Genomic DNA, 941,148 nt, shown 5'->3' with positions numbered 1-941,148 from the left:
TTGGAAAATTTCAGTGAATTTCCAAATGGGAACGTACACAGTGCAGAAGACAGCGAGTGAGCCATCATTGGTTAACATAAAATCTTTAATGTTGTGTTTGGAAGAATCATCTTGACAGCTGCAGGGGGCGAGAGTTTATGGTTCAAAAACATTGAACAGCTGTATCTAATTACTTTGTGTTAATATGGCCCATTGGTGTGGAAAATTGAAGAGAATTTTCCATCCCCGCCTTTCTCCATCCCATCACCAACAGCATCACCAAATGTCCTACTGCTGACTCAACCAATATTATTTGCCTTGGGAGTTTTTCCAAGCATTCATTTTTAACCCAATGATAAAATAATTGGTGTTTGTTTCCAGATCGTACTGAGTGGTTCACAGGTTGGGGAACATGTAGCACATCAGGGTTGTTCTGGTGACAGGTCAAAGCAAACTAACATCCCTCTTCCCATAGATTTGCAGCTTTTATTTTCATATGTGTGCTAAATACACTCCTGAATCTCTATTCTTGTACTCAGTTTAGAATTGCCACATGGAACATACAATAATACAGCACAAGAACAAACCCTTTGGCCCTTGATATTGTACTGACATAATCAAGCCAATGATACCTAATTACTTATACCTGCAAATGGCCAGTAAATCCTCAATCTCTACGTATTCACATGCCTATTTAAGAGCTTCCCTCGGTTCTGCCTCTACCACCACCCCTGGCAGTGCATTCTGGGCACCCACCATTCTCTTTGTATATATTTTTTAAAATGTGCTCTGTGCATTTCTTTTGAATTTCACCCCTCTGTCATTAATGTGTGCCTTCCAGTATCAGACATTTCAGTCCTGGGAAAAAGTTACCAGCTATTAAAACTTTGTCTATCATAATCTTATAAACTTCTCTCTTCAAATTGTCCAGAATATAAAATTAGAGCATTTATCCTGTCTCAGCATTAGTTTTTATCTGCTAAGTACCCACCATTCTGCCCAGATCTGGTTTAAATCTGGTGCAATTCTCCACACCATTTGCTCACCTTCAACTTTGTATCAGCTATATAGTTGGAAATTATGTTCCCTTCACTGAAGTTCAGCTCGCTATATTTTTTAAATAAAAAGCAGTCATACAGTATTGACCACTGTACACACAATCCAAGAAATAATCTTTTATGACAGTTATGTGTCCTATTAGGTAGTGAGCTTTCTATCCACGCTGCTTTCATGAGCATCAGTCTTGTGATGAGCCTATTATGGCAATGGCAGAGTTGTACTGCAGGTAGTGCAGCTGCTTCATGCCTCCCATGACCCATGTTCAATCCTGACCTCTGGTGCCATCAGAAAGAGCCTGCACATTTTTGAGTGGTTTTCCTCCCACATTTCCAATGATGTGCAGTTATTGAGTTTATTGGACACTAAATTACCCCTAATCTAGAGTGTTGGCAGGAGAATTTGAGGATGGAAGAAGTAGTGTCAGACAGGGAAATAAATGGGTGGAGGGGGCCATAGGGAATGGCATTGCTCTGACACCCAGTGTAGTTTAAAGGGTTGAATGGCCTTCGGTCATTAGAATTTTATTTATTTTTAAAAAATTTTTAATTAGTTTTTCAAAACATTTTACAAATTAAAAACCCCAAATCCCAATGAGGAGCATTAATACAGTGCAAAATTAAGCATACAATAACAATATGTTACAAAGGATTTAACAAAAAAGCACCTAAATTAAAGACAAGTAAGCTTAGTATCCTCCCCAAGCCCCACAACACAAGAAAAAAAACAACTCCAGACCGACCACAACACAATATAAAGAGTATAAGTCAAACTCCCAGACTGTGAATACACTTAGCAACAGAGGATAATAATGCCTACTACCAGAAAAAAAAAGGGAGCTGAAAGCAAGGGACCGAAAAGAAGAAAAAAAAAGAAAAACCCCTAGTCAAGAGGAAGGTTATGAAAGTACTCGATAAAAGGTCCCCAGACCTTATGGAACTTTAGATCCGAATTAAGAACTGAATAATGAATTTTTTTGAGGTCCAAGCAGGCCATAATGTCGTTAAGCCATTGCGCATGAGTGGGCGGGGCAACATCTCTCCATCTAAGGAGGATCAAGCATCTAGCCAGGAGAGAGGCAAAGGATAGTATTCGGCATTTGGTCGGACCCAGACATAAATCTGTCTCGCCCCAAAAACCGAACAGAGCAATTAAGGGGTTTGGTTCTAGGTGCTGATTCAGAATACACGATAACGTAGTGAAGACATCTTTCCAGAATTTCTCCAAGCTAGGACAGAACCAGTACATATGAATGAGAGAGGCCATGCCCCTCTTGCATTTATCACAGAGCGGACTAATGCCAGGGTAGAATCGAGATAGTTTAGATTTAGACATATGGGCTCTATGAACGATCTTAAACTGTAAAAGGCAATGGCGAGCACAAAGAGAGGTTGAGTTAACCGATTTGAGAACTGAGTCCCAGCTCTCCTCGGATAAGGAGATATTTAAATCCTGCTCCCAGGCCATTTTAATTTTATCCACAGGGGCCCGTTGTAAGGCTGCTAGTTTATCTCGGATAATTGATATTAAACCTTTACCTAGTGGATTGATGGAAAGAAATAGGTCCATAGCATTTTTCGCAGTCATTTCAGGAAAGTTAGGAATTAAAGGAGCAATAAAGTGTCGGATTTGGAGATATCTGAAAAAATGAGTGTTAGGCAGGTTGAACTTAACAGAGAGCTGCTGAAAAGAGGCAAAGCAATTATCAATGAAAAGATCTTCAAAATGTCTAATGCCCTTCCTATACCAAACATGGAATACTGAATCGTACGTAGTAGGTAAAAAAAAAGTGATTATGTGCAACAGGGCTAGAAAAGGAAAACCCCTGGAAACCATAGCATTTCCTGAACTGAGCCCATATACGCAAAGTGTGTCTAACAAGAGGATTAGCTATTGATCTGGGCAGACTACTAGGGAGTGCAGAGCCAAGAAGTGCAGAGATAGATAATTCTTTAGTGGAGCTCAACTCCATTGCCACCCAGTTAGGGCACTCGGGTTGGCCGTGGAAGAAAGACCAGAAGGTAGCACAACGTATATTAGCTGCCCAATAATATAAGCGAAAGTTAGGTAAAGCCATGCCACCCTCTTTTTTTAGATTTTTGGAGGTGGATTTTATTAATTCTAGAGCGCTTATTCTGCCACAGATATGACAAAATAATAGAGTCTAAGGAATCAAAAAAAGATTTAGGAATAAAAATTGGGATAGATTGAAATAAGTATAAAAATTTGGGGAGAACATACATTTTAACAACATTAATACGACCTACCAAAGACATAGATAGAGGTGACCATTGTACCAGACTCTGTTTTATAGCATATGGAAGATTGACAAAGTTTTTACGAAAGAGATCTTTAAACTTCCTTGTGACTGTAATTCCAAGATAAGTAAATTGATTATGGACTACTTTAAAAGGGAGATCAAGAAATATTTTTTAAAAGTTGTAGCAGTTTATCAGATACTTTTTGGAAGTCCTAGTGTACTTCATCAACTACAATTCCCTCATTAATACTCTTTATTTGACATTGTTAGGCTAGATATGTGTGGATATCTGGCTCGGATCAGGTCTTATAGTTGCTTTAATAATGTGATATTTAGGACTCTAGAATAGTGGCCCGAACTTATTGTGCCTGGTAAGGTCATTGATTATCAAGGTACGGTGGTTAGAAATGTCCTCCACAGAAATAGTTTTTGCCTGATTCTTGAGTTACAGAAATATTATTGATATTGTAACTGAAGCCTGAGCTGAATGTTTTCCTTATCTTACGGATGCAGGCATAGGCTACTTCACCTGGTATTTTGCAAATCGGATCGAACTCTGCAACAATCAGCAAACATTTTCAGTTCAGACATTTGGGAACAAAATGTCACAGTTGAAAATGAGCCCATGGTACTACCTAGAATTGCTTTGAATTTTGATATTTAAAATAACCTTTCTGTGCTTGATAAAATGCAGATGTTACAACAGGTTTTTCACATCCCCATTCCAGGAGACTCCTGTTGGATATAGGAATGGAGAACTCATCCACTTAATTATTGGTGGCACGAAACGTGACAAGGAAATTGCAGGAAGTGCTCAGAAAGTCAGACAGAGAAACAGTTAAGAGATAGAGACCTTTCTACCACAATTTGGAAAGAGGAAACAAGTTAATTCAGGCTGTAGAGAAAGTAGAGGTAGGGAATAGGTGGAACAAAGGAGATCTATCTGGTAGAAGGAGATTGCATACTCTAATGTGGCAGTTAAGATCAGATTAAATGTTTATGTAACATGTTGCTAATGGTAAGGCCATGGGAAATACCCAACAGATGGTATTGATTTATTATCAGAAACACCCCCACACCTCCCCAGCATTCAGTAACTTTCTCCCAGGCACATTTCAGCCACTGGGGAAACACTCTAGCATAAAGATATTCTCCCAGATATATGTGGATAATGCACAGAGCTGGTAAGTGTATTTAGGGAGTAATCAATTGTGGTGAGATAATCAACAAAGATAATAGGAATTGTGATATCATGGGATATTTTTCATTTCCCGGTGGAATTTAATGCTCATCATCCTTCAGCAATTCTTCTAGTGACAGTACTCCTACATCAATGATGATGAAATGTTAATATAGTCAAGCTGGTGTGTGTCTTGGAGGGAAACTGGAACTGTTGTCATTATCTTACTAGATGGAGGTGCAGCTATGTGTTAGCAGATGCTGTCAAAGCTGGCTAAATTGTGGCAGTGATAGTACAGATTACACTGATTAATGTGAACACTTTCAAAAAGTGCCAGTAATCATCAGGTTTTGGACAATGCAGGAGATAGAATGAATTCCAGCTTACAGATGATGGACAGAATCTGGAGTGTCAGGAGGTGGGCCAAAGGATACCCATTTTCTACCAAACTGTTGGGTAATAACTACCCAACTAAGTGCATCCAGCTGCAGCTTCTAAAACTCCACGTTGAGGAGTTGGAGCTGGAACTGGAACTGGATGAACTCTGGATCATTCAGGAGGCTGAGGATGTGATAGATAGGACATATAGAGAGGTAGTTATTCCTAAGGTGTAAGACATAGGAGACTGGGTGACAGGAAAGGGAAATGGATTGTACCCTTGTGGCCATCCTCCTCAACAACAGGTATATCACTTTAAATACTGTTGGGGGATGGCCTAGCGGAGGAAAGTCACAGCAGTCAAGTCTCTGGCACTGTGCTGTGTCTGGTTCAGTGACTCAGAAGGAAAGTGGTGAGGGGAGAGAGAAGAGGCAAGCTGTGGCAATAGGGGAACAGAAAGGAGGTTCTGTGGATGACAACGGGGTCTGAGATATCTCAAATTAAGTCCTCAGCATTCTTAAGTGGGAGAGTGAACAGCCAGAGGATGTGGTCCATGTAGGTACCAATGACATAGGGAGAATAAGTAACAAAGTTCTGCAAAGTGAGTTTGGGAACTTAGGTGCCCAAAAAGTTAAAGGACAGGGCCTCCAGGGTTATGATCTTAGAATTGCTAGCAGTGCCATTTGCTATTGAGGCTAGAAATAGGAAGATCGTACACTTTAAACACTTGGCTTAGGAGGGAGGGCATCACACTTTTGGATCTCTGGGCTCTCTTCCAGGGAAGGTGGGACATGTACAAAAGAGACAGTTTGCACCTGAACTAGAGGAAGACGAATATGCTAGCGGGATGATTTGCTAGTACTGCATGTGGGGAGGAGGGGTTAAACTAGAGTTGCGGGGGGATGAGAACCAGAGTGCCAGAAGAGATAGTGGAGAAGTTGTGGAGACATGTTGTTGTGAACTCAAGACAATGTCAGGAATCAAAGGTTAAGCATGATGCGACTAATTTCCTGAGCTGCGTATATTGCACTTTATTGTAGGAAAAGCAGATAAGCTCAGGGCATGGATCAACACATGGAATTATGATATTGTAGCCATTTGTGAGACTTGGTTGTAGGGGCCAGGATTGGCAGCTCAGTATTCCGAGGTTCTGTTGTTTTAGACGTGACGGAGGGGTGGCATTACTAGTCAGGGAAAATGTCGCGGTAATGCTCAGCCAGGGCAGACCGGAAAGCAGTTCTAGTGAGGCATTATGGGTGCAACTGAGGAATCAGAAAGGTGTGGCCACATTAATGGGGCTATATTACAGACTACCCAACAGTTCACAGGATTTAGAGGAACAAAAATGTGGCGAGATCGCAGACTGCAGCAAGAAACATAAGGTTGCTATAGTAGGTGATTTTAACTTTTAACATTATTGACTGGGATACCCATACTGTAAAAGAACTAGATAGGATAGAGTTGATTGAATGTTTCTTGTCGAGGCAAATTAGGGTGGATAAATGCCCGGGGCATGACAAGGTGTTCCCTTGGACCCTGTGTGAGGCAAGTGCAGAAATTTCAGGGCCCCGAGCAGAGATATTTAAATTAGATGATAGCTAATGTTGTTCCGCTGTTTAAGAAAGGCTCTAAAAATAAGCAGGAAATTATAGGCCAGTGAGTTCAACAATCAATAGTGGGAAAGTTATTGTAAGGTATTCTAAAGGACTGGATATATGTGTATTTGGATAAATGTGTTCTGATTCAGGATGGTCTGCATGGCTTCATGTATGGTAGGCCATATCTAACCAATAGAGTATTTTGAGGAAGTTACCAGAAAAGTTGATGAAGGCAAGACAGTGGATGTTTTCTACATGGACTTTAGCAAGGAATTTAATAAGGTCCCGCAGGGGAGGTTGGTCAAGAAGTTTCAGTAGCTCATCATTCAGGATGAGGTAGTAAATTGGATTAGACATTAGCTTTGTGTGAAAAGCCAGTGGTAATAGATGGTTGTCTCTCTGACTGGAGGCAGCGACTGGTAGGCTGCTGCAGGGATCAGTACTGGGTCTGTTGTTGTTTGGCATCTATATCAATGAGCTGGATAATAATATAGTTAACTAGATCAGCAAATTTGTGGATGACATCAAAACTGGGGTTATAGTGGACAGCGAGAAAGAGCTTGCAGTAGGACCTGGTCCAGCTGGAAAAATGGCAAATGGAATTTGGTGCACAGAAGTGTGAGATGTTGCACTTTGACAGGACCATCCAGGCTAGGTCTTACACAGTGAACAGAAGGGCACTGAGGAGTGTTGTAGAACAAAGGGATCTGGGAATACAGGTCTGTAATTCATTGAAAGTGGCATTACAGGTAGACAGGTTTGTAAAGAAAGCTTTCAGCACATTGGCTTTCATAAATCAAAGTACTGAGAACAGGAGATGGGATATTATGTTGAAGTTGTACAAGACATTGGTGAGGCTTAATTTGGTATATTGTGTGCAGCTCTGATCACCTACCTACAAGAAAGATGTAAGTAAGGTTGAAAGAGTAGAGGAAATTTACGAGGATGTTGCTGGGACTGAAGCACTTGATTTATAAGGAAAGATCGAATAGGCTAAGATTTTATTCCTTGGAACGTAGAAGATTAAGGGAAGGTTTGGTAGAGGTATACAAAATTATGAGTTGCATTGAGAGGGTAAATGAAAACAGGCTTTTTCCACTGAGGTTGGGTGGAATTACAACTTGAGCTCATGGATTAAGAGCGAAAGGTGAAAAGTTTAAGGGGAACATGAAGGGAAACTTCTTCACTCAGAGGGTTGTGAGAGTGTGGAACGAGCTGCCAATGCAATATTTAAAGAGAAGTTTGGATAGGTGCATGGATGGTAACAGCATATGGACTTAGAAACATAGAAAACCTACAGCAAAATACAGGTCCTCTGGCCAACAATGCTGTGCCAAACATGTACATACTTTAGAAATTAGCTAGGGTTACCCATACCCTCTATTTTTCTAAGCTCCATGCACCTATCCAAGAGTCTCTTAAAAGACCCTATCATACCCGCTTCCACCACTTTCGCCGGCAGCCCATTCCACACCCTCACCACTCTTTGTGTAAAAAAAAACTTAACCTTACATTGTCTCTACCTACTTCCAAGCACCTTAAACCTGTGCCCTCTTGTATTTGCCATTTCAGCTCTGGGGGGAAAAGACTCTGATAACCACATGATCAATGCCTCTCATCATTTTATACACCTCTATCAGGTCATCTCTCATCCTCCGTTGCTCCAAGGAGAAAAGGCCAAGTTCACTCAACCTATTCTCATGAGGCATGCTCCCCAATCCAGGCAACATCCTTGTAAATCTCCTCTGCACCCTTTCTGTAGTTTCCATGTCCTTCCTGTAGTGAGGTGACCAGAATTGAGCACAGTACTCCAAGTGGGGTCTGACCAGGGTCCTATATAGCTGTAACATTAACTCTCGGCTTTTGAACTCAATTCCACAGTTGATGAAGCCCAATACACCGTACACATTCTTAACTACACAGTCAACCTGCGCAGCAGCTTCGAGTGTCCTTCGGACTCGGACCCCAACATCCCTCTGATCCTCTAGACTGCCAGGTCTTGCCATTAATACTATAGTCTGCCATCATATTTGAGCTACCAGAATGAACCACCTCACATCTAGGTTGAACTCCATCTGCCACTTCTCAGCCCAGTTTTGCATCCTATCAATGTCCCACTGTAACCTCTGACAGCCCTCCACACAATCCACAACACCCCCAACCTTTGTGTCATCAGCAAATTTACTAACCCATCCCTCCACTTCCTCATCCAGGTCATTTATAAAAATCACAAAATGAAGGGGTCCCAGAACAGATCCCTGAGGCACACCACTGGTCACTGACCTCCATGCAGAATATGACCCATCTAAAACCACACTTTGCCTTCTGTGGGCAAGCCAATTCTGGAACCACAAAGCGAGGTCCCCTTGGATCCCATGCCTCCTTACTTTCTCAGTAAGTCTTGCATGGGGTATCTTATTAAATACCTTGCTGAAATCCATATACACTACATCTACTGTTCTACCTTCATCAATATGTTTAGTCACATCCTCAAAAAATTCAGTCAGGCTCCTAAGACACAACCTGCCTTTGACAAAGCTATGCTGACTATTCCTAATCATATTATGCCTCTCCAAATATTCATAAATCCTGCCTCTCAGGATCTTTTCCATCAACTTAGCAACCACTGAGGTAAGACTCACTGGTCTATAATTCCCTGGGCTATCTCTACTCCCTTTCTTGAATAAGAAAAACAACACCTGCAACCCTCCAAAACCTCTCCTGTTCCCATTTTTGATACAAAGATCATTGCCAGAGGCTCAGCAATCTCCTCCCTCGCCTCCCACAGTGGCCTGGGGTGTATCTCGTCCAGTCCCAGTGACTTGTCCAAACTGATGCTTTCCAAAAGCTCCAGCACATCCTCTTTCTTAATGTCTACCTGCTCGAGCTTCTCAGTATTCTGTAACTGAATACTGAAGCAAAGTATTCATTAAGTACCTCCGCTATCTCCTCCGGTTCTTTACACTTTTCCACTGCCACACTTGATTGGTCCTATTCTTATAGGCTTATCGACGCAGTGCCACACCACCACCTCTTTTGCCCCTCTCGATCCTTTCTGAAACATCTAAAGCCTGGCACTCTAAGTAGCCATTCCTACCCAAATCATCCAAGTGTCTGTAATGACCACAGCATAATAGCTCCAAGTACTGATCAACACTCTTAAGCTCATCAGCTTTGTTCATGATACTTCATGCATGAAAAGATAACATCTCAAACCATCAGTCTGAGCCCATCTCTTCTCTATCACCTGCCTATCCACCCTGTCACACTGCCTACAAGCTTTGTTTGTGAGCCAACCGCCTCTACCTCCATTTCTTCAGTTCGGTTCCTCCCACCCCCCAGCAATTCTAGTTAAATCTCTTCCCTAATAGCCTTAGCAAAGCTCCCTGCCAGGATATTAGACTTATTGAAGTGGCTGACATTCCTGAAGCATGTACTTCACATGTTTATCAACTGATGATTGATTGCAACCAGATCATAATGTATGCAGACTTGTACTACTTCACTCTCTAATGGGTGGTAGGTGGAGTTAGAATGTGGGTCCTGCCACTTCCTGCTCCATTCCAGGTGGGTAGTGAGGGGAAGTTAACAGTATTTTTAAGTTTTCTTTGCTTTAAGACAACTCTTGTGATCCAGACTACAATCAAATTGCATTGCTGTGATGGCCTGTCAGTATACCACAATACAAGCGGACAGTTCTGTCTGACGTCATGACTTTTGAGTTTTCTGTTGGTGAGTTTGAGTTTTGGTTTCCAACTTCTGTGAATTGTAACACCACAAACCTTACTGCAAGTAAACAGATATTTAGCAGACATTAGTCCATAGCTGGATATTCTTGGGTCTTGATGTTGGCTCCAAAGGAAGGACGAGAATGGAATGCAGCAAAGTTTATCTTGGCAGCTCTGTGTTTACATTTGCCATGGTAATTCAGTAATGATCATTGATCAGCTGATTGATCAAAACATTCTTGAATTTTCAGCATTATTATAGTGCCTTCAAAGTGCAATGGCCACAGTGAATGGTTCCTTAGGGCATTTTAAGTTTTTTGGAGGCAGTTGCATATAAACCCCACTCAACAACTTTCTATCCATGGTTCTCATCTTTCAAATACAGAAATGTCACTGGAGTTTCCAGCACATTTTAACTGGTGTAAAGGAAGATTGACACTTTCAGGTCAACCAACAATGTCTCTCAGCATCATATTCAGTATGCTTTATATTCAGAATGCCAAACCCTTTGTACTTGGTTGATTCCACTTTTCCAACACCCCCCTCCCAACCCCAATACAATTAGGCAGTTCTGTGTCTTGACAGCATGTCTTTTGAGCTGATGTTGAAATGAGGCCACCAGTTTTGGTTACTATTTTTTGTGAATCATAACACCACAAACCTTACTCCTTTATGACAGCAGTCCCCAGCTGGAAGACAACTTTACATTCGCTTTCCAACTTTAACAAAGCCTGAGTCAGGTTTGGCACATTTACACTATCTCTGAAGGCAAACATTGATGGAATTTGACACACATCTTGTAGTATCAGTTGTAAATAATGTCTCTTGTGTTTTACTGACTATATGCTAGTAAACATAGGCATTTTCATTAGAATTAAAACAAAACTACCAAGAGTAAACTGTGATATTAGCTTTGTTAGTAGATGAGGCTCCCTACTATAAACTAATGCTCAAAGTTCTGATCAATTTTTCCAAATTTAGAAGTGTTGTATTTTACCACAAGGTGGTTCTTGTGTACTGTTTCTGAACAGCTTCTGGCTTATTTGCTTTCAAACCATGTTGGATCTGTAGAACTTGATTCAGCTAACCATAACCTTTTAGATTGCTAAGGATATCCTTTGGCATAGTGTTTTTAAACAGGAGCGCAAATGCAAAACAGAACATAAAAACAACTAAGGGTTACAAATTTTACAATTAGTGCCTTTGGTTAATTAAGTAGGTCAATTTTTACTGTCATGTTAAGCCATATTGTTGCCAGAGGTGTTTGTAGGACTTGTACACGGAGCAAAAATCATTACTATAAAACTATCAATGCACCATATGTATACATTGTCTATGTTTAACATTCCATTGGTTCAAATTTCCCACTATCTCTGGGGAAATCAGTTAAAAACATTTTCCCATTGTCATTTCAGTGCTTTTTGCACAACTCACTTTCCAGTCTGCTTAAGCAGGAGATAAATGCAGAGATTTTCCAGATTTCAGAAATAAAATGGATTCAAAGAGCAATGTTTGTGTGAGCCTGTGTTATCAGACCAACATTCCTCCCACTCTGGTGCTCTGGCTTTTGCAGCATTCTTCCATTGCATCAAAACTGTTAATATAATAGTTCATTTTATAACACCAAGAACTATTTAAGAAATATGCTTTTGGGAGGATAGAGGGATTTGAATGGCAGAATTTTGCATAATTTTCATCTTCAATACAGCATCATGGCTGGCTAGCAAGTTGATTTTCCTAAAATGTTGATTCATTTGGAGCTGTAGAAGTAATCACAACATTTGTATTCAATACCTGCCAGCTTTCAGCATTATAACTCTACTGGTTTCAAGGAGCTGAATATGTTCTTGTTGGGAGCTACAGTGAAAAAATGAATACAAACATACTCAAAAGGTATAGCTGGCTTCTTGCAAAGAATTCAATATTCTCTTCCTAAAACAATTATGTCATTAACCAATTTTAAAACAATTGCAAGTATTGTGGAAAAGTCATCTTATGGTAGTTTCCAAGTGGATCAAATTCCAGATCTTGTAATTGTTGGGTACTGGCTCTTGCCAATCAGATTTTAAAACTGACCAGGTGAAAGATAAACCTGCAAGGCTATCGGTTATACTAGAGTGGATCCATTCTCACCATTCTTTCTATGGCAGAAATTCAAACTCTTGTGTCTTAGGTAATTACAGTTCACTTTTACACTGCTGATTAGAGTGCTGGAAAACTTTGCACAAGGCTCAATTTATATACCAGTTTATTGAGAAAAAGTAATGGAATTAAAAATAGAACAAGTTAACTGTCCAGCCCAAGAAAATTACATTTCATTGTGAGCTTGTTAAGTATTGTAACCCATCCTTGCTTCTCAACTGCTGAGGATAAAAAATGCACATTTTTTTGTTTAGCTATGCTACCATTAACTGAACAGCAAAATAATGGTGATTTGTGCTACTACTTTTGCAATGTATTATTTGGATCTTTCTAAAATGGTTAAAATTCACTAAATTGTTGAATCCTAGCTTAAAGTTTGATAGTAAACACTGAATGAACTAAAAGTTTCAAAATACACTTCAAAATAACTACAGGGGTGTTTACTTGTCTTAAAACTGATTTAACTTAATGGCTTGGATTTTTATTTAAAAAACTTTTCCTCTAGTATGGTTTCTGCCAAATATACTTTGATAAAATATTGTACTACTAGTATAAACTGAATAAATGCCGTATTTCCAAGCTAAATAAAAAGGTTATACTAAGAACTGTGGAATGAAATGACACTATATTTGTCATACTAAATGCTTCATATTATTTAAGAGCAAAACTTATTCCAATATAAACTAATGGTAAGTTTATAATTGTTTGAATAAACCAAACTCTTGCCATCTCCTTTCTCATCCCCTGCTGCTTCAGGGGATTGCTCACATTTTTGAACGCAAAGTTTTTAATTTTTCTTTGGCAATTGCATTCAGATGTTAATGATTAAAAGCATTTGGCCACTTGGGTTTTAACAAGACAATGCCAAGTAGTCACAATCGGTTTCACTTAATCAAGTGAGATTAAATACCAAATTTATGCTCACAGATCATTCACTTAATCAAAATAGATTTAACAAGGATTTCCACCCTAACCCTTTCTTCACCTCTTTATACATTTGTAAGCCTCCGCATGTTTTTGGTGCAATATAGAGTCAATCAACTATTCACTCCCTAATGAAATTTGAGAATCAGTCTCTCCCTCCCCCATGCAACACTAACAAACCTTCCTGCTAAGTGATTATTAGTCCCCCTCCAGTTCAGATGCAAACGATCCCTTCTTCAGAAGTTCCACCTTTGCCGGAAGGGAGCCCAATGATCCAGAAATCTGAAGCCCTCCTTCTTGCACCAGCTGATTTACCATTATGTTAAAATTGTATGATCTTCCTATTTCTAGCCTTACTAGCACGTGGCATGCATAGCAATCCTGAGATCACGACTCTGGAAATCTTGTCCTTTAACTTAGCCCTAGCTCCCTTAACTCACTTTGCTGGACCACTTCCTCTGGCTGCTCACTGTTCCACTTAATGTTGTGGATGTGATCCGAGATATCATTGACACTGGCACCTGGGAGGCAACATCCCATCCGGGAATCTTGTTTTTGTCCACTGAACTTTGTTCCTCTAACCAATGAATCCCCGATCACTACAGCTCACCTCTTCTCCCCTCTTCCCTTCTGAGGCACAGAGGGGGACTGTGCTAGAGCCCTGACTGCAGTGGTTTTCCTCTGCTAGATCATTTCCCTCCCACCTTCCCAAAAGCAGGATGCAGTTTTTGCAGTTATTGTTATCAGGACACCATGATTTGTTCAAGTCATTCATGTTCAAAATCCAGAAGAGACCCCATGAACTGTGGGGAGGGGGAGAGAGCGCGAGAAACTGCTCGAAAGAATGTTATGGTTCCTCTGCTGATTGTTTACCTTTCTCCGAGGTCACTTGCCTGCTTGTAGAGTCTGCAGAAAGTGGAGGGCGGAGCAGGTTGATGGGACAGCTGGTGTTAACATGTGGAGATAAAAACCAGGTCCGCTGTTACACAGACACACCACAAGACACACAGAGTGTTGGACACTGAACGAGCTTTGTGCACCTACATTAAGGTGGGGGTTTGGAGGATCAATTCAGGGAAATCGATCAGTGGCTCACAGTGTGAAAAGGTGCGACCTGTGGGAATTATTTGTGTGTCCACCCTTGCCTGCGTGATAATTCCACCACTGAAGAACAGTCGTACGTGCTATGGTCATAGTCGGTGACAACAACATGATTTCAGAACACAACGGGAAGATTGACGGCAACAGCTCACCTCTCATCTCTCTCTCTCTCTCCCCCCAACGTTACTCAACTCAATACCACGAACTGAACTTTCTCCATCGCATCGTAAGACTGTATTCATTTACCCCTAGGTTTGAAAGAGCCTAGTTTCATTCCTATTTCCACACACATATGTATCTATATCATTGCTAACCTGTTCAATATATTTGCATTTATATTACTGTATTGCATAGTTTACTAATAAACACTATTAGTTTATAGTAATACCAGACTCCAAAGTGTTTTCCATTTTTGCTGGTTCTTTAACCCGGCCACAGGGTACGTGACAAACTTGATCAGCTCATTTACCTGCAGATTCTTTGCACCAAAGAATCCAAACATAGTAAAAAAACAAATCAGAAAATATGTTTACAATTTTACTTATATTTTCCTTTATCATATGCTCAATTTGTTGTCTTTTGCACATTGGTTGTTTAACTATGTTGCCTGCAGTTTTTTTTTAACTGATTCTATTATGTTCCCTCATGTATTTATTATGAATGCTCACAAGAAAATTAATCTCATGGTAGTAAATGGTGATGTATGTGCACTGATAATAAATTTACTTTTAACGTTTATATTGGGAAATCCTGTAGAGCCAGTGGATTATGGCTTCTGTGCCACAGAAAATACTGCAGGATTAATGAACCAAGGATTTCAAACTAAATGTTCTTATAATTTGACTAAGGAACTTAAAAAGAAACACAAATTCCACAAAGTTAAGAGTTCAAATATTTAATTGCCTATGTCATCTATTGTTTTAGGATTGTTAGCTACATAGTTTGTAACATTTGATTCTCACAAAGGTGCTCCTTAATCCTTCACTAATCCATCCTAATACAAGTACACATCTGAAATCCCTTGTCAAGATCGAGCATTTAAGAGTAGTACAATAAGTTATAGCAGAGGCAAACATTGAAAGCTCTTTCTAGAATTGTGTATGTCCCACTCTGGCACTTCAAATTCTAATTGTAAGCTTTTAGTTTAATGCTTCCAAACAATCTTGTTCTACTGTATATTCATCCAAGTATAAAAATTGTTTATAAAAGATGATAAAACATTGACCCCAAAAAAAATGCTCTAACTGCAGGCTGGTCAGCTTATCCACGACTTGTTTAAACCCCAAGGAAGGATTTAAAAACAAACTGGAAGATAGGAAATATGATCCTGCTTGCCATTCTTGTCACACCCCTTCCCCTACAAACCCCAAGATTACCATTGTATTTCTTTAAAACCAGAACTTCATGATGAGATCGTGTGCAAACAATGCAAAACAAAATTTTGGGGAAGCTCCATTGAATAAACACTTTTCCTATTTTCCAAATTTTGAAACAAAAACCTCCTGCACATCAGGTTTGCAGTTAACCAAAATAACCCACTAGGAATACACAAACATACCTACATCTTGGGATAATAGTATATACAGCTCAAATTAATTATAAGCAAACCCAAAAAGGTTTTATGTTACCATAAAAATCCAGACTTCATGCTTCAAGTTTTTCTAGAAACCTATATCCAACCATAAACAGCCTCCTCCCATTATAATCCCTGCAAAAAAAAGTGTAACACAAATCACTAAACTCAAGCTGCTGAGAAAATGCAAAATTTTATAAACTGGGCATATTTGTTTTGGTGCATGGGCTCCATTCATTGGTTTCTGGATCATATACTTCCAGGTTGTTCAGAAACTCATTGCCATCGAAGCCTCCCACAGCATAAAGAAGTCCATTTACTACAGCAACTCCAGCATTACTCCTTGCTGATGTCATACTTCCCATCATCTTCCACTCATTTTTGGTAGGATCATACATCTCAACACAACAGAGTGCATGGGTTCCATCGAAACCCCCAACAGCAAATACTTTTCCTGCAAAAATAAGGGTTACATTATAAATGAAGTTGGAGGGGGGGTGGGGACAGAGAACCCTGGCAAAGCTAGTGAAACAAATACAAAGTACATTCAGCCCCAAGCTCAAGCAATTTGTATTTCTACTTTGAGTGCAATAATACAAGGTCAAAATTCTGACGTCTAGCTTGTTCATGACTTGCATGTACAAATGTTCAGATGTGGAAGTTAAGAAAAGGCTGAACCACATATAGCACCGTCAACATTTCCTGATGAAAACAGAAGAGATGACCAGGATCCAGCCCATGAAATAAAAGTTGAGGCTGGAATGAAGCCAAAGGAAAACTGACAGAAAGGGCAGCTTCAATTATCTTGTATTCATGCATGCATTCTGGGTCCAAACAACAGCCTCCTGTTAGGTGTTGTTCTATTACTATTTCATTACTTTAGTTCAAGCTCAGTTTTGATGGTGCACAGAAGCCGAATTGTTAGAAGCAACAGCAATCAGGTCTTACATACTCTACTGCAAATGGTAATGGTTGATTTTCTATGCTAATGCCACTCTATTAACCCCACCATCCCTCTTTCGAGGGAAACAGAGTGCAAGAGACACACAATTCAATCAAGATCCATAAGCATTTTCTGATTCAGTAAGATTTTAACTATGTACAAGCCCAATTGGCTCAAATCCCTCCTCAAAAACAAACTTAAGTAATAGAGCACATAACTAAATGAATCAATTCAGCATTTGTTCCTCAACTTTAGCCCAAGTCAATAAATTGATAAAAATCCAGACACAAGAATACATTTATTCTCACCATCGTGAACAGCTACTCCTGCTCCACGGCGAGCCATATTCATGGGTGAAACCATTGTCCAAGTGTTGTTCTCAGGGTTGTAACGTTCCACAGTATTCAGGCAATTCCAAGATTCTGCACCTCCAACCACATATAGGTAACCATCCAGTTCACATACAGCAGCCTGATGTCTACCTAATATTTCAATGATGTTTGGGAATACATGTTATAAAATGGTGCTAGAAAGTGAAAGTAGCTATTTAGCACTAGAAGATTTTAAAATTATTAATATTCTGATTAAGTCCCTACATACTTAAAATTATGTGAAAGCACTACAAGTCTGTTAAGCTCAATTTACAATCATACATACGTGTATTCAGAGGAGCACAATTTGTCCAAATTTTTGAGACTGGATCAAAAGCATCGCAATTCTTTAATCCTTTCTGTCCATATGGATCTGAACCACCAACAATATACAGTTTTCCATTCAGTGAACATACACCTGTCAAACAACCAAAAAAATCAGTTACTGAACAAATCAGGAAATCAATTATTTTATCGACTATGCTTAGGATGATTAATGGCACCTAACAGCAACTCCTTTGCTTGCATCTTCGGAAACAGCTCTACTTCCATTTTTAATCTCTTTTTTCCCTTTCAGGGTTCTTTTGTAGACCCTGACCTGGGGTTACATTCTGACTACACGATTCTTTGGGGTGAAATGGGACCCACTCTCAGAGATCCATTAACTGGCTGTTGTTCTGCACACTAAAGGCTCGGTCTAAGAGTCTGGGTTGAATTTGGAAGCCTAGGATCTTGGAGCTCTGGAGATGGGTGGATCGAGGGATGGTGTCACGCCAGGAGACCCGGGATCTTTGCAATCTTCAGGCACAGAGCTAAAAAAAAAAAAGCAATTTAACAGACTTTTATCATCGTAAACCAGTGAGTTGTTTGTTATGTCTCCACACATTTGCCAGGAAATAGAGACACTTCTTTCTCCCTTATTGGCCGGGGTGGGGGGGGAGGAGAGGAGAAGAACCTGTGGTATGTCAAATACCGGGTGAAATGCAAAGTCCTTGGGGGTAACTGCAAGAGTGTCTTTGCTATTGCTTTGCTCACGCTCAAGTACTTGGTGGTGGTGCTGATGCTTTTTTGTTTGCTGGTGGGGGGTAGGAGAGGAAGGGGCGATTGTTGCTTGCTTACTGCCACTTACGGAAGAAGAGGAAGGGGGAAGCTGGGGGAGGGGACTTTGAGGTTCTAACATTTAACTGCCTTTCATTCTTCGGGGCACTCCCTGTTTTTGTGGATGGTTGTGAAGAGAAAGCACTTCAGGATGTATTATTGTATACATTGACATTAAATTGTATCTTTGAACCTTTGACTATGTCATGAATATTTACCTGAATTACAACGATTAGTACGAAGCTCAGGCACCGGAGTCCAATCACAAGTACTCGGATTATAAGTTTCACCACAGCAAAGTTCATCTGAGTGGCCATTAGATCCTCCGGCTACATACAGTTGACCCTACAACAAAAGAATGTATTGTAGATTTTAAGCCTTTTTACAGATGAATTAATTATATAAAGTTTATTTATATTCATAGCTGAAATATTGTCATGGGAACAGTGTGTAATGGTGAAAGGGTGGAAAGAAGAATTGGGGAATTCATTCAGCTAGTCTTAAAGGCAACTCCTTTAGCTTGACCAACTCCTGCTCCTACTTCCTACTGTCTTGGAAAAATTTCTAATCACTTACCATTAGCACTGCCATCTGAAACCGTGCCCGTGGTGTCCTCATTGGAGCAATAAAAGTCCATCCATCTGTTGCGGGATCATAACACTCAACTGTTCGCAAGCATTCCTCACGGTTATAGCCACCTAATAATCAGTCAAAATGTAACAACTTATATCTTTAGCCTGAAAGTACCAATGGAAATAAGATTCTACACCAAAGAACAGCTTCAAAGTACAATTTTCAAACTGAAGATAGGGCAAGTTCTCTGCATGTCTAAAAAATAGACAAATACTGGTTAAAAGTATTATGTTAAAACCACAAGTTAGAAATATCTGTATTAAGATAGCTCAGCAATGAAACCATTGGCTCTTTAGCTCTCTCTCCAGCACAAATTGTAGTAGGTAGTTATCACTGTTGATACAGGGAGCAATTTGAATTTACAGAAACATTTCATAGAAACATAGTATGTGCAACTATTTCAAGGGAATAAGCTGCTGATAAGCAGAATATTATCATATGGGTTTTCATATGGAGTTGCTGAATGCATTCATAATAGGATTACTGCAAAGGAAAGATGTGAAATCCAGTGGAATATTGGCTTCTCAAATTCAATCAGTCCAAGGTAATGATCTTTCTAAAGAAAATTAGGGAAAGGACATACACAGAAAATGGTTTAATATTAAGGAATGTTGAGGAACAGAGTATGGTTTCTTTTTAAGTTAAACCAGAGCAGGGCTAACATAGCACATGGCAGGTGCCTGAAGAGTGTTGTAGGAGTACAAACACAGTTCTCCAAGTGGCAACACAGATGAGATGGTGAAGCAGCAAGGGGCACATTTGCCTTCATATCAGAGAATAGAGCAAAGTTGGGATATTATGTTGCAACTTCGAAAAACACTAGTTAATCCACATGCAGGAGTGGCGAGTGCTGTCTGCCCACCACACTATAGGAAGGATAATTAGGTTGGAAAGTGTCGACATTCACCAGGATGTTGTCCCCAACCCTCCAATGATAGGGGTATATTAAAAAGGCATATGTTTAAAGTGAGAGGAAGGAGTTTAAAGGGGGACAAGGAAAAAGTTTTATTTTTCATTCCTGACACAGCAATTGGTACCTACACAACCCTAATCACTGCCTCAGTAACAACATTCATTTAATCATTTTGCTCCATAGCAGTTATTTTAATTAGGTTCTTTTCTATAGTTCCGCACAATTTTTCTTGTGAGTGTTATGTTTCTATCTAATGCATGTGCTTGACACTGCTTTTCATTGCACCTGTGAACATGACAAACTTGACTGTGTTGGAACTTGCTGCCAGAGGTGGGAGTCAGATATAATCACTGCATTTTAAAGCCTTTAAGACGGGCAACTGGATTGGAAAGGCTGTACAGCACAGAAATAAGCACTTGGCTACCATATCTGTGCTGATTTTTGTGCCCATCTGTACTTGCTGTTTGATGGTGGAGCTATATTTCCATATTCAAGACTCCTTTATTACACAACACCAAAAAAAAATTCTGGGTAAAGACCAAGCAATTAACAACCCAATTATATAAAGCTAGTAGGAGATACTGTACTAGATTTCCATTGTCTTCTGAGAAACCACCTAAAAATAGAAATAGTTTCTACCATCCCCATATCACCCTTCCTTTAAAAAACAGCAATTCCTTTCTGGAATGTTCACACTCACCAGCAACAATTAGCTTGCCATTCAGCTCTGCTGTTCCTAGACCAGAGCGAGCGTACTGCATGGGAGACAGGAGTTTATCATCTTCAGCCTGAATCTCTAAACTTATACTCTTTATTAGACATGGAGTGGTGGCAGGTGAACTGTGGGGACTGTTGCGGCCATGAAGAAAGATGACACACAGTACACCATTTAGAACAGCCAAGCATAGATAAGTAGTGCCTATAAAGCAAAATAATTGTCAATGAGCACGTGGCAATACTTGTATTAAAACACAACTACTTTATTGTAATAAAACAAGTTACAAAAGGGTGGGCAGGCAGGAGGCCTAATTTGCCTTTCTCCCAGTTTAAACTATAGCCCCTCTGTTGGCAACATTAGGCAGAACAGCATGCTCTGTTCACTAGTTGTTTAAACATTTCATTCCAAATCAGAATCACTGGAATTATAAACTTACTTGACGTTTTCTCTGAGGCAATGATTTTCCACTCATGTTTGTTTGTTTGCACTTGAGTAGACAGATTTCCAGAAGTGCTGCTGTATATGTGCCGGTGATTGCTCTCCCGCGGAGATTTCTTCTGCAAAATCAAATGAGTAGCTAGAAAACCTAGCTAGGCTGCACTTGTACTCAGCTACTATCTTCACCATACTCTTACTGATGCACCAGTTACTGCATCACAGACAAGATATTTGTCTAATAAATTCTAATTCACCTCCTCAAACCCATCTTTTGTAAACAAGTTGCAAACTCTGCAAAACACCTTTTTGTTAAACAGATGTGTTCTGTGCTAAAATGTCAGATAAGAATTAAACACCCCTGGTCTCAGAGAATGAGAGAAAGTTATGGACAAACACAGGCCAGAAAATGCCAGCGAATAGGTAACTAACATAATGCATAGTTTGTGCATTTTCAATTTGCACTAGACCTCAATAGTTCTATCTAACATCAGAGAACTGCCAACACAAGGTCTGATATTTCTAAGGGTTATGAAATTATCCCATAATCTTTTCTTAAAATTCCATAAACAACATCAAGACTGCCAACACCAGTCAACATTCCACAGGTTACTGGCTGTCCCATTTTCACAATCACAAAAGGATCCATGGCCTGGTTGAGCAAACACCACTACTTGGACATCTGATTACATTCAGCTTTGTAGCATCTCAGGTGAACCACCAAATCCTATGTTTTATTCCTTAATGTATACTCAGGTTATTCTACTAAAGTTCTGTGCTAGACCAATTTGATAACTGAATGTACCATCCTGACATTTAGTGTCTATGTACACCCATTAATATTCAGTACCTGTACAAACTGAATGTGGTCATCATCAATGCCAAACACTTCAGCCTGTCCATCTAGTACGCTCCCATCAAGCAGTTTGTGATCAGCAGAGTAGTACAAGGTTTGAACCTGCAAAACAGCAATAAAAACCCATGTGGCTACTGTTTCCATAGCAACAAGTTACGTTATGCAAGCTCCTGTTTATATTTAGCTTCTCAGCGCTGGAAGCTTTCTCCTTTCCTGAAGAGGATTGCCGTTGTCTGATAGAAAATTAAGAGACATTTGCACAGTGGTGGCCATCCACTCTAAATAATGGGATGACTGGTCCATTGTCCACTTGATTGCTTTGGAAACCTGAGGCACAAGAAATTCACTCCAACAAATGAAGCAAGGCGTTTTCTTTTACGTTGTAGAGCTCGCACTTGATGTTGCTAGGAAGAAATTTTGCAAGAAACAGGAAATGCAAGAAATGCAGAAAAACTAATGATATTAAGATCTCTTCCTTGTGCACACAGAATTGGTTAGGGGAGGATGTTTGTGAGGGTGGTGAATGAACAAAGTATTCTTTGGAAAATAATTCTTCAACACGGCCACCTTCTAGTGTCCAAATTTATGGCCTATGAATACATGCTGATGATATGCAAAGCACAAATTAAAGGCATTTTCAAGCCTTCTAAGGCATCCTTTGCTACCACTCCAATATACACAAAGCCAAACATGAGGAACAAAATTCATTGTATCACAGATCTATGTAGTCATGAGCCATGTAATGCTGTAAAGCAAAAAGAGCCTACATTTTGTCATTAACTAGAAATGCTTTTGGAAATGTTAGTCAACCGAAAAGTTTACAAGGAACAGGGTCTTGATTGTAACTAGGACGTTGAGAATGTTCACCCATGGTTAGACCTTGCAAGCAGCTAGAACTACAGCAACCTAACTGGTTCAGGTCCAATACATTTCCACACTAAATTATTCTGATGGATTGTCAGTTTTATCTGGCTTGGGGAGCTTGGAGCAAACTTTTGTCTTTCCCTTTGCCATGTACTGCAGTATCTGAAGACATCAATGAACTTGCCCAGGGCTTAGTATAGTGAGGCTGCCTGCAAATAGCAAGTACTGCTGCAGCTCAGTATCAGGACTGGGGATTTGGGATTCAGAGAGTCTGAGCTATTGCTGGCAACTGGTGTGGGATGTGTTGCTGGACTACTTGAATGCTACAGTTTTCCCTCGCACTTTGTGTGGTACATGCATGCTGCTATTTTCCTTTTCCTTAATTTCCTGGAGATTTCTCAAATGGTAAATGCTCAATTCCAGCAAATCGAATCTAATGATCCACCTAGTAGGTTAACACAAGCAGTGTAGTCAATCGTAAGCAATGGACCCCACCTGCTATTCTGACCACGGTGTTGATCTGTATGTCAGTGCTGAGCAGTCACTCTAGTTCCATCAACACACTCAACACCAGCAGCAAAAGCTGCCTTTACACAGTGGAATGTGGGAGATTCACTGCTGGGAGTCCTCCCCTGGATGGCAGGGGTTTGCACATGGTTCCTAGCAGTTATTTTTAAAAGACAGGATGGGAATAGTACTTACATGAGGAAAGTGTAAATGGAGAAGGAGTGCTATAATAAACCAGCATGATGTGCAGGTAAATTGTATGTACAGTTCTCTTCAACTAGTACATTGCACACTGCATCTTACACATTAAACATGGTTATATAATCAGAAAACAACTTTTTGTATGTGTTCTCATTTTAGGCTATGTTAGTGCCAAAAATTCCAAAGTCTGAAGTTAAAACGTTTTCAGAATCAAGTATATCATTAAGCAGATTTCCTACCCACTTTCCTTGCACCCAAAAAGAAGTTCCCATACCCAAGAACAAAAGTTTCTATACCAAATTAGGTTAGAGATTAGCATCAACTGGAACTAATCATCTTCCTGTTGAAAACAAATATATCAAAGACAGATTATGGCTTTAATCTCCAAAAGAACCTTTGGAAGCACATGTGCTGCAAATAGCTCAAATCTGAACTGAGTTGAGAACTAGATTTGAAGGGTAGAGCAGTGAAGTACCCTGTAAGAGGCAGCCAAACTAGTACAAAGATGAAATTTATCTGACAGTATCAAATAAGATTTCAGGAAGCCCATGAAGCATAGATACAATTGACTAAATATCCATTTCTGTGTTGTAAAATTCTACTGATCTGACAACAGATGTTCATATTACTAATACAAAAAAACCCATGGAATTGTACATTCAGTTGTTTGAAAGTCCACAGCTTTTGCAGATAGAGTATAATTCAGTCTTGCAAAAGTCAAAAGTTCTCTGCTTAATCTGTCCTTCTTCCACCCCCTCCAAGCATCTATTTAACATTACCAAAAAAAAAATTACCAATATATTAAGCAATTTTAGTCAGATTGTCATAACATTAATTTAAGTAACCTTATTAATCCTGCAAAGGAGCAAACACAATTAAATCAACTCTTGCCCAAAGCAAAATTCTGCAGACTTTAGGAAAGGTCGCTGCTTCTTTATGAGCCACTACCCTCGCAGTATCTTCCATTTTCTTCAGGCTTGTAGTATCCTAGTTTTGTTAGATTAAACCTAAGGAAATAAAAATCAATTGGGAAGGAGAGAAATTAGAATATTGTACTTACTCATATGGATTAGCTGTGGAAGAAAGCAATTAAAACATAGAAAAAAGTACCTTTTCTCCCTTTCTCTAAAGCTTTTCCTACACTGTAAAACAAAGTGCTTTATAAAAAAAATCGTAAGGTAGCAGAGAGCAGAAAAAAAGACTAAATTATACTGCTCACCTTCACACCCCCACTTTCTCAGCTTAGGGGCACCTACAGCAAAATTTAAATTCTTTAGGATCAGTTCTTTTATATAAATAAAATCACACTGTCATAGGTATAAGCCTCCATATAAACATAAATAACTGTTGTGCTACTAACCTCTTCCATCAGATCTTCCAGATTCTTTCCATTCTCCCAGACACTACGCTGCACCCAGTTGATTACCTTTGTGTAAACTTTACCATTACTTGGCAAGCATACATTTTCTTCTAATATCACCTCCAACTGAGAAAAGATACATTCAATTAAACTGGTTTGTCAAGTTTTAAAGAAATGACATGAATACTGAATGCAGTTAACAAGGTTTAAAAAAAAAGACAATGAAGGAAAGAAGATTGTTTCATATAAAAACCAAGAAGCAACTTGAACTATAAATCAAAATTGTGCCGTAGCATGAAAAACAAAGAAATCAGACAAAATTAACACATTTCAAACTTCACCTTTAATCGTGGAAGTTTTAAAAATTCTTCCTGTTCAGAAATCTCCAACAAGTTCTCTTGAATGCAACTGTCAATTTGACTCAACAACCGGGAATCTCCCATCTGACTGGCAAAATTTCGATAAGAAATACAGTTCTGGACATCCATCCTGGATAGTATATAATCACCACAGACCTAAAAAGCAGGGGAAGATGATACTTATTGCAACAAGCCCGTGAGAGCGCAAGAGAGAAAGAGAAAGTGTGAGTGTACATACACACTCGGACTCATACTGTGATCTGAAATTCTACATCAAATTACTTGAACATTTCTGGAGTATTTCTTGAGTTTATCCACAACTTTGCAGACATAGGAATTTAGAAGGAATGGGCATTACGTGTTTGCACACGTGCATAGGGGGGTAAGTAAATTGGCTGGGAATGGATAGCACAGGACAGGAAAAGGGCAATGCTCTAGTATAATCTAATGCGCATACAGGTAATCCTCAACTTATGGATTCAGCTTTGTATCAATGACTCAATTTTCCCATGTCCTTAAGAATCTATTCTTCATTTAGCAATTAGCACACCCACTATCCATCCACTCAGATAACAGAACTACCCACCATACATTTCACCAACCCTGCGATCAAACACCTTCCGGGAACAGATTCTCTTCACTCAAGGAGATAAAGATCAACTGCACTGAAGTTACACTACTACATGCACAATGTAATACATCCAAAGTATTAATTTCTAAGTTGTACTTAAGTTTTGTTACTCTGTTCCATAACAAATGTTGGGAATGGAAACATTGGAACATGGCTAGCATTGTCTTGGAACCAACTCAAACATTACACACGATTATCATTACCTTCAAATTCTTCATAGCTCCCAACTTGAAGTAGTGAAATTGTTTCACTACTCCTGGCCATTTCTGGCATCTCCAAGACTGAATGCTTGAAACCATGGTGAGCACAACAGTTCTGGATTGTCTTACTAATTTTTTCGCTCGCCAACCATCAGTGAAAAAAAAATCACTGCTTTTTGAAAACAAATACATGTAATTGACGCTCCTTAGAAACTTCGCCAAGTCTCCTGATCCTATTAAGCAGCATATTGTTCCAAATAATGAAGGGAATCCTGGCTATTTTCCCTTGATTAGTCTTTGTTCTTTAAGAGCCGTCCCAAATAAGTGAATGCCTCTACTAACCAATGTGCCAATTAATCAGAATCCACTGTATATGCAAAGTTATAGTAGAATGCTCAAACTTTACTGTATGTTTGAGGGTGACTTGCAGAACTTACTTACTCAAACTGATGGTTAATGCTGACCCTAGTCCAACTACCAATATGAAGTGATTACTTTTTAAAACTGAAATAAAATGATTTTATTCAAAAAAAAGTGTGAGCTAGATAATCTCACTGCCAAAAGGTGAAGCATTTTGCCCAAAACCTGAGATCAGCTATACAAACACAAACGTACCTGTCTCACCCGGTCCATCTTCAATTTTTTGGCAGCCGAATATACATCTTTTACAAGTTCTTTGTCTGCTTTTAGTCTGCAAAGTAAAAATACATCTTCCCATTTCAGAATTTAAACCCAGTCTGGTGAAGTCCCTGAATACCAGTTCAATCTACATGCAGATTAAACAGTGTAACTAGTCAGTAGTAGAAAATCAAAAAAATGTCAATACATTACTGCAGCAAGTACATTCACAAGATTGCCTCAATTTTCTTGTCATGTCAAATTGCTTATTTTTGTATTAAAAAGCCAATTTTTCACTGCTCTGATCAGCCTAGACATGGGTTCTGCGCAACTCATTCCTGAAGTTTAAAAACCAAAACCAAACAGCAATGAAGTTAAGCACCAGAGTCTCAAGCTGTCCAAATGCAATCTCAGGAGTCTACCATTGAAATATTAGGGATCTGCAAACCCCGAACAGGAAAATGAGGCAGAATATTGCCAAAAAATTAAGGTGTAAATAAATGTTAGAATTGATGGCTTCCAAATGTTATTGTTTTAATCATTCTCAGTTTGCAATTATAGCTACTTTGAAATACAATTTAAGAACTTTACATAGACATACTTACTGTGCAGTGTAGGCATAATTCATTAACACCTCAACTGCAGCTGGATTGAGGTCATCAAATTTCACATGAGAAAATCCATGGGGATCACTATCATTGTTGAAAATTTCAAACAAATAAGGGCTGCAGCAAGCAAGGACAGCTCTATGAGCCAGCATCTCATGTCCACAGACCTAAAAATAAGAAACATCTGCATTAACAACTTCTGCACTAAGTTTAAGATGAGAATTTATATTGAGGAATTTGTAATCTTTTGCCACAGCTACATGTTTCATTTTACCTTTCTGTGCATTTAATTTACTAATTCATAATAAATAAGCAAATTGCAGTTAGGGCAAATTCAATGTAACCACTGACAAGACAGAAACTAGCCACTCTTGAATAAAGCGGTTTGAATTCAAACATACTCACTTAATACCAAAGACCATCAAGTGCTGCTATTATGACTTGGACAATAGGAACATTTTCTTTAACCTGTGGAGTTTTAAACTGTCCCTTAAATTTAGAAAAGCAATTCGGCACATCAGAACAGTGCATTTTCAGACAGGAATCAGTTATTCCACAACTTTCTCCACACCCCCCTCCAAACTTAAAAAAGGGTGCTAGGGAATAATGTCAACATCCACAAAGCCAAGAACTTGAGATAGTGTGCTAGACAACAAGCATGCAAAGTTAGTCATGTGTGACTTGGCTTTTTTTTAAAAAAAAAAACATGTACATTGGTTTGCAGACTCTAAACAATTCACCAATCCTCTCTGGAGTAATGGGGAAAAAAACTTGAAACTGAAGAATGTGGGTGCACTGGGGAGAGTGTGAAGGACTCGTCCCACAGTGTTGTCTACACTCTTGTTTCTCCTTAGCTTGTTAAGGGGGGTGACATGAAAATAGTACTTGGATGAGTGTCAAAAGGTTGGCATGATAGATGAGGCAGCCTCTTATGCCACAGGGGCATAATTTGTAGACATCCAGCTTAAAAACAAGTTATCTTTACTGACTTCAAAAGTTATGTCATTCAATATACCTACAAAGATCACATGCGAATGGCTAAAAACACTCAGCCTTGCACTTGATTCCATCATCTTCAGATTTACCCCTTGTATCTACAGGGAATTCCAATTGTAGCTTTCCAGCTATAGACATATTCAAAGGTTGCTAGAACTGTTAATTTTGCAAGTGTTGTCCTTGCCATTTGACTAAGATTTGCATTTCTGATTTGGCCTGGAATATAAAGTTAAGACATTTTCCAACAATTGTATTATTGGAAAGTGTGACCTTGCCCCCTCCTACACTGAGTAGTGTATGCCCATGCTCCCATTGAGTCCCAGGCCCACGGAGACATGCTAAGTAATGCAGAGATCAACAATACAGACCAATGTTTATTTATAACCAGAGAAGCAAAAAGGTCTTGATGTAGGAAGAGCACTATAAATGGTCACTATAGTATGGGTCAAATTAAGGCAATAGTGGATGCTGACACACAGATCCCATGCCCTACAGCAGAATATTGAAGTAAAAGATCAGAAGAAGCAAGATGGAAAAAAAAACTTGCATGCAAACTGCCTAAAGAAACCATTTTTTTTAAAAAAAAACAAAAAGTTATGCTGCTATAAATTATTAGGAGCCCCTGAAGAATCATTGGGAATGATTCTAAAACTGAAAATACCACTCAATTCCTGCTTTAAAGGAAGACTAAATGGAAGTTAAAGTTAGACCAGTCAGTCTGGTATCCATTTTCAGCTTTAAGGGGTTACTAATGACATGCAAATGGAGCAGACCAAGTCATCACATAGGATGAAGGCACTTGAGAAAGTTACTCAAGAGAACTGGTCAGCCAATTAATGTCAGCCATTTGATTAAGAGCATAGACCAATAAAATGAGTACAAGTCTGCAATGATCTGTGCTTTATTTGGAAATAAATGAGTGGAATTTTATCTGGATTAAAGTGGTGGGAAGCAAATTACTAGGCTTCCAGCCCAAAACTTAATTTCCCTCATCTTCCTCCCCCACCCCCCCAAAAAAAAATCAGTAACTTGAAAACTTGTACAAATTCTACTTTCAGTAGAACTCAACCAGCAAAACCAATCTACCCACATTCTGAAACAGGTCTTGTACAGCCATTTACCAGCTACAAGAATGAGATGTCAGCAAACTGAACTATCACAGGGTTGGATATGGTGCAAAAGCAAGCCCATTCTTTGTGAGAAGGACGTAACTGTGTTGAAGGACCATGAAAAGCCTTTTATGGTCACCTTTAAATTTCAAATTTTGAACACATTAAGGGCATAGCCCTAAATACAAACTTGATTAAACCAGCTGCATAATATCAACTAATAAACACTCAAATTATTCAGTCATTCACTCAATATTATGAATACCTGCAGTCTCACATCACAGAACTGTCCACTTTTTCTTAGAGCATTGAGTTTGGCCACAGATGATTCAATGAAATTCTCATCTTCAAAAACTAAATACCCATTAGGGATCATTTTCTTTTCTTTGTGGGCAGGGAAACCTGTTAAAACAAGACATTTAGCTGAATTTCTATCCCTCCAAGTTTATGGAACTTTCCATGCAAATCAGTTTGACTACTGCAAATGTGGCAAGTCGATGTCTAAATATTCATAATTTCAGCTTCAGTACAGGTGATGTAAAGAAATCAGACACACTGACAACAACATGTAGGATATTTCTAACACAGAACAATGTTTATTTCAAGATGACTAAATTTTTATTATACACACAAACCAGGGTGTGGGGGTGGGGTGAACAAGCTGTACAGAGAAAAAATTCTTTATTTCAAACCTTTTTTTTTGTATTTTTTTTATTGAAGTTCATCATCAAACAAACATAAAATCATAGGTATCACAAATCTCCACAAAGTATTTATCTGAGGTATACACTTATAGAAAAGAGTGGAGAGAAAAAACAAGCAAAAGGGAACAACTATGTACAAGTAGGGAGTGATCTTTTGTTTTTACAACAGATTCATTGATTTGTGAGAATAAAGTCAGGCCTATGAGGCATTATTTAGTTAAACCATTTTTCCCCAGTATGAATCAAATTGTTCCAAATTGGATAAAATTCTCTTACGTTTGATTGGATTTAATAGCCCATTGACATTAAAAGAAATGAATTTTACCTTGTCCTTAGCCATCTGCATTTATCTGTCAATGTATCATTGAAATTAGAATAAAACTTAATCGATCTACTCCCTGAACAAATAAGAACCAAGAAACGCAAATAATAACAAAAATGGCAATGAACATGTGATTCCAAGGCTGAGGTCACTAGTAGATGACCCTGCATTGAGCAAGAGGAAATGTCTAGCTGTGGGGGATAACCCCTTCCTACTTGTGAGTTGAGGCCTCCAATGCAGTATTCATAAACGTCAGTGAACAAATCAATTACATAGAAAAGATGGATGTGTGTGTGTGTGTGTGTGTGTGTGTGTGTGTGTGTGTGTGTGTGTGTGTGTGTGTGTGTGTGTGTGTGTGTGTGTGTGTGTGTGTGTGTGTGTGTGTGTGTGTGTGTGTGTGTAGACACACACATATATACATATACACATATATACAATTCTCATTTTGGTGGGGAAAAAGGAGTAAGTGAGCGAATAAAGAGTAACAACTAAGTAATATAAAATCCACATTATAATAAGTATTTCTCGAGATAGGTATATCACCATGTACTTTTGCTTTCATTTAGCTTCTCAAGATTTTTAAATTTAGCTAAACCTTATGGCTCTTCTGAAGGGGGTGAGGATTGTCTTTGGGAAACTCCTGGTCTCTTCCTGATATATTTCTCTCGGCCTCCTCCCATCTCCTGCCTTCTCGATTCTCGCACTATTTCCCAAGCAGAGCGGGACAGCTCCTCAGTCAGGCTTTCCCTCATTTTGGTGACACTGACAGGCAAACCTCTGGCCTTCATGTCTGTAGTCACCTCTTCCACCGTCTGGTACAACCACGTCCCATTGTCATAAAACACTTGAAGTTTAGCAGGGTACGGAGTTTGAAATCTAATCTTATTTTGCTTTAGTACTTCGCTTTACTTCAGAGTATTCTTTGCGTTTCTGCAGGACCGCCGGGGGGGGGGGGGGGGGGGGGGGAAGAGAGATCATGGTCGAAATATATTAATTTATCGTCAAAAAACACTCTTCTTACTCCAAGCCCTTTGTAGAATCTGCGTCTTGGTGCTGTACCGAAGGAATTTAATTATTATAGTGTGGCTTTCTGTCCTGGGTAGGTTTCGGAACCAGCACGCTCTCGATTTCCAGCTCCATAACCGAGGGAAGATCCAGCACGTCCCGCAGTAGCTTTTCGACAAACTCCGTCATAGACGAGCCCTCCGCTCCTTCAGGAACGTTGTAGATTCTGATATTTTTTCGCCGTGATCGTCCCTCCAGGTCAAGCAGTTTATCTTCTTGGTGATGTAATATTTTTATTGTCTTACTCAGTATCCGTTCCATGTTTTGAACGCGATCTTCCACCTTCTCAATTCGAGTCTCTGCCACCGCTATTTTTTGATTAACGCTGGCGAGCTCTGCCTTAATATCCCGGAGCTGCTGCTTTATTTCTTTCTGGACCTCCATTATTTCTTTCAGGATTTCGAAAATATTCGCCACTTCGCCTGAATGAGGCCCAGTAGCCGCCTCGCTCGCATGTGGTCGGGTCGGAGAGCCACTCGCTGCACTCCTCTCGGACGCAGGCTCCGCAGTGTCGCTTTTTTTATTTCCGTTCCTTTTTCCCCATTCTTGCCCCCTTTTCAGTTGAAATATTTTTCGAAAAATATTATATTTGATGGAATAATGGGGCTTAATACGCGTTTTTCCGGAGGAGCTAGTGACTTAAGCTACCATTCTTGACGATGACGTCACTGGAACCCCTATTTCAAACTTTTAAGGTGCACAGTAGGAAAGAGTTAGTTCCCCCCCCCCCCAGTGGAAATGTTATTCCGATGCTCAAAATTCTTGCATTTTTAAAGCACAAACCATTAAACACAACTATTTTACATGGTGTTCTAAAACCTGCAAGCAAAATTTGAACATTCCTAAATTTCAGCTAGCATTTTCATTAGTAACCTATTACCAGTGCTAATGACATGCAATTTATTGAACCACAATTATACATCTCACGTTAGCATTGTTAATTCTTTAAGACCATGCAGGAAAAGCAATTGCTGGTCCACCCATAGTTACAATTCTGGAAGATGCCATCTACAAAGTGGAAAAATGAACTTTAATTTTGCACCAGTTTGTGTACTATTGCTGTGTTTCCTAAAACACATTAGAAGTAGTACCTCTAAACATCAAAGATCAAACCAATACAATTTTCTAAACAAGGATAAAGTTACTTTGCACTATTTTAAAATTATTTCCACCATCTCTCTAGGGAGAACATTTATAAACATCAGGACTTACTTAATACTGCTGTTTCTGAAATTAAGGGATAGATTTCAAAAAGCGAAGGCACTTTTATTTTTCAGGAACTCTGGATCCAGCTTTAAGAAAATTCTGCAAAGTAACTTATGTAACAATGTAGGCAGATAATGACGAATCCAGCAAGGGCAAGTCTTGAATGGTGTTGACTAAAATTAGGCCTGCAGCTGGTGAAAGGAGGAGTCCCAAAAGTACACCAAGGCTATAGACACATGCTTCTATTGTCTTGGTCTTGCATATTATCCTAAATAGAACAAAAAGAAAAAAACATTAATGGATTATTTATGTGCTAGGTTTCATCTATTATTTCATACCTCTAATTCTTTTAAAACTCTTGTGTACCATCCAATCGAGCCTTTATTTTCAATAAACATGTAGTAAAACATTTAACTATTTGAGCACATTTTAATCTCATGTAGACATTCTTGTGATGTTACTAAGGTAGTACAGCTACACAGATTACAGATATTGAAACCCAGTGCAACACAGAAGGTACTGTAGGAACTCATGGCAAGCAGTATTTACAGAGGAAAATGCTGACTGCCCAGTTTCATCCACAGATGCTGCTTGGCCTGCTAAATTCTTCCAGCATTTTGTCTTGCTCCATCTGTAGATCTGGGTGGCTCAGGTGGTGATATGGGGAACAAGCAGCATCACTTGACACCAAGAACCCTAGATTACTACCAGCAAGCAATCCATTCAGTCTTTCTCCATAATGTACCCATCTAGGGAAGGAACACTAATGCTTAGCAATTAATTAAGGTCACTGCACAAGATAAGTTTTCATAATGTATTCTCTTTGCAGTTAAGTGTTTGAGTGTTATTTTAATCTGGAACATAAAACTGGCAAGTAATGTTGAAATATTGCAATAGTCAAGTTCGGAGAATATGGAACTAAATTAGGCACTACAACCCTCCAAAAACAAAATTCTATATGTTTAACAAATCAGATACCAACAGTGGAAGCTATCACACATGTCCAGATCAGCTATACAAGTGACCAGAAGTCTTATAATTGGATCTGCATAGCTCCATTAGTTCAGCAAAAGATTCTGATAAATTACATGTTACTTCTTTCCAATGCTGTCTTTCAGGTAGTGAAACTGGTTAATATCACACCAATTTAAAGTTTGTTGTACTCAATGAGCCACCACCTTTTCAAAACATTAATATTCTTAGAGGCATGAATTGCAAACCAGTGTTATACATGAATCAGCCTTGGCAAGTACTGTTTGCACAATAATTTTTTTATTTTCCTTGTGAATCCTCAAACCAGGTTGTGTCATCCTTTTCTTTCAAATATGAAGCACTAGCTTAACTGAGCATAAACAATTCAGCTCACAAAACTGAATCAAGTCTCAAGTTTGGTAGAAGCCCACCTTGTTTATGCTGATCATCAAATACATCTATACAAACCCCATAGATTATTGTACTTAAATAAGCAAAGTATTATGATATGAAAACCAAGTACCTATCTAGATGCTGCAGCTGTTATGGCAGTGGGAACAGTAACCTCTACTGGCAGCATTCCAGATACACAACTGCCCCACAGTCTCCTTTAAACCTCCACCATCTCACCTTAAACCTACACCTAGTATTGGACACCACCATGGGAAACTGTTAATCTATGCTTCAAATGTTAGCTCTATCATGATACATGTTAGGTTCTGCTCCAGGAAAAAAACAGACCCAGTTAATTAATCTATTCTTCCAATTCAAGCCCACCAATCCAGGGAGGATTCTGAACACCTATAGCTCAACTGCATCTTTCCTGCAGTTGGACAACTGTAACAGCACAATACTGTTGTATAAACCAACCACACAACTAAAATGTTCAACCGACCATTGAAGATGATATGTAGCATATTGGAATCAGTATCAGGTTTAACATTACTGGCATGTCAGAACACAAGATATAGGAGCAGCAGGCCATCTGGCCCGCTGAGCCTGCTCCACCATTCATCACTGCTCCATCATCACTGATCTGGCCATGGACTCATCTCCACCTACCTGCGCCCCCCACCCCCCAATAACTTAACTCTCCTATTCTGCAAAAATATATCCTTGTCTTAAATATATTTACTGAGATAGCCTCCACTTCTCCATTGGGCAGAGAATTCCAGATTTACCACTCTGGGAAAAGCAGTTCCTCCTCACTTCCACCCCAAATCTACTCCCCTGAATCTTGAGACTATGCCCCCTAACGCAGGTCTCACCTACCGGTGGAAACAGCTTTCCTGCATCAACCTGGTGAACCTCCTGTGCACCACCTCCAAAGTTAGTATATCCTTCAAGGAGACCAGAACTGCACGCAGTACTCTAGGTGCAGCCTCACAAGTATCCTGAACAGTTGCAGAATAACCTCCCTGCTCTTAAATGTAATCCCTTTAGCAATGAAGGCCAACATTCCATTTGACTTCCTGATAGCCTGCTGCACCTGCAAACCAACCTTGGGAGTGCCTGTGCATAAATCAAGTCCCTCTGCACAGCAGCATGCTATTTTAAAAAAAAAAAAACCATTTAAATAATCTGCTCTTTCATTTTTCCTCTTCCAAAGTGGACGACCTTGCATTTACCAACATTGTACCCTATCTGCCAGACCCTTGCCCACTCACCTAACTTATCCGTATCTCTGCAGACTACCTTCTGCAGTTTGCTTTTCCACTCAATTTAGTATCAGCAAACTTAAATATACTACTCAGTCCCCTCTTCCAGATCGTTAAATTTATATCACAAAATAGATGTGTGCCAACCCGTGGCACACTGCTCACCACTGATCGCCAACCCGAGTAACACTCATATCCAACTCAGCATTCCATTAGCTAACCAATCCCCTATCTATGCAAATAGATCACCCCTAGCTCTATGCATCCTATTTTATGGATGTCTTTTATGTGGCATCTTATTAAACACCTCTGGAAATCCAAGTAAGTAGCAGCCATCTGTTGACCTCTACCCACTGCACTCATTACATCCTCAAAGAACTCCAGTAAGTTTGTCAAACAGAACATGCCTTTGCCAAAATCCTCCTACGTATGCCTGGTGGATCCATTCCCCCCACGCCCCCAAGATGCCTTGCTATTTCTCAATTACAGCTTCAAGCATTTTCCCAACTGCAGGTGTTTAACTGACCTACTGTTACTTGCCTTTTGCCTACATCCTTTTCTGAACAGTGGCTTGACATTCACCATCTTCCAACTTGCTGGGACCTGCCCAGAGTAAATCAAAGTCTCTACAGTAACTTCTGCCATTTCTTGGGATGCATTCCATCAGAACCAGGAGATTTATTTTCAGGCCCACAAGTTGGCTCAGCACTACCTCTGAAGTGATAACTACACCCTATCCTCATTATATGAGTCTTCAGATAATGCGGATTCAGTTATGTGAGGAAACCATTTCTACCAACTTCTCCTTATATGCGCCCAAAATTCAGTTATGCAAGGAGCACTGCTTTCCCGCCATACAAGTCATGTGCACACACCTCGGTCTCACTCCCGCCAGTCTCGCATTGGTTTTCGCAATGTGTGGATGTGTGATCTTGCATTCTTAAACTTTTGTTGTTTTTAACCTACCATCGATGCAGTGATTTTGCGCTTGAAATATTAACTATGCCTCCTGAGCGTCCAATGTGATGTCCTGGGCCATCAGCCAAGTGGCAGAGAACCGCTTTAACACTTCAAGTTGGAAATTATAAACAGGGCGGCGTCAGGTGAAGGTATCCACATTCAAGATGTGTTTTTTTTTTAAAACCGGCAAACTATTTCTCAGATGCTGCAAGCAACAGACGATTTAGAAAATCCCAGGAGTTTACCAACAGTGAGGGAATGGTGGAAGTCCTTCAACATCAGACATGCCATCAACATTGATGAATCCCAGCAAGAGGCCAAGTCTTCCACTCTCAATGGAGCATGGAAATCAATTTGGGCGGAGTGTGTGCACACCCTCAAGGGGCTTCCTGCCTTCACTGAAGCTGTCCAGGATTGTGTGGCCCTGAGCCGTAAAATTGGTGGGGAAGGATTCTCACACCAAGACTGCTGACGTGGTAGAACTCCTGGATTCTCACCACAAATTAAGTGTGGATGACCTTCTGCGTCGAGTTGCAGGAGAAGGATTTTACGGTGAAGCAACTGGCAGCATTTTTTTTTTAATTTTTTTATTTTTTTTAAGGCTGCAGAACACTTGGCACAAATGGCGATGGACACGGACCCAAGTTTAGAATGGAGTCAGCATTTCAGTCGTTCCCTGCAGTTAAGTCTTCTTCCTTCCCTACAAGCAAATATATGCTGAAAAAACAAAATGCTGCCAAGCAAACAACCCTCACCACTTTCTTCAAACCAGTGTCATCTGCTGTCAGCAGTACTGAGAGTCTTCCTTCACCCCTTGCTGTCCTTGAAAATACTGGCAACACACAACCATCCACCTTATCCATGTACAGCTGCCTGACACCACAACAACGACTCATCTCCTGGAGCAAACACACCTGCCACTGTTGGTGAGTACACCCTAGTATGTTAACTTTCTATGATTACATTGAATATAATACATTAAATTGATGAAATATAATACGAATGTTGCCTTGTGGTACAACTTTTGTCATATTGGTATGAAAATGTGAATAAATTACACGTTTTATCCAGAACGCATCCCTATTAAATAATTATTCACATTATGCATCAACTATGAGGAACATATCCCCCCACATATAACAAGGATAGGGTGTATTGTATCGAGGTCCTCACCTCCCATTGCATCCATAACATCTCTTTAGCATGTTAAGACATTTCCTCCACCATGAAGACATACAAAATAGTCATTCAAAGCCCCAGCCATTTCCTCATAACCCAGTATCAATTCCCCCTTTATCCTCCAAGGGACCTACATTCACTTTAGCCACCCTTTTCCACTGAATACAAAAACATCTATCCATTTTTATATTTTGTGCTAGTTTATTTTCATAATCTAGCTTCCCTTTCTTCATTGCTCAATTAGTGGTTGGTACTTAGTTGCTTTTCAAAGTTTCCCACTCTTCTTAGCAACTTTGTATACACAAGTGTTTAGTTTGATGCCTTCTTTTATTTCCTTAGTTATCCAAGTCTCCCCACCCTTACTGTCTTTGCTTTTAACTAGAATATACTTTTCTTGAGCAGTAAAAAAGCTCTGAAAGTCTTCCACTGTTCTGCCATATAGCCTGTGTTCTCAGTCTACACTAGCCAAATGCTCCATCATCTCATTATGGTCTCCATTATCAGGCATAATACACCGGTTTTAGAGTGAACTATTACACCCTCCATTTGTATCAGAAATTCAATCATATTGTAATTACTCTTCCCAACTACAAAATCATTAGTTTTACTTGTCTCATTGCGCAGGACCAGATCCAAGATAGCATGCTCCCTTGTAGGTTCAGTAACATGCTGTTCCAAGAAAGCCATCACAGATGCAGTCCTCCTCACGACTACCTTGACCAACTTGATTCACCCAATCTTTCAGCAAGTTAATGCCCCCTATGATAACTGCTGTTCCATTCTTACACTTCCAATATTTATCTGTGCCACTAATGTTATTTGGTGGCCAAGAGACAACTCCGTGATTTCTCCCCCCCCCCAACCCAGATGTATTCAGCATTCTGTGCCTTAGATCTTTTGTCCCTCACTATCACCCTGATCTCATCTTTAATTGAGCACTACTCCACCTTCTTTATCTTCCTTTCTATCCTTCCATACTACCTGATATCTTTGGATATTTAATTCCCAATCCTCTCCATCCTGCAACCATGTCTCTGCAGTGGCCACTAAAGCATACCCCTGTACTGATTTGAGCCCAAGTTCACTGATCTCATTTCTAGTGCTACAGGCATTCAAATAAAGTGCCCTTACATTATTTTAAAAGCACAATGAGTGTAATCTTTTATTCTGCACTTGACTTTTCTTCACTCCTCTTCCACTGCTTTCTTGTCTTGTTTTTCTTCATCCACACTTCTCCAACCTGTTAAACTCACCCCTCTTTAAAGCCTTACTTATGCAATTCACTAGGATCCAGGTCCCATTGCTGTCAATTTCTCACAAATCCAAACCCAATTCTCCCACACCTATCCTTGAGCTATACATTTAACTTTAATCTTCTTGACCGTATGCCAATTTGCACATGGCTCAGGTAGTAATCCAGAGATTACCAACTTTTTGGTTCTGCTTTTTAAATTTAAACACTAACTGCTCAAATCCCCTCAGCAGAACCTCTTTCCTCATTCTACCTATGCTGCTGGTACCCACGTGGACCACATCATCTGGATCTTTCCCCTCCCACTGCAGGTCAGATAAAATATGTTCTGAATAAAGGCATCAGGCAAGCAACACAGCCTTCAGGATGCTCTATCTTTGTGACAAGAACTATATATACTACCCTAATTAAAGATATAAATATATAGAAGTATAGTAGTTGTGCTGTCAAGTCATTGTCAACTCATGGCAACCCTATGAATAGTGTAGTTGTCCATAGCGTTTTCATGGAAAGATACAGAAGTAGATTGCCAGACCTTTCTTCTGTGCAGATACTGCTGCTGCCCAGGTTGGGACCCAGCCGGATTCAAACTCAGAACCACCCACCTCAAAGTCCCGTGCAGATGTTAATGTTAAATAAAGTAACACAAAAACAGCAAACATATCAGGAGCTAGTGTTCTTGGGTTTATTGCTCATACAGAAATCAGATGGCAGAAGGGAAGAAACTGCTCCTAAAAAAATGTTGAGTGCATCTTCAGGCTCCTGAACCTGCTTCTTGACGGTCAAAGTGAGAGAAGGCATGACCTGGGTAATAGAGCTCCTGAATGATTGCATGCTATCTTTTTTGAGGCATCACCTTTTGAAGATGTCCTCTGTGCTGGAGGGACTAGTGACCATCATGGAGCTATCCGAGTTCACAACTTTCTGCAGCCTTTACTATCTTATGCAGTAGCTCCTCCATACCAGTCAATGATGCAACCAGCTAGAATGCTCCCCACAAAACACATGTAGAAACTTGCAACAGTTTTTGGTGACAGGGCACATCTTCTCAATTCTCAAACTCTAATGAAATACAACTGCTGACATGCCTTCTTTGCATTTGGAACAATACATTGCACCCAGGATAGATATTCAGATGTTGACACACAGGAACTTGAAACTGCACACCATTCTTCACTTTGATTCCTTAGAGAACTGATGTGCAGTCAATTTACCCTTCAAATCCACAATCAATTCCTCAGTCTCACTGATGTTAAGTGAAACACTGTCATTGCAACACCACTCAACAGCTGATCCCTGAAATTTATGAAATGGAGCATCACTGCAAAACTTGTGAATATTGTATATTAGAAAATGAAGTGGCTTCTCCAAATCATACCCTCACCGCAAAGTCTGAGCCCTAATACTATGCAAAATAAAAAGAGAAACTAACCACAGCAAGTATATATAGTTGCAAGTTTGCAAACATTTTGCAATTAGTTGGTTTCTGTATTAATTTATTCAAAATGTGGTGTAATCATCATCCAAGTCACAATAATAGACAATCTGCCTAAACTAATAACACAAACAATCGTACTTCTCATGTCTTTACTGAATTTGTTTAATTATTCACAGACCAGGCTAGAAAAAGTATGCAAAAGCTTTAAGTTAATAACCAGTAGGATCTCCTTTAGCAGCAATAACCTCCGCCAAATGTTTCCTGTAGCTGACTGGATCAGACTTGCATAATGGCAAGGACAAATTTAGACCATTCCTCAATACAAAACTGTTCCAGTTCATCATTTCTGGGATACCTTGCTCTCTTCAGGTCATGCTACAGCATCTCAATTTGGTTAAGGTCTGGACTCTGATGTGGCTGTTTCAAAAAAAAATTATTTTTATACCATTCTGTTGATTTACTCTTGGTTTGGAACTTGTCTTGTTGCACCATCTAGCTTCAGGTGACTGGCAACTAACCTGACATACTCCTGCAAAATGTCTTAATACAATTTTGAATTCATCATCCCCTTAACAATTGCAAGCTGTCCAGGTTCTGAGGCAGCAAAGCAGCCCCAAACCTGATGCTCTGCCACTGCATGTGGCATCTTCAATGTTCTCTCCTGGTCCACACAGGTTTCTGCCAAGCTCTAGTATTCTAGGTGGGACTTGTTAGCCATGGTTGACAGCTCATCCAGAAGGAAAACTCTGATCTGAAACCTCCACTGCCTTGCAACTATACCCACTCAGGGGAAGACTGCAGGAGTAAGCCCAGAGGGGGGAAAAAATACAGAGCTGGATTCCACGGCAATCCTACATTGAGTTCATGTTGACTGCCAACTCCTGCGGTGCCACTGGTCCCAAAAATGTATCGGTTGCTGCTATTCCTTTGGGTTCATCAGATGTGTGGAGAGGGGGAGCTTGCAACATGGGCACCAGCTTACTCTCCATTTTGTACTGCCCAGGCTTGCACATCTAGACAGCTAGGAGACAATATCCATGGTCAACTGACCAACAGAGGCCCTCATTAGTAGGGCAATGACATCACCCCTTTCAGCTTTTAAAAAAGATCCAATTACATATATTAAAGCTACCATAATTTCCAGATCCTAATTTGTAGTAAGTAATTCAAAGGGCATGTTTAAAAACACCCAGGTCAATGCCTGACATGTCAGGCCAAGACCCTTTGCCCAAAACGTTAACTGTACTCACATTACCCCTCCCTCCCCATAGATGCTACTAGCCTGATGAGTTCCTCCAGCATCCACAGATTTTCTGTTTGTGATTAGCTTACACAAGTTTGATTAGTGATTCCCAATTGCCATTTCCTGTCAAATGCAATTTAAAGGCAACAAGTACATTTAGTTCTTTTCCTCTTCTGGGGTTTAAACATGCACATTACATGAGCTTGAACAGAATGAAGAAACAGTCGCTGCTGAGTGCAACTGTGGTGGCAGGGTTGATGGAAATACAAGCACCTATTTACTTATTACTCCAGCAATGTCTTGTTTTACAAAAAAAAAGGAGTTATTTTAATATGAATGGGATAGTGACATTCAGAAAATGTTTGCTATTCTGTAAAAGGCAAACAGTACTCTGATGGTTTAAAAATGAACCTTCGGGGAGAACAAGTAAAAAAGGAAATTAATGGAAATGTATAAATTATACAACAGTAAATGCTGGGTTTTCAAATATCAACATAATGGGCACAACTTTGGATCCAATTTGAATCACCATCTGCATGCACAATGCCACCTTGCCTTCAAGGGTGCAATTCACAATTTTAACAAGAAACTGCAGCAAATTTATGCAAGGGATAGAAGACAAAAACTTATTTGACAGGGTCATGCTGTATTAAAGTTAGCATTACACTTTAACACATGGTAAATTCATGTTTGGAACAAGTTATAATAAAGAAACCAAATAGAATGGGCCATCACTTATCCACTCTCCCCCACCCGTTTAAAGTGTCCCGTCACTAGCTCTCCAATCTCTTGACTAATATATGGCTTCCTGAACATAAACACTAATGCAAATTTGAGGAACAGCACATCTTCCACCTGGACATATTGCATCCTTCTAGACTCAACGCTGCATTTCAAGTAATTCACTGTATGAGAACTGGCCACTCTTGCCTTTATTTTGAGTTGAATAGTATACTTTGACTACTATAGCTTGCTGTCCATATCCTAGACTCCTTAAGAAATATGAACTTATTTTGTATGAAAACTGGCATTTAAAAAAGTTGTGCATGTTCTTATAGTACAATTTAACGTGCAAGTTGCAATACTAAACGCTTGTCTCCAACATAATCAAGTTACATGCATAAGGAGTTAAATTATTATACCCTTATTTTCAAAGTACGCAACAGCGTGAACAGAAACTTTGGAAATCATTACTGGCTTGTGATAATACACCTAGCAGGCACTAGGTGACGCTCTCTACCCGAAACTGATTTGGTCTAGCGTAGCTTCTAGAAAGCGCAATTGACGCCATGTGAATTTACTTCTCAATCCTTAGTCCAGAATTCAGCAAAATGTTGCAAGGATTCGGTATTACCTGTTCTAATACATATCCTACGTTGGCGACAACTTGTGGACCTGTGATTCATAGATTGTTCGACTGCAAGATCACGCATTTCCACATGGAAGTACCATATGGGACAAAGCACCGTATTATAGAGAAGTCTCTTTTTCTGTTTGACGCATTTCCCACATGTTCCTCGCAGGTACTTAGCCACGTTCCCCCTCGCAATACCAAAGGTCCGCAGATGCACAACTGGAATCCAAAAATTTTGCTTTGTTCTTCGTACACCCCGAACTCAACTGTGGCCGCAGATCTTACGTTCGTTTATTCGATCAATTCTGCCTATTCTCTAGAGGCATCTATACTAACCCACCCATTAAAAATGAGAAAATAAACCCCCGCACTACAGTTCCTCCAATCTTGATTGGCAGCCGTTTCCCTCCACGCACATGCCACCGGCTCGGTCTCAACCTGCCCCAGCGCCACCTCACGCAAACATTAACCGTATCTTCGGCCTTCCATCTAACAATAGAAGCCCTGTTTGATTTCTTTTGTCACTCCCTGGCCCTTAAACATTAAGTTTCGTAGGGTCTGTGATCCTCCCCTACGATGCGGAGAATGACAGAACCAAACACTGCCATGTGCCCTGCCATCGCCCAACCTGAAACCACACCGAGACAGGTAGGAGAGAACGAGCGAGGCGGCGGATGGAAGACGCCCGCTCCTAAATACGATCCGGGGGCAAGACGGGTCTGCACAGCGAGCGGACATGAGATACAAAACGCGTTACGTGGCTGTACCGCAGGCTGGGTCGGCCTACGGCCTCTGATACCCCCACCGCCCGCGATCTGCTCACCGTCTCCGGCCACCCTTCCGTGGCCCGGGACCGTTGGCGTTTAGGACAGTTGATCCGTTGCGTTCTTCGACCAAACTCGACCGCTTGCAACACGAGACCACTCACCCCACCCACAACACCCCCTCCCCTCCCAAATCTGGCCAACGGCTTGTCTCGATGACCACCCGGACGGTCGATCAAGGCGCCATGCAGCAGCGCAACCGCAAAGTTAGCTTGTCATTGGACATGAGGGGGGGGGGGGTGAATTCCTCACGCCTCAACAAAGAAAAGCAGAAGTAATAAAAGACCTTCGACACCAGCCGCATACGTCAACTCGGAAGCATCTGAATAAAACATACCTTTCTGGGGATAAAACGGAGGATACAAATCATATTTGATGAAGTAAACGTTCTATCCTCTACTGCGCACCCTGACCACAGCGAATTACCGAGAGGCTCCGACGGACCGCTCGCTGCCACCGTGCCGACTCCCCGCGCCCAGATAAATAGTGACGTGTAATGAGTTGTTGCGTGCGCAGTGCGCCTGCGCCGGGGTGAGCCCGCTCCCCATCCCCCGGACTGTGTTAGCGCGCGGACCGCGGCTCGCGGCTCGCGGGCTTGGCGGGGTGGCGGTGGCGGCACAGCAGCCGACAGACCGATTACTGGGGCACCGTTCACCGCATCTCCTCTCGCCTCCGCCCCCTCCCCTGCTAGCTTATGCTTATTAAAGACGAGGTTTATCCTCGCTCGCGTTTCTTCACCGACACCGACACGGCTACGGTTTTTGGCGAAGCCCAGTGATGGCCGGAAGACTGTTTTCACTTGAATGCTTTATTTACTCGCCAGTGTGCAGGTGAAAGCAGCAAACAATTTGTCGATTACAATTTGGAGGTCATGCAGCATCTATAGTGAGAAAACAGATTTAAACTTATCAGGGTAATGATATCGGAGGAATGGGATCCATTCCGTTTTTGTCAATAGTGTTCATCTATAAGCGATAGTGCTTTGCTGCAAACCACTTCAAAAAATCCCCAGAATGGAACTGATAGTGGCGAGGCAGGGAATTGTTTTGTCTTACGTCTTATTCTCCGTCAAAACCAATTTTGTTTCTCTATAGAACTGGCACACATTGTTCTTCATGATCTTACATGCCGTACCCGGCAGACATGGAATTGTAGCCAAACAATTAAACCGTACATATGCTGCAGCGACACAGCCTCAGGCAAAGGATCTAACTATACTTCCGCCCAAGTACAGTATACTTCTTCCACATTTACTCATCAGATAACGGCATCAGCATAACTTTAGCAACGCATAAATGAACTGGAGAAACTCGGCAAGTCGGACAGCATCTATGAAAAGAAATGGACAGAAGACGTTTCAGGTCCCGATTCGAAATGTCGACTGTCCATTTCTCCCCTTTGATGACAGTTGACTCGCTGACTTCCTCCTTTGCGTATTGCTCCAGATATTCAGCAGCTGTAATCTGTTGCGTCAGCATAATATATATGCACTTATCCTTTAAATTCATATAATTTTATAAAGTAGCAGTTCCCCTATTATACTCAATCTTTGTAATAGAAGTATCTCCTTAATTCACAGATTACTATATAAGTGATTTTCTTTAGTTTTTTTTTAATCACCTGGAAATATTTTCTCTTAAGTTGAACCTATGAACCCCTATCAATACATTAAGGAATTCTGTCAGTATTTTCTACGTCGTCGAGTACCTCTAAATAATACGGAGACCATAAATGTCCGCTGTACTGGTTTTCTTTCATTCTCTCACAGGTCACTATCAAAGTGAGTTTTTAATGCCACATCTCACTGCTCCTGAAAAAGTGATAAAAGTCAGCATTTGGAATTCTTGAAGTACTTGTAGGAAAGTACACCAGGAGCTCTTTTAGAGGAAAGGGTACCAGAGTTTTGATTTGAAATCAATGGGGAAATGGAATGCATTTTCACATTAACATGATGTCTGATTTTAAAGTGGAGGTGTTCCCATAGAGGATGCTGGCTGTTTCCTTTTAGTGAGCAGAGGTCATAGATTGGGAGATGCTTTCAAAAAATTCTTGGCCAAGTGCAAGAGTGTATTTTGTTTTTGGTACACACTGCAACCTTGGTGTGCTAATTGGAAGTTCAGGGAGATGGATAGGATGACAGGAAGATAGCTCAGGCCCAATGTGTTAAGATTTCTTGAATTGTTACAGGTCTATTAATCTACGAACATGTTATTGATTACATTACTGTCCTCAACATGGTGAAAAAGTCGTGGGAATTTATGAGGGGGGGGGGGAAATTGCATGGCTGGTCCAGTTAAGATCTAGCCAGGATATTGATGGGGAAGGTCTGGGTGATGATTCTGAATGTCTGAATTTCTGGGTGCGGAGATGGGAAATGGGAGGAAGTTGTTTATTAAACTCTTGAAGGACATGGCCATTACCTATCATTTGCATGACATGAAGTTACAAGCCATAGTGGAAAGTTATCAAGATTTTGCTGCCTATGGGCATGAACAATTTCATTGCTTGAGGATATGTGAAAGGAACTATGCATTGTAAAATCATTGACAAATATCTTGCTTTATGGAACATGGAGGGTCGTTGATGAAGGTGAATGGGCCTAGATACTGATTTCTTGGTACAGATTCATTCCCAGCAACCACATCCATCTTCATTACTTGCTGAAAGGACTCTAACTTTTTGAAAATTCTACTTTATTTCCCAGTTGACCTCAGTGTACCAAGCATGTTTAATGCCAAAGTTCTTGATATCAACCTGGCTAAAGACTAATTTCTGTGATTGTGAGGAACTCTAGAGGAGTTGGAATTCATCTTCTGCCTTGTTTTTTCCAGTCATGTGCTGGGTTGCACTATCTTGAAGATGGAGATGTTCATGGATCCTCCTATATTACCTGCCAAATGTATGACTATGTGTGAAACAATTATAGTTCTTAGCTGAGGCCTATCAATTATTAAGTTGCTTTGATTTCCCAATATGTGGCCCTGTATTATGTTTTTACCAGGCTGACATTTCATTTCTGGATGAATCTTTTGCTGCCTTGATTTTCTCTTACTTATTTCCCATTGATTAAGGTTGTTCTGGTTTATTGGTAATGATAAACTGAGGAGTATGCTACACTTGAGATAGTAATATTAGTGAAATACAATTTGCCACTGCAGAAGTTCACTGGACTTGTAACTGGATATTTTCTGAATATATCCTGATTAGAAAGCTAATCATGACACACAAGTGGAAGAAGGAGGTCCTTATTGTGAAGAAGGGAATTCATGTTCACAGAATTCTTACCAATCACAGACTCACCAGGCAATAGTTAAGTTAGTGAGGACAAGATGAGATTGGTTACGACCTGTTCAGTTGACTCATTTTCCTTTGTTATCTATGGGAGAGGTGAAGCAAGTGCTAACTTTCCCAGCATTTCCCAAGTTAATGATCAGTTGTAAACACAAAGTACACTGCAGATGCTGTGGTCAAATCAAGACGTACAAAAAAACTGGATGAACTCAGCAGGTCAGGCAGCATCCGTTGAAAGCATCCTAACTCTGAGTTCATCCAGCTTTTTTGTACGTAATGATCAGTTGGTTAGTTTTTTAAAAAATGCTTCATATAATTCCTTCTGTTATATTTTTTCACTTTCATGACTGTACTTGACACCGTAAATAGAACTTGACATAAAATTTCAAAGATGAGCAGATGACAGCTGGCAGATCAACAAGAAAGATATAAAGGTTGTGAACAAGCAAACCCAGAAAGTATGTAGAGGTCATTGAAAATCAAAGGCAGCGAGTCAAAATTACTCAATCTGAGATGAGTCACTGGATGAAACACTGTCAGTATACAAAATATTTATATTACTTAGAGACCAAGCAAAAGGATTTGATCATGGCGCAGGATACCACCCAATATGAAAAGTGTATTTGGGGGCAGTGGTAGAAAGTTATGTGGAAGATAGACAAGTAAATGTAGTAAAGATGATTAGAGCACATTATTTATGCTTTAAAAACTTGAAGATTGTATGAGAAAGCCTTAACAAATCTCACAGATCTTAAATCCAAAGGAAAAGTATTCTAAAGCACGAAAGAGTTGAATTTTAATTTTAACATTGTGAGTTCATGATGGTAGGTGCAGTATGTGGGATGGTACTTTTCATATTAATTGAAGTTAGATAAGTTAATGTTGAAGTTGTATAAAACTTTAGCAAGGCTGAATTTTGTGTATTGTGTGAAGTTCAGGTCACCTACCTGCAGGAGATACCTACCTACCTACCTATACCTTCAATCAATAAGATTGAAAGAATACAGAGGAAATTTACAAGGTTGTTGCCAGGTCCTGAGGACCTGAGTTGTAGGGAAAGGGTGAATAGGTCGGGACATTATTCCCTTGAGTGTAGGAGAATGAGGGAAGATTTGGTAGAGATATATACAATTATAATGAAAGGATAAATGAAAGCAGATTTCTTCCATTGAGGTTAGGTGAGACCTAGAGATGATGGGTTAAGAATGAAAGGTGAAATATTTAAGGGGAACATGAGGAGGAACATCTTCACTCAGAGGGTAGTGAGATTGTGGAATGAGCTGCTAACAGAAGTGGTGGATGCAGATTTAATTTCAACATTTAAGAGAAGTTTAGATAAGTAGAGTACATGGACATGAGTGGTATGTAAGGCCAGGTACAGGTGGGTGCTAATAGGCAGAATAACAGTTCTGCATAGAATAGATGGACTGAAGGGCCTGTTTCTGTGCTGTAGTAGTCTTTGACTCTATTTATGAGTTTTGGTTATTACTGGAAAATCAAGCAGTTATTATGCATCACAACTAGCCCTTGGGAAGGTTTGGTGAACTCGTTGCTTGAACTCGTCTCCTGGTGAAGTGTTGTTGGGCAGTGACTTCTTGGGTTTAGACTTAACAGTAGTAAAGGAAAATATATTTCAAGTAAGGTAGTGACATTTGCACAAGTCCTTGCCCTTGTTGGTTACAGTGATAATCGTCTCTGCAGACAATGTCAGTAGTTTTGGTGGTATGTATTTGTAGATGGCCCATACTGCAGCAAAAGGGTAGAAATACTGGAGGTTATGAATGTTTAGAATTCTGATGGTGTTCAGGATTCAGCATTTCTGAATTATATGAATATTCCAGACACTAATTCAAACAAGAACAGTCCTGAGTTCTTAATATAAGTTGCAAGTAGTTTGAAAATAAGAGCAAACACGAGGAAATCTGCAGATGTTGGAAATTCAAGCAACACACAAAATGCTGGTGGAACACAGCAGGCCAGGCAGCATCTATAAGGAGAAGCACTGTCAACGTTTCGGGCCGAGGCCCTTCGTCCTGAAGAAGCAAAACGTCGGCCTGATACGTCGACTGTGCTTCTCCTTATAGAAGCATTTTGTTCCACTGTGCTGTGTTCCACCAGCATTTTGAAAATAAGAGGGCAGCTTTGTTAACAAACAGTACTATCTACAGAGTGCAGCACATTGCAAGAGATAGGGTTTGTGAAGTGAACTGATCATGAGATGTTCTTGTATGCATCATCTAAATGTTAGACAATGGAGGAATGTTAGTTGGTCTATATCAAACTAGGCAGCTATGGCTAAGTTATTTTGCACCATTGGGACTGAGTTCATAGAAGCTTCCAGACCACACTGATACTTTTTTCGCTCAGCACATCAAATATTGTTAAATGCATACTTAATCAATAATTGGCATATTTTGTATTCACCAAGTCAACTCTCAACATTAATTTTGGCTGTCTGGGTTCTTAGTCCTCAAGCTTTGACACCATCCTTGTGAATTATGTCGTTCTAGCAAAGGTGTTTAAACATTGAGGTGTGTCCATTGTAGATAGGTAACTCAATAGAAAAACTACCAAGCTCCAAATATTGAAGTAAACAATGCCACTGTAGCTACTGAAATTGTATTGAATGGTCTCTGTTACCTTTGTCCTTAAGAGTATAAAAGGGCACCACAGTAGCGTAGCAGTTGGCACGACACTATTACAGCTCAGGGTGTTAGAGTTTGGAGTTCAACTCTGACATTATCTGTAAGGAAACACAAAGTATACCGCAGATGCTTTGGTCAAGTTAAGACGTACAAACAATCTGGATGAACTCAGCAGGTCGGGCAGCATTTGTTGACTGCTCATTTCAACGGATGCTGCCGGACCTGCTGAGTTCATCCAGCTTGTTTGTATGTCTTGATTATCTGTAAGGAGTTTGTTCATTCTCTCCATGACCATGTGGGTTTCCTCAGCATAGTGCAGTTTCCTCCCACATTACAAAGATGTACCAGTTAATTGGTCATTGTAAATTATCCTGTGATTCAGATAATGTTGCTGGACAACACAGTTTGGAGGGCCAGAAGAGCCTGTTCCATGCTGTATCTCTAAGTGAAAATAAAATAAAGAAACTTGATGTACTTTCAGTCTGGGAGACTCCTTTATGAAGGTCTCCAGGAGAATGCCTACTTGTCATGATGAATAAAGACTTCAATTAACTTTTGTGTCTCTCTGGTGACTCAATTCACTGCCACAATAGATGGTGTGCCATTCAACTGAGTGCTCATATGTTGGATGGTTTTTAGAGTTGTACATCCAGGTAGATAGAGCAAACATCCAACACACTTCTGACTTTTAAACAGTGGAAAGATTGGAGGGGGGAGGAAATCAATAGGTCAACTATTCACAGAATATTTTTGTGAATAATGTTTCTGTAGTATTTTTATGTGGCTGGTTAATGATGACCTACCTGGTTATCAGAGGTTGAAGATTCAACAATGGTAAGGCATTGTAATTGTCATAGAATTCTACTGCACAGAACTTTCCCTTTCGGCCTAGCTTCCACAATGCTCCAAGGTGGCGCCGAGCTGTGACCTTCGTTGAGTCGCAGCTCAGAATTAATTGTTTTAAAAATGTTATTTGGGTTCATGAGCATGATTTAGGGGACACAGGGGAGTTAAGGGTCATATTACAGTTTAAGGACAGGGATGTAGGGGAATTAGAGACAAGGCTACAGTCCGTCTCCACTTTGTATTCAAAGACCAGCAAGGTGGACATGGGACATCCGTGGTAGGATGTCGGATATCAGAATGGCAGAGAGTGAACGATGGTCTTCCCTGGTCAGCAAAGTTCCAGAGTTGGTGCTTAGCAGGAGAAATGAGTCCCAATGACCCCCCCACTAAGTCCGGAGTTTGAAGTCTAGTGTTGGGGTACCATCATCGGCAAGTCTGAAGTTTGAGGCCTAGTGCTTGATGAATGGCATGTGCTGAAATTGATGCTGAGGATCAAGGCCTGAGGGTTGATTGGGAAGTACAGGATTGGAGGCCTGTTAGCTGGAGTCAAGTCTATGAATCTCTGCGAGTCCACTGGGGAGTTCTAAGCCCGATGTCTGCAGGCCCAAGCCCGTGTCTGTCAGAGTCTGGAAGCCTATCCCAGGGTTAAAGGACTGTGTATGTTCATGGGTGGGAGGGAGGAAAAGACTTGTTTTGCTGTTGTTGTTCTGTTGTTTGTTGTGTTCTGTGTTCTGCTGAGCATTGTGGGCATGCTATGTTGGAGCCAGAATGTGGGCTCCTGCCAGCACACCCTTAGATGTGTTTGTTGTTCATGCAAATGACACAGTTTGTTTCGATGTACACATGACAAATAAATTTGAATCTTCAAAGTTCCAAAAAAGTTTATTATCAAAATACATATATGTCACCATATACTACCCTGATATTCATTTTCTTACGGGTGTTTGTGATAAGTAGAAAGAAACACAATAGAATCAATGAGAAAACGCCAAACTACAGAGACGGACAAACAACAAATGTGCAAAAAACAACAAACTGTGCAAATACAAAAACAAAAGAAAGAAAAAACTCCTGAACTTTGACCATGATGCCTAAACACATTTGCCTGCTTTAGGCTTGTATCCCTTTAAGCCCTTCCTATCCATGTACCTATCTAAATGCCTCTTAAATGTTGAATTGTATTTGCAGAAAAATGGGGTTGAGGGATAATAAATCAGCCATGATCAAATGTAGTAGACTTTATGGACCAATTGCCTCCATCATCTCCTCTGCCAACTTCTTCCAGATATTCACCCCCTCTGTGTGATAAACCCCTCAGATCCCCTTTAAATTCCTCCACTTTCATATTAAACCTGTCCTCTCTAGTTCTAGACTCCCCTGCTCTAGGGAAAAAATATTCTTTCTATCCTATCAATGAACCATGATGATTTAATAAACATTTCTAAGGGTGAAGGCTAGTCTCTCTCATTGGAAATTTTCATTATATCTTATCAGCCCATGCCGGAACATTGTCTAGTTGTATTTAGGCATGTACTGCTTCATTTTTTGAGAAGATGCAAAAAATTCAATATTGTACAAATGCTTTGACTTCTGACATTTTCTGGAAGGAAGGTTATTGATGAAGATAGCACAGGTGCCCTTGAGCGATGGCCTTGAGGAATTTCTGCAACAATACCCTGAAGATAAGGTTAATGACCTGAAGCAATTATATTAATCCTCCTTTCTAAATGCAGGATTGCAGCAAGGGAAGAGATTTCCTCTTGATTTCCTTCTGACTGTAAATTCACCAGGTCTCCAGGACTGTAATTTGACCTACGTTTATGTCAAGATGTCAGTCACTATCACCTTGTTTGTTTCTTCATGCTTGGACCAAGACTTTAGTGAGGTTTGGAGCCATTGATACTGACAAAACCAAAATTAACCTTTGTGATTAGGTTATTAGTGCACATAGCTGCTTGGTAGTAATGTTGGCAGTAGCTTATTTCACTTTGCCAATGATCAGAATCAGGTTTATTATCACCAGCATGTGGCGTGAAATTTGTTAACTTAGCAGCAGCAGTTCAATGCAATACATAATCTAGCAGAGAGAGGAAAAAAAGTAATGAATAAACTAAAACATAATAATAAACACGTAAATCAATTACATATATTGAATAGATTATAAAAAATGTGCAAAAACAGAAATACTGGATATTTTAAAAAGTGAGGTAGTGTCCAAAGCTTCAAAGTCCATTTAGGAATCAGATGGCAGAGGGGAAGAAGCTGTTCCTGAATCGTTGAGTGTGTTCCTTCAGGCTTCTGTATCTCCTGCCTGATGGTAACAGTGAGAAAAGGGCATGCCCTGGGTGCTGGAGGTCCTTAATAATGGACTCTGCCTTTCTGAGACACCGCTCCCTAAAGATGTCCTGGGTACTTTGTAGGCTAATACCCAAGATGGAACTGACTAGATTTACAACCCTCTGCAGCTTCTTTTGGTCCTGTGCAGTAGCCCCTCCATACCAGACAGTGATGCAGCCTGTCAGAATGCTCTCCACAGTACAACTATAGAAGTTTTTGAGTGTAAACCAGTTGGGTAAAAAAAAAAGGCTGATTAGATTTCTTTTGGATTTTTGTTTATGTGGGCAAACATATCTGGTAAATGTTTTACATTGTTGGAAAGATGCCATTGTTGTAACTTGTCTGGAACAGCTTGGCCAGAAGTGAGATTAGTTGTGAAAACCACATTTTCAATTCTGCAATCTGGGTGTAATTTGGTCCCTGAGATTGCTAAATGACACTGGCAGGTGAACAGACAGATGAGCTGCAGAGAGTCCATTTTGAGGGTAACACATTCTTTTCTGATAGATTAATTGCCACTTCTCTGTGAATGGACACTTCAGCATCAGAATACACAGGTACCATGACGCCCAAGAGTGCGTTGTCATAACAAATAGCAGGGAGTTGGGCTGTTACCAGGGAACAATCCAAGTTGTCAATAGAAACTTTTTCATGGGGAGTGTCACTGTTTCAATATAGAGCTGACCTCCTGGTCCTGAGCGAAGCCATAACATATTTAAGCTTTATTTTGGAGAAACATTCCATCTAAGCTGCTGCCAGTCCATTCAGTGAACCTGGCATGAACTGGTCTACATCCATTAATCTGTTTGGGCACTTTGTAGACTCCCTCTGTGCCCTTTGCAGCAGACCTCACCCTCCAGTAAACCAGCCCTTCTGATATCATAACGCAGTGCTCTGGCATCTCTGTACATGACCCTAGTAATATATCATTGTAAGTCTTTTTGCACATGGTCTATGAAGAGTGCAAGTGATGAGATCTGAGCTGGTATATGCAAGAGTGTGATCAGGAAATGTTTCATCTTGAGGAAGGTTGTCGTCATCTCCAAATTTCCACCACAGAAATTAAAGAGATAAATTTGGATTAGGTTGGTGTAAAGGAAAAGCACTAAGAGAAATGTTTGTTGAAAGCATCTGTGAATAGTTATGTAGATCATTGAGGGTGAAATAACAAGCAATAAAAACGGGTATTATATTCTCCAGGTTTATTGTTTATATTAGATGATAAACTGCTCCTGGCTATTTTAGCCCTCCAGAGTGGAGGGAGTGTGCTTCCTTCAATCCAGTCTCCACTCTCACAAACCCATGATGCTGAAGTACATTACTGTAGATGTTTTGAGAATCTGTCAATATGAACGGAATATGGGGTATTGAAAGGAAAATTATAAATAGTAATGCGTGTAAAGGTGGAAGGAGAAGGAAGAGTACTGTGGTGCAGTATTGCAGGGTGGGCAGTATAATCTGTGAATATAGATGGAGGCATAAACAAAATCAAAAAGTTGTTTCTATATTCTCATTCCTGTGGGGCTTAATGACCTCTTGGGCCATTGCTGCCATGTTCTTTGAACATTGCCATCATGGTTTTATACTATTCTCAATAGCTAGAGGCTTTCCTGCTATTTGAAAAAAAGGAGCATGATTCCTACACCCTGAAATCACGGTGTCCTTGTTGTATTGGAAATGTAGATGCTAGAAACTTTATATCAAGGAGCTACCGTACTTTTCTCTCTAAAATGACTTGCAGATCTCATTCTCTTCTTTTGTTCTCTTCCCAGTCTCTTACCTCGCACCCTCCTTTACAGGAGGAAGATGGTGAATAATGCTTGGTTATAGAGTCATAGAGCACAGAAATGTACCTTTCGGGCCAAATGGTCCACGTTGGCCCGGATTCCCATCTGTACTAATATCCCTCTAACTCCTTGGTTAATGGTATGGGTCCATTGCATTAAAAAAATTGGGAACCCCTGCTCTAAACTTGTCCTGTCTATGCACCAGTTCAACTAGCTTTAAAATGTTGTTAATGTACCTGGCTCAACCACTTGCTCTGGTCAAAGGGAGAAAATATGTTTCAAGCTGCTGGCTATAGCTTGGTAGTTTTATGGATGCCATATTTAGTTACACATGTATAGCTCTGAAGGGATGCAGGATGAAGCTTAAGGTACCATGCTCAGAAGGGCTCATGTTTTTCATGCCAGGAGTCACTCTAGATATCAGCAACTTGCCAGTACATCTGCAGAACTGATGGGAATGTATCTTGTTAATCCAGAATGCTATAAGAGGAACAATTTGCCCAGGACGTTCTGGCTCATCTGAAAGTCTGTCCTGGAAATAAAAATGGTGTCTTCCTTTAAGAGTTGCTAATAGTTTTGAAGTGTGGTCACAGAGGTCTGATATTTGATCAGATGATTCTCATTCAGGCCTGTACCCAATGGTTAGTGGTACAGAAGTGCTGACTACACTCCTAGTTCATGATAATTATCAGATGGTATAAATATTAGTTGTTGCCTGAATCAACGCTAATAGGAGTGTACAGTTTCTGAACATGATCAGGTTTCTGGCTCTAAATGTCACCAGGCAATGTAATCATGGAGAACATTAGATTCCTATGTATTGGTTTACAGTTGGCATGAGTTGTCTCTAACTGGCACTTCCTCTGTTTACAATTATTTGATCCCATTTCCACTTTTAGACTATTGAAAGTAGTGGGTCTAGTTTTGTACACAAGCAAGGTATTTGAACATAGCACTTTCTCAATGCACCAATATTTTAAAGTATTGCTGTAGTGGTGCTACATTTTATATTTCTGGCTGATTTCCATGCAATTTTTAAAGATCCAAGTGAGCAATTATTATCATTTAATTTTATGCCTGATAATCCTTATGTTACTTAAAACTTCTGTGGTAAATTGCCAAAAATCCTCAGCAAGTGAAGAAGATTTCATAAGAAGAATTACATATCTCAATGACTTCCAGAATGCTTAGTTGAAATAATTCGCTAAAGATCAATTCGAATGGTAACTTAAAAATGGGTGTTTTTCTCATCAAAATTTGTTTGTTAATATGTTAGTTTATTATCCATGCAAGGGGAATTTCTTTGTGAATTGTCTTCAATAATATACAACATCAAAAATAACCTAAAAAGGAGATTGTGTAGTGTTTTGTTTTTGTCTCTTCCATATTTCATCCTCCCCTCTGAAGATGCTGGGGATAAGTTTGAATCAGTGTTATACTGAATAGAGAATTGGCAACCTGATGAACATTCCTTTAAAACTGATCCCTGAGTCACTGACACTGACTATTGCTGTTTATCTCCCATTTTGAGAAGCTAAAATATTCCAAGTAAAAGGGGTAAAAAAAACACATAATGTCCATATAACAGGATGTATGCATGTATTGCTCTGAAAATGCCATATCTTAAGTACTGACTACAAAAACTAATTTCCCTGTAGTTCCTTTGAAATAATGAAGAGTGCCCACTTTTCCATCAGTTGAGAGGAAATATGGAGAATCCTTCTCACATTTAGATAGTTCTGAGAAATTTATAAACTCCCTGCATTTGTTTCATGGCACACACGAGCAATGATCCTAACAAATGAGTCCACCAAGAACCTTTGCCAATATAGACCAGGTTCTAGCAGGCCTATATTATAATTTCAACCTTCTTCTCCATCTTCCTTCAGAAACACATTCAGTGCCAGACATGGAGTGGTATTGATCAATAGGACAAGTGACAAACTGTTCATTCTTTTTGGTTTTCACTCCAGAACCATGATCACCTCAATATTAGTCATCAAGTTACAATATGACGAATCTTGTATTCAAGCACAACTGAGCTCAGGCTCCAATTCATCATTGACTCATTCACTGAAGTGTTTAAACAATAGATTTGGTAATAAACATACAGAAGACAATTATACCTTTCCCAGCCTTAGCTGTAACATAAACCAGGTGAGATACTCATTCAGTTTCTAAGTTTCAGGATCCACCTCTCACAGGGGAAGACATTGATGACAAATTTCATCAATGATCTCAAACTGAAGAAAATGATGTTTGAAGGCAAGAACTTCGTACAAGTCACCAAGTTCATTGTTTGTTGAGCAACAAGGATCCCGCTTTCTTGTCAGGAAAACCTATAGTAGTCATGTGAAAACACTGGAAAAATATGAACAATATTGTCTCTCAAAGATCCCTCTAAATTGTATGGTCAACAGCCAAACCAATGCCGTTATCTTCTCAGAGGTCATCATCCTCAGTGTCCTACAGCCTGATCACTAGCAGTCAGTTCTGGTACATTTTCTGTATGTCTGACAGTGAAATGTGCCATCTAATCCCAGCTCTGTCACAGGTAGATAAAGGGCTTGACACACAGGCCTTTATCAGTCAGGGCACTGAATATAGGAGCTAGGAAGTTATGTTACAGGTAAGATAAAATGTCAGTGAGGCTACACTTGCTATTACATACAGTTTGTTGACCCTCTTACAGGAAAGAATTTATTAAACTAGAAAGAGTCAGAGGTGAGAGATTTGAAAAAGACATGAAGAGCAGCTTCTTCACACAAAGGGTGGTGTTGCCAGAAATGGTGGTTGAGACAAGCACTTCAGCAACATTTAAAAGCTTTCTAGATAAGTACATGAATAGAAGAGGTTTAGAGGGCTTTGGATGAAACGCAGTCAGATGGGACTCGCACGCTGTACAACACAGTCAGCATAGACAAATTGGGCCTAAGGGCCTGTTTCCATGCTATATGAATCTATGAAAATGCTTCCAGGAGGACATTGAGGATGATTCCAGGAACATTCTTAAATCTTAAAAGTTGCAACATCCGCTCTGAATCCCAAGCCTGTGGTAGTTGGTAGTTCAGAATGGAAGAAAAGCTTCTGGAAGGCACAAAGAAAACAGCCATTCACAAACAGAAGATTGAGTACATAAGAAGATCCCATTCTACCTAGCTGTTCAGTCCTCTAAATAGCCAGTGGTCTGTTTCTATCAGAGTTTGTGAACCTGACTTGGGCTTTTCAGTCACCCTAATAGTTCTTCTTCATCACCAGTTATTCACAATCGTGATGAGGAAGAAATATTAAAATGCAGGATATCTCTGGGTTTATTGGGATGCACAAGGTAGAGTTACTTATATGGAAAAGTGACATAATGATTTGGCTTCATGCCTCCTTTTTACAGAGGGCAAAACTGCTAGTAAATCGTCATTGATTTTAGGCCTTGCATGAGTTAAGATGGTAACGGGGTTTGAGTTTGGACTGAGTGACATTGCTGGTAATGGTGGAAAGATGATGTCAGCCAGTCAGGGCAAACTAACACCGATTTCCCCCCCCCCCCCCCCCCACACCAATCCATTTCCCGCTGCCCTGGGAAAACAGCCAACATAATTAAAGACCCCTCCCATCCTGGTCATCCTCCCTTTCATTGAACAGAAGATAACAACATCTTGAAATTGCGTACCACCAGGTTCAAGGACAGCTTCTATCCTGCTGTTACAAGAGTCTTGAATAAATTTCTAACATAATAAAGATGAACTTTTGATCATTCAGTCTATGTTATCATGGCCCTTGCACCATATTGGTAGTGTAGCAGTTAGCACAATGCTGTTTGAGCTTGGGGTTTCAGAGTTCGGAGTTCAATTCCGGTGTTCTCTGTAAGAAAGTTTGTATAATCTTCCCAAGTGCGTGAGGGTTTCCTCCAGGTGCTCTGGTTTCTTCCCATAGTCCAAAGATGTATTGGAAAGTAGGTTAATTGGTTGTTGTAAATTGTCCCGTGATTAGGCTAGGGGATTGCTGGTGATGTGGTTTGGTGAGTTCCATGTTGTATCTCTAAATAAATAAATAACTGGATATTTGCTTACCTGCACTATGCTTTCTCTGGAGCTGTCACTATAACAGTATATTCTACCTTCTGGTATTGCTTTTCCCTTTGTACTAAAGAGGTAAGTTGGTTTATTATCGTTATATATATTGAACACAGTGAAATTTTGCCTTGCATACCTTTCATACCAATTGTTTCATTACAACAGTGCATTGAGGTAGGTCAAGGGGAAACAATAACAAAATACAATTAAAGTGATACAGAGAAAGAGCAGTGGAGGTGGGCAATAAGGTGCAAGGCCAAAATGAGTAGATTGTGATGTCAAGAGTCCATCTTATCATACTGGGGAACCTCTCAGTAATCTTACAACAGCAAGTTAAAAGATGTCCTTAACCTTGCTAGTATGTGTATTCAGGCTTTTGTATCTTCTATGTGGTGAGTGATGGGAGAAGACAGAATGTCTGCGGTTGGTGGGGTCTTTGATTATGGTGGCTACTTTACTGAGGTGGCGAGATATGAATGCAGGGTCTATGTAGGGGAGGCTGGTTTTGTGATGTGTTGAGCTGTGTTCACCACTCTCTGCAGCGTCATGGGCACAGCAGTTGCCATACCAAACTGTGATGCATCTGAATAAGATGCCATCAAGGGTGCATCAGTAAAAATTGGGAGGGGCAAAGGGGATGTGCAAAATTTCTCTAGTTTCCTGAGAAAGTATCAGCGCTAATGAGCTTTCTTGGCTGTGGCGATAATGTGGTTGGACTAGGACGGGCTATTAGTAATGTTAACTCATAGGAACTTGAAGCTCTCAACCCTCTCGATCTCAACACCTTTGATGTAAACAAGAGCATGTGCATCATCCCCCTTCCTGAAGTCAATGACCAAGTCCTTTGTTTTACTGACACTGAGGGGAGAGAGAGATTGTTGCTATGATACCATGTCACTAAACTCACTTTTTTCTTTCTGTACTCTGACACATTATTATTTGAAATGTGGCCCATTGCACTTGTATCATCTGTACATTTGTAGATGGAGTTAGAGAAGAATCTGGCCACACAGTTATTAGTGTACAGGAAGTAGAGTAGGGCTGAGGATGCAGCCTTGTGGAACACCAGTGTTGAAGATAATTTGGCAGAGGTATTAAAAAACACAAAATGCTGGCAGAACTCAGCAGGCCAGACAGCATCTATGGGAGGAGGTAATAACGACGTTTCAGGCCAAAACCCTTCATCAGGAGTGAAGTAACATGGGATGGTCGAGATATGGCAGAGGTATTGCTGCTTATCAGTTGGTCAGGAAGTCAAGGATCCAGTTTAGAATGATTGGTATTTCGGTATGCAAAACAGTTTTTCACCATATCTTGTTACATGTGACAATAATAATTACCAGTTTCGGTGAATGGTCTGAGTTTCCTTTTAATTGTAGAATCAGAAGAAGATGGCTCACTGATTTCAGATTCAGAAAAAATATTTTCCTTAGCAAACTAAATAGCTTAATATTGTTCCATGTTTGCAGTAAGATATGCTGGTACACCAGGCAATCTTGGTGTGTTAATTAATGAGATATGGCAAGCTAGCATGCATGAACAGCAAGCAATTTGGAAGGAAGTATCTTTGGAGCTGTACAGGGCTTTGGTGAGAACACTTTTTGGCCTCCATACCAAAAAAAGGATGGCATGTCAAGGAAGATCACAAATTTGGTCTGGAAGGTTGGGATGATCATGTGAATGTTCAGCGAAATTGGCCACTATTCACTGGAGTCTAATGAGTTGCGAAACACATAAAAATCCAAAAGGGAGTAATGTAACACCTAGACAGACACCTCAGGCAGTGGAACTAAAGGGCAAAGTATTAAAATAAACTGGAAATTTAGGACAGAGGTGAGGAGTGGCTTTCTTTCTCAGAGAGTTATATTATGCAAGATTGAGATCGATAGACTTTTGGACATTAATGATATTAGGAGACAAAGGGATTGGTCAGGAAAGGTGAAGGAGGTACATAATCAACTGATAGTTATATTAAACTGCAGAGCAAACTCCAATGGGTGAATGGTCTACTCCTTTTATTTGTTATGTTTATAAGTTCTAGTACTTAGCGAATGAATATAAAATCCCAAATATTTAATATTTAATTTGTCATTTTGTAAATGCTATCACTTTCAGACTTGGCATCAGTAGTAGAACAGCTTTTTCACACATAAACAGTATTCTAGTGAACCCAATGCCTGTGCAATAGAAGATTTCTAACCTGCATATATAATAGATGCTACCCCGGCAATAAAAGTGAGTGCTTGTAGCAAGCTGAAGTAACTGATAATGCCTGTCTTTCAAAACACTTTAAATCCCTATCACAAGCAAATTTATTTTCCCTTTATTACCACATGCCCCCTGAGATAACAAATGATATAAATCTGAAAGACAATATAAACAGAATTTTATATTTGGTGTGTTTAGCAACATCAATAGGGAAAATACAGGCACTGTGCAGAGTGACCCTCTGCAAATAATATTTAGAGAGTGCAGTGAAATTAATATGCTAACATTTATTTGGAATAATAGCTGAAAATATGTTATTCATCTATTGGTATGTTAACTTATTTTCCATTAATGGGGAACATGTTTCTCTATGGCCTTCAATTATATTGGCTCCAGGGGCATCTAAAATACAATTTTGACTGTCAAATTGCAAAGTGGATAATAGAGATTTGGCAACTGGATTTATATTCCTTATCTAAATCTGACCCTGTACCCTTTGATACTGGACACAGATGATCTCCTCAATTATCAAGGAGCTACAAACATTTACATGAAAAACTAAAAGCACAACAGTTCAATGCATTTATAATAGCACCTGAAACAAACCATACTGATTCATTAAACAGTTAGAGATTAAACAAAATGGATATCGGTTGTACATGTTCCATCACATATTGGTGGGATTTACTGTACCATCAAATGAATAAAGAGATCTGCAAAGGAAGTAGAGGGGGAAGGGAACAGGAGAACAACAGAAGCAATAATAACAATTACCTTATTTTTACTTATTTGTGATAATATGTAGGTTTAATTAATAGAACATAGGATAGTACAGCACATTACAGGCCCTTCGGCAATGTTGTACAGACCCTCAAACCCTGCCTCCCATATAACCCCCACCTTAAATTCCTCTATATACCTGTCTAGTAGTCTCTTAAATTTTACTAGTGTATCTGCCTCCACCACTAACTTAGGCAGTGCACCAACCACTCTCTGAGTAAAAAACCTTCCTCTAATATCCCTCTTGAACTTCCCTCCCCCTACCTTAAAGCCATGGCCTTTTGTACTGAGCAGTGGTGCCCTGGGGAAGAGGTGCTGGCTATCCACTCTATCTATTCCTCTTAATATCTTGTACACCTAATGTTAGTGTTAATACAATTTTGAAAAATCAATGAATAATGCGTAAAGTTTACAATATAATTGGTGTCAGAGAATCTAGAAGTGGAAGTAAAAGGTTTAGAAGAATTTATTTTGACTTATTTCTTTGTTGTTAATCTTCAGTATTCTCTCACCATTTATACATTTCCTTGTCGCAAGGTCTAGATCTGAGAAGCTTTGATGTTATGATTTCTTTGTCTGAAGCTGTTGTGCTGATTTCAGTGCTTTCACAACCACCGTAGCTACTGTAATCCTCACCTCTATGAAGACTCGATGCATTCATTATATGTATTTAAAGTCTTGACAGTGGTTTTAAATTCATTTAATCAACCTTATGCAACCTGTATTGTAACTATGCATACAAATTATATATGTATTAAAGCAGTTTTTTCCATAACACCTGCTTATGCTGCAACTGATGATTCAGTGCATTGATTTTAGAAGAGACTGACCTTACTTCAGAGGGCAAAGCAAAACTCTGCAATGTCAGTCTCATAATTATTTTCCCTATTAACTCATCATACTTGATTCAACCAATCTTACATAATAAACAAAACATTTGGTTTTAATGGGAAAATTTAATGCACAATTCAATAATAAATCTTGGAAAATAAATTGTAATGTGCCATCTCACACACACGCACACTGGATAACCAGAGCATCCCTTAGGGCATCACTGCAGCAGAAGCTCCAAATAGTATTCTTGGTTCAGCCTTCTTTGGTTAATTCATCAATCACCTTCCCTGCAACATTAACCTCCAGCTGACTAGATACAGCATTCTCACCCTCGGTCAGTGTTTGCAGGAGGAACTATTTTACAGGGTCCTCTGCATCAGCTCAACAATACTGCTTCCATGTGATTCTGCCATCCCCATGACCTTATCCCTGGGAAAGCTAAGAACAGTGAAATCCTGAAAAAAAAAGATCAATGCAGATTGGCACTTCCATTGTATTCCCGATAATGGACAACCTAACTGGCAGACTATAGTTTGTGCAGCTTCAGAGCTGTGTGTCAGACATGTCTATAAGCCGCACTGGGACCCCACAGGGGACTGTATTGGTCCCCTTCCTGTTTACCCTGTATGCCTTGGACTTTAGATGCAACACTGAGTCATGTCATCTGCAGAAATTCTCTGATGACTAGGCAATAGTTGGGTGTATAATAGAAGGACAGGAGGATGAATACAGGGTTCTGGTGGAGGACTTTGTCAAATGTTCCAAGCTGAATCATCTGCAGCTCACCATCAGTAAGACAAAGGAGATGGTGATGGACTTTAACAAGACTAAACCTGCACTGCTTCTCGTTACTATTGATGGTGAGGATGTGGATGTGGTGAGGACTTACAAGTAGTTGGAGGTGCACCTGGTTGACAGACTTGAGTGGAGCACCAACACAGAGGCTGCATATAAGAAGGGCCTGGGCCACCTCTACTTCCTGCGGAGACTTGGGGTACTTTGGAGTTGCAAGCATTTCCTTCACATATCCTACCAGTCTGTTGTTGCCAGTACAATCTTCTAAGCGGTGGTGTGCTGGGGTAATGGCATCAACACGGGTGATGCCAACAGGCTCAATAAACTGATTAGAAAGGCTGGCTCTGCCTAGGAGTCAAACTGAACACGCTGGAGACTGTGGTAGAGCAAAGGACCCAATGGAAAATCCCAGCAATTCTGGACAATGTTTCTCACCCTCTGCATGCCACCTTGGCTGAACAGAGGAGCACTTTTAGTATTAGACTAAGACAACTGCACTGCTCCAAACAGCGCTATACGAGGTCATTCTTAACCTTGGCCATTCAATTCTGTAATGACACAAAATGCTGGTGGAACGCAGCAGGCCAGGCAGCATCTATAGGAAGAAGCACTGTCGATGTTTCGGGCCGAGACCCTTTGTCAGATCTGAAACTTCAACAGTGCTTCTTCCTATAGATGCTGCCTGGCCTGCTGCGTTCCACCAGCATTTTTTGTGTTTTGCTTGAATTTCCAGCATCTGCAGATTTCCTCGTCTTTGCTTTTCAATTCTGTAATGAGTCAACTATAGCCAGGGAAGTGATGACCCCCCTCCTGTTAGTCTATATGAAGTAACTTATTTTTTATTCTTTCTTACTTCTCTTATAATATTTGTGTATCTGTGCACTTGTAACATTACTGTGACACTGTTATTTCCTTTGAGATCAATAAAGTATCTTCACACTCTAGCCTGAATCAAATATCTATACCCATTTCTTCTTTACCTCTCATGTGGAATTAAGTAACTCCTGTCTGGTAGTTAGATCACAAAAAGATACTTTGTTCCAGAAGTACTAGCTGAACATTGATTCAACTCAGATTTTGCAACCGTTTTCAGACTGATAGAATGCCAATCAAGAGTTTTGATCAGGTCCTTCCTATCATGAGTTGCTTTTGATACAGAACCAGAATCAGGTCCATTATCACTGTCTTATATGATATGAAATTTGTTATTTTGTGGCTGTGTTACTGCTAAAAAGTTAAAGTCTGTCCCGAGCCTTATAGGCTCATCAAGCCAGTGCTTATGCCGGTTTCCGTGATGTGAAGTGACTGAGAGTACGAGACTTTTCCCCGGATAGGACGCCAGTCGATCACAAGGTTAACCTCCAGCATTTTGCCGGTACCCATTTTCAGCTGGATGGACTGGAGCAATGTGTGGAAAAGTGCCTTGCTCAAGGACACAACACGCTGCCTCGGCTGGGGCTCAAACTCACGACCTTCAGATCACTAGTCCAACGCCTTAACCACTTGGCCACGCACCACACTGTGTTACTGTGCAAAGACATAAAATTATGACACATTACAAAAAGAGGGAATAATGAGGTAGTGTTGATGGGTTCATGGATTGTGCAGAAATTTGATGGTGGAAGAGAAGAAGCTGTCTCTAAATCATTGAGTGTGAGTCTTCAAGCTCCTGAACCTCCTCCCTGATGGGTAGTAATGAGAAAAGAGCATGTCCTGGATGGTGAGGATTCTTAATGATGGATGTTGTCTTCTTGAGACGCTGCCTCCTGAAGATATCCTTGATAATGGCAAGGGTTGTGCCCATGATAGACTGGTTGAGTCTGTATTCCTTTGCAACCTCTTGCGATCCTGTGGAAGAGAGCTTCTATTCCAGGCTGTGATGTAGCCAATGAAAATGCTCTCCACCATACATCTATAGACTTTGCAAAGGTCTTTGAGAACATACCAAATCTCCTCTAAATCCAATGATGTAAAGATGCTGGCACGTCTCCTTTTTGATCGTATCAATGTGTTGGGCCCAGGGCAGATTCTCTGAGATAATGATACCCAGGACATTAAGCCATTCAGGTTTTCTACTGCTGATCCCTCATTGAGGATTGGTGCATGTTTTTCTGACTTTGCCTTCCTGAAGTCCACCATCAGTTATTTGGTTTTGTTGACATCGAATGCATGGCTGTTGTTGCAACACCACACAACCAACTGACCTATCAGACACCTGCAGGCCTCCACACTGCCATTTCTTTCCTGTTTTAAGGAAAGCTCTGTACAATCACTGTAACATGCAAGTCGAGTTTGAACATTTACAGCCATCACTTAGTAAACAAGTGGGGAAAAAGGCAAAGCATTTTTTCATGGGGATAATGAAAGGTTATTGGAAAGCACGGCCCTCTCGCTAGGGAGGATGTTGAGCTAACGGCGAATGATTCTCATGTAACACAACTGCTGGTTGTAAGCCCATTAATATATAGAGTTCGAAACTCTGACTGACACAAGCTTTTCACAGTCTATTTGAAACTGAGAATCTCACAAAGTGCCATGCCTCATAGAAATAATGATAGTGATTATTTTTTGTTCTGAGCTTACATTTGAGTTATAATTATGGAAAATGTAGATCTACTAATAAAGTGCTTTTTCACCCTTCTACTCCTCCTATGTATAATGAAGATGAAAACAGGGGGGAAAACCAGTAAACTTTGGTTAATACGAAGCGTGACTTTCGACTCTGCTATTTCAATATGAAGCTGTTTATTATAAATCTGATGTAGCTATCATTGCTGAGTTAAATTACCTGTTAATTTCAAAAATTACCAAAATGTCTTTTGAAATAAAATCTGTATTATTGCTGTCCATCAGGAGAGGAAATCTAACACCCATATCTAGTCACTGCCTTCCTAGGGGCAGCCTGGGAGAGTAATAAATGTTGACCTGCCAGCAATGTCCAAATGGAAATTGGTTAAATTAGCTTCCTTATTGCAAAGATACTCTCATGGAGTAGGTATATAATATATAAAAGGAAGGGTCTCATTCACATGTTAAAGTTCAAATAAATAAATGCACTTTGTGCCACCGAGATACAGAGATCAGAAAGCTTTCAGCTTTTATGTGTCGGTGATCTAATCTCTGCTGGTGTACTGACGGAAGCCTTTAGATTGAGCATGTGTACGTGCTGCAGAAATGGTGAGTGTTGCAGTGGTGATATTATCACATGGTAGCTAAAGCACCTTAGTTACATATTACTGCTTATTGATTGCTATTCCTCTCTGCGCCTTGTGGTGCATCGGAAGGCAACTTTGCTCTTTCTTTAGCATTTTGTCTGTTTTTACTTATGAGGCCACTTTGCTAGCTCGAATCTCAGCCCAGCACGGATGGAAAGCATGTAAGGAGGCAGCTGGATCTGAATCCCAGACCACTCACGTCAAAGTCTAGTGCTGATAGCACCAAACTACAGCCCAGCACTACATTGTGATACTACTGTATATGTTATACTTTCTTGTTAAAAATGAGGATGACATTGAATGCCTGTAAAATTATACCCATGAGTGAGACTTCCTTCAGGCTGGAAAAAAATGCAAATGATTAACTTTTAATGTAAATTAAATTGATGAGAAGCCATTCTGACTGAGGATTCATACAAACCAACCTGCCAGCAGGCCTATGCCAGCATTTCTACATAGGCTATGCAGAATAGTAGATGAGTCACCATTCTATTTGACTCTCGCTTCCTATTATTAAGCTCCTGGGTTCTGCTTTGCTGACCCTATTGTCTGAGGGCGTATGATTCATCTGCTTTAATATTCATGTTCAAATATTCATGACGAGAATATCTGCAAAAGTCTGCGAGAAAGTATTGTACAAATGCTGTGTTGTTATCCGTTTGCCTTCTCAGATAGTCAGTAATGATCTGACAACTCTTTGTGAAAAATGACAGGGAACTTTTTCCAAGATCCTATAGTAATTTATCATTTAACCAATTTCTGAAATGATGATTGTTTATAACTTGTAGTTTGTGTGAGGTTGCTGGAATCAGCAACTGCATTTCCCACAGTCATTCCAAATGAAACTATATTGTTGCTAATAAAGAGCTTCAGAATGTGTATTTATTTCTATAAAATTATAATATATTCAGATTACCAACTGAAATGATTCAAATTCGTACTTATTTTCCTCAGTCTGAAAACCAAGAAGAATTTAGATTAATTTTGTCGTTCAACAGAAAGTAACTTCCACAAAGACTAATAAACTACCAAGAAACCCTCGAAAATAACTTGTGAAAGGAGGACAGATGATCACATGAAATGTTAATAAAGTGAAATTTGATTTAGGGAAACCTGGATTCTCTATGGAATTTAAGATGCACCAAAATATTTTCATAATCATTACATCATGATCTGTTTTGATATCCACTGTTATGGACGAACATGTGATCATAAACAAGTTTCACCTAATGCTTTTCTATAGGGAGGGTGTGATTTAATAGGAAATCAGTGTTCATGTGAACTATAATAAGCCTTGTTTTGTGGTTCTAGAATTAGACCATTCAAAGGCAGTCTCCTGATACTGCCAGTAAATTCATTTAATCAGATGAAAGATAAATAGAATACTAGTCAGAACCAGAATACTGGAACAAAATTGATGGAGCACCCAATTGCTAACTGAAATCCTGCAGATAAATTGAGAAAAAATGCGGAGATGGAAAGAATTTCAAAAGCCAGTGATTAATTTTTTTCCCACTGAAACTGGTGTTAGGTGTCAAGCTTTGGACATCCAGAAATTCCACGCAAAATGTTTTAAATATCCAAAATAGCACCAGCACACTGTTTTTTGGATGTTGGTTACAATTCCCTTGGAAAGGTGGGTGGACCTATTTCATATACATATTCCAGCTCACTTTTCATTAATAGTGGCTTCTCTAAACAGTTCAGAAAAGTCAATATTTAAGCATATTTAAGAACTTTGTGGTACCATGAAGTCCCTTTATAATTTGGCCAGCTTCGCTGAACTCTTTCAGTCTGATGCAGGCTAATACTGATGTGATGAAATGGTCTGTATGGATGGCGAGCAAACTGAAGTTTTTCACTGCCCTTGGTAAATGTGACAACAATAAAACAATTTATGATGTACTCATTTAGGTGTACAAAAATAGTCTGGTCTTATATGGTCCTTTCCTAGCAGCAGTGACAAGCATATCCAGTCATAACACCATCATTATACAAGCATTCAATGTGTGAACCTCACAATCGTTCTTTTATGATTCACAGCACCTATACTTGTACTCAGTTCCACAATTTGCATAAAGATATGAATATCCGATGAACATTCTATTTTAAAGTATAAATTAAATTAATTATTATTATAACAGTGTACAAAATTTCAGTCATTTAAAGCTATTACATGAAGGGCCATTGTTATTAAAAATAAAACAAAAAAATTAACTTCCTCTAAGCCTGCTTAAAATTTAAGGCTAATTACCTCGCTCATTTTCCTTATTAAAAGCAACCCAAAGTTCAAAGTATTATCAGAGTACATACATGTCACCACATACAACCCTGAGGTTCTTTTTCTGCGGGCATACTTAGCAAATCTATAAAACAGTAACTGTAAACAGAATCTGTAAACTGTAAACCAACTGTGCAAATGCAGATAATAAATAAACATCAATAAATAATGAGCATGAAATAACAAGATAAAAGAGTCCTTCAGTGAGGACTTTTGTTCAAGATCCTGATTGTTGAGGGGTAGTAACTGTTCTTAACCCTGGTGGTGCGAGTCCTGGGGCACCTGTACCTTCAGCAGCTCTTTCAACACGTGCTGTTTTTCAGGACATCAGCTTGCTTTTTCTCAACCTTATAATGATACTGCTCAGGAATCAGGATGAAAATGAACATCACAACATGAACAGTGTGTACTGAGTAAAAGAGGTACATCAGAGGCACTGGAGCACCACCTGTCTGGTGGATATTGGCATCAAAGGAGGCAGGCATTAGGCACTTTGCCTGCTCAGCAGAGTGTCCAATGCTTGGCATAACATTATTTTATCCTGAATAGTACAGATGTTACAATAGCAGTGCTCAGGAAAATCAGAGCTATATGTTGTCCAATCTGCAGGCTGCCACCACAAAAGTAACCTTTTAATATTTACACAGATAACATCATTTTTCTTCCATTTGTACTTTTCACTGGATGTATGTTTCTCCGCAAAAGGCTGCTTGTTTATTGATTACTCAGGAAGGTGGCGCTGAGCTACATTTTGGAGCTGCTGTAGTGTGCGTATTAAAGGAATTCAAATATTTTGATCCAATAATGATGTGGCCACTTGGAGATATATTTCAAAATCATGATAATATGAGGCCAGGAAGAGGACTTTGCAGGGGATGAATATCCCCAAGGGATGCTGCCTTTGATACATAAAGTTGCAGGTTTAGTAGATCTGTTGAAGATGTCTTGCTGGGCATTTCATACCCACTGTTGTGATGGACTGAACTGAGCCAGACAGATGTCCTAGTTGGGAGAAACAGATTTTTTTCTATTTCAAGAATAAACTTTATTCATAATAAAAACATATACAGCAAAACGTTTTACATTCATGGTCAATGGTCAATACATAGAGTAGGGTTAACTTATTTTGTTGAAAATCATAGCACCATTTCCACTCATGCTTCCCCTGGGGTGAATAAGAATTTCAGTGTCTGAGGGGCTTCTCCACTCAATCAACTCCTCCATGTGTGGTAATTGAAGGAGCCTAGATACTAGTCCTTCCCCACTGAACCTTTGCATTGTTTACACTAAGCCTCAGTGCGTCCCTCAACACGTACTGTGCCAGTCAACAGTATTCCCTTACAGACATCTCACTGTGCTGGATGACCAAGGTTCAGGCACACCTAAAGGCACCTTTTGCCAATTCGATGATCTTCCGGCAGAACGTGATGTCCATTGTTATGTGTTCCTAGGAATAACCCATAGATCAGAGACTTCTGTTACACAGCTATTTGGGATGAACGAGAAAGGACTCTCGCATTCTTTTCCACATCGTCTTAGCAAATCCACAGTCTGCAAAGAGGTGAGCGACCATGTCGTCCCCTCTGCAGCCAGCCCGAGGGCAGTGTGCGCTGGTGATGGTACTTTATCTGTACAGGAAGGATCTGACAGTGAGGTCTCCTCTCACCACCAGCCAAGTGAGATCTTGGTGCTTATGGTGAGTTCTGGCAATGAAGCTTTCAACTAGATGGTTTAGACAGTCTGCTCAGGGAAACACCCCAGTGTATCAATAGAGTTCTTGCTCCACAGTGTCTGCAGGACATTCAACAGAACAGATCTTCTGGAAATAATTTAATTCTTCTCTGCCAACACAATGTTTTATACTTTTTGAGCACAATGACAACAATAAATAATTAACTGCAGTTTCAGTGGCTATAATTTATTCATTAACTTTAACAGTTTGAACGTAGACAGGTAACTTTTCAGTATTTACAATAGGAGCTCATCCTAACTACAGAAGCCCTTTTTTTCTGGTAGCTGGTCCAAGGGCTTGTAAGCTCAAACTCCAATCACAAACAAGAGAAACTCTGCAGATGCTGGAAATCCAAGCAACACACAAAATGCTGGAGGAACTCAGCAGGCCAGACAGCAACTACGGAAAAGAATACAGTTGATGTTTCAGCCTGAAAGAGGCTGGTGGGGTGGTAGGCAAAGACAAGAGGAACCCTATCTCTGGTGGGGTGGTGGGAGTAAGGGATGAGGGCAGATGTGCGCGAAATGGAAGAGATGTGGTTGAGGACAGTGTTGATGTTGGAGGAAGGGAAGTCCTTTTCTTTGAAACAGGTGGACATCTCCTTCGTTCTGGAATGAAAAGCCTCTACCTGAGTGCAGATGCACTGGAGACGGAGGAATTGAGAGAAGGGGATGGCATTTTTACAAGTAACAGGGTGGGAAGCAGTATAGTCTCGGTAGGTATGAGAGTTAGTTGTGTCTCACAGCTACTTTTTGTGTTTTGTGTGTGTTGCCTGGATTTCCAGCATCTGCAGATATTCTCTTGTTTGTGACTGGACTTAATGCCTTCGCTGATCTCATCCGGAAGATTTTAATAACCACCAGTTAACATGGACATTCATCAATTGTTTTGCCCCGCATGGTACAGAATTTGAATGTTCCACACCCAATGATTGGATTCGGTGACTTTAAAGTAAATTGTGGGCAGGTTTGATTTCTGAAGGCTGATTCTCATTTTAATTAATACTTGCTGTTCATAACTTTATAACTACAGAATAATCCCAACACATGGTTGGGGTAGAAGGAATGAATATTTAATGTACCAAAAGTGTGGCCATAAAGTAGGCTGATTAGTCCTCGATGGCATTGTTGGAACTCAGTTCAACTGGGCAAGCAGCAAGTAGGTATTTTCCATGTGTTGATCTTCTCCCCACTCTGCCTCAAACCACTCTGCATTGTATTCCATCACACACTTGATTTCAGCATTACACGGCAACTTAGCTTAATTCTGTATGCAGCCTGCTTCTTCTGCTGTTTGGTAAATATTTGGTTCCATGTTTTAAATTTACCAGATTGGCTGTTTATTTTCAAGTTCAGATAGTGCCTTGATAGTTTTGTACATTGCTCACTGAATTATGGATGCTTTGTTTTAGTTCAGTTTGTTTGTATGTAGCCCTGTTAACACAGCAGTATTGCTTCACAGCACGATAGGGGGTGAAGTTTGATTCATGGCAGAATCATGCACTTGCCCAGTCTCTCACTGAAACTGTCATGGATAGATGCCGCAGTGACAGATAAGTTGGTTAAGATGGAGGGAAAGAGAGGGTTAACAACTTTAAATTCTTTGGTGCTATCATTTCAGGGTCCTGCACGTAAGTGCCTTTACAAAGAAAGCATGGCAGTGCCTCTACATTCTTAGAAGTCTGCACAAATTCGGGATGTCCTCTAAAACGTTGACAACCTTCTTTGAGTGTGCAGTGGAGAGTATATTGACTGGTTGCACCGTGGCCTTGTATGGAAACACAAATGCCCTTGAACAGAAAAGCCTACAAAAAGTACTGGGCACAGCCCACTCATGGGTAAAACCCTCTCCACACTGAGCACATCTATTTGGAAAGTAGCATCCATCCTCAAGGACCCCCATTGTCCAAGGCTACCCTCTTCTTGCTGCTGCCATCAAACGAAGCGGTATAGGCGTGTCAGGACCAGAATACGAGGTTGAAGAATAGTTATTAACCTTCAGTCATCAGGCTCTTGATCAAAAGTTGAATAACCTTTATTATTATTATTATTATTATTATTATTATTACTTTTTTATTTGTATTTACTTTGAATATGGTGACATGTACATACTTTGATAATAAACTTATTTTGCACTACAAAGTACATGCATAGATGAAAGATGGCCATATACTAAATTGAGTGGTAGCCTAAACTAAGGGAACAGTTGGATTGCCAAAGTTGTTTTAAGGATTTAATAAAATGCACAAGAAACTTTCAATAGTTTGCATCACAGGCAAGAGAATGTAAGTTAAGATGACGATGGCTATGTGCAGGAATGAGTCCCTGTGTTAATCAATGGTTTCCACAGCTCCATTGCAGGTGCCAACATCATAAGGTATCAGAACTACATATCATTCTGTTAGTATTTTTCCATGTGTTGGTCCTCTCCTTACCTGCCTCAAACTAGTCTGGAACTGTATCTTTATGAATACATCTCAGTCACTTATGATGGTTTTATGCCTCATATCTTAGAGGGAACATTAGAGGGTGGAACCACACCCCATCCCCACCCAGTGCTGCTTCCCAGCATTGCTCAACTTGGAGGAGATCTGATTCATGATTCATGGGCTAAGGGAAAACAGTAAGTGATAATCTGCAGGAAGCATCCTTGGCCATATCTGGATATTTGTTTATGAACCTGAATTCTCATGTCATCACCCCCTCCGCTCTCACACCAGAAGCAATTTTCTCCAACCCCATATTCTCATCTCACACTGGCCGTATGCAGATATAGCCAGCTTCTGTAAGGCATGCACATGCAGGCTCCTCGCAATATCCACACAGCTAACAGCAGTTACCTGCCATTCATTTCCAACTCATCATCTGCAACCTACTTTAACCCAGCTCTCATCTACTACCCTGATAAACCAGCCAACCTCAACCAATTGCTCCTAGCCTTCAGTTGCCTTGTTGCCTTTTACTATTAAGTAACTGCTTTCTTTCTTGTTTTGTGGCCTGTTGTGGCATGTTATTTGGCTGTTTATTATTGAAGTTATCACTCACCACAGAATCATTTCCTCCGCTTGTATTTGGGTCAAGTCTCCTCTATATTACTCAACTTCACTCACTCCATCACTGAACTGTTCCCACAGCCTGTGGATTCTCTTTCAAGGTCTCTTCATCTCATTTTCTCGGTATTTATTGCTTATTTTTTCTTTTGTATTTTCTTTTGTCTTCCACATTTGTTGTTTGCCTGTCCTGTTGGGTACCGTCTTTAATTGTTTCCATTATGTCTCTTGGATTTATTGTATATGCCAGCAAGAAAATGAATCTCAGGGTTGTATATGTTGGTATATGCGTACGTTGATAATAAATTTAATTTGAACTTGAACTTTGAACATTTCCTGACAGGATGAGTGAACCAATAGAGACTGCTCACCTAAAGGAAGTCACCTGTTGATGTGAGCACACAATCCCGAAGCAGCAGGAAACCATCTGCTCGGCCCTCTCTTCCAACTCTCCAACCATGTGACAGTCAACTTCCTCCCCTGAGACCCAGATTCTGGTGCCCAAACACTTCAACAGATCCTCAACCTGATGCTACAACTTCCTGTCCCAGAGTGTTTTACACTTTAAGCTCCAGCCATCTCTGTATGTTACAGACTGAGCCAAGTTTGCCCACATCGTCTCATCCTTGACAGGGAGAGCTCCGACCTGGGTCACCACTAAATGGGACGATAAAATCACCATTTGCAATAAATATGAAAAATTCACCGTGTTTTCGACCATCCATGAAGTGGAAGGTAACAGAGGCTCAGATGCCTCTCCTGTGTCATGGCTCACGCTCGGTGCTGGATTACGCCATGGAATTCAGGACTCTCGCGATGGAGTGCAACTGAAATGTGGAAGCACTACTGGTCCATTACCATAATGGCATCTTGGAGTGCTTGAACGATGAACTATCTACCTGGGAGATGCACACTGACCTCGAAAGCCTTATCACTCTGGTCCTCTGATTTTAATGATCATTAGACAGAACCCCCGTGGATGCGTCTGCCATGAGCACTGAGGCCATACTTTCCCAGTGAGGATCAGATGGAAAGACTCACCCCTGAGCCTTCTTCTCGTGCATTCAACTCTACACAGTGCCATTACGGAGAAGGAGATGGGGAGCTACTCATCGTCAAAAGGGACTTGGAGGAATGGAGAAATTGGCTGATCTGGACTGACCACCAGTACCTCATATCTATTCAACAGGCCCGACAACTCAGACAGATCAGGCTTGTCGGCCCTCTTCTTTGAGCAGTTCAACTTCACCATCTCCTACTGACCTGGTTCCAAGAACACTAAGGCATGCACCCTGTCATGACAGTTCGACCCTCATTCCATCTTCCCAGACTGTCTAGGACCTTAAGTACGAGATCCGTCAGGCCCTACAGCAGAAGCCTGCTCTGGGTGACACACCTGACAATTACATGTATGCACTCTGTGGCATTCCCTAGGCCCAGTCCTCACCCCCTTCCAGTCATCCAGGTACAAGACAGACCCTGCATCTTCCATGACATTGGTTCTGGTGGCCCTCTATGATCACAGATGTATGTCAGTTTGATGCTGCCTGCTGATGCTGCCTGCCCCCCACTCCAATTCCTCCAACCAACGGCCCTCAGGATCCTGCGGCCCCTGCCGGTCCCTTAGCACTCGTGGCCCCACATCGACATGGATTATGTCATGGGTTTGCTACTGCCCCTCAGGATCACACCTATCTTCCACATGTCCTGCCTCAGGCCCGTTGTCCACGGACCACTCAACCCACTGAGCCTGCAGCTCTGACTCCAAGGATGGTGGAAGGTGGTCCAGTGTACACGGTCTGCCGGTTGATGGATTCATGTCTCTGTGGATGGGGTGTGCAGTATCTGGTCAACTGGGAAAGGTACGGCTCGGTGGAGGGATCTCGGTTGCTGTCCATTTACGTCTTAGATCCTTTGCTCATCGAGTAATTACACCAGAGCCATCGGATTGTCCTGTGCTCACGTATATGTTTTGATTTTACGAATCTATGTTTACATCTCTGCTCCCAGACTGCTATTGTACTGCTTGACTTTTTATATGCCTGCTGCCTTTTATGCATTAGTAATTGATAATGGCTGGTGCACTTAAATTCGTGAGCTGGAATGTAAAGGGATTGAATCACCCTGTTAAAAGAAGGAAGGTATTCTCACATATCAAACAACTCAAAGCTGACATTGCTTTCCTTCAAGAAACTCATATTCGTTGTGTTGATAACTCCCGGCTTCTGTCAAAGTGGGCGGGTCAGCATTTTCATTCATCCTTTGCTGCTAAAGCTAGGGGAGTCTCCATTCTTATTAACTCAAATATTCCTTTTGAACTCCATAATAAAACTTCTGATACAAATGGCCATTTTATTATTGTTTCTGGTAAACTATATAACACTAAAATTGCACTAGCAAACCTGTATGCCCCCAACTTTGATGATGTTAACTTTTTTGAACGGTTTTTTTCCTCACTACCAGACTTAAACTCATACTCTCTTATACTGGGTGGTGACTTCAACTGTTGGTTGGATCCTAATCTGGATCGATTGTCCTCTGTTACCAGATCACCTACTAAATCTGCCTTAGCTATCCAATCGTTTCTCTCTAATTTTGGTATCTCTGATATATGGCGTTTCCTTCATCCTACGGAGAGAGATTATTCTTTTTTCTCACATGTTCACCATACCTTCACTAGAATTGACTATTTCTTACTCGATAACCAACTTATTCCATTTGCCCACTCTTGTGACTATCAGAGTATACTGATTTCTGACCATGCCCCAATTACTCTCTCTCTGAACTTTCCTGGTCTCCCTCAGAGGAATAAACACTGGCAGTTTGATTCAACTTTATTATCGGATGATGATTTTTAAAAATTCATTAAGGATCAGATAACCTTTTATTTTAACACTAATACATCACCTGAAGAGCCATCCCAGATTGTCTGGGATGCCATGAAAGCATATCTGAGGGGTCAAATAATCTCTTACACAGCAAATCTCAACAGAAGATCCCGTGCAGATCGACTAGACCTCATTAACCAGATTAAAGAATTGGATCAAATATATGCCCAAACTAAGAACCCTGAATTATACAAGAAGCGCATTGAACTCCAAACTAAATTTAACCTTCTGTCCACTCAACCTATCGAACGCCAACTTCTCGAAAGCAAGAGTCGCTTTTACATTCATGGGGATAAGTCTGGTAAACTCCTAGCCAATCAGCTGAGGTGTTCCAAAGCCAAACAACATATTACAAAGATCCGGAAGGAGAACAGAGACTTTACATCGGATCATTTAGAAATTAATGACGCATTTAAAATTTTCTATTCTCGGCTTTATTCCTCTGAATCTCTGAATGACAATATCTCTGTTGATCAATTTTTACAGAATCTGAATATCCCCTCACTTTCATCTGATTTCAAAGCCAAACTCAATGCACCTATATCATCAGAAGAAATATCTTTTGCAATTTCTGCACTGTCCTCAGGGAAATCTCCTGGACCTGATGGGTTCCCTGTAGAATTTTATAAATCATTCTCTTCACTTCTTTCTCCTCAGTTACTTTCAGTATTATCTGACTCGTTTAATTATGGCAAATTGCCACCCTCTTTCAATGAGGCATCCATTATTCTTCTTTTAAAAAAGGGCAAAGACCCAACAGAGTGTTCCTTGTATAGGCCGATCTCTCTGCTCAATGTTGATGTAAAGATCTTAGCTAAAGTTTTGGCTCATAGACTAGAAACCGTTATTCCCTCCATTATCTCTGATGACCAAACAGGCTTTATTAAAAACCGTCTCCCTTTTTTTAACATCCGGCGTTTATTCAATATCTTATACTCACCTCCAGCTGGGATTCCTGAATGTGTTATTTCCCTCGATGCGGAGAAAGCATTTGACCGTATAGAGTGGAACTACCTTTTTGCAGTTTTAGAAAAATTTGACCTCGGCCAAAGTTTCATCTCCTGGATCCAATTGCTGTACCTGTGTCCTACTGCTTCTGTTTTAACTAATTTTCAGAAATCCCAAGTATTTAATCTCAAACGTGGCACCTGTCAGGGATGCCCCTTAAGTCCCTTTCTCTTTGATTTGGCTATAGAACCTCTGGCAATAGCATTTCGAAATTGTCCTGAATTGACCGGGATCTGGAGAGGGGGTGTTGAGCATAAAGTTTCTCTCTATGCTGATGACTTATTACTCTTTCTCTCAAATCCGTCTACGTCCTTACCTCTAATGTTTTCACTTCTTGACCAGTTTAGCCAGATCTCTGGCTATAAACTTAATTTACATAAGAGTGAACTTTTCCCAATTAATAAAGAAGCACAAGAACTAACATTTCGTGATCTCCCTTTTAAAGTAGTCCATAATCAATTTACTTATCTTGGAATTACAGTCACAAGGAAGTTTAAAGATCTCTTTTGTGAAAACTTTGCCAATCTTTCATATGCTTTAAAACAGAATCTGGTACAATGGTCACCTCTATCTATGTCTTTGGTAGGTCGTATTAATGTTGTTAAAATGTATGTTCTCCCCAAATTTTTATACTTATTTCAATCTATCCCAATTTTTATTCCTAAATCTTTTTTTGATTCCTTAGACTCTATTATTTTGTCATATTTGTGGCAGAATAAGCGTTCTAGAATTAATAAAATACATCTCCAAAAATCTAAAAAAGAGGGTGGCATGGCTTTACCTAACTTTCGCTTATATTATTGGGCAGCTAATATACGTTGTGCTACCTTTTGGTCTTTCTTCCACGGCCAACCCGAGTGCCCTAACTGGGTGGCAATGGAGTTGAGCTCCACTAAAGAATTATCTATCTCTGCACTTCTTGGCTCTGCACTCCCTAGTAGTCTGCCCAGATCAATAGCTAATCCTCTCGTTAGACACACCTTGCGTATATGGGCTCAGTTCAGGAAATGCTATGGCTTCCAGGGGTTTTCCGTTTCCAGCCCTGTCGCACATAATCACCTTTTTTTACCTACTACGTACGATTCAGCATTCCATTTTTGGTATAGGAACGGCATTAGACATTTTGAAGATCTTTTCATTGATAATCGCTTCGCCTCTTTTCAGCAGCTCTCTGTTAAGTTCAATCTGCCTAACGCTCATTTTTTCAGATATCTCCAAATCCGACACTTTATTGCTCCTTTAATTCCTAACTTTCCTGAAATGCCTGCGAAAAATGCTATGGACCTATTTCTTTCCATTAATCCACTAGGTAAAGGTTTAATATCAATTATCCGAGATAAACTAGCAGCCTTACGATGGGCCCCTGTGGATAAAATTAAAATGGCCTGGGAGCAGGATTTAAATATCTCCTTATCCGAGGAAAGCTGGGACTCAGTTCTCAAATTGGTTAACTCAACCTCTCTTTGTGCTTGCCATTGCCTTTTAGAGTTTAAGATTGTTCATAGAGCCCATATGTCTAAATCTAAACTATCTCGATTCTACCCTGGCATTAGTCCGCTCTGTGATAAATGCAAGAGGTTCGTGGCCTCTCTCATCCATATGTACTGGTTCTGTCCTAGCTTGGAGAAATTCTGGAAAGATGTCTTCACTACGTTATCGTGTATTCTGAATCAGCACCTAGAACCAAGCCCCTTAATTGCTCTGTTCGGTTTTTGGGGTGAGACAGATTTATGCCTGGGTCTGACCAAATGCTGAATATTATCCTTTGCCTCTCTCCTGGCTAGACGCTTGATCCTCCTTAGATGGAGAGATGTTGCCCCGCCCACTCATGCGCAATGGCTTAACGACATTATGGCCTGCTTGGCCCTCGAAAAAATTCATTATTCAGTTCTGAATTCGGATCTAAAGTTCCATAAGGTCTGGGGACCTTTTATCCAGTACTTTCATAACCTTCCTCTTGACTAGGGGTTTTGTTTTTTTTTCTTCTTCTTTTCGGTCCCTTGCTTTTAGCTCCCTTTTTTTTCTGGTAGTAGGCATTATTATCCTCTGGTGCTAAGTGTATTCACAGTCTGGGAGTTTGACTGTTCTGACTTATACTCTCTATATTGTGTTGTGGTTGGTCTGGAGTTGTTGTTGTTTTTTCTTGTGTTGTGGGGCTTGGGGAGGATACTAAGCTTAATTGTCTTTAATTTAGGTGCTTTTTTGTTAATTCTCTTCCTTTGTAGCATATTGTTATCGTATGCTTAATTTTGCACTGTATTAATGTTCCTCATTGGGATTTGGGGTTTTTAATTTGTAAAATGTTTTGAAGAACTAATAAAAAAACTAATAAAAAAAAAGATTGTCCTGTGCTGTCGAGAGCCAGCCATGGGGTGGGGGTGATATCCTGTCAGGCTTGCATATGCAGGCTCCTTCCAGCTAACAGGAGTCACCTGCCACTAGTTTCCAACTCATCACCAGCCTATTTAAACCCAGCTGTCCTCCACGAATCTCGTTCACTCAACCAAACCAGCCAGCCTCAACCAGTTACTCCTAGCTTTTAGTTAGCTTGTTGCCTTGTTGTGTTAAGTATCTGTTCTCTTTGTTTCGTGGCCTCTTGTGGTTTGTTGTTTTGCAGTTTATTATCAAAGTCGTAACTCAACGCTGAAATGCCTCTGCTGCTCTGCCTGTGCTACATTTCCTGACAGCTTCCAGAGCTGAGGAATGATTTACTTTCTCTCTCAACCCCGTTTTCCTGCTTTCTCCCCATAACCTTTGACACTCTGACTAATCTAGAACCTATCAACCTCCACCTTAAATATACCCAATGACTAGGCCTCCACAGCCCTCTGCAGCAGTACTCATACATCACCCTCTAACAGAAGAAATTCCTACTCATCTGTGGGGTATGCCCTTCTATTCCGAGGCTGTGCCCTCAAGCCCTAAGCTCTCTCACTATAGGAAACGTCTGCTCAACGTTCACCTTATTTAGGCCTTTCAATATAATATAGGTTTCAATGAGATCCCCCTCATTCTTCTAAACACCAGAGGGTACAGGTCCTGAGTCATCAAGTACTTCTAATACATCAACATTTCACAAAGCCATTAATTCCATCATCAGGTCATTAAATATGATGTGAAAGGTTGCAGATCCAACACTGACCCCTCTGAAACTGCTTGTTATCAACTTCTCATCCAGTATTTGATATTTCTTAGGCACAGATGAGCTGCCGAAGGATTGGAGGATAGCTAATGTTGTTCCATTGTTCAAGAGAGGCCCTAGGATTAAGCCGGGAAATTATAGGCCAATGAGCCTGATGTCAGTCTTGGATATTCTAGAGAGGGAGGTATTAAAGGGGAGGGATGACATTAACCATTGGGGAGATCACCATGGCAGGGCTCAGAGATGACATACTGGAGGGCTCATTTACTGAGGCTATATGGGTGGAATTGAGGAACAAAAAGGGAGACCAGGTTAATGGGATTATATTATCGATCTCCTAGTTGTCAGTGAGATTTAGAGGAACAAATTTGTTGAGAAAGAGTAAGCAGTTGCAAGAAATATCGTGATTGTTGGTGATTTTAAACTTCCAGATATTGACTGGAAATCCCATTTGTAAAAGGATTGAATGGGATAGAGTCTGTCAAATGATTTCAGCAAAGTTTCCTCAGTCAATATGTAAAGATCCCAAATCTTCCTTGAGGGACCAAAATAGTGAAGTTGATGGAAGAGTTTGTTGGGGAACACTTTGGATCCAGTGATCATAATGCCATTAGTTTAAAGATAATTAAGGAGAAGGATAGGGTGATATGCACCAGTGCTGCTCATATGACCATCCACCACCTGCTCCAGTGGCTTCATGTGACCCTGATCGGGGGGCTATGCAGGTGCTACACCTTGCCCAAAGGTGACTTGCAGGTTAGCAGAGAGAAGGAGTGACTCACACCTCCTTTTTAGAGGCATATCTCCACACTGCCATCCCGTATACATATATATATATAATAAAATCACAATACAGATGCATGCATGGCTTCCAAGTTTGAAGTATGTTCTACATTTAAAGATACATTGCAGTGCTAAATATCTTTAAAGCAGCTTCATTGGCAAATCTGTTCAGGAATTGCTGATTTTGAGAAGAATTGCTGACCAGACATGAGGTGGAATGCTATTTTGGAACACTGTAGTGTGGTTGGGTTTCCACATCCACCCACCCACAATATTCCTTTCTAGAAGACAGCTCCTAGACAACAATACTCTCCCCCAGTTTGAAAAATATTATATGAGGAAAAATTAAAGTGAAGCTGGAGATTGCAACATCAAAATCAAAGTTGAGTTTATTGACATATGTGCAAGCATGCAAATGCACAGGAACAATGAAAATCTTACTTACAGCAGCATCACAGGTACACAGCATTCCAATCCACTGCCACGGGTCAAACTGAGAAACCAGCAAATCAGATCATAATTTGGATCAAAAAGGAAAGGATAAAAAACAGGAGACTATTTAGATTTAATTGGAGCAGAGGTCAAACAGTGTTCACTTTCAAACACAAGGGTGGTAAAAGTTCGGCAACTTGGAGAAAGATGTATTGCCAAGAGGTCAGTGCGAAACTGGAGTCCAAGATTAACTGGAAAACCAGATGGTGCTGCTGATGCTATTTGTGTGATTGGGTGCAGCTCACCAATCAGGTTCTGGGGAAATTCCGTCACATTACGTGCATGTATCCTTCAGTAATCCTGGGAATGAGGAGTAGGCAAAGTAGATTGAAGGGGAGCATGTCCAAGATGGCAGTGTTTTTTGCTAAGGAAGGATTTTTGCTCAGCCAGCTGATAAAAAAAATATATTGGGTCTTCAACACTGTTAAGTATATAATTTCAGGCCTTTGATTTAAAAATAATGAAGGAACGGTCAGATACTTATCCAATTGCGGGAAATGTGTGAGTTACAGTGGAAACATAGAAAACCTACAGCACAATACAGGCCCTTCGGCCCACAAAGCTGTGCCGAACATGTCCTTACCTTAGAAATTACCTAGGGTTGCCCATAGCACTTTATTTTTCTGAGCTCCATATACCTTAAGAGACCCGATGGTATCCACCTCTACCACCGTTGCTGGCAGCCCTTTCCACACACTCACCACTCTCTGCGTAAAAAACTTAGCCCTGACATCTCCTCTGTACCTACTTCCAAGCACCTTAAAACTGCATCTTCACACATTAGCCATTTCAGCTCTGGGAAAAAGCCTCTGACTATCCACATGATCAATGCCTCTCCTAATCTTATACACTTCTATCAGGTCACCTCTCATCCTCCGTCACTCCAAGGAAAAATGGCCGAGTTCATTCAACTGATTCTCATAAGGCATGCTCCCTAATCAGGCAACATCCTTGTAAATCTCCTCTGCACCCTTTCTATACTTTCCACATCCTTCCTGTAGTGAGGTGACCAGGACTGAGCACAGTACTTCAAGTGGGGTCTGACCAGGGTCCTATATAGCTGCAACATTACCTCTTGGCTCCTAAAGTCAATCCCACGATTGATGAAGGCCAATGCACCGTATGCTTTCTTAACCATAGGCTCAACCTGTGCAGCAGCTTTGAGAGTCCTATGGACTTGGACCCTAAAATCCCTCTGATCCTCCACACTGCCAAGAGTCTTACCATTAATACTATATTCTGCCATCATATTTGACCTACCAAAATGAACTACCTCACACTTATCTGGGTTGAACTCCATCTGCCTCTTCTCAGCCCAGTTTTGCATCCTATCAATGTCCCGTTGTAACCTCTGACAGCCCTCCACACTATCCACAACACCTCCAACCTTTGTGTCATCAGCAAATTTACTAACCCATCCCTTCACTTCCTCATCCAGGTCATTTATAAAAATCACGAAGAGTGGGGGTCACAGAACAGATCCCTGAGGCACACCACTGTTCACCAACCTCCATGCAGAGTATGACCTGTCTACAACCACTCTTTCCTTCTGTGGGCAAGCCAATTCTGGATCCACAAAGCAATGTCCCCTTGGATCCCATGCCTCCTTACTTTCTCAATAAGCCTTGCGTGGGGTACCTTGTCAAATGCCTTTCTGAAATCCATATACACTACATCTACTGCTCTACCTTCATCAATGTGTTTAGTCACATCCTGAAAAAATTCAATCAGGCTTGTAAGGCACGACCTGCCTTTGACAAAGCCATGCTGACTATTCCTAATCATTTTACGCCTCTCCAAATGTTCATAAATCCTGCCTCTCAGGATCTTCTCCATCAACTTACCAACCACTGGAATAAGACTCACTGGTCTATAAATTCCTGAGCTTGCTCTACTCCCTTTCTCGAACAATGGAACAACATCTGCAACCCTCCAATCCTCTAGAACTTCTCCCGTCCGCATTGATGATGCCAGAGGCTCAGCAATCTCCTCTCTCACCTCCCACAGTTGCCTGGGGTACATCTCATCCGGTCCCGATGACTTATCCAACTTGATGCTTTCCAAAAGCCTCACCACATCCTTTCTTAATATCTACATGCTCAAGCTTTTCAGTCCACTGAAAGTCATCACTACAATCGCCAAGATCCTTTTCCGTAGTGAATACTGAAGCCAAGTATTCATTAGGTACCACAAGTGAATCTGCAGATGCTGGAAATAAATAAAAAACACAAAATGTTGGCAGAACTCAGCAGGCCAGACAGCATCTATGGGAGGAGGTAGTGACGATGTTTCGGGCCGAAACCCTTCATCAGGAGTGAAGTAACATGGGATGGTCGAGGGGGGATAAGGAGTGGGGGGAGGGATAAAGTAGAGAGCTGGGCAGTGATAGGCTGAAGGGAAATGAGCTAGGGAGAAGGTGGAGAATTATGGGAAATTAAAGAGAAAAAAAGGTAGGGATGGGGGGGAGATTGCAGTGAGGGGGGAAAAGAGAGAGAAAAAGAACCAGACTAAAATTATAGATAGAGATGGGGTAAGGGGGGGCAGGGGTATCAACGGAGGTCTGTGAGTTGGATATTCATGCCGGCAGGTAGGAGGCTACCTAGGCGGGAGATAAGGTATTGCTCCATCGACCTGCGTGTGGGCTCATCTTGACGGTAGAGGAGGCCATGGACAGACATGTTGGAGTGGGAGTGGTCTGTGGAATTGAAGTGTGTGGCCACAGGGAGATCCCGCCACTGCTGGAGGACTGAGCGCAGGTGTTCGGTGAAATGGTCTCTCAGTCTGCGGCGGGTCTCCCCAATGTATAAATGGCCACATACGGAGAACCGGATACAGTATATCACCCCAGCTGACTCGCAGGTGAAGTGGTGCCTCACCTGAAAGGACTGTCTGGGGCCTGGGATGGTGGTGAGGGAAGAAGTATGGGGGCAGGTGTAGCACTTCTTCCGTTTGCAGGGATAAGTGCCTGGAGGGAGGTCGGTGGGGAGGGATGGGGGGTATGAGTGGACAAGGGAGTCGCGTAGGGAGCGATCCCTGTGGAAAGCCAAGAATGGGGGGGAGGGGAAGATGTGGCTGGTGGTGGGATCCCTTAGGAGGTGGCAGAAGTTGCGGAGGATTATGCGTTGGATCTGTAGGCTGGTAGGGTGATAGGTGAGGACCAGGGGTCTCTATCCCTGGTGGGCTGGCGGGGGGGATGGGGTGAGGGCAGAGGTGCGTGAAATACGGGAGACGCGATGGTAGCCTCCTACTTGCCGGCATGAACATTCAACTCACAGACCTCTGTTGATACCCCTGCCCCCCCTTACCCCATCCCTATCTATAATTTTAGTCTGGTTCTCTTTCACTCTCTTTTGCCCCCCTCACTACAATCTCCCCCCTAGCCCTACCTTTCTTTCTCTTTTATTTCCCATAATTCTCCATCTTCCCCAGCCCATTTCCCTCCAGCCTATCACTTCCCAGCTCTCTACTTCATCCCTCCCTCCACTTCTTATCCCCCCTCGACCATCCCATGTTACTTCACTCCTGATGAAGGGTTTCGGCCCGAAACATCGTTACTACCTCCTCCCATAGATGCTGTCTGGCCTGCTGAGTTCTGCCAGCATTTCGTGTTTTTTATTCATTAGGTACGTCTGTTATCTCCTCTGGTTCCATACACACTTTTCCACTGTCACACTTGATTGGTCCTATTCTCATGTCATATCCTCTTGCTCTTCAGATATTTGTAGAATGCCCTGGGGTTTTCCTTAATCCTGTCCGGCAAGGCCTTTTCATGGCCCCTTCTGCCTCTCCTTAAGCTCCTTCCTCTTAGCCTTATAATTTTCTAGATCTCTATCATTACTTAGTTTTTTGAATCTTTTATAAGCTCTTCTTTTCTTCTTGACTAGATTTACAACAGACTTTGTACACCACTGTTCCTGTACCCTACCATCCTTTCCCTGTCTCATTGAAATGTACCTATGCCGAACTCCATGCAAATATTTCCTGAACTTTTGACACATTTTTTCCGTACATTTCCCTGAGAACATCTGTTCCCAATTTATGCTTCCAAGATCCTGCCTGATAGCCTCATATTTCCCTTTACTCCAATTAAACGCTTTCCTAACTTATCTGTTCCTATCTCTCTCCAATGCTATGGTAAAGGAGATAGAACTATGATCACTATCTCCAAAATGCTCTCCCTCTGACAGATATGACACCTGACCAGGTTTGTTTCCCAATTTGACCAAAATCTATTCTAAAACAGATCACACAGGATATTTAAAAGAATATCCTGCTGAATATTTTGTCTCATTGACCCTTTCTGGTGCATTTTCATTGTAAGCCATGAAGCAGCAAAATTCTGATTGTCCCAGATTGACCTGTCCACAATTTAGGGTTTCTAATTCGTTGTGTTATGACCATTTTTATGAAACTCTTTGAAAAGAAAATTACTTACCAGTGGATGGCAATGGTCAAAAGCAAAATTTGATTTTGGTGTAATTTGTACATTTATTTTTCACTACATACATTTGATTTACAAACAATAATTCCCTTCACACCCCATTTCAATTTTGTCTTGGAACCAAACTCCTAACTTTCACATTCCTTAGCCAATGAGGACATTTTATTTGTCAATTGTAATCATTATACAAATGCTGAATGAATGGGACATACACACAGTTTGGAATAATTATCAGTATTTTTGAAGAAATTGTGGTAAAATATCACTGCCAACAATGAAGAGGCGAGCGAAGGCCAAGGAAATTTGAGAGATGTGCTGTGCTGGAGCACTGCAAAATCCGTGCACTTGGAGTTGGAGTGGATGATTGGGAGAGGAAGCTGAGGCAATGGAGTTCTGATGCCCATCAAACTAACCCAGCTGAGAGGGTGGATCACTCTGAGCACTAAGCCGATTTGGAGAGGTCAAGAACGGCTCCTTCAGCAGCAAAATTTAGGCCGAAAGAGTATCGCTGGGCAGCATTTTCTAGACCCGGAGTATGATTTGTGTTTTTCTTCTCTTTCTCTGCACATTAGGGGTTAGTCTTTATTTTCTTTAATTCGGTTCTTTTGGGCTTCATGCTTTGCGGCTGCCTGTAAACAAACAAATCTCAAGATTGTATAATTTATGCACTCCTTGATAATAAATATACTTTCAATCTGGAATCTTGAATCTTGAATTGATGTGTTCTTGTTTGTAAAGTCCAAGCAGATTGTGTAGTAACTGGAAAGAAATCACAATTTTCCTCTTTTGTCATAGTGGTATTTTGGTCACTATATTACTTTTCTGGGCTTCAATTGCAGTTTAGCTTTGTGGCAGAAGGATGAAGTAAGCTATTAAACTCTGCAATAATACGATGAAGAGAAGCCAAGGGAGACTGTCTCTTGAGTAAACTTCAATGTAATTAAAATATTTATAACATGTCCAAACAGCTTGTTTAGAAGATTTAGAACTCAGTAGTCAGCATTATATATAAATTATACACTACTCATTTCCACAGATGTAAAAGTAAAAAACAAATGTACAAAATACATCAAAATTATATTTCATTTTTACCACAGTCACCCACTGGTGAGTAATTTTCTTTTCAATGAGTTTCATAAAAATGATTGCAATGTTATAAATAGGAAATCTCAAAATGTGCACAAAAGCCAAATGTATCCTAAACAATTAAAAACAAAATTAATTTTGCCATACATATGAATTTTGCTGTGTGCAATGAGAATGCATCAGTCAGAATAACAGAGACAAAATGTACCTGTGTTAGCATTTGGACTGCCTTTGTTGATGATGTGTCCTTGAGCTCTTTTACACTCACCTGTGTGTGGGATAGTCAATACCACAGCCAGTTCCATGAGTCACCTTCTAATTAATAGCCAGGCATTATGCAATTATACAGTTACACAATAAACAATATTTCTGCTTGGTAACAGGATTTAACAGGAACTAACAAGAAAGGATTGAACAAAAGTACAAGTTATATCGTTCCCCAAATGATTTTGTTGTTTTTAAGGCTGGGTGCTCAGTTCAAATCGGATTTATATTTTTCCCTGCTATTTAGACATTAGTAAAAGTAGTTTGGTCATATTTTTAACTATATTTATTGTCATTTGAAGAAATTGTAATCATGTAGTTTATTTGTGACTCTTTTCAAAGCAAGCACTATAGAACACAGTAAAGTTTTTTTTGGCAGTCCCATTAACAAAACTAGACTTCTTAATAATCTTTATGAATAAATGAAATGGAATCAAAAGAAGATTCCCTGTGTTAATTTAGTTGATCTGCAATGAAACATTTGCGGTGCAGAAATAGGCAGTTCAACTGGGAAATCTCTGTGTTTATTCTAAAGTTCTTTCTGGCCTTCTTCATATTCATATTCTTCATATTCCCCTCCATTCTTTCCCCACTTTTGCGCAAAGCTGACTTCCTCCTAAATGCATCTATACCACTCACATGTGCTTCCTACCGTGGTTAGTTATATCATCTGTTTCCCATGTTTCCTTTGACTTCTTTATTAGATTTAATAGTTTATCTTATAATTATGACTCTTTGTATTTCACTACGTGTCTACCTTATGATAATTATTTTAAATCTTTAAGGGAGAAGAGAAGCAGTTGCCTGTGCTTGATGTTAAAACTCACACCTTCAACACCCCCTACCCACTTTGCACTGGATCACAATCTCACTCTGTGAAGTCCATTTATCACTGGTATGCAGTGGCTCTCCCACTTGAAAGAAATCACCCGCAAACAACATCCACTCCACTACATGACAAATCTTAACATCACAGCTAGGAAACTCAGATGATTTGACATTGCCATTACTGAACCGAATGCCACATGGTGGCAGGAGGTGGTCAACTCAAAGATTAAAATGGTGGATAGGCCTTCTGGAGGGGCAAACCATAAGAACAAAGCTGTCTTCATGGTGTGAGTGTTACTATCACAGACTACCGTCAGGGAGGCTCTCTCAGCAGATGATACTTTTGCTCACTCTATCATGGAACAAATATGCAATGGTCTTTGGTGCACACTCCAACCCTGGTCGCTATGGGTGAGGCTAGGAAGACTCTGATTCTGACCTTGAACAAACCCTGATCCCCTGGATCACTTTAATACCAGGGTGGGGAAATGGGCCATCCTCTGGCAAAACAAGGTTAAAGTAGGGAAAACTAACCCCAACAAGTCCTCTTCCTGATAATGCACTCAGAGCACAACCTTACCATTACCAACACCCAGTTTCATATCAGAAACAAGCCTTTTAGATTACGTCGGTGCCAGAGTGAAGGGCTGTAAGGGTGCCAGCACTGCTTGCACATGACAGGCACAGAACTGTCATCACCTAATCGAGTTATCTCTATCAATGTTGCCACAAAGCATTATTATCAACAGAAATGCTGCTGCAAGAAAGAAAAACAAAACAAAAAATTCTCAAGGACCTTGCAAAGGCAGCTTTTCTTAAACAGCACTTCAGAGATAAACTGACGGCCCTTAGTCAACAGGAGTCGTGGACGCATTGGTGATCATTTTCCAATGTTCTATAGATTCAGGAACAGTTCCTGCTGACTGGAGGGTGGCTAATGTTGTCCCACTTTTCAAGAAAGGAGGGAGAGAGAAAACAGGGAATTATAGACCGGTTAGCCTGACGTCAGTGGTGGGAAAGATGCTGGAGTCAATTATAAAAGATGAAATTATGACACATTTGGATAGCAGTAGAAGGATCAGTCTGAGTCAGCATGGATTTATGAAGGGAAAATCATGCTTGACTAATCTTCTGGAGTTTTTTGAGGATGTAACTATGAAAATGGACAAGGGAGAGCCAGTGGATGTAGTGTACCTGGACTTCCAGAAAGCTTTTGATAAAGTCCCACATAGGAGATTAGTGGGCAAAATTAGGGCACATGGTATTGGGGGCAGAGTACTGACATGGATTGAAAATTGGCTGGCTGACAGGAAACAAAGAGTAGCGATTAACGGGTCCCTTTCGGAATGGCAGGCTGTGACCAGTGGGGTACCGCAAGGTTCGGTGCTGGGACCGCAGCTGTTTACAATATACATTAATGATTTAGATGAAGGGATTAAAAGTAACATGAGCAAATTTGCTGATGACACAAAGCTGGGTGGCAGTGTGAAATGTCAGGAGGATGTTATGAGAATGCAGGGTGACTTGGACAGGTTGGGTGAGTGAGCAAATGTATGGCAGATGCAGTTTAATGTAGATAAATGTGAGGTTATCCACTTTGGTGGCAAGAACAGGAAGGCAGATTACTATCTAAATGGAGTCAAGTTAGGAAAAGGGGAAGTACAACAAGATCTAGGTGTTCTTGTACATCAGTCAATGAAAGCAAGCATGTAGTTACAGCAGGCAGTGAAGAAAGCTAATGGCATGCTGGCTTTTATAACAAGAGGAATTGAGTATAGGAGTAAAGAGGTCCTTCTGCAGCTGTACAGGGCCCTGGTGAGACCCCACCTGGAGTACTGTGTGCAGTTTTGGTCTCCAAATTTGAGGAAGGACATTCTTGCTATTGAGGGAGTGCAGCATAGGTTCACAAGGTTAATTCCTGGTATGGCGGGACTGTCATATGTTGAAAGATTGGAGCGACTGGGCTTGTATACACTGGAATTTAGAAGGATGAGAGGGGATCTGATTGAAACATATAAGATTATTAAGGGATTGGACACGCTGGAGGCAGGAAGCATGTTCCCGCTGATGGGTGAGTCTAGAACTAGAGGCCACAGTTTAAGAATAAGGGGTAGGCCATTTAGAACAGAGATGCGGAAAAACTTTTTCACCCAGAGAGTGGTGGATATGTGGAATGCTCTGCCCCAGAAGGCAGTGGAGGCCAAGTCTCTGGATGCGTACAAGAGAGAGTTAGATAGAGCTCTTATAGATAGCGGGGTCAAGGGATACAGGGAGAGGGCAGGAACGGGGTACTGATTGTGTATGATCAGTCATGATCACAGCGAATGGTGGTGCTGGCTAGAAGGGCCGAATGGCCTACTCCTGCACCTACTGTCTATTGTCTATTGTCTATTGAGTTACGGAGGGTAGAGTGTCCTGAAGTATAGAGTATAACTTCAGCAGTGACAAGGCTCTCAACTTCTCCACCAAGAAGAAGCAGAACTGGTTTGATGACAGCGATTGGGAGAATGACCAAATAATTAATCACAAAAACAAGGTGCTTCTGGACTAGAAATCCTTTGTGTCACAGTGGGAAAGAAACAGCTCGGAAACAACCTGAAAGCAGAGTTACAGCAGAAAACCTGCAATCTAGTAACTTGCCGACATGGTCATGCCACATGAGTCCTACCCACATTGTCAAGACCATTTGTGGCCAAGGACTCACCCCACTCAGAGCCAAAATGGAAATGAACATATCAGACTCAATCACTGTTTGAGCACTAACTTCAAACACTTTGATGACCTCCTCAGCTACAATTCTGCTTTGGTCTGAACACCCTGCATGGTCCAATCACACACCATCACTCCTGATGAACAAGACATTAAAAGAAAACACTATCAATTGAAAAGATCAAGACATCAGGAGAAGATATTACTCCTGCTAAGGTTTTAAAACTCGTTTGTCCACATACTCATTTGGGAATTTGTCCATCTTGATGCATATGAACTTGATTTTTATCACATGACAACTGGAGGGGAAATGCAGGGAAAGGGCCATCCATTATGTAGAGCCTTTCTAGATCTTATTGATGTCTTTGATTAATTCCACTTGAGATGCTGTGGATGAATATCCTCTGATTCAGCTGCCTGAAGATTTTAACCTCCATTGGATGTTTGGTTTATGAGGACGGGCAAGCCATGATCTATCCTAAGCAGTAGACCCGTAACAGAGCTAAGTGTAGACCGATGTCAAACAGTTCAGTGCAATGCTGTATCATCAGCTCCAACAAACAATCAATGGGAGTGGAGCTACTCTAAAGCGCAAATGAAAATTTTTTCAATCTCTGGCACCTGCACTCCAGACCAAGATCACCACAACCTCAATGGTTGAGCTGCAGTAGGTGCTGTCTGAGCTCCGTGCCATCTTCAACTCATTCACAGAAGCATACAATAGAATGGCCCAAAAGTTAATGTATGCACGTCCTCCGACAATATTCAGAACTCGACCCTGGCACATATGGGCCGCCACTCAGATCCTGGCAATCACCTCTTAGCATCAGTGATTAAATTCACCATTGCTTTTAGTGCATCACCCTAAACATTTCACCAAATGAAGGGAAGGGAATTTGGAAATCAAACCTCATCTACTGAGTAGCAACATGCTTTGTGATCTGAACTACCTCGAATAGACATTTCAATATATTGGAAAAATACCATCGTTGCTGTCTCTGCCAATCCTCCAAATCTGCTGGAAGGAATAGCAAATGTTCTCTGCACACCAAAATCCCCAGCTTTGAGGCTAGAATTTACGATCAGCCAGCTCCATTGTGCAGGCCACATGCCTGAAACCAGACTCTCAACGCAAAGACTCTGTTCCAGGGTTTGTCATGGGAAGAGATTATCATGCAGACAGGCAAAGATATTGGGATGTGATCAAAAACTTCAGAAAAAGAATGCAACATCCCCTCTGATCCTTGGGAATCCTTGATCTATGACTGCTCAAACTGGATTTGTATTCAGGATTGAATTGAAAGTTTACAGTCTGTGCATTGGGAGCTCACAGAAGTCCAGCAGAAATGGCAGCAGGAGCTTACTACTTAAGCAAGTACTTGCCTCATCAGGCACCCTCCAGCCTGTCAGTGGATTCCCATAATAGCTTGAACAGTCACTTCAAAACCCATAGATGGAAGTGGAAGCAAATTATCCTTTATTTTGAGTGAAGGAAAAGAGCTTCAATTCTCAAACTAGGTTCTATTTCCCCCCAGTTAAGGCTATGAAGTGATAATCCGATCTCATTTAATAATTTCAAATGCCACTGTTGAACAATCAAGGGACTAAGTTTAATTTTTTTAAAAATCAGCTTCAGTGGGTGGAGCTATGATAGCGACGGAGGGCAGCTTCTTTGAGCTCATCAGTTTAATTTCTTCCTTTAATGTCTCTTTTCCTCCCTTTCAAGGTGGATGTGGGTCCTGTCAGAGTCTTGATCTACAGCTGCACTCTTAGGTGATAGTCCCTGCTCCCAGGGCTCACTGATCAGCTGTTTTTTGATATCCCAAAGACACAGTCTGGAAGACATGCGTGCCTTTGGGATTTGGAGGCTCTGTGTCCCTTCGGATGAGCCAATTCCATTCTGGTGTCACCGTATGAAGTGTTGTGTGAGGAAACAGAACATTGCAGACAGCGGGCCAGCTGTTGGAGGCCTCTGTACTCGGTTTGCTCTCTCTCTCTCTCTCTCTCTCTCTCTGTCTTTATCTCAATGGTGGGGGAGAGTTTGCTGCCAATTCTCAAGCCATTCTCTCTCGCTGTGACACCTCTCTGCCCCTTTATTAGGCAGAGAGAGCCTGTGACATGTCGAATTTGTCAGGGTGAATGATTAGGATTTGTTGTTCTGCAGATCATGGTCTCTATTTGAGGGCTTTGCTATTGCTTGCTCGATGGGTGGTGGGTGCTGATGCTTTTTGTGGGAGAGGGTTGATGCTTTGCTTGTGCATGGGAAGGGGAGAGAGGGACTGGGTTTCTAACATTTTTACTGTTACTCAGTTTTTGGGGTACACTTCTGGTTTTCATGGATGTCTATGAAGTGCAGGAATTTCAGGTTGCATAATATATAGCTTCTCTGATTTTAAATGGAACCACTTGAACCATCTGAAATGGGCTGCACATTTGAATGTCCCACTCCTGTATCTGCAATCTCTCAAGCCTCCAATTCTGAAAGCTAGCTGTCTTTGTAGATAGGGAAAGAAGGATTAGAGAGGGCTGGAAGGACAACAAAAAGATATATCTGTAGACACTAAATTGTTAACTCTATGTCCTCACACGAGTGTTGGCCTCCTCTAACACATGGCTGGCATCACGCAACTCATTTGGTAGTTGTAATAATGAACACACTGCATGTACTCAGAGTGCTCAAAAAGGTAATAATAATTAGATTTATTCAGGTCTTTCCTTCCACAATTTTAATTCTGGGCTCCTCTTGTTAATACATTGTCCTGTCAATCATCCCGCCAGATCATGCTGTACATAATTATTCTTCTGGAAAGAATGTGGTGTGGGACTTGCCTTCCATGGAACAAGAACTCGTTACTCTGCCTCGGGCTATGTAATGACGAAGGCCGATGTCAAGAATAATTGCAACACAGCAAAAAGAGCTGCAGCTTCCATCCATTACTGGGCTTTCAGTCTCAATCAGTGTTCATCCCAGAATGGCCATAAGCATGTCCATGGAATTGACCGCACATTGCAAATTATTATTTCCAACCACTGTAAAATAATTGCTATCAGTAAAATTTCTTGCTGTGCCTCGTAAAAAAAAAGAGTCACTGCGAGAGTTCCCCAGAGTTGTGGAGCTGTCTGCTTTAACAAAGCATTGGTTTCTTTCTGGACACAAATAAAAACTGTTAGACATTTTCAAGGATGGGTAGACTGCTAAAACTGATATTTTATAGCTTGTGCTGAATTGTCACAATAGATGTATTTGGACAAGTGGATCATGTGAAAGCTCTGAAAGAAAGGAATGATTCTGGTGAATATTATGGGCATGTTATGCTGGCGTTGGAATGTGTGATGATTCCTGCAAGCCGCTGCCAGCACATCCTTGGTTATACTAGTTGACAACGTTTCACTGGTAGTTTCGATGTTCTGGTGGCACGGTGCCATAGTAACTGGCATAATGGTATCACATTGCACTCTGTAAGATCAGTGTCTGGAATCCTTCCACGTTCCAAAGATGTACGCTTAGGTTTATTTAGTTGTGGACATGCTACGTTAGCGCCCTAAACACTTGCAGAATCCTCGCTGATTTGATTTGATGCAAATAATGCACTGTGCTGTATGTTTTGATTAAATGTGACAAATCTTTTTAAAGATGTATATGTGATAAATAGATCTGATTCTGAATCTGTTCATGGATGGTCGAACCGACAGGAGAAGCAATCTCCAAAGACTTACCAATTCTCAGTAATAGCAAAGCACAGCACATGTGATGAGCTTAATGCCCTTTATGTAGGCTTTATGAGGGAGAAAAACAGCACACCTGCACAAAAGTTCCCACAGTACCCAGTGACCCTGTGATCTCAGTCTTGAACATCAGTCAGGAGGGTGAATGGTTGTGAGGGTGAAAGGTCCTGATAGTGCACTTTGTGAGGCATCAGTCCCTGATGACACTAAAACTGGCTGGAGTGTTTAAGGACATCTTCAAACTTGTTTCAATTAAAACTGTGAGCAAGATTAAAATTATCAAGGATGAGAGTGGGAAACGGACAGGTGTTCAATGCCAGCTACCTGTGTTTGACCGATCTCTCTCTCTCCCCCCCTCCCTCCTCGCTACTGTCGACATTTGGGAGGTGCAGGAGTCTTGGGTTTATGCCACTGGGTTCAGGAGCAGTTGTCACCCTGCCCAATCAGGCTCCTGGACGGGCTTCACTCGCTTCAGCATTGAATGGGCTCTGCAGCTGTGGAACCACTTTCGGGGACACTGCAGTTCATGTTCTGTGTGTTTTTGTTTACTTTTTTTTCCTACTTGTGCCATTTGAACTACACCATGAGGTTTACTCATTTCAGCACTAGACTGGCTCTGTAGCTATGGCCTGCAACCATCGTCACTCGTTCTGAGGCTCCGGCCTGCAGCCATCGGCACTCGTTCTGAGGCTCCGGCCTGCAGCCATCGACGCTCGTTCTGAGGCTCCGGCCTGCAGCCATCGTCGCTCGTTGATGCACCATCAATAACTCACGCCGAGACTTAGGAAGTGAGATATCGGCTTTTATTGACTGAAGAACAACTACATCCTGGGAAAATGAGGGAGAGCAGCAGGCCACAGTCGCCTTTATACAGGGGTCTGTGGGAGGAGCCACAGGGGCAGTCAGCAGGGTCTTGGGAGGAGCCACAGGAGCAGTCAGACAGGTATATCTAGTTCACCACATTCACCCCCCCTTTGTTTAAAAAAAATTCCCAAGCATATTTACAGGTTAAGTCGATCAGGTGGTCGAATCGTTCGCTGCGATCTACGTAGCTCCGGCTGCAATTGCACAGGAGCCGGAGGTGATGACGGCACAGGTGCCGGAGGTGGTGTTTGCTCCGGAGGCGGAGAGTGGGTTAATTCTGTCCCAACAGGAGGTGTCAGGGATCCCTCGCGTGTGAGCGAGGTCCCTGGAACAGACGCATACGGAGTCTGTGTGGGGCACGGTGCGTGCGGAGTCACCTCGGGTACAGGGTGCATAGTTACCGTGGAGTGCTCGGGGTAGTGGTCTGCTGCTCCGGCGGGTGCCAGGTTGCGGACAGAGACCGTGTCCTCCCGCCCATCAGGCAAGACCACGTAGGCATACTGGGGATTAGCATGCAGGAGGTGAACCTTCTCGACCAGTGGTGAGTACTTATTACTCCTCGCATGTTTACGTAGCAGCACTGGCCCCGGGGACGTCAGCCAAACTGGCAGGGTGGTCCCAGTGACAGACTTCCTGGGAAAAGAGAATAAGCGTTCGTGAGGGGTGGCATTAGTGGACGTACACAACAGGGAGCGGATAGAGTGGAGTGCCTCAGGGAGGACCTCCTGCCATCGGGAGACCGGCAACCCTTGTGACTTAAGGGCTAAAAGTATGTCCTTCCACACTGTGGCATTCTCCCTCTCCACCTGGCCATTCCCCCGGGGATTATAACTCGTGGTGCGACTAGTAGCTATGCCCCTAGCAAGCAGGAACCGGCGCAACTCGTCACTCATAAAGGAGGACCCTCTATCACTGTGGACATAGCAGGGATATCCGAACAGAGTGAAGAGCTGGCGCAGGACTTTTATGACCGACGTGGTTGTAGTGTCGGGGCAGGGAACGGCAAAGGGGAATCGCGAGTACTCGTCAATAATACTGAGAAAGTAGACATTGCGGTCGGTGGAGGGAAGGGGGCCCTTAAAGTCAATACTCAGTCGCTCAAAAGGACGGGTGGCCTTGACAAGCTGCGCAGTGTCAGGACGGTAGAAGTGCGGTTTGCACTCAGCGCAGATCTGGCAGTCCCTGGTCATCGTCCTGATGTCCTCCAGGGAGTATGGCAGGTTCCGGGCTTTAATGAAATGATAAAACCGGGTGACCCCCGGGTGGCAAAGTTGGGCATGAAGGGCATACAGCTGGTCGAGCTGGGCACTAGCACACGGTCCCCGGGATAGGGCATCAGAGGGTTCATTGAGCCTGCCAGGCCGGTACAGGATATCGTAAGTATAGGTGGAGAGTTCTATTCTCCATCGCAAAATTTTATCATTTTTGATTTTGCCCCGCTGTTGGTTGCTGAACATGAACGCAACCGAGCGCTGGTCGGTCAGCAAGGTGAACCTTCTGCTGGCGAGATAGTGCCTCCAGTGCCGAAAAGCTTCCACTATGGCTTGGGCTTCTTTCTCCACCGTGGAGTGCCGAAGTTCAGAGCCTTGAAGGGTACGAGAAAAAAACGCCACTGGCCTGCTTTCCTGATTGAGGGTAGCAGCCAGTCAGAGGCGTCACTCTCTACTTGGAAGGGAATGGTCTCGTCCACCGCATGCATCGTTGCTTTGGCAATGTCCCCTTTAATGCAGCTGAAGGCCGCGCGGGCCTCGGCAGAGAGGGGAAAGGTGGTAGACTTGACCAGGGGGCGGGCCTTGTCTGCGTAATGGGGAACCCATTGGGCGTAATAGGAAAAAAAACCCAGGCACCGCCGGAGGGCCTTGAGAGTAGTGGGAAGAGGGAGTTCTAACAGGGGGCGCATACGGTCGGGGTCAGGGCCAATGACCCCGTTCTCCACGACATACCCAAGGATAGCGAGTCGTGTGGTTCTGAAAACACACTTGTCCTTGTTATAAGTGAGGTTCAAAGCATCGGCCACTTGGAAAAATCGTTGGAGGTTGGCGTCATGATCCGACCAGTCGCGACCACAGATGGTGATGTTATCTAGATAGGGAAATGTGGCCGTCAGTTTGTACTGGTCCACCATCCGGTCCATCTCCCTCTGGAAGACTGAGACCCCATTTGTGACACCAAATGGGATGCGCAGAAAGTGATAGAGCCTGCCACCCGCCTCGAAGGCGGTGTAGGGGCGGTCCTCTGGGCGGATGGGGAGCTGGTGATAAGCGGATTTCAGATCAATTGTCGAGTACACCTTGTACTGAGCTATCTGGTTGACCATATCCGCGATGCGGGGTAGGGGGTACGCGTCAAGCTGCATGAATCTATTGATGGTCTGGCTGTAGTCCACAACCATCCTATTTTTCTGCCCAGTCCGAACAACGACCACCTGGGACCGCCATAGGCTTGTGCTTGGCTCAATGATCCCCTCCCGGAGCAGCCGCTGCACCTCTGAATGAATAAAGGCCCTGTCCCCCGCACTGTACCTCCTACTTTTAGTCGCCACCGGTTTACAGTCGGGGGTCAGGTTGGTGAACAGCGATGGGGGAGGGATCTTGAGGGTGGAGAGGCTGCAAGTAGTGTCAGTAGCACAGCTATCGGCATGGTGCTGGGCGGGATGTGTGGTTCGGTGTGTATGTGCGTGTGGTAACGGAGTATATGGCAAAGCCCCACCAAACTGAGGATTCCTGACAGTGAGTGGTGGGTGGGGCCCGTCATATGCCATAGTCACACTTTCGAGGTGGCTCTGGAAGTCCAGCCCCAATAGCACAGGTGCGCACAGCCGAGGCATGACCAGGAACGCAAAGTTCCGATATTCTGTGCCCTGCACCACCAATGTCGCTACACAACCCACCCGGATGTCTGTGGAATGCGACCCTGAAGCCAAGGTGATCTTCTGACGTACCGGCCGTGTCACGAGTCCACAGCGTTTCACTGTGGCCGGGTCAATAAAACTCTCAGTGCTGCCCGTGTCAAACAGGCAGCTAGTCCTGTGCCCCTCCACCAGGATGTCCATCATCGACCTTGCGAGCTGGTGTGGGGCGCTTTGGTCGAGGGTCACGGAAGCCAGCGTTGAACGGGGCGTGTCGGGGGCGGGGCCTGGTGACGCCGGCAAAGATGGTTGTCCACATCCGGTCATGCAAAATGGCGGCCCCCAGGTCTCAGACGCAGCGCTGCTCGACCCCGGGCGCGGTTTAGACTTACATACTTTGGCGAAATGGCCCTTCTTCCCACAGCTGGAACAAGTCACTTCGCGTGCCGGGCAGCTGTTTCTGGAATGTTTCTGAAGCCCACAAAAGTAACAGAGTTTCATACCTGGCGAATTCGTGGGGTTTGAGATACCGCGACTGGCAGCGGCGTTGGCGAATTCGATCGGAACCGAGGAATCGCGCGGCTGGACCTCTTCGGCGTACAGCTGCGCAGCCTCTATCGTATCGGCCGTCTCTATCGCGGAGCGTAAGGTAAGATCAGCTTTTTCCAGCAGCCGCTGGCGTATACACACTGACCGGACCCCAGTCACAAAAGCGTCTCGGACCAAGAGTTCCTTATGCTGTTCCGCTGTGAGCGCTTGGCAGTCACAAGTCCGCGCGAGTGCCTGTAGTTCGCGGAGAAATTCAGCAGTCGACTCCGTAGGTCGCTGTTTTTGTGTTGCCAAGCGGTGCCGTGCATAAACTGGATTTACTGGCCGCAGGTACTGTCTTTTGAGGGCGGCAAGCGCCTCCTCGTAGGTGGATATGTCCCTGATGAACAAATAAACTTTTGGGGCGACCCTCGAGAGGAGAAGTTTGTGCCGAACAGCCGAGTCGGTGGCACGAACCTCCTCTAAGTACGATTGGAAGCACACCAGCCAGTGTTCAAAGGCAAGAGCTGCTCCAGGGTCTTGGGGGTCCAAGTCTAGGCGTTCTGGGCGTAAAGCGGTTTCCATGTTGTAACTTTCAGTCAATAAAATTGATGCACCATCAATAACTCACGCTGAGACTTAGGAAGTGAGATATCGGCTTTTATTGACTGAAGAACAACTACATCCTGGGAAAATGAGGGAGAGCAGCAGGCCACAGTCGCCTTTATACAGGGGTCTGTGGGCGGAGCCACAGGAGCAGTCAGCAGGGGTCTGTGGGAGGAGCCACAGGAGCAGTCAGCAGGGGTCAGTGGGAGGGGCCACAGGAGCAGTCAGCGGGGGGGGGTCTGTGGGAGGAGCCACAGGAGCAGTCAGACAGGTATATCTAGTTCACCACACTCGTTCTGAGGCTCCAGCCTGCAGCCATCGGCACTCGTTCTGAGGCTCTGGCCTGCAGCCATCGGCACTCGTTCTGAGGCTCTGGCCTGCAGCCATCGGCACTTGTTCTGAGGCTCCGGCCTGAAGCCGTTGTCACTCGTTCTGAGGCTCTGGCCTGCAGCCATCGGCACTTGTTCTGAGGCTCCAGCCTGAAGCCGTTGTCACTCGTTCTGAGGCTCTGGCCTGCAGCCTGATGCACCATCAATAACTCTGAGACGTGGGTTAAGGTAGGCTTTTATTGGCTGGAAGAAAGCACAAGCAGCAAGTGACCATCACAACATCCTGGAGACTGAGGAAGGATCTGTGTCTCCAATCGCCTTTATACCGGGGTCTGTGGGAGGAGCCACGGTCAGTGGGAGGAGCCACAGGAGCAATCAGCAGGGGGAGCGTGTCCAGACAGGTATATGTAGTTCACCACACAGCCATCGTCACTCATTCTGAGGCTCCGGCCTGCAGTCACTGGGCTTCTGGACCAGCTTCACTCATCTCAGTGCTGAATTGGCTCTGTGTCTGTGGACTGACTTTCGGGGACTCTGCGTTCATGATCTCTGTGTTATTTGTTTACTTTTTTATTGTTTGTTCAATTTGTTCTTTTTTTGTCGCACATTGGGTTTTTGACAGATTTTGTTGTGTGGGGTTTGTTTTGCAGCTCCCTGCAAGAAGATAAATCTCAAAGTTGTACAGAATGCATGCAGTACTTCGATAATAAATGTACTTTGAACTTAGAATTTTGAATGACCTGCCTCAACAAATACTGCCAAATACCAGTTATGCACATCACAATGCCCTTATTTGATTGGTTGTTGCTTGAATCAATTCCTGCCTCAGTATGGATTTGGACCAGCTTCAATTCACCTATCACTGCAATAGGTCTATGGCAAACAGTATCTCACTGGCTCTCCACTCTGCTCTAGGTTACATCAGGCTGTTGTTCATTGGTTACAGGTCAGTGTTTAACACCATCATCCCATTAGATAGATAGATAGATAGATAGATAGATAGATAGATAGATAGATAGATAGATAGATAGATAGATAGATAGATAGATACTTTATTCATCCCCATGGGGAAATTCAACATTTTTTCCAATGTCCCATACACTTGTTGTAGCAAAACTAATTACATACAATACTTAACTCAGTAAAAAAATATGATATGCATCTAAATCACTATCTCAAAAAGCATTAATAATAGCTTTTAAAAAGTTCTTAAGTCCTGGCGGTAGAATTGTAAAGCCTAATGGCATTGGGGAGTATTGACCTCTTCATCCTGTCTGAGGAGCATTGCATCGATAGTAACCTGTCGCTGAAACTGCTTCTCTGTCTCTGGATGGTGCTATGTAGAGGATGTTCAGAGTTATCCATAATTGACCGTAGCCTACTCAGCGCCCTTCGCTCAGCTACCGATGTTAAACTCTCCAGTACTTTGCCCACGACAGAGCCCGCCTTCCTTACCAGCTTATTAAGATGTGAGGCGTCCCTCTTCTTAATGCTTCCTCCCCAACACGCCACCACAAAGAAGAGGGCGCTCTCCACAACTGACCTATAGAACATCTTCAGCATCTCACTACAGACATTGAATGACGCCAACCTTCTTAGGAAGTACAGTCGACTCTGTGCCTTCCTGCACAAGGCATCTGTGTTGGCAGTCCAGTCTAGCTCCTCGTCTAACTGTACTAACTATCATCTACATCCAACACGAGGAAATCTGCAGATGCTGGAAATTCAAGCAACGCACACAAAATGCTGGTGGAACGCAGCAGGTCAGGCAGCATCTATAGGGAGAAGACCTGTATAGGATCCTTGACTGGGAGATCTCAATCAGTGCACACCAAAAACATCACATCCTCCTCACTGACAGTCAGTATAGATGCGCTTCAGGGCTGCATGCTCAGCACCCTGCTCTGCTCTCTCGATAACTATGACTTCATTGATCAGCATCACCCCAACGCCATCTACAAGGTCACTAACGATACTACTGTTGTCAGCAGAAACATGAATGGGGACAAGGCAGCAAGATAAGTCAGCTGGTTGAATGGTGTTGTTAAAACAACTTTGCATTCAATGTCAAGAAAACTAAGTATATGATAATAGATTTTAAGAAGGGAAATATAAAGGAACATGCATCAGTCCTCATTGAAAGGTCTGTGGTAGAAAAGATGAACAGCTTCAAGTTCCTGGGTGCCAATGGCTTGGAAAACCTAACCAGTGTCCCTATTTTCATAGGAGATTTAAGGAAATTGACATGTCATCAAAGACTCTGACAATCTCCTACAGTCGATTGCATCCTGATTGGCTGGCATGGAAATGCTGATGCATAGGAATATAAGAAGCAACAGAGAGTAGTGGACACAGCCAGTTCCATCAACAGTACAGCCCCCTTAATCATCGAAGACATCAATTAGAGGCATTAGGCATTCTCATCATCTGGATCTTCCCTTCTTCTTGATGTTGCTGTTAGGCAGGAGGTCTAGGAGCTGAAGAACCATATTTCAAGGTTCAACCAAACTTGAAATCTTCCCCACTGACACCATGTGCGTGAATCAACCTGAAAAACCCTCACCCCACCCTAGAGTGCATCTCTTCCCCCCCCGCCTCTCAACTTGCATCAGTATCATTATGCTATCATTAAAGAAGAAATAGCAAGACATCTAGATAGAAGAGGTTCCACCAGATAGACACAACACAGATTGATGAAGGATATACTCTGTTTGACAAGCTTAATGGAGTTCTTTGAGGATATAATCAGTGTAGTGGATAGGAGGAAACAGGTAGATGTTACAAACGTGGATTTCCAGATGGCGTTTGATAAGGTGCCACATAAAAGACACCCTTAAGATAAGGATGCATAAAGTTGACTTTTGTCTTGAATTGAATTGACTTGACTTTATTACTTACATCCTTCAATACGTGAGTAAAAATCTTCATGTTACGTCACCATTCAAATGTGCAATGTACCATTATAGTAATTTATAATAAATATTCTCTACAACAGGTAGTCAATGTAACATAGAAATACAGTTGCATCAGCATGAATTAATGAGTCTGATGGCCTGGTGGAAGAAGCTGTCCCGGAGCCTGTTGGTCCTGGCTTTCATGCTGCGGTACAGCTTCTCGGATGGTAGCAGACAGAACAGTTTGTGGTTGGGGTGACTCGAGTCCCCAATGACCCTTCAGGGCCTTTACACACCCCTGTCTTTGTAAGTGTGCTGAATTGTGGGGAGTTCACATCTACAGATGCGCTGGGCTGTCCGCACCACTCTCTGCAGAGTCCTGCGATTGAGGGAAGTACAGTTCCCATACCAGGCAGTGATACAGCCAGTCAGGATGCTCTCAATTGTGCCTCTATAGAAAGTCCTTAGGATTTGGAGACTCATGTCAAACCTCTTCATCCATCTGAGGTGAAAGAGGCGCTGTTGTGCCTTTCTCACCACACAGCCAGAATGTACAGACCACGTGAGATCCTCGGTGATGTGTATGCCAAAGAACATAAAGCTCTCAATCCCAGATCCATTTATGTCTTTAGGGGTTAGGGATTAATGTAGTAACTAGATAGAGGATTGGTGGATTGGTTAACTAATAGGAAGCAGAGAGTTGGGATAAATGAGTTTGGGTCTTGTTGGTGGTCAGTGGTGAGCGGAGTGCAGCAGGGGCTGATGTTGGTTCAGCAACCATTTGTGATGTACAGTACATTAACGATTTGGATGAAGGGACTGAATGTAGTGCAATGTTGGTAAACGTAAGGTTGTCCACTTTGCACAGAGGAATGGAAGATCAGATTATTATTTAACATGCTATTGTGCAGAGGGACTTGGGAATGCTTGTGTACGAATTGCAAAAGATTAGTTTGCAAGTGCAAAAGGTTATCAAGGATGCAAACAGAATGTTGGCCTTCATTGTTAGAGGGATTGAATTTAAGAGCAGGAAGGCCATGCTGCAACTGTACAGGAAACTGGTGAGGCCACTCCTGGAGTACTGTGTGCAGTTCTGGTCTCTTTATTCACTGGCTTCAGAGGCAGTGCAGAGGAGGTTCACCAGCTTGTGAAATTTATTAACTTAGCAGCAGCAGTTCAATGCAATACATGATCATGTAGAAAGGAAAAAAAATCAGTTACAGAAAGTATATATATATATGTATACTGAATAGATTAAAAACAGAGAAAATACATTAAAAATGTGAGGTATTGTTCCAGAGTTCAATGTCAATTTAGGAATAGTAACTATTACAGGATCAATGAAAGATCAACTAGAGTGCAGAAGACAACAAACTCTGCAACTGCAAATATAAATAAATAGCAATGAATAACGAGAACATGAGATAACAATATCAAGAGTCCTTAAAGTGAGATCGTCGGTTGTGGGAACATCTCAATGGATGGGCAAGTGAGTATAGTGATCTCCTTTTGTTCAAGAGCCTGATGGTTGTGGTGCAGTAACTGTTCTTGAACTTGGTGATGTGGGTCCTGTGAATCTTGTACCTGATGGAAGCAGGGTTATAGGGAAAAGGCAGGAAGGTGGAACCGAGTCTACTGGCAGATCTTATTGAACGGCGGAGCAGGCTCGACAGGCAAGATGGCTTACTCCTGCTATTTCTTATGTTCTTATTTTTGTCATCTATGTTTTATATAATTTATATTAATTCAAGTGTATGTTAATTTATGTTTGTCATCTGTGTAATGTACTGGAATGTAGCTAAAGAAGAGGGTGATTTTCATGGCATTTATGCTTTGCATATGTACTGTAAGTTTATGACAATAAACTTGAATTTAAAACTTGGTTGAACTTGAACCTTGAGTGTAAAAGACAAAGCTGAAATATTTGAGATAAACTGCTGGCAGAACTGCCAAGTAGATGGCTGATTTTGGCTTCTTCCTGAAGTCCTAACTTCAGTTGCAGACACTAGTGTTCAGCCATTTCAATTCAACGAATAGGTGAATGCACTTGATACAGCAAAGGCTTTGTACCCCAGTGACATCCTATTTGTGTTGTTAAAGATCTGCTCCAGAGAGATTGTTCTAGTCTGGTTGCAACTCTTTGTACTTGCAAATGAAAAGCTGCTTAGGAATGTTCTGAGAACCCTGGTAAGATCAGATCAAGGTGGCTAAAGAGGAATACAGGAGAGAGCTGGAGAGCAAGCCTGGGTAGAGTAGCACATGAGCAGTGTGGAGAGGCATGAAGGATGTCACTGGCTTCAATCAGTATAGGTATAGAGCCTTGGAATGCAGCCAAGAATGGGTGAATGACTTAAACCAATTCATCAATAGGTTTGACAATTGCCCTCCTGTCCACACCCCCATCAGCACACCAATCCAGGTGCCAAGACCCCCAATGCTCCCTCAGCACTAACGTCTCCCCTCCTTCTTCCTCTCCCCTGCCAATTCAACACATTGATGAACAACATAGGCTACCACTGTCTACATCCCTTCCTCACCTCCGCATACCATCCGCTATCGTCCCAATCTTCAACTCCCGCAGTTCCCACCTCCCACCAACTCCCCAGTCACCATGGACTCACCGTCACTACAGAGTAGGTGAGAAGGGCTCTGGGGAAACTCTGACATGGCAAAGCATTGGGAGGGAAGGTGTGAACCCCAGGATCCTGAAGGAGTGTGCTGAGCAGCTGTGTGGAGATCTCCAGTGCATTTTCAATCTGTCTCAGCCTGGAAGGGGTCTAAACTGTGTGGAAAACATCAAGTCAGGTCCCAGAACCCAAGAGAGCTAATTGAAAGTCTTGAATAACTACTGACCTGTGGCTCTGACCTCACACATCATGAAGACCCTAGAGAGGCTAGTCCTGGCTCACCTTTGACCCCTGGTCAGATCAAACCTCGATTCCCTGCAGTTTGCCTACCAGGAACATATTGGAGTCAACGATGTTGTCACCTACCTGTTGAACAGAGCCTACTCCCATTTGGATAAGCAGGCAGCACTGTGAGGACCATGTTTTTTGATTTCTCATGTGCCTTCAATACCATACAGCCCTCATTGCTGGGGAAAAGCTTCAATCAATGCAGGTAGGCACTTCCATTGTATCCTGAATAATGGACACCCTGACTGGCAGACCACAGTTTGTGTGGTTTCAGAACTGTGTGTCAGACATGGCTATAAGTAGCACTGGGGCCCCACAGGGGACGTTCCTGGCTCCCTTCTTGTTTACCCTGTATACCTCAAACTTTAGATACAACACTGAGTCATGTCATCTGCAGAAATCCTCTGATGACTCAGCAATAGTTGGCTGTATAAAGGAAGGACGGGAGAATGCATACAGGGCCCTGGTGGAGGACTTTTTCAAATGATGTAAGCTGAATAACCTGCAGCACAGCATCAGAAAGACTAAGTTAATGGTGATGGACTTCAGGAAGACTAAGCCTGCTTTGATCCCTGTTACTATTGATGGTGAGGACGTGGATATGGTGAGGTCCTATAAGTACCTGGGGGTGCACCTGGATGACAGACTTGAGTAGAGCACCAACACAGAGGCTGAGTACAAGAAGGGCCAGAGTTGCCTCTATTTCCTGAGGAGACTGAGGTCCTTTGGAGTGTGCAGGCCTCTCCTTCACATGTCCTGCCATCCTGCTGTTGCCAGTACACTCTTCTATGTGGTGGGGTGCTGGGGCAATGGCATCAACATGGGTGATGCCAACAGGCTCAATAAACTGATTAGAATGCTGGCTCTGTTTTCGGAGTCAAATTGGACACACTGGAGGCTGTGGTAGAACAAAGGACCCTACGGAAAATCCTGGCAATATTTCCCATCCTCTGCGTGCCACCTTGACTGAACAGGGGTACATTTTTAGTAATAGACTACAGTGCTGCTCCAAAAAGCGCAGTATGAGGTTATTCATGCCCTTGGTCATTAGGCACTAAAATGAGTCAACCTGTAGCTGGGGAAGTGATGATCCCCTCTTGTTAGGCTGTTTCAGGTGACTTACTTTTTGTTCATCTTACTGCTCTTCTAATATTCATATATTTGTGTATCTGTGCACTTGTATTGCTACTGTGACACTGTCATTTCCTTTGGGATCATAAAGTATCTATCTTCCTCTCTAGAGTGCAACTTTAACAACACTTTGCCATCAGGCAGGAAAAGGAAGCAGACTTGATTGGCCCTCATGCCACCAATCTTCATGTTTGTTTCCTCCAACACTGGTGCACCATGGCTGCAGTGTAATCCACTGACTTTCTACAAGATGTACGACTGCAACTTGCCAATGCAACACAAACAAAATGCTGTGGGTACTCAGGTCAGGCAGCATACGGTATATCAGAATCAGGTTTATTATCACTGCCATGTGTCGAGAAATTTGTTAACTTACCAGCAGCAGTTCAAAGCAATTCATAATCTGGCAGAGAGGAAAAATAAATAAATAAACAAACCAGTTACAGTATATGTATATCGAATAGATTAAAAATCATGCAAAAAACTGAAATAATATATATTTAAAAAGTGAGGTAGTGTTCAATGCCCAGTTAGGAATCAGATGGCAGAGGGGAAGAAGCTGTTCCTGAATCGCTGAGTGTGTGCCTTCAGGCTTCTGTATCTCCTACCTGATGGTAACAGTGAGAAAAGGGCATGCCCTGGGTGCTGGAGGTCCTTAATAATGGACGCTGCCTTTCTGAAACACTGCTTCTTGAAGATATCCTGGATACTTTGTAGGTTAGTACCCAAGATGGAGCCAACTAAATTTACAACCCTCTGCAGCTTCTTTCAGTCCTGTGCAGTAGCCTCTCCATGCCAGACAGTGATGTCAGAATGATCTCCACGTACATCCTCTGTAGAAGTTTTTGAGTGCCTTTGTTGACAGACCAAATGTCTTCAAATTCCTAATGAAATACTGTTGCTGTCTTGCCTTCTTTATAACTGCATCAATATGTTGGGATCAGGTTAGATCCTCAGAGATCTTAACACCCAGGAACTTGAAACTGCTCACTCTCTCCACTGCTGATCTTTCTATGAGGAATGGTATGTGTTCCTTTGTCTTACCCTTCCTGAAGTCCACCATCAGCTCTTTTGTCTTATAGAGAAGTGAGCAGTTGACATTTTCGGATGAAATCCTTCGCTTAGGGCCCCTTTCATCAGGAAGCATCTTGACCCAAAATGTCAACTTGTTCATCTACCTCCATAGATGCTGCAAGACCTGCCAAGTTCCTTCAGCATTCTGTGTGTGTTGCTCATGATTTCCAGCATCCGCCATCTCTTTTGTGTCTCAGCAACTTGCCAATGTTTCCTAGACAATGTTATTAACGTGTTACCTTTACTATCTCACAGGACATGAACTTTTGTGCTTGGGAGTGCATTGCCTTCAAGCTTCTTTGATTGGTCATAATCTGGCAAATCATTTGCTGATAACAGTGTGGCAGTGTCATGAACTGTGGTAGTTCAAAGGCATCTTACCTTTATCTTCTTATGGTAAATAAGGATGATAAATATGATAAATAATTGCCGATCTCCCATCTAGGCTTTCATGCTGCAAATGAATAGAATAAAGATGGAAGTCCTTTGCGTGTGGTAAAGTGATCTCAAGTAGATGGGGACAATCTCGTGAACACAAGACATACTTCAGATGTTGTAAATGCAGAGCAACACACTCAAAATTCAGGAGGAACTCAGCAGGTCAGGCAGAATCAAAGGATAAGAATAAATACTCAATGTTTTGGGCCAAGGCTCTTCATCGGGGCTGGGAAGCAACGAGGAAGAAGTCAGAATAGGAAGGTGTTGGGGGGGGGGGAAGGGAAGAAGAAAAGCTGGCAGGTGATAGGTGAGGGAGAAGGTGGGTGGGACTGAAAGGGAATGATTATCTCATCTGCTCTTGGTCAATGTTTTGTGGGTGTTTTGACCTGCTTTGAGCAGTTACTTGTGTTACGTAACCCCGTAACCAGGTAACTTACCAGCAAAGACAGATGGACCAGCTGAGTCGGATGCTACTATTTTCAAACGTTTTATTCAAAAAGGGCATAAACGTATGGTTAATACAAAACATTCGGATCATATACATCGTCAAAACGCAATCTAAAACACCGGTGTAATAATAATCAATCAGAAATAAGCTCTATAGTTGTCTAGGGGATAATACTGAGTCCAATTGAAATATAAAGAGTCACTCAGAAGTTTGCAGGCTTTTCCCTTTTGGGAACCGCTGGGGTTTTCACGTTGTAGAGAGAAAGAGATGAATTAGAAAAGATGAACACTTGCCCGTTGTCTTTGCAGAGCAAATCCTTGGAATCAGGGGAGCAGACTTCCCCGTTGTTAGTTAAAAGCAGTCTTTCGTTGGTTCTAGCCACAGATTCAAAAATTCGGAATCTAACGCACGTGGCTTCCTTCAAAATGGCTTTCCGCTCCCACGGGAATCGGTATCGTGCTTCCTTGGTGTCTCCTGGGTGCGTCTGAGGGTTCCCCCCCCCCCTCAGACCCTCCTTTATACTTCTTCACGAGATCGCAGGTGTCAATCAGGCTGCAGGTAATGTGATCTCTCTCTCAACCAGCCCACTTTGCCCGAGGGCTTTTCACCTGGTCTCCATGAGACAATAGTCAATGTCACCTTTATTCTGCTTCTTGGGAGAACGTGGTCTCTCTCTCTCTCCCATTTTCCTGTGTCTATTCAGCACGTCTCTTCCTCTTTAGGGTCAGCTGACTAGGGTTCTTGAGATTCTCACAAAGGAGGGGGCCGACGGCATAACACTTGGGATTTAAAATTCCAGATAAAATGAGGAAAAGAGTATGATGGAGCCTCAGTTTATTGTCATATGATGAAACCTTCAATTTTCAGTCCTTGAGACTAGCAGAAAGTTTGCTGAAATTTTGATAAGAAAAATGATATTGAGTTCATAATGACAAATATTTGGCTGCAGCTATGTTTAGTTTGTTATAGTGCATTGTTTAAATAAGAAGAAAAGTCTAAAAGTTAAAGAACGAGCTTTGTACTATTCCATGTCCAAAAGGTGAGGTTTTGTGCCGACAGTCAAAAGTCAAAAATAACTGAAAAGGACAAGTCTAAAAAGAGAGAAGCAGCTTACCTTCCTGTTCCACACTTCATGACCTCAAGATTGTTAGGGAGTATTCTGGAGTTATGTGAATATAGCAGATATTAATTCAAACAAGAACCAGTCTTCAGCTCCTAATGTGGATTGTAAATTGCATGCAGTAAATTGAAGTTAAAAACACACTCTTGAACTGTCTGTGGAGCACAGGCTGACCCACAAACTAAGAGACATGGTTTACAAAATGGTGGCCATGAAATACTTGCATATGCATCTGCCAAATGTTATGACAATGAGGTTGTGATGATTGGCCTACATCAAACCAAGCAATAATAGACTTAAGTAATTTGCATCATTGTGACTTGAGTTCAAGCTGGCAAACTGGACTAACATTGTCACTTCGCATTTCAAACATGTTCGGCACTCAAGATATATAATTGTCAACCCAAAATACTGAAGTAAATTACATCATTGCAACTATTGAAATTGTATTGAATCACTGCTGTTACCTTCGATCTTAAGGGTATAAAAATGTTATGTACTTTTGTGTTAGTGCGACTCTACCGTGAGAGTCTCCACAAGAATGGCTGCTTGTTGTGATGAATAAAGACTTCTATATCACCAGCTTTACCGTGTCTCCAGTGACTTTGTTCAGAGTCACACCAAATATGTCTTACAGCATTGTGCAGCCATTGACGACTTAATGTCTTCAATAATGATGGAAATCACTCAGCTAATTTATGTACAGCAAGAGCTAAGATCGTAGCAATGCATTAATAATCAGATAATCAATTAAGAGATGAATGCTGTCTGGGAGCAGGGAGAACACCCCTTCACTCTTTGTAAAAAATGTTGGATTCATTTTATTTATTGATACAATGCAGAATGAGCCCCTCTGGCCCTTCAAGCTGCACTGTCCAGCAACACCCGACAACCCCTATTTAACCCTAACCTAACCACGGGACAATTCACAATGACCAACTAACCTACCCAGTATGTCTTTGGACTGTGGGAGAAAACCTGCACATTCCACGGGGAAGACAGACATCTACTCCTTACCAAGGATGCTGGGATTAAACTCTGATGCTCCAGCAGTAATAGTGGCAAGCTAACTGCTTGGTGCGCATTTTCAGCATTTTCTGAATGGACTGAAATGGAACAAAGATGTAATTTTAATCTGCTGAAACTGGTGTCATTGGTTATGAACAATTTCAAATTGTGCTTCTCACGGCCTATTTAATTGGTGCTTATGCTGTTACCCATATTACTTTTACTAGAGTCTTCTCAATGAGGTGTTGGAAGGGCAGGTAGTGAAAGGTATTACCTTGCAGAATTTTAGGAAGAATCTTTGCATCTGCACTCAGGGACCAATGTTCAGTCAAAGACAAGATGGTAATGCCATTGTACAAGAAAGGGTCATGACAATATTCTGGGAGGAAAGGAAAGAGGCAGGGAGAAAATCCAAAGAGTGACAGGGAGAAGGTTTGTCGACACAGTTACAGCTAAGCAAACATAGGGAATTTACACTTTGCAGGAACTTATCATAGTCATAAGCAGAGGACCGCACACCAGATGCTTTGTATGGATCAGAAATTTTAGAATGTATCCGATGTAACAAATTCTGAGCAATTTCGTTCCAAAGTTGTAAATAACTAATGTGTCAGGAAATGCAAGGAGGACTTCGTTAATGAAGGCTTGGGAAGTCGCTAGACTTTTGGAAAGTCCAAATGTGCATAACCAGGTATTCGTATTGGTCAGGGTGTTATAAACCCTGTCTTCCACTCACCCCCCCTGACTGATGCAGATGAGGAGCCATGGGATAAAACAGGGATGCATTCTTGCTCCAACTTTGTTCACACTATATCTTGCTGCAGTTTTGAAAATAATGGACCATAATTTGGACAAAGGTGTGTATATCAGGACTCGCTCAGATGGGAAATTGTTCAACCTGTCAAGACTCAAAGCCTCAACCAAATCAAGAGAGATATGTGTCAGAGAGCTTCTGTATGCAGATGACTCAGCTCTGGTTGCTACTGATGTTAACGTGATTCAAGAAATTGTAGGCCGCTTCTCGTTTGCTGCCACTCTTTTTGGCCTAAGAATCAATGTCTCCAAAAACGAACTTCTGTACCAGCTTCCTCCTCTGTGTAGTCCCAGTGAGACCCAACCACCAGTCATATCGCTCAATGGGGTAGTGCTGAAATGCTCTGACTCTTTCACATACTTAGAGAGCGCTGTGATCAACACCAAGTCATCAGATCTGGAAGTTGAGAGGAGAATTCAATCGGCAACAAAAGTCTTTGGTGCTTTGCACAAGTGACTTTGGTCTCACCACGACATTAAAATGGCAACCAAGGTCAAAGTGTATAACACAGCTGTTTTACCAACTCTGCTTTATTCAATTGAAACGATGACATTGTATCAGAAGCACATCAAGAAATTGTTCAAGACTCAACTTGGGCATTTACGCCAAATATTACACAAGTGGCAAGAGAGGGTACCAGATGTGGAGGTGCTCAAACGTGCTGGGACAGTCAGTGCAGAATCGCTCATCACAGCTTCTCAGCTGCGTTGAACTGGTCATGTCACAGGAATGAGCGATGATCGTTTACCCAAAGCTGTTTTCTACGGTGAGCTACATGAAGGAAAGAGGAAGCACAGTGGTCAGAAGCTGCGCTACAAAGATGTGCTCAAGTGCCATATGAGGAACACTGACATGAAGGTCAACACCTGGGGGAAAGATGCTTTGGACAGAAGAAGCTGACGCTGCATTGTCAAGAAGTCAATCCCAGCTATCGAGGAGAAAAGGCAGAAGAAATATGAAGCAGGTCACGAACACAGACATTCGGTGCTCGACCAGTCAAATCACAAATGCGACCGATGTGGGAGACAGTGTCGATCCATTGCTGGCCTTGTGGCCCATAAACGTGCCTGCAGAGACTAAACTGCCAGCACAGTCAACATCGAGATCGATGGACAGCCGAAGAAGAAGGAGGTGATGAGTTGGAAATGAATGGCAGGTGGTTTCTGTTTGCTGGGTGGAAACTGGGAGGTGTTGCCTTTGCAGGCCTGACAGGAATCCCCCACCCCCCATGGCTGGCTCCTGATGGCCCAGGATGATCCAGAGGGGTCCAGTGGAAATCCTCGAAGAGTGATGGATCCAGTTTTCAGTCTGTATTAAATTTATGTGCGCTATTTTAAATAGACTTTTCCATGTCACATACATGTGTGAACTCTTTTAACTAAGTAATTAATCCATAGATAAAGTAATTACCAAAAATTCCCAAATTTTACTTAATGATTAATAAAACAATGCACATGGACAGTGTATTTCATCAATGGCATATTCAGGATTTCAGCTGCATAGACGCCCTAGACGCTTTGGATGTTATCTGTAAATGGAATCATTCATCACAAGCATAAACATAATGTTAGAAAAATGCTGCCTTACTCCTTTTAGAACACGTATCCTTTAGTATTATAACAACCCAATTTCCCATAGTGGATAACTGAACAATGACTTAAAACTAATAAACACAACAGATTCTGCAGATGCTGGAAATCTTGAGCAACACAAACAAAATTCTGAAGAAATTCAGCCAGTTAAGCAGCATCTATGGAAGGAATAAGAAGTCAACTTTTCCGGCCTGATACCCTTCCTTCTCCATTACGTTGGGAATTATCCCCAGTAACAGAGGAGGTGCTAGGTTTCTGTATTTTAAATATGGAATACAGAATTCCCAGATGGCCTATAACATTTAACAGCTCAGAGCTTCCTACATCCTTTCAGAATATTTCCTACCCAGTTCAGGCCAGAAAAACATCCAAGGAACTAATGGTAGTTTATTTGAGGGATCACTCAACCCTGGAATAACTGTGTACATCAGGATGTTCTTCATTGACTACAAATTGCCATTCAATATTATCATCCCCTCAAAACTAATCAATAAGCTTCAAGACCTAGGTCTCAATACCTCCTTATGCAACTGGATCCTTGATTTTCTCACTGGCAGACCTCAAACAGTTGGGATTGGCAACAACACCTCCTCTGCAATCTCCATCAGCATAGCACACCACAAGGATGTCTGCATAGCCCATTGCTCTACTTGCTTTATAATTATGTCTGTGAGGCTAAGCACAGCTCCAATCGCCTCTTTAAGTTTGCTGATGACACCGCTGTCATTGGCCAAATCAAAGGTAGTGATGAATCAGCATTTTGGAGGGAAGTTAAAAGTATGGCTGAGTGGTGCCACAATAACAACTCTTACTTACTGTTAGCAAGATCAAGGAGATGATTATTGACTATAGGAGGAGGCAACTAGAGGTCCATGAGCCAGTCCTCATTAGGGAATTAAAGCTGTATCTGGTCAGCAAATTTAAGTTCCTCGGTGTTATTATTTCAGTGTACCTGTCCTGGGCTCAGCACTCAAGTGCAATTAAGAAGAAAGCCTGGCAGCATCTTGACTTCCTTAGGAGTTTGTGAATATTCGTCATGATACCCAAAACTTTGACAAACTTCTATAGATGTGTGGTGGAGAGTAGATTGACTAGGTGCATCACAGCCTGGTATGGAAGCATCAATGCCCTTGAATGGAAACTCTTACCAAAAGCAGTGGATATGGGCCAGTCCATCATGGGAAGAGCCTGTCCACCATTGAGCACATCTACAAAGAGCATTGTTGCAGGAAAGCAGAATCCATCGTCATGGACCCCCACCTCCCAGGACATGCTCTCTTCTCATTGCTGCCATCAGGAAGATGCTACTGAAGCCTTAGGACTCACACCACTAAGTTTACGAACAGCTATCACCTCTCAACTATCAGGCTCCTGAACCAGAGGGGATAACTTCACTCACCCTATGTTCCCACAACCTATGAACTCACTTTCAAGGACTCTTCATCTCATGTTCTCAATATTTATTGTTCATTATTATTATTATTTCTGTTTCTTTTTGTATTTGCAGTTTATTGTTTTTTGTGTATTGGCTGTTTGTCTCTCATTGACTCTATACTGTTTCTTGTATTTAGTGTGATGAATCTGAAAAAAATTAATCTCAGAGTTGAATATGGTGACATATATACTTTGATAATAAATTTACTTTGAACTTTGGATACTGGTAATATCAGTCAAGGTAATGAGGATTGGAAGCACCTAACGGTATCCCATACCAAACCCTGGATGCTACCTGAATTATTCCTTTAGCTTTGCTGAGCTCACTTCTATTAAACTATTCAGCCACAATTCAATGAGAAATAGTACAATATAACGGCAATTAAAACATAGAAACATAGAAAACCTACAGGACAATACAGGCCCTTTGGCCCACAAAGTTGTGCCGAACATGTCCCTACCTTAGAAATTACTAGGCTTACCCATAGCCCTCTAGTTTTCTAAGCTCCATGTACCTATCCAAAAGTCTCTTAAGAGACCCTATCGTATCCACCTCTACCACCGTTGCCGGCAGCCCATTCCACGCACTTACCACTCTGAGTAAAAAACCTACCCCTGACATCTCCTCTGTACCTACTCCCCAGCACCTTAAACCTGTGTCCTCTTGTGGCAACCATTTCAGCCCTGGGAAAAAGCCTCTGATTATCCACAATATTAATGCCTCTCATCACCTCTGTCCTCACCTGACCTCTGTCAGGTCACCTCTCATCTTCTGTTGCTCCAAGGAGAAAAGGCTGAGTTCACTCAACCTATTCTCATAAAGCATGTTCCCCAAGCCAGGCAACATTCTTGCAAATCCTCTCTGCACCCTTTCTATGGCTTCCACATCCTTTCTGTAGTGAGGCAACCAGAACTGAGCACAGTAGTCCAAGTGGGGTCTGACAAGGGTCCTATATAGCTGCAACATTACCTCTCGGCTCCTAAGTTCAATTCCACGATTGATGAAGGCCAATACACCGTATGCCTTCTTAACCACAGAGTCAACCTGCACAGCTGCTTTGAGCATCCTATGGACTCAGACCCAAGATCCCTCTGATCCTCCACACTGCCTAGAGTCTTACCATTAATTTTTAATATTTTTAGTCTTTCTACTTCTTTTCTAGTATTTATATCTGTACACTGTAATTTCCTTTGGGATCAATAAAGTATCTATCTGTCTATCTAAATTACTCATTGTTGTTAATCTGGTGAAATTACCTTGAAACTCATAAAGACAGCTGGATAATTTAAATTAAAGTAACTAAGTAAATAAGGAATAATGTTAAAAATTATGATGAGACCCAGAAAACTATTTGATTGTTATTAATACTCCACCTGGTTTGCTATTATCCTTGAGGGAAGGAAATCTGCCACTCATAACCAGCCTATCTTATGTCTGACTCCAGACCTATGGCATGGTTATTTCTTACCTGCTCTCTGAAATGGCACAGCAAGCCTCTATTCATAGGGTAGTAAGTGATTCCTTGATTGAACTAAAGAAAAGATCATGAATGATAGAACATAACTTTTAGCATAAGGTGGAATCTCTGAAGTGAGATCTTGCCATAGTGCTTTATTGTACACTGGCAAGCAGTGGAGATATTTGGTGAGTTTATATATATTTTACATTTAAAAAACATACATCATTTCATCAAATCAGTATGAAATGCTGTAGGAACTATTCATTTACATTCTACTCTGTGGCCATATAGTTCTCTGCCCTCTGACTTTTCCAGATTCTCATTATGTATTAACTTCCAAAGTGGAACCTTAAGTCTTTATTTACAAGCTGACATGAACATTCACTTCCTATAAGCAAAATAATGAACTAAACATTCACTCCTATTTAATGTAATAGCAAGCATCATTAAACATAAAAGCATAGAAATTCCTTCATCTGCTTCTGCTTACTTCAGTGAGCAGAATAAGAATGCATTGTGGACAAAGTGAATGTGATCATGACCTTTCCCAAGTGGCTCTACAGAGATTTGCTGCAGAGATTTGACCAGGCAATTACCGCTGTGAGTTGTGTGTAAGTAATTTCACCATCAGATATGTACTATTATTTTTCAGTATTTGAACATAGCCAGAGGATTTAGCTAGATCTTCTCAGATCAATCCCCCTATCCCATTCCCTTACCTTCCCCTCTCCTGGTCTCACCTGTCACCCACCAGCCTGTAATCCTCCCCTCGTCCACCTTCTTCCCCTTCCCTTCTAGTCCTGATGCAGGGTCTCAGCCTGAAACATCAACTGTTTATTTTCCTCATAGATGTTGTCTAGTCTGCTGAGTTCATTCAACATTTTCTGTGTGTTGCTCAAGATTTTCAGCATCTGCAGAATCTCTTGTGTGTAGGATTTAGGGCTTAAGAGTGGCTGTTGTTGGTAGCCTCAGCAACAAAGCACTTTTTTCACAGTCTACATAAGGATAAACGAAACATGCTGTATATTCCATCCTTTGGACCTTTTCCCCAGTAACAGCACCATCGCACGTTAGCACAATGCTTTACAGTGCCAGTGCTCAGTGATTAGGGTTCATTTCTCACCGGGGTCTCTAAGGAGGTTTGTGTGTTCTCCCTGTGATCAGGTGTGCTTCCTCCGAGTGCTCTGGTTTCCTCCCTCATTCCAAAAGACGCATGGATTTGGGTCACTAAGTTTTGGGCATGCTACTTTGGCACCAGAATCATGTCAACACTTGCGGTGTGCCCAAAGTATATTGATGTAAATGCCGAATTTCACTGTATGATTCGACATACATTTGATAAATAAAGCTAATCTTTATTTTTAATCCCCTTCCCAATCAACAACTGAATCAAGTCATCTCTTTGATTGACTAAGATCTCAATCCTGAAACTCAAGAAGGCCAGCTCTTTGTTGCCCTGATAACTTTGATTCCTTCACTCTCTAATTGCCCAACACTTCAGCTTTCTGATTGTTCCAATGACTCCAATTTATCTAGTCCTATACCCTTGGAAGTCCCCTATGATGTCCTAATCCTCTGATCATCAGAATAATCATGAAATGTCAGTAGACGCACTGACTTCTGAAAGTCTCCCACTTCCCTAATCCTCCATAACTGGCCTGGGTCCAGGGTGACATATTTTCACTTTTGCACTCTGCAGTACAAATGGAAAAGATACAACAATGATTTATCAATGCCCGAAGTATTAGCTTTTACCAGGGTTTGCAGTGGTCAGCTCAAAGGGAACGGTCTAGATCTTTGTTCTCATCTTTCTCTTGCTATTAGGGGTTTACAGTACATTCCCACAATGTGGTGACGCAGGAGATTCTGCAGATGCTGGAAATCTTAAGCAACACACACAAAATGCACACACATGACTGATGAAGGTCTCGGCCTGAAACACCGACTGTTCATTTCCCTTCATAGATCCTGTTTGATCAGCTGAGTTCCTCCAGCATTTTGCGTATTGTTCCAACAATGTGATTTACTTTTTGTTTGTTCCTCAATTTAACTCCTAGAATGACACTTGTTTTTCATTTTCAAAAACATTCCTTCTCATAGCAGTAATTGTCTCCTTTACCAATGTTGCTATCTCTCCTGTTTTTGAATAGGCTCTGTTAATCATCTGAAACCTCCACAAACAGCATTTTTTAGCCACCATCCAAACCACCTTTAACCCATGATTCTTTAATATTCACATGTCTAACTCAGCTTTCAGATCAGAATCAGAATCAGGTTTATTATCACTGGCATGTGTGGTGAAATTTGTTAACCTAGCAACACCAGTTCAATGCAATACATAATCTAGCAGAGAGAAAAAAATAATAAATAAAATTAAACATAATAATAAATAAACAAGTAAATCAATTACATATAGTGAATTGATTAAAAACATGCAAAAACAGAAATACTGTATATTTTTTAGAAAGTGAGGTAGTGTCCAAGGCTTCAATGTCGATTTAGGAGTCGGATGGCAGAGGGGAAGAAGCTGTTCCTGAATCGCTGAGTGTGTGCCTTCAGGCTTCTGTACCTCCTACCTGACGGTTGTGTTGTTGTTGTTTGTCCTTCGGAGTCAAAGACGACCACGACTTCTGTCAGGTGGAGGGTTTGTGACTGTGGGTCCGGAGGTGACTGGTGAGGCCAATCCGGGCCCTGAAAGCTCACCCACATGTGGAATACATGAGGATAGGTGCTGCAGTGTAAGTGAAGGTAGTTCAAGCCTTGTGCGCGGCGCGTATCTGCTGAGCCAATGCGGTGCGTCTGATTTCTGCTGCATACGGTCCTTTAGTGGTCCTGCTCCACCAGGTTGGGCAGTCCAGAGCAAGCGATTCCCAGCTACTGGGACTGATGTTGAGGTCTTTGAGGGACACTTTGAGGCAGTCTTTGAAACGTTTCTTCTGCTCTCCAACTGAGCGCTTGCCCTGGCTCAGCTCTCCATACAGCAGCTGTTTTGGTAGTCGACTGTCAGACATCCTGACAACATGGCCAGCCCATCTGGCTTGGGCTTTCTGTAGGAGGGTGTAGACGCTGTGGGTGCTAGACCGCTCCAGGACCTTCGTGTCTGGGACTTTGTCCTGCCATCGTACGTGGAGAAGTCTGCGGAGGCAGCTCAAATGGAAGTGGTTGAGCTGTTTAGCGTGTCTGCTGTAGACAGTCCAGGTCTCGCTGGCATAGAGGAGGGTGGTGAGAACCACTGCTCGGTAGACCTTCAGCTTGGTGGTAAGGCTGAGTCCTCTCTGCTCCCATACATTCTCACGGAGTCTCCCAAAGGTGGCACTGGCTTTGGCAATTCTGTTGCTGATCTCTGCATCTATGTTCACCGCTCGTGATAGAGTACTGCCCAGATAAGTAAAGCTGTTGACTGCCAGTAGCTTCTGCCCCTTTACTGTGATGTGTGGTTCCTAGTAGGGCTTTCCGGGTGCAGGCTGGTACATAACTTTGGTCTTTTTGGTGCTGATTGTAAGTCCAAAGTCGTCACAGGCTCGTGAGAGGCAGTCCATTTCTCGCTGCATCTTCTGCTCTGTGCTGGCGTTGAGGGCGCAATCATCAGTGAATAAGAGGTCTCTGATGATGGTCTCCTTTACCTTTGTAACAGCCTGTAGACACCGGAGGTTGAATAGCCCGCCGTCAGTCCTGTATCTGACGTGTATACCATCCTGACAATCACGGAAGGCATCAGTCAGCATAGCAGAGAAGACCATGCTAAAGAGTGTAGGGGCGAGAACGCATCCTTGGTTCACACCGTTCGTCACTGGGAAGGCTTCTGACTCGTCACCATCATCCAAAACTTTCACCATCATGCCATTGTGGAACTGCCGAACAATCGTGATAAACCTGCTAGGGCAGCCAAACTTCTCCACTATCTTCCATAAGCCATCTCTGCTGACCGTATCAAATGCCTTGATCAGATCAACGAAGGTCATAAAGAGGTCATTGTGCTGCTCTTGACATTTTTCCTGGAGTTGTCGTGCAGCAAGTATCACGTCGACAGTTCCACGCTCTGCACGGAAGCCACACTGGCTTTTTGGGAGGAGACCTTGCTCAAGGTGTTGGAGAAGGCGATTAAGCAGGACACGAGCCAAGATCTTCCCAGCTATGGACAGGAGGGAGATGCCTCGGTGATTGTCACAAGACTGGCGGTTGCCTTTCCTCTTGTAGATGTGGACTATTCTCACTGATGGTAACAGTGAGGAAAGGGCATACTCTTGGTGCTGGAGGTCCTTTAGAATGGACGCTGCCTTTCTGAGACACCGCTCCCTAAAGATGTTCTGGGTACTTTGAAGGCTAGTGCCCAAGATGGAGCTGACTGGATTTACCCCCTTCTGCAGTTTCTTTCGGTCCTGTGCAGTAGCCCCTCCATACCGGACAGTGATGCAGATCCTTGTAGCCTTTATAGCCAGATCCCGTGTATTAAATATAAACAATATTGCCTTGCCTAAAAAACTTTTTCCTCCTCCCATTCCTTCCTTCCTCTATGTCCTAAACTCATCCATCAAGCCTCCTAGGTTTGCTTATTAAATCTCTACCTACCACATCCAATATTCTCTCTCTCTCTCTCCTGAAACTGCAGTAGGGTTTCCTTCCCTAAATGTAAGTCTTGCCATATAGAGAATGATACATGCTCTGACTAAATTCCAATAGCCATAAACATTAACTTTGTGCAAGACATTACTCAAGCCATTGGAGTCTTTTCTCCGGATTCCCATATGCTTCAGTTTTACCTGGGTTCTTTAAAGCCAAAGCCAGTCTAATCCTCTTTTGATGTTCAGGGCAGTCACTCTCACCTCTATAATTCAGCTTTTCTTTTTCCACCATTTTGTCTCAAGTTGCCATTGAGGTCCAAAGCCAATGAGTTGGCATGACAAACCCAAACTGCATTAATGAATAGATTTTTGGTATGAAATAACACTTAACATCATTACTGATGACATCTTCGAACATCTTGCTAATGATTGATGGCAGAGTGGTGGAATGATAATTAGACAGATCCTCCTCCTCCTCTCATTCACCATACTTTACAACTTAGGCAGCCAGACTGCTTGATTGATTGTTGGACTGATAAGGTTAATCTATTATATGTTTATTCCAGAATTACACTCTGTGCCAATGCATTTGCCTGCAGTGAAACAGCTACTGTTCTAATGGTTTCCATGGGAAGTTTATAAGCAACAAGTACAGTATATATGTGAAGATGTAACCAAATATACATATAGGTAATTTTAACCTCACCACCTTGCCCAAAACTGAAGTGAATTGTTCAGCCTTCAATGAAAAGTAAAACTTAGCTGGAGTGTAAGATAGATGGACAATGTGATCAGGTCACTGCTGAAGGTTTAAATTACCCCCAAAGACCATATAATCAACATTAATAAATGCCTAGTGACGTACAGTATTGTGACCCTTACAAAGCAGAAATACAAAGGTAGTAATCTCTGGATTATTGCATGCTATATTGATCACGAGCAAACAAGATTAGAGCAATAAATGTTAAACACACAGATTGCTGGAGGAACTCAGGTCAGGCAGCATCCATGGAAATGAACAGTCGACCTTTCCGGCTGAGACCTGGATGCGTAATGGATGCTGCCTGACCTGCTGAGTTCTTCCACCATTTTGTGTGTGTTGCTTTGGATTTCCAACATCTGCAGAATTTCTTGTGTTTAGGGAAATAAATACTTTGTTTAAAGACTGTAGGGGAGAAAAGCGTTCCCATTCATCGGCCACTGGCAGCAGTGTCAAGGGAGGGGAGAGCTGTTCCTTTGGGACAGGGCTCATTCAAACATTGCTATGATTAGTTCCCTGCCGAACTGCATATCCAAGGTTATAGATCGGGAGTTAAACTCATTAGTTGCTGGGGGTTGGGAGAGGAGAAATGGGAAGTTTAATAAGTCAAAAAGTAATGAGAGATCTGTGGTTCAGGGTAGCAAAGAGAAGAATGAAAATAAAAGCATGAGAGGAAAGGGCGGAAATAGGGATGAGAATAAGTAACAATTATAAAGTCTGAGCTTAAGGCTCTATATCTGAATGCACACAGTACTTGTAACAAGATAAATAAGCTGACAGCTCAAATCAAAATGAATGAGTTTCACTCATTAGCTATTACAGAGCCACAGTTGCAGGGTAGCCAGGACTGCAAACTTGATTCTCCAGGTTATTTGATGTTCCAAGAGAATCAGTAAAAAGGTAGGGATTAATCAGGAAGGTCAGTGTAGAAACAAGGAGTAGAGGAAAGAAGACATGGTATTGCCACATGGTAAGAGGAGTTGCCACACAATAAAATACAGCTTAAATGAGAAAATACTGAAGGTGTGTAAAATGGGAACTGCAATTATCAAAGGTGTTTTATTCAATTATTATTTAGACAATCAAACTAGCAAGGGTATTGTGGGATAGGGACAGAAAGAGTGCATTGTAGATTGTAACTTCAAGCAATTCATATAGATCATATATGTCAAACTCAAGGCCCGCGGGCCAAATCCGGCCCACGGTGGAGTTATCTTTGGCCCGCGAGATAATATCTAATTACTATTAAAGCTGGCCCCAGTAATTGAAGCGCCTATGGCGTATGATATGGCTAATGCTGAGTTTATTCAGGTACCAGGTTTTCAGGGTTTTTAGTGTTTATTCAGCAGTCTTCTTCATAAGAAACAGAATTTGTAAAGTGAAACACTTTGTAGTTATAGCAGAGACTGAGACACATGAGAGCAGGCTGAAAAAACGGAGGCAACGAAAGCTGCGTTCGCACGCGTCCGACTGATCCGGCCCGCATGAAGCTGCATTTTGCTCAATCTGGCCCGTGACCTAAAATGAGTTTGACACCCCTGAATTATAGATAATTTATCTAGGAACAGGCTGTTTTAGATTTGGTGATGTGTAATGAGGTAAGATTACTGAGAGATATTGTTGTTAAGATTCTGTAGGGATTAGAGATCAACAAAACTTTGAGAAATGGAGTTTAATATGAATGTCTTAAATGAAGGGACATGGCGACAAGATAAGGGCTAGTCATTTAAAACTCTAATACATAATAATTTCTTCATGTAGAGGCAGTGACTGGAATTCCTCATTCCAGAGGATTGTGGAGAGTAGATACTGGAAGTATTTGAAGAGAGAAAAGAAAATTCTTTGAAAGATCAGGGAATTGAGAGTTGTCTGCAACTGACTCGAGAGGAATTAAGGCCTGAACCAGATCAGCCACGATGATTTAGAATGCTGAGGCTGGCTTGAGGAGATGAATGCATAGTCTTGCTTCTAGTTTCCTGTAAAATTGGCTCAGAAAGCTTCCTTAATGCAGCTCAACTTTCACTGTTCCTTTTTTTTCTCTTTAAAGTCAATTATATAATTTAGTTTATCAGCTTATCTCAATGTTTTTCATGTTATTATAATATGCTTTACTCGTGTGTATCCTTTTTTGATTTGTAAGCAGATGATTTTTGTATCCACTTGGATAAATCCTTTTCCAACACATCTTTCCTCCAATGTTCTTCATCTCCTGATGCTTTGGGGAAATAATTAGCCCATAATTCCAGTAGATTGGATGTGGTATTAGTTTTATATATGTTGTATATTGAACTGATGTAAAGATAATATCTCATTTATCCATTGACTTGAAAATTGTATTTCTGAATTATAAAGTCTGTTCTCTGACTTTCAAGTGGGGTGTATTCAGAAACTGAAGAATTGAAGTTTTGTTTTGAAAAATCATGATACATGGGTGTCATGTATAGTGCGGGATAACATTGAAATTGAAAAGATTAAATTAGAAAATAGGATAAAGAGATAAAGAGCACATTTAGAGATAGCGAAATTGATAAAAATTAAAAGGAAGAGTGAAAATATTGGAGAGAATAAAGGGACAAAGCTTATTTTAACATTATTTGTAATTTTATTAATGCATTAATACTTGTAATTGTGTAAAATTAAATGATTCATTTTGCTCACCATTAGTAACGAGTGTTGTTTGGCCACCCTAAAGTAATGCTGATACCAAAAGGCCAATAAGCTGCTATTGCGTATTTATTAACTCTAGTCAAAAGTGCTGAACTATTGGTCCTTGTATGTCAGTGTAACAGGATCTAAAAACAAGCTGACAGTGAGGGAAGATTTGTTCATGTTGGTTGAAATATCAGTTTGTCAGTTATGTCCATAGGAGTCTAGGCTATACAGTATAAAGGAAGCAAGGATTTTTTTCTTTGCTGTCAATGGGCATTTTGCAAACTCTGATATCCATGTATTACTTGGTAAGCCTTTCACTGCGAAGGTTCATATCGGTAGAATTTGAGAGAAGCAGTGTAGGTGTGGGGAGGGTGTTTGTGGCTGGTGAAGGCATGAGGAAACTGGGTGTTTCTTGTCTGAGTTCTGCAGATAAATAATGGCAAAAATCTAGAGCCTGGAAACCTGGCAGAATCTTTTGCCTCCTCGTAGCTACCTCTCACTAAACCTTCAGGGAGTGGTGACAGCAGATATAGTGACAGAAGTGACCATCCAACTCAGAGACATTGCAGCGAGCAAACCTGTCACTCCAACACATAGTGGCCATTTTTTACATGCAACGTGCCATCCTTTATTAGCCCCCCATTCTTGGTTCTAAACAGCATGACCAAGATCCAGAGTAATAATTCAGAGTCACAATGGTGTTAGACTGACAGAGAAATGTTGGTGGGGGTGGAGTTGGGGGGGGGGGGGTGGTGGTACTGGTACGGATCCTGGCACAAAAAGAATGGAATGATGGGGTTTAGCAAGTGATGGTCGGTGGTCTGTATTGGGCATTGGCAGTGTGGGAAGGAAGAACCCAGGGACAGGGAAGTTGTAATGTCTATGTTACATTCAGGTTCCTATAGGTTTACAGTACAATGAACTATATTACATTGACAAAAGAGTTTTGAATTTAGCTACAGATGCTGGAATCTGGAGCAAAAGTAACACAATGATGGAAGAACTCAACAGGTCAGGCTTCATCTGTGGAAGGAAATGGACAGTTGACATTTCAAATTGAGACTCTGCAGCTGTTGTCTGACCCCAGTGAGTTGCTCCAGCATTTCGGTTTTTTTGCTTGATATTTACCTTGTTGATCTTTTCTTGGTGCTGGCAAGTTTGAGAAGGGAAGAAATTTTTCTATCCTGGTCTTAGATTCAGATAATCACAGAGAACTCTGCTGTTGTGCTAGGGTAAATCCGGATGGAAAGAGAGCTGGGAAGTCTCCTCTCCCACATCAGATCAGTAGGGGGTATTAAAATTGAGGTCACTTATCTGCAATTATGACCAGTTACTTAACATGTACAAAGATTTATATTATTATTTAAATTAACTGAATTGTTTGTTTCTCAGAAATACTTAATTGATGGAGAAATTGTTGGGTTTCCATAGCAGGTTTAGTAAATGTTATAGCTCTTTCTCAACGTCCACAAAATGCTGGAGGAACTCAACAAGTCAAACAGCATCTATGGAGGGAAATAAAACAGTCAATGCTTTGGGCTGAGACCCTTATTCAGGACTGGAAAGAAGGGGTGGAAGGCAGGATAAGAACTATACCCTCACCTATTCCTACCTCCCACCCTCTAAATGTCTCCCTTGCCCCCATCCACCTGGTCTCACCTATCATCTCCCAACTCGTAGTCCTCTTACTCGCCCCCAATTCTTAGTCTGCCCCTTCCTTTCCCTTCTTGATGAATCTTCTTGGTATAAAACACCAACAGTTTATACCCCTCCATGGATGATTCCTAGCATCTACAGAGTTTCGTGCCCAATTCTTTCTCTGTGCTTTAGAAGAATAATGTACCACATGATAGCAACTTGCAACATGGGCCTCAGCCAAGGCTTGGCCCACTGTAAGTTGTTCCTTCCCTGTGATTGGCTGCCACAATGTGTGGTTTCAGTAAAGTAAACTGCCTGTTGGAATATTCAGGAATCCATGATAACGATGTGCCCGCAAGGAAATTTCCAGGCTTGTTCTTTGCTAAAGCCATTCATACAGAACAGAAAGGCATTCGGAGTAATTCTGCAGTCGTGCAGTTTACATCATGCTAAAAGAATATTGCCAATGTTCCAGAAAAAATCTCTAAATCCATTGTGTCCTGTATCAGCCAGCACAGAATTTTATTTGTTCTTGCTTCATTCTGCCAAAACTAATTAAAATAAGAGGAATGCCCAGCACTGAATAATATGAATGATTCTTGGCATCACCCAAGCCCAGGCTTGGCCATGCACGTTAGTTTCTACACTCTGGCCGATATGAAGCTGTTCTACTGACTTTATCTGTAGCTATTTGAAAAGTATTCACTGCTGCTTCATACCAGAATGAGTGGGGTGGTTCATGAAGTGGGCCTTATGGCCAATAAAATGGAAATGGACCAAACACATATACTGTGGCGACCCACTTCCTAGTGCACTCGAACCGGCTCACAAATAGCCAGCGCGCCGGCATAAAGGCCAGTCCCAAAAGGGCGCCAAGTCTGCTTCACCAGCAAAGGGAAAAGCCCACGCGGGACTGTGAATACATGCCCCCTACAGCATCCGCGCAGGACTGTGAATACGTGCCCCCTACAGCATCCGCGCGCGGGACAGGACTGTGAATACGTGCCCCCTACAGCATCCGCGCGCGGGACAGGACTGTGAATACGTGCCCCCTACAGCATGCGCACCCGGGGAGGGCGGGATCAGGGAGGTTTTAAAGCGAGGCCGCGAAGTTCGAATAAAATCTTTTTTAACTGCAGTTTACTGACTCCGTGTCATTATTTCAGCGCTGCGTGTAGCACACCGCTACAATTGGTGACCCCCGACGGCCCGAACGATATTTGGGCTGAAGATGACCGACGGCGCATCTGTTCATGCAGTTTCGTTAAAACTGCCAAGCTTCTGGACGCTGCAAACTCACCTATGGTTCCAGCAAACAGAAGCCCAATTCCACGTTTGGCAGATAACCTCGGAGGACACACGTTACTACTACGCGGTGAGCTCCCTCGACCAGGACACAGCGGCCTAGGTTGAGGAGTTCGTACAGTCTCCCCCAGCGGACGGCAAGTACATGGAATTCAAAGCCCTGCTCATAAGGACTTTCGGACTCTCAAGGCGCGAGCGAGCTGCCCGCTTACTGCACCTGGATGGTTTGGGAGACAGGCCACCGTCGGCTTTGATGAACGAGATGCTGTCCCTGGCCGGAGATCACAAACCCTGCCTCATGTTTGAGCAGGCATTCCTGGAGCGGCTGCCCGAGGACATACGCCTGCTGCTGTCCAACGCGGATTTCAGCGACCCCCGGAAGGTGGCAGCCCGGGCAGACTTGCTGTGGAAAGCCAAGAAGGAGAGTGGGCCGTCCATCGCACAGATCACCAGGCCACACTCCTGGCAGCAGACCAGACCAGACCCGGCAGCAGAGCCCGCTAATCCCAGAGGGAGGGGTGAGGAGACCAACGAGCAATGGTGCTTCTACCACCAGCGGTGGGGCACAGAAGCCCGCCGCTGTCGCCAGCCGCCGCTGATGGCTACGGCGGCTGGCCATCGGAATAGCCTCCTGTATGTCTGGGACAAGAGGTCGGGACGCCGTTTCTTGGTCAACACCGATGCCGAGATCAGCGTCTTACCTCCAATGAGTTATGACACCCGCAACAGGGCACCGGGTCCCCCCCTGAGGGCCGTGAACGGCAGCACAGTAAGGACCTACGGCACCCGTACGGTGCAGCTACAGTTCGGCTCCAGCCAGTTCACGTGGGACTTCACTCTGGCCGCCATAGCCCAACCGCTTCTGGGTGCGGATTTTTTGCGGGCTCACAGCCTGCTGGTCGACCTGCTGAGGCAGAGACTGGTCCACGCCAAGACCTTTCAGACGTTCTCCCTGGGAGAAGCCCAGTTGCCAGCCCCACACCTCGACTCCATCACGCTGTCCGACAACGACTTCACCAGAGTCCTGGCGGATTTCCCATCGGTTCTGGCACCGCAGTTCATGGCAGCCATGCCCCGACACGGCGTACAGCAACACAACCCGGCCCAGGGACCACCCCTCCACGCCCGTGCTCGAAGGCTTCCCCCGGACAAGCTCCGACTGGCGAAGGAGGAGTTCAAGAGGATGGAGGAATTGGGGATCATTCGGCGGTCCGACAGCCCATGGGCCTTCTCCCTGCACATGGTGCCCAAAGCGACAGGGGGCTGGAGACCATGCGGTGACTCCGCAGGCTGAACGAGGCTACAACACCGGACCGCTACCCTGTACCGCACATTCAGGACTTTGCAGCAAACCTGCACGGCGCACGGTTCTTCTCCAATGTAGACCTAGTCCGAGGATACCATCAAATCCCGATGCATCCAGACGACGTCCCCAAAACGGCACTCATCACCCCTTTCGGCCTTTTTGAGTTCCTCCGCATGCCGTTCGGCCTGAAGAATGCCGCACAGACATTTCAGCGGTTAATGGACGCGATGGGACGCAACCTGGACTTCGCTTTCATCTATTTGGACGACATCCTCATAGCCAGCAGCAGTCGTCATGACCATCTGTCCCACCTCCGTCAACTCTACGCCCGACTGAGTGAATACGGCCTGACAATCAACCCAGTCAAATGCCAGTTCGGGCTCGACACCATCGACTTCCTGGGCCACAGGATCACTACAGACGGGGCAACCCCTCTGCCCGCTAAGGTAGACGCAGCCCGCCATTTCCCCCGACCCACCACAATCAAAGGCCTTCAGGAATTCATAGGTATGGTCAATTTCTACCACCGCTTCCTCCCTTCAGCTGCCCGAATCATGCGCCCCCTGTTCGCCCTGATGTCGGGTAAGGTCAAGGACATTACCTGGGATGAGGAGTCCGCCGCCGCTTTCATCAAAACGAAAGAAGCCTTGGCAAACGCCGCGATGCTAGTGCACCCCAGAACAGACGTCCCTACCGCCCTCACGGTGGATACATCTAACACGGCAGTCGGTGGGGTACTGGAGCAACTCATCGAGGGTCGCTGGCAACCCCTGGCGTTTTTCAGCAAACACCTGCGACCACCCGAGCTCAGATACAGTGCTTTCGACCGGGAATTGTTGGCGCTATACCTGGCAATTCGGCATTTCAGGTACTTCTTAGAAGGTAGGCCCTTCACCGCGTTCACGGACCACAGGCCGCTTACCTTTACGTTCACAAAGGTGTCCGATTCCTGGTCGTCCCGCCAGCAGCGACATCTGTCCTACATCTCTGAATACAGGACGGATGTCCGGCACGTCTCGGGAAAGGACAATGTCGTGGTGGATGCACTCTCTCGCCCTAACATTCATGCCCTTTCCCAGGGGGTAGACTATGAAGCGCTGGCAGAGGCGCAGCAGGCAGACGAGGAGATCCCTAGTTACAGGACTGCAGTCTTCGGTTTGCACCTCCAGGACCTCCCCGTAGGCCCAGGTGAGAGGACCCTACTCTGTGACGTCACCACCGGCCAACCCCGTCCCATCGTCCCGGCAGCCTGGTGGCAACGCGTTTTCAAATCCAATCACAACTTAGCGCACCCCTCCATCAGGACAACTGTCCGGATGGTCTCCAGCAGGTTCGTTTGGCACGGACTCCGCAAGCAGGTCAGTGAATGGGCCAGAACATGCATGCACTGCCAAACAGCCAAGGTGCAGCGGCACACCAAAGCTCTGCCGCAGCAGTTCCACCCCACCCACTGGCGTTTCGACCACATTCATGTGGATATCGTGGGCCCCCTGCCATTGTCGCGAGGAGAGCGGCACCTCCTGACTATCGTGGACCGGTTCACAAGATGGCCAGAGGCAATCCCGCTCACCGACACCACCTCCGAATCTTGCGCCCGAGCACTGATTGCAACCTGGGTGTCTCACTTTGGTGTACCGGCCCACATTACCTCCGACAGAGGCGCCCAGTTCACCTCCAGCCTGTGGTCAGCTATGGCCAGCCTTTTGGGGACACAGCTGCACCACACAACTGCCTACCACCCACAGTCGAACGGCTTGGTGGAGCGTTTCCACCGTCACCTAAAGTCGGCTCTCATGGCCCGCCTGAGAGGAGCTAACTGGGCGGACGAGCTTCCCTGGGTCCTACTCAGCATCCGCACGGCACCCAAAGACGATCTGCATGCCTCGTCGGCCGAGTTGGTGTACGGCGCACCCCTGGTCGTCCCAGGGGAGTTCATACCAGCCCCAAGGGAGCAAGAGGAAGAACCCGCAGCAGTCCTGGGCAGACTACGCGAGAGGCTCGGTGACCTGGCCCCCATACCAACTTCGCAGCATGGGCAGAACCCAACCTGCGTACCCAAGGACCTGCAGAACTGTAAGTTTGTGTTTGTACGAAGGGGCGGGCATTGGCCACCGCTACAGCGGCCCTACGAGGGGCCGTTCACGGTGATCAGAAACAACGGGTCCACGTTCGTGCTGGACGTTGGGGGGAGAGAGGAGGTTTTCACGGTGGACCGACTCAAACCGGCCCATGTGGACGTGGCGCAACCAGTCGAGTTTCCGGCACCGCGGCGCAGAGGCCGACCTCCCAAACAGGGTCCGGCCCAGACTGTGAACATTGGGGGGTGTATCGCCGGTTCTGGGAGGGGGGTTATGTGGCGACCCACTTCCTAGCGCACTCGAACCAGCTCACAAATAGCCAGCGCACCGGCACAAAGGCCAGTCCCAAAAGGGCGCCAGGTCTGCCTCACTAACAAAGGGAAACGCTCACGCGGGACTGTGAATACGTGCCCCCTACAGCATCCGCGCGCGGGACAGGACTGTGAATACGTGCCCCCTACAGCATCCGTGCGCGGGACAGGACTGTGAATACGTGCCCCCTACAGCATTCACGCCCGGGGAGGGCGGGATCAGGGAGGTTTTAAAGCGAGGCCGCGAAGTTCGAATAAAATCTTTTTTAACTGCAGTTTACCGACTCCATGTCGTTATTTCAGCACTGCGCGTAGCACACCGCTACAATACTATATATATCAATCTCATTGTTCAATATATGTCACATATGCATTCAAGAACACCTCCTTCCTCAAGAAGTATTTTTGGTGCATTGTTAAACATATTTTATGCATCAAGAGCATCTTTTGTTACTCGGTCAAGAGGTGATTTGTTTGTTTCATGGTTTGCAGAGGAATTGTACGTGCTTAAGAACTAAAGTGTAGATTCTAGAATTTTGGGAATAAAGGAATTCCATCCGCTTGCCCTCTGCTCAGTGATATCCCTGGGAGTCTCTTGGTGTTTAGTCAGATTGTTCCTTTCAGGTTGTGTGTTTTGAGCAGGGAACATACGAGGTGGGAAATCCAGGACCAAGGATCAAGATTCAAATTTTATTTACCTGTATTAGGAATTTGCTGTGGTGTGTTGGCACATGTACCAAAAATACAACAACATTTAACAATTATAAAGAATGAAGAATTACTTAAAAATAAGTTGGTTTAAGTACGGCTATGGAATAAATGTGCATGAATACACCAATACCAGTGCATATACACAATGTAAACAGCGTTATAAAAAGTGGGTTAAAATATTAACGGTGCATTGAAGTGACTGAGGTAATAGATGGGGGGGGGGGGGATTAATCAGATTAACTGCCTGGGGGAAGAAGCTTTTACAAAAGTGTGAAGTTTGTGTTTTAGTAGCCTTATAGTGCTTTCCAGAAGGGAGCTTTTGGAAAAGGTAGCTTGGAGGGTGGGTAGTATCAGCAATGATTTTTCCTGCTGTGTCTTTGTCCTGGTCTTTGTCCTGCCAACACAGATGCCTTGTGCAGGAAGGCACAGAGTCGACTGTACTTCCTTAGAAGGTTGGCGTCATTCAATGTCTGTAGTGAGATGCTGAAGATGTTCTATAGGTCAGTTGTGGAGAGCGCCCTCTTCTTTGTGGTGGCATGTTGGGGAGGAAGCATTAAGAAGAGGGACGCCTCACGTCTTAATAAGCTGGTAAGGAAGGCGGGCTCTGTCGTGGGCAAAGTACTGGAGAGTTTAACATCGGTAGCTGAGCGAAGGGCGCTGAGTAGGCTACGGTCAATTATGGATAACTCTGAACATCCTCTACATAGCACCATCCAGAGACAGAGAAGCAGTTTCAGCGACAGATTACTATCGATGCAATGCTCCTCAGACAGGATGAAGAGGTCAATACTCCCCAATGCCATTAGGCTTTACAATTCTACCGCCAGGACTTAAGAACTTTTTAAAAGCTATTATTAATGCTTTTTGAGATAGTGATTTAGATGCATATCATATTTTTTTCTGAGTTAAGTATTGTATGTAATTAGTTTTGCTACAACAAGTGTATGGGACATTGGAAAAAAGTTGAATTTCCCCATGGGGATGAATAAAGTATCTATCTATCTATCTATCTATCTATCTGGTGACATACAAGTCCTGCAGTTGTTACTCAGCAAAAGAAATCTGGTGAATTAATCCTGCTTCAGCAATACTGAAACACAGAATATCATTTGGATTGTGTAATCTCTAATATCTGCTGCAGCAAAGATTGTGCCTTGTCACCATTGGGAGAGAAAGGGATGAATTGTTGTGTAGTCTTTGTATTGCAGACTTTGAATTTCAGCATGGAACCCAGCTGAGCTGTTTTCTCCAGAAGTGATGAACCTGTGAGTCACTGGGATCACCGTTTCAGCTGAGGCTGAGGGGAGGTCTGATGGATGTTTATATGGTAATGAGAGACACAGATAGAGTAGACAGCCTGTATCTTCCTTCCAGGCTCAAGATGTCTGATACCAGAAGGCATGCACTTAAGTTAAGAGGAGTCAAAGGAAATGTACAGGACAATTTTTTTTACACAGAGAGAGTGTTGGAAATGCACTGTCTGAGGTAGTGTGGAGCAAATACGTCAGGCTCTGAGGTAAACACATGGATGTGCAGAAAATAGAGGGAAATAGTTTAGTTAGGAATTTAATTACTAGGTTAATTAGTTCAACACATCATGGGCCAAAGGGGTCTGTTCCTGGGCGGTACTTTTCTGTATTCTAAGTTCATTTAGAGTGGATGGATCTGGAGGTGTGGTTGTAGTGAACTATGTATACCTGTCTGGACACACCCCCTGCTGACTGCTCCTGCGGCCTCTCCCACTGACCATGGTTCCTCCCACAGACGATTGAAGCCTGAGCCCGTCCCTCAGTCTCCAGGATGTAGTATGGTGGTCAACTACTGCTTGTTCTTTCTTCCAGTCAATAAAAGCCGATATCTCGCCTTCACGTCTCAGAGAGTTATTGATGGTGCATCAGTGGTTATACAGGGTGCAGAAGAGAGTGTAGATGCTAGAACCTGGAGCAAAAAAATACACAGCTGACATAATCTCACTGGTTCTCCACTCTGCAAAACATACACCAGGCTGCTAGTTATTGATTACAGCTCGGTGCTCAACTCTATCATCCCCTCCCTACTAATCAACAAGTTTCATAACCTGCACCTCTGTACTCCCCTCTGCAACTAGATCCTCGGCTGCCTTATCAGGAGACCACAGTCAGTGCAAATCAGTAATAACATCTGCTCCTCACCGACGATCAACACAGAAAACATGCTTTGCTCCTCTACACTCAGGACCGTGTGGATAAACACCGCACAAATACCATTTATAAACCTGCTGATGTCAAAACTGTTGTTGGTAATGTCTCAGATGACAATGAGGAACTGTACAGGCGAGAGATAGATCTGTTGGTTGAGTGGTGTCACAACAACAACTTCACACTCAATGTCAGCAAGACCAAGCAATTGATTATGGCACTTCAGAGAGTCGGGAGAACGTGCATTAGTCCTCACTGAGGGGACAGCAGTGGAAAGGGCAATCAGATTTAAGTTCCTGGTTGTCAGCGACTCTGAGGAACTATCCTAGGCCCAACATGAAGAAGGACACCAGCAGCTCTACTTCGTTAAGTGTTTGAGGAGATTTGGTATATCCTTAACAATTCTTACAAATGTCTACAGATGTACTATGGAGAGCTTGTTATGGAGGCTCTAATGCCCAAGATGGCAAGATGCTGCAGGGATTTATAGACTCACCTAGTTCAATGATAGGCAAAACTCTACTCACCAAGAGGCCGGCATCCATCATTGAGGACCTTCACCAACTAGGACATGCCCTCTTCTCATTATTGCCATCGGGGAGGAGGAGGTACAGGAACCCAATGACCCACATTCCACACTTCAGGAACAGTCTTCCCCTCCATCATCAGATTTCCGTGGTTCAGGAACCCATTACTACCCCATTATTCCTTTTTTTTGCACAATTTATTTATTCTGTAATTTTTTAGTAATTTTATGTATTTGCACTGTACTGCAGCTGCAAAGCAAACATTTCACATCATATGTATAATACTTGGTTCTGATTCTGAAAATCAATTAGATCTTTTGTTTGCGGACAGCTGCAAAGATTTTCTATCAAAATCTAGTTTCAGTCTGTTCACCACTCCTTGATTAATGGACCAGCTAAACTTGGACAATATCTGCATTTCTGAGCTTCCAGTATGTTTTAATAAATGCTGTTCTTTAATCAGAGCATTCTAGATTAGCAAGAATGATGTGTCCCAGAACATCTTTGTTGCTTGTTGATGTGATCTTTGTCTAAATATAGTATGTATGCATGACTGAGCTATGAATGGAGGTGACCAGCCTATGTAGTATTCAATGCTTGAAGCAGGGAACAGCTCAGATGCTACCGGGAACCAATGGTTTTTAAATTGCTCTTGCTACATAGCACATGAAGCTCTGAAAGATAAATAAGTGCAAAGTCATATTGGCACAAAATATTATTTTAAAGGTGAAGTTCTGTTTTGAAGAATGTACTATTAGCAATTTCATGAACAATTTACATTGGCTCACATGCAATAAAGCTTCTTTAAACTTTGAAAATTCTTTTTGAGTTGATACATTGGAGCAAATGTATGGATTTTCAGTGTGTTCATGTACAAGCTTCATCGTGGCATTTTAAAAGTAATCATGCGGATAATCATAAGAACAAGCGCATTGCTTCCCTGAATACTTTGGATACAGTCTGGATATTTCCCTTGTGGAGTCACAGAATGTGGATGCAACTCACATATTTTAGTTGTACATCTGCTTTCTGGGAAAAATAGAGTAAGAGTAAAATAGTTATAATTACAGAAAGCAAAATTAGATAAATGGGGCAAAATCTGACTGGCAACTGCTTTATAGGGCTGATTAGTCTCAGATCTGTTTGGATCTTCTAGAAGTCCAATTCATGATGAGTGACAGATGCCGACACATCTGTCAGTCTGCTCTGTCGCTAGTGTCCATAAGGAGCCCAGCACTGGAGCTGGACTTTGCTGGGATGCTGCTTCTGTAATGTTGCTCCAATTGAACCTGCAGTGGGATTGAACTCCCATTCATTTGAAGAGCAATTCACAGCCTGGAAATTAGAAGGTAAAACTTAAGTTATATATTTTATTACTTGTTTTATTTTAGTTATGTCACAGTGGTTTAATCCTTTAAAATACAAACAGTTCTAAAAATATTTATGTACCTCAGAGACAGTTAAATCCTATATATTTAATAAGCCTCATGTCTTCCTATCTATGACTGATGCGGTGGCTGCTCTCTGAGGCTCACTGCTGTTGGATCACTCCACGTTCCCATATGTCTACTCATTATGGAGGGTCAGTCATGTAGCCCTTAGCATTTGGTCCAGATAAGACCAGGTAGGGGATTTATTGCGAGTCAGGGTGGTAGGACAAATCACGTCCTGTTTTAAGATTTACTAGGCCAATTCCAAGCATTAAGACTCTAGTTACCTGGATGGATCAAAGAGATTGAGCTGTGCTTTTTAGAGTAGAGGAGATTTGATAGAGTTGTCCAAAGTTACAGTGGGTTTAGGGAGAATGAATGGTGAGAAATTGTTTCCAGTAGTTAATGGACTGACTACAGTAGGGGTACTTTCAGTGATGAGGAAAAAATAAACAGGCAAAATGAGAAGAAACCTTCTTATCCAACAAATGGTTAGGATTCAGAATGGACTGCCTAAAAAAGGCAGTGGACATAGATTCAATAACTTTCAAAACCAAATTAATTAAGTACTTGAAGGGGCAAAGATTAACAAAGTTACAGGGTAGGGGAGCGGGACCTAATAGAAACCTCTTCAAGAGTGCTAGTACAATAACAGCAACAGCCTACAACACAAAATCCTCCCTCTGCCCTGTACAAATTTTCACATTAACACACTTATCAGTCAGCATTTCCTGGTTTGTGAAGGAAGCCTTCAAGCCAGCAGAAGGTTATTCTGTCTCTAGTTTTCTATGTAAGTTAAGTTTTAACTGAAGATACTAGAAGTCCTACTAGGCTATGCTGTTATTCAATCCAGCCTTTCAGCTGGTTCAGGCAAGAAAATTATCCTCTGTCATTGAGCCCTCAGTGTAGAGTTTGCTGCATAAATCATCATCATGGAAGTGGAATAGAATTGGGAGGAAAAGGAAATGAGAACGAAAATTATGCATTACACTACATAAAAGGAACCCAATGCAGATGCATCTTTCCACTTGTGGTGAACTACATATACCTGTCTGGACTGCTCCTGTGGCCCCTCCCACAGACCCCTGCTGACTGCTCCTGTGGCTCCTCCCACAGACCCCTGCTGACTGCTCCTGTGGCTCCTCCCACAGACCCCTGCTGACTGCTCCTGTGGCTCCTCCCACTGACCCCGGTTGACTGCTCCTGTGGCTCCTCCCACAGACCCCTGCTGTCTGCTCCTGTGGCTCCTCCCACAGACCCCCTTCTGACTGCTCCTGTGGCTCCTCCCACAGACCCCCGCTGACTGCTCCTGTGGCTCCTCCCACAGACCCCTGCTGACTGCTCCTGTGGCTCCTCCCACAGACCCCCGCTGACTGCTCCTGTGGCTCCTCCCACAGACCCCTGCTGACTGCTCCTGTGGCTCCTCCCACAGACCCCCGCTGACTGCTCCTGTGGCTCCTCCCACAGACCCCTGCTGACTGCTCCTGTGGCTCCTCCCATAGACCCCTGCTGACTGCTCCTGTGGCTCCTCCCACAGACCCCCGCTGACTGCTCCTGTGACTCCTCCCACAGACCCCCCCCGCTGACTGCTCCTGTGGCTCCTCCCGCAGACCCCCCCCGCTGACTGCTCCTGTGGCTCCTCCCACAGACCCCCGCTGACTGCTCCTGTGGCTCCTCCCACTGACCCCCTGCTGACTGCTCCTGTGGCTCCTCCCACTGACCCCCTGCTGACTGCTCCTGTGGCTCCTCCCACAGACCCCTGCTGACTGCTCCTGTGGCTCCTCCCACTGACCCCCGCTGACTGCTCCTGTGACTCCTCCCACAGACCCCCCCCCCGCTGACTGCTCCTGTGGCTCCTCCCACAGACCCCCCCCCGCTGACTGCTCCTGTGGCTCCTCCCACAGACCCCCGCTGACTGCTCCTGTGGCTCCTCCCACAGACCCCCTGCTGACTGCTCCTGTGGCTCCTCCCACAGACCCCCGCTGACTGCTCCTGTGGCTCCTCCCACTGACCCCCTGCTGACTGCTCCTGTGGCTCCTCCCCCGCTGACTGCTCCTGTGGCTCCTCCCACTGACCCCCTGCTGACTGCTCCTGTGGCTCCTCCCACAGACCCCCGCTGACTGCTCCTGTGGCTCCTCCCACAGACCCCCTGCTGACTGCTCCTGTGGCTCCTCCCACAGACCCCTGCTGACTGCTCCTGTGGCTCCTCCCACTGACCCCCTGCTGACTGCTCCTGTGGCTCCTCCCACAGACCCCCGCTGACTGCTCCTGTGGCTCCTCCCACAGACCTCCCCCCCGCTGACTGCTCCTGTGGCTCCTCCCACAGACCCCTGCTGACTGCTCCTGTGGCTCCTCCCACAGACCCCTGCTGACTGCTCCTGTGGCTCCTCCCACAGACCCCTGCTGACTGCTCCTGTGGCTCCTCCCACTGACCCCCTGCTGACTGCTCCTGTGGCTCCTCCCACAGACCCCGTGCTGACTGCTCCTGTGGCTCCTCCCACAGACCCCTGCTGACTGCTCCTGTGGCTCCTCCCACTGACCCCTGCTGACTGCTCCTGTGGCTCCTCCCACTGACCCCCTGCTGACTGCTCCTGTGGCTCCTCCCACAGACCCCCGCTGACTGCTCCTGTGGCTCCTCCCACAGACCCCTGCTGACTGCTCCTGTGGCTCCTCCCACAGACCCCCGCTGACTGCTCCTGTGGCTCCTCCCACAGACCCCCGCTGACTGATCCTGTGGCTCCTCCCACAGACCCCCGCTGACTGCTCCTGTGGCTCCTCCCACAGACCCCTGCTGACTGCTCCTGTGGCTCCTCCCACAGACCCCCGCTGACTGCTCCTGTGGCTCCTCCCACAGACCCCCCGCTGACTGCTCCTGTGGCTCCTCCCACAGACCCTGCTGACTGCTCCTGTGGCTCCTCCCACAGACCCCCGCTGACTGCTCCTGTGGCTCCTCCCACTGACCCCCTGCTGACTGCTCCTGTGGCTCCTCCCACAGACCCCCGCTGACTGCTCCTGTGGCTCCTCCCACAGACCCCTGCTGACTGCTCCTGTGGCTCCTCCCACAGACCCCCGCTGACTGCTCCTGTGGCTCCTCCCACAGACCCCCGCTGACTGATCCTGTGGCTCCTCCCACAGACCCCCGCTGACTGCTCCTGTGACTCCTCCCACTGACCCCCGCTGACTGATCCTGTGGCTCCTCCCACAGACCCCTGCTGACTGCTCCTGTGGCTCCTCCCACAGACCCCTGCTGACTGCTCCTGTGGCTCCTCCCACAGACCCCCGCTGACTGTTCCTGTGGCTCCTCCCACAGACCCCTGCTCCTGTGGCTCCTCCCACAGACCCCTGCTGACTGCTCCTGTGGCTCCTCCCACAGACCCCCGCTGACTGCTCCTGTGACTCCTCCCACAGACCCCCGCTGACTGCTCCTGTGGCTCCTCCCACAGACCCCTGCTGACTGCTCCTGTGGCTCCTCCCACAGACCCCCTGCTGACTGCTCCTGTGGCTCCTCCCACAGACCCCTGCTGACTGCTCCTGTGGCTCCTCCCACAGACCCCCGCTGACTGCTCCTGTGGCTCCTCCCACAGACCCTGCTGACTGCTTCTGTGGCTCCTCCCACAGACCCCCTGCTGACTGCTTCTGTGGCTCCTCCCACAGACCCCCTGCTGACTGCTCCTGTGGCTCCTCCCACAGACCCCCTGCTGACTGCTCCTGTGGCTCCTCCCACAGACCCCTGTATAAAGGCGATTGAGGCCTGAGTGAGTTATTGATGGTGCATCTTTCCACTACTAGGTACTAGTCATGCCATTCCATTCATGAGTGACTGATTAACATAAATCCTTACAGAAGCAATGAGATTTAAATGCTGACCTACAGCTTTGATATGATTCGCTCTGCTCCCACTCCATTCTCTGCTCCAATTATTCACAGGTGCTTGATGGTGGAAGTAGTCATTTGATCCCTCACCTCAGCATAAATGAGGCATTGCAACAAGATTTGATGGACCTTATTTAAATTGTGTGGTCCCATGTTTTGTGACAGGGTAGGTTACATTACACTACCTGATGGCCATTGGATGGCTGCTTCTAGTTGTACCGACTCAATATGCAGGCTTTTGTAAACAGTGTACTCCACCAGGAAATGTAGGGAAGCTGCATGTGCTGCTTGTTGTGTAATATTTGAGTAATATTGTAAACACCGTATATTGTTTCATTAAGCATTCTTTGCCGTTTACATAATTCATTATGGGTTATATGTAAAAGTATGTAAATGGCATATGTCATTATGCCACCAAGTCATATGTGAATGCCTCACAAAAGTAAAATAAGTGGACAAGTTTTCCCGGGCTCCAGTGTTTTTCTTTTGATTAATTTCTGGATTTTCAAAACATAACTTTTCTCTTTTGTGACAACAGGCCTGCAGAATCTGTGATAGTTGGCTCTCTTGTTGGAGTATTTTCTGCTAAGGGAAAGTGAAGCCCTGGGCTGCTGGAATTACTCTGAGTGTACAAACATTATTCCGTTCTTCCAAATGCTGGTTAAACATTTGAATAGATAAGGAAACTCACCCTCAGCATTTTAGGAACAACTCCTTCCTCTCTGCTATCAGATATCTGAATGATCCTTGAACCCATCCACTTCAGCATCTCACTATTCTTCTTCTGGACTATTTATGCATTTTAGTTTTAGTTATAACACAGTAACTTTTTATGGCTTGCAGTGTACTTCTGCCACAAAATAACACATTTCAAGATAAAGTGAAAATAAAGCTGATTCTGATTCTTATTAAAGACGTTTCATTACAAAAGGAGGCTATTCTAGCCACGTTGGAATAAAATCAGAAAAAGCTGGAAAACTTAGTGGTCAGATAGCATCTATGGAAAGAGAAATAGTCAAGCTCTCAGGTTGAAGACATTTTTTGGAACCTTTCCCTTTCTGTCTGATGGCTGGTTAATTTTTATGTGTCCTTATCAGGTGTAGTTCAGAATAATGACAAGGTTTATTATCACTGACTAACTGTACATGACATAGAATTTGGTGTTTCGGTTTTTATTTGATTTGTTCCTTTGAGGATTGTCTTGTCTGGACATATCTTTCACTAGGAAGCTCTCAGTTCTTTCTTGTCCTTTGGTATAATAATACCTGGGCGCCACAGTAGTGCAGCAGTTGGTCGACTCTACTACAGCTTGGGCCGTCGGAGTTCTGAGCTCAATCCTGGCGTCCTCAGTAAGGAGTTTGTCTGCCTTCCCCGTGCAGTGCGTGGGTTTTCTCTGGAAGCTGTGGTCTCCTCCCACTGTCCAAATGCCATACTGGTTAGTAGGTTAACTTGGCCATTGTAAATTGTCCTGTGATTAGGCCAGAGTTAAATTGGGGCCACAGGGTGGTGTGGCTTAAAGACCCAGAAGGGTCTATTCTGCGCTGTATCTCTAAATAAATAAATAAAATAAAATTTCCTGCGCTTGGTTTAATTCTAAATGTTGTGCATAACATTCTGGGAAAAAACTGGCCTTCGTTTTCTCTTAAGATGTATTAGCCAGAACTTCGTTTCATTTCAGCCTCTGATTCTTCTCATCTTCTAGTGGAGAAGACATCTCTCTCTCCAGTGTATTTCACCCCCTGATGACACATTCCCTCAGTCTCTTTAGCAGAGGAAATAGCTTGCACCTTCAAAACCTGTTATAATTTTAAACAACCTTTATTTAATCACTTCATTGTCTTCTCTGCTCTGATGGATAAACAATAATACCAAGATCTTAAATCTCTTTTTAACAGCCATTCTGGTGAATAGATAGCAGCTGTATCTATGGCTATTACCATGGCTTAATTATCATAATGTGTAGACTTAATATTGTGGCTGAAGCTAATGAGCTATGAACTTAATCTTTTTTATGAACTTATTTTACAAAAGAAAGCACATTAGAGAAATGATTTTATCTTTCTTATGATCTGACACAATCAGCCTTGACAATGGTCCAGCTGTATTCTCAAGTTTCTCAGCATCTCAATCCGTTTGAGTTGAGGGGAGGATTGGCAATAGTATGTAGAAGAGGGGCGAGGTGTAATGGTCATGGAAGCAGATGGTTACAAAATACAAACAGAGAATTTAGCAAATTTTGATAGAAAGGATTTTTCAGCATTAACTTCAAAATGCAGTAAAACTACAGAATTAGTATTTAAGAAGGTTGAACTCACCTCAATAATAAGCAAATGCTTAAAGAGGCTGGTCAAGGGCTACATCTGCAGCTTGCTACCACCCACACTGGACCCCTGCAATTCACCTACCGACACAACCGATTGACAGATGACGCAATAGCCACAGCTCTACACACCTGGAGAAGGGGAATGCTTATGTGAGAATGCTGTTCTTGGACTATAGTTCAGCATTCAACACCATAATTCCTCCAGGCTCGACAAGAAGCACAGAGACCTCGGCCTTCACCCTGCCTTATGCAACTGGATCCTGGACTTTCCTGTCAGATCACTGGCAGATGGTAAGTGTGAGCTCCCTCACCTCTATCCCTCTGACCCTCAACACAGGTGCCCCTCAAGGCTGTGTCCTAAGCCCCCTCCTTTACTCTCTGTATAACCATGACTGTGTCACCACCCACAGCTCCAATCTGCTGATTAAATTTGCTGATGATATTACTCTTATTACCCTAATCTCAAATAATAATGAGGCAGCCTACTGAGAAGAAGTCATCACCCTGACACAGTGGTGTCAAGAAAACAACCTCTCCCTCAATGTTGCAAAAACAAAGGAGCTGGTTGTGGACTACAGGAGGAATGGAGACTGGCTATCCCCTATTGACATCAGTAGATCTGGGGTTGAGAGGGTGAACAGCTTTAAGTTCCTCGGCATCCACATCACTGAGGATCTCACGTGGTCTGTACATACCGGCTGTGTGGTGAGAAAGGCACAACAGCACCTCTTTCACCTCAGAAAGTTGAAGAAGTTTGGTACAGGCACCCAAATCCTAAGGACTTTCTATAGGAGCACAGTTGAGAGCATCCTGACTGGCTGCATCACTGCCTGGTATGGGAACTCTACTTCCCTCAATCGCAGGACTTTGCAGAGAGTGGTGTGGACAGCCCAGCGCATCTGTAGATGTGAACTTCCCACTAATCAGGGCATTTACAAAGACAGGTATGTAAAAAAGGCTTGAAGGCTCATTGGGGACCCGAGTTACCCCAACCGCAAACTGTTTCAGCTGCTACCATCCGGGGAACGGTACCACAGCATGAAAGCCAGGACCAACAGGCTCTGGGACAGCATCTTCCACCAGGCCATCAGACTAATTAATTCCTGCTGATACAATTGTATTTCTATGTTATATTGACTGCCCTGTTGTACATACTATTTATTATAAATTATTATAAATTGCATATTTAGACAGAGACGTAACATAAAGGTTTTTACTCCTCATGTATATGAATGATGTAAGTAATAAAGTCAATTCAATATGAAGTTGCTATGTTAGCTTTAGTGATGAACGTGAATAGGACATTGTCCACTCTACACTTTAGATTCATGGCGTGGACTCGGGGCATAACCGAATTCACCTTTTGATAAGGTTTTCCAATGTTCTGATGCTACTTGCTCTCCCTAATGAACCGCTGGTAGCAAAATCACTTCTGTTTTGTAATCAAGGTGCCTCCAAACCTTACATATTGCATGATTTTAAGGTTTATGAGGCTTGCTGTTTTACACACCCCCTTTAAATCTTTTTTATTCAAAATGATTTGCTAAAGATAACGAGACATGAAGGGACTATAAAACACAGGATGTCAGTATATACGTATTAATTAGAACCTAAAGGTGTATTTGTTCTCATGAATGACATTTGCTGGGCTATTAATTTTAAAAAGACAATCTTTCTCTAGAATTGCCACAAGGACTAAAGCATTGTATACAAGTGTTAGTGATATTTCAAAATCATTGTAAATATGAAATATCATAGCAACAGAAAAACTGATTATGTTAAGGGTGAGTCAGTTGTTACTGTGAAAGAGATGGATTTTAAAAGGAGTCACAATATTTTCGTGTGGCAATTAATCTCTCTTGATCTGATATGCAAACTGCCAGAGAGCTTTTCAAGGACTACTTACCACATCATGTATAGTGACCTTCGTGCTTTCCAGTAATTCAGTACAAGTGGGTGTGGGAATTTCACACATAATCTGTTTTCCAGATATTGCTAAAGAGGTCAGCTTGGAAGCAGAGCCACCTTGAAACTGGAAACTATCCAATAAAGGTGAAGCCTCTGGTTCAATCCAGCTAGACAGTTTCAAGCTCGTAATCAGGAATTAAGTTATAACAAATCCCTCTTCACATCGTCAATTAGACAAGCTGCCTCTTGTCATCAACATAAATGCAGGAATTCAGGTATTTAATTTACACTGCAGTCTCATTTTTCCCCAGAATTTTTGGGGTTTTACCTGCTATCAAGTCCAAGATCCAGTTCCTAATGTCGCTGTTTATTAATCCTTGTGAAATGTTCTGCTCACTAACAATTTCAGAACCTACCATCTTCTCAGGACATTAACAACTGAAATAACCCTTGACAATCATTTTCTCTGATGACTCCATAGAAAGACACTTATTTAAATCAAATCTCCATCTCTTAACAATGATGTATTTAATTCATAAGTATGGCATCTCCAAAGCTTGATGCATATATTTGAAAAAATTGCAAGGTTAATTAAGTAGAACAATATAAGATTATATGTGTAGTTTGTTTTATAAGCATTCGGAGACAACATTTCTGTATTTAATCACTGATTAAGAAAAGAGATCTACTAAATTATATCAACTGGCTCAGAGTGAACAGTATAAACAAGGCTAACAGTTCAGCTCAGAGGAACCAAGTCACCTGATCAAATATTCAATTTTATTATTTTTCTTACTGCTAAATTAGATGAGGAAATTTTACTAATTAAACTAATGGTGAAATTCCCTCTCATTTATTCTGTCCTATATTTTCAAAAATGCTGCCTTTATAAACTTATCTGAGGTTTTATGATATTTTTATGTGGCAGCTTTTGAATTGTTTTCCTAAATTATTTAATTTTATAATTAAAATCAAATTCTTACTTTTTTATGTTTTTGAAGGTTCTGACCCTTTTGCATGATTCTCTGCTCTTGAAGCCCCTCTCATGTTACTTTGATCTCTATCTAAGTAAGATTTCATAAATACACCTGATATTTTGGTGACTTATGTGCATTTAACTAATTACTATGGGCGAGCTGTTGACCGTATAATTGAACCAGGAACATAATTGGCCTGCTTGTACTGTTGCTACACAGCAGCTATGACCTGGGTTCACTCCTAACCTCAGATGCTGCCTGTCTAGAGTTTGCAACCCAAAGATGTTCTGATTGATTGCTTAACTTGTGGTTTAAAATTGTACCTTGTGTGGATGGATGGAAAAAGAAGCTGATGGGAGGTGACCGGCATGTGAGGAGGAATCTCTTACAAGGAAATGGGGGAATGGGACTGATGGGAATACTCTGAGAGCCAGCATTGGCTCAATGTGTTGAGGGGCTTCCTTCTTCGTCAGTATGTAATAAAACCTAGACCCAGATTAACCCAGTGAATGATGTCTAGATCTGATAGGAGAGGTATTTCTGGCTCTTTTATCACCCAGATCAGACTGAACAAAATCTTGTGAAAATCTATTGAAGGACAATTTTTAGTTTTTATTAACAAATCCCCTTCTCCTGGTCAATTTTCCAATGGATTTCCCCAGGCAACGCAAACAAAATGGTGGAGGATCCAAGTGTGTTGCTCGGATTTCCGGCAGCTGCAGATTCTCTCTTGTTTGGGATTTCCCCAGGGCTCAGTAACAGGATCATGTCTTTTCTCATGATACCTCATATAGATGTACCAGCAGTTTTGGGTTCTTGGAGCATAATTTCCAGATTTGTGGATGACACAAAACTTGGGGTCATGGTGAACCATGAGGAGAATAGTGATAGACTTCTAGGAGACGTAGACAGGTGGGTGAAATGGGCAGTCATTTGGCATTGTAACTTAACATTGAAAATGTGAAATATTACATAGTGATATGAAAAAAAGGAGAAAAGGCATTATAAATTGGAGGATACAAGAACCCCCAGGATCTGAAGGTTATATGTATCTTGTTTATTGAAAGTGCTTAATTAAAAGTAGAACAGGGAACTGTTCACACTGGTGCAGCAGCTGGGAACTAGGAGATGTGTTTTTATTTATTCATTTACGGGATGTTGGCATCTCCAGCTAAGCCAGCATTTATTGCCCATCCCTAGATGTCCTTGAGAAGGTGGTGATGAGCTGCCTTCTTGAACCGCTGCTGTCCCTGAGGTGTAGGTACACCCACAGTGCTGTTCGGGAGGGAATTCCATGATTTTGAAAGTGATCACTTTCCATGAAAGTGACTTGAAAAAGACTAAAAGGGACATTATGAATTTACATAGGAAGTGGTTGGTATCTGAAATTCAGTGACTGGGGTAATTGCAGGGACAACGTTGACCATTACATTACAAAGGGAACAGATAAGTATTTGAAAAGAAAGAATGGGGATTGGATGGGAGAGAGTTGTATTACTCTCTTATAGAGGCTGTACAGATTATACAGATCAGTTGGCCTCCTTCTGTGCTGTAACTATTCTGGGATTCTAAAAGGCTGCATATACCAACAAATTTATATTCAATTAGAGAAGAAATAAATGGTAACCCTGTCAATCAAACAGTGACTGCATAGATAAAGACGACTGAATTTCATCTTATTGTTAAGTTCGCTGTTATCTTCCCAACACTTGCTGCCTAATTAATAATAAGGTACCTAAGCATACCTCCCTCGTTTTATTTAATCCACAGTACATGATGGTCAGTGGAGGAATGCACAGACTATGGAATCATTATAAAGTAATTTTCTTAAATTTAATCCATCATTTGCAGCATAACACAATGAGGTGGCAATTGTTAGTATTATTTTTAAACTTCTTCAGATCAGAATAGATCCTTCTTCAACAAAGTCACTATGAATGAAAAGTATGCATGATAATCTAGTTGAAAGCAGAAAAGCAATCTCTTATACATAATCCAAAATACCTGAGTGCAAAATCTACACTGTTGCTTCAGGACTCAGTGAGTGTTTTATTGTCAAAAGTACAATTTTTTTGGACAAGGTTTCAAAATAAAGACCTTGTCTGTTTAACTTGGCTACAAAGTTATTTAAAGAAAAACAGTAGACCTCTCTGAGTAAACTGCCCAATTTAATTCTTAGACATTTTAGTTAAATATACAAATGCACTGGTCATTTATCTACTGTTTGTGAACCTTCCTCTGTGTAACTTGTCTTTATTATCCACCAGTTAAAAAAACTCTGGGCTTGAAAAAAGGTTCTATATATTTGCAAGTCTTTCATTCTTGTGGTTTATCATAATCTATTTGAATGGGAAAAATGTTGAAACTGAAATAGCTTTCATTCAAATTCTACATAAAGCAATTTATTTGAAAATTAATCAGGAAATGGAACTTGGAGTTAATTGCCCTAAGGTTGGACTTAATTACACCGCCTCTGGTGTATGACTGCTGGCTTAACAGAGGCCAGCTATCTAAATACAGACTTGAACTGTAAAGCCTTCATGGCTCAATGTTGATTGCAAAACTCCTTTGCTCTTTGGAAGTTCTTTCATATGATTGACCGCTAATAGGTTCCCTTTCCAATAGCAATTTGTACCACATGCTCAAACTGTGTTATTTGACTATTGCTCTAAATATAGACTGTACGTACTTTATGTTCCAGTTAATTGGTACCGCAAATTTAGGCTGGGTTTTTGAGTTGTTTAAATTCTGAATCTGGAACGATCTGATCTGTTTGTTGAGATTGATTTGTGTTTTGCAATGAATAGACACACTCATTGAGAGGTTATAGAGATACAATACACAAGTTACAGTTTACATTGTTTTGGTATGAGTGCTTATTTGAGACTGAATTTTAAACTTACTTTGCAAATCACCTTTCATGATGTCGGTGAAGAATTTGAAGTACTGCATTTGCTTAAAATGGATGCATAAATATTTATTAATTCTTTCATTATCAATTCATTTAGCCCTTAAAACTGATTAAGGATGCCGTGTATCCGGCTAGCGTGGCAGTGAATGATCATTCCCAAAGACAGCCAGTTGAACAAGAATAAGAATGGGTGACACACAGAAAATGCAGGAACTCAACAAGTCAGGCAGCATCTAGGGAGGGAAATAAACCTCAATGTTTTGGGCAAAGACCCTTTATCAGGACTGGAAAAGAAGGGGGCAGCAGCCCAAATAAGGTGGTGGAGGGAGGGCAACGTTTGCAGGCTGATAAGTGACAGGTGAGACCAGATGAGGGGGGAAGGTGAGTGGGTGGCGGGGGGATATGTGGGAGAGATAAAAGGCTGAAGAAGAAGGAATCTAACAGGAGAGTGGACCATGGGAGAAAGAGTTGAAGGAGGGGAGGAGAGGAAGGTGATGAGAAGGCAGACAGAATGAGGATTGGCAAAAGAGAGGGAGGGAGGAGAACTTACCAAGTTAGAATAAAGACTGGGTGGTCAGGATTGAGAGTGCTGCTTACAGCCATACTCAGCTTTACTATTCTCTTGCTGCAGGAGGTTGCCCAAGTGATCAAATACGTTTGTGCACTCATTAGAAAGCTTTCTGAGGCACCCAACGTCTATTAAAAAGTTATTCTGAAAATTACCTGATTTAAAGCAAAGCAGTATTATATTATTGTACCTCGTGGACATTCCCAGAGAAGTATGTCGTTTGGATATTGTTGGGCTCTGATTTGGAGAGTGAGGGACGTTTAAGGCTGGGAAGAGCAGCAACACCGTCAGGGCACAGAATGGAAGCTAAGGTGGGTTGGGGGGGGGGGGGGGTGGAAGAGAAGGCAAAGTGGAGGTCAAGAAAGGTTCAGGACTTGCTGCGTGCTTCAAAATCTGGTCATCATGAGAGACCACCAATGATTTTGCCGAAAGGTTAAGTTCAGAAGCCACAAGAAGCTTGTGGAATAGGGAGGAGGTTGAGCTTGAAGCGGAGGATTGAAAAATAAATGAACTGGAGCTTCCAAGTATACAGCTTTTCCTTCAAGGAACACAGGCTGCCATCCATTTGTGAAATGCTTTTGATTAATATCTCCATCATCAGGTTTTGAAGCAACTCTGTCATATATCTCACCTTCCTTGACTAAGAAAATGTCAAAATGCATTAGTTATGTTCAGCCCTATCCCAATAGAATCAACAACTTCATCATAATTACACAATTATCGTGGCCTTGATGGAGCAAGAACAGTAAAACCAGTAGCTGTATTGTAGTGAACAACCTCAGTCATCAAGACATGTTCCATTGCTTGTCAGCACCGTACTCCACAGATTTGCCTGAGGTATGGTTTTCTGCAATCAGAATCAGATTTATTATCACTGACATATGACAAGAAATTTATTGTTCTGTGGCAGCAGTACAGCTCAAAGCCATAAAAATCTATAAATTACAAAACTAAATACATAATAGAAAAAAGGGAACAATAAGATAGTGTTCACAGACCATTCATAAATCCAGTGATAGAGGGGAAGAAACTGCTCATAACTGATTGAGTGTGGGTCTCTGGTCTCCTGTATCTCCTCACTGATGGTAGTAATGAGACGAGGGCATATCCTGGATGGTGAGGATTTGCACTGATGGATGCTGCGCCATCTCTTGAAAGTATCCTCGATGGCTGGAAGGGTGATGTAGCTGGCTAATCATTTATTCCTGCTCTTGCACTATAAAGAAGACAGGCAGTGAGTGAATGAGGAAGGAGAAAATGGTACCAGACTCATAGACTGCAGTGTAGACAAGAGGACAAAAATTGTATGGCTAGGAGCGGTGACTTTGATTTGTTAAAGTAATTACTAATATCACATGACTGCAATAGAACCAAAATCAGGGAAATTAATCAGGAAATCAATTACTGATTGCCAGTATGTGTCATACCAAGTTTATGTTCTTGTTCAAGGTGAAAGTGACTGCTGTACAGGTATTCATAAACACAAGAGATTCTGCAGGTGTTGGAGATCCAAAGCAACACATACAAAATGGTGGAGGAACTCAGCGGGTCAGGCAGCAGCTATGGAAATGAATAAACAGTTGACCTTTTGGGCCCAGACCCTTCCCCAGGACTGGAAAGGAAGGAGGAAGATGCCAGAATAAAAAGCTGGGGGGGAGGGTGAGGAGAACAGCCAGACAGGAGACTATGTGGCCTGCTGCTGTGCCCAGAGAATGTTACTGAGGTTTTCTGTGTTTTGGATTGGGATATTGACATGGATTTTGGACTATGGACGTTTTTAAGTTTTATAGATATTTTATATTCTGTGTTTTCCACCCACTTTTTCTAATTTTTATGGTGCAGGAAGAGGGAATTGGGGGGGGATTGGTGTTCCCATTCTGTTTTTGTTCATTTCTTGTGTGGGGGTGGGGGAATTGGGGGGGGGTTGATTATCGTGTTACCATTTTTTTTCTTGGTTTCTTTGCAATTGGGAGACGAAGAATCTCAGAGTTGTACACTTTGATAATAAGTGAACCTTTGAATCCTTTGAGGTAATTGGTGAGGGAAAGGAAAAGCAAGGGGGGAGGTGATAGTCAGGTGAGTATTTGATTAAAAAGGGAGATAAAAATGTAAGCAGAATATTCAAGTTTATATTCTAGAACTACTTAGAAGCTCAGTGGTTTGAGATGAAATTAAATGTCAAATAGGCTTATCTAAATCATGTGTGAAACAAACATGAACACACTGTAAACCTTCGACAGATCAAAATCTTTTGCTGCAAACTATGGCTCACCTTATAAAATTAACAAAAGTTCCATTGATGTTAAAATGATTGTCAAGAAAAATCATTATAAGCTTTGTAAATTAACCTCTATTAAGTTTCAAAACATTGACTATTACTCTTGCGCAAGGGTGAGATATGGTCCTTCTAACACACAGAGAAGATGTTCTTAAAGACCCTTAAGAACAAGTAGTTTTCCCACCAACTCATGAGAGGCCCTGGCCCATGACCACTCGGAATGGAGAAGAAACATTTATATCCATGTAACACCCTGGGTAAGGTTTCACTGCTAATGTAATGGTTTTTCTGTAGCAGCAGTGTTTGGGTTAAGAATAGAGATAACGGGGACTTTGGAATGTGCGCTGTCCAATGGAGGGAGTGTTTTTTTCTTGTTGTAAGTCTGAGACCGAGGTGATTGGGGTCTTTTGCTTGGTGAGAGATGAAGAGAGAAGATGCCTAAAAGGAGAGGTTGTAGACACCAGAAAGGAGTGGACTTGGAGTGGGGCCAGGAGTTAACGAAGCCCAGGGAAATTGATGGAGGACCAGCGGAAGGGAAACCGTGAGCTCTAACTTGTGCACGTTAGATGGTTTCATTAAAACAGGCCCTTTTCTTTTTGTTTAACTTTACTGACCCTTTAGTCAAATGAAGAATTATAAAGCTAAATCGTTTAATTGAATATGGTGTACTGTTTGTTATTTCGTGGTACTGATTTGTAACAGGGTAACACGTCACGCAGCATCCACACAACCAGATTTTTGCACCTCAATCTCATACGCTTAGTGGGGCCAGAGATCGTCTTCAGCAGCCTTGCTTCATGTTCCTCCAAGGTGGACCCAAACACTATGAGGTCATCCAGATACACCAATACCTCAAGCAAGTTCATATCCCCCATTATTTTCTCTATGACCCGCTGGAAGGTTGCAGGGGCTCCTGATATGCTCTGGAGCATCCTTTTGAACTGGAAGAATCCCAGTGGATATATAAATGCCATCTTCTCTTTGACAGCCTCACTCATGGCGATCTGGTAATATGTACTCCTCAAGTCCAGCTCACTGAACCACTTCTCACCACTCAGACAGGCCAGCGCATATTCGATCCGTGGGACTGTTTACTGGTCAGGGTCGGTACACCTGTTCGGAGTCCTGAAGTCCACACACATCCATACCTTCCCATTCTTCTTCCTGGCCACTACTATTGGGGAATGCATAGTGGCTTCTAGACTCGGTGATGATCCCAGCTTCCTTCAACTTACACAAATGCTGCTGAACGTCTTCTACCTCTGAAAGGGCCAGTTGCCGTGACCTGTCTCGGAACGGGGTGTCCTCGGTCACCCAGATAGTGTGACGAGTGCTGTTGGAACAATGCATATCAAACTTGTCAGTGGAAAAGACACCTTCCGGTTTCAACATCTTCTCCACCAACCTTCTCTTCCAACCCAAAGGTACTGGGGAGTCCCCAGAATTGAATGACTCAGTGGTCAACTTTCCCCCTTTGTGTGTATGGATTTCTTGTCAATAGAGCCAGATGCCAGCAACGTGACGAATGTCTTAGTCATCACGGATCACTACACCAGATATGTGCGAGCTTTCCCTACCAAGGATCAGAGGGCATCTGTGGTGGCAGAAGTATTTCATTTATTACACCTCCCCAGGTGGATACATAGTGACCAGGGATGGGATTTCGAGAGTAGGCTCATCCATGAGTTACTGAGCATGCTCAGAGTCGAGAGGTTGAGGACTACTCCTTATCACCCATGGGGTGATCCCTATCCCGAGAGGTTTAAATGGAACTTGCTGCACACGCTCAGAACCTTGGACATCAGCAAGAGGAACAAGTAAAGGCAACAGGTTGGACATCTTATCCACTGCTACAGCTGTACATGAAATGAAGCTACCAGGTACTCGCCATATTATCTGATGTCTGGGCGTGAGGTGAAGTTGCCCATCAACCTTTGTTTTGGGACTGGCGAGGAAGACCTACCACCGAAGATTTATCTGAAGTATGTGTCTGATATGAGAAGGGAGCTGAAGAAGGCTGATGAATCAGCTGAAATTGCAGCTGCCCAGCAGAATGAAGGAAGTAAGAGGTACGATGGAGAGCTTAGGTTCTCCCGGGAGACCGAGTCCACATAAAAATTTGGGACTACATGGGAAGCAGAAGTTGGCTGACCGCTGGGCGGCTACGCCCTATGTAGTGGAGAGTCAGATGCCAAACGTACCACTTTTCTAGGTAAAACCATAGGATGGGAATGGGCCTGCCAAGATTTTCCATTGGAACCACCTTCTGCCTCAGGGACAAGTGGTGCGGGTTGACCCAGAGACTGACCTGGAGGACTCTGCAGCGACACAGGGCAACTGAAGGACCAACAGCAGGAGAGAGTAAACCGGCCCCTGCCTGTGAATGGGATACTGATTCAGAGGATGAGGAAATGGGGGTGTGGCATATGCTGCCTTTTGCTAACTCCCTACTGATTGAAGAAGAGATTCCTAACCCTCCTCATGCTGAGTCAGGTGAAATCGGGGGTGTCTATTTGTGGACAGCCTGGGTTTCAGTGGGACCCTGCAAGGGATGAAGTGGGGTTCAGCCAAGGGACAGAGGGGTCCGAGTTGCAGGAGGGCATGAGTAATAGTCCGGTCGGAACATGAAGAAGTAGATGAGGGGTATGGAGGCCTCACAGAATCAGGAAACCACCAGATAGGCTGGCCTATATAGCACCTGGGGAACAGAATGTGGCCCCTACCGCTTTGGGGAGCTATGTCACTGCCTTTTACACCTGGGTTGGACTTAGTTCTTTGCATGAACGGTTGGCAAATTATCTCAATGTCATGAGGACATGACTAATTTTGGTGGGGGGAGAGTGTAACACCCTGGGTAAGGTTTCACTGCTAATGTGATGGTTTTTCTGTAGCAGCAGTGTTTGGGTTATGGCTAGAGATAACGGGGGCTTTGGAATGTGGCCGTACAATGGAGGGAGTGTATTATCTTGTTGTGTGCCTGAGACCAAGGTGATCGGTGTCTTTTGTTCGGTGGAAGATGGGGAGAGAAGATGCCAGAAAGGAGTGGACTTGGAGTGGGGCTGGAAGTCGACAAAGCCCGGGGAAATCGATGGAGGACCAGCAGAAGGGAAACCGTGAGCTCCAATGTGTACATCAGACTGTTTCATTAAAATGGGCCCTTTTCTTTCTGTTGTACTTTACCGACCCTTTAGTCAAATGAAGAATGATAAAGCTAATTCATTTAATTGCATATGGTGTACTGTCTGTTACTTTGAGGTACTGATTTGTAATCACGCAGCATCCACACAAACAGGAGGTTTTGCTCCTCAATCTCATAAGTTTGGTGGGGCCAGAGATCATCTTCCCTAGACTTACGCAGCCGACAGAACCCCAGGGTTACATCCATATACAACGAATCTCAATGAAAGGAGCACATCATATTCTTCACTCATCTACCCTTTTAAGCAACTGTTGCCTTGCCCATGGCACTGTCTGCACTTTCCACTTGGACTATCATCAGAATTTTAGTGGGAGAAAATCTTCCATGATCCTTTATCTTTGCACCTTACTACTGCCAGAAAACAACATATTTCATGTTATACTCGTATGTCAGTGATAATAAATGTGATTCCCAAAGGGCTGGCAAAGGGTAAAATGGATATAGTAATTGTATGAAATACAATAGAGGATAGGGAAGTGTTAAATATTGCTCCACTCTTTCATTTTAAATTCCTACAATAAAAATGTTTTTATAGGTTCTGAAATGTAAGAAAATATTTTACAGCTTATTGAGGTGATTGAGTTCAAGCTTGTTATCTATTGTTTTTTTTACTGTGCAAATCATTTGTAGGCAATGAGTGCTTTTCAGCTTGGGTCTTGTGCTTGTCCTTGGAGTTAATAAGTAAATGGATAAATGGTTATTGCTCAATCCTGATCATGCCGGTCTGGAGCTGTGTGATAAACTGGTTCTGGCTGTGACAGTTGGCACGTTTTCCACATTGGTTCTGGAGTAGAGTTCCAACCTTCAGCATTTTGTCATGGAATGTTGAAATTTTATTTTTTAACCAACACAAGAAAATCTGCAGATGTTGGAAATCCAAAGTAACACACACACAATGTTGAAGGAACTCAGCAGGCCGGGTGGTATCTATGGAAAACAGTAAAAAATCAACATTACGGGCTGAGACCCTTCATCGACACTGGAAAGGAAGGGGAGCAGTCAGAGTAAGAAGATGGGGCGGGGTGGGAGGGGAGGAAGAAGTAGAAGGTGGCAGTTGATAGTTGAAACTGGGTGAGTGAGTGAGAGAGGGGTGAAGTAAAGAGCTGGGAATTCGATTGGTGAAAGAGATAAAGGGCTGGCGAAAGGGGATTCTGATAGGAGTGGAAGAAAGGGAAGGGGAAGATGCATCAGAGGGAGCTGATGGACAGGTAAGAAGATGCCTGGATTGGGGAGCATGCCTTATGAGAATAGATTGAGTGAACTCGGACTTTTTTCCTTGGAGCAACGGAGGATGAGAGGTGACCTGATAGAGGTGTATAAGATGATGAGAAGCATTGATTGTGTAGGTACTGAGGAGATATCAGGGGTAAGTTTTTTTATGCAGAGAGTGGTGAGTACGTGGAATGGGCTGCTGGCGACGGTGGTGAAGGCAGATATGATAGGATCTTTTAAGAAACTCCTGGACAGGTATATGGAGCTCAGAAAAATAGAGGGCTATGGGTAACCGTAGGTAATTTCTCAGGTAAGGACATGTTCGGCAGAGTTTTGTGGGCTGAAGGGCCTATATTGTGCTGTAGGTTTTCTATGTTTCTGTAAGGTGAGAGAGGGAGACAGGAATGGGAAAGAGTGAAAGTTGGGTGGACAGTCACTGGAAGTTTGAGAAATCAATGTTCATGCCATCAGGTTGGAGGCTACTCAGACAGAATATAAGGTGTTGATCCTTCAACCTGAGTGCTGTCTCATCGTGGCAGTAGAGGAGGCCATGGACTGAGGTGCTAGAATAGGAGTGGGAAGTAGAACTGAAATGGGTGGCTATCAAGAGATCTTGCTTTTTTCTGGTGGATGGAGAAAAGGCAGCTTAATTTTTTTTTAATAAATTTTTTTAATTGAATTTTCAAATGGTTACAGAAGGAAAAAAAATTATCAACCCTTCCCCCTCCCCAAAGAAAAATAGATTATAAAGAAAAAAAAACAAAATACCCCCTACTAATGTTGTGAATAAAAAAAACACAACATTACCCCCCTCTGTTGTACGGGTCATGGCAATCGCCATGATTACACACTTGAATCCCGTAGCAATCGATCCAAAGTTCCCCCAGCTCCCCCGTAACATAAAAAAGCATTTATAAGAGAAGAAAAAATAATATCACTACTCTTGATTAATATTTCTCAAATTTTTACCTTTCTCCCCCATATCATATAATTAAGAATATATTTAAATATTCTTCTGTCCTTAAATATCCATCAACTCCATTCACTGTCCCTGTCTTCATCTTTAATCCGTTTCTCTTTTAAATCTTTGGCTGTGGTTAGCGAATATTTGGGAGTTCTTGTGCAAATTCTTCCGCACCCCAATAATCAGTAAAAGATTTTCTTTTTCTGTCATCCAAAAAAATTATCAGGGTTGCCAGGTGGTGCAATATAAATTTATAACCCTTTTCTCATAAAACTTTTTTCGCTGGGTTAAATTCCTTCTTTCTCTTCAAAAGGTCATAACTTATATCAGGATAGAAAAGACTGTTTTCCCTTCTATCATCAATGGCCTGTTTCTCTTTCTGGCACGTTGGGCAGTTGCCTTCAAGATCTTTTCTTTATCTTGATATCTTAAGCATTTTATCAAGATTGATCGTGGGTTTTGATCAACTTGAGGTCTTGATCTTAAGGCTCTGTGAGCCCTTTCAATTTCAATTAACTGGGTTCCTTCTTCCATTTCCAAAATTTCCAGAATCCATTTTTGAAAAAAATTTATTGGATCCTCTCCCTCTATACTTTATTTAAGTTCAACAATCTTAATATTATTTCGTCTGCTAAAATTTTCAAGTACATCCACTTTTTCCAACAACCATTTTCTTTCTGATGTCCAGGCAGAAATATTATCTTCCATTTTATTCACTCTATCAATGGTGTCTCCCGTTGTTTCTTCCAAGTTTTTAATTTTCTTGTCCATTTTATCCTGTCTTTTCATCACTTTATCAAACATAATCTTCATATTTTTAATATCTTTTTAATTACTTTTAATGCTTTTAATTCATGCATTTTTGCACCAAAGATTTTTTTATGTCTCCAATATCACCTCCAACCTCTTCCTGTTGCTCTTCTTTGTTTGTCTCTTCATCTTCGTCTGATTTATCCAGAGAATCTGATTCCACCTCATATTCACTTTCACTTTCTGTTCCGATCATAGCTGGGATTTGTAGTTTGGGTTGCTCGTGTTTGCGCATGCCCCTTGTTTCACGCATGCGCAATTCCTGTTGCTCTTTTTTTTTGGAAATGGTTGATGTTGCCACAGTTTCCTGTTCTGTATCGCTGGAGGTAAATTGCACTTGAGCCCGAGGCTCTTTCATGGCGGCCGGCCTTGATTCTTTTCCAACTTGTGTTGTCTTCAAAGTAGTAGTTTTCTTCTGCTTCTGTTTAGGAGACATATCTTAAGACAATCCTGAGTAGTTTATAAGTAATTTTTAAAAAGTATTTACTAACTTTTCTTCACTTAAACATTATCTTACTGGTTTTTTACGGGAGAGCTGGATTTCCACGTCTCGATCCTACGTCATCACACGATGTCCCCCCAATTTTTTAAAGTTACTTTTTAAATGACCATACCAGTGTTTACTGTGATGTAACAATACAGGGTTGTTGTGAATAGGATTGATGAATAAAAAGGGTTTAGCAAATGATTGTTGGTCCAAATTACTTCACAAAACAGTAACTTCACAGAATAGTAACTTTGAAATTTTTATCCTTTAAATATAATGTGGCTTTTAAATAGAAACATACAGATAACAGAGAAGAATAGACTGCTTGGCCCCCTCGAGCCTGCTCTGCCATTTCACAAGAACATGGCTAATCTGATTGTAACCTTGACCCTAAATCCCCATCTATCCCCTTGCTTACCATGTGTCTATCTGCTTCTGCCTTAAGAGCATTCTATGATTCCATTTCTCATGCTCCTCGAGAACAAGGGATCCTCCAAAAGAAAATTGAATTTTTCCACCTTAAATAGGCAACCCTGTATTTTTAAACAGTGACCTCTTGTTTTATGTTCTCCCGCAAGAGGAAACATCCTCTCTACATCTGTCTTGTGGAGAACCTTCAGGATTGTTTATATTTTCATCAAATCTCCCTTACATTTCCAAACTCCAATAGATAAAAGCTTATTTTGCAAAATACTTTTTCATAAGATAACCTGCACTTTCTTGGTGTGAGTCTAATAATTCTTGCCTGACATGCTTCCAACACATTGATGCCTTTCATTGCATGATGGGACTATGTTGTACAACGTACCTAAGATGCAGTCTCACCAAGCCCCTACAATACAGATGTACACTCAGTGGCCACTTTATTAGGTACATCTGTACGCTTGCTCATTAAGGGAAATGTCTAATCAGCCAGTCATGTGGCAGCAACTCAATGCATAAAAGCATGCAGACATGATCAAGAGAGCCTGTTGTTGTTCAAATCAGAATGGGGAGGAAATGTGATCTAAGTGACTTTGACCATGGAATGGGGATTGACAGCATGGGTTGAGTGTCTTAGAAACTGCTGATCTCCTAAAAAATCCAGTGAATGGCAGTTCTGTTGGCAAAAATGCCTTGTTAATGAGAGAGGTCAGAGGAGAATGGCCAGACTGGTTCAAGGTGACAGGAAAGCAACAGTATCTCCAATAACCACATGTTATAAAGTGGTGTGCAGAAGAGCATCTATGAAATCACAACACATCGAACCTTGAAGTGGGTGAGCTACAGCAGCAAAAAAACACACTGGATTCCACTCAGTAAGTTGGCCACTGAGTGTATTAGCTCCCATCTTTTGTATTCAACACACAGAGTATTGAGTTAATGTATTCATTTACCTGTAGCAGCCGCATACAAGCCTTTTGCAAACCATGGATGAGGGCACCCAGATCTATCAGTGATGCAGAGCTCTTCACCCTTTATCTAGAGAATATGCTTTTCATATTTTTCTTTCTCGCCTTAGTCCACATTCTGGGAAAGAAAATTAGTGATTTAGATGGATGCTGTTAAAGGAATGGTATTAATTTAGCACTGGGTTACTGCTTTTGAGCCAGACTGATGACGTTAGTTTTGAGTTAGTTTGGGAGTTTAGTTAGTGGCCATGTTGACCTAGTGTTTATTTTTTCCCTTTTGCTCTGTACAGTTCTTATTAAAACTCAGTGAATTCTTCATTCCAGGCCTGTGTCTCTCCCTCTGCACCTGGGCCATCACTGAACTCCTGTCAATCTTTACTACTTACCTTTCATATCCGTATTTATGGCATTAGCAATTGTAGCAATCTTAGCTTTGTTGCCTTTGTCGAATCATTTAATTAGAATGTAAGAAGTTGATGCCAAATGCCATCTGGAAATCTTGGTAGAGTACATCTACCAGTTCCACTTTATCCATACCAATAATAGTACTAATATAATTGTTAGAACACAGCCATATCCCTTCTTGTCTTTTATCATTCTCCCGTTCTAAATAAAGTTACATTTACTATTTTCCAATCTAATGGGACCTTCTCTGAAACTAAGAAACAAAAGAAAATTAAGCCAAGGTATCAACGATCTCACAAGCCGCTCCTTTTAAGACACGCAGATGAAATTCATTAGAGTGCGAGTCTATTTCAATCCACGGCTCCAACAATTTTCTCCTTATCACTTTCTTTGTGCTTGGTATTTAGTAATTGTTTTATTGTTGTTGTATCTTCCCTGAATCTTGACCACAGTTTACATACTGCCAAAAGCTGCCAATATTCAAGCACTCAAGATTTTGAATACTGCTATCAGCAAACTAGAAACAGCCCACATCATTTCATTTCAAATCATAGTCGATGTCTTCAGTCAGCTTTGTCTGAGGAAATCTCTGCCCAATGACCATTAGCATATAACCTGTAGCACCAGCCATCCCAACACACTCGACCACTGTTATACTACGATAAGGAATGCCTACTGTTCCATGCCTAGATCACATTTCAGGAGATCTGATCACGTGGCAGTCCTCCTCCTACTTTCATACATGCTGAGGCTAGAGTAAGGCTCCAGAAGGAAGGGCACTGAAGAGGTGGCCATGGGAGGCAGAAGAATGGCTATGGGATTTCTTTGAGTCAATGGACAGGGCCATGTTCAAGGATCTGAATGAATGCACCTCAGTTGTCACAGACTTTATTAAAAAGGTCATAGATGAGTATGTCCCCACAAAATCAACCAGTGTCTTCCTCAACTAGAAGCCCTGGATGAACCATGGATCCAGAATGTGCTGAGGACCAGATCAGAGGCATTCAGGTCTGGCAACCAAGTACGACACAAAAGGTCCAAGTACAATCTCCAGAAAGCCACCTCACAGGTGAAGTGGCAATTCCAGTCCAAACTTGAATCACTGAAGGATGCTAAACAGCTGTGGCAGGGATTGAATACTATTACCTCTTACAAAGTGTAATCAAGCAACATAGGTAATGACATAGCATCACTCCAAAATGAACTCAATGTCTTTTATGCTTGCTTTGACCATCAGAACATGCAGGAAACTTCAGAAACACCCATGGCCCCTGATGACCTTGTGATTTCCATGTCTGAGAGCAGAGGTGACAACAGGACACTACTTCCAGATGAGCTCAATGCCTTTCATCAAAACACGGAGGAGGCTTCATGAACTCCCACAATCCTTGACCCTGTGATTTTAGTCTCTGAGTCTGATGTAAGGACATCCTTCAGGAGGGTGAACCCAGAGAAAGCATCTGGCCCAGATGGTGCACCCGTCCCCGTCCGAGTACTAAAGACCTGTGCTGATCAACTGACTGGAGGGTTCGCCAATACATTTAACCTCTTGCTTCAGCAGTCTGAAGCACCCAACTGCTTCAAGCAGCCTTCAGTTATACCAGTGTCAAAGAAGAACATGGCAACCTGCCTCAATGACGATCATCCAGTAGCACTTACACCCTCTGTGATGTAGTGCTTTGAGAGGCTAGTGATAACCTATATCAACTCCTGCCTGAGAAGTGATTTGAATCCATTCCATTTTGCATTCTGGACCAACGGGTCCATAGCAGATGCCATCTCCTTGGCTTTTCACTCAATCCTGGAACATCTAGACAGTAAAGATGCTTACATCAGGATGCTCTTTACCAACTACAGTTCGGATTCAATACTATCTTCCCTTCAAAACTAATCAATAAATTTCAAGATCTTGGCCTTTAATACCTCCTTGTACAATTGGATCCACTGTTTCCTCACTTGCAGACACCAGTCAGTTCAGATGGGCAACAACATCTCCTCCACAGTCACCATCAGCACCGTTGCATTACAGGGTCATGTGCTTAGCCCCCTGCTCTACTCACTTTACACTTATGACTGCTAAGCTAAGCACAGTTGCATTGCCATATTTAAATTTGCTGACAGTAACACGGTTGTTGGCTGAATCAGCATATAGGAGGGAGATTGAAAATCTGGCTGAGTGGTGCCACAACAACAACCTCACACTCACTCATCAAGCCCTTGCAGCTGGTTATTGACTTCAGGAGGAGGATTCTGGGAGTCCATGAGCCAGTCCTCATCGGGGGCTCAGAGGTGGAGAGGGTCAGCAACTTTAAATTCCTCAGTTTTATCACTGCAGAGTGCCTGTCCCAGGCCCAGCATGTTTTATGATTTTATATTCTGTGTTTTTGCACATTCTTTCTTATAGCCATTTGTGCAATTTGTTCTTTTTGCATGAGGTGTGGTTTGATGCTTTTGTTGCCATTTGCATGAATTTTTTTGTGCATGGGTGGGGGTAGTTGATACTTCTCTTTGAACGGCTCCTTGGTTTACTTTGTTACATGGCTGTCTGGTGAAGCCGGATCTCGGAGTTGTATACGCAGTGCATACTTTGCTTATAAATGTACTTTGATCCTTAAGTGCAAATAAGCACAGCAACACCTCAGCTTCTTGAAGCTTGCGAACATTCAACATCACATCCAAACTTTATCAGACTTGTATAGATGGTGGAGAGTATGTCAACTGTTTGCATCACGGCCTGGCATTGAAACACCAAAGCACTTGAATGTAAAAATCCTACAAAAGGAATCATTATGCCCTAGTGCATCATGGGTATAGCCCTTCCCACTATTGAGCATACCTACATGGAGCGCTGTCGCAAGAAATCGGCATCCATTATCAAGGCTCTCTTTGAAGGACTCTTCATCTTATGCTCTTGATAGTTATTGCTTATTTATTTAATATTTTTTCTTTTGTATTTGCACAGTTTATTGTCTTTTGCACATTGGTTGTCTGTCATTGGGTGTTGACTTTGATAATAAATTTACTTTAAACTTTATTGTTGGCACAAGTACAAAAGCGTAGTGAAAGTGTCCCTATTTCTGAGGAAGTGGGGATGCTGTTTTTCTTTAATTTTGCCAAGAAATCTACATGGTGGGACCAGCCCAAGCCATTCCTGATGTTTACACAAAGGAACTTGAAGCTCACGTTCATCTCCACCTCAGCACAATTAATACATATATGCTCTTGGCCCGCTTCTTGCTAACACTTGGGGAAAGTTTGTTGATTTGACACAATGCCATTAGATTTATTTATTAATCACATTTACATCAAAACATTAGTGGAATGTGTAATTTGCATTAACAACAACATTATCAGAAGTTAGTGCTAGGGGTTGCCCTCAAGGCTTGTCACTTTATCTTCTTCCTGTACTCCATCCTCTTGTTGTTTAAGCTTTGGTGTATTAAGGTGGTGTCATCTGCCAGTTTTGAGGATAATTGTGGAGGAGGTGTTGCTGGCTATCCTTACTGATTGGGGCATGTTGGTCAGGAACTCAAGGCTTCAGTTGCAGAGGAGTTTGCTGGGTCCTGGCTTTAGGAGCTTGAAGATGAATTTTTTTGGAATTATGGTATTGAATGCAGAGCTATAGTCAATAAATAGAAGTCTGATGTTATCCGGGTGTCTTTGTTATCCGGATGTCCCAGAGACGAGTGTAGGGTTAAGGAGATGGTGTCCCCTTCGGATCTATCTTGGCGGTAGGTGCATTGCAATGGGACAAGTTTGTCTGGGAGGTCAGAGTAAATACGTGCCATAACCAGCCTCTCAGCAAGTTACCTTACTTTTTTTTGACACCAGGATGATAGTGGTCTTCTTAAAGTAGGTGAGAACTTCATATTGAGGTCAGGAGAGGTTGAAGATGCCTGTGAGTACCTCCACCAACTGCACTGCACAGGACCCAAGGACACACTGGGGTCACCATCGGGGTCAGTTGCTATCCATGGGATTATTCTCAAGACAGCTAATCTGACGTCTATGGCAGTGACTATGGGTACAGGTGCTTCAGAAGCTCTGGGGCAGTTGGTGTCATTTCATTGACATTCTGTTTGAAACATGCATCAAATTCGTTGAGCTCATCAGGGAGGGATGAGTCATTGCTATCAATGCTGCTTGACGTAGTTTCATTTTGATGTAATTTTCTTGAGTTCCTCTCCCACTTCCAGTTTCCTTTTTGAGTTTGTAGTTTAAAATCAATTCTGGTGCAGTTTCCTTAATTCTGCTTCATGTTTTGCCTTAATTAATTGACTGAATTTTTCACTCTGCTGTTCATTCTTACTCTCCATTGTGAGTATTCATTACCCAATATTTTTCTGGTCTGATTCTTTGGAGCACTACTTGTGATCAAGAGTAGAGCCAGCTCTAAATGATGCGGATCATAATGTTGGGCTTATATCTTAAGTACCTATGAATCTTTCAGATAAAATACATATTCATTGAAGAGAGTAATCTCAGGCCTGATGAATGGAATCCTGTCCATTTTGGGGAAATATTGTCAGTAGCATCCCTTGCAGACAAGCAAGAAAAGGTCCATGTACTCCTTGGAAGAGCATGTCCTGCATCACCAAACCTGACAAATACTTCACTTCCCACAGCCTAGTTCTTTGAATGTCTTTTGGTAGCCTGAGGAAAAAAGTGCTTGATGATCAAGGTTCAGACCTGGCACAAAGCCCATGTTCGACCAGGCAGCAGAGATCCATGTCCTTTTAAAAGGCATGGAAGCACAGTGGTTAGTGTAACATTTTATAGAGCTAGCGATCAGGGTTCAATTCCTGACTTTAACTGCAAGGAGTTTTGTACCATCTCCTCGTGGCTGCATGAGTTTCCTCTGGCTGTTCCAGTTTCCTCCCATGCTCCAAAGATGTATAGGTTAGGGTCAGCAAGTTTTGGACATGAAGCATAGCAACACTTGCAGATTGCCCAAAGCACATCCTCTGCCTATGTTGGCCATTGATACAAACGATGCATTTTACAGTAGTTTGAAGTACATGTGACAAAAACAGCTAATCTTGAAACTTTACATCTGAAATCTGGCCTGCTTCCAAGACACTGAAAAGGCATCACTAATGCCGTTCTGTAATATTCTCCAAATTCATAGGAGGATAAGTGAACCAATATTTATATCCTCCCTGAGACCAACATCCTCAGTCATGTCACAAAGGCATCTGACCAACTGAGGTTCTGGTAGCACTCAGCTGGCTATGCTGGGCAGGCTCTGACATTTACATACCTGACACCAGCCATCCAAAACCAATGCTGTGAAATGGGAAGAGATAATGGGGCAGACAGAGGAACAGAAGCAAGGGTGTACTCAGTGTCTCATTCAAAGAATACATCCCTACTGACTCTTGGGAAGTCCGAAAGTGGAAAGGGGTGGTAGGCAAAGGCCCTGTCTATATGGTGAAAGGAATGTTACATCTCTCATACCATTCTCCTGCCCCATCTGTGGAAACTCACCCGCATTAGCCGACTGGTCACCTGAGAACATTCAAACTGAAGTAACCACAATCCCAAGAAACTTCTAAAGAAGAAAGAAGGGGCACGTCCCATCGCAGGACCTTCTCACTTCACACTAGGCTGTTCCATAATCAGTCTAACCAACTGAAAAATGTGTTTTCCTTGTTTTTTGTTTGTATGAAACTTTATGCCTAATCTCCAATATTATTATGACACATAAAACCTTAGAAGTAAATTTAGGGATACATAGGGATAGTGTTGGTGGATTGGTGGGAATGAGAGTTAGAGGTGAGTTACAATGACAAAGACATCTGTTTGATACTGCAACAAAATTATGGTTAGATTGCAAACCTGCATCAATTTCCCCTAAGTGTCATTTAGATAGGTAGATAGATAGATAGATAGATAGATACTTTATTCATCCCCATGGGGAAATTCAACTTTTTTCCAATGTCCCATACACTTGTTGTAGCAAAACTAATTACATACAATACTTAACTCAGTAAAAAAAATATGATATGCATCTAAATCACCATCTCAAAAAGCATTAATAATAGCTTTAAAAAGTTCTTAAGTCCTGGCGGTAGAATTGTAAAGCCTAATGGCATTGGGGAGTATTGACCTCTTCATCCTGTCTGAGGAGCATTGCATCGATAGTAACCTGTCGCTGAAACTGCTTCTCTGTCTCTGGATGGTGCTATGTAGAGGATGTTCAGAGTTATCCATAATTGACCGTAGCCTACTCAGCGCCCTTCGCTCAGCTACCGATGTTAAACTCTCCAGTACTTTGCCCACGACAGAGCCCGCCTTCCTTACCAGCTTATTAAGACGTGAGGCGTCCCTCTTCTTAATTTGCACTACTGCTCCCTGGCTAGTTCCAGACTGAAGGCTGTATCAGGGTAAATGAAGTACCCTTCCCTTTGTGCAAGGGAAGACATTCCATGCTCACAGTCAATGCGCCACCTAGAGGCTCGGCAAAAAATGGACAAAATAAATCAAGGCAAGCAACCACAAACACCCAAGGAGGAATTGTGTTTCCCCCTCAAAATATAGAGAAAGTCTGTTGCTTATGAGATTGTGGTGAACTACATATACCTGTCTGGACTGCTCCTGTGGCTCCTCCCACAGACCCCCTGCTGACTGCTCTTGTAGCTCCTCCCACAGACCCCTTTATAAAGGCGATTGAGGCCTGAGCCTGGCCTCATTCTCCAGGATGTAGTGTTGTTCATTCTTCCAGTCAATAAAAGCCGATATCTCGCTCCTTACATCTCAGAGTGAGTTATTGATGGTGCATCAGAGATTGACATTAAAAATGCAGGAAATGAGTAGTGCCCACTTCATTTGACTGCACTGTTATCACTTGGTTAGGAGATGCTAATCCAAACCGAGGAACAGAAGAAATTAGTTTTGCCTGACTTTCGTATAGTCTTGTGTCTACAACTACCACAGTCTATAGTTTATTTTGTTATCTACCCAATGCACCACCTCACGTCACCTTTGGAATTTCTGTTGCGCAACTTGAAATGCCACTGTCAGAAGCAAGCAATCAGTATCAGCTGCAATTACTTTCACCATTAGTTTAATATTACTTCTTGTTAGGAGAGATGGCTAGATATTTGTTCTGATCCTGGGCTTTGGCCACACTGCTCTGATTCACCTTTCATAAATCCAATCACAGTGGTCTGCACTGATTCCAGAACTGACACCCACACTAGACTTCTTGTTTTTTTGTGTGTGTGGGTTGACCCACAGAATTTAAAATGTAAGCAATGCAGCTTACATCTGGATTGAAAAATAAAATCCATTTTATTTTGTTTCTGTTTATACATTTTATGATATCAAAAGAAACACCTTTGGTAAAGTCAATTCAGTAGCATCTAACTTTTGTGCACTTCACAACTTAGTTTTGATGAAAATTTTAAAACACTAGAAAATCCAGACAGTTGGAAATCCAGAATAGCACACACCAAATGCTGGAGGAACTCAGCAGGTCAGGCAGCATCTATGGAAAGGAATAAAAAGCTGATGTTTTGACCCGAGGCCCTTCATTGTCTTGAGTTCCTCCAGCATTTTGTGTACGTTGCTTTGATGAAAAGCAACCTTGATGATCCTTACAACTTCCTTCACCTTCAGTGTGGTACCAACACTGGACACATTTCCTCCCCCCTCATGTTCTAGCATACCAAAGTGACCATTTGCTTCTTCATGCTTTACTTTATTTTTTCCCACTTCCACCAACACTTACTTCCCTCTCATTATGTTTTCCCACCCAAACACAGGAGTTGCAATATCCTTCTCACAGAATAAAGGAAAATAAATTCGTAAACTGGTTCTATTGTCACATTGCTGAGGTAGAGTGGAAAACTGCTCTGCATGCCATCCATACAGATCACTTCATTACAACAGTGTACTGAGGTAGCACAAGGGCAAACAATAACTGAATGCAGAATAACGTGCGACAGAGTTACAGGGTGCGGTGCAGGCAGATACGAAGGTGCAAGGCCAAAACAAAGAAGGTTGTAAGGTCAAGCATCCATCTTTCTGTACTAGGCAACCATTAAAAGTCTTAAAAAAAGCAGTCCTTGCTGGAGAACTCTGTCCATCAGGCGATCCCTATGGAGGGAAGTGGATAGTCGATGTTTCCATTTGAGACCCTTCATCTTGCCTGTCTTAAGCCGAAATGTCACTGTGCACTTCCCTCCATAACTGCTCTGTGACCTGCTGATTTCCTTCAGCACTTTGTGCCTTATCAAATAGTGGAGCAGACTTGAGGTCCAAGTGACCTCCTTCCACTTCTAATTTGCCTCATTGTATGGAACGCAATAAGGTACCCTGGATGGAGAATCTGCTTGTGTTGTATTTGAAGTATTGCCTTTCAAAGAAATAAACAGTTTCTTGCCTCATCATAAGTTCTTTCCTGTACTTCAGACAAAACTGGCTCTGTGAAAATACTTTGTCCTGATTTCAAACCCTCGATTCTGACAAACTTTTCTGAATTATTCACAGCCTTTTATCAGTGAAATGGAAAACAAAGAAGCATGCAGATAACTGCTTAACCAAATTCAAAGCTTAGTATAACTTTTAGACTTACTTCTTAATAAGCTGATTTAAGTGTGAACACAGCATGAAACATTATTTCCAGTATATTGAAACCAGTTGAATTCATTTTCAAAAAAAGTTATTCATTTGAAAAATTTAGTTTACCAGACACACCACACAAGTGTGTCAATAACAAGTTAGCATTCATATTATTTTGGTTAAAGTTTTATTTTTGGAACTCTGTGTCTTGTGGGTTGAGAACGTTCCCATAGTAAAACAATTTCCTGTTTAAATTAACCCAGGCTTAAGACATACTATTTTATGCAGGATACAAGCATTAATCATTGCCAAGGGCTACATAAGGACACTTCCATTAACCAATAAGGTTTGGACTAGAATCATTTAGGAATTTGAAGGCAGAATATTTTCATCATGTTTTCCTTCCTTTCAACCCTTAATTATTTGATAAACACATACCTAAAGTGTAGAAATGACAAAATGACAAGTATTTAAAAAAAAAGCCAGATATACTTGTTGAACAAGTAAACAGACTTCAACCATAGGATTAGTTTGTCAACACACCACCCAGGGGTAAACCTGGCATTCTGGTTTGGCCAGCTCTGATGGGAATCAACCGACTTTCATTTACTGTTCATTGTTTTAATAGATGGTCAGTCCCCAACAAGGCAAATTAAAAATGTACCCCTGATTTCCACCTGTTGCCTAAGCCCTCAAGACTGAACAATACAGGCAAGAAATCCAATTCCAGCATTGAGCTCGAAACATAGATTCGTGGAATAGTTAGGGGACAGATAGAAGCCTCTCAGCCCGGCAAGTTTATGCAGGTTCCTAGCCAAGCAGTCTTTTTAGTCCCATTCATCTTCTCCTTTTTTTGATAGTCAGCAAAAGCGTACAGAAAGTGGTAAGCTTTCTCCTTCTATAATGATGCTTGCCACTTCCAATAACAAATCATTTTTTTAAAAAGCAGGTGGGAGATGGCAAAAAAATGTACTGAAGAGCTGGAAAGGGAGTAACGTTTGCACCTCCAGATACAAGATGGAATTGGACCCCTCAAGCCCTGGTGGATTCTGTTTCCTCGACTCAAGAGCACAAGGTCATAATACCATTCCGACCATCCTGTTCTCATATTTAACATTGTTCCAGTGCGCAGTGTAAAGTGGTGCTGCTTTCATAGGCAAATAACAACAAATCATCCCTTGTTGGTGGCAGTAACTTTCATTTAATAGCAGTGTCAACAAGTAAACACGCATCAAACCGGCAACTGCACTCAGTTCTTGTCTTTTTCAATGCCAAGATATCTATTCATGGTGATTTTATTCACGGAGATTGGCAGCGCGGTGGCGCAGCGGGTTATTAGAGTGGCAGCGTTAACTGATTGGGGTTCAATTTATGCCAGCGCCTGTAAGGAGTTTGTACGTTCTCTCCATGACTGCATGGGCTCGTTCTGGGTGCTCCACTTTCCAAAGATGTACAGATTAGGGTTACCAAGTTCTGGGCAAGTTATGTCGGTGCCGGAAGCATTGCAACATCTAGGGGCTGCCTCCAGCATAATCCTCAGACTATGTTTGTCCTTGACACAAGATGAGTATGGTAGCATATTGGTTAGCACAATGCTTTCAGTACCAGTTACCTGGGTTCAATTCCCACTGCAATGTGTACGTTCTCCCGGTGACTGCGTAGGTTCCCACCGGGTGCTCTGGTTTCCTCCCACAGTCCAAAGATGTATTAACTAGTAGGTTAATTGGTCATTGTAAATTGTCCCGCGATTAGGATAGGGTTAAATCGGGGGATTGTTGGATGGCACAACTTGGAGGGCCGGAAGGACCTACTCTATGTTGTATGTCAATAAGTAGAGTAAAAAAGGATGTTTCAACATGCATGTGACAAATAAAGCTGTTTTTCTCTCTTTCTTTCAAATAATGTAGACTTCTTGATTTCTATAGGGCAAATGATTTGTTTTAGGAAGTAGTAAGCACCAACATGAAAGAAGAATAATCAGCTAATATATCCATTTCTGATGACTAACCAGGTGAGTGTGTGGTTTGGTTTGCATGGGGCTACAGTGTGTCTATCCTTGCATAGAAGACTGGATACAGTGCCTATAAGATGTACTCATCTCCCTTGGAAGACTTCATGTTTTATTGTTTTGCAACCTTGAGTCATTGTGGATTTAATTTGGCTTTTTTGACACAGATGATCCGAAAAAGACTCATGTCAAACAGATCTCTACAAGGTGATGTAAAATAAGTACAAATATGAAGCACAAAATAATTGATTGCATAGGTATTCACCTCCTTTAAGATGACACATTAAATCATCACCGGTACAGCCACTTAGTTTCGGAAGTCTGTAAGACCACAAGACGTAGGAGTAGAATTAGGCCATTCAGCCCATCAAATCAGCTCTGCCATTCCATCATGGCTGATCCCAGATCCCATTCAACCGCACACACCTGTCTTCTCGCCATATCCTTTGATGCCCTGACTGATCAGGAGACGATCAATTTATGCCTTAAATATATGCACTGACTTGAACCCACCACAGTCTGTCGCAGACCATTCCACAGATTTACTACTCTCGGGCTAAAAAAAAATTCCTCCTTACCTCTGTTCTAAAGGGCTGTGCATCAACTTTGAGGTCCTCTAGTTCTGGATACCCCCACCATAGGAAACATCCCCTCTACATCCACCCTATTTAGTCCTTTCAACAGTCGGCATGTTTCAATGAGATCACTCCACATTCTTCTAAATTCCAGTGGGTACAGGCCCAAAGCTGCCAAATGCACCTCATATGTTAACCCCTTCATTCCCGGAATCATCTTCGTGATCCTCCTCTGCTTTCTCTCCAATGACAACACATCCTTTCTGAGATATGGGGCCCAAAACTGTTGACGATACTCTTAGTGTGGCCTGGCTAGGGTTTTATAAAGGTTCAGCATTATCTTCTTGCTTTTATATTCTATTCCCCTTGAAATAAGTGCCAACATTGCTTTTGCCTTCTTTACCACAGACTCAACCTGTAAATTAACCTTCTGGGAATCTTGCATGAGGACTCCCAAGTCCTTCTTCATCTCTGATGTTTGAATCTTCTCCCCATTTAGATAATAGTCCACACTATTGTTCCTTTTACCAAAATGCATTATCATACATTTCCCACTGTATTCCATCTGCCACTTCTTTGCCCATTCTTCCAATTCGTCTAAGGCCTTCTACAATTGCATTGCTTCCTCAGCACTGCCTACCCCTCCACCTTTCTTCATATCATTCACAAACTTTGCCACAAACCATCAATTCCATTATCTAAATCATTGACAAACAATGTGAAAAGCAGTGGTCCCAATACTGACCTCTGACAAACACCACTACCAACCGGAAAAGGCCCCATTTACTCCCAATCGCTGCCTCCTGCCTGTCAGCCAATCCACTGTCTATGCCAGTATCTTTCCTGTAATATCATAGGATTTTATCTTGTTAAGCAGCCTCATGTGTGGCACCTTATCAAACACCTTCTGAAAATCCAAGTAAATTACATCCACTACCTCTCCTTTGTCCACCCTGCTTGTTACTTCCTCGAAGCATGCCAGCAGATTTGTCAGGAAAGATTTCCCTTTACAGAAACCATGGTGACTTTGACTTATTTTATCATTAGTCTCCAAGTACCATGAAACCTCAACCGTAATAATAGACTCCAACATAGTTAAATGGAGATCTGTTTTTGAAGGCCTGTGAGCAGTCAAGGTGTTTCAACTGATTGTAGTATAATTACACCTGTATGGAAATCCCAGCTTTCACCTCAACTAGAATCTCCTGGCAGCTTTTTCCTTAATAATAAAATTACTGTGAAAAGATATTTTAGTGATGATAAACTATGCATTTAATAAATAATATTGACTAATAATAGTATTGTAATTTAACAAAATAATACTATGGCTGATGAAGAACTCATCAGCTCTCTCTGTCGCTCCAGTTTTATATCCTTTTTCGACATTACCGTGTTGTTCTAGTCATTTCTGTGCAACCAAGAAATGGCACCATGCAGAAAATCTTTGCATTCCAGTGATAACACTCCTGTCTCTGAGCCAGATAGTTGTGAGTTCATTGTCAGTCTGGAGATTTGAACGCATAAACCAAGCTGATCCTTCAGTGCAGAACTAAAGATATCGCAGCCTGTCGGAGGTGTTGTTTTACAGATAAGGACCTAGAAACCCTTCAGTGTATTTGTTTTTGCCATTTCCCACCTGTTGTTTAAGAATGATTTGTTATAAGAAGTGGTAAGCATCTATAATTATGGAAGGATGATGCTTACTGCTTCCTATATTTTTGACAGCAAAAATGCCATGACATTGTAACATCACACTGAATCATCCAAACTTTAGTCTTTGTTACATCTACATCTCATTCCTTGACTATAACTTACACTCTGCTAACATTGTTCCTGATGCCACATTTATTTGCCCACTTACATTCAGAGACTGCTTTTACCTTCACTGTATGGTTTATCGTTCTCTACGTGTTTGATGCTGCTGCACATTCCCCTTGTGCCTCTCTTGGTACATTTAATGTCAGAGAAATGTAGACACTATACATCCTGAAATGCCTTTTCTTCACAACCATCCACGAAAATATAGTGCCCCAAAGAATAAACGGCAGTTAAATGTTAGAACCCCGAAGTACCACCCAGCTCCCCTCACTCCCGCAAGTAAGCGGCAGCAAGCACCAATTTCCCTCTCCCCCCACCGGCGAAACAAAAGCATCGGTACCTGCCACTGAGCACTCAAACATGAGCAAAGCAACAGTAAAGACACAGACTTGCAGTACTCCAAAGACTACATTGCTCACCCAGCATTTGACATACCACAGGCTCTCTCTCTTCCAAGGATATACGGTACATCGGAAAGATAGGTTAATAGGCAGAGGGGGTGGTGTGGCTCTGTGTATAAGAAATAATATTAAATCATTAGAAAGAGATGACATAGAATTGGAAGGTGTAGAGTCTCTAAGGGTTGAGTTTAGAAATGGCAAGGGTAAAAGGACCCTAATGGCAGTTGTATGCAGGTCTCCAAACAGCAGCCGGGATATGGATTACAAATTCCAGTAGGAGATAGAAAAGGCGTGTCAGAAAGGCAATGTCACGATGATCGTTGGGGATTTTAACATGAAAGTGGATAGGGAAAACCAGGCCAGTACCTGACCTCAAGTAAAGGAATTTGTAGAATGTCTAAGGGATGGCTTTTTAGAACAGCTTCTTGAGCCCACCAGGGGATCGGCTGTGCAGGATTGGGTGTTGTGCAATGATCCGGAGGTGATAAGAGAGCTTAAGGTTAAGAAACCCTTAGGGAACAGTGATCACAATGTGATCAAGTTCACTCTGAAACTTGAGAGGGAAAAAGTAAAATCTAATGTGTCAGTATTTCAGTGGAATAAAGGAAATTACAATGGCATGAGAGGGAAACTGGCCGAAGTTGACTGGAAAGGGACATTTGCAGGAAGGACAGCAGAGCAGCAAAGACTGGAGTTTCTGTGAAAAATGAGGGAAGTGAAAGACGGATATATTCCAAATCAGAAGAAATTTTCAAAGGGAAGAAGGACATTACCGTGGCTGACAAGTGAAGTCAGAGCCAAAGTAAAAGCAAAAGAGAGGGCATAGAAGGAAGCCAAAGCTAGTGGGAAGATAGAGGATTGGGAAGCTTTTAAAAACTTGCAGAAAGAAACTAAGAAGGTCATTTGGAAGGAAAAGATGAATTATGAGAAGAAGCTGGCAACTAATATAAAAGAAGATACTAAAAGCTTTTTTAAGTATATAAAGGGTAAAAGAGTCGAGGATAGATATAGGACCAATACAAAATGACGCTAGAGATATTGTAATGAGAGATGCAGAGATGGCAGAGGAACAGAATGCATATTTTGCATCAGTCTTCACAGTGGAAGATGTCTGCAGTATACCGGACATTCAAGAGTGTCAGGGAAGTGAGGTTTGTTCTGTGAAAATTACGACTGAGAAGGTGCTCAGGAAGATTAATGGGCTGAGGGCGGATAAATCTCCTGGACCTGATGGAATGCACCGTTGGGTTCTGTGGGAAGTAACTTGAGAGATTGCGGAGGCATTAATGATGATCTTTCAAGAATCGATAGATTCTGGCGTTGTACCGGATGACTAGAAAATTGCAAATGTTACTCTGCTATTTAAGAAGGGTGGGAGGCAGAAGAAAGGAAACTATAGACCAGTCAGCCTGACATCAGTGGCTGGGAGTTGTTGGAATCCATTGTTAGGGATGAGATGGAGTACCTGGAGGCACATGACAAGATAGCCCAAAGCCAGTATGGTTTCCTGAAAGGAAAATCCTGCCTGACAAACCTACTGCAATTCTTTGAGGAAATTACAAGCAGGGTAGACAAAGGAGATGCAGTAGATATGGTGTACTTGGATTTTCAGAAGGCCTTTGACAAGGTGCTGCACATGAGGCTGCTTAACAAGATAAGAGCTCATGGAATTACAGGGAAGATACTAGCATGGGTGGAGCATTGGCTGGTCGGCAGAAAACAGAGAGTGGGAATAAAGGGATCCTATTCTGGCTGGCACACAGCTGTAGATCTTCTGACTCCCCAGATGACACACGGATCTCCTGCTGTGACACTGACATTTGATCCGCCCGTCTCCAGAGCGCTGAGATCCTAGGCCTCCAAAGGCAAGCTGAACGCTTAGGCTGAGCCCTTGGTGTGCCAAACAACGGCCAATTGTGACACCCCGAGAACGGGTCCCATTCCCGCAAAGAACCGTAGTTAGCAATGACTCAATCTCATTTTCACAACTGCGTCAGCTAGAACCAGACCTGTTGGAGGAACTCGAAGGGTAGAGTGGCATCTGTGAGACAAAGGGGTAATCACTATGTTTTGCTTTGTGCAGTGCCGAGCCTACTGTTCTGCATTCATAACTGTGTGGCTAAGCACAGCTCAAGTACCATTTACAAATCCGTCAATGATATCACTTCATTTGGAGTTGGAGGAAATTCAGCAAAGACTCTGACAAATTTCTTTCTTTCTTTCTTCAATTTTTTTATTGATTAAAAAATGTATACAAGAGAAGAATACCTCTGGTATATATGTCAATAGCAGTACATACAGAGGGTAAAATAAACAATATCAGAATCACACAGTATTAATCTACAAAGTATAAATTTGATATAGAATGTATAATTCTCTTCTTATCAATTTATGAAGAAAAGAAGGACTATTAGAAATTTTTACAAAGAAGAAAAGAGAAAAAACCCCACTATTCTAAACAGAAAAAAAACTAACAAATTTCTATAGAGGGCTCTGACTGGTTGCATCACAGCCTAGTGTGGAGGCTCCAGTGCCCTGGATCTCAAGAAGTTGCACACCATGATAGACTCTGCCAGCTCCATCACAAGCACAAACTTCCCCTCCATCAAGGACATCCTCAAGAAAACAGATCACTAAGGTCCCTTGCCATCAGGGACATGTGCTCCTTTCATTCGCAACACACACAAAATGCTGGAGGAACTCAGCAGGTCAAGCAGCGTCTGTGGAAATGAATAAACGGTCAACATTTTGGACAGAGGCCCTTCATCAGGACTGGAAAGGAAGGGACAGGAGTCAGAATTGAAAGGTTGGAGAGGGAGAAGTGCAAGTTAGAAGGTTATTGGTGGTCTGGTGGATGGGGATGGGGGTGAAATAAGAAGCTGGGAGATGATAGGTGGAAAAGGTAAAGGGCAGGAGAAGTGGGAATCTGATTGGAGAGGAAAGAGCACCATGGGAGAAAGGGAAGGAGAAGGTGATAGGCAGGTGAGTTGAAAGCAAGATGTAAGAGGGGAGCCAGAGTGGGGAATTGAAGAAGAGGGAAGGGAGAAGAGGGAAAATCACCAGAAGCTGGAGAAATCAATGTTCATGCCATCAAGTTGGAGGCTACCCAGGTGGAATATGAGAACACTGATTGTGGCAGTAGAGGAGACCATAGACCCACATGTTGGAGTGGGAATAGGGATTGCAATTAAAATTGTTGGCGCCCAGGAAATCCTGCTGTTTGCAGACGGAGTGAAGGTGCTCAACGAAACAGTCCGCCCATCAAAGTCTGGGCTCACCAATGTAGAGGAAGCTGCATCAGGAGCACTGGATACAGTAGAAACCCCAACAGATTTGCAGGTGAAGTTTACCTCACCGGGAAGGACTGTTTGTGGCCCTGAATGGAGGTGAGGGAGGAGGTGAATGGGCAGGTGTAGCACCTCTTCCAATTGCAAAGATAAGTGCCAGGTGGGAAATTAGTGGGGAAGGATGAATGGAGAAGAGAGTCATGAGGGAGTGATCCCTATGGAAAGCGGGTGAAAGTGGGGAGGGGGAACGGTGGTAAAGATTTTTTTTAACGGTAGGGTCCCATTGAAGATGATGGAAGATGCGGAGAATGACATACTGGATGTTGAAGCTCATGGGGTGGTAGGTGAGGACAAGAAGAACTCTATCCTTGCTAAAGTGGTGGGAAGATAGGGTGAGGGTGTATGTCTGGGAAATGGGGATGAAGGTGAGGGCAACGTCAATAGAGGAGAAAGGGAAACTCCTTTCTTCAAAAATGGAGGACATCTCTAATTTTCTGGAAAGGAAAGCCTCATCCTGGGAACAGATACAGCCTAGACAAAGGAACTGAGAAAAAGGAAAGGCATTTTTACAGGAGACAGTGTGGGAAGAGGTATAGTCAAGATAGCCATGGAAGTCAGTAGATGGTTATAAAAGACTACAGAAGACAGTTTGCCTCCAGAGACAGTGGAGATGATTGCCTCAGGAAACGGGAGAGAGGTGACAGAAAATGGACCAAAGTGAATTTAAGGCCAGGGTGGAAGTTGGAGGCAAAACTGATGACATTAACGAGCTTAGTTTGGGTGCATGAAGCAACATTAATGCAGTTGTCAATGTAGTGCAGGAAGAGTTGTAGAGCATTTCCAGGGAAGCTTGGAACTTGGATTGTTCCACATAGCTAATGAAAAGGCAGGAAAAGATGGGGCTCATCTGGGCGCCTATGACTACACCTAGAGTTTAGAGAAAGTGGGACAAATCAAAAGAGCCTCTTCTCACTATTTCTATTGGGGAGGAGGTACAGAAGCCTGAAGACCCACACTCGGTGAACAGCTTCTTCACCTTGTCATCAGGTTTCTGAACAGTCCATGAACTTATGACCACTGCCTTGTTATCCCCTCTATTTGCAATACTTAGTTATTTTTGTAATTTATTTTAATTTTGTGTCTTACTGTAACACCACCATAAAACTACAGAGTTCACATTTAAGTCAATGCATCAGGACCAAGACCGGAGAGGTGAAATCACAAGTTTAACAATGCGAGGGAGAGGGACAAGGCAAGAACAGGCAGGTGAAGTAGAACTAGATGGGGAGGAGGTGATTGATAGGTGCGGAGGAAGGAAGAGGCAAGGAAGTGGAAATAGAGACAGATTCTAGAATACCATAAGTAAAAAAGATAACCAGAAAAGGGAAATTTAATCAGCAGATGGAACCACTAGGGGAGGAGAGAGGATAATCAGCAATCTATCTATCCATTTATTTATTTGTTATTGAGTTACTTTGCTGAATAGTCCCTTCCAGCCGTGCCGCCCTGCAATCTCCCAACTTAATCATAGCCTAATCATGGGACAATTTAGAATGATCAATTAACCTACCAACTGGTACGTCGTTAGACTGTGGGAGAAAACTGAAGCACCCGGATGAGACCCACACAGTCACAGGGAGAACGTCCAAACTCCTTACAGGCCGTGATGGGTTAATGAAATCAGGTGGAAGAGAGGAAAGAAACTGGGTAAGTGGGGGCTAGAAGGGTCAGAAAGAAGGGTAGTGGGGGAAGAGAACCTGGGAGGATCAGACACAGAGAGAAAGGAAAACAGGTGTTGCAGGTTACCTGGAATTGGAAAATTCATTGTTTATGCCATTGGATTGAAGACCACCCAGGCAGAACATATGGAACCATTCTTCTAGTTGGTCTCAACGTGGCAGTGAAGGATGCTGAGATTGGGAAGGCCAGTGTGAAAATGAGGAGAGAATTGAAATGACACGCAGCCAGAAGATCAAGGTGGCCACTGGGAGTCCAAATGCAGCGCTTGGCAAAGCTATGCTTCGTCAGGCCCATGTAGAGGAGACCATGTTTTCATTTATTCAGGGATACAGCGTGGAGCAGCTCTTCCAGCCCAATGAACGACACCACCCAGCTACCCACTTATTTAACACTAGTCTAATTAGAGAATAACTTACAATGATTAATTAACCTCCTTATCCAGTATGTCTTTTGGACTGTGGGAGGAAACCGGAGGATCTGAAGAAAAACTGCATGCTCCCGGGGTGAATGTGCAAACTCCTTACGTACATTGCCAGAATTGGACTCCAGGCTCCATAATGCCCTGAGCTATAATAACGTTCTGCTAACTGCTACGCTACCATGAACACCAAATACAAAAGACAAGACTGGAACTGGTTATGGTGAACCTCTGCTTCACCTGGTAGGGTTGTTTAGATCTGTGGGTGGTATTGAGGGAGATAGCTTCGAAGCAAATGTTGCATCTGCTATGGTTGCAGGGGAAGTGCCAGGATAGGGACAGGGGGGTGGGGAGTGTATTGATATATTATTATCACACGCACTAAGAAACAGTGAAAAGCTTGTCTTGCACACTAATTTTTTTCCTGATCAAGTCATTGCACAGTACATTGAGCTAGAATAAGGCAGAACAATGGCAAAGTAAAATAAACTGTAAAAGCTATCGAAAGGGTACAGTTGAAGAGTCCAGCAGCTATCGTCTCTGAGGTCTCCAGTCAATGAAGGAAGTTCTCTCATCCTACAAAAGACTGTGAATGGTTTGCTTCCACTGAATTAAATGAAAACCTACCACTTGCAAATATGACAAATTACAGCTGGCAGAATGATAATAGAGAACCAGCAACACATACTGAAGGAAATTACTTCTCACTGCACTGGAATTACAACACAAAAGACGTATTGAATTGGACCAGGGTGTGGTTGAAATTTGGTAGCTCTTTTGAACAGGGATTGTGAAATATGATGTAACCGTGCCAGTTGCTTCTGATGCAGGCATCATGCCAACTTTTTGCTCCCTGTTCTGCACTTTGCTGCCTGCACTAAGTGTTCAACAAACACACAATACTGGGGGAACACAGCAGGTCAGGCAGCATCTATGGAGAGAAATAAGCAATTGATATTTTGGGCCAAGACCCTTCATTGGGACTTGAAAGGAAGGGGACAGAGGCTGGAATAAGAAGGTAGAGGGAGTTGGGGGGAGCACAAGCTGGCTGATCAACTCATGACAACAGTATATCGAGGCACTGCAAGGTAAAACAACAAAATGCAGACTAAAGTGATACAGTTACAGAGAAAGTGCAGTGCAGGTGGACATTTGGGTGGCATTGTCATAATGATGTAGATTATGAGGTCAAGAGTCCATCTTATCATACTAAAAATCCAGTTTGATAGAGGCTGTCCTTGAGCCTTGTGGTATGGGCTTCAGGCTTTTGTATCCTCTGGGGAGAGAACAGAGAATATCTGGGATGGATGGAAACATCTGAACAAATATTATGGCACTCTGGAGTTTTAACAAATGTATTTTGGCAATGGTTAGCATTTAGGGAAATAATATAGTTTGGAAAACTGAATGATATGGCACAAACCCCCCCAGGAAATGTAATTCATTGGTAGCTGACAAGAGAGATTGAAAATATTAACATCAGATCCAAGAAAGAGGCTGATACACTCAGCAGAAACAGCAATTGGCATGAGCACAGGGAGCACTTAGAATTCAGTGAGGGAGAACAAAGAGCAGAAAAAAGGCAAACTAGAAAGACAAGAGTAGACCAGCAAGGAGCACAAGAACTGACTAATATAGCCCTAGAGATATGTAGGGTGGAGAAAAGTTACTGAGGCAAGATGTAGGCTCTATACAGAATGAAATAGAAGTTATAGTGGGTAAGAAAGTAACAGAAGATTTTAACAATTATTTTACACCTGTTGTGGCATAGAAAGACACACGAAACCTGCCATATACGTTAAAGAATCAAGTATTCTAGTGAGAGCGAAAATCCTCAGGAACTAAGCATTTGTCAAAAAGTAGTGGGAGAGAAACAGATGAGCTTAAAAACTGGTTGTTGGTAAATTTGGACTTCTTTCTTAAAGGATGAATTTGCCTCAGGAGGGAGTACAACAAAGATTTACTCAACTGCTTCCAGAGCTGGTGGATTTGCTTTATGAGAAGGGATTGTGTTGGTTAGAACTGTATTCTCTAGAGTTTAATAAAAGGAAAAATACATATTTCTTAAATTACTTGATAAGCTAGGTTCAGAGAAGATGCTTTCCTTGACAGAAGATTCTACGACCAATGAGTCCAGGACCCTGCCCAGCTCAAACATATAGATACAACCATGAAGAGGCACTCCAGTATCTATGCTTTCCTAGATGATTAAGGAGATGTGGCATCTTATCAGAGACTCTCAGTAATTTCTATAGATGTGCTATGGGAAACATCACGACCTGGTACAGTTGCTGCAATGCACAGGAATGCAAGAGGCTACGGAGAGTAGAGTGGACACAGCCAGTTCCATCATGGCACATCTCTCCCTACCATCAAGAATGTCTACAAGGGGCGACGTCTCTTGAAGGAGACATCCATCTTCAGTGGCCCCGCCCTCTGCACCATTCCCTCCTGTCAGGCTGGAGGTACAGGATCCTGAAGATCCACATCTTAAGATTCAGCAACAGCTTCTTTCTCACTGCAATTGTGTTGTTGAACTGACCTGAAAAGCCTCAACTACACCCTCTCTCTCCCTGAACTCGCACTAATGGTGCTATGTTCATTTTGTTGATTTTATTGCACACATGCAAGTTACGTATAATTTCTGTCAATCTAAGTTATGTCAACAAGCGAGAGGAAGAATAAAGAACAGGTGGGGACTACACGGTTCCGGAATATTAAGTGTGTAGTAGAGGAAGGTGGGGCGGAACAAGTGATAAGGAGGACTCGTGTACAGAGGGATGGTCTGACGGAACATGGAGTTAAATGTGTTGAAAGAATAAGTAAATGTAGGAAGGACAACAAAATTCTAGGGGCGTATAGCCCGATGGAAGTTCGGGGAGCTGGGTTAAGCACAACAGGCAGCGATTCAAACAGAGAGAGGAGAAATGGGTTAAAAATTCTATATCTGAATGCACGAAGTGTCAGGAATAAGGCAGATGAGCTTGAAGCCCAGGTGCAAATGGGTAACTATGATGTTGTTGGGATAATGGAGACATGGCTGCAGGGAGATCAGACCTGGGAAATGAATGTACAAGGGTATACGTGCTATCGTAAGGACAGAAATGTGGGCAGAGGGGGTGGGGTGGGGTGGCCCTGTTGGTGAGGAATGAGATTCAGTCCTTTGCAAGGGGGGACATAGGGTCAGGAGAAGTAGAGTCTGTGTGGATAGAACTGAGGAACAGTAAGGGCAAAAGGACCCAAATGGGTGTTGTCTACAGGCCACCAAACAGTAGCATGGATATTGTGAGCAAGTTGAATAGGGAGTTAACATTGGCATGTGGCAAAGGTAATGTCGCAGTAGTTATGGGGGATTTCAACATGCAGGTGAACTGGGAGAATCAGGTTGGTGCTGGACCACAGGATAGGGAGTTTGTAGAGTGCCTACGGGATGCATTCTTGGAACAACTTGTACGAGAGCCGACCAGGGACAAGACTATTCTGGATTTAGTGTTATGTAATGAACAGGATTTAATAAGCGATCTCGCAGTAAAGGAGCCATTAGGAGGTAGTGATCACAATATGATAAGCTTTTATCTGCATTTGGAGAAGGATAAGGGCAGCTCGGAGGTGTCAGTGTTGCAGATGAACAGGGGAAACTATGGAGCCATGAGGGAGGAGCTGGCCAAAGTTGACTGGACGGATAGCCTAGCAGAAAAGACAGTGGAACAGCAATGGCAGGTATTCTTGGGAATAATGCACAAGGTGCAAAATCAGTTCATCCCCCAGAGAAGGAAGGATTCAAAGGGGGGAAAGGGGCCTCAGTGGTTGACAAAGGAAGTCAGAGACTGCATAGCATTAAAAAAAAGGAAATATGACAGAGCTAAGGAGAGTGGGAGGACAGATGATTGGGAAGTTTTTAAGGAACAACAGAACTTAACTAAAAAGACAATACAGGGAGAAAAAATGAGGTACGAATGCAAGCTAGCCAGGAATATAAAGGAAGATAGCAAAAGCTTTTTTAGGTATGTGAAGAGAAAGAAGATAGTTAAGAACAATGTTAGGCTCTTGAAGAATGAGTTGGGTGAAATTGTTATGGGAAACAGAGAAATGGCAGAAGAATTTAATGAGTACTTTAGATCTATTTTCACTAAGGAAGACACAAGCAATCTCCCAGATGTATGGATGGGCCAAGGACATAGGGTAACAGAGGAAATGAAACAGATTGACATTCGGAAGGAAACGGTGATGAGAAGACTGATGGGACTGAAGGCTGACAAATCCCCAGGTCCAGATGGTCTGCACCCTAGGGTACTAAAGGAGGTGGCCCTGGAAATTGCGGATGCATTGGTAATCACTTTCCAATGTTCCTTAGATTCAGGATCAGTTCCTGAGGATTGGAGAATGGCTAATGTTATCCCACTTTTTAAGAAAGGAGAGAGGGAGAAAACAGAATTATCGACCTGTCAGCTTGACATCGGTGGTGGGAAAGATGCTAGAGTCCATTATTAAGGATGAAATAGTGGCATATCTAGATAGCAGTGATAGGATTGGGCCGAGCCAGCATGGATTTACCAAGGGTAAATCATGCTTGACTAATCTGTTGGAGTTTTTCGAAGATGTAACCAGGAAGTTAGACGGGGGAGATCCAGTGGATGTAGTGTACCTCGATTTTCAGAAGGCATTTGATAAGGTCCCACATAGAAGATTGGTGGGTAAAATCAAAGCTCAGGGCATCGGGGGGAAGGCATTGACATGGATAGAAAACTGGTTGGCAGATAGAAAGCAAAGGGTAGCGGTGAATGGGTGTTTCTCGGAATGGCAGGTGGTGACTAGTGGGGTGCCACAGGGCTCGGTATTGGGACCACAGCTGTTTACCATTTACGTTAACGATTTGGATGAAGGCATAGAAAATAACATCAGCAAATTTGCTGATGATACTAAGCTGGATGGCAGTGTGACATGTGATGAGGATGTTAGGAGAATTCAGGGTGACTTGGATAGGCTGGGTGAGTGGGCAGATACTTGGCAGATGGCGTTTAATGTGAATAAGTGTGAGGTTATCCACTTTGGGAGTAAGAACAGGAAGGCAGATTATTATCTGAACGGTATAGAGTTGGGTAAGGGAGTATTACAAAGAGATCTCGGAGTCCTTGTTCATCAGTCACTGAAGGTGAATGAGCAAGTGCAGCAAGCAGTGAAGAAGGCTAATGGAATGTTGGCCTTTATTACAAAGGGAATTGAGTACAAGAGCAAGGAAATCCTCTTGCATTTGTACAGAGCCCTGGTGAGACCACACCTGGAGTATTGTGTACAGTTTTAGTCTCCAGGGTTAAGGAAGGACACCCTGGCTGTAGAGGAAGTGCAGCGCAGATTCACGAGGTTAATCCTGGGATGTCTGGACTGTCTTACGCAGAGAGGTTAGAGAGACTGGGCTTGTACACGTTGGAATTAAGGAGATTGAGAGGGGATCTGATTGAAACATATAAGATTATTAAGGGATTGGACAAGATAGAGGCAAGAAATATGTTCCAGATGCTGGGAGAGTCCAGTACCAGAGGGCATGGTTTGAGAATAAGGGGTAGGTCATTTAGGACAGAGTTAAGGAAAAACTTCTTCTCCCAGAGAGTTGTGGGGGTCTGGAATGCACTGCCTCGGAAGGTAGTGGAGGCCAATTCTCTGGATGCTTTCAAGAAGGAGCTAGATAGGTATCTTATGGATAGGGGAATCAAGCGATATGGGGACAAGGCAGGAACCGGGTATTGATAGGAATTGATCAGCCATGATCTCAAAATGGCGGTGCAGGCTTGAAGGGCCGAATGGTCTACTTCTGCACCTATTGTCTATTGTCTATAACTCATGTTTATCCTTGTTTTGTAATTTTTACCATACTTAATTCCTGTGTCCATATTTATATGCTGTGTATATATTCTTAAGATGAAAAAGAAATTTTAACTGGAATAAAAGATGGTGTTTGGGATGATGTTTCTTCACTCCGAGAACAGTGAGTCTTCAGTACTCTCTTCTCCAGGCATTGTGGAGGTTCATTCATATGTGCAGTAAATACATTCAAAGCAATTATCACTATTTTCTGGAGAATTTGGAGTATGTAGATACTGCTGGAAAATGACACCGAGGTAAATAATCTATGCTTTTGATCTTCATTATTCATTAACTGGTATTAGCGTCGTTCATCAGGAGGCAACTCCAAAGTTGTGATATCCCTTTGCACTTCCAAAAAAAAATTTATATCAACATGAAAATGGCAGTGTGCTTTATAATGTTACGTACCCCGTAACTGGGTCACTTACCAGCAAAGATAGAGAGGTCCGTTGAAGTCTGATGGTACTATTTTTAAAAGTCTTTATTTATAAAAGGGCACAAAAATAAGATTAATACAAACATTTAGATAATATACGTCGTCAATACTCAATCTAAAAGCGTGGGTATAGTAATAATCATCAATAAGAAATAGCTCTATCGTTTGTCTAGGGCAGGGGTGTCAAACTCATTTTAGGTCATGGGCTGGATTGAGCAAAATGCAGCTTCATGCGGGCCGGATCAGTCGGACGCGTGTGAACGCAGCTTTCGTTGCCTCCGTTTTTTCAGCCTGCTCTCATGTGTCTCAGTCTCTGCTACAACTACAAAGTGTTTCACTTTACAAATTCCGTTTCTTATGAAGAAGACTGCCGAGCAAGACTGCCGAATAAACACTAAAAACCCTGAAAACCTGGTACCTGAATAAACTCAGCATTAGCCATATCATACGCCATAGGCGCTTCGATTACTGGGGCCAGCTTTAATAGTAATTAGATATTATCTCGCAGGCCAAAGATAATTCCACTGCGGGCCAGATTTGGCCCGCGGGCCTTGAGTTTGACATATATGGTCTAGGGGTTTCTGTAGTGTCCGATGAAAATATAAAAGTCACTCAGTTCCTGCAGGCTTCAGCCTTTGGGGACCGCTGGGTTTTCACTTGTTGGAGAGAGAGAGATTTTTGAGAAAAGGAACTTGCCCGGGTCTTTTGATGAGGCCAATCCGTTGAGTCGGGGGAGTTGGTTCCCCGTTGTTAGTTCAAGAAAATTGTTTCTGTGGTAACAGCCACCGGCTCCCAGGCAAGGGAACCGAATGCACGTGGCTTCCTTCAAATGGCTTCCCGCTATTACGGGATCGCTAGCGTTTCTTCTGGTGCGTCTGAGGGGCCGTCTCTACAGCCCCTCTTTTATCTTGACTCGCAGGGTAGTAGATGTCAATCAGGTTGAGGGTGATGCAATCTCTCTCTCAACCAGCCCACTTTGCCCGAGGGCTTGCACGTAGCCTAGTCCCCAATCCACAAATGTGTCTCCAAGAGACAATGGCCAATGTCGCGTTATTTTGCATCGCCGGGGAACAAGGCATCCGGCACATCTCTCTCCCATTTCCTGGGTCCACTGACCCACCCCACTAGTGCTCTTGCGATTCTCACAAAGGAGGGGGCTGCAGGCATAACAATAAGGATATCCTTGTTTAACCTGACTAACATTCTCTGGAAATCCTATCTGAGATAAAAGAGCTACAACTCATTTAAACTTTGTTGTTATCAGTCATACTTAGTAACCCTCATCACCACAATACCTTACTACTGGACCATTTGTAAAGTGTTCCTTTATTCTGCACTATATATAATATCACCTTTCAGTTTATAATTGATAGTTATGCTTAAAGAAAAACATTAGATGGATTTTGTTCAAATACCACCTCAGCAACTATGAAAGCATGGTATAACTTACTCAGCATGTTCTGATCTCCTGACTAAATGTTGCAGTAATTTCCACATAACTCAAACCCTGCACGGCACACTAATCTGGAGACAAAAGAGCTCAGAATGGTACATTCCTCTCTTGCCACACTCTAAATGCACCTCCATGGTCTAGTGCAAAATGTATTCTGCTATTTTAATGAAGCAGATTACCCATTAGACTTAGCTATTTCAAGTTTACATAGTGAACAAAGCTATGCAGAGTGGAAAAATACTGGAGAGAAACGTATGTAAATAAAGGTAATGTCGGGCCTGCACATGCAGGCTCCTCTCAGTCTCTATCCAGGAGTCACCTGCAGCTCATTTCCAACTATCACCTGTAGCCATATTATACTCAGCTCTCATCCATAGTCCTGTTTCACTCATGAACCAGCCATTCTCAACCAGTTACTCTGAGCATTCAGTTACCTTTTGTGTCAGTTATCTGTCCTAGTCAGCAAGTGGGGAAGTTTCTGTGATGCTTCGCCGCCTCTAACACCTCACTGTGGAAGAAGTATTTGCTCTGGGCCAAGCTGTCTCACAATCTACAGACCTCCTTTCCATAGGTGTGTCACATTTTGAGGTGCTTCATGGTTACCAGTCTCTGTTGTTCCCTGTGCAAGAGTGAACAGTGGAGGTCATTTCTGCCAGGGTGCTGGTTCATCACTGTTGAAGTGCATGGAAGATGGCCCTGGGTGCTGGTTCGTCACTGTTGAAGTGCTTGGAAGATGGCCCTGGGTGCTGACAGCAGTTGGCCTGGAAGCAGCAAGGTAGCAGCCCTGCCTGCTGCTATCAGACCAACTGATGTCACCCAGTCAGACTATTCCGACCTCCACCTCTGGAACCTAGGATGGGAAGGTGATCCAGCATACATGGCTCACTGGTTGATAGATACACATCATTCAGGGATGGGATGTGCAGTACCTGCTTGACTGGGAAGGGTACAGCCCAGAGGAGAGGTCTTGGGTGCCGCACAGTTACATCTTGAATCCATTGCTTATTGAGGAGTTCCACTGGACTCATCTGGATCATCTTGGGCTGTTGGGGGCCAGCCGTCGAGGCGGCAGGGAGGTGGCCCTGTCAGGTTTGCACATGCACACTTCATCCAGTTAATCGGAGTCACCTGCCACTCATTTCTAACTCAACACCTGCCGCCTCGTTAACCTCACCTCCCATCCACAGTCCTGTTTCACTCCGGCCTCAACCAGTTGCTCCTAGCCTTCAGTGATCTTGTTACCCGTGGTGGTTGGTGTCTGTTCTCTGTTGTTTTGTGGCCCCTTGTGGCTTGTTATTTTGCAGTTCATTAGTAAAGTATCATTCACTGCTAAATCGCCTCTGTTGCTCTGATTCGGGGTCAAGCATCTACATTTCCTGACAGGTAAACTGGCAATTAAAATAGCAGATGTCAAAAAATAATATGCAAATAAAATTAGACTGGTAATTCAAAACAATACACTTTTAACAGGCAGCATCTTTTCAAAATATACTGTATGCATAATTTTTCCAAGCTTTGTGAGAAGTGTGCATTCAACCACAAATAGCTACTAATAATAATTGCAAAACACTTTCCCTTAGGAATAACATTGCACCAATCCTGCCTCAGTGGTGTGGAGTATGGTGCTGGAATCTGCTTAATGGTGTAATTTAACCTAGTTTAGTTTAGCCCACCCCCAATTTAAACAACTGTACATTTCTCAGAAACATTTCCATAGCTTTCTGCCAACTGCATTTCCAATGCTGCCCGACAGATAAACAAACCCCTTCGTTTGAAATCCTGACAAGCCGCAAGAACCAAAAAGCTTCTGTGGCCAAGCTCTGGGATATTATTGACTCCTCAGCCTGATTTCCATTTGAATTCTCACCGCCCAATATGATTCACAATGAAGACTGCAGAAGCTGGTGAAACACACACACACACACAAATGCTGGAGGAGGAACTCAATAGGTCAGGCAGCAGTCATGGAGGGAAATGAACATTTGATTCTTTGAGCTAAGGTCCTTCATGATGACTGGAAAGAAAGAGGGCAGAAGCCAGAATAAAAGGGTGAGGATAAAGAGAGGAACGCAGACTGGTTGATGATAGGTGAATGCAGGTGGGAGGGGGAAGGTAGGTAGGTGGAGGGCAGGAAGTGGGAATAATGTGAGAAGCTGAGAGGTGATTGGTGGAAGAGGCAAAGGGCTGAACAAGATGGAACCTGACAGGAGAGTACAATTGACAATGGAATAATGGGAAGGAAGCAGGGAACCAGAGGGAGGAAGGTATGAGTGATGGGCAAGTCTTGAGGGAACGGGAAAGAGAAGGGATAAACAGACCAGAGGGATAAGGGAAAACAAAAGGGAGAAGACACAGGTGAGTTTTCAGTGGAAGAGAGGCCACCATCCTGCCACCTCACAGATGACACAACTGCGTGATCGACCTCCTCCTGGGCACCACCCCTCCTCGAGGACATCTGTTCTCCCTCTCCCTTCCTGAGGCCCAAGCAGTTAATGACTACATCACTGAAGCACTACTGCACAGCTTCATTCAGCCAGTCCCTAGCCAGTGCAGAATTCTTCTTTGTCAAGAAGAAAGATGTCCTTACATTGATGACCAGGCATGCAACAAAATTACCATTAGGAACTGCTACCCTCTCCTCTTGATGGATAGTACATTCAAAACACCCGGCGGGACCCAAATATAAACAGAAATTTCTTTTGCTTCCTGATAAAGAGTTCAGCCCAAAATTTTTGTATGCTCCACCCAAAGGATAGATCCCCACCTATATAAGAAAGGATAAAGCTTCTGGTAAGATAGTGTTGATCTGTAGTCTCCATCAATGCTGTCGCTCAGATTTATTTGTTTTTAAAGTTTGGATGGGTAGTTTTAGAGCCAGAGATAGTTACAGGTTTAGATTAGGGTTTAGTGACAGAAATGTGGAGGAGGTAGGAGGCTGGAGTCTACCCCTCTACTCCACAGCCCTCTCTTGAAGGCCAGTGATGTGGAAGGTTGATAAAGGACAACTGCTGTCCAATCCTTTTGTTGACAAGCGATGTGGACATGAGATGAAGGACCTCTGTGGATGTTGTGCTGACAGGCACTGTGGACAAGGACCAGCAAGGATGCAGATCAGTGGGTCCTAGGATCAGATGTTTGTGCACGAACATAACACCAGAGACAATGCCCCCTAAGTATGCATGTCGGTGATTTTGGAGTTCATGGCTTGAGTTTGGGGTCCCATCATTGGCGGGTCTGGAGGTTGACTTGGCCCTTGGCTAATCTTGGAGTTGATACCAAAGAGCATAGCCTAAAGGTCGATCAGAAGTCAAAGTCTGAGGGCCAAAACCCTGGATCTTTGAGAATTTCAGGAGATCATAAAATCACTAGTTCTTTCAGATTCCAGCCAGTTGATTAGCACAGGTCTTCAGTACTTGGCCAGGAATACTGTCCAGGTCAAATGCTTTCCATGGGTTCATCCCCCTGAAGGATGCTCTCACGTCAGTCTCAGAGACTGAAATCACAGGGTTGCTGGGGCTTGTGGGAGCTTGTGAAGGTGCCTCCATGTTTTGATGGTCAAGTGAGCATAAAAGACATTGAGCTCATCTTGGAGTGAAATCTTGTTTTACATGTCACTTGATTTTATTTTGCAGGAGGTGATAGCATTCAAGTCCTGCCACAGCTGTTAAATATCCTTCTGGGAATCTAGTTTGGTCCAGAATTGCCACTTCCCGTGAGATGGCTTTCTGGAAGTTATACCTGGACCTCTTGAAATTTACTTGGTCGCAAGACCTGAACACCACTGATAAGACCCTCAACAGATGGTTCATCCAGGGTTTCTGGTGATTGAAGACTCTGAAAGATTTTGTGGGCCCACACACATGTTGCAGCTATATAGGACCCTGGTCAGACCCCACTTGGAGCACTGTGCTCAATTCTGGTCGCCTCACTACAGGAAGGACGTGGAAACCATAGAAAGGGTGCAGAGAAGATTTACAAGGATGTTGCTTGGATTGGGGAGCGTGCCTTATGAGAATAGGTTGCGTGAACTCGACCTTTTCTCCTTGGAGCGATGGAGGATGAGAGGTGACCTGATAGAGGTGTAAAAGATAATGAGAGGTATTGATAGTGTGGATAGTCAGAGGCTTTTTCCCAGGGCTGAAATAGTTAACACAAGACGGCACAATTTTAAGGTGCTTGGAAGTAGGTACAGAGGAGATGTCAGGGGTAAGCTTTTTACGCAAAGAGTGGTGAGTGCGTGGAATCGGCCAATACAATAGGGTCTTTTAAGAGACTCCTGGATGGCTACCTGGAGCTTAGAAAAATAGAGGGCTACTGGTAAAGCCTAGGTAGTTCTAAGGTAGGGACATGTTTGGCACAGCTTTGTGGGCCGAAGGGGCTGTATTGTATTGTAGTTTTTTTATGTTTCTATGTTTCTAAATTATTTTAAAGTGCACAAGTATTATACATGAGAGTTCTTCAGCTTTAATGCTCTCACAAGCAGTGTTTGATGACCCCAGTGCTGCCTTCCAGTTACTGGCTATCTTCAGTTCTCATCAATCGGAACCAAACCCCAGCTCTGGGCCTAGGCCAAGGCTTCATCCTGTAGCCTCTTCAAAACAAACCACCCTTGCCCAGGTCATGTTTATCCATACAATCTTCAGTTATCTCTAACTTGCTGCAGACGTCGCCCACTAACTGTGGGTTAATGGTACATGAAGCATATACACAAAGACCGAATTCTCATCAGAAGGGTCTTGTAAGGGTGTGGTTGCATTCATTGGTCCTGCAAGCCTGGGAGAATTCTGAAATGTGTTTACAGTTACCATTCTATAGATCTGTTAAGTATGCCAGCAGCAAAAGGCAACAAACCGTGCAAGTACAAAAGAAAAAAAAAGATAATAATAAGTAAATAAGTAATAAATATCGAGACCATGAGGTGAAGAGTCCTTGAAAGTGAGTCCATAGGCTGCAATGGAATGGAATGCAATTGAAGTGTTTACTTCTCTGTCAGTCGAGCGTGAAGTGCAGACTGGTGTTCCCTTGTCACAGGTGGGAATTTACTGGAGGCAAAGTTGTTTGGGATAGCAGTAACCTTGACAATTTCCCTTGAGAGTGCAACTTGTGCAAATGTAGGAGGAAGGGTGGAGCATAGGAGCACAGTAACCCTTCACTCTGAATTAGCACATTCCAGGCCAGTTAATTAATATAACAGAAAGAGTTTGCACATGGATAGTGTGAATGTTTCCATAAAATCTAGAGTCATTTCCTCAAGAGCCTCCAACTGAAAACATTATTTTAGTTGCCAGTTAGATCCAGCATGGACAGGCAGACTACAAGAGCAAAAACCGCTGAATACTACCATATGTTATTATTTTAAACATTGGAAAACTAATGTGATTTGCTTATCTTTCAAGATTCATCCTTTGAATGAGAAAGCCGTGGATTACAGTCACATTTGAGAAATGTGCTGCCTTTTCATGATGGTTCATGATGTGAAACCGAGACATTGACTGCCCTCTCAAGTAGACCTGGGTAATTGCATTGCACTGTTTAAAAAAGAGCTGCAGAATTCTCCCAGGTTCACTTATTTGTCCAATTATTTATTGAGCTATCTCCTTATTGAGGTTTATTTGTCTTTGCCTACATGCAAATGGTTAAATTTGAAAAGAATAATGCAAATACACAATATTGAAATATATACATTTCTGAGGGTTCCCAGCATCTCAGTGGATAACTTTGCTGAATAAATTGACAATAAAGAGAGAGCTCATCACCCAAATTGTACCAGTATCCATGGCAAGGGATGGGAAGGATAATGAAGCAAGGTTCCTGGCCTGGTTGGAAAATGCGCGTAGAATAATTTAGCAGTGGTGCGTTCAGAACATTTGCATTGTTTGATTGAATACTCTTACTTAAGAAATACAGCCCGAGGTATTGACAGGTCCTTATAAACTTCTGAATGATTATATTATGCAGTGCCTGAAATGTTAACAGTAGTAAATTAAGTCATCACGTACTTACACATCTGTGCCTCAAGGAGAAATCCAGCATGCATTTACTTACAGACTGTATTTTCCTTTTCTGAGATATTTTAGTCAGATCTTACTCCATATCAATTTATAATGTTGGCTGGTCACCAAATTTTCCTCTAAATTGAACACTGAAGAATGGTCTAATATTGATAGATTATTCGATTCACTGGTATTCATTGGATGGAGCTCGTCTCTAGGGCCATCCCAACTAGGAATCTTCACTAACTGTAGAATACAAATAACCCATTAAATTTTAAAGCCATATACCTTGAAAATTATCTCCATCACAGCTGCTTGTATTTCTGCCCCCTAGGTCCTCCTAGAATGGCTGGAGGATGGACATACTAGCAGCTATAACACAGATAATGTTCAACAAATATGGCTTTTAAATTTATTGGATCATCTGTGATAGATACCCATGCTTAATATGCAAACAGAAATTGTAGATACAATTAATTTATGGGAGAACTAGAAGTAGCAAAGGAGATTTTCAGATAGTTAAGCTAAGATGTGCAGAATTAGTTCCTAACTACCTTCCTACCTCAGGAATAAGAGCTCTTTTGAATGAAGTCATCTCCTATCACTTCACATGTCTGTTCTACAGCAAATATCCACACTCACTCTGCATTGACACTATGGTACACTTGAAACAGAACTGTCAGCTTTAATACAAAGCATCCAACTCAACTTCTGCAATTTGACCTTTGCAGTTTAAACCATATTTCTAGTCACTAAAGTGAGTTGAATTTCTGTTTGCAATCACTCAGGTAGACACATCAAATGAAGGAGCTGTTGAACCCTGGATTCTAAGGTGGTCCATCAAAGTTTAAAAGTTAACCCTTTAAAAGATGAAGTAAATGCATCATCTGTCAGGGTACTGATCTGTGTGGTTAGATGCAACTTGAAATATTTAGTGAGGTAGTTGATCGTACTCTAGGACTACGGACATATAGGATTGAGTGGAAGAGGAGCATGGGAGGCAGAGACCTCTGAGGTGAAGAGGATGCAAGAGGCAGACTTCTGAGTTCAGGGTCATTGTATATGCCGACCGATGGTAGTGCCCAAGTGAGCTGTTCACACCTGTGTACTGTGACACTATTCCCCGGGCCAGGAAGTCACTCAATGAGGCTCAAGAACCCGTCTGTGGAAGATCAGGAGACAGCGCTCTGCTGATACTGGGCAGCAGGAGATCAGTGGCAGAAGGTTTCTGAGGTTATCAGGAAAAGGCCACAGGCTTCTTGGGTGGGGGTAGGAGCTGACTGGCAGGAGGGTGATGGGGACCCGCAGTAGCCAGTGGATGGTCTCACTGCCCAAGAGAGTGAGCAGCATGGGGACATCTGAGTGAAGCAGGGGATTCAATAGCAACTGATGGGGCTACTGAAAAGAAGATTACTGGAGCGGGAGGGAATTGAGAGGATGAGACAAAGTAAGGGAAAGGAGGCAGATGGGGAAAGAAAGAAAAGGTAGAGAAGCTGAGAGGGAAAAGTGAAGGAAGGAGAGGATCAGGGTATGGGCGGTAAATGAGGGGCAGAATAAAAGGACTATATTGCGGCTTTATGTGCATATGGGTGTGACTGTGGTAAATAGATGGTACAGAGTCAGGTCTCCAATCATCTTGGACCTCCCCGTCAGCAGGCCAAGACCTCCATCTGTCAAATACACATGGTAGATGATGTGAAATGGTCCCTTCACATTATCAGAGCCATGTAAACGTCCTCCATATTTATTCCTATGACATAGAAGGAGGCCATCTTAGCTCACTGAATCTACACCTGCGCAGGGAACTATCCCATTCCTCCAGTAATTCTTCCTACTCCTCGGCCCCAGAGTGGAGGCAAGTCATCCTCGTCTTCAAGAGACTCCCCAGGAAGAAGGTTGCATTCACAGCAAATAGCGGGATATGGCTTTTGATGTACAATGCCTTTAGGTTTCGGCGGTAATAGAACAATATGCGGGCAGCATGGTAGTGTAGTGGTTAGCACCGCGCTTTACGACGCTAGCGATTGGGGTTCAATTCCCACTGCTGCCTGTAAGGAGTTTGAAAGTTCTCCCCGTGACTGCGTGTGTTTCCTCCAGCTGCTCCAGTTTCCTCCCACGTTTCAAAGATGTACAGGTTAGTAGGTTAATTGGTCAAATATGCAGGCTAATTGGGTTTGAAGGGCCTGTTACCATACTGTTATCTCTAAATTAAACTAAAATTAAAATAATTTTGTCTCATAAAATCCAAACGGGAATATTAACTGAATCATAGCAATGTTCTATATTTTGTTCTTGATGCTGTTAACTTCTGTTTTGCTGTCCTCTGCTGGAAATGATTTGTAATTCATCAGCGCTCTGAGACATCACATTGATTGCATGTACTGCTGAGCGAAATGACTTCCGGGTGTAGTATTTCTGTGAATCTATACAACATCAAGCTAGATATGTTAGAATAAGCAGAGTTAGCATTTTTATATGAGATATAGTATTGACATCACTAAAACACAGCACAAAAATTCTAGGCCTTACCAGAAGCATTCAGCTGCAAAAAATGTCATTGTTCCCACAATTCAGAGTCCAGGTGTTTTACAGTGAATGACTCATCTCCTGACACACCAAAGCCTTACCATCATCATCTACCTGCCTGCAAAAGCACAGCACCATGCAGGACAAGCAGTGCCCTTCACTGGCTTCCCATTCACTTTGAGCTCCGTGGCTGCTTTGTAAAGAACACTGCGGCAAATCGCCATGGTTCCTCTGCAGCGCCTCTCATACTGCATGCTCTACCGTCCAGTAAGACAAGGCCAACAGGCAAGAGAACGTTGGAGATACAGGAGGTTGCCACAGATCCCACAGTCCTTCTAGCAGATCGTTTGATGCTGCAGGCATTGAACATCGTCACCTGCAAGTGCCCGCCAATTCACTGACCACGCTCACTGAACATGTATAGCTGCTTCATTATTATTACAAGGGCTAAATCATGGAACTGCAGACCCGTCATCACAGTGTGAGTATCTACACTGCACTGTGGATCATGAAGGTGCTCACCACCTTCTTCAAGGTATTCAGTGGTGAGCTGAAGAGGCTGGCCCTGTTCATATAAAGGAAAGAAGAATACTTTGTATAAAGATAGTCAATAAAACTTCATATTCTTTTTCCTTCCTAATTAAATATATTATATGCCTTTATTAGCATCATTATTAGGTCTTGCCTATAATTATGCATGTTTGACTTGTTCATAGAAACATCGAAAACCTACAGCACAATACAGGCCCTTCGGCCCACATGTCCTTACCTAGGCTTACCATAGCCCTCTATTTTTCTAAGCTCCATGTATTCATGTATCCATGCAAGAGTCTCATGACGAAATTCAATACACACCTCACATTACAAATGCTTAGAAACTGGATTTCATCTTTACTTGGTGTGATAAATGATGGCTGTGTGTAGTTCTAATGCCCAATCAGGGAACCCCTTGCCTCAACACTGGGAAAGTTTATTTCTTAAAATTCACCAGGGCGATTTTCATCCCGACTGATGTGTTCAGGTTTGGACTCCAAGGTTTCCAGGCAGTCAGATCTGGGGTATCTTTGCTGCTAGGAATCATGGGGAGTGGGTGTCACCTTTAAAGGACTCTCTCCAGCAACAGGAAAACTGCCATGGAGGTGAGGGAAAACATAGAGGGGTAGAGGAACACATGTGACCACTTTGATGTATGGCTCCTCCCAAATGATTATCCTCACTGAATGAGTTCCACACTGTAAAAGATCATCCTACCTCTGCTGTGCATGATTTAAGAAGTCTGAAACAATTGCTGTTAAATCCATCAGAGATGGTACAAATACGCACACAGTATTTAACAGCCAGCTGATCATGTGAAGACAGCAACGATTGATGTCCCAGTCAGTAGCACTTAATTCACCTCTGTAGCGTCTATGCATTAAATGTACTGTGATGAGCTGAGTGTACCCTGTGGTAAGACTTCAGATACATGGTCACCGTCTTTAGTCCTGCTTTAATAAAGGATATCCCGTCAATGGCTCTACCATTGAAACTACAGAATTTCCTTTCATAGTGATATTGTTATTTTATTAACAGCCAGTGATCTCCACCAGTTGAATTCACACCCCGGCAGGATCTTTGATGTAATTTTGAGATAATTAAGGTGATTGGATGAACCTAAAAATATCATTGTCAGTAACAATAATCATGAAACCAAAAGGATTTTCATAAACCATTTTCATTCACCAATAGTGCTTCAGCGAAGGCAATCTATAATCCTACATGTGACTCCAGACCAGTTAATGCCTCTTAGCTACCGTACTTTCTCACTTCAGGGAAATTAGAAATGGCGAATGCACAAAATGCTGGAAGGATTTAGTAGGTCAGGCAGCATCAGTGGAGGGAAATGGACAGTTGACATTTTGGGTCAAGGTCTTTCATCAGCACTGGAAAGAAAGAGTGAAAGTAGCCAGTATAAAAAACCGGGAGAAGGGGTGGAGATGGTAGGTGCTACCAAGGCAGAATGTTAGGTGCTGTTCCTCTAATCTAAGTCTAGCCTCAGGAGTCATGGAAAGACCTGTCAGTGTGGGAATGGGAAGTGGAATTAACATGGTTGCTCACTGAGAATTGTTGTTACTAGATTTGTGTTAAGTTTTAGGTGAACAGTATGGCATACATAAGTGACACCAGGAAGATGGCAGCCAAAAGCATACAATACAATACACACAAGACAATTATGTTGAAGCAACAACTGCAAATCAAGATGTGAGAACAGATATTTGTAAAACCTATCTGGAGAAGCGACCTAATGGAATTTTTGTTACCTGTAATGGATATATCGGAAATATCCAGCGCAATCTTAGAGAAGAATTCACTGAACAAAGGGACCAAGTATAGGTGGTGGAATTAACAAATGTAAATGTTTAGCTCCAGATTTGATTATGCGTATTGCTTTTTACTCTATAATTATACGTGTACCAGGTGGTATGACCTTTGATACATTTTGTACCAGATGCAGTCTTCATCTGAGAACTTGTGGCCTTCAATAAGGAAGTTTCAGTTGATAGCTTTATCGCTGTTATGTGCCTTTCCAAGTAGAAAAGAATGCAGTGATACTCACCTTCTATCTAGTTTGTAGAGCTTGCTCCTTGCTCTACTAGGAGTCATAACCAAAGACCTTGGTAAGGCGGAGTCATGCTGCTGACAGCATTCCAGGCATAAATGAATGTGGAGAATCGACAGCCACACTGAGGAAGGACAGCACCCTGAAGTGTCCAATTCAATTTGATAGGAGGAAAAACCACGGGAATTTATGCTATTGTTTCAAAACATGCCAATTTCTCTGTGGTATAATAACTGTGCAATATGTGGACGTATGATTAGTTGTGAGGTTAACGGGAAGGGTTTGGTGTTGGTGATGGAAGCAGTCTGGATAGCTTCATATTCAATGTTTTTATTCATTAGTCACGGGAACTCTGACCCTTTCTGATGTTTGTCATATTTGTTGACAACGTTTATAACTGATCGGGTGATATTGCCAGGACTAGAATATTTTAACAATGTGGAAAGGTTGGATAGACCAGGGAGACTGGAACAAATGAAGTGAGTTTTCAATTGTGTGGCCTACAAAAAAGGATGTATTTCACTTGCAAAAGAGGGCAAAAAACAGGGGGCATATAACTTGGTAGAAGACAGAGGGGAGATGAGGACATATTTTCACTTTGTGGGTAACTGGGATCGGGAAATCTCTCTGAATGGATGGGGGAGGCAGAAATCCTCAATATACTTAAGGAGTACTTAGATGTGTACTACACAAGAATGACCTTCAGGACTACCTTCAGCTGACGAATAGGGTTAGGCTGACTAATTCTTTTTTAACTGTCACATACAAATGGCCTCCTAATGTGTTGTTATTTTCCTAATTCCCTGATCTTGTCCTGTTCGAAGTTTTCCTCAGCAGAAGAAGAATGATAATGTTTTTGTCATTCTCCGCATGCTATTGAGTCTGCTCCAGGACGTTGTGTAAGTGCAGCCCACACGAGATTCCTTGCTGGCAAGAATAGAAAGAAACCTCAGACAACTAGGCACATGAAATATGGCTTCAGCACTCTAGTTAAAGAGCCCAGATGCTTGATCTGTGGCTCTTCTTTTCTTCTATGTTGTTGACAAGTTGGCAAGATGTCAGCTACAGAAAACTGCGCATCCAGAATGGATCGATTTCCAAGTAGTGCACTTACAATGTGCCCTTTTTAACTAGCCATCTTCACAACTTCTGGAAACCCGTTCAAAGGCGTTAAACACTGATTCAGCTATAATTTAGAAAAGGAATTCAATTACATCCAGTTATCATGGTTAATGATATCTCTCTGCACTAATCAGTATACAGTTTTCTAATAAACTGGCTATTCACATGCAGCCAAGAAATGCCTCAGTCAAATTGGGTTAGAGTTGCTGTTGTGAAGTTTCTGCTGCTCTGATTAATTAATCATCTGCTTCCAATCCATCCATTGTTATTCAATCTTCTCCTTTTTGAATCCTAACATATAAAAAGGTGTAGACTGAATTTTATCCTTTAGATTGCAGATATCTGCAAATATAACCACCTACAGTGATCGAGCGTAACAGTGTCTGCCTAAGACACAAGCCCTATGACCCCTGCTGGCTTAGAGGAGAATAGCTATCAACTAAACATAAAAGACAAATTACATGCAACATCTTTTTGTCTTAGGTGGTGGGTTACCCCAGTCTTTAGTGCTTTTAGGCCAAGTCGTTCCTTGAAGGGTGACTTGACATATGAAGGGTATTTGATGGCTCAGGGCCTGTACTCACTGGAGTTTAGAAGAACTAGGGATGCTACCAAATATTGAAAGGCCTAGATGGTGGACATGGAGAGGATTTTTCAATAATGGGGGAGTCTATGGCCACAGAGCACCGCCTCAGAATCAAAGGATGTTCTTTAGAATTGAGATGATGAGGAATTTCTTCAGGCAAAGGGTGGTGTATCTACAGAATTCATCGCCACAGATGGCTGTGGAGGCCAAGTCATTGGGCATATTTAAAGCAGAGGTTGATAGGTCCTTGATTAGTAAGGATTTCATTGGTTATGGGGAAAAGGCAGGAGAATGGGTTTGAGAGGGATAGTAAATCAGCCGTGATGGAATGGCGGAGCAGATTTGAAGGGCCGAATGGTCTACTTCTGCCCCTATTGTCTATTGTCTATGCCTTGTAGTCATATGGTCTTCCTACCCTTCGGACTTCATTGATAATTTAATTATTATAGGAAATTCATCTCCAGGGCTATGTGAAGGACATAAATGAAACGACTCAAATGCCACCACAGTATTTCCGCTTGAGTTAAATTGATGGGCATAAAAGCGACAAAGAATGAAGTCTGGATTTATAAACATGGAATGTCAGAATTGATAACATTTGATTCGAGTATAGTCAGGTTTGTGCAGATCCTTTGTCCGAATGAGGCCAGCTGAGAGACATCAGCATATCACTTTTACAGTTGCTGAGACAGTGTTGTGTTTTCCAGATTTTGTTTTTGTATCTATTTCCATGTACTTAACCTTACATTAAAAGTCAATGCATTTTTCTTATTTTAATGCTCAGCCAATTCCTCGTGACAGAAAAGTTATTTCAGCAAGAAAACTATTTTTTTCTCTTGGAATTAAAATTGGTTGAAGTTGGATTTATCCCAAATCTTGTGTTTTTTTCCCTTAAAAGCAGGAATGCAATATAATTCATTTTAAAATCTTAAACTAAACAACATTCAAGTAGATTTGAGATTCTTCACTGAAAGCTCACATCTACCGTAAACATATATAATTTTTAACTGGAAACATATCTTTCATTTCAAGAGTAAGTTAAATACCCAACTGTACAAACTGTAAGTATAGCAGGATAAAGCTATTTCTTCTTCAAGTATGCTGATCTCAGTAATAGCATCATAGATAACCATGGGCAGATAAAGCACAGAATTCCATCTGTCTGCATCTATACACTGCCTGTTCATGCGCCTGACTAAGTATCTGTTAAAAGTTGCCATTGTATCTCCTTCCATCACTTCCCCTGGCTGTGTGTTTCTGAAGCACCTTCCACTCTCTTAGCAAAAAAAAAAAAATGCCTTGTAAATCTCCTTTAAACTTTTCCCATTTCACCTTAAAGCTATGTCCTTTGGTACTTTAAATTTCCACCTTAGAAAAAATATTTTGTTTATCTGCCCTATCTATGCCTTTTATAATATTATAAACTTCAATCGGGTTGCCCCTCACCCTCTAGCATCCAGAAAAAGAAACAAATCAAGTTTAACCAATCTTTCTTTACAGTTAATATTCTCTAATTCAGGCAACATTCTGGTGAATCTCTTCTGCACTCTCTCCAAAGCCTCCAAATACTCCCTATCATGCTGCAACTAGAACAGTGCACAGTACTCCAACCAAAGTCTTAAGCAACTACAACATGCCTTTCTGACATTTATAATCTATGTCCAATCAATGAAAGCAAACATGCTACATGCCTCCTTTATCACCTTATCCATTTCTGTTGCCACTTTCTGGAGGCTTTAATGCTACCCCAAGATCCCTCCATACATCAATGCTTTGAAGGTCCTGCCGTTCACTATATGCTTTCTTAGATTTTATGTCCTGAAGAGCAATACATCATTCTCATCCAGATAAAACTTCATCTGTCATTTTACTAACCACTTTTCCAAAATATCCTGGTAGATAGTTGCCCTTGCAACTGTCTTCACTATTGAAAACTTAGCCAATTTTTGTATCATCTGCAAACTTACTGACCAGCCCTCCTACACTGTGTCTAAACTCTTTGTATATAATCATGCACATCAGAGGTCCTAGAACTGGTTCTGTGGAATGCCAATGGTATCCAGACAGAATAACACCCTTCCACTACTACCTTCTGTCTTCTATGGACAAACAAATTGTTAGTCTAAATGACCAAGTCACTGTGGATTTCATGCATCTCAATCTTCTGGATCAACTTAGCATGAGAGATGTTGAATGTTTTACTGAAGTCCATGTAGACAACATCCTCTGCCCTACCCTTATTAATCATTTCACCACCTCCTTAAAGGTTTATAAGGCATGGTCTCCCCCGCGTGGTGCATTGTTGACTATTCTTGATAAATTTATGCTTTTCGAGAGTGAGTAAAACCTAGCAATTTCCCTACCACTGTTGGAAGGCTCACTGATCTATTTTCTAGATGATCCCTATTATCCTCCTCAAACAATAAAAAAACACGAAAGCAGTCCAAGAGTACAACTATCTATAGTGATCCTAATTTCCAGCACTTAGTTCATAACCTCCTTAAGTGCTCCTTGGAATGATTTGTAAATAGGGAGAATGCAGCTGCTGTTTTTGACATGCTCTGACTTTACTGTTTTCCCTGTGGCAGTGTGAGGGATATCCTGGGCCAGCGGACCTTTCTTTTTTTCCCACGCTCAACTTTCTAAACACAGCAACTGACACTTCTAAAGATCAAGGCATTGTTTTTGAGTAGGTTAAACATCCAGCCAATTTTATTTTATTTAGCTCTTCTCGTAAATGGGAGCCAGTCTTCAGCTCTTAATGTAAATTTCAAGCAATTACCTGTTTGAAGTTAAAATGAGAGCTTTGCAAACAAGTACAGTCTAAAGAACAGACATGCAGGCCCACAGCACTGGTGCTTATTGCTTAGGAGATGCATTATAAGATTATTATAAGTTATAAGGCATTACTGTATAAGGTTATTGTGGTAAACTATGTGTATACCCGTCTGGACACGTCCCTCTGCTGACTGCTCCTGTGGCTCCTCTCACAGACCTCTGTATAAAGGCGATTGGAGGCACTGCTCTCCCCTCAGTCTCTGAGATGCTGTGCTCCATTTTGCTGCTAATAAAAGCCTATCGTTCGTCTCCCGTCTCCCAGAGTTATTGATGGTGCATCAGTTATTTAATTTGGCTTGTTTCAAAGTAGACAATGCTAAGTTATTTAGTTCAGGGAGAGTTGCAAGCAGATTGATATTATCACTTAACATATTTAATAGCTATTCTATTAATAGTTGGAAGATTTGTGTACTAATAGAGTCAGCTAAACAGCATTAACTGTGGGTACCTGGGATTCCTGTCTCCAGGAGCTTTCAGACCACTTGTGTTAAAAGGTACCTGCAAAAATATCACATGCATGTGAAGTCACCCAGGTTCAGGGAAACAGTATAAATGTAGAGAACAGGTCAAGTTTTTTAGGAATGTTCTAAAAACATCAAGAAAATGATAGAAACATGTGGTGAACTAGAATCCTCTACCTTGCTTTCGACTTCCACAAAGGATGGTGGGTTCATCTGCAAACTGTGGTATTTCTTTCTGGTTTGTAGGAATTGTACCCGTGTTTTGGAAGTCCTTTGTGTTTTAGAAATGGTTTGTAATTTGGAAATCTTTTATACGATAGAAATCCTCTGTGAATTTTAAACACAAAAACTCTTTAAGTACAAAAGATGTCTGTGAGCATTAAATTGTGTTTTGTTTAAATTTAAATCTGTATCACTAAAAATAAATGAATTGAGTTTAAGCTACTTTGTTAGCTGGAAGTATCTCCTCCTTGGTAGGGATGGGGGACCCACTGTTGTAAGAGTGGGTATTGGCAGCTAAACTCACTGTGGAGAATGAACGGGGAAGTGATCTAGCTTTTGAAGAGTAGGTGGCTAAGGTATAACCTCCCTTTAGTGAATGACTAGCTATATGGGATAGGACTTAAGATCTTTATTTGTGTTTAGAACTTCACAGTTTGCAGACCCAATACCATTGCAGTTGGTGCCTGGTATGGTCACATTGTACCAAAAGTATTATTCTAAAATAATAATTATTTAACAGGAGTCCAACCTAGAGCATGCTTGATACCTGCTGTTGCACTCCATCTAGTACTATAAAATGGTCGACATCCTGCTTGCAATAATTGTGCATGCAAATGCTGGTCAATATTGAATGTGTTAATAGTGCAGCAGAAATATGATACAATAGCCCAACTGCTTCTCAAATTGAACATGGTGAATATTTTATCCTTTAAGCCAGAGATTTAAATGTTAAAGAGATAGGATGGAGATCGGACAGACCAAACCCCACCATACAATCCTTTTGACACAGGTGAAGGTATTTCAATGCTAAATTCAGATATTATTCAAGGCAATAAACTATGGGCACCGACAAGGAAAAGTAAAAGTGTAGGTACACACGCAAACAAGGCTGAGCACCCAATTTATAAAGTTCCCAGACAGATTAAACAAACAATAGAAGCAGCTGTAAAGTCTTTACACCAGTTTACCCCAAATTGTATTAACTAGTGCCTCTGATAGGAACACTGGATGCTTCCTATTGGATTTATACAACAATTAAACCAACAGCTGACGCAACTACACAGGAGGAGTGAGACATACATACTCAGAAATAGCTGGACTGTCATCAGGAGAGAACAGCCAGAGTGCAATTGAAACATATTTTGCACAAATATCATGAACACCTACAGCAACATCCTAAGTACTGTGGGATGGTTGATATTGAACTGACAAAATTAGGATGCCATCCTTTCCCATGCCAAAAAAGACAGTGACATTTTCTTGAATCTAGAGGAAAGCAATTATTACATTAAACTGTGGTCTCTCTCTATAAACGAGGTGGTTTGATAAAAGAACCTTCTGGATTTAACTCACCCATGTTTGGTGTAGCAAAGCCTGGCAGGCAATGGCGATTGCTCATCGACTACATCGTCCTGAATAACCACACAGATCCTAATTTGGCCCAGCAACAGTCATTACAACAGATACTGGAAGGGTTGACTCATAAGAAGTATAAATCTTGAAGGTTTTGAAGATATTATTATATTGTGAAATCACATAATTGATGAATATAATTTTCTATAACTAAAAGGTGAGATTACTAATCCTTAAGCAAAAGAAGACAGCAAAACACAATCAGTAACTTGTTTACAAGATTCGTTTTCAGAAAACCTGAATAAAATGGTGCATGCCATTGAAAGCAATGGGCGCACCCTTGTGAAAGAAATGAATTGTTTTCAGCTCAATTAAAGACATTACAAGCCAACTTGATGAACTAATGGCTACAAAATCAGTGATCCAAGCATGCATCAAGGAAACAGCAAGAACTGTTTGAGAGGAAAAAAACCTTAAAGATGGACTAATAGGACTTATAATATGGATATTGATGCACCGTTCTCATGCGTTTATGGAAAATTATAATGGCAACAATCCTTCGAGGTTTCAGGAATGTGTGCAGCTGAGATAAAGGAAGTGAATATTCTGAAGAGAAAGTCACACAGGAACCTTTACTTTGGGAAGTATTCGATGAGTTATTTGAGCATCGGACCACAAAGAGCTCTTCTAGCACTGGTAACCTACTGGAATGGTGGGTTGAATGATAGTCTGTTTCCAAGATGAGTCTTGGCAGGTGTCTGATCTCAAAACTAATATCTGTAGGGAGAAAATGAGTTAGAAATCTTTGACTAGTAAGATGGAGGTGTGATGGATATTCAGTGTCCTGAATCAGGGAACTTTCTTTTGGCTAAGTTCAGCTTTTAAACACAGCAGCTGAAACTTCCAAAGATCAAATCTGTCACAAAGACATCAAATTTCACACCATATATGCCGGTGATACTAAACCTGTTTCTAAATTCTGAAGAATGGTAGCAGCTTGAGTCTCTGCATTTGTGTAGCAGCTCAAGTGACCATGTCTCCCCCATCAGCCTATCTCTGTCAGTGTAGTTAGGTATATAATGTATGGAGTTGTAGGTGTATAGAGCTGGTGCGCTGAACTGATTACCAAAAAATACAGCAATCTTAGAAGGCACAATGGAAAAATTCAACTTCACTTTGAGCTTTTCAAAAGAAACAAGAATATAATCAGCTCTATCCCCAAATCTGATGGACCTTGTTGGTGTATATCCTGCCGTACTTTAAGATGATAGCTGGCATTTATTAACGTTTTCTACTTATGTGAGAGAGACTTCTGTTTAATAGCTAACGTAACATTTGTTACATCATTGTCAGCTTTTCCTTATTTTAATGCTTATTGCTATAGCACGATTTTTAATCTGTTCAATATACGTACACTGTACAAAGTATACTGAATAAGATTTACTTATTTATTCATTGTTATTATTATTTTACTTTTTTTCTCCCAGATTATGTGTTGTGTTGAACTGCTGCTGCTAAGTTAACAAATTTCACGACACATGCCGGTGATAATAAACCTGATTCTCATTCTATAGCATGGCAGTGAAAGCATATTAGGGGTGGGACTGTTGATGAACAGAGAAACACAAAGGCAAAGTTTTGGTGCCTCTCAAATCCAGTGACCTGAACTCAACCTTGGTGTCCACGTAGAGTTTATACATTCTTTCCTGCTGAAGATATGCTCTTTGGGTTACCATGCATTACCTGTAATGTGGTTGGACGGTACAAGAGTCATTTGATGGGGGTGTAAGAGAATGGAATGCAGGAAAAATATCAGAGGAATGGGATTGATATGATTTATCTCAGAGCTGGCATGGAATCAATGGGTTGAATGGCTTCCTTCTATGTTGTGAGGAGAAAGCATTCTTCACCAATGGGAAAGACTCATCCAGGTTACAGCCTTCTTTGTTTTTCCTTATTTTCCTGATCTGCAGCTGTTAAACAAGGGATATTCCATTCCGACATTATGGTTGTACAGACTACTGGAATCTGACACCTGCTCCACTATAGCCAAGGCAGCAGAAGCATTGTTTCAGCACACCAGTGACCTGCTCCATCAGATATCATGTGGCAGGGTGACGTTCACTGTACACAAACAGTGCAATGCACCGGGCCTGTGCACTTGTGTTATCAGTGCATGCCATTAGCAGCGATCGCTTTGTGCACAAAGGCCACCCTTCGGTCTAGCATGGTGCAAATACAACAGGGGGCTCCAGTGGAGCCAGCAGGGTTGCACTGGGGTACTATTGCCTAAACTGCATGATCCTTCGCCTGTGGTCACATATCAGCTGGAGTGGAATTCCTGTTGGCGAGTGCTATCAAAATGACATGCATGTAGTTAATGGTGCCGACCCCATACAGAATCCCCATGAGGCATATGAATGCACAGCTCTGGGATTGCTCTGGTGGTTGGACCAAATGTCAGTAAACATATTGTTATGAAAGCACCAACATCTCACACTTTCTTGTGCTGATATCTGAGAAGGGTGGATTATCGTGAGCATCTGATCTGCTTGTGGCCTCCTGCCAAGAGTCTTCTCCAGAAAGCTGTCCCCCTTCAACACCCCTCACTCTCCTTCTGCCAGCTTGTCTTTCTCACTATGCTTTTTGCTCATGACCACACCGCTCCCTTGTTAAACAACAACACTTGTTGAATTATGGCATCATTTAGATATTGTTAATTGTCTCAGAAAGACAGCGTCCATTATTAAGGACCTCCAGCACCCGGGGGATGTCCTTTTCTCAGTGTTACCATCAGGAAGGAGGTACAGAAGCCTGAAGGTACATACTCAGTGATTCAGGAACAGCTTCTTCCCCTCTGCCATCCAATTCCTAAATGGACATTGAACCCTTGGACACTACCTCACTTTTTTAATATATATTATTTCTGATTTTGCAGAGTTTTTAATCTATTCAACATATGTATACTGTAATTGATTTACTTGTTTATTTATTATTGTTATTATTTTTCTTCTATATTATTATTTCATAGAACTGCTGCTGCGAAGTTCACACATTTCGTGACACATACTGGTGATAAGAAACCTGATTCTGATTCTGGTAACACATGTTGCTGAATGTTCCATTATAATAAGTGCTGGCAGGGAGAAGTTGGCTGTCTCTGACTGGGCATTCCACTGGGGTTAAATACGGTTATAGTATTGCCGTAGGATGTGGGACCAAAACGTCGACTGTACTTTTTTCACAGATGCTGCCTGGTTTGCTGAGTTCCTCCGGCATTTTGTGTGTGTTGCTTGGATTTCCAGCAGCTGTAAATCTTCTCTTGTCTGTGATTATAGTACATCACTCTGGTGATCCTTTGTACATATGCAGACCTCACTTGTGGAGTTTTAACGCATGTACTTCAGACCCCATTTTGAAGCTCTAAGGGCCTTCACAACCACAGACAGACATACATCTTGCCGCTGGCCTCAGTGAACTATCAGGATGAGAGACACAAACTCATGCAGGTCCCTTCATTTTGTGTAGGATTATGGGCAAATTGATTTTAAATAGAGTAATCTGTTTTGATTCTGACTAACTCTAAATTACTAGGATTGTGGTTGATTATCGAATAACTTGGTTGCTGGATGGTCCTGGGAAATACATTGCACATAGACACAAGCATGCCTCAACTGTGCGATTGAGTTAAATTTTCTAGTAAACAGAGAATGAAAAGAGGCTCTGTTTAGGTTAGATTCCAAAAACCAGGTGCTTCCACTCCTTGCTTGAATTTGTTCTTTGTACAGCTTTGTGGTCTGGACTCAACCACAAATTCCCATTGTTTTAATGGCTATAAACTTCAAAGGCCTTTGATTTATTCTAATTAAGACTGCAACATGCAGGCCTTGCAAAATCTGCTGAGTTTGCTTTCACTGCCCTCTTTTATTCTTATTTGAGAACCAGAAATTGGAAGTTATGCTGTAGTATGTTTACATCAAAGCACAAGTTGAAAGCTCATTCGGGGAAACAAAGCTCAATCGTCTCTTTTTCTTGCTTACAAATTTGTTCTGTTCAAGGGATTTTTCCAATGAGCATTTTAGCAGATGTTCAATGCCCCCTGGAGCAGGACATTGATCCTATTGTGGAGCATCTTCAGAGAAAAAAAATGTAAGATTTTCCAAATAACTTAAACAGAATTTTCCATATTATCCATCCAGTCCTCACTCCCCACTGGAATATTTTAAGTCATTTACAGAGCTAACTCTAATACTAAATTAAATGATTCATTAAAGATGTTAAAAGTAATTAGAAAACCAATAAGGGTTCTCAATTTTAATGTTTTTAATTTTTGATTCAGTTCTACAGCTTCAAATTCAAATTGGAAGTAGACCCAGGTTTTTGTAGGTGGTGAGATGTTTTGAATCCTTTAGGTCTATTTAATGTATAACTTTTGGGAACTTTTTCTACTCAGTTTATCTGAAGCCAGTGCAATAATACAGTTGATCATGCTGTTCCCTCTCATCCATTATACACTGATGTGAACTAAACTCATCTTGTTTCACTCTTGCCCCTGTAATTAGCAGCATAGGTAAAAACAGGCACTTTTATTATTCCCACTCCATTCCTCAAGCATTTATCTTTGGCATTATTTTTTCCACAATTATCTTTTCTATCTCTTACAGAAGTTGATACCAGGATCGACAGGCACAGAGCATGGAGATCATGTTAAACAATTGTAAAACACTAATTGGGCTATAACTAAAATATTCTCCAATTTTGGTCATCACAATTCAAGAAGGTTATTTGGATCTGTAAGAAGGTATGGAACAGCTCAAGAAATGAGGGTTTTCAGTTACCCAGATAGACTAGAGACGTTGGTTGTACTATTTAAAACAGAAAAATTGTGGGTCCAAAAACACAACATGTTTGGAAAGCCTAACTTCGGTAATAATCCACTATCCCAGTATTTGGACATTCCAATCGTTCAGCATCTGATTTACTAGGTAATGTTTGCCACTCTCCCCTTCAGTTCATAAGGTCCCAGTTCCCACACTCCCTTCAGCTCATTAATTTCCCAATATCTGCGATCTTCTTCATCCCATTTCATATACTTTCTTTCAACTCATTCAATACCTATTCTCTCTTTAATCTTATCAGGTTCACTGGAAATTTTATTATAATACTGTGAAACACAATCTAATTCAAAGTATGTTGGAATATTGTTAGAATAATGTTGAATAGTCCAGAAAATCTGTTGGTCTCGCACCACCAAGGTGTTTAAAAGTGAGAGGGATTGATATTCAGTTACAGATTTACAAAGGAATTTGATAACTATTCAAAGGTAAAAATGTGTACCTCCATGGGGAAAGTGCTGGAGTTGGCACAAATTGGACTGCTCTCCAAAAACTTGGCTTGGAATTGATGAGCTGATTAGCTCCACCACATACAGCCATTCTGGCACCAGATAATTATTTGTTCAAATTTTTACTTGTTCAATTTGAATTCCGTTCATGCCTTCCTCTAACTATCATTCCAATGGGTTGCACAAGCTTTGTTATTCCTTCATTTTCCCACTCAGAATACAGATTCATAATTACAAAAAGCCACTCATGACCTAAGAATGTCCCAAGTGATTTCTAGATAATTAAGTGTTTTTAGTGTAAACTTATTGAAGGAATGTAGGAACAATTCTCCCGGAAAACAGTGAAAATCTGCATTAATTTATTCGTTGCGGGATAACAGATGGCCACGATACCAGGAATCCCATGCTCCTTGAATGGTGCCATGAACTTTTTGATAACAACCTGAGAGGGCAGACTATACATTGTTTAATGACTTTTTATGAATTGCAGTAGATATATTGTATTTCACGAGAGCGGTAGCTTCATTTTTATTCTTTTGATTAAGGGGCTAGAATACTACCATTGGTATAAGTAAAACAGGCAATTTTGAAAAGAAAGCTATTTTATCTAAAAATAGCTAAAATATGAGATTCGTGTTTTTATTCTATTTCACTGCCCTTTTGGAAGTTGTAAGATGAGACTTTAAATTTATATAGGGTTGCAGTATGACAACAATGCAATGAGTGAAGTTTTTTCCACCTTGAGTCTTGAGCTGGGGTGAGTGGGCAATGGCTTTGCAACTTCTCTTGAGAAATGCAACATGGAGTATATACCATTTATATCTTACCTTCTGGAGAATATACCAATGGGAATGTGATATTCAGATTATGGGGAATAAATTAGTGCTCATTTGGCAGTGTGCTTACAAGAGAGGAATTTCTATGTTAATTACGCATAACAAGCTGAATGATATGATCATCTTAATTGAAAACCAAGTCATTTTGCCAAGAAGAGGCATGTTATCCACTTTTACGGCTAATTGTTCCCACAGAAATAATTCAAACTTGAAGATGCTATACAAACGCAAGTTGTTATAATTGTCTTACAGCATCTCAAGTGAACATCAGCTGCAATCCTTTGATGGTTTCTAAAGACTGCCAAAGTCTTTGCTTAATGTTGTAGCAGTTTTCATTCCTCAGCTGAAGTAGATTTTGGAAGGGAAATTAACGTAGATAGATGAGGAACTTTTGTTGCTTTATTGACATTATAGCCTTGTATCTCCCTTGTCTTTTGGACATCAAGGATTCTATGATTATTTTTCTTCAAATCTTCCTGTAATTTTAGAAAGTCACTTAAGTAAAATAGTACTTTTTATTGTCACTTAGCCACATATAAATATAAACAAATCATAAAGACAGAAAATTTCCCTTCAAACAAAATGCTTACAATTTAAGCACATCAGTAATATTTAAATTTTCAGCAGGAGGTCACAATCAGTTCATTGAATGATCTGAATTAATGAATCATGTTAACTTAATTCCATGACAAAATGGAGCTTCAATGTTCTTCCCAGCAAAGTCTCTTGATAATAGTATCATTACTCAACCACCAAACAAACAAAATCTCCACCATCAATTGTAGTTATACTGTGGGGAAAATAATTCTGGAAGCTTTTAAAGCACAGGGAAGTCTATAGGGATGAGCAACTATTATCGTGATAAGGCCACACTCAGGTTGGAAGAACAACTGCTTATATTCAATTTGGGTAGCCTCCAACCTGATGGCATGAAAATCGATTTCCCAAACTTCCAGTAATGTTTCCCCCCATCACCATTTTCCTTCCCCCTTTCCTCCTCTCATGTTATCTTCTTGCGCGCCCATCACCACCCTCTGGTGCTCCTCCCCCACCTTTTTTCTTCCTTCCATGGCCTTCTATCTCTTTTACCAATCAACTTCATCCCTCCTGCTCCAAATTTCACCTATCACCATGTATTTCCCTCCCCCCCTCCCCCCCAACATCTTTCAAATCTACTCCTCAGCTTTTTTTCTCTCTAGTCCTGCCGAAGGGTTTCGGCCCAAAACGTTGACTGTGCGTTTTTCCGTAGATGCTGCCTGGCCTGTTGAGTTCCTTCAGCATTTTGTGTGTGTTGCTTAAGATTAATAATTGCTGCTGACTTCCAATAGATTATTGTTTTGAAAATTCCTTCTAACAATGAAGTAATTGGGCATATTTATTTAAATAATTGTAAACAAGAGCTGTAAGATCAATGAGACCTCATGAAAATAGATACCAAGCATAGTTATTTACTATTTATAGGAGTTACAGGAATCTTTTAGGAGAGCTCTTGATTGTATTAAAATTTTGTATAGGCTTTGGGTTCTGTCTTGTATAATTATATTACAATATTTTTTTAAAATTCAAAAGCAATTACTTAAATTATATTATTGGTTAACTGACATACTAACACCTTTACAGCCAGTGAAGTACTTTTATAGTATGGTTGCTGTAATGAAGTAGGAGGTGCAGCAAGCCGACTTGCACACTGCAAGATATTGCTGTATCATAGACTAATGGCCAGATGATCTGTTAGTCATATTGACTGAGGGATAAATATTGACCTGAACTTCTTTGTTATTCATCAAATGTTGCCACAGAGTATTTAACATAGAGAGAAAAGCCATGGCCATTGGTTTATAAGTTCATCTCAGAATACAAGTGTATAGTTAAAAACCCATGTATTGTCTACTTGGCAGTTGGTTCATTTTTCTTAAAAGGTTTGACTCTGAAGTTGTGCTAACAAATGTCTCTCACCAAGAAAAAACATCACTTTATAGCAGATCTTCTAGGACAAATTTTCTTGAAAATAGTTTGTGCCGTTGTTTCAAAGCAAAGATATACTAACATATGGTGAGGAAAGCCCATGAGTTGTGGATCAACATAAGCTGCTGACTGATGGTGTCACATCCTTGTTAACTCCATGAAAGTGGTATCCTGTGCGTAATTTTACTGCGATTTTTATGAAATTCCTGCTCTTGTGCATGTATTATCATTTAAAGTGTAGGCTCAGCTCAAACGCCGTCTATGAATTCACAAATGACACAACAGTTGCTAGTAGAATCTTAGATGGCAACAAGGAGTGTGGTAGTCTGGCTGTTTGGGCAGCAGCAACAGCTTTGCACCCAATACCAGTAAGACCACGGGATTGATCATGAACTTCAGGAAGGAAAATCAGAAGAACACACAACAGTTCTCATTGAGGGGTCAGCGGTGGAAAAGGTGAGCAGCTTCAAGTTCCTGTGGATCTAAATATCTGAAGATCTATCACATATTGATACAATTATGAAGAAGCCATGGTAATGTTTTATTTCATTAGGGGTTTGTGGAAATTTGGTATGTCAGAAAAGACTCTTAGTAAATTTTTACAGTTCAAAGTTCAAAGTAAAATTTATTATCAGAGTACACATATGTTACCACATACAACCCTGAGATTCTTTTTCTGTGGGCATACTTAGTAAATCTATAGAACAATAACTGTAGACAGGATCAATAGACAACAAACTCTGCAAATACTGATATAAATAAATAGCAATAAATAATGAGCATGAAATAACAAGATAGAAGAGTCCTTAAATGAGTGTAGTTAACACAAAGTATACTGCAGATGCTGTGGTCAAATTAAGATGTACAAACAAGCTGGATGAACTCAGCAGGTGGGGCAGCATCCATTGAAATGAACAGTCAATGTTTTGGGCCGAGACCCTTCGAAGGGTCCTGACCTGACGTAGGGTCTCGGCCCGAAACGTTGACTGCTCATTTCAATGAGTGTGGTTATCTTCTTTTGTTCAAGAATCTGATGCTTGAGGAGTAGTAACTGTTCTTGTTGTGAGTCCTGAGGCACCAGTACCTTTTACTTGATGGCAGCAGTGAGAAAAGAGCTTGGCCTGGGTGGTGAGGATCTTAGTTGATGGATGCTGCTTTTCTGTGACAATGTTCATGTCGATGGACTCAATGGTTGAGAGGTTTTACTCCTGATATACTGGGCTGAATCCATTACCTTTTGTAGGATTTTCCGCTCAAAGGCATTGGTGTTCCCATACCAGGCCATAATGCAACCAGTCAGCACACTTTCCACCGCACATCTATAAAAGTTTTCCAATATTTTTGATGACGTGCCAAATTTCCGCAGACTCCCGAGGAAGTAGAGGCGCTGTTGCACTTTCTTTGCAACTATATTTATATGATGGGTCCAGGACAGGTCCTCTGAGATAGTGATGTACCACGAAGAGCATTCTAACTGGTTGCATCACATCTGGTATGGAATCACCAATGCACAGGGTCAGAAAAACTGCAGAGTGATGTAAACCCAACTAGCTCATTCATGGGTGCTGGTTTCCCCACCATCACGCACACCTTGAGAAGTCCATCCGCAAGAAGGTGAGCACCCTTACCATCCTCTTCTCATTACTACTTTTACTGAGGAGGTACAGGAGCCAGAAGATGATCACTCAACATTTTAGGAACAGTTTTTTTCCCTCCACCTTCAGGTTTCTGAATTGTCCATGAACCAATGAACACCACTTCACTATTTTTCTCCCTTTTTGCACTTTTTAAATATATTCTTATTGTAATTTATATTATTTTTTATGTATTGCACTGTACTGCTGCAAAATAGTCAATTTATTACCCCTTCTCTTCCCCTCCCTTGCCCTCATGACCTGCCCATCAACTTTCTTTAGCTCTCCATCTCCTCCCCTCTAATCCTTGGTCCACTGTCCTCTCCTATTAGATTCCTTTACCCCTCCCACCTTCTCACTTCATCCCCCCCCACCCACCTTGCCCCTCACCTGGTCTCACCTATCACTTGCCAGCTTGTACTCTTTCCCTTTGCCCAACACATCTTATTCTGCCTTCTTTTCTAGTCCTGACGATGGGTCTCAGCCCAAAATGCCAACTGTTTCCCCTCTTAGATGCTGCCTGACCTGCCGAGTTCCTCCAGCATTTTGTGTATGTTGCTGAAAACCTGTAGAATCCCACATGTGTCTGTGAAATTATATGGTGAGGTGCTTCTTGATACACCTCAGGCTTATTTGCGTTCTTGTGTCCCTCACGAACTACTCCTTCGGATGGAAAGGCTCACTTGGTGAAAAGGGATTGCAGGATCTGCAGTGAGTAAACTACAACATGGGCACTCTTGCTTTGGTGTCTGTGATAAACTAAAACAGCAAGATTTGGGCTCCCATCTGGTTTAACCAGTGTTCCCGTGGATTTTTCCCCACCCTGAATGCATTTACACCTTCCTTCAAATTTCTTTTGAAATGGAAATAGTAAAAAGCCAATTGCTGTTTGCAAGACCTTGTGGCTTTGAGATTTGCCTACAGTTTAGCTGTTCAAACTAATTCCCTAGCTGGGATAGGAAAGGTGCTTTGTTTTTGAAAGTTGTCACTGTCCCTACTGTTCTTTTTCTCACCAGAACAGTTTAACATCCTGATCAGAGGAGCGGAGGCCAGCTGAGAGGAATCGTTAACAGTGATGTGTTACTGTAAAGAAACTTGTTGTGTTACTGTAAAGAAACTAGATGTTTGTACTGAACTATAAAGGAACTCTATTTCATAATACCTTACAAAAAGCAGATTATTACTCAGCTTATTTCTGATGCATTATTCATCTAATTGTTTATCGACATTCCAGATGTTCCACTGTGCCCAGCCTCCATATGCACTAAAAGCACAGTTGGAGTCATCTAAATCTCTTCTATCTACTAAATATTATTTAATTGCAGCCCATCTACCAGTAGGGGGAGACACAGCTCAAGTAATGGTCACGGCATAGGTTGGCCACAGAAGCCCCTATGTTCTATAACTTGCAATGTGCCATTTGGTATTCTATAACTTGCAATGTGCCATTTGGTATTCATGGAGAGGACTAATCCAAGGGAAAAGCCTTTGACAGAGAAACCAACAGTTGTTTTCTGAATGGTATCTGCATGTGTGATTAATCAAAACTGGTTGACATATTTTGAAGATATATTTTGAAATCCTCACAGACCTGGTGTATGCATCAGGAATTGGATAGTAAACTTCTGGGCCAATTGGCATTGGCGTCACTCTGATTATATATTTTCTTCTGTCATTTGTAATTCAACACTGGAAATTCAGTGAAACTAATGTTAAATGCTTTATGTAGTTTAGTACTTACATGAAGGTTTTTCAATTATCTATTTAAAAGATTACTATTAATAATTTTGATCAGATTTTCTAAAATGCTTCATTTATTTCAATGTCTTTTATTAATGTCTTTTACAATGTCAATGTCTTTTACAATACTCATCTTTTTTAAAAAGTTTCATAAGTATCCTAAATTAATCAAAATTACCATGGCATGTGAGAGAATTTTTTAGATTTTTTTGGACTCACACTCTCAAAAAAGGTTCGCCAGCCCTGTGTTTGTATACCCAGCATCAGTGGAATCCCTTGTGTCTGTGCATAAGTGGTTTACTGTACATTTCAATCAGGTTTTTTTTATTAAACAAAATATACCTTATTCAAAAATAAAATTATGTGCTGTACAATAAACCACTCAATGTCTCTCAATCCTTTACAAATCTTTCCATTATGGTCTTTACATTTCCACACTTTTAGCCACCCAGGTGGCACTCTATGGTTTCATATTTACATGCCCTTGTTGAGGGGTAAACTCCCCACCACCCTATCCCTCAACTCCCGCAGGAGAAGAACCCTAGACTGTGGTCCTTCCCCACCGGGCCCTTGCGGTGGCTGCACCGAGTCTGAGTGCGTCCCTCAGCACGTACTCCTGCAGCTGAGAATGTGCCTGTCGGCAGCATTCCCTCACGGACATCTCCGTGTGCTGGTAGACCATCAAGTTTCGGGCCGACCAAAGAGCGTCTTTCACCGATTTGATGATCTGCCAGCAGCACCGGATGTTGGTCTCGGTGTGCGTCCCCGGGAACAGCCCGTAGATCAGAGAATCCTCTGTTATGCAGCTGCTGGGGATGAACCTCGACACCACCCCTTCTATCCTCCTCCACACCTTCTCTGCGAACCCACAGTGTGCAAAGAGGTGGGTCACCGACTCCTCCTCACTGCAGTCCTCCCGTGGGCAGAGGGGTGCGGAGACAACTTTCCGGGCGTACAGGTGGGATCTGACTCTCACCGCCAGCCAGGTGAGGTTTTGGTGCCTGTTGGTGAGGTCTGGCGATGAGGCATTTTGCCAGATGAACTGGACGGTCTGCACAGGTACTTCATTGAGAGCACTTGAGTGGGTGAATTCCAGAAACAACCATCTCAACACTACACACCTTTATAGCACTCGAGCCTATAACTCACTGCTCTTCTTTGTTACAGCTTTAAAGAAATGGCATTATGGAATAGTTGCAGGGAATATTTCAACAACCAATATATAACATTCAGTAGTTTATGTAATGTAACATACTTTATTATTTCACACACTACCAGTGACCAAAGAGAAACTAATGCTAATAAGAAAATGATTTCACTTGGAAGAGAAACCGTCTTGGGAAGACGAGGAGCGTCACGCTGCGACTCAAATTCGGAATCTGACTTTCCCGCTTGTCTCTGTGTTTAATAACAATCATCTTGTAAAACGTTTTCTCCCTTTTTGAGAAGAGCCGTTCCTCTAAGGAAAATGCCTATTCTGTAAAAAAAAAGCAACCGATCTTAACGGGCAACACAAATGACACAGTTCACCAAGTCCAGAAGCAGGCTGTCACCAGGTACTTCGGCGCCGATCTGGTGTGCAGTTCAGAGATAACTCCGTCTCTTCTATTTTCTCCAGTATTTCTGCTAAGTAGAAGCTTCATGTCAGCGCCTTCATTCATGTCCCAGAGCTAATCTGTTTTCTTGTAATTACGTTGGATCTGCAACTAGTGATGTAGTTAAGTGCCGTCCCCCAGCCCAACTCCATCAGTTTTAATTACAAACATACTTATAATTATCGAACTCGCTTTGAAAAAAATACTTTAAAAACGTGCTGAACGCGCGGTGCATTTTTCCATTGATCCCTGGAGTCAACAGTACTGAGGGCTGACCTTTAAACTTAGCACTCGCCCCGAAGCGGGCCCCTAAAATCCGAATGACTCCTGTGTAATGTGCTCCAATCGGCACACAGCGCTCACCAGGGTATCATCTTGCCTTGTTGCGGAGAGGGAAGAGGCTGACCCGAGCAGTGGAGTTTAGTCTGAACCAATTCCTCTAACAGTCCGGCCACTTCACTCCAGTCTAACTGGACCGGCGGAGCATCAGCACCTTTGAACAACCTCTGGAGATCGAAACCAGAAGTGAGAAAAGTTCATTGCTGTTGCCTCGCAGATCAAATCTTTGCTTTTTAAATGCATCGCCTAGATTTACACGTCGTTTGACTTTTGGAGGACGGTGTTTAAAATGATTGTACCAATGAACCTGAGATGGCAAATTAAAACCTTCATCGTGTACCTTGCCCTGTTTTTCTGTCCGACCGTTCAAGATGAGCAGGAGGCGCAGGATGTCCCGGAGGGAGCTTCCACCCTGGCCTTTGTCTTTGATGTGACCGGGTCCATGTATGATGACTTAGTCCAAGTTATTGAAGGAGCTTCAAAGATTTTGGAGACGTCCTTAAGCCGACCCAAGAAGCCTCTGTATAACTTTGCTCTTATACCCTTTCACGACCCAGGTAAGGTTGATGTTGATTTCTGACACGGGCCGATTTTATCGTACTGACGTTTTGGGCGCATTTCTTCGGCTGTTCGAAACACACCCACGTTATTATTTTTCATGAAACACATTGCTGTTCTTACTGTTGAATGAACCGAGAATAGTTTTCTCCAGTGTTTCAAAACATTTGCAATTTCTTTGGCAAAATGTAAGTTAGCAAGGACACTTCCTTCACCCCCAGCACCTCTTTGTCCCGTTGGGTAGACTTGGGGCCCTATTTAACACACCGCTCTCCTCGGAACGAACCCCTGCGGCTATGAGAATGTTACAGGCAGAGCGGCGAGCTGTCTGAAACACGCTCAGCTCCTCGGGGGCTGTAGCCTGACTGAGGACTTGTGTCAGACTGTGAAAGGGCAGGGAAACAGAATCTGGGACAAATTAAATGCTATTTTCTCAGCAGGATGAAATGAGCAGTTTGTAGTGGGGACCAACGGCAGGAGAGCTGGAATCCATGCCGTTCCCCGGATAACGGGAAATATCGAGTGTATTGTACTTGGCAGGCAATTTGTCATTGAGGTGGGTTGAATAAAAGTCAGTTTCATTGATGCTATAATTCCGTTTTGAACAAGACCCGGGATTTATTTCCCCCCAGCGTGAACGGGAGGTCAACTGCGGAAGCCGCATTCTCAGAATCTCACATTTCCAAACCACAGGGGTCCATAGCAATGTCGAATAGATCTCATTTTTTGCGGGGACAAATTCGCATTCCCCGCCGAATTTGGGGGGGGGGGCTGTGGTAGGGGCAGGAATTTATCTCATTTGGTGAAAGAATGCGGTTGCGCAGCAATGCACATCGGTAGAGGGTGGAACGGGAGGAAGTTGTTTACCGCTGGGGAAGGGAGTGCATTGCATTTCGCCAAGACAATAGAAGTCACAGGCAGAAATACTTCAGCGACAATAACTTGCTCGTCACCCACGGGTTATTCCTGGTGGCCTGGCCGTTAATTATCCCTTAATCAGCGTAACTGAAAACAATTAGCTCGGCATTATCAACGTTGCTGATTCTGTGACCTTGTTGCGCGCTTCTGACTGCAAGTTTTGAATGTGGGAAAGTTAACTGCACTGCAAAACTGTTCAATTGTTAATGTTTCATTGCTTCAGTGTGAAAATTGCTTACATAAATACATAGTAATCGTAACTTTTAAATAGGGCAGTACAGTAATTCCTCAGTTCAAAGCTCAAAATGAGTTTATCATCAAAGTATGTTTCTGTCATCCCATACTACCTTGAGATTCGTTTTCTTGACGGCATTTACAGGAAAATAAAGAAACACAATAGAATTTACGGAGAACTATACATGACAAAGACTAACAAACAACCAGTGTGCAAAAAAAAAAGACAAATCGTGCAAGTAATAGAAAAATAACCAACTAATACTGAGAACATGAGTTGTGGAGCCCTTGGAGTTCAGTCTGCAGGTTGTGGAGTCAGTGTTGAGGTGAGTGAACTGACTGGGTCAGGAGCCTGGTGCTTGAAGGGTAATAACCGTTTCTAAACCTGAGGCTCCTGTACCTCCTGCCCATTGGGATCAGCAAGAAGAGAGCATGGCCTGGATGATGAAGGTCTTTGATGGATCCAACAGACTCTTAAAAAAAATTGGAATCTTCTAATGTCCTAATCCAATAGGATTTGCTTTATCACATTGAACCATTTATGCAGAGTATTCACACAAACTCCAGATTGCATCCCTACAGTTACACTGTGGCTGTGGAGGTCAATTGGGCTATCATGTACAATACCTGCTGAACAACTAGTGCAGACCACAAGCACTGCAACTGTACTGGAGATGGTGTACCATTGATTTGGTTATCACAGTAACATCAAGTTAATCTGAGAAATTTCCATAGTGCTCACTTGTACAAAGTTACCTTATTTTTCTGGTCCTTGCATGTGAGAATCAGTATTGAGAGGCATGTATATATTGGGGCAGCATGGTAGCACAGCGCTTTACAGTACCAGCGACCTGGGTTCAATTCCCTGGTGCTTGGAAGGAGTTTGTACATTCTCTCCGTAATTGTATGGGTTTCCTCCGGGTGTTCTGGTTTCCTCCCACAGTCCAAAGTTGGTAGGTTAATTTGTCATTGTAAATTGTCCTGTGATTAGGCTCGGATTAAGTTGGGGCATTGCTGGGCGACGTGGCTCGAAGGGCCAGATGAACCTACTCCATGTTGAATCTTGATAAATAAAATAACAATGTAACTCGAGACTGTAACAATAATTCAGAAACTGAATTAGAACCAAAATCACACCAACTTTTGCTAGCAAATAAACTATCAGAATGAGGCCATCTTGGAACTGTTAAAGGAATATGTTTAGTGGTAGTCCATTTTAGTTTGATGGATATAAAATGGATGGAAGATTGGTATAGTTGGACCAATTTTATATTTGTAGTGTTGTTTAGGCTATATTAATTCATAGACCAGTTTATTGACTGCTGTTTTCATGAGAAGTTCACTGGTAGAATGTGCAGACTGCATACTGTCCTAGGCTAATATCCCCAGAAGTGAGGTCCAAATTTTACTCAGTCAACCCCACTGTTTGCATGTCTAACATTAAATGTCTGAAATACTCTGCTCTGAGCTGTGAGACATGAAGAGATTTCTAGGTGGACCGAGGAAAAGGTTGAAAGATGTTCTCAAATCCTCTTCAGAAAAAAAATGACATGCCCAGTGATTCCTGGGAATGCGTGGCCCAATCCAAATGGGAAAGGACTGCACATTGAGAATCTGAAGTCCATTAAGGATACGGGGATGCCCAGCGTTAACAGTGCAAATAACACACCACTTGCCAAGGTCCCCATCCACCTCGCTCAGCACAGCCTGTGACCAACTGGGGCACAATCTGTGGGTCCCAAATTGATCTTTTCAGTCACCTTGGAACCCACAGCTGGAGAGGGGCAATAAGTTTGCAACACTGATTGCTTGAGGAGAGAAGAAATGGGTTTAGAGACATAATGTATATCTTGAATTTTAAAAGAAGGCAAAGATGATTAAAAAGTACACAAGGCAGAGGCAGCAGTCTCTTAAATTTCACATGAATTAGGATGTTTAAAGGTTCGTTTTATTAGCAAAACAAACTAGACTGGATTTTTAAAGAAAATTCCTGAAATGTTGTAGTTTGGATTCGAGAGGCTGGAATTCCACAATTTGAAGGTTAACAAGAAAGAAACACAGTTAAGGTTCAAAACTAAAACTAGAAGTGCTGGAAGTATCCAGCAGGTAATGCAACAACTGTGTAAAGATTAATAGATTTAATGTTTCAGGTGAAAGACATTTAAACAGAATCAGGAAAGAGGGAAAACAAATTAGATGCAATTCAAGTTATTTGGCTTTCATGCTGACTTGGACAGAAAACCCTATATATTAACATCTATATATAAATCCTATAAAACCCTTAAATATTGTTTGAATAAGGATTCTATGCTCCAACATTTTAATAATAAGCTACTTGTCTAGGCTCTGAATAATCAGCTGGGCAGGATGTTACAATGGACAGAAATATTCAGAGAGGTAGTATTTCTATGACCTGTTTTACATTAACACTGAAAATACATTACAGAACTTTGTTAAAATAAACCTTGGTGCCTCATTCCTTAAATTCTTTCTATTTCAATGACTGTAAATGTTGTATGTGATCCTGGTGGCTACTTACGGACGGTACTCAGTGCTGTGCCTGCACCTTCAGTATAGCACAGCTCTATTCAATGTGCATTTAAGGATTACTGCCATTTTGCTAGTCAGTCAATGAATGGGGTTTCCTTTCCAGTTCAACTAAAGTTTTCCCAATTAGAATATCACAGGACATCATGATGGCGCTGTTTTACATGAACATATACATTGCGAATTCTGAAACCTTGTAAGTTTTGTAATTTTGGTAAGACTGCTGTAATTTCATGACTTGATTTTATGATGACTTAAGGGGAACTTCTTCACTGAGTATTTAACACAATCCAAATAGTGATCATTGTAGCAGCATCAGGACTGGTCAGAATGATATTTTGGGCTTTCAGTGACATGGGTAACTTAATTTCACTCTCTTAACAAAAACCAACAATGTTGTTTTCCACTCAATTTCTCAACTGCATTATCAATACACCCTTAAATAGAGTAGGCAATGATAGGAGGAAAGGTTTAAAGAATTGTCCAAAATATACCTCCAAAATCGAATCAATTATCAGACTAAATCTGAGGAAGTGATGGAACTGCTTGAACAATCTAGGCTAAAAGAATATTTCTACAGGATAGTGTTAGAAAACAAGTCTCAAGATCACAGAAAAAGAGATGATCTTAAGAGAAAACAAATATGCCCTACTTTATCCTAGTTATGTGTGATTATCGCCGGAGAAGAAAACAGAGTGAGCAACAGACAATGGTTAATCATGCAATGGTCAGGAGGGAATGTTCTCAAAGCCCTCTAGGAAGAAGAGATGGAAAATATCAGAATAACTGTCCAAATTACTTGGCTGGATTTTTCCTAACCAGAAATCTCAAAGAAGCATCAAGACTTAGCTTGGTTGGTGGTGAAGTGGACACTCCTTTACAGAACCTTCATGTACAACAGGAGTCTGACTGTAGCTACAGTGAGAATAAGACCATTGCCCATCTTCTTCTGAATATATTTAACAACCGGTCTGGAAAGTGATGCAGTGCCCTTTACTGAAAATTCATTCTATGCAGCTGTGAAACATGGGACACACGGCCCTATTTCCAGGGACACACTCTGAGGAAAACGTCAGATGCTGCTGGAAAATTACCAACTTGGTGAATGGTATTCTTTGGTCTGCTCAAAATTTGCAGGTCTTCCAGTGCAAAGAGATGTTCACATCTTAATGTAGTATCTGGCACATTCCAAGGTACAGTACTATGCATTGCAGCTTCCCACAGGCAATATGATGAAGGCCACATGAGCGAGTCCTCCTGCCATTACACTGAGTGTCTGGAATATATGCAGCAAAAAAAACCCTTTTGCAATTATTATTACTCATGGAGTGTCAGTGGAAGGGTAGAAATTTATGCTATGCTAGTATCATTCCATTTTTTTTGCAAGACAATTACATTGTATGTTTTATTGTGAATTGTGGCCGATGTACAGTGGTGTGCTAAGACAAATGTTATGAATAATATATATTTTTGAAAATAAAATTTCTTAGCATTGATGGGCACTTAAGTGGGAGCTATTCCTTTTGCCAGTCCTGGTTTGATTCTGTTTATGATATGAATGCACCCAAATGTGCATCAATGTATATTCAGTCGTACAGTTCCATTAATTTTAGCATTCCTGGACTTTACACGAATGAAAATGTTCTAGGTGTAAATAAAAAGGGAAATGTGGTAGGGGGAAGGGTGAAACGAGGAGTCCAGTCCAGCTGATTTGCTACCGAATCATTCTGCTCTTAGTTTGCAGGATATTGATGGAAGGGTCGCAGAACTATCAAGCCTACTCTAATCACCTGCTTCCTGATGCGTTCTATCAGAGTCACTCAGCTTATTCTTGCTCTAAATGTGGTCCCAAAGAGTGCAAATGTAAAGCTAGGACAGACTGTCCTTGAAATCAAAGCAGTGTTTGACCAACTGTGGTATCATCGGTCAGAGTAAAACTGAAGCCAGCTGGCCTCCAAGGGAAACTGCTTTGCTGTTTGGAGTCACATAGAGGAGGGTGTTTGCAGTTGTTGGAAGTCGATAAAGTCAGTCTGAGATCTCTGTCCTGAGGAACTCCTGACATGATGCCCAAGATCCAACTATCTTTAGATACTTCATTTTTTACAGTCAGATGTAGGATAGTTGCATAATGTCTGGATCCATTCACAGCTTCCACCTGCATTCCTGCATCTGAACTGCATTCTAGTAGGTGATGATAGGTGGCCAGTAACAGTAGTACCACAGAAGTGCCAGGCAACTCCCATCTGCAACAGCAGGGTTTAATAACTAGCCTTAAAGGCATTATTGTCAACAAAACCCCTACCATCAACACCTTGATTGATACCATTGACCATAAAATCAATTGGAACTATGCAAGAATACTGTGGCTTCCAAGAGCCGGTCAGCAGTTAGATATCCTGTACAAAGTAGCCTAATTTCTAAATCCCCAATGCCTTTCCATCAGCCATAGGGATATTACACAAGCAATACACACAAATGCTGGAGGAACTCAGCAGGTCAGGCAACATCTATGGAAATGTAGAGCAGGTTGCATTGGGAGCACCAGATCCAGCAGACCCCAACTGTTTCCCAGGTGAAGTGTTGTCTCCCCTGGAGGGACTGTTTGGTACACTGAATGGGCATGAAGAAGGAGGTGAATGGGCAGGTGTAGCCTTTCTGTTGCCTGCAGGCGTATGTGCTAGGAGGAAGATTAGTGAGAGTGATGAATGGACAAGGGAATGATGGAGAGAATGCTTCTAGCAGAAAGCGGAGAGTAGGGGAGAGGTAAAAATGTGTGTGCTGGATGTGGAGGTTCATGGAGTAGGTGGGTGATGGCAAGAGGAACTCCATCCGTGTTAGGATGGCGGGAAGATGCGGTGAGGGCAAATGTCTGCGATTGGGTGAGGGTAGCATCAATGGTGGAGGAAGGGAAACCCTGTTCTCACATTCAGCGGCCAAAACAATAAGAACTGAAATTCTCCTCAAAATATGTCCACCTCTCAAATTTCTTCACAATCTATCTGCACGTCCCAAGTCTTTGGCCTAGTTTAAATTGTTATTTGTTAATGCTTCTGTGAAGACCATAAGATAACAAGACTCAGGAGCAGTATTGAGCCGTTCAGCCTACCAAGTCTACCCCATCATTTAAACATGATTTACTTTCCTCTCTCAACTTTATTCTCCTGCCTTCTCCTCATAACCTTTAATATACTTACCAATAAAGAACCTATCAACCTTTGCATTAAATGTACCCAATGATTTGGCTCCACAGATTTCACCATCCTCTTACTAAAGGAATTCCTGCTTATCTTTGTTCTAAAGGGCAGTCCTTCTATTCTGAAGACATGCCCAACAGTTCCTAAACTGCCTCACTTTCCATGTCCAGTCAATCCAGGCTTTTCAGTAGGATTCAGTGAGATTTCAGCCTCCCCTGCCCCCTTATAGATTAATCCTGGGATCATTCTGGTAAACCTCTTCTGGATACCCTCCAATGCCAGCATATCTTTTCATAGTTAAGGACTGAAAACTGCTCATAATACTCCTAATATGGCCTGCCCAATACCTTATGAAGTCTTAGTATTATACACTTGTTTTTATATTCTAGTCCTCTCAAAATGAATGCTAACATCGCATTTGCCTTCTTTACCACTGACTTAACTTGTTGGTTAACTTTTAGGGAATCTTGCATCAGATTCCCAAGTAATTTTGTTTCTCTGATTTTTAAATTCACTACCCATTTAGAAAATAGTCAAAGCATTTACTTCTACCGGAGTACATGACCAGATACTTCCCTGTGCTGTATTCCTCCTGCCATTTCTTTACCCATTCTCCCGACTTGTCTAATTCCTCCTGCAGGCTTTCTGCTTACTCAGTGCTACCTGCCCCTCCACTTATCCTTGTAACAGCTACAAACTTGGCCAGAAAACCATCAATTCCATCATCCAGACCATTAAGTTGTAGCATGAGAAGTAGCCAACACAACATGTCACCAACAGCCAACTGGAGAAAGCCCCCTGTATTCCCACTTTGTCTTCTGCCAGTCAGCCAATTTTCATTCCATGCTAGTACTTTTTCTATAATACCGTGAACTCTTAATCTTGTTAAGCAGCCTCATGTGCAGCACCTTGTTGAAGGTCTTTTGAAAATCCAAGTAAAGAGTAACCTCCGATTCTCCTTTGTCTATCCTGCTTGTTATTTCTTCAAAGAATTCCTAAAGATTTGTCATCTAAATGGTCCTAAGTCTTACCAGCCACTGAAGTCAGACTAACCAGCTTAAAATTTTCTGTTTTTTTTCTCCCCGCCCCACCCCCCCCCATCATAGAGTGACATTTGTGATTTTCCAGTCCTTTGGAACCATTCCTGACACTAGTAGTTCCTGAAAGATCACTGCTCATGCCTTCTCATCTCTTCAAAAGTTCACTTGTCAAAATATGCATGTCAAATACAACTCTGATATTGATCTTCCCCAGATAGCCATGAAATACAAAAAAAACATGGGAATCATTGAAAGAAAAGATATCAACCTCCTTCCTGCATGAATTGGAAAAATAAACAGAACTCACAAATCTCAAACCCCAACCCCATCCTGACAGGTAAAAAATCACGTGGAAAACGGCAGCTGGAACATCAAACGCAAAAGCCCCAACCCCCTCCCTCGCAAAATAAACAACGGCAATAACATCCAACCTCCAAACCCCTCCCTCGCAGATCGTCCACACGGAAAATGGCAGCTGGAATCTCAAACCCCAAACACGTAACCCCCTCCCTCGCAAAAACAGCAACAAGAGCATCAAACCCCTACCCCCTTCCTCACAGAAAAGTACAGGGGCAATAGAATCAAACCCCAACTCCTCCCTCGCAGAAAAGAACAATGACAATAACATCAAAGCCCAACTCCGTCTCTCACACACAGACACCAGATCCTCTCTCTCACAAAAACACCTAGCACCTCGACCCACCAATCGGCAACAAGAAAGAAAACACAGAACATTGAAGGAGAGCAGTATAAACTACAGCCCAATAATCACATAAATCTTAGAATTTCGAAAACATCCTCCAGTCAGAGTCAAATTCTGTCCTTCCATGAAGAGTGACTGCCACACCCCTGACTTATAGCCTTCCAAGCGCCACCAACCCAATGACCTGCGGCCTTTGTGGAGAGCAACTGCTGGCCTCCTCCATATTTGCTCGATGCTTCAATCTTCTTCAACGCTTTGAAATGGAGTCGACCATGGCCCTGTGCCCCATCTCTCGTCTTCTCCACGAGGCAGCTCTCGGTCATCTCTGGAGACAGCAGAGTGCAAGATCTTTTGTTCAAACTCCAAACTGCACGTCAAAGGCTCCAACAGTTTCCGAAACACAATCAAGACAAGAAGGACAAGCAGAAGGCATAGAAAAAGTGAAATAATGGAAGAGATTACTATCTGGAAGATGTCGCCCAAGAAATCGTAGTTCGCTACTGCTATCTTGACTGGATGTCTCTGCTATCTCTCTCAGAACCCTTGGGTGTAGTCCTTCCAGTCCAGTTGACTTACCCATCGTCAGATCTTTCAGCTTCCCAAACATCATCTTCTTAGTAAAAGTGACTATATTTACTTCTGCCCCCTGACTTGTCTCGAATTTTGCTGCATGTTGCTGGTGTCTTCCACAATAAAGACTGATGCAAAATATTTATTCCTTTTGTCTGCCATTTCTTTCTTCCCCATTACTACTTTTCCAGCATCATTTTCCAGTGATCCGATGTCCACTCTTGACTGGTGTTTACTCTTTACATACCTGGAAAAAAAATCAGTATCCTCTTTTGTTATTGCTGAGTTTGCCTTTTTTCTCAACTTACTGTTTTCTTCGTTGTTTTCTGTTGGCTTTTAAAAGCTTCCCGGTACCCTAGTTTCCTGCTTATTTTTTGCAATATTGTATTGGGACGCTGTGACAGCAAAGAGGTTAGCACGACATTATTACAGCTTGGGATGTTGGAGTTCAGAGTTGAATTGTAATGTCATCTGTAAGAGTCTGTCCATCCTCCCCATTTTCTCCAGGTCCTCCGCTTTCCTCCCACAGCCCAAAGACTTACCAGTTGGTATGTTAATTGGTTATTGTAATAGGAGGTACATTCTTACATGTTTAGAATCCAGCTGTTATCATCTTTTAGCCATGACTCTGTAATGCCCACAACATCATACCTGCCAATTTCTAACTGCACTATATACTCGTTTTGTATACTGTGTTCATTCCACCCTTCATCAGGACTCACTTTAACCCGAGGCATCAATTCCTCCTCTTAGGTGTTACCTGACCTATGGAGTTCCTCCAGCATTTTTTCCATTGCTCCAAGTTTCCAACATCTGCCGTTTCTTCTGTCTTTAGTGTTTCTTCTCATTGACCCTAACATTTAAAGATCATACTGGCCGCTGAACTGAAAAGGCTATATTTTATGTGACTGGGAGTGCTTAGCAAATGATGAGAAGTAGTCTCTTGAAAACTGAAATGAAATACAATCTAGAGTGTAGTTATAATAACTTAATTTCTCCAGAACTAGACAGATACCTGTCAGTGACATTAGGAGACGTAGCATTTGTTTGGCCCGGATTCTTGCAATCCTATGTATGCATGCATAGGCATTTTTATCACATTGGCAACGTGACCCTGTGTGATGAATTTAACTGTGAATATCTTTACTTCTGCATACCTGAATGCTTTAGCTGAGCTGAGCTTTCACACATGCAAAGCCCAAGAGACAAATAAATCATTTATTTCCTGAACATTTTGATTTGGAGAACTGCTATAATCACTTTATTTATGATAATGGAAGACAAATATAAAACCTCAATACTATTTCCTATTCTGGATATGAATGAAATATTGAGTAATTGAAGAGGTGTAATCATAAAATTGTGAGAATTTTTTAACGCAACGGAAGGGTGATAACCATTCTAAGTCAGTAAGACAAATTAAGTGTTCAATAATATTTTATTTTTAACAACTGGCATTAAATTAGGTGTAAAATCTGATTGTGTTAATGAGATATATAGGTCATTGTGATTTGATTTCTAGCCAGATGTGACATCATAACCAGCCCCTTCTATCCATTCACCTGTTTAAAAAATGATTTTGTCATTTGCAAGCATTGTTTAATTAGGTGATCACAATTCAAAAGATGGTAATGGTACAATAGTTGCTTTGGATTTCTGTCATGATAAACACTCTGAGAAACAGGCTAGACCATGCAGAGACTGTTTCAGGATTTTGAACTTAGACTTGAAATCAAATGGCATGCAATACAATATTACATGAGTTAAGAGAGATTGTAATGTATTAGAAGGAAACTTTGCATTCATACCTCACAACTCATTCTCAGAAATCCTAAATTCGACATCACCCTCATCTTTTCTAACACCTATTCACAAGATTGGTCATTACTTGCTTCTGTATGCCCTATCATCACAGCTTTGGACAAACTTGACCTCCATTCCCCTCCGTTCCCATTTAAGAAAGAGAACTGTTTTTCACAGGGACAGGAAAGCCGGTTCAGCTCCAGTATACCACTTGCCTTCTATCCACACTCATTCCAACTAAAATTAGTTCCTGCTGGATGAGAAATGAGTGGACCATACCAGTTTGGTCCCAGAAGAGGAGAAATTGCCTTGTGTTGTGAGCTCTGTCATTTTGGAATTTGTTATCCTAAAGAGATGTGGAAGCTCAGTTGTTGGTATACAAAGGTGACTTTTTGATGTAGAGGAAGGGAAGGAAAATAGTTTTAAGGCATACAATCTTCTGTGATCATATGCTCAGTGAAAAATACTCCTGCTTAATTTCTTGGTCTTAAACTAGACCTGCTGTCAACTACTGAACAAAAATCAATGCATTTCCTGATAACCATCAGAGATGTGCTGATATTTGCCCGGAATAACTCCATACAATACAAATCAAAATCTATTCCTCTGGGGGCCACATATGAAACAAACAGCCTGCTACTAACTTTGAGATACAATTGCATTCTAATCCTGTACAACTTCCCTCCTTACGGAAAAGAAAATTATCCCAGTGTAACCCAACCTTTTCCATTCACTCCATCTCCTGTCTCTTTGTTCTCCTTCCCAGCCTCTTTGATTATTCTCTCTTCTTTCCACAGAAAGTGGACAGGCATTAAGAGCATTTACAGTTCTTGCTGATAGTACTGTGATAAGTACTTTCAATGGCAAAGATTTATCCATTGTATATTCTCAGAGGTATATTCTTACTATTAGGATCACTTGAGTGCTTAAAGTACATACATGTTCATTGTAATAGCCTAATCAAACTTGCATATGAAACTTCTTTCAATAATCCGAGGCTTTCCTTCCTGCTTTAGTTTGAACATCACTGTCTAACACTATGTCCTGAAGAAGGGCTTAAGGCTGAAATGTCAACTATCTATTTGTTTCCATAGATGCTGCCTGACCTGCTGAGTTTCTCCAGCATTTTGTGAGTGTTACTACCTCCAGCCTCCTCCAAAAGCCTGGCCTTTTGGTTTGAGGCATTGAGTGTGCAGCTGACTGCTCAGGATTTGCCATGTACGCTCAGTAATATTTATTTTTCTCATCTCACAATTTGCTCAATCTCTTCAAAATTATTTGAAGAAAAGTCATGGAACAAAGTTTCCAAAGCTTCACCGAAGTGAATTATATTAAGGCAGGTTCTTTGTGGGTGAGTGACAGAGAGGAGAACATTGATAATGTGTAAATTACACACCCAGACTATCCTTTGGATTTGCATTGTGCAGTGCTCGAGAAACAGAAAGAGAATTGAAGGGCGCTGGAGATGCCAGTGGTGTGGGGGGAGGGGGGAGAGACCAGTCACTTCTACTCCAGGCTCAGAGAACACCTGTTGAATTTTGAAGCCTGCTAATTACTTCAGTGCTTTTCTGGCAATTAGTAAAGGTCAATGATAACATCTTTCACCTGTGAGACAGGATCTCATTGTGAGCCACAGTGGGTGGAAATAGGAGAGGGAGACAGAAAAGGGGAAAGTTGGATTTTGAAAACAAATGAAACCTTTTTTTGAGAGGGGGGAAAAGCTCAAAGGGGCTGAGGAAAATTGGTGTGGTGGGGGATGGGTCCAGTGGCTTCCTGCCACCTGTCCTTTTGTGAATGAATAAATTCAGGGTAAATTGAGTGCTGTGGCTTGGAAGACAGAGGGTGGGGTGAGTTGGGCCAGGCCATTTTGCAACTAAGGAGTTGTCCATTTGTGATGGAAATAGGGTAAACTATTTTTAGAAGTATTAGAATTGGATTTGTTGTTACTGACATGATATGAAATTAGTTGTTTTACAGATGTAAATAATTTACATAAATAAATGGTCTGTGAATCTTTGGATGTTTCTTCAATTGGCAGTAACAGCAAAGTCTCTGAGAATATATGCTTAACAAGCAATGGAGTGAAAAGTTTACTGTGGTGGATGGGGATGTGGAGCTAATATTATTGAATCAGCTATGTTCTTAAAAAACTTATGGAGTAGTTTTGAGGGCTGGATGGCTGATAAGTTTTAGAAGTTGAATGTTTGATGGACCTGATAATGGGTAGTGACTTCCATGGACAGAAGTGCCAATCAGAGTGAGGGAATGGAATGAAGAAAAATGATTGGTTAGGGAGATGTAGGTGAGGTACTTGTCCAAATTAATTATGTCCTTACTCAACTAGAAAGATCTGGTTAATGCCTTCCCTCCAGACACTGCATAGCTCATTTGTAAAGAAAGCAGTAAATAATTAATAAGGACAAGACAAGGGAATGTAGGGAAGGAACTGGAGCAGGATGAATGAAGAAGAGAAGTGTGCAAGCAGGTGTGAAACCATATTCAATGACTTTATATGTGATAGCACACAAAAATGTTGGAAAAACTCAGGTCAGATAGTATCTAGGGAGAGGAATGAACAGTCAATATTTCAGGCTGAGGCCCTTCATGAGAACTGGAATGAAAGAGGGAAGAAGCCAGAATGGAAGGGAAGGAGTAGGTAGGTGGGGAGGTAAGATTGATGTGAGAGGCTTGGAAGTGATAACTGGAAGAGACAAAAGGCTTAAAATGATGAATCTGATAGAGGACAGTGGACCATGGAGATGGGGAGCCAAAGAGAAAGATGTGGGTGATGGGCAGGTCATGAAGCAGAAGAGTGGAAAGAAGGGGTAAAGGGGCCAGGTAGATAAAGAAATCAAAGGGAGTGAGAGATGGGGTTAGTTAGAGAAATTGATGCTGATATCATCAGATTGGAGACTACCAAGACAGAGCATAATATGTAATTTTGATGAATAGCATTTGTTAAAGAGTAAACTAAAATTCTAAGGAATAAAGAAAAGGTGTGAAAGTCATCATTTGCTGTTTCCAGACCTCTGAGAAAATCCTGTGCTGAGCTTGTTAAACCTTTTGGGGCAGCCCTGGAATCTGCACTGTATACCATATTTATAGCATCCTGTAGCAGAACTACAGGAATGTATTTAGCCTCAAATCAGTAACAGTCAGCAAACCTGGTACTTTCATGTGAATTGCTGGATGTAAATTTTCTTCAGAGGTTTTTACACGAGTGTAGCCTGTTACCGGTTTGGGTTCATTACAAGGGACCCAGGGGATGGGGAGTGTGTTGTTTTCTGGCAAACGGTCTGCATCGTAACTGCAAAGCTGGAAAAAAAATGTTCTTGCACTAATTTTTTTTGGAATCAGAATTACTTTTAATATTGCTGATATGTTGTGAGATTTGTTTTGTGGTAGCGGTACAGTGCAAGACAAATTATCATTTACAACAAGGAAATAAATAGTGCAAAAGAGGAACACCAAGCTTGTATTCACGGGCAGAAGCTGTTTCTAAAACATGGAGTATGTGTCCTCCGGCTCCTGTACCTTCGACCTGGTGGTAGTTAGAGAAGAGATGGTCCCAGATGGTGAAGGTCTTTAATTATGGATGTGGTCTTCTCAGTGCACAGCCTTTTCAAGTTGCCCACGATGGTGGGGAGGGTCATGCTGGAACTGGATGAGGCTACAACCCTCTGCAGCCTCTTTCAGTCCTGTGCCTTGGACCTTCCATACCAGACGGTGATGTAACCAGTCAGAATGCTCTCCATGGTACATCTGCAAAGTTTTGTAAGAGTCATTGGTGACTATTGAGGATGTGGACCAGCTGGAAAAATGGGCTGAAAAGTGGCAGATGGAATTTAATGCAGGCAAGTGTGAGGTGTTGCATTTTGGGAGGACAAACAGGATAGGACTTGCGCAGTGAGCTATACGGTGCTGATGAGTGTGGTGGGACAGAGGATTCATAATTCCTTGAAAGTGGTGTCACAGTCGCTAAGAGGGCTTTTGGCCTTCATATTGAGAACATGAGTGGGGATGTTGTACTGAAGTTGTATGAGATGTTGATGAGGCCTAATTTGGAGTATTATGTGCAGTTTTGGTCACCTACGTAGAGGAAAGATATCAATAAGATTAAAAGAGAGCAGAGAAAATTTACAAGGACATTGCCAAGACTTGAGGATCTGAGTTATAAGGGAAGGTTTAATAGGTTAGGAGTTTATTCTCAAGAGGGTATGAGAATGAGGAGCGATTTGGTAGATGTACACAAAATTGTGAGATATAGGGTAAATGCAAGCAGGCTTTTTCTGTTGTGGTTGGGTGAGACTAGGTCATGGGTTAAGGGTGAATAAGAAAATTTTTAAAGGGAACATGAGGGGGAACTTCTTCACTCTGAAGGAGGTGAGTGTGTGGGATGTGGTTCAATCTCAATTTTTAAGAGAAATTTGGATAGGTACCTGGATGGGAGGGGTATGGAAAGCTATGGTTGATAGGACTAGATAGATTAATAGTTTGGCACAGACTAGATGGGCCAAAGGGTTTGTTTCTGTGCTGTTGTGTTCTATGACTCCATACTAAATCTGCCCAAATTCCTAATGAGGTATAGCCACTGGTGTGCCTTCATCATGAATATGTTGATCCAGGATAGATCCTCTGAGATGTTAACACCCATGAACTTCAAGCTGTTTAGTCAAGTCAAGTCACTTTTATTGTCATTTCGACCATAACTGCTGGTACAGTACACAGTAAAAATGAGATAATGTTTTTTCAGGACCATGGGGTTACATGACACAGTACAAAAACAACACAGAACTACGTAAAAAAACAACACAGAGAAAAGAACTACACTAGACTACAGACCTACCCAGGACTGCATAAAGTGCACAAAACAGTGCAGGCATTACAGTGAATAATAAACAGGACAATAGGGCAAGGTGTCAGTCCAGGCTCTGGGTATTGAGGAGTCTGACAGCTTGGGGGAAGAAACTGTTACATAGTCTGGTCGTGAGAGCCCGACGGTGCCTGTTCCCAGACGGCAGGAGGGAGAAGAGTTTGTACGAGGGGTGCATGGGGTCCTTCATAATGCTGTTTGCTTTGCAGATGTAGTGTAAATGTCTGTAATGGCGGGAAGAGAGACCCCAATGATCTTCTCAGCTGACCTCACTATCTGCTGCAGGGTCTTGCGACCCAAGATGGTGCAATTTCTGAACCAGGCAGTGATGCAGCTGCTCAGGATGCTCTCAATACAACCCCGTAGAATGTGATGAGGATGGGGGGAGGGAGATGAACTTTCCTCAGCCATCGCAGAAAGTAGAGATGCTGCTGGGCTTTCTTTGCTATGGAGCTGGTGTTGAGGGACCAGGTGAGATTCCCCGCCAGATGAACACCAAGAAATTTGGCGCTCTTAACGATCTCTACCGAGGAGCCCTTTCCACCACTGATCACATTCCACAAAAGTGACTTTGATTCCATGTATTTCAGATTTTTAGTAGTGACTTGTATAATCTGTAAGGGCACCTTTCTGTTACCTGAATGGCCATAATGCAGGGGTTGTCTGTAGTTGGTCAGCTGACCTCCATGGTGTAATGCAAGTTTGGCTCAATGAAATGCCAACCTCACTATTGGAATAAATTGGTGTCCCTTTGGAGTCAAATTAGGGTGCAGCTGCTGCTTTTATTTAAGTAAATGTAGACAACTTGTATGTCATCTTGTGGCCTGACAGTAGAATCCAGAAATGTAATGGGAGCTGAGGTCCGAAAGAGAGTATCACCTACAGTTTGCTTTTTCAGACTGAGTTCTAAACTTGAGACGCAGTTTGAGTTGAGTTGCTGAGCAGCATTGTTTCCTCCTGTGTGGATGTCCATTTATTGGAGCAAGAATGAATATGTTGAAAGAAATCATTTTATTTTTGCTCCCCCCCCCCCCTTTCCACTACCACCAGCACATGTTCATTGCTCGCAGGAGGAGCAAAAACTGCAAAAGATAATTTTCTGCTACCTCTCTGCCAGTAGGTGGCGTGCACACAAGGCAAGTTTTGATGCTTCAGGCACATTCAATACCTGTTATTTTTACCCATGTGAAAAACACTTAACACATGGTTGTGAAGGATGATATTTTAATTTGGATATAATTTGTTTTCCCTCTGAATTACTTGATAAAGGGAAGATTTTGAGGTGCTCTCAATTTAGCTAGGCTGGCCTTGTGTTTCGAAATGGACTTTAGTAGCTCAGTTAGAACAGCATTCTAATTGTCCTTTGGTTGTATGTTCAGAATCCAAATTTGTTGGCCTTGCCTTCAGGAAACAGTTGAGTGGATGTACTTAATGGATTTGGAATCTGTTGATGCTCTTTTCTTCCCATCTTCAGAAATTAGTTGTTTATCCTGTAATCAAAACTGCGTCCCAGCAGCGTTACTTAGAATGTTTTGCTGGTGCTGCTCTTCAATCAATGTAACAATCCCATGTTCTGAGTAGACACAACATTTTCCTTTCTAATATTTTCCCTTGGTGCTTTTGAATTGTTGGCTGTATTTAGGATTCTAATGGTTGAAGATGACTTGCCTTTACTGCAGATTTGAGGGCCAATGTGCAACTTACGGCCTTTGTCAAAGTTGGACTGGATTGGGAATTAATGTAAATATTGATTGGCTTATCCTGCTAGTGGGTTTTGTGGAGATGTTGATGCTTCTCAAGTGTGTTGAGATGTATTGTGGGTGTCCCAAGCAAATGAAGGTGGAGATTGTGCTGCCTGGTACACCATGACCTTTCTTTTTATCAGGTCTATGCCTGTGATCTTCAAACATTAACTTTGTCCAATGGCTGAAGGCTGTGCTGCCACCTTGCCTCCTTTGGATGTTAAAACCTTGGAACTTCCTACCCAATAACATTATGAGATGACCTTTACAAACTCTGCACTGGTTCATGATGCTGTCACACAAAGCCAGCTTGAAGATAGTTACCAACTGCCAGAATTGCCAGTGATATTAATAAACGGATTAAAAAGAATCAGTTTGCTTAGGTGAATAGGAAGGAGTCTTCTGAGTTGGGTGATGAGTGAGCAGCTTTCTTTCTGAAAGGCTAACTATCTTTTCTGAATGTGCTGAAGCGTTGCCTTAGAATTCAGTGGCCAGCTTTCTGGAACCAGACAGGGGCTACGTAACATTTTACTACTTTCACTTATTTGTAATTTCATACAAAGTCCACAGTTAGTAGGTTACTTCGAGCTTGTGCTATGGAAGCAGTAGGAATAGCCTTGAAGTCCTACAAGAGCTCCAAATGTCTGTGATTGACATTTTGATGGTGTGTTTTTGAGCTGATTAAGCGATCTGGTGCTTTGCTGTCTCTGAGGGAGTTTAGTGAGGTTGGGAGTGGAGTGTGCAGGGACCAGCATTGCGCTGAACTCGGCAGCCAAATACACCTCCTACGGGGCAGCTGCACTTTATGCCAGTCCACTGAATGGGGTCATAACTAAGTTAAGTGAATGTTGCATACTTGCCTTTTTTTCGGTCTTTATTTCACGATCGCAAATAACGAGTGCTCAATATATTTAACTAATTTATTTTGTAAGCAGATAAGCAACTTTTAATTTTAATGAATGATCCCTGACCATCAAGAACTCTCTTGCTTCTCTCCATTTAAGATGTTGAGAAGGGTTGGAGTCGATGAAGACTGTAGCAGAGGACGGCTTGGCCAGTCTTCCTCTCACTAGCTGCTGTCAGAGGAAAGAGCAGGAGACTCAGACTCACTTTGCAAAGATGGATCAGTGAGGCTGTGGACTCATTTTGAGGCCTTTTGAGGTTCGTGTTGCAAGTGCTTCTGGACTTGGGTTACTTTTATTTTGTTGTTTTTTGATTGGCGATCAATGGGGCACTTTGCCGAAGTCACAGGCTCTGAGGCCTGCAGTTGGCTAGTGGTGCTGAATTACACCGAGTACTCCTTGGCTCCTGGCTTGATGTTGATATTTTGTTGTTTGCTCACTTTTTGCCCTTTGAGCAGTTTGTTTTTTTATTGAGCATTGAGTGCTTGATGTTTTCTTCGAACGGGTTCCATGGTGTTTCTTTGTTTTGTGGTTAACTGCGGGAGGAAAACTCTCAGTTGTACTTTGAATCTTTGAAATGCACTCTTGTCTCTGCACATCACTTGTGTCATTCACCACTCAAGTCTGCTCTTTCAGCAACTGTGCAGAGCCCTCTGAATCTCTTTTCCATACGCCCTCTTTATTAAAAAATCTTTCTAAAATTACTTAAACCTGGCTTGTTTTTTTATTCCTTATTCACCACTTAAGTTCCATTTCCTATTTGGTGCCCACTGTTTCATGGCACTCCAGAAAACAGATGTTTTAGGAAATAAAAACACATGCTGTGGAAAGATCTTCAAACTTAAACATTAATTTTCTTTCCGCTCAGATGTCCCCTAACCAGTATAATTTCAAAAGTTTACTAGGTTTCCTCCATATGCAGCTTTTTTTTCTGGTTTTGACGTAATTTCTATATGAGCGAGTACATGACATCAACAGCAAATTATGTGTACTGAGGGCATTTTACCATATTTAAACATGTACAGGGATTGAACTCTGTTTTTGATTAATTTCTTTTCATGTTTACAACTTCCAGAATGAGCCAATGGTTTGCACTTTGACCCCTCAAAATGTATTATTTCCTGCAGTTTAATGTGTGTGACCTTTTTTTTAAAAAAAACTGGAGGTTATATGCTGGTGAAATTTGCTCTAGTCATGTCCAGTCATCATTCTGAGATCCACCCTTCTAGATATTTACTAAAAGCACCTGAGGAAAAATACTGAAGTTCCCTTTTGGCAAGCAACTATTATTTCCATCAATCTCGTCCCAACATTTATATGATCATGGCTGATCTGTGTTGTCCTCGACTCCTCTGCAATTTCTCCTTAACCCTCCATTCCACAACCTTCAGCTATTTATCCATCTCCACCTGAAACCTCTAATGATCCAGGTTCCACCACTTGCCAGGGCATTAAACTCCTGAGGTTCACCACTCGCTGCAAGAAAGATTTCTTTTTCAATGATGGCCCACTTGAAATCATGTCCCCTTGTTTGTGACTTTCCCATTAGAGGAATCATTCCAGCATCTGCCTTGTCAAGCTTGCTAAAGTTCTTGGATCTTATTCTTTTAAATGAAGGAATTTAAAATGGGAATGGGAGGGGGATGGTCTGGGTGTGCAGGTCAATGGGACTGGTCAGAATAATAGTCTAGCACAGACTGGTTGTACTGAAGGGCCTGTTTCTGTACTGTAGTGTTTTATAACTCTAACATATTGAGCAATACATTCAGTGTGCTGGAGGAGCTCAGCAGGTCGGAATCTGAGCTGGAACCGTTGACTGTTTATTCCCATCCATAGATGCTGCCTGACTGCTGAGCTCCTGCAGCACATTGTCTGTATTGATCTAGATTTCCAGCATCTGCAATATCTCTTGTGTCTATGAGAAACTGTTGAGTCTCTCTTGATAGAACGATCATTTCACTACAGGAATTAGGTGAATGTATTATCAATAATTTTAGTGTAATTTTTTTCAGTTCAGGGGACCAAACAGCACAGTTTTCCCACGTGAAGCCTCTCCAGCACCCTAAGCAATTACAACAAAGCTCTCTACTGCAACAGAACTCCAGCCTTTTGCAATAAAGGCCAAAATGTTGTTTCCCCCCATTACCATTTATTAACCTTTTCATGATAACTTCACCAGAACACTTGGATCCTTATGCACATCACTCACTCACCTGTAGTGTCTCTCATTTGGGTAATCTGCCTTTTTGATTTCCATTACCAATGTTCATGACCTTGTACTTCCCCATATTAAACTCCACTTGTCAGTCTTTTGTCCACTCATTCCATTTACCTATCATTGCAGGATCTCAGCATCCTTATGACAACATGCCTTCCATCTATTTTTGTATCATAAACAAATTTGGAAATGGTGCATTCTTTTCATTTCTCCAAGTCACAAATGCAAACAGTGAACAACTGTGGGGGGGGGGGGGGGGAATTGATCCCTACAGTACTGCACCAGTTGTCTTCTTGCAGTCTGTAAAGGACCTATTCCAGCTGTTTCCTGAGATGGCTGATTTTCAATCCATTCTAAAATCCTTCATCCAATACCATACTTTTAATTTATGTGCCAGCCTCTTGTGTGACACTTTTGTATGGCCTTTTGTAAATCTAATGATAATGTCAGGTTTCCCTCAAACAAATCTCCCTGTTCTACAAAGAACAGAGGCGTACAGCAGTGAGGTGGATCGACTGGTTGAGTGGTGACACCCATATCAACCTTTCACTGAACATCAGCAAGATCACAAAAGTAATTGTTGACCGCAAGATGGGGAAGTCAGGAGAACACACACCATTCCTCATTTTTTGGGGTGGGTGGGGGTTAAGTCAGTTGGGGAAAGGGTGAGCAGCTTCAAGTTCCTTGGTGTCAATATTTCTAAGAATCTATCTTGGCCCGAAGACTGCAATCAAGAAGCAGGCATGCCAGCAGCTCTATCTTTTAAGAGTTTGAGGAGATGCTTGCAAAATTTTACAACTGTACTGTGTGGAGCATTTTGACTGTATCATTACCTGGTATGGAGGTCCAATGTGCAGGATCAGAAAAGGCTGCAGATTGTTGTATACTGGGCAAGCTTCATTATAGGTATAACCTTCCCTACCATTGAGGACATCTTCGAAAGGCGGAGCCTCAAGAAGGCAGTATCCATCAATAAGGACCCACACCATCCAGGATGTCTCCTTATTAATGGGCCCACACTCAACAATTTAGGAACCTCCGCCATCAGGTTTGTAAACACTCTATGAACATGATATTGTTATTTGTTTTGCACTGTTTTTCTAACAGTGCAAAGACATTAAAAATTACTGTACTGCTGTAAACAAACTTTGCAACATACACTCAGTAGCTACTATCAGATACCTCCTGTACCTAACAAAGTGAGCAATGAGTGTATGTTCATGGTCTTGTGCTGCTGTAACCCATCCATTTCAAGGTTTGACATATTGTGCATTCAGAGATGCTCTCCCGCACTCCACTGTAACAGAAGATTATCTGAGTACTGTCATCTTCCTGCCAGCTTGATCCAGTCCAGTCATTTTCCTCTGACCTCTTTCATTATCAAAATGTTTCACCCACGGAACTGCTGCTGAAAGGATGCTTTTTGCTCTCTGTGAACTCTTGAGATTTGTGTGGAAAATCCAGGAGATCAGCAGTTTCTGAGATACTCAAACCACCTCATCTGGCTCCAACAATCATTCCACAGTTAAAGTCGCTTGGATCATGTTTCTTTAGATATTCACTCTGAACAGCTACTTAACCTCTTGACCATGTCTGCATGTTTTTAAGCATGAAGTTGCTGCCACGTGATTGGCGATTAGATATTTGCATTAACAAGCAGGAGTATAAGTGGCCACTGAGTGTATGTCCAGTGATATTAAAGCTGATACTGACAACTTGCCTTTCATAAAGTCATATTGACTCTGAGGTTGGGAAGTTGTGAAAGATTTCAACCTATGGGTCCGCTATTTTTGTAAACACTTCCTTTAAAAACTCAAGTATGCAGATCTTGGCATTTCTCTGTCTTCAGTCGTATGATTTTTTTTCTCAGACTTTATCCATTGTGAATGAGATTTCTGTAAGTTCTAGGATATTTGAAATTAGCCTGTCCGAAAACTTGGAGATATTAACAATATCTTCTACAATGAAGACTCCTGCATAAAATTTATGCAACATGTTTACCATTTCTTCTTGTTAGTTCACCAGCTTCTTACTCTAGAGGCCCCACATTTACCATAAGACATGGGAGCAGAATTAGGCCATTTGGCCCATCGAATCCGATCCACCATTCAATCATGGCTGATCTTTTTTTTTTCTCCTCAGCCCTACTCCCTGGCCTTCTCCCTGTAATCTATGATGCCATGGCCAATCAGAACCTATCAATCTCTGCCTTGAATACACCCAATGACCTGTGCTCCACAGCTGCTTGTGGTAACAAATTCCGTAAGTTCACCACCATCTGGCTAAAGAAAGTTCTCTGCATCTGTTTTAAAAGGATCCCCCTCTATCCTGAGGCTGTGCCCTCTTGTTCTGGATTCCCACACCATGGGAAACATCCTTTCCACATCTACTCTGTCTAGCCTTTCAACATATGAAAGGTTTCAATGAGGTTCCCCCTTCATCCTTATAAATTCCAACAAGTGCACACCCGAAGCCAGCAAATGTTCCTCATATGTTATCCCTTTCATTGCCCTTTTGACACACCTTCTCTATTTCCTGTTGTATTTTGTAGTCCACATCCCAGCTTCTGTTTGGAGGCCTGTATATAATTACCATCAGGGTCCTTTCACTCTTACCCACAAGAATTCAACATCTTCTGATCGTATGTCACATATTGCTAATGATTTGATGCCATTCTTTGACGGTAAAGACATGCTAACCCCTCTGCCTACCTTCTGATCCCTCTGATACAATGTGTAACCTTGGATATTCAGCTCCCAACTACAGTCATCCTTCAGCCACGATTCCGTGATGGCTGCAACATCATACCCATCAATCTGTAAAAGTGCAACAAGATTTCTGAAACTCTGTGCATTGAGATATAACACTTTGAGTACTGTATTTGCTACCCTTTTTGAATTGCAGATACTCACCCTGCTGGCTGCAATTTTGTCTTATAATCTGCCTGCCCTTCCTGATAGTCTGACTGCACATAGATTTTTTTTTTAAACCATCTATACCATCCCCCTGCCAAATTAGTTTAAATCCTCCAACAAACCTGCTCCCAAGAACTTTGGTCCCCCTCTGGTTCAAGTGCAACCTGTCCCTTTTGTACAGGTCATACCTATCCCAGATCTCTGTCTCCTGTACCAGCTTCTTAGCCACATATTTATCTGACAAATCATCCTGGTTCTACCCTCACTGGTGAGTGGCACAGTTAGCAATCTGGAAATAACTATCCTGGAGGTCCTGCTTCTCAGCTTTTTGCCGAGCTCTCTAAATTCTCTATTCAGGACCTCATTGCTTTTCCTTTTTGTGTCATAGGTACCAATATGTACCAAGACATCTGGCTGCTCTCCCTCCCTCTCCAAACTGCTGCAAATGCGAATCAAATGTCCCTGACCCTGGCACCTGGGAGGCAATATACCATCCAGGTGTTCTGTTCACATCCACAGAACCTCCTGTCTGTTCTTCTGACTATTGAGTCCCCTATCACTACCTTTCTCCTCTTCTTCCTCTTTCCCTTCTGCACCATGGACCATGCTCAGTGCCTGTAACCTGGTATTTGCCTGGGAGGTTATGCCCCACAACAGTATCCAAAACAGTATACTCATTATTGAGGGGAATGGCCACAGGGGTGCTCTGCACTAACTGCCTACTTGTCTTCCCATATCTTCTCCTGACAGTCACCTTGCTACCTCCTCATGCAACTTGGGTGACAACTTCCCTGTAACTCCGATAGATGATCTCATCACTCTCCCGTACAAGCTGAAGGTCATCCAGCTGCTGCTCCAGATCCCTAACACTGTCTTCAAAGAGCTGCAGCTGGATGCACTTCATGGGAGACTCCAACATCTGTGTGTGTGTGTGTGTGTGTGTGTGTATATTTTGGTACTACGTTTTTGCTCAAAAACTATTTTGACTACTTTGTAAATCAAGGATTTCTTATGAAGTCTCTCTTTCTGATTGTGCTTAAACTCTTGCTGAGTATTGTAGACTAGCTGTGTGAGTGTGCCACTGTCCATCCGCTGACGTGTCCCAGTACACTTTAGTAATATACTGGTCTCAAAATTTTGATGCACTGCACAGGGAAGGAAAGTAAAATAAAAGGAACATTCAGGTCACTTTGTGTATAGGGCCTTGGTTGTCTAGGTAGTGAATCACTGGTTGCTCCTTGTAAAGTTGTTGTCATCTTTGAGCTTCTTGATCCAACCCCCAGAGCTTCTGTTGCTTTTACTGGTATTCTTTATGAATTTCACCATCACTTTCTGATATTGGATATTTTTACATTGGGACAGATGTAACCTTCAGTGGATATTTTATCCCTTTTTGCTTTATAAAATCTGTCATCTTTTTGAAGTGTAGTTATTTGTAATGTGAAGTTGAACGACTGTGTACATTTGGACTGCGTTGTCCTATGTCAGTGGGTTTGCCATGCGCTGGTCTTCACCTCTGACCCTGTGAAACCACTGTTAATCATTATTTGACGGCCAGCAAACTGTCCACTATAGGATTTTGCTGCTCAGCGAAAGGAGGAGAGTAAAGGTAATGTTCCTTCTCAGCAAACTGCACAAGGTGCTGAAATCTTGAGTGGAAAGGGGCAAGGACCATGCGTGGCCTTTCAGAAGTAATGCTGCTGTCTGAATGGAGGTGGCAAGGTGAATCAATGCACTCCAGTGCAGCAAGAACAGTCCTACTGAGGTTCAGTTGCATCTCGGGTGTGATCGATCTGTGTAATCAAGTCAGCTTCTGTCAGTGGGCTCTCGAAGTAATAGCAGATGTCACTGGTTAATGCTGTTAGGGTCACTTCCCCAAGACCTTCCCAAGTACGTTGGCATGACAGAACTACTTTGTCAAGCTTTGCTCAATAGTAGTAAATGTGCCTAAAGTATTAGAAGATTAAATGTGTAAGTCTCATTCTAGTAGCTTCAAAGAATTTGGGAATGAAAACAGCACACCAAGTGAAATACTGAAAAAGCTATCATACACTGCACTGCACTTCATTCAGGCCCAACACCTTGGGCTACTACTGGTTCCAGCGCATCCACAGCAGGGAGCCAACTGAGCATTCATCAGATGTAGCTGTTTCTTCATGCCCAGAGGTATGTGGGAAAGATTTCCAAGGCAAATCCTGCTGTAAAATGTGTCTGGGCAACATCTACCTGAAAGAGCACCCTGAGCCAAAAGAATAAAAGCATATGCAATGTTGGATGATCTGAGCAATGTGTAATTGGCAGAACAAGCATCCTTTGACACATTCAGTATTTAAAGTTTTGTTTCCCATACACCCTAAAGGCTACTCTGGACCATCAGAAGTTCCAGAAGAAAAGCCAGTGGATTTATTGTGGAGTCAATAGGAAGAGAGGTCTGCTTGCTCTCGCTAACCCTCATTGAGTGCAGCCTTATTCCTAACAACAGGGATGAAATCACATCAGCTGAAGCTGCACACGGTCAATCGCATCTCGAGGCCATCACTGACGAGATTCCCCCAGTTGACTCTTCTACTGAGATTCTCCATTTGCTTGTCAGCAACACCATCTGTGCACACAAGGCATGTGATCAGTGCAATGGTTGGCACAATAGACCTTGTGCCCACAACTGGACCTGGCTTGAGTCACAGTGGGTGAAGTCTGCCTCAGTGGTGCTCAACTGTCCACTCAGTATATTTCAGACTAAATGTCCTGGAGAGCGGGCGCCCAAGTCTGTTCTGACCCTGTGAGTAGACTCTGTCTGAAAGAGGAGATGCCCTGACATACTTCCCTCTGCTCAACCAGATTTAGGCAAGCTGGTCTCCTGTCACTCAGATGATTTTAAGTTGGCTCCTTCCATCAAAGATGAGGTCTTCCTTTGAATCATAACCAAGTTCAACAAAGATAAGCCAAACAGTTGGATAGCTCCCCTTCCTTTCTGCTCCCCACAGCAACAGAAGTAGGCCCTTGGTCAGCTCATGTCACTCAGTCATATTGAGAAGGAAACCAGAAATGAAAGATCATTACATAAAGTTCATAGAGAGAGGCTTCAGAAACTATCATGTTGAATCAGTGCCTCCACCAGACCCCAACAATAATAAAACCTGGTATTTTCCCTACATCAGTGTTTACCACCCCATGAAAGCCGCACAAGTACAAATTCAAGTGCACACCTAAAAGTTGAATTACTAAATGATATGCTTTTGTGGGGCCCAGACCTCGATAACCATCTGCTCTGGATCCTTGTATCAGTTGCATTGATGGCAGACATCGAACAAATGTTCCACAGCTTTCTCGTGAGATGATCATCGACACTACCTTGTGGTTTCAGGACCACCAACTGGACAATGAGATTCTGGAGTACCGCAGGAGAATTCATGTATTTGATAACTGTCTCTTACCAGCTGTGGCAATCTATGGGCTTGAGAGACAGCTATCGAGGGAGAGGAGGGATTTGGGACTGAAGATTAGGGGTATATAGAAATGCATATCTATGTGGGTGATGGTCTTCAACCGTTTTCTGAAGCAGAGGAAGCAGTCAGTGTGCTGCTTTCAACACAAGACTTGATGGCTGAGTCTAATCTCAGACTGCATTAGACCACATCCAACACTGCCGTAGTCATGCAACATTTCCCTTCTGAACATGCCTCTTCTGCAGCACATTCTGGCCTTGGATGGGACCTCATTTCTGACACCTTTACTTTCTATGTTGCTGATACTGAAAGTCCCTTTACACATCTTGGCATGCTCGTGAATATCAACAGCCTATCTGACCCTCTTGGATTTGCCGCTCCAATCTGTATCCAGGCATGCTTCAAGTTAAGACAGTTGACACTGGACACCTTTGTCTGGGATGTCCCACTCTAAAGAGATGCAGCCTTGAAGATTTCAAGAACCTACACAACAACTTTGCTATCTACAGCTCGAGAGAGAGGTCTGCTCCTTCTGTGACCCATCAACTAAAGCTATTGCTGTTGCATTCCTGAAGGTAACAGATGCTGCTGGATATAGTGAAGTTGGATTCGTCCTGGGCAATGCAAAGCTTGCTCCCGAATCAGATCTTGCCATACGGAAGCATGAACTCAGTGCTGCTGCTCTTGCGCAGTTGAGATGCCAGTGATGATAACTGAAGAAATGGACACAACTAGATGATATGAAGTTCTTTACCAACAGCAAGGTGCTCAGTTACATATTTAATGAAGCAAGGAGATTCTATGCTGCTGTACATAATAGGCTCCAACGCATCAAGTGATCAACTCAGAAGAGTCAATGGAAGTATGTCCCTACTGATGCCTCATGAGGGCTCCAAGCTAATCAGCTTATTCTCTCCCCATGGTTACCTGGCCCAACATTTTTAGCTGATCCCCATCAGGAACATTATCAAGTCAAACACCAGCATCTTGTGTGTGTTGTTTGAATTTCCAGCATCTGCAGATTTCCTCATGTTTGCACATTATCAAGTCTGTTATTTTTGACATGAGAACAGTTACAGATTATGTAATAAGACTGCTTTTAAGAACTGTCTCTGATAATTTACCAAATACTTAATGAAATGATTATTTGACTTTTAGTTTCAATAGTTGGTATACAACTAGATGTGGTGAGACTGTGAGGAAGGACAGACAGATGATGAGGCAAAATTGCAGTCAGTGGGATGTTGAAGTGTAACAGGGGGCCAAAATTAAAATGGGTGATGAATACAGGACCGAAGGTGTTGTATTTAAATGCATGTAGTTTATGGAGTAAGGCAAATTATCTTGTAGTACATTTAGAAATTGGCAGGTATGACTTTTGTGGGCATCTGAGTTGTGGTTGAAAGAAGTTCATTGTTGGGAGCTTTAATCCAGGGAAAGGCAACAAGGCAGAGGATTGTTGGTTTAAAAAAAATGAAATCAAATCCTTAGAAAGAGATGACATAGGATCAGAAGAATCCTCGTGGGTAGAGTTAGGAAATTACAAGGGTAAAAAAGACCCTGATGGGAGTTACATACAGGACTCTGTACAGTAGTCACATTGTGGGTGACAAATTACTATGGGACATAGAAAAGGCATTTAAGACATTCATAGGGTCATAGGGGATGTCAGAATGTAGGTAGATTGGGGGAAAATCAGGTTGGTGTTGGATCCCATGAGAGGGAATTTGCAGAATGTTTATGAGGTGGCTTTTTTTAGAGCAGATTTTTATTGAGCCCATTAGGGGAATGGCAATTCTGGATTGGCTATTATGTAATGACCCAAATTTGATTAGCGAGCTTAAGGTAAAGGAATCCTTGGAGACAGCGATCATAATATTAAGAATTCACCCTGCAGTTTGAGGAGGAGAAACTAAATTGGATGTATGAGTAAAGAGAGTTATGGAGGCATGAGAGAGGAGCTGGCCAAACTTGATTGGAAGGGGACACTAACAGGGATAATGTCAGAACAGATTTTCTGGTGTTCTGGGGGAAATTTGAAAGGCACAGAAAAGATGTATCCCCAAGATGAGTTATTCTAAAGGGATGATGATGCAGCCGAGGCTGATCAGGGAAGCCAAAGACAGTGTAAAAGCTAAAGCAAGGTCATATAATACAGCAGAAGTTAGTGGAAAAGTAGGGGATTGGGAAGTTTTCTTTTTTTTTTAAAAAAAGCAACAGAAGGCAGCTTAAAATACAAAGAGAAAAGATGAAATGTGAAGAGAAGCCAGCCAATAATATGAAAGAGGATAAAAAAAGTATTTTCAGATACATAGAGTAAGATAGAGATGAGAGTGAATATCAGACCACTGGTAAATGACACTAGAGAGGTAGTAATGGGGGCAAAGAAATGGCAAAACAACTGAATTCTGCATCAGTCTTCACTGAAGAAGACAGTAGCAGAATGCCAAAAGTGAGAGAATGTCAGGGGGCAGAAGTGAATATCATTGCTGTTACTAAGGAGAAGGTGCTTGGGAAACTGATAACTTGTCTGGACTAGATGGACTATACACCAGTGTTTGGAAAGAGGCAGCTGAAGAGATTGTGGAGTAATGATCTTTTAAGAATCACTAGATTCTGGAATAGTTTCAGAGGGCTGGAGAATTACAAATGTCACTCCACTCTTTAAGGAGGGAGGGAGGCAGAAGAAAGGAAATTAGAGGTCAGTTAGCCTGACTTCAAAGGGTGGAAAGCTGTTAGAATCCATTGTTAAGGATGAGGTTTCAGGGTACTTGGAGGCACATGATAAAATAGGTTGAAGTCAACATGATCTCCTCAAGGATAAATCTTGCCTGACAAATCAGTTGGAATTCTTTAAGAAAATAACAGGCAGGATAGACAAAGGATTGGCTAACAGTGAGGAGGCAAAGTGGGAATAAAGGGGGGCTTTTCTGGTTGGTGGTGTACAGTGGGGGTCGGTGTTGGGGACTGCTTTTTAATAAATCCTTTGTGGATTAATTTTGAAGCTCATGGTGGAAAGACATCTACCTCCATCCTCTGTTTGCCTTTGAAATGTAATTATCTGTGAGTCTTATGTTTTGTTAATATTGGTAAGCATTTAGTGGATACATTTTGAAGGAAATATTATGCTTATTGTTTATTGCTATTAAGATACTATTGTGCCACAGGTTTGCTCTTGTTTACATGGCATAGTTAGGGACTGTTATGTACGTGTATTATTTTGGTTAACACTCATCATAAGAATAATTGACAGTACAGGTTGACTACCCCTTAGCTGAAATGCTTGTGACCAGAAGTGTTTTGGATTTTAGATTTTTTTAGATTTTGGAATTCATAATGAGATAGCTGGGATTGTTATCATTTCTGACTCTGAATTTATGTGCAATTGATAAGCAGCCTTTGTATTATATTTGTAAATCTCACATACAGTGATGCTAGAAAGTTTGCAAACCCTGTAGAGTTTCCTCTATTTCTATATAAATATGATCTAAAATGTGATCAGATTTTCATGTAAGTCCTAAAACTAGATAAAGGAACACAATTAAATAAATAACACAAAAACATTATACTCATTCATTTATTAATTGATGGGAAAAATGATTCAATATTACATGTATTTGCAGGAAGCATCCTAGTAGATCTCTTCTGATCCCTCTCTAAAGCTTCCAAATCCTTCCTAAAATGAGTCAACTGGAATTGAATACAATAGTCCAAGTGTGGTCTAAAAAGAGTTTTGTAGAGCTGCAACATCATCTCATGGCTCTCAAGCTTAATCCCCCGAATAATAAGACCATAAGACCATAAGATATAGAAGCATAATTAAGTCATTGGGACAATCAAGTTTGCTCTGCCACTTCACCATGGCTGACATATTTCCCTCTCGGCCCCAATCTCCAGTCTTCTCCCCATAACCTTTCATGCCCTGACTAATCAGGAATCTGACTCTGCCTTAAATATACCCAATGACTTGTCGTCCACAGCCGCTGGTGACAACGAATTCCACAGACTCATCACTCACTGACTAAAGAAATTCCTCCTCATCTCTGTTCTCAAAGGATGCCCCTTTATTCTGAAGTTGTGTCCTCTGGTCTGAAACTCCCCCGCAAGAGGAAACACCCCCTTCACATCCACACTTCTGAGGCTTTTCAAGGTTTGACAGGTTTCAATGAGATCCTCCACTCATTCTTCTGAATTCCAGTGAGCACAGGCCCAGAGCCATCAAACGCTCCTCGTCCAATAAGCCTTTCTATCCAGGAATCATTTTTGTGAACCTCCTTTAAACCCTCTCCAATGACAGCACAGATGAAGACCAACATCTGTGGGAGGGGAAGTAAGGAGCTGGGAAATTGATTGGTGAAAGAGATACAGGGCTGAAGAAGGGAGAGTCTGATAGGAGAGGACAGAAGACCAGAGAAGAAAGAAAAGGGGGAGGAGCACCAGAGGGAGGTGACAGGCAGGCAGAGAGATAATGTGAGAGAGGGAAAAGGGGATAGGGGAGTGGTGAAGGAGAGGGGGGAGGGGGCATTACTGGAAGTTCAAGAAATCATTGTTCATGCTGTCAGGTTGGAGGCTAAACAGACAGAATGTAAGGTGTTGTTCTTTCAACCTGAGTGTGACCTTGTCATGACAGTGGAGGAGGCCATGGATAGACATATCGGAATGGGAAGTGGAATTAAAGTGAGTGGCCATTGGGAGATCCTGCTTCTTCTGGTGGATGGAGCGTAGGTACTTGGCAAAGTGGTCTCCCAATCTACATTGGGGGTGACCGATACACAGGGGGGCCACACTGGGAACACTGGACATGGTATATGACCCCAACAGGCTCACAGGTGAAGTATCGCCTCACCTGGAAGGACTGTTTGGGGCCCTGAATGGTAGTGAGGGAGGAGGTGTAGGGGCAGGTGTAGCACTTGTTCCACTTGCAAGGATAAGTGCCAGGAGGGAGATCAATGGGGAGGGACGAATGGACAAGGGAGTTGCATATGGAGAGATCCCTGTGGAAAGCAGAAAGTGGAGGAGGAGGAAAGATGTGCTTTGTGGTGGGATCCTGTTGGAGATGGTGGAAGTTGTGGACAATTATGTGCTGGACATGGAGATTGGTGGGGTGGTCGGTGAGGACAAGAGGAAAACCATCCCTGGTAGGATGGTGGGAGGATGGGGTGCGAGCATTTGTATGTGAAATGGAAGAGGGTAGCGTTGATAGTGAAGGAAGGAAAGCTCCTTTCTTTGAAGAAGGAGGACATCTCCTTCGTTCTGGAATGAAGAGCCTCAAGAGACATCAAGAAAGGGGAGGGAGATGTCAGAAATGGACCAGGTAAGTTTGAGGGCAGGGTAGAAGTTGGAGGCAAAGTGGATGAAGTCGACGAGTTCCGCATGGGTGCAGGAAGCAGCACCAATGCAGTCGTTGATGGATTGTAGGAAAAGTAGGGGATGGATACCAGTGTAGACTTGTTCCACGTAGCTGACAAACAGGCAAGCATAGCTGGGATCTGTGTGAGTGGCCATGGCCACACCATTTGTTTGAAGCAAGTGGGCAGAGCCAAGGGAGAAATTATTGAGATGGAGGACAGGTAGTGGTGGAGGGGTACTAGTTGGGTCTGGTGTCCAGAAAGAAATGGAGAACTTTGAGGCCTTCCTTGTGGGGGATGGAGGTATATAGGGACTGGGCATCCATAGTAAAAATAACATGATATGGGCCAGGAAACCTGACAGCATTGTAAATGTCCAGAGGGTGTGAAGTGTCACGGATGTAGGTAGGAAGGGACTGAACCAAGGGAATAAAACAGAGTTGAGGTATGCAGATATGAGTTTAGTGGGGCAGGAACAAGCAGAAACAATGGGTCTACCTGGACAAGCGGGTTTGTGGATCTTGGGTAGCAGGTAGAAACAGGAGGTGTGCGAACTATGAGATTGGTTGGGCAATTCCCAGAGTTAATAATGTTGGTGATGGTGTGGCAGACAATGGCCTGGTGCTCCTTATTGGGTCCTGTTCGAAGGGGAAGTAAGAGGAGCTGTTGCTGGGTCTCAGCAAGCTGGAGGTCAGTACACCAGATGGCTACAGCATCTCCCTTATCTGCGGGGTTGATGGTGAGGTTAGGATTGGTGTGGAGGGAGTGGAGAGCAGTGTGTTCAGAAGGAGTGAGGTTGGAATTGGAGAGAGGAGTGTTAAAGTCCAAATGGTTAATGCCCTGTCAGCAGTTGGCAATGAAAAGCTCCAGAGCAGGCAGAAGACCAGGGTGGGGTGTCCAAGAAGAGGTGAAGAGTTGAAGATGTGAGAAGGAAGTCATCAGTGCGGGGTGGAGAGTCCTTGCCAAAGAAATAGGCTGTGAGATGGAGGCAGCGGAAGAAAATCCGTCGGAGATGTGTTTCCCCAGATGATAGATAGCCTGAGGTCTTCTCTCCACTGCTATTTGTTCAACTAATTTTCAAGTATTTAGCTAGTCAGTTGGAGTGAGGTTATCATAACGGATCTGGGTCCTGCCACATGTGCAGGCTTCCCACATGGTATGTTGGATTGAGCTTGAAAGCAAAAATCCTTGTTTGGCAATTCATACAAACTACAGTGTCAATAACCACAAGTATGCAGATGACATGCAGCTTTACCTCAACAATGTTTCTCTTGACTGCTCCACTGATTTGTTCAATATCCTTTTATAACAACCTCTTCTTTTCTCCAGTGAAATAACTGGAGTTTTGAATCTATCTCTTTAACTCCATCTGAAAATTCTCTGCAAATGATCAAATGACTTGCAGTCTTGGCACACATTTACTGTGTCAAGCTACAGTTCAAACCTTCTGCACAAATGCTAAGACCATCAATTGTAGAAATCGGTTCTCAGGATTTAAGTTGTGCTCGTAAACAACTAGAATCTCATTCTTGTGGTTCATTATATCATTGAAAAGTTATGGGTTCAACACAGATTTAATTTACCAGATGCATTCTTGAGTGTCTCCCTGTCTATTATTTATACTTAACCATTATTTTTAATCCTCTTAAAATTTTCCAAGGCATTTTACATGGAATTTTGCTTGCTGATAGAAATGGACAGAAGCAATTAAATGGTTCCTGAGATAAAACTTAATAGCACAAAAGGAGGGTAGATGGTGCCAAGATCAATTTGAGGAAGTAAGCCTGAGTTGGTTCAAAGTTCTAGCATTATTAATAAAAAGGGTAATGTCAAGGAGTTGTATCTCAAGTTGTCATTTTTTTGGGGAGCAGGAGATGCAGTTGGGACTGGGGGAGTTCTGTGTGTATGTGGGAATAGGTAATTATACTAAAGCTATCATATTGTAATATCTTGGTTCTTTAAGTACAAAAACTTTTATGGAAATTTCTGTAATAGAACTGATGCAATGGTTAGTTAACACTTGAAAGTTATTATGGCATAATTTAAAATGATGTAGGAAGATTTTTTTTTCTCAATCCCTCTGTCATTCTGAGTTTGATTTGCAGTGAAGCATCTGATATGGTATTTAATACTTCCTGACAGTTTCTTTTGGGTGAAGGTACTTCGCTCCACAATTTGGTGACTCCTATTCATGTCAGGGTAAATATGTTCAAAGGTTGATTTGTGAAGTGAAGCCTCACTGGATAGGGCTGCAAATTGGAAGCACACTTGTGTTTAGCAAAGTTTCCATAAAATGAGGCCTCATTTAATTTGCAGGTGACCTAAATGGGGACTGTTTTGCTGCCTGGTAGTAATAGCCTCCTTTTCAACAGCACAATTGCCCAAGAAGGAAGAAAATAATAATAACTAATGCATGCTGACATTTTTTCATTTATCTTCAGAATGTAATTTGCTGTCAAAATCAGTATTTGTTTCACATCCTGTGTTGCAGCATCTGAGAAGGTGGTGTTGAGCTGCCACCTTGAACTTCTATAGTCCTTCTGGTAAAGGTACTGCCATGTAGCTGCTGAATAGAGTTCCAATATCTATGCATGGTGATGATGAAAGCACAGTGATGTAGTTTCTTATCATGATGATATTCATTTTTGGAGGGGAATCTTCAGGTAGTGTTCTTGTGTGTTCAGTATCCTTCATAATGGAAGACATGGCACTTGGTGTCAGACAAGTTTACCGGAATAATTGAATTTCATTTTTGCAGATGAAACACACTGTAACTTGTGCTTTGTACCTCAAAAACATAAAACTAGTTGAAAGAAAAAGATGGGAGCCCAGGAGAACATGTCTTTTGTTTGTTTTTACTTTAAGTGAGGCGCACAGGTATATGACCGGGTGGCGTGATGATGTATGCCATTCACGTGCTTTTACATATAATTCATAATGACATATGTAAATGAATGTTCAACCAAGCAATATTTACAATATTACTGAAATATTAAATACACAACATTCCTCCCTGCTTGGCTATAAACTTCCACTCAATAATACAACTAATATATAGACACCCATAGCATAGTAAATTTTAAATTGTCCCATTCAGGCCTCAGTGGTGGTTGTTGGAATTGACTCTGGGACTGCAGGAAGTAGTTTTGACAGCTCAGGCCACCTTTCTACTCTAGCTATTGATTCTGCTCTCCTCAACTTAATTTTTTTTCTCTCTGCTGCACCTTTACAGCCATTTTGGGTTGCCATGACTGCATGAAGTCTTTTCTGTTTTTCCTTTGGATCATCTCTGTCATAATATGGATACTTTCAATTTGCATTAGGGGAAAGTACGGCAAGAGGATTGTCCTCTTTTGGGGGGGAAAAATTCAGGTATTTCCATTTCCAAGGGAAAACAAGACAGTCTAGCATTTCCCATTATTAGAGATCATCTTGAATTTGATCTTGTAATTGTGTCCTCCAAGAAACAGAGCCCATCTCTGATTCGTGCTTCTGCTGTTAGTGGAACACCCTTCTGTGCATTGAAGATGGGCACTAGTGTATACAATTCTCCTTTCAACTTCACTCTTGCACCTTAAATGTATACTCTAGTTTTGACTCTTGCTCGGGGGTGTGGGCAGATGGTTGGGGAGTGAAAATATCAACTCTCTACCTATGCCTCTGATTTTGTAAGCTTCCATCAGATCTCTCCTCAGTCTCCACCATTCCAAAGAAAGCATCCTATTTTGTCCAACCTAGTTTGTCTTGTATAGCACACTTACCTAATTCAGGTTCTATGTCTTGTGGTCTTCTGGCTCAACATTCTTTCTGTAATGGGGCAACCAGAAATGAATGCACTGCCCCTCATGTGGCCTTTATGAAGCTGCAAAATAATTTCCTGACTCTTGAACTCATTGCCTTGTCTCATAAAGACAATTAGGCAATACCTTTTTTTCCCCGCCATTGGCCACTTTCAGGGAGTTTTGGACTTGGACCCCAAGATCTGTCTATATATCAACACTGTTAATGGCTCTGCTATTAATTGTGTACAATCGCCGTACATTTGATCTCCCAAATAGTGTAACTGCTTTATAAAGCTATTAATGCATGCGCTTGAGACTCGGTACACTGGTAATTCCTCATGATGTTACATGCGGAGAACTGATTCACTGTAATGTATTTGATTCTCCAGTCAGTGTTCATAGATCCACTTGGCTGTATACTTCTGAAGTCCCAGGCCAAACTAATCTTGTCCCAGTATAGCCCCAGGATGCCTACACTTTGTGCATTTTCCCTTTCCCTTGTATTCTGCACTTTGTAAAGCATATACAGTCGGCCCTCCTTATCCGCGAGTTCTGCATGCACAAATTCAGCAAACTGCGAATCGCGAAAACCCGGAAGTGCTCTTCCAGCACTTGTTGTTCGAGCACGTACAGACTTTGTTCTTGTCATTACTCCCTAAACAATGCAATATACTATTTTACATAGCATTTACATTGTATTAGGTATTATAAGTAATCTAGAGATGATTTAAAGTATACAGGAGGATGTGTGTAGGTTATCGGGATTGAAAAAAAATCGGAAGTTCTCTTACTAAGTAAGTCGGAACAGGTACACCCGGTATTATTTAGCGTCAGTTAGTCAAACGTTTGTCTTAGTATATAGTATAAATTTTACCTTTCTATGCATATAAAACACTTAAGAACATATGTTTCAGCGCCAGGCTCGGGAAAGGAAGTTCCCGAGGTTGATCCAGTGACAGATCACTACCTAGCGCGCTCTTCATCCTTGCCGGGTTGATGTGGAGGATCAAAAACTCAAAAACCCGAAACCCAATAATTAAACCACTGCGTTGCGTAGTAATAATTGTAGCTTTCATCGGGGCAGAGCCTTTCTCACTTTATCCTTTAAAATTGTTTGGATCGTTGACCGACTGTAGCCTGATGCTTTTCCAATGACTGAAGGCCTTTCACCTCTTTGCGATCGCTTTATTATTTCCACCTTATTTTCAATCGTGATCGTGATTATTTTCGTGAACAGAAACACTGCAGCTCCAGAGCTCTGCCACCGGGTCCTAATGTCCACCGCATTGAGACAGGTTGAATAAGGGACTTGAGCATCCGCGTTTTTTGGTATCCACGAGGGGTCCCGGAACCAGTCCCTCGCAGATAAGGAGACTGTATGGACTTTTCAATGGTACCCAAAGCCTTGGGTGGTGATGAATTCACCACACTCTGCCTACTGCTGAAGTTGTCGTGGTGGTATGCCTTGACCCTTCAGCCAGCTCCCAATTGCCAATGAACTTTTAGATCATGGATTGTACGTCTACAGATCTGATTTGTTTTTTTTCTGTTGTAACCTGTGACATTTGCATTAGATGTTTTTGGATTTTTTTAAATCTTGAAGATGAATTAAATTCAGCTTTTTTTCTTAACTGTTTTACATCTGTGGGAAATCTTGTATGGCTTTTTAAAGTAACTTCCAGCTGGATGTTGAGAATTCCCATTGCGCCGACTGTTGACCATAACAAGCCGGTAGAAAGAAATATTTTGTTCCTGGAGATTGCGCCATACCAGTGTCTCTCAGTAACTGATGTGACGCATCCCTATGAAGAAAGTTTTCTTACTTCATGTAACTGAAATGTGTTTTGAAGAAACCCACTGCTGTAGAGCCTTTTTCCCTCATGAGGGGAAAAATACCCAGCTGCCCACCTTACCCACTACTCTCATCTGATAGAGGATGCAAATTTGTCAACAAATCTCCAAGCATATTTATTTGTTTGATTTATGAATATCTGCAATATTTTGCTATAATACTTGAGGGCTATATCTCTGATTTAGAAAGTTTATACTTCTAATATGAATATTACAAAATTCTCAACAAATGAAAACACCATGCCAAATTCACTTTTATGCATTTCAGCCAGTCTTTTCTCCACTAAGTTTTCCAGGACTAGATTGATTCTTCATAAATTAAGTTACTGTCGTAATGAATTTCAAAAACTAGATATTGTTCTGAATAGTTTCTTCAATAGAACTAGTGCTCCTTCTCTTGCATAAAAGGCAGATGATACAGAGTGCTGGAGTTGATTTGCCTCTGATGCTGTGTCTAATTGAATTACCTGTTTGCTCACGTGGTCAACTGGGGAATATTCATGAGAGCATCTATTATTGGATAACTGTAGCTGAGTGCGCAGTCTTTTAACATGACTGAAAGAGGAAATGAGAGCTAAATTGTAGTTGTGCATGACTTCCTAAATGATATTGGTTCAGAAACCTTGGAAGAAAACCTTCTGGATGACGTTAGTGATGAATTAAAAGTGGACCATTTCATATAAGTGCTACTTGCCATAATTAAAATGAGGCAGAATACCTTCATGTATTCTTTGAGAGGAAGGTTGAAGTTTAAAGAGATGATTGAGGCAAGTTTTATTTTATAGTGTGGTAGGTACCTGCAATATTCTGCTGGGGAGGTGTTGGAAGTGGACACAACAATAACGTACAAGATGCAATTTTTCATATGTGAACACTCTGGGCATAGAGGGGTATGGGTCATGTACAGTACAAGCAAATAAGATTTGTTAGATAGGCATTATGATTGTTAGAGACATGGTGTTTATGACTACTGTTCTATTTTTGAGTACACATTTTGGCTTACTACTGTATACATTGTCCCTCCTAGGAAGATGATGGGCACACTAGAATTTGGTTAACAGTTTTTACCTCTTGGGATAGGTGACTAGTCTTGTATATTATTGGTGTTGTGGATATGAGGATACACAAGGCAGAAGCGGAGTCAGCCGTGATGTCTTTCAAAGTTAAATCTACTTTGATGTCTAAAGGGTTGTAAAGGGGTTCAATAAAGAGATGGTTATGCTGAATGGACAGGGATAAACATTGGATAATATAATAAAATGTATTGCTTTTTTAAGCTAAAGCCCATTGGATTGATTTCTAAATGCCAAGTTACAAATGGGTTTTCAAAGTTACCACTCTGTGATAACTTTATTCTGCCGAACAGCTGCTTTTGTACAAATTCCTGAAAGCATGATGTGTACTTAGAAATGCAGCAATTTCCTCTATTTTGTGTAAACATATTAGTAATGTCTGTTTTTTTTTCAGTAAATGATAAATGTTTGCTGACAAACTCAATAAGACTTTGCAAGACATGTTGTTGTAACAGTGGTGCAGACGGTCTCTTTTGCAAGTTGGATCTTTTGCCATGAATATTTGTCAATGAGCGTTTTCTTCTGTGTGAGCCAGACTATCCAGCTCGTATGCTGATCTGTGAATGAAAAAACCCATTTCAAAGGGGCAATTTTCACAAATAGGAGTTTGCAACTAATTTGCTAAAAATAAACTAATTGAATGATTATTCACTGCTGTTTCAATGCTGTGATGCTGAGATGTTATTTAAAAAAGAGCACCGTTATCCCTAACTCTGCCAAAAGGGCTGCCTATTGGGGTAGAGTTCCATGGATATAGTCTTGTAGAATTTCCAAATGGCTAGTTGTTGCTGTTCTGTCGAAGAAGGGATTTCCTAGTGTGATCTGCACAGTCCTGCCACAGTAACAAGCAGGAACTATTTGCCCTGATATATTTTTTTTCTCTCTGCTCTTTATGCTCTGGTCATGGCTGCTGGAAATTCTTGGTGGCAGCTTCTCTTGCAAGTGGACAGGAAGTTACCCAGTAGTGGCCCTCATTTTAAATTGGATTCCACAAGATGCCTTGGTGGTTCAAACACAGCTTCACAATTTCTTTTGCAGATTTTCAGAGGAGTTAGATTCTGCTGATTGTTCAGGGTCAGAGTTTAACCATCCTCGTGGATAGAAGCAAGTATTTAATTAAAAAGTAAGTTCCATTTCTGCAGCCCAGTGCCTTCGGTACTTGGTCTGTATATGGATGTAGGCCTCCGTTAGTCTCGGCAGACCCATGGATTTGCACCTTGGAAAGTTTCCAGGGCGCAAGCCTGGGCAAGGATTTTTATGGAAGACCAGCAGTTGCCCATGCTGCAAGTCTCCCCTCTCCACACCACCGATGTTGTCCAAGGGAAGGGCATTAGGACCCATACAGCTTGGCACCGGTGTCGTCGCAGAGCATTGTGTGGTTAAGTGCCTTGCTCAAGGACACACACACGCAGCCTCAGCCAAGGCTCAAACTAGCGACCTTCAGATAACTAGACGAACGCCTTAACCACTTGGCCACGTGCCAGCACCTGGTTGTACTCGGTCTATATGTTAACAGTGTGGTACTAAAGCATTGCCAAGATAGGGAGAGGTGGGGGAAGGGAAGAGGATAGGTCTCAATTCAGGGACTAAGTCACTTCTGAAGCCAAATAGTCTGCCAAACCTGACTGCTGATGCTCTCTGGCTTAGTTTGTGGTGAAATCCCACTCCAAACAGTAGTGGCAGATTGTTCGAGATCCAATATGGCACTCATAGAGTATGTGTGCTTGCCTATCTATCCACATTAATCTGACATGGAACTCACTGCTCTCAAAGACCTTGAATATTCTTAAATGTTTCTTGTTAAAACACTTTAATAGTTTAAGCTAAAAATAAGAACACCTTTTGTGAAAGTATTCAAAATTATTTAATAGCATTGCAATAAAGAGAAATAAATTGCCAGCCTTTCTCTCTGAAGGACACACAATAAAGAATGGGGTCATACTACTTAAGCCAGACACAGCTGGTTAAAACAGGGGAGAGCTGCCCATCCATCTGGCTCAAGTTGTTGCTACTCAGCCGGTGATGGACTCACCAAATCCAATGTGGCAAGCACCTGCTTCCCATTCCATCTGTGAGCTCTACATTTAGGTATGCAAATGCAGAAGCAGTCAAAATGGGAAATATTGGGAGGGTGATGATTGGGATTATTTTCCTGGAGGAGTCCGTACCACCACCATCACCACTTGTCATTTGGTGTCTGTCCGATCATAGATTTCATTTGGTCTGTCTGTCAAATTTAATGACAGATCACTGACTTCAAACGTGCGCTGGGCAGGTTGTTGAGAGATCTCAGCACTGGGCAGGTTGTTGAGAGATCTCAGCACTGGGCAGGTTGTTGAGAGATCTCAGCACTGGGCTCCAGTGTTTGTTTTAGTCCTTTGCTTTTTGGTGTAGGTTAAACTGCACCATCTTGATTGAAGTTATCAGTGATATTCAGGGTATGAGGAAGTCTTCTTAACTAATTTAGAACTGTAAGGTAGTTTGTAGTGAATGACCAGATGGAAGTGGTTATTACCCATTTTAAAGTATCTCACGCAGTTGAGAAATGAGCCACAGTGTTTGACTTGTATTTGGGTCACAATCATGCCAGGCTCTGGCAATACAATTGCTAATTGCACTTGATTTCCTGATTATTCCTTATTTTGCAATTTGGGACCAGAACATTTTGTTTTTAAAAAAAAATCTGTTCTTAGAGCTGTTGCCACCAACCAATTCACAAGAGCAGCAACCAAATTGTTTCTGTACTTTCCAATATTTGTAATGTGGAACTGAAATGGTTCTTTGTGATGCTTCTGTAGGCCTAGATGTGCTTTTTTTAAAAAGGCAACTAACAGTCAAAATTCTGTGCACCATTTTTGCACAATCTATTTATATCTGAGATGAGTAAAATATGAATTGGTTCATAACCTGCAGTGCAAAAATAAAGCAGTGTCTGATGAAATGTTAGTCAGTGACACTTCTATACTTGTAGTCTGCTGTGATGTATCATTTTAACCGTCTACGATATTTTTGCAAACTACTGAAAATACGGACCTTTGAGTGTGATAAAATTAAGAAACATAACAATATAGCATTATATCTATTATTAACGAAACAAACATGTTTTACTGTCAAGTGATTAAAATACCATGTACTTTATTTACAATAGGTTTCATAAAAATTTGTATTTTTTTTACTGAGAATAGCAGAACCATGTTTTAAAAGCCTTAAGTTTGGGAAAAAGTCTGCAATCACTTTTTTCCCTGCTTATAAGCTACCGGTACTTTTGAAAGAGTTACTGAGATACTGGCTTTGGAAGTGAAATGCAAATGTGAGTTATTGATCTTGCCCTCAACTATCTTCATTTTTCTTTTGCATTAAGCAGCTGGATGAAACATTTTGGAGAATGCTGCGGAAGGTTAGTGGGATCTATTAAAGACGCCTCCAATAGTATCTTAGCTCCTTTAGTGGCTAGACATAATATTTTATTGGTGCTTTCCTTGAGTCCTTGTAGCAAATGCTGTCACACATTCCTTGCCAAATACTCTTAAAATGCAGTAGAAGCAGCATGATTTATGATCCCACACACTTTGATGCCGCAACCTGTTTCTCATTAAAGAAGTGAGAGTATTGAAGATAAACTGTCCTAATCTAATCCTGTCCTGAGAAAACAACTAAGCATCCTATTCAGCTGCTGCTCATTAGGAATATGAACAAAGAGTAATTGTGCTACAGTAGATAAACAAGCTGATCACCTCAAAGCTGTCTGAAAAATTTATTCTTCAGCACATGCTATTTACTACACCATTAATGCAAATACCATTATTTGCAGAACAAGGAATATCAAGGCCAATTATCTGAAAGATTTTGTACATTAAGATTGTTGTTTAACAGAAACATTTGTGGAATTTCTATTATTTTCAATGGAATGTAGACATTTTTAGCAATGGAGTTACTGGCCAAACAAAAAATCTTTGACTGAATGGAAAATTCTGTCCCCAGGCTTGTTTACTGTCAAGTGCTGTCAGGGTGTCCTGTACTGGAGCATTGGCGCCTTGTCTTCGAAAACTTAGCTAGTGCTTAGATCTGGGTATCCAACTAAAGGGTGTGCAGAGGTTTCTGAAAATGGCTCTCTGTGTCTGGACCAAGTGAGCACGGGTCTCCAGGGTTTCTTGGGCACCAAGGGGTATTAATCAGATTCTGCCCTTATGTTTCATGCTGATGACTTCACTGATGAAAGTAAATCTCCATTATCAGGCAGCATCTCTGGAGGGCCAGACCAAAACAGTTGATATTTTGGACCTAGACCCTTCAGGGCAGGAAAGGGGGGGAGGGGAAGAAGCCAGAAGGAGACAGATAGGAGTGCAAGCTGGCAGGGGATAGGTGAATCCAGGTGAGGGGGAGGTGGGGAGGGTAGATAAAGTAAGAAGCTGAGAGGTGATAGATGGAGGAGGTGAAGGGCTGAAGAAATCTGTGGCATTCTGGCAGACTGATCTCTACCTTGCTGAGACCAGGCAGCAACTCTGTTACTTACCCCTTGAACAGGACTCGCACTAAGGAGCATCAAGCCATTGTCTCTCACACCATTACCAAACTCGTTGCCTCTGGAGATCCCCCATCAGTTGTAACCAACTTCGTAGTTCCTGTACCCCCAATGCTCATTTCTACCTCCTACGCAAGATCCACAGTCTGACTAACCAGGAAGGCTCATAGTTTCTGCTTGCTCCTGCCCCATGGAACGTGTCCACATGTATCAACTCCTTTTGCCCTCTTGTTCAGTCCCTTCCTCCTGCATCCATGACACTTCACACGCTCTTGATCACTTCAATCACTTTAAGTTCCCTGGCCCTGACTGACTCTTTCACTGTGGAGGTCAAGTCCCTATACTCTTCTGTCCCCCATCAGGAATGCCCTAAAGCATCTTGCTTCTTTCAGTACAATAGACTAACCTCTTCCCCTGCACCTCCATCTTCCTCTGTCTGTCAGAACTGTTTCTCTCCCTCAACAATTTCACTTTTTGGCTCTTCCCACTCTCTCCAAATCCAGTGTGTAGCCATGGGCACCCACATGGGTCGCAACTATTCGTTTTTTTCCTTTGGCTGTGTGGAATCATCCATGTTTCAAGCCTGCACTGGTAACACTCCTCAACTCCTTCTACACTACATTGATGCTGCTTCCCGTGCTGCGTTCGTCAACCTCATCAACTCTGCCTCCAACATCCACCCTGTCCTCAAAGTTCCCTGGTCCATCACTGACACCCCTCTACCCTTTCTCAATATCTCTCCACCTCTGATGACAGACTGTCTACTGATAACTGGGAGTACCAGTAGATTTCTAAAGGTTATCTTTGCTATACAGATTCCCCCCGCTGTCTGAAGGTAGAGCGTTCCTATGAAACCGTGTGTAAGCCAAAATGGCGTAAAGCGAAGAAGCAATTACCATTAATTTATATGGGAAAAATTTTTCAGTGTTCTCAGACCCAAAAAATAACCTACCAAATCAAACCAAATAGCGCACAAAACCTAAAATAACACTAACAGATAGTAAAAGCAGGAATAATATGATAAAGACACAGCTATATAAAGCAGAAATATTGTATGTATAGTGTAGTTTCATTTATCAAAATCGGGAAGACAGTGAGCCAAAATCAATTTGGAGAAAAAAATCGGCACATACACGCCTATGCACATACACACATGTGCACACAACTGCCTGCACAAGGCTCCACGGTCATGGTAGTCTTTCTTGGGGTAAACACACGTATAAAGCGGGTGTCTTTTTTTCATAAAAGTGAAAATCTTTGGTTGGTGAAAACAGGTACTAATGTAGGTCTTCTGTAACAGCGAGCTGTCGTAAAGCGAATGTTCGAAAAACGGGGGCCACCTGTACCTTTAGCCACCCTGTCAGTTGTACAATTGCTTTTTCCCTTCTCTCAGTTCCTTGGTCTGTCACATTGGTTCTCAGGATGAGGCTTTCCATTTTAGAACATCTGGCATGTCCCCCTTTCGAGGGTCAAAAACTGCTCTCCTTGGTGAGGCGATACTTCACCAGCAAGTCTGACAGGGTCATCTGTTATAAATCTGCTGCTCCCGGTGCAACCTCCTTTGCGTTGGTGAAACCCGATGTAGATTACTTTTTGTGGGGGGGGGGGAACAACTTTGAGTATCATCATTCCACCTGCCACCAAGGGCAAGATTTCCTGGTGGTCGCCCATTTCAATTTGACTTGCCATTCTGATGTGTTGGTCCATGGGTGCCTGTTTTGCCACGATGAGACCACATTCAGGTTGGAGGAGTGACTCCTCATTCCATCTGGGTAGCCTTCTACCTGATGGCATGAGCATTGTTTTCTCTAACTTTTTATCTCCCTTTTCTCTTTTTCCATTCTCCATTCTGGCTCCCCTTCTCCCCTTCTCTTCTCACCTGCCCCTTATCTCCCTCTGGTTCACCTCCTCCTTCCCCTTCTTCTTGGTCCACTGTCCTTTCCTATTAGGTTTCTTCTTTAGGGCTTTTATCTCTTGCACCTATTACCTCACAGCTTCACTCATTTACAACCCCCCACTTCCCCTACCCATCTACCTTCCCCCTTCATCTGGCTCCACCTGTCACCTTTTGAGCTTGTACCACTGCCCCTCCCCTCACCTTGTCAGACATCCCACCTCTCCCGGAAGTTCCGGGAGTCTCCCACATATTAATAGCGGCTCCCTGATGCCCGCAAATTATATACAATATCCCGGAAATCGTTTTTTTTTTTAGAGGGAGGGAGGGGGGTGGAGGGAGAGGAGGGGGGGAGGGAGCGCGCGCGATGGCAGAGTATTACAAAAAAAGAAAGTACAAAACATACTTCACCCCAGACTACACTAAAGTGTACCCCTGCCTAACGGGTCAGAAATAATGACAGTGTTGCTCGCTGCATTGTTTGCAACAGTGACTTTTCTATTGCCCCGTGGTGGGTTAAATCACTGTTGAGGTGAGTTTAACAGGTGTCATTCATTCATTAGCATAGCTAACATTATTTAAACTAGCTGGCTAGCTGCTAAGGAGCTTCTCTATTGCAGACATCCCACCTCTCCCGGAAGTTCAGGGAGTCTCCCGCAAATTGATGGCACTACCTCCCTGAAATGAGTTTTTGCAGGATGGGATGCCTGCCTTGTTCTGGCTTCTCCCCACTTCCTTTCAAGTCCTAATGAAGTGTCCCAGCAGGAAATGTTAACTGTTAATTCCCCTCCATTGATGCTGCATGACTTGTTGAGTTCCCCAGCATGTTGTGTGCGTTCCTCAAGATTTCCAGCAACTGCAGAATGTCTTGTGTTTAAATATTAATATGTTTATCTCTGACCTGCGTATTTTAACATTGTTTTCATTTTCAGATCTATACCATTTGTTATTTTGCTTTTGTAAATGGCTGTTAAATCATTACATTAAATCCTTAAGCTAAATACAATTCATGCTGTAAACTTTATCTTCACTTCAAAGTAAGAAGTTCATTGCACATGCAGGCCTGGATGATTTTCTTTGTTACAGATTTTGTTTTTCATTAAATTGTATTCAATTTTCTTTAACACAATAATGAGCCTTGTATCAGAACTTGAAGTTTATATTTTTCCATATGCTATCACAGTTTCCACAATTGAGTTTTAATTTTATTAAAATATAATTGCTGCCAATGTATGAAGAGAGGGAAAAAAACTGAAACACGAGGAAATCACAGCGACAACTCACTGATACCTCCTCTTATTTATCCCTCGATCATGACCCCACTAAGGAGCACCAGGCCACTGTCTCCTATACCATCACCAACCTTATCAGCTCTGGGGATCTCCCATCCACTACCACCAACCTCATAGTTCCCACACCCCGCACTTCCCGTTTCTACCTCCTACCCAAGATCCACAAACCTGTCTGTCCAGGTAGACCCATTGTCTCAGCTTGCTCCTGCCCCACCAAACTAATTTCTGCATACCTTGACACTGTTTTATCCCCCCCCCCATTCAATCTCTTCCCACCTATGTTCGTGACACTTCTCATGCTTTGAATTTTTTCAATGATTTTAAGTTCCATGACCCCCACTGCCTTATTTTCACCATGGATGTCCAGTCCCTATATACCTCCATCCCCCACCTGGACAGTCTCAAAGCTCTCCGCTTCTTGTTGAATTCTAGATCTAACCAACTCCTCTCTACCACCACTCTCCTCCATCTAGCAGAATTAGCCCTTACTCTCAATAATTTCTCCTTTTGCTCCTCCCACTTCCTCCAAACCAAGGGTGTAGCCATGGGCACCCGTATGGGTCCCAGCTATGCCTGCCTTTTTGTTGGCTTTGTGGAACAGTCCATGTTCCAAGTCTACACGGGTATCTGTCCCCCTCTTTTCCTTCGCTACATCGACGACTGCATTGGCACTGCCTCCTGCACGCATGCTGAGCTTGTTGACTTCATTAACTTTGCCTCCAATTTTCACCCTGCCCTCAAATTTACCTGGTCCATTTCTGACACCTCCCTTCCCTTTCTTGATCTTTCTGTCTCCATCTCTGGACATGGCTTATCTACTGATATCTACTATAAGCCTACGGACTCTCACAGCTACCTGGACTGTTCCTCTTCCCACCCTGTTGCTTGCAAAAATGCCATCCCCTTCTCACAATTCCTCCGTCTCCGCCGCATCTGCTCTCAGCATGAGGCTTTTCATTCTGGGACAAAGAAGAAGCTAGCAGTGGTCCATATACTACTGAATTGCTCTTGCAGTTTCAGGGGGAGAGGAGTTGGGTACAGGATTAATATTTTAAACTTGAGGATATTGCATAGAAACACAAAGGTACAGTGTGTAGACAGGCTATTTCAGGCCAGAGTTCCATGCTGACTACATTTTTTTACATTAATCACACCCTACTCGATGTTGCCCTCCCCATATTCCCAATGACTACCATGCCACCCTAAACCTTACTGTGCGGCGCGTGGCTAAGTGGTTAAGGTGTCAGACTAGTGATCTGAGAATTGTGAGTTTGAGCCCCAGCCGAGGCAGCGTATTGTGTCCTTGAGCAAAGCACTTTTCCACACATTGCTCCAGTCCGCCCAGCTGAAAATGGGTACCAGCAAAATGCTGAGGGTTAACCTTGCGATTGACTGGCGTCCTATTCAGGGGTGAGTCTCGTACTCTCAGTTGCTTCACGCCACAGAAACTGGCATAAGCACCAGCCTGATGAGCCTAAAGGGCTTGAGACAGACTTTAACTAAATCTTACTAGTCACCTGCACAATAGGAACACTTTAGAGTTGCCAATTAATCTACTAATTTGGCTGTGAGGGGAAAATTCCACACAGCAACAGAGATTCGGATTGAGCATAAAACATAGAGCAAAATTATGCTATTCAGTCCATGGAGTCCACTCTGCCATTCCATCATGGCTGATTATTATCCCTCTCAACCCCTTCTCCCTGTAACCTTTGATACCCAGACTAATGAAGAGCCTCTGCTTCAAACATGCCCATTGACTTGGCCTCCACAGCCATCTGTGTCAATGAATTCCTTAGATTCACTACCCTCTGGCTAAAGAAATTCCTTTTCATCTCTTTTCTAAAGAGACATACTTCTATTTTGAGGCTGTGTCCTATGCTCATAGACTGTCCCATTATCTGAAATATCCGCTCAATGTCCATTTTATCTAGCCTTTCAATATTTGGTAGGTTTCAATGAGATTGAATCCTGGTAACTGGAAATTTGAAGCAACAGTGTTATACAAATCCTATTTGTAAACATCCTATTTGTATTATTTGCAAATTGGGATGGAGAAACTCCAGGGTGGATGGAGGGAGGAAGAAAGGAATGACAATAACCTAGGTACCTGCCTCCTGCAACTTCCCTTTAGCTTCTGCCTATCACCTCCTCATTTCCCCGGGTGAGTCAAAGGTCATCCAGCTGCAGCTTTAATTCCTTAGTATGGTCTCTAAGGAGCTGCAACTTGATGCACTTTGTGCAGGTGTAGTTATCGGGGACTGGAGGTCTCCCAGAGTTCCCACATCTCACACAAGGAACTTACCACTCACTGTGGACCCATTCTCAGCGCACTAGTTAAGTACTAACAGGATTTAATTTTTTTTAAACTTACTAGAATCTTGCTTAGAGCCTCCAATCATTGCTTGCTCAAACTTAAGTCAAAGCTTGACCACTCTAACAGTGCCCACTCACACAATAGCTGCTCCCACAATGCCTCAATGCATTTACTCAAGGTTAATACACTTAATCATGGTATTAATATACTTTCTTTAGGGAACTCTGCATTTTCTTAATTTTCTTTTGACTTTATTGCTGTAGCAAAAATACAGTGGGCTAGGCCATTTGGCCCATCAAGATTTGTCCAATATCAATAAAATTGCAACTGATTTTGTGCTTAATGACTCCTGATAAAAAAAAATATATATGCCATTTATAATATACTGTAATCCCCCTCGTTGTTGGACAACATTTTTTGGGCCTTAATTATGAAACTTATATTCTTTGAATGCTATAAACTTTCATGTAATTGTTCCTTTTGCTCTTGCTGTGCATTGATCTCTGGTTTGAAGGCCTATCATGTATCCTCACTGTCCAGTGTGGAAAGAACCTATTACCTACTTTATGCATGGACTTTACCCATCAATAAGAATTTAGTTTGTTGATAACCAAGCTGTCAACTTTATGTTGACAGGAGGTTATAGGGAAGGTATGGTATGTTCATGTTATTTTTCAGAATGTTGTGGTGCTGTTGTACTTAGCAACAACTTCTGTTCCAAACAAAACCACTGTCTCCGATGACCAAAACAAACCAGGGGAATTCCAGGATCTGTTTACACAAATCTGCTAATACCCACAGAGATCAGCACAACTCTGAGTTAAATGAATTGCAAACACTCAAAGGTTCGTCTCCTGAACCTTCAGCAATTTCAAAACAAATTGTTTGGATATCTCTGCAAGAAACTTTGGAGAAAATTTAAAAAAGTACTACAAAGTGGAAAAATCTCTGGCCAGATCTCTGGAGACAAGATGTCATAATACATTCCTAAAAGTTTCGACTGAACTGTTAGTGGTGAATTTGTTGGTCTTTTCACCATCCTATATTATGTACCGTCGATCACTTGCAGCAATGTTTCCAATACTAACAATAATATACAACAGAAATAGACCACCCATCTCCAAAATATCAGCATTGCCTTTCAGTAAGATCACCTCTTTCAGAACTCTTGTCTGTAGTCCATCTGGTCCAAATGACTATCTACATTTTAATCCTCCTAAGTGCCTTATCCTTAGTAATAGTGACTACACTCACTTCTGCCCCTAACATGGTTGAACTGCTTGTGTCTTCCTCTGTGCTGACTGATGCAAAGTACTCGTTGAGTTCATCTGCCATTTCTTTATCCCCCATTACTACCTCTCCTGCATCATTTTCTTGCAGTCTGATACCCACTCTTGCCTCTCTTTTACTCTTTATATACGTTTATTTTTAAAAAATCTTGTGTAGCCTCTTATATTGTTAGCTATCTTGCCTTAATATTTCATCTTTTCTCTGGTTGTTGCTTTCTTTTTTGATGCATTCTGTTGGTTTTTAAAAGCTTCCCAGTCCTCTGGCTTCCCACTTATTTTTGCTATATTGTGTACCCTTTTATGCTGTCTTTGCCTTGCCTGTCAGCCACAGTTGCTTCATTTTTCATTTAGAATATAACTTGGGGATGAACCAATCCTATATCTTCTGAACTACTCCCAGAAACTCCAGCCATTGCTGCTCTGATGTTATTCCTGCTAGTGTTTCCATCCAATCAACTTTAGCCGGCTCCTCTCGTGCTTCTGTAGTTCCCTGTACTTCACTATATTACTGATACATTCCCATTCACCTGCAGCAACAATCACCTACATGCTTATCAATAAAATGTCTCCTTCCTTTAAGACTATTCAAAGATTTTGCTTCCACTGCTCTTAAAGAACAAAGACACACTCCAACCTCTGACAATTTTTATCTTCTAGGCAATGATCTGTGTTGGGGGTGGTGGGGTGGGGGGGGGGGTGGTGGAAGGAACATTCTCACTATGTCTACCTTGTAAAGACAGTTTTATGTTTCAGTCAAGTCTCCTCACTCCTGAATGTCAGTCAATAGCTTTGAAAAGGGCTCCTCGGCTGATTTTAATGTTGAGTCTGGGTCTCAGTTTGGGATGAGCTTGCTTGAAGTTATAGTATTGAAGGCAGGTGTGTAGTCAATATAAAGTAGTCTGACATAGGTTTCTTTTATTATCCAGATGCTCCAGAGTCGGGCCAAGGAGATAACATCTGCTGTAGACCACTTTTGGCAATGGGAAAACTGCAATGGGTGGAAGTTTGCCTGGGAGGTTAGAGTTGATCTGTGCTATGACCAACTGTCAAAGCATTTCATGATGGTAGATATCTGAGCCACTGGGTAGTAGTCATTAAGGCATGTTGACTACTATCTTTAGTTCTAGGATGTTTATGGTCTTAAAGCAGGTGGAAACCTCAGAATGAAACAAGGAGACATTAACAGAATCTGCAAATACCCCTACCAGATGATCAGCACAGAATATAAGGACACGGTTGGAAAGCCCATTTGAGAAAGATGCTTTCCAAAGTTCACTCTCCTTTACACTAATCTGACATTGTTAATAGCGATTAGGTACAGGTCTGTTGGAGGATGTCAGACCCTTGTTGACATTCCAATCCTGTTCAGTTTGGAACGTGTAGAATGGATTACTCTCATTGGGAAAGGATGTGCTGTTCTAGCGGGCTACAAACCTGACTACAGCTTGGCATTCAATGGCATCACCCCCTCAAAACTAATCAACAAGCTTCAAAACCTTGGCCTCAGTACCTCCTTGTGCAAATGGATCCTTGATTGCTGCTCGCGTGCAAACCCCAGTCATTTGAGATTGGCAACACCATCTCCTTCACCACAGGTGCACCATAAGGCTGGGTGCTTAACGCCCTGCTCTACGAACTGTGTGACTAAACAGAGCACCAATGCCATATTCAAGTTTGCTGATGACACCACTGCTGCAGGCTAAATCAAAGGTGGTGATGAGTCAGCATATTGAAGGGTGACTGAAATCTGTCTGAGTGTGAGGAAAACCAAGGAGGTGAGCATTGGCTTCAGGAGAAGGAAACTAGAGGTTCACGAGTCAGTCCTCATTGGAGGATCAGAGATGGAGGGGGTCAGCAACTTTATATTCCTCAGTGTTATCGTTTCGGGACTTGCCCTGGGGCCAGCACATAAGTGCAATTGCGAAGAAATCATGGCAACACCTCTGCTTCCTTTAGAAGCTCGCGAAGATTCGGCATGACATCTAAAACCGACAAAATTCTATAGATGTGTGGCGGAGAGTATATTGACTGGCTGCATCACATGAAAACACCGATGCCTTTGAATGGAAAGTCCTACAAAAAGTAATAGGTGTAGCCCAGTTCATCATGGGTAAAGCACTCCCCACCACTGAGCTCATCTACATTGAGTGACTCTTCTCAAACAAGAGAAAATCTGCAGATGCTGGAAATCCAAGCAACACACACAAAATGCTGGAGGAACTCAGCAGGCCAGGCAGCATCCATGGAAAAGATACAGTTGATGTTTCGGCCCAAAACATCGACTGTGCCTTTTTCCTTAGAAGCTGCCTGGCCTGCTGAGCTCCTCCAGCATTTTGCGTATACTCTATTCTCGCTGTAGTCATCAGAAAGAAAGTACAGCTGAAGCTTCAGCACTCTCACCACCAGGTTCAGGAATAGTTTTTACTCCTGAACTATCCAGTTCTTGAATCAAAGAGGATAAGTTCACTTGCCCCCTTATTGAAATGCTCCCACAACCTGTGGAGTTACTTGCAAGTAGTCTTCATCTCATGTTTTAGAAATTTATTATTATTGTTTCTTTCTTTTTGTATTTGCAGAATCTGTTGTCTTTTACACACTGAGTGAAAGCTCAGGTTGCTGCAGTCCTTCAGTGATTCTATCATGATTATTATTCTGTTATGGATTTATTGAGTATGCCTGCAAGAAAATGAATCCCAGGATCGTATATGGTGACATATATACTTTGATAAAAAATATACTTTGAACTTTTTGAATTTTTGTTTACACATGTAAGTTTTGCCACAATGGTAGGCTGGTCTTAGACTCTAGACAGAGGATGCTGGGGAGCTATTTTGCTAGAGCAAACCATTTATAGTTTCAAATTTCAAAGTAAAATTTTATTATTTAAGTATGTGTACCATATGCAACCTTGAGATTCATCTTCTTGCAGGCACTGCCGAAACAAAAAAAAACACAGCAGAATTCATTAAAAAAAAACACACACAAGACTGTCACATATCTAATTTTCAAAAGATGCCAAATTGCACAAATAGTAAAAAAAAATTAACAAAAATGCGTGAAACGTGAACTGCAGAGTCATCCTGAAAGTGAGTCCACATCCATGAAGCCTGTCCAGGAGTTTGAACTGCTCCTGACCTGGCGAGGTGGAATCCAAGACTGGTAGTGGCGTGAGGAAAGGGAAACTGGTGAAACACAGGCAGACAATGCAAAACATCTGTTCGTTTTCTGCTCATCCTCAATATTTTTAATCTTGCGGCATAATGAAGCCAGGCACACGTTAGTCTTCGGGCCTGGATGCAGCATCCACTTCCAGCAATGGCTGCCATAGCATTACCTGCACTTTTGAGAGTCTAGTTCATCGAATCCGCTGGAGATGAATGGGTCCTTCACTGAAATAATTAATGGATTATGTGTAATATGAAGTGATAAAACGTTAACATATCTGAGATTTGTTTTTCTTTCTAGCTGCAAGTCATTTTTTAGTTTGCTCCAGTTTTTTGACTGCAGTGGTTGTTTGACCTCATGCAAAAGTGAACTGAATTTATCACCTAAATTAATGTGGCAACTTCTTGTGAAATAACTAATAACCCACTGGAGATATTATTAAGAAGTTAAAATCTTTAATTGGAAGTTTGCTATAGTGCCTTTGACTAAATCCTTGAAAATGTTCAATGCTGACTGAGTCCATTAGTGATGATATTTAGAATTTACTGGCTTATATTTAAGTGTTCATTCTTGAATCCCATCTTGGAAATAAATTATTTTCACCATGAGGTATTTGAGTTTCTGATCCTCTCCATCCAGTTATTTCTGTAACTTTCCTTGTCAGGTTTTCTTGACTTTTTCCATTTTTCAGCATGTTTCTCTTAACTGTTCCTTGTGACAAAGTCTACAGTAAGAGGTTCTCCAGAATTGCCATTTCATTTGTCAGTAACTTTAGTGTAGGTTTGCTTCAATGATGTACACATTTTATGTCATGGATCATTTTCTGACCATCTTAAATAGCTGGAAGTATATGAGCCCCGAGGTAGTGCTAGCCCCATTCTGAAGAGTTGGAACTTGAACACTATCTGTTATTTAGATTTAGTAATTCTTACATCATTGAAACTGAACTCGTAGTCACTTGCATTTGATTTGACATTTCTTTTACATTGCAGTTATGCTTATTGTCGAGGGGTGGGATTTGAAGCAGAGTTTACTGCACATCAGGGCAAGGAAAAGTGATCATTACCCATGTCTGATCCCTCCAAAACGCACACATTATACAGGCATCATGAGAACATTGCTCAGACATTGTATGTATGGAGGGTGGGGCAGGGAGGGGATGAAAAATTCTTGGAGATAATCAGAATACAGAAAATACTCAGCCATCAGGACCACTTCAGATGTCATCATAGCTTGGATGAAAATAACTTTCTTCTAATTCTTGTTTTCTTTTGAAGTTACTGACTTCTGATGAGAGAAATGGGTCCTTCTTAACTGCTCCAGGTTTTCTGGAATGATGCATGATCCAATGTAAGAGTCTTTCCGGACAATAGCTGAGAGTTGAGGCCTTTGCTAACCTTATCCTAATGAAGTATTTGTCAATTCATCACTCCCAAAACACTCTTCTGAGCTCAATGAGAGGAAATCACAAGCCAGACAGAAAATAGATTATGGATATGCTCAAATTCTGAAAGAAATGCAGTGACTCCTTACGGCCTCTGGCTCAAAAAGGAGCAGGAGCACTCTAGTGGTGAGGATCTCCGGGCCTTACGTTGGGAGCACATAGAAACTCTGGGTAAGGAGTGCACTTGGACAAACCCCCTGTCCACCTACTCCATCAGCTATGAAAGAGTCTGCATTCCCCACAATGGTGTCATCTGCAGAATGGAAGTAAGTCATCTTTGAGCCCAAGGGAATGCTAAAAAGAAAAGATGTTATTCTTCTGTGAATGTATACATGCCAAATAAATTCATCATCCTCTGTCAAGATCCAGTGTGCCAAACCATTTATCATAACTAAATCAGTTCTGACAGCATCTTTCTTTAATTAAGTGCACAGAATTATACTTGTTATTCTTTAACTCCTGTGTTGTGCGGTTCTTGCAGATGCCCGTCTTGGCCAAATAGAACTTGTCTCCTGTATGTCTTTTTAGTAACCTCATCTGCCCTACTACATACAGATGACCAACCCAATAAATTCTTGGGTTCGAGTTAAATTGACCTTGAGGCCAGTCCCTGTGAGAAGCCCAGAAGCTGTCTAGGTTAGATCACCTTTATCTGGGAACTGGTCTAATGCTCACTTGTCATCCTTGTATAATGGAACCCCAATATCTAGCAGGCAGCAAACATTTTTAATGATTTTTTTTCACTGTCTGAGCAGATATGGACTATAATTTATTACACAAGTTTTCAGAAAACTTTAGCCTTCTGGTGATTTTAGGGACGGAGCCTATTTTAATATAGAATTAGGAACATATGCTGCACATTACATGCTTGATGAAAATTTTTGTATTTTCAATGTAGTTAAAGTGTGAATTCTTGTTATCAGATAACATATTTTAATCTAGTGCAGTTGTCATCATTAGAGCAAACGAAATTGGCCACAACTAATTGTTCATAACAGTGACCTCAGAGAAGTCAAATGGGAAAGGGACAGCATATTGCATCCAAACAAATTCTGTTTCCATCAAATGTGACTAAGTGCAGCTGAATAATGTTGGGCTAAAATTTCATTGATATCTTCACTCCAACCAGGAAGCTCAGCTCTTTTTCTTGAGTGTCTGTATGCTTCATTAATTTAGACAAGCTGCTGCCACTTGCTTGGATTCTTAATGGCAATTCACCTAAATGAAGAAATTACCCTTGTGCTAAAAGTGGCCTGTTGGTAACTCCATTTCCAGGAAATGAAAGGAGAATGAGTTGGGAGACTGCTTGTGAAAATTAATTTGTGGGAGCATCTCTGAACTCCTGGCTTGTTAAGTAGCACAACTGTCTCTAAGTTCGAAACCTGATGAAAATATCACCTTTTTTTTTGGTTTGAAATATATTTTTTCCTTTAGTTTTACAGATTTCAAGATTTCAGGATAGTCGGTGGCTAAAGAATGCCACATTACATCTTCGGTGTTCATTCATTCAGGATTCTTGTCATCCTTCCACTTTAACATCTTAAGAAACGCTGGAATTTTCACTTCCATTGCTTTATCTAGAAGTTCATAGGTACCAAGGTGGCTAAGAAAATTAGAATTAGATGCAAGATTCAGCATTTGGTGGAGGCACACATTCTCTCATCCTTCAATATGAAACTGCAAACAGACATGATGGACTCAGTGATATTATTTCAGCAGCATCAAGTGTAAGAATTTTAAAAAATGAGCTATAATGACTTGCACCCATTTCACAAAGTATCTTTTGTGACTGTGAAGTGGCTTGAACTTGTCTGTAATAAATCTCCTTTTGTTCTTATATAATCTAATTTGAGTAGTTTCCTGCTGATATGATCATCTTGCTTTTGGAGTTTTGTAGTCCATGTTATTTGTGCCAAATGGAAATTAAAACTGTAACACTACCAAGTACATCCTCAATTCTCTTTTCTGATTTCACATCTTTTCATCTGTATTTACTTGATATCCTTCAGTCAGTTCTTTACCTGTTCTGAGATTATCTGGCATATAACTTGGAACATACACTTGTGGTATTAAAATGTCTCCTGAAGTCGAAACACATGCCATGTCAGAAATTGCTCAGTTACTTTTGGATTGCCACTTTGGAAGTTGAGAATCTTATTTGGGAATAATTTTGAAATCCAAGTTGATTACTTTTTATTAGGTTAATGTACAGGTAATTCTCAAGTTTACTCCTGAAGAGCAGTTCCCACTTCTCACAGAATGGAAGATAAATGAATTGAGAATTCCTGTGTACATTTTCTTGTCCCTCTTGGAATGTGACATGAATTGACTTGTTTTCAGTTTACTTGTTCTACAAATCTATCTTCTGCCATCATAACAATATGGGATTAATTGGAATTTCATGGCCCAGGCTCCCGACATTAACTCCTTCCTGCCATGCTTGTAATACAGAAGTTGATTGCCGATATCTCCAAACGTCAACTTCCTATGTCAGGAATTTGTGGTATTATCAACTATTTCATCTCGTTTGTTCTAAGATCTTGTCTGCTTAAGATTATTTCAGTCATTAACTTTAAGGAGTACATAGGAAATATTAATTACACTTGATTGTTGAAACCTGACTTGGCTCTATTTAAGACCTAAAGTCAGTAATACAGCACAGATGGCTAATTGAGTTATTATTGTCACATACTGAGGTACGCTGGAAAAACATGTCTAGCATTCTGTCCATTCTAAGGTAGTACAAGGTAAAAATAACAAAATCCAGAATAAGTGTTACAGTTGCAGAAATGCCATACAGGCAAACAATAATGTGCAAAGCCACAATGAGGTAGATTATGAGGTCACGAGTCCATCTTATCGTACTAGGGGAAGCTTTAGCATTTTTATTTTAAAGATGGTTGGAAACTGTCCTTGAGCCTGGTGGTAGGTACTTTTTGGTTTTGTGTCTTTTGCAGCGTTCTCAGGCTTTTGAGTCAGTGAAGGTGAGACTGGTGACTATGATGTGCTTCCACAATTTTCTACAGTTTCTTGTAGTCATGGGCAAAGTAGTTACCATAATGAGCTTGTGCTGCAACTCAATAGGATCAGTTTAAAAATTGCTGGGGTCAAAGGGGGCATGGCTGATTCTTTAGCCTAATGAGGATGTAGAGACCTTGATCAACTTCAGTGGCCGTAGCATCAATGAGGATGGTCCAGGACAAGCTACTGGTGATGCTCACTCCTAGGAACTTGAAGCTCTTGACATTATCAACTTCAGTGCCATTGATGTAAACAGGATGAAATGCAGTGCCCTCCTCCCCTTTTGATAGGGCAAAACTGCAGTCAGTGGGAGTTGCAGTGTATCATAGGGAAAAAATCTAAAAGGGTGATGAATGCAGGACTGAAGGAGTTATAATTAAATTCACATGGCGTATGGAATCAAGTAGAAGATCTTCTAGTGTAGATAGAGATTGGTAGATGTGAGAGCATCACTGAGTCATGGCTGAAAGCAGATCATAGTTGGGAGCTTAACATCCAAGGAGACACATTGTATCAGAAGGACAGGCGGGAGCTGGGGTGGCTGTAGTCAAAAAATGAAATCAAATCCTTATAAAGAGGTGATAGAGGATCGTAAGATGTAGAATCCTTGTGGGTAGAGTTATGAAACTGCAAGGGTAAAAAGACCCTGATGGGAGTTATATACAGGGCTCAGAAAAGTAGCCAGGATGTGGGCTACAAATTACAACAGGTGATAGAAAACGACTGTCAAAAGTGCAATGCTATGACATTCATGGGGGATTACAATAAGCAGGCAGACTGAGAATATCAGCATTATGAGAGAGAATTTGTAAAGTGCCTATGGTGGCTTTTTAGATCTGCTTATGGTGGAGCTCACTAGAGGAAAGGCAATTCTGGATTGGGCGTTGCATAATGAACCAGATATGATTAGGGAGTTTAAGGTAAAGGAACCCTTAGGAAACAGTGATCATAATATGATATACTTCATCCTGCAACTTGAGAGGGAAAAGCTAAAGTCAGATGTATCACAATTATAGTAGAATAAAGGGAATATTGAGGCATGAGAGAGGAACTGGCCAAAGTTGATTGAAGGGGACAGTCGCAGGGATGATGGCAGAACAGCAATGGCTGGAGTGTTTGGGAGCAATTCGGAAGGCACAGGATGGATGCATCCCAAAGAAGAAGTAATATTCTAAAGGCAGGATGACGTAACTCTGGCTGCCAAGGGTAGTCAAAACAACATAAAAGCAAAAAAGGGGGCACATAATAGATAAAAAAATTAATGGGAAGTTAGATAGCTTTTGAAAAACCGCCAGAAGGCAACTAAAAAAGCTGTAATGATGGAAAAGATGAAATACAAGAGTAAACTAGCCATTCATCTCAAAGAGAATACAAGAAGTGTTTTTTTCAGATATATAAAGAGTAAAAAAGAGGCAAGAGTAGATATTGCTGAAAAATTACACTGGAGGGGTAGTAATCTGGGTCATGAAAACGCTGAATGAAATAAGTATGTATACTGTATCTGTCTTCACCGTGGAAGACACTAGCAGTATGCTGGAAGTTCAAGAGAATCGGGGGCAGAAGTGAATGCAATTGCTAATACTAGGGAGAAGGTGCCCAGGAAGCTGAAAGATCTAAAGGTGGATAACTCAGATGGACCACACCCCAGGGTTCTGAAAGATGTGGCATGGAGATTATGGAGGCATTGGTAATGATATTTCAAGAATCACTCGATTCTGGTGTGGTTCTGGTGGACAGGAAAATGGCAGATGCCATTCCACAGGGAGGCAGAAGAAAGGAAATTATGGGCTAGTTAGCCTGACCTCTGGTTGGGAGGACATCCAACGATTGGTAAAGTGAGTTTTCAGGGTACCATAGAACCATAGAACACTACAGCACAGTACAGGCCCTTCAGTCCTCCATGTTGTGCCGACCCATATAATCCTTAAAAAAAGTACTAAACCCACACTACCCCATAACCCTCTATTTTTCTTTCATCCATGTGCCTGTTATGTACCCCGTAACTGGGTCACTTACCAGCAAAGATAGAGAGGTCCGTTGAAGTCTGATGGTACTATTTTTAACAGTATTTATTGATAAAAATACACAAAAATAATATCAATGCAATCATACAGATAATATACGTCGTCAATACTAAATCTAAAAGCGTGGGTATAATAATAATCAATAAGAAATAGCTCTATCGTTGTCTAGGGGATAATGTATTGTCCGATGGAAATATAAAAGTCACTTTAGTTCATTCCAGCTGCAGCTCTTTGGTTGGAGAGAAAGACGGGTTAAAACTTGCCCATTCCTTTTATGATGTCAATCCTTCGAGAGTCGTTGGGAGTTGATTTCCCCGTTGTTAGCTAAAAACCGTTCTTCCGTGGTAAAGACCACCGATTCTGGGGCAAATGGAAACGGACGCACGTGGTCTTCCACTGGTTTTTGCTATTACGGGATCGCTAGCGTTTCTTCTGGTGCGTCTGAGGGGCTGTTCCCACAGACTCTCTTTTTATCCTGACTCACAGGGTCTCAGGTGTCAATCAGGTTGGGATGAAGCAATCCCTCCACCAACCTCCCCCTCGGTTCATTGCCTGGGGCTTCGATGCATAGTACAGGATGCAATACACAAGTCCGTCTCCAAGAGACAATAGCCGGTATCAATGGGTCCGCCTTTCGGAGGCCAAGACACATTCCAATTCTTTGTGGATTCTGCATGTCTTTCTCTAATTTCCTGGGTCTCCTGAACTGACTTAATAGTGATCTTGCAATTCTCACAAAGGAGGGGGCTACCCCGCACCCTTCGGCCCCTCAGAGCTGTGGCACATTCGTAACACTGTCCAAGAGGCTCTTAAATACCCCTAATGTTTTAGCCTCCACCACCATCCCTGGCAAGTCATTCCAGGCACTCACAACCCTCTGTGTGTAAAAAAAAAACTTACCCCTGTTGTCTCCCCTAAACTTCCCTCCCTTAATTTTGTACATATGCCCTCTGGTGTTTGCTATTGGTGCCCTGGGATACAGGTACTGACTATCCACCCTGTCTATGCCTCTCATAATCTTGTAGGCCTCTATCAAGTCCCCTCTCATTCTTCTACTTTCCTAAGAGAAAAGTCCTAGCTCTGCTAACCTTGCTTCATATGACTTGTTCTCCAAACCAGGCAACATCCTGGTAAATCTCCTCTGCACCCTCTCCATAGCTTCCACATCCTTCCTATAATGAGGTGACCAGAATTGAACACAATACCCTAAGTGCGGTCTCACCAGAGATTTGTAGAGCATGTTTTTTGGGTATTTGGAGGCCTGACAAGTCTGTTAGAATTCTTTGAGGAAATAACAAGCAGGGTAGATGTTGTGTACTTGGATTTTCAGAAGGCCTTTGACAAGGCGCTGCATATGAGGCTGCTTAACAAGGTAAGAGCCTGTGATGTTACAGGAAAGATGCCAGCATGGATAAAGGATTGACTGATTAGCAGGAGGCAAAGAGTGGGAATAAAGGGAACATTGTCTGGTTGGGTACTGGTGACTAGTAATATTATGCAAGGGTCTGTGTTGGAACCGATTTTTTTTCATTGTATGCCTATGATTTGGATGGCTTTGTGACCAATGATATGAAGATGGGTAAAGGAGCTTGTAGTGTTGAAGAAGCAGGGAATCAACAGAAGGACTTGGGCAGATTGTGGAAGTATTGTGAGCAGTTTTGGGCCCCTTATCTAAGAAAGGATGTGCTGACACTGGAGGGGGTCCAGAGGAGGTCCATGAGAATGATTCCAGGAATGAAAGGATTATCGTGTGAGGAGTGTTTGATGGCTCTGGGCCTGTACTTGCTGGAATTTAGAAGAATGAAGGGGATCTCATTGAAACATCAAATGCTGAAAGGACTGGATAGAGTGGATGTGGGCAGCATGTTTCCTATAGTGGGAGGAAATCTAGAACCAAAGAGCAGAGCCTCAGAATAGAGGGACATCCATTTAGACTGGAGATGAGGGTGAATTCCTTGTGCCAGAGGGTGATGAAGCTGCCACCAGGCAGCTGTGGAGACCAAGTTCATTGGCTCTTGATCATTCAGGGTGTGAAAGCTTACAGGAAGAAGGCAGAAGAGTGGGTTGAGAGGGAAAGTGCATCAGCCACGACTGAATGGCAGAGGTGTTACTCCTCCAACCTGAGAGTGGCCTCTTTGTGGTAGTAGAAGAGACCATACATTGACATGTGGGAATGAGGAGTGGAATTGAAATAGTTGGCCACTGGGAAATCACCCCCCCCTCCTCCCGTCCCCCATCCCTCCAGTTGCATACGGAGTGATGGTGCTCAACAAAGAGGGTCCCCAGTCTATGTTGGTTTTACTGGTGTAGAGAGGCCACACCAGGACACTGGATGCAGTAATCACCCCAACAGACTTGCAGATAAAGTGTTGCCTCACCTGGAAGGATTGTCTGGGGCCCTGAGTGGTGGTGAGAGAGGAGGTGAATGGGCAGGTTTAGAACTTGTGACACTGGCAGGAATAAGTGCCACGAGGAAGATCAGTGGTGAGTGACAAGTGGATAAAAGGAATCACGGAGAGAGTGGGTGATCCCTGGGGAAAGCTGAGCTGGGGGAGTTGAAGATGTCTTTGATGACAGGATCCTGTTGAAGGTGGTGGATGTCGCGGAGAATGATGTGCTGGATGCAAAGGCTCGTGGGGTAATGGATAAGGACAAGAGGAACAGCTTCTTCCCCCAGGCTGTGAGTCTAATGAATACCCTGCCACACTGAACTCTCGTATTTAGGACAGCAAGCTGCTGACTGTGCTGTTTATTGTTTACCTATGTTGTGCATTTCACATACATTTTGAATTATATTTTATGAGCCTATTTGTGGTGCATTGTGCTCTGTGCACAGGAATGTTGTTTCATTTTGTTGAATATATGTACAGGCAGTTGACAATAAACTTGGAATTTATCCCTGTTAAGCCGATAGGAAGATCGTGTGAGGGCAGATGTCTGAGATATTGAGGAGACACTGGTGAAGGCAGCATCAGTGGTAAAGAAAGGAAACCGCATTCTTTGAAGACCTGCCCATTCACCTCTTTCCTCACCACAATTCAAGGTCCCAAACAATTATTCCAGGTGAGATGTTCTGGAAAGGAATGCCTCATCCTGAGAAAAGTTGCGGTGGAGACAGAGGAACTGAGAAAAAGGAATGGCATTGTTTTACAAGTGACAGGGCGGGAATAGGTATATTCAAGATATCTGTGAGAGTCAGTAGGTTTATAAATGATAGCAGTAGAGTCGGTCTCCAGAGATAGTGACGGAGAGATGAAGAAAGAGGAGAGAGGTATTAGAAATACAGAAACTAAAATACATTATTTTCTTGTTACTACCTTGATGTAATTCTGTATGCAGTGATCTGTCTGGATGGCACATGAAACAAAAGCTGTTCATTATCTCAGTACATTTGATTCAAAGCTATTCAATCCAAATACTCATCACAAATATATACTTTCTCTTCCCACTCTTGGAGATTAGTGGTGAGGCTATAAGGAACAGCACTGTGCTCACAATTTGTAGAAATGATTGGGATGAGAATGTGCAAGACATGGCTAGTAAGCTTGTAGATGACATTAAGATAAATGGTATGCTAGACTGTGAATGAGGATATCAAAAATTACAAGCAGATCGTGTCTAGCTGAGCAAGTAGGTCAAGGAATGGCACATGGTGTTCAGTTTAGCCAAGTGGAAGCATTGAATTTTATGAAGTCAAACCCCAGGGTAAGACTTACACAGTCAGTGGTATAACAATGGTGAGTTTCCTCCCACATCCCAAAGATATGCTAGTTGGCGAGTTATTTGGCTACTGTGAGCAGTCCTAAGTGTCAGAGGGTGACAAAAGATGTGTATGTGTTGAAAGGGGTGGGGAATTGTGCCATGTGCAGCCTGGGGTGGGGGGGGGATGGTTTAATGGGGATGTGAGATAGAAAGATGGATGATTGATGGCTGATATGGACACTGAATTGGAGCCTTTTTACCAAGCTCTAATATAACTCCATATAACTAATATTACTCCATATAACTACATAAATGAATAAAATGGAATGTTTTCCGTTCATAGCTTAGTAATTGAAATGTGATTTTTAAAATGAAATGGTCATTGGGACAATTTGGTAACTGGAGGGATTCAATAGGAACTTCATGAAAGGAACATAAAAAGAAAATAAGAGAGCAAATAGTATGAAACTGCTCCTTGGTTACCCTTTAGCTTGCAAAGCACATGGAAGATGAACCATCATTTGCTGCAGTGTTTCCAAAATTATGTCATTGTTTCAAAAATATTAACAGAATATAATTTATTTTTTGTAAGCATGCATAAAAAGCTGGATTAAAATCCAAATAGGCATTTGACAAGGACCCCCCATGGTTGACCCAGGAGATTAAGATGCAATAGACCTACAATGACTTGGTCATTTAGATTTGGAATCGGCTTGCTCATCATTGACAAGGTGATGGTGGAAGTGTAGTGTGTTATTGTGGCTGGAGATCAGTGACCAGTTGTGTTCTGCTAGGTTCAGTACTGGCACCCTTTGTTGCTTGTGATAGATATGAATGATCTTGAAGAAAATGTTGCTGGAATGATTAATGTTTGCAGATGACTCAAAGATTGGTGGAGATGTGGGCAGTGAAGAAGGTTTCAAAGGTTACCACATGATTATAGATCATAGAGAAATAGAAAACCCACAGCACAATACAGGCCCTCCGGCCCACAAAGTTGTGCCGAACACGTCCGGTTCGTGTTTAGTTTGGATCAGTTACGGACATGTGCTGAGAAAGAGCAGATGGAATTTAATCTGAGCAAATGGGAGGTGTTGCACTCAGGTCAGGTACAAGGGGAAAATATACAGTTAATGTTAGGATTCCGGACAGCATTGATATTCAGAGGAATCGAAGTCCAACACTGTGACTGACATGAATACTAACACAACAAGATGGGACACCATGGTAGCGTAGCGGTTAGCGCAACACTATTACAGCTCAGGGTGTTTCGGAGTTCAATTCCGTTGCCACCTGTAAGGAGTCTGTACATTCTCCCTGAGAAATGTGTGAGTCTTCCCCAAGTGCGCCAGTTTCCTCCCACAGCCCAAAAACCTATTGGGTAGGTTAATTATTCGTTGTAAATTGTCTCGTGATTAGGCTAGGGTTAATCAGGTTAGTCAGGGGTGGCATGGCTCAAAGGGCCAAAAGAACCTACAGTGTGGTATTGCTAAATAAAATAAAACACAAGGAGATGGGGTGGTAAAGAAGGCATAGCCATGCTAGACAGAGTAGATGTGGAAATGATGGGGGAGTCCAGGACAAGTGGGCACAGCTTTGGGATAGAGGGGCATCCATTTTAAAAAGGGATGCAGAGAAATTTCTTTAGCAAGAGGGTGGTTCATTTGTGGAATTGTGGAAGCCAGGTTGTTAAGTGTATTTAAGGCAGAGCTTGATACGTTCTTGATTGGACATGGCATCAAAGGTTATGGGGAGAAGGCAGGAGAGTGGGGCTGAGGAGGATGGGGGGAGATAAAAGGATCAGCCATGATTGAATGGCAGAGCAGACTCTATGGGCCAAAAGGCCTAATTCTGCTTCTATGACATGGTCTTACCTTAATGGTCGGGGTACTGAGTGTAAGAATCAGCAAGTCCATTAAAATTTAGTTCAGCCACACTTGGAGTATTGTGTGCATTTCTGGTTGTCCTATTACAGGAGTGATCTGGAAGCTTTGTATGTGGTACAAGAGAGGTTTACCAGGATGCTGCCTCAGTTAGAGGGGATGAGCTTGTTACGAAGGATGAACAACTCTGATGGGCAGAAGGATGCAGAGTCGCCCATGCCGCCGCCCCCCCCCCCCCTTTGGAGAATCGCAAATCGCTACTGTTTTGAAACTGCTACCAAGGAAGTAAGAGAGACAAAGGAAATCTGCCAGGGCAGTTGTTATTGATAACAGCTCATGAAAGTTAGTGAGAGAGAGACACAGCTAAAAGGTACCCCATGGTGGAATGGCTCCTACTAACAAAAGAGGAGCGGGAACATTGTTTACTGCTATTGTCTTTTGGAGAAGGATTGTTTACTTGGTACTGTTCTATTCATTGAAACCCCTCAGGGGGCAACCAGAGTGGGCTGGTTTGATGGGTTACATCATCCCAACCTGATTGACACCTGAGACCCCGTGAGTGGGGATAAAAGTAAGGTCTGGGGTAACACCCCTCAGACGTACCAGGAGAAACGCTAGTGAGCAGCAGAAACCCCGAGACAGTGTGGGACATCGGAGACCGAACGAAGGGTCGGTAAATTTTAATTCACAGTGTTTATAGCGAGACCAGTGGGGGCTTGTATTTGTGTCCACCCTTGCCTGGGTGACGAGTCCACCACGGAAGAACGGTCTAGCTAAAGGACGGAGGGGTCACACTTGAATGGCCGCAACAACGACACATCGACGGATCGAAATCATAAAGGAAGGTTGGCAAAGACCATAGCTGTTACTGTTTGCGCGCTCTCTTTCTCTAGTCTCTCTCTCTCTCTCCAACAATTGCAACACATTGACCGACAACTACCGCAGCCTGCATGAACTGAACTGAACTTTATATTTCCATCTGACAATTCATTATCCCCTAGACGACGATAGAGCTTGTTTTATTATTGATTATTATTATACCCGCATTTTTAGGTTTAGTATTGCTAACGTGTATTATCTGTATATTCGCATTGATATTGATTTGTATATTTTTACTAATAAACACTGTTGAAAATAGTACCACCAGACTCCAACGGACACTTCTATCTTTGCTGGTAAGACACCCAGTTACGGGGTTCGTAACAAGCTATAAAGTGAAATTGGATAAACTTGTTTTCTCTTGAGTGTCAAAGAAAACGAGGAATCGGTACATCCTCCTTGTTTTAAATTAAATGATAAGAGGTATAGATAGGATAGAGCCAGAATCTTATTCCTGGGTAGAAATGTCAAATGTGGAGGATGTGCATTTAAGGTGAGAGTTGGAAAATTTAAGGGAGATGTGTGGAGTAAGTTTTCAGAGAGTGGTAAGGGGCTGCCAAGCCTAGTGGTGGAAGCAGATGCAATAGTGACATTTTAACAGGTTTTAAGGTAAACAGACAAATACACAGGGAATGGGGGGGATATGGATCATCTGCAGGCAGAAGAGATTTAGTTTAATTTGGCATCATGCTTGTCACAGATGTCTTGTGTTGAAGGACTTGTTCCTGTACTGTTCTATATTCTCCTGGTTTGGTTTAATTCTGTTTATTTAGCTGTTCTGCTTTGTATTTGGCATGTTGAAGACAGTCATAATTGTTCAAATCATGAATGAAATCCCTATTCTACTGATTATTGGTTTGAAGTTGTATTTTGCCATCCATATAAAGTCTGATATGTGAAGGAGCATTTATGAAGATCGTGAATCATTTTAACTGGGTGTGGAAGGAGAGGGAACAATGTAGGACCTTCCTGATGCAATCCCTCCTGAGGTACTTTGTTTCCCTTTTTGTATCACATTGGCTGCCTTCCAAAATGTTAGGTAGAAGCATCTTGTCAGAAACATGTTAATGTTTTTACCAAGACGAGGTTTGGGATTGGCAGGGGAGATTTGGGATATCATTAGGTGCAACTGTGACCACTTACTAAAGGAGAAACAGGGGTAGTGGCATTCCCTGGAGGAACTCATAACACATTTCTTGCACTGTTAAAGAATTTTTTCTGCTTTCTTGCCTGAGGGTTTCCTTCACACCAGATTTTTATGTGCATGTCACTTTTAGGTGCAATTGCTTGTCTTAGTCAATGTTTAAACACTTTCTAGATCCTCATGACACTCATGGTATTTAAACTTACTTGATTTCCACTAGGAAGACAGGATTTAAAATCCCACAGCTAGGTAGTGAAGGCTTGTGAACCATTCAGTCATTTAAAAATGAAGTTTTAGGGCAGGGGTTCCCAATTTGGTTTTTAATGCCATGGACCAATATTGGGAACCCCTGTTTTAGGATATGAGGTGGGAAAAGAACTCTCCAATGAATGGTAGAGAGAATAAAAGTGATTCCCACCTTTTATTTTTTCCTGAAATCTGACCATGTAGAGATCAAATTGGATATGGAAGGTATAAAGCTGTTTTCTTTCCCCCTTCATACTGACCCACACATGAGGTGTTGTACACACCAGGCTGTGCTTTCTCTGCATGAGACTAATTCAATCATTCTACTGACAAATTTCTCTCAGGTCTCAGAAAACCTTTATTCAGTAAAAGTACCTAATAAAATTGCAAACATGAGCACTTCAATTTCCTGATTAGTGTGAAACATGATGTAGTGAGTCTCTCCATTCAGGAGAAAGTTAAAAGGTCAGATGGCTAGTTGATAATGATAAATGTGCTTGTGGAAAAGTCTGTAGAAAATTAAAAATGTTTTCACCTCAGCTGACCCCTGTAATCAGTGCTGCAAAACATCAATTAGACAGTTTCAATAAGAAAGGCCGAAGATTGGGAGAATCTGAAAAATATTTTCGTGGCTGTTGAAAATTTCATACTCCAAAGAAAATAACTGTAAAACAAATGTCTTGCAGCATTGTGAAGATTATTTTTTTAATGTCTGGAGTTGTCTAATATTTATCATTTGGAATGGTTTCCAAATTTCTGAACATGTGGCTGCTGTCTTAATTATTTTCCCTTTCATGAATCAATATACAAGTGAAATAGATGAATTCTGTTGTTTTGTGAGAGCAGCGTGTATTTTCTGTAATTACTGTCAGTCAGTGCAGCTGTATTCTTTTAGGTGGGCAAGCAACAATTAGTTACAATCTACTATGTGAAATACTGTTGAGAAGTAGATGCGCCAGGCCAGAGGCTCATGAGTTAACCCTCATTAGGGGGTCGGAGGTGGAGAGCATCAGTAACTTGAAATCCCTATCATATCAGAAGATTTGGGACCAGCACCTAAGTGTCTTCACAAAGAAGGCATGACAGCACTTCTCTTTTCTTAGAGGTTTGTGTGGATTCAGCATGTTGAAGGGGAGACACAGTGGCATAGTGTCTAGTGCAATGCTATTGTAATGCCAGTGACCTGGGTTCAATTTCCTCTGCTGCCTGCAAGGAGTTTGTACATTCTCGCTGTGACGGTGTGGATTTCCTCTGGGCAATTGCGGTTTCTTCCCACAATCCAGAAATGTACGGTTAGTAGGATAATTGGCCAGATGGATGTAATTGGGTGGCGTGAGTTTGTTAGGCCAGAAAGGCCTGCTACTGTGTCGTATCCCTAAAATAAAATAAGATCAACAAAATCTTTTCAAACTTTGACTAACTTCTGCAGTTGCACAGTGGAGAGTGTTCCGACTGGGTGCAATACAGCCTGGTGTGGAAACACAAATGCCCAAGAACAGAACAGTCCACAGAATGTGGTGGATGCAGCCCAGATATCACAGGAAAATCCCTCCCCGCTATTGGGCCATCGAGGAGGGTGTGCCATAAGAAAGCAGCGTCCATCATCAAGGACCCCCACCGTCCAAGCCATGCTTTCTTCCTGCTGCTCCCCTCTGTCACGAGGTACAGGAGCCGTCGGGCTCCGTAATGTGGTACCCATCTCAAATCTGAACTGATACCACAACCTGTGGACTTGCTTTCAAGGACTCCACAACTTGTGTTCTCAGCTTTAATTATTTACTTATTCATTTATTTTTATTTGCATGAGTTGTCTTTTCAACATGGATTGCTTGTCAGTCTTTGTATGAAGTTTCTTCATTAATATTTTTTCCTGTGAATGTCTGAAAGAAAATGAATCTCTAGGAAGTATATGGTGATACAAGACACCGGAGTGAAATTGAACCCTCTCCAATGTCAACACATCTTTTCTTAGATAAGGGGCCCAAAACTACTCTCAATACTCCAAGTGAGGCCTCACCAGTGCTTTATAAAGCCTCAACATTACAGACTTGCTTTTATATTCTAGTCCTCTTCAAATGAATGCTAAAATTACATATACCTTCCTTACCACTGACTCAACATGTAAATTAACCTTGGGGGAATCCTGCCCAAGTACTCCCAAGACCTTTGCACCTCCAAGTTTTGAATTTTCTTGTTGTTTAGAAAGTAGTCTATGCTTTTATTCCCTCTACCAAAGTGCATGACCACGCTCTTGCCAGCACTGTATTCCATCTGCCATTTCTTGCCCATTCTCCTAATGTCTGAGCCCTTCTGCAGACTCCCTGCTTCCTTAACACTACTGCCCCTCCACCCATCTTCTTAGCATCTGCAAACTTGTCCACAAAGCTGTCAGTTGTGTCATCCAGATCATTGATATATAACATAACACCGATCCCTATGGAACACCATTAGTCACCAACAGCCAATCAGAAAAGGCTCAATTTATTCCCATTGTTTGCCTCCTGCCAATCAGTCAAAGCTCTATCCGTGCTAGTATCTTTCCTGTAATACTGTGGGCTCTTATCTTGCTAAGCAGGCAAATGTGTGACACCTCGTTGAAGGCCTTTTGAAAATCCAAATACACAACATCTTCTGATTCTCATTTGTCTATCCTGCTTGTCATTTCTCAAAGAATTCCAACAGATTTCTGGCAAAGTTTTCTCTTAAGTAAACAATGTGGACTTTACCCTATTTTGTCATGTGCCTCTGAGTTCCCTGAAACCTCATCTTTAACAGTTGTTTCCAACATCTTCCCAACGGCTGAAGTCAGACCAACTGGCTTATAATTCCCTTTCTTCTGCCTCCTTCCCTCCCTTGAGAGTGGAGTGACATTTATAATTTTCTAGTCCTCTGGAGCAATGCCAGAATCTAGTGATTCTTGGAAAAATCATTACTAATGCCTGCACAATCTCTTGAGCTACCTCTTTAATAGCCCCTGTGTATAGTCCATCAGGTCCAGGTGACTTATCTACCTGCAGACCTTTTGGGTTTCCAAGTACCTTCTCCCTGACACTCTCGAACTTCCGTCATGCTGCTAGTGTTTTCTACAGTGAAGGCAGATGCAAATTATTTACTTAGTTCATCTGCCATTTCCTTGTCCCCCGTTACTACCTTTCCAGCATAATTTTTCAGTGGTCCAATATCTACTCCCGCATCTCTTTTACTCTTCATGTATCTGAAAAAACTTTTGGTATTCTTTGGTATATTGGCTAGCTTACCTTCATATTTCATGTTTTTGCTCATTATGGCTTTTATCTTTAATTATCTTCTGTTGGTTTTTAAAAGCTCCCAATCCTCTAACTTCCTACTAATTTTTGCTCTATTACATACCCTCTCTTTGGCTTTTATGTTGGCTTTGACTTCCCTTGCCAGCATGGTTGTGCCATCTTGCCTTTAGAATACTACTACTTCTTTGGGATATATCTATTCTGCGCGTTTCAAATTGCTCCCAGAAATTCCAGCCACTGCTGCTCTGCCATCATCCCTGCAAGTCTCCCCTTCCAATCAGTTTTGTTCAGCTCCTCTCTCATGCCTCTGTAATTCTCTTTATTTCACTGTAATACTGATACATTTGACTCAAACTTCTCCTTCTTAAATTTCAGGGTGAATTCTATCATATTATGATCACTGTCTCCTAAGGGTTCATTTACCTTAAGCTCCCTAATCATATCCAGTTCACAACACAACACTTAACCCAGAATAACTAATCCTCAATTGAACTCAACCACAAGCTGGTCTTAAAAGCTATTTGATATGCGTTCTACAAATTCTCTCTTTTGGGATCAAAAATTAGCACAAACCTGATTTTTCCCAATCTACCTTTATATTGAAATCTTCCATGACCATCCTCCATTGCCCTCTTGATGTATTTTGTATCTCATTTTGTAATTTGGAGCCCACACCCTGTATGTAACTCCCATCAGTGTTATTTTACCCTTGCAGGTCCTTAACTCTGCCCTCAATAATTGTACATCTCCGATCCTATGTCAGCTCTTTCTGAGGATTTGATTTAATTTTTTTTACCAACAGGTCCACCTGCCTGCTGTTCTTTCAATACAATGTGTATTCTTGGATGTTAAGCTCCCAATTATAATCTTTTCAGCCACAACTCTGATGCCCACAACGTGTAACTGTGTGACAAGAATATCTACCTTATTTTGTGTGCTGCATACATTCAAATACAACACCTTATTCCTGTTTTCATCACCCATTGATTTTGTTCCCTACTCCATCCTCAGCCCTATCACGCGGTTTCTCACTCCCACCCGCACCAAATTAGTTTAAAACCTCTCCAACAGTTCTATCAAACTTTTCCACAAGGATACTGATATCGTTCAAGTCAGACATAACCCACACCTTTTTGTACAGGTCACGGCTTTCCCAGAAGAGATCCCAGTGATCCAGAAATCTGAAACCCTCCCCCGCACCAGTTCCTTAGCTATGCATTTATCTGCCAAATCATCCTGTTCTTGCTCTCACTGGCGCATGGCACAGGCAGTAATTCAGAGATTACTACCCTGGAGGTTCTGCTTTTCACTTTCTATCCAGCTCCCAAAATTCTTTCTTCAGGACCTTCTCCCTTTTCCTACCTATGTCATTGGTGCCAATATGTAACAAGACGTCTGTCAGTGCACCTTCCCCCTTTAGAATGCTGTGGAGCTGATTTCAGACGTCCCTGACCCTGGCACCTAGGAGGCAACATACCATCCGGGTGTCTCTATCGTGTCCACAGAATCTTGTGTCTGCTCCTCCAACTAAGGAATCCCCTGTCACTATTGCATTTCTCTTCTCCGCCCTTCCCATTTGAGTCATGATGCCGGAGCTATTGCCAGAGACCCCTGCTCAGTTGACCACCTCCAACCATATCCAAAGTGGTATACTGATTTTTGAGGGGAATGGTCACAGGGGTACTCTGCACTGGCTGTCCATTTCCTTTCTCTCTCCTGAAAGTCACCCAGGTACCTCCCTTCTGCATCTTGGGGATGATTACCTCCCTGTAGCTTCTAACTGCCTCCTCCTCAGCTGCTTATAGAAGCTATGGGTCATCGAGCTACAGCTACAGTTTTTTTTAAACACCCTTTCTAAGGAGTTGCCGCTCGGTGCTCCTGGTGCAGATGTGGGCGGCTGGAGGTCTGCGGTCACTCTCATTGCACTAACTATGTACTAACAGGAAGAATGACGAAGAAGAAACTTTCCAGATACTTGCCTCACCCAAGCCTATTTTTCCCGAAGCCTGATGAACCAACACTGGTCAACTCACTGAATGATCTCTCCAACAATAGCTGCTTCACTAGTCCCTGCCTTTTATTTGCTCTTGCTAATGAATCGTGATTTGATTGGGCTGCCGGAAAATGCCACAAGCCTGTGAATGTTCTGTGTTAAATCTCACTCATGGACCTGTGAGTTGCTTCCCTTCCCACTCCTGGTTCGATTGGACCTCCACAAACTCTGATAATAAATTTATTTTGAACTTTTGAACAGCGGTATCATTCAATTTAGTGAATGAAAAATCTTGTTTATGTGATGTGGGTCTGAAGTTACCTGCCATTTTGTTTAAATTTTAATCTCTTTTCTTGCAGAGGTTGGACCAGTCACCATCACTACAGATCCAAAGAAGTTTCAGTATGAACTCCGGGAACTATACGTACAGGTAAGATAAAATTACTATAACTTGGCCGTGACTGGTGATCTCTAAAGTATTCCTTTGAGCTCTGAGTGAATGTTCCTCCACCAATGCCCCCAATCACAAATAGCATGAGCTTTAAGTTTTAGGTTACCTTTTATTTAAAAAAAAGGATCAAAATGGGGGGAAAAATTATCATTTTGGAGATGCGTGATTTGTTTGGTACCTGGCTGAATTCCAGGAATATTCAGTGTTTATTCACAGTTGGCATTCAATTTGGTCATTTCCTCCTTGTGCATGTTGGCAAGATTAGAATTGATATCCATTTTAAATCAAACAATATGCTGACTATGTCTTTCCTACAAATGTATAATTCAGAAAATCATTGTGGGGAGAGTTGACATTACATATACCGGGTACTTTTAACATTAAAAATAAGATCATTAAAAATAAGTAAAAGTTGTTTGCTCTCCTTCCACTTTATAGGTAAATTCCCTCAAGTACTATGTTTATATGGAAGGCTGCAGATAAAGTCTGTGGTCACTGTTTAGTTATTTGATGGAGTATCCTGTAACTGGGCCAGTTTGAAGCAAACAGGGCATAAGAATAATCCAGGCTTTTGTGCAGTGAACTTGTACACATCGGGGGCAGGGTCAGACCCAATGTGTTAGCAACACTGACCCAGTTAACAGATGGAAGATGTTACCCCCGAGCAATGTGTTCAAGCAGGTTTTTCCTGAAGTCTGGAAATGCCAGTGAAGAGAGGAGAAGAGCCGACCTTTCCAGTTGGTGACCTTCCACCAGAGCTGGGAAAAGTTCTGGAGCATGTTTTAAGCAAGTGCAAATGTGGTCACGTGGGAGGGAAGTAATTGGTGTATTATTGTCGCATGTACCAAGATACAGTGAAAAGCTTTTGCTTGCTTGTCTTCTAACCAGATTATTCAGAACACAACTACATCAAGGTGAGATGAAACATGCTGAGCTTGTCCACAACTCTCTGCAATTTGCAATCCTTTTTCCTTTGATCTAATATTTTATTTAACTTGTTATCGACAGCTGAATGATTTTAAATATGCACCTTTGTGCCTTAGTTATTATAGTTTGCAACAAAGGTATTATTTTTCTTCTCTCATTGCTTGTTTGCTTTGAAGCTATCTGAATCAGCATCTGCCATTGAAAATGAGAGATAGAAATCAACTTGGACACTAGGGAGAGTCTTTCAGCTCTTCCTCACCATAATGATTACACTTCAGAGCTGGTTAATTGGCTGTAAATGTATTTGTTATATAAATGGTGTTTCTGCCTTCTGTTACAACAATCCTGGCAGCTTTCTCGCCAGCACCAAAAAGTTAGCTTTGGTAGACTTGTATATGTCCATCTCAGAGAATAAACAAAGGTCTCTGTTTAGTTCCCATATGAAATTTCATACAGCAGTACTTCAGAATGTCAGCTTAAACTTTGTGCACAAGTTCCTGGACTAGGGTTAAACCTAGAATACTCCCCATTCAGCAGTGAAGCACAGCTGACATGTAAACAAGACCAGACTATGGGCACAAATCTTCCTTGTTGTCCCCAGAACATTGGTTGCTTGCTGTTATACTAGTTAACATAGTTTCTCAATCCAACAGAGCCTCCTTGTATTTCAGACCCTTGTAAGCTGTAAATAACAAGGATGTGACATCATCCTTGCCGGTGGAACTCAAGTCACTTTGTGTCGACTTCTCTCATACTCTGGTCACTATTCTCTAAATTATTGAGTGGTACATTGTTAGTTTCAAATAATCTGTCCATCATTGCATCCTCAACTTACTGATCTAGAAAGCCACCTCTTCTATCCTCTGCGAATCAATCAGCCATACTTCTAACAAATTTAGAACACTGAGTTGATAAAGATTGTGCTTCTATAATTGTTGTACTTCCCTTATTAGATGTTTCTCCATTTTCCTAACTTGCCCCTTGATTTTTACAGGCTTATAAATTTAACTGATGTCAGAACTCCCCATGCCCTTGGAGCCAGGTGGAGATTCACATTCAATGTAAAAAGCAGAAATATGAGCACAGTCATTGGTTCCTTCAGTAAGAAGCAAGGAGAATATTTGAATAGGAGTGGACAATTCCATTGCACAATGCACATCCGTGATATCAACTCTATTTACTGCTTTTAATTGCATTCCTTGATAATTAAGAATAGCCTTGGTCTTCAAAATTTTCTTTGATCCAGTATCTCTGGTGTGTGGGTAGAAAACCATCCTTCCTAATCCACTCCTAAATAGCTATATTCTAATTCTGAGACCCTGATCTAAGTTTCCTCTAAAGGAGAGAGTGGCTTTTCTTTACAATAGACAGTAGGTGCAGGAGTAGGCCATTCGGCCCTTCTAGCCAGCACCGCCATTCACTGTGATCATGGCTGATCATACACAATCAGTACCCCGTTCCTGCCCTCTCCCCATATCCCTTGACCCCGCTATCTATAAGAGCTCTATCTAACTTTATTGAATAGCTTTATTCATTTATAAGCACCTCAATTAGATCATCAATCCTGCCCCACCTCCAAACATCTAAACTGGAGGGATTGCTGTTCATGCAGTATTTTCTCATAAGATTAGCTTTTAAGCAGCATCAGTTTAATTATTCTAGTTTGGTATTTCCTTCTGAAGTGATACGTCTGTCCGAATGAGCAGCACACAATGCTGAACACAGCGTTCTTCATGCGGGCTGACCCTCCTGAGTGGAAGATGTTTTAAACATAATTAGCGGGAATAGTTAATTATCACAAGGGGAATGTAAAGACTAATAAGGTAAATGTGTGTGCAGGGAACTAGAGATGAAGCAGACTTGACCGCATTGGTGTTTTCTTAGGAAAAATGACAACACGTTTCCTTCTAAAAGAAGCCTTGTTGCAAATAGTTTAAGTTACAAATCCTTTGTACTCTTACTTCTACAATCTGGGTTATTTGCAAAACGAGAGCAGCACTCTGGGGGAACTCAGCAAGCTAGGCAGCATTTATGGGAAGGAATAAAGGATCAATGATTTGTGCCGAGACCCTTCATCAGGATTAAAGCATTTAAAAAAAATTAAAGCCATTGATCTGGATTTTGCCAGCTTTTCACGTTAGTATAAGTGGGTGATTCTGGCAGGCTATCTTAGTTAAGAATTGGTGGGTACCTCTCAGTCCGTAAGTGTGAATTTGATGTCTTGTGAAGATGAACATTCGAGCTTTCGAATACTCCGTTTGATGTGCTACCTAGTCCGTCCCCTAGGCAACACAAGTTAGGAATTAATGGCTTCCCCTGATGATCAAATTGGTCCTTCATTGTATTGCAGTAACAAAACCGATCTCAGCCTGTTAGTCAAGAGACAACAATTGCTAGCATCATGCAGCTCAAAATAGTGAAAAAAAATTTGTTTCATTAAGAAGCTTTCATTATTTTTATAACTTAAGGTATTAAACTTTGTATGTTGGAGCAGCAGGGAAAATGGAGCTAATTATCGTAGGGCTGATGTGCAGATCACAAATGCAAGCTAGCTGTCCATAACATGGGCTTCTCTTTCAATCCAGGATATAAGTCAGGGGTTCCCAACCTTTTTTATGCCATGGACCAATACTGTTAAACAAGGGGTCCGTGGACCCCAGGTTGGGAACCCCTGAATTATAAGTGAACACTTTTTATCCATGTAATTTAAGAACTTTGATTTTACGTCTGCCTCCAGTCTTCTGAGCTTTTCCTGTGAAAGTCGAGGCTACATTTTTGTGTAGGTCCTTGTGATTAAGGAGGACAATCTTTCTAACTGTCACATTCCTCATGATTTCGGAACAGCAGGAAACATTACTTCTTTTTAAAGGGAGATACTGGAATGATTTTCAGTTGGTGCTTGAGGGCTTGTTTCTTATTTAGCTCTTGCCAAATGCTTGCTAATGGGGAAAAGAACAATTTTCAGCCAGCATTCCATTCATTTTGATGCACATGTCTTAATTCCAGATGTGCCCTTTTGTTGAGCCCAAAAGTCAAATTGTACGTTAATTTATAGATTGATGCTGGCCCTAAAGCAATGCATGTCACAGAAAAAAATGACCATTATAGCCCAACTAGTTACACTTTTATAAATATCTGATATCCTTTAAAATAAATCAAAAGAAGATAGCAAAATTAATGTTCGTTCCAAATTGCAAAAGCACTTGATCTGGATGGATGCTGGAAGCAGCCTCAAGAATAATTTTGGAGTCAGTTAATTGTTGAAAGGCAAGGAAAGAGAAAGGTAGATCTCCATCAAGAGATGACCTGTTGGGGCAAAATAGATGTTTGTTTTTCCTTTGGACCATTATCAGTATTAAGTTCATTTGTGATGAAGTTTGCCGAAAACCTTTCTCTTTTGCCTTTTAAAGTTGTGACAATTAGCTCTAAGTGGGATCCACTGATCCTTGTTGAAAGATGAAGTTGAATTCTGTTGACAAAGTTTTTGTTCATCATTCAAAAACAGGGCGGTGGTGACTGTCCAGAAATGAGCATCAGTGCAATCAAAATCGCTTTGGAAATTTCTCTTCCTGGGTCTTTCATCTACGTCTTCACGGATGCGCGGTCAAAGGACTACAGGCTTGCTCACGATGTTTTACAGCTTATCCAGCAGAAGCAATCTCAGGTGAGCCATGCCTAAATGCACTCACTTTCACAGGATGTTACTGTAACCTCAGACGAAAACTGGCAATGTTGAAAATTTCAGTGATTCACATAATGTTTTGTATTATTTCCCCTATTTCACGCTAAACTTAGTATATGATATTCAGAGTAAAATAAATTTACTACTAAATTTTCAAGATAATGTTAATCATTTGCTAAGTATGTTTTACTTGTCCATTGTTCGGGCAATGTAATCCTATTTGTCAACTATATTCATCTAAAAGTTTGGTCACATTTTGCTTCCCCCATGACAATGTACATTGTTAAATGCTTTAGCTTTTTTCTCAAAGCATCGGTAATTTGACATGTAAAAATAATATATCCCAGGACCTTGTCTCCTGGAATGACAATTAGCCAGCCAAGTCTCCTTCCAGTCCCCGCTTAACTAATGTGTCTATATTCACTTTACTACATGTCACATCCCTTGGGGAGTTAATTTGTGAAGCTTTGAATCATGTCCTACACTTCTACTTTTGTAACATTGCCTCGCGTAACCCTTCCCTCAGCTTATTTATGGATACCTAAGTTATTTGTGCATTTTAGCCCCTAATTAAGCAGTGCCATGAATTTAAAAATCTTGTCCTTGCTTTCAAATACATCTGTGATTGTTCCCTTCTGTTAGTTTTTAATTTCTCTGGTTATTTGTGCTGCTGCAAAATCTGAGCATCTCCAACATTGATTGCTAATCCAATGTGGGCTGTTCGTTCAGCTATTGCAACCTTTTGAATTCCCTCCAGAATTTGTCTGCCCCTCTCAAAATCTTGCCTGTTAGACTTGGCTGATAGTAATCTGTCTTGATGTTGCCTTGTATGCTTTGGAATCATTTATTTTATCAGTGTTCTGGTGAAGAGACTTGGATTTTGCTAGTGCATTATATGTAGCTTATAAAAGGAAGCTATTATAATACACAAGATGTGCTATTAAGTGACAAATTGAAATGATTTTATGCCTTTAAGAAGACAAAAGATAGTATATTGCAGGTTTTTCTTGGCAGTCATCTGGTTCAGAAACTACTTTATTGCTCTTCTCTGAATTTTCTTCAATTCTGCATCTGGCCTGGAGCATTGAAATCAAAATTGCACACAGCACCCCATGTACTGCCCCAATAAAGTTAGATTTGATTTCAGCATTACTTAGACATGTCCCTCTTTAGCCAGACATTCCTAATCTTAATTTTGTTTTCATTGCCTGCAAGCACTGATTGGATGATATAATCATTTTAACTGCAACATTGAAAATCTGTCCTGTTCCTTAAACTTTTGCATATTCCTACCAATGGATTCAATATTCACCGCTTTCACAACTAATATTTGTAGCTGCAGAATGTTTGGTAGGATATGCCATTGCACCCCTTACTAAATTCAACAGTTCTTTTTATCCCTGCAACTTTTACCAAGGAGAAGAAAATGATGATACCATTTTCTCTCACAGTAGGCTTCTGACTTGGACTCACTGTTTGGGATTCTCTGCTTACTGTAACTGTTGGGGCATTGTCACCACAAGCAATTCAAATCCAAGATTCACCATTACCACTGAATAGTGAGGGCTGTGCAGTAAAGAATGACACCTGTTCTGGCAGCACAAGAACAGAAAATTAAAAGAAAAAATATTTAGGTCTCCTACTAATGCTTTTGTGTCCTAGCTTTGCGTCTGCTACCTTACTTTCATTGTGTGAACATGCAGAGTAAATGTACAAGGATGTTGCTGGGACTTGAGGACATGAGTTACAGGGAAAGTTTAAATAGGTTAGGACTTCCTTCCCTGAAAGATAGAAGATTGAGGGGGGGGATTTGATGGACATGCACAAAATTATGAGGGGTATAGCTGCAAGAAGGCTTTTTCCACTGAGATTGAGTGAGACTAGAAGTAGAAGTCATGGGTTAAGGGTGAAAGGAGAATTGTTTAAGGGGAACAGAGGGGAACTACTTCACTCAGAGGGAGGTGAGAGTGTGGAACGAACTGCCAGCGCAAGAGGTGCATGTGCATTTGAGTTCAATGATTTATAGAAACTTAGATAGGAGCATGGATGGGAGGGGTATGGTGGGCTATGGTCTGAGTGCAGGTTGATGAGAGTAGACAGATTGGCATGGACTAGATGGGCCAAATGGCCTGGCTCACTGCTGTAGTGTTCTATGATTCCATGTACGGACTTCATGCTATTATATTGCATACCATTGGCCACACACCTGATTTAGCATGTAGTGGAAATAAAAACAAGATTGCATTGGATCTACAAACTACTAAAACTCTCATGCTCTGTCTGTCTGTTTGTGACTTCCAATTAGTGCAAGCAGTGCATTACAGCGGCACTATTTTTGGCTAAATCGACTTAAAATGTGCTAACTTACAGAATGCAGGCAAATTCAGGGTTATATATTCGTATAAAATTGCTCACTTGCCAAAATCAACAGCCCCGCTTTCACCCGAGAGCCGATGTCAGCCATGATGGAAACCATGATGCGTGTGCATGGCCAGCCTCAGAAGTGACTCACGATGCTCACAGAGCCGATCCCACCTTCCATGGAAACCACGATACGTGCACACGGCCAGCCTCAGCAGCGACTCACGATGCTCACAGAGCCGATCCCACCTTCCATGGAAACCACGACACGTGCACACGGCCAGCCTCGGCAGCGACTCACGATGCTCACAGAGCCGATCCCACCTTCCATGGAAACCACGACACGTGCACACGGCCAGCCTCGGCAGCGACTCACGATGCTCACAGAGCCGATCCCACCTTCCATGGAAACCACGATACGTGCACACGGCCAGCCTCAGCAGCGACTCACGATGCTCACAGAGCCGATCCCACCTTCCATGGAAACCACGACACGTGCACACGGCCAGCCTCGGCAGCGACTCACGATGCTCACAGAGCCGATCCCACCTTCCATGGAAACCACGATACGTGCACACGGCCAGCCTCAGCAGCGACTCACGATGCTCACAGCAGCGACACCAACCTGAGCATGAGGGCAGGGCAGCTCTATTTCGAGCAGTCACATTCTGCTAATCACCATCAACATGTGCAGGATGGGGACAGATCTAACTGCCACCCATCAATAAGAGATAATTAAATCTAATTGTAATGACGTACTTTGAAACACCCATCAAACCCTTTGCTGCAGTCAAAGGACAGTGGTGACTATATCACGTCCATTTAGGGGAGCGCAAACCACATCATCAAGAATCATCAGCATCCTGTAAGCTTTGGTGTTACTGCTTCGTATCTTCTATCCAGCATTAGGGTAAAAAAGATATAGTCAGCCTAATTATGACCTGTGGAAAGAAATGGGGGACATTATGGTCAAAGAGATGACACCAAACATCATCAGGAAGCAGCAAGGAGAGAGAGAGAACAAGAATTGGATGAGGCCAGGGCCGCACGACTCCAGGATCAAAGAGTCAGGACAAAAAAGATGAGAGAAGTAGAGACAGAGGAGGAGAGGCATGCACGTCTCCAGAATGACAAAAACAGGCACAGAAGGAGAAGAGAGGAAGAGACAAAGGAGCTGAGAAATGCACGTCTCCAGGATCAGAGACAAACAAACTGCAGAAGAGATGAAGAGACGGGGGATGAAAGGGCTGCACTTCTCCAGAATGACAATGTGAGGCGTAAGGGTGGCAGATCAACCAGAAATGTTACCATCAGAAGTATCCTTCGTTAAACGAGGAGGAGCTATATTTGCCTTGCAACGCGTCCTTCTTCTTTAATAAACTCAGGTTTTCTTCTTCAATTTCCAAAGCAAAGTGATACCAATAGCATTCAGAAAAATTTAATGTTCATTCTGGTCACATCAGACTGCACTACCCTTCTCTCAAAGGGTGCCCCAATGGGTTACCCCATTGTCTAGTAAGTTATAAAAATCTTAATCCACATTTCCAGGTATGCCTTTTTCATTGATAATTGATTTTCATTCTCACATGTACCAATTTTACTATCAGCTTTACAACCATACATCAGTTTGGCCCATCAATTTAAAATGTGTAGAGGTAATGAGTCATTGTAATTTAACTTGGGTAATGCTTCTCAGAAATCCATTCTTTTTGAAATGGGAAGAGTTTGTTATACTTAAAGTGAAGCAAGCATGGTTGAAGGGATTGGTGAATTGCTGTGCTTAAGTGTTAGAAGTTAAATACTCCTCTACCCAATTTTAGCTTTTAATGTATTAGCACAAGTCAGATGTACAACAAAGCTCCCTCAACACGGTGAAACACAGAGAAATTCCACTTTTGATCAAAATAAATTTCTTGTTTCTCAAACTGACTCAAACAGAACCAGAGTTAATCTGTCTTGTTCCCATACAAAGCATTATTATAACCTTGGGATGGAGATTGTGAGCAGCAGTTATTTTGGTGCTACTCAAAGGTGGTTTATTGAAATGAAATCTTCCAATCTGAAAGCTAATTTGAGTTGCTAAAATTCATTTAATTTATTGTTGATGTGGCTAGCAGGGCAGAATTTTTTTTTAATATAACAAACATCTTCGTCTGTGTTTAATCCTCTATTGCTCCAATTTGAGGTTTATCTATGGTTGGACTGCCTTCTATCTAAGAAACGTAATAACTTCATCCTGGATGGCATCCATTAAATTGAGTGAGCAGTGCAGAGCTGAGCTGGCCTTATTCACTTTGTGCTTTCACTGCTTCTGAGGAAGCAGAAATGGTGAATGGACTATCCAGACTCTATATCACTGAGTTATATCAGTCACAGCATTCACCATTGAAATTCAGAATTGTTTTCAGATTCCAAATCTGTCTGTCAAGAAATCTTTTACTGTGTTCCACAGTCAAGACTGCTGTAGATTAAAGTAATTGAGCTGTATCTTCTGTTTCATTGAATAAACTTTGTGGGAAGGGTATTGCCAGAGATCAGGGAATTATATTTTTTTGCCACTCTTGGTGATTCTCAGATTAGAAGAAATAGAAACTATATTGAATCTAAGGTTCGAACCAAATAAATTGCAAGCCTAATTTGGGACTAATTTGAAAATGGTCTGCACAAGTGTTATGCCCTGATCTATAGAATTATCTGAAACTCCTTGAACAAATCAAGTTCCAGTGCTAACTTAAACAAAAATTCTATATTGTCAAGTAGGTAATTTGGTTGGCTAACCGACTGCATCTAATCGCAGTGTCTGACTGCAAGCACAGTGGTCAAAAGCTAAAGGATTGCTGACATTGTAACATCACCTTGAGAGGTTTATGACTTAATGGGTTGCTCAAGGATAAAGTAAATGTTTGAAAGAAAATTCTTTCAAGGATTTTGCTAAACCACCACAAGGCAGGTGGATATAAAACTGATTTGGCGACAGCAAGACACCATCTACCTGGTGAGCAGTCTGTGTGCCTTCTGCAGGACTTAGTATGAGGTCCCTTTGCAATCTGTGGTAGCTAAAGGACTTTGGCTTAACTGTAGGAAAGTGATTGAGAAGAAAGCAATAAGCTGGTCTGGTGGTGTCTAATGAGATACAGTTAACAGAAATGCAGGATTATATGTTTGGGACTAGGAGCAGGGGAAGGGATGCCACAAAGATTGGAAGGAGAACAAGAGATCTGGAGGGTCTGAGGGACTTGGATTATATGCCTACATCTTCTGGAAGCAAATAGGAAAGCAGAGGCATTGAACACAAGCAGGATGGTTATGCTATAGCAGTAAGAGACATTGATTAGACAATGCACAGGTATGGTCTATAGGTTTTGATCAACACAGAATTTGAAAGGTAATGTGCAAGAGATGAAGAAATATTGCCAGTGAAGAGTTGGGCTGGTTGGGAAACTTGGCTTGAGCACACTTGGAAAAGATGATGAGACGGAGGGGAGATTTAGTGAAAAGTGTATAAAATCTGGGGTTTAGATTGGATAAGCAGGATCTTGGCTTTTATGAATTTTATGGGTTTAATATAAGGGATAGATGGTCAAGGTATGAATGAGAGTTTCTGTGACCAGAGAGAAAAGTGTGAAACTCACTGCCTGAAAGAAAGTAAAAGATAGGTGCTTTATAATAATAAATGTATATTTGAAGTGTGGTAATTTTCAATGCCAGAAACCTAGAGATGGGAAATAAAATGTACCAGAATAACTCTTCTGTGGAGCTGTGCATATGATGTGTGAATATTTTCCTTCCATGTAATAAATTTCAGTTACCCTCTTGGTTGGAAATCTAAACATAGAAACCACAAAGCTATCCATTTGTGGGTGAGCAAACCTCTCAACAATTTTGCAGAATAGAGATACTGTTCCTGGAATCATTTGAGGCAATGATAAATGCCTGCTACATTGGTGCTCAGTTTTAACCCATGTTAAGTGAATGATCATGTACTTTTTGAGGAAGTAATATTGCAGTTCAAATGCAATATAAGCAATTTCATATGAAAACATAATTAAAGTAAGTGTACAAGTGCAAGATAGAGTTGACGCTGTAAATGAGTAATGAAATCTGAGTGTTGGAAATACTCAGCAGGTCACTAAGTATTTAACTTCTCAGACTGATTGTTTTTGAATTAGAAAATATCATTTAAAGTTACTGTGTTGTCCTCCAAATTGCCATACTTTGCAATACTTTGTGTAATATCAGTAAGGACAAGTGATGTATCTTTGTCGCGGTAAGCTCATGGATAATGTAGAGAAAGGCAAATGCTTCATTTTCAATTTGCTATCTGAGAACTTTCAACTACCAATGTCCAAATGCCCTGCTGAATAACTGAAGGCTACACCATTAAAATGTGTATGTAGGCACTCATTGTCTGAGCTCACATACCAATGCAACGACCTGGAGTTTACCGAGATCTAGATTTTTCAAATCATACACTCAGGGTTGAGTCACTACTTTCTAGAATGGGTACTAAAGGAAGAATATTGTGAGTTGAAATTTTCTTTTGTCTGAGATTTTGTGACATTGTAATTGTGGCAAATTTTCAGGCGTTGAAAGTATTTTGAAAATTACTGTCTCATTTCATTTTAATATCCTGTTCTAAAATAGGACACTGAAGGATGTTAAATATAAAGAATCATAACACTGACCTATTCAATTAACTCTTTCAGTTGTCATACTAAATTGCCTGGAAGAAATTTGGAATTAATGCAAAACAAGTCATGATTTAAATTAAGTTCACTGTTCTCTGTTTTAGGTTGTATTTGTGCTCACTGGGGACTGTGATGATCGAAGCCATGTTGGCTATAAGGTCTATGAAGAGATTGCCTCCACAAGTTCTGGCCAGGTCTTCCATCTTGACAAGAAACAAGTGAACGAGGTAAAGTTAGAAATAAGCTGGCAAGTTCACTTTGGTCAATAAAGGACCTTTTCTGAAATGATATTTTCTCAGAATCAATTCATTAAGTGCAGTCAACTTGTGTCTATTTTAAGTTCATGATGCGTTCTCAGGGGTAATTAGTAATGTGCAATTAATACTGGGCTTGTGAGTGGTGCCCATTTTTCAGAAAATGAAAGATTAGAAGTCCTGTTTTCACTCACTGCACTGTTTAAAATTGAGGTTAATTGGAACATCAATGACAACATTTTCCTGATATCCCAAATCTTTCTTCACTTGTTTGGAACAATTTGGAAAGCACAGAAAACGTACATTCCGACAAAGAGGAAGTATTCTGAAGGCAGGATGATGCAACTGTAGCTGGCAAGAGAAGTCAAAGCCAACATAAAAGCAAAAGAGAGGGCATATAATAGAGCAAAAATTGGTGGGAAGTTAGAGGATTGGGAAATTTTTTAAAACCAACAGAAGGCAACTAATAAAACCATAAGGGAGGACATTGTATCTGTGTTCACTGTGGGGGCCACTAGCAGTATGCCAGAAGTTACTGGGGAGAAGGTGCTAGGAAGACTAAAAGATCTGAAGATAAGGTCATCTGGACTTGATGTACTATATCCCAAGGTTCTAAAAGAGACAGTGAAGAGATTGTGAAGGCATTAGTAATGATCTTTTAAGAATCACTAGACCCTGCAGTAGTTCTGGAGGATTGTAAAATTGCAAATGTTGCTCTACTTTTCAGGGGAGGGAGGCAAAAGAAAGGACACCATAAGCCATTTAGCCTGATCTCTGTGGTTGGGAAGATGTTGGAGTCAATTGTTAAAGATGTTGTTTCAGGGTACTTGGAGGCACGTGACAAAATAGGACAAAGTCAGCATGGTTTCCTTAAGAGAAAATCTTGCCTGACAAATCTTTTAGAGTTCTTTGAAGAAAGAGCAAGCATGATAGACAAAGGAGAATCGATCAGTGGATGTGGTGTACTTTGATTTTCAGAAGACCTTTGGCAAGGTGCCACACAGGAGGCTGCTAAACATGATAAGAACCCAGGGTATTACAGGAAAGATACTAGCATGAATAAAGCATTGGCAGATTGGTAGGAGGCAAAGAGTGGGAATATAGGAATCCTTTTTGGATTGGCTGCTGGTAACTACTGGTGTTCAGCAGGGGTCTGTGTTGGGACTGTTGCTTTTTGTGTTGTATGTCAATGATTGGGTGGTGGAATTGAGCCAGGTTTGCCGACATAGATGAGTGGAGGGGCTGGTAGGTTTGAGAAAGCAGAGAGGCTGCAGAAGGACTTGAACAGATTGGGTGAATGAGCAAAGAGAAAGCAGATGGAACACAGTACCGGGAAGTGTATGGTCGTGCACTCTGGTAGAAGGAATATAAGCATGAGACTATTTTCTAAATGGGGAGGAAATTCAAAAAATCTGAGGTGCAAATGGATTTGGGATTCCTTGTGCTGGATTCCCTAAAGGTTAATTTGTAGATTGAATTGGTGGTGAAAAAGGCAACTGCAACGTTAGCATTAATTTCAAGAGGACCAGAATATAAAAGCAAGGACGTAATGCTGAGGCTTTATAAAGCACTGGTGAGGCCTCACTTGGAGCATTATGAACAGTTTTGGGCCCCTTACCCAGGAAAGGATGTGCTGGCATTGGAGAGGGCTCAGAGGAGGTTTGCGAGAATGATTCTGGGAATGAAATGGTTATCATGAGAGCAGCGATTGAAGGCATTGGGCCTGTACTTGCTGGCATTTAGAAGAACGAAGGGATATCTCATTCAAACCTACCGGATGTTGAAAGGCCTAGATCAGGGATTCTCAACCTTTTTTTATGCCATGGACCAATACCATAATGTAAGGGGTCTATGGACCCCAGGTTGGGAACCCATGTCTTTGATAGGGTGGATATGAAGAATATATTTCCTTTTGGGGGAGTCTAGGACCAGAGGGCACAGCCTCCAAATTGAGGGATGTTTAAGAACAAAGATGAGGAGGAATTTCTTTAGCCAGATGGTGGTCAACCTGTGGAATTCATTGCCTGGTCTGTGGAGACCAGGTCACTGGGCGCATTTAAGGGAGTTGATAGGTTCTTGACTAGTCAGGGAGTGAAAGGTTATGGGGAGAAAGCAGGAGAATGGGGTTGATTGGGAAATGGGTTAGCTATAATGAAATAGTGGAGTAGATTCGATGGGCTGAATGGCCTAGTTCTGCTGTGTCTTATTGTCTTGGTTTTTCTTCTACAGCAAGCAGATTTGGATTCTTTTGTAATTTGCTTTGCCTTTGCTTTGGATCTTATCAGAACAGGTAGCTTTTGGAGCCAGTCATCATTATAAAGTCAGCTTGACAGCAGTGGAATCTTTACGTTACACAGTGTTAGTTATAGGTATCCAGCCCAAATTTTGTTCTGCTCAATGTGATAGTTACTGAGGATAAACCCATTATTCTCCAGATCTACCCATGTGCAGTATGTAGTATTGGATTAGGATGTAGAGTTGTTATTTTTCTCATATTTTTCTTATTTAACATTCCTATGCTTGTGTTTTTATATAATAACCTATATACATAATCGTTCATTATATTTTCCAGTAATCAATCCAGTTATACCTACATTTTTCTAGAAGCTTCTTCATTTCTCTGTGTCACATCACTTGAATCTGGTTATTTTATAGGTTAATTGTTATCACTGGAATTTTTTGTTTATCTCCAGTCTGAGTATGAGTCGACCATGACTTATTTTTTTGTTTTTGTTTGTTTATTCTTCATTCTTGTAACACTTGATAAAATGGCCGTAAGCTACAAGTTTTATGGCCATTCTTGACTTCCGAAGAACCCTGGATTGCAAAAGCCCTAGAAACCAGCAGTAGGGAACCAAGATTGTAAACAAATTTTCTTGAGTCAGCCATTTCACGTCCTTGTATCACTGTTTATTCTTGAACCTCTGATAGTTGTCTCCCTTCACTGCCACCTAGCTAAATGACAATGATCTGATATGTGATACAATGAGCAATTCCATGTGGTATTATTCTAAAGTGAACTATCATTAGTTTCCAAAGCTTCGAGCATACAAGTGTGTTTTGTATCTTTAGATAAATGTGAATTAATTTGTTTATTAGTGTATGTGTAAACGAAGCCGTGTCTCCACCAATCTGAAAAAATGATTTTTTACCATAAATTTGTCATTTTATATTCAAGCTGCTAGTGATGGTATTATTCCATGACTAAACTGCCTGTCATGGCACTTGATGAAATGCTTTCTGAAAATCCATAAAAGCAATGTCTATTGCAATTCCTTTATCTTCATTACTAAAAGGAAAATCAATCAGGGTGGTTAAACATGAAATACCCTTAACAAATCATCCCTGGCTCTCTTTAGTAATTTGAACTTTTCCATTTTCCTTTTAATTTTTGTCTAATTTTTTCCCCTCTTTCTAACAGCTTCTGCACTGCCAAGGTTAAATCTACCAATCTATAGGTGTTGTAAATGAAGATATTATTTTGGCTACTTTCCAGTTCTCTTCCAGCACTTCCCAAATATCTTGACGATAATGGCAATCCATTCTGCAATCTCTTCCACCTCTCTCAGCCACCATGGACATGTATTTTCTGAATGAGATGACTTGTTTACTTTAAACACAGTTGACCTTTCCAGTGCCACCTGCCTCACTATTTTCTCCCATCCATTATCTATATTATGCCTATACTTGATTTTTAGCAGTGTCCTCCCCATTCTGAAAATCTGTGGGTTAAAGGGGCAAAGTTGGCCCATCCTGTTCATACAGGTTCTTGGTGCTGGGCAGCAGATGCTATTTGCCTGCTAACTGCCTAGTGTCAGAAGTTAAATATGGGAGGTGCAGTTTGTATGTTGGTTAATGCAGATTGCAGAGCTTTCCCCTTTCTCCATTCAAAGAACTTTGCTATATGTTGGACTCGTGGTACCTATGATCCATGATTCTCTTTGTATATACAAAGGAATCTTGTTCTTGCATTTTCTTTTCCCTTTCACTTATTGCATTTCATCGTCAGTACACATTAACTATCCTTCACCCTGGGGAATGCTTTGAATTATTGTCCAGATGTTTCTAATAAGCTCCATTGCATGTACATTGAGTACTTATTGACACACGAAGACTCCTTCATAAAACCTGAAACGGTAATGGAAAAATTGCAAGAATCTTCAGGAACAGATGTTGATAAAATCTTTAATCGAAGAAAGTCTTGAACAAATCCAAAGAAAGCATTGCTCTCAATATTTGTGGTTTACTTTTAGGGACAAAGAATGTCATTCTGGTTAATGTGGTAAAAATGTTAATCTGAGGTACAGAACATACTTTAGCAAAATGCCCTGTAATGCAAGCATACTGTTTATCATGTTAAAAAGCTTAATACTCTGTTGATTAACACCATATTTTTTTCTGGCAAAATAAATGCAGATAGAAAAATAAATACAATCATAACAGGGAATTAATTAATATTTGATAATGAGCAAATGTTCAGATATTTAATTGGCAACAGTGAGAAACAAACCTGTGTTGTTTTAACAGTTAAGCAGCTCATAAACCAAGACAACAAATACTGAATGTTTTAAGAATGTTGTATCTACCTTGAGATTGAACTGAAATTAGTTGCATTCTTGTTCAAAATTCACCCCCTTGCCTGAATGATTTTTGTGGGGAGGGGAGTGCTAAAAGGAATATTAAGTCTGCTGTGAGAGATGGTGTGTTTTAAAAATCCAACACTAACCCACTAAACTCCACATTTATCTTGAGAGAAACAAGTTCATCTACTTAACTTACGCAAGAGGCGTGTTGGCAAATTCAACATGTCACTGAGTTTAATGTGAAGTGCACAGGTTTTCTGAGTTCATGAAAATTCTGCATTAAGTTGGCCTAACTCAGCAAGAAATCAAGACGTACAAACAAGCTGGATGAACTCAGCAGGTCGGGCAGCATCCATTGAAATGAGCTCATTTCATTGAAATCAGCAATGGATGCTGTCTGACCTGCTGAGTTCATCCAGCTTGTTTGTACGTCTTGATTTGACCACAGCACCTGCAGTGTACTTTGTGTTTACCAGCAAGAAATGCTGCAGGCTCTCATCTGCATTCTTAAATAACTTCTGAAAGGCTTTTTATCTGCAGAAGCTCAACTTTGAATACTGGAAGCACTGGAGAGTGTTTGATTGTAATTTGGGTTAACGTTGTGGATGCTGACATTCATTTCTGAACATCAGAACTATCCATTTTCTAGCTGGGCTCTCCAGCTCCCAATGGCACTGAGGTGATGTTCATGCTGCCAGATTGTGGTGTACAGCTGTAAGAGGTTCATGCTCTTTATAACCCGCGTGCATTGGTTCTGTGAAAAAGTCCAGCTTCTAAACAGCTGCATCGTTGTTTTGGCTGTATAGGTGGAGTGTGGGTTCCCTCCCTTGAACAATGCTATCCAAGGAGGCTCACCATTTCCTGTTAGTGCTTGATATTTTACACAGATTTCTCTGCACCCTGTGAGCATGCTCCACTTGTGTCTCCCGCTGACCTCCACTTCATTGCCAAGTAATCCTTCCAGGGGTTTCAGGTTTCCCAGTAGTCACAGCAAGCCATCAGACAGGTGAATGATGCTTAGTTTACCTGAGAGAAGGGGTCTAATTTGCCACCAATGAGGCCTTTTGGAATAAGCAAGATAATGACCAGGTAGGTTGTTAAGTGGGCATTTACACCACAGAATTGCTTCCATAGTTAGCTCAAAGAACTCTCAATGACGTGCAGCATATTCTTCAGCAAATGGGGGCCTGTTTCAGGTTGGCAGCCTATAAGCAGTGGGCTACCACAGAGATTATTGGTGGAGTCATAGGTTTTTTTTTAATAGATTACAGGAATGACTTGAGCAGGGAAACAGAAGTTTTGTAACCACATTTGCAAATGTTGCTAAAGTAGTGTGGAAAGCACATTGTGAAGAGTGCATAAAGACTTTACAGAAATTGATATATTAAACATAGGGCAAAAAATCGCAGATGTAATATAAAATAGGAAAAATAAAGACCATTTTGAATGGAAGAGTAATAAAATAGTTTATTTAAAATGAAACCTATTTCTTGTGAAGTTAATGTCTGCCACAGTCTGTATAAATCACCTTTGTCAAGCCAAGTCACTTTTATTGTCATTTCGACCATAACTGCTGGTACAGTACACAGTAAAAAATGAGACAACGTTTTTTCAGGATCATGGTGTTACAGGACACAGTACAAAAACTAGACTGAACTATGTAAAAAAAAACAACACAGAAAAAAACTACACTATACTACAGACCTACCCAGGACTGCATAAAGTGCACAAAAACAGTGCAGGCATTACAATAAATAATAAACAAGACAATAGGGCAGTAAGGTGTCAGTCCAGGCTCTGGGTATTGAGGAGTCTGATAGCTTGGGGGAAGAAGCTGTTACATAGTCTTGTCGTGAGAGCCCAAATGCTTCGGAGCCTTTTCCCAGGTGGCAGGAGGGAGAAGAGATTGTATGAGGGGTGCGTGGGGTCCTTCATAATGCTGTTTGCTTTGCGGATGCAGTGTGTAGTGTAAATGTCCATAATGGCGGGAAGAGAGACCCTGATGATCTTCTCAGCTGGCCTCACTATTCGCTGCAGGGTCTTGCAATCCGAGATGGTGCAATTTCCGAACCAGGCAGTGATGCAACTGCTCAGGATGCTCTCAATACAACCCCTGTAGAATGTGATGAGGATGGGGGGTGGAAGATGGACTTTCCTCAGCCTTCGTAGAAAGTAGAGATGCTACTGGGCTTTCTTTGCTATGAAGCTGGTGTTGCGGGACCAGGTGAGATTCCCCGCCAGATGAACACCAAGAAATTTGGCGCTCTTAATGATCTCTACTGAGGAGCCGTCGATGTTCAGCGGGGAGTGGTCGCTCTGTACCCTCCTGAAGTCAACAACCATCTCTTTTGTTCACATTCAGAGACAGATTGTTGGCTCTGCACCAGTCTGTTAGCCACTGCACCTCCTCTCTGTAAGCTGACTCATCGTTCTTGCTGATGAGACCCACCACGGTCTTGCTATCGGCGAACTTGATGATATGGTTCGAGCTGTGTGTTGCAGCACAGTCGTGGGTCAGCAGAGTGAACAGCAGTGGACTGAGCACGCAACCCTGGAGAGCCCCTGTGCTCAGTGTGATGGTGTTGGAGATGCTGCTCCCGATCCGGACTGACTGAGGTCTCCCAGTCAGGAAGTCTAGGATCCAGTTGCAGAGGGAGGTGTTCAGGCCCAGTAGGGTCAGCTTTCCAATCAGTTTCTGAGGGATGATTGCGTTGAATGCTGAGCTGAAGTCTATGAAGAGCATTCTAACGTACGTGCCTTTTTTGTCCAGGTGGGTTAGGGCCAGGTGGATGGTGATGACAATGGCGTCATCTGTTGAGCGGTTGGGATGGTACACAGACTGCAGGGGGTCCAGTGAGGAGGGTGCAGGGTCTTGATATGCCTCATGACAAGCCACTTCATGATGATGGATGTGAGTACAGCAGGACTGTAGTCATTTAGGCAGGACACTGAAGACTTCTTCGGCACAGGGACGATGGTGGCAGCCTTGAAGCACGTTGGAATGGTGGTGCTGCTCAGGGAGATGTTGAAGATGTCAGTGAGAACATCTGCTAGCTGGTCTGCACATCCTCTGAGCGCTCTACCAGGGATGTTGTCTGGTCCAGCAGCCTTCCGTGGGTTGACCCTGCACAGGGTTCTTCTCGCGTCGGCCACGGAGAGACACAGCACCTGGTCATTTGTAGGAGGGGTGGACTTTCTTGCCGCCACGTTATTTTCTGCCTCAAAACGGTCGTAAAATTTATTCAGCGCATCTGGGAGGGAGGCATCACCCGCACAGTCAAGTGATGTTGTCCTGTAATTGGTGATGTCCTGGATGCCCTTCCACATGCGCCGTGTGTCACCGCTGTCCTGGAAGTGACTGTGGATTAGCTGGGCATGTGCACGCTTTGCCCCTCTGATGGCTCGGGACAGTTTGGCCCTCGCTGTTGTTAGAGCTGCCTTGTCGCCTGCTCTGAAGGCGGAGTCACGGGACCTCAGCAGCGCACGCACCTCTGCGGTCATCCATGGCTTCTGGTTGGCACGTATACTGATGGTCTTGGATACAGTGACCTTGCCGATGCACTTGCTGATGTAGCTGGTCACTGATTCTGTGTACTCCTCTAAGCTGGTAGAGTTGCCATCGGTTGCAGCCTCCCTGAACATGTGCCAGTCAGTGTTCTCAAAGCAGTCTTGAAGAGCAGAGATGGCTCCTGCTGGCCAGGTTTTCACCTGCTTCTGAACTGGTCTGAAGCGCCTGCCGAGCGGTCTGTATGCTGGGATTAGCATAACAGAGATGTGGTCTGAGTAACCAAGGTGGGGGTGGGGCTCTGCCCGGTACGCGTCGGGGATGTTTGTGTAAACCAGGTCCAACGTGTTCTCCCCCCTCGTTGCAAAGTCCACATACTGATGGAATTTGGGGAGCACTGACTTAAGGTCCGCGTGGTTAAAATCATCGGCAACAATCAACAGTCCATCAGGGTGTGCATTCTGCAGTTCACTAATAGCCCCGTGCAGTTCATTAATAGCCCCGTACAGTTCACAGAGCGCCTCTTTAGCATTAGCGCTGGGGGGAATGTACACACCGACTACAAGGACAGTGGTGAATTCCCGTGGTAAATAAAATGGTCTGCATCTAACAGCCACAAACTCCACTTGCAATGAGCAGTGTCTGGAAACCAGCACAGAGTTCTTACACCATTCCATGTTGATGTAAACACACAAACCACCACCGCGGGTCTTACCGGAGAGAACTGTGGCCCTGTCCGCATGAAACAAGGTGAGCCTGTCCAGCTGAACAGCGGCGTCAGAAATTCCATCGGTGAGCCATGTCTCTGTGAAAACATACGCACAGCAGACTCTGTACTCCCTCCGAGTATTTCGTTGGAGTCGGATGTAGTCCAATTTATTGTCCAGGGAGCAGACATTGGAGAGTAGAATGGACGGGAGGGCCGGCTGGCTAGGGTTTGCTTTTTGCCTGGCATGGACCCCTGCTCGTTTGGCTCACTTCCACTTCCTCGCACATCGCTTACGACGTCTCCATCTCCGGCTACCAGCATCAGGCGAGTCCAAGGATTGTAGGCCCATTCCCCTCAGCAAGCCGAGGTCACGTAATTTAACCAGCAGATCTTTGTGAAGGTTTGTTTTTGGGCGATCTCCGTATTGTAGTAGTACCTGGCGATGGTAGATAGTCGCTCTGTTATCCATGTGCCCTAATCAAAATTTTTTTTATTGATTTTTTTAATGCATTTTCTACAACACTATAAATAAAAAAAACCCAAACCAAAATAGAAAATTAATACAGTGCAAAATAAACATACAATAATAATATAATACAAAAAGTATAATTGAGAAAGCACCCAAATTGAAGTCATGTAAAGTTAGTATCCTCCCCAAGCCCCACAACAAAAAAAAAACTCCAGACCAACCACGACAAAATGTAGAGAATATAAATCAGGACATTCAAACCCCCAAAACTGTAAATACACTTGAAAACAGAAGATAATAATGCCTACTACCAAAAAGAAGAAGAGCTGAAAGTAAGGGACTGAAAAAAAAACTTAATTAAGAGGAAAGTTATGAAAGTACTCAATAAAAGGTCCCCAGACCTTATGAAACTTTATATCCGAATTAAGAATTGAATAATGGATTTTTTCAAGGTCTAAACAGGACATAATATCATTAAGCCATTGAGCATGCGTGGGCGGGGCAACATCTCTCCATCTAAGGAGGATTAGACGTCTAGCCAGGAGAGAAGCAAAAGATAATATTCGACACTTAGTCGAACTCAAACGTATATCTGTCTCACCCAAAAAAACCAAACAGAGCAATTAAAGGGTTAGGTTCTAAGTGGTGATTCAGAATACAGGATAAAGTTATAAAAACATCTTTCCAAAATTTCTCTAAGCTAGGACAGGACCAATACATGTGAATAAGAGAAGCCTCGCCCCTTTTGCATTTATCACAAAGAGGACTAATATTAGGGTAAAATCGAGATAATTTAGATTTGGACATATGGGATCTATGAACAATCTTAAACTGTAAAAGGCAATGGCGAGCACAAAGAGAGGTTGAATTAACCGATTTGAGAATCGAGTCCCAAATCTCATCAGGTAAAGAGATATTTAAATCATGGTCCCAAGCCATTCTAATTTTATCCACAGGGGCACGCCATAAGGATGCTAATTTATCACGAATAAATGATATTAAACCTTTACCCAGTGGATTAATAGAAAGAAAGAAATCCATAACATTTTTCTCAGGCATTTCAGGGAAGTTAGGAATTAAAGAATTGATAAAGTGTCTAATTTGGCGATATCTAAAAAAATGGGCATTAGGCAGATTGAACTTAGCAGAGAGCTGTTGAAAGGATGCGAAGCGATTATCGATAAAAAGATCTTCAAAATGTCTAATGCCCTTCCTATACCAATCATAGAATGTTGAGTCATACATAGTAGGTAAAAAAAGATGATTATGTAAGATAGGACTAGAAAGGGAAAAACCATAAAAACCATAACATTTCCTAAACTGGGCCCATATTCGCAAAGTGTGTCTGACAAGAGGATTAACAATTAGTCTAGAAAAACTACTAGGGAGTGCAGAGCCAAGAAGTGCAGAAATAGATAAATCTTCAGTGGAATTCAACTCCATTGCCACCCAATTAGGACACTCGGATTGGCTATGAAAAAAAGACCAAAAGGTAGTGCAACGTATGTTAGCTGCCCAGTAGTATAAATGAAAGTTAGGTAAGGCCATGCCACCCTCTTTTTTAGATTTTTGAAGATAAACTTTATTAATTCTAGAACACTTATTCTTCCACAGATATGACAAAATAATAGAGTCTAAGGAATCAAAAAAGGTTTTAGGAATAAAAATTGGGATAGATTGAAATAAATATAAAAATTTAGGGAGAACATACATTTTAACAACATTAATACGACCTACCAAGGACATAGATAGAGGTGACCATTGTGACAGACTCTGTTTTGTAGTATATAAAAGATTGGCAAAATTTTCACGAAAAAGATCTTTAAACTTCCTTGTAACTGTAATCCCAAGGTAAGTAAATTGATTATGAACTACTTTAAAGGGGAGGTCACGAAATGCTAATACTTGTGCTAATTTATTAATTGGGAAAAGTTCACTCTTATGTAAATTAAGTTTATAGCCAGAAAACTGGCTAAATTGATCAAGAAGTGAAAACATTGGAGGTAAGGATGTGGACGGATTTGAAAGAAAAAGTAATAGATCATCAGCATAAAGAGAAACTTTATGCTCAACACCCCCCCTCCAAATCCCGGTCAGTTCAGGACAGCTTCGGAATGCTATCGCCAGAGGTTCTATAGCCAAATCAAAGAGAAAGGGACTTAAAGGGCATCCTTGACGGGTGCCACGTTTGAGGTTAAATAGCTGGGATTGCTGAGAATTAGTCAAAACAGAGGCGGTAGGACATAGATACAACAATTTCATCCAAGAGATAAAACTTTGACCAAAGTCAAATTTTTCTAAAACTGCAAAGAGGTAGTTCCACTCTATATGATCAAATGCTTTCTCCGCATCGAGAGAAATAACGCATTCAGGAATCCCAGTTGAAGGTGAATATAAAATGTTAAATAAATGCCGAATGTTTAAAAAAAGGAAGACGGTTTTTAATAAAACCAGTTTGATCATCAGAAATAATAGAGGGAATAACAGTTTCTAATCTATGAGCCAAAACTTTGGCCAAGATTTTAACATCAACATTAAGCAAAGAAATCGGCCTGTATGAGGAGCACTCTGTTGGGTCTTTACCCTTTTTTAATAAAAGAATAATACATGCCTCATTAAAAGAGGGTGGCAATTTACCATAATTAAATGAGTCAGATAGTACTGAGAGTAACTGAGGAGAAAGGAGTGAAGAGAATGATTTATAAAATTCTACGGGGAACCCATCAGGTCCAGGAGATTTTCCTGAAGACAATGCAGAAATTGCAAAGGATATTTCTTCTGATGATATAGGCTCATTAAGTTTTGCTTTAAAATCAGATGAAAGCAAAGGAATATTCAGATTATTTAAGAAAAGATCAACAGAAATATTCTCATTCAGAGATTCAGAGGAATAAAGCCGAGAGTAAAAATTTTTAAATACGTCATTGATTTCTAAGTGATCCGATGTAAAATCCTCATTCTCCTTCCGGATCTTTGTAATATGTTGTTTAGCTTTAGAACGCCTCAGCTGATTAACTAGAAATTTACCAGATTTGTCACCATGAATATAAAAGTGACTCTTACTTTCAAGAAGTTAATCAAAAATTGTGTATCAAACTTAAATTAGAAAATTAAATGAAAGTAACTCCAGGTCTGAAAGGCCACTGCTGCCGTGCCACGCCTCCTCAGATATATTGACACTCAGAGTTAAACACCAGGCTTGGAGTTGGAGTAACATAGGAAAACATACTGGTCCTGAGATAGCCTTGGGTACTGAAGGATTGTCTCTTGAGCAAAGTCTGAACAGAGGTGATGTATGATTCCCAGCTGATGAGATAAATGCTAGGAAGATGTTTTCCCCATGAGGTGGTTTTGGACCAGAAGGCATAACCTCAATAAGAAGTGACCATTCGGGAGTGCAGTAAGGAAGAAATTCAGTTCTTAAGGGGTTAGGAGCATATGGAGTTGTTGGCATTCAAGTAGATGTGCAGCATGATATTACAAGACAAAGTATTGTTTTGCATCAAATGTATTCTGGTACCATTTAACAATTTTATGCTAACAAAAGATTTAATTGTAGTAGCATGTTATAACCAATAAATATTTAGATATTTTGAGCAAACCTTGTGAGACCAACCACCATCCTCCTGGGATTTCCACACCAGTCACCAACCTCTCCTTCTAAGATGCACTATGCAATGTGACTCAATGCCACGTGAAAAATGGTGCTGATCTGAGTGCATTAAATAAGTTTGTAGTTATCACACTAGGATGAGGACAGAAATGGTTTTTGCACAGGCCGATACATTCTTCTGCACCAGATTCCCCAAATTATGCAAATTAATTTAATTATTGAGACTGTTTAAATACAAGATCCTATAAATAATTCACTGATATACTCTAAGTGATGGTGAGGTAACTGGTTTAGCTTCAAAATAAGTATTCCCACTTTGGATAAGCTGTAATCTGCTTCAGGAATGTGTAATGTAATGCAATGTTCTAGACCAATAATAAAGGTCAGCTGCTTGGTCCTTTTGCCAAATGTAATGTGCGTGATTGTCAGTATAATAATATTGTATTAGCTCCATTTCAGGAATGTTCCATTTACAAATACTTGTGGTTGTATTCTGGAACATTATGTTATTATTATGAATAATTGTGAGTTTAAAATTTCATTCATTACCTCCAATTTGGATGAGGTACTTAATACTTATAAACAAAATGCAAATATAACCTCATGGTGAGATTTTTAGGAGCAGACATTTCAACGGTGAAGCAATTGTGGTGATCATGCAAAAATAACTAGACCTGAAGGAGATGAGAACCAGGTTTTTTGCCGCGAGGATCTCATTTTGGCTCATGGTTGGTGTCTTTGTTTTAATTTGCCTTTGGCCAAATTAATTTGCCTTTGCCAACTTCAAGAGTATGTTGCCAAAATACTACTAGCACATTGCCTGTCCCACCAGGACTATTGACCATTGCCACACACCCATTAAAGATGCCTGCTGATTCATTCCCCTGTACATATTTTTTGCAAATCAATCAACCGGGCTGTGTATTTCTCCTTGTAAACAGAAACTGAGACAAGAGGATCCAGTGCAGAAGGTGTGCAGTGCTGGTCTGAAGAAGTAGCTTCTATGTGACTGTAGTGGCGCTGTAGACTGTTCCATTTTCAAAAAGACTCAGCAGCCAATCTCAATAAGTATGTCAGCTGTTATGTTTTGTTCTCCAAAACATTAAAAACTAATTGCAATAGAAAACTAACTTTGTGTTTGTTTACTTTAAGCGAGGTGCACACATATCACATGGCTGTGTCGTGATGAATGTAATTCACTTATTTTTCGATGTAATTTAAAATGAATTATTTAACCAAACAATGCTTAATAAACAACACATTTACAAGATTACTCAAATATTACTGAAATATTAAATACACAACATTCCTTCCTGCTTAGCTATAAACTCCAACTCAATATAGAAAACATCTCAACTATATACACAGTATACAATATAATACAGCTTCTGTACTGACATCCACGGCACAGCAGATTTTAAACCAGGGGTGGGCAAACTTTTTGACTTGTGGGCCACAAAGGGTTCTAAAATTTGACAGGGGGGCCGGACCAGGAGCAGATGGACGGAGTGTTTTGGTAATACACCTCATAAGAGAAAATAAAATATCATGGGATATGTAGAACACATGTGCTTTAATTTCAATTGAAAATGAACAAATGCATTACAACAAAATATCTGTCTTTGAAGTCCCATGGTATTTAGCTATTTATTGAAATGACTTTTAGAACACTGAAAATTAAATTAATAAAATTCAGCTTTTTTAAATAGTAGCAGTTATTATTTTAAAGCACTGAAAATTCTGTTATCCTTCAAGATATTATCATCATCACTCTCCTCCTGACTGTCTTTATTTCAAAAACGGTAGGAGATGCAGGTCTACTTGTCCTGCTCCTTCTTATTCAATTGTCCCCTGTGCCAAAACTCAACAACGACAGCACAAGGACAGAACAGTGACAGCGTGCCAGTATGCGGAGCGCGTTATTTGATCTGGAGCGCATTTTTTATTTTGAGAACGTACGTGCACCTGCGCACTACTCATGTCCATCACTTAACAGAAATGACATGTAACATGTAAGGCTTATTGAAAAAAATATTTTCAAATGCATTTTTTACATAACACAACGAAGAAACTTATTTTTAATTTCAGTGGGAACAGTGTTGTTGGTCTCCCTTTTTAGCCAGCGCATCAAAGTCTGGATTTAGTTTTGTTGTGGCGATTCTCAGGATGGATCTGAGGTGTTGGTCAGTTAACTTGGATCTGTGGCTGGCTTTGTTGATGTTCATGACGCTGAACGCCTGTTCACACAAATAGGTCGAGCCGAACAACGCCAGCATCTTCTGTGCTGTCCTCCGGAGGTTTGGAAACACCTTTTTACCAAGTGAAGCATAAAAGTCATTCAGTTTAAGAGAGTTGAACTTCTCTTTTAAGACGGGGTCAGACTGAAGGTCGATCAGTTCCAGCTGTAGCTCCTCTGGTGCTGTTTCAGGATCTTGTGACAGGGGACAGGCCACCAACTGAAGTGACTTGTCAATTTTTTCAAAATCAGAAAAGCGACGGCAGAATTCTCTGTGCAGCGCATCCAGTGACTCGCTGTATTTTTTCACATTTGCGCTGGCCTCTTCCAGCGTTGCTAGTGTGGGAAAATGAGTGAATAACTTATTCAAAATTTGCCTGGAGAAAAAAGCCAGCTTGGATTTAAAGGCTTTCACGTTTGTGTACATGTCATGCACAAACTGATCCTTCCCCTGTAGCTTCACGTTCAGTTCATTCATGTGTGAAAATATATCCACAGCAAACGCAAAGTCACAAAGCCAGCTCTTGTTGCTCAGCTCAGGAAATTCGCCGGCCTTCCTCAGTAACTCCAAAAATGCACCAATCTCCTCTTTGAGCTCCCATACTCGTTGAAACACTTTGCCCAAACTTAACCAGCGGACACGGGAGTGATAAAGTAGGTCCTGGTGATCCGCATCAGTTTCCTCCAGGAACGTGATGAACTGACGGTGCTGAAGTCCCCTTGTACGTATAAAGTTGACAAGTTTTACAACAGGATTCACAACATGATTCAGCTGTAATACCGATTTACATAGAGATTCCTGGTGGATGATGCAGTGAAGGAAAATAACATCCTGGTCAGGATTTTCATCTTTTACTTTATTCTGTATTCTCCTCAGCAGGCCGACATTTTTCCCTGTCAAATTAGGAGATCCATCTGTGGTGACGTTGATAAGTTTACTCCAAGGGAGCTTCATATTTTCGATGACAGCAGACACCCGGTCATACAAGTCCTCTCCCCGTGTTTTTCCTTTCAGAGACTCCATTGTCAAAAACTCCTCCGTTATTTCAAAAGTATTGTTAATTCCTCGGATAAAAATGAGGAGCTGAGCAGTGTCTTTTACATCGTTGCTTTCATCCAGTGCTAATGAATATAACGTGAACGACTCTGCCTTTTTATTTAAGTCGCTGGTTATATCTTCATCTATCAGTTCCACACGGCGAGTCACTGTCCTGCGTGATAAACTGATTTTTTCAAATTTGTCTTTGCTCTCCGGACACAATATACCTGCTGTCTCCACCATACATTCTTTTAAAAACTCGCCTTCAGACAGAGGCTTGCTGGCCTTTGCTAATTTGAATGACAGCATAAAACTGGCCTTGGTACTTGACTCATGAATGGCAGTTTGACGGTGAAAAAAATTTTGTTGAGCCTGTAAATTAGCTGGCAACCTCTGAGCATTAGCTTCCCGTTCTTTCGTTGACTGGTTGCTAGCATAGTTGGCGTGTTTTGTGGCAAAGTGACGGCTGATATTATATTCTTTAAAAACCGCCACAGTCTCTTGGCATATCAGGCATACAGCAGTTGATCGGTGTTCGGTAAAAAGATATTTAGTTGTCCACTCCTTATTAAACACCCGACATTCTCTATCCACTTTTCTTTTCTTAGCTCCACTCATCTTTACAGAAGGGGTGAGAGGTCAAAGAGTAAAGCGCAAATGTGGAATAATACGCTGCACCTCAACAAACGTCAATGTATATAGAGTGCGTCATCTATTGGGAAAACACCAGAATTGCGGGGAAAAAACGTTAACAAGGTTTATTAATATAATTTCATCAAGTTCTGCGGGCCGAATTAAAAAGCTTAACGGGCCGCATATGGCCCCCGGGCCGTAGTTTGCCCATGCCTGTTTTAAACTGTTCCACTCAGGCCTAAAGATTTAATTGCTGTGGAGGATTTCTTACTCTTGTGGGATAATGTCTTTCTTAACAAGGGAGGTCACCCTGCTTTGTAGGTGAGGCTTGAGGCTATGAAAGCAGTGTTGGGTTCTGGAGTCTTCCCCCATGGTGGTTTTGCGAGTTGACTCTGAAACTGCAGGAAGTGGTTCTGACAGCTCTGAACACCTTTCTTCTTCTTCTAGTTTGTGCATCTTGATCTTGGGAAGGTTTGTTAGTTCACTGGAGTATTATCTTATTAAACCTTCTATTGATTCCTTTATGACCTGATCTCTCCTCTTAGTTTCCACAACATCATCCTCTGTTTTCGTATCTCCATTGACCCTTTACTTTTTGGCTTTCTGTTCATCCAGCTGGGCTTTGATTTTTTGCATTGACCTTTAACAAGCAGCTTTTTGTCTCCCACCTGAAGTTCGTGCAATGACCTGAATGTATTGCAGAGTAGATTCTGGTTCTTTATACTTTTTTTAAAAAGCCAAATACTTGCGACTTTCCTAAAGCTCATTGATTTCTCTTCCAACTTAAAACCAAGCCTCATTTCACAGGTAACTGCCTGATTAACAGATCTGAAGCTTTCTCAGATAAGTTGCCTACAAAAATTGTGGTAGTCAGACCACTGCTTTTGTCACTTACCGTATATTCCCGAGTATAAGCCGACCTGGAGTGTAAGTCGACCCCCTATTTTCAAGGTTAAAAAAGTGACTTTTTCATGTTACCTTTGTAGCCAGTGCCTTTTGTAGAGGTTTTTGATTTAACCAGAAAAGATCACAAGATCTCACATGCCGGTACTCAGCTTTGTTGGATCCGGAACCTGGAAATTTTGTGAACCAGTACCTGCTAAGAAAACAGGACTACACATTGTAGAGCGTTATAGGTGAATTCTTAATAAATAAATCAGGGAGGGAAACTTTGGATTAGGTCTCCAATGGTAAAGAATCCTCTGATATGTAACCCCCTTGAAACCATTTAACGAGATTACGATGGGCGCTAAAACATAACATGGGGTGGCGGGATCAGTATGTGTACTCAGTATTGAGTTTGCGACCACCACGTACAAAAGATTAAAACGAATGCGGTGATGCTGGCTTCAAGCTGAAGGTTGTTGGTTTTGCTAAAGGAACAAATAATTCGGCAGCTGCTAAGAAGTTTAGTGTAAACGAGAAACAAGTGAGAGAGTGGAGGAAGGCAGAGGACACGCTGAGGGAAATGCCAAAGGTGAAATGTGCAAACTGCGGGAAAGCATGCCCTTGGCTAGAACTGGAAGAAGAAGTTTTAGAGTGGGTGAATCACCAGCGATCGTCTGCATGCATCATTACCAGAGAAATGATTTGAATTCAAGCGTTGAAATGGGCCGAAATACACCGTGAGGTCAGCGAAAGTTTCAAAGCTATGCGAAGTTGGTGCACCCGATTTATGAATAGACATGATCTTGTGTTGAGACAAAAAACAAAGATTACTTAGAAAATTCCCGTGGGGTGTTTTCGTTCAAGAACGCTGCTGGATGGACGAAGCGGGTTGCTTGAAGTGAGTTAAAGATGTGTGGAGTCGACGTCCCGAAGGTTTTGGGAAGGCAAAGTCGCTACTTGTCTGGGACATGTTCAAAGGGCACTTGTCAGGTGAGAAAAAAGCAGCAGTGAAATCTGAAAATATGGACATTGCAGTCATCCCCGGTGGTTTGATGTCCGTGCTCCAACCACGAGAAGTGAGTTTAAACAAACCATTCAAATAATTCATGCGTCGACAGTGGTACAAATTTGACTCAAAAACAGCCAATAAATAAGACCTGTCTTCCGTGTATTCGTTTTTCCAAAGTTGGCACCCTCTGTATAAGTTGACCCCCTAATTTTAGGACCAAAATTTAGGGCCAAATTCTTGGCTTATACAGCGGAATTTATGGTACATGCTTCCTTTAAATAACATGTTCCTTCCTTGGTCCAACCACATGCAAAGAGGTTGGCACCAACAACTGTTTACCCTCTTGGCAACGGTCATAGAGACAGTTGTGGCATCATCCAGTACCCTGCTTAATTTTCTTCCAGTTGACTTTATTGCCAGCGATGTAGTATGCAAATAGTGGATGAATCTCTAATCATGTTGTGGTAGTCTCAGCCAATCAGACCCCTGCAATGCTGACTCTCCTGTTTTTATCACATACAAGCCCAATGTGGCTTGTTGGTTGCTGTTTTACACAGTTACGAAAATCATTCCTACAGGAATTGTATTTTCTCCAGTGTAAGTTCTCAGTTAGATACAGTATCAGCAGGCTTCAGTTTAGTATCTTTGAAATGCCAATCAAATTCATTTTGTGGAATAACTGAAACAGCTGTACCCGAGTCCAATTCTGTTCTGATTAATTTGCAGTTCACTTCTGGTGTAAGCCATATTACTTGTCTATTGTTAATTTTCACACTGTAAATCTTGTGGCTACACAATCCTGTGTCCCTCTCATCGTTGTCAGATTTTTCATCAACAGCATGCAGATTAGTGCTCTTTTTTGAAATTGTAACTTAAAAAAAATACTTTTTCCCTACGTAGTCCATTTATTTTTGTCTGCCTGACATGCTCTTTGTATGTGTTCTACTTTGTTTTTGAATTTTCTGCAAGTTTTACCTTTTAATCTGGATTAATCTGGTGTGTGTTGTCATCTGCCACAACGGTAAAACAATTTGTTCAGCCAGGCCGGTTTCCTGTTTAGATGTTGCAATTTTGTTCGTGCTCATATAATGCATTATATGCACAATTCCTGACTGCAACTCAATTGCGTCTCTGTCTGCAGTTTCCATTGATAGTTATTTCAACTGCTCTTTTAAGTGTAAATCGTGCTATAGTTTGGAGAATGTTTTCTTGTAAAATTCCACTACAAACTAAGTGACCTTTCAGTGCACCATTAAGTTCATCATTGAACTGACAATACTCAGGCACTCTCTTCAATTCAGGCACGTATGCTGGAGTGGACCTCCCCACCTTTTGATTCCACTTATGAAATCTAAGTGTTCTGCAATCAACAATGGCTTTGGTTTTAATTGCTCCTGCATTACCTTCAAGATATCATTTCAGCTGGTTTCGTTGGAACAGTTAAATTTCGAAGCAAAGTGTATGCCTTTAATTCCAATGAACTCAGCAAAATTTGCATATGTTTCTCATCAGTGATTTCAAATGCTTCCAAATACTGCTCAATTTGCTCAGTATACAAAATCTAGCTGTGTTGTAGAATCAAATGTGTCAATCTTTTCAATAAAGCCAGCCCTTTCTGCTCTTTTATTTATTTATGATTATTATCACCCAGTGCTCACTGTTAATGAACCTGGGAATTCTTCCATTTTCTGCTGTTCCTTAACTCAACTGTCTGCATGTACTGCACTGTTTTTCTTTTACTTTGCTTTTTCTTTCACTGCACTTTTTTAAAAAACACTCAAATGTTTTGCTGTGCATCAGCTAGGGTTCATTTTAAAATCGACATCGTCGCCACTATTATGATTTTTCACTCCAAAACTCTGAACTAATTAACAGAAAGACGGGGACCAGGGATGCAGGTCAAACTTTGCGTGTTTTTATTTTAAGCGAGGTGCATGCATCACATAGTAGAGTCATGACGTATGCAGTTCATTTAGTTTTACAGATAACATGTAATGAATTAGTGGAACTAAGATGCTTAATCAACAGCATATTTACAAGATTACTCAAATATTATTGAAATATTAAATACACTACATCATCAGCAAATATGTAGAGGACTGTGTACCAAAGAGGGCAATTCGGATTCCAGATTACCAGATAGCATGGATCAGCCAAGAGATCTAATCCTTACTGCAGTCCATGTCTGCAGCGTTCATATTCAGTGATGTTGACCTATGCAAAACTGTCAGGGATGCCGAGTGACAATGTACATCCGAAGTGGAGTTCAGATCAGTCATCAGTTGTGCTGGGGCTTGCATGTTACAGTGAGCTACTAAATGAAGTTGGGCAGCAACACCAACAACAGCGCATCCCTCCCTGATGAGCTTAATGCATTATATGCACATTTTGAAGAGAAGGGCAGTGGAATGTCATCATCCACCCCTATATCCTCTAAAGCACCCACACCTATAGTAACCATTGTCAACAACAAAGCGGTCTTCTGGAGAGTGAACTGACCAAACCTTGCCCTTTAGATCCTGCACAGATTAGCTTGTGGAGGCACTTGCAAACATTTTAAACCTATTCCTACTTCAGTCTGAGGTTCCCACCTTTAAGAAGACAACTATCATATTGGTGTCAAAGAAAAATGTAACATGCTTTGATGGCTACAGTCCAGTAGCTCTGCTGTCTGCCATCGTAAAGTGCTTTACAAGCTAGTCATGATGCACATCAACTTCAACCTCCCAGGCAGTCTCAAACTACTGCTGAATTAGGTGTATGGTCAACATCATCTGCCTGGGTTTACACTCATCTCTGGAGCATCTGGATAATAAAGGTATCCATGTCAACTGTTATTTATCGATTGCAGCTCTGCCCTCAATGCTATACAAGATATAGATTGCTACAACACAGAAGCAGACCCTTTGGCCCATTTACTGTATGCTGAATTCCAAGTAAACTCGTCTCCAAACTCCTAGACCCGGGACTCAATTCTTCCCTGTGCAACTGGGTTCCCGACTTCCTGACCAACAGACCGATATCAGTAAGGGTAGGCAGTAACACCTCCCATCACAATTATACTGGGTCTGATGCCCCTGGAGGATGTGTCCTCAGCCCCCTATATACACGCCACAGCATGGCCAGGTTCTGCTCCAGCTCCATCTGCGGGTTTGCGAATGACACCACTGTAGTGGGATGAAACTCAATGATGAGACAGAGTACAGGAAGGACAAAGAGAGCCCAGTAACATGGTGTCATAACAATAGCCTTTCCTTCAGTAGCAGTAAAAAAAAAACAAGAGCTGGTCATTGATTCAGTAAGTGAGATGAAGCATAAGCCCCTGTTTGATTGATGGTTCCAATTTAGAAACCTTAGCTCGTCCTGGTCCAACCACGTAGATGCTGTGGTCAAGAAAGTTCTCCAGTGCCTGTACTTCAGAAGGCTAGGGAAATTCAGCATGTCCCCAGGGACCCTTCTTTATCAAAGTACCACAGAAAGCATCCTATCTGGATGCTTCATGGCTTGCTGTAGCAACTGCACTACCCAAGACCATGGGAATCTGCAGAGAGTTGTGCACCACAGAATCCAGCCCCCCTTCCATGGGCTCTGCCGACACTTGTTGCTGTCTTAGAAGAGCAGCCAACATAATCAACGATCCCTTCCACCCTGGAAATTCTCTCCTTTCCACCTTCCATCACAAACAAAATTCACAAACCTGGAAGTACATGCAACGAGGATGAAGGATAGCTTCCCTTCCCACTGTTGTAAGAATTTTGAATGGATCTCTTATACAGCATCATGTACTCTTGACCTCACAATCTACGTTGGCGTGGCTCTGCATCTTTACAGTCTATTTGCACAGCACTTTCTGTAATTGGAGCATGATATTCTGCATTCTGTTAATTGCTTTTCCCTTGTCCTTCAAGGCACTGTTGTAATAAATCAATCTGTATGAACAGTCTGCAAGGCAAGTTTTTAACTGTACTTCAATACATGAGACAATGTGACGACTAATGTTCAACTTATCACTTCAGTTGCAAGGTTAGACTTCATTGTACTGACATTATGAAATGCTCGGTATAATGGCAGGCAAAACAGATTTCACTGTACTTTTGTATGGATGACAATAATAAACTAATAGTTATTTTTTAATGTCTGATAGGATGGTGGCATGCTCAGATGTACTGACTACTTGAGATTCAATTAAAGGTGCATTTATTTGTCTTGTAAGTCTATTTTACAATTGCAATTCACTGCTGGATTCAAAGAAAATCAAGTACTGCATGACCATCCCATCAGCAAGTTGCAAGATAGTAATTGAGCTGGACTTATTGCATATTATTTTCATGTCGTTGCCTAGACATTTTGCATACAATCGTGCCAAGATGGAGCATGATCCAACAAATAGAGTGATTGAATATTTTGGACGTTCTTGTTGGGATTGCAAGATCCTGTTGGACATTCTTGTTGGGATTGCAAGATCCTGTTGGACATTGGTAATGTAGACTACTGCAAGTCTGTTCATTGGTGAAACCAAGTGGGGGAGCTGCGTTGCCTCAGTTCTGGCGAAGACTAGGCCTTGGCCATGGAGTCGCTTTGGACAAAGCAACCTGTTGCAGCTGCCCAGGGGAGAGAGCAGGAGCTTCTGCTGAGTGCACTGGAATTGTGCTGAGTTGGGAACTGGCCTCTCTTGCTAGTGCAAAACACACAACATGCTGGAGGAATTCAGCAGGTCGGGCAGCATCTGTGGAAACGAGCAGTCAACGTTTTACGCCGAGACCCTTCGTCAGGACTAAGTGCTGCCCTCCAGTGTTTGCTTAGTGGAAGAACAAGCTGGACCAGGACAATCTGCAGTCATGCCGCTCAGGGACTTGGGCAATATTATTATTTTTTCTTTGTGACTTGTTTTGAAATCATAACCATATGTGTAATTTGCTGTGTGCTGGTGGTGATGTGTTTTGCACTTGGCCCCAGAGGAATGTAGGTTCATTTGGCTATATTTATGTATGGTTGAATGATAATTGAACTTGAACTTGCATTTTAAGATCACATTCAATAGACACAGATCACATTTCAAAGTTGGTCCTTGACTTCCTGAACAACAGATCGCAATTAGAAAGGATAGGCAACAACACGTCTGCCACGATTATCCTCAACACTGATGCCTCCTCAAAAATGAGGCTGCGTTTTCAGACTCTTACTTTATTCCATATACACTGACGATTATGTGGCCCCATTCTGCTCTAAATCTAGCTTAAGATGATATTGCTGAGGGCAAGCGACGACTTACTGGTGGTTTCCAAGACAAGGAATGCAACTAAATACTTTATTAATAACACTGTAAAAAAAAATTATGGTAAATGATCATCGCAAACAATGAAGAGGCAAGTGAAGATGAGGCTGAGTCAGAGGTCAACGCCTGCAGGTGCAAGGCAAAGTCGGAGTAAGGTTGAGGTATGTTCGAAATGAAGTTGGGGTGGACAATGCAGAGAAAAGTCGGAGTGAAGGATTGCCAGATTCGGGGCCTGTCTACCTAGACTGAGAGTGAAGTTTGATCGATCTAAGCACTGGACCAATTTGGAAAGGTCAGGTATGGCTGAAACATGGTGGCAGGGTCCAGGCCCAGAGCGTATCGATGTGACAGGGCCTGGGTCTTAGAGTGAGAAATTACTTGATGTTTGGCTGATTTAAACGCCAGGCCAGCAGGATTGAAAAGGTAGAGTGTCAGGACCAGAGGCGAGGGTTGGGCCTGTTCTGCTCATTGCTCTGTGACCCTTGCTCTGCTATGTACTGAACTGAATCTGGAAGCTATAGGCCTGCTCCAGGCTTCATATCTGAGGACTCACTTTGCTTACTTTTATTGTTTGCACAATTTGTTTTTTCATTTCTCTCTGCACATTGGGTGTTTGTCAGTCTTTTTTTTAAATGGGTTCTTTTGGGTTTCTTGTTTTGTGGCTACCTGTAAGACAATGAATCTCAAGGATGTATATTGTATACGTACTTTGATAATAAATGTACTTTGAACTTTGAACTCCATCTACACCATTGTTGTGGGTTTCAAATAATGAGGTGTAATGAAGGAAGGAAATAGAGAGCTTAGTGATATGGTGTCATGATAACAACCTTTTCCTCAATGTCAGTAAAACAAAAAATCTGTTCATTAACTTGAGGAAGCAGGACAGAGCATTTGCTCCCATATACAGCTGTGGTGTTGCCTCTCTTCTGCTTTCTCGTCCTCCTTCTCCTCTCTCTGCTCCGTTGTCCTTTGTGCTCACTCTCTGCCTTTATGTTACAGATTATTGTTACAGATTTATGTTATAAGAGTATCTCCAATATTCTTGATTCATCTCTTTTCATCACTTTGCCCATATTTTTCTCCATGCTTGCATCTTGGAGTTTCTTCCCTCTCTCCTCTGCTCTATGATTTCCTTGTGCTATCACACGGTCTCCTTCCCTTCCATGCTCTGGAGACGCCAGACTACATTCTCTCCCATGCTCCCATCTTTATCTCCTGATCCTGGCTGTATGCCTTGCTCCGCTGCTAGCCATGGAACAGCCAAGTACCAGCGTTGAGTGTAGATAGGAGTTGCCATTGGGCTGTGACCTTGCAAGGAAGTTGTAGAGAAGTGAGGCAATGGTAGTATTATTAGAGATTCCGGCTTTTGGGTAAGATGTTAAACCAGTGATATATCAGCATAGCATGATGTTGTAGAGAGAATGAAGCTTTTGATCAGTAGTTCTCTCTTGCTTATTACATCATTTAATATTAATAGAGTGCCTGTTGATTCATTTGCTAACTGTGACCTTGCTTTTCAAAATGTGGCCACTGTCTTTGGTTTCATAAAAACAATTTGCACAGGATCTTAAAGTATTGTGTGACAGTTAGGCATTAAATAAGTGTATGTTCATTTTTAAAAGAATATGAAAACTTCAGAGCTGGTAGTAGAAATATTTGCTGAATGCAGTATTTATAATGTCTAAGGAAGATATTTTTTAAGGTGGATTGCTTCAGAATCACATTTTGCTCCAGAATTAGGTCCACACATTTTGAATTTTATGATTCAATGCAAGTCTAATATCTATGACTTTCGAACCTTAAATCCTGCACTTTAGGATGAAACATGTGTGCTGTGCTTCACTGCCAGTGGGTCAACATGGTCTGTACATATAGCCTGTTATTTGTTCTAGCCCACACTTTACTCAAAACGAAATTCATTTATATATGACAAGTGATTTAGTTTGCTGAAAATTATGGCCTATTTGAATGTCTTATAAGGTTACTTAAGGCAATTTTCTAAAGGCTACAGGCATTTCATTGACACATTAGATGAACGATTTCGCAGTTGTGGCAATTCATCACTCTGAGCACTTCATTATAAATCCTCTTCTGACTACAGCAAGACTGAAAGAACAGAGATTTATCAGCAAACTGGGAATGGACAAATTTAAGAGAATAATCAAAACTCAGCCAATAATCATAAGATGAGAAATTTTTGGCTTAATTGCATTATTTTAATAATCTGTACATGCCTCATCGGTACTCCCTCAGAAGGAAAATGTGTCATCCAAATTGCTTGAAATAAAATATACATAAAATCAATGTAAATGATGAGTCCATTGAAGCCTATTTCCCAAAATCTGGTAAACTTGCATTTAAAGGAAGCTCTTTTTTTGCAGTGAAAAAGCCCTGATATAGTTGAAAATGGAAATGGAAATGTTCCTAAATCATCCTTTAAAGCGGGAGGTCCCGACAACATCCCTGGACGTATGCTCAAGGAATGTGCTGATGTATTAGCAGATGTCCTGACAGACATTTTCAACATCTCCCTTAGTCAAGCCATTGTCCCCAGATGCTTCAAAACCTCCACAATCATCCCTGTAGCAAAGAATTCAGTTGTAGCCTGTCTGAATGATTACCATCCCATTGCCCTGACCCCCATAGTGATGAAATGTTTTGAATGGCTTGTCAAGCCTCATATCACTGCCGGCCTCCCCTCATCGCTGGATCCTCTACAGTTTGCTTATCGTCCCAACTGCTCTACGGAGGACGCAATATCCACCACAATGCACACAGTTCTCTCTCACTTCGACAACAAAGATACTTATGCCAGAGTCCTGTACATTGATTTCAGTTCAGCATTCAATACCATCATCCCGCAGAGACTAGTGGAGAAACTGTCACTGTTTGGCCTTAACACTGCCATGTGTCACTGGATTCTGGATTTCTTGACAGAGAGACCACAGTCAGTCCGTGTTGGCAGGAACATCTCTGACTCCATCACACTGAGCACTGGATCTCCACAAGGCTGTGTGCTCAGCCCATTGCTGTTTACACTGCTAACACATGACTGTGCAGCCAGATTCAAGCAGAACCTGATCATTAAATTTGCTGATGATACCACAGTGGTGGGGCTCATCAGCAAAAATGATGAAACAATGTACAGGGAGGAGGTTAAACACCTAGAGAGCTGGTGCAGTGACAACAACCTGATGCTTAATGTCACCAAAACCAAGGAGATGATCGTCGATTTCAGACGGTCTCAGCCTGAGCACAGACCCCTCTGCATCAATGGCTCCACAGTGGAGAGAGTAGAAAACATCAAGTTCCTTGGGGTGCAGATCTTGGACAATCTCACCTGGTCCAGGAACACCACTGTGAAACGATTGTGAAACGGGCCCAACAGAGATTGCACTTTCTGAGGAAGCTTAAACAAGCATCACTCCCCACTAATATCTTAACTACATTCTACAGAGGCGTGGTTGAGAGTGTGCTGACCTTTTGCATCACAACCTGGTACTCCAGCTGCAGTGCTGCCGACAAAAAAGCCTTGCAGAGGGTGGTTAGGGGAGCAGAGAAGGTTATTGGGGCCTCCCTACCTTCTGTCCAAGACCTCTTTCAGAGTTGATGCCTCCAGAACACACGGTACATCATTAAAGACCCCTCACACCCTTTCCATGAACTGTTTGTTCTTCTGCCATCAGGTAAACATTACAGGAGCATCAAAACAAAAACCACAAGGCTACTAAACAGCTTCCTCCCACAGGCAGTCAGACTGCTAAATAGCTGCTCTACCTGACTCTGCTTTGGACACTTTTAACTTGCACTGGACACTTATAACTTGTTTTTAGCTGACATGTGGCTGTTGTGTTTTACTATTTATTTTTATGTTTATTATTTAGTGTTGCATTTGTTATATTATGATTGCACTGCTCCTGGGAAAGGCTGTCTCATTCTGCCCTGCAGAGCTGATGTACAATGAAGTTTTTGAATCTTGAAATCTTGAATCTTTACCGTTACCTGTTTCATTGATTGCTAATTCTGCTGATTGGCAGTACTGCAGAGCTCCATCTGATCCATTGGTGGTGGCATTGCAAATGGTCTCAGCCCTAAACATTGACTATCAATTACTTACCAGAGATGCTGCCTAACCTACTGAGTTCCTCCAGCATTTTATGTGTTACTCAAGATTTTCACAATCTGCAAAATCTGTGGTGTCCCTGCTACTTTTAATGCTTAGCAAATGTAATCTTGTAGCAGTTGAATTCTAGCAGGGGTAGGCTATTCATTGCCTCAAGCTCATTACTGAAGACATTAGTAGCAGAATAGTTGGGGTACAAAGACGATAAAAAGGAAAATGCTGTTAATTTTCAGCCGGTGAAGAAGCTATGTCTGTGGGAAGAGTGAGGACTCTTTGCCAGAGCCGGTTCATTCTTTGTGAATGGAGAGCTTAAAACTCAGAATTAGGTAGGTTTGAGTGAGAAGAGAGAATGGAAAAGTCAAAATAGTTAATGTCATGCCGGCAGTTGGACCTTGAGTAGGTAAATGGGCAGAGTGTGTACAGGTGGATCAGGATTATGGAAAATGATTGAAAGAGTCCACAGATGGGTTGAAAGATCCTGGCTAAAACAAATGGCTGTAGAGGTGGCATAAGAAGCATTTATTGTTTTGGGCTCTAAATGGATTGAGATATGCATTTGGGGGGGGGGGGGGGGCGCAGAGCTGAGGCTCTGCTGAGAACTGATCATTCAGGATCAGAGAGGAGAAGGTGTAAACATGTAAAATGCATTGGGTATGTGAGAAAGGGAAAGTGATGGAGGTGGACTGTGAAAAAGATCCAGAAGATATTGGTGTGCATGATCTTTGATGTCTGATCAAAGGGAGTAGAATCTTCTATTGCAGCACTGAATGCAGCAAAAAAAAGTTTGTGGACCACAACAGCCTTGAGACAGAGTAAGTCAGCATTGTTGCAGAGAGAGGTCAAGAGTATTGATGAGATGAGACATAGTGTTGAGTGTGGATCTGAGGTTGTGAAAAGAGCAGTGCCTCAATACCTTGGATAGCATCCATTCAGACCTTACCCATGACCTTGGGAGAGTCTGAATGGTGAAGGCCATCATTACAGTTGGAATCCACTTGCAACAAGTTACAGATGGAGGTTTTTGCTAAGGAAAGTGATGCATCTGTGGAAGCAGGTTTTGATAAATACTATATCAATGATAAGGAAGATGAATGAGGCTGAAGGTGAATAAGGAAAGAAAGACAGAAATTTTATCAGACAACAGAGAAGGACTACCTCAGGTTAGGCATTCCTGGAAGAGAAGACACAGTGGATTCAACAGATAAAAATATTTTTTAAAAACAGTAGATGCTAAATTAAAACAAAATGCTGGAAATACTCAGCAGGTCAGGCTATATGTGTGAGGAGAGAAATGTTTTAGGTCAAAGACCTTCTTCAGAACAGGGAAGGAGTCAAAGAAGGATTGTAAAGCTGCACAGGCCAGCGGATTGGGGAACGTATGTGAGAGCAAACTTGAATGATCTATAACACAAGATTAGAGTCATACGGCACAGAGACATTACATATTTCTGTACGGGGATGTCCAGGGAGGGTAGCACCTTTGCTGAAGGGGCATATTGTGTCCACTTCAGGCAGCTCACTCATCTTTGGTCCCCACCGGACACTCAACTCTCACCTGAGGCTCCAAGTAGCTGCTTGCATGTGACACCGGTCGCACCCCAATACACCCCCTTCGATAGGTAAGGGTAGCCAGCAGGCCTTGTACCCCCATTGAGATAGGGACTTACCTGTGCTAGCTCTGGCAGACTGGGCAGATGAGATGTACAGTGAGATCCAGTGGCCAGGAAGGCGGTACTGCAGTGCCCCATGGAGAGCGCAACGGTATGGCGAGGCACAGACGACATCATGGTCATCCACTACAACCAAGGAAAACCCCAGTCTGTGATGAGTGTTTGCACCATTGGACCTGGTAATCTGAATTTGAGAGAGTGGAACTTCCCCAGTGCAATGGCTTTTCCACTTCAAAAATTCTCCTGCACAGGTTTCCTATCATTGTCGGACATGACAGACAACCACCATCTATTCCAACAAATAATCTGCTGGAAAATCTGAGTCAAGCAACATCTGTGGGAGGGAAGGAACTGTTGATATTTTGGGTTAAGGCCCTGCAAGGTGGGAAGATCCATCAGTAAGCACACTATGAAGAGTGGAGCAGTGTCACATTTTGCTAATTGGATGGAAGTGAAGTGGCCCCAAGGGCAGTAAGTGTACATAATGAATGCGCTTTCACCATCCAGTGATAATAGTTGCTCCTAGTATTTTTTAAATGAACTCCTGCATAAGAATGAAAATAAGTTTGTAAAATAGTTAATCTGAAATTTGGAGAGAAAGTAATTTTTACCATTGCTCCTACATTCAGAGATCATCAGATGCCAATGTCCATCATCATTCTCATTAAGTTCAATCCTGTTCTCACCCCTAGAATATATAAGATGTGAATAAAGAAACATAAATATTTATTTCTTCAAAGCCTGCTCCTGTCACTTACTAAATACCCAATTATAGCAACCAGTTGTATCCACAACTATTTTGTATGGTGCACGGTTATAGAATTACTGAGTTTCTACCACCTTCAGCTGAGTAAAGTCCTGCTAAATAGCTCAGTTAGAGAGTTAGCAGCTGCTGAGCCCATGCACTTCATTGAAAATGTTACAAAAGTCCCATCAGACATTGTGTAATTGTTTGTGTGGCTGAGTGTCATTTGCAGTATGATTTCCTCACTTTTCCTGAAGTAAATCAACTCTTGACACCTGGTGAAGTGGGAATAAAGTAGCAGATGATGATGATGGAGTGGCCATTTACATCAATTTAAGTTGCCCTGGCTCACTTGAATAAATTAAATTAATAGTCCCACTGGATAATGCATGTTTTAGTAAGAAAGGGAGCCTTGCACTTCGATGCTGGTTCTGGTTACTGCTACATTTACTAGCGCAGTTAACTCTGCTTAATTATTGAGAGAGAGATGTTGGAAGATCTGTGAACAATTTCTCGAGAAAGGAAAACAAAATCAAATGAAATCAAGTTCACGTTTAATTATCATGCAACCATATATGATACAGCTGAACGAAACAGTGTTCCTCTGGGGGCAGGTACAAAACATGCACAGCACATTCAAAATAGCAATCACTCACGCAGTCATGCAAAAAAAAAATATACAGCCCAAGTCCTTGAGCAACATGTCCCACAAACTGCTGGTGTAGTTCTCGGCAGTGGGCAAACGTACGCATGCAATCCAACCACCGATCGAACACTGAAGGCCAACACTGATGGGAGAGGTCAGTTCGCAAGCGAGCACAGATGCCAAGCTACAACACCTATGGCCTCTCCTCTGCTGGTCTGCAGCTGCAGACAAGCCCACGACTTGAAGTCTAGTCCTCGCTATGAGTGAGACCATGCAGCTCCCTTGCCATCTGTCACACCACTAAACAAGGGAGACCATGGTATCTTATATTATCGATGTCCAACAGGGTCTTGCGATAGCAAGAGAAATGTCCAGGACAATCACCCATGGTTACACTGCATGCCACCTTCGTGCACCAACTCTGATGCCTTTCCTGTAGCGGGCAGCAACATGATCTGAACCCAGTCCAGCACCTCTGCTAACGGGCAGCTCACTGATGGGGTAGACCTGTGGTCTCCAAACTCCTTGGAGTCCAGCATTGTCTTGCTATTGTAAAAAAGACATTTAACAAAGGAAAAAACACGTTTGGTTGGCCCTTAAAAGGTTGCTGCGTCCAAGCATGCCTCTGTTTTACTGGAAGAATGGGGCTTGATGTTTCTGAGATGCTAAAGTACTGTGATATTTGTTGAGTTATTTAAGAATCTAAGTAAATGTGATGTTTTGGTGTTGAAGAAGATTCTATGATGATGGTCAATTGTGGCAGTGACATGGGTTATTGATGTGGATTTTCAGTTATTAATACTTGTGTAATATCTGCATTGAGTTGAAATGTCTCTCAGCAACGATTAATGGGCGCTTCAGAGTGCTCAACAGGAGCTGGCATACAGCCTGTATCAAATCATCCTCACGGGAGGAAGCTGCTTTTCAAATGTTGACCAGATTGAGGTGTGTTCATAGATTTTAGCAGGTATAGGGTAGGCTGGTGTTGGAAGTCTTTGTCAAGCTCTCTTTGAGATTTAGAAACAAATGATTCTGATTAATGCAGAAGGTGACATTCCTTGGATCAGGATCAGGTGAGGCATTTTGCTGTTGACCAAGTTGGTGTAAGTGGAGTTGGAGGGCAAGCAGGCAGTTGTTGTGTAACAGGCTGACTGAAGTCGCATCTCTAGATTCCACTGCGATCTCTTTGGGGAGGCTGACTCCATGACAAGTTGAATTGCTGTGTCTGCTCTATGTTCCACTGATCTCTTTGTGATCACACCTCAGTTTGGTTGAATGGAGTTTGTTAATAGGATGGGCTCCAGTGATATCTGCCAGCATGGTTAACATAGCAATTCAGGGTAAAGTCAGCCTAGTATCTGAAGGAATAGGAATAACTTTAAGAGGCAGAATTGCTTCCACATGATGTTTTGTGTTGGATTGAACAAAGGTAAGATTTTATGATTTAAAGAAAATTAGGGCTACCCAATTCTATGCTCTTGCTGACCAAAAGCAGGACTTTGATCAATTGCCCCAAAGAAAGTCTCTGTCAGTCTGAAGTTACGAACATTTCCTGGATTAATTGGAGTAATGAAGGGTCGGTTATCCAAAATTGTTAAATTTAATATTAAATTCCTAAAGTTGTGAAGTTGCTAGGTCAGAAGAAGTGATGTTATTTCTTAAACTTGTGTTTAGATCAGGAAAAGGAAAAAAAATGTGTCTCCTGAGTTGCCTTAGACAGGTATGAGAAGATATGGAAGAATGAACTAAAGTATTACAGAGGGAGTAGTCCCTTTGGTATGCAGAAAGCGGAGGAGGACTGTGTATCTGATGATGTTATTATGTTGAATCCATTGAATGACTATGAAGAGAAATCCTGATTCTGTAGATACTGGGAATCTTGAGCAACACACACACACACACACACACACACACACACACACACACACACACACACACACACACACACACACACACACACTCTCTCTCTCTCTCTCTCTCTTCCTCCCTCCCCTCCCTCTCCCTCTCCCTCTCACTCTCCCTCTCACTCTCTCTCTCTCTCTCTCTCTCTCTCTCTCTCTCTCTCTCTCTCTCTCTCCCTCTCTCTCCCTCTCTCTCCCTCTCTCTCCCTCTCTCTCCCTCTCTCTCCCTCTCTCTCTCTCTCTCCCTCTCTCTCTCTCTCTCTCCCTCTCTCTCCCTCTCTCTCCCTCTCTCTCCCTCTCCCTCTCTCTCCCTCTCCCTCTCCCTCTCTCTCCCTCTCCCTCTCCCTCTCCTCTCTCTCTCCCTCTCTCTCTCCCTCTCTCTCCCCTCTCTCTCCCTCTCTCTCCTGGAGGTACTTAGCAGGCCAGGCAGCATCTTTGGAAGGAAATGAATAGTCAATGTTTCAGAGACCCTCAGTTAATTGTGACTATTCATGTCCCTTCATATATCCTGTTTGATCCACTGGGTGCCTCTGATATTTTGAGTCTGTTGTCCTTGTTGTGGATGGGAGATGCCTGGAGATAAAGCTAAAGTGTAAGGAATGTTTGCGAGCTCTGTCAATTCCACTGGGGGGAGGAAAGCACTGTGGAAGAAGCAACATCACAAAAGAAGGCAATATATGGAATTTGTTACCGTTTTTCCTTCTCCTTAAATCATGCATTCCGCTGTCTGTAGGATTTTGCTTACATACCTCTTTTTTTGTTGCAGGTTCTAAAATGGGTAAAAGAAGCAGTTCAAGCATCCAAAGTTCATCTGCTATCCACAGACCATGCCACCCAAGCTGTAAACATCTGGCAAATCCCCTTTGATCCCAGTCTGAAACAGGTGACCGTGTCTCTCAGTGGTCCTGCTCCTTTTATTGAGATCAGAGATCCTTCAGGTATGGTTCTTGAGTATTTAAAGAGATCATTGACACAATGAGTGTCTGTGAGTAAATTTGGGCAATTATCAGAATAATTCATTTTGTCAATGTTACGATGCCTTTATGAGCATTATTCTCAAAGAAGCATACCATGGTGGATACACAGTGAAGTTTGGTATTGATTTGGCATTTTATTTCTCTTTTTGTTCTTCTGTTTTTTTCTTAAAGTGACCACAATCCACATGGGTGTTTTAAAAAAAAATAGTTAACTACGCCCTCAAGGGTTGTGCTGTTTTCAGGCCAGAATCTGACAGGCAATAACAGGCATTTCCTATATAGTGCACAATGCAGCAACTGATTAAGGACAGCTGGAATGCCATGTTGTGACATATACAGTATTTCAATTTCATGAAAGCAAATCAAAAATGTATTTATTCAACAACAGTTAATAATTAGGAATGCACAAAGGGATCAGTTTTGACAAGCTGCCTGTATTCAGTAGAATACAGAAGAATGAGGAATGACCTCATTGAAACCTATCACATGGTGAAAGACATTGATAGAGTGGATGTAGAGAGGATGTTTCCTATGGTGGGGGAGTCTAAGACCAGAGGGGGTAAGTATCAGAATAAACGGGTATCCTTTTAGAATGGAGATGAGGAGGAATTTCTTTAGCCAGAGAGTGGTGAATCTGTGGAATTCTTTGACACAGCAGTTGTGAAGGCCAAGTCTTCATATATATTTAAGGCACAGGTTGATTGAAATTTCTGAGGATGTGACTAAACACATTGATGAGGGTAGAGCTGTAGATGTAGTGTATATGGATTTCAGCAAGGCATTTGACAAGGTACCCCATGCAAGGCTTATTGAGAAAATAAGGAGGCATGGGATCCAAGGAGACATTGCTTTGTGGATCCAGAACTGCCTTGCCCACAGAAGGCAAAGAGTGGTTGTAGATGGGTCATATTCTGCATGGAGATCAGTAACCAGTGGTGTGCCTCAGGGATGTGTTCTGGGGCCCCTACTCTTGGTGATTTTTATAAATGACCTGGATGAAGAAGTGGAGGGATGGGTTAGTAAATTTGCTGATGACACTAAGGTTGGGGGTGTTGTGGATTGTGTGGAGGGCTGTCAGAGATTACAGCGGTACCTTGATAGGATGCAAAACTGGGCTGAGAAGTGGCAGATGGAGTTCAATCCAAATAAATGTGAGGTGGTTCATTTTGGTAAGTCAAATATGCTGGCAGAATATAGTATTAATGGTAAGACTCTTGGCAGTGTGGAGGATCAGAGGGATCTTGGGGTCTGAGTCCATAGGACTCTCAAAGCTGCTGCGCAGGTTGACTCTGTAGTTAAGAAGGCATATGGTGCATTGGCCTTCATCAATCGTGAGATTGAGTTTAAGAGCCGAGAGGTATTGTTGCAGCTATATAGGACCCTGGTCAGACCCACTTGGAGTACTGTGCTCAATTCTGGTCGCTTTACTACAGGAAGGACGTGAAAACCATAGAAAGAGTGCAGAGGAGATTTACAAGGATGTTGCCTGGACTGGGGAATATGCCTTAAGAGAATAGGATGAGTGGACTTGGCCTTTTCTCCTTGGAGCGACAGAGAGTAGAGGGGACCTGATAGAGTTGTACAAGATAATGAGAGGCATTGATCATGTGTATAGTCAGAGGCTTTTTCCCAGGGCTGAAATAGCTAGCATGAGAGGGCATAGTTTTAAGGTGCTTGGAAGTAGGTACAGAGGAGATGTCAGGGGTATGATTTTTACGCAGAGAATGGTGAGTGTGTGGAATAGGTGGTGGAGCTGGAAACGATACGGTCTTTAAGAGATTCCTGAATGAATACATGGAGCTTAAAGAAATTGAGGGCTATGTGTAAGCCTAAGTAGTTCTAAGGTAAGGACAGATTTGGTACATCTTTGTCGGCCAAAGGGCCTGTATTGTGCTGTAGTTTTTCTATGTTTCTCGATTCTTGATTGGTCAGGGCACGAAGGGTTACAGGGAGAAGGTGGGAGATTAGGGCTGTGTGGTGAACTAGATATACCTGTCTGGACTGCTCCTGTGACTCCTCCCACAGACCCCTGCTGACTGCTCCTGTGGCTCCTCCCACAGACCCCCCGCTGACTGCTCCTGTGGCTCCTCCCACAGACCCCTGCTGACTGCTCCTGTGGCTCCTCCCACAGACCCCTGCTGACTGCTCCTGTGGCTCCTCCCACAGACCCCTGCTGACTGCTCCTGTGGCACCTCCCACAGACCCCTGCTGACTGCTTCTGTGGCTCCTCCCACAGACCCCTGCTGACTGCTCCTGTGGCTCCTCCCACAGACCCCTGCTGACTGCTCCTGTGGCTCCTCCCACAGACCCCCGCTGACTGCTCCTGTGGCTCCTCCCACAGACCCCTGCTGACTGCTCCTGTGGCTCCTCCCACAGACCCCTGCTGACTGCTCTTGTGGCTCCTCCCACAGACCCCCTGCTGACTGCTCCTGTGGCTCCTCCCACAGACCCCCCCGCTGACTGTTCCTGTGGCTCCTCCCACAGACCCCCTGCTGACTGTTCCTGTGGCTCCTCCCACAGACCCCTGCTGACTGCTCCTGTGGCTCCTCCCACAGACCCCCGCTGACTGCTCCTGTGGCTCCTCCCACAGACCCCCCGCTGACTGCTCCTGTGGCTCCTCCCACAGACCCCTGCTGACTGCTCCTGTGGCTCCTCCCACAGACCCCTGCTGACTGCTCCTGTGGCTCCTCCCACAGACCCCCCGCTGACTGCTCCTGTGGCTCCTCCCACAGACCCCCGCTGACTGCTCCTGTGGCTCCTCCCACAGACCCCTGCTGACTGCTCCTGTGGCTCCTCCCACAGACCACCGCTGACTGCTCCTGTGGCTCCTCCCACAGACCCCCTGCTGACTGCTCCTGTGGCTCCTCCCACAGACCCCCCGCTGACTGCTCCTGTGGCTCCTCCCACAGACCCCCTGCTGACTGCTCCTGTGGCTCCTCCCACAGACCCCTGCTGACTGCTCCTGTGGCTCCTCCCACAGACCCCTGCTGACTGCTCCTGTGGCTCCTCCCACAGACCCCTGCTGACTGCTCCTGTGGCTCCTCCCACAGACCCCTGCTGACTGCTCCTGTGGCTCCTCCCACAGACCCCGGTATAAAGGCGACTGAGGCCTGATGCCCGGCCTCATTCTCCAGGATGTAGTGTTGTTCATTCTTCCAGTCAATAAAAGCCAATACCTTGCTTCCTACGTCTCAGAGTGAGTTATTGATGGTGCATCAGGCTGAGAGGAAAATTGGATCAGCCATGATGAAATGGCAGAGCAAACTTAATGGTTGAAATGGTCTAATTCTGCTCCTATATCTTGTGGTCTTCATTAATGGGGAAATCAATGACTAAACTCTCAGTAATTTGCTATCCACCTTTTTTGTTGTCCTTTTTAATATGTCATTTAATGATTTTAATGTAATGTTGGTCTCTTATGTGGGAAGATTTCTGTGTTAATGATAATCCCATTTCTCTTGAATGTGTCACACAACCGTGTCTTCGTTTACAGATCTTAGCTATGTCTTCAGCTAGTTTCAGGTTCCTGGAACTAGCTAATGAACCATGTGCTGTTTTAGGATAAAATCCAGATGCAATTTATTTTAAAATAACAGTCTTGCATTGTGAGAAAATATGTGTCTCATATTTCTGACTTAAAATGATAGATCTCCAAGCTATAACCATGGAAACCGTTTGGTGGTTTTAAACCTCACTGATGCTTCTCTGCACTTGGCATGTAATAAGGATGCTTATCCCAAAGGAAATTCTCTTCTAATGTTATCTACAAGTGTAGTTTAACAGTTCTATGAAGGACAGGAAAGCAAACACCAGATCTGTGCGTTAGTTAACAATCAATTTCTTAACCTCTTGGTGACCTAAAGAGTCTTCAATTTTGACGTGCTGAGTAATGTGGTCTAGCTTAAATCAGTGGCCCTTGTTCAGGCATATATATGTACCAATCATTCCAGCTTTCCTCAGACAGTGAGCTGACCTGCTGAACATTAAAAATTGTTTAAAAATTCAATTAACATTTCAACTGAAAACTCATCTTTAGCTTTGGGAGAATGTTATTCTCAGTTTTAGTACAGTTATTAACAGGAATGCAAAATTTATATTGATTAAGTTTCTCTTTTGGCCTGCAGGAAAAATTATCAGAAAAGGATCTGGTCTTAATGAGCTTTTACATATTGCAAACTCTGCTAGGGTGGTAAACATCAAGAATCCACAACCAGGACTCTGGGCCATTAAGGTTAGTCTTTATGGTAATGGTGTGTGTAAAATCCTTTGATATCTTCCTCAGGACCTCAGTCCTAATTTATAATGAACTCCATCACTTTCAGACCATAATTTCAGCAGGAAGTCAGTGGAACCTTGAGGGAAGTTTGGGAAATACAAAGCAATCTTCTGTTACTCATGGTGCTGCATGAATCAATGCATTCCCACATCATGAAATTATGATCCCTGACCCATAGTGTATTAGTAATGTTCAATCCACCTCCTCATAGCTTGGAATCCAAGTTATTCATTTCTCTGATTTGTGCCACACACAAATTGATTTGATAAGTGTCATTAGAGAGCATTGGAAGGGATGTTTCTATCGTGTTATTTGTTATTATGGGAGAATGTGAAAATTCCATTTAAACATACATTCAGTGGCCGCTTTGAGGTACAGGAGTGAAACCCATTGTAGTCTTCATCTGCTGTAGCCTATCCACTTCAAGGTTGGATGTGTTGTTGATTCAGAGTTGCTCTTACGCACGTGCATAGATTTGAGTTACTGTCATTTTCCATCGGTTCGAACAGAACTGCCATTCTATGTTTTTTTGTTGTTGTTTTGCTCTCTTCACTGTAAACTCTAGAGACTGTACTTGAAAACCCAAGGAGTTCAGCAGTTTCTGAGATGCTTAAACCGCACCAACAATCATTCCACCGTCAACGTCACTTAGATCACATTTCTTCCCCATTGTGGTGTTTGGCGTGAACAACAGCTGAACATCTTGACCATGTCAGCACACTTTTATGCATTGAGTTGCTGCCATATGATTAGCTGACTAGGTATTTGCATTAACAAGTAAATGTACGGGTATACCTCATAAAGTGACCATTGCGTGTACAGCATCATCATAGCTTAATTTTTGCAGATGTCATTGTTAATTGCTGGAGACTCAGTCATCAAACAATGTGGACCAAACCAAGCTAGTTTGTATTTGAAAACATCATCTTCTATATGTACAGGCAAAGTCATGAGGATTTTCCTGTATGCCCTTCCTTCTCTGTCATCAGGCATTGCTTGTTCTTGATGGTACGCTCCGGACAATTTTTTTGAGTTGAGTGAAAAGTTGCATGGAGATTACAGGGTTTGGTTTCCTCATTAGCTGTGCTCAAAAATCGGGCTTCCATTGAGAGTGGCATTGTGTGCTAGGATTGGCCAGAAAATTGGCCAAAAAATCCTGGGTCCCTTGGAATCCTATGTGATGCTAGATCCAGAAATTTACTAGGAGTAGTGCTTGATTTTGGAAATGCTGTGCAGGAAGCTGGAGAATGGAGGATTGTTGGATTTTGGAATGCTGTGATTCAGATTCAGATCTGAATTAGATTTAGATTCATTTATTCATCATACAAACATTGAAATATACAGTGAAATGTTGTTTACATTAATGAAAACACAACCTAAGGATGTGGTGGGCCACATAAAACTGGTGGGCATAAAACTGGATGCAGCCACTTAGCAGTCCGATGGGGGTGGTGAGTAGGGGAGATTATGGTTAATTTCTACCTCATAAAATCACACCTGCCCTAATCTGTGAAAAATTCTATGTGAGCAAAGTGATTTCATGTAAAAGTTGTGTTTGTGGGTAGTTTAGGCCTGTAATTTTACTTCTGACACCAACATGGCATGCCCACAAGCAACAGCAACAACAGCAACAGAACAAATCCCTTTCCTCCCTCCTACCTATGCATTCACTCACGCATGCAGAGAGGCCTCCAACCCCCAGGACAGGCTGCTATCGGGCCTTGGCTACTGGACTCGCCAGCTTGTGTTTTTGACCTTAAGGCTTTGACTTTCAGTATTGACTCCAGGACTCACTAATCATAGACTTTGAACTCCAGGTCTCTCTCAGACTCCGGACTCACATGGACCTCAGGTCTAACTGACCTGGTGGGGGGGGTGAGGGGTTGTCTCCAGCCCTTATGCCTCCTGTCCACAAGGGGTGAGATCCCTGGACCTGCTGACATGAGGGCAGGGCTGGGATCACTATTCCATGTCCAAGAGGCCTGCTGACCTTGGTCATTGACCATGGGGATCGTGGCTTTTTATCTTCAGCACCTGCTGACGATGTCTTTCCATGGGGATCCATGGGCCTTCTTCCACGGAACACTCTGACTTGGTCTCTAGCTTCTGCCCCAGCTTTTCATTTACTGCTTCTGACCTCTGACCCTAAACCCAAATCTGTCCCCTAAATTCCCACACTGCCCCAAAACCATCCCTACGAGTGTAAAAACAACTACATCTGAGCCACTGCCTCGACAGATATCACAGCCTGCTGTCACCTTGACCTGGTAAATGTGCCTGAGCATATTGTCACTCCAGGATGGTTGCAAGTTCAAGGCATAAAACTGGATGCAGCCACTTAGCAGTCCGATGGGGGTGGTGAGTAGGGGAGATTATGGTTAATTTCTACCTCATAAAATCACACCTGCCCTAATCTGTGAAAAATTCTATGTGAGCAAAGTGATTTCATGTAAAAGTTGTGTTTGTGGGTAGTTTAGGCCTGTAATTTTACTGCTGGTCATCTTACTGCTACAACAGGGATGCAGATGATCAAAATACTCCAGTGTCTGGCAAAGGTACCATGTTATAAATCAATTATCATGTTTTGAAAATTATTTCTTATGTCAGAATTTATACATTTATTTTTCATATGATTTGTTGGTGAGCAGATCATTCCAATTACAATAAAATTTACTCAACAGAGAGTATTGTTACTTGCATTCCGGTCTTTGTGAAAAATAGAACACATCATTTCCTGAAATAAAGTCACTCTCAGTGTGGTGCTAATTCACTATTGAAAACAGAGCCTGGAGCTCTTTTTGTATTACTCTAGTGCTTTTGGTTTCCAACTCAAATGTCAGGCAGACATTTAGAAAAATCTACATAAAACTTAGCAGATATATGAAAGAAGATTACAATCAATAGCTCTTTTTGACTTGGTTACCGCAGTTGACAGCCTTTGCAAAATGGGCCTTAGTTGGTGAGCAAGAAGTGCATTCTGGGAAATAAAGCTCCAACTTTGAACAGGTATGGGTTTCATTTGTCAAGGCCTATAGCTGGTATTGTTCTTACTGCAGTGTTTTTCCACTCTGGGTCATGAAGGGTAACAATGGCTACCTGCCATTTTATATCAATGGCACATTAAAAGTTACTGTTAATTTTTGAGATCCCTGGTTGAAAATGTTGACCTCAGTAATGCATTAGGGATCATTAGACAAACTGTATAATTTTGGTTTGTATTCACCAGACTGCTGAAAACCTTCAGCTTTTGAAATTTCCTTCTAGTTTAATTGGGATGACAAAAATCAGATGAAATTTGTTAAATTTAAGTTTCAATGTAGTTGTAAATGAGATAATTCAGCTTCATCTAAATCACATTCTTTTACATGGAAACTATGCTCTGTTCTTCCTGTGTGGGTTTAAAAGATCCTTTCACCAAGGGAAATGAACTAATGTTGCCTAATACAATTTTCAAAAGATCTTTTTACAGCAGTACAGAAGGGTAGGTGGTTTTGTTATCAAAGGTTATATACCTTTGTTGCCTTCCCCTATAACCTCCTTGAAGTTTGAAAGTAATTGCTCTTTGAGGTTGGTCAAAAAACATGACACAAGTAATTAGGTACATTATGAATGTGGGGAGATAAAAAGGATCTCTGGTAAGGGCAGAGGAAGCTGACCTTATTGGTAAGACATGCTGGAATATTTATGCTGCGAACCAAGTGCTTCTCACACCTCTGCTCCACTTGCCAGGCTGGTGATAATGAAAAGGTTGGGACTGCATGTTTTCTGGAGCTGATTTCGTTGTTGCGTTTCTGCCAGGAAAGGTTAAGTGTTGGTATCTTGTAGTAATTTTGGATCAAACTCACTGGACTCTAAATGTTCTTTTAAAAATGATTCTAAGCTTTCAGTTCAAAATAGTGACACTAGAATGGCGAAGACTACTAAATGTTTAAGTAGATTAATGAGAAGAAATTGATAAAAGATTACCAAAATGAAGAAAAAGCCTGCTTAGAGAAAAGGGCATTAAAAAGCATGACACTTCCATCAAAAAAAAGCAATGGTCCAGGAGTTTAATCATGTATTTCATTTGATGGAACAGAACCCTATTCAATTGCAAACCTTGACTGTGGCAGTACCATGTACTATTAACAGATTTGAATTTTGTGGCTGTTGTGTAGAAATGCTTGAAATATTTAGAGTTTGTAGCAATGATGTTAATTCTTGTATGAAAATTTATTTTAAGCCATCCTTCTCCCATTGGTCCAGTCAATCTAGAAAACTGGATCATCATCTTGTCACCGGTGCCTGATTTATTGCTTTTAGTAGGTAATCTGTAGTGGCTCTTTGGTGAAGACTGTCCAGTGTCATTTCAGCACAAGGTATTGGTAGAATTCGTATGTAGATTCATACAACACTACAGCACCAAAACAAGCCCTTCAGCCCATCTAGTCTGTGCCAAACCACTAATCTGCCTAGTTCCATCAGCTTTCACCCAGACCATAGCCATCCGCATCCCTCCCATTCATGTACAGATGCAAGTTTCTCTTAAGTGGTGAAATTGATCCCACATTTACCACTTGCGCTGGCAGCTCGTTCCACACTCTCACCATGCTCTGAGTTAACAAGTTGCCCCCCATGTTCCCCTTAAACATTTCACCTTTCACCCTTAACCCTTGACCTCTATTTTTAGTGTCACACAACCTCAGTGGGGATAAAAAATCCTGCTTGCATTTACCTTATCTATATCCCTCATAATTTTGTATACCTTTTTCAAATCTTCCCTCAATCTTCTATGTTCTAGGGAATAAAGTCTTAACCTATTCAACCTTTCCCTATAACTCAGGTCCTCAAGTCCCGGGAATATCCTTGTAAATTTTTTCTGTATTCTTTACATCTTTCCTGTAGGTAGGTGACCAAAACTGCACGCAATACTCCAAATTAGGCCTCACCAACGTCTTATACAACTTCAACATACCATCCCACCTCCTGTACTCAGTACATTGATTTACGAAGACCGAAGTGCCAAAAGCTTTCTTTATGACCCTATCAAAAAGTGATGCCACTTTCAAGGAATTATGGATCTGTATTCCCAGATCCCTCTGTTCTACCGCACTCCTACCGCCACACACTGTTTAAGAACTACCCTGGTTGGTCCTCCCAAAGTGGACTATCTCACACTTGTCTACGTTAAATTTCATCTGTCATTTTTCAGCTTATTTTTCCAGCTGATCCAAATCCTGCTGCAAGCTTTGATACTATTCCTTCCTATTCACTACACCCTCAATCTTGCTGTCATTTGCTAATTTGCTGATGTAGTTTATAAATTATCTTCCAGATCATTGATACTGATGAAAAACAACAGCAGACCCAGCACTGATGTCTGTGGCACACTAGTCATAGGCCTCCAGTTAGAGAAGCAACCATCTACAAACACACTCTGGCTCCTTCCACAAAGTCATAAACTAATCCAATTTCCAACCTCAACTTGAATAAACAGCTGAATCTTCTTGACTAACCCTCCCATGTGGGACTTTGTCAAAGGCCTTGCTGAAGTCCATGTAGCCAACATCCACTGCATTGCCTTCACCAGCTTTCCTGGTAACTTCCTCAAAAAACTCTCTTAAGATTGGTTAGACATGACTTACTACACACAAGGCCATGTTGACTATTTCTAATCAGTCCAGGTTTAACCAAATATTTGTATATCCAGTCCCTTAGTTTACCTTCCAATAACTTTCCCATTGCTGTTGTCATGCTCAGCAGCCTAAAATTTCTTAGAACCTTTATCAGAAACGCTTATTCTTAGAGCCTTTCTTAAACCATGGAACAACTTTACCTATCCTCCAATCCTCTGGCTCCTTACCCATGGCTAAGGACGTTTTAAATATCTCTGCTTGGCCCCTACGATTTCTGCGCTAGCCTTGAAGAGAGTCTGAGAAAACACATTGTCAGGCCCTGGGAATTTATGATCTTGATTTCTTATTTTAAAAATCAGTAAAATAAAATTTAAAGAATAGTCTATGTTGCTTCTTATGTAGTCCTGAAGAAGGACCTCAACCCGAAACATCAACTGCTTATTCATTTCCACAGATGCTGTCTGACCTGCTGAGTTTCTCCAGCATTTTGTATGAGTTGGTTTGGATTTCTAGCATCTGCAGACTTCCTCATGTTCACATTGTCCTTCATTGGTTAATTCATATTTGCAACACAGCATTGCAATACTTCTTTCGGTATTATCTGAGAATCAAGACTCAACAATATACAGAAAACATACATCCTGACGTACCACTTATTTCCATTTATTCCCTCACAAAACCTTGAAAGTTCTTGGAGCTAAGAGTCATAGCCATTTTAGACATCAGCAACAATGATGCCAAATGGTCATTTGTCAAGAACAAGGATTACAGTGGAAAGGAAATTGGGTGAAACTACAAATAAAAATCAAATGAGTTCAAATGTAAGCTTAAAAACAAAGGTGAATGACATCCTACTTTATCTCTTGTTAATGCTAAACACAACACAGTGAACACAGATTAGGAAAATGATGAAATGTTATAAACCTGCAGATCAGTCACTGTAATGTGTACAGTATGGATCAGCCCACACCAAAGAACAAGCCAACATGGTTTGCTTCTCCTTGGCTGCACTGAAAAGCTTGTTACTGTGGAACATTTTCAGCTTCAAGCAGTGCTGTGTGTGATTACCTCCTTGTAATAACCGTTAACAGTCTGGACAATTAGATACAGTAAGAGCTAACATTACTGCCAACTGTCCATTACAACATCAAGGAAATATTAAATATGGTTCACAGATGTATATCAGCTTGTAAATCTACTGTGAGCCATGGATTGCCACAAAGGTAAATCTGCATTCATTGAAAATCAGTCCAATTATTGCTAAAATAAAGTCAGAGGATTCCATGTAACTTTAACATGGTTTGAAAGTACCGATTTGATTAACTTTTAGCAGATATATAGTTGCAACAAGTTGGTTTCTATTAATCAGCTGCGTAATTTGCCCCAAGTCATATCAAGAAGATTGTTTTGGATGTCACAGATTACAGTATAGGTTGTACTTTGAAAGGACTTGCCTTGAACATGTTTTATGGCATAACCACACATGAAATGGCAGCTTTTGTAATAATTTTACCCTTCTCTCTGTATATAGAAACTGGGTCAATACTAAGTAGTGTAGATTTTTAAGGAACAATTTGCTTGATTTGTTTTCAAAAGAATAGTAGAACAAGTAATGATAAAATAGTCAAGTTTTTCAGAAGGCTTTGTGAGGTACCCTACAATAGACTAACACATCATGTCAGACACATGGAGTCAGGAGACACAGTGGTGAAATGTATTGCAAGCTAGCTTCAGAACAGAAAGCAGAATAGAATAAGGGCCAGATTTTCACAGTGAAGCAAAGTGAGTGGGGATGTGTGCAAGAATTATTGTCATTCATTATTTACATTAATGATTTAGGATTTGAGCTGCAGAGTCAGTGGTGCAACTTGAGATGAAGTTCATTGTTCCACAATCTCTAAGACCTTGCACAAAAGTAGGATTTATGGAAGAGTGGCAAGGAAGAAGCCCTGGCTAAAATAAAAAAAACAATCCTTGCTTGTAAAGACTTTGTAAAGAGTCACTTGGAAGATACTGTAAAGATGTGGAAAAATGTCTTGGGGTCGGACACAACTAAAGTAGAACTTTTTGGCTTCAACACTAAGATGTGCCACTATATGACAATCCTACTGCTAGGATTAAAATCAATGGATATTTATCAAATAGTCTTACCCTAGAAAGGGGCACGAAACAGGGTTGTGCATGATCACTGCTTCTCTTCGCATTATATCTGGAACCATTAGCTCAATACATCAGACAAAATGAAGATATCAGTGGAATTACTATTAAAGGGACAGAGCATAAATTGGCTTGTTATGCGGATGACATTTTGATCTATCTAGGGCAACCAACATACTCTTTACCTAAATTGATGCATTCCTTTGAACAATATGGTCAATTATCAGGGTACAAGATCAACATAGATAAAACCCAATTACTTCCATAATACTATAGCCCACCAAGAGAAATTGAAAGTAGATATCCCTGGGCATGGCACACAGAGTCTTTCAAATATTTGGGTATCATTATGCCAAAAGATTTGGCAAAATTATCAGAATGTAATTATCAGCCTTTATATAAAAAATTTAAGGAAGATATGGCAAGATGGAACCTGATTCCTTTTTTCAGTCTCAGTTCAAGGATTGAGTCTATTAAAATGAATATACTGCCCAGACTGTTATATCTCTTTCAGACCCTACCAATAGAGATTAATCAAAATCAATTCAATGAATGGAACAAGATGTTATCAAGGTATATTTGGCAGGGTAAGAGGCCTAGAGTTCGTCTCAAAACTTTGCAGTTAGCAAAGGAAAAGGGGGATGGGGCCTACCTTCTCTTAGAGATTATTATTTTGCAGCACAGTTGAGAGCTGTGATATGTTGGTGCAACCCATTATATGACGCTCAATGGAAAAACATTGAGGAGCAGGTACTTCCCATCCCCATACAAGCAATTTTGGCTGATAACAACCTGCAAAGGTACATAAATACTATTGATAACCCATGGGTGAAATTGACTCTTAAAATATGGAAAACTACTATAAAAGAATATAATCTAGAGGGAGATATTGCAATTCTTAAATGGTGTGCATATGACTCAGATTTTACACCAAATAAATTGGATGCTGGATTTAAGGACTGGGCAGCTAAAGGAATAACAGTTCTTTGCAACATAATGAAAGAAGGAACACTGTTCGGTTTTGAAATGCTTAAAGGGAAACACTTATTAGAAAAACAAGATTTTTATCGATATTTACAGATGCAACAATATGTTAATAAGACGCTTAAAAATGTAACCAAGGCAAGTACATGCTTGATAGAGCTATTTAGAAAAGCATATAGTTCAGATAATGGTAGTAGAATCATTTCAAGCATGTATCAGGGGTTGTCAAATCTTAAAACACATTTCACTTCATACATTAAAACAAAATGGGAGAAAGAAGGAGGGATAATTATATTTGAGGAAGAATGGACAATAATATGGAGGTATCAATGGAAGTGTACCAGTTCACAAAAATGGAGGGAGCTTGGATGGAAAAACTTGATAAGACACTTTATTACACCCTCTCAGAAATCCCATTATGATAGTAACCTCCCTGTTTGCTGGAGAAATTGTGGAAATCAAAATGCAAATCATTATCATAATTTTTGGGACTGTCCTGTTATCAGAAACTATTGGAGGGGGATACACAATGCCCTACAAGACATCTTTAAATGTGAAATGCCCTTAGAGAGTAAGACCATATATTTTGGATATATACCTCAAGAATGGTTGAAAAGAGATAAATATTTAATGAATATACTGTTGGTGTCTGGTAAAAAGACTCTTATTAGGAAATGGCTGACACAGGAGAGCCCAACTTTAAATACATGGTTGGAAATTACAATGGACATTTACAAAATGGAGAAGATAACAGCATCTGGTCATCATAAGCTGGAACAATTTGATTCATACTGGGAAAAATGGTTTAACTACAAATGTTTGTACATAATGCCTCATAGGCCTGATTTTATTCTCACAAATCAATGAAAATGTTGTAAAAAAAGATCACTCCCTACTTGTACATAGTTTTTTCCTTTTGCTTGTTTTTTCTTTCCACTCTTTTCTATAAGTGCATACCTCAGATAAATACTTTGTGGAGATTTGTGATATATATGATTATATGATATATATGTACAATGTCTGAAATACATCTTATGGAAATGCTTGTTTGATGATGAACTTCAATAAAAAATAAATTACAAAAAAAAAACTCTAAGATGTGCGTGAGGTATACAGTGGCATGCAAAAGTTTGGGCACCCCTGGTCAAAATTTCTGTTACTGTGAATAGCTAAGTGAGTAAAAGATGACCTGATTTCCAAAAGGCATAGAGTTAAAGATGACATATTACTTTAATATCTTAAGTGAGATTACTCTTTATTTCCATCTTTTACAATTTCAAAATAACAAAAAAGGAAAAGGGCCTGAAGCAAAAGTTTGGGCACCCTGCATGGTCAGTAGTTAGTAACACCCCCTTTGGCAAGTATCACAGCTTGTAAACGCTTTCTGTAGCCAGCTAAGAGTCTTTCAATTCCTGTTTGGGGAATTTTCGCTCATTCTTTCTTGCAAAAGGCTTCTAGTTCTGTGAGATTCTTGGGCTGTCTTGCATGCACTGCTCTTTTGAGGTCTATCCACAGATTTTCAATGATGTTTAGGTCGGGGGATGGTGAGGGCCAAGGCAAAACCTTCAGCTTTCGCCTCTTGAGGTAGTCCATTGTGGATTTTGAGGTGTGTTTAGGATCATTATCCTGTTGTGGAAGTCATCCTCTTTTCATCTTCAGCTTTTTTACAGACAGTGTGATGTTTGCTTCCAGAATTTGCTGGTATTTAATTAATGGGCTTAGAGGAGCCCATGGCTGCTGATTGTTGGGACAAGGCTTGCGGAGTCAGGGTATTCATAAAGCCTTGAAATTTGCATCACCTGGCCTTTCCTAACAATGACTGTGAACAAGCCATAGCCCTAACAAGCTAATTAAGGTCTGAGACCTTGGTAGAAGTTATCTTGGAGCTCAAATCTCTTGGGGTGCCCAAGCTTTTGTATGGTGCTCCTTTCCTTTTTTTCACTCTAAAATTCAAAACAAAAACAATTTGTTCAAAACAAAAATAATACACTAATCTTGCTTAAAATGTTGAAAAGAATGTTTCATCTTTAACTTTATGACTCTTCGAGATCAGTTCATCTTCTACTCACTTAACTATTAACAATAACGGAAATTTTGACCAGGGGTGCCAAAACTTTTGCATGCCAGTGTAAATCTAATACTGCACATCAGCCTGATAACACCATCCCTACTGTAAAGCAGTGTGGAGGCAGCATCATGGCATGGAGATGCTTTTCAGCAGCAGGGACTGGAAAGTTGGTCTGGATTGATGGGAAAATTAATGCTGCTAAATACAGAGATCCTGAATAAAATCCTGCTAACCCCTGCCAGAAAGTTTAAACTGAGGGGGAAGTTTATCTTTCAGCAGGACAATGACCCAAAGCACACTGCCAGAGCAACCATGGAGTGGCTGAAGAAAATTGATGTCCTTGAGAGACCCAGTCAGTGTCCTGACAACCAATCAAACATCTTTATGTATATTTAAGGCAGATTATTGATTGGTCAGGGCGTGAAGGGATACTGGGAGAAGGCAGGACATTGAGGCTGAGAGGAACCTTGATGAAGTGGTGAAGCAGATGCATTGTGCCAAATGGCCTAATTCTGCACCATATCTTATTATCTTACCTCTGGCAAGACCTCAAGATTGCTGTCCATCGCTGCTCCTCAACTAACCTGGTACAGCTTGTGCAATTTTTCAAAGATGAATAGGCAAATCCTGTTGCATCACATTGTGTAAAGCTAATAGACACTTATCCGAAAATTCTACAGGCTGTAAAAGCTGCAAGAGCTGGTTCAACTAAGTACTGAGCAAAGGGGGATGAATACTTTTGACATTTCAATTTTGTATTTTTTAGTTGTTCATGCTTTACGATTTTCCCTTTTTTTGGGCGTGTGTGTCAAGAAGCCATTGGGTCTTATCCAGCGTGTCTGGAATGAGCCATGTTTCCATGGAACACAGAATGCAGCAATTCCTCATCTCCCTCCAATACAGCAATCTTCCCATTAAGTCTACAGTCTTGTTCTCCAGTGACTGTACATTTGCTAACAAACTGCTGGATAGAGAAAGTTTCGTTCCTCAGCGATCCTGTCTGGCTTGAAGTCCTGCCCTCCTCCCTCTCTCACAGCCATGGTGATGTACCTTCATCCACTTAAAGGTGCTGTACCTGCAGGCTTGAGAGTTCAGTCTGCTGAGTCCTTCAGAAGATTGTGAAATTGCTAGGTCATTAAGATGGTTCAAAAATACATTGTGTAAAGGGTAATTACAGGCTGCAGATTGGAGTAAGAGTAATTCAAAAATATATTTAGCGGTGTTGTCAACAGCCCACAACATACTGCTGTGGTTCACCAGCGACACATTGATTTCCTTTGAGTTGAAACAGACCTTCCATATCTGTGCTCTCTGAAACCAACTTGGCAAATCGTTTGGCAGGATCTTGGATCTTTTTGCCTTTTTTATCCTTTTTTAAATCTGTAAGCTCCTTTAAATCATACTTTGCTTCACTCCAGGCCCCATTATAAATATCCCCAAGCTCAGCGTTACTTTTGGATGACTAGATATTAATCTCTAGAATTCTATCTTTATATCGCTCACCCTGACTACTTCATTGATATTGAAGTTTGGTTCCATCAAGAACTTTGGGTAGTTCTTAAGTATTGCCAATTCATTAAGTCCTTAATATTGTCATAGCTGGGGTGGGGGGGGGGGGGAGTACTAGCATGGATAAACTCTCACTGCTTATTAAATGCTCCCAAAGGCATGTGTCTCAAATCGCCTCTGACAACCAAGTCCAGATCCTGGCCTTCATGTGTGGTTTAGCTACTGAACCTGGCGGAGCCGTATACTGACAGGAGAAGGGGCAAAGGTGGGTCACTGGCACCTTAAAAACCAGCTGCTTTAGGCAGATGAGGCTCGTCAGCCATGGTTGGTAGCTCATACAGGAAAAGGAAAGTTCTGATCTCAGACTTCCACTGCCTTGTGCTATGCCCACTCATGGGGGTGGCTTTGGGAAAAAGCTCTGAGGAACAATCCAGGGCTGTAGTAACTAAGGCAGTCCTACATTGAGTTCAGTGCTGACTGCAATGCCACTGGTGGTAAATGGTATCGGTCTGCCATTCCTTTGCATTTTTCAGCTGTGTGGAGAATAGGAACCTGCTGAACGGGCAACAGCTTGTTCTCTTATCGTACAACCCTGGCTGGCATATCAAATGTAGACAGCTAGGAACACCCCTGACCAATGGAGGGCCTAATTCATTAACACAAGAGATTCTGCAGATGCTGGAAATTTACAGCAACACAGAAAATGCTGGAGGAACTCAACAAATCAGGCAGCATTTAAGGAACTGAATAAACAATCAATGTTTTGGACTGAGATGCTTTTTCAGGACTGGAAAGGAATGAAAAGGTGGTGGGAAGGAAGAGGAACTAACTAAAAGTGATAGGTGAAGGCAGAAGGTGGGAAAGGTAAAGGGCTGTAGAAGAAGTCCTAATTCATTATTTCAGACATAGTGATATTTTCAAGATCACATCAAAAATTAAGGCAGGGAAACCTTAAAGCAAAATAATGTGTATGTTTTTTTTCTCTCTTGGTGACTGGTCCATCCCACCATTGGTAATTTTGAAATGTGCTTTAACTTGTGTGTTGTGTGATATATCAACTTACCAATTATGTAGCATTCTCTGGGATGACACATTTCAAAGTGTTCTTTTTTGTAATGCTGACAATGGCTCATTAATTATGAAGAGGGTTTGGTATTCTCATATTTTCTGCTTGGTGGGATTTTATTTATTTAGTTATTAAGATACAGAGTGGAACAGACCCTTCCAGCCCTTGATCTCTATCTTCTTAATTTATGTCTTCAAGCTGTAACCTAAGACTATTTAAAGTGTAATGTGAAATTTATTTCCTTACTTGGAACCATTCCAATTCTAAGCTCTTTCTGTGGAAAAAGATCTACCTGTGTTGCCCCCCCCCCACCCCCAACTCCTTGATGTGCATGTTGATGTTGAGTCTCTATGGATAGAGGGATTTTGACTGGTTTGGTAGGTACAGCATTGGGATATTAGTTTCTCATTGCTGACATTCCCATGCAAATACAGTCTGTGGCTTTAATAAGCTTGCTATAATTGGGTGCTATAAATCTGCACAGATTAATGTAACTGTGTTCCACCTTTGATCTGCACTAATTTAATATAACCTCTTAGCTCCTTCCTCTTTGCTTGTATTTGTGAAATCAGGCAAAAAAATGACACTTCTGCCAATGTGGCGGAAATATTTTGACCTAGAGGGTTAGCCTAGTGATCTGAAGCCAATGACGTATTTCCACAGCAACAGCACTTAAACTAATTTAATAAAATAAATCTGGAACTAGAAGGTCATTATGGTAGCAGTGAAAATACTAAATTTAGATTTTTTTAATAAAACACTATTTAGACAGGCAATCTGTCATTTTTATCCAGTCTGCCCTCCATATGATTTCATAATCACCCTCTCAAATAGCCCGTAAGGCATTCCATTTTATCAAACAGTTAAAAGTAAGATCATTGCAGACTGGGCGAAGCATTAACCCAGGCACTAGAAGTCTAATAGCTTCCAGTTGTCCAGTTGACCTCCAAAATGACCTCACACTGTTTGGCATCTGTGAGATGCCAACTATTGCAGGCACCTTGCATACCAGTGAATGAACAGCTGACTCCCAGAAAGATTTCAACTAAGTATATTCACTGTATTTTCTATTGACAATGTAAGCCCATCAGGACTGCATAGCTCAAACCCAGTCCTACTCCCACAGTAATTTTCCCATCTCCTGCCAGATACCACCATCACCTATACATGTGGAATGCAGTTAAGCTACCAACCAGCAATTTGGGAGGAAACAGATACCAAAAGGAAATCCATATATTTGCAGGGAGATTTTTGTTACAGGAAGGATACTGGCGTGGATAAAGGAATGGCTGACAGGTAGGAGGCAGTGAGTGGGAATAAAGGAGACCTTTTCTGGTTGGCTGCTGGTTACTAGTGGTGTTCCTCAGAGGTTAGTATTGGGACCACTACTTTTTACATTGTTTGTCAATGATTTGGATAATGGAATTGATGGCTTTATGACAAAGTTTGCGGGTGATACAAAGATAGGTGTGGAGGGGTAGGTAGTGCTGAGGAAACAATGTGACTGCAACAGCACTTAGGCCAATTGTAAGAATGAGCAAAAAACTGGCAGATGGAGTACAGGGTTGGGAAATGTATGATAATGCACTTTAGTAAAAGGAACAATAGTGCAGACTATTATCTAAATGGAGAGAACGTTCAAACATCATTGGTCCAGGGGTCTTAAGAGTCTTTTTGCAAGACTCCCAGAAGGTTAATTCACAGGTTGAGTCTGTGGTAAAGAAGGCAAATGCATTGTTGGCATTTATTTCAAGGGGAATAGAATATAAAAGCAAGGAGATAATGCTGAGCCTTTTAAAGACACTAGTCAGGCTGCACTTTGAGTATTGTCAACAATTTTGGGCCGCATTTCTCAGAAAGGATGTGTTGTCATTGGAGAGAGTCCAGAGGAGGTTCACGAGGATGATTCTGAGAACGAAGGGTTAACACATGAGGAACATTTGGCAGCTTTGGGCCTGTACTCTCTGAAATTTAGAAGAATGTGGGGTGGGGGATCTCATTGAAACCTACTGACTGTTGAAAGGACTAGATAGAGTAGATATGGAGAGGACGTTTCCTCTGGTGGGGGTATCCAGAACTAAAGGCCACAGCCTCAAAATTGAGGGGTGACCTTTCAGAGCAGAGGGAGAGAGGAATTTTTTTTTAAGCCAGGAAGTAGTAAATCTGTGGAATGCTCTGCCACAGACTGCGGTGGAGGCCAAGTCCGTCCGTATATTTAAGGTGGAAGTTGATTATTTCTTAATTAGTCAGGGCATCAAAGGATATGATGAGAAGGCAGGTGTATGGGGTTGAGTGGGATCCGTGATCAGCCATGACTGAATGGTGGAGCAGACCTGATGGGCTGAATGGCCTAATTCTGTTGCTATGTCTTTTGGTCTTATGGACACCAAACTTTGCAGACAGTGCTAGAGTTCACTTTTGAACGCAGGGCACTGCAGTTGTAGTAGTTATGCAGCTGTGAATTCTCATGATATTTACTTCCGAAAATGCTGGTAGAGATGGAGGACGTCTAGAATCCTTGACATTGAATAAAAGATGAAATTTTATTTACCACATCTGACCTGATACCACGGCTAATTATAATCTTCCCTGCCTTTGGTGATGAATTGATAAGTGCAACCAGCTGTAGGTCCTCACAGACTATGTTGGGGAACTGGAGATGTTATTGAATGACCTTTGCATTATTTAGGAGAGTGAGGAGTTGATAGACAGGAGTCGCATGGAGCCAGTAACATCCAAGTTACAGGAGACAAGTAGCTGGGTGACTGTTAGGAGAGGGAAGGAGAATAAGCAGTTAGTGTAGACCACTTCTTTGGCCATTTCCTTCAATAACAGGTACATTATTTTAGATAGTGTAGTGGGGGGAGGGAGGTTGATGACATACCAGTGAAAAGCCAGAGTGGTCAGATCCTGGGTATTGAGTCTGACTCCTTGGCACAAAAGGAAAGGAGTGAGAAAGGTGAGCAATAATGATAGGGGATTCATTGGCTAAGGGAGCAGACAGGAGGTTCTGTGGATGAGAATGAGACTCCTGGATAGTATGTGCCAGGGTCAGAGACGTCTTGGATCGAGTCTGTAGCATTCTTAAGGGGGAGGGTAAGCAGCAAGAGGTTACGGTACACATTGGCACCAGAGACATCGGCAGGAAAAGTAATGAGAAGTTAAAAGACAGGGCCTCCAGGGAGGTGATCTCAGCATTACTACTTGTGCCACATGCTAATAAGACAAGAAATAGGGAGATAATGCAATTTAACATGCGGCTAAGCATATGGTGTAGGGGGGAGGGCTTCATGTTTTTGGACCATTGGGCTCTCTTCCAGGATAGGTGGGATCTGTACAAATGGGATGGTTTGCACCTGAATTGGAAGGGACCAATATCCTTGCAGACAGGTTTGCTATTGCTCCTCGGGGTGGGGGTGGGGGGGTGGGGGGAGAGGTTTAAGCTTACGTTGCAGTGAGTGGGAACCAGAGTGGCAGGACAATAAGTGGAGTAGCTGTGGTGAAAATAGATGTTAGGATAACAAGCAAAAATAGAAACAAAAGATTGAGCATGGTGGGATTAATACTTTGAGTTGCATCTACTTCAGTGTGAGGAGTACTGTAGGTTAGACAGATGAACTTAGAACATGGATCCGTACACAGAATGACGATATTGTAGTTATTACTGTGATTTGGTTCAGGAATGAGCAGGGCTGGCACTCAATGTTCTGGCATCCTGCTATTTCAGACATGATAGAGGTGGAGATATTAAAGGGAAATTGTCACAGCAACACTCAGAGAGGATATACTGATGGTCTTATCCACTGAGGTAATTTGGGTGGAACTGAGGAATGAAAAAGGAATGGCAATATTGTCGTTATACCTTTCCATGCCCTGTTGTGCACCAGGCAGCCGTTTCTTTAGCATTTGTCTGCTTTTATGAGGCCGAGTTGCAAGCTCGATGCTCAGCCCAGCACAGATGGAAAATGTGCAAGGAACCATCCGGATCTGAGCCTGGGACCATTTGCCCCCAAGTCCGGTGCAGATGCCATTTCGCCACCTGCCAGCTTGGTGACAGTGTTAATGGGACTATATTTTAGGCTCCCAATGGTATGTGAGATTTAGAGGAGCAAGTTTGTAGAGAGATAACAGACAGTTGCAGGAAGTATAAAGCTGTGGTCGTAGGTGATTTTAACTTCCCCTTATTAATTGGGACACCCATACTGTAAAAGGACTGGATGGGATAAAGTTTGTCAAATGTGTTCAGGAAAGTTTCCTTAATCAATATATAGCTGGCCCAGCAAGAGAGAATGCAATATTAGATCTACTCTTCAAGATCTTTTTTCAAGATTCAAAAACTTTATTGTCATTCCAACCATACATCAGCTCTGCAGGGCAGAATGAGACAGCATTTCCCAGGGGCAAGTGCAATCATAACATAACAAACACAACAATAAATAGTAAAACACAACAGCTACATGTCGGTTAAAATCAAGTTATAAGTGTCCAGTGCAAGTTAAAAGTGTCCAAAGCAGAGTCAGGTAGAGCAGCTATTTAGCAGTCTGACTGCCTGTGGGAGGAAGCTGTTTAGTAGTCTTGTGGTTTTAGTTTTGATGCTCCTGTAACGTTTTCCTGATGGCAGAAGAACAAACAGTTTATGGAGAGGGTGTGAGGGGTCTTTAATGATGTACCGTGTCTTCTGGAGGCATCGACTCTGAAAGAGGTCTTGGACAGAAGGTAGGGAGACCCCAATAACCTTCTCTGCTCCCCTAACCACCCTCTGCAAGGCTTTTTTGTCGGCAGCACTGCAGCTGGAGTACCAGGTTGTGATGCAAAAGGTCAGCACACTCTCAACCACGCCTCTGTAGAATGTAGTTAAGATGTTAGTGGGGAGTGATGCTTGTTTAAGCTTCCTCAAAAAGTGCAATCTCTGCTGGGCTCGTTTCACAAGCCCAGTAGTGTTCCTGGACCAGGTGAGATTGTCCGAGATCTGCACCCCAAGGAACTTGATGTTTTCTACTGTCTCCCCTGTGGAGCCGCTGATGCTGAGGGGGGTGTGCTCAGGCTGAGACTGTCTGAAATCGACGATCATTTCCTTGGTTTTGGTGACATTAAGCATCAAGTTGTTGTCACTGCACCAGCTCTCTAGGTGTTTGACCTCCTCCCTGTACATTGTTTCATCATTTTTGCTGATGAGCCCCACCACTGTGGTATCATCAGCAAATTTAATGATCAGGTTCTCCTTGAATCTGGCTGCACAGTCATGTGTTAGCAGTGTAAACAGCAATGGGCTAAGCACACAGCCTTGTGGGGATCCAGTGCTCAGTGTGATGGAGTCAGAGATGTTCCTGCCAACACGGACTGACTGTGGTCTCTCTGTCAAGAAATCCAGAATCCAGCGACACATGGCAGTGTTAAGGCCAAGCAGCGACAGTTTCTCCACTAGTCTCTGCGGGATGATGGTATTGAATGCTGAACTGAAATCAATGTACAGGATTCTCTTACAGAATGATACAGGATAGGTGACAGAAATTAGTGTATGGGAACATTTTGGATCCATTGATTACAATTCCATTTCTTTCAAGATGATTATGGAGAAAAATAGGAATAATCCTCAGGTTAAGATTCTAAATTGGAGAAAGGCCATTTTTGATAGCATCAGACATGATCTGGCAGGCATGAATTAGGATAAGTTGTTTTCCAGCAAATGGATCCTTGGAAAGTGGATGGTGGGCCTTCAAAAGTGAATATTGAGAGTACAGAATTGGTATGTTTCTGTTAGAACAAAAGGCAAGGGCAACAGGTTTTTGGAACTTTGTTTGTCAAGGGATATTGAGGTCCTATTTTTTTAAAAAAAGGAAGTGCATATGAGCAGTAAGCAGTTAGGATAAAATGAGACATTTGAGGAGTATAAGAAATACCGGGGAACACTGAAGAGAGAAATCAGGAGGGCATGAGGACATGAGGTTGTCCTAATAGACAAGGTGATAGAATCCCAAAAGCTTCTATGGATATATTAAAGAGCAAAGGATAGCTAGGGACAAAATTGGTCCTTTTTAAGATCAGCGTGGTCATGTATGAAGGAGCTGAAAGAGGTAGAGAGATGTTAAATGATATTTTTTACTTGGAAGACAGACCCAGTCTCCATAGAATTGAGAAAAATGGAGTGGTGTGATCCTGGGCCATATCCAGATTACAGAAGAAGATGTACTCACTGTCCTGAGGCTAATTAGGGTGGATAAATCCCCAAGACCAACAAACTGTACCTTTGGACCTTGTGGGAGGCGAATGCAGGAATTGTAGGAGTCCTGGCAGAGGTATTTAAAGTGTGGTTAGCCATGGATGAGGTGCTGGAGAACTGGAGTTGAGCAAGTAACCTTGTTCAAGAAAGTTCGTAAGAACAGGCCAGAAAATTATAAGCTGATGTCAAGAGGGCCTGATTATCAATAGTCACCATGGTCTTGTGCTTGGCAGGTCATGCCTAAACAAACTTTTTGAGAAAGTTACCAGGAACGTTGATGAAGGCAAGGCAGGGACATTGTCTACGTGGACTTCACCAAGTCCTTTCACAAGGACCTGCTTGGAAGGCTTCTTCAGAAGGCTAAGTTGTTTGGCATTTATGATGAAGTAGTAAATTGGATTTAACACTGGCCGAGCAGGAGAAGCAAGAGAGTGGCAGTAGGTGGTTGTCTTTCTGATTGGAGACCAATGGCCAGTGGTGTGCCACTGGGATCGGTGCTGGGTCCATTATTGTTTATCATCTATATTAATGATTTGGATAATAATGTGGTAAACTATATCAGCAAATATGTGGATGACTCCAAGATGGGGGGACATAGTGGACAGTGAAGAAGGCTATCTAAGCTTACTGTAGGATGTGGACCAGCTGGAAATGGACTGAAAAATGGTAGATGGAACGTAATGCTGACAACAATGAGGTGTGGCAGTTTGAGAGGACACACCAGGGTAAAGCCTACACAGTGAATGGCAGGGCATGTAAGTTTGTGGTAGAACAAAGGGTCTTCAGAATATAGATGCATGAGTGGCATCACACGTAGATAGGTTTGTAAAGAAAGTTTTTGGCACATTGGCCTTCTTAATTCAGGGCATTGAGTTTAATACGTTTTGTTGAAGTTGTGTAAGATGTTGGTGAGGCAAAATGAAGAGAATTGTGTATAGCTCTGGTTATCTACCCACAGGAAAGATATCAATAAACTTGAAAGAGTACAGAGAAAATCTACATGGATGTTGCTGTGACCTGAGGACTTGATTTGTAGGGATAGGTTGAATAGGTTGAATATTTCCTGGAACACCGGAGAATGAGGGGGGATCTTGTCAAAGTATCCAAAATTATGGGGGATATAGATAAAAACATGAGAAAATCTACAGATGCTGGAAATCCAAGCAACACACACAAAATGCTAGAGGAACTCAGCAGGCCAGGCATCAGCTATGGAAAAGAGTAAACAGTCGATGTTTCAGGCTGAGACCCTTCATCAGGACTAGAAATAAAAGATGAAGTCAGAGCAAGAAGGTAGAAGGAGGGAGGAAGAAATGCAAGGTGGTAAGTGATGGGTGAAACCAGGAGGGAGGGGTGAAGCAAAGAGCTGGGAAGTTGATTGCTGAAAGAGAAAAAGAGTTGGAGGAGGGGAAATCTGATAGGAGACGTTAGAAGACCATGGAAGAAGGGAAAGAGCACCAGAAGTAGGCGATGGGCAGGAAAGAAGATGAGGTGAAAGAGGAAAACAGGAATGGGGAAATGGTGAAGGGAGGAGGGCATAATTGCCAGAAGTTCGAGAATCGATATTCATACCATCAGGTTGGAGAGGACATCTCATTAGCTCTGGACTGAAAAGCCTCATCCTGAGAGCAGATCCACTGCATTGAGGCTGGCTAAAATTATTTAAAGTGGAAGTAGGTTAACCTTTGGAAGATGGGTGATAAAAAGTTCATGGGGATCCAGTACAGAGAATGGTTTGAGTCCTGTGGTAAAATAGTTGTAGTCATATTGAAAAGTGGGGTGGCTTGAAAATACGAATGCTGTTTTCTTGTGTTTGGCGGATAGCAAGCTGGGATGATGATGAATAAGGATTTTGTGATAGGGATGCTCTTGAATGCCAAGGGCAGTCTTTTATCAGAGATGGTCTTTGCCATTACTTGAAGGTAGTGTTACTTGCCAGTTAGAACTCACCGAGCTACTGTCTAAGTCTTGTGGTATATTGGGATGAAACATTAGATTTTCTGAGGAATTGCAGTGGAATTGAGCATTGTTCAAATACAGCATCAGTGATCTATTATGATGGAAATAAAGTTGCTGATGAAGCAGCTGAATTTGTTTACACCAAGATACCACCTGAGGAGTGCTCCAATGATGTCTGAGAGCTGATCACAGTTATTTTCATTTGGAAAAATATCATCCAGGCCTGTGCTGTGTGATGGAGTTGAGCATTGTCAATATAACATTTTTTTTCCATATGATTAGCGGCCAATCTAGACTGCTCAAGGGTAATCAGTGTTTGAGATTGATTAGTAAGAGCAAATTTAAGGAAGGCAGGGGCAAGTGCAGCGGCCATCGTCTGAGTGGTGATCTCGAGGCTTTGGAACTTCGAACCTTCAGCGAAGAGAGGCTTCACTCAGAGAAAGCAAAGGAAAGAAAAGCTCAAGCTTTTTTCTTTCTCTTTATATCTGCTCAGCTAGGACAGTAGCGATGCTAGGCAGGATAATTGGATGCTCCTCTTAAAGGATGTGGGAAGGCAGGAAACCTCCAGTGCCCATGACCACTAGAGCTGCAATAAGTGCATCCAGCTGCAGCTTCTAACAAACCGCATTAATGAGCTGGAGCTGGAAATGGATGAAATCAAGATCATTTGGGAGGCTGAAGGGTGATAGATAGGACATATAGAGAGGTAGTTACACCCAAGGTGCAAGGCAGAGGGAACTGGGTGATAGTCAGGAAGGGGAAAGCGGTTAGGGAGCCAGTGCATGGTACCCCTGTAGCCGTCCCCTCAACAACAGGTATATCACTGTGGATACTATTGGAGACGATGACATATAGAGGTCACAGTGGTCGGGTCTCTAGCAATGATTTTGCCTCTGTGACTCAGGAGGAGGGGGGAAAAGGTACACAGCGGTGACAGGGGTTATGTTAGTTACGGGAATAGACAGGAAGTTCTGTTGGCGAGAACAAGATTCCCAGATGGGATGTTGCCTCCCGGGTGCCAGGATCCAGGATATCTCAGATCAAGTCCACAGCTTTCTCAAGTAGGAAGGTTAACGGCCAGAAGTCATGGTCCATGTAGATACCAAGAACATTGGTTGGACGAGTGACGAGGTTCTGCATAGGGAGTTCAGAGAGTTAAGTGTTAAGTTAAAAGGCAGGACCTCCAGGGTTGTGATCTCAGGATTGCTAGCTGTGCCACATGCCAGTGAGGCTGGAAATATGAAGATTCTACAGTTTAATATGTGGCCAAGGAGTTGGTGTAGGAGGGAGGGCATAAGAGTTTTGGATCATTGGGCTCTATTCCAGTGGAAGGTGGGACCTGGACAGAAGGGACAGTGTGCACCTGAACTGGAAGGAGACTAATATCCCAGCAGGAAGATTTGTTCATGCTGCACAGTGGGGTTTAAACTAGAGTTGCGGGATGGGGGGGGCGGGTAGCGGTGGGAACCAGAGTGGCAGAACAGTTAGTGAAGAGGTTGTGAAGGCAGATGTTGGTAAGACCTCAGGCAAAGTTAGGAATCAGAAGGTTGAGAATGGTGTGACTGGTGTCCTGGGCTGCCTTTATTTCAGTATAAGAGTATCATAGGAAAGGTAGGTAATAGCTGAAGATGAGGCAGCTCATTTACAAATAGAGGCAATGTGTAGTGAGGAGAGGCCATTGATAGGGAAAAATTGCAACCAACAGGATGATTTACAATATAAGAGGCAAACAAAATCAAAAAGGGTGAATACAGGACTGAAGGTGTTGTATCTGAATGTACTCAGTTTACGGAATAAGGCAGATGAGCATGCAGCACAGTTGCAGATTGGCAGGTGTGATGTTGTAGGCATCACTGAATCATGGCTAAAAGATTATAGCTGAGAGCTTAATGTCCAAGGATACACATTGTATTGAAAGGACAGGCAGGAAGGCAGACGGGTGGCATAGCTCTGTTGGTTAAAAATGAAATCAAATCATGAGAAAGTGATGACATAGAGTTGGACGATGTTGAATCATTGTGGATAGAGCTAAGGAACTGCAAAGGTAAAAAGTCCCTGATGGGAGTTTTATACAGACCCCCAAACAGTAGTGAGGATGTGGCCTACAAATTACAGCGGGAGATAGAAAATGCATGCCAAAAGGGCAATGTTACAATAGTCATGGGAAACTTCAATATGCAAGTAGATTGGGAAAATCAGGTTGGTGCTGGATTCCAGGAGGGGGAATTTCTAGATTGCCTATGAGATGGCTTTTTAGAGCAGCTCATGGTTGAGCCCACTAGAGGATCAGCTGTTCTGCATTGGGTGTTGTGCAGTGAACCAGAATTGTTTAGAAAGCTTAAAGTAAAAGAACCCTTAGGGGCAAGTGATCAAATTCATCCAGAAATTTGAGAAGTTTAAGTCAGATTTATCAGTATTACAGTGGAGTAAAGGGAATAACAGAGCCGTGAACGAGGAGTTGGCCAGAACTGATTAGAAAAATTCATGGCAGGGATGATGGCAGAGCAGCAGTGGCTAGAATTTCTGGGAGCAATTCGGAAGGCACAGGATATAGTACGTTCCAAAGAGGAAGAAGTATTCTAAAGGAAAGATGACACAACCGTGGCTAACAAGAGAAGTCAAAACCAATGATCTTTCAAGAATCACTAGGTTCTGGAATGGTTCCAGAAAACTGGATAATTGCCAATACAACTCCACTCTTCAAGAAGCGAGAGAATCAGAAGAAAGGAAACTACAGGCCAGTTAGTCTGACCTCAGTGGTTGGGAAGCTGTTGGAGTCGATTATTAAGGATGATGTCTCAGGGTACTTGAAAGCACATGATAAAATAGACTGCAGTCAGCGTGGTTTCCTCAAGGGAAAATCTTGCCTGACAAATCCGTTGGAATTCTTTGAGGAAATAACAAGCAGGATAGACAAAGGAGAATTCGTTGATGTTGTGTACTTGGATTTTCAGAAGGTCTTTGACAAGGAGCGACACTTGAGGCTGCTTAACAAGCTATGAGCCCATGGTATCATAGGAAAGAACCTTGCACAAATAAAGCAGTGGTTGATCAGCAGGAAGCAGGGTGGGAATAAAGGGAGCCTTTTCTGACTGGCTGCCAGTGACTAATGGTGTTCCACAGATCTGTGTTGGGACTGCTTTTTATGTTATATGTCAATGATTGGGATGATGGAATTGATGGCTTTGTTTCAACGTTTGCAGACGATATGAAGATAGGTGGAGAGACAGGTAGTTCTGAGGAAGTAGAGAGGCAACAGAGGGACTAAGACAGATTAGGAGAATGGGCAAAGGAATGAAGGATGGAATACAGTGTAAGGAAGGGTATAGTCATAGACTAATAGAAGAAATTAAAGGGTTGACTATTTTCTAAATGGAGAGAAAACACAAAAAACCGAGGAACAAAAGGAATTTAGAGTCCTTGTGCAGAATTCCCTAAAGTTTAATTTGAAGGTTGAGTCTGTGGTGAGAAAGGCAAATGCAATATTTGCATTCATTTCAAGAGGTCTAGAATATAAAAGCAAGGACATAATGTTGATACTTTATAAAACACTTGTGAAGCCTTACATTGAGTATTGTGAGCAGGTTTAAGTGCCTTATCTTAGAAAAGATGTGCTGAAACTGAAGAGGATTCAAAGAAGGTTCATAAAAATATTTCCACAATTGAATAGATTGTCATATAAAGAGCATTTGATGGCTCTGGGCCTGTATTCACTGGAATTCAGAAGAATGAGAGGTGATCTCATTGAAACCCATTGAATGGTGAAAGGCCTTGATAGAGTGGATGTGGAGAATGTTTCCTTTGATGGGAGAGTCTAAGACCAGAGGACACAGCCTCAGAATGGAGAAGTGTCCTTTTAGAACGGAGATGAGGAGGAATTTCTTCAGTCAGAGAGTGGTGAATCTGTGGAATCCTTTGCCACAGACAGGTGTGGAGGCCAAGTCTTTATGTATATTTAAGGCAGGGGTTGATAGATTCTTGACTGGCCAGGGCATGAAAGGATACATGAAGAAAGCAGGAGATTGAATCAGTATAATGGAATGCGAATCTGATAAAGGAATGATAAAATAGCTAAATTAGTTTGGTTAGATAATAGAATGGGGCATGGACGTAAGATTGGAGATGGGGAATGTCTGACAAGCACAACTCAAGTCTTGTAGCCTTGCATTTGTGGCTCAGGTGTCACGTCCACAGAGGTGGGTGGTGAAGTGCTCAAATAACGCAATTTCTACCATGAGGAAACAGTGATTTATCCTCCTGGCTGGTGATGCTGACATCCATTCAATGCCTTGTCTTTCTCCTGTGGTTCGCTAACTTAGAACATAGTAAGAGATGAAACCAGGATTTTACTGGTCTCTCAGGTGCTAAGATTCCATAAGAGCATAAGACAATAAGAGATAGGATCAGAATTAAGCCATTCAGCCCATCGAGTCTGCTCTGCCATTTCATCGTGGCTGATCTATTTCCAACTCCAACCCCTTTTCCTGCCTTGTCCTTGTAAAGCTTCACACTCTGACGAATCAATAACCAATCAACCTCCACCTGAAAAACACCCAATGACCTGCCTACCATAACTGGCTGTGGCAACAAATTCCACAGTTTAACTACCATCCCATTAAAGAAATCCCTTCTCATCAACGTTCTAAATGGATGTCCCTCTATTCTGAGGCTGTGCAAAGACCGACCCACTATAGAAAACAGCCTCTCCACATCCACTCTATCTAGGCCTTTCAACATCCAGTAGGTTTCAATGACATGCCCACACATTCAGCAAAATTCCAGTGAGTACAGTCCTAGAACCAGCAAACACTCCTCATATGATAATCCTTTCATTCCTGGAATCATTCTTGTGAACCTCCTCTGAACCTTCTCCAATGTCAGCACATACTTTCTTAGATAAGGGGCACGAAACTGCTCACAAAGGCCTCACCAGTACTTTATAAATACTCAGCATTGTATCCTTGCTTTTATGTTCTAGTCCTCTTGAAATGAATACTAACATTGCATTTGCCTTCCTCACTACTGACTCAACCTGCAAGTTAACCTTTAGGGGATCCTGCACAAGGACTCCCAAGTCCTTTTGCACCCCAGACTTTTGAATTTTCTCCCTCATTTAGAAATTAGTCTGCGCTTTCATTTCTTCTACCAAAGTGCATGACCATGTATTTTCCAACATTATATTTCATTTGCCACTTTCTTGCCCATTCTCCTAATCTGTATGTCCTTCAGCAGCCTCCTTGTTTTCTCAAAACTACCTGCCCCTCCACCTATATTTGTATCGTCTGCAAACTTTGCAACAAAGCCATCAATTCCATCATCCAAATCGGTGACATACAATGTGAAAAGAAACAGTCCCACCACCAATCCCTGGAGAACAGTCCAGTCACCCACAGCCTATCAGAAAATGCTCCCTTTATTCCCACTTTTTGCCTCCTGCTAATTAGTCAATGTTGTATCTATGCTAGTATTTATTCTGTGTTACGGATTCAGCAACAATAAATATATGAGTGAGGCAGGGGTTTTTATAACAAATAAAACATTTATTAAACACTGAAAAACAAACCCCCCCAAAAGTAAACAAATCACTAACGTAACCGGAAATCAGCTGCTGTGCGGCAGCTTAAACAGTTCTTAAAGCAATGAGGCTTAAACAGTTTTTAAAATGATGTTGCAAAAACAGTTCTTCAAAGTAGTATTGCAAAAGTTCAAAATGCTTACAGTCCATTTAAGGGAGAGACTTTTTAAGACGATTTAAATTCTCTTTCACGTCGTGTTGTTGCGGTTCCCAGTCGAACTACTTTTCCCACGAAGAATTTACGAAGATGGAAAATGAAACGGCTTAAAGGCACTGACCTTTCCTTTACAAAACTGTTCCCAATCCTTCCTGCTATTCACAGGGATTAACACAGGGACAGTCAACAAATTCCTTCCGAATGAGGATCAAACAAGGTCGAACCTGTTTCACCGTCGAAATCGATTTTCCTCGATCTTTTAACTCCCGAACTCCGATTTTCACTCTCCACTGATTTTTAACTAGCAGTGTTATAAAGAAACTGCTGGCAATGACCTTTTAAACTTTAGGCATTAAATAAAACTCCATCTTTCAACTAAACTGTGTCATAACATTAAATCACGCAGTGGCATGAAGCCAACATGGCAAATCCAGCCACGAACTGCCCCTCCTCACAGGGAGGGGTCCTCCTTTTATACCCTGTAAAAAAAAACCTGTCACATGACCTCTACTGGTGGGAAAATGACATCACTCCACCATCACAAGACCACTACCGTAAATCCAGTATAGCTTCAACACCAGTCACGTGACAAGGGTACGTAACATCTGTAATACCATGGGCTGTTATCTTGCTGGGCAGCTTCATGTGCAGCCCCTTATCAAAGACCTGAAAATCCAAGTAATCAACATCCACAAATTCTCCTTTGTCTGTCCTCAAAGAATTCCAACAGATTTGTCAGCCAAGATTTTCCATTAAGGAAACCATGCTGACTTTGGCCTATTTTATTATGTACCTCCAAGTACCCTGAGACCTCATCCTTACAATTGACTCCAGCATCTTCTCAATCATGGAGGTCAGGCTAACTGGCCTACAATTTCCTTTCTTTTGCCTCCCTCCCTTGAAGGGAGGATTGACATTTCAAATTTTCCAATTCTCTGGAACCATGCCAGAATCTATTGATCCTGAAAGATCATTACTAATGGCTCCACAGTCTCTTTAGATAGCCTGGAATGCAATCCATCTGGTCCAGGTGACTTATCTACCTTCTGACCTTTCAGCTTCCCAAACACCTTCTCCCTAGTAAAGGCGGCTGCACTTACTTCTGCCCCCGACACTTCCGAATTTCCAGCATATTGCTAGTGTCTTCTTCAGCAAAGACTGATGCAAAATACTTACTCACTTCCATTGCCATTTCCTAGTCCTCTAGCGCTGCCTCTCCAGTGTCATTTTCCAGTGTTCTGACATCTACTCTCACCTCTCTTGTACTTTTTATATATCTGAAAAAACTTCTGGTATCCTCTGTGATATTACTGGCTAGCTTACCTTCATTTTTAATTTTTTTTCTGCCTATGGACTTCATAGTTGCCTTCTGTTGGTTTTTACAAGCTTGCCAATCCTCTAACTTCCCACTAATTTTTGCTGTATTATATGCCCTCTCATTTGCTTTTATGTTGTTTTGACTTCCCTTGTCAGCTATGGTTGCCTCTTCTTAGGGATGTATCTATCTTTCGCCTTCCAAATTACTCCTGGAAACCCCAGCCACTGCTGCTCTGCTGGCATTCCTGCTAGCGTCTCCTTCCAATCAATGTTGACCAGCTCCTCTCTCATGCCTCCGTAATTCCCTTTACTCCACTGTACTATCGATACATTTAACTAACTTTCCCCCTCTCAAATTATAGGGTCCATTGTATCATGTTAGGATAACTGCTCCCTAATCAAATCCAGTTCATTAAGCAGCACCCAATCCAGAATAGCTGATCCTCTAGTGGGCTCTAAAAAGTCATCTCATGGCCATTGTACAAATTCTCTCTATCAGGATCCAACTCCAACCTGATTTTGCCAATCTACCTGCAAAGTGAAATCCCCCATGATCATCGTAACGTTGTCCTTTTGACATGTCTTTTCTGTCTCCCATTATAATTTGTAAACCACGTACTGGCTACTATTTGGAGGCCTTTATATAACTCCCATCGAGGTCTCTTTATACCCTTGCAGTTTCTTAACTCTACTCACAAAGATTCTATACTTTCCGATCCTATGTCACCTCTTTTTGATTTCACTTTTTACCAACAGAGCCTCGCCATCTCCTCTGCCTACCTGCCTGTGCTTGAAATGCATGTGCATCCTTGGATGTTAAGCTTCCAACTATAATCTTCTTTGAGCAATAACGTCATATATGCTAATCTCAAACTGCACTGCAAGATCTTATTCCGTATTGTGTCTGCATTCAATATAAGACCCTCAGTCCTGTATTCATCATCCTTTTTGATTTTGCTCTCATGTTACACTGCAACTTATCCCACTGACTGGAATTTTGCCTGTCCTTCCTAACAGTCTCACTAGACACTGCCTCTGCTGAGGCACTGAGAATGGACAACTGGCCCATTCTCAGCCCTATTACTCAGTTTCTCATCTCCATGCCAAATCAGTTTAAAATCTCTCCAACAGTTCTAGCAAATCTGCCTGAAAGGATTTGGAGCCCTCCCTCGAGTTCAGATGTAACCCATCCCTTTTGTACAGGTCATAATTTCCCAGAAGAGATCCCAATGGTGCAGAAATCTGAAATCTGAAACCCTGTCCCCAGCACCAGTTCCTCAGCCACACATTCATCTGCCACATCATCCTATTCTTACCCTTGCTGGCACATGGCCCAGGCAGCAATCCAAAGGTTGCTACCCTGGAGGTTATACTTTCCAGCTCTCTACCTGACTCCTTACGTTCTCTCTTCAGGACCTCCTCAATGTCATTTCTGACTGCCCGCCCGCCCTTCCCCTTTAGGCGTGGACCTGAGCTGAGGTGTTCCTAACTCCGGCACCTGGAAGGAAACATACCAGCCAGGTGTCTCTATTGTGTCCACAGAATCTCACGTCAGCTGTGGAATCCCCCATCACTACTGCAGTTCTCTCCTCTCCCCTGTCCTCCTGAGGCACGGTGCCAGATGCCTCAATAGGTTCAATCGGTCTAGAACACAAGAGCAGGGATGTGATGCTGAGGCTTTATAAAGCACTGGTGAGGCTGCTCCTTGAGTATTGTGAACAATTTTGGGCTCCTCATCTTAGAAAAGATGTGCTGGCATTGGAAATGGTCCAGAGGAGGTTCACAAGGACAATTCCAGGAATGAAAGGGTTATCATATGTGGAATGTTTGATGGCTCTGGGTCTGTACTCGCTGGAATTTAGGAGGATGACGGGGGATCTCATGGAAACCTTTCGAATGTTTAAAGGCCTAGACAGAGTTGATGTGGAAAGGATATTTCTCATGGTGGGAGAGTCTAGGACAAGAGGGCACAGCTTCAGGATAGAGGGGCGTCCATTCAAAACAGAAATGCAGAGAAATTTCTTTAGCCAGAGGGTGGTGAATTTGTGGAATTTGTTGCCCCATGCAGCTGTGGAGGCCAGGTCACTGGGCGTATTTAAGGCAGAGATTGATGGGTACTTGATTGGACATGGCATCAAAGGTTATGGGGAGAAGGCTGGGAAATGGGGCAGAGGGGGAAAGAAAAAGGATCAGCCGTGATTGAATGGTGGAGCAGACTCGATGGGCCAAATGACCGAATTCTGCTCCTATGTCTTACAGTCTTATGGATAGATTATTGAATAAAAGATATATGAATTTAAAAATTAGTACATTGGTAACAAAGGTCTAAAATGCCTGGTCCAATTTAGATGTTGACAGTAGTAATGATTTAATTAACCGTGTAAGATAATTTAATATAACACCATGTTGAATCAATTTCTCAATAACATTGGCAAGTTTTGTGCAAATTTGTGAAAATGCTTATTTGTCCTGTCTTTTGTTTTCATAAGAGTTAAGTGGTCTGAATTAAGTTTGACATAGTTTCACACCATTCCCTTCACCAACAGTGAATTTTAATAGTAATGTACTCAGAATGAACTTTTTAGCTGTCAGTATTTATAATGATGAAGATACATATCAACTACTGGGGCACTGCAGCATAGGCAAACATTACTTGTTATACTTTACACAAATCTTATGCCAGATGCAACCAGATGTAATGAACAGATAGCTATTAGGGCAAATGGCATTCAAAAATAGCCTTGAAAATGTCAATTACTGAAAAGTTAACAGCAAATGATTTTCTAAACAGTGCAGATGCAGAGAGAAAGCTGTGTGTGGCATGTTACTGCTGTTATATCACTTTATAAAATAAAATATAGAATAATGTTCCATTATTCAAGAAGTGATACAGAGATAATCCTGGAATCAATAGACCAGTGAGTCTCACATCCATAGAAGTGAAGTTACTGGAGAGAATTCTTAGGGATGGGATTTATTAGCATTTGGGAAAACATTGCCTCATTAGGGAGAGCCAGCATGGCTTTGGAGGAGGAAGGAGTGACTTACTAACTTGATAGAGTTTTTTTGATGAGTTGACAAGGGTGATTGATGAAGATAGAGTTTGTGGATGTTATGAAGATTGGTGGTGTTGTGGATAGAATAGAAGACAGGCAAAGAATGCAATCAGATATAGATCAGTTACAGAGAATCAAGCTCCTATGGGCGAAGAATGAAGTCGCCACAGGCAAAGAAATAGAAGAAGGTGTTTGACCGGCCAAATGAGAAGTGGCTTCATAGGTTCATAGGATTGTTAAGAAGGCATATGGCATACTTGGCTTTAATAGTTGAGGCAATGAGTTCAAAAGTCAGGAAGTTATGTTGCAGCTTTTTAAAACTCTAGTTAGGCGCCATCCAGAGTATTGTATACAGTTCTGATCACCCCACTAGAGGAAGGATGTGGATGGTTAGGAGAGGATGTAGAAGGGATTTACCAGGATGCTGCCTGGATCAGAGGGCATGAGCTACAACAAGAGGTTGGGATGAATTTGGGTTGTTTCTCTGGAGCAGCAGAGACTGAAGGGAGGTCTGAAAGAGGTTTACAATATTATGAGGGGCACAGAGAGAGTGGACAGTGTCCTTTTCCAAGGGTTGAAATGTCTAATATCAGAGGGCATACATTTATGATGAAAGGGGTTAATCTCAAATGAGATGTGAGGGGCAAGTTTTTTACACAAAGGGTGATGGGGTGCCTGGAATGCACTGCCTGGGGAATCTGCTGCCTGGGCTGATGGTAAGAACAGAAACATTAAACACTTCTAAGAAGCATTTAGATAGTAGGCTTATGAATGTGAGGAAAATGGAAGGATATGGACATCGTGTAAGCAGAAGAGATTAGTTTAGTTGGCCATTTGATTACTAATTTAATTAGTTCAGCACAACATTGTGGGCTGAAGGGCCTGTACCTGTGCTGTCCTGTTCTATGTTCTAGAAAACCCCCGAGTTTAAGGCTCTTTCAGTTGAATCCAGCTGTCACTTTCAAAGATGTCCTGATTTGGCAATGGTGTCGAATGAAACATGAAATTAATTTGTGTAGTGATTTAATTCTTCTGCAAGTTCTGTTCATTAGATGAACGATTGTAATCTGCAATTATGCCTGTTGTAGATTCGCATGCAAGTATTGAGTCAGGCTAAAGGAAGATGTGCAAGCAGCAACAGCAAAGCAGATTTTCCTGCCCCTCTTTTCGATATCTTGATACCTGTGCAGTGTTAATGGAAATAAATTCACACCAACTATCTCTCCTTTCATTGGTAGTCGGCCTTTTGGGGTAATAACCCAACCCAACCAGTGGGATGCTGTTAGAATCGAATTGACTAATTATTTATGAAGACTAAAGAAACTGCAGCGTGCTGCTAACTTCGTGCTTCATAGAGAGTTCAATATGGCTGCTTGCGTTTTGCAACTACTGGTAACCAAAACTGGTGGGGGCAGTGACAGTAACACAACCTTAAACAAATCCAAACACCGTAACTCTGCAAAAACAAGGGCTTTGGTTTAGGGTACAATTCTTCGTCTTATCAAACATGCAATATCGTTGGTATTTGGTCTTGTTTATTGCAAGATGTAGATATCCTGTGCTTTCTTTTCTCTGCAGACTGCAAGTGCTGGGAGACATTCAGTTCGAATCACAGGTCTCAGTACCATTGACTTTCGAGCTGGATTTTCACAAAAACGAACAATGAACTTTAAGAAAATTGGCAACAGACCCGTGCAAGGTCAGTCCTTACTGAATTTGTTTTTAACCACTGAGGGCGCTTTCATGACCAGACTTAATAATGGCATAGGCAATGCAAATAATTGGAAGCCAGAGCATGAAGTGATGATTTACAACTTCACGTGTTCTGACCCATGACGTTTGACAGTGTTTTATCCAAGTCCGATTCGGTATGTAGTATGTATCCCACCTTTGAAGCAGATGAAGAGAGAACACTTTTTCATTTACTGCTATATTATACCCCTGAACTATTTTATCTTGATTATGCATCTCATACTTTTTATACTTACAGGTATCCCAACGTACTTACTACTGAATACAACAGGACTCGCCCCTCCTGCTAGAGTAGATCGTGTGGAGCTCCTCAGCACCTCGGGTGTTTCATTGAAGACTCTTCCGATCAGATATTACCCTGACCGAAAGCCTTACAGCATCCTGAACGTCACCGAATTTATTCCACCCGACGAAGCCTTTTTCCTGAAAATTACTGGATACGACAGCAAAGAGTACCTCTTCCAGCGAGTATCCAGTGTGTCATATTCCAACATTGTTCCAGGTGAGACCTAAAGTCCTGCATCATCAGGTTGTTTTTACAATAATCCTGCTACCGTATTAGCAATGAACATAGTACCATTTCCATGTAAAATTATTTTTTGTGCTTAACATGGATTGCTTAATAGTAGAAAAATGGTTTAATTAACATAAGTATCTTAATGTCACAGGCGCCATAGCAACAGACACTGTTGATGTAATATTTCTTATAAAAACATCAGTAGTATATTTGTGCACGGTCCTATTCAGAAGAGAAGGGCTGTTGGATGCTAAACAGGATTTGCAATGTAACCTTGCCATCTTCCTCCCTCAGTTTATTCATTCCTCTCTATTGATGATGAAAGCTCTCTATGCAAAGCGGGATTTGGCTGAAATCACCAATGATCTTATCAACTGAGCCGTTAGAGGACCTGCATTTCATATTCCTCCTTAAAATAGGTTTCTGCGTCAGTTAAATCAATGCTAAACTCCGGCTCTTTGAAGTATGCTAGAAGTAATCTTTGCTGAAAAGCTTACATGTCAGATTGAGCGAATATCTCACGTACAAATAATTATTTCCACTTTAACTTCATCACATTATGTGCTTATTTACTGAAAAGGGGGGAAAGTGCTCCAATTGTTACAGCATTTATAAGCAAAGGAAATTCCAGGTGATTAATGTAGTGTGGTAACCTCAGCAGAGCCAGTGATGGACCACTGCAAGTAATCTTTCAGGAAACATAAAATTCCATTGCGCTGGACCACTGTGAACAAATTGTTACTCCATGGATGTAGTCATAATAACAGCTATATGCCTTTTAATCATAAAGGTTCAGGTAGATTTGTTGGATGAAATTACCTCTGAGTTCTCAGATTACCTGTAATCACTTGGAACAATTTTGAGACCTGCTGCCTGGGAGAACCAGGGTAATTGTTGATTATCAGCAGCATTTAAATCAGATTTTCTGCAACAAGGGACACGTTACACATGCTGTAGAGACTGAGCCTGGTGCTTGCATGCTCTAGTGTTGCCACCCTGTCATTTTCCAATTACAAATGATGCTTACATTTCACAAGAAAGGTTCTGTACTATTGATACTTCTAGCAATGCTAAGTTTAACAGTATCCATAAGGATCACAGTATACGTTAAACATAAAAGGAGTTGTCAAATAAAATGAAATGACTTCAGCAGCTTCAGAAAAACAATTATTTTTGTAGTCGAGCTGACTCCAGAGGATGGACTCTCTCAAGCTGAGTTAATGGTTGGCCAATTAAGCTTTTTCATCTAGATCAAAACTGTCCTTACAAAGAGTTCCTGATTGAAAACTTAAGCTTTAGGTATTTCTAATATTTTCTCATTGTCATTTCAAACATTTTACTTTTTGTGTTATATGTGCATAGTTGATCATCTTTATACTTATAACCTCCTTGATTTACAAAATGAGGGAATTCAGAAGTATTTTGAACAGTGGTTGCAATAGTGCTTCACGTGAGTGGACTTTTACTTTCATTACTGGGAAATTGATGTTAGGGTGAACCTGTCCACAAAGTAACAGACAGTTAATGCCATCTTAACCATTCGTGGCAGGTTGTTGGCCAAATGCACCTCGATAGCTTGATAGGAGCTATTTGTGCTCATGCAGACAGGTTCTGGTCATGTGACTGGGACATTTCCCACCCCCCCACCCCCCACTACCAGGTAGATTTTAACCAAAGCCATTGTGCTAATCCTGCTGTGGTCCAAATGTCTCACAGGATATAGTTCCCCATATCCCATTTTGTGGAACTTACCATAACTGCCCTTCATTGCTTGACCCATTTGTTTTTTTATCTTTCATGTGTTTCAGCGCATATCAGAAATTCCCAGTGAACCATATTAACTGCGATTTTTGGCAGTGAATTATCATCCTTTTAAAACTCCAAAAAATATTCAGACTCATCCTCCGTGTACTGCCCTGCATTGTTATTATTTCATGCATTCTGGTTGTGTAGATACTTAAATTTACAGGCATAGTGAGTGTTTTGAGCCCGTTCACGTGGATTGGAATGCAGATGTTTCTTGATGAATCCAGTCCCAAAGTTCGCAGTTGGAAAAACATCTATACAGTAGATGTAAGAATGTTCGGGTCTTTTTTTAATCAACTTTATTTGCTGGCTGTTGACATAAGGGTTGTGCTGGCCAACAATGTAACACATTAATTGTGGCAGATCTTTCACTGGCCAAAGATCTCTGGCTTAGACCTCTGAGCCATTATGTTTCCTCCAGCATCTCCCCGCAGTATTTTTTTTAGAGTTTAATAAATACTCTCTCAGATAGTCAGACGTGCTGAAAGGCACAGTTGAGAAATCTGTGGAAGTTCATGGTACCCTATTGGACTCAATTTGGAGTCCACTAGTTCCACACTTGACAGCTACCAAGGCAGGAGGTGCTGCCCCTGGAATATCGCCACATATGCAGTTTGCAGTGTGCTGATCTGAAGTATAGCAGTCACTTGTGCTTGCTATTGGTGCTATTTTGCAGCTGGCAGCTGCGTTGGAACATTGTGGGGCAAAGGCAAATACACCAGCTTTGTTTTACCTCTACCAAACAGTATTGGAGTTGCTTTCGTGAAACAAGTTAGGCTAGCTCAGGAGTTCCCAACCTTTTTTATGCCATGGACGCCTACCATTAACTGAGGAGTCCGTGGACCCCAAGTTGGTTACCCCTAGTCCAGAGCAAATTACGCTGCTTTGTCACACGTGCTATCACAATAAAAGATTCTCCATGAAACATGACTCAAGCTTTATGATTTAATTTGGTGCCATATATGTACTGACTCCCTCCATAGATTTAATTAAAAAATGACAGAGCTTGTCATATTTCCTTAGGTGCTCCAAAGGTCACCATGCCGGCTCAGACTCCAGGTTACTACATGCAGCCAGGCTACATCTCCTGTACCGTGGAGAGCCTCATCCCCTTCACACTGCGTTTCAGCAGAGCCGGTTCAAAACTTGGAACAGACCAGTTTTACAAGTATGTATAAAAGGATAAATTTTAACATCATTTATCATGCTTCGTACTACCTACTGCCACGTTCTCAGGGTGGCATAAGATTTCTAAAACTCTAACTCATCATATTTCTCCCCTTAACTGCATAAAGTGTTTTGAGATATCAAATACAGCAGTGTTACCCAGTAGGGGCAGGAAATAGAAATGATGCTCAAAGTGGAAATCTTGCACTTGATTGTACTCTTATTTCCAAGGCAATATCACTGTTACGCCAACAGGAAATCTGATCATTTGCAATTCATTAAAGCATCAGGTAATTGAATAGATTCACAACCTCTAGCTGTTTGGAAATTGGCCACCTTAACTTGAATGTCTACAGATGGTTGAAATATAAATTATAAAATATAGATAATTTCAATATGCACTGTATGGCCACTTTATTAGGTACTTCCTGTAACTAATGTTCATGGTCTTCTGCTGCTGTAGTCCTTCCACTAAAAGTTTCAACATGTGTGTTCGGTGATGCTCTATGGATTAGCCAAATTGGGTAAAGGTGGCAAACTTCACCCTAAAATACTTCGGTGTGCCAAATGAGTTTTTATGAAAATCCATCACCTTCGTGGTTACAGAAGCTTGTTAAATACAGATATATTTAATTCTGTGAATTTCTATTCTCCAATTACCATGCTGGAATTGAATTTCACAGCTTTGGGTCTAGATAGAGAGTTCAATGACGTAACCACTAAGGTAGTCAACAGGATGAGCCAGACTTGGACCTGCTGCCATTGGTGATTTGCATTTTGGTGATTAGCAGAGGAATAGACAGTCGGTTTGGATGAAATGATTTGTGAGGTAAAATGGTCAACTATGTTCTTGTCACTTGGCAGATCTGAAAAGGAGTCTGATTTCCAAGTGATAGGTCACCATTATTAAAAATAAAATGTGGTTCCAACAATCTATTAGCTGTTATTGGCTCACAGTCTGAGCCACTGTATTTAACAGACAAATGCTGGCTCTACTGATGAGCTTCATTAATTTGTATTTTTGCTGTGTATTGCCTACAATCAGGGCTGTCATTGCCAGGGTTCAAAATGTTTTTTTTTGTTTAACTCAAAAGTATACATCATAGCAACCCAGGAAGAAAAAGAACCAAGTGGCATTCATGGTGTTCCACTGCACTTGTAAAACACTTCGGTAGAGTAGTTACTGTTGTGCCCCTGAAAACGAAGCAGCCAATTCACATAGAGAGGGAACCCAAATTGCAATGTGATCTTTCCCGTTCAGGTATTTTGGTGCCTTCATCCGCTGAGAACATAAGCCAGAATATAAGTGTTCTTTTTCTAAATCAAGCCAATTCCAAATCTGAGAGTGATTCTGTACTTAAACCAGGAGAACAGACTTGACAAATCCACAAGTACAATAGTTTCATCCTGTGGAGAGGCAGTCAGCCTTGTTAATGTATGTTCTTTTCAAACTGAGAGAAGGTGAAAATGCCTGACAACCACTGAAAAATCATGTTTCTCAGAACACTAAGTATATTACTTATGTAAATGTCAATGCAAAAACATAATCTTTAAATTCACACAATTAATAGCATTTAATTTCCTTAGTTATTGTAGATTTGTCAGATTAGTGATATGCTTCACCTTTTCAAACTGTTTATTTTTATTTTGTGAAGACATTTTTATTGGTTTTATCTTTATTTCCACTCTCAAAGGGAATCTGCCTCTGCAAGCTTTGAAATCCTTCGTGTTTCTGCAGTGCATGAAGGTACTTATGAATGCATAGCAATCAGCAGTGCTGGAACTGGGCGTGCCCAAACCTTCCTGGATGTGTCAGGTAAGAACCCAGTCAACTGTGTCCTCTATCTCCAGGTTGTGACCACTGTACTTGTACAGAGATGTATTCGGTGTTCTGCACCATTGTAACAACAAGATGGTTTTTGCTGATTTGCTCCTTCTCAGGATTTTTCTCTGAACGGTTTTCATGTTAAATTGCCTATCTTCACCATTTTCACATTTTCACTAATTGATAATGGCAGTCATGTCAGGTTTCAGTGTTATTACCAAGGTAACAGGAAACAATTTTAATCCATCCCATCCCAGCAGAACAGGGAACAGATCTGTGCCATACTGACTGCCATCTTAACCATTCATGGCAGGTTGTTGGCCAAATGCACCTCGATAGCTTGATAGGAGCTATTTGTGCTCATGCAGACTGGTTCTGGTCATGTGACTGGGACATTTCCCTCCCCCCACCCCCCACTACCAGGTAGATTTTAACCAAAGCCATTGTGCTAATCCTGCTGTGGTCCAAATGTCTCACAGGATATAATTCCCCATATCCCATTTTGTGGAACTTACCATAACTGCCCTTCATTGCTTGACCCATTTGTTTTTTTATCTTTCATGTGTTTCAGCCATTGCTAATAAGGCTCTGAATCAAGTTACTGCATTTTAAGAATCCCACATTACTGCTTGGCAACTTCTAATACATTGCTTCTTGCACAGCAGTTAAATGTGATTGCCAAAGGACACCTTCTAAGTTGAATATTATGTTTAAGGTTTAAAACCAGTTTGCAGTTGCTAACTGAAGATAACAAATGAGAGGAAGAATAAGTTGAAGTTGTTACTGGAGGAGCCGAGTGCATCTTCATCCCTGTGACTCTTTATCTGTTGTGGAGACACGAGAGACTGCAGATGCCATAATCTGGAGGAACTGGGCAGGTCCGGAAGCATCTGCAGAGGGAAGTGGACACTTGGTGCTCGAGTATCAGTATTCTCCGTCTTCACTCATCCAGATAAATGAAATCTCACCAATCATCGCTTGGGATAAATTATCATCCCACTTTAGAATGGCAGTGAAACCTATCCTGCATTGTGTCTCCAGCCTGCACCAGATTACAAATCCTTGCTGAATTTCTATAGCTGGTGGTTACAGTTGGGATCAGGATCTGCCAGTGTGGATGCCATTTCACGATGCTTTCTCACTCTATAGCAATCTCTTGTGAAGTTTTATAAGTACCTTTACAGAATAATAAAATAATAATCGCATGGGAATGATATTCCTTATCTCTTACTTAAAACAGAGCACGTGCTTTTGGGTTTTAGATTAATGCCACATATGATTTTATTGTAATCTTTCAAACGGTAAATGTATTGGTATACGACTAATTCCGTAGTGCAATGGACAAGAAGCAAACACGTTCATTATTACGAATAGGCTTCCTCACAAACCATTAAAATATCTTTGTATAGATGTCATAGCTGGAAATACTGAACATTAATTGCCAGAGGATTCTGTGATCAAGCTTAACCACTAGGAAAATTCAGAAATGTTTGGTCTAGTATTGGGGTTGTAATAGCTCAGAATTCCTTTGTGTAATTGTCTTTAGCTCCAGAAGGTTCTTGCTGTCAGAGATTCCCTGCTGCTGTTCGAGATGAGCCGTGGCTTCCTTTTTGGAGGCAATTAATACAGAACTGTTGGCCTGGCATAGTTATCTTGTTATCACGGCATAAAATTCAGAAACTGCTATGCCTTTTGACAGAGGAGTAATTGAAGTGGTTTAAAAAAAAAACATTGGAAGTCTGGATTTCCTGTTTGTCAGCACTCTCCAATGCACACGGATGTCTGTTTATGTTGATAACATCATGATTTTCTATACTTCAGAGATCCCATATGATTAATGCCAGAATAACAATAAGATTAAGAAAGGAAGTGTCTTATTGCTGCCATATTGCTCACTGGCAGTGATCAGAACCCATGGTATACCTTTGATGACGTGAAAATCTGTGCTATTAAAATAGAGAAAAAAACATTTTTGCATCAAACCCAAGTGAAGCATTGGCCAACTAACAAATAATAATACCATATGACGTAGGACTATCAGGTCTGCTCTGCCATTTCAGCATGGCTGACTTATTATCCTTTTCTCAACCCCTTTCACCTGCATTCTCCTCATAACCTCTGACAACCTTACTGATCAAGAACCTGTCAATCTTCGGTTTAAATATATCCAATGTCTTGGCCTCCACAGCCATTCATGGCAATAAATTCAACAGTTTCACCACCCTCTGGCCAAAGAAATTCCTCCTAATCTCTGTTCTAAAGGGACATCCTCATATTCCTAGGTCCTGCCAGAGGCAATCAATTACTAATTCATAAAAGCCATGGAGTTTTGCTCAACTGAAGCATTTTACATGCATGTGAAAACCTCATTGCACAGAACATTAGACTGATTTGCTGGTGAGGTTAGTGTGAATTCTGGTCCCAGGCTATAAAGGACTTTACTGCGAGGGTATGGTGCTGTTACGAATGTGCCACAACTCTGAGGGGCCGAAGGGTACAAAGTAGCCCCCTCCTTTTTGAGAATCACAAGATCGCTATTAATTCGGGTCTGGGACCCAGGAAATGAGAGAGAGACGTTCAGAATACACAGGGTTTGGAATGTGTCCTGGCCTCAGCAAGGCGGAACCATTGATAACGGCTATTGTCTCTTGGAGACGGAATTGTGTATTGAGTACTGTACTATTCATTGAAGCCCTCGGGGTGACCAGAGTGGGCTGGTTGAGGGATTCCATCATCCCAACCTGATTGACATCTGAGACCCCATGAGTAGGGATTAAAGAGGGTCTGGGGAACAACCCCTTTAGACGCACCAGGAGAAACACTAGAAATCCCGTGACAGCGTTTAATAGCGACAGCCGTTGGGGGGCTCGCGTGCGTCCTTTCCCGTTGCCTGGGATTGGGGCCTTACCACGGAAGGACGACTTTAGCTAAAGGAGAGGCCACACCAACGGAACTCTCGAAGGATCGGAATCATAAAAGGAATTGGCAAGTTTCTAAAGATCTCTCTCTTGACTCCAACCAAAGGCTGCAGCCTGAATGAACTGAGTGACTTTTATATTTCCATCGGACAATACATTATCCCCTAGACAACGATAGAGCTTATTTCTTATTGATTATTATTATACCCGCACTTTTAGATTTAGTATCGACGATGTATATTATCTGTATGTTTGCATTGATATTATTTTTGTGTATTTTTACCTATAAATACTGTTAAAAATAGTACCATCAGACTTCAACGGACCTCTCTATCTTTGCTGGTAAGTGACCCAGTTACGGGGTTCATAACAGTGCAACCAGGAGATTGTCTGGAATCTGCTGTATATCGTCTGCATGACATTCAGTGAAAATATGAAGCTAGTTTGCTAATGTGCTCAGCTCAGCTTCATTCAGTGCAGGCTACTGGAAAGAGTTGGAGCTCTGTATTGATTTCATTGTGACCTAACTTTAGGGTTATGGAGAACATTTGTTAGAATGTTTAGTTTAGGTGATGATTGAGCCCAACGTATATCTGTGCGAGCTTCTGGATAAATGCCAACGTACTGCCTGGTGGTCCATTCCCATTCTGGATTAAGCTCCGCCATATAAATTGGAAATACCTGAAATTGAATTTCCAAAATTGCCTTGGTAAAGCCTCATGGACGCCACATATGGATTATATATATTCTCTAGTGATTTCATCTCAATCTGCAGGCATTCCCAAGCACTGCTAGGGATTCCTTGAGGAGGTAGACAAGGTCATTGTAATTAACATAAAAGCTGCAATTAAAATGTTGCAGTTGATTCAGTTAAAAATAAATCATCTTTGGTAAAGGAACCATTTTAAATAATCATAGCATACTTGGAAATACAGTCGTTTCCCAATTGCAGTCACTGAAACATATTTTCTTTATTACGAATTCTGCATTTTACAGTATTTGGCTTCACTCCCAATTCCCCATTCAGTTGTTCTCATTTTCATGCTTCATCCTTAAGTTAGTAAGTTGCATGTATCTTATTCGATGAAGGGTTAGCAGTGCAAAGACGAGGGAAAGGATTTTTGGTACTTCAAATCCATTGTAAGGTTATGCCTGATCTGTGATTTAACTCCTTGGCATCCCTCTGTGTCTGATTGACCTGCTGAGTTCCTCCATCATTTTGTGTGTTTCTCTGTATCTGTTATTATCTTCAGTTTACAAAATTATTGATAGAACAGTGGTTATTGTTCACATCCAACACATCATTCTCTATAACTTAAATCATCTTCTGACCAGCAAACACATCTTTACCTTCCCCCATCCCTACCCCCACCCCACACTCTCCACTTTACATAGGGATCGCTCCTTCTGTGATTCCCTTGTCCATTTGTCCTCCCCCACCCCCCACTAATCTCCCCCCGGCAGATAGCCCTGTAAATTACCTGCCTATTCAACTCCTACCTCCCCTCCATCCAGGGACCCAAACAGGTTTTCCAGGTGAGGGAACACTGCGAATCTGCCGATGTTGTCTACTGTATCTGGTGCTCCTGATGTGGCTTCCTTCATGTTGGTGAAACACAATGTAAATTGGGGGGGGGGGGGGGGGGGGGACCACTTCATGGAGCACCTCTGCTCTATCTGCCAAATGTGGAATTTCCCGGTAGCCAAACATTTTAATTTCTATACCCAAACACGTCCAATATGTCGGTCCATGGCCGCCTCTTTTGCCAGGATGAGGCCACTTCAGGGTGGAAGTGCAACGTTTCATTTTCTGTCTTGGTGGCCTCCAACCTGATGGCATCAACATCGATTCCTCCTTCTGGTAATTTTATTTCCTCCCCTTTTCTTCCATTCCCCACTCTGGCCTCTTACTTCTTCTCTACCTCCTGTCACCTCCCTCTGGTGCCCCCCTTTCTTCATTCACCTGGAAGGGCCTGCCCCATGCTGTATCTCAAAATAAATAATAAATTAAAGGATTTATAATCCAATGTACATTTTAATTATATTCTGTATCTTTCCATGACACTTTTGTGATGAATCCACATGTACTCCCAAGGATTTAGGTACCCAATAAATAAGAGGTGATGTATTTTAGGAAGTAAAATTAGGATGGAACATATCTAATAATTGATAGGGTCCTAAAGAATGCTGATGAATGGTGGGGTCTTGTGTTTAAAGTCCATAGTTCTCTGAACATAGCAAGAAAAGTAGTTTGGGTCGTGAAGATGGCATAGGCCGTGCTTCTCTTCATTTGGTGGGGCATAAAATATAACAGTTTGGACATTGTGTCCCAGAATTACAAAACTCTGGTTGGACCACACGATTGTGGGCAGTTCTGAAGATTCACCAGGGTTTTGCCCGGACTGGAGGGCTTTAGTAATGAGAGCAGACGAGATAAGCTGGACTTGTTTTTTGAAGAGTGACTTTTATAAATGTATGTAAAATGGTACGAGGCATAGATACAATAGAAAATCACTATCTATTTCACAAGCAGGAGGGCACAGCTTTAACATGAGATGAAGGAATTTTAAAGGGGATTTGAAGGACAATTTTTTTCACATAGAGAGCGGTTGATATCTGAAGTCTACTGCCAGAGCTGTTGGCAGAATCAGATATAATCACAGTTTAAGAGACAGTTAGATAGATATTTAAATAGGCAAGGCATAGAAGGATATGGACTTAATATGGGGAAATGAATGCGTAGAGATAGGCAGAAAGTTCATGTGGATTTGGTAGGGTGAGGGCTTCTGTGAGTACCTCAGCTGCCACAGGCGTGCCTCCATTTGAGATGTATTCTCCAATTCATTTTAGTTCCAAGGTACTTGACCTCAGACCTGCTAAAGTTGCAATCAAATTGCCAGAGTTTCACTGGTTAACTTGGTGTTTTATTGCTACATATCCATTTTTGAACCGTTGGCAAATGTAAAATCAAAGTTCAAATTAAACTTATTATCTAAGTTACATATATGTCACCATATTCTACCCTGAGGTTCATTTTTTTTTGCGGGCAGTCACGGTAACTACAAAGAAACACAACAGAATCAGTAAACTCAAAGAAGGACAAACAACCTATGTGCGAAAGACAGCAAATTGTGCAAATACAAAGAAAAGGAAATAAAAGGGGCAATAAATAAATACTATTGAGAATATGAGTTGTAGAGTTCTTAAAAGTGAGCCCATACGTTGTGGGATGAGTTCAGTTTTGGGGTGAGTGAAGTTATCCACTCTGGTTCAGGAGGCTGATGGTTGCGGGTATTCTTGAATCTGGTGGTGCGGGTGGTAAGGCTCCAGTACTTCCTTGCTTATGGCAGCAGTGAGAAGAAGGCATGGCCTGGTTGATGGGAGTCCTTAATGATGGATGCTGCTTTCCTGTGGAGCGCTCTTTGTAGATGTCCTATTGGTGGAGAGGGCTTTACCTGTGATGGACTGGGCTGTATCCATCACTTTTTGTAGGCTTTTCTGTTGGTATTTCCATACCAGGCCTTGATGCAATCAGTCGGTATACTCTTTACCATGTCCTTGAAGGCTGACAAAGTTTTAGATGATATGCCGACTCATTGCAAACTTCCGAGAAAGTAGAGGTGCTGCCATGCCTTCTTTGCAATGACACCTGTGTGCCGGACCCAAGATTGAGCCTCTGAAGACGGCAGGGAATTTAAAGTTACTGAGCCTGCCCGTCCCCAATCCCTGATGAGAACTGGCTCGTGGGCTTCTGGTTTCCTCCTCCTCAGCTCTGGTTTTATAGATATTGAGTGTGAGATTGTTGATGTGGCACCATTCATCCAGATTTTCAGTCTCCCTCCTGTATGCTGATTGTCAGTCCTACCATTTAAGCCAGGAGCAACTGAATGAACTGAAGGCCGTTGTTTTTTTTTTCACAGCTTTGTAATTCTCTCTACTGGGAGCTCTAAACAGTGAGCTGGTCAATTTTCTGAAATATTCAGCCACATAAGGAGGGCAGTGGGAAGTCCTGAATCCTAGTCACCAGGAGAGTAATCAGTCACGTGGCCAAGATAAGCAGACAATATCTGTCTCCTCTTCATGCCAACACCCTGATTTCCAGTCCCCAATTGATCCAAACCCCAGAATCCCATTTCCTTTGCTATCACCAAGGTTTCTGTTAGCGCTTAAGACTCAAGGCCTCATCTCTCCTTAGGGTGCTGCTGAGATTTGAGATTGAGGGCCTGTGTCTATAACTGCCACGACTGTTTATAGTACAGGAGAATATTTAGGCCTGGGGCGCTAATAGTTTTAACATTAGTGATTCCATTTAAATAAGATTCAATTGGATTGGTCTTATTTGGAAACAAACAGCTAAGAAAAAATCAAATAGAGAGACAAATATAGCATCAGCTGAAAGAATATATATACAGTTTGTTTCTGTGTAAATACAGTGGATTCCAGTTAATTGGGGCAGCTGCTTATTTGGGACAGATCATAAAGAACAAAATCAATCTATCAAGAAAAGCTGGGATTTCCATTAGTTGTTTGGGACACCCTGCCGCTTAACTGGGGCAGGAGACCATTGGCAAACAGGTTCTAACTCGCATCAGTCGCATGCTCTTGCATGTCGGTTAGACACTACACTGTGCTCAGAGTGAACAGTTATTAAATAGTGTTGGTTGCATGTGTTTGTGTCAAAAGTAGTGATGTTTGTCAGTAAAAAGCAGTAACACAATTCCAAACCGTTTTGCTCAGTGTGCTTTTTAGTACTCAGGCTTAATGATGCCAGAATCGGCCAGAGTGAAAATGAAACGATTTCACTACTTCACGTTAGGATCATCAAAGAATTTGAAGGTGTTGACAACCATCTTGAATGTTACAATGAAAATGAAGATTTGGAGGATACAGTCATCGGTAGTATTGTGTGAAGTCAGTCAGTTATCTGCACTAGGTGCCTGGTCTAATTTTATTCACTGCGCACTCTGGATGAATTCAACACTCGATAACTGTTAGGACTAATACACGGTTTTATAGTACTGTAGTAGTATTGGTAGTGTTTGAATTTGTTCTGTATTTCATTTAAATACGTAATTTCTTATTCAGTTTGTCTTTTTTTTAAAAACCTTATTAACTACTTCTATGAAACTTCAGCTAACTGGGGCCAAAGTCTGCTGGTCCCAGTGTGAACCAATTAGCTGGAATCCACTGTATACCATTAGGCTGATATGACAGGTAAAGGCAGATGTATTTATCCCTGCGTTGTTTTGTTATGTTTTGCTTCATAACTTGAATTAATACTTCAAATTTTTAAACATTGACTTTATGGATTCTTGGCATTAAAACAAAAGACACTTCAAATGTACTTTGAATCTTTAAGCCAGATCTTTCAAAGTTACGGATTTTATCCGATTATGTAAATTATCCATGGATGCCAGACTGTTTAAGGGACATGTACTCACTAGTGTGATTTAGCGCTCAATTAAAAATGAAAAATACCCTTTTATTACACTGCCTGGAACATTTCTCCTGGTCCAATAAATTTATGAGACAAAAGCTAAGATATTTATGACATGAGCTGCTGGCTTTCTGCTTACACATGTGAAGTTGGAACAGACGACTGAAAGAGATCCGACTCATAGGAATAAGTCACAGTCCAACCCAGAAATACCACTTACTGATTAAAGGAGTAAAGAAATCCCTAGTTTAGTGATCAAAGGGCTTCATGCACTTACATAAATCCTAGAATAGTATATAAATAAAATAACTCATGGCCTAGAAATTCACTGAAACATGACACCATGTGCCAAAGTGATGCAAGACGGAGTATCTGTGTTGTACTACCATGTGTGTGATTTTCAGTAGGAGTCCTGATGGAGGGCCTCAGCCCAACGCATCAAATATTCATTTCCCTCCATTGATGCTGCCTGACTTGATGAGTTCTTCCAGTAGTTGACGTGTGTTGCTCAATGTTTTTCACATCTGCTGTCCCTATCTTGTGTTAAATAGGAATTTGTGTGTTCAGCATGAGCTAATCGTGGATTTCCCCCTGAACACATATTAAGCACCAGTAATTTTAGACCTGTATGCTCGCTTGCTAAAAATATTCAGTAACAATTGGTGTAATTTGTGAGTTTTGAAATGGTAGATGGATTGAACCACTAATGATTTCAGTTTGCAGAGCTGTTTTTGCTTTTTCTTAGCCCATTGGGATTGAGTTTGATTTGCTCCCACTCTGCATTTTTTGTTTCGTTAGGTGATTAATGAGGGAGGCCTCACTAAAGCCTTTAATTCTCTTCTAAAATATGGCCTCCTAATTAGAGATTGAAATGTGAAAGTTGACCACAGGGGGTGCTGATGTTTGTTGTGCTTTTGTACTAAGCAAGGAAGATCCTGTGCATGAGCTTGTCTTTCTTTAAAACTGCTTCTCTCTGTAGATCAACTCAGACAGAGGATCTTACAAAAATCAGCTGATTTTGTTGCTCCCATTCACAGGTGCACTTTATTAGTTTAATTGTTTTCATAAGATATGATATTCAGCACTGAAAGGTAATTTGTAAAGTAATGTTAATGGGACCCAGTGTAATCATGATTTTGCTTTTTAAAAAAGGAACCTATTAATTTGGAACAGGTATCCTTGCTGCCTGCACAGGAAGTGTCAGTCAGCAGGACCCCCAGACACTTTGTGGGAGACAAGTAATTTGAATTTTATTTCTATTACAAAAACAGAGAATGCTGGATGTATTCTTCAGATCAAGCAGATCAGGAGAAGAGGTGAATTAACATTTTGGATCAATGCAGTTCCTGAACCTGAAGTGTTAATTTATTTTCACTCTCCATGGATGGCTAAAACATAGAAGTAAATTTTAGAAGATGTCAACACAGACTCTAATTCATCAAGTTGTGGAACAGGGTCAGATAGTATTACTTATAGTCTAATTAGAATTAATTATATTTTGAGCTTTTAGATTTAGTTAGAAAAACAACTTATGCAGTTACTTCAGCAAGGAAACCTTGACAACTTTTGCAATGAAGGCCAAAGAACAGGACATTGATCAATGATTTCATTTTGAATAACTTACCTTTTCTTTTTCATTACATGTGCAGAACCACCCCCAACCATTCAGGTGCCCAGAAATGTCACTGCCATTCCTGGGGAGCGGGCCACTCTCACCTGCTTGACACTGAGCACGGTGCGCTACAACCTGACCTGGCAGAGAAATGGCATCGACCCAAGACTGTCAGAGAGGCACAGAGTGAGAGTAATGAGCAACCTGTCTCTGGAGATCAGGAATGTGCAGCCAGCCGATGCTGGGCCATACAGCTGCATTGCTGCAAATGAAGGGGGTGTCACATCTGCTTCTGTCTATTTGGTAGTACAAGGTATGTGCATAATTGTAACATGCAGATAAATCTTTACTTCATTTCATACCAACGTAAAAGCAGATAGCACATCTTCAAAACAATGCACGTTTACCATAATTTCAGTAAGCTATGAACACGTTAAAAGTGACAAGCTGCTTAAATTATGGAAGGGACAACAATCCTTCGCACTATTTCGTTCTGTAACTTAGAGTAGCTTTTATGTCTTGCACTGTACAGCTTCCACAACCAGCAAATTCTGTAACATACAGTATGTAAGCAATAATAAACCTGATCTGGTGTACCATCAAATTGAAATGAATATAGTGTATGGATTAAAGACCACTCAGTTTTATTTTGTTCCATTGTTTCAATCTTTTTTTTCCATCATCTGGGCTTTATCAGTAGTTGTGTAGAGTTTAAAAACTAGGAAATTAAACTGAACTTTTATAAAAACATTGGTCCAGTCCCAAGTGGAGTACAGTCGGCCCTCCTTATCCGCGAATTCCGCATCGCATCCGCAAATTCAACCAACCGCGAATCACGAAAACCCGGAATTGCTCTTCCAGCACTTGTTGTTCGAGCATGTACAGACTTTTTTTTCTTGTCATTATTCCCTAAACAATGCAGTATAACAACCATTTTACATAGTATTTACATTCTATTAGGTATTATAAGTAATCTAGGGATAATTTAAAGTATACGGGAGGATGTGCGTGGGTTATCGTGGTTCGGGATCGAAAAAATTTGGAAGTTCTCTTACTAAGTAAGTCGGAACAGGTACATCCGGTATTATTTAGTGTCAGTTAGTCAAACGTTTGTCTTAGTACATAGTATATATTTTACCTTTCTATGCATATAAAACACTTAAGAACGTATGTTTCAGCGCCGGGCTCGGGAACGGAAGTTCTCGGGACTCGGGTCAGATCGCTCCCGAGTGCACTCTCCACCGTGCCGGGTTGATGTGGAGGATCAAAACCCTAAAACCCAATAATTAAACCACTGTGTTGCTTAGTAATAATTGTAGCTTTCATCAGGGCAGAGCCTTTCTCACTTTATCCTTTAAAATTGTTCCGATCATTGACCAACGTAGCCTAACACTTTTCCAGTGACCGATGGCGTTTCACCTCTTTCCGATTGTTTTATTATTTCCACTTTATTTTCAATCGCAATCGTGATTATTTTCGCGAACAGAAACACTGCGGATTCAGAGGTCTGCCGCTGGGTCCTAATGTCCACCACACTGGGACAGGTTAAATAAGGTCTGGGGTTCCGCCTGATCCTAAGGTCCATCGCATTGAGACAGGTTGAATAAGGGACTTGAGCATCTGCGAATTTTGGTATCCGCGAGGGGTCCCAGAACCAGTCCCCCGTGGATAAGGAGGGCCGACTGTATTGTGCTCATTTTGCCACTGCATCACAAAAGATAAAAACAAGTTCAGTAATGATTTACGAGAATGGTTCTGGGGATGAAGGAGCACTGTTATAAGAACAGTGCAGAGGCTTGGAGAAGGCTGACATTTGATGTTGTGTATCAAAGGAGTGGACACAATGAATATTGAGAAGCTGTATCCCTTTGATGGAGGGGTTGAGGACTGGAGGTAACGGGAATAAAATGAAAGGGAAGATAAATGAGTGACAAAGCTTGTTTATGTAACATGTCTCAATGTCCTGCCTGCAGATGTGGTGGAGACGGGTCCCAAAGTGGCCTTTAAGAGAGACATATGCTGAAGGAAAATGACAAGGCAACAGAGAAAGATTAAATGGGTGGAACTAGTAAATTTCTCTGCCAGGGAGATGGTACTGACATGATAGGCTGAATGGTCTTTGCCCTATTTATCTATGAAGAATATATTTTAATTAAACTTAAATGTTTTTCCCTGTATAATATTGCCTGAGTTATTATCACCTTCATTCTAAGTCCATGTTTCAGTATGAGAATACCAAACTTAGAAAAGTCTTTTAACAACAAAGAGAGTATGTTTAAAAGCCATAGCCACAGAATAATCTTGAAAATATTGTAATCCTATTTGTATTCATATGGTTTCTAGATGAAGGTAATACCCTTTGGCTGAATGAGGGCAAACTGAATAATAATGGGTGATTGAAAGCTCACTTGAAGGGATGTTGAATGATATTTATAGGCACGCTGAAGCAGGAAATAAGAAGAAAAGTTTAGAAAAATAATTGAAAGTGGGCTCTAAGTCCTGAGAGGCTCTGTCAGGGGGAGTTACAGGGTAAAACGCTATAAACATCAGCTCAGGGAAGTGTGGGCTGAGGTTTTACTAATGAAGCATTGAAGTGGAGAACGAGGACCTAGAATAGTTAAGCAAAAGTTGAGATAATGGGAATGAAAGACATTAGACAGAACAGGACTTGTGCTGTAGAGCGGTGAATAAGGCTATATTTCTGCATTACTTTACAGCACATATTAATGAACCAAAAACATCGTATTGTCTTGGCTCTCTATATCTGTTCAGGCCAAAAGAAGATTGAACAAGGAGCAATCTTTTTTCTTGATTTTATTACGTATTGCTCTGAGAAGTCTAAGGACCCTTTTGGTGAACAAGCTCCTACCCCTCTATCTAAATATACCATATTTTGATTCAGTGTTGGACTTCCAAACCAACAGACCCCAGATATCAGGACGCACAACCGGTCTTTACTCCCCATCATCCTCAACATAGGTGCCCCCCAGGGTTGTGTGCTGTACACTCTGCTCACAAGTGTCTGCACAGCCAAACACCCGATCAATCACATTGTCAATTTCGTCAGTGGTGGGGCTGATCACCAACAATGATGAGATGGCCTACAGAGAAGAGGTGACTGAGCTCGAGGCCTGGTGCCTGGCAAATAACCCCCTCATCAATGTCAACAAGACAAAGGAGATGGTTATTAACTTCAGGAGAACTCCCACCACTCAGTCCCTCTTCACATCGGTGACACAGCAGGCAATTTCAGACTCCTGGCAGTGCATATCTCACACAACCTCTCATGGTGCCAGAACAACCAATCAAGAAAGTTCATCAATGCCTCTACTACCTGAGGATGCTGAAGAGAGCTGGACTTTACACATCGATACTCACAATGTTCTACAGATGCGCAGTGGACAGCATCCTGATGTGTTGTTTCAGTGCATGATCCAGAAACTGCACTGCAGCAGGCAGGGGAGCTCTACAACAGGCAGTCAAAACTGCCCAATGCATCACTGGTATCGGCTATCAAGGACATATACTGAAAGGTACTCAAAAAAGGCCAGGAACATCAGAAAGATCCCACCCACCATCCTGTTCGTGAACTGTTTATCCCACTTCCATCAGGGAGAAGACTACGTAGCGTCCAAGCCACTATCACAAGACTCAGAAACAATTACTTTCTCCAAGCAGTAAAGCTGATCAACACGTTCAACCACTAATCCACTCCCCCCCCACCCCCTAACCACCACTACTTTACCATTTCCTGTTTGTACATTATATACAACATTCCTGTGCCTACCATCTAATGGATCTATGTCAGTAAGATATATAATGTATTTATTGTGTTTTTAATATTGTGTTCTTTATCTTAATGTACTTTTTTGTGCTGCATTGGATCTACAAAAGCAATTATTGTATTCTTTTCATTTGTGTACTGGAAATGACATTAAACAATTTCAAATCTTGAAACTTTGCATCTGGGCTTCTGATATCTTCTGATAATGTAAAATTAGCAACTACATTTTACTTTTGTTGATAAATGAGGGATATACATTTGCCCATGGAAGGAGAGGGGGTGTAACAGAAATAAACAGGAGAAAACTGTTGCCTTCGTTTATTCACATTTTTTACCATTTGTAAGTTGTAAATAACGTTATCAGGCAGGTGTTTTCAGAGAAGAGTTTTGAATACTACCTTGCTCTTTTTAGCCTGGGTTAAAATACAAAAATTTGGGAAATGCAGTGTTGAGCCTCTTTTTGTATACCATGTTCTTTGTTGTGAGTAATTTATCTCTTGGAAACTAGAGTGCTTTTCTCTTGTAAACAGCTGCCAGGATGGTTAAAGACAGTCATTTGCCATGTACCTCAGGCTGGAAGATAGTCATTGAACCTCCTTTGATGTAAGGTCATTACAGAAACCTGTTTAAAGTTGGGAGGTAGGGTGGGTTGAGTGCGATTTATTCATTTAACAAGACTAGGAAAGGAGATGATTCCCACTTAGATTTAAAAATGGTGTTTCATATAGACTTTAAATAGAATAAAATGCACTTAAAAATGTTTATCAAATCACTTTCTGCAATTATTTATGGTAATAGTGCAGACTTTTTGAGAAGATCACAGCCAATTTGCTAATTAAGAACATAGGACTATAGAGTTAGAAAGTCATAGAGTTGTAGAGCAAAGAAATGGATACTTTAATGACAGTATCCAAGTCAACCTTTTTACCCATCTGCACTAGCACATTGTCCACATTATCCATCTATGCCTTTTCTATTCAAGTGCCTCTGTAAGTGTCTCTTAAACATACCACTTGGATATTATTCCACTGCCTCCTCTGGCAGTGAGTTCCAGATATCAAATATTTTAGGAGTAAATATAATCTTCTCTCCAGATTCTCTTTAAAACTTCTTCCAATCTTCGTCCTAGGCCATTTGGTTTTTGATAAACCCAGCACGGATAAAAGATTCTGACTCTCCATCGCCTCTGCCCCATATAATTTTATACCCCTTTGTCAGGCCATACTCCATTTTCCTTCACTCCAAGAAAAGCAAGTCCAGCCTATCCAATTTTTTTCCAAAAGTAAAGTCCTCCAATCTACGCAACCCACTAGTTCAGATAGCAAAAACAATTCTGCATTTTAGTGGACCAATCTCAAGTTTTTGTTTGCCCTTCCAGAACTCTTTAAATTGCATTTTATATCGTTGCCTACCCGCATTTATGATTTGCAGGTTTACCATCCACAGGAAGGTGGATGAGTGATGTAAAGAAAGGAAACGTTAGGTTTTGAAAGCAAAATCAGATGCTGCAGATTTTTTTTTGTATAATTTGTAATGGGTAAACTGAAAAAGTATGAGCAATAAAAAGCAGTGTTTTTAGCATTTCCTAATGTTATCTTGTTGCCTCTAAACATATCAAAGCCCTCGAGTGTTCACTTGAGGGGTCTGTGCACCTGGCCAAAGACAGCATCCATACCGATCACCATTGTCTGCGTGTAGGTGTGAAAACCTTTATACTTGTTCTCCGGCCACTCTTCAGTCACCCAGTGACCGCACATTCACTGTTCTAAGCATGACAGTTTAGTATTGGACTCTATGTAGAACCCCTTCCTCACCTCTTTTCCTATAATCTCTTCTTTATGACCATGTCTTCAATCTACCTGGCTTCTATATTTTTTTTATTGAATGTTTATCTTTCCTGCATTGTGCTGGATTGGTTCACTGTAGCAAGAAATGGGTAGATGTAAAGCTCGTAAATTATTTGTACAACCTTTGAGCCTTTGACTCCATATCCAACTTCTTTCCCATGCCTGGTAGATGCAGAAATTGAGATTGAGCGTGATCTTCACCAAATTGTTCATCTGCATTGCTAAAAATGCCCCCACCTTGCTAAATACATTAAAATAGTTTCATATAAACAGTATATATTAATGATTTTTGAACCAACCTACCGCTACGGTCATATCTCAAAACTTTTTTTATATATACCCCTACGTGCATTTTATCTGAAATGTTTTAAATTAACAAAAATATGTAGGTAAAAGAAGCAATATTTAAATGCTTGAAATCCAAGTGGTGTAATTTTAGACTCTTTTTCCCAAAGTGCATATTTGCTTTTTCTCCTGGTCGTACTGTAATTGTTTAGATTGGCTATTCCTAGCCTCAGCTCAATTATCTGGTAGTCTGGCCTCAGCTGTGTCTATGGATTAGGTAAATCTGAAACAGCAGTTGGTGAACTGGGAGAAGAAAGAATACTGACAAGGTAAACCTCGGGGAGCAGTGGGACGATAGGTGAAAAATAGCAGGAACAGGGAATAAGATATACAACTTCAGAAGAGAAAGCAATACAGAAACTTTGTGCATCTAGGGAGTTACCAAACACTGTCTTTTAGACTGTGACCCCTTGCTGCACTCCTCATGGAATCCAGTGATGAAGTGCCAATTTCCCAGCACTTTCACTGGGAAATCTTAAGTTGGAATCTCTGACATGTTAAACCTGGCTCAGGTTCAGTAAATTAATCAATCTCCATGGATGGAAGGAGGAAGAGAGATACATGACATATTATTTGCATTTTTTGAATGAATTGAATTCATTTAGATCTTTCTAAATGTGTTTGATTGCTTTAATTGTTCCTTTTAGTGTTTAAGAAGTTTGCTACAATTTAATTTGAGTATTTAAACTTTTAATTCTTTTTGGATGTAATTTTTGGAATATTGTTTCAATGTTTGTGAAATTTGAAGACATTCAAACCCTTGACAATTTGTCAGGGCATTTGGGGGGGGGGGGAGTTGCTCACCTCTTTTGGTGGGAAGACAGTATACTGCTCAGATCCCCACTGATCGGCAGCCTTGATCCCAGGAAATTCCAAGTCTAATTGAGGATTGGACAGAAATTCCAGTGGGTTGGCTGCAGCTAATGGATCGAATATCCTGATAAAGGGCACCATGTCAGCGTAGCGGTTAGTGCCTTGCTATTACAGCTTGGGACAACAGAGTTTCGAGTTCAATCCCAGTGTTTGTACACCCATCACCACCCCTGTGGAATAAGTGGGTTTCCTCCCGGTACTCCAGTTCCCTCACACAGTCCAAAGATGTACCAGTTAGTAGGTTAACTGGGCATTGTAAATTGTCCTGTGATGAGGCTAGGGTTAAATCAGGAGTTGCTGGCAGTGCAGTTCGGATGGCCAGAAGGGCCAATTTCACACTGCATCTCTAAATGAATAAATACAGTAAATAAATATTGTAACTAGCTGGTGTATAGGAACTGCTCCATGATCATCCATCACTTCCAAACAGAGCTTTCATGTAGAGTTACCAGTGTTCAGAATTGCCAGTTATGAATGTGGATGTTGCAAACTTGTTGGCCACTCATCTCTGGCCTTTTCCAAGCTCAATTCCAGCACTGAATTCCTCATGGAATTCACATTTGAGTGCCAGGTTGTAGCAGGTATTGCTCATGCCTTTATTTAATAGGAGGGAATAGCCTGAAAGAGTAAATGTGAGTTTCAGTTCATTTTTTTATTTAATTGAGTTTTACTAAATATTCTTTTTTAACTTTATAAGCTTTCAAATCCTGTTTCAATTATTTTTATCTTTTATTTGATCTTTCAAAATACTTCTGAATAAGATTTTAAAAACACTCAAATGCATAAAGCTTCATAGTGAACTAAATCAAGGGACATTGTTTGATCTGTGTGTTGAAGTTTTTCGGCTGTTGTATGGGAAGTGTGTTCGGCCATTCTCATGTGATACTGTTTACTTGGGCGTTGCAGGACCTCACCAATGAGAGCTGCAACAAATTCAGAAAGGAGATCCATGGGGAAAGTAGAGAGCTAACTACTGAATCAGAGTCAGGTTTATTATCACTGACACGTCATGAAATTTGTTTGCTTTTGAAAGAAACTTTGCAAGAAACTTTGGTGGCTGGTGTGATAGTAAATAGAGTAAAAGAGAAATAATGAAGTGGTGTTCATGGATTCGTGGACAGTTCAGAAATCTGAGGCAGAGGGAGGAAGCTGTTGAGTGTGCATCTTCAAGCTCTTTTACCTCCCCCAATGGTAATAATGAAAAGAGAGCATGTCGCGGAATGAAGAATGCCACCTTCTTGAGGCTCCACCTTTGGAAGACGACGTCATTGGTGGGAGGCTTGTGCCCGTGATGGGGCAGACTGAGTCTACAACCTTCTGCAGCCTCTCTTAAATCTTGTGCATTGGAGCCTGCATACCTGGCAATAATGCATCCAGTCAGAATGCTCTCCACAGCACATCTGTAGAAACTTGCTGGCCTTTTGTGACATACCAAACCTCCTTAAACTCCAAGTCCCCGTCAGGATGATCTTCCATATAAGTAAGGAGAGTTAGCTACTGTGCTGATCGTTCCATGAATCTAGTAGCATAAAGATCATTACCTTCAACAGGGCTCACTTACTTTCGTCTGAAAGAAACATAAGAATTTCTATCAGAGCTTTACAAACATTAATGTTGATACTGTGCATTTTGCAAGATGAGCCACAGAAGTAATTTAAGGGGTGATAATTGTCTAAATTTCTTTAAGTGCGTGTGCACAGGCTTTTTGTTACAATATTTTTGCTGCTCACAGTCCCCTGACTATGTTCACAGACATTTTATAAAAATTTGGCCTTTAAAACTGATAAACTAGTACATTGATTTCCTGAAGCTGAGTTGAAATGCTTAATGAAGCCCAGTCCTGCTTCAGGCTCAGCTGAGGTTACTTGAATGCTTCAGCTTGGTTGCCACTGTTAAACAGTGACGTCAGTTTTCAGTTTCTTTATGAAAATTGTTGGTTTTGGCATGGAAGTGAAATAGTTGATTGTTTTCTTTTATTCAAGAATGCAGTTCCTAGGCTTGGTTGCTAATGACATAGCTAATGGCAGCATTAATCATACATTGGCAAAGCATGTAAAGATTATTCTAGAAAAAGGCTGTGTAATGTATGTTATAAATAAAGACCGACGTTTCTTCTCAATATCTCTCTTGCACCTGTTTATTCTTCTGACCTCTCCCCTTTGTCTTTCCTGTACTTCCAATTTTTTTTTGAGTCATCTGGTATAACTTCAGCTTTTGAATTACGTATAATTGAAGGCAAGAAAATAATGTGTATTTATAAATTCTAAATCTATGATGATATTGTATACAAAATAATTTGCAACTCTAAATATTCACAAAGACTGCTTGCATGAGTTGTGCATTGTTTTGAAGTTTCTGTAATTTCAAATCATCATGGTCAAACAGAAAATGTCAGTGATAAAGGGATCATATTATGTGACTGAAAATCATGAATCTGGAGTTTGTGGTCAGTCTCATGGGTTCACTGTTCAACTTGAGACTCAGATCTGCATCTTTTAAAACAGTAACAGATGAGCTCATATCTTCCCCGCACTTACGGATGTCTCAAGTGGCGGCTGTGATAGTATCACCTCCATCACCCTGAAGGTGATACGTTTGACTCTGGCTGTTGCCCTCGGTCTCCGGGTAATATCTGCAATAACATCTCCCCAGTGAACGTGAGCTAACCCACAACAAAACTGCTGCACGTAAAATTAATTTGACTCTGCCTTCCCTTCCTCAGGAATGCAGCAAAGTATATTTTAACAGCAAAGTGGAACCACATTTCTGCTATCTTGACCAAGACTGTGACGTTGATAACATCTATACTTTCCAAAATGGCTCTCTTGCTTTTTTTTAAATGATATGCTCAACATTTAGCAGAGATGGTAAATGCTTCTTTTGCCTGCATGATGGTGATTTTCTCTTTAATGTTTTGTTTGAAATAAATTTGGCACTAATTTAACCGTGAAGATAGATCTACATTAAATACTTTGAATCCTGGGGTTAATATCAACTTCCAATCTTACAAAACAATTGAACTTTTAACCTTCAATTACTGAAGTCAACATCATGGGGCCTACAAGTAAAAGGAGAACAGTGTAGTGAGGTTCGACTGCATTGACTATGTCCTTATCTCAAGTTATTTGCAGGGAAAAGGATTTAAACTGGTGGCTCTCAGAACTAAGCATTTTGTGACCTCTGGGATATTTTATGGAAAATTAAGACATTTAATCAGTGTAGGAATTTGCATTGTTTGCTCTGACAAATCACATCCTATTTGTGTGATGTCTCAGGCAGAATCACTGATATTTCATTTGTTATTTTTAAAGTGTTGTGGATGTTCCTTTGGACCTCATGGTTTTAATGGGGAGCTCTGAAGTCCTGGGATAGGTAGGGAGAAATGTTCTTCAGTTCTCCAGTAACGTAGCTGTTGGCGTAATGCTCTGACAAATCACGTCCTATTTGTGTGATGTCTCAGGCAGAATCACTGATATTTCATCAGTGCCAGCAGTCGGAAGATCAGGGTTCCACTGTTCCATAGCTGTTACAGTGTGAGCGATCACTGATCAGGGTTCAATTCCTGCCGCTTTCCGGAAGGGCTGTCGATGTTCTCCCTATGATCACGTGGGTTTCCTCTGAGTGCTCCAGTTGCCTTCAACATTCCAGAGACGTGCGGGTTAGGGTTGGTAAGTCGTAGGCATTCTATATTGGCAGCCAAAGCTTGCTGGCTTCCCCCAGCACATTCTCGGACTGTGTTGGTTGTTCAAATTTCACCTGTGTGTTCACCTGTACATGTGACAAATGAAGCTAATCATAGCTTTATCTAGCACAATGGCTTATGTGACTGTCCCAGAATCCAATGGCCTGGTTTCATAATCCTGAGAATCTGTGTACCATGAAAGTCTCCTGTTCAATTCAACAAACAGTTAAGTGCATTTCTTCAAATTGGTAGTCCTTTCCTGAATCTCCTATGATTTGCTTTTTACTAAAACCGTAATATTCCAAGTAAATGATAATGCTGTGCTTTAAACCAGAACCTCCACGAGTCAGAGTGTATCCCACGAACCAGACGTTCACAGAAGGGAGGGAAGTGCGAATCAGCTGTACAGCCACAGGATACCCCCGTCCACACACGGTCTGGACTCATAATGACATGTTTCTAATCGGAACAAGCAGGTATGGATTGCTGTAACATTTTCTGACAATTGAATATTTTGTCGCAGTTGCCATCAGTAATTCAGAAGACGCCTTTCCGTGCTGTTGAATTATTCTGTGTGGATACCGGGTCTGCCTCCGGCTGTCTGTTGAGGTGACCGCTTCATGCCGCAGAGGAAGCTCTTGCGATGTCAGTTCATGATGGACTCAGTTTTGGCCTGTGAGAGGTTGCTGATGTTAGCTTACATCCTCTCAGTGGATTGGCAACACTTTGTGGAAATCTTGTTTGGTGTCTTTACAGTGTTGAGTTGCCTGCTAAAGCAGAAGTTGTCAAACGTGTGGGAGAGAGATCAGTTTGAAAAATTTCTATTCAATTTAAAATCAAAGAATGTATACGCTATACGACATGAAATTCTTACTCTTCATACTCCTCGAAGCCAAAAACAACCCCAAACAACGTCAGAACCCCAAACCTTCCCCCCCCCCAAACAGCAGCAAAAGCATCACCCCTCCCCCCACTGGCGTGACCAAACTGGAAGAAGTTGCCTGAGTCTGCAAAAAACCTCTGGTGACATCTTTAGCTCCTCTCTCTCCTCTTAACAGCTGGACTGGAGCTGAGACAGTATCTAGAGGAGGGAAAAGAACAACTTGCATTTATTGTACATTTTCATTACATTTTATTTTTGTTACCTCATTCAGAAGCAAAAGTGATAACAATTGAGTCGCAGCTAAATCAATGCTGGGAAAACACTGGAGAAAAGTTAATCATTCATTTGTATGAATATAGGTTTTATTAATTCCCAGCAATTGTACACTTGAAAGGAACTTTATGATAACTGAGCCTTGCTTAATAACTAGGTCTGTTGAAACATGTATTCAGCCAAGTTAAATCTCCGATTTGAATTTCAGTACCCAAGTAGAAATTATTTTGCTGTCTACCAGGGTCAGTTTCAAACCATGTTGATCTCATCATCATTGTCTCCAGACTTGTTTATGTCACTGTTAATGGTAATAAAGTGATAGGTACTTGTTTTGAAAGGAATCCCATATTTTAGGTGATTAGCTTTACATCCATTTTCATATGCTTCCCTCAAATGCTGCCCTATAATCATGCTTCCCAGCTGCAAAACCTTGGAGCAGGTGATGATGGTACTCAGGCTCCTTAATGTACTGACTCCGCCAGGAGAGACTGACACGTTCTAAAGCAATTCCTAAAGTTGACATGGCATTGCATTCATCTGTATGCAGCTGATCAACTGGGTAAATATGAGTTCAAACAATGGGTATATGTGTAGACATATTGCAAGGTAAATACTTCCCTCCCACTGTTATGAAATAAAAGTGGTCTTTTTTATCGCCTTGAAGAAAAAGGCACAGAACAGACCCCATTCCTCCATGTTCAATCTCCACAAAGTCAATTCCATTTGAGTATTTAGTGTACAGTAGGTTGTAATTAGACAGAGGAACTAAAAAATATGTCAGCATCTATACAGTTGATTACAGTCCAATAACTACTGCGAACCATAATGAAGCAGAGAGACTTGGCTTCAATGTTCAAATGCAATCAACAAGGATTTAGTGGCTCAGATGAAGGTCAGACTTTGGAAGCGCCTTTGAGGTTAGTTGGAATTTGTAGAACTTCACAGTAACTTTGAGGCGAGGAGGTATGGGGTTGGTAGGTGTTTGGAAAGTGGTGGTTTTAATAAATGTTTTCTGGTGAAATTAGAACAGGCTTAACTCATGTCTGTGACTACCCAGTGCTCTAGCGCCCTCCAATGGTAATAATCTGAAAATTCCCTATTACTGCGTTCATAAAGTGGTCATAGAATCAATCCACACAGGAACGGGCCCTTTGGGCCAATTGGCCCATGCTGTCCAACGTGCTCCATTCAAGCTGTCAGTGATCGGCCTGTAACCTTCTAAACTTTTCCAATCGACATATCTATCCAACTGTCCTTTGAAAGTTGTTATTATATCTACCTCAACCAGTTCCTCTGGCAATTCATTCCATATAGATACCACCCTTTATGTAAAAGAAAGTTGCTCAAGTTCCCCTTAAATCTTTCCCCTTTCTCCTTAAGTCTCTGCATTCTGGTTTTCGATTCCCTAACTCTGGGAAAAAGACTGAGTGTATTCACCCTATCTATGCCCCTCATAATTTTATACACTTCTATAAGCTCACCTTTCCGTGCCTTATGCTTCGGAAATGAAGTTGTAGCCTGTCAAACCTCTTTCTGTAACTGAGTCCCACAAATCTTGGTAGCATCCTTGTAAATCGTTTCTGCGCTCTTTCCAGTTTAACAACCTTTCCTATTTCAAGACGACCAAAATTGAACAACACACTCTTCAAGTGCCACCTCACCTGCATCTTGCATGACCACACTGTGACCTCCCGACTTTTATACTCAGTGCCCTGACTTGTGCAGGGATGTTGTGCCAAAGGTTGATGCATGCAGACATGCTGCTAGAATGCAAACAGAATATGCTAAAAGTCTTCAGCAGGTCAGGCAGCAACTGTGGAAGGGTTGAAGAAGAAAGGGCAAGGTGGAGGAATGCACAGAACATGATGAAGCGGGGTCAGGTTTGCCGTAGTAGTAAACTGTTGAAAAGATTCATGAGCAGTTACCAAGAGCGAGAAGGGGAATAAAGCAACATGAAAAAGCTGTGAAATGCAATTCAGAGTGATAGCAAATGTCCAGCAGAGCAGGTAGCGTCAGTGGTGGAAAAACAAGTCTTAATATTACAGATGGTAAGCTTGTTGCAGAATTGGCCAAACCTGACACCCGGAACCGTTGAGCTGAATATTCAGTTTCTAGGATTTTCATTTTTTTAAAATTTTGGTATCTGGAGGTTTTAAAATTCTCAGCACTGCTCCTGCCATCTGCATTTTGAAAATTTGCTTCTATTATTCTCAGTGTCTTGTGCGGTTGTGTGATTTGTTAAATAACCATATTCTTTTTATTAGATGAAGCTTTCTTATGCAGTATTTGTAAAATCTGCTTGAAGCAAGTACTAGAAAAGAGTTTTGATTTTACTCCTGTTTCTGATCGATGTTTGTTCTTTAAGGTTGTTATGCTTGACCAAACCATTCACATCCCTGTCACTCGCTCCCCTGACATGACAGAAGAAAAGGGATTCCTTATGTTAGATTCTTGTGTCAAGAAAATCCCTTTTCACCCACCATTACGCTGTTGACACAAAGCAGAGTGTAAAATTTCACACATCCGGTCGAAAACCATAAGACCATGAGAAGAGAAGACATAGGAGTAGAATTAGGCCATCTGGCCCATCGAGTCTTCTCCACCTCTCTCTTTCCCTCCTCAGCCCCACTCCCCTGCTGCTTCCTATAACCTTTGATGCCATGGCCAATCAAGAGCCTATCAATCTCTGTCTTAAATACACCCAACAACATGGCCTCCACAGCTGCCTGTGGTAACAAATTCCACAAATTCACCACCCTCTGGCTACAGGAATTTCTCTGCATCCCTGTTTTAAATGGACGCCCCTCTATCCTGAGGCTGTGCCCTCTTGTCTTAGGTTCCCCCACCATGAGGAACATCCTTTCCACATCTACTCGGTCTAGGCCTGTCAACATTTGACAAATGGTTCATGGTTTACCCTTTTAGCACTGGGTGAGGAGATAAGAAGGAGAGGGAAGGATTTTGCATTGAAGGCAATATTAAAGCAAATTAGAAGCCTTTAGAATCATGAAAATCCGTTTGGTTGCCCTTCATTACTATTAAATTTTGTGTACGGAAAGATCAAGTGCAACTCACATTGAAATTGGAATAGACAGTAAGACTGTGGTATGAAAATATCTGGTATTGTGAAGCAAACAGAGCAGAGCATTACAGAGCAATGGGAAATCACATGATGGCATTGTTCTCTTAACCAAGAGAATTTTGTTTGATTTGTGGCCCTATTTCTAATTTTCCGGCAGGCCCTCTTTGAACTGTGCGGAGCCAATGCCATTCCAATGTTTTGCCTAAATCAAAAAAATATGAATCTGTTGCTATCAAACGTAAATCTGTGAGAGTAGTGAGGCTGTGGTATGGCCTGTTAGCCTCTTTGGCATATATCCACATTGCCAATGAAGACAAGACTGTTCAGCATCTCAAATTAGCTAGTGAGAGCTCCTTGCTGTGGGATCTGAAAATACAGAACACACAAGACCCCAGTTTATCTCCAAGTTTGTAGTGAGGTAACTGATCCCAGCTGGTGTCACAATAAATAATAACTTCATCGGTGACAAAGGAGGCAGTGGTTTGGAGGGAGTGGGGAAGCAGTGGGGGGGTCTGCAGTGTGCCTCTGTGCTACCAGTTATGACTGCTGAGAAATGTATATGATTGAGAGTGTTGGTGACAAGTGATTCTGCTGTAATCCACTTTTTATTTTTCCTGTCCCCAAGCAAACCACTAGCAAAAAGTCCACTTCTCCTCACCTCACTTCCTGCCACATGTCGATCTCCAAGATAAAAAAAAATGAATGAATCTAGATTGTATGGAACGTCACCAATGGATCTGCATTTCCGCATAGAATAGAAGGTTAAAACTGAGAGCATTTTAAATACCTCGATATAATAGTCTCTTCCATGGTTTTGAAAGAATTATTTGCAGTGAAGTTAGATTTTAAGTTTGTGGCCTTCAATAGTAAACTTTATCAGCAGTAAAATCTTACAGCAAATGCATGTCTAACAAGTTTAATTTCTTTGTGTTTTAAAGGCATATGCTAAGCAAGAGTGGCAGTCTAATTATTAGACCAGCTTCTCAGAAGGATTCTGGAGTTTACACCTGCCTGGGCAGTAGCTCTGCAGGGACAGACAGACAAGCATCCATTCTCACTTATATAGGTCAGTGGGTTATTTCTGTGTGTTATGCATTAAAGTGCTGAAGAGTAAACTTCTGTCCTATACTGCCAGCAAAGTGCCAGTCCTGACTGGGAAATGCGTTGACTAAGGTGGGACTGCAAAGCTGGTATTGTCCTGCGGGAGTTAACTGTATTGCAGACTGCCGCAGAAGTGCAGTGCGAGGAGGTGAGGTCATCATTGTGATAATCAGCAAGCTAAATTAAAATCCTGGACTGACACTTCAGATGAGATGGTTGGTGGTGACCCTATCTGAAAACTTTACACCCTAAAAAAATCCACAACATGCAAATAACCTTGTGCCCATAATTCTCCAAACTTTTCCCTGAGCCTTTGTCATGACATTTCTATGAAAACCTGACCAGCAGCTACTTGGAATTACTTCTTGCAGCACTGTCAACGATGTCAATTTGATTTAAGATGATTTTGGATGTTGAACTCATTTTCCTCCCAAGGCAGAGCACAACTGATTTTCTGGCATCATTTCTCACTTACCGTATTGTTGCTCAGCAAAACACTGGTAGCTCTGGGAATAAGGTCCAAGTTGATCAGAGTTGTTGTGCCATGGCAGAATTAGTCAGCATAGAATGCCATAAATTGCACATCATGTCATTCCAAAAATGTCCAGCCCCTTACTAAATGTGTAAAACTGGCTTCTTACATGAGCTGTGTATCTCTCAAAGTGATGTTGAGGCTGTTTCCTTGAAACAGGACAGTTTTTGATGTTAATTATCAATAAATTCGCTAAGAGAATCAAACTGCAGTTGTGCTATGTGAATTTTAGCAAAACGTTTGCTGAAATCTTACATTTTGCTGAGTGTAGAAGTAACTTGTTTACTTGGTGCATTATGCAGTTAGGTAAAACTGGAAGCTGATCGTTGATAGGTCTGGATAATGAGCAGATTATCAGACTTGCATCTTTGATTCTTGTCCAACACCAACAAGAGGCTGAGCCACTTTATATTTTCATTCTTTCAGCAGATACTTACGCAATTTAAGCAGATTGCTGGTTGGATCAAGAGTTGAAAAAGGCATTAATGCTTCTTATTGTTCTCAATCTTGTAAAAATGAGTTATTGACCATCATTGAATTCATTACTCCTTGTATAGTTTCATGGTTTTAAGCTTATTCTCAAGGTAGCAAGAAAGGTCTCTCCAAAATATTTCAATCCTATAATGAGGAAAGTTCAGTTCAGTACTTCTGTACTTATTTTAAGTTTAGATATAATTTGTGTGATTTTATTACACTGAAGTGAGTAGGGTTTCAGAGTAACTTTCATATTGGTATGAAAGTCTAGTTTAACAACCAAGGTTAGCTTGTGCCTATCATACCGGAGCAAAAATAAGCTCAGATCCAAGCCAGATAAAAAGTTTAGTGAAGGTCGATGCATTGTGAAGGACCCCACGCACCCCTCACACAAACTCTCTCCCTCCTGCCATCTGGCAAAAGGTACCGAAGCATTCAGCCTCTCACGACCAGACTGTGCAACAGTTTCTTCCTTCAAGGCATCAGACTCTACTGTGTCTATTGTCTTGTTTATTCATTATTGTACTGTCCTGCACTGTTTTGTGCACTTTATGTAGTCCTGCGCAGGTCTGTAGTCTAGTGCAGTTTTTATGTTGTTTTACATAGTCTAGTGTAGCCTTGTGCTGCCTCACATAGTCCAGTGTAGTTTTGTGTTGTTTCATGTAGCACCAGGGTCCTGGAGGAATGTTGTTTCATTTTTACTGTGCACTGTACCAGCAGTCTGTGGTTGAAATGACAATAAACTTGACTTGAAAAGAGTGGTTTTTATTTTAGGTTCTGAAAGCAGTTCCATTAGGAGTTGTAATGTGTTATTTTTCTTCTCCGCAGAGGCTCCAAAGGTTACTGTTGTCCGAAAGGAAATCCTTATTGGCCTTGGGGACACTGCAGTTTTGAAATGTAAAACCACTGGTGTTCCAGAGCCAGAGGTCAGATGGTTCAAAGGTGAGAGAACTAGCTGGACTGAAACTCCCATGGGATTCAACACTTCAGAAAAACCAGCTGCCTGCTGGTACAAGTACAGTACCATTATATGTCAAAAAAAACCAGTGTGATCATTGTTTATCCATTTGTAACCAAGAGCTTCTGGAAATTTGGTATTTTCAGTTTGGCGTACTTTGCTCCAGACTTAAATCTAATACTTCTGATCTAATTTGTTGGATGTTTGTGGAATTGAGTCAAGGAATTTTGCAATATCATTGTGTGCATTGGCGTATTGTATTCAATTCAGATCACCTCGTTTATAATAAGGATGTAGAACCTTTAGAGAAGGTGCAGAGGAGATTTACAAGGATGCTGCCTGGATTAGAGAGCATGCCTTATGAAGAAAGGCCGAGTGAGCTAGGATGTTTCTCTTGGAGCAAAGGAGGATGAGAGGCAACTTGATAGAGGTGTATAAGAAGGTAAAAGGCATAAATGGAGTTAATGCCTTTTTCCCAGTGTAGCATTGGCTAATGGAGAAGGAATAATTTTAAGATGATTGGAGGAAAACATAGAGGGATGTCAGAGAGTATTTTTACACACAGAATGGTGAGTGCATTGCCAGGGTGGTGGTAGAAGCAGATATATTAGTGACATTTAAGAGTCTCTCAGAAGGCACGTGGATGAAGGAAAAATAGAGGGATGTAGGAAGAACAGTTTAGATTGATCTTAAAGTAGGTTAAAAGGTCAGCAGAACATCAAGGGTTAAAGGGCCCTATACTGTGCTCTAAAGTGTATGAACTATGTCATAAGGCACAGTCCTAATGCTTCTAAGCATGTAGATACAGAACATATTCTCAAGCTACTGTTTTACTCCTTCAAATAGTAGTCTTAGATTATCGTCATGCAGCACAGAAGCAGAACTTATAGTCCACCAAGTCCACCCAAACAATCAAACATCCATCTGCACTAACCACATATTATTTCAAATAATTTACATATTCCAGTCTGCTTGGCACTGGAGAACAATGCAAATTGGGAAAACGTTCTATCAGTCATCTTTATTTGCTTTGCAAGAATATCCCTCAGGTTTCCAGTCACTGCCATTTTAATTCTCTCCCTCAGTCCCATTCTTAATGATGTCTCCTTCAATGTTCTGCTGCTCTCTGATAGCTCAATGGAGGTTAGGGGAACAGCATCTGATCTTTTGAGGAATCACTTTGTATCTTCCTGAATTCGGCAATGATTTCAGTATTCTCATACCAGAATCATTACTCAATTTTGGTTTTGGTTTGGTTTGCAGTTTCTGGAAGCCATTTTAGCTGTTGCTATTAACAGCTTCTCCTCCCTCATGTGTCCAATTATAATACTGCTTTTGCCAAACAGACATTAATCCATCCCTTTCCCGGCCTTTTCGCAGTCCCTCCCCATCTTTCTCTGCTTCTCTTGTTACTCAAAACAGTAAAATCTCTAGTAATTCTGATATGTCATTAGCTCGAGTGTTTCCAGAATCTGCTTTATTTCATAAAACAGACTTACACTATAAATGTCTGGTTTCCTATCTTCCCTTCATGATTGCTGCCTTCCTGCCACTTCATGTTCTCCTGAGCTGGAAGAATCACTTGATGTGTGGTTTGTTTTGGATCGTTGCTCCAAAGTTCAGCATCCGCAGTCTCTTGTGTCGTTACTGTGAATTGTTGCCTCATTTACCACAGCAAGGTACACCATGGCTACAAAGAATCATTCAGCATTCTGGCACGAATGGGATAAGCTTGACTCGTCATAGCAAAATGAACTGAAGTTCCGGAATATCATGTACTGACTCCAGACTGGGAGTTAACCACATGAGCCATCTATTAGCTTCATACATAGATTTGTCAAATAAAACTACAAGAAATCCTTCTGGCACAGTCAGCAACCATTTCCCATTCACATAAGTCTATGTTTTAATGGCGTGGCACTCCATGCACTCCAATGCTTATGAATTGATTGTGATGCCTCTTACTAAAATATTGCTGCAAATCGTTGCAAGTATAAAGTATTAAATTCATTGCTTGTATGAAAATGATGCATTTTCGAATGGGAATAATGTTACTGTTTAGAATTTTAAAGTGAGATCATTCAACTTTGTTGCAAAGGAATGTATACTGTATATTTGTAGTGTTTGTGTTACTCAGATCAGTTCTGCATTATTCAGTAACTGGACTGTATAATTGACATATTTATAATCCACTCCATGACTTATATTTGAATAAGTCTGAATATTAATATAGCTGATTTAACAGTATAATTGGCATCTAGAGTTTCTTCAACTCATGAACTTCAGCAACGTTCCCTCTAATCTGTAATGACTAGTTTGTGCAAAATATCTTGTGCTGTGCAATTTTTTGCCTGGTGACAACAATAAGTGCACACTGAATAACTTCTTCAATAAAAGCAGTATAAATAAGCCAGTTCTGAAATCTGCAGATTTATCATCGCAAACTCCACGTTGTCAACACCGTCTGCATCAGAAACCAGAAAAGGAAATGTGATTGTGCATGATTGTGAAATATACTTTAACATGCTGAGGAGATAGGTGGTGACAAACTTGTGCACGCAGTTTAAATTCCTTTGTGCGCTAGGAGCAGAAGATGTGTCTGTACACACACGTACACCTTAGAAGGAACATTGAACTTCAGCCTAAACTCTTTACTGCCTGGAGGGTACTTTTCGTGCCAATGGAGAGCTTTCTTATTTGATGGCTATAGATTTAGAATTCTTTCACAGGGCGAGATTAGCAGTTGGACAGAAGAAGTTTCAAAGGTCTCGACCCAAAACGTCCTCTCCATAGATGTTGCTGACCTACTGAGTTCCTTCTGCGCTTTGAGTGTGTTGCTCAAGATTTCTAGCATCTGCAGTATCTCTTGTGTTTAGGATGTTCTTGATGCACCCTTGAAAAGTGAGGACCGCTCAAAAGGGAGAAGGAACATTTTAGATGGCATAGGGGACCTCAAGTCCACGTCAGGGGACCATATAGAAAACCAGTGCATACAGAAGATAGCATCATAACATAATCTACCAGCCTGTGGGGCACCCTCTACCCTATCCTAGCTTCTGAGGAGTCTGACCTTCCCACTTTGGCCTCCATAGAATCCATAGAACCAGACTGACGTGGGTTATCTGTGCCTGCAACAATATTTGTTTATCTCTGGTATTAGGTGTTTCACACTAAAATGCTCTCAGCATTTAGTTGAGACAAGACTTGTCTTTGTGGTCTCATTTTGTGCCTCACCTCTTTGATGGCAACTCTCTGTTGATATCTTTCCAGTTGCACATCAGCCAGGTTATCCACAGTTCTTATAAAAAGTGTTGCATAATGTCAATGTCCTTTGTCGATCCAAGACTAGTCTTTCTCCTTTACTTTTAATTCCATATACCATGCAGCCCTGTCCCTTCTGCCTCATTTACTATTGGTGCAAACCATATAGACTATTTTAAAGGTCTCTTCATGAATACCCACAAATCCTTAGCTGTTGACTTTACCCAGTTTAGTCAATTTGAAGAATTTCAATATAATTTTGTTTTCTATTTTTCAGTTTGGGATGAAGCAACTTCTCATCACTTTCAAATATCTTTCTATTGTGGTCTCAGCCAAATTTAGTCTATTTTTCTCTGTACTCAGTTCTGAACCGTATACGCACAAGGTAATTTAAAGGTTCCACAAATGGTTTTGAGATACTTCACTGGTCACCCCCTGTGACTTTATTACAAATCACCAGCTGTCTATACCATTGAAATAATGGTTCACATTGGTTCAGAATGGTTCATATTTTCTGTATATGAAGTAATAGTTGTAACAATTACTTTGTTCTCCTTAAAGTTGTGTACTAGAAATGACATTAACCAATCTTGAATCTTAAACCTCCATTTGTTGAGCAAGTTTCCAATGTGGCACTATGTCATAAAATTTGGCACTGCCTTTAGATGAATGAGCAGAGGCAGGGGAAAATTTAGAAAAAAATAAAAGTACAGCCAAATGTTTCCAGTGTGGAAATCATTAGCGAATTTGCTTGTGAGAATAAAACGAAGGCTTGAACAGGGAAGACCAGGTCTTCCTATTGCAATGAAGATCTTGTTGGGACAGAGCAGTTTCAAAGCAACATTTTTTATTTAATTTGTTTCTCTGTTCCTCTCTCCGTTTAAGAATTGCCACTTTTATGTCCTGCCCACTTAAGTATCATGCATAATCTCTTGCTGAGTGCGCAGACAGTGAAGTTTTGCTACACTTTTAGAAACTAACCATAGGGAATGCTGTGGAATAAATGATTGAACTATTGATGACCTCGAATTGATAGTTTTTCCAAGTTCCTTAACAAATATTGTTTACCAGGGTGTTGCTAAACGTGGGTCTAAACTTGTCTCTTGTCCTCCTCATGGTGAAACGGTTAGTGAGTAATTACACTACTGTCTTGCACCATGTACCATTTTATATCTAATGAAATACTCTATTTCAGCTAGAACAGAACACACATGTGACACCGCCCCACCTTCCTGCCTCTACAATAATATATCTGGCTCACTGAAAATATGCAATGAATTGATACTCATAACATCACAGTCTCCGTGATTAAGATTTCTTTAGTTTTCACAACATAATAAATAACTTTCATTATTATCTCATTTCATTTTATATGAATGTGCTGCTTTCCATAATGTTCCATTTTGAGAACAGATTCTATAAAAATGGAAGACAATTGGGTAATTGCTCCTAAAAGTGGTGATTTTGGCAGATATGCTTGTCATTTGGATCCAAACATAAAAATGTTGCCCACACTTGTAAAGTCTAATTACAAAGTTCATTTGTCCAGAAGATCAGTCGAAAAAGTCAGCCTAAAAATCAGGGAACTTTATCTGGTTATTGTTGGCAATTCAGTCTGTTTTATTTGTAATGATTGGCAAGCAGTTAACCAGTTTTCCATTTACATACATTTCTGGCTTAAGCAGTAAGAAGCATATTAATTCTGCAATAGATTATTTTATTTGTTTATGCATTATGATAAGGGGATCCTTCTGGCAGCCTGATAAGAACATTCAAACTGTTTGTGACATAATAGTGTCATTGTGTTTAAGAAGAGTCAAAGCTGGTGGGTGATATTTCACTTCCTGTAAGATTCATTATTCTTATTTTTAAATTTCCACATTCAATGATTTCCAGGTGACCTTGAGTTGAATCCTTCCAATTTTCTGAGCATTGATACTTATCGGGGTGTTCTGGAGATAAAGGAAACACAGGAATTAGATGCTGGAGACTATACATGTTTGGCTGTGAATGATGCTGGAAGAGCTTCTGGCCAGATTACTTTGGATGTTGGCTGTAAGTTTTATCAAAACTATTTAAAATTTTTATTTTATTATTTTTATTTCAATTGTAGTTCTTATGTTTTTCATTTAAGGTTGTTTGCTCTTTCACTTGCTATTTCTACTGTACAGATTAAGATTTTGAAAGAATTTGTTTCAGAGAGCAGAATTAAATCTTACCAAAATAAATCTTTGGCTAGTTGATGACATGGATTCAAATGGAACATGGAATCAATTATCTCCACAACATTTAATGGAGAATTTCTAAAATTTCACAGAAATGTATATTCTGAAAGAATACTTTCCCATGGCTGCTAAAGATTTCCCCAAGTGTTTTTTAAATCTGTATGGTTTTAGGAACAATCGTAATCTCTTACAGGAAAGGAAATCTGAATAAGTCTGATTCTGCGAACCGTCAAACATTGTGAATTTTGTATATTGAGATGGATGCAAGACATTTACACAAGATGTTCCAGAAATGTTGGTATTTAGAGATTACTATTGAATTACATAGAAACATGAATTATTTTCTGTTCATCTGTTTTTTAAATTAAAGTTAAAGAGGGAAATATTGTGAATTCTGTCCAGAATAATCTAGAATTAGATGGCCCACCCATTCCACTCTAGTTTTCCTGTCCTCTTAATTCCTAGTGATGATCTCATTGATGGGTCATCTGTCCATTTCATTAATGTTTGTCAAACTCCTAATGGCTTCAGAAGAGCATGAGAAAGGAATTCCTAGACATTCCCTAGACTAGCTTATCTAGTGCAAGGTGAGATTCCTGCAAGTAATTTTGGGAATCTCTGAACAGTAAAATCTTTAATAGGTCTGGAGCTGTTGACTCTAGGAAGTTTGATACTTTGAGTTTTTTATTTGATCCCCATCCTTGTTACTTCTGAGAAAGTTGTGGTGAGCTGCAGTCCATCTAGTGAAGGTACTTCCATAGTGCTGTTAGGGGCGAAGCCCAATGATCATTAAAGGACAGTGGTATATTTCTCATAAAAATGGTGCTGACTTGAAGGGGAACCTGTTGATTGGTATTCTTATGCCTCTGCTGTTTCTAGTTTAATACATTAACAATACTGACAACTACAGCAATGTAGAAAGTTGCCTAAGTTTGTTCTGTTCATCAAAAGCAAGAAAAAACTAATGTCTATATACCTATGTATCAGTGATCTGCAGAGTGATAGAACCATCATTGACAGAGATGTGCAGCTGCACTCACTCACCAATAACCTGTTGACTGTCTTATTTGGATTTTAGCAGGACTACCATATTCTAAAGCTCATTGCAGCCTTGGCCCAAATGTGGACCAAGGAATTGAATTCCAGAAGTAAGGCGAGTGAAGTCTAGGTCATGGACCAAGGAACTGAATTCCAGAAGTAAGACAATGAAGTCTAGGCCATGGGTTGGGTTGGGGAGATACTGACATGGTAGATTAGCCTTGATGAGTAATGACAGTGAGAGGGAATGAATGGCACAATAGAGGAAGGTGCAAAGTAAATTCTATTTTCATTTATGTCACCATATACAACCCTGAAATTCATTTTATTGTGAGAATACTCAACATGTCTATAAAATAGAATGATAACAGAATTAATGAACAATTGCCAAACTAGGGCTTTCAACCAGAGTGTGGAATTCAGTAACTGCAAATGTAAGAAGAAGAAACAATAATATAAATAAATAATCAATAAATATCGAGAAGAGTCCTTGAAAGTGAGTCCATTGGTTGTGGGAACATTTCAAAGATGGGGCAAGTGGGAAATACTCTTTCATGCTTCTGATTTGCTTCTTGTTTGGATATGAACCACTTACTTCAGAACATCCATCCAGGACATAGTGTATATTGATCAGCTAATTTTTTGTGTGTTTTAATATACCAGATTATTTCATTAACTTGATTTAAAATCTGTAGATTCCATTGTGGAATTTGAACTTGCAGTTCTGCCTTCGTGGTCCTTTAGAGTACATCAAATAATTTCAACATGACATCGACATACCTTATAGAGTAGGACCCAACAACTCTTTGGTCTGAATATTTTTCAAAGTGAAAGCTGTGACAAAAATCTATTTTTCTGAAGTTAATGATATCACAAGAATTAACTGTTCCCCATTTTTCGGAAGTTATTTTAGATGCTTTGTACAATGCAAAATTGGTCATTGCTTGAGAAGCTGGAATGTTGCAAACTCAGGTGCCATGAATCTCTTGCATTAAATTAATAACACCCTGTTTAAGGCTTTTGGGTGATTTTAAATGAAGATTTTTTTCCTGATTTCCATTTTACAGAAAAATCATGTTGTAGCATCTCTTGCTCATGGAGGGTGTTAATAAACATCTGAAATAAACAGGGCAATCAAGTTAATGGTATTGTTCTGAGTGCTGGCATCGACTCTGTGGGCTGACCACCTCCTATTGGGAGCAAATTTAAGAAAATAGGAGTTAAAAAAGCCTTAGACCTGCAGTCTAGAATATGAATGAACGGTAAATGTCCTTGAATGAACACAGCAGTATGTAATCGACTAGCATTGTGAAAAATTGGCACATTACGGTAAAGCAACAGACCGGGTTAAAGCTAGCAATCACTGCTGTTGTCCATACTTAAAAAGTATCAGAGAAGAAAGCAGCTAATAGTAAAAGAAAGGAAAAGACTGAACAAAGTCACATGGCCCATCAAAACAATCCTGTTTACAAAAGTATGCTCAGCTTTCCCTGCCTCATTTATTAATCATTACAGGTGTTTGTCATATTTTTTTATGGTATAATGGGAAAATTGCCAAGGCAATTCACCAACGTTTTCTTCTATCCTGGTTTAAATTACTCTTTTTTTTGTCTAAAGATACCATTCTTTGACCTGCATGCCATAAAGTTATTAAAAAATTGTGTCTTTTGACTAGTACTTCCATAAAAAAAATCAGGATTATTGTGTTTTTTTAAAATCTTAATATTGATTCTTTACTGTGGGAAAATTCCATACCAATAGCATTAATCTATTTATGATTTTTTTTCCCCACAGCTTCACCTGTTTTCTCACAAGCCCCATTGGATATCTCCATGGACATTGGTTCAAACCTGACTTTGCCTTGCCAGGCACAGGGATACCCCACTCCCCGGATCAGGTGGCGGCGAGTAGATGGGGAGTCCATCTTCTCAAGGCACTCTGCAGTTAGTTCTGTGACTCAGCTGAGAACAGGAAGTCTCTCCTTCAAAAGTAAGTCACTTGTAGATTTTTCATCAAACCTGCAAGCATTCCACCACACTCATTACTGAACTAAAGCACTTTGCATGTGAGCACCTGCATTTATGGGTGCCTTATTCGAACAGACTTCAAAGTTCTGCATCTCAATAATTTCAGGCAAAAGGCAGCATAAGCACAAATTGTATTAGTCATTTTCTTCTTGCAGTGCTATTTATGCATGAATTATCAGCAGAAGGAAACATCCTACTCCCTTTACTTACAACAAGCTGGAGGAACTCAGCAGGTCCGTGGAAATGAGCAGTCAATGTTTCGGGCCGAGACCCTTCGTCAGGACTCAGCCCAAAATGTTGACTGTTCATTTCCATGGATGCTGGCCGACCTGCTGAGTTCCTGCAGCTTGTTGCATGTGTTGATCACAGCATCTGCAGTGTACTTTGTGTTTACTACTCCCTTTACTGATGCATATTCCTTGTTATTTTCAAACTTGCTTTTGTGTCTTGGCTGAAGTTCCATAAAAGTCAATAAATATGAAGCTTGAGTATTTATAGAGCATTGAACAGCACAACAGAGCCTCAGTGCAGTATGTCTGTGCTAACAATGCATGTCCATCCCTTCCCTCTAGGCTCCTGTGTCTGTCCAAGTACTTCATAAACATGGCTATCATGTCTACTTCTACCACCACTCCTGGCAGAACTTCCCAGGCACATACCACATAATTCTCTGTGTAAAAAAAATCTTGCCTCACACATCTCCTTTAACTTTTCTCCCTCCTAAATCCACGTCCTCTAGTATTCAGCATTTCTACCTCGTGAAAAGAATTCTGTCTATGCCCCTCATCACTCTATAAATTTCTATCTGATCTCCTCTCAGCCTCCACCACTTCAGAGAAAACAATGCAAGTTTGACCAACCTCTCCCAATAGCTTATACCCTTTCATTTTAGCAGCATCTCTCCTGCACCCCTCCACAGCCTTTGTATTGTTCCTGTACTGGGGTGACCAGAACCGTACACAATACTTCAAAAGTTTTATACACCTTCAACGTGACTTTCTGATTCTTATACTCAATGCTCCAACTGAGGAAGACAAAGCTACCATTCATCTTCTTTACTGTCCTGTCTAATTGTTTTAGTATCTACACATTGCACTGCACCATTTTCCTGCTTTAGTTGATTTAATTTAAATAAACAATGAAGGAATTTACTGTAAATTGTATGAAGTTCATAGTTTTCCAACCAGGTCTTCTAAGTATCTGATATGGTAATACGTGCTGGAGCATAAGTGTGCAGTGTGTACAACACACTTGGATGCTACTTCTGGCATTTTTATCCAAGGAAATCGGGGTTGTCAGCCTGCCATACACTAAGAATTAACAATACCAAGCAGGTGCCATTCAATTTCTAATCTCTGATATCTTTGCAAAACGTATGAAGAATGTACAGTCATGAGGAGCGTCTGGGCTTGGTTATTTTCCCTCCATTTTTGTATTGCTAAATTCTATTTGGAGTGCAGGAGTTAGCAACCACATTTTCAAACTACTTATATTTTGATATCTAAAATATAGGTTTTTCCTGAGATTTTTACAGGACAAAAGATAACATATGTGAATATAAATTATTCCTTATGTTTTAATATGTATTAATCAGAATCAGATTTATAAGACCATAAGATATAGGAGCAGAATTAAATCATTCAGTCCATTGAGTCTGCTCCGCCATTCCATCATGGCTGATCCCGGATCCCACTCAAGCCCATGCATCTGCCTTCTCGCCAAATCCTTTGATTCCCTGACCGCTTAGGAAGCAATCAACTTCCGCCTTAAATATATGCATGGCTTATCCTCCACTACAGTCTGTGGCAGAGCATTCAATGGATTTAGTACTCACTGGCTAAAAAAAATTTCTCCTTACTTCTGTTCTAAAGTGTCATCCCCCCATTTTGAGGCTGTGCCCCCTAGTTCTGGATACCTCCACCATAGGAAACATCCTCTCCACATCTACCATATCTAGTTCTAGCAGTGTAGTGCAAAGACATAAAAATGTATAAAATTACAAAAATAAATAAATGATGCAAAAGAAACAGGATACCAAGGCAGTGTTCATCAGTTCCTGGACTGTTCAGAAATCAGATAGTGGAGGGAAGAGGTTGTTCTTAATCATTGAGATTGGGACTTCAGGCTCCTGTACTCTGCTTTTAAACTGAGCAACACGGAAAACTGGAACAGTCAGTCTCTTGATCTTGCTCCACCATTCATTAAGGTCATAGTTGGTCCACTAACTCATAAATACTTTCCTTTGGAGCTTCCAGATCCCTTAATTACATCGGAGTTCAAAATCAATGTGTTCAGCTTTACAGGGGTTCACAATGTGGGGTCCATTGACCCACCCTCTACCCCCAGTTAGTGGTAAGGTAAGGCTCCAGGGCATAAAATAAGTTTGAAGTTATTCAGCATTTGATTAACTCCAAACCTCTAGGTGGACTTGGTCAAGTTGGAAGCTATTTTGATCTTCCATTCTATTTGTTTTAGTCAAACTATCAATATCTATCCTTCTATCTGTCCTTTATTACTATTAACTATTTTCAGGGAGCCTGTGCACCAATGAATTCATTTGGCTCTGAACTAATGGCCCAGAACTGGTTGAATGTGACTCATTTCCAGCACTTGCTGCTAAAGTATCCTGTTGACGTACAATTCCTTATGGACAGATAGTCTTCCTAGTTATGACGTGGGACATCCCATTGGCAGAGCTTTATATGACATAGTCTGTAACAGCAATATTAAAATAGAATAACATTGACCTTATTCCTACTTTTCTTTCTGGCAACCATGGGATCTCTTTCTATGGGCTCATCCACAGTGATGCCATCTACATCAGGTGCCTCAGTGTAAGTTCCACCACTGGAACACTTCAGCCCCAGATCTCCTAGTACTTCAGGTTTCTTGTGAAACTGTGGAGATTTCTCAGTAAACTTAATCTCCATTGTACAATGACAGAATGCGTTGTTACAGAATTGACTATTATTCTTTGAAGGTAATTCATTATTTTTACATATTTTTAAAAGAAGTCCTGGTTTAAAATTGCTCTCCACCTTAATTAAAAAGGGATGGCATTCCGCTTCTTTGTGTTGTAAGATCATAAGAGCGTAAGATGTAGGAGACAAAATCGAGTCTGCTTCGCCATTTTCCTCTCAGCCCCAATCTTCTGCCTTCTCCCTGTATCCCTTCATAGCCTGACCAATCAAGAATCTATCAGCCTCTGCCTTAAATATACATAAAGACTTGGCCTCCACTGCTGCCTGTAGCAAAGAATTCCACAGATTCACCACTCTCTGGCTAAAGAAATTCCTCCTCATCTCCGTTCTAAAAGGACACCCCTCTATTCTGAGGCTGTGACCTCTGGTCATAGACTCTCCCACCAAAGGAAACATGCTCTCCACATCCACTCTATCAAGGCCTTTCACCATTCGATAGTATGGAATTGTTATAGTATGGAAATATATTAAAATATTGCCAAGAATGAATGATCAAGTAAATGGTAGGAATCAGTAGAACTAAGTTGATTGACTATCTTTGCATCAGATCTTTGGGTGGACGATGAAACCACATACATCTGTGAAGCTGAAAACCAGTTTGGAAAGATCCAGGCTCGAGCCACAGTAACAGTCACAGGACTGGGTAAGTGGTTAGATCTGAGAAAAGTAATGATTTCCTGGCAGATGTCATGTAATGTACAAGTTAGGTGAAAGCATAGACAGTAAATTGATGAGTTTTCAGTTACCAAAGGAGCTTGCAAAAGCTTTCTACCTGTATGTCTTTTTTTTAAACTAATGTTTCACTCTGCCTTTTCCATGAGATATGACGATTCATGATTTGGGGATGTCTATTTATATGGCTGTTTGCTTCTCAGCTCCAAGAGCAAACTTGATGAACTAGATGGTGCTCTAGGTGTGGGCATTTGTCACCAGAGGAAATTGTTTAGCAACTGTGTATTTAATACCATGATTCTGCTGTGAAATCTTAAGAAGTTTGAGTCCCAGTTTCTAACGAGCTCTGGTGAAGCATGCTTGGGTTTTCAAGTTGTCTGATGACATTTTTGTAAATAGCAGGTTTCTAAGGAATGTTTAATTGATGCTGAGTTTTGATATGGAAAGAATCAGAATTCCAGATGTCTATAGCACAGGAAGAAGCCACTTGGCCCACTGCGACAATGTTCAAAGTTAAGGAGCTATTGAAGCTAATCCAAATTACAAATGTTCCATCTACTTCCTGTGAGGTTATAACACACGAACTGTTCATCCAGCTAAGTTTTAAATATAATGAAGGTTTTAACCTCAGCAATCCTTACAGGATATGAATTCCATATTCACTCTTTTTCTAACCTTCCAGCTATTTCTCTAAATCTATAAATGTTAGGTTAATAGACTCACTGCTGAGGAGAAGAAAGTTCTTTTTATTCACCTTGTCTGGGCCCATATGCACCTTGATTAAATTACACCCCCCCCCCCAGCTTTCTCTGCTTCAAATGACAAACGGAGAAAAATTCAGTGTTGTGCCATAGTACAGAGAGATGTTGCAGATAATGTTGAGAAAAGGTGTATGATGTTGTAAACAACCTGTAGTCAGCCCAGTTTTGGACAAATCACAAGCAATACCTGATTGTATTCTTTGGCTGATGAACGTTGGAATGTGTGTTGCTAATGAAACAACCCATGATGTTGACAGAAAACATTGCTAAAGTGAAGTTAATACTGTTATCGCAAACAAGATAATGCTGCAGATACTGGCAATCAAAGTAACGCACACCAAATGCTGGAGGAACTCGGCAGGCCAGGCAGTGTCCATGGAAAAGAGTAAACATTGATGTTTTGGGCCAGGGCTCTTCATCAGGACTGGAAAAAGGGAGATTAGAAGTCAGAGTACGAAGGTGGGGGAAGGAGAGGAAGAAGTTTAAGGTAGTAGGTGACAGGTGAGGGGAGGGGTGAAGAGCTGGAAAGTCAGTTGGGCTGGGGAAGGAGAATCGGATAGGTGAGGACAGAAGGCCATGGAAGAGGGAAGTGGGAGGAGCACCAGAGGGAGTTGTTGGGCAGGTAAGGAGATAAGGTGAGAGTGGGAAATGAGAATGGGGAATGGTTGAAGGACAGGGGGTGGGCAATCACCAGAAGTTTGAGAAATCGATGTTGATGCGATCGGGTTGGAGGCTACCCAGATGGAATATGAGATGTTGCTCTCCAATCTGAGTGTGCCTTATTGGGGTAGCAGAGAAGACCACGGACTGACATGCCGGAATGGGAATGGTAAGTAAAATTGAAATTGGTGAATATTGGGAGATCCTGCTTTTTCTGGCGGACGGACTGTAGGTGCTCAGTGAAGCGGTCTCCCAATCTATGTTGGGTCTCACCAATATACAGGAGGCCACACCAGGGCCACTGGATACAGTAGAAAACCCAGCAACTCACACATGAAGTGTTGCCTCGCCTGGAAAGACTGTTTGGTGCCCTGAATGGTCATAAGGGAGGGGGTGTAGGGGTAGGTGTGGCACTTTGTTCTGCTTGCAAGGATAAGTACCAGGAGGGAGATCAGTGGGGAAGGGCGAATGGACAAGGGAGTCACATAGGAAACGATCCCAGCGCAAAGTGGGGGGCGGAGAAGGGAAAGATGTGCTTGGTGGTGGGATCCATTGGAGATGGTGGAAGTTATGGAGAATTATGTGCTGGACGCAGAGGCTGGTGAGGTGGTTAGGTGAGGACAAGAGAAACCTTATCCCTGGTGGATGGGGGAAGGGCAGACGTGTGAAATGGAAGAGATGTGGATAAGTGCAGTGATGATGGTGGAGGAAGGAAAGCCCCTTTTTTTGAAGAAGGAGGACATCTCATTAGTTCTGGAATGGAAACACCTGAGAGCAGATGCGGCAGAGGTGGAGGAATTGGGCGAAGGGGTGGCATTTTTACAAGTGACAGGGTGGGAAGAGATACAGTCTGTGGGAATCAGTGTACGTTCACCATTCCCCATTCCCATTTCCCTCTCTCAACTTATCTCCTTACCTGCCCAACGACTCCCTCTAGTGCTCCTCCCCCTTTCCATCCTCCATGGCCTTTTGTTCTCTCTTATCAGATTCCCCCTTCTCCAGCCCTTTATCTCTTTCATCAATCAACTTCCCAGCTCTTTACTTCACTCCCGTCCCCTCCTCTGGTTTGAACTATCACCTACTACCTAGTAATTCTTCCTCTCCTCCCCTCACCTTACTGACTTCTAATCTGCTTTTTCCAATCCTGATGAAGGCTCTTGACCCAAAACATTAACTGTTGACTCTTTTCCATAGAGGCTTCCTGCCCTGCTGAGTTCTGCCAGCATTTTGTGTGTGTAATACTCCATAACCATTACATAAACCATCTCAATGATGTACTGGGTGGACATCTGGAAGACAGGGAAATGGTTAGGTCTCATTGAATTCTTAAACGTGATGACTAATTTCCAGAATCTTGTTCTGTTTGTTGCATCACCTGTTGAAGATCACATTGCAAGTTTAAAACTGAGATATTGTGATGTTATGAATTCCTGTCTTGAAATGATCAGTTCTCCCAAATAGGTAGACTTAGCAATAGTTTAAATTATTCAGGAGCTAGAGCTTGAAGACAAATCTAACAAGGTCCCATTGTGAGTTGGTTATCTTGAACAGCTTTGTGGATCTATTGCTTTCCTTAAAGGTGACATTCTACCTACAACTTGAAGATAAGAAATGTCTAGAGTATCTGATAATATTTCATAGATAATTTGGGTAATATTGAAGCGTTCAAATTAGTGTCCCAGGGAAAGGTTAAGATTACATCGGATCTTCAGTTTCCAGAACAAATTGAATTATCATCACAGTGACAGTGGCTTCAGCCACTCTCCTAGTTTCAAGGCATAAATGGAGATCAAGCAAATCATCGTCAACTTGTAGAACATAAAGGGTAATTTCAAGGACCACTTAATAACATTAAGGGCATGTCTGAATACTTGCAGAAGTGGAGATCCTATTTTGCTTTCCTTTTAAACTAATCTATAATTGATATGACTATTGAAAGCTGTCCTGTTTCCAAAATCATGGACCCAGAAACAACTCCTGTAGATGTCAGGTTACTGAAATCCCAGGAGGATCAGATGCTGAAGAAGGTACATGAATCATAGTGTACGGATAAATTCTGCAAGAACTACCACAAATTAACATCAATTCTGGAAGACCAGGGTGTGGTAAAGTTTAAATTTTGACAGAACATTTTGTGGTGAATTTCTGTGTCCACTGATGAAATCTGTAGATGCCAAACAATTGAGTTCCTCCACTCAACCATGACAATGTTTACCAAATTTCCAAAGGTTTATGACCAAGATAGAAACTCACAAGTATCTAACTGTGTCAGTATACAATATATCCTTATGCTGCAGCTAAGTTTTGTGGCTTCAGAAAGAGTCCAAGAGTTACAAAGAGTTACAAACCCAAATTCTCCATGCTGACTAAGTTGTTTACCTGACCTAGTTCCACTTGTCTGCATTTGGACCATATCCCTCTTGACTTCTCCTGTCCATTTTAAAATAATAAACAAACCCCATTTCCAGAAAAGTTGGGATATTTTCCAAAATGCAACAAAAACAAAAATCTGTGATATGTTAATTCACGTGACCCTTTATTCAACTGACAAAAGTACAAAGAAAAGATTTTCAATACTTTTACTGACCAACTCAATTGTATTTTGTAAATATACACAAATTTAGAATTTGATGGCTGCAACACACTCAACAAAAGTTGGGACAGAGGCATGTTTACCATTGTGTTACATCACCTTTCCTTTTAATAACACTTTTTAATCGTTTTGGAACTGAGGATACTAATTGTAGTAGATTTGCAATTGGAAATTTTGTCCATTCTTGCTTGATATAAGACTTCAGCTGCTCAACAGTCCGTGGTCTCCGTTGTCTGATGCGCCATACATTTTCAATAGGAGATAGATCTGGACTGGCAGCAGGCCAGTCAAGCACACGCACTCTGTGTCTACAAAGCCACGCTGTTGTAGCCCGTGCAGAATGTGGTCTGGGATTGTCCTGCTAAAATAAGCATGGACGTCCCGGGAAGAGACGTCACCTTGATGGCAACATATGTCTCTCTAAAATCTAATATACGCCTCAGAGTCAATGGTACCTTCACATACATGCAACTCACCTGTGCTGTGGGCACTGATACACCCCCATACCATCACAGATGCTGGCTTTTGCATCTTTCGCTGATAACAATCAGGATGGTCATTTTCATCTTTGGCACGGAGAACTCGACACCCGTTTTTTCCGAAAACTAGCTGAAATGTGGACTCATCTGACCACAGCACACGGTTCCACAGTCTTTCAGTCCATCTGAGATGAGCTCGGGCCCAGAGAACTCGCCGGCGTTTCTGCATAGAGTTGATATATGGCTTCCTCCTTGCATAATACAGTTTCAAGTTGCATTTCTGGATGCAGTGACGGACTGTGTTAAGTGACAATGGTTTTCCGAAGTACTCCCGAGCCCAGGTGGCTATAATTGTCACAGTAGCATGACGGTTTCTTAGGCAGTGCCGCCTGAGGGCTCGAAGATCACACGCATTCAACAGTGGTTTCCAACCTTGCCCTTTACGCACTGAGATGTCTCTGAATTCTCTGAATCTTTTCACAATATTATGTACTGTAGATGTTGAAAGACCTAAATTCGCTGCAATCTTGCGTTGGGAAATGTTCCTTTTGAACTGACTAACAATTCTCTCACGAATTTTGGCACAAAGGGGTGAGCCACGACCCATCCTTGCTTGCAAAGACTGAGCCTTTGATGGATGCTACTTTTATACCCAGTCATGATACCTCAACTGCTACCAATTAGCCTGCTTAATGTGGAGTCTTCCAAACCGGTGTTACTTGAATATTCTGTGCACTTTTCAATCTTACTTTAACTCCATCCCAACTTCTGTTGAGTGTGTTGCAGCCATCAAATTCTAAATTTGTGTATATTTACAAAATACAATTAAGTTGGCCAGTAAAACTATTGAAAATCTTTTCTTTGGACTCTTGTCAGTTAAATAAAGGTTCCCGTGAATTAACATATCACAGATTTTTGTTTTTATTGCATTTTGGAAAATATCCCAACTTTTCTGGAAATGGGGTTTGTAGTAATTTGCCACACATTTAGAAGGTAGAGTCTTAACAATAAAAAACTTGTGTACACTGTGAGACTTTGAAAGTTTAGAGTATTATGACACATGGCTCCATGGACCAGTGTGTCTAGCTATCTGTACAAAAAGGTGGCAGCTGACTGAGACATTTTCGCTAAGTGAATCTAGTTCCATTGTTGCCAGCCAACCAACCCAGCTGCTAACTGCTACCCCTCCCACAGCACCAGTATTTTACCCTGAGGCTTCCCTGTGGGAGGTTGGAGAGTTCTGGGCAAGGAGGAGGCCAGGAAGTGGGCAGCTAAGAAACGGTTCTAGGCGGGAAAGAGGAAAGCACTGGTGTGGAGTTGGTGAGCTGCTACAGCATCAAACACAAGAGGTTAAAGAAAGCAAATTATAAACAGAACCTGGACTAATTTTGTAATGAAATAACAGTTTTTGTACTCAAGGTGGACTGGAGATTAGGAAACCTGATATTATTGCTAACAATTATAACAATAACTAATCTAAAACAAATTGTGAAAGCATATTCATTATAGTTTTGTTGCCTGCTGTTCGGACAAATGTTAAATCAGGACCCTTGCTATACTCAGATTTGCTGCCATATTTCCTGTATTTCATTAATGAATGGAACTCAAACACGTTTAATTGGCTACAAAGGGCTTTGAGGCATCCTGAAAGGCTGTAACTGCTTGTCTTTTTACTGATGAGAGTATGGTGATTATCATTGTAAGTCCTGACACTACAGCTCTTTCCTCCCACAGTTAAACCATTGATTGGAATCAGACCAGCTGCGGTGAACATCATTGAAGGGCAGCCTCTGACTTTGCCATGTGTGTTATTGGCTGGAAATCCCCTCCCAGGGCGACTGTGGATAAAAAATAATTTTAAGGTAGGTAAACCAGCAAAAAGACATGGTTAAATGTGGAAATGACCATCCTCCCATTACCCTTTACAGATCAGTGTAAGATTTCATTTTGAGCCTTCAGCAGAAATGAAATGTGTTTCAAAACAAAGCCAGTACTGTGACAAATGAGCCAACAAATGCCACTGGTCCATTCAACTGCAAGTTAGGGAACTTGAGGCCAGCAACATTCTTGATTTATATTCACACATTGTTGTCCTTGGGTGGATTTGCTTGCTTTTAGCAGGTATCCAGCAGTGAAAATAAATGCCTGAATTTCTCACGAATGATTATTGACTTGAAAAATTGACACTTTCACTCTTCACTTTGCTGCCTGATCTCTTGGAGAGTCCGCAGAATCTTTTCTTATTACAACCGTCTAGTATCTCCAATTTCTGTCGCTTTTCCACTACCTGCAAACATCTCTACATCAGGGAGGGATGCTTCCGGTATGATGGTGGCACACGCTGACACACTGGCTTCTACGGGGCCAATCAAAGATGTTGCTATCTTTTTTTTTAGAAATGTATTTTGTACAATCACAAGACCCTGCTGGACATTAGGAACTTAAAGTACTGTAGGTCTAACCCATCAGCAAGTTAGTCATTGGTGGAGAAACGGAAGGAGCTGGACTTGCTGCAGATCGTGCTGCTGCCAGGATCAAAGAGGTGTCAAAGTGGATGCACAAAGCAGACGTGGAGTCTAACAGCAAGTGATCATCTTAGTTGCTTTTCCTGTGATCACAAGAGCCGTTTGGACATTGTTAATGTGGAATGCCGCATGTCAGATACACTAGTCGGCGGGGGGATGCTGCGTGGCCTCGGTTGTAGCGAGGACTGGGCTTCAAGCTGCAGCCACCCAGGAGAGAGGCGTCGCAGTCTGCACTTCACTGGAGACCGTGAGGCGTGGCATGCATGCTGGAGTCAGTGCTGCTCTCCAGTGTTCGCTCGGCAGAGGACAAAATATATTGTGTTCAACTGCAAATTGCAGCTACATTCATGGACCCAGGGACTTGGAAAATATTTTGAGTGTATCTGTATTTTACTGCTGTCTTCTGTCAATGTGTACACAGTACATATAAGACAGCAGACTGTGGGTACTGTGTTTTGCACCGTGACTCTGGAGGAATGCTGTTTTGTTTGGCTGTATGCATGGATATTTATGTATGGTTGAATAACAATTAAACTTGGACTTGAACTTGAGCAGTAGGGCCAGCATGTCATATGGTAGCAATAATGTATTGTGCTCTAACATTGAAACTCACTCTATGACTTCAACGAAGGTGAACTTTAGAGACATTTTACAACATGCTGATGTTACAATATGACATATCTAGTATGACAGGCAGGAAGAACTTACTATTGCTTAGCAATTTGTGATATGTTCATAGCTTTAGAAATATCACGTGGATTACCCCGCACTTTCAACTAAATGGGATTGTGAAAAGGCAATTCTTATTTCCAAGCCTATTGTCCCTTCTACAGCATTCCCCTTTCTCCCATGCAAAACCCAACATTGTGACGTATCAGGTGTTGGGTGAAAAAAATCATAGTATGTTTTAAGAGAGGAAGAAACAATAGTTATAAAAAGGTTCTATTGATAATACCTTTAAAGGTCACTTTATCTTATGATTAATTTCATTGGAGAGACTAACAGAGAATTTGTCCCAATAATCAAGTTAAAAATAGGATAAGTTGAATAAATAGGTTTATAAACTTTGCGTTACTCCAGATTACAACATCTACAGTCACTTGTGTCCCCATTCATTTTTACGAAGCTTACTTTCAGGAGGCTGTCACAGCCATGAAGGAAATACGGAATGAGTTCAGTCAGCAGATGCAGCAAATCTCCAAAATCCTCGCTGTGGTGATGTTCAGAAATCTCCTTGATTCAATACCTGGCTCACCTGGCTTGTTTCCCATGTTCATTCTAAATACCAGGGCTCCATTTCCTGAGCTCCATTTAGCATCAGCACAGCACCATCCCCAAGCTTCTTTAAACTCTTCAGAGCCCTGATAGCAGTCCCTTTAAATTCACCCGGGCCCTCTTTCCCTTTCAAACTCAACAGAGCTTTGATATCAGTCCCTTTAAGTTCACCTGGGCCCTCTTTCCCTTTCCCTTTTAAACTCAACAGAGCTCTGATACTAGTCCCTTTAAGTTCACCTGGGCCCTCTCTCCCTTCTCCTTTTAAACTCACCAGAGCAATGATACCAGTCCCTTTGAATTCACCTGGGCCCTTTTTCCCTTTCTCTTTTAAACTTACAAGGGCCCTGACTCCCAATCCCTTCTAGACTCATTGGGGTGTGTTTTCCACTCTCTTCTAGACTCACTTGGGACCTGTTTCCAAGGCTTCTTTTGAACTCACCAGAGCCCTGCTCCCCGACTGCTTTTAAATGCATTGCAGCCCTGTTTACCTCGCTTTCAGTACATCTGGATGCCATCTCATGCTTCATTTAAACTCACTTTATTCCCATGCTCCTTTTAAACTCAAGAAAATTTGTCAGACCAGCATTGAAAAAAATCCCAAGGGTACCAGATTATTAGAGTTGTACTTTACTAAGGATGAAGGCCTTAACTCTGAGAAGAGACCAGGATTACTTTTACACTAACAGAGGAAGTCATGAAAAATATCAAATAGTGATGCTTGTGTTGACGAGGAAATGGGATGAATACTTTTCCCTTAGCTGTTTTGGTAATATTGTGAGTGTAACTGAATGCGTAAAAGGGAACTGGGTAATGGTTGACTTTAGAAATGGTTAAAATGGTATGGAAAAAAGTATATGGTGTAGTTGGTACTAGGTGCATTGCTCTTAAGGTGTTACTTGTGTTAAGGAAGAAATCTGATACCTTCCTGCTTTTCTACTTAACTCATAGTGCTATCTTCCTGAAACAAGAGGCAACGTATCTTTTTGGGGCCTCACTAAAACCACTCTAGACTTGAAATATGAGTGAAGGACACGCTTCTGACAGCTTAGAGTAGGAATATTATGGCAGTGTATCCTCCAATTTATGGCATATTTGCTGTTGTGTTGCTTTTTTAATGCATTTAATGAGGAACTTTGTCCCTTGGATGTCTTGGCTAATGAAATACTCCATGCCTGGCAGAGAAGGAGAAGAAGCATTTTAAAGGCAATCTTGTGCATGGTTCCCAGCAGGCATCTTTTATTACACTGTGTGTGTGTGCCCTTTGTCTGCAAGCTGTACCATGGTAGAGTTAGATCAGGAAAGTAGGATTGAAGGTGTGGAGTGATAATTGAAAAGACACTTGAATCTGGGGAGGTTAGACCTATGCTCAGTTTAGGTTAGGTGGGAGTTGCCCACAAAGTGACAGGGTGAGGTCTGTTGGAGAATCAGTTGTTATCATTGCTCTCTGAAAGAACAGACAGTGGAGCAGAATATGCTAACCCTAAATGGGTCCCACCCAACAAGAGACAAATTCTAAAAATCAACCCAACACATCAGCCCAAGTAAAATGATGGGCTGTTTACTAAATTATGCTGACTTATGGGTTTTCTTAGGCAGTTTGTGGTCCATATTTGTAGTAGCAAGCACTGGGTTTTCTGTCATTAGACCAACAGAATTTGCAAATGTGCGAATTGAAAGATGCAGACTGCTTGAAATCAAATAAAATCAAGAAGTTGACAGAATGTGTATTATTTTGACATTAATTACAATTTTAATACTTTTCCACAAAGACCAACCCATAATCTTTGAATGCAATGGTCCCTCAGTCCAGTCCTGCCTGTAGGATGATGGCTGTGCACTGTTATGCTGCTTGTCTAAGTCAGATAGAACAGATCTTAGCATTCTTGGAAAGACTGTTTCCTAGGATCTCACATGTGAAAGTTTACCATATAATCTGCATCTTCAGTATATTTGCATTAATGAGTAGAATTGTTTCCAAAGTGCATTAGATATGAAACTGAAAAGAAACCTGAAGGTTTAGTGTTTTATTGAAATTGGCTTCATTTTTGAATGGGTTAATGATATCTCAGTCTGTTCCCACAAATCATTCATCTCCTGTTACTGTTGCTTCTTCAAGTTGCAAACAATCTGAAAGGGTAAAAAAAAACTAAATCAAATGATTGCTAATTTAGATCCTGAAGTGCACAGAATAACATGAGTAATGATCTAAAAGAATCTCTCCTCCTTTTCTTCCACTACATTTCTTCCTTCAACTGCAAAGCTGCCAAGGCCTGGCCTGTGAAGTTTCCACTGGTCAGGGGTCGGTGGCCAGGAGGTATGCGCTGCATCGGAGCGGGTGGCGGGAGTTCAGTGTGTTCTTGCCAGATATTCCATTTCCCAGACAGAACACACTGCCATGTTCCTAACGAGAATAATTAAAGGGTATGTGTTACTGTACAAAGGAACGATGAGCCAAGCACTGTTCTCAGAGCAGCCCTATAGAATAATTGGTAGCTGCATTAAACACAAAAGGGCTGTCTTTCCTTCATGCTTTTCCCTTCCCAACTACCTTCCCTCCACATGCACGTACACACACACTTAATAAACCTACATCCAGGCAACGTTACAAGCACAGGGAACTTAAACAGGTTGGTGTTGATCCAGTCACGAGGACCAAATTGGGAAAAAAGAACTGTACCAGTGAAAGTGATTGCCAGTCTCTGATCTATCCAGTGCCTGTCAGAAGCAGCACCCTCGTGTCTAAACCTCTTTGCTCAATATTAAAACAGGACCCTTGAGTTTCTGGCAATCTGAGGAACCAGCAGTTTTGTTTTGAATTTTTTTTTATTAGCATTCCTCCATTTAGATATTTGCCTAGAAGAAACCCAACCTCCATGGCAGGAAATCCCCATTCACTCTCGGATTAGCTTTATGACATTTACACGTGGCACAGAGCAGATACTCCAATTTCCTCTGTCAGTGGCCAAGAGCAAAACATATCCGAGGCTTTGAGCAATGGAAATCTTTCCCCTGCTTTTGAATACTTTTGCCAAGATAATAGACTAGATAGTAGTTACATTCTGATCCATAATCAAGGAAGTCTTTCCTTTCCTCCAGGCTTCAACAGAGAGCTAGTTTCAGATTGGATTATGATGCGACGATCACAGTAAAGATTAAAGGCTACTATTTGATATGCATCAGCTGTCCGGACAAATTATGGTATGAGTGCTATCTAGATCACTCAGTAACAGTTTTAGGAGCTCTTACTGTTTCATTCGGATGTGAAATAGACAGAATATCCTCTTTTTTTCTCTCAGCGTTGATGTTATGTAAAAATTGGGCTGAAACTACTTTTGCTGGTGGTTTTGTAAAGAACTGTTAACATGCAAGTCTTTTGAGATGTACGCGGCACCATGTTGTAGCGCAGATGTCTGAGACCAGCTGAAGGTGGGTGTCACTGCACAATGCACCCCACTCTGCCACTGAATTTCTACTCCAATCGGATTTGAGTCTAGGGCTAAGTCAGTTATGCTATTCCCTTACAATGTTGGGGATGTGAAAGGGTTAATGCCAAGTGTTTATTATCTATTTTACTTAATAATGCCACTTTCAACGAATTAATATCACTTAAATATGATTCTAAATAATTTATTACTGACTTTTTAAAAAATACCTTTAAGCTTATTTTAATTCTTCTAAACAGTTTTTAAATGTCTTAGAACATCAGTGACATTTAAAAACTATTCAATGGCTTTTCAGAAGTTCAAAGTAAATTTATTATCAAAGTACATACATGTCACCATATATAACCCTGAGATTTAATTTCTTGCGGCATCCTCAGTAATAGAATAATAACCATAACGGAATCAATGAAAGGCCATTTGTCTTTTGTTCAACCAGTGTGAAAAAGACAACAAACTGCAAATACAAATAGAAAGAAATAATAAATAAATAAGCAATAAATATTGAGAACATGAGATGAAGAGTCCTTGAAAGTAAGTGCATAGGTTGTGGGAACATTTCAATGATGGAGCAAGTGAAGTTAAGTGAAGTTATTCCCTTAGGTTGAAGAACCTGATGGTTGAGTGATAATAATTGTTGGTGAACCTGGTGGTGTGAGTCCTGAGACTCCTTGTACCACCTTTGTGATGGCATCAGTGAGAAGAGAGCATGTCACAGATGGCGGGAGTCCTTGATGATAGATGCTGCTTTCCGGCATGTCTATCAATGCTTCATGCAGATAAGCTCACCTGGGACTGACTGAGCCATATCCGCTACATGTTGTACAATTTTCTGTTCAAAGGCAGTGATGTTTCCATACCAGGTTGAGATGCAGCCAGTTGATATATTCTTGTGTTATAGAAGGATGCCTTTCTACTCATCCAAACAATGTTACTCAGAGTGAACTCCACGCAATTTCCCCACATAGTTAGCTGGAACCTCTTCCTGCCACAGAAGGTTCACAAGAATGATTCCAGGGGAGGGAGGGGGGGGAGGGTTAACATATGAGGCACATTTGATAGCTCTAGGTCTGTACTTCCTGGAGTTCAGAGTTATGATGGGAGATCTCATTGAAACCTATCAAATATTGAACAGCCTGAATAGATTGGATCTAAGGAGGGGGTTTTCTATAAAAGTGAGTCTACAACCAGATGGCAAAGCCTCAGACGAGAGGGACATCCATTTAGAACAGAGATGAGGAGGAATTTCTTTAGCCGGAGGGTAGTGAATCTGTGGAATTCATTACCACAGACAGCTGTGGAGGCTAAGTCACTGAGTATATTTAAAGCAGAGGTTGACAGGTTCTTGATTAGCCAGGGCATCAAAGGTTACGGAGAGAAGGAAGAAGAATGGGGTTGGGAGGGTTAATAAATCAGCCATGGTTGAATGGCAGAGCAGACTCGATGGGCTGAATAGCCTGATTCTGCTCCTATGTCTTGTAGTCTCATGGTCTCATTTGCCCACCTCTTTCATTCTATTCTCCTACCACCCATCTATACTATGGATAATTGACAGTAACCAATTAACCTATGAGCACTTCTTTGGGGGGGAAAGCTATTATGGCTGAGCCTGATCACACTCTGTGTTTCTGAGGCTGTAAAAGATTTCTACAGCTGCAGGAAGTTAGTGCAAGACACAGACTGGATCAGGCATAAACCAGCCTATATTATGGAAGTGGAAATTCTAATTAAGCAGTTCCAGTAGGAAATGGTTATTGCTGTATATTAATTACATTGATTAAAGAAGGTACAACATATACCATCATCTTCCCACTTTAAAAGAAACTGAATGAGTAGAAATATGCTGAAACCTACAAAGGGAAACTTGGGAATGGGAAATCAGCGCGATTAAATTCACAGATGGTGAACAGAATCCGAAGGAGAAAACAGGCCTGCTAATCGTATCCCTGAGACGCCGGTGTTCATCAGTGGTCCCTAAAGAGGAAACATGAAGTTTTAAAAGAATTATTTATTGTGGTACAGAATAGAGTCATGCTGAGTTGTGCCGCCCACCGTCCCCTGATTTAACCCTAGCCTAGTCATGGGACAATATACAATGACCACGTCTTTGGACTGTGGGAAGAAACTGGAGCACCTGGAGGAAACCCTCATGGTCTTGGGGATTATATACAAATTCCTTACAGGCAGTGTTGGGAATAGGAGTGGGTGAAGCTGAGCCAGATGTACATGGTGAGGTAAAGGGATAGGGAAAACATGGGAAAAAGCTGTCAATGAAATCCTTCCAAGTGTAAATTATTCCCAAAATTGTAAACTTGCTTATTTACTTCAACACATTCAAAATGCTGGAGGAACCCAGCAGGTCAGACAGTATCCATGGAAACGAACAAACAGTCGAAGTTTCAGGTCGCAAATCTTCCTTGGGACGCTTACTGACTTCTGTGCATCATCATCATTTTCTGGTGGCAATTCACTTCCCAACACAGAACTGCAACTCTGATATCTTACTGTGGAGAAGCATAAATCTGTGAGTGAATCAGTTGGTTCTATGTCAATGCCACAAATTTTCTGCCCTCCTCTAGGTGACGTCGGATGGTTACGTGACCATACGTAGGGATGGAAGCCTTCATATTGAAAGGATTCGCCTACGAGATGGTGGAAAATACACATGCCTTGCCAGTAACGTGGCTGGAACAAGCAACAGAACTACTACTGTGAATATATTTGGTGAGTGAGATTCAACTGCCTGTCCTAGGAGACCATGTGATTGGAGTAGAAGGAGCGCTGCAAGTTGATGAGTTGTGAAATATTTGAGATAACGTTGATCCCCATTTCAGCCTTTTTATTTGGAGCCATTGAAATTATGTTACATTTTTCCTTTGTTATTTAACAATTGTGAAAAAATATAATGGTAAATGATTTGTAAGTGATTTCCTCATAACATGTTAGCTTTACCAGATGTGTCACCATGGGCAACAACTAAACAGATTATTTACAAGAACATTTTATCTTGATAGGTTTCCTGTTCCCTTTCAATGAATGCCATTTCCTTTTTACTTTTCTGTCTAGTGGGACAATAAGAAAGATATGGCTGAATGCTTTTACTCCTGACTGTTAGCTTTATTCGCAGGAGTATTGGAAAAGGAGGAATTATTTCACCCTTCCGTCTCTCCACCTTCCTTACTACTCAGTAAATTCAAGGGCAACATGTATCTTGATTTACTAGCCTCAGCTCCATTCCCACGACATCACCAGTAATTCAAAAGTGGAAGGTTTTGTTCTCAGTTTTGAAGTTAGACCACAAGACACAGGAAAAGAATTAGGCCTTTTGGCCCATTGAGTCTGCTCTGCCATTCTATCATGGCTGATTTATTTTCCCTCTCGATCCCTTTCTTTTGCCTTCAACCCTTAACCTTTGACACCCTTACTAATCAAGAACCTGCCAACCCGTGTTGTAAATTTACCCTATGGCATGGCCTTCATAGGCATCTGTGGCAATGAATTCCAGAGAATCACCTGCCTCTAGCTAAAGAAATTCCTCCTCATCTTTGTTCTAAGCCTGTCATTGTATTCAGAGCCTCTGTTCTCTTGATCTAGACTTGTCCACATCCTCTGCACATCCGCTCTATCTTGGCCTTTTAAAATTACGTAGATTTCAAGAGATCCTGCCTCATTCTTCCAAACTCCAGTGATTACATGCCCAGAGCCATCATATTCTCCTCATATGTTAAACCTTTCATTCTCTCAATCATTCTTGTGAACCTTGTCTGGACCATCTCCAATTCCAGTACATCCTTTCTTAGATAAGGGGCTCAAAACTGCTCACAGTACTCCAAGTGCGGTCTGACCAGTGTCTTAACATTCTGTCCTTGTTTTTATATTCTAGTCCTCTCAAAGTGAATGCTAACATTGCATTTACTTTACTCACCACCAACTCAACCTGCAAGTTAACCTCTAGCAAATCCTGCATGAGGATTCCCAAGTCCCTTTACACATCTGATTTCTGAATTTTCTCCCCATTACACTTCCCTATACTATATTCCATCTACCTAGTCTTTGCTCCGCCCATCTTTATCATTTGCAAACTTGGCACAAAGCCATCAATTCTGTTATCCAGATCATTAACATATTGAGTAGGAAAAAGGGGGCCTTTTCTGGTTTGCTGCTGGTGACGAGTATTGTTCCACAAGTGTCAGTGTTGGGACCACTTCTTTTCATGGTATATGTTAATGATTTAGATCAAGGGTCACCAACCTTTTTGCACTGCGGACCGGTTTAATATTGACAATATTCCTGCGGATCAGCCGACGGGGCGGGGGAGGGGGGTGTTAATCACGACTGGAATATAGGTGATAAGTCAACTATGTGTGTGGCACGTGGCCAAGTGGATAAGCCGTTGGTCTAGTGATCTGAAGATCGCTAGTTTGAGTCTTTGCTGAGGCAGCGTGTTGTGTCCTTGAGCAAGGCACTTGACCACACATTGCTCTGTGACGACACCGGTGCCAAGCTGTATGGGTCCGAATGCCCTTCCCTTGGACAACATCGGTGGCATGGAGAGGGGAGACTTGCAGCATGGGCAACTGCAGGTCTTCCATACAACCTTGCCCAGGCCTCAGTCATCATCGAAAATCGATGGACAGCCGAATAAGTCAGTTATAAGTCGCTAATACACTCAATTTTGTTTCTAAAAGGGTTTATCTAACAAATTTAACATTAAACACACAGCACATATTCTCTTCGTATGAACGTATAAAATCATTGCAACACACCAATATCGCTGAATCAGTGGGAGCCCTGGGCTTGTTTCCCTGCAACAAGACGGTCCCATCGAGGAGTGATGGGAGACAGCGATACTCGAAGGGGGTTCCTTATATCCAGTCTATTCCGCAATTTAGTTTTTGTTGCATTCATTGCAGAAAGCCATGCTTTGCAGAGATATGATGTTGGAAATGGAAGCAACGTTTTCAGTGCTTTCCTCGCTACCTCAGGATATTCAGCCTTGACTTTGATCCAGAATGCCGGCAGGGATGTTATGTCAAACATACTTCTCAGCCCAACGTCATTTGCAAGCTCGAGGAGTTGATCTTCTTTCCGCACTGACATGGATGATTCACCAGGGACATTCACAAATGGGTCACGGACCCATTCCTTTGCACGTCTTGGGTCATTTGTGGTTGGGAAGTAACGCTCGAGTTCTGTCGACAGCGAAGACAGGTGATCACGCACCAGCTGTGAGAAGGACGGTGCAGCCTTAGTCTCTCCCAAAATCTCAGCTAATGTTGGGAACATGTCAAATATGCCCCTGTCCACTCGCAGTCCCCACAGTTCCAGTTTGGCTTTGAAAGCAGCCACTTTATCTGCTAACTTGAAGACAGTTGTCATTCTCTCGTGAAGTGACAAATTGAGTTCATTGAGCAGGTTGAAGATGTCACACAGATAAGTGAGTTTTGCTATCCACTCCTCGTCACTGAAGTGTGCTGCCAGAGGTGACTTTTTTCCCTGAAAGTAATCTCTGTAGTGGCTCTCTTAACTCAAAAACCCTGGACAGGGCCCTCCCCCTTGATCGCCACCTGACTTCAGTGTGTAAGAGAAGGCGTTTGTGCTCTGCATCCATTTCCTCACAAAGCTGCTCAAACAGATGTGAGTTAAGGGCTTTTGCTTTGATGTGACTGATACCTTCAACAACGTCACTCAATACACTGTTAAGATCAGGTGACATTTTTTGGCTGGCCAGCATTTCCCTGTGTAGACAGGCATTCAGGAGTAACCTCTTTGACTTGGGTAGTGAAACCAGACAGCTGTCTAGTCATAGCTGCAGCCCCGTTGGCATATTCCAACACAGAATGACCAGTCCAGTTTGCCTGACATGTAGTCATTCAAAGACTTGAATAGTTCTGCCCCAGTTGTGTTAGTTGGCAGCGGCAGTGCACACAACATATCCTCGTGCACATCGTCTTGAAATATATATCACACATAAACCCGCAGTATTGCCTTGTCGACATCGGTAGACTCGTCGACCTGGATAGCATACCATGTTGACTCGTTAAGCCGTTCCAACCGCTGTGCTTCGATGTCCTCCGCTATGTCATCGATTCTCCTTGAAACTGTGGTAGCTGAAAGAGAAACCTGTGCCATCTTGTTAGCTGCAGCTTCTCCCAACAATTCACGGCACATGTCCTTGGCAGCAGGCAGAATCAATTCTTCACCAACAGTGATAGGCCTCTTAGCCTTCGCAATACGGCTAGCCACTAACTATGACGCTCTCAGAGCAGCAGCATTTGTGGAGGTGGTGGCTCTGTCCTGTTTGCCCATGTTTCTTCTGCTCAAAAAACTCAATGTGTTTGTCTTTAAGTGCAGGGTGCTTGGACTCAAGGTGCCAAAGCAGTTTTGAGGGCTTCATTGCTTCATTAGACGGCTTCTTTGGAAGAGGTGGTAGGGGACATAAGAGGCCTAATGATGATGATAACGCAGAGACAGCTGAGGCTGAGACTTCAAAAAAAAAAGTTCCTTCAACAGAAAATACAACGAGTCGTACATAAAATATGGCTTTAATGCGACCGGTAACTCGCACGCTTCAAGCCCCCTGTGTGTGATTTGTGGAGACAAGCTGTCTGTTGAAGGAAGCTTTCTTTTTTTTTGCGGTCTCAGTCTCAGCTGTCTCTAGGTTATCATCATCGTTAGGCCTATTATGCCCCTACCACCTCTTCCAAAGAAACTCTCAGGCAACGTTAGTTTTTTACTCATTGAGTAGTTGTAGGTTAATGACTGACTGATGACCTTGCATGGGTAATGACCTTGCATGCGTTCAAGTTCAACATGAGCATGACAGGGAATAAGGAAAGGTGCAGCTGACTCATTGTTTCATATCACCAAATCATATCGTTATCTCGCGGGCTGATAGAACATGCTTTGCGGCTCGGTACCAGTCCGCAGCCCAGTGGTTGGAGACTGCTGATTTAAATGACCAAATTGATGGCTTTGTGGCCAGATTTGCAGATAATATGAAGATAGGTGTAGGGGCAGCTAGTGTTGAGGAAACAGGGAGTCTACAAAAACACTTAGACAGATTAGGAGATGGGCAAAGAAGTGGCAGTTGAAATATAATGTAGAGAAATGTAACGTCATGCACTTTGGTAGACAGAATAAAGGCATAGACTATTTTCTAAACAGGGAGAAAGTTCAAAAATCAGAGGTGCAAAGGGACTTGGGTGTCCTCATGTAGGATTCCCTAAAGGTTAACTTGCAGGTTGAGTTGGTTGAAAGGAAGCCAAATGTAATGTTAACATTCATTTTGAAAAGACTAGAATATAAAAGCGGAGTTGTAATGCTGATGCTTTATGAAGCATCAGTCAGACTGCACTTGGAGTATGTGAGCAGTCTTGGGCTCCTTATCTAAAAAAAGATAAGTTTGCATTGGAAAGGGTCTAAAGGAGGTTCACAAAAATGCTTCCAGGAATGAAAGGGTTAATGCATGAGGAGCGTTTGATGGCTCTAGGCCTGTATTCCCTGTAGTTTTGAAGAATGAGGGGAGATCACATTGAAACCTATTGAATATTGAAAGGCCTAGGTAGAGTGAATGCAGAGAGGACGTTTCCAAACTTGGGGTGTCTAGAACCAGAGGGCACTGTCTTGTAACAGAAGTATGTCCATTTGGAACAGTGATGAGGCTGAATTTCTTTAGCCAGAAGGTGGTGAATTTGTGGAATTCATTGCCATGGATGACTGTTGAGGCCAAGTCATTGTGTATATTAAAAGCAGAAGTTGATAGGTTCTTGATTAGTCAGGGTGTCAAAGGTTATGGGGAGAAAGCAGGAGAATGGGGTTGAGAGGGATAATAAGTTAGCCATGATAGAATGGCGGAGCAGATTCGATGAACTAAGTGGCCTAATTCTGCTCCTGTGTCTTATAGTTTTGTGGTTTATAATGTAAAACCCAACACCAACCCCTGCCACCAGCTGCCAACCAGAAAAGATCCCCTTTATTCATCTCTGACTGCATATGATTTCACCCATATCCTAAAGATGTGACTTGCCAGGTGAATTAGCCATTGTAAATTGACCACAGTGGATCCATAGATGGATATTTGAGAGGAAAATGGGTGTTTGATGGTTGGTATAGATTCATTGGGCAGAAGGACCTATTTCTCTTATTGATTCCTGGTGTTCTAATATTTTTTCCATTACACGTGTTAGGTTGACTGGGCAATAATTTCCTATTTTCTGTCTCTTCCCCCCCCCCCCCACCACCTCATTCTTGAATAATGATGTTGCATTTGCAATTTTCCAGTCTCCTTGGTCTTCTCTAGAAGCCATGGAGAATTCTGGAGTGACCCTGAGCTTTCAGTTGGCCATCACTCTAATTCTTCATCCCACCTATTTTCTCTGATCTATCTGTCTGTGGTGTCCAGCATGGCTGTAGTGAATCTCAATATAGCATAAAATATAGAACAGTATAGCACAAGAACAGGCCCTTCAGCCCACAGTGTTATTCAAACCAGATAAAAAAATTGAAAAGATCCCTAAAACTTACTTCTCCTACCTATGCTATGTCTATATCCCTCATCTTCCTCACAGTCATGTGCCTATCTAAACATCTCTTAAAAGCCTCTACCATCATATCAGGCAGCGCATTCCAGGCATCTACCACTCCCTGAGTAAAAAAAATTTAACCCTCTCATCTCCCTTGCACCTGCCCCTCTCACCTTCCACTGGTATCAGATATTTCTACCCTGGAGAAAAGATGCTCCCTATGCACTCTCTCTATGCCTATCATAATCTTATAAACCTCTAAAAAATCTCTCCTCCGCCTCCACTACTCCAAAGAAAACAGCCCCAGTTTATCCAGCCTCTCATGATAGCATGTGCCCTCTAAACCAGACAGTGTCCCAGTAAACCCCTTTTGCACCCTCTCCAAAACCTCAACATCCTTCCTATAGTGGGGTGACCAGAACTGTACGCAGTACTCCAGTTATGACCTAACTAGGGTTTTATAAAGTTGCAACATAACCTCCTGATTTTTGAACTCAATGCCTTGACTAATAAAATCAAGCATTCCATAAGCCGCCTTAACCACCTTATTGACTTGTGTAGCGACTTTCATGAAGCTATGAACTTGGATCCCAAGATCTCTCTGCTCAACAAGACTGTTAAGGTCTTGCATTTGTCTTGGTTGAACTCCACCTGCCATTTCTCAACCTATATCTGCAAGTGATCTATATCTCACTGTATTCTTTGCCAGTTTTCTGCATTATCCGCAACCCCACCAACCTTTATCATCTGCAAACTTACTAACCCACTACATTTTCAGCCAAGTCATTATATACATCACAAACAGCAGGAGTCCCAGCAAAGATCCCTGCAGAACATCACTAATTATAGACTGAAGTGCAAAAGAACTGTCAGTTTATTTAAAGCGGAATGGGTTAAGGAAGTAGTAGAAACTTCTACACTGAAAGCTCACAAAGTCAAGACGCGCAGCTATGAGAAATATTGATGTACAATACAGAAACTGGTGTTACCTGTGTGTCTTGGCACAATGCAGAAGTTGCTGGAGAGAACGATCAAACCCAGAGGAGATCAAAGTTCTTATTGACAGTTATTTTATTTCTTTTAAATAATGATCAACACACTAGACTTGGCAGTTTGTTATCCTTAGAATAGCTTCAGGTTTACTTCCACTTAAAAATTTAGTGTGCACATAATGTTGTCGCAGGGCAAAAAATTGCACAACCAAGATTTTTGTGCACACTGGTCATTACAGGTTAAAGGGAACATTGCTGCAAGACCCCATGCATCCTAACCTTCTGGATTAGCCTCCCATGAGGGGTTTTGTCAAACACCTCACTAAAATCCATGTAGGCAACCTCCACTGCTCTACCTTCATCAATCTCTCTCATCACCTTGTCAAAAAGCTCAGTCAAGTTGGTAAGACACGACCTGCCCCACACTAAGTTATGCTGGCTCTCCCTCACTAGGCCATGGGTTTCCAAATGCTGATATCTTTGACAAGCAACCTGCCATTTCCTGTTGGGACAAGTTGAAAACTTCCAACACTGAATTCAATAATTTCAGGTTACTCACTTCCTTTATTTGTATCTGATAGATAGTTACATTGCTAGATAGGTAGTTAATAGATAGTGAGAGAGGTAGCTACATACACGTACGCATACGTAGTTGGATTGAAGTAGAGATAGATGTCCTACTGTACGCTATCCATCTGCAATATTAATTCAGTTTTCCCTCTCTGAAGTGTTTTCTCTTCTACTGAGTTTGTTTTCTTTTCATCTCATGGGTTTGCCTTGAATTGTTTTCTAGAGAGACTATTATGAATTCCTCCACCTATAGCCCCCTCAGACTCCATGTGTTTAATATCTATTTTGAAGATCAATCCAAAATGATAATTTAAAATCACAGCTATTTCTCTATTTCTACTTAATAATTCCTCAGTTTCCAATGTTGAATTTACCTACTATCTTCTTTCCTTATAAACCTGTCAAAAGTCTTACTGTGTGCTTTTATGTTATTCCTGCACTCTTTCCGTATTGAAACACTGAACATTGTCCGTTGAATGTTATGATGATTTTGACAGATAAAAATCAGCTACTCTTATGTTAATAACTGAAGTAGGTCCACACTAAATTCTCAACAGGAAACTGCAGTGCAGCTTGTGTCCTCTCCAGTTAATGACTTTCCCAGACTGAATGATAAGCTTGTAGTGCAGAGTTAATCTGGGAGAAAGATAAATCTGTGTGCTAGTTCTTCTGTTTTCAGAAAAAAACTAGCATTTGTTTTATAGGCATAGCACAAAAATGAACATAAAATGTTCTAAATAAAAAGTTGTCAGCTCAGAAACAACATTTAGCTTTTAAAGCCAACTTCATCAGTACTCAAAATTAACTTAGTTTAGTCCACCCCTACAAACACACACACACACGCACACAAAACTTTTCTGGTAAAACTTAATGTTTTGTTGTTTGGAACATTTAAGTCTGAAGAGTCTGGATGTATTGGTCATGACCTTTCAAAAATCACTTGATTTTGGCATGGTCCTAGAGGGCTGGAAGATTGCAAATGTCACTCCACTCTTTAAGAAGGGAAGAAGGCAAAAGAAAGGAAATACAAAGTACACTGCAGATGCTGTGGTCAAATAAGACATACAAAAAAGCTGGATGAACACAGCAGGTCGGGCAGCAACCGTTGGAAGAAGCAGTCAACGTTTCGGGTCGAGACCCTTCGCCAGGATGCTGCCCAACCTGCTGTGTTCATCCAGCTTTTTTGTACGTCTGAAAAGAAAGGAAATTATAGGCCAGTTAGCCCAACCTCAATGGCTGGGAAAGTTTTGGAGTCTATTATTAAGGATGAAGTTTCCGGGCACTTGGAGACTAATGATAAAATAAGTCAAAGTCAGCATAGTTTCTGTAAAAGGAATTCTTGCCTGGCAAATTTGTTGGAGTTCTTCGAGGAAGTAACAAACAGGGTGGACAATGGAGAGCCAGTGGATGTCATTTACTTGGATTTCAGAAGGTATTTGATAAGGTGCCACATGAGGCTGCTTAACAAGATAAATTCCTATGGCATTACAGGAAGGATACTGGCATGGATAGCGGAATGGCGGACAGGCAGGAGGCAGTGAGTAGGAATAAAGGGGGCTTTTTCTAGTTGGCTGTCAGTAACTAGTAGTGTTCCTCAGGATCTGTATTGGGACCGTTACTTTTCACATTCCTTGTCAATGATTTAGATAATGGAATTGATGGCTTTGTGCCATAGTTTGCAGATAATACGAAGATAGGTGGAGGGGTAGGTAGTGCTGAGGAGGCAATGTGATTGCAGCAGTACTTAGGCAAATTGGAAGAATGGGCAAAAAAATGGCAGATGGAATAAGTATTGGGAAATGTATGATAATGCATTTTGGTAAAAGGAACAATGGTGCAGACGATTATCTAAATGGGGAGAAGGTTCAAACATCAGAGATGCAAAACTCCTAGAGGGTTAAATTACAGGTTGAGTCTGTGGTAAAGAAGCCAAATGCAATGTTGGCATTTATTTAATAGGGAATAGAATATAAAAACAAGGGGATAATACTGAGCCTTTATAAAGCACAGGTCAGGCCGTGTTTAGAGTATTGTCAACAGTTTTGGGCCCCATATCTCAGATAGGACGTGTTGTCATTGGAGAATGTTCAGAGAAAGTTCACAAGGATGATTCTGGGAATGAAGGGCTTAACGTAAGAGGAGCATTTGGCAGCTTTGGGCCTGTACTCACTAGAATTTAGAAGGATATGGGGGGGATCTCAATGAAGCCTACCAAATGTTGAAAGGACTACATAGGGTGGATATGAAGAGGATGTTTCCTATGGGGGGGGGGGAGACATCCAGAACTAGAGGGCACAGCCTCAAAATTGAGGAGCAACCCTTCAGAACAGAGGTAAAGAGGAATTTTTTTTAGCCAGAGAGTAGTAAGTGGAATGCTCTGTGACAGATTGCAGTGGAAGCCAAGTCCGTGGGTATATTTAAGGTGGAAGTTGATTGTTTCCTGATTGGTCAGGGTATCAAAGGATATGGTGAGAAGGCAGGTATATGGGATTGAGTGGGATTTGGGATCAGCCATTATAGAATGGTGGAGCAGACTCAATGGGCTGAATGGCCTAATTCTGCTTCTGTCTTATGGTCTTAAGTCTCTCTTCAAACTTTGTATAACCATATGTACTTGGAATGAACACAACATGGAATGAGCAGTAAAAAAAATTCTCCCTTTTGTGCACTATCAGTAATGATTTGGACCAGAGGTGTCGAACTCAATTGCACATGGGGCCAAAACTCAAAGCACACTTTAGGTCGCGGGCCGAACAGGATAAACATTTATTGAACACACTAAAACTAAACATTTTTTGAACATAAATATGAATAAAAACAGACAGGAATATTATTCCAGAAAAAATAAACTAAAACTTTAAATAACTTAAATATTTTACTCTCCATAAAAATATCTCCTGTCAGTATTATACAAGTTAGAAATATGAGCATGCTGCAAAAAATCCCTGAAAATATAAATAAAATTAGTGCTTTTCAGCAAAAGTTAAAACAACAACAAATCAAAACACTCAGTTTTCTTTGCTCTTATGCCGTTTTGTCAGAGCTGGATGCTTGGCATCTTTTCTTGGCAATAAATTCGTTTAGGTTTGGTGTAAGGTTCTGTGTTGTGGAGATTCTCAGGATGGACTCCGTCAGGATGGACGGAGTTCATCAGTGAGACGACTCCTGTGTGATGTTTTGTTAATCTTCATCACTGAGAAAAGCTTCTCACACAGATATGTGCTACCAAACATGCACAAGGTTCGAGCCGCATGTAGACGGAGCTGAGGCATTGCTTCAGGAATGGAGCGAATAAACTGTACGGGCCCTGTAGTGTCGTACTTTGCCTTTAGTGTCCCATTACACTGCAGCTTTGACTTCAGAATAGCGTTGTATACAGCAACAGACGCTTGACGCGGGAATGTTCCCGGGTAGCCTATCGGCAGCTGTTGCGCTGCATTATGGGATATGTAGTTTGTGTGTTATCAGCGCTTCATTTCGCCGGGCCATTAATAATTAAAATAATAGATCTATCTAAAATGATCTCGCGGGCCGGATATAATTGTACGCCGGGCCGGATATGGCCCGCGGGCCTTGTGTTTGACACCTATGATTTGGACTAATTTCACCAACACTTTAAAAATTCCCTCATTTCCTTTTTAAACCTGTGAAGGGCAGCTTAGTCTGGAAAATATTTCTTGCCCCCATACACTGGCACGGGTTCCAAAATGCAACTGATAACATCTCATTGAAAGGCTATTTCCAGTTCACCTCCATCATTCACGCCATTTGTATAATTATAGAAATCAAATTAGGAAAAAAAGCAAATGAGAAAATAGCAGGAGTAGACCACCTTATCTACAAAATGCCCAAAATAGGACTAAACCTGAAAAGCTGTTAACTAAGTGTCATGCACAAAACAAACCACTTCAGGGTTTTCCATCACTTCTGTCATACTTCAGGTGTCATACTTAAAAATGTTGCAAGTTCAAAGAAAATAAATGACTTAATGCTGAGTTTGTGTCAAGTATATACTTGAAATTAATGAATGAAGTCCAGTAAAAATTTTAAACTTTGTAAGTTTCAAAAAGTAGCATAAACACTTTAGCAGCAGAATATTATGTTGCTCAAATGTGATAAAATGTTTCATTTATAATTTGATAGGGGCCTAGAAATTGGACTGCCTTGCACCCCATTTACAAGCATAAAGCATATGGCTGTGACAGCCACCATTCATTCCTCAAAGCATTAATTACCAGTCATATTGGTTCAGATCCAATGCATATGCTTAAAAATTTGTTGTTACCCCATCGTACAAGGATATAATTCACACTTCAAGCCACTTTTCAAACTTGGACTGTAGTTAGTTTCTTTAGGTCCTCAAGAGTCAAACCGCTTGCAGCTGCCATCAGATAGATGTGCTTTATGTTGTCTAGGTCCTGGGGAACAGTGTTAGGACAGCACATCATGTTAGCACATTGTTAGCCACTTGTGAAAAAGAGATGAAAACAGTGAGGTTGAGGAACCTGCCCTGTGTCCTGCAGTGGTGTCTAGGGTCTCCAGTAATGATGTCTAATCTTTCTTGTATTATTTTGACTTAAAGCTTTGAAACTTCTTTGCCATTATGCCTCTCTTTTCTCCTTTAAAATGATCCTTAAAACTTATCTCTTGGACCAGGTTTCTAGTCGCTGTCCTAGTATCTTCTCAAGTAGCTCTAAAAATTGTTCAAGATGTATTCTAAAACTTCCAAAAAACATGAAAATAAATTAATTATTGAATGCCAAATGTAAGTTTTTTTAAATAGCAAGTGAGATGCAAAACTTAAGCAGAAAATTTGAACTTACTACCTTGGTGATGGTGATAGAGTTGTTAAATTATTGGTGAAGGAGCCTGAAGCCTGGAATGAGTGATGTCTTTAAGGGGAGGGGCAGTCCAGTGTACTAACATCTAACCCCCAGCATATTTCTGAACTGATTATTCAATTTTTAGAGTCGGAAATAGAAGACCTGTTGAATATAGAAGGACGGACAGGCGCCAGTTCCTAGTGGACCATCGTCCATTTAGATCTGCATCCTGTCCTATATATCTGGTCATTAATGGTTTGCTTCATCTTTTTCAGTTGTTCCCACCATCCAACATGGACCTCAGATATTCAGTACCATTGAGGGAGTCCCAGTTCGGCTACCCTGCAAAGCACATGGTGTTCCCAAGCCTTCCATTAGCTGGTCAAAGGTATGTGCCCTAATTTGCAAGCAGGCTGCCAAAATCTCCTGCCTTTAGAATTGCCAGGAAACTCATTCTGAAATATTTGCCTCAAATGATTTGTTCTGAAATTGATTAGTGTTCCAATTTCATAAGTATGTATTTCTGTTCTGCTAATAATATAATCACGTACTACTAAATTCAAGCTGAAATATCGTCATGTACATGTTTCACAATTTTAATTATAATGGAATAGAGTAGATTCTCATTGAAATATCTTTGGGGAATTCACATATTATGTAGCATTTCTGCTGTACATGTACTACAGCCCCTTTTGAAATATTCCCAAGACATTTATTTGAAACATGAATTAGCTGATATCTGATGTCTGGGAACTACAATAGAGTTGCCTGTGTTCCTTTGTTACTGCAAAAGGCTCTCAATGTATGAAACAGGATTTATTTCCAGCATTGGTAAATTGAAGTCACATTTGAACTGCATCAGTCACATAAAAGTTGAGCTGTCCAATGTAGTGTTGGCATGCATCAATGTAACATTGCATTGGAACAGTGCGTTATTCATTAGACCACTTCTATGTCATAAAGCTCAAAACTTTATCTGATTGATAATGATCCTGACAGCACATGATTTCTACAGATAACTCACCTTGTTGAGATTTGGATTTGAATATTTAGCTTTAAGAACAGTGATGTCCAGGAGCAGCATATTTCTGTTTGAATGAAGGGAAAACCTGGCAATATCAGGGACTCTTGGCCAATCAGAGATGTCACAAATCTGGTCAAGAAAAAGAAAGAAGCCCGCATTGGGTTTAAGAGGTCAAGGGTGAATGAATCTCTAGATAAATATTTTAAAAAGTTATCCTAAGAGGAAAATCAGCAGATCAAAAAGAGGGTATGAGATGGATCAGGCAGGTAAGATTAAGGAAAATCTGGAGGTCTTCTGGATATATTAAGCATAAAAAGGTGGCTATGGAGAGAGTAGGTCCCCTTGGAGATCAGCATGACTACCTACGTCTCAGGGCACAGAAGATAAGATTTTCAGTGTAAACTGTATCTACTGAGTGTCTACTGAGGAGAAAGTCATGGTTGCTCAAGCAATGAGGGGAAAAAAGCGATGTTTTAGAGGAAATTCATATTGCCAAAGTGGAGATATTTGCAGCCTTATAATGCCTTAAGTGGATAAATCCCCAGGGCCTCACTATGCATCCTTGGACTTCATGGGAGATGGGAGAAAAAATTGCAGAGGACTATCCAGAGACTAGGGACATCAGCATGACTTCTAAGGGACAGGTGACAACCCTGATTGAATTATTTGAGGAAATGATAAAACAAATTGACAAAGGCAGAGCAATGGATGTGGTGGATGTAGATTTTAATAAGCTTTTTGGTAAGGTTCCCTATGGTAGCCTCATTCAGAAAGTCTACCATGAGTATGGTATCCGGAGACACTTAGCTGCTTGCCTCAAGGTGGAATTAGATGACACAAGGGACGTAATTTTAAGGTGATTGCAGGAAAATATAGTGGGGAAGTCACGAGTTAAGTTTCTTACACAGAGAATGGTAGGTGCATTATACAAGCTACCAGGGGTGGTGGTAGAGGCATGATTGGTTTAACTTTAAGAAATGCATGGCTTACACTTAGCTGTATTATAATCCCTTGGCCTTTCTTTGTCCACTTCCCTAACTGATCAAGGTCCCCCCCGTAACTTGTGATAACCTCCTTCCCTTGCAGGACATTTAAAGAGTCTCTTAGATAGCGACGTGGATGAAAGTAAAAAGCAGGGCTACGTGGGAGGGAAGGGTTAGGATGATCTAAGGTTGAAAAATCAGCACAACATTGTGGGCTGAAGGGCCTGTGCTGTGCTGTATTGTTCTTTGCAGAGGTAATGTTCCCTAAGATTGGAAGATGGCTAATGTTCCATTGTTTAAGAAGGGTAGCAAGGGCAAGAAAAGAAACACAAGGCTGGTCACCTTGACATCAGTAGTGGGGAAGTGACTGGAGGATTTCCCAGCACTGGATAGACGGAGACTGATCAGGATTCAGCATAGCTTTGTGAGTTTTTTTGAAGAGGTAAACAAAAGGATAGACGAGGGTTAGGGCAGTGGATGTTGTCTATTTGAACTTCAGCAAGGTATTTGACAAGGTACCTCATGGTAGGCTGGTCTGAAAGTTTAGGTCCCACAGAATCCAGGTTAGGTGGATTGAAAATTGGCTCATTGGTAGAAAGCAGAGGTTTGCAGTTGAAGGTTCTTTCTCTGAATGGAGACCAGTGATTAGTGGTGTGCCACAGGAGTCTGTGTAGGTAACCCTGTCATTCGTTATTTATATAAATGACTTGGATGCAAGTACACAAAGTTGGATCACTAAGTTTGCAGATGTCACAAAATCAGAAGGTGTTGTTGAAAGTGATGAAGGTTATCGTAGATTACAGGGAGATCTTGATCAGTTAGGGATGTGGACGAGGAATGGCAAATAGATTTCAATACAGATAAGTGTGAGGTGATGCAATTATGGAAAGCTAAACCAATGTAGGACTTGTTCTATGAATAGTATGGCACTAGGGAGTTTATGGACTAGAGGAATCCAAGAGTACAAGTGCATAATCTATTGAAATCACAGGTAGGAAAGGTAATGAAGGAGGCTTTTATCATGCTGGCCTTCATCAAGACACAGAGTATAGGAGCTGGGCAATTATATTGCAGTTGGTAAGGCCATACTTGGAATACTATGTACAGTTTTGATCACCCTGAGCCAGAGGGAGACGATGATCAGGCTGGGACTTTATTCCTTCGAATATAGGAGAATGAGGAGCAACCTTATAGAAATGTTTACAATTATGAGATGAGAGGCATATGTAGTGAGGATTATAGCAGTCTTTTCCCCAGGGTTTGAATTCCCAAACTAGCCACATAGATTTAAAAGGGACCTGAGGGGTAATATTTTAAAGCGAAGGGTGGTGAATGTGTGGAACAAGCTGCCAGAAGAGGCAGGTAGAATAGTGTCATTGAAGATGCACGTAGATGGGTACATGGAGGGTCAGGGCTTGGAGGGGGATGAGCTGATTAGGAGTAACTGAGTGGGCACCGTAGGCAGCATGGATTCTTTGGGACAAAGGGCCTGTATCCATGTTGCATTGTTCTATGTCTCCAGGGAATTAAAACTCATTAAATGTGATCAGTAACTAGATGCAAAACTGTAAAGAGTTGAACAATGATTGTTCGCAACTGTGAAATAATCAGATTTCCAAAATTTGGCAATGGGTATGTTGACCTTAGGCGAAGGATGTTACGTTAAAGCTCACCTTGATTGGTGAAATGCACTGTAAGAAAGTGTCACGCCTGAGTGGTCTGGAGACCATCACTTTGAGGCTTTCACACATAACCACACACTGTGCAAGCTTCTAGAAGTTTCTACCGCCCAGGAAATCAAGTGCCAGAGTAGGTCTTGTTAATTACAAAAATGAAGAGGATTCATGAAAGAAACAAGTCAACTACAGCTTCAGCATTTATAATGGTTGTCATTTAGGTTGGAATATTATGATATTGTGCAGGTACAGTACATTGTCCCCAAAGCAAGTATATATAATGATTGTGCTCTTTCATAACTCAGTGTTCACAATATTGGAGTAGTTTTCAATTTCAAAGCAAATAATAAATTGCAGGAAAGGAGATTACAAAGAAGATGGAAGAAATGACAAATCTTTTGGCTTTTTGGACAGAATATTGACATGTTCAGGTTTTGTAGTACATGATTCCTTCCAGCATTGCCCTTACCCCACCCCCCGGCCAGGGCTGTCTATCTCAGAGAGGCGGATTAGCAAGTAAAAGGCCAGTTCATCTCCAGTAAAACTTTGATAACTGATGAGGTCTCACCCATAGTCAGTGAAAATGCCTATGCAGCTAAAGAGTGAACAAAATGTACTAGATACAGATCTCTTTAAGTATGACAAAATATACAATGAATTTTATGAGTTTTGATAATCCTTAAGTTTCAGAATTATCTTAGGTATCTCTATTCTGAATTTGTGCGTTGCTTTATACCAACTTGGTTCAAGCCTCTAGCAATAATTTGTGAATGTGATAACAAAAATACTTAAGAAATTGTAGAAATTTTGATAAATATTTTGCAAAGTGATGTGAAATCATTGTTTAATACCGGTCCTTTGACAATCGCACTGCAGAGTTGACCGTGATGCGTGTGATGTCAAATGATATCCTGCGTTGCCCATATTCATTAAAGTCCATAAAAGCAAAAGGATTCATTTTGTGCAAATAATTTGTACCTTCCCTTACAGAATGATGAACTCATTATCCAGCGTTTGGGGAATTTCAGTGTGGAATCAGATGGCAGTTTATTAATATTTTCTCCAAGTGGTGCAGAGACTGGGGAATTTGTGTGTACAGCCACAAATGCTGCAGGCTACACCACACGCAAAGTTCAGCTGACTGTTTATGGTATGAGTACATTTTTAATCTTTTCATACAGTAAAAAGTATTGGAAATTGCAGGCCCTAGCTTGTAGAATGTGTTAACTGTTGATGGTAGGGGAGCAGTTTTATACTGACCCAGTGCTGTGATGGAAATGAGACAGATTCTTTGGGTCTCAAAGGCAAGGGCTCTGGACACACAGTTTTAATAATAAGGAGTTTATTTACAAGGGGAGAAAAGCCTGGGAACAACACAAGCGGCTACAATATTCGCACAAACGCGCTTGGAATAGCCGAGCGTGGGAAAAGTCAGATCGGCAGTACAATACACGGGAAAACGGTGTGGGGACAGAGTACAGGTACACATACAAGCAAGGGAGAAGTAACTGCGATACCTGCCACCCCTTGACTATGGACAGGCACGGCTGTCTGCCACAGGGACAACAACAAACACTCCCACAACCCTATTCAATGCACAGCTCACCACGTGTCTCCAGCGCTGTTCTGCAGTCTTCAGCCTGGAGTAAAGCAGGGTGGTCCCTCGAGGATGACAAAAGAGAGCAAGCCAAGCACATGTAGCACCCTTTATAGGTCAAGGGGCTGGAGGGTCCAGCCCAGGTGATTCACTGGGGGCCAATGGCTTGGTGCTAGACGGGTTCATCCAGTTAGGGTGGCCAATGGTTAAGTGTGCATTGATTAGTTGGGAGGGGCGAAATGTTGACTGGCATGTGGTGTGACCTCCGACCAGGCGAAGGTAGTGCTGTCACATGACAGGCACAGCTCTCTGGATACACCCAGTAATCATATTTTTACTTTTCCAATAATGTTTAATCTCCTCCCCTGATTTTATAGAATATGACAATTTCCGTTTGTTACATTTAACAAATGAGACTATATACAGTGCCTTTAAAAATTGTTCATCCCCTAGCTTTCTTGTTTTATTGTTTTACAACATTGAGTCACTGTGGATTTAATTTGGCATTTTTGTCACTGATCAACAGATAAAGACTCTTTTGTGTCAAAGTGAAAACAAATTTCTACAAATTGTGTTTATTACAATTATTAAACAAAAAATAATTGACTGCATAATTACTCACCCCCTTCAAGTCAGTATTTAGTAGATGCACCTTTGGCAGCCTTGAGTCTGTGTGGATAGGTCTCTATCAATTTTGCATGTTTGGACACTGCAATTTTTCTCTATTCTTCTTTACAAAACTGCACAGGCTCTTTCAGCATAGGGTCGTGAGTGAACAACTCTTTTCACGTCCTGCCACAAATTCTCAATTGGATTGAGGTCTGGACTCTGACTTGGCCACTCCAGGACATTAACTTTGTTGTTTTAAAGCCATTTCTGTGTAGCTGTGCCTTTATGCTTGGAGTCATTGTCTTGCTGGAAAACATATCTTTTCCCAAATCGTAGTTCTCTTGCAGACAGCATCAGATTTTTCCTTGAGGATTTCCCTGTATTTTGCTGCATTCATTTTACCCTCTACCTTCACAAGCCTTCCAGGGCCTGCTGCAGTGAATCATCCCCACAGCATGATGCAGCCACCACCATGCTTCATGGTAGGGATGGTGTGTTTTTGATGATGTGTGGTGTTTAGTCTGATGGCCAGTTTTGGTTTCATCAGACCATAGATCCTTCTTCCAGCTGACTTCAGAGTCTCCCACGTGTGTTCTGACAAACTCTAGCCAAGGTTTCATGTGAGTTTTTTTTTTCAACAGTGGCTTTCTCTTTTCCACTCTCCCATAAAGCTGTGTAGCACCTGGGCAACAGTTGTTGTATGCACATATTCAGTGCCTTGGAAATTTTCTTGTATCCATCTCCTGACTTATGCTTTTCAGTAACCTTTTCACAGCGTTGCTTGGAGTGTTCTTTTGTCTTCATGGTGTAGTTTTTGCCAGGGTACTGACTCACCAGCAGTTGCACCTTCCAGATACAGGGTTTATTTTTACTACAATCATTTGAAACACCTTGACTGCACACAGGTCTCCACAAACAGATCTCCATTTAACTAATTATGTGACTTCTAAAACCAGTTGGCTGTACCAGTGATGATTTGAGGTGAATACTAATGTAATCAATTATTTTGTGTTTTATATTTGTAATTAATTTTGATCACTCTGTAGAGATCTGTTTTTACTTTGACACAAAAGAGTCTCTTTCTGTTGATCAGTGTCAAAAAAAAGCCAAATTAAATCCACTGCGATTCGATGCTGTAAAACAATAAAGCATGAACATTTCTGGGGTGCGGGGTGAAAACCTTTTATAGGCACTGTATTATTGTGCATTTTCGTTTTGTTAATCTGGATCACTGAATCATAAGAATACAAGAAAATAGGATCTAGAAGATAAAGGATTCTGCTGATGCTCGAAATCTTGAGCAATGCATACAGAATACTGGAGGAACTCAGCAGATCTTGCAGCATCTATGGAGGGAAACAAACATCATTGTTTCAGGCTGAGACCTTTTGTCTGTACCAGTATTGGATCCAGATTAGGCTTTCAGGCCCCTGAGGCCTGCCCCAATATTCAAAGTGATCGTGCTGATCTATGCTCGTTTCAGCTCCTCTTCTCTTTCAGTTCCCGATAACTCTCAGTTCCCAATCCTTCAAATATTTCTCTGTCTCCACCTTGTATATCTAATGGTCTGTCTTCCTCCAAGCTCATGAGCAAACAATTTCAGAGAATGATCACACTCCACATTTATCTAGACACTGACTGACATGCGAGATTAATAATTGCTTTCCTTCGCCGTCCGACCTTGTACACTGTGAGAGGCGGCAGATTGCAAGACTTATCGGTGCCTTCTCTATCCTGCATCTCGGCTACTTCATTAGGTACACCTGTACACCTGCTCATTAACGTGAATATTTAATCAGCCAAAATGGCAGCAACTTAATACATAAAACCATGCAGACATGGTCAAGAGGTTCAGTTGTTTGTCCGAGCAAATATCAGAATGGGGAATACAAGTGAGCGTTGACCGTGAAATGATTGTTGATGCCAGAGGGGGTAGTTTGAGCAGCTCAGAACCTGCTGATCTCCTGGGATTTTCACGCACAACATTTTCTAGAGTTTACAGAGAATAGTGCTTAAAAACAGACATCCAGCAAGTGACAGTTCTTTGGGCTAAAATACCTTGATAGTGAGAGAGGTCAGAGGAGAATGGGCAAACTAGTTCAAGCTGACAGGAAAGCGACGGTAGTTCAAATAAGTACATGTTACAACAGTGGTGTGCAGAAGAGCATCTCTGAACTTTATTAGAGACAGGAGGTAACTGATGGCTACTGAGTGTAGACGTCCCTGCTTTCGAAAAATTACAAAACAGAGCTACTTGAGCTATTTCTATTTGTTATTGCACAGTATTTGCAATATTCCTGAAAAATTCAGGTTTTTTAATAATCCATGGTGACCATTGCAAATTTTAATTCAGAATTTTTTTAATAAAACACGATTTTCAGGAAAAAAATCTGATATTCTAAAATGACAATTTTAGTGATAAAATAGCAATATTAGTAACATACCAACAAAACTAAGAGGAATTTGCAGCTAACTAAAGAATATAAGATTTCTTGGCTCCACACTTTGTTGATTGTGAGCATAGTCTTTAATTACAGAACAATATTGATGAATTGGTGATTTTGCTGGAGCAATGGCAGATGTACTTTAATCCTGGTAAGCGCTAGATGGTGCATTCTTGGAAGTCTTGTAAGGATAGAGAATATACAATGAATGGTAGGGTCTTAAGGAATATTTAGGATCAGAAGGACATTGGTATTCAAGTCCGTAGTTCTGTGAAGGCTGCAGTGCAGGCAGTGAAGACGGCATAAAGGATGTGGGCTGCCTTTGGTCTGACCACAGAAGCAGAAGAACATGGATGTCATGGTACAACTTTATAAAGCTCAGTTTAGGGACGGGTAATCTGATTGATCTAGTCACAAGAAGAATCAGCAATACTCACAGAGGGAACCCAGTCAATGCTAAATACTATCCTAATGTGGCTCACACGAGGTGCATGAGAAATGCTGCAATGTTGGAGATAATGTATCAGAATGAACACAGAAATTATATTACTGGTCTAACAGGCAGCTTTTTCCAATTCCTTATCCTCTTGTTTGGTTAGAGTTCCATAATAAATGGATTAGTTGCTCCTTATGAGCTGCTAATTTCCTACTATTTCAATGAAGTATCTTCTTAGAGAAATGTGTACATCATCCAGTGCACTTCCCTCTGCTACAGTTTTTTTTTAACTCTCCAAAATAAAGAGTGCCTGATTTCCGTTTGGTACCTTGCCACAGCAATCTAACAAGAAAGTGGAACTCAGTGACAGGAGTTCAAGGAATAAGACAGCCCCGTTATTCCATGGCACGAGGTAGTGCTGCTGCAGAGAGCCGTGCATAACATTGCAAGAAATTAAAACTTTAAGCAATTTACTGAAATTTCTTTTCCTGTAACCAAACTTTCCCATTCAATGGCAGAGGTGGTTTCAACTACTGGTTTCCGTACACCTTAATGACAGTCCATACACTTTACCTATTGGTCCAACCGCAATAATTAGAGCTCATGAATCTAGCATGCATGGGGCTATAGCTGATGGTTATTTTGGATAGAAACAGAAAAAGAATTCATACTCTGACACAAGTGGTAATCAGAAGGGATCAAAAACAGGAATCCTTCAACTCCATCGTCCTAGGTGAGTGAGTATAATATCTTGCTAAATAAAAACCTGGGGGACATTACCAGTGCCTCTCTGTTGCTTTCACACATAATGTATCTGAGCACTTTTGAAAAGAGTTGTCTCGATTGTGTTGAAGGCTGAGGTATCCAGTATCTATCAACATACCTTTTCCCAGTCATGTAATAGTAGTTTATATTCTAAATCAATAATCAAGACATGTAAAACATAAAATGCTTTTTAGTAATAAGCCTATTTTGACCAAGTATAACAGTGAGACTTAGTTGTTTTGTTTACAAATGAATGGAATGCTAGACCATTTTAATTCAGAATAACTTCCTACTGCACGTAGAACTTGCTACTAAAACAAATTTAAATTCCAGTTAAACCAAGAATCGTTTCTCAGTCAAGAGAAGGATCTGAGAGAAGAAGTCCAACAGAGTTGTCAGTGACAGAAGGAGAAGATATCACATTGCCTTGTGAAGTCCAAAGCTTTCCACCTCCCATTATCCACTGGGCCAAAAATATGCAACTTATCTCTCCTTTTTCACCAAGGTAATGTGAGATTAAACAGAGGTCTGAATTATGGGATTTCTTATATTTTACTATGAAGTGTGCTAAGTACGGCTGCGGATAGTGAGCAAGAATACAAGGCAAATAAACATAGCTGTAACATTTTCATTTGAGTAAAAGTCATTATTATTGACATCACTGATTTTATTTTAATCTTTAAATTCTTTGCAGATTAAGAAATGTTCTAGTTTTAATTAACCAGTAAAACTTATCATTATTTTCCCTTGCTTTTCATAATATTGCAACTGTACTGCTGACTGGGATGAGTATTTTTAACCTCTGCATGTACCTTCCCTCAATGCATGCCCACATGGTCCTTAAGTTGAATAGCTTTGATATTAGTTAATGAAAACCACAACACAGAAGAACCAATTGACAATATGAGTTATTAATGTTCAAAGAACTTTTCAAGTTGTAATGAAGTACTGTGGAGCTCATCTTAATCAGTTTACAAGAATACACATTTTCAAATTAATGATCACAGGCTTTGCTTGATATACCCTTTTATTTATTTTGAATATCCAATATTTCCCAGTGTTCAGTTGTTTGCACATTCTTCTGTTTCTCTGATTTCTTCCTGACCAAATTCATAAGATTTCTCCAGTCTATCAGTTGATTTCATAATGGGTAGCAAATCCTTCAGCCCAATTCCTTGTGGTGATTAGAGCATATACAAATGTTTCATCCCCCCTTTCCCCTTGTTTGGCTGTTTTTCTTGTCTTTCAGTTTTCAACCATCAAGTAGGCAGATGATAGAAATGTTGACCTGTCTGCTTTTCATGCATAGAGTGACACGCAGGGCATTTCCAACATTTTCTAGTTCACTTTTTGCATGATTTAAAAAACAACAAAAGATCTGTTGTTTAGTTGCATTAGCTGCTTTCAAATCAAGAAACAAAAGAGAAGTCTGGACAAGCTCCAATACACGGAATCTTTCCATTTGGTCAGTACAGAAAAAGCATCAGAGCAGTTGTTACAATCTTATATTGTTGAACTTAATGTTGATTTAGTCACTGTCTATATTGTTATCTTAACATATTTCTGTATACTTAAGATGTTGATTTTAGTACATTGGTGATTCTTAATGCAAATATACTTTGTATTCCAGACACACTCAACTTTCCACTGGATCAATGAAGATTATTGAAACCAGACTGTCTGATTCTGGAACGTACCAGTGTGTTGCTACAAACATTGCTGGGAATGTTACACAATACATTAGATTAAGTGTACATGGTATGTTTCCATTGCGGTGCAGATCAATAACGACATGAGTTCTTACCTCAGATGTCAAAAAGTCAAAACTCTAGGGACTAGTTTTTCAGAGAACTGTTAATCGCTGTTTAAACAATACCAGCTCAACGAGCTTTAATGTTTAGTAATTGCTCACAAAGGAGTCCCATAAAATTATGCTTCTTGCAGAAAATTCCAGGTTCAATCAGCACTGAAAATTCACACACATGCACACTTATGACCAAACACACACAAACAACTGGTAGAAATTCAAACAAGAGAAAATTTGTTGATGCTGGACATCCGAGTAACACACACAAAATGCTGGAGGAACTCAGCAGGCCATGCAGCATCTGTGGAAAGGAGTACAGTCAACGTTTTGGGCAGAGACCTTTCATCAGGACTGGAAAAAAAAGATGAGTCAGATTAAGAAGGTGAAGCGACAGGAGGAAGAAAGACAAGGTGACGGGTAAAACAGAAGGGTGGGGTGGCGAGGGGGTGCAGGGATTTTGATTGGTGAAAGAGATACAGGGCTGAAGAAGGGAATCTGATAGGAGAGACCTGTATCTTTATATCTCCAGCCCTGTATCTCTTACATCAATCAACCTCCCAGCTCTTTACTTCATCCCTTCCCCACCCCCTTCCTAGTTTCAGCTGTCACCTTGTCTTTCTTCCTCTCCTCCTCCCATCTTCTTACTTTGACTCCTCATTTTTTTTCTCCAGACTTGCCGAAGGGTTTCAGCCCAAAATGTCGACTGTACTCTTTTCCGTAGATGCTGCCTGGCCTGTTGAGGTCCTCCAGCATTTTGTGTGTGTTGGATAGAAATTCAAGACTCGATTATGCATTTAATTTCAAAATCACTTCATTCAAAAATTTCCTTGCCTATTTTTTCTGCTTTCTTACAGAGTGTACTGAGGTTTCCATTCTCAGTTCTATAATGAAATAATCTTTTTGTAGCATCCTAAAACAAATCTTTGAATTTAGTTACAAACATCTATTTCAACTACATCTACAGTCACTTGTAGAAATTACTCAGACCAATTTTAAATTGCAGTTAAGACAGGATGGAGGAGTAGGGTGTAAATATAATGTGATAGTTTGAGGATTGGTTAATGAATAGACAAAAGAGATGAGACCATGGGTTTCTGTGGATCCATCTGTCCACAATTTACATTAATAATTTGAATGAGGTGATTATGTGTTATGTTCAAATTGCTGATAATACAAAGTTAGATGGCACTGTGGGCTATAAGAGGATACGGAGAGATTTCATGAAAATGTAGGCAGGCTAATTGAATGATCAAAGACATAGCTGTTGGAACATAATATGGAAAAATGCAAGGCATCAATTTTTATGCTAAAATTTAAAACAATTGATAAAACAAAGATAAAAACACAAAATGCTGGCAGAACTCAGCAGGCCAGACAGCATTATGGGAGGAGGTAGTGACGACGTTTCGAGCTAAAACCCTTCATCAGGAGTGAAGGGTTTCCTGATGAGTGAAGGGTTTGACTCCTGATGAAGGGTTTCGGCCCAAAACATCGTCACTACCTCCTCCCATAGATGCTGTCTGACCTGCTGAGTTCTGCCAGCATTTTGTGTTTTTATTTATTTCCAGCATCTGCAGATTCACTCGTGTGCCTTTAAAACAATTGAATTGTTTTTTAAATTGTGGAAGACTCAAAGGTGTTAGTGTTCAGGGGGATGTGGGGTGGCCGAGTATACTTGTGAAAGTTAGCAAGTAGATATAGTAAGCAATCTGAAAGGCAAACACTAGGTTGGACTTCATTGCTGGAGGATTTGAGTAGAAATATTTTGCTCCAATTGTATTGTTGCCCTAGTGAAACCAAATTTATGTTATTGTACTTAGTCTGGCCTCTTCATTTGCTTGGCATTACAAAGAGAGATGGATAGATTTTAAAATGCTACAGGAATTGAGGAAATTGGTGATAGAGCAGAAAAATTGTGGTGTGGTTAAAGGTCAGTCCTGATCTTACTGAATAGTCATGCAGGCATGAGAGGCTGAATGGCCTGTTTCTTTTCATCTTACGGTCTCAAATAATCAACAAAGTAGGAGCACTGACATTCAGTAAAAATGCAATCAGTAGTTATTAGACTGATTTGAGTGTTCAATTGGATCCACTCCAGTTTGCCTCCCAGCACAACTGGTCCACAGCAGATGCCATCTCATTGGCTCTGGACAGCAATGATGCATACATCAGGATGCTCTTTATTGGCGACAGCTTGGCATTCAATGCCACCATCCCCTCAAAACTAATCAATAAGCTTGAGGACCTTGGCCTCAGTATCTCCTTGGGTAATTCGATCCTCAACTTCTTCACTTGCACACCCCAATCAGTTCAATGGTTCAGTTTAATATCTCAGAATGTATTCGATATACTACCTGAAATTCTTACTCTTCGCAGACATCCACGAAACAGAACAAACCCTAAACAATGAATGACAGAAAACATCAGAACCCCAAAGCCCCTCGACCCCTGCCATGCACAAGCAGCAGCAAAAGCATCAAACCTCCCCTCCCACTATTGAGAGAGAGAGAGTGTGAAATCGCTGGAGTATAGGGGCCTTCCACCAGCAGCACACGCTGCCTGCCTGCCGTCCCAATGTTTTAATGCTTCTGTCAGCAAGATCAACAAGGAATCAGGTCATCGAAGGTGCACGTCTTCCAGGCTGCACCCGAAGATATCAAAACAGCAAAATAGCAGGCTGCACTGCAAGTCGGAGAACAAGAACCCACCACCCATGGAGAACCATAGTTTGAGCTTCAGCTGTTGATCATGGACTCTGACAGGACCCCAGCCACCTTGAAAAGAAAAGAGAGGTGTGAAAAAAAAGAAAATCTTTCACAGGCGAGCTTAATGAAGTCACTTGGGTGTACAAAAACCTCTGGCACTGTCTTTTGGATTGGTAGCAATGTCTCCTCTAAAATCTTCATCAGCATAAGTGCAGCACAAGTTTGTATGCTTAGCCCTCTACTATACTCAATTATACTTAGAACTGTGAAGCTAAGCACAATTCCAATGCAGTATTTAAGTTTACTGTCTATACCATTGTCATTGGCAGAATGAAAAGCAATGATGGATTAACCTATAGGAGGGAGATTGAAAATCTGGTTGAGTGGTGCCACAACAACCACCTCTCACTCAATGTCAGCAAGACCAAGGAGCTAATTATTGAGTTCAAGAGGAGGAAGCTGGAGATCCAAGAGCCAGTCCTCATTGGGGTGGGGGTCAGAGGAGGAGAGGGTCAGCAACTTTAAACTCCTTGATGTTACCTTTTCAGAGAATCTGTCCTGGGCTCAGCACATAAGTGCAATTAGGAAGAAAGCACAGCAGCATTTACACTTCCTAAGAAGTTTGTGAAGATTCAGCATGACATCTAAAACTTTGACAAATTTCTATAGATGTGTCATGTAGAGTATTTTGACTAGTTGCATCACCACATGATATGGAAACACCAATGCCCTTGAATGTAAAATCCCACAAAAAGAAGTGGTTACAGCCCAGTCTATCACGGGTAAAGCCTCCCTACTATTGATCACATCTGCATGGAGTGCTATCCCAGGAAAGCAGCATCCATTATCAAGGACCCCCACCACCCAGACAATGCTCTCTTCTCACTGCTACCATAAGGAAGAAGGTAGAGAAGCCTCAGAATCTACATCATCGGGTTCAGGAACAGTTACGGCCCTCAGCCATCAGGCTCTTGAACAAAAGGGGATAACTTTAGTCAATTTCACTTGCTCCATCATTGAGATGTTCCTCCAACTAAAGGTCCCAGTTTCAAGGACTCTTCATCTCATGTGCTCAATATTTATTGCTTATTAATTTATTATTATTATTTATTTCTTTTCCTTTTGTACTTGCAGGGTTTGTTGTCTTGTACACATGGTTGGTTGTCCTTTTGGGTGCGGTCTTTCATTCTTTCTATTATTTTTCTTGGATTTGCTGTGTATGCCCACAAGAAAATGAATCCCAGGGTTTTATATGGAGGCGTAAATGTACTTTGAACTTAAAAATTGCAACTGCATTGTTGAAGGTTGTTGGTGACTTCATCTTGAATATTTGCAGAAGTACTGAAATGGAATTCCAAAAGTATAGATCCCAACTGTGCAGAGATGAGATATTTAACCATTATGTAAATGATAACCTCATGAAAGATTTGCTTAATTAGTCCCAAACCCCTACTGTTTCCCTATAGCCTAATATATATTTTTGTCAGGTTACAGCTGAGTAGAGTGGCTGGTCTGTTTGTCGCTCTTGCACTTCCCACCCCCACAGGCAGCTATTGCATTTTGCCTCAGTAGCTCACTTCACACTGAGCCATGAAATAATTAAATCACTTTAACTGTTTGTTTGCTGTGGGACAGCCTCAGAGGATGGCGCTCGCAATCGGTCCCCTGGCACAGCAGAGCACATCAGTTCTCTGTGCTACCAGACATGCTGTCATGACTCTATCATTGCTGGTTCCACTAGCACTCTTACTCTTGGGAACATAAACTGAATGTTAAATTAGGTGCCAGTGTACTGTTAATGTAAGAAATTCCAGAACGAGGCAGAACAGATGGAGCAGAATTTTTTAAACACTGTCTAGCCATCATGAAATTTCCTGAGGTAGCTAAACATTTTTACCTCAGAAATCAAGTAAGCTGAAGTACCCACATTCGTTGGCTATCATTTGGCTTCTTAACACTGCTGAGGATCATGTGTCTCTGAGATAATGAGCAAATGATATAATTACCAATGAGTTGGAAATCTGATGGAAAATTGTCCCCCGGCATTCAGTTCAGTACTGCATCTCCAGGGGTGAAGGAACAAGTTAGCTATCTACTCCTTTCAATGGAGCATGTCTAATGTTAAGTCTGTGGAGTGAAATGTAGTTATTGGAATAAATCTAACTGATACTCTTGATTCTGATTTTGAATCATACCTTCTGGTTACAGTCACAAAAGCATACGCGGTTTATGGGGTCGTGTATGTGAATGCACATACATACATACATACAATGTCCTCATTTGAAACTGCTGTACGATGGGAGAAAATGGGCTGACCCAGGGAAAGGGGAGGATGTGCCAGACATCTGTCCCTAAAAACACATTGAATTTTCCTTTGCAAGCACCACTCATGCATTTTTTTGTTCTAAAACTCTTCCATATGTTTAGTTTTCTGTCCAACCTCAACTTACATTTCACTCTCAACATTACTTTCAGTGGTGATTTTGAAATGGATTTTATTTGTTCTGATAGAAAATTACCAAATGAAATAAACATTAAAAGTACACTAATAATCTAAATTTTCATTTCAACTGCAATTGTGTTTGACTAACCTGGTACTCGCATGTGTTGATTATTCCCAGTTGCCCAGAAAGTTTGGGTCTAGGTTGCTTCCTTAAGCCATGAACTGACATGCTGAGCTCAAAGAACACTTGGAAAAATAACCATAGATTGATGGGTTAAGGATGGCAGAGTCCCTTTCCAAAGTATCACAGACAAGTTCTTTTTTAATTTCAAGAAACTGAATGATTAATTGCAAATGACCAAATAAGATTAGAACTCACGCTCTCTGAATTAGAAATCCAGGCATCTGTGCTCTTAGGTATGGAAATTAAACCTTACTATGCCATGGCACATCAGCACTGGTATGTTGTTCATGGCAAATTTATCATTTTAAAACATTATCTTGACTCAATATGGTCATTTAAATCTTTATGGGAATTTAGATTTTCCTTGGAATTCCTTCAAATGCCTATTTGTAAATTTGCCAGATTAATGCGGAAAGTGTATTCAGCACCAGTGGGTCAAATTTGAAGAATTGTATCTTTATTCATTTGGGTGATGCAGCAGTGAATAATGTGTAACAACACAGCTAAGCTAAATGCAATTTTGTCAGAACTCACTCAAGGTTTAGTTGCCATTTTTAGCAGGTCCCACAAATTTTACATTTTGCACTAACTTCCAAGAAGTAAATATTTCCCTTTCTGGACAACTGGAAGCTGATAACCAGTGGTGTGAATATAGTTTTCCTGCAATACGTTGGCTACCTTCGTTAGGAAGAAAAGTGGCTCTGGGTACTATGAGGAATAATGATAGAAACTAACATGTGAAGGCCATTACTTACTGGATTAGATAAACCCAAAGACACAATACTTGAGAAGTTTAACCTCTCACTAGCAACACGGTTTTACAGTGGAATTAGCATGAATTTTAAATTAAAATTAGTTAATACGAAGCATTCACACATTAGCAACATGCATTTAGAGCAACAAGAAAAAGCCATTTGGCCCAACAGAAAGGAGACTTTCGGAAAAGAATCATGTCCATGCACCTTCTGAATTCCCCCTTCCCTAGTTACATTCCACATCATTAAGTGGAATAATTTCTTCTGATTTCTTTTCATTATAATCTAACCCTAACCCTGTCATTTTGTTTTTATCTTTTCTATGATAAGACTGTGGAAGCCACAGACCCTTTGGTTAATGGTAAGGTTAAGCTCCATGGCATAAAAAGGTTGGGAAGCAACAGCACTAAAGTTGCTGTGTACAGAAATGAACCTAGAGTAATACATCCACTGGCTGCTTCCTGAATAACCCTTTCATGAGATGTTCACCTTTTGTCCAATGGTGACCGAAATCAGACTCTGAAAAATTAGTGGTTATACCCATGGAGAGAACGTTCCTGGTCAAAGGAAGGGTTAAGGGGTTTAGGCTTCTGAAAATAAAAGGTTGACAAGAACAGCGTGCTATCTAAATTTGTAGCATGCCAGATATGTGACTCACAATTAACTGGAGACATAATAAAATGCCAATAAATACCAAAATAATGATATAACCAACATCTTATTTTCCTTGAAAAGAAATATAATATTCTACAACAAAGAATTTCTTAATGTCTGTTTTCAAATATTTACCATCCGTTCATAGGAGGGTTGCTATTTATATTGTTAACAGAAATAAAAAGTGTTGCACTCTAAAATGCATTATTGGAACATTACATTTGGGAGCAAGGGTATTCATAGGATATTTTCAAGTGATAAAATTGTGTTGAGGTAATGAAGGTAGATCACTTTTACAGGAGTCAGCATATTGTATTTACAAGAAAGATCCTGAGACTGCTATATTTGTTTGATATCATATTTTAGTATTTGTTGACATTTTATGATGCTCTACTTATAAATCTACCTAAATGTTTGATTCCTTAGATGTTCTATAGATCATAGTCCAGATTTTACAGTTAGTAATAAAGGAATAGTGTTCACAGTTGACTGTGCTGAGAGATAGTAATTTTGTGGTTTTATCAGTAGTTTGAGAAAAAGAGAGGCTTTCAACCAATCAAGTATAAGATTCTCCCTTGAGACAAGTAGACAGGCTGTGCTTTTTTGTGTAGTGCTGTGGACAACCATTCGCCTCCAGTTTTGTGAGTGCCAAGTGCTTTTTTGAGAAATTCCCGTCACATGAAAGATTATTCAGTGATATAGCAAGTGACAGAGGCTTGCAAGCTGGGTGACTGCTGACAGTGGCCTCACTAGACTGGGCCACATGATATAATCAAAGCCATATGTTAATCCTTATTAACTTTCGGAATGATATTCATTAGGATACAGGAAAACATTCATTAGCCTCCAACACATGGATTCTCTCATCCTACTGGTCTTTGCACCAGTCTGCTGCTGCTGGCACCTGTTGCTCAGAACCTTCTCCCACAAAACAGACGAACCTTTGTATGGTTGCCTTACAATGTGTCTGGGTGATGTGCCAAGTTTGAGCAGCTGGTGCTGTGCAGATGCTGCAAGTTGTTGGTGTCAGATTTGGAATGGTAGTAAATATGAGGTTCAGTTGAACTCATGAATGTGAAGCCAAAGACCTGTCTGATAGACGTTGTTGTGAGATGAGTGATGGTTTGTATAGAGCAACGTGCAATTCTGGTAGGGCAGCTGTAAAAGGGATTTGATAATGGTGTCACTGATCTTGACTACAGTTGTCAAGTTGTTAATCTTTTTTTTGCAATACTGCATCATTGTCCTTTAGGAGCTGAACTTGTTGGTGACCTCTTTCCACAGTACCTTTGACTCTCTGGAGAATTTACCGGGCCCTGAAATTAGAGAACCTCTTTCCTTCTCTTCATCTCACCTTAAGGTGTCCAGAAATGTATCAGAAAGTTAATTTGTTCATATTCTTCCATAACTTAAACTACCAGTCATTGGCAAAGAGCTGCCAATGAGGTTGTGAGCTATAAGGAAAACATCAGTCACTGCCATCTACTCTCAAATGAATTGGACTATGTTTATGAAATCAGGCAATAAAGTTAGCTCTCGACATTGAATATGGATGGAGTTAAGAGAATCATAGAATGGTTACAGCACAGAACGCTATTCTGTATGTTGTCCCATCTTTCTGCAAGTAAAATCACTAATTCCACCCCTGACTCTTTATCGCCAACATTGCAATATTTTTCGTCACCATAAATCTATCCAGCTCTCCTGGAAAGTCCACAATGGGACCTGCCCCCTCCATGTTCACAAGCAGTACTTTCTAGATTCTGCAGGGAAGTTGCTATTCAGGTTATGCTTCCCCTTTATTTAATACCTGTGACATCTCATCCACCATTCCTCCATCAAAGGGGGCAGCCTCCAACCATCCACTCTCTCTAGATTCTTTGTCAGGTTTACTCTCAGTCTCTTTAGTCTGCCTTTGTAACCATAGTCCCTCATCCCAGAAAGTATTCTTGTAAAACTTCTAAAGTTCTTCCATTATTACTCTAATATGATAACCAGTAATGAGCATGTTACTTTAGATGAGATCAAAGGAAAGGAAAACCAACATTTTAAAATTTTATTGTAAAAAAAAGCTACCTGCAGCACCTTGTAAATACACCTGCACAGTTACATTTGCAAGGCCAGAGAGTTTGCTGATAGTAAATGTCATTTGATACTAAACATTATCCTGTATACTGCAGTATTAAAGCTATTACCATGCTTTTATTGAGCAAAAATTATGCTACTATATTAATTAGAGTGTCTAACCTATCAAAGGGCTGCTAATCAAAGAACCTGTGAAAGAACAAATATCTCAGACAGTAATATCCAGCTTAATTGAATTTTTGCACATGTTGGAAGTGATACCTGGTTAACCCTACAATAACTGGGTGCTTGTTGTCTTATATTACCCCTTCTGCAAAATCCAAATATCTTCATTTGGCCAGGACCAGTTACTGTATTATATACAAACCATGGTCAAAAACTGAGAAAACAGGTTTTCAGAGGATTCAGTTTACACGGCTAGCACGAGTCTTAAAATAAAGTGAGGATGCTCAGAGGAGATGCTGCCACTTTAGTAGAGAAACATACTGAAACATTATTCAATGATGAGGATCACAAAGTCATCATGTTCGTTTGGTGCAAAGCCAGTAATGGAGAATATTTTCATATAGGGAAGGTGGGTTTGTGGTGGATGGGGAGAATCAGTGGGAAGGATGTGGTGATGGAATAGCTCTCAATAAGAAACAAGCTGTCACATCCTGAGAGGTAATTTTGGTTATAACCGTGATGCTAATGCAGTCTTCCACAATAAGACGCCAAGCACTATTAAAGAGAATGTAACTGAGAAGAATGAAGTGATGGCTTAGTATAATCTGTATTTCTTAGCATATCTAAAGTTTTGAGCAACGCTTTAAACTCAGCTCTCCACTGCTTGCTTTTAATTTGAATGAAGTAGGTAAAATTGTGCAACGGATTAGTGTTAATAGATACCACTGTTGGGGAAAATGGAGTAATATTTTATATCACAAGTTTCAAACTAAATCCAACAAAATCAAATAGTATGATCTCTATTTCATCCAAAGTGGTTACTATTAGATATGGTATCATGCTGAAAGACAGAGATTCTATCTTAAAAATTGTATTCTTGTGTTCTAAAAATTATGTTATTTGTTATTCTTTAGTTCCTCCAAGAATTCGGTCTGGACCCCGCATTATAAAAGTCCAAGCAGGTCACAGGATTGATATCCCCTGCAATGCACACGGTGTGCCAACTCCCAGCATAAGCTGGTATAAAGGAAAGAGTAATGTTTCATTCAGTAAAGAACAGTACCGTGTGGACACAGAAGGAACATTGACTATTAAGAAGGTCAAACTCAATGATGATGGAGTTTATACGTGCGTTGCCAAGAATGTGGCTGGTCAACATGAAGTAAATACAACTGTACAGGTTCATGGTGGGTACTGATGAAAAATAAAGACATTTTTGGCAAAGTAGTGAAAATCTGAAGAGCAAAATGTCCTACCATTGTCCGAGTTGAATACTGGTCACAAAGGTGTAGAGAACCTTTTGTATAAAATATTGGTATTCACTGGCTCTGCAGACTAAACAAGCATATACATTAAAAAAAAGAAAAATTAATGGTATTAGTCAGAGGTCTTAAAAATAAAGCAATGCCAACATACAACAAATAGACCACAAATTTTCATTAACTGCAATAATGATATTTTTATAGAAAGCATGGGGACCTGAAAAAATTATCACATAGTACAGTACTTTATGAGTTATGTAAGCAAAGTTTTTTTTATTAAATCCATCTGACTTATGGAAGTTTGATCTGAGTTCATGCTTGCAGGCCACAGGGCATGTGTATTCACATTCAATGTCATATAAAGCTCAATTAACATGACTTGGATATAATCTACATATTTGAGGCCTGAACATTGAAGTATATTTTAGCAGAGGGTTTAAGTTATTTCTTTGGTAATGTTGTTGAGAAGTCAAGAATTTCACCTTCCTCAATGTAGATCTCTCCCTAAACTTACTTACGAAGTGATTGTTCACATCACCACCCCAATTATTGACTAAATGGTTAAGGTATCTCAAATATCTCACTCAAATATCTTGCTCCCCCACCATCCAATGTGGGCTCCATCCCCTCATTTCCAAAAGATTCCCAACCCACAGTTGTTATTATTATGGACTTCACCACCAATCAAGTTCTTGCCCCTCCTAGTTCCTGGTCATCTCTCCAGCAAAGATTCACACTGTCCTGGAATGCTCACCACATTGCCCACCCACTCCCCCAATCTTCTTCTCCCTCTTGCAGTCTTATATCCTTTGCTGTGAGGCTGTCTCCATTCTCCCAGCCTTTCCCATCTCACAAAATTCATTCTCAAATCTTCCTCTACTTTCCAAAATGACAACAGGTCAAAAAAGATTTGTGAATGTTTTTGTGTCAAGACCTGCAGCTTCCTCAAAGCAAAAGCTTACAGTACTGATGAATTTTCACCGTTCAGGAGAGGCTATTTATGTAGGCTACCTATGTTTTATCATCATCTAATATATGCTTGTATACAAGCATGTGAAAATAAATTCTGTTTGCACCATTTTTCAGTTTCATCTTCTGCTCCATAGTTGGCAATTTCTGAGTCACTAAATAGATTTTCTTCTTTCACTGGATTATTTGGGGATTGCATTGTCCTGTATATGATTAAATAACTTGTGATAAAACCATTCAAGGTTACATCCACTGATAAAGATAGTTGGGGATAAGGAAGAGAAGATGAATAAAAATATACTGATGAATTAAATAAGTATAGATTTAGTTGATGAAGCACTGTTAGGAATTGCAAAACGGAAAAAAGAGGCAGAGGCAAGCATATGTATTTACTTTTGAAGAGGAGAGTTGGTATGTAAGGAAGCATATATCAGAGGACATGTAAATATTTAGAGTGAAGGGATAGAGCTGCTAACCCCGTTAGTGCTTTTCCAGCATGTAAATGATTCAAGGTAGGAGAACCCACTTCAGAACTGTGTTCCAATAAACTGGGGAATTAAATTGAATTGACTTTATTTCTTACATCCTTCACATACATGAATAAAAATTTTTACGTTACATCTCCGTCTAAATGTGCAATGTGAAATCATAGTAACTTATAATAGTTTATAATAAATAGAACAGTCAATGTAACATAAAATGCACTCAAATCAGCGTGAGTTCATCAGTCTGATGTCCTGGAGCCTGTTGGTCCTGGCTTTTCTTGGATCATGTACCAAGCTAGGTCTGATACATGATTCACAATCACAGGGCATTTAGTATAAATAGTGGGTATGTCAAGAAGAAAAGTAAGGAAAGATAAGTTCCTTTACTAAAAATAATCTGTTCATCATAGAGAGATGCAGCATAGAAACAGGCCCTTTTGCCTTCAGGTCCACATTGAACATCAATCACCTATTTTACACTGCTCCTACATTAATCCCATTTTTATTTTCACCACATTCTCTTCTTCTCCCCCTGCCCCAGATTTTATCACTCACCTACACACAAAGGGCAAATACAATGGCCAATTAATCTACAAACCCTCATGACTTCGGGATCTTTTGCTGGATGTCTTTAATTGTTTAAAAGTTCTTTTTTATTTTTATTTCCGAATTGCATTCTTCCCATGCAAATTGCAAGGCAACATACTAGTTCTTTGCTTCAACATTCAAAGCATTTAAAAAGGTGTGAAAGCTAGCATATTTGAGAATGATGTTTCGGTGATATCCAAAGTTTCTCCATTGCACTGCTGTTATTCTGGGCCTTGCAGTGGACTGCACGACACTTTGGGTCTGAAATCTTTTATCACAGAATCAGGTGGGTTCAGTGGATTGAACCAACAGCAGATCCCAATAAAACCCCAGCCAATACCAGCACGGAAGCCAGAAAAGGAAATCTGAAACTAAATGGTTTAGTGGAATGGAGTCAATGGAGTAAGTGATGGAACTCAGGGATAAGCTAAAGACAGTGTCTGAGGGATGAGCCAGGTTCAGGTCAGAATACTGGTGTTGGCTGTACATTAGAAATCCAGGAGTTGTTTGCATAATGTAGGAAATGAAGGGGGCAAAAGGTAGCTGAAGGGGAGGGATATTTCAGAAAATGATTACTGGGGGGAGCTGAAGGTTGGATTGTCTTTGGATTCCTGGTTGTTCTAATTGTAATAGGTGATCTTTGCAAGATTGAAAACCCAAGCGAAGGATGACTGAACCAGTTGTGACTCTTCCAAACTCATGTTTTAGTCTTCTGTTCATGATGAATTGAATAAATAGTAGATATTATTTCCATTTTGTTTATAGAACCTCCTATTGTTGAAGACCCAGGACCTCCATTTAATACTCCTTTTCAAGAGAGAATGGCAAACCAGCGTATTGCATTTCCATGTCCAGCCAAAGGTATGTCTATGAAATGCATTACTACTGCATTTCAATATCCATTCAATACTGTACATTGTATTCTCAGTAAAGATGCTTTGTGTTTTAGGTGGCATTATTGCAATACTTTCCAATGCCCAGTTTAACACTGCAGGCAGGGAAAATAATGGAATGTCCTGAGGTGCAGAACTAAAAGCTTTCTGTTACATAGGATAACATATGAGTTATAGGAACATGCAGATAGTATTCAACATATGCTGTTGAGGATAGATTTGTTGTGAAGTTTCTATGTGCTGTTTTAGTCCATTGTCTGCTCTTACAAATATAAGAACTGCAAATGAAATATCAGTGGGCTGTGAAGTGAGATGATAGCTTGTCCTTGGGAAGACAACTTTGGGAAGAGTTTAACATTGATCTTCCACTCTACATGTGAATTTATAGCATTTTCTCATATCACGATTCACATGATCTTCTGGGAGATGCTGCACACTGTATTAGGTTGTGCTCTGAGAACTGGCATGATCTCTAATCCACATCATTTTGGTTAATGTATATGCTGTATTTATGTTACCATTCTCTTGCATACACACAGCTTTGCATAATTCCTTGGGATGTTGTGAACTCATTATTTGTCATAGTTTTATAGAGATTGGTATGTAACATAATTCTGGGATAAGAGATAGCTGGATAGTTTTTAAAAAATTATAATGATTGATTAAAATGTTTTATTATCAGGTTTTGGTTTGATCCAGTGGGAGAATGTCATGGATTGTGTGTGGAGTATGTGAGCTTGAGTCGAAATTTATTTCAGACACAATCATGACCCAATAATCTTAGTTCTTCCATAATGGTCAGTAGGGGTTACTAATCCAAATGGTAAGCCTGTAGTTTTCAACAGTATGCAACCTGTGGTTCCTAAATATACCCTCAATGCAAAGAGACCAATAGCTGCAGTTTATATGTAACAGATGTTATTTTGCATTTGCTGTAAAATTGTTGATTTCAGTGGGAGTGCCACATGAACTTGTGTTTTCTGTGTAAAGAAAAGCAAATATCTTTTAGAAAGGCCAATTTGCAGAATTAAGGTTCATGGAATAACCTGAAAATCAATAATAAGTGATAGCCTGAAAATCAATAATTGGCTTAAGGGCAGAAAGCAGGAAATTAATGTTAATTTAAAGAGCAAACACGAGGAAATCTGCAGATGCTGGAAATTCAAACAACACACACAAAATGCTGGTGGAACACAGCAGGAGAACCTTATAGATGCTGCCTGGCCTGCTGTGTTCCACAATTAATGTTAATGGTTGTTTTGCAGACAAGAGGAAAATACAGTAACTATCTCTGAGTATCAGGGCTAAGACCACTGTTTTTGTGATTAAGTTAACATGAGGATGATGGATAAAATTCCAAAATTTTAGTAGAAGCTACCAGAGGATATGGACGGGCAAGTGGCAGAATAAATTTAAAAGGAACTGTGAAGTGGTGCATTTCTGGCAGAAGGAAAGAGAAAAGACGATTTAGGCTAAATGTTAACCCATTCTAAAGGATGTGCACAAATTACCTTAAACTTTGAAAGTGCTATCACGTAAGAAAGCTATTAATAAAGCATATGGAATCCTGAGCTCTATATACAGAGGAGAATATGATGTGAAACCTTTATAACGTGCTGATTAAACCAGATTGAGAGTATTGCATCCAATTCTAGATGTCGTGTTTCAGAATGGATCTGAAAGTCCTGAAGAGATTGCAGATGAGGTTTATATGTATGGTTCATGGGATGAGGGATTTCAGCTGCAAAGGTGGAGGAACAGAAAGTTCAAAGGAGACTTGATCTACAGTCGTGACTGATTTAAAATAGGTAAAAAGAGAGAAGTTGTCAACATTACCAATGGTTTGAGAATCGACATAGGAAGATACAAAATAATTTGCATATGGGAAATGTGAGAAATTGTCCTTTGTTTGCATGCACAGAGTGAATTCAGTGCCTGTGAGGGCAACTGGAACAAACTTAATTGAGACTTTTAAAAGGGACTTGTATCTGTACTTGTGGAAAATAAAGTTGTAGAGTTGGGGGGAGGGAAGCATGAAACAAAACTGAATGGGATGCCTTACAATGAGCTAACTGCCTCAGAAGAAGAATAAACACCCAGAACTAATATGAAGGCATCTCCATAAACAAAGAGCAGAGAAAAACACTCTAGCAGACAACATTAAACTCAAATCTCAATTATTATTCAAAGAATTTAGTGGAATTAAAAGATTGTAGTACTTCATTATACCTATTTGGAAGGAGACAGATACCTATTGCTTATAATGAATCCACATTGTGATGGTCCATAAAGCTCTGCTATCAACATTACAGTGGGTAACAGAGCTTTATAGACAATAGCAGTAGAAACATGGTTGTCATTTGTTACTGATTTATTTCCTGGGCTCTCTGTCTCACGTACTCCATCGGGTGTGGCAACAGTTGTCCCGAACCGTGCCAGTCTTACAGTGACTGCTAATCAGCTTGTGTGTGAATCCAGCCACTAATCTTAGCCTGCCCAACCTCTGCCTGTCAGGAGGAATGAATCCAACTAGAAATCTGGAGGAGTGACTAGGTACCCAGAGGATATATCCTGATTGAAGCTTTTGTACTGTCAGTGAATGGTATTGTCAAGTTGCAATAAGATTAAAAATGCATTTGCTGGTGGTTAAATCCAAACAAGATCTAATATGATTTAAAATATATAGTACAGCCACTCAATTAATCTTAGCAAGGATTTAACCTTTTCAATAATAGGGCATTTAGTCTCTTTAAGGTGTTATGACCTCAGCCCCCTCCTTTGTGAGAATCGCAAGAGCCCTAGTCAAGGGGGGGTCAACTGACCCAAGAGGGGGAGAGACGTGCTGAATAGACACAGGAAATGGGAGAGAGAGAGGGAGACGTGCGGAAGACCACGTTCTCCCGAGAAGCAGAATAAAGTGACTCTGACTATTGTCTCATGAAGACCACGTGTAAAGCCCTAGGGCAACGTGGGCTGGGTGATGGGGGAAAGATTGCCTCACCCCCCACCCTGATTGACATCTACAACCCTGCCAGTCCAGATAAAAAGGTGAGCTGCCGAGGCGGGGGGCTCAGACGCACCAGAAGACACGCTAGAAATCCTGCGACAGCCGGTGGTGGGGTTCGTGTGCGTCTTTTCCTTGCCTGGGATTGGCGACCTCACCACAGAAGAACGGCCTAGCTACAGGGGAGGCCACAGATGAGAGTCCATTCCCCAACGAGACTTCCGACGAACTCCTACAGGTTGGAAAACCTGTCGGGTAAATGTTTCATTCAATCTCTCTCTTTCTAACAAAAGTGCACCAACGCGACACCACAACAGACGGCAGCTGGTGGAACTGCAGTGACCGCAAAAGACTTTTAGATATCCTGCAAACAATATATATCTACATTACCCTAGACAACGATAGAGCTTATTTCTGATTGATTATTACTATACCTGTGCTTTAGATTGAGTTGTGACGATGTATATGATCTGAATGTTTTGTATTAACCATACGTTTGTGCCCCTTTATAAATAAAACGTTTGAAAATAGTAGCACCAGGCTTCAGCGGACCTATCTATCTTTGCTGGTAAGTCACCCGGTTACTGGGGAACGTAACAAAGGAATGATCTTACCAAGAAAATGCAGTAAAATCGGGACAATACAGTAATCTGTAATCTTCCTAAACTCTTTCTGTCACTGCTTAAAATAAAAACCTCTCTTTCAATAAACTTTTACTTTAATCCTCATTCTTCAGTGTATCCACCTGCGAAGAAATGATCTTTTTCATTGATAAATATTACAGAAGTAGACTGATCACAAATGCACATATTTAATAATGTTGTGTGATCTGTTACATATCTGGAGCCAACGAGGAAGGTAAACTTGATCAGTCCTATTAAAATATTGTCAAATATTGGAAAAAAAGACAATTAAAGGTGAAAGATGAGTTCTAATCACCAAAATATATTTGAAAATGCTGTACAATTTTAAGGAAAGCATTTTTATGGGTTCTTTATTGGGGATACCACTATCTAAATAGTATTTCTCTCTTGTGGTAGCTTTATATAATGTTCCATAACAGTTATACAGTCCAAATGAAATCAATTAAATCAAAGATAACTGCTTAGTTTTCTTGAACATGTAACTAGACTGTACCACTTAAAGAGACTCTTTTATCATGTAATTCTGTGTTACTAGGTACCCCGAAACCTGTAATCAAGTGGCTACGTAATGGAAGAGAGTTAACTGGAAGTGAGCCTGGTGTGTCCATTTTGGATGATGGGACTTTGCTCATTGATACAGTTTCACTGCATGATGATGGAGAGTATGTCTGTGTGGCAGTCAATGAGGCTGGATCAACAGAAAAAAAATACCAGCTCAAGGTCCATGGTAGGTAACCAAATGTACACTCTCTCCAATCTAAAGGCCAAAACTTTCCTTGTGTAGATACTTCATAATTCCCATAAGTGCTTGACTGGAACCGATTTCAGTTGTACCTTTTTCCTGTCATCGTGTCCTTTCTAACCCTTTTAAAGCATTTTTTAAACTTCAGTGTGTGTCTTTGGCTCAATGAGTCAGAGGATTTGGAATCTAATCCCTCCCAAATATTTGAGCACACCCTCCTGGTTGATGCTTGAGTAAAATGCTAATGGATTGTGTTTCTGTCCGTGGTGCTGTCTTTTGAAGAGGGCATTAAACTGATGAATGAGAAAGAATAAATATTCTCTCAGTCCTACCAAGGGATTGATTACATTGATCCCACCACCAGTGTTCATTGATATCACCATTGTTATTAGGACCCTTGTGTAGGTAAACAGTGCCCTTTTTGCCTATTTTCTAACGTTACTTCATTTGAGAAATATTTATTAGCTTGTGAACCACTATTGTATCAAGATGGTATATGTGGCAAGTACTTCTTACTCTTGGTTCCCATTGAGCATTTTGGAGATGGAGCATAAGCAGAAAACGAGACTGGAAATTGTACAGCTTCTTCTAGAGGCATTCCTGTCAATTTTGTGCAAGGTCCCCAGCACCCCTATCCCAGTTCAAGTAATAAATATCAAATTTTATATAGTATAAGATGCCTCAAATAAATCTCCACTCTATCCTGAAATTCTATGAAATTTCACACATTTTTTTGGTTACAAATTATCCTTTGTTCATTCAATTAAGATGATAATTTTGTTTGCTTTCTCCTTGGAGAAATAACTTTAATTGTCTTTTTCTAGTCCCTCCTGATATCAGGGATAATGAAAAGCCAGCTAACCTGTCAGTGGTCATAAACCAGCCAACCAGCCTCTTCTGTGATGTGTCAGGACACCCTACTCCCATCATATCCTGGTACAAAGATGGACTGCCTGTATGTGGTAACTTGTCAAATTATGCAAATAAATTTGTTGACGATCCTTCAGAGATCTAGATTCCTATATTAAAATTAGGAATATGGAATAACTGGCACACAGTCTTTTTAGATGCAGCCTGGTTTTGGAAATGAATGCTGTCTTTACTGGCAGATTCAAAGAAAGAATTGAATCAGCTGAAATATCTTTGTCCATGATTGATATTCATGGACAGTGATAAATGTACAAGGTAAAGTTCTCAGGATGAAGGCTTCAGTAACGTTTGTGGATGCAGGTAGATTAAAGCAGAGATGTAAAGGGCTTGTAACCAAGGTCATCCAAAACCAGACATGAAAGAATTGTTTTTTTTTTATCAACATGAATAAATAGATGCAGAGTTGGTACTGGGATATCTACAGATCCTAGAGGATAGAGAAATATAGAGATACTAGAGAAATATATTAATGCTGCTATGAGTGAATACCCACCCACAATAGATCAGAAGTACAAGATGTCAGAAGCATATCTGGGAAAACCTGATATTATCTCATGTATATATAATGTGAGCTGAAGATTAAATGTTCATGGTAAAATATCTTTGCAATATGCCCTCTAGGTTAGAGAAAGTAATACCATACAGATAATGAGTGGGGGAAAGATCCTGAGGCTGCACAAGACTGCAGCCGGTGACACGGGGCGGTACACGTGTCGAACAATCAACATTGCCGGAACTGCAGAGAAGGGCTTCAACTTGGAAGTGTTGGGTGAGTAGACATGGATTTGAAGCAGGGCTGAATATCAGAGACTTGCAAAAATATTACACATCATATAGTAATTTAGAAATGAAATACACCAGCTACAGGAAACTTGAAATAAAAGTGGAGAATGCTTAGAACTTCAGGTAGCTGCCTGAAGTATTCACTCTTTTTATCTCTCAATTGATGCAGCTTGACCTACTGAGCAAATACACTGTTGTTTGTTCTTTTTATTGTGTGTCTCATTCTTTGCATACTTCAATAAACCACGGACACTGTTTCCCAGTCTTGCATCACCCTGAAGAATACTGATTCAATCTAATGCTCTTGGTCATCCAATCCAAATAATTACACCATGCCGTGCTTTAAAACAGACGTCAGCTTGGGCAGCGCTCACGGTGACAGGAAGGAATCTGGGCATTGCCAGCCCTCCATGTTGCTGTGCTGGGAAACTAGCATGCATCCCTGCCCTCTGCTGGTACTTCCACAGCCAGTGCATCACCCGCAGGGAGGGAGGGCCCTTCTTGGCAGCAGCTTCTTCATGTCCAGTCTGCCCAGATGTTGTCATCTTTGATCAGCTCCAGTGCTTGTAGTATGTGTTTCCAATAAACATAATACATATGAACTCATAGATGAATAATTTTATATGTCAAACTGAGTTGCACAAAATTTTACTGAAGTTCTCAGAAATAGAACAATGAACAAAGACTATTATACATTGTTTGACATTGACTAGCATTAACCCCAAGGCCATTATGTGTTTACAGGTTTTACCTATTTTGATTGGAGAGGATAATTTGCAGTCCAAGTTATCATATTTAAGCTTGCTGCCCTTCCAGGGTTACTTACTGCCATGCAACATGCACCACTTTTATTTCTTATAAAGCCACTCATAATAGTAAATTATTAATTTACTGCTTATTCCAAACAGGATGAGGCAGAAAGCTGGATACTACTTATCTTAATAGGGAAAATAGTCAAAAGGAAAATGTTTGAAGCCGTTGTCAAAAAATTGTGCCAGTGCAATTTGAAAAAATTGAGATAAATGGACAAAGTTAGCACAGTTTTGTGACAGGGAAATCACGTTTGATCAATTTATTGGAGCTCTTTGAAGAAGTCATAGGCTGTGGTTAATAAGAAACTAGTGAATGCACCATATTTAGATTTCCTGGGGCATTCAATGAGCTGCCACATCAAAGATTCTTGCAGCAAGCTCATGGTCTGGAATTAAACATTTAGGTGTGGATAGTAGATTGGCTGATGAACAGGAAGCAGACAGGAGACATATATAGGTAATTTTCTGGTTAGCATGATGTAATGAGAGGTTACCTCAAGGACTAGTGCTAGAGATTCAGCTCTAAAAAAAATGTGTATAAATGACTTAGAGGAATGCACTTAAGAGGCATCTTCAAGACTGAGGAACATCATCCGGATTAGGAAGCATCAAGTGAGCATAGTTTAGGCAAATAGAAAAAATGAGAAATTAATTATTTTGGCAGGAGTATTAAAAAGAATCAATTATTTAAATGGTGAGAGATTGGAGAGCTCTGAGGTGCAGAGGGATCTGGGTATCAATTTCCTCAACTTTGCCTCCAACTTCCACCCTGCCCTTAAATTCATTTGGTCCATTTCTGGCACCTCCCTCTCCTTCCTCCATCTCTCTGGAGACAAACTGCCTACTTATATTTTTTATAAACCTACTCATTTCCATGGCTATCTTGCTGCATCTCTTCCCACCGTGTCTCCTGTAAAAATGCTATTCCCTTTTCTCAGTTCCTTCATCTCCACCGCATCTGTTCCCAGGATAAGGCTTCCTTTTCCAGGACATTAGAGATGTCGTCCTTCTTCAAAGAGCCCTTGATTCTTCCCTTCGTCACCACTGATGCTGCCCTCACCTGCATTTTCTCCAATTTCTTGGACTTCCACTATCACCCCATCTTCCTACTGCCTTAACAGGTATAAATTTCCTCTTGTCCTCACCTACTGCACATTCAACACATTATTCTCCTCAACATCCACCATTTTCAAAGGCATCCTACCGCTAAACACACCTTTACCTCTCCCCTCACTCTCCACTTTCCACAGGGATCTGTCCCTCTGTGATTCGTCCCTTCCCCACTAATCTCTCCTCCTGGTTCTTACCCCTGCAAATAACCGAAATGCTGCATCTGCCTATATAACTCCTCCTTTACCTCCATTCAGGGCCCCAAACAGTCCCTCTAGGTAAGGCAAAACCTCATCTGCGAATCTGCTGGGATCGTCTACTGTATCCGGTACATTGGTGAAACTGGATGTAAATTGGGGACTGCTTTGTCGGGCACCTCCGCTCCATCCACCAAGAACGGAATTTCCCAGTGCCCAACCATTTTAATTCTGATACCCGTTCCTGTTCTGACATGTCAGTCCATGGCTGCTACTTTTGCCACAATGAGGCCACGCTCAGGGTGGAGGAGCAACACCTTGAATTCCATTTGCGTAGCCTCCAACCTGAAGGCTTGGTCATCGATTTCTCCTTCTGGTAATTTTTTCCCTCCCCCTTCCCTTTTCTTCTATTCCCCATCTACTAGTTCTGGAGCACCTAGGGGCGACTCGAGTAGCAGCAGTACTGTCAATGGGTACGATTAAATATTCTTGTTTCAGCCTAATACAGCTAAAAAGCACAACTGCTTCCAAAGTCAGTACAGTCAACAAAGATGTCTTAATGCATTTCAATAAACTATCGTTTCTTAAAACTGACGGAAATTACTGACTGTGGACGGAAGCGCCCATGGAAGAAGTGTGGTCGTAGATCGGGGTTACAAGTGCATTTAAGGAACCGGGGTTTTAAACTCCCTATACCGACTTTCTTGCTGGTGAACATGCAGTCTCTGGTGAATAAAATCGATAATCTCAGAGCCAGCGTGCTGAATCAGAGGGACATTAGGACCGTGTGTCTATAGGTCCAGATCTATAGAGTCTCTCAAAAGCAGAGGTGGAGGAGTAGGCCTCATGATCAACTCTTCTTGGTGCAGAAATACATCAGTGCTGTCCCAATTCTGCTCACCAGACCTGGAATATCTAGCAGTAAAGTGCTGTCCTTTTTACCTACCACAGGAGTTCTCTGGGGTCATTTTGGTGGCAGTATACATTCCACCTCAGGCTAATGTCAATGGGATCAACATGCACGAAACAGCGCATTGTAATGCCTTCACCATTGTGTTGGGAGATTTTAACTTGGCCAGTCTGAAAAAATCACTAAGCAATTACCATTAACAGATCATTTGTAATACCAGAGGAAACCACACACTGGACCATTGTTACACCACCATCAAGAATGCCTACCGTGCTATTCCACGCCCTCACTTCGGGAAGTCTGATCACCTGGCTGTACTTCTACTCCCTGAGTACAGGCAGAGACTGATGTCTGCAGCACCAGTAGTGAGGACCAAGGAGGTTTGGACAAGGGAAGCACAGGAGCACCTACAGGACTGCTTTGAATTGGTGGACTGGACTGTACTCAGGGATTCATCTTTGAATCTGGATGAGTATGCTGCAGTTGTTACCAACTTCATTAAAACCTGTGTGGATGAGTGTGTGCCTACAAAGACTTACTGTACGTTCCCAAATCAAAAGCCATGGATGAACCAGGAGATACGTCATCTGCTGAAGGCTAGATCTATGGCATTCAAGTCTGGCAATCCAGGTCTGTACCAGAACACCAGCGGAGGGCTATTTCAAAGGCGAGGAGACAATTTTGAACACGTTTGGAGTGGACATCAGATGCATGGCAACTTTGGCAGGGTCTGCAAGACATTACTTCCTACAAAGCGAAACCCAATAGCATGAATGGCAGCAATGCTTCACTACCAAATGAACTCAACACCTTCTATGCACACTTTGAAAGGGAGAACACAACTACAGCTGTGAAGATCCCTACTGCACCTGATGACCCTGTGATCTCCGTCTCAGAGGCCGATGTCATTAAAGAGAGTGAACCCTCGCAAGGCAGAAGGTCCCGATGGAGTACCTGGTGAGGCTCTGAAAACCTGTGCCAACCAACTGGCGGAAGTATTCAAGGACATTTTCAACCTCTCACTGCTACAGTGTTCCCACTTGCTTCAAAAAGACAACAATTATACCAATTATGTCTAAGAGGAATAACATAAGGTACCTCAATGGCTATTGCCCAGTAGTACTCACATGTACAGTGATGGAATGTTTTGAGGGACTGGTCATGACTAGACTGAACTCCTCCCTCCCTCAGCGAGGGCCTGAATCCATTGCAATTTGCCTATCGCCACAATAGGTGAGTGGTAGATACAATCTCAATGGCTCTCCACATGGCTTTAGACCACCTGGACAATACAAACACCTATGTCAGGATGCTGTTCATCGACTATAGCTCAGCATTTAATACCATCATTCCCACAGTCCTGATTGAGAAGTTGCAGAACCTGGGCCTCTGTACCTCCCTCTGCAATTGGATCCTCGACTTCCTAACCGGAAAACCACAGTCTGTATTGGCTATTTGAGCTAAGAGACAGCAGTATTAGCTGCTGCAACATTGTGTCATGTTGGGTCGTATCTTCTAGAGATTAGAAGAATAAAAAGGAACTTGATTGAAACATATTAATGTGCTGAAGATTCTTGACAGGGTCAATGTAGAGGATACACCCTCATGGTTGAAACTAGAACTTGGGTTGTTATGTAAAATTGGCACCAGGATAGTGTAGTGGTTAGCACAAGGCTTATTACAGTTTGGGACATCGGAGTTCAGAGTGCAATTCTGATACCGTCTGTAAGGAGTTTGTACGTCTGCCCCCGTGAACATGTGGGTTTCTTCTGGGTGCTCTGGTTTCCTCCCACATTCCAAAGACGTACTGGTTAGTAGGTTAATTGGTAGTTATAAATTGTCCAGTGATTAATCTCCTGTTAAATAGATGGATCGCTGGGCCGTGTAGCTTGTTGGACTGGAAGGTAACGTTCTGTGTTGTATCTCTGAACAATTTTTTTACTATATGTTAAGGAGTTGAATTTGAGAGAGATGTGGTATTTTTTTGGTGAGGCATGACTCTTTGAAATTATTTTTTAACAACAAACTCAGTGACATTTTGGGATGGAACCCGACATCAGGACTATGTCTCTATCTTCCTCTAACAGTTTTGAAAGAAGTTGTTGAATATTTTGTAGAGCAAATATTGATATATCTTTGATAAACAAGGGGTTATATGTTATCTCGTTAACAGAGAACTTATTGTAAAGGTTACAATTTTATCAGCTGCAATCTTGTTAATTGGAAGATCAGACTTAAGTGACCTGCACATGCTTAAATTCATATATTCAATTGTTTATTGAGAGATATGCCCTGTTTATTCAGAGAATCTTGAAGCCAGGGAATCCCTCATCTCCTTTGATGTTCATTCCTCCTCTGCGTTTAAAAGCATTAACTTCATCTTGTATCATGACTAATGGTTGATTAATTCCAGATCCTAACCTAATCTTTACAACCCTGTTCATTGCCTTGTTTTTGCCCTTCACCCAAATTTCTCTAAGTATGTAATGAATCAAGTTTCTGTTAGTTTTCATACCACTTACCTCAGTCTGTTTGTTTATTTCTCTTCCTTTACTTCTCCTGCATCTGATTTCCCGAAGTCCCTCCAAGTATAATGGGTGCTGGCACTACAAGTGAAGTATCAGTGATTCTGAATCAGGAAGCAACGCTTGAGTGTAAAGTCCAAGGCATTCCCTTTCCCCACATCCAGTGGTACAAAGACAACAGGTAAGCTCCTTTGCCTACCATGCCAGTAATCTGCCGTTGGAGGGGCTTTAATCATAAGCCAAGGTTCTCTGACTTCAAGGTCATATTGCTCAGAACTACATGAAGCAGAGAAAAATAGAACAGCATAGAAACGTGCATTTTTCTCCCTCCTTTGCAAGCTTTTTGGATGTTTATATGTGATCTGCTTCAAGCAATCAGCCTACCCTGAAGTAAAGTTTGGAGCAGTGGTTAGCAATGTATTTGATTTTTTTAAAAACTTAAGAATTATGGAACATTTTCTCTTATTTTCTTACAATTTAAAAGGTTATTCAGCCTATTGTGTTCATGCTGCATGACTGATCTCATGTTTTAAAAAGTAAGTGATGCCTCTCGGAACTTGCCTGCAGACCAGGAGATTGCAAAAAGTGTTGGAGATAGTTACTTGCTGAGTTTATGTACCAGTGTTAAAAAAGTGAGTAGTGCCTATTGGGACTTGTCTCTGGAATGGGAGATCACTTGGATTATTAGTAATTTAGCAAAGGCCCATAAAAATAAGTTAGGTTGAAGCGGAGCGACTGTGGTTGGAGTGGGCCACTATTAGCATTGTCAGGCTTTGGCTCAACAGGCTTCGGCAAGAAAAGGCAGAGGTTAAGAGTGCTGAGTATTTGGAGTTATTTATTTGATTGTACAACTTAAGTTTGAGAAGCTAAAGCTTGAGAGACATAGGCAAGATGGTAGTTCAAACAGTGAAATATTTGTCCTAAAAATTGTTGGATTACAAGATACCTAACAGTTTCTCTGATGACTACATCTGCAGGAAGTACACCCAACTTCAGCTCCCGACTGACAAGGTCGAGGAACAGCTCCTGACGAACAAGGTTTACACCTGAATCCAAGGGGGACCAATATTCTTGTAGGCAGGTTTGTTAGAGCTGTTGGGGAGGGTGTAAACTAATTTGGCAGGGGGATGGGAACCGGAGTGCAGGGTCTCAGGAAATGATGGATTATAAAAAAGCAAAGGTAGTGTGCAGTCAGGCTGTCAGGAAGTGCAGGCAGATGATAGGATAAAATTGTAGCCAGTGGGGGGGGGGGGTGAGTATCAGTGCATTAGGGCTGCAGAATCAAAAAGGGCAGCAAATACAGTACACATCTCAATGCACAGAGTATAAGAAATAAAGTGGATGATCTTGTTGTACCTCTACAGATAGTCAGGAATAATGTTGTGGCCATCACTGAATTGTGGCTGAAAGATGGTTGTAGTTGGAAATTGAATGTCCAAGGTTACATGTTGCTTCGGAGGGATAGGAAGGTAGGCAGAGGGGGTGACATAGCTCTGCTGGTAAAAAATGGCATCAAATCACTAGAAACATGAGACATAGAATCAGAAGATGTTGAATCCTTGTGGGTTGAGTTAAGAAACTGCAAGGGTAAAGGGACCCTGGTGGCAGTTATATACGGGCCTCCAATCAGTATCTGGGATGTGGACTACAGATTACAATGGGAAATAGAAAAGTCATGTCAAAAGGGCAATGTTATGCTAGTCATGGGAGATTTTTACATGCAGGTAGATTGGGAAAATTAGGTTGGTAATGCATCCCAAGAGAGTGTATTTGTTGAATGCCTATGAGATGGCTTTTTAGAGCAGTTTGTCATTGAGCCTACTAGGAGATCAGCTATACAGGTTTCCCCCACTATCCGAAGGTAGAGCGTTCCTATGAAACCGTTTGCCGAATCGTAAGCCGAAATGTCGTAAAGTGAAGAAGCGATTACCAATAATTTATATGAGAAAAATTTTTGAGCGTTCCCAGACCCAAAAAATAACCTACCAAGTCAAACCAAATAACACATAAAACCTAAAATAACACGAACATATAGTAAAAGTAGGAATGATATGATAAATATACAGCCTAAATAAATTAGAAATATTGTATTTACGGTGTAGTTTCACTTATCAAAATCGGGAAGACAGCAAGTCAAAATCGATTTGCAGAAAAAAAATCGGCATGTACACACCTACGCACGTACACACAACTGCCCGTGCAAGGCTTCATGGTCATGGTAGTCTTTTCAGGGTAAACACATGTATAAATTGGGCATCTTTTTTTCATAAAAGCGAAAATCCTCTTTGGTTAGCGAAAATAGATACTAATGTAGGTCTTTTGTAACAGCAAGCTGTCGTAAAGCGAACGTTCGAAAAACAGGAGCCACCTGTACTAGATTGGATGTTATGTAATGAACCAGAGGTGATTCAGGAGCTTAAGGTAAAGGAACCCTCAGGAGACAGTGATTGAGTTCAACTTGAAATTTGATAGGGAGAAAGTAAAGTCTGACATAGCAGTATTTCAGTGGAGTAAAGGAAATTACAGTGGTATGAGAGAGGAGTTGGCCAAGGAAAATTGGAAAGAAATTTTGACAGGGGTGGCAGCAGAGCAGCAATGGCTTGAGTTTCTGGGAAAAATGAGGAAGAAGCAGGATAGATGTATTCCAAAAACAAAGAAATACTCAAATGGCAAAATGGAAACTGTGGATGACAAGGGAAGTCAAAGCTAATGTAAAAGCTAAAAAGAGGGCATGCAAGAAAGCAAAAATTAGCTGGAAGATAGAGGATTGGGAAGCTTTTAAAAACTTATGGAAAGCAACTAAAAATCATTAGGAGGGAAAAGAAATATGAAAGCAAGCTAGCAATCAATATCAAGGGTGGATAGAAAAAAAGCTTTTTCAATTATATAAAAAATAAAAGAGAGATGAGAGTGGATATAGGACCACTTGAACATGAGGCCAGAGAAATAATGGGGGACAAGGAGATGGTAGATGAACTAAATAAGCATTTTGCATTAGTCTTCACTCTGGAAGACACTAGCAGTGTGTCAAGTGTTGAAGGGTGTGAGGGAAGAGAATTGAGTGCAGTTACTATTACTAGGGAGAAAGTCTTCAAAAAGCTGAAGACCTAAAGGTACACAAGTCACCCAGACCAGATAAACTGCACCCTAGGGTCCTGAAAGGCATAGCGGTAGAGATTGTGAAGGCATTAGTAATGGTCTTGTAAGAATCATTGGGCTCTCGCATGGTTCTAGACGACTGAAGATTTAACATGTAACTCCACTCTTTAAGAATGGAGGAAGGCTGCAGAAAGGAAATTATAGACCAGTTAGGCTGACCTCAGTGGTTGGGAAGATGTTGGAATCAATTGTTAAGGATGAGATTGTGAAGTACTTGGTGACACAGGACAAGATAGAACAAAGTCAGAATGGTTTCCTTAGGGAAAAATCTTGCCTGATGAACCTGTTGGTTTTCTTTGAGGAGATTACAAGTGGAATAGATAAAGGGGATATTGTATATTTGGATTTTCTGAAGGCCTTTGACAAGGTGCCACACGTGAGGCTGCTTACCAAGTTAAGAGTCCATGGTATTACAGGAAAGCTACTGGCATGGTTAGAGCATTGGCTGATTAGTAGGCGGCAAATGTAGGAACATAAGGATCCTTTTCTGGTTAGCTGCCAGTGACTAGTTGTATTCCATCGGGGTTGGTGTTGGAACTGCTTCTCTTTATGCTGTATATCAATGATTTAGATGATGGAATAGATGGTTTTGTTGCCACATTTGTAGTTGATATGAAGATTGGTGAAGGGGCAGGTAGTGTTGAGGAAACAGGAAGGCTACAGAAGGACTTTACAGATCAGAAGAATGGGCAAGAAAATGGCAAATGAAATACAATATTGAAAAATACACGGTCGTACACTTTGGTAGAAGAAATAAATGTGTAGACTACTTACTAAATGGGGAGCAAAATCCAAAAATCTGAGATGCAAAGGGACTTGGGAGTCCTTGTTGGGTCAGTGGTGGGGAAGGCAAATGCAATATTTGAATTCATTTCAAGAGGTCTAGAACACAAGAGCAGGGATGTGATGCTGAGGCTTTATAAGGCACTGGTGAGGCCTCACCTTGAGTACTGTGAACAGTTTTGGGCTCCTTATCTAAGAAAAGATGGAGAGGATTCAGAAGAGTTCATAAAGATGATTCTGGAAATGAAGGGGTTATTATATGAAGAACGTTTGGTGTCTCTGTGCCTGTACTCCCTGGAAATTAGAAGGATGGGGTAGGGACCTCATTGAAACCTTTCGAATGTTGAAAGGCTAGACAGAGTAGATGTGGAAAGGATGTTTCCCATGGTGGGGGAGTCTAGGACAAGAGTACACAGCCTCTAGATAAAGGGGGCGCCCATTTAAAACAGAGATGCAGAGAAGTTTCTTTAGCCAGAGGGTGGTGAATTTGTGGAATTTGATACCGCAGACAGGTGTGGAGGCCAAGTCATTGGGTGTATTTAAGGCAGAGATTGATAGGTTCCTGATTGGAAATGGCATCAAAGATTATGGGAAGAAGGCCGGGGAATGGGACTGAGAAGGTGGATAATGGATTAGCTATGATTGATTGAATGGTGGAGCAGACTAGATGGGACAATTCTACTCTTATGTCTTATGGTTTTATGGTCTACCCTTCTCTCCTGGATGTATTTAGGACCACCAGGATGCTGAAAACCTCATGGATGAAACTTTTGCCAAGGTGATCATACCCGGAGTGCAGACTTCAGATAGTAATTGGGTAACCAACAGGGAAAGAAAGGGGAGTAACCAGTTAGTGCAGGATTCCCCTATTGCCATTCCCTCAGCAACAGGCATACTCCTTTGGATAATGCTGAGGATAGACAACTTATCAGGGCACAGCAGCAACAGCTAGGCCAGTGTCTCTACGTCAATTCTGAGGCTCCGCAGGGAAGGTTAAATTCAGGCGAAGCAATCGTGATAGAAAACTCTATGATTAGTGGGATGGACTGGAGATTCTGTGGCTGCAAATGAGAAACCAAGATGGTTTGTAGCCTTTCAGGTATTTAAGGTGCTGTATGTTTCAGACTGACTGCAGAATACTCTCAAGGGGAAGGGAGAGCAGCCAGAAGTCATGGTGCACATTGGCACCAGTGACATGGGTAGAACTGGGGAAGAGGTCCTGCATGATGAGTTAGGAAAGAGGCTGAAGAAGAGGACCTCTAAGGTAGTAATCTCTGGATTATGCCCAGTGCCATATGCTAGTCAGGGCAGGAATAGGATGGTAGTAGAGATGAATAGTAGATAGGCTGATAGATGATAGTAGATGGGCTGTGGAACTGGTGCGGGGTGCAGCAGGCAGGGTTTCAGGTTCTTGTATAGTTGGAACCTTTACTAGGACAAGGGTGACTATACCAGAGGGACAGGTTGTACCTGAGTAGGAGGAGAAGTAACGTCCTGGCTGGAAGGTACACAAGTGCTACTCAGGAGGGTTTAAACCAGTTTGATAGGGGATGGGAACCAAAGCACCAGATCAGGAAGTGGAGGGATGGAGAGGAAGGCCAGTAAAAACAGGCTGGAGCAGAATAATAGATACAATGGGATGGATAGTTTGAAGTGTGTGTATTTTAAAGAGTATTATGAAAAAAGGTGATAACCTTAGAACAAGGATTAGTACATAGAACTATGATGTTGTGGAGAGACTTGATTGAGAGGGGGACAGGAATGGCTGCTGAATGTTCCAGGATTTCAATGTTTTAGAAAAGATTGAGAGGGAGGTAAAAGAGGTGGGAGTTACACTACCAGCTAGAGATAATATCACAGCTGCACTCAGAGAGGACATAATGGAGGGCTATCCACTGAGTCTGTATGGATAGAAGTCAAAGTTGGGAAGAGTGCAATCACCCTGTTGGGATTATACTACAGAACTTCCAATAGCTACCAGGACTTTGAGGAAAAGATATGCAGGCAGATTAAGGAAAGGTACAAAAACAGTAGTGTTGTCATGGGGATTCCAACTTTCTTAATATAAACTGGGACTTTCTTAGTGTAAAAGGCTTAGAGGGGGCAGAAATGGTTAGTTGCATCCAAGACGGTTTCTTGAATCAATATGTAGATCGTCCAACAAGAAGATGGGCTGTATTGGAACTAGCACTGGGTAATGAGACCTTTCAGTGGGGAACAGTGACTTCAGTTTCCTAAGTTTAAAGGTAGCTATAGGTAAGGATAAATATGGACTTTGCAGGAGAGTATTAAATTGGAGCAGAGCAAATTAAGAGAGCATTGGGCAGAAACTAAGGAGAATTCATTGGGAACAGCTGCTCATGGGCATTCACATCCAACACGTGGAGTGTGTTTAAAGACCATCTGCGCAGAGTACAGGACGGGTACAGTATGTTCTAGTCAGAAAGAAGGACAAGGATTGCAAGGTAAGAGAATCTTGGATGTCGAGAAGGGTGAGGAATTTAGTCAAGAAGGAGAAGGAAAAGGAAAAATCTGTAAAGTTTAGGAAGCTCGAATTATAGAGAAGCCAGGAAAGAACTTGGAATGGAATTAGGAAAGCCAGGAGGAGCAATGAAAGGTCCTTGGCATATAGGGTCAAAGAGAATCTCAAGGCATTCTATTACAAACATCAGAAGCAGGAGGATAATTATGGAGGGAGTAGGACCACTTGAGGATAAAGGGGTGTGGAACATTTGCTTGGATGTGGAAGATGTGGATGAGGTCCTTAATGAGTACTTTACATTAGTATATCAAGCAGTAATAAACCAAGGCAAATGGACTTGCGGTGTTGTCTAGAAGCCGTTTTGCCACTCATCTGAGAGGCTTCTTCAGTTCTGATCCATGGTGAGTAGTTTTCCAGTTTATAAATTCTGCGAGTAGTTTAAAAGTATAACAATCACATGAGGGTCGTTAAGAATTGTAGAGGTAATGAGAGGGTCATTAGTCTCATCTTTGCATGAATGGAGGTGTGAACTGTTGTGGAAATGCCGGGGTAGAAGGCATCTTTGTCAAACTGGAAAACCCATCCCTGAACAGAGGAGGTGGGGTATGACACCACCTATCAGCTACTTACAATGTAGTCCTAACATCTCTACCCCTGCAAAATGTCTTTTAGACAACACAGCAAGTCCAGTTGCCATGATTTATTACTGCTTGATATACAAAGACCTTGATATACAATGCCTGAGAACCTTCATAGACATTTTACATCAGTATCTATCAAGAAGGCTGTGGAGAGTAAAGAGATCATGGCTGAGCGTACTGATATGCTAGGCCAGTTCAAGGTAAAGGAAGAAGTTGTGTTTAGTCTCTTATACTGCAGAGCAGACTTAATGGGCCAAATAGCCTAATTCTGCTCCTTTGTCTTATGGTCTTAAAGAGCATTGAGTTCGATGTCCTCAGGGTGTGATGGGATATACCCCAGGATATTGAGAGAGGAAAGAGAAGAGATTGCTGGGACATGACTAATATCTTTGTGACCTCTCTTGCCACAGGTGAGATTCCAGAGGACAGGCAAGTAGCTAGTGTTCCATTATTTGAGAAGGGAACAAGCAATAATCTTGTAAACTATAGACCACTGAGTCTCACATCACTGGTAGGGAAGTTATTGGAGAGAATTCTTAGGGATAAGGTTTACAAACATTTGGAAAACCATGGCCTAATTAGGGAGAGCCAGCATGGCTTTGTGTGGGGTAAGTCGTATTAACTTGATTGAGATTTTTGGTGAGGTGACGAGGGTGATTGATGAAGGAAGAGCAGTGGATGTTGTCTACATGAATTTTAGTAAGGTGTCTGATAAGGTCCCTCATGAGAGGCTTATCTGGATTAATGGTGAATTGGCTGTTTTGATTCAGAGCTGATTTGCCCATAGAAGACAGAAGATAGTGGTTGAAAGGACTTATTCTAGCTGGAGGTTTGTGATTAGTGGAGTTCCACAGAGATCTGTGCTGTTTGTAATGTATATAAAGGACCTGGATGAAAATGTTGATGAGTGGGTTAGTAACTTTGCTGATGGTACGAGGATTGGTGGTGTTATGGATAGCATAGACAGGTGGCAAAGAATGCAGCGGAATATAAATCAGTTGCAGATATGGGCAGAGAAGTGGCAGATGGAGTTCAACCAGGCAAAATGTGAGGTGTTTCACCCTGCTAGGTCTAATGTAAAGGGACAGTACACTGTTAAGGGCAGTGTGTTGATGAGCAGAGAGATCTCGGAGTTCAAGTTCATAACTTCCTGTAAGTGGCTATACAGGTTGATAGCATGGTGAAGAAGCTGTAGGCATGCTTGCCTTTATTAGTCAAAGCACTGAATTCAAAAGTCAGGAGGTTATGTTGAAGCTTGAAAAAACTCTAGTTAGGCCACATCAAGATTATTACATACAGTTCTGGTTGCCAAATTATATGAAGGATGTCAAGGCTTTGGAGAGAGTGCAGAACAGGTTGTCCAAGATGCTGCCTGGATTAGAGGACACATGCTATTACAAGAGGTTGGACAAACGAGCGCTGTTTTCTCTGGAACAGAGGAGGCAGAGGGGAGATCTGATAAAGGTTTATAAGATTATGAGAGGCATAAATGGAGTAGACAGACAGTATCGCTTTCCCAAGGTGAAAATGTCTAAAAAAGTTCAAAGTACAATCATTATTAAAGTATGTAGAGTATACATTATACCATATAAACATTAACAGAGGGCATGCATTTAAGGTGAGAGGGGTTAAATTCAAAGGAGATGTGAGCGGCAAGTCTTTTATGCAGAGTGGTGGGTGCCTGTGATGCACTCCCCTAGGTAGTGGTAGAGGCAGAAACATCAGAGAAATTAACAGACGTTTAGATAGGCACATGAATGTGAGGAAAATGGAAGGATACGGACGTTATGTAGGCAGAAGTTAGTTGGCCATTTGATTACTGGTTCCATTGATCTGGCACAGCATTGTGGGGACAAAGGGGAAAACCAGGTGCCTACAGGGAGAACGTGCGAACTCCATTCAGGTGGCACCGGAGATCAGGATTAAACCTGAGTCACTGGAGCTGTGTTGCACCTACTACTGAGCCACCGAGATCCACGGATGGAGATAAATTGAAGAAGCTAGTTCTGGGGACAAAGGGGTTAATGACAAGGAGGTGGATCAGATGTATTTGCCTTGAGTTGTACACAGCTTGTTACTTTGATCTGAAGATGATGGAAGGAGGTTCAACCGAGTAACATTCAAAAAAAGAATTAGATAAATACATGAAAGGACAAAGAAATCACAGTATCATGGGGAAAGAACACTGGCCCAGAAGTAATTGAATGGTTCTATCAAGGGGCAGTCGCGTGATATTCTCTTTCAGTGTCAGAACACACTACATTGCTGAAAGTATATAAAAACAAGAAGGCAAAATAGGCTGAAATCACCCCAATGGACTCTATTACTTTTCTTCAGCTTTGTTCCTGCCCAGTAAGTGTTCTGTATGTACAACAGTAGACATTGGTCCCTCAAACTCAGATCTTGAATCCACCTCCTACCTGCTGTTATGACTTTTAGAATAGTAAAGTGCTTATTGCCTGACGTACTTTGAAGCTGAAGGTATCTGGAATCCAAAGAATTGTTTCTTGAATATTGGCCAAACTTTCCAGTTTCTTTCATCAGATATCATGTCAATGAAGATTAAGAAAATGAAACCATGAACAACATCAACCAGATGTCAGCTTTGGCTTCAGGATCAACAATAAAGCTACTTTGGCCCAATTTTGTACAATGATTTATTTTTAATTTGCTTCCATTATGTATGATTCATCTATTCACGGTAGGATTAAAGTGATGTTAAGTGTATAACCGGACACTTATATTTTGTACTGAAGGAAACATTTAATAGGATTTTGAATAATTAAATGTTGGAGAAATTATTCTTGCAAATCAGTGAATATGTTGATGGGACCAGTAAGAATATGGATCAAGCCCAAACCCTTGCCTTTCCACAGTTTGAAAACCCATCATTAACATCCAACATCTTCATACTGAATCAAGACGTCAGAGCAAAATCCAGTTTGTAAAATTATATTCATAAGGTATGAAATTTGTGAATTTTCTTAGCCTACAGAACAAGCAGAAGAGCTATGCCATGGTTTCTGGTTAATTGGGCCATTGCTTAATCAGGGCAGCCACTTGCCACTTATTCGGGCCAACAGTTACAGAACAAACACTAATAGAGAAACATACACAAAATGCTGGAGGAACTCAGCAGGCCAGGCAGCATCCACGGGAAAAATTGCAGTTGATGTTTCATGCCAAAACCCTTCAGCGGGGCTGGAGAAAAAAAGTTGAGGAGTAGATTTAAAAGGTGGGGACAGAGGAGAGAGAAACACAAGGTGATAGGTGAAACCTGGAGGGGGAGGGATGAAGTCAAGAGCTGGGAAGTTGATTAGTGAAAGAGTCAGAAGGCCATGGAAGGAAGAAAAAGAGGGAGGAGCACCAGAGGGAGTCGATGGGCAGGCGAGGTGATAAGGTGAGAGAGGGGAAAAGGAATGGGAAATGGTGAAGCAGGGCAATATTAGAAATTTGAGAAATCAAATGTTCATGCTATCAGGTTGGAGGCTACCTAGACGGAATACATGGTGTTGTTCCTTCAACCTAAGTGTGGTCTCATCACGACAGTGGAGGAGGCCGTGGATAGACTTTTCGGAATGGGAAGTTGGAATTAAAATGGGTGGCCACTGGGAGATCCTGCTTTTTTGGCAGATGGAGCATAGGTGCTCGGCAAAATGGTGTCCCGATCTGTGTCGGGTCTCACCGATTATACGGGGGTCTCACTGATAAACAGGAGGCCACATCGGGAGCACCAGACACAGTAAATGACCCCAGCAGACTCACAGGTGAAATGTTGCCTCGCCTGGAAGGACTGTTTAGGACCCTGAGTGGTAGTGAGGAAGGAGGTGTAGGGGCAGGCCCTGAATGAAAATAGCTGGGATTGCCTTCATTTCTTTGAGACACTATACCACTAAATTGGGGCACTAATACCACTATACCACTAAACTGGGGCAGGGTAATGTTGCTGAACAGTTTCTAACTGGCATCAGCAAAGTGCCCTGTGTGGCTGTTAGACACTACACCATGCTTAAAACAAAGAGTTTTTAAATAGTGTAAATTGTGGGTATTTGTGTTCAAAAAGCAGTGATTTTGCCACTGGTAGTTGGCAAGAAATAAGCAGTAAGACAATGCTCACCGTGGTTTCAAGCATTCAGGCTTGGAGATGCCAGAAATGGCCAGGAGTGAAAATGAAACAATTTCACCAATTCAACAAGTTAGAAACTACGAAGAATTTGAGAGTATCGATACCCATCTTGAATGTTCTAGTGAAAATGAAAATTTGAAGGATGCAATCGTCGAAAGGATTGTATGAAGACAGTCCATTATCTACGTTAGGTGTCTGCTGATTTTGTTTATTTACAGTCAATCAAAAGAACACGGCAGCTGGAAATCCCTCTGTTAACAATTAGAAATTGATACTCAATTTTATGGCACTGCGGTAGTATTGATAGTGTTCTGATTTGTTCTCTATTTCATTTAAATGCATAATTTGTTACTCATTTAAACAGTAGTTTGTCGTATTTTCATTAAACTTTGGCTAATTGGGGCAGCCGTTTACTGGGCCAAAATGTACTGGTCCCGATGCATTCCAATTATCTAGCATTGATTGTATTATGCAGAACAGCTTGAAAAGTTTTTGCAGCAACATACATAATAGGACAACCTAGCATAACTGTGGCGTAGACAATTGTTGGCAGTTTACATCTGATGTCTTTAACAAAATGGTGAACTCCTTTTCTGTTTTTGCAAGCTCTTCCAACAGCATTAATGCTCTCTGGTCTACAAACCCCATTTCCAAAAAAGTTGGGATATTTTCCGAAATGCAATAAAAACAAAAATTTGTGATATGTTAATTCACATGAACCTTTTTTTAACTGACAAAAGTACAAAGAAAAGATTTTCAATAGTTCTACGGACCAACTTAATTGTATTTTGTAAATATACACAAATTTAGAATTTGATGGCTGCAACACACACAACAAAAGTTGGGACAGAGTTAAAATAAGATTGAAAAGTGCACAGAATATTCAAGTAACACCGGTTTGGAAGACTCCACATTAAGCAGGCTAATTGGTAGCAGTTGAGGTATCATGACTGGGTATAAAAGTAGCATCCATCAGAGGCTCAGTCTTTGCAAGCAAGGATGGGTCGTGGCTCACCCCTTTGTGCCAAAATTTGTGAGAGAATTGTTAGTCAGTTCAAAAGGAACATTTCCCAACGCACGATTGCAGCGAATTTAGGTCTTTCAACATCTACAGTACATAATATTGTGAAAAGATTCAGAGAATTCAGAGACATCTCAGTGCGTAAAGGGCAAGGTTGGAAACCACTGTTGAATGCGTGTGATCTTCGAGCCCTCAGGCGGCACTGCCTAAGAAACCGTCATGCTACTGTGACAATTATAGCCACCTGGGCTCGGGAGTACTTCGGAAAACCATTGTCACTTAACACAGTGCAAAAGCCAGCATCTGTGATGGTATGGGAGTGCATCAGTGCCCACGGCATGGGTGAGTTGCATGTATGTGAAGGTACCATTGACTCTGAGGTGTGTATTAGGATTTTAGAGAGACATATGTTGCCATCAAAGCAACGTCTCTTCCCAGGACGTCCATGCTTATTTCAGCAGGACAATGCCAGACCACATTCTGCACGGGCTACAACAGCGTGGCTTTGTAGACACAGAGTGCGTGTGCTTGACTGGCCTGCTGCCAGTCCAGATCTATCTCCTATTGAAAATGTATGGCGCATCATGAAGAGGAGAATCAGACAATGGAGACCACGGACTGTTGAGCAGCTGAAGTCTTATATCAAGCAAGAATGGACAAATTTCCAAATGCAAATCTACTACAATTAGTATCCTCAGTTCCAAAACGATTAAAAAGTGTTATTAAAAGGAAAGGTGATGTAACACAATGGTAAACATGCCTCTGTCCCAACTTTTGTTGAATGTGTTGCAGCCATCAAATTCTAAATTTGTGTATATTTACAAAATACAATTAAGTTGGTCAGTAAAACTATTGAAAATCTTTTCTTTGTACTTTTGTTGGTTAAATAAAGGTTTACGTGAATTAACATATCGCAGATTTTTGTTTTTATTGCATTTTGGAAAATATCCCAACTTTTCTGGAAATGGGGTTTGTACATAACAGTGATGCTAAACATCTAGGAGAATAAATAAATGCAGCACAACAGACTAAGTAGAATGTAATTTTAGCATTTTTGTCATAGAAGATCATTAAGTATTAAATTTGTCCTTCAAAATTCACAGAGTTTTCTTGTAGAGGTCATGTGTTATCAGGTTCCAAATTTGTCATTGCATTGTACCAGAAGCAATAGTAATAACAATTCTTCATGCTTTGCACAACAGGGTTCTTTTCCTGGGCAGCCCCAACATAGAAGTAAGAAATGATGGCCAGATGCTCCACATAAAGAATGCACGTCTATCTGAACAGGGCCATTACCAGTGCAGTGCAGTAAATGCTGCAGGAAAACAATTCAAGAAATTCAAACTCAACATCTACGGTTAGTGCAGCTCTTCCAATGTGAAAAGCTAACTGCTCCTGCTGGTTTGAGTTTTATTTTGTGTTGAGTTGCTGAACTGAAAAACTGATAGAGTCACATTCTCAGAGGCTGGTCAATGTGGTGCTGGTATTCAGCTTTCTCACAGCATGATTCAAATCAGAGTTGTCCAGTTATAGGTGGAATTTTGAACTTTACATTTCACTCCAGAATATGATCTGCTTCAGGATTCCAGACCATATCAGGATTATATAATTCCTTCTCCAAAATACATATGATAAACCAGTACTTAGATGAACCTAAATATTGACATCAGCCTTTTAATTCTAGATATGCTTAATTGTCTGAACAAGGTGGGGTTTTAATTCATATCTTTGAATCATTAGTCCAGGCCTCTGAATTTCATATTCCATGACATAACCACTCTGTGACTGTACTCTGAGCCTTTTAATTGTTAGGTATAGATAGGAGAGGAAATTTGCAGTTTTCAAAATGCTTTGGAGAAAGGGTCAAAAATGCAAAAGAACACCATTAACGAAAACAGGTTTTCCCACCCCCACCTCAGGCTAGCTGCAATGTTAATTTAATTAAACTCTCATACTGCTAATCATACCCAGGAATTCTAGAGTCACTGTATAAATACCTTTTTATGAACAGTGTGTGTAGATAAATTCTTATATCTTGCACTGCACGGTGCAAGAAACCAGATGTTGGCTATGAAGAGCAACTATCTCAACAGCAAAACAGCTGGATAGATTTACATTATCAAACATGATGTCTTACCAAACTAATAAGTTAATTGGGCATCTCAGAGAGCTGTGAGCAGTTACTACTAGAGTTTGCAAATTCCTGCCTTCAGCAAATGATTTAATCATTTACTTTTTCAATGAAAGAATCAAGTACATTCAATGAACAATTTTAATAAGAACTGAAAAAGAAAAAAAAAGATCTTTAAGAATCAAACAGGCCTGCTGTTTGATTCATTCCTCTTTATGTAAGTGTTCATACACATGGGTATTTGGAAGAATGCTGATCAATGCAGCAGGAAATCCCACATTAAGCTGTTCTGCAGAATATTGACTGAGCAATACGCAAAACAAAACTCCATGGTTCTGGGACACCAGGTATAGCTTTTGTAAATGATTGGAACAATTATTTATGCTTCTCAGGAAAGGAAACGCTCAAGAGGCGTATTCCACCATCCCCCCGTATATGTTGCTGTGTTTTTGATTTCCTGCAAGAAGATGATTGATGTTCAATACAAACAGTGAGGCATGAAAAAGTCTATTTAAATAATATCTAAATATTTGTATTATGCTCTCCAATGTACCATCCAGTACTTCTATAAAGTTACAGTGGATAACAGGAACTCCTGATAGCCTCTGGCATCTACCTCTTCATTGGGGGGGAAGGGGAATATGAAGTTTAAATGTCAGGAAACTTGCAATTGATTGTATAAATCAAAACATTAGTTTCTAACAAAATAAATAGAATCCCAAGAGGGAATTGAAGAACTCTTTTGTATAATGCAATGTTATGATCTGGAATGTGCTGCCTGAAAGCAATTTCGAAAGAGCAATGTGTAAATACTTTAAAAGGGAGGTTTGTGGGGCCATGGAAAAGGGCAATGAAGTTTAATTAAATGGCTAATGCTTTCAGAGGGCCCACACAACCATGGATAGCCTGTGGTAGGAGATCTTATAATGCAGTTTTGTCAACATTTCAGTGGCTTTCGCAATGCTCTGCTACAAAAAACATCAGCCCTCACAATAGTTATAACTTATCTAAATTACAATTCTGAAGACCAGCGCTTTCTCACATATTTATATGGCTCTGAGAATGGTTGACTCAACAGACAAAATCAGCCTCTCTTGGTCTCCACCCTACCACAGATATTTATTTTGTTTTTCCCAACCCTTCCCCTCCTCTGTCACATTGTATATACTGTTTTATTCTCGAATTCTCACCTTTAGTTGTTCTGCTAAGTTTGTAACGTTGACTCTGTCACTTTCTCGCAGTTGCTATCTGACCTGTTGAGTATTCATGCCGTTTTCTCTCTATATTTTTAAAATGTCTCAGTTCTACAAGAATGATGTATATCAATTATTAAAGATTATGCATTGATAATGCTTTGTTGATTAGAAGTATTTGTATATCAAAAATGAAAAGCTGGCAAATTTAAAAGGAATTGAAAATGCTGTCGAATATAAGCAGTTAATTGACATTGAAAGGAAGAAATTAGTTAACATTTCAAATGTTGTCTTTCATCACATTCAATCAAGAGCATTTCTATTATGTTCTATTTTTTGAGGAAGTAAAAAGTTAAGAATGAATGACATTTATGTTGATTATATATTGCAATAAATGACTGGATTTGCTAAGGACACCATAAGATGGAGCAACAGATATTTGCTACCTATTGGCAGTTTAGTCAATCAGTCAAATACAAGGAAAAGTCATTGGGGTGCTACCTATAGTTAGTTCCTCAGTCACAAATTTCATAGTTAAAGCATAATATCCCAACATGTAGTTCCAATGCCTGGTGTTTCCATGCTTCGCAATTTGGAAAATTAATCTTTGAGTGAGGATGAGTGTCATCCTGCTCAGCACCTGCTCTGTTCCTTAATTGCCACACTTTTCCCATGGCTGAACTTGCCCTTTGGTGCTCAGTAGGTCAGGCACCCTGGACATTGAGGCTGTTGCTGTAGAGTGGGCCATGAATAGTGGTGGGGAAGACTTGTGCCCGTGATGGAGCTGGCTGAGTCTATAACCTTCTGCAATCTCTTGCAATCCAGTGTTGTGGAGGCTCGGTACTATGCTGTGATGCAACCAGTCACCACTGTTTCTCTGTAGAAAGGTGCAAGTCTGTGGTGACATACTAAAGCTCAACAAGAGCCTAATGAAGTGGAGGTGCCTTCTTCATGATTGCATTAATATGTTTGGCCCGGGATAGATCCTCTGAGATGTTGACGCCCAGGAACTTGAACCTTTTCCATCACTGTCCCCGCAGTGAGCGTTGGTATGTGTTCTCCTCAGACTTCCCATATCTGAAGACCACAATCAGTTCTTTTGGTCTTGCTGACATTGAATGCAAAGTTGTTCTGATACCACTCAATCAGATGATCTATCTCATTCCTGTCAGCCTCCTCATTGGCACCTGGGATCCTACCAACAATAAATCACAGTTCAGCTGTGCTTAGTCTCACAGTGCTGAGTGTAGAGACAGTTGAGCAGCGGGATAAGCATACATCCTTGAGGTGCACCAATGTTGACAGCCAACGAGGCATTATTACCTTTACACACTGCCTATGGTTCATCAATAAGGAAGCTGAAGATCCAGCCACAGAGGGAGGTACAATGACCCAGGTTATTAAGCTTGGTTATGAGTACTGAGGGAATGATATTGTTGAAAGCCAAACTGTAATCAATAAAAAATAGTCTGATATATAGTATGTCTTGCTGCTGTCTCGGTGCTCCAGAGCAGAGTGGAGAGCCAGTGAGAATGCGTCCATTACAGACCTATTGCAGTGGTAGGAAAATAGCAGCAGGTCCAGGTCCTTGCTCATGCAGGAGTTAATTCTAGCTTCAACCAACCTCTTGAATCACTTCATATGGTAGATATGAGTGCTACTGGGTAACAGTCATTGAGGCAACACACACAAAATGCTGGTGGAACACAGCAGGCCAGGCAGCATCTATAGGGAGAAGCGCTGTCGACGTTTCGGGCCGAGACCCTTCGTCAGGACACTGACAAAAGGTCTCGGCCCAAAACATCGATAGTGCTTCTCCCCATAGATGCTGTCTGGTCTGCTGTGTTCCATCAGCATTTTGTGTGTGTTGCTTGAATTTCCAGCATCTGCAGATTCCCTTGTGTTTGTCATTGAGGTAGTTCACTCTACTCTTCTTGGGCATTGAATGATTGCTTCCCTTTTGAAGCCGTGGATTTCTCAGAACCATGGCAGTAAAAGGTTGAAGGTATTTTTGAATATTCCAGCCAGTTGGTCAGCACAGGTTTTCAGTACCCAGCAAGGTACACAGTTGTATTATGAGATTAATATATGTAAATTCATGTTCATGTACATTTGAAAATCAAGGAATTCCTTCCTCTAACATATAATTGATTTAACCACCTTGAGAAATTGTACACGTTAGATAAAGCTCATAATATTAGAATATTTATACCTTATTAGAGGGACTAGATTGACAGGTAGGTATAATGTTCTTGTGTTATTTGAATAACTCTTTGCCCTTGAATGGAGATGTTCTTAGTTGTGCAGCTACACTAGGTGAATGTATGTTTGAATATAGAGAAATCAACATCAGTTGGTGGGTATCCAGTCTGGGCTGCAGATGAGTTTGAGGATGGCTGTTTACAACCTAACTGGAATGTTTTTATACATTCGCTTTCCAGTTCTTAATTAACTCAAAGCTACAACTTAATATTCAGTATCAAATTAAGTATAGTTGATCAGAAACCAGCACTACATTTGTATTGTGAGGACTTGAGGTTTATTGTTGTAGGCAACTGAAGTGAAGGGTGTTTTTCTAAAGTTAAGTACCCAAATATAGCAAGTTTATTACTCTGTGATTAAGGCAAAAATTACTTGCATTTGAAAATTGTCTCTGGAAGTTTCAATTAGACTTGATTTAATGCCGAACTTACCCAAGGTCCAAGTGCAAAGTACAGTTAGAAGATGTACAGATATGAAATATTTACAGTTTAACTACTGTTCATCATCAAGTGAATGAAACAACCTTTACTTTTCAAACAGGTAATTATATTATAGCACAGGTTGATAGACAGCGAAATGATGTAGTATCTGACAGTGATAATGTGAGATATCCATAATCATCTGGACATTCATTGTAATACAACTCACAGCAAACTGAGTCACTGACTATCTAGTCAATGTGCTTTGACAACTGAGAAACTGTCTGCTCTGGGAGCTCTGTTAAATTTATGAAATTCATTCAGTGGAATATTCTAAAATCTCTCCCAGTTTACTCAATGGTGCTGAAGTTTGTGCCTTGGCTTTATTTGAGACCAGATAACTCATTAACTCAGTTATTCTTGATATGAATCAGTTTCATGTCATTTGGTCACATTGCCTGCTGAATTTTGCTGTTTAAACTTAAATATGCAGCCCCAGTCTTAAAAGCTGCCAGAATATTTTCCATTACTTGAGTTACCTACGTAGTCAGAAATTATTGAACTGTTTCTTTCAACTGTTCAATTATTATATTTATGCTGTTGTTTTCATTTTCATACCAAAAGTTGCACCAACCATTAAAGGAGGTAATACCACAACTGACCTGACTGTTCTGCTAAATAACCCCGTCCTCCTGGAATGTGAAGCTCGTGGCATTCCCCTGCCTGCTATAACCTGGTACAGAGCCAATCGACCAATCATCTCCAGTCCGCAAGCTACGTATATTGACAGAGGGCACTTCCTTCAGATACCTCGGGCCCATATATCAGATGCTGGTCAATACACTTGTCGTGTCACCAGTGTTGCTGGAACTGCTGAAAAGCTTTACGAGCTGGATGTGTATGGTAATAATTCTACTTCTATTCACATTTCCTTTCCTATTTTTATATCCATTTTGGAAAATCTTATTTTCTGTTAAGGGAAGCAACAAAACACTCTTTTGTTTTTCTAAAGACAATTTTGGCCTGCATTTTTATGCCAAAATTTGTGGGTTATTTTGGTATTTGGCAGTAGATTTAATGCATCTCCCTCTCCCACCACTCAAGAGAATTCTGAATATGGAGAACCTCAATTGATGCTGTTTTGCCAGCTTCTCAAACACTCATTTTGACCCCCATTTACAGAACCTTCGTGAGTCAAGGCATGTTTGGAGGCGATTTACTGTGGACATTCCCGTTCACCCAGTGTTGACTAGTTTATCAGCACTGACACCCATGAGAAATTCTGACTTGTCTTGCAGTTTACCTAATCCCTAAGAAGAAAAAGTACAAAGGATATCTTTTTTTCTTGTTACATGGAAAGAAGTGACATTTGGACTGCAGCAGGCTGAATATGTGGTTAATTTAAAAGTCTAAGATAATTAGAAACTCCGCTGAAACAAATTAAATACAAGAAGAGGGATTAGTCAGATCGAAATGAAATTCTGTTCCTTGATTGTCACTGGTTCTTATTTTCCTAGTGGTGGTGATTCTTTGTAGTTTAGGAATATAATTGATGACATAATGTCTCCAGCATTGGGCATTATTTTTTGCCTGAATCTATAAGTGGAAGCAAGTTGTTCATTAAAGGAAGCCACCAGAGACAAAAGCTGCTCTATTCTCAATAAATTTATATTTACTTTGCCCCTTTCTCAACAAAACAAGATTAAATAGGCATTCATCACCCTGGGTTTTTGTATTGAGATGGGTTGCTAGCTTTGACTGTAAAACCACATAGGCAGGAAAGTGATTGAGGATTTTATACAAGGACAAGTTACTTCTTTCAGAAGTGCAACATTATATCACAGCTGAAATATTAACTTTTTATGCCCAGAGAATGAGATGAGAGAAGAATAGATCTTTTTGGGTTATTGCTCTTTGAGGAAGCAATCTTTGTTCAGATCCTGAGTAAAGTCTCAGTTCTACTCTTAATAATCAACTTCCCAGAACCAATCAGATAAAGGACTCCTGCAAACTTCTTACTTCTCATATATGAGAAGCATCAAGTCAAGTCATAAAGTCACAGCTAACAGAAATTTCTGTAGCAGAAATGCTTCACTATGGTTTAGTGTTTAGGTCAATGATTCTAATCCCCAACAAAAAGCCATACACAACTTTCTAATAAAACCTTTTTTTTATATATTTAAGAAGACTAATCTATTCTGATTGCATTTCTTTTTCCAGTTCCTCCTAATGTTGAAGGACAGCTTGAAACTCCCCAGCTCAAGAAGGTCATTACTAATAACATGGTGGTTCTGCACTGTGAAGCATCTGGGCACCCGCCTCCAGTTCTTACATGGCTGAAGGATGGGGTACCTGTGAAAGCCAGTAACAACACTCGTATCCTGCAGGGAGGCAGGACACTGGAGATTCTCAGTGTAGCCGTGTCTAATGCCGGTGGCTACACGTGTGTAGCTAGCAGCATTGCTGGTGAAAGCCAAATAAAGTACATCCTAGATGTTCTAGGTAAGGTATTAAAAAACATCCGGGTTATTCCTGTAATCCCATGATTGCAAAAGGATGGTATTTGTTGAGATCAGAGATGAGAATAGATCTCCAGCACTGATTTGCCTAATGAGCTTGAAGATGACCATCAGACAATCTGATGGATGAAGCGTTCTGTCACCTCACTCACATTGAAAGCTCCCAATATGTCTAAATGCTAAGGCAAAAATCTGTTCATATTCGGACTTTGCTACACTCATTAAACCAGGTTTTGTTTACTTTAATCCATGTTTACGAACTCCATTGTTTAAGTGAAACATGCTAAATTCCATGCCCAAGCAGACATAAAGACTTGAATTACTCTCAGTTATCCATTGCACCAATTTCTGTCTGAAAAATGTCAAACCTTTCTTGGTCCATACATTTCAGAATAAAGTGGCAAAACTGGTACACAAATGCAAACATGTGGCCATATCATTTTTTCTGTTACTCATGCAGAGAATATTTCAGCAAGAGAATGTTTTTATACTTTCTCCATTTTTTCTTTATGATTTGATTCAATAATTACAAAAGATGTTGTACTGTATGGATCTACAAACGTTTGTATTTTTTGAGAGCAACGACTCCCCTTAGCACTAATGGATTGATAACTTACTTGTTTGCATAGATTTGTGTTTTCTTGCACACGTGTGTCCTGCAGCCCGCTCTCTCTTTCTCTCTGCAATGTGAATACACTAGTTAAAGTCACCTGCACGTGCATGCCTTTATTTAATTGATATGTAGTTGCCCAGATACAACAGATATGATGTCATTCGAAGATATTTCCATATTTATTCACCTAATGGGCCCGTAATTTTCACAGAAGGTAAAGCAAGTGGCAGTGGTTGTTTCCTGGGGCATGCAGATGTATTTGTACTTTGAAAAGTTTGGCATTGTTCAGCAGAATGTACCCATTGCCCGAAGTGCCTGAGAACCAATAGATTTGTAATTCTGCAATATGGAAGCAATTTGGGTGCACTAGTACTTCCACAGTTTACCTTTCTGCAGTGCCTCCAACCATTGAAGGGAATGAAGAAGCCGCCAATGCCACGGTAATTGTGCATAATCCTCTGGAGCTTGAGTGTAATGCAGCTGGAAGCCCTCCTCCAAATATCATGTGAGTAAGTCATTGTAAATGCCTCGATCACAAGATAAACAAACAGAAGTAGTATTGATAAGATCCTTAAAAAGAGCCTCTCACCATGAGGCAAACAACTAGCAACATCAGTTAATATTTTATAGTAACTGGCTGACCCTTTTTAATATGTCCATGTTCTTCATTCCATTTCTATTGTTGTCTTTCTGAATATCCATCCTTTCATAACGGGATAAGTGGAGGTGATGGCTTACAGGGCTAACCTGACGGGTGATCCCTGAATAAAATACCCTATACGTTTCAGCGGTCAGTGCAGTGGAAGGAGAGGTAATTTAGGTCCCTGTAGGGTTCTCTCCTCATCATATTTTCTGGACCCTGCATGACATGTGGAAGTGAATCCAGTCTGAAATAGATAAGTGCATTGTATGCAATGTTAATTGTACAGAGTGACATTCCGCTCATTTTTCAAGGGCTCTACCAGTTATGTGCTTGTTTGGATGTCCATGGCAATGTATGTCCAGAGGCAACCATAAAAAAACCCACTTAATATTACATATCGGAATCTTTAACTGAAGTAAAGCAGTAGTGTAAAAGTAGAGACCCTTTGACTGTGGTAAATGACATCTGACACCATGACCAGAGCCAGCACAGAAGTCTCTTGGTAGAATTACTTTCATTGTTAACCCAACAATGGGGAATGTATGTGATTATCAAGGAAAACTGCATCTAAAAATTTCTGCGCAGACTGGCTGTTGCAACCTTTTAAGAACCTTGAAGAAATTTTAGGCCCTCAACTGTTCAAAAAGTTTCTTAATTGTACTTAACAAAAGGCTGTGACTTGAAAATAGGCTGAGCAATTCCCAATAATAACAAAATAAAGAGAATGTTGGAAATGCTCATTAAAACAGAGAGCACCCACGGAGGGGAGAATAGAAATACATTTTGAGTTGATGACCTTGACATAGAATTAAGAAAAGTCGAACTTACATTTTGGAGAAGTTAAATGTTGATGAAAACCGGTCTTTAAAATTCATCAGCCTGCAGAAGTTACTGTTTAAAATGAATGATACATTTTCTCAGCTTACGATTATTAAGAAATGCATTGATCCTCTGTGCATTTACAATGAACAACTTGAAACTGCAACTGTTTGAATTTTGTTGATTTAAAAATATATTATGTTTTAGGTGGATGAAGGATGGGCAACCAGTTAAAAGTGCAGTTGGTGTTCAAATTACAGCCAATGGCCAGAAGTTGATCATCTCGCAAGCCCAGATCACTGACACAGGCAGATACCAATGTGTAGCCACCAATGAAGCAGGCAGTCAGCAGCGAGAATTTAATGTTGTTGTTCAAGGTAACCCCTGAATGTCAAGAACAGAGCTTCAAATTCTATTCTGAACTTTTGTTTTATGACTGTATTTGCCTTAATTAGCATCAATTGGATGCCATGTTTTTAAGATTTTCTAAATGCTATTCAATTGGCATTCCCTCATTAAAGAAATAACTTATAAGGCAATTTCTTCTGTAATGATTATCCATTATTACTTTGTTTATTGTCCATTCATTGCTTGTTAAAACACTCTTCTGATTTAGGATGCACTAAGTTAGTTTTATGTCAGAAATTGACAGCTAAGAATTATCTGTGTAATTGGAATAAAATATGCTTTTTCTCCCCGATTCAATGCAGTTTCCCCAACAATTAGATCAACAGGCCCTTTGGAAAGATCAGTGGTGGTTCATAAAACAGTGATCCTGCAGTGTGTAGCTAATGGCATTCCACACCCTACCATTACATGGCTTAAAGATGGGAGGCCTGTAAACACCGCAAGAGGAAACATCAAGGTTTGTTCACTCAGTAACTAAAGACACATTAAATAGCGTAAAATATTTTAGCTGTTATCTGTAATTTTATGTTGCTAGTGATACGTGGACAAGAAATTAGAGATAGCTCTTTCCAAAGGAAATGTATCCCAAGGAGAGAGTAACACATTGTTCTCAATTTTAGGTGCATTTCATCAGAATCACAACGCTGCTAACTGTGCAGCAGTGTCTCAGCAGAGTGGCAGTCTATGATACCTCTGGAATGAATGAGAACACCATTGTTAACATTCCTAGGGTGATGAGTGGGGTAATAGTGCAGTGACTCATTTCATCTCCAAAAGTGGATTCTAACTTAATTACAATTAATAAGAGGTCTGACAAATGTCCTTCAATCTAAAACTATAACTCTTCTTTCTAAGGATGCTGCCTGACCTGCAGATTAGCAGATTTTCTCCTTTGCTGTTAAATATGACTCCAACCCTGACACAATGTGCTTCAAGTCTGATTTACACTGTGCAACCTTTTTGGACCCAATTCATTGAATTACTCTATCTTGTTTCTATAAACATTTTTTCCAGAAATGTCAGTGATAGTTCATCCTAAATGTTGAAGAACAGTTGGGTGGAAGCAGACAGCGACTGTGGTCATGTGAAGGAAAAAACAATCCATGCATTACGTCGACCTTTTACAAATACATTTCTTCCCCTGCCTTAGTTGCTGCCATCCCACACCATATTCATTTTTGCAGTTTGCTGTTCTGCAGGACTGCTTTAGTGACTCAAGCAACGGCAGCTGGGAGGTACCAACACAGGGAGTTTATTTCAATCATTCTGAAGAATAACAAGCAGCAAGGCTAACATGGAGAGGCCACTTACACACAAGTGTTTCTCCTTTCTGTTGCTTTCCCTTGCTGCTTAGAATGGGTGTGTTAGCCCAGCCTCTCAAGATAGCGTTTCCCAATTCTGTATCTCCTGCACAATTGTCTCTTGTAATTTATCCATTAATCCAAACAGGGTGCTTGAAATCTTTCCCTTGCATTGCCGCCCTTTCTCCATACCTTCCCTACGACACACAATTTCCTCGCTCCTCCCTTGTGCTCACTTGGTGTCCTGCTGTCAAAAAATTTATAAAAATTTAAATCAGATCCTTCCTTCCTTTTTACATGTCAGAGCAGCTGCTAAACAGCCATCATAGAGGTGAAGTAGGTACAGTACATGAGTGCATCAGAGGTTGCTCTGACTAGAGCAGATATCTCACCTTCCAGCTGAGGTCAGCAATTTTAGCTCCATTGAACTGAAAAAGCATAAAATCAAGTGGGTGTAAAAATTACATTTACATAAAAACTGTATTTGTAAATTATACATTCCAGAGTTTTATGTCAGATTAGAATACGAGGTTAAAAGAAATTTTTAAATGAGTAATGGGGATCAGATTGCTGCTTTGAATTCAACAAGCAGCACAGGTAGGTGACTGGTAACATTACATAATATTATTGTGTTTGCAGCTGGAGTATACGGGTCGCAAGCTGCAGATTATGAACGCTCTGCTGGAAGATGCAGGCCAGTATAACTGTGTGGCAACAAACGCAGCTGGGGAAGCCCAGCAGCACATCAGACTCAACGTGCATGGTAAGAAATACATAATTACTACATATGTAATACATGTACTACATACAACACTCCGTTCTCCTTTCAAAGGGTCATTTATTATCAAAGCATGTATGCAGTATACAACTCTGAGATTTGCTTTTTCCAGATAGCCACAAGACAAAGAGCTTAGAAGAGAAACAGCAAACCCACCCTCTGTACAAAAAAAAAGAAAGGCAACATGCTCATCAACTCACAAAAACCCCTCTTCCACACAAAGAAACTAACAAAACGTGACAAGAACATTAATCCCCAAACCCCCTCCTCCTGCACAAAAATATGAGAAAGAACAAATGAAAACACAGAATGTAAAAACCATAAGACTGAAAAGGTCCATAGCTATCAAAAGGGACAGCATGATATTACATTGCCACATTCTTCAAAGATTTTGTCGCCAAAAAGAAAAGTAAAGAGCAATCAAAATATGTTTGAATTGTGTGGGTATGTGTGCACATCGCTTCCTCTCGTGAAAAAGATCAAGTGATTCCACCAGTGTCTTCCAGACAGTGCACTTGCTTAATGTTTCCTATAGTGTTCTCGTGCAGTGTGTCGAAACTCTGACTAAACACCAAGTTAAACCGGAGTCAATGAAGACAGGGTCGCAGTAAGATTAACCGTTTACTGTTCACTCTTCCACATTAACGTATGGTGAAAACTGTTGATAAAATAATACAAAATATATACAGTATATTTTTCCTTCTTGGCATCACGTTTGCATCATAAATACTTATAAAAATAAAGCTACAACAAACTATATTACATTAAAAGTCTCATTAAAGTACAACATACAGTCAGAATCTACCTACGCCATCAACAGCTTTAAATAGACTCCAACACAAACTTTCCAGCAATGCTTTCAATAGCACAAGAAAATGAACCTCATCAACTGTCATTTCTTTTAACAGAATCAGCGTTAACATTTTTACTTCAACATCTCGACTGTCATATGAACTTATGGCGTTGCTTCTATGATGTTTCTTAGTGGGTAGAAATGGAGTTTTCCTCATGTTGATCCTGCACATGCAAGCCCCCCCCCCCCCCCCCGTTTCTCCAAACCAGAACTTACCCACAAGACGCGGCAAAACCTGGTGTGACGTCATCACATGCCGTGATATATCACAGATAATGAATTTACCTTCAACAATTGCCAACCTAGTTATCGACCTTTAACTGTAACTAGAAAATAGTTACAAATGAGTTACTTAAAGCAAAAATCTAATAAAGCTAAATAAATGCCTTAAGGGCAATACATTTCCTTTGTTTGTGGAACTGCTTTCTACCCCATCGCTCTCCCCTCTCGTCACCTCTGCCTGTGCAAGCTACCAGCTCAGGTCCTGCTTTAGTCTTCCTTTCCAACACCCTTGAGGGTAATTGTTACCTCCTGAATTTGGGCCCTCAACTATGTTTCAGCCTCACCAATCAGGTTTCTTTCCCTGCTGACCATGATAGAAGCAGTCCGTATCAAAGTCACAAAAACATCATGTGCTGGTTATCCAGATTAGAGTTTGTCCCTCCGTATTTAACTCAACCTGCTTGCAGACTGCAATATAGTTGGCCATGATTTTTCTTGATCTATCTGGATGTGATTGTTCTATCCTACCTCAAGCATCATTTAAACTGTAGTTCGCATATCTGCTGGTGTGGGTCATCTTAAAATATGTCCCACGGATTGGAATTTTCTCTTGTTCTTCAACTTATTAAATGTGCAGTGTTGTAGATTGCTGGTACAGTAAAATACTGTGCAGAAGAAATTCATCCTTTTGTTATATAAGCACTTGACATGCAATGTATTGATATTTGTGCATTATCTCAGCTTTTAAATATTAATGGATGCATTTCACTGGAAATACATTAAATACATTTCAAAAGTGGAGTTATTAAAGTCAGGCAATTCAGCGAGAAGAGGGTAGTAGTTCTTAAAGATTAAGTGGTTCAGTGCATTCTCATCAGGGAAGGATGTAGATCAGCAAAATCCAAAGCTCCTGTATGATGAAAGAGAAACATTAAAAACAGCAAAAAGTTCTGATGAAGGTTTTCAAACTGAATAGTTAAGTCTTTCTCTTTTCACCGATACTGCCTGACCCACTGAGTCTTTTCTGTTTTTATGTCAAATTTCCAGCAACTGATGTTTTTTTGATTTTCAGACGTCAAATGTCAGACAAGACATGCAAGAAACTAGCTGAATAGAGAAAGATCAGAAGTATTGTAAACTAAACATTGCAGGGAGATAGTGAATGAGCCGATGTCTAACTTACTTGGAAAATAAGTCCTATTGATAACAAACAGGTAATGGGATGAGAGAAAGGAAGATGATTAGGGACCAAAAAGAAGATGAATGCATGGAGGGAAAGTGGATGGCAAAGGTAGCAAATGAAGTCAATACTGCTGAAGTCAGAATAAAAGGGAAGATAATTGAATATTGGATGGCTAAACATTGATAAAGTCTGGCAGTATGTCTGGATGGGTAATAAGGTTCAAAATTTTACTTAATGACCATAACCTTGCAATTGTTTTCAGACTCTGAAATGATGACAAAAAAACTAGAAGACGGCAAAACTTGTTTTAAAATAAAATGTATATCAAGATGGATTAGCAAACACATTTCAATCAGTTTAACCTGATAGTGAGAATAAATCAGTTGGAATTGATGAATTTATTGAAATAGAGTGTAGCGTAGACCCTTCCAGCCCTTTGAGCTGCGCTGCCCAGCAACCATCGATTTAATCTGAGCCTAATCACGGGACAACTTACAATGACCCATTCATCTACCAACCGGTGCGTCTTTGGACTGTGGGTGGAAACTGGAACACCCGAAGGAAACCCACACGGTCGCGGGGAGAATGTACAGACTCCTTACAGGCAGCAGCAGGAATTGTCATTTGGATAATTATGGATTAGTAAAAGAAAACTAATAATGATTTCGTAAAAGTCACACATAAATAAATTGATTGAGATACTTCATGAGGCAAAGTGGTCAATACATATACACAGTGGCTACTTTATTAGGTACAGGAGTGTACCTAATAAAGTGGCCACAGAAGTGGAGGCTGGTAAGATCTGCTGCTACCTTCAGAGATTCTCTTCTGCACACCACTGCTGTAACACGTGGTTATTTGAGATAATGTTGCCTTTTTGTCAGCTTGAACCAATCTGGCCATTCTCCTCTCTCCTTTTTCATTAACAAAGTGTTTTTAATCTACAGAACTGCTGCTCAATGGTTTTTTTTTGTTGTTTTTTACACCATTATCTGTAAATTCTAGAGACTGTTGTACATCAAAATCCCAGGAGATCAGCAGTTTCTGAGATACTTAAACCATCCCATCTGGCAACAACAAGCGTTCCATGGTCAAAGTTACTTAGATCTCATTTCTTCACTGTTCGAATGTTTTGTCTGAACAGTAACTGAACTCTTGATCATGGTTTTATGCATTGAGTTGCTGCCACATGATTGGCTGACTAGATATTTGCATTAGTGAGCAGGTGTACCTGATAAAGTAGCAAATGAGTGTAGATCAGCTTTCTAAAGGGTTTTGATAAGGTGCCACATGATTTCAGTAAAATTGAATTAATGGAAGAAAAGTGATAGTGGCAGTATAGTTGCAAAATTTGCATTGACAAGAAACATTTCTGGTAAATGTTTTTTTGAGCTGGAAGAAAGATTATTGTCTCCAGTGGTTGTAAGGTCCTGATTACCTGTTGGTAGTTTGGATGTGCATGTATCATTCAAAATTTGCAAGTGACATAAAACTTCTACATGTGATAAACAGTGAGGAGGATAATAATAATGGACTCAGAGAAAATATAATGATGGAATGGAAGATGCCTGTCTGTCAGATGTAATCAGAATAGTAGGAAGTGGCTTATTTTGTGAGGAAGAACAGGGAAGGCTGAATGACATAAAGGGAATGGTAGGTAGAGAAAGAGAGAGATTTTGCAGAAAATGTACACAGAGCTATGAGCATGGCAAGCCATTTTGAGAAAACAGATTAAACTTTCACAGCAAAGGTCCTGAGCTTATAGAACATAGAGACGTATATGATACAAAAGACCGTGAAACACTGGAATAAAAAAAATAAACTGCAAGAAGAAGTCAGAGGATCAGACAGCATTTATATAGGCAAAGGGTGGTCAACATTCTGGGACCAGGCACAGTGTCTTGACCCAAAGCATCAAACATTCCTTTGCCTCCATAGATGCTGCTTGAACCATTGAGTTCTACCAGCAGTTTAATTTTTACTCCAGATTCCACTCAGTAATATGTTATCTTACATGGATATACTCAGCATTCAGCCAAACAGACCAGGTTGTTATTTATAATCTATCTCACTCACATTATTTCTTCTCTCAACCCCCTATCAGTATATTTCCAGCTTTGTCAAATTTGCATTAACCCTCCACTCCCCCTGTCATTAGATGTCAACCACTCCGAGTAGCAGTCCTTTTTATTACTGATGAGAAATTATTTTGATTTTCAGAACCTCCGACCATTGAAGATGGGGGCCTAACTCTGAACAAGACGGTAATTGTTAGAAATCCCATTGAACTGAAATGCAGAGCATCAGGAACCCCAGTACCAGGTAGGATAGGAAATTCCAACCCATACTGCAGAGGGGTTGAACTGCTTGTTTGCTTGATTAATGGAACGAATGGCATCCAGTTTCAAGTGTTTGATTTTCACCAAAAACCTTCATTTAAGTACTTGTGTTTTGGGGAAAATGTTCAATTGTTTCAAAGGTAGACATTCATAAATTTTTTTTAAAAAATAGACTTTTTTTACAAATCCTTAGTCGACAAAATGTAAATGCTGCAACAACAGTATGTGATGTGGCTTTGATCATGGTGCATCACAGACCTCAACCAAGCTTAATGTGATAGACGTCAAAGCTGGTGGGTGGTTCTGGCTGTTCTTTCTCTGTATCAGCATGGTAAGTACACTCAAAATGAAAGAGCACAAATGGCTAAGGCAGGCCAGGCTTAGTCACAATGACTCCTGAGTTTAAAAATCTCATCAATTAATATCTAACACACAAGATCTTATATAGAGGCCATTATTTATAGTAGTACACTCCATTGTGATACATCAACTTCAGAGAAGTAGGAACAGGTGGAGAATGTGAAGATTGGAGGGAATATCAATCCACCAGGGAAACTCTAGATTAAATAAATAGATGTGATGGTCTCTTTCATTAACAGTTTAGAACTTGTGATTTAATCTGACCACAGGAAGCTCATATGAAATGGAATGTTTATATAGTGTACAAGTAATAGGAACATGAACTCTTGTGAAGTTAATGAATATGACAAAACTGGGACAACATTTTTAGTATGTAATTTACAAAATATTCTCTTCTGTAATAACTCAATCACTGTCTAACCCCTCTTAGTTATTGCATATTTTGTTTTTCTTTTTGAACATCAGCTATAACATGGTTCAAAGACAACCAGCCAATCAGCACAAGATTTGGAGCATCCATATTAAATCGGGGTCAACTTCTCCAGATTGCCAGTGCCCAGGTAACAGATATGGGTGTGTACAGATGTGCAGCTATCAACGTGGCTGGAGCTGCCGAAATAACCTATAAGGTGGATGTTTATGGTAAGCAAATCTATATTGTGCATTTCTTAAGTTAGTATATAATAACTGAATTTTAGTGGAAATTTAAGCTTGTAAAATAGTGCAGTGAACAAATACTTTGCATGTAAGGTTAGTCTGAGCATAGCTGTATTTATACATTTAACTTTAAATTCCAACATAAACTTACAGAGACGTACCAATTAATAATTGATAGGACTGGATAATCAAGTCCTATCAATAAAAGTCATGTCTCTGCCTGACTTACTTGATCAGATAATGCACATACCTCAGACCAGAAATGCCTGCTAGAGCTCTTTGTTTCCTGCACGTGACTTTACACGTTATTTTATGACAAATTAGGAGCTCATAATCTTGCTCTGGAAATGAGAGTAGACTGAAAAAAAAAAATTGAAGTAGCTAAAAGTATTACAAAGTTGTTGAATATGTCAAGTGGCACAAGCAGGTTGTAGTTTGGTGGGTCTGTAAACTCACTGCAGTGACTTCAAGTTGCAGACCAGAGTTGACAGGATTTGAGCCTGGGAGGAATTAAAGATAATAAAAGGGAAATGTCCCTGTAATAGTTAAAGCAGGAACGGTGCATGATGCCACCTTAGACCCAATGTGTCTATGTTGAGAAGACTGTCATTGCTAATATTGTGAAAGAGCCCTTCATTTGTTCTGTGGATTTGATGCAGACATTTCCCAGGACAAACGTAATCGACAGAATGAGGATTAGAGTGCAAATGTGTCTGCTCAAAATGAAGCCAGGTGAAAGTAAGAAAGCAATCTTACCAACAGAGATGGATCCTAGTAGGTTTGTTAATTAGACACACAAGATGAAAGATGCTTCACTTCTCAGGAGCTAGAGACTGCAGGGTTACTTCAATCTACCAGACTCAGAAATTATAAAGAATTTGTCCTAACTCTGTTCTTTTGACATGTCTCTGAATCAGGCATTGTTTAACAACTGAGCTAATTGATTTTTTTAATACAAAAAAAAACTTAGGGCAATTTCGTATATGTCAAACAAAGCTCTGGAAATAACTTCCAATTTATGTTAAAGAATTTCAGCCAATGCATAATATGACAAAAACAACAGCACTGACATGAAGCCAAAGTGACATGATTGAATTTGTTGCAAAGATCAAGATGGTGGAAAATCAGCCCAAATATACAAAGATATATATCTACAAAGTTCAGGAAAGTGATATTATAAAAGATTGCACTGATTCTGATGTTAAAATTATGTTCATTGCCAGGGTAATACCTATACTTTCCCACACTGAGCATATTGGACAAAAAGTGATGTTACCAATTACAACAGTTAACTACCGGTACATAAATGGATTAAATAAGAAACATACAGGGACATATACATTTCAAAAGCAGAGATGACTCTAATATTCTTTACTGTAGTTGGCTTTTTTTTATTTTGTATACATTGGAAATAAAATTTAGGAGATCTATGAAAAGCACTGTAATCACAGTTGTCTACATTACACTGTCACACAGAAATGCATTAACTCCCTCCGCACCCCGTAGGGCTTTTGAAGTGTACTAATGGCAAGTGTAAGGACCATTCTACATGAGCAAGTACCGACAATCCCCAGAAAAAATGTTGTTGTTAGTAATACTACTGAAATACCAACATATGATAAAACTGGAATAACTCAGTAAGTGTGCATGAATATAGAAGCAGTTAATATTTGTGGTCAAAATCTTTCATTAATGACAGATTACTGGTGTAAAATAATGTGTTCTTCTCTCAGCAGAACAGCTGAGCATCTTGTGTTTTTATTTTTTATTATATAGTCTGTTGTAGACCAATGGAATGACCCCTACTGAGAGCATGTGCCCAAACTGGCAATAATCTTCTAAAAGCATTCTTTCACGTATCATGGTAATTTTAAGCAGAGATAATCACTGATTAATAAATTAGTAACCGTATTTATGGACTTTTTTAGGAAAATGTGTTGCTTATTTATGTGTATTCATTGTTTTACTATCAATCAAAGTATGACAGACAGATTGAAAGAAATGAAGCACTTTAGAAAACCGATTCAAAATTATTAATCTTTTAGAAAGAAAATTGAAAAATAATATAATTTCTAAGTAATATTGTTATTCTAACCATCTACTATTCAAATATTGATGTGTACACCAGATCTATGAAGATTTCAAAACATACCGCCCAACATCATGTGTTCTCATAATTATCTAGTCATTGCCAAGCTGACATGAAGATGTTTCCTGTAAAAGCACTTCACTGCTCTTGGGTTGTAAACAGACAGACATACTTTATTGATCCCGAGGGAAATTGGGTTTCGTTACAGCCGCACCAACCAAGAATAGTGAAGAAATATAGCAATATAAAACCATAAATAATTAAATAATAATAAGTTAATCATGCCAAGTGGAAATAAGTCCAGGACCAGCCTATTGGCTCAGGGTGTCTGACACTCCGAGGGAGGAGTTGTAAAGTTTGATGGCCACTGGTAGGAATGACTTCCTGTGACGCTCAATGTTACATCTCGGTGGAATGAGTCTCTGGCTGAATGTACTCCTCTGCCTAACCAATACATTATGGAGTGGATGGGAGTCATTGTCCAAGATGGCATGCAACTTGGATAGCATCCTCTTTAAAGACATCACCGTCAGAGAGTCCAGTTCCACACCCACAACATCACTGGCCTTACGAATGAGTTTGTTGATTCTGTTGGTGTCTGCTACCCTCAGCCTGCTGCCCCAGCACACAACAGCAAACATGATAGCACTGGCCACCACAGCCTCATAGAACATTCTCAGCATCGTCCGGCAGATGTTAAAGGACCTCAGTCTCCTCTGGAAATAGAGATGGCTCTGACCTTTCTTGTAGACAGCCACTGTGTTCTTTGACCAGTCCAGTTTATTGTCCATTCGTATCCCCAGGTATTTGTAATCCTCCACTATGTCCACACTGACCCCTTGGATGGAAACAGGGGTCACCGGTGCCTTAGCCCTCCTCAGGTCTACCACCAGCTCCTTAGCCTTTTTCACATTAAGCTGCAGATGATTCTGCTCGCATCATGTGACAATAATCATTTACTGCTTTAATTGGCGGTAATGATAATCACTAGGTATCTTTTTATTATGGGTGGAGTTTAAAGAATCAAGGGGTGGCACTGTATGCTGCTTTCCCACATTTTTACACATGCCATCTAGGGCATGTGTACCATAGGTTTGCCAAACCCTCTGTGCTGGATTATATCAGCTGGTTGGCAGTAAAGGCAACCCATGCACTGTTTTAATTGATATGAAGCAATTGTCATTATCTCACTAGACCGCATTTAGTTCTCATGTTGATGATTTCACTTTGCAGTTCCTCCAACAATATCTGGCAGCAGTGACATGGTGACTGTGGTGGTAAACAACCTCGTTAGATTGGAATGCGAGGCCAGTGGTATCCCAGTGCCGAGCATGACATGGCTGAAAGATGGGAGCCCAATTGCCAGCTTTTCAGATGCTGTTCAGGTAATTCTAATCTGTGCTTTATTGTACTAATTACATGAAAACATTAACAAAGAGTTGTGCTGAACTGACTTACTTCAAAAGGAAGCAACTTACACATCAACCAGTTTTCAGAAAGCAAAATCCTTCAACCTCAAATAAGATGAATGAAATTTAGTCTGCATCTACCTGAATCCCTGGAGGCTTCCTGCTTTTTAACAACAATACTTTATGGAATTTTTACTAAGTAGGCACATAGAGCCCTATTGCAATGTTGTACCAAAGTTGTCCCCCACACAATGTAGCCATTTGATGAACTTGCAGCATTACTTTTGCCTAGATTGATGTGTTAAAAAGTTGCAGTGGGATATTAATTTATAACTTTCTACCTTTGGTAAGAAGAGTTGTCCCTCACCAGTCTAGTACAATCCAGATGTGGTGCTATTTTTTTGATTAAATAGTCTTCTTCCTACAGCTATTACTGTTATTGTGACAAAATTTTCAGTAAAACTGAACATTAATTATGATATGAGCCCCTTCAACTTTGCATTCCCAGCATGCAGAGCTACAGTTGAAAGCTGAATTAGCACAAAGAAGTATAAACCTTTGTAAATATGTTTTTAATTTCTTTTGACTATTAATGCACAATTCTGTGTTATAGTATTTGATTACATCTGCATTAAATTAGATTTGTGTTCCACCTGTGCTAAAATAGGCAGTCCTCAGGTAATGAATAGACTATCAGCTGGAGCAAACTGCGCATTCCTGCCACAAATCTGATTGATCACATTCACTAGCAGGACGTGGCAACTACTTACGTGGACTGTTGGAATCCATAACTTACACAGCTGACACCTTATTTGTGAGCTGGCTGGTGACTGAAACACTACCAGACGTTGGTGTTCCTGCTTTGGAACTCTTGACCACAAGCAATCTGCAGAATGAGTTAGTACTGGATAGTCCCTGAGGTGGCAAGATATAGGACTGTTCCTGTCATGTTAGGAAAGAGGGACTCAGATTGGAAACAAAATTGCAGTCTACCCATCTCCATTCCAGTGAGCAGTCTGGTAGCACTGACTGAGGGATGGACACTTTGCTGACTGAATTCTAAGGAGGCTCGATGGACATTTCACTAAGCCAATCGGGGAGTTCTGTGGTGTACCATAACTCTGAGCTATTTGAGCAGTCATTTAAAATTGTTCAAAAGAGGTGTACGTTTAAGCTCACTATTCTTACATTCAATAGGACCACTTAATGTTAGGACCAATACCCCCAGAACAGATGCTTGCTCATATCCCTTTAATTTTGAAATGTAAAATTTGTGGCATTTCAATTGGTGAAGGTATTCAAGACAGAGAAAATTTCAGAGTAAGTGGATCAGTTTTTGAATATTAAGGTAATCAAGGGACATGGAGATACTACAAAAATGTTATGCTGAAATAAAAATAAACAAATTTAATGATCTAATTGAATAGTGGAGCAGGCAGGAGAGATATCAGGCTTACTTCTACTTCTGTTATGTTCCTGTATAAAGTGAAACCTAAAGATGTCAGTAAGTTCACACTAGCGTTCTGTGGCACTTATAAAGATTTTGCTTTAAGCTTTTCCGTTTGCTTGCAGGTTCTGTCTGGGGGTCGAGTGCTTGCTATCGCCAGTGCTCAGATCAGCGACACTGGCAGATACACGTGTGTAGCCGTGAATGCTGCAGGGGAGCAGCAGAGGGACGTTGATCTCAGAGTTCATGGTAATATTACAAACTCCACCTCTTTCTCCAATCCTTTTTGCATGGTGTCCCCTGATTGCATAGGCTTAAAGTAATCTGAGATTCACAAGCACAAACAAGGACCAATTTGCTGATAATTAGTTTATCATTGTCACATGTACTGTGATACAGCGAAAGTCTTTCCTTTGCATATCGTCCAAACAGATAATTCCAGGCATAAAAGATAATGAACAAGTTATCACTACAAATGACCATCCACGTGGGAAGCTGTCTATTTTGATGTCAGTTATCATTGCTAAGATGTAGAAGTTGAAGATATTGTTGGCTGCAGTCAACTGGGAGGCAAGAAGTTCACAAAGCTGATTTTCAGAGCTTAGCTAACTGAACACCATGAGTAACCCACCACAGTCTCATGGTTCAAAGCACAAGCTTGAAGCCAGATGAAATTGACAGTGACCTTGTCACTGAACTGTAAAAAAACATTGCAAGTAGGTGCAAGTTTACAGGAGGCGTTGTTGGATTGAATGGTTTGTGTGTTCTCAGATGTACATAGTCAAAAGAGGCTGCTCTGAGATTAAACTGAATTTCAGGCTGGTGATTGATCTTGTTCAGATAATGGAAGCAGTGGCCAAGCAAGCATATGATGTATAACAACCCTTGGTGAGGCCAACAGACCAGAACTGGCTGTTCAGCATCTGAGAAAGGGAAGTACTATTGGACAGACTGATGTTATCACTGTGAGAGCACACAATGCTGGCTTGATTAGTACAGAGCCAAAGTGATTGTCATGTTTGTAGTATCAAGGGACATATGTAAAGTTGACTTGAAAGTAAAGAAGGGTTAATGGTGTTGTAAGAACTTGGTGACAAAGGAGCAAAAACAATGGAGCTGATTGTGGACTACAGGAGGAATGGAGACAGGTTAGCCCCTATTGACATCAATGGATCTGGGGTTGAGAGGGGGAACAAGTTTAAGTTTATCAGCATAAACATCACCGAGGATCTCACGTGGTCTGTACACACTAGCTGTGTGGTGAAAAAGGCAGAATAGCACCTTGTTCACCTCAGACAGTTGAAGAAGTTTGGTGTGGGCCCCCAAATCCTAAGAACTTTCTACAGGGGCACAATTGAGAGCATCCTGACTGGCTGTAATACTGCCTGGTATGGGAACTGTATTTCCCTCAATCACAGGACTCTGCAGAGAATGGTGCGGACAGCCCAGCACATCTGTAGATGTGAACTTCCCACTATTCAGAACATTTACAGAGACAGGTATGTAAAAAGGGCCCGAAAGATCATTGTGGACCCAAGTTATCCCAACCACAAACTATTCCAGCTGCTACCATCTAAGAAACAGCACCACAGCATAAAAGCCAGGACCAACAGGCTCTGGGACAGCTTCTTCCACCAGGCCATCAGACTGATTAATTCACGCTGACACAATCACATTTCTATGCTACATCGACTGTCCTGTTGTACATACTATTTATAGCAAATTACTATAAATTGTACATTGCACATTTTGTTGGAGATGTAACAAAGTTTTTTTACTCATGTGCGTGAAGGATGTAAGAAATAAAGTCAATTCAATTCACATAGGTGATCCGCTTGGATTGTTCACCAGAAGTGAGAATTCTACTGAAGTTCTCTGTACATTGTATACGTTGATGGGAAGGCAGTGTCTGTGAAAAGTGAATATTGGTTATGTATCAGCAGCAGCTGAAGTGCTGTTAGCCAGCTGGTACAGTGGGATCTTCCACTTTCTTCATACCCAGACTGGGGAAAGGATTAAGGCAATAGGGATGGGTGAGATCAGAATGAGAAATGGTGAAGGAAATATCGGTTTCTTTGACTGAAGGAAAAGATTCAATTTGATACATCAGAACTAGCTAACAAAATGTGGCACAAATGGAGAAAGAACAGGAGCACGAAGGTTTTGGGTATAATTGCAGCATTCAAAGCATAACGTGGTGTAGATTTTAAAAACATAACCTGTACATTACATAAGAAGTTAAAATTGTGGAAGAGCTATGATGCTATGGAAAGCAAGTATCAAGCTAATTAAATTTTCTGATTAGGCTGCTGCAGTGTTTCCTGTATGATATTTAAATATGGTTAAGTTCACAATAATAAATGCAGACAGATACCCACTACAACTAGGTGGAGAACAAATTTTCATTGCCAGTCAATCTTCATATGCTCACCTGCAGTTTGACTCAGATGGAGGTTCAGGTGGTGCTCACTTTAGATTGTCCAAATACAACAAATTTCTACTTGGGATGACATCAGCTCTGGACATCTTCCAGAGAACAAAGGATAGTTTTGTGTTGATCCAAGGTTTGCCAGATGTTGTAGGTGACTGGGAATACAGAGTAAAATAAAATGAATGTAGTAGGTATGCAGTATATCAATGTTTTGAAGAAGGAGGAGAATGATTGAGAAAAAAAACTAGGGCATTATTGCTATGTGGATGATCCTACCGTCTTTAAACAAACTCTTAGGACCTCAGCATGAATTGCTAAATCACAAACCATTAGGATGTGGTCAAAGAAACAAGAAGCTATGTTCCTAGCATCCAATGCAGCTACTTTGAATTCACAACAACTTCTTCTTTCTGAGCCATCAAATTATTCCCAGCGTCCTGTGATATGTTGTCCTTTATATTTATGTAGTTTAATCACACTGCTCAGAAAATGGAGATGAGCAAGGTAACTTGCAAGAAGACAAAATGGATTGTAATTGTCCCAGTATGGCCATAATGTTGCAATTTTCATGTGTATGAGCTTCTGTTGTATATTTGTGGTGAAACCATTGAGATACCTCTGATAGCCTCTGCCAGTGTAGAGAGATGAGCATTAACACTGGCTGCATACAAATTCTTGAGTTCATTTGTGGACAGCACAGTCAGAATATGCAAACACGAGGAAATCTGCAGATGCTGGAAATTCAAACAACACACACAAAATGCTGGTGGAACACAGCAGGCCAGGCAGCATCTACAGGGAGAAGCGCTGTCGACATTTCAGGTTCTGCCGAAGGGTCTCGGTCCGAAACATCGACAGCGCTTCTCCCTATAAATGCTGCCTGGCCTGCTGTGTTCCACCAGCATTTTGTGTGTGTTGTCAGAATATGCACTGGGTTGATGCACCTTGATCTGATGTTCTAATATTGGTTGAGGTTTGTCACTATGGAATAGATGGGCAGTACTCCAGTCACATCTCAGTTTCTTGCAACAGTGAGGAGATATGACCCATCCAGTATAAGTGCAAAGGAGAATGCTAAGTTTTTGTTGTCATTTTCCACTAAGAGGTACTGGCTCAGCTTCCAGAATTGTGTAATTCTTTGAGGATGTAGAATTATTGCTCCACACAGAAGAACAGTTATTTAAAGCACTTGTGTGAACGTCACCCATGTATATGCCACAAGTACAAAGATGCCAGAATCTTGGTCTGATGTCCTCGAATGGACAAGAAGTCAGAGGACACTGAAGAAAGAAACATCAACAATGTTAAAACATCTCAAGAATTCATCATTCACTCTTCTTATCCCAATGTCTTGGCCGAACAAACCCAGTCAAGGATGCATGGAGATTTTCAAGGTTCATTTATGGAACTGAAGTGTTCGTGATCACATTCCAAATGGAAAGAAGAATCATCTTCTCCAAAGTCAGCATGGTTTCGTTAAGGGGAAATCTTACCTGAAAAACCTATTAGAATTATTTGAGGAAATAACAGGCAGCCTTTTCTTGTTGGCTGCCGGTGACTAGTGATGTTCTGCAGGGGTTGGTGTTGGGACTGCTTCTTTTCATGTTATATGTCAGTGATTTGGATGCTGAAATTCTTGGCGTTGTGACCAAGTTTGTGGACAATGCGAAGATAGGTGGAGGGGCAGGTAGTGTTTGTGAAGCAGGGAATTTGCAGAGGAAATTAGATTGAGAGAATGGGCAAAGAAGTGGCAGGTGAAATATAGTGTAGGGAAGTGTATGGTCACGTACTTAGAAGGAATAATGGTGTAGTTTGTTGGTTAAGTTGGTGGTAAGGAAGGCAAATGCAATGTTGGCAAGCTGAATGGCCTTCTAATGCCGTTATGTTCACATAATTACAGAATAGACCATCTGCAGAGATATTGATGGACAGATGTGTCAGAACATATTTGTGTATTGTGAGGCCAGAGCTTAGTTTTGCTGTACATTCCAGAAAGAACAGCATGTTCCCATAGCTCTGAGTCACTGTTGTGAAATAGATGAACTGTTTGTGTAAGATATCACACACGGAATCTGGTTATGGAGTTGTTTTATTGATTGAAGCAGGCTCAAAGTTCCCTCACTCTTACTGAGAGCAGTATAGCTATGAAATGCAGATGCTGTTGGGGTGGAGGATGACAACCAAGGGAACTCTGACTGGGTAAGAGAAAAGGATGAGAGCAGAGGAGAGGGGCAATGATGAGTTGTTTATGAAGTCATTGTCATTTGTGTTGTGGGGAGGTCACAGTCAAGGAAAAAGCAGCAGAAGCAATGGGTTAGGAATAAAAAGCAAACACGAGGAAATCTGCAGATGCTGGAAGTTCAAACAACACACACAAAATGCTGGTGGAACACAGCAGGCCAGGCACCCTGACGAAGGGTCTCGGCCCGAAACGTCGACAGTGCTTCTTCCGAAAGATGCTGCCTTGCCTGCTGTGTTCCACCAGCATTTTGTGTGTGGGGTTAGGAATAATGTAAACTTGAAGACCTCGTCCTTCATGTGGGCATGTTGCAGTGTTCAAGTCTCACTTTCCACTTGCAGCAATGGAAGACAGTAATATAAATTCTGTTTCAACAAAAATCATTAAATTAATAAAATACAGTATTATACTGCATTTAACATTATAGAAAGTACATCATACTTTTTTTTACATAAGATCCCCTAATGCAGTTTCAAATTAACCCACAAAGTACCATATTTTGTCAATCCACATATTCTAGATTTCCAGTTTCAGAAATAATGCGGTAGAAATGACGAAGCAACTTAGCACACCTAGTCTGTTAAATAATTTCTTTGAGAAATCTGTTTTCTGAGCCATTAAACATCAGAGTGCAATGGATAAAGCGAAAAGATTGTCAATCTTGTGAACTGTAGAATATTGGACTATAACTAAATTGTTTATATGAGCTCATCAAATCTAATTTGAGCCTTTGGAAAAGTTGCATTTGAGAAATCAAAGAACAGTACAGCACAGGAATGAGTCCTTCAGCCCACAACATCTGTGCCAGTCAAGATGTCAACTTAAACTGTGTGTGATCTCTATCCCTCTACTCCCTGTCTGATCGTGTGCCTCTCTGAGTGCCTCTTGAACATTGCTACTGCATCTGCTTCCACCACTTCAGTTGGCAGCACCTGCCACTTTTTATGTAAATAAAAAATTGCCATGCAAATCTCCTTTAAGTTTTTCCTTTCTCATCTTAAAGCTAAGGCCTCTAGTATTTGACATTTCCACCCTGGCAAATAAAACTCTGGCTGTCTACCCCACCTTTTCCTCTCGTAATTCCATTTAACGTGATCAAGTTGTCCCTCGACCACAACTCCCAGATCACAATACGGCTTCAAAACTTTTATATTCCACACCCCAACCAATGAAGACAAGTATGCCCAACACTGCCTTGAGCACCAAAATTCTTGTATTGTCACTTCAGGAAGCTATGGACTTCCTTCTGTACATCAGTGCTCCTAAGGGTCTTGCTATTTACTGTGTACTTTCTTCTGACAATTAACCTCGGAAAGTGCAACACCTCACACTGTCTAGATTGAACTTTATCTACCATTTCTCTGATGGTATTTCCAGCTAGTCTACATCCTTGTGAATCCTTTGACTACCTCCCTCACTATCCACAACTCTATCGTTTTGTATTAGTGACAGAAATGGAATGGAAAATGCTAGAGAGATGATCCTGATCACATCCAGCTCCAGAAACACAAATGAGTAGATTGAATAATGTTAATTAATATTAATTAGCAATTAAAATATTCATAGTCAATCCATTGCATATAGTGACCACAAATGAAGTAGTTTTCAGATCATTTGTGAAGCATCCAATCAAAGGGATGTATTCTGATATGGGATATTAATGAGTAATACTGTACTTTGTAATTTGCATTTTTTGATTTTTAATAATTAACAATTAAAAGTGTATTTTAATTTAAGATTGAAATAAATGTGATGCATTAATATCGGAGATTATGTCATTGTGAAATATCTTCCAGCTTATAAATCTCTCTTAATCACAATTTTAAAAGAGAATTATGAAAATTAAGATATTGAAACTGTTTTAGTCATTTTAGAGTACAGTGTGTGCTTTACTAAAGGTACTTCATATCTTCCACCCAGACCTGTGGCTTAAGTGTAAAATTAAGGCCTTAAACAGTTCTTCCAAGTGAGGCAGTACTTCATCTGCAAATCTTTTGGGGTTGTTTATTGTATCCTTTGCTCTTGAAACAGCCTCTTCAACTTTGGTGAAACCCAACATAAATTGGGAAACCACTTTGATGAGCACTGCTGCTCCACCAACCAAAGTGGAATTTTCCTGGTGGCCAACCATTTTAATTCCTATCTCCATTCTCATTCTGACATGTTAGTTCACGGCTTCCTCTTTTGCCACGATGAGGCCACTCTTAGAGTGGAGGAACAATACCTCATATTCTTCAACCTGATAGCATGAACATTGATTTCTCCTTCCAGTAAAAATAAATTCCCTCCTCCCTATTCCTCTTCTTCCATTCTCACTCTGGATTTTTACCTCTTCGCCTCACCTGCCTATCACCTGGTGCCCCTCCTCCTTCCCTTTCTCCCTTTGTCCTCTCTCCATTCCAATGAAATTCCTTCTACTCCAGACCTACTTTTCCTACCCACCTGGCTTCACCTATCACCTTCCAGCTAGTCCTCCTTCACTCCACCCCCCACCTTTTTATTCTGGCATCTTTCCCCTTCATTTTCAGTACTGAAGAAGAGCCTTGGCCCAAAGAGTCGACTGTTTATTCATTTCCTTAGATGCTGCCTGAGTTCCTCCATCATTTTGTGTGCATTGATCTGGATTTCCAACATCTGCAGAATCTCTAAGTGTAAAATGTTTTTTTTTCTCTAGTTTAATACTTGTTTCTGGTATTCATGGGGGTTAAGATGTTTGGTGTTACTAATGCAACGCAGGCTAATAGGGATTTAATATTGTAATTAGAAAAAGCTTTTGATAAAATCAAGCACAGCTGTGGTTGAAAACTCTGGCAAACTCTTTTCATGCAACCAGGTATTGCTTGTTCTGTTCTTTTGAATAAATAGAAGAGGCTGTTAGTTATTAATTCCAGTTATTGATTCACATGGCCAACACTGTATGTCTTGCCAGATGTTAGAACTCCAATCCATTTCTGCTACAAATCCAGGATACAGCAATCTCCTGAGCCTTCTGCTGTTTGTTATTCCACTTTAGTTGCTGGCAGTGTACACAAAGCCATAAATTTAGTTTAGGAAGCAGATTCTTACTGAAATCTGGAACATTTTTTTGTAAATTTATTTGCAGTTGCGTTATTGTTTAATAAGGTTCCATTTATTGCACGCTGCAGGATATTTATATTCCAGTGCAGCACACAGGACTCCCAGAGACATTGTTGGCACTAAATATTCTGTTGTAACAAATGACAGTTTAAATTTTTATTGCAGGGGCTGATCTTTGGGGATTGAACAGTAAGGTACCTTGATTAGCCTTCATTAAAATCCACTTTCTTTGAGTTTGTTTGGCTACTCTTCAGAAAAGCTACTGGACAATGAAACATGTAACATTGAATTAATGCCATGTTTCAAAAGGAAAAGCATATGCTGTATAACAAGGAGACAATTTCATCAATTGATGATTTCAGGTGGTTCAGCACAGACCATCATAAGGACTGGTTGCCGTGAAACCTGCAGCTCAGCATCATGGTTAGAAGCGGATGAGTAACAACAAAGAAATAAAAATGCAAAAAAATTGATAAAGACAAAGCAAACTGTCAAATAAGTTTGTCATCTTTTTCAATAAAACAGATTGTGAAAAAATGTAGGTTTGGGAACTATCTCACTAATGATTAGCTTAATAACTGCAATAACATGTATTTTGAAAGCACCTTTTAAATTAGTGAAATAATCCAAGATATTTTTTGGGTTATCACCAAAAGCTGGAAATGTTAGGGCCAAGAGCTGAAAGTTTAGTCACGGGTAGATATTAAGGGAGAAATAATTAGAGAAATGTGAAAGGAGTAAAATGTGCAGTGAAATAGCAATGAGAGTTTGAGAGTCTTTCAAAAGGAACTGAACAAGTTAATTAGTCTGCCCGTCCTCACCTGTGTTTTCAAATAACTGTTTCCATGCACATATTGCTTTGAATAGAGTAAGATAGTCTATGATCTTCACTAAGCACCTTAAAGAAGGAACAAACCACCTGACCTGATGTTTGTTCACAACTGTCCTGTATTGAATTGAATTAAATTGACTTTATTTCTTACATTCTTCACATACACGAGGAGTAAAAATCTTTATGCTACGTCTCCATCTAAATGTGCAATTTATAGTAATTTGTAATTAATAGTATATACAATAGGACAGACAATATAACATAGAAATACAATTGTATCAGCATGAATTAATCAGTCTGATGGCCTAGTGGAAGAAGCTGTCCCAGAGCCTGTTGGTCCTGGCTTTTATGCTGCGGTACCGTTTCCCGGATGGTAGCAGCTGAAACAGTTTGTGGTTGGGATGACTCAGGTTCCCAATGATCCTTCGGGTCCTTTTTACACTCTTGTCTTTGTAACTGTCCTGAATAGCGGGAAGTTCACATCTACAGATGCACTGGGCTATCTGCACCACTCTACAGAGACCTGCAATTGAAGGAAGTACAGTTCCCACACCAGGCAGTGACATAGCCAGTCAAGATGCTCTCAATTGTGCCCCTGTAGAAAGTTCCTTGGATTTGGGGACCCATACCAAACTTCTTCAACCATCTGAAGTGAAAGAGGCACTGTTCTGCCTGTTTCACCACACAGCCAGTGAGCACAGACCACGTGAGATCCTCGGTGATGTGTATGCCGAGGAACTTAAAGTTGTTCTCCCTCTCATCCGCAGATCCACCGATGTCAATAGGGGTTAGCCTGTTTCCATTCCTCCTGTAGTCCACAACCAGCTCCTTTGTTTTTGCATCTTTCAACTGAGTTCAACAAGCTGACCCCATTTGCAGTGGGAAATGGAACTTATCTATAATGAGAATGTGATCACTCAACCTTTATCTTAGAAGACAAAACTTCTGTGACATATCTGGCGCTAAAATCACTGTTGTGTGTGTATGATATGAAATCAATAAATCAAAACAAAGCATAATATGCAGCATAATATGGATTTAATGTATTTCATACATTCCAAATTAAATAAACATTTTGAATAGATCTTTTTTCAAACCTTTTAGTTTCCCCCACTCATTACCCCTCTCCAATCCCTCTATCCCACTGCCATCCCCTGCACAACCAATCCCAGTGCTCCATTGCCCATTCCTTTCCACAGTCTCTTCATTCTGAAGCCTCTTGCTACTCAGTGACCCAGGTCAGCTGAAAAATCTTGGTGGAACTGGAAGTAGAGGCTGTCAGCCAATTCACAGGCCAAGAAATCAAGCCAGGAGAGGGATCAGATTCACCAATGGTCTGGTGGTTGAAAGGCTGAGCAGTCACCCATCAATTTCTATGATCTGGCCTCCTTTGCCTAGGAACTGAATGTCGGCTGCTTCCATGTGACGGATAATCCAGCCCAATATGTTATGTCAGGTTGAATAATCCCTACTGTTGCCAGTAAAATCACCCACCATATTAGAATGTGAAGTCATTTACATGACTTTTAAATTTACAGTTTCAAACTAAATAACTTAAATTCAAAGAAAATAGACTGTGTTAGTTTTATTTCACAATTGTAGTGTTTGGATTGAGATTGTGTTATTCAAGTTCACCTGAGAGTTACGTGGTGTGAAAAGAATGTGACTTTAATGTTATATTCATGTGAAAGCAAAGCAAATATTTATATATTTTTTAATCTGCAAGTCTTCAGAAAGGTTTACTGGCCTGAAACCTGACTTCATATGTTATCACGTGATGTATGTGTACCTCGCTGAAAGTAAACATGAACTAACGTGCTCTCATTTCTTGGTACCCTTATCTTACTTTTAATTAATCTAATGATTTTGAGTTACAAAACGTAATGTGCTGAGTCAAACAATATCTGAATCTTTTGCAAAATGGGAAAAAGATGTTTAAAACACTTTGCAGATCAGGCAACAATTGTAAAATTTATTTTCCTGTTGCACAAAAATTGTCTGAATTTTCGGTTCTCTCAGAAACTCTGTCCTGTTCTTCCACCTCACCGTATCTGCCCAGCTCCTAAACATCAAATGTTTAAAACTAGAAGCCAATCCAAGCATATTTCATAAAAGGATTAACATTTCTGCCCACTGTTGAAGAGTTTCCCAAATATAGCTTCTGTCCCAATTAACTGACGGCCAATTAACTGGACACAGAGTAGGTCCTGGTTCTCCCTACTCACAAACGCCGATTGCTTACACTTGAAGCACATTGACCTCTCTTCCAGCTTAAAACCAAGACACGTTTCACAAGTAACTGCCTGGTTAACATAGGAAACTTCCTCAGATATGTTGCCTACAAAAGCTGTTGTAGTCAGCTCACTGCTTTTGTCACTTTCATGATTCCTCTGAACAATACAGTCCATCCTTGGACCAATATGCTTTGCAACCAGAGACACAGATGTCACACTAACACCTGTCTGTACTCTGTTAGGTGACGGTTCATGGTGTTCAGCATGGAGACAGGTGTGGCATCATCCAAAACCTTTTTTAATTCGCTTTCAGTTGAATTCATTGTAGAGTATGTGGTATGCAAATGGTGGATGGATCTCCAATTAAATTATAGTTGTCTCAGCCAATCCCAATGCTGGTCCTTCTGCTTTTACCACATACAAGCTCATTCTGGCTTGTTGGTTGTTGCATTTCAGAATTACAAATGTTATTCTCACAGGAATTATCTTTTCTCCACTATAAGTTCGTAGTTAAGTATCTGCAGGTTTCAGTTTGGTATCTTTGAAATGCCATTCAAACTTATTTTGTGGAATGACTTAAACAACAGAACCAGCGTCCAATTTCATTTTAATTAATTTGCTGTTTACTTTGGATGTAAACCATGTTTCTTATCTGTTGTTAGTTTTAACATTGTAAATCTCAAAGCTAGTCAGTCCTGTGTCACTCAGAATCAGAATCAGATTTATTATCACCAGCACGTATTGTGCAATTAGTTAACTTTATGGCAACGGTACAAAAAAATACATGATAATATAGAAATAAGTAAATCAATTACAGTAAATTAGATATATTAGATTAGATTATAAATAGTGCAAAAACAGAAATAATATATATTTTAAAAAGTGAACTGGTGTTCAGAACTGCAACCAAGGGCATAGCCTCCAGATTCTGGGGAGTAGATTTAGGACAGAAATGAGGAGGAACTGCTTTTCCCAGAGAGTGGTGAATCTGTGGAATTCTCTGCCCAATGAAGCAGTGGAGGCTACCTAAGTAAGTATACTTAAGACAAAGTTGGATAGATTTTTTTCATAGTAGGGGAATTAAGTGTTCATGGAAAAAGGCAGGGAGGTGGACATGAGTCCACGGCCAAATCAGCCATGATCTTATTAACTGATGGGGCAGGTTTTACAGGCCAGATAGCCTATTCCTGCTCCTATTTCTTATGTTCATGGGTTTGATGTCCATTTAGAAATCGTATACAGAGGGGAAGAAGCTGTTCCTGAATTGCTGAGTGTGTGTCTTTAGGCTTCTGTACCTCCTTCCCAATGAGAACAATGAGAAAAGGGCATGCCCTGGGTGATGGGGGTCCTTAATAATGGACATCGCCTTTTGGCGGCATTTCTCCTTGAAGATGTCTGGGATAATATGGAGGCTTGTACCCAAGATGCAGCTGACTAATTTTACAAAGTTCCGTAGCTTCTTTCAATCCTGTGCAGTAGCAACCCCATACCAGACAGTGATGCAGAATACTCTGTATGGTACATCTATAGAAATTTTTGAGAGTTAGTTCAATAACTAACTAAATCTGCTCAAATTCATAATGAAATATAGCCACAGTCTTGCCTTCCTTATAGCTGCATTGATATGTTGGGACCAGGTAGATCCTCTGAGATCTTGACACCCAGGAACGTGAAATTGCTCACTCTCTCCACTTCTGATCCCTCATTGGAGATTGGTTCATGTTCCCTCATCTCACCCTTCCTGAAGTGCACAATCAGTTTTTTCATCTTACTGACGCTGTGTTCAAGGTTGTTGCTGCAACACCACTCATCTAGCTGGTATATTTCACTCCTGTACGCCCTCTCATCTCCATCTGAGATTCTACCAACAATAGCCGTAACATCAGCAAATTTATAGGTGGTATTTGAGCTATACCTAGCCACACAGACGTGGAGGTAGAGGGAGTAGAGCGTGTCTAACTTTGCATTTACTTTAAGTGAGGCACACACTTATCACATGGTAGCATGATGATGTGTGTGATGCATGTATTTATACATAAAACCCATAATGATTTATTTAGGCAAACAAAAAATGCTTAATCAACAACATATTTACAAGATTACTCAAATATTACTGAAATATTAAGTACACAACTCAGCTCTCCAACATGTGATGTATTGAACTTTAGTTGGATTCTATACCTGATTTTGTATGCTTTTAACTGTGTTTATGTGAACATAATATAAATGAATTCCATGTTAAAGCTACGTATAAATTAATTACTGTAGAACATAGCAAGGATACAAATCCTTCTCAGAGAGTACTATGAACTTTTTTTGTTGCAGTTCCCCCAAATATCATGGGAGAAGAACAAAATGTCTCAGTTGCCATCAACCAAGGAGTTGTGCTGAAGTGTCAAAGCAATGCAATCCCTCCTCCAATGCTCAACTGGCTGAAAGATGGAAAGCCACTGTTCAAGAAGCCAGGCCTCACTGTTTCCGATGATGGAAGTACCCTGCAGGTAAGTTACAACAATGTTACCTACGTATATATGCGTCTGTAGCTTTACCTTTGTAACAGATGATTTGTAGTAGGTTTTTTCTTGCACAGAGTTGCATTGATTATTCAGATTCAGATTCAGTTTATTGTCACTTAGAAACCACAAATGCAATGCAGTTTAAAAATGAGACAACGTTCCTCCAGAATGATATCACAAAAGCATATGACAAAACAGACTACACCAGAAAATCCACATAACGTTTGGCAATCCCCAATCCAGAGTCCGGAGAGGCTGCTTCGTATTAATATCACGCTACCGTCTTATCGCGTTTCCCGGAAAGGAGCTCCAAAGCCACCAGACAAAACAAGACCAAAAACTAAAGCTACAAGACCTGCACAAAACCACATAGTTACAACATGTAGTTACAACAGTGCAAACAATAGCATAATTGATTAAAAAAACAGACCATGGGCACAGTATTATGACATTCTAAGTAAGTCAAAATTACATTGAGGAAAGCTCTTCGTATTAAGTTATCATTTTACCTCAGTGGTCTTACTCGACTCTTCCTCGAACACTGTCCTCACAAATTCAGCAGCACTGACTATTTACATCAATGAAGGTATTGCCTCAAGCAGAAGAATGCTGGAGTAAATGTGAATTAGTGAATGATATTTTCGCTGAGCTTGGGTAGAACCACTGAACATGCCCTGAGCCGTGAAAAAAAATGGAGATATTGAGTCAAACTCATAAGAATAATATCCATTTATTTAAAATATTTACAAAGAAAATCTGCTGTAGTTTTAATTTTATCTATTGCTATGAGTTGCGATAAATAAACCTTGAATTATCCAAGGAATTACTGGAGGATAACAAGCTGTAGCAGCACAGTACATGTAATGGAGTCTGATAATGGTTAGATTTTACCCAACACTTTTAGGTTTTTGGTATTGCATAGTGTTTTTTTTGTGGGGCACATGGTCCAGGGAAACCTAAGTGAACATTACGTTCTTCTTTATTTTTCAGGTTTTTTAAAATTTACTTTTTAGCTGGTTCAGCACAACATTGTGGGCTGAAGGGCCTCTCTCTGTACTGTACTGTTCTGTGTTAACAAGACAAGTATTGTGAAATCCATAAAGTTAATTTGATTAAAATATTGTGAAATCAACTACACAAAGGCAAAGAAGGATGTTAGTGTCACTGAACTTGATGCCAAATTATGTACAGTAAAAGGAAAAGAAAGAATGGATTAAGGGTGAAATATGATATTTGAAATTATTCTGCATTTAGCCAAATAGTGGCTTCTCGCCTAAATTACAGCCTAATTGCAACTTCATTCTATCCCCCAGTCTGAACTCAAGGGATCCATACAAGAATGTACCGGTAGTTTATCCACTGTGATGAGAATTCCTGCCTAATTTCTTGGGCTTGTTACATTTTACAATTATTCATTTTTCAGCATCTGGGTATTGCAGGCGAAGCCAGCATTTATTGCCCATCTCAATTTTGTATTGATGGGAAAGCCTTGAATGGCAAGGACAGATAGCACTGAAGTAATATTCGTGATGCACTTCTACACCAGGAATGCTATTTGTCCCTCATGATCCCATGACTGAATGTTGTCTCACTTGTACAGCATGATAGTATTGGCTATTCCTTTGCTGAGGAGATAGAAATACAAGATAGAAACACTGTGTATTAGATAGCGAAAATGCAAATTTATGACAGAAGGCAGGTCTTTCATGAAGCAACTGGAATTTTTAAAGCTGTAATTACTATCTTGAGGAATTCCTAAAATAAGCTGATAGACTTCCCACAACAGTGTTCGTTTTCCCTTCTGTACAGCATGGTGCTGATTAATGTGTAGTTTTTATTCAAAGGTTTACTGGGCTCCTTGATGTCACACATGGTGAAATGGTGCCCTGCTGTTAAAGGTAGTCACTCTGAGCTGCCCTTTGGAATTTGTCTCGAGCTCCTTGCTTTGGATTAAAACTGCAGTGAGGTCTGGAATTGAGTTGCACTAGTGGAGCCCAAACCTGCCATCATTGGGCACGTTGTTGGTGACTAAGTGTTGTTTGTTTCCAGCACTTTGCAAATGAATGAGAGAGGATTGAATAGGGGTAATTAGCAGGCTTGAATTTGCCGGTTTGTGTGAGCAGTTGGTAACTGCACCATTTCCCACATTGTTAGGTAACTGTCAAGCCAACTGTTGCATCTTCATTATGCCTGATATTTAATCAAAATATTGGTCTGGTAAAGGCATTTTCCAAGTTAAAGGGAGCATAGATGCACTTTCATTGATTTTATTGTATTTCTTTGTATCTACTGTGAATGACCATAAGAAAATGAATCTCAGTATATACTTTGATATTAAATTTACTTTGGACTTTTGAACTTTGTACAGGACGAGGCAATAATTAAATGCAAAATGATATCAGGCACAAATTAATAAGGACCAAATAATTTAACCCAGTCATAATGGAAGACTTCTACCTAAATGTCAATTATCCATTCTTCTCATAGATGGTGTCTGACCTGCTGAGTTCCTCCAACATTTGGTGTATTGCATCAAATAATTTAAGATGCAGTGGATTTTGGTTAGTTGGGACAGCTGCTTATTTGGGAAACTCTTAGAGAGCAAAAATTAATCGAGAAAATAACCCGGATTCCCTTTGTTTATTTGAGGACACTATGTTGCTTAATTGGGACGGGAGACAGTTGCCAAGCAGTTTTTAACCAGTATCAGATGCTTGCATGTGTAACCATTATAGACTACTCAATGCTTAGAGAGAACAATTTTTCAAAAAGCATTAGTTGTGCGTGTTTGTGTTCAAGATGTAGTGATTTGTGTCATAAATAGTTGGTGAGAAATAAGCAAAAAGACAATTCAGAACCGTTCTGCTTACTGCGGTTTCAAGTTTTCAGACTTGGAGATGCAAGAAACTGCCAGGAGTGAAAATGAGGCAATTTCATTACTTCAGCAAGTTGAGAACTATGACGAATTTTAAGGTATTGACAATAATCTTAGTATCAATATAATTATGGAGAAGGATAGGACTGGACCCAGGATTGAGATTTTTGATTGGAGAAAGGTTAACTTTGAGGAGATACGAAAGGATTTTGAAGGAGTGGATTGGGACAATTTATTTTATGGGAAGGATGTAATAGAGAAATGGAAGTCATTTAAAGGAGAAATTTTGAGGGTACAGATCTTTATGTTCCTGTTAGGTTGAAAGGAAAGGTTAAAAGTTTGAGAGAGCCATGGTTTTCAAGGGATATTAGAAACTTGGTTCGGAAAAAGAGAGAGATCTACAATAAATATAGGCAGCATGGAGTAAATGAGGTGTTCGAGGAATATAAAGATTATGAGGTTGCTTTGGCAAGTAAGGTGAAAGTAAATCCAAAGGGTTTCTACAGCTATATTAATAGCAAAAGGATAGTGAGGGATAAAATTGGTCCCTTAGAGAATTAGAGTGGACAGCTATATGTGGAGCCAAAAGAGATGGGCGAGATTTTGAACAATTTCTTCAGTATTCACTAAGGAGAAGGATATTGAATTGTGTAAGGTAAGGGAAACAAGTAGGGAAGTTATGGAAACTATGATGATTAAAGAGGAGGAAGTGCTGGCGCTTTTAAGGAATATAAAAGTGGATAAATCTCTGGGTCCTAACAGGATATTCCCTAGGACCTTGAGGGAAGTTAGTGTAGAAGAAGCAGGGGTTCTGACAGAAATATTTCAAATGTCATTAGAAACGGGGATGGTACTGGAGGATTGGCGTATTGCTCATGTTGTTCCATTGTTTAAAAAGGGTTCTAAGAGTAAATCTAGCAATTATAGGCCTGTAAGTTTAATGTCAGTGATAGGTAAATTAATGGAAAGTATTCTTAGAGATGGTATATATAATTATCTGGATAGACAGCGTCTGATTAAGAACAGTCAACATAGGTTTGTGCGTGGAAGGTCATGTTTGACAAGTCTTATTGAATTTTTTGAAGAGGTTACTTCAAAAGTTGATGAGGGTAAAGCAGTGGATGTTGTCAATATGGACTTCAGTAAGGCCTTTGACAAGGTTCCACACGGAAGGTTAGTTAGGAAGGTTTAATCGTTAGGTGTTAATATTGAAGTAGTAAAATGGATTCAACAGATGCCAGAGAGTAGTGGTGGATAACTGTTTGTCAGGTTGGAGGCCGGTGACTAGTGGTGTGCCTCAGGGATCTGTAATGTTGTTTGTCCTATACATTAATGATCTGGATGATGGGGTGGTAAATTGGATTAGTAAGTATGCAGATGAAATGAAGATAGTTGGCGTTGTGGATAATGAAGTAGATTTTCAAAGCTTGCTGAGACTTAGGCCAGTTAGAAGAGTGGGCTGAAAGATGGCAGATGGAGTTTAATGCTGATATGTGTGAGGTGTTACATTTTGGTAGGAATAATCAAAATAGGACATACATGATAAATGGCAGGACATTGAAGAATGCAGTAGAACAGAGTGATCTAGGAATAATGGTGCATAGTTCCCTGAAGGTGGAATCTCATGTGGATAGGGTGGTGAGAAAAGCTTTTGGTATGCTGGCCTTAATAAATCAGAGCATTGAGTATAAGAGTTGGGATGTAATGTTAAAATTGTACAAGGCATTGATAAGGCCAAATTTGGAGTATTGTGTACAGTTCTGGTCACTGAATTATAGGAAAGATGTCAACAAAATAGGAAGAGTACGGAGGAGATTTACGAGAATGTTTCTTGGGTTTCAGCACCTGAGTTACAGAGAAAGGTTGAACAAGTTAGGTCTTTATTCTTTGGAGTGTAGAAGGTTGAAGGGGGACTTGATAGAGGTATTTCAAATTATGAGGGGGATAGATAGAGTTGACGTTGATAGGCTTTTTCCATTGAGAGTAGGGGAGATTCAAACGAGGACATGAGTTGAGAGGGGGCAAAAGTTTAGGGGTAACACCTTTACTCAGAGAGTGGTAGCTGTGTGGAACGAGCTTCCAGTAGAAGTGGTAGAGGCAGGTTTGATATTGTCATTTAAAGTAAAATTAAAGGATAGGTATTTGGACAGGAAAGGAATGGAGGGTTATGGGCTAAGTGCAGGTCGGTGGGACTAGGTGAGAGTAAGGATTCGGCACGGACTAGAAGGGCCGAGATGGCCTGTTTCTGTGCTGTAATTGTAATATGGTTAGATCTTGAATGTTACAATGAAAATAAAGTCTTGGAGGATGCAACAGTTTCTAACCAGCACCAGTCACATGCACTTGTGTGGCAGTTAGACACTACATCCTGCTTAGAGCAAAATTTTATTAAATAGCTTCAATTGCATGTGCTTGTGATATGCTATTCATTTGGGCTGACTGATACTGAATTTAAAAAGCAGTGATTTTTAACACTACTTTGTGCAGAAAGGCAATGAAGGCAGTTGATTATCTGTGTTAATTTTGTTCATTTACAGTCCATCAAAAGAACACGGCAGCCTAACTAGATGAATTAATCCATCAATACCTGCTAGGAACTAATACACAGTTTTATAGTACTGGATGAATTAATCTGTCAATACCTGTTAGGAACTAATACAGAGTTTTATAGTACTGTAGTAAATTTGGTAGTGTTCTAATTTGTTTTGTATTTCATAATTTATTACTCATTTGAACAGTAAGTTTTAAAACTATTTCCATTAATCTTTGGCTAATTAGGGCAGCCACTTAATTGGGGCAAATGTAATGGTCTCGATGTGCCCCAATTAACTGGAATCCGCTGAATTTGTAAAAGAATAAGTAAGATTTCACTGCATTTGACAGAGATGTGCAGATTGGTGAGAGAAGGCTCCAGTGAATTCAAGCACTGATTCCCAGGAAAGTTCCTGACTTTGTTACCTTCACCTGCTTTGGGAAAAAGTCAGTTATTGAGAAATGTAGAAGCAAGAAACTTACATTATCTGACAAGCTAACATAACATTAATGTGTTTCAGTATAAATATCAAATTTATCAAAAAGAGGAAGCTGATTCCAAGTATGAAATATATTTTTCCCTTCTCTCTCAGATTGAATCTGCACAAGTCCTGGATACAGGACGCTACACATGTGAAGCCATAAACGTGGCTGGTAAAACAGAAAAGAACTACAACTTAAACATTTTGGGTAAGCTGCTTTCCTACTGCTCAAGTATGCTTAAGCACATCTGTAAAATTATTGTAAATAGCATTTTTGTACAACTTGTAAGTAGATTACTATTCAGCTCCATTTCCAGTATCACTGGGGAATATTTTTGGAGTATCAGGATTCCTCCACCACTGTCGACAAGAGTAGGTTTCTTTTGTCACCTTCACAATCCTGCAACCATTGAATTAAAAGGGTGACTGTGTTTATCCTACGAGTAATTACAAGCTGCAGAAAAATCCTTGCCATATCGTGGGAATCACATGGACTGAGAATGACAGCCTATTTCAGCAACAGGAAGTCCCACCAGGAAAGTGTGGAGACTGGGATAGACTTACTGCTTCGGAATGTGGCTGGTGGGAGGGGAGACTTGGCTCATGGCACCTCACTGTGTTGTCAAGCGTTGTCTTGATATCACAGGCTGTCACACTCAGCTCAACTGTGCAAGAAATTGGAATTATACAGGAAATGTTCAGCTTTATTGCAATGGAGAGTGTTGGGTTCGGCTAGAGCTCAGTGACTTTTCTTTTGTAAAACCAAAATTTTATTTTTGTTTTATTTAGAGCATGGGTTCACAGCCTTTTTTATGCCGTGAACCTGTACCCTTAAGCAAGGATCTGTGGACGCCAGGTTTGGAACCCCTAATTTGGAGATATTTTATTTAGGTATTCAACATGTAACAGGACCTTCAGCCCAACAAGCCCATGCTGCCTAATTACATCCATGTGACCACTTCTTGGAATGTGGGAGGAAACTGGAGCACCTGGAAGAAACCCAAGCAGTCACAGGGAGAACGTACAAACTCCTTGTAGACATCTTTGGAATTGAACCCTGGTTGCTGGCACTACAGTAGCATTGTGCTAACCATTACTGTACCACCTTGATGGAGGTAATAATCAGTCCAATGGTACATTTTAATTTATACTGTAGATCTCAAATGAAATGGTGAACAAGCTTTTAATCCAATTCCTAATGACTATGCTTCCACATTACTATGTGTGAAGCTGGCCAAAAATATTCACATTGCTGAGAGCTTGATATTATAATTCCAGTAGGCCACAAGGATGATTAGCGTGGGAAATTAAACATTCAGACGAGTGAACTATAGGCTTACTCTTCTGAGGTTAGATTTCAAGAACATTGTGGGGATAATGTAACAGGGAATTTTACTTTTACATCTGGCTGGACAATCTTTCACTCAGGAATTCTCGATCTGGATAATGGTGCCAAAAAGCAAAGGGGCTCCTGTTTTCTGGCATCTTTTAACTTATCTAATTTAATTTATCTACATTTTGGCCCAAGAATTAAAGCTCATTCAAAATGAACCATGAATTGATGCATCTCAGCAGCCCTATCCCGAATGCACTTTTATGTGTTCCCGTTGTCAGTTTACTTACTACTGTACCAAGTATCACATTTCTGCTTCACACAATGAACTGATATATGGTTGATATATTTGGGATGATGAAGTTAGTAATTAATTAAAATGCTACATTTGCAAGTCGTTAATGCTTCTACTAAATTTCATGTGAAATTCACAGGGGATTAAAAAGTAGTAAAAAAGATTGATACTTAGCAATACTTAACAATTTAGCAATATAGCTCTTATTCTTGGACAACACACAAAGTGATTATCCTTAAACATATGAGAAATGTTCAGACACTGTGGATCAAGAAATAATTGGCCACAAGCCTCCTGAAAATTAGAGTTCATCTCAGTTCAGACTAATAAAATCATAGAACATGTTCCACACACTTTTGACTGGGGCCAGTTGAAGCTACTTCCTTTAATAGGAATTGAACTTAATAATGAAATCTGAATTTATTTCTACATTAAACACTTCAATTAAATTCACTTTATAGGCATTTTATCCATGTATCAGACTAGAATGGTTCATGATTAGTTTTCCTCTTCGTACGCTTAACATCTTCACCCTATATGCAATTTAAATTAACAAGTAAAGTATCTACTTTTACATAACTGTTCCGTAAAATTAACCTAATTATATTTGATTGTTTAGTTCCACCCAATATTCAAGGGTCAAATGAATTATTCAAGATGACAGTCGTAGAAGGAAACTTAATCAGCTTAATTTGTGAATCCAGTGGTATTCCACCACCAAGTTTGATGTGGAAGAAGAATGGTGAGTGACTAAACATTGGTTGAAGTAATTGTGTACCATTAATATAATATATGGGTTTCAGATGCTGTTAGATCACACCCAAGTGATCACTAAAATCCAGCAACTGACCTGTAATTTACAGTAATAACATGTTGTCGCCACGCTATAAATTCCTATAAAGGTTATGGGATTTGATTGCAGATCTCATCCGTTGGCATTAGCACATCTACCCCTTTGCTGCTTCTGTCCAGGAGTTGGCCAGCTTCCTTGGTGCCATTGCTCCTGGTTGCCACTGGTATCACGTTGATGCTCTCTGGAAAAGACCCTTGCCAAGCATCGTTGTTTCTGAGCAAAGCTCACTACAGACAGTTTGTAAGAACATTGCCTCATTTTCCTCTGAATTGAAGAAAGATCTGATATTGCAGCTGCAAGTTATCGCCAGGTCACAACCAATGTCTGGAGGTATCAAGTTGTTGTACCATCCTATTGCAATCTGGTGCGACATAGCTCTGATCCTATTGTACATTATAATCCAGGATTGAATGGCTTGTCATATGAAGAGCGTTTGATGGCTCTGGGCCTGTATTCTCTGAAATTCAGAAGAATAGGGGTGACCTCTTCAAAAATATTGACTGGTGAAAGGCGTTGATAGACTGGATGTGGAGAGGATCTTTCCTATGGTGGGAGGGTCTAAGACCAGAGGACACAGCCTCTGAATAGAGGGACATTCTTTTAGAATGGAGATGAGGAGGAATTTCTTTAGCCAGAGAATAGTGAATCTGTGGAATTCTTTGCCAGAAGCAGCTGTGAAGGGCAAGTCTTTTGTATATTTAAGGCAGAGGTTGATACGTTCTTGGTTGGTCAGGGCATGAAGGGATATGGGGAGAAGGCAGGAGATTGGGGCTGAGAGGAAAATTGAATCAGCCATGATGAAATGGCAGAGCAGACTCGATGGGCCAGATGGCCTAATTCTGCTCCTGTATCTTATGGTCTTATGATCCAGAAATAGTCAACATTAATCCAATTCTAAGTCACCGTGTCTTAGGGAGGTTTGTGTTGCTTCCAGGTGCTCATTGCGGAAATGTAATCATCCATTTTTTTTTGAAGTTGTTACATCTATGAGACTGGCTTGAAAGTCCTTGTCCAGCAGAGGTGATCACACCTGATGTGCAAGCAGCACGTTCAGGGCTTCAGTTTTTAAAAATTGAGTTGTTAAGAAGATTTGGAAGTGTAAACAGATCTGTTTCTCATTTGTTACCAATGTAACTGCTACATTGGTATTCAGCTTTTATTGTGTTAGTGGAGCTTTACATGTACAGTTCACTGACCTTTGGATTATAGATAATGGAATGGCTTTTGGGAACCAAGAAGTGAAGTGAATCATTTGGTGCAAGTTACTCAACATCTGTCTTGCCATTGGAATCACAGTATCTATGTGCTCAGTGCAATTAAGTTTCTGGTCAGTGACCAATTCAAAATGTTGCTGGATGGAGACGAGATGATAATGCCATTGACTATCAAGAAAAGATGGTCAGAATCTATGTGTGAAGAAGATCTTTGCTGGGCACTTGTTTGTCAGATGTATTGCTTGCATTTATTTGATCAGATCAGAATGTCATTGAGGTCCTGTCTCTAGAATTTTCTCTGAAATACTGAATAGAATTGAACACTGTGCCAATCTTTACTGAACATCCCAATTTCTAATCTAATGCTGAGAGATCATTAGTGGAGTGGCTGAAGGTACGAGCCCAGAACACTGTTCAGAGGAACTCTTGCAAGAATGTCCTGGGGCTGGTATATTGATTCCTAAGGACCATCTCCTTTATTGCAAGGTATGACACCAGCCAAAGGAGCATTTCAACACTGGCTCTCCTTGTCTTCAACTTTATGAGAATTCCTAGAAGAATATTTAGTCAAATGCTGCCTTGTTGTTAAAAACGGTCAACTTCACGTTGGCCCTTTCATCAATTTCTGGACAAAAGCTTTGACGAGTTCTGAAACCAAGCAGTCTTGGCAAAATCCAAGCTAGGTAACTGGTAACTTTATGCTTCTTGGCAGCATTGTCAATTACATTTTCCACTGCTTTTTAGACTCTGCTGATGAATGAGCCTAGACTGATGAAGTGTTAATTAGCCTGATTTTACTTGTCCTATATTTTTGTACTGTCACAGCTGTCTCTTCCCAATGCCATTACATTGCTTGTTTGATGAGCTTCTATGACCCATGCGGATAGTACTTTTTTTTTTTCTTTAGTCCTCCTCTGCCAAGCCCGCTCTTTATTGGCTGAAAATTGCATTTCCTGCTCTGTGCAGTATTAGCTTTTTACAATTTTCACACCAGATCATAATCTCTGTTATGACTTTCCCCACTTGTTCCAGCCACAATACACTTTCTTTTTTAAAAGTGTGGAATAGGTTTAATAATAAATGAGTGAAGTTCACCACAGTAAAATTTGGGCCACTTGCTGAGTAGTAAGTCATTCAACAGTGCAGTGTGCACACTGTCTGTCACAGCATGAAGATAGTTTCCAATGCAGGCTTCAGGATTTAACCAACATCAGGTGGATGTTGGTTAATCATATAATACAGATTCTGTGGTGTTTTAAAGGGATTTAACCAATTTAGCCCCTCAAATATTTGGAAGTAGTTTAATGTCCTCTTTGAGACTAGGTCAACATACAAATTTGCTGACATGTTAGGTTTCAGTTTCAACTTTAATGAGCTTCTTTCGAATTTAATAAACATTTGTTCATACCCAGCACTGAAATCTTGTTCCTATTACAGAACTTTGCAGTTGTTAGTAATGACAAATTGTCCAATTTGCCAGTTTAGATATTTTCCATTTCACCTCATTGGAATGTCAGGTGTGCAGTGAAGAAGTTTCCACTATCGTATAAAATTTAAAATTCAAAAACCATTGTTTAGGTTGGAAATGTGAAACAAAAATAAATGCTGGAAAAACCTGGCATGTCAGGCAGAATCTGTGGAAAGGGAAACAGTTATTATTTCAGGTTGAAGATCCTTTATCGATGAGTTGGTGAAGGGTCCAAGATGTGAAAAGTGGACTCTTTCTGTTTCTACAGATGTTGCCTGCCCTGTTTAGTTTTCCAGCATTTTTGTTTAAACTAATATTATTTTCCAGTTTGTTCTTTCATCACTTGTTTCCAGTTTGACAATCCTCTCTGTGCATTAATCAGTATTAAGGGGTGATTTATAGCTTCAAGAAGACATATTTCAAAGGACAAAGGTTTACAAAGATGTACATGAATTCTGTAGTTCTAATATTCTCTTTAATATCACTAATAGAACTTGATGACATTGTGTGAAACTAAATAATGAAGGTACTAAGGTATTACCACAGTGTTTTTCACTGAACCTAATTTGTTAATTGTTCTTACTTGTAGGCTCTCCATTGCTGAATGATCTGAATGGTCAAGTCCGCATTGTCTCAGGTGGGCGACAGTTACAGATCTCCAATGCTAAACGATCAGACAGTGCGTCCTACACCTGTGTGGCATCCAATATTGCTGGAGCTGCAATGAAAGAATACGAGCTGGAAGTCTATGGTATGCAATTGATCGTGACCTTAATGGAATTTTAATATATTCACTTTCTTCCAGTTGTTAATGATCTACCAATTGATATACAGGGCTATTACTGCCATTATCCTTAATGTTTGCCAAAAGTGAATCAAACTGGAAAGGTAAAGGAATAATAATCTTTCATATTGATTGAAAGCACACATCCACTTACACTTACTTATTAGAAAATGAGGAGACACTTGACAAACAAACGGACCAATGAAGTGAAATTCTTTGCTTCCTATTGATATTTATTCTATCTTCTCTTGACGTGTGTAACAAAAGTATAGTGTTCGATGAATAGATAGAAAATGAATTCATGTGATTCAAACTAGAGCTCTGTCTTATCCACGTTGCGGAAACATCTGTATTGAGCATTCAGAATCATTTGGCAGTGAACAAGTTTAAAGATTCCATTAGTTTGGTTTACTACCTCAGACACAATTGATCCTTTGTTATACGCTAAGCATGCCTTTCATCAGCTGAACACAAAATGATTTTATAGTTTTTGGTCCATGCTTAATTCCAAGTAGGATAAATTATTGTATGTTGATTCTAATAAATGTTTGTTTTTCTCAATCTTTATTCCCTTTCTGAAGAACATTTAAAACAAATTTACATTGGTGCACTGCAGTTCAAGTCAAGTCAAGTCACTTTTATTGTCATTTTGCCCACAACTGCTATGTACAGTACATAGTAAAAATAAGACAATGTTTTTCAGGACCATGGTGTTACATGACACAGTACAAAAACTAGACTGAACTACGTAAAAAAAAAAAACATAGAGAAAAAAAAATCAACTGAACTAGACTATAGACCTACCCAGGACTGCATAAAGTGCACAAAACAGTGCAGGCAATACAATAAATAATAAACAGGACAATAGGGCAGTAAGTAGGTCCTTTACAGTCAGAAACAGGTGAATTGATCATAGGGAACAAAGACATAGCAGACCAATTGAATAACTACTTTGGTTCTGTCTTCACTAAGGAGGACATAAATAATCTTCCGGAAATAGTAAGGGACCGAGGGTCTAGTGAGATGGAGGAACTGAGGGAAATACATGTTAGTAGGGAAGTGGTGTTAGGTAAATTGAAGGGATTAAAGGCAGATAAATCCCCAGGGCCAGATGGTCTGCATCCCAGAGTGCTTAAGGAAGAAGCCCAAGAAATAGTGGATGCATTAGTGTTAATTTTTCAGAACTCCTTAGATTCTGGATTAGTTCCTGAGGATTGGAGGGTGGCTAATGTAACCCCACTTTTTAAAAAAGGAGGGAGAGAGAAACCGGGGAATTATAGACAGGTTAGTCTGACATCGGTGGTGGGGAAAATGCTAGAGTTGGTTATCAAAGATGTGATAACAGCACATTTGGAAAGAGGTGAAATCATCGGACAAAGTCAGCATGGATTTGTGAAAGGAAAATCATGTCTGACAAATCTTATAGAATTTTTTGAAGATGTAACTAGTAGAGTGGATAGAGGAGAACCAGGGGATGTGGTATATTTAGATTTTCAAAAGGCTTTTGACAAGGTCCCACACAGGAGATTAGTGTGCAAACTTAAAGCACACAGTACTGGGGGTATGGTATTGATGTGGATAGAGAATTGGTTGGCAGACAGGAGGCAAAGAGTGGGAGTGAACGGGACCTTTTCAGAATGGCAGGCAGTGACTAGTGGGGTACCGCAAGGCTCAGTGCTGGGACCCCAGTTGTTTACAATATATATTAATGAATTAGATGAGGGAATTAAATGCAGCATCTCCAAATTTACGGATGACACGAAGCTGGGCGGCGGTGTTAGCTGTGAGGAGGATGCTAAGAGGATGCAGGGTGACTTGGATAGGTTAGGTGAGTGGACAAATTCATGGCAGATGCAATTTAATGTGGATAAATGTGAGGTTATCCACTTTGGTTGCAAGAACAGGAAAACAGATTATTATCTGAACGGTGGCCGATTAGGAGAAGGGGAGATGCAGCGAGACCTGGGTGTCATTGTACACCAGTCATTGAAGGTGGGCATGCAGGTACAGCAGGCGGTGAAAAAGGCAAATGGTATGTTGGCATTCATAGCAAAAGGATTTGAGTACAGGAACAGGGAGTTTCTACCGCAGTTGTACAAGGCCTTGGTGAGACCGCACCTAGAATATTGTGTGCAGTTTTGGTCCCCTAATCTGAGGAAAGACATTCTTGCCATAGAGGGAGTACAGAGAAGGTTCACCAGATTGATTCCTGGGATGGCAGGACTTTCATATGAAGAAAGACTGGATCGACTAGGCTTATACTCACTGGAATTTAGAAGATTGAGGGGGGATCTTATTGAAACGTATAAAATTCTAAAGGGATTGGACAGGCTAGATGCAGGAAGATTGTTTCCGATGTTGGGGAAGTCCAGAATGAGGGGTCACAGTTTAAGGATAAAGGGGAAGCCTTTTAGGATCGAGATGAGTAAAAACTTCTTCACACAGAGAGTGGTGAATCTGTGGAATTCTCTGCCACAGGAAACAGTTGAGACCGGTTCATTGGCTATATTTAAGAGGAAGTTAGATATGGCCCTTGTGGCTAAAGGGATCAGGGGGTATGGAGAGAAAGCAGGTACAGGGTTCTGAGTTGGATGATCAGACATGACCATACTGAATGGCGGTGCAGGCTCGAAGGGCCAAATGGCCTACTCCTGCACCTATTTTCTATTTTTTTCTATGTTTCTAAGGTGTCAGTCCAGGCTCTGGGTATTGAGGATTCTGGTAGCTTGGGGGAAGAAACTGTTGCACAGTCTGGTCGTAAGAGCCCGAATGCTTTGGTGCCTTTTCTCAGACAGCAGGAGGGGGAAGAGTTTGTCTGAGGGTTGTGTGGGGTCCTTCATGATGCTGTTCGCTTTGTGGATGCAGCGTGTAGTGTAAATGTCCGTAATGGCGGGAAGAGAGACCCCGATGATCTTCTCAGCTGACCTCACTATCTGCTGCAGGGTGTTGCGATCTGAGATGGTGCAATTTCCGAACCAGGCAGTGATGCAGCTGCTCAGGATGCTCTCAATACAACCCCGTAGAATGTGATGAGGATGGGGGGAGGGAGATGGACTTTCCTCACCCTTCGCCGAAAGTAGAGACGCTGCTGGGCTTTCTTTGCTATGGAGCTGGTGGTGAGGGACCAGGTGAGATTCCCCGCCAGGGGAACACCAAGAAATTTGGTGCTCTTAACGATCTCTACCGAGGAGCCGTCGATGTTCAGCGGGGAGTGGTCGCTCCGTGCCCTCCTGAAGTCAACAACCATCCCTTTTGTTTTGTTCACATTCAGAGACAGTTTGTTGGCTCTGCACCAGTCCAACATCAGATAAAATTAATTTTCATGTATAATTAGATGTCAGTTTCTGAAAGGTTCCATAATGGCCAAATGGCTAAAAAGCCTAGCCAGTAAGTAAGGAGTTAAAACTGACCTTCCTATGCCTGGGCTAGCTAGTGGATAACATAGTTACATTTCCTTACAATGATTTGTTTTTTAATGTGTGCTATGAAGAATGATTTGAAGAATGACAACAGAATTTTCAAAATTTATTGCAGGCAAGGGAATTGTAAGATCCATCCATCCAGCCCAATCTCACTTGCCATTCTCTTGGTACATGGCCCTGTAGGTTGTTCATCTAACTGAGCCTCCACTGCCTTCTTGGGTAGAGAATTCCAAAGATTCACAAGCAGTTGGGTGAAGTCACAATATTTTGAGATTTTGACCCCTGGTTCTAGATGCTCCAATCTGAGAAATAACAATCTCCACAAATACCCTGTCAAGGCCCATAAGAACTTTGCACATTTCAATATGATTTACTCCCATTTTATGTGCTCCATCTAGTTTAGTTACATCCTTCCACCTTATATCCTTGTCCCTACCCATTCACTTAACCTATCTCCCCAAAGCCTCTCTGTACATTGCTACCTCAGATTTGTATTATTAGCCAGCCCAGATACATCACTCGTATCTTCATCCAACTCATTTATATAGGTTGTGAATAGCTGGATTCCCCATTGCACAGCCCATTTACTTAATTATTCTCTGCACTCCATCCACTAATTATTTTTAATTCTTTACCATGATGTTACTCCAATAACTTGTGCTCTAATTTTGTGTAATGATGTATTGAATGTATTTTGAATATTCACAAATTTTATTTAATATTTCTTGGCTTGATAACCATTCATGCACTGAAAATTACAGCAAATAAAGTTTGCTACCTTCCCAGTGAAACATAGGATAATTATCCTTTTGGAATGATCTCTTCTAATTGTCATTAAGTGGCTGTGTCTTATCATTTTCTTCCATTTTCAATCTCAAATTGCAAAAAAAATTCTAATGGTTGTCATTCATATGAGGGTAATTTAAACATTCTGTATGAATCAACAAAATAACCACAAATGATGGATTGATGAGTGAACATCTCATTTTGATTGACAATTGTTCTTTCTATTTCTTTTTATTGATATTTTTAAAACTTTGCCCTAAGCCCTAGCTGTAAGTACAGCTGGATAGTATCTTGTAACTGGAAATGACATTGGTGAGCTGGTCGCACACACTGGTTGAACAGTGTCGAGAATAATATGTTTTAGTGTTTTACCCATGCTGTTTGTCTTTATTAAAAACAAACATAACACTGACCATTTATGACTGATTCATATTACAAAAAATATATAACAATTTACTCAAAATGAGTTGTACATTTTCAAGTTAAGCAGTATATCGACAGAAAGTATTTTTGTTTTAGTAATTATCTTTACTGAACTATAAAAGATAAAGAAACTGACATGCTGAAAGCAAAATAAACAACTCTATGAAATAAAAATGGAGGAAATTGAATGTTTTTTTTTCTCTTTTCTACCTCTGTTGCAGTACTGTACTTTATATTCTGTAGGGTTTCCAATTGCTTCTGTTTTGAAAGGTAACATCTCTCAAACAACAAATTAAACCATTAAAGAAAGAAAGCTGAAGACAGCTAAGTAAATGTAACAATAATCATGTTTTCCCTTTGGAGCTTAATTTGTTTTCATTTGACAGCCCGACCAACCATTGACAACAGCAGGAGTCATCCAACAGAAGTGGTTGTTATCCGAGGGAATGATGTTACCTTAGAATGCAAGGCCCAAGGGATTCCCCGACCTGCCCTGACATGGCTGAAAGATAACCGCCCCCTTGTGAATGACAGAGGAGTGACCATTTTGAATGGTGGACAGCTACTGCAGATTAAGGATGCACATGTTTACCATACTGGGCGGTACACATGTGTGGCTGTGAATGTCGCAGGACAAGTGGAGAAGAAATATGACCTCAACATACATGGCAAGTAATATAATTCATATTTTGGCTAAACTGGAATGGACAAATTATTTCCCAATTCTTGGTTACTGGTTTCCACTAGCAAGGAAAGAAGTAAGATTCTGCCCTAGTGTTACATTTCTCAGGCTTCCTTGCTGTGTAGCCAGTGATTTTTGTCAGTACAAACTCTTTCATCTGTACTCTTTTCCTCATATTGTAGTTTGATATTTAAAGTATGATGGTTAGTCCTCTAGGTCAGCTGGTTAGTATTTGGCTTTATGAATATGTCAATTACATATTATTCGCTATCTGTTTGTCTGCAATTTTCTCTAGAATTGAAAGCAAAAACTGATTTGAATCTCCCCAACTTCATCAATACTTGCAGATTAAACTCAGTGGTTGACAAGCATTATTGGCTGTTGAGAAGCAGCACCAATTAAGAGAAGGTTAAAGGAATTTAGTCAGACTGCAAAATGAAATCTAACAAGGGATAACCCTGGAACCAATGTGTGTGCGCTTCTGCCAAAGGTTTAGATTAAATGTCCAAGCAATTACTTTATAATTCAAATAATCTAATTGACTGTAATGAAAAGAATCATTTGCTGTTCAGTTCATCACTGGCTTCTGTTTTCAACAACATATGTAAAAGCTTGGCAGATTCAAAGCTCCCCCCAAATGGAATGCCATCACCATTTTTTAAAATAAAAATCCAATCTTGCAGCCATGCTGAACAGTGATAGGGAAACTGAGTGGAGTCCAAGCTGAAGGATGAGATTGAAGGGACTCATCTCAACCACATGGAGATGAGTTTTACAGCAACATAGAGGTAGTAACGAAGGACAAAGAAAGGCCGGATGAACTTAATGAACACTTGGTGTCAGTCTTCACTGTGGAAGACAACAACACAATGCCAGAAATTTGAGGGTCAGGGGCCAGAACTGAGTGTAGTTGCTATTCCTAAGGAGAAGGTGCTTGGGAAGCTGGAAGGTCTGAAGGTAGATAAGTCACCTGGAACAGATGGACTACACTCCAGCGTTCTGAAAGAGGTAGCTGAAGAGATTAAGGAGACATTAGTAGTGATCTTTTAAGAATTAATAGATTCTGGTGTGGTTCCAGAGGACTGGAAAATTGCTAATGTCACTTTATTCTTTAAGAAAGAATGTAGGCAAAATAAAAGAAATTATAGGCCAGTTAGCCTGATTTCAATACTCAGGAAGATGTTGGAGTCAATTATTAAGGATGAGGTTTCAGGGTACTTGGAGGTGCATGATAAAATAGGCTGAAGTTAGAATGGCTTCCTTAAGAGGAAATCTTGCCTCACAAATCTGATGACTTTCTTTAAGGAAATAACAGGCAGGATAGACAGTGTATGTTGTTTGCTTGGATTTTCAGAACGCCTTTAACAAGGTTCAGCACATGAGAATGTTTAACAAGATAAGAGCCCAAGGCATTACAGGAAAGATTCTAACATAGATAGAAGATTGGCTGCCTGGTAGGAGGAAAAGAGTGGGAATAACAAGGGCCTTCTCTGATTGCCTGCTGGTGACTAGTGGTGTTCCGCAGGCATCAGTGTTAGGAACTCTTCTTTTCACGTTATATGTCAATGATGTGGATGATGGAATTGATGGATTTGTGACCAAGTTTGTAGATATTACAAAGATGGGAGGAGGGGTGTAGTATTGAGATAGCAATGAGTCTGCAGAAGGATGGAAAAAGATTAGGAAAAGGGTAAAGTGTGCTGTCATGCACTTTGGTAGAAAGAATAAAGGCATTAGCTTATTTTATAAAAGGAGAGAAGCAAAGGGACCAGGGGTCCTCATGCAGGATTCCTTAAAAATGGACTTGCAGAATGAGTCTGTGGAAAGTAAGTTAAATGCAATGTTAGCATTCATTTTTAAATAACTAGATAATAAGCAAGCATGAAACGGCAAGGCATTATAAGACATTGGTCAGACTGCAGTTGGAGTAATGCGAGTATTTTCGGGCCTCTTATCTAAGAAAAGGCACCATGGCATTGGAGAGAGTCCAAAAAGATTCAGGAGAATGATTCCAGGAATGAAAGGGTTAACATAAGAGGAACTTTTGATAGCTTGTGGCCTGTACTCGCCAGAGTTCAGAAGAATTACGGGAAATCTTATTAAAACCTATCGAATATTGTCAGGCCTTGATGGAGTGGCTGTGGAGAAGATGCTTCCTATAATGAGGGATTCTAGGGGCTGAGGGCACAGCCTCAGATTAGAGGTATGCCTCTTGAGCCAAAGGATGATGAATCTGTGGAATTCATTGCCACAGTTTGCTGTGGAGGCCAAGTCGTTGGGTACACTTAAAGCGGAGGTTGATAGGTTCTTGATTAGTAAGGGCATTAAAGGTTACGGGAACAAGGCAGAGGAATGGAGTTGTGAGGGATAATAAATTAGCCATGATGGAATAGCAAAGCAGATGCAATGGGCCAAATGGCCTAATTCTTATCCTATGTCTTATGGTCTTATTAATCAATCCTTATCTTCTTTCACAGGATTTTGAAAGCAAAGATATTAAAAAGAAAGAGGGAAGAATTTTAATGACAATATCTTAGAAATAATGAATTACTTATCTACATAATTTTGACTGTGATCTTCAGTAAATGCTGATTGTTAATTCTAACTCAGTTTCAAAGATGTTTAAAGGGTGGTATCTTTCACTGTTAATCAGTAATACAAGTCTATCTGGATTTTGTAATGACATCTTTATTGCATAAATATAACTTTTATCACACGGCCTTCATGTTCTTTCTCTTAGTGCCACCAAGTATTAGTGGGGCCCTGGGAGTACCAGAGAATGTCAGTGTTGTGGTTAAAAATCCCGTTGTATTGACCTGTGAAGCTTCGGGCATTCCACTTCCATCAATCACATGGTTAAAAGATGGACAGCCAATCAGTCTGAGCAATGCTTTGAGAATACTCTCAGGTAAGCTTTGTATCACAAAGCAACATTTGCATGTTTTTTCAAAAGATTAGGCATTAAAGCTTGACATGAATCTTATCAGCAGAAGAGTACCATTTTTGCATGCACCAGTAAATACTCGGCAATAAAGTGCCATCACTTTTCTATAATATTGAAGTGTTGTATTCCTGTGGTGTGAGCAAACCATTCATTTTGTGAACAACAGAGAGAAATGTGTACAAAGCTCTGATCTGGCCAGCTTCTTCAACAGCTTAGCACAATTCTTTTGCCCGCTATTAGATTTACTACCAATCTTGCTGTAACTTCAGCCTCTACCAGATTCACTGAAGCAGATTTATTGTAAAATAATCCTAACAAGATTTTAGGTACTTCCTTCAAGAAATTGATAACAAAGTCAAATTCTACGATTGCTTCTGTAGATCAGACAGCAAATGGAGGCAGAGCGAAATCAGTAATGTACTAATATGCTAGCGTAATATTATCGGCAAGCAACATGAAGGATGTAATGATGAAATAGTATGATTAAGAAGAGCCAGCATGGATTTATGAAAGAGAAGTCATGTTTGACTAGCGTGCTGGTGTTTTTTTAAGGATATGACCAGTAGTTATAGATTTGGAGAAGCAGTAGATGTAGTGAATTTGGATTTTGATACAGCTTTCAGTAAAATCCCACACAAGAGGGCAGTGAATTGTACATTTGGATCCTTGGTTTCTTCACTTGTAGACCCCAGTTGGTTTGGATTGACAACATCTCCTCTGCGGTCTCTGTCATCTCAGGTGCATCACAAGGCTGTGTGCTTAGCTCCCTGCTCTACTCACTTCACACTTGTGACTGTGTGGCTAAGTACAGCACCAATCTCATATTCGAGTTTACTGATGACACCACTGTCATAGGACAAATCAAAGGTGGTGATGAATCAGCATATAGGAAGGAGATTTAAAGTCTGACTGAGTGGTGCTATAACAGCAGCCTCTCACTCAACGTCAACAAGACCAAGGAGTTAATTATTGAATTCATGAAGAAGAAAACAGATGTCCATGAGCCAGACCTCATTGGGGGAATCAGAGGTGGAGAAGGTCAACAACTTTAAATTCCTCAGTGCTATCATTTCAGAGGACCTGTGCTGGGCCCAGCACATAAGTGCAATTACAAAGACGCACAACAGTGCCTATACTTCCTTAGGAGTTAGCAAAGATTTGGCATGACATCTAAAAGTTTGACGAACTTCAATAGATGTGTAGTGGCGAGTATATTGACTGGCTGCATCACAGCCTGGTTTGGAGACACCAGTGCCTTTGAATGGAAAATCCTACAAAAAGTAGTGGATATGACCCAGTCTATCACAAGTAAACCCCTCCTCACTATTGAGCACATCTACACAAAGCATTGTTGCAGGAAAGCAGCATCCATCATCAGGGACCCCACCATGCTCGCTTCTCACTGCTGCCATCAGGAAGAAGGTACAGGAGCCTCAGGACTCACACCACTGGGTTCAGGAACAGTTATTACTCCTCAACCATCAGGCTCTTGAACCAGTGGGGATAACTTCACTTGACCTATCACTGAACAGCTCCTCCAACCTATGGACTCACTTTGAAGGACTTTTCACCACATGTTCTTCAGATATTTATTGCTTATTTAGAATTTATTGTTATTTCTTTTTTCTTGTTTTTGCACAGTTTGTTGTCTTTTGCACACTAATTGAACAAAAGACAAATTGTCTTTTATTGATTCTATTATTTTATTATGGATTTATGGTGCATGCCCACAAGAAAATTAATCTTGGGGTTGTATATGGTAACATATATGTAATTTGATAATACATTTACTTTGGATGTTGAAATTAGAACAAAGACAAAGCAAACAGAGGTAGCGATAACATAATGACATTGATTGAGAGTTGGCTGTTGGACAGAAACCAAAGAGTGGGAATAGACAGATCCTTTCAGGTTGGCCACCATTATTCACAATCAACATTAGTGATTTGGCTGAGGGGATCAAATGTCATAGCTCTGAGTCTGCTGATGATTCAACGTGTTGGGATTTGTGAGGAGGAAGGAGGATGTAAAGAGGCTTCATATTATGTAAATGGGCAAGAACTGTAGCAGATGTAGTATAATAAGGAAAAAATGGGAAATTATCCATTTTGGCATACAAACAGGAAAGCATCTACCAAAAATTTAAATGTGATAAAACTGAGTAATGTTACATTTCAAACAGTTGTTGTTCACAGGTTGTTAAAAGCCAGGAAATTATTAGGATGCAATGTTTGCCTTTAATAAGAGAGGAATGATGTGCAGGAATAAAGATATCTTATTGCAGTTACGTAGGGTATCAATGAGACTGCACCTGAAGAATTGTTTACAGTATGGGTCTCCTGATATGAAAAAGGATATATTTGCCTTTGAGAGAGTAGTGAAAATTCACTCACTAGCAAAGCATGGGGTGGAAGATCAACCGTTACCTAGATAAATAATGCAGTAGGCTTGGAAGGCCTTCTATTACCCTCCTGCTCCCTTTTTAATGTTTGTTCTTCTATCTCAGAGTTTAGTCAATATTATTTTGGAGATTCCACTTCAACATTGTTAGAAAGTCTATAAACATTCTGCTATATTGCATTTATTTTTGTGGTTGTAATGCCTGACTTTGAGTAACATTTGATACTTTATTTTCCCCATAGGAGGTCGCATACTACGCTTGATTCAGGCAGCAGAGGAAGATTCTGGACTGTATTCCTGTGTGGTCACAAATGCTGCAGGGGAAGAGACCAAAAGCTTTGACCTCAACGTTTTGGGTATGAGTGCAAAAATAATTCAACAAATCAACTTCCACTTACTTGCCTCCTGATCACACTGCAAAACCTGTCAGTGACAATATAAATCAAACAAACCCTCATGGTATTGTGAAAATGGGGTAACAGCCAAATGTTTAAACATTTACCAGTGTTTGAACCATGCTTGGAAAATGTCATTCCATTTCCGTCAGATGATGTTCCAGAAAAGTTGTCTCCTTATGAAAGCTCGACTGTTCAGGCTTCATTTTCAATAACATAATGAAAAATGAGCCTTGAATTTTTTTTGTCATATTTTAGTTTCATCAGAGCTGCTGAACTACCAGGATTCCTTTCTACAAATCAGTTATACATTGGGGTGGATGCTTTGGTCAGTAGTTAAGAAATGATACTTGCTATTCACTGCATTGACAATGAATAACAAAGTTGTTTTGGGCTCTTGCATAAAGATATTCAGGGTCAGGCATTTGCCTCCCCCCCCCATACAGCAGCCTCAACCTTGCATCTGTGAGTAGGGTAAGAATTGCAAGCCCTGACAACCCAATGGATTGAAAACTCTTCCAAGAGCCTAGGGGAGTATAAACTGGAAAATATATGTAGGAATTCTAAGTTAGATTACTGTAAATCAGGAGACATTAAGTTAAGCCTCTTCAGCTGGGTGGATGAAATCATACACATACATGAAAAGATGAAGTTCTAAGAAATGTTGCTTCCTTGACAAAAATTACCAAATATATTTATTCAATTAATACGATGATGACACCTTGCTGTGAGCAATTTGACTGCTGTATTTGCCAACAGGTTGCAGTTTGATGAAGAGATATGAAGTGTTTCTATTTGCTGCTCTATAGTATTTAATTCCATTACTCTTGTCTGTAAATAGTACCACCCAGTATAGTTAATGAAGATAAGATAGAAGATGCAAAAGTCAAGGAGAATCACAGTATTACACTCTCTTGTGAGGTTTCAGGTAAGAACACAAACCATTCTGAAGTGAACTGCTTGTTAACTTGAATGGTAAAAGTTATCATCTATGTGTGATGCCAGTGCACGAGTGCATGCTGAACAACGTACGGGACACGCTGAGCATGTGAAGTGGAGGCATGAAGAATGTTTGGGACATCTTTTAGAATTGTGTATGTGTTATGCAGCCAAAAGCTTTGTAGAGAAGTTACATTCCCATGTGCACCCCACATAAAGGATGAAAAATTATTATGATTGTAATATTCCAGTCCACACATCTAGTTCATTTATTTCTATGTTAGAAACATGTGAATAAGCTTTTTTTTTGACTGATGGAAAAACTAGGCATTTTCTTTTCAGCTAATCCATCCAACATTCCACAGAAGTATCACTGTGTATTGTTAGGAATTAACATACTAGTAGTTTTAAGTAAATGTGTATATTTAGATGTGCTATTGCTGTTTGATCAAAAATAGTAATTCCATGTACTACTAATTCATTTACGGAGCTTTTTTTCATGAAAAGGTAATCCGGTTCCACAAATAAAATGGCTGAAAGATGGTGAACTTCTGACTGACGATCAGCATCAGATCCTATCCAATGGCCGTTTTCTACAGATTGAGAAGGCACATGTGTCTGACACCGGTCGATATACTTGCATAGCCTCTAACGCAGCAGGACACAAGAACAAGAACTTCAACCTAAATGTGCTAGGTTGGTATACAGTTCCTCACATTTTAAACCCACTAGGCAAGATAAATTTTTTCTAGATTTCTAGGTATCTATACATTTGAACTTCTCAGAGTGAAGGCATTTAATTAAAAGAGTGCCTCATTGTCACATCTGACACTGGTACTTAAGCAACTTTGATATAATGCAAGCTCAGATATTTGTCAGAAAATGTTTGTTTATTTCTTTATTTATTTATTGAGATACAGAATGGATTAGGACCTTCCAGCTGGGTGGCCCAGCAACCCCCAATTTAGTCGTAGCTTAATCACGGGACACTTTACAATGACCAATTAACCTATCAACCAGTACATCTATGAACTGTGGGAGGAAACCGGAGCACCCAGAGGAAACCCAAGTGGTCACGGGGACAATGTACAAGCTCTTTACAAACAACAGTTGGAATTGATGACTCGGGTGACTTTTCATTTCTAAAGAACAAAGTAGGGATTAGTCATTAGCTGGGTACACTGTTCAGGTATACAGTTTTTAGAGAATTAGAGTGATGAAATTTTACTTTGAACAGAGTTTTGCTCTACAAGTAGTAGGTCTGTAACACCTAAAACTATTGGACATTATGATCTTGTTCTATTTGGCTAGAATACTGTTGCCAAATCTACCAGAATCTGGAATGCATTCCTCAGCTCTGCTTCTTGGAGCCCATGAGATTGAAGCATCATGTTGCTGGCTGCTGCCCAGGCAACCGGATTCCAGACATCATCTCCAGTGCCCCCACTCCCTTCTCCCTGCTTCAGTAGGAGAAGGTGACGGTGGGAAAGATGGTGAAAGGTGAAGATACGGACAGAAAGGTAGAGATCTCAAAATGAGAGTTTAGGAGTTGAGAACTTGGAGAGGAGGTTATGGAATGGAGATTGATGGTTTGGGCTTTGGGAAATGGGGCTGGGACCTCAGGTAACCATGGAGCTAAGGTTCTAAGAAAGGACATGAGGATGAGCTTTGAGTGAGGGCTGAAAGTCCAACAACAGGAGAGATGGGTACTGGGATGGAAGATGAGGAAACAGGGACTCAAGGAAGGAAACTGATGAAAACTGAAGCTTTACCTCCCCCTGATTTTGTTTATCACTGCCAGAAAATTGAGGATCTTGCACAGTGGTTGCTACTGTACAAGCAAAGTTACTCAGCCATACGAGAGCATCTGCAGTGTTTTGCTTCAGGACAACTGTCGTTTGACCAGTAATGTATCCAACCGGTATAGGCCCAGTAGTTTGAGGTTTTCTTTTATGTCTGTGTTGTGAAGATGGGAAGAACCTAGGAAACAAGAAACTTACTCTGTTCTTAACTGCACAAAACTTATCGCAGTGCAAAAAAGGCCTGTCAAGCATAATGTTCTGTTGACCAGGTAGGCTGTTGGAATATTCTAGATTGTGCTAAATTTTCACGCGGACCATCCAGCTTGCCTGCATTGGCCCACAAGTGCTGCATGTTGCCACCCTATATGTGTTCATGGCTTGACTTCCGTGCTCCAGTGATGTCAGTGCTCTTCGTGTCCTTAAGCAATACCCTGTGGCAGCCCGCACATGCGGGACTTGAACCGCCATCGGGAGCCGTGGGCAGACACACAGTAATGCGTTTGTAACTACCCGCTCGGGGCGGACCTTCCGGGGACAGTCTGGCGTCACCTCTGCCCCGCAGGTCACGGGCCCATGGGAGGGGAGATTTAAGCACGCGATTTTAAATCAGTAAAGGCATTCTGAGTTCAGCTCTCTCTGCCTCCGTGTGCTTCTTTAGTAGCACGTTGCTCGCGACTACAACCCTAAAATAATGAGTTAGTGTGGTAAGTTAAAATGTTTGATTAAAGATAAATGTAACATCTGATGAGATTTCAGGAATCATTACGGATCCATTTTGGTGGCACCTATAATATTTTTCTGCTATAAAATGTATTCAACATTTATTTTTAATTCTACCATAGCTAGAGCTTGAATGAAAAGCAGAAAATGCTGGAAAAATTCGGCAGGTCTGACAGTATCTGTGGAGAGAGAAACAAGTCAACAATTTGGTTTTGAGACCTTTCTTCAGAATTTATTTTCAGTTTCCTTGTTCACCATTTAGTGTCTCCTAAAATTCCTGGCGTTGACAGTCAAGGCATTCCAGAGGAAGTCACAGTTATTCTGAATAACCCCACCTCCCTTGTGTGTGAGGCACAATCATACCCACCTGCAATTATCACCTGGCTTAAAGATGGAGCACCTTTCGAATCCAACAACCACGTGCAGATTCTTCCAGGTAAATACAAGAACATTCAAACCAAGTTTATAATTAAATCACAGCAATTATGAAACCATGAAGAGTAGATTCGTTGGAATAATGGCCCCCAAGGAGCTGAATGCCACTTGCATTTTTTTTTGGTGGGTAACTAGAGATAGATGTTTAATTTTTTGACTCTAATAGGAAATACTCAAGGCTTGCTTCAGGTGGTGGTTCTCAACTTAGTCACAAACTCTTGGTTTAAGCTTCCTTTTATAAAAGGCCAGAGTGCTTGAACCGTACTTCCTATTGGTTCCAAGGGCTTCTCTGCCTCTTAAAGATTAGAGTGAATAACAAATATTCCAGATCATGATGACAGCTAGCTGATAATTCCATGGGGAATGGCCAACGAGCTGTAGTGTGCGAATCAGCATATTTCAGTGTGGAAGTTAGGAGCTTGTTGTAGCTCCTTCGCTTGTTTATGTGATCTCCCACTTGCTGCTGAGCTCAAGACAAGAGTCTAGAGATAATGGGTGTCAGGCTGGATTGAGTTTTCACTTACTCAACCCTGATGTTTTTAAAAGCTTTTATAAAAAAATCTTTGTTAGTTTTATTTGTCTTTGATTATCAGAGGCATTCAGAAAACAGTTAACAATGCCTCAATACAAGCTCTACTTCCCAGTGCAGCCATGGCAGTGAGAGCTGGAGAACAGTTTAATTTGTGGAGCTGCAAGACATTTGTTTTGTCACAGGAATGGAGTAAAGCTGGTGGCGATGGGTTTGATAAGTGGGCCAGATCAAATTCACGTTGTACCAGTATCAGTATCTAGCTGCTGGAGAGCAACGTGCCATTCTGCAGTGTAGCCATCATCTCGGAGGTCTGAGCTCTGAAACATTCTGAACACCTCACTTGGTCATACAGCCAAGCCATCCTTTTGGCATCCCCTTCACAAAATTTCTGCAGGATCAATTGGCCCTTTATCCACCAAATTCAGGTGATCGGTGAAGTTGTTGGCTCTAAACTGACACACCGGAGTGAAAAACATTAACAGTTCTGAAGTTCAATTATGCAGTTTGCTTACTGAATATTATTCACTAATATTTCATTTCAATAATTAATTGAGTGAATGTTAATGCATGAAAAATATGAAATATATAATATTCACTTTATGCGACAAATTATTATTCCTAGCTAAATATAATGTAATTAATTTTGTAATAGGAAGTATGGAGTGAGACTAGTAAGTTCCATTCTTTAAAGAAGAAATAATATAATCCATTATCATACCCAAGTCAGCATTCTTGTAGAATTCATACATGGAAGACAAGAGGTCCTGTCCTGTATTGTTGTGATTGGTTCATGCTGAATCTTCACACTAATCAAGTCATGACTTTCACTGATTACAATATACTCAGATGTTCCCCTGTTCTTCTTCCTAATGTCAGGCGGGCGAACGCTTCAGATTCTCAAAGCTCAGGAGAACGATGCTGGAAGATATACTTGTATTGCTACTAATGAGGCTGGAGAAGTGCTAAAAAATTATGAAGTGAAGGTCTACAGTAAGTGTTTGCAATGTGGATCACTTATTCTGAAAACCTATGACAGACCTAATAGATTAGCAAGCAGTCAATACAGTAAGTAAGATAATGTTGAATTTTGCTGGTGTCCACTTTATTCAGGAAGCTGGGTGTATAATGGCTTGCTGTTTCATTTAATTTTCCTAGTTCCACCTACTATCAACAAAGATGATATCCCAGATTTTGGTCTGTCACCAAAAGAAGTTAAGATAAAAGTAAACAGCACCCTGACTCTCGAGTGTGAGTCTTACGCAATTCCAGCAGCCACTCTTCGCTGGTACAAAGATGGACAGGTATGTTTAGCCCTTCATGTATAATACTGAATGAATGTTTAAAATGATGGATTTGCATGATAGGAAAATGTGTTTGTACTGCAGTTTGCATTGTCCAGAGCACAATTGTGTTTACCATTCAAGTATCACAATGAACAGCAACAGATTAATAATTCATGAATCTGAAAGACTAATTATCCTGCATTTCTTAAATAACTTACCAGAACCTTGAAAGAATCTGAGCCCTGATATTTTAGGTGATGTGCAATATTTATCTTCGTAGCAATCGAGGATGGAATAGAATAAGTGAACCCTAAACTTCACTGATGTTATCAAAGTGGGATCTGCCCATCCTTCTATCTTGACAGGAATCCTAGTTCCGGGATCAAAGTTTGCAGATGGATGAACATATAAATAAGTGAAGAGGAATTGATTGAATACTAGAGGTGGAGGAAGACACAGGCTTTTGAATTGAGAATGAAGCAACTAGAACAATTTTGTATTCATCTAGCAAAGAGCCAGCATAGACAAGAGGGGGGTGAATAGTGTAGAAACATCATAGTTTTTCAAAGTTGATGAAGTGATCCCCAGTTATAAGTAGTAATTTGAAAATCATACTGTCTGATTGCTGAAACATAATATTCTATTATTCTTTATGAATCAAGTGACACTTATCATTGATTAAAGTAGAGCAGGAAGACATCCAATTCACCCCTTTCACATCCACTGCTCCACTACCAGCTCTCTGTGCCTGCAGGGCATCCTGTCTACAAACTGCACTTCAGCAGTTCACTGCCTTCTCTGCATCTTCAACTACCAAACAAGGCAAGAAAATTATTGGCTCAGGAGAACACTACACCCAGTTATTGCTCAGTCTTGATCCCAGACTATATATGAGTTAATGTTCATAAAAGCCTTGCCACAATTTCTTCTTACCTGACATCAATATATACAAACATACAGACTTTGTTGGCAAGGCATACATCTATTCCATGTTTTAATTGCTTGAGAAGGTGGAGAGGAGCTGCCTTTTTGAACTGCTGCAGTTCCCTTCAAGTTACATACCATCCTAAATTGGAAATACATCACTACAGCTTTGTCACTGCTAGGTCAAAAGTTTGGATCTCCCCAAGCAGGGTCACTGTGTAGCTCAGCTGCACGTCCTCATAGACAGTCAGGGCTGAACAATAATTATTGGTCTTGTTAAAAAGTACTGTGCATTTATTTAGGTTATGTCCAAATTAAAAGTGTTTCAGGCATGGCTCTAATGCATAGAGTAGTCATATATTCTAGGATTGCCATTTGAGCAAATTGATGGAGTGGGTGCCTTAAGAGAAGAGAAGAAAATGGAATTGTATTATTAAGACACGGTATCTGCTTCCAATCCAATCATGCCACAGTTCAGCAAATGTACCGATCAAAGTGCATACTTTGTTTTCTGAGATTGCTTCTGGTAAATAAATAAAGATCAAGCACTCTGAATTTTTCATTGGAAGAAAAAGTAAAATCTTTCAATTTCAAGCCTCTGCAGAACGACGAGCACAACACCATCACAGCAAACACCAGGATCATTCAAATCAAGAATGCCCAGATTTCAGATACAGGACGGTATACTTGTGTGGCCACCAATATTGCTGGAGAGGACGAGAAAGATTATGATGTAAATGTTCAAGGTTAGATTGCATTATTTGCTTACTCCCAAATGTGTTTTGTGCTGCAGTGGTCCTTTTAAGTACATCTTCATCATTTTCATCTGTACTACAAGTTAACATATTTGCTTTATTAGATACCTGTTCAATGGTTGTTTTTATCCTTTTATCACAGAGAAATAACTTTTCTTAATACGGACATTAGTAACGAAGCACTTTTTTAATATAACCGTTTTGTTTTTTAATCCTCAATTTAGTTCCGCCAAGTTTTGTGAAACCAGAGAATAGCTATGATATAACTGGGAGTACACTGGAAGGGAGCAAGACAGTTGTTTTCAAGGATGTAGTCATTAACAACCCCATCTCCTTGTATTGTGAGACAAATGCTATCCCACCACCATCTCTCATTTGGTACAAAGACAGCAAGCCATTGACATCTAATAGCCATGTTCAAATACTGCCAGGTATGTATTATTGTCACAGACCAAGGGAATCAAAACCCTCTTTATGTGAAGTCTTATGATAGCTGCAATCAAACCACTATGCTGGTTACTACATGTATCATGAAATTTTAATGCAGATCACTCAAAAATTATTTTGCTGATATCTGAGAATAAATACTTTGTTCTGAGGCTGCATCCAAAAATGCAGGGAAGTTAATGTTAGAGTTAATATATATGTTTGTGAATTTCATGATTTGTTTTTTATTATGTGGCAATTCTTCATCAGAGCAGGAGAATTCTCATTTAGCACAATTGACAATCTGAATTACTTTGGCAAATCAAGCCCATTATGAACATGTGGTAAAATAGGACCTACAGGGTGGATATTCTCTCACCCACCAGGGTAAATCTTGAACTTGTATGATTTCCAGCATTTATTCCTGGCCGTATGATGACCTGTATGAATTACTGTAGGTTCTCCATCTGACTGCTGTTTCCAAGCAAGGTCCTCTCCTTTCTGTGTCTTCTGCTAACAGTGCTTCATTTTCCATAAGACCAGACGATATAGGAGCTGAATTAAGTCATTTAGCCCATCGAGTCTGCTCCACCATTTAACCATGGCAATCTTTTTCCCCATAACAATTGATGCTGTGCCCAATCAAAAACCTGTCAGACTCTGCCTTAAATACACCCAGCGACCTGGCCTCCGCTGCTGCCTGTGGCAACAAATTCCACAAATTCACCACCCGCTGGTTAAAGACATTTCTCTGCATCTCTGTCTTAAATGGATGCCCTTATATCCTGAGGCTGTGCCCACTTGTCCTAGACTCCCCCACCATGGGAAACATCCTTTCTGCATCTACTCTGTTCAGGCCTTTCAACATTCAAAAGGTTTCAATGAGCTCCCCACTCAACCTTCTAAATTCCAGTCAGTACAGACCCAGAGCCATCAACCATTCCTCATGTGATAACTCTTCATTCCCAGAAACATCCTAGCGAACCTGCTTTGAACCCTCTCCAATGCTAGCGTATCTTCTCGTAGATAAGGAGCCCAAACTGGTTGCAATACTCAAAGTGAGGCCTCACCAGTGCCTTATCTAGCCTCAGCATCACATCCCAGCTCTTATATTCTAGACCTCTTGAAATGAACGCTAACATTGCATTTGCCTTCCTCACCACCAACCCTCCCTGCAAGTTAGACTTTAGGGTGTTCTGCACAAGGATTCTAAGTAATCCCAAGTCTGTCTAAGTCCTTCTGCAGCCTAACTGTTTCCTCAACACTACCTGCCCCTCCAATCTTGTATCATCTACATACTTGGCAACAAAGCCATCTATTCCATCATCTAAATCAGCATAAAAAGTAGCAGTCCCAACACCGAACCTACGGAACACCACTAGTCACTGACAGCCAAACAGAAAAGGATCCTTTTATTCCCACTCGCTACCTCCTATTAATCATCCAATGCTCTAACCATGTAAGTAACTTTCCTGTAATACCATGGGCTCTTAACTTGGTAAGACTTGGTAACATGCTGACTTTGTCTTATCTTGTCCTCTGTCACCAAGTACTCCATAACCTCATCCTTAAAAATTGACTCCAACATCCTCCCAACCACTGAGGTCAGGATAACTGGTCTGCTGCCTTCCTCCTGTCTTAAAAAGTGGAGTGACATTTCTAATTTTCCAGCCCTCTGGCACCATGCCAGAGTCCAATAATTTTTGGAAAATAATTTTTAATGCTTCCATAATCTCTACCGCTACCAACTTCAGAACCCTAAAGTGCAATTCATCTGACCCAGGTGACTTATGTACTCTACGTCTTTCAGCTTTTTGAGCACTTTCTCCCTTTCAATAGTAAATGCACTCACTTCTCTTCCCTTACATTCTTCACCATCTGGCACATTGCTAGTGTGTTCCACAGTGAAGACTAATGCAAAATACTCATTCGGTTCATCTGCCACCTGTTTGGCCTCCGCTATTATTTCTCTGGCCTCATTTTCTGGCAGTCCTATATCCACCCTCATATTTCTTCTATTTTTTACATACTTGAAAAAGCTTTTACTATCAACTTTCATATTGTTTGCTAGCTTGCTTTCATATTTCATCTTTTCCCTCCTAATGATTCTTTTAGTTGCTCTCTGTAGGGTTTTAAAAGCTTCCCAATCCTCTGTCTTCCCATTAATTTTTGCTTTGTTGTATGCCCTCACTTTTGCTTTTACATTAGCTTTGACTTCCCTTGTCAGTCACAGTTGTACTATTTTTCCATTTGAGTATTTCTTTGTTTTTGGAATACATCTATCATGCACCTTCCTCATTTTTCCCAGAAACTCACGCCATTGCTGCTCTGCTGTCATCCCTGCCAGCATCTCCTTCCAATTTACTTTGGCCAACTCCTCTCTCATATCACTGGAATTTCCTTTACTCCACTGAAATACTGCTACATCAGACTTTACTTTCTCCCTATCAAATTTCAAGTTGAACTCAATCATATTGTGATCATTGCCTCCTAAGGGTTCTTTTATCTTAAGCTCCCTAATCACCTCCCTACTCCGTCCCACTCTCTCCCTGTATAAGCTGTATCTGGCAAAGTATATGCTACACCTTCTCATGAAGCCACAGCATTTGTATTAACATTAAGTCATGCCACCCCCCACCAAAGTGACAAGCTTTATTGCATGAGATTGCAATCTTCAAGCATTTCCTCCAATTCTATTCACTTTATTTCCTGCACAGAATGTGCGCTCCTCCAGATAGGAACAAACATCTCTAGGCCTTCATCTGGTTTGCCTGTTGGCCTGAAACTGCTTGACTAGTGACTAGATGAGTTTTTAAATTTTTATTTCAAATTCCAGTATTTGCAGTTTCATACTTTCCAAATCTGCTGGGATTTCAAAACAGCAGAAAATCAAGGCACTTACTCTTTTTTTTTGTATTGAATCCTTGCAGTTTTGATTTAATATAATGTCAGTTCCACTGTTAATAACTATTAACATTGACTACTGAGACAAAGAGCTTATTGTAATTTTGGCATGTATTGCCCTGTAGCCAATGGTGGACATATGGAGACCATCAAAGTTGCTGCGATAACGCAAGATCTTCTTGCTTGGCTAAATTTGATAATGTTTTGATTATACCTTGCAGTAAAGATTTTATCCTTTGTATGAAATGTCAATTCATTACAACTGCACAGTGTAAGAAATGCAAAAATATGAGTTTATGTTCATACCCAATTATTTCTTTTTGAAATAAGATAATGGTGTGCTCCCCCAAAGATTAGCTGCATAGCTGCCAACTGTGAGAAGTTCTCAAATGTAATTAGTTTCTGGTTTATATTAGGACTCTTTTAAGCTTCTTCCTCTAATGCCATATGGGAGAGGGTATAGAGGGAGAAATAGGGGAGCAGGAATGATATTAGCAGCTAAATATCCAAAAGTGTGAATTCGGAATGCAGAATACCTGTGAACAACACCATATGCAATCTATACAAAACATGAGCTAAAGTTGCAGCTTATAACAGAACCTAGGGGGGGAGCAGGCTGGATTCGGTGCAGCTGAGACCCCCCCCCCCCCCCCCCCGCCCCACCATTGTTCACGTGGCTGGAGATTAGCTCTATTGTGGTTAACTGTGGATTGATGGTGCAAGTTTTGGTCTCTTTTATAGCGTGATTGTGATAACATTTGTGCTTGCTGTCTTGTGTGTGCTTTTTGCTGTGTGACTGTTGGTACTGTGTTTTGCACCTTAATCCCAGAGTAAGGCTGTTTAGTTTGGCTGTATTCATAGGTGTTCATGTGTGCTCGAATGACAATTAAATTTAATTGAATGCAATTGAATTCCTACCATCATCCTCGTATTATAAAAAAGGAGATAACATTAGTTTGTGCTTTTTACCCATTAGGAGGACGTGTTCTACAGATACCCAGAGCACAAGTTGAGGATGCTGGCAGATACACGTGTGTGGCAACGAACGAAGCAGGCGAAGATTCTATTCAGTATGAACTGAGGGTTATGAGTGAGTATCATAGATCAGCCAGGTCAATCAATTTCACAACACAACCATGCTTAATTTGCAATTTAATGGAATGTTAACCCTTTGTTTTATGGTCTGCTGCTGGATGACTCTGCAGTTCATGAGGCCCAAAGTGCCTTGCACTGAAATATGCCTTGAAGTCTGCAGGGTCTTTGCTTTGCATGTTTCATGATGGCAGAGCACCCAAGGGAAACTGGGCACATCTCAGGTCACCAGCAGGAAACACATTAAATATGTGGAATAGATTAAGGGTGGGGGTTGGAGGTAGACGGAGAGAGTGAAATCGGTTTTTGTGAGGGGATTGTGAAAAGGCATGGCCATCTGGACTGGGGAAGAATGTGATTGGCTGTTGGGTGCTGAGAGAGGGTGGGACAGCAGATTGAAGATGGGGAGAATGGTAGGGCAAGACGTAAAGTTTGGGTGACAGAGGGGTAAGATTCAAGCCAAGACTCGTTTGTAATGCAGGGACATGATCAGAGTGCTGGAGCCCAGGGTCATGCTCCTATTGTGCATTCCAGATAGAAGTCTATCATAAAGAGCTATTGCACAGGGTAAGTCTGGAGGACCCAGCTGAGGCAGATCCTGGGTGCAGAACTCCACCTTCCCACACTAGAAGGTCCCTTTTGGTTTACGATGAGGCTGAGTGTGTACAGACTGGAAAGGTCTGTCTCTGCGTGAGAGGCTTATGCTGTCTATTGATGGGCTCTTTCGTGTGTTTTGTGATCAAAATCCATGGGGATTTGGAAGAAATATTGCAGAAAGCAGAAGAGTGATGATGCTGGAAGCTTCAATAAATTCAGAAAGCTGTAAACTTTCCACAGGTCAGGCTACATCAGAACTGAGAAGAGTTAGAAATCAAACATGGTTTTAGCATTTAAAACGTCTCAAGAGGGACAAAGATAGGGTGAATCTTTCCTAGGCTCAATGAATCAAGAACTTGAGGATGTACGTTTTGGGTGAGAGGGGAGAGATTTAGTAGGAACTGGAGGGGCATGAGAATGGTGAGCATCTGGAAAGTGACGCCTATGGAAAGTGACGCCTATGGAAGTGACGCCTATGGAAGTGACGCCTATGGAAAGTGACGCCTATGGAAGTGACGCCTATGGACAGATGAACGTTTAAAGGGATTCGAGCCAAATGCAGCTTAGCTTGGACTGTTTCCATGGATCTATTTGAGAAGGTGATAGATAGGGTGGAAAGCCTTTGAAAGGGTACAGACCAAAAGTCACTGAGGATTACAAGTGATGGTGGTATTGACTTTGAGAGGGTAACAAAGGTTTATTGGTCGCAGCTGATCTGTCTTGAGGAGACGTAGAGATAAAAGGGGCCATGAAAATCAAAACATTGCAGATATTTGAAACCTAAAACAAAAACAAAATTTACTGTAAATACCCAGCAGGTCAGGCAACATCTGTGGAGAGAGTAAAACAAAGTTAACATAACAGATTGATAACCTTTCATCAGAACTAGTTAGTATTCAAACTAGCTGGAAAGGCTGCTTCTCCAAAATCATCACATTGACGGTAAAATCACAAAGAAGGTAATATGTGAAGTTAGGAGCATAAGTGCTGTTTCTTGAGCTTCTTTGAGCTTTGCTGGAACAGTATGAAAAGATAAGTACAGAGGGTAGACTGGCAGTAGGATGGAGAATTAAAGTCATAGTCAACTGTAGTGTTAGTTAATAATGTTATTCCTATGCCATTCAGTTAGCCACTCCAAGGGGTTTATATTCTGCCCAAGCAGTATTATCAATAAAGTTCAGTTGTATATCCTGCAGTCTGGCATCCTGGTGTGCTGTGCACTATCCCTCAATAACAAACACAACAACAACAGGTTAGGACTATTACAGGCTGAATGGAGAAAAGCTGTGGACCTTGTAAAACTATGATTGTCTACATTTTGTTGTTGAAAATACTTTTTAGTTAACTCATTCCTACATATTATAGTGTAGCACCGTGTTATCCAATTCCTAGGCCAATTCATTTAAAAAATTATGGGTAAATCTCCTCCCCTCATCTCTCTTGTGGTCACAATCATCAATGTAAGTTATGTGCCTGATAGAAGGTACACTGTGACGAATAAACCAAACACATGGCCAGCAATTGAAGGGGTGCTATTTTACTAGAAATTAGAAATTCCACATGCATTCCAAATCCTGATTAGCTTAGGTCAATCTTTATAATGCAAAGATTGTCTCTCTTGGGAGCTTGAGTGCCATCTGTAATTTATATAAGGCTGGAATTGGAAAAGGAAGATTCATTGTTTCACACAAAGTTAAAAAAATATTGCTAATCGATTGTTCTCTTCATTTTGCTTCTCCACCCAGCTCCTCCTACTATTAAACGGGCTGACAATGATTTACCCGAAGACATCATTGTGCTGGTGAACAGAACTGCCATGTTGGACTGCATGGTCAGTGGAACACCCACTCCCAAAATCTCCTGGCTCAAGGATGGCCAGCAGTTAGGAGCAAGTGGTCCCTACCAACTCCTGTCCAATGGACGAACTCTTCAGGTGTTGTTAATCTTCTGTCTAATGGGTTGGTGTTAAAAACAGTTTGTAGCTAAAATCAAGAATGTTGTTACTCCCAGTATCTTCGGAAGATTCACTATTCAGAGAGTGGGATCGTCCCCACAAGATTCAAAGGATTGGTACATTTTTCAGTGTGGAGTTGAATCCTATAGATGTTATGTGCCAGGTTTCCTGACTTTGTTCTTTGCTTGAGCTGTAATACTGTTCCTTTATCAGCCAATGAATCCAAGTTAGGGAGGGAAAGTGCGCACAAGGTTAAAGGAAGATGCCGTAATCTGGACACTATTACACAGCTGATAAGGCTTGGCCACAATATCTTTCATAATTCACTGATCTGATAGCAGACTCCATTAAGATTTCTAATGTCTTGGAAACAGGCCTCACCGGTTGAGATATCTCCTTTGAAGGAAAGGTGAGAAAACTGAAGGAAAAGTAGTAGGACAGAGAATTAATTATCAAACACATTGCTGAAAAGTACTGTGACTACCTACTGTACAAAGTAATTTGTAAAGGTAAATAATATTTCTGTGTCATTGTACATGTTATTAAGGTCTTACTGATTATGTTATTACTCTTACCAACAGATTCTCAGTGCTCAGGTGTCAGATACTGGCAGATATATTTGCCTTGCAGAAAACATAGCTGGAAACACTGAAAAATACTTCAATTTACACGTCCATGGTGAGTGATATCAATACTAAACAGCAATATCATTTGTTACACTGAGAAAATCAGAAACCCCATGATATAGTTTCTAAAATAGTTTGTATTACCACAGAAGCCATGGAAATGGTTTAAATTATCACCAAAGGCTAAGTTGGGCCCTGACATTAGCTGACCTAAGTTGTCCTTTTTGTATTTTTTTTTTGTATTTCATGAAGAAAACTTTGAAGTATAATTGAAATTCACTTTCTTCATTAGTGCCTCCCAGTATCATGGGCATCAACCCAGAGAACATGACTGTTGTGATAAATAGCTTCTTCTCTTTGACGTGTGAAGCCACAGCTTTTCCACCACCCAGCCTTAACTGGCTTAAGGATGGGAAACCTCTGCATTCCAACACCAACGTTCTTATTTTGCCTGGTAGGAAGCTGATTCATTTTGTGGAATTTTCTTTTGAAGTTTATATTAATGAGCCAATTGTTTGATCCAGGAACCGAATACACTCACCACTATCAGAATCAGGTATCTTCCTAATGTCTTATACGATGTGAAATGTGTTGTTTTTCAGCAGCAGTATGCTGCAATTCATATTATTACTATAAATTGCAAAACAAGTAATGCAAAAAGTGGAACAATGAGACAGTATTCACGGGCTATTCAGAAATCTGGTGGTGGAGGGGAAAAACCTGTTCTTAAAACATTGTATGTGAGTTTTCAGGGTCTTGTAACTCGCCCTGACAGTAATATAAGAAGAGAGCATGTCCGGGAACATGAGGGTCCTTAATATAGAATTATATAACAATTACAGCACGGGAACAGGCCAATGTTGAATGCTGAGTCACCATCGCTTGAAGATGCCCTCAATGACAGGGAGAGTTGTGACTGTGTCTGGCATTCTACTCAACACAATGTATATTCCTACAAAGCAGCCTCCACATTTATCGAGTACCTAAATTCTTTGGTGTTTGTCACTAGCACTCTGTTATTCATGGGAAACACAACCCCACTGAGTGCTCCAGTTTCCTCCCATGTTTCAACAGACGTAGGGGTAAGAGCTTGTAAGTTGTGGGCATGCAACGTCGGCACTGGAAGCATAGCGACACTTGCAGGCTGCCACTAGCATATTCCCAGACCGTGTTGATCAATGACGCAGTGTATTTCACTTTATGTTTCAATGTAGACAAATACCAGAGCTGATCTCCCGGCATAGTCATCAATGCTGTGGTGATTTAAGCACTAAGTGTTGTCAGTGACTTTGCTTCCATCACTCTTTCAAGTAGTGTATTCCACTATCTGGGTGAAGAAAGGTCCCCTCTAAATCTCTATCTTACTCTAAATCTGTATCCTGGGGAGGGTGAAGTGCTTGGCATGTTCCTGTGGTTGTTCATTGACCTAAGTGTGTATAATACCCACAGAATCTATCCTGTGAGTTCTCGGGTTTGATGAACAGTGAAATCTGTTTCTGATTTTGAAATCCTCTCGTCTCTCAGGAGGTCGGACTGTTCAGTTGCCTCGGGCTAAGCTCTCAGATGGAGGAAAATACACATGCTTGGCCATGAACCAAGCCGGAGAAGCTGAAAAGCAGATTTATCTCACAGTTTATGGTTAGTATACATCAGGACAAACAGAATTGGGTATACTGGCACCAAAGAGATGAAAGGCAGCAATAATAACTTACTAAGTTTTCATCAGAAACATGTAATACCACAAAGGAAACAATACTGCCCATGTGAAGTACCATTTTAAAAAGGAAATGAATGAAGCAAGGTCTGCAAAAACGAAATGTTGATCTAAGAATTATAGTTTCAGAGAAACAGCAGGCCCTAGTTAGGAAGAACGGGGGCCAGAAGGTAAAGGTGAGATCCTAAATGAATGCTTTTCATTGGTTCTCTCCAAGGAAACAGACTCTTTTGCTGGAGGATTCAATAAACGGGAAGGTGAAAGTCTTCGTAAATAAATAGCAGGTACTCAAAGCCTTAGGGAGCTTAAACTCACCAGAGACAGAGGAGATTTATTCCAGGCACACAAGAGATGCTGCAGATGCCAGAAATCTTGCACAACACATGGGAGGAAGTCAGCAAGTCAGGCAGCATCCAAGGCAAGAAATAAACAGTTAATGTTTCAGGCCAGACCCTGGATCAGGACTGGAAAGAAAGGAGATAGAATCCAGAATAAGAAGATAAGTGGGAGGGGAGTGGAGGAGGAGCAGATGCTAGCAGGAGGCCAGAAGGGAGATGACGTTAGAAGCTGGGAGGAGGTGCAGATGCTAACAGGAGGCCGGAATGGAGATGACATTAGAAGCTGGGAGATGATAGGTCAAAAAGTGAAGGTGCTGAAGAAGAAGGAATCTAATACTAGAGGGCAGTGGGCCAGTGAATAAAGGGAAGGAGTTGGGTAGCCAAAGGAAGGTGATGGGCAGATCATAAAGGCAGAGTAAGGGAAGAAAAGGAACTTTGTTTATGACATGCCTTGTCGAACCAATCTGCAGAAAAATAAACAAGTGTATTAATGTGGGCAATACAGTAGATATGATTATCATGGACTTCAGCTGGGCCTTTGACATGGTCTCACATGGCAACTCTGTTCAGAAAGTGAGGGCTGATGGGATTCAGAGCATATTGGTAAACTAAATCCATAATTGACTCAGGACTAGGAGACACAGGGTGATATTAGAAAGTTGGATATGTGGTGGGATCCAGTAACTGGTGGTGTTCCACAGGGATCTGCTGGGACCCCTACTGTTTGTACTTTAAAGGGATGATGTGGATGTGGGATTACCTGTAAGTTTGCAGATGAAAGGATTATCTGTTGTTATTTTACTGTAAATCAATTGGAACCAGACAGTAAATTTGTTTCAAATGTTTCAATGTAAACAAAAGAAATCCCAAGGACGCCTGTGTTGTGTAGTTTCAAATTGTATGTTATGTATCTTTCAGATGTTGTGATACATTTGATAAACTGACAAATGGAATTGGGCACCCCAGCTCTGAGGAAAGGAAAATTGTTCAGGCACAGACACTTACATTGGAAAGAGGTTGTGTTTCCACTAAGATGACCTTACTGGCACATTTAATATTCTCAAAAAATTAGTTAAACTGAATCACTGAATGACAGATACACATTTGGTAAACAGAATAAATTGTTACCTAGTGTCTGTTATACTAAGGTTGTGTTAGTCTGTATAGTTCACTGTTTTTGCTTCATTTTTTTTGCGGAGTCAGAAGAAATTTCCAAGTTCTTCCAGAAACCAGCCATGAGTTTTGCCCTGAGGCATCACTGTTACCTGCACAGTTATAGCTATACGTATGTCTACTGAAAGGGTGGAGTATATTTCCAGCATCGAGAGATACCATAGCAGTTAATTGTTGTAAAGGTGGAAATGAGTGGAGATGTAATGTTACAGACCGGCTGATTTCTCAGCCAACCATTCCATCAGAGCATTGAACCTGTGAATTTCCATAAGGTTTATGCAATTATTGCTGGAACGGTGAATGCTGGTAGTTCTGGAATTCTTATACTGTACATATTTATAGAAAAAGTTATACATATAAAAATTCTTATTTATAACATTAAAGGGTAAGTATTGAAGCTACATTCTTTGCATATAATTATTTTTCAATTCTTGGCTATCCAGAAGAGTCCAGATTAATTAAACAACATTGAGTCCAATAGATTTTTGTTTGGAAAATTTTCTGGCATCTCTGGGTAGCACAGCTAAGAAATGGAACTGAGCTGCAGTTCAGTAAAGATAAAGGTGATGGGTTGAATAGGTTCAGTGGGCAAACTCTTGTTGCAGTATTCCCATCATCAATGGGTAAAGAATTCCAACCACGGGAAAATTAGCTGAGGATTACCTTACTATTAGAAAGGTTGATGGCACTCCCACTTTTAAAGCACTGTAATGAAGAAGGAACACAGGTATTAATATCTTGAGTTTAATGCCTTTAAAATTAAAAAGCTCTATTGCCATATTACAAACCATGTCTAATGCACAGCTAAACAAAATAGCTCATTGTTTGTATAACTGGCAAAATTGGTATTTCTTGCATTATTGGTAGCTTTAAGTCTTTTGTAAGTAAATTACTTATATCTGACTTGCTAATGTTTTGTTGCCTTGCAATTGATAATGCAAAATATTACTGTAAACTTTGTGTTATTTCTGAGCAACAGTGTTCCTATTCATAAAACACCGAAAGATGTCAGCAAACTTGTTCAGCTTTTGCTATGCATGAGGATAGATTTGATCAACACACTTGAATTCATCAACTATACTTAAAACTAAAAAATTCAGCAGGTTTTTTATCTATTATAACAGACTTGTTTAAAACCTGCTTCATTTAATATCTCTTTTCTTCCACTTAAGCTTTAAACCCAACAGTCCAATCTAACCATCAATTTTCATTTGCCCAATTCATTCTATCACTGACCACAACCATGATATATGTACCAGTGAACTCGAGCTCAACTAAATATTTGCTGACCCTACTTATTTTATTTAGTGATGTTTGTTTAATTCATGTTGAATTAGTAACTTTGTCAGTTACATTTTAATACACTCAGACTTCCAATCAGCTGTTATAATTAGGAAGACTGAAGCCTAAATTATTTCAAACAAATACCTGTAAGTTTGGCCAGCAATTTGTTTCAGTGATTTTTCAATCATACAAATACTTGTCAATTTTTTGCTAATTTTTAGTCAAATTTGTTAAATGCTCATATAGTCTTAATTTGCATATGTACATTAAATAAGTTGTTTCATTGTGGCTTTGTACAGAGAATTGAACTTTGGTGATTTTAGTCTGTATTTGCTGATGCGTTTGAAGAAATGTCACTGCGTCATTGGAATATCAGCATTCTCAAACAGCATTTTCATTCTACTTTACGGCCCACACAAGCACTATAATGAGAACTATCCCACAAATCTGATTTGGAGAGCAGAAATAACACCTTATGGTTTTAATATTACCCTGTAATAGAATATCGTCCATCTGGCTTTCGATCCACAGTAATGAAGTGCAGTTAGATTTGCTCTTTTTACAAACTGTTGACAATCTGCATGCGACTGGCTCAATTCCAACTCTTGTCAAGAGGCCTGTCTCAGTTTAAATAAACACCATGAAGTTGGAAATAAACATTCTACATAATAGAATTTGTTAATTATCAGAGGTGCTATAAGGTAAAGGCTGGTCATTCTATCATCTGTACACTGACAGAACACTCGGAGAACTGTACCTTAAAGCTTTGTCCATGTACGGACCAACTTTAATGCTTCTCTCTGAACACAGAATGTGGTTTAGTTTAGTCTCTTGTGTTTATATTAATAGGGAAGTCGCTTGTCGCGCTATAGACAGTCATTATTTAACACACATTACTGAACCGAGTAACTCTATAAATATTCCTGCAGATTGTAGAGTGTTTGAAATAGCTTATTAGTCCCATCTGATCTACCTGTTACAGGCCATCGTAGTGGGAAAATCAGTACGCACCATCTAAGCCATCAGCACGTTCATATAGTTTCAGCATTCTGTATTGTCATATATAAATGATAATGCAACAATGGGGGGAGTCAGATCTTGAAGGGAAAGAAACTTCTTGCCACATCTGCAATCAATACCGATCCCCTGATATACCCTCTAGACCCTCCAGTCTTAACAGACTTTCAGAGCCTCATTTTTTCTTCTCATTCTTGTAAAGTTCAAAGGGTGAGTACAATCCCACTCAGTCTGTCTTTGGAGGACAATGTTTGAACCTAGGAATCAAACTAATAAACCTTTGTTGCACCACATCCATGCAACGTATTTCAGTTTTGAAAGCCCAAACTACACACTGCATTGTTTCAGTTGCAGTCACACTTATAATTCAGTCCCATCACAGTGAATGCTGCCAGGCTGTTAGCTTTGAAATTCCACATCTCAGTGAACTGTGGCTATATTGCCAATGGAATTGAAGATGAAGACTGGTAGGATTTTGGGCACTGAGGGTCATCATGAAATGAGAGAATTGGAGAGAAACTTTCACTAGAATATGCCTCGGCAAGCTGCAGGAGTTGTATGATCTCCTGCCGCTCTTCATTCCTGCTGCAGCTTGGAGACACTCGAACCACTGGAGCAACTCCACAGGTGGAGCAGCATTTGGGGTTGGTGGGGGTGGAAGGGGTGAGCAATTATCGGCATCTGGAATAATCAGTTCCTTCCGAAGTTTGCTTTTTGCAAAAATAAAATTGGTGTATTCACTTTCAATGCAAGGCTTTTGGAAATAAAGCATTTACAGCATCTGTCTCCACTGGTATCCCACAGAATGGTTTTCAGTAGGAAAATGCAGGACATTGCTATTTACTTATTGCTTGGGGAGGTCTAATAAAGCAGTCTGCATCCAGCATGTGTGAAAATGATCACATTCCACCTGTTTGATTGCGTTGCAGTAAGCATCGCTTTCAGCCATCTTCAAGGTTTTTCTTTTCTTATAGTTCCGCCAACTATAAAGGGTGCAGGGGATTCCCCTCACTCAGTCAGTGTCCGCGCTGGGAATACAGTGATTCTGGAGTGTGATTCAAACGCAGTGCCACCACCCATCATCACCTGGTTCAAGAACGGCCGCCCAGTCATTGAGTCCAGCAACATTCGAACTCTGGCCAGTGGCCGAAGTCTGCAGATTACAAATGCTGAGGTAAGGTCTTCAAAGTGAGGTACGAGTGGAATGTGCTTCTAGTCTAAACTCTCCTTTTGCAACAATATCACATCCCACCACCAAATAGATCCAAGTTATAGGTAGACAACATTTTTAATTTGTTAGTAAACTACAGACTTACTATTAAAAAACTGCAACAAAACTGATAAGGATGGAAAATGATCAAGTCATATAGCGCCAAAACAAGCCCTTCAGCCCACCAAGTCCATGAAGCAGTTTGCTCCATTCCTATGATAAACCCATGTTAGTCATCACTGATAGAACCCTGATCAAGAAACAACAATCAGCAGCAGAGGGCAAACAGCTCACTTAATTCAATGGCATTGACTGGTGGGTAAATGGTAACCAGGATAGAGATGGAATTACCCTGTTAACTTGTTTGACTTGTCGTCCAAACTGCACAGGGTAGAAATATAGCCACGTGTAAAAGATGAAACACAATATCCAACTGCTTCCAAAATACAAATCCAGCACTTGAACAAATTTTTGTCTCAATCTTCTGATAATATTCCTTGGTGGGTCAGTCTGGAATGCCAGCCTGCGTTCTAGACCAGGGGTGGTAAGTCTTTCTGAGAGTGCGTGCCCAAACTGGCAATAACCTGCTAAAAAAATTCTCTCGCACGCCATGGTAATTTGAGCAGAGAATATCATTAATTAATGAATTAGTAACAATAGTTATGGATTTTTAAAGAAAAAGAAAGTGTTGTTGCTTATTTATATTTATTCATTATTTTCTATTAATAAAAATATAACAAACCCAGCTTGAAATAAATGAAACATTTTAGAAAACATGTTCAAACATCATTAATTTTAATCTTTTAAAAAGAATTGAAAAATAATATCATTTCTAAATAGTATTGTTAAATATAACATAAGAAACGTAAAGGTAAACTTATAAACTTTTGTGCATATCCATAAAAGATCAAGGAAAAGGAAGTAAATGCATTTCACTCTCAATGAGACTTCATTACAATGACAAATATTTTATATCTGATTTGTATAAGTCCACTCCTATAATAGGCTTAAGCAAGATCTTCACTGAAAACAATGACGCATAGAGTATGTCAATAAAATCCAGTTAATATTACCATTGCAAGAATTTTCAGATAGTTAAAAGTTTCAGGAATGGAATTCCAGAGTTTCAGAACCTCATTGTCTGGGTTTTCTGCTTTGACTGAATCACAAATGAATCTCTCTCAATTTTTTCTAGTTCATCTCTTAAGTTGGCAAATGTTCGCCTCCAAATTGAACTGCTTTGTAAATCAATCAAATGCATTTCAAAATTAACCAATACCCTGAGACATTTCCAAATTCAGTTTGATTAATGTTACACTATCTGCATACAGTACTTTATAAAATGTGCAGTTTCTTCAAACGATCTTTGTGAATTTTAAAGAAAATTATTCAGTAGTTGAATCAATGATACTCAAAATTCGCATTGGAAGGCTCTAGCTTTTCAGGAATTTTGATATCTGTTGTGTTTTTTTTAAGGATTGGGAAATATTTTTAATATGTCATCATGTTTAAATGCTTCCAGTTTGATTTTAAAGGTTCTTATATTATCAAGCAAAGCAAGTGTCTTGTCATATCCTTTGTGTTTTGGTGTTCAAGTCATTTAAATGTGAGGAGAAATCTGCAGAAAAAAACATGAATCCACACAACATAAATTCTTTACATGAAAGTTTTCATTGCTCAGAAACAGGCACATTTCATTCAAACACTCAGTAATTTGTTTCAGGATAGAATGTCTATTAAGCCATCAAAGATTGTTGTACACAAGTAGTCTTGTATACACTACATTCACTTCACTCAGTAAATTCTAAAGTTGTCTTTATTTCAAAGCACATCCGATAATAAAATGAATTACCTTGATTACAATTTTCATCACTTCTTCAAGTTCCCTAAGGTCAGCTTTTGCACACAATGCCTCTTCGTGTACTATACGATGTAAGCCTATCAGTAGATGTCCACAAATTTTGCAAATAGATTGACAACACCTGCCTCATTTCCAGTCATGCTGGGAACACCATCAGTTGTCATGGAAACCGTTGTTGAAAGGTTAACTTGTCAACCAGACCATTATTTTGCTACTGCCTTACATATTTCAGTCCCTGGGGTGTGTTCAGGTAATGGTATTAGGTTAACCAGTAATTTGCATAGTTCATCACCCCTACAAAATCAAGCAATAATAGCTAACCTAGCTGATGAATTAAGGCAAATGGAAAGACATTTAAATGAGCCAATATCTCCTGTTAGTTGTTCTGCTATGTTTGTTCCCATCATTAATATTTTTTTATTCTGTTGCTGCTCAATGGCAAAAACTTAATGCACTGATTTTTTTTGGAGGAAATCTGTCAAAAAGGAAAGGAGCACTCTCTAGCCATGATTCTACAATATACTATCCATTCAGTGATTTTCTATGTTAAGAAATATCTTTGAGACTTTAAAACTAGGAGCAACTAAGTTTGAACTACGGGAATCAATTGTCATCAAAATATTTGACTGTTTTTTTTTGTTGTTGCTGATTTCTTGGGCAATGTGCTCTTTTTATTTTTGTTCACTTTTACCGTAAAGCCATTTATGAAGAGTTTTGTAAGGAAGTCCTGCACACCCACTGTGTAGGAACATAAGATGCATTATCTTTATTACCCTTTTTGATTACACTCTTGAAAATCTTTGCTGCTTCTCCCATCATTTGAATATTTTTGCTTCTTTGCTGAACAATCTGAAAAGGGTAAACAATTTAAAAAATCTCACCAATTAACTTAAATAACAGTTTTACTAATATAAGTAAAATGAAAAAAGCTATTTATTCATGGAGGCACTAAATTACACTTTTTACCATTACTATCATTGGATATCTGTTGTTCGCTCACAAGGAACAGAAGAAAAACCGTAAGCGGAGCAAAACCCATGCCAACTGGCCCAACCACTTACTATCCTAATACTGATGAGTACACCCGGTCCTGTGAGGATTTCAAAATAACATCACATTTTCTCACAACTGTCTAGTTGGTGCAAAGCCAGCACAAGACAGTTCCTGTGAAAACACTTCACTGCTCTCGGGTTGTGAGAAATCATTTGCTGCTTCACGTGGCAGTAAAGATAATCATTATGTATCTTTATTATGAGCGTGGCTTGAAGAATCAAAAGAGCAGCACGGCATGCCGCGTGCTTACAAAGCTTTTGCACGTGCCACCTGTGGCGCGCATGCCACCTCTGGAGATACTAGTTACCGATTGGAAAACAGCTTTTTTCTTAAAATTTTCTTTCTGTTCTGGATTGCACAGAGGATTCTAATCAGAAAGTGGGCTGTGATTGTTGAATTGTGCCTTTTATTAATGAATAGCTTATTTTTCATTGTCACTTTGTAATCAACCGTGAAAAGGATGCCTAATAGAAAATAGGATATACTGTTTAATTGTCCAAAGTTCATTGGTTATTATAGTTTGCCTTTTTTTCAATTACTGCCCATCATACTTTCTTGGCACAAGTTCCAGGTGCATTTAAGTTCCTATACATCATCGATAACTACAGAGTGATGTAGTTACTGCACTTTTGAAATGTTGTATCGGTTTCACTATGATCTACAATAGTTTAGTGCTTAAGGATCACCTTCTAAAATCATTTTTAAGTTCTTACGTTCCCAGAATCTATCAGGCCTTCACAGGCAGCCATTTTGCAGTCTACACCAGCTAACAGGAGTCGATTGCTGCTTGTTTCCAACTCATCACCTGCAATCTATGTAAACCCAAATCTCAGCCACAGTCCTTTGTTCACTCATCGAGCCAGCTAGCCTCAACTACTTACTCCTAGCCTCCAGTTACCTTGCTGTCTTTACTCTTTTGTTTTGTGGCCTCTCATGTTATTTTGCAGTTTCTTATTACAGTTACCACATACCGCTAAGTCATCTCTGCTGCTCTGCATTTGGATCAAGCCTCCTCGACATTTCCTGATGGGCTCACTCAGTGGCGGCTTCTAACTACATTGTTAAAAAGCCACTACTGAAGCTAGATGTACAGAGGTTATATATTTAAAAACATGCATTCCAGTAATTTCAAAAGAAATTGGGCATTTTCTTGGGTTTCGTTGAAAGGAATTTTAGGCATTTCATTGCTCCATGATTAGATTTTTATGTATGAAATTTGCAGTTGGCAGTCATGGAAAACCAATAGCGTCCTTCTGCGAGTCAAGGAAATGAGGGTGGAAATTCCGTAGCGGGGGGAAAAAACGTAGGAAAGTGTTTAAAGCAATTGTTGGCATGTGGCCAATTCAGTCTGTGAGTTTTGCAAGACGGATTCAAGCGAAAACTGGCACAATCTTTATACCAACTGTCCTCAAGGCAGGGATTCAGCATGTAAACTCTAGAGCTTTGTTAGTAGATCAACCACCGTGTGCAGAAGCAATTTCTGATATCCATTCTACATCTTCTTTTCACGAATTAGATGTTTTGAAACATTTTGCATTTTGGAACATTTTAATACATTCTCAGTTGCAATCCTTCTTTAAAGAAAAACACAGTTCAATTTGTTCTTTCAGATTTACCAAAATATATGGAGATCAACTTCAAAGCATGAAATTTACATTACTGGAATAACAGCACAGCTGGGAAGCCAGTTTGAAGGGGATATCTTTATGTCTTCCATAATGTATAACTAAATTTGTATTCTGTAGCATTAAATTGTTATCCATTTGAATAGCCACAGAGCCCTCTTTGATACTAATTTATGTGAGTTATTAATTCCAAAAATACTAAATTATTTTCAATTTTTTCTTTTGAATTTTTCTATCTTTTCTTCACTTAGGTTTCAGACACAGGCCAATATGTGTGCAAAGCCACAAACGTTGCTGGGCAAGTGAATAAGAATTTCCACCTCAATGTACATGGTAAGTTTGTTTCGAAGATATATAGTTTATGTCGACGTGGAATATACATCTAATCAAAATCCAACGTTGTTTCCTGTCTAATATGAAAGATGCTGAGCAGGTCAGGCAATACTTGTGGAGAGAGAAAAACTAGGAAAATTCAGAACTAGGAAAAATCTAAAATAAAATACGGAAGAGGGAGACAGATAGAGAGGAGAAAGGGAAAGGTCGGTGTTAGGTGGGGGGCACAGTGTTTGCTGAAAGAGCATGGCATGGGCTAGTGAATAACCATAGCTTTGTAAAGGTTCAGTAGGTCAGGCAGAATCTGTAAAGAGGGAAACAGAGTTGATATTTCATGTTAGTGACCTTTCATCAGGCATTCAGTTCTGATGGGAAATTGTTGACCCCAACTCAGTTCCTCTCCAAAAATGCTACCTAACCTGTTTTTTTTTTCCTGTCATTCAGATTTTATGTCAGATTTGCAGCATCTGCCACTTACTTTTGCTATTGTCATGTCAGGAGAAGGTGTGTCTCGGACAAGAAAAACGAACTCTGAAATTATTGCATGCAGAAAATGTGGGATGCAAAGACATCCTGGTGAGAGTGTCTGATGCTGAAAGACCGTTAACACCCGATGACCCCAGGTTACATCACTGATGATGTGTCCCAGTGCATCCTAGGATGCATTTCAGCATCTTGACATCTTATGTGTTAACTATAACAAGTTGGATGCAAGTAAGAATTATTTATTTGGAGTGTATTTGCACAGCTGTAGGTTTCCTTCTTACTGAGATGTCACCTCCCGTTTTCTCCCTTAAGCTACAAACTACTCAGAAGGCTGCAGAGTTTGTGACCACACCCACTTCATTCCTTTACGTTTGAATTTCCACTCCTTCATCAAAATCTATTCCTTCCCTAAATAAACCAACTATATGACCTTCCTCCTGGCTTCAAAAGTCTGCTTCCACTAAAAAGAAGGGACTTAGTGGACAGGTTAGACTACCTCATAAGCAATCAAATCCTTTGAAGTCTTGTTCAAACACTGAAGTTGGTCTCTTAGGCACAAGATCCCACAAGGTGAAGTCAAAAGGCAAACTAAAGATAATTTAATATCCTGTTCCAAGAGCAGTACTTCCAGCAATGGAGCACACTTTATATTATACTAAACGGGGTTCTATAATGTACAAATCAGTTCCTGCATGGCACTGGAGTATCAAGATAAGAAATGATTTGTTTAAAGCCTCTCATGATCTTGGTAATCCCATGGAGGAGAGAAAAGTTCTGAAATTATTATAGAGGACAAAGTGAAATCTTATATGCGTGTGGCCAGATTATGCAAGCTGTGGAGAGATGGGGTTCAATAATCTGTACATCTCTTTAGGCAATGTTTAAATTTGTCTTAACCCAAGCCACCAGGGAAACTCTCTGCATTTGGGAAAATACTGTGTATTTTTACATTCGTTGGAGCAGGAGACCTGGCCTGTATTTCACCTCATGCAAAAGATAGCACAGCTATTCAGTAGGATCTATGCATCTGTTTTCTACCTCATTATATTCTGTGATGCACATTTATTATGACAACAAGTCACATGTGTGGTGGCGTGGTCAAAGCAAAGGGAATAAGTTGCGTATTTGTGCTTTATTCTGGGGCCCATCTGGTGACATATCTTTTGTTGATGGTTTAATTGCATTGCTTCAAGATTGTATATTTTGCTAGTTGCTAATAAAAGACAGACTACAGTTCTTCGACATTTTGGAACATTAACATTGGATTGATCAGAGGGCGCATCATTGATGCACCATCAATAACTCACTCTGAGACGTAAGAAGCGAGATATCGGCTTTTATTGACTGGAAGAATGAACAACACTACATCCTGGAGAATGAGGCCGGGCTCAGGCCTCAATCGCCTTTATACAGGGGTCTGTGGGAGGAGCCACAGGAGCAGTCAGCAGGGGTCTGTGGGAGGAGCCACAGGAGCAGTCCAGATAGGTATATGTAGTTCACCACAATCATGCAAGGATAACAATCAACTCGTGCTAGGTTGCCAGCAGCAGCATTGGTTTGTTTGAGTTGACGGTGCACATTCATGAAGTGTGCTTCTGGAAATCTCTTCATAAAGAAAAAATTCATAACTCCAAAAACTGGGGGAAATTGCTGAAGAGTTCTTCTATATTGAGTTCTTCTCTGAAAAGAGGTTGACACACTTTTATATTGCAAAAAAATCATAATCACGTGCCTCAGAGAGTTAGTGACATTTAAGTGAAAATGTTTGTAAATGCGGGAATATCTGAATCTCCCAACAGTACAAGACTTCCCCAAGTTACGAACATCCGACTTATGAACAACTCATACTTACAAACCGAGGAATGAGAATGCCGTCCGCCATTTTAAGTCGGATCACGATGCCGTCCACCATTTTAAGTCGTTGCCGTTGACACTGTGTTGAGTGTGTAACTTTGTATTTGGCTTAAATTTTTCTTAGCAAGATTCACCCTGACCCCCCCCCCCCCCCCCCTTTCCGGTCGGCTGGTGGCACAGTGAGATCAGTGCCGGGCTCGAGAACAGAGGTTCCCGAGTTCGATCCAGTGACAGACCGCTGCCAAGCATGCTCTCCATTCATGTTGGGTTGATGTTGAGCTCGCAACTCAACCTCAAAATACAACACTGCCAACTCCAGCTCAAATTCCCATGTGGAATATTGTGGAGGATCAAATACCCAAACCCAGCACAGCCCCCACTTGTCCCACTTAACCTCTTGATGCACCATCAATAACTCACTCTGAACATAAGAAGCGAGATATCGGCTTTTATTGACTGGAAGAATGAACAACACTACATCCTGGAGAATGAGGCCGGGCTCAGGCCTCAATCGCCTTTATACAGGGGTCTGTGGGAGGAGCCACAGGAGCAGTCAGCAGGGGCCTGTGGGAGGAGCCATAGGAGCAGTCCAGACAGGTATATGTAGTTCACCACACCTCTGTCAGTGCGGTGGAGTTTAGGACCCGGGGAGTTCGGTGCGGTGGTCCTTAGGACCCGATGGAGTTCAGGACCCACAGCCCGCAGTGTTTCTGTTCCACTGACGGGAAATGATCACGATTGAAAATAAAGTAGAAATAATAAAGCATTTGGAAAGAGGTGAAACATCATCGGTCATTGGAAAAGTGTTAGGCTACAGTCAGTCAACGATCAGAACAATTTTAAAGGATAAAGGATAAAATGAGAATAATGGAGCATGTGAAAGGCCCTGCTCCGATGAAAGCTACAATTATTACTAAGCAACGCAGTGGTTTAATTATTGGAATACATACAAGTGTTTTATATGCATAGAAAGGTAAAATATATACTATATACTAAGACAAACGTTTGACTAACTGACGCTAAATAATACCGAATGTACTTGTTCCAATTTAAGTACAAATCCGACTTAAAGACTGCAGTAGTAAACTCAGCTTCCTGGTGAATTACTTCAACTTCTGAACTCAACATCACAAAATAAATGCTCAGCCATCTTGAATGAGCAGCGCTCCGGCTCAGGAACATGTGTTTTGTTACTACCAATGCCAATATGTGAGCACTCTCTCCTTCAATGTCCACATTCTCCATGCCCTGAGCATGTGAGGTGCATAGAAGAAACCTAAGATACAAAATTATTAAAACGAATTGCAAAAATTCAAGACCCAACTTTCTGACTTTTTCCCTGGCACTTCAAATGGTGACAGAAGTCGCTCAGTGCCAGAATCTGGGATATGGAAAATTGTTACTTCAGAGCTATTTGCACAAGCAGAATTATTGTCATCTTTTTATTTTGTTTTGCTTTTCCCTCTCCTTCCCTCATCTATTCTCCACTCCAGCCTTGTACCTATTCTCCTCTGTCTCTCACCTCCCCTTAGTGCCCCTCCTCCCTCCCTTTCTCCCACGGTCCACTCTCCTCTCCTATCAGATTCCTAGTTCATCAGCCCTTCGACCTTCCCAACCATCTGGTTTCACCTATCACCTTCATGCTAGACGTCCTTCCCCTTCCCCCACCTACTTGTTCTGGTGTCTTCCTTCTTTCTTTCTAGTACTGAAGAAAGGTCTCAGCCCGAAACGTCGACTGTTTATTTATTTTCATAGATGCTGCCTGAACGGCTGAATTCCTCCAGCATTTTGTGAGTGTTGCTCTAGATTGCGACAAATGTATTTGATTGTACTGCTTTTACAAATGTACTGTGGAGAGCATTCTGACAGGCTGCATCATCATCTGGTATTGGGTGGGGGGGGGGGTTACTGCACAAGATCGAAATAAGTTGCAGAAAGTTGTAAAATGAGTCAGCTCTCTCATGGCTACCAGCCTCCATAGTATCTAAGACATCTTCAAGGAGCAGTATCTATCATTAAGGATTGCCACCACCCAGGACATGCCCTTTTCACACTGTTACCATCAGGAAGGAGGTACAGAAGCCTGAAGGCACACACTCAGTGATTCAGGAACAGCTTCTTCCCCTCTGCCATCTGCTTTCTAAGTGGACATTACTGCTGTTGTAAAGTTAACAAATTTCACGACATAGCTGGTGACATTAAATCTGATTCTGACTTCCAGCACGTACAGAATCTCTTGTGTTTATTGTTTCCCCAAAAGAGTGATTCATTCCTCTGCACTTTCATGTGGTACATTTGAAGAACGTCATTGTCACTGGCATTCTTTTATCAGCATTTTGAAGATATTAAATATTGCCAAGGAATGTCATCAGAGCATAAAATTATACAGTATGTGGTGCTTCTTTTCCCAGTAAAGCAGGTGTTGCTTTCTTTTTAAAGAACCATACCTGAGGTGGACAGATGTCTCTTTAACTTTATCCAATGTGCAATATAATTCAGTACTGTCTGAAATTAGCTGCTCCCAACCATCGCGTGAGTTGATTTCACCCCTCCAGATTAAACCGGGTGAAATTAATCCAGCTCATAACTTTGTGTGAATGCATGTCTTTGCGTAAGCATTTATTACAATGTATGTTTTTGCCACTTTCATGAGTAGATGATTGATCTTTCCCCAATGTAGTTTAATGTCCAAACTGTATCACAGCAAGAACTTCAATCTTAAGTATCTATGAACGTGTAAAAGGTGAGGCTCAAGGCACAGTAATAGGCTTGCCATTCTTGGTCAGTTTTCAGAGCGGCCTCACAAGTTAGAAGCTTTGTATTTGCCAGTGAAAAAAGAATGTAATTCTACATCATTCACAACTGTTCTATATCTCATGCAGTCCCACCCAGAATTGAAGGCCCAGCAGAGGAAACAGTCAATGAGGTTATTAGCAGTCCTGTCACTTTTGCCTGCGATGCAACTGGCATTCCTCCACCGACACTAACTTGGCTGAAGAATGGGAGGACCATTGGTAAGATACTGTGGCACCAATAGAGAACTCATACTTTTGCTTGTACAGTATTAAGATAGTCAGATATTGCCCCCTGGTGGTTAAATTAAAATAATAGCATAAATTCAGCATTATTTTGAGAAAAAGAATTGTTCTTATTCCCAGCTATTGTTCTCTCCGTTTACTTAGATTTCTGCGCAGATGTCTTTGGCACATATACTGTTTATAGCTAGGGTGCCAAAGACTTTTGCACAGTACTGTATTTGTCAACGTAGGGTGGAGAGTGAGTTTGTAAATCTGGTGTAAGTAAAGCGTGTTGGGAATGAGGAGGGTGGAGCGCCGCAGGAGGGGTGTGGTGCAGGTGGCAGAGAAGGAGTGCCAGGGTGGGGTATGGCACTGGTGCAGACACACCCAGCCCTGAAACACCAGGCCAAGGTGATTTGATTCCAAACAATTGGTTTATTGATCATTACAGGATGTCTCTCTGGTGCTTCACGCTTCCTCTGCTCTCCTCTCCCTTCCCCTTTCCCCAAACATTATTGCCCTCTCCCTGCCCCCTTCCCACTCTGAGTCCGCAAGAGTCCCATAACAGAATCAGTCACACGTGTCATGAAACATGTTTTTTCATGCAGCAGCAGTACAGTACAATACACAAAAGCACTACAGTACTGTGCAAAAGTCTTAGGCAATCTCTCTCTCTCTCTCTCTCTCTCTCTCCCCTCTCTCCCTCCCTCCCTCTCTCCCTCTCCTCTCCCCCTCTCTCCCCCTCTCTCCCCCCTCTCTCCCCCTCTCTCCCCTCTCTCCCTCTCCTCTCCCCCTCTCTCTCCCCTCTCTCATACATATGTATGAATGTACCAAAGACGTTTGCACAGTACTGTACTTCCAGTACACCTAGTGAATGTCAGCATACCACTGATTTTACTTTCTTTTGCAATGGTTAAGATGGCTTTTGTGTAAATCAGTGCTGATGTGTGTAAGATTTTTTTTGACACTTTAATACTATACAATCTAGAAAGCAAAGTGTATTTGAATACAGTTTTTAATTTTGACTTAAACGATTCAGTTAACTGCACTATTTAAACAAAAGCAGAATTGCTGCAGTTTTTAGCAGGTCGGGCAGTATAGGTGGAGGTAGAAAACGAATTAATGCTTTGGGTCAAAGTCCTTTTATTAGAATTCAGGTAATGCTGCTGAATCCACAAAGATCTTCTGACTAACTTTAAAGTTACTTGAAACAAATTATGTTGGAAGGGCCTCTTTTTGTTGGTTTTGACAACTTTCTATTTCCTTGGGATATGGTGATACCTTAAGCATTAATCACATGACATATGACTGTGTGACAGCTGCACTTGCCTGCAGTTTGCAAATGTTATTTTAACTTGCCGTATAGTCCTTACAAACGTGAACTGCGTTCCCAAAATTTGAATTCCCAGTGTGAGTGACTCCAAGATTTGGAGTACAGTGCGCAGACAGGAGAAGGGAAATAGTTTGCCACAAACCACAGGTACATTTCTCTTACAATGCTGGCAGCACTATGTGGGAGACCTGCCAAGTGTTCCGGAGATTGCCAGACAATCTGAAGAGTTGCCAATCTGCTTTAACTCTTCTCAAAGATGGAATAAAGATGTGCCCTTGATTAACTAAAACAGAATTTTGTTCCATTTCTCGCACACTGGAATAAAAATTCGTATTGGGAGAAACTTCATGATGAATGTACCACCTTTATTAACCTGTAATATCGATTATCTCTTAGTGATTTCACATTTATGGTTGACCACAACAATCAGTAAGTCACTCAGCTCCTCCGGAAGGGAAAAGAAATGGGAATTAATTGAGACTGCATGCAGGAGTAGGCCACCTGGTCCTTCCAACCTGCTCTGCCATTCAGTTATTTCAATACCACATTCCTGTTCATGACATAACATCTCCTCATACAGCAGTTCCTCAAGAATCAGTCTGGCGAACATTCGCCGCACTCTCTCATTAGCCCTCTCCACCGCTGCTGCCTAGCCAGCCAAGTACTTGCAGAATTTTCTGGCTTTATTTGTTCACTGGAAAGCAAAATGCTGATAAAGTAACAACACATCAATTATTTTAAAAAGACATTTTGCAGAATAAATCTGTCTTTAATTGGTTTGAGTAGCAATATGCGTTCATATTATTGACATTATTTTGTAAAGTTTTACATGCTGTAAAATAAAATGTTCAGAATGAAGTGCTTAGTTACTTTTCATTTGAAACTAATTTTACCCTTTAAATGGGTTTTTAATTCCTTCTTGGTTAATCTTGTATGGATAGCTTTCATGTTTACAACAGAAACACTTTCTGAAATTTTTCACAATGTACAATCATGTAAGCTGGATTCAACTGGAAAGTGATTCTGCAGTTAAATCATCAATAAGCTAAATTAATATTTTTATTAAAGACTAACAAATCAGGAGGCGTTTACTCCTCTTCTAACTATTTAATCAGAATCAGCTGATCTTAAATGAGTGCGAATTATTTGAATTTTCATCGTTCTATTATCATTTAACCCTAAAATGGACAATGGCTTCTGACAAGAGTACTAGTAAAATGTGTGGGGTTTTTTCCTTCAGAAAATGCACAGTCCTTGGAGATGCACATTCTGTCTGGGGGCAGCAAACTGCAGATTGCTCGGTCACAGCTTGCAGACAGTGGCTCCTACACCTGTGTAGCAACAAACGTGGAGGGAATGGCCCAGAAAACCTACATCCTGACAATTCACGGTGCGCAAGAGCCAAGAGGCTGACTACTTTTCATACTGCTTTGAGCTTATCACTAGGTCATAATATCAGTCTGGTTGCTGTCACAATCGATTTGCTTAGTTTGTGTGTGTAACGAGGAAGAACAAAACAAATGCAATTGTGTAGTAAGTGCAAGAGGGAAGAACACACAAGAACCCCTTCACCAACTTTCACACTCCCAATCTTTCTCATGTTAATGATGATCACATAGAACAGTATCAGATTTAATAAAAATTATGGTTAATTGAACATGCTCGTGACATTCTCCTGGCACCTATTTTCATCCAGTTACCTTTTATCTGTTCAGTCTGAACCAGACAGATAACAATCAAAAATTTTAAGAACAATCAGGCTCTGTTATCACTATGTTTGCAGCATTCTTTACACCTCCACCCCACCCCTGCCTCACCCTACCTTGACTTTCTTAAACTCTGAGCTTAGTTTCTCTGAGGCTGCTTTCAACATGTAAACTCTAACTTCAAAAGTTCTCAAGAAGAACAACATTCCTCAGAGTCAGGATCAGGTTCAGTATCGCTGACAGACACGATGTTGTGGTATTTGTTGTTTAATGCATCATAATGCTTCTTACCTGATTCTCCAACCTATGTACCTTCCAAAGTATTTGCTCCTGTTTTTAAAGACCTCTCTGGAACCGGAGTGTCACAACTCTGCATCCTCCAAGCTCATCCCAGACTTCCAACTCTCACTGCACACTTTCCCCACTCCATCCTCATTTCTGGTGTTTGCTTTGCAATGATTTTGATTGGATCTGCTGTTGCTGAGCGTTTGCCTGGTTGCTTACATTAGAAAGTAGCTGTTGATTCTGTAGCTTTTTAAAAGAGGAATAATGGCACTCTGTTCTAGTCTTGATGTCTTTTCTCCTGAGAGTTCATTAATGTAACCATCTGAAGTAATAACAAAGCTTAGGCGATAAAGGGAAAGAAGCAGAGAATAATGATTTGACACACTTCAGTGGAGGAGGTACAAAAGGAGGAGATGTAATGATCCAAAGAACAACTTGATCCCTGAATCTCTCTAATCCATCCCAGTGTAGTGAAAATGTTCTTATTATTCCAACATATTGAAAAACTGAAAAACTTGAGAACATGAAGTAGTAGGAAGAAAATCTCCTACTAAACAGTTAAAAAATGTAGTGTTTTCCATAGCAAATACGTTCATATTTGTTTAAAAAAATTAAAATCTGATGGCTCCCGTATCCATAAATGAGGGACTTGGAGGAAAATTAGAAACAATTGGGGTGAGGGCTTATTTGGAGTAAAAGCTGTAAAACAAATAGGATAACAGAATAGAACTAGTGTCAACATTGCTTGTAACCCAGGTCAAAGAAGATTTGCAAAACAATGAATATCCTCCACGTATTTTCAAGATTATAGAGAGATTAGCGGGAAGGTTGGATTGATAGTTATAATTTATGAAAGTTTCAAATACCAGCTCAAAATAAAATAAACCAAGAATAATCAAACAGATTCCTCCCACCAAAGAATTACAGACCTGTGCAAAACATTGCAAGGTAATTGCTGGAGAATCATAGTAAGTGCAGTCAAGGGGCAAGTAAGAAACTTATTGTAAAGGAGAGAAATCTGAGGCTAATGTAAGAAGTAAAGTCATTGAAGCTGCAGTGATGCATAAGGTATCCAGCACACTTACGTTCCCTTTTTCTGAAAGCCATGGTCACCAACGTCCGCATCGGATATGGTACCTAGACAGACAGGCCGTAACTTCATAACCATTTGATTTTAGAGATGTGATTGGAATTCATACTGTGATTGATAGCTCTGTACAGTTTTCCTGACTGCTGTGTTACAGTCCCTCCTAGTATTTCTGGTTCCGAGATGCCCAGTGAAGTCAGTGTTCTGCAGGGTGAAAACGTGAAGCTGGTTTGTGCTGCTGATGGCATTCCCAGACCCTCAGTGCAGTGGCTTAAAGACAGCAAACTTCTGAATGACACTGACGATAAACGAATAAGGTAATTTAGAATTTTTAATCTTTTCAAAATTGTAGAAGCAATTAGTAAATTCTTCCACAATGTCTTTTTTGCAGAACCATGTAATATTAATTGCCATATAGAGCCCACAGACTCAACCAAATACTTCTGGTTACCTTATTTCTTACCCCCTTTCATCTCCATTCATTCTCAACCTTCATCGTAATCAGCAAAGTCCGCACTTTGAGATGAAGTGCAGTAGCTCTCTCTTTACAGCCAGGTGCAGTAGCCAACATTCCCAATTGTGTAAGACACAGTAAGGGCACTGAACAAGTTAAAACGTACTTTAAATCTACCCCAAAGGTTGACACAAGAATCCAAAAGAACAATTGCATAAGATCTGTGGCATATTCCATCTGTCGGTCTCAACGAGCCTAACAATTTGATGTGAACATACACTTAATTAGTGTCATGAAACACTAACTAAATCCATTTAATTTGAGATTGTCTTCACACTATTGCCTAAGTTTCTTTTGTTGCAAGCTCCAGAGATAATAACGCTTTTCTTTCAAATTTTAGTTGCAAACCTGTTTTCCATATTTTCCTTGATGCGTAGTTTACAAATTAATATAACAACAAATTCACATGAGGCTTATCATTGAATTGTAGATTTATTCACGTAATCCACACAATCAGGCAATTCTTCTTCCTGATGTACTTTTAAAAATCTTTCTCAATGGATTCTGAACAGTTTAGTCTTATATTAACCATTGTAGTATATGTAGAATTCTTGTGGCTCTGCTCTCCATCTCCTGCCACGTGTCACGCAGATGATCAAAGCTGTTGTGCAAACAGCTGCCAAGTAGCAACTCCAGGAGAGGTCAGGCATAGCCATGGAGAATATTGTGTACTTCAATAAAGAAAAGTTTGTGGTTGTGATTTATATATAATATGTGACTATGTTCCTCCAGAGTGAGTTCAAATGGCAGCACCCTCCACATTAATAGGGCAATGACTACAGACATTGGCAAATACACTTGTGTGGCCACCAACTCTGCTGGCGAAGAAGATCGAATTTTTAACCTCAATGTTTATGGTGAGTAATGTCAATGACTAAATGAAACTTATTTAAAGTTTACTGTTCTCTGTTGTGCTTTTAGTTTTGGTTATACAAAAAGTGGCAGAGACAGATTCTGCAAGATTCCTAGGAGTTAAGTAGGTAGTTCAATTTTCAGATGAGCCAAAGTTCAGTGCATGGTCTGAACTGAATCCATGGACGTCGCCCAACACAATCAGCGTGATGCTGAGTAGGTGATTCAGTATTCAAATAGGGTGATGTTTGGTGTCTGGGCTGAACTGATTTCACGGACATCGCCCAACACAATCAGTGTGATGCTGAGTAGGTAGTTCAATATTCAGATGAGCTGAAGTGCCAGGTCTGAACTGAGTTGACTGGACTGGATGTGATGCTCTCATGACTTCATTGTCCCCAGGTTACAAATGGAAAAAGTCAAAATGAAGTATTTCCATTTTTTCATTTTATTCATGAATATCATCAATTACTTCAAAGCAAGCAGCAACTGTTTTCATAGGCTACAGTATGCAACTACTGTTTATAGCAAAGCTATGGTGATAAATTCAATGTGAACACCTGACAATTTTGGCCAAGTTGTCACTTTCATCAGGACGTGGGACTCACTCTTCTGTTTTCTCAACAATGCAAGGAACACTATTAATAATAACTGCAAGAAATATTGAAAAAGAAAACTAAATACAGTTTGAGTAAGTATTCTTGTCTTACTTCAGAAGTCAACTAAGAAACCATGTCCTGTACAGTGGAATATCTTCAAGCACTGTAGAATTACTGTGTGGATCATGGGTTGAAGTTCTAAAGTAAGGTTTGAATTTCATTAAGGCGAAGAGACCCTCAGCTGGATCTTGTTGCCAAGTTTCTGAAAAATCTCTACTCTACAGTGACCTTTTCTACATCATGTGCCCATAAACTGGATCCTGCAAAGTCACACACAAAAAATGCTGGAGGAACTCAACAGGCCAGGCAGCATCTATGGAAAAGAGTAAACAGTCAACGTTTTAGGCCGAGACCCTTCCAAGTCAAATATCTTGCCCAAATTCACTGACCTGGCTCACAACCAGATCTACACTCTGAGTGAACATCTAGAACATTAGAAGCTTCAGGAGAAGGAAGAATGAGAAATGAAACTAATGACCTGATGAACTTAACTTGATGCATTTAATGTACATCTGTGGCTTATTATTTATTAATATATCATCATAAATTGTATTTAATTCTCTTTTTCAATATATCTTGCAACATTTTAAGTGCTTTTATTCCATTTATTCAACTAAAAATTTAAAGATATGGGAAATATTGTTTTAAATTTAGTTGTTAATGTACGAGATGGGGTTTTGATATGATCTATTTATATAGTAGTAAGTCATGATATTAACTAATAAGTGAATGCCATTTCTTCTCCAGTTCCACCAGTCATTCACAGTAATCAGATGGGGAACCAGGAACTGAGTACTATATTGGATAACTCGATTAATATTGAGTGTAAGGCTACTGGCTCCCCACCGCCACAGCTAAACTGGTTAAAGAATGGTCTTCCTCTTCCAATTTCATCTCAGATCCGGCTGCTCTCCGCTGGGAAAGTTCTGAGGTTAGTTTTCTGGAGGGCAATGTTTTCATTGAATTTTTGTACCTGAAGATTCAAAGCCCTTTTGGTGCAGGATATTCAAGGTTGTCAGAGGCCTGGGTTCCGCCATGCCTGATCTTTTCAAGCCAGTCAGAAGGCTGAAGAGGTAATCCCAGGAAAAGGGTTTATTACCACTGACATATGCCGTGACATTTGTTGTTTGGTGGCAGCAGTACAGTGCAAGACATAAAATATTACCATAAATTACAATGAAAATAAAACAAATAAATAGTGCAAAAAGCAGATAGTGAGGGACAGTTCATGGGATCACGGACTGTTCAGATATCTGATGGCAGAGGGGATGAAGCTGTTCTTAAAATATAGAGTGTGGGACTTCAGGCTCCTGTACCTCCTCCCTAATGGTTGTAATGTGAAAAGGGCATGTCCCGGATGGTTAATGATGGGTGAAAGTTACCCAAATTGGAGATAGTTCATTGAGTCTCGATTTACTCTGAGGATTCTGAAGACTGAGGGGTTACAAAGGCACTTTAGGAATCAGTAAGTGAGCACTGAGACTACCTTTGGACTTCCTGCACTGGTACCCTGCAATACACTCAGGATGCATTCTCAGGAATCAGCTATAAAAGTTTATCATCGATGACATACCATGATGTGCTGCTGAAGGTATTTCTGTACTGAAACCTGGCCAAGAAATAAATCATTGAATGGCTTAGTATGGAGAGGCTGGCTGTGAGAACTGCAGGCTGCGGTTGGGTGGGCCCAGGTGAACGGTTTGCCTGCTCAGCAATGAGATGTGGGCCACGGGTAGGATAGGTATTGCTGAGGACTGACATGTGTTGATGGTCTCCCCCCTCAGGTTGGGTGAGACTAGAACCAGGCTTTGAGTGAAACTTAAATATTTAACTTTTAGTTTGAGTCAGTAGTAAGGAAGGAAAATGCAATTTAAGCATTCATTGCAAGAGAACTAGAAAATAAAAGCAAGGATGTAATGCTGAGGCTTATAAGGCATTGGTCAGACCACATTTGAAGTATTATGAGCAGTTCTGGGCCCCATGTTTAAGATAGGATGTGTTCGGATTGGAGAAGGTCCAGAGGAGATTTACAAGAATGATCCCAAGAATGAAAATGTTAATGTGTGAGTTGTGTTTGATGACTGTAGGTCTGTACTCAGTGAGTTTAGTAGAATGAGGGGGATCTCACTGAAACCTTCCAAATATACAAAGGCCTAGTTAGAGTAGACAGAGGGAGGATGCTTCTAATAGCGGAAGAGTCTAGAACCAGAGGACACCACCTCGGAATAGAAGGATGTCCCTTTAAAACAGAGATGAGGAGGAATATTTTTATCCAGGTAGTGTGTTAGGGTAAACCTGTAGATTTCATTTCCACAGACAGCTGTGGAGACCAAGTCATGGGGTATATTTAAAGTGGAATTTGATAGGCAATAGAATGGGTTCAGGGGGTAAATAAATCAGCTGTAAACAAATAGTAGAACAGACTTGATGGGCCAAATGGCTTAATTCTGCTTCTGTTTCTTACAGCTTTATGGTCAAAGCTGTGGTACTCTGACCACCAAATCCTACAGTCTCCCTCATCACCTACTGATTGTAATGCCTCCCTCTTCCTTTGTCTGGTTGCCCTAGTCTAGAGAGTATCCTGTGGCCAGCTGTTTGTTCCCCAGCATTGGCCTGTACCCATTTCACCGTGCCAATCGGGCTGCAACCACTAACCCCACATCCCATCACCGAGCAACTATATCACTCACTGCAGCTTAACTATGTCAACCCTGTGGTGTGACTCATTACCGATAGAGTGCAAGCGGAAGGTCGGCAGACACTCCAGGCCTGCAGCACAGCGGTAGGAAGGGCAAGGAGTCACGCCAAGTACGTAACCAAAGTTAATGCCAAGTATAGGTGTTATGTACCTGTGCACATTCAACCCAGAGGACCTCAAGCACTGTATTAAATCAGCACTCCAGGAGGCAGCACCAGGTAGGCTATCAGTGTAATGGGCAGGCCCAGACTGTTCAATTGAAGTACCGTGTTGCATTCAAATAAAAGTGGAAACAGCTGGAAAGGTGTGGAGAGAAAGACAGCTCCTAGAGCATAAAGGAGGAGCGATACTGGCATAAAATGTCTGTCTGATCTGGAAGTGATTCTCTCTATCTCCATCTGCCGCAAGATCTGAGTTTGTAATTCTGATTTTCTTTCAGGTTTTCAATAGTTATTTTTGAATATATAATTTAAGAATAATATTTGGCCCCAGCTTGCCCAAAAAGTCAAGTTTAACTGGAAGTTTTAGATCAATCCGTATCCTAAGGAGCTCTTCACACTTGATAATTAGCTTAATTTAATTAACCTGAGCAACAGTCAAGTATTCCCATTGAGGAGCTTCTGTGAGAAGATGGGGGATAGGCACTTGAGTCAGCAGCATCAATGGTGAAAATAGCCAAAAATGTAACCACAACAAAAACCATTGTCCCCAACCCCCAACTCCAGATGAAGCGAGATAGTCAGAACTAGTTATTATTATAAGGCAGGAGATTGCGGCTGAAAGGAAAATTGGATCAGCCATGATGAAATGGCAGAGCAGATTTGATGGGGCAAATGGCCTAATTCTGCTCCTATATCTTATGGTATTATGGTCTATTACACTTTTACAGAATTGTGCGGGCCCAGATGTCAGATGATGGGACATACACTTGTGTGGCTTCTAATCGAGCTGGTGTGGACAACAAGCATTACAACTTAATAGTGCATGGTGAGTTTACTAACCGGGATCATGCATTGCTTTACAGCATCCTCTCCTTAGTCTGTGGTTTCTAAGCACTTGCAATTATATGTTGTGGAAAAGAGTTTATTTACATTGTTGAACAGCTTCATTGGCACAGGAGACTGCTGTAAGGCTGAACAGCAATGAGGCCACAGACAGTGATCTTGCATTATTGACTATTTATTATGTAGCAGCTGCTTTTCCCATTGTGCTGAAAGGTCCCATCCCTCTTCTCTTCCCTTGGGTTCCCCAGCATCCTGCCTTCTTGAAACTCTGGGCTCACCTGGACACCCAGGGACTGCTGCCTGGGATTTTTTTATTGAACAATGGTAATATCTTGTCTCATGGGTTGAATTTATTATGTGTTTGTATTTGATTAAGTGGGTATGGCAGACGGATGTGTGAACAGGCAGCACAGTACAGACAGACCCTTTGGCCCATGATGTGCCAAACATCAGTCTAACCTTTCCCTCTGACACAGTCTGTAACTTTCCATTTGTCTTTCATCCATGTGTCTAAGACTCTCAAATGTCCCTAATATATCAGCCTCTACTGCCATTCCTGGCCGTACTTTCAAGGCACCAACAACTCTCTGTGTAAACAAAACCCTACCTCTATGATATCTCCCCAAGACTTTCTTCCACTCACGTTAAAAGTATGTCCTCTGGTATTAGCCATGGCCATCCTGGGAAAAAGCACTGGCTGTCCACTCTATTTATGAAGATTGGACGTATCAGGAAAATTTCCCCTGATCAGTAGTGTCATTGTGAGCATGCATATAAAGAACACGTCTGCAGTGTTGTTGATTACTACAAGCAGAGTTACTCTCCCACACAGCCTACACAGTCAATGTAGTTATTGCATGAGCAGAGTCAAAACGATTCATTACTTTCCATTGTTTTCTTTGCCGAACACAGTCCCTCCAAGGCTGGATGGCGCTGGTGGCATCAAAGACCTTACGATAGTGAAGGGGAATCCGGCAGCCTTAACGTGCATCACTGACGGAATACCAATGCCAACATTAGCATGGCTGAAAGAAACGCAGCCTCTTAAGCTGAGTCCTCACATGACCGTTGGAAACCAGGGAATGTCGCTGCAGATTACTGCAGCTGAAGTGGAAGACAGTGGAACGTACACCTGTGTGGCTGCCAATGAAGCTGGGGAGGTCAGCAAACACTTCAGACTGAAAGTGCTTGGTAAGTCAGACGTAACACACCACCACGAATAAAGGAAAACTGGCAAATAACTCTTGACACTGGCCATGGAGGCAGCCATCTCCTAGGCAGAGAGACGCCAGAAGTTTGTTCTACAGAAAAATCCCCAAGGTCAGAGTTCACAGGTATATCATTGATAGTTGGCATTGCATCATCTGCACTGCTGCAGAAAGGACAAATGGTAAATTTTGACACTAAAGCCAGTCACAGAGGTAAGACAATGCATGAAGATTAACTGGCCTACAGAGCGAAAAGTGAAAAACTACTCATTTTTATTACCGGTTTTGATTTTTTAACTTATTTGGTTAAGAAACTTGGTTTGCGTGTGTTGGATCACTTGCTGCACTCTTTTACAGAACTTCAAAACAACTCGCTGAAGTTTTATTTTATGGCATATTGCAGATCCACCTCATATTAATGGCTCTGATTTTGCGGAGGAGACCTCTGTGGTGGTGAACAATCCCTTAGAGCTTCACTGTGTTGCCACGGGCATCCCCACTCCCAAACTGACCTGGATTAAGGATGGACGGCCACTGCCTCAGATGGATACCATTCACATTCTTCATGGTGGCGAAGTGTTGAGAATAGAGAATGCTCAGGTGTGGTGGAAGCCCCTATCCAAATTGGCTCTTTCTCCGTAATATTTCCAAACAGCATGGAGACGTGATGATTGTATATTTCATTGTAGGCTTTGCTTTAACACTAGAGCTTGCTGAAGGAGTGCATTAAATAGCCCTGCTTTAAATAATCAATAGCACTGTAATTAAATGAATTATCATGAAATGTTTTGGTATTCACAGAGAGATACGAATACTATTTGCACCATTGAGGAAATAAAACTTACAAATCCCAATGATTTTTAAAATCCAGTATATTAGACACTTCTTAAAATATTTCTGAAGGTCCAGAAAGGAGGTGCAATTATATACCGGTTTTCTCAGGCGCAATGTGTATTTTGGAAATTCTTCCCAAACAATGAGTTGCTCCATCAGCAGGAGGAGTATTCCTCCTTCTCAAACCACAGCCCACTGTCGCGTTGCCCCAGATGTCAGGCACAGTCTTCCTTCCACCCATCTACTGTCAAATGGACCTCTTATCTCTTCCACCACATAGCACCACTCCCCTAACCCCTGCCACGCAGCCCGATGTTAGGAAGCAGACTTTCTTCAGTAGCAGGAGTGGTTTTCACTTGGGGGAAATTGCCTAGTTAGGTGCAGCATTTCAAGGTAGGGCTTTCCCCTCCCCATCTGAGAAGCACTGGGTGTGCCTGTGAAAAGGAAAATTTAATAGAACGCTGAGGGCAAGACTGGAGAAAATTTGATGGAGGGTTAGAGACGAACAGAGGTTGGGATCTGAGATCAAGTGATCACTGGTATCTCTCTCCTCCTCCACTTTGTCTGACTGTCTGTCTGTCTCTCTCTTCCCCCCCCCCCACCTCTCCTACCTCTCTCTCTCTCTCTCCCTCTCTCACTCTTACCTCTCACTCCTACCTCTCTCTCTCTCTCCTACCTCTCTCTCTCTCTCCTACTTCTCTCTCTCTTCTACCTCTCTCCACACCTCCTCTCTCTTGATCCAAACATTAAATATTCTTTTACCCACTCTATTTCTCCATTTCAACCTCCCCCCATCAATTATTCTGTCTGATCTGGGCCAGACCTGCCCATTAAGATCCTTCCTCTTATAATTCCCATGCCTGTATTCACTCCCACTGTTTTATTAGTAACGAGCCTGGTGGGATAAAAAGACATGTCCTGCCCCTACTCTCTGCTGTCTATGGGCTGCAGACAGCGATTCTAAGGATAAGCCCATAGCATGTAGTGTTTAGTTCTCAGCCACATGGATAGTGAATAGTTTATGGCAGGATGCAGGACTTTAAAAGAATTGTTTTCTAAAATGAGTCCTCAAAAATGTAATGATTTATACATTGTTTTGCAGTATTCTAGAGTAAATTTGAGGCTAATTAAAGTAAAGCATCCCAATTCATGTCTCACATAAGTACTGATCCACAGAAATACTTGCATTTTGTGGATGTTCTATGATTTCTGGTTCCTAAATGCAAAATGTATCACCTTTTCCTCTGATGATTTATCCTGTAAAGATTAAACTAAACCCTTTTCAACTCTGATTACCAAGTTCAAAGTTAAGGAGAGAGCACTGAGATGGTTTATTAAGCCTAATTGCAACTGATTTTTCTCTCATATGCACATTTTGTGAGATTAATTTACTGGTTTACTAAGTATGTATAAAGTAAATATTTTGATACAGTGCCGCATAACCTATGCAGTAGAATTGCTAATGTACCTCTGTGTCAATTTTTATTCAGGCACAGAGAGGTTTCCTCATCATGTCTACGTGGTTCTCCAATAAAACTGAGAAGTAATGAAGTTTTGTAAATCTGATAGTGGCTGTTTCACAGAAGTGATGTGAGACTGAAGTTTATCACATCAATACTTTGTCAGTCCAGCATTTCACTCCTGTCATTGTCACTATGATACAATAAGCATAGAGCATTATGGCATAGTACAGGCCCTTCAGTCCACAATGTTGTGTCGACCTTTTAACCTACTCGAAGATCATCTCACCCTTCCCTCCTACATAGCTCACCATTTTGCTATCATCCATGTGCCAATGTAAAGGCCCTAACAACATTAAAAAGATGTAGATTATTTTAAGGCTTTTGTGTTTTTCCCCCTATGGCAGGTGCAAGATACAGGCAGATACACTTGCCTGGCATCCAGTGTAGCAGGAGATGATGACAGAGAATATTTGGTGAGGGTGCATGGTAAGTTAACAGAATACGTGGACATGCCGTAGAGATGGGCTGTTGACATTAGAATCTCTGATTAACTCGTACAGTTTATTGTCTGTCCTTGTGGCATAAACTTTTCACTGAATTTCACTGTACCTCTGACCAGCTCACTTTCCATCATGACAATGCAACTCAGAGACATTGAACCTTTACGGGTTTCCTGAACACATGCCAAATGGGTATAGTTGTGTCATTTTGATCAGCCATACACGATATTGGACTTAATTCACCACACCAGCAGAAAGAATTTAAGTAAAGAATGCGCGGATGCTTGAACATTTAAGTCAGGATTTTTAACTTTGGCTTCCAGAGGCTGGAGTAGATTGAGTCAGACTGCTGACATGGAAGCTTCACTATTGGCCTGTACAGGTGGACTGGACCCTCATCTGACTCGTGCTTTTGAATCCTGCTAGAGGTTGAACAGTGACTTTCACCAGCATTGAAACGTAAAGAAGTATTAAATACATGGCTATACAATCTAATTTAGTGCTGGAGTTGTACAGCGTAGAGACAGGCCCTTTGCCAACTAAGTTGCCTGTCTGAGCTACTCCTATTTGTCCACACTTGACCTAAATTTCTCTAAAACTTTTCTACCCATGTACCTATCTAAATATCTGTTAAATGTTGTAATGCTGCCCTTGTTTACCACCTTTTCTGAGGACTTGTATAATCTTTTTAAATTTGTTATAGTTCTTATTTAGAACACTACAGCACGGAAACAGGCCCTTTGGCTGACCTAGTTCTGATTCTACATCTGATAAATGCATTGTAGACCAACAGATGTGCGCTGGATGTATTTTGCATAGTTTGAGATTCGTGATATGACCACTTGTTACAATGCCTTCAAGTGAGGAAAAAGAATTTCCAGCCCAAAAAAAATTGTCATTATTGCCAATTTGAATATTGATACCCCTCTATACATCTTTTGTGACACTGATTTGTTTTACAATATTCTAAAGGAAAACTGTACAGATAAATTGAATTTGTTGGTGGATTTGTTGGCAGATTCTGGGGATCTCTACAGTTTGGCAACACTGCTATTGAGAGATGTTCCAACATTTGATTAAGTTGAAGATCTTACAGGAAGTACCTACCATCCTGTGCTTGGCCATGCTCTGAGCTGAACTTTTCTTCCTTCAGTGTCGCCTACAAGCTTAGGTTTCTGTGGAATACAAGCTGGGAAAGTCAGTTGTGAAATCATTATTCTGATAGCACCCTACTTTATGTAATATCCCTAATATTTTACAAAAACTGAAGTAAATTGTATTCCTATTAGACATTTGTTGTTTGGTTTTATTTATGTTGCTGTTGTACTTCTGATGCAGTTCCACCAAACATTGCTGGTCAAAGTGGACCACAGGATTTGGCAGTGCTCAAGAATGGGCAGATAACCCTGGAGTGTAAATCGGATGCTGTACCACCTCCAACACTGTCTTGGCTAAAGGATGGCAAATCATTAAAGGTAGGAGCCAAATTCTGCAGCTGGATTTTGGGAGTCTTGAGAACGGAAGAAATACAAACAGCAGTAGGCTATTGGGCTCTCCTAACTGCTGTCTCTTTATAAAGATCATGGCTAATGTTTTACCTCAATGCCACTTTCATGCATAGTGAACCTTTAGAATTCTTTACATAATGATGCCTGGCCACTCAGTATGTTCAAGACTGAGATTGAAATAGTTTTATATACTCAAAGAATCAAGAGATCTAAGATTTCATGAACATCCTGAGTGGTCGAGCCCTATCATCTCATATGTAAAGAATTCGATAGTTTCACTATTTTCTGCATGAGGAAATTTCTTCTCATCTCCACCCGGAATGGCTGATCGTTTATTCTGAGACTTGGATTCCTGGTTCTGTATAGGAGACCCAGCCAGGTTAACCCGACCATGCCTCAGAATGATTTTTGTCTGTTTCAATGACACCACCTATTCTTCTAAACTCATGAAAATATAGGCCCATTTGGTTCAATCCTACTCTGTGGTACAGATCTCCATTCCAATAATTAATCTAAAGAACCTTCAGTGCAAATTTTGTTGTTGTTGAAATTAATATTTGCTATATTCCATAACTCCAGAACACACCCTAACGTTCCTTACTATTGGATCCCCTGAACAGAAATAAATTTGTTCCAGAAAACACCAGATTTTAAGGAGGATCTAACAAGTAGGGTGGCAAAAATGCCCCTTTCTCAATTATCTATTATATCCTTACATGCAGCTACATCTAGGCTATCATCCCTAATGGTTACCTACAAGACTCTAACCAGAGATTGTTCCAGAAATTTGACCAACAATCTTTAAAATGCAGTTTTATCACTCGTATCTCTGTTGCCTCCTTCCCTGCTGGCCTATTGTAGTTTAATCATGTTCTTATCTAAGCCTCTTCACTGCTAAAACTCAGCAGTGACTGTCGGTGGTTTCTCTCTGGTCAGCGGCACCAGCAAGATAAATAGGCTCACAGGCAACTATTCGTAGTCTGTGCCATGATAAAAATGTGTCTCAATCTAGTAACTGGTCTCAGACCCTTTCTCTGACAGCCCTCCACACTATCCACAACACCTCCTACCTTTGTGTCATCACCAAACTTACTAACCCATCCCTCCACTTCCTTATCCAGGTCATTTATAAAAATCACGAAGCGTAATGGGCCCCAGAACAGATCCCTGAGGCACACCACTGGTCACCGACCTCCATGCAGAATATGACCCGTCTACAACCACCCTTTGCCTTCTGTGGGCAAGCCAGTTCTGGATCCACAAAGCAGTGTCCCCTTGGATCCCATGCCTCCTTACTTTCTCAGTAAGCCTTACATGGGGTACCTTGTCAAATGTCTTGCTGAAATCCATATACAGTACATCTACTGCTCTTCCTTCATCAATGTGTTTAGTCACATCCTCAAAAAATTCAATCAGGCTTGTAAGGCACGACCTGCCTTTGACAAAGCCATGCTGACTATTCCTAATCATATTATGCCTCTCCAAATGTTCATAAGTCCTGCCTCTCAGGATCTTCTCCATCAACTTACCAACCACTGAAGTAAAACTCACTGGCCTATAATTTCCTGGGCTATCCCTACTCCCTTTCTTGAACAATGGAACAACATCCACAACCCTCCAACCCTCCGGAGCCCCTCCCATCCCCATTAATGATACAAAGATCTTCTCCAGAAGCTCAGCAATCTCCTCCCTCACTTCCCACAGTAGCCTGGGGTACATCTCATCCAGTTCTGGTGACTTAGCCAAATTGATGCTTTCCAAAAGCTCCAGCACATCCTCTTTCTTAATATCTACATGCTCAAGCTTTTCAGTCTGCTGCAAGTCATCACTACAATCACCAAGATCCTTTTCCATATTGAATACTGAAGCAAAGTATTCATTAAGTACCTCTGTTATTTCCTCGGGTTCCATTTACACTTTCCCACTGTCACACTTGATAGGTCTTATTCTTTCACATCTTATCTTCTTGCTCTTCACATACTTGTAGAATGCCTTAGGGTTTTTCTTAATCCTGCCTGCCAAGGCCTTCTCATGTCCCCTTCTGGCTCTCTTATTTTCCTTCTTAAGCTCTTTCCTGTTAGCCTTATAATCTTCTAGGTCTCTAACATTACCTAGCTCTCTGAACCTTTTGTAAGCTTTTTTTTCTTCTTGACTAGATTTACTACAGTCTTTATACACCATGGTTCCTGTACCCTACCATAACTTCCCTGTCTCATTGGAACGCACCTCTACATCTGCGTTTGTTGTGAGTCTGCTTCTGTCAGCCGTGGTTAGACCTGATGCAGTCAGCTGCTGGTAATCACTTGGGTTCTCTGCAATGACACTGTTAACGGGTACACTTATTTTCTCTGTCTGAGTGAGCGACAAGAAGGTGAGTCATAAGATTTAACCTGAGTCCAGGGTTTCCACGGGCTACCTCGTCGGGTCTGCACACAGACACAGGTGTCATTTGTCAAAAGTACCAGCTGTGGCTGTATCCATCCTGGAGAAAACCCTGCCTTTTCAGGCAGCTCTCTCACCGTGATTTGGTCACCGGGCTGTGGGAGGACTGTCCACCCTCCCTCTAGATTGGCATGATCAGCAATATGTTATTGCTGTTTTCTCTGTCCCTCAGTGCATTAAACTGATTACAATGATCCTTCACATCTCCATATGGTCTTACTAAATTGGCTCCAGTAATTTCTTCTTCAATTTCTGTCATTCATGTTCTTCTGTTGCTATCTTTGTCCATTGATCTGCACGTTCATTCCCTTTCTGTATCTTGCTCTCCCCTTTCTGGTGTGTGTTTACTTCAATTGCTGCCACCTCTGCAGGCAGCTGCACAACTTCCAACAGCTCTTCTCTGTGTTTGGCTCCGACCCTTGGGACCTCCTGACGTGATTCATAATCATTGTTCCACCTCCTTCTCGGGGCTGCTGTCTCTCTGTGATCACAGATGTTCACTGTTCCTGTCTTTTCCATTGTATTTCTTCCTTTCTCAAATCTAAGATAGCATCGATACTGATGGCCCTGTGTCCACTAGCACTTCACCTTGTTGCTCCTCCCCCCAATAAACCTCTTGTGTACATCCATGGGTGACCATCACTGGCAGTAGAAGCTGCCACTAGACGTTTGTCTGACCTGGATGCTGACCTCACCAGCTCTATAATCTGTTCGGCAGTCAAATTGTAAAGAGGGCACCGCTGTGGATTCTGCCTGCTTTGGTGATTTTCACACCTTCCTTGCTTTCCAGGACACTGCCTCCAGCTGTGGCCTGAGTGCCCACCGCTATAACAAATCATCTCCTATACCTTTCCACATCTGCTCCTGCAGTTCCTTGCTAGGTGCCCAATTGCTAGCACACAAAGCAAGTACCTTATCACTTCTCTCCTCCCTCTGATGTATCTTCCCAGCCCATAAGACAATAAGATATGAGAATTAGGCCATTGAGCCCATCAAGTCTGCTCCGCCATTTCATCATGCTCCCCATTTTCCTCTCAGCACCAATCTTCATGTATCCCTTCATGCCCTGACCAACAAAGAATCAATCAACCTGTGTCTTAAATATACATAGAGACTTGGCCTCCACAGCTGACTGTGGCAAAGAATTCCACAGATTCACCACTCTCTGGCTAAAAAAATTCCTCCTCATCTCCGTTCTAAAAGGATGCCCCTCTATTCTGAGGCTGTGTCCTCTGGTCTTAGACTCTCCCACCATGGGAAAAGTCCTCTCCACATCCACTCCCTCAAGGCCTTTCACCATTCGAAAGGTTTCAATGAGGTTACCCCTCACTCTTCTTCTGAATTCTAGTGAATACAGGCCCAGAGCCATCAAACATTCTTCATATGACTTGCCATTCAATTCTTTTGCAGGTTAGGTTGATCCCACCACTATCGCCAAATCTAAAACTTCCAGGTGGGCTGAAATCAGGCCTTCCTTCAACATTTTCAGGAAAACTTGGTCATCCCTCCCTGGATTATCCAACCAAGAATAGTCTTCATACACTTGATATTTACATTCTGCGTAATCCATTGCAGGTTCATCAGCTCTCTGATCCACTGACATTATTGTTCCCCAGTTACTCTCACCTCTTCCCAGTCACTACCTCACTTCCACCTAAAACAATTGATATCTCTCTTATTGCTGGAGCTCCCAGTAGTTGTCCATGTACCATCCTGTACTCCCTGGCCCATACTGTCCTAAATATTCCTCGGGCATTTCACTTTTACCAACACATGTAAATCTTTGGGGTGCATCTGATGAATTTCAATCATTTCCTCCAGCTTGCACCAGAACTCTTGTTTTTCCACAGATGACTTTAAGTGAGGGCAGCTCTGACAAAAAGTTTTGCTTCTCTCAGGGGGTAAAGCGCTTATCAAGTTCAAGGGTCAAGGCTGCTGACCACACAATGGGTCACGAACTGGGTATAACCTCTCCCTCAAATATCTCCACACTAATTCCCACACTACACAAAATATAAATGATGGATAAAAGTTAAACAATACATACTTAAAACCACAGAATATCTACTCTGTATCTGCCACTTGTGTGTGTCTGAACGCATAATGCCTGTTGTATTCCTTTGCAATTAAAACTCTTACACCAAGGTTGCAGACTTATTCTAAAAAAACATACAAACACACTCACAGATGAGTCCACTACAATAGTTCCCCAAACAAATATACACCCGCACCCCACTGGTGTCCCAAATGATATATTTACCAGTTCAGCTCTCTGCCGTATCCATGATACTTTGTGATCTTGTCATCATTGACCTGAATTGATCTAATCATGGTTGATAATCTTAAAAATACTCACCCACTTAGACTGCTAAGATTGCAGACCAAACATATCCCGGTTGAGCCCCCAAATGTTGTAACTGTCAATGAAAGTCACCGGAGAGACATGCAGCTGGTAGGATAAAAGTCCTTCTGCAGCACACACAAGCTGACAGGATTTGGAGTGACTCTGGAGGGTGGCTTGCTGACCCAATATTAATCACATTTTCAGTTTCAGACATTTCTTTTTGCTTTTTAAATAGCTCTGTTAAATAATAAAGCACTTCAGCAATCATTTCTTGGTAGGCATGTTTTTCTACCTTGTGGCCTCTGCTCCTGACCTACCTGGAAGTCACTGGCCAAACACAGTGCAGCTCTGTTTCCTCAAAGGTAACAGCAGGACAATTTCTATAGTTGCAATACATTCATAATACTTCCTTTGAATTACATAAAATTTTCAAACACCTTGGTCTTCACACCAACACTCCAGATACCCAAAGTCAATGTTAATCATTGCTGTCTCTGAGCTGCATTCGTACATAAGCAGACATCTCAGGTCAATGAGTTATTTCCTGGTTTGCAATCAACCCCAGTCTGCAGCTCCAGGAAGACCATTGTTCTGAGCAGCATTTTAAATTCAATTCTGGATGCTACCGATCATTTCAAGATTCTGTACTGCTTCTTGTTCCTAAGGTGCGTCTTGCCATAGTAGCTGCAAAGCTAACATTTCACTGCTTCAATCTGCAGGCCACCCCTCGTATACGTATCCTGTCCAGTGGGAGATACCTTCAGATTAATAATGCAGAGCTTGGGGATGCAGCTCGATATGTCTGTGTAGCGAGCAACGTTGCAGGGAAGATGACAAGAGAGTTCACTGTAGCAGTGAACGGTGAGCATATACATTCAAATCCTTCCCACCTTCCTACAGTACAGCAATTATCAGCAGAGATGGATAGAATTATGAAATTCAACTTCTGATGCTGCGATCATAGAAGATTCATTGGAAAGACAATAAGAGTACCGGCTTGAGATTTAGCTCAACAAGAAATTGAACCTATTGGGTCATCAGAATCCAAAAGTCATTTCTTAAGATTGTCAGTGCTAAAGCAATACTTTAAGAAATTCCAAATGGTCTGCACCAAATTTTATGGATGTTCTTTCTCATGATACCGAGAGAACTCCTACCATAACTACAAAGCTGAGACCGCTTTGGCATAATTTTCTGAATGGTAGTTTATGTGTATGAAGAATTAAAATGAACTTCAAAGGTGCAAGGACTCTGTTTTATACAAAACATATGATAAATGAAAGGCACCTTAAAAAGAACTTTTAATTGTTTACAAATGTGTCTTTAAACATGCTAAACTGGTGCTGATACTCTGTTGCTTTTCACGTGCAGTTGCTCCGACCGTCGAAGGTCCGCAGATGGTGACTGCCCATGTGAACCAACCAGTACTGCTCAAATGTGTTGTGAATGGCTTACCAGTTCCCCAAGTTACCTGGAGAAAGGATGGTGCCATTCTTTCAGCAAGCAACTTGAGGTCAGGAACCATTGTTTATGTAGTATTTGTTCTTTTTTATGTGATGGGGGATGGTTTCCAGAGAAATGCTGAGCAAACAGTTTTTACAGTTTCAGACACTTTTTTTGCTTTTTAAAAAGCTCTGTTAAATAATAAAGCGCTTCAGGAATCATTTGCAGCTTTTCCCTGTCAGCCAGTCCTTGGTAGGCATGCTTTTCCACCTTGTGGCCTCTGTCCTGGCCTACCTGGAAGGCACTGGCCAAACAGAGTGCAGTTCTGTTTCCTGTCTCTCTCTAAAGAAAGGATTATTAATCCGAACCACAAAGAGACTGAATTATTAATCCTGTGAGTATTACAGTCAAAAACACCAGAACATAAGAAATAGGAGCAAGAGTAGGCCATCTGGCCTGTCGAGCCTGTTCTGCCATTCAATAAATTCATGGCTGATCTGGCCTTGGACTCATCTCCACTTGCCTGCCTTTTCCACGTAACCCTTAATTCCCCTAATATGCAAAAGTCTATCCAACCTTTTCTTTTAACATCAGACAGATGCTTGGTACACATGTCATTCCCTTTCCCAGTATGTAAACAAAAGCTTTTAGTTGCCTTTAATGTATCAGCCTCTCCCAGGCACTTCCCACTCTCTTTGTATCACAGCAGTCAATTTAGTGTGACCACAATCCTTATTCCTTGTAGCTATTTTGTCTGATCTATTGGATTGCAAAGTTACTGGAGAAAGAGATGTCAATTACATTGGTGTGGGTGTGGAATTTTTGCTAGTTTCCATAGCCAGCAACAATGTTGGTTAGACCCAAAGAGAGTATGTATTAACTAACAGTTACATTTACTGATTTAGTTAGGAGCTAAATTTGGTTTTGTTAAAAGCAAGAATGCACTTTATAAATATGATATGACTGTGTGCATGCCCACTAGGTTTCTCTAACACTCCCTGAGTAGTCAGAATAAAAAGGCTAATATCCAGGAAGTGAAGTTCACGTTACCCAGGCATCCCTCAGTCCCTGCAACTTCGACATACAAAATGCTCTATTCTTATCCTCTTTTCTTATCAGTTTGATTTTGATTTCATTGTTTCTGATTTAACCAGCTAGTTTATGTCAGCTCTTCATTGGATCTGACCAAAGGCTACTGTAGCTCATTACTCTACCACCAAAGGAGAACTTGTGCCTTATATCACCTCTCTTTTTTCCTCCCAGAGCCAGACCCATTCAAATCAGTTCTGGCCACCTTAAGTCAGTTGCTAAGGTCAGGTTACTTTAGTGCACAGATAGCTCCTTTCAGCTCTACACATCTGGCCAACAAAATTCCACAAAGGCCAGGCCATATACGGTAACATAATTACTCCCTGAAAGACTGTGGCCAAACTAATCGGCTTTTAGTAACAACTGTGATACCAAACTTCTTCCAGATTTGTAACAATACAATTTAAATGATCAAATTCTTCACCCACTATGATGGGATTAGAACTTGGCCCCTCCAAAATGATAGTTGAGACTTTTGGATTACCATTTGGGAGGTACGACCATGTTCCTGCCATCCACAGTCCATTACCTCTACTTAAATGCTCACATCATGTTGAAAACCACCAGCTTAAATCCTGTTAGTCTTTTGTACATCTAGCTGGACAGCAGTTGTTAACCAAAGACCTTATGTGGTATTGTGAACCTTGCAACATGTTAACCAGAAAATGCACAGTTGCTGCTGCAATCTACGAGTAACTAATTGGTCCTGAAGCACAGGTACTAATGAGAAGACAAGAGAACCCCTATTTAGACGCACTTACTGTTTCTTTTTTTAAACCAGGTATTCTTTCTCAGAGGATGGTTCACTGCACATTGACTCAGCTCAAGTAACAGATACAGGCCGTTATCTATGTATGGCAACCAATGCCGCAGGAACAGCTCGTAAGAGAATTGATGTACAGATCTATGGTAAATGCATTTCAAATCATTGGCATAAATTGCTGATAGCATCTTCGATCCTATCTGATTTGCTGTTAAAGGTCTTGCTATACGCAGGGAGGTTTCACTTTCAAAATAGCAGGCTGCTTCTTTTGAAGTCACATCAGCTACAAGTGTGTTCCGTTAAGTTATTTTGTTAGGGTTGCAGCTTGGAACAAGCCCTAACGGCCCTTCGAGGTTCACCAGCCAGCAACCCACCAATTTAATGGTAGGCTGACAATTTGCAATGCCTGATTAGCTTACTAACCGGTAAATCCTTTGACTGTGGGAGGAAACTGGAGAACCCGGGAAAACCCATGCACACATAAGAAGGAGCGTACGAACTCACTGACAGAGGACACCAGAACTGAGCTCCGAACTCCAACTGCTGTGCGAGCCACTAAGCTACTGTGACGCCCCATTGTAAAATCAGTTGATAATCCCGTCCAATGCAGTTTTTATTTTATGTTGCTTTTAGATTAACATTGAAACGCTAAAAATAGGAGCAGGAATAGAGCATTCAGCCCCCAACACTGCTCTGCCACTCATTACTGTCATCTCAATACCACATTTCTGCTCTCATGGGAATGATCAGCTTCTGTATTTTGTACTAGAACAGGCTGCTTTCCAAATAATTGTAAACAATTAAAAACATCGGGAAGCATTTTTCACATGAGCAAATATAATTTACTTTTTGAATAGAATGAATTTCATAAGCACCTTAATTGCAATACCACCCTTATCATACGTATTTCTTTGTTCATTTTGATTTTTGTTCATCGGGCACTTCAGCCCCGCTTATGAACGATACTTCATTTTCCTGGCACGTAGCTAACACTGTTCCTGTAAAAGGTCATTAAGATGAAAGATTATCGTTGTTGCTCTCTCCACAAACGTCGCTTGAGCTGAATCATCTATTTTTAGTTTGAATGTGCACCACAAATGTGTCCCTAGCTAATTACCTTCTCTTACTTTCAATGCACCAACCAACAATGCTCAAAAGAAGCAGAAAATATGGTATTTAATATGTCATGCTCATTTCCAGTACAGGGGTAGATAAGGATGTACTGTCTATGTTAAATTGCTAACGCATTTCTCATGAGTAATGTTCAGTGATTAGATCTAAGCAGCCCTCATAGATTGTTATCTATCTGTGCAAATGAGCCACACAGTTCCATTGAAGCATTCATTGTATGATTGACAAGTTCTGTTTGTCCAAGTCAGTTTTCCATTATATCTTTCAGTTCCTCCATCCATTGCTCCTGGCCTCAACAATATCACTGTTCTAGTCAATGTGCAGACCACTCTGGCTTGTGAAGCTTCTGGTATCCCAAAGCCAACAGTCAGCTGGAAGAAAAATGGACACCTGCTCAGCACTGATCAGAATCAGAATATGTACAGGTGATTATACCTCGTTGTCTTTAAAAACAGTCATTCATAAAATCATCCAGTGGAGTGTTTTGGGTGAATTTGTCCCTGAAAAAAATTAATGATGTTGACTGTTTTATTATAAAATAATGATTTATAAGATCATGGAATCATAAGGAACAGTCACAGGCCCTTCAGCCCACTACACGCATTCCAGCCATCTATCCATCCCATTTACCAGCACTTCATCTAGAACTTACAGTGCCTTGCTCTTTCAATGCTCATTGAAGTACGTTATGAATGTGTGACAGCACCTGCCTTACCCATCCACTCAGGTAGTGTTTTCAGATTCCAGTATCCTTCTGGGTGAAAAGATTCTTCCAAAGATCCCTTGAAAATGTTGTTGTCTGGTTTCGGATAACTCTGCTGTGGTGAAAAGTTATTTCCCATCTACAGTATATCCCCCGTTCTTTTCATATCTCTTTTCACCCTCCTCTGCTCCAGGATAAACAAACTCAGCTAATCCAGTCTCTTCTCAGAAGCTTCAAAGTGTCTAAAAGAACTAATCAACTTCTCAGAAACGCAATGACAATAATTTTGCCCTTGCTTGATTGACTGTACTTTTGTATTTTTTAAATTCTTTTCACATAGGTCCTTACACTCGTAAAACAAAATAATAATTTGCTGAACTGAATCTGAATCACAATCAGGTTTAATATCACTGGCATATGTCGTGAAATTTGTTGTTTTGCAGCAGCAGTAGATTGCAATACATAATTTATTTTTATATGGTCTTATCATAATTTATGTTTTTTATTATTATCTAGTGCAAAAAGAGATGTAAAAATATTGAGGTAGTGTTCATGGGTTCATTGTCCATTCAGAAATCGGATGGTGGATAGTAAGAAACTGTTCCTGAAACTGTAAGTTTATACTAAAGAAGAGGTGACAGGTACTAAGTGAAGCCAGGTGAGGGCGAAGGTAGGTGGTGGGGGGCGGAGGGGAGGAGGAATGAAGTGAGAAGCAGAAGAAGGAGGAATCTGATAGGAGAGTAGAGTGGACCATGAGAGTAACAGAAGGAGGAGGAACATTATAGGCAGGAAATAGGGATATGAGGAGAGGAGAAGGGGTAAGAGGGAACCAGGATGGTGATTCAATGTTACTGTCGTCAGGTTGGAGGATACCCTTGAACATCCTGACAGCATAATCATCAATTTCTCCAATGAATGGACTTTATCCCCTCCCCTTCTCTTATTCTCTATTCTTGTTCCACTCTTACCTCATCTCTTCTCATCACCTGCCCATCACCACCCTCCGGTGCCCCTCCTCCCCCTTTTCCCTATGGTCACTCTCCTCTCCTATCCTCCTCCTTCAGCCCTCTACCTTTTCCACCTATCACCTGCCAGCTTCTCAGTTCGCTCCCCTCCCCCGCTCGTCTACCTTCTCTCTCACCTGACTTTACCTATCACCTGCCGGCTCGTACTCCTTCCCCTCTCCCCACCTTCTTAATCTGGGTTCGTTCCCCATCCTTTCCAATCCTGATGAAGCGTCTCAGCCAGAAATGTTGATTGGTTATTCCTTTCCATAGGTGCTGCCTGACTTGCTGAGTTCCTCCAGCATGTTGTATGTGTTACTCTTGATTTCCAGCAGCTGAAGACTCTCTTGTGTTTACTCTTTGAGAAGAATTCTGTCCTTTTGTTAATGTAGTAAGAAAAAAATGCTGTATTACTTCATTATATAAAAAATACTTATAATGTCAGAGCAGTGCTGAGTCAGACCAGACTGGAGAGTTTGTCTAGTGAGGCTTTATGAGCAGAACTGAGGAAGAAGAAAGGTATGACCATGTTAATAGGATTGTATATAGACCACCCAACAGTCCATGGGATTTAATGGAGCAACTTTGTAGAGAGATTGCAGACTGTTGCAAGAAGCCTAATGTTGCGATAGTAGGTGATCTGAACTTTCAACATGTTGACTGGGACTCCCATACTGTAAAAGAGCTGGATAGGAAAAAGTTTGTCAAATGTGTTCAGGGAAGTTTTCTTAATCAGTACATAGAGAAAGAAAAGAAGATGTAAATAAGATTAAAACAGCGCAGAGAAAATTTACAAGTATGTTGCCAGGACTTGAGGACCTGAGTTATAGGAAAGGTTGAATAGTTTAGGACATTATTGCTAGAATATAGAAGATTTAGGGGAGATCTGATTGAGGTATACAAAATTATGAGGAGTATAGGAAAGGTAAATAAATAGGCTTTTTCCACTGAGGTTGGATGAGACAACTAGAGATCATGGGTTAAGGGTGAAAGGTGAAATGTTGAAGGGGAATTTCACTCAGAGGGTGGTGAGAGTGTGGAACAAACTGTCAGTGCAAATGGTGGATGCGGGTCGGTTTCAACATTTTAAGAGAAATTTGGATAGGTACGTGGAAAGGAGGGGTACGGAGGGCTATGGTCCCGGTGCAGGTCAATGGGATGAGACAGAATAATGGTGCAGTATGTATTAGTTGGTCCAAAAGGCCTGTCTCTGTACTGTAGTGTTCTATGACTCAATGATTCTATTTCTCTTTCCTTCATTGCCCAATCCAAGACCAATGCTCCATGGGCCTTTCAGCATTCCCAGCCTGTTTTACCATCTATAAGAGCACTCACTGTTTTATTTTTAAGGATTAGATTTATTTGTCACAAGTAGATTGAATCATATGGTGAAATGTGTTATTTGCATCAACGACCAGTGGTTGATGGTAGTGATTATCATGATCGAGAGATGTACCCATTGAGATTGAATAGTAGTTTTGAGTGCACTTGACCTACGAGCAGGTCAAAGGGCTTACTACATTGCACAAGTCCTTGTGATTTGTGCACTGCAGGAACCCTCAGAGCAGATCTAAACCAGACATTGGAGCTCAGTGAAAACACAGGCTTAGGCTACCCATCTTTCCTGATTGAAGGAGGCAGTGGACCAAAACAATGTGATAAAAGGAAACTTCTATCATTAGTTAATTATTTTAATATCTTTGCATTAGACTGCTTTCCTCTGGTTCCCTTGTAATCATCTCACCCACTGTGGAAGACACTGCACGCTATGAGTGCCAAGTCTCGAACCATGCTGGAGAAGATCAAAAAGCCTTCCAGCTTACTGTACAAGGTGGGTATTATCAAATTAAGATGCAGCTGATTTTTTCACTTTGAGAGCATGATACAGCTTCATCCTGTTTAATGCATGCTTTTGTGATTTAAAACTGTGTATTAGTTCCTAATAGTAATCAATGGAAGAATTCATCCCTAATACACAATGAACAAAATCATTATGGACACCAAGTGCAGATAATGGACTGACTTCATACAATGCTACCAACGATTGCATTCTCCAAATCTTCATTTTAATTGTAACATTCAGCATGATTGTTGATGTCTTCAAATTTTTTATAGTTTCTAACTTGTTGAAGTAGTGAAATCATTTAATTTTCACTCCCGGATGATTCTGGCATCTCCAAGCCTGAATGCTTGAAACTGCAGTGAAAAAACTCAGTTCTGAATTGTCTTGCTGCTTATTCCTTGTCAACTGTCACTGATCAAAAAAAAAATCACTTTTTTTATGCACAATACACACATAACTGATGCCCTTTAACAACTAATCGCTCTAAGTGCAGTGTAGCATGTAGCAGCCATAGAAGAGCATGTGACTGGTGCTAGTTAGAAGTTATACAGCAACAGTCTCCAGTGGCAAAAGTGTCCCGAAAAGTGAAGGAAACCACTGCAATTTTCTCAATTAGTTTTTGTTCTTTCAGAGTTGTCCCAAATAAGTGACTGCCCCAATTAACCAATGGCCCAATTAAGTGGAATCCACTGTATTACCTATAGTAATATTAATGGAACCACAATTTACTAAAATAAATTAGTAGATTCTTTATTCTGAAAATAATATATTGTAAGTTTTGGTATCAATCCAGCCACACTCCACTTCCCTTCACAAATACTGCTGGATTTGTATTCCTGTGTACACTCGTGTATCAGGTCACATCACCTGTTGCATAAAGTATGCAGAGCCCCATTGATACAAATAACCTCTCAATATGGAATTCCACCTGTTGCTATCAGATTCCTTTACCTCAGTTAATAATTTGCTGTGATTTAATGCTTATTTCTATACTTAGGAAAATGGTTGGTTAATTAGACTAAAAGATAGAGATGCAGAATTAGGCCATTTGGCCCATCGAGGCTGCTCTGCTATTTCATCATGGCTGTTCCAATTTTCCTCTCAGCCCCAATCTCCTGCCTTCTCCCTGTATCCCTTCATGCCCTGGCTAATCAAGGATCTATCAACTTCTGCCTTAAACATAGAGACTTGGCCTCCACAGCTGCCTGTGGCAAAGAATTCCACAGATTCAGCACTCTCTGGCTAAAGAAATTCCTCCTCATCTCTGTTTTAAAAGGACACCCCTCTATTTTAAGGGTACGGGCTTAGACTCTCCCACCATAGGAAACATCCTCACCACATCCACTCAGTCAAAGCTATTTGATAGGTTTAAATCAGGTTACCCCTTGTTCTTCTGAATTCTAGTGAATACAGGCCCAGAGCCATCAAGCGCTCTTCATACGACAAGACATTCAATCCTGGAATCATTTTCATGAACCTCCTTTGAACCCTCTCCAGTTTCAGCACATCCTTTCTAAGATAAGAAGCCCAAAACTACTTACAATACTCCAAATGAGGCCTCACCAGTGCTTTATAAAGTTTCAACATTATATCCTATCTTTTATATTCTAGTCCTCTTGAAATGAATGCTAACATTGCATTTGCCTTTCTCACCACAGACTCAATGTGCAAATGAACCTTTAGAGAATCATGCACAAGAACTCCCAAGTCCCTTTGGATCTCAGTTTTTTGAATTTTCACTTCATTTAGAAAATAGTCAAACCTTTCATTTCTTCTACCAAGGTGCATGACCATACACTTCCCGACTCTGTATTCCATCCGCAATATCTTTGCCCATTCTCCTAATCTGTCTAAATCCTTTTGTAGCCTCTCTACTTAAAAATAAGTACCTGCCCCTCCACCTATCTTCATATTGTCTGCAACTTTTGCAACAAAGCCATCAATTCCATTATCCGAGTCATTGACATACGGCATATAAAGAATTGGTCCCAACACAAACCCCTGTGGAACACCACTAGTCACCGGCAGCCAGCCAGTAAAGGGTCCCTTTATTCCTTCTCTTTGCCTCTTACCAATCAGGCACTGCTTTGTCCATGCTAGAAACTTTCCTGTAATCCCTCATATGTGGCACCTTATCAAAGGCCTTCTGAAAATCCAAGTACATCAACTGATTCTCCTTTGTCTATCCTGCTTGTTAGTTCTTCAAAGAATTCCGACAAATTTGTCAGGCAAGATTTTCCCTTGAGGAAATCATGGTGACTGTGGCCTATTTTATCGTGTGCCTCCAAGTACCCTGAGACCTCATCCTTAATAATAATCTTTCAGCCATGATTCAGTGATTCAGTGATGCCTACAACATCATACCTGCCAATCTAGAACTGTGCTGCAAGTTCATCTACCTTATTCCATAATCCATGCACATTGAAATACAACACTTTCAGTCCTGTATTCACCCTTTTCAATTTTGTCCGCCTTTTACATTGCAACACATCCTGTTGTATGCAATTTTGCCCTATCAACATCCTCTCCTCACTACTCATTGCCTCTGTTGGTAAACCAGCTAGCTCATCTTCAGCACTAATATCAGCCTTTCCTACGATACTTATTGCATTGAAATAGAGGCAGCTCAGGATACTGGTTGCACCATGCTCAACCTTTTGATTCCTAACTCTGTCTGAGGCCTTGTCAATATCTGCCTCTAAAACCTCTTCACTAACTGTTCTGGCACTCTGGTTTCCATCCTCCTGCAACTCTAGTTTAAACCCCACTGTGCAGCATTAACAAACCTTCCCACTAGAATATTTGACCTCCTCCAGTTCAGGTGCAAACCGTCCTTTCTATATAGGTCCCACCTTCCTGGAAGAGAGAGCAATAATCCAAAAATCTTACTATGCCCTCCTGTGCCAACTCCTGAGCCATGCATGAAACTGTATTAGTTTAAAATGTGAATGGGAATAAAAAGACATCTGTAACTGTGTGTGTGTGTGTGTGTGTGTGTGTGTGTGTGTGTGTGTGTGTGTGTGTGTGTGTGTGTGTGTGTGTGTGTGTGTGTGTGTGTGTGTGTGTGTGTGTGTCCATGTGCATTTTTCAGGTTAAGATCATCTCCATTCCAACTCATGGGTAACTGCCACACTCATGTTCAAGTAAAAACGGAAAAGTTAGTGTTGAGTGTCTTTTGTTTAGAAGCTGGGTTCATTAATGTCAAAGCTGTTTTTTCTACCAATGAAATGCCTCTTCACAAGAGTGTCAGTTGTTCCTGTTGGTTTTGATTGATTCAGTTCAGGTGGAAGTATTGGCCCTGAGGATCATCAGAGTCTGTCTTCCACCCATCTGAGATATTTATCAGGAGTGCTGCTTACTCAGGGCCTTTACCACACTCCATGATCCTTCCCATCCATTCAACAATCTCTGGTCCTCTACTATGAGACAGGAGGTACCATAGCATTAAGACAAGGACTTTTAGAATGAGGAAACAGCTTCTTCCCCTGGGCTGAGAGAACTACTGATCTCCCTGCCACCACCCAGATCTTATCACATATGAGGTGGCAGAAGCATTATACTGTTTATTTTTTAACTTGTGTAGTAAATGCACCTAATTATTTCTTAATTTAATTTTGGCAATATTACTTCGTATTGCATGTGTGAATTATATGTACTGTGTTGTGCACCTTGGTCCGGAGGGCCATTGTTTTGCTTGGCAGTATATAGTTGAATGTCAATAAACTGAACTTGAACTTTCTCTTTAGTTCCTCCTTCAATTGCTGATGAGGCGACTGACTTGTTGGTAACACGGTTGACACCAGCTGTTATTACTTGCACTGCCTCTGGCGTCCCAGAACCAAGGATTCACTGGACCAAAGATGGGGTCAGGCTGCCAGCAGAAGGAGAAGGCTATCTCATTCTCTCCACAGGTAATAGTGTGAACATATTCCTTGAAGTTCTGGAAATTATGGAGGTGTACAATACCTGAAAGAGGAAAGTAAGCTTCTAGATATAAGAACTGATCATCTTCCAGAATAAAAATAAGAATCTATTCTTTGTTTGCCAAAAAGCTGCAATTTTGTACCTGCTCCTTGATGGTAGTAATGCGAAGAGGGCATGTCCTGGATGTGAGGGTCTTTAATCATGGATGCTGCCTTCCTGAGGCACTGCCTTTTGAAGATGTCTTCATGGTGGGGAAGCTTGTGCCTGTGACAAGAGCTGCTTGACTCTAAGAACTTCTGAAGCCTCTATGATTCTGTTCACTGGCACCTCCATACCCAGGGATGATGCAACCAGTCAGAATGCTGTCCATGGTTCAAATTTGCCTTTGGTGACAAACCAAATCTGCTCAAACTTCTAATGAGGTATAGCTGCTGGCTTTCCTTCATTGTGATTAATTTAACATGGTGGCCTCAGGGTAGATCCTCTGCGATGTTGATATCCAGAAACTTGAAGCTGTTGCACCCTTTCCACCACTGACCTCTCGGTGAGGATTGGTGTATACTCCCCTGACTTCCCCTGTTTGAAGTCTGCAATCAATTGTTGCTGATGATGAATTCAAGGTTAATATTGCGATACCACTGTCAGCCAATATTAAACATAAATTTTATACATGGAGAATATATTGACTGGCTACATCACAGCCTAGTATGGAAACACCAGTGCTCTTGAATGGAAAATCATATAAATTGAGCATGCGGAATACTAAGGACATTCAGGATATTTTCCCATATTAAAGACACACTGCAGAGATTAAGTCAGCCTGCAAGTAAAAATATGTTTTCATTGACTTCAAATTTTAAGGAAAATTTAATCCATTTTAATTATTGTATTTTTTTTATTACTTTAACATGTAGGCACCTTTTGGCTTGTGACAGATCTTTATTATTGCACAACAAGTAATCTATAAATATATTATTTATGTAGAGTTAGCTTTTCTTTCACCCCAACTTCTTGTTAATTCAGGAACAATTGAGATCATTGCTGCCCAGCTCAATCACACAGGAAGGTACACATGTATTGCAAAGAATGCTGCTGGCTCTGCGCGTAAGCAAGTCAATCTCCGTGTGCAAGGTAGGTAGTTATTATATTTACATGATTTTATTTCAATGTTCAGGAATTAAACCACCATTCATTGTGAAGTAAATTACTTTTCTTTTCATCACTATTCCTTCCCGATATCACAGTCATGCCAATTTACTCAATCATTCAAGGGACGATTTAAACAGTTGTTCAAGAATCTCCAGTCACCGGGAGTTTATTGCATTGCTTTTCTTTGTGGGAGTGCATAATTCTGAAATCAAACATATTGCGAGCATATAGCTCTTCAAGAAAGAACATCTATTTGCAACTCCAGTTAGTCTTAGACTGAGCTAATAGTCACATTTCAGAACACTCTTTACTTTTACTTAGGACTCTTAACCTTGGCCTTAGTTTTATCTACTGTTGAAAAGTAGGTTTAACTTGTTCAACCAAATTCTGGCCATCATACCTGCTCCCAATCTGGAAGTGAGATTGTCAGAAATACACTCACCTGGTCCTTACTCGTACAGTCTCAATCAATGCTTATGTTTCATGGCTTTCAATAGGTACAGGTTGAAATTTCAAATCCTCATCCCAGCTTTCAAATCCCTCTGTGATATCACTCCTGTCCTTTTTTCTGTAATCTCTAGCTTTACAAGCCTCGTAGATATTTGTGCTCCTCCAAATCTGGTCTCCAGATCAAACCCACCATTGGCAGCTTTACACTGAACATTTTGGAACTCTTTGTGAAACTGCTTCCCTATCCATCTTTCCTCCTTTTAAGATGCTCCTTAAGAGTGAGAGGTGATCTTAATGAAACGCACAATACTCTTGACATGATGACATGAAAGGATAAATATCAAAATGTTGCCACAATTGAGAAACTCAAGTAATGGGACATAGTTAGAAGCTTACTGGTTGGTCATTTAAAAACTGAAGTGTGGAGGAATTTGTTCTTGTAGAGCATGAAGAACCTCTGGAATTCTCTACCCTGGAGGTTTAAAGAGGCTAGATCTTAAAAAGAGAAGTTGATAACATTTTGAACAGTCAGGGAAGAGAGGCTGTTGGGGAATTGATACAAAGGAGTCAAGTGAATAGCAGGGCAGGCTTGAGGGATAAGAGACCACACTTCCCAGTACCCTTTTATTTATTTTATATTTCTTTGTTGCATTTAGACTAATTACATTTTTACCACAATAAAAGTCAAGTGTAGAACCCACTGGTAGCAATCCTCCAGTCACAAAAGCACAACTCAACCACTATCCTGAGCGAAGTTTGAATCCAATTTCCAATTAATCCTGTGCATTTCAATTTTTTTGTCCACGCTTCCATGCTGACCCTTGTCAAACACTTCACTGAAATCCATTCGACCTACTACAGTCATTCCCTTCATTAACCCTCCTTTTTACTTTCTGGAAAAATATCAGTCAAGTTAAGTCTTTATTCTCTGGAGCGCAGTTGAATGAGGGGAAATCATATTGAGGTATACAAAATTATGGGGGCTATAGGAGGGGTAAATGATGGGGTTTGAGTCAAACTGGAATTAGAAGTTGTAGGTTTAGGGTGAAAAGTATGAGGGAACTCTGATGGGAAGCTTCTTCACTCGGTTGTGCGAGTGTGGAATGAGCTGCTAGCAGAATGATAGATGTGAGGTTAATATTTAAGAGAAGTTTGGGTAGGTACATGGATAAGAGGGTTATGGAGGGATATGATCTGGTTGCAGATAGATGAAACTAGGTAGAAGACCAGGCTGGCATGGTCTAGATTCAAGTACATTTATTATCAAGGAACATAAAAAATATACAGCCTTGAGATTGGCTTGCTCACAGGTAGCCACAAAGCAAGAAACACAAAAGAACCCAATTCAAGGAAAAAATGAAAACAAAAATAAAAACAACACTGAATGCGCAAGACAAAAAGAAATACAAGTCATGCAAATAATTGAAGCGAACAACAGCATTCGGAACCAAATATGGGTCTTCAGATCCACAGCCCAGAGTAGCTCCAAAGTTCATTATATTAGCGATGAACTGAAAGAAAAACCTGCATCTGAGCTGTGGGAGTCTATGACTTTGGTTGGACATGACCTACCCTGAACAAAACAACGCAGCCTGTCCTCAATTAATCTATATTTTTCTAAATGGATGTTTACTGTTGTGCAGAATTCATTCTGATAATTAAACAAGCTGGTTGAATCAAATCACCTATAATTTCTTAGTTTATCCCTTTCTCTGCAGTCTCCACTCTTCATTTTAGCTGATTGAGATGTATTTCATTCAAGACGAGCAGCTTATCCACTTTTCCTGATGCTAATCCCAATAATACTTTCTCTTTTTCAGGCACTATCTGTCCAATATTTCAAACCCTTTCTCCTTATCTACAGCATTGGTATTATCCATATCTTTTGTAAAGGCAGCTACTAAGTACAGGTCCACATTCCCTTATCCGAAATCCTTGGGGGCCAGTTGCATTTATGAATTCAGAATTTTTTGGATTTCAGAAAATTGATAATTATACAGTCGGCCCTCTTTATCCGCATGGGATTGGTTCCGGGACCTCCCGCGGATACCAAAAAATACGGATGTTCAAGATGGTGGACTTTAGGACCCAGCGGAGCTCTGGATCTTATTTAACCTGTCTCAGTGTGGTGGATTTTAGGACCCGATGGAGCTTGGGACCCGCCGCCTGCAGTGTTTCTGTTCCGGAAAACAATCACGATAGAAAATAAAGTGGAAATAATAAAGCAATCGGAAAGATTGCCATCGGTCATTGGAAAAGCGTTAGGCTACGATCGGTCAACGACCGGAACAGTTTTAAAGGATAAAGTGAGAATAATGGAGCATGTGAAGGCCCTGCCCCGATGAAAGCTACAATGATTACTAAGCAACGTAGTGGTTTAATTATTGAAATACATACGTTTCTTAAGTGTTTTATATGCAAAGAAAGGTAAAATATATACTATATACTAAGACAAACGTTTGACTAACTGACATTAAATAATACTGGATGTACCTGTTCCGACTTAAAGAACTTAGTTTTTTTTTTGGATCCTTGATCCGCGGTAACCTATGCACATCTTCCCATATACTTTAAATCATCTCTAGATTATTTATAATACCTAATACAATGTAAATGCTATGTAAATAGCTGCTATACTGTATTGTTTAGGGAATAATGACAAGAAAAAAAGTCTGTATATGCTCAAACAACGAGTGCTGGAGAGAGAACTCCTGGGTTTTCCCAATCCGCGCTCCTTTACAAATACTATTACAGTTTATTTATAGAGTAATATACTGATAAATGAAATAGTGGGATAATTATAGACCATAAATACACTAGCACATTTTATTTCCAACAAAAACATTCAATAAAACATAGAAATATACAGCTTCAAATGAACCGAATCAAACACATGGTAAATGACTTACTGGAATAAATGTAGAACATATATACTCTAGGACATATACAGGTTCAAACTAAGCTAAATATGTACAGGTACTCTAGTTAAGTTGCATTACGTCTGGCAAAAAAAGCTAAATACTCTGCAGGTACCTGATGGGCCAGGAACAGGATTCTCAAGTTATGAAGCAGCACTACAACAGATGGCGTTTTTAAAGACTTCTTCCAGTGTCATCTGTCTCATTAACATAGGTTTATGTCTAAGCAATCTCTTTTTAACTGAGTAAACTGCCATAATCTCTTGCTCACTGATAAATGCACTTTGTTCAAGGCTAACAATTAACTGATCACACATTTTTGCCATAGCAATTGCCTATGGGGATTTTTTCACCTGTGTTCACTATGTCATCATCATCACTACTATCTTTGTGCTTATCTTTATCTAACACCATTTCAGAAATTTCCCTGTCACTCAAGCGATGCACAACAGGTGCATCATTGTCAATGTTCAGCTTTTCTTCGATGTAACCTTCCTCTATCTTATTTACACTTTTGTTTGATAACATTTTAGCATAAGTTACGAGGTTTGATGTCATCATCTTCTCATTAGTGACACAAAATCCTTCAAAGTCTTGATCTGTAGGTTCATTTACATCAAACCTCATTGTAGGCCAAAGTCTGTGCCAAGCATTTGTTAATGTTTACTTATCAACATCATTCCAAGCATTAGCAACTGCGTAAATGGCATCCTTAACATTGAACTCTTTCAGGAAGGCTTGGATTCCTACTCCTCTGTTGACTGCAGAAAGCATACAATTCAAAAATTAGTCTTTATACTTGCTCTTCATGGAGTGTAAAATTCCTTGGTCACAAGGCCATAATATAGATGTCACATTGGGGGGGCAAGTAAATTGCGAAAACATTACTTTGCACAAGAAGTTCGGCAGGGGGATGTGGAGCGTTTGTCCAGGAACAATAAAATTTTACAGTTTTTCCAGTCCAGCTTGCCTGTAATGACCTTGTGCCGCTGGTACAAAATGGTTATTGAACCAGTCAGAAAACATTTCTCGGGTTACCCATGCTTTCTTGTTTGCATAATAATGCACAGGTAAATTGCATACACCTTTCAGACTTCTCGAATGTTGGGTTTTCTCAATCACTGCCAACTCCACCTTGTGTGTGCCTGCTGCATTGGCACACCCAAGAATAGTTAACCAACTAAATAGTTAACCCAAGAATAGATTTTCAGATATTTTACACCATGATGCTTCTTAAATTTCTGCAGCCAACCCTCTGAATATTGACGCTCACTTTCAATGTTCAGTTCTTCATGGTATACTAGACAACGGGGTGACCTGTTGGGGCACCCTTTGAGAGAAAAGTAGTGCAGTCTGATGTGACCAGAATGAACATTAAATTTTCCTGAACGCTAGTGGTATCGCTTTGCTTTGGAAATTGAAGATGAAAAACTCAGTTTATTAAAGAATAAAGATGCATAGCAAGACAAATATAGCTCCTCCTCGTTTAACGAAGAACACTTTTGATGGCATCATTTCTGGTTGATCTGCCACCCTTGTGCCTCTCGTTGTCATTCTGGAGAAGTGCAGCCCTTTCATCCCCCGTCTCTTCATCTCTTCTGCTGTTCGTTGTTTGTCTCTGATCCTGGAGACATGCATTTCTCAGCTCCTTTGTCTCTTCCTCTCTTCTCCTTCTGTGCCTGTTTTTGTCATTCTGGAGACGTGCATGCCTCTCCTCCTCTGTCTCTACTTCTCTCATCTTTTTTGTCCTGACTCTTTGATCCTGGCCTCATCGATCCTCATCCAATTCTTGTTCTCTCCCTCTCCTTGCTGCTTCCCGTTGACGTTTGGTGTCATCTCTTTGACCATAATGTCCCCCATCTCTTTCCACGCAGCATAATTAGGCTGACCATATTTTTTTTACCCTAATGCTGGATAGAAGATACGAAGCAATAACACCAAAGCCTCCAGGATGCTGATGATTCTTGATGATGTGGTTGGCACTCTCCTAAATGGACGTGATATAGTCACCGCTGTCCTTTGACTGCAGCAAAGTGTCTCGAAGTACGTCATTACAATGAGATTTAATTATCTCTTATTGATGGATGGCAGTTAGATCTGTCCCAATCCTGCACATGCTGATGGTGATTAGCAGAATGTGACTGCTCGAAATAGAGCTGCCCTGCCCTCATGCTTGGGTTGGTGTCGCTGCTGAGGCTGGTCGTGCGCATGCGTCATGGTGTCGTGTCCCGATTTCCATGACAGCGCATCGACTCTCGGGTGAAAGCGGGCCATGTTAATTTTGACGAATGAGCAATTTTATACGAATATATAACCCTGAAGTTTACCTGAATTCTGTAAGTTAGCGCATTTTAAATCAATTTAGCCAAAAAAAGTGCCGCTGTAATGCACCGTTTGGGCTAATGGGAGGTCACAGACAGACAGAGCATGAGAGTTTTAGTAGTATATAGATTCTAGCTTGTTTCATGATCAACATGCCATTCAGTGGCACACGTTCACTTCTTCGCTGTCCAATCCACTCAATCAGCACATCTTCATTTTTTGCCCTATGCAGTGTTTTCCTATTTTTCATTAGTTTATGGTCATCACTGTCACTAGAAAACTTCAGTAACTTGTCTTTCTGTTTCTTTAAATCGTATACAGTGGTAGCTCCGACACCATATTCTTCAGTAAGACGCCGCACAGACACACCACGATCAAGCTTCTGTAATAACTCCACTTTCTGCGTTATTGATAATGATAGATGCTTCCTTCTCTTTTTCTCATTGTTACCCATAGGGGTATCTGCAGCTCTTTTTGACATTTTCACAGTGAAATTAAACACAAAGTCAACAGTGAACACAAATTATCAGTGAACAGCAAATGCACGTGTAACCAGTTCAAGCACTGAGCCACAACTGACATCTGGCAGCCTCTGCTAGTGCTGCCACGTCACACCTGAGTGACATCAGCTGTTGGCGCACCAAACAAGCCTTGTTACGACACACTCCACACTCCACAAAAACTTTTCGGATTTCAGAATTTTGGATAAGGGATTGTGGACCTGTATTAGTTAATGATTATAAGATCAGAGAAACATACATCACAGAAACTGACCGTCTTAGCCACAACACTTGTACTGATCACGATGGCCATCCATTTTAATCCCATTTGCCTGTATTAGGCCCATAACCCTTTATATCTATCCTCTCTAAGTACCTGTCCAAACATCTTACTGAATCTACCACAGTCTCTTCCTCCACACATAACTTACCTTTTCCATTCCTAACAAGGCATGCATGTTAAGTTCTTATCTTTTACACACTTACAGAGCCTATTTGAATGTTTATTTTTTTAAACTATTTTGTTTTACAGGCCTTCCCTTTATCCTTATACTCTCTGGGCATTCTGCTGCATTAAATTGGAATTAGGTTCTTGGTATCTGCACAAATATTCCTTTCACCCCACAAGATTTGTTAACTAAAACTAAATCTGGAATTCACACCCAGCCACTTTGTTGAATGCGCAAAAGAAATTGTCTTTAATGCAATTCTGGATATCTGCGTCCTTTTTATCTTTCACGCTGGTTACATCCCCATTAATATTGGAGTGACTGAAGTGCTTTTCTTTTGCACATAGCAGATTTGTGCTTCAATTTTTCCAAGACAGGAGATCTATTGTACACTCTCAACAATCTATTTCCCTTATTTTGATTCTTTAGTTCAACCCATCTTATTTTATTTAACGATCCTTGTAAAATATTATTCCATCTGACAGATTGTTTCTTGAATCAATGTGGCTGCTGTCTCATTTCTTACTCCTCTGTGTCATATGAGAATCCTGTAGCCAGGAATTTTAAGCTTCCAGCGCTTTAAGTTTGTAAATCCCATGCCAACAGGTTCAATGACAACTCCTCTTCAATCATTTTGTTGTTGAGACAACTGGTAAAACCTTTTCACTATAGTTTAGCAACACTTTGACCACTTTGCATTAAAATTGGCTTTGTGTTTTATTGTGTATAATTTATGCTTACTCTATGTTTTTCTTGTGAATGATGCTTTTATATGCCATGTGCTTGTAATGCTGTGCAGAGTAAGTTGTTCTTTTCACCTGTGCATACATGTGCTTGTGTATTGAACAATAAACTTGACTTTGACTTTGTAATTAGTGGGCCGAAGGGTCTGTTTATACAATGTATGACTTTAAAGAGTACTCAACATAAAAGGCAAAATACATAAGACATTTTTTGGGCATTCAACAGCACTTAAAATCTTGCTCAGAAGGACCGCAAGCTTGTTTGCATCCACACTTCCTTTCCAAGCCATTGACCCATTATATCAGTTCCCTCATTGATGGCCACCAGAGTGTACCACAGACTTCATCATTTCCATGGCATTTCAATGATAACCTCATGGTTATGCTGTCCTAATCTGACTTTGGAATGCACCAGGATAGCCCTGGCATTCCATTTACCTTGAGGCAGAACATAAACCACGGTTCTGTACAAATTGACAGCAATGTCCGAAACTCTGAATCACAAACTTGATTGACTTGATCTGCAATTAGAACAAATATAGTTTGGAGTGGAAAGTACTGAGAAGCACTGGAACAGGTTTGTGCTCTTTATCCTGGCTTTGCAGTTTAAACATTGAAAATGTGTGATGTTACTTTTTGATTGGTGGCAAGTTTTATGGTTCTTTATCAGTGTGATTCAATTTTACATCTAGAACCTCCTGTGATTCAACCTCAGCCCAGCACTCTGGAGGTGATTCTGAATAATCCTATCACTCTTCCGTGTGAGGCGACTGGAAATCCAAACCCCACAATTACATGGCAGAAAGAAGGCATTAGTATTGACACCACAGGTAAAGTAGTCATCATCATTTCTTTTCAAATCTTTTTATTAGTTTTTTGAATAAAAACAGAAGAAAAATATTGTTACAAGACATTTGAGAGTACATAATAGATTGATAAACATTCAAATATATATTGATCCATACATAGAATCTCTCAAACTCATATAATAATATAAATGATTAAGAAAAACCCCCCCCAAAACAAAAAAAAACAACAACTAAATAAAAAAAAAACTAACCAACATGGGCAATCGCATAATGTTATATATATACAGTAGTGCCTATGACTCCCAACCTCCATCCACACAATTCAGGATAGTGACAATAAGGTTCAGGATCAGACCGTTTAATTCATATGAAAATGCTGAATAAATGGTCTCCAAGTTTCCTCAAATTTAACTGAAGGATCGAAAACCACACTTCTAATTTTTTCTAAACTTAAACAGGAAATAGTTTGGGAAAACCACTGAGATACTGTTGGAGGATTGGCTTCTTTCCAATTCAGTAAAATGGATCTTCTAGCCATTAGTGTAATAAATGCAATCATTCGTTGGAATGAAGCGGATAAACACTTATTATCCATCATTGGTAGGCCAAAAATTGCAGTAAAAGGGTGTGGTTGGAGATTAATATTTAAAACTCTTGAAATGATATTAAAAATATCTTTCCAATAGTTATGTAAGCAAGGACAGGACCAAAACATATGAGTCAACGAAGCTATATCAGAATGACATCTATCACAGGTTGGATTAACATACGAGTAAAATCGAGCAAGTTTATCTTTAGACATATGAGCTCTGTGTACGACCTTAAATTGTATTGGAGTATGTTTAGCACATATAGAGGATGAGTTTACCAATAATAAAATTTTTTCCCATTGCTCAGTAGAAATAGGGCAATGCAGTTCTTCCTGCCATTCCTTCTTAATTTTTTCAGATATATCTGGTTGTAGATTCATAATCATATTATAAATGATAGCAACGAGACCCTTTTGACAAGGATTAAGAGCTAAAATTCTTTCTGTAATGTCCAATGGACATTCTTTCGAAAAAGACTTTAGTTCATTATATAAAAAATTTCTAATTTGTAGATATCTAAAAAAATGGGTTTTAGATAAATTATATTTATTAGATAATTGTTCGAAGGACATAATGTTATCATCCAAAAACAGATCACGAAAACATGTTATACCTTTTGTTTTCCATAAATAAAAGGCTTGATCTATGGAAGATGGTCGAAAAAAGTAATTAGCTGTTATAGGGCTTGACAGTATAAACTTATTCAAACCAAAAAATTTACGAAATTGAAACCAGATTCGTAATGTATACTTGACTATAGGATTAGTTATCTGTTTATTCATTTTAAATAACGAAAAGGGAAGTGAAGATCCTAAGATTGAAATCAATGAGAAATCTTGCACAGATTTACATTCCAAATTTACCCATTGTGGGCCAGCAACTGTAGTCGATTCTTGTGTCCAAAATATCAAATACCGTATATTAACTGCCCAATAGTAAAATCTTAAGTTTGGTAGAGCCAAACCGCCCTCCTTCTTAGGCTTCTGTAAATATTTTTTAGCTAACCTAGGATTTTTGTTCTGCCACAAATACGACGATATTTTAGAATCAACTGTATCAAAAAAAGATTTAGGAATAAAAATTGGTAATGCTTGAAATAGGTATAAAAATTTAGGTAGTATCATCATCTTAATGGCATTAATTCTACCTACCAAAGACATAGATAGTGGGGACCACCTATTAGCAAGTTGCTTAATTTGATCTATTAAAGGCAAAAAATTAGTTTTAAATAAATCTTTATGTTTTTTAGTAATTTTAATACCTAAATAAGTAAAATAGTCTGTAACAATTCTATATGGTACCCGATTATAAATTGGAGTATGCATATTTAATGGAAAAAGTTCACTCTTATTAAAATTCAATTTATACCCAGAGAAGTTACTAAATTGAGCAAGCAAAGAAGAAATAGCAGGAATAGAACTTTCAGGATCAGATATATATAATAACAAATCATCTGCATATAATGATACCTTATACATCGTCTCCCCGCGGGTAATACCTAAAATATTGGGTGATTCACGAATAGCTATAGCCAAGGGTTCCAAAGCAATGTCGAATAATAAAGGGCTTAAAGGACAACCTTGCCTTGTACCCCGAAATAGTTGAAAAAAAGGGGATCTTTGATTATTAGTGAAAACCGAAGCTAAAGGTTTCTGATATATTAATTTAATCCATGATATAAATTTTGAACTAAAATTAAAATGTTGCAAAGTATTAAATAAATATGACCATTCGACTCTATCAAATGCTTTTTCGGCATCTAAGGAGATGACACATTCTGGGATTTTAGATGAAGAAGTATAAGCAATATTAATTAATTTTCTAATATTAAAAGATGAATAACGATTTTTAATAAATCCAGTCTGATCCTCAGAAATAATCCGAGGCAATATATTTTCTAATCTAACAGCCAGGATTTTACTAAAAATCTTAAAGTCCATATTTAGCAAAGATATAGGCCGATAAGATGCACATTCAGTGGGATCTTTATCTTTTTTAAGAATTAAAGAAATAGAAGCTTCATAAAAAGATTGTGGTAGTTTACCTATACTTAATGCATCTTTAAAAATTTTACAAAGCCAAGGAGAAAGTATAGAAGAAAAGGATTTTAAAAATTCTGCAGAAAAACCATCTGGGCCCGAAGCTTTACCCGAGTTCATTAAGAAAATGGCCTTTTCTATTTCAGACTCCGTAATAGGTGTATCCAAAATTACACTATCCTCAGCAGTTACTTTTGGAATATTCAATTTCCTTAAAAATTCACTCATTATAGAAGAGTCTTTAGTACATTCTGATTGATATAAAGAATTATAAAAATCTTGAAAGGCTGTATTTATCTCTTTGTGATCAATCGTCAGAGTCATCATCATTTCTTAATTCCAAATAAAACTTTGGAGTTTGCTAACTTTTGAAAGTATTAAGGCTATCAAAATCATCAGGCAAATAATACACTTCATTTCTATATCCTCACCTTGAACCACCATGAATTAGTAACATTTCTTCATAAAAATTGAATGAACATCTATTATCATTCACAAAATGCAGGGCAAACTCAGCAGGCCAGGCAGCATCTATGGGAAAGAGTGGACAGTCAATGTTTTGAGCTGAGATCCTTCTTCAGGCTGAAGGGCTTAAGCCCAAAGCATCAACATTTTACTCTTTTCTATAAATGCTGCCTTCTGAGTTCCTCCAGCATTTTGTGTGTGTTGCTTGGATTTCCAGCATCTGCAGATTTTCTCTAGTTTGAATTGTTTTCATTGTTCAGCATGATTTCATCCAGTAGTTCTTAAGGTACTGTATTTCGTCTTGTGCAGTAGGAGCTTACACTGTCCTACCCAATGGAGGTCTTCAGATTGCACGAGCTGCAGTGAAAGACACTGGGACGTACATGTGTGTTGCACAGAACCCATCTGGCACAGCACTGGGAAAGATTAGGCTGAGAGTGCACGGTAAGTTGCTCCGTAAATGCTGAACTCTAACCTTGAGCCAAATGACAAGGCAATCTTGCCATTCACTTTAAAACTGTAGGACGGTAATCTTCTCTTGGCTTTTCACATTTACAAAAGGCCAGTCATTGAATTACCACCAGTTGTGAGGAAGACCTGAGTCGCAATTTCTAACAGAAGATCAGAATTCATTATTCTGTTGTGAAACACCTTTTACTGATAAATGTAAGTTATCTTTGGCCTAACAGCAGACTCTACAATACCCCTCCTTTCCAGCAATTTAGTCTGTGACCTGGACCCCACATATACGCAGGATTACTTTAGGTTCCAATCTGCCTGCAGCAGTATAAGGCACAGCTTGCGGTCACAGCTGGTCATCTGGGCTCCTCTCACAGTGCAGTAAACCTGCTGGCCTTAAGCAGCTTCTCCTTTGGTTTAACAATAAACTTTGCCAAAATCCCGCTTTCACACCAAGACTGAATCAACAGACACAAGCTGTGTTTTCCTTTCCTGCTGATATCTATGTCAGCTATCTGGTACAATTTCCAACATGTCAAAATGTTATAATTTCTGGATTCCAGGTGGCCAGATGCAACTTCTGGAATTACAGTAGTGTTAATTTAAAATGAAATTTTGTTTGGTAGGGAAATACCAAAGGAATAACAAATTCACAAGACAATACCATTGCCAAAGGGAAGATCCAAACATCAGAGTTTATCTGCTTCTGTTATTGAAACCACCTAATCACAATTTAACATGAAAATACCCTGCGCAAACAAACAAGTCCTTCTGACACAGCTGCAGTAATTGCTAATGATTTGTAACATAATCACTTCTTCCAATGGAACCTACTTCATTGCTGTATTGTGAATAATGAAATGTACCTGTGGATAGTTAACCAGCACACAGGACTACGTAACCTTCTGCTTCTCTCCACCTGTACCCACAACTTGGACGCTCACAGCCCTTTGCTCTCTTGAAGCTTCCCGAGATAGTATACCCTGGTTAATTTGTGGAATTGTCCGCACAATCTGTCTCTTCTGCATAGCAATCCAGTCTCATTAGTATAGTCACAGAGATATAGAAACAGCCCCTTCATCCAGCTGAATCTATACGTACACTAAACCTACATTAATCCTGCTTCCTACTGTCAGAATCAGCTTTATTACTCACTGCAATTTTGAAGAATGTGTGGGGATTTCATTGAAGCCCACCAAATGTTAAAAAGACTACATAGGGTGGATGTTTCCTATGTTGGGGGTATCCAGAACTAGAGGGCACTGCGTCAAAATTGAGGAGCAACCTTTTAGAACAGAGGTACAGAGGATTTTTTTTTAGCCAGAGAGTAGTGAATCTGTGGAATGCTCTGCCACAGACTGTCATGGAGGCCAAGTCCGTGGGTAAATTTAGGATGGAAGTTAATATTTTCCTGATCGGTCAGGGCATCAGAAGTTATGGCGAGAAGGCAGGTGTATGTTGTTGAGTGGGATCTGGGATCAGCCGTGGTGGAATGGTGGAGAAGACTCGATGGTCTGAATGGCCTAATTTCTGCTCCTATGTTTTAATGGTCTTATGGCCGTATTACTGACATATGTTTTGAAATTTGTTGTTTTGCAGCAGCAGTACAATGCAATATATGATGCATATATATAGAAACATAGAAATATAGAAAACCTACAGCACAATACAGGCCCTTCAGACCACAAAGCTGTGCCGAACATGTCCTTACCTTAGAACTACCTAGGCTTACCCATCGTCCTCGATTTTTCTAAGCTCCTTGTACCCATCCAGGAGTTTCTTAAAAGACCCTATTGTTTCCGGCTCCACCACTGCCACCGGCAGCCCATTCCACACACTCACCATTCTCTGTGTATAAAAACTTACTCCTGACATCTCCTCTGTACCTACTTCCAGGCACCTTAAAACTTTTGTTACGTACCCCGTAACTGGGTGTCTTACCAGCAAAGATAGAAGTGTCCATTGGAGTCTGGTGATACTATTTTCAACAATATTTATTAGCAAAAATATACAAAATAATATCAATGCAAATATACAGAGAATATCCGTTAGCAATACTAAACCTAAAAGTGCGGGTATAATAATAATCACTAATGAAACAAGCTCTATCGTTGTCTAGGGGATAATGAATTGTCAGATGGAAATATAAAGTTCAGTTCAGTTCATGCAGGCTGCGGTAGTTGTCGGTCGATGTGTTGCAATTGTTGGAGAGAGAGAGAGAGAGATGAGAGAAAGAAAACGTGGGAAAAGTAACAGCTATTATCTTGCCAACCTTCCTTTGCGATTTTGATCCGTCGATGCATCGTTGTTGTGGCCATTCACGTATGACCCCTCCGTTCTTTAGCTAGACCATTCTTCCGTGGTGGACTCGTCACCCAGGCAAGGGTGGACACACACACAAGCCCCCACCGGTCTCGCTATAAACACTGTGAGTTAAACTTTACCGACCCTTCGTTCGGTCTCCGATCTCCCACCCTGTCTTGTGGGGGTTCTGATGCTCACTAGCGTTTCTCCTGGTGCGTCTGAGGGGTGTTACCCCAGACCTTACTTTTATCCCCACTCACGGGGTCTCAGGTGTCAATCAGGTTGGGATGATGTAACCCATCAAACCAGCCCACTCTGGTTGCCCCCTGAGGGGTTTCAATGAATAGAACAGTACCAAGTAAACAATTCTTCTCCAAAAGACAATACCAGTAAATCAATGGCTTTTGTCAGTAGGAGACGTTCCACCTTAGCTGTGTCTCTCTCTCATTAACTTTCATGAGCTGTTATCAATAACAACTGCCCTGGCAGATTTCCTTTGTCTCTCTTACTTCCTTGATAACAGCATCGAAATAGTAGCGATTTGCGATTCTCCAAAAAAGAGGGGGGGGCATGGGCGACTCTGCACCCTTCTGCCCATCAGAGTTGTTCATCCTTCATAACACCCCCATCCTGCTAAGAATTTTCACCAAAGGGGAAAAATTAACTAATACAGAGTCTTACAGAATTACAGAATCTAACACAATACAAAAGAGTTTTTAACTACAGAGTAATACAGATATACATTCAACTTAGCATCTAGATAAGCAGTCAGCGAGTACATTATCACTTCCTTTAATATGCTGTATCTTAATATCAAATTCTTGCAGCATCAGACTCCAACTTAATAACCTCCTGTTTTTATTCCTTTTCTTCACCAAAACAAAAGAGTTGTGATCTTAGCTTAAGTGTATATTACAAAATGTGAACCAATACATGTGTGATTATTCTGTAGTATATTACAAAAGTTTATGCAAATACTAATCTTTATTTTACTTTTAAACTTAACAGTCAATCTTCCATGGTGTTTTCTTTATTATTTACATGCTTTGTCGAAATCCCTCAAAACCAGATCCTATTATTCAAAGTGGCATTTTGTCAACCTTTGCCCCTTTTCCATTTAACTCTCACGTGGTTAGCTTGATCATGTGTGTAGAATAGGCCTTTGCATACTCCTTTCATAGGAGTTATCTTATCAACAATGTTTTCCAAGCTTAGCCCATTTTCTGAACTTCCACACAATTCTTTATTTTTAAGCAAGTCATTAGTTTTATCTTCAGGACCCTTCATTCTATTAATTTTCAGTTTAACATCTGCAAGTTGTTTACCTTTAAATTCCAAAACAAGCTGTAATTGATTCACAGGCACCTTGTTAACAAGCAATTGTTCCTTCAGCCTGGTTACTGCTTCTGAAACCAATCCAGACTTTAAATTTTCTTTATTCAATTTAGGAACTACACTTTTCCCTTCTCCTTCAATAATAATATTCACATCACCAGCTCCCATCTCCTCACTAACTTTTAACACACCTTCTAACACAAACAACTGAGAATTCTCACTTCCCACTGGTATCAAGGTTAACCCTTTCTTCACTGAATCAAGTCCATCTGACCCAAAAGGACTGCATTCCTTTTCAACTAAATCAGATACCTCAGACTTTTCCTGAGTTTCATTATTAGGTTCAGTACCATGTGCATCCACATCCTGAACACACTCAAACGGGACATCTACCTCTTCCAGGCTTTCCATACCAGTCCCTTTTTCAAATTCTAAGTTCCCCTGATTCTCCCAGTTACTCTCTGGGCAACTCCCATCCAGAGTAAACTCAACCCTGCGGGTTAAAACAACTTCATCTGCTAACCCAGCAGACTCCTTCAAGGTAATGACATCCTTTTCATCTAGGACTGTCCTTACATCATTACCGGGAACACATTTCAATTTTTCAACTTCTTCAAACAGTTCCGTCAAGCCAGACAGATCTTCCATGTCCAACCCTGGACCTTCTAACTGCCTTATCTGTTTCTCATCTTTACTCTGTGCCTCTATCAATTCCCTCTTGGCTAAGGGTAGGTCTACCTCCTCTCCTTTACTCTTTCACCTCCCTATTCTCCGTTTTACCACCCTCTAACCCCTCTTGGTACAGGGTCGGTAAAAACGCCTCAGCCAAATCGACACTGGACTGATTTAAACTGGTCTCTTTCTCAGCTGCCTTTCTCGACATGCTGCGAGTGATTGCGCATGCGGGATAGATCTTGGAATCTAGGGGCGGGACCTCAACACTTACAGGCTTGCTCGTCAGCTTCACGGCTGAACACACCTCACCACCAGCTAAATCATTACCAAGAAAGACGTCCACGCCGTCTCTCGGTAATTCTGACTGCACCTCTATTTCAACTGGTCCAGATACCAGATCACACTTTATAATGATCCCATGCAAAGGCACAGCTTCTGTCCCTTTTCCTATACCTCTTAAAACTACCTCTCCAGTCTCAGGACCAAAATCTAGTACCTTACTGAGAATCAATGACTGCTCAGCTCCAGTATCTCTCCAGATCCTCACTGGAACTGGGGTTTCTCCCTCTTTCACAGACACGGTCCCTTCTGAAATAAATTTCTCACGCCCCTCTCGTATTTTATCTACCTGGGCCTTTCTCGTCGATTTGCTGATTGACACAATACATCCTGTAGGGACTGCTGCATTCCCTTTTCCTGTCTCCTTCCTCGGAGCAAAGCACTTAGATGCAATATGACCAACCTTTCCACAATTAAAACAGGTCAAGCCAGGAACCCTCCTGCCAGCCTGCCTTTCTTCCTCCTTACCTTTACCACTAGCTCCCGGCTTATTTTCTACCTCAGCCGGCAGGCTTTCTCTACCGTCCCTACTGTCTTTCTGGTAACTCTTATTCAAGGAAAACTTTATCTTGTGGGTTAGGGCATATTCATCTGCGAACCTGGCAAATTCTGATATAGACTTATTGGACTTCTCGTTCAAATACGTCCGAATATTATCCGAAACACAACCTTTAAATTCCTCAATCAGAATTAACTCTCTGAAACGATGGAAATCCTCCTCCACCCTTTCTGCCGCACACCAGTGATCTAAGAGCACACCCTTCTCATAGGCAAACTCTGCATACGTCTGATTCCACACTTTCTTTAAATCTCTGAACTTCTGTCTATCTGCCTCAGGTATTAACTCATAGGTCCGAAGGATGGCCCGCTTTATTTCCTCATAATCCGCAGACACGTCCAGGGACAATGCCGCATATGCCCGTTGAGCCTTCCCTTTTAACACACTTTGTAACAACGCCACCCACTGATCTCTGGGCCACTTATGATTCACTGCCACCTTTTCAAAATGCAAGAAATAACTATCAACATCTGTCTCCTCGAATGGAGGTACTAACCTAAACTCCCTACTAACATTAAACTTCTCCTCTCTGTCTGCCCCTGGGACTCTTCTCTCTTGCTTTAACTTCTCCATTTCCAGCTCATGCTGCCTCTGTTTCTCCTTCTCCTCATACTCACTCTGTTTTTCAGCTCTTTCCTTCTCCCTTTTCACCTCTAGCTCCTTTAGCTGGAGCTCATACTCCCTTTTCTTCTGTTCCGCATCCAGCCTCAATTTTTCCAACTCTACCTGAACCGTCCCAATAGCTGGTACCTTTTCAGGCATATGTTTCAATACCTCAGCCAAAAACACATCCTTCTCAATATAATACTGAGCTATGGCCCTCTGTATCTCCCACTTTTTCATTGACGACTTCACCTCTGTGAGATTTAATCCTTTCGCAATATTTACCAAGTCCGTCTTTGTGGCATCCTCTAGCGCCTTCAAAGTCAGGTTTTGTGTAAATTCGTCTACGTCCATCTTTGCTGGTTTCCCGTCTGGTTACCCACGCAACCAGATCCAAGTCTGGACTTATAGCCCGATTCACTGGCCCTCCAATTTGCTATCAAATCCCGAATGAGCCCCCAATTTGTTAGTACCCCGTAACTGGGTGTCTTACCAGCAAAGATAGAGTCTGGTGGAGTCTGGTGATACTACTTTCAACAATTTTTATTAGCAAAAATATACAAAATAATATCAATGCAAATATACAGAGAATATCCGTCAGCAATACTAAACCTAAAAGTGCGGGTATAATAATAATAATCACTAATGAAACAAGCTCTATCTTTGTCTAGGGGATAATGAATTGTCAGATGGAAATATAAAGTTCAGTTCAGTTCATGCAGGCTGCGGTAGTTGTCGGTCGATATGTTGCAATTGTTGGAGAGAGAGAGACGAGAGAAAGAAAACAGAACAGTAACATCTATTATCTTGCCAACCTTCCTTTACGATTTTGATCCGTCGATGCATCGTTGTTGTGGCCATTCACGTATGACCCCCTCCGTCCTTTAGCTAGACCGTTCTTCCATGGTGGACTCGTCACCCAGGCAAGGGTGGACACACACACAAGCCCCCATCGGTCTCGCTATAAACACTGTGAGTTAAACTTTACCGACCCTTCGTTCGGTCTCCGATCTCCCACCCTGTCTTGTGGGGGTTCTGATGCTCACTAGTGTTTCTCCTGGTACGTCTGAGGGGTGTTACCCCAGACCTCACTTTTATCCCCACTCACGGGGTCTCAGGTGTCAATCAGGTTGAGATGATGTAACCCATCAAACCAGCCCACTCTGGTTGCCTCCTGAGGGGTTTCAATGAATAGAACAGTACCAAGTAAACAATTCTTCTCCAAAAGACAATACCAGTAAATCAATGGCTTTTGTCAGTAAGAGACATTCCACTTTAGCTGTGTCTCTCTCTCACTAACTTTCATGAGCTGTTATCAATAACAACTGCCCTGGCAGATTTCCTTTGTCTCTCTTACTTCCTTGATAACAGCATCGAAATAGTAGCAATTTGCGATTCTCCAAAAAAGGGGGGGGGGCATGGGCGACTCTGCACCCTTCTGGCCATCAGAGTTGTTCATCCTTCATAACACTATGCCCTCTCATGCTAGCCATTTCAGCCCTGGGGAAAAGCCTCTGACTATCCACATGGTCAATGCCTCTCATTATCTTATACACTTCTATCAGGTCACCTCTCATTCTCAGTCGCTCCAAGGAGAAAAGGCCGAGTTCACTCAACCTATTCTCATAAGGCATGCTCCCCAATCCAGGCAACATCCTTATAAATCTCCTCTGCACCCTTTCTATGCCTTCCACATCCTTCCTGTAGTGAGGCAACCAGAACTGAACACAGTACTTCAAGTGGGGTCTGACCAGGGTCCTAGATAGTTGCAACATTACCTCTCAGCTCTTAAACTCAATCCCACGATTGATGAAGGCTAATTCACCATATGCCTTCTTAACCACAGAGTCAACCTGCATATCAACTTTGAGTGTCCTATGGACTTGGACCCCAAGATCCCTCTGATCCTCCACACTGCCAAGAGTCTTACCATTAATGCTATATTCTGCCATCATATTTGACCTATCAAAATGAACCACCTCACACTTATCTGAACTCTTCCTGCCACTTCTCAGCCCAGTTTTGCATCCTATCAATGTCCCGTTGTAACCTCTGACAGCCGTCCACACTACCCATAATGCCCCCAACCTTTGTGTTATCAGCAAATTTACTAACCTATCTCTCCACTTCTTCATACAGGCCATTTATGAAAATCACAAAGAGTAGGGGTCCCAGAACAGATCCCTGAGGCACACCACTGGTCACTGACCTCCATGCAGAATATGACCCGTCTACAACTACTCTTTGCCTTCTGTGGGCAAGCCAGTTCTGGATCCACAAAGCAATGTCCCCTTGGATCCCATGCCCCCTTACTTTCTCAATAAGCCTTGCATGGAGTACCTTGTCAAATGCCTTCCTGAAATCCATATACACTACATCTACTGCTCTTCCTTCATCAATGTGTTCAGTCACATCCTCATAAAATTCAGTCAGGCTCATAAGGCATGACGTGCCTTTGACAAAGCCATGCTGACTATTCCTAATCATATTATGCCTCTCCAAATGTTCATACATCCTGCCTCTTATTAAATAAGTGGTAGAAAAAGAGAGCTAAAATAGTGAGGTAATGATCATGCATCCATGGACCGTTCAGAATTCTGATGGCAGAGGAGAACAAGCTGTTCCTAAAATGTTGGTTCCCATATTCCACTAACACCTCACATAATTCTACCACTTTGCTGCACACTTGGGTTGTCTTACAATAAACAATTGGAACTTTGGATGTGAGAGGAAACTGAAGCATGTGGGGGAAAGATTTTGTGATGACAGAACAATGTGTGGACTTCACACGAACAGCACCTGAGGTCAGAATTGAACCCGGGTTTCTGTCAGCTGCACTGCTCTGCTGTCCTAAAGTAGTTAGCAACCCTTCCTCCTGGTATTACTGGGCATAGGTCAGTGTTTGTCAAGGACTATTAAGCAAATGGTTTGTGCCAGCCTATTTAATGTTCTGCTTCTGAACAATGACTGAGGGAGTGGTAACACTGAGGCCAGTGTGGTGGAGAATGTGAGTTGGACTCATTGGGTCACAGGAAGAGTGACCATTCTGGGGGAGTCAGTAAGATGTGGATGACAAGGTGGGATTGGCTGTCATTGATGGGTTCATGCTAAGGAGAAAGAGGGGATCAACTGCCCAGGGGCAGAGTTCACATCAATGGTTACAGATGGGAATGATGAGGTTTGCAGTTTGTCATTGGACTGATCGCCAAGGGTTGATAGATGAGGTTGTCAAGATGGTTTAGGTCTGCAAGTGGTGGGTGTCAGATGCTTTCAGTAGATAGGCAGGGTTAGAAAGCGATCAGGGGTTTGGTTGGGGGGCTGGGTGGAAGTTCTAAAGCAGAACCAGAAAAGTGGGAGACATAGCCTAGTTATTTACAACTACCTTATTTAGACTTGCTCAGTCTGATCTCCTTTAAGGCATACTGAAGATGGTCTCACTGGCCTTGTGAAATCTTACTGCTAGGTGATATATTTTGATGTTGTCCCATGATTGCTTCTCAATTAACACGGCCTTCACCATAAATTTTGGAGGAATATATAATGCAATGCCTAAATATTTATTAATCTGCTTAGATGTACCTTTGACTAAGTTACTTTCCTTTTGAAGTGCCTCCAGTCATAATGGCACACCCAACAAACTATGTTGTTACTTTGGATAAACCTGTCACTATGGTATGTGAGGCCAAGGGTTACCCAAATCCCGAAGTCACCTGGAACAAAGATGGGCATGCTGTTTCCGAGAGCATTCGCCAGAGGATCCTCAGCACAGGAGCGCTCCAGATTGCCTTTGCCCAACCCCAGGACACTGGTCGATACACCTGTACAGCAGCCAACTCTGCAGGTTCCAGCAGTTCGGTCATGGTTTTAACGGTTCATGGTAAGTGTTATGTTACCTATGTCAACATCCTCATCTTTAAGATCAGTTGGATTTCTTTAACTGCATGTTCCTCCCATTGATGCTGGCAACAGAGTTACCAAGAGGTCTTTGAAGTAAGCACTGGAAGCACACCTAACTTTAATATTACTATGGTTATATGGTTAAGTGTTAATCCTTCTCCTGACTCAAACTAAAGTCAAGCGTACCCTGTTCATTTTCCAGCGTTGTTCAGCTTCTCTGCATTTTCCAGATTCTACAATGGACTTGCAGATTTTTGCCCCTGTCTGATCAACAGAGTATTTGAAATACATAAGTACTCTTTAAAAAATGCAAATCATTATCATATTTTTTGGGACTGCCCTGTTATCAAAAACTATTGGAGGGGGATACACAATGCCCTACAAGACATGTTTCAATGTGAAATACCCTTAGAGAGTAAGACCATATATTTTGGATATATACCTCAAGAATAGTTGAAAAGAGATAAATATTTAATGAATATACTGTTGGTGGCTGGTAAAAAGACTCTTACTAGGAAATGGTTATCACAGGAGAGCCCAACTTTAAATACATGGATGGAAATTACAATGGACATTTACAAAATGGAGAAGATAACAGCATCTGTTCATCATAAGCTGGAACAATTTGATTCATACTGGGAAAAATGGTTTAACTACATAATGCCTCATAGGCCTGATTTTATTCTCACAAATCAATGAATCTGTTGTAAAAAAAAAGATCACTCCCTACTTGTACATAGTTCTTTCCTTTTGCTTGTTTTTCTTTCTACTCTTTTCTCTAAGTGTATACCTCAGATAAATACATTGTGGAGATTTGTGATATATATGATTATATGATATATATGTACAATGTCTGAAGTACATCTTATAGAAATGTTTGTTTGATGATGAACTTCAATACAAAAATAAATTACAAAAAATGAAATACATAAGTAGATTGCCAACCACTGGGGAAATTAGTTTGATGATGAAACCTCATTCTGACTCTACTGCAGATTCCCCATCCTAGTTGATAGGATCTGTCTGACCATCTCAGCATGTGCAAGCTCAGCTCTAGGGTAACTGAGGTTAAATGAACAGGAGTTATCAGCCTTGAGGTTGAGAGAGAGGTAATCACTTGCACAAAAGCCAGAAAGAAACTTATCAAGTTTCAAGTTATCAATCATCTACTAGAAAGTGATATGCATTTTCATCTCCTAACTACACTCTCAGTCCATAGGGTTCACAGTGTAGATAGTCTATGAACTGAAAAAGAAAGTTGTTTATGGAACTGTGTCACAAAAGTTGAAAAGGAGTTATCAGTGTGTATGAAGGTTTTGGACAAATCTTTGTCTTCCAGTGCAAAGTGATGATTTACACCAAGCTGTTATTCAATCTTCCTTTTACAGTTCCACCATCCATGCACACCTCTCCAGCTGAGTTCATGGTGATTGAGCAATCTCAGATCATAATACCATGCAGTGCTGATGGAGTGCCTGAGCCAGCACTGACCTGGCAGAAAGATGGCAAAATCTTGCAGAACAAATTAGGAAAATATAAATTATTGCTGTCAGGAGAGCTCCTTGTGGAAAATGCCGTGGTAAGTAAGAAAAGTCTTGCCTTTTATCATGGAATGTGGAATGATGCTTATGGTTCTATGAGAATGTTTTGATGAACACACGTACTTTAATGCTAATGCCTATTTATTTTAGGATGCAGAGGGAATTGAGGGCTATGGGGATCAGGAGGGGAAGTGGAATGAGGTACAGAATCAGCCAAGATAGGATTGAGTGCAGAAGGAATCCCTGAGGTCAGCGAGACAACACCCATTTCCATTGCTTTTGCTTTTCACTGGTTATAACCAGTATAACTGCTGGCATGATGCAATGTATTTTGACGATGTATGGTAGTTGCAATGTGGCAATGCTTCCTGTTGTAAGTAAATATGCTACCCGGGAGCTGTTGGACTGTATCTCTGGAATATATCAGTGACGCAGATTGCCAACTTTCTGGGAACAGAGTAGCAGGAATGTTGAGAGCTCATGATTTCCTCGTGCTGATTAAGAGAGGCAGAATAGCGTAGCAGTCAGTATAATGCTTTACAGCGCCTGTCTGTAATCAGTGAGGAGTTTATAAGTTCTCCCTGTGACCACCTGGGGTTCCTCCAGGTGTTCCAGTTTCCTCCCACATTACAAAGGTGTACAGGTTAGTGTTAGTAAGTCGTGGGCATGTATTTTAGTACCAGAACCATAACAGCACTTGTGGGGTGCCCCCAACACATTCTCAGACTGTGTTGGTCGGTGATGCAAAGCAATGCATTTCACTGTATGTTTCAATAATTTGATGTACTGTGACAAATAAAGCTAATCTATATTGTATTTGTCAATATCCTAATTCTAATTTCTTTTATTCTCTGCCAGCCTGATGATACTGGCAGCTACACATGTATAGCTACCAACGTGGCCGGTCGTGACACCAAGACCGTTACCCTGAATGTCTACACCCACCCTACTTTTACAGAGCTGCCTGGAGATGTATCCTTAAACAAGGAGGAACGTTTAGAATTGAATTGTGCAGCAAATGGTATTCCCACACCCAAAATTACCTGGACCTTCAACAACAACATTATACCTGGTAAGAATTCCTAAGGCAAAAGCACAAACTGAGAGTCTGTTTTACTGTTAGGTCAGGGTGAAGAACTTTATCAAGGTTATGGGCAATAAGCAGGGTCATAGGAACAGGTACAGTGTAGCTTCAAGCTTCTCTGCTCTAAATTTGCATGATCCTTTGTACACTTAAAACATTTGGAAAACCTATCATTACATCAAACACAGAAAATTTTGAATTATCCTATCTTCCCTAACAGAAGCTAAAAATCTCTTTGGACTTTGTAATTATTATCCCTCAACCATCTTGAACCAGAGTGGATCACTCACCCCGACATTGAACTGATTTCATAATCTATGGACTCACTTTTGCAGACTCTACAACGTGTTCTTGGTATTAATTATCTATCTATCTACCTATTTGTTTGTTTATTTACATCATTTTTCCTCTATTTTTTATTTGCACAGTTTGTAGTCTTTTGCACATTGGTTGTTTGTCCATATTTGCTGTGTGAATTTTCATTGATTCTGTTGTCTTTCTTGGTATTTACTGAGAATGCCCACAAGAAAATGACTCTCAGGATAGCACAGGCAGTCCCCGGGCTACGTACGAGTTCCATTCCTGAGTCCGTCTTTAAGTCAGCTTTGTATGTAAGTCGGAACAAGTACATCCGGTATTATTTAGCGTCAGTCAGTCAAACGTTTGTCTTAGTATATAGTATATATTTTACCTTTCTATGCATATAAAACACTTAAGAAAAGTATGTATTCCAATAATTAAACCACTGTGTAGCTTAGTAATAATTGTAGCTTTCATCAGGGCAGGGCCTTTCACATGCTCCATTATTCTCACTTTATCTTTTATCCTTTAAAATTGTTCCAATCGTTGACCGACTGTAGCCCAACGCTTTTCCAATGACCAATGGCGTTTCACCTCTTTCCAAGCGCTTTAGTATTTCCACTTTATTTTCAATCGCGATTGCTTCCCATCAACGGAACAGAGGTCCGCTGGGTCCTAAGGACCACAGCACTGAATTCCCCGGGTGCTAAACTGCACCGCACTGAGACAGGTTAAATGAGACAAGTGGGGGCTGTGCTGGGATTGGATATTTGATCCTCCACAATATTCTGCGTGGGAATTTAAACTGGAGTTGGCAGTGTTTTTTTTTACGATGTCGAGTTGCGAGCTGGACAACAACCCGGCATGGATGGTACGGGAGTCACTGGATCGGCATCAACCCGGCATGGGAGCGGTCTGTCACTAAATCGAACTCAGGAATCTCCATTCTCTAGCCCGGTGCTGATCTGACTGCGCCACCAGCCGACCGGAACGTTGGGTGGGTGGGCGTGGGGTCAGGGTGAATCTTACTAAGAAAAATTTAAGCCAAATACAAAGTTAAACACTCAACACAGTGTCAACGGCAATGACTTAAAATGGCGGATGGCGCCGCGATCCGACTTAACATGGCGGACAGCGTTCTCCTTCCTCGGTTCGTAAGTACGAGTTGTCCATAGGTCGGACGTTCGTAACTTGGGGACTACCTGTATATACATGTACATTGATAATAAATTTACTTTGAATGATATGTTGAAATTGTAAATTCAGAAACAACTGACAGATGTATTTTGCCAAATGATCACATTTTGTTCCCACAGCCCAATACGATGATGTCAATGGGCACAGCAAATTGGTCATTGAAAAGACGTCAAAGGATGACTCGGGCACATACATTTGTACAGCAGAAAACAGAGTCGGATCTATCAAAGCCATCGGATTTGTATACGTCAAAGGTGAACAAAGGGAATGATTTTATTTGCCTGATTCAGCCATTTCAATGCAGTTCACCCGTTTGCCTACCCTCCACTGCAAAAGACTTTTTTATCAGCATCTACATGAAAAGATGATGAACTTCTAACTGGAAACATTTGTTTTAAATATTGAAGTGAATATGGAAAATCCTGAATTTTTAATTGAGAGCTTTTTGTGTCCTTAAAGAGAAAAGATCATTATAGTACCTGGTAAAGTGATGCATCTGAGCGTGCACTAGGATAAAACCACACACAGTCTTTAGATTCCAGTGAACTGGCTCGTTCAGGCCTGTATCATAATACATTACAAATATTACATGACATTTCATTGCAATTTGATACAAGATTAGATGATCCCAAAAAGCGTATCTGCTTTTCTTGTTAAAATGTAAAAATATTTTTGATTGGTGCAGAAAGACATTTGAGTTGCTAAGCAACCTGTTCATATTGATGGGACCAATCAACTGTTTTGTGTTGGCAAAACTGTTTTCTCTTACAAATCAGAGTGAAAATTGCGTAAAAGTAGAATGCACATTTTATACTTCCAACTTCCTGCTTGGAATGAGATCACTCATCTGATGCAACTAAATTAGTAGCTGAGAGCCTGTGCTTAATTTCCTGGTTAGGAAATCCAAAATCTCGGCCACTGAATTTTCATTAAACATTTAAAGTGGGTGAAAGGCACAACTAGGAGCAGAAGTACAACAAAGAATTTGCAGCAATGACACTAAATGAAGATTAATCGTCATTGCTTTTTTAAAGGGGCTGAGCTAATGACAATAAATAAATTAATCGCTAGATGTTTTATATTAATTGTGAAAATTGACCTGATTTCAGAGAAAGCCAACTGAAAAATAATAAGACCTTAAGACAGAATTAGGCCATTCAGCCTATCGAGTCCACTCCGCCACTTCATCGTGGCTGTCCCAGATCCCATTCAACCTCACATGCCTACCCTCTCACCATATCCCATGATGCCCCAAACTATCAGGAATCTATCAACTTCTGCTTAAATATACCCACGGACCGCAGTCTGTGGCAGAGCATGCCACAGTTTCACTACTCTCTGGCTAAGAAGATTGCACCTTACCTCTGCTCTAAAAGGTGACCCCTCAGTTTTAAGGCAGTGCTCTCTAGTTCTGTGTACTGCCTCCAGAGAAAGCAACCTCTCCACATCCTTCTTATCTAGTCCTTTTAACATTCAGTCGGTTTCAATGAGATCCCCACATGTTCTTCTAAATTCCAGTGAGTGCAGGCCTAAGGCTGCCAAACACTCCTCATATGTTAACCCCTTCAATCCTGGAATCATCCTCGTGAGCCTCCTCTGCACTCTCTCCAATGACAACACACCCTTTCTGAGATATGGGGCCCAAAACTGTTGACAGTACTCCCAAGTGCAGCCTGAATAGTGTCTTTAAAGCCTCAACATTACCTCCTTGTTTTTATATTCTATTCCCCTTGAGATAAATGCCAACATTGCATTTGCCTTCTTTACCACAGACTCAACTTGTAAATTAACCTTCTGGGAGTCTTGTCCAAGGACTCCTAGATCCCTCTGCACCTCTGATGTTTGAAAATTCTCCCCATTTAGATAATAGTCTGCACTATTGTTCTTTTTACTAAAATGCATTATCACACATTTCCCAACACTGTATTCCATCTGCCATTTTTTTGCCCGGTCTTCAAATTTGTCTAAGTCCTGCTGCAATCACATTGCTTCCTCAGCACTACCTACATCCCCCTCCACACCTGTCTTTGTATCATCTGCAAACTTTGCCACAAAGCCAGCAATTCCACTATCTAAATCATTGACAAATATTATGAAAAGTAACGTTCCCAACACTGACCCCTGAGGAACACCACTATTCACTGGCAGGGAACCAGAAAAGGCCCTCTTTATTCACACTCACTGCCTTCTGCCTGTCAGCCATTCCTCTATCCATGCCAGTTTTTTTTTTCTATAACACCATAGGATTTTATCTTGTTAAGCAGCCTCATGTGAGGCACTCTATCAAACGCCTTCTGAAAATCTAAGTAAATGATATCCACTGCCTCTCCTTTGTCCACCCTGCTTGTTACTTCCTCAAAGAATTCTTACACATTTGTCAGGCAAGATTACAGAAGCCATGCTTATCATTAGTCTCCAAGTACACCAAAACCTCGTCCTTAATAATGGACTCCAACACCTTCCCAACCACCGAGCTTAGGCTGACCAACCTATTATTTCCTTTCTTTTATCTTCCTCCCTTCTTAAAGAGTGGAGCAACATTTACAACTTAATGTACCTACTGATAGACTGGTGAAAGATCAACATCAACAGATGCCAACATAAGGAACATTGGAGAGAGAATGACCATGACTTTTCAAGAATTTGTCAATACTGTGCATCAAATTTTGATGTCATGATCTCAGATACATGTATATGTCACATTACAACTGACACTAACTTTCTGCACAGAGCCTCCAATCTTTGATGGTGACTTTAATCCAAACCGCATTGAGCCTCTTGGAGGGAACGCGATCCTCAACTGTGAGGTCCGAGGTGATCCACTCCCCACTATTCAGTGGAGTAAGAAAGGGATCCATATTCCGATCAGCAACAGGATTCGTCAACTTCACAATGGTTCGCTGGCCATCTATGGCACAGTGGTAAGCCAGGGAAACTTGAAAAAGATTATTATATCTTAATAATCTAACAGTTTCAATACTAATAGCCATTCAAGAAATTATGAAACTGGTTAGTTCTCACAATAAACTGTTTATAAAGTAATTTTGAAATAAATTCCTCCTGAAATAAAATCCTTACTTTAAAAATATAAACTCAATATATCCCTGAAAGTGGCATTGCATGTAGACAGGGTAGTGAGGAGGCCATTTGGCATGCTGGGTATGGTGAACTAGATATACCTGTCTGACTGCTCCTGTGGCTCCTCCCACAGACCCCCGCTGACTGCTCCTGTGGCTCCTCCCACAGACCCCCGCTGACTGCTCCTGTGGCTCCTCCCACAGACCCCTGCTGACTGCTCCTGTGGCTCCTCCCACAGACCCCTGTATAAAGGCGACTGTGGGCTGCTGCTCTCCCTCATTTTCCCCAGGATGTAGTGTTGTTTATTCTTCCAGTCAATAAAAGCCGATATCTCGCTTCCTAAGTCTCAGCGTGAGTTATTGATGGTGCATCAATTTTATTGACTGGAAGAATAAACAACACTGGGTTTCATCAGTCAGGGCATTGAGTATAAGAGTTGGAACATTACATTGCATTTGTACAAGATATTGGTGAGGTTGTGCCTGGAGTATTGTGTGTGCAGTTTTGACTATTCTGTTACAAGAAAGACATCATTAAGCTGGAAAGACTGCAAAGCAGATTTATGAGAATGCATCAGGACTCGAGGGCCTGAGTTACAGGAGGAGAATGGGAGGCCTGGACTATATTTGCTGGAGCACAGGGGACTGAGAGGTGGCCTTACAGAGGTGTACAAAATAATGAGAAACATCAATATGGCGATTGAATGCCAACTTTTTCCCATAGAAAGGGAATCAAAAACTAGAGGGCATAGGTTTAAGGTGAGGTAAGAGATTTAAAAGGGACCTGAGGCAACTTTTTGCAGAGGGCGGTATGCATATGCAAAGAGCTGCCAGTGGAGGTGGTTAAGGAAGGTACAATAACAACATTTAAAGGACATTGGACATGTACATGCATAGGAAAGATTTAGAGGGAAACAGAGCAAACTTGAGGCAAATGATAAACATGGACCAGTTAGACCATAGGTATTGTATTATGTTATGACTGTAATACTAAACCTCATCATGAAATGTCATAAATATAACAGTTATTTCGAGAAATGCCTAAAAGCCAAAGATTTATTTTTTATTGAACCCATCTTACTGTCCAACAATGATTGGTTTTTGAACCAGAAATTTAGAAGATTTAAAGAACACAAAATGCTGGCAGAACTCAGCAGGCCAGACAGCATCTATGGGAGGAGGTAATAACGATGTTTCGGGCCGAAACCCTTCATAATTGTGCCATATTCTTGTAATAATATTTTGATTTATTGACAGACTCTGATCTTTTATTTTCAGCTAAGATGTTAAATTCACATTTAAATAGAACCTTATTGTGTCTCTTTAAATAGAGTTAAAGTCTTATTTTGCTTCAATGCTTACGTTGAAGACGGATCGTTATTATAAATATAACATAAGAAGCAGATGAATGCTTTTTCAAAGTATACCAATCCTTTAAAGTATTATTCTATCCATGTGGAGTGGGGAAGAGATAAAATGTTCATGTGATTTTAAAGCAAACTACAAATTTGAGTCACTGTGTAATTGCAGTCACATGCAACATGAAAGCAAGCCCTTCAGCCCATCAGCTCCATGCTAACCAGCAAGCATGCACAGGGAAATTCAACTTTTTTTCCCCATCAACTCCCCCCAGATTCCACCACTCCACCTTATTCACCTGCACACCAGGTGCAATTTACAGTTAGGCTACCAACTTGTGTGTCTTTGGGACATGGGAGGAAACTGCAGCATCTGACAGAAGCTTGTGTAGCCAATGGAGAATGCACAAGAGTCACAATGGCTGCAAGGGAGGTCAGGATTGAAACCAGATCGCTGGAATAGTGGGGTAACAGCTCTGCTATCTGCATCACTGTGCATATCAAAATGGAAAACACAACATGTTTGGGTTTTATAATGTAGCATGTTTTTGTTCATTGTTGGAATGATCACAGTGCAGTCTTTACTGAAGTTGATAAAGTTCCAATTTTCCCATCAGTAGGTTCATGGGGATGGAAATGGACAATAAAAGATTTCCATAATCACATTAAATTTTATAATTTTGTAATATAAGATGATGCTAATTATTTGAAAACAAGCATAAATGCAACATATTCTTCATATCTTTAGCCTAGGGTTTGCTTAGCGTGGAAATAACTAACTTGCTTAAGGGTAGCATAGTGGTTAGCATGACACAATTTCAGCTCGGGCTTCGGAGTTCAGAGTTCAATTCCAGCGACATCTGTAGAGTTTATACGTTCTTCTCATGGCAGTGTGGGTTCCCTCCTGGGGTTCCGGTTTCCTCCAACAGTCCAAAATCGTACTGGATAGTAAGTTAATTGGTCATTGTAAATCATCCTATGACTAGGCCAGCGTTAAATAGGTGGATTGCTGGCCAATGTGCCTCATTGGCCTGGAAGGGCTTGTTCTGCGCTGTATCTCAAAATAATTACAAAATAATTACAATTGGTACAAGTTAAATAATTAAATCATCATCTGCTCCTCATATAGATTATCCACACAGCCCTTGTATGAGAAAAATGAATGCAGGTGGCCTGAAATTATTCAAAAATGTCAGCTCCCTTTGGGTTTCGATCCTTTCCCTTTTTAGAATGAAGATGCTGGAGACTATAAATGCATTGCCACGAATGATGCTGGTGTGATTGAGCGGAGCGTGACCCTTACTTTACAGAGTAAGTCTATATTGTTGAACTTCCTTACGTTAACTCATACATTAAAATATTCGTATTGATTGAGGAAACTGAATCTTATGCCCATCCCAAAACAAATTGTTGTAAATGGAAATCCACATCATTTCATTTAGAAATAGTTAATAGTTTTAAATCATTTATCACAACATTTTATTCAGGCCAAGGTTAATCCCTTTGAATTTAAGATATGGTTCCATTATTAAAAATGTGACTTTAAGTTTTACCATCATTATACTTCTTTCCAGATTGGTTTAGATTTGTGCAATTAAATTTCTATATCCAACAGAATCTTCTTTTGCAGATCTTTTGATTTCCAAATCATACTCACCAGCTTTTCACTCAGCACTGTTGCAGAATGTAGGAAGTAAATGGCGTATTTCCAGGAATCTCCTGATATCCCTATCCACTGAGGAAACAAAAGCTGAAACTTCCTGATTCACCCATGATCCTGGATCTACTCTTGCAGTAAATCAACATACAATACAATGCTGTTTTGTGTATAATACCAGAGTGCCAAGTCAAAATCAGAATCAGATTTTTTATTATTTGTTGTTTTGCAGCACCAATACAGTGCAAAACGTAAAAATTACCCTTAAGTTGCAAAGTAAATAAATACTACAAAAGACAATATAGTGTTCATGGGGTTCAATGGACCTTTCAGAAATCTGATGGCGAAGGAGGGGATGTCCTGGATGGTCGTGATGGATGTTGATTTCTTGAGGCAGTGCCTTTTGAAGTTGTCCTCGACAGCAGGAAAGTTGTGCCCATGATGGAACTGACTGAGCCTACAACCCTCTGCAGCTCTTTGTGATCCTGTACATTGAAGGCTCCAAAACAGGCTGTGATGAAACCAGTCAGAATGCTTTCCATTGTGCTTCTGTAGAGAGTTGCAAGAGTCCTTGGTGATTTCTATAGATTAGCAAAGGTCATCAAATCGCCAAGACCTCCTAATGAAGTACAGCCACTAACACACCTTCTTTGTGTTGGGCACATGATAGGTGCTCTGAGATGTTGACACCCAGGAGCCTGAACCAGCTCACCCTTCCACCACTGACCCCTCAATAAGGACCGATGGGTGCTCTTCTGATTTCCCCTTCCTGAAATCCACAGTTAATTCCTTAATCTTGCTGAAGTTGAATGCAAGGTTGTTGTTGTCGCCACCTAAGATTCGGCGAATGACCAGCATTACTAATGTGGTTATAGGCATCCATCTGATAAAGAAATTTCAACCAAACATTGACAACATCAGTAAGGTTATGTACAAGCATATAAAACTTACATAAAATCAGAAGGTGAATTGTTACTTCTGTTATTGGTTGGTTTGTATTCATGTTGCTGGTTTAGATTCTAATTATTCTTTTAGTCTGTTGACTGCCCTCCAGTCACGTGAATATGTAATGAGAGCATTGGACACATGAGCTCTTGCTGCACCGTGAGACTGGGCACTTGTCCATGCTGAGGGTCAGGTACATCGTGGGTTGGGCCCCATTCTTTACAACAGAATGACTGGCCTGGATGAAAGAGGGTAGTGTTTGTCTTTCTCTTTAAAGCATTATTAAAACAATTTCTACTTGCTTTTTTCATGCATAACTTAACTTTGAGTCACAGAGCTGTACCATATTGAAACAGGCCAGACTCGCCCATGCCGACTTTTTATATGCCTCTTATTAGTAGGGAGACTGAGAAATAGTTGTAAAGGACTTTGACAGCCCAAGCTTCAGGGAGCTTTGGGTTATCAGAGGTCAAGTTGCTAATCACAGACTAGTCTGCTTCATGGGGCCGCTTAGCAAAGAGGCTTTTATCCCCATTCCACCCGAGGGACCCTAAAAGGCGAGTGCAGGAGGTGAATGTGTGGCACAGGCCATCACAGCACATATTCTGCCCGGTGGTGTATGTGATTGTGTTGAAATGGTTTCAGAATGGTTATAAAACACTATTGTTTACTATGTGCTTCCTTGACCCCCTGGTATCTAGCCTTTGCCTCTCTGTATGCTGTTGCAATTTTTCTCTTTCCTGCACATTTATTTTCCACCTCTGTTGATTTTTATGGATTAACCCTCAATTTCCTCCTTCGACTACAGCCTTTATATCTGTCCTCTGAAGTTCTAGATGTTCCTGTTAACTTATCAATAAAGTTTAGCAAAATGCATGAGGAAGGGTTCTTTTAATTTTAGTCCCTCAGTTCTCCTTATTTTCCTGCAGGTTCCCCAGTGTTCACAATCGAACCCATGGATACCATTGCTGATGCTGGAAGCACAGTGATGTTGAACTGCCAAGCAGGAGGAGAGCCAGTTCCAACTGTGGAGTGGTCCCGGCAAGGAAAACCCCTGCCAGGAAATGACAGAATCACGGTCTTATCCAACAGCTCACTGCGGCTCACTGCTGTGCAGAAGGAAGACACGTCAGAATACGAGTGTGTGGCCAGGAACCTGCTGGGTTCAGTGCTCATCAAAATCACCCTGACCGTACAAGGTTTGGACAGCTCCTCCTGAATCCTTTTACTTCTACAAGATAAATGCTCTTGGAATAGTCATGGTTACTACTATTGCCCAGCTAGGGAGCAGAAAAACATAGGTGCCAAAACAGTTACTTACTCCACGTCTTGGTCAGTCTTCACTTTTCTGCCCTGATGAGCAGGTGAAGATAATCATTTACCAGGGACTGTTGTTCAGTTAGTGCGGATTGGCCTCACACAGTGCCAGGGCAGTTTTACAGTGGGGACTGTATAGTTTTACCAGGGTCTGCAGAAATAGCTGCAATCTTGTAATAATCTCAAGCCTGCAAATGGAGGTTGGCATTGCCTGGATTTTGAATGCAGAGAATTTAAGAAGTGATTTTAGCCGTCATTGCCTGCCTTTCGCACCACTGTCTAACTTGTATGGAAAAAGTCAGTGTAAAGTATGCTTATATTATAACTCACATGTCCTTCATAATTATTCTGAGATTAGTACAAAATGCAAAGTTGCCTTGGTCACTTCTCCTTGTTTACAGCTTTATTCCAAGGCCAAAGGGGAACGTAAAGTAATCCTAGATTTCTTTTTTTTTGTAATTTATTTTTTTATTGAAGTTCATCATCAAACAAACATTTCCATAAGATGTATTTCAGACATTGTACATATATATCATATAATCATATATATCATAAGTCTCCACTAAGTATTTATCTGGGGTATACACTTATAGAAAAGAGTGGAAAGAAAGATACCCCTGGGCATGGCACACAGAGTCTTTCAGATATAAAAAAATAAGGAAGATGTGGCAAGATGGAACCTGATTCCTTTTTTCAGTCTCAGTTCAAGGATTGCGTCTATTAAAATGAATATACTGCCCAGACTGTTATATCTCTTTCAAGCCCTACCAATAGAGATTAATAAAAATCAATTCAATGAATGGAACAAGATGCTATCAAGGTATATTTGGCAGGGTAAAAGGCCTAGAGTTCGTCTCAAAACTTTGCAATTAGCAAAGGAAAAGTGGGGGTGGGGCCTACCTTCTCTTAGAGATTATTATCTTGCAGCACAGTTGAAAGCTGTAATCCTAGATTTCAATGTCAGTTGATCATCCCTACTGTCCTGGTGCTGAATACCATAATGATCTCCCCAAACCATTTTACCCACCCTCTCCCCCTCTATCACCCTGATGATGGCCATCTGCTCCAATGTCAAATTCTGCTCGTACAGGGACTTGGAGCATTTTACTGTATTAAAATCGAGGGGTGACTGCACAAGCGCGTGGACGTCAGTGAGTTAGACCAGCGGGAAGAGTTTTAGAAGAAGACAGCTTTACAGAGCAGGCAACAGGCAGAGGGAGTCAGAGTTGGAGGGCTTTTGGAAATAACGGGTCGCGGCGGGGTAAGTTACTTATGAAGAATAGGAAGTATGTCTGTGAGGTCAGTGTTCTTTACTAGGTGTCAGATGTGGGAGGTCTTGGAGACTCCTAGCCTCCCGGATGGCCACATTTGCACTAGGTGCGTCGAGCTGCAGCTCCTTAGGGACTGCGTTAGGGAACTGGAGCTGCAGCTCAGTGACCTTTATCTAGTCAGGGAGTGTGAGAAGGTGATAGAGAGGAGCTACAGGCAGGTAGTCATTCCGGGGCCTCAGGAGACAGATATCTGGGTAACAGTCAGGAGAGGGAAGGGCAAGAGTCAGATACTAGAGAGTACCCCTGTGGCTGTCCCCCTTAACAATAAGTACTCCTGTTTGAGCACAGTTGGAGGGTGGGGGGGGGACCTACCTGAGGGAAGCAACAGTGGCCGTGCCTCTGGCACGGAGTCTGGCCCTGTGGCTCAGGAGGGTAGGGAAAGGAAGAGGATGGCAGTAGTGATAGGGGACTCTGTAGTTAGGGGGACAGACAGGTGATTCTGTGGATGCAGGAAAGAAGCACAGATGGTAGTTTGCCCCCCAGGTGCTATGGTCTGGGATGTTTCTGATCGTGTCCACAATATCCTGGCGTGGCAAGGAGAACAGCCAGAGGTCATGGTACATATTGGTACCAATGACATAGGTAGGAAAAGAGAGGAGGTCCTGAAATCAGACTACAGGGAGTTAGTAAGGAAGTTGAGAAGCAGGACCTCAAAGGTAATAATCTCAGGATTACTGCCTATGCCACACGACAGTGAATGTAGGAATAGAGTGAGGTGGAGGATAAATGCGTGGCTGAGAGATTGGAGCAGGGAGTAGGGATTCAGATTTCTGAATCATTGGGACCTCTTTTGGGGTAGGCATGACCTGTACAAAAAGGATGGGTTGCACTTGAATCTGAGAGGGACCAATATCCTGGCAGGGTTTGCTAAGGCTATTGGGGAGAGTTTAAACTAGAATTGCTGGGGGTGGGAACCGAACTGAAGAGACGGAGGAAGGGGCAGTTAGCTCACAAATAGAGAAAGCTTGGAGACTATGCGAGAGGGAGGATAGGCAGATGATAGAGAAAGGATGCACTCAGACCGATGGTTTGAGATGTGTCTATTTTAATGCAAGGGGTATCATGAGCAAAGCAGATGAGCTTAGAGCGTGAATCAGGACTTGGAGCTATGACGTTGTGGCCATTACAGAGACTTGGATGGTTCAGGAGCAGGAATGGTTACTTCGAATGCCAGGCTTTAGATGTTTCAGAAAGGACAGGGAGGGAGGCAAAAGAGGTGGGGGCGTGGCACTGCTAATCAGAGATATTGTTATAGCTGCAGAAAAGGAGGAAGTCATGGAGGGATTGTCTACAGAGTCTCTGTGGGAGGAAGTTAGGAACAGGAAGGGACTACTGGGTATTTTTTATAGTCCACCCAATAGTAACAGGGACATCGAGGAGTAGACAGGGAGACAGATTCTGGAAAGGTGTAATAATAACAGGGTTGTCGTGATGGGAGATTTTATTTTCCCAAATATTGATTGGCATCTCCTAGAGCAAGGGGTTTAGATGGGGTGGAAGGTTTCCTAACATAATATGGAGATAAGCCTACAAGAGAAGAGGCTGTACTTGATCTGGTATTGGGAAATGAACCTGGTCAGGTGTCAGATCTCTCAGTGGGAGAGAATTTTGGAGATAGTGATCATAATTCTAGCTGCTTTACAATAGCATTGGAGAGAGATGGGAACAGACAAATTAGTAAAGCGTTTAATTGGAGTAATGGGAAATATTAAGCTATTAGGCAGGAACTTGGAAGCATAAATTGGAAACAGATGGTCTCAGGGAAATGTACAGCAGAAAAGTGACAAATACTCAGGGGACATTTGTCTGACATTCTGTATAGGTATGTTCCAATAAGACAGGGAAAGGATGGTAGGTTACAGGAACCATGGTGTACAAAGGCTGTTGAAAATCTAGTCAAGAAGAAAAGAAAAGCTTACGAAAGGTTCAAAACACTAGGTAATGATAGAGATCTAAAAGATTATAAGGCTAGGAGGAAGGAGCTTAAGAAGGAAATTCTTTGCTTCAGTATTCACTACGGAAAAGGATCTTGGCAGTTGTAGGGATGACTTACAGCGGACTGAAAAGCTTGAGCATATAGACATTAAAAAAGAGGAAGTGCTGAAGCTTTTGGAAAGCATCAAGTTGGATAAGTCTCCTGAACAGGACGATATGTACCCCAGGCTACTGTGGGAGGTGAGGGAGGGGATTATTAAGCCTCTGGCAATGATATTTGCATCATCAATGGGACTGGGAGAGGTTCCGGAGGATTGGAGGGTTGCAGATGTTGTTCCCTTTTTCAAGAAAGGAGTAGCGATAGCCCAGGAAATTATAGACCAGTGAGTCTTACTTCAGTGGTTGGTAAGTTGATGGAAAAGATCCTGAGAGGCAGGATTTATGAACATATAGAGAGGCATGATATGATTAGGAATAGTCAACATGGCTTTGTCAAAGGTAGGTTGTGCCTTACGAGCCTGATTGAATTTTTTGAGGATGTGACTAAAAGCATTGATGAAGGTAGTACAGTTGGCCCTCCTCATCCGCGGGATTCTGCATGCATGAATTCAACGAACCATGAATCGCAAAAACCCGGAAGTGCTCTTCCAGCACTTGTTATTAGAGCATGTACAGACATTTTTTTCTTGGCATTATTCCCTAAACAATGCAGTTTAACAACCATTTTACATAGCATTTACATTGTATTAGGTATTATAAGTAATCTAGAGATGATTTAAAGTATATGGGAGGATGTGCGTGGGTTATCGTGGATCGGGATCGAAAAAAAAATCAGAAGTTCTCTTACTGAGTAAGTCGGAACATGTACATCTGGTATTATTTAGCGTCAGTTAGTCAAACGTTTGTCTTAGTATATAATATATATTTTACCTTTCTATGTATATAAAACACTTAGAACGTATGTTTCAGTGCCAGGCTCGGGAACGGAAGTTCTCGGGACTCAGGACAGATCGCTCCCTAGTGCGCTCTCCATCCGGCCGGGTTGATGTGAGGATCAAAAACTCAAAACCCCAAAACCCAATAATTAAACCACTCTGTTGCGTAGTAATAATTGTAGCTTTCATCGGGGCAGAGCCTTTCTCACTTTATCCTTTAAAATTGTTCCGATCGTTGACCGACGTAGCCTAACGCTTTTCCAATGACCGATAGCATTTCACCTCTTTCCCAATCGCTTTATTATTTCCACTTTATTTTCAATTGTGATCGTGATTATTTTTGTGCACAGAAACACTGCGCATTCAGAGCTCTGGCACCGGGTCCTAATATCCACCATATTGAGACAGATTAAATAAGGTCTGGGGTTCCGCTGGGTCCTAATATCCACCACACTGAGACAGGTTAAATAAGGTCTGGGGTTCCGCTGGGTACTAAGATCCACTGGATTGAGACAGGTTGAATAAGGGACTTGAGCATTCCGCGAATTTTGGTATCCGCGAGGGGTCCCGGAACCAATCTCCTGCGGATAAGGAGGGCCAACTGTACAGTAGATGTAGTATATATAGATTTCAGCAAGGCATTGATAAGGTACCCCATGCAAGGCTTTTTGAGAAAGTAAGGAGGCATAGGATGCAAGAGGACATTGCTTTGTGGATCCAGAATTGGCTTCCACACAGAAGGCAAATGAGCAGTTCGTAGATGGGTAATATTCTGCATGGAGGTAGTGACCAGTGGTGTGTCTCAGTTATCTGTCTGGGACCCCTACTCTTCATGATTTTTATAAATGACATGGATGAGGAAGTGGGTTAGTAAATTACTGATGGCACAAATGTTCGGGGGTGTTGTGGGATAGTGTGGGAGGGCTGTCAGAGGTTACAGCGGGACATTGATTAGGATGCAAATGAGTTGAGAAATGGCAGGTGGAGTTCAACCCAGATAAATGTGAGGTGGTTCATTTTGGTAAGTCAAATATGATGGCAGAATATAGTATTGATGGTAAGACATTTGGCAGTGTGGAGGATCAGAGGGATCTTGAGGTCTGAGTCCATAGGACATTCAAAGCTGCTGCGCAGGTTGACTGTGTAGTTAAGAAGGCATATGGTGCATTGGCCTTCATTAATCATGGGATTGAGTTTGAGCCGAGAGGTAGTGTTACAGCTATGTAGGGACCCTGGTCAGACCCCACTTGGAGTACTGTGCTCATTCTGATCACCTCACTACAGGAAGGATGTGGAAACTAGAGAAAGGGTGTAGAGCGAGATTTACAGGGATGTTACCTGGATTGGGGAGCATGCCTTATGAGAATAGGTTGAGTTAACCCAGCCTTTTCTCCTTGGAGCAACGGAGGATGAGAGGTGACCCAATAGAGGTGTATAAAATGATGAGAGGTGTTGATCGTGTGGATAGTCAGAGGCTTTTTCCCAGGGCTGAAATGGCTAGCATGAGAGGGCACAGTTTTAAGGTGTTTGGAAGTAGGTACAGAGGAGATGTCAGGGGTAACTATTTACGCAGAGTGGTGAGTGCATGGAATGGGCTGCCGGCGACGCTGGTGGATACAGACACAATGGGATCTTGTTGGTACATGGAGCTTAGAAAAATAAAGGGCTATCAGTAACCTAGGTAATTTCTAAAGTAAGTACATGTTCGGCACAGCATTGTGGGCCAAAGGGCCTGTATTGTGCTGTAGGTTTTCTATGTTTCAAAAATGTTACAATTATTTGCAAACTCTCTCTTAACCAAACCACCATCTAGACCCAGTGGGGTCTCAAAGTGGGCGATATCAACCACTGGGGGGGGCAGTGGGAGTTTCTAAGAAGGTGATAAAGATAAAGGGGACGGTAGGAGAGGGTTGCTTGGTGACAAGGGGGACAATTGAGGGATACAGGCTGAATTTAAGAAATTAATTACGTATATAAGCATTTGATCCTAGGTGCCTCATAATAAAGATCACCTCACCTCCTGCTAACCCACTGTCCTCTTAGACTTCGAAGTGCATTATAGTTGTTGAAAAGCAATGTGATATTTCTGCATTTGGCAAATCATGAGAAATCTGGACTGAAGATATTTTGTTATTTCTGGGCTTGGCCCACACATTATTGACATTCACTGCTGCAGTACAGTATTAGCTAGTACAATTCCCATACTCTCATCACACAGTGACACAGTTCCTGTGAATTAGGTTGTGGCATTCAGTGGGGTAAAGTTCAGCATTTGCCCCTTTTAAATGGTTTTGACTGCATTTCTCTGGCCCATGGCCCCAACTAAGATATGCTGCATCACTCTATGTACCTAGAGAGTCCAGGTTTTGCCTGAGCTATGATGATGTCGTAACCTTTTCCTTTATTGATCGCAATGCTTAAGGTTGGACATAAACGAAAGGCGATTCACCGTGGTCATAATGAAAATGGTAGAAGCAGACCAAATGAAAATGAAGTACAGAGAATATAGTGTGGAGTATCAGAAATAGGATTTTATACCAGCACCAAGCAACCAGCAGTAGCCAATGTGCCTGTTGTGTGAAAAAGTTTTTTTTTCGAATGAGTCCAGGCTCCTTGAACATTTGAGTGAATACACCTGATAAAGCAAGCAAGAAATTGGCTTATTTTCCGTCACTCCGTGAAAACACTTAGGAATGAAAAGCATTTCAAAACATGTTTGCCAGCACAAACAGTGATGTTTTGCATACTTCATACAACATTGCATTGCTAAATCTGGAAAGCCCCATACAATTGGAGAAGAATTGATTATTACTTTCTTGAAAAAAAGCTGTACCTAACATATTTATAACTCAATGAGTACTTCACAGACAACATCTTGTCTTAAGAAAACCCAACTGATCAGCTACACAAATCTTTAAATGCTGTTATCACAACAGTAAATAGAATCAAGTTCCATATTTTCAATTCTCGACTATTTCGAGAGCTTTGTATTGAGAATGATAAACAGTTTAAACGCTTGCTTTGGACACAGAATTCAGATGGCTCGCCAAAGGAAATTTCCTGAAATGCTTTTATGTGCTTTTTGAAACTGTAATAAAATTCTTTGAAGACTCAAATGCTTCATTCAGTAATCAACTCAAGAATACTAGGCATGGCATTGCTTATTTGTCAGAATTATTCACAAAGTTTAATGAAATCAATCTTTAATTGCAAGGAAATGATGTAAATCTTATCAAAGTCAAATCAGTTGGCTCCACATTTCTGTCCAAGTTAACCCTATTTAACTCAGGTTGTCATGACTGTCACGCGGTGGGAACAAGGGTACTGGGAGAGGACCCACACGCAGGACACAAACACGTCTTTCTTTGGTACAATAAAATAGCATTTATTACTCGCTACACAGAAGATCGGAAAATCGAGGACAAAGAGGAACACGAACCTCAGACTAGGGACTAGGATCGCCGCAGACCTGGGACTTGGAAACAGGGAACTGGGATCGCCACAGCCATGACTTGGATGGGGGAACACGGACAGCCGTGGACCTTGGACTTGGACAGGGGGAACACGGACAGCTGCGGACCTTGGACTTGGACAGGGGGACATGGAGAGCCGTGGCCCTTGGGGAGCAATGGGTGGAAAGGGGGAACCCCCGTCAGGCAGTGGCAATCCGGCCGGACCTGCCCGACGGAGGCAATGGGTAGGTAGGGGCAGAACCCCCACCGGGCAGCGGCAGTCCGGCTGGACCTGCCCGACGGAGGCAACGGGTAGGGAGGGGCAGAACCCCCGCCGGGCAGCAGCAGTGTGGCCAGACCTCCCCAACGGAGGCAATGGGTAGGAACATCGAGTCAGGACTCAACCTTCCATTCAGGCACCAAACCGGGGCTCTTCTTCGGGGGTAGACACAGACAAGGGGCATAAACGTCGAGTCAGGACTCCACCTTCAACTCACCCCTGGTAGATTGACCTTGCCCGGACCCACTCTGGCGATGGAAGGTGAATTGCTGGTACTCCGATGCGGGCTGGATCACTCTGGCTTGTCGTGGCGACTCACGAAGGCTTCTTAACACTCTCGCCCCGAACGGCTAAAGCCAAGGGCTTATAAGCTGCTGGTTCGGGTGGAGGGTAGATTACCTTAATTACCAAGCTCAAGGGACACGTGAAACAAAATTAAAAGGGAACAAGGCGTCAATGGTCCGGATCGCAACCTAACTAAATTTAAAGGAGAACCGATCCGGACCATGACAATGACCTTTTCCAATTTCTGAGTATCTCTGAGTTGGAAGAGAAAAAGAAATACCAAATGATAATCTTTAAGTATACTCTAACCACCTAGGTGAACTGCATAAAGACACGTAAGAGCGAGTTCAAGGTCTTCTTTTGATCTAAATTCAAGATTAGGTAATAAATCCATTCTTGAACACTTGTAATGAGGAGGGGCTGCAGAAGAACTGACCTTGTACAGAATGACTTGGAGCTAAAGTCGAGGTTCAAAAAATCATATCCAGACTTTCAGTTGGAGAAAGAAATCTCTGAACACTATCTAGCATTCTGGAAAATGGTCAAGATGTTCTTTATTGCCTTTCCAACATCATATTTAGCAGAGTGTGGTTTCAGTACATTCACCCAACTTCTTTCAAAGCAACAAAACAGAATGCAAGTTATTGAACTTGGGGATCTGAGATTCCTTCTGAGCAACAGTTAGCCTGATGTTAAGAGGCTAACATCACTGCACTAAGTACATCCACTGAAAGGTGAAAAAGCAATGAAATAGTAAATAGTTGGACTACTAATGTACAATCTAAAATTGTTTTACTGCAATTAAATAAATAATTTTATTTGTGGCTTTAAATAGATTTGAATAATTTGTACAATTATTTGTCACTGACTTGAATTTGTAGTTCCTATTTTCTTTCACTGTCCATTGTAAATAAAAATACTTTATAGTTTTAAGTAATGGCTGGAAGGGTGGGGGGGAGCACTGCGGATGTGGTCTGAGAGCCAAGTTTGAGAACCGCTGGCCTAGCCAAAGGTGAGAAAGCAGGTTACTTAGTCTATGGAGCTTACAACGTTTCTGTAAGTTAATCGTTCAATGTGTTGGAATGCATGGAAGGACAGGAAGTACCCGAATTATAAAAGAAAACACACCATTTTGGAGAGGGAGGGAGAGCAGCCAGATTTCTTGGTACATTTTGGTACCAATGACATAGGAAAGAAAAGCAATGAGGTCCTGAAGACAGAATTTAGAGATTCATGCAAAAAGCTGAGAAGCAGGACCTCCAGGGTAGTAATTTCCGGATTGCTGCCTGTGCCACGCACTAGTGAGGGTAGAAACAGGATGATTTGACAGATAAATGCGTGGCTTAGAAGCTGGTGCAGGGGGCAGGGCTTCAGGTTTTTGGATCATTGGGATCTCTTCTGGGTGAAGTGTGACCTGTACAATAAGGATGGGTTGCACCTGAACCCGAGGGGAACTGATATTCTCACAGGCAGGTATGTTAGAGCTGTCAGGGAGGATATAAACTACTTTGGCCGTTGGATGGAAACTAGAGTGAAGGGACTCAGGATAGGATGAATAGTTAAAAAAAAGGTAGCGTGCAGTCAGACTGTCAGGAAGGACAGGCAGATGATAAGACAAAATTGCATCCAGCAGGATGAGTGTCAGTGCTTTAGGGGTGCAGGATCAAATGGGGTAGCAAATACAGTATTCAAAGTGTTATATCTCAATGCACAGCGTATAAGAAATAAGGTGGATGATCTTGCTGCACTTTTACAGATTGTCAGGTGTGATATGGCCACCTCTGAATTGTGGCTGAAGGATGGTTGTAGTTGGGAGCTGAATGTCAAATGTATCAGAAGGATAGGAATGTAGGCAGGGGGGCTGGCATGGCTCTGCTGGTAAAGAATGCCATTGGATCATCAGAAAGATGTGACATAGGATCAAAAGATGTTGAATCCTTACAGGTTGAGTTTGGAAACTGCAAGGGTAAAAGGACTCTGATGGCAGTTATATACAAGCCCCCCAGCAGTAGCTGAGATGTGGACTACAGATTACAACAGGAAATAGAAAAGGCATGTCAAAAGGCCAATGTTACAATAGTCATGGGAGATTTTAAGATTCAGGTAGATTGGGAAAAATCAGGTTGGTAATGGATCCCATGGGAGTGAATTTGTTGAATGTTTACGAGTTGGCTTTTTAGAGCAGGTTATTGATAAGCATACTAGGGGATCAGCTATACTGGATTGGGTGTTAAGTAATGAACCAGAGGCAATTAGGGAGCTTAAGGTAAAGAAACCTTTAGAAGACAACGATCAGAATATGATTGTGTTCAAATTGGAATTTGGTAGGGAGAAAGTAAAAGTCTGCCAATGAGAGAGGAGTTGGCCAAAGTGAATTGGGAAGAGATGCTGGCAGGGATGTTAGCATTCATTTCAAAAGGTCTAGAATACAAGAGCAGGGATGTGATGCTGAGACTTTATAAGGCACTGGTGAGGCCTGGCCTTGAGTATCATGAATAGTTTTGGGCTCCTCATTTAAGGAAAGATGTGTTTATATTGGCTCTGGCCCTTACTCACTGGAGTTTAGAAGAATGGTGGGGGTGATATCTCTTTAAAACCTTTTGAATGTTGAAAGGCCTAGTCAGAGTAGATGTGGAAAGGAGTCTAGGACAAGAGCCTCAGGATGGATAGATGCCCATTTACATCAGAGATGCGGAGAAATTTCTTTATCCAGAGGCTGGTGAATTTGTGGAATTTGTTACCATAGGCAGCTGTGGAGGCCAGATCTTTGGGTGTTTAAGGCAGAGATTGATAGGTTCTTGAATGGCCATGGATCTAAACTTATGGGGAGAAGACTGAGGCGCGGGGCTAAGGAGTGGGGAGAAAAAGCATCAGCCATGATTGAATGGCAGAGCAGACTCGATGAGCCAAATGGCCTGATTCTGCATCTATGTCTTCTGGTCTTGGACTTATGGAAAATGGAAAATGCTGTAAATTTTCAACAGGTCTAGTCTGGGAAGAGAAACAGAGCTAATAGTTCAAGTCAAAGACTATTTTAAATTACAACACAGTTACGCAGTTTTATTTCTCTAATCTTACTAGAGGCCATGAATTGAATTTGTTTATTTGAAATAAAGCATTAGTCCTCTGAGCTGAAAGCACTTTAAACACATATGCTGGTTTCTATATTGAATTGTATGGCATGAAACAGGAGGCAAATGAAGTATTGCCAATTGAATTCCTGTTGTGTTCTCTCCAACAGTGCATGGCGGGTTTTCAGAGTGGCTGAAGTGGAGACCATGTAGTGTGACCTGTGGACAGGGAGTGCAGAAACGGCTGCGGCTTTGTAATAATCCAGTACCTGCAAATGGAGGACGGCATTGCCAGGGCACCGATTCAGAAACTCGGGAATGTCAGTCCAAACCTTGCCCAGGTCTGTTTTAATATCACAATATAAAATTACATAATAGTTTAGAATGTCAATGAAAATTATGCTTTAATGTGAATTAAAGTTCTGTCACTGACCCACTTATTGCACTGTTAAACCTGAAAGTAATGCCTGAGGGAAATGGTGCTTTCACCAGGTGGAATGTTCATCTGTTTGCAGTGGGAAGGTATTCAAAGTTCAAAGTAATTTTATTATTGAAGTACATATACGTCACCATATGCAACCCTGAGATTCATCTTCTTAACAGCATTCACAGTAAGCACAAGAAACACAATTGAATCACTGAAAAACCACCCCCAACAAATGTGCAAAGGATAACAAACTGCAAATACAAAAATAAAAAAGAAATAATAATAATAATCTTATATATATAATGTAATAAAAATATTGCAGGTAAACTAGCAAGGACAACTTACTTAATATATATTGCCATTCCAAACTCACACAACATACAGAAATCAATAAGTGAAAGATACCTGAAATATGCAGAATTAAAAGAGAAAATTGAAAGACCATGAGACATTAACAGGGTATACAGTGTCCCAGTAGTAATATCTACAATTGGTATCATCACAAGGTCACTGTATAATAGCATTAAACAATTAGGCCTACATAGCAATGTTTATATTAATCTCTGGAAAGCCACAATACAAACACCACTACAATAGTCCAAACATTCCTAGCAATTGAGAAATGGGTGTGGTTGGCTATGCCCGTACCTCAGGTTCTACCAGCTTGAGCTGAGAAAAAAATAAAATTATAATACTGACAATAAACATTAATAACATGAGGTGAAGAGTCTTTGAAAGTGAGTGCATAGGTTGCGGAAACACATCAGTGATGGGGTAAATGAAGTTATCCCCTCTGGTTCAAGAGCCTGATGGCTGAGGGTTAATAACTTTTCCTGAACCTTGTGGTGTAGGTCCAAAGGCTCCGGTACTTTATTTCTGATGGCAGCAATGAGAAGAGTGCATGGCCTGGATGGTAGGGATTCCTGTTGATGGATGCTGTTTTCCTGTTACAATGCTCCGTGTGGATGTGCTCAATGGTGGGAGGGGGGGGGGGGGGCTTTTACCCATGATCCACTGGGCCATATCCACCACTTTTTGTCAGCTCTTCCGTTCAAGGGGATTGGTGTTTCCATATCGAGCTGTGATCCAACCAGTCAATATGCTGTCCACCACACGTCTATAGAAGTTTTTCAAAGTTTTAGATGACCTTTCGGATCTTCACAAACCTCTAAGAAAGCAGAGGTGCTGCTGTGCTTTTTTTTGTGATGAGACTTGCATGCTGGACCCAGGACTGAGCCTCTGAAATGATAACATGTTACAAAATCCAGTTACAGATCTTATAAATTTCCTGAAATCTGCTGCAATTACCATTGTTCAAAGACCCCAGGGTATAATGGTTCCTTATTCCCCAAACATATCAGAAGGGAGCAGAAGCCGTAGAATCATATTTAGGTACAAGCAGCATAATGTCAGAGAAGGGAAGCTAACTTTTATATTTAATTTTTATACATTATTTGAATTAGCATTTTCACCTGCTTCAAATTAAGTCCAATACATGACCTCTTGTAAACATTCTTAGTAGGATGAGAAATTGTGGATTTTTTCATGAAATATTGTTTTCTTAAGACTTGGTGTTAATGAATATTTCTGTCTGTAGTGGATGGCAGTTGGTCAGAGTGGGGCCAATGGGAAGAGTGCTCTCGTACTTGTGGCCAGGGGAACAGGACGAGGACTAGGAGTTGCAGTAATCCAACCATGCAGTTCGGAGGGAGACGATGTGAAGGCAAGGCAGTGGAGGCCATCATGTGCAACATCCAGCCGTGTCCAGGTGAGCCAGTTAGTTCCAAATGTCCAATCCTACAATCACTTGTTCCCTTCACCAGGACCTCTGGAGAATACTGTGTTTGTACCTACAGTCTCATTGTCCCAAGGAATTTTAAACTAGTTAAACAATTAAATGGGTTGGAAAGACCAGTTTTTATATATTAAAAAAATTCTGGTTCCTTCATAGAAGAATATCTGCCTTCCTTATCTAGTGTGACTATTGTGAGTCTAGCCCCACACTTTAACAGCTCCCTGAAGTGAGTATGTGAGCCACTCACTTTCCACAAAATGAAAATAATAGATTATTCTTGGCTTAGGGCTCCTTTTCTAACAAAAGCCATGAATCACAACACGCTCCTCATTAGAAATTTCAGATGATGCATTGATCTTTAGATAATTGAAACAAAGATTCTTTTCTACACTGTTTCCTTTCATAAATGTTTAAATGTTTTTAAGCATGCCCTTTTCTCTTTCTTTCATTGTCTTGTCTAAAAGATATTAGAATTGAGGTAAGCTCCAGGTATCCAATAAATATATATATATAATAGAATTAAATATGGTGTGCTAAAATGTTGCAAAATGTTTTATCTACGTAATTCTATGCAAGTTATTAGCAGAGCTTCCAGAATATTCAGATCACTGCACCATAATGTGTCTTTGATCCATATTGTGGTTAAAAACCAAATGCTTCTGAGCAAATTGAATAAATCCATTGGACAAGAATGGTGTGACATTGCATATGAGAGTAAGATTTTCCAATCCAAAGAAGGTGAATAGAGTTGACAAGCTTCCCAAGGTGACCAGTGTTTTATCACTTTCCTTAATACTCCTTAGGAGGGAGATCCTGCTAAAAATTTCTTGGTAGCAGAATACAATCCACACTTAACAAATATTGTACTTCAATCACATTGAAAGGATTCAATTGAACCTCTGAGAATCCTGGATTTCTTTAGGAATCTCTGTTAATTTAGGAAATTGAAGGTGAGAAGAAATCTCCTGTTCTCGGTTATGTACTTTTGTGACATCATGTCTTATGTTTACAAACCAATGATCAAGACTAAACATATTACTTTTGAACAAGTATGCCCTCAGCTACTGTTCACTCAGTGCACATCCATGATGGATGTTTCAGGGTGGGGGCGGAATGATTGACATATTGACTCAGTGTTCTCTCCTTCTCCACATTATGCAGTGATTTTACCAATCTAGTGCAGTCAATTCCACAAGATGGGTATGAAGGAAGATCAATGAAGCAGATAGAGCTGCTCTCCTGACCTGGTTTGATACCTACTTTGGTGCTGCCTGAGTGGATTTTTCACATGATTGATTTCACATGATTCCTCCCACATTCCAAAGTTTCACTGGTAGATTAATTTTCTAAAGTAAATTACCCTCTAGCGTAGATGGGATTACAGAAGCATCAAGGAGAGGACCTGTAATGGTGGGTGGTCATGGAAATTTGGCTGACAGGAATGCTTTGAAAGTCAACTGAATAGACCAAATTACCTCCTTCCTCGTCAAATATATGGAAATAATAGACCAAGATTTGTGTTTTTTTTACAGTAACAGCACAAGTTTATCTAGTTCTAACTTACTGAGTAGTTTTCTAGATAAGATATCCTAATTATGTATGGTTTTTTTAGACTGAAATATTGTTCTCCTTTTTAATAATCTCTCTCCAGTGATTGGCGGCTGGAGTTCCTGGTTGCCATGGAGTCCATGCAGTGAGACTTGTGGGAAGGGGACTCAGACTAGATTAAGACTCTGCAACAATCCTCCCCCCTCATTTGACGGCACACACTGTGAAGGGCAAGATGCACAGACACGCGTTTGTAAGAACAGGATGTGTCCAGGTAAGCAAGTAGCAAATAGTGAACATAAGAGAGTCTGCTGTGTGAAACAGAGCAGCAAGTGTTCTTAGCCTCTGGGACGGAATTGGCATTCTGCATTTATACTTCAGCCAACACTACCCGAATCGGACCTAAAGATTAAATGCTGGTTACCATCCCTGCATAGCAGCACTGAGCACAACTACAACAAAGGCCACTGGTTTTGAAACAACATGAAAACATCGTACAGATATTCTTCAAATGCTTGCTCAGTTCTAATCTAAAGTGAAAGGAACCTATATTAGGAAATATCTGAAACCAATCACAAAGTTGGTCATTACTCACTGTATATAACCCGGGTCATTCCCACTCCAACCTGTTTGACATGTCATTAATCCCCGTCGGCTTAATGAGGCTTTGAAGGTTAACAACCTTGATCTGTTTTTTACTGGTATCTCACTGTTTCAGTGGATGGGAAATGGATACCTTGGGCCAGCTGGAGTGCTTGTAGTGTGTCATGTGGAGGAGGCACGCGCCAGAGGGCCAGGACATGTTCAAACCCCACCCCTCAGTATGGAGGCCGCTACTGTGAAGGAAGTGATGTACAAATGGACTTCTGTAATAGTGATCCATGTCCAGGTGAGTATGTGAAAGAATTAGCTCAACTATTACATTCCCCAGTTCAACTCTTCCAGTTTGCTTATCCTTAAAGAAAATCAAAATTAGTATCAGGTGCTTTTATACAGTTGGACGAGAAGCTAGACTGGACTGCCAACACAGATGCCTTGTGCAGGAAGGCACAGAGTCGACTGTACTTCCTTAGAAGGTTGGCGTCATTCAATGTCTGCAGTGAGATGCTGAAGATGTTCTATAGGTCAGTTGTTGAGAGCGCCCTCTTCTTTGTGGTGGCGTGTTGGGGAGGAAGCATTAAGAAGAAGGACGCCTCACGTCTTAATAAGCTGATAAGGAAGGCGGGCTCTGTCGTGGGCAAAGTACTGGAGAGTTTAACATCGGTAGCTGAGCGAAGGGCGCTGAGTAGGCTACGGTCAATTATGGAAAACCCTAAACATCCTCTACATAGCACCATCCAGAGACAGAGAAGCAGTTTCAGCGACAGGTTACTGTCGATGCAATGCTCCTCAGACAGGATGAAGAGGTCAATACTCCCCAATGCCATTAGGCTTTACAATTCAACTGCCAGGACTTAAGAACTTTTTTAAAGCTATTATTAATGCTTTTTGAGTTAGTGATTTAGATGCATATCATATTATTACTGAGTTAAGTATTGTATGTAATGAGTTTTTGCTACAACAAGTGTATGGGACATTGGAAAAAAATGTTGAATTTCCCCATGGGGATGAATAAAGTATCTATCTATCTATCTATCTATCTATCTATCTTTAACATTGAGATCAGAGGTTTTAAACGTGGTCTCGGCCTGAAATGCTAATTACTGTTCTTTAGATGCTTATTTTCCTTGGCAGTTTTCCTTTTGGTCACAAAGATATGATTAGATTCTCATGTTGCTGGTGTCTAATCTATTACTGTATTTAACACTCCAAATTTATAATACCCTAGCCAAAGTTTTGGGAATCTTCTGCTGTTGTCAAGTTGTAATTAAATGCTAATGTGAAATTAAGTAAGTGGAAAATCTTCCTTTTGAGGATTCCTGTGGTTTGAAGTTTCATCAGCCAGGAAATGGCTTGCATATTTTTTAAATATCTTCTGACTTCAAAGTAATTAAATTAAATGATCTTCCATATCAATTGGCATGTTGACAAACAAACTCTACTGGTTTAGGTGTTCTCTGGCTGTCTTTACTGGAAACAGGTTACATCGTTGCATACATGCACAAACAGATGAAGGCTAGTTAAGCGGTGTATTTTTAACTGGACTGAGTCAGTCATGAATTTAAAGTTGAGCTGGATATTCACTTTGCAGAGCCTGAGGGGCTAATTGCTAACCTCAGCATTCCACTACAGTATTATTATTTTTCCAAAGAGTCAGAGTTGTTCATGACGAAGTTAATAAATATTCCTTGCTCAGCTTCTTGTTGAGACCCACCACTCTAGCGGGTATTGGCAGCTAGACCCCACAGCAGAGACTAGACAGGGAAATCATGTAGTCTTTGAAGAGAGTAGGTCGATCGAGTATAACCTCCCTGTAGTGAAGGTACCCGTGGATATCTGTACTGGATAGGGCTTTAAACCTTCTTTTGAGTTTAGGGCTTTACAGACTGGGAACCCAAAAGCATCGCAATGTTTTTCTCATTTTATGAGTAATGTTATCTGAGCAGTAACACAGACAAATAGTCAGCTATCTTACATATCATTTCCAACATTATAAGATAAATATGATTGATAGAAGGCTGAACATATATTCCTTATCACATCATCTCACAAGCCTTACCCAAAGGCCCATTCCAAGTGCCTTAGCTCTCTGATTAAGAAATGCATTCCACTGTTCGTCATCTTCCTACTTCCATATTCGTTAATTCTTTTTTCACAGACAATACGCCAATAATGGTGGTTGTTCATCAAGGCTAAAAACTATATGAAATTGATTAGATTGTTATTGGCCCTCAATAGCAATGCTCAGCAGTGATCTTGTTTGTCCTGTCTTCTACTTCTGTTACAAGTCACAACAGTGTTAATAATGCTAATAATGTTTCCTTCTTCAGTTCATGGGAACTGGGGTCCGTGGAGCAGTTGGGGAACCTGCAGTCGCACGTGCAACGGAGGCCAAATGCGACGCTACCGTACCTGTGACAACCCCAGGCCAGCGAGTGGCGGAAGGGCTTGTGCGGGTGCAGACACACAGATTCATCGGTGCAGCACTGATCTTTGCCCAGGTTAGCTGGTTGATTTTACATTAGTATATAGAACTGGGGGAAAAGAAAACTAATTAGTTTCAGGTGCAAGTATCAAACTACAATGTCTGTATCAGAACCGAACATTTCTGCCTGTCACCAATCTGTGATTTTTGTTCAGTTTTTCTCTCTCTACTCTCTATTCCATTTTCCCTCAGTTCTAGTGAAGAGTTCTAATGAGAACTAACTTTGTCTTCATTTTTTCTTCCATAGATGCCATCTGATCTTGTCTCTAGTATTTTCTGTGTCTTTTTTTTTGCAGATTTCCAGCATCTGCAGTTTTATTTATTGTCTTTCAGGAGAGAAGTACTATGCTAAAAGTGTGCAGATTTGAGCAGTGTGTCAGATGAGATGCATATACAGTGCAGCATCAGATACCACAGTGGCCACGGAAGTTACACCCTCTTTACATATAACCAGAGGGATGTGTGATGTCTGGGTGAAGATTTCCTCTGAATGTTTCTTCTCGATGTGTGATTTTTGTGTTGGAACACATGCTATAGCCATATGAGGGAGATCGCATAAGAGGTTTATCCAAACTAATGACTCAATCTTTTGTGTTCTGGAAGTTTCTACTGTCACTGAAAACATGGAGGTAACCAACCAGAGGCTTTTGTTAGAGAAGTGGGGTATCACAGTGGCATAGCAGTTACAGTGACGCTATTACAGCTCGGAGTGTCAGAGTTCAGAGTATGATTCCAGCGTCCTCTGTCAGAAAGTCTGTATGTCCTGCCTGTGAAGCGCACTGGTTTCCTTCCACAGTCAAAGATGTGATGGTTGTGAGGTTAATTGGTCATTGTAAATTGTCCTATGACTAGGCTGAGGTTAAATCAGTGGGTTGGTTGCTCAGTGGGCCAGAAGGGCCTGATTCATGCTGTATCCCTAAGTAAATAAATACATTTGCTTCCCTACTCTTTTCAGAGCTGCTTTCATGTTTTGCCCTACTGCAACAGTATGGATGAGTAATCAGTTCAAGCTATTGCTTGCTGAATATACATATTGTAAAAAATAATACCCTCACAACATGTGGTTCATACAGCTACTGTGTGGTAGGGAGTTCATCTTCCCAACTCACAAAGACCCTGTGACTTCAGAGTCAAATCTAGGATCAAACGTAGTGCAGTCCCTGGCAGGAACTGGTGAGCAAGTACCATCTATTCAAGATTCACTTTGTTCTGAGACACTACAAGATGCTTACAGATGCATTTGTAGAGTTGTACAACACAGATGACAGAATATTGTCCTATTATATTGTTTCCATTCTCACTTAATGCAAATGAAAAAGTCAGTGGAACTATAGCAAAAAACTGATTTGCCGTGCATCATGAGAGGTGTTATTGCTGCTGGACTAACGGCCTCATGTTACAGCAATAATCACAAAGAAATACGCTAATAATCACCATTCCTGATGATCTCATTTACTTCTCCTAAAGTGCATGGAAGCTGGGGTCCTTGGCAGGCATGGAATGATTGCTCAGCAACCTGTGGAGGTGGGGAACAGCGGAGACTCCGTGTGTGCAACAGCCCAGTACCGTTGAATGGGGGCCGCTCATGCCCAGGAGATGGTTCACAGGTCTCCAGGTGTCAAGTTCAACCTTGTCCAGGTTGGTAAGATTTGCTATTGAATGGTCAGGGAGACTGGCTTTGAAGTTCATGAAGTCCACTTTAAAGCGGTCACTGAGATCGGGGTTTCTTTATCATTACATTTACTGATATCATCACTTTATATCACTGGACTGTGTTGAAATTAGTTCCGGGTACATGACCATCGCCTGTGCTTGCATTTCTACTTGCTGAAAATGAATGACTTTGGCTTTACCCTGAATGTTAAATACATTTTGCTAACCAGTTATAACCAACAGTAGTTCTTCACCCAGATATTTTCTTCTTCTTCCCCACTTTTCCGTTGAGGTATTTGGATAAGTACATAGAGGGAAAGGACATGGAGAAATATGGGGCTAAACATGGGTAATTGACTTTATAGGCATCCGTTAGTCTCGTGAGACCATGGATTTGTGCCTTGGAAGGTTTCCAGGGCACAGGCCTGGGCAGAGTTGTATGGGAGACCAGCAGTTGCCCAAGCTGCAAGCCTTCCCCTCTCCACGCCACCGATGTTGTCCAAGGGAAGAGCACTAGGACCCAAGCGGCTTGGCACCGGTGTCGTCGCAGAGCAATGTGTTGTTAAGTGCCTTGCTCACGGACACAAACACACTGCCTCAGCTGAGGCTCGAACCAGTGACCTTCAGATCACTAGACCGATGCCTTATCCACTAGGCCAACACAGGAATTGACTAGTAGGAGGATAATGTGGCTGGCGTGGAGCAGTTGGGCAAAGGGCCTCTTTCCATGCTGCATGTATGTGGTGTTGAATTGTTGATCCTTTCCACATCCTGTGGCGCTTTGGGCAGCAACCTTGCTGTTTCTTTAGCATTTGTCTGTTTAGCATTTAGCAGGTTGCTATCTTGTTGCTGAACCCAGTATGGATGGAAAGCATGCAAGGGGCCAGCCAGATTCCTGTTGTTGAAAAGGGCTGCTTTAGTATTTAAATACCACTGTCAACATTATGAAACAGCCCAGGACACTGCACAAGAGCATATGTCAAATACAATGTGAAAATGGGTCCAATAAGAACCTGTAGGGCAATTGACCAAAAGCTTGATCAAAGTGAGAATTTTATTTTAAAATTAGAACATCATCAAGCAAATATTCTTCACATGATTTAGTCCAACATAACCTCTGAAAACAACAAACAGTAATATTATTAGGTAATATATTTTCTGGTGTGATCTTATGAACTTCTGGTGGAAAGTTAACACTTATCAGCCTTCGCAATTTTGATTAATTGTGCCATTAACAGGTTTTAATCTGTGCCTCAAGTGGCAGGTAATGTGCTGCAATTCTGTTACTTCTCTTCAGGTGGTCCTCAGTATGCCAGAGGAAGCATTATAGGCAATATTAATAATGTGGAATTTGGTGTTGCCTTGCTAAACGCCACCATCTATCACAGTTCAGAAACTGGGACACGAAATATACAAGCACAAATCTTCAATGTACCGAGAAGCGTTGGTAAGTGGCTGCTGTTTAATTCATCAATAGAACATCTTTGATTTGAACATAACTGAAGGGTTAATGGCTGTTCAATGAGTTTCATGTTCAGAAACTGAAATTGAGATCAATTCAATTGACATTTACCTTAAATCGAGCAAAATGACTGAAGAGAATATTTGAAATCGAAGGAAGAAATTGAATAAAAAGACTAGGCAAGTGAAGACTAGTGAAGGCATAGGAGGGAAAGGGGATAATACTTGAAATTGAACAGATTTGTTGACTTTGTTGCTGACATAATATGCAAGAGAACACCTTAATTGCATAATGTATTTTGACATGACAATGAACAACCCCACTTCTGACTTTCTAATTCTTTCATAAGCAAGAATGTGACCATTACTTTATCAACAACCCTAAAGTGTGCTCTTACTGATAAACTGCTGTTAAAACATGAAATGGGTCAAATGATCATAACTCTGGGAAACACACTTTCCCAGAGCTGCCTAGAGTTATGGTATGCACGCTATAGGTAATAGGTTGATTGCTATTTTGTAATATACTGTTCTGTTCACACATTCCACTGTATTTTAGGCCCCGCCATGAGGAAACTCATTTCAATCATAAATCCCATTTATTGGACAACTGCAAAGGAAATTGGGGAAGCGTTTAATGGATACACACTAACAAAAGGAGTATTCAGGCGGGAGACACAAGTTGAGTTTGCTACTGGTTAGTTTATTTTTAATTTTTCCATTGTGTATAAAGTTGGAAGAGGAGATTAATCATTTTCTCTGATATGTAAGTTCACAGCTGTTGTCTTAGAAATAGTTATAACTCTCTGACTGATATCTCTCTACCATACAGACCTGGCCGATGCAAAATTGTCGTCTGTCCCTTTAAGAATTGATATCAATGTTAGGTGGAGAATTTTTTTCATTAAGCATGGATGTCTAAAAATCAAAACTTCCCGATATCAGCTCTCAGGAAAGCCCTTTACTGTTATGAAATGTGATAAAAATAACTCTCTTAATTGATCTTACTTGCTGCTAATTATATTGTATAGCTATATTTAGATACTTTATCTAGGAGAGCTTCTCATGCTCTAAACTTTTTAACTCGTTGCTTATTGAAGTAATAAGCATTTCTAATAATGTATGGGAACCTATATTATGCTGACTAACAAGCATGCTTTAAATTAATGAGTACCCATGGGGACATTTCAGATTGCTGCATCTAAAAAGTTTAATGTCCAGTACAGTACTTCTAATGTTGTTGCTGAAGTACAGTCGGCCCTTCTTATCCGCTGGGACCCCTCGTGGATACCAAAATTCACGGATGCTCAAGTCCCTTATTCAACCTGTCTCAATGCGGTGGATCTTAGGACCTAGCAGAACCCCAGACCTTATTTAACCTGTCTCAGTGTGTTGGACATTCGGACCCGGTGCAAGAGCTCTAAATGCGCAGTGTTTCTGTTCACGAAAATAATCACGATCACGATTGAAAATAAAGTGGAAATAATAAAGCGATTGGAAAGAGGTGAAACGCCATCAGTCATTGGAAAAGCATTAGGCTACGTCGGTCAACGATCGGAACAATTTTAAAGGATAAAGTGAGAAAGGCCCTGCCCCGATGAAAGCTACAATTATTACTAAGCAACGCAGTGGTTTAATTATTGGGTTTTGGGGTTTTGAGTTTTTGATCCTCCACATCAACCCGGCATGGACGGACAGCGCACTTGAAAGCGGTCTGTCACTGGCTCGCACTCGAAAAAGCTTCCTGAGCCCGGCGCTGAAACATACGTTCTTAAGCGTTTTATATGCATAGAAAGGTAAAATATATCCTATATACTAAGACAAACGTTTGACTAACCGATGCTTAATAATGCCGGATGTACGGGTTCCGACTTACTTAGTATGAGAACTTCGATTTTTTTTAATCCCGATCCACATTAACCCACGCACATCCTCCCATATACTTTAAATCATCTCTAGATTAATTATAACACCTAATACAATGTAAATGCTATGTAAAATAGTTGTAATACTGCATTGTTTAGGAAATAATGACAAGATAAAGAAAGTCTGTACATGCTCGAACAACAAGTGCTGGAAGAGCACTTCCGGGTTTTCGCCATTCGCGGTTGGTTGAATTCACGGATAAGGAGGGCTGACTGTACTTGTATTAACTTCCTTCCCGAATTATTTTAGTAGACAATTCACTTTAAAGCGTTTAATGACAGATAAATGCAAGCATATTACATAATGCAATAATAATCCACAACAGAAATCAAATCAGAATTCTCCAATGGAAAATCTGAGATAATTAAATAAACCTAATATTAAACACATGACCAAGTACATATCATTAGAATTCAAAGAATTCAAAATAGATTTCTGATTCAAATATAATATGAAGTCAGATTAAATGGATTTTCTTGGTCACATTTCCCAAACCTAGATTCTCATTTGCAATCTGACCTGTAACTATCCTGAGCTTTGATATCAGGAATTAAGATATTTGCACCATGTACCCTTAGAGGAAATTTTTGCTTTATTTTAATAGAAGTCATTTACCTGGACTATTTAAATTCCACAACAGACTTTTCAAATTAGTACTGATAAGCTCCTAGCAGGAACAGCTAGAAAAAATGACTAAGAGAAATCCCCAAAAAACTTTGCACACACTGTTTTCCTCTGTGTGTCCTTTAATGGACCATTTAATTTGAACGATGGTCTCTTTTAATTTGCCTTGAACAGCAGCTCCCCTTCAAGGGATGATATTAGGTATTGATCCAGAAACATTCAACCCGACCAGTCAATCCCAACAATTATGCTGGTCTTAAACTTCAGTTACACCTTCTAATCTTTTATACCTCTGTCCTCCTCTCCCTCCCTTTCCCACCCTCTCTCTTCCTCTCTCTCCCTCTCTCACCTTCTCTCATTCTCTTTCTCTTTCCCTTTCTCTGGCTTCCTTTAGATATAGCTGTACTTCTTACCCCAACTGCTTCTAGTACAGTAACATTTTACATACTTTTACCACTCTTTCTCAAGAGCAGTTTCTTCTTAATTACTTTTTGGATTTCTTTCTCACCAAAAGTCTCCCCACAGGTGGAGCCATTCTCTCTGTCTCCATTCTACCTAAATGGTTCAGAGTTCTAAAAACATATTTTGGTCGCCAGAGACGTGTCCATACTTGACTGGTTTTGCCTTTTGAGTTTTGCACAGCATATACCAAGAAATTTTGTTGCCCACAATATCCATCAAGATTAAGTTTCTTTTAATTCACCTCATCACATATTTTTGTCGGATTTGTCCAACAATGCTGAAAAACCATGACTGAAACTTAATTTCAGAGAATTCATATAGGACAAACCACTGAAGGAATGTGCAAACCAAATTCTTTTGGACCTATCTGCAGGGTATTAAGCATTTCTTATTGTTAAACTGGCTTGTTATTAGCTCAACATACCATTAATCAGTAGTAGCGAATAATTCCAAAGAAATGCCAGTAAGATCTTGAATTTCTGAATCGTCCCCCATTTCACAAAGTTTATATGCAGCAGATATGATGTATTTATATACTATAACCTCTTACCGTTGAAATAAGTACCACATGGTGAAGGATTACTAATAGCATAGGCAGCATCAGTGAGAATTCTGTTTTCGTTTGGTTGCTGTGGTTTCTAGGAGAAATACTGCGAATGACGCACATTGCAAGAGGCCTGGACTCTGATGGGGCACTGTTACTGGACATTGTGGTGAATGGATATGTGCTGCAACTTCCCTCATCCATAAACCTTAATGTTAAGGTACGATAAGAAATGCATTATGATTTTTCATGATATGAGAATAAGAGGAATTTAGAATGCTAGCTTAAAGTGCATGCAAATTCCTACCAAATTTCCAGTGCTGCAATATGCTTAAAGCTGTTACAGTCTGTCATATCTGGAAACAACCAGTCAAGCACTAGCCCATCTTAAGTCTCATTCCATTATTACTCCAGCATTTAAATGTTGAATTTGCTGGAGTGTGGTCCCCTTCATGTGAAATAGCTTGAAAAGATTATGTTCCAAGTTGCTGCAAGTTCAGGCTGGTAACATTTGGTAGGGTTTTGGTGTATGATGGGACAAATACCCTATGCAACCTGACTGAGGAACTGAGAAAAAGAGGAAGTACCGGAGAAATGAAGGGAAGGAAAACTGAATTAGCATAAAAATGGAGACTAAAAGGTGTGGTAATTCAAATCTTCTCAACATCGTGAGAGTCTATAATTCTGTTTCATTGAATGAAAAGCATCAGCATGTGTTATTAAAAAGAGTTTAACAAGATTTTGCTCTTATTAGACTTAAATAAAAGTGTCAGATGTCATTTCACACAAAGTAGATAGGATAGAGGCATAAACTGGCCAGCAATTTGCGATGATTAACGATTCATGGATTACCTCATCCTCACAAGCTGTTGGGCAATTTTTAAATTAATAACAGTTTAGTGCTCAGATATGTTATATATTGCAACAAAATTGGGGCTTTATGGTGTATCCGTACTGCAGCAAAAACAAAGAATCTGGTCATCATTAAGCACTATTTATGTAAACCTTAGCTGTAGTTTAGATACTCATGCATAACAAATGCACACAATTCTGTTGTGTTCAGGATTACTCAGAGGACTACATTCAGACTGGACCCGGTCAAATCTATGCCTTCTCCACCAGGATGTTTACAGTAGATGATGCCAGCATACCATATTCTTGGAATCACACCATTACTTATGATGGTAATCAAGGCCGAATGCCGTTTCTTGTGGAGACGCTTCAAGCTACAGCCATTGAGGCAACTTATAGCCCACTGGACGAAATTCTGGAGTACAAGATTCATGCTATCATCACAAAAGGTAATGAACAGAAACTTAGTTGTACTTTTCACTGCCTTGGTAAAGCAGCCAATCTAATTAAAGACCCCACCCACCTTGGACACTCTCTCTTCTCCCTCCTCCCAACAACAGAAGATACAAAAACATGAAAACACATCCATCAGGTTTAAGGACAGTTCTATCCTGCTGTTATAAGACTATCAAACAGTTTCCTAGTACACTAAGATCAAAATCAGTGTTGGAAACTGTCTTATAGGGTGTGAGATCTGTTGTTCTGCAGCAGCAATGCAATGCAAAATATAAAATTACTATAAATTGCAAAATAAATAAATAGTGCAGAAAAAGGAACAATTAGGTAGTGTTTATGGACCATTCAGAAATCTGATGGTGGAGGGAAAGAATCTATTCGTGAATCTTTGAGTGTGGGCATTAAGGCTCCTGTCATTAATAAAGAAAAGTGGGCGTGTACCACATGGTGAGAGTCCTTAATGATAGATGCTGCCTTTCTGAGGCACCGCCTCTTGAAGATGTCCTCAATCGTGGGGAGGGTTGTGACTGTGATGGATCTGGCTGAATTTACAACCCTCTGCAGCCTCTTGCGATCCTGGATATTCTCCCAATTACCTCATTATGACCTTGCACTGTATTGTCCACCTATACTGCACTTTCTCTGCCATTGTAACACTTATTTTGCACTCTGTCATTGTTTTGCCTTTTACAACCTCAATGCACTGTTGTAATGTATTGTCTGTATAAACATTATGCAAGAGAAGTTTTCCACTGTACTTTGGTATCCCCTTCTCTCAGTTCCTCCATCTCCACCACATCTGGTCTCAGGATGAGGCTTTTCGTTCTAGAACGAAGGAGATGTCCTAATTTTTCAATGAAAGGGGCTTCCCTTCCTCCACCATCAATGCTGCCCTCAACCACATCTTTCATTTCACACATGTCCACTCTTACCCCATCTTCCTGCCACCCTACCAGCCTCTGCATCCAGCACATAATTCGCTGGAACTTCCGCCATCTCCAAGTGCATCCCACTGCCAAACACATCTTTCCCTCTCCCCCACCCCCACCACTTTCTGCTTTCTGCAGGGATCGCTCCCTACACATCTCCTTTGTCCATTCCTCCCTCCCCACTGATCTCCCTCCTGGCACTTATCCTTGCAAGCAGAACCAGTGCTACACCTGTCCCTACTCCTCCTCCCTCACTACCATTCAAGGCCCTAAACAGTCCTTCCAGGTGTGGCAACACTTCACCTGGGAGTCTGTTGGGGTCATTTACTGTGTTTGGTGCTCCCATGTGGCCTCCTGTATGTCAGTGAGACCCGATGTAAATTGGGAGACCAGTTCACCGAGCATCTACACTCTGTCCACCAGAACAAGCAGATCTTCCAGTGGTCACCCATTTTAATTCCACTTTCCATCCCCATTCTGATATGTCCATCGATGGCCTCCTGCACTGTTGTGATGAGGCCACACTTAAGTTGGAGGAACAATACCTTATATTCGGGTTGGGTAGCCTCCAACCTGATAGCATGAGCATAAATTTCTCAAATTTCCAGTAATGCCCCCAGAACCCCAACCCCCTTCATCATTTCCCTCCCTCACCTTATCTCCTTGCCCACCCATCTCCTCCCTCTGGTGCACTTCCACCCTTTTTCTTTCTTCCATGACCTTCTGTCTCTTTCACCTATCAGCTTCCCAGCTCTTTACCTCATCCTTCCCCCTCCACGTTTCACCTATCACCTGGTGGTTCTCTCACCCCTCCCCCACCTTTAAAATCTACTCCTCAGCTTTTTCTCTCCAGTCCGTATCATCTCGAAATGTCGACTATACTTTTCTCCATGAATGCTGCCTGGTCTGCTGACTTCCTCCAGCATTTTGTGTGTGTTGCTCGGATTTGTTAGAGAAAGTTAGTGTGGATTTGTGCAGAGAGGCTCCTTGTCACAAATCTCTTTGAGTTGACAAAGATACTTGATGAGGGTAGGACATTTTGACAGACTCATAAACAGACAGGAAATGGACCAAGTGCAGGCAGATGAGATTTGTGAGATTGGTATCACGGTGGGCCAAAGGCCTTGTGCAATACTGTTCTATATTCTGCTGGCTAACAGAAAGAGCGCTTTCACTGCTGTCAAATACAGAATCAGAATCAGGTTTAGTATCACCGTCATATGTCATGAAATTAGGTCACCAGGTGCCGCAGGGGTTTGTGTAGGTGTTGTTTTATTCTCCCTTTCAAAGCATGAGTAAAATGTGTTGCGCTGATCTGGGAGTGAAGTATCACAACCATTCATGAAGTTAGGTTTTGCTTTGTAGGGAAGTAATGGTCTGTCTTGTAGGAAGTAATACTACCAGAAGTGACATGTATCCAATTCCGTCTCTAACTTCAATCAGAATTCTTTTGTCACTCTTAAAATAGCCTTCCGTAGGTCGTACCTGGACTTATGGTATGGCTCTGGATCACCAGTCTTGAATGCCACAGATCTAGCCCTCTGCAGATGACTAATTTCCTGGTTATCAACTTCCTTTAGTTTGAACCAAGGTATGTCTGTATGTCCAGCATGTTCTCGCAAGCACACACTCATCCACACAGGTTTTGAAGAAATCAGTGACAACTGTGGCATATTCATTCAGATTGAAAATGAATCCCTGAATATTGACCAGTAACTGTCACAAAGCAGTCCTGTAAGCACTCTGCTGCCGCCTTTGACCATGCCTTCCTGGCTCTCACCACTGTTGCTGTGGTCTTTCATCTCTGCCTGCACGGCAGGAGGCGAAGTACAGCCAGGTAATCGGACTTTTCAAAGCGCAAACGTGGGATGGCATGGCAAGCATTCTTGTGGCGGTGTAGCAGTGGTCAAGCGTGTTGGCTCCACTGGTTCCACTTCTTCGTGCTGGCCTGGTTGAAATCGCCTGCAGTGATAGGGAAGGCATCAGGGTGTGTTGAGTATGCTGAATATGTTGCTCAGCTCCTCCAGTACCTGCCTGACATTGGCCAGAGGCGGAACGTACAGCACTGCCAGGGTGACAGCGGAGAATTCCCTCAGCAGTCTCCATATTTATCATTGTGTTAAACGAGCATGTGGTATGTTTGACAGTACCGTTCCTCCAACAGCGCTGACCAGTTAAAAAAAATGCAATAAAAAGAATCTGAAACTAAGAAAAGAACATAATAGTGAAAATAAAGAGCCAAAAGATTAGCTTTTTGGATATCTTCTGTACTTCAGAAATATGACCAGTAGTGCAACTATTTCAAAACGTCAGCCTGTCTTCACAATGTACAGCTGATAGGTTTGCTATATATTTCAGGATTTTCTGCTACAATTCATATTATAGATACATCATTTAACATATAAAATAATTTTACTTATATGGATTTAGAAAAAAATACCATATCAAAATATCTCACCTATTTGTCTGAGTCAAGCATTCTTGCCATTTGGCCAAAGTAAAAGACTGCTAAGGTGAGAGGTTTGTCTTAACAATTCTCTATAAGTAATTAAATCCCAAATTCTCCAAGACTGAAAGTTATTTGTTTCATGCAGGTGACCATAGTAACCAATGCCCGAGTGGTTTTGTTTTGGATTCAGTTGGGCCTTTTTGCACAGGTGAGTTGAATATTGTCTTTCATCTCAAAGGTTTTTCACTTGACAAAGATACTTTGAGTAAAACAAATTGGACAACATCATTTTTAAAACCTTTGATTATTGCATACAGATGAAGATGAGTGTGCCATCAGGAATCCCTGCTCTCACTTGTGCCACAATGCAATGGGGACATATTACTGCTCATGCCCTGAAGGTCTCACCATATCTGCTGATGGAAGAACTTGCCAAGGTAAACTGGATTTTGACTGGACAAAGTTCGAATCAGTGTTCAACAGCAAAAAAAAAACAGATTAAGAAAGTAACATGATATTTCTTTTGTCTCCCAATCTTTAAAACTTTAATTACGCTAATATTGGAGTTGGCTTTGGTTTAATGAGATGGTTACATAAAATTCCATTTCCAATTATCTGTTCTTTATTGACTATGACCCATGTACAGAGCAAGTTAATTACTCTTGAAGTGTAAGGAGTCATGTGGCACAATGGATTTTATTTTCCCACACAATCCATTCTAAATTTAGAAAACAAAATGATAAAAATTGTGGGCAAGGCATCTATTATCACTAATACACCTTCAACAAATTTCTCTCTCTGACAGCATCATTATTTGTCACCTATTACCCAACTGCCGCATATAAAAGGAAGCATTAAACAGAATTTCATAAGGTTTTCTTTTCATGACAAATATTTTGCATAACCCGCCAACTCCACAGTTATAATCTGGAAAGAGATGCTGGTCTTTGAAACACGTATGCTCGCAAAGATCAATAGTCCACTATTTAAAGAAATACTTTGTAGCAGATTCTTGTTTTTCCATTCAAGCCCAGCACTTGCTGCTTGAAACGTGTTGTTGACCAGCACTTTCAGTGTAAAGGTCATTTCATGAACTTTAGGGAGTTTTTGCTCTCTTAAAATGCCATTCTGTATTCTATCCCATTACAGCAACATTGAAATTGCCAATATCTGTCAATGAGAAAAATTCAGTGGAGGAATAACAACTTAACTTTTTTGTGTTCATAGTTAAGATGCACACTCCAAAGCAGAATGGGCAGACACGTATTCTCTTAATTACTAACTTGGTAGCTATGATTTTGCCAATAATTGAAGGGATAAATGGAGGAAAGCATTATATTGCTCAAAGTAGTTTCTGGTTTTAAGGTAAACATAAATGATGAAAATTTCAGAAACAAAGCTAAGCAGCAAAGCTGTTTTAAATATTTGACGATAGCTGGTGTCACTGAAATTCTAAGGTGTAGAAATGCATCTTTGCTGACAAATATTCAATAGATGGTATTGATTGTCCATTGTAGATCTCTCTCAGTATTTGCTTGCATTGATTTCAGAAACTAGATATCAGTAGGATACCAAGACCACTTTTGTATCTATTTATCATTCCATCTGTAGTTCTTAATTTGTGTAAGTCCTTCTGTAGACACTCTACCTTCCTCAACACTATCTTCCCCTCCACCTATCTTTGTATCATCTGCAAACTTAGCCACAAAGCCATCAATTCCTTCATCCAAATCATTGACGTATAACGTGAATAGAAGCAGTCCCAACACCGATCCCTGCAGCAGAATGAGAAAAGGCCTCTTTATTCCCTGTCTTTGCATCCTGCCAATCAGCTAATCTTCCATCCATGCTAGCATCTTTCCTGTAATACTATAGGCAGATTCATGTGCAGCACCTTGTCAAAGGCTTTCAGAAAATCCAAATGAACAACAGCCATGATTCTCCTGCGTTTCTCCTGCCTGTTATTTCCTCAAAGAATTCCAACAGATTTGGCAGGCAATGTTTCCCCTTCAGGATACCATGCTGACTTTGGCCTATTTTGTCTTGTAACTCCAAGTACAAAGTGGCAGATGGAACATAGTTTAGGGAAGTCATGGTCATGCAATTTTTTAGAAGGAACAAAGGCATGGAGTGTTTTCTAAATGGAGAAAAAATTCAAAAATCAGAGGTGCAAATGGACTTGGGAGTCATTGTGCAGGATTCTCTAAATGTTAATTTGCAGGTTGAGTCGGTAGTAAGGATGGCAAATGCAATGTTAGCATTCATTTCAAAAGGACTAGAATGCAAAAGCAAGATTGTAATGCTGAGGTTTTATAAGGTATTGGTCATGCCACACTTGGAGTATTGTGAGCAGTTTTGGGCCTCTTACCTAGGAAAAGATGTTCCATCATTGGAGAGGGTCCAGAGGAGGTTCATGAGAATAATCCCAGGAATTAAATGGTTAACATAAGAGGAGTGTTTGATGACTCTGCACCTGTACTTGCAGGAGTTTGGAAGAATGGGTGGGGGGTGGGGGATCTCATTGAATCCTTTCAAATATTGAAAAGCAAACACGGGACCTAGTTAAAATGGAGGTGGAGGAAGGTGTTTCCTATCGTGGTAGAGTCCAGAACAAGAGGGAACAACCTCAGAATAAAGGGACATCCATTTAGAAAAGAGATGAGAATTTTTTTTTTTTAGCCAGCGGGTGGTGAATCTGTGAAATTCATTCCCACAGGCATCTAGCAGACCAAGTCATTGGGTATATTTAAGGCGGAGGTTGATAGATTCATGATTAATCAAGGCAGGATTACAAGAAGGAAACAGGATAATGGGGTTGAGAGGGATTATAAATCAGTTACGATCGAATAGCAGAGTAGATTCGATGGGCTGGATGGTTTAAATCTGCTCCTATTTCTTATGCTCTTATAATCATAACCTCTACCTGGACAGATAAATTGAACCTTCTTCAAATCATTGTTAAGCTAAACCACTAACACTGGTCATTGTTTTTTTCAGATATTGATGAGTGTGCTTTAAGTGGTCGCATTTGTCGTGCAGGACAAGACTGCAAAAATACCATTGGCTCATATCGCTGCATAATGAGGTGCAGCATTGGCTTCAGTCAGACTCCAGAGGGGTTAAGTTGCCAAGGTATTATTGTTTTCCCAATTGTTTTACATCCCTTGGAACAATTCACAAGGAATATTTGCCACATTCTGGGACTTGCTTTCCAGTGCACGTGTGGTTAAAGGGAAGGTCGGAAAATTAACTGTGACCACAATAAACAATCCATATTAAAATATCCCTCAAGCTGTTAGTTCTTATGGACCTAGGGAAATGATCCACACAGACAACCTGCCCATTCAGCAGTAAAGGAGAAAAGATGGAAAGAACAGCTTTGACAACCCGAATCAATTTTCCTCCATTCCACCATGTTTTGTATTCATTCTGATTTGAGAAAAAAACAGTTTAGTTCATCATTTTATTTTAATTCAGTTTTTCAGTATAAAATTATTTCTGGTTTGTGGCCATTGTTATTATTTAGACAGTATCTAGCGAGGATGCAAAACTCCAGGCGTGTCAGCTACATTATAAAAAGGATGTGGACTCTGACAGGGAACGGTTTGATTAATTATCTTTTTTCTTGCCTATTCCTTCAGTGTGTACTTTGGAGAATTATCCTATTTCAAGTCAAGTAGTAATTTTGCATAATAGAACTTTAGCCTCTGCAAGAGTGAACCAAGCAAACCTTGGCATACAAAATAAAATAATATTCTTTTACTTTGTACCAGATATCAACGAATGTCAAGAATTTAATCCCTGTCAACATCGTTGTCTGAACACCATTGGCAGCTACCGGTGTGCATGCAACAGAGGCTATCAGTTAAGAGGGAGAAGATGTGTAGGTAGGTACTAATTGTAGGAAACTTTACATTAACCATCATTATTCCAACTTGTCTGCAAGCAGGGGAAAAAAACAATGTGTGAGTAAGGCAGAATTAAGCAAATTTTAAAAGGCGGTTATTCACACAATGGACTCCAATGAAGTTAATTGCTAAAAGCTCTGTAGAAGCTACAATTCACAAACATCAATGCTGCAACGCTGATTTTACTATGCAGATATCAATGAGTGCAGGCAGAATGTATGCCGTCCGGATCAACAATGCAAGAACACTCGAGGGGGATTCCGGTGCATTGATCTGTGTCCAAGTGGAATGACCAAAGCTGAAAATGGCAGCTGTATTGGTAAGTTTGAAGCAGGGTGGTAACTCTGATTTCTAAGCATTGGTAGTAGTTTGAAATAAAATGGGTCATACTTTTTACTTCATCACTAGATGCTGACACTGCAATTTGTTTAAAAAGTTAGTAAAGCTAGCATTTAGTGCAGTTGCACCTCAGAATCATCAATGCCTTAAAGGCTTATAACATTTTATTACCTTGAGCCAGGATTCATTAACCTTTCTAATATATTGCATCAACCTAGTCAAGATTAGAGGAAATAAGTTTAAATTGCTTCATCCCTGGGAAGGAACTGGTGGTGGAAATTGTTTGAGAATTTTTTTTGTTCCACCGTTACACCACCCCCACCAAAAAAAAACTCTCTAAGAGATATATTAATGTTCTGCTATTTCGGCTGCATAGATTTGTCTCAAGAAGCTCCTGGGAAAACAAGGGGGCTGAAGTCAGCCAAAGATTTTTGTGGGTATAGGGAAATATTGCTGTTTTGCCTGAGCCACAAAATCATAACAGAAGTTTAACTCTCTGGTGAAACATCCTTTAAAGCATATATGTCAAACTCAAGGCCCGCGGGCCAAATCCGGCCCGCGGTGGAATTATCTTTGGCCCACGAGATAATATCTAATTACTATTAAAGCTGGCACCAGTAATCAAAGCGCCTATGGCGTATGATATGGCTAATGCTGAGTTTATTCCGGTACCAGGTTTTCAGGGTTTTTAGTGTTTATTCGGCAGTCTTGCTTGGCAGTCTTCTTCATAAGAAACGGAATTTGTAAAGTGAAACACTTGTAGTTATAGCAGAGACTGAGATACATGAGAGCAGGCTGAAAAAACGGAGGCAACGAAAGCTGCGTTCGCACGCGTCCGACTGATCCGGCCCGCATGAAGCTGCATTTTGCTCAATCCGGCCCGTGACCTAAAATGAGTTTGACACCCCTGCTTTAAAGAGTACTGTATAATGCTTAAAGGAAGGATTGCTTGAAGCTGCATGTGCTAGGAGTTTTTTAACATAATTGCAGCTGGGCTCTGATGGCATGTTTAAGGATGGAAATTGAGTGTTAAACAGTTTCCTGTCTCTGTTTTGTTTGGAGGTGGAGGGAAGACTGAGGGAGGTGAGTATCCATTTTACAGCTTATCTGTAAATTGGTTCAGCTGGACAAAAGTGAGTCCAAGAATGCAGATGGGGAAAATAAAGCAGATTAAAAACTAGCAAATACCTGGAGTGATATACCACATTCCTAGGGTTCTTCTAGAGTTGGCTGTGGGCATCATGAATAGATTGGTAATCTTCCAAAGTTTCCTAATCCCTGAAGATGTTTTGTCTATTTAGAAGCAGGTAGCAAATGTGCCATTATTATTTAAAAATGCATGAGAAACTACGGAACATGGACATAGTTAACAGGAAGTTGCTGCTATCTGGTATATAGAATGAGTTAATACTGAGCTTACTTAGAAAATCAAAATATAATTGGGCAGAGTCAACATGATGAAAGAGAAATCATAAATGATGAGATTAATTCATTGAGAATGCAACCAGAAAGTAGTTCAGGGAGAATCAATGCATGTGCTATATCCGGATTTTGAATAAAGTACCAAAGACTGTTAATCTAACGTAAGAAGTCAAAGTATGGAGATATTATCAGCCTCTGAAGAGACTGGCTGAAGTCTAGGAATCGGTATGATAAACAAATCCTTTTTATATCTGACAGGTGTTTAGGATCTTAGGGAACAGCCTTATGAGACCATGACCTAGAAATTCAGATATGTAATTCCATTATTACCTTCCATCTGAAAGTCTTTTTTTTCTTTTGCTACACTGGAACATGCTTGAAATAAAGCTTGGTCAAATTGAGATATTCGGGAAATTTAGCGAGGCTCTTCTGGTTCAAGCTTCTGTAAATGACATGAGTTTCATAGCAGAGCTACATAAATGGACATCAATCCTCATGTAATGCTCCTTCTGAAGCATTGTTGGGGAAATATGCCCACATCGTTCATTGTTGGACACTTCTAGGACAACCTTGTTTCTCAGCACTGCAATGGACAGGGATCTCATGATACCAAGTGCCATTACATTCTTCCTTTCTCTCAGTCACCAACCCCAACCAACAATATCATCAATATTTCCCCCTCCCAAAGAATGCAAGACTCTTCTGCTGGTAATCAATTCTACTTCTGCCCCTTAGACTGTAATCCAGCCCTCCATAGCCAGCCCACCCCCTACCTTACCTAGCAGGACAGAGCGCAGGAGTGAGATTAATGACCGTTCGATAATGCTCAAGCTGCAACAATACCTGGACTACGCTAGAATACCCAAACTGCGGGTGGTACCAATTGAGGTGAGAAAGTCAGCACTCAGGTCATGGATTGCATAAGGAAGCAAGACACAATGGAAAGTGAAAGGAAGGTGTGAGAAACAGAGCTGGTTTTAAAATGGCACAATAGCAAAAATAATGGCGCACAATCGTTTGAAATGTAAGTAACAGGTTGAGCTTTATCACAAGAGAATTCAAATAAAGAGTCCTTAAGTTAGGTGACGTCTATTGGCAGAGAGGAAAAAAAGCATTAGATGTTTCAAGCTTCCGATATTTAATGTGATAAAAGGACATCTACACCATGAAATGCTGCTTGATTAGCTGAGTAATTCTAGATTTTTCTATTTTATTTTAGATTTCCTACATCTGCAGTATTTTACTTGTAATTGCAAGTTGGTTGCAGTACCAAAGTAAGAAAGTCTTGCTAAAATTGTGTTCATATTTGCTGGGGCTGCACATGGAATCCCATGAGCAGTCGACAGTCTCTGGACAAAGAGGGAGATGTCTTGCTTAGAACCAGTGTAGCATGGATTCACTCAACTGATCCCTAGGCTGAGGGGTTGTCTTAAACAGAAAGACTCAGTGGAAATTACTGATCTTTGTCTACAGTTTGTAAAAGTGAAAGGTGACCTCATTAAAGCTCAAGGTTCTAAAGGGGATTGACAAGGTAGATGCCAGGAGATTCTTTCTTCTGGTTGGAGTGTATGAAACTGGGTAGCGGAATGAGGAGAAAGCATCAACTATTTGGGACTGAGATTCATATCTCTATACTTTTCGTCTTTGGAAGTTTCTATCACTAGGGCCCATGGCTAATCAATCAGTGTGTATGCAAGACAAGACTGATAGTTTGTCCATCAAAAATGGGAGTGGGGAGGAACATGAATGCAGTATAGAACTGTTCATGTATTTCACAAAGAGAATGATAGAATAGATTGAGGAACTGCAGGGCTCATCGCTTCTGTTTCATACAATGACTATCTGCTTTTCCACTGCTGGCTGCCCGTTTTCACGATAGTCACCTGTTGACAATCTCTGCTTCAGGGGGATTGCAAAATACAGTTATTGATAGATAGATAGATATCTGATAGAATTTGAATTCTTTGTGGAGTTTCTCAAAATACTGAAGCAAAATATTGCAGATTTAGGAAATACTCAGCATGTTAGGCAGCATCTTTAACTTGAAGTGTTAATCCTATTTTAGTTAAGATAGTCAGAGTCAGAGGGCAATATGGCATACACTCCCTTCAGCCTAGTAAGTCCACCCAGCCAGCCCCAATCTCCTATGTTCAGCCCCTGTCCCTCTAAACCCCACCATTCCAGGTACCGATCTAAATGCTAAACTGAATGTACTGGGTCAGTTAGCATGAAAAGCCTTATGTCTTACCACAGTTCATCAAAAGAGTGTTCTGCATGAAGAGATGTTATCTGTGAAGCAAACATTGCACCTTCTCCATAATAAAAATGGGACTGATACAGTATAACCATATAACAATTACAGCACAGAAACAGGTCATCTCAGCCCTTCTAGTCCGTGCTGAACGCTTACTCTCACCCAGTCCCACCTACCTGCACTCAGCTCATAACCCTCCATTCCTTTCCAATCCATATACCTATCCAATTTTTTTTTAAATGACAATATTGAACCTGCCTCTACCACTTCTACTGGAAGCTTGTTCCACACAACTACCACTCTCTGAGTAAAGAAGCTCCCCCTCGTGTTACCCCTAAACTTTTGCCCCTTAACTCTCAACTCATGTCCTCTTGTTTGAATCTCCCCACTCTCAATGGAAAAAGCCTATCCACATCAACTCTATCTATCCCCCTCATAATTTTAAATACCTCTATCAAGTCCCCCCTCGACCTTCTATGTTCCAAAGAATAAAAACCTAACTTGTTCAACCTTTCTCTGTAACTTAGGTGCTGAAACCCAAGTAACATTTTAGTAAATCTCCTCCGTACTCTCTCTATTTTGTTGACATTTTTCCTGTAATTTGGTGACCAGAACTGTACACAATACTCCAAATTTGGCCTCACCAATGCCTTGTGCAATTTTAACATTACATCCCAACTCCTATACTCAATGTATAGGAGTTTATAAAGGATTTATAAAGGCCAGCATACCAAAAGCTTTCTTCACCGCCCTATCCACATGAGATTCCACCTTCAGGGAACTATGCACCATTATTCCTAGACCACTCTGTTCTGCTGCATTCCTCAGTGCCCTACCATTTATCATGTATGTCCTATTTTGATTAGTCCTAGTATGTTCTAGATTGATGCAGTTTTCATTGATATATTTTTCTCTGTAGATATCAATGAGTGTAAAGATGGCACCCATCAGTGTCGTTACAACCAGATTTGTGAAAATACTCGAGGAAGCTACCGTTGTGTTTGTCCACGAGGCTACAGGTCACAGGGAGTTGGAAGGCCCTGCGTTGGTCAGTAAAATTTAGTAATTATTGTTTTCCTTTTTCATATAACATTGGTATATTAAACCAGGTCGGATTGTTTTTTAAGAAAATCAGGTAACCAGAGGAAGAAAAGTATAGAAATTTATCATCATTGGATTAGATGAGATTGGCTGGGTATGTCATTAAACCAGTCGAAATCGTTCGAGGAGGGGTAGGGGGAGGGGGAGTGGCCATAGGCTATTGTTCATTTTCTTTTACTGATGCTAGACAAAGCTGGAGTTTTAATTTACTTTTAATTGCTTCACACTTCTTTTACCCAGTAGTGCTTCCGGAAGTTCTCAAACTATAGTACAAGAAACTAGGGGCAGATTGATGCCACCTGCACCTCAGAACAGCCCCACCATTCACAGTAAACATGGGTGACTTACCCTAGACTTCAGCTCTTCAGTGCCAATTCCCCATCTTTCAAAAACATTTCTACTTCCTCTAACAGTACTCCCAGTGTCTCACCTCCTCAACCCTCTGGGAAGAGAATTCCGAGGATTTTCCAAAAATCTCCATGAAAACTTATTCCCACACGTGTGCGTTATTCCCTATTCTTGTAACTGTCCATCATTTAAGGTTCTCCCAAGACTAGAAACATTTCAATATCTAACCTTTCATACCCCCATGGATCTTGCGTGTTTCACTAAAACCACCCTTCATTAAGTTCAAAGAATATAGATCTTATCTCTTTAGTTGATGATGAAGATATCCCTTCCATTCAATGAATTAGCTTAATGAATTTCTTTGGAATTCAATGCCACCAATGCCAATGTATCCTTTCTTAAATAAGATGACCAACAATTGTGCAGAGTATTTCAAGTATGTCCTCAGCTGTATTATGTAAAACTCTAACAGCACTTTCTCATTTCTCAACTTCAACCTGTTTACAATAATGGCCAAAATGCTGTGGATTGCTTGATGCTCCTGCCTGCTGTGTTCTTTTTTTGCCTGTTGTGCGCAGGTACCACCAGGTCAGTCAGTACTTCACTCATCTACATCCTTTCTCCATTTAGACACTTTATACACTCTGGTTCATGGAATCTAACTTCGCGCTTTCCCACATTCAACTATGTACCAATTCGCTCAGTCCAGTTGCATCACATCATGTCTTCCCACCTATTTCTACATTGTCAGCCATCTTGAATCCCTTGCATTCAACCCTCTTTCAGATCATCAATATAAATTGTATCTAATTGAGGACCAAGTACTGGTCCTTGGGACACACCAATAGTTGCATCCTTTAAGCCTGTGAAAGAATTAATGCAACTCTGTCTTTTATGTGATAATCAATCTTTAATCCGTACACATTCCCCCTGATACAATGTACTTTTATCTTGTTCACTAGCCTGTTGTGGCACCTTATCAAAAGCCTTCTGAAACTCCAAATTTACTTCACTTGCAGGTTCCCCTCTATCATCTCTGTTCTTTACATCCTCAAAGATTCCCAGCAGGTGTATCTTTCATAAACTTAATTTGATTACATTAAGTTTTTCTAAATGTTCCTTATTTGATTATAAACTCCAGAATCTTGCCAACAAGAGCTGATAAGCTAATAGGTCTTAAATTACATCAAATCAATATATGCTATGTTTCTAGATTTAGAAGTTTCAACCTTTTAGTTGGGTTGGAGGACAAAGAAAACAATTTCATGGAGGTTTACAGTATAAACAGGGGCCATTCAGAACATCTTGGCTGTACTAACTAAAAACAGGGTCCATTCAGAGCATCTTGTCAATACTAACCAAAGAAGTGCTATTTCAGTGATGTAAGGGTCTTGTGCAAATCCAAATTATTATCTTGGTTACAGCTTTTTTAATCTTAATATACTTTGTGTAACAGTGTTTTCTATTGCTGGCTGTTTTTCTAAATGTTCCCACTGTTAGTTAATGTCCTAATTTTGCAAAGGTTTCTGTAAGCCATTGTTTGAAAGGGACCAGCCAGCAAAACACGGCAAGTCACACTGTCTCTTCCCCAAAGACAAAAGAGGTGGATTTTGCTGCAGAAATAATGTTGGGGTTAAAAACATTCACCAAAAGGGATTCTGTACAGCTTGCACCTTTGTGAATGAAAGCACATGTACAGCTAAACATTGAGTCAGAAAGTTGCTGTTCCAGTAGCCTCCAGCGTTATCCAGGTGACTTGCTGAGAGACTGCATTGCAGTATAGGGAATGGTGGACTTAAATGTTATCCATCCACCAAATATGGGGAGGAATGGGGCTTGTTTGTTCTATTGCATTAGCTTGATGATTACTAATAAGATCTCAGTGTATTTTTTTTTAACAATTGTAAATTCTATTTTCTTTATTTTCAAACAAGTATTCTTTATACTTCACTTTCTTTTATCCTTCTCTTGATTTTGGTCTTTCTTTCCTTCATTTGGTTAACTTTATGTATGATTTGACATTGAATTCACAATTCTAATTTACATTTCCTAATTCGGAATGTGCCACTCATTAGCAGTTGTTCAGCTGTAAGGTACACATTCACATTCTATGTTCAAGGATCCCACATTACCTGTAGGAGAACGTTGTGTGGTTTTGGTGATTATTAATGTGCTAAGCAACACCGTGGCTTTGAGGCTTAAGGCTGATTTATACTTGTGCATCGCATCTACGCCATAGGTACCGCATACCCTACGCCGTAGGGTGGCGTGCACCTCCCCAAAAAAGTAACTTGCGCGTCATGACAACGCAGACCGCAACAACTGTGATAGGTCCGCACCATAGCATCGCATTTCCTCCTACACACTTCCGGTTGCTTCTTCTCCGCCATGTCTGTACACCGATGCGAAATAGATGAACGAAATCATCAAATCAACCCGCTGACATGCGAAAATGTTTGAAATGCATTTCCTCATCTATGTCTCTCACAAAGAAACTCAACACAGTGGCATAGAAACCCCACCGCCAACTAGCGTTTTGGTGCACACCAACACATGCTTGCTATGGCATAGAGCGACGCAGAAGTGAATATCAAGGCTACGGTGTAGGCTGCGGCATAGCCCGTACGCACAAGTATAAATCAGCCCTTAGTCCATGTCCAAAGCCAATTACCGCTAGGCAAATCCAAGGCTTTGAAGCGCAGTCCTCCTCCAATGCCCAACTCCCATTAGGTAAATCCAAGGCTTTGAGGCCCAGTCCTCCTCCAATGCCCAACTCCCATTAGGTAAATCCAAGGCTTTGAGGCCCAGTCCTCCTCCAATGCCCAACTCCCATTAGGTAAATCCAAGGCTTTGAGGCCCAGTCCTCCTCCAATGCCCAACTCCCATTAGGTAAATCCAAGGCTTTGAGGCCCAGTCCTCCTCCAATGCCCAACTCCCATTAGGTAAATCCAAGGCTTTGAGGCCCAGTCCTCCTCCAATGCCCAACTCCCATTAGGTAAATCCAAGGCTTTGAGGCCCAGTCCTCCTCCAATGCCCAACTCCCATTAGGTAAATCCAAGGCTTTGAGACCCAGTCCTCCTCCAATGCCCAACTCCCATTAGGTAAATCCAAGGCTTTGAGGCCCAGTCCTCCTCCAATGCCCAACTCCCATTAGGTAAATCCAAGGCTTTGAGGCCCAGTCCTCATATATACAAAACACATCCAGACAAATATATACTGTATGTATATAGTCCAGTACACCTTTGGATTGTGGGAGAAAGCCAGAACACCAGGACAAAACCCACGCGTTCCAGAGGGAGGACATACAGAAACTCCTTACAGAACAGTGGCGGAATTGAACCCTGAACTCCAGAACGCCTCGGGCTGTAAGAGCATCGCCCTAACCACTATGCTACCACGGTGCCCAATGTATACTTACAATGTATGCCAATTAGTAATTTGAATATTTAAATTCAACTATTTTTATTCCAGAATATTAAGTCCAAACTAATTAGTAATGATTATTTATTCTTCTATTTTAATAAGTTTAGCTGTGATCTTACAGTACATCATCAATTACTGTTTTACTGTTATCTTGGTTTTCACCATGCTAAATTATTAGTTTTCAAAGTTGTTATCAGATCTTTCCAAAGTAATATTTGTAATATTAGATATGATCGTACTGCTTATTCCTGTTCATGGTTATTTTCTGTAGTTCAGGATCAGAAATTTGATTTTATCAATGTTCTATTTTCTGCAGGGCCAGCATACATAAAATTATGTTGTTATTAAATATACATTTAATATCTCATGTTTAACAAAGTTACACAAGCTGTTAGGTTTTAACTTACATTCACAGTCCAATGAACAACGTCACTAGTGTTGCTTTAATCACGGCCCTCTGTAACAAACTGTGTTGTCCACTTGATGAAAGAAAACTGTCACATCTTTTTGAACTTTGTTAAGCTGCCAAAACACTAAACATACAGTTACTTAAAATTACTCATAATTTGGTACTATTTAGCAACTTTTCATTTGTCACACATGCATTTTAAGTAGAAATTAAATTCCACACCAGTTCTCGTATACAATTCATTTATGAGGTTATAAATGGAGGGACAATAGTACAAGTGATCATGGCTGTCAGAAATGGAAAGAACTCCAAGATTCACTTAAAATGAGCAGATAATTACATAAAAAATAAAACTACAATACAATTAAGCCAAGATTCATCCTGCAGTTATGCCATCTTTGAGTTCCAAATCAGGATGATATAATTAGAAACCGTGATAAGGAACTAGAGTTGCTGCTCAGTCATCTTTGGCTCATATGGGAGAATGAGGGCTTGATAGATAGGAACTAAAGGGATGTAGTCACCCCTAATTGCAGGAGGCAGATACCTGGATGGCTACCAGGAGAGGGGAAGTGACTAGGAGGCCATTGCAGAGTACCTATGTGGCCATTTTCCTCAATAATAAGTACGTAAACCACTTTCAGTACTGGGGGCGATGACTTAGCAGGGGAAGGTGCAGAGATCACGTCTCTAACACTGAGTCTGGCTCTGTAGCTTAGAAGGAGCCAGGGGAGAAGAGGAGTGCCGTAGTGATGGGGGACTCCATGGAGGAACAGACAGGAGATTCTATGGATGGGAAAGAGACACCCGGATGGTATGTTGCCTCCCAGGTACCAGGGTCAAGGATATCTTAAACTGGATTCTACATGGGGAGAGTGAGCAACCAGACATCACAGTACATATTGGAAAAGGGAAGAGGTCCTGAAGAGAGAGTATAGGGAGTTAGGTAGAAAGCTAAATAACAGGACATCCAGGAGAGTAATTCTGGACACTGCCCATTCCACACACCAGTGAGCATAAGGATAGGATGATTAGGAGGAATTGGTGTAGGGGCAGAATTCCATATTTCTGGATTATTGAGTTCTCTCCTGGGGAAGGTATGACCTGTATAAAAAGGACACGTTACACCTGAACCCGAGGGGGACTGATATCCTTGCAGACTGGTTTGCTAGAGCTGTTGGGGAGGGTTTAAACTATTTAGGCAGGAGGATGTGAACAGAAGTGATAAGGCTGAGGATGGGGCAGTAGGCATACAAGTAGATGCAGTGTGTTGAGAGACTGTGAAGGACAGGCAGGTGGTAGGACAAAATTGGGATGAGCTGAAGAGTAACATGGGAGCAAAATAAAGAAGGGTGATGAATCCAGGATCAGACTGAAGCTGTTATATTTGAATGCATTGTATATGGAATGATGTAGATGTATTGGGGCTGAAAGATCATCATATTTGGGAGCTTAATATCCAGGGATATGTATTGTATTGAAAGTTCAGACAGTTAGGCAGAGGGGGTGGGATAGGTCTGTTGGTAAAAAATGAATTCAAATCCATAGAAAGAGGTGACATAGGATCAGAAGATGTAGAATCCTTGTAGATAGAGTTAAGAAACTGCAAGACTGAAAAGACCCTGATGGGAGTTATATACAGGCTTCCAAACAGTAGCCAGGATGTAGAATACAAATTACAACAGGAGAGAGAAAAGGAATGTAAAAAGGACAATGTTACAATAGTCATAGGGATTTTAATATATAGGTAGATTGGGTGCTGGAAGCCAAGAGATGGGATTTGTAGAATACCCAAGAGATGGCATTTTAGAGCCACTTGTGCTTGAGCCCACTAGCAGAAAGGTAATTCTGGGTTGGGTATTGTGTAGTGAACCAGATTTGTTTAGGGAGCTTAAGGTAAAGGAGCCCTTAGGAGGAATTCTACGGTGATAGAATTCATCCTGCAGTTTGAAAGGGAAAAGCTAAAATCAGATGTATCAGTAATTCAGTGGAGTAAAGGGAATTACAGAGATACGAAAGAGGAGCTGGTCGAAATTGATTGGAAAGAGTCACTAAAAGATCAGGTAGTGTTGTGGAAGCAGGGAGCCTGCAGAAGGCCTTAGACCAACTGGGAGAATGGGCAAAGAAGTGTCGGTCATGCATTTTGGTAGAAGGAATAAATAATATTTTCTAAATGGGGAGAAAATTTAAAAAATCAGAGATGCAAAGGTACTTCGGAGTCCTTTGCAAGATTCCCTAAAAGATAACTTGCAAGTGGAGTTGGTGGTAAGGAAGATAAATGCAATATTAGCATTCATTTCAAGAGGACCAGAATATGAGAGCAAGGTGTAATACTAAGGCTTTATAAGGCATTGGTCAGACCACACTTGCAGTTTGGGCCCCTTATCTAAGGAAGATGTGCTGGCATTGGAAAGCGTCCAGAGGAGTTTAACAAGAATGGTTCCTGGAATGAAAGGACTAATGCGTGAGGAGCATTTGATGTCTCCTGGACCATACTCACAGCAGTTTAGAAGAATGAGGGAGGATCTCATTGAAAACTATCAAATACTGAAAAGTCTGGATAGAGTAGAAGTGGAGGGGATGTTTCCTATAGTGGGGGAGTCTAGGACTAGAGGGCACAACCTCAGAATAGAGAGACGTCCATTTCAAATGCGTATATTTAAAGCGAAGGTTGATAAATTTTTGATTAGTAGAGTATCAAAGGTTACAGGGTGAAGGTCGGAGAATGGGGTTGAGAGTGATAATAAATCAGCCATGATGGAATGGCAGAGCAGATTCAATGGGTCAAACGGCTTAATTCTGCTCCTTGGTCTTATGTTTTATGGTCTAAGAATTCTGATATTCCTAACCAGTCTGTAGCTCTCCCAGTAACATGGTCATTGAAACCCCCGTTACACCTGGCTGCATCAGAAATATTTTTGTTCAAAAAGTAAGGCAGGTTGGAAATGTTCCTCAGTCAGAGACATCCATATTATACATGTTCCTGTCAAACAGAACATACTGTGTTGAAAGTCTCTTTATTCTAAATCCTACCTGTAAAATCGGTAAAATCAGATTACTCTATGTATGACAGGCTTACTGTGTTATCCAAACTGATCCTCTGTTTCTGTGTTCTCTTTTCTTTCCATTTCATGGTATGTTATGCTGCGACCCATGTCATATGAGCAGACATTGGCGAATGTGAACAGGTGCCTAAACCTTGTGCATACCAGTGCATCAACACACCTGGCAGCTTCAAGTGCGTGTGTCCACCTGGACAACATTTGTTAGGTGATGGGAAATCTTGCGCTGGATTAGAAAGATTGCCAAATTATAGGAGAATTTATAATTTTGGCCATTTCCCCAGTGTGGGTTCCTTCATCCAGCAACAGCAACTCTTTAATCAGACCTCGCAGTATAGATCCCGCATGGGCTTCGGAAGCCTTTACCATGTGCCTTTCTCCAGGACTGGCAGGAGCATTAGAAAAACATGCCCTGAAGGCTATGAGGCAAAGCATGGCAATTGCATAGGTAAACATCACCCTTTGTAAATGAAAAACTGTTCATTTTTATGTAATACAAACTGGAAAAATATTAGTAAAAATGTATTTAAGGCTGGAAGGCTGAAGTATCACTGCACAGGAAATTGCTTCTTGATTATGTTCACTAATCTAACTCATCTTTTGCCTTCATGTTATGAGCAATGTAATTTCTTATTTTCCTTCTGTCATAATATACCTATGTCATTTGATTTTAATAAAGACATGGTATTTTTCCCTAAGTCTGAATATGCATTAACCTCAACATCAGCATAGCCTAGCAGAACCTCAGGGTCCAGTATAAACTGACCTAAGTGAATAAAAAATGTACAAATAGTTTTTGTCCTGCCACTGAACCAGTGGGCTTGCTGTTTCAGTAAGTTGTTAATATACTTAATTTTCGAGTGAAAAGGCATCTATGTATCAGTTAGATGCATTTCAACATCCTGAATGGCTTGACATGAGGGATCTGAAATTTGATACCTAGAAAATGGATATGCTTACAGAATCCCATAACACACAATAAAATTGAAGGGCTAGAAATTGTCATGCACTTAAACAATTGTTAAAACAGTTCTGTTCAGGAGACCAGCACTGCAAACTCGTCTTGTATATGGGCATTGACAGCATTGTGTTTTCCAAGGACTTTGAACAAATGCTGTGGTTACTGTGCAGACAAACAACAGAAATCTACAAGTGAGACTGCTCACTGCTGCAGAGTATTTAAGGACACTGTTCCCAGTGGGATCTGGCCTTGAGCAATGGGCTGGCTCAGAGCAATGGCAGTGGCCACTAAGCATAATTTAAGGATGATGGGACATTCTGCCATCCGAAAACTTTACATATAGAAAGCATCAGATGTATCAGACATCATTCCCACTTAAAAACAAGGATGTACCCACATCAGCAGTAAAATTAGAATGGGCACCCATGGACAAGTCATAGGAAGATGGTCAAATCCTATCTTGGGCCCATGCTGTTTCTTCAACACAAACTCTTTATTATTGTCGTTTTTACTATTTAATCTGCATTACAGATATATGTTCAGCTGCTCCTTTACACGCTAGCCTTTGACATGCACATACAAGACTATGATCACGTGCACTACACAATAGATTTCTAGCTAACAATGCCTGTTCTCACTCATGAAAAGCAAGCCCTCGAAACAGCTAGCATAAGGCTGCTCGCAGTGGGAAGAAGAAAAGGAAGAACTTGGAGGAAGTGGGAAACTGACCAGTTTTTTTTTAATTCTCCTATTTCAGACAGGGCAAAATTTCCAAAGTTAATGTAATCCTTTTTTAACTTTATTTCATTCTATTAAGTTTTATATTAATTCTTAAACAGTAATGCAGCAAATTAAGCCTTTCTAATTTTATGCCTGAATATCCATTAATATCAATTAAATCATGAATTCTATCTAAACAATAGCATAAATTATGTCATTGAACACCACCTTTATTTGTTAAACATTGATTGTGATTAATACTTAGTTGATTTTACTGAATGTCAACTTTCCTATTCACAGATATTGATGAATGTGAAAACAAGGAACCTTGTCAGCATGACTGTAAAAACACAGCAGGGAGCTACCAATGTCTCTGCCCCAGTGGATACAGGCTCATGTCCAATGGAAAAGCATGTCATGGTAGGGTGGAGTCTTACAAGTCCCTGGTCATAACTTGTGCAGTTATTACTTGCATTGTTGACACATTGATTAAGAAAGTCACATCTGAACGAGAAGAAGGCCATATGGCTCTTTGTACATGCTCTGGTCTTCACTAAGATCATGGCCGACCATTTACCCTAATACTGTTTTCCTGCGCTAACACCACATCCCTTGATATTTAAATAAATTACCAGTCTATCTTAAATACGCACAGCAACTGAGCCTCAAAAACTCTCTTGGGAAGAGAAATAAAGTTTCACCAGCTTCTGGGCGAAGAAATTTCTTCTCATCCCAGTTCTGAATGGCTGACCCGTTATTTTGATATTGTGACTGTTGGTCAAAGGTAAAAGGAACTTCCATTTGCCATCAGTTCACCACACTGGCTTGTTTTCACTATGCCACTTGTTCCAAGAACCCCAGTTAATAAATATCATTCTCATATCCACCTAACAAGCTGTATAAGAAGTTGGTGGCAATCTTTTAATTGCTCTAAACTTAAACTAAACTTAAGATGATATAGAACCAAATCACTTAATCTTTCTTCATCTGACAAATCAATTCATATCAATTAATTTGACCAGACCTAGAGAAAGTATTTATGATGTAGGCTCTTCAGCCAAATGATTAAAATAGTTATTTTCCCGACACAGCTTCGCTGAGGTTGCTACTTCTACTTGTCTAAAACCAAAAGCAAAGTTTAAGAATGATAAAGTTTGTTTTTGAACCAGACAGAAAATGCAGAAGCACCTTACTAAGAGAGTGGTCAGTATGTGTAGTTCCTCACGATGAGTAATTGAAGTGAATACCATGGATGGATTTAAGAGGAAGCTGTTGTGTATTTAATATTTCAATCATATTTGAGAAATCTTGTATATATTGTTTGATTAAGCATTTTGGTGCAGTTAAATAATGAACTACAGGTTATATATAAAATATATTAATTGCGTAAGTCATCACACTACCACATAACTTACACCTGTACTTTTGGACTCTCTTGAAAACCTGAGAGAGAAAAAAATAATAAATAGTGTTACTGGAATTGGATGAAGGGCAAGGATTACTTAGATTGGGAAGAAGAAACAGTTATAAATATTACATATGCATAGTCTTACATCCATCATATTTTGCTTTAGTTGTCAAACATTGCCTTAAAATTTACAAAACTGATATTACTTTCAATCTTGAACAGCAGAACATCCATATTTTCTATATGATATATATTTGTTATTTTAATAAAGCTCAACAGCTCCAGTCCTATAGCTTTCATTAGTAGGCTCTTGAAGATCTTCATGCCCCTTAATTTTTCAGTGAAAAAATATAATAATTTAATCTATTAGTGAAAAATTCATTAATTTTTGATATGTTCCAGTCATAAGCACTCACATTTTTAAAGCAATTTTAAACATTGCAATAATATTTTCCTTTCTGGCATCTGCAGATGTTGATGAATGTCTGGAACAAAACATCCATTGTGGAGCAAATCGTATGTGTTTTAATATGAGAGGCAGTTACCAGTGCATAGACACACCTTGTCCACCCAACTACCAGCGAGATCCAGTTACCGGGTATGATTCACAAATGCAGTTAGCTTTGTTCTACTGTTATCTTTTGTTACCCTGTTTTATATCATTTTTACATGCACAAAGGAAACCGATTATCGACTTCTCATCCAGTTATCAAATTATTTTCCATTCATTCCTATTGTTCTCCTTCTTCTGTATAAGCAAATCAATGTTTAGAAATATATTGATCAGCATATTCCTTGAAGACTAAAATTTCTTACAAGAGGTTAGTTTAAATAATCCCCTAACTTATTTTTAATATTCTTATCTAATTAGAAGAGACAAGATAGGAAGTTCTGTTTTGTTTTATAAACAAACGGTCTATGGAAGTGTTGATCAAATTCTAATTAACTGGATTTCCCAGTAGAATACTGCATGAGGCTGATAATTATTAACATTTCCTCCTTATAGTTTTACCCAATGAGGACATCAACCAGAAAGCAATCATACAATCCTTAAGTAACACATGAAATGTTTGTAATTGTGTTGTTTTGAATTATGACTCGCTTAAGTAACTTAAACAAGTGAAAAGGTGTTCTGAAATATTGGTGACTAAAAGTTATAAAAGAACTCAAAGGATTATTGTTTTCTATATCCAAAGTCATTCTCCTTCCAGCTCCCATTAGCTGCTTAAAAAATGTAATTGATAATGTGCTAGACAGTTGAGAATGGGGGGGGACATTTTAAACTTCTTGTTTGCCTTGATATTCAGTGTCTAGGGTTTATTGCATTGCTCTTTTCTAATTCAAGTATTTGCTCCAAAATATAAAACAAATTTCCAGAGAAACTGATCTACCAGATGTTGGTTGAATTCATGAGTCAGAGTCCAGTAGCTCAAATTTAAGAATATTTCAGTGAAAACCAAATTAAATCAGGTAAGTGGGTACAAGTTTGCACCAGTTGAAAATAGATCTAATGGGAAAAGTTGCTCTTTGGAGTGATTAACATATATCACAGACAAGGGGAATCAATAGCAAAACAGAATAAAATTGGAAACAGTGCTGCCTTTCATAATAATAATGATAGAGTAAATCAATCTTTTCTCCTTCTTTGAGCTTGTGAATTGAAGTACGTATTTGTTTTGTAGATTTTGCCTGAAAAACTGTCCACCCAATAATCTGGAGTGTGCTCTCAGTCCGTATGCCTTGGAGTATAAACTAGTTGCCCTTCCATTTGGTATTGCTGCTAACCAGGATCTTATCCGTCTGGTGGCTTATACTCACGATGGAGTGATGCATCCTAGAACTGTCTTCTACATGGTTGATGAGGACCCACTGCTACCTTTCGCAATTCGAGATGAGAACATGAAAGGAGTTGTATTTACAATTAAACCGCTACAGGAGCCTCAGACATACAGGATGAAAGTACGGGCTTCATCATACAGTGCAGATGGAAACATTGAATATCAGACTACTTTTATAGTTTATATAGCAGTGTCAGCATACCCATACTAAAATAAACTACAACATATAGTTTTTATTCACTCAAATAAAAAGAAGTCAAATCAACCGGAAGCACAGATTTGAAATCTGCCATTGTCTAATACAGTTGTGAAAATGGTGCTACGTTTTGGCAGTATGCAAGCTGAAGGTTACAAACAGCAGGGCACGCTTTACTGAGCTGTTTGAACAGGGGAGACAAATCGTCATTCTCAGCAGTGGAATGATTAACAAAGTTCCGATCAATTGACCACCTGCCATTTAAAGTCATTACACTGTATAAGAAAGCGACAAGTTCTGGGAGTCAAATATCAAGATGTATTCTATTTTTATGAAATGTATATATGAACAATTCTGTGTATTTTCTATGCAGTTACCTATGGATCATTTATTTTTTACCCACAAAGGCTGAAGTGTAATAAATGATCACACCTTTCTAACTTCTTGTGAGCACTCCATTTATTTACCCTTATTAAATGTTGCAGTCAAATATCACTAAACTATTAATTGGGTTAGTATACTTTAACCATCCAAAACCTGACTGGGGGAAAAAAAATTATCCACACATTGTACACAGTGGTGCTAGAAAGTTTGAAAACCCTGCAGTATTTTCTATTTCTGCACAAATATGACCTAAACAGTGATCAGATCTTCCTGCAAGTGCTAAATAATTTTTGTGGATGTTTCTGAAGAAAAAGAATTCCAGGATGTATATTGTATACATTTCTCTGATATTAAATGTACCTTTTGAAACCTATAGTTATGCCACCACCACCACCGCTACCAAATGTTCTGTACTTGCATATTCAGAAGGCCTTCAACAAGGTGCATACATGAGGCTGCTTAACAAGTTAACAGCCCCTGACATTTCAAGAAAGGTACTCGCATGGATTAGCAGGAGGCAAAGATTGGGGGGGAAAGGGGTGTCTTTACTGGCTGGCTGCCAGAGACAAGTGGTATTCCACTAGGGCCTGTACTGGGACCACTTGTTTTTTTTTAATTATTATTTATTGATTTATTTATTTATTTTTACTTTATGTGTAAATGAGTTAGATGACAGAATTGATGGCTTTGTGGCCAGGTTTGTGGATGATACAAAGAGAGGCAGGTAGTGTCGAGGATGCACAGAGGTTACAGAAGGATTTAAACAGATTAGGAGAATGGGCAAAGACGTGGCAGATGGAATACATTAAGGAAGTGTCCTCAGAACTCTGGATCCACCTATCTTTTAAAAAAACTTTATCTACCTCCATTTTAAATACTGCTAATGAGTTAGCTGTCATAAATCTCAAGATAATGAATTCCAAAGGTTCACTCTGTGCTAAAAATAAATTACTGCATCTCTCATTCTTAAATGATCGGCCACTACCTTAACACAATCTCACTTGTGAAAACAGCTTGCCACCTAATCTGTAATGCCCCTTGGACTCTCTTTTTGTTTCAATATGTTCATCTTTCATTCAGAAGAAAGCAGACTGAACCTGTTTAACCGGTCTTAACAGGACAACATGCAAGTACGTCACAGTTACTGACATTTTATTAAAATCCTATTAATCACAAGAGAATTATGCCCGGTGTTGCAAGATTCAAACACACTCACCATTATCTGAGAAGAGGAAAGAGAAAGCAGGGAAATTTTGGGAATATATTATTAAGTCTCTAGAAAGGAAAATGGTAACAGGACTGGAAAGAGTCAATGTGGATATTTGAAAGGCAATCATGTTTGACAAACCTTTTGGGTTTTTGGAATTATACTTATTACAGCATATAAAGGGACACCAATTGATATTGTGTTTGAACATCTGGCCTTTAATAACTTGCTGTAAAAGGAGTTAGTATCTTAAATTATAGTGCATAGAATTATATGTTGGTATGGACTTGAGGATACATTAATTAATAGAAATAGAAAATAAAAGAAGGAATAAATGGATAATTTTTCCAAAGTAACACACACAAAATGCTGGGCAAACAGCTTCTATGGAGAGAAATGAGCAGGAAACATTTCGGGCTGAGGACATTCAGGCAGGACAGGCAGTGTCACTGACGCTGAGCCCCAACCGTTCACAATCTGTATCACTGACGTGAATGAGGGGTTCCAGTTAACACAGCAGGTTTGCTGATGACACAAAGGAAGACAACAGTTCGGGCTGTCAAGAGAACGCATAGATTTGGGGGCATATAGATTGATTTATTGAATGGGCAAAAATATAAAAGAAAGAATGTTATGTGAAAAATGTGAAGTAACTTTTTACAACAACACACACAAAATGCTGGTAGAACACAGCAGGCCACGCAGCATCTATAGGGAGAAGCGATGTCAACGTTTCGGGCTGAGACCCTTCGTCAGGACTAACCGAAAGGAAAGATAGTAAGAGATTTGTAAGTAGTGGGGGGAGGGGGAAATGCGAAATGATAGGAGAAGACCGGAGGGGGTGGGATGAAGCTAAGAGCTGGAAAGGTGATTGGCGAAAGTGATACAGAGCTGGAGAAGGGAAAGGATCATGGGACAGGAGGCCTCAGGAGAAAGAAAGGGGGGGGGAAGCACCAGAGGGAGATGGAGAACAGGCAAACAACTAAATATGTCAGGGATGGGGTAAGAAGGAGAGGAGGGGCATTAACGGAAGTTAGAGAAGTCAATGTTCATGCCATCGGGTTGGAGACTACCCAGCCGGTATATAAGGTGTTGTTCCTCCAACCTGAGTTTGGATTCATTTTGACAGTAGAGGAGGCCATGAATAGACATATCAGAATGGGAATGGGACGTGGAATTAAAATGTGTGGCCACTGGGAGATCCTGCTTTTTCTGGCAGACCGAGCGTAGGTGTTCCACGAAACGGTCTCCCAGTCTGCATCGGGTCTCGCCAATATATAAAAGGCCACACCAGGACTCCCTTATATAACAGAGGAACAACACCTTATATACCGGCTGGGTAGCCTCCAACCTGATGGCATGAACATTGACTTCTCTAACTTCCATTAATGCCCCTCCTCCCCTTCTTACCCCATCCCTGACATATTTAGTTATTTGCCTGTTCTCCATCTCCCTCTGGTGCTTCTCCCCCTCCCCCTTCTTTCTCCTGAGGCCTCCTGTCCCATGATCCTTTCCCTTCTCCAGCTCTGTATCACTTTCGCCAATCACCTTTCCAGCTCTTAGCTTCATCCCACCCCCTCCGGTCTACTCCTATCATTTTGCATTTCCCCCTCCCCCACTACTTTCAAATCTCGTACTACCTTTCCTTTCGGTTAGTCCTGATGAAGGGTCTCGGCCCGAAACATCGACATCGCTTCTTCCTATAGATGCTGCCTGGCCTGCTGTGTTCTACCAGCGTTGTGTGTGTGTTGTTGTTTGAATTTCCAGCATCTGCAGATTTCCTCGTGTTTGCTCTTTAAAGTAACTTTTTAACTGTTTTGATGTCTCAGTAACTTCAGTCAATGTATAAATATCATGTCAACAAGACAAAGGAGATGATTGTCAATGTCAGGAGAACTCACAGCACTCCCACCCCATTTACATCGGCAGCACAGCTCCGGGGAGTGCACATCACACACAATCTCTCATGGTCCCAGAACACATTGAAAACAGTCAAGAAAGCTCACCAACATCGCTACCTTCTGAGGACGATGAAGAGAGCTGGACTTTGCATATCCGCACTCGCATCCTTCTATAGGTGCGCAGCAGAGAGCAAACCAGCAAGATGCATCACTGCTTGACAAAAGCTGCACTGTGGCAGACAGGCAGGCTCTGCAGTGGGTAGACGAAACAGCCCAACACTTCACCAACCCCAGCCTGCCCACCATCAAGGGCATGTACGCAGAAAGGCGCTGGGAAAGGGACAGTGTCATCATGAAAGATCCCATACACGCTGATCATGATCTGTTTGTCCCACTCCCATCAGGGAAGAGGCTACGAAGCATTCACACCAGAACCACCAGTCTCAAAAAGTTCCTTTCCCCAAGTAGTACGTCTTCCCAACATCTCCGCCACCACTTTATGATTTCCCATCAGTCACCTTACACAGAGCCTAGTGTCACTTTATGGACACACAATCAGTATATATAAGCTATCTTAATCTATTTCCACTACAAAAGAGTCTGCAGATACTGAAAGTCTTGAGCAGCACAGACAAATGCAGCAAAACAGGCAGCATTAACACAGGGGAATAAACAGTGAGTGTTTCGGGCCAAGCCCCCTCATCAGAACTGGAGAGGAAAGGGGTAGAAGCCGCAATAAGAAGGGAATACATCTGGCAGGTGATATGTGACACCAGGTGTGGAGAAGGTGGGTATGGCCTCACCGTGGCAGTAGAGGTGGTCATGGACTGTTATGTCAGAATGGGAATGGGAAGCTGAATTGAAATGGGTGGTTACTGGGAGATCGTGTCTTTTGCAGCGGCCGGAGTAATGGTGCTCAATGAAGTGGTCCCCTACCCTCATCAGGACTCAGCAATGTAGAATGGGAGCACTAGTTACACCGAGAGACAGGCAGGTAAAGAGTCGCCTCACTAACTGAGGCCCTGAATGTGGTGAGGGAGGAGGTAGAGTTGGGATTTGTAGAATGCTTAAGACTTAGATTTTTAGAGCAGCTTGTGGTTGAGCCCACTAGGGAGAAAGGCAATTCTGGATTTGGAACTGTGTAATGAACCAGATTTGATTAGGGAGCTTAAGATTTAGGAGACCTTAGGAAGCAGTGGTCATAACATGAAGGACTTCTGGTTTAAGAAGATACTACTGAACGTGGGCACAACTTACCGGTGCTTCTCACAGCATGGAATTCAACTGAATACTCTGTTAATAACACTTTTATATGTAAAATTGTGGTAAATTATCACTGCAAACAATGAAGAGGGAAGCGAAGGCAAGGCTGATCCACGGGTCAAGATGTGTCAGAGCAGGAAAAGAGGAGAAATGCTGAAGTGGAGCTGTTTCGGAGCCTGCACACCTAAACCAGAAGTGAGGTTTGATCTATCTAAGCACAGCGCCAATTTGAAAATTCCAATATGAGCCGGAAGCAGCCCACAGCGTATTGCTGCAGCAGAGTCCGACCTGAGTTCTAAGGGCAATTTAAACACCAGGCCTGATGGGCTGAAATGGCAAGGTGACGGGAGCAGAGGTGAGCTTCACGCAGGTTCTGCTCTGCAATGTTTTACTTTGGCGCTGAGGCTGTGTTGTGCCCAGGCTGCTCAGGGCTTAGTGTCTGTAGGCTTCATGGCAATTTGACTGAGACCGAGACTATGGATCTTCTTGGATTTATGGACTCAGTTCCATTCTGCATGTTGATGCTTGCTTCATTGTTTGTATTACTTGATTTGTTTTTTTTTCTCTCTGCACATTGGATGTTAGTCTTTTTAAATTAGGTTCTTTTGGGCTTCTTGTTTTAAGGCTGCCTGGAAGCAGATGAATCTCAAGGTTGTATAACTTATACCTACTTTGATAACAAAATGTACTTTGTACTTTGAATTCACCCTGCAGTTTGAGAGGGAGAAGGTAATGTCAGATGTATCAGAATTACAGTGGAGTAAAGGGAATTACAGAGGCATGAAAGAGGATCTAATCAAAGTTGATTGAAAGGGGACACTAGCAGGGATGATGACAAAAACTGCAATGTCTGGAGTTTCTGGGGGCAATTTGGAAGGTGTAGGATAGAAACATCCCAAAGAGGAAACATGTTCTAAGAGAGAATGAGGCGACTGTGCTGAAGATAAGTCAAAAGAGGCGTAAAAGGAAACAAGAGGGTATATGATATAGCAAAAATTAGTGGGAAGTTAGAGTACTGGGAAACATTTATAAACCAACAGAAGCATCTAAAAAGGCCATAAGGAACAAAAAGATGAAATACAAAGATAAACTAGCCAATAATATAAAAGAGGATGCCAAATGTTTTTTATCAGATATATAAAGTATAAATAGAGGGAAAAGTGGATATCAGACCACTGGAAAGTTATTCTGGAGTATTTTCCATCAGTTTCTTGTGAAAGATTCTAGAAGTATGCCAGAAATTAGAAAGTGTCGGGGCAAAAGTGAGTGTAGTTGTCATTACTAATGAGAAGATGTTTGTCAAGCTGAAAAGTCTGAAGGTAGATAAGTCAGCTGGATCAGATGGTGTACACCCTAAGGTTCTGAAAGAGAAAAATGAGATTGTGGATGCATTAGAAGTGATCTTTCAAAAACCACTCGATTCTGGAGGACTGGAAAATTTCAAATGTCACCCCTCTTTTTATGAAGTGTGTGAGGCAGAAGATTGGAAATTATAGGCTAGTTAGCCTCACTTCAGTGTTTGTAGTCCATTATTAAGGAGGAGGTTTCGGAGGACTTGGAGGCATATGATAAAATATGCCAAAGTCAGCATGGTTTCCTTAAGGAAAAGTCTTGCTTGACAAATCTGTTGGAATTTTTTGAGGAAATAACAGGCAGGATAGACTAAGGAGAATCAGTGGATGTTGTACTAGGATTTTCAGAAGGCCTTTGACAAGATAAGAGCCCATGGTCTTTTAGGAAAGATACTGACATGGATAGAAGATTGGCTGACCAGCAGGAGGCAAAGAGTTGGAATAAAGGAGGCTTTTTCTGGTTGGCTGCTGGTGACTAGTTTAGTTCTTCAGGGGTCGGTATTGGGACTACTTCCTTTTACATTATATGTCAATGATTTGGATGATGAAACTAATGGCTTTTTGGCCAGGTTTGAGGATGATACAAAGATAGGTGGAAAGGCAGGTAGTGTTGAAGAAGCAGGTAGTCTGCAGAACTTAGTCAGATTGGGAGAATAGGCAAAGAAGTGGCCGATGGAATGTAGTGTAGGGAAGTGTACGGCCATGCTTTTTGGTAGAAGGAAGAAAGCTGTAGACTATTTTCTAAACAGTGAGAAAATTCAAAAAAATCAGAGGTGTAAAGAACATGTGAGTCCTTATGAAGGATTCCCTAAAGATTAACTTGCAGGTTGAGTCAGTGGTGAGGAAGACAAATGAAATGTTAGCATTCATTTCGAGACGACTAGTGTATAAAAGAAAGGATGGAATGTTAAGGCTTTATAAGGCATTGGTCAGACCACATGGAGTATTGTGAGCAGTGCTGCACCCCTTATCTAAGAAAGGAAGTACTGGCATTGGAGAGGGTGCAAAGGAGTTTCAGAGATTGGTTCTGGGAATGAAAGGGTTAACATACAAGGAGCATGTGATTGCTTTGGGACTCTACTTACAGGAGTTTACAAGAATGGGGGGGGGGGGGTTCTCAGTGAACCAATCAAATATTGAAAGGTCTTGTTCCACCTTAATGGCATCTTCTCTATAACAGGGTAACCAAAACTGAGTAGAATATTTCAAACGAAATCTTATCAACATCTTGTACAAATGAAATGTAACATCCCAGCTTCTATACTCATTGTCCTTACTAATAAAGGCCTTCTTCATCACACAGTATACCTGTGGTGCTACTTTCAGGGAACCATATACTGGTACTCCTAGATCCCTCTTCTACAATACTCCCCAGGGCCCTATCACACACTGTGAAAGTCCCATCTTCATTTGTCTTCCCAAAATGGAACACCTCACATTTATCCATTTGCCATGTCTTGGCTCACTTATCCAGCAGATCAAGATCCCGCTATAAATCCTAATGACAATCTTCACTCTCAACGACTCACCTATTTTGGTGCCATCTGTAAACTTATTAACTGTCCATTCTCAACCAAATCATTCATATCGATAAACAAACGGCACTGACCCCTGAGCAATATTACTAATCACAGGCCTCCTGTCCCAAAGAACAATCCTTCACCATGACCTTCCACTTCATACCATCAAGCCAACTGTATATTGAGTTAGTTAGCTCTCCCTGGATCCCATGTGATCTAACTTTCCATAGCAGCCTACTATGTAGAACCTTAAAGGTCTTATGGAAATCCATATAAGCTTTGTCTACCGCTCCGCCCTCATTGACTCCTTAGTTACTTCTTTCAAAATCCCAGTCAAATTTATGATATATGTTCTCCCATGCACAAAGCCATGTTGACTCTCCCCAGTCAACCCTTATCTTTCCACGTGCTTGTATATCTCATCTCTCAGAATCCCTTCTCGAAGACGATATGATCATGAGACATTGGAATAGAATTAGACATCCAGCCCTTTGAGCCTGCTCTGTCATTTGACCATGGCTGCTTAATTTTCCCTCATAACCCTATTCTCCTGCCTTCTCCCTGTAGCCTTTAATCAAAAATCTATCTACCTCTGCTTTAAATATACCCAGTAACCTGGCTTCCACAGCTGTCTGTGGCAATGAATTTCAGAAATTCACAACCCTCTGGCTAAAGACCCTCTTCTATTCTGAGGCTGTGCCCTCTGGTCCTAGACTGTCCCTATCACAGCTGCTAGGCATACTGGTCTTTCTTTGCAGCCCTTCTTAAAAAAGGGCACAAGCTGATCATCCCATCTTTTTTGTCAGCTCTACCCATAAAGCCTCAGTAATTACTGAACAATCCCTCAGTCTACTTCCACGATGTACTCCTTAATCAGAAATGCAACTTGTCCTCAAAACGTTGATGAAACATTGACTGTTCATTTCCTTCCATAGATGCCACCTGATCTACTGAATTCCTCCAGTGTTTTCTGTGTTTCCCTCCTCTTTCCTCACCTCTATCCTTCTCATAGAAACTGTACCCTGAAATGGCAATCATATTTCAGTCCAATGTAGCTATCCAAACTTTGAGTTTGTGGTGTGCCCTACCTGTCGGACTTCTTGTATTGAAAATGAATGCAAATTAATCCAACAGTCTTTTCTCCTTACACCCAGCTGCCAGTCATTCCTATCATTAATCTCAATGAATCCTATCTCAAATTCCAGATCTACCACACTGCTACTTTGCATTCCACCCCCTTGAAGCCTCATTGTAAACTATCTAGTCATAATATAATAAATTATACAATTAGTTGACGTTATCTTTTAAGTTCAATCTTCTCAACTATCTAACATAACTTACTTAAAATTTCTAACAACTGTCTTGACTATATAAAACAAAACGACTGACAAAATGTTCAAACTTCAAAGTAAATTTATTGTCAAAGTCTACACACACATATCAGCATATACAGTCCTCAAATTAATTGTCTTGCAGGAATTCTCAATAAATCCATAGAAAAATAACCATAACAGGATGACTGAAAGACTGCATTAACAGGGCATACAACTGGACAACAAATGTCACAAATACAAAAATAATAATAATAAATAAATAAACAATAAATAATGAAAACATGAGAGGAAGATTCCTTGAAGGTGAGTCCATAGGTCATGGGAATATTTCCAAGATGGGGCAAGTAAAGTTGAGTGAAGTTATCCCCTTTGGTTCAAGAGAGGCTGAGGGGTAGTAACTGTTGCTGAATCTGGTGGTATGAATCCTACCACTTTGCATTTCTTCCTCCACTCCCCCCATCTGTCTTCTCATCCTTTTTACCAGTCCTGATGGAGGGTCTCATCTTTTCCCCGGACGCTGCCTGGCCTGTGGAGTTACTCCAGCGTTTTGCGCATGTTGTTTTGGATTTCCAGCATCTGCAGACTTTCTTGTGTTTGTGCTTTTGAATAGAACTCTCAGATTTAACAGATTGAATGGACTCAATTGTGCCCTATGATCATTTTGTGATTCTGTCAGAACCTAAAACCTTGTCAACCACAACCTTAATTATTTCAGCTTGTACCCTCTTGCGGCAGCCTGCTGCTGCATAACAATCTTACATCCTGACCCCCACTGTAGTCCGAATTCCCAAGTTTAAATGGTCCAGTGTAGCTGCACAAAGCAGGAATCACACCCATTGCATTAGTGATGATGAACTGGGGATGACCAGCACTGGAGAACAGGAACTGCACCCACTTGAGCGCTACTTAGGCTCAAAACCATAGAAACATAGAAATCCTACAGCACAATACAGGCCCTTCGGCCCACAAAGTTGTGCAGAACATGTCCCTACCTTAGAAATTACTAGGCTTACCTATAGCCCTCTAATTTTCTAAGCTTCATGTACCTATCCAAAAGTCTCTTAAAAGACCTTATCTTATCCGCCTCCCCCACTGTTGCCGGCAGCCCATTCCACACACTCACCACTCTCTGAGTAAAAAACTCCCTGACATCTCTGTACCTACTCCCAAGCACCTTGAACCTGTGCCCTCTTGTAGCAGCTATTTCAGCCCTGAGAAAAAGCCTCTGACTATCCACACGATCAATGCTTCTCATCATCTTATACACCTCTATCAGGTCACCTCTCATCCTCCTTCGCTCCAAGGAGAAAAGGCCGAGTTCACTCAACCTATTCTCATAAGGCATGCTTCCCAATCCAGGCAATATCCTTGTAAATCTCCTCTGCACCCTTTCTATGGCTTCCACATCGTTCCTGTAGTGAGGCAACCAGAACTGAGCACAGTACTCCAAGTGGGCTCTGACCAGGGTCCTATATAGCTGCAACATTACCTCTCGGCTCCTAAATTCAGTTCCACAGTTGATGAAGGCCAATACACTGTATGCTTTCTTAACCACAGAGTCAACCTGCACAGCTGCTTTGAGTGTCCTATGGACTCAGACCCCAAGATCCCTCTGATCCTCCACACTGCCAAGAGTCTTACCATTAAGACTATATTCTGCCATCATATTTGACCTACCAAAATGAACCACTTCACACTTATCTGGGTTGATGTCAATCTGGCTCTTCTCAACCCAGTTTTGCATCCTATCAATGTCCCGCTGTAACCCCTGACAGCCCTCCACACTATCCACAACACCTCCTGTTCTTTGGGACAGGAGGTGGAGGCTCAGCAATCAAGCGCCCCCACACGGACCACAGACACCATTTGTTTGGGTGACTGCAGTCGTTAGCCCATTCTCTTTCAGGCAGAGGGGGTCAGGAAGCAATTTAAAGCCTGACTTTCAAGGCTATGAAGGGTTTTGTCATCGAATCAGTGGACAGATGTGTTGATCACAGCCTGGGTGTCTGTCTATTTCCAGTGTCGAAGTGCGTGGACTAGAGTGGTCAGCTAAAAGGGAATTAAACGCCTCCTTGTTTGAAAAGAAGGGTGGGAACAGAGTCTACAATAATTTCCGAAAGTGCGATGTACGTGTCCGCGGAAAGGGAGTCAGAATCCAGGGTGTGGGAGAAGAATCGGTGGATGTACATCGACGAACAAACGCATACAGGAACGACGAGCTCCTGTCGGGAACAATTATTACCGGAGGAGTCGAAACTACCTGCGCCCAGGCACCGTCACACCAACAGGCTCTTTTCAAGGAGGAAAAAAAGGCTTTTTTAAAAAAACAGGTGTAGTGCTCGAAAAACAGTTTGAAGGTGTGTTTCGGGAAGATGAAGCCATAGGCTATTCTCCGAAATATGCAATCGAATGTGAGTCAGGTGGACCTGCCCGAAATTGGTATAGCAGAAAATCAGTTTCCGCATTCTGCCAGGGAACCGACTCGCCGGGCTTCGAGACACACGTTAACCCCAGCAAGGTCCCTTCGCAAATGTTTACGGCGATTCCATTCATCGCGGGCGATTGATTGGTAAGAATTTATTTTAAGAAGTAAAGATGTTTTGATCAGGATCAGCCAGTATGCTACAATGAACTCTGCCGACTGCGCACACGGCAGTACCCCGGGATGGAGAATAACTTGCTTGCACTGGGATTTTCTGGGTTTGAGAAGTCTGATCAGACCAACAAAGAATCACTGATTCTCTCATAAAGGGAACGGGCGGGTGGAAGTGCTGAGTACTGGGTTTTTTTAGCAGTTCTCCGGGATGGAGAATGACTTGCTTGCACTCAGGTTTCTTGGGTAGGGGAGTAAGTTGTGACATGATTCACTCATTTTCCCGTCAGTACGTTCGGATATGGCTCAAGTACGGAGAGAGAGAGAGATACACTGATAGTTCACAGACTTTAATGCAAACAGGATTTTATGGGAAAAGAAAACAATAAACGCTAGGCCAAACACGGTCGTTAGCTAAAACTCTCAAACGGACAACCAGATGTCAACACCGCTGCTGAATGGTACATCGAAATATACAACGAATACTGCTAGTCTGACGTCAGTGGTGGGAAAGGTGCTGGAGTCAATTATAAAAGATGAAATTGTGACACATTTGGATAGCAGTAGAAGGATCAGTCCGAGTCAGCATGGATTTATGAAGGGAAAATCATGCTTGACTAATCTTCTGGAGTTTTTTGAGGATGTAACTATGAAAATGGACAAGGGAGAACCAGTGGATGTTGTGTACCTGGACTTACAGAAAGCTTTTGATAAAGTCCCACACAGGAGATTAGTGGGCAAAATTAGGGCACATGGTATTGGGGGCAGAGTACTGACATGGATTGAAAATTGGCTGGCTGACAGGAAACAAAGAGTAGCGATTAACGGGTCCCTTTCGGAATGGCAGGCTGTGAGCAGTGGGGTACTGCAAGGTTCGGTGCTGGGACTGCAGCTGTTTACAATATACATTAATGATTTAGATGAAGGGATTAAAAGTAACATTAGCAAATTTGCTGATGACACAAAGCTGGGTGGCAGTGTGAAATGTCAGGAGGATGTTATGAGAATGCAGGGTGACTTGGACAAGTTGGGTGAGTGGGCAAATGTATGGCAGATGCAGTTTAATGTGGATAAATGTGAGTTTATCCACTTTGGTGGCAAGAACAGGAAGGCAGATTACTTTCTAAATGGAGTCAAGTTAGGAAAAGGGGAAGTACAACAAGATCTAGGTGTTCTTGTACATCAGTCAATGAAAGCAAGCATGCAGGTACAGCAGGCAGTGAAGAAAGCTAATGGCATACTGGCTTTTACAACAAGGGGAATTGAGTATAGGAGTAAAGAGGTCCTTCTGCAGCTGTACAGGGCCCTGGTGAGACCACACCTGGAGAATTGTGTGCAGTTTTGGTCTCCAAATTTGAGGAAGGACATTCTTGCTATTGAGGGAGTGCAGCGTAGGTTCACATGGTTAATTCCCGGAATGGCGGGACTGTCATATGTTGAAAGATTGGAGCGACTGGGCTTGTATACACTGGAATTTAGAAGGATAAGAGGGGATCTGATTGAAACATATAAGATTATTAAGGGATTGGACACACTGGAGGCAGGAAGCATGTTCCCGCTGATGGGTGAGTCCAGAACTAGAGACCACAGTTTAAGAATAAGGGGTAGGCCATTTAGAACAGAGATGCGGAAAAACTTTTTCACCCAGAGAGTGGTGGATATGTGGAATGCTCTGCCCCAGAAGGCAGTGGAGGCCAAGTCTCTGGATGCATTCAAGAGAGAGTTAGATAGAGCTCTTATAGATAGTGGGGTCAAGGGATATGGGGACAGGGCAGGAACGGGGTACTGATTGTGTATGATCAGCCATGATCACAGTGTATGGCGGTGCTGGCTAGAAGGGCCGAATGGCCTACTCCTGCACCTACTGTCTATTGTCTATTATTGCCTATTGTCTATAGTCTTCAGCGTCAGTTGACTCGATAGTCCACTTCCCCAGGTAAAGCCGAATGCAAGCAGGCAGCGTAACATCACTGGGCTGTTCTCAAGTCTCGACAAGCGCTACAACGAAAAAGCAGAGAGTTAAATACCGCCATAATGAAATAATAACTAGCTGACACTTGCCTATTCAGGAGTGCTATTGCCGAATCTGTTGCACTGTCGAATCCGTGGCTGTGACATTTACATTGGCTTTCTACATGTTCCCGATCATTGGGCTTCCTAATGCCATCCCCAACGCCCCTTTACCTACCTGAGCAGGTGTGAACCAGATGTCCTCTGGGGACTGAATGGTCTCCATGGTCTTCAAAGGGACTTTGAGCACACTCGTGAATCTTTTCTTTTGTCTGGTTGTCTTTTCCGATGACATTGCCTAGAACGGAGAGTCTTCAATGTGGTCAAGAGAATGACTGAGGACACTGGCCCCAGCGCGCACGCTCTTGTTGTCTCTGTGTCTGTTGAATTAGCACATTTTGCAGAGGCCACTTTGGTGATAATATCTCCGGTTGTTCAAGATCTCAGTAGTTGTCAGTAGTCCAGATCTCAGAAGCTTATATAGGGTTGACCATAAGCTCTGTCTGTGTCTGAGGTCCTTAACTAAAATAAACTTTTCTTCAATCAACTAAACGCTGTGCTGGCACTTGGAAGTTGTGAATCCCATTGCCGATATCTCTCTTGGCTAAGATCTGATTCACAGATTTTTCAGGATCTAGACACTAGACACTAGAATACTACAGCATAGTACAGGCCCTTTGGACTTGATGTTGTGCCAACCCATATATTCCTTAAAAAACAAGTACTAAACCCATACTACTCCATAACCCTCTATTTTTCTTTCATCCATGTGCCTGTACAAGAGGCTGTTAAATACCCCTAATATTTTAGCCTCCACCACCATCCCTGGCAAGTCATTCCAGGCACCCACACCCTTGGTGTAAAAAACTTACCCATGATATCTCCCCTAAACTTCCCTCCCTTACCTTTGTACATATACCATCTGGTGTTTGCTATTTGTGCCCTGGGAAACAGGTACTGGCTATCCACACTATCTATGCCTCTCATAATCTTGTAGACCTCTATCAAGTCCCATCTCATCCATCTATGTTCCAAAGAGAAAAGTCGTAGCTCTACTAACCTTGCCTCATAAGACTTATTTTCCAATCCAGGCAACATCCTGGTAAATCTTCTCTGCACCCTCTCCATAGCTTCCACATCCTTCCTATAATGAGGTGTCCAGAACTGAACATAATACTCTTAGTGTGGTCTCACCAGAGATTTGTAGAGTTGCAACATGACCTCTCTACTCTTGAACTCAATCCCCCTATTAATGAAGTCTAGCATCTCATAAGCCTTCTTAACTATCCTATCAACCTGTGCAGCAACCTTGAGGGATGTATGGATTTGAACCCCAAGGTCCCTCTGTTCATGCACACTCAAGTAACCGGCCATTAACCCTGTACTCAGCCTTCTGGTTTGTCCTTCCAAAATGCATCACCTCACACCTATCCAGATTGAACTCCATCTGCTTGATCTTGGTGGGAATCTTTACAGGTGGACCCTAGAGTGATGTAGTGGAGGTAGGGTGGTGGAAAATCTTTGTTCTGCAGGTGTTGAGTGTAATGTCTTGTATTGTTTCAATGAACAAGTCCAAGATGATTACTGAGTATATGTGAATGCAAGTATAGACTGTATATGCAGCTCTGCCTCTGAGATTTGGGTGACTATAGTTGTAGAGTGAACTGTAAACTGAGCTGTTTCCATTCGTCTTGAAATTTAGCTCCACCCATACAGGAAGTTTTGTGTAAGTGAATTTCAACATTGCTGCATGAAAGTTCGAGAAATGTAATTGGGCAACAAAGCAGCCTTTTTCAACAGGGGACTTCACTAAGATCTACTCCACTGTTAATCCGATAGCAAGTTTCATGTTTGACTTACCATCATGGAGCAATTATAAAATGGAAATGACTTTCAGTGAGCAGCTGAATGTGAGAGAAGTCCCTCTAGTTCCAAAGTCCCTCTAGAGTTACGGAGCGAACAACTTCAGCGAGATCTAGAAAGGGTACGTGCCATAGCTGAAGCTGCTCCCTGTGTTTTTCATGGAGTTGTCACATGGTTAAGATCAGGTTCATTGTGCTCCAGATGGACAGAATCCATGTTGTGAGTTGTGGAAGCAGTTCTTTAGCAAGTTAACAGGAACCCTGTGTAATACTGTGTCAGGTTTGCGGGTCTGGAAAGGGAGACAAAAAATACACATACTGTGAATGAGTATATTAATCATTTATTTACGAACAGTAAAAATTCAACCAAACATTCATGTTATAGACTTGACAAAGCTGAATATTCAAGAAACAAACTTAGTTAAAAATGTACACATGGTTTAACCTATGTGCTTGTCAGGACATTGGTTATGGCAAGAACTGCTGGAAGAATCCTGGAGTTTGTCAAGTGTCAACATCAGCTGCTATAAATGTTTGGCAGCATGGATGTCTGGATAAGTGATTCAGGATCTGATTCGGAATAAGATGTATTTTCACTAACCTAGTTATGAAATTTGTAGTTTTCTGTCAGAAATAGACAGAAACCTCAATGATAGATGAATGGATGGTGAAATAGTGTTCTTGGACCATTCAGAAATCTGATGGCAGAGGAGAAGCTCTTCCTAAAAAATTGAATGTGGGTCTTCAGGATCCTGTACCTCATCCCTGAAGGTAGTTCATGAGAAGAGAGCCTGTCCCAGATGGTGAGGATCCATAATGATGGATGCTGCCTTCTTGAGGCATATTCTCTCGAAGATGTCCTCAATGTGGGGGGTGGGGGGGAGGCTTGTGCCAATGAAAAGTCTAGCTGAGTTTACAACCCTCTGAAGCTTCTTTTGATCCTGTGCATTGGAGCCTCCATAGGAAGCCAAAGATTCATTGAAGATGTATATGTGTTTCCTCAAATCATAACACTTACCATGAGCTGTTTTCTTTTATAATCCATAACCATCTGTAGGCTGAGGCAGTAAAAAAACTTTCCTGTTCATAAGAAGATCTGTGCTCTGAAGAGGAGCAATTCTAGTGAAGCTATTGGTTGTCTGAACCCATGGGAAGCCACCAATGAGGTGAAGTGCTACATCCAGATGTTGTTTGTCTCACAAAGATGAAATTACTGCTTGCAAATACACTGCCTGGGTGGTAAGCAGCTCCTTAGAAGATAAGGCAGAGATCTGTTGCAGATGCTCGGAAAGATCCTGTGGTAAAAAATTTGACCTTCATGGAGAGACCAGTCTAGGCATGAGAACATGGCCATAGATCTTCCTGCAACATGTAATGTATCTCAGTGCTCAATTTGAAATTCTCAGCCTGAACCTGAAAAAGTTTGCTCATAGATGTGTTTGGGTAGAATTTGTCATAAGTTCTTCTCTATTGCTTATGCCTTTGCCTCCAGTTACTGATCCACTTGTCAGTAATGAATTATTGCCAGTGGTGTCATAGCTGAAATAAATATTGCATGGGTAGGAATAACAGAGACATGGCTGCAAGAGGACCAGGGCTGGGAAATGAATACTCAAGGGTATACGTCCTATCGAAAGGACAGACAGGTGGGCAGAGGGAGTGGGTGGCTCTGTTGTTGAGGAATGAAATTCAGTCCCTTGCGAGGGGTGACTTAGAATCAGGAGATGTAGAGTCAGTATGGATAGAACTGAGAAATTGTAAGGGCAAAAAGACCCTAATGGGAGTTATCTACAGGCCCCCAAATAAGTAGCCTGGATATAGCGTACAAGTTGAATCAAGAGCTAAAATAAGCATGTCGCAAAGATAATGCTACTGTTGTAATGGGGGATTTCAACATGCAGGTAAACTGGGAAAATCAGGTTGGTACTGGACCCCAAGAAAGAGAGTTTGTGGAGTGCCTCTGAGATGGATTCTTAGAGCAGCTTGTACTGGAGCCTACCAGGGAGAAGACAATTCTGGATCTAGTGTTGTGTAATGAACCAGATTTGATAAGGGAACTCGAGGTAAAGGAGCCATTAGGAGGTAGCGATCATAATATGACAAGTTTTAATCTACAATTTGAGAGGGAGAAGGGAAAATTGGAAGTGTCAGTATTATAGTTGAACAAAGGAGAATATGGAGCCATGAGGGAGGAACTAGCCAAAGTTGACTGGAAGGATACCCTAGCAGGGATGACAGTGGAACAACAATGACAGATATTTCTGGAAATAATACAGAAGGTGCAGGATCAGTTCATTCCAAAGAGGAAGAAAGATTCTAAGGGGAGTAGGGGGCGACCTTGGCTAACAAGGGAAGTCAAGGACTGTTTAAAAATAAAAGAGAAGTATAACATAGCAAAGATGAGCGGGAAACCAGAGGATTGGGAAACTTTTAAGGAGCAACAAAAGATAACTAAAAAGGCAATATGGGGAGAAAAGATGAGGTACGAAGGTAAGCTAGCCAAGAATATAAAGGAGGATAGTAAAAGCTTCTTTAGGTACGTGAAGAGGAAAAAATTAGTTAAGACCAAAGTTGGGCCCTTGAAGGCAGAAACGGGTGAATTTATTATGGGGAACAAGGAAATGGGAGACAGGTTGAACAGGTACTTTGGATCTGTCTTCACTCGGGAAGGCACAGACAATATCTCAGATGTAATAGTGGCCAGAGGACCTAGGGTAATGGAGGAACTGAAGGAAATTCACATTAGGCAGAAAATGGTGTTGGGTAGACCAATGGGACTGAAGGCTGATAAATCCCCAAGGCCTGATGGTCTGCATCCCAGGGTACTTAAAGAGGTGGCTCTAGAAATCGTGGACGTATTGGTAATCATTTTCCAATGTTCTATAGATTCAGGATCAGTTCCTGAGGATTGGAGGGTAGCAAATGTTATCCTACTTTTTAAGAAAGGAGGGAGAGAGAAAACAGGAAATTATAGACCAGTTAGCCTGACATCAGTGGTGGGGAAGATGCTGGAGACAATTATAAAAGATGACATAGCGGCACATTTGGATAGCAGTAACAGGATCGGTCCGAGTCAGCATGGATTTACGAAGGGGAAATCATGCTTGACTAATCTTCTGGAATTTTTTGAGGATGTAACTATGAAAATGGACAAGGGAGAGCCAGTGGATGTAGTGTACCTGGACTTTCAGAAAGCCTTTGATAAGGTCCCACATAGGAAATTAGTGGGCAAAATTAGAGCACATGTTATTGGGGGTAGGGTACTAACATGGATAGAAAATTGGTTGGCAGACAGGAAACAAAGAGTAGGGATTAACGGGTCCTTTTCAGAATGGCAGGCAGTGACTAGTGGGGTACCGCAAGGCTTGGTGCTGGGACCGCAGCTACCTTGTATTTACAATATACATTAATGATTTAGATGAAGGGATTAAAAATAACATTAGCAAATTTGCAGAGGAGGATGTTAGGAGACTGCAGGGTGACCTGAACAGGTTGGGTGAGTGGGCAGATGCATGGCAGATGCAGTTTAATGTGGATAAATCTGAGGTTATCCACTTTGGTGGCAAAAACAGGAAGGCAGATTACTATCTGAATGGTGTCAAGTTAGGAAAAGGGGAAGTACAACGAGATCTAGGTGGTCTTGTACATCAGTCACTGAAAGTAAGCATGCCGGTACTGCAGGCAGTGAAGAAAGCTGATGGCATTTTGGCCTTCATAACAAGGAGAGTTGTGTTAAGGAGCAAAGAGGTCCTTTTGCAGTTGTACAGGGCCCTGGTGAGACCACACCCGGAGTATTGTGTTCAGTTTTGGTCTCCAAACTTGAGGAAGGACATTCTTGCTATTGCGTAGGTTCAGGAGGTTAATTCCCGGGATGGCGGGACTGTCATATGTTGAAAGTTTGGAGCAACTGAGCTTGTACACACTGGAATTTAGAAGGATGAGAGGGGATCTGATTGAAACATATAAGATTATTAAGGGATTGGACGCGCTAGGGGCAGAAAGCATGTTCCCGATGTTGGGTGAGTCCAGAACCAGAGGCCACAATTTAAGAATAAGGAGTAGGCCATTTAGAACAGAGTTCAGGAAAAACTTTTTCACCCGGAGAGTTGTAGATCTATGGAATGCTCTACCTCAGAATGCAGTGGAGGCCAGTTCTCTGGATGCTTTGAAGAAAAAGTTAGATAGTTAGATAGAGCTCTTAAAGATAGCAGAGTCAAGGGATATAGAGAGAAGGCAGGGATGGGGTACTGATTGTGGATGATCAGCTATGATCACATTGAATGGCGGTGCTGGCTCGATGGGCCAAATGGCCTACTCCTGCACCTATTGTCTACTGTCTATTGTCTATGGGTATTGCAGTAGCTAAATTTGTGTGTAAAAGTACACTGACATTTAGCACATTCTTTGGTGGCTAATTTGTAAAGAGCACCATTATATTAGAGCTGTCAGTCATATCTCCCCATTCAACAGAATGTCACTTCTGCTGGCAAAATCAGGGTGATATGGTCCAGGTTCTGTTAGAAATGAGCAGAAGGCTGCGATTCTGTGGCAAGGGTGAAAGTGGGTAGTTAACCATTCCCCTGTCATCATGACATGACATGAGCATGTGAACACACCTCTGGACAAGCCAGAGGCACCTGCTGTTACTCCACCCATGGAACATAGGACATAGGACCCAAGTCGGGCAGCTCATCTGATCTCTGGACAGGGTAATGTAATGGCTGGAAACATATGCATAATTCACAACCACCAACATTGAGTTGGATTCTCTTTAACAGGCCAGTCTGATGTGATGATGCAATGGTGTGAAGTTTTTACTCTGCTTTACGTTCTGTGTTTCACAATAAAAGTCAGTTGTTATGGTTTCTCTTGAAGTTAAAACACCTCTCCCATTTTATTTGCGAAAACCTACAGCATGTTTTCTAGTGCAAACTGAATTGTGGGTGTAAGAAGTACTTCTCACCCATTTTCTTCAGGAATTCCATGGCCTTCCATCATATCTATTGGAACTTCTAAAACTTAATCACAGTGTCATCTACATTGAAGGGACTAGCAATCACAAATTCTTTGAAGTTATACTTCCTTTCCCTTAGCAAAGCCATTCAAACTAAAAAATGATAATGCTTTGCTAGTTTGGGGAAGAGGTGCTAATAACACCAAAGGGGCTTCATTTCTTAAGCAGGAGTATGAATCAATAGGAATTAAACAGAAAATGTCTAATGCCTAACTATGAGAAGTTTATTTTATATCGTGCTTACTTAAATTGGAGTTGGACTCTGTTGCAGTATTTAAACTTTTAGACCAGAGGTTCCCAACTTGGCTTCCTCAGACCCCTTGCTTAATGGTATTGATCCTGTGTCCTGTGATTGAGGAGAGTATAGCTCCCATATCAGGAGGTGATGCAGCCAATCAGGATGCTCTCAATTGTGCCCCTGTAGAAAGTCCTTAGGATTTGGGGATCCATACCAAACTTCTTCAACCGTCTGAGGTGAAAGAGGCACTGTTGTGCTTTTTTTCACCACACAGCCAGTGTGTTCAGACCACGTGAGGTCCTCAGTGATGTGCATGCCAAGGAATTTAAAGCTGTTCACCCTCTCAACCTAGATCCATTTATGTCTATAGGGGTTAAACTGTCTCCATTCCTCCTGCAATCCAGAACCAGCTCCTTTGTTTTTGCAACATTGAGGGAGAGGTTGTTTTCTTGACACCACTGTGATGACTTCTTCTCTGTAGGCTGCCTTGTTGTTATTTGAGATAAAGCCCATCAATGTACTGTCATCAGCAAATATAATTAGCAGATTGGAGCTGTGGGTGGCAACATAGTCATGGGTATACAGAGAGCAAAGGAGGGGGTTTAGGACACAGCCCTGAGAGGCACCTGTGTTGGGGGCCAGAGATGAGGGAGCCCACTCTTAACCACCTGCTGGCAATCTGACAGGAAGTCCAGGATTCAGCTACACAAGGCAGGGTGAAGGCCAAGGTCTCTGAGGTTTTTGTCGAGCCTGGAGGGAACTATGGTGTTGAATGCTGAACTGTGGTCGAAAAACAGCATTCTCACATAAGCGCAAACACTGACGAAGGGTCTCAGCCCGAAACGTCGACAGCGCTTCTCCCTATAGATGCTGCCTGGCCTGCTGTGTTCCACCAGCATTTTGTGTGTGTTATTCTCACATAAGCATCGCTTTTCTCCAGATGTGAAAGGACAGTGTGTAGAGCTATGACTATTGCGTCATCTGTTAATTGGTTGTGTCGGTAGGCAAATTGTAGGGGGTCCAGTGTGGGTGGTAGCATGCTGCAGATGTAGTTCTTGACCAGCCTCTCAAAGCATTTGCTTATTATTGAGGTGAGTTTGACAGGACACCAGTTGTTGTATATCATCATCCCTCTGAGGCAGAGAATTCCAAAGTCCTGCAAAAGACACCACTAATCCTGACATTATACTCTGCAGCTCTACACTCAGTCCTGATGAAGGCTCTCAATCCAAAATGTCAACTGTCCATTTCCCTGCCTCAATGCTGCCTCACCCACCGAGTTCCTTCAGTTCTTTTGTGTGTTGCTCCAGATTTCCAACATCTGCAGGCTCTTGTGACTTCATTACTAAGCGGCTCAAAATCATGTTGAGTGGAGAACAGACTTCTCAACTTCTAATTTAACAAGGCCTCTCAAAATGTTATGATCCAATAAGATTATTTCTTATTCCTCCATAAGACATAGGAGCAGAATTAGGCCATGCAGCCTATTGCATCTACTCTACCTTCCATCGTCCAATTTAATATCCCTCTCAACTCCATCCTCCCCATAACCTTTGATACCCTTATAAACAAGAATTTATCAAGCTCTGCTTTAAATACATCCAATATTGGATTTGGCCTCCACAGCTATCTGTGGAAATGAATTTCACAGATTACCTACCCTCTGGCTAAAAAAAATTCCTCTTCATCCCTGTTCTAAAGGGATGTCCTTCTTTTCTGAGGCTGGGCCCTCTGATCCTAGACTCCCCCACTATAGGAAACATCCTCTCTATGTCCACTCTATCTGGGCCTTTCAATATTCAATCATTTTCAATGAGATTCCCCCATTATTTCCCCAAACTCCAGTGAGTATAGGCCCAAGGTCATCAAATGGTCCTCATACATTACTCTGGACAGTCTCCAATGCCAGCACATCCTTTGTTAGATAAGGGGTCCAAAACATCTCACAATACTTCAAGTGCAGTCTGACCAATGCCTTATAAATCCTCGGCATCCCATCTTTGCTTTTATATTCTAGTCTTTTCGAAATGAATGATAATATTGCATTAACTTCCTAGGTGTTATAGGCCTATACTACACAATCTCTCTATATCACATAAAACAGACTAAATAACTTTCAATGCACTGTTTCTAAGTGTTAGGTAAAATTGCAAACCACAAACTGCACACACACACATCTGGATGTTGTTTCATTTAAGCTCTGTACAGTTTAAGCAGGATTTCCTTGGCAAGCCCTTGGAAAATAGATAAGCAAATCACTTGACTTTTTAAACACAGATGTTGGAAATCCAGAGTAACACTCACAAAATGCTGGGCGAACTCAACAGGTTGATCAGCATCTTTGGTGAGGTTTTGAACTGAGACCCTTCATAAGGACTGAAAAAGATGTGGTAAGATGGTGGGGGGGGGGGGTGGGGGGAGGTGTACCAGCTGACAGATGATAGGTAAAGCCATGTTAGGAGGAATCCTCTCGTGGGCAAGAGAGTGAAACAGGTAAGAAGGACTGGAGGAGGAGGAATCATATATTTGACTTGCAGATTAAATCAGTGTTTAATAGTTATTCAGCATTTAAAACATAGTTTTCCTTAATAAATCAATAATCCCATATCCCATATTATACTCCATCTACCACCTTCAGACTGTCCATGCTGTAATACTGTCACTCTCTGTATCACGTATTTTCCCACCCAGATTAGGTATGTCAGCAAACTATCTTTTGAGATTTGGTTTCCCCACCCCACACAGTGGTCCTGGGCATTGTCACTGAGCAGAACCCCAACTGAATCTGCCACAAAATACTCTGGCAGTAAAAGTATGCCATAGATTAACTAACTCAAAGTAAGTGATTTGCTACTTGGCATCTCAAAGCTGACAAAATATACCACAGTTACCTGTGCAATGTATTCTGACAGCACCTGCTAAAAATCAATTACCACCAAAATGGGAACAGCACACTTCTTAGAGTTTCACTACCAAGTTCCCTTTTGTGTGTAGGTTCGGCCATCAGTGTAAGTCTAGGGAAGACCATCTCAGGTCCCACCAAACGTATGAGATTGAGGTGCAAAAACCTGGTTGTGTGGATGCTGCGTGACGTGTTACCCTGTTACAAATCAGTACCATGAAATAACAAACAGTACACCATATGCAATTAAACGATTTAGCTTTATAATTCTTAATTTGACTAAAGGGTCGGTAAAGTAAAACAAAAAGAAAAGGGCCCATTTTAATGAAACAGTCTGACATACATGTTGGAGCTCACGGTTTCCCTTCTGCTGGTCCTCCATCGATTTCCCTGGGCTTCGTCAACTGTCGGCCCCACTCCAAGTCCACTCCTTTCTGGTGTCTACAACCTTTCCTTTTAGGCATCTTCTCTCTTCATCTCTCACCAAGCAAAAGACCCCAATCACCTCGGTCTCAGGCACACAACAAGATAAAACACTCCCTCCATTGGACGGCCACATTCCAAAGCCCCCGTTATCTCTAGCCATAACCCAAACACTGCTGCTACAGAAAAACCATCACATTAGCAGTGAAACCTTACCCAGGGTGTTACATATTTAAATATATTGTTGTTGCATTAATGACATCTTTATAATTAAATTTGTTCCTTTGGTAGAACTTCTTGAAGATGGTTGTTGGTGGAAAATGCAAGTGTTGAAACTTGGAAACAGAATTTTCTTTACATACGTCATGGTGAAGATGACTCTGTTGGTGGCAATTGTTGCATTAACTTATCTTTCCGTACCTGCTACTTGTGTAACATCAAAGAAGGTGGAAAGATTTTTAGTGAATTGTTCGGGAATTGGCTATCCACTTTCTCCTTGTACCCTGCGCCCAGACACAGTGAAGTTGGATCTCTCCCACAACAACATCAAAATAATTCAACAGCAGAACTTCCAAAATCTTACCAAGCTGAAAGTTTTGTTTCTTCAATTCAATCAGATCACAAAAATAGAACCTGGATCATTTGCAAAAAATTCAGAACTACAGTATCTCGATCTTTCAAATAATCTTCTGCATGATATTTCAGGCTTGCCATTTAACAATCTCCAATCAATAACACACTTGGATATTACCAACAACAGGTTTGAAACAGCTAACTTTGGAGCAGAGATCAGCAGGCTGAAGAAGCTGCACACTTTACGTTTTGGAAACGCTAGGCTATCTTCTCTGAATTCAAGTTCCTTATTTGCCCTTTATACAATCCCAATTAAGGAGATCTATTTGATCACTGGGGAGCTGCAGACATATGAACCTGGAACACTCAGTATGATACAAAGCATGGAGAAATTTTCTTTAGATTTACAGTTTAGGCAGCAACCACAATTATTGATTAATATATTCAAGGATATTCCAAAAACAACAACCACATTAGAAATCCTAAATGCTGATCTGATGGAATATGGTAATAATGTAGATCTGTTCTTCCCCTTAAAAACATCAAATGTTTCCACATTAGTTGTAAAGAATTTTTCCATCACTGATGCTTTGGCTATTTATTTCTTTAATGGTGTCCTAAACTCAAAAATAAAAAACTTATATATGCACACTATTACAATGAATGGCATTGGCAACTGGGACGTACCGACTATACCAGCAGAGAAGGTTCATTTGCGTAGAATTTCTATAACTGATGTTTCTAATCCAAACTTCTATAAATTTTACTCACTTTCTTATTTAATTAATATATTTTCACAACTTCAGGAGCTATCAATAATTAGGGGGAGTATGTTCTATGTTCAATGTGAAATAACAGAAATTTTGACTTTTTTAACATATTTGGATGTAACTTCCAACTTACTTCACGAATCCACCTTGATTCCTGAAACATGCTCATCTCCTTTACCCAATCTTAAAACCCTCATTCTAAACAAGAACCAATTTACAAATCTACAACGACTCAGCAGGATGACAACCAGGTTAAAGAACTTGTCCAATATAAGTGTTACTCATAATGATGTACTCCTGCCCAATGGAGCGACTTGCACATGGCTTCAAACAATGAAACATATGGATTTATCACACAATAGATTGGAAGGAAATGTTTTTGAATGTTTGCCAGAATCACTGGAATCTTTAGACTTGAGTTATAACTCTATCGCCACTGTGCCAAACCTCAAGAGACTGAAAAATCTCCAGGAAATATTTTTGACAGGAAATGTCATTGCTTCTTTACCTGAAATCACAGGTCATTCACTGAAAACCGTGCACATTGACTACAATGAAATAACTAATATAAATGTAGACTTGTTACAGTCCTGGAATCTAACAGAGGTAAAATTGAGCAATAACCCTTTTGAATGTTTATGTTCAATTCAGTCGTTCTCCAATTATATTCAACAAACAAATACCAAGGTTCTTAACTGGCCTGATCAGTATCGATGTCATGTTCCAAGGAAATTCAGAGATCAAGTTATCAAATATCTGGAATTTTCTCCCATTGAGTGCAAAATCCCCTTATTTATTGGGCTCTTCATGGCATGTGTAGCAATTGTAATGGCTGTATGTGTTATTTTGTGTATAAAATATAAAGTCACTTGGTATATGCGTACACTTTGGCTTTGGCTCAAGGCTAAAAGAAATCTAGATGTCAGCCAGATTCAAGCCAATTATGAGTTCAATGCTTTTATTTCCTACAGTGAACATGATGCCTCATGGGTGAAGAACAAATTGCTGGTACAGCTGGAGGACAATGATCCACCATATCGTATCTGTATCCATGAAAGAGATTTCAAACCCGGAAAGCCAATCATTACTAATATCATTGACTGCATATCAAAAAGCTACAAAACCATTTTTATCCTGTCAAAACACTTTGTGCAAAGTGAATGGTGCCACTATGAATTTTTCTTTGCCCACCAACAGGTATTTGATGATAGGCAGGATAGTCTTATCCTGCTCCTGTTAGAACCAATTCCAAAGAATTCTATTCCAGATCGATTCTGTAAACTGAGAAAGCTGATGAATCGCAATACCTATCTAGAGTGGCCCCAGGGTGAGTTTCAACAGGGGTTCTTTTGGAGAAGATTGAAAGCTGTCCTAAACTTGGATTTCCATTCAAATTGTTCTACAAAAGAGCATAGTAAAGAGGGCCAATTAGATCCATAAATATCACAAAGATATGTAGTCATGCAGTTGGGCAGCACAGAAAGTGGTGGAAACTCATTTTCTCTGACTCCACCTTCCAACACTTACCCCATACCCTTCTATGCCGAAGTGGCTCAGATGCTCATTATTGAAGATTAATCCAGAGTTATGAAATTATGTGTAAAGCAGGTATAAATTAAAATGCAAACTAGTCTTCAAGTTCACAGTTTAGCTTCCACTGTTACTTTAAAGTCATCAAAACCCATTATTGGGCTCATGACATTCTGATTCGGTACCATTGTAACTACACAGAGTAAGAAAATACTGGAAAGTTCATGATAATTGGCCATCATTGAAAACCTGGTGATGAGATCAGGGAAGGCATTAAGCAGTCATCTTCTATAGTAACACATCAAAGATATATCCTTGCCATTTAATACACAGTTCAGGACATAGCTGTTTTGTCACTTCAATTGGAATTATGTTATTCTGTAAAAATTATCTGTCAATACTCTAAGTATGAAAGTAGGCAGTTATAGCAATTGAAACTGTGGTTAATCATTCACTGTTACCTATGTGTTTGAAAAGTATGAAACAACATTGTACTGTTGAGAGTGGGGAGCGCAAAAATACATTCTCCACTAGCCCTTTCTGTGATGAATATTTTCTATCAACCACCTTCAGTGACTCAGTTCATATTCACAACACTAGTCTGGACACTGGATGCTGTCAATGAATCTGCTCCCACCATTTTCTTAGTACTTCCAGGTATTTGCCACTCTAGTGAAAAACAGTCCTCCTTATATCCTGTCTAAATCTCTTATCCCTTACGCTAAATCTGTATCCTTTTGTTTTCTCTAGCCCTGATATGGAAAATGTTTTTTTACAGTCTACCCTATCTATACCCCTCATAATTTTATACATCTTAATCTCATCCCCTCTTAACCTCTTCTGCTCCATGGAGAACAGACGTAGCTTCTCCAGTTTTTGCTCTTAACTGAAACTCTACATCCCAGGTAACATCCTGATGAATTTCCTGTGCACCCTCTGTAGCGATATCACATAATTCCTATAATTCCAACTGAGGCCCAAGAATAGTTTGATAAATTTGGAGCACTAGCTCCCTGCTTTTGTACTCTGACTTGTATCCCATTTGTATTTCTAACTGTCTTCTGGACCTTTGGGCTTGTACTCCAAGATCCCTCTATTCATCAATGCTCCCTTTGACCCAGACATTTATTGGACATGTCCTAGCCTCATTTGTTCTCCCAAATGCATTATCTCACGTTTATCTGGATAAAACTGCATCTGCCAATTCTCAGCCCACTTCACTAACACATTAATGTCACTCTGTAAGTTGACTCCCCACCAGGCTATTTATGACTCCATAATCTCACATCAATTACATATATTACAAACAGCAAAAGTTCTAGCACCTGTCCCTGAGTAACACAACTAGTACTAAGCACTTTTTCTATTGTCAAACCAATTTTGCATCCAGTTTGCCAAATTTTCCTTAATCTGATGGGCCCTAACCTTTTGGACCAATCTCCCATGTGAAAGGTTGTCAAAGGCCTTACTGAGGCAATGTAAACTACATCTACTGTTCTTCCCTCATTCATAAATTTGAGTGCATCTTCAAAAACATTAGCCCGATTGCTCAGACAGGATGTGCATTTGACAAAGCCACGTGGCTTCAAAAATCCAATAAAAAGGGCAAAGATTACTTACATTGAAACTGTTACTTTCAATCTGTACATTTATACCAAGTACATTCAGTTGAACTTTCTGCTACAATGCTTATATATACTGTAGTACATTGTGCATTCATATGTGCAATAAATGGCATAGCAATTAGAAGTTTGAAATAAAATACACGATATATGTATACTTCACTTTGTAAGATTTTGTTTTGAATAATGGTGAAAATGTAATTGTAATCTGTTGTTCACCAGGTGGAAATTCTAGTCATCTTTTTTTTAAACAATATTTCAGCTCTGGATAAGGCAGGAATGTGTCCATAATCTGTTTGTAGCAATCCACTCAAAGTCTTATTCAAACGCATAAATTAAATGAAGAAACAAGGTGCGGTAAAACATGTATACATGTCTGGACACGCCCCTCTGCTGACTGCTCCTGTGGCTCCTCCCACAGAGCCCTGTTTAAAGGCGATTGGGGCACTGCTCCTCCCTCAGTCTCCGAGATGTCGTGCTCCCTTTTCGCTGTTAATAAAAGTCTATCGTTCACCTCCCGTCTCCGAGAGTTATTGGTGGTGCATCACAAGGTAAGAGAAAAGATGCAGTCCATGGTCTGGAGTTAATTCCTGTGACATTGGTATGTTACCACTAGCAAAATTTGCACATGTTGTCTACAATAACTGAATATCATCACAACCTTGTAATGTTTGCACCATGTGTCATCGGAACTGTACAGGAATGTTAGGAGTTTTCTTTGTCTGAACTCGGAGGAGTTATGCCTCTAATGCTTCAATATGTGAATAACCAACTCAGGCAAAATTTGAATATGGACTACATCCAGTTAGGCATTTACCACAGAATTTTGTGTTGCTCAAGTTCTGCGTGTTCTTTTTATAGGAAATGACAAGGCTGGTAGGAGAAGGGAACCCTGGATGATGAGTGATATTGAGGCCCTCTCCAAAAATAAATGAGTATGGGTCAGGTAAAGAGAGTTGGGATCAAGTGAACCCCAAACTTGACTCATGTTTAGCGAATCTATGGCTTTGAGGCCCAGTTCTTGCATATACAAGCACACATAGAATATTAGTAAAATCACTACCACACAGATATATATGTACAAACCCCTCAGTCCATTTGAAATCTTCATTCACCACAACCGCGCCTCACTGCCCCCAGTATCAAGCGCCAATCAGACGCCTCTTCCTCTGACGGCTGAAAAGCAAGCCACCTGGCAGCTGGAGGCCCCGACTCCACTGAGTGCTGCCCAGAAAGAAGAATCTGCAGTCAGCCACAACGGAGCTCATCTTCTGTCGATTGAAACCCTGGACAGGCAGCTCCGACACCGCGCCATGCCGCCCCCGTGAAGCGCAACAGCTTTGTCCCCTTCGTTATTATTGATGCACCATCAATAACTCTTGGAGATGTGAGGCGAGAGATAGGCTTGTATTAGCTGGAAGAAAGCACCGTCAGCAGCAAGAGACCATCACACAACATCTTGGAGACTGAGGGAGAAGCAGTGCCTCCAATCGCCTTTATACAGGGGTCTGTGGGAGGAGCCACAGGAGCAGTCAGCAGAGGGGTGTGTCCAGACAGGTATATGTAGTTTACCACAATTATACAGTAACAACTATTAACAGATAGCTGGATAAGAACATAGGTTGGCAAGGTCTGGAAGGTTATGGGCCAAATGCTGACAAATAGGGCTAGCTTGGACGGTGCAACATGGTCAGGATGGACCATTGGACAATTTATCTCTGTTGTAGAACATTATGACTTTGAGTCAAGCACCATCTTCAATATATCACAGCATTGATATGATAGGCACTCTGCATGAAGGGCAATTCTTGTGATTTACTTATTTCAAGGAGCAGGGAAAAGTGAAACAACAATACCTGTATACTTTTCAGTTAAATTATAAACCAATTCATCTACTCCTTTTCCATCCAAACAAATCAACTGACCCTGAAGCTCTGGTCTAAGGTTTGCTGGCAGGCATACAGCCTGGAAAAGTTATAGCTCCACGAATATACTTTGAGAACTATTACTATGAGATTACTTTTCTTAAAAACTTAAGAAAATGTTCTGTGCAAAAGTCTATCCACGTCTTTAATAAATTCAATGAGGTAGCATCTACAGCTACTCTGGACAGTGAAGTCCAAAGATTCACTAATTTCTGGGAAAAGAATTTTCTCCTCAAAGATCAGAGTAAATTTATTATCAAAGTACTTGTATGTCACCAGATACAACAAGTAATTAATTTTCTTGTGGGCATTCATAGTATATACAAGAAACAGCACCCAACTGTTTCTCTCTATCCACTGTGCTCATTAGATCCTCGAAGAACTACAGTAAGTTTGTCAATCAGAGCTTGCCATGCTGTCTGTCTGACGGAACCACAGGACCACCTCTATCCAGATGTCGTGTTATTTCTTCATTAAAGATAGCTCCTAGAATTTTCCCAACTGTAGATGCTAAGATATTAAGTTATAATTACCCACATTTTATCTACATTTTTAAAAAAATAGTGGCATGACATTCACTGTCTTCCAATCAACCAGGGCTACAGAATTTTAGTGAACTATCATAATCATGTCTAATACAACTTCCACCATTTCTTTCAGTTCCCTGGGATACATCCCATCAAGACAGGACTACCTGAGGGCCCATTGCTTTGCTCATCACTAAATTGTATCGAGGTCTTCACCCCTCATCACATCCATAACGTCTCTCTTTGACACGTTGGACACAAAACAGTCATTCAAGGCCTTGGCTATTTCCACATTACCCAATATTAATTCCCCCTTCTCATCTACCAAAGGAGCTACAGTATATTCACTTTAGCAGAAAATTATAGGCCAGCAAGCTTGACATCAGTAGTGGGTAAATTACTGGAAGGTATTCTAAGGGACTGAATATTTGGACACACAGGGTCTGATTAGGGATGGTCAACATGGCTTTGTGCATGATAGCTTGTGTCTAACCAAACCTACAGAGTTTTGTGAGGAGGTTACCAGGAAATTTGATAAAGGAAAGGCAATAAATATTGATTACATTGAGTATAGCAGGCCCTTTTATAAGGTCCCATTTGGGAAGTTGGTCAAGAAGATTCATTCGTTTGGTATTTAGGATGACGTAGTAAATTTGTTTAATCATTGGCTTCATTGAAAGGCCAGCAAGTGGTAGCAGATGGTTGCCTCCTGACCGGAGGCCTGTCACTAGTGATGTTCCACGGGGATCAGTGCTCGGTCTGTTCTCACTTGTCATCATGTCAACAATGTGGATGAAAGTGTGGTCAACTGGATAAGCAAATTTGCAGCTGACACCTTGATTGGGAGCATAGTGGACAGTGAGGAAGTCTATCAAAGCTTGCAGAGGTATCTGAAACAGCTGGAAAAATGGCCTGAAAAATGCCAGATGGAATTTAATGCAGACATTAAGGTGTTGCATTTTAGAAGGCCAAACAAGGATAGGATTTACACACTGAGAGGTGTGATCTAACAGAGGGATCAAGGGATACAGATCTATAATTTCTTAAAAGTGACATCACTGATAGACAATGTCATAAAAAGAGCTTTTTTGGCACATTGGCTTTCATGAAGTTTTAGAACAGGAGTTGGGATATTATGTTGATGTTGGTGAAGCCTAATTTGGACTTCTGTGTGCAGGTTGAAAGAATTCACAGCAAACTTACATCGATACTATTGGGACTTGAGAACACAATTTATAGAGAAAAGTTGAATTAGCTAGGACTTTATTCCCTGGTCTGTAGGAGAATGAAGGGAGATTTGATAGAGGAGTACAAAGAGGGCTATAAATAGGATAAAATCAAGCAGGCCTTTTTCTACTGAGACTATAACTGAAGGTCATAGGTTAAGAATGAAAAGTGGAATATTTAAGGGGATCGTCTCTCAGAGCACAGTAAGAGTGTGGAACAAGCTGCCACTGGGAGTGGTGGATATGGGTTTGATTTCAACGTTTAAAGAGAAGTTTGGATAAGTACATGGATAGGAGGGTTAATTAGGGCGATAATCCGGGTACATGTTAATGGGACTAGGCGGGACAATAGTTTGGCATGGTCTAAAAGACTGGAAGGACCTGTTTCTGGGCATAATGGTCTATGACTCAATATTTTTAAACTTGTTCATGCAATCATCTGAAATAGGGAATCTTGATAGAAGACCAAATATAGAAATTGCAAAGTATATGCGACACCTTTTCATTTAGAAAAGAACAGAATTATGAGATTTTGAAATGCACTCTAGCTTGGACTGTATCTGAGAACCTGAGAAGCAGCTAAAAGAAATGGCTATGAAATGACATGGCAAAAAGGCAGCAGAAGATGTTAGTACCTCTGTTTATTCAGAGGAAAAATTCCAGTGGCAAGTTTGAACCAAAATGCCCAAATGAACAAGTATCACAAGAATATAATAGCAAAGGAAATGTTTTCATTTTGATTGAGTATCCGTTGTCTGTAAGTTCAATAACAAATTTCACAATTTGCAAACTTTTGGCATTATTTGCTTACTTCTGACATAAACAAATCAACATAGATTTCATTTCCGCTTATGGAATTTCTGCTTATGTTAAAAGTGTAAGGGTACTAGGGGGTAAATGTTGCTGCTTCATTCCTTGCTGTTTGACCCAATCATATTTTACAAGCTGAAGAATGATATTCTGCAAATCATGAGCATTTCTTTTATGAAGTGCCGTTTTCCAAACGTGTATGCATGATGTTTTGTTAAGTACCAGTAGGTGTCATGCTTGATACAGAATAAATATATTTACAGACACAACAAATATTGACGAAACACAGAAGGATGTTGACAGCTATGGCAAGGCTTGAATGCTACGACCTCCTACAGACAAAGCCAGGCAGCAACTTTAGCAACAACGTTTTGTTTCCAGATGAACTCAATGTCTTTTATCTCATTCTGATGAACAAAACATGGAGATACCTTCATTTAACGATAACCTGCCTCATTGACTATCGTCCAGTAGACCTTACATCCATTGTGATGAATTGCTTTGAGAGGTTGTTCACAACTCCTGCCTGAGGACTAACTTGGATCTTGGATCAATAGCTCTTCACTCAGCTCTGGAATATCTGAACAGTGAAGATGCATATGTCTATACTATCATCCCTTTCAAGGTAATCAATTAGCTCCAAGATCTAGGCCTTCATACCTCCTTGTGGAACTGGATCCTCAAATTCCTCACGTGCAGACCCCAGTCAGTAGGGATTGTCAGCAATATCTCCTCCACAATCACCATCAGCACTGCAACCCAATTTCCCTCAGGATCAATAAAGTATGTCTGTCTGTCTGTCTGCATGGCTGTGTGCTTAGCCCCCTGCTCTACCTGCTTTACATTTTGGATTGTGATGCTGAGTAGAGCTCCAATGCCAAATTAAGTTTGCTGATGATACCACAGTTTTTGGCCAAATCCAAACTGGTGACAGACACAAGAAAATCTGCAGATGCTGGAAATCCAGGCAACACACACGAAATGCTAGAGAAACTCAACAGGCCAGGAAGCATCTATGGAAAAGAGTACACACTTGATGTTTTGGGCTGAGACTCTTCACCAGGACTGGATAAAAGATGAGAAGTCAGAGAAAGAAGGAATGGCGAGGGGAGGAAGAAGTACAAGGTGGTAGACAATAGGAGAATCTGGGAAGGGGTGAGGGGTGAAGTGTTAGCAATTTGATTGGTGAAAGAGATAAAAGACTGGAGAAGGGAGAATTTGATAGAAGCGGGTAGAAGAGCATAGAGAAAAAGGGAAGGAGGGGGAGCACAGAGGAAGATGATGGGCAGGTAAGTAGATAAGGTGAGAGGGGGAAACAGGAGTGGGGCAAAGGTGAAGAGGGGAGCAATTACCAGAAGCTCAAGAAATCAATGCTCATGCCATCAGGTTGGAGGCTACCCAGACAGAATATACAGTGGTGCTAGAAAATTTGTGAACCCTATAGAATTTTCACTATTTCTGCATAAATATGACCTAAAATGTGATCAAATCTTCTAAAACTAGATAAGGAGAAACCAATAAATAGATAACACCAAAATACATTGTATTTGTTCATTTATTTATTGAAAACTCTGATCCAATATTACAAATATTTGTTGGAAAAAGTATGTGATCCTTTGCTTTCAGTAACTGGTGTGACCCCCTTGTACAGTAATAACTTCAACCAAACATTTCCAGCGCATCATCTTACTGCTTCAACTCTGGGACATCAGTGGACTTCCTTGCATGAACTGCTTGCTTCAGGTCCTTCCACAACATTTCTATAGGATTAAGGTCATGTCTTTGACTCGGCCATTCCAAAACACAAATTTTCTTCTTTTCAAACCATTCTGTTGTTGATTTACTCTTGTCTTTCAGATTATTGCCTTGTTGCATTATCCGACTTCAATTAACCTTCAGGTGATGGACTGCTTCCCTGACATTCTCCTGTAAAATGTCCTTATAGAATTTTGAATTCATTCTTCCCTCAACGATTGCAAGATGTCCAGGCCCTGAGACAGCAAAGCGGACCCAAGTCATGATGCTCCTTCCACCATGCTTCACAGTTGGGATTAGGTTTTGGTTTTGGTGTGCAGTGACCTTTTACCTCCAAACATAGCAATGTGTATTTCTACTAAAAAGTTCAACTGTTGTCTCGTCTGTCCACAGAACATTGTACCAGAAGCATTGTAGAACATCCGGGTGGTCTTTTGCAAACATGAGACGGGCAGCGATGTTTTTTTGGACAGCAGTGGTTTCCTCTGTAGTGTCCTTCCGCAAACGCCATTCTTGTTCAGTGTTTTTCTTATAGTGGACACAGAAACAGAGACTTTAGCAAGTTCTAGAGATTCCTGCAGGTCTGCTACCCTTTTCACCTCCTTCAGCATTTCACATTGTGCTCTTGGTGCGATCTTTGCAGGATGCCCACCCCTTGGGAGAGTAGCAACAGTACTGAAGTTTCTCCGTTTGTAGACAATTTCTCATATGGTGGTCTGCTGAACACTCAGGTCTTTAGGAATGCTTTTGTAGCATTTTCCTGCTTCATGCATCTCTACAATTCTTCTTCTGAGGTGCTCTGAAAGTTGTTTTGACTGAGGCATGGTGCACATAAACAGATATTTCTTGAGAAGAGCAGGCTCTGTCAGTAACCTGACATTGTGTGTCTTTTTTATAGGGCAGGGCACCTCTACAATCCACACCTCCAACCTCATCTCATTGACTGGAACACTTAACTCCAAATAGCTTTTGTAGAAGGCAATATCCCAGAGCTTCACATACTTTTTCCAACAACTACATGTAACATGGGATCTTTTTCTTCAATAAATAAATGAAGTGTAATTTTTTGCGCTATTTATTTAATTGGGTTCTCTTTATCTAGTTTTAGGACTTACTTGAAGATCTGAGCACATTTTAGATCATATTTATGGAGAAAGAGAAAATTCTACACGGTTCACAAACTTTCTAGCACCACTGTAAGGTGTTGCTCCTCCAACCTGAGTATGGCCTCATCGCAGCATTAGAGGCGGCCATGGAACTGACATGCCATCACCTCCGTCTGTGCTCCTCCCCCTACTCTTTCTTACATGGTTTGCTACCTTCTATCAGCTTCCCCCTTCTCCAGCCATTTATCTTTTTCACCAATCAATTTCCCAGCTTTTCACTTCACCCCTCCCCTTTTCACAGTTTCACCTGTCACCTGTCACCTAGTACTTTTCTCCCCTCCCCCCACATTCTTAATCTGACTTCTCATCTTTTATTCCCAGTCCTGATGAAGGGTTTTGGCCTGAAACATTGACTGTTTACTCTTTTCCATAGATGCTGCCCAGCCGGCTGAGTTCCTCCAGCATTTTGTGTGCGTATCAAAGGTTCAAAGGCCCAATTTAATGTCAGAGAAATGTATACAACAAACATCCTAAATGAATTTTCTTCGCAACCATCCACGAAAACAGAGAAGTGCCCCAAAGAATGAACGACAGTTAAATGTTAGAACCCCAAAGTCCCCCCAGCTCTCTTCCCTCCCGCACATAAGCGGCAGCAACAATCCCCCCTCCCTCCACCAGATTAAAAAAAGCATCGGCACCCGCCACCGAGCACTCAAGCGTGAGCAAGGCAACAGCAAAGACACAGACTTGCAGTTACCCCAAAGACTACTCGTTCACCCGGTATTCGACATACCACAGGTTTTCTCTCTCTCCCTAATAAGGGAGAAAGAGGAGTCTCCATTTCCCCAGCGAGCAGGGAGACATAACAAACAGCTCGTTGGTTTACAATGTTAAAAGTCTGTTACATTGCTTTTATCAAGTGTTACGTACCCCGTAACTGAGTGTCTTACCAGCAAAGATAGAAGTGTCCGTTGGAGTCTGGTGATACTATTTTCAACAGTATTTATTATGTTACGCCTGTGCCCCCTCCTTTTTGAGAATCGCAAGATCACTATTAATTCAGGTCAGGAGACCCAGGAAATGAGAGAGAGACGTTTGGAATGTCTTGGCCCCTCGGCGATACAAAGCTACGGGAAACGGCCATTGTCTCTTGGAGACGGAATTGTGTATTGAGTACGGTGCTATTTATTTGAAGCCCTCAGGGAATGACCAAAAGTGGGCTGGTTGAGGGGAGACATCCCTCCACCCTGATTGACATCTGAGACCCTGTGAGTCAGGATAAAAGAGGGTCTGGGGGAACAGCCCCTTCAGACGCACCAGAAGAAATGCTAGAAATCCTGTAACAGCGAAATAGCGAAAGCCGGTGGAAAGTCCACGTGCGTCCTTTTCCATTTGCCTTGGAATTGGTGGGCTTTGCCACGGAAGAATGGCTTTAGCTAACACAAAAGGAGAATTCAGCCCCAACGACTCTTGAAGGATTGACATCATAAAAGGAATGGGCAAGTTTAAACTCCATCTCTCTCTCCAACCAAAAGCTGCAGCTTGAATGAACTTGAGTGACTTTTATATTTCCATCGGACAATACATTATCCCCTAGACAACGATAGAGTTATTTCTTATTGATTATTATTATACCCGCGCTTTTAGATTTAGTATTGACGACGTATATTATCTGTATGGTTGCATTGATATTATTTTTGTGTATTTTTATCAATAAATACTGTTAAAAATAGTACCATCAGACTTCAACGGACCTCTCTATTTTTGCTGGTAAGTGACCCAGTTACGGGGTATGTAACAATTAGTAAAATATACAAATCAATATCAATGTAAATACGCAGATAATACACGTTAACAATACTAAACCTAAAAGTGTGGGTATAATAATAATCAATAATAAACAAGCTCTATCGTTGTCTAGGGGATAATGAATTGTCACATGGAAAGATAAAGTTCAGTTCAGTTCATGCAGGCTGAGGTAGTTGTTGGTCGATGTGTTGTAATTGTTGGAGAGAGAGAGAGAGAGAGGGGGCGATCAAACAGAGACAGCTATTGTCTTGCAAACCTTCCTTTACGATCTTGATCCGTCGATGTGTTGTTGTGGCCATTCAAGTATGACGCCTCAGTCCTTTAGCTAGACTGTTCTTCCGTGGTGGACTCATCACCCAGGCAAGGGTGGACACACACACAAGCCCCCACCAGCCTTGCTATAACCACTGTGAGTGAAATTGACCGATCCTTCATTCAGTCCCTGATGCCCCACACTTTCTCGTGGGTTTCTGATGCTCACTAGTGTGTCTCCTGGTGCGTCTGAAGGGTGTCTCCCCAGACCTCACTCACGGGGTCTCAGGTGTCAATCAGTTTTGAATGGCTTAGCCCATCAAACCAGCCCACTCCGGCTGTCCACTGAGGAATTTTAATGAACAGAATAGTACCAAGTAAACAGCCCTCTCCGGAGCCGTGAGTCTTACAGGAGTCATAATATGGTCTCTCTCTCCCGGTGTTATCAGCAGCAGATGTTCCCACTTGTTTTCCTCTTATCTGTGCCTCTCTCTCATGAGCAGCGTGGTAACAGTAACAGTTTGTGATTCTCCCAGGGGAGGGGGACATGGGCAACCTTGTACCCTTCTGCCCATCAGAGTTGTTCATCCTTCATAACACAAGCTCTGTGACTGAAGATCGCGAAGATCCCAGGTCTCCAGGCACACAGCCGTAGATATTCTGTCTCCCCCAATCACACACTTATCACCTGCCATGACACCAACGCTCGATCTACCAGTCTCCAGAGCCCGAGATCCTAGGCTTCCAAATTCGAGCCGGACTCTTAGGCCGAGCCCTTGGTGTGCCAAACAACAACAGCCAGTTATGAAACCCCAAGAGTGGGTCCCGTTCCCGCAAAGAACCAAAGTCAGGTGTGACTCCAGGTCAGGGTCTTCAAAAGAACCCTGAAAGGGAAAAATAAAGATATTAAAGATGGAAATAGAGCAAGAAAAGGAGTTGCCAGTTGACACCATCTTACTCCACTCTGCCTCCAGACAGGAGGTGACAAATTGGAATATAGGAGGGAGATTGAAATCTGCTTGGAAGGTGCCACAACAACAACCTCTCACCAAATGTCAGCAAAACCAAAGAGAGATAATTGACTTCAGAAGGCGATCAGAGGTGGAGAGGTTCAATGACTTTAAATTCCTCAGTTTTAACATTTCAGAGGATCTGTCCTGGGTCGAAAACATAAGTGCCATTACAAACAAGGCATGATGGTGCCTCTACTTTCTTAAAAGTTTATGTTGATTCAGTATGTCATCTCGACCTTTGACAAACTTACTTAGATGCACAGTGCAGAATACTCCGACTAGTTGCATCACAGACTGGTATGGAAACACCGACGCCCAAAAATGGAAAAGCATACCAAAAAAATGGTGAATACAGCCCAGTCCATCACAGGAAAAACCCTTCCTACCCTTGAGCACATCTACAAGGAGCGCAGGAAAGCAGCATCCGTTAAAGAACCCCGCCATTCTACTGAGGCTCTCTCCTCACCTTTGCCATCGGGAAGAAAGAACAGGAGCCTTAGGTCCCACACCACCAGGTTCAGAAGCAGTTATTACTATTCAACCCTTAACCATCGTGGATAACCTCACAACCCTCAACACTGAAGTGATTCCACAAACTAAGGAATCACTTTTGCGGATTCTACAATTCACGTTTTCAGCATTGTTTATTTCTTTAATTAGTTTAGCATTTTGTCTTCTTTTGTACATCAATTGTTTGTCAGTCCTTGTGTGTTGTTAAATTGATTCTGTTGTATTTCTTTGTTCTATTATGAATGCCTGTAATAAATCTTGGGCTAATATATGGTGAGATATACACTTAGTGGCCACTTTATAAGGTATCTCCTGTACCTAATAAAGTGGCCACTGGCTGTATGTTCATGGTCTTCTGCTGCTGAAACCCATCCACTTCAAGGTTCAATGTGTTGTGCATTTAGAGATGCTCTTCCACACGCCACTGTTGTTACACATGATTAATTGAGTTGCTGTCACCTTCGTGTCAGCTTGAAACAGTCTGGCCAGTCTCTTCTGACCTCTCCCATTAACAGGGTATTTTTACCCTCAGAGCTGCCCATCTGGCACCAACAATCATTCCACAGTCAAAGTCACTTAGATCACATTTCTTCTTCATTCTGATGTTTGATCTGAGCAACAACTGGAATCTGACCATGTCTGATTGAGTTGCTGCCACATAATTGACTGATTAGATATTTGCATTAATGAGCATGTATACAGGTGTACCTAATAAGGTGGTCACAATTTGTATATCTTGATAATAAACAAATTTACTTTCCATTACTTTAATGTTGAAATACATCAAAGTAGCAGCCTTCTACGAGAAAAATCAAAAGTCACAAAATTGGTAATAAATTTTTTAAATATTTTCTGAAAAGCAGTTGCATAAAATGTATTGGTTAGTTCAATAATCATTTATTAAGATCACAGTTCAATACTTCCAACTATCTCCCCTTGTTATTTCAGTTAGTGAAAAAAATTCTGCCTTTTCAGTGTTGACGATTGTTGTCAACTGAATATCCCCACTCTCCTGTGCTGCAGAATTTCAAAATACATAACTTTCCAGAGAAAGAGATTGCCATTTCAGACCAAAAAGATCAACCCTTCATTTTGTAATTATGATCCTTAGTTTCCTACTCCTGACAAAGAAACAAAAAAAGCTGCGGGCAGTGTGCAACAACGGTTTACAGGCAGCTCACAGAAAAAGTACTGAATATGCATCTTCTTATCTCTGCAATTTCAGTCTGTAATTTCCCATTAAGAAACACACATGTGGGTCATCTAAATGCATTAGCAACCTTACAATCTGATGAGCCTGAAGGACTCAGGAAACTCAAGAACATCAGACTTAGAAGCAGAATTAGGCCATTCAGCCCATCTAGTCTGCTTCATCATTCCATCATGACTTATTTACTATCACTCACAGACCCACTTTCCTGCCTTCTGCTTGTAATTTTGATGCCCTAACTAACCAAGAACCTCCACTTCACATATACCCTATGCCTTGCCCTCCACTGCCATCTGCGGAATTCATTTCTGGCTACAGATAGTCCTTCTTGTATTTGTTTTAAATGGAGAAGCCTCTGTTCTGAGGCTGTGCCCTCTCATCAGAGACTTCCCAACTATCTGAAGCATCTGCACAACATCCATTATATCTCTGCCTTTCAATATTCAATAGGTTTCATTAACCACCCCCAGCCATTCTTCTAGACTCCAGTGAATACAGGTCCAGAGTCATCAAATGCTCCTCATATATAAACCAGTTCATATCTGGAATCATTCTTATGAACCTCCTTTGGACCCTTTCCAATACATTTTTTCTTAGATAATGGGCCAAACACTGCTCATAATACTCCGTACAATCTGACCAATGTCTCATAAGCCTCACCATTTCATCCTTGCAATTATATTCTAGTCCTCTTAAAATTAATGCTAATATCGCATTTGCCTTACAATGACTCTTCATAGAAACATAGAAAACATACTGCACAGTACAGGCACTTCAGTCCACAAAGCTTTGCTGAACATGTCCCTACCTTAGAACTACCTAGGCTTTACCCATAGCCCTCTATTTTTCTAAGGTCCATGTACCCATCCAGGAGTCTTAAAAGACCCTATCGTTTTCGCCTCCACCACCACCTCCAGCAGCCCATTCCATTCACTCACCACTCTCTGCATTAAAAACTTACTCCTGACATCTCCACTGTACCTATTTTCAAGCACCTTAAAACTGTGCCCTCTCGTGCTAGCCATTTCAGCCCTGGGGAAAGGCCTCTGACCATCCACACGATCAATGCCTCTCATTATCTTGTACACCTCTATCAGGTCAATTCTCATCCTCTGTTGCTTCAAGGAGAAAAGGCCGAGTTCACTCAACCTATTCTCATAAGGCATGCTCCCCAATCCAGGCAACATCCTTGTAAGTCTCCTCTGCACCCTTTCTATGGTTTCCATGTCCTTCCTGTAGTGAAGCAACCAGAATTGAGCACAGTACTCCAACTGGGTTCTGAGCAGGGTCCTATATAGCTGCAACATTACCTCTCGGCTCTTAAACTCAATCCCATGATTGATGAAGTCCAATGACCCATATGCCTTCTTAACCACAGAGTCAACCTGTGCAGCAGCTTTGAGTGTCCTATGGTCTCGGACCCCGAGATCCCTCTGATCCTCCACACTGCCAAGAGTCTTACCATTAATGCTATATTCTGTCATCACATTTGACCTACCAAAATAAACCACCTTACACTTAACTGGGTTGAACTCCATCTGCCACTTCTCAGCCCAGTTTTGCATCCTATCAATGTCCCATTGTAAACTCTGACAGCCCTCCACACTATCCACACAACACTCCCAACATTTGTGTCATCAGCAAATTTACTAACCCATCCCTCCACTTCCTCATCCAGGTCATTTATAAAAATCACAAAGAGTAAGGGTCACAGAACAGATCCCTGAGGCACACCATGCAGAATATGATCCATCTACAACCACTCTTTGCCTTCTGTGGGCAAACCAGTTCTGGATCCACAAAGCAATGTCCCCTTGGATCCCATGCCTCCTTACTTTCTCAATAAGCCTCGCATGGGGTACCTTATCAAATGCCTGCAAGTTAACCTTTAGGGAATCCTGCATAAGGCCTCCCAAATCCCTTTGCACCTCAGATTTTTGAGTATTCTCCACATTTAGAAAATAGTCTACACCTTTATTCCTTCTACCAAAGTGCGACCATACATTTCCTAATGCTATATTCCATCTGCCACATCTTTGCCTGTTCTCCGAATCTTTCCAAGTCCTTTTGCAGACTCTGCTTCCTCAACACGACCTGCCCCTCCACCTATCTTTGTATCATCTGTAAACTTGGCTACAAAGCCACCAATTCATTGACATGACATAACGTGAAAAGCAGTCCCAACACCGACCACTACAGAAGACCAGCTAACCAGAAGAGGCCACTATTATTCCCAATCTTCGCCTCCTGCTAGTCAGGCAATCTACTATCCATGCTAGTATCATTCCTGTAAAATTATGGACTCTTACCTTATGAAGCAGCCTAATATGTGGCACCTTCTCAAAGGCCTTCTGAGAAACCAAGTATACGACTTCCACTGACTCTCCTTTGTCTATCTTGCTTGTTATTTCCTCAAAGAATTCCAACATATTTACTAGGCAAGATTTCCCTTTAAGGAAACCACGTTGACTGTGGCCTATTTTAATTTTTATTTTTTTTTAACTTTTTTTATTGAGTTTTCAAATAATTACAGAAAGAAAAAAATATACCCTTCTCCCTTCCACTTAGCCCCTACATCCCTATAGAAAAAAAAGAAAGAAAGAAAGAAAGAAAGAAAGGAAGAGTGCCTGGATATCGGAAGATCCCCACATGCTCCACGGAGTTCATAATAACTTTAGTATATATATTTATTTCTTTCCCCAAATAACCAATTATTTTATCTTCGGAGCACCTATATATTTAATCCTGTCTTTTGTAAATAAGGGCGCCAAATTTACAATATAATCCAATAATATTGGATTATGTGGAAGTTGTGTTCCAATAATTTGTTCCAATAAAACTCTTAAATTATAAGTAATTTTTTCAAGTGGAATACAGCTGGAAATTTCATTCTTCCAACGATCTATACTTAAGTATGCATCCGATTTCCAAGTAACTGCAATAGCCTTTTTGGCTACTGCCAGTGCAATTTTTATGAATTCTTTCTGATATTTATTCAATTTGGGTTTCGATTTTATCCCTTCAATATCGCCTAATAAAAATAATATTGGATTATATGGAAGTTGTGTTCCAATAATTTGTTCCAATAAAACTCTTAAATTTGTCCAAAAAGGTTGAATTTTAGAACAAGACCAAGCGGTTACATCGGAAACACTGATCAGATAAATTTGTATTTTATTTATTTATTTTTTGTGGTGTAATATATAATTGATGTAAAAAATTATATTGCACTAATCTTAACCGGACATTTATTGAATTTGTCATACTATCAAGACATAGTCTTGACCAATTTGTTTCTTCAATTTTAATATTCAAGTCACTTTCCCATTTTTGTCTTGACTTATGGACTCCTTGTTTAATTGCCTGTTTTTGAATCAAGCTATACATACAAGAAATAAATTTTTTAGTTTTTCCTTTTTGATTAAAGTTTCTATTTCATTAGATTTCGGCAATAACATTGTTTGACCTAATTTTTCTCTTAAATAAGCCCTTAATTGGAAGTAACAAAAAAGAGTGTTGTTTGATACTTTATATTTATTCTTTAATTGATCAAATGACTTTAATATACCTCCTTCAAAACAATCTCCTATATATCTAATCCCTTTTTGAAACCAATTATATAAAAGTTGATTATCCATTGTAAAAGGAATAAGTCTATTTTGAATTAAAGATCTCTTTGCTAATAAAGATTTCTTTGTCTCATCATCAACATTTATCTTATTCCATAAGTCAATCAAATGTTTTAATATAGGAGATTCTTTCTTTTCCCGTATCCATTTAGATTCCCATTTATATATAAAATCTTCTGGTGTATTTTCTCCTATTTTATCTAGTTCTATTCTAATCCATGCTGGTCTATCTTTCTCAAAAAAAGATGCAATAAATCTAAGTTGATTTGCTTTATAATAATTCTTAAAATTTGGAAGTTGTAACCCTCCTAGATCAAATTTCCATGTCAATTTTTCCAACGATATTCTTGACATCTTACCTTTCCAAAGAAACTTCCTCATATTTATTTAACTCTTGAAAAAACTTCTGGGGTAGTTGTATTGGTAGTGATTGGAATAAGTATTGTAGTCTAGGGAATATATTCATTTTTACCTACTAATGTTATTGGTAATATCATCCATTTATCAAGATCTTCTTGAATTTTTTTCAATAATGGTAAGTAATTTAATTTATATAAGTTCTTTATATCATTATCAACTCTTATACCTAAATATTTTATACCATTTGCCAGCCATCTAAATTGAGTTATTAATCGACATTGACTATAATCTCCTTTAGTAAGAGGTAAAATTTCACTTTTATCCCAATTTATTTTGTAACCTGATATTTTCCCATATTCTTCTAATCTAGAGGATAATTTATGCAACGAGTGCAATGGGTTTGTTAAATAAAGCAGAACATCATCAGCAAATAAGTTACTCTTGTATTCTTCCTGATTAACTCTGAAACCCTTAATATCTGGGTCCATTCTAATTAATTCAGCTAATGGTTCTATCGCCAACACAAATAAAGCAGGTGATAATGGACAACCTTGCCTAGTTGATCTTGTTAACTGAAATGGTGTTGAAATTTGACCATTTGTCACTACTTTAGCTTTGGGATTAGTATTTAAGGTTTTAATCCATTTTATAAAAGATACTCTTAATCCATATTTTTCCAATACCTTAAATAAAAAATCCCATTCCAATCTATCAAATGCTTTTTCTGCATCTAAAGCAACTGCCACACTCATTTCCTCCCTCTTTTGAGCCAAATGAATTATACTAAATAACCGAGTTACATTATCTGCCGATTGTCTATTTTTAATAAATCCTGTTTGATCCATATGTATTAATTTTGGTAAGTATTTAGATAATCTGTTAGATAATATTTTTGCTATTATTTTATAATCAGTGATTAACAAAGAAATAGGTCTATATGATGTTGGCTTTAAAAGATCTCTATCTTTTTTTGGCAATACTATTAAAATAGCTGTCGAAAAAGATTCTGGAAGTTTATGCGTTCTTTCCGCTTGATGTATTAACTCCATAAAAGGAGGAATTAATAAATCTTTAAACTTTTAATAAAATTCAGGCAGAAAACCATCTTCTCCTGGAGATTTATTTCTTTGAAATGATCCTAGAGCTTCTTCGGCCTCTTTTAATGTAAAAGGCATATCTAATCCCTTCTGTTCTTCCGTATTTAATTTTGGAAGAGTTATTTGTGATAAAAACCTTTCTATCTTGACATTATCATTTTGTGATTCTGATTTATACAATTCAGAATAAAAATTCTTGAAAGTTTCATTAATTTCTAAAGGTTTATAAGTAATTTTATTTACGCTTGTTCGAATTGCATTTATCATTTTAGAAGTCTGGTCTGTTTTTAACTGCCATGCAAGGACCTTATGTGATCTTTCACCTAGTTCATAATATCTCTGTTTAGTTCTCATAATTGCTTTTTCTGTTCGATATGTCTGAAGTGTATTATATTGTAACTTCTTATTAATAAGTTGTCTTCATTTTTCTTCAGTCATATATCTTTGAGATTCTTTTTCTAATTTTGTAATCTCTTTTTCCAATTGATCTATTTCTATCATATATTCCTTCTTAATTTTAGAAGTATAACTTATTATCTGACCTCTCAGATATGCCTTCATTGCTTCCCACAATATAAATTTATCATCAACTGAATGTGAATTTGTATCTAAAAAAACTGAATCTGCTTTTTCATAAAATCACAAAAATCTTGATGTTTTAGTAATATTGAATTAAATCTCCATCTATAAATTGATTCCTCTTTATCTATCATTATCACTGTCATTATCAAAGGAGAATGATCTGACAATATTCTTGCTTTATATTCCATATTTTTCACTCTATCTTGAATATTCATTGATAATAGGAAAAAATCTATCCTTGAATATGTTTTATGTCTATTTGAATAAAATGAATAATCTCTTTCTTTTGGGTTAATTCTTCTCCATATATCAATCAAATTTAAGTCTTTCATCAATGATAGAGTTAATTTTGCTACTTTTGATTTTGTGACAACCTTTGTTGATCTTTCTAAAACTGGATCTAGACAAAAGTTAAAATCTCCACCTATTAATATTTTGTCATGTGCATTAGCCAAATTCAAAAAGACCTCTTGTATAAATTTTACATCATTTTCATTTGGTGCATAAATATTCATAAGAGTCCATAGTTCTGAAAAAATTTGACAATGTATAATTACATATCTCCCCGCCGAATCAGTTAATACATTTTGTATTTTAATTGGTAAATTTTTATTAACCAAAATTGCAACTCCTCTCTCCTTTGAATTAAATGAAGCTGCAATAACATTTCCAACCCAGTCTCTTTTTAATTTCTGATGCTCTATCTCTGTTAAATGTGTTTCTTGTAAAAATAGCTATATCTATTTTCATTTTTTTAATGTATGGTAAAATTCTTTTTCTTTTCACTGGTCCATTAAGCCCATTAACATTAAAACTTTAAAAATACAGTAAATTAGTCATTATTTTTAATTATGTTACTCCAATCTATAATAATACCTAATCTTTCAACTTACGTGGTATCTTGGGAAATCTTTTAAAAATTCTCCATGTTGCTATGTGTGTCCCCACCGATCATCCAAGCAGAAAGATAGAAGAAAAATAGAGTATAAAGAAAAAAACAAAATCATCTTTAATCCATTACGCTTGGAAATCTCTATGTGTAATTAGTTGGGAGTTTTTGTGTGAACTCCTCCGCTTCTCGATAATCGGTAAAAAATCTTCTTTTTCCATCCTCCAAAAAAATTACCAGTGTTGCTGGGTGACGCATTATAAATTTATAACCCTTTTCCCATAAAACTTTTTTCGCTGGGTTAAATTCGTTCTTTCTCTTCAAAAGGTTATAACTTATATCAGGATAGAAAAGAACTGCCTTCCCTGCTATCATCAATGGCCCGTTTCTCTTTTTGGCACATTGGGCAGTCGCCTTCAGGATCTTTTCTTTATCTTGGTATCTTAAGCATTTTATCAAAATTGATCGTGGATTTTGATCAGCTTGAGATCTTGACCTTAAGGCTCTATGAGCCCTTTCAATTTCAATTAGAGTTTCTCCTTCCATTTCCAATTTTTCAGGGATCCATTTTTGAAAAAAATTTATTGGATCTTCTCCTTCTATATCTTCTTTAAGTCCAACAATTTTAATATTGTTTCGTCTACTAAAATTTTCAAGCTTATCAATTTTTTCCAACAATTGTTTTCTTTCTGATGTCCAGGCAGTAATATCATCTTCCATTTTATTCATTCTTTCAACCATGTCTTCCGTTGTAGTTTCCAAATCTATAATTCTCTTTTCCATTTTTTCCTGTCTTTTTGTCATTTTATCAAACATAATCTCCATATTTATCTTTTTTGGATTACTTTTAATGCGTTTAATTTTTCTAATTTACGCATTATTTGCATCAAAGTCTTTTCTATATTTCCAGAAAAACTTTTACCTCCATCTTCGTCTGATTTTTCCAGAGAATCTGAATCTACCTCAGATTCACTTTCACTTTCGGTTTCAATCGTAATTGGGATTTGTAGTTCTGGTTGCTCTCGTTTGAGCATGCTCCTTCCTTCACGTTTGTGCAGTTCTCGTTGGTCTTTTTCTTTAGAAATTATCGATGTTGCCACAGTTTCCTGTTCTGTATCGCCGGTGGTAAAATGTACCTGAGCCCGCGGTTCTTTGGCAGAAGTGGGCCTTGATTCTGTTCCAACTTGCGTTGACTTCACGGTAGTAGTTTTCTTCATCTTCTGTTTGTGAGGCATGACTTGAAACAATCCGGAGTAGTTTATAAGTAACTTTTAGAAAGTATTGACTAAGTTTTCTTCACTTAAACATTAATTTACTGATTTTTTTTTACGGGAAAGCTGGGTTCCAGCGTCTTGATCCTACATCATCACGTGACGTCCCCCTGGCCTATTTTAATTGTGCCTCCAAGTACTCCAATACCTCATACTTAATAATGGATTCCAACATCTTCCCATCCACTGAATTCAGGCTAACTAGCCTATAATTTCCTTTCTTCTGCTTTCCTCACTTAAAGAGTGGAGTGACATGTGCAAGTTTCTAGTCTTCCAGAACCATTCCAGGATCTAGTGATTCTTGAAGGACAATTACTAATGTCTCCACAATCTCTTCAGCTACTTCTTTCAGAACAACATTGTCCACCTAGTCCAGGTCATTATCTACCTTCAGATCTTTTGGCTTCCCAAACACCTTCTCCTTAGTATTAACGACTACACTCATTCATGCCCCCTGACACTCTTGAACTTCTGGTATACTGCTAGTGCCGTACACAATGAAAATTGATGCAAAATACTCATTAAGTTCTTCTGCCTTTTCTTTGTCACCTTTACAATCTCTCCAGCATTGTTTTACAATGATCTGATATCCACACTCACCTTTCTTTTACTCTTTATATATATCTGAAAAATGTTTATATTATTAGCTGACTAACCTTCATCTTTTCCCTACTTACTTCATTTTTAGTTTTTAAAAGCTTCCCAATCATTTAACTTCCCACTAATTTTTGCTATATTATATGCCCTCTCTTTTCCATTTTATGCTGCCTTTGAAAAATCTTGCTTCCCATGGTTGCCTCATCATCCTTTTTGAATACTTCTTCATCTTTGAGGTGTATCCACCCTGCATCTTCCGAATTGCTCCCAGAAACTCCAACCATTGCTGTTCTGCTGTCATCACTTCCAGTGTCCCCTTTCAATCAACTTTGGCCAACTCCTCTCTCACAACTCTGTAATTCCCTTTACGTCACTGAAATACCGATACACCCAATTTTACCTTCTCAAACTGCAGGGTGAATTCTATCATATTATGATCACTGCCTCCTAAGCATTCATTTAAGGCTTCCCAATCAAATCCGGGTGATCACACAACACCCAATCTGGAATTGCCTTTCCTTGAGTGGGCTCAAGGACAAGCAGCTCTGAAAAGCCATCTCATCGGCATTCTACAAGTTCCCTCTCTTGGGAACCAACACCAACCTGATTTTCTCCAATCCATCCGCATATTGAAATCCCCATGACTATCATAACTTTGCCCTTTTTACAAGCCTTTTCCATCTTCTGTTGTAATTTGTACCCCACATTCTGGCTATTGTTCAGAGGCCTGTATATAACTCTTGCAGTTTCTTAACTCTTCCCACAAGGATTCTGTATCTTCCAGTCCAATGTCATCTCTTTCTCAGGATTTGATGTCATTTTTTGACAAACAGATCCACCCCAAACCCTCTTCCTACCTGCCTGTCCTTTGTATTGAAAGGATACAATGTGCATCCCTGTATTTTAAGCTCTCAACTAGATCTTCTTTCAGCCACAACTCAGTGATGCCACAGCGTCATACCTACCAATCCCTAACTGTGCTACAAGATCATCTACTACCACCCTGTACACTACATGCATTCAATAAAACACCTTCAGTCCTATATTTGTCACCATTTTCTATTTTGCCCCCATGTTACACCTCAACTCATCCCACTGACTGCAATTTTGCCCTATCATCTGCATGACCTTCCTCAAAGTCTTACTACAAACTGCATCAACTTGTACACCAACTGCCTTATCCTCAGCCCTATCACTTTGGTTCCCAACCCCCTTCCCAAATTATTTAAACTCTCCCCAAAAGCTCTAGCAAACCTGCCCAACAAGGATATTAGTGTCCCTCAGTTTAGGTGTAACCCATCCTTTTTGTAAAGGTCATACTACCCCAGAAGAGATCACAATGATCCAGAAATCTGAAACCATAACCCAGTTCCTCAACCATGCACTCATTTGCCAAATCATCCTATTCTTACCCTCACTGGCAATGCACAGGCAGCAATCCAGGGATTACTACCATGGGGGTCCTGCTTTCCAGTTTTTTTTAATAGTATGCCCTACATTCTCTGTTCAGGACCTCCTGCTATACCATTGGTACCAATATGTACCATGACTTCTGGTTTCTCACCCTCCCCCCTTAGAATGCTTGAACCCATTCTGAGACATCCCTGACCCTGACACCTGGGAGGCAACATACCACCTTTCATGTCCACAGAATCTCCTGTCTGCTCCTCTAACTTGGCATCCCCTATCACTTCTCTTCCTCTTCTTCCCCCACCACTGCTGAATCACTGTCAGAGACCTGACCATTGTGATTTTCCTCTGTTAGGTCAACCCCCCACCCCCTGCCAAGAATATCCAAAGCACTACACCTGCTGTTGAGGGGAACAGCCACCTGGGTACTCTGCACTGGCTGCCTGTCCCGGGCACACAGCACCTCGAACTACCTCCTTGAATGTCCTGTCGATCAACTCCTCAGCCTCCCGAATGATCCGGAGATCATGTGGTTCCAGCTCCACTTCCTTAACACAGTTTGAAAGAAGCTGCATGTGGATGCATTTCTTGCCGGTGTAGACACGGAGTACAGTGGAGATCTCTCTGCCTTCCCACATCCTGCAAGAGGAGCAATCCAGTATATTGTTCGGTAACCCCAAATTAAGCAAAAAAATGTACCTTCACTCTCTGTCTCTCATCAACAAAGACTCTGGGTCCCAAAGCCTGAGCTCCCCACTCTAACACTAGACCACTCACACAATGGCCATTCCCAAAATGCTTAAACCTAATTTCTTTTTATTGGCCCTTGCCAAGTGCCTAATTATGCACAATCCCATATCTCCTTGGGAAATGTTGGGAATGTCCCGACTGCCCCTGCTCACATTTTTTGAACTCTCCCTCTCCCACTACACAATCGATTGTCTCCTCTGGAATTGTGCACAGAGCTTGACTCTCAGAAATGTAGGTAAAGCACCTGTAGGTGACCAGAAGCAAGGCCACTAGGGGTGGGGGGCTGCTTCAGGCCAGACTGAAGTGATGGGGATCACAACCTCCTCTACCTAGAATCTACATGGTCAACGTACTGTCATTACAGAGCAAGGTATAGGACCTAAGGGCCAGATTGCTGCACTGGAGAGAAATGAGGGATTGCTAGGACGTGTTTCACTAGGACGTGGCTCACCCACACAGTCCAGATACCACACTCCAGCCTGAGGGGTTCTCAATCCACTGGAAAAACCGGATAGTGGCATCAGTAAAGATCAGAGGTGGTGGTGTCTGCTTAGTATAAACACCACTTTGACATAACGGTCTTGTCTCTCCCTTGTTCTTCTGACCTGGAACACCTAATGATTAAGGCTGACCATTCGATTTCACAAGAGAGTTCTCCGCTATGACCCTGATTGCTATTTACATATCACCACAGACCGAAGTCAAGTAAGCACTTGATGTGCTGAATGACATTATCAAAAGCCTACCCTGATGCCTTTACAATCCTTGCCAGGGTCTTCAACCAGACTACTTTGAAGAAATCACTACCTAACTACCATCAGCACATTACCTGCAGAACCAGAGAACCAACACACTTGACCATTGCTATACTAGCATCAAGAATGTTTACCGTTCTATCCCTCAACTGCAGTTCTGGAAATCTGACAGTGTGACGGTCCTCTTCCTACCTGCATATAGGCACCAGAGTCAAGGACAACAAAGAGGTGGTCAGGAGAGGCAGAGGAACACCTATGGACTTGCTTTGATTCAGTGAATAGAGCCATGTTCAAGCACACAGAGGACCTGAATGAATATGCCATTGTTGTCACAGACTTTATAAAGATACTTGTGGACAGGTGTGTCCTTGCAAAATCATTCAAATCCTCCCAGACAGAACACCCGGATAAAGCAAGAAATTCAATATCTGTTGAGGGCTAGAGAGGGAGCAGTATCTCCTCCACAATCACCGTCCACACAGGTGCACCAGGAGGCTGTGTGCTGAAACCCCTGTTCTACTCGCTTTACACTTCTGACTGTGAGGCTAAATACAGCTCCAGTACCGTATTTAAGTTTGCTGACGACACCACTGTTTTTGGCTAAATCAATAGCGGTGACAAATCAGCATAAAGGAGGGAGAATGAAAATCTATTTCAATTGTGCCTCAACCACAATCTCTCATTCAATGTCAGCAAAACCAATGAGCTGATGTTTGACTACTGGAGGAACAACCTGGAGGTCCATGAGCCACTTCTCATTAGGGGATCAGAGGTGGCGAGGGTCTGTAGCTTTAAATTCCTTTTAAAGGAGGGGCCGATTGGCCTACTCCTGCTCCTATCTCTTATGTTCTTATGTTTAAAGATCTGTCCTGAGTCCATAAGAGCAACATTAAAAAATTCACAAAATCATCTCTCTTAGACATGTCTGTAAATTCAGCATGTCACCAAAAACTTTGACAAACTCATGGAGACATTGGAGAGTATTGCATCACGGCCTCAGATTAAAACACCAATGCCAAAGAACAGAATAGACGACAGAATGTGGTGGATTCAGCACAGTCCATTGCTGACAAGGCCTTGCCCACCATTCAGTGTATTTAAATTGAGTGCTGCTATTGGTTCTGGTGACATCAGCATCCAGAATTGCAGCTCAAATCAATAGCTCCTCCGGAAAAACGCATATTTTGCCCTGTTAATCCATCAAATATAGGATCTTTTGAAAATATCTGAATTGATAAGAGGGGCAAGAATGGGGAAAAAGAATGGAGATTAAAAAAAGCATCACTGTGGAACCTGTGGATGAGAGGGGTGCAGCGAGTGGCTCTCCTACCCGACCGCGTAGTAGCGAGGCTGACGATGGGTCTTGTTCAGGCGAAGCGGCAAATATGATAAAAATTCTGGGAGAGATAGGGGGATTCCAAAAAGGTATAATACAGCAACCAAATGATATCAAGTCAGAGCTCGCCAACATCAATCAAAAAATAGCAGTGGCAGAGACATGAATTGAGAAGGTGGAAGATTACATGCAAAATGTGGAACGGATACTAAGTAAGATGATAAAAACATTAAATCAACAAGAAAGTAAACTGCTTGACCAGGAGGGAAGATCACCAGGAGGGCCTGGGAAAAGAAGAGGGTGTTTTTGGATGGGAAATTAATATATTTCGATCAAGATTACCCCCCATCGGTCCTGCAGAAATGTAAAGAATACTCTGAAGTAAATATTAAAGCAAGGAAGGACTAGATTCCAGACTCCGTACCCTGCTAAACTGCAATTGTTTTATGAAGATGGGATACAACCATATCAGACAGTGGAAGAGGCGTCTACAGACATGAAGGCCAGAGGGTTGCCAGTCAGCGTGATCAAACCAAGGGAAAGCCTGGCTGAGCAGTATCCCGCTCTGCTTGGGAAATAGTGAGAGAATCAAGAAAGCAGGGGACGGGAGGAGGGCGAGAGAAGTATATCAGGAAGAGACTGAGTTTTTTGAAGACAGCCTTCACCCCCTCCAGAAGAGCTAGAAAGTTTGGCTAACTTTAAAAGTGTTGATAAACTAAACAGAAGCAAAAATAGACGGTGCTATACCTATCTTAAGAAATACTTATTATAATGTGGATTTTATATTACTCAATTTTTCTTTTTTATTCATTTATTCACTCCTTTTTCCCCACCTAAATGAGAATATATATATATATATATATATATATATATATATATAGGAGGAATACACAGGGCAATCTTTTCTGTGTAATGGACATAGATTTGTTCACTTACTTTTATGTGTACTGCAATAAGGGCCCTCAACTCACAGGCAGGAGGGGTTATCCTCCACAGCTAGACATTTCCTCTAGCTCAACCCAGGGTCATCTACTAGAGACCTCAGCCTTGGAATCACTCCTTCATTGCCTTTTTTTTATTATTCACATTTCTTGGTTCTTAATTGTTCAGGGACTAGATCGATTAAGCTTTATACTACTAATGTCAATGATATATTGACAGATAAATACACATGGCTAAGGACAAAGTAAAATTCATTTCTTTTAATGTCAATGGGCTGTTAAATTCAATCAAATGCAGTAAAATTCTATCCAAAATGAAAAGAGATCAAGCCCATGTAGTATATTTACAGGGAACTCACTTAAGTGATAATGAGCATGGAAAACTAAAGAGAATGGGCTTCAATAATTTAATTTTCTCCTCATATACATCAGGACAGAGGAGAGGAGTTGCTATTATTATCTCAAGCAAGCTAAATTTTGAAAAAGTATTCAAAATGGGAGATAAGGAGGGCAGATATATTCTGGTAAGGGGGAATATAGACGAATATTCAGTTACTCTATTGAATATATATGCACCCCCAGGAAGTGATATTAGTTTCTTTCAGAAAATTACTAATATTATAGTAATGGAAACAGTTCTCCTGATATGTGGGGGAGACTTATATTTACAATTACAGCCAAAGTTAGACTCTTCTAATAGAAAAACCTATGAAACACAATCCTTACATTAGAAAGTTAATACACCTTTTGAGGATGATGGTCTAACTGATATATGGAGGGACCTTTTCCCCAGCAGAAGAGATTACACTCATTATTCTGCCCCCTATTCTGTATATACAAGAACAGACTGTTTCATAACATTTGGAAAAGACAAAGACAAATAAACACCTGTGGAATTGGGACAATAGATGTAAGTGACCATGCACCTATATATTTATCTGTTGATATTGACAAACAACCAAAGAATACTATTTGGAAACTAAATTCAAGTCTACTCAATGATCTGTACTTTAAGGAACAAATTAAAAAAGAAATTGGTCTCTACTTAGAATTCAATGATAATGGAGAGGTTTCACCTCCCATTCTATGGGATACCCTGAAGGCTGTTTTAAGAGGGAAAGTTATAGCAATATCTTCTTTTAAGAAAAAAAAAGGAATAAAACATTAGAGAAATTACAAAATAGGCTGAAGGAACTAGAAAAAAACACAAATTGAATTTGGCACAGGATACATGAGAGGAAATTTTAAAAATTAGGAATGAAATTAATAGTTTGGCTACACAAGAAATCAGGAAAATTTAATGTTTCTGAAACAGAGACATTATGAAAGTGGATCTAAGTCTATGAAAATACTGGCATGGAAACTGAAAAAAGAGATAGCAGAAAATACAATTCATAGAATTAGGGATCCAAAAACAAGAATGATAAAAAAAATAAGCTAAGTGAAATTCAAGAAGCGTTTGAAGTGTTTAACAAAACTCTATAGTCTAAAGTTCCAGGGGGGAGCATAACCCAAACTGACACCTTCCTGAATTCTCTAGAGTTGCCCACTTTAAGTGAAGAACAAAATAGAACGATGACTGCTGACATAACTGAAGTTGAACTAAAAGCTGCAATTAAGAGGATTAAATTAAGCAAGTCACCAGGATCAGATGGGTATATGGCAGAACGGTAAAAAGAATTTAAAAATGAGTTAATTCCTGTCTTACTCCTAACACTGAACTGGGCTCTAAAAAAGGCACAAATACCACACAGCTGAAAGGAAATGTTCATCTCAGCTATACTGAAAGAAGGCAAGGATAAAATAGAATGTGAATCATTTAGACCAATATCCATTCTTAATGTAGATTATAGATTATTTACCTCCATCATGGCCAAATGATTAGAAGAGTTTCAACCCATACTGATACATAAGGATCAGACAGGTTTTATACGACAACGCCAAACACAAGACAATATACGAAGGACACTTCACATTATGGATCATATACAAAAAAAAGTTAAATCGAAGCAATAGTGATAAGTGTGGATGCTGAAAAGGCATTTGATTTGCTTAATTAGAATTCTCTTTACAGAGTGTTACATGGATTTGGTTTCCATGACACAATTATTAAATTATACAGGTACTATATGACAACCCAACTGCTAGGATTAAAATTAATGGATATTTATCAAATAGTTTTACCCTAGAAAGGGGCACGAGACAGGGTTGTGCATGGTCACAGCTAATCTTGGCATTATATCTGGAACCATTAGCTCAATACATCAGACAAAATGAAAATATCAGCGGAATGACTATTAAAGGGACAGAGCATAAATTGGCCTGTTACGCAGATGACATTTTGATCTATCTAGGGCAACCAACATACTCTTTACCTAATTTGATGCAATCTTTTGAACAAGATACAAGATCAACATAGATAAAACCCAATTACTTTCATATAACTATAGCCCACCAAGAGAAATTGAAAATAGATATCCCAGGGCATGGCAAACAGAGTCTTTCAAATATTTGGGTATCATTATGCCAAAAGATTTGGCAAAGTTATCAGAATGCAATTATCAGCCTATATATATAAGAAAAGGAAGATACAACAAGATGGAACCTAATTCCTTTTTTTTAGTCTCAGTTCAAGGATTGAATCTATTAAAATGAATATACTGCCAGACTATCATACCTCTTTCAGACTCTATCAATATCGATGAATCAAAATCAATTCAATGAATGGAACAAAATGTTATCAAGATATATATGGCAAGGTAAAAGGCCTAGGATTCGCCTCAAAACTTTGCAATTAGCCAAGGAAAAGGGGGGATGGGGCCTACCTTCTCTTAGAGATCATTATTTTGCAGCACAGTTGAGAGCTGTGATATTTTGGTGCAACCCATCATATGACGCTCAATGGAAAAACATTGAGGGAGGGGATACTTCCCATCCCCATACAGGCAGTTTTGGCTGATAACCTACTACAAAGGTACATAAATACCATTGATAACCCACAGGTGAAATGGACTCTTAAAATATGGAAAACTATTATAAAAGAATAGAAACTAGAAGGAGATACTGCAATTCTTAAATGGTATGCATATGACTCGGATTTTACGCCGAATAAACCCAATGCTAGATTTAAGGACTGGACAGCTAAATGAATAATAGTTCTTTGCAACATAATGAAAAAAGGAACACTGTTCAGTTTTGAAATGCTTAAAGAAAAATAACTTATTAGAAAAACAAGATTCTTATCGGTATTTATAGATGCAACAATATGTTAATAGGATGATTAAAAATGTAACCAAGGCAAGTACATGTTTGATAGAGCTATTTAGAAAAGCATATAATTCAGATAACAGTAGTAGAATCATTTCAAGCATGTATAAGGGCTTGTCAAATCTTAAAACACATTCGACTTCATACATTGAAACAAAATGGGAGAAGGAAGGAGGGATAATTATATCTGAGGAAGAATGGACAATATTATGGAGGTATCAATGGAAGTGTACCAGTTCACAGAAATGGAGGGAGTTCGGATGGAAAAACTTGATAAGATATTTTATTACACCCTCTCAGAAATCCCATTATGATAGTAACCTCCCTGTTTGCTGGAGAAATTGTGGAAACCAAAATGCAAACCATTATCATATTTTCTGTGAATGCCCTGTTATCAAAAACTATTGGAGTGGGATACACAATGCCCTACAAGACATCTTTAAATGTGAAATACACTTAGAGAGTAAGACCATATATTTTGGGTATATACCTCAAGAATGGTTGAAAAGAGATAAATATTTAATCAATATACTGCTGGTGACTGGTAAAAAGACTCTTACTAGGAAATGGTTATCACAGGAGAGCCCAACCTTAAATGCATGTTTGGAAATTACAATGGACATTTACAAAATGGAGAAGATCACAGCATCTGTTCATCATAAGTTGGAACAATTTGATTCATACTGGAAAAAATGGTTGAACTATATAACACCTCATGGGCCTGATTTTATCCTCACAAATCAATGATTACACGTATGATGTAAAAAAAATCACTCCCTACTTGTACATTGTTTTCTCTTTTCGCTTGTTCTTTCTTTCCTCTCTTTTTTATAAGTGTATACCTCAGATAAATATTATGTGGAGATTTGTGGCATATATGACTATATGAAGTATATATCTGAAACATCTGAAAAACATTTTATCGAAATGTTTGTTTGATGATGAACTTCAATAAAAAATAAATTACAAAAAAAAATTTGACCAAGGGTGCCCAAACTTTTGCATGCCACTGTACATACAGCCCAGATCCCCACCGATACCATCTGTTGACGGGCCCCAACGCCCACTCGGCAACACTGTGACTTTGAGGCTCAGTCCTTGCCCTGAACCTGACTCATGTTTTGCTAATCTGTGGCTTCAAGGCCCAGTTCTTGCATATACAAGCCCCCTTCTCATCTACTAAATGACCTACAGTATATTCCCTTCAGCCACCCTTATCTGCTTTATATAATTATCAAACCTTTGCTGTAACTTTATATTTTGTACTAGTTTACTTTCAGTATCTATCTTCCCTTTCCTTCTTGCTTGATTGGTGGTTCTTTGTTTATTTTTAAAGTTGTCCCACCCTTCCAGTTTTCCACTACATTTTATGGCTTTGTTTAAATGGACAGCACAGCAGCACAGTGATTAGTGTAACTCTATTAGAATGATAGTGACCCAGCTTCAATTCCACCACTGTCTGGAAGATTTTCCAGTGACCATGTGGGTCTGCCCCAGGTGCTGGGTTTCTAAAACATTCCAAAGATGGTTGGAAGGTTAATTGGTCACATGGGTGACCCAGAAGGGCCTGTTACCATGCTGCATCTCCAAATAAAAATAAACCAATATGGAGCTTAAAACCTGCATGGCTCCATTTCAAACACACCACAGTGAGTTCTTTTACAGCTTGCCTTTACTATCCATGCCTGATCAGCACAGCTCATTAGACCAAATGGCAGAAGAAAGGAAAGAAATCAGCATCCGAGTTCATGCAACCAGTCGTTATCAAAACTATCTAAAGCATCAACTATTCAATCGTGGGAATTCTCCAACACATTTGCTCTCCATCCCAATGCAGCATTAGGAGCAGAGATAAAAGTAAGCTTGAGTACAAAGCAGACAACTCATGTTCCATAGAACAAAGTAATTGACTCAGAGAGAACTAGGCAATGGTAGCTGGGGAACTCCATACTACAGGAAGGTGATATCTGGACAACCACATGTATTCAAGATGTTTTCTGGTATGAAAGACTATGAATTAGGACTGTTTTGATTATTGTAAAATTACCTGCATTTACTCGAGAAATGGACACAGAGTCTATAGAACTATGGTAAAACAGCAGTGAGCTAATGGACGGTATACGGATTACAAAGGAGGAGGTGCTTGCTGATTTGAGGCAAATTAGTGTGGATAAATCACTGCAACCTGATAAGGTGTTACTTTGGACCTTGTGTGAGGTTAATGCAGAAATTGCAGGGGCCCTAGCAGATGTATTCAATAAGTCTTTAGCCATGGGTGAAATGCCTGTGGATTGGAGGATAGCTAATGGTGTTCCATTGTTCAAGAAAGGCTCTAAGAATAAGCTGGAAAATTATAGGCCAGCAAGCTTGACATCAGTAGTGGGTAAATTATTGGAAGGTATTCTACAGGACTGGATATTTGGACAGACAGGGTCTGATTAGGGATAGTCAACATGGCTTTGTGCATGATAGCTTGTGTCAAACAAACCTACAGAGTTTTGCGAGGAGGTTACCAGGAAATTTGATGAAGGAAAGGCAATAAATGTTGATTACATTGGGTATAGCAGGCCCTTTGACAAGGTCACATATGGGAAGTTGGTCAAGAAGATACATTCATTTGGTATTTAGGATGAGATAGTAAATTTGTTTAATCATTGGCTTCATTGAAAGGCCAGCAAGTGGTAGCAGATGGTTGCCTCCTGACTGGAGGCCTGTCACTAGTGATGTTCCACGGGGATCGGTGCTGGGTCTGTTCTCGCTTGTCATCATGTCAACAATATGGATGGAAGTGTGGTCAACTGGATAAGCAAATTTGCAGCTGACACCTTGATTGGGAGCATAGTGGACAGTGAGGAAGTCTATCAAAGCTTGCAGAGGTATCTGGAGCAGCTGGAAAAATGGACTGAAAAATGCCAGATGGAATTTAATGCAGACATTAAGGTGTTGCATCTTAGAAGGCCAAACAAGGGTAGGATTTACACACTGAGAGGTGTGATCTAACAGAGGGATCAAGGGATACAGATCTATAATTTCTTAAAAGTGACATCACTGATAGATAATGTCATAAAAAGAGCTTTTTTGGCACATTGGCTTTCATAAAGTATTTAGAACAGGAGTTGGGATATTATGTTGATGTTGGTGAAGCCTAATTTGGACTTCTGTGTGCAGGTTGAAAGAATTCATAGCAAACTTACATCGATACTATTGGGACTTGAGAACATAATTTATAGAGAAAGGTTGAATTAGCTAGGACTTTATTCCCTGGACTGTAGGAGAATGAGGGGAGATTTGATAGAGGAGTACAAAGAGGGCTATAAATAGGATAAAATCAAGCAGGCCTTTTTCTACTGAGACTATAACTGAAGGTCATAGGTTAAGAATGAAAAGTGGAATATTTAAGGGGATCGTCTCTCAGAGCACAGTAAGAGTGTGGAACAAGCTGCCACTGGGAGTGGTGGATATGGGTTTGATTTCAACGTTTAAAGAGAAGTTTGGATAAGTACATGGATAGAAGGGTTAATTAGGGCGATAATCCGGGTACATGTTAATGGGACTAGGCGGGACAATAGTTTGGCATGGTCTAAAAGACTGGAAGGACCTGTTTCTGGGCATAATGGTCTATGACTCAATATTTTTAAACTTGTTCATGCAATCATCTGAAATAGGGAATCTTGATAGAAGACCAAATATAGAAATTGCAAAGTATATGCGACACCTTTTCATTTAGAAAAGAACAGAATTATGAGATTTTGAAATGCACTCTAGCTTGGACTGTATCTGAGAACCTGAGAAGCAGCTAAAAGAAATGGCTATGAAATGACATGGCAAAAAGGCAGCAGAAGATGTTAGTACCTCTAATATCTTAATATAATAGATATTAATAAATTTCACAATTTGCAAACCTTTGGCATTATTTGCATACTCTGACATAAACAAATCAACATAGATTTCATTTCCACTTATGGAATTTCTGCTTATCTTAAAAGTGTAAGGGTACTAGTGGGTAAATGTTGCTGCTTCATTCCTTGCTGTTTGACCCAATCATATTTTACAAGCTGAAGAATGATATTCTGTAAATCATAAGCATTTTGTAATGAAGTGCTATTTTCCAAATGTGTATGCATGATGTTTTGTTAAGTACCAGTAGGTGTCATGCTTGATACGGAATAAATATATTTACAATGCATTAATAATATCAGACTCAACAAATATTGATGAAACACAGAAGGATGTCTGACAGCTATAGCAAGTCTTGAATGCTATCACCTCCTACAGAGAAAGCCAGGCAACAAATGTGACAACAAGGTGTTGCTTCCAGGTGAACTCAATGCTTTTTTAAAATTGATTTTTTATGCATACTACAGCAAAAACCCAACAGCAAAATGAAGATTAATACCGTGCAAAATAAACATGACAATAATATAGTTCAAAATAGTGATGAAAGAGCACCCAAGATAAAATCATATAAAGTTAGTATCCTCTCCCCCCCACAGAAAAAAACTCCAGGCCAACCATTGCAAGATGTAAAAAAATATTAATCGGAGCATTCAAACCCCCAAAACTGTAAATGAAAATAAAAACAAAGAATAATAATGCCTACTACCAAAAAAGAAAAAATGCTGAAAGTAAGGGATTGAAAAAAATAGACTTAATCTAAAGAGGAGCTATGAAAATATTCAAGAAAAGGTCCCCACACCTTGTGAAACTTTATGTCCGAGTTGAGAAGTGAGTAGTGAATTTTTTCAAGGTCTAAACAGGACATAATATCACTATGCCATTGAGCATGGGGGGTGGGGCAACATCTCTCCACTGAAGAAGAATTAAGCGTCTAGCCAAAAGAGAAGCAAACGATAATTTCGACGTTTAGTCGGACTCAAATGTATATCTGCCTCACCCAAGGTACCAAAGAGAGCAATTAGAGGATTAGGTTCTAATTAAGAATATGGGATAAGGTTAAGAAAACTTCTCTCCAAAATTTCTCTAGACTAGGACAGGCCCAGTACATATGGATAAGAGAAGCCTGGCCACCTTTACACTTGTCACAAACAGGACTAATGTCAGGATAAAATCGGGACAATTTAGTTTTGGACATGTGAGCCCTATGTAAAACCTTAAACTGTAAAAGACAGTGGCGAGCACAAAGCGAGGTTGAATTAACTGACTTGAGAATTGAGTCCCAAACCACATCAGATAAAGAAATATTCAAATCATGCTCCCAAGCCGTTCTAATTTTATCAAAGGGGGCATGCCTTAGGGTCACTAATTTATCATGAATAAAAGATATTAAGCCTTTGCCTAATGGATTAATAGAAAGAAACAGGTCCACAACGCTTTTCTCAGGCATCGCAGGAAAAAATGGATAATAAAGGATTAATGAAATGTCTAATTTGAAGGTATCCAAAGAAGTGGGCATTAGGTAAATTGAACTTTGCAGAAAGTTGTTGGAAAGTTGCGAAACGATTATCAATGAAAAGCTCTTCAAAGTGCCTAATGCCCATTCTTTACCAATCATGAAATGTTGAATCTTGCATAGATGGCAAGAAATGATGATTATGCAAGATAGGACTAGAAAGAGAGAAACAATGAAGACCATTAAATTTTCTAAACTGGGCCCAAATTCTCAGAGTCTGTCTAATAAGAGGATTAACAATTAGTCTAGGCAAGAGACAAGGGAGTGCAGATCCAAGAAGTGCAGAAATAGAGAGATCCTTAGTGGAGTTCAATTCTAGTGCCACCTATTTAGATCAATCAGATTGGTTATGAAAAAAGGACCAAAAAGTAAGATTGCAAATATTAGCTGCCCAATAGTATAAACAGAAGTTAGGTAAAGCCATACCACCTTCTTATTTAGATTTTTGGTGGTAAGCTTTATTGTCTAGAATGTTTACCCTTCCATAGATAGGACAAAATAATAGAATCTAAGGAGTCAAAAAAAGCTTTAGAAATAAAAATTGGAATAGATTGAAATAAGTAGAAAAGTTTAGGAAGGATATACATTTTAATAACATTAACACGACCTACCAGAGACATAGATAAGGGTGACCATTGTGACAAATTCTGTTTTGTAGAGTTCAAAAGATTAGCAAAATTTTCATGAAAAAGATCCTTGAAATTCCTTGTAACTGTAATACCAAGGTAAGTAATTTGATTATTAACTACTTTAAAAGGGAGGTCATGAAATACTAATGCTTGTGCTTCTTTATTAATTGGAAAGAGTTCACTCTTGTGTAGATTGAGTTTATAACCAGAAAGCTGGCTGAATTGATCAAGAAGTAAAAACATTGGGGGTAAGGAAGTGAATGGATTTGATAGAAAAAGTAATAAATCATCGACATTGTTACGTACCCCGTAACTGGGTTAGCAGACCAGTAGAAATGGAATGATACGTTGGAGTCTGGTGGTACCGAAAACTAAAAGTGTTTATTAGTAAACTACACAATACAGTATCAAAAATGCAAATATACACATAAAACAGGTTAGCAATAATAATAAACAAGCTCTATCAATGTCTAGGGGAAAATGAATTGTCATAAGAGAATATAGAGTTCAGTTCAGTTCATCTGTGCTGAGGTAGTTGCGGTTGCTGTATTGTAAGTTGTTGGAGAGAGAGAGAGAGAGAGAGAGCAAGCAAGAGATTGAGCAGCTGCAGCCAGCAAACCTTCTGTTGCTTTCTGATCCCGTCGTATCGTTGTGGTCATTCAGCTATGACCCCTCTGTTCTTCAGCTAGACCGTTATTCTGTGGTGGACTCATCACTCTGGCACGAGTGGACACACACACAAGTCCCCACCGGCCCTGCCGTCACACTGAGAGCTTTATTGACTGATCTCCTGATTCGGTCCACCTTCCTGTGGGTGCACAACACTCGATCAGTGCCCACTGGTGTGTCTGAGGGGTATCTCCCCACACCTGTCTTTTATCCCTATTGACGGGGTATCAGCCATCCATCAACTCAAAATGGCCATGTCCATCAAATCAGGCCACTCCTGCTGTCTCCTTAGGAATGTTAACAAGCAAAGTAACGTCCTTGCAGCAAAAGATTGTTTACTTTTCCATCAGTGAAGAAGCCATAATACATAAATCAGTTGTCTCTCTCTCTCTTATCTGTAGCAGATGTTCCTGCCTCTGTGCTTCATCTCTCTCTCTCTCTCTCTCTCTCAGTAGCAGCATAGTTCATAGTTCTCAAAGGGGGGGGGGAGGGAATGGTTAACTCTTCACTCCATTTCCATCAGGTCTGTTCAGCACTCATAACAACATAAAAAGAAACTTTATGCTCAAAACCCCCTCTCCAAATCCCAGTCAGTTCAGGACAACTTTGAAATGCAATAGCCAGTGGCTCTATAGCCAAATCGAAAAGGAAAGGTCGTAAAGGGCATCCTTGTTGGGTGCCATGTTTAAGGCTAAAAGACTGGGATTGCTGAGAGTTAGTCTGAACAGAAGCAGTCGGACAGAGATATAACAATTTAATGCAAGGAATAAAGCTTTGACCAAGATCAAATTTTTCTAAAACCGCAAAAAGGTAATTCCACTCTACACGATCAAACACTTACTCCACATCAAGAGAAATAACATATTCAGGAGTCCCAACTGAGGGTGAATATAAAGTATTAAATAAAAGTCGTATATTAAGAAAGGGAAGACGATTTTTAATAAAACCGGTTTGGTCATCAGAAATAATAGAAGGTTAAACATTCTCCAATCTGTGGGCCAAAACTTTGGCCAAAATTCTAATATCAACATTGAACAAAGAAATCAGCCTATAGGAGGAACACTCTGTTGGATCTTTACCTTTTTTAGGTAAAAGAATAATACATGCCTCATTAAATGATGGTGGCAAATTACCATGTTTAAATGAATCAGATAGAACTAAAAGTAACTGAGATGAAAGAAATGAGGAAAATGATTTATAAAATTCTGCAGAGAACCCATCAGGTCCGGGAGATTTGCCTGACAACAGTGCAAAAGTGGCAGAAGATACTTCTTCTAGTGATATTGGCTCATTAAGTTTTGCTTTGAAGTCAGAGGAGAGCGAAAGAATATTCAAACTATTTAAAAAATGGTCAACAGAAATATTATCATTTAAAGATTCGGAGGTGTAAAGTCGAGAATAAAAATTCTTGAATGAGTCATTAATTTCAGAATGATTCGATGTAATATTTCCATTCTCCATTCAAATCTTTGTAATATATTGCTTGGCTTTAGTGTATCTCAATTGATTAACTAGAAACTTGCCAGATTTATCACCATAAATATAAAAACGGCTCTTGCTTTCAAGAAGTTGACTTTCAACAGGTTGAATGGAGATAAGGTCAAATTTAGTTTGAAGTTCTACTCACTTCTTGTACAATTCAGGATTTTTATTCTGAGCATATAGTTGGTCTAGTACTTTAATCTGACTGATCAAATCTAATCACTCTAAATGGGTCTTTCTTTTGAGATTCGCTGTATATGAAATTATTTGACTCTTCAAATATGTGTTCATAGCATCCCAGACAATATAGGATGAAATTTCAGATGACATATTGGTGTTTAAGAAAAAAGTTATCTGATCCTTCATAAATTTTACAAAATCATCATCCGATAACAAAGTTGGATTAAAACACCAATGTTTATTCATTTGAGGGAGACGAGGGAAATTTAAAGACAAAGTAACTGGAGCATGATTCGAGATCAATATACTTTGATAATCACAAAAGTGAACAAATGAAATTAACTGATTATCAATTAAAAATAATCAATTCTAGTAAAAGTATGGTGGACATGTGAAAAAAAGGAATAATCTCTCTCAGTAGGATGAAAAAAATGCCACACGTTGGAGATACCATAGTTAGAAAGGAAAGAATGAATAGCTAAAGCAGATTTACTAGGTAATCTAGGAAAAGAGGACGATCGATGTAAAGCTGGATCTAACAAACAATTAAAATCACCACCCAGTATAAGAGAATATAAATTCAAATCAGGTGATAAGGAAAAAAAACGTTCAAAAAAGTTCACATCATCTGAATTGAGAGCATACAAATTAGCTAATACTACCTTAGTGTTATATAATTTGCCAGAAACAATAATAAAATGACCATTGTATCAGATACATTACTGTGGAGCTCAAAAGGAACATTTTGATTATAAAGGATAGAAAGCCCCCTGGTTCTGGCCAGGAAGGAAGAATGGAAATGCTGACCCACCCATCTTGACGTATGGCGAGAATTGTCGAAACTTCAAACATGAGTTTCTTGCAGGAAGGCAATGTCAGCTTTAAGTTGCTTAAGATGAGAAAACACCTTCCTTCTTTTAACGGGATAGTTCAATCCCTTTACATTCCAGCTTATAAATTTCAGCGGACTAACCATTATCAATTATTAAAACATAAAAGGTAGTAGGCATTAACAGTATCAAACATTCAAATAACAGTTCTGGAACAAAGGTATAAATCAATAAAATCAGGACAAAAAAGGGTCCTGAATAACAAAGCATAGCAAAAAAAGCACTAAATACTGTTGGCACTAGAGAATCCCCCCCACCCTCCAATCCAAAAACTAGATGGCTACCCAAAAAAGCAGCTAGCTCTACAAAAAAAAAGACACCCCAAAAACTAACTTCCAGTTTTGTAACATTGACATAAGCTCTGTTTAAGTAGTATAACCAAAACTAGATAACTTATGCACTGCAAATCAAGATTACAGATGAAGAGAAACAATTCCATCAAAAAAATATAAAACTTAATTCGGAATAATAATCGAAAGATAATTTACCCACAAGAAACTATGAAAGAAAAAAAAATAATAATTTAAAAAGAAAACAGAGGGAAAAAAACAGAGATAAGAAAAATTTTATATGTGAAAAAAAGTTCTTCTCAGCTGTTTCAAGAAAAACAAAGCAGATCTGATGTAGTAAACTGACGGGGAAACCTTCAATAAAATTCTGAGCCTCCAAAACTAACTAAAACCATTTGTGGTCCTCAGTATTGAAAGTATTTCGGAAGTGGACTAGATTACTCAAGAAAAATCTGAGTCCATAAGAAAGCTTTTTAAAAAAAAAAGTACTTATCGGCCATTTTAGAAAGTCAAAGCGAGTCCAAAGAAGTCAAAATGGCTGAGAGACCTTCAATAAACTTCTGAGCCTCCTTGACCGACTTGAACCATTTGTAGTCCCCAATAATAAAAGTAATTCGAAGATTAGCTGGGTTACGGAGGGAAGGTTTGAGTCCACAATTAAAAAACTCTTTCATAACATCTTTGAACTCAGCGCGCATCTTCAAACCCTGAGGGGCACAGTCTTCAACAATGTGAATGCTGTTACCCCAATAATCCAGTATTCCCCTCCAACGTCCCTCCAGAAGGTTTTTCACCTGATATCGATGAAAACAGAGAATTACTGGACGTGGCCTAGAACCCAGGGCAAACCTGGGAATGAATGTCCGATGTGCTCTGTCTAACTCAGGTGGAGTTGAAAGAAATTCTTTCCTGAAAATCTCACAAAGTAAAGAAGAGAAAAATTCAACGGGATATCCCCTTTCGATAGCCTCTGGCAGGCCGAGAATTCATAGATTATAACGCCTGCTCCGATTTTCAAGATCAGTCATCTTGAAAGTAAGTTTGGTGTTTTGCTCTGTCAAATTGGAACAGATAGCTTCCAGCTGCTGAACGCGGCATTTTAAATCTTCGAAAGTTAAGTTGATGTGAGACAGACGTTCGGCATGATCATCCACTCTAGTGTTAATCTGATTTTGACTCCAACGAACTGAAAGATGATGCTGTCCCAGGACAGAGAGAATATCGACAGATAGAGATGTGGAGGCTTCTTTATTCCCAGATATAGGACGCTTTGTAGCCATTGTGAGATAAGCATATTCGCAGGCAGATAAAGAAAGACAAAAATATTAACAAACTGGGATTAAAAAAAGGGAGATACAGAGTGCAAAGGTAAGAAATGTAACGGAGCGAAAGTTTTAAGCAACTAAACAATCGCCATCTTACCGGAAGTCCCGAACCCAATGCCTTTTATCTCATTTTGATGAACAAAACATGGAGGTACCTTCACTTCACAAACTCCGAAAGCCGCCAATAAACCTGTGAGTTCAGACTCTGAGGCCAAAATGGGAACATCCTTCAGGAGAGTGAGCTCATGGAAAAAAATCTGGCCCAGACAGTGTACTTGGGCAAGTATTGAAGACTAGTTAACTGGCTGGAGTGTTCATCAACATCTTTAACCTCTCGGTTAAGCAGCCTGAGATACCCACCTGCTTCAAGAAGCCTTCAATTATACCGGTGCCCAAGAAGAACACGATAACCTGCCTCATTGACTATCGTCCAGTAGACCTTGCATCCATTGTGATGAAGTGCTTTGAGAGGTTGGTCACAACTCCTGCCTGAGGACTAACTTGGATCTTGGATCAATAGCTCTTCACTCAGCTCTGGAATATCTGAACAGTGAAGATGCATATGTCTACACTATCATCCCTTTCAAAGTAATCAATTAGCTCCAAGATCTAGGCCTCCATACCTCCTTGTGGAACTGGATCCTCAAATTCCTCACTTGCAGACCCCAGTCAGTATGGATTGTCAGCAATATCTCCTCCACAATCACCATCAGCACTGCATGGCTGTCTGCTAAGCCCCCTGCTCTACCTGCTTTACATTTTGGATTGTGATGCTGAGTAGAGCTCCAATGCCAAATTAAGTTTGCTGATGATACCACAGTTTTTGGCCAAATCCAAACTGGTGACAGACACAAGAAAATCTGCAGATGCTGGAAATCCAGGCAACACACACGAAATGCTAGAGAAACTCAGCAGGCCAGGAAGCATCTATGGAAAAGAGTACACACTTGATGTTTTGTGCTGAGACTCTTCACCAAGACAGGATAAAAGATGAGAAGTCAGAGCAAGAAGGAGGGGCGAGGGGAGGAAGAAGTACAAGGTGGTAGACAATAGGAGAATCTGGGAAGGGGTGAGGGGTGAAGTGAAGTGTTGGGAATTTGATTGGTGAAAGAGATAAAGGACTGGAGAAGGGAGAATTTGATAGAAGCGGGTAGAAGAGCATAGAGAAAAAGGGAAGGAGGGGGAGCACAGAGGAAGATGATGGGCAGGTAAGTAGATAAGGTGAGGGGGGAAACAGGAGTGGGGCAAAGGTGAAGAGGGGAGCAATTACCAGAAGCTCAAGAAATCAATGCTCATGCCATCAGGTTGGAGGCTACCCAGACAGAATATACAGTGGTGCTAGAAAATTTGTGAACCCTATAGAATTTTCACTATTTCTGCATAAATATGACCTAAAATGTGATCAAATCTTCTAAAACTAGATAAGGAGAAACCAATAAATAGATAACACCAAAATACATTGTATTTGTTCATTTATTTATTGAAAACTCTGATCCAATATCACAAATATTTGTTGGAAAAAGTATGTGATCCTTTGTGTTCAGTAACTGGTGTGACCCCCTTGTACAGTAATAACTTCAACCAAACATTTCCAGCGCATCATCTTACTGCTTCAACTCTGGGACATCAGTGGACTTCCTTGCATGAACTGCTTGCTTCAGGTCCTTCCACAACATTTCTATAGGATTAAGGTCATGTCTTTGACTCGGCCATTCCAAAACACAAATTTTCTTCTTTTCAAACCATTCTGTTGTTGATTTACTCTTGTCTTTCAGATTATTGCCTTGTTGCATTATCCGACTTCAATTAACCTTCAGGTGATGGACTGCTTCCCTGACATTCTCCTGTAAAATGTCCTTATAGAATTTTGAATTCATTCTTCCCTCAACGATTGCAAGATGTCCAGGCCCTGAGACAGCAAAGCGGACCCAAGTCATGATGCTCCTTCCACCATGCTTCACAGTTGGGATTAGGTTTTGGTTTTGGTGTGCAGTGATCTTTTACCTCCAAACATAGCAATGTGCATTTCTACTAAAATGTTCAACTTTTGTCTCGTCTGTCCACAGAACATTGTCCCAGAAGCATTGTAGAACATCCGGGTGGTCTTTTGCAAACATGAGACGTGCAGCGATGTTTTTTTGGACAGCAGTGGTTTCCTCTGTAGTGTCCTTCCACAAACACCATTCTTGTTCAGTGTTTTTCTTATAGTGGACACAGAAACAGAGACTTTAGCAAGTTCTAGAGATTCCTGCAGGTCTGCTACCCTTTTCACCTCCTTCAGCATTTCACATTGTGCTCTTTGCAGGATGCCCACTCCTCGGGAGAGTAGCAACAGTACTGAAGTTTCTCCGTTTGTAGACAATTTCTCATACGGTGGTCTGCTGAACACTCAGGTCTTTAGGAATGCTTTTGTAGCATTTTCCTGCTTCATGCATCTCTACAATTCTTCTTCTGAGGTGCTCTGAAAGTTGTTTTGATTGAGGCATGGTGCACATAAACAGATATTTCTTGAGAAGAGCAGGCTCTGTCAGTAACCTGACATTGTGTGTCTTTTTTATAGGGCAGGGCACCTCTACAATCCACACCTCCAACCTCATCTCATTGACTGGAACACTTAACTCCAAATAGCTTTTGTAGAAGGCAATATCCCAGAGCTTCACATACTTTTTCCAACAACTACATGTAACATGGGATCTTTTTCTTCAATAAATAAATGAAGTGTAATTTTTTGCGCTATTTATTTAATTGGGTTCTCTTTATCTAGTTTTAGGACTTACTTGAAGATCTGAGCACATTTTAGATCATATTTATGGAGAAAGAGAAAATTCTACACGGTTCACAAACTTTCTAGCACCACTGTAAGGTGTTGCTCCTCCAACCTGAGTATGGCCTCATCGCAGCATTAGAGGCGGCCATGGAACTGACATGCCATCACCTCCATCTGTGCTCCTCCCCCTACTCTTTCTTACATGGTTTGCTACCTTCTTTCAACTTCCCCCTTCTCCAGCCATTTATCTTTTTCACCAATCAATTTCCCAGCTCTTCACTTCACTCCTCCCCTTCTCACAGTTTCACCTGTCACCTACCACCTTGCATTTTTCTCCCCTCCCCCCAACTTCTTAATCTGACTTCTCATCTTTTTTTCCCAGTCCTGTTGAAGAGTTTTGGCCCAAAACGTTGACTGTTTACTCTTTTCCATAGATGCTGCCCGGCCTGCTGAGTTCCTCCAGCATTTTGTATGCATTTCAAAGGTCCAATTTAATGTCAGAGAAATGTGTACAACAAACATCCTGAAATGTTTATTCTTCGCAACCATCCACGAAAACAGAGAAGTGCTCCAAAGAATGAACGGCAGTTAAATGTTAAAACCCCAAAGTCCCCCCAGCTCCCCTCCCTCCCATGCATAAGCAGCAGCAACAATCCCCCCTCCCTCCACCGGTTAATAAAAAGCATTCAAGCATGAGCAAAGCAACAACAAAGACACAGACTTGCAGTTACCCCAGAGACTTCGCATTTCACCCGCTATTCAACATACCACAGGTTTTCTCTCTCTCCCTAATAAGTGAGAAAGAGGTGTCTCTGTTTCCCCAGCGAGCAGGGAGACATAACAAACAACTCTCTGGTTTACAATGTTAAAAGTCCATTTTTCGAGCTCTGTGACTGAAGATCGCGAAGATCCCAGGTCTCCAGGCACACAGCCGTAGATATTCTGTCTCCCCCAATCACACATTTATCACCTGCCATGACACCAACGCTCGATCCACCAGTCTCCAGAACCCGAGATCCTAGGCTTCCAAATTCGAGCCGGACTCTTAGGCCGAGCCCTTTGCGTGCCAAACTACAACAGCCAGTTAGGAAACCCCAAGAGTGGGTCCCGTTCCCGCAAAGAACCAAAGTCAGGTGTGACTCCAGGTCAGGGTCTTCAAAAGAACCCTGAAAGGGAAAAATAAAGATATTAAAGATGGAAATAGAGCAAGAAAAGGAGTTGCCGGTTGTCACCATCATTACTCCACTCCGCCTCCAGACAGGAGGTGACAAATTGGAATATAGGAGGGAGATTGAAATCTGCTTGGAAGGTGCCACAACAACAACCTCTCACCCAATGTCAGCAAAACCAAAGAGAAATAATTGACTTCAGAAGGCGATCAAAGGTGGAGAGGTTCAACAACTTTAAATTCCTCAGTTTTAACATTTCAGAGGATCTGTCCTGGGTCGAAAACATAAGTACCATTACAAGCAAGGCATGATAGTGCCTCTACTTTCTTAAAAGTTTATGTTGATTCAGTATGTCATCTCGACCTTTGACAAACTTACTTAGATGCACAGTGCAGAATACTCCGACTAGTTGCATCACAGACTGGTATGGAAACATTGATGCCCAAAAATGGAAAAGCATACAAGAAAAATGGTGAATACAGCCCAGTACATCACAGGAAAAACCCTTCCTACCCTTGAGCACATCTACAAGGAGCGCAGGAAAGCAGCATCCGTTAAAGAACCCCGCCATTCAGACAACGTTGTCTCCTCACCTTTGCCATAGGGAAGAGAGAACAGGAGCCTTAGGTCCCACACCCTCAGCTTCAGAAGCAGTTATTACTATTCAACCCTTAACCATCGTGGATAACCTCATAACCCTCAACACTGAAGTGATTCCACAAAGGAATCACTTTTGAGGATTCTGCAATTCACGTTTTCAGCATTGTTTATTTCTTTAATTAGTTTTGCATTTTGTCTTCTTTTGTACATCAGTTGTTTGTCAGTCCTTGGGTGTTGTTAAATTGATTCTGTTGTATTTCTTTGTTCTATTATGAATGCCTGTAATAAATCTTGGGCTAATATATGGTGAGATATACACTTAGTGGCCACTTTATAAGGTATCTCCTGTACCTAATAAAGTGGCCACTGGCTGTATGTTCATGGTCTTCTGCTGCTGAAACCCATCCACTTCAAGGTTCAATGTGTTGTGCATTTAGAGATGCTCTTCCACACGCCACTGTTTTACACATGATTAATTGAGTTGCTGTCACCTTCGTGTCAGCTTGAAACAGTCTGGCCAGTCTCTTCTGACCTCTCCCATTAACAGGGTATTTTTACCCTCAGAGCTGCCCATCTGGCACCAACAATCATTCCACAGTCAAAGTCACTTAGATCACATTTCTTCTTCATTCTGATGTTTGATCTGAGAAACAACTGGAATTTGACCATGTCTGCTTACTATTTTGCATTGAGTTGCTGCCACATAATTGACTGATTAGATATTTGCATTAATGAGCATGTATACAGGTGTACCTAATAAGGTGGTCACAATTTGTATATCTTGATAATAAACAAATTTACTTTCCATTACTTTAATGTTGAAATACATCAAAGTAGCAGCCTTCTACGAGAAAAATCAAAAGTCACACAATTGGTAATAAATTTTAAAAAAACGTTTGTATTTTCTGAAAAGTATTTGCATAAATTGTATTGGTTAGTTCAATAATCATTTATTAAGATCACAGTTCAATACTTCCAACTATCTCCCCTTGTTATTTCAGTTAGTGAAAAAATTCTGCCTTTTCAGTGTTGACGATTGTTGTCAACTGAATATCCCCACTCTCCTGTGCTGCAGAATTTCAAAATACATAACTTTCCAGAGAAAGAGATTGCCATTTCAGACCAAAAAGATCAACCCTTCATTTTGTAATTATGATCCTTAGTTTCCTACTCCTGATAAGGAAACAAAAAAAAAATGCTGGCAGTGTGCAATAATGGTTTACGGGCAACTCACAGAAAAAAAATACTGAATATGCATCTTCTTATCTCTGCAATTTCAGTCTGTAATTTCCCATTAAGAAACACACATGTGGGTCATCTAAATGCATTAGCAACCTTACAATCTGATGAGCCTGAAGGACTCAGGAAACTCAAGAACATCAGACATAGAAGCAGAATTAGGCCATTCAGCCCACCTAGTCTGCTTCGTCATTCCATCATGACTTATTTACTATCCCTCACAGACCCACTTTCCTGCCCTCTGCTTGTAATTTTGATGCCCTAACTAACCAAGAACCTCTGCTTCACATATACCCTATGCCTTGCCCTCCACTGCCATCTGCAGAATTCATTTCTGGCTACAGATAGTCCTTCTTGTATTTGTTTTAAATGGAGGAGCCTCTGTTCTGAGGCTGTGCCCTCTCATCAGAGACTTCCCAACTATCCGAAGCATCTGCACAACATCCATTATATCTCGGCCTTTCAATATTCAATAGGTTTCATTAACCACCCCCAGCCATTCTTCTAAACTCCAGTGAATACAGACCCAGAGTCATCAAATGCTCCTCATACTTTAACCCGTTCATGTCTGAAATCATTCTTATGAACCTCCTTTGGACCCTTTCCAATACATTTTTTCTTAGATAATGGGCCAAACACTGGTCATAATACTCTGTACAATCTGACCAATGCCTTATAAAGCCTTACCATTGCATCCTTGCAATTATATTCTAGTCCTCTTAAAATTAATGCTAATATCGCATTTTCCTTCCTTACCAATGACTCTATCTGCAAGTTAACCGTTTGGGAATCCTGCATGAGGCCTTCCAAGTCCCTTTGCACCTCAGATTTTTAAGTTTTCTCCACATTTAGAAAAAAGTCTACACCTTTATTCCTTCTGCTAAAGTGCGACCATATATTTCCCTATGCTATATTCCATTTGCCATATCTTTGCCCATTCTCCCAATCTTTCTAAGTCCTTCTGCAGACTCTGCTTCCTCAACACTACCTGCCCCTCCACCTATCTTTGTATCATCTGTAAACCTGGCTACAAAGCCACCAATTCATTGACATGACATAATGTGAAAAGCAGTCCCAACACCGACCACTACAGAAGACCAGCTAACCAGAAGAGGCCACCATTATTCCCAATCTTCACCTCCTGCTAGTCAGGCAATCTACTATCCATGCTAGTATCATTCCTGTAAAATTATGGACTCTTACCTTGTGAAGCAGCCTAATATGTGGCACCTTCTCAAAGGCCTTCTGAGAAACCCAGTATACGACTTCCACTGACTCTCCGTTGTCTATCCTTCTTATTATTTCCTCAAAGAATTCCAACCTATTTGTTAGAGAAGATTTCCCTTTAAGGAAACCACGTTGACTGTGGCCTATTTTAATTGTGCTTCCAAGTACTCCAAAACCTATTACTTAATCAGAGGTGGTGAGGGTCTGCAGCTTTAATTTCCTTTAAAGATCTGTCCTGAGACCATAAGAGCAACCATAAAAAAGGCACAAAATCATCTCTCTTAGACATGTCTGTAAATTCAGCATGTCACCAAAAACTTTGACGAACTCATGGAGACATTGGAGAGTATTGCATCACGGCCTCAGATTAAAACACCAATGCCAACGAACAGAATTGACGACAGAATGTGGTGGATTCAGCACAGTCCATTGCAGACAAGGCCTCGCCCACCATTCAGTGTATTTAAATTGAGTGCTGCCACAAGGAAGCAGCATCCATCATCAAAGACCCCCACCATCCACAACCACCATCAGGCAGGCGGTAGAGAAGCCTAGGTGTGCAAACTGAAACTGTATGGTGCACCTAGGCAAACTGACCAAGCACTTACATCTGTTTTAATTCTCCAACCCATAGCAATAAAACAAATAATTTGCTTTATGCCTTCATGATGTGTACAAAAGTTCCCAAATGTTGCAACTGTTAGTCGCTCAAAAATGTTCTGCTTTTCCATTCCATGTTTCCAACATACACTCAATGGCCACTTTATTAGGTACACCTGTATGCCTGTATAGATATTTGGCCAAACACACGGCACCATCTCAATGCACAAAAACATGCAGACATAAGACCATAAGAAATGGGAGCAGAATTAGGCCATTTGGCCCATCAAGCCTGCTCCGCCATTTCATCACAGCTGATCCATTCTCCCTCTCAACCTCATTTTCCTGCCTTCTCCCTGTAACTTTTCACATCCTGATTAATCAGGGACACACAATGACCTGGCCTCCACTGCTCCCTATGGTAATATATTTCACAGATTCACCATCCTCTGGCTACAGAAATTTCATCTCATCTTCATTCTAAGTAGATGTCCCTCCACAGCTACCTGTGACAATAAATTCTACAGATTCACTACCCTCTGGCTAAAGAAATTCCTCCTCATTCCTGGAGTGATTTTCATGAACCTCCTCTGAACCCTCTCCAATGTCAGCACATCCTTTCTTAGATACGGGGCCCAAAACTGCTCACAATGCTCCAAGTGAAACCTCACCAGTGCCTTATAAAGCCTCAGCATTACATTTTGCTCTTATATTCTAGTCCTCTTGAAATGAATGCTAATATTGCATTTCTCTTCCTCACCACCAACTCAAGCTTTAGGAAATCCTGCACAAGAACTTCCATCTCCCTTTGCACCTCAGATTTTTGGAGTTACTCCCCGTGTAGTTTTTGTTCCTTCTGTTAAAGTGCATGACCATACACTTTCTGTATTGCTTCTGTGTTACTTCTTTGCCAATTCTCCTAAGCTGTCTAACTCCTTGTACAGCCTTTCTTCTTCCTCAACACTACCTGCCCTCCACCTATCTTCATATCATGTGCAGACTTTGTCACAAAGCCACCAATTCCATTCTCCAAATCATGGATATATAATGTAAAAAGAAGTGGTCCCAGCACCAACTCTTGTAAAACACCACTAGTCACAAGCAGCCAACCAGAAAAGTCTCTCTTTATTCCCACTCTTTCTCTCCTGCCAATGAGCAATGGTCTATGCATGCTAGTATCATTCCTGTAATACCATGGCTCTTGTCTGTTAAGCAGCCTTATGTGTAACACCTTATCAAATGCTTTCTGAAAATTCAAATAAACCACATCTACTGACTCTCCTTTGTCTATCCAGCCTGTTTTTCCCTCTGAGAATTCCAACAGATTTGTTAGGCAAAATTTTCCCTCAAGGAAACTGATGCTGCTCCCCAAACATAAAGCCATAAAGAAGACTGCACTCGCTACAACAGACTGGTAAAAGATCTCCAACATCCTGCTGCACACATTGAAGGATCTCAGCTTCCTTAGAAAACAGAGTCTGCTCATCCCCTTCTTGTAAACAGCCTTGGTGTTGGTTTTCTAGTCAAGCCTGTTGTCGCGGTGAACACCCAAGTACTTGTACTCCTCCACCACCACATCTTCTTCTCCCAAAATGTATACAGGACTCATCACCATCCTCTTCCTCCTAAAATCAATCACCATCTCCCTGGTTTTGGCCTCACGAGCAGGTGATTCCTCCTGCACCACTAGCTCGTCCACCTGTCCTCAGTACTCCGACTCCTGCCTATCTCTGAAACATCCAACCACTGCAGAGACATCAGAGAACATCTGCAAGTGACAAGAATCAGACTTGTACTGAAAATCTGAGGTGTACAGTGTGAACAGAAACGGAAACAAGACGGTCCCTTGTGGTGCTCCAGTGCCACTCACCACCATCTCAGACAGAGAACTACCCATTTCTACAAACTGGGGTCTATCTGTCTGGTAGTCAGTAATCCAAGAGATAGTGGATTTGTCTACGCCCATCCTTTGGTGCCTAAATATCCTAATTTTTTTAATTTTATGGTTCTGTTGCTAGCATCTTGCCTTCAATTGCTAAGGCCCCAAGCTCCAAATTCCCTTTCTAGATTGTTTATTTTCTCTTTCCCACTCTTTTTATAGTATCTTATCATATAGAGACCATTTACCCAGTGAGTTTATCCAAACCATCATAGTAATTCCATCAGTTTCATTCTTCCTCCTTTGCCTGTAACTTTTTCTCTCATACATTCACCTCACCTTTTTCACCACAGGCAATCTGTAGCAGTCAATAAACCTTTCAGTAGGTCTTGTTTTCAGTTGTGGAAGTGGTGGGGAATCCACACAGACAAAACAAGCATTCAGTGCAAGTTTTTGATCAAATTTCTGGTTATCGGTCATATCTTCTTAAGTGGCTCACTTTTTATTTTTTTCTAAAGTCTACAGTGGAGACGTTTGCTCCATTAAGGGCACATTGTAAATGGAAAATTATATTTATTAACAAATTTGAAAACTTATAACCTTATCCGTTAATTTAAGTTACTGGTTTGGATTCTAATATAGGTGGCTCAAATGTTGATACTTCCTGTACTTTGCTGGTTACATCACACTTAAAAATCCAAGTATAATATGTCCATTAATTAATTTTTTTCACTAAATGCTAACATTTTACAACCAATGAGACATAATCCTGTGTAATGTCTTCTAAAATTCTAGGTCTACCAACAGGTTTTTAAAACACATTTCAAGAAACTAAGGTATGTCAAACACAATTTCCTTTTCAAAAAACTGCACTGATGCCCCTTAATAATATTCTCATAGCATTATTAATAATGCCTTACTTGTTTATGTTCAAATGATGTATTATTTTAATCAGCTAGACAGGAGTGGGTGTGGGTCATGCGGATGATTTTCCAGATATGCTTTTTCCATGACTAAAGAGACATTACGTTAGTTGAGCATCTTCTTCCTTGTACATTTCATATGAGTCAGCCTTGTTGACTGGGTGCAGCAGCTAAAAAGTCTGCTGGCATAGCTTCCACACCGAACACTTTCAGTAAAAGGACTGAGGTCAAACTGCTATGATCTTCAGACATTTTTTTTTCTCTGTGCCATAAGCTGAAGAAAGATCAGCAAAGTCTGACATCAGGTCCTATTTAGCTCTGTTCTTCACAGGTTGTTCTGAAGGTAGAAAATTTAGATGGTAGGAATTGATGACAATAACATTAAATCTCTAAATATGCCCCCAAGTGTTAACCAATTTCCTGTGTCAGTCTTCACAACCATCAACAGCAACAGAGAACACGTATACAAATGCCAAGTTGTGATCTAAAACAGAAGAAAACTCAAGTCTTCAAATGAGTTCAAACAATAAGTTTCATAAGAAGGAATTTTGAAAAACAAAATTGGGAAGATAATGTTGTGGGAGAAGGCAATGCCAAGAAATGAACATTAAAGGAAAATATCAATAGAGAAAAAGGCAAAGATAGGAAAATATTATGACAGACACCTAGCAAGTAAAACCCAGTGATTAAAAGAAAGTAAAATTTAAATAAATTCTTTAAAAATTTCAATTTCAATGAGAATTTCACATGAATAGTATCATATGGGACCTTCAGGGAACTTTACAGCCCCTGAACCATATACGCAGGAAATGACTTCAGTTGCTCTAGCTCAGGAATTTCTTTCTTTTTAGGCATCCGTTAGTCTCATGAGACCATGGATTTGCGCCTTGGAAGGTTTCCAGGGTGCAGGCCTGAGTAGGGTTGTATGGGAGACCAGCAGTTGCCCATGCTACAAATCTCCCCTCTCCATGCCACCGACGTTGTCCAAGGGAAGGGCATTAGGACCCAAACAGCTTGGCACCGGTGTCATCGCAGAGCATTGTGTTGTTAAGTGCCTTGTTCAAGGACACAACACGCTACCTCAGCTGAGGCTTGAACCAGTGACCTTCAGATCACTAGACCGATGCCTTATCCACTAGGCCAACACAGGAATTTCTAAGGACAGAAAAAGGGACTGCAAATGATGAAAATCTGGAGCAACACACAAAATGCTGGAGGAACTCAGTAAGTCAGGCAGCATCTATAGAAGGAAGTAGATAGTGGATTTTTTTTTGAATCAAGACCCTTCTTCAGGTCTCGAAAAGAAAGAGGTTTAATAGCCGATATGAAATGGTGGGGGAGGCAGGGAGCAAGAGCTGGTGTGTCATAGGCAATGTTCCCTCTAACTTTTAGTAGTGTGTGCAAAAATCTTATATTGTGCAAATTTTTTTTCCAGTGACAAAAGTACGTGCTCACTGAATGCACGCATGGCATAGTTTATGTAGGTTGGCAAAATATTTGACATAAAACTGCACAGAATAACAACAAAATAACATACATATTTAAGTCACTCAGTTATTTTTTCTCTCTCCTGTCTTTGGCATTTACCCATTCTTTGTAAGCTCTGTCTAGACTAATAGAACTTCCAGCCAATTGATAGCTTTTGATTCTCATTAACATATCCAAATTGACATTCACTTGAACAGTTTCTCAGCTTGTTTTTGAGTTGATTCATTAGGATGAAACTTCGCTCACAGTCCGCACTAGACGCAAGAAAGGTTTCCCCAATGTCCATCAACAGTGCAAGGTCACAAAACTGTTCATTTTGAAGTACAAATGCCACCATTTGAGCAAAGTTTGAAATCAGTTTAGATTTAATTTTTTCTTGCACGTGTTATGTATCCCGTAACTGGATCACTTACCAGCAAAGATAGAGAGGTCCGCTGAAGTCTGATGGTACCATTTTTAAACATTTTTATTTATAAAGGGGCACAAAAGTAAGGTTAATACAAACATTCAGATAACATACGTCGTTAATACTCAATCTAAAGCGCAGGTATAGTAATAATCAATAAGAAATAAGCTCTATCGTTGTCTAGGGGTAATGTATATATTGTCCGCTGTATATCTAAAAGTCTCTTGCGGTCACTGCAGTTCCACCAGCTGCCGTCTTTTGGGGTGTCGCGGTGGTGCACTTTGTTGGAGAGAGAGAGATGGAGATTGAATGGAACAGTTACCCGGTGGGTTTTTCCAACCTTTATAAGTTCGATCCGTCGGAGTCTCGTTGGGGAATGGCCGCTCACTTGTGGCCTCTCCTGTAGCTAAGCCGTTCTTCCATGGTGAGGTCGCCAATCCCAGGCAAGGAAAAGACGCACACGAACCCCACCACCGGCTGTCGCTATTAAACGCTGTCACAGGCTTTCTAGCGTGTCTTCTGGTGCATCTGGGGGGCCGTCTTTACAACCACTCTTTTATCTGAACTCACGGGGTCTCAGATGTCAATCAGGTTGGGATGATGCAATCTCTCTCCGTCTCTCCACCCACGTTGCCCTGAGGGTATACACGCAGTACAGTTCCCAATTCACAAAGGTGTCTCCACGAGACAATGACCACAGTCGCCAGCTTTTGCCTCGCCGTGAAACGAGGGGCACCGCACGTATCTTCCTCTTCTCTTGGGTCATTGACCCCCCCTTCACTAGGGCTCTTGCGATTCTCACAAAGGAGGGAGCTGGGGTCATAACACCTCCCCTCTTAAAAACGTTTTTATCAGCGGTTAAAACGGAGTGGTACAGAGTCTTACAGGGTTTTAGGATCTAACATAGTACAAAAGCTTTTCTTTTGACTACAGAGCTGTACCATCATACATTTTTCAGCGTCTAAACAGTTAACGATTACAGTGGCACTTCCGTTAATATGGTAACATCTTGTCCCTGACTAAAGGCTGGTAGTATCAGATTTCAACAGGCAGGGTTCCAAGGGGGTTGTCTTTGTTATTCACATGCTTTGTCAAAATCCCGTACAGCCGGTTTTCCTATTTAAAAATGGCGCCCCCATTAACCGTCACCTCTTTTCCGGTGAGTTCCTACGTGGGGGACCTGGGTAATTTGGCGAGGTACTCTCCCGCCTTTCCGTTCCATAAGGGTTATTCTCTCAACACCATGTTCCAAACTTAAATCATCGTGTGAATTTCCACCCAATTCTTTAATGTTACACAGGTAGCTAATCCTTTCGTCAAGACCATGCAGGCTGATGGGTTTCAGTTTGAACCTTTCCCTCAGGCCGCATTTAAAATTCGGCTTTTTCACAGTGCTCTCTTGAATAACAACAGCGTGTGGGGCACCTTTACATTCCAAATCAACCTGTAATCGATGCGCAGGCACCACGTTACCAAGCCATCATTTCTGTAGCCCGGTTGCTTCTTCTGACACCAATCTAAACTTTAAATTTTCTTCATTCGATTTGGGAACTACAAACTTCCCGTTCCCTTCAATAATAATGTTTATCCCCCCATGGTCGAGTTCCACTTTAAGGTTCACCACCCCTTCGTGTACAAACACCTGGGAACCCTCCCTTCCCCCAATTACCAGGGTTAACCCTGTCTTCACTGAACCCAGTCCATCTGACCCACAGGGACTGCATTCCTTTTCAACTGAATCAAATACATCAGACTTTTTCTGAGCTCCATTACTAGGTTCAGTACCACATGCATCCACATCTTGGACACACTCAAATGGGACATCTGCCTCTTCCAGGCTTTCAATACCCGTACCCTTTTCAAATTCTAAATTCCCCTGATCCTCCCAGTTCCTCTCTGGGCAACTCCCTTCCGGAGTAAACTCAACCCCGTGGGCTGAAACAACCTCGTCTGCCAACCCAGCAGACCTCTCCAAGGTAAGGGCATCCTTTTCATCTAGGACTGCCTTCATCTCATTATCGGGAACACCTTGATAACTCTCAACTTCTTCAAACAGGGCTGCCACCCCCGACAGATCATCCATGTCCAACTCTGGACCTTTTAACAGCTTTTTCCATCTCTCATCTTTATTTCCTACCTCTAGGACCTTTCTCTTCGCTAAGGGCAGATCTAGCTCCTCTCCCTTAACCCCTTTCACTTTACTACTCTTCAGTTTACCACCCTCAGAACTCTCGTGGTACAGGGTCGGTAGGACCGTCTCGGCCAAATCAATACTGGCCAAAGTTAAACTGCTCGCTTTCTCAGTTGCCTTTCTCGACAGGCTATGAATGCTCGCGCCTGTGGTACAGACTGGAGATGCGAGGGGCGGGGCTGCAATCCTCACAGGCTGTTTGGGCCGTGTCACCTTTGTCCAAACCTGACCCCCAGCTAAATCACTTCCGAGGAGGACGTCCGCGTCAGTTCTCGGGAATTCTGATGGCACCCCTATTTCGACTGGTCCAGATACCAGCTCACAATCCATAATTACCTGATGTAGGGGCACCATTTCTATTCTTGTACCTATCCCCTTCACGGCGACCATTCCCCTTCTCCAACCGAAATCTAGTATCTCACGGCGGATCAACGACAGCTCCGCCCCGGTGTCTCGCCAGATTCGGACGGGAATGGGTGGGTCTCCCCCCTTCACGGACACGGTTCCGGGTGACAGCCAAGTCTCTGACCCCTCTCGTACTCTGTCTACCCGGGGCTCTCTCGTCGATTTACTGATTACCACAGCACACCTGATAGGGACCGCTGCTTTCCCTTTTTCTGGCTCCTTTCACGGAGCAAAGCACCTAGAGGCAATATGTCCTCCCTTCCCACAATTAAAACAGGTCAAGCCCGGAAATCTCGGGCCGCCTGGCCTTTCCCCCTCAACCTTACCACTAGCTCCCGGCGGGACCTCTGCCTCAGCCGGCGGACTTTCTCGGTCATTCCCACGGTCTCTCGGGTAACCTTTTGGCGAGGAAAACTTTGTCCTGTTGGTTAGGGCATATTCACCTGCGAACCTAGCAATTTCCGAGATGGACTTATTCGGCTTCTCATTCAAATACATCCGGATCTCCTCCGGAACACACCCTTTTAACTCCTCAATCAAAAATAACTCCCTGAGACGCCCATAATCCCCGTCCACCTGTTCCGCGGTGCACCAACGGTCCAAGAGCACACCCTTTTCATAGGCTAGCTCGGTATACGTTTGATTCCACCCTTTCCGTAAATTTCTGAACCTTTGTCTATAAGCTTCAGCTACTAGCTCGTAACTCCGGAGAATGGCCTCCTTTACTTTGGCATAATTCTCCGCTTCCCCTCCCTCGACGGCCAATGCCGCATATGCTCGTTGTGCCTTCCCTTTTAACACACTTTGTAACAACGCCACCCACTGCTCTTTGGGCCACTTCTGATTCACTGCCACCTTTTCAAAAAGCAAGAAATAACTATCAACATCCGACTCTTCGAATGGAGGTACTACCCTCAACTCCCGACTAACATTAAACCTCTCCTCTCGATCTAACCCTAGATCTCTTCACTCTTTCTTTAACTTCTCCATCTCCAAGTCATGTTCCCTCTGTTTCTGTTTCTCCTCATACTCTCTTTGCTTTTCAGCTCGGTCCTGCTCTCTCTCGGCTCGTTCCTTCTCTTTCTCGGCTACTTCTAGCTCTTTTAGCTGAATTTCATGCTGTCTTTGCTTTTCAGCTTGGTCCTGCTCTTTTTTCACCTCTAACTCCTTTAGTTGGAGCTCCTGGTCCCGTTTCACCAATAACTCCTTTATGTGGAACGCCTGCTCCCTTTGTTTGTCGGCCCTTTCTTTCTCTTTCTCAGCCCTTTCTTTCTCTCTCTCAGCCCGTTCTTTCTCCTTCTCAGCTGCTTTATTTTAAATTCATGTTCCAACCTTAATTTCTCCAACTCTAGCTGATCCATCCCACTAGCTGATACTTTTTCAGGGATATTTTCCAACTCCTCAGCTGCAAACACCTTCTTCCCAATGTAATACTGAGTTATGACCCTTCGCACTTCCCGCTTTTTCATTGATGACCTCACCTCTGTGAGGCTTAACCCCTTCGCCAGATTTACCAAGTCTAATTTTGTAGCCGCCTCTAGCGCCCCCAGAGTCAGGTTTTTCATAAATTCATCCACGTCCATCTTTGCTGGTTTCCTGTCTGGCTACCCACGTACCAGATCCAAATTTTTTGACTTACAAACCCAATTCACTGACCTCCCAATTTGGTATCAAATCTCGAGACGAGGCCCCAAGTTGTTACGTATCCCGTAACTGGATCACTTACCTGCAAAGATAGAGAGGTCCGCTGAAGTCTGATGGTACCATTTTTAAATGTTTTTATTTATAAAGGGGCACAAAAGTAAGGTTAATACAAACATTCAGATAACATACGTCGTCAATACTCAATCTAAAGCGCAGGTATAGTAATAATCAATAAGAAATAAGCTCTATCGTTGTCTGGGGTAATGTATATATTGTCTGCTGTATATCTAAAAGTCTCTTGCGGTCACTGCAGTTCCACCAGCTGCCGTCTTTTGGGGTGTCGCAGTGGTGCACTTTGTTGGAGAGAGAGAGATAGAGATTGAATGGAACAGTTACCCGGCGGGTTTTTTCCAACCTTTAGGAGTTCGATCCGTCAGAGTCTCGTTGGGGGGTGGCCGTTCACTTGTGGCCTCTCCAGTAGCTAAAGCCGTTCTTTCGTGGTGAGGTCGCCAATCCCAGGCAAGGAAAAGACGCACACGAACCCCCCCACCAGCTGTCGCTATTAAACGCTGTCACAGGATTTCTAGCGTGTCTTCTGGTGCGTCTGGGGAGCCGTCTTTACAACCCCCTTTTATCTGAACTCACGGGGTCTCAGATGTCAATCAGGTTGGGATGATGCAATCTCTCTCCATCTCTCCACCCACGTTGCCCTGAGGGTATACACGCAGTACAGTTCCCAATTCACAAAGGTGTCTCCACGAGACAATGACCACAGTTGCCAGCTTTTGCCTCGCCGTGAAACGAGGGGCACCGCACGTATCTTTCTCTTCTCTTGGGTCATTGACCCCCCCCTTCACTAGGGTTCTTGTGATTCTCACAAAGGAGGGGGCTGGGGTCATAACACACGGAAAATTTGAAATCATTAAACAGTCTATTACAGTATTTTCAGCTAGAAAATCATGATATTTTAGACATATTAGACTTTGATCTCCTCTGGGTTTGATCATTTTCGCTCTTGCTCATCTGCACTGAACCGTAACATGCATGGCACCCCTGTAATGGGTAATGACAGGTCCTGTTGCCTGAGCTTTTGTACACCGTCCAAATGTGATTTACTTGCCAAATGACACTTCAAAAAGTCAAGTTTCCAAATATCATCCCACTTCTTTCCACTAGCAAATTCTCCAGCAGCTTTGGCATCACGACAATACAAACAGATAACTCCAGTTTCCAAATCTTACATAAATATTTCTCGTAGCTGAACATTCATGACCTCATGTGCTTTCGGTGTAGCAGTTTCTACTATTTTGTTAAGCAATTCAACTTCAAACAATTTTTTTTAAAAATATATTGTTTTATGTGAACAGACTTGGAAAAAACAAAAAAAAACTAATGAAAAAAAAAACACCACAACCACATAAACCACAACAATAGCAAAATCAAATTAAATATTGAGCAGCAAAAGAGAAAAAAAATATAAAGGCAAAAAGTAAACATATCACAGTAGAGGTGCACCGCACTAAAAATCCTCAGTCCTCACTCCATAAGAAAGTCCTATACAGAGCCCCATATCCTTTCAAAGATGTCCCCTCTATCCTCATTACCTAGTCTCAGTCTGCCCAAATGTAAAGTGTTTGCCAGTTCTCTCAGTCACAGATCGTACATAGGCACTGAGTCCATTTTCCACATGTGCAGGATTAACTTCTTAGCAATCACCATTCCAAACAATACAGCCATTTTTTCATACTTATTGGCTGAAGATAGGGAGCTTGTTGCTCCAAGGATGGCAGTGAGTGGGTCTGGTTCCCACCGCTTCCCATAAGCCTCAGAGAAACAGTGAAAAATACTTTTCCAGTATGCATAAAGCTTACAATATGACCAGAATGAATGGGACAAGTTACTGTTCTCAGATTCACATCTATTACAAACTGGTGAAACATCAGGGTAGAAGCTATGCAACATTTCTTTAGAATAATGGAATCTATATAATGTTTTAAACTGTATGAGTCTGTGTCTAACTTTGACCGAACAATTATGTATACTCTTTAAACACTCATCCCAGATCTCCTCTGTCAGTTCTACACCCAATTCATCCACCCATGCCGGTTTAAGACCTGCAGCATTCACCCAAGCTCCATTATGTAGGATCTCCATTATGTAGAAACTTTAAACAAATTTGCAGTTCTTTTGCACTTCACGCCCTTCGCTTCTTTTGAATTCGACATAGTGAATCAACATTTTTTTCAATAAAAACTTAGTAAGCTATCTACAGGATTTGAAACTGATCTTTGTAAACTTTACGATATGAACACTGTCTGCCAAAGATGGCTGCTGCCGTGATGCAGCTGTACAAACCGGGACAGGAAGGGTGAGGTAACGTAAATTAGTGATGTGCATTGTGGTATTTGAAAAACCAAATAACTAGTTAACAGCAACATTTAACTAAAAGATTATTTTCAGTAAGTATAATTATTAATTACTGCATTATTTTAGGTAACTAACCTTTTGTGTGCACATTAATTTGCTTTGTGCACTGGTTGAAAAACATGCATGCGCGCACACACAGGCACAGCTTAGAGGCAACATAGGTCATAGGTGAATCCAGGTGAGAGAAGAAGATGGATAGATGGGGGAGGGGGGAGGGGGAATGATGGAAGAAACTGGGAGGTGATAGAGGGAAGAGATAAAACGCCGAACAATACGGAATCTGATAAGAAAGAACAATGGAATAAAGGGAAGTAGCTGAAGAGGGAATCTCAGCAAAGAGTGTGTGGGTGACAGACAGATCAAAAGGGCAGAGGAAGGGAAGAGAAGGGGGGATGGGGCCAGTGGGATAAGGGAAAACAAAGGGGGTACAGAGCAGAGTAAATGGAAGTTGGAGATGTAGTATTTACATTTGTGCCATCAGATGGAATACCAGTTGTCCCAAATCAGTACCTGGCCTCAGTTTGGCAGTAGTGAAGGCATGGACAGGCATATCAGTGTGGAAATGGGAAGTAGAATTAAAATGGTTAGTACAGCCAGTAGATTTTAACTTTATGGCAGACAAGCCAGGTGAGTTACTAGCTCCCTTTTGTCAATTCCACTGATCTTCTCCTAGCTCTGTTCATCACATCCATGAGCCCTTCCCCTTCCACCTTTTTTACCCCTCCCATCTGGATTCATCTATCACCTACCAGCTTTTGCTTCACCCCTTCCACTCACTGTTGACACTACCTACTCTTTCTCGCCCACCCAAAATGCAGACCAATCATTTCTCCCCCCCCCCCCCCCCGTAGACGCTGCCTGACCCAGAGCTCCCCCAGCATTGTTGGTGTCACTCAAGCATTTTGAAGCTCGAAAACCAGATGAAGGTTCTTGCATTACACTTTACATGAGATTGTCTCATAAAGCCACGGGTAGTTCAAAAGAATAGTGGCTGGCTAGTTCAAGAAATGGCACAAAGGTTTGGACCCCTCAGGAAACTGACTTTAACTATGAAAAGTTCTACCATGAAAGAAGAATGACTCAGTCTGAATCTGCAGAATTGAGGTACCCCTACAATGGAATCAAGGAAATGACTCAGGTGCCACTAAGATACATGCTTCAGGAAGGGAAAATGCCACAGAGATGCAATGGTATTAGAAGTGTTCCTCTGACACAGAGAGAAATGGTACATGAAGTGTCATCAGTGCTTCAGCAATGGCTATAATATTGCTATTTAATGTCAGAAATTCCATACTAAACCATCAACATTTATTCCATTTAAATATCACCAAGTATCATGAATATCATGAAGCATTCATGTCGCTGAGGGAATCTGCCCTGGTCCCCTACTCTTCTGCTCACACATGCTCTCCTTTGGAGATATCATTGGAGAGCACAAGCCTGGAAGTTAGCTTTGATTCAGATTTGAATTTTAAATCCCTCATAAAGTGATCAGAGTAGCATTTCTGCACTTAAAAAATATTGCAAAAGTGAGTCCACTTCTGTCACATAATGCTGCTGAAAAATTAATTCATGCTTTTATAGTCAAATAGATTAGATTACTGCAATACATTTTTTACTGGCCTTCCAAAGCAAACTACTGACAAACTTCAACTCATTCAGAAGACCACTGCTAGACTTTTAACTAAAACCAGGATGGGAGAACATATCACTCCTGTCCTAGCTACTCTACATTGTCTTCCTGTACCTTTTAGAATTGATTTTAAAGTCTCTTATTTGTTTTTAAAACTCTCAATGGTCTGGGATCAGAGTACATCACAGAAATACTTTTGTTTTAAAATCCTGCTTGAGGTTTCAGGTCTTCTTCCACCGGTCTCTTAAATTTAACCAATCTCCCTCAAAAGATAATTGACAGGTCAGTTTTTTAAACTACAATCCTCATCTGTGGAATTCAATATCTAAAAATATAAGAGATGCAGACTCAGTTGACACTTTTAAACACAGCTCAAAACCTATTTATTTAACCTTGCTTTTAACTAACATCTTTTGTCCTTTATTTTCATGTTTGCACTTTATTCCATTGTAGAACAGTTTGAACTACATCATCTATATGAAAAGTACTCAATAAATATTATTATTATTATGTTCACACATGCAAAAGCTCTGCACATACTGACAGATTTATAACATCAATTATGGCAAACTCCTCACGGAACACAATTAAGTGGATGATCTTTGAGATTCGCCAGTAGTTGGAAGGACAAACATTCTTATGGAATCAATGAATATCAATAATTGAAACAGCAAATAAAATTAGAATGATCAATATAAGTCTTTATCAGATTCAAAACCAAATATTATAGCTTTCCTAGGTACTGTCAGAGATGCATTAACATTTTACTGTGATACTCTGATTTTCTGGCTTTTAAAATTTTCAAAATTATTTCTAAAAATTTGCAACGGTTTTTAAAACTTAGCAAAAGTTGGTAGAAGTGTATCATACAGTACAATCTTGATACAAGTATTAAGTGATAATTTTAACACAAGTGAACATTAACCTAATCTTCATCTTGGGGGGGCATAATGCTTCTGGCTTATCTGAAGGCATGAAAGAACACATCAGCACTCTTTTTTATGAAGTATTTAATAATATTCAGAAATTTAAATCATTTTCAGAGGGTCTTAGCAATTGTACACATACCTGCGATAAACTTGCAGGTAGATGTATTGTGCTACAGGGGCCAGGTAGCTGTACAGTAAAATTAGCCTTGCAACCTTGAGAATGGCTATCGAGTTCAAAGTGTGGGCTTTACTGAACATCAAGCTTCATTGACTGGAGTGATTAGTGACAAAGCAAGATTCTTTATACTCTATTTTATTGTCCTAATCAAAGGGAGTAGTCATAAAGGTAATGGAGGTTAGCATACTCCTCCTTCAGAATGTGAAAGCTCGTGGACATGTCCTATGTTCCTGGCCACCTACCTGGACTGGTTGGTTCTGCGGGTGGATTTACTATGGAGTATACAAGATGCAGAGACTGGAGTAGACAATGTGTTTAGTAAGCTGTTATCTCCACAAGTATAGAAAGACAGGAGATGGGGGATCATTAGGAACAGTGGGCAAGTAGTGCAGGAGCACCGGGTGGCTATTCCCCTCACTAACAAATACATCAGCTTGGATACTGTTGTTGGAATTGGGGCAGTGGGGAAGAGGTGTAACTATGGCCTCCCAGTGGATAACTAGAGCAATAGCCCAGTTCACGGTACCATGGTGGGTGCAACCTGTTTGAAAGATGGAGTGGGAGAAAACAAGACCAGGAAAATGATGGTAATGAATTTTATCATAAGGGGATCAGCTACATATTACCGTAGCTGCAGAAGAAACTCCAGCCTGATAGGATGCCTCCTTGGTGCTAGGGTCAAAGACGACTCAGGGCTGAAGGACATTCTGAAAGGGGAGGTACAGTGGGACAAAGAGCAGAACTGCCAGAGATCATGGTACAATGACATTGACTGGACATAGGTTGAGGATCGGCAACATTTGCAGTCACTAATAGTGGGTAAAGCATTGAGAATAGAGTTGAAATGTTATATTGCTGTTGATCAAAATATTGGCGAGACAGCATTTGGAATTGTGTTCAGATACAGGAAATATGCCACTCAGCTGGAAAGTATGGCCGGACTCAAGGAACTGAGCTATGGAGAGAGCTTGAGCAGGTTGGAGCTTTCTTCATTAGAGTACCGAATGATGATCTTTAAGAGGTTTATAAAATTATGAAGGCTCAGATATGGCGAATGCACACAGTCTTTTGCCCAGGATTGGGAAATGAAGAACTAGAAGGCATAGGTTTAAGGCGACAGATTTAATAGGAACCCAAGGGGCAAGTTTCATCTAGAAAGTGATCGGTACATGAAATGACCTCCCAGATGAAAGGAGGAAGGTACATTGACAACATTTGAAAGACTTTTGCAGAGATGCAAAGATACAGACTATTTAGACTCTAAATATGTGGACCAAATGCAGGCCAATGGGACTAGCTCATATGGGAATTTTGCTCAGCATGGACTAGTTAGGCCAATGGGCCTATGTCCGTACTGTATAACTCCATGTATCTATAACATGAGTTTTGGGAGCTAGGTAACAACTTAAAGAACGAGACATCAAATAGCTGTAATCTCCATATTATGTCCATGGCCAGAGCTTGTGAACATGGAGACACAGGGACAGGTCAAGTGATTGTGTGGCTGTCAGGATGGAACAGGTGGATGGGCTGCAAATTCTTCGAGCATTGGATCTGTTTCTGGGCAAAATAGAACCCACGGTAAGATATTGATATATTGGTGAAATGAGCTAGAAAGATGGCAGATGGACTTTAATCCAAACAATAACAACACAATACATTTTAGGAGCATAATTGAGGCCAGGGCATACACCATGAATGGTAGGGTCATGAGGAGTACAAAGAACAGAAGGGCCTTGGATTCTTGAAGACCATAAGACATAGAAGCAGAATTAAGCTATTTGGCTCATTGAGTCTGCTCCACCATTCCATCTTGGTTGATTTATTTTCCCTTTCAACACCATTCTCCTGCTTCCCCTCCATAGCCTTTTATGCCCTGACTGATCAAGAACCTATCAACCTTCACTTTAAGCATACTCAATGACCTGGCCTCCACAGCCATTTGTTGCAATGAAGAAGTCCCATCTCATTCTTGTTCTGATAGGATGATCTTCTGTTCTGAGGCTGTGCCCTCTGATCCTAGACTACTCCACTATAGGACACATCCTCACCACATCCACTCTATCCATTTATTCTTCTAAACTCCAGCGAGTGCAGGCCCAGAGCCATCAAATGTTCCTCATAGTTAACCCTTTCACTCTCAGGATCATTTTTGTGAACCTCCCCCAGACCTTTTTCAATTCCAGCATATCTTTTCATAGATAAGAGGCCGAAAACTGTTCACAATACTCCAAGTGTGGTCTGAGCAATGGCTTATAAAGCCTCAGTATTACATCCTTACAGTAGATACACACAGTATTCCAAGTGAGGTCTTACCAGTGCCTTATAGAGCCTCAGCATCACATCCCTGCTCCTATACTCTAGAAATGAATGCAAGCAGGCTTTTTCCACTGAGGCTAGAGGAGAAAAAAACCAGAGGACATGGGTTAAGGGTGAAGGGGGAAAAGTTTAAAGGGAACATTGGGGGAGTTCCTTCACACAGAGAGTGGTGGGAGTGTGGAATGAGCTGCCTGTTGAAGTGGTGAATGCAGGCTCACTTTTAACATTTAAGAAAAACTTGGACAGGTACATGGGTGAGAGGGGTATGGAGGGATATGGTCCAGGTGCAGGTCAGTGGGACTAGGCAGAAAAATGGTTCAGCACAGCCAAGAAGGGCCAAAAGGCCTGTTTCTGTGCTGTAATGTTCTATGGTTCTATGGTTCTATCCTTGCTTTTATATTCTGTCCTCTTGAAATGAATTTTAACATTGCATTTTCCCTCCTTATCAACAACTCAACCTACAAGTTAACCTTTAGGGAATCCTGTATAAGGATTCCCAAGTTCCTTTCCAACTCTGAATTAGGCAACACAAGTGACAATGTAGTCTGGAAAGCATATGGGAGCACAAAGACAACTCCTGGAGGATCTTAGCAGGTCAATCAGCACATGTGAAGGCCAAGGGCTGGTTTGAGGCTTTGCTCAAACCCTGCATCAGGGCTGTGACGTAGAGTGAAGATTTAGTCAGGAGAAGGGGAGGGCTCAGAGTGGGATTGATGGATGACACATGGAGCTAGGAGAAGTGGAGAATGATGGTTAGGTGGAGCCAGGAAAGGAAGGCAGAGGGAAGAGTTTTGAGATAAGAGAGAAGAAATCCAGGAGGATAGGTGTAGGGGTGATGAGCAGAAGAAGACATAAAGGGGAATGGAGAATGGAAAAGGTAAACAAAGGGAGAAATAGCCTAGGTAAATTGGAGGAAGAGGGAAATGAAACACAAAACGTGTGAGTTACGTAACACTTCAAAATTCATCGTTCATACCACTGGATTAAAGGCTACCCAAGTGAAATATGAAAAGCTTTTCTAGTTTGTGTTTGATCTCAAGTGTGGCAGTGGAGAACGTAGAGGCCAGACAGGCCAGTGTAGGAGTGGGAAAGAATTGAAATGACTTGTAAATAGAAGTTTACGAAGAAAGCTGGAGGAACTCGGCAGGTCAGACAGCATCTATTGCAAAAGGTAAACAGCCGAGAACCTTCATCAGGATGAAGAAAGCACATGTCCTTCACCTGGTCTAAACTTGCTCTCACTGATGATAAGAAGGTCACATAAAAAGCAAAATATTGGAGGAGATGCACATGATACTGGTCTTCATTAGTCTGGGCAAGGGATACAGCGGATTCAGATTATGCAATTTTCTATAACCTCAGCTGGAGCACTGGATGCCATTCTGGCCATCATGCAATAGGGTGGATGTGATAGCACTGGAGAGGGTACAATGAAGGTTCATCTTGGATTAAGTGTTTTACTATGAGGAGAGAATGGATAGACCAAGTCTCTAGTGGAGTAGTCAATAGGTTTCAATAGGTACATTTAATGTCAGGGAAATGTATACAATATACATCCTGAAATTCAGGAGGGGACATCTGAAGCATAGAAAATTGCAAGTGGTATAGACAGGTCTGGCTGCAGAAGCTTTTGTCTGTATCAGAGCTGAAGAGAAACTGGAGGACATAGGATCAGATGATGTAGACTCCTTGTGGTTAGAATTAAGAAACTGCAAGTGTAAAAAGAGCAAACACGAGGAAATCTGCAGATGCTGGAAATTCAAACAACACACACAAAATGCTGGTGGAACACAGCAGACCAGGCAGCATCTATAAGGAGAAGCACTGTCGACATTTCGGGCCGAGACCCTTCGTCAGAACTAACCGAAAGGAAAGATAGTAAGAGATTTGAAAGTAGTGGGGGGAGGGAGGAAATGCGAAATGATAGGAGAAGACCAGAGGGGGTGGGATGAAGCTAAGAGCTGGTAAGGTGATTGGCAAAAGCGATACAGAGCTGGAGAAGGGAAAGGATCATGGGATGGGAGGTCTCGGGAGAAAGAAAGGTGGGGGAGCACCAGAGAGAGATGGGGAACAGGCAGGGCGATGGGCAGAGAGAGGAAAAAAAACAAACAACTAAGTATGTCAGGGATGGGGTAAGAAGGGGAAGAGGGGCATTAACGGAAGTTAAAGAAGTCAATGTTCATGCCATCAGGTTGGAGGCTACCCAGCTGGTATATAAGGTGTTGTTCCTCTAACCTGAGTTTGGATTTATTTTGACAATAGAGGAGGCCATGGATAGACATATCAGAATGGGAATGGGACGTGGAATTAAAATGTGTGGCCACTGGGGGATCCTGCTTTCTCTGATGGACTGAGCGTAGGTGTTCAGCGAAATAGTCTCCCAGTCTGCGTCGGGTCTCACCAATATATAAAAGGCCACACCGGGAGCACCGGATGCAGTATACCACACCAGCTGACTCACAGGTGAAGTGTCGCCTCACCTGGAAGGACTGTCTGGGGCCCTGAATGGTGGTGAGGGAGGTAGTGTAAGGGCAGGTGTAGCACTTGTTCCGCTTACAAGGATAAGTGCCAGGGGGGAGATCAGGGATGGGGGGGACGAGTGGACAAGGGAGTCGTATAGGGAGAGTTTTGCAGATATACAAAGAGTAAGAGAGAGACAATAGTGGATATCAGATGCCTGGAAAATAATGCTGAAGAAATTCTACTGGGGGGACAAAGAAATGATGGACAAACTGACACTATTTTGTGTCAGTCTTCACTGTGGAAGACACTAGCAGTACGATAGAAATTAGAGATTGTCAGGGGGCAGGAGTGTAGTTGCTATTACAAAGGAATTTGTGGCCATGATATAAGTGAAAGGACGGGAAAATAAGTGGTTACAGTATTATCTTTGTGAAGGGTGCGCTCTCTTCTGTAGTGACTCCCAGTTTAGTGTTGGTCAGAAGAAGCCCAGGCAGAGGTAGATGAAGAATTCCAAATTTGGAGATCATGAGAATTAGTTGAGTGAAAGACCTCTGTTTTTATTAGTTATTAGATTATTAGATTAGTATTTTTTGCATTTTTTTTCTTTTTCTTTTTTCTGCTTTTTTTTAATATATATTATGATATACCTAGGTTTGCCTTGTTTATTTGTTACTTGTATCGTCCATGATTTGGGAATACTCATTTATACTGTAACTATTGCTTATGTATTCTTTCATGTTCAGTTGAAATGTGTATGTTTGTAATCCCATTATCTATGTATCAATTTTATTTTGTTGATATTAATAATAATAATAAAAAGATTGAAAAAAAAGGACCTCTGTTTCAATGTGGGGAGAAGGTAGAGAGTGGGGTTTATAAACTTACAGTATAGCCAAGTTCAGAAGATCAGTAACCATAGTGATTTTGATGAAACTGAGGAAAGTAAGGGAGAGTAAAATGGGAGGAGGAGAGATAGCCCCTTAGACAAGGCAGAAGTGTCAGAAACTGGTTTGAGGCAGCATACAAGGTCTGGGAACAGCATTTAAATCTTGATTTGTTCCAAGCTTTATGGAGAATTCAGTGTTGTGGAGGGAACGAATGTCTTTATTGGAAAAAAGGAATTCAGTTTTTCAGTAATCTGGTTAAACCCACCATGTAAATGGAGAGAAAACTCAAAAACCTGGGGTGTAAAGGGACCTGGGAGTCCTTGTGTAGGATTCCCTAAAGATTACTTTGCAGTTTAAGTTGGTGGTGAGGGAGGCAAATGTAATGTTGGCATTTATTTCCAGAAGACTAAAATTTAAAAGCAAGGTTATAGTGTTGAGGTTTTATAAAGCACTGGTGAGGCCCATCTTGGAGTATTGTGAACAGTTTTGGGCTCCTTATCTAAGAAAGGATGCTGACATTGAAGAGGGTTCAAAGGAGGGTTGCGGAAATGATCCTGGCATTGAAAGGTTTGTCATATGAAGAGTGCTTGATGGCTCTGGACCTGTACTTACTGGAATTCAGAAGAATGAGGGATGACCTCATTGAAACCTATCGAATGTTGCAAGTTCTCGATAAAGTGGATGTGGAGAGGATGTTTCCTATTGCAGGGGAGTCTAAGACCAGAGGACACAGCCTCAGACTAGGGGGGTGTCCTTTTAGAATGGAGATGAGGAGGAATTTCTTTAGCTAGAGATTGGTGAATCGTTGCCACAGGTGGCTGTGGAGGCCAAATCATTGGGTTTGTTTAAAGTGAAGGTTAATAAATTCTAGATTAGTAAAGGTGTCAAAAGTTATGGGGATAAGGGGGGTTAATGGGGTAGAGAGGGAAAATAAATCAGCCATAATGGAATGGAGGAAAGACACAATGGGCTGAATGGCCTAATTCTGCTCCTATGCCTTATGGATATAGATTAAAGGTTAGTAGTAAGAGTTTTAGAGGGGTCATGTGGGGGAACTTCTTCACCAAGAGGGCAGAAAGTACCTGGAATGACCAAACTGAGAGTGTGATTGAAGCCAGGTGTGAGTATAAAGAGCTGCTGATAAGTACTGGACAATCATTCTCACGCAGAAGGGTGTCCACTGGTTGGCATGCATAAGTTGAATCAAATATCATACAGTTCTATGATGCACACACAGATAGTGTTTTAATTCTATATGCTGCATGCCAAGAGGAGCCCACAGGCTCTGTCATGATCTTCCAATGAATGAGAGAGAGAGGAAGATGCAGGAGAGGACAACAGAGATTCTCTCTGACTCTCTGTGGTCATAGCTGTGCAAGAGACTAAAATTCAAAGGAAATTAAAAGCCCTGACATCAACCAGACAGGATTCATGCTGATGAACAGAATTCTCGCAAATAAACCCAGAATTATTTGCATCCAAAGATATTTCCATGAAAATGATCAATGTTTCAACAGAATGCAACAATGCAACTGTTATCTTAGAATGATAACAGTCAGACAGAAGAGCAATTCAATCAGACAGAAACTGAAAAATTAATAAAATTAGTTGTACTCAAACATGTAGAATTATGGGATGTATTTGCCATTCCAAAATGCAAAATCAAATGGAGATCTGTAATCTATTAAAATATATCAAGGTAAATGTAAATCAAAATACCACACTGACAAAAGAGGAAATAGCTTGGACTGAATACTTGTAAGGAGTCAACGGTGTCCAAGATTAAAGAAAATACCAGTGGAAAGGCTGCCAAGTCATTGCAGAGGTGGAAGGAGCCCCTGGTTGGAGAGAGATGCAGAGAGAGATGCAGAGGTACAGAAAGAATGGTAATGACAGCCATCACATTAAAGTTAATGTAATCTTTATATTCACACAAATATAGAAATGTTATCATCTCCACCTATCAGCATTTCAAAAAATCAGTTTTGAAATAAAAGCAGCAAGACCCTATTATTAATATGTACAAACCCAAACTAATTTAGAATTCATCATTGATGAGTTTTAATCAGAAATCATCCTTAACCTCCTTTGCTCCAAGGAAATGAGCCAACATCATCCATCATTTAAATATTTCCTGCTATTCACACTCACCTTTGCACTATATTGATTTCAACGTGCCTGTTCAGAAATTCTGCACCCATTAGTAGTAGCAACATAGAATATTTTAAGTTGAAACTTAGATGTTGAAAATTCAATATTAGCTGAAAAACATGGTACATTCATAGACATAACAGGAAATGAATAATGCTTTTGTCTGCCATTTTGCAATGGTACCCGTTGAGATTTGAGCTCATTATTTAATGGTGTGCCAAGTTACATTCCAAATCCTTCCGAGTGTCTCCTAGGAATGTTCACTTAGCAACTGGAAATTCAATTAACATTTCTACACATCCTTAGATTGCCAAATGTGTCCGATGACCAATGGCTAAGAATGGCCACTCAGTGATTCAGTGGTTAGCTTCACATGATTCATGCAGACCCTGAACTGAAGTCATGTCTGAACATTGACATCTTCTTTTCTGATATTGAAAAATTCACAATATCTCAAGATCCTGCAGAAGAGTTCACATTTGAAAAGCTTATTAAAATTAAACATACAGATCTTGAAATATTCATTTGGTAACTTCACTTTCCTCATTGATGCAATGGTGATTACAGAAGATAGTCGATGAATTAATCAGCTATCTTGTGTCAGTTATCACTATAAAACTGCAAGTGACATCCCAGAAATAGTTGTAAATCAGGAACTAAGAGAAAGGGTAAATCTCAGGAAAATTACTACCTTCGAGGTAATGGTATGAAGCAAATTGTTGAATCTGCATTACTTAGAGGTCTCGGGATCCTGAAAGATGTCAATTATTTTTCTAGTCACTTTTTGTATTTGGCGAAAGAAGATGCATAGAATGATGGGGTTGAGAGGGGAAATAAATCAGATCAATGGCCGAGCAGACTCAATGAGCCAAATGGTCCAATTCTGTTCCTATGTCCTATGGTCTTATGATAGCACTTTTCCCATTAGTGCAACAATGACAACAGATTTAGGTGACAGCTAGTATTAAAATCTTTCACCTTCTTTTTCACTACCAACTAACTGGTAGTTTTTACACAAACCAAACTTTCTCTTCAGGTTTTTGTGAATTTTCTTTCAATTATGCAAAGCCAAGCATCTTTCAATGCATTTTTAAAATATCCCAAAAAACTAATTTTTCAATGCTTTATTTCGCAATAACTATTACAACTACCATTTTTTAGAGCTGCATTTTTGGTTACATGTAACTCCCTCTGACAAGGACTACAAGTCTGCAGATCCTTTGAAACATAAAAACAAACGAGTGCAGAAGGAATTCATTACAATGGGGCTTGTCAGTTATGAGGAGAGACTAGCTCTGCTTCCCCTGGAGTGCAGGTTAAGAGAGGGTCATGACTGAGTAAAAATTATACGGGGTATAGATGGAGTAGAATGCAGAAATCTTTTCAACTTGGAAGTAATTAAAACTAGAGGACAAATACCTAGGGACTTGTAAGGGTACTTGATGACTAAAAGACTAGTGAGTACGTACTACTGAAGAGAGTAGTGGAAGCAGAGTCACTAACCGTCTGCTACCGACAGCAGTCTCAATACCTTCGGCTTACATGGCTCAGTTGCGCTCAGTTTCAGATGATCATTGCTTCCAGACCCACGGGATTGATCTCTGAAGACCTGGATGGGCACCACCTCACAATCTTTTTGCCGCATACTCAAAAGTGAAAACTTTCAAAAGACATTAAACCAAAGGTCTTGTCCAGTGGATGCATTAGACCCACAAGAAGATGAATAGAATATATTTTTTTAACCTGGTATTTGAACCAACATTTGTATCCCAAGTAATGTCACTAGAACACCTGCTTTGAGCTATTCCTCACTACATTACAATAGTGAAAGGACTTCAAAACCACTGCTCAGCTGCAAGGTATCGAGAGAAATCATGATGCAAAAAATGTCAAATAAAAAAATATTTAATCCTTTCTTAAAATTCATTTCTTGCTCTGAATGAGATGGACCTTCAGCCAATGAGGTACAATTACTATTTCCATGGAGCCACCAAGTCAGTAGATTGTGGCAGCTTACGTTTTTGTACACAGTTCTGATTGGTTCTGTTTTACATTAAATGTGTTCTAGTTGAATTAAAAATACAAAGTAAAGTTAATTCAGAGTTACTTCCTCGAAGGATTCTTCGACTAGGTCTTGATTTGAAAAAAAAGATTCCAAATTATCAACACACAAAGTTGAATTGGTCAAATGAATAAAAAACAGAAATCTGATGCAGAATGCAGTTTTCTTATGATGGGTGAAGCTTTTTTTTGTTATCATCAAACACTTGTATATTGGGCAAAGAAACTAAACCAAACCTGCAAAGTATATTATCCTACATTTATAAAGATGATTTGAGATCTTGTTTTGAATCTTATTAAAGCAACCAGTCCAATACAAAAGAAAAATATAATGGATACACAAAATCAAATAAAAAAAGAAAATTATTAGGAACACTCAGTTAGCCACACAGTCTCTGCTGAGGGAGAAGCATAATTCGTTTTTGGATGAACTGAAAAGAGAGATGAAGCAGAGATGAAGATGTGCAGTTATAGGTAAAGTGGGGAAAGAAGAACAAGTGATTTTATGATGGGTGTTGGACAATATTGTTTAAATCTCAAAATGGATGATGCTACACAGTAAAGGGTGTAAAAATAGGATAAGTAAACATAAGGATGGGTTGGGAGGAAATATATATGAAAACGTAGAAACATCTGCTCTCTATAAAATGGAGGGATGTGGTTATAACTCATTATCTAGTCTCTTCCAGACCATGGAGACCAAACACAGTTTGCTTCCACTATAACCCTATCTTCTGACTTGCACACAGGTTTTCATCAGAACAAAATAAACACAAGGAACAGTAATTCCCATCTTTTGAATGGGCAGACCTCAGCCTTCCAGATTCCATTGAGAGTCCAATAATTTCATATATAATCTCTGCTTCTAATTTTCTCCTGCTGTTGGTAATGATCCTGCTATTCCCAGCATAACTATTTTCCTATTCAATAGCCATATTTACCAATACCTTGCAACTAGTAGCCCTTCTTAACTACCGGATCAACTTGCATGAGCATGCTTATGTGAATACCTATGCCCTAGTTCGCCTGATTTTGAGCTTCTCCTTGAGTAGTCAATCCATCATTTATAAAATATCATGCTAACAATCCTCTTTCCAGCTAGATCATTATCTTAGTTTAAAGCCTGGTTCAATTTTTCTCAAATAAATGATTTGTTTCTTTTATGGCAACTTTGCTTTTCTTAAGCACATGTTTTCTTCTAATGTGGATGTGAATTGCAACATATTTGGCACAAAACTAGGAACTGGTGTGTAATCTTCAAGTTAAAGCCATCTCCAATAATATTCAATATCAGCCTCACTGAAAACCACATGAATGATTTATTTTAAGAAAGTAATTTCTCAATGTTTATGCAGAAAAACTACCTTCATTGGCAGGATATTGCAATTAGTCTGTTCAGATGGCAATAGGTTAAAAGTTTGACAAATCAAATCTTGTTTGGTCAGTCTCATCATCTTGCAAAAGACTATAAAAGCACAGAGACCTTGAAATGCATATTAATAAAATTTCTTGAGACGATTGATATATGGTGAGTACTTAAATTGCATTAGAATACTTATTTAGCTCCTTTGATTTAAATATTATTTGCCAATGTAACTATTTGTTAGATTCATTATTCTGATGATATATTCCTAGTGCATTCTATTTTTTTTAAAAAGTTTTAAGCATTTTGTAAGAGGATAATGTTAGACCAAATAAAGCTGTTAATTCTGAAAGACTGTCAAAATTCTCCAGGTGAATTGTCTGGCAACATAATAGTGACTTTTGAATATATCCTATATACTGGTTATTTAACAATTACATAAAATTAACAAAGATAGTATTAAAAATGTCTTGAAAATATCACAATGTATCAGAGCATTTCATATGAATGCATCGAAGAAATGAATGCAAGAAAGACCAGTTCAAAAGGACAAACAATTTATAACATTAATTCTACCACATTCATTTTTTTAAACAATTCATTAATTTAACTGCTGCTTTCATTTATATTAATACAAATTACAGGAAGAATATTTTCTTAAAGTAGCAATCTTTAAATCTATGATATTTGCATTCTTGAATTGATGTCCTGAATTCACTGATTGTCACTAGGTTTCAATAAATAATTAGCTTACATATACTATAACGGATAATGATTCTTGAATCAACCGGCAAAACCCAAATCACTATAGTTTAGTGAGACTATGACTTCTTTGACCATTTTGCACTAAAAATCAACTTTGATTTCTTTTGTGTTTTCTTCTACAAATTGTATATAATTTTTGCTTAATTTGTTTTCTTGTGAATGCCGCTTATATGACACCGTATGCCTGCAACACAGCTGCAAGTATTTCATTGCACCTGTGAGAATGTGATGAGAGTACAGTTTATTAGCAGAATTAGTGATTTTCAGCACAGATTTTACAAATCAGGAACCAGATGCATGTTTTAACTAATTGTAGTCTCCAGTCTAAAAGAAAAGCCTCAATGAGAAATGGATTAAATCCCACTGAAGAAATATTAGAGCCTGGTTAACTATTAGCACAAAGACATATTCCTCTCCAAACGTTGTTAAGGTTAACAGATTAATTAAGGATGAACAATTCCAAACTTAAAAGATACGATGACAGCTTAAGAGTTGCCCATTTCATTGACAATGTTTTTGAATTAAAAACTATGATTGAATGACCAACATTAATATGCAGAGCACCATATCGCCTACCAAGAGGAAAGGTGTGATAAATGAAAGAATTATTATGAGTAGCCACTTCAGCATTAAAACATGTAAATTTCAGGAAGAGGAGAAAACTTGCCCAAATTTTAAAAAATGGTTTGTTGAAAAGTCTTACAAACCTTATATTGAGTCAAGTTTTCAATACAGAAAAGAATAAAAAGTCCAAAGGTTTATTTCATTGTCTAAGAATGCATGTACAATACAACTCCCAAACCTGCTTTCTCCAGATAGCCATGAAATACAGAAAAACCATGGGAGTCATTGGAAAATAGATATTAGACATCAATTTACACCCCCCCCACCCACACAAAAAGGGAAAAGGAACAAAACTTGCAAACCCCGAAACCCCCACAGAGGAAAAAAAAGTGACAATAACATCAAATCCCCAACCCCCTCCTCAGAAAGAAAGAAACAGTGACAATAACATCAAATCCCCAAACCCATCTTTCTCAGAAAGAAAGAAACAGCGACAATAACATCACATCCCCAACTCCCTCCCCTGCTGAAAAAAATCAGCAACAATAACAGCAAATCCACAACCCCCTCCCTCACAGAACAGCAACAATACCATCAAAATCTCCGACCCCTCACTCATACATTAAAACTAACAGATCACCCACACAGAAAACACCATGAATATCAGACCCCAGATCCCCAAACCCTCCCTCTCACAAAAACAAACATACAGCCCACCTGCAGATTGGCCACAAGAAAAAAAACACCAAAAAACTGAAGACCAATACAAACTATAGTTGAATAATCACATAAATCTTAGAATATCGAAAACATCGTCCTGTCAGCATTTGAGGAGAGCAGTCAGATGAACTCAGTCCTTCAAAAGTGAGCATGTGATGAAGTTGAGTGAGGCAAATTGTGGAGATGACATGCTAACTATGTCAGTGCTCTGTGGTAAATCGCACTCAGTACCCTTGAGTCAAAGGTTTGAGTTTAGGCTTGTTCCAAAAACTTGAAGACTAAAATGTCGTAACACCTGAATGTAATGGCAAGAGTGTGGTCTACTGTCAGGGATACCATCTTTCATCTAGTGGGTGGATATAGAAGACCCCTGAACCTGTTAGAAAAACAAGGAGAGTTCTCCCCATGACCTCCACTGCAAGCAGAAATTAGACTTGTGCGAACTTGAACCACAGATCATTCACAGATTAACTAAGCACGACACCAAGGATCAGAGTTGATATACTGATTTTTTTTTAAACTTATGTGCTATCACACACGGTATCCGCTAGCTTCCATTTCAATGATCAGTAAAAGGGAAATCAATTTGCTGATGGTTCCTTTATTGATCAACTATTTTTGTTCAAATCACTCAACCCTTTAAAAGTCTTCTCCTCACAGTAACACACTTTCCAGTGGTCAAAGCTAATATAGCATAGCAACTAAGTATCACATGCAGCTCCTTTAGGAAGAACACATCCCATTTGACACTTGTTTGTAGACAAAATGCAGCAACATTGCTTTTAATATATGAAATAACCCGATTATTGGAAATAAATAATTGAGTACGGTAGACAAAGGGATCTGGGGATACAGGTACGTAATTCGTTGAATGTGACATCACAGGTAGATAGCGTCATAAAGAAAGCTTTTGGCACATTGCTCTTCATAAATCAATGTATTGAGTACAGGAGATGGGATGTTATATTGAAGTTTGTTGAAGTACTATGTGTAGTTTTGGTCACCTACCTACAGGAAAGATGTAACCAAGGTTGAAAGAGTGCAGAGAAAATTTACAAGGCTGTTGCTGGGTCAGGAGGACCTGAGTTATAAGGAAAGATTGAATAGGTTATGACTGCATTCTTAAGAATATAGAAGATTGAGAGATTTGATAGAGGTATACAAAATTATGAGGTTATAGATGGAGCAAGCAGGCTTTTTCCACCGAGGTTGGATGGTTCTACAACAAGAGGTTATTGATTAAGGGTGAAAGGAGAGAAGTTTAAGGGGAACATGAAAGGAAGCTTCTTCAGTCAAAGGGTCGTGAGAGTGTGGAATGAGCTGCCAGTACAAGTGGTACATGTGAGCCCGATTTCAATGTTTAAGAGAAATTTGGATAGGTACATTGATGGTAGGGATATGGAGGGCTATGGTCCTGATGCAGATCAATAGGAGTAGGCAGTTTAAAAGGTTTCAGCATGGATTAGATGGGCCAGAGAGCCTGTTCCTGTGCTGTAGTTCTCTGTGACTCTATGAAATCCAGCTTTTAAACAATGACAATCTCAAACTAGCCAAGCGTAAAATAAGAGCATCATCTGCAGTTAAGTACTTCAGTCCACAGTTCAGTTTATGTGAAGTGGCCTCCAATGGGCACTGCTATTGAACCTGCCACGTTTTGCGAAAGCTTGTTTTGTCTTCCCTGGTAGTTGATAGGATTAAGGATCATGTTTGTCTTTCTGCAGTCATGCAACCGGCAAGGTAAATCTAATCAAAATAACAAGTTATTAGCAGAATTGGCCTTTATTACCTTGGATTACACCTCCTTTGCCATAAATCTTTGCTTCCTTTGTGCAGTTAGAAGTAGATAAGATGGCTAATCCTCAAAATCTCATCACATGGCGAACAATCCTTTTAACAGTGTCATCACTTAATTTGCTAAAAGTGATCGAAACTCAAGGTAAGTGATTGATATGAAATAACATTTATAATAAAATGATTTCATTAAGTTTTTAAGTTTTCAGAGACACTGGGGCACTTTTGCCACAACAGAGTTGTATTGCTCCACTTAGACATGTTAAAAAAACAATTATTATTCTTACACACAACTTTAATATGATCATACTTGTGAGAAGAAAATGAGCTTAAACATCAGCCATCATTCATAATTTATCAGAACACTTTGAACTTGAATAAATGCAACAACTTGTAAATTCTATTGAAAGCAAAAGAATGCACTGATTTGCAAGTCAGATAAAGCTTACAATATAATCAGAAATAGATTTTCCGTATTCAGAACCACACACAGATTCAGTTCATGCCTTTGTACTATTCTTGTTATAGTCATGCAAAATATCTCAGGTTTAGCCTCAGAAGCAGTTCACCTGAAAACTCACACGTTAAGGTATCATCATGAGACAAAGATAATTGGTTGTTGGAAGTGAAAATTTAAACATCAATTGCTCTCCACAGTTTTCTGTGGAGGTCTCTGTAAAAAAAAACATAACCCTTGATTCCCTTTTAAACTCCTCCCTCTCACCTTAACACTGTGCCCTCTTATTTTTGATACTCTATCATGGGAACAGTATTTTGAATGCCTTATCCATACCTCTCATGATCTTATACACTTTTATCAGGTGTTACAAGTCAGATTCCTTCAACAAATTAGATTTACAAGGTTAAAGACAAAAAAGCACAGAAAAACTTGCTCAAAAAATGATGTTGTGCAAGAAAGCAACTCGTCATCTTCTGTTGGGACAGAGGGGGAAGGAGTCAACCACATAACAAACACAATACTAAATCTGCAGTCTAAATTTTCATAAATATATCAAGCTACAAACTTACCCCTGTGATGCTCTGCTATGCAGTTCAGTGGGAGCTTGCTTGAAACAATGAGGCTGAACCTGTAGATCCGTAACAAAGTGACTTAGGTTAGGCAAATCGCTAACAAATCTTAGTTAATTCAAAATATGCACTTCATTGTCATCATACAAATATCAATGCAAATTATCTTGACCCCAGAACAACAATTTAAGTCCTGAATGTTAATGTTCCTTTTGTACCAATGCTCACTGAGAACACCACTCTAACTTATAACACTGAAATAGGAGATGTCCCATAGGCAGATGATTAACCTTTCTCCCTGCCCCTCACATGGGGGTCCTTCTTGCAATAATTAATCTCTAGTGTTCTGGTTGCTTTGCATCTGAAGCCCCATATTCTACTCCAAGCTGAACTGTCCTTCTACCTAATCCCACTGATTTACAGCAGGACCATTGCCCTCCATACCTCTCTCATCCATGTACCTATCAAAACTTCTCTTACATGTTACAATCAAACCCACATTCACTACCAGCTCATTCAAGTCAAGTTTATTGTCATTTAACTATATATGTATAAAACCATACAATGCATATAGAAACAATATAACATTTCTTCAAACCAGGGTGTAAAGCACTGTAGTACACATAACACACAATAACTTATGAAGGTAGGATAAAATCTACAGATGAATCGCACATAAATAACAAATTAAAGTGCATTAATTTTTTTAAATGGAAGATATGGAACAGGTTAACCAGTAACATTTCAAATACAAAGGGTGTGGCAGGACAAAGAGAAAGTCAAAGAGGATGTTGGATTGATGGGCAGGATCCTTAATAATACTAAGGGCCTTGCATATGTAGCGCTCCTAATAAATGTCCCCAGTGGAAAATAGAGAGACCTCCTCTCAGCTGTTCTCACTGCCCTTTGTAGGGACTTCCAGTCCAATGCTCAACTGCTCCCATACGAGATGGAGATGCAACTTGTCAGGACTTGTCAACGGTGTCCCTGTAAAACACAATTAAGATGTGGGGTGGGAGCCTTGCTTACCTCAATCTTCTTAAAAAGTGGAGGCGCTGCTGTGCCTTCTTGTTTAAGGAGGTGATATTAAGGGAGCAGGTGAAGTCATCTGTGATGTGAACTCCTAGGGACTTGGTGCATTTGAACTCTTTCTACAGAGGAGCCATGCATTTGCAGAGGGCAGAAGGGGATGGTTTGTCTGCACCTTTCTAAAGTCCTTTGTCTCCTCCACATTTTTCTGACTGAAGAAGTTCCCCCACATGTTCCCCTTAAACATTTCACCTTTCACCTCGGCCTATCACCTCTAGTTCTAAACTTAACTAACCTCAGTGGAAAAAAATAACCTACTTGCATTTACCTCATCTCTACTATCATAATTCAGTATAATTCTATCAAATTTCCCCTCATTCTCCAATGCTCCTATAAAGTCCCAACCCAATCAACCTCAACCAATAACTCAGATCCTCAAGACCCAGCAACATCTTTTTTTGTCAATACTATTAAAATAGCTGTCGAAAAAGATTCTGGAAGTTTATGCGTTCTTTCTGCTTGGTGTATTAGCTCCATAAAAGGAGGAATTAATAAATCTTGAAACTTTTTGTAAAATTCAGGTGGAAAACCATCTTCTCCTGGAGATTTATTACTCTGAAGTGATCCTAGAGCTTCTTCGGCCTCTTTTAATGTAAAAGGCATATCTAATCCCTTCTGTTCTTCCGAATTCAATTTTGGGAGAGTTACTTGTGATAAAAACCTTTCTATCTCAACAATATCATTTTGTGATTCTAATTGATACAGTTCAGAATAAAAAAATTTAAAAGTTTCATTGATTTCTAAAGGTTTATAAGTAATTTTATTTACACTTGTTCTAATTGCATTTATCGTTTTGGAAGCCTGGTCTGTTTTTAACTGCCAAGCAAGAATCTTGTGTGATCTTTCACCTAGTTCATAATATCTCTGTTTAGTTCTCATAATTGCTTTTTCTGTTCGGTATGTCTGAAGTGTATTATATTGTAGCTTCTTATTAATAAGTTGCCTTTGTTTTTCTTCTGTCATATATCTTCGAGATTCTTTTTCTAATTTTGTAATCTCTTTTTCCAATTGATCTATTTCTACCATATATTCCTTCTTAATTTTAGAAGTATAACTCATTATCTGACCCCTCAGATATGCCTTCATTACTTCCCATAATATAAATTTATCATCAACTGAATGTGAGTTTGTATCTAAAAAAAACTGAATCTGTTTTTTCATAAAATCACAAAAATCTTGACGTCTTAATAATATTGAATTAAATCGCCATCTGTAAATCGATTCCCCCTTATCCATCATTATCATTGTCATTATCAAGGGGGAATGATCTGACAATATTCTTGCTTTATATTCCATATTTTTCACTCTGTCTTGAATATTTGCTGATAGTAGGAAAAAATCTATCCTTGAATAAGTTTTATGTCTATTTGAATAAAATGAATAATCTCTTTCTCTTGGGTTAATTCTTCTCCATATATCAATCAAATTTAAATCATTCATCAATGATAAAGTTAATTTTGCTACTTTTGGTTTTGTAACAACTTTTGTTGACCTATCTAAAACTGGGTCTAGACAAAAGTTAAAGTCTCCACCTACTAATATTTGATCATGTACATCAGCCAAATTCAAAAAAGCCTCTTGTATAAATTTTACATCATTTTCATTTGGTGCATAAATATTCATAAGAGTCCATAGTTCTGAAAAGATTTGACAATGTATAATTACCTATCTTCCCGCAGAATCAATTAATATATTTTGTATTTTAATTGGTAAAGTTTTGTTGACCAAAATTGCAACTCCCCTTGCTTTTGAGTTAAATGAAGCTGCTATAACATTTCCGACCCAATCTCTCTTTAATTTTTAATGTTCTATTTCTGTTAAATGTGTTTCTTGTATAAAAGCTATATCTATTTTCATTTTCTTAATGTATGTTAAAATTCTTTTTCTTTTCACCGGTCCATTAAGCCCATTAACATTAAAACTTTAAAAATTCAGTAAATTAGTCATTATTTTTAACGGGGTTACTCCAGTCTATAATAATACATAATATTTCAACTCTCATAGTACCGTGGGGAATTATTTTAAAATTCTCCATGTTGCTATGTGTCTCCCCTCTGATCATCCAGGCAAAGAAAGAAAGATAAAAGAAAAATAGATTATAAAGAAAAAAAACAAAAACCCCCCTGCTAATGTTGTGAATGAAAAAAAACACATTACCCCCCTCTGTTGTGCGGGTCATGGCAAACACCATGATTACACACGTGAATCCCGTAGCGATCGATCCGAAGTTCCCCCAGCTCCCCCGTAACATGAAAAAAATAAGAGAAGAAAAAATAATATCTCTACTCTCGATTAATATTTCTCAAATTTTTACCTTTCTCCCCCTGTATCATATAATTAAATGTATATTTAAATATGCTTCTGACTTTAATGTCCATCAACTCACTTCAGTGTCTCCATCTTCATCTTTAATCTGTTTCACTTTTAAATCTTTACTGTGTCAAGCAAATATTTGGGAGTTCTTGTGCAAACTCCTCTGCATCCCAATGATCAGTAAAAAATCTTCTTTCTCCGTCATCCAAAAAAATTATCAGTGTTGCCGGGTGGCACAATATAAATTTATAACCCTTTTCCCATAATATTCCCATCTTTTCCCTTTTCCCTTTCTTATAACCCTGTGACACAACTTAGAAGGAATTCTGGATCTGTAGTCACAGATCCTTCTGTTCTACCACACTCCTCAGTACGCTACTATTCACTGTGCAAGTCCTACCTTGATTTGTTTTCCCAAAATGCAATGCCTCACACTTATCTTCACAAAATTTCATCTGCAATTTTCAGTCCATTTTTTTCAACTGGCTCAGATCCCACCACAAGCTCTAATTGCCTTCCTCTCTATTCACCATGCCTCCAAACTTGATATCGTCTGCAAATTTGCTGATCCAGTTTACCACACTATCATGCAGATCATTGATATAGATGACAAACAACAACGGACCCAGCACTGATCCCTGTGGCTCACCATTAGTCACAGCCCCCCAGGTGGTGAGGCAAACATCTACTACCACTCTTTGGCTTCTCCCCAAAGCCAATGTTGAATCCAATTGACTACCTTATCCTAAATGCCAAGCAATTGAATCTTCTTGAGCAGCCTCCCATGTGGTACTTTGTCAAGGTCCTTGCTAAGGTCCATGTAAACAATGTCCACTGTTTTTCCTTCATCAAATTTCCTGGTAACCTCCTCAAAAACTATACAAGGTTGATCAGACATGACCTACCATGTACAAAGCTATGTTGACTGTCCTAATATTTACATATCTAGTCCCTTCAGATACCTTCTGATAACTTACCCACTACTGATATCAGGCTCACCAGCCTATAATTTCCCATCTTACTCTTAGAGTCTTTCTTGAACAACAGTCGCTATCCTCACTTGTGGTTAAGGACATTTTAAGTGGCTCTGCCAGGGTCCCTGCTATTTATGCACTAACCTCCCACAAAGTCCAAGGGGACACCTCATCAGTCTCTGGGGCCATTTTTTAACCCTAATTTGCTTCAATACAGCAAGCATTCTCTCTTCTGTAATCAGGATTCAGTTCATGAACTTACGACTGTTTTGTTTCAGTTTTACAGACTCTGTGTCTGTCTCCCAAGTAGGTCCAGATGCAAAAATAATCCATTTAAAATCTCCCCCATCTTTTTTAGCTCCACGCTCAGATGATCTTCAAGCGGACCAATTTTGCCCTTTGCTATCCTTTTGCTCTTAATATATCTGTAGAAATCCTTGAGATTCTCCTTCACTTTATCTTCCAAAGCGACCTCATACCTTCTTTCAGCCCTCCTGCTTTCCTTCTCAAGTGTTTCTGGTATTTCTAATACTGAAGTACCTCAATTGTTCCCAGCTGCCTATACCTGCTTTGCACTTCATCTTTCTTCTTCAATATCCCTTGAAAATTAAGGTTCACTAAACCTGGTAATCTTGCCTTTTATTCTAACAGGAACATACAAACTCTATACTCTCAATATTTAACTTTTGAAGATATCCACTTACAAAGAATCCCTTTGCCAGAAAACAACCCGCCTGCCAGATCCTTTCTCCAATTTTGAATCTCAAACTGAGGACCGGTCCTATCCTTCTCCATTATTATCATGAAATTATGATCACCAGATACAAAGTGTTCCCCTACACTCACTTCTGTCACCTGTCCTGTCTCATTCCCTGAAAGGAGGTCCTGTATCGCGCTCTCTTTAGTTGGGACCCCTATATGTTGATTGAGAAAACTTCCATGAACACATCTGACAAACTCCAAACAGTCCTTTTATAGTATGGGAGTTCAAATCAATATGTGTAAACTTAAAATCACACCAAATATCACAACCTTATTTTCTTGCAACTGTCTGCGATCTCTCTAGAAATATGCTCCACTACATGCCACTAACTATTGGACAGTCCATAATATAATCCCATTAACATGGTCATCCCTTTCACATTCCGCATTTCCACCTAATAGCCTCAGTAAAAAAGCCCCCGTGTCTGTCCTGTCTGATCACTGCCATGACATTTTCCCTGATGAGTAATGCCACCCCTTTCCCTTTAATAGTTTCCACTTTAAGAGGAAGATGAGTTCAGGGTGACACTAAGCTGCCAAATATATTGGACTTTGTCCTTGACCATAAGAAATAGGAGTAGAAGTAGGCCATCTTGCCTTTCATGGCTGTTTTGCCATTCAAAAAGATCATAGCTTATCTGGCAGTGGACTCAGCTCCATCTGCTTACTTTTTCCCCATAACCCTTGATTCCCCTGCTATGCAAAAATCTATCTAACCATGTCCTGAGTATGTTTAGTGAGGTCACCTCTAATACCACACTGGGCAAAAAATTCCACAGATTCACTACTCTGGAAGAAGCAATTTCTCCTCAGCTCAATCCTGAATTCATTGTCCAGAATTTTGAGGCTATAGCCCTTTGGTTCTTATCTCACTCACCAGTGGAAACAACTTTCCTGCCTCTACTTTATCTATCCATTTCATAATTTAATTTTCTATAAGATTTTCTTATTTTCTGAGTGGTTCTGGTGATGTCATCGTCGAGAATAGCAGCTTAAGTCACTAGCTCCTCCAGGAAAATGCGTATTAAGCCCGGTTAACCCATCAAATATAATATTTTTTGAAAAATATTTGAACTGAAAAGAGGGGCAAGAATGGGGAAAAGGAATGGAAATTAAAAAAGCGACGCTGCAGAGCCTGCAGCTGAGAGGAGTGCAGCGAGCGGCTCTCCTACCCGACTGTGTGCTAGCGAGGCGGCCGCCAGGCCTCGATCAGGCGAAGCGGCGAATGTGATCGAAATCCTGAAAGAGATAAGGGAGTTCCGGAAAGAAATAGGGCAGCAGCTCCGTGATATTCAGTCAGAGCTCTCCAGCGTCCAATGGCAAAGACTCGAATTGAGAAGGTGGAAGATCGCGTTCAAAACGTTGAACGGATACTGAGTAAGACAATAAAAATATTACATCACCAAGAAGGTAAACTGCTTGACCTGGAGGGAAGATCACGGCAGAAAAATATCAGAATCTACAACGTTCCCGAAGGAGCGGAGGGCTCGTCTATGACAGAGTTTGTCGGAAAGTTACTGCGGGACGCGCTGGATCTTCCCTCGGCTATGAAGCTGGAAGTTAAAAGAGCCCATCTTGCGCTCGTCCCAAAACCTACCTGGGAGAGAAAGCCACACTCAATAATAATTAAATTCCTTCGGTACAGCAACAAGGCGGAGATTCTACGAAGGTCCTGGGTTAAGAAGAGAGTGTTTTTCGACGATAAATTAGTATATTTCGACCAAGATTCCCCCCCTCCCCCGCGGTCCTGCAGAAACGCAAAGAATACTCTGAAGCGAAGCAAGTACTAAAGCAAAATAAGATTAGAATTCAAACTCCGTACCCGGCTAAACTTCGAGTGTTTTATGACAACGGGACGCAGTTGTACCAGACAATGGAAGAGGTGACTACAGACATGAAGGCCAGAGGGCTGCCCATCAACATGACCAAAACGAGGGAAAGCCTGACTGAGGAATTATCCTGCTCCACTTGGGAAATAGTGCAAGAATCGAGAAGGCAGGAGACGGGAGGAGGCTGAGAGAAATATATCAGGAAGAGACCGGGATTTTCCCAAAGACAGACCTCACCGCGTTCAGAAGAGCCATAAGGTTTGGCTAACTTTAAAAATGTTGAGAAGCTAAAGGGAAGCAAAAGTACATGGTGATATACCTATCTCGAGAAATACTTATTATAATGTGGATTTTATATTACTTATTTGTTATTCTTTTTCACTCACTTACTCCTTTTTCCCCACCAAAATATATGTGTGTGTGTGTGTGTGTGTGTATGGAATACGTGTGTGTATATATATATGTATATTTGTGTGTGTGTGTGTGTGTGTATGTATATATATATATATATGTATATAGGAGGAGTACACAGGGAAATCCTTTCTGTGTAATGGATTTGTTCACTGACTTTTATGAATACTGCAATGGGGGCCCTCAACTCACAAGTAGGAAGGGGTTATCCCCCACAGCTAGACATTTCCTCTAGCTCAACGCAGGGTCATCTACTAGAGACCTCAGCCTTGGAATCACATGTTCGTTGCCATTTTTGTTATTATTTGCGTTTCTTGGTTCTTATTTGTTCAGGGAGTAGATCGATTAAGTTTTATTCTAATTTCAATGATACATTGACAGATAAATACAAATGGCTAAGGACAAGGTAAAATTCATTTCTTTTAATGTCAATGGGCTATTAAATCCAATCAAACGTAAGAGAATTTTATGCAATTTGGAACAATTTGAATCATACTGGGAAAAATGGTTTAACTACATAATGCCTCATAGGCCTGATTTTATTCTCACAGATCAATGAATCTGTTGTAAAAGAAAAGATCACTCCCTACTTGTACGTAGTTCTTCCCTTTTGCTTGTTTTTTCTTTCCACTCTTTTCTATAAGTGTGTACCTCAGATAAATACTTTGTGGAGATTTGTGATATATATGATTATATGATATATATGTACAATGTCTGAAACACATCTTATGGAAATGTTTGATAATAAACTTCAATAAAAAAATAAATTACAAAAAAAAAAGATTTTCTTATTTTCTATAAGATCCCCTCTCAATCTTCTGAATTCCAGTAAGCATAGTCCCAGGCAACTCAATCTCTCCTCATAGGCTAATCTCCTCATCTTGGAAATCAGCCTGGTGAGCCTCCTCTGCACTGCCTCCACTGCCAGTATATCTTTCAAATAAAGTAGCCAGAAGAGCACACAGCACTCCAGGTACAGCCTCACCAGCACCCTATAGAGTTGCAGCATATTCTCAATTTCAACCTCTCTAGCAATGAAGGCCAACATTCCATTCCCCTTCTTGATAACCTGTTGTATCTGCAAACCAATCATTTGCCATTTGTGCACAAGCACTCACAACTTGCTCTGTACATCAGCATACTGCAATCTTTCACCATTTAAATAATAATCTGATCTCCTAGAATGACCAAAACTCATTTCTGCACTGTATTCTGCGAGCTTACTTCATATCCCATTACATCTTAGAGTCACCTGCCCTGTCCACCCACCCCATCCACCCGCCCCAACTCTGCCGTCACGCATCCCTCATCCACCTCCATTTCCCTTGAGACAGATGCAGAACACACCCTCTTCCAATCGTTTCTCTCCTCCCATTCCCCTCGATCTTTTTTCCTACATTTCACTTAAAGCAGTTTACTTCTAAAACAAAATATTCAATATTCAAAACGAGAAACAATGCCATTCTGCTTAATTTGCTGTCCCACCATTTGCGATTAGAGTGTCTAAAATGCAGCCCCTCAACAAGCCCCCCCACCCCATGTGAAAAGTACTTCTCTGGTTTCCAGCAAGACACATGTGCCGCAGTCAGCTTCCTCCAAAATTCAGCCTCAGCTCGAAGAAGCCCTGATGTTCTTAGTTTAAACCGCGATCCTCATAATCAAAGCCCCACTCAACACCCTTCTCAGAGCCTCAGTAATCCCCCCTGCCCACCCCACCACCCGCTGGAAGCCCCGCCTTCTCTCCGTTCTTTCACTTGGGCAGTTGAGACGACACCTTCAGCCCCGCTGTTGTGAAACATGAAACATGATGTTCCTGCACTCACTTCCAGAACTACCAACACAAAGCACAGAAAAATGGGAAGGGCCAGTGATCTGCCGCCACACTTCCTCGAGTGAAATTCTCAAGCTCTTTATCAAAGAAGCTATATCCAGAAAATGACTTAAAATCGGTGTAGAAATAGGTATAGGCAATTTCTAATTGATCTTGCAGAGTGCGTCTCAGTAAATAGGATCAATATTTGAATGTCTTATTTATATCTGTTCATTTTGTTTTTCTTTTTGTAAAATGAAGACAGTTGTAGAGGCAGATGTGCTTCCGGGTACGACCGAAGCACCAAGTGCCACTGTGACGGTGAATGTATTCGTTATGGAGAATGTTGCGAAGATTACAGGACTCTCTGTACATCAGGTAACCAGCAGCCAACAGCGACTGTGCTCTCGACAGTGACATATAATCCAAGGGTGGAAGAGTGGCCTCCTTTGTTCCTCTTTAATCGCTATGGATTTTTATCAAGTACAGTCTTAATCATATTGTTATTTCATGATCTGATGAATAAAATGAATTGCTCAACCCTAAATTTTCTGGGGAATGCAGTAACCCATGTTGATGGCAAACCAACCCCAAGAGGCTTGGGCACATCTGGTGTATCTCAAGCATTTGGTTATTCACTATGCATATTGTTAGCAAGGTAATTGTGAATGGGAAAGTTTCACTAATAAGTTTAATTGTGTCAGTGCCCAAGGTAAAAGTTCAGTAGTTGTGTTCATCCTAAATTTCCAGTACTATTCCAGCAGAGATGTAACTGAGATGTCTGACTCAGTGCTATATCACTCCCACCAGTCTGCTGAAAGTAACCTTGTATTTGTATGCTCCTTTCACATTGCACTGTATACCAAATCTGTTCTGACTCTGGGCAGAAACCTCCTGTTCTGGACGCTGCTTTGAGCAACATGAGCGTGGACGGAAATGTCAGTGTGATCCTTCCTGCATGAACTACGGGGACTGCTGCTCAGATTTTGTTGCAAATTGTGAAAAAGGTAGGTTAAAGCTTCCTGGTGTGGAAGTGCGGCTACAGATCTTTTGCTTTTCCCATTTTTCAGTGCTTTGTTTGTGTTGCTAGGTCTGGTAGTGCAGATGAGCAAATGTTCCAAGAGGAGCTTTATTCAGTAAGCAGCACAGAATAGTTAAAAAAATGTTGCTTGAACATGTTCAGAGAGGTTATTTGTCTTCAATTACTGCTACATCTTTAAAAATTCAGTAAATTTCATTCACTCTACTGTAATTTTGAAGACAGATTAAAAAATCATTTCCCATTACAGCAATATTTCTGAATTCCGGAATATGAATTCAAAAATATTGCTGCTGGTTGAATGGATTTATAGACTTACTTTCATAATCCTGTAACATTTTTAAAGATCAATTTCACCATTTCTCTGTTCCTCATCTCTGACTAATGTTACAACTTGCAATGAATGAACAGTATACAAAATAGGATGTGTATCATTGTTTTGGTTGAAGTCACTTTTGCCCATGTGGAATATGATCATGACTACCTCTCTTGAACCTCTTGGCCAACGTCTTTCCAAAGGCTTGATCTTCCTCAGCCTGCCAATGTCTTCCAAATGCTCTGGCACTGATCCCTATCTAAACTCCTCACCAAGTTCCTGTCTCTAATCTTCCCACATTCATGCTTCAACGGAAAGCCATTCCTTTCCTCAACTCCAATCAGTTTCCCTGCTAACAGCCCTTCCTGTCCTTGATCCAGCCTTGGTCTGGGTCACTGGTGCCACTAAATTCTGCTGTAGAAAACCCATGAACAAATTATTTCTTGGCATGCCTTTCAAGAATCTCTTAGCACACTTTAAATGCCAAAGATAAGTTTCTCAGCCACACTGTTTCCCTTTATTGTATTGCTGGCATAAGCTCTATTTTGGTTATGAAAAGATGAAATTAAAACAATAAAAGTTGTAACGACCTGCTATTACTTATAATCAGATATCTGGAAAAATCCTGCATTCGTGGCAACAACAAGAGCAAGTTTAGTGTTCACCAGCTCCACAAGAAAGCCAACAGCAGAGAAACCAGAGTTTATCAGCGATACATTGCCCCAACAAGATGCTGCCAGCTTTTTGGATGATAACACAAAAATCAAAGAAGAGTCCATGAAGCTAAGTATGGGGAAGCTTTTATAACAAAATGAGTGATTCTGTTTGCAGATTCTGGACTTTAAAATGTGATTGATTTATTTGATGGCAGTGCTTCATAATTAAAATGCGTAATATTTTACAGTGTGCACAGGTTGCTCAACTTATAAGACAGGATAATCATTCTACAGAAGGATAAGGACAATTAGATTGAGCAAAATTATCAAAACAAATCAGAGCTAATTCTCGGAAGGAGAGCCGACAGAGGAATAATTGGTAATGGTATCTCTACTAAAGGTTTGGAAATGGATAAGGGGACACAGAAATAATAAGACCATAAGACATCAGAACAGAATTAGGCAATTTTGCCTTACGAGTATGCTCCGTAATTCCATCATGGCTGATTTATCATCTCTCTCAACCCCAGTTCCCTGCCTTCTCCCTGTAACTTCTGATGCTCTGATTAATCAAGAACCTCTGCTTTAAATAGGCCCAATGACATGGCCTCCACTGCCATCTGTGGCAATGAATTCCACAAATTCACTACCATCTGGCTAAATAAATTTCTTCTCATCTCTGTTCTAAATAGCATCCCTCTATTGTGAGGCTGTGCCCTCTGGTCCTAGACTACCTCATTATAGGAAATAACCTCTCCACATACACTCTAGCTAGGTCTTTCAATATTCAATAGATTTCACTGAGATCCCCCTCTTTCTTCTAAACCCCAGCAAGTATAGACAGACCCAGACCCATCAAATGCTCCTCATACAATAACCCTTTAAATCCTGGAATCATTCTCAAGAACTCTAGATCCTCTCCAATGCTAATACATCTTTTCTAAAACAGGGGGCTCAAAACTGCTCATAATACTCTTAAGTGCAGTCTGCCCAATGCCTTATAAAGCCTCACCATTACATCCTCGATTTTATATTCTAGTCCTATCAAAATGAATGCTTACATTGCAGTTGCCTTCCTTACCACCGACTCAGCCTGCAGATTGACTTTTAGGGAAGTCTGCACTAGAAGATGCACCACTAATTTTTGAATTTTCTTCCCATTTAGGAAATAGTCCTTATTCCTTCTACCAAAGTGCATGTCCACACTTACCTACACAATATTCCATCTGCCACTTCTTTGACAATTCTTGCATTCTATCTAAATCCTTCTGTGGACTCCCTGCTTCCTCAATACTAGCTGCCCCTCCACCCATCTTTGTATTATCTGCAAACTTGGCCACAAAGCTATTAATTCGATTGTCCAAATCATTGACATACAATGTGAAAAGAAGCAGTTCCACACACCAGCCTCAAAGGACAAAACCACTTCTTATCAGCAGCCAACCAGAAAAGGCCTCCTTTATTTCCACTCTCTGCCTCCTGCCAATTACCCAGTCGTCAATCCATGCTCATATCTTCCTGTAATACTACGGGTTCTTAACTTGTTAAGCAGCTTCATGTGTGGCACCTTGGCAAAGGCTTTCTGAAAATCCAAGTAAACAACATCCATTGACTCCTCTTCGTCTGTCCTACCTGTTATTTCCTCAAAGAACTCCAACAGATATGTCAGGCAAGATTTCCCTTAAAGGAAACCATCCTGACTTTGGCCCATTTTATCATGTGCTTCTAAGTACCCTGAAACCTCATCCTTAATAATGGACTCCAACATCTTCCCAACCACTGAAGTCAGGCTAACTGGCCTTTTTTCTTGCCTCTTCCCTTTCTTAGAGTGAAATTACACATGTAGTTTTCCAGTCGTCTGGAATCACTCCAGAACCTAGTTTTCATTGAAAAATCATTACTAATGCCTCCACAATCTCTTCAGCTACTTCTTTCAGAACCCTGGGGTGTAGTCATCTGGATGAAGTGACTTATTTACTTTCAGACCTTTCAGCTTCCCAAGTACCTTCTCATTAGTAATAACAGCTACACTCTCTTCTGTCCTCTGACACTCTTGAATTTCTGGAATATTGCTACTGTCTTCCACAGTGAAGACTGGTGCAAAATACTTATTAAGTTTGCCCACCATTTCTTTGTCTATCTTTACTACCTCTCCAGTGTCATTTTGCAGTGCTCCAATGTCCACTCACACTTCTTTTTCCCTCTTTGTATGATCTGAAAAAAACTTTTGCTATCCTCTTTTATATTACTGGTTACATTACCTTCATATTTCATCCTTTCTCTCCTTACGGCTTCTAGTTGCCTTCTGTTGGTTTTTAAAAGCTTCCTAATCCTCAAACTTCCCATTATTTTTTGCTAAATTTTATGCCCTCACTTTTGCTTTTATGCTGTCTTTCACCTCCCTTGTTAGCCACAATTGTGTAATCCTCTCTTTCAAATATTTCTTCGTCTTTAGGATCCTGTGCCTTTTGAATTTCTCACAGAAATTTCCGCCACTGCTGCTCTGCCTTCATTCCTGCTAATGTCCCTTTCCAATCAATTGTAGCCAATTCCTCTCTCATGCCTCTGTAATTCCCTTTATTCCACTGTAAAAATGATACATCTGACATTAGTTTCTCCTTCTCAATCTGCAGGGTGAAATCTATCATATTATGATCACTGTCTCCTAAGGATTTCTTTATCTTATGCTCCCTAATCAAATCTGGTTCATTACACAACATCAGATCCAGAATTGCCTTTCTCCTGCTGGGCTCAACCACAAGCTTCTCTTTTGGTTCCAACACCAGCCTGATTTTCACATCTACCCTCATATTGAAATCCCCTCTATCATAACATTGCCCCTTTCTATATGCCTTTTCTATCTCCCATTGTAATTTGTGTTCCACATCCTGACTGCTGATTGGAGGCCTGTATATAACTCCTGTCAGGCTTTTTACCCTTGCAATTTCTTAACTGCACCCACAAGGATTCTACATCTTCCAATCCAATGTCACTTCTTTCTAATGATTTGATTTCATCGTTTACCAACAGAGCCAACCCCACCCTCTCTGTCTACCTACCTGTCCTTTCAATACATTGTGTATCCTTGGTTGTTAAGCCCCAAACTATGATCTTCTTTCAGTCATGACTCAGTGATGCCCACAACATCATACCTGTCAATATCTAACTGCGCTGCAAGATCATCTACCTCATTTCAAATACTACTGGCATTCAAATATAATACCTTCAGTCCTACATTCATCACCCATTTCGATTTTGCTCTCACATTACACTGCACCTCATTCCATCACTACAGTTTTGCCCAAACATCAACCAGTCCTTCCTTTCAGTTTCACTACACACTGCATCTACTTGTATACCAACTGCCCCATCCTCAGCCCTGTCACTCCTGTCCCATTCCTCTGCCAAATTAATTTAAACCCTCCCCAAAAGCTCTAGTAAACCTGCCCACAAGGACATTGTTTCCTCTCAGGCTCAGGTGTAATCTAGCCTTTTTGAACAGATCATTTATTTCCCCAGAAGAAATCCCAATCATCCAAAAAACCTGAAACCCTGCCCTCTGCACCAATTCTTCAGCCACGCATTCATCTACCAAATCAACCTATTCTTATTTTTTTATCTAGTTTTATTTTATTGAGATGCAGTGCAGAGTAGGCCTTCTGAACCTTTGAGACACTGGATTCAGCAATCCCGAAATTAAATCCTGGCCTACTCATGGGACAATTTACAATGACCAATTAACCAATCAACTGGAACCTCTTTGCACTGTGGGAGGAAGCGGAGCGCCAGAAGGAAACAACTCCTTACAGGCGATGGCGTGAATTGAACTCGGGTCACCTGTACTGTAAAGCACTGTGCTTACCACTACACTACCATGCCGCCCCGTTGTTGAGTGGCACAGGCAGCAATCCGGAGATCCTGCCTTTCACCTTTCTACCCAACTCCCTATATCCTTTCTTCAGGACCTCCTCCCATTTCCTACCTATATCGTTGGTACCAATATGTACCACAATTTCGGGCTGCTCACACACCCCCTTTAGTATGAGACATCCCTGACCTTGGCACCTGGGATGCAATATGTTATCAGGTGTCTCTTTCATGTCGACAGAATCTCCTATCCATTCTTCTAACTATGGAATCATCACTACTGTACTTCTATTTTCCCCTTCCCTTCCGAGCCACAGAACCAAATTCCATGCCAGAGACCTGGTCTTTCTGAATTCCCCAGCAGTGGATATAGTTAGTGTTAAGGGAAAACCCCACAAGGCTACTTTGCCTATTCCCTTTCCCTCTCCTGACGGCCACCCAGGTACCTGCCTCCTGCAACTTAGGTATGACTTTTATCATAGTTGAAAGAAACTTATTCGAGGAAGGACAGACAACTTTGGTAGGCAAATTAGAAGTGGAATCCCTCAAGCCAGAAATCTTAATGGAGAGGACAGGCAAATTTCTGACCTAATCCACTAGTAACATTAGAGACATAAAATACATGGATCTCACTTCATGCGGAAATCGATTTGTGGTAGGGGCATAGGAAATCCAGCCACAAAGATAGGGACTCCTGAGGCACCGCAATGCATCCATCGAGAATGAGATCTGTTGAAATATCAAATGAATTTTTTGGATAGCCAGGGGACAGTATGTCACAACAGTTTTCTAGGAACATTAGCAAAAGGCAATCTTAGCTAAACATGAGATTACAGGATCCCCTTGGTGGTTTGCCTGCTCTTGAAAGTAATGAGTGAATAATTAGGGAAAAAAGGAAATATTAAGATAAGTTGTACAAGCTTGGAATTTTCTTTTTAGAGCAAAGGAGGATGAGAGGTAACGTGACAGAGCTCTAGATAGAGAGGATAGCCAGAGGCTTTTTCTCCCTCTCCTACCCCCCCCCCCCCCCAAGACAGAAGAGGCTAATACAAGGAGGCATAATGTTAAGGTGATTAGAGAGAAGTGTAGGGGGATGTCAGAGTTAAGTTCTTTACACAGAGAGTAGAGGGTGTGTGAAACAGCCTGCAAGGATGGAGGTGGAAGCAGATACATTAGGGGCAATTAAGAAACTCTTAGGTAGGAACATGGATGATAGGAAGATGGAGGTTTATTTAGGAGGGAAGGGTTAGAGTAGGTTATTCATTTGATCTTAGAGTAGGTTAAAAGATCAGCCCAACATCATGGGCCGAAGCACCTGTACTGATCTATGTTCTAACCATTGGAAGAAGACAGGACAAAATCAACTCTAAGGTTTTTGTCCACAAGCAACGTAAAACAATGTTTCCATTGTAAAGTAATTTATTGATAGCTGAGTGGGGGTATGCCCCAAGCAAATAAAGATGAATTATTAGTGAATCATCTTTTTTTCTGATTTATCACAACTTATTTTTACAGAAAATGGAAGTGCTAAAGTAAGTGAAGGATCGACCATCATCAATCCCAACAGATTTGAACTTGGAAACCATGATTCTAAAATCTCGGATCAAGAAGTGACAACAACTAGTTCTTCTGCAGATACATCTAGGGACTCTGAAAGCTTGGATAATGGAATGATAACTCCATCTGTTTCAAAAGATGGAACCTTCAATTCTAAAATTTTGGCGGAAGTCATGACAACATCTGTTATTCCTGAAGATGGGACCATGGATTCTAAAACCTTGGAAAACAGAATGACAACACATTATGTTCCTGAAGATAGGTCCACAACCCCCAAAACCCTGAATGAAGGAATAAAAACAACCACTGTTCCTGAGGCCATTACCACAAATTCAAAAATACAGTATAATGAAATGACAACAGTTATTCCTAAAGATGCTAGCTCAGATTCTATGTCTTTGCATAAAGCAATGACCATGCCCTCTATGAAAGTTACTGCCATAAAATCTACAATCTCAGATGCACACACAACAATGCATTCTGCCTCAGGACAGACTTCCTCAGTTCCTGATAAACTGGATAGAGGAACAATAACATTTCCCATTCCTGAAGATAACTCCAGTAATTCTAACACCCTAGATGAAGAAATAGTGTCTGTTCCTGAAAGCGATACCCTCAATTCAAAAATTCCAAACAATGGGATAAAAGCGCCCTTGGTTAGTGAAAATGTTTCCAAGAGTTCTGAAGCTCAAGATAATAAAACGATAACACCCTCTCTTTCTGCAGATTATTCTGCAAATTCTAAAATCATGCATAAAGGACTGACAACATCCCCTATCCCACAAGATGTTCCCACAGATTCGAAAATTTTGGACAAGGGATTGACAACAAATACTGACCCTGAAGAGGTCACTGCTGGTCCTAGAGTTCTGGAGAGTGTAAAAACAACTTCTGCTCTTCCTGAAGCTGCTTCTACAAATGCTAGAACCTCAGGCAAGGGAATGGCATCGCTCTCTGTTCCGGTAGGTGACACCACAGCATCCAAAATGTTACACAAAATAATAACATCTTCCCCATTTCCTCAGGCTAGTACCAGTGATCCTAAAATCTTGGATAATGTAGTGATGACACCTTCAGATCCCGAAGATAGGACCGTAGCTGTGAAAGGTTTAGATGAAGGTCTGTCAACACACTTTGCTGATAAAGGTAGTTTCACAGATTCTAAAATATTGGATAGAAGAATGACCACACCTTCTGTTCTTGAAGGTGGGAATAAGTATTCTAAAACCTTGGCTAGCAAAGTGACAACCTATAGTTCTTCTGAAGGTGAGTTCAGGAATTATAACATTCTGGACACTGCAACGTCAAAGAACACGTTCCCTGAAGAGAATTCCATGGGTTCTAATATATTGGATAATAGAATGTCAACTTCCCATGTTCCTGTAGATGCCTCTACAAATGCAAGAATGTCATATGATGGAATGACTTCATTCCCTGCTAAGATAGGTGAGGCCACTTATTCTGAAATCCCACATCAAATGTTTACAACTTCCCCTTTCCCCAAAGATGGGATCACGTATTCCAAAATCTTGGATCAGAAATTGGCAACACAATTTTATGAAGATACCTCATTCAATTTAAAAAAATTGGATACTGAAATGACAACTAGTTCTGAAAATGGGATCATGGCGTCTGAAGTATCTTATAAAGGGATGGCAACTTCTCCTAATCCAGGAGAGGTGACAACAGATTCTGGAATGCTGCATAAAGTGATGCCATGGTCCAAGGTTCCTGAATATGAGAGATCAAGTTCTATAGCAGTTCCTCAAGATGGGATTGTCGATTTTAAAAATGTGGATACAGGAATAACATTGCACACTGTCCCAGAAATATCTTCTGCAGATCCTGGTAAACCAAGCAAAGGAATGATAACAAGCTCCATTCCCAAAGTTGTGACCAGTGAATCTATAATCCTAGATAAGGGATTAACAACCACTGTTCCTGCGAGAGATTCCACGGATTCAAAAATCCTGAACAATGAAATGACAATGCTTTCAATTACTGAAGATTCTTCCATGATTTATAAAACCTTGGATAACAAAACGAAGACTCCCTCCATTCCCACTGATGCTTCAGTGATATCTAAAGTTCTGGATAAAGAAGAGACAACAGCTTTTATCCCACAGGATAATTCCACAGAATATAAAATCTTAGAAAAAGGCATGAAAACAGACACTATTCCTGAAGAGATGTCCATAGATCCTAATACGCCCAAGAGTGGAAATGCAACTCTCTCTGTGCCTTTATCCAACACTGGATTCTTGGAAAATGGAACAACAATGCTCCCAGCTTCAACAGATCAGACCATAAATTCAAAGCCACAGTTAAAAGTAATGACACCATCCCCTTTCCCTGAAGATGGTTCCACAAAATCTAATATTTCAGCTGAAGGGTTAACAACACCTCCTATTCCTAAAGATGGGGTCACGGATATGGGAAAAACAATTCCCCTTTTTCCTGTAGATGGGATAACAGATTCTAAAGTTTTGGCTACAAAATTGGGAACACTCAATATTTCGGCAGATACATCCACAGTTTCAAAAATATTGGATAATGCAATAACAGTGCCCTCTCTTCCTGAAGAAAGCACCAATGATTCTACAATTGTAGATGATGTATTGACAACATCAACTTTTCTTGAGGGTAGGACCAGGGATTCTATGAACTTGAATAAAAGCACATCAACATATAGTGTTCCTGAAGATAGGTTCACATATTCTAAAATCACGAATAAGGGAATAAAAGTAACCACTCCTCCTGGAGTGGCTTCCACAGATTCAAAAATCTTGAACAAAGGAATAACGCCCTCACGTGCTCCAGAAGATGACATCCCAGAATCTGTATCGTTGGATAAAGTGGTAACAACTGCCTCTACTGCAGAAGTTGATTCCCGAGAAACAAGACCATCAGATACACAGATGGCATACACTGCACTAAAAGAGACTACCGCAGCTCCTAGTATATTGGATAAAGGAATGACAATGTTTCCTGTTCCTGAAGACATGGCCAATGATTATAAAATCTTGGAAAAAACAACAACCATTATTTCTCAAAATAATTCCATGGATTTAAAAATCCTGAAAAATGGAACAAACATACAGTCAGTTGCTGACAATCTTTCCATTAGTTTGAACAAAATTATAACTCCCTCTCTTCCAGCAGATGATTCCAAAGATTCTAAAGTTGTCGATAACGGAATGACAACTCCTTCTGTTCTTCCGGTGACAACCGTGGATTCAAAAATGTTGATGAAAATACTTACAATATCTGCTGTTACCGATGATAGAATGACAGACTCTAAAATCACCAACATCATGGTCAGCACATCAGCTATTCCTGAAAATGGAACCAATGATTCTAAAGCAGTATTGACATTATCTATTCCTGAGAATGGGACAAGGGTTACTAAAGTATTAAGTGAAGGATTAACAACACCCTTTGTTAATGAAGGTAGTTCCACAGATTCTAAACTCTTGGAAACAGGATTGACTAATACTTCTGTTCTTCAAGATGGGAAGATGCATTCTAAAATCTTGGATAACACCATGAAAACATCCAATGCTTTTGAAAGTGGGTTCGCAGATCCTAAAATCTTGGCTGAAGGAATGAAAACGACCATAGTTCCTGAAAATTATTCCATGGATTCAAAAATCACAAGCAATGGGGTGAAAATATCCTTGATCACCAAAAGTATTTCCGTAAGTTCCAACGTAACATCAACGGACACTATCCTTGAAGATGGCACCACTGATTCTGTATTTTTGGATGAAGGATTGCCAACAGTTTCAAACACTGATGTTGTTCCTACAGAACCTAAAACTTCAAACACAGGAATAGCAACATACATCAACCCAGATGAAGCATCCTCGGTTCCAAGTATATTTAACAAAGACATGACAGCATCCACTGTTTCTGAAGAAAGGACAAATAATTCAAAAATCCTGGGGAACAAGACAGCAGCCAATATTTCTGAAAATGAATCTATGGATTCAAATGTCCAAAACCATAGGCTGACAACGCCCTCAGTTGTTGAGGACATTTACACAAGTTCTAAAATTTTGCATGATAAAATGGGAAATTCCTCTATTCCAGTTGATGTGACTACAGAATCTAATATTTTGGATGAAATAATGACAACAACCTTTATCCCACAAGTTACTTCCACGGAAGCAAATCTCTTGGAGGCAGAAATGACGACACAGACTATCCTTGAACAGGCTTCTGGCAAATTAGTTATTGGAAGAATAACTCCTTCTGTTCCTGTACTTGCTTCTACAAACACCTTGGATGACAGAACCATCATATCCTCTGTTCCAGAAAGTAAAGTGACAAATTTGAAAGAATTTAATCAAATAATGACACAGTCGTCATTGCCCAAAAACACAAATATGCAAAATAGTACAGCAACACCTCCTATTGTTACAGATGCTTCCACAAAAGCAGAAGCCTCGGCTAATGCAAGGACTGCTCTGTCAGTCCCTGATGGTGAGACCATGCTTTCTAAAACGTTAGATAAAGGAATAACAACCACAGCATCACTTACTTCTCAAGGTAAGATAACACATTCTAAACTATTGAATAAAATAACATCAACTGACACCATTTCTGAAATGAACACCACGGATTATTCATTCTTGGATAAAAGAATGACTGCAGCCTTTACCACAGAGGTTGCCTCGATAGAACCCACACACTCAGACAGGCAAGTAACAACACCCACTGTCCCAGAAGAAGCTTCCCCAGTTCCTACGACATTGGATAAACGAATGACAGCATTCCCTGTTCCTGAACAGCAGACCAATGATTCCAAATTACCAGATAAAGCGGCAACAACACTTGCTCCTGCAGACAGTTCTGTAGATACAAAGCTCTGGAAGAACGGGCATACAGTGTCCTCTATTACTGAAGACATTTCCACAGGTTTTAAAATCTTGGACAACAAGATGACAGATTCCTCTCTTCCTGTAGATGTGACCACAGATTCTACAACCTTGGGTAAAACAACAACAATGGCCTTTTTCAGAGAAGATGCTAAAACGGAATCTAAAATCTCTGAGACAAGATTTGCAACACACAGCATCTTTGATAAGGCTTCAAGAAGTTCTACTACACTGATTAGTGGAATGACAGATCCTTCTATTTCGACAAACTCTTCTACAGATTCACAAATCTTGGATAATAGAATCATCACATCCTCTGTTCCAGAAGGTGAAGCCACAGATGCTAAAATCTCTCATCTAATAATGACATCATATCCCAAAGATGCAAATACAGCATCCACATTCTCGACTAAGAGAACAACAACTCCCACTGATCATGAAGATGGATTCCTGAATTCTAAAATCTTGGATAAAGAAATAACAACTTCTCTTCCCAATAATGGGACCATGAATAAAGAAATAACAAAAATTCCTTTTACTGAAGATATCACAGGTTATAATACTTTGAGTAAAATATTGTCAACCACTATAAATACTAGAAATGCTTCTAATGATTCCAAAATCTTGGATAGTGTATTAACAATTCCTTCTGTTTTGGATAATGGGACCATAGATTCTAGAATCCTGGACAGAAAATTAATAACCACTGTTCCTGGAAATGATTCAGAAGTAATGGCTACAATTACAGTGTCACCCGTTCTTCAAGACACAATAATGTCTTCTAAAGTCCCATATAAAACAATATCAGCAGTAACTGTTCCTGAAAATGGTACCATGGATTCCTTATTCGTGGGTAATGAAATAACTAAAGCTTTTATGACAGAAGGTGCTTTCATTCAACTTAAAACCTTGGACAGAGAAAATGCAACACAGATCCTCCCAGAAGAAATCTCATTAAATCCTAGTAAATTAGAAAAAGGAATTGAAAGTCTCTCCAGTCCTGAAGACAGCACTAAAATTCAATATAAATTAGCGACAACTGAAGACAATTCCATTGATTCAGAAATCCAGAACAAAGACACGACAATGCCTTTGGTTACTGAAGGTGTTTCTATGAATTCTCAAATCTCAGACAACAATATGTCAATTTCCTCTGTCCCTGCAGATGGGAACACTGATTTTAAAATCTTGGATACAACAGTGGCCACAGCCTTTATCACAGAGGATATTTCTACAGAACCAAAAATCTTCGTTCATGCAATGACAGATTCTTCTGTTACAGAAGATGGAACCACAGATTCTAAAATCTTGAATAAAGGAATAACAACTGTTCCCAACGATGATTCCACTGATAAGAAAATCTTGGATGAAGGAGTTACAACACTACCTGTATCTCTAGGTAGCATAACAGATTCTAAAATACAAAGTGAAATAACGTCAACAAGCTCTGATATCTTGGGTAATAAACTGCCAACGTCCATTGTTGACGGGGATGTTTCCACAGGTTCAGAAGTCTTGGATAATGAAAAGACAATCCCATCTGTTCCTGATGATGCAACCATGGATTCTAAAACCATAGATGAAAGAATAACAACCATAATTCTTCAAGAAAATTCCACACATACAAAAATCCTGAACAACCAACCAACAGTTCCCTCAGTTCAGAAAGATGCTTCTGCAGATTCTATGGTCTCGGATAAAGGAAAAGCATCAACCACTGCTCCTGTGCATGAATCCACAGATCCTAAAATCATGCCTGCTGGAATAACAAATTTTGCAGTTCCTGAAGAGCCAAGGATAGATTCAATGTCTGGTATGCCCCAAAATGGGACTATAGGTTCTCAAATCATGGATAAAAGAAAAGTAGCATCCTCAACCAAAATATATAGTTCCATGAGTTATGAAACCTTGGCTAAAGAAATGACAGCAACTGCTGGAACATCCACAGAATCCAGATTTTTGAATAATGGAACAGCAACGCATCCTGAATCAGGATATAGGAGCACAGTATCTAAAATCTTGGGCAGAGGAATGACAGCATCTTCCATTAACAAACGTAGTTCCACGGATTCTAAAGCCTTGAATAAAAGAGCTACAGCATACACTATTCCTATTGCTTTTTCAAAGTCTAAATTCTTGGACGAAGGAACTGTAAAGTATTCTGTCACTGAGTATAGAACCATGGAGTCTAAAGTGGTAAACAAACTAGGAGGGGGCACAATTCCAGAAGATGGCCCCAAAATCTCCAAGCTCTTGCATAATGAAAGAATAACAAGCCCCACTTTAGAAAAAAGTATTCTTCATCTTAACAGCTTCCATACTGCAGAACAAATACAGCCTACAATTCCTCAGGAAACTAGTTCCACTGGTTCAAACTTAAACAAAAGGGGAATATTACAATCCATTGTACCTTCACATCCTGTAGCATCAGATCCAATATTGAAAACCGTGGAAATGGCACAGGTCAATGTCTTACAGAATCCTGTAACAGTGGAACCTGTTAACCTAAATATAGAAGTAAAGATCAGTAAAGAAGAACTAATTGCTACAAATTCAAAGATAAAAAGAGAAAATATAAAGCCCAATGTTCCTGTTAAATATGAGGTAACAGATTTTAACATAAATTAAGATAAAACCATGCAGATTTTCAATTCCCAGAATTCACAGTAACTAGTTTTTCTATTTTAAATATCAAAAAATCCAATAATGCAGAACCATTGCTTCAGCAATTATATGCTTGCTAATAGAAACAGTTATTTAAAAAAAACTTAATAGTCCACATTGAAGGTTGAATTCAGCTCAATCTCCAACTGCAACTCCACAAGAAAAACATTTTAAAATTGAGGTTTCCTGCTTCCAGCACAAATCTGCAAAGGAAAGATTTTTGTGCCGATTATTTCTCAAGTATTCGAGAGAGAAGCTGTCACTCGAATCAGAAATAATTTGGTCAGTGCTTTAGGCTCTCAGTAGAAGCCAGCACTCCCTACCCTTCCATCTCCAGCGAGAACCCCTTAGCAATTAATGTCACTGCAACTTCTGAATGCAGAAAAACAGCAATGAGAGGACTGTATCAGCCTGGTGCTTTCAACAGGAGAAATTTACAATATTTTTTTCACCCCAATTTTTTTTTTGGTGGAAGCACAATGCCTTTCTTTGAAAGTGTGCACTACATTCATCAGCAGCTCTTTTAGTCAAATAAGCTATTCATTGGAGGAAAAAAAACACTAATCTGTTATTTTTCATAGGTCCCTAGTCCTACTAGGAGTGATAACATGGTAACCGAACCAACTCACGAACGGAGAAATCAGATCACTGGGAAAACCCAATCATATGAAGGTAGGACATGCAATTTATTTGCTGTTGATTATAATTCATGTTGAGGGTATCCATGTGGGAACTCAGAACAGAAGAAAACATTAAGCAAAGGGCTCCAAATATGCACAAGTAAAAGGAGCAGTTAAAAAAGTGTTTGAAAGAAAGAGGCGGCAGTGGCAATCAGTGATTGTTGCATATTCAGAAAGGAAGCTCCTGTAATCTATCGTCTACAGACATGTAACCCTTATATCCTGATCTCAAATTGATCCATGACAAGTTATAAAACTGAATTCAGTCATCAAAATCAGATTTATTATCGTTTCCATAAGGCATGAAATTTGTTGTTTTGTGATAGTAGTACAGTGCAAGCACATAAAGATGTATAACTTACAAATAAAATAAATAATGCAAAAGATAATGTAGGATAACACCAGAGAAGAAACAAACATGCTGGAGTTCTTCTGTAGGGACACAGCCACTTCAGTAATGTGACATAACAGAACATGGAGGCCCTGGTGAAGAAAAAGAAAGTGGCACATATCAGGTATAAGCAGTTAGGGTCAAGTGAGGTACTTGATGGATATAAGATGTGCAAGGGAAGATTTAAGAGAGAAATCGGGTATGCTCAAAGAAGGCATGAGGTTTCTCTGCAGACAAGGTAAGCAAGAATATTAAAAGTTTCTAGCGTTATATTAAGAGCAAAAGGATAGCAAGGGACAAAAGTCTCAAAAATCATCATTGTCATCATCATCTAAGTGTGGAGCCAAAGAAGATGAGGAAAGATCTGTATTTACTATGTAGATAGACACAGAGACTGCAGAATTGAGGAAAGTGTGTAGTAAGGTCACAAACCAGATCTGGATTACGGCAGAAGTGGTGCTGGCTTTCTTAAGGCAAATTAAGGTGAATAAATCCCTAGGATCTGACAAGGTGTCTATTTGGGCCCTAAGTGCAGAAATTGTAGCGGCCCTAGCAGAAACATTTAAAACATTCTTTGCCATGGGGGAAGTGCTGGAGGATGGAGGATAACTAATGGTGTTCTGTTTAAGAATAAGCCAACAGATTATAGGCAGTGTGAGTCCTACATTAGTCATGGAAAAATTATTAGAAGGTAGTCTAAGGGACAGGATATGTAAATATTTGGATAGATAGGACCTGATCAGGGATAGCCAACATGGCTTTATGTTTGGTAGGTCATGTCTAACCAAACATATATTTATTCAAGGAAATTACCAAGAAAAGGCAGTAAACATTATCTATACAGACTTTAACAAGGTCTTTGACAAAGTCCCACAAGGTAGACTGGTTAAAACATTAAATTGCTTGACATTCAGGATGAAGTCATCAGTTGGATTCAACATTTGTTTCGTGGGCAAAGACAGTGGTAGTAGGTAGTTGTCTCTCTGACGCTAGGTCTGTGACTAGTGGTGTGCCTTAGGCTCATTATAGTTTATCATCTATATTAAAGCTTTAGATGACAATGGGGTAAGATGGATCAGTAAATTTGCAGATTACACCATGATGGGGGGTGTTTTGTGGATATTGAGGAAGCTATCAAAATTTGCAGCATTTTCTTGGACCTTCTGGGAAAATGGACTGAAAAATGACCATTGAAATTTAATGCAGACCAGAGTAAGGTGTTGCACTTTGGGAGGACAAACCAGGAAAGACTGACACAGTGAATGGTAAGGTTTTGAGGTGTGCAGTAGAACGAAGGAACCAGGGAATACAAACCCATAATTCCTTGAAAATAGCATCACAGGTAGATGAGGTTGTAAAGAGAGCTTTTGGCATATTGGCTTTCATAAATCAGGACACTGAGTACAGGATATGGGATGTTCTGTTAAAATTATATGTTACTGAGGCCAAATTTGGAATACTGTTTGCATTTCTGGTCATATATCCACAGGAACTATATCAATAAGCTTGAAAGAGTGCAGAAAAAATTTACAAGGATGCTGTTAGGACTAGAGGACCTGAGTTATAGAGAAAGGTTAGGACTTCATTCCTTGGAGTGCAGGAGAATGAGATCTTAAAAATGTATACAAAATGAAGTGGGGTATAGTCAAGATGAACGTATGCAGGCTTTTTCCTCCGAGGTTGGGTGAGATCTAGAGGTCATAGTTTTAGAGTTGACATACTTAAGTAGAATCTAGAGAGGAATTTCACTCAGAAGATGATGTGTGTGTAGAACGAGCTGTCAGCAGAAATGGTAGATGGGAGTACAATTGCACCATTTAAGAGAATTGTGGATAAATGCGTGGATGGGAGGGATATGGTCCAGTAGCAGGTAGATGGGAATAGGCAGAAGATTAGGTCGGTATGGTCTAGATGGTCTAAAGGACTGTAGTACTCTGACTTGAATAATGCTTTAACACTGCATCTCTATGCCACATGACGTTGAATATCACAAGTGGTAAGTTGTCAATGAATTATATAACTAAGCATGAAATGACAAGTTTCAAGAAGTTTTAACAATTATGAAATGTGGATGATTTCTTGATTTTAAAGTCCAATTATTATTAAAATTATCATTTTAGACATCCTTAATGATTCCAATTTGTGTAATAAGAAGCCTTCAGATGCTATGACAACTCTACAAAATGGAACCACATATATTTTTAGAGGTAAGATATTAAAGAAGCTTTGTAGACATAAAAAAATCTAAATGCGAATCTGAATGCTTCTCTTTTCTGATGTGTGGCTGCACCTCTTGGAGAGTGTCCAAGCCTCAACTCTGGACAAATCTCAGAAATTACACATGATTAAAAATGGATGGACTGATCACAAGCTGAGTTAACACAGAGAAATGATTTATGTTTGGCTCATTTTTTTTAATCCAAAGGGAGTGAATGCCAATCAGAAAGGTCGAGTCTGCTGAAGTGGAAATGTTACACCTGCCCAAATGAAACTAACACATTGATGAGGAAGATTGGGAGATGCTGTTGAATGTTTTCCAGTAGAATATAGGATTAAGTAAATTGGAATTTAAATCCATCTGTCTTTGCCAATAATATAATGGCATTAAGTGCTCTGTGCTGATCATATCATTGATTATTTGCCTAGCAATCATTAAGTAGTAGCAGAATCAGGTTTATTATCACAGACACATGTCCAGTAACGTGGTGCTTTGTGACAGTACAGTCAATAAATTACAAATTATAACATGTTACACCAGGAAATATAAAAAATAAGTAGATCAAAAAGAAAGCATAAAGTGAGATCGTGTTCCTGGTCTGTTCAGAATCTGATGGTGGGAGGGAAGAAGCTGTTGCTAAAATGCTGAGTGTGGGGCTTCAGGCTCGTCCCTGATGGTAGCAATGAGAAGTGGGCATGACCTGGATGGCGAGTGTTCTTAATTTTAAATATTGGTGAATACCAGTTATCCTTTCCATTTGACAAAGCTGAATTGTGGCTTAACTTTATGTTTTCAGGCCATTTATTTTGGACAATAAGCCAGAAAGGACAAATATTAGGACATCCTCAAAGGATCAGTGATGTGTGGGGCATTCCATCCCCAATAGACACCGTTTTCACAAGGTGCAACTGCCTTGGAAATACGTACTTTTTTAAGGTAAGTTTCTTTGTCCTATTCCTTGTCCAATGAGGAGATCAAAATAACAATGGTGTTCGTAATTGCTGTAAAGCAGAATGGCTGCTGATTTAACATGTTCCCATGACTAACGTCCCCTCTCACAGCTTTCATTCTAAAGATGCAGAACACAAAAAGTAACCTAGGATCTTTGAAATACAAGATCAATTTGTCCCACACATTGTCATTTCCCTCTGGCTCTGCAATTTATTTATCTAAGTTGATTCGGAAGTTTTTGTAGATTCTGCTCCATCACCCTTCTAGGCTGTTCAGTCCAGATATTACAAAAGGATTTTAGCCTACTGTTTTCATTTTATCTATGCAATCAATTACAAAGTTGCTGCTTACAAGAACTGCAAAAATCTGAATCGCAAAGCAACCATACTGATGCAAAGAGCATCACAAAATTATGCAAACATGGGTCTCCAATTGCACCTCTAAATTAAGACTATGTCAGAAAGGCATTGGAAATTACACTCCTACGTTTGCAATCTATTATCCATAATCTCTGCACTCACCATTGAGGCTAGACAAAAATAAACCAAGGTGGTATGTATGAATGATTGGCATCCTGTCACACTCACCTCAATCATAAGCAAATGCTTTGAGAGGCTGGTCAAGGACTACATCTGCAGCTTGTTACCACCCACGCTGGACTCCCTACAATTTGCCTACCAACATAACCGATGAACAAATGATGTCATAATCACAGCACTACACACCATCCTCACTCACCTGGAAAGGAGGGATGCTTATGTTAGAATGCTGTTCTTGGACTACGGTTCAGCATTCGACAAGAAGCTCGGACACCTTGGCCTGCACCCTGCCTTGTATAGCTGGATCTTGGGCTTCCTGTCAGATCGCCGGCTGGTGGTGAGGATGGGCACCCTCTCCTCTGCCCCTCTGACCCCCAACACAGAAACCCCCAAGAGTTATGTCCTGAGCCCCCTCCTCTACTCCCTATACACTCATGACTGTGTTGTTGTGCACAGCTCCAATCCGCTGATCAAATTTGCAGATGACACAACATTGATAGGTCTAATTTCCAACAATGATGAATTGAATTGAATTAACTTTATTTCTTACGTTCTTCATATACATGAGTAAAAATCATTACGTTACATCTCCATCTAAATGTGCAATCACAGTCATTTATAATAAATGTAAGTCAATGTAATATAGAATACACTCAAATCAGCATGAGTCCATCAGTCTGGTGGCCTGGTGGAAGAAGCTGTCCTGGAGCCTGTTGGTCCTGGCTTTTATGCTGCGGTACCGCTTCCTGGATGGTAGCAGCGGGAATAGATTGGGTCCGCAATGATCTTATGGGACCTTTTTACACACCTGTCCTTCTAAATGTTCTGAATCATGGGAAGTTTACAACTACAGATGTGCTGGGCTGTCCGCACCACTCTCTGCAGAGTCCTGTGATTAAGGGAGGCACAGTTCCTATACCAGGCAGTGATGCAGCCAGTCAGGATGCTCTCAATTGTGCCCCTGTAGAAAGTTCTTAGGACTTGGGGAAAGTTCTCAGGATTTGGCTTACAGAGAAGTCAATGCCCTGACACAGTGGAAAACAACCTCTCTCTCAATGTTGAAAAAAGTTAATTATGGATTACAGGAGGAAAGGAGACAGGCTAGCCCCTATTGACATCAATGGGACTGTATTTGAGAGGGTGAGTATTTTCAAGTGTCTTGGTATACACATCACTGGGGATCTCACCTGGACTGTACGTACCAACTGTGTGGTGAAAAAGCACAACAGCACCTCCTTCATCTTAAGGTGGCTGAAGAAGTTTGGCATGAATCCCCAAATCCTCAGTACTTTCTTCAGGGGCACCATCATTGAGAGCACCCTGACTGTGTCACCGCCTGGTCCGGGAATTGTACTACCCTCAATCACAGGGCACTGCAGAGCACGGTGTGGACAGCCCAGCACATCTGTGGATGTGAACTTCCCTCTATTCAGGACATTTACAGCAGCAGGTGTGTAAAAAGGGCCCGGAGGATCATCAGGGACTCCAGCCACCCCAACCACAAACGGTTTCTGCCTAGCAAATGGTACTGCAGCATTAAGGCCAAGACTAACAGGCCAGCTTTTTTCACCAGGCCATCAAATTTATCAATACACATTGATCTGAATGTATACAGAACAATTATGTACACAATCAGTTTTTAGGCAATATCCTACATTTTCTTTCCTTATTGTTGTACATAGCAAAGGAGACGCAACATAAAAGATTTTTACTCCCTTGTTGTGAGATGAATGAAAAAATGTTTTAAAATCTGATTCTAGTACACAAGCTACCATTAAGAGAGGTGGTGAAAAAGTACAGGTAAAATGCAGAGAGCTTATTCTCCAAGAATACCACAAAACAATGAACTGCTTTGTTTTGATCAACATCTGATAATAACAATAAATTTGTATTGAACATGCCCACAATTAAAATCAAAAGGCAACTGTCATAACCAGAGGTACTTTGTGTTCAATTCGCCATGTGTTTAATTGACCATGGGCTCAGCTTCCAGCTGATTGGGGGGTGGGGGGGGGGGGGATCTTGTAACACCTCTAGCGTTGCAAAAACTATGAAGAAATTGGGAGCAGAATTGTACTCGGAAATACTACTTGGTAGGTGACTCCTTGTACTCAAATTTAGGTACTGTAAAAACTGAGCAGTGTGAATAACAATGAATTCCATTTATTGAACTTCCTGCAAATGTATCCAATGTACAGCAGAATGAGTTTTAAAAAGAACCAAATGGAATGTGTTAACAATGCGATGGATGTTTAATTTGAATTCCCACCTACTTAAGTGTGTCAGTTTATTAATTGCATTTCAATAGAAACTTCTCTTAAAACATCAATTCTTGTTGAATTTATAGGGAGACCAGTACTGGCGATTTCAGAATGGGCACATGGACAGTGGCTATCCTCGAAGAATTGCGGCCGGCTTTTCAGGATTGAGCGGCGAAATAACGGCTGCACTTTCAGTGGCTGCATACCGTAACAGACCTGAAACGGTGTATTTCTTCAAAAAAGGTTATTTCGATTCCCTTGTAAAAATGTTTTCCCTATTTATTTTTTCTGATTAATGAATGTTTACACATGCAATGCATCATATCGTATTTTAATGTTTGTCTTCCAATGTACACTATTTGATTACTAAACATCAGACATTATTAACTAGAGCAACCTGGGTTTGATCAAAGGTGTTCTGTGCAGTTCTCATGTTCGCCTTTTAACTGTGGTGCTCAGTACCCATGTACTCAGGTTTGCTTCCCTATCCCAAAGATGTTGGTATGTGAATTGGCCATTGAAAATAGCACTAGTGTAGGCAAATAGAACTAGAAATTAGGGGGAGTTGAAAGGAATGAGAGGGAAATAAGACATGGATCGGGACTGATTATACTGCTTTGTTGTGAGATAGCATGGACTTGTCGGGCTAATTAGCTGTCTTTCATTGTAAGTAATTCTCTTTAAGTTTGTGCAACTGCAGCTGCACTGTAAACGCACAAAATTTGGGAATTAATTGTCATAATCAAATGTATTCTGTATTCCAGGTGGATTATACCAGAAATATGTATATCAAAGACCCATCTCATCTTGCCCACTAGAACGTACTCACATCCCAATTTATCATGTGGCAAGACGTTACAGGCGGCAAACAATGGTTGCCATGCAGAAAAGCAGGAAACTTCAAAATATAGGTACAGAATTCTTGTGTGTGCAGATTCAGTAACTAAAGTACATGGTTTTGAAGCCATCTTGTAGAGTTCAAAGTTAGTCAACTTCCAAAACAATTAAAATTTAATATTTGACTGTCAGGGATATTTTCCGTCATTGGCTAGGCTAAGATTCATACCTTTGAGTATTAAGGAAAATGGAGATGCCAATAAACAATTTTACTGAATTAAACTGAATTTTATTTGGCTCAATTACTACTTCTGTTGTGCAAATATAAAATTTAAACTTTGTTCTGCACACATTCTTAAGTATGACATGCACAACTATTCAAAAATGATAGTTATGGAACAGCAAATTATATACTTCTTCCAAAAAAAAAAGCCACAATGGATAATTTTGCAGAAAGCACAAAAATAAGCACATTGCTGCTATATATGTGGCTATTTATGAGTTTCGCAAATGTTGATCTAATTATTATAATTGCTTAGAAATTAAGCAATTACTTTTTTAATATCATTTTTTTCAGGTGCAAGTTATTTAATGGTATAATCGGGAATGATGCTAGTGTTTCAACCCATTGATGAATTGACCTGTCTGGACTTTTTTTTAAAAATCAAAAAAAGATTTGCATTAGAACAGATCAGAAACACCTGGTAATTCTCCATTTGCAGTTTTTTGGTGAACCCCCCCCCCCCCAAACAGATACTATCAACCTTTTGATTAGAATGTCTAAGTAGAGCAATTGCGGAGAGAGAAAAATGAGGGCAACTTTTTTTTTTAAGATAAGCATCAGGCTCTTACCGTATAGTTAAAATTAATGCAAATTGTCATAAATCTTGAATGTATCATTAAAACTGAATAATGTTGAATGATCCTTCTCACCCTAGGTAGCTGTATTTGAAGCTAATATTTGGAAACATTGGTTGAAAGCTATTTCTACAAGATCCGTTTGTAGTAGTGATTACCAAAGTAAATTTCTTGTCTCCCATATTTACATGAAGTTGCTGGAAGATTAATTTCCCAATTGCATACCAAGGTAGATTAACTGAGATTTGCCTGGTAACATCTACATCTCAGTTGGAAGGCAGTGAGTTTGTCCCATTCCAAAGAACAAAAATCCAAAGCTGACTATCCTGTGCAGTACTGAGAGATTGTTGCATAAAAGAGCTGCCATAGGATGAAATCACTGAAAGTCCTGTTGCTGTCAGGAATCTGTGAATTCCTTTGACATTATTTCAAACAGTGGCAAAGTTAAAGTTACATTCTAGCCATTGAAAAAAAATTCATCAGCAGGCTCAAGCTAATAAGAACCAGAAGTATGCAAGTTAGTCACTGTGCTCCTATGCTTCAAAGAACTTATCAAGGCATCATGTGAAGTTCTGGAGTAGAACGAGTTTTTCCAGAATGAGTGACTGAATCAGCTCAAAAGAAAGGAAAATACATTAACTACTTCCCTTGTGTTACGCAATAAAATAATTTACCTTCCACTGCATATCAACTTTCTTTCAGCTCAACTTTCTGTTGAAATGTTAATACGGAAAAACTGGCATGGCCTTCCTCTAACAGTCACATCAGCCATTTCACTTCCAAATCCTGGACTTCCAGAAAAATATGAATATTATGTGCTCTCACATGGTAAGTTCAGCTTGATTTCTTTCTGTGCACTTGGCTATCAACAGGATATTTAAGGATGAGTAAAACTTTTACTCTATTTAAACAAGTTTAACAGCAGCTGTCAAAAATATTAGTCATTTCAGTGAAGGGGAGTATTTTTGTTAAATCAGCAGATGTTTGTTAAATCATCAGGTCAATAAACTGGAAGTATGAAAGACCATAAACAATAAATGCCTCTGCCTATTTATTAGTAAAAAAAATGTTCTTTTAGAGGTTGGGATAAAGGTAATTTTCTAATTACCAAGATGTGGAAAGTACAGTATCTGAGAACATAGACCATTATATTGGGACACCAGTTTTTCCACCATTATTTTAATAAAGATTTAAATTCCAAATTTGCACAAAACATTAAGAAGCCCAATTAGTTGCAAAAAAAATTTAAAAATCACTAAAAAATATTGTGGGAAGTAAACTTACTGAAATACATCTCTTGGTGGAGGCATGACATCATCCTCCTCCTGGGAAAAGTGGAAGAGAATTCAAAATATTTGCTTAAAGGCAAAATGTAGAATTGAAGGCATAAAAGGAATTGGGCATCTTAATGCACAAGATACTAAAAGGCATCAGATAAATACAGAAAGAATAAACTGAAAACTGGAGACTTCAAGTAGTGCTGCAACACTGAAAAACAGCAGTTAATTTTTTTACTTCAGTACTTGCCTGCACTAAGCCCATACCCCTCAATTTCTTAACATCCAAGAATCTGTTCTAAAAATACTCAGTTTCCTGAATAGGTAATACACATCAATTTGGTGGAACTGTTACTCCTCTGCCCTGCATGGCTAACACTTGAGAGATACTGGTATTACAATCTCCAGTCAGAGAACATCATTGCAGCTTACCATTCCTCAGTCTTCTAAGCGTGAGAGAAAAGGCCCAGACTTTCCTCAGATAACAAGATTCTCAGCACAGGAAATAATCTGATAAATTTTGTTGCATCCATTCCACTACAGATATTTCCTCTTTTAGGTAAGAGACCAGGCCTGTACATTCTACTCCTAAGCAATTTCACTTGGGTACCACAATATATGATCATAAAGCACCAATTTTGTAACTCATAAGAATGTGTGCTTCAGTCTGGTAAAAACTCAGCAGCAGTACTTGGCACCTATCTCAAAGATCTTGTGCCCTTGAAACTTAATACGACTAATTTACTGGGATAGCAGAATTTGCAGCACTATATAATGGAGCAGAGTTGTGCAAACCTGACTGTACTTCGAGTTTAGAATTTTCAAAGTGACAAGTTTGAAATGGTATGGAACCAAATTAGATTTCGTATTCCTGTTCTTAAGACCAAAGGCATTTTTTTTGTTGAAGATAGCAATATGCACAGATAAAAGCATAAGGTCAATAGAGTTTGTGTGCAAAAGATTAGTCTTATTCCAACATCATAAAGAATTGTAATAATACTGTTAAGTGTTGCATCATCAGTCTTTCAAAGAAAACAGCTCACAGCACCTCTTACATACCCAAATCAGACAGCATCCAGAGAGAGAGAAATGAAGTTCGAAGTTCAAGTTTAAGTTTGATAATCTTTCACCAGAACCGGAAATGTTAGTTGCATTTCTCTCTCCACAGATACTGACTGACCTGCAGAGTATTTCCAGCATTTTTATTTTCATTTCAGGTTTCCAGAACCTAGAAAATGTTGCCTGTTGATTTCAGATGCAAATGTTGTTTATTTGAGATTAAAATTATGGAATTGACAAAGGTTCTATAATCCCTTCAGTAGTGATAGTGGGTGAAAAATAACCCTGTTCTTACATTAGAATCACAAACCATGAATAGAAGGAAAAAAAACCTCCTTTGTAGTAAGCTTGCTTATTAAAAGTTAGAACTCTGACAAGAGCTTCCTTCCTATCGTCTCCACCCCGAATGATTTGTCATTGAAGATATTTTAACTGTATAAAGATCGGATGTATAGTATAATCAAAATAACTTACTTTGCTAACTACAAGCGAGCAATGTAAGCATTTCAAATTTCAATTTTACATTGTTTTAAGATCCTTTCCAATCCACACAGTAAAAGGAAACAACTTCTAGTTTTAAAACTAAATATTTCATGTGTCTGATCATTCCTTCGTTTACTTCTCTCCATTTTAGCTAAATCCTACAGGGTTGATCCAGTGAACCAGAAAGCTACTTATATGAAAAGAAGTATAACAAAGGATGTGTACAAATGCCTTTAACAAACCAAAAAGGAAAGAATATCAAGTTTCAACATAAATTAAAAAGGAAAGCATTTTATTCTTCCATGGAAAAAAACTAACAGAACAGGAACCCACAGATGTTGGAAGTTCAAGAATTTGTTTTATTTAGCAAGAAGCCAAACCAATGACTAGACATCAATACACTTCACATGGTACATGTTCTTCAACTATGATTTCCTCTGTTTATGCCTCTTCTTCCTCCCATTGAAAGGTTCATACCTGGAAATGGGAAACAATAACCTGGAATTATGACAGAGAACAATTGCTTTATAAAATGAATTATTTCCTTGTTGTGTTACAATATAACCATGTACAATTAAAAACTGAAGCATAAATATGTAGCCTTTTTACATATTGCAGATTGCACACTCCAAAATGTTTATTTACTGGTAAATTTACAACTCTTGAAACCCTGATCCGTTTAGCATGATGATAAGCAGTTATTTAACCCTTAGGTAGTGTCTGTATGGTGCTTGCAACTTCTCCCACGATCCAAAGGGTTTCCTTTGGATTCTTCCCACATCTTAAGGAGGTGCTGATAGGTTAACTGGCTACTGTAATTATGCCTTAGATGGCAAAACAATCAAAGGGCAGTTGCTAGGCATCTGAGTGAAAATGAGTTGTAGGAATACACAAAAATGGGACTCTATTGGTGCAATGCATTTCTATATCATAAAAGAAGAATACTGTTATCTCAAGCATGACTTTCTCAAATGCCATTCCTTGGAATCAAATCTGCAAAGATCAATATACTTAACCTAGAACTGAGGCCATATTCTACCTAACAAAGATTTTTGCTGGGTCAGTTGGCTCCGTCACCAGACTGACTCTAATCTTAGATTTCCACCCCACCACATGCCTAAGAAAAACGTTCTCTGGTCTGAACAAACGTATGCAGCCCCCTGCTTTCCAATTCCAATCTTCAACTTGTTCAATTCACTTCACCACTCAAGAACCACTCAGGAAGGAATTCCTTTTCACCACTTTGCATGTACTCTTAAATATCATAAAATCCCATCTCAAAACTGCTGCCAAAAGACTCCAGTCAAAATCCCTCTTTTTCCTGCTTGGTGTTCATTTCTCCCCTATAAAACAGGGTCTGACACAAAATGAAATGGTTCTTGCCTCTTCGGCTAATGAACTGTCGTCCTCGAGCTGCAATTCTCCCCATTTGTGGATAAAGTCGTACTCTCCTCAAAGGTTTAGGCTGTGTGATGGCAGCATCTATAAAAAAAAATATCAAAATTGATATTCAAAGAAGGGGATAAACAAGGACATTAAGCCTAAATTAAAACACTTAGGATACTGGTAGCTTCAAGACAAACAACAGGTTTCTCCTGTTCTTTTTAATAAATAGCCTCCAAAGGTGATCTTAACTCACCTGTACAGTAATGCCTCAACCACTGAGGTAAACTAATAACCTCTGAAGCAGAAGGCTACAGGTTTAAAACCCACTGAAAAGCCCAATACAAAATTAATCTGATATTCCAGTATGGTATGGAAGGAGTTCAGAATTGTTAGAGGTGTGGTGTTAAGAGGTGTTAAATCAGGGCACTTTTTCTCGATTGATTCAAGAAAGAAGACACAGTATGATACGAGTTCCTAAAAAGAACTGGTGTCTTCGGTAATTTATGCTTCAATGAGCACTTGCAAAAAAAGTTGATCGTGACACTGCCACTTGTGGGACCTTGCTGCCAACTTTCCAGCTTTGCACTTCCATCAGATGCAAAGCACAATGATAAATCTCAAAGACTTAAGAGGTGTGATGCTGTGAAAAGGCCTTACAAAATTGCATATATCTTTCTGCAAAAAAAAACACAAATTTTAAATATGCTTTTCATTATATCTTGTGGAACTAGCAATATTGCTCCCCTCTGAATTTGTTCTCATTGACTGGCAATGCCTTTCAGCACAAGGGCACCATGTGCAATCTGCAAGCTGTTTAAAAACAATATACACAAATCCACCATAGCCTTCTAAAATTACATACCAGCTGAACTGGAAGGAGGATCCTGGCTAGTGGATGGAATATCAGATTCGTCTGAAGGTTGGGCAGATTCTTCCTCCTGATGTCCTTCAATTTCCAACATAACATCTGAACTAAGACTAGGGAAGGAAAAGCACTTTTAGTTTATCTGCTAACCACTGCGGAGTATGAAACTTTTCTCATAAGATTCATTATGAATAATTATAAATGGAACATGTATATTACAGTCACACTAAAACAAAAAATAAACAAACTATGCTAGAGCATAAGCACGTCAATGAACCTCTAGAAATAAATATATACAATTTCCAATCTACGATTTGGACAGATAGTTGATTTGAGTTATGTTGATGCCTTTGAAGAAAAAGAAATAGGAAATGAAAAAAGATGTTAAACCAAACTATCAAATGCACAATAGCAGAGATCATTGATCTGATGAATACAATTCACTTCCTCAACCAGAATTAAGAAAATGCTTGGTAAATGTTAACTAAATGTACTTAAACTAAAATCATAACAAGCACAACCAAGGTGTCACAGTTAACAATTGCATGAGCAAATTTTCATCTCAGAATCCCACACTGAACATCCAGAACAGCTCTACACCCTGGATCTGTAATTCTTAAATGGACCTTAATTGTTGTTCAGCAAAAATCCTGTATGCCACACTTCATTTACAATATTTAAAATGGAAAATGTTGCATTGCTCTGGTGAGCATGATTTTCCATCATACGGGTACATGTAAAAAGGGACTTGGGCTCTAACAGCATAGAATACATCATATAGAGTTGAAGCTTCTTTTATTTGAAATGTATAGGTGTTGGGTGGGGGGGGGGTGAGGTTTTTGGAGATCAAAGTAATAGAAACAAGATTCTGCACTGGATAACAGTTTATCGTATGATTTGGTGAAAATAAGAGGATAAGTCATTGTTACATTCATTACACTATTCAATGGACAGATTGGTATGGAAAATAGTTAAGTTTGATCTGTGAGCTATTATGCACAGCATAGCAAAAACATCTCAACAAACCAATTCCTATATAATGGCAAGCTGGAAGAATTTTTATCTTGTCCCAAGACCTACGTTCCTTACACACTAGTCTTCGTAATTAAGAGTCCAAGAACATGGAAGCAGGCCCTTTAGCCTAACTCAATCATTTTAACCATAATGCATATCCAAGCTAATCCAATTCATCTGTATTAAATCCAGATCCTTCTAAATCTTTGATATCCATCTACCTGTCCAACTGTCTTTTAAAAGATGTCATTTTACCTGCCTCAACCACTTATTCTGGCAGCTCACTGCATATATATATCATCTCCTTGTGTAAAAAGAAAGCTGCCATCAGTTTCTATTAAATCTTTCCCCTCTCATCTAAAGCTGTATGTTCTAGCTCTTGATTCCTCAACCCTGGGGAAAAAGACTTGTGCAATCATCTTAGCTATGCATCTCATGATTACATTCAATCTCTATAACATAGTGCCACTCAGTCTCCGATGCTGTAATGAACAAAGTCCTGGCCTATTCAACCTCACCCTGTGATTCAAGACACCCTTGGGCCCTGGCAATTTCCTTGTAAAACTTGCTGCATGCTGCATTCTTTCCAGTTTAATAGCGTCTTTAACCAGATGATAGACAGGATGACCAACATTGCAAATGCTGCCTCACCAACGTCAAGCATACCTAACATTACATCTATACTCTGTACCTGGAAAGATGAAGGTCACCATACAAAAAAGCTTTCACCATCATTGTGTCTACCTGTCACTGCAAACTTTCATGGAACTATAATTCCAAGGTCCCCTTGTTCTACAAGATTCTGCAAGAACTTACTACTCACTATGAACGTTCTACCTCGATTCGACTTTCCAATATGCCGCACTTTGCATTCAAGTAAATTAAACTTCATTCCCAAGTCCCTTATACAACTGACTAAGATCACGTTGTAATTCCCGATGACCTTCCCTGTTGATGATACCAGTGTCATCTGCAAACTTATTAATTAGGGGTTACATGTTTTTTAACATTTTGCAGGCCAAGATATCAACATGAATAGAGGGGTCATCAGCACATCTCAATAAAAGGCACGACTTGTGCCTAGGGCATTGGTTTCTATATATTCCATACATGTGTCTTCTGCAAACATACTGATCAAGCCCTCCACATTATTCACTTCTGTTATAAACAGGAAGGGTGCCAGCAATGAGACCTGTGAAACACCAATAGTTACCAATATCTAAATCATAAAAACAACACTCCACCATCATGCTCTGTGCCCCTTGGCCAATTTAACACATTTTATATTCATCTGAACTTCCCCTTTTCCCTGGAACCCACGAGCCCTAGCCTTTTGGATTGGTCTCCCAAATGTGAAGCACTCAACTGAAAGTCCATGCATTGTCATCACTCATATAAACTCTTGAAAATATTCAAACAGATTGATGAGACAGGATCTGTCATGCTAGCCATCTCTGACCAGTCCCTATCTTTCCATATGCTCATGAATCCAACTCAAGTTTTTCTAATTAATTTCCCTATGACTGTCATTAGGCTCATTTATCTGTAATTAACAGGCTCTATTCTTGCTGTCCTCCTTGAAAAGGAGAACTATGTTCACCATCCTCCAACCATTTAGTACCTCACATGTGGCTAGCAAACATCTCAAAGCCCCAGCAATCACTTCCCTTGCATCCCATAAAAGCCCAGCTTACATCTCATCCTGCTCTGATTTGTCTACCTTTAAGATCACCAAGGCATTAATTACTACTTCCTTCTTTTATGAAGTCAATTTCCTTTGTAAATACCAATTAAAAGTATTACTTAGGATCTTATCTATGCCTTCTTTTTCCATACAGTTGGTCAATTCATCTTTGATGTACAGTCCATTGAAAATATAGTCAAATTAAATTGCTGAAGGCCATTTCCAAGAAAGTGTTAATTTTTGGGAAACTGTAACAAATTGATCAATTGTAAAGTCAATGATTAAAAATAAGTGCTAATAGTGAACAGCATTAGTCCTTCTTCTTACCCTTCCTGGTCTGCTCCTTCAATAAACACTTCATCACCATCATCACCACCTCCAGATTCAACTGTGCTCGACAGATTGCTCGTGGATGTTGCAACCATAGGAACAGACTGGGAGGCATGCTCCGTTATATCTGTTTGTGGTCCCTCACTGAAAACAGTCACTGAAAGGAAAAAGTTGCTATGTATGTATATGGGGTTACAACATTTTTAAAACATCAACTGATGAGGCAACAAGTATGTAGTATTACTATACTTACTTAAGAATGCAAATACATTGAAAGTAGTTCAAAAGAAAAGCTTACCTACAAAAAGGAAAGATTACCTTACAAGGGAATGTTTGGACAGGCTAGGCTTGCACCGCAGGAGTTTGAGAGAATCTGAGAGGACTTGACTGAAATATTTAAGATCCTTGGGGGTCTTGAAAAAGTAGTATGCTTGTTTTGCTGAAGGAGAATCTAAAAGTTGGGGGGGGGGGTGCTACTTAAAAAGTGGATACCATTTTGAGAGAAGGAAAATAAAAAAATTTCTGGTCATGCGTCCTTGGAATTTTTTACATGCAAAAACTCAAGCTGCCTTCAGAATCAATAACTGAAAGAATCCTCACATTGAATATGTAATCACTGAGTTCACCAACACAAAACCTCAACTATCATTGCAATCCACAGATAGTTCCATCTTACAAAAGGGTGAGGTAAAACAAAAAGCTATTCAATTAAAAAAAGACTCTCAACACAACAATGGGTTGAATAATCTCACAAGGAGTTCCTCAAGTCTACTCGTCATTCAATGTCACAGCAGATATATAGCTTTTTTTAAAAAAAAAATTATAAATGCATTTTTCCCTTTCAATGCTGACATCTCCACTGGAATTGGCAGTTACTCTAATATCCAAACTCAACTTCACTAAAAATTCTTCATTCCTATTATAGAAGCTTCTGTGCAAAAATCACAGTCATTTGTGACAGTTCCAGGATTATGAAATGGAATAGTTACTTGCTAGATGTAAAGCTCAGGCTACTGCATTTTCAGATGCTGCCTTCTGCAGGTTGTTCGGAAGGAGGGATAGCAGAAAAATATCCAAATTATTAACAGACCAACTTCATTAAGAGTTGCTACATACAGCAACCTCAGTGACAAAGTTATTTTTATTGTGTAGTTCTACCTTCTGAAGATTAAAAAGACTATGCTAGATGAGATAATTCAAAACTGGCAATTTGTATGTTTTAGTTATTTTACAACAAAAAAAAGCCCAAAATTGTACTGTATTGTCAAAAGCAATAAAGAAAAACTCATATTTTTAAGTTTCAGCAGAAAAGTACCAGCACATTGAAGTCACCATCCCTGGTGTAGTTGCTTTTCCTCCCATTAGGGCAGTTTCAACAAATACATACCTGGTGCATGAACTTGCAACGGTGTGGTTGGTACACTGCGGCCTCCAGATTCATCTTCATGAACAGCAGCAAGGTAAATGGGAGTCTCATACATTCCTAAACCTGTAGGAGCATGGTGGGGATACTTTTAAACACAAAACCAACTCTTAGTGAAATCATGAGAATAAGCAAATAACCTGCCATTGATCTGATCAAACAATTAGCAGTAGATGATCTCACATTTGATGTTGATACTGCAGATGGGAAGCTGCATGCAACACTGGCAGATAGAATCTAATTTTAACAAGTACAAGGTGATACATCTTGGGAAGTCAATTATGGGTAGGAAATTACACTAAAAGTTAGGGAGCTTAGGAATACAGATACAAAGATTCACTAGAATGTTGCCCAAATTGGAGGACCTGAGATATTGGGCAGGTTGGACAAGATTACACTTGTTTTGAGTGGAGATGGCTGAGGGATGACCAGATAGAATATATAAAATTTTAGAGGCATAGATTGTTTTGCTGTGGTAGGAGAATAAAAACAAAACACAAGAAAGCATAGATTTAAAATGAAAGGAAAGAATTTGAAACAGAGTGACAGATATATGGAACTCACTGCCAGAGAACTTGACCAAATCCAGGACCTACCTGACTGACCAGTAAAATGTCAATTCTCTTCAGGATTACAGTTTAGTTTCTAGGACCTCCACTGAGCATAATATGCACTGTTTATGTTGATGAGATTTAGAATCTTTTGTAAAATTATTACCTCCTTGTGATGCCAATTGTCCAAGATCAGACTGACTTGAACTAGTTTGATTCATATCTTCAGGTGGTCCAAACCTAAATCGAGGGACTCCTGCAACCTGGGGAGAACTAACCAGAGTTTCTGAAATGAGCTTTTAAATTCATAATTGTACAGAAGTACATAAACCAACAAGTTTAAAACACATGGCAAAGCATCAATGTCCTAATTTTGAAAGCAACACATAAACATACCAATGTCATGGAAGAAGCACATTTCTTACTTAAAGCTCACAAGCATTAAAAAAAAAGGACTCCACAAATTCCCTCAACTAATCAGAACAAAAGACTGTCACAAATCTACACCGCTCAGAATTTTACTTGTATCATTGTTCAAAAAAAATTCCCGTTTACTCAAGACATTTTGAAAAGAAATGGTTGCTTTTGAAAAGAAACACCTTATTTTGAATATAGATGGCAATAAAAGAGGAATATCCTTACTGAATGGCTTCTGCAAACCCATCTGATCGGTGGGGCACAACAAGTGTCGGTGTACTGGGCACCATTCTGTCATCTTCATCAAAAAAATGTTGCTGCTGAAAAGCAATGGTAAAGATGAGTGTTTGGAAAAGACAGTGTTTGGAAAACAAAAGACCAATAGTAACAACAGTGGATTTGCTGATCATAAACATGGTATTTTAAATATGGCAACAGCATTTCAAAACTCAAAATTAATACCCCCTACACACACAACTGAGGGCGTGCTGCATCAGTAATAAGATGGAGAGGAGACATTAATGCAGGGCCTTATTAATTGATGTTAATGCAGACAAAAGATCCAATGCCACAAATCATAGTTGTGCTCAAGACAAAACCATCAGAAAATAGACCAAAAATGGTTCACATTTTGGTTCTCAAAATTGTTGATCTGTATATTCCAAAATGGTCAAACCATAAAAGACAATCCAAAGCAGCTTGAAGAAAAATGACCTCAACATGGCAATGCACAATTCTAACGTATACACTCAGAATTTGGTTACTTACCACACCTCCAATGCCTGGAGTAAGCTGAATCCCCCCTCGACTTGAAGAAGGTCGCCTCGCTGGTGGAAATCTCTGAGTAATACAAAAGATAATAGTCCAACAAAAGTTATGGAAAAATCAAATGGTATTCAACTACTAAAACAGTGTCATATACATCATTTAAAGCTTATGAAATGAACACATTTTGGAAGAGGTCTAGCTGATCAAGGCCTTGCAAAGTATTTTCCTGTACAACCTCATTTTAATACAAACCCAGAAATCAAAAATAGCAATTAGAGCTATGTATAATTGTCACCCAACAAAATTGACATTCACAAATATTTTGATGACCAGATAATTAAAATGGTTTTGCTTACAAAATAAACATTAGCCTCAATATTTACTGTGTCTTGGAATTTAATATCTGTCCCAATTTAAAAATGGCACCTCCAAGGAGGTATGTAATGGAGTTTCAAACTGCATTTTTGTTCTGGTATACAGAGTGTAACCCAAAGCCACTGTTCTCTGACTCAGTGCTAAATCTGAGAACATGCATGATGAAAGCTGGATGGTGCTAAGCCCATTGCTATCAAAGTATGCATACAGAATACAACTCGTCCTCCCGCAGGCAGCCACGAAACCAAGAAACACCATGGAATCCACTCAAGAAATCAAACACCAAACACGCAAGAAAAGAACAAATTGCACAAGCAAGTGGACAACAAATAGAATATCAAACATCAAGCCAGTAGCATTCAGTTTAGTTCAGTTCTGTGTCGCCCCTCTAACCCACTTGTAGGCTGCAAGCCAAAGCATTCTTCGCTGAAATACCCCAGACCACATTGTTTGCCCCAATCCAACCACTCAAAAACAGCAAAATACAGAGTAACCAGAATACAGGAACATATACAACATGAACCCTAAAGCCCCCCAAAACAATTCCACAGCCTCTCTGGTCAATCCTTGCAATGTGGATCCCAAGATTCTTGCACTTTCCTCCAAAAGCAGCAAGCAAAAAGGAGAGGAAAACCAGTTAAACACAGGCAGATGGCGCTGAACACCCAGCTATACTTCACCCTCATCGGCTTCTTCAACCTTGCTCAATGCCTTAATCAGAGAAAAGCAGTGGAGTTGATGATGGGATCATGCCCTCGACACCATAAGCAGCAACCAACTTCATTGGCCATAGCAATGGCTTCCAAAGAGGACTAGGCTCCAGGACAATCACTAAGAAAAGGCAGCAACACCTCTGCCATGATTATTCTAAACACTGGTGCTCGACAAGGTTGCATCCTCAGCCCTGCACTCTATACTTTATCCATCCATGACTGCATGGTCAAATTCCGCAATAACTCCATTTACAAGTCTTCCGATGATACCACTGTAGCAAGTCACATCTCAAATAATATCTTGGAATATCAGAAAGAGACAGAAAGCTTTGTAACATGGTGTCACGACAACAATCTTTCCCACAGTGCTGGCAATAAAGCATCAGAAGGGGTGGGAGGTGCTCATATGCTCCTGTCTCCAACACAAAGTGGTTAAGAAGGTTGAAAGCGGCAGGCTCCTAGGTGTAAACATTAGTACATAGCCTGTTTTGATCCAAACATGATGTCACAGCCAAGGAAGCTCAACAACGCCTCTACTTCTTAAGGCTAAAGAAATTCTGCTTGCTTCAGTCAACTCTTACCAACATACATTTGTCCTGATGTATAACAAAGAGAAGGCCTACAGAAAGGCAATAGTGCGGCTAATAGAATAGTGCAAACACAACAACTTGAGTTTCAATGTGGATAATACTAAAGAGATGATCGTGGACTTCAGGAAAGTGCAGGCTGATCACTCCTCAATGCACATAAACAGCTCCTCCATGGAGAGTGTTAGGAGCACCAAGTTTCTGGGAGTGCACATAATGGATGATATCAACTGGTCCCTTAGTCAAGAAAGCACAACAGCATCTCTACCTCCTGAAGACATTAAGGTGAGCGAGCCTTCATCCCCATCTTCCCTATCCTTACCAATTTTTACAGGTGTACCATTCTGGTTGAGAATTGCAAGCCATTTAACTGCAAGACCCTACAAAGTATTGCAAGGACTGCTGAGAGGGATCATCAGGGACTCTTTTCCATCCATTCAAGATATTTATCAGGGGCAATGCTTATGCAATGTCCTTAGCATTGTCAGTGATCCCTCCCATCTGTCCAACAATTTAAACTGTAAGACATCGGAGCAGAATTAGGCCATTTGGCCCATCGAGTCTGTTCCACTATTCAATCATGCCTGATCCTTTTTTCCCCACTACCATCAGGCAGGAGGTACTGTAGCACTTAGACAAGAACTATTAAGATGGGAACCAGCTTCTTCCCCCAGGCCATGAAACTACTGAACTTCCTGCCACCACCAAGGTCTCACCATATATGAAACACCAGTAGCATTTATCCTGTTTATTTTTTAGCTTGTGTCATAAATGCACCTTATTATTTGTTAATTTATTTGTGGTGTTATTACTTTGTGTTGTGTGTGAGTACATGTGCTGCGTTGTGTACTCTGGTCTGGAGAAACGTGTTTTCTTGGCAGTATACATGTATGCAGCTGAATGACAATAAACTTGAACCAACAGCTTGGTATTGCAACTGCTCTACACGTATCCACAAGAAACTGCAGCTGCAGACATAGCTCAGCACATCACAGAAACCAGCCTCCCCCTTTCTGATTATTCTCTGCACTGCTTTAGTAAAGTAGCCAGCATAATCAAGGGCCCCACCCACCTGGTCATTTTCTCATCTTCCCTCTCCCATCGGACAGAAGATACAAAAGAATGTACGGTAAGTGCATACCAACAACTTCTATCCCGCTGTTATCAAGAGACTCTTGAACGTACCTCTTGTATGCTCTTGCTGAGTCTGTCTTATCTTGTAATGATCTTGCAGTTCATCTGCACTGCACTTTTTTGCTGGCTTTTACGCTTTATTCTGCATTGTTATTGCTTTACCTTGTTCTAGCTCAATGCACTGTTGTAATGATATGATCTGTAGACTCTGAATGCAAAACCTTTCAGAACGCCTTTGACAAGGTGCTACACGAGGCTACTTAACGAGCTACAAGATTCTAGCATGGATAAAGCAGTGACTGACTGGCAGGAGGCAAAAGTGGGAATAAAGGGAGCCTTTTCTAATTGGTTGCCAGTTCCACAGGGGTCTGGGTTGGGTTTTCACATTATATGTTAATGATTTGGATGATGGAAGTGGTGGCTGTGTTGCAAAGTTTGCAGATGATATGAAGATAGGTGGAGGGGCAGGTAGTTTTGAGAAAGTATAGAAGGACCTAGACAGATTAGAAGAAAGAACAAAGAAGTGGCAGATGGAACACAGTGTCAGGAAGCGTACGGTCATGTACTTTGGTAGAAGAAATGAAAGGGTTGATTATTTTCTAAACTGAGAGAAAATACAAAAAGCTGAGCTACAAAGAGACTTGAAAGTCCTTATGCAGGATTCCCTAAAGGTTAATTTGCAGGTAGAGCCTGTGGTGAGGAAGGCAAATGCAATATTAGCATTCATTTCAAGAGGTCTAGAATAGACAAGCAAGTATGTAATGTTGAGACTTCATAAAGCACTGGTGAGGCCACACTTGGGAGTATTGTGAGCTGTTTTGGGCCCCTCATCTTAGAAAGGATGTGCTGAAACTGGAGAGGATCAAAACGAAAATGGCTCCAGGTTTCAACACCTTGTCATATGAAGAGTGTTTGGTGACTCTGGCCCTGTATTCAGTGGAATTCAGAAAAATGAGGGGTGACCTCATTGAAAACTATCAAATGGTGAAAGAACTTCATAGAGTGAATGTGGAGTGGATGTTTCCTATGGTGGTGGAGTCCAAGGCCAGAGGGCACAGCCTTCAGAATAGAATGGCATCCTTTTAGAATGGAGATGAGGAGGGATTTCTTTAGCCAGAGAATGGTGTGTGTATATTTAAGGCAGAGGTTGAGGAAAAATGGATCAGCCATGGTGAAATGGCAGAGCAGACTCGAAGGGCCAAATGACCTAATTCTGCTCCTACGTGTTATGGTCTTAAGATGAGCTTTTCACTGTAACTTGGTTCATGTGACACTGATAAACCAATACAATGAAGAGCTAATTTGTTTGGGAAGTAATGGGACATGTCCTGTTATCTTCTCACTTTCTTCTATGAGCAGCTCTTGCTGCCCCCACCCTACTCTCCCTCCTATTACTGCACCCGAATTGATAGCGATGGAATAAGCAGACACAGAAAACATCAACATGCTGAACCCATGAGATATAAAGAGGAAACATGAGTAGTTTCTGCAAAAACAGTAGCTGATGATGCAAATCACATGGCATTTCCAGGAGCAGACAATGTCATTATAATTCCATGATGATAGTAAACAGGCAACAGCACGAACGGAACACAGAACACTACAATGTTCATAACTACATTAAAATGCCCATTTATCTACATCCTTGACTGTTTATGAATCTGTCTAGATACCTCTTAAATGTCACCACTGCATCTCAGCTTCCACAACCTCCCCAGCAGTGTGTTCCAAACACTAACTACTGTAAAACAAAAATGTATCACGAAAATTGCCTTCAAACTTTCCTCTATCTTGAAGTTATGCTTTCTAGTATTTGATGTTTCCACCCAGGGTCAGGATAAAGTATCTACCTAATTTGTCATAATATCATACACTTCTATTACGATGCCCCTTAGCCTCTGAAGCTCCAAAGAAAATTATCCAATTTGCCCAACCTCTCCTTAGAGCTAAAACTCTTTAATCCAAGCAAAACCCTTCTGAATCTCTTCTGCCTCCTCTCCAAAGCCTCCATATCCCTTCTGTAATGTGAAGTCAAGGCTATTTTTTGGTGGATTCAACGATAATTTTTCAATTAACAGGTGCAGGCAATTCACGTGTTAAGTGGGGGGGGGGGGGGTTGTTGGCATATTCCACTTCAAAATAGGATGGTTTCAAAAATATTTCCTTTCAAGCAGAAGCAATCAAACAGATTCAAGGAGGCCATTTCAAAACACCCATTTCCAGAAGTAAAATATGTTGTGTAACTTAACAAATTGAGTCTACTGGTCTGTAGATGCAAGATGTGATTTAGAAAATAATTTAAGAACAGGGAAATAAACTCAGAAATGAAAGTAGATGAATTGGAAATTAATACACGCAAATTTGATGACAGTGCACATGACAAAAACTTTAGATTGGATGAATGAACAACATAGCTGGAACAGATGCCACTAAGTTGAGCGGCATATTGAAATTTACACACAGATTGGCCAGTAAACAAAAAACCATATATAAACAAACTATGTTTGATTGCTGCTAATTTCCTGATTCAAAAACTACTGGCTGTTGTTTACAGCTGCAGGTCAACATACAATAAAATGTGCAACTTTAAAAATACCATGAATTATGTCATTTTCTGTACAACTGTAAGAAACTAGTGGATATAAAAGTATATGTAAAAAAATGCAACTTCGGTTTAAGCACCTGTACAGCAGGTGGCCCCAATTCTGGGGCCGGAGGTTGTATTGTAAGTCTTGGTGGAAGAGGATGTGGTGGTCTCCTTGGTGAGCGTCGAGCTCGTGAAGCTGGTCTTTCAACAACTGCCTGTTGCTCTCTTGGAGTCTCTGGTGTGTAGGACTCTGTGGTGGTGACACAACCTTCACCTCCAGCTATAGACAAAATGGGAACATTATACTTGTTACTGGGAAATTTTAGCACATTTTACCATAGAGAACTTCTAAATTACACATCTCGCAAAATTAAAATAATTTCATGGTTGAAATTTCTATGCTAAACCACTTGTTATATCAAAGTTAAATTTTTAAAATCTTTCTTGAAACAGGACAGGAAAGTACACAACACTAACCACATTTTTTATTCTTTAAAAGCATATGACACAAAATAATGACATAATATTGCTAAATCTGCATATTCAAACATGAGTGACCAACCTTAAAAGATTGCAAACGATATAATTCTACTCTAAATTATACAAGGACAAAGGATTGAAACGGTTTAAATGTTGGCTTTCCTTGACATAAGTCAAGGGAAATTCTTGAAAGGTGATTATTGGAGTTCCGTCTTGCTATTTGTTTTCACTGGGGAATCTGTCTGCTAAATCTGCATCAGAGGGAGTTTGGACGGTGAAGATTCAGTGACTATTCATTTCAAAGGAATGGAATAGCTGCAAATGACAAAGTTTTAGGTCATTTCCAGCTGTGTTTTTAAATGAATTGTATTAATATGTATGTTATCAATTAAAGAATTTAAATTTTTCTGAATTATCAATTGCTTAATTAACTTTCAATAGATTTGAATGTTGAAATTGATTAATTTTATTTTAACTAGTTAACAGCTGTTAAAGCTGAGAGCATGGCCTAGCCAGCTGCTGAAGACATTTTTCAGCATTTACATTGGCAGGACTTGATAAGACCTCTCATTACAATTTCACTTACATCCGCAAGGCCCACCAGGGTGGAGTTAGTTCATTTTATGTGTAATCTCAGTGAGTAATGCGCAGTGCATTGCATCACTGCAATGGAATTCTGGCCTTTTGAAGTAAAAGTTAATGTTTAATTACAAACAGAAGAAAATCTGCAGATGCTGGAAATCAAAGTAATACACACAATATGATTGATGAAGGGTCTCGGCCCAAAACATTGACTGTTTACCCTTTTCCATAGATGCTGCCTTGCCTGCCAAGTTCTTCCAGCATTTAATTATTAATTGCCACTTTTGTGTATTTTAATGAAACCAAGAAACTGATAGAGGAGTTATTACACAAGAGGCAAGAAAAAATTTCACGTCACTATGATCATTCAGTAAAATGTTTAAATTCTAATGCATCTTATGTATACTTTACATTTTACCAGTCAAATTCCATTTTAAATGCCAGTTATTTACTAAGACTTACAATTATCCTCTGAAACTTGAGTACTTTCTTTTGTAGTTTGTTCGTCTGTACTAGGATCTGTCCCATCGGCAGCCTGTGTGAAAAGCAACCTTGATTAAAGTTCGGAGGTTTGAACAAATACTACCCAGTATACAAGCTGTGAAAACTTAATTTCAGCAAGAAAACTTTATGATGACTGGAAAAGGGCCAAGAAAAGAAAAGGCAAATCCCAGATCAGAGAGTGCTTCAAATACGTGAGCCAATATATTAAAATATATTCTGAGGATATATTTCTTAGTGTTCCCATAGTGTGGTTTAATTTCAAGACCCTAAACTCAAGTTGCCAAATCCTTACCATCATACCACTTATCATCTCTACTGTTACTGTCAAGAGAATCATTTTAGCCACTTAAATTCTAGCAAACCAAAACCTTAATAAAATGTTATTTGCATGATGATCTGCTACAGCACCAAACTACTGGCTCCCATACCAAGCCTTCTCACCCACAGCAGTTGAAATATTCCAATTTCATCCTAATTGCAAACAGTTCTCACATAGCCACCCCAACAAAGAGAATAGTTGTTGCATGTTTGTGACATGCTTATGTTTCCAATTCCAAAATCAATATGCATCTTCGCACCCTTCTAAATATTATTTGAATGAACAGTAATTGGTCAAATGATTTAAGAGGTAGCAATTGTGAAAAGATAAAAATAACAGTTCAATGTTTCAAAAAAAGGCTATAACAAGGTAGTTACAAGATACAAGTTGTTAGAAGAGAAAAAAAGTTAATGGAAGGTTGACTGTTACTTCAAAAAAAGTTATAATTAGAAAAAGTGACATTTCAATTATATGGCATTATGGGTACATACTCTCAGTTATAATCACCAAGCTGCAATAAAAGGCTTTGCTTTTGGTGAAGAAAACAGCTCATGTTCACAAACAGGAATCATGGTGGTAAGCTGCATAAACATGCCTAGTCTCTCGAAATGTGATGCTTGAGGGCAAGCAAAAATGAGCACTTCAAATAATCAGTAAATTCAATAAAGGTGGGACAGACAAGAGTGGAAAAACATTTAGGAAATTAAATATTTTGATCCAAAACTTCCATGAAAAGGTTTTATCGTTAGCCAGCTTCAATCTAAGATACACAGGTCTCAAAACCTTGCATACCTCAACATTGCCATCATCATAATTATCTTCTCCCTCAGGACTACCCTCGTTACTATCTTCACCATCACCATCCTCAATACCAGTATCATCGTCATCATCCTCTTCTTCATCATCCTCTTCATATCCCTAAAATGATTGAAAATACAAGTCAACCATTTCAGCTCTCACCATTAAAATTCCCAAGCAAAAATATTTTGAGTAATTAGCTGACTTCCTACATTTAGAACTCAAAAGCAAGCTGCTTTGCAAGAAAAATCTGCAAATGTTCTTCATGGAAATAGCTGAAGGCTTGTCGCTGGCTTGGATTCTAATTCTGATATTACAGAAAGATTATCCAATTGTGGAGAAAGTTTTTTCGTGCAAATGAGTATTCTTGATCACTTTTGCTCAAATTATATTATGGAAATAAAAGTTGCACTCATTAGAATTATAATGAATATCAGTTTTTATAGTCTGCTGCTATTTAAAATATTACTTTTCACTCTCTTGTGCAGAACTTAGACATTGCACATAGCTTTAACTTGGGCATTACACTGACTATGCTGCCCAACATTTAACTCTGGGGAAACTGTGTAAAAAGATTAATGTGTTGGTTGGATCTTTATGCAAACAGAAGAATAGCAAAGTGAATAGGTTTTGCATTGATAGAAGACTAACTACTGGTAGGTATAACATGTGTCCTTTCCAGGTTGGAAGAAATATAGTGAAGCTCTGACAATCTAACACAATAAAATGCTGCTCAAAATGTGAATCAGATTAATAAATCAGCCAAGTACTATTTGAATTCAATCAGATCCAGTTTCAGAACATTTACCTGCTCTTGGTCCTCTTCATTGTCTGGATCTTCATCACTCTCAATAATAATGTATTCACTTGGTGTTTGAGAACTTTGTGAATACTGAGTATTTAGCTGATGTTCTAATGGTTGAGGGTCTAAATCCAAAGGGTGAGATGCCTCTTCATTATCTTCCATTAGTTGAGAAGGTGGGTATTCTTCAATAACCACCTACAAACAAAATGTCAAGAAATTATTTTCATTGGGGAAATTGCTAAGATAGCAATAAGAAATTTAAGTCACTGCAAATTGAGTGATAATGTTTCTTTAGTAAAGGAAGATAGCCCTATTTCATATCAACTTCTTAAGGGTCTAATATTGGTGACAATTAATGTGCTAACTTCATTCCACAAGGAATTAAGCAGCAATTGGGATTTTTCCCTTTCTCGATGGCAAGAGTTTCATGTAAAGGAAAATCAATGTTAATTAAAAAAAATATGGCAATTACTCTGAATGAAATCTAAACTTGTGCTTGGTTCCTAGACTGTCCGTGAGATACCTAATCAGGATTTAATACTACAGGCAATCCCCGGGTTACAAATGAGTTCCGTTCCTGAGTCCATTTTTAAGTCGGATTTGTACACAAGTTGAAACAAGTACATCCGGTATTATTTAGCGTTTGTCTTAGTATATAATATATATTTTACTTTTCTATGCATATAAAACACTTAAGAAACATATGTATTCAAATCATTAAACCACTGCGTTGCTTAGTAATAATTGTAGCTTTCATCAGGGCAGGGCTTTCACATGCTCCATTATTCTCACTTTATCCTTTAAAATTGTTCCGATCGCTGACCGACTGTAGCCTAATGCTTTTCCAATGACCGATGGTGTCTCTACTCTTTCCAAACGCTTTGTTATTTCCAATTTATTTTTAATTGCGATTGCTTCCCGTTAACAGAACAGAAACACTCTGGGCGGTGGGGCCCGAGCTTTGCTGACTGAGCTCTACTGGGTCCTAAGGACCACTGCACTGAATCCTCAGGTCCTAAAGTCCGCCACACTGAGACAGGTTAAATGGGACAAGTGGGGGCTGTGCTGGGTTTCAGTATTTCATCCTCCACAATATTCCGTGTGGGAATTTAAACTGGAGGTGGCAGTTTTTTTTTAACGAGGTCCAGTTGCAAGATCGACATCAACCCGGCACGGATGGAAAGCACGCTCGGAAGCGATCTGTCACTGGATCGAACTTGGGAACCTCTGTTCTCAAGCCCGGTGCTGATCTCACTGCACCACTAGCCAACTGGAAAAGGGGGGTGGGCAGAGTCTGGGTGAATCTTGCTAAGAAAAATTTAAGCCAAATACAAAGTTACACACTCAGTGTCAACAGCAACAACTTCAGATGTTGGACAGCGTCGCGATCCGACTTAAAATAGCGGACGGCATTCTCCTTCCTCGGTTTGTAAGTACGAGTATTTCATAAGTCCAACATTCGTAACTCAGGGACTATCTATATACCCATATCTTTACAGCTCAAGACTGACTGGTGATAATTAACTGACCTGGGTGATAGAGTCCTGTGAATCCAGGTTTTCAGACTGGATCTGCATTTCAGTTTCTGCTTCTGCGCTTTCTTCGATCTCTTGCACATGCTCTTCCTGAAGATGAAAAACATTCTGGTGTTCAATACTTTGAGCATTTAACATTAATTCTACAAAAAAAAAATGAAAGCTTCCCATGGAGCAGGGACTTCAGTGTATATATTTTTTGAGAAAATTATCATCCCTCCACACACCTGAACTGTCCTTTTCCAACTTCAGTAAAACTCCGATAGTCCACTATCAGCAATCTCAATGGTTCGGCATTTTGCCCGTTGAGTAATATTTGCCAAGCATCCCTCCTGCTCATCAAAGATTCCATTTCTGGTGCTCTCTGTTTTATACTATTGTGTAATATTAAATGTACAATATTCAATAGTCCAAAAAATGTTTCAGTCCTGCACCACTAAAGTCCCCAGTTTTACAATATTCTCCATGAATTTTATTAACATTTCTAATCTATTTGCCATTCACAAATGCCCTCTAGCTGAACATAAACTTGATTCATTGTTATTCAATACTGCAACCTCTTATCTTGATACTCTGCTCTCTAATAATTGATTGATATGTTTCAGAAAATTGTACCTGTTTCACCACATACCTTTAATGGGAAAAGGCTCCAGATTACAGTAACTCTTTGTAGGAACAGGTACTTTCAAATTGCGTTCCTTTTCTATTATTTTATCTTACTCCTTTTCTCCCCCATTTATGTAATTGAGTTACTTTCCATTTTAAGCAGTCTCAAATCAGAGAAGCTTCCCTTTCCCTACATCCTGGCTATGTTCTAAATACATCAGCAATACATTAACCACCTCACGTACCGCTCGTTGGGTGAGTTTCACTTTCTTTGACTGATGTTCTGAAGACTCTTCCTGACCATGAGCTGTATTATCAGCACTGGTCTCTTCGTCATCTTCACGTTGACGTTTAGTCATAGGAGTGGAACCTGAAACTGAAAAGTGACACTTCTTCATACCTTTATTTCAAATTCAAAAAAAATTTGAGAACCTAATAGCCCCAAAGTCTAGAAGTTCAATCACTGCATGGAAACGGCTTAATAAATGCTACTGTGGATTACAGTAACATTATTTAGTAAGAGTTGTATCATTGTTCAGGAACCCAGTATCAACTTTCAAAAATGTTTGAAGTAGCATTGTAGATTTGCAAAAGTACAGGTTCTCAACTTAAATTTCCTATACAACACTTGTTTCAACTTGTTTTGATCAAGGGAGATCAGGCAGTCAGTTTCCCACAAAAAGAAAAAAGTGCATTTTATTTGTAATTAACTTTCCACAATGTTTGCTTCTTGTAAATAGCTTGCCTAGCTTTCATTTCCTACAATAACTAAGTAGAGGCAAATACAAGTAATTTAAGTGAGGTCAGAAATTAATTGGTCATAAATCACATCATAATATTACTTAAAATCTGCAATATTTATTTGAGGGCATACAAAAGTTCATTGGCTATAAAGCAAAGGGGCAAGAAATTACCAAGATTCAAGTTTGATTAATAGGGAGAAAACAATAAAAAAATGTCAATTTCAGGTTGGCACCATCTTGGGGGATAATGAAAGAATACTTAGACCTTAGCAATTTGAACTTGACTCATTCATTCCAGAAATTGAATCCAAATATTCAGAATATGAAAGACAACTACAGGGAAGGTAACAAGATTTAAGTCACTTGTGGATAGGCTATGAGATGAAGCAGGACCGTGCCAAATGGAACAGAGATTTTTATTAAAAATGATACATCGTAAGTTGAGGAAATATTAGTATTAAGTGGACTAGGGCATCTTTCACACAAACAGGTTACACTAAGAATTCAGAGACCTTACACTGGTCTTTCTTACAAAGGAGACCACAAGAGTAACAAGGGTCTTATTACATTCAGGTAGGACTTCAGTGAAGCCACAACATCACGTATCAGTTTCCAACTGAGATTAAATGTGTCTCGTTCTGGGATTAAATACATTCAATGGGAGAGTTTTAACTTATCCAAGGAAGCCACAATTAGGTTCTTGAGTTTCAGAGCAAAGAGTTTGGTTATGCAATCTTAAATCTGGAGGCAGCCAAAATAAAATGAGAGCATAAAATTCTTCCTCAACCAACACCACTTTCCTCCCACAACACAGTTTTTCTATGTGTCGAATGGCACTTCCAAGAATGATGCCAATACGATTTTAGCATTTCAAGGTTATATGTGTTACAAAAGATGAAGAAGGGTATCAGCTATTGTCTTACAGAATTGGCAGAACAGACAAGAGCTCTCACTCCTCAACATACTCACAAATGAAGTGGAAAATTTCAGTTCAGGATTAATAAGATCAAACTGACTCAAACTAAAATAGAAAATGCTAGAAGTACTCAGAAGGATAAGAAGTGAATCAATGCTTCATATCAGATATAAAGCATCAAAACTCCAACCTGTGGCTCATTTTCCCACAGATGTGGACTGATTTGTTATTTCCAGCATTTTGCTTTTCTTTTAGACTATTAGAATATGCACTTTTGTTTGATTTTCAGGAATAAATTGAAACAATTTTCAGATCATAGCATAAACTAACCTGTTCCAAATACAGCAGTGGAAGTGGATGGTCGTTCCATTGGGGAGCTCTGCACAACATCTGCTAGGTTTGTTGAAATCTCCTGATTTGCTGGCTCTACCTGCTGAAGAGTTTGTTGAGTGGGCTGTACAAATGCTGTTGCTTGTGTCTGTTGCTGCTGGACTGTTAAAATAGGCTGTGACAAGTTTGGGATATTTGGACTTGTTGAACGCACTGTTCCACTTGTGCTACCAAAAACAGTTACATGTTCCACTGGTCCTTCTGACTGTATGGCTGCTGCATAAAGGTGAAGGTGAAATTAAATACAAAGACATAGTTAACAACCAACATTGTTATCCATTGAACAAAATATTAATTGGATTTAAAAATCAACTTTTTCTACTGTGATAAATCACTAAATATTGTAGAGCTGCGAGTTTCAAACTATTTGATAGTGGTTGCTTGCTCTTTGGTTCAATATTTAAACTACATACCTTCTTGAGATTCAACTTGTGTTGTTGGCATCACTGTTGCAGTTGGCGTTGTGGCTGGTCCAGTGACAGTTGCTGGTGTAACCATTGGACGAATACTGGCTCTCGGTGTGGACTTACTGCCAGGCACTGGTCCAGCGGCAACTTTACTTGGTGTTGCCACAAGAGGGGTGGGCTTGATATTGGCTGTTGGTGGATCTGATGAGCTTGAACTACATGGAAGTTTGAAGAAAATTTATTTAATGTATCCCATTCAGAAGTAAATCAGCTGTAAATTAAACATCACCTTTCATAATGAAAATAAATTTAAGTTATCAAAACAACAACTATGGCATTACACCTACTTCAGTAGTGTATTGCACCTACTAAAGCTGCAAAGAGGAGGATTTTGCTTTTCTTTAAAAAGTAAAACAAGATTCTAAACACTAAATCTAGCTAAATCCAAAGTCCAATTCATGTTTAAAGAGACAGGATCATCATTAAATTACATTAAAGTTTGTGACAGTCATATGCAATAGACTGAATTAGTTTTAAAAAAGGGGATACCAACGAATGATGGCTATCCTTACCTTCCCCTGTCTGTTGATACTGGAGTTTGTTTCAAGGTGATTTGTCTCTGTGGATCCAGCTGTCTCTGTGGCTCAGAAGTCTAAGGCAAAACAGAAATACATCACATTAAGCTCGATTTGTGTTATGCTTTTATTAAACAGTTTAAAAAAGATGCACAGTATATTAACAAAGTTACAACTCATTAATAAAATAATTTCTCCACTATAGATTTTTTGACAGAATTAGAACACGGAAATCTTTTTAATTCTCAATAAGCTCTACTAAGATGATCAGAACCGATTATCTGCAAACTGCACCGATGAAAATAAGTAACACAAAACTAATTAAACTTCCTGGTTGTGTTAAATTCAGAATTGCTTTGAATTAGCTGATGAAAAGAATTCAAAAAAAATAACACTAGGTGCATTTTTATGGATTTCACAGCACAAAAATCAATGTGACATACTAAATTTAAGTTTTGATTGCAATACAATTCTCCAAATATTCGGTCATATTGAATATCTCAAAAAAAAGCATACATAGTCTATTATAAAGGAATTAAATATCAAATTCCCTTTCTAATTTTGACAATTACTTTTAAGAACTTCCAATTCCCCAGTTCCATCATAAAAACTTTAGCCACATACCTTAATAGTCAGTTCTTGTGGTTCCTCACGTTGCTCATGCTGTCGTTCCTGGTGTTCTTTCAGCTCTCGTTTAAGTCGAGTAATGTGACCATCATACTGGGATTTGAGTGCACTCATGCGTACCTCCAGCTCCTCTCTTTGCTGATCTAAACTACTAACACGCTGCTTAAACTCTTCATTGTGTTGCTTTAACTCTTCATTCTCTTTTGCCAACTGCTCCTTCAGACCTAAAACAATCCAATCAGATTAATTTCAAATCCCACTAAATATTTGAGCCATAAGTAAACTATCATTACTCTGAAAATGGATCTAGTGCTTTCCCAGTGTACATGAATAAACTCTTCTCAGGCCTCCAGCCAGGTACAGGTATCGATTTTAACGGATGTTTCGATGTCAAATTCTGCCAGCTTCATCAGGGAAGCCATTGAAATAAAACTAGAAGAAGAGTTTTAACAAAGACGAACGCCTCACTCGAAGAAAGAACTGGAATTCGAATGTAAAGGTGGGACAGCAGAAACCTGATTGGATGAGGACTAACCAATCAGGAGGGGCAGACAACTGGGGTATATATGGCAGAGCTCGTTTTCGAAACATCGGTTAAAATCGATACCTGTACCTGGCTAGAAGTCCAAGAGAGTTTATTTATCATTACTCTCCACTTTCTTCAAACTTAATAAATGAACTTAAACAATAAGTTAAAATACAAGCAAATACTTCCACGCCACACAAGTTCTTGAAGAAGCTTTGCACTGAGTTGTGCAGAAACATGCATTAAGCAATCAAAGGTACAAGCTCAAATTCTAGTAATCTTTTCTACAATTAATTCTTCCATTCATTATGTAATGCATGTTAAAAAATGCCAGTGACTGACCAGCTAACTGTGTTATCTTCTGTTTGGCAACTAATATAGCTTTTTTGGTCTTCTCCTCTTTCTCCAGTATCTGCTGCCGAAGCTGTTCTTCAAGACTTGCTTTCTCCTGCAGTTCCTGGCGCAAGCGGGAAAGTTCACCTTGCAACTGGGTTAGTTCTTCCTGTAATTTTTTAACTTCAGATTCTTTCTCAGTCACAGACTGGGGGGAAAAAATTACAGAAAGCAGAAGTTGTGATTATTCAATAGGTTGTGTACACAAGACGAACAATTATGCATACAAGATTACCCCAATGATATGTTAGGCAATACTGATTAAGGATAAACAAACTTATGAATTACTGAATCAATGACAACGGAGTTCTATACCCAACACAGCAAATGATTTTCATCAGTCTAAATTTTAAAAAAGACTCAGAGATATACACAGTAGCATCAATGTTTGATCCAAACATTCATTCCAGTACCAGCTTCTTAATGATTCCATCATCTGATTTTTTTAAACTGCCAACTAACATAATTGTGTCACTTTCAAATACAATCGGCCCTCCTTATCCACGAGGGTTTGGTTCTGGGACCTCCCGCGGATACCAAAAAGCGTGGATGCTCAAGTCCCTTATATAAAATGGCATAGTATTTGCATATAACCTAGGCACATCCTCCCATATAACTTTAAATCATCTCTAAATTACTTATAATACCTAATACAAAGTAAATGCTATGTAAATAGTTGTTATACTATAATGTTTAGGGAATATTGACAAGAAAAAAAACTTTACTTGTTCCTCTCGCTCACAACACAAGCAGCAAACGAACGAGACGCGAGACGAACAATGATCAAACGATGAGTAAAACTTGTAATACAGGCAGTCCCCAAGTTACAAACAAGTTCCGTTCCTGAGTCCGTCTTTAAGTCGGATTTGTACTTAAGTCGAAACAAGTACATCCGGTATTATTCAGCATCACTTAGTCAAACATTTGTCTTAGTATATAGTATATATTTTACCTTTCTATGCATATAAAACACTTAAGAAATGTATGTATTCCAATAATTAAACTACTGCATTGCTTAGTAATAATTGTAGCTTTCATCAGGGCAGGGCCTTTCACATGCTCCATTATTCTCACTTTATCCTTTAAGATTGTTCCGATCGTTGACTGACTGTAGCCCAATGCTTTTCCAATGACCGATGACGTTTCACCTCTTTCCAAATGCTTCATATTTCCATTTTATTTTCAATCGTGATCGTTTCCCATCAATGGAACAGAAACACTACGGGCAGCGAATCCCGAGCACCGCCGGGTCCTAAGGACACCGCACTGAATTCCCTGGGTCCTAAAGTCCACGGCACTGAGACAGGTTAAATGGGACAAGTGGGGGCGGTGCTGGGTTTGGGTATTTGATCCTCCACAATATTCCATATGGGAATTTAAACTGAAGGTGGCAGTTTTTGTGTTTTATGAGGTCGAGTTGCAAGTTCGACATCAACCTGGCATGGATGGAGCGCGCGCTTGGCAGCAGTCTGTCACTGGATCGAACTCAGGAACCTCCGTTCTCCAGCCCGGTGCTGATCTCACTGCGACACAGCTGACCGGAAAGGGGGGGGGGGGGTGTCAGGGTGAATCTTGCTAAGAAAAATTTAAGCCAAATACAAAGTTCCACACCCAACACAGTGTCAACGGCAACGACTTAAAATGGCAGACGGTGTTCTCCTTCCTCAGTTCGTAAGTACATGTTGTTCATAAGTCGGACGTTCGTAACTCAGTGACTACCTGTACAGTAGTTGCTACACTTGTTTAGGGAATAAGAATGCTTTGGAGGAGGCTCAATAATACTAAAGTCAGGAACTGTGGAGGTTGAGGGCTGAGGATCTTCAAGCGTTGAACGTCGAGACTTCAGAATTGCAGCTCTTCTGGGAACGCTGCTGTGGCCTCGGCATTAGCTGAAGCTCCCCGTGACCTTTACATTCTTGAGGCTGTAGCACTTTACACAGCCAGCCAGCCATCCCTTACTAGTCTTAAACTCTTTTATCTTGCTCTCATCAACCCCATCACAGTAATGCTCATAGAGACTAACAGCTTTTTCACATATAATTTGGCCATCGACAGAGATATGCTTCTGTGACGTGTCCTCTAGCCACACACAATGCTTTCTCAGTCTTCGCAAGCACTTTATCACGAACCAGAGAGACAATTTTTGCCGTTGTAGGGGCAGCACTAACACTTCCACGAATTTCAGCTTCTCTCTGCTCTACTGTGTGAATGCTCAATTCGTTCTTACCGACCTTATGACCCACTTCGGAATGCAGACATCCCACCCTGAAAAAAATCATTTCAGGGAGGTAGCAACCCCTCCCCCCCCCCAACACTCTCGGTTGACCTCCAAGGGTGTATGTAATACTTTGTTTAGTGATTTTGTCTAATCTGTAAACCAAGAAGGGTATATGCTGAAAATGTGACATTAAAGTATATACTTATATTATCATGGAGTCGTTTGTTTATTCTATTACAACTTTTAAGTAAGTCTACAGGGAGTTTGGCCTCATCACGTAGAACATCAATAGAGTAGTTCTTTAGCAGCTAGCCAGCTAGTTTAAATGACATTAGCTATGCTAATGAACGAATGACACCTGTTAAACTCACCTCAATATGTCTTTTACATTTTAACCCACCACGGGCAATAGAAAAGTCACTGTTGCAAACAGTGCAGCGAGCAACACTGTCATTATTTTTGAGGTCGACTGTAAAGCCCGTCCACAGAGAAAACTGATAGGTCTACTTAGCATGAAGAGAGACCAATCAGGATGCTCCCTCTCACTCTTCCTCTTCTTCTCACTCTCCCACTCACTCTCAAAAAAATTGATTTCCGGGATATTGTATATAATTTGCGGGCGTCAGGGAGCCGCTATCAATATGCGGGAGACTCCTGGAACTTCCAGGAGAGGTGGGATGTCTGGGAATGCCACATGCCACTTTTCAAAAGATCTAATATTTCTACTTTCTCGGCGAGAGATAGCACTTAACGCTCCCTCTTTGCCTTTGAGGAATTGCTTTGACCACCTAATTGCTTTTTAGGAGCCATTTTTTCACAGGAACAAAGTGGCGAATGAATGAGGCATGAGGCGAACAATGCTCGAATAACAAGTGCTGGAAAAGTGCCGGTTTTCTCGATTCGCAGTTGGTTGAATTTGCGCTTGCAGAACTCACGGATAAGGAGCGCCAACTGTAGTGTCAACCAGAATGATGATAATTCTTAAGAGAAAAAGATACCTCCAGGTACTAGCTTCCCTATTCATGAGGCTTTGGATGCTTTCAGTTAAACCTTCCAATAACCGTAGTACATGGGTGTCACATACGCAAGTCATTTCTATATCCCTTGCTTCCATGCACAATATTTTCCCCTATTTAAGTAACAGTCTTCTTTGGGTATTATCATCTGCATGCAGAGCATCTGAATTTCTTGGCTTCTTCACAGGTGTCTTTAAAAAAAATCTTACTGTAGTTTATCAATTTTCTTGAGTAAGCTTTGAATTGTCTCTCCTAACCAGCAAGGAAAAGAATCTGCAGTAAATTTTGTGACAAAATCTGAGAAGGGAATACCCATCTTGCTGCATGGTAGGTGTTTTTACCAACACATCGCGTACTTTTAGGATAACTTGATAAGCATGAGATTGGCATCAAGGAGCAGCTACCTTTTAGATGTGATCTCTAGGCTGAGGCAAGATGTAACTTGGGTTTTCAAAGGTCAAAATTTGACTTTGATATTGATATTTCAATGCACCTGGAAGTTGCAAAAAGTTCACAAAGCATGACACCTTCCCAGTATTTACAGGTTACTGAAGATTTAGAAAAGATACAAGATAAGCTTACAGTTAATGCAGCAGGTGATCTATTAAATTACTTGTTTTCCCCCACTAACATAATTGCATCACATCTTTCTTTGCCACTCAGTGATTCTCCAGGCCTGCTGAAGTATTGCTTGCATTGAATATTGTTGGCTTATGGATCCCTCGCTCTATGGTGCCAGCCACACTAAGAGCTTGAATCAAAATTCAATGAGGCAAGGAAAATACAGATAACTTACAGCTTACTCAAGAAAATTGACAAGGTGGCAGGTGGTGGTGGGCACCTCAGACTATTACAGAAATTTGGCTCCATTCTTATTATGTTCAATATGGACAACTAACATGCTTGCAGTGCAAACTATGCATCCTGACAAAACTTTGATCTCTTGGTCAGATGAAGTCTATATCATGATGGTTAGTAATTACATTGTGACTTTACCTTCTGCAGGGCTTCAGCCTGAGACTCTAATGCCTTAGCTCTAGATTCAGACTGTACAAAGGCTTCTTGCAAATCTTGTGTGGCTTGAGCAGAGGATTGCTCTGCTTGCTGATCTGCAGTACTCTGAGAAGTCGTCTCAGCAACCATCTGGAAGACAAGACAATTTTTTTGGGCAAACAATTACATAATAAAATGATGTGCATACTTCTCTTAAAGCTTCCATTTGTCCTTTTAACATAATAACATTCACTAAAGTAATATAATAATGAAACCTGATGCCAAAGAGAGGGAAGTTAGGAAAGGTGATCAGGTTTAAGTTTGGGACTTGGAAGCGCTGGTAAACAGACCAACATCTGATCTTTTTCTTTGACAAAAGGAGGTATGAAGGTACAATAATGTTAAGACTAAATTTACAAGAGTTCAAAGCCAGTGAAGTGCAAGGCTGGAAAAATTTAGGCAACCATGGTTGACAAGGGATTATGCGGAAAGTCATGAAAAAGGAGATACAGACAGCTGGGAACATGGGAATCCCTCAGAATACAGGGATGTAGGAATATACATGAAAAAATTAGGAGGAAACAAAAACAAACCAAGACATTTCCTTTAGACACAAGAGACAGTAGATGCTGGAACCTGGAACAGCAGAGGTGCTAGAGGATATCAGTGGATCAGACCATATCTATGAAAGGAATTGTCAACATTTTAAGTCAAGATCCTTTATCGGACTGAGAAAAAGAGGGGAGTTAGTATAAAAAGGTGGCGGGTAGGGGTGGAACAAGAACTGGCAGGCAATGAGATTTGAGGATGAGTGGCATGGTAAATGGTCCTTGGGCCTACCAAGTCCACATCAAATACAAAACACCACTTTTTTTAACCACCCAATAACAAATCTACCCTAAACCCATTTTATTCTTCTGTATTCCAAAAAAGCCAGCATAGGCATGGTGGGCTTAAGGATCTGTTTCTCTGCTAAGCGACAGATTCTCTGACACTCCCAACAACTGTATCCAGATTCTATCACTTACTTATATTATGGAGAACTCAGAGAAACCAATTACCAATGCACCAGTGTCCTTGAGAATTTGGGATGTAGGTGGAAATTGGAGCAAATGGATAAAACACATCTTGACACAGAGAAAGTCTGCAACTCCACAAACACAGCACCAAAGATTAGGAGTATGCATGGAGTGAATGAACAAATCCAGATGGCTAGAGCTATGAGGTAGGAAATCCACTAACTGCATGCTTATTTTGGGGGGGGGGGGGGGGGATGTAAGGTAAAAGAAAATAGTTACTTTAGGATGTCGGCTTTAAATACCTCCTGATAAAACTGATATAGAAGATTACACAGGCATTTGGGTTTGGAGTTTGAAAATTTTGATGCAAAAAAAATCTTTAATCTTACCCGTTTGTATTACATTGAAGCTTTGAATCATCCACATTTAATGCTGAACAAACATTTGCAAAAGATATGGATCCATTTGTAAAAATAACCAGTAGCAAAAAGCTTTGCCAGAGTTAACTTTTAATACAGGTTTCCCCTGCTATCTTAAGGTAGAGCATTCCTGTGAAACCGTTTGTAAGCCGAAATGTCGTGAAGCAAAGAAGCAATTACCATTAATTTATTTGGGAAAATTTTTTGAGTGTTCCCAGACCCAAAAATAACCTATCAAATCAAACAACACATAAAACCTAAAACAACATGAACAAATAGTAAAAGTAGGAATGATATGATAAATATACAACTTATATAAAATAGAAATATTGTATGTACGGTGTAGTTTCACTTATGAAAATTGGGAAGACAGCAAGCCAAAATTGATGTGGAGAAACAAAATCAAGCATGCGCGCACAACTGCCTGCACAAGGTTTCACAGTCATGGCAGTCTTTCTCACAGTAACACACGTATAAAGCGGGTGTCTTTTTATCGTAAAAGCAAAAATCCTCTTTGGTTAGCAAAAACAGGTACTAATGTAGGTCTTTCATAACAGCGAGCTATCGTAAAGCGAACATTCGAGAAACGGGGGCCACCTGTATTTATATACATTATGAACAGTTACCACTAGTTTTCAATTAATTAGTTTTTCCAACTTTAACTATAGCCCAAGATATAGTCTTTGATAGCAAAGTTAAAGAGTGAACTAGGACAAAAAAGTCTGATGTTTGAAATTTAAATGTTCTTGTTGGAATATTTGCTTTCAACTTAATATGTCCATAGAAAAATACCAAAATTATAATACTAATTTGGAAATAAAAAGGGGACGCTCAAGTACAACTGACAATCCTAGTTTTCTGTCATTATGAAACAAACAATCTTCCATGTACCATTTAGAAGATTTTTTTTTCACGTGATCTTTGTAAGAAAGATTTGTTAAGTCAAGGAAAACAACTTTTACTGTGGAGAGGGAAAATCCATAATGAACTGAGTTATGGTAGTCACAATAGATAAGTAACATGTAAAAAGGCATTGAACTGAAATGTCTTAAAAGATTAAGAAATTAGTATTTGATCCCAGATTGGACAAACATAATTATTCACAAGTTACCTTATCATACTGTGCTTTCAGCTCCTCATACTGAGTCTTGTATCTACGACCAATCTTTTTAACCTGGGTGATAGTTTTGTTCTTTTCTTGAATATCTGCCACCCTTGCCAACATTTCCTGTTTTAGTTTATCCCGATCAACAGACACCCTATTGAGTTCAGTCTTCAATGTCTGCACATCACGTTGTGATACAGAGGATGATGCATTCAGTCTGTAAACAAAGCAGCATTACAATATTGCATCAAACAGTTCTTTTAACATAATTATTGGGCTTGTATTATAATTTTAATAACTTTTATTTAATATGAGAATCAGGTTAAAATTGAGAAGGGAAAAAGAGTGCACCAATTATTCACTCAAGTTCTGTTAAGGAATATCAACACTCAGCAAGTGTGGATTCCTGCGAAGATATATTTGTCATATCTTCAACACAAAAAGAAAATGTCTTCAATGCAATTTTTGTAACACAATTGATAACGGTACAGTGAGCATTTTGGATCAATATGTGTGAACATTCATCACAAAATTAGACACAATTGCAATAACTAGCACTTACCTCATGGTTATGCCCATGCTGGCCCTGAGGCCACATTATATTTTTGCAACCAGCCAAACATGACTCAAACAGCTCAACAACAATTGAAAAATGTGAAACTCAAAAAAAATGAAAGAGTAAAAATCAAAATGTTATCCTAACAGCTATGTTCAGCAAACCCCTTCAAATAAGTATCCACCAACAATGGCTAGCAGTAAGTTGAGGGGCAAGATAGGAATTGTGCTTGGCTCTTTGGATCACCAACTTATAGAGATGGTTCTTGGACAAAAATGGGGGCCCAGAAGCATAATGAGGGATAAAATGCCCAACCATTTGATAATAATACTAGTGTGCATGTACAGAAGTCTGAAATAAAGGCACTGTAGCTAACCCACAAGTTACGACCACATTCTCGTGCCAGAATTTTTATTATATCTCCAACAGAGTGAGACTGTGAAAAAACACTTAAGCCAACATGGAAGAACGGAACAGCCAGAGAAATCGTGCCCAAGAAAACAATCAAACTGGAAGGACTATGCTGGAGCACAACTAGAAGGCAGAAAACAATGAATAACGGAGTACTGGTTGGTTGATGCACGAGGAGTGCAAGTTATTTTCAACTTTCTCTTTCTGTTTACAAACTTAAATTTCATATTCTGGCTCCATCACTAAACTTTCTCAGCCTCTGGGTCTTCATTCATTTACCTTTGCATAAAAAATTGCACTGCCATAATTAATCAAAAATCCCTCTCCCAAGATAAAGAATTTCAACTGGTCTTGTTTCAACATCATATGCATGAGACACTTGCTTACCTAGCAACTTCAGTTTTCAGTCTGCCAGTTTCTTCAGTTAGTTGTTGAATGCGTTTGATATTTGTATCTTTCTCTGAAATCAGTTTCTTGTACTCATCAGGGTCAGTCTCCTTCTGCTGATTGATTAATTGCTAAAATACAACAGTATTTTAGTAAAACTTAATATCCAAATTTCAAATGTGAGCAATCATTATTATTTCATTAAATCTTAAAGCAAAAAAATTATGAATTAGATTATATTAACAGGAAGAAAACAATCCAAACTATGTTGTACTGCAGGGATTGCAGCTGGGTTCTCTGTTGTTTGTCATATATACTAATAATTTGGATGAGAGTGCAGATGACAAAATTGATGGTGTAGTACAGTGAGTGACAGGACTCTGGTGAATGTTACTATATAACCAAACCTTAGGGTACAAATACATAGCTCTGTAAAGCAGGATACAAAGACAGTGGTGAATATGGCATATGGTGTGCTTGTCTTCACAGGTCAAAGAATTTGATATGGGAGTTGGGATGTCTTGTTACAGTTTTGTAACTCATTGGTTAAGCCAAATTTGAGAGTATTATTATGTTTTTAATTTGTTATCGAAGTACATATATGTCACCATACACTACCTTGAGATTCATTTTCTTGTAAGCATATATAGGAAAATAAAGAAACAGGATTTATGAAAAACTATTAACAAAAACTGACAATGTGCAAAAGACAAATTGTGCAAATAAAATACTGAAAACATGATTTATAGAGTCCTTGAAAGTGAGGCTGTAGGTTGTGAAACAGTTCGGAGTTAAGGTAAGTGAAGTTATGCAAGCTGGTTCGGGAGCATAATGGTTGTAGGGTAACAACTGTTCTTGAACCTGGTGACTTGGGAACTAAACCTCTACCTCCTGCCTGATGATAGTAGTAAGAAGAGGGTATGACCTGGATGGAGTCACTCCACTCCTTGTAAATGTGCTCAGTGGTGGGGAGGGCTTTGCCTATGATGAACTGGGCTGAATAGACCACTTTCTGTAGAATTTTCTATTCCTGGGCATTGGTTTTCCATACCAGGCCATGATGCAACCAGTTAGGATGCTCTACACCGTGCATCTAATGAAGTCTGTCAAAGTTTTATGCGATATACCAAATTTACGTAAACTTCTAAGAAAGTACAGGCACTGCTGTGCCTTCTTTGTAATGGCACTTACATGCTGGTCTCAGGACAGATCCTCTGATATGCTAATACGAAGGAATTTAAATTTATTGTTCTCTCCACCTCTGATCCCCTTATGTATTATGTGCAGTCTTGATCACCACTAATCACAAGATCAGTAAGAGTAAGCTAGGAAGGGTGCAGAGAAGATTCACTGGAATGTTGAGCTGAAGTCTGGATAGGTTGGGATTCTATTCCCCAGAGCAAAGGAGGCTGAGAGGTACTCTTATGGAGGTTTATAAAATAATGAAAAGCATAGATAGGGTAAAGAAGTCTAAAACTAGAGGGCATAGGTTGAAGGTGAGAGGGAAAAGATTTGAAGAGAATCTGAAGGGCAAGCTATTTCACTCTGAGGCAAGTGGACATGTGGAAAGAGCTGAAAGAAATGGTGGTGGGGACAGACACAATTACAATGTTGAAAAGAAATTTGGACAAATTAATGGATAGTTTAAAGGGATGTAGGCCAAATGCAGGTGAGTGAGATTAGCATAGACAGGCATGCTGGCTGGTGTGGACAAGTTGGGCTGATGGCACTGTTTCTGTGCTGTATAATTGTGAATCTAAACTAGGAAAACAATCAATTAAACATGGCTGTGACTTAAGGAAAATTATTAAGCACTTGGAAACACAATAATTATAGATGACATGATATATAGGCTGGATAGGTCCTGTATTTTTACTTCGATGGCATCAATGCGAAGCTTGTTTCATTATTCCCAGTTTAGTTCCAGACAAAGGCATCAAATTTAGCTGCACATTACTAATATGGGCTCCTCTGCCAAAAGCAATACTAATAGCAATGAACGACTGAACCTTAAAATACAAATCAAGTAAACTTTTAAGGAAATTAGGCATACCTGGGCACGGGCCTTCCAGCGTTTGAGATCTTCATCCAGTAATTTCTTCTCTGCTTGCAACGTACCACTTTTCTCACTGAGCTCGATATTGGATTCTTGAAGAGGTAGGATGTCAGATTCTAGCTTACGGACCTAAGAATTATGTAACAAACATCATTCTACTTCTGTCTTAAATCAACACTCCTTAAAAATATTCCTTTTCTTGTGTAACAATTCACTTTAACTTCTGTTCTTAACTGTAATCTTTAAGTCTGGATCTGATTGATACTGCACTCTACCCAATGTGCTGGATCAAGGCCCCTCTGCTCTCAGTAACATACAGAACCCATTCACACAAAAGATCTCAGTACAATTTCAAAGAGTAAGCCAAATGAATTACCCCAGTGCACTGCCCTGTATTCCAAAACCTCTACCTGCTTAATCTTTGCTATTTTAGGGAGTGTACTGTATGCCAATCAGCTCTCATAATTTGCAAATCCTCTCCGTATGGCAGATTGAACTGATCTGTCCATTATACTCAAATGTCATACTAACAATTATCTATCTAATAGTCCTACTAATTCCCTCATATCACAAACCACTATTCTTGAAATGTATACTGACCTTTGCCCTTGATTGTTGGAGTTCTTGCTCTAACCTTTCTTTCTCATCCCTCAGCATCTTATTGGTCTCAATCAGAACATTCATAGTCTCTGTCTTCTTCATCAACTCATCATGTTGTGCCAGTGTTTTGGCAGTTACCTGCACACAAAAAAACCGTGAAGCAAACTGTTCAATTCAAAATTGTTTGTTAAAACATTTAAACAAGGAGAGCTAAAGGAGGCAATATTTGGAAGATGTACTTTCCAGTAATAACTATAACCTCCATTGTCCAAAAGCACCTAATTTGCTTATTTTTATAGCTCATCCTTAATTATTTCTGAAAGGATTTTGTATTAAAGCTAGTACATTTACCTGGACCTTTTCCCTTTCAGAGTTAAGACTGTCTTGCACCTCCTTCAGTTCTCTCTCCAAATTCTCCACACGCTGACGATAACGCAGTGCCTCAACTTGGGCCACTTCAAATCTTGTTTCTGCAATTTCCCTTTCTCTTCGCACAAACCTATGGTATGCAGATTTGGTTAAAATGTTAAACATTGATTTTTTTTGGGAAACCAGGTGTTTTTCCCTTCTCTTTTGCACCTACTTTCCCTTTTAAGTATAAAGGCTGAAGGCAGAATGAAATTTCTGGCAAAAATAAGATGGTCACAACTACAAATGCAACAGAAGCTGACAGGGCAAGGTGCACATTCAGGAATGTTAAAATATTGTTGGAAATCCCAAAGTAGCATAGCTAGACTATAAATTGAAGGCATTCAGTAGATCAGAAGTGAATGAGCAAAAGTGGCTGTTCTGAAGAACAACTGTGAGATGGATCTTTCACAGTGATGAAATATTAGGGCATCAAATTACTCTGAGATGTAGTACAGCAGACTTTATCTAAATATAATGAGAAGTGTTGTGACAAACTGTGATACAAATCTTTAACAATTTATAGCAATTCCCATATTCAAAATGTTCCTAAAACCATTGCCAAGTGATGTCAAAAAATGTTCCAAGATACTTCATAGGACCAAATCAGCTAAAAAGGGAGGTGGAAAGGCAGAGAGGCTGAACGTAACAAATGGTGAAGTGAAGGTATATGTAAAATCCAGACCAGGAATTGAAGTTTATGGGCAGGCACAGGGGCAACTTGTGGAGATGGAGAAACGGAGTTAAACCACGAACTGCAAAATTTTAAAATCAGAGATTTTAGGGGAGAAGGTTATGGATTAGCAAGTTAGAGGCAATGGAGGACTAGGAGTTGGTGCAGCGTATTACAAATCTGGACAGAGAAGGGCCATTCTAAAATGGTCTTCAGTGGCAGATCAATTGTGGCATAACATACAAGGAGTTGGTCTTTGTAACAGATTGTACAGGAGTTTCACAGAATTGAGTAGAAGGTGGAATGAGATGTACACAATTTACACAATCTAGTACAGCCTAAAGCATTGCTGGGTGAAGGAATGCAATCAGTAACAAGCATATTTAACTCAAGAAAATGGTTTCTTTCCTCCCAATAACATAGTGAAAGGAAGTTTGTAGCTTTTCCAAATATGAACTTCCAAAAACAATTAGTTAAAGAATGACAGAAAGCACAGCGGATCAACTCAATTATTAGCTTACATTTGGAGTTTAATGCCATGACTGAGGATGAAGACTCTTAGGTAACTAGCAAAAATAACTGCCTTCAGATGGTTTCACACAGATTCGGTGCATATTAAAAGATGATTTACAGACCAATAATAATGAATCAGACAAATATTCAGTACCAAATTTGTTTCATTTCTTCCATTATGAACAGTTATTTAAGCAACATAAAAATGGTCAAAATGTGCAGCCTAACAATGCAAACAATTTATTCCCACAAACTTCTTATGTTACAAATTAAACTTCAAAGACAAGAAAAAGTAATTTTGATTAAAACTAGATACAGGCAACTCTAATGACATGTTTTAGATACAATTTTGTACACATAACTGAGTTCTATCCATGAAAATGCCAACACTCTGTCTATATTTACCTCAGAATTTCAAGTAACTGTTCCTGGGACTTTCCTTCTTCATTGAAAGATGTATTGAAGGAGCTTTGAGCTGTTTCTTGCACTGTAGTCACCATCTTATTGCTAAGGCTCTCTACTTGCTCAAGCAACAGTTTGTTCTGTTTCTGCAGATCTTCACAACGCACAGTTAGTTTGGAAACTTCATCCTACGCAATGGGACAAATGACATTGATCTGGATAAAAACCTGGTAACCATGTACTGGTTGTCCTTGATATTCAGATGCTGGTCAACTTTCAGTGCTTATCTTGTTGAATTGTTGCAGATGGTACACAAGACAAGCACATGAATGACTCTGGGGAGGTGGGCATGCCACTCACAAAAATCGAGTCTTGGGCAGAAATTGTATAATCTGAAGCTTTGTTAATGGATTAAGTAAACAGATCTCAAGATGGAAGGGGATTATTTGACTAATTGGCTATAAGCAAGTTTCCTTGATCTGAGATAAATGGCCAATGAACACATAATCTTCCTTAATGCTGAGCACAACTGCAGCTGCAGGAGCTTCTGCACCAAATTGCTTTTACAAATGGGGATTCCCTGTCAGAAAGCCCAGTACAGCTTTGAGGTGAAAATTACACTTGGTTTTCTGACAGAGATAACCTGCTTCAATTCAACCTGTGCCCACATTTTATCTAAACCCATAATTAGATTATTAAGTTCTAAAAGAACTTCAAAGTATTCCTGTGCAAATTATCAGGTTGAGGGATCAGTAATTAGCTACTTCATATTTATAGTGCTTTGAAAACTGCAGGAATCACAGCAAATTTCCCTATACTAAATAGTTGTCAGCAGAATGACTACTGTAGAAGACAAGATTAGTTGAAGGTGTTATATAAAGGGACACTGCCTTTTCTATGCCTATTATTTCAAAAATCCCACTGATTAGAAAGAAACCACATCAAATACAATTTTGGGCAAAGACTAAATGGAAAATATCTTGCAGATGAAAGGGCAGGAAACTGACTGGATTGTTCTTCTCTGACTTGGATCAGGCCACATGGTTCAAAAACAAAAATTATAAAGTGACTGAATTTAGTTTCATTTAAATAGTGCCAAACAGGAGGACAAATAAACAATACACTGAGTCATTCGCACTGAATTCTGAATAGATACAAACTACATTTAATTAGCAGAGACTATTTATATTTCCTTATAGAAACAAACTAAATAAGAAAAGACTTACTTGCACAATTTTCAAACCTACTTACCTTCAATATTCTTTCTATTTCATCCTTGGCAGCCTTGCACTCCAACATCTGTGCCTCAGCCCTTTGAGAAGCATCTTCCAACCTCTGCCGTTCCTGTGCATTTGTTGAAACTTGCTCTTTAGCAATCTGAAGTGCTTCCACATCAGCAGCATGCAGCATCAGCTCGCGTTCATATTTATTCTGTGCTTCAGATGCCAACCTAGCCTAAAAACACCCATAAAAAAACCTGTTAAAACTACAAATTGGGAAAAAAAACCAAATTATTTCATTCTTTACAAACTGTGGTAATACCCCCAACCACTTCACTATCAAATAAGGCATGTATCATTGTCAAACAATTACTTGGTGTTTATCAGTTATGACTCATACAACCAAAGAACCACAGTGCCCAAAATAATTATGCAGACCTGCTCTTGACAATCAGCCCTTGCTTGTTGTTCATTGGTTGCAGCAGTAGCCGCTCGCTGAACGGCATCCTGAAGCTCTGCCTGAAGATTGCTCAGATTCCTCTTCAGTTCAGATGCCTGCAATCAATGCAATAAAATAATGTAATAAAATAAAGTTGCATCAATGAATGGTCCAGCATTAAAATATCAGCTAAAGGAATACAATTATTCATTATTAAATCCATGACATGGTTCCTTGATGCAAAAAAAAAACAAATGTATACTTAAAGTTTCTATGGTTTACACCAGCTGGCATAGCTTTGAGGGAAATTAACCTCTTTAAGCTTATGACATTACACATCAAGCTCAAAATTCCATTTAGCCGATGACGTCAGTGCAGTATTCAAAAAAGATAAATTAAAAATGTATATAGCCTTAAGGTAATTGAAATCTGTACTTGTCGATAAAAAAGGAACCATGTTTTCCACATTCTATTTTAAAAGAAACAAAGCATTTCCCTATAACTGATGTCCTCAAGTTTCAGCAAACTCTTCCAAATCTTCTCTGTGCTCTTTCAAACTTATTGATAACTTTTCCATAAGTAGGTGACCAGAATTGCACACAATACTTCAAATTTAGCCTCACCAACGCCTTATACAATATAACATCCCAACTCGGCTACTCAATACTTGGAATAAATCCTTCACTGTTTTGTTGTCCCAAAGTGCAACACCTCACATGTGTCTGTATTAAATTCCACCTGCCATTTTTCAGTCCATTTTTTTTTTGCAGCTGGTCCAGATCCCACTGCAAACTTTGACAGCCTTCCTCACTGTCCATTACACCCCCAATCTTGCTGTCATCCACAAATTTGCTGATCCAGTTCACATTATCATCCAAATCATTAATATAGCTGGCAAAAAACATGGACCCAGCACCACTATCAATCAGGGAGGGAACTATCTAATGTCGCTCTCTGGCATCTCCCACAAAGCCAATGAAGAATCAAACTATTTCATCCTGAGTGCCAAGCAACTGAAACCTCTGGACCAGCCTTTCATGTGGGACTTTGTCAAAGGCCTTGTTAAAGTCCACATAGACAACATCTACTACCTGCCCTTAATCAACTTTCCTTGTAACCTCCTTGAAAAAGTCTAAGATCGGCTGGACATGACCTACCATGCACAAAGCCATGTTGACTATTCCTAATTAGGCCATCACTATCAAAACACTTATATACTACTGTATCTTGTCCCTTGAAATATCTTCCTCTTTGGAAATCCTCTTTGGCTGCAGGGGAAGTGCCGGAGGACTGGAGAATGGTAAATGTAGTTCCCTTGTTTAAAAAAGGTAATAGGGAGAAACCTGGGAACTATAGACCGGTGAGTCTTACGTCGGTGGTATGCAAACTACTGGAAAGGATTCTTAAGGATAGGATCTATGAGCATTTGGAGAAGTACAGTCTACTCATGGATAGTCAACATGGCTTTGTGAAGGAAAGATCGTGCCTCATGAGCCTGATTGAGTTTTTTTTGAAGAGGTAACAAAAGAAATTGATGAGGGTAGGGCAGTGGTTGTGGTCTACATGGACTTTAGCAAAGCATTTGACAAGGTCCCTCATGAGAGACTCATCCAGAAAGTCATGAGGCATGGAATAAGTGGAACCTTGGCTGTTTGGATAAAAAATTGGCTTAAAGGGAGAAAGCAGAGGGTAGTTGTGGAAGGAAAGTATTCTGCCTGGAGGTCAGTGACTAGTGGAGTGCCGCAGGGACCTGTCCTGGGACCCCTGCTATTTGTGATTTTTATAAATGACCTGGATGTAGTGGGGGAAGGATGGGTGAGTAAGTTTGCAGATGATACGAAGATTGAAGGAGTTGTGGATGGAGCTGCAGGTTGTCAAAGGTTACAAGAGGATATAGACAGGCTGCAGAGTTGAGCAGAAAAATGGCAGATGGGAGTTCAATCCGGACAAGTGTGAGGTGATGCATTTTGGAAGGCCATTGAACAAGTGTGAGGTGATGCATTTTGGAAGGCCAAACCAGAAGACTGAGTACAGGATTAATGGTCAGTTACTGAAGAGTGTGGATGAACAAAGGGACCTTGGGGTTCAAATCCATACATCCCTTAAGGTCGCTGCACAGGTTAATAGGGTAGTTAAGAAGGCCTATGGGATGCTAGGCTTCATTAACAGGGGGACTGAGTTCAAGAGTAGAGAGGTCATGTTGCAACTCTACAAATCTCTGGTGAGACCGCACTTAAGAGTATTGCGTTCAATTCTGGTCACCTCATTATAGGAAGGATGTGGAAGCTATGGAGAGGGTGCAGAGGAGATTTACCAGGATGTTGCCTGGTTTGGAGAGTAAGTCATATAAAGCAAGGTTAGCAGAGCTGGGACTTGTCTCTTTGGAGCACAGAAGAATGAGAGGGGACTTGATAGAGGTCTACAAGATTATGAGAGGCATAGATAGGGTGGATAGTCAGTACCTGTTTCCCAGGGCACCAATAGCAAACACCAGAGGGCATATGTACAAAATTAAGGGAGGGAAGTTTAGGGGAGACATCAAGGTTAAGTGGTTTTTTTTGTGTGTTGTTTTTTTTTTTTACAGAGGGTTGTGAGGCTAAAACATTAGGGATATTTAAGAGCCTCGTGGACAGGCACATGGATGAAAGTAAAATGGAGGGTTATGGGGTAGTGTGGGTTTAGTACTTTTTTTTAAAGGATTATACGGGTCGGCACAACATGGAGGGCTGAAGGGCCTGTACTGTGCCATAGTGTTCTATGGTTTACCCACTACTTACTCACCTGCCTATAATTTCCCAGCTTATTCTTAGAGACTTCCTTGAACAATACAGTAACATTAGCTATCCTCCAGTCCTGTGGCTAGTGGTGTTGGGCCCATGTTATTTGTCATCTATGTTAATGATGGCCACACGAGTATACACAACCGATACTCATTAGAACCTGCTCGGCAAGTCCCCTGCCCCAATGAAGTAGCAACAAGTCCCAAACAAATGAAGGGAATCTTGGCAATTTTCTCAATTTGTTTTTGTTTGTTAAGAATTGTCCCAAATAAGCAGCAGCCCTGATTAACCAATTGCCCAATTAATCCACTCTGTAGCAATCTTAAAATTCAAACTCTGGATTCACTAAAAATCAACAATCGTGAACAGGCATATATTAAGCAACTTAAAGCATTTCATTTTATTTTGCAAGGGATTATTCCTGTCATTTCCAATGAAATGTCATACCTGTTGCTCCAAATTTTCTATTGCCTTGTGCTTCTCATCTGTGATAGCTTGTTTTTCATTTTCAGATTCCAACAAGCGCTTCTCTAACTGCGCCAGATATTCACTAGACTCTTTGAGCCGAGATTCCACTGCAGCCCGTACCTCTTCTGTTACCTGAAAATGTGTCAAAGAAAAAAAAAAGATTAGTTACACCATTAGAATTACTTCTAGTAGGGGCATTGATCAGTTCCAGCTACTTAGTCAATCATGCACAACTTCTTGTATTAATTTGTTAAGATTGCAGATTTATACTGAAATGATGTGGCATATCAAACTTAATTTTAAAGGGGTCCTTTTCTGGCTAGCTGCTGATGACTAGTGGTGTTCTACAGGAGTCAGTGTTGGGACTGCCCTTTAACATTATATGTCAGTGATTTGGATGACGAAATTGATGGCTTTGTGGCCAAGTTTGCAAATGATACCAAGAAAGGTGGAGGGATAGCGATGAAGAAGCAGAGAGTTGCAGAAGGATTTAGACAGAATGGGAGAATGAGCAAAGTGGCAGATGGAATATATCGTAGGAAAGTGTATGGTCATGTACTTTGGTAGAAGAAATAAAGATGTAGGCTATTTTCTAAAATGGGAGAAAATTCAAAAGTCAGAGTTGCGAAGGGACTTAAGTTAATTTGCAGGTTGAGCCAGTAGTAAGGAAAGCAAATGGAATGTTAGCATTCATTTCGTGAGGATTGGAAATGATGTGATGCTGAAGCTCTATAAGGCATTGGTCAGACCGTACTTGGGAGTATCATGAGCAGTTTTGGGCTCCTTATCCAAGAAGAAATGAGTTGATATTGGAGAGGATCCAGAGGAGGTTCCTGAGAATGATTCCAGGAATGAAAGGATTAACATCTAGAACCAGAGGGCACAGCCTCAGAATAGAGGGATATCCATTTAGAACAGAGATGAGGAGGAATTTCTTGGACCAGAAGGGGGTGAATCTGTGAAATTCATTGCCACAGACGGCTGTTATTGAGTATACTTAAAGCGGAGGTTGATAGGTGCTTGGTTAGTCAGGCTATTAAAGGTTATGGGGAAAAAGGCAGGAGAGTGGGTTTAAGAGGGATAATAAATCAGCCAAGGAGAAGATTTGATGGGCTGAGTGACCTTATTTTGCTCCTGTGTCTTATGGTCATAATTCAAATCTTACTCAAATGAAAGTCAACAGGTACAAATTGAAATGGCAAAATCGAATTATAAATGGGATGTCTGTTGAATTTTCCAGCTGAAAGGATTGCTATTGATTATTCACATTTCAGTACTCTCACATCCCAACAAAAATAAAGTACTCCCGAATTTGAAAACCAAGTGCAGCAAGAGATCACAGTATATTTCAAAGGATGGGGCAAAAGAAATCAGTGACACCAGGCAGCAGAAATATAATGGGATCCCATATACATCACTTCCATTCTGTCTTTTTTATGCTATGTTAATAGAAGAGCCATCAATTCTAAGAGAACTTCTCCAGTGCAAAATATAGCTACCATTTAAATTCAATCTTTCAAAAGAACATTAAAAATAATGGGATAATCTATAGTTTTCTATTACCACATTTGAAACAATAGCCTGCAGGGAAAATTTACAAGGATGTTGCCAGGAATTCAGGACATGAGTTACAGGGAAAGGTTGAATCGGTTAGTTTATTCGAGTGTAGGTGACTGAGGGTAGATTTGATAGATGTATACAAAATTATGAGCATAGACAGGGTAAATGCAAGCAAGCTTTTTCCACTGACGACGGGTGAGACTAGAACTACAGGTCATGGCTTAAGGGTGAAAGGAGAAATGTTTAAGGGGAACATGAGAGAGAACTTCTTCATTCAGAGGGTGGTGAGTGTAGAAGGAGTTGCCAGCATAAGTGGCAGATGCAGATGAGATTTCAACATTCAAGAAAAATTTGGATAGGTACATGGATGGGAGGGGTATGCAGGTCAACAAGACTAGGCAGATTCATAGTTCTGAACAGACTACATGGTTTCTGTGCTGCCCTACTCTCTAATAACCTTAGATACACAACTAGTTCCACCTTTAAAAATATCATGGCTCTTTGAAATTTGCTTTATAAGATATGAAGAACCTGCAAAAAGATAGAAATTGAGTGAGTCAGAAGTTACCATATGGAAAATGATGCTGTTATCCCGCTAAGAATAAAAAGAAAATTAGTATTTCAGTAGAGCAAGATCACAAAATGATGAATACAAAGGGTTCTGTATGGAGTACCTAATGTATGAAACATCAAAAGGTTATTATTTAGGAAATTTCAATGAAATATTGCCTTTTTATAGCCAAGGGCATAGAAGTGAAGAGAAATTTTATAATATACAACAGACTCTCCTGAGTGGTTTCTATACCTAAAGAAAATACATGCTCTACAAAATTGATGACAAAGTTTACTAAAATAGAGGTTAATGTGTGAAGAAAGGTTGGTCAAATGAAATCTGCAATGTTCATGTTCTGAAGAATGAGAGGAGAAAACAGCAGAGTTTCAGAAAAAAGATGTTGTCCATTTAAGATTGAAATGGTGGAAGTTTTCTTCTTGGGGGGGAGGGGGTGGGGAGGATGACAAATTCTCTAAACCAGAGGACTGTGAGGGCAGACTTGCTAAATATGTTCAACACAAAGATTTACAAACATTCCAACACAGGATGTCAAGCAGTATGGAGATAGGCAAGAAAAATGCATTAAAGCCAAGACCAGATCAGTCATTACCTTATTAAATTGTGAAACAGGATGGAGGCAGCATTGCTCTACTCCTGCTTCATATTTTCTCACGTTCAACATATCATCAAAACAACTATTTCTTCGATGTATATAAGTTACCTACCTGTTTCTCTTTACTAAGAGACTCCTCCAGACTAAGGACCATGTCTCTGTATTGTTCCACATTGCTTGTAGTAGTCTTGAGGCGTTCTCTCAAGTCGCTAACATGTTCCTCAGCTTGCCTAAGCTGTGCTCGGAGGTTATCGATATCTTCTTCTGTATTTGAGTCACCTGGGAATAGATCACAGCTATATGACTAACTGAAATTTCAATCAACAATAATGCCTCATTCTTTATGGAAGTAAATTTATTCTGATAAGCTATTCTTCTTCACTATCATCTAGTGAACTACTGCTGCAACTGTTCCCTAAAGAGCACTTCCACTAACAAGTTCAGTCACTAACTCTCAAGCCGTGTGAATGTGTAGTATGGGGGTTGAAGGGGGGGGGGCAGGGTTTAAGAAAAACCTAAAGTTTGACTAAGCTAGATTTTCTCTCTTTTTCCTTGCAGCTCAGCTCTGTGTTCAAGAGAGCATTTCAGGTTAGGTAATAAACTAAGTCTTTGCAAGCTACATCCATGCATTATGAATGAGAGCAATAACAACATGCTCAAGATAAGCAATTGGAAAACAATAACAAAGTTGGTTTAAACTGTAAGCTAAGAGGTTGTACAAAACTATACCTACAGATCAACATCATCCATAATCAACAAACATACAATCAGATATTAAACCTGTGAATATTAAGCTGTAAAATGAAATATTGCTATTGAAGGGTTACTCCAGATTATAGAGGGATGTTGAGAGTCAGCACTGGCTCAGGAGACAGAAGAATATAGGCCTATTTACACACATTCATATAGATGACTTACCTTTAGAATCACTTCCCTTAGTCTCTGCCAATTTACTTTCAAGATTGTTCAATTGTAACTTCAAGGCACTAACTTCTTTTTCTGAGTTTTTCAGAAGTTCTTTTGTCTTTGTGTGAAGATTAGACTCCATCTCAAGCTGCTTCTTGATTTCCATAAGTTGAATCTTCAAGAGAAAGTAGAAATCAATAAACATTTAAAGTATAAATTTATAGAACCAATCAAAACAGCAACATTTACTCTTATTGTAAAATGATTTGTGAACATTGGTTCCCTTTCATTTTCTACTCTGATCTCCAATAATTTGTTAGTCTCTTAAATATGTCAAAACACGATTGAAAATATTAATTATACATCCTATACCATTATTTTTAAAGGTGTAAACCTACATCCTGGTTTCTGACGAGCAAATGACGTTGATCCACTTCATATTCGCATTTTCTCTTTAGTTTCTCAATTTCACGCTCTTGTTTTTCAATCTGGTTGTTTAAGCGCTGCCTGGTCTCAGTTTCTGCACGTTCCAAACTCAGCTATGTATTGTCAAGAATTAAATGTAAACAGAATTACTTTAAAACAAAATATGAACAAAGGTTTTTAAAACATAAAAAACAATTCTATATATTCTAGGAGAAAATGATCCCAAACCTTTATTCTGAGTCTCCACAGATTATTCTCCAATGCTTGCTAAGAGAATTGTTTCTACTAAGACCAATTTTATAAATGCAAATATTCTTTAAAAATAATTGTTCATTTGAAGGCAAACTACAAATTAACTATTAGTAAACTGCCATCACCATAATTCAAGTTACTGCCACCTCTTACACCTAATATTCTGTGACTAATACTTCTACTTCAAGACCACAAATTTTTCAATAGTTTACCTGAATGGACTGTAAATTTGTTAGTAACAAACTTTGTCCCCTGTGTTCTGCGAACTTGGAATCCCGCTCTTGTGTCAGGCGTATTTCTGCCATCTTCAACATATCTTTTTCTTTTCTCAAATTTTCTCCTCGGGTCTGTCAGAGCATTATAGAAGATTAAAAATTTTTCAACTGCTCAGCTTCCTAAAACTATTGTAACTTATTTCAAATAAAATGAATTCCTTCCATAAAAAGATAAAACACTTTAAAAACAAAACATGGTACAATCAAGATTTAAGCCAAGTAGCTGCATTGGACAAAATTCATTCAATAAACATGTTAAAAAGCCTGTGAAATACTTCACCATATGTATAATAAAAGGAAAATTAGCAAATGACTATGTGCTCTCTTCCAAACTTACTATTTTCTCCAGGCATACTGTCTCCTTAAAATTCTTACCTCTTCTAAAGCCAATTTTTCATTTGATGCTCGCAAATCCTGAGTCATGCTGTTTATTATGTGTTCTTGCTTCTGCACTGTTGTGGTAAGCTTCTGACATCTGTCTCGCAAAGAAGCAATTTCACGGCGGAATCCATCTACGTTGTTCTGCAGCATCTCATATCTAACATGAAAAATGAATTGTTACATTTTGTGATAATCCATAGCGGGTTATTTGCCAGATTAGAACAGAAATAAGAAAAAAATTATGGTAATTTCTAACAAACATAATTTATACTCCTTTTATTTCAATTGAGCCTTGCAGTGATGTTTGGCTGTTTTCAGAAAAAGACAAGCCAAAAAGAAAAAAAATCAGTCAATTCCTCCCTAATCACTTGCTTCAATGCCTGTCCTCCAGAAGGCACTGTAAACATAAATAATCACAACTTTAAGCAGCATTTTTTGTTAAAGGGTTTCTTAAAAAAACATACAATAAAGAGGGTGACATTAATGCAAGTGGCATATGAACAATATCATGATAGAAATATCAAGGCTTTTTGAGCTGATAAAGGAACAAAGCACAAAAAGTAAACTGGGTGTACCCCCATAAACATTCAGTAAATTTCTCCTGAGTGTGCAAGTAATAAAATGTCATTAGAATTTCCATTCTAAGCCAGAAATACAAGGCTAATAGCTCTTCAGGGTGCATATTTTAATGCATTGAAGAGAACTTTTCAAAATCAGAATAAAGCAAAAGCAGGCCTGAGCTTTAGGGAATAAGCACTGAAGAAATCAGAGATTTGCAATTTAGATAACCCTTTGAAGAAAGCTATAAAGCATTGATTCTCATACATACCGTTTAGAGGCAAATTCCAGTTGGGTAGACAGTTTCATGTTTTCTGTTCTCATCTGTGTCAATTGTTCTTGAAGTTTCTCATTCTGATCATTTAATATTTTGTCATTCGCTGCCTTTTCTTTTTTGTAATTATCAAAATGTAATTGAAGCTGAAATAGTGATTTTTAAAATTCTTAGAAATCAACACAAATTAATTTTTTGCTTTTGACAACCAAATATAAATATTTCATTTTATTTTGTTGATTACTTTTGTAGCAATAGTACCAACTGCAGCATGTTCACTTCCGAGCATTACATCAACCTGATTTGTAAATTTATCGTTAAAAAAGAAAATTTACAGATGCTGGACGAAGACCCAAAGCAGATTGGAGAACCACTTTTTCAAGCACATTCACTCATGGGATTTCCCCGTGGCCACCCATTTTAATTCTACTTTGCGTTCCTTCCAGGTAGCCTTTAATCTGATGGTATAAATATCAATTTCTCTAATTTCATTCCCCCCCCCCCATCTCTTCTCACCTATGCATCACATCCATCTGGTTCCCTCCCTTACCCAGATGCCTGAACTCTCCCTCACCTGGTTTCAACTATCACTTGCCAGCTTGTTCTCCTGCCCTTCCCCCACCTTCTTATTCTGACTTTACTCCTTTTCCAGTTCTGACAAAGGGTCTCAGCCTGAAAAGTTAACTCTTTTTTCTGTTTAATCCCCTTCAAGATATTGCCTGACCTGCTGGGTACCTTCAGATTTTACTGTGTTGCAAATCTATCACCACAAGGCAGTTGATCACTAACATCACTGCCAGTTGCAGGATACTGCATGACCAGACAGCAAATAACTCGAAGTGTATTCAGCTGCAGAGTTGGATGGTATGCTCAGAACATTAAAGTCATTTGTGTTTAAAAGGAGAATAAATATATATAGTTTTCTTAGTATTACGTTCTTTATCTAACTGTGTTTTTATTGTGTTACATTGGATCCGGAGTACAATTATTCCATTCTCCTTTACACTTCTCTACAAGAAATGACATTACACAACATTGAATCTTGAACCTATAGTGGGGGAGTCTAGGACTGGGGGCTGGGTACAGCCTCAGAAGGATGTCTCCCTTTTACAGAGATGAAGAGGAGTGTCTTCAGCCACAGACAGCTGTGGAGGCCAAGTCAATGGGTATATTTAAAGCAGATGTTGATAGGTTCTTGATTAATAAGGGGGAGGGGTGTCAAAAGTTACAGGAAGAAGGCAGGAGAATGGAATTAAAGGGAAAATAAATCATCCATGATAGAATGGCAGATCAGACTCAGTGGACCGAATGTCCTAATTATGCTCCCATGTCTATGGGGTTAAATCCACATGCTGGATGTATCTATCATAAACCACGAGACAGTCATACAGAAGGGAATTTCAAAAATGCAAGATGCAAGGCATAAAAGGCAAGAGGATACAGAATAAAATATGCAAATTATGGAGTGCTGTTTGCCCTACAAGAGAGAAGGAACACAGGGAGTTTATGGAACAAGAAGGGGAAATGACAACATTTTGGTAATTGTGATCATAATTCAGTTGATTTGGCATTATTACTGAAAAGGACAAAGTGAGAGACATGCAGCAAAATTTCTCAACTGGGGTATGGCCAACTGCAATTGACTGCAATTTGATTTCACACATGGAATAGGAATAGCTGAAGTTGATTAGGTCTCAGAAAACAGAATTGTGATTCTAAATTACTTCAGTGTTTCATGAACATATCTGAGGAAGAACAAGAAAAATACAATGGCAGGGAATTGGGGTGAGACACTGTGAGGAAGTAGAATATATTAGGTCTTACTATTTCTAAAAACAGTCCATTAATATCTTCACATTTGCAAGTTAGTTAAACAAATAGAATTCAATTGGAAATCACATGTATGCAATAATAGAAGACACAATTTAGAAGAGCTAAATAACTAAAGAGCATGGATATAAGCTACTATTTAGAAAAATATTGGAAATATTGGGTTGGAATTAACTGCTTAAAACATGGGATTGTGGTGACCCACTTCCCAGCGCACTCGAACTAGCTCACAAAGTGGCGTGTGCCGGCATTGAGGCCGGTCCCAAAGAGGGTGCCAAGACTGCTTCACCAGCAAGGGGAAAAGCCCGCATGCGGGACGGGACTGTGAATACGCGCCCCCTACAGCATTCCCGCCCAGGGAGGGCGGGAACAGGAAGGCTTTAAAGAGAGGCCATGAAGTTTGAATAAACCTCTTTTGCAACTGCAGCTCACCGACTACATGTCGTTATTTCAGCGCTGTGTGCAGCACACCACTATAATTGGTGACCCCGACGGCCCAAACGATATTTGGACCGGAGATGAACGACGCCGCATCTGTTCATGCAGTTTCATTAAAACTGCCAAGCTTCTGGACGCTGCGACCTCACCTATGGTTCCAGCAAGCAGAAGCCCAATTCCACATTCAGCAGATAAACTCAGATGCCACACGTTACTACTATGTGGTGAGCTCCCTCGACCAGGAGACAGCCGCCCAGGTTGAGGAGTTCATACAGTCGCCCCCGGAGGATGGCAAATACACAGAATTCAAAGCCCTGCTCGTAAGGACTTTCGGACTCTCACGGTGCGAGCGAGCTGCCCGCTTACTGCACCTGGATGGTTTGGGAGACAGGCCACCGTCGGCTTTGATGAACGAGATGCTGTCCCTGGCCGGAGGACACAAGCCCTGCCTCACGTTTGAGCAGGCGTTCCTGGAGCAGCTGCCCGAGGACATACGCCTGCTGATGTCTGACGCGGATTTCAGTAACCCCCGGAAGGTGGCGGCCCGGGCTGACGTGCTGTGGAAAGCCAAGGAGAGTGGGGCATCTGTCGCACAGATCACCAGGCCACGCTCCCAGCAGCAGACCCAACACAATCAAAGGCCTTCAGGAATTCGTGGGTATGGTGAATTTCTACCACTGCTTCCTCCCTTCAGCAGCCCGAATCATGCGTCCCGTTTGCCCTGATGTCTGGTAAGGGCAAGGACATTACCTGGGACGAGGAGTCCGCCGCCGCTTTCATTAAAACCAAAGAAGCCTTGGCAAACGCCGCGATGCTAGTGCACCCCAGAACGGACATCCCTACCACCCTCACAATGGACGCATCTAACACGGCAGACGGTGGAGTGCTGGAACAACTCATCGAGGGTCGCTGGCAACCCCTGGTGTTTTTCAGCAAACACCTATGACCACCCGAGCTCAAATACAGTGCTTTCGATCGAGAACTGTTGGCGCTATACCTGGCAATCCGGCATTTCAGGTACTTCTTAGAAGGTAGGCCCTTCACCGCATTCACGGACCACAAACCTCTTACCTTTGCGTTCACGAAAGCATCTGGTCGTCCCGCCAGCAGTGACATCTGTCCTACATCTCCGAATACACGACGGATGTCCGGCACGTCTCAGGAAAGGACAATATCGTGGCGGACGCTCTCTCCTGCCCTAACATCCAAGCCGCGTCCCAGGGGGTAGACTATGAAGCGCTGGCGGAGGCGCAGCAGGCAGACGAGGAGATCCCTAGTTACAGAACCGCAGTCTCCGGTTTGCAGCTCCAGGACCTCCCCGTAGGCCCAGGTGAGAGGACCCTACTCTGTGACGTCACCACAGGCCAACCCCGCCCCGTCGTCCCGGCAGCCTGGCGGCGGCGCATTTTCAGCTTCATTCACAACTTAGCGCACACCTCCATCAGGTCAACCGTCCGGATGGTAGACAACAGGTTCATTTGGCACGGACTCTGCAAGCAGGTCAGTGAATGGGCCAAAACGTGCATGCACTGCCAAACAGCCAAGGTACAGAGGCACACCAAAGCCCTGCCGCAGCAGTTCCACCCCACACGCCGGCGTTTCAACCACATTCATGTGGCTATCGTGGGCCCCCTACCATTGTCGCGAGGAGAGCGGCACCTCCTGACTATCGTGGACCGGTTCACAAGATGGCCAGAGGCGTTCCCGCTCACCGACACCACCTCCGAATCCTGCGCCCAAGCACTGATTGCAACCTGGCTTTGGTGTACCGGCCCACATTACCTCCGACAGAGGCGCCCAGTTCACCTCCAGCCTGTGGTCAGCCATGGCCAGCCTTCTGGGGACACAGCTGCACCACACAACTGCCAACCACTCACAGTCGAACGGACTAGTGGAGCGTTTCCACCGTCACCTGAAGTCGGTTCTCATGGCCCGCCTCAAAGGGACTAACTGGGTGGACGAGCTTCCCTGGGTCCTGCTTGGAATCCGCACGGTGCCCAAAGAGGATCTGCACACCTCGTCAGCCGAGTTGGTGTACGGCGCTCCCCTGGTCGTCCCAGGGGAGTTCATACCAGCCCCAAGGGGGCAAGAGGAAGAACCCGCAGCAGTCCTGGACAGACTGCGCGAGAGGCTCGGTAACCTGGCCCCCATACCCATTTCACACCATGGGCAGAACCCAACCTGCGTACCCAAAGACCTGCAAAACTGTAAGTTTGTGTTTGTACGACGGGGCGGACATCGGGCACCGCTACAGCGGCCCTACGAGGGGCCATTTACGGTGATCAGAAACAACGGGTCTACATTCGTGCTGGACATTTGGGGGAAAGAGGAGGTTTTCACAGTGGACCGACTCAAACCGGCCCATGTGGACTTGGCGCAGCCGGTCGAGATTCAGGCACCGCGGCGCAGAGGCAGACCTCCCAAACAGGGACCGACCCAGACTGAGGACATTGGGTGGTGTATCGCCGGTTTTTTGGGGGGGGGGGGGGTGGTTATGTGGCGACCCACTTCCCAGCGCACTTGAACCAGCTCACAAAGTGCAGCGCGCCGGCATAGAGGCCGGTTCCAAAGAGGGCGCCAAGCCTGCTTCACCAGCAAGGGGAAAAGCCCGCGCGCAGGACGGGACAGTGAATACGCGCCCCCTACAGCATTCCTGCCCAGGGAGGGCGGAAACAGGAAGGCTTTAAAGTGAGGCCGCAAAGTTTGAATAAACCTCTTTTGCAACTGCAGCTCACTGACTACGTGTCGTTATTTCAGCGCTGCATGTAGCACACCGCTACAGGATTTATTAAAGATTCTTCGATGAAAAGTGATCCTCAACATTTAAGATTTTGAACCATGTAGATAGGAAGTAGGTAAGTCTCCAAATTGAGCGCTCTTAACTACTTTGGCTTCAGGTGTCTAGGGTCCAGATTCTGCATTTTCTTTAAAATATACTCATATCTATCTAAATTGTTGGTCATCTGCCCAACCTGCCCATGTCAAAGAATATTATTAGAATCACATATCCAAAGAATAAACAAATAAAATCAAGTTTTAATACACAGTATCACTGATTTAATCCCCAATGTGAAAACTAAATGATAACCTTAAATAGTCTCATGAAAATCAAAGTTTCCTTGTTGAACTACTTATCAGGAGACCACAGTTAGTGTCCCCCTCACTGACCATCAACATAAGCATACCCTAAGGATGCGTGCTTAGCCCACTGCTCTACTCCTCTACACTCATGACTAAGTGATTAAGCACAGCTCAAAATACCATCTATAAATTCAGCAACAACACCACTATTATTAGTAGAATCTCAGATGGCAAAGAGGAGGCATACAGGAGCAAGACAGATCAATTGGTTGAGTGTCACAACAGCAAGACTGAGGAACTGATTGTGGACTTCAGGTAGGGAAAGTCAGGAAACACAAACACCAGCCCTCATTGCGGGGTCAGGGCTGGAAAGAATGAGCAGTTTCAAGTTCCTGGGCATTGACATCTCAAAGGATCCATCCTGGGCACAGCACAGTGAAGCAACCACATGCAGAACTTGATTTCATTTGGAATTTGAGGAGATTTGGTTCATCAACAAAGACTACTGCAGATTTCTATAAATGTACTGTGGAAAGCCACATCATAGCCTGGGTATGGAGTCTCCAATGCAATGGATTGCAAGAGGGTGCAGAGAGTTACAAGACTCAGCCAGCTCCATCATGGGCACAACCCTCCACACCTTCAAGGAATCTTCAAGAGACAATGCCTCAAAAAGGTGGCATCCATCAATAAAGACTCAGCACTGGGACATGCCCTCTCTTCTCATACATCCATCAGGGAGGAAGTACAGGAGCTTAAGAACCCACACTCGATAATTTAAGAACAGCCACCGCCAAGTTTCTGGATGGTCCATGAACTACCTCGATATTCCTTTTTTGGACAACTTTTTATGCAATTTAGATTTTTACGGTTTTGCACTATACTGCTGCCGCAAAACAATAAACTTCTATTATGTCAGTGGCAAGATTTGTTTCTTATTCTGAAGCTTGTGGTGGGAACCAGATGATTTAAAGAAATAACAAAAACTGCTAAATTATACAGAACAAAAATGTGATTGAAATCTCTAAAAACTCAACCACTAATACAGACGAAACAATATTATTTGCCATTTTAAATGTTTAGACTATTTTTCACTGTATTACACCAACATTAACACTAGTATAAATCCAGATAAATCAATGTTTAAGATGAGTAAATAGTAGAACACAAATGCTGTGGAGAAATTGTGTACTGTACCCCTCCTTACCTGTTTTAGTGCAGTCCTTGATTGAACAAGTTCCGCAGACTCGACTGTAGGAACTGGAGCTGGTGTGGAGGTCAACTGGGGCAATTGTTTTGTTTGACCTGGAGACCTTTTTGGAGTGGATGATATTAAAGGCATCTCTTCTGTTATATTTCCTAATTTTGGGGTGACAGCAGGGGTAAACCACATCATAATAGGTCTTTTTAAATTTCTTAAAATTGGCCACATAGCAAGTTTCCAACCAGTATAGATTTAAACAAGTCAATTAGCCTCCTCAGGTGTTGTAATTCCATGGATCTTTCATATTAATCACAGGAAATGCTAATTTAAATTAGCCCATGCATACGTCAAGTCTGCACCTTGATCATAATCCCTCAAACCTTCTTGCTCCACAAGCTCAGTTCACCTGATTTTTAGCTGCATTAATGCCGAAAGCTAAGCTTAGCCTACATCATCTCATAACTAAATTCCTCCAGCAGTGAAAGCATCATCAAATATGCTCCGCACCCTGTGGCTTAGCAAGTCCTTCCTGTAACAAGGGTTAATTTATAGTATTCACCTCCTCTACAAAACATACTCATGTTTTCTGCTCTCAGATTTTATCCTTCCTTTCCCTCAAATGAAAAAACCATCTTTGATTTTTTTTCTTGCCAATATTTTTACATGCACTATTTGCCTTCCAAATAACCTTTAGATCATTCCTATACCTTTTGTTTCTACAAGCTTTGTGAAATAGCTAACACTTGTTGGGTCCAAGGGAAAGGGTTATATTCAAGTGACCAGTCATTTTCATAATGGAAACAAGCCCAAAACACACAGTCTCAATTATCAAATGCCTCAACGCACTTTGAGCAATTTACCCAAACTTACTGAGAATGACACAAGAAACATTTGACACATTGTTCTTCTGGAAACCACCATGGACCAATTTCTGTGCAAACTATTCCAGTTACCTTATTTTTCTGCACCGCTACAATCTATTCCCATTCTCACATGCACATCAACTTACTTTTATTCTTGTCCTATACCGAGGGAAAATTTTCAGCACCATTCAATCTACTACAACTTGGATGTGGACGAAACAGTATTACAGAGAAATATGCAATTTCAGATAGAACCTGCAGATCCTTGGAACATTAAGTGCAATGCAATTGTGCCACTTTTTAGTTTCTACTTCCAGTTCATTTTGCTTGCTTATTCCAATTGTTCACACATACCACTTTTTCATCTTTGTCCTTTTGCATAATGCCAAACAGAATTTTAAATAATCACCACTACCCCTGTCCAACTTCATCCTGAAGTGCTTGTTGTCTCCTGATTTAAACATCTGAAATTCATTTTACATGTTCTACTTTTGTTTGAATTAACTCTCACTGCCTATTTTGCTTGTTGAGCACTGTAGACTTTAAGCCAACATGCTTCTGGACTGACATACAAGCATTTTCTAACTCTTCACAAGCCTAATAAGCTCCAGCTAATTGAAACTCTCACACTTTACCCTCCAATAAATACTCTAAAGAACCTTGCTTCCCTGGATTTCCTTAATAACTGATTTTAAGCTGCTGGTTGCATCACAAAGTTGAAAATAATTTTTCTTCATTGCTTTTAAGTATCCAGGTGACATTTTTCTATCAGTTCACAACACAAGTAACTGATTTTCTTTCAATGTTTTTTCAGAAACAAGAACATATGCCCCATTCCTTCCTGTGACACTGTCTATGAATAACAAAAAAAGTGCACAAAATCTCACTTTGTGTATTTCTCAGCATGCCACGCAAATTAAATAGCATTTGGTAATCTCTCCTTACCCTGTATTGGTATTGTCACTCCAGTCATCTGTGTAAGCAGTGTACGGTACATGTCCCGCTGCCGAACAATTGATTCCACTAATTGCATCTGATGACTTCTGGCTTCACGAAGGCGCTCAAGTTCATTCAGAGCCTCTGCAAGATTTTGCTGAAGTTCGGAAATTCTGCAGTTCAAAGAGATTATTAATTCTACCTATTGTATTATTTCTTAGAAAGACAACTTCGATGGGTAACATTTAGAGTCTAACCGAATTAAATGTTTTGTCTAACTGTTAGACAAAACACTACCTCTAGACCAATAAGGGAGCAGCAGGGATATGCACAAACGTAAGCCAGAGACATGAGACAGCAGAGAACTGGTCTTTAACAGAGAGACAATGAGGTTTTGAGAGTAAGAGGGACTGATGTTGATAAATCTAAATTCAATCTGTTACGATGCAATTACTGCAAATATATTAGCAGAGTATGCTGCCAGGAAGTACCCAAGGTTAAGATAAAGGTACAGTGTGAAGTTACAGTGAAGCCATAAAGGGATTTAGTGGATTATGAAATTGATACATTAATTCATAGGAAATAAAAATTCATTTGGGAAAGAAATCATGTATGTTACTATGTTGCATTATTAGACATAGTGGTAGTAATGCAATCCGAACAAAATAGATTCCAATGCAAAAATAGTAAACAAATTTCATATTAAAACAAGCAGTCATCTTTCGCATGTATTGAGCATATGCTAATTATCCTGCTAGGTGGTGCCAACATTGTACTTAATTTCAATTCCAGCTACTATTGCTTCTACATCTCATTTCACCATTTCCCTCTCTATGTTCTCATTCATCTTTCAACTAGATCCAAATATTCGAAGATTCTAAGTGAATTTATCATCAACAAGTGTACAAATTATAAAACCTGGAGATTTGTTTAACAGGTAGTCGCGAAGCATGGAATCTGAAAGAACCCAACTTAAAGAAAATATGACTAACCCCCAGTGCCCAGAGATTTAAAAAAAATTAATGCAACTAGAAATGAACAGCAGCAGCAATCCAAACCAAATTGAGCTCTTAGGTCCAAACCACCGGAGCAGCTCGGAGCAGGCCTAAAGCCTCAGCATTCAGTTCACATATTTGATGCATCCACTCCAGAGATTTAATAGATAGATAGATAGATAGATAGATACTTTATTCATCCCCATGGGGAAATTCAACATTTTTTCCAATGTCCCATACACTTGTTGTAGCAAAAACTCATTACATACAATACTTAACTCAGTAATAATATGATATGCATCTAAATCACTAACTCAAAAAGCATTAATAATAGCTTTAAAAAAAAGTTCTTAAGTCCTGGCAGTTGAATTGTAAAGCCTAATGGCATTGGGGAGTATTGACCTCTTCATCCTGTCTGAGGAGCATTGCATCGACAGTAACCTGTCGCTGAAACTGCTTCTCTGTCTCTGGATGGTGCTATGTAGAGGATGTTCAGGGTTTTCCATAATTGACCGTAGCCTATTCAGCACCCTTCGCTCAGCTACCGATGTTAAACTCTCCAGTACTTTGCCCACGACAGAGCCCGCCTTCCTTACCAGCTTATTAAGACGTGAGGCGTCCCTCTTCTTAATGCTTCCTCCCCAACACGCCACCACAAAGAAGAGGGCGCTCTCAACAACTGACCTATAGAACATCTTCAGCATCTCACTGCAGACATTGAATGACGCCAACCTTCTAAGGAAGTACAGTCGACTCTGTGCCTTCCTGCACAAGGCATCTGTGTTGGCAGTCCAGTCTAGCTTCTCGTCCAACTGTACTCCCAGATACTTGTAGGTCTTAACCTGCTCCACACATTCTCCATTAATGATCACTGGCTCCATATGAGGCCTAGATCTCCTAAAGTCCACCACCATCTCCTTGGTCTTGGTGACATTGAGACGCAGGTAGTTTGAGTTGCACCATATCACAAAGTCCTGTATCAGTTTCCTATACTCCTCCTCCTGTCCATTCCTGACACACCCCACTATGGCCGTGTCATCAGCGAACTTCTGCACATGGCAGGACTCCGAGTTATATTGGAAGTCAGATGTGTACAGGGTGAACAGGACCGGAGAGAGTACGGTTCCCTGTGGCGCTCCTGTGCTGCTGACCACTTCACCACCTTCACCACCAACTCTCTGCTTGCACCAATACCACGTGCATCATTCAGGTTCACTTGGACTCCACACTGTTTATTTTGTTTTCCCATAACACTCAAGATGCTCTTCATCAACTACAGCTCAACATTTAATACTATCATCCCCACAAAACTAATAAGCTTCAAGACCATGGCCTCAATACTTCCTTGAGTAAATGGATCGACGATTTCCTCACTTGTAGGCCCCAGATACTTCAGATTGGCAACAACATCTCCTCTACAACAGCACATGTGCACCAGGATGTGTACTTAGCACCTGCTCTACTCACTTTATACTTAAGACAGTTCCAATGCCATACTTAGCTTGCTAACAACACCAGTTATTGGCCAAATCAAAGGTGGTGACAGATCAGCACATAGGAAGAAGATTGAAAATCTGGCTGAGTGAAACCACAACAAGCTTTCACTCAATGTCAGCAAGACCAACGAGATGATTACTGACTTCATGAGGAAGAAACCAAACGTCCATGAACCAATTGATCAGAAGATCAGGCAATCAGAGGTGGAGAGGATCAGCAGCTTTACATTCCTGGGCGTTATAAATTCAGAGGACCTATCCTGGGTCCACCATGTAGGTGCATTATGAATAAGTACATCTACTTTCTTAGAAGTTTACGAAGTTTGGCATGTCATCTAAAACTCTAACAAACTTTGATAGTGTGTGATTGAGAGCATCTTAACTGGTCGCATCAGAGCCTGGTATGGAAACACCGATGCCCTTGTATGGAAAGGCCTACAAATAGTACTGGAGACAGCCAAGTGGTTCATGATTAAAGCCTTCCCCACCATTGAGCACATCTACATAGAGCACTGCAGCAGGAAAGCAGCGCTCGCATCAAGGACGCCAGCCACCTAGATAATGCTGTCTTCTCACTGCTGCCATCAGGATGGAGGAACAGAAGCCTTAGCACCCACACCAACAAGTCCAGAACAGTTATTATCCCTCAACCATCAGGCTCTTGAACCAGAGGGGATAACTTCACTCAACCCCTCACTGAAATTTTCCCAGAACCCATACATTCATTTTCAAGGACTCGCCATCTCATGTTCTCAATATTTTTTCTTATTTATTTATTATTATTATTATTACTTCATTTTCCTCTTTGATTATATTGTGTTTCTTGTACAATCTCAGGCTTGTATATGGTGACATATACGTACTTTGATAATAAATTTACTTTGATCTGCACCAAGCTCTGACAAAAGATATTGATTTGTAACATTTTTTCCTGCAGTCCAATGCAGCTTAGCGTAACTATTTCCAGCATATTCTTGCTTTTATGCTAGATGCCAGTAGAAACATTTGAAAAGCTAAAGCCATCTTTCAGAATATGTCCAAAGCACCAATTAAATATAAAAGAAATGCTTCTCTGTGTGGAAGGCAGAGGTAGAACTGATACGAACACAGACACAGTAGTGTAAGGAAAGCCACTTTTCAACTGGTTTGAGGTGTTTACAGATTAACAACCAACAAGTCATCAGCAATTAAAGCACTTACTGCGAAGAAGTTTGTTCCTTCTCTTCCTTTTCCTGTTTTTCAGCAAGTTCACGAACAGTCACCAACAGTTGTTGATTCTGTTGTTGCAGTTCCTCAACACTACGATAGGTCACCAGGTGCTGAGAAATTACTTCAGAGGAACTGCTTATGTCGGCAGAACTAACTTCATCTTCACGTAAAATGTGATTTCCTCGTGCATCTTCCAGTTCCATCAAAAGAATTCTATTCTGAATCACAAGTACAAACACATCCATGTCAGATGAGAAGCAATGGCACATGGATATAACTGCTCCATTAGATCAACAATGAATAATTCTAAGTAAATTAAATTTTCAAACATACAAAAGCTCATCTAATGTACAGCAATAGGCCATTCAGCAAATGAGAGAAAGCATATTGCCTCCCTAACAACACTATGGGGTACCTACATTTCAGGGACTTCAGCAGTTCAAGAAGGCAGCTCATCACCACCTTCTCAAGGGCAACTAGGGATGGGCAGTAAATGCTGACTTAGCTGGTGACACCCGCATCCCGTAAATGAATAAAAAGAATTTAGAGATGTAGACACCAGGGCGCCTCTGTTTTGACTTACTGGCATGAGAATAAAATGTAATGTACATTATGCTAAACACTAACCTGCTGTGAAAGATCTGACACTTGCATTTTGTATCTCTGGTTCTCTCTACTAAGCAATGACGCTTGCTTATTCGCTTCATCGGTACATTTTTGTAAACGTCGAATTTCCTACAGAAGTAGATTTTATCAATGTAATTCACATTAATACAATTCCTTTACAACATAAATTAGCTTGCATAGCATTTTTTGAGAAATGTTTAAACAAAGACAATTTTTCCCCAAGAATTGCTTTTAAAATATGGATCAATAATTATCTATTGTGATTAAGTTTCACAAAACTATTTTGTACACCAGATTATGCAAAATACACAGACGATATTCATTATTGTAAAAGAAACAGCTAATCACCAGATTGCTACCAATTGTGCCTTTGTACAGTCTTACAGAACCACAGTTGTACAGTGGAGAAATGGGTTCTTCAGGCCATCACATACATGCCAACATTCTTGCCCATCTACAGCAATCCTATTTGCTTGCACCAGCTTTATTTTTCTATTTATATTTTCAAACTGCAGTTATTTGTGGTCAGAAAATGTTTTCAAACCAAGTAACAGTTAAGGAAGTACAGAACAAAAGTTACCTTCATGGCATCTTCTAATTTAGCTGAAAGATTTGCTACAGCTTTTTGCACGCGTTCATATTCTTCACGCTGACGTTTCAGAAGTGGAGCTTTCATCTCTACCTCTTTTACAATTTCATCCAAATATTTATTAACTCTCTTATTTTCCTGTTTTGCCAATAGCAACTGATCTTGAGCTTCAACATACCCATTATATAACTGTGGAGACATTAAGCAAGCAATTTATTTCTTCCAAATTACACTTGTACATTCTTATTCCAAAGAACACCCAAGTGTTCAGGAGAAACTCTACCCAGTTTCATTATCACTGCTCTTATGTCACAAATCCTGTGCTTTAAGTAAAATTCTGCTATTTTGATTAGAGGTTTTGAAAAGCTGCTGTATCGCAAAACAAAGGTTAGTCAGCTGGTGGCAGAGTGAGATCAGCGCTGGACTCGAGAATGGAGGTTCCCGAGTTCGATCCAGTGACAGACCGCTCCCAAGCGTGCTCTCTATTCGTGCCAGGTTGGTGTCGAACTCGCAACTCGACCTCGTTAAAAAAAACTGCCACCTCCAGTTTAAATTCCCACGCGGAATATTGTGGAATACCCAAACCGAAACCCAAAGGTGAATTTTGATTGGTCTTGAGCCAATAAGTTTCCAGTTTATTTCTGCTAGAGAAAACTGTAAAGGTGCAAGGAGAAGTTCAGTAGCTGACAGTGAAAATTTGAATCCTAGAAAGTGTAACTGCAAACAATATGCATGACACTCTATATATAAAGTATGTTATAATTTATCTATGAGCTTCTGAAAAATGCTGATTGAAACCCAGCAAAAAAACTCAATTATTACCCCCCAACATGGTAGAATTCTCCAAGATAAACTGAAATGAACATTAGCAATTAGCACCAGTCTTGTACCTCTGTGAGCTTCATTCCAGGCTTTACGATCTTAGCAACAGCTGCTGCAGTGGGTGACATGGCTGCAAGCTCCTCTTCTGATAAAGTGGCAGCTCCTATCATACAAAATACACAAGTTGGTACAAAACAAGACATATTTACTGCTACTGAATATATTTTTGTATCTACTCAGGCACCTTTAAGCTTTGTGGTTGAAAGCAGATGGTTAGCATTTTCCAGTTCCTTTTCCAGTTTGATAATCTTTTCATTTAGTTCAGCAACTGCTTTGGTTTTGGAAGTCTCTGTCTCAATCAGACGATCTTCAGTTACTTTATGAGCTGAAACAAATATCAGGCAAGTTAATTTTACAAGCAACTTAAACCAAAAGCATCTACACCGAAAGCAACTTGAACCAAAACAAATAGACTAACGTTTGAAATAAACATACCTTCATTTGCCTGTTTTAGTAGACTATGAAGTTCCTCGACAGCTCTGGTAAGTTCCGTTGCTTTAGTTTCAGTATCATCAGCTGCACTCTGCAAAGGTTGAAGGCTTGGTATTTACTACACAACATTCACTGGTGGTTTATCTTAAAATCCAATTACTGGAGGCCAAATGGACATGCTTATAAGAGAGGCAGGTCCATCAATATTACTAAAAAATACAAAATTGTCAAGTCATATTGATATGGATCTTGCAGGTATTTAAAAAGATTAGCAAAAACATGGAACTGCCAAGTGACAAAAAAATCCTAAACATGGCAAATGACACAAAAAAGTGATGTAAAATACAAGCAAGAATGTTGTAATAGCATCAAAACAGCACATTAAAGTTGATGAAACAGGCTTGTGCTAATAGAGAAATATGAAGTTAGACATGGCAATGATAGAAATCTATACAGGCAACAGCCAAGTTCATTATTCAGGTTATACAAATTCACTTCTATGAAATCACCCAACATTGCACAAAAATTTGAGTTAGGATTAAAACGAATTCTCACAGAATTCATGTGAGGAAAATAATTAATAGCCACAAAAAGTGAAAAAAAAACGATATATTTTGTCCCTTTTTACTTCTTGTCACTCATACAGTGGAGAATTAAGATCTGGATATGATGTGCCCTGTTCAGTCAAAGAACATGCGAATAGATGTCTCGGACTGCAGCAATGCACAATACCTGTGAGTCATTTTCTATGACACACTGTTTTGAAGGAGCCTCAGTAGCCACATCCAGCTCTTGGACCTACTCCTTTACATAATCCCTCGGGCTACTCCATGACAACTGAGGAATCTCATTTTAAACCATTACCATGCTGAACATCTACACAACCCTTCTCCCATGAACCCCTTTCCATGAATCCTGCTTCCTAAACCCACTCCTAGTCCATATAACATACATGCACACACATACACAAAGAGCAGGTTACTACATATATAATGTCCCAACATTAAAATGTTTAAAATCTAAGACAATTTCAAGATCAGAATCAGGTTTATTATCACCTGGATGTATCATGAAATTTAAAGAGCAAACATGAGAAAATCTGCAGATGCTGGAAATTCAAACAACACACACAAAATGCTAGTGGAACACAGCAGGCCAGGCAGCATAAGGAGAAGTACTGTCGACGTTTCAGGCCGAGACCCTTCCTGACAAAGTCAGTCCTGACGAAGGGTTTCGGCCTGAAACGTTGATAGTGCTTCTCCTTATAGATGCTGCCTGGCCTGCTGTGTTCCACCAGCATTTTGTGTGTGTTGTATCATGAAATTTTTTGTTTTGCAGCAGCAGTACATTGCAAAACATAATTTAAAAAACTATAAATTACAATTATATAAAAATTAAATTAGGTTAAAAAGAGAGCAAACAAAAGAAAAAAAATTAAGGCAGCCTACATGAATTCAATGTCCATTCAGAAAGATATCTGATGGCAGAGAAGAGGTTGTTCCTGAAAAGCTGAGTTGTATCTCCTCCATGATGGTATCAATGAGAAGTGGGCATGTTCTAGGTAATTGGGTCCTCAATGATGTATGATGCCTTTTTGAGGCACCGCCTTTTGAAGATGCACTTGATGCTGGGGAGGCTAGTTCCCATGATGGAGGTGGCTGAGCTTACAACTTTCTGCAGCTTTTTCCCGTGCAGTGGGCCCTCCATACCAGAGATGCAACCAATTTGAATGCTCTCTACAGTACATATCAAAGTCTCCTCAAACTCCTATTGAAATATAGCCACTGTTGTGCCTAATTGCATCAATACATACGGCCTAGGATAGATCTTCAGGCATGCATATTACCTCAAAACTAGTTTTCTCCCTTGTTGCTGTGACTGTCGCCTTGCATAAATTAATGTGGGATATTAATGGCTCCCCCGCCAAACTTCCATTAACAACGTTTCAGGATCCTGTCACTTTTGCATTTGTATGGAGTCCTAAACCACCTCATCTACTTTTGGCATGTGGGAGGCGAGGGATTGTCATGGATAGAAACAGCCCTTGAAAAAATTACCAGTATTTCTCCGGAAATTGCAAGCGCTCTATGCAAATAAGTCACATTTAAAAGAGAAAAACAAGATTATACCTTGTACAAGTTTGACAACTTCACGTGCGCATTCAATTCATTTCGAAACCTCTCTTCCATAGTTGCTGACTGTTCCTTGGACTGATCAGAAAACAGAAACAGATGTAAGCTTGGCATAACCGTCAACAGCTGTAAACATGAATTTCCAATGAAAGTATAATTTATTACTAGGCACTTGATTCATTATTTCCTATAGAAAAGTTCAGAGATTTGATTTCAGAAAATACCAGACACTGAATGGCTTGATTTTTAAAACTTGTTGCTAAATTCTACCCCAACTATTGCAGTGGATTATTGGTGTAGCTTGGCACACTGGAAAGCTAACAGAGAGAAATAAATTTGAAAGATGAACAATGACAGAAACTATTTTAATGTGCATCATAATTGAACTGAGGAAACATGTTCCAATTTTTGAATATTATTTTTTGCTCATTCAATTACCATTAACAAAGACTAACCTCCTTCAATTTATTCATTAAATCCTCAACCTGCTCTTCAAGGTTTTGCTTAGCTGCTTTTAACGTATGAATTTGCTCTTCTAGGCTGCAAATCTGTAAAAGGTAACAGTTAAAAATCAACAACCAGGTTAGTCAATGCCAGAGAATCAAATCTGAATGCTTTTAGAGGTTTCAACAGGTGACAGTAAGAAGAAAAATATTAAGTGGCAGACTCCCTTCAAGTCCACACGGTACGTTAAAATCTAGTAATTGTGCTGAGTTTGAGTTTTGTAGATTATTTGAATTTCTAGCTTTCAAATTAAAGAAACCCTTCCATCAAGTTCAGATACAAAATGCAGTAAAATGGAGTTTTACATTTGTTCTTTCTTTTTAAAATTGTATTTGTTTTTTCTTGTGAATGGTATTATATGCCTGTGATGCTGCTTCAATTAAGCTTGATTACACATGCATATACATGCACCATATGATAATAAACTCTGTCTTGAACCTTTGGGTTGCTGAGAAAGATAGAAATGTTATTGTTTGTATTCACCAAGCAAAAAGGACAGATTACCTCATCTTTTTTGTTCTCCAGATTGCATCGGAGCTCGAGAATTTCATTGCTTTTTTCTCGACGAAGTCCTACAAGTTCATCCGTCTTCGTTTTTATTTCTGTATTCAACCAACTGTTCTGATTCATTAATAATTCTTTTTCTTGTTCGAGACGCTTTTCACGATACTGAAAAAAAATTGGTTTACCAATCACAGAATCATTCCCAATGAAGGTAAGCCCACTGGACAGAGTGCTCCAGGATTTAGACCTAACGATGATGAAATGGCAATATAAATTCTAGCCTTGAGGTAGAACTTGCATGCACTTGCTACTTATTCTCCTTCAAAGTAGAGGTCACATGCTTGGAAGGAGTAGTTGGATTATTCTGCAGAACATTTAGTGTAGTGGATAGGTCATCAGTTCAGCAATCTTTGTCCCAGATGGCAGAGTTACTGGAGAACTAATGCAGTATTTGATCCAGTCAAGTGTTTTCCATTACACTTGGAGCCACTGTATTTAACATGACTGATCCAACAGGAAGAAATAGGCCCTCAGCATTGACTCATTAATCCCTTTCAAAATCTATTTTTACACTGTGATTATTTGTACCTATTTCTCCAGTAAATGACACCAATCCTATTTAATCTTCTCAAAGCACCATATCATTCCAGGATAGGATATTGTTACAATCTTTCCTCACCGCTCACATACAAGGTGAACCCCAGACACCACTTTGAAATTTTCCAAACCATTTTTGTATGTACATGATATGCAACCAGTGACTGTATACAAAGTAAACAGTTTTCATATAACTTTGATAATGACTCCATACATGCATTGGTCTAAAAGTTTCTTTTTATACAGCTGCATCTTGCCAAATCACAACCAATCATGGCAATGGAAGCCAGCTGTTTATTAACATCAATTACGTTTGGAGCATTTAAACAATTTAATTTGTTTATTAATGTGTGTCAATGCTTTTGAAATATATTTATATTTGGAGCATGTTAAGTACAAAAAGATCTGCAGTAGCACGTTTTAGTTATTACCCACAAAGTTCATGCCCCTATTCCTCACGAATAATAACTAAGTGTGTTCAAGAGTATCAAAAACAATGCTTACTTGTTATGATTAAAATAACTTTCAAGGTTCGTACATTTTGGATGTTTAACTCAAATAACATAAAAGCACACTGAATCAAATCTAATTCAGTGCAATGTGTGGATCTTAATCTTAATAAGAAAATCCAATGTATTGTCAGGGAGCATCATCCAACCTCAAAGGCTGTCACCACAAGGTCCAACCATTCCTCTTTTCATTTGTGTCTCAGGTATCAGCTTGGTCATCTTGCATTCAACAACATTGAAATTATTATAAGTATAGGGGGGGGGGGGGGGGGGGGAAGATCCAAATATTTAAAAGCATGGCAATTTGAAATAACCGTAATAGTCTATGCTTGGATAATATTCCTAGATTATTAAACAATTAAGATGCTAACTTAAACCCACTCATTTGGTATATTTTACATGAAGAAATTCTGCAAGAAGAAAATCTGTGTTTTGGAATGGCAAAGTCAGACTCCAGACCTTAACCCAATTGAGATGCTGTTACATGACCTGAAGAGGGCTGTTCATGCAAGGTACCCCAGAAATATTGATGAACTGAAACAGTTTTGAATGGAGGAATGGTCTAAAATTCTTCCCCACCATTGTGCAAGTCTGATCTCAGCTATAGGAAATATTTGGTGGAGGTTATTGCTGCTAAAGGAGGTTCTACTAGTTATTAAATTCAAGGGTTCACATACTTTTTCCAGCCTGGACTGTGAATGATTAAACAATGTGTTCAATAAACACAGGGGAAGTACAATTGTTTGTGTGCTATTGGTTTAGGCAGATTGTGTTTGTCTATTCTAGTGACTTAGATGAAGATTAGACATTTTATGAGTAACTAATGCAGAAAACCAGGTAATTGCAAAGGGTTCACAAACATTTTCTTACAACTGTATATCTGGAGTTACACCACAATCAGCATCATGACATCGTCTATGACAATAAATCGTCATAATGTTTAATTATTAGATAACAGTTTTACCAAAAGGGCTTAAATCAGCAATATTTTATCCAACGCCATTGAAAAACTCACCTTAACAGAAACTTCTGATACTTGAAGCTCATCAAGTTTTAACTGAAGGTCTATTTTTGCTGAATTTGTTTCCACAAGTTTATCATTTAGACGTTTTAAATCCGCTGTAATAAGACAAAATGTTTCAATTCAATAAGCAGCTTTGTTGCAAAGTGTACTCATGACTAAACAAATCAACAATCAATCCACTATCAAAGAGTGGATTCAACATATCTGAGCCAAGATTTCCCCTTCTTTCGCCACTCCCCTTCTTAAAGAGTAGAGTGACACCAGCAATTTTCCAGATGTCTGGAGTGAGTTCTGACTCTAGTAATTCTTGAGAGACTCCTACTAATATCTCCACAATCTCTTCAGCTATCCCTTTCAGAACTCTAGGGTGCAATCCATTGGACATATTCACCTACAGAATTTTCAGCTTCCCAAGCAGCTTATCTTTAGTAATAGTATCTAGACATTTCTGAGTCCCTGACACTCTAGAATTTCTGGCATAACGCTAGCGCCTTTCACATTGAAACATGATTTTCCAGCAGTACAATGTCCACTCTTACCTCTATTTTATTCTTCATACATCTGAAATAACCTTTGATATCCTTTTCAATAACAGTAGCTAGCTTTTTTATTTTATTCTTCCTCCCCTCTTTGCCATCTGTTGGTATTTAAAAGCTTGCCACTTTTTGCAATATTGCATGCCCTCTCTTTTGTTTTCATGCTGTCCTTTAACATAATCCTTTACTAAACTTCATGTGTGTGTGTGTGTGTGTGTGTGTTTTCTAAGGTAGTCAACTAGAAAACAAACCAGGAAGCAATCTATGCCAAGCTAGTTGATTGAAAGGGCAGAAATTAAATATGCACACTTCAACTGTTTGCATAATTTGTGTCTTTCCTTCTCGTGCACATCAGATGTTGGTCGTTTATTTTTTTTCTTTAATTGGGTTCTTTTGGGTTTCTTGCTTTGTAGCTACCGGAAAACAAATCTCAAGATTGTATAATTTATAGTCTTTTTTAATAAATGCACTTTGAATTTGAACATTGTTCAATAATAAATGCCAGATGTTATGATACAAATAAAGAGATGGCAGTCGAAGTATTGCATTGTTTATGGCTCTTAGAACTACATAAAATATTTTAAGAAAATTATTTTCATAGATGGGAAGCGGAGTTACAGTATGTTAAAGAAGAAAGCTATGAAATGACAATATGTTAAAGGAAAGTACACCTTCCCATTGCAAGGTGTCACCAATGACATTTCCTAAACTTGCTGATCATACAACGCAATTTTTTCTCATCATTTTCACTTTTGCTCATCACAATCAAAATTCACAGCTATGCATCCAGTCTTCATGTTGAGCAAATTTTATCAGGTGCTTCAATTGTGCAACATACTCAATTTACTTTCTTAAATTTGAAGTCCCCTATCTGCGAAAATTAACCACGAATTCTCCAGAAGCCAAAAATGCTACAGATATATATTAATTATCCCCACATAACTTGATTCCCATCAAATACAAATATTCAATACCCTACTACACACAGAATTCAAAATTAATTTCAATTTAAAGAGAGTTACATTAAGTGCTAAGAACAAATGTTAAAATTACACATTATTTTTTTTTATCCAATTTCTGTTCTTTAACCAATCAACTTGACTTCAGGAAGCCGGCAGCACACATGCTCCAATCTACAATGATATTGAGGTCAAGAGGATTGAGACCTTCAATTTCAGAGTAAACATCAATAGCCTCATTCCAGTACTTTTTCTCTTCTTTTCCCCTCATCTTCCCTGTTCTTCTATTCCCCACTCTAGCCTCTTAGCCTACTCACCCACCCCACCACCTCCCTCTGGTGCCCCTCCTCCTTCCCTTTCTCCCATGATCCACTCTTCTCTCCTATCAGAATCCTTCTCCTCCAGCCCGTTGCCTTTTATTCCCCCCCCCCCCAATCTATCACCTCCCAACTTCATCTCCCCTCTTCACCCATCTGGCATCACCTATTTCCTGGTGAGTTCCACTAGCATTCTGTGCGTTGTTCAAAATATCAGTGAACCTTTCTTTTGTCTACATAGCTAGACAGGAAATCTTAACCTTAACCAAATTTCCACCACAAAACATCTTTCCCATCCAAAGAAACAGACACAACTTCATCAGGACTGGAAAGGAAGGGGAAGAAGTCAGATGAAGAAGGTGGGAGGGGGGGAAGAAGAAGCACAAGGTGATAGGTGAACCCGGGAGAAGGAGGGGGGGGGAGAATTGGTAAAGAGCTGGGAAGTAGACTGGTGAAAAGATAAAGGACTGGAGGAAGGGGAAATCTGATAGGAGAGGATAGAAGACCATGGAAGAAAGTGAAGGGGGAGAAGCACCAAAGGCAGGAGACAACATAAGAGAGGGAAACAGTAATGGGAAATGGTGGGGGGAAGCAATCACCTTAAGTTCAAGAAATTGATGGTTGGTGGCTACCCAGACAGAACAAAAGATGCTGCTCCTCCAACCTGAGTGTGGCCTCATCACGGCAGTAGAGGTGGCCATGGACTGACATATTTGAACAGGAATGTAAAGTAGAATTGAAATGGGTGGCCACAGGGAAGCCCCACTCTTTGTAGCAGATGGAGCAAAAGTGCCTAATGAAGTGGTCTCCCAATCTATGTCAGGTCTCACTGATATCCAGGAAGTCACACTGAGACCACTGGATACAATAGATGACCCCAACAGACTTATATATACCCCACCCCTTATACTTGTTTTATTAATCATTCTAGTTTTTGACATAATGTTGCCAAGAGGGTAACATATTTTACACATGACCATTTTTCCTCAGTGCTCCTTTACACATTCATTGCCTCACATTACATAATACAAAATCTGAAACAAACTGATCTAATACTATAAACACGAGAAATTCTGCTGAAAATGTTGTGCTCCAGTAAATAATCCCAAATATAATTAATGAACTTAGTGTCTCGTCAATCTCATCTACCTTGTCTTGCAAGCAGACTAACCTAACCAAGCCACAACGACCTCTTTATTTTCTTATTAATAATCTACAAATTTTATTGGGAGAAGATGTGTGCAATCACTCCAAATAGTGATGCTTATTGTCTCTTTCTATCTCTGTCCAAACTAAAACTAAACTTGTTCAGAGGCAAGATCATTCTTCTCAACTGCTTATATCATATGCATTTACCAGAGTCACTATTCCCAACTCCAATTCAGTTTTCTGTCTTTCACAAGAGCTTTCAAGAAGAGCAGGTACATATGCAGGTGAGATGTAAAGTTAACTGATAAATGACTGTGCACATCATATGTATTAGAATTGTTTTGAAAACTCAGAATTAAACTAGCTATATCTTTCAGAAAGATAGTGTGCTTAAGTACAAAGTCAAGCTAAAATCCAATTGAAGGTACTCATCATACCATTCAGATGTTCCACTTCTTGGGATCTACGTTCAAGTGTTCTTACTAGCTCTCGTTTTTCATTATCCAATTCATCTTTTGCACGAGAAAGCTGGCCCTGTTTCAAAATGAAATAAAAATTAAACACACCAGTTATTTACATTTTCGATTCAAAAACTGCTGGTTCAAGCCACTCCATCCTTGATTCCACAATTGGTCACTGTGGTCCATGTGACTTTTCTCGATCAAAAGGAACCTCGTCAAATGCTATAATTCAATTTAACAACATCAACCACTCAATTACCTGCAAACATCTGTCACTTCCTCAAAAAAATGAGACATGACCCGCCCCCACACAAAACCAACTGATCTTCCCTAACAAGTCCATGCTTTGTCAAATGCAAGTAACTCTTCACTAACAACCTTTGCCACTAACTTCCCTATCAGTAATGCAAGGTTCACTGACCTACAATTTTCTGTATTATCTTTTCTGTCCTTCTTAGGCAAAGGAACAAACCCGAGATCTTGACCATGGCTAAAAAGTATACAAAAAAATTCTGTTTAGGCCCTTGCAATTTCCTTCTCTGCCACCTACAGTATCCTGGGAAAGATCCCACCAGGCCCCGAATGCTTTTCCATCTTAGTGATTTTTAAAGCCACCCAACACTTTCTTAACCTTAATAATAAAATGCCATGAACAGGGGTGTCAAACTCATTTTAGGTCACGTGCCAGATTGAGCAAAATGCAGCTTCATGCGGGCCGGATCAGTCGGACACGTGCGAACGCAGCTTTCGTTGCCTCCGTTTTTTCAGCCTGTTCTCATGTGTCTCAGTCTCTGCTATAACTACAAAGTGTTTCACTTTACAAATTCCGTTTCTTATGAAGAAGACTGCCGAGCAAGACTGCCGAATAAACACTAAAAACCCTGAAAACCTGGTACCTGAATAAACTCAGCATTAGCCATATCATACGCCATAGGCGCTTCGATTACTGGGGCCAGCTTTAATAGTAATTAGATATTATCTCGCGGGCCAAAGATAATTCCACCGCGGGCCGGATTTGGCCCACGGGCCTTGAGTTTGATGTATATGCTGCAGAATATCAATATAACATTCCGTGATCTCACTATTACACGAGTATTTTCTCCTTAATGATTAACAATGCAAAGTATCCATTAAGGACCTAACCCACTTCCTCTGGCTCCACACACTAATTCCCTCCTTTGTCCTTGAGTGAATTTCATCTACATTCTTTCTAATACATATAAAATGCCTTGTGATTCTCTTCACTACTTTCCAGATGTTTCATTGCCCCAATAACACTCCTAATTCCTTGTTTAATATTTTTCCTGATTCTTTTACCATCCTCAAAGGCACTATCCCATTCCAAATTCCTAAACTTTGCACATGGCTCCTTATCATTGTTAAACTAAATTCGTCAGGGATAAATAAAACATTGTAATTCCAAATACATACCTCTGTATTCATCAGTTTTTCCTTAGAAGATTCTAGGTCCTTATTTTTGCTCTTAGTTTCTTTTAATTCGTCACCTATAAGCAACAAATACCATAAAGCACAAAGTGAATTGATCCATTGCACATTGTAATAATTCATTATCAAAAATGTTGGATATTAAATCCCATTCCACAATGCAGAAAATTAAATAACTTTTAAATTTAGAATCCAGTCACAAACGTGCAACAGTTCTCCTGCAAGTGTAACTCAGGATATCAAGATGGACCCATATGACAATACCCAGTATCATGTGCAAATTTAGAAATCAAGATATCTTTAAAAAAAAAGTACAGCAGTACTTACTAAGTGTAGATAGTTCCTCACGCAATTTCTGACATTCTTGAGTCTCTGATACTAACTTTTCCTGTGTCTGGGTTAGTCGTTTCTCCACATCAAAATATTGTTGTTCTGAAATATTTTTAAAAAGCTTTCAGTCTGAACTCTCGACAGCTGTTATACCAAGACAATGAAGTTTTTAATCTACTTTACTTAGGCAGTTTTAACAATGATGCAAAACTTACTGTGTATGCAACATACTTATTATCTAACTACCAGTTCTCTATTAAAAGTTATCAGAGTTAATGAAAGATGATAAAATTATATCAATACATCAAAAAATTTGTGTCCATAAATCTCAAATGATGTGTAAAACCAAATAGGAGTACATAGCTCAGATTAGAAGAAATCTAATTAAATCTATTAAGCAGGAACAGAAATGTTAATTTTTTTTAGCCCAAACAGAAAGAAAATTTCAGCACAATTTTATGAAATTATGGTAATGGTTAAGACAAGGAAGTAAACATGATTTGTAACAATTCTATCATTTTTACTATCACACCACCTTGAGAATCACTAGCCAGAGCTGTATTAATCATGTAAACTCAATAACCAATAATGTAGTAGGAAGACTTTGAGAATTTCATATGTGGGTTAATAAAACCACCAGCCCACTTTAATAGAGTTGAGTGAGGTCAACAATGTTGGGCAAAAAAATATTAATTATACAAGACCATATATAATAATATAATAAACCACCATTTTTTCAACAAATGTTTAGTAGTGATTAGCAAATGATTCACCAAATTCATCACCCATTAATAAACAAAGACAAATAATAAAATCAGAAGCAATTCACTTGCCCTCCTCATATGGAATAGAAGCTTCCTGTAATTTGCAATTTTAGGATTATTTACATAACGTACACCCTCCATTGCCTACAGAAAATCACAAAATTCTAAACAGGCTATAACAACTACGCACACGAAAAAAGTGTATCTAGTTACAGATAATTTACGAACAAAGTCCTACGATATTCTGAAAATGTGGATGGGAGCTATTGATCGATAGATTAAAGATGGTCTTGCATTGGAAAGGATCCTGCTGTTAAAACACGAGACATGGAATCAACGATACAGGCATGAGCATGTAGAAATGTTGATGTCAAAGTAGTGACCAAAATGATGCAATACTATTATGATGCATAAGCCTCTTATGTGCTCACATCCTGTAAGGACTTGACTAAACTGGATCGGTTGCTATGGAGCCATACTTTTACACACCAGAGGCTGAAAAAAACTTTTTCAATGCAGATTCATCATGATTATCATCAGGATCTTTTTATAACAATTACTGATCTTTCATTAAAATATACCTGTGGTTAATTTCCCCATCCAGAAACTAAGAAGCATAAATAAATGAGCATCGTAATTTAAATTTAGATCACTCACAATATGGAATTTTTTAAAAACTGCAACATCTGGTCTACAGCTCTGCCATCAGATTTCAGAATGGACACTGAACTCATGAATACTACCTCCCTAACTTAATTTTTAAAAAACACTACTTGTTTAATTTAAATATATATACAAATATATATATATATATAAAACATTTACTGTAATTCAGTTTTTATTATATATTGTAATGCACTGCTACTGCACAACAAACTTCACAACATATGCCGGTGATATCAAACTGGATTCTGATTATACTGACTGGAATCTCAAAGTAAAATTCTCAAGTGGTTTACTTAGAGCAGTGCTTCACAATCATTTTTTTAAGCTCAACACTGCATTAAAGCACCTTTATACTTGCCCCCACACATACTTTCCAGTGCCCCCCCATAGTGTAAAAACATGTCTACTCTATGCCAACATGAGAAAAATTATTCTGCTTTAATCTTATTTGTCTTTAAACCTAGCTTACACAGTACCTGCGTGCTGTACAGCAGCTTTGATATCAATATGATCCTTGAGCTTGATGGGTTTTTTTTTTAAGCAAGAATCGAAATATTTGGTTCAAGTTGTGACAGCAAAAGCCTTAAGCCCCCACATGTAACAATGTCCAAAGTTTCTGTTTTTTGAGTGTATTTGGTTCACGGAACTGAAGCCTCTTAATAAGATAGGAGGAATGGAAATGCAAGGAAGAGTAGTTTCAGTCTTCTCCAAAGACCAAGAAACTTCATATGACAGTGTAGCCACATACCACAAAAGATGACATTTTTGACAAGCATTTTTGTTTCTTCATCATTCTGAATTTCGATCATTTCTTCTTGCAAGCTCTCTTCCTGTTCTTCCATCTTGCAAAGAAATAGGTTAATTACCCAGTCCGGAATTTCCAGATCATTCAAATCCTTGAATCAATTCTGAAAATCCTTCTTCAGTAACTGCATGTGCAAATCACTGTCTGTGAAAGAGAGTGCCATACTTTCCATGCAAGGAAACTGAGAACATTCTTCTCCCAAAACTTTGCTTAAATATTTCTGATAAAAGTGGACACTGCACTTTTTGCCTGGGTTAAATTGAAATTATCACCCTGCAGTTTCATATTTCGAATGGTCAGTTTCTATGGCACATCTCCATATGGAAGTTCAATCTTGTTTCCCAAGCTCTTCCTCAACGTTGAGGAAAAATTCAAACAGTGTCAAAAAGATCAGCAGCTTTTGACAGCCAATGCACTCCAGTGTGAAGAAGCTTTTAAACTCATTATTACCTTGGTATAATTGGTGAAATATTCTGCTATTTAATGGATGAGCTTTAATTTTGTTGATAGCAGATATTACAAGAGTCATTCTTGAAAAAAGTTGCTGGCTGAAGTTTTCATCTACAAGATGTTGACAATGAATTACAGAATGGATTGCAAATGGACTTGGAATTTCTTTTTTCACAAATGCCACTGAACCAGCATGGCAACCATCTGTTGCACAAGAAATCATGTTCATGGAGTACTTTTATCCTCAATATACATTTGAGCTCATCATAGATTGATTCTCCATTGTTATGTTTTTAAGAGAATCTCTTCATAAACTTCAAGCAAGAGAAAATCTGCAGATCCTGGAAATCCAAGCAACACATACAAAATGCTGGAGGAATTCAGCTGGGCAGCCAGCATCTATTGAAAAAAGTACAGGTGATTTGTCGCAGGACTGGAGAAAAAAAAGCTGAGGAGTAGATTTAAAAGGTGGGGGGGGGGGGGCAATGCCTCCAACACCCCCGCTTCTCCATTACCCATCCCCTTTTCCTGTCTCACCAATCAACTTCCCAGCTCTTTAATTAATCCCTCCACCCTCTAAATTTTACCTATCACCTAATGGTTCCCTCTACCCTCCCCCAACTTTTAAATTACTCCTCAGCTTTTTTTTCCTCCAGTCCTGCCAAAGAGTTTCGGCCCAAAACATCAACTGTATTTTTTTCCATAGATGCTGCCTGGCCTGCTGAGTTCCTCTAGCATTTTATGTGTGTTGCTCTTCATAAACATTCCATTTTTGATCAATCGTACAGATTGCATTTGCAATGCCTTCTTACAATTGACTCATCCAGTGGAGTTGAAAATTACAGTGACAAGGATTCAGATTGGAATCAGAACATTAGTGCAATAGAGCTGGTGTTCAGCAAGCAACCTTTATACTATTCCAGCTAGTGTGATAGACCAATCACCGAAGGTCTCATAATCACCAAAGATGGTACTTGACAGTATATATGAAGCTGAGGTCGCTTTGAACACCTCAAGAGGAATCCTCAGGGTCGGCAGGCTCACTGATTTGCTCTATTTCACTATTTGGTTCCAGCCAGTGCTGTACCATTGCGTGGCATGTTTTCCGTAAAACTGTAGAGCAAGTTGAGGGTGTGTACTTGACTTACTAACTGTTAAGTTGCGCGAACTCATTGTGTGCTGAAGTCAAGGGGAGAAGGGGAACTGTTGAGCACCCTAGTTGCTAATTTATGCATCCCTAATTGGTTGGTAAGGTCTGATGAGATTGCCTATCTTCACCTGCGTTGTGACGATGAGTGCTTACCGCCTGCAGAACTACGGGTCTTCCTGCGCTGCAGTCCCTCATTTTTTTTGGCAGTGCCTGTCCTACTAACGGCCTCATGTTAGGGTGGTGCTTACCAACCCCTTTCTCCCGCCAAAGAATCTTGAAATGCCCCCCCCCCCCCCCCAATGACTTCTATTTCCCCAGTGCCCCCTTAGGACAGGTAACGCCCCCATTGGGAATTAATGACAGAGCAACACACACAAAACACTGAAGGAACTCAGGCAGGATCGATGAAAATGAATAAATAGCTGACATCTTTGGCCAAGATCCTTCATCAGAACTGAGAAAGATGCCAGAATAAAAAACAGAGGGGAGGGAGAAGGGTGACAAGCTGGAAGGTCATAGGTGAAGTCAGATGGGTGGGAAAAGTAAAAGGATGAAGAAGATATCTGATAGGAGAGAAAAGTAGACCATGGGAGAAAGGGAAGAGGGGCACGAGGGGTGGTGGATGGGGGTGATAGGCAGGTGAGGAGAAGAGGTCAGAGGCAAGAGGCTAGAGTGGGGAAAAGAAGGGTGAGGGGGAGGGGAAAGGAAGAGGAAAAATTACCTATTGGAGAAAACAAAGTTCATAACATCAGGTTGGAGGCTACTTTGACAGAATATGTGGTATTGCTCATCCACCCTCAGAGTGGCTTCATCATGGCAGAAAAGGAAGCCATGAATCGGCATGTCAGAATTGGAATGGGTATAGGAATTAAAATGGTTAGCCACAGGGAACTTACACTTTTGGCAAATAGAGTAGAGGTGCTTAACAAGGTAATCCCCCAATTTACAGTGGGTCTCACCTATGTAGAGAAGGACTGTTTGGGGTCCTGAATGGAGGGAGGAGGAAGGTGAAAGAGCAGGTGTAGCATTTATCTCGCTTGCTAGGATAAGTGTGCCAGGAGGGAGATTAGTTGGGTGAGACTAATGGACAAAGGAATCACGGACAGAACAATCCCTACAGAGAGTTGGGGGGGGGGGGGGGGGGGGGGGAGGCAGGGGAAGTAAAAATGTGGTTAGAGGTAGGATCCCATTGAAGATGGCATAAGTTGCAAAGAACATGCTGGATGTGGAGGCTCATGGAGTGGTAGGTGAGGACGAAAGAACTCTATCCCTGTTAAGGTAGTAGGAAGAAGGGGTGATCACAGATGTCTGGGAAATGGAGGAGACGTGAGTGAGGGCAGTATCAATGGTGGAGGAAGGGGAAGAGATCTCTGATATCCTAGAAAAGTAGGTCTCATCGTGGGAACAGGTGCCGTGGAGATGAAGGAACTGAGAAAAGGGAATAGCATTTTTAAAAGAGCCAGAGTGGGAAGAGGTATAGTTAAGTTAGCCGCAGGAATCAGTAGATTGAGAAAAACGTGTCAGTAAACGGTTTTTTCTCCCGTTGGAGAACAGTGAGGTTGAGAAAGGGGAGAGAAGTATCAAAAATGGACTAAGTGAATTTAAAGACAGGGTGGAAGTTGGAGGCAGTTGATGAAATTGACAAGCTCAGCATGGGTGCAAGAAGCAGCAACAATGCAGTCGTTAATGTAGTGCAGAATTTTAATGGGGAGTATTACTGTGGGAGGCTTGGAACATAGACTGCTCTGCATAGGCTAGCCTTTGAAATGACAGGCATAATGAAGAAAGTGGGTGGAGAAGGAGAAATTGTTGAGGGTGAGTACAAGTTCTGCTAAATGGAGGAGGGTAGTAGAGGAGAAGAACTGGTTGGGTCCTTCAGGTAACTTAGTTTTTTCAGGTAACTTAGTTTCTTCAGGTAGGACATTGTGTCCAGATACGTTTAACAACATTTAGGGGCAAAGTACCATAGTGGTTAGCACAACACTTTACAGTATCATGACCCGGGTTCAATTCCCGCCGCTGCCTCTAAGGATTCTGTGCATTCTCGATGTGATTGTTTCCTCCGGGTGCTCCAGTTTCCTCCCATAATCAAAAGACACATTGGTTAGTAGGTTAATTGGTCATTTCTAAATTGTCCTGTGATTAAGTTAGGGTTAGGTGTGTGTTACTGAGTGGTGCAGTGCATTGGGCCGGAAGGTTTTAAACACACAGTATGGTAAAAGGCCCTACCAACCCAAAGAAACGTTCCACCCAGTTACACCCATGTGATTAATTAACCTACTAACCTGCAGGTCTTTGGAATGTGAGAGGAAACTGGAGCAGCCAAAGGAAACTTACAGGGTCACAAGAAAAATGTACCTGGGTTGTTGATGCTGTAATACCATTACACTGTCATTAATTTTCATGTTGAGATGGAATGCTGGGATATATCCAATTCAGACAGATTTTAACCAGATGATAATCACAATCAACAAAGTATACAGAAAGTGATAATCATAAGTTAGCAACTAATGCAAATCACACTTTCAGAAGAACTAAATCTTAAATTATACTCAAGTCAATTTCAGGATCTAAATTTCTACCTCAAGAATAGCTTAAGGGAAATAACAGGGTCATATATAAACAATGCTAACAGAGCTTTGCAGCTCCATTTAAAATTGACCAAAAATGATACAGCATTTATTTTCCCTGTATTGACTTGAAAGGTTAGGCCTTTTGCTCCTTACTTTTTTTGTGTGAGCTTTTCCATTGAAAAGCAATGAAGAATAACACTAATTCAATTTGTTTTGGGCAATAAATTTTGATTGAATGTTATAATGTGAATTGGACAGAGCAATCTAAGTTTTCGTAATGAAGAATGCAATATATAACTTCCATTAATATGACATGTAGCATACAAAATCTAAAGAGTGAAGTAGATTGCTGCCCTGTTATATATAAAAGATTACAATTTGTAAAATGTATTTATATAATTTATTTTATAATTTATGTCCTCTTCAGACATGTTTCCCTTCTATATTATTTTGTAAACTTTGTCTTGATGTTAACATGGGAAGGGCAATTCTTATTCTCTGAACTAATGCTTCATCTCTTTTTGTTTGCACCTTTTGCTTGAAACAGCTGCTTACTTGGGACAAATCTTAAAGAACATTTTAATCGACAAAATAGTCAGGACTCCTTTCGTTTCTTTGGAACACTGTGTCGCATAATGGGAACAGGAGATAGTTGCCGAATACTTACTAACTAGCGTCAATCACATGCATTTCTGTGGCTGTTCGACACAACGTACTCAGAGTGAACAGTTTTTAAAATAGAGTCACTTGTGTGTGCTTGTGTTTAAAAGCAGTGATTTTTGTCAGTGATAGTTAGGGAGAAATAAGCAGTAAGACAATTGTGAACTGTTTAGTTCTTTGCAGTTTCAAGCATTCAGCCTTGAAGATACCAGAAACAGCTGGGAGTGAAAATAAAATGATTTCACTAGTTCAATAAGTTAGGAATTACAAAGAATTTGAAGATATCAACAATCATCTTGAATGTTACAATGAAAATGAAGATTTGGAGGATGCAGTCATCGAAAACATTGTCTGAAGGCAGTCCATTATCTATACTAGGTGTCTGCACTGATTTTGTTCACATTTACTGTCAATCAACAGAATACAGCACCATTCATACACTGAATAAATTCCTGCGTTGATAATCATTAGGAATGAATTCAGTGTAGAGGTATCTCCCTGAGCAGCGCACCGTTCCAACATGCGTCAAGGCCATCACCATCATCCCTGTGCCGAAGAAGTCTTCAGTGTCCTGCCTAAATGACTACCGTCCCATTGCACTCACATCCATCATCATGAAGTGTTTCCAGAGGCTTGTCATGAGGCATATCAAGGCCCTGCTGTCTCCCTCACTGGACCCCTGCAGTTTGCGTACCGTCCCAACCGCTCAACAGACAACGCCATTGCTATCACCCTCCACCTAGCCCTCACCCATTTGGACAAAAAAGACACGTATGTTCCAATGCTGTTCATAGACTTCAGTTCAGCATTCAACACAATCATCCCTCAGAAACTTATTGGAAAGCTGAGCCTACTGGGCCTGAACACCTCCCTCTGCAACTGGATCCTAGACTTCCTGACTGGGAGACCTCAAGTCAGTCCGGATCGGGAGCAGCATCTCCAACACCATCACACTGAGCATGGGTGCCCCCCAGGGCTGCGTGCTCAGTCCACTGCTGTTCACTCTGCTGACCCATGACTGTGCTGCAATACACAGCTCAAACCACATCATCAAGTTCGCCAATGACATGACCGTGGTGGGTCTCATCAGCAAGAACGACGAGTCAGCATACAGAGGAGGTGGTGCAGTAGCTAACGGACTGGTGCAAAGCCAACAACCTGTCTCTGAATGTGAACAAAAGAGATGGTTGTTGACTTCAGGAGAGCACGAAGCAGCCACTCTCCACCGAACGTCGACGGCTCCTCGGTAGATATCATTAAGTGCACCAAATTTCTTGGTGTTCACCAAGCGGAGAATCTCACCTGGTCCCTCAAAACCAGCTCTATAGCAAAGAAAGCCTAGCAGCATCTCTACTTTCTGCAAAGGCTGAGCAAAGTCTATCTCCCACCCCCCATCCTCATCACATGCTACAGGGGTTGTATTAAGAGTATCCTGAGCAGCTGCATCACTGCCTGGTTCAGAAATTGCACCGTTTCGGATCACAAGACCCTGCAGTGGATAGTGAGGTCAACTGAGAAGATCATCGGGGTCTCTCCTCCCGCCATCACGGACATTTACACTAAACGCTGCATCCGCAGCACCCCTCATATAAACTCTTCTCCCTCCTGCCATCTGGGAAAAGGCACCGAAGCATTCCGGCTCTCATGAAACAGACTACCGTAGATTCCGGACTACAGAGCGCACCTGATTAAAAGCCGCTGGCTCTAATTTTAGAAATAAAATCAATTTTTTAATTGTAAAGGCCGCACCGGATTTTAGGCCGCACTGGATTTTCGGCCGCAGGTGTCCCACGTTGTAATATGAGATATTTACACAGAAAGATATTACACGTGAGGATTTTTTTAACTTTTAATTAAATCCATATGGTAACAAAAACAAATACATATTGCAAATGCTTTTTTTCGAACCGTGCCCGTACGCGGCTACTTTTAAATATACGTTGCGTATACTTCTTTACTGAACAACATTCCAATATCTCCTAACGACTGGTAAAAAATATATATATTGCAGCCTACCAGGAAAAGTTATTGATCACCTTTAACTTAAAAGCAGCGTTCGCTCAGATCCAAAGCCGCTCGCGTAATGCGCTCCCTCCCTCCGTCCCGTTTCATCGCAAACCGGCATTTTCCCACAAGACACCGCGAAACCGGGTGTGACGTCATAGCATCCCGCGATGTAGTACAGAAAACAAATATAGTTAAAACTCTTCTAACTTTAACTAGAAAATGAATTACTAAGCGAAAATATTATAAACTAAGTAACTGCCATAAGGCAGCACAATGCTTCGAGTGTTTTCCATGTTGATGAGGGTGAGTACAAATGACTGATTTACAATAATTTAATTGTGAAAGTGCGCTTGATTTATCATACAATTTCATTGGACCTCTGTGAACTACTCATCAATTTTATTGGTCTACTGTTATGAGGCAAAATGTTTACGAGGCGGCATGAAAAAAAACTATGTATTAGCCGCTCTGGATTATAGGCCGCAAAGTTCAAAGCTGTTCAAAATGTGGGAAAAAAGTAGCGGCTTAAAATCCGGAATCTACGGTATGTAAGAGTTTCTTCCCCCAAGCTATCAGACTCCTCAATACCCAGAACCTGGACTGACACCTTACTGCCCTATTGTCTTGTTTATTATTTATTGTAATGCCTGCACTGTTTTGTGCACTTTATGCAGTCCTGGGTAGGTCTGTAGTCTGGTGTAGCTTTTTATCTGTATCGTGTTTTTTTTTACATAGTTCAGACTAGTTTTTGCACTGTCATGTAACACCATGGTCCTGAAAAAAATGTCTCATTTTTACTATGTACTGTACCAGCTGTTATGGTCGAAATGACAACAAAAATGACTTGACTTAATTGGTAGTGTTCTTATTTTGATCTGTATTTCATTTAAAAACACAAATTGCACTTAGTTAAATGGTAGTTTGTCTTTTTTTTAAATATTTCCATGAAACTTCAGCTAATTGGGGCAGCTGCTTAGTTCAGCCAAAATATACTGGTCCCAATGTGTCCCAATTAAGCTGCAATTAACCTTGAATTGAATAGTTTCTATCAGTCTATATAATGTATAATACACATAACATTTGATCAAAAAGTTCAAACTTTTAAAAATTGCATACAATTCATATTATTATTCATTCCACTTCATTAAAAAATACTATTGCAGTCAACTCAAGTTACATTTATCAAACTTACTTGCTAATGATTGATAATAACTTTTCAAAAGCAACCTTAAACCTATGCACTCTAGTATGACATATCAAAAGAAGGACTTAACTGAGCCTCTTGTAATTTTTTTTATTCTTTTATCAGTCATACCTCTTTTGTTCCAACAAAAACAATGAGTATCTGAGTTTGTCCAACCTCTTATAGGTGAAACTCTCCAATCCAAGAAACATACTAGTGAAAGTCACACACTCCTTCCAAATGGCCTCACCAAAAATCCATACAGCTGCAATGACTTCGTGAGTTTGTACCCCAAGATCCCTCTGAACATCATGCATCCTGCCATTTACTGTATGTATTCTCTCCTCTTACATTTCACCACCTAAAGTGCAGTGCCTCACACATATCCAATTTAAAGATCATTTGCCATTTCTTGGCCCAGACTTCTAACTGATCCAAAATCCTGCTGCATCCTTAAGTAACCTTCATTCCTATCCACGACTCCACCAATTTTCATGATATCCGCAAACTTACCAATTAGATCACCCATAATTACATCTAGACGTTCGATGTCATATAGAAGTTGCAGCATTAATCTAGGCAGAACACCATTAGTCAGACTTCACAGAAAAACCCTTCCACCACTAAACTATGTACAACAACTAAGTCAATTTTGTACCCAACTTACCAACTCATCTTGGGAGTCCATGTGGCTTAATCTTATGGACCAGCCTAACAAGAGAACTTTGTCAAATGGTTCACTAAAACATACTGACTTTATTGACCATCTTCATCACTTCATCAAAAATAACACAAATTCATAAGATAGAACCTCTCCTGCGTATAGCCATTCTAACTTTCCCTAACAAATCCATGCCTTTCCAAATGCAAGTAAATCCTGTCCCTTAGAATCTTCTTCATAATTTCGCCTTACTACCCTTTTACTGGCATGTCTCCAATGCTGCCTTAAAGCAATACGTTGGAAATTCTCCAGTTTTTAGGACCTTAACTGTGACAAATAGGATACAAAGTTCTCCATGGATCAAGTGATCTCCTCCATTGCCACCATCAGTATTTTGGGATAGGTTCCATCAGGCCCTTTGGACATATATACTTCAATGTATTTCAAGAGACCCAATACCTTCTCATTAGATAGATAGATACTTTATTCATCCCCATGGGGAAATTCAACTTTTTTTCCAATGTCCCATACACTTGTTGTAGCAAAACTAATTACATACAATACTTAACTCAGTAAAAAAAAATATGATATGCATCTAAATCACCGTCTCAAAAAGCATTAATAATAGCTTTTAAAAAAGTTCTTAAGTCCTGGCGGTAGAATTGTAAAGCCTAATGGCATTGGGGAGTATTGACCTCTTCATCCTGTCTGAGGAGCATTGCATCGATAGTAACCTGTCACTGAAACTGCTTCTCTGTCTCTGGATGGTGCTATGTAGAGGATGTTCAGAGTTATCCATAACTGACCGTAGCCTACTCAGCGCCCTTCGCTCAGCTACCGATGTTAAACTCTCCAGTACTTTGCCCACGACAGAGCCCGCCTTCCTTACCAGCTTATTAAGACGTGAGGCGTCCCTCTTCTTAATGCTTCCTCCCCAACACGCCACCACAAAGAAGAGGGCGCTCTCCACAACTGACCTATAGAACATCTTCAGCATCTCACTACAGACATTAAATGACGCCAACCTTCTTAGGAAGTACATTCGACTCTGTGCCTTCCTGCACAAGGCATCTGTGTTGGCAGTCCAGTCAAGCTTCTCGTCTAACTGTACTCCCAGATACTTGTAGGTCTTAACCTGCTCCACACGTTCTCCATTAATGATCACTGGCTCCATATGGGGCCTAGATCTCCTAAAGTCCACCACCATCTCCTTGGTCTTGGTGATATTGAGACGCAGGTAGTTTGAGTTGCACCATATCACAAAGTCCTGTATCAGTTTCCTATACTCCTCCTCCTGTCCATTCCTGACACACCCCACTATGGCCGTGTCATCAGCGAACTTCTGCACATGGCAGGACTCTTGAGTTATATTGGAAGTCTGATGTGTACAGGGTGAACAGGACCGGAGAGAGTACGGTTCCCTGCGGCGCCCCTGTGCTGCTGACCACCGTATCAGACCTACAGTCTCCCAACCGCACATACTGAGGTCTATCTGTCAAGTAGTCCACTATCCAATCCACCATGTGAGAGTCTACTCCCATCTCCGTTAGTTTGTGCCTTAAGATCTTGGGCTGGATGGTGTTAAAGGCACTAGAGAAGTCAAGGAATGTAATCCTCACAGCACAACTGACCCCCTCTAGGTGAGAGAGTGATTTGTGCAGCAAATACGTGATAGCATCCTCCACTCCCACCTTCTCCTTATATGCAAACTGAAGAGGATCCTGGGCGTGCCTGGTTTGTGGCCTCAGATTCTGTATTATCAGCCGCTCCATGGTCTTCATCACGTGCGACGTCAAGGCAACAGGTCTGAAGTCATTCAACTCCTTTGGTTGTGGTTTCTTCCTATTTCAACCTATTCTACCATGCGCTGACCATCATCCATGTCCCTCTCATTGGTAAATACCAATCAAATACTTATTTAGAACCTTCCCACTTCCTTTTCCCTTGTATGGAACTACCCTCTCCCAAGCTAGCCTCTTACTAGTAATTTAAAATGCATTCAGTTTCTCCTCATCTGCCAATAATATTCTCAAAACTTCCCATTCTCCTTTCATACTTACAGGATCGTGCTGGTCCTAAGCTCACCTTTTATAAGACCCACACAGGTCAGATGGAGATTCACTGCAAAAAACTACTCCCAACATACTCTCCCCATTGTAACTAGCCGAACTCCAATTTAGCGCTTTCACCTCAATCATCCATGTCAATCTTATGACCTACAGAATTATGATCAGAGCTCCCAACATGTTCCCTCACAGAACATCAATCACCTGGCCAAGCTCATTCCCCAAACAAGGTTGAGAGCAGGGGTTCCCAACCATTTTTATGCGATGGACCTTAATCACTAACCAAGGGGTCCGTGGACCCCAGGTTGAGAACCCCTCATCTAGAGTAACCATGCCTCACCATACCCGCCCACATAACAATAAACTTGATTTGTGTGGCTCCTTCCCATTGTACCATCCAAATATTACTAGAATATAAAAGCAAGGATGTAATGCTGAGGCTTTATAAGGCATTGGTCAGACTGCATTTAGAGCATTGAGAGCAGTTTTGGGATTCTTGTCAAAGAAAGGAATTGCTGACATTGGAGAGGGTCCAGAGGGTTGACAATAATGATTCTGGTAATGAAAGGGTTAATGTATGAGGAGTATTTGATGGCTCTGGCCCTGTACTCACTGGAGTTTAAAAGAATGAGAAGGAAATCTCATTGAAACATACCAAATACACTGGACAGCAACATTTTTCCAAAAATTCTGCGTCCTCTGAAACTTTTGTGGTTAAGATAATTTGAAGTTGGATATAAACATGTCAGACTACTTGTATAACATAGAAATTTGGAGAAACAATTAACTTTTATTGAATATAATGCACTTAATTGCTTAACAGTACTAACACTTCGCAATTGTTCAACTGACCTAAAAATGTTTTGATGATTTTCATTTGTACTCAGCGTCTGAGGCTTCTCACTTAGGTGACCAATAATAATCAGCCAGCATTGATGGAGTTCAGTTGCCCTGATACCATTTCGCCATGACCACAATATTATGGTGAAACCTTTCACTATGGTCATCACTGACAGCGCCAAAATTTACAGGGAAGAAGTCTAAAATGAATCTTTAGTGGCATGCTGTAGTTCATGGTTTTATATGATTGAAGCATGTTGTCAACCAGCTGCATGTAGTTTGGTGCTCTGCAGTTGCCTAGAAAATTTTCAACAACATTCTTGAATGCCTTCCATGCGATTTTCTCCAGTCTCATTAGAAGTTCTTTAAATTGTCTCTTATTGATAACCTGTTTGACCTGTGAACCAACAAAAATGCCTACTTCAAAATATCAAAATCTTTCACAGAAATTTGTGCCTGATGTCAAGAGATTCCATCCTTGCCATCTTGAACCCAGTAATTCTGCTTTTGCCTTTGACAAACCCAAATATTTGACCAGGACATTTAACTCAAATTGAGTTATCAGATGAGGCTCACTCGACATAAAGGGGTCATCATCAGTTTCAGTGTTATTTTCCATTCCTGGCTCATGCATTATGGCATCTTCATCTGCCTCCTCTAGACTCCATGTCTCTGGTGGCTTCAGTATCGGAAGATTATTGTCATGCAGCACAAGTCTCATGGCTGAAGGGAGATTGGTTCAATGGATTTCATGGGGTTTTTTTTAGCAGCAAAACCAGACACACTAGTCAGACAGAAACAGCAGTCTATCACATGATCATTCTACTCTTGCCATATCACCAGGACAGTGAACATTGGCTTCCTTGTACCTCTACAGCAAGCTCTAAGATCAACAGTGCAAGTTAAACAACAAATGTGAGGAGCCCAGGCTGTGTCTTGGTCACCAATTTTACAATGAAAGTAAAGCTCATAAGCTTTCTTACTAAGTAGTCATGTTCCATCTCTGAGATTTAAGCATACATTCACCACAAATAGAAGCATTGTGGCTGTTGCAATGTTGGCAAGACATTTTGCTATCATAATTACTTCTGAAAATGCAATTACTTTAAGATAATGAGTACATACAATATGCTATGCACCAATGTGATCACAAACTGATATACATGTAAACAATGCACAGAAAGTTGTGCACATCAGGGATCACCAACCTTTTTTGCACCATGGACCAGTTTAATATTGACAATATTCTTGTGGTCCGGCCAAGGGGGGTGGGGTGGGGTGGGGGGTGTTAAACATGACTAGAATACAGCCATACTCGAAGGAGGTTCCTTATGTCCAGTCTATTCCGCTATTTAGTTTACGTGGCTCTCAGCACTTGCTTCTGTCCCGCTGCTCACGTTTTTTCCACTCAAAAAAACTCAACGGGTTCGTCTTTTAAGAGCGGGGGCTTGGACTCAAGGTGGTGAAGCCGTTTTGAGGGCTTCACTGCCTCATTAGACAGCCTCCCGCCCACCCAACGCCAGACACCTTGGCCAGGTGCAGCTGGTTGTGGGTGGGGTAAGAGGACAAGGTCAGGGCCGGAGGTCCCCGTGCCAGGGCTGCGACGGTCTTAGTCCAGAGAGTGCGAGCCACCGAGCGAGGAGTGCGACAGGGCACGCACTCTCCTTGTAGGTAGATGGGATCTATCGGCCGACAAAAGTTTGTCTCGAGGGATGACTTTCAGTAGATCGCAGCGAGGTAGCTGCTCTGCTACTTACGAAACCCTGAGCCTGAATTAGGTCGTCTATGAATATTTTAGCACTGGGTTCCCCACGAACATTCGGTGTGGTAAACAGGCTTAGAGGCGGCGCCCATCTGTCCACGCTCCAGGCCAGTAACAACAGCACTTCTCGCTGGCCACGCAAGGAGGCTGGTTACCTGAAGCCAACCAGTGATCCCTGGAGTGAGGGTATCACTGCATTTAGGTGACTGACGACCTCACATGCGTTCAAGTTCAACAGTGGGCATGACAGAGAATGAGGAAAGGTGCAGCTGACTCATATCGTTTCACATCACCAAATGATATCGTTTCCTCGTGGCCTGGTAGCACATGCTTTGTGGCCCGATGGTTGGGGACCACTGGTGTACATGATGCTTTAGTTTTTCTATAACCTGTCTGCTGCATCATCCATCCTGCCTAAGCATGCCCAGGCATATTTGGACAAGATAGAAAACTTATCAACTTACATTGTAGACAACATTTTGATTTAAATTATGAACTGAAATAACAAATGTGTAGGCTATTTCAAAAAAAAGGTGCATGATAAGGAAATGTCATGGTGATTTTCATGATCACCACTTCAAAATCTATAAGATACACCGAAAAATATTTAGGAAGCAAAATCTTTGTTATCCAGTGATATTGAAAGACCTAGAGTAGATGCGGAGGTATTTCTTACAGTGGGAGAGTCTAGAAGAGAGCACAGCCTCATAATAGGATATCCCTTTAGAAAAGGAATGAGAAGGAATTTCAACACCTACAAACAAGCTGGATGAACTCAGCAGGTCAGGCAGCATCTGCTGAAATGAGCAGTCAATTTTTCGGGCCAAGATCCTTCATCAGGACTGAAGAAGAAGGGGGCAGGGGCCCCATAATGAAGGTGGGGGCAGGGTGGAAGATTCCTGGTGAAAAACCAATCAGAGGAAAGATCAAGTGGTGGGGGAGGGGATAGGCAGGAGAGATGAAGAAGGAATCCAAAGGGAAAGCACTATGGGTAGTAGAAGAAGACAGAATCATGAGACAGGTGATAGGCAGCTAGAAGGGGAGACAGAGTGAAAGTGGGATGGGGGAAAGGAGAGGGAGGGAATTACGTAGGTTGGAAAATTCAATGTTCATACCAAGGGGCTGGAGACTACCCAGACGGCATATGAGGTGTTGCTCCTCCAACCTGAGTTTGTCCTCATCATGGCAGTACAGGCGTCCATGTATGGACATATCCAAATGGGAATGTGAAGCAGAGTTGAAGTGGGTGGCAACCGGGAGATCCCGTCTGTTATGGTGGATGGAGCGGAGGTGCTCGACAAAGCGGTCCCCCAATCTGTGTCAGGTCTCGCCGATGTAGAGGAGGCCGCACCGGGAGCACCGGGTACAACAGAGTACCCCAACAGACTCACAAGTGAAGTGTTGCCTCACCTGGAAGGACTGTCTGGGGCCCGGAATGGTGGTAAGGGGGGAGGTGTAGGGACAGGTGTAGCACTTGCGCTTGCAGGGATAAGTACCAGGTGGGAGATCTGTGGGGAGGGACATGTGGACCAGGCAGTCGCAGAGGGGTAGAGGGGGAAAGATGTCCTTAGTGCTGGGGACCTGCTAAAGGTGGCAGATGTTGTGGAGGATAATATGCTGGATCTGGAAGCTGGTGGGGTGGTAAGTGAGGACAAGGAGAACACGGTCCCTGTTGTGGTGATGGGAGGATGGGGGCGAGGGCCGAAGTGCAGGAAATAGAGGAGATGCGGGTGAGGGCATCATTGATGACGGCAGAAGGGAAACCATGATTTTTAAAGAAAGAAGACATTTGGGATGTCGTAGAACAGAAAGCCTCATCCTGGGAACAGATGCGGCGGAGACGGAGGAACTGGGAATAGGGAATGGCATTTTTGCATTTGGTAGGGTGGGAAGAGGTATAGTCGAGGTAGTTATGAGAGTCAGTAGGTCAGTGGACAGTCTGTCTCCAGAGATGGAGACCGAGAGATCGAGAAAGGGGAGAGAAGTGTCCAAGATGGACCATGTGAATTTGAGGGCTGGGTGGAAGTTAGAGGCAAAGTCGATGAAATTGACGAGCTCAGCATGGGTGCAGGAAGCAGCACCAATGTAGTCGTCAATGTAGCGAAGGAAAAGTTGGGGAGCAGTACCAGTATAGATTTGGAGCATAGACTGTTCCACATAACCCACGAAGAGGCAGGCATAGCTGGAGCCCATGTGCTACACCCTTGGTCTGAAGAAAGTAGGAAGAGCCAGAAGAGAAGTTATTAAGTGTGAGTACCAGTTCCGCCAACCGGAGGAGTGTGGTGGTGTTGGGGAACTGGTGAGATCTATTGTCAAGAAAGTAGCGGAGGGCTTTGAGGCCTTTTTGATGGGGAATTGAAGTGTATAAGGACTGGACATCCATAGTGAAAATGAAGCGGTCAGCATCAGGGAACTGGAAGTTATTGAAGAGGTGGAGGACATGGGATGTATCCCGGATGTAGGTAGTGAGCGACTGAACTATGGGTGACAAAATGGAGTCCAGGTAGGCAGATAAAAGTTCGGTGGGGCAGGAGCAAGCCGAAACTATGGGCCTACCAGGACAGTCAGGCTTATGAATCTTGGGGAGGAGGTAAAACCGAGCAGTGTAGGGTGTGGGAATTATGTTTTTTGGCTGAGGATGGAAGCTCTCCGGAGTTGATAAGGGCAGTGATGGTATGGGAGACAATGGTTTGATGTTTTTTTGGTGGGGTCCTGTTCCAGGGGTAAGTAAGAGGAGGTGTCAGAGAGCTGCCATTTGGCCTCAGTGAACTAGAGGTCCATCTGCCAGACTACTGCAGCACCACCTTTGAGAGAAGGAATTTCTTTTGCCAGAGGGTGGTGAACCTTGGAATTTATTGAGACAAACAGCCATGAGGGACAAATCATTAGATAAAGCAGAGGTTGACAGGTTCTTGATTAGTAAGAGTGTCCAACGTTATTGGGGGGAAGGCAGGCGAATGGGGTTAAGATGGAAAATAAATGAGCCATCATTGAATGGTGGGGAGCAGATTCAACAGGCCCAATGCTGCTCATTTGTTTTATGGTCTTCCATTATTTCAAGAAACACTCCCAAATGAACCAACAAACTGTCCCCTATTTAAGCCCCTGACATTGAAAGGGTCCAAATTAATATTGGGAGCTTAGAATCATCGACTCCAAAAACACTATTGTTTATAATTCTTTCAACTGCTGTTTGCACGTGTTCGTTATAATTATTACATAATAGGATAATTTCATATGTACAAAAATGAACGCATCCTTAATTAGTGTGAATACAACCCCATCAAACTAAATTATAACTTTTTATAGATAGGACAAGTTCCAGCAACTTTTAAAAAACTAGTAACACAATGCAAAACGTTAAAATATAAGATCGGAAATAGTCCACGCAACATTTCTAAAAGGAAGAGTCACCATTTAAGACGGTTGACTTTTCATTATAAAAGTGCCCTAGAATGGATTAGAAATAAATAACAAACTCTCCAAAGAACTGAAACGAAAGAGCATCTGATAGCTGTGGCAACCTGAGGCCAACCACACTGGCTTCTGCGCACTTGTATTATTTACATACCGCTGTCTACTTTCAAACGCTCACATTTCGCCCTCAGAACATCGTATTCGACATCTTTATCAGAGATTAGCTTCTCGATCTTGGATATAACATTTTTCGGTATTTTGGCAAATTCAGCGCGGTCAAGCAACTGCTGCAACACAGACGCCGCCATGTTACATCTGCGTCGACGACCAGCCCGCCGCCCGCCACTGACGCTACACCACAGGCGGGCCTAGGCGGTCAGCGCGTATTTCCCTTTGGGAGCGACAAATGTAATCCGGAAAGTGCAGGCAATATCACCTCCCTGCAGGGTTTTCTTACACACGCGCAATGCAGAGAGTGTCTCACAGTCATCAACCGTGGTCAGAATCCTCCACACATTACATTGAACATTTGCGTCCCGTCCCCCCCCCACACACAAATTGAACTACATTTCCCAACAGGCGTCGCGCATCCGGTTGACTCGCGCTTCGGCGTCGCGTCCGTGCTCAGGAATGCGGAAAAACACCAGCTGGTGATCTCGATGGGCTTCTCCAATTTTAGTGAGCATGTTCGGGGCAGATGAGATAGACCTCGCAATAGAATAACTGTTGGCAGCTGTGGTCAAACAGTAGAGTCCACTTCTGTAAATAATGAGTAAAGGTGGTGCTCAGCTCTTAAAATTAAATTTACACATGGATTGTTTTCTTTTAAAGTAAGAAATCATTAACTCCCTTCATACATTAAATTATATCATAAGAAGTGATAATATATAAAATATTAACAAAGTAGTTATGTGTGTGCACAGAACTGAAGACGATTGGTTTGACTTGTCAATGATATTAACGATTTGGATGAGACTAGTTGGCAGAGGAAGCAAATTTATAGATAATGCCAAAGATGGTGGTGTGGAGGATAGTGAAGAAGATTGTCTAAGACAACAACAGGATTTATATCAACTGGGAAAATAGGCCAAGATGTGGCAGGACCCTAGAGGTGGTTGTAAAGCCTCTCCCTGTAAAACCCAGGCAGAGCTTAAGGCCATAAGATATAGGGGGAGAAAAAGTCCATTTGGCCCATCGAGTCTACTCTGCTGTTTCATCGTGGCTGACCCATTTTTCCTCTCAGCCCCAATCTCCTGTGTTTTCCCTGTATCCATTCATGCTCTGACCAATTAAGAATCTATCAACCTTTGCTTAAATATACATACAGATTTGGCCTTCACAGCTGCTATGGCAACGAATTCCACAGATTCCTTCACTCTCTGGCTAAAGAAATATTTTCTCATCTACGTTCTAAAAGGACGCCCCTCTATTCTGAGTCTGTATCCTCTGGTCTTAGACTCTCCCACCACAGAAAACACCCTCTGCACTTCCACTCTATCAAGGCCTTCTGAATTCTGAATTCTGAATTCCGGTGAATACAGTCCCAGAACCATCAAATGCTCTTCATTTGACAAGCTGTATAATCCTGGAATCATTTTTATGAACCTCCTTTGATCCCTCTCCAGTTTCAGCACATCCTTTCTAAGACAAAGAGCCCAAAACTGCTCACAGTTCTCCAAGTGAGACTTCACCATTCCTTTATAAAGTCTCAACATTACATCTTTACTTTTCTATTCTAGTCCTCTTGAAATGAATGCTAATATTGCATTTGCCTTCCTTGCCACAAACTCAGCCTGCAAATTAACCTTTAGGGAACCCTGCATGAGGATTCCCAAGTCCCTTTGCTCCTCAGATTTTTGCATTTTCTCTCCAGTTAGAAAATGGTCTACCCTTTCACTTCCCAACACTGTATTCCATCTGCCAGTTCTTTGCCTATTCTCCTAATCAAAGTCCTTCTGTTGCCGCTCTACTTCTTCAAAACTACCTGCCCTTCCACCTGTCTTCATATCGTCTGCAAACTTTATGACAAAGCCATTAATTTCCCCCTTCCAAATTATTGACATATACGTAAAAATGATTGCAGAACAGAAATAAGTGCATAATCCCTGAATATGGTGACACAGTCAGATAGGGTAGTGAAGAAGTTCAAATTGATCTCTGTCTCAGAGGCTGATGTTAGGCTGTCTTTAAAGAGGGTGAACCCTCCCAAGTCGGAAGGTCCTAATGGAATACCTGGTAAGGCTCTGATAACCTGTGACAACCAACTGGCAGGAGTATTCAAGAACATTTTCAACCTCTCATTGCTATGGGCAGAAGTTCCGACTTGCTTCAAAAAGGCAACAATTATACCAGTGCCTAAGAATAATGTGAGCTGCCTTAATGACTATCACCCAGTAGCACTCACATCTACAGTGATGAAATGCTTTGAGAGGTTGGTCATGACTAGACTGAACTCCTGCCTCAGCAAGGACCTGGACCCACTGCAATTTGCCTATCGCCACAATAGGTCAATGGCAGA

At 40.7% G+C, this 941,148-nt stretch overlaps 6 protein-coding genes and 1 long non-coding RNA gene across 13 annotated transcripts; 3 read left to right on the top strand and 4 right to left on the bottom strand.

Moving 5' to 3' along the window:
• Nucleotides 1–15,225: 15,225 nt before the first annotated feature.
• LOC140737115 (influenza virus NS1A-binding protein-like) lies at nt 15,226–44,013 on the bottom strand. Of its 3 annotated transcripts, none has more exons than XM_073063294.1 (15): nt 43,854–44,013; nt 32,643–32,904; nt 29,605–29,741; nt 27,232–27,401; nt 26,624–26,699; nt 25,160–25,333; nt 24,819–24,944; nt 21,881–21,988; nt 21,032–21,152; nt 20,578–20,796; nt 18,908–19,029; nt 18,550–18,676; nt 17,520–17,651; nt 17,171–17,344; nt 15,226–16,373 (listed from the first exon to the last, which is right to left on the bottom strand). In XM_073063294.1, the coding sequence occupies exons 3-15, from the start codon at nt 29,713–29,715 to the stop codon at nt 16,114–16,116; spliced, it is 1,920 nt and encodes a 639-aa protein (XP_072919395.1). In that variant the 5' UTR covers nt 29,716–29,741; nt 32,643–32,904; nt 43,854–44,013; the 3' UTR covers nt 15,226–16,113. The 3 variants fall into 3 exon arrangements, with proteins under 3 accessions (XP_072919395.1, XP_072919396.1, XP_072919397.1); XM_073063295.1 differs by lacking the exon at nt 43,854–44,013 and adding an exon at nt 43,516–43,636; XM_073063296.1 differs by lacking the exon at nt 43,854–44,013 and adding an exon at nt 42,693–42,713.
• Nucleotides 44,014–95,519: 51,506 nt separating this feature from the next.
• LOC140736590 (uncharacterized) lies at nt 95,520–100,318 on the bottom strand. Its single transcript, XM_073062410.1, has 2 exons — nt 98,969–100,318; nt 95,520–96,250 (listed from the first exon to the last, which is right to left on the bottom strand). Exons 1-2 carry the CDS (start codon nt 99,576–99,578, stop codon nt 96,213–96,215), a joined length of 648 nt encoding a protein of 215 aa, XP_072918511.1. The 5' UTR covers nt 99,579–100,318; the 3' UTR covers nt 95,520–96,212.
• Nucleotides 100,319–216,041: 115,723 nt separating this feature from the next.
• Nucleotides 216,042–705,556, top strand: hmcn1 (hemicentin 1). Its single transcript, XM_073063293.1, has 107 exons — nt 216,042–217,292; nt 290,893–290,963; nt 295,417–295,575; nt 302,747–302,869; nt 336,710–336,881; nt 341,045–341,151; nt 374,458–374,578; nt 374,870–375,133; nt 377,978–378,122; nt 379,816–379,937; nt 389,951–390,226; nt 400,779–400,920; nt 405,621–405,748; nt 407,618–407,731; nt 412,905–413,063; nt 416,066–416,260; nt 419,827–419,922; nt 426,179–426,306; nt 434,264–434,408; nt 446,870–446,982; nt 451,268–451,427; nt 456,462–456,633; nt 457,759–457,886; nt 467,841–468,113; nt 470,996–471,091; nt 475,307–475,498; nt 476,338–476,468; nt 477,065–477,212; nt 482,835–482,961; nt 496,195–496,349; nt 501,622–501,900; nt 503,218–503,499; nt 504,526–504,634; nt 505,799–505,968; nt 506,302–506,456; nt 507,940–508,063; nt 512,557–512,658; nt 513,501–513,677; nt 517,015–517,166; nt 518,763–518,886; nt 531,777–531,952; nt 537,968–538,064; nt 540,104–540,226; nt 543,609–543,770; nt 548,821–549,102; nt 551,857–552,024; nt 554,703–554,816; nt 555,697–555,783; nt 556,302–556,490; nt 558,579–558,752; nt 560,160–560,273; nt 560,439–560,584; nt 562,086–562,236; nt 562,470–562,676; nt 566,552–566,665; nt 569,010–569,197; nt 569,800–569,896; nt 570,137–570,298; nt 571,369–571,482; nt 576,345–576,544; nt 581,371–581,452; nt 586,675–586,806; nt 589,383–589,532; nt 591,378–591,537; nt 592,467–592,591; nt 593,993–594,176; nt 596,833–596,930; nt 597,860–598,138; nt 598,559–598,755; nt 600,857–600,938; nt 602,291–602,427; nt 607,966–608,107; nt 608,618–608,759; nt 610,560–610,687; nt 611,941–612,097; nt 615,089–615,210; nt 618,969–619,133; nt 620,170–620,277; nt 628,370–628,507; nt 631,890–632,024; nt 641,462–641,731; nt 643,140–643,330; nt 644,151–644,364; nt 645,993–646,127; nt 648,604–648,794; nt 651,538–651,619; nt 653,840–654,109; nt 665,687–665,857; nt 667,541–667,711; nt 669,390–669,560; nt 670,005–670,175; nt 672,217–672,387; nt 673,839–674,009; nt 675,322–675,471; nt 676,045–676,182; nt 679,140–679,261; nt 680,105–680,342; nt 683,873–683,935; nt 684,045–684,164; nt 686,725–686,859; nt 687,501–687,614; nt 687,829–687,954; nt 692,570–692,698; nt 700,100–700,441; nt 701,975–702,094; nt 703,554–703,680; nt 704,765–705,556. Exons 1-107 carry the CDS (start codon nt 217,025–217,027, stop codon nt 705,129–705,131), a joined length of 16,902 nt encoding a protein of 5,633 aa, XP_072919394.1. The 5' UTR covers nt 216,042–217,024; the 3' UTR covers nt 705,132–705,556.
• Nucleotides 430,256–451,919, bottom strand: LOC140737113 (uncharacterized). 2 transcript variants are annotated; one of them, XR_012101060.1, is made up of 3 exons: nt 451,884–451,919; nt 447,619–447,747; nt 430,256–430,645 (listed from the first exon to the last, which is right to left on the bottom strand). It is a non-coding gene; the product is annotated as an uncharacterized lncRNA (long non-coding RNA). The 2 variants fall into 2 exon arrangements; XR_012101061.1 differs by having other exon boundaries at nt 430,256–430,371.
• A 10,948-nt stretch (nt 705,557–716,504) lies between the features above and the next one.
• On the top strand, nt 716,505–734,127 carry LOC140737110 (toll-like receptor 2 type-2). Its single transcript, XM_073063291.1, has 2 exons — nt 716,505–716,646; nt 729,411–734,127. The coding sequence occupies exon 2, from the start codon at nt 729,440–729,442 to the stop codon at nt 731,900–731,902; it is 2,463 nt and encodes an 820-aa protein (XP_072919392.1). The 5' UTR covers nt 716,505–716,646; nt 729,411–729,439; the 3' UTR covers nt 731,903–734,127.
• Nucleotides 734,128–806,615: 72,488 nt separating this feature from the next.
• prg4b (proteoglycan 4b) lies at nt 806,616–847,648 on the top strand. Its single transcript, XM_073063292.1, has 13 exons — nt 806,616–806,630; nt 810,348–810,450; nt 820,784–820,900; nt 821,410–821,529; nt 822,488–822,664; nt 827,916–828,919; nt 836,083–836,173; nt 838,693–838,779; nt 839,587–839,726; nt 842,628–842,784; nt 843,306–843,452; nt 844,939–845,064; nt 847,207–847,648. The coding sequence occupies exons 1-13, from the start codon at nt 806,628–806,630 to the stop codon at nt 847,290–847,292; spliced, it is 2,358 nt and encodes a 785-aa protein (XP_072919393.1). The 5' UTR covers nt 806,616–806,627; the 3' UTR covers nt 847,293–847,648.
• On the bottom strand, nt 847,394–939,089 carry tprb (translocated promoter region b, nuclear basket protein). 4 transcript variants are annotated; one of them, XM_073063290.1, is made up of 51 exons: nt 938,785–939,089; nt 919,624–919,728; nt 919,282–919,355; nt 917,827–917,923; nt 914,420–914,523; nt 912,299–912,463; nt 911,746–911,838; nt 911,288–911,368; nt 909,162–909,249; nt 908,911–909,051; nt 908,735–908,829; nt 907,836–908,033; nt 907,256–907,363; nt 906,620–906,846; nt 902,938–903,101; nt 901,133–901,284; nt 894,574–894,722; nt 893,739–893,901; nt 893,301–893,435; nt 892,809–892,949; nt 892,423–892,585; nt 891,617–891,783; nt 888,758–888,910; nt 885,530–885,646; nt 885,123–885,326; nt 883,875–884,059; nt 882,227–882,374; nt 881,876–882,013; nt 881,273–881,404; nt 879,220–879,350; nt 877,872–878,082; nt 875,326–875,472; nt 871,045–871,243; nt 870,174–870,400; nt 869,547–869,626; nt 868,981–869,189; nt 868,508–868,780; nt 866,764–866,894; nt 865,907–866,002; nt 864,381–864,572; nt 863,567–863,692; nt 862,414–862,486; nt 860,985–861,169; nt 855,494–855,565; nt 854,951–855,042; nt 854,475–854,581; nt 853,722–853,823; nt 852,332–852,491; nt 849,304–849,419; nt 848,439–848,537; nt 847,394–847,532 (listed from the first exon to the last, which is right to left on the bottom strand). In XM_073063290.1, the coding sequence occupies exons 1-51, from the start codon at nt 938,936–938,938 to the stop codon at nt 847,477–847,479; spliced, it is 7,125 nt and encodes a 2,374-aa protein (XP_072919391.1). In that variant the 5' UTR covers nt 938,939–939,089; the 3' UTR covers nt 847,394–847,476. The 4 variants fall into 4 exon arrangements, with proteins under 4 accessions (XP_072919391.1, XP_072919390.1, XP_072919389.1 ...); XM_073063289.1 differs by having other exon boundaries at nt 868,508–868,783; nt 938,785–939,088; XM_073063288.1 differs by having other exon boundaries at nt 854,951–855,045; nt 938,785–939,088.
• Between the last annotated feature and the right edge of the window lie 2,059 nt (nt 939,090–941,148).

The sequence above is a fragment of the Hemitrygon akajei genome, chromosome 12 (genome assembly GCF_048418815.1).
Source record: "Hemitrygon akajei chromosome 12, sHemAka1.3, whole genome shotgun sequence".
Lineage (NCBI taxonomy): Eukaryota > Metazoa > Chordata > Chondrichthyes > Myliobatiformes > Dasyatidae > Hemitrygon > Hemitrygon akajei.
This window is presented reverse-complemented; position numbering and strand designations above follow the sequence as displayed.

Excerpts from the sequence above, each read along its gene's own strand:
- LOC140737115 (XM_073063294.1), bottom strand. The coding sequence starts at position 29,715 with ATGATCCCTAATGGGTATTTAGTTTTTGAAGATGAGAATTTCATTGAA. Across the intron at positions 21,989-24,818 it reads TGGAAGATCTGATGGAAGAG|GTTCAAACCTTGTACTACTC; the intron begins GTTAGTAGCACA and ends GCTGTTTTGCAG. Across the intron at positions 21,153-21,880 it reads ACCACATTCAGTTTGTACAG|AAGAAATCTCCGCGGGAGAG; the intron begins GTACTGAATATT and ends TTGATTTTGCAG.
- LOC140736590 (XM_073062410.1), bottom strand. The coding sequence starts at position 99,578 with ATGGAAACCGCTTTACGCCCAGAACGCCTAGACTTGGACCCCCAAGAC. Across the intron at positions 96,251-98,968 it reads AAACCCCACGAATTCGCCAG|GAAGTCTGTCACTGGGACCA; the intron begins GTATGAAACTCT and ends CTCTTTTCCCAG.
- hmcn1 (XM_073063293.1), top strand. The coding sequence starts at position 217,025 with ATGATTGTACCAATGAACCTGAGATGGCAAATTAAAACCTTCATCGTG. Across the intron at positions 468,114-470,995 it reads TACAACTGTACAGGTTCATG|AACCTCCTATTGTTGAAGAC; the intron begins GTGGGTACTGAT and ends TTTTGTTTATAG. Across the intron at positions 506,457-507,939 it reads CCGCAAGAGGAAACATCAAG|CTGGAGTATACGGGTCGCAA; the intron begins GTTTGTTCACTC and ends TTGTGTTTGCAG.
- LOC140737110 (XM_073063291.1), top strand. The coding sequence starts at position 729,440 with ATGCAAGTGTTGAAACTTGGAAACAGAATTTTCTTTACATACGTCATG.
- prg4b (XM_073063292.1), top strand. Across the intron at positions 839,727-842,627 it reads GAAATACGTACTTTTTTAAG|GGAGACCAGTACTGGCGATT; the intron begins GTAAGTTTCTTT and ends TTGAATTTATAG. Across the intron at positions 843,453-844,938 it reads CAGGAAACTTCAAAATATAG|CTCAACTTTCTGTTGAAATG; the intron begins GTACAGAATTCT and ends ACTTTCTTTCAG.
- tprb (XM_073063287.1), bottom strand. The coding sequence starts at position 938,938 with ATGGCGGCGTCTGTGTTGCAGCAGTTGCTTGACCGCGCTGAATTTGCC. Across the intron at positions 878,083-879,219 it reads CTGAAAACTGAAGTTGCTAG|ACTGAATGCATCATCCTCTG; the intron begins GTAAGCAAGTGT and ends CTTTGTTTACAG. Across the intron at positions 855,046-855,493 it reads CTCCAGGCATTGGAGGTGTG|CAGCAACATTTTTTTGATGA; the intron begins GTAAGTAACCAA and ends ATTGCTTTTCAG.